We start from the raw sequence: 1,124,312 nt of genomic DNA on the forward strand, positions 1-1,124,312 counted from the left end.
TAATAACATTGTGTTTCTCCCAGAGTCCAGTCTTCAAAACTGGCTGTAAGCTCCTGTGCTATAAGGAAAATAGGTTATTAGTGCACGCCAGAAGAAACAATCATGAAACTTTGTGTGCACAATTAAGCGGCTGGCTGTACTGGTTTGTAGCCTAGGGTAAGGGTTCTGTTTGATGCCTGAGTTGGTCAGCATGCGTAACAGCCAGGAACAGTGAACTACGTATAATATCTTCCTTTTGAGACTTCCTGAGAAAGCAGTGCTATTCGAACAAGATCATTAAATCTGGTTTGTCTTCCGGAGGCTTTTCAATAAGCCACAGAACTTGCTAAACATGGCTACTTAAAGTAGTTTGCATTCCCATGGGTATGGGATGTCTCTTGTTTAGCCACCTATTTCATCTTGTAAATCACTTCAGCTGGGAAGATTTTCCACAAAAAAAAAAATCTATCTTGACATGCTGAAATGTGACCTCTTTGTGGAGCACCTTCAGCTACGTGGAAACTGTGTGAAAGGCCTAGAAATTTTTGTAAATACTGCAGAGCTGTGATAAGGACAGGCACTAGGAAGGAAGGGACTGGAATAAGGAAGAGGAGGATTTAAGTAGAGAAAAAAGTCAGTGTTTCGAAGTGCGGTGTTATGTTTACATCATAAGCGTATGGAAAAGCACTGTCTGATTGATGAGCCATGGAAGTCTGTATTGCTTGAAACGTGACAATATCACCAGTACATTTTCTGGAAGAAACTGAGAATGAAGGCAGTTAAGAACTTAGTATTCCTTAATGTTTAAAATAAACGTACAGAAAGTGAACAAGACATAAATGAATGGTGAAGTCTACCAGAAGACAACTGACAATAAATAATAAAGTATAAAATGAAGGGAAAGGACAAATGCAAACTTATACCTGTTACTGAGAAGCTTTTTAAAATACGATTTTTCTCAGATCGCATCTTACTAACCTATGTGAGTAGACTTGAACTCAGTGTAATGGTTTTTTTCTGTTCTTTATCTTATCAATACCTCTGTGCCACTTCTTGTTGGTGATCTCATAGGTATCAGAAAAGCCAAGGGTTCTTCTTTTGCTCTGCTGTGAGATCAAAAACTGTCCTGAGTGCCATTTTTTTAAGGAGAAGAGCTACAGGTGACGGATAGGAGATTTTTCACTGCATACTGGTGAAACTTCTGTCAGTCTCGAAAATATTTATGGCGGATATGAGTCCATTTTTGCATTTTCTTCTTTATTTACAGTGAAGAATGCGAGAGCTAAAGGCTCGGGTAACGAGCAGTCTGCTGCCATTTCCAGAGGTGACTGTTCAGGCACTTGGGGAAGATGAGAGGCCCCCAGATTCTGTGCTGTGCGGGAAGTTTTCTGGAGGTGAGCATTCTCCTATAAATCTGGTCTTGGTACAAAGTAATTTTTGTCTGGAGGTTACCTGAAGCATAGAGTCGTAGTATCAACTGTGTCAGGTTGGTGCTGTTAAGATGCATCAGGTTTTGAGAGAACAAAAAGGATGTTTTAACAATTAAAAGTATGAAAAGATTTCAACTTTGAAATTACAACAACTCACACCAATCTTGTGCTATTAAAATAATTTCCCTAAACATGGTGAGTCAGTGAGCCCTCCTCAACTTTTCATTAATAAAAGGCAGTTTTCAGAAAAGTAATAGTGTTGTTTTGGGCTGTATTGATTTGCACCAGCTCGAGATCTATGACTGTCGTAACAGCACACGCAGAAATAGTTCCTCTCCAATGTTACAGAGGCCAAACCCCCTACTTTTTCTTTTCTACTCTGGATAAAACCATAAGGAAGAGGATAAGCCTGCTAAGCGCTGCAGCCCTATTTCCAAAGTATTGAATAGGATTCAGATGAGTAGCCAGTGAGAGCTGCTGAAAGTGGCTAAGCAGATGAGGTAGTTGACTTCCTAGGTGATCCAAAAGCAGCACTGGGTGCCTGCCTGGATGTCTAGGCCTCGGTTAAGGCCAGGTAGAATCTTATGTCATTTCTCAGCCCTGCCCAAAGTAGGCATGTGTCAAGTAAAATTAATTAGAAATGAATTGGCTTAGATTTGTTATATTTGAAGTATGCTTTAAGACTTGTATTCCCTTATGTATTTAGATGATTTCTAGCAAAACCAAGCTGAATATGGTATAAAGACTGTAGATCAATATCTTGTAATCTTTATCCCAAACAATCAAAATTCTTCAGTGCAGGACTGCCAGGTACCAATGTAAAATAACAAGGTTGTTAATTTTAGGATGTATTGCTTGAGGATTTCACTGGGTGATTGTAAGGAATTGACCAGAATGAGGTAAGTTGGTCTACCTCTGTTAGGTCCTTTTATTGAAGGAATAGGACAGTGACTGTGGCTTTTCAGTTGTTTTCAGTCTTGCGTGGGAAATTTGCTGTAGTCAGCTTTCTTTTCTCTTACAGGGAGAAAGGGCCTAGCATGGTTGGCCTGTGGTCCTCAACTTGAGGTAGTGAACTCCATGACAGGAGAGCGGCTCTCTGCATACTGTTTCAGTGGAGTAAATGATCAGCGTCCCACTGTGCGTGTGGTAAAGGAGTTTTCCTGGCAGAAGAGAACTGGACTACTGGTTGCATTGGAAGAAGCAGAGGGAAGTGTTCTCTGTCTGTACGACCTTGGAATATCAAGAGTGGTTAAAGCGGTCGTTCTCCCAGGAAGGGTACGTACCTTGTAACCGGAGAAACGAAGCTTTTATGTTGCTAGGTGCTGCGTAATCGTGTTTCAGGAAAAGCTTTGGAGCGTGTCTTTGTAGGAGGTATTTTTTCTCTTTTACATTAACAACCTGTCACTTCAGAGTATCGGTCAAGAGAGCCTTGATGTAAAATCTTGGGCTTAACAGTACCATTGTCTTTTGAGTTTACTGAGAGTAAAACAAGTTTTCTGGTTTTATTGTAGTGCACATGGTTACCTAATTCTCCACTTCCACAAAAAGGCATTGAAAAGTAGCTTTTTTTTGGCCAGAGTGAAAAAGGAAAAAACCCACATTCTTTACAGTATCTGTAACAGACACTTAGGAAATGCTTAATTTCTGTCAGAACTACTGTCTTTAAAATATCTCAGACTTCCCTAGTTGTGCTGTAAATGACTTCCCCATGAATCTCAGACTAGCAAGCAGGTGACTTGAGAGCAGAACACATTTTTATGTTGACTGGGGATAGGAAAAAAGAGCCTCGAGTGAGTTGTCTGACAGGTTGTTGATAGATTGACTTGGAATCTGCAGTCCTTGAATCTCTGCTTATTGAATACTGTGTTTGTGTAGATGGGATACACTGGTGTAATGTTACTATTTTTTTCTGTCTTCCATAACCCATAAACTCAAATGATGTGATGTCCCCTAGTCTCATTGTGCTCGTGTAAACAAGAATCAGCGTAAGTTAATAGAACATCAAGATTCACTATATTTTCATCATCTGCAACAAATAAATACTTAGTTATGACTGAGCTTTCCATGAGGGGATTTGGTTTGACTTGCTAGAAGACAGGTGGAGTTCTGTTTGTTTGTAATGTTACCGCGTGATTACTAGTAGGAAGCATTTGTGTTGTGGTGATTTCTAAAGATGAGAGTTGGGTTGATGCTCCTCTGTGTTGGTTTGCCGGTCATCTTGATAAATCTTAGAGTTTTAGATGGAAAGGCAAGCTGTGTGCTGACATAAGCATATAGTGAATAAGTAAATTATATTTGTGAGAAATGACACAGCTTTGTTAAGGTTTTTTTCTTAAATCGAAGTAAGCTGGGGATAGGAAAAGGAAAGGTTAAGAAGGACCATGTCACATATGGAATCTGTGTCTACAGAAGTGGTTTGAAACAAAATGTAGTTATAACTACCAGTTGTATTAGGGAGCTTTTCTGTACCAAAATGAGGTTCCAGAGAGAATATGAAGAAGCCTTGGTGGCAAAATTTGGCTGTTGTGTGATGAAGGTCATGAATTTTGGAATCAAGCCAAAGCTTATCTGAATTTGTACTCTTATGCCCTGAATCCTGGTGAGTACAGGCATGTTTGGTCTGTTGCTTTCATTTTGCTTCCTATCTTTTTGCTCTTAGGTTAGTTAGATCAGCATAGACAGGACACAGGTATTGCTAGTTGGACTGTTAACTTCTAAGTTGTGAGTGGGAGTAAGGGTAAGAAAACAAGGAGATAAAACTTGAGCTTGGCCACTGCCCATATGGTTTCCATTTATTCTGTAACTCGTAGTTCCAAATTATACGTTACATAAAATGCGTTTTTAATCTGCGGGAAACTTTCTCTGATTTTCACACGGATTATTTTTAAAAGTAAAATGCAGATGTGTTCTTACCATCACTTTCTGCAGTTTTTGTCGTTACTGTTTTAAGGCTTTAATGAGCACCTTAATTTATGGACTGTTTTCCATGTGGGTATATCTTCTGTGGACAACTAAGTTGTTATAGGTTAACCCTGACTTAGTGTAACTCTGGTCCAAGGTGTCAAGCCATTAGTGTATTAATACAGGGCATTTAGAGTGACTGTATGACTGCCTCTTAGTGTAAGAGTAGGTGTGCAGTCATTCAGAGAGTAAAGGAAAGAATTAAAAAAAAACCAAACTCACAAGCTTAGAAGGAATTTTGGCATATTTTTTTTTCTAGAACATCTCTCATTGCCCTCTGGATATACCTGTGAAATGCAGTAGAAAACTGATAATGTTACTGGAGTATTATTTGAATTGGATTCTACTAAAACCAAATCTGACTTTAAAAGATTAATTATATTAAATTGGTTTGTAATGGTTGTATGTTTCAGAACTATTGAATGGTATTTTCACAAATTTTCCTGGTTTGTATGAGGCAGAAGGGTAGCACTCAGATTCAGTGAGCTGAGAAAAGTTTTCTTTATTCATTCCCAGAATGAGCTGGCTGTAGCTTAGCAGAACATGAACAGCCAGTGCATAGTGCAGTGGAAAAATATGCAGCTTCAGGAGCTTCTAAATGGAAAATCAAAGTGTTAAAACAGGGAAACATTTTTGGAAGACCATATTGAAAAATGGAAAAGATTCATTTGGAGACAGTTGTGCAACGAAAATATCTTAAAAGGAGAAGAAGTCGGAAGCAATATTTGAACTTTGGCTAATTCTGCAGCAAGATATGTACAGGATTTCTGCTTTCCTCATTAGAGTCATCAAGACGTGGAGCAGCAAGAATACGAATAATCAAAACACTTTTGGCAGTCCTTTGAGAAGATGGGAAATTTACTTTGATTTGTAGGAAACCTGAAACAAAATAAAGTTGTCTAATTCCTATAGGTACTTCTAAGATTAGAATTCTTGTGACCAAGATGAAAGATAAATCCTCCTGTAGTCGATTGGCAGGCAGTGTAGTCATGGCAAGTGCTTGATATGGGAGAGGAGAAACCTTTGGGGCTTAGAGGTTTGGCTATTTTTCCCCAACTGTGTGAGTGACAACAATAGATTAAAAAATGGACTACCTTGTGATGCTCACTTCTTTGCTTTACTTTCATGCAAAACTTTGTTGTTGATGTAAATCTTGCTGCTTTCATTGTGTTACATTTTGTAAGAAGGCCAAACGATAGCCTGTGTTCTTTTGTCGTATAGCTTTAGTGCAGGAGTCTTCACGCGCTTGTATCTCTGCTATAGCAGTCAGTGTTGTCCTGGGCTGTGTTGCGGGTGCTGAAAGGTCTGTCTTCACCTTGTGAGAAAGTTGCATGCAGACTGCTTGGCACGTTAGAGAGCAGTGGGCGCTTCGTCCTTAGCTGGAGTTAGCTTTTTCTCTAACAAGCTGCTGCTCTTTTTGCCCTTGTTCTAGACTGGCTTTTGAGATTTCTGTTAACATTGATAAAAGTGCTGGTGTGCATCGAAATCTTTTCTTACTTTATCTGGTCGTTCTTTTCATTCTAAATGAGAACTAGTGTAAGTTTTGCTAAGCTTGTATGTCCCTTCAACACTTCCTAAAAACATTTCATTCACATGGAAATGGTGTGTCTACCATGCAACTTGGCCGCTGCCTCGTCTGACTTGGAGCCGTGATGTATCCTGGCTCCTGTTTGGCAAAGGCGGCACAGACTGTATCCCAGTGCTGCTGGGCTGTGAGCAGTGGGAGAATTGAGAGAACTAGATTTGGTTTTGTCTTTCCTACTTAAGTCCCTTAAATATGATCAAGTTTCTTGCATATAATTATTTCGAAGTAGGAAATGGAAATTGGGAAGCTCTAACAAGACAAGGCACCATTTAAGTTGAAGTTAATTTGGGTAAATAACTGTAGGAAATCTAGTAAGTGGAAGGCAGGAATGGATTTTTGTACAGGGCTTTTGCTTTTTTTTTTTCCCTATGGAAAGACTGCTGTGTTTCTAAGTCTTATGATCTGGCATTTACTTTCTTGTTTCTGATGTGCTAATTCTGGCTTCACTTTTGAGTGGTTTCTATTTAGCTTGTCAAACAGCTTGAATATTAACTTGTCATTTTCCTGTAGGTAACTGCTATAGAACCCATAACTAATTGTGGAGGAGCCAGTGTGAGCACCCTGCACCTACATCAGAGTCTGCAATGGCTCTTTGGAGTGGTAGCAGTGGCTACAGATGTTGGTCACCTGCTTCTGGTCGACCTTGGTTTGGATGATTTGTCCTGCAATCAGAATGGAATAGAAGCATTAGGTAAGCTTGCAGTTTTGAAACTTGAATTTCAAAGTAAGAAAACTTGTGTCTTTTAAATAAACAATATGCATCCCACTTTGAAGACACTGGTGTGCAGACATTTATGACTACTGATTACAGATGGCGGTTTGACATTGTATAGTCTGGAACGGATTAGAAATGGGAGTGGCTTCATACTCTTTCTGATGTTATAAATGCCCCCCTCCCACCAAGACCCCTATGTCACCACGGTGCTTGCCAGTGAGGTGTAGGAATTTTCCGATCAGAGTCAGTGCAGCTGCCTGAGAGGCAGTTGTGTCAGAGGGGCCCTATGTCTTGGGCGTGTTCTTCGGCTTCTGTTAATTGACTTGGGCAAATTTTAGGCTTGTTTTTTAAAACAAATGCGACTTATCAAAAGTCATGGTTTTGGATGAATGAATTCTCTAATGTGTGCATTCAGATTGCATACACTGTTTTGGCAATTACAAGAGTGGCTTCAGGAGCTGACGTCACCTCTAATAGCTTCATCATGAGGCCCAAACTCCTGATTTGGAGAGTCCAAGAAGAATTTGTCTGTGTAGGTTACACTTCTACCTGATTTTGAACTACGAGTGAGAATACCTGTCTGATCAGAGAGTTCTTATGTTCTTTGAATGCATACAAGGTGGAAATAGCAAAAAAAGTGTTTCATAAATGGGCATTTTGCCTGGGACGGCAGAATTAGATTATACATGTTGTCACATCAGTGTTTCAAATGCAACCTAAATGGCATAACACACTCATTTATTGCGTGGTTTTGCGTGTGTAGATCTAGAAGCTGTCACTAGAACGTCTGCTGAAGTTGCACAAAGAAGAGAAACTGTGACCAGAGAAGGGAGACGTCTCTGTTTTCAATTACAAAATCCTTCAGGAACAGCGATACCAACCCTCTACTACATAAGCAGAAGCAATCAGCTTGTTGTGGGTTTTTCAGATGGCTACCTGTCACTCTGGAATATGAAAACTTTGAAGAGGGAGTAAGTAGGCCTTTACACTTGGCCATGCCTGGAGGTGCAGGGGTCTCAATTTTTTGCTTCGGGAAGTATGTTAATTTAAAGAGAACTTTTTCAGGGATGGAGATTTCGAGTGTAATCTTGGGATGTTTAGAAATCCTCTTCTGAAATAACTGTCAAGTCATACATGGGTTAAGTGGACCACCTTCTCCCCAATGGGCTAGGATGATTTCCTTATTGTACCCGTGTGGATTGAGGAATTGTGGAAAGCATGCTTCTTTGGGTTGTGTCAAGCAGTTAGGATGTGATAGAGCTGATTTCTCTAAGACAGTTTGTTCTCTCAGTAGTATTCAGTGAAACCAGGCAATGTGTGCATTTTGATGAAACAGATTCTAGAAATTATTTTTCAGAACCAGTTCCTGCAATTAGGGCATACACTGAAAGGCTTAAGTATGCTAACAGTGTGATTTTGGTGGTAATACTCTTTAAAGTGTCCAGGGTGAAACTGGTGAGGCATGAAAAACCCAATAGCTGATCTGTGCCTGAAAAGATATTCTTCCCTACATTTCAGCCTTGACCGAAATAGGGGATTGACCCATTCCAAGGCAACGATGCATGTGAATGAAAGTTTGCTTGGAACCCCTGGAGATGAGAATAAGGCACATGTACATATATAAGCAATAGAAAAATTAGGAGATGGTTTTGAATCTGCCATAGAGCAATCCCACTTGAAATATTTGAGCAAATTCAGAGAGGGTTTCACTTAAGCAAATCTGCAGTGACTCACCAGAAACTCTTGGATGCATAAACAGACAGTGGAGGAATAATTAGGTGGCAAGACTAGATTGTGCAGGTGGAAATAAGGTTTGGAGGACTGGAAGAATAGCACATTACACAGTCCTAGTAAAGAAACGAGAAACTACTTCTGTTTGGCTCTATTTTAAATCTGCTCAGAAGATATGCTGCATTTTAAGTTCAATATTGAAGGCGGGTACAACAGTAGGAACAATCGTTTGCCTGGCAGCTGAAGTCATCGTTTATGTTCCTCCTTCTCGGGCAGAGGAGGACATAAACCCAGGTGATTGCATTTGATGGACAGTAATTTCCTCACCTCTTGACTGTTGCATAGAAAGCAGTTGCTTCCTTGACTCACTTATTTAAGATGGAAGATGGAAGCATGACCTTCTGTACTTTGAGGTGCATTGTGTAAGGTGCTTTTTTCTCAGAAGATGCTTCTGTGAACAGTTAGGGCGAGTAAGCTCACCTTTTCTCTTTTTCCTGACTTTTTTTTTTTTTACTGAACCTGTAGGCACCACTCTCAGCTTGAAGGAGGAAGGATTCCTGTCTATGCTATTACTTTTCAAGAGCCTGAGAATGATCCTCACAATTGCTGCTACTTGTGGGCTGTCCAGTCTACACAAGAAAGGTGAATAAAAAACTTACCATAAGCCACTGATTTATTTTTTTTGTATTGTTTCACACAGAGTTGATGCATATATATTTGGTTTGTTTCTTTAGCTGTGCAGGAGATTCCCTCAGGTACGGAAGGTCTTAGGCTTACAAGGGAATTTTTACAGGAATTAACAGGTGTGAAGAGGGACCTACTAGTTCCTACCTCTGAAAGAAGGCAAAGCAACAGTGGCTCTATTTTTGTGCTTGCATTCTTAAAGGATTTCCTTTGTTTCTTGATGACTGCTTCAGGATTTGTTTGATATTTGCACCATGGTATTAAAATACTATCAAAAGCAGTTGAGGCTGCAAATCTGGAACACTAAATGTGCTGTTACAACAGCGTGCTGCCCCTAAAAGAGGGAGTGCCAGTATTGCTGGTGACCTCGTGCCAACTTCAGCCATCTTCGGAGCCTTTGTGAGGCAGTTCAGCTCACCTGGGAGAGAATGATCACTGTTCAGCACAAAAGTCAATGGTTTCCTGTTGGGCTAACGAATCAAATCAGAATGTGGAAGGGAAGGGAAGGGAAGGGAAGGGAAGGGAAGGGAAGGGAAGGGAAGGGAAGGGAAGGGAAGGGAAGGGAAGGGAAGGGAAGGGAAGGGAAGGGAAGGGAAGGGAAGGGAAGGGAAGGGAAGGGAAGGGAAGGGAAGGGAAGGGAAGGGAGATCTCTCTCTCTTTCAGCATCAGCAAGCTATTTGATCAGCTCAGCTGTTCATGGAGCAGGAACCTTTTAAAGTTTGACTGTAAAGCAGTTTTGATCGAGAACTCTTCACTGCTAAGAGCTATTTCCAACAATGCTGAGTCCATACAAGATAGTAAAGCTTTCAAATTGCCTGGTTAGCATTTGCCCCTGAAGCTGTTAGTGTCAAAACTTCCCCCTTTATGTTTTAGCGGCTGGATAAATGTGACCAATTAGCATGTGTTGGGAAGTGGTGTTTTTCTTTTCAGCAAGAACATGCTATTAAGAAGTGTTCAGTCTCGATCCAGTACAATGGTAGTGAGGAGTATAAAGCAGCTTTGTAACCAACTTTCATCATTTATACCTTTTGCAGTGAAGGTGATGCTCTGAATTTACACCTGTTGCAGTTAGCATTTGGTGACAGAAAACGCTTGGCATCAGGACAAGTCATGTATGAGGTAAGACGTGCATGTATGTGAAAAGATGAAAATAGTAATTTTCTCTGAGTGAGTATCTGTTAAGTTGGGAGGGCTAATATTTACCATCAAAATCCAGAACTTGATTTTAAAAAAAAACCTTTTGCTGTGTCTTCTTGGCCATGGCCTTTGTCATTATTTTTTGCAAAGCAGTCATACAGGTTTATACTGCAGTGTCGTGCGTTCCAGCTACATTCACCTGCAAGGAGCGCGTATAAATTGAGTTCCAGAAGAGGAAGCAGCTTTCATAATTAAAATGATTCTTAATTGAAACACCAAATTAATGACCTGTAGGAAGAGAAGCCTCCTGCAGCGCCTCTTAAGTGTTGATCCTGAAACTTGGTGGCTCTAAAGAGAATTCTCTCTAATTTTTGGATGTGTTACCTACTAAAGCTACTCTTAAAGCCAGTAAAGTGTGTAAAGAAAGGGTGATATGATTTGGTGAGAAGAGTACAGATAAATTTTTAGAACTGGCTCCAAAGATGCTGTGTTTAAAATAGAGATGAGTTGTCATTATACCTGAGATATATAACAGATATAAGATGCATCTGTAGAATATATAATTCTATTCAGTAGTATGCCTGGAACTCTTCCAATATCTTTTTGAGAGGAAAGTCATCTTAGTACATTGTGGTACTCTCTTTTTACAGGGACCGTGTGTTTTGATTTTTTGGAATGAGTTTAAATTTTGACATTTTCCCTTATATCTAGGAAAGCTCTTTCCTCATCTGTAGAGGTTGCTTTCTGAATAGATTAGGATTCAGTGTTTGAAAAAGGTGGTGTTTCTTTAAAATGCATTACCTATCATGGTGACAAGGTATAAATATCTTCAAGTGATTCAGCATGTTCTAAATATGGATGTCATCTCCTTACCTTTCTGTGCAATTTTTAAATGACATAAATATACAGTGCTCTAGAGGAACAGAGCACCCTGACTGGGTTTTTTAATTTGGAAAGAGCTTTCATTGCCATTCACTGCTGCATCCCTTGTAGTGCTCTGAGCACTTTGGCAGGTTGATAGAAGAAAGTTTCTTTAATCTTTCTGCAGTTGCACTTTCAAACTTCTGCTTTGTTTTATCCTCTTTTAAAAGTTATTTTTAGTTACAGTCTTAGCAGTGCAAAGGAGAATACCTTGTACTATGTGCTGCTTTGGAAGAAAAAGTAGTTGTCTATATCTATTTCTTTCATGGCTACTTTGTTCTGTCTCAAGCCTTTAATGTTAAAATGTGGGAGCTTTAACTCTTCAGCAGTTCTTTGTCTTGGTCATCTTATGTTCCTGAACAAGATGTGATGAGTGTCAGTTTTTACCTCAGAGAGTTGAAATGTTTATTCGGCCTTTAAAAATGGGTCTACTAGCAATTCCAGTTGACACTCTTCAAGAAAAACACACAAAGTGATTAAACAATGTTATTGTGTTTGTGACCTGAGAAAGCTGTGGTGTAGTTAATGTAAGACTTTTAGCCCTCTACAGACAATGCAACCAGTAATACGTTCTCAGGGTTAGAAGAAATGTCAGGCACTGGTCTCTGGATTTGAGATATTTTACTCCCCTGCTGTTTCTGCTTCCCTGTGATGAGTGTGGTGGAGGATTGAAAGAGGAACCAGTCTTACAAGGTAGTTGAAGAGAGAACTAAACAGCTGGAACCCTTTGGCGAGAAAAGACAGGTTCTTCAGCTCGCTTCCAGATGAGCCACTTACACATGTAGCTTCATACCAAGAACTGTAACACCTACTGCCAAAAAAACACCAAAACACAACAACTCCCAAACCAAAAGAAAAATTCCAAAAGATGCCCTAGGACAGGATCTGTGCTCTACAGTGGACACTTCTAGTTTCAGAATGCTTCCTTGGAGTCACAGGTTGCTCAGTACTACATGACTGTCTGCCTATGTGGCTGGCTGAGTCAAATTTCTTGTCCCTCTTCAGTGGCAGAAAATTCAAAGAGTTGTTCCCATTTACCAGGCTAAGTTTGAGCAAACAAGGAGGAATCTACTGTTGATCCTTGTCATTGAATAGAGCTTGAAAGACTTATCTACTACAGCAGTGCTTTATGTTCCAGGAATCAGACTTGAGGCTATGAAACAGTGCATCTTTGGCTTTGTATCATGGTCAAAAGTCACAAATAGGGCTCTTGGAACATGTGTCACTGTGTTTTTATAAATGTGTGTCGAAGTTATGTCTCCTTTGCCTTCAAGGCTGGTTTAAGTCTGCTCAAGTAATTAAACATAAAGGTATGTTAAAGTTATGCTTTTTTATACCAGCTTTTTTTATACCATTGATGCAGTTGCTGAATCTAGCGCATCAAATCATGGTCCTGGAGCACATCTTTACCTTTGTCCTGCACCATGCTTGTGGACGGACAGAGTGTACAGTCTCTACTTTCATATCAGAGTCTGCCCAGTGCATCTCATTTGAAAAGTGTTTTCATATTTTAATGGTCAATAAAGTCATTATTAATATCTTCTATACAACGGAGTTCCTTAACTTAGATTTGCTTGTCCCAGGTTGGAAAATTGAAAGCACACTGCTTTACAACGGAAACATTTTTCTTTTTGGTAATGAAAGTCTTAATGTTTTCTTTTAATTATTTTTTTTTTTTTTAGACACCCATGATATTTGTAGCATTTCCTAGAACCGTTAAGAGACAGCTTGTGTCTTCTCAGATTAGGTGAACAAGATGTATCCCATGAGGTCATATGAGAATGTGTTGTTTCAGGCCAGTTCCTTTTAGAGCTCTGAGAGTTTAGGAAACTTGGGTAGAATGGGGTATGATCAATTTTGGGGTTGTTTTCTGTTTGGTGGTGTTTTTTTGTTGTGGTTTTTTTTTTGTTTGGAGTTTTGATTTTTTTAATTGTGGAGCTGTAATTCATCCACAATAGCGACATTCCTGTGTTGTATGGTGGACAGTTTGAATGAATGCTGTATTTGGAAAGGGAGTATTTCAGTTAACGTTTACTTAGGAAATGGTGGTATCAGAGGTTCGACACAATCCTGCCGGGGTTTCTGTAGACCTCAAAGTAGTTTGCTTACTCTGTAGGAATTTGTGATCCTAGACACATTGTCCATGGGCATCCCCCGTCCTCTCTATTTTCCCCTTTTGCTGTTGGCTGTGCTTGGGGAAGGAACTGAGGGATATTTCACCCGTCAGTCTCTGGCAAGAACAGAGGAGGAGCTGGTAAGAGCTCACATGGTTTGAAAGGATATTGTTAGTCAGTAAGAAGTTCTCATAGTTACTAGAGAGGGGTGCGTGTTCACTGTAGTGGTGTGCCTACAGGTGATACCTCTCGACAGAGCTTCAGCTGCTGTAATGCCATGACTTCTCTAACTTCATTGGTTCTGTAATCAAGAGATGGAGCAAAGAGCTTTGCATGCATGTGTTGCATTATTTCAGATATCTCTATGTAGGTATATATGTAGGTTTGTAAAGAGGCCTTGATGTTGCAAGGAATTCTGCAAAACATGTTTAGATCTGCATAACGTTAGGGAAATGCTAAATTTTGAAAATGTGCAAATCCTCGACAGGCAAAGTTGCCCATTAGGATTTGACACTTAATTCTCTTGCGTGTCAGATGTAGTTTCTATTTACCATGAGAAATAAGCTCATGGGAAATATACAACATAATAGGGATATTGTATTAGCTATATACATTCTTTCCTATTTGGGTATAACATATGTTTTTATCTTGAAATGACCCTTTCTGTCTTCTTTTATTTTTTCCCCAGGGTCTGGAATACTGTGACGAAAGGTACAGTTTAGATCTCACGGGTGGAGTCTTTCCCCGGAGAGGGCAGACCAGCAATACTAAATTACTCAGCTGTCAGACTGTGGAAAAGTTTCGCAACCGTGTTGACAGAGAGGATAACGTTAATGAAGGTTTGTTCTGATGTCCCTGCTTGGTTATTCTCAAATAAATGGGTATGGACTCTAAGCAATGAATGCTGTTTTGTACCCCGAGTCTGAAAGTCTTGAATATCTGTATAGACTAGCTTGCTGGGCTTATTTAAAATAAAAAAAAATGGGTGCTTAAGTTATGTGGGACTTCTTTAAGGGAAAAACTAGGTTTTATTTTACGCTTGCATTCTATAGCGAAGTATGGTGGGGTCATCCATATAATTCTGGTCAGCTGTTTTATTCCTCCAGCTGTCTTCCATGAAAAATAAGATAATTCTCTCCATTACTTAGGAATGTCACCTGATTTTTTTGTCCTGTTCAAACCTATGTCTGCATCTGCATCCAGTTGGCAGCCGGTCACAAGTGATGTTCCCCAGGGCTCAGTATTGGGGCCAGTTCTTTTTCATATCTTTATCAGTGATCTGGATGAGGGGATAGAGTGCACCCTCAGTAAGTTTGCAGATGACACCAAGCTGGGCAGGAGCGTTGATCCACTTGAGCATAGAGAGCCTCTACAGAGGGATCTGGACAGGCTGGATCAATGAGCCGAGGCCAATTGTATGAGATTGAACAAGGCTAAGTGTCGGGTCCTGCACTTGGCCTACAATGATCCCAAGCAACGCTACAGGCTGGGGGAAGAGTGGCTGGATAGCTGCCTAGCGGAGAAGGACCAGGGGTGTTGGTCAACAGCTAGCTGAACAGGTGCCGGCAGTGTGCCCAGGTGGCCAAGAAGGCAAATAGCATCCTGGCTTGTATCAGAAATAGTGTGGCCAGCAGGACGAGGGAAGTGATGGTCTCCCTGTACTTGGCACTGATGAGGCCGTACCTTGAATACTGTGTTTGGCTTTGAGCCCCTCACTACAAGAAAGACATTGAGGTGCTGGAACATGCTCAAAGAAGAATAATGAAGCTGGTGAATGTCTAGAGCACAAGTCTTATGAGGAGCAGCTGAGGGAACTGAGGTTGTTTAATCTGGAGAAAAGGCAGCTCAGGGGAGACCTTATCGCTCACTACTACTACCTGAAATGAGGCTGTTGCAAGGTGTGTGTCAGTCTCTTCTCGCAAGTAACAAGTGATAGGACAAGAGGAAATGGCCTCAAGTTTCACCAGGGGAGGTTTAGTTTGGATATTAGGAAAAATTTCTTCACCAAAAGGGTTGTCAAGCACTGGAACAGGCTGCCCAGGGAAGTGGTGGAGTCACCATCCCTGGAGGTATTGAAAAGACGTGTAGACGTGGTGCTTAGGGACATGGTTTGGCGGTGGACTTGGCAGTGTTAGGTTTATGGTTGGACTTGATGGTCCTAAGGGTCTTCTCCAACCTAAATGATTCTATGATTCTATGATCTGCCTGTCCTAAATCTAATAGGTTGCTACACCTACAAGTTCTTAAAGGAATAGCTTTCCTTGTCCATATAAAGAGTTAAAACTCTTATGGTGTCTTTCGTTATCTCGCAAGAATTAAACATACATGTCTGGGTTTACAAATTCAGTTATGCTCTGACCATATCTTGGAGCCTGCTGCAGGGATAACTTCCATAGCCTTTTGTTTTGACTGTGTTATTCACCTTCCCTCTCTTCTTACTTACTTAACTTCTGTGTCTGATGTTACAAAGAAGACACTTGCACGATCTTTCTAGGCTATTTCTGTTTATTATAATCTTTGACTGGGTCCTGAAGGGGCAACTTCCATCTCTTGTGTGATGCCATCCTCTATCAACAGTGTGCCAAAATCTAATAAAAACACCATTGGATTGAGAGAGCTGGATTATAACAATGTGACTGTTTTCTGTTAAAATCTTCATTCCGATTTCCTGTTTATTGCGGGGGGATGTAATTTATTTATTTAGTGTAGTAATTGTGTTCTTTCACTCTGAATGGGCTGGAAAGCAGCTGTTCTGAAAACTTGTAATTGAGTCAAATCTGGAAATTAATAATGCCAGCTGGGTGACACAAGTGTATGCGACAACTGTTTGTGTGCTTTCTGAAAGTAGCAATGTCTGTGTTCCTCGTGTATTTTTTTTTGCTAAACTCTTCATCTAACTAAACATCTTGATCAGCTCTTGGTGTATGGAAAACTTAATTAGCTAATAACTGTGTGTTTGTTTTGGCTGAAACTGATACAATTTGAAGAAGAGAAAGGGGCAGTGTGGCTGAAACCTATCGCAGAGATGTTTGCTATTCCGTACATTTTTTTTTGTTATTCTTAGTAAGTGCTGTGTCTCGTGAGTGATATAAAAGAATTAAGCCAAAATAGAAAGTGGTGTTTTAAAAATACCAGATATATCATGTTTTCTACAAATAAGAAACAATGTCTTGTCTTTTACAGCAATATCTCCTGACACCAGTGTCTCAATCTTCAGTTGGCAAGTGAATACATATGGCCAGGGAAAACCATCTACATATTTGGTTGTATTTGACATTAATCGCTGGTATCATGCTCAAATGCCAGATTCCCTAAGGTAGGTTTTTATTAAGTTGTTTTCAGTATCCCTACAAATAACTCATTTGAATGTTGGTGTTTGACTTATGCGCTTGTTTTCTTTAAGGCCAGAACATTTCGTCCATGATTGCCCCTATTTTGCGTTGTGGTCACTGGACACTGTCATAAGCCTGACTTCTCCAAACCGCATTTTGGATATTCTGGTACATGAGCGGAGTCTAAGTCGGAGACTTCCTCCTTCTTATCCATCACCTGAGCAGTTTTTTAATCCAAGCACCTATAATTTTGGTAGGTATTTGACTGCTTTTAATGGTGATAAGTTTAAATTGAGGTCAAATGCGATTTATTGGTTCTCCTGTTCATTGGTTGTCATTCAAAAACAAAACCAAACCATAAAACCCCAAGCCCCCCCAAACCCAACTCTGATTACATTGTACTAACAAGGTATTTAATATTGTGAAACAAATCTGACAGTCTGCTGCGTTTTGGTGCTTTTGTAACGTAGCCTGTGAAGTGGTGATGGTCATCAAAGGAAATGGCTTTGAACTAAAGCTCAAAGCACATCATCTCGGTTGCACTAGATGTAAAATTCCTACACACAGAAATTAGTTTTAAAAAACGAGTTTGTAAGTGATCTGATGAAGAAAACGGGTACTCAGTTGTATCTTTCCAGATGCTGCTATTTAAAAAATGTAAACTGGTCATAACACGACTGTGAGAGTATGGAAGGCTGTCAAACGTTCATTGTCTCTGCAGATGGTACGTGCCTGCTGAACTCTGGAGTTGTTCATCTGACTTGCCCCGGCTTCCAGAAGGAGGTGATCTTTTACTGCTTCTTTATTGACAATGCCAAGAGATGTACCTTTTCTAAGCTTTCTATTGCAGTGCCTGCAGGGCCACAGACCATTTTATGCTCATCCTGCCCATCCGCACTCTTAATTGCAATTGTATCCTGCCAGTTTTATGCAAATACTGACGGTTTAGGTCTGCTCTTGAGACTGTAAAACTGCCATTGTCTCCTGTTGAAGCTCCATCAGGGATTGAATGTCTAGAAAGGAGTACAACGTTGCTCTAGGAGGAAGAAGAAAAATGTTGTCCAAGACAGGGAAAGCCATTACATCTTTGTTACCCATCAGTCAAACTGCCTGCAGAGTCTTGAGTTAGGGTTTTGATCCCTATTTAACTTGAAGAAGGAGGGGCAAAATGGAGAAAATGAAAAATTTTTTAACTGTTTGAGAGACATGAAAATTTTTTTCTCCCAGTCTTGGCCACTTTATACCTTCCGAGCCACTGCACAAACTGTGACAAATAATTTTGAATTAAGTTTCAGCTCACTAAATATTTGCAACATCAATCAGCCTCTGCACAAACAAGCATAGGAAGGATCTTCCAAAGTGTGATTTAAAGGTGTGTGTCAGGTTTAGCTTGTACAGAATGTATTTTGTGTCAGTATTCAAGGAAATAGAAAGGCCTGTGTATTGACAGAGAAGCTCGGAAATACTCAGTTCAGCGTTGCAAGGGCTGATATTTTGTTTTACAGGACTTTTTTAAAGAAACTGTAACTGTTAGTTTGGCTGTCGTCTTGAAGACTCTACATAGTAATGCTTACTCAGATTTCTACCCTAAAAGCTATTACTGATGCAAGCTTTCTGACAGTTTCAGTGAGCATTTATTTTTTTTTCTGTTAGTAGTCATCCAGAACCTCAGTGACTGAATAATAATGCTGTCCTAAACTGTAAGTTTTGGTTGATATTTCAGACCTTGAATTATTTGAAGAAATCTGGTCCTTCAATAAGGGAATCCATTCATGACAGCTACAATAGGTGTCTTGTAGCTGGCTTCCTGTCTCCAAGACGAGTTGATGTCCAGCCATCCAGTTTGAGCCAGGTGAGTGCATATCAGGGAAGCAAGGGGGATTCAATACATCTGTCTTGTCTGACAGGGCTGTAGAGGCCACAAGACATGACAGTCTGATTTTCATCTTCTTTGCAAGTTGCATTGAAATGCAGGTGTTAACGTTAGTTAGCAGAAGTAACAGTATTCTTAGAGCCAAACTACTGAGTTTGACTGGGAACAGCCCTAATAGATCTGTCCTTAGAGACCCAGCTCCTAATTCTGTGCCACAGACACACTCAAGGAAGCGTGCAGTCAGTGCTGGTCATGTGCAATATCAAGGATCTTTCCCTCAGAGCAACCTCACCCGCATCAGTTTCTCGAAGCATTAGGGTGAGTGCAGCAGCTGACGATGGGAGTGTCTCACTTGGATGCCAGCTATTGCAAACATCAGCTTGCTGCACTGTTCATGATGATTTGCTTCCAGGGATGTGGGCTGTGGTGAACAATTACTTCAGCTCTACCTGACAATTTCTTCACTGCTTGCCCTCATTTTCCCTTCATCAGTAAGCTTTTCTGCAGCCTCTCCAAGCAGCTCTTCACCCCTGTAGCCTTTGCCTTGTGCCACACCAGCCCAGTTGAGTCCTCTCAGACTGCCCTCTTGTTGCTGCAACACCTTAATCACCTTTCTCTCGTGACACCCGCTACCTTCTCTCTGCTTTATCCCACCATAGTGGCTTCACAGCCCTCTCTCATAGGTTGTTTATAGACATAGCCTGTTTATTTTGCAAGCCTGATGTAGAGTCTTCCATTGAAATGAGATGTTCTGATGTCAATTCTAGTTTTGAAATAACTTGGGAAATCAAGCAATTTTTTAATAACCTTTGGTGAACTGTGACTATATTGTTCAGAGCCTTGTAATGCATTTGAGCAGGGGTTTCTGTTGAATGTTAGTAAGACAAATTTCAGACTTATGGTCAAGAATATTCTTTAGGAGTTTTGTTTCCCACCGTAAGTAGTATTTGGTGTGCTTCCTTGTCTGAAACCAGTTTTCAGAAAAAGATGGAAATACCATATGTGTATTCTAGTGTGTAGAAATCACTTTGGAGGTAATGATTTGGCTACGAGGGAAAGATACTATTGAATGTGTTTAAAAAAGAAATAAACCAAAACCCAAAAAGTAAAATTTGATGAATGATCATTTCACCTGACAGATGTATCAGACAGCAGGTGGGATAAACTCCCAGTTAATATCGCGTGGCTGTGCATATCTATGCATTATCCTTCTAAAGGAATACCACAACATTATAATGAGTATTTGAACAGCCTAAAATTTAAACCTATCAGAATGTAAACGTTTCACTTCTTTCCTGTCATTTTAGCAAATTATAACTTAATGGTTTGGGTGTGAGAAATGCTTCATGTCTTCATAGCGTAGAAAGCTGCTTGACCTTAGCTTCACTGTTTCCATGCAAACGTTGCATAGTTGTATTTGTTCTGTCCCCTTTGTGCATGGCTGGTGGCAAACTTATATGCACAAAATGCGTCAGGGGTATCAGCAGAGGATGTTAGTGAAAAGAGGTAATTGGAACTCAGTAATTTAAGACTGTAATGCAGAGGCATACAAATAAAGGTTAGAATGAGGCTTCAGTAAGTTGAAATGTCTAATTGACTTTGTGAAGTCTGAAAGAGTACACAGTCAGAAACAAACACTTCCTGGTGATGGTTCAGAGATTGAAAGTATGTAAGATTCTCATGTTATTTTGTCTGTTGTGTTTAGGAGGAGCAGTTAGAAGAGGTGTTGTCAGCTGCTGTCCAGACAGGTTCTTTAGAACTTCTGACTGGATGTATTAAACGTTGGATGTCTGAAGGTAATACTTCTCACATTGTTTTAATGTTCCTTTTTTTTATAGTTTGAAACTGTTGATTCATTTCTTTTTTGTTTTCTTTTTTTAAAGAGCAACCAAGTTCTGCTACTAATTTACGGTTTGTTCTTGAGTGGACATGGAACAAAGTGATCTATACAAAAGATGAATTTGACCAGATATGTGAGTACTGGTGTTACTCATTCTGCGAACATAAAATCGTTCTTTCTAATTGAGCTTATTCAGTAATCTGCCAGTAGACGATACTGCAGGCAGTTATTTGAGTGTCCTTTGAAACTCTGAAATTGCTGTGCAGGCTAACAATTTAATATTTGTTCTTGAAAAGGTGTTCCGCTGTTTGATGGCTCTTGCAACTTCATTGACCCACAGACGTTACAGTCTCTTCAGCACTGCCAGTTGCTTTTGAGCAACCTTGGCACAGTCTTGAACTGTTTTCTGACAGAAGCACAAGAGCTTACTGAAAGAGGTTTGTAATAGTATTACTAGATCTTTGGTATGTTTGATTAAGATTTGGAATTATGCGTGGGTTGTGATTGTGGGAACATGAGCATTTGTTGCTTTTGATGATTGGAAGACAGTCAAATTTAGCTGGGAGAAGGGGCTTAAATGTGAGAAGTTGTGTCTATGGCTTAATATGCATTGAGTTCTGGATGTGTTTAAGAAAAGACTGGCCATGGCACTTAGTGCTGTGGTCTAGTTGACATGGTGGTGTCAGGGCAATGGTTGGACTCGATGATCCCAGAGGTCTCTTCCAACCTGATTGATTCTGTGATTCTGTGAGTTCAGGGAACTAGTTTGTTGTGGAGCTCATGCAAGTGGGTAGGAGAGGCTACGTTCAGCAAGAAGCTATGCACGCATCTGGGTTGAAGTTACAGCAACTGAATGTGTGGTACTGCTGAAAACAATTAATTCTTAGCTAGCAATTTGTAATTGCACACAAATATTGTATTGCAGATTGCTAAAAAATATAAATGACGCATAAATGAGTCACCTGTAAAGTAAGCTACTTGAGTTTCTATAGCTTTGTATATTCTAAAAAAGAAGAAAAAGAAGAATATCCCTTTGCTATAGTAAAAGTCTCTGCTATGTGAAAAGCAATTGTCTTCTTCCTGAGTGTATTTAATGGTTCAGGCTTCTTTATTTTATTTTAACCTTTAGTGAATCTGCTTCTCTGTAGGGGTTGCTTTTTGTTTTGGTGGTGATGTGGGTTTTTTCTTCAACTAAGAAAGTGATACAGAGTGAAAAATGCAAAGACAAAGATTTCTGCCATGTTATTTTTAGACTTTCTATGTAGTCTGATGAAGGGATTTTTGTAAAATGGAAGGAATTGCATAACAAAAATCATCTTATACCTTTTTTCAGGTTTTGCAGACTTGACAAAGAAGCAGGTGGTGACTAGCCTCATTTCTTTGTATGCACAAGTGGTCGTCTGGTTCTGTCACTCCAGTCTCCTTCCAGAGGGTTTAGGTAAGCCTAAACTGTAATACATTTGTAACAAGGAGACTCTCCAGCCGTGCTTTTGTAAATGTTTTGTTGACACCAAGTCGTGTCGGTTCAGTTTCACCAGCTGCAGTTCTGCTGGTGAAATTGAGATTTTACTGGTTTTTCAAATACATAGTGTAGAATATTGCAACCAGTTTCTTTCCTGGGTGTTTCTTTAGATATAGCAATGTGCCTCTGACTTGAAGGAATTGCTTGTGTCCACAGCTTGAAACACATGGGATGTGAAACAAATAACTATTAAACAACAAATACTGGAAGACTTGTTTTTACAGTAAAAGCATCACCTGCATGTCTTGAACTTTTTATTTTTGCTTGAGGAAAAAATACACCTTGGAAATGCTTCTTTATTTGGCTGGATTATAGAGTCAGCCTTAACTGTCTTACGAATATTCACATGACATTTTTTAAAAAAAACATTCCCTTTGAGAACTGGTTTTATTTATAGTGAACTTCAGCTTACACTCCGTGTTCTGAATGCTACCTCAACTGTGAACTTGAAACAGCACTTGAGACAAGAAGGAATTGAGTCTTGTGTCTTACATCTCTTTCAGCAAAGGCAGAAAGAGGATTGGCTTCTTTCAGAGCTGGAGGCTTGCCTGTGCTTCTTGATGCTTAGCTTGTATGATCTTCTGTCTTTTTAGTCAAAGATTTTACTGTAAAAGTGTGATATTACTTCTTTAACTTGCTTTTACTTCATTGCCTGTAGATAATGATATGCATTTGTCTAGACCTTTCTACAATTACCCTCTGATTCAGAGCTACTATACTGGTCATCGACAGAATCTGGAGCGTATATCGAGGTAAGCCTGACAGGCACGCCCTAGAACACTTTCCCTGCAAATTCAGAAGTGGAAGTGAATGGCTTTTCTATCAACCGTTGTATTTGCTCTGCTTAATGCATTTGCCAGCAGTACTCTTGACTCAGCGATGCATGTGTTCTGTTGAACACAGAGGTTACTTTCCTGTGTTAAAATGTTTATCTATACCTCTGTTTAGTACCATTTGTTGCTATCGTCATTTTTTTTGTAGTGTACTTAATTCGTTGGCTAACCTGTAGAATTTGTTACGCCTGGAAAAGATCATGTGATTAGGATAGGACCAGTCACCTCCAGTTCAGCAAAGCGTGACATGCACAGAACAATTGTTTTGGACACAGAAGAAAGCATGTTTTTTTAAAAAATCATCTCTTTTATTGACTAGTAATAGATGGTAATAGTTGTATTGGCCTAAATCTCCTACTCACGAGTATATTAGGGAGCAGTGTCACAGTGAGCGACTGCGATGGACTTTTGGGGAATGTGATGTTTAAAAGTTCAGCCATGCGTAATTGCAATGGCATGTGTACAAGAACATATCTGCTGTTTAAGATGATACTAACATTTACCTGTATGGTTAGTTTTGTGAAAATAATACTGAAAATACTGAAGTAATACTGAAAATTACTTTTTTTCCAGTAACAAAAGTGAGATGCTGAGAATAAAATCTGAAATTTCTGTTATGTTGTCTCTCAGCTGTGTATTGCAACCCTCCAATTTGAGGCATTAGATTTGTGTTCAGGAACAGTCCTGGTATTTTGATACTGCTACGTTTCTTCTGTGAGACAGTATGAGAGTGGTTATTTCTGGCACTTCAAAAACTTTGTTTACACTTCCTTTGTACGACAAGTAACACAACAAAAAAGAAAACCGGAAAACTAAAAGGTCATTGCAACTTTTCCCTTAATAAGAGAGCTTTTAGGATTTCTCTTTTGAACTCCGTTAGGAATTGAATACGATCTAACGAGCATCTTTCATCTGACTCAGAACTCTTTCATGTCTATTCCAAGTCATAGTCATGCCTTTGTATGTTTGGTACTTTCTTTGACTCATGGGAGCTTTTGTTTTGTTTTGTTTTGACTGGAGGCAATCTGTTACACTGAGAGGCTGGCATTAGTGTTTTACTCTGTCCAAATCCTTGCTACCTTTTGTTCCAGAGGAAAATGGGATTCTGACTGCTTGATGATTGATGGAATGGTTTCCCAGTTAGGAGAGCAAGTTGAGAAGTTGTGGCGGAGAGATGAAGGAGGAACTGGGAAATATCCACCTGCTAGTTTACACGTGAGTGTTATGTTCCCTGAAAGCAGCACCACCACCACCTCCAAAAACCCCCCAAAGCCCACCCAAAAGCCAATGATTTATGAAAGGCAGGAGTTTTTGGAAACCATTTCATTTTTCATTTCAGGCACTGCTGGATCTCTATTTGCTAGAAAGCATTGAAGAAAGCCACAAACATGCAGTTGTATCCTTTCTAGTTATTTTTATTACACCTTCAGTATAAGCACATAAATGTTGTTAAATGTTTGTCACCTATGTGTTCAATAACACTTCAAAATTTATGCTTCAAACACAACACAAGTGAAAACCTTTAATTTAGAATGAAGTCGTAGACAGAAGCATTGTTTTATTTCTTTGCACTATGGAAGTTTTATGATTTCTTCTTCATGTTTTGTTGCAAAGTCTTTTCTGAGGTGAGAAAGCAGGTTTACTAAGAAATGTTAAAGATAAAAAGCCCCTTTAATTTTTCTCAAACTTTAAACACAGTTTTAAATTTTTGAAAGCCCCCATATCTGTAGCAAATGGCTGCTTACTAGAATGATGCACTAACACGTGCTGCTTCAGAGCAAAAGGATTTCTAACAGTGGTTTACCAGTACCTGGTTATGGCTGAAATCATCCATTTTCCTGCACAGCTAAGAGTGCTTCCTTTTGTTCTGTTAAAAGTGCAGGAACACAGAATACTAGAGAGACGAGAGAAAAGAAAAATCATTGGGCAGAAACTTACTTTTTAGGCTGCTGAAATATACAGAATTGCTTTTGTTGTTTGTTGCCTAACCTGAGAAGGGAGCCTAGAGAGCAAGGGGTTTAAAAGCTGTTGTACCCCAGAACCGTCTTGTTAGAACATGTCCCTAAAAACGAATGTCGGAAAGAGGAAATGACACTACCAATGAGTGATCCACATACTGTTTTGAAGCCAGTTTTAATCATTCAGAGCTAAGTTGTATTGCGAGGACACCATAATTTACATTGTTTTCTGTACACTGGAAATGAGGGAAAAAGCAACTGTAGAATTTGTTTGTGTTAATAATTCAGCATGGGATGTTCAGATGGTTTGAATCTCCAACTGGTAGGTCCACTGACTAGAAGAGGGAGCCTGAGTTTGTAATGGAAGTGTTTAAATACCTACAGTTAACCTTTTTTCAAAGCCTTACAGAAATCAAAGAGTATTTCTTTCTAGTTATTTATTCAGAATGCATTTTTGTTGTTAGGACCTGACTATCTTTAGGTCATAATAGCTTGAAATGACAAGACTAATAGATTAGTCTTTTCTGCTTCCTACCACTTTTGTATTCTTCTTTCGTTATGTTTTTCTAAATGTAATGTGATAAATTTTTGCTCTTACAGATTTATGAGCCTTAATTAGATACCTGATATCAGACAATTTACTTGCTGCTAGATATCATGCATTCCTTTCCAAATAGAAGAGAAGCTTTAACCGACTCCTTCCCAACTGCCTTTGCTATCCCTTGGGGTCTTGTTAAGCTTATTCAAGGTTTTTGGTTTCTTGATCACAAGGATTATGAAGTAAGTTTAAAGAAATTCGTGCTTAGCTAATAACAGGTGCTAGAATATCAGAAGCTTTTTTGTAATACTGCTACGAGATCTTCGGCAATAAATTATGATTTGAAATTTTGTTTTGATTACTTTGAGAGGAAGTTGATTAAAACAAAAAAGAAATCAACTTTAATAATGCTTGGTATTTTCAAAGCCATCCATTTAGGTTGTGTTCAGCAGACCGGTTGAGCACTTTCTCAAAAACAGTGGTTTAGGTATTTTAAATATTAAAACTGTGATCATAGCAGCCATGTTTGAGACAGAAGACTGCAAAAGTGACTTTTCAACCTAATTCGTGTTCTTTCTGATGCTGAAGGTTGTTCTTTGCCTGTTACGATGTTAATATAATATAATCTGTTTGTCTGGGAGAATAACTTACTATTTAGTAATGTATTTATTTACATGTCCTGTATCAAGTATTTCCTTAGCTAGTCATAGAAGTGTATTTAACACACTCTCAGCCTTACTTAAGAAACTTCTGAGTCACTTTGTTCAGGCGTGTATGTATGTATTGTAATAAACCTGATCTCTAACTTCTACAGAGTTCACTGGCGCTGCTCTTTCATCCAGCTACAATGAAAACCGTGTCATGGCAACACATGAGAATTATTCAATCCCTCATGTGCCAAGGAGAGCACAGGCGAGCCCTCAGATACATACAGATGTCAAAGCCATCAATATCAAGCAGTAGTGAAGTGCAGCTTTTCCTCACTGTGTTCTTGTCCAATAGGTAAAGAAATATATCCGACCGTTTTGGCATTCAAATATTGTGAAAGGTGGAGAACAAATAATGGAGATCACGATCCCCTAAGTTCCCTTTAAACTTTGAACACAATAGTTTTTGGGCATCTTTTTGGTTATACTGTTCATATTCCTTTTGATCTCAAAAAAATTAATTGCAGGTGCATGGTGGAGGCGTGGGGTCTCTTGCAGCAACATACCACTAAGTCAAACGTAGAAGAGCTGTTAAAACACATGTATGAAATCTGTCAGGAGATGGGACTAATGGAAGACTTACTGAAGCTCCCTTTCACAGACACTGAACAAGTAAGCGTGGACAAGAAAAACTCTTCATCGTCTCTTTGACAAGAGAAGAGGCAGAATCCTAGCAGATTTTTGAAATGTGTCATTTCTCATAGGAGTGTTTGGAGAAGTTTTTACAGACCACAGCTGGTGTTCAGAATCATGAATTTCTTTTAGTCCACCGTCTGCAGCGTGCCAACTATATCCCAGCACTACAGTTGAATCAGTCCATGAAGGTTAATCTTATGGTAAGCATAAAAGTTCTGTTGAGTGTGCAAGTCTCTGTTAGGTGTTACTAATCGTTTTTGATAGTATTCAATAAAAATCCTGCTTTGTTTTTTATACCATTCTTTGAAATACTAGGAATAAGTTTCTACACCTTAAGTTAGAGCTGAACCTAGAAGCTGAACAAAATATTTCACTACTCCAAAGGTACTCTGTGAAGTTATAAATGAAATGTTACAGACCATTGTTGACTCCACTTAAAATAGCGTGTTTGTGTCTGAGAAATACATATAAATCTTTTCTGTCAGCCAACCTTATCATTCAGTTGTTCACCTGTATATGTTACGCGTGGTTTAGGTTATTGAAAGTTGTTTGTGTCACTGCTTTCTGTGGAATGAAGAGGATGCCGTATACCATCTCTTGTATCTTGCACAGAACTTTCTTTTTCTAGCTGAGAGCGGTGTGGGTGCCAATCCACAGGTAAAATTTGTGTGTTGATTTGGTTTTTTTTCTTTTTTAATTTCCTCAAGTTATAGTGTACTCTGCAATTCCACAACTTTCTTTTTACCACATTTATACCAGCAATTCTTACCTAACTTCTGTTTCTCAAAATAGCCAGATTAAGTTATGTGAAATTCTGTTATGGATCTGTGATGCATTTGTGGTTTTCTGGAACCATATTTTCCAGTGAATGAAACTTAGAAGGTGATTTTGGAAGTTTTAGGTCCTGCATAAGAAAGCTTTCATCCAGCCAGGAGGTGTGTGTGGGAAGCTTTTCCTTACTCTTTTTCATATTCACATCTTTTTGTCCAAGGTAATTTGTAGTTACCCTGTACATTCAGTCAACTTGGACATTAGTGTTTCAGGAAAAACAGGGGAAAGCCTGCTATTTTGTATGCCATTTGAAAATTGCAGCTGATAACAAGCATATCAGAAGGTTCTGCAGAGTGCCAGAGTGGTTTTAACTTCAAGTTGTCTGTTCTGTTATTATTCTAGTCTTCCTTCCACTTGGCTTAAAATACAGGGTGAAATTGGTGTGTGCTGATGAGTAGAACTTGCTGCTGTTCTGTGCAGTGGATGTATTTTGCTATATCTGTAGAGGGAATTAATTCACTAATTAGAAATAGCAGAGAGAGTTCTGTGCAATGAACTTCTTGTAATTAGTTAACTTTGTGCTTTACGCTCTTCATTCATCAGAATGATCGTGATCCTCGCTTGAGAGAGAGAGCAGTTGCCAGAAACTCTATATTAGACCACTATGGCAAGATCCTCCCTCGAGTTCAAAGGAAGCTGGCTGTAGAGAGAGACGACACTTACCATTTGACTTCATCGGTCTTAAGACAAGGTAATTTTTAGTGGGGGAAATATAAAGGACAACTAACCATCACTTTGATCACACAAAGCTGATTTTTTTTCCCTCCTGCTTTACAGTTGCAAGACCAAAGCCATTATCAACCGTAACAAACCAAGCTAATGCAGGAAACATGCATACTTTCGTCAGTAATGTATTGTCCAAAATTGCAGAAGTACGGGTAGGAAACGAGCAGACACCCAGTTTCTCACAACCTGATCGGTAAGCAGCCTTTTAACAAAGTTTTGTCTTGAGCCACATGTTTGGAGAGAGAGAGAAACATCCATGTGAATGATGTCAGTGTTTTGGAGGGAAGGTGCACCTGAATAAAGCTTTGTTTGTTTTTTTTGTGCATACAAGATATAACATTTAAGGATCAATAGATCCTAAATAATATTTGGAGAGAGAGTATTTCTGCTATGATACTCTTATTTATGCAAATACATATATTTACATGATGGTAAATGTGTTTACAGGATTTAAGATGGCTGAAAGTAAAACTATGATTACCATCAGGCTATTGGTGTATGGATTTTGATAGACTTGATTATGTGATCAAACAGTAATCTTTTACCCCTTCCTGCCCAGTTTCTGCCTCGTTTCTGCCTCTTTTACTTAAAAATAGGCAGAATTATAAAGAGCAGAAAAGAGGCTAGTAGTTGTCTGATGATTTCCCTGCAGGTGGTCTGGTCAAATAAACTTGAATTCTGCTATGTTTGGACTTCAGGGGAATGCAAATCAGTTCCACTTTCCTTTCAGTTCTAGGCCTAGAGCTACAGAACCACGAGCCATAACACATCCTCTCCTTGAAGCAGAGTTGCGCAATGCATTTGTTGGGCCACTATTTTCACGAAAATCTTCCAGGTATAGTAGAGCTACAGAACAAATATTTCAAAAAGCTGTTGCTTCTCATGTACGTGTGAGCATGCGCACGCGTGTGTGTTTGTGTACACTTTCTGTGTTTTCAGTGTTCTGTTTGCACTTATTTTTGCATCTGTTAAAGAAATGGTCAACTTAGGGACACAACTAAGTGGAGAATTTGAAGTGGTCCCAGCATTGAAATGTAGATGAATTTTCTTCCAGCATGAGAATTCCATCACTTTTGCAACTTACAATTGGATTGCTTTTGCCTCAGAGGCAGTGACTTGGGAAATTAGGTATGAAATGTAAAGAAGTAATTAACAGGAGAAAATGCCTGTAACTTGTTCGTGGACTTGATACATCTCTCGAACATTGAGGGTTCACCCATTTTTCTTGTTCATTGAATGTTTTTGTTATGGATCATCTCAGATTTCTTGAACGCAGCATGATTTTTTTCATTTATTTATTTATTTTCAATGTTGATTTGTGTATCTTAACAGATTGCTGGATTCGGTGGTTCATCCTGTTCCTTCATGTTCTGCAGCACAGTTACCATGAAGAGCTTCTACTTCATTCACGGCATCCAGCCCATTGACATCAAATATGCATGGTTCCATCTCACAAAGGAATTTTTCAGGACTGTCAGAGCTGCATTTACTAGAGATTCCTCCTGTGGTTAAGGGTCACATTTTAAAAAACCAGTAACAACCAACCAAACCAAAAGTCTGTAATTTTCGTTTAAAATGAAACCAGCAAAATATTTAACACAAATCCTGTTGGATTCAAATTGTGGCCTATTCTCAGGAGGCACGTGGGTGTTGTATATATAGTCCTTTTGGAAACAGTCCATTGGGTACAGACTTGAAGAGGGAACGTTTAGTTCTAATTTAATTGCAGTATGCACGTTGTCTCATAGCTTTGCGAAATACGCTTGTTTTTATTGCATGCAGCAAAGTAAGTTAAAGTTTGACTTTTCAAAATACCCAGATACTTAAAGATGCAACTTGTAGCTTAACCATCTCACTATTTAAGTGCTCAATCGCTCTGTAGAGTTTGACTTGCTTACCTACGAGCAAGATGCATGTGCTTCAGTTTCTTAATCCTGTGAAGTGAATGACAACTGAGTGATGTCAGCTGAGTGATGTCAGTCTCTGTCAAATTCAGTGATGGCTTTTTGGAGTAATTTTAGTTAATAACTGTTTGTGTTAAACTGTATTTCCACCACTGTCATTAAACTCTTCTCATGCAAGGAAATAACACTGGACCTATCTTCTTGGTGCTGATCTTTTTGCCTTTGCCTACCTGAACGAAATAGTTGTGATCTTTCTGCATTATAACCTTTTTCTTCTTCTTAAATACTGTCCATATTATTAAGTGTCTCGGAGGAGAGTGACTAAGTTTTACGTCACTTAAAGAATCACCATCAAAGATATCAGTAAAAGTGATTTTAATAGAAATTCGTAAAAAGCACGACAGTAGAGTTCGAATGGCAAGGTTCGCTCTGTTACTTACTAAAGGGCAATTGAATTAGAATTGTGCTAGAATGATTCACACAGAGATGGGGAATGGAGAGAGATAAAAGGGAAAAGGGTAAGGGAGAAAGGGTGAGAAAGACCCTCCCACTGAGTCACAAGGTTCAGAAGAGCCCCCCTTGCTTTCTAAACTCCTTCTCGGAGAGGAGTCTAGGTGGGGCTGGATCCAATCCTAGTCCCAGACTTGGTCTACGGCTTATGTCTAAGGGAATTGGATACAGGGGTTTCAGTGGTATTGATTCAACATGGTGGTGTGTGTTTTGCACAACTTTGGGATGGCAGCAATTTATATGGTAAATCACAAGTGTTACGGTTTTAAAGCTGGGCCAGCTATTAAACCTGTGGCAGATGCCCTCTGTTATCCCCCCCCTCCCCCCAAAGGGAAAGGGAAAGGGAAAAGGGAGAGAGACTTCCGGGTTGGAAAGTTAAAACAGTTTTAATAAACTATAATAATGAAAAAGAGTATAATAATAATAATAGAAATAATCAAATATATACAAATATATATATACCGAGCTCCCCCGATGTCGGCCACGTCACCACCGGCACTGCAGGGCAGGCTCCGGGAAGGCCCAGCCTGGGCCTAGCGACAGTCGAGAGCTGGATTCAGGGATGCATGGATCGGGATCGGGGGCAGCAGGAAAACAGACGGAGTCCTCCTTGGACACCGGCCATAGCAGAAAGAGAGCGAGACCCTCATGATCCCCCCCCTTTTTACCAAGAATGACGTGTGTGGGATGGAATACCTTCGTTGGTCAATTTTGGGTCACCTGCCCTGTCTGCTCCCCGCAACAAGATTAGATGATATGATTTTAAAGCAACACTTAACCAATCGATAATCAAGAATCAACACAGCGACTTGGTTAAAGATGCAACGAAGTTACTTAAATCAAATTGCATATACACAAACACACATACGCACACACACAGAGACATAGATATAGAGGTTAACCTAAACTGTTTCTTTTTCTGCAGATTGTAGTAAATTTTTGGGACCCAATTATCTTTGAAAATCTTGTGAAATCAAAGTATAGTGAATTACTCACTCTACGTCGATTTTGATGTCACAAAATCCAATTACAGTGAATTACTCACTCTTTCCCTTCATTTGCATCTATCGGCGCACAGTCTGAATCACCTCGCGAGTCTATCCCGAGCGTCGCATAATCTGCCTTGAATGTCACGAAAATTTGCCCTGAGAGGCGTCCCAGCTCAAGGGGAGATGCAGGGTCACAGCCTGCTGTGATCCCAGAGAGCTCAAAGGGCCTCACTTAGGATCGGTATTTATAGGATCACAAGATGATTGACTTTGGTCTGTACCTTTTTTTCAATATGGCCATAATTCTTGTCAGGCCGTCTTAGCGCCTTTCAGAGCAGGCAATGGTCCAGGCAGGAGGAGTTCCGGCTACATTTCCCAGGCAAGAGGGTTTTAGGTATGGTTGGGGAGCGCCCCATCATCCCAACTTATTGTTCTTCTCCGCTTTGTAGACAACAGTTGTTTTAGATGTGGTTAGGGGGTGCCTAATCGTACTAACTCGCTGTACTTGTGCCCAGGACAGGGAGGTACTGGATAGTCTCGACTCACTGCATCGGCAGGCAGGATCAGAGGGTGCCTGCTTGTCTCAGACCACTCACTGCACCTGTCATTAATGGTGGCTGGTCCTGACATTACAATGTGGCCCAATGTGGGGGAAGGGGGGGTCTGCACCACCACGTAAGCTAGTTTCATTTTCCTCCTCTTAAACCTTTTCAATACTGTAAAATCTTTTTTGAGAAGAGTTAAGAAGACCTGAACACTTGTAGATGAAGATCTGTAAGTATTTTTACAGCAGTGTCACTTAATCTAGTCTAGTGCGCGGATGGATTAATTAGTGAAAAAAAGAACCATTTTGCATGGCAGTGTTTTCTGTCACTGTATCCGGGGAAACATTGGAAGTTGTATGTCTTTTAGAAGAGCAGTGTAGAAATTGCCAAAACTACTGGGACGGGAGATAATGTGGCAGACAACGAGATGCCATATCCTTGTTTCTTCAGGAAATTAATTTGAAAAATAACATTTTCTGTTGGCATAAAAAAAAAAAAAAGCCAAAAGAAACGTAAACAGCATGGTTTTTATCATTGAGGTTTTCATACCTTTGGGAAAAGAGCAGTGTGGAGGGTAAACATTGTCCTCTCTGCTGGTGCAAGCTCACTTTGTAGTGTAAGCTAATTCTTTTGACAAGTGAAGTCTTGTGTTTTGAAGATTTAGCTGGTTTTAAATTAAAGGCTTTTATTTCTTTTGATAGAGAGCTAAAGTTTTGGATACATCCGCTTCTGGATTTCCTGGGTTTACTCCTCAGTCTATTCTCAGATACAGTCTTCTCATCACCACCACTAGGAACTCCCTCTGCATCTCCAGGACGATCAGTTACTCCCCCACTACGAGCAAAGGAACCCAGAATATCTTTCAGGGAAGAGGACTTGAACGTAAAATGGTCTGTTGGGGTAAGCTGGTCTGTAGTTAGTGATTTTTACAGTTAAAGGCTTTATAGACTGTGATTTGATTTAGATTTTTCTGAAGTTTGCCAAAACTCCTTATATTGAGAATAGGAATTACAAATCAGAATTGAATTTGGTCAAAAAAAGGTTACGTTAGACCTTCTGTAATGTCACGTGCCTGCAGGAACGGATGCATAAAAAAATGCCAGTGGTCTTGCCGGTTTTTACTCAAGTGGTGTTAGGCGCTGTGATTGTTCCAAATTGCTAGTTCAGCTTCCCACTATGCCTTTTCAAATGGTGGTATGACAGGAAGGTAAGGAATATCGACTGAGCCAGTCGTTTGGGTCTGTCAGGCTTTGAGAATTAAACATCTTTGAAAGCAACAAAAGTCACGAGCTGCATTTCCTCTCAGTCTCTTTTCGCAAGGCTGGGTTTACTTAAATGATGGTAAAAATAGACTCCTGATGATGAAAGCTGTACTGTTGTCTGTTCTCTAGCCCTAAAGTTCTCGGGTTTGTTTTGTGCCTTGTGCCAGGGATAGCGTTCGTATAGTTGTCAAACAAGTTGGTCCATCTCAAAGTTGCCCCCTTCTACTCCTCCTTTTGTTCTGTCAGTTGGATTGCCTGATTCAGCTCATCAAGTAACGTACCAAAATGAGGGGCAGAAGAGGGGCATGTGCTAGTACCGACACGTATGAGCTTTCCGTACACGTACTAACAAATTGTCATAATCTGTTTTTATTATACCTTTTATTGCCTGTTACAAAGAGCTACTCAATTCTAGCAAGAAGCTCGCTCTCCTAGGTGAAGTTCTTACTAATAATGCAGTGTGGCCAGATTATTTTACTTGTTCCATGCTACAGGCATAGGGAACCCTAAAATATTTTAGTAGTGCATACAAGTTGAAAAGGCATGCATAAGAAAAGAGAAATCTTGAGTTATGATTTTGTGTATGCAATGCTCCCTCTTCTGGAAAACACAGTAGTGAACCCAGTGAACAGCCTTGTGATGGCAGTAGAAGCCAGCACTTCCAAGACCCACTTCATCTTAATTCTCAAGGTTCTGGAAACTCAATAAGTGGTCAAAAGTGTAATTGATTTTTACGCTCAGCTTTAAAAGCTAAGATAGTGCTAGACTGAGAATTAATTTTGTAGCGCCTTGCTTAAGGTGACGCTTGTAAAACTTACAAATACCGGTATATGTTTGTTCTTTTTTTTGTCTTGTGTTGACAAAAAACGTATGGATGTTATTGATCGTGAAACTTTTTATTTTAATAAAAGGTAACAGAAGACGATAAAGCATTGTGTGGGGCTTCATCTGAACATCATCATGGAGTGGTGGAGGATGCTTGGTCTGAAAGTAGAGACAAAACAAGCCTGTTTACCCTGAGCAATCCTGAGGATCATCATGCTGAAATGGAAGAGTCTTCAGAGAGCATACCTGGAGGTGGTTTGGAGAAAATGGATGTCAGCAAAGAAAATAGTAACGTCTCTGCCAGGTCAGACCAAACTACTTTGGAGTATCATGATGCAAAATCACCTGGAGATTTTGAAGATGATGTCATCTTTATAGCTGCTAAGCCAGCTAATTCTTCCAGTGAAGAAACTGCTGCTTTTCAAGAATCGGAGAAGGAAGAAGACAGCGAAATGATTGCAGATAAACCTTGCCAGATGGAACCACCAGATTCATCAGAACTAAGACGAGAAGCTGGTGCGTTTCATCCTCTGATAGCCTAAGTTTCTGAATTTTCCAAATGTCTTCAAAAGATTAAATTAGTGATGAGTGCAACAGCTAACGATGAGCGTTCACAAGTGTCCTAGGCACTTCCTTGTCCTAGGCTTCTAAAATTGCCGCTGTCTTTTGAGTCCTTTTATAGGTATCCTGGACATTGTGAACGTATACTGCTTTTGGCCGGCATTTGTCGTGTGTAATTGCAGCTGAGAGGCAGCAGTGATTTGTGGGAGTTTTGAGTGACACAAGTTGAAAACTTAGGCTTCTGGTTATGTTTTAGGGGTCCTTCTGTAGGCTGCCGTTTTTTTCACAGCAAGTTTAGTGAATGGCGTGCTTTGACTAAGTAGATTTTTCTTTTCTTTTTTTACCACCTCATTAGTGCTCAGAGAAATAGTTTTCTTCTGGAAGTGAGTCTGCTTGTGTATCTGCTCCTCCTTACAGCTATGCTTGCTTGTTTTGTTGGCTCAACAGCTTATGCAGCCTTTTCCAAACCTATTTCAGTTGGTGTTTGGAAATTCAGCTCAATTCAACTCATTGCAGCCAGTCCAGCTGCTGAGGATGTGTTCATATGAGCAGGTCTGCTGGCACATGAGAAGACATGTAGCTCACTAGCTGGTGAGCAGTGGTGAAGAGCTGGGAACGAGAGTAGTGCAGGAACAGGGTGAAAATGTGCAAACACAGCTGCAGTCGGTAATTGACAAAGAGAGCTCAGTCCGTTCAACTCTATAAAAAAAAGGTTGCTCTTCCTGGGAGTGTGTACTCTGGTATCAGTGCATCGTATGCATCCTGATTCAGTCCTAAGTCTGAGATGATTCTGGGGGATCCTGGAGAGTGGTCATTGCTATTGAAGTTCCTCAGATCCGTTTCTTTTTAAGTAACAGGATTGCCCAGATACAAACTCCATGTACCTGGGTAAAAGGGGTTCTTCAGATCTGAGTGTTTCTATTAATACGGGTCAGAACATTTGCCTGTCCTGTTTTAGCTGTCTTGTGTTTGGCCAAGAAATCCAAGGTGCTTTTCACTGAAAATAATGATAAGGTACTAATCATTAAAGAATAACCTCATAAAGAAACTTTGTCATTGTCGGGCTATGGTACAAGCAGGTCTATATATTGTCAGTACTCTGGAAGCATTAGAGGGCAGTCAGTGTAGCGCTTGCTTGGCCTGAGCTAGCAAAATCATCCCAGTCCTGCATACTGTCTGCAAAGGTAATTGCTGGATCTGGAGGAAGCAGGCAGTAGAAACCAAGAAGAAAAGGAAATGTTGACGTTTCTAAAATTCAGCCTGTTGAGATAAAAACAGGTTGGCAAGTAGTTGGGTTTCAACACCACCAGTTAATCACTAGAGAAAAGAACAAGACAAGACTTTAGATGCATTCTTGTTGAAGAGGGGAAATGGAGCCAAGAAAGGAAAGAAGCATTGCTGGAATGAGACAAATAGCCAAAGAGAAATAAACTTCCTACCCAATTTTAAGAAGGAGGGATGTTTTCTGAAGTTATTATGCGTTAGGTTGGTAACATATCAAATTTAGTCTGTAAGCAGACTATCAGTGGTCATTTTGTTGACTGAAATTGTGCACCCGAGTTCTTGTTTTACTGGAAAGAAGAATTCAGACCTTCTGTGCATTTGAAGTCTTGGTAGCATTATTTTGTTAGACCCCTATGCTAGACGAAATGCAGAAAGGCTCACCTTAAAATCGTATGAGCGTTCTAAAAGAAATGATGTTAAGTGCAACAGGAAAGTCATCCATCTATTTTTGTAGGATTTGTGGAAGAATCAAATGCTCAATGTCGTACCCTTCCTGAGGATGGTAAATTGGTGTTTAACGCTGCTGAGGCTGCTCCTTTTGGGACTGCAAGTGAAGGGTAAGTTAAGAAAACAGATACATCTTTGGGTTTGCACAACATGTCACTGCTGGTTGTTCTGCATTCGAAAACTGTGATTTTGACCTGGTGTTGGTTCTTTCCTGTGTTCTTAAATATAACGGCTTTTCTATTCTTTTCTATCTGTGAACAGAACTAATTTGGCACGAATGTAAGTCAAATTGACTAGCTGTCAGTTTGAGCCTTTTTTCTCAAATCTTTGCAACCTCCAAAGTATGGTGATAAAGACTTCATTCGACTGCCTATAGAAACCTCTTTACAGTTTGAGGGATACGAAGCACGTACTGTGAACATAAGCCCTGCTTTTGTCTGACAATTGTGTAGCTAAAAATTACACCTGAGATTGCTGTAACTTTAGCAGGTTTATTTTGTGGTGTGAATACTTTCTGGCAGTATTTAATACACTTAATTTCTATTTTCTTCATGTGCTCAATTTGCATCTATTTGTTCTGGAAAGGGAAGCAATTTTCTCACCAGATACTTTAAAAGCTGCAACTGCTTAGTGATAAAGAGAGAATGTTGGCAATGAAATAACCCTGAATTTCAGGTGGTAACTTACACTGGTACAAACTTCTGTTCAGTTTGTTCTAAGCCTCCAATATAGCAGTTGTACTCTTTCTACAGAAGACAACTAATATATTATTAGTACAACTCTGTTATGATGTTATTATCCAGTGTTAAGTAGCTGGGAAGACTGTTAAGTACTTGATTCATTGCATAAAATGAGTCACAAATGAAATGTAGATATGTTGGTAAAGGAATTTCTAATTTTTCTTATTTTTTTCTGTTTTGAAATGTGAAGATTTTACAGTGAGAAAGTAATTTGTAAAGCTCCTCAAGGTTTGTTTTGAAGCTTTCTGACAAATTTCTCTCTTTCTGTTCATGAAGTGAAACAAACCACCAAGAGTCCCAAATGTCCTCTTTGTCAGAAGAAAAAGCCGTACAAGTTGCAAGAAATCCACAGCTTTCTGAATCCCCGGAGGCAGGCAGTCAATGTATGTACATCCTGTCGGAGATGCTATGTGAGTTAAGGTAGCTGAACTCCTGAAGGAAAATGTGTGGTTTGCCATACCACTACAGGTGTCTCAGATTGAAGTAGTACTAGCATGTTACTGCTAACTTTCATTAAACTGTAGAGAGAATACCCTCCTCAAAGAAAGTCCTTGTAGAAAATGCATAGTGAATGCTCCTGTTCTTGATGAAGATACTGAGAAAACTGGTAGAATTTAAAACATTAGAAGGAGAGATCAGTATTTATTTTAACATTGTACACCACTACTAATTTGTGTGCTATGAGATCTGCTGCCTAAGTTACTATTTTAAGAGATGGTGCATCCTCAGTATTCAGGCTGTGAAGTGTAACTAGCTATCAGTGTGCCTTTCCAGCCACCCTTTCCTCTGTTGTTCTTTTTCTCTATGGACTTGCCAGCTGATTTTCCCCTTCCTCTTTTTTTTTTTTTTTTTTATTTTTTTTTTTAAAAAAAATTGTTTTTTAATTGTGGTGCTGCTCCTTTACCAGAGAGATAGTTCTGGCTTCTAGTTTTTGGAGAACACCCAATACATGTGGCAGGATGAAGAGCTGTATTGTTGGCTCCTGCTCCCTCTGTTACTTCCTGTTGCTTAAATCTGTGTCATTTCTATAGCAGTTAAGTTAACATTATATAAATCTCTTCCAGCTGTGATAAGTATCCTTGACAGTGAGGACGTGGTCAGTACCCATTCAGAAAATCGCCTTGAGGGGAAGTGTGTGGATTTACCTAAAGAACGTAACCTAGAAGCAGCTGAAGTTGAAGAAAATGTTCCTTTTCCGCAGGAAGAAAGAACTGTTTCTAACAATCTTCCTCAAACTAAGAAAATTAATGTAAGTAAACTATTTTCCCATTTTCTACAAAACAGAAAACACTTTGCAAATTGAGGATAGTCCTGTCTTACTGACAGTTAGAAGGCACACAAAAGTGCCTCATTACGTAAGGGCAGATGGGTTTTTCTCCTATGCATTTTCCGTACCTATAACATAGAATAGAACCTGTCAAGGCTTGGGCCTTTGAGAGCTGTAGTAGGGCAAAAAAGAAAGCCTAAGCTGTTTTTTAAAATATCCATGCATTCATTTGGTTTATGAGGACTTAAACATTTCTTATTTAACTTAAAAAGAAATAGTTTTAATGTTAAAGACAGCAAGAAAAGTTGGGGAGTGCAGCTTTTTGATACTGGGGGCCATTTACCAGATAACAAAATGATGAGGGAGCCAAACTCATTTTCAGAGTGATTTAGGTACTTAGATCCTTTACTGTTTGTTCCTTATTAACATAAACTGAACTCCCAGTAACGAGTTATTGTCAGTGTCAAGATATTTCCAGCTACCTAAACCTTTTTTTGTAAAAACAGGATTTGTTTTAACATCTAAACATTGTAAAATACAAATTTTAAAAGGTTGTTCACATGGACTGAAAAATAGAACTAGAGATTCTCCAGTTGTCCCACGTTTTTCCCCGTTGTTCTTACTTCTGCTGGCACTGATGAGTTATTTGGATTCATTGTGAATGTCCTCTAAGTACCACATAGAGTATACTGTCAGTTTCCTGTAGGATTATACTCACAGGAATTAATAATAGTTGGAGTGAAATACAAGCTGACAGGTAGGCGTACCACAAACAGATCGGTCTTAAGGAACAGAACATGCTTTTCGGTGTCCCAGATTTCAGATGAAGTTAAATAGGCAGTCACTTCTGTAGCTCGTCTCGCCTTTGGGATTTAGGACAACGCTGTAGAAAAGATGGTTCTAGACTTGGGAATACATAAATCACTTCTGGGAGTAAATGGAAAATTTGTGATGGGGAGAAGGGAGCAGGTACACGAGATGGTGGCAAAGCTTCTGCAGTCATTCACGTAGCAATACAGTGCAGGTTTTTCTGCTTTCATTCTAACTGGTTCTTACTGATTTCTATGTAAACATCTCTTTCTGGCTTGTCTACCTTCACTGAATTTAGGACAAACTACTTCCTGCTTTCTTGTTCGTAGATTTGTCAGCATAAAAGCAAAGTTTATGCAGACTAGTATTTCTTGAATTTGGTTTTGAAGCATGGCACGTTGCTATAATATGGTGCTTTAGCAACTTTTGACAAGGCAGGAGGCGAGAAAATAAGCCAATTCTATGGAGACTGCTGTTGAGTGGCTTCTGCCTTCTGCCATCTAGTACTGTAACTAGAGGGTTGGGCAAAGGTCTTTACACATTGATTAAATTATCTTGACCATCTGACTCACTTGAAATACGTAGCAGATACTACTTCTGTTCTCAACATAAAAGCTTGAGTATCTCATGTGGATGTGGAAGGAAAGAATAATTGCTCAGTACAGGGAACTCCAAAACATGAGATGGAGGTATTGAGAATGTAAGTGTTGTCTCATGCAATCCCAGTGGTTCCTTAAAGCGGAGCATTGAGTTGTCCAATGTGAGAGCTGGCCAGTTTGACTAAGTGTTGCAGTCACAACTCTCATGACTGGAACTTTGAACTTTGGGGACATAATTGTGTTTTCATCTAGCTCAGTTTGAAGTTAGTCTGTTTGGTAATTAATAAGGCGTTAACAGACATTTTTTAACTGTAGGTTACCGAAGATAGTGCGGCTAAGGCACAGACGTCAGAAGAAGCACCTGAAACATCACCATATAGAGAATTACATCCATCAGGCAACCTTCAGTACAGCTATGATACTATAGAGCAACAGTTTGCATGTGATATGCCTGATAATAAAGATGGTGAATGTGATGCAGCTGAGGGAGATGGAGAGCTTTTTATAGCTCAGAGTAATTTTACTTTAGTGTTGGAAGGAGAAGAAGGTGAAGCGGAGATGGAAGACCCTACATTAGTAGATGATCCTAAACCGGCTGGTACAACAACAGAGGAAAAACGTGTGAGCAATTTAGGAAATAGTGAAAGCCAAGAACATGTTAGAAAATCAGTGTCCACTGTAACTAGTGATCAGGAATCTCAAAATATTGCAGAGTTGCTCCCGTATGTGCCTGAACCCATTAAGGTAGCTATTGCTGAGAACTTACTGGATATAATCTGTCACGGTTTAAAGCTGGGCTGGCTATTAAACCTGTGGCAGATGCTCTCTGTTAACCCTCTCCCCCACCCGAAGGGAAAGGGAAAGGGAAAAGGGAGAGAGACTTATGGGTTGGAAAGTTAAAACAGTTTTAATAAACTATAATAATGAAAAAGAGTATAATAATAATATTGGAATAATCAAATATATACAAATATATACAAAACCAAGACCGAGCTCCCCCGATGTCGGCCACGTCACCACCGGCACTGCAGGGCAGGCTCCGGGAACGCCCAGGCTGGGCCCAGCGACGGTCGAGAGCTGGATTCAGGGATGCACGGATCAGGATCGGGGGCAGCAGGAAAAAGGACAGAGTCCTCCTTGGACACTGGCCAAAGGCTCAAGCTGCAGAAGCAGCCTGAAGCAGCAGCAGCACCCAAACACAGCAGAGGAAGCAAGGGAAGGCGGAAGGGGCAAGAGAGCGAGACCCTCGTGATCCCCCCGTTTTATACTGAGAATGACGTGTATGGGATGGAATACCTTCGTTGGTCAATTTTGGGTCACCTGCCCTGTCCGCTCCTCCCTGCAGGTGCGATCCCCCTTCGGCTCTTCACTCGTAAGCGGTGAGCAATTTAGCAGTGACCTTGGTTTCTCTAAGATTAAGTACAGCAAGAGCCTTTCTGCATAACATCCCTACCGGTGCCTCAGTGATAACTACAAACTTTGAGCGTTATCAGTCCTAGAAGCAGACACTGTCTGCAAAACATGCAGTTACTTTCACAAAGTGCAGTTACTTAGAAGAGACTTAGCTGAAAGTAAAAATCACTGAAAGGAAAATTGGCCTGGTTTAGGCTAAACCAGGACATTCCACCCCTTATTCCATACCATTCATGTCATACTCAGATCATCACTACCTCTTCATTTTCAAATATATATACACATATCACTAGTTTATGATTCATCTCTATACAAAGTTCATTAAGTTCATTTGGTTCAGGATTGTGGGTTTCCAGCTGGCTAGCAGTCTCTCAGGGCAGGAGACATGGTATCAGTTTTGTCACAGTTCGTGCCCACGGGTTGCAGGTTAAAGATGTCAGTCTTGAGGAGGTTACTGGACGCCACTTGCAGCTAGCTCTGGTCTCATCACCACTGTCTTAACCTGAAAAACACTTATGAACACTGTTAGCATTATGCAGCAATTAACATTATACAGTTCAGAATTAAGTATTCTCACCCAGGATTAGATCACCTTCAGGGACACATCGGACTTCACCATCCTGCAGCATCACCCACCAAGTACATCCAGGTCCTTGAGCAAAAGCAATCCCACGAATGGGTTTACCTTTGCCCGTAGCAGGAAGAACCCAGACAGTTTTTCCCAATAGATTCCTTTCATGCACCACAGGGACTTTATCCCCTTCTACTGTACGTAGAAGGTCTGACTGAGCAGGGCCAGCTCGGTTGATAGATCCCCTGGTGTTAACTAACCAGGTAGCTTGTGCCAAGTGCTTATCCCAGTTTTTAAAGGTTCCACCCCCCATTGCTTTTAGGGTAGTTTTTAACAGCCCATTATACCTTTCAATTTTCCCAGAGACTGGTGCATGATATATGATATGATGATATGCATGATATGATGATATGCATGATATGATATACCCATTCGATGCCATGCTCTTTGGCCCAGTTGTCTATGAGACTATTTTTGAAATGAGTCCCATTGTCCGACTCAATTCTCTCTGGCGTGCCATGTCGCCACAAGATTTGCTTTTCGAGGCCCAGAATAGTGTTCCGGGCAGTGGCATGGGGCACAGAGTATGTTTCCAGCCATCCGGTGGTCGCCTCCACCATGGTAAGCACATAACGTTTACCCTGGCGGGTTTGAGGGAGTGTGATATAGTCAATTTGCCAGGCCTCCCCATATTTATATTTCAACCACCGCCCCCCATACCACAAAGGTTTTAACCGTTTGGCTTGCTTAATTGCGGCGCACGTTTCACAGTCGTGGATAACCTGTGCAATAGAGTCCATGGTTAAGTCCACCCCTCGGTCACGAGCCCATCTATATGTTGCATATCTCCCTTGATGACCTGAAGTGTCATGAGCCCACCGAGCTAAAAATAGTTCACCTTTATGTTCCCAGTCCAAATCTATTTGGAACACTTTAGCAGCCTGATCTGCTTGTTGGTTGTTTTGATGTTCCTCAGTTGCCCGACTTTTAGGTACGTGAGCATCTACATGACGTACCTTCACGACTAGTTTCTCTAGCCGAGCAGCAATATCTTGCCACAGTTCAGCAGCCCAAATAGGTTTCCCTTTGCGCTGCCAGTTGCTTCGCTTCCACTGCTTTAACCACCCCCACAAGGCATTTGCCACCATCCATGAGTCAGTATAAACATACAGCCTTGGCCACTTTTCTCGTTCAGCAATGTCTAAAGCCAGCTGGATGGCTTTTACCTCTGCGAATTGACTCGATTCACCTTGTCCTTCTGTAGCTTCTGTGACTCGTCGAATAGGACTCCATACTGCAGCTTTCCACTTCCGATGCTTTCCTACAAGACGGCAGGATCCATCGGTGAACAGGGCATACTGCTTCTCATCTTCTGGTAGTTCATTATATGGTGGGGCTTCTTCAGCACGTGTCACCTCCTTTTCTGGTGGCATTCCGAAGTCTTTGCCTTCTGGCCAGTCCATGATCACTTCTAAGATTCCTGGGCGATTAGGGTTTCCTATTCGAGCCCGCTGTGTAATTAATGCAATCCATTTACTCCATGTAGCATCAGTTGCATGATGAGTAGTAGGAACCTTACCCTTGAACATCCAACCTAGTACTGGTAATCGGGGTGCCAGGAGAAGCTGTGCTTCAGTACCGATTACCTCTGAAGCAGCTCTAACTCCTTCATATGCTGCCAGTATCTCTTTTTCAGTTGGGGTGTAATTGGCCTCGGAGCCCTTGTATCCTCGACTCCAAAATCCTAGGGGTCGACCTCGAGTCTCCCCTGGTACTTTCTGCCAGAGGCTCCAGGTAGGACCATTGTCCCCAGCTGCGGTGTAGAGCACATTTTTAACATCTTGTCCCGTACGGACTGGTCCAAGGGCTACTGCATGCACAATCTCTTGTTTAATCTGTTCAAAAGCCTGTCGTTGTTCAGGACCCCACTGAAAATCATTTTTCTTTCTGGTCACTTGATAAAGAGGGCATACAATCTGGCTGTAATCTGGAATATGCATTCTCCAGAAACCCACAACGCCTAAGAAGGCTTGTGTTTCCTTTTTGTTAGTTGGTGGGGACATAGCTGCTATTTTGTTGATCACCTCTATCGGGATCTGGCGACGCCCATCTTGCCATTTAATCCCTAAAAACTGGATCTCCCGGGCAGGCCCGTTGACCTTGCCTCTTTTTATGGCAAAACCAGCCTGCAGAAGAATTTGAATTATTTTCTCCCCTTTGTCAAAAACTTCTGCTGCTGTATCACCCCATACAATGATGTCATCAATATATTGCAAATGTTCTGGAGCTCCACCCTTTTCTAGTGCAGTCTGGATCAGTCCGTGGCAAATAGTAGGACTGTGTTTCCACCCCTGGGGCAGTCGATTCCAGGTGTACTGGATACCTCTCCAGGTAAAAGCAAACTGTGGCCTGCACTTTGGTGCCAAAGGAATAGAGAAAAATGCATTAGCAATGTCTATGGTGGCGTACCACTTGGCTGCCTTTGACTCCAGTTCGTATTGAAGTTCTAGGATGTCTGGCACTGCAGCACTAAGCGGTGGCGTAACTTCATTTAGGCCACGATAGTCCACAGTTAATCTCCATTCTCCATTAGACTTTCGCACTGGCCATATAGGACTATTAAAGGGTGAGCGAGTCTTGCTAATCACTCCTTGATTTTCTAATTGTCTAATCAGTTTATGAATGGGGATCAGGGAGTCTCGATTGGTGCGATATTGTCGTCGGTGCACCATGGTAGTAGCAATTGGCACCTGTTGTTCTTCAACCTTTAGCAACCCCACAACAGAAGGATCCTCTGAGAGGCCAGGCAAGGTAGACAGCTGTTTAATGTCCTCAGTCTCTACAGCTCCTATACCAAAGGCCCATCTATACCCTTTTTGGTCCTTAAAATACCCTCTCTTGAGGTAGTCTATGCCAAGGATGCACAGAGCATCTGGGCCAGTCACAATGGGGTGCTTTTTCCATTCATTTTTAGTTAGGCTCACTTTGGCCTCCAATACAGATAACACTTGAGATCCCCGTTACTCCCGAAATACTGATAGATTCTGTCCCTTTATGATCCGATGGCATTAGGGTGCACTGTGCACCAGTGTCTACCAGGGCTCGATACCTTTGAGGTTTTGATGTGCCAGGCCATCGAATCCACACAGTCCAATAAACTCGGTTGTCCCTCTCCTCCTCCTGGCTGGAGGCAGGACCCCTCTAATTACGGAATGGATTCGTGCTGCTCACAGGGATTGGACCTTCATTTCCCTTATTCACATTTGGGAAAAAGGGATTTGAGGCCCATCTACCCTGACTGGAGACCTGCTCACTGGTAACTGGAGCAGCCATCCTCCTAGGAAAATTCTCTCTGGTATTTCTGTTAGCTTGCAACTCACGTACTCGTGCCTGTAGGGTACTGGTAGGTTGTCCATGCCATCTGCTCATGTCCTCCCCATAACCACGCAGGGCAAACCACAGGATACCTCGTGATGTGTTCCGTTTCCTTTGAGCCGGTCCAGTAGGAGGGCGTTTTCTCCTAACGGCTGCAACGCGCGCCTGTGTAGGTAGAGAGTCAAGTTTATTCTCGATCCTGGACAGTTTGTCTGACAGTTGTTTAAATGAGTCCTTGTTTTCCTTTGTCAGTTTTTCCACAGCTGAGATGCGGGTCTGCAGTGGGGAAGAAATACTATCTTCATACTGTCGCATACAGTTAGCCATTTCGCCCACACTAGGTCGTGCCATATCATCTTCTCCCCAGACTAATATTGACAATGTATGGGTATATGTCGGTGGAGCATTCTTCACTACCTTCCAGAACATGGATCGGTTGCATTCCACTTCATCAGGATCTACAGGATCTACAATTTTCCGTGGGTGTCTATAAATGATCTCTTGCACAGCTAGTTGTCTAAGGTAGTTAATACCTTTTTCTATAGTGGTCCATTTGCTTAGGTGGCTCATAACATCATCTTCATAGGGATACCTGATCTTTACAGCTGACAAGAGTCGCCTCCAGAGACTGATAGTGTTTGACTTTTTTGCAAGTGCCTTATCAATACCACCATCTCTGGACAGGGATCCCAACTGTCTGGCTTCTCTACCATCCAATTCCATGCTATCCGCCCCATTATCCCAGTATCGGAGCAACCAGGTAATAATTGGCTCACCGTCATAACGGCTGAAGTCTTTCCTTATATTTCTGAGGTCCTTTAGGGATAAGGAGCGGTAGGTTATCTCTACGTCCGAGTCCTCCTCTTGTGATAGTTCTGCTTTAGAAGGACCTTTCTTCTGTGATGGGTCTGTTTTAAAAAGACGATCAAGGGAACCCCCATCTGTGTCGGGTCCTGACTCTGACTGAGAAGGGCCCTCACCTGGGTCTCGTGATGGCTCTGCCTTAGAAGGCTCTGAGTCATCATCCTTCTCTTCACGAGCTGATTTCTTTCGGTATTGCTTCCTGGTTACAGGAGCGATTGGTACAGATTCGGTAGATGCTGGGGTCTGAGTAGATGCAGTGGCTGTCGTGGGAGTGCTGAGACTCGTTAGAGTCTGAGTAGCTGCAGTGGCCATCTTGGGGAGTGTAGCAGCTGCGGTGCAGGCTGCCGAGGTTTCAGTGGATTTAGTGGCTGTAGTGGCAGCATAACACTTACACCCGTCTCTGCACCTATATTTAATCTTATCCCACATCAGAAACACATTCACGACAACTGAAAACAAAAACATGCCACCTAGACAGCACCATCCTAATTTCACAAAATCTAGTGGAATCAGCTTGGCAGAAAAGGAGAAGGTACTATTTCCCGAAGTAAAATTGGAAGTGTGATCATTAACACAATCAGCTAAAGGACGCCCGGAGTCCACAGATAAAATCGCTACTACCGCGGTCAGAATAGTAACAGCCCAGTTTATCATGACATAAATCAGTATGAAACGCCATAACAAAACAATGCATATTGACCAGTGCCCAGCAGTGATAAACTGCACGTAAACAGTAACAAACAGCGCATACGGCAAGTAAGGTATCATTACACTTAACTCTGTAAAAGGCTTTATAAAGAGATGAGATAACACAGCATTCAAAAATGACATTATCATCTTAGCTGTCTGTTTTAATTTCCAGCCCCTCGTAAATCTCAAAGGAAGAAATCTGATACTCTCTCGGCTGAGCTCTCCGGGTCTCCTCCTGCCGGAGCCAGGATTCGACTTATCAGAGCAACCTGTTGGAGCTTCTCTCGAGCCCCACGTTGGGCGCCAATAAATCTGTCACGGTTTAAAGCTGGGCTGGCTATTAAACCTGTGGCAGATGCTCTCTGTTAACCCTCCCCCCCACCCGAAGGGAAAGGGAAAGGGAAAGGGAAAAGGGAGAGAGACTTATGGGTTGGAAAGTTAAAACAGTTTTAATAAACTATAATAATGAAAAAGAGTATAATAATAATATTGGAATAATCAAATATATACAAATATATACAAAACCAAGACCGAGCTCCCCCGATGTCGGCCACGTCACCACCGGCACTGCAGGGCAGGCTCCGGGAAGGCCCAGGCTGGGCCCAGCGACGGTCGAGAGCTGGATTCAGGGATGCACGGATCAGGATTGGGGGCAGCAGGAAAAAGGACAGAGTCCTCCTTGGACACTGGCCAAAGGCTCAAGCTGCAGAAGCAGCCCGAAGCAGCAGCAGCACCCAAACACAGCAGAGGAAGCAAGGGAAGGCGGAAGGGGCAAGAGAGCGAGACCCTCGTGATCCCCCCGTTTTATACTGAGAATGACGTGTATGGGATGGAATACCTTCGTTGGTCAATTTTGGGTCACCTGCCCTGTCCGCTCCTCCCTGCAGGTGCGATCCCCCTTCGGCTCTTCACTCGTAAGCGGTGAGCAATTTAGCAGTGACCTTGGTTTCTCTAAGACTAAGTACAGCAAGAGCCTTTCTGCATAACATCCCTACCGGTGCCTCAGTGATAACTACAAACTTTGAGCGTTATCAGTCCTAGAAGCAGACACTGTCTGCAAAACATGCAGTTACTTTCACAAAGTGCAGTTACTTAGAAGAGACTTAGCTGAAAGTAAAAATCACTGAAAGGAAAATTGGCCTGGTTTAGGCTAAACCAGGACAAATCAAAGACACAAGAAGTAAAGAATTTACATCTGAAGTTGTAGAACAATCTATTCATGAAACCATAGGTAAAAAGGTAACTAGATTCCAGAAGGCAAAATCTCCCTTAACAACTGTGCCAGAAGGAGTGGAAGATGAAACCGGCAGAGATCAAGTAGAGTATGTCATTGCTCCTAGAACACGCGCCAGGGAACAACTGAGTAGAAATCTGAGTATTCCACTGGCAGGCGATCAGCAGCTACTGAAGACAGACAAGCCAGTTCTGTTTGGACTGTCTCCTAGGAGAAGTACCAGGCGAACAAAAGAAGCATCTGAGACTTCTAGTCTTCAAACACGAGAAAATGCTCAAGATGAGCCAATACCTGTGATGCCTGTTACTCCAAGGAGAGGTAGGAAGCCTAAACCGACTAATTTAGAACAAGCAGAAGGTGGCTGTTCTGATGGACAAACGTTGCCTGTCAGTACGCAGTCCATAGCCATTACTCCAAGAAGAGGATTAAGGAAAGCAAAGGAAGCTGCATCTGAACTCTCGGAAGAGGCTAATGAGGAAACGTCTCTCACTGAAGGTAGCATTATTGCTTCTGCTACTTCCAAAAGGACTAGAGGAGGAAAAAGTTCATCAGGAGATCAAGAAACTGGCCAGACTGACACTGATCATAAGCTAAAAACAGCAGTCAGTCCCAGCAGAAGTGCAAGAAAACTGAAAAGCATTAATTTCCAATTTACTGAAAATACTGTCAAGGATCCAGAGGTGCAGCCCTTTTACCTGTGCCAACTAAAAGAGGCAGAAGAAGAAGGATGAGTTCATCAGAAGTTTCAGAAAATTCTGACCTTGATCTGTCTAAATCATCGCTTCCTCCAACAGAATTTAAACTTCCTGTCACTCCTAGAAGAAGTGCTAGGAAGGGGGCACAAAATCTATTGGCAGGCACAGAATCTCTCTCTGCTCAGGAAGACATACATTCAGGTGGGAAAGTAGAAATCCTCAATACTCCCAGAAGACCAAGAAGAGTTACACGTGCTAAACCAGAAAAAATGGATACTCATGCGCAAACACCTGCCCAGCCAAATGAGGAATCAACCACACCTAGAACTACAGTAGGGACAGGGCGTCGAGGCAGAAAGAGATGCTCAGTAGTGGAGGAGAGCACAGGGGTGGAGGCCTTCCCCCAAGGGCCTGATGGCAGTCCTTTGCTACTTGAAGACATAAACCCATCAGGACGTGATGAAACATCAAGAACTTTGACAGATCGTATTACAAGAACCAGATCCCGCAAAACTGCCATGCATCAGAAACAGTCTGTTGAGGAAAATGAGTCCTTCCTTTTCTCGCCTCCTCTCACAAAGCTGACAAAGAAATTTAAAGGTAGGTGCACTATGTTTATATGCAAAATAGGGCATATTGTTGTTTTTTAAACCACAGAAAATGGACTGTGTGGATTGCTTTAAGTATTATAAAGAATGTAACCATGGAAAATAAAAAATTTGGAAAGAGAAGTAAAGGAGACATGCTTCCAAATTCTGTTCAGTTTTTAACTTGAAATAAGCTGCATCTTGCAACAAACTATACAGCTGTTTAATTATGTGATTGTTTTTCATGGACATGTACTTTGTTAGTGAAGTTACTGTGCATAGAGTTCTTCTTATTAGACTACACGGTAAAAACATTTTTTTGAGATGTGTAAGGAGTGTTGATGCCTCGAGCATAGTATCTTTGATTACGTAAGTGCAGGTAAAATCACTACTCTGGCTGATTTTTGTTTCAGAAGTTACTGTAAAAGAATGGATCCCAAGAGGCAGTTACTAGCGGAAAAATACCTCCACACTGAGTGTTTATAAACCTGATTGGACTGCTTATTTCAGGAAGCTATTGTGCTCTTGATTATCAGCTGTAATTTAACATTACTGTCCTTTATGTATAATATATGTGCATGTTAACAGTGCATTGTCATTTTAGCTGGAAAAGCAGATTATCCTGTACAGCTTAAGGATTTAGACCCGGACTTGTCTTCTCAATTTGTCTTTTCACCCCCTCTTTTGAGGTTAAGGAGAAAAAATGTATCTAGCATTTCCCGAATTGTGAAAGAACCAGTAAGTAAAAACTCTAGTTGTCTCATGGTCTTCATTTTTGCTCTGTACTGCTTTTTCAAATCATGCTTTGCAATGCCTTGCCTTTATCCTTGAAAGTATGCCTAAAAAGAGAGCTTTAAATTAATCAGCTGAACAATATTTTTTCCCCTTCATGAAAACTAGCTACAAAAATCGATTTTGAATGTATGTAAGTCAAGAATTAGTAAGTATTGCTTTGCCTTTATCAAAAGGCACAGTGTCTTTCTTTAAACCTACTTGGTGTGTTATCTGTTAATTTCAGAATTTGAACTTTTAGCATGGTACAATAGTTTGAGATGGAAGGTTTGGTTTTGTGGACAGAAACTGTAATGCTTTTGGAAATAACTTTGTCATGACTTCCTCATGAAAGAAACATTTATCTGTATTCTGTAGAAGCGTAAGAACTTGTGCACGAGTAACGTTTTTGTTGCCTTAACATAGGAGCTTCCAACTAAAGAGGAAGAGGATACCAAATCCAGAGAGTCTGTGGGAAAGCAAAAATTGAAGAGAGGTAGAACTGCAAAATCAGAAATGAAGAAAGCAAGCAAGTATGAAATTCTTTTTCCAGACTTATTTGCATTCCTTTGTTGTGGTAGTGATTCATCTTTTAGCTACCTAATTTCCTCTTCCTCACCTGGCTGTGCAGTTCTGCTCTGACTTTCTGAGCCTGTCCAGCTTGCTACTCTAATTGGCACCTTTTTCCCCTGCTTAATGGTTTAGTTTTCTAGTGGAAACAGAAGAGGGAGGGAATAGTAAAGGGCAAATGTATACTGCTCTTTGCAATGATGGCATGCTCTTACGTTGTCTTATTCCACCTTATGAAACCACACTGTTATGGTCTTTAGTTCCCCATACAAGGCGGGAGGGGGTCAGACAATGAGTAAAGAGACATTCTTGTTTCTGGACACGCTTTCTGGTTCCTTCTGGAAAACTCTTTATTTGAGGAGATTTGCCTCTTAAAAGCTTGAGTGGGAGGCTCTAAAAGCTTATATGAATAGTGACTGCGAGTGCTTGGGACAGTCTGGTGAGGACTGGAAGCAAAAGGGAGCTTATTTATGTACCTTTTCTGCCTTGATCTTATCTACAGAGAAGCCCAGCAGTAATTCTTTGGCATTGATTTTGTAATTCTACGGGGTTTTTTCCTCTGCTAAATAGTGTTGGTAATAAAAAATCAATTCGATACTTCTCTTTCTGTTCAGAACTGCAAGAAAAGAAGGCTCTTGGTCACCTCCACCAGTGGAAATAAAATTAATCTCTCCTTTTGGAAGTCCAGTGGATGGAACAAATAGCAAACAGAAAGAAACTGCAGACGTGGCAGAGAAGACTCTACGAAAGAACAAAAAAAGACTCTCTAATTTTCCAAAGCCAGTTGTGCGCCAGAAGATGCTGTAACTGTTTTTTAAGTTTATAATGTACACCACTGTTTGTAAAGTCATCAAAATTGTGTGGATTAGTAAAAAGAAAAAAAAAAAGCATCTAATTTGGAAGAGATAGTTTATATAAATTATTGTAAAATTTCATAAACAAATAGTCGTCAATAAGTAACTCCATATGGAGTGTGATTTCCTCAGTCAATGCAGTTTTCTATTTTATATTGAGACTTCATACATTTATATAATATGTAAATACAGCTTATTTTAGGAATGTTAAATAAAATGTATACTTCACAATATGCTTACTGTCTGATAGCTTTTTGAGGGAATAGTGGGTTGAATGGCCTGTATTACTAAGAAATTTTGATGTTGTTTTGCAAGAGCCCTCGAACGTGAGGCCAAAAGCTTTTTAAGCTTTTTAAAGTTTGCTTAGAACTCCTATAACAAGTAAACTAGTTTAAATTTCATAAATGATGTCTGACCTTGTGGCACAAATAATTGGGCTCGCAATACAAAGTGGTAATTCCTTGCATTCATGGTTAAGTTGTACTACATTGAAGACAGAATGTAAACAATTGTATTTTAAGCTGTGCAATATTTTTTTGTATTTGTCTTAAACTTTGGGAAAGCTGCTCTTTAGTTCATAAAACTAGATCACACCTCAGATGTTTCGCTATTTTTTACAATTTGTCGGTAGCAAACAACTGTGTAGAGGGTGTGATGCTTAAAACGGCATATCAAATTTAAAGGCATAGTACCAACATACTTTGAAATTTGAGTCAAAATTATTTTCATAAGGTTAATAGGAATGCTACTATAATTGAAATAATTATTATCTGTAAACATATTCGGCAATATTCGAAGCCTGCATATCACAGCACTGGGGGCGCGTGATTAACATATGCATAGTGTATATAACCGCTGCTTTCCTTGTTAATAAACGAGAAGCTTCCATACTCACATTGAGTATCTCAGCCGCTGCTGAGATGCGGCCGGCGCCGCCGGAGCCCACCCCCCCCCACCTCCCCCCGCTAAAACGGAAAAAATTCGGGTTCTGGCTCGTTTCTTCGGGTTACCGGTAGTTAAGGGCACATCAGCGAAGATAAAACCATCTATCACTGAGGTCCGTACGGCGGTAGAAGCGGCGAACTCCCGTGAGAAATGGCGCAGTAAGAATTTAGAGGAGGAGGTTGCGAACAAAGAAACCCGTGGCGCTCCTAGGACCGCGTGGCAAAGGGAGCGGAAACAGGAGGGGGAGGGGTGGTCAGCTCCCTCAGACCCTGTGCGGCTGGCCGGAGGCGAGGCGGGCGGGCTCATCCCCCCCGCGCCGCCGGAGTACCCGCCCCTTCCGCCCTCGCCCTGTCAATCAAGATCGACGGCATCTACACCACCTGACCGTGGGAACCTGGAGATGGACGCCGCGAGATTTTTGCAGCAGGTTTTGCGGGAACTACAGGATTTAAAGGTGCAGCGCCTAAGCGATTGACTAGCGCCGTTCTGAAAGTGGTCTGGCGGCTAGCTTTCCTGGTTTTCACCCCGGCTGCCCAGGTTCAATTCCCGGCGTGGAAAGCACGTGGTTGGAAAATTCTTTAACGAACAAAAGCTGCAGTTACACAGTATGGAGTAAAATCAGACGCTACATAAGTGTATTGGCAATACCAAATATACAGGTTTAGTCCTTCTTTTTGCCTGTTAGTGAATGTTTTACATGTGTAAGGTTTTGGTTGAGATGTTAAATGGTGGAAGAGTACTGTGGATGTGAATGTGGGAAGTAATTTTAATCATGTGTAATTGGTCACAGGGCCTAAGTTGCAGTAATTAACTTTTTGCTGATTTATTTAACAATGCCTTGTTGCTTTGTATGCATTAACGTTTGGGTGTAAAGATTGTGTGTATATCCAACAGGGAGACACAGTATTTAAATTGACCAACCTAATGTTACAACTGCTTTGAGGTGGCCTATGACTGAAGAGCGACTGCAGATTACTAAGGGACTGGTAGAGGAACAGTTAAAAGCGGGACATATCAAACCCTCAGTTAGTCCTTGGAATACACCCATTTTTGTCATCCCTAGAAAAAGTGGAAAGTGGAGATTATTACATGATTTACGGAAAATTAATGAGCAAATGCAAGCAATGGGAGCATTGCAACCAGGTATTCCGTCACCTAACGTGTTACCAGCAGGATGGCATATATTGATTGTAGACTTGAAGGACTGTTTTTTCACCATATCTTTACATCCTCAGAACACCATGAGGTTTGCCTTTTCTATTCCTGTTATCAACAAAGCGGAACCAGCTCAAAGGTATGAATGGGTAGTTCTACCGCAGGGCATGAAAAATTCACCTACGTTATGTCAGCTTTATGTGGCATGGGCACTGAAACCATTGCGCCCACTATGGCCACAGACTATCATCTATCATTATATGGACGATATTTTGTTATGTCAGGCCAATCCTTTTTCAGAAGAAAGTCTCCACAAACTAACCACAACGTTGGCGGAGAAAGGTCTCGTGACTGCACCAGAAAAGATTCAACGAACTGATCCCTGGAAATACTTAGGATGGACAATTTCGGATGCTCAAATCCGACCTCAAAAGGTGGAGCTACATACAGATTTGAAGAACCTGAAGGATGTACAAACACTTCTCGGAGATATTCAGTGGGTCCGTAACTGTGTCGGTATCTCGAATACCGAGATTGCCCCCCTCACTGAACTGCTGCGACGATCACACCCTGCTGACACCATACAGCTGTCTGAGACTCAACAAAGCACGTTGCGGTCAATCATTGCCAAATTACAAACTGCATGGTCATCGCAACGCATTCATGAACTACCTGTGTCTCTGCTTGTAATTAACAGTGAAAATATGGTTTGTGGTGTCATTTGTCAGTGGCAAAACAAAAAGGGGGAACTCCCCCAGGGCTACAACCAATGCCACTACAAATGCCACGATAAAGATGAAGCTTTTTGGGTGTTGGAATGAGTATTCCTTAGTGTACAACCAAAGACAAGCATACAGACTAGACCAGAAGCCATAGGGGAACTAGTGAGAAAGGGTAGATCTAGGATTATAGAATTAACGGGACTGGATCCAGCGGATATTAGTATTCCTGTTAATGCTGTAGACCTAGAATGGTGGTTCCGCAATTCTCGACCCATTCAGGAGGCGTTTTTGGGGTACGAAGGAAGAGTCCATTCACAGCAACCAAAAGGCAAATTATGGCAGATATTACAGAAAAATCAATGGATAGAAAAATCTAAAGTACAGAAAACACCAATAGTGGAAGGGTTAACAGTCTATACAGATGCAGGAAAGAAACAGCACAAAGCAGTGTGTGTGTGGCAGGAAAAAGGGGATTGGGTACACCACATGCTGTATGGTCAGACCGATGATACCTTACAGACTCTGGAACTATCTGCCGTAGGCTGGGCCTTGACAAATTGGCTGGATGGGGCTATAAATATAGTCACAGATTCTATGTACGTAGCAGGTGTCATCCCACGATTGGAGGAGGCATTGCTCCGAAACACACAAAATCCCCGCCTTGGGCAGTTATTCTTGCAATTACGGTCTATTATGCGACAACGCAGTGCGCCTTATTGCATAATACATGTGCGGAGTCATCAATGGGATCTTGGTTTGGGGAAGAGCAATCAGGTGGCAGACTCTCTGGTTAGTCCTGTTTGCCATATTCCTCCTTTAGACAAATTTCAACAAGCTAGACAAAGTCATGAGCATTTCCATCAAAATGCAAAAGGAATACAGAGACAATTTGGAATAACAGAAAATGAGGCAAAATCTATTGTTCAAGCATGTCCGAGGTGTGGGGCTCAGGGACCAGGCATTGGTATTGGTGTAAACCCGAAGGGTTTGGCAGCACTTGAGCTATGGCAGATGGATGTAACACATATTCCGGAGTTTGGGAGACAAAAATATGTACGTGTCACAGTAGATACCTTCTCGAGGTTAATCTGAGCATCTGCAATGTCCGGAGAAAAGGCACAACAGGTTTGTAAAAATTTGTTGGCGTGTTTTGCCATTATGGGGGTGCCAGAACAGATCAAAACAGATAATGGGCCAGCATACACCAGCCAAAAGTTTCGTGTATTTTTAACACGCTGGGGAGTGAAACATGTTACTGGAATACCACACTCCCCGACAGGTCAAGGAATCATCGAACGCACCCATAAAACCTTAAAGGAATATTTAAGGAGACAGAAGGAGGTAGATACTGATCTAACATCGCGGTTGCATAAAGTGTTGTTTACTTTGAATTTTCTGTGTTTGACAGGGGACCGAGAAGAACCACCGGTTGTTGTACATCACCAGCAGTTGAAATTTAATAATAACACCATTATACCTCAGTTACAGGTGATTTATCGGGAACCTGCTACAGGGGAGTGGAAAGGACCGGTGCCAGTGATCCTTAGTGGCCGGGGATATATGTGCGTGGCCACCGACCAGGGACCACTTTGGGTGCCGAGCCGATCAGTAAAACCACACCTCCCCGAGAAATCGGATGGGTGATGGAACCAGTAAAAATGGTTCTTACAGGAGTTTTTGTAATTGCAGTTATCTTGTTAATGTTACCATGTTTATTTTCTTGTTTGCAGAAAGTGTTAATGAAACTTGTAAATCAGGCCTGGCTTGCTCACAAACAAGAAGGGGGAATTGTAGAAGTTTGGTTAAGTGAGAAGGGGCACGATCCTGTGTCAGTCACTGAGCAGTCTGAGCAACCCAGGCTTTGAGCAAGGGTTAAGCCCAGAGCTAGCGACCTTGGACTCCCCTTGAATGGTGCAAAACCAAGAACCCCATGGTGCCTGCTTCGGCGGGAGGCAGAGCTGCCTCCGGGAGGGGGGGGGCGGTCACGGCTCTGAGTATGTAAACCTATGGACCAATCACAAGTGCGATCGGGGCGCGTGATTAACATATGCATAGTCTATATAACCGCTGCTTTCTTTGTTAATAAACGAGAAGCTTCCATACTCACATTGAGATTGTGTAGTTTACTCCGGACTGTCCCCCAGCACCTGCGAGCGCGCCCCCCCCCCCCGTTTTTCCCCGTACTTCATGTATGGATGCAACTTTGAAGACTACAGAATGGTGGAACCTGCCATTAAACTTTTCAGTTAGTAGAAACTACTACAGTTACTCTAAGATATAATTTATTGGTTAACTAATACCTTGTACATAATGGATGAATGTGTTAATAACAGACTAAGCTTGTAAGAGAGGTTTCTTCTGGGGCCATGATTTTTCTGTCTCAGAACAGGTCTTTCTAGAGAAGCAGTTGCATGCACTTGGATATTTTTCTCTTTGGGAGTATTCATGGCTGAATGAAAGCTTAAAAATGCCAAATGTTGACAGTGTGAAAGTGGCAGTTTGGGTGAGACCTTTCAGTCAGGTTAGTAATTATTTACTCTGAATATGTTGTGCTTGAACTACAGCATAAAGACGACGGTCAAAGAGGAAAGGGGGAGGAAGTTCCAGCAATATTTTTTTAAATTCACGCTGTACAGAAATGCAGTGAATAGCTCAGAAAATGGGTAAGAGATCAGACTTTCCAAAGCGGAAAAGAAAATGGATATCAAATCTGAATATATGTTTTGTGTAGTGCACAAGAGTATTTATAAAATGCCCTGATTCCTGATCAGATAGAATGACTGGTGAAGATTGCTTAAAGGGATTTTAACATGTTTGTCATTTATACTTACAGTATATTTTTTTGGTATGAAAATCGATTAGAACAAATGAAAACATGATACTAACTAATTTTATTTACAAGTTGTAGTAATTTTTAGCCTCTTTATATTATATCCAGCTCAGCTGGATTATCCTTATTTGGCAGTGCTTTGGAGGAAAAAAGAAAGCAATAGTAGTAACAAGAAAATTGGCATGAGATTTAATAATTTCCAAAAGGTTTGTAATAGTCTAGTAATTTTTTTACTTTAATTGGATTTTGATCCAATTAGATGTTAAAATGTTTTCCTCCATTTTTTTTTTGTCAGTTACTTAGATTCAGTGCATAGTTCTTGGGTGCTGACCAGTTGTCCCAGGGAGCAGTTTAAAGAGAATAGGAGTGTAAGCATAATGTGTAACAAGAATGGGATTTCAGAAAGTTGAAGGACAGAGAAGGAAATAAAAGCAAAACCAGGCGCTGGAAATCTTCCTGTTAGAGCCTGAGAAAAAGAAAAGGTAGTGAACAAGCATCAAGATGGCAACTCAAGGGTGAGTTTATAATGAAGTGGAGAAAATAGATTTTACTTGCGGGTTTTTTGTGTAGGCTTGCTACAAGTGTGTGAAGGATAGAGTGGAAAATATCATTTCAAGAAGGGTAAGAGAGGTCCAGTGCATGGAGAGTGCTTCTTAACAGTGAGGATGAATTGGGAAGGAGACTGCCTTTTAAATGAGTTAAATGGCTTGGGGGTGAGTGGCTGAGGAGGCTAGGAGTCTTAAGAGAGAATTGCAGGCGTTTGCACACGTATCAGAGAAGAAGATAATATTTGTGATGCCAGAGAAGGTCGCGAGGGGCCTGTGAAAGAAAGAGGGGTGATGCATCCTTGTGGTGGATGCATGCAGAAAGCTCTAGGGGCATAGAGCAGCAATTCTCTTGTGAGCAAGGTGAGAATTTCCCAGGAGCTACGCAGTACAGTTCATCACTAAACACAGCAATTCTGAAGTTCTTCTATAGGAAGTTTAATTGCTTGAGGGGTGTGTGTTTTTTCTCCCCCTAAAGAAAAGCTGGGATTTCTCAAGAGTGTTTTGATGCATCTGCTTTGATCTCATGTCAGACAGCTAAAAGCTGAAGCCAAATTTTTCATCTGTACCTTTGGGGCCATAACCGCAGAGAAAATTCCACTGGAAGGTTGACTGTCTTGGAGTAGTAGACTGTCACCTTTCGGAAAGAATAAGAATACATGCAATGGCAGATTTTATTTCCAGGAAACACATAGTAAGAGATATTAGTGAAGGGAGAATGAATATTAATAAGATTAAGGGCTGTTGTTAGAAGGGAATTTGTCAAGAAAAGAAATGTTTCAGTAGAAATGGTTCCCTAAGTTACCTCAGAGAGTTAACACAAATATTTGTAAGACTTTTTTCTTCAGATGTTTAGGAGCTAAGGCTGATGAAAGTATTTGTTCCAGGTTATAACATGAAGGAAAACTAAAGGAAATCCATTTTACTTTTGATAGCCACTTGGTGCTCAAAGTGTTAACTGATTCATATTGACTTAGTTTATTTGCCTTAATATTTGTATATGCCCAGAGTGCAAATAAGGCCGCAGAGAACTAAGCAATTTAATCCCCCGTCAGAACTTCCTCTCATGGAAGGCTACTCAGGGTTGTCAGCGCAATAAATTTACTTGCTGCAATTTCATCAGGTCCCATGTAAATAATCATAAATAGCTTAGTTGTTGATTTTTGGTGGGGAAAAAACAAGCTACAGGCAGAAGCCAATCCATAGTTTCTCATGAGCTGTTAGGCAATATTTGTAACCCATTAGTCTAAGCCAATCTGAAAAGACTATGAAATAATAGAATTTCAAGTAATAAGAGCATTTGTTACTTATTTTGTTTGTACATTTGTCTTCTGTGCAAAACTTCCAGGTTTCCATTCCAGGAATGCTTTTTTCACCAAAGTAGTCAAGATAATGAGTCTCTTTGATATGCTTGGAGATAAATGTACTGTGGTTCCTTTTGAATTAAAGCTGTTCCTAAAATAAAATGCATTTTCCAAAGCACTGTGCTATGTGGATGACCAATATGCGAGGCAGAGGGAAAAAATGCAAGTTACGGTTACGGATGTGTCTGTTCGTTCAGGACACTTACTCCTTAGCTGTGTTATCACCTGGCATGGTTCAAGAGCAGGCTTATCCCACAGCAGTCAGTGGTGTGGCGTGCGTTGCTGTTGAACTTGGTTTAAATCCAGACTAAAACACGAATTATTAGTGAATGACTGAATGCTTGTATTTTGATATTACAATTGTAATTTTAATTGAGAGAGAAGGATGCAGGAAGCAGGTGTGTGATTTCTATGAACACCAACAGCGCAAGCATATATGACCCTAGGAATCCAGGGCAAAGGAAAACCTTTACTTTTGATCTGGCCTTTTGGTCTCACGGTGACTTCCTAAAGGATGAGAACAGTATGCTCATCTCAGCAGGATCCAACGGTTACACGGGCCAGGTCAGATTTTATTCAAAGAACCAACTAAAAGCAGTTTTAGCTAATACACAGTTGTAGACTGGTCAGTTCGTTTATCTCCCAGTAAGTACATAATGTACTTACATGAATGTAATGTAAGTGTAATGCGAGTGACTGGCATTTATCAGTTTACTGGTTTGAAGCATTTTGTGGATTTTATCTGCATTCCTGTCATCCTGGAACTCGGTATTACTTTCAAGTGTGTTTGCAAATCTTGATTCCTACTTTAAACTATTAGTGGGGGCACTGCTATCAGACAGCAGTGCTGGTGTGTGCATTTGCTTGCTCATCTAGGAAGAGGATGAACTTGATTGTTTTTTTGAGAGAGGTCTTTCGTGATCTTGGTCAAGGGGCGTTGCAGAACGCCTGGCAAGGTTATAATGCTACTTTGCTGGCGTACGGTCAGATCAGCTCAGGGAAGAGCTATTTGATGACTGGATACGGTGCGAACAGAGGCGTGGTGCCCATTGTGTGCAAAGAGCTCTTCAAAGCCACCCGAAATCGGGAAAAGAACAAGCAGTACCAGGTGGGATTAGCACCAAATGTCATTTATTTCCAAGATTTTTCCAGGTTGTACTTTAAAAGACTTAGTTAAATTAGCAAAAATAGAAACTGTGAGAATATGGAGCAGCTTACAGTACAAGCCATAGTGATCCTATAAAATGGTGCTGAATAAAAAGTTGTAGTACAGCTAGATTTACAGATAAACCCTAAAATGATAATTTGTCACAGGTGTAATTAACTGATCCATAATACGAGAACCAAAAATGTGACTTTTTAGTAACCCTTTTTTGACAGCTGTTCAAACACTGATCTTCCTTTACCTACCATAAAGTGAGCTGATCTTTAATCTCCGTTGTGCTCGCTAACTTCACTCTTGCACATGGCATTGATGAGAAAGTCTTTCCAGCACCTTGGTAAAGAAAGCTAATGCTTTCTTCTGTACGCTTTTACAGGGTACAGAAGCCTTATAGTGCCATACCTCTTCTATGCAGTAGGAGCAATGTTTTTAGCCTTGCAGTACAGCTTTGGTAGCTGCTGGATGCTCCCACTCCATCAGCATCCTTCTGCGCTTGTAGTCCAGTGGATTCTAGCACTGCTGTAAGCAGAAAGCTTCGCTCCTGTGCAGTAGTGCCTTCTGTCTACAAAAATACCACCCCGACTGCTGAAGGCTGCTTGTGATTTGCTCCTGTGATACTTCCCTTAAGAAAGAGCACTTTGTTTTCCCTAACCAGCCTCCCCAGCTCTGTGCCAGCAGAAATGATGCAGGGATGCCGTTTCTGAATATATTTCTGTTCTCCTTTGACATCATCCACTGTGTGCCCCTGTGATAAACACAACAGTGAAAACTCATTTGTTCCCATGTTGCTTGCCATATCAATGTGGAAATGCAAAACCCTATCTGAAGTCAACTTACCACTATTTTAGACAGTTCTTGCACAGAGGAAAAATATCATGTACTGGGTCTTTATTTTTTACTTTTAATTCTTAACTATGGCCTTAGTGTTACAGAACAGGTTTCATTTTTCAAGTTACTGGATTTATTATTGCGAAGCTTATCCTTTGATGCCAGTGCCTGCCAAGTAGTGAAGGGATGTTACAAATCTGCTAACCCAAGGCTTCCTCCTTCATGGCCGCAGAAGCCCAGCCTGGTGTGCCCCAGACCTGGGGGTGTCTCTGTTCCAGACCAGTGGATGAGGCTGCTGCTTTCCCGTTTGCATGTTTGGCCAGTAGCGAGGCTGAGCGTGCACCATGCACACGCATGACAGCAACATGGCTGGCTCCAAGGGCTGCCAGGGACAGGACATTGCCTTTCGCCCCTCCCATCTAGCACTATGGCAACTCACAGAAAGCCTCTTCTCTGGCTTGTTGTGATTTAAGCTCACGGGTGACACCAGAGGCGTGCTGTCAGTCTGTAGGTTCCCACCCATGCCCATGTTTACAGAGCCCCGGAAGATCAGCACAGCCTCAAGCCCAGCTACCATCTGTGCTTGGACCCTGGGCTCCCTCACTCACCTCTGACTGAGACACCAAGTCTTTCCAGAGATGGGTTTTCCTCCTACCCACTGGCTAGCCCATCCCAAAGTCTGCTAGCAATTTACACGTGCACATATGGCTAGGAGAAAATACAACTACCCTGCTCCCTCCCCTTGCTGGCACCCTGGACGCATGCGCCCCATGACTGTGGTCCCCTGTCCAGCTGCTGGCACTGAGACCCTCACCGCCCCACTTGCTGACACCACAGACACACGGGCCTCTCTCACCCGTGACCTGACTTTGCTTGCTGACTCTTAACTTGCTCACGCCGTGACCTGTGGTCCCACCAGTTGCTGGCACTGGGACCCTCATATGATCTGATCAGCGTAATGTAGCAGATGCTCTCACCTTACACGTACCTTTATGCAGGTAACATATATGGCCACAGCTGCTCATTCAGAAATCGGAAATATCAGCTTTTTTGTTCTTAAAATAGCCTTGAAAATAAATACTAGTTGAACCACCCTGCCCAGCTATCAAAAATTACCATTTATACTTCTTGAATTTTCTACAATGCTGTCTAGATGCTTAATACCTTAATATTTAAGTAAAATGATTTATTGAAGCGTATCTTACAATGCAGTCTACCTAGACAGAAATAAGGATTATGCACATAAGGGTAGGTTGAAGAAATGCTGGAGAAGAAACAGAGTTGTGATGAAACAGTATGGATCTGACAAATAACTGCATCAATTGTTGCCGCTTGTCTGCGGCAAGCTCCGTTCGGTTGCTGGCTGGCCTGAGGCTATCTGCACCCCAGGGCCATTGAGCACTGACGCCAACGTGAGGATGCAACAAATGGCGTTTATTTAACTGCGCAACAGCCTTATATAGTCGTCTTGTCCCGTACGAACTCGCACGATACTCGCACATCCTGCTCCTTTCGCCACGCCTACCTTCCGTTACAGCCCGAGATTTTCCGGTCGCCGTACCCTAATCTACCTACATTTCCCCCTCCCCATGCTTCAAGTCATGCAAAGTAAAGCGTATCGCTGATTCTGGAGCCTTGCATCAAAGCGTAAGCGTAGCTGGCGGATACAACATCCCGAGCCCAGGTTCTCCAGTAAGATTCCCCTGCAACTCCTGAGATGCAAAGCAAAAGCAAGCTAATCATAAGCGCATTGTTTAAAGCTTTTGTTTCACTCAGCAACGGCCGCCGTTCCTCATCTTTCTTGGCACCCCGCCGCTTTACCAGACTCTCTGTACTGTCATGACTCCTCACGTCTGAAGGTCGAGGCTGGTGCTGTTTCGGCTTCCCCCACAGGTACTCCTGCAAAACATAAAGCTCGGACAGCGTACATATTACTTCGGGTTAGGATTTTGTTTTAAATCAGGGCGCAAACAGCGTGTAGGGACCCACTGTATAACATCATCCCGTTTGATGGCGGCATACCCCCTCCCGTGATGTAGCAGCTCCCAACCTGTTTCCCACTCCGCTGTCCCAGGGAACTGAACCTTGACTGGGGGGCCCACTTCTGGCACCCCTGGACCCCAATGTCGCTCAATTGGGGCACGCTCTTGGTATCCCCGGGCAAAATGATTTAAAGAATAAAGAGGGCGATGTAAAATGTGAGATTGGTAGTTGACAGGAATTACGTCTGGGAATCCTTCCCCCTCCCCAAGAATCTTAATTCTGTGTTTTTGTTTCTTACTTAAACCTGGTTCCCTGTGTCTCGCAGAGCCCAGTCAGAGAATCCCAGCCTTGGTTACCCATAAATCCTGCTCTCTGTTGTTGAGCCACAAAGGTTGTATTGACCATTCGTTGCACAGTTTTCTGCAAACATGCAAACAAACAGGGTAACACAAGTATGATAATGCCTATTATAAACATTCCCATAAGCAGACTCTATCTACAAAACATGCAGTTTACTTCAGAACATACTGTTATTCTCTGTTATTCTAGCTGAAAGGAAAACTACTGACAGGAAAGCTGATTCTGTTTAAAGGTAACACAGATCAGGCCTTTTAGAGCCTACTCTGAGGCCTACTCTTGCTAAACCGTTGCTAAACCATCCGGTATCAATTTCCCCCTTTGGAAGTAGTTAGATTTATTATCTCACTACTTCCATGTACTATTCTCAATGATTGCCTCAACACAACCCACGCAGATCCCTATGATAATTATAATCACAACTATATAAACTATTCCCTCTAATAATGTGGCTAATCATCCTTTTAGAAACAATCCACCGTACTCCTGCGCCTGTAGAGACAGAAACATAACCTCGACCCATTAGTAATAGTTCCCCTGGTCCCAACCACTCGTTAGTACCTGGTTCCCTATACCACACTTCGCCTTTGTTTTGCACATAGCTTGCTCCCTGTCGAACTGCCTCCCAATGTATTACAATTGGGGGTCGCTCCTTATCTCCTGCTAAAGTTAAATGGTTAAGTACATAAACAGCTTTTGCAAGTCTCTCAGAAGGTTCAGTTTCCTCTCCCCCTTTTTGTTTTTGCAGAAGCTGTTTCAATGTACTATGAGCACGTTCCACAATCGCCTGACCCGTAGGCGAATGAGGAATCCCGGTGACATGTGTAATACCCCATAGTTGACAAAATTGACGAAAAATTTATGAACAGTATGCTGGTCCATTATCAGTCTTAAGTTGTTGTGGAACCCCAAGACTTGTAAAGCAAGCAAGTAAATGTCATTTGACATGACGACCTGTTTCCCCAGTTTGTGCTGTTGCCCATATTATATGTGAAAACGTATCAACAGATACATGAACATATTTGAGCCTTCCAAATTCTGCAATGTGAGTAACGTCCATTTGCCACAGTTGCAACGCACTCAGTCCTCGAGGATTTACCCCTATTTCAATTCCCATGCCAATTTTCTGACAACTAGGACAAACACTAACTAATTCACGTGCTTGTGCCATGGTGAGGTGAAATTGTTTCGCTAACATTTTCGCTGATTGATGAAAGAATTGATGGGATAGGTGTACTTGTTCAAATAAATTTGGTGATACTTGCGTATAGGACACAAGTGTGTCTGCTTTATTATTGCCAATGCTCAAACCTTGATCAAATTGATGACTACGAATGTGAGTCACAAAATAAGGTACTTCTCTGAGGTTTATTGCCTGATGCAACTGTAGCAAAATGGTGTAAAGTCGCATATTTCTTATTGGTCGTATAAAAGCTTTTTCAATTCGATTTACAATGCCTGCTGCATAAAGAGAGTCTGTTACAATATTGACAGGTAAATCCTTCCATTTCACAAAAACCTGATATATCGCAAAAAATTCAAGTGTCTGCAATGAGTCCTCAGTTTGTCCTGAGAATTTACAATGTTTCCATTGTCCATCCTCTTGCCAGGTAATAACTGCTGAATGTGATCGCTTTCCTGCATCAGTAAAAACAGTTAGTCCAGTCACAGGTATCTCTGATCTGATAGGTTTTTCTTGCCAATCCTGTTTTCAAATAAACTGTAGCTTTTTATTTCTTGGCAAATGTGTTAACAATTGTCCAGTAAAGTCCTGTAAGGCCATTTGAAAAAGAGTTGACTGATTTGTTAACCACTGTAGATATTCCTTTCTGATAGGTAAATAGATAGCATCTGAGTCTAGTCCGGTAATGTCTGTAATCCTTTTATGCACTTTGATAAGCAATTGTGCTATTGCTTCCACTCTGGTACAAAGTGTTGTTTTAGGATGAAAAACCAAAGAGTCCACTCGAGCATTGTCTTCTGCAATAAACCCAGGCAAATTAGTATGATTTCTTACATGTAAAACATAAAACAATGCAGTTCGGATTTGAATTTCTTGCCACAGAGCTCGCAGCAATTCAAAAACACACTGATTACATATATGCTCTATAACAGATCTATCCAATTGCTTTATAATGCCAGCTACATATGCTGAATCAGTAACCAAATTAAAGGGAATGGGAAAATTCTGAAATATTTTTAATACAGCTCATAATTCTACCACCTGAGGTGAACCCTTTTGTTGTACTACCATAGATTCCCACTTGCCATCAGAATACCAGACAAGGCCCGCCTTGCCTGTGTTCCCAGATCCATCCGTAATAATGGTAGTTCCATCCACAGGAGTGTCTGCGCACCACACTCCTCTGGCAATTGGAAGTTCCGCACTCAATTTTATAACAGGATGGGAGGGCAAGTGGTAAACAACCTGTCCCGAGAAATTCTCCATAGCTGTTTGCAAAGCAAAGCTATTAGCCATACACCACTCAAAATACTGAGCTGCAAAATAGGAACGGTTAGTGATGCAGGGATCTCTGGCCACAAGCTCCCGACATCGCATCCGTCCTTTGATGAATAATCTGTGCCAATAGCTCTGTAACAAATCTGATCATTCTGAATTCCATTGACCAATTATTGCATACGGAATTTGCCTATCAAACAAAGTGATAATTTGTATTTCCTGATTCAAATCAATATGATGTACAAATTTGGAATGTAGCCTGCTTTCTATTTCTGTAATCAGTTGCTGTATCTCTGAAGTAGTGTGTCATGGCGCTGTTAAAGTTGTGTCCCCTGCTAACAATTGGAATAGAGACTGCAATTGTGACAACGTAAGCCCCAAGTACGGCCGCAGCCATAACTTGAGCCTTATGTTCCACAGTACCCACTTTTGCACATGCCTTTATCATAGCATTCAAATCTGTTTTTCCAGGTAAAGCTTCAATGATCTTTTGACAATCAGCATTAGCATTATCCCTGTTTGCCACAGGTCCAAGGCTTGGCAGCCGCACAGGTTAACCCTGCGTGGAAACACCAGTCCTGCGCTCCCTGCGGTTTGGGCTGCGAGTTAACTGCATAGGCCTGGAACTGGTTGGGAAGATTCATTTGTGTCAGCGCACGGTTCCCCCCCGACGTTCTTTCTCCAGTTTCCCTGTATTCTGCAGCTGGTTGTTATCAGCTGACCTTGAGCATTATACTGAGACCTGCACAGCTTCACAAAATGCCCTAGCTTCCCACAGCAATGACACATCAAAACAGAGTTATCTCTCCCACTCAGCTTCAACTTCTTAAGGCAGTTTTTTTTAAAGTGACCTTCCTGTTCGCATGTATAACAATGATGAACTACCTTAATTGCCGCCGCAAAAGTTTTTGCTAAATGCTCCATCTGAAATGTGGTGGTTCCTACTTTCTCACAAGCATCCATTAGCTCAGTTAAGGTGGCATTACTATTTGCCATCCCTGCAACAACTTTTCTGCAGTCCTCACCTATGTTGTCTTTCGCTAACTATAGTGGTAATGCTTCTTTTACAATTTTCCAATCTAACAGTTGCCAAATATTTCTTCCCTCAGGACCCGCACCCACAATCACCAGATATGCTTGTGGAATTATAACTCCTTCTAATAACGCATCTCGAATGACCCCTTTCCATTTCACTCCTCCCTCACCTCCCACATTACCAGATGGACGCAAACCTCCCCCCCCGCCCTGATCTAAAGGTGGAGTAGGGAGTTGTAAAGGAGGTTGAGGTGGCCCTAATACTTGTCCCGAACACAGAGGGGGGTTTTTGGGGGAGACATAGTCACGTGTCCCAAGGCGTTGGCTGAACGATGCTGCTGCAATTCCGTCTTTAATTCTTCCAGTCGTCTACCAAGCTCTGTCATGTCAAGTTCATGTCCATTTCGTGATGGTAACAGTCCTTTAAGTCCTTGTGACTCTGGTACTGCTGACTCTGTAAATGGCGAATCCGGTAAAGGTGGGTACAAAGCAGGTTTACCCTCCTTCTTGTCCTCCTGCTCAGCCTCATCCGTAGAGAGATCAATGAGAGGGAGGGGGTTTCGGAGGGGGTTTCTGCCAAGTCTCCTGTTCAGCGTCTGAATCAATTAGTTCAAATCGAGTTCGTGTTTTAGGGTGCACTACCGGTTCTAATGGATCTGTATCTATTTTTCTCGCTCCCTGCTCCTCAGCTTTTTTCGGAGCCGTCCGTACCCATGGTGATAAAGGAGCTGCCACCGGTACAGCCACCGGGGCCATGGGAGGTGTTGGTCCCGCAAACAGTGAGGGGGTAGTAGGCGCCTGTGGTCCTAAAGCCATAAAAGCTGTATGTGTGACTTCTCTCTCTGCTTTTATTCCTTTTAACGCTTCACTAACCAGCTTCCATGTAGCAGACAATTTAAAGGCTTCCTTATCACCACTTGACACCGCATTCCAGAGAGAGTCACCAATCTTCTCCCATAAAGGCACTTCAAAGACATCATTAAAGGTTGTAAAATGTCCTTTATCTTTTGCCCAAAACAGTAACTGCTTTAACGCAGCTTCGTCATATTTAATTCCTCTCTCAGAGTATATGTTGGAGGAGTTTCACCACTGTCACTTCTGTCTTGGTCAGGGTAGACCCCATGTAAACACGTCCGAGCCGCATCCCATGTCGCCCAGTCCTCCCGCGCAGTCCGTAGCAGCCACAAGATAACTCCCCATGTTTTTAATTCTTTGGCAGAACCCGCTGCCATAGCTCGCTGAGCGAGCTGCATCGAGCACCGCTCCCAGGTATTCGGCTGTAAACAATCAGCCGGTCCTGCCACCGCCCCCCCCTTTAACGAGACGGTCCACACACTGGGCTACGTCTTTCGATTTCACAGAAATCTTAAATTTCCCGCCCAGTAACGAAATCACCTTTATCAAGGTTTCCATGGTTCGCGAACCCACTCCGACCGCCTGCGGTCCGCCAGCCCAGCAATCACGTCGGGGTCACCACTTGTTGCCGCTTGTCTGCGGCAAGCTCCGTTCGGTTGCTGGCTGGCCTGAGGCTATCCGCACCCCAGGGCCATTGAGCACTGACACCAATGTGAGGATGCAACAAATGGCGTTTATTTAACTGCGCAACAGCCTTATATAGTCGTCTTGTCCCGTACGAACTCGCACGATAATGACACATCCTGCTCCTTTCGCCACGCCTACCTTCCGTTACAGCCCGAGATTTTCCGGTCGCCGTACCCTAATCTACCTACAATCAATTAAGCTTATGTAATGGTTTGGGATGAAGGGAAGTTTTGATCTGTGTAACCTGTGTTAATTTTGCAATCGGATGACACTCTATTAATGAAGTTTGTGGGGTTTTTTTCAAATGCATTTTACCTTCTAGTTGCTTCTTGTCTTCACAGATTACTTTCAGTATGCTGGAAATTTATAATGAACAGGTAATGAACTTCCTTTGTTTCAGCATTAACAGATCAGTTTTCTATGTACATTTATTTCTTTTTTGCGTATTGTAATTTGGAAATGATCCTTTATGCTCTCTTAACATGACCCTTCTGGGCATGTTGGCTGAAGTGTGTGGGTGCTATCTGGACCTAACAGCATCTTTTTGCTGCTTGAGCTACCTGACCCGAATGCTCTGCCATATCGCTGGCCAAGCTGTTTCATCCCTTGTAGTACTTTTCTTCTTTCTCCTTTCTGTATTTTGCTCTGTTTTGAAGAAAAAGAGGGTGAAGAATAAAGTTAGCATTTTTATTTACTTTTTATCCCCCTATGCTCCTCTTCTTGTTAGTCTCTTATGTTGTCAGATGCAGGACTCATTGCTAATTGAAAATGGGTAATCTGTTTCTCTTAAGCTGGGAAGGGATTTTGAAGATGGTGTGTGTCTCAGAGGACTGAATTTTTAGCTTTCCTTCTAAGGTTTATACAATTTGCCACTTGTTTGTGAACTACATGCCCCATACCTTCGTCCTCATTAGTTTTGAGCCATGTGGCCAACTTCAGACAAATTTGATGCAAGGGGCAGGAGAGATAAAAAGAAAAGAATACACAGGAAAACAAACTTCATTAGTTTTAGTAGCTCATGGAATAAGCTTTTTTAATCTCCTCATCTAATGATGGTAACAGAAGCAGAGGGAAATAACGCCTTTATCCTGAATTTTGGCAACATCTTAAGTCTACAGATGTGAGATCTCAATGTAGATTAAGTTTACCTGGAAAGTGGAACTCTCTGGGAATGAGTTTCTAAACATTGTAAAGCCAGAATAACTACCCTGTGCTCAGCCATAGTCTATCTTAATTTTTCTTCTACCCTTACTAAGTGTAACATTTTTTTCCTTATTTTAGTAAAAATTTTGACTATTAATCTCTCTGCCTAGGTCATAGGCTTACTATAAAAAAACAGGAAGCCTGGTGGGCTCAAGATGAGAGAAAACCATCAGCAAGGTTTTTGTGTGGATCGTTTGAAGCTGGGGCCTTGTGATAATTATGCACAGATCGAGACGTTAATGGAACAAGGCAATAAGATGAGAACAACAGCTACAGCTACCATGAATGCCAGCAGCAGTCAGTCTCACATGGTCATCACCATCCAGCTCAAAGAGGTGTGGTGTGCAGGCACTGTTGCCACTGTCGAGTATAGCTGTTTAGCACTCTTCATGAATTTAGCCCTGTTAGATGCACCATCAAATGAACTCGTGGAAGTTCATGCAGACACAAAATGCAGGGTGTCTCTGTTTTACCTCGACCCACCACTGTTTTTTGCCACCTCCATGATAGCAAGCAGGTGAGAGCATGTTGGGTTTCCTCACCCTGGGCTGCAGGGCCAGCCTTGCCAGCCCACCTTTTTGGCAGTCGCCCACTGTCCACCGCTGCTGCTCTTGCAGTGAGGATCGCCAAAGGCAGAGGTGTCCTAAACCACTGCCTGCTTGCAGGTTCACTGTGTATTTAAGATCCTCTCTGACCCAAATATTACAAGCGGTCTTTGAAAGTATCTGACTGGTGCCCAGAAATACCCTGCGGTCACCGTTTATCTGCGGCAGCTGCTGCTTGCCCATTAGCGCTGTGCGCAGCTCCTGGGCAGGGTATCACAAGCAGCCCTACAGCCAGCAAGCTCATACAGCGCGGCACAAGCGTGGGGCAGTCTGTGGCACCTCCCCGACCCCTCATAAGGGAATGCCGCAGTGGGGCAGCTGCAAAGACATGACCCCAGAGGGACACGTGGGCCCGAATCCTGCTGTCCTCGCTGTGTGTGCCCCCGGCCAGGCGGAGGGGTGCTGGGTGACCGTGGTGCTGCTGCTGACATGTGCCCGAACCACCTCAGAGCAGCCGTGCCGGGGAGACAACTGGCTTGCCGGCCCCTTTCCCAGTCTGTTGGCTCCTTCTGGGGGAGAAGGTTCTCTCTCTCCTCCCCTTTGCTCTCCTCCTGCCCTTGCTGGGGCTCAGGGCTGAAAACTGCTCTCTTTGAAGTGCTTTCACTCACGCTGTCGCTGGGACTCCAGCACTAATTCCTTCTTATTCCAGCTCCCATAAAACGAGGTCAGGCACTTACCCGTCTGTTATCGTAAAATGGATCATGGCTCAGTGATCTCATAGCCGCTGCAGCCTGGCCGTTAGCAGGTGTCAGGAGTAGAAAATTTGATGTTTCCAGCACCAGTTCAGTCCTGCAAAGACCTGAATTGCTTTCCTGTGCTGATGAATGCAGACCAAGAAACTCCCCCACGCCTGAGCCAGTAGTTGCTTCCACCATGGTGAGTATGTAGCGCTTGCCTTGGCATGTTCATGGCAGTGGTCCAATATAGTCAATTTGCCAGGCCTTGCCACATCAAAAACTCATCTACTGCCCTCTATTCCAGGAAGCCCTTACACTTGTGACTTGCTTGATTGCAGCACGTTTCACATTCATGAGTGACCTGTATGATGGCCTCCATGGTCAGGTCCACCCTTCGATCACAAGCCCATATGTATGTTGCATCTCTCCTTAGATGTCCCGATGTTTCGTGGAGCCATCAAGCTACAAATAGCTCACCCTTACACTCCCAGTCCAGGTCCACCTGAGGTACTTCAATTTTGAAAGCTTTGCCTACCTCTTCATTGTTTCAATGTTCTTTGGTGGCATGGCTTTTGGGCACATGAGCATCTACATGACATACCTTTAGAGATATTTTTTTCTACCCAGGCAGTAATGTCCTGCCACAATGCAGCAGCCCAGATGGGTTTACCTCTGCACTGCCAATTGGTCTTCTTCCACTGCTGTAGCCACCCCCATACGGCATTAGCCACCACCCAGGAATCAGTGTAGAGATAGAGTACTGGACACTTTTCTCATTCAGCAATCTCTAGTGCTAGTTGGATGGCTTTCACTTCTGCAAACTGACTTGACTCATCTTCTCCTTCTGTGTCTTCAACAACTTGTTGTGTGGGACTCCACACAGCAGCTTACCACTTCCGATCGTTTCCTACCACACAACAGGATCCATCAGTAAACAAAGCATAACGTCTTTCATCTTCTGATAACTTGTTACAGTTACAGAGCCACCTCCTCAGGCAATGCTCAAAAATCTCTGCCTTCTGGCGAGTCCATGATCTCTTCCAGGATTTCTGGGTGGTTAGGTTTCCCCAGTTGAGCTCATTGTGTGATCAACATTACCGACTTACTCCGTGTAGAACTGGTTGTGTAATGTGTAGAGGGGATGTTTCCTTTGAACGTTCAGTGTAGCACAGGCAATCGCAGTGCCAAGAGGTGATACACTTCTGTACCAACAACTTCTGAAGCAGCTTGAACCCCCTCATATGCTGCTAGGATCTCTTTTTCAGTTGGGGTATAGTGAGCTTCTGATTCTCGATACCCTGGCTCCAAAACCCGAATGGTCAACTTCAGATTTCTCCTGATGTTTTCTGCCAGAGGCTCCAGGTCAGACCATGCTCCCCAGCTGCAGTATAGAGTACATTTTGCACAGCTGGTCCTGTCCAGACAGGCCCAAGCTACTGCATGAGCTATTTCCTGTTTGATATGCTTAAAGGCTTGTTGTTGCTCGAGACCCCCTCAAAATAGTTCTTTCAGGTTACTCAATAAAGACGGCTCACAAGCTGACTATAATGTGGAATATGCATTCTTCAGAATCCCAGAAGGCCTAGGAAAGCTTGTGTTTCCTTCTTGTTAGCTGGTGGAGACATAGTTGCTATCTTACTGACCACATCCATAGGGATATGACGGCATCCATCCTGCCATTTTATTCTCATGAACTGAATCTCCTGCACAGGTCCCTTGACCTTACTTCTTTTTATGGCGAAACCAGCTTTCAGAAGAATCTGAATTACCCTTTTTACCTTCTCAAATACTTCTGCCTTGTTGCCCCACACAATGATGTCATCGATGTATTGTAGATGTTCAGGGGCATCACCCTTTTCCAGTGCAGTTTGGATTAGTCCATGACAAATGGTAGGGCTGTGCTTCCACCCCTGGGGCAGTTGATTCCAGGTATATTGGACACCCTTCCACATGAAAGCAAACTGTGGCCTGCACTCTGCTACCAAAGGAATTGGAAAAAAATGTACTGGCAATGTCAATTGTAGCATACCACTTGGCTGCCTTTGGCTCCAGTTCATATTAGAGCTTTAACATGTCTGCTACAGCCTCTGGGCCAGTCACAATGGGGTGCTTTCCCCACTTGTCCCGTTAAGCTCACCTCAGCCTACAATACAGACAATTCTTGGCATCCCCGTCACTCAGAGAGCCAGATGCATTCTGTGCCCCTATAACCTGATGGCACCAGCATACACTGTGCACCAGGGTCCACGAGAGCCTTGTAGTCCTGTGGTTCTGATGTGCCAGGCCATCGAATCCACACAGACCAGTATACCCAGTTGTCCCTTTCCTCCTCCTGGCTGAAGGCAGGGACACTCTATTCCTCTTCCTGGTCAGAGTATTCACTGTCTGACCCTTTCAGTGCCAGACCAGATGTCCCCTCACCAGGATCAAGGCAGGTAGTCTCAGTCCTTCTATGTCTGGGAGATCGCTGGTTGCCTTATTGTGTCTCTACAGCAACTAAACTGACAGCCTTCTTGGGTGGCCCCTCCTTAACTGCTGTCTTCCCTCTCAGTTTGCATACATGGGCTTCCAGCTTAAAGGTGGGTTCATGTCACAGTTTCAGGCTGGGGCGGCTATTAAACCGGTGGCCGAGGCTCTCTATTAACCCTCCTCCCCCCACCAGAAGGGAAAGGGAAAAGGAAGAGAGACTTATGGGTTGGAAAGTTAAAATGGTTTTAATGAACTATAATAAAGAGTATAATAATAGCAATAGAAATCATTAAATATATACAAATATACGCAAACCCAAGATCGAGATCCCCTGAAGTCAGTCGCGTCACCACCAGCACTGCAGGGCAGACTCCGGGAAGGCCCAGACTGGGCCCAGCGATGGACAGGAACTGGATTCAGGGATGCACAGATCGGGATCGGGGGCAGCAGGAAAACGGACAGAGTCCTCTTGGGACACCGACCATACCAGAAGGGCGAGAAGGTAAAAAGGTGGCGCCGAGACCCTCGTGATCCCCCCGCTTTATACTGAGATTCTATGTATGGGATGGAATACCTCGTTGGTCAGTTTTGGGTCACCTGTCCTGTCCACTTCTCCCTGGAGGTGCGACCCTTCTGCGGCTCCTCACTCGTAATCAGGGAGGAATTTAGCAGTGACCTTGGTTTCTCTAAGACTAAGTACAGCAAGAGCCTTTCTGCATAACATCCCTACCGGTGCCTCAGTGATAACTACAAACTTCGAGCGTTATCAGTCCCAGAAGCAGACACTGTCTGCAAAACATGGAGTTAGTTTCAGAAAGTGCAGTTACTTAGAGGAGACTTAGCTGAAAGTAAAAATCACTGAAGGGAAAATTGGCCTGGTTTAGGCCAAACTGGGACAGTTCACTATCCCACTTCCTCATGTCCTCCCCCTAGACATGCAGGAAGAACCAGAGTGCATCACACAGCATGCACCTGGGGCTTGCTTTCCCTCTGACTGGGCAAGAAGGGGACTGACTTCTTGGGGTGTCCCTGACAGCCAAGGTGCTGGCCCGTAGGGATGAGGACGGACAGAGATTTTTTTCAAAGTTTTGGAGCCAAGAAGACACTCTCTTCACAACTGGTGTATCCGTATCCTGGCAATACATCACTGCCAAGCTGTTAGAATATGACACTGGGGCACTTTGAATCACCTTCCTCCACATGGCCCATGTGCACAGGACATCCTCTGGATCTTTGGAGACCTCATCTTTGTCTAGATCACTGTAGATGGACTTCCAGCACGGCTAATTCTCTCAGGTACTGGATACCTTCATCTGCAGTAGTCCACTTTCCTGAAGGGTTCACAAGATCTTCCTTGAATGGATATCTTGCCCTCACACTTGCAAGGAGCTGTCTCAAGACACTACAAATTCCTGCCTCTTTTTCAATTCCTCTCTCATTTCCCTGATTTCTAGGAAGGGATCCCAGCTGTTGGGCTTCCCTACCTTCCAATTGCTGACTGTTGGCCCTGTTATCCCAGCATTAGAGCAGCCAGGCAGCAATCAGCTCACCTGGCTGGCAGCTGTAATCTTTCCACGTCTCAAAAGTTCTGATGAAGTCAAAGACTGGGTAGTTTCTGCTTCCTGTTTGAATTCTCTTACTCCTTCCTCCAATTTCTTTGTCAAAGGACCAGCTTCTTGATCAAACCTTTCCTCTTCTTCCTCTTCCCTTACTAATCGACGATATGGACCAAGCATACCCTTGGCATGTTTGCTAATGATACAAAGCCAGGAGGAGTGGCTGACACACCAGAAAGCTGCGCTGCCATTCAGCGAGACCTAGACAGGCTGGAGAGTTGGGCAGAGGTGTTCCCCAGGTCAGTATTGGGTTCAGTCTTGTTCAACTTACACATCAATGACCTGGATGAAGGGGACCTTGAAGGGGTCATCAATGCTTTGCAGGAACCTCCTAGACTGTGTGTGCCTAGCTGTGTTGTCTTTCCAGCAGGTATCACGGTGGCTGAAGTCCCCTATGAGAAACAGGGCCTGTGATCACGAGGCTACTTCCAGCTGTCTGTAGAAGGCCTTATATACTTCCTTTTCCTTATCAGGTGGCCTGTAGTAAACACCCAGAACAGTGTCACCCACATTAGCCTGCCCCTTAATTCTTACCCATAAGCTCTCGACTCATTCTTCAGCCACCCCTAGGCAGAGCTCCATACACTCCTCTCTCATATAAAGAGCAACTCCACCTCCTCGCCTTGTTGACTCGTCCTTCCTAAAAAGTACGTAGCCATCCACGACAGCATTACAGTCATGAGAGCTATCCCATCACATCTCTGTAATTGCAATGAGATCACGGCCCTGCAACTGCACACAGATCTCTAATTCTTCCTGTTTATTCCCCATGCTGCGTGCATTGCTGTACAGGCATATCAGAGAGGTAATTGAGCATGCAGGTTTCCCAAGAAGGGTGTAAGAAGATCCACCATAGCCATACATGCCCTGGAGGTGGTTGGCCTTCTGGTTCTCATCTCAGTAGGCAGCTAAGGAACATTTGTCGCTGCTCTGGCTGGCGTGGCTTAGTCCCCAGTTGGATGCAATGGCGTGAGCATTGTGACTCTGGACCCCATCCCCCGAGCCCTTCAGTTTAAAGCCCGCCTCACCAAGTTGGCCATCCTGCTGCCAAAAGTTCCCTTGCCTCTTCTAGACAGGTGGATTCTACCACCACAGGGAGAGGAACCGCCACACTGCCGGTCATGTTCATATTGACAAACCCTACTCGTTGTGCTTTCTCTTCTCTCCTTTTTTTAGCACCGCTCACTACAGGCAAGCTAGTAAGGATCAAAGTCAATATACTTTAAGACAACAGTACAGAGTCAGCTGATCTAATAACCCAGGAAAAAAAAGACAAAACTATTCCTTAAACTCTGAGAAACAACAACTACTCTTTTATTTCACTACAGCTTTGAAAGTAAGAACACCACAAAGTAATATCACTTATCCCAAACAGGCATGAGGAGTAACTAGCGGTTTCATCTGCTAAGGCACATGTTATACAGGGCCTGCCTGCTTTTAATAGTTGGGTAATGTGGCCAAGCGAGAAGGCTGTGGTTAATTGTGAAGCAGATGCTATAGTGGTTCCATTAAGTAGTAACTTAAAACTCAGATGAAAGAGATTAAACAAAATTCTAGAACTAGTACTCAATAAACAAAATTCTAGAACTAGTACCCAATAAGTCACTGATTTAATATGCTTGTGAACTAAAGCTCAATACCCTTCATGGGTTTGCTCACTAGAGCAAATAGTATTATGACTTTAACCTCATTTTTTCTTCCGTTTCTGCTGTAAACAATAGCACAGTGAAACTATTTTATGATTAGGCTTTTACAGCCAAATGAGTTTTATTGGAGTTAGACCCAGGAAAGGTGTTAGTTCACACAGTTATGTTTTGACTTCAGACTTCAGGCTTGCTAATAACAGAAAACTCAACACCACATTTGTTGAGGCGATCAATCAGTTTTGTTTTGGAGAAGGCAGCTCCCGGAGAATATACACCACCCCTGTTAATGAAAATCAAGAGAAAAAAAAATGAGTGGTACAGTGATTGAGTGACACCTGTATTTGAAGTCAAAGATGTATTTCCCTGCCTAGAAAGAAAAACCTACTTTGTCCCACAGGAAAGCATATAAGGGATTTGGCAAGCTGGTTATATTCATAGGTTCATTTCTGCATCCAGCAAACTCAATAGAAACCATTCTACTAACTGAAAATATAGACACTGATGCAGGAGAGCTTGTGGTGAAGTATCTCCCTTGCGCAGCCATTTGTGTGAGGTAACACAGAAACCCACATGGCTATAAGATCAGTATTTTCAAAGAGAAACATATGCACGCAGTAGCTTGAAGGGAGATCAAGCTGTTCTGCATGGGAAAGTACTTACTGTTCAGGCAGACAAGCTGCATCTTCCAGAAGAGATACAGCTGCTTGAACCATTGCAATTGGTGTAGTAACATAGCCAGGCTCTGACAAAAAAAAAAAACAAAAACAAAACACCGATGTACAGTGTGTTGAAATGTAGAATGTAATCTTGCTCTTACCTACAGCATGCTGAACAATCATCTCTTTGGCAATGCAACAGCCTTCCCTGTTTAACAACAGCTTTTTTACCTGGGAATCATCCCAAGTAGCTGGTGAAGTCCTTAAGATCTAACCTGGACAAATACTGCTTCAAATACAGGCCTGTAACCGCACAACAACCATGAGCGATCATGTCATGGTGACAGAGGGCTCTCCATTACAGCAAGAGCTTTCCCCACCCTGTGCTCAAATTCAGACTTTTGCTGTGAGACTGTTGTGTTCAGCTACATCTCTAGTTATTTAAAGAAGCTACGCTTCACTAACTCCTTTCTGACTATACATTCTTGCTGTCTCCAAACTTTACTTCAGGTGTCATCTCCCCTCAAAGAGATGATCTGAACACAAGTATGTTACAGCTAGAAATGATACCGTGCCAGATCTGTTTAAGTTCACTCACAGGTGACTGGAAATAAGTCGTAAGTCTAGGCTGTAACAACTGAAAACTATGCTTAAAGCACTCTCCCTTTAATTGCTCTACTCTGCTAAAATGAAAATTGGAACGGGGAAAGTTGGAAGGAAAGAGAATGACAAGAATGCAAATGAATTGGCTATTTCAAAAAAACAGGTCACAATGAATGCTAGTATCCAAGGTAATACTCTGTAAAGGCTGTTGTCTTTGTTCATGTTGCAAGTGCTCCTCGAAGGTGAAAGGAGTAGCAGTGGAACCACAAACCTATTTTAGACGTAGGGAACATGAGGCAAAAGCAGTTAAGTGCTACTAACAGACATACCTGGACCCTTCACTTCAGTGCATATCTTCACATTTGGTTTGCCATTCTGGGGATCTTGCCCCTCACTGTAACCCTCACCAAAAAATGTCATTGTGAAAGAGGTTCCATCCATCTGTAGTGGACAAGACAATTGTGGTCACTAAAACAGTAATTCACTTGTAACAGGCAAGCACAAGTACCAAATATAAGTATCTATTATGCAAATACTGTGATCCATCTAAATGTGAGAGAGTTATTTTGAGTTATTGCTTAAAAGGTACTATCTCATCTAAATTTTTAATCACTTCTCCTTTGTTGGAACTGTTATTGTTCTAAAGTCCATTTTTTCTCCCAGTGCTTTCAGTCCTGCGTTTTTGCTACTCAGTCTCCCTGTCATCAGTTTTGACAGATCAGAGTGCTGTGAGCCACCCATGTAAATACACCAGACCCAGCATCATGATCCATTTTTCTCATATGAGTTCCACATACTTTGATGTCTAATAACTGAAGGCATAAATATTCAAATACTTAAATATTCAAAGCTGTCTGGAGAGGCACATACAATGTGCATTTAGAAATTATTTCTTTGAGACTAAGCAGTTGACTCTAGAATACTATTCCACCATTACCAGAACAAATGTATTCAAATACTGGTGATGGAAAACAGTCAGTTACCTGTTTCTGGTTTGGTCCTTTCTTTGTGAAGCGTCCAGCAGAGAAAAATTCCGGGTACTATATAATAAGGGGGGGTGGGGGGGTAGGGGAAAGACAAAAAAAAAGACCAACAGTAAACTGAAAGGGAAAAAAAAAATATCCCAACACTTAATTCTCTAAGTTTTGAACACTTACTTTTGTCAGAAGTTTTCTTCCAAAGCTAAACTTCACAAGAAGAAGAAATAAAATGCCAGCAAACATCAGCTTGATAACAGAGCCAAGACCACCTATGTTCACATAAGCACCATACTGCACCTGAGGCACAGACATATTGTCAGTGATAGAATTTACATTAAAAAGTTTTCATCAATTCATTTGTAAAAATAAATCTACCCCCGAAGTGGGTGGCAACTGTTTGATACAATAGATAGCTGTTTAAATAGGGCCTTAAACAGTTGTCTTCGTGCTAAACAACTCTTTGAACAATGCTTCACTTTATAATTCATTCTGAAAAGACAATATAACAACAGAATGGTGAGGGAGCAAGCATGGTAAACAAGAGTGCAAAACTTTAAAAAGCTGTGTCTTGGTAACTGATTTCAGGCTTCTTTCCCAAGATCTTCCTTTCTTCCTCTTTGTGCTTTAGTTTAAGATAAACTGAAGCCTGCCTTTAGAATTCTGGAATAGCAATGGCAAGCCTTTCTCATTAGTAGTTTCCAAGTACATTTTTAGAGTGCTGTCTCACCTTCATCTCTTTGCTGACACCTGCAATACTGCACAGCTGTTATACTAATTGTCAGTGCTGGTCTCCCCTCAGGAAACCATGCAAAACAAAACCTAAACATCTTTTCCACCACCACCACTTCACATTGCCTTTATTCTGCACACCAGAGACCCAACCGTCAAAGAAGTCTCCAGATACAAATGAGCAGTGTGTGAATTCTTTATCAGAATGTTTACTACACTATACCGACCTCACTATACTTACACAGACTACAATTACGGTGCTTTTAGAAGCTTTACTGATATAACAAAAAAAGCCTCTGCATGGGAATAGAATGTAATGTACTTATCATTCCCGAAAATCACGAAGCCTACCTTTCAAATATTTCTGTGACTCAAGGCTTCCATTCCCTACAAAATGCATACCCAGAAATCTGACAGCATGAGAACCCTACAAGAGAGTCTCGTGACTATCACGCTAGCAGCAATAAGCAAGCTCATCAGGCAGAGTACCAAGTAGTATGAATCAGGCCAGTGCACCCAGAAGAACCTGGACCACATCAGGTCAAGCAGCTTCCAAAGGTGATCAAACAGAACAAGCCTCCTTTATAGAAGAAAAATCACATCGCAGTTCACTACTATCTACCTCACTAGAGAAACCCTGCTGCACAGATCTGCACTAAGAACGGTTGTTACACAAAGGAAAGATTTGCTGACAATGGTAATAAAGACATAGTATACTAATAACAGTAACTTACAGGTGTTTCCTGCAACTCTGTGTGCAAATAACGCTGAGACCGTTTCACAACGGAGACATCAGATCCCATGAATGGAATGGAGTACTCTTTGAATTCCCGATTGTAAAACACAAGTCCTCTGCAAATGGAAAAAAAGGAAGTCAGAAAACAGCTTCAAATGTTCACGCAAACTGAAAGAAACTGAGCATAACTGCCCTAAAGCAAATCATTCCAAATTTATCCCTGACTCAACTCAAAATTCCATGCACTATAGCAAGGATGAATTTGATAATCAAAATAATATTCTCCTCACTTTTTTTTTTTTTCCCTTTCATTGATCACTTCTGAAATCAAACTCAAAAGTTTGCCATGGGTCTTAGAACAAGTTTCCTTAGAAAAAGTTAACTTTGGGGCCCAGTAAATGCCAGGACATATTATTTTTGCAGTAAAATATGAACAAATTGGTAAAACTGAACTTACCTTCAATTCTACCAGACAAGCATCTATGTGTTCATATTACACAAAGTCCTAAATGCGTCTCTTTAGTATTTAACAATATGTTAACAATCTACAAAATAAATACTGGAACTGCTAGAAGACGGCGTGCTTCACATCTTACGCTTCTTATACCTTCTTTTAAGTTTTGCACCAACTACTGGAACAGGGGCATATCCTATCTTTTTTCGAAGCTTCTTCAGGTTGTCTTGATCCGCAAGGCCATAAACAGCTGACTTCCAGGTCCCATCATGTATACAAGAACCCTGGTGACATACCATGAAACAGTAATTAATTCAGTAGCTAAAGGTTTCATGTATTATTGTAATAATGACCTTAGAATTATTACATATATTACACATTAATACAATTATTATATAGATGGGTTATGATTACACGAATTAAAGTATACTGAAATGTGGTCGGTTGACCCTGGCTGGATGCCAGGTGCCCACCAAGCCACTCTATCACTCCCCTTCTCAGTAGAACAGGGAGGGGAGAAAAAAAGAAGATGGAAAAAAACCTTGTGGGTCAAGAATAAAGCCAGTTTAATAAAGCAAAAGCAAAGGCCATGCATGGAAGCAAAGGAAAACAAAAGATTTATTCTCTACTTCCCATCAGCAGGCGATGTCCAGCCACTTCCTGGGAAGCAGGGCTTCAGTACACATAGCGGCTGCTCCGGAAAACAAATGTTGCAATAACGACTGCCACCCACCCCTTCTCCTTTCTTTCTAGCTTTTATTGCTGAGCAGACGTTGTAAGGAACATCCCTTTGGTCAGTTTGGGTCAGCTGTCCTGGCTATGTCCCCTCCCAGGATCTTGCCCAGCCCCAGCCTACTGGGTGAGGGGAGGGGAATGCTGGAGAGACAGCCGGGATGCTGTGTGAGCACTGATCAGCAGTAGCCAAAACACTGGTGTGTTATCAACTCCCTTCTGGCTGCCAATACAAAGCACAGTACTACAAGGGCTGCTATGGGGAAAATCAACTCCATCTCAGCCAGGCCCAATACAATCTCCACTCCTTATTCCATACCACTTGTGTCATGCTCAGGTCTCACATAATTTAATATACATACATATATATATATATATACACGCACACACATACCCATATATATATATATATCTTCTAACCATCCCATTGTATTTAATTCTCATTACTGAAACCCCTTCTTACCAACACTTACAACTTATACTACATACTTAAACCATCTTTATACCCAACATACAGATTTATACATTCTCATTAACTACTATCCCCTGTCCTTATAACAGATTGATATTGCTCTCCCATTCCATGGGCTTCCTCCACTCCTCCATATGTTTGCAAGAACAGGCTATGACTTGGGCCCAATCTTTCAATACGGGTGCTCAGGACAGGAGAAGCAGTACGATCGATTGCTGGGCACCAACACTGGCTTGGTTTGGGTCATCATTGCATTATTTTAATAATGACCTTAGAATTCTTACATGTTATACATTATTATAATTATTACATGTATGTATTATGATTACATGCATTAAAGTATATTGAAACAACCCCCTCCTCAAACAAAAAAACCAAAGAGCCAAACACTAGGGTTACTGGCAACACACTATGTGTTAACTGGCTATGAATCCTTACCACATCTCTGCAAAAACTACGTACTTCTTGAAACAGCTTACACAACAAACTTCAGGTAGACAGCCTATGCAAATGAACCTCACAAAACGGTGTTTGCTTGGAATACTTTTATTAGCACCTAATGAATAAAGTTCTTAGACTCATCGTCAAAGAACTGCCTGCTTGTTCCTTGGTCTGAATTAATGAAACAACAGTTATTCTAACGGGGTACAGTGATGTTATCACAAATACCTCTGAGTTTCCAAGAAGGTATAAACCAACTAACCTCAGGCCCAGATTTCACCACCAGGAAACTTTCCACAGCAGTTAAGGTACCTTTAAGGGAAGAGAAAACACTACTTGGCATATACAGTCACCAGTTCACAAAGCCAGAGTACACTCTGGCAGACTCAAGTAGCAGGCCACTGACATTAGCAGTTGAAAAGGCAGAGTCACATCTTTATCACAACGTAAAATAAACTAAGTCCCATAGCTATTTTAGTTAGTAAGTATCAAGTTTCTTATGTAAAGTACTTCAATAAGGGTCACTAATATTATCTTTACGCATTAAATTTTTCATTTGTCTTACTAGTTAATGAGATAACGTAAATAATCAATGAAAAAAAGGAAAATAATATTAAGAGCCATATTTAGTTTTTCTCCAAGTTTCAAAATATAATATGATGTAGGCTGTGAAAACCGAGATGGACTTAACAGATTTTGGCAGACCTTAACTATAAAAAAAAAATGCAACCCACAAAAATAACAAAACACACAAGACATCCTAAACCATTTAATTTTAGCATAGCTTGTGTTTTGCAAAGAACACTTAATTGTTATGAACAGCAAAACAAAACAACTCCTCCAAATTCTGGTTTGTTTTGCTTTGCTCAGTTCCTTCTGAGATTGTAAAACTGTACTCGTATGGGCAAATTTCAATGTAGCAAGCAACTGGATAGACAGGTGATAATACCATAACATCAAAACAGGAAGAGATAAAAGACATATTTATTCAAAACAAATATCAGACATCAAATTATAACCCCACTAGCAACCAGATACTCATTTCCATGCCTCTCCTCTCCCTCCAGTCAGATCCAGAGGGAGTTTTCTTAAACTGGAAGTTGATGATACATTCCAATGTAAAGCAATCCCACTTAACAGCAGTTTTAATAGTACACAAAAGCAAAACATTTGGATGCTCTTATTGGCCCTTCCAACTGAAAGTCAGACCTAATGATCAAAGTATCCTAATTTGAGATTAGGATCATGTTCTATTTGCATAGAATTAAATAATTTCACATCTTTTCTCAAATATATTTATCCTCTTTCAGTTACTGTCTAGCTGCTCTTAACGAAAAAGGCATTGTATGGTACTGTCTATCTACTTACACTCATACAACAGCTTCTGAGTGCTTGCGGTAGATGAAGAAAACTTACAAAACCTGATTACCCACTAATTTGTGATCCCTTTCCCACAGTCTTCCTGTCCCCCCTGCCTCTTCCCTACAAGATTCTCACTGCACAAGAGGCAGTGTGCTGAGGCTTGCCCAGGGACGTCCACTCACTGCCTGAACAGCCAGCTGCCGACAACTGCAGGTTCTGTTCTCTCAGTTAGCAACACTCCCTTGAGTCCCTCCTCTACCTTATGACCAATTTTCTCCAATCTAATGAGAATATGATTTACTTTTGAATTTTTATCTACCAGATTTTGTTGAAACTGGTCAGCTGGTAAAGACAGGCCAAGAGAGAGACTGAAAGAGTTTCCACATAAGCACTGCTGCTTTAGGAAACCAGATAAAAGCATCATCTACATTTCTTTTTCAGCATAAGGTCACACTTAACTAAGTCACCTTTCAACTTGTCTCTGGTGTACAGTACTCCCATATCAGCTGGTATAGAGTCAAAGCCACAGCTCCCAATGATATATACTCCCTTTTCCGCAGCTTTTTCGTTGTATTTCAGGTACATTCCTTCCAGAAACTAAAACACAGTCAGAACAAATATTTTAAGCAGAACTCCATATTTGGCCATACCCAATATTAGCCATCAGTGCTTTACTGTCATATTATAGTGCCATACATACTTCAAACCACTTATATATCTGTCTTAAAGATGCTTGTATTATTATCATTTTATGATATGAAAGTGTCACAACAGTGCAAAGAAATGAGATCTACACAAAATTCCTACGTAGAATCACAACCGAGACTTAAAGCAGAATTCAAAAACTTTTGATTTCCAGAAAGAACCTGAGAAGCTCTTGTCTAAAAGTAAGAAAACTATACAACTAATACATATTAAAGTATCTTAAAACTGTGATCAGGAGGCAGAATTTGCCTTCATGTTCAAAAGTATTAGCAGAAACATGAAACATACTAAATACTCCTTTAACAGACCCTTGATATAAGGTATCATTTTTCTACTGTCACATACCTGGGGTTCTCCACTGATGTCAATGCAGCTTGCACCATTTGCAACACAAGCTTCTACCACAGGCTCTCCAAAGAATCTATACTATAGAAGGAAAGAACACCACGCATAACAAAATAAAACCCCCACACAACAACTCACCCAACATGCTTTATCTAACAGATATATCTACAAGAAAAGCAAACACTTGGTGGCTACTGATTTTGCCAAGTGGGGCAAAAATGTGATAGCACTTGTATTTTTTTGTGGGGTGGAGAGAAGAAACAGCATAACAAACTTCATCACTGGTACCAGAGTATGCTGCACAGACTCCCCCACCATATTTCTCTCATAAGGTAAGATCCCCAAGGCCAGTTTAATATATCTAATCTCAACTGATGCTTTTTGCACTCATCAGCGTATTCTCTACGTAAATACTCTTAATTTCAAATCTGTTGTCATGACCCCACGTTCAGCTCTCGTACTTTGACCCCTTCCGAACACGCTGGAAATATTGCTGCTGTAAGTTTTAAAGGGGCCAAGAACTTAAGCCCATACGCTTGTGCGTTTTCTTTACCAGCTCTATTTTCAACCCTAGCACCACTTAAAACATTTCGGCCCAACCTAAAACTCCTCCCCGCTTTACAATCAGTTTCTTATGCTGCCGCAAAAAGACTTAAAAAACCCCAAACCCCTGCTGTATTTCAGTCAGAACTGTCCGCGAATTACACCACCACAAATCGCGGTGGGAAATCTCTCAGCGATTCCAGCACACGGTTGTGCTTTTAGTTCCATTTCAAAAAGCTACAGCTCACCCGGACGGCTCCCGAAATTCCGGAGCCCGGCGGCAGCTCTCCCCGCCCCGGGGAGCAGGGAGCCCCGCCGCACGCAGTGGCGGAGCGCCGCCCGAGGGCCAGACATCGCCCCGGGCCTTGCCGGGAGTCGCGCCCGGCGGACGCCGTGGGAGCACCGCCCGCACCGCCGCACTCACCGGGCCCACGCAGTTGAGCACCAGCCGGGTCTGCCTCGCCATAGCGGCCAGCGAGGCCGCGTCGCCCACATCGCACAGCAGCACGCCGACCTCCTCCCTGAGCGCCGCCTTCCCTGCGCACCGGAGACCGCCGTCACCGACACCGCCCGCCGCGCCGAGGGGCGCGTCTCTTCCCTCCCCGGGCCGAGCTGCCACCTGCCCGGCGCAGCCCCGACACCGAGCGGCTTGCCCCCGTTCCCCCCTCAGCCCTTCCCCTCACACCCGCCCACGGGCGGCTCCCAACATTGGGGCCGCGCGGGCCCCGCCGTCCCCAGGCAACGGCGCTGCGCCACACACTCCCAGCCGCGGTCCGTACCCAGCCTCTCGCCCGCCCGCTCCAGCGCCGCCTGCAGCTTCTCCCGGCTCCGCCCGGCCACGGCCCAGCGCAGGGCGCCGCGCAGCTCCCCGCCGGCCGCCGCCCGCGCCACCTCCTCCACCACGAACTGGCCGGTGAAGCCCGAGGCCCCGAACACCACCAGCTCGTAGGGCCTCTGGTGCTCCCCGCCCTTCCCGCCGGCCGCCATGGCAAGAGGAGCCGCCGCACTGCCTCGCGGCGCCAAGCAGCGGCTGGTACCACGCGGCCCCGCCCAGGACCCGCCCGTCGCCGGCGAGGGCGGTGCGCGAGGCCCGCTCGCGGGGCGGCCGCTGCGGCGGTAGGGGGCTCGTGGCGCCCCGAGCCTTACAGGCAGCGGCGGTGGCGCAGCCGCGCCCGCTACCGGCGCAGCCCTCAGCCGCTGCCGCGTACCGCTCGTGACAGCGGCGGCGCCGCCCTCGGCCCCTGCCGGGGGAGAAACAATCTTCGTTCGCATTCTAGCAGCTCGGAAAGAGGGAGAGGTGCTCGCTTTCAGGGGATTTTGAACATACTGTGAACAAATAAGATAATACCAAGATAACGGCCAAGAGGGTTTGGGGCCCAGCAGTTTGAGAAACAACGTTGGCAGAGAGAGGCGACCACAGCAGACACTATCTCTCCTGATGAGCACGGCTCGTTACTATGCGTTAGTGCCATAAGCATTTCAGCACGGGTAATACAGATGAACTGAGGATTGTTACTAATCAAAAATAAAACCTTAATTACCTAGAATAAAGTGAAATACTCTCTCCCCCACAACTAAAGCAAATACTTAGTTTCGCTCAACAACAAAAGCAGAACAACGCAAAATTTGAAGTTCCCGTTGCGGTGGGGAGAAGCAGTGACCCTGCAAAGCCACAGTGGTGAGGAGCATTCGCAACTGCACGGCATGGTGCGGTATGGCCATGTTTTCTGTGCTTTTCACGGCCAGGCTGCTCACCTGGATTCCAGAGGCTCGCAGCAAGTCCCGAGGGAAGCAACCTCATGAATCCTGCTCGCTGGCCCTTTCTCCCAGGGAGCATATGCCATATCTAAACCGTTCCTGGCAGATGTCTGTCTAACCTGTTTTAAAACCTCTAGTGATAGACGCTTTCACACTGTTCCCCAGGCAATCTCCTCCTGCACTTTGTTATACATATGGCTGGAGAGAAAAAGCTAGATCTCCCTGGATCTCCACATCACGCAGTTTCAGCCCCATACTATTTCTCCTGTTTCTAGAGGACATTGGTAAAAGATCTATTCCCTGAGGAGTATATGAAAAAGATGCTGCAAAGCTGGAAACTTCCATGCATCTCCTCAAGTCTTCCCTAGATTAAAAAGCACTAATTCTTTTGATCTTTCCTCACAGGCCACTTCATACATACATTTTTCCTGTTCTCCTCTGAACTCTCTCCAGCTGTTTTACGTATTTCTTGAAATCTAGTGTCCACTACTAGGCCCCACATTCACATTGTCAGTGCTAAATCGGTTGAGAAGGTTATGTGATGTACCAGAATTTACCGCTGTTTCTACATGCCCCAAACATTTGCCTCTTTTTTTTTAGCAAGTGATGCATTGTTGATGAACCTCCGGCTCATGAAAAAGCCACCTCAGAGGCTTTTTCAAATCACTGCTGCCTAGACAGTTGTCCTGGTTTGGCCTAAAACAGGCCATTTGTCCTTTCAGTGATTTTTAAATTCAGCTAAGTCTCTTCTAAGTAATGCACTTTCTGAAACTCTCTTCTAAGTAATGCACTTTCTGAAACTAACTCCATGTTTTGCAGACAGTGTCTGCTTCTAGGACTGATAATGCTCAAAGTTTGTAGTTATCGCTGAGGCACTGGTAGGGATGTTATGCAGAAAGGCTCTTGCTGTACTTATTCTTAGAGAAAGCAGGCTCACTGCTAAATTCCTCCCTGATTACGAGTGAGGAGCTGCAGAAGGGTCGCACCTCCAGGGAGGAGCAGACAGGTCAGGTGACCCAAAACTGACCAACGAGGTATTCCATCCCATACACGTCATTCTCAGTATAAAGCGGGGGGATCACGAGGGTCTCGGCGCCTTCTTCTTCCCTTCTTGCCCTTCTGCTATGGTCGGTGTCCCAAGAGGACTCTGTCCGTTTTCCTGCTGCCCCCGATCCCGATCTGTGCATCCCTGAATCCAGTTCCCATCCGTCGCTGGGCTCAGCCTGGGCCTTCCCAGAGCCTGCCCTGCAGTGCTGGTGGTGACGTGATCGACATCGGGGGAGCTTGAACTTGGTTTTGTATATATTTGTATATATTTAATGATTTCCATTACTATTATTATACTCTTTTTCATTATTATAGTTTATTAAAACTGTTCTAACTTTTCAACCCATAAGTCTCTCTCCCTTTTCTCTTTCCCTTCCCCTTCTGGCGGGGGAGGAGGGTTAACAGAGAGCGTCTGCCACCGGTTTAATAGCCAGCCCAGCTTTAAACTGTGACACCAGTCTTTTCTCATCTCAGATTTGTACTGAAGATTAATGTCCTTCTTGAATACATTCTAAACGTCTTATCTCCAAGGCAGCAGGAGATCCTCACCTCTAAGCATCAGCATCAACTCCTTGAGTAGTGCTGATGCAATTGTTTATAGGCCTACACTGTCAGCTGCATCAGTGAAACAACTCAGTCTAACAAAAACAAAGAGTGGGAGAGGGAAGGACAAAGATGGTTGTTGTGTTCTTTTTTAATCAGGATCATTTTGTTGATCTGATTTACAAAGTAATCCTGCAAAACCAGTTTCTTATGTTTGAGGTCACTAAACATCTCATTAGTCAAGCTGGTCTCTTACTCCCTTCCTGTCCTTCCTACACACTGGAATCATTTCCAGCTGTGTTCATAATGCTGTTGAACTCCTCTGAGCTACTTTCCTCTTATGCTCAATTTTTCTCTTCTGCCACCAATTCTCAAAGTAAAGTCTGTTTTCTTTGAGGCCACTGTCTTTGGTCTTTGTCACGGTTTAAAGCTGGGCTGGCTGCGGCAGATGCCCTCTGTTATCCCCCCGCTCCCCCCAGAGGGAAAGGGAAAGGGAAAAGGGAGAGAGACTTCTGGGTTGGAAAATTAAAACAGTTTTAATAAACTATAATAATGAAAAAAAAAGTATAATAATAATAATAGAAATAATCAAATATATACAAATATATATACAAAACCAAGATTGAGCTCCCCTGAAGTCAGCCACGTCACCACCGGCACTGCAGGGCAGGCTCCGGGAAGGCCCAGCCTGGGCCTAGCGACGGTCGAGAGCTGGATTCAGGAACGCACGGATCGGGATCGGGGGCAGCAGGAAAACAGACGGAGTCCTCCCTGGACACTGGCCATAGCAGAAAGAGAGCGAGACCCTCGTGATCCCCCCGCTTTATACTGAGAATGACGTGTATGGGATGGAATACCCTCGTTGGTCAATTTTGGGTCACCTGCCCTGTCCACTCCCCCCTGCGGCTGCGACCCCCCTTCGGCTCTTCACTCGTAAGCAGTGAGGAATTCAGCAGTGACCTTGGTTTCTCTCAAGAATAAGTACAGCAAGAGCCTTTCTGCACAACATCCCTACCGGTGCCTCAGTGATAACTACAAACTTCGAGCGTTATCAGTCCTGGAAGCAGACACTGTCCGCAAAAACATGGAGTTAGTTTCAGAAAGTGCAGTTACTTAGAGGAGACTTAGCTGAAAGTAAAAATCACTGAAAGGAAAATCGGCCTGGTTTAGGCCAAACCAGGACAGTCTTCCACTCTCTGTTCCCTTTTGCAAAAGCTTTGGAAAATCATTACAACAATAATCAATAGATGTTTTTTCCCCCAATTTGAAGTTAACAAAAATCATTGTTGCTTCAGACTTTGCATGAACATTTAAAATTGTTCAGTGACAGGAGACTGTAAGGACCCTGCAAATCACAGAGGGATTCTGACAGCCTGCAGGGCTGGCTGGGATCCTCAGCCTGATTTCTTCATCCCTTTGCTCTGGAAGCTTGCCTCTCTCACCTTCTCTTCCCCTTCCATATCTAATCCCCTGTCACTCCCAGAAAACAAGGCAATTTGTAAACCTATGACTCTGACTCACACATTTGTAAAGAATTGGGACTGCACAAGCTTCCTCGGGCCATACGTATTTGGTAAGACGTGTTAGGCAGTGCCTTGGCAAGCACAAGCTCGTATGCACTGCTGAGAACCCTGTCTCCTCTCAGTGTCTGAAACTTTACACCAAATTGGGCAGACTTACGCTGTTTATCAATCCACAACTCTCAAGATTTCATCTACTCTTTCAAAGTCAGCTATATTTCTTTAAAACACACCTGCTGGAGCAAGGTAATTCATGTAAATTGCAGCTTAGACAAGCAAGAAATCAGGCTTTCAGAGATGCAGAGGGACACCTAAAAAACAACTAAAAGGGCATCAAAACACGAAGCAAACCTGGGGTTTTTTTTGCTTACATAAAATATCGTTATGGTAGCTCCAACTCATTTTTTCTTGAGCAAGGCCTGTGGTTGGTAAGTGGAAGAGTTCTGTTTGCAGACATCTCGAGTTTCACTCCAGCTCACTGGGTTAAAAAAGAGCAAGCAGCAAAGTCTCTAAGCCAGTTTACATTCCCTCCTGTGAAACTAACAAGTAGACAGGTAGGTTTCAAAATAGGAAACATCAAGGCAATGCCAAGGCTCTGATTTTAGACGGAAGGCTTACAGCATTCTTGACTAAAGGCAAAATTTAACCTGTCTCCCTAGTTAGCGTCGCCAACGCAGGATTGCAAAAATTATTCTGTGGGAAAGGAGTAGGATGATTTACAGTTTTTCCTTGTCCAATAGGAAGACCAGAAATGCCAGATCTGCTGCCAAGTGCAGTTCTGCAAAGGAGGTTCCCATCTGAATTGGCTTTAGAAGCTCACAAAAAAGATACTGCTGTTTCTTTTAAAATATTGTTTTTCGGATTTGAAGGTGTTTATTTTTTTCCATGTGTATCTGCACATAGATACTTAAAGATTTCAGTGCTTCATTTAAAGCCACGTTTAGCCAGACTGCCTCAGTCTAAAATAACTTCAATTACTAGACATCCCTCCAATTTCTTTGGGACAGAGAAGCACACAAGCGCATGCACACACACAAGCCATGTCTTTCAAATTCCGTAAATAAAAAGGGGCATGCCTCCCTTTGCTAGCTTCTCCTGTTCCACCTGGAGCTTCCGCCAGGGTCTGAGGAATCTGTGTAAGCATTTATAAGAGCACTTGTATGTCCCTTCATTTTGTACAGTAAGTATTCTGATAAAATCCTTCCTATCAATATTTATATATTTCTTGGACACCAGTCTTTGTGGTAAAGTTTTTTATTCTCATTTATAACTTTAGGGTACTTTTTGTTTATTAGAGTGGAAATGCAGATGTTGTTCCATGAGTACTTTTTAATTAAAAAATAAGGTAGCAGAAAGAGTGCAATATGATGTCAATTGCACAATGCTGTATGAAGGCAATTTTTTAAAACACAACATGGTAATTCTCTTGTACCCCAAAGGATGAAATAACATCACTGGCTTGTGTCATTGCAAAAGTTACCACAGAACACAAGAAAAATAGAGCATAAGAGTAGGCAGAGGTGTTGGGAGATAAGGTTGATTAACAATGCATGGATAATTCACTGCAGAGTATGAGGAATTATGTGGGTAAGTATACAAGGGATTAAAAAAAAAAAAAAGCCAGGCATCCATGTACCTGCTACAGTTACTCAGTACTGTAAGACGGTGAGAACAAATGTTTCTGGAACAAAGCCCACAGTTCTTAGTGCCATGCTGTATCTTATCCTTAATTTATTACTTTATAATCATAAGGCAATAGGCTCCAAAAAGCCAACCCATACAGAATTTAAGAATTTTTAATAAACCAAACCATTTAGACTGGGACAAAAAAGAGTAGCTTGAAATTAAAAAATGTATAGAATCCAACAGTGAGTTGCTTGCCACATGTGGCAGTTCAGTAATGTTTTATTTATTTTATTTTTATTTTATTTTAAAAATCAAATATCACCTAACCTTTTTGAAAAAAAAATTAGAATCATAGAATCAGAATCATTTAGGTTGGAAAAGACCCTTAAGATCACTGAGTCCAAATGTAAACTTAGCACTGCCAAGTCCACCACTAAACCATGCCCCTAAACACTACATCTTCACATCTTTTAAATACCTCCAGGGATGGTGACTTCACCACTTCCCTGGGCAGCCTGTTCCAATGCTTGACAACCCTTTCAGTGAAGAAATTTTTTCCTGATATCCGATCTAAACCTCCCCGGTGCAACTTGAGGCCGTTTCCTCTCCTCCTATCACTTGTTACTTGGGAGAAGAGACTGACACCTGCCTCGCTACAACCTCCTCTCAGGTAGTTGTAGATGGTGATAAGGTCTCCCTTGAGCCTCCTTTTCTCCAGGCTAAACAACTCCAGTTCTCTCAGCCACTACCCATAAGACTTGTGCTCTAGGTCCTTCACCAGCTTCGTTGCCCTTCTCTGGACTCTCTCCAGCACCTCAGTGTCTTTTTTGTAGTGAGTGGCCCAAAAAGAAACACAGTATTCGAGGTGCAGCTTCAACAGTGCTGAGTACAGGGATACCATCACTTCCCTAGTCCTGCTGGCCACATTATTTCTCATATAAGCCAGGATGCTCTTGGCTGCCTTGGCCACCTGGGCACACTGCTGGCTCATATTCAGCTGCCTCTTGACCAACACCCCCAGATCCTTTTCCAGCCGCTCTTCCCCAAGCCTGTAGCGTTGCACAGGGTGGTTGTGACCAAAGTGCAGGACCATCTTAATATATATGTATGCATACACATATGTAATATGTATACTGTATACATATATATATTAAACCAAATATATATTCAGCCAAATAAAAATAAGTGAACAAAGTTATTTCCACCCATTTTGCTTATTTCTAAATTGGGAGATTACAAAACAACAGATGGCAGCCTATGACACCTGCAGATCCCACCCCTTTATTTTTTAATAAGCTATATACACATTCTCATTCATACACAACTCTAATCAGTCTCTTAAAAGAAGAAATGAAGGTATCATTGACGCACAAAAGTATGGCAGAGGTCAAAGCTTTTGATTGCCACTGGAGTTCAGACTCTTTGTTCAGTATGTACTATAGTTATCACTTCTCAGACTAAACTTGAAACACTTCATACAGGTATGAAAAGACTGATAAATGTACAGGTTTTTTTCAGTAGATGGAGACCAAACGAGAAATTGTAGGGGAACAGCACATTTTTCCGATGAGACTAAATAATACAAATGTTGGAGTACAATGCTCTATAATAAAAGTGGCCGCACAGTAAATCAAGACATAAAGAGGTTAAACGCCAGAGTGCTCTTGCTGGATACTGCAGGACTCTGCCCTGCCTCACAGCTCAGTAGTCATTTTGATGACAAATGTTTGAAACTTTCTCCCATAGTTGCAGAGAAATATTATAAAGGCAGCTAAGAAATTAAAAGCGAAAGGATTCTGAAAATGCGAACTAGTCTATACTGGAGAAGTTAAAACCTGGAATATAGCTATGCTAAAAGAAACGAGGGTAAGTGTTTTGCCCAGTGGATGGCAAATGTGGGAGATATTAGGGATGCAGAAGCATCAGATAGCATAGAAGAAAATAAAAATCTGTCTCCATTTGAAAGTCTCATTTAAAACATCGCATTCCGGTTCAGCCACTTCACTACAATAAATAGACTGACAAATTGCAGACAGTTCCAAGAAAATCATCCAGGAAATAATTAATTATCCAGGAGTAGGAATGGAGACACCTTCCAGGAAAAATCCAAAGTTCAAAGTATATATTATTAAGCTAAAAATAGCTATAGCTACAGAGGCATGATAACACTTTGTAAATATCTGAGGATGTAACTTCTAGGGATGGAGAGTGAAGGACTTGGAATACAAAAAGAGGTGCGTACCTGAGCAAACGTGGCTGTCAGAGTGACCAGCACAACCCATTCCTCACAGGGGAAGTGTCGATAGGAGAATGAGACCAGTGATTTGATGAGTGCCGATGGACAGTACATGTGAAACTGAGCACGTTAAGTAGGTGGGACAAAGCACCAGAATGTTAATTCTGAGGAAGCCATACGTTGCAGCAACAGTAAGCAGATAGCTGGATAGATCGCCTGTTCTTTATTGTCTGCAGTCTTCAGTATTAGACTGAATTGTAAAATTCTCTAGACACCTTTCCCTCAATTACATTGTGAATATAACAACAGAGTCTAATAATTCTTAAAATATTCCTTGTATCTTATTTAAGCAAGGTCATTATAAAGGGAAAATATCTATATGCTCTAATTAGCTAAAACTGCTTGCAGGCAAAAACATACAGTTCCTTGATGTTATTCTGTGTACTCTACCAACTTTAGTTGCCTACAGAACTTCTTGGGGGCCAGCCAAGGCCCGGCCCCACACCCAGATGCCTCTGTTCAGTGCATTTGAATGCTCTGTCACTGTTCGTGCAAAGTATCCACAAGTACTTCTCTTCTTTCATGTTGTATACTGTTTGTTCACATGCAAAGAAGGACTCTCAGATTGTCCAGTTTTACACATTGGCAAAACCATGACCACTCATTTTTGTCACATTTACAAATCACAACTGAACTACACAGGTATTACTGTTCTCAAAACCCTTGTAGCTGTCTTTGAATTGATAATATATTCCATCTTTTGACCTCCAAAGACTTTTCTTTTTCCCAGTACTGTCTTGAACAGCTCCTGTGTGAGGCCATCTATCCTCTGCACCTGTTTCCTTTACAGTAAGGGTTAGGAAGGATGGGCCTTCACAAAACTCTGATCTTCATCCCAGGAACTATAGCAGCTCAGTGCAAAACACCCCCCCCACACACGCACATTACACAAGGAGAGCACATAGCTATTCCTTTTAACCCTACAGCAATTTTAAAACCTTCACGCCATCATAACTTCCCTTGAAGCCACTCTCTCTCACTAATGCTACATCCTCATGAACTGTCAGAGACTGAAGGGAAGGGAATTCCTGATAAGGGGAGAAGAAATGGTGCAGTGGTGGAGCTTTTCTCCCTCTTGCTCCTGTGAAAGAGAGTGGGAGAAGAGAGCACACCATTTAGTTTTGTGCAGCTACTCTTGCTCTGTGTGGGTGTTTTGTACAGGAGAATTGCTGCAGAGTTTTGGCGGTGACAGCAGAATGCCAAATGTCCTGTGCTGTCAGCCACCATACCCTGCAGAGGTCTTTCTATGCTCAAATATGGGTGAGAAGCAACACTTCAAAGGTTGCTTCTTCTGTGTCTCATATGTAGCTACTACTCAATAGCCCCTGACTGATCTTCTCACAGGATAGTTGCAATTGAATTTAGATCTGTCTGTAATGTGGACAAAGGCAAGATGTCTTCCATCTTCCTCACAGGAAAGATCCTTACAGATTTCTAGTGTCTGTAATGTTGGAATGGGGCAAAAAATTCTGCTGCTCAGAAATATATCTCATCGAGGAGGTTTTCTGAGAATTGCCACAAGAATGATCAACTATATCCTCTTGTTCATTCCGTAGAAAGCAGAAGTTTAGCTTTCAGACCACTGTCTTGCCTCAGGACTGAGTTTAGAGCTGAGCAGTCAGCACATGTAGCATTTACTGTGAGGACGGAAAGAACAAAAACACAATGCAATGCAGAGACAGCAAATTCCCCTCATTTTATAGAGCTGACCTGCTCAGCAGCGTGCAGGGCCAGTAACTGAACTTTGAGAAATACTGAAGAACCAAATGGTCCTACAACACGGGGAATATCTGCAGTGCAGCACGTTTTGCCATGGTCTTTGACTCTTTGCAAGACCTGTATAGAGAGCCCTGCATCGGTTTGTGTCAGGAGAGAGCCTCACTTACCAACCCAGAGACAATTCTCTCCCACTTTTCTGAATTTCTGGGGTAGCATCAAGGTGTCTAACCTGGACTGGGAATCAGTTATTTAAGGCTTTACTTCAGTAACATCATCTTATTTCTTACCTACCAAAGCTTACTCGACTCATAGAAAATAGTGAGTTGACAGTATTAATCATTTTCACTATGTTGCTGAACATGTGCAGAGTGATAAGGGTAAATGGCCCCAATTTGTTCTTCTCTGACCTCCTCCTGTAGCACCTCCTCTTTAGCAGCGTGCCTATGACTGTCCTAGGTCGTTTGGATGATTTTTCTAACTCATACTAGTATTTTAGTGTTTTCCAACAAAAAAGGCTCCCAAGGTGTGGCACACAAACTTTTCTAAGTGTTTTTTTGAATGAGAAATCAGCTTACATGGCAGCAGTAGTGGATTCCAAGTCTGCTGTGTGCTGACTCTTGTCTGAACAAGAACGAATACCTCCACGTGAACAGCGACTGCGTGATGTGAGGAGGACTGCCTGATGGCAGATAACTACCTGACCACAAGGGAAGCACATTTATAAAGGTCTTTGCTCATTGATCATTTCCTGAACATTAGATAAACACTTTCACAACAGCAATTACAGTCAGTCAACAGAACCTCACTGCTGTACATAGTGCATTCAACTGCTCCTCTCAAAATGCCTCCAGCAGCAACCCAGTTGGTACCTGAACCTGCACTTGCAGCTCAGGATGATGGAGCAAGGAGAGGTAAGGGGAAAGTATAAGATAAAGCACAGGATATTGGTGAAACCTAATGTGCTTTAGGTAGGCGAGTGGATTAGGTTGGGGGCACGCAGCAGATGGGCAGAGGTGAAAGGCTGGGATCTGAGTGAGGCGTGTTACTCAGACAGGAAAGCAGAGCATCTGAAGCAGATGCACTGGTTTTCAGGAGCAGGATGTGCAGCAGAAGGATGTCAGTACATGGATCTGAGGATCTAATGAAGGGGAAGGAATGCACTAGGAGGGAAGAGAAGTTGTGGATGCCCCCTCCCCGGCAGTGTCTAAGGCCAGATTGGATGAGGCTTTGAGCAACCTTGGTCTAGTGGAAAGGTGTCCTTGCCTGTGACAGGGGGGTTGGAACTAGATGATCTTTAAGGTCCCTTCCAACTCAAACCATTCTGTGATTCTATAATTTTAAGAGGCAGGCAGGAGGGGAAACAAACCTCTTCCGACCCATTTTTGTGGTCTGGAAGAAAGTATTCTGGCAATATCTACCAATGCTGACAAACAAAGTTTGAGACCTCCCTGCCCCAGTTAAGTATTGATTTGCAAATTATCTGCAATTGAAAGCTCAGTGTACTTTTTGTAATGCAGGCTATGTAGTTGCCCACACAGAAACCGTAAGTTAATCAACGGGAGCGACGTACCGACACAACACAGGGCAAGTAACAGGGTGAGGTATTGTAGCGCCTTGCTAGGCTCAGAAACTGTGTCTGAGCTCCCTCTAGTGAGTTCTGTTGGTTTTCTACGCTCGAAGATCTCTACCAGTTACCATATACCTGTTGATCGAATTGCTAAATTCAAACCCAAATACTTTTAAAACAAATAAACAGCAAAGGATCTTTGTACCTGTCCTGTAATAGTTCACATCAATTCTGCTTCAGGAAGCTAAGTTCTTCTTTTCAGAAGTTTCCAGAAAAGTAAAAAAGAACAAATGCAGTTTTAATGGTGTTAGAGACAAATTGAAACTAGACTGTTTCCAAAGCAACTGCAAAACAAAAGCAGCGGGCTTGTATAACTTCCTAAGGCAGGTAACATAAATATTTTCTAAAACACAGAAGGGAGTGTGGTAGAGGGCTTTTACCATCATGAATGCAAAACAACTTTCAGAAATAAGGCTGGCATATAGATCGGTTCACTTGATACCTTCTGGAATAAGCAAATGGGTGAATCACTAACTTTTTAAAAAATTTAGACTGCTCAGTTTCCTACATGACATATGAACTCTGAAACATGGCCACTGTAAGCCTAAAAAGGAGATTGTACAATTCATTTAAGTGTCAGGCTTTGGGGTCCTCCCCCAATAACATCCCCTTTGCAAACTTTAAAAAATGTTTAAAATTGTTCAATTTTTAAAGTCAAATTTTTAAAAAACTAAAATAGACATAAAAAAAATCTCATGGAATGTGCAGCTTGAGACATGGATGTTCCTCCTGATGGCATTTCTCTGCCTGCCAGTTTATTTCCTCCTGAAATGAGGAATGGAAGGGACATTTTTGTATGCAATGAACTTAAGCTACAGAGGCTATGAAGAGTTGCCCCAGCTCCTTCATATAGGCACACACATCTACCTATGTTTTTCCCCACAATGGGAAGAAAAAAGGAATACTTTTATTAAAACAGCACTCAGCTATCTTGTGGTCAGCATAAGTGTGTCCTCCAGCTCTACTGATGATTTGCTGGGAATTTACCTCACCTGTCTCTGTAGCATACAGGACCCCTTGTCTTCTTGTAACTTCTTGTCTAGGCACTACTGCTACAGCATTACTGTTTCCTGCTACTGCTGTTCTCTGGCTTGTTATCGTTTCTGCTGTGCTCATGGGACTTCATTTTATTGCATCGTTCAGCCACAATCACAAATTAACTTCTGTTCATATATTCATCCTTTTTCAAGAGTCCTGTGCCACCAAAAAAATCCCTGTCTCCTAGATATAACCACTAACAACCTTTTACAGTCCTACCCACTTCTGGGTACAGCAGAGAAGTAGTTCCCTCATAGTGCCTGTCCTCACCCTTCCCTGCCTCATTGAGAACTCATTGCCAGAGTTCTCAAATCCAGGTACACATTTAGGAGTGGCATGACAGCAGCCGTAAAATTAATCAGAGCAGGGTGAGAAGCTGTTATCCCATCAGCCAAGGATGAATGAAAACTGTAGAGAAAGTTAATTTACCCAAATGAGGAAGAGAAGAGCTGGACCTGTGCATTTAACATTACCGAGCAGCAATATTTCCCTGCCTACCTCATCAGGCTTGTCACAGGCTCACCAAGAGGTTTGTTCACTTGTTTTTACAAAAGATCTCAGAAGAAGAGGAAACACTCAAAGGCTGTGGTAGTAGAAACCACTGCACTGTCTCTCCACCTCCCAGGCTAGTTCACAATTTTATCACGCACTAAGCGTTTGAATGGAATTTTTCAAAGCAGTTGCTCTATCCTGTCTTACAAATCCAGTGGTAACTGAGGCTTCCAAGGAGAGTAACAGCCCCATTGACATCCGTGCTCAGTTACCATCTCTACATGCTGCTTACAACATGCAAATGTTTCCAGGTTTGCTTTTAGCTGAAATGACTAACGCTGAATGCGCTGTGATACATAAGAACAAATATAGCGTGTGAAATGGAAGATACTTTACATGTAATTTGGAGCACCGTGGTCAGATTCCATATCAGAGGAAGCATATAATGCTGCAACCATCTGTCCTGTGGCTATGAAAACAGAAGAGAGGCATAAAACCAAGTTAATGGCAGCATGCCAGGGCCCTGTTAAAAAACGACACGTCACTAAAACAAAGTAAGTGCTGATGTAGCACCACCAAAGTCTCTTTAATGAGCCTGGAGACAGAGGGCCCTTACATTGCATTATATACCTAACAGTAATACCTGCCCCTGCAGAAGAAAGGTTATTTCTAATGGTAACTCTCTTATATCTTATAATGGTTCCATACCCATGGTAAATATTAAGAGCTCTGGTTGTCATTCTTGCCCTTTAATTTTTTTAAACAACACACTGGAATTTGACTTTTTATGAAGAATGACCAGTCTTCTTTAAAGAAATAACTAACAAGATCCAGCAGGTGAAGCTGAAACCGAAACTAGGACATTTTAGCTTAAAAATAACTCATTAGGATTTAAGCATGTAAGTCACCTGAAAACAGGCCATAGATGCTCATCAGAATTACCAGTTAAAAACAGATGCTAAACCTGCATATCTGGTTCAGAGAACATTACAAACAACCTGAAGTTTACTCCCAAGCATTAATGAGATAAATTGAGGATCACATGGTTGTGCACTGAAATCAGCCGGAGCAGAGAAATCACTAAGCATTGCTTAGATCTGAGGAACAGACTTGTGCTGTTATCAGCCACTACAGCCATGCGATGTGGACTTATTTTCCTCTCATTAACACTTCAATCCTTTCTGTATTTCTGTGTGACTGATTTGTAACATATGCAGGCAGAAACAAAGAATATCATTACGTCGAGCAGTTTAGTTTCAGCTGCAGGTGTCAGTCTGCATCACTGAGTACCAGACGTCTCACCTGGCTTGCACGGCCCCCCCTGTGTCACCATCCTGGGGGACGCGGTCTCCGGCACTGGGGAGTGGACCTGGCCACCGCGAAGGCCTCAGGTGGCACCGCTCGCTTGTGCCGCCTCTGCTTTCTGACGATTTAGCCTTTATGTATTCTGCTGACGTTGATGGGTGGACCGCATGTATGTGCTCTGTCCTATTTAGGATTGCTTTCCATCTTTAGGGTCAGGACAGCAGAGCTGTTGTTATTTCTTTTGATGTAAGTAGGGAGAGAATAGGAAAAATCCAAAGAAGAGCAAAGTGTGTAAAAGGGTCTGGTTTTGAAGCAGCAGTCTGGAAAGTACTTGCTGCACAGAGGTCGACATTTGTTTTGAAATAAAAATCTGGATGCTTGTTTGGTTTTGAGGTGTCTGCTTATCAGCGTTCTCAGAGACTAGGGTTAACTTTCTTTTTGTAGGAGTTCTCAGTACTCTCTGCTCTCAAATCATCAGCCCACACACATGCCATGTTTTCTGTCTCTTGAAGGGACAGCAGAGAAGAGGGAAGGAATGAAAAGTGAAAATAATAATTTCTGCCAAAAATAAGACTGAAGATGCACACACAACTAGACTAAACACAACGAGAAGGCACTATTATATCTGGCTTCTTGCTTAAACAAGGTTGTCTCTAGCTTCTCCTTCTGTCTTCCTCCAGTTCCTGGAAGCCATTGAGTTGTGCCCAGAGCTCACTCCCTCTGTCTCCATCCTCCACTTGTGTCCTCTTCAAATTTGCTTCCTCTTTGCATTCTCTGTGGTGCACCTGAAAGTGCCACATTTACAGACAGAACATGGACCACATGACCTCACACAGTTACCAGCATTTTACTGATGGACAAGGAGGAAGAGGACATCTCTCAGTCTGACGTGGCAACATATTACTGAGCACTCATTTTGATTCTGCACAAGTGTATTTCAAAAAGTGGAAGCACAAATGTTTGCTTGCAAATAACTAAAAAGTCCTCCTGTGTACACGGCCTCAGATAACACTTGGAGGATGCATGAAGGTTACATTACATATCTACAATGAATAAGTAGTAAAAACAATCAAACAAATCTAGTGAAGATGAGGCTTTTTATATTTAATTTGTAGTTTCTGAGTCTTCAAGCTTCTTAAAATATTTGTTTCTCCATAGCCACAAGGGACAGAAATTTTTATATTAAAAAATTCAGACTCTAGTAAAAATATACACCCATTAGTTGAGACTACAAAAATACTGTTGGATCTGGGATAAAACACAAGGAGTTAGAAATACAACACACACGAGAGGCCTTCAGCTCTGATTATCAGTCTCATAGAAGCAACTGATTGCATAAAATGTCTGAAATCTCAACTAACGCATTGTGTAATCGCTTAGCAGCAGATAAGGATTCTGGACTGCAAAAAGGATATCCCTAAATGACCTTTACAAATAAGGCCCACAAGGAGTTTTTCTCTCATTCAAATCCAACAGCCATAGCAGCAATGTTTTCAGTTTTATTCCCTCCCATTCCCCTGGGTCCTTTGGCTTTCTCCCAGGCTGAGCTAGCTTCACTATTAAATACAGCTGCCTCTCTCCCACACTCACATAGTTCCCTACAGCAGCCAAACAGAATGGCAAAGGATCTCTGGTGGGTATGGATGGCACAAAGGTCTCCATTGACTGTTTCTAAATATATGCTTAGAAGGGAAAACAGCAGAAAGATTTAGAGCGAACATGTTATTACAGACTTCATCATTAATCACCGAGCAGCTCCAGGAATGCTGCTCCGCTGATCTTGCCACCCTAGAAACCTCCTGGAGGCACTTTGGGAATTTGTCCAAGATTCCACCAAACTTCTGGCCAAGAAGCAATACCTTGGACCTGCATCCAAATCTCAAGCATAGTCAACAAAAGCTGAACTTACCTTACATCCACTGGAATTTATAACTAATAACAATTTAATTTTCCTTACCTACACCAGAGGTTTATGCTGGCTTAGCTGTGCAGGAAATTAGTCACACATTGATGGAACGAGGGCAAATTCCCATTATAGGTGGAACCAAAAAAGTCATAGCCATCACCCTCACAGCTGCAACCTCTTGTCCGAGGTCAGTTGGATCCAGCTCCTCCCCAAAACCTGTTAGGAGTTGGACAAATTGCCAAGAAGCTTTGAGAGAACTGATTGCTTCTCCCAGGACTGCCAAAGCGAGAGCAAGCAAGCAAGAATCAGTCACCTAGAGGGGATGACAGGACAGTCAGGAAGCTAGCAAGAATCACTCAGATAGATAACCTGTTTTTCTGTCTTCTTCCACTTTTTAAAAGGGACACTCATTCTGCACAGTGTAGCAGAACCCATTACACAACATAGGTTTTAAATCTCTAATTACAGTGGATGCTTCTGCTCAATATTGCTGGAGGGAAACATTCATGCAATGAAGCCGTGGTATCTGTGACAACAATGTCATGTGCCATGCAAATCAAATACTAGTTCATGGCTAAATTTTAGTGACACCCTTCCTGGTGGTAATTATACCTTACAATTAAAGAATAATCATCATCGAGGCTGTGTACAAGCAAAATATTTTCCTATGAAAGAAGGAACTCAATAAGCAAAATATTGTAACATTTATTAATAATCTATAGCATATATTTTCAAAAAGTCGTATCATTTTAAGGGCCAAAGGATGAAACTTCTGTGATAATGAATAGTCTAATCTTTCATAAATGGAACTAGGTCAACAACAAATTCAATTACCCAGGCAGCATGAAAAAGAAGAATTGCAGGAAAAATAAAAACTGCTATTAAAATAGATTTCCAGCATCTCCTGCCAACCCACCTGGAAGGGAAAAAACAGTAGTATCAGGATGTCAGTGTCATGAAAAGGAATTAGGCAGTGTCATGCTGCTTTCCAGTTTCTGAACTGCAGTGTTATAAGAATCAAAGAGAGAAGATTTACACCAGGTTAGTAAGATATAGAAACAACAGGAAAGTTATAGCAGCCAGTTATGGAATTCTTTCAGTATGTCTTTTATTGAAAAAATGTGAGAGAGTGTGCTTGAAATTAATTCATGTTGGTGTCAAATCATAACAGTAAGATCTTTTTCTCTTTTTTAGCACTTTTTTTTTTAAGTCAGTCAAGAGCGTCTCAAAGTATTTTACTAGTTTTACGTAGGTGTCAAATCCACCAGAAATGAAATTTCTCTACAGGGCTGCACTGCAATGGTGGGAGGGAAATTAAGCACCCTTATGCCCCAGCCACGTCCAGTCAAAGTATGGGTCAGAAGTGCAGCGCCTGGGGAGCAGGGCTGCTCTTAACGCTGGTATTTCCTGTAGGTAAGTACAATCTCCCTGGGAGGTGCAAGAAGGGGGAGCAAGGTCTATCTGTGTACTCAGTGGCTCTGGTTTATGGAGATGTAGACATCTAGTAGAAGTGAAGCATATGCAGAAGCCTCATGGTATCAGGACCTGTGTACCACCAAGTAGTATGAAACCTCACGTGCTTCAAACGCTAATTCTAATAGTAATAAAATGCATACCTCTGAGATTAGAAGATTAATAACAAATCCGTACAAGAATGTCTGTGCAAGAACAGTTGTGAGAATAATAAAAATCTGGCTTTGCTCTAGCTAGAGATGATGTTGCAAGACTGTCAAAAGGCTTTTTCCCATTTTGCTGTGATTTTGTTTTGGAAGAAAATAGCCTAATACTCAAAGTGCTCTGATTTTGATGGAGCTGCATATTTTAAAGTAATGCAGTTCTGTTGCTGCTTCTCTGAAGAGCACTACTTATTAAGATTGTAAAGTCAATGCCTCAAGTCCCAGAAATAAGGGTGCTTGTACTTTGTGATTTGGGCTTTTGGTACCTATGTATTATGATGTTGCCTTTAATTACATTAACATATCCTGTTATCTCCAAGGATTCCTGTTTGTGCAGTCACTGGGAAGTTATTCAGTATTCTTTTTGCCTTCCTTACTCAATGAGTGGATTCAGGTCTTAGTTAAAATGCCTCCTCCACATCAGGTTCTGCTTAAGAAACTATTCACTTAAAGTGGCGGCTTAGCACTAATTTAACTACAGTGTTTGAAGGCTTTCTTGTAAATATTGAGGTATTGCCTTAAAAAGATAGAAGATGATCTCTGCCAACAAGTTTGCATGATTTGAGAGAAGGGTGCTCTACAATGCACATTAAACTAGTGCAAGTTGGGCCAAGTACAGATATCATGCACGGGCCATTTTTGGGTTGAAGATGATTTTTAAATTCAAATGTAGTTACACTGGAAATTTGCAGTACACTCAAATAAAATTCTTCTTCCTAAGGAGGAAAACTCAAAAGGAAGCAAATAACTTCTCTTAATGATAATATGCAGTCCTGGTGACATTTCAAGCCTAGTCTATCAGTAATTTACTTTAAAAAAGCAGTGCTTCTCACAGTAACAGAAGCAGCAGCAGGAGGAGTCTGTGACTTCTTTGTAGAATGAGATAATGGAGGTCAAGACACAACGAGAAATAAGAAATAGCCTGAAGAAAGGACAATAGTTACATCCCTTTCTCCTCTCTCCCTCCCCAATTTGAGTAAATTGGCAGCAACGAGCATTTCATCACAAGGAAAATCCCAGTCATACGACCTGTTTTCATTTAATTACATGACCTACCCTTCCCCTTGCCCTACTAAAGGGTTTTTTTACTGTTTACTCACATGTGCCTTGGAAATCATGACACGTGCTGAAAAGCAGTACCTCATTGAGATGAGATAAGTACCTCAGCTCATGAAGATCTTACAATGAATTTTAATAGGGGCTGATAGGATTATTCATTTAATGTCCATTTCTGGTTTTCCTACGTGACATAGGGGTAGGCAGCATTAAATGGTGGCTTCTCTGTATTTAGTACTCTCAGCATCAACTGAAAAGGACATGCATGGGTCCGAAAAATGGTGGCACAGAAATGTAACAATAGCACCATAAATGGTGTCTACCTGCTGTGACCACATTCTTTTTCATTTCAGTAAGAGATTATGATGGCATCACTCTTCTCTGCCACCACCCATGTACATATTTGGAGGGAAATGGGCAAAAGCTATAGCATCTACCTTCTGCACAAAAACTCACAAGGAAGTCACTTATAAGAAGGGAAAAAACACAGAACCAGCAGGCAAGATGCTTGAATCTTCCTGCAGTTAAGGGCAGTTTCCACAGCTAATATCTAAGACAGAAGGGTGCTTCTGGAGGTGTCCGCAGTAGGGAATTTCTAGGTTGTGTTTGGACCAGAAACTGGACCTTATTTGGCTCATTTTTTCCTTTGTGTCAGCCTCCCCACATTGTTTTCAAGCTTTCCAGTGAGGAGTTTATGATGGGCAATTTCTCAGTGAACCTGAGAATCTAAATCACTAAATCCCCCTAATCCTTTCACTACACTGAGTCACACAGTACCAAAAGCTTAATTGCTATAAATGCTAATAGTATCGGGGACAGACTTTCAGATTCTCTCTCAAAGCTTCTAGTATGACCACTTTAAGAAACAACCTGGTCTTATTTTCCACAGCCTGTTCCTGTCCATCCCCCTCCAGCCCCCGGTAATACTAAGACCATTAAAAGCTTTGCTCCATTGCAGATAGCATAAAGTGGGAAGGACTAACAACCCTGCATACTGCAGATACCAGATACTGAAATCCATCAAGCAACTGATTTTACTGCTCAGTCCCATAGGGAAATGCTAAGGTGCGAAAGCAGTTTATAGTTCTACAGGTAGCTTAAAATAGCTGTAAAATCTCACAGTATAGTAATTATGATGCTAAAAAACTCACAAAAAATAAAACCAGATGCAATTTCTTCACCTGATGGCACAGCACAAAAACTGGCAGGAGTACTCAAGTGTATCTTCCTATTTTTCAGTACTTCTTTCCTACAGCCCCTCTGAAACAGCTATCATATTCATAGAAAACTCAAAAAAGAAAGTGAAAAACAGGAAGGGTTTTCTTCCTTTCTTTGTTCAGACGTAGGGTTCGTTACAATTACTTGTGACAATGCAGGGTAACTATTTCAGACAAAGTGAGACTAGCAAGTTGCTGATATTGCTTAAAAGGTTTTACTTCTGAGATTACCATGACCCCACTCACTATAAGGAACATTAGAATGTATATTGCTACATCACCACAGGAGCATCAAAGAATTGTCCCCATTACATAGGCGGGGTACTGAAACACAATTAAGTGATGTGCTTAAGACCACATAGGAAACTCAAGGGAGAGCAGGCAATTAAATCAAACCCTCCCAAGTTCCAGTTTTGTGTTCTTATCACTTAATCAACTCTCTCTCCCAACTACTTCAAACCATGTCACAGCACAGCCTTTTTCAGCCACAGCCAATTTTATTTTTTTCTGGCCATATGAAATATATGAGCCAATTGGTTAAATTGAGCCAGTTTACTGAGCCAGTTGGTTAAAAGGGATGTCATTCAGAGGCAGGAATGAAGGTCTGAGGAAAATAAAATAGAAAATACAGAACTGAAAAGCAAGTGGTCTGCTATTTAACAGTGCAGTTCAGAAGAACAGCCAGAAAAAAAATAATTTTAAACTTGCCCTCTCTCTATCCTAGTGTAACCTGTCAAACCATATTTGAATTCATGAATGTGATGCTAAGTGCTCTGTGATGGTAAGTGCCACAGAGCTTAGCCTTTTTTCCTTAAGAAACTATTTGAAGTCTGCCCTTCTTGTTCATATTTGAATGATCTTGAAATCCCGAGGCAGTCTCAGCAGCACTGCATCCATTCAAAACTTTCTGCAAGTATTTTTATGGTTTCCGTGATGCCTTTGCTGTGGGATCCTAAAGCCCTCAGTCCCTCATACTACATATTTCTACTCAAGGAAGATCAGCAGGTTTAGATTCTTAAAATATTTTTGGGAGTGCTCAGGATAGCAATTACTTTGAAATACTTCTGAAAGGACCACAGGACATACTGTGCAGTCTCTTCTGTGCTGGACTATAGGCAATACAATCTCAAGCTCAGTCCTGAAGGACACTGCTTGATCTACTAGCAGAACATTCGGTTTGCAGTCATGGCTGCTGCTCTCCTACAGAGGGAATTGCGTGGTAAAGAGCATCTCCTCCAGGCTTGCGCGGATATACACTCATTACAGGCACCTACAGCCTACCTCATCTCTAGCTGCAGGGAGTGTATGAAAAGACAGGCTGTTTTGGATTTTCACAACTGAAACTCTAGAGGTCTTTATAGACAACTCATGGCTGTTCTGTTTGGTTTTGAGAGACCTGTATCTGCTGGTCATCTCAGTGGTCAAAGGAGCAAAGGGAAGAATACTTGCTTCCCTGGCTGCTCTGTACTGGGAAATTGTAGCTGTAAAAGGTCTCAGTACGAAGACGTACAATGTGCCAGGCTGAGCTGTCAGTGTGGGTGGGCTGTGCAAGGCTTGCTCCGCATTGCAAAATTCAGCCAGTTCACTGAAAATATTATTTCATCATCCTACTGCATGAGTCAATAGACATGGTTCTTTTTAATGGGGCTGTTTTATAATACGAGTCACTTATTGCTAATGGCCATCTATTTTGCCTTTGTAGGTAAACCATGGGCTATTACCCAGCAGTGAGTTGGCTCAGCAAAGCAATATCCTATTTACAGAAAAATATAAGTAAGAGTACATGCCAAATTAAAAAAAAAAAAAAAAAAAAGATTTGCCACTGCTTAATTTTCCTCTTTGCCTTCAACTCAGGGAAAGCTTTCAATAATACAAAAATTGAAAGGAAAAAGAACATTTGAAATTATTTCCATCTTTCACATTTGCAGACAGTGACGACAACATCTACTTTATGGTCAAAACATTTCTGTGCCTCACAAGAACTTCATTTCTGCTGGGAGGCAGGGTCTGGTGACTGCTACTTCTTTCCACATCACTTTGTTTCTTCACTCTTGGCACAGCGATAGTTATTGTGTGAAGCCCAGTAGAGCTGCGAGATTGTGGCTTGATTTTTTTAATGAAATTCTTAATAGGGCCTGCTCTGCTGAGCATTGTTACTTTCCTGGTAGTTAACAGCCCACAAGTAGTAAGGGTTAGATGGTGAAACACAAAGTGACTACAGACAGTTTGAGCCTCATTTTCTGATGATAGGAGTTGCCATTATACTATGTGTTCCCATGTGGTCTGTTGATACAATTTGCTTTAATACATGTAAATAGCAACCAGCTACCATAGGTATGATGATGATATCAAGTACTAAAAATATGCTAAAATGGCATTTGCACTTAGTGCTGCATCCTAGAAAGGAAATTCATCTCTTGAATCAATTTTATTCCTTAAGATCACCACAAGATTTATGAGAATATAAAAATATCTTTAAAGAAGGTCTTCAAAGCTGTGTAAAATCAAAGATAATGTGAAGAACAGGGTACTCGCATATCTTCCGTAATCTGTGTTGTTTTAGTGGGAACCGGGATCAGACAAAAGATCAGAGGATAGGATTTATAAGCTCTGGTCCTGCTTTGCTTCTTCCTGCCACATGACCTTGTACAAACCACTTAAATTCCTCCTAAGGAGTCCTACAAAGAATTCAGCAATATTTTAACCATTAGTCCCTCTCCTCCCTGATGTCATTAAACTATTGTGCGATTTTTTTTTTTTCTGTTTCTATAAAATCTGGTTGGGAAAAAAAATCCGTCACTAATAGGTATCATTATCAGAAATATTTTTCAACCTTTACCAATAAAAATTTATTATCTTTGATCAAAGGTCTTTATTACATTCTTTCTGCAGTCCTTATGCCCCTAATATACTCAGTCTTTACCTTTGTACAACCTTGAGCAACTGTTTCCCCTTATTTCATTTACTAACTTGTACATAAAGCCTCAGATCTTTGAATAGTCACTGAGAAACCTCAGTATATAGTTTTTTTCTTTGTAACTTTTCAAATATACTCTGGTCTATTAATTGTGGTGGGCCTTTTTGGAGCAACATTGCTAGTTTCTATGATGGTAGATACTGACACTTTGTCTTGCTGAAATTGACTGTATAGATCTTTAGCGATGCAAACGTTTTGCTCTCTTCTTTCCTGCAAGTCCTTTCTATAGTGCATGGAATTCAGCTAGCTCAGGAAAAGTAGCGTGAAAATATTCTTGCTACTCTCATAGCCTCAGAGACTATCTACCAATTTCATTAGAAATTCTGGCAGAAAAGCCAGAAGTATTAAGCTGTACAAGCATGAGGATTCTCAGCATCACATACGACAGCAAGATTCATGTTATTTCTGGCAAAAGAAAGCACCAATTCCAGTTCCTGGAGAAGAAGCAGAGAAATTGCCTTAATGCTATCTCTCTCTAATAAAAAGCTGTCAAGGAAAAAACATGTACATTTTTAGGTGTAAGGTTTATGTGGAAGTAACAATATCCTCATGTTGCTCAACTTCTAGTGCATAGATGCTTTCACTGCCACTTCTGATGCAACCATTACCTTCTCATGCAAGGCTGCCAGTTCAGAACAGAATGAATACCAACCAGCTGAGGGGATGCACTATGGGAAACACTGCATGGACTCTGCTTCCATGCATTACAAACAGCAGTTGTGGAATCTGGCCACATTTTGGCACAACACCGAAAACCAGTGAAGTTTTCTCATTGCAGTACTCAGCACATGGCACTTTCTGGAAAAAAAGACCCAAACCTATAACTCTGAAAGTTCTTTTTGGTAACAGCTTTCAAGTTGATCGGTCTATGAAAGCACAATAGTGGGGCTTAAACTAATTTTCAATGCCAGGCAATGAAATGGGACACAATCATTAACTGTCATTTGACAGAAGTGTTACTGGAATCTTCCTCAACAGCCTAACAAATGAGTCCTACATCAGGGGCCCATCTTGGCTAAAAAATGACACTTTGCCAGACAGTTTCTTGGCAAAAAGCAAAAGGAGCAAGCTGACTAATCTATTGTTGTATGAAGCTGGATTCAAACTTGTTTTCAAGAAAGGGCAGCTCAGCAATTTTAGATTAATGAAGGACTTTGGTCTGGTATTAGACATGCCTCTGAAATTTTGGGTGTGCTTCAGAGCTGTCTCTAATTTTTTTATTTTAGCCTGTTTGCCATTAAAAACAAGCTCAGGATGAACCCAAGTGCAGAATCAGACCTTTGGCTGAAATTCACTGATATCAGTTCTGTAACATCTCAGCTGTCACAGAGCAACTCTGCAAAACAGCACACATCTACTCCCATCATCATCTTCTTCAAGAGATGACCACAATTTTTTGACATTACTGAATGCAGTAATCCCTAGGCTCATGTTCTGCCAAAGAAGAACTACCATGACATTTAACACAAAGTAATACAAATCACAAATGATATAAAGGAGGCCTAAAGAAGCAATGTCTAAAAAATTCATTTTTTTAAAATAGGACTTTATAGCTAAACACTTTGGGTAGTTATTTTAAAGAAAAATATTTAGATTATTTCATTAAGGCACGTGGAAGTCAGCATGTGATCCTTCAAACACCAGCTGTTTAAGAGTAGTACAAGAATCAGCATAAGTTTTGAAATCACTGCTACACACTAACGAATCAGTGAGAGTCACCAATAGTTTTTAATGTAATAGTAGTTGTCATTGCTATTTCAGTTTTGCCTGTGGCCTCATTACTGATTTTAAAATCTTGATATTGAATTTGCGAGGGTAAGGTGGAAGAGGAAAGGGAGAAGCATACAGGATCCCTATTCTAATAGGAGAATGTTGGATCCCTGTCAGGAAGGAAGATGCTGAGGACAAGAAAGCAAGAACTATAAGAAGGACACTGCTAGAAAACACAGTGTTTCGCCTGGAGAAGAGATGGCTTTGGGGAACCAAGTAGCAGCCTTCCAGTAACTATGAGGAGGTTACTAAGAAGCTCTTCACAGCAGTGCCTGTCAGGAGGATGAGAGACAACAAACTCAAACAGGTTCAGCCTGAGTATAAAGAACTTTTTCACCCTGAGGACAGCCAAGCAGTGGAATATGCCCAGGGAGGTTGTGCAGTCTCAGTCCTTGGGGGGTTTCAAGACCTGACTGGATAAAGCCCTGAGCAATTGGGCCTGATCTCAGTTGACCCTGCCTTGAGCAGAAGGTTGGACTAGGGGACTAGAGACTTTCTGAGGTCCCTTCCTAACTCAATTACCTTATGATCCCATGAATGGTAGAACACATGCTATTTCATACAGGGAAAGAAATGGTAAAGGGGGAGAGAGACAGAAGGAATGAAAGGGCACTCATTGGGATGAAGACATGGATAGAGACTGCAGCAGTTCCTCATAAAGGCAGGGGTAGAAGACTGTTCACAAGAAGGTTGTTGAGGAGAACCAAGGAACGAAAGCAGTGACTGACAGATTCAGTGAACTCAGTCTGTAGTAGTACTGAACCAGCACAGCTCTGTCTACAAAGCAGAAGCCTAAGGCAAAGCCTGTCCTTTGGACAAGAGTTTACTGACCAGTTCTGGAAGCCCATCGAGGTTTCTCAAGACTACCAATGCTTCTGGTCAGGAGTCAGATCAAGACTCGGAAGTGGAAGATCAGCTGTTTGTCTTCCTGAAACCAGATGTCAGTCTCTACAGAAGAACTCTTTACAACAGCCAGTTACTTCTACACATAAAGACCACTCTTAGGTCACACCCCCAGGTTGCCAGATATTATGTTATGATTTGGTTTGGTGCTGTGAGATGTTATCTCACAAGTTTCAATGAAGTTATATGAAAATCTCTTATTTTTCTCCTTTTTCATTGTCATTCTCACTTTTTCTGACCGTGAAGAAAAACTCCAAAACAACACAAAGATAACAAAACCAAACCAAAATGTTTAAACCTGCTCATTTTCTTTTAGGATTTCACTACCTTTTTAGCAGTCTAAAATTCTGGTTGGCCTCATTCCATGGCTTTTGGGGAAGAGCCAACGTGGGGTGGGGGATGTTGCAAAATGTAGTGTTGGCATGCTCTTGTTCAAACCAGAGGCTGCTGGGTTGGGTTGGAATTGTTTATTTATTGATTGATGGAACTCAAAGAGCAGACTGGCCTGTGACCACTGTCCAGGTCACCCACCCAGTTACTAGGAATTCTGAAACTTACCGCCTGTCAATTTATTTTGAGAACGATGCTGTAAGGCAACATTTTAGTACTTTAAACCCACCTGTCTAGAGGAACCAGGCTCTGTGAGGAAGCTGGGTTTTCATTTAGCTGTTAAAGGAAAGACAAACCAACCCACCCAGAAAACAACATTACACCAAAAACCAAACCAAATCTTACGCATTTTATCCTTATTTTCCATTCTGGTTTGGGTTTGACCATGAAATTCTTATTGGAGGTACTGCTCATTTACTTGAATTTCACAGAAAATCTTTTCAGTCTTTTTACACGTTTAGAAATCACAGTACCCAAAAGGTTCATAGATTTTCTTTGGGACAGTTTTTATTTTTTTTTTTTGCTACAGTATTTAAATTACAAGCTTGGGTGACGGTTTCAAATACAATTATTTACTCCTTTTCCTAAAAGAAGCTTAAGTTAAATTTGTTACAAATAGTTATTAGTCCTTTCAGATGGTCTTGGTTTTACATTACAGTACAAAGTAGGCAAACATGTTTTCTTAGGAGGGTAACATCCCTTCAGGTTATTGAGTGGAATAGTACCCAGTCACACAAGAATCTGGACTTCCAATCTACTCTGCTTATTTGATAGTTCAAGCTTGCCTTTACTCCCAAAAAGCCTAAACAAGAGTTTCCCTTTTCGTTAGTCTACTTCCTACTGCTCATCACCAGGGCCATGAATTTTTCAAATACGAAAGCAAAGCTATTGGAAAAATTTTAAAACATGGGCTGTGTCTAGATTACAAACTTCTGCTGGCATATCTGGGCTGTGGAATATCTGCTTCCTTACTGACACTGTTTTGAAAACAAGCCTGTAGTATAGTGTGGCTACGCTACAGCACAGTGCTTTTCTTGGTGTAGTCTATGCTATTTGAGGTGAGGGTGTTAAGTTATGTCATTAGAAAGCTCTTTTTGGTAGCGTATGCTGAATCTACATCAAGCATCTTGTTGGTTTTGCTCTATCATGATAATCTCTTCAAAATAATTACGCTCAAAGAATGAACAGGAAGGTGGGGGTTTCTAGTAGAGTGCTGCAGGGGATTAAGTTGCCAGAGCTTCTTTGAAGGTACACTATCCACTTGAAATCCAGTCATATTTTAAGAAATTACTTTTTAACTACTGTCAAGTACTGAACCATTGCCTGAATTTTCCTACCAACTACAAACGGTTTTACACTGGCATAGTATGTTTCCCTTACTGCCAAGCAGAAGACAGTGGCAGGGAAGGAAACAGAATAAATAAAAACTTAAGCACAAAGGGCTTTAAAATGCACAAGGGGCAGGGGGGAAGCCTTTTTCCTCTGTTTTCTTCCTACTCATAACAATCTTAGCTGTTGCTCAGTATTATTTTACCTCAAAATAATAAGACAAGAGGAATAACTGTTCAAATCAACTATTTTTTAGCTTGAATTTACCTGACTGTAAGATTCTAACCCCTTGGGTCACCCAGGCAGAAGCAATGTCACCAGCAATCTAAAGAGAACAGAGCATACAGGAAGGCCAACATCAGGCCTACCCACAGGCTTGGAGTTCCATGCAAAGCAAATTTTGTTACATTGGTAGCTGCAAGTTTGATAACGTACTGCAGACCATGCAAACTATTTGCACTAACAGAATTGCCACACGAAGCAAGAATTAGTACCACCAGCTTTTTATAAAGGAATACCAACAGAAATTAGATCCAGATTCAACCACCTGGTTGCAACTGAGGAGCAAACAGCTCAGATCAGGAGCCAGGCAGCCTGTGAGTATGTACCCCTTCTGCTCCCTCAAATCCTGAGAGGCTTTGCAGGTGTAGTACCTTGGCATAGGCTGAGAAGGCTGGAGAGATGCTCCAAGTTACAACACAATTGTAAGGTAGCTGAGTCACGCAGAACGCCCGGCTGCTCATTTTTCCTCGGGTATGTGTTGGTAAAGTGGTGCCCAGCCTCTTCGTGATCTTCTTGTAGGCAGTTCTGCTGATATGAGTGAGTCTTTGCACTAGGAATATAGCACAAAGTGGACATAGCAGGATTTGGACCACTGATTTTAAACTGAACTGCTTATTAAAAATTCCTTTGACTTTAAATAGCTTTATGGTTTTAAATAAAATAGTTATTTTAAAATAATTTTAATTAAACAAACCTAGAAGTAGAGGATCTTTGATCTCCATATCTGATATACTTTTGAATAAATAGTTCTATATAGACCTCTTGATCTTTTTGGTGATGAAGTGCACAAAAACTTAGATTTTTTTTTTTTTAAGCTGAAATCAACAGTTGTCTCTTTAGGAATAAACTTAATATCCTGAAACACTCAATGCAAAGTTACAGAAATCCAAAATATATTCTAACTACACAGTCACTATAAATACATATATTTACTGAACGCATGCTTTGTAATTACTCTGTGAGTACATTACCAAAAAAGAAAATTAAGATTCTCTTTAAAAGAAAAACTAAATAAATAAACAAACCCAGACTTCAAATAATAAACTGAACCAGCCAGTAACACTTTAAAATACAAAAGTGTCTTTCCCTTTCTCCTTTAGATTAGCCCAGCATTATAATACTCTGAGGACAACAAACTAAAAATATACCAAACTACCGTTCTCAAGTTTCTTTCTGAAAGCAAAAGTTTTCATTAAATTGGGCATTTTAAATTTGCTAGTTTAACATAAAGCTACACATGAGGCTCCCTAAGGTATAAATAAACTAAGCCTCGGCAGTGAAATCAGAAAGAGAAATCATACATGCAATTTATTCTAGAAAAATGGTGATTTTAACTTTCACTTTAAAAACCCGTGAAATATAACAGTGTGTTAGGAACAATCAAGCTCACTAGAGGGACAATTTGCTTGCAAATGTCAGAAAGCATGATCATTTAACGTTATAATTCTGATCAATATCTTGAAGATTTCATTTCATAGTATTTTACAAAATAATATTCTAAACCTGAACACACTGCATCATACAACGTTAGTAAGCAGGAAATGATGGAGTGGAGTGAAGTGGACCCCTCAAAAATGCTGTTTCCTGAGATGTAAAGGAATCGTTTCATACTAACACCCGCGAGGCCATTATGCTTGGTGCAAGAACAGTTGCCACATTTTGACCAGAGTGTGGGCCAAAGGCCTGTGTATCTAATTCTCACCTTCAGACTCACGTCACTGTTTCTCTCGCACACCACACACAGAGGGCTGAGCACCAAGTAATAGAAATACCCATTTAAAATGACTCTTTGTACTGATTTAAATGTGTTTGTATAGCTGATAGAAAAAGAACGGATTTTACAATACAAGTCTCAGAACTGCAGGGCAAATAGATGTAAATATGCTTTATCTGCTGGAATGAGTGCCCTGGACTCCTAACATGCCACAGATCTGCAGCGAGCCTCTGAATCTCTTCTGTTGGATCAGTCCCACTTTACATAAGCATTCACTCATTGAGAGAGGCTGCAGCCACACAGTTCAGTGAACCTGTGCACTCATCTGGGATGAGTCAGACATGAGCCCTAATTGCAATAAATATTCACAGACAAAGGCAAGGATCATTATTCCCCATTTATGGAGGAGAAACTGAGGCACAAAGTGATTACTGCAAGTCAGTGACATAGCTGGACAGAAAACCCAGTTAGCCCCACACCTGCTACCAGGTGCTTTAAAATTGGCCAAAGCCACTTTACTATTTAAAGAGAATAATTTACTAAATATCTTACTTTTATTTCTGTGTTTAGTGAGACCAATGTTTTCTTTTTTAACCTTCCATTTCTAAAACAGCCCACACAATACTGGGAGTAAAGTTCCAGGAAATTTAGTGAAATCTGCCAGCAGATTTATCCCGCTTATGATATACACCGTAAGCTATAAAATACAGGGTTAGCCTGTTAATCACCAACTGAGGGCTCCATGAATGCTGCTGCACTCTTCTCACTCCACCCAAATAATTACATGGCTCACCAGAAGAATTAAAATGGAGAAAAATAGTAAGACTTAGAAGAAAAATAACATTTCCATAAAACACAGACTTATTGCATGATAGCTGGAGGCAACACCTTTGCACAAACAGCTGTAAATTAAAGCTGTCCTTTTACTAAGCTTCCAGAGATTGCTTACACAATGTGTGGTGATGGAAGAACATATAGAAAACAGTTAATTTTCTTCTTTCTTCCTCACTTGCTCAAGTTATTGAAAATCTACTTGCCTACTCTCAAAAGGGTGAAGAGAATAACTTTTTATTCTCCCATACCACACTGCTACAGCTTAAGACGTGAAAATTTTGCCACCTGATTGCTAAACTAGAATTTTCTTGATTTCTAAGTAAAAGTGTAAGTACATCATCAAATACACATCACCTGCAGGTGACAAGTGTTAGAGAACTTGAAATCACAATTTTTTTCTACCCTCTCCAGTAACCACTGGTGAGCTCTCAATGTGCTGTCTCCGCTCATTTCAACTATGAGAAGGCTATCCAGTGTTTAAGCTCTTCCATACGTTGCAATATCTGGGTATAATAGAAATCCATGTTGGCTGCAAAATCAGTACACACGGGGGATTCCATGTCACCAAAGGTGCAGTACAATGCAGTTCCTCCAATGCTAAGGAAAACAGTTGCTATGCACAGCAGGATCAGCAAAACACAGGAGCCACCAGCTACTTCATCTGTAAATATAAGAGCAGAAAAAATGGAAAAGGACAATATACAAGGCAATATGAATGTGTGTGAGAAAATCTGAGAGGTTTTTACCATGAATGGGAGAGGAGGTAAACACCCTTAATAATGCTCACTGTGTCAAAGTGACCATAATACATACCAGGAACTGTATATTTCTCTACCCTGTCTTTTCAGAAACCGAAATAATTGTATAGCTTAATTTCTTCAGCCTGTGTACCTGTCCTTGCTAGTATCACTTGCGGAGTTATTCCACACTGAAGCAAAATACACTTAACTGTGAGAATGTCACACAACCAAAGCCTTCCTTCATGGAAATAGTGAAATGAAATGAAAACTTTGAAACTGAAACAAATTGAAACATTCTTGCTTCATTTGTACTGACACTGACTGTGCTACCCTGAACTGTTTGTGTTTACTCTCACATTTTGACTGTAAGGACAGAGACAAAACCTTCAGGGTAGGCTAATGTGAAGGGTTATTTTACATGTCAGTTATTCTGTAGTAACTCTTTGCATAATTTTTTATTCCAGAGTAAGAGCAATAAAGAGGTTGCAGAGATGCTGCTACATCCTCACAACCTCCAACTTGTCCTTGGTAACTTGTATGCATGAACACCACCTGCATCTTCTGTCAGATTGAAGAGGCTCTAAGAAAATTTCTGAACTCCCTTCACTCTACATCAGGGAGAAGAAACAGGGGAAAAGAAGAAAAAAAGAAGAAAAAAAGAAGAAACATTCAAGCATTTTTTTTGTGCATTTGAAATCATATTTAAAATAATAATAATCATCTTTCCTTTTGAATCACTAAATCCCTGGGAAAAAAATCATAGAAGAAACTCTAACTGAAATTTTATTTAAAATATAAATTGTTTTAAAATAATTTCAAGAAAAAGATGGAATAAGCTTCCTTTTGGGCAGTGAATGGATTTTCTTTTCAGTGTATGAGACCCACTTAATGCACTTTTAAGCACTGAAGACCTCCATTAATACCATTTAGTGGCTTGGCACACACAGTAGATATAGAAAATACTATCATTAGTAACCAAAAGTATTTTTCTTAACATCTCTTTAGCTTGAACTAATAGAGATCTTAAACTCCAAGAAAAGCATAAGAAAATAATATATTGTATTTCTTGTGAGGCTACTTAGCCCATCAAAAAGGCACTAAGGTGCTTAGCTAAATTTAATGACAGCTAGCAAATATATATGGATGTATAATTATAAAGCAAGGTTAAAATTTGACACCCTCCAATCCCACGGTCTACTAGAACGGGTTGGAAAGTTACCTGTGGACAAAGCACAGCAGACTCGTTTCTTTTGCATCCCTTTTTACCTACATGGATTAGATTTAGGGAGAAAGCCTACATCTCCACTTCTAAGCTCTAAATGAAAGGATGTCCATTAGATGTCACTTGCAAATCATTCAGCCAGAGGAAAAAACCTGTGGCTTCAGTCTCAATCAAGCTTTGAAACAGAAGCGTACTTATTGTATCCTCTGTAGCCTTGTTACCCAAACCTGGTATAGAATAATCTTCAATCACTTTCACTTATCACTTGATTAAGTTTTAAAAAGCCAATGAACACCCTACTTTGCTCTTGTGAACAAAAAGATCAACATCATTCGCACCCCAAGAGTGCAACCCATGAATTAACAGCTTTAAATTACCTTGATCCAATGTGTCTTCCATTTCTTGGAATCGCACTCTTCTCTTTGTTTGCCTTTGCTGGACTTGAGCAATTGTTTTTCCTACCCTGTCATCTCTCTTCTTTAGTATAGACACCAATCCTTCTGCTGGGGCAATCTACCAGGAAAGACAGTGAGTAGCACAAGAGATGTGAGAAATCCAAGCATGAGATTTATTTAACAAAGACTTTAAGGAGGAAATAAGCTAAACAGCTAAAAAATGGTTTCCACTCTACTGTTCTTAAACATTGCAGTGCTTGTGAAACCTCCTTCTTGAATATATCAATTTCTTAACCTGCAGGACAGCTGCAGTATCATTCTGCTGTCTGCTGACATTACTTGCCCTTAATTGCTATCAAAGTTAAATACGCACACATTGACTGTTTGGATCATACTTCGTATTCACTGCAACAGCTCCTTTGTAAGCTCACGTTATTAAATCATGTGTGTTAGGGCAGTGGTGAGGAGGGTTCACGTCAAAAACACTGTCATCAGAGGGCAATAAGAAGTCAATGATACACTGCTGCTGCCTCTCCAAAGATATAATCCTGCAGAGACTATCAAATACTTACTGTGAGATTAATTTTCCAGCATTGCAATTGGTTCCCCAGGGTGGACACCAAGCTACAGTGGGGCCACAAAACCAAAAAGAGATAACACCAGGGAAAAAGAAAGCTTCAATGCTCTGGATAGATTCCAGCTCCACATTGTAATAAGCTCTCTGGATACCGCAGCAGTTCAAAAATCCTTCCCTACAGGGTGGTTACCCAAACAGCTTGCACAAACAGCAATACAGTCAACGAGTCAATAAACCATAGCTTCTCTTTCCTTCGCTACAGCATTTGGCTTAGCTGTAAGAGTATATGCTAAGCCATACTAGGATGTTACACCAGCTTGAGGAGTCTGTAATTTCCTAGTTATTAGAGAACTGAAAGCAGGGCAAGTATCAGGAGAAAAATGCCTTCCTAAGCAAGCAGTTCCTGGTGTGCTAGAAATAAACAGAAATTAAAATAGGAAGCATATTTAGACATGCCCTTTTTTATCTTGAGATCATCTTTATCTGAAAAAAAGTCTTAGTCATCTCTTCATAAATCTGAGTAGCACTTTTTAAAACTTATCCTGTAGATCAGCAATAACATTTGTTAAACTGAAAAGTAATCTGTGTACATTTGTGCTACAGATAAGAAAACATATCACATTTGCAGCTGAGTTTGCAACTCATCTATATAGGAGACGACCCCAAATGCCTATAATTTTCACAAAAACTCTAAGTGGGAAAAAAGCGACTTTCCAGATAACACTGTAGTTGCAGACAACTGACTGCTTAACTCCCCCCATAATCTAATCAAGTTAGAAGACCATGCATAAAAACATAATTGCATTACAATTATAAGAGCTGTAGAAAACCAGAAAACAAGTGTCTTCATAACTTATGCCCCTAAACTTGCTTCATTCTACAAGCTTATATAACACATTGATGCATGCTGTAATCGGAGAGACGGTGCGTTGAACACAGCAAAACGCAGGGCACAATCCAACAGGCACTGTGCCAACTATGGCATTTGGCGTTTGCAACATTTTAACTGGTAAATGTGGCAATGACATTTGCAGGTCTCTAGGCTGGCAGTATTTTATAGCCCTCAACTGGACAAATAATGTCGCCCTGACCAACTCACAGAGTTGGTCACTGTGGGTATATGCCTACAGTCAACAATTTTTCCCAAAATCTCAACTGAGAGGATAAAATTGATCTCTGCTATACTTCGCCTTTTGATACTCACTTTCCCTGTTGATTATCTGCTCAAGAGCTTGAATGGATTATTTAATGAAACAATGCAATGAAGTACTTACAAAGTAGCGGAAGTGTGGAGGTGGTGGAAAGAAATTGTTTATGTCGACATATGGAGGACCACTATTTGGCACAAATGAACCAGAAATAATAGCCTGCAAGTGTCTCATCTCAACAGATACGTGCACAGGGGTAAAGCTTCTCGTGGTAATGTTAAATTAGCCTTGCAGAAGTGCCATGACAATTTATCAGGCCAGCCAGAAAATCACCACTTATGCTTCCTTGTTGTGACAAAGAAAGGGGATTGTGTAGAAGTGTGTTAATTTGACTTATTTATTTGGGAGGGCGGAGATGAAATTATGTCCTTCAAAAGGGTAGATTATTTTAAGCTTCTGTGTACGGCATTGCTTTCATAAAGAGGATCACTGGCTCCTCCGGCACCACCCACGCAGCAGGCTCGCTGTCGCCTGGAACGCGCGTTCGCAAGTGGCTCGGACTGCACTTGGTGGGAATGTTACCCAGGGACAGCGGGGTGTTTGTACCCGTCTCCCCCAAGATTGGTACGTGGTGGTCCGTTCTGCAAGTAGTCATTTCAAACTGAGACACTTAATTTTGTCTGTTGGCTCGTGGTAATTTTTGAATGACTGTGTCATAAACTCTGTCTTCTCCAAGCTTAAAACCAGAGGGCTATCTTTGACAGGATTATGGGGAAATGGGTGTTTCAGTGATTACAGTTATATAATAGGCTTGCGAAGGAAAGTTGCTACAGTGAGGTTCGCTTACTTTCCCTGTCAGCCTACACGGCTATGTTACAGGATTTACTTCTAAATGTACAAAGAACTAATTGACATAGCACAGGTTTCTCTACTCTGAACATCTTCTTTTGCTTAGAAAGGGGGAGCAAGGGCTTTTGATTTTGCAATAAAATCAGTGTGGCTAGTGTTACTCCCCTGTCCCAACAAAAGCCATAGACCATATTTTTAAGAATGTCCCCTTTACATGATATGTAATTCATACCTGGAATATTTCATCTGCCTTTGAATTTTACGAGTCACGTAATTAAGGTTTTTGTTTTGTTTTGTTCTGCAAAGGACCTACAAAGCTATGCCTCCTAATCAGGATACAGTTTATTGTTAAAATGCAAATACAAACCTATGGAATTCTGCATAAAGCAATATTTACACCTTCTTTTCTACCATATTCTCAACTGCAGCTCGAAAATATTTAATGTAAACATCATCACATTTTATTTTTCTTATTTTCAGTCATAAAAATGTCATTACTCTAAGTTTGTCATGTAAGAATAGGGTCTGCCTTGCTACAAATAAAATCTCATTTGATTAAAACAACTGTAAATGTATTTTTGTACCATACCTTTCATTTAGAAAGATTTCAAAGCAATATTCAAACTGATTGTATTAGATACATCTCCCATTCATTAAACATCCAAGGAGAGGGACTTAGCTGCCATGCAAGACTTGACGTTTTCCATCCCAGTCTTTAGGAGGCAGGAAGAATTTAAAAAGGCAGAATACATTATTTAAATTGGAAGTTAACGAGGGAACTGTGGTTAACACAGTTGACCACAAGCCAAGCCTCTGCTTGACTTGAACCACAGGAGGAAAAATGTAGGCTTGCACCAGGCTGCACTGCAAACAGCTCGGTGTTACATAAAAGAGCTACATAAAGGACGCTATTGGAACATCGAACATTTTCTTAATTCCAAGTTAGATAATTAACAAAAGATACTCTTGGAGCATCTATGTAACTGAGCTTACTCAGCTCTGCTGGCCTTCACAAAATGTTTTGACTGGAGCTTTTATGATTACTGTACAGGAACTGAAAATGGTATACAGGTATGCTCTAGGTGAACCTGCTTTAGCAGGAGGTTGGACTAGGTGATCTCCAGAGGTCCCTTCCAATGCCAACCACGCCGTGATTCTGTGATTCTACGTATGTGGCGGCATTTTGACCAACAGTCAAAAAGGAAAGCAGCAATGACTGCTGGTTAATTGAAACTCCATTAAATATTTTAGCTTTTATCTTTTTACCACTGTTAAATCAAAGTGATTCTGCTTCACAGAACTTTTAAACTTTTTTGGATGAAGTTTATATCCTGGCTGCAAAATATCAAAAAATAAGCTCTAATTAGACTACTTGTCTCTCTTCTGTTTAAAACAGCATTTGCTAATAAAATCCTAAAAAAGCTTCTTACATTATGCATGTTTTCACCAAATATGATGTATACAGATTTATAAATGTATCAGACAAAACTATGACAATAAGGTCCTGTACTTCAGGCTCTTAGAGAAAACAGATTAAATTTGACTATTGGAATAATTTGTAGCATACAGAAGTAAATAAAAATCCCAAAACCGGTGGCACTGCAAACTGGGATCTAGGAAGAAAAGTTCATTTTATGAACTATTTTGGTCTGAATGCAGAGAACTACTCAAGGAGGAGTTTTGTTTGTATATTCTTCTGTGGCCTGTATTCCTTATTCAGTTGCTTGGCAAAGGCCTACAGTTTTATTTCTAGCAACACCAGATTTTTTTAAAGCAGTAATCCACAACTGTACGACAAACTGACAAAAAGCAAGACTGCCCTGGGTTAAGCTATAAGCAGCAGACAAACCCCTTTGCTAATAAAATACATTAGACTTTGAAAAGGAGCTAACGTAGCAGATTCAGTATTCATACCACAGCATCAGTCTCTAACCATTTTTATGCTAATACTTTTCCCATGCAAGTACTAGGGCTCCTTTATACAGCAATAAATAGCTCAGATACCATGTAAGCATTTCATACGGAAGCATCCTGCAAACTCAAAACTACAGGACCCAAGCCATACAAGAGAACAGGGGATCTCAATAAGTCATTGTCTCCAGACCTAGTACAGATAGGTGGAGACTTCATTTCTGCAATCAAATCAGCTGCTAGTCAGTACATACTCAGTACTTTAAAGTCTTGGTGTACAAACAGCGCCAACCAAAAGTTACCTTATGTTGTGGTAGAAAGTCTCACTATCTTTCCTTTCTGAAAGAAACTTCAAATGATAATTTTTGAAGAAGGAAAAATATTAAGATTTTACTAGTTTCCTTAATCGTCATTCAGATAAAAAGCTTAAGTTACAAACTTTTATTTCATATGGCAAAACGCAACTTGCGTTATTGAGGTTACAATTTGTTTGACAGCTGGTGTGTCATTTCATTCTCACAGAAATGATAGCAAAGAAATCTAAGAAGTTGGACACTTCTGATATCTGTTGCTGCTAACTGCTGACTGTGCTTCACAGCTCTTTGTTAGCTGTATGAATCTAGTTTCTATAAAATGATGGTGATTTTCCATCATTTGCACGTTGTCGTGCGTGGTTTGTACTAGTGAAGAAACACTCAGTATAAGGTACTGTACAATATGTAAAGTACTATTTTAGTTTTGCAATTATTTAAAGCCAGAGTCAGAATTTAGTGGATTTTCAGTCTTGTATTTAGTTATTGTAAATGATAGCCTAAAAGCAAGTGACAGAAAGGATCTAAATTAGAGAACTACATGAGATGATTCTTCGATCTCGATATAGGGTCAAACAAAACTTCCTAACTGTAAATACATACACAAGTACTTACCCTCCCTCATTTTCAATAAATTAATATTACATCTCCATTGAAGAATATTAATGAAATTTTGTCCTACCATATGATTTTTGTACCTAGGTTATTTCAAAATAATCTTTATTATCTGGAACACATTGCCCAGAGAAGTTGTGGATGCCCCCTCCCTTGCAGTGTTTAAGGCCAGATTGGATGAGGCTTTGAGCAACCTGGTCTAGTGGAAGGTGTCCCTGCAGGGGGGTTGGGACTAGATGATCTTTAAGGTCCATTCCAACTGAAACCATTCTATGATTCGATGATTTATTTCTGCCTTCCATTCTAACTTATTTGTGGCAATTTTGTATATACTCACTCCATGACAAGTTTTGTCACAATCAAGTTGATTTTTTTTTTTTTTTTTTTTTACTGTCACACTGGTACATTTCATGTAATTCATTTCATTTCATTCATTTGGCTACCAATGCATTTTCTAGGCATTTCTTTCACAACTACTGTATGAAAACATTGTCAGCTTATTAGATGGCCGCAGCCTGAACAATGCCACTTCAAAGGCTTCAGGAGGACAAGCAAGGAAGAAATGTTATGGCTGGGTGCAAAGATCAGTCTGCTTGTCAAAACATCAGTGGAATCTTATTTTAACACCAAAACAAAAATCAGTGAAAGCAAGTTAACAGTGCTGCTTTCTCAGGAGTGCCAAACTCTCTCAGTTCCCCAGGGAAGCTGTAGGTGCTCACCACTTCTGAAAAGCAATCCCTAGGGTAATGACAGGTCATAAGACTAACTGGAAAAAGAAAATGTAAGTGTATAATGAAACAATACAAGCTGCTGTGCTGTCCTTAACTCACCCTGCTGCACCTAGAAATGTCAGGTATTGCAAAACAGCCCAGATGCTGCATATTACAAATTTTAATCAGTATTGAGATTAATCCTTCTTCTTCTCTCCCTCATTTAAACCCCCTGCCTCACACACAGCTCAGGCCTCCTGCTAAGAACGATTCAAAAAGATTCCCACCAGTGCCAGCCAACATTATGCCTTATATGGCCAGAAAAAGTACTATGGAAAGACTCAAGGTACTTCTTCTCCAGAGACTCAACTCTGCCATCAGAGTACTGGCAGTCCTAGCATCAGGATAGCTAGAAATGAAACTAGATTCCCTGTAAAGCATCATCATTGGTCACTGGGCCAATCAATACAAGCATAATTTTTCTAACTGTATGAATATGCTGCTCCCTATCGCATACTCTAAAATGCAAATGGCACAAACAGCAATTTAAAAATAGTTGCTGTAGAATTTAGGATTTTTTTAGATGAAACAGAACAGTTCTCTCCTGTAGCTTAAAAAGCTGAACTTTCAATGGGCTCAAAAGAAATCTAATCCTGAGGGACGGTATTTAAATTTGTTATACATGTATATGCACTTAGCACAGACTATCAACAAAATGCTCTTTTTCAAAACCATCCTCTAAGTGAACACAAGCCAACTGATTTAGTGCAAAAATTTGATTACCACGTACGAACATGTATGTGGGTTCCCACATCTGCCTGTTGTCAAGAGCTTGTGTACAGCTTTGTGCACATGGCCCTCAGTCCTGATATGTGATATGCTTCCTGATATCCCACAGAAAGAGAAGGTGTTTTAGCGACTGGTCAGGACGAATGATCTTGGAAAGGAGATAAGAAGCTGTTTAGGTGAGGAGAAAAATCAAAATGCGCTGTTTCCAGCTCTGGAGATTTTGCCAAACATGTAATAACATCAGCATGGATCCCCAGTATTTAGTTCCCTGCTTGGCTGCTGTCCCTGAGTGATCGTAGGGTTTTGGTCTCTGTGCATTAGCTTCTGATCTATAGAGAAGTACTGTTACTTTATTGCCGAGGGATGTTGTATTGTTAAATGCACTAAAAATAGAGATGAACTAAGAAGATACCTTTTTACAAATCTTCCCCCTCCAGCATCTGGAATCACATCATTTCACAATAATCTCATTGTTTCATTTAAAGAAAAAGCTTTTAAGGTCCCATGGTTACAAATGCACCAAAACCAGAAGACAAATAAAGCGAAGATGTCATCACACACTCTCAAAAAAAGTCTCAAAGCAATAAATCTTCTATATTTTCAGAAGAGCAATTTAGCTTATAAAGCTCATTCTTGTTGTGGCCTATCAGCAGTGCTTCAGAAAGGTGTGTTCAGGCTTAGAAGTTCTTTCTTAGTTTTGGTTGAACAACAAAACTGTCTAAACTTGGCAAAATTAGAAGTCCATACAATCATGTACAGAGTTTATTACATATGTAGTTCTCACCTATACAGAATAGGCACAGAAAAGCAAATTTTATTCTATGAATAGAAAAGAACCACATGTTACATCAGAGGCATTATGTAGATCTCTGACACAAAACTGTGATTTAACAGGAACTGTCAGCCCATCTCCTAACAGTGTCAGAATTAAAAAAAAAAAAAAAAGGTGTTCATAGTCATATGTAAAAATCAATCTAATTTTTAGAAACACAGAGCACCGCTGGTCAAGAAGGAGGCAAACAGGCAAAAAGAAACTTTTTTTCTGAATTAACTCAAAACAATTAAATAAGTATATATTTCATTTCAGAATAAAAAAGTGATATATGAAGGAATATTTAATAAATTCTGAAGTTGTGAATATCTAAAATATTTTAATTGAGATAAACATGGAAGATTTCATAGGATTCACAGTATTTACCTCTGCAATCTCTATCCTTCTTGCAAGTTCATCAAGAGAAGAAAAGCTGTCATCTAGTGATAAAGCTTCCAGTGAGTTGTAAGATGCTCGTTCAGGTGAAATATCTGGAACAGTGTCAAAGTCCTCTTGGTTTGCTAAGTTTGCAAATGATTCTTCAGTGTCTATTATATTACCATTTAAAAATCTGAGAAATAAGTCTTCTTGTTCTTCATTATTTCCCTTCTCCTCCTCTCCTGCTGTTCTCTGTATTTCGTTGCATACTTGTGAATGGGCAGTACTCTCATGCTCAGGCACTTTATTATACCCAGAGCATACATTTGATGCAGTTCTGTCCCGTGCAGATTTTTCATCATCATCATCAGGCTGTTTCTGTTGCTGCTTTAAATCACTATTTCCAAGCTGGCCACTAGCAATTTCTGAAGAACCAGCAGCATGTTTTGATCTGAGCAGATTTCTATCAGCTTGCACATCTTTATCAGTAGGAACCAAATCAGTAGGCATACAATCAGCATCTGTTAAAACCAAAGCATCTACCATTGGCTCAAGAGGGAGTTTCACTCCAGGCTCCCCAGCTGCGCCTTCTATTTTTTCTGCATCCTTAGAGAGCTGTCTTTCTCTCAGATGCAAACTGTTATCTTTACCGGCATCCCCACATGATAAACAGCCCGAAGAAGGCCTGCCCACCGTCCCTGGGGACTGGGTGTGTGGCTCCAATGTTGTTGATTCAGCACTGCAGTGCTGCTCCTCCATGTGGTTCTTTCCTGCAGCTACCCAAGGGCTTGCTGCCTCTGTCTGTCTCTCAGTTTTGTTTTCACCCGGAGAACTAGTGCTCAGCTGTTTATCTTCTTTCTTTGGTCCAACGCCAGGACAAGTTTCAGTACCTAGGTGCAACAGGAAAAACAGTTCCAGTGTTTTTAAATGATTCAAAGCATCAGCCCAGGGGGGAAAGAGTATACTGTGATTTGATAACGCTGTAACCTAATGCTTTAAAATGCGCTCCCATAAAGGGCAGGTGTCTTATGCTTCAGTCAGAATAAAAGTTTCGTTAGTAGTCTGCAAAGCTGACTCCTGATTCAGCAAAGTATTTGCACACATTCTTTCAGGCAAAGCATACACTTCAGTGCCCTCCTGAAAAAAGTTACTCCCATACTTCAAGCACAAGATGTAAGTAACTTTCTGAATAGCCACATTTCTTCTAAAGCATATTTTATGTGAGTGCATCTCATGGAGGCCTGGAGTTCAGACAAATGCACTTAATTACAGAAAACCGTATTTTGATGCTAGTGTATCTATCACACAGGGCAATAGCTGCATTTCCTTGAAAGAAGCTGAAAACATACTAATTTAATAAATTTTAAATTCAATTCATGTAAGTGGGTAACTATCTCCTTTGGTTAATGCTAAATTAAATATCCAATTACAGTATTGTACACAACGGACTGCATAAAAAGATGGTTTTGGATACGTAGGTTAGTTTACATATTAAAAAATGTAATTGGATGCAGCTTATTTCTGTATTCACATTTACAATACAAATGAAAACTGATTTTTCTTATCTGAAATTTCAGAAAGAAAAAAGAGGAATTCTACAAACGTAGCTTGTGATTTCATCTACTATTGGTATTATCTGCTGATGAAGGAGTAGATGGTTAGCCCAAGTTGTCAATAAAATTATTAGACATTAGCAATTATGAGAAGCTCAAAGCCAAATCTCCCCTTTTAGGCTTATGAAGAGAAAAAGGGGGTGTTTAGAATTAGAATACCAAAGCAGGCTATGACAGAAACTGTCTTTTATTCCATACTTTAATAAAAACTAAGTTAAGACTATGTTATAGTTGGACTACTGTTACAGTAATAGTAATAACCTCAAACAACAAATTAATACCTCTAGAAAACACTCATTTGCATTTTTTGGTCATAGCGAAAAGCAGAAGTGTCTTATGAATAGATTAACGAAGAGCTCAAACAATGCCCTTAACTGTTTACGTTCTCACAAAAATGATTGAAGACCTCTATGCCAATCTTATCCTTCCTCACCTATTAAAACCTCACTTAAAATCTGAGCAATTTCCTGAACTTGTTACACAAAACAGGGTCACATTCGTTAGTCTTTAAAGAAACATTTGCATTAATTCATTGTATTGAACAATTTTATTAAATTCTAAACTATCCCCATTTTACAGGATAGTGAAATACAAGGTAGCATAGAAAAGACAGGCTTGGAAATTGAAAAAGAAAATATCCAACCATATCAAAATGCAGGAAAAAAAATCAGAACAACAGATAGAAAGGGTACAGGGAATCTAACTTCTGTAAAACACTGATACAAGAAATGGGTATGAGACAGGGACTTTTTGAAAATTAGACACAGATGAGTAGATAGCTCAAGGGATTTGTAACAGGATACTGAGCCCTTCACATATAGGTCATGAGTTCAAACACAGCCTGGATTATTGGTACAAGATTTTGTTACCATCTGTCAATTTTTCCTAGTGGATACATCCACATTACAACAGGCATCTTTGTTGGCAGCTCCAATTGCAACAAAGGTTAAATGGAATTGGAAATTAAATCAAATTCTTTACCATGAAAGGTGGCCCTTGAGCTCAGGGCTCTGTTCCTAAGAAAGTAATAAATGATCCTAGCATTGTTATCTAAGTACAGATGTACAGGAACTGAGATGTAATGATCATTCTTACATTCCACATGAAGTTTTCAGCAGCTCTCAATATTTTCTTTACACTTAGTCAAAACACCTGCTTTAGACAACCCATGCCCACTATAGACTCAAGGCAAGTTAATACAAATACTTGAACACTTGATTAGAAAAGATGCTTTTTTCTACTAAGTTAAATGAAGACATACCCACCAATGCGGCAGTAATTTTTATCTGTCTGTCAGAGATATAACCAAGTGTCTACTGAAAATTTTCTAGCAATGAAAGCACTTATGGTAATTCAAGGAATGTTTTTTTTACCCAGAGTTACTTTAAAACTGACACTTGCTTTGTTCATCACAGAAACCTGTAGCTACCACTTTTTTATCCTGTTAATCCAAGACAGCCTAGCAGAGAGAGTACTGACCTATGGCATTCTACCACTGGAGAATTCACACTTCTCCATCTTTGTCCCTCTTCCCATTTAAAAACAAAACCCATATGACCTAAAAGAAAACAGGGTATAAGCAGTTTCTCCCCACCTTGGAAACAGGTCTATATGTACACACTGCAAACTTATGCTAAGGGTTTTATTAAATTCACCATTTCATTAGGAAAGGTTTAATGAAACACATGAATTTGATTATCTTCAGTTAACACTAGGGCTATTAAGGCTTTCAGTCAGAAACTGAAGAAATTAATGGACACAGGATGTATCAAATCTCATCTTTTAGTATACACACAGCTTTAAGGGCCCGGTTCTCTCTGTTGGTAGACTCAAAGAGAAAGTCTTTCAGAAAAGAAAATGTAACAGAACAAACCATTCAGAACCCTTGCTCAGAAAGGCAGAAAACTAATTCAGTGACTCTCCCAGGCATCTTGACTAGCCAGCTTCTTATAAAGCTGTTTCTTGGTCACTATACCCACGAGAGAGGAATTGTGAATTCTTAGGATCAACTGCCTACAGAGGCTCAAACTATGTTCCCAAATGCCTGCAATAAGTCAATGGAGTAATTTTTGCTTTAGATTAGTAAGGAAGTGTGATTTTACTTCAGAGATACTACCATAGTACAGTGCAACAATCTCTACAATGTAATATATATATATATCTACATATAAACTAATACTACTTCTTATTGATAATTGCTAGATAAATTCTTATTTTGGCTATATGAGTTCACATGAAGGACAGTCTTCAAACCACTTGAGAATTTCCTTTTCCTGTCTTACTGTAAGTCAGACTTCTACCAGCAGCTAAGTGAGTTAAGTAACTCTCCCTGCAGACTGGCAGATAAATTTCTAAGAGAAGAAGAAAAAGTTCACACATTTACTTCTCATTTTTCATGATATAAAGAAAAAAACCCACCCAAAAAGCAGAAGACAAGAATTCTAAATTTTCAATGAGAAGACCCATGCATTTAGGCTACTGCTGAACAGGTTAGTTTAAATATTAGGAACTGTATGGTTATTATAGTACAGGATTCTGCTGGGGTTCAGGCAAAATCAAGAACCAGACCCCAATGGCCATATTGCTTCTAGTCCTGAGCTGGATCACTCAGCCACAGCTCGACTATTTTTTGTGCAGTGCTGAGCAGTGTATACACAGTCATGGATCATCTTTGTCCAATTCCTGTATTATTTCATACCAATGCCTTCCCTACCCAAAACCTTCTAACTTCAACAAAAACATTCAGCCCCATGCTGCTGACGCATTGACTGAGTGAGGTCCAGCAGTAGCTAATTGACCACACGCTGCCTTAACAGATGAAGAGGCCTGTCAGGGTGAGAATTCATTGCTTCCTCAAGACTGTGCTAATCTTGTGAAAAGCATCTTTTGCAAATCTTAAGCATTCATACTTGAGTTAGGCTTGAAATATTAATATCTTCATATTGAAAAAATATTTAGCACTGCTAGAAAATTCTCAGCAGAACCGCCTTCTATTGCAGGACACAGCTTTATTAATTTACAAACATTTCACAGGAACCCAAAGATTTTGACGACATTTTGACAAGAGTTATATTAAGAGAAAGGCAAGGAAAAAAAATCCATTCACATCATTAATTAATTCCACATTAAGTTTAATATGTTGAGATGCTGTACTACAGTATTTTAACATTGACACAAAAGGCTCCTTAATTCAGAAGTTTCAAATGTTCAGAAATTCTGCTCTCCAGAAAGCTTTTGTTCCCACTTGGAATAAAAACAATGGAAAAATTGTAAGCGCCTATTTTTTTTCCATGGGAATTTCCAACCATACAAAACTAAAAAGCATTGGGTTCTTTTGAACTGTTTTCTGAGACGTAGACATGATTGTTTTGTGTTTTCAATGTTTTGTGTTTAGTTTGGTTACAAGAACAAAGACAGAGAGAAGGCAATATAGAGGTCATGGTAAAAGAGGATGAAGATGAGGATTCCCACAGGTAGAGAACTGACTCTATCTTTCTTCATTCCTGATTCCCCTGAACATCCTTGCTGATACACACTTGTAGGGTAGTTTAGGTTGAAAAGGACCTCCTGAGGTCACTTCAGCCAACCCTCATCTTGTGAGATATTCTAGCTGGTTTTAAGGAAAGGTACTCAGTTTAGGCAAATTTTGGCAACTGGAACGTGGCAAAAGAAGAAACTTTTTGCTCAAAGAAAGCAGAGAAAGCACAGCCTGGTAGTCTACCAACGCTTTTTCCCTCGCTGTCTCCATTTTAACAATTCATTAATTTGCAAGTGCTTCATAAGAACCCAATGATTCTAACAAATTACTCAAACAAAACAGCCACCGCCCCAAGGCAGGAGGAAGAAAATGAAGCTGACATAGAAGTGTGTACTGAAAAAAATTAACTGAAGTATATTTTTCTCTTCAAGACCCCCCAAAAGCTTCCTAATTTTCTGTGCTGTTACAGAAAAATGTGTCTCAAAATCAATGTATCACATGTAATTTAAAAGTGACTAATACTGTTAACTATACTGAATTGCCACAACTCAGAATATTTGTCATCAGATTGTCTACCTTATATTTTATACATACAAATTATGTATCTTGTCTCTAGTTTTACACAATTTTGTAGCTTATGTAGGCTGCTATAAATGCATGCACATTTAAAAGACTTCTTTTGATGGAGGCTAGATTACTTTAATTACAATTCTGAATATCAATGACTAATTAAAATTGCATTGTACGTCCATTGTGCAGTTGTGAAAAAAATTAAGATTTGCCGAAATGGATGAATCTGGGGGAATCCAACAAATGCTGTAGCTTCAAATGAAATAGTTACATAGTATTTATAATAATATGTCATTACAGTATAATATTTAAAACAAACGTATGCGGATGTACATACACACACATACCTGATTTAAAAGCAGCAGCTTCTCTTTCCTTCAAATTTTCTGATTCCATTAACTGGAGCAAACCACCACGTTCCCATGTATTTTCTGCAGCTACTAGCTGTAAAATATGATAGTATTTCCTGTAATTTTTGGAATTAAACAGGAACACTGACTTTTTGAGACATCCAAACTTCAAACAGTTTCTCTACTAAACTGGAAAGATTATATCTAACAATATTAAAAATATATTTATTAGCAATCTTTGACAAAGCAGAATTCAATTAAACAGCTGCTTACCTTATTTTTGGATGCCTGTGGCCTGCAGCAATAAAGAAAAAAAGAATAAATTAAACAACTTAGTAGCAACATTCTTCATAACAAATGTCACTGAAATCTTATAAGCCTTTGCTCTGCTCTAATATTAGCACAGAACTTTTCTTACATTGAAACAGTGTCAGGATGCTAGCATACTTTCAAGCATAGATCTTTAGCATATGTGAATATCATCAGAAGACCAATTAGCCCAAACATTGCTCCACCTAATTGAGAAAGCAGTCAAAAGAAGCTTCACTGCAACATATCAAGTGATCTAAATCCCTGTAAAACTTTATGCTCAGAAGGAACTCGACAAACTTTAAAAATCATGTAAGTACTCAGTATCTACTAGTATTAAGAATACTGATCACTATAAAAGAGATTGAGGAATGGAAAAAAAAACCACAAAATGTATTTCCCTCTCCACAAACTGTTTACACTGGCACACGTTTTCTGGATACTGTAAGAGACAGCAGCTCCCACTGATTCCACTGGGATTCACAGGTGAGTCAGCACTGCTAACAGTCAGCGTGGACTTTGCAAACTGTGTAGAGATTCATGCACAATGTGTTTTATCATGCACAGTCTGTTTTGCAGCCCTTCATACAGGAATGAAGATAAAATGTTGAGCATTTTGTTTAAAGCTACTGAAAAAAAAAGTAGGAGACAAGAGGGAAAAGTACTGGTGTTCATATTCTCTAACAAATACTTTTAAAAGTTGCATTGACTTTTAAATTTTACCATTTAAACTTCAAATAAGGGACACTCAAAACTATCTTTAAAGAACAAACATGTCCAGCATGTAGCTACAGACCTTGAGTATCAGAAAAAGTTACATTATTTTCAATTACAAAAGCAAAACACTCACATTTTCCAAGATCTGCATGTTACTCATTAAAAATGAAAGTACAATTTTAATTACAAAATAAATTGAGATTAAGGCTTAGTAAAAAAATATATGAAACAATAAAAGCAAATAAGCTTTTGCCTAGAGTCTAGAATAGTAATAATATTAAATACAGCGAACTAATCATTGCAAATGAATGCAAGCCTTAATTTTTATCAAATTGCAGGGTTTCTCAGAACTGGGAATGATGTTACATAACTGAAACTTTGTATTTTAAAGTGAGGCTGCATGGAATAATTAGAAGGAGAAAGCAGAGTTATTCTCAACAAGGTGACAATCGAGGTGACAATAGGGAGGTGCTGCTAACTGCAGCATATAAATCGCAATAGACTTGAATCTTAATCTTTCTGTGGGCTTGCAAGGTCATGTGCAAGGAAATGTAGGCTGAGGAACCCTGCAGGCACTCAGAGTGCAAACCCTCAGTAGCAGCAGGCTGTGGGTGTAAACATGCCACTACAGTGCTAGAGCTGGCCCCTCCTCCTGTGGACATGCAGGAGTATGCTTTCCAGGGGCTCCCTCCCAAACGCATTCAGTGTACAAATAAACAATCCCTGCCTGGGTTCTGGCAGTCAGTCTGGGTGTTTTCAAACTTCTGTATGGACACCCAGAAGAAAAAAATGTGGAAGCCAAATCATACTCTCTATGGACAACAACAGCATTCTGGCTTTTGTTACATGCAGACTGACTAAGCCAATGCAAATGTACTTGAAAAAGTTCTCTCTCCCCATCTGATTAAGAGCACCTCCCCTGTCACAGGTTGGTCTTTTCACAGCCTTTGAATGTGGTTAGTTTCCTTATTACTGTTGGCTGATCATTTTTCAGTGGCAGCTGGTATAATTTTTTCCATCTGTCCCTCAAACTCAATGTCTAGTAGGCAGGACATTCACCCATGAAATAACAGATGTTCTCCTTCCTGATGGTTACAATCCCACACGTGTTACCATCCAGAAGAGCACCCTATGCCCTATCTAAAAACTCGTGATACTGTGATATACTGATTCAGGAGCCTACTGAATCAGACAAAGCAGGTACGAACAAAGATTTCACAACTTTTCAGAATACTACCACACTAGGGAACTACAGAATCACTGCTTCATAATGAGAATGACTTAAAGCATTAGGGAACTATGCTATAATGTGGAAAATTTGGGAATAAAATCCTATAGGGTAGATGCGAGTGCTGGTGTCTGAGATGCTGGGAAATTGCATTTAAAAACAATGTCTCTGTACCTGTTGGTTTTAATCAATCACCATCATCAGTTCTACAGCCCCTCTCTTCCTAAATTAACACTACTCGGTTTTTACTTTCGCTGAAAATACTTACAAATTAACTCAAAACTCCATTTCTGACAAGCTAATGATTTGCTGAAATCAGTTCAGATCTAGTCCCTATACATTCCTCAAACCACATTAAACACCATGAAAACTGATGGTAACAGAAACATTTTAGTTACATATCAAAAAGAACCACCACTTTATAACCAAAGTCACTGAAGTCAATGGGATGCAACTTTTATTTTGAGATTGACTATACTGGCAAGTAGATAACAGCTGTGCTAACATATTAGTACTGGAAAAGTAATAATATATTCTTATACTTACTGTTGATGTGAAGAGCAAACTCTAGTAAGCTTTTCCAACTCTTCACCACTCAGTTCTTTATCTGAATTCCTCAGTGTTGTAACTGGACTAGGAACTGCTGTTTTCCATTTTCTTTCTAAAGTAAATCAAAATAATTTCTACCCGAAGTATTACAAAAGCAGTATTTGCTTAACATAAAACATATACCTGAAACTAATTAATGGAGAAATATTGACAACTCTTCTGTGTATGCTCTACAATCTTGTTTCAGACTACGCAAAAAAGTATTGTATTTTTTCACAACACGCTTTATTTTCATCACATCAGATTCACCAACCCTAAACCAAAAATAAGCTCAAAACAACTGCAGATCAATCAAAATCTAAATTAATAGAATAAAAAATGACAAACTATTTGCACCTTTTTCATGAAATGTGAGAGAAGAAATCTAAAGTAGGAATACTTTTCTCATAACAAGCTCAGACAAATTCTGATATAAATGCTGCTTTTGCTATGTAACATTTTTAAGCTGGTAAAACATATACTCTATTATTTAGAAATACAAAACAAATTCACTCTTTCTTCTACCATATTAGTTTAGCCTATACTGACCCCATTGCTCCTGTATGGAAGAAAGATTTGCAAGCAGCTGCTCGTGATACAGTCGTTCAAGCTGAATGAACTTCATTGCCTTCTCATCTGAATGGAAGGTTAAAGAAAAATGCACACATATTTGGACATGTTATGATTTATTTATATTTGGCACCTTATTTGAAAAGGCAATCATTGTGTACCTGACATTTGACATAACAATCAAAATTAATAATGGCTGGGGTCCAGATTTCTGTGCAAGGAAGAAAATGATAGCAGACATGAAAACAGCAAGTAAGAAGTAAAAGAAGTTGAGATAAGTTGCAAAAATGAAAATCCTGTTCTCTTCAGCAGTTACCTATTCCCACATGCCTTAAGTCCAACAAAAGTTTTTCTAGAAAAGAAACGAGCAAAATGTTATTATGCTGGCAAGTCTTACCAGAAAATGAAACCTGTGAAATGAAAAGCAAAACAATTATACAAATACCAGCACGTCTCTCAAGAAATACAATTATATGGCAATAACCATAACTAACTGAAAATATAGCTCCTTTCACTGACCAGCTGGAGACAGTATTTAGAAAATTTCCCCAACTCAAACTTTCAAAAAATACCCTCCCCCTTTTCAGCTGTTGGACAGATGAGTTCATCTTTTAACTTCTTTCTGAAGATTCTGCTTGCTTTTCTTCTATATGAAGAACTCTTTCCCCTCCCTTAGGGTTATCAATATATTCACAAAGGTGTACTGATAGTTATATATTTTGTAGTACAATAATTCTAGTTCCATCAAGCCTGAATTGTTAGTTGTTCTGTTTAAAGCCATGTTTTGAAATTTAATTCTACAGTACAATCAAGATAGAAGTACAGTGAATGAGGTTCTTAGTAATATAGAAAAATTATTTTCCATTATTCATGCTAATCAAAATACTTGAAGTAATTATTACAAACATACAACCAGTACTTGTTATTCTTGTTAGCCTCATGCAACATATACATAGCATAGCTTATGAACAATAATATTAATGGACAGAATATTCCCTGCCTTCAAGAAATTTGTTATTAGAAACAGAATTACAGATCAGAGAGATAGCCTTAGAGGATTACAGCAACAAACCTTGAATTATTGTTAATATGAAGTTCTACACTGGATGAATTAAAATACCTGTCATGGATAATTAATACAGTGCAACATGATCACGTAAGTTCTTTATTAACCTCAGGAAACTGATGGTTGCAAGTACAGAGGAGACATCCTTCATAAATATGTATTATATAGTGGTGTTGAATTCCACACATCAGGTGTACATTGCATTAAAAATATTTCCTTTGATCAGCTTTAAATGCAGTGCCCTTCAATTAAAGCACCTTCTATGAAAGAGAAACTGTCTTTCAATCATACTGTTGAATGCATTTTATATTTACTGTATTTCCCCCTGTAAAGCCATAATTTACTACAGAATTTTTCCATGCCTTTAATTTGTGCTGTGTATTTTGGATTTTCTGATGGATGCTTTTGAATTAGGATGACCAAGACAGAAGTGCAGTCTTTTAAGACAGTGATGGATTTTTTTATTTTATATATTGCTTTTATAATATTGCAACAGTTATTATTTCTCCGGTTTTGTACTATAGGCTAATATAATTGGGCTAGGTTTCAAGGACACCTTTCCAGGATTGGTATGCTTTGTTACTTAACCATTACAATTGCCTATTTGCTATATTTTGTTTGTAACAAATTACATAACAAATAAATAATCTCTATGCACAGATTCTGTAATTTATGACACATCTTAGTGAATCACATATACCTTAAGGGCTTACTACTCTTGCCTCTTCTTTTTATAGTCTGATCATTTTCCCTTAAAAGCAAACAGAGGAAAACTCAGTCCTTTTCTAAAAATATAATATCACTTTAAAGTTTAATATGATTATTCTCTCCCACAATTACTGAAATATATCAGAGTAATTAGCAGCAGTTCAACTATTATAACTTTTTGACCAAACTTATTTGTATTATCTAGGAACAAATCAAAATAAACTGGACCACTGAACTAGCTGTTCCCAGAAGCAATTACTCATATTTTCCTACAACAGTTTCTCCAACTACCTGTATACAATTTTGACTAATTAGCATTTGCCAAACAACATGCTGCTGTTGTTTGCAAGTTGCTGATCTCCCTTAGCTCAGTGTGTTTGCTGTTTTTATTCTAATCAACCGTTGTGATAATTTTGTTCTTACTATAACAGTGCCCTATTTGACATAATAGAATAAATACCCTATCTAGATCGGACACATTCCCAGTTACTAATACTTAGAACAGAACTTATGCTATAAAAACAGAAGTTCTTTGAAAATATTTTCTGACTTCCTTGTTTGTGCACAACTAATGATTGTATCAGCGCAGCTTTTGGAAATGGATTTATTACTTAATTCATATTCCAGCTGTCTGATTAAGAAGGACTTGCTAACATATTGCATATCCATTCATGGCTAAATTACGGCTGTTCACTTCTTTCTAACCCTGACCCACAAGATGTGGTCAATGGTAAAGCATTTGTCTTTTATGTTTTACCATGCCAGATTATTTTAATATCGCGTAACAATTTCTACAAGTAAAAGGATACATTCCTCCTCTTGAAAATAGGTCTCAGCTATCTGCAAAAGTGAAAAAAAAGAAAAATTAGGATTCTATAATTTTGATGAGAGTGGTAAGGATATAATATGAATTTTTATCATAGTTTTAAACATCTGTTTTTCAGGTTCATGTTTAGTTTGGGTAAAATAGGAATGGTTCAGACTACATATATGTATTCTTATTCTAGGAAAGACATTTAAAAAGAACATCAAACAAAAAAGAAGTATTAAGTTCTCTCACACAAATGGATTTGCCCAAATGTTAGTTGTGTTTTATCTTGTTACAACAAGAAACAATTATTTCAAAAACTTTTTAGTGATCATATTAGAAATTTTAAAAATAACCTAGAAACACAAGTATTGTGTTTACTGATACGAGCTGAAGAGTTTGAATTCTGTTACTGACCATTATTTCCTGATGTTTGACCAAATTAAGAGCATTACTGAGCTCTCCGAAGCATTACAGTGCAATGTGACAAAATGGAGAAATGGAGGTTTCCTGACTGATGAGGAAAGAACAATCTTTGGATAAAAGACACTAAAAATATCACCTATCACAGCAGAGGCATGCCAACAACCTTCCTATTTATATCCTATCTTCAACAAATACTTAAAATAAATGATTACAACAAATATTTCAAATACATAGAATTTGAAATATTTAAATATAAATATTTGAAATTCATCAGATAAATATACAAGCACTTGAGTTCTTCATTTTTTTCTGTATTACTCCTAGTCCACCTGCATAAGCCAGACAATACCATTGCAGTAGCCTTCTGCCACTTCCTTTCCCAAAGCCACCCTGCTGTGTTAAAAAGATTTAAAGATCCTCTACCTCACGTGTCAGTTCACTAAGCCTAACATCTTGATATCTGAAGCTCTTCAACAACAGAGCAAGTCATGGAGTTAAGCCAGATGGCAGCTCTTTGATTTGCACTGTAGTTGTTATGACATGGAACAAATCTGCGGCTCTTCCTCCTTAGGTTGACATTTCTATAACAGAATAATTAAAACTGGATTTGTAACAAGACAGCTCTGCCAAAGATGACCATTGAAAAAATCCCCCTAAAAATCACAACAATTCTTCAAGACTTGTTCTCTTAGTGGGATGTTGAGTTAATACAGATATGTCAAAAACAAAGAAATACCAGGGAGTTGACACAAGAAATAAGCAAACTTTCCCTGTTGCATTTAGAGCTCAAAGTGCTAAGGAGGTTTCATATAGAGAACAAAAATCATTCCAAATCTGTTACTGAGGACCAGGAAAATCAAACGTAAGGCAGACTACGTATAAAATACTTGAACACCTAAGCTAGAAGTGCTGGAGATTGACTTAACAAAATGCGTAAGCTGACATTAAATGCTGCTGTAACCCCTACTATATTAGCCAATGGCTAGGAGCTGAACAAGGGATCGCTATGACTAAGCATTCAAGATATCTAGCTACAACATCTTAAAAAATTTCACCCTGGCTGGGTAATTTTATAACGCCGATCTTTAACAGATCACTGCAAAAAGGAACAGTAAATATATGCTCACCAAGGGTTTATATACTGAGAAGCTGTGTATAAACCAAGACCACGGGCATGCAAACGTAAGAGAAAATTATGTTCCAGTACACCAAGTTATTGCTATATCAAAGCTACATATTTTATTTGCAGACTACTGGAATGGATTTACTGTCCTCTTCTTAATGATGCTTTTGCTTTCAACTAGCTATTTCAAAGCCAAAATTACAAGCATGGAAGTGGCAGAACTTACAGAAGAAAAGTCAAGATGCCAGTTAGAAAAAATACATTTTCTGTTAATCAAGTAAAGGTATCCGTTTTTTGGTTTGTTTGGTTTTTGTTTTTTTTTTTTTGGTTGGTTGGTTGGTTTCCCCCCCGCCCCCGAACAGGCATAAAGGGTTATTTCTTGGACTACAGGGGCAAAGACACCATTGTACTAGAGTCCATGCAACCAGCTCAGAGAAAGCAAGTATCCAAAGACAGTCAGAAAATGAGCATGTTTCGAATCAGAATCAGAATTTCACTTTGACTTCGAGTTGGTGGTAGGGAGTATTATAGAAAAGATAGAGCTGATACCTGGAAAGGAAAAGCTGTAACACTGTATAGAAAAGATAACGTGGTAACCAAAACATTTTTCCTCCAGTTCCTCCCTGTAGACAAATAATCTTTGAGATTTGCAACCACAAAAACTTATTTGTGCTTCCTAGAAAACTGGGCAGACTTTCCTAGAAAGCTAAGGAATACCGATTGCTTTGTTTGTAAATGCAATAAAACACAAAAAATATAAGCCTCAGAAGAAAAAACATTTTGTTCCACAGAACTCTATAGTATCTGTGACCTTTACAAGCATTAACTAATCAGTCTTCAGGGATAGCAAATGTTGACAGTCTTCCTGTTTGCCATGCATGGTGTGGCAAGGGCCACACTTGCAAAATGTGTCCAGTAATTGCAGGCACCCTGATACCTGAACATTCAGGTTGAGACACCTCATAGCTGATACTCCCATGACTTCTGTGGGAGTACACAAACATTCAGTCTCAAAATCTTTGGGGTGTATCAATTTAGGCACTCATAATTTGAAGGGCTTAACAAGTGGGCACTTTTGTAAAAGTCTAAAGGTGATTGCTCAAAAAAGACAGCAACTTGATAGAGGAGTCTAGATTACAAGTTGCAGATTCCTGGCGCTCAGCCTTATTACTAACCACTGGGCTATTCTGAGCCCAGTACCTCCAAAAGAGAATTGGTAAGTGACTTCTAAGGTTCTTTATTTCCACATTTTGTCTGCTATCCACAGTAGTCTCCTAAGGATTTCTGGAGCTGCCCAAGCTCTGTATCTATGTTATATATATAAGTACTTCTTAGATTCTGTAACAAATGATAAACAAATCACATTAATCCCATTCAAGAGAGGAAAAAACTTACATCCTATTTTAATTAAAAGTTAACCCTTAGAACAGCCCCTAATATCCCACAGCCTTTAAATACTTAATACAGGCTTCCCACTAACAGTGTGGATTGTTAATACTCCAGAACATGACACAGCTCTTTATTTTACATTGAATTTTGTCATACAGAAAAAAAAGAGAATGTGATAGAAGAGTATTTGCTAGACTTGGCATAAAAGAAAGTTACTGGCAGGCTGTATTAGCAATCTGAAAAAAAAGACTGAAGATGACAGGTTAATTTGCTGGAAAAGCAAAAAAAAAGATCTTAATAGACTTATTTTACATGAAAACTTGAATGCTATCTTTAAAATTATTTATTTTTTCCCCAGATTAAAAAGTGTGTTATGATCCTCGTAAATTCTGCTAGCTTTCTTTCAAACACTCCATTCAAAATGCGTGGTATTTTGTAGGAAAAAAGAGATGGTGTTTGATTACATGTTTGAATCTGGAAATGCAGATTCTGTTCTCAGTTCTGTCACAGTTCCTGTATGACTGTCAAAAGGTTCTTACCCCTAGGGTTTGTCCTCCTCATCTAAAAAGCAGCAAACAGATTTCACCTCCATCATGTTTGATGACACTCCTTTATGTTTGTAAAGCATTTTGAAGTTTTTGCCCTAACTGTGTTGTTTTCCAAGACAAGACCTTTGTACTGACCCAGGAACAACCACCAAATTTGGTGTGGCTAAAAGTACAAACGGTTAACCCTAATGATAAGTTTCAAATAAAGGAACGATATCAAATATCTTCACTCAAACACAGATTAAAAAAAAAAAATTAAAATTCTATGTCAAATGTAAATTATCTATAAGTTGCAATACTAAAGAGAAACCTCTTTCTCAAAGATAATCGCTTATTTCTATCAAAGAGAATAAGACTGCAGGAACGTCATCACAGTGTAGAAGTTCAAAATATCCCAATCATCCAATTTTCACGATAAAGATAATGCAACTAAGTCAAATCAGACACTGTATAGCGTCTGTATATATAGCCCATATTAGACACTACAGCCAAACTAAATCTAGTCCACTGTTAGTCTGACACAACCAAACCATAAATTAATACCATGTCAAGTCCTATCAACATATTCGTCTTGCATCATAATGCAAAGAAAAACGTACTAGCCAATTAGTAAGAAAGAATGCTTTTCAAATCACACAGTATTTCCTTTGGTCTTGCAGGTGTGGCAACTGTGCTATAAAAAAGTAAACACTCAGAAACCTTGAATCTCACCATCCACGCATAAAATTCATGCTAAAGTCTGGAACATTAAAAATAATTCCAGATTTAAAAAGTTCTTTTAGACATCACCTGTCTTGTATCTATACCACTGTCTTACAAACCATCTTTAAGGTATGTTGAGTGATTTTCCTAAATCTTCCTGCCAAACTAGAATTTCATCATCTGGGGAATTAGAAAACCCATCCTTAAGAGTGTCCTCCAACTGCAGAATACACTTTCAAGGCAATTTATAATTTAACATGTATTAGAAGACTGTAGAGGAGATATTTGCCTTGACCTCCTGTTATACATCAAAATACCCTGTCCAGATATAAATATTGGCATATGTTGAATTAATGCATTTTTCCCTAATGAATAAAGGTCTCAAATAAAAACAAAACTGTGTGCAACACCCCGGAATCATAGGAAGTACCTGATGGAGACACAGGGGCAGTATCTTTGAATCCATCTGCTCAACCTCTTCACGAAGCAAAGAAAAAAGAGACTGCAACGTTTGTTTTTGTTCTTTTTGGTGAAAGTTTTCATTTGCTTCAATAGCACCTTCAGCATGCACAGAATCTGTATCTGTAATAAGAGCATTTTCCTCCTTGATTGCTGTGGTTCCCACTGTAGGAACTCCTTTAAAAAGAACAAGTACTTTGGTTAGGATTCAAAAAATACGTCAAGTTGCTTTTTTAGGAAATTTCAATACAAAAGCTATGAATAAAGCCCCAGTGTCTTAAATAACATCCCTGCAAGTAAATAAAATACTGGTCTTGTCAAAATTAGTTGTGATAGGTCTGTCTCAGTATCAGCTCACCTGCCTGAAAAAAACACAGTAACATACATCAGTTATTTTTGTACAGTTCTAACTGGGACCTGACTTTAACTTGGGGAAAAAAATTCCCACCTAGTCTAAACTGCTCTACAGACTTATGAATAAGAGACCAGGATGACCTAAAATTAAAAGTGTTGCGACTGGGGTTACAGTTTCAGCTAAAAAAATTAATACTTAGATCCAAGTGGACAAAATTGTATGTTACGACTGAATTGTAATACAGCAGAGACAGAAAGCAGGGTTGTTTGCAACACAGTTTTGCTCCAAAAGGGCAAAAAGAAGGTAGGCAAGGAGCGTAGGGAGGAAGGGAGGAAGGACAATTTGCCCTGTTCTTCAGATAACACAGTGGCTCCTTACAGTGATGACAGAATCTTACAGGATAGAAAGAAGATAATGACAGTGGGGGATTCTGTTGTGGAGGACAGATATCTAAGGGGACTGTCCAGATGAGTGAAAAGGAACCCCCCCACCTAGATAATTGGATAGTTTATTTGAGAGTCCAGGGAATGAGCCAGTAGTGGTGATGTATGTTGGTAACAATGACACAAGGAAGTGTAAACTGAATTTAGCCTCCAGAGCTTCCTGCTAGGCAGAAAACTAGGTTCTCCATGGTACATTCCCTGGCAGTCCACTGTTGCCTGTCTCCAATTTTATAGAAGTCAAAAAAGTCAGACATGGACGCGGAGGACTGGCAACATATATGAAGGATAACGTAAAGCATAACAGTATAAAAATATTACAGGAAAAACTTTATAGGTGCAAATCCCATATTTTATTGCTAGAAATGCAATATTTGCAGTATATTGCTGATCACAAATATGATTGTTATCACGAAACGTTAGATGAGGTTAGTCAAGAAGTGTAGAATAGGCAGTAGTAGTGGGAGAAAGCAACTACCCATATACAGACTGGACCAGTTTGTCACAAAGATCAGAGAATAAAAGCAATAAATGATGGCTTCCTATAACACATAGTCTTAGGAGTAACCAGAAAACTACAGCTTATTCCACCAATTAATGAAGAATTTTTTTTTTTAATAAAACATTGAATTTGATACATTTACATAGGACTGAACTTTCAAAAAAATTCCCATATTTTTTTTAAAAAATTTAAACAATTTTAAACAATTTAAACAATGAAACAGCCACAACAAAATTTTATAAACTCAAGTTATGATGAATATGTTATTCTTCTCTTCTCCAGCTACACCCATTTCTGAAAATCATGTTATCATTTCAAAGCAGGACAGGTGGTGGCATTGTTTCGAGCAACCATCACACTTTGACTGCTTCTACAGCTTGGGCACTCAGCACATTTCAGACCCCCTTGTGTTCATTGCAACTGAAACCCTATAGTGATGATTCAGGTTTAAGATTTAGGGCTTAAGAAAGGCATTAGCTTGTCCACTGAAGGCTCCACCATTCTATTTTTGGTTATTTTAAACTCTTTATTAAGTAAGCTATCCAGGTCAGGAGTACTAATAATCTCTGTGGGTGGCTATTTTCACAGGGTTTACTGCCAGACAAAATATGGGTGTAACAACATTGCTTTTTCAATATTAATGCATATCTTTGCCTTTCCAGTATTTATTTGGGCTTGCTGTGGGCCAAAAGCAACAAGAGACATAACTGGATGCAAGATACAAACCAGGAAGTACTTTTAGAGATGGAATTAAGGTTGTCTTTAAAAATACAGCTTTCTGTTCAGCACATGATCGTGAAAGCAGAAAAGAGGGTCCACATGTTCTCGCAAACACATTCACTCAGAGAAAAAAAAAAAAAAAATCACTTCAAACTGCATTTTATTAAGCAGTTAATAATCACCTGTCATATCAAAACATGAACGTTGACTGAAATATGCTCAATAGCACCTATCATGAAAAACTTTCATTTTAATGTTATTGTGGTAACACATAGTTTATAAACTGCATATTATTCCTCCATATAGGTGAGTTGTAACTCACTTGGAATCAAATTCTGCCCTCAAATTACTGCCCTGATTCTGAAGCAAGGCCTTACAGCCATTCAGGTTAATTTTACCTTGTTCTGTTTTAAACACAAGACAGCATTTGTGCGTTAGTAGTTCTATAACCAAGAACTTTTCTTGAGGCAGTAACAGTAACGCTATTTCATCATAAAGGTGTTATGGGCTAAGTTCCCTATTTTTTTTTTCCCTCCATGTTCTTGAAAAGGGCACACAACACTGTTTTTTCCTGCAATCAATCAATCTTACTGTCCAAAACAGACTTTTTTTTTTTTAACTGAAGACTGGTGTCTTACATATATTTCTGATATTTTAAGAAGCAAGGATTAAGATTTTTCACTTTGCAAAGCATTGATATTTACTCCATATATTGATATTTGGTTCCATACTAGAATGGAGCCTTTATGAAAATAAATGTGAAAAAACACAGAAGATATCAACTCTCCAATGGTCAGAGCACTCACTAGGAACGTGGCAAAGAGCTGTGTTCAAGTTTCTGCTCTGCCAGACGCCCAGAGGTTTCAACTGACATCTTCTATTCCCAGTTGGGTGTGCCAGTGTTTCCTAAGACATGGGGAGAAGCAAACTTTCTCAAAATTTCCCTAAGAGTTCACAGAAGCAGCCCCAGGTTTGCAAAAAGATCCAGTTTTGACAGACCTAGTGAATAAAAATGACAAACGCATTTTTCAGTTTGTCTCACCTTTTTTTGTTTGGTCAGTACTGCAAGTATATGAATTTAAGATGCTCTTGCCATCTGCCTGAGAATAAGTCAGAGGTGCAAGTATGAGGCATTTGCTACCAAATAAAATTATGGATATTGTCCCCTGTTTTTTAATTGTATTTTCACATTCAGTAGCATTAGCTTAAGTCACCAGCAACAGAAGTTTCTAGTACAGGAAACATATGGTAATGTCTTTTTTTAAACATACTTTGGTACTCAATACCAGAAAGCAGGTTCAGACTCATTCATTCAAGAACTATTAAGGGGAAAAAAAAAAAAAAAAAAGACCAGCAAGTATTTAAAAAATATTGCATTTTTAAGAGAAGAGATTTTAAGACAGGAGTGTTGGCAGTAAAGATATAACTTTAACTGAGCAAGCTCAAAATCTTGTTTAGTGCAGCACAGAACCCTAAATAAAATATCATTGCTTGAATTTTCATGTAATTTGACTAGTTTATATTCATATATTTCATTTGCTGCAACACCAAATCCATCCCAACCATTCCACTTTCTTCCCCCACCTGCAAGCTGCTTCAAGAAATAAGTTGAATAATTTACAGAAAAAGTGTAGGTTGCAGAATTTAACTTGGGGAAAAATGATTAGGTGCAAGTTACTGTGCTATACTAAGTTAAGGAATTACACACTGTGATTTTACAATATAAAGTTACTTGTTATTCCAGGACTGTTCTTTTGGAAAAAGACAGAATTATTTTCGGAGAACAGGGATAATTTCAAGTCCACATTTACAAAAATACATTGAAGCAGATGACACTTCATGAATCACTATCTCTACCACACTAAAGTTAGTAAGATTCATTACAAGGAATCCAAGTATGAATAATCACCCAGGTTTAAATTTGTCAATTTAAATTTCCATCACTTCTTTGATCACCAGTGTCCTCCTTAAACAGATACAATCATAGTCAATTCAAAACTATTATCAGTATACAAAAAGAATGAGAGAGAAATTTGGGATCTAGAAGCTATAGACTTGTCAATTCACTCTGTCTACTGCAGCATGAAGACAGCTAAAAGGAGGTGCTTCTTCAAACAATGCATGGGTGAAAACTTGGAACTACTTACTCCAGGACCCCAAAACGGACTCAAAAAACAATTGCAAGTCATGTGACAAATTCACTGTAAGCTATTACAGTATATCAATTCCCACTTTGGGAAGTCCTGCATGGATAACTGTTGATGGCAAGGAGAACACATGAACAAATCACTACCTCTTTGCCTTGTCCTTATACTCTCACCTACCCATACTCTATTGGCCACTGTCAGGGAAAGGTCATTGAACTAGGTGAATCTTCAACCAGAGTGATTCTTAGTCTTGCATTCCAGTCTACTGATTGTAGAAGCCAGGATAATTCCAGTTCCAACACGTTCCAGGCATATACAGAAACATAATAATCAAATACTTACAACTGTTTATGCTTTATAGGCAAATATTTAGAGGGTTTCAAAGTCATTGCAAGTGTGAGTAGTCTCTCTTTCTTCTAAAGCAAAAACATATGTCCAGAGCAGGAGATTGGCTTCTCTAATGATCACCAATCTTCTGCTGAGCAAGTCCCGAATAAATAAAAATAAGTAAAATGTCATTTTCCATATTCCAGGTTCCTTGTTTTAGTCTCTAGCAAGACAAGGAATGTGAACAATATGCATTTTAAGTCAAATGTCATCTTTTCCAGAATGGCAAAATTTAACAGTGACCCTAACAGGTTTGCTTATCGGGAAAGAGAAGAAGATTCATAAATCTCTTTTTTAGCTATGAGTCAAAGTAACTCATCCATGATTTCTCAATAGTTAAATAAAATTTAAAAAAAATCACCACAATACACACCATGCAAGTATTTAGTTTGCGATTTCAGCTTGTTTGTGTGGAGCTCTGCTGTCACCCACTCAGGGATATTCCACTCTGGTTTGATTATTCTTTCCTTTATCTCTGAGTTGGTATAAAGACAAGAAAGCTAGTTTGGTTCTTTTATGTGGAGGGACACTAGGAATTGTTTAAAATAGCTGGTGTTAAAAATTAAATGGAAGATTCTCACTAAAATAAGGACATTTTCAACATCAAGAAATTTTGACACAGTCACTGCATTGTGTGAAAACAGGAGAACCATCATGTCAGAATATTTAAAAAGCTAAATGTAAATTAGCCCATAATCAATGGAAGATATAATGTAATTTTATATTTTGATCTGCCTTCTATAACAGTCAAGGCTCTTTATTAATAAAATAGTAAGAGTTTGTTCACCGTAGTTCAAGAAAACCCTTCATAGTTTTGCAGGCAGGACGTTCTGTGTTGTGGTATTACACATCTCTATATTTTTCCGTGAAATTTTCTATATTTCAGATTTCTGCTTTTTGCCTTAAAACTGCCATCTACTGTGCACAGCTCATTTTGTGGTACTTCTGCGTCAGTTGATTGAATTTATCAAGAATACAAGCTAACGGAGAGAGAATACAGGTGAAGTTTAACTTTCAGTGTTTGGGTTTAACTTTCCTTTTCTTCCTCTCATTGTGCTCCAGATACCTCAGTACACACATCTGTATCACATTTCATCAACTTGTTTTTTGTTATTCCTGTCATAGAGATGACTGGTTCTCAATTACTTCTGCCACACTCTTGTTTTAATTAAGTAATTCCTTCTATTTTTAAACATTAAATCTACAGTTGAAATATATACTTAATGACTTTCTGCATCATTTAATGAGAACTCATTCTCCTCATAATGACAGATTTCAGGACCCTTTTATCTCTTCTAGAAAATATAATTTTTATCTTCTAGATTTTGCCTATACGTACAAGATATGGAACGCAAGGCTTCCTTCCCTTCCTTTCTTTACCTATTTTATAATCCTTTAAGATCATCATCAGTTTTCAGATTAGGCCATAAAAGACTTGCCATTTAGCAGAAAAACTGTATTTTAAAATTATCTATTTTAAGTAGCCAAATTCCCCATCTTCTCAGTCTTTAGATGAAAAAAAAAAATGCACAACAAAAAAAAAAAAGCAGGCATGATTCAATTGTTCCAAGTAACTTTCAAAAGATATCTATGTGATGAAACACACTGATTTTAATTAATGTATTTGCAGCACTATGACACATAAGCTTTATGATTTATGGCGAAAACCTAATATAATAACACATTGTGTTGATGCAGACAAATCCTACTCATTCAAAAAGGGAAGAAGCATCTCAAATAAGAACATGTAATAAACATTTACATTTTCCTTATCCAATTCATATCCAAAAGATCTAAAGGAGAAGTAATATCAAAAATTGGCAGAAGCATTTTTGAACAGCTCATTACCCAAAATGCACATCCTAGGACTATCTATTAAGCTTTGAAAAATGTAAGTAAATTTTGATAACAGCAGGCCAAGATCAAGCTATTTGGTACTCATACCAAGATTTCAAATCTTGACATTAAATCAAGACACTAAAATCTTGCACTTGAGCACAATGTTCAAATGAACAAAACCATATTGCCTGAATCTGATTTGGAACTTAGCTCAATTTCACAGAATCACAGAATCAATCATGTTGGAAGAGACCTCTGGGATCATCGAGTCCAACCATTGCCCTGACACCACTACGTCCATACTCAATCTCTGCACCTCCCTCTACTTGCGATTCCTTGATATGTTCCATTGGCTATATAGCCAACATTTAAATACAGAAGGTGAAAACATCTAGAGTTGAATCTGATTTAGGACTCTTAACAGTTCTGGAAGAAAAAAAAAAAACCACAACCCCAAAACTGTTCAGTGAAATTTTAAAAATAATTAGTATGACAACTAAAATATACCTTTCTTATTAGTTCACAGATTAGAACTACAGTGTTATCATTTTAAGTAAACAGAACAAAAACATTTTTTATAAAGTACCTTTAGATTTTTTACTGGAGCTTCTTTTGCTTCTCGGACTTCTTTTTCCACCTGGCTGTTTTTCTGTAATAGGCTTTTCCTCCAGCTGGGGGTCCATACGGACATTTACAGATCTCCTCTCAGTCTCACTTCCCTTACAGCTTGGGGTACAGTCTCCACTGTCCATATTCTCATTATTATTGATGCTGTCCTGCTCACCTTTATCCTGTCGTCCCATAGCAATACTACTACTGGTCAGAACCTCATTCCCGTCATTGTCAAGTTGATTTTCATTTTCATCAGCTGAAGAAACCAAATGAGATGCCAAACTTTCCACCCTATAGTCAGCAGGAAGACTGTCCTTTGAGTCTATTTGTAGATCATTTCGTGGAAATTCTCTGTCATCCATTAGAGCGTTACTTGTCGAACCACTTAATCTCCCTCCAAATATTTTTAGACCTAAAATATAAAACCAGAAGAAGCATTTATAATACATATATTATAAATAACCTTGTACTTAATGCCAGCCGATAAAGAATCGCATTAGCCAAATGATACATTTTAAAAGTATGGGGAAATTCTTTCATAGTAATCCATTGTCCCATTGTAAGCCTTAAAGCAAAGCATATATACATACAAAAAACTATCTATAAACTTGTATTTTTATCCAATTGTAATCAGTTCCAGTTACCTGACCAATAGCACAGCTGATCTTTACATCAGTGCTCACAGTGTTACAGCTGAGGTAATGAGAAAAACAAAGATAAACAGAAACCACCCCCACCACCCCCCTTTAAATCCATGGCTAAAACAAAAGCATTCTTGTCACATAAGATCATAGTTTGCCTGAAATAAAAATAAACCAGGGAGGAATAAAAGCAGAACAACTTTTAATTCTGTCAGTGATGATATCACATCTAATACACACATAGTCTAACTCTGTTACAAGAATTAGGTGCAAGTAGAACCTGTTTATTGACTCAAATTGTCACTTTATTTTCAAGAAAACATTCAACATGTCTTCAGTACACATAGAAGCAGATGGTTTGTTAATAAAAAAGCCTAATCCGCCACCTACTCTCAGCAGGGGTCAATTTTCCCTTTTTGTGAACATGCAGTGCTAATTAATGCTGCAATTAGATGCATATTCACAGGAAAAAAAGGGTAACTCTTAGCAGCAGAGTTACATGGTACTTATACAAGGACTGTTACTGTATCAGTTCCTATCTTTGGCTTTTAGAAGCATGGCAATCCTGCTGGTTTAACTTAGCAACTACATAGATGAAATAGAGCTCCACTATGTACATCTCATTAGATTTAGCTCACATATTTTAAATAGTGAAGCCAAAAATCCGCAAGCACTCTTGTATTACAGAAGAGCTTAGACAAGCCTTCTACAGCAGCTTCCTATCCTTTCCTTTAAATTAAGGGGCATTTCAGGAAACCTGTCTTTACTAGGCTTTCTTCAGTCTTATGTCCTGGTATATACAACTGAAATACACACTTGCTAAATATGCAAGATAATGTTTCATTTTACTTCCTAGAAGAATTCAAACTGCAGAAAAATTGAAAAAAAATGCCTTAGAGAGTAAGCAGGGTTTCCTTCATACACAGGAACACGTTTCTGTTAAAGAAATTGTTACTAAAACAATTTTCCCAAAATTATTCCTCCACAACCTTTGTAGTTGCTAAAAGGACCGGAAAAACGAAAACGTCACTCCTATCTCAGAGAAGGACAAGAAGGAGGATTCAGGGAGCTACAGGCTGCTCAGCCTCACCTCAATCCGTGGAAGGTGATAGAGCAAGTAATCCTAGAAACCATTTTCAAACATATGAAGGACAAGAAGGTCATCAAGAGTAGTAAGCATGGATTTATGATGGGTAAATAGTGCTTAACCAACTTGACAGGCTTCTACAAAGAGATGACTGGCTCAGCAGAGGAGGGGAGAACAATGGATGCTGTTTACCTTGACTTTGGTAAGACTTTTGACACTGTCTCCAATAACAACCTCACAGACAAGCACACACAGTACAGGCTAGATAAATAGACAGTGAGGAGTTCCAGGGAAGTATGCAGAGGGCAACAAGCCACCACCAGCTGGGCAACACAAAAGCAAGTATCAGCACCAACTAGGACAGCTCCATCTCTGCTTCCAACCTGAAGAATTTGTTAACCATTTCCAGCCATACCAGTCTAACAAAAAATACTGCCCATCCTATAACATACCAGCTGCACCAGGGGAAGTTTAGACTGGACATTAGGAGGCACTTCTTCACCAAGAGAGTGGTCAAACACTGGAATAGACTTCCCAGAGAGGTGGTCGATGGTCCAAGCCTGTCAGTGTTTAAGAGGCAATGCCCTTAATAACGTGCTTTAACTTTTGGTCAGCCCTGAACTGCTCAGGCAGTTGGACTGGATGATCATTGTAGATCCCTTCCGACTGAAATATTCTATTCTATTCTAGAAGAATAACTAATTGCACACTAGAGACGCAAGTCATATTTTCCTTTGGCAACCAAATAAGAGAACTGGCTTTCCTTGAGAACCAGAAAGACAAAGAAGGGAACTCTAGAGGACATACATATCTGAAGAATGCATCTGTTCATTAGAAGGGTGCTCCTTAATCAAGCCCCTTTCTCTCAAAGGGAGTTAAACAAGAAATGAAAGTGAAAAGGAGGACAGAACTTTAATCAGACCAGAAAGAATCAGAACTAGAAGATACTCTTTACAGATACCCACACTACAGTTATGTTGATTTATTGATAACTGTTCTAAATCATTTAAAAAAAAAAAATAATCCCAAACACCACGTTAAACTTGAAAGGTTCTAGCACATGAAATACTAACTACTGCTGCCCTCTCCAGCTCATAGATTAAATGATACATCAAACAAAAGAGGTTGAAGTAAATTGTCCAAAGCCAGTGAGGAATTAGTTTTAATAGCAATAATTAAAAATCAGGATGTCCTACCATTACTCTCTTGCTTCTATCAGCAGAAAAGTTTATCCTTTCAACAGCTATCACAGGGAAACAGAAACATGAATGCATACAAACAAGGTGCTTCCTACTAGATTGTGCAAAATTAGGAAAAGATGCTTTTGACAAGTGACATTTTGTATAGAGGAAGCTAACATTTTGATAGAAAATATTAACTCATTTCCTTTTAACATGTGGCTAAAATGATAGTCCCTCTCTAGCTGAGAGGCTGGACAGCTTCTGCAGCTAGCACAGATCAACATTTCTTCATTTATTGTTTTGAAACTCAGCCTCTTTCCAAATAAAAGTAGCCCTGAAAATCTATTCCTTTCTCCAATCCTTATGACTCCTTAGAAATCGAAAATTCAGAAACAGCTAGTTCAAAGGATTTAGAACAGTCTTGGACTTTATCTTTTAAAAAGATATCTCCCCCCCCGCAATGAAACTTTTTCTCCTTCCTGGTTTTCAATGTTGCTATCTGTTATTCCTTTTGACTTTACCAAGGCACCAGGCAGGTACCAAAGTGAAGCTAAATCTTGTGAGAATGAATTTTAGCTCTGTCTAAAAACACAAGTAGAAACACTTATTTAGAAACAAAAATGGGATTAAAATCACTAGTGATTTGAACTATATTTAACAGATCATTAACACGCAGTTACTGTATTTACTGTTTTGCCATTGAAATGAATTGTACCCACAAACAACATGCTAAGAAAGAAAAAAAAATGCTTGTTTCTTCCTAGGCACATCTTTCCTCCCTTCACTGGTTGCTCAAAATTGAAATAAAAGCTAACACTGAGTAGAACTGTGCTGACCTTTGTTATATGGTCTAGGCAATCCTGCCCCGGCAGGGGGATTGGACTAGATGATCTTTCGAGGTCCCTTCCAATCCCTAACATTCTGTGATTCTGTGATAAGGTGCCGATGAATGAAAGTGCTTCAGTTCCAGTTGCCACACAGATTCATGCAATTGGCATATATAATCATGGTGATTATAGCACAAACCAAACATAAGATGGAAAATACTTGCCAAGTGGCTAAAAGACAAAGTCGGTATTGAAGAAATTAGTTGTAATTTTGTTTGCTTTAGGACAAACAGTATGTACATTGCAGAAATATCATGGTACTCACTTCTATTTTAGGTCATTTCAATTTTAATAAGCCCAGGCTCTTCAGTGTTCTCTTTCATGGACTTCATGTAACTTCAGATAATTTCAACAACTTTTTTAGTTGCTCATTTTTGTGTGTGTACAGAGCCTTTCTTCCATCCACCCTTACTAAGGAAATATAACGTTAAATACAGTTGTTTGGACTGTATTCTGAAAAAAAAGGGAAGAACTGGGATCTTTCCTGACCTGGCACAGCCAAAATTTGAAGAAGGCATTAAAAAAAACCCCCAAAAAACAAGCCAAAACCACAAACAAACAGCCCCCCCTAACCCTCATACTAACACAGCTCCACTATCCTGGAAAGGTGGCGGTTTTTGTGAATGTCTCCTGAATATATAGCATAGCATTTCATTTGCTGATCTCAGAAGTATCTTACAGAATAGATCAAGATCATAACACCATATCTGCTGGCAAAAGGCTAAAAAGCTTCTAACGTTCAAAAAGGTTATGGCAAATAATTTTTTTTATTCCATTTGACTGCCTCCATATAGCTCTTCCGCCAGAGGCACTATTTTCCCCTCTCTTATTCTCATGCCACTTAATTATTCAATGTTAATTAGGGAGATATAAGTCTTTTAATTCTTTGAAAGTCAGTTTCCCCATTATATCACTCCGTTTGAATATTGCTCTATTCAAATGGAACAGGCATTTCAGATGATTGGTTAACGATGTTGCTTCTACTCAATCTTTTCATTAACTTTGATGATAAAACACAGGAGCTATATAGAATCTGCAGTTAGAACCAGTCCTAAGTATTTTTGAGGATTTAATTCAACATTATTTGTAGCAATAAGTGCTCCAAAAGGAATAACATGAAATTCACTAAGACAAACAGAACACACCATATCTTTTAGAATAAGTGAAGCACATTTATATGAAATAGGGATTAATCAGCCATTCTGTCCTGATGAAAAGCATCTCAGAGATACCAAACAGAAAACTGACCAAAAGTCCAAGTGTTTTTTTTCTCCTGAGATAGAATACAGCAAGTGTTACAGGCACAAGAGAATTCATTATGTCCTACCAGACACTAATCAATTACAGCTGTGTATCTTTGCTTTGTGCACAATACACACAAAACAAGATGTACACAAGTAAGAGAACCTAGATCATAGTGAGGTAAGAGTTTTAGAGAGGAAGGGAAAGCACTACACTTGGTAACAGTTATTCAGCCTAGAAAAGGTTGCCATATAAAGAACCAAACAGGCTGTCTAGAGATGTTGTGGAATCCCCATCCTTTTAAAGAAGAAATGAAGCAAGTCTCAGGTTTAAGGACAGTAAAAAATAGATAGTACCTAGGATTAAGGGAATTTATTTCTAATTTATTTTTCTTTACTGTTGCAGGGTCCTTGTCTTTTTTTTTTTTTTTTTTTTTTTTTTTTCAAATACAAGCAGCTTCACAAGTCCTAAAGAAAAAAAAAATCATGCTGATTCTGTGAAAAGGAAACAGGATTTTTTTTAAACCATTATCTTTACAGAGTTGGTGCTTCTACCACTAGAACAAAAACAAAAAACTGTAGAAACACTGAAATTTAAAGAATGACTAAACCTAACCCATACATTTCTTAAAAAGAATAATCTGTTCATCTTTCTGATAGCTGGTGTAAAGGCACATTACAAGACCACATTTAAATGTTAGTTTCTCATTTAATTTTGATAAATAATCTTCTACAAATTAATGCAAACCAATGTGAAAACTATCATGGCCATACAAAATCAAAACATATACTACAAATTCTTATTATTGCACATTAATTTCCACATACAAGGAAGAACGCTGACCTCATTTTATGAACAATTTATTACCAAAATGAAGATGCAGTGATGGAGAGGAAACTCTAGATGAGAAAGTAGCTACACGACTCTATTTAAAAACAACCTACAACATAACATTATGCGTTCATTAGCTTGCAAGAAAAAGGACAATGCCTACTACACTGTTACAGGAGCTAAAAACCAAAAAGCCCATATATTCTTTTGAGAAAGTGCAAGTGCAATTTCTCTACAACTGTTTGCTTCTTCTGCTGATGTGGAAGCCAAGATACACCTAAAGAAACCTGGAATATTATCACCAGATTGCTTCAGAGTGCCCTTGCCTCACCACAGCCAAGAAAAAACAACTGAGAAAATTGGTAGTTGTTGAAGACGTACTTGACCATCACACAATTTGCTGCAGAAGGAAAGAGACAGCAGATAAAGAAGGTATGCAATTCATTAGCTGTAATCATCTCACAAAGCCAGACCACTTCCAGCTAGCAGAATTCTACTCCACGTTGTGTTTTATGTGCAACGCTTAATTGTTGGAATGCTGCTGTTTCTAAAGAAAGAGAAATAAAAGTGTTTACGTGTATACTTCCATTATCCAATCTGACATCTCTGCAGAAGAAAAATTGCCATGCTGTTGTGCTGTCTTACAGCTTGGACTCATTAGCGGTTTATCATTTCACAAGATAGTCTTACGTACAATCCCATTACTGGACAGCCTCGCTATGAGAGAATCTCATTAACATCCTCCTGACTGTTCAGTTTGCCCTATGTTTGGCTTTGAAATAATGCATTGGGGTAAAAATATCTTTATATGTGTTTTCTGCTTCTATGTCAGACACATGGTTTAGGAGGTCTATCTCTTCAAACGTGTTAAGTCTGCTGTCCTCCAAGAAATACTCACATGCAGGAGCGGTTTATCTATTTTCGCTGAATTTACAAAAATGTCTGAGCATGAATGCTTTGGTGGTTTGGCACTTTCTGACATTGAAGTGACATTTCTCAAGTGGCAGTAGCATTTAAAGGCATGATGACCTTTATATCTACAAACAGCAGGAATAGTGAGGTTTTGAGAAGAAGTTCCACATGCTATTTTCAACTTCTAAGCTTCCTCCTCATGCTGCTTATTCACAGCTTTAATAAACAATGATAAACATATACTGCCAAGCATAATGTACTCTTCCACATTTAACATTACTATAAAAATACGTTTCAGTCAGCAGCCAAATACAAGAGGTTTGTCTGGGAACAAACAGTATTTTTTATTAGAACATACAACAGAGTTCAGACAAAAATTTCACACAAACAAGCTCTTTTTCAGCACTCAAAATACACAATGATCAGTGTCCCAAGTTTCTGAAAAGTTCTGGGTTTCAAGCTTCACTAAGACAAATTTCATTGAATTGGTATGAGAATAAAAGGGAACCTCGCCATTTGATGTGTTTGTTCTTGTTTGCAGCAAAACACCAGAACATATCTCAGGCAGGGGTAGAAAGGCAGTAAAATAGACTGGTTTCAGGGGATGGTGAACTCCCATCACTGCAGCACTACTTATAAACAGTCTAGACAAACATCAGTCAGGAATAACCTGTGAGTGACTGGTCCTGCCTTGGGATGCACGAATCTCCTTTTAAGTCTTATGAGGAGTAGTAATTTTCCTTTTTTGATTTTTATATTTTCCTTCTAACTGAACAACTCCCAGATTGTTGTTACACTTCAGAACATGTGCACAAGTTTAATTACAAAGTATGATAAAAATTAAAAACTTCCTACTAGACAAATTTATGCACCTTTTCTAGGACTCATCTTTTCTTATGTGAAAGGAAAAAAAACCAAAAAAGGTCCTGCAAATCAGTACAGACTATTTTTATGAGAATCAATCGGCTCACTCTTATCCAAATCTTTACTTTACCAGGACCTGAGAAAGCTGATACATCTTACCACCTCATAAGAGGTAGCTAAAAACTGCAGAATGATCTAAAATCCCTCGTGATCTCAGGTAACAACTTTAAACATATATGAAAAGGCAGAAATGACCCAATACAGTCCCTTGACATGGAGATGCCAGAATAACGAGGCAATTATCCAAAAATTGCCCATCTGAAGAAACAAGAGTGTTCAGGACTTTCTGACAGTTGAATTTCATAGTGAGATTGAATTCCATAATTTACACCTGTGGGATGAGTAAGTTTTATAGCCCTCATCAATATAAAGAAAATTAGCATGGTCAAAATATTCAGTTAGGTCCTACATCATATCAAGGCCAGAAGCAATCACAAATAGAATGGAAATCTGTCCATAAAATCTATGAAACAACTCTTGTCCGGAAGTATTACATACTTGCGCTCCCTTTGTTATCAAACCTGCAGGTCCAACCGGACGGTTAATTAAGAACAGAGCTAATTGTTAGAGCTTCAATAATTGTCATTATTAGAAAATTAGAATATTCATCAGCTTTACCAAAATGTTGTATCAGTTGCTTTTATATTTCGGAAGGGAAGGATGGTCTAGTTTCTACATTATTCAATGTCAGACACAAATGACTGGGATCAAATCCCTTCTTTGCTCTGAACCTCCTCCATGAAGTCAGTCGAGCTGTTACATCATCTTTAACGCATGACTTAACTACAAAATACTGCTTTATTTCACAGGGACGTACAAAGATAAATACATTAAAAACTGTGAAATAGATAACTTGGTAAAGGGGACCATACAAGGACTGTAAAGAGGTACAAAACAGACACTTAGATTTGGTCAAGGTTTTTGCCCTTAAATGCATGAGTGAGAACTCAATCATGTATAAACTAGAAGAGGCCCATGTTAAACAAATCACAATCCCCCAAAAATTAATCACTGGTGTAACTTCATTTAAGTTAATGAAGCTGCGACCACTTCAATCCAGCAGTGAACAGCCTTGAGTGCTGTTTCAACTATCCCCTTTCCAACAGGAAGTTATTAAGGTAATTAATTTCAGCTCTAATTGTGTAAATAGATGCTGGCTATATGAGCTGTCTCTAATAATTTACACATACTTTTGATTAATAGATCTTGGAGAGGTTTTGAAGCACACAGTTATCAGTTTTTCTATTAGAATTTGAATGTGTGTGTAATACTTGAGCCTGTAAACAGAGATCTAATTTGGTTTAGATCAGTTTTTCAGAAAACTCTTATTATCAAGAATACTTTAAGTAGTAGTTTCCATTAAAACAAAGCATCTTTCCATTAGAAAGTCCCAAATATCACAGACATTAATAAAGCCTAGCATCAAAGGGTAAAAACTAATTTCAATTAAAACCCAAACTGAGACAGTTTAAATGATACCAAGACAGGAGGAGATTTACAGCCTATAAAGACGTTGAATGATTACTATTTCTGCTTGTACTAATGATGTCATAGTTCAGTACTAAAATAGTAGACGTTAATAGTCTTCCATGAGAAAAAGAGAAATCCAGGTAAGAAACTAAGCAGCTACCAAAACAACATTGGATAAAGGATAATTTATATGCCAGCTGTCATAAAATCTTCCTGGGATCAAGTGTGTAAGCTCTGAACTGTGAATGTCCCTTTATTTTATAAAGACATGAATGAAGGAAGATGCCACAATACTACTGAACAACTTACAAACTTGTAAGTTTCAGGACAGATGTGCCCCAATTTGTTTATTTTGCTAATAAGTCAACTGTAACACTGTAACAACAGAATGAACAACACCTGAACTGTGATGCAGATCCAGCTGAAGTATTGGACTAAAGTGATAAGACCATCATGCCCTCACTTTGAGGCTAAAAGCACACAAAATTCCAAGTTTTAACTATTAGGAAAGAACCTCCAAAATCTACACTACAAATTTCCATATTATTTCAATGACATATTCATCAAGTGAACCTAAAAATCTTCCTCACATGGTTACATTACAAAGATAAAATAAATACCAGGATAAGTTTGGGTTTTTTTTTTTTTTTTTAAATCCCAAAGTTATTTTGAATTAATCTCAATTTGCCCTGCAGTGTATTATTATTTTTCCAAACAAAATAAAACAAGAAAACTAAATGAATCCCATGGACGGAGAAAAGCAGCGTTAAAGCTCACATTATAAGGCCACACGCTAGCAATTCAGTTTGGACAGATGGAGCAGTGTATTGAAACAACAGTAGAAAAAAAGTTCACGCTCCTAAGCAACTCTTCCTAAAAAGCAAGCGTGCAACACACCAAAATTTGTCTACAGAAATAATACAGAAATATTTGACACTAACATCATTTCTCCTCTACACTTTCCTTAGAAGTTAACAACACATTTGCAAAGACATCACAGTTACATAGTAAGTAGATAAATAAGTAAAAAAGAGTAAAAAAATCTTTAGCATGCCAAGCTCTTGAGCAAGACAACATTACCAAAATGTTCAGTATAAAGACTTATGACATGATATACACACAAACACGGGCTAAGTGAATTTGAGTCAGCACAATGTGCTCATCAGAATTCAATGAAGAGGAATTCTGAGAGAAGTAAACAGAAGATGAACATATTTGAATGTTTTAACTCCTGTCCACAAAGGTTTAATGGCACTTTTTTTTTTTTTGCATGCACACAGAAAATACCTGCAGTAAATTTAGTGCTGATGAAAGATGCCAGACTGATAGCCCTAGGGACTGAGTTTCTCTATGTACACAGAACAGATATAGCACAGAGTGAGAAAGTTTGTACCCCTGCCAAAATGCCTTACAATACACAGCTTATGCAACAGTCTTCACACTACCAGAACCCTTTGCCTCTCCACTGAAAATGTCAAAAATATTGCTGCTTAGTGTTCATTATAAGGGAAAATTAAGATGTGGACACTGTTATTAGCATCAGTAGGGACAGAATTCAAGGCATTGGCTCATTTTAAAATGTTTATTTTTGTGCTGAATGGCTCTTTTGTCAGCTGTGAACTTTGCTGCAGTGTTTGTAAGGCTGCGAAGTCAATCTGCACCTGGTGTGAAAATGCTTTCCTATTAAACAGCATGTTATTACAACAGAAAAAGAGCAAATGAGGAGTGGTTTAACATAATTTTTTTTCAAATAAGCTTATACATGACCATACACCTAGGGCTCAGAAACGATCTCAAAGGAGAACTAACTTGATAGTTTCACTTAATTGGTACCTGAGCACTCACTCTCCAGTGATCTGCACAACTGATCTAGCCCGCTTTTAATTCACAGTAATTCCCTATTAATCAGGTTTTCAGTGCTAGGCTGGAACCTACATTATGACAAGGCGCAGGCAGGCTTCCAAGGAACTTTGGATTCTTATTTCCCTTACTACTAATAGGTTGGCCAAACAGCAAAAAACCTCCCCCGCCCCCGCCAATCCAAATGTCCAGCCATTTTTCATTGTCAACAGGTTACACACAGAAAAGCAGTAAATTAAGGTTTATAGAGCACAGTGGCTCTAAACACAAAATTGATGACCTCGTTATAAAGACCAATTTTCACTTAGAAGCAAGGTGTCCAATACAACCCACAGGCTGCAAATTTACTGGATCTGAAACCAGATTGCAGCATAGGATTAAATGCTACTTCAAACCCTAGGACGTTTCCTTTGTGCATGTATGGGCTTGGAGTGGGGGACAGCAATAGCAAGGGAATAGGACAAAAGAATGAGGCTACTCTCTGACTGATTTTTAAAAAATAATTCTTCCTAGAGACTACTTTCCTGAGTGCACAGTGCTTAGACCACTTTCAAAGAAATCTCTTACCACTCCTTCTACTATTTTCCTTGGTCACCATCCAAAGCATTACAAGAAGATCATTGAAGTATGCGGAATAAAATAAGTGAAAACAATAATTCTGTGACATCCTGCACCTCAGCAAGGCACAGAGATGTTTCTGCCAATTCAAGCATGTAGCAGGTTATTTATTTTCACATTACTGAAGCTAATAGGCTTAAGTGATTCTTTCAGCACTTTTTCTGAACATCAGTTCTGTTGTAAGCTTTTGTTTTAAAATTCACATTAGAGGTGGTATTTGGTAACAGGTAAGCCTTTCAATATATGCATAAATTTAAAAAAAGATCAATATCCAGAGTAAATCTTAAATTTTACAGTAAGTTAATGATAAAATGGGATATGGTAAATAAAATAGAAAGATAAAAAGTTTCTGAAACAATTATATGCTAACTTAATCTATATTGTAAGCCAAAGAGGAGACTCTAATGGTAAGTATCACTAGCGGGAAAAGAAAAATTATGATCCTGCAAATTTCCATTCACATACCTCTTAGGATTTTTGTGGAAGATGGGAATTCTACTGAATTTGTACTTAAAATGAAGTATGGGCATGAGTTTGAAAACCGGAGATCAAGATGTATGTACCACTGCAATTTTCCCCCTTACTTAGAAATGCTTGTCTAGCTTAGAAATGGCTAAGTGGTTAATACATAGGAAAATAATACTAAAAGACTAATGCTTTAACATTAACTGAAAAAATAAAATTTAAATGGAGCCAAATAAAAGTAAATGTAAAAGACATTTACAACCATTGAGAAGAAAAATATCTCTTTACTTATCTTTTTGACCCATACAACTAATGAGCTCTTTTGGTTCAAGTGTTGGCTGGAATCCAATCAAACAGGTAACCCTTTTGATTTCTACTCTGATTTATTTCAAAAAACAAGAATTAGGAGGAAACAATAGTTTCAGAGCACCCAACAACGCACTTAAACTACAAAGACATAAGGCTCTACGAGCTAAAACTGTAAATTCAAATATTTGCACATGGCAATAGCTGGATTAAACTAGAAAATATATGCCACAATCAGCCATTAACTTAAAAATAGCTGTTCAAATGTCCTTGAGATACACTTTAATGTATTAAACTACTTTCTGCATTGTAATTTCTAAACAGAAAATGTACAAAACTTACCATTTTCCTAAGGTTTCAACAGTTTCTCAAGGATAATAACCAGGTCAGAAAGAGGTAGTCCTTTGTACATGCAAGATTCAGTATATATCTGGCAGTTCTAGGAGGGAAAAAAAACCCAACAACATAAGTTTATCCTGTAGAGATCTATGGTTCAGTGCATGGAAGTGCTAAGCTAACGTAAATAAAAATATGAAGAAAAGTGTATAATTTCTAGTGCATGAAGAATGTCAGGTCATTGTGGCTTTACTTAGCAAACACTCCTCTGAATAATCTCAGTTACTCTGAACAGCCAATTCAAAGATGACCCTAGAACTCCTGAGTCCTCTGACTGGCAACAAAAAAATCCAAAGTTCTTTAATTAACTTTAAAACATACAGAATACAACATGGTAATATAGTAACTATACCTAACCTTTCTGTGGCTACAGCTAGCAATAAACTTTTATAAGGAGTGCTGAATTAGGACATTACTAAACACTTGCTCTAAGAAAACCAAGTTCTGCTCAATGTTCTAAAAGTCCTATGAATTATCAGACTAATTAGTAAGAGAGAAAAAAAGCTATTAAAAACAAAGTCCGGTATAAAAATGGATTGAGGTCTATCCCATCATCCAGCAGAACAGTCTGTCCATTTCCCTTAAGGCACAGGGAAGACTATTACAGCACTCAGTGTAAAAGAGCAGAGTATTTAAAAATAAATTGCAGATCTGAAGAGCTGCTGCATTTGACAAGGCATTTGCAATCTTTCCTAAATTCAGCCCAGCCCTTCCTCATGGCACATGCAGATCCACCAAACAGAGAATAGCAAAGCCACAGTTTTCTGTCCCAGGTTCTATTTAATAGAGAGATGTCAAACAAAATGACTTTGGTAAGTAGGCACGTGTTAATTTCTCACTTTACAAACAGAGAAACGAGATACAAGAAATTAAGAAGTTTGCACAAAATCATACAGAAAGTCTACTTTTGAGCCACTAATTTGAAGACCAGTCTACTCTGTGATTGCCAGATCGCTCTTGCCTTCTGCACAAACTAGGCGGGGAGCAGGGAAACACGTTTGGGGGGATTCTCTCTCCCCTTCCCCAGAACTTCATCACACCGCAGCCACTCACCTGCCCCCGACAGGTTTTAGCACGGTATCCCTGAAGAATGAACCCCAGTTTCACAAAACTTGAAGACGTTTTGAAGATGGTCCTAAAGTTATTTCTCGTTAAGGCACTAGCGACATTGTTGAAAGGACAACGTCGCTGCTACTGAATTACTGGTTTTACCTAAAACGTAACTGCAAGACGGTATCGGGCAGGAAGAAGCCGACAAGGGCCGATGTCGCAGATCTGCCGGAGCAGGATCCTGCACCTGCTGAGGGCGGCAGGGCGATACAAAAGAACCGACTCCCGAAGTGACTATTTAGTGCAGACGCGGAGATCAAAGACTCCCGTGGAACACCCAGCCAAACCTCAAACTAAATACGTAGCTCCTGGGATTTCCACCAACAAACCGAGCAGACATCGCTCCACCGGAGCCCGGCAGAGCGTTTCTTGCCGGCCGAAGCCTCCCCCCTTCCCCAACGACACACCGCCGCCACACGTCTTATTCCTCCGGTTTGCTCCAGGGGCACCGCTCAGGGTTGAAGAGGCCGTAACGCCGGCACTTGCCATCCCGGCTGAGGCGGGTGGCGAGCTCAGCCCGTCCCGCCAGCCCAGTACTGGCCTCCCCTCGCCCGCCTGGCGGCCCTACCCACCCCCCCTCCCCGTAGACCCCGGTCGCGGCCGGTGCGAGCGGAAGGCGGCGGCGCGCGGCACCAGGGGAAACATCTCCCTTTTCCCTCACGCCTCCTGCGGATACGCCTCTGTCAGCTCACCTCAGCTCCGTTGCGGCTCGGGCGGCCGGGACCCGCCAGCCGGCATGGCGTGGAGGTGAGGGGGGGGATGATCCTGCCGCGCCACCGCTGCCGCAGGCTCCCGGCGGTGCAGGGCTGGCACCATAGAGAGGACGGCGGGACGAGACACCTCCGACGATAGAGCGGAAGAGCGCTAGAGAGGCTGGGGAGAGGCGGAAGTGACGCTCTCGTTGCCGCGGCGATCGCGCACACGGTGCTCGCTAGTGTGGGGCCGGTGGCGGCGGCGCGGTGATGCTTGTAGGCCGGGCCCCGCCGGGCGCTCCGAGCTGCCGCCGCCTCCTGGCGGCGGCTCTGGCGGCGGGGCTGCGGCCGCTGCTGTGCGGGCTGCCGCCGTGCTGGGCGACGGCGAGGCGGGCGGCGGGGCAGTGGCCGAGCCCGGGCCTGCGGGTGCCGGAGGCGGCGGAGGCGGAACGGCTGGTGCAGCAGGTGCAGCGGACCGGTGTGCCGCTCCGCCGCTTCATCGCCTGCCCGCACCTGGCGCGCACCGTGCAGCGCTGCCTGCAGGACGGAGCCAGCCCCGGTCCCCAGCCTGTCCTGCTCGAGTGCGCGCCCGGTAAGCTGTCCCGAGGCTCCTGTCATCCGCCACCCGCCTTCCCGCTGCCTTCCGGCGATGGGCCCCTCTGGGCTTCGCCGTCCCCGGGGCCGCCGGGACGCGGCGCTGCTCGGCGTGCCCCAGTGACCTTGCGGGGTCAATCTGAGCTGCCGCCCTCGCCACCGGCAGTAACGGGCCCCCGGCTCTGCTCTCCGGCGGCCGCGGAGAGGTGGTGGTGCTGAGGGAAGCGGACGAGGCCCTGCCTCTCCCGGGGTCTCGGGCGGGGATGTCGGCTCCGTTGCTTGACGGCGCTGCCAGGGCCCTCCGGAACGGCATCCGTGCTGGGGGCTGCCCGGCCCGCCGGCCCCCGCCCTGGTGCCCTCCTGGGGCGGGCTTTGGCGACCGGCAGGGCCGTCTGGGTGTCGCGGCACTGCAGTATGCCGGGGGCGGGCGGCGGGAGCATCCATTTATACAGAGCTTTGGGGGAAATGAGAGAGTGCTCAGTCTGGACGCTTGAGTCACTGGTGTTACAACTTTGCTATAGAGCAAGTAGAGATGTAAATTCCTGTCCAGGAAATATTTTTGGTTTTGTAGGTGAACTTTGTTAGTAAAAGCACGCCTAAGACTGTGGGCCATTACACAGCTACCCCTCTGCAGTTAATGTTTTTTTTACATTTTTGCAGAGGGCATTTTACCTGTAGAGATAATATGGATAAGGTTTCAAAGTATATTTCAGTTTGTAGAAGAAAAAGTAGTAGAAATATTTGAAACATTGTATCTAATGTTCCTCAGTATCTAATTGTAATGATGTGCTTAGTGTAATTGACTGAGCAACCTCAGGCAGGCTCCGTGCAAGTCTTTTTTTCTAACTCTTTTGAAGTGTGTTTAAACAAACACAAGTTATCTCCTGTTGAAGGTGGAATGTCCCAAGTGGTGTGTTGGGAAAATCACTAGAGGAAATCACTTAGACAAAATGCACTTTTTTTTTTTTTTATTTTTTTTTTTTTTTTTTATTTTCCCCCTTCAGGTCCTGGAATCTTGACCCGAACTCTGCTCAATGCAGGTGTGAGAGTGGTAGCTCTAGAAAGTAACTCAGCTTTTCTTCCAAACTTACAGGTACATTTTTGATTTGGTAGCACATTTCTAAGACTTAATTAAAGGGAAAATAAGAAATTAACTTACAATTGTGTATTAACTGTTGGATCGAAAAGGAATTAGCCAGTGTTCGTTACTTGTAACATCTGAAATAATGCTTAATAATAGTAAGTATTGTTTGGTTTTACATTGCATGTTCAGCAACGGACTATTTTATAATCTATTGATTTGACATTTTGTGTATGTAGGAATTCAAGTTCATAGTCTTCCTATGAATAGTTTCATGCATACATTTCAGGCTAATACTAATCAGAGTCATTGTAGTTGTGTATGTTTAAGCAAGATATCTGTATGTAGCTTTCAGAAATCTGTAAAAATAGTCTTAGTTATTCTGATTATCTCATGGTATTATTTAATCTATTGTCCTGCAATTGACTGGTAATATTAAGACACTTACATGTGTTGTCCTCTCCCATTCACCTTGGCTTTGTGTGGATTCAAAGGTGGTCAGACACAGAGCTGCAGAAGTTGCACTAGAAGGATTGTGTTACAATGCTGTGAGGTAGAGGTTTGGGACCAAAGACTCTCACCTGACCTGAAATGTGTATAAAAGGCATTCTCTCTGCATATATGAAGAATTCCAGTTGTAAATCATTAAGTGCAGTGGTTTGCCTAGTTGACTATAGCTTTTTTTGCAAAACATTGCAGAACATCTTACTAGTTTAAGAATGCGTTTTAAAGCTGCTGTTGAGCAGCACAAAAATGTCAAAATGCCCTGCACCATGAAGGAAGCTATTCTTTTTATCAGCTGTAAGAAGAAGCTCTGAGATTTGACTCTTGTTGACTGGGTAATACTTTTAGGTAGTGCTTGAACATTTTTTTTGTTTGAGTTGGGTGTTTTGCAAGACAGGTTACTGCATCCAGATTTCTTCAACTGAAACTAATTTTATTCAGTCCCTAGAGAATAGCCTGGATGGACAATTAAAGGTAATTTACGGTGATTTCTTCAGACTGGATCCTTTGGTGACTGGAACAGTGAAACCACCTGCTTTGTGTTCTGACAAACTTTTTGAAACCATGGGTGTAGCAGCAGTTCCTTGGAGGGCAGGTATATGTATATGGTCACACATGTTACAAATACATTTGAAAGGTGCATAGGCAGTTTGGTAGAGTCTTTGGGATTTGCTCGAGGCATATGTTCTATTTAATATATATGCTGGATTAATGGATATTATTTCCTATGTTTCAGCTTTGTTTAGGTTCTTGATAGCTTCAAAAAACCCTTGTGGCGATATGAAATCTCAGCTATTTGCTTGTCTTTATTAAAGGTTTAATCTAATGCAAGTCTCGGCTTAGCTTTGACTAAAGCTTGAATTGTATTCATTCTTGAACAACATGAGCTGACAGACTTTCTTTTCTTAATTGTTTGTAGTTTAGACATTAGTGTTAATGAGATTGCGTAGTACATATTGCAAAATTATAAAAGATACTTTTATACATTATTGAAACAGATGTACCTGTGAAAATTTTTGGATTCTTACCACAAAAAAAAGAAAGGAACATGCTTTGGAGACTTCTTTTTGCCCTGTATGAATGCAGTTCCATATACAGATATGGAAGAGTAGAACTCAACATCTTTATGAGTGAAAAAGAGTACAAGGTATGTGTAAGAGATTTTACAAGTAGTAAAGAGTAAGTAGTGCTTCACAGAACACAAAAACATATTGTATAATTAATGGTTTTGCTAGTGAATTTCTGCCAGAATTTTGAAGTCTTGCCTGTTTCCTACTTGTTCTCTTTATGCAGTAATAGCACTGTCAAGAAACATTCTGTTGTCGCACATCCACAAATCTTACAAATGTGAAAGCTGGTCCTTGAGAAGGATATGCAGCAGCGGACTATCTGCTTTCCATGTCACTCGTGAGATGCTTAAATTCTGTAATGTGCTTTTACGACAAAACTGTTTACTAATTGCAGGTAATAGTCAAGGAAGACTGAATTCAAAACGCCTCGTGAAGAGGCTTCAGTTACTAAATACCATACTCAGTGAAATGCACTTTTCTTCTTGAGCCACTTTTGTATGCAGTACTGAAAAAAACTGAAGGAAAATATGAGACATTTGCACACCTTTTTATTAAGGTTCTGTACGCTAAGGTGCAGAGCAGCTTTCTGGGTTATGTGTTCCTAATTTATGCTGTCCCAAACCTCTAGATCTGTACTTACAGTTCAAGGGGACCTTTTCTTTCTGTGAAACTGTGAGGTTCGTACAAAGCCACAAACCTTTAATTACTTGAAGTAAGCAAAGACTTCCAGGTGTGCTTACAAAACCCGTGTTGTGTCTAAAACTCTACTGAAAAAATTTAAGTGTCTTAAGTATATTCTTCTGTGAAATGACAGGTCAGACACCACTGAAATATCCACTTAAATATGTTTTTAATGGCCAGATTTTGGAGCAAATAGGGGGCGGCCTATTCATTTAATGTAATCTCTGTTTTTTATTAAGTTTTCTGGTTTTATTGTGATCCCTGTTAAATGAGAGTTGTGTACCTAAGTAAAAGCAATTGGAACATTCTTTTAGTGGGCAATGTTGGCTATCACATTATATGACGAGGCGCTCTAAATCTGTTATGAGAAGTTAATCTTCCTGCTACAATTTACTTCTTTATTTGCCCTGTTTTAGAATAACCACAAGTTTTTCTTTTTTTCTTGCCCTAAGAGTTGTCTGTTCTGTAATATTGATCAGAATGATGACTGCACAAGCTGCTTAATGTTCAGTGAGGTCACCTGATGTTTGGCTTACTCTGCCTGTGTGTCTTATTGGGAATACTATCTTATCAGTGCGAGCTGATATCTCTGCCCATGTTATGCTTTATACAAAATATGATCCCTGTTTCTCTTCTATGTGAAAATTATCTGCCTTAAAAGGGACCAGAAGGTATAAGCTGGAAATGCCTACACAGTTCAGTTATCCAGATAACTGCTGCAAAGCAGTACTTAGACTGCCATAATGTCTTCTAATAATGTGTTCTGACAAGATGTACTAAAATAGCACAAAATATGTATTTGAGGCCTAAAGTGACTTTACTTTTGAGTTTTAGACTTAACTACGCATTTCTTACCACTTGTTATATATATATAAGGATTTTGATTAGATAAAGAAGCAGTCTTAGTTTTTGCAACAATAATTCTCACTCTTTGCCATTTTGTTAGGTATTAACAGCAAAGCCTGGGGAAGCGAAGGCTTACCAAGCACTTACTGTACTTTGGCAAGTAGGATGTGAAATTCAGCTACTGCACATGGTAAGTTTTTTGTGGTCTAATGCTATGGACATGTTTTTAGAAAATTGTTTGTAGTGTTTTACTATCGTAGACTAATTGGAAGCTAATTTGATGTTTAAATTAGTTGGAGAACTATTGAAAACTTTTGGATGTAAAAACCTGAAACAGTCCTGTTTTGTGCAAAACTCACTCAATTAAGCAGCATCATTATTGACTGTGATGTCAGTATTTTCATTACAAGTCACTGTACTCAAAAACATTTATTCTCAGAGGCTGGTAGATAAGAAAGGAATGTTTGTGCAACAGATAAGTCTTTTTCATTTTGCTAGGGGTTGTGTAAGACTAGAAGACTGCTCTTCCAATCTGTCATAGTCTGCTTGTTGTTATGTCCTCTGCATTTTGCCATTATGTATGCTTTCAACTTCCTGAGCTGTGTTCAGTAGAAATATTTCTTTTGAGTCCTGGTGCCGTCATGTTCCAAGCAGGCCTGCTTCTCCTGCTAGTCAATAACTATCTTACCTTGTCAAACATGCTATGGTTTAGTTTTAAAAAGTTTTTTATGTTGTCTCCCCACCTCCACATGAGCACATGGCCATCAACTTTCACCTAATTCATGCTTATTAGATTTATCTTTGTGCTCTTTTTCTAAGAACCTACCATCATAGTTTAAATGTTTTGCTAATGTAAAATTAAAAGTTTCGCTATCTATTGTCTTCCGTACCTTATACCATGAGGTATATTTTAAGGTAAATATTAAGGAGTTGAAGAATAAGATGATACTTGTTGAAGATGGTCACTTGACTAATAGGGATGAAGAAAAAGTGGAGGCATTCAATGCATTTTTGCCTCAGTCTTTAACAATACTGATAGACCTTGGGCTGCGTTGTCCCCTGAGTCAGAGGACCATGAGTGTGGGAACAGTGACTTTCCCTTTGTGCACACTGAAATTGTAAGGGACCAGTGCTCTATCAGCTGAATGTTCGCAAGTCTATGGGGCCTGATGGGATTCATCCCAGTGTTCTGAAGGAGCTAGGCTTTTAGCAATCTGGTCTAGTGGAAGGTGTCCCTGCCCATGGCAGGGGGGTTGGGACTAGATGATCTTTAAGGTCCCTTCCAACCCAGACCATTCTATGATACTATGTATAGTGCAGCAAGCTGATGTTTGCAATGGCTTGCATCCAAGTGAGACACCCCCATCCTCACAGACAAGCACACACAGTACAGGCTAGATAAATAGACAGTGAGGAGTTCCAGGGAAGTATGCAGAGGGCGACAAGCCACCACCAGCTGGGCAACACAAAAGCAAGTATCAGCACCAACTAGGACAGCTCCATCTCTGCGTCCAACCTGAAGAATTTGTTAACCATTTCCAGCCATAACAAAAAACACTAACTTTTGCTAAGACTTCCAGTCTAACAAAAAGTACTACCCATCCTATAACATACCAGCTGTACCAGGGGTGGTTTAGACTGGACATTAGGAGGCATTTCTTCACCAAGAGGGTGGTCAGACACTGGAACAGGCTTCCTAGAGAGGTGGTCCATGCCCCAAGCCTGACAGTGTTTAAGAGGCATTTGTACAATGCCCTTAATAACATGCTTTAACTTTTGGTCAGCCCTGAATTGCTCAGGCAGTTGGAGTAGATGATCATTGTAGGTCCCTTCCGACTCAAATAGTCTACTCTATTCTAACAAAGCACTTTAATTCTGTAATATATTTGCTCTCTCCCATAGGAACCTTGGTCATCATTTGTAACTAATTTGAAAAATGGGGGACTGGCAATACCAAAAAGCATGGTAAGATTGTTGCATGCACTTTTCTCCTTTTGGAGATGCAGCTAAACCACTTTTAATTAAAGGCTAAAATAACTTTATAACAGCATTTACAGATGTATTTTTTAAGAAGTGTTCTTCTATTTAAAACTTGCAGGATGTAGATGCATCAGAAGTGGAGTGAAGAATTGCTGTTAGCTTAGAAACTGAAATAAACTAGTATCTTTATTGTCTATGATGGGAAAATATAGTGAACAAACAGCACAAAGGAATGTGAACAGGTAGTCTTTTTCAGAAGAAGTTAATGACAGGATCACATCTACCTGCTTGAACAAAACAAGTGTTACCACAATTAATAGCACAACCAGTATGCTGCTGGTTTTGATAAAAGTGATTATTCACACGTCCAGTATAGATTCCATGTGCCAGTTAATTGCTGGAAAGTGTGAGTCTCAAAGCTTAAATTTGAAAAGTGGAAAAATACCTTGTGTAAAGTTCTTTACTTCTCTTTTAAAGAAGTAATGATATTCCTTTGTATAATATAAGAACATTTCTATTTAATACCAATAATATAAAAACATATTTATTTAATGTTTGGTTTTACCCTCCCCAGAAAACTGCTACAGTAGTATATTGAGTGTTGTTTGAAATGTTACTGTACAGTATAAGTGACTATAAGTGAATGTAAGTGACTGGGTGTGCCTTATACACTTATGTCTGTTGCCGTAAAGCCAGGCAGAGAGGCATATCAGGTGGATTATGTAAGATGTATTGTGACAGTCTTAGAAGTACAAATGTGAGATCTATTGGACGATATGTGCATTGCTGCCAATACAGAAGTACATTTATTTCAGATAAAGACTCCACTCCCTCCAATTTTGTAAAATCCTCCAGTTGCAATATTGTCTTAGTGTTACACCCAAATAATTCTGTCTTTATATACAAAAGGCAGATAGTTGAAGTGATCTGTTCTGATACCTTCCATAGCATAGGAATACTATAGGCCATATAATCTCTTGAAAGCTCACATGAAGCATGTATTGTCTATTTCAACTAAGAAAGTTCAGTCTTAAAAAATAACAATAAAACTGAAGTGATAGTATGTCTGTTTTGTTTCCCATTTTCTTTCCTGTTTAGGGGGGCAGGGGACATAAAGCATTTTCATTCTAGAACAAAATTTTAAAGCCTCAGCTTCCAATGAAATCATCTTGTTAAGACTTCTAAAACTCTTTAAGAAATGTTACTGGTGGCACAGATTAAATGCTTACTTTTAGCTAAAGACAGATATTGTCTTAAAAATGACTTTTCAGTGACTTGTTTTATTTTTCTTGCAGTGGCTGCCAAATGACCATTTATGTTTGGTACGACTGACTCCTCAGCAAAATCTATTTACAGGAAGCTTGGAGCCCACAAATTCAGCTACCTTTATTTTCATGGTGAAACAGTGTCTTGCCAAACCCAAGTCTAAAATTGCTGATAGATTAAAGTAAGTGAGAAAGAATAAGTTTTTATACTTTTTCTTCAGAGAAATATAGGAAAATATTAAAATATGTTCTCAAAACAGTATTTATTTGCAGCTGAAATACAGCTTTTTTTTTTGAGTAATTATCTACAGGTAGAATAGAAGATTTAATTCTTGCAACCCACAATACAATATTTTGGGGACTGTTCCTGGTCTGTATTCACAGATGATAAAAACTTTTAGAAAGGTCTGACAGGAAGGTAGACAAGCATTTAGAATGTAGATGTGCAGTAATTGTCTGTACCTCCAATGGAGGTGAGGTAATGCATCTGCAAGAAGTTTTCACTCACTTTACAAACATAATAATAAAGCTGCCAAGAGTCTTGCAGGTATAGAAATTAAAAGCTGAAAAAGAGTTTCAGTCTATAACAGACATCAAAGTAACGCTAATGGAAACAGCTGAAGGTTATTGAAGGTGGAATGTGGATGTCCTCAAATGGCTTTCTGTTATCTAATTAAAAAGTTAGGCTTTAGACTTATTTACCAATTATGTAACTCTCTTTAATTATTCTTTTTGGTATTACAGTGGAGCTATTCACTTTGCTTTATGATCAGTAGATTTCCATTTCCCATAAACAGCAAGTGTTTGCAGTCTGGAAAGCATTGCCTTCAACTTGTTAATGAAAATAAGTAATACATTTCTCATTTGCTGGTAGTAGTTTATGGAAGTTAATTCCAGAAAGAAAAGAAAAAAAAAGCTAATAAATTCCAGTAACTCATTTAGCAAAGACAAGTGCAAAGAGCCTTAATGGATTTCTTTCTTAAAGCTCAGTGGTGTGCCTTATCTCCACTCGATCCTTTGGCCAGAAAGTGGAGCTAACCTTGAAGGCTTCTAATGTGCATCTTCTGTGTATTTATATACCCTTTTCTTGTCTGGGAAACAGTTAATGTGTATGCGCATTTAGTTTTCATAGCAATGATGTAGATGGGGAGACAGTGGGTACATCTGTTCATATATGGAAGAAGATACCTGGGAGGTTTAAGTCACGCTAACTCATGCTATACTGAATCATCTTCTTGAAGATGACCTTGGCTTTAATTTCCCAGGCATTGAAGAATAACCTCTTTTTATGCTGTAGTGCCTGTTACTGACATACACAGTTGGGGCAGAGGCAGGAGAGAGGGCACCCACCCTCTAATAAGGAAGCTTATGTGGTTTGGTATTGTCTATGTCTGCTGGGGGCTTTATTTGGTATTTACATGTCTTATTAGCAGAGGTTTCTTCCTTTTTGCAATATGGATTGAAAATAACTTGTGTTATAGGAACATGTTAACTTCTAGTAGCTGAGAAAGAGTGAAATGAACCGTCAGATACTGTTTCTTGCTCTTTAATTTTTCACAGAAAGAAATGCTCCAATACGATTTTTTTTGTTTGTTTTTTTCAGTTCATGGAGCTTGGACAATGGTGGCAAATTACTGAGCGAGCTAGAAATTCCAAAAAATGCTGCAACACGTAACTTATACCCAGAAGACTACAGGCGTCTTTTTGAGGCTTTGCAAAACTCTAGTATGTTTACTGAAACCTGGTTCCATGATGAAGTCTTGGGAAGTATAAGGAACATAAACTTATAAATCTAAAGCTGCTGTCTTTTGGAAGATCACCTTTGCTTCTGGAAGATTACTTTGATAAGAAATGATTTAAATAAAATCGGAGATATTGTTAGCTAGATGATTTCCTGTCCAAACAGGAAAATAAATTTAGTGAGTAAGAAGAGCACTTCTACGCAGGATGAAACTCACGGATTCGCAGTTAGTTGATCACAATCCTATCTAGAATGGACAAACTTTGCATCTTTTCCAGGAGCATATTAGTGACCTGCTGCTTTTGAATGTACCACTTAAACAGAACTTTTTGTTACACTGCTGTATATTTACAACATTTGAAAAAAATAACAGACCAAATATCGTTATTTGTGTGGTTTGTATTTTAGTGCTCAGGGATTTGAATGCCCTTTCACAGATTCCCAAAATACACAGGTCTTTACAGCCACTGAATCTGTTACATTGTCTCCTGATCTGAAAACCTTGCAGTCCAAAGTCAACATACTATTAATAAATCAATAGTGGTGGGTTAATAGAAGACAAGGTAATGACAGTATGATAAAACATAAGCTGAGAGTTTGGGGTTTTTTACCTAAAGATTGTTATATCTCTGATTGGAGTAAAAAGCCATGACAATTCTTTCTTTTGAAATTTTTGAAAAGAACACTGGGCAGCCTGTTCTAGTTTACAATATGTGAACGCCTATATGCGTATAGGCTTTATCGTATTTTAGGTCTAAAAACAAAGTCACCAGAGCATTCAGTGCTGTATAAAGAATTTGGAAAAAAAACCCATCATCTTACCTGCAACCTTTGTCAATATGTATTTGTTTAATGTGTATTTCATGTACATAAACCCTTACTTTAAAACTATATGCTATTAAAATTATCTTTTTAGCCATAGTCCTCCGTAATGCAACCCGTTCCTAGTTTCTTTTCCTGTCTTGCCATGTAACTGTTCTGTTGTCGGATAGTGCTGGCACGCTGTACTGGTTCTGTGTTCTATACTGTCTCCTCTGGGAAGAGCTGTGGCCAAAAAGATGCTTTTTTAGGAGAGTAAGAGTTAATAAAATGCCTTTTTGGTAAAGGCTGAACTATTTTCAGGCTTTGGAAAACAGCAGTGACCGAAACAATGCGAACACAGAACTGTATTTCTTAAGCATAGAGTGAGGTATAGATGTGACAAGCATCCATCTCTCTCTTCCTCCTGCAGTTGCTGCTGCAGAAGGAAAATTGACTTCAAGCAGCCTCAGTTCACTCTGCTAGCTAGGCTGCAGCTATCTGTTTAAGCTGCTGATAAGCCTTTCTAATGTTATGATGAAACTGCTGGGAAGGCTGAGGTTTAATCTGCAGACTGTCTCAGTGTTACTAGTGTTCTGGTGTAGGTCTTGAAGATTTGAGGCTTTCTTTCTGTTTACATCTCTTACTGTTTCACATAACTTGCATTGTAAATTGACCATGAATGGTAAACTTGCATTAATAGAAGCAAATGCACTTATTTTTAGCCTCAGTAGATGGTAACTGTCTTATTTACTGGTCTAGAAGAATACAGTGTCTCCTGGCCTGATTTTTTTTTCTTTATTTTTCCCCTTGAATCAAATACCTTGCTCTTGTTGCAGCAAGATATCTTACATCAACATAACAGGAGAAGTATTCAATGCATAAAATATAAGACCACCACTGTCTATATAAACTTTAACTGTGTTGCTGATAACATTTCAAACATGAACTGAAAAAAAAAAGAAAATTATTTGCTGTGATTTTTTTTATGCTATTGGAAAACAGCATTTACTGAGCCAATGCAGAGACTCCCAAGATAACAGCAGGAGTTTGTAAGTGGAAGGAATATTGTGTAAGTGGGGACTTGAAATGAGGAGATTTAGTGCTAACCAGAACTCTGCCATTAAGCGTAAGCAATATGTTTAGCCCTGATCACAAATATGAAACAAAGAAAGCAATGGCTGTCATTATAAAAGTATATATGACAATATATACTGACAATACCAATAAAGGTTTTGGTATTGATGGAAGAGATTGAAAAAAGTGAAAATTAGTGGTGTTATGTGAATGAATACAGAGGAGTGAAACTGAAGTAGGTCCATGGATTCATTGATGCTATCCACTCAGTACTTCCTACTGTTGCAGCTTTACAGCTTCTGTAGGATAATGTTGAATGCAAATTTTCACTGGAATTTTAAATTTTATATAAAGCCTTCTTATGCACTTTTGTTAGGATTTTTTAACCAACCCTGTACTTGCGTTCCTTTCCTTTGCATATTTGCCTTTGTCATATTCCTTGATATTTTAATGGAAAATTGAGCCAACATCTCTTCAGTTATTTTTGATTCACGTAAATGCAAAGACAGAACTTGCAACTAGGAAAACAGTATATAAATTTAGGTTAATATTTACATGTTAATAACCCTCCAAAATACTATTCAAAGATAATATGAAACTGCAAATTCACGCAAAATTTCAAATGTTATACCTTTTCAGAAGAAAAGATCTTCATGCTAACTTTGAGACCAAAAGGTTTACAAGATCTACTTTTCTATCGTGGTGGGATAGCAGTTTCCCATTTCTGAAAGTGCATTAATTTGCAAGTTACTGTGCTAGATACAGTAAATAATAAAAAGTCTTGAAATTAGCACCAACATTTTAAAATGTTGCACAATTCAGTTGTTTTTTACATAGTTTTGTGTTATGACACTTTGATATATAAGATATAAAGTAATAGAATTTTAGAATTACATTAATTAGCTTCAAGCTTTTGGGCAGATTAATTTCTTCCTATGTTTTCCTTTATTTGAATTTGTGATCTTGGATGAGATGAAGGTTACAACATACATACAGTATACTTAATAGAAGGTCCATGGTGTAGCATATTCCTTTCAATTATTTCCAGACTCTGGATTTTTTTTTTCTTTTTTTCCCCCCAAGACCAGTTTAATTCATGAACCTCTAAAACATGAACCACACATGATAGATCTATCAAGTAGAACTCTTAAGTATTGCTTCCACTCTTCAAATACTGTTAGAGGAGTTGCCAAGAAAATGGCTTTTGGCATGCCATTATTAAAGCACCAATATATCATAGTTTGTGTATTGATTCTAACTTCAGAGGTGCTAAGTCTTTTCTGATGGCCCTCATCATTTGTGCCATCCATCTTCCTCTAAAAGAAAATTACATGACGGTGATGGCAATTGACTAAATTTTTACTGCTTAACTATATTAAAATCATAGCAAGCACAAATACAAACAGAAAGAAACTTGGTCCTTACGACGCCAAGTTAATGAGAAATGTTGCCAGTTGGAATTAAGAGCTCAGCTGAGTTGGATTCTGTAGTTAGTAGTTTGCTTTTGATCCAGAAGAAGGGTTTGTGACCTTGTACTAATAAACAGAGTAGATGATGTGATAAGGGGTTGTTAAGTTGGAATGTGTATATACTGGCTACTAGGATTGTTCAGCATTGGACATTTTAATAATTACAGCTTAGCCTTACAGGTAATAATGATTATGTTGATAGAAATATCAACATAAAACTTGAGAAATAGATTGTGTGGTGTAGTTTAAGATGTGCAAGTGTGATAGGAAGAACCTGAGGCTTCCTGAGACACATGTTGAATTAATTGTCCTGACAGGCTAAACACAATCAATGGGGCTGTAGATTGACAACTCCAATCTAGGCTTTGCAAGCTTTTAATTAGCAAAGCTGGACCTTTCTTCTGTAAACAATGAAAAAATGGAAATAACAAGTACCTTTTCCAGAAAGGACGACAAGTCAGTTGGAGATGTTTATTCACTCACATTGTATCCTTGCTCAACAGCTATTGCGCCTTTCCTTGTGTGTGCTGTTCAACGTGTCACTGTTAAAAATAGACACACTGGCTGTCCCCAGCTGACAGAACACAACACACAGCAAGCATGGGAAGCCTGAGGGAAATTAGGGGTAGTTGAGATACACCAAATGGAACAGTCAATTACTCATAATGTAAACAAGACTTTAACACTTGATGTAGTTGATCCTATTGATAAGACAACAAATAGACCTACAACATTAGCTGTTTATGTAAAACTTTATTTGTGCAGAGTTTGGTATCTTAAGGAGTTGGTTTACCCCTCAAGGATGGCTGCTCTTAATGTTTTTCTACAGGGTTCTTTTTGTCTTGGTCTCTTTGCTTATGGGGTGTTATTTTTATAGTGATGGCAAACATTTGATGTCATCATCACCACTAGCTGTTCCCCTGGTTTCAGCTGCAAAGTGTAGTAGGCACATGCAAAGACTTTCTCTGCGACAGAATCACATTCTGAAGATATGAGAAGCCTTCAGCCAGTTTGACTTGGCAATGATTTTGCTTGATTTTATGCGGATCTGCACCCAATCTACAAATTGACATGAGAATAGTTGACAATGTGTAGCATTACTGCTTAAATTAGAAAAATCAGGTTTTAAAGAAAAGCAGGAAACAAAGGCGTGTCCTGTTGCGTGTGTAGGTTTTTTGGAAGTCTTTGCTAATAAAATTCAATGCTTCCTGCCAGAAGTTGTCTGGGGGAGAAAACAATTTTAAGAACCTTTTGACTCATGCCACTGTAAAAATGTGAGATTATAATTTTTCATGTAATTACGCCTTGGGACTTTTTTCCATCTAAAGTACACTTACAGCTCTTGTCTTTCAGCTAAGATATTATGCTGATGAACTTCAGAAGCCTGTTTCTGCTATCTGAAGGAAATTAATGTGTTTGAGGCAGAGAAGACTTGGAAAAAAGTAGAAAGTTTTTGTAAAGTTCATAGTAAAAAATCAACAGTAAAATTTATGTAACTGTGAGTGAAATTTATTACAAATTTGTGCTTCAAATGCTTCTGCACTGAGGTGTTTTTTAATTTTACATTCTAGAATAAATTTTTAACTAGCACACCAACATTAAAAGAGCCCGCATCAAGAGATTCCTATGTGTTCATAAAAGATGTGCTTACAAGCTTTCAATTATTTGATAGCTATTCTGTGCCGTTAGTGACACAGATTTTGCACTAATTCAAAATTTAACATTTTGTGTTTTGAGCCATATTTTGCTCCCAGAAAAATTCAGTTTTATTTTCAATTTCATGTTGTTTGAGTGGGTATTGCATGTTTATGACTCAAGAGCAGAATTTGTTTAGCTGTTTGGATTATTTCATTACTGCAATTATTTCTGTAAATTCATGTTGTAAAACATGCTGTCTTGAGATAGAAGAGCTAAACTTCCACTACACTGTCTCATCTACCAGCAGTAAGGAAGTATGACTAATTCAGCAGGATCAGCCACAATTAAGTGGTATTTCCCACAAAAGTGCCTCCATTACATGCCTTGACAGCTGCTTCTGTCCAGAATGTGTCATGCATTTCAAGTAGCTGTTGGGAAGTCTGACCTGTTTAGGTCAATGTATGACTTGGTCATATAAAAACCCCATACTAATAACAGGGATTAATTAAACTAAACATAGTCAAGGGCTAAATGACCACTTACTGGAATATATAGCCATAATATCATTGTGCTTTTCAGAAAATTCATGCTGATGTTTCCAAAAACATCTGAGTTGGGGCTTCAGTTGATCGCCATTGCTCAAAGACTGTGTTGAATGGCCCTCCTAGGCAGACCAGTCTATGAACTGTAGGTGTAGATATCCAGAATCAGCTTTCCAGGCTCTTACAGATGTCGAAATATCCAACACTGCATCAATGAACACATTTATCCTATGTTTAAAAGCTTACCTACACTAGAAAAGCCTCTATTACTACAATTATGTTATCATATTGATTGAAATGTGATGTCAGACAAAAGTTGTTCTTGGGCGTCTGTGGCTTATTTCATTGTACAACTTATGCCAAGCTGATGAAAACCCCTTTCTTCAGGCATTCATATCTGGGGTTTTACTAGAGTAGCTGGGCTCCGTAACGTTGTGATTGTGTGTGTGTGTTTGTGTGAAACACTGTCGTTCCCTCAGACACGTAGATTGTGAGATTTTGTTATGGGACACGTGAGTGAGAAAACCTGACTTGGAAAACTGAGAAAATAATGAAAGCTACATCTGGTATTGTATATTCACATTAGCTCTTCCCTGAGTGCACTTTCTGCAGTTCATGGGTAGGACTTTAAGTTCATGCTTTTTGTATGTTGTTCGACCATTCATCTCTTAAGTTTATCCGCCCAAGAGAGAGACAGTAACTTCTGTTATTACTGGCTTTGTTTATGTTATAGGTTTTGGGCAATGCCTGCTTAGAAACTCGATAGAACAGGATAGACAGGGAAATGCAGAAGACTAAACAGGTGAAGGAGTAAAGGATACAAACCAGATACAGAGGTAGCCGTTTAATATTTTAATAACTGTTAAGGATAATTCTTGAGTATCTCACAATATCACTGTAATTGAACACTGTTTAAAAATTTGCTAGGAGAACTAAAGCATAGTAACGTGCATAACTATTTAACTGACAGCCAGATTGCTGTCAATTCTTTTGGTAATGAATTACATCACAGCAGCACTGAAGTCAATGTCTAAATGTATTTTTCTGTGGAAATCCTGTGGCTTGATGTACCTTGATTCTTCCCAATAGTATTTTGGATATACATACTGTCATTTCTGATTACCCTGTTGCAGCTTCGATGAAAACAGTTCCCGACTGAAATAATCATTACTGAGAACAAGACTGAGTATGTTTTAGAAATGGAAAGCTGTTTTGCAGAACTATTAGGTCTGTCTCGCTGTTCGTTGAGAGGACTGCGCAGCCATTCAGAGAGACCTAGACAGGCTGGAGAGTTGGGCAGGGAGAAATTTAATGAAATATAACAAGGGCAAGTGTAGAGTCCTGCATCTGGGCAAGAACAACCCCATGTACCAGTACAAGTTGGGGACAGACCTGTTGGAGACCAGCGTAGGGGAAAGGGACCTGGGGATCCTAGTGGACAGCAGGATGACCATGAGCCAGCAGTGTGCCCTTGTGGCCAAGAAGGCCAATGGCATCCTGGGGTGTATTAGAAGGGGTGTGGTTAGTAGGTCAAGAGAGGTTCTCCTCCCCCTCTATTCTGCCCTGGTGAGGCCGCATCTGGAGTATTGTGTCCAGTTCTGGGCCCCTCAGTTCAAGAAGGACAGGGAACTGCGAGAGAGAGTCCAGCGCAGAGCCACAAAGATGATTAAGGGGGTGGAACATCTCCCTTATGAGGAGAGGCTGAGGGAGCTGGGTCTCTTTAGCTTAGAGAAGAGGAGACTGAGGGGTGACCTCATTAATGTTTATAAATATGTAAAGGGCAAGTGTCATGAGGATGGAGCCAGGCTCTTCTCAGTGACATCCCTTGACAGGACAAGGGGCAATGGGTACAAGCTGGAACACAGGAGGTTCCACATAAATATGAGGAAAAACTTCTTTACGGTGAGGGTGACCGAACACTGGAACAGGCTGCCCAGAGAGGTTGTGGAGTCTCCTTCTCTGGAGACATTCAAAACGCGCCTGGACGCATTCCTGTGTGATATGGTCTAGGTAATCCTGCTCCGGCAGGGGGATTGGACTAGATGATCTTTCGAGGTCCCTTCCAATCCCTAACATTCTGTGATTCTGTGATTCTGTGACTGCACAACACTCCTTTCCAAAACACAAGCCCTAACTCCCTCTATAGGCATAATAAGGAAAAACAGACTAAGTCTACTTGCAGTTTAACACATTTAGCCTGCATCGTATGTGTAATCTCATAAACGAATGAAAGCTATGTAAGACTCAGATGGAAAGCATTCATCATTTCGTGGACTTTGAGCATCACCATATCAGAGTGGTGCTCTTAGTTGATCGTGCAAGTGTTTTGCCTTTCCCATGTCACTTATTTGGTGCCTCTAAGTGATGGCTCTGACTAACAAAATGCTGCTGGTGTACAGGGTGCACTTCCAGAGATAGACACTGCTGGAGCTTGTGTGCTGAGCAGGTCCTGGCCCAGCAATGCTTCTTTGTATTCAGATCACTGTGAGATCCATAAGTACGTCCAGATGCTAGCTCATAAGTAAAATGTCCTGTTTTGGGACGTTTTTTTGACAGAATCGTTATAGTCTTTCGATCCTTTGTGAACCAAAATGTTTAATATTTTGACCAAGATAATGAACTGAAAGGTATATCATCTTCTGTAATAAATGGCTTTATATATGATGAAGCCCCTGCCTGAGATCTGACTTCTCTATGCTGGTTTCACTGTCACATCAAGGAAGAAAAGTCACTGATAAACCTTTGGGTAGCAGTACAAAATGAGTATGATTTTCCCTATGCAGTACATTGAAGGATGCAGCAGATTTGCTGCATTCAAGTGCATCAGCTGTCCACTCAGGGGGCTCTCTGCTTTCCTGCAGCCCCTAGGACAACACGGCCCTGGGCTGGGGCTGAGGAGGGCCACCCACCCAGCAGGAGAGGGTGCCTCCAACCTCCACACAGCCAAGGGCCCAGGGAAGTTCCCTTCATTGCTCTGCTACACACAAAGCTCTGGGTATGCCACCTCTGAGTGTTCTCATGCCACTTTTATTTTCGTGCATATTTTTTTTTCTACTTCCGTGTCAGTGTTGGGGCTGGGCAGGTATGGAAATGAAGCAGGAATGCTGCTGGACAAGGCTGCTGTGGCAGTGTAAACTTGGTATCGCTTCAGGTTTCCTCGGAGGCCGGGCTGCAGGAGGTGTGCGTACCAAAAGGGTAGCTGCAGGGTTCCACATCGCACCGTTAATGAGATTTACGACTGGACATTTTCTCATCGCCTCATTCCCTTAAAAAATAACAATTTCACGAAGTTATAAAGTAACTGAAAAAAACCCAACATAGCCCCTATTTGTCACTGGCCGCACGTGCTGCGATTAACAGAAACGTTGGTAACGACTTTAATTCTGTTCAGCATCGCAGGGTGATGTGTTGCTGGAAATGTTTTATTAAGCCCCCTTCAAGCAAAGGGCGACCCTCCGCCCCCGCGGCCTCTCGGTACAGGCGAGAGATCTGGTCTCTAAACACGCTCGCCCAGCCCCTGAAGTACGAGCCAGGCCGCCTCCAGGCCGCCTCCAGCCCGCCACGGGGGCAGCCCCGGCCCTCACTTAAGATGGCGGCGGCAGCGCCGCGTCACGTGGCGGCGGGGGGGGCGGCCCCGCGCTCTCTCTGTGGCGGCGCGCGTGGGGGGATGGAGCCGGCGGCGCTGGAGCGGTTCCCCAGCCCGGGCAAGGGCAGCGGCCTCCGCGCCCGCCGGCGGGTGCGGCCCGGCCAGCTGCTCTACCGCGCCGAGCCCTTCGCCTACGTCGTCACCAAGAAGCAGCTGGGCGGCGTGTGCGAGCGCTGCCTGCGCAGGTACCGCCGGGCGCGGGGACGCTACAGCCGTCTCTCCCGCCGGCTCCTCCTGGTAGCACCGCCCATTCCGCTGAGGCGGGGCAGCGGCGCGGCGTTGGCCTGGGGTCGTGGCGGGGCGTGGGTCTCTGTCTGCTGGGGGTTCGGCTGTGCGGGGTCTCGGCGGCCGTGTGCCGCGGGGCGGCGGGGCGCGCAGCTGCCACCCGGCCTGAAGTGCGCGGCTCGCTGTGTCCTGCCGCTCTTTTTAGTGAGGGCTTTTCCGAAGCTTTCCTAACGGGGTTCTCCTCCCGGGCGCGGGAGGTTTGGGCGGGGGTTTCCTGGGCTGGCTGCCCGCTGTGGGCGGGCGGGCAGGCGGCAGGAGTCGGCAGTGCCGGAGGTGGCTCGGTGCCGTGCCGCTGCTCGGTGCCGGGCTGGCGGGGGCCGGAGCTCCCCTCGGAGGCTTTCCGCGGGCTGGCGCGGACAGGAGCGGCAAAGCGCTGCCGGTGGCTTGTTGCTTCTGGGGGGTGAAGGCCTGACCTGGCCGGCGGCGGCGGTGTTTTGGGGGTCACGGGCCGTGGCGAGAAGCCCCCATCGCTGGGGCACCCTGTAACTGCCCTCGTCCAGCTCGAAACTACCTCTTGTGGTGGGGATAAAGTTCTCATCTGCTGCAGCCCCGCAAGGAAACCGTCCGTATGACTGTGGGTGTGATGCTGTGTCCTGCTACGTAATGCTCTGCCCTGGGCGTTCGCAGAGATGATGGCAGCTGTTAGGCACCAGCCTCCATGAAATGGGCAGTGTGAGGTGGTTGAGTTTCCCATCACCTGCACAAGGTGTCCTGTCCAAGGAGTGTGTGGTTTTGAGACGTGTTGAATAAATGCCTGCCTTTTTCCCCCAAAGCCTTACAAGTGAAAACTGACAAACCCACAGTAGCTTTCTGTGTTTGTTTAAAAACAAAAACTGTTTTCTACCCTTTAACAATTTTCCAGCAAGACATTGCGATAGACCTGTTTGTAGATCTCTAAAATACCTGAAACATATTGGTAGATAATCCAAAACCATGTGTAATTACCAAGATTTGAAGAAGAGAGACAATTCAATGCTGCTAGCCTTTGCGTTTGGTTTTTTTTTTTCTTTCTTTTTGAAAGTATTTGATGTTTTGTTTATTGAAACATTCCCAGTGTTTTGCTTTATGTCCTTACAGGACATTATCATGTTTAAAGAAATGATAATGTGATTCTCATTTTCCCAGAGAAAAGTTTGACAATGTGTTCCAGGTCACACTTGCATCTAACCTCAGCATAGAAAAAAAAAAAGAAAAAACAAAAAAGATTTTTAGCTAGTATATCTGTGAACTCTGACTCATGACATCAGAGTCCTTCAGTGTGGTGACTGCCTGTACCTCTTCACCTGAAGTCTGCAGCCTCTCACGGCTTGAAGACAACAGGCTGAGTGCAGCAACAGGTGGAATTAAAATGCATCTGAAGTGTTTGGATATAGAAGTGTAACCAGGACAAGGTTTGTTGGGAGAAGTAGTGGTGTTACCAACTGATGTATCATGAAAGGTTATGCCTTTCTGAAAGTTTGTCTCTTTTCTAAATAGTGATATCAGTTAAATTTAAAAAGTTAAATAAAAAATAAGGAAGTTAAAATAATTTTAAACTAATCTAGCTTCCATTGCAAAATGTACTGTGGCTAGACAGAGTTTATAGATCAAGACTCTGCAAGCTGACTTTCTTATCTAATTAAAGGCAGTGGCTTCTTATTAAAGGGACTTTGTTAAATTAATTAGTGATACATATATCCATACATAGGTGTCTTTTTTTTTAATGTATGGAAATTAAAAATAAAAAAAAAAAGGTAAAGTACTGCTGAAGTGGGATGTGGGATTGAACTGTTTTGTGGATCTGGTTTTCATTTACTACGCGGTGTGATCTTTGTTCAAAGCCAGGTATCAGAAAAACCATTACTGCTCATTTCCAGGGCTACAGATAAAAGTAGTTCCTGTTTTTCACTCTGGTCTTTAGGTGGCAGCACAGGAACACAAATTAAAAAAAAAAGGTCTTGTGCTTGACATTGATTTACCATTTTAGCAATCTTATTATATATGAAATTAAGATTTGAGGCTTTATACTGTGAAGTGTAATTCTATACTTACTTTTATCTCCCAGCTTGTAGTAGTAAGTGTTGTTGGATGTAGCTTTTGGCTGTGTGAGAAGTGCTGGGTGAACCAGAAGATGGGTAATGATGTACAGAATGTCTTATTTCTGGACTGCCTGCTGAGAGGCAGCATGATCTCACCAGAATTTGGGATCACACACTTGCTATAGTGCTGACTTACTCTGTGACCTTGCCTGACTCTTTACAGTGAGGGTCTGAGGTACCCAAGCAGAGTAAGGATGGCTGCTGGGGGCAGGGTTCACTGCTCTAATTCAGAGAGGGAAGTGCGGCTAGTGCAGTAGTTCTGCTTAGTCTTATCTCAATTGAAGTGAATATTATTGGGAATTTAAAATACTGAAGTGTGTTTTATATATATATGTATATATATATATATATGCTAACATCCCTTCCTTACCTTATTGGGCTGTTGGTACCACTTGTATAGTGAAGTAAAAATTTTTGGTCAGTGTTATTAGGTCTGTGTTATATGTAGACCAGATGGCAAATTTTAGTAACTGTCTTCCCTTTTGTGATCTCTTCTTACTTAAGAGATAATCCTGTATTTTCTAATTAATAGGTTCATGTTTCTTATAGAAAGCTGGCCTAAAATATTCTACTGTGGCTGATCTAATGTGATAGTGTAGCTGTTTTGAGTTATATACCATTAGCAGTTAAAAAAAATACTGTCCTGAAGTAGGGTGCATAGTAAAGATTTGCTTGGAAATATAAATTTTGATAAAGAAGAAAAGTGTCTGTTGACAGTGTGTATTTCTATGGAAGCAGTGTTTTGAGAGAACGCATGACATTGTGTTGCATGATGGTACCTTCTTTGCGAAAGTATCTGTAGTGTTAGGGTCAGTGCCTTGCTGGAAACATGCTGTTTGTGCTTTTATGGAAGTCTGAGAAGATTTGGATGGTCAGCATCTTCTTCCAACAACTTACTGGGGAAAGCAACAGAAAAGATTCTTCCTCTCTTATTAACTAAAGATTTTCTTTGTGGCTTCTTCCATGCTTTAATACCTGTTTAAGGTGGAGTCAGTGGCAGTGCAGCTCAGTACAGGTTTGTGTAGCAGGGTTGAGGGGTTAAAGAAAGCTGTTTCATTTACAAGCTTAGGGGATTTCACCCTATTTTCCATTCTGCTGGACATTGATAAAGATGGTGAATAAAGCTAATTGCCAGTGATCCCCAGAGGCTTCCATCACCTTTCTCTGTTCTGGAAAGCATTACACCTTATTTTTTCTTCTTCTATATCCTTTATCTGGCTGTCAGTCTATAAAATGACCTTTCTTCTAGTCCCTGGCAATTTAGCTTAATTTAGCCTTTCCACAATTACGTTCAGTGGGTCCTCTTTATTCATATGTGTGTTGACACTCTCACAGAACTTGGGCAAGTTAGAAAAGGAGGCTGTCCTTTCATGAGCTATATGTGCTCTTTTCTTGTAGACTTTATTTATCCAGGTGATTAATGATCTTACTCTTGATTATAATCTCTATTGTCTTGCCAGGGTCAGAAGCCGTGCTTGCACTTAGTATAGTCAAGTGAGTGTGATGACTGAATTTTTTTATTTCCTTAATAAAGCAAAGCACTGCAAACACTGGAATACTTGAGTTGCTTATATGTTTAGAGTTCTGCTGTTAATGTTACCTGAGATTATAGATGATATTGGAATAGATCAGAAAATACTGGTATTCTCGACCTTCTATGCAAAATTTTAAATTTAAAGGAAAAGACTTGTTTGACCTCTTTTTCTGCCATTAATTGGTGCTATTTTTAATGTTCATTTTTGTTTAATTTTATGGTTTACTAGAATTTGATTTTTATGTAGCTGATCAGATTAGAAGTTTCATTAAAATCTGGATATAGGCAGCTACTTCTCAATTTAACAAAATATATATAATCCTAAATCAGTTCTGACTTTTAATGTAGGACAATTTAACATTCCAAAGTTTGCTTGCACATGCTGATTTATCAGGCTGTCTGTTTTATCTGGTGGTGTTGCTCAGTTTGCTCAGCTTGTTAAATCTTTACATGGTTTTTAAAGATGTTCTTTTTCTGATAAGCGAATCCAGAAGTGGCATCTCTGTGCTTGGCAGTTCTCTTCCTCTGTGTATTCGATGTTCTATCAGCCATTAATCCCTGCTGACTGAGTTTCCTGCAAGGCACGTGATAGTGATGGCACTGCTTGGTCTGACTTTTAGATTTTGAATTGAAAATATACCCAGTCTGTTATAGAATGGGAGTCAAAATGAGGGTGAAAGTCAAATACGCCTTTGGTTTTTGTTTGCTTTTTACAGAACATTTCTGTGATAGGTTGTATTTACAAGAATCCACTGCAAGAAAACTTAAGTCCTGGTTGACGCTTGGGAACAAGCAAACAAACTTTTTAGAATCTGTGTCTCAGAGAAAGTAGGAAAAAGAGGTAACACTAGCCTATTTCTAGATGCTATACCACTTACGTCTTTAAAGGAAAGAGACACTTAAGTGAATATTTGAGAATAGGTAATGATGTACAACAGTATATATAGACTATGAAATAAAAGACATAAGTGTTTCTTATTTGGGTAAGATCAGAGGTTCAGAGTCTGGTAATGGAATAAGGGGAAGTATGAATGTGTTTTTGCATGACTGCAGCTTTTGTAAACAAATCTAGAGAGAGGAAAAGCATCTAAGCACTGTTGGTAAACTAGCCATGACAGCAGACACTACTGCAGTATGGGAAATATAACCAAGAATTTGGTAAATAGTTGGGCAGTTACAAAGTGCTAAACACAGGCCAGCAAGTGTATGCTCCTTGCTCTCCTTCACCTGGCTTAAAAATAGCCAAATGGACACACCTTTACATTCAGGACTGTGCATTCAGTGCTGTGTCTTCAGCATAGACACACTCTTAAAGTAGCTGCTACTTTATATTATTATTAATTATTATTATTATTACATGATATTATCATCATCATGATGAAAGTTGGCATACCATTGTTAAAGTATGGAGTGCCTAGGTTAACGGCATCCTGAAGGTACAGAAATCCCATTATGTTATAACCACTCTGTGCAATATTTTAAGTAGATAGAAGCAGGGTTTGATTCAGAAAGAGAATGATGGTTGTGATTGCCTTCAGTGATCCTTCTTACCACTGTAACCCTGGCTTGGACTAGCGCAGCTCTGCCTGAGGACAGCTAGCCCTTAACCCTCCAAGTGTGCCTCTTTGACCAGCAATTGGGAGGTCGAGACAGAGGAGAGGAGCTGGTTGTTTTGGCTCTGTAGCAATGGGGGTTTCCTCATGAAGGTGATGTCATTCACCAACAAACATGAGGCGCTTCCTTAAGCACCAAAGAGAGCATCTCTGTTAGCACAGCGCCTGAGTTTTGCTGCTTCCAGCTGTGCTGGGTGATTAGGAGGTGTGAGCGAAGGGATGCTCTTTCTTTACAGAGATAGAAGTTTAGCATATATGAGACTTCCAGTAATGCATGAGGCTATAAAATCTACACTGTCTCCTCATTTATCTCTGGAAAATACTTCTGTTGCTGGTTAATAAAGAGATAGCTTTAAAACTGCTAGCTTCTTGAAAACATACTGTTTTGTTGCTCTAGGCATTCCTGATATACTTGTATTTTGTCCTACAGGAGTACTGAAATGTGGAAAACTACTGTTTGATGATACGTTCTTTGATTGTTAACTTTCAATGAATTCTCCTTGCAAAAGAGGTCAAGGACAACAGAAAGGACTTCTTCAAATACATTGCAGATAAAACCAACACTAGAGGCAATGTAGTCCCACTGATGAATGAGGTGGGTGCCCTGGAGACAGAGGATAAAAAGAAGGCGGAGTTACTGAATGCCTTCTTTGCCTCTGTCTATACTGCTGGAGGCTGTCCTGAGGAGCCCTGGACCCCTGAGGAGCCCTGGACCCCTGAGGTCCCAGAGGAAGTCAGGATAGAGGAGGAGTCTGTCTTGGTTGATGAGGGCTGTGGCAGGGACCAATTAAGCAATCTGGACATCCATAAATCCATGGGCCCTGATGGGATGCACCCACGGGTGCTGAGGGAGCTGGCAGAAGTCATTGCTAGGCCACTCTCCATCATCTTTGGTAAGTCATGGGGAATGGGAGAGATGCTTGAGGACTGGAGGAAAGCGAATGTCACTCCAGTCTTCAAAAAGGGCAAGAAGGAGAACCCGGGTAACTATAGACCGGTCAGCCTCACCTCCATCCCCCGAAAGGTGATGGAACAACTTGTCCTTGGTGCTGTCTCTAGGCACATCAAGGATAGGGGGATCATTAGGGGCAGTCAGCATGACTTCACCAAGGGGAAGTCATGCTTAACCAACTTGATAGCCTTTTATGAGGACAAAACCCGGTGGATAGATGATGGTAAAGCTGTGGATGTGGTCTATCTCGATTTCAGTAAAGCGTTTGACACGGTCTCCCACAGCATCCTCGCAGCTAAACTGGGGAAGTGTGGTCTGGATGATCGGGTAGTGAGGTGGATTGTGAACTGGCTGAAGGAAAGAAGCCAGAGAGTGGTGGTCAATGGGACTGAGTCCAGTTGGAGGTCTGTGTCTAGTGGAGTCCCTCAAGGGTCGGCACTGGGACCAGTACTATTCAATATATTCATTAATGACTTGGATGAGGGAATAGAGTGCACTGTCAGCAAGTTCGCTGATGACACCAAACTGGGAGGAGTGGCTGACACCCCAGAAGGCTGTGCTGCCATTCAGAGGGACCTGGACAGGCTGGAGAGTTGGGCGGGGAGAAATTTAATGAAATATAACAAGGGCAAGTGTAGAGTCCTGCATCTGGTCAAGAACAACCCCATGTACCAGTACAAGTTGGGGGCAGACCTGTTGGAGACCAGCGTAGGGGAAAGGGACCTGGGGGTCCTAGTGGACAGCAGGATGACCATGAGCCAGCAGTGTGCCCTTGTGGCCAAGAAGGCCAATGGCATCCTGGGGTGTATTAGAAGGGGTGTGGTCAGCAGGTCGAGAGAGGTTCTCCTCCCCCTCTACTCTGCCCTGGTGAGGCTGCATCTGGAGTATTGTGTCCAGTTCTGGGCCCCTCAGTTCAAGAAGGACAGGGAACTGCTAGAGAGAGTCCAGCGCAGAGCCATGAAGATGATTAAGGGGGTGGAACATCTCCCTTATGAGGAGAGGCTGAGGGAGCTGGGTCTCTTTAGCTTAGAGAAGAGGAAACTGAGAGGTGACCTCATTAATGTTTATCAATATGTAAAGGGCAAGTGTCATGAGGATGGAGCCAGGCTCTTCTCAGTGACATCCCTTGACAGGACAAGGGGCAATGGGTGCAAGCTGGAACACAGGAGGTTCCACTTAAATATGAGGAAAAACTTCTTTGCGGTGAGGGTGACCAAACACTGGAACAGGCTGCCCAGAGAGGTTGTGGAGTCTCCTTCTCTGGAGACATTCAAAACGCGCCTGGACGCGTTCCTGTGTGATATGGTCTAGGCAATGCTGCTCCGGCAGGGGGATTGGACTAGATGATCTTTCGAGGTCCCTTCCAATCCCTAACATTTTGTGATTCTCATTAAGTGAAGGTTGTTAAGTATTATATTATATTTTTTAGATATAAAACAATACCCCTGTTTTATAGTTTGCTTATATAAAAAGCTTTTCTTTTTTTCTTCTGTAGACTGTTGTATTTCCATGATCAATAATAGACTGGAATAACAAGGTTTTTGAAATTCCTTAAACTTATATATAAAAAAAAAATTCTTAGACTTACAACATAAATGAATTTGGTCAGCATGACTTGGTGCCATGAGTTTTTTGGCAATAACATTTTTAAGATGTGAGAAGTGTGATGTGTTTCATGTCCCTTCAGTGACATTCAAAGTTCCAGACAGATTTCCAGTAGTTTTCAAGATGCATAACCTCGTATGAAGTAGAGGAATGCAAACAAATTATATCTAATTAGTGGTAATCACAGTGTTGAAACAGTGTGACTATTAGGAGAAGGTATGTTTTTGTGCTTCCAAGGTAGGATAATCCTGGGAATTATATGCTATAACTTGTTTTAGAATTTCTGACTAATTAGTTAGGAGTGCAATTGCAGTGCTCTCATCTCTTGATATATCTGGTTTTGTGTGAAGTAAGGGCAAAGGATGTGAAACAAAATTGCATGTGAGACATGAGCTATACAAGTATTAGAATTTCAGATTCCATGCAAATGTGAGAGAAGTGATTTCCCAGGTCCCGGGAAACAACACTGCCAATAACAAAAATATTTTTATCTATAGCTGAATGACTAAAACCCAAAAAAAGTAGCATTTTCCTAAGAAGATACTCTCCCTCCCCAGTGTCATCTTTCCATGATAGTGAAGGTTGAGGCAACCTTACAAAGAGCAGGATAGAAAACCTTTTTTCTGTCCTCGTGCCAGCTGGAGCCATAGGAGAAGTGGCTTCCAGACTGCTCTTCCATGCTTCCAGGAAAAGCTTCTGCAAGAGAGAGCAAAGAGAATGGACTATTGACTGTGCTTTCCTGCAATATCTCCTCCAGAGAAGGCCCTGAACTTTCTTGTCTAGAGGAATAAAGCCTGTAGCAGAAATTATACTTGCAGACTCCCATCTCCCTTTCCTTCTGCTGAGTCAGGTTGATGGTGGGGAGGGAGGAAGCTCTGGCAATCAGAATAGCATTCATACTAAGTTGTCCTGGCCTGCCCGTTGATTTAGTTTTGCTCCCTCACAGCACCCTTTAAGGTGCTGAGGATTTTCCTCTCTTTCTGTTAGGAATATCCCTTGGTAGGTGTTTTCTTCAACTGCCTGTTTCTTTCTCTTGGAGGTTTGTTTTGGGACTGTAAGTCAGGTTCTGTTTGCTGTAAACCATCTCCTTTCCATTGCTCAGTATTTCTGTCCTCGCTCCATGCCTCCTTACTGCTTTGGATACTCTGGGCTTGCTCTAGGCTAGGTGTGGGTCCTTGCCCATATCCTTCTTCCTTTCTTTGCATGCTTTGCAGTCTTGAGGCTGCTGTTAATGCCGTCTGCTGCCAACCTGGCTTTGCCCTTGTTAATAATAGAAGAAATAGAAAAGGGAGAGGCATTGTTAAAAATAAATTCTCCCAGGTCAAGTGTTTATTGCCATGTCTGTCATTTGTGGAAAATGAAAATTTAAGTTTAGCCATGCTTTAAAAGTCCCTAAAGGTCTTACTGTGTTGTGGTTTTGTGTTTACAAATTCCATGCGTATACTGTTCTGTAATTTGAAAGTTATTGTATCAAAATTGTTGTTTTGTCAAGCTGTGACTGACAATTTAAGTTGTAGTCATCTTGTAAACTCTTCTGAATTTAGGCTTTACTATGTATCTGCAGTCTACACCTGCTATTATATTTCTTTCTAAATAGTGCAGTCCATAATATTAATGTTTTAAAATATTAATGTTCTGCATGAATATTCTTTGCTTGTGGTAAATGAGAAAGCCATGAAAATAAGTTTGTGAATTGGATTATCTTTAGTATTAATTTTCTTAGGGTGAATTGTAATTGTGCAAGTACAAAATTAAAATTAGTGCTACGAGGGAAAATGTAAGGGATTAAAATATGGGTAACTTCTAGCTAATGTAATGTGTGATGACACAATTAGTTTCAGATATCTCTCAAGAAAGTTTTTAATTTTGTGTAAGTTGCTGGAAGTTTTGCATTGCATTAGGAAACTTATCATTAATAGTTCTTAAAGTATTTAAACAGTGTCTTGTCCATAGGCATTGGAATTCTTTAATTGTTAATGTTTGCATCCATTGTGGCTGTACTCAAAAGCCGCTATGTGCTTTTGGCTGTATGGTGTGTGAAATGATGCTGTTTTCCATGAAACATGTACAGTCTTCTTCAGAACCAGTCACAACAGCTGTTTTGAATTATTCAAAACAATGTAGTTGAGGCTTGTAGAACTTTTGGCATATCTTTCCACCCCACCTAGTCATGTTTTGAAGTGCGGTATGGATCCATGTCCATGTAGGACAGCCTACCTGATGTGCTGGCTAGAAGCTGATGAAAGGGCTGGTTATTCTTATGGCTCCCCTGAGTCCTCACTCTCCTTCCTGCACTCTCCTTCTGCTTCTCATTTGGCAGCTTTGCTGCATATCTGACTGATGATATACTGGTGCAGAGAGATAACCTGGCAGAAAACATACTTTACCAAAATATAAAAATTTTTTAGTGCCCTTGAATCAAGTTATTGCTGGGGGGAGAGAGGAGCTGAAGTGGCCGTTGAAGGGATGGGTCAAGGTCGGACAGTCAGGGCTGTGCCGTCTGGTAACAGCTAGCCTTTAGGCTGCTGTAGCTAAAAATGAAACCTTAAAAAGGGCAGTAAGGAGAATTTCCAAGATCTTACAGGTGTCTTCGGGAGAAGCAGGGCTTTCAGGAGTGCAGGACTGACTGGCTTGTTAGTGTGGAGGAGGATTTTTTCTGTCTTGTGGCCCAGATCAGTCCTGGGTAATCAAGCCCAACCTTCATTCCTTTACCCAGTCGTGTTTCTGCCATATTTGGCTTCCACAGAAGCATTTCCTACCATTAGCTTCAGTTTAGTAGAAGAAACAGTGCAGACATTTTCAGGTGTTTCTTACCACAAAGAAAATATCTTCTTTTTGGCCGATGTCTTGGTTACGTAGGAATGTCTTAACTTTTCTGACTTTTTGTCACTGATTTTACTTATTTCAGGATCTGTGCTTAATTCCTGCAATCATAATTCTCACAGCACGCCTCTGCAGCTGAATGGGAGATTTTATTTAGAGGCCAGGGTAAGGTTTTGAATCATTCCCAAGGGCGTCCCAGTGACCGTAGGGTCAGCGCCAAATGGCACAATTGGTTGAACACCAGTGAGTAATTCCGATGCTAACTCAAGCTGTAATCCCCTGTTCATGCAATGTTTAGCTTTCCTGTTTATCATTTTAGCTACTAGCTGCCTTCAGCTCAGGGATTGTTCTGCTATTAACTTGATTGCTCAAGTTTAAGTGAAATTAAAGACTGAATATTTTTTTTAAACTAAATTATCTTCTTGGCCTCTGAGTATTAGAGCACCTGATCCTGCAGTCAGTAGGCAGGAAATACAGCTTTTGGCTTCACTGGGGAGGGCTTGCCCAGGTGTTCATGTGGGGTTTGTGTGCTGCCTGTATAATCAGGTTTCAGCATTCAAAGGAAAAAAGCCAGCAAGTGTGTTGAGAAGGACTTCTTGGGAGGGTATGATTAGGAGTGGTTGTGATGTAGAAGTGCAGAAAATGAACAAAAGTTCATCCCTGAGAAAGAAGAGGGAGTAAAAACACTTTTATCAACTATAAGCGCTTTCTTACAGTTCAAATGAATATGACTTATTCATACAATTTAATTCAAAAGTCTCATTCAACTGCTAGGAGTGTGTGCTAGTGACCTGAAAAGACAATTTCTGTGGCGGTAGCATTCCTGGTACTGGGAAGGATCATGGCAGAATAGGGGGAGGAAAATTGAGGCAAGATGTTTGGTGAAGCATTGCCCTCCAAGACGAAAGATTTGACTCAGGAAATGTTGAGCATGAAATGAACTATGTATGTTTCCTGTGTAAAACCTTTGTTCAGTGTATTTCGTGCTTCTCAAAGGCCAGAAACTTGTTAGAAACTTGTTTTTATTTATTTGTCAAGAAAAGCTTGAAAGCAGCTTGTTTTAATATAAAGGTTCAAACTGGAGTGCCCTTTTTGTGGTTGGTTGGGTTTCTTTTTGGGGTTGGTTTTTTTTTTTTTGGTTTAAGTACTACTTCTCCCTGATAAGACAAAATATAGCACCTCTTCTTGTTACAGAAATAGAGCTTGCAACTCCTTCTGCAATAAGTGGTGTACTGAGGAACACTTGCTGTGTATAATATACTTTTATCTCCTCCATGTCTATGCAGTTTGTCCTTGTGTGAGGAGTAAATTCAAGTACCACTTTACAGGTCTTTGTGCTAGGAATCTTTGTTGAATATTGTCTGGGATGAGAAAGGTTTGTGCCAGGCTAGTGCACTGCAGTTTCATTTCCTCTGAAAAAAACATGAAATTTCTTTGATCAGACTCTGGATCCAGATATTCTAAGCATTGGGTGAGTATTGATGTGGGTCTGTACTTTGTGTAGCTTGCTTTGATTTCTGGGGTGCATTGACTCCAAGTCCTCTAGCTGTTGAAAATATCTTAGTCCAGATTTCTGAAGAAGCAAAACCAAACTGAAAGATTAAAAAGAAAAATTGAAGTGGCACAGAAAACCACTTCAGAGACTTAGGTTCGTAAGTGTCTATGTTGTTTTAGCAAATGAGACTGGCTACTCAGCTATTTACAAATTTTATCCACTTGTCATATTAAAACCGTTGACATTGCTGTACAACCGATGGAATAGCTGTGGAAACAATTTATTGAAATACTGTATGAAACTCAACATACACAGAATCACAGAATCAACCAGGTTGGAAGAGACCTCAGGGATCATCGAGTCCAACCGTTGCCCTTGCACCACCCTGTGAACTAGACCATGTCACTAAGTGCCATGTCCAGTCTTTTCTTAAACACATCCAGAGATGGTGACTCCACCACCTCCCTGGGCAGCCCATTCCAATGTCTAATAACGCTTTCTGTAAAGAAATTCTTCCTGATGTCCAACCTGAACCTCCCCTGGCAAAGCTTGAGGCTGTGCCCTCTTGTCCTATCGCTAGCTGCCCGGGAGAAGAGGCCGACTCCCACTCCACTCCAACCTCCCTTCAGGTAGTTGTAGACTGCAATAAGGTCACCTCTGAGCCTACTCTTCTCCAGGCTAAACAACCCCAGCTCCCTCAGCCGTTCCTCGTAGATCAGACCCTCCAGACCCTTCACCAGCTTGGTCGCCCTCCTCTGGACTCCCTCCAACACCTCAACATCTTTCTTGAAGTGCGGGGCCCAGAACTGAACACAGTACTCAAGGTGCGGCCTCACCAGTGCCAAGTACAGAGGGACGATCACTTCCCTAGACCGGCTGGCTACACTATTCCTAATAGAGGCCAGGATGCCGTTGGCCTTCTTGGCTACCTGGGCACACTGCTGGCTCATGTTTAGCCGGCTGTCGATCAGCACCCCCAGGTCTCTTTCCACCGGGCCGCTTTCTAACCACTCTTCCCCCAGCCTGTAGAGCTGCATGGGGTTATTGTGGCGGAAGTGTAAGACCCGGCACTTGTTCTTGTTGAACCTCATGCCGTTGGTCTCGGCCCGTCTATCTAACCTGTCGAAATCCCTCTGTAGGGCCTTCCTACCCTCCAGCAGATCGACACTCCCACCCAGCTTGGTGTCATCTGCAAATTTACTGAGGGTGCACTCAATCCCTACGTCTAGATCATCTATAAAGATATTGAACAGCACCGGCCCCAGAACTGAGCCCTGGGGAACACCGCTAGTGACCGGCTGCCAGTTGGACTTTGCCCCGTTCACCACCACTCTCTGGGCTCGGCCATCCAGCCAGTTTTTAACCCATTGAAGAGTCCACCCATCCAAGCCCCGGGCAGCCAGTTTGTCCAGGAGGATGCTGTGGGAGACAGTGTCGTATGCCTTACTGAAGTCTAGATAGACTACATCCACAGCCCTGCCCTTATCTACTAAGCGGGTCACTTGGTCATAGAAGGAGACCAGGTTGGTCGAGCAGGACCTGCCTTTCACGAATCCATGTTGGCTGGCCCCGATGCCCCGATTGTCCTGCATGTGCCGTGTAATGGCACTCAGGATGATCTGTTCCATCACCTTGCCTAGCACCGAGGTCAGGCTGACAGGCCTATAGTTCCCTGGATCATCCTCCCGACCCTTCTTGTAGATGGGCGTTACGTTTGCTAATTTCCAGTCAGCTGGAACTTCTCCAGTTAACCAGGACTGCTGGTAGTTAATAGAGAGTGGTTTGGCAAGTTCATTTGCCAGTTCCTTCATTCCTCTGGGGTGAATCCCATGCGGGCCCATAGCCTTGTGGGTGTCCAACTGGCACAGCAGGTCACTAACCGTCTCCTCCTGGATCCTGGGAGGTTCACACAGCCCCCCATCCCTAACTTCAGGCTCTGGGGGCTGAGTCTCCTGAGGACAACCGATCTTGACATTAAAGACCGAGGCAAAGAAGGCATTGAGCACCTCTGCCTTTTCCTCATCCCCTGACACTACACTACCCTCCTTATTCAGCAAGTGGTGGAGGCTCTCCTTGACCCTCCTTTTGCTGTTGATGTATTTGTAAAAGCTTTTTTTGTTATCTTTGACTGTAGCAGCCAAATCGAGCTCTAATTGAGCTTTGGCCCTTCTAATCTTCTCCCTACACGACCTGGCCATGTCCCTATAGACCTCCTGAGTTACCCGACCCTTCTTCCAGAGCAAGTAGGCTCTCTTTTTTTCCTTAAGTTCTAGCCTAAGTTCCCTGTTTAACCAGGCCACTCTTTTTCCCCAACGGCTTGCCTTCCTACAGACTGGGACAGTCTGCTCCTGAATATTTAACAATTCCCTTTTGAAGCATGTCCAGCCTTCCTGGACTCCTTTGCCCTCCAGGACCGATTCCCAAGGGACTCGGTCCACCAGCCTCTTAAACAGGCTAAAGTCAGCCCGCTGGAAATCTAAGGCAGAAGTTCTGCTCTTGCCCCTCCTTACTTCCCCCACTATCGAAAACTCTAACATTTCATGGTTGCTATTCCCAAGACAGCCACCGACCCTCACATCTCCCACTAGTCCTTCTCTGTTCACAAACAACAGGTCAAGCAGGGCCCCTCCTCTAGTGGGCTCATTTACCACTTGCATGAGGAAGTTGTCCTCCACACATTCTAGGAACCTCCTAGATTGCTTCCTCTCTGCCATGTTGTATTTCCAGCAGACATCTGGCAAGTTGAAGTCGCCCACGAGTACAAGGGCCGGCGACCGGGCGGCTTCTGACAGCCGCTTGTAAAACGCCTCGTCCGCCTGCTCATCCTGGTTGGGTGGTCTATAACAGACTCCCACCGTAATGTCCGCCCTGCCGACCTTCCCCCTGATCTTCACCCATAAACATTCAACCTTGTCATCCTCACCATCTTCCTCAATTTCAACACAGTCCAAGCACTCCCTAACATATAGCGCTACCCCACCGCCTCTCCTGCTTCGCCTGTCCCTCTTAAAGAGCTTATAGCCATCCATAGTTGCACTCCAGTCATGAGAGTCATCCCACCACGTTTCTGTGATGGCAACCACATCATAACCTTCCTGCTGTACAGTGGCCTCTAGCTCTTCCTGTTTGTTGCCCATACTGTGTGCATTGGTGTAAACGCACTTCAGCTGGGCTAGCGGCCTTGCCCCCGACGCAGGCCTGTCACCCCTAGGTTCATTTGTGGTTGCCCTGATCTTGTCCCCCTCCCCCATCGAACCTAGTTTAAAGACCTCTTGATCAGCCCTGCCAACTTCTGGGCCATAACCCTTTTCCCTTTCTGATTCAGCTGTTCCCCATCCGGCATAAGCAGGCCCGGTGTCATGAAAGCCGCCCTGTGGTCAACAAACCCAAAATCCCACCTACGGCACCAGTCTCTTAGCCACATATTAATCTGTTGTACTTTCATAGTCTTTTCCCTATTTCCACCAAATACCAAAGGAATTGAAGAGTATATCACCTGCGCACCTACCCCCTTTACCAAACGCCCCAGGGCGATAACATGTGATGATAACATGTGATGATAGATTTATCTGAAGTTTTTGCCCCAGGAAAAAAAGAGGCTGTGCAGTAATCCACACAAAGTATATATGACATAAGGTGTAAAATAGATATAACGATGGAATGTATTTTATCTTTATTAAAACTATTACAGAATTATGGTTTTTTTGTAAAGACTATAGTTTTGGTTTTATTCCCCAAAATAAGCACAGAATAGTATCTCTTACTATAAGAATGTCCCTTTCTGTGGCTGAGACAGTAGATGAATTGTGCTGATGAGCGCTAAAAAGAGACAGGTCAGGCATAATAATAGCAAGAGTTATAAAGGCTCTCAATTAGCAGCCCAGTTACTGAAACAAGTTAATCTTGCCACTTCTAACAGACACCTGGTATTTTATTAGACATGCAGTCAGTCTGTATATTGCTCATATGTGGGTTTTGCTGCCACTTAATAGCCTTTGCCACTTTGGCAGTCATTTCGATTAAATTACACTAACAGTTTTATGTGGTTAGTGCCTTATTGTGTGTTCTGATAAGCCAAAACTACTTAAATTAGATTTTTCACGAAACTCTATATGGAGTGCAGGCATACTGAGCATTGTATGCAAAACAATTAGACCCCTCTAAAGGCTTTGTGGAAATTTGACGTGGTGCTGTTTTACTGGACTCACCTTCCTACTGAAAAGTGTGCTGACTGGAGAATCCTGTTGCCTATATATAAAATGTAACACAGGCTGGATTCACTTGTGCTGAGTTAATGCCCCTTATAGGATTTAGGATTAAAAATAAATAAACGTGTGGGAGGTGGTGTGTGTGTTTGTGCTGAAATACGTATTCAACTAACTTCTCATTGATTAGGAAATTACTGGATTTATGAAGACTTAAGGAGATTTATTTTTATGATTTTTTTTTTTTATTCAGTGTTTCAGGAAAGGTTTACCCTTCTGTTCCTGTTCACTGCCTTTATAGAAATTCCCTTTACGTTAATACATGTCACTTTACTTATGGTTTTATTTGAAGAGGCTATTATAAGATTTGTCACTTGTAAGGGTTGGTTGTCATTTTCCTCCCTTTCTGCTACCAGACGAAGCCTTTGTAGACGATCTTCGAACACAACGTGGGATGAAGGGTCAATCAAAGCAAAGAATGGCATCAGTCGCCTCCGTTTTAATTTGTCTTGCTTGTGTATAAAACTGAAGATATTCTCAGCTGATGGGTATATTTTAATGGATGTATGAGGAACACAACAGATGAAGTATGACCTTGTAGTTCAGATACATAATTGGAGGATTAGAGCCCTTGTTTTGTTGCTGGCTTCATCTGTGAAATTGAATAAGATCTCTCACTGTTTACCTGTTTGAGAGAGATTTGAAGGTTATTGCATTCACCCATATACTTAGAAGCTGTTGATAGCAAGTAAAATAGAAAATATTTTAATTATATGTTTGTGTATCACCTTAAGGGCAATATTTGACCTTAGTCCACTTGAACATCTTAAAAAGTGATTATAGGCAGCAGAAGGCGTATCTGCTATAAATTTAGTAGTACCACTAGGAGAAAGTCCAACACCAACAGGTTTATACATATATTTAGAATTAACACAGCTTTTTAAAATTGCTAAAATATGTCCTAATTCTGCCAGAGCTGAAAGCTTTGCTGTGCAAAACTTTATGGCCTGTAGTTTTCCAGATCAGAGTATTATGGTGCTAGATCATATGATGGGTGCTTCCAGCTTCAGATGCTGTGAAACTTGCTTGTCGTTGGGCCAAGAAAAAAGTGTATGTGTGGAAAAAAAAGCAGCCTAACTGATGCCATAGAAGAACAGAAAAGGGGCCAGTGGAATCTGAATTACAACAGACTAAAGAAAATGCCAGCGTGAAAAATTGTTTACCTGGGATGGGCTCAGGAGACGTAACCTAGAGAGCTGCTCTAAGCAGAAGGGATATTAAGTATTTCTGGGAAAAACTGATGGTAAAGGAGGAACATGTCAGTTTTTTTAAAGCACTGGTCTGCTGTGGATGATATTGTGATTATAAATCACTTACCAAATCAAAGAGAGAATTTAGTAGATGAAAGCTAAAATAACTATGTATGGTAGGAAGGGTTATGAAACATGCTTTCTGATTTTTGCATGTATGTGTAAAAATCTCAGAGAGATTTTGAAAGGTGAGACCTACAGTTCTTATTTTCCCTGGAAAGTTACAAGGTTGTGTGGAAAGTTACAAGGTTGTGGCCCCTCTGTGTGACTCATGGGAACAATTAAGAGAATGAAGGGAAGTGGAAAATACAAGTCTGGGAAGAGATTAGTGATTTCTATACAAGATTTGAATTTCCTGAAGTTGAGAAGCATCTTAAGGAGAGGACAGAAGCATTTTAAATGAACAGGATTTCATAATGGAAAAGATTTTTAAGAACTTGTATGCAAACTGATGTGGAGGGAACGGGATTTTGGGCTGGGCAGTAGAAAGTTGTGTGTTTGTATTTGGCCAGGAGAGCTGTGGCCTGGAAGCACCAACATTAGACAAGTAGCTGGAGAGCCTGGGGCTGTTTGCATCGGGGTGGTGACGCTGCCTGGTGGTTGAAGAGAACGTGGGTATTACGTCCACGTTCATAGGTACGGACCGTTACCTGCAATTCTGAATATCCTGTTTCAAAGTTGTTTTTAGCCTCTTGTCTTGTTCCTGAGTCTCACGAGGAATTGCATTATTAAAGGACACGTTCTGCCTTTGAACAAGTAGCACTCAGCAATGTCAGTGTTTCATGTGCACAGAATACAGTCATGTTTGGCTTTCTGTTGGGGGGAGCTGGTGTTAGGCTCTGGTCACTTCTGCAGCATTCTTTCCCTTAATAATCTGCTTTGAGGCAGATGAAATAATTTACAGAACTCCCAAGTGCTTCAGAAATAATTATGGAGCCAAATTCCGTGTCCTTAGAGATTGCCTTGGGAGTTGTGACTTTGGGAATACGTCTGTTTGGAACAACTGTACTGTAGACTTATTAATTTTTAATTTTTATATCTTCTTTTTAACCTTCCCTCATGGAGTCTTATAAGCTGTAACTGTCTGTACACATGCTATTTTATGACCCTTGTAGTTAGGGCTGCTTGTGAAACACATATTTGGTACTCATTCTCATATGTTCATATAAGGCTTTAATTATAAAATTGATTTCTACTAAAAAGTACTTTACTAATAGCTGTTTGTTATTAACTGAAAGTTTATGCTTGCTTTTCTGCTCAATAGCACATAAGGATTCAGTATCAGTTTTAAAAACTGCAGTTTTTGGGACATCTCAATGTCGATCCATTTTACAGACAGAAGGTAACAGCATTTTTAAATATTCATTTTATTTTCCAGATACAAAGTCACCTGCACTGTGTGTTTACCTCTCTCCCTTTTGCTGTAAATTCTTTGAGGCATGAAATAGCTTGCCAGTTGTCTCTTATGCTCAGAAGTTAATGAATGGTTGTCAGTTTATTGCAGATAATAACTTAGCTAGAAACTGTAACGCACGCATAAGCTCATTGTGTAGAATTTTTGCCTTAAGACAATGTTTAATCGGTGGTTGTAGGTTTAGTAATGTCATCCCAGGTTGTGCTTTCCCCCAGGTCTCTGCAACAGAAACCTCCTCCTTCTCTGCCATCCTGCCCCATTCTGTGAGCGGACGAGGTTAGAAACTTCTATCAGCTTTGAAATGATTCCAATTTTGCCACAAACTTTTAGTAGCTTTTAGTAGAGCAGGTGTTTTTGCTTTATCTTGCCATGGGTCCTTAGTATTCGTTCTGACTGGTGGAAATAAATGACCTCTAGTTTCACCCAGGCTTGTACCTGTGAAGTAAAGTCTGTCCTTGATGTGAGTATGTCTTGTTTACTGCTGCTGGGGATGCGAGTTCGCAATCAGGAACAACAAAATCTCTGTGGACTCCTGCAATTATCTCCTATCAGAATTTCTAATAAAGAGAGAAAAAGGTTTCAATTTTTTTAACTTGTATGTCTCCTAGAATTAGTAATTTCCAAAAGTGCATTTTTTTGTTCATGTGTGTTTTTTGTTTTTACGAATATGTATGCTTCTTATGCAATAAAAAAGCTGGATTAATTTAAATTGGAAGAACAGTATGTTCTTTTAAACTTACCTTGTAGCTGAAATAAATAGAAAATTATGTTTTAACAGTCTCTAAATAATTTAGTTCTTATTTTTGAGAAGTTCCCAACCACCTTTAGATTAAATTAATTTAAAAAAAACCCATGAATTCCTTCTTGATTTTTATTTTAAAGTTACTGAGGATGTATTTAACAAATAAATATGGTATGCATTTGGGGAAACAAGTTTTATGGTAGCAGTAAGGTTACTGCTGGCACTGTGTACTACAAGGTAATACGGTGGTGGTAGGTCACCAAGTCAATTTGTTACTTAATGAGATTTACCGCAAAGCTTTGTATGGTAATGGCTTCAATATCGGGCTTTTGGAGGAATCTTACATATGAAAATTTTATTTTATTCTATTTTAAAAACGTCTCAGCAGTTACTGGAAAAAAATTTACAACATTTAGACTATTTTTTATTGTTTCTCATTAGGCTTTTCATCTGCTCTTCATGACTGTGTTGACAAAGCCTTATCGACAGAAAATTGGCTCTCATTTTATGTCTACAGTAAGCATAAACACTGCATGTTGATGTGATTGTAGTTCCTATAGCACTGTCCATGAGGAGCGATGTTTTCCAATTATGCAGTTTAATTCCCTAGCCTTTTCAAGTAGACTTACTTGAAAGCAAATGTCCCTCCTCCTCATGCTGGAGGAGATTGTAAGATTGTAAGCTTCTTAATTGTGCCGCAGGGTAGGGGGATGTCAGTGCAGCTGCTCTTCTTGTACTTTGCTTTAAACGCCCAAAGAATGGTATTTAGGTGGTGCTAAGGGAGGCGTTTCTGGGTGCTCTGTGTGGACATTGGGTGCTCCACGCTTTGTTTCTGGATTACATGCTATAAGCAGAGCCTGGACCTGTGGTTTCCTTTCAGCGCTTGTACCCTGCAACATCTGCTGGGGCTTCAGCTGTGGCCAAGATCCTCTGGGGCTTGTTTTTTTGAGGCTCTTCAGGGCTGAAGAGTTTCCTTGGGGAGGGCTGATGTGTCCTGGTTTGTCATGTAAGCAAAGCTGTTTCCCAATAAGGTGAAGAATTTTTCCAGGACATGTTGCTGTAGTGAAGAGAAGCTGTTCCTGGTGAACACAGGCAGTAGCAGCTCAAGGAACGAACATCTGAGAGAATCAATGAAGTTTGAAGAGGAAGTAAATGGACATGATTGTGATAGACACAATTAAAAACGTTCTTTTGTGTACTGCTTTACAATACACTCATCTGAAACGACGTTAGTGGAAGGAAAAAAACAAATTTCACCACATGAAATATGGTAGTGTCTGCTGATTCATACGCTGGTGTGAGCGTAGGAGTCATGCTTTTATTTCAAGACTGGCTTTTTTGAATGACTGTTTTCCAACACTTAAATGTTTTATATGTGAGGAGAGGTGGGTTTTTTGTGGTTTGTTTTTGTTTGTTTTTTTTTAACCTGGGAATATAGTCAAGAAAAACTTAATGTGACTAAAATAAGAAAAATGCATAGAATGGGAAAAATTTGTTTTTATAAGCAAGAAAATGCCTAGTTAGTGTAATTTTTTTTTTTTGTCAATATGTCTGGAGAAAGCCTGACTTAAAATAACTTTGGTTTGTTTCTAGAATTAGCCTAACACAAGAATTATCCAGGAAAAAAATTACTTTTCTATGTCAGACAATAACACTATTGTGTTTGCTTTTTTTTTTTTCTAAGCAACGATTTTTAGTTGCATTTTTCTTACTTTTCCCCTAAACTGGCTTTAAATATTCAACACTAAAAAAGTTAATGGGTCTAAAAAGGCTTAGCGGGGTGCTCAGGTTTCTTTAACTGCATGCTCAGTTTCACCAAAAAGATGCTCATTGAAAAGATCAATGCCAGACACAGAAACAGTATTTAGGTAGGATGTAACAACATGTTGTAAACATGCATAACAAATGAGAAACTAACTGAAGGATATGAATGGCAAATTGATCAAAACCACTCTGTTAGGTAGTTCTCATTTTTCTGCTGAACTCACATGGAAACACCAGGTTTAATTTTGCTTAACTTGGGGTTTAGAAGCATGCACGGGTCTGATCTGTAGGCATTAGTGGTATGGAAGTCACCCTTTTCCCTTCATGTGGGGAAGACTGAATATTTACAGATGATACTCACATTCGTGGTTTTCAACTATTTAAGTGTTTTTAATCACTTTTTAATCAGAAATGCAGACTGCAAATGGATTGTGGGAAGAGAAAAGCATTCCACAAGTGTCAGTATGTTGTTACTACATATTGGATATGCTTAGTATAATGTGTGTATAGTAAAGGGACCTGTCCCACTAGCAGACAGATCTTTAGGCACTATGAGGGTTTAAGGAAGAGCTGTTACAGTTATGGTAGTGCTGCTCTTGATGTAAAGCCTGATGTTTTCCTAATTGCAAATATAATAATCTCTAATCTCAATTACAATTTCTTTAGATAACAAGTAAGATTATTTATTTCAGTAATTCTGTGGGATTTTTTTTTTCCTCAGTTGTGCTGGTGACTGGTCTGTTACTTTGGGCTGTAGGACCCGAGACTTAGATAACTCCATCTTTCTTGACAGGAGTTGAATTTCTCTGTGTGTGTATGTAGATAGGTAAGTTAAAGAAAAGGCAAAATAACAAATGAAGTCTGTCTACCCACTTGCAAAATGGCAGGCAGCAAGAAAAGCAAGTGAAAACCACCAAAATTAGATTAAGTGCAGCTTGATAATACTTTAATTTTGTTTTTTATGCAGCCAGAGTGCAGCTGTGTATCTCTTTCCAAGAGAACAGGAGCTGGCGCTCTATAACAGTAATTTTGATTGATGCCTTCCACATGCCTCAGCTAATCTGAAATTTGAAGTTATACTCTATTTTGGAGATATTTTTGCCGTTGCAAACAGATTTTTGAGCGAGCATTAAGTTTGTAGCTCTCTTTTCCCTGTTGTCATGGTTTAAAGCTGGGCCAGCTATTAACCCAGTGGCAGACACTCTCTGTTAACCCTCTCCCCCCCCCACCCTAAGGGAAAGGGAAAAGGGAGAGAGACTTACGGGTTGGAAAGTTAAAACAGTTTTAATAAACTATAGTAATGAAAAAGAGTATAATAGTAATAATAGAAATAATCAAATATATACAAATATATACAAAAAACAAGATCGAGAGCTTGGAAATCCTCCTCAGGCCAAGCTGCTCCCCCAGCATGGGCAGAGGGGAAAATGCAGTAGCTCCCCCTGCCATTACACCTGCAGGCTTTTAACTGGAGAATTGGCAAAGCTGGTACCAATCAGTGGGAGACAGGAGGGCCCCTCCCTCCTGGGCCCCACCTCCAGGAGGCAGTGGGTTAGTGATAAATAGGAAAGTGAGAATGACATGTATGGGATGGAATACCTTGTTGGTCAATCTTGGGTCACCTGCCCTGTCTGCTCCTCCCTGCAGGTGCGAGCCCCCTTCGGCTCTTCACTCATAAGCAGTGAGGAATTTAACAGTGACCTTGGTTTCTCTAAGACTAATTGGCCTGGTTAGGGCCAAACCAGGACATTCCACCCCTTATTCCATACCATTCACGTCATACTCAGATCACCACTACCTTTTCATTTTCAAATATATATACACATATCACTAGTTTATGATTCATCTTTATGCAAAAAGTTCATTAAGTTCATTTGGTTCAGGATTGTGGGTTTCCATCTGGCTAGCAGTCTCTCAGCAGTCTCTCTGGCTAGCAGTCTCTCTTTTGTCATGGTTCATGCCCATGGGTTGCAGGTTAAAGATGTCAGACTCGAGGAGGTTACTGGACGCCACTTGATGAAGCTAGCTCCAGTCTCATCACCACTGTCTTAACCTGAAAGACACTTATGCAGCAACAACATACAGTTCAGAATTAAGTAGTCTCACCCAGAATCAGATCACCTTCAGGGACACATCGGACTTCACCATCTTGAAACATCACCCACCAAGTACATCCAGGTCCCTGAGCAAAAGCAATCCCACGAATGGGTTTACCTTTGCCCATTGCAGGAAGAATCCAGACAGTTTTTCCCAATAGATTCCTTTCATGCACCACCGGGACTTTATCTCCTTCTACTGTATGTAGAAGGTCTGACTGAGCAGGGCCAGCTCGATTGATAGATCCCCTGGTGTTAACTAACCAGGTAGCTTGTGCCAGATGCTTACCCCAGTTTTTAAAGGTTCACAGAATCACAGAATCACAGAATCACAGAACGTTAGGGATTGGAAGGGACCTCGAAAGATCATCTAGTCCAATCCCCCTGCCGGGGCAGGATTGCCTAGACCATATCACACAGGAACGCGTCCAGGCGCGTTTTGAATGTCTCCAGAGAAGGAGACTCCACAACCTCTCTGGGCAGCCTGTTCCAGTGTTCGGTCACCCTCACCGTAAAGAAATTTTTCCTCATATTTAAGTGGAACCTCCTGTGTTCCAGCTTGCACCCATTGCCCCTTGTCCTGTCAAGGGATGTCACTGAGAAGAGCCTGGCTCCATCCTCTTGACACTTGCCCTTTACATATTTATAAACATTAATGAGGTCACCCCTCAGTCTCCTCTTCTCCAAGCTAAAGAGACCCAGCTCCCTCAACCTCTCCTCATAAGGGAGATGTTCCACTCCCTTAATCATCTTCGTGGCTCTGCGCTGGACTCTCTCTAGCAGTTCCCTGTCCTTCTTGAACTTAGGGGCCCAGAACTGGACACAATATTCCAGATGCGGCCTCACCAGGGCAGAGTAGAGGGGGAGGAGAACCTCTCTCGACCTGCTGACCACACCCCTTCTAATACACCCCAGGATGCCATTGGCCTTCTTGGCCACAAGGGCACACTGCTGGCTCATGGTCATCCTGCTGTCCACTAGGACCCCCAGGTCCCTTTCCCCTACGCTGGTCTCCAACAGGTCTGCCCCCAACTTGTACTGGTACATGGCGTTGTTCTTGCCCAGATGCAGGACTCTACACTTGCCCTTGTTATATTTCATTAAATTTCTCCCCGCCCAACTCTCCAGCCTGTCCAGGTCTCTCTGAATGGCTGCGCAGCCTTCCGGCGCGTCAGCCACTCCTCCCAGTTTTGTGTCATCAGCGAACTTGCTGACAGTGCACTCTAATCCCTCATCCAAGTCATTAATGAATATATTGAATAGAACTTGTCCCAGTACCTACCCTTGAGGGACTCCTCTAGACACAGGCCTCCAACTGGACTCTGTCCCATTGACCACCACTCTCTGGCTTCTTTCCTTCAGCCAGTTCACAATCCACCTCACTACCCGATCATCCAGACCACACTTCCCCAGTTTAGCTGCGAGGATGCTGTGGGAGACCGTGTCAAACGCTTTACTGAAATCGAGATAGACCACATCCACAGCTTTACCATCATCTATCCACCGGGTAACATCCTCATAAAAGGCTATCAAGTTGGTTGAGCATGACTTCCCCTTGGTGAAGTCATGCTGACTGCCCCTAATGATCCCCCTATCCTTGATGTGCCTAGAGACAGCACCAAGGACAAGTTGTTCCATCACCTTTCGGGGGATGGAGGCGAGGCTGACCGGTCTATAGTTACCTGGGTCCTCCTTCTTGCCCTTTTTGAAGACTGGAGTGACATTCGCTTTCCTCCAGTCCTCAGGCACCTCTCCTGTTCCCCACGACTTAGCAAAGATGATGGAGAGTGGCCTAGCAATGACTTCCGCCAGCTCCCTCAGCACCCGTGGGTGCATCCCATCAGGGCCCATGGATTTACGGACGTCCATGTTGCATAATTGGTCCCTGACCCAGCCCTCATCAACCAAGACAGATTCCTCCTCTATCCTGACTTCTTCTGAGGCCTCAGGGGTCCGGAGGTCGTCAGGACAACCTCCAACAGTATAGACAGAGGCAAAGAAGGCATTCAGTAACTCCGCCTTCTTTTTATCCTCTGTCTCCAGGGCCCTCACCTCATTCATCAGTGGGCCTACATTGCCTCTAGTGTTGGCTTTACCTTCAATGTATTTGAAGAAGCCCTTTCTGTTGTCCTTGACCTCTCTTGCAAGGTTTAATTCCAAGGAGGCCTTAGCTTTCCTAGTTGCCTCCCTACATCCTCTGACAACAGACTTCTATTCCTCCCAAGTGGCCAGCCCCTCCTTCCATGATCTGTACACCCTCTTCTTCCACTTGAGTTTGCCCAGCAGTTCCCTGTTTAACCATGCAGGTCTCCTGGTACCCTTCCTTGACTTCCTACCTGTTGGGATGCTCTGATCTTGAGCTCAGCAGAAGCAGTCCTTGAATGCTAACCAACTATCTTGGGCCCCCTTACCTTCTAGTATCCTGTCCCATGGGATTTCCCCTAGCAATTGCAAATGCTCCTAAGCCTTTCTACTTCGACTTGAAGCCTTTCAACCTGGCTTTGCAGCTGTGCCGCTCGGCCGAGCAGATCATCTACTTGCTCACAGCACACACAGCCCCCTGACACCACAGAGACGCTGTAGCATTCCCTGCAGCCTGCGACCTGCACCATCGCCTCCTTCCGTGGGAGCTCTGTCTGGGTTCCCACATCCATTTTGGTCTTCTTCCACCGGGTAGATACCATTGTTCTTTCACTGAACTGGGAAATACCTGTTGGTGCCACCCCTGGTTCACAGCTCCTTGGCACCTTCCTCGCCTTGTGCACTGGGAGGGAGTCAGCGCCCTCCCCAACGAGCTGCAAACTGCTGCGGCCTCTCCCGCCCTGGGACACACCCAGTCACAGCTAAGTCTCCCTCTCCCGTCTGGCCAGGGACTAGTCCCTGCCCTCCAGGAGACTTTTTATCACCCGATCACAGGGGGTGGTGCGTTTAAATCGCTTAAATCGCCTGCGGTGCCTCCGGCTACGCCCCCTCCTCTCCCGATTCGTTGCCGGGAACCTCCGGGTCCGGGGTCGGGTGGAAGCAGCTCGGGGCTGATACTCGCGGGGCTGATGCTCGCAGCTCGGGGCTGATGCTCGCGGGGGGCTCAGGGGGGGCCCAGAATACGAAAAACCGCCCGGTTAAGCCCGATGTCGCTCTCGCCCCCGCACTAACCTCAAGTCGCTGCCGCCGCTTTCGCTGCTGCCGCCGCTCTCGCTGCTGCCGCCGCTGTCAGCTGTTTGTTCTGGTCTCACCGCGTTTAAATCGCCCGCGTTTAAATCGCCCGCGGTGCCACCCACCATTGCTTTCAGGGTAATTTTTAACAGCCCATTATGCCGTTCAATTTTCCCAGAGACTGGTGCATGATAGGGGATGTGGTATACCCATTCGATGCCGTGCTCTTTGGCCCAGTTGTCTATGAGACTGTTTTTGAAATGAGTCCCATTGTCCGACTCAATTCTCTCTGGCGTGCCGTGTCGCCACAAGATTTGCTTTTCGAGGCCCAGGATAGTGTTCCGGGCAGTGGCATGGGGCACAGAGTATGTTTCCAACCATCCGGTGGTCGCCTCCACCATGGTAAGCACATAGCGTTTACCCTGGCGGGTTGGAGGGAGTGTGATATAGTCAATTTGCCAGGCCTCCCCATATTTATATTTCAACCACCGCCCCCCATACCACAAAGGTTTTAACCGTTTGGCTTGCTTAATTGCGGCGCACGTTTCACAGTCGTGGATAACCTGTGCAATAGAGTCCATGGTTAAGTCCACCCCTCAGTCACGAGCCCATCTGTATGTTGCATCTCTCCCTTGATGACCTGAAGTGTCATGAGCCCACCGAGCTAAAAATAGTTCACCTTTATGTTCCCAGTCCAAATCTATTTGGAACACTTTAGCAGCTTGATCCGCTTGTTGGTTGTTTCGATGTTCCTCAGTTGCCCGACTTTTAGGTACGTGAGCATCTACATGACGTACCTTCACGACTAGTTTCTCTAGCCGAGCAGCAATATCTTGCCACAATTCAGCAGCCCAAATAGGTTTCCCTTTGCGCTGCCAGTTGCTTCGCTTCCACTGCTTTAACCACCCCCACAAGGCATTTGCCACCATCCATGAGTCAGTATAAACATACAGCCTTGGCCACTTTTCTCGTTCAGCAATGTCTAAAGCCAGCTGGATGGCTTTTACCTCTGCAAATTGACTTGATTCACCTTGTCCTTCTGTGGCTTCTGTGACTCGTCGTATGGGACTCCATACAGCAGCTTTCCACTTCCGATGCTTTCCAACAAGACGACAGGATCCATCGGTGAAGAGGGCATACTTCTTCTCATCCTCTGGTAGTTCATTATATGGTGGGGCTTCTTCAGCACGTGTCACCTCCTTTTCTGGTGGCATTCCGAAGTCTTTGCCTTCTGGCCAGTCCATGATCACTTGTAAGATTCCTGGGCGATTAGGGTTTCCTATTCGAGCCCTCTGTGTAATTAATGCAATCCATTTACTCCATGTAGCATCAGTTGCATGATGGGTAGTGGGAACCTTACCCTTGAACATCCAGCCTAGTACTGGTAATCGAGGTGCCAGGAGAAGTTGTGCTTCAGTACCAATTACCTCTGAAGCAGCTCTAACTCCTTCATATGCTGCCAGTATCTCTTTTTCAGTTGGAGTGTAATTGGCCTCAGAGCCCTTGTATCCTCGACTCCAAAATCCTAGGGGTCGACCTTGAGTCTCCCTTGGTACTTTCTGCCAGAGGCTCCAGGTAGGACCATTGTCCCCAGCTGCGGTGTAGAGCACATTTTTAACATCTTGTCCCGTACGGACTGGTCCAAGGGCTACTGCATGCACAATCTCTTGTTTAATCTGTTCAAAAGCCTGTCGTTGTTCAGGGCCCCACTGAAAATCATTCTTCTTTCTGGTCACTTGATAAAGAGGGCATACAATCTGGCTGTAATCCGGAATATGCATTCTCCAGAAACCCACAACGCCTAAGAAGGCTTGTGTTTCCTTTTTGTTAGTTGATGCGGACATAGCTGTTATTTTGTTGATCACCTCTATCGGGATCTGGCGACGCCCATCTTGCCATTTAATCCCTAAAAACTGGATCTCCCGGGCAGGCCCCTTGACCTTGCCTCTTTTTATGGCAAAACCAGCTTGCAGAAGAATTTGGATTATTTTCTCCCCTTTGTCAAAAACTTCTGCTGCTGTATCACCCCACACAATGATGTCATCAATGTATTGCAAATGTTCTGGAGCTCCACCCTTTTCTAGTGCAGTCTGGATCAGTCCATGGCAAATAGCAGGACTGTGTTTCCACCCCTGGGGCAGTCGATTCCAGGTATATTGGATACCTCTCCAGGTAAAAGCAAACTGTGGCCTGCACTTTGGTGCCAAAGGAATAGAGAAAAATGCATTAGCAATGTCTATGGTGGCGTACCACTTGGCTGCCTTTGACTCCAGTTCGTATTGAAGTTCTAGGATGTCTGGCACAGCAGCACTCAGCAGTGGCGTAACTTCATTTAGGCCACGATAGTCCACAGTTAATCTCCATTCTCCATCAGACTTTCGCACTGGCCATGTAGGACTATTAAAGGGTGAGCGAGTCTTGCTAATCACTCCTTGATTTTCTAGTTGTCTAATCAGTTTATGAATGGGGATCAGGGAGTCTCGATTGGTGTGATATTGTCGTCGGTGCACCATGGTAGTAGCAATTGGCACCTGTTGTTCTTCAACCTTCAGCAACCCCACAACAGAAGGATCCTCTGAGAGGCCAGGCAAGGTAGACAGCTGTTTAATGTCCTCAGTCTCTACAGCTGCTACACCAAAGGCCCATCTATATCCTTTTGGGTCCTTAAAATACCCTCTCTTGAGGTATTCTATGCCAAGGATGCATGGAGCATCTGGACCAGTCACAATGGGGTGCTTTTTCCATTCATTTTTAGTTAGGCTCACTTCAGCCTCCAATACAGATAACACTTGAGATCCTCCTGTTACTCCTGAAATACTGATAGATTCTGCCCCTTTATAATCTGATGGCATTAGGGTGCACTGTGCACCAGTGTCTACCAGGGCTCGATACCTTTGAGGTTTTGATGTGCCAGGCCATCGAATCCACACAGTCCAATAAACTCGGTTGTCCCTCTCCTCCACCTGGCTGGAAGCAGGGTCCCCCTAATTAAGAAATGGATTCATGCTGCTCACAGGGACTGGACCTTCATTTCTCCTATTCACACTTGGGAAAAAGTGATTTGAGGCCCATCTACCCTGACTGGAGTCCTGCTCACTGGTAACTGGAGCAGCCATCCTCCTAGGAAAATTCTCTCTGGTATTTCTGTTAGCTTGCAACTCATGTACTCGTGCCTGTAGGGTACTGGTAGGTTGTCCATGCCATCTGCTCATGTCCTCCCCATAACCACGCAGGGCAAACCACAGGATACCTCGTGATGTGTTCCGTTTCCTTTGAGCTGGTCCTGTAGGAGAACGTTTTCTCTTAACAGCTGCAACGCACGCCTGTGGAGGTAGAGAGTCAAGTTTATTCTCGATCCTGGACAGTTTGTCTGACAGTTGTTTAAATGAGTCCTTGTTTTCCTTAGTCAGTTTTTCCACAGCTGAGATGCGTGCCTGCAGTGGGGAAGAAATACTATCTTCATACTGTCGCATACAGTTAGCCATTTCGCCCACAGTAGAATGTGCCATATCATCTTCTCCCCAGACTAATATTGACAATGTATGGGTATATGTCGGTGGAGCATTCTTCACAACCTTCCGGAACATGGATCGGTTGCATTCCACTTCATCAGGATCTACAGGATCTACAATATCCCGTGGGTGTTTATAAATGATCTCTTGCACAGCTAGTTCTCTAAGGTAGTTAATACCTTTTTCTATAGTGGTCCATTTGCTTAGGTGGCTCATAACATCATCTTTATAGGGATACCTGATCTTTACAGCTGACAAGAGTCGCCTCCAGAGACTGACAGTGTTTGACTTTTTTGCAAGTGCCTTATCAATACCACCACCTCTGGACAGGGATCCCAACTGTCTGGCTTCTCTGCCATCTAATTGCATGCTATCTGCCCCATTATCCCAGCATCGGAGCAGCCAGGTAATAATAGGTTCACCGTCATAACGGCTGAAGTCTTTCCTTATATTTCTCAGGTCTTTTAGGGATAAGGAGCGGTAGGTTATCTCTACGTCCGAGTCCTCCTCTTGTGATAGTTCTGCTTTAGAAGGACCTTTCTTCTGTGATGGGTCTGCTTTAAAAGGACGATCGAGGAAACCCCCATCTGTGTCAGGCCCTAACTCTGCCTGAGAAGGGCCCTCACCTGGGTCATATGATGGCTCTGCCTTAGAAGGCTCTGAGTCATCATCCTTCTCTTCACAAGCTGATTTCTTTCGGTATTTCTTCCTGGTTACAGGAGCAATTGGTACAGATTCGGTAGATGCTGGGGTCTGAGTAGATGCAGTGGCTGTCTTGGGAGTGCTGAGAGTCTGAGTAGCTGCAGTGGCCATCTTGGGGGGTGTAGCAGCTGTGGTACAGGCTGCCGAGGTTTCAGTGGATTTAGTGGCTGTAGTGGCAGTACACACTGTAGGATGTGAGGTGGCTGCATAACATCTACAACTGTCCCTGCACCGATATTTAATCTTATCCCACATCAGAAACACATTCAGGACAACCGAAAATAAAAACATGCCACCTAGACGGCACCATCCTAATTTCGCAAAATCTAGTGGAATCAGCTTGGCAGAAAAGGAGAAGGTACTATTTCCCGAAGTAAAACTGGAAGTGTAATCATTAACAGAATCAGCTAAAGGACGCCTGGAGTGTGCAGATGAAGTCGCTGCTACTGATTCGCGATTAAAGCTGCCCATCATTGTGTTATAGAGATGAGAGATCGGAATATTAACTGCCCAGTTTATCACAGCATAAATCAGTATCAAACCCCATACCAAAACAACACATTTCGACCAGCGCCCACTGCTAAACTGCATGTAAACATTCATAAGAAGCAAGCAATAACACAGTGCCCACGGCAGGTAAGGCATCATTGCAATACTCAACTGTGAAAGAAACTCCATAAAAAGATGAGATAACACAGCATTCAAAAATGACATCACCATTTTCACTATCTGTTTTAACTTTCCAACCCCTCATAAATCTCAAAGGAAGAAATCTGTTACTCTCTCAGCTGAGCTCTCCAGGTCTCCTCCCACCAGAGCCAGGATTCAACTTATCAGAGCAATCTGTTGGAGCTTCTCTGGTGCCCCACATTGGGCACCAATAAATCTGTCACAGTTTAAAGCTGGGCTGGCTATTAACCCAGTGGCAGACACTCTCTGTTAACCCTCTCCCCCCCCCACCCTAAGGGAAAGGGAAAAGGGAGAGAGACTTATGGGTTGGAAAGTTAAAACAGTTTTAATAAACTATAGTAATGAAAAAGAGTATAATAGTAATAATAGAAATAATCAAATATATACAAATATATACAAAAACCAAGATCGAGAGCTTGGAAATCCTCCTCAGGCAAAGTTGCTCCCCCCAGCATGGGCAGAGGGGAAAATGCAGTAGCTCCCCCTGCCATTACACCTGCAGGCTTTTAACTGGAGAATTGGCAAAGCTGGTACCAATTAGTGGGAGACAGGAGGGCCCCTCCCTCCTGGGCCCCACCTCCAGGAGGCAGTGGGTTAGTGATAAATAGGAAAGTGAGAATGACGTGTATGGGATGGAATACCTTGTTGGTCAGTCTTGGGTCACCTGCCCTGTCTGCTCCTCCCTGCAGGTACGAGCCCCCTTCGGCTCTTCACTCATAAGCAGTGAGGAATTTAGCAGTGACCTTGGTTTCTCTAAGACTAATTGGCCTGGTTTGGGCCAAACCAGGACACCTGTGAACACAAGGTCTGACCTTAGGAGGTGAGTAGGTGTATCCACTCCTCTTGAAGTGAATAGACATTGGACATAAGGTGCAGGAGAAGCATCATCTTGTAGGACTGACCTGTTTCACTTTGTTTGTGACCTAATCAGGATTTGAACTCAAGTTTCAGGACATGAATGCTTACTCTTGCTATTTCATTTCCATAAGATGCTGCAGTGAATTAGACAATTACACTTCAAGAGTATGTGAGAACTCAGAACATCTGTTACAGCACCGGTGAAATGTGCATTTTGCATTCCTGGTACAAGCAGAGTAAATCCTTTAGATCTCCATATATTTTGGTATTGCATTTTTATTTTAACCCTTTAACTTCTTGCTTTTCCCTGTAAATTCTTCCTCTATTATTTGCAGAAGACCTGAAACAGTAAGCCTGCAGCATTTTTCAGGACTGTAGGATTATTAAACAATTCATTTGCTAAAGTTGCTTCTGGTTAAAACTTGGAATCTGGATTTGGATTTTGATGCTTAGAAAATCAAGTTTTAATTTTAAAGCCTGATTTATGTACAGTGTATGTACAAGGAAGGTCTGCTTGTTTGTTGTTTTTTTTTTTTCCTGCTCTTGTGAACTATTCTGTATAACACTTTGTGATACAGGATGTGGATCACTCTTGGTACCAAAAGACATTAGACTGTTTCTCTGAATACCTGTATATTAAATAGCTAAATGTTGAGTGGTTTTCAGTAATGGAAGAGATTATCTGTTTATATCTTCAGATGCTACCCCCCCCCCCCCCCCCCCCTTTTTTTTTTTCCCCACCCTAATAGCAAGTGAAGATTTTGGTAAGTTATGTTTTTTACTGTTGATGCAGTTGTATTTAAGTCTCTTTGTTCCTTTCTCATGACTGATCCCATCCTATGACACTGGATGGCTGATGTTTTTCTGGAGATTAGCTCTGGAGAGTCACTCAAAAAACCCAACCCAACTGGGGAAGGAGCAGAAATTTCAAAATGGAAAGATGAGGAGGGAGTTGAGTCACACTGGTTGTGTAAAGCAGGGTTTGTTCCTTGTGTTCAGACACTCACTGGCTTTAATCTGCAGGTTCTCTGTCAGATGTAAACATACTCTCAATGCTCATGGTTATCTTTCTGGCAGACAGGGAAGTATATTCAACATTGAAATGCAAAGTTATCTTCAAATGATACATCTATTTTATTGGGAATTGTCTAGCAGAATGTGAACAATGAATATGGGCCACTATGCGGCTAGAAGATACTCAATTTTAAAGGTCTTAGATTGGGAACCAGTCTCTTATTTATAGTGCTGAAGTGTTTAAAACTACTTCTGTAGACACTAGCTATAATCTAAAGCTCTGTACATGTCTAAGAAATAATTATCTGCTTGGTCTGGCTATTGATGCTTGATGCATTTGGTGATTACTCTGTCAGCCAAGAAATGAAATTGCTAATGGGAAACAAAACGACTATGAAGAACTGAAAACATGAAGGTTGAGTCAGGCTCTGAAAAAGCTGTGCAGATTCTGCTTTTGAAAAAAACCCTCCATTTTGAATATATGATATAGAATATAAAATTTACATATACTGTTATATGGAATAACAAGTGTACCTGTGACCTGAAAAAAATATCTAACTTGTGGATTTTATTAAGAAAATAGTAGACAGTATTGCAGTCTTCCACGTTCAGTTCTAACAGGCTGTGCACAAAATCGACATATACCAGCTGCAGTTGCTGTGAATAACTCAGTATGTTTTACATCATTTGTCTCTATGTGATCATTTCTGCGATCATAGAATTTTCTAGGGAATGGTTTTGGTGGCTCAGAATGAATTTAAAGCATACAGAATATAGTGGAACAGCTATTTGATCATGTGACACACTTGCAGGAGGAAAGATTTATTTCATAAAAAAAGACTTTGCCGGCTGTTTTTCTTTCTGCTGTCTTAACTTCTGCCAGAGTCAACTCAGTGTCTAGTTAAAAGATGTTCTTTCCTCATGGTTGTCATACATACCAGATGAAAAAAAAAATTGCTAGTATGCCACAGAGAAGGACAGAGCTTTTATTTAGTTTTAGTTTTGCAAGTCAGGACTATTTTTAATCCTGCAGTGACATTTTCCTCAGACTAGTTTGTGTTGTGAAACAAGGGATGACTTGACATCACATATTCTTCAGCTGTTCTGTGGTAACAAGAAACAAATCCTATTCTGCTGAAAAACCAAACAGCAGAAAACCAGTAACAATTCTGGTGAGGGATGTGTGTCACTAACTATAATAGTAAGTTATAAGGGGGAGAGTATTGCTCAGCTGTTATTAGCTGCATTCTGTAAGTGTAGGAAAAACTAGGTTAAAATAATGCAAAAGCAATCTTGTTTGTGAACAAAATGAAATATGTTTGCAAAAGGAGATGTGCCTGGCTTCTTAAGGTGAGGGTATTTTGTGGAGCAGGAGTCCGCAGAAGGGCGAGCTCAAGAACTGAAAGCTGAGGGCACCATAGGATGGGTACTGCTGTCACTGTTTGCCTTCGCAGAGGACAGGTGAGCTTGTTTTCTGATTAACAAGAGAATGGACCGATTTCAGTAAGCAACAGGATGCTACCCCATGTGGAGCTGTCAGAATGTCCCCTCTCCATGCTGCCTGGTGGCACTCCAGATCAAATTCCGTTTAAAGAAAAAACAAACCCCAAGCCAAAAAGGCAGAATACATTACTGACCTCCTGCTATACTATCAATCCTTCTGTTTCCTGTGTCCTTTAAAGGTGTGCCTTAAAGATGCACAAACCTCCTCTCCCACCCCACTGATATCTTAATTGGAAGTTGCAGGACTGCAGCGTACATGCCAGCCGTGTGCCATTCCACCATGCTGTGTTATTTCAGGATTGGGCGACTGACAGGGGAAGGCTAATTCTGTCCCTTGTCTTTCAGAAGAGCAGCATGAACATTGCATCTGTCTTGGCTCACTGCACTGATTTCCAGTTGCCTGTAATTGCATCCAGAAGTGTTTGGGAAGCAGGGCAGTCGATGAAGTGAAGGGACCGTGCATACCAACCTGTTCCCCTCAGCAGCCCGGCTGCAGTATCCTGAAATAACAGGAAGTTTCAGCTGGCCTTCAAGAATAACACTGGGAAAAAATGCATTGCAGTAGGTTAATGCAGAAATGACACAAAGGAAATGGTTGTGGGGAGGTCTAAGGAGACCTTGTTTGTTGATTGGGCTGTAACTAACTAGAGCTAAAGAACCAGGATATGCATCATGGCTGTGGCTTCACAGCCCAGCAGCAGCTGGTGGCCCAAAGGCAGCGTGAGACTGATGGATTTGTTCTGCTCGTTCTACTGCCTGTTCCCATCAGGCGCAGTGTGGTTAAAAGCCCAAAACTTTCCCCTTTTATACAGAAACTGTATGTATAGCTAACACTAAACAAGAAACAGAGCAAACCCTGCTTTGTTTCCTCTTAATTAGGGTGTAAACCTTGGAGTTTACTTCAGTTAGGTGTTGGATCTGGGCTTTAGGATACTCAAATTCTCTGTTTGTTAATTTGTGTTTAGTTTACAACTTCCTTAGCTGTATCTGCTGTTGCATGGATCCTTTTTTCCCAAGAGTCAGTTACGAATTTTTATGGTATTTTTTTAATATGAATTTTTGTGATAGTTCATACGTATCTTATTTTAAACCTAGTAGAATTATTATCCAAGATGGTGCTATGATTGTCCTGTCCTATAGAACAATCCAAATCAATGAGAAGATATACAAACTTATTCAAAGATTACGGGGAACCCTCCCAGACACGTTTATAGCTGCAAGTTTTCTGTATTCATAGTCACAGAATCAACCAACCAGGTTGGAAGAGACCTCAGGGATCATCGAGTCCAACCATTGCCCTGGCACCACCCTGTCAACTAGATCATGGCACTAAGTGCCATGTCCAGTCTTTTCTTAAACACATCCAGAGATGGTGACTCCACCACCTCGCCGGGCAGCCCATTTCAATGTCTAGTGACCCTTTCTGAGAAGAAATTCTTCCTAATGTCCAACCTGAACTTCCCCTGGCGAAGCTTGAGGCTGTGTCCTCTTGTCCTATCGCTAGCTGCCCGGGAGAAGAGGCCAACTCCCACTTCACTACAACCTCCCTTCAGGTAGTTGTAGACTGCAATAAGGTCACCTCTGAGCCTCCTCTTCTCCAGGCTAAACAACCCCAGCTCCCTCAGCCATTCCTCATAGGTCAGACCCTCCAGACCCTTCACCAGCTTGGCCGCCCTCCTCTGGACTCCCTCCAACACCTCAACATCTTTCTTGAAGTGCGGGGCCCAGAACTGGACACAGTACTCAAGGTGCAGCCTCACCAGTGCCGAGTACAGAGGGACGATCACTTCCCTAGACCGGCTGGCTACACTATTCCTAATAGAGGCCAGGATGCCATTGGCCTTCTTGGCCACCTGGGCACACTGCTGGCTCATGTTTAGCCGGCTGTCGATCAGCACCCCCAGGTCTCTTTCTGCTGGGCCGCTTTCTAACCACTCTTCCCCCAGCCTGTAGAGCTGCATGGGGTTGTTGTGGCGGAAGTGTAAGACCCGGCACTTGTTGAACCTCATGCCGTTGGTCTCGGCCCATCTATCTAACCTGTCGAAATCCCTCTGTAGGGCCTTCCTACCCTCCAGCAGATCGACACTGCCACCCAGCTTGGTGTCATCTGCAAATTTACTGAGGGTGCACTCAATCCCTACGTCTAGATCATCTATAAAGATATTGAACAGCACCGGCCCCAGAACTGAGCCCTGGGGAACACCGCTAGTGACCGGCCACCAGCTGGACTTTGCCCCATTCACCACCACTCTCTGGGCTCGGCCATCCAGCCAGTTTTTAACCCATCGAAGAGTCCATCCATCCAAGCCCCGGGTAGCTAGTTTGTCCAGGAGGATGCTGTGGGAGACAGTGTCGTATGCCTTACTGAAGTCTAGATAGACTACATCCACAGCCCTGCCCTCATCTACTAAGTGGGTCACTTTATCATAGAAGGAGACCAGGTTGGTCGAGCAGGACCTGCCTTTCATGAATCCATGTTGGCTGGCCCCGATGCCCCGATTGTCCTGCATGTGCCGTGTAATGGCACTCAGGATGATCTATTCCATCACCTTGCCTGGCACCGAGGTCAGGCGGACAGGCCTATAGTTCCCTGGATCATCCTCCCGACCCTTCTTGTAGATGGGCGTTACGTTTGCTAATTTCCAGTCAGCTGGAACTTCTCCAGTTAACCAGGACTGCCGGTAGATAATAGAGAGTGGTTTGGCAAGTTCATTTGCTAGTTCCTTCATTCCTCTGGGGTGAATCCCATGCGGGCCCATAGCCTTGTGGGTGTCCAACTGGCACAGCAGGTCACTAACCGTCTCCTCCTGGATCATGGGAGCTTCACACAGCCCCCCGCACCTGACTTCAGGCTCTGGGGGCTGAGTCTCCTGAGGACAACCGATCTTGACATTAAAGACCGAGGCAAAGAAGGCATTGAGCACCTCTGCCTTTTCCTCATCCCCTGACACTACACTACCCTCCTCATTCAGCAAGTGGTGGAGGCTCTCCTTGACCCTCCTTTTGCTGTTGATGTATTTGTAAAAGCTTTTTTTGTTATCTTTGACTGTAGCAGCCAAATCGAGCTCTAATTGAGCTTTGGCCCTTCTAATCTTCTCCCTACACGACCTGGCCACGTCCATCACACGCAGTGATTTTACTGAACTATGGGCACTGTCCCACTAGAGGAGACAATTTTGATTTCTTCAAAATCACATGAGGAATGAGCTCGCTCTTTCTTGTGTTCCTGTTACGAATAAGTGGGCTTCCTCACGAGAAACCAGCAGGGTATTGTTTTGGTAAGGGTTCAGTGATGGGGCTACACTGTTCACTGGGTGCCTGCAGTACAGCACTTAATGGAGCTCTTGGGTGTTTCTGCAGGGTGCAGAATAATGACAAATAGCTGAACTATAATTTCCAATTACTCTTTCATATTGTATTTACATAACAAATACAATAAAAGGTAAAGATTAGGTTTCAAAACTTGTTAGCTTATAAATTTGAGTTAAGTATTTATATTAGAAGTCTGCTTCTAAACATAAGCAATACCTTTTAAATGCATGCAAATATAAGTGTGCATTTTCAAGTTTGCTCGAAATTCAGGTTGTTTTAGAAACTGAAGATAAGAATAACTGGTAGAAATAAACTTAAGGCCTATTACTATTACATTACTGCCTAAGGTATCCATCTTGAACTCAAAAACTGGATTGGTTTGGTTCCAGGAGGGGCAAAAGACAAAGGGTGAAGTACTTTTGGTAGAATAAAGCTCAAATTTCAAATTATGATTGACTTTCTAATTGATGTGAAATGTCTAGAGTTCTTCCACTGAAGCAGGATTTTTTCCTTAAAAGGCAGGTTTAAACTTGTAATCCCTCTTTAGAGTGTTTAAAATACAGTAATGACTATAAGTGAGAAATTTTGACAGACTCTTCATAGGCATCCCATACCGCTGCCATCATTGTGTAAGCTCTTCCAAGTAAGTGGATATAATTCCAAGATACATAGGCAGTCTAAAATATTTCTATATTCTTTTAAAGATTGTAATGATGGTCATATGTAGACACTGGGTAGTTTTTCTGACATATATTCTTAGCTTATTTTTAGATGTATTTTATTTTTTATTTTGATTAAAGTAGTAAGCTTTGTATATATATTAAATATTTTATGTGCCACAGGCTTCGTAACAGTTTATTTTATAAGTGACATTATTAAGCCCACATAAATATTCTCTGTGAGGCAGATTTAAAATAAAAATCCAAGTTGATTTTTTGTTTGTTTTTTCCATGTACTGCAAACGTCTGTTGCAGCTATGTTTTACGAATGGTCTATCCATGATACTTAAAACAATTTGAAGATGTCCAAATATGCAAGTTTTTTCTTGTTTTCCTGTTCTAATCTTATTCCCAATTGGTCTCAGTAACTGTACCTTACATGGATTGAAATTCATGCCAGCATAGGGGTTTTCATAAGTCCTTCCTTACTTTACAGCCCTTATACCTTTATTTAGATTTTGAAAGAGATTTTTTTTTTCCAGGTGTTTTTCTTCTTAGAATATGGCTTGCGTTTTGGAACACAAAAGTCTGCTTTGTTAACTAAGTTTACAGACGGAAAGACAGTGATATCATGTGGAGGCATACTCTGCCAGGCTCAGGGTCTGCTAAGCCCCTCTGTGTCCCTCAGAGCTGTTAGGATGCACAATTTGAAATTGCTGAGATGAAGCATTAGGTGGAAAAATTTGCCTGGAGGCATACGTGTGCTTTAGTTTGAGTGGGGTGGCACGGCGTGCTGGCCAGCGGTCTAACTGACCATATGTTTTGCAGCTTTGCTGTGATGGATGGTGCATGTAGCTTGGGTGGGTGAGGTGCAAGTGCCTGTACAGATTGCTTATTGTGAGAGAGAGCAAGGGAAGAGAAGTTTGTTGTCCAAGAAAGTATTTCAAGAAAAGCACTTTCTGTGTAGGTAGCTGAAGAATGGTAACCAGCTGATCTGGTCAGATCTTCCAAGATCTTTTTTGCAGTTAAGCACCTGTGCACCCCTGAGGGAAGGCTAAATGTCGAATTCTTTGGATGGGTATGCTTACATTTGTATAGGTACTGCAAATCTTGACTACAAACCTGTAAGATTTCTTCTCAAAGAAAAACTCACTGTGAATATGTGGCTTTCTGACAACCAGTGTGTATTTATCTGAATCTGACTTTTGCTGTCTTTAATCCAAGTTTTAGATCTATTTGATTTAGAGAGATGAGATTTGGATTCATAAAGGTACAGTGAAGCAAGCCAGGTTGAGGGATGCATCTTGACTTTTAGTGATCGGGGTGATGGCAGTAAAGATAATTACATTGTTAATGAACTGTGTGTATTTTTCTGTAATCTCGGGGAGATTGGTTGCTTTCTGGTTTCAATTCTGATGCAGCTAATGCATTTACTGGAAGGATTTATCTGTTTAAAACAAACCAGCAGAGAGGTTCTGTTGTGGGGATAGTGAGGTCAGCCTATGCAAGGCTCTGCTTTCAATGTCAGTTCAGTTGTATTTGCAAGTTTTCTAACCCGTGCATTGCAGGTACATCGTTCCCGTGACTGGGACTTTTCAGTGTTCCCTTCAGGTTCTGCATTGGCTGCTTAACTCCTCCAGAGCTTCTATGTTGGTATCTAGCTCAAGTGTTTTAAGTATCTTACTCTTTGAAATCTGAATATCTTTACATGACTTCAAATAGTTTCCAAAGTGCATTTGAACTAGCAAAGGTTAAATGTTTTTATGTTTTTGATGTAGTCTGCTTATCTCTTGTGCTTTGTATTATATTGCCCTTCTGTTTTCCCTAAGTGTAAACGTTCATGAGAATGGGCCCATCCTGACTTCTACAATCTTGAACCTCATGAACTTTTAGTATGGTAATAGGTTATTTTCATGAGTCACTCTTACTTCCATGAAAAAATTGATAGCTGGTGTGTTTCTTGCTTTCATTGTCCCATGTATCACAAGTATGATATTTGGCTAAATAAATTTATCTGCTTCTTTTCTGTGAGTGTGTACTGCTTATCATTTGACAACTAGCTCCAGTTGATTTTACTCAAACTTTCATAATTACGAAAGTAGGTTCTATACATAAAGCTACTTGAATCCTTCTTTGTAGGAGGATCTAAACTGTAGAAATTCAGGAGTAAAATGATAATAATGGAAAAGAAATACCTAAAGCTCAATTAGTGCCTTTGTTGTACCCGTGTTCTGTGTTATGAGATGTCTTATGTTATGAAGATTTTAGGTTGTTGGTCAGTTTTAATGTCTTAAAATGATAAGCTTAGCTGAATAGTTGAACAGTGCTAAATATTTATAGCTGAGGAATGTCAGTAACTTTAATAAAATGAAGAATTATGGGCTCTTTGGGGTTTCCAAGTCTCTGAAAAAGGGTTAATGCAGATTTTCAAACTTGCTAGTAAATAGCATATGCTTTCTCAATAAATTAATCAGATTTGTTCCTATTAGGAACTTTTAAATTCTGTAAAAGTAATGGTTCTTTCTGTAGATAAACTGCAGAACATTTGGACAATTACATTTACACACTAGTTGTTTATGATTTTTTAAAAATTTTTTTTTGGGTTCTAGCACTTTTAGAAAGGTCAATATTTAGAAAAAACTCTTTTTCCTTTCCTCTCTCCCTTGTTCCTGAAGCATTTCCAGTTTTTTAAATTAGGAATTTAAAACTTCTTTTCTAATTTGTGATATAGAATGGGATGCAGTTGACTTTTTTTTTTTTTTTAAACAGCCATCTCATAACCTCATCTATTTTATATTCTATTGAGTTGGACTAAACCAAAATGCTTATACATAAATCAGACTCTCTGCTCTTGATTATTGTGCGCAGTGATGCAGGGACCAATTCTAACAGAATTTGCAGGGGAGAAGTCAATTGAGTCTTGACAGGGGTCATGTAGGATCCATAAACTCCCACGAGGCGGTTACCACAGATGTAACTGTATGCAATGGAGCATAACAGAGCTAATGCCTTTTACTTCCTGATTCTTGATTGAACAATCAATTTGATAGTGATCACCATGCACTCTGCCCTTATTAGATAGGTTTGATAGTACAAACAATCTTACAAGACATTTCTAAGCTTCAAGGTGATTTTAAGTTCACAAGTAATTCTTCCAAAAAGCTAGTTAGATATCGATTATCAGAAAGTTTACTTTTGCTTTCTAGAGTGTAGTTCATAGTCAATGTGTTTGCTCTTAGTATTATCACTGTTTTATAAAAAAACCCAAAAGTTATGTGTTTGACAGATGTCATTTTAAATCTTTGTTTTAATTGGTTGGTTGGGCTGCTGCCACATGGCCCCTAGAAAAAGGAGGAAAAAATCTCTGAGAAGAAATAGAACATGCATATTCATGTCTGGGTGGGTGTGTTTGTTTTTGAACAAAAATTACCCTATGACTGACCCATTTTTGGTAAACAGAGCAAAAAAAAAAGAAGAAAAATGAGGTTATACTCAACAGGCACAGCATTAAGTAATATCCCTTGAAAATTTTTAAAGGGTTAAAAAATAATTACCTGTTTATTTTGGGGCTATTAGCCTTAGCTATTTATGCCTGTAATTAATATTTACAAATGAAAATACTTTCATGACTAGAACATTACTGTAGTAACAATCCTTAATGCAAAAAGCAAATATAACACATAGCTTTTATTCCATACAGTATAACTCATATTGAACCCATTCACTCTAAATTTACAAGTATTATGATAATGTGTCTTATCTCATTCGGTGTTTGTGTTTTGAGCCAATGTTATCTTGTCTGTCTCATGTTTACGTGGATAAATAGGCAGGAAAACTAGAGATTGTGCACCATTTTCAATGGATACTTTAACAGATTGTCTTTTAAATTGTTTTTATAGCTTTTACATATATAAATTATTTCTGGCCAAGAATGTTTGGATGGTAAATATTTGAGAGATTCTGGTATGTGTACACGTTAAAATATTGAATATTAAAAAATATTCAGTGACAGAAAGTAACTTCAGTCACTTACACATCTGGATATATGTTCAAATAATAATTTTCTCTTCTTTTTGGAGTAGGAATGTAATTATTCTGAGACAGTTTTTATATAGCGGGTGTGTACTTAATTTGATTGTCGTCAAAGCTCAGTTTAGTTGCAAATCATTCCTATCCTCTACAAGATAGTCATGTTATAAACTTATTTTTCCTGACAGTAGTTTGGGCTTTATCACCTGCAGTTGTTGATTCATCATCAGCTTCTGTGAAATGCAAATCTATACATACATTTGAAGGAAACTGTACAGGAAAAAGAAATAATCAAAGATGATCAAAGTGAATCCAAACCTCTGCAGAATAAAAATAGACTGTCAGGGCAACCTATTTCATAGTTAAGGCAGCTGAACCATCCCTCTCCCACCTGGGAGCAGCACTTCTGAATCCTGCCCCGAGGAGGACCTTGCCTGCGAACACCGAGATGTGTGCGAGTGCGTAGACAGACAGACAGGAAAGCTGTCAGAATTTTAGGCACAATAAAACACCAGCCACCCTTTCAAAACCATACTGGTGGAGTTCAGTGCTTCTGCCTGAGACCAGTTTCTGCTTGTTCGTTGGGTGGATGCGGCAGGGCTCGCAGTATTGTGCTGCACCAGGTTGATGCTGCTCCCCTCCCTTTCTCTTTCCTTTCTGCATGCCTGTCCCCTCCGTTGCAGAGATGCCCGCAGGTCTGAGCTGCGACCTCTGTGCAAGCTGGCGCCCCTTCACATCGGTCTCCTTTGTGCAGACTTGCCATGGGCTGTGGGACATCTCTGAGCCTGCTCGTTTCATGGCACCTCCCTTAAAGCTTTTTGATACCCCATCCTACTTAAATGGTATTACTAGACATAGTAATGAACACAGCATTGAAATGAGCACCATAGGAAGCAGTAAAAGTCACATTTGTATCTATCAGGGTTGTCTGAAGAGACTCTTTATTTCATGGCCTCCCCCCCCCCAATTTTAAGGTAAGAATGGCAGAGCATCTGAAAAACTAAATAACAAGGTGTAGTGTAACAGTGTGTGAAATCCATGGCATAATCTTTCTTGTTTTTCTTTGAAACAAATTTGTCTAGCTTAAAGAGGCTTAAAAACCTGTTCCTGGCCTTGGGTTAAGGTTTGTGGCTCTTGAAGCACAAAGACAGGTGAGGTCCAGGCTTCCAGACCCGAGGGCATAGAACAGTTGCTATCAGTAATCCCCAAGAGTTGTCACCTTTCAAGTGTGGTGACAGTGGACACGGGGCAACAGAACGGACTGAACCCATGGAGCCCTGCCTCTCTGAGCCACTGCCCCTGCTGAGCAAAGCCATTGCCCCTGGGATTGCTAGTGCTGGGGCTCTCCTGGCGAGTCAACGTCCCTGTGGCAGCCAAGCTGCTGACAAAGCACATCAGCCTAGGCTGTGGTGCTGGTTGTCAGAGCGATGCTTCCCCTGTTACTCCGGCAAATCCTGTGAAAGCACGTGCCAGTATATCCGCTTCCCTGCAGTATTCAGCGTATGGGATTAAACACTTCTTTTGACTTTCAGAAGCCCTGCTCATGTCGTAAATTGCCCAGCTGCTGTAACGTGGGATCTGCATTCAGCACTCACAGTCAACATTACAGCTTAGAGGGGGTACAGCAGGGGCACTTTCAAAATGACCAGAAGCACCTGTAATGTCATTTTATCCTTCGTACCATTTCCTCCTTTTGCAGTGATTATGCTCATGAAAATTTTGACTTTTCCAAGCTGAGTGAACCAATAATTATTGAAGCATCAACAACTTTTTTTTTTTTCCTATTCATCATTAACTAAATGATGGAATATTCTGAAAAAGGTTCATTGTGGATGGATTTTTGTTTCTCAGTATGTGAAGCCGGGACAGTTATAATGAAGATATATATTAAAAAAAAAAAAAGCAAAGAAGCAAACCAAGAAAGATTATTCAATAATGTGAGTGCACTCATAGGACTGAATTCTGCGACCATAAATACTATTTCCCATCTTTAGAATACACCATAGAACACCTCTAGTGTTTTCCAGAAGTACTGTATTTTAATGTAGCTTTTTAAATTACCATTTTTCTTTTTCTTCCAATAAAACTATCAAGTTTTTCTCTGCTGCTTACAGCATCTGGTATATTTTTAACAGCGTTTATGATTTTGAGACTAAGCAAAAAGATGCTTTAAAAAACAAAGTATTGAATACTTGCCTGGACATGGTCAGTACTGTGGTTTGCTGTAACATTCTTCTGTATTGCTGTAGCTTCGAGTGTTATAGGGGACATTTTTGGCTCATGGGTTACGGTAAATCATTGTGCACAAATGGAATAATGTGGAAATGGCAGTGATATGTGCTACAATTCTCTGTCCCTGTGATCTTAAATTTTAAATTGTCTTTATATTGTTTATGATTATTAGTCATCTGGCTGCTAGATCGAGGTTATCTTTGACAACTCTTGCATTCTGCCCTGTATACATAAGCAGTAAATGCCCAGTTCTCTCTTCTGTCTGACTAGAGGGAGCAAAGAAATTTTACTGTGGATTAATTCTTGCTATCTTTGATAGCAAATGGTTGAACACAGACCCAGAATCTATGATAATAAGGTAATCTGTTTCCATTTGCACTAGGCTTTTATTATTCATTCTTTGTAAACCATTTAGCAAGGAGTATGGGCTAACATTGATTACTCCATTAGCGCTCACAGGCAGTGTGGTTGGAGCCATGTTGGAAGGGAGAATTTATCAGCTGTTAAAAGCCACAACTTGCACAGAAGCACTGAAGTGCAAGCTCTAAAGTGTATTAAATTGCTGTGTTTATCATCTACCTAAATGCTACTGTCAGTTCTCCAACTGCTTTATGTGCAACTGTTCCTCAAAGTGTGGCAGGAGTGTCATGCATTTTATTCATAACAGATTGAACATGAGGCAATTATCAGTAAGCCATTTGATGGTGAAGCTTATTCCCCAAGTCAGGAAACTAGAAACAGGTATTCTGTAACAGATTGGGAACGGGCCTTTCGAAATGACCACATCATCAGTGCAGATGCACAGTGGAGCATCTGTGCAACCTTCAGTCAGTCATTTATATACATTAGTGAGAGCATCGGTCTTTAAGCGACTCCTGCGGGGCATGCAAACACAACTCAACTGTTATTTTGCTGAAGATTTTCTTGCCAAATTTTATTAAAGTACATCATGGGATAACATACAAATGAGATGAGATAAAATGCCTAAAAAGACTATCTGCAAGTCTGCTTTACTACTGTGACTTGCGAGTTTATTCAGGGCTCGTCTTCCATTAAGTCTCACATCTTCATAGGTTAGCTACATTTGTCTTCCTTTAAAGCAATTCCCTGTGTAGCACTAAATTTATTCTAGCTGCCCCCTGTGTAATGCTAGTGCCCCTGGCAGGGCTTGGTGATACTGTTGGTGTTTGAGCTCACTGAAGCCTGAGGCACGTGAAAAGACTTTGCAGCAGCTGTGGTTGCAAGAGAAGTTTGGGGGGGGGTCCTGTGGAAATGGGAGAGGCAGCATGGCCTTGGCAAGCAGGGTGCGTGCATCCACATGTGCTGCCACGTGCACTTCACAGAATCACAGAATGTTAGGGATTGGAAGGGACCTCCAGAGATCATCTAGTCCAATCCCCCTGCCGGAGCAGGATTACCTAGACCATATCACACCGGAACGCGTCCAGGTGGGTTTTGAATGTCTCCAGAGAAGGAGACTCCACAACCTCTCTGGGCAGCCTGTTCCAGTGTTTGGTCACCCTCACCGTAAAGAAGTTTTTCCTCATATTTATGTGGAACCTCCTGTGTTCCAGCTTGCACCCATTGCCCTTTGTCCTGTCAAGGGATGTCACTGAGAAGAGCCTGGCTCCATCCTCTTGACACTTGCCCTTTACATATTTATAAACATTAATGAGGTCACCCCTCAGTCTCCTCTTCTCTAAGCTAAAGAGACCCAGCTCCCTCAGCCTCTCCTCATAAGGGAGATGTTCCACTCCCTTAATCATCTTTGTGGCTCTGCGCTGGACTCTCTCTAGCAGTTCCCTGTCCTTCTTGAACTGAGGTGCCCAGAACTGGACACAATGTTCCAGATGCAGCCTCACCAGGGCAGAGTAGAGGGGGAGGAGAACCTCTCTTGACCTGCTAACCACACCCCTTCTAATACAGCCCAGGATGCCATTGGCCTTCTTGGCCACAAGGGCACACTGCTGGCTCATGGTCATCCTGCTGTCCACTAGGACCTCCAGGTCCCTTTCCCCTACGCTGCTCCCCAACAGGTCTGTCCCCAACTTGTACTCATACCTGGGTTTGTTCTTGCCCAGATGCAGGACTCTACATTTGCCCTTGTTATATTTCATTAAATTTCTCCCTGCCCAACTCTCCAGCCTGTCTAGGTCTCTCTTCTTCTGGTATTTGCACCCTAAACAGTAGTGGAAAGGCAGAGGGCTGCAGGTGCCATTGCTCTGGGGCTGGCCAGGTCTCCTTTCTCTGTGAATGCTGCTGCTGCGAGGGCAGAGACCGACTGCTGTGGCTCTTCCCCTAAATTGCTGCCCCCATCTCTTTTGGGCTTGTATTTTCAAAGGTTTCATGGTTTTCCTGTCCACTTTGCCTCATTCCTTGCAGTCTACTTGGCATTTTTACCTTGTTTCTTATTTCATTCTCTGTTTTGTTACTGTCCAAACAAATAAAAGTTAAACTCCTACTGTTAATGTGAGTTCTGAATTGACACCGATGCCACAGTACTTTAAAATTTTCAAGAATTCATGAAACTAATCCAATACCTCTTCCAAGTTTGTGGAAAATAACCAGTTACACAGAACTCAAAACAATGAAATAAGTGAAATTTGTTTATACCTGTTTGGTTAGTGGTTCATTTGCTCAGTCTGTGGAAACCCGGACCTCTAGAAGAATCAAACCTGCAAGTGATCGGCTGCAGGGGAGAAAATAAATAATTTCTTCCCCACTCAAAATGAGGGAGGGAGGGAGGAGGACTTGGGCAGAAAGCTGTCTTGCAGAGTTGCAAATATTGTATTGGAAGATATAACTTTTAATGTGAGAACGTAGGTTTGAGGTTGCATATTGTATTTGAGCCATCACTGACATTTGGGCCTCTATAGTTAAGGATACGCTTGCCCTCTGCTTATTATTGTAAACAAATACTGTCTTAGCATTATGTACTGTAGTGAGGATTTGTATAATTATAATTTATCTTCATAGTTTTATATCTTGAACATGAAGAAAGCATTGATTCATACAAACTTTCCAATGGCTCAGTGATCATTGGAAGATATTGTGTGTGTAGTGAAATACAGAAGTCAGTCATGGATTCTCTGTATCTATTAACCTGTATAACCTTTCCTTTCCTTTTTGTTTGATGGATAGAGGAATCTCTGCCACGAACTCACAAGGTTATCGTATATGGATGTCCTATGCTCTTTCAGATAGATTTGCTATATTGTTTTAGCAGATGAAGAACTACTTTATTTTAACAGCATTTGTGTAGTTATTCAATGCTAGGTAATGGATCTGTTGTTAACATTTAGTAAGTTTTTTACCCAGTGGGTTATTGCAAGCGTTTTGGGTTTGTGTTCTAAATGTAGTAAGCTTCCTGGCTATATAACAAAAAATTACATAATCTCTGCTATATAGATCAGAATTATTTTTTGAGTAAATATGTTAGTTTTTTTTTTTTTTTTTAATAATGAGGGCTGTATGTGCTGTTAATTACCACTTTTTCTATCTGTTCCTCACTGACAATACAGTTCTTGAATGTGTGGGTAAATAAAAGACTTTTTTTCTTCTTCTGCTGCTTTGGGGTTTTGTTTGTTGTTGTTGTTGTTGTTTGGTTTTCTTTTTGGCTTTTAGCAAAAGATTTCTTTCTTTTGGTGTGTGGAAAGAGACCGTGAAAATGTGTGGTGTAGACTGGATACAGTGTTCCTTTATTGAGTCTTCAGACAGTTTGAAAGAACTGGATTTTCAGGTGATGTGTATGACCTATGCTTATTGATGCTAAATAATGACCTCTTCCAGTAGCTCTCACAAGTGTGGTCTGCTCTGTTCCTCTGTACTCACCTTGACTCGCTATACTGCTGCTGGATCCCAGTGATGGCAATTTGACTGTCACTGATTCCTGGATGTCACCGAAAGGAATCGGTGACCCAACTCATGTTGGTAGCTGCTCACAGTACAAATAAATGGTTTGGACTCATTACAGAGGGATGGATATATGGATGTGTAGCAAGACCAGTGGAGCTGATGACTGTGGGATTTTCGGTGGTGCTTACATTTAAGCAGAACATCTGATTGTGTTACACCTGATCAGCCTCTGAAGTCAGCCCTGCTTTGGGCGGGAGGTGGGATGAGGTGATTTCCACAGGTTTTGCACAACCCAACTGGTTTTATGGTTCTGTGATTTCCTATGCTGAGTTGTGATGTAATCATGTTTGCACAGCTGCATGCTGCTTTCTCCTTGGAGTTATGAGGGGTCTCGAGAATGGTCCCCACAAAACTTGTCTGTTAATTTGAATTGAAAACCTTGAGAAAGGCCCCCTTCTCAGGCTGGTCTAGTCTATACCTGCTTTTTCTCTTTTCCTTTGTTTTCCTAGTCCCTGAATCAAAGACATGCTTGTAGCATTAGTAGTTATTGACAAACATGTCAGTGAGTCTTAAATTTGGAGGACGGACCACTTCCTGACTATCACTATGTAGATGGTTTATTCATGAATAGTGATCATTAAAACAGCTTTCCATTAGTGCTGAAGTTCTTGTAGAAGACATTTTTTTCCAAATTAAGGTTTTGGGTTGTTTTTGTTACAAAATGTAGATCTGAATGTGTCTCTGTGCTGCAGAATGACTGACTGGACAGTACTACAGCTGCCTGAAGCTTTAGACTTGCTGAGTTGACTGCTGGTTTCAGTTGGGTCATAGCAGAAGGGGCTGCAGCTCATAAATGCCTCCCATTTATCCCAACTAACATCATCAGACAGTGTTTTTTGCAGTGCATTAGTGCACAGTTAATCTACTGTGGTCTGACCTGAAACCTAGAGATGATGATTTTGGTGTCAATGCTAATTTACTTTTTCACTGGTTAGAGGAGAGCAATCCTTGCTGAAAGAAACTGACTCAGTTGTGTAACTTGTTTTTCACAGAATCACAGAATCAACCAGGTTGGAAGAGACCTCAGGGATCATCGAGTCCAACCGTTGCCTTGACACCACCCTGTCAACTAGACCATGGCACTAAGTGCCATGTCCAGTCTTTTCTTAAACACATCCAGAGATGGTGACTCCACCACCTCCCTGGGCAGCCCATTCCAATGTCTAATAACCCTTTCTGAAAAGAAATTCTTCCTGATGTCCAACCTGAACCTCCCCTGGCGAAGCTTGAGGCTGTGCCCTCTCGTCCTATTGCTAGTTGCCCGGGAGAAGAGGCCAACTCCCACTTCACTACAACCTCCCTTCAGGTAGTTGTAGACTGCAATAAGGTCTCCTCGGAGCCTCCTCTTCTCCAGGCTAAACAACCCCAGCTCCTTCAGCCGTTCCTCATAGGTCAGACCCTCCAGACCCTTCACCAGCTTGGTCGCCCTCCTCTGGACTCGCTCCAACACCTCAACATCTTTCTTGAAGCGCGGGGCCCAGAACTGGACACAGTACTCAAGATGCGGCCTCACCAGTGCCAAGTACAGAGGGACGATCACTTCCCTAGACCGGCTGGCTACACTATTCCTAATAGAGGCCAGGATGCCATTGGCCTTCTTGGCCACCTGGGCACACTGCTGGCTCATGTTTAGCAGGCTGTCGATCAGCACCCCCAGGTCTCTTTCTGCCGGGCCGCTTTCTAACCACTCTTCCCCCAGCCTGTAGAGCTGCATGGGGTTATTGTGGCGGAAGTGTAAGACCCAGCACTTGTTCTTGTTGAACCTCATGCCGTTGGTCTCGGCCCGTCTATCTAACCTCTCCAGATCCCTCTGTAGGGCCTTCCTACCCTCCAGCAGATCGACACTGCCACCCAGCTTGGTGTCATCTGCAAATTTGCTGAGGGTGCACTCAATCCCTACGTCTAGATCATCTATAAAGATATTGAACAGCACCGGCCCCAGAACTGAGCCCTGGGGAACACCGCTAGTGACCGGCCGCCAGCTGGACTTTGCCCCATTCACCACCACTCTCTGGGCTCGGCCATCCAGCCAGTTTTTAACCCATTGAAGAGTCTACCCATCCAAGCCCCGGGCAGCCAGTTTGTCCAGGAGGATGCTGTGGGAGACAGTGTCGAATGCCTTACTGAAGTCTAGATAGACTACATCCACAGCCCTGCACTCATCTACTAAGTGGGTCACTTGGTCGTAGAAGGAGACCAGGTTGGTCGAGCAGGACCTGCCTTTCACGAATCCATGTTGGCTGGCCCCGATGCCCCGATTGTCCTGCATGTGCCGTGTAATGGCATTCAGGATGATCTGTTCCATCACCTTGCCTGGCACCGAGGTCAGGCGGACAGGCCTATAGTTCCCTGGATCATCCTCCCGACCCTTCTTGTAGATGGGCGTTACGTTTGCTAATTTCCAGTCAGCTGGAACTTCTCCAGTTAACCAGGACTGCCGGTAGATAATCGAGAGTGGTTTGGCAAGTTCATTTGCCAGTTCCTTCATTCCTCTGGGGTGAATCCCATCTGGGCCCATAGCCTTGTGGGTGTCCAACTGGCACAGCAGGTCACTAACCGTCTCCTCCTGGATTACGGGAGGTTCACACAGCTCCCCGTCCCTAACTTCAGGCTCTGGGGGCTGAGTCTCCTGAGGACAACCAGTCTTGACATGAAAGACCGAGGCAAAGAAGGCATTGAGCACCTCTGCCTTTTCCTCATCCCCTGACACTACACTACCCTTCTCATTCAGCAAGTGGTGGAGGCTCTCCTTGACCCTCCTTTTGCTGTTGATGTATTTGTAAAAGCTTTTTTTGTTATCTTTGACTGTAGCAGCCAAATCGAGCTCTAATTGAGCTTTGGCCCTTCTAATCTTCTCCCTACACGACCTGGCCATGTCCCTATAGACCTCCCAAGTGACCAGACCCTTCTTCCAGAGCAAGTAGGCTCTCTTTTTTTCCTTAAGTTCTAGCCTAAGTTCCCTGTTTAACCAGGCCACTCTTTTTCCCCGACGGCTTGCCTTCCTACAGACTGGGACAGCCTGCTCCTGAATATTTAACAATTCCCTTTTGAAGCATGTCCAGCCTTCCTGGACTCCTTTGCCCTCCAGGACTGATTCCCAAGGGATTCGGTCCACCAGCCTCTTAAACAGGCTAAAGTCAGCCCGCCGGAAATCTAACGCAGAAGTTCTGCTCTTGCCCCTCCTTACTTCCCCCACTATCGAAAACTCTAACATTTCATGGTCGCTACTCCCAAGACGGCCACCGACCCTCACATCTCCCACTAGTCCTTCTCTGTTCACAAACAACAGGTCAAGCAGGGCCCCTCCTCTAGTGGACTCATTTACCACTTGCATGAGGAAGTTGTCCTCCACACAGAATCACAGAATGTTAGGGATTGGAAGGGACCTCGAAAGATCTTCTAGTCCAATCCCCCCGCCGGAGCAGTATTACCTAGACCATATCACACAGGAACGCGTCCAGGTGGGTTTTGAATGTCTCCAGAGAAGGAGACTCCACAACCTCTCTGGGCAGCCTGTTCCAGTGTTCGGTCACCCTCACCGTAAAGAAGTTTTTCCTCATATTTATGTGGAACCTCCTGTGTTCCAGCTTGCACCCATTGCCCTTTGTCCTGTCAAGGGATGTCACTGAGAAGAGCCTGGCTCCATCCTCATGACACTTGCCCTTTACATATTTATAAACATTAATGAGGTCACCCCTCAGTCTCCTCTTCTCTAAGCTAAAGAGACCCAGCTCCCTCAGCCTCTCCTCATAAGGGAGATGTTCCACTCCCTTAATCATCTTTGTGGCTCTGCGCTGGACTCTCTCTAGCAGTTCCCTGTCCTTCTTGAACTGAGGTGCCCAGAACTGGACACAATATTCCAGATGCGGCCTCACCAGGGCAGAGTAGAGGGGGAGGAGAACCTCTCTTGACCTGCTAACCACACCCCTTCTAATACAGCCCAGGATGCCATTGGCCTTCTTGGCCACAAGGGCACACTGCTGGCTCATGGTCACCCTGCTGTCCACTAGGACCCCCAGGTCCCTTTCCCCTACGCTGGTCTCCAACAGGTCTGCCCCCAACTTGTACTGGTACATGGCGTTGTTCTTGACCAGATGCAGGACTCTACACTTGCCCCTGTTATATTTCATTAAATTTCTCCCCGCCCAACTCTCCAGCCTGTCCAGGTCCCTCTGAATGGCTGCGCAGCCTTCCGGTGTGTCAGCCACTCCTCCCAGTTTGGTGTCATCAGCGAACTTGCTGACAGTGCACTCTAATCCCTCATCCAAGTCATTAATGAATATATTGAATAGAACTGGTCCCAGTACCTACCCTTGAGGGACTCCACTAGACACAGACCTCCAACTGGACTCAGTCCCATTGACCACCACTCTCTGGCTTCTTTCCTTCAGCCAGTTCACAATCCACCTTACTACCCGATCATCCAGACCACACTTCCTCAGTTTAGCTGCGAGGATGCTGTGGGAGACCGTGTCAAACGCTTTACTGAAATCGAGATAGACCACATCCACAGCTTTACCATCATCTATCCACCGGGTAACATCCTCATAAAAGGCTATCAAGTTGGTTAAGCATGACTTCCCCTTGGTGAAGCCATGCTGAGTGCCCCTAATGATCCCCCTATCCTTGATGTGCCTAGAGACAGCACCAAGGACAAGTTGTTCCATCACCTTTCGGGGGATGGAGGTGAGGCTGACCGGTCTATAGTTACCCGGGTTCTCCTTCTTGCCCTTTTTGAAGACTGGAGTGACATTCGCTTTCCTCCAGTCCTCAGGCACCTCTCCTGTTCCCCACGACTTAGCAAAGATGATGGAGAGTGGCCTAGCAATGACTTCCGCCAGCTCCCTCAGCACCAGCGGGTGCATCCCATCAGGGCCCATGGATTTATGGATGTCCAGATTGCTTAATTGGTCCCTGACCCAGCCCTCATCAACCAAGACAGATTCCTCCTCTATCCTGACTTCTTCTGAGGCCTCAGGGGTCCAGGGCTCCTCAGGACAGCCTCCAGCAGTATAGACAGAGGCAAAGAAGGCATTCAGTAACTCCGCCTTCTTTTTATCCTCTGTCTCCAGGGCCCCCACCTCATTCATCAGTGGGCCTACATTGCCTCTAGTGTTGGCTTTACCTGCAATGTATTTGAAGAAGCCCTTTCTGTTGTCCTTGACCTCTCTTGCAAGGTTTAATTCCAAGGAGGCCTTAGCTTTCCTAGTTGCCTCCCTACATCCTCTGACAACAGACTTCTATTCCTCCCAAGTGGCCAGCCCCTCCTTCCACGATCTGTACACCCTCTTCTTCCACTTGAGTTTGCCCAGCAGTTCCCTGTTTAACCATGCAGGTCTCCTGGTACCCCTCCTTGACTTCCTACCTGCTGGGATGCTCTGATCTTGAGCTCGGCAGAAGCAGTCCTTGAATGCTAACCAACTATCTTGGGCCCCCTTACCTTCTAGTACCCTGTCCCATGGGATTTCCCCTAGCAATTGCTTGAAAAGGCCAAAGTTGGCCCTCCTGAAGTCCAGGGTTGTAATTCTGCTAGCTATTCTGTTCCTGCCACATGAGATCCTGAACTCTACCATCTCATGGTCACTACAACCAAGGCTGCCCTCAACCTTCACCTCTTCAACCAGACCCTCCTTGTTAGTAAGGATAAGATCCAGCAGTGCTCCTCGCCTAGTTGGTTCACCCACCATTTGCATCAGAAAGTTATCATCAATGCACTGGAGGAACCTCCTGGACTGAGGATGGCTGGCTGTGTAGGCCTCCCAGCAAATATCAGGGTAGTTGAAATCCCCCACGACAACCAGGCCCTGTAATTGCAAGACTGCTCTCAGCTGCCTGTAGAAGGCCTCATCACCCTCCTCATCCTGATCCGGTGGCCTGTAATAGACACCCACAACAGTATCACCCCTGCCAGCCTGCCCCTTAATTCGCACCCACAAACTCTCAACTCGCTCCTGATCCGCCCCTGGACAGAACTCAATACATTCTAGCTGCTCACTCACATAAAGAGCAACTCCACCACCTCTCCTTAGTGGCCTGTCTTTCCTGAACAGGACATAGCCATCCATGACCACATTCCAGTCATGCGAGGCGTCCCACCAAGTCTCTGTGATTGCCACTAGATCATAGCCCCCCGACCGAACATGGATTTCCAGCTCCTCCTGTTTATTCCCCATGCTGCGCGCATTGGTGTACAGGCATTTCAGGGAGCGAGCTGAGCACACCGATTTCACCCCAGGGGGCTGGGGGACCTCCTGGTCTACCTCAACACTAGAGCGTTGCCCCAGTGGTGCAAGCCCAGCTACTACCCCATCCCCCTTCGAATCTAGTTTAAAGCTCTCTGAATGAGCCCTGCTAATTCCTGTCCCAGAACCCTTTTGCCCCTACGACATAAACCTTTCCCATGTATCACTGTCACGCCTGTTGTCTTATAAAACCAGCCATTATCAAAGAACCCAAAGCCCTGCCTGTAGCACCAGTCTCGTAGCCAGGCATTTATAGAGAGAATCCTACTATTCCATCCCACGTCATCACCTGAAAATGGAAGGAGGGAGGAGAAAACAACTTGTGCCCCAGACTCTTTCACCAACCGTCCTAGGGCCTTGTAGTCTTTCTTCATCCCCCTCAGACTACGGGATGCAACTTCTTCCCCACCTGTCTGGAAGATCAGCAGGGGGTAGTAGTCTGTGGCCTTCACGAGGTTGGGGAGTTTCCTGGTGATATCCCTGATTCGGGCTCCAGGCAGGCTGCAGACCTCCCTGTGATGGGGGTCAGCTCTGCATATTGGGCCCTCAGATCCCTTTAGGAAGGAGTCTTCAACCACTAAAACTCTTCTCTTCTTCCTTGTGGAGGAGGTAGCTATACGCCTGTCAGGTTTTTCTGACTGTGGTGGGACCTCTGATATAGGTTGCCTCTCCACCACATCCCCATTGGACCGGCTGTATTCCACTAGGGCTTCATATCTATTGCTCAGAGGCACCTGTGGAGGCAAAGCAGGCAAGGAGGGCACTCGTCTTTTGCCACGGCCATAGTCTTGCCTCCATTCACACATTCTAGGAACCTCCTAGATTGCTTCCTCTCTGCCATGTTGTATTTCCAGCAGACATCTGGCAAGTTGAAGTCGCCCACGAGTACAAGGGCCGGCGACCGGGCGGCTTCTGACAGCCGCTTGTAAAACGCCTCGTCCGCCTGCTCATCCTGGTTGGGTGGTCTATAACAGACTCCCACCGTAATGTCCGCCCTGCCGACCTTCCCCCTGATCTTCACCCATAAACATTCAACCTTGTCATCCTCACCATCTTCCTCAATTTCAACACAGTCCAAGCACTCCCTAACATATAGCGCTACCCCACCGCCTCTCCTGCTTCGCCTGTCCCTCTTAAAGAGCTTATAGCCATCCATAGTTGCACTCCAGTCATGAGAGTCATCCCACCACGTTTCTGTGATGGCAACCACATCATAACCTTCCTGCTGTACAGGGGCCTGTAGCTCTTCCTGTTTGTTGCCCATACTGTGTGCATTGGTGTAAACGCACTTCAGCTGGGCTAGCGGCCTTGCCCCTGACGCAGGCCTGTCACCCCTAGGTTTATTTGTGGCTGCCCTGGTCTTATCCCCCTCCCCCATTGAACCTAATTTAAAGACCTCTTGATCAGCCCTGCCAACTTCTGGGCCATAACCCTTTCCCCCTTCTGATTTAGCTGTTCCCCATCCGGCATAAGCAGGCCCGGTGTCATGAAAGCCGCCCCGTGGTCAACAAACCCAAAATCCCTATTACTATTTTCTATTACTACTTTCATCCTGCACTAGTGTAGTCTGTGAAAACTGTCAAAGACTTCAGTGGTACAAGAGAAGTCCATTGCTGAGGAAGGTAATGGTACTCTACTATGTAAGCTTTGTCTTCTGGACTCAGAATTCAGCACTGGAGAAGACACCAGGTCTCATTCCAGAAATCTGTGGTTTTCCTCCTTTTATTTACATAGTTGCCTTTATCCAGTATTTTCACCTGAAGCTGTCCACTCATCCTACCAAATATGTTTTCCACTAGAAAATGCTAAAGTGTAAATGTTTTTGATGTATACATCCTCAGTATGCTTTCATAAACAGAATTTTTGTCATCTTAGAAAATGTACTTGAATAGTTTTAACTCTGAATCAAGTAAGTATTTGGGAACTTAATTGGTTTCTTCAAGTCATAGCTACAAGAGCTGTGGTATTTCTTAGTAATTACACAGAATGAGCAAATCCTAAGAGTAGGAGAGATCCAAGAATGAATAACTCCTCTTTAAAAGCACACAAATCCACCACAAAAATGGACTTAAGCTGCTTTTTGGTTTGTGTCCTTATAAGAATTCCAGTTAAATGTTATAAGCATTATAGGATGGTAGGACAATTTATCCTGCCAATTTCTCTGTTTGCAGTTAGTTTAGGGTACACTTAATGTGTTATTTTAATACTTCACGAATTAGATATAATGTACTGCATTTAGGATTTATTTTTTCTTGCCAGCATTCTAAAATACTTGTACTTCGTCTTATTTTATTTTTTTAAAATCTAATTTTCTTTTCAAAGTCAATGTCCCCGTGAAAATAAAAGCACCTTCTAAGGCCATGTAAAAGTGTTAATAAATTGGTAATCTGTTATCTGCTTTTATCCCTAGCTGAGGCTCTGATTTTGTGTCATTCATTCTTAAGTATTTCAGAGAGTCCAAGTCTCAGTGGTTCTTTCTTTCCCACATGTATTTTTTTAATATATAATGGTACTATTAAGTATATCATATTTTCACTCTAAAAGAGAGTTGTATCATGTTCTTGTAGCATCCTAAAACAACTGTCTTGGCACTGCCTAGATTATGTTAATCTGTTCAGTATTTTCATAGGATATATACACTTTGGTTTGGGGTTATGTGTTTATATATGTTTAGTTTTAGCAGATGACTGCATATTTATTTATTTTGGCAATATCATTAATTGTTCAGAAGACTTTTATCCCCAAAACTCTTAGTTTTTCAGACAGACCTAGAACATCTGTTTGTAATTCTGTCTTGAACATTGCCAACACAAATTAGTCTTGGAAGCTCAGTCCGTATTTTAGCTTAAAACATTACAGACATTTTCAGGTTCATGAGTTTTACAATAACGATTAATACCAAACACGCACTAATCCAAATTTCCACCCAAGGTTTTTAAAAGTCTCAACAAATACGACCCTTGCAGTTTCCTGGTCAGGTAGGTTAAGGAACTCCTGCTGTCTCTTATGGGATGAGACACTGCAGCTGTTCACCTAACCCATGGTTTAGGATGAGGAATGCAGAAAAATAATTTAAAAAGATTGTGATTGTGTGTGTGTGGGGGATTGATCCATCAGTCCTTGGTCTGTATCTTGTTTAGGTTTCTTTGGTGTTTTATTGGCCAAAAAACCCAGACAAAAAACTGAACTTGTAGATTTTTTATTTTTATTTTTTTTTTAAATGAATGCAGTGGTCAGAGCCTTGGCTTTCTCTCTCCTGCAGAAGGCCTCTTCTTCAGCAGCACAACGACCTAGTATCATGCGGGGAACTTTTTATCAAATTGGATGAAAAAGTAGCTTTATATGAAGTGCAAACACATGGTTCTGAATCAGCAAATTATTCTGTATCAGTGTCTTCTGTATACTCTCCAAATTTAAAGTGGCTTTGTTTGGAAACATCTGGCATATATGTATGTATCTCAATCATAAATGCAAGCTTTTCAGGCTTTGTGAAAGTCTCTTTCTGTTGTGAAGAATTTGTACAAAATCCTGGGGTTATTGATGTGAAGTTAACCAAATTTTGGTTAATTGTCATGTAACCAGCATGTACTTAGCCTGACTTCGGTAACACTAATGCACAGCAGAGGGGATGCCACTACTCAGCCCCTCGAATGAGGTTGTTTTAGAACAACTGAAATACCTATATAATAGCAGATTGTAAATTCAATCTGCTTTTAAGAAGAAATGGAGAATTATTTCTGTGTAAGAACACAGCTTAATTGAAATACGTAATTTTTCTAATTGACAGCCCTGAACAAACATACGTTCTTTAAACATAACTTGTTCAGTGTGGAAGCCATCACAGCAGTAGAAAATGCACTACATGTCAATTCCAAAATATAATTTACTTTTAATAATAAATAAATAATAAATATTTAATAAATAAATAACCCCAAACAATACAGATTTTCTAAAGATTAGATTTCTGATTTGAAACATGAGTGGTTCCTTGGCCGATGGGAATTTTGTTCCATGACCTGGAGCTGCCAGCTGTCAAGAAATCTCATCTCTTCCAAAGTTGAATTTTGCCATGGTAATAGGTAGCTGCATTAGGGTGGGTTAAAAGTATTCTTCACCTTTTTGTCATTTTTTTGGCCTTCCTGTGTTGGAATGTTTTTATCATTTTTATTTCGTGTTAGTAGAGGTGATTTCCATAAGCAGCACTTATAAATGCAAAAAAGTTTTTTTCTTCAGACAAATATTTTAGTATTAGAACTAGTTTTTGTAGATGACAGAGCTGTGTTCTCTTAGCTGTGTTCGCTGAGAAGTAGTAGATCTCTTTTTCAGACAATGTATTTGGGTTTTGAAGAGTCCGCCAAAAGGAGGTGTGGAGTGTTTTCATGTTGAGTTCTTACATTCGACTTAAATTGTAGGTGTGATTTGGGTTCTTTTAGCTCTCTTAATGATCTATGTGAAATTAATGAGAGGCTTCACTCCACTTACTATCTGAGAATAACCCCAATTTAAGCAAACAGAGGAGCCAGGCTCTTGACTAAAATGAAACAAAACAAAAATCCCCAAACCCCAAACTAAACCTGCATCTCCTACTGTGTATACTGACAATTCAACTTTGCTTTTTCTCTGCAGATCTTAAAAAATACCTACTTCAGTGAGTGTTTCCTGCACAGCCTAAGCAACCAGGATGACAGAGGTCAGGCGTTTGCCTCGCGGTCTGTAGGTGCTTGTTCTTGCAGCTGGCCTGCATAGGAATACTTTCTCTGCACCTCTCATTTACAGCTAACACATGTTGATGCTTTCATAAGAAATACTCAAGTCAGCTTTAACTTAAGTACCTATTGCAGTCATGTAACAACAGCGGGGACTTAACATGAGCTACTTGTTGGCATGCTGTAACGTTTTTGAGTGACGCGTGCACAGTAGAAGAACACTTGTCCCTCCCTCCATTTATAATGGTAAAGTCTCCAATTTGGATGTAAAGTTTGACTGGAAACCAGCATTCAAGCTGTGAAATAAGCTAAATGTACGTTTTGTGTCAATCATGCCGACACTGTACCAGCCTTTCTAATATGCACGAGCCACTCGTGTGTGTGCCAGCAGAGCTGTCGAAGGGAGCAGGTGCTGGAGCTGGTGAGGGACCTCTTCTGAGTTTCATTGTGTTACTGCAGGGTGGTGGCGGATATTCAGAAAACATGATGAATTAGAGTGTAATGTTTTCGTGAGAAATACGAGAAAGTAGCAAATATGAGATGAAAAATTCAGAATAGGAATAAGAAAGACAAGAGAGGTTGTATATATGGATAAAGATATATATATGTATATGCACATACTTGAAAAAATCTTTTTATTTTGCAATCTTAATGAAAGTGAAGTTTTTACAAAACAGTGTGATTGTGATGGATCATTCCTTCCCACACGCTTTTTCAGTTCATTGATTTGGATCATGATTGACTTGAGAAATTACCAGAGGCTCATGTTTTTCAAACACATACTGCTGGCATTTCTTTTATTCTGCAAAGCAGAGTGTTCATGTTGATTGTTTAACTTCTACTGATATCTATAAGCTGTATCAGCACTGATATACATTAACAAAAACTCTAGCTCTCTCCCAGTGTTTGCCCATCACAATAAACCTTCGCTTTCTTCCTTTGCAAATAAGGAATAATGTATTTCTCATTTTCTTGTACTGTGCTCTGCAAAGTCTTATTCCATGGTTATGGAACTGAAACAATCTGATTTCACTCATGGCCCATCACTGGAGCCACAGTATGATGATTAAAGGCCCACGTTTCTTGGCCATGGTGAAAATGAGATTTAACTGAAGACTTATAGTGATGTAAAAGTAGTATTTTCTGGAACATAAACAATTTTAACTGGATAATTGTGCGAAATCCACAGCCAATACATATCAGTTTGTTATTCTCCATATTAATTCAAACCTCCTTGCAGAGTCTATGCCTCTTTGAAGCTTCTTCAATACCAGTGGCAATTTTTGAAATGGAAATGTGCACTGATGCATTGTGATTGGCACAAGTCAGGAGGAAAGCAGATGACAATCTATCATCTTGTGACAGATATTATGGCTTGGCAGCTCCTCCTTCTTCCAACATTCGCTATGGAATGTTGTAAGAAAAAAATGATAACCAGTAGTTAAGTGTGGGGAAGCACGTTGTATATTGACATTCCTGTGACTTAATTAAGAAATTGATTCTATTAATGAAAATATCAGCTTCAGATTTTTAAAAAGCACTTGGTTATTTCTCATATTAATGCAATGTCATTATATTGCATGATAAACTGAGCTAGAAATGGAGAAGGCTTCATTTAAAAATACATGAGATCTTTTAAAAATTTAAGATTGAACACAATTAATTTGAGTTATTTGAATTCTGAAAGCTACCCACGTTTTATCTCCATTTTGACATTTCCAACAGAATTTGTAAAAATTTTTTTTGCAAGTATTATTTGTGTTCCTTCTCTTATTTTCTAAACTAAATTATTCGAACACTTCCTTAGTTGGAATAAGTATCTTTTATGAAGGTATTGACTACAGTTAGAAATGTAGCGTTACTAATAACAGAACTAGTTTGCGAGAGAGGGCTGCCATTTGCAGACATGCCTTCAGGCACGTCAGTTACTGCTACTGAAATTTTCAGAGTTACTCCCAGGCTTAGATGCCTTCCTGGTCAGACTGTTAATTCTTCAGCAGGAAAGTTTGTTCTGAAGCTGGTGATGACATAGGGTTCTAAAATACACTTCTGAATTGGGCCAATTTCTTTTAAAAGACCTTTCTGTTGGAAATGGAGAACTTTGGAAACCATGAAAGATGTATAGTTTTTGCTTTCTTACTATGTGATATGTGTAATGGGTGGGAAGTGGACTGAGGAAAATTAATGCTAGTGCTCTCAGCTGTTAAATTATAATTATCTTTTTCTGAAAATATATAGGTGTCACTATAGTTATAGAGGCATTTCTTTTGACTTTTTTTGCTTCTCTACTAAATGGAAAAGGGAAACTTGGATGACTAATCTTTTGAATTGAAGAAACATCTATTACACTTTTAGCCCTCAGATGTCACCAGAGTACAGAGAGTAAGTATTAGGTGATATGGAACTGATTTATGGCTTTCCTTTGCTTTTTATTTTGGAGTGGGAAGACTCCAGTCCTGCACAGACTTTCTCAGATCAGTAGTCACAGCATCTTAGCCAGATCCACAATGGTAGTGACTCTCTCAGAGTATTGAGCAAGAAATGGGTTTGGGACCTTGTCCTGCTTCTGTAGCAGGACACCAAATGAAGTGGGGGCGGAAGCAAGTAAGAGGTGAACAAATATCACTACACAGTTCAGCCTTGGTATTTCTGTGCTTGTTACAGTGGAATATTTAGTAGAGGCCTTGAAAGCAACTTGCGTCTTCGCTGCACACGTATCTACAGGAGTGCTTATTAGCTCGTGTACCCTCCTTTGCTTTCTGCCGTTTGGGTGGTGTTTGCTAGCCACGCAGCAGCGTGGACCTTTGCTCTGTTAGATGCTCGGGTGCTTGCTGCTTTCTTGCGTAGCACCATGCACTGCCCATGCTTTCCTGTAGGCACTCTGACTGCAGTAGTTGAGGCTGAGTTTGGGGACATTTGCAGGAGTTTCAGTACAAACAGGTTAACTGAAGTGCTGCAGAACCTTACAAAGATCTTTGAGAAGAAGATGAAGGCTTCAATGAATCTTTCAGCTCTAGGACTTTATGGTTTGAGATGTGAAAAGTTTAGTGACTACATTTTGTATAGTAAGATTCCTTTCAGTCAATCTGGCATTATAAATGGACTTTAGGGCAGTTTTAAGGTTTAACTTCAAGGTTTAACTTTTAGCTATTATATTCTTAGTCCTGCTTGAAGATCTTGCTTTCCGTCATCAATGGTACAAAGCAGCTGTAATGAAAATAACAATTTGGCTTTAACTGCCGTATAGAAGTCAATAGTGGATATTTAAAAAAAAATTCTGCATTTTCTGAATAATTTGATGTAGCATTACTGTCCCAGTGCTAATATGAAATGCCTTCATTCTTATTGGGGAACATCTCCAAAATTAAGCTTTAGAGTGGGACCCACGAAATCCGCCTTTCGGTGACGCATAAAGGAGGGAGGCAGAAGGGAAGACATCCCTTCTGTATTGACATCCAGAATCTGTTCAAGACAGAAGTGGTAGATGTGACATAATGGATTTTATTTAAGCACTTGATAGGAAGAAACTTTGTAAAATGTTCTCAGATCAAGTTGCTTGAATATGATCACCCTGATGTGAAATGAAAATTGCCGTAAGGAGTGTAAAATGAAAAATCATCATTCAGTAAGCGTATTTGGCACTGTGCTTTATAAATAAAAGTCCACTCTTTTCAGGTATTTCCAAGCCATATTTTGTTTCATTCTTGGACAGAAATTATTGGCAGATAAAAACCTTTTGAGGCTGATAGAGAACAAAATGAGACTTTAAGGAAAAAAACAAGGCCTTTTCCATTGAGAAAAGGGGAAAGATATTCCCTAACAGAAAGGTTGTTGAAACAAGGAGAAAATTGGGGAAAAAATATGAACAATGGCAAGAAAACCAAAATGCCTGCAAGGCTGGACATAATTAAATGACAGGAAAAGAACTGATGAAATACAGAAGATTTAAAGAAAAATATATGTTTTAAAAAAAAGTCAGAAGGTGTCTGTTAATGGTAATTTAAAAGACTGTCCATCCAGCTAGACTGAGAGAGAACTGGTTACGCAGCTATTTGTAAATTTATTACAGGTCTTTGTAGATCTTCTAAAAGTGATCTTTCTTCAGGTTTTTCCAATGCCTTGCAATTGTGTGGAATAGTTTAGGAGAGTAAACAGTGGTACTGTAAGGAATAGTCTGCATTTCTAAGAGGTGAAGATTAGACTTGGTATCAGAAATGCTTTTGTCTGAGGGAAACCTGTATGCATTTAAAGTGTATCCCAAGAGGAACAGGTACAGCAGAAAGCCATCCTGCTCTGGAGGGCTGGCTGGAGGCGGGAAGCAGAGTTACTGATGTCAAGATCATTTTCACATTCTTCTAATACAAAAGTCTTCAGCGGGATTTTATGAGTATCCAGTTCATGACAAGAATGCTTTGGATATCTTGCAAGACCTCACAATATCAGATTACACCTGAGCAAAGGGGAAACAAGCTGTTTCTCTGGGCTCTGTGCCAGTACATGCATGAATCTGTTTCTCTGTGTCATCAGCCCTCTCTGCGATCTGATAGAAACACATTTTTTCTGTGCATTTCACTCCTGTTTTCTAGCTTTGTGGGTTCTTCGGTTTATAAGCAGAACTGGCTATCCTGTTCCAGTCACCTGCATTTGTATCTTAACTTGGGGGTGATCTGAACATAAGAGCTAAGCAGGTGAAAATGAGGGGTTAACTTGATGTACATCCTTACCCAATTCTAAATTTATGAGACAAAATGTACTGCGATTTATTTTGAGCCTGGCTGTATTGCTATGTCTGTCCAAGTTTGTTGCCTGAAATACCTTATTTTTTGATCAGCACTTTCCAAACGCGTTCTATAGGGAATGAAAGGACTTTCGCGTGTAACTGTTCATGTTTGTGAGCAGAAAAGCAAGTAAATAAGCATTGTAGGACCTCTAAAAAATAGGTATCCTGAAAATATAAATATGGTCAAGAAGGGAAAGGAGCTAACAAAGAAAAAAAAAACTGATGAAGATATTCCTCTCTGAGAGGTTCAGAGAGGTTTATATTTCACTGAAAATCATAGATCCATATGATCCGGGAGGTAATACTAGCAGGATGTAAATATTTACAGCAGTATGATATTTTAGAGTAACAACTTTCTTTTTTGTGGAATGTTTACTTATGGGTCAAAGAAAAAAAATTCTTGGACATACAGCAGAATAGTGAACAATGCATTTGTCATTTTTATAGGGAAAAGTGAAAGACGGGATGTTTTGTTATACTCGCCTTCATTGGATTGTAACCATATCTTCCAGAAATGAGCGTTTAAAAATATGTAGCTTTTTTTTTTTACATGTTTCTAAGTTATAGATACGACCTTTTCATATTGTGAAAGATAATCTTAGTCTTCCTCAGTATTTGGCTTTCTTCTTTAATTAAAATCCCATGGTGGAATGAATGTACTGTGTGACTGAAATTAATCTGTTTATGCCTGAAATTGCTGGAGGCATGTTGATGTGCTGACTGGAGGCAAACACTGGAGGTGGCCTTGATTTGAGGGAAGTTGTGTCCAAGTAGCTTTGCAGTGCAGGTAGCTGTAGGAGACAATTTGTAGTAGTTGCCTTGTGCTCTCGGAGCCAAATTTTGCTGTGTTTCTGCTTCAGTGCTCTCAGTGGGGCATAGCTGTGAGTTTTGCTGGGAGGATAATTATGGTATTTTCACACAACTATTGATTTCTGTGTGATGGTATTTGTTTTATTCATCGTGCATGTTGATAAAATGTTCGCGCGTGTGTGTGTGTATATATATATACTATATGTATGTATATATATACACATATAAACATGTAAAAGGTATTTTATTCTAAAGCTAGTCTGTCTTCTAGAACAAAAAGGGACTGTTTCAGGAGAAGCTGAGCGCTTCTCCTGAACATCATTTTCAGTTAAAGGGCCTTGTACTACTGAAATTACTTCTGAAGTCTTTTCTGTGCTTTCAGAAGAGAGAGTTTCTTGTATTTCCTTGCATAGGTTATGATCAGAGGTAAATATTGAATGAAGAAGTAGAATTCAAAGGTAACATTAAATTTATTGCCTGTTTGAGGACCATATTGTTAGGTATTTCTTCACTAATTTGGTTGGAAAGCACTGCATATGAAGCTTTTTATCAGTTACCAGCTTAACGCAGAAGTGTAGAATTCTGTTCTTGGTTGTATCAGAATAAATATTGTACTTCTAGTGGCTCTATTTTCAGAAAATTAATTGGGGGGGGCATCAGTTTAACTGAAGGAGAATCATCTCTTTGTGACTTTAGAGAACTTTTCAGTTTCAGTGAAGAATCTTGCACCATTCTGTGAGTGTTGGATATTTTAAAATACCCAATCTTTTCCAAAATAGTGCAGAGAAGTTTTGAAAAATAAACATTTTTGTATCAGCTTTTAGCAATGGTGCTATCGCTGCATGTACACAAAGGCTAGCTTCTACATAGGAGTAAATGAAAATCTACCCTATGGATGTCTCTTATTGTTTTTCCAGCCTTGATTCTGCCTCCTGTGACCCCCAAAAGAAGAAAAAGCTAAAAATCCAACACAAATCGTCAGAAAAGATGATACTGGAATGAAGAAATTATTGTAGACCACAATAAGGTTTTATTTAGAAAATGTTTTTCGCAGTTTTCAGACCAGGTATTCTTCAGAAGAAAAACTGAGATGCAGGAAAAAAAAAAAAAAGGAAGATAATACCTAATACACAAAACCAGGCAAAAAATACCATCCAGAACATCCTGTCAGCTGAAGTCATGTGACCCAGCACATTCATCACCTATTCAGTGTATATTTTAAAACCAAATAAAGATAATACACACGTGAAAACAAAATTTTGTAAAATCTGAACAGAACTGACACCTGTTCTAGCCAGAAGGATCCTCTCTCTCCCCTCATCTATTTGAATTCTGTTTTTTCCTTATGGAGTGTATCCAGAAATGGTTCAGCGTGTTAAATATATGGCTGGGTGTAGCAAGAATTACAGAAAACAGCAGCAAATGTGGACATTCATGGTGGCATGTGAGACTTCAGAAGCCAAGACTTCAGTTATGGAAGTCATCCTGAAAAAACTGTATTTTTGTGGTGTTACTGGGTGGTGTGCTTGGGAGTGCAAATGCCTTAACTGAACTTCCGTCACAGGCCAAGTGCTTTTGTTATTCATGTTTTCTCAATTTTTTTTTTTAACCTGGACGGTGCGATACCACTTCTGTAGTATATTCAAGTATAAAGTAGATGATCATTATATTTGGAAATAAAATAAGTGTGTTTTTCATGTATAAAAGGTCTCAGTTCTCGCTTGAATAAGTGACTCTGATCATTGATGGTTAGCTGTAGCTACTATCTTTTAACTCTAAATATTTGTCATTCTTGCTACCTCTCAGAAAGCTACTTCTCCCCAGTGCTGCTGTTAGGTTAAAGAAGATTAATTCATATACTTACTCAACACAATGAAGTGTGCAGGTGAAGGATATGGGAGATTTTTGCATGACTTTTAGGGACATAGATTTCAGAGGCTTCTTACCTGTTGTACTCTTGTTTGCCCACACCCAGTGGATTTGACCCAATGGGTTCCATGGGACCTGAGAGCAGTGTACAGAATAACCTTAGGGCAGAAAAACCCAGCAGCCTTATTTCAGAGGCTGTGGGCCATGGGGCACATACAGGATGGCTTCTCCTCTGCCAGCTGATCTGCAATCACAGAGCAGGTCTAGGGCCCTGGCAGGGGAGAGGAGGGAAGCCCTGAGCCTGCTAAGGTGCCCCACATCAGCATCCGGGGCACCAGAGGGATGGGGAACCCCTGCTGTGAGCATGGCTTGCTGGCTGCGGAGGGTTGTTGTTTGTCAAAGGCTTGGATTTGGGATGTTGCAGAAGCATACACCCTGGGGTTGTTGCCAGCTGGTCCCCAAGACCCTTCGACCTTGTCCCCAGAGCCGTGCTGTGGCTTTTGGTATGCTGGAGATGCCCCCCCACCCGCAGTGCCTGGTGCTCACATGGGTCAGCAGTGGGGTAACAGCTGGGGACCAGCTGTGTCGCTACACTGAGTTATTCTTCTGCTGGGAGACAGATGAGGAAAGAAAGGTGTAATTTCATTTAGCATAACCCCTCTGCTCTCAGTTCTACCAAATTTAAAATGGCTCTTTGTTATTTACATCTTTATTTTTACTATTAGAAGACAGAAGCATATTAGTAAAAAGATGAATGACATGTTTGCTTATTGTGGGTATTGATTGCTTTCACTTTCTGACAGGTCTGAAATGCACACACTTGAGAAAAGCCAAGTAGACTTTATGCACTTGATGTGTTCGACTGAATCGCAAAGGTCTAAGAATTTGTTCCGGAAATTAGTTCAACACGCCATGCGTCTGAAAGAGCCGCTCTTTTGTTACATATATTATAGGGCTGGATTATTAGCTGAAAAACAATATCAACAACAAAAATGCAGTAGAGGATTTGTGAGAGATTGCCCTTTTGTCCTGCAAGCTGTGGCAGAAGCAGAAGTGTGAATAAACTGCACAGGAAGGAGTGTTGAGCTCAGTCTGGTAATGAAATGTTCTGTTATATCTGACACTTATCTTGTGAGTAGGGCTGAAAGTCAAGTGCCTGCAGTCAGCAGAGAAGTGTAGATGCATTTTCATTATAAATTAAGTAGTCTAATTGTATTTGGTTGGGTTTTGTTGTGGTTTTAAAAATTATATTAGACCCTTTCCTGGCAAACAGAAGTATTTTGTGATGTTTTAAAAGGGGACATGTTTTGTACGTTGTGAGTGCAGGTGTGGCTCTGATAGGGCCTGACAGTCCAGGCAAACCCTCATCAACCTCTTCACTCTGATTGAGACTTGACAGGTTCTTCTTAGGATTTTAGCTATGTGCTGCCACTCATACTTGGGAGCAGCTTCCCATAGACCCGGCTACCTCACCGCTCATTGTCAGCCCCTCCTTGCAGTGCTCTGGTCTTCTCGTACCTTTAACAAAAAGGAATTTTAAAAAAGCCAAAAGAAAAAAAGTTATTTTGCTGGGGAGTGTGTGTGTGCTACTTCCAGTTGAACTCTCTTATGAGTTTTTTCACAATCTCACAGGTTTTCTTTTGTCTCCTGTCCATATCAATCCCTTGGGACTTCCCCCACCCACCTGTATATTTAGGTTTATTTTTTTGCCTTCTCAGTACACATTGGGCGAGCTTATTCTGTGAATGGTGTTTGTAGAAAATAATGATGAAAAGAATTAGTAATATCCAAATTCCTCAGGGTGAAGATTCTTCACCTGACCATAAAACCACGCTAGAGAACAACTGACAACCCCTGCTTACTTTATTCTTGTGGATGTTTTTTTAGTACAGGCTAAGATCTTCGCTTGTGCTTGCCATTTCATAAGGGGTTGTGGCTATTTGGAAAATCTTGCTGAAGCTGTATTGGAAAATTAATAATTTATTTTCAATTGCTGCATCTTTCTTTCCTTTTCTGTTGCAGCAGAAACTTTTTCAGAGATTAAAGTATTGCTGAATGCATTAGATCAAATTCTGTGCATTTTCTCATCCATGAAATTAGTCACATTAGGTGAAATGCAGTAGATAACTTGTGAGCAACCTGATACTATCTCCAGATGATGTTTACAGATGATAAATGCATGGGAGTATTTGACAGTGACTTTAAAATTGTTTCAATAAAGCCTATAACATTAATAAAATATTGAGAAGGACAGGAATAAACTAGGCAAATTGTCTCACTTTTAAAAATGTTAAAAAATGTGTGAATCCTGTATATATGGATACATGAATCTTATTCTTGTATTCTTTATATTCAGATTAAGTGTTTTAGATCATGCTGGTTTACGTTTAAAATCTCATGTAGCAAGATGCATAGATGCTATAAATCTAAAGGAATTTTTTTTTTAGCCCAAGAGGGAGGAGAGGATTGGAAGAAAAAGCAACAATTTTATCAGTAGCTCTACTATTGAGCTCTGTAACAGACAGTCTACATCTGCTTGTCATTCAGAGAAACCCCAAAAGATGAATGAATAGTTCATTCGTTATATGGTGCCAGCAGGGATTTACCATATTAAAATAATCTGACTAGCAGTGTCAGTTTGGCAAAAATCCAGGTTTTGAATGATGGTCCTTAGATTTTTGTGTGTGTATGTGTTTGTTACTGCAGCATTGTTAACCCTTAGGGACAAAGGATACAAAGGAAATAATCCTGGAAAGTGTTGAAACTTCGGTGGGTGCTGAAGGAGTTTGGTGCTTTGTGTCGACAGGTCCACTAATTGTTTTACAAAAGAAAGAATGAATAAGTGTAGGTGATTTAACACCAATAATTCCAATAAATCCGGGCATCTCTTGGAAAAATACTAAGAGGTATACCAAGGCAAGATATGCTTGCAGTATATTAAGGTTGTCAGCTGTAGCCTTCTGATGGAAGAACGTGAAATCTGTAGGAGACCCTGCTCTGATAGTTATGGGCATTCATTCATTTAAATCCTGGCTCCAGAAAGTTATAATTACTCTGCTTTGGGAATTTGTTTTACTTGTTGCTGCTGAGACTTTTTGGTACTTTAATGTGTATGGGACTAAAGTTCCGAATGCTCTGTTATTGAAGTCCTAAGTCATTACTGTGTTCTGATGAATAGTATTGAGAACAGAAAAAAGTCTGCCTTCAAAACAGTTTTGCTCAGTCATTCTGCAGTAAGGTGAGTACTTAGTCATTCAGATGTAATGATGAAGAGAAGTTTGATAGAGACTGCTAGCATGGATGTAGGATATTGAATGCAAAGGTGGTGTCTAGAAAAAGAGAGGCCAAAAGCTCCTTCGTGACCTCTCTGTGATTCTGTACAGCCATGTAAAGCAGACCTGCAAAGAGCAACAGGGACACGCTGCAGAGTGATGGTCTTGAGGGCTGTGGCCGTGCATGTGGGGAGCTGAACAGCAAACAAAAGTTCTAGGTGCTTGGCTTTCTTTTTTTATTCTAGGGTCAGTAGGCAGATTTTTAGTGGTAATGTTGCCTGCGCTGTTGTGAATGGTTCGCTGGCAGACTCGAAAGGTAATAAAGCAGTAGCTAAACAAGTTAAAGTTCTTGGAGTATCTTCTTTCGGTAATCGGAAAGGTCTATCTTCAGAAAAGTTTTAATCTATCCTGTTAGTTGTGAAATGTCTAGAAAGAAAGTGTGGATTTCTTATAAATGATTCTTTTATGTCCTTGATACAACATGCTGCTTAGTATTAAAAGATGTGTCAAAACTTTTCTCGGTGAAGAAGAATTTGTGTGCGTAGTTTATGAGCATGTATGTATACCTGGACTGCTTCTGATATCCAAATCAATGAGCAGGTCCAAACAGCGTTTCTTTTTCTTTTTTCTTGTCTACAGTAATTATTCCACTGAGTTGTATTTCTTCCCCAAATTACTCTGACATGAGCTGCTCATCTAGAATGAGAACTATGTGCTCCTCTATCATAGGCTCATTAAAGTTGTGTCATTGCTCAACCTTGAAAATGAAGCAGCTCTCCCTGGCAGGCAAAATTAAGATTTCACACTTGTTTCTAACTCTGAATTGTCCTCAGGCATTGCACCTTAAAATCGAAAACCTATTATGCACGTACAAGATTTTAGATCCTGTTTATAGGAATCCAACAGTTGCTAGGTTTTTCAGTCTCCAGGGCTGGCTTTGCAGGTAGGAAGGTAAAGAAGGCACTAGCAAAACATATCCTTACATCTGAAATATTTCTAATTTATTTTTCTCTGGGTAGGTAATAGGAATGCCTGCAAAATACTGGGCAACAAAATAGTGATTTTTATGTAGTAGAAATGAAAAGATTGTTACTTGATTGTAGTGATCTGTCTGTTATGCTCCTCTTAATCTTTGACCAATGCAGCTATCTAAACTCCCTAAATGTTTGAGAGTCTTAAGATAGTGCATAAGCTGTTATTTTTAATAATTCAAACATAGCAATACTTTGATATATTAGCGAAATACCTTTTCCACTTGTAGGACTTGAGGGGAAAATAGAGGTTGGTTTGTGCTAGAGGATGCTCCATGGTATTTCTGGTGTTCTGCCTCTACTCCTGATAGTTTTGGTGTCACAGCTGAAATCAGTGGGCTAAATTCATCATCCGGAAGTTCTAGATTGAGGTTTGTGGGCATGTTGGTGCTGTCTTTTTTGGATGTGGCCTTTGGAGAATGTTCTACCATTTTGAAGTCACACATAGAAATTAAAATTTGGGGACAACTGAGTTGTGTAAGTAAAAGAAGAAAGGTCATGTCATCAAGCAGTTGAGCTGGGAGTCTGAGTATATGGTATGCAGCCTCTAGGTTACTGATGACAGCAGAGGAGTTTTCTTTTGGTGTCAGCAGAGACAGAGAATTACAGTTTGTTTTAGTCTCATTAGTTGGGCTGTGAGTGAAGAGAGAACACCTTGTACCGACGTGCAGACAGTGGGAATCTGGCAGAGAAAGGTCCTTCATCTGATCATTTGAACTTGCCCTTTGAGTTCGAAATGGCTGTGTTAGACACTTAGTTATCTCCCAATTAAATTGAAAGGCTGAATTAATCTGTATAATAAGATTCAAGGCAGCTAAATGTAAAAGATTATAGCAATGCGAAGATTGCACTACAAAAATTGCATTTTGAGGGGGAGAGCGGTGTGACTGACACAGACCTCCTTCTTTGCCTTGCAGAAGGGTGGAGAAGGGGGTACTGAGGGGTAGCTCAAGGTGACAGTTTCTTGGGTGTCACTGAGCTGCGTTCGGCCGTGCGCAGCTCACAAGGGAACAGTGGCGCCCAGTCAGGTGCTGTGCTTGGTGAAGGCCAGAGGGATGACCAGGAGTAAGTCTCAGGGGAAGTAATAAGGATTATGCAGTCCATACAGTCCAGTTAATTGCATATGTAATGTAACTCTCCTGCCTTCAGTTTTAACAACAAAAATAGTATATACTGTTTTCCCAGCCTAATGAATGCACATGAAACATGTAAGTAACTTTGTACGCTAAAAGATCAAAGTGAAAACCACGCAGTGTTACCAGAGTAACGCAACATGTTCAGTATTTTCTACAGGAAAATAAGAGGGGAGGGGAGCATCATAATCTGTGTCTTATTTCTCCTCATCTGAAGTTAACCTCTTTACTTGAGCATGCATATTTGAGGTGTTAAGATTTGCTGTGTGTGCTTGCACATTTAATATTTCCTTAGTATCTAAAAATTTACAGAACTTCAGTGATGTTTTCTTAACTCTTATAACTGTAAACTAAGCATCAGGAAATGGTATTAGAGTCAGGAGGTGCTTTTAACTTTAGATGTGACATATAACTCTGGTAGTCATCCTTCTAGATTTTACTAAATTTTGATTATTTTTTTTTTCCCTCCTAAATGAATTTTTATTTTGGTCCCACTGTCCACCAGTCAGAAGTATTTTCTCAAGACAGAAATTTCTACTGACATATCAGTCTCAGACTCTATAAAATTATAATTTGATCACAATTGCAGGTTCACAGCAAGGTCTTGCTTGGGACAGATAATGATGCCTGCTTAAGACAAGACTCAAAACAGATAATAGATAGGTGCAACTAACTATTGCACAGCTCTAATTATGATGTTATCTACAAAATCAAACTCCTTGAGGTTATAGCTATATGGCAAAAAAAAAAAGCACATTTGATATCCTTACTGTTGATCCAAAGTGGCCTCAGAGGTGCTGAGTCATATGAGTAAAGGATTGTGAATATAGCTTTGAATGTAACCATGCACCATTTCTTCTTGTGTAACAGTGCATTTTAGACTAGTCTTGTTTTTCAGGTATTTTTCTTGTCTTGGAATATTTGAAGATTGCTAGTTATGTAAGAAGGATAAATACAAAGCTCTATTTGTATTTGTAACTGATTTTCTTTTTTTTTCTAAACAGGAATGAACAGCTGCACAGATGCTCTCAGTGCAAGGCTGCTAAATACTGTGGTAAATCTTGTCAGGTAAGATGAAAAATAACAACTATAAAGGGTTGAAGAAAACGGGCATTTGAATACTTCATTTACAGGGTCTCCATGCATTTTGCACATTGTCATACCTTCACATTGCAATTTCTTATTTGTAGTTATGGACAGAGTGCGTAAACATGCGGTCTTGTTTTATTTGAGTATTTTATAGTTACAAATATAAGATTATAATCAGTGCAATAGACAAAACTAAGCTGACCGTGTGGTGTTTGACTGTGCTTGGCTAGAGGGGGAGGAATAATTCCTCAGCTTTGCTGGCTGTAGAATGAGGGCTCTAAGTCAATTTTGCAGTAAAACAATTTGTATTTCAAGAGTAATTTTTATCATGGCAAAGTATGTTTTCCAGTTTTTTAAGAGGAAATAAAGGTCAAGAATGTGCAGAGAAGAGAAGGCCTTGGGCAAAACTGCATCTCTGAGGAGGGTGTCAAGAAGATGGAGCCAGGCTTTTCACAGTGGTGCATGGCAGGAGGACTAGGGACAACAGGCTTAAGTTGAAAGAAGGCGGGTTCACATGGGGTATAAAGAAAAGCTGTTTCACCCTGAGGACAGCCAAGAGATGGAACAGGCTGGCCAGAGTGTTTGTGTCATCTGTGTGCTTGGAGGGTTTCAAGACCCTGCTGGATAAAGCTCTGAGCTGGATCTGGCCCCAGAGCTGACCCCTCTCTGCAACTAGAGATCTCCGCAGATCCCTTCCAACCTGAATTATCTTGTGATTCTGTCCTATGAAACAGTTCTTAAAGGTGTTCAAACCTAAAACTTTAGCTTTTATATTTGGCTTATATTGTCACTTAAGCATGTGTGCAGAAGTCGGCAGGATGTGGTACCGAGTGGACGTGCAAGGGTAAATGACTGTGTAAGGTCTAACAGCAGAGAACCAGGCACCTGAGATTTGAACCATGAGGGTCATCTTACAGAACCCTTGAATTTTTAAATGATTCCTCTTTTGCATTGTGATTTCTCTTTGTTTTTCTATATAGAGAAAAATGAAGAAAACCAACTAATGTTCAAAACAGACTAGTAATGATACTCTGTTAAATGTAATTTAACTCTTAAAGTTAAGTCCTTGATATTCAATCATGTGCTTCTATAAGCAATTCTGCATTAGTATAATCTGGAGTGTTCTTGACATGCCAGAAACCTCTCCTTTTGGGGATTAAAACATATGGAGGGGGAAAGGAGGAAGATACGTCATTTTGATTTGTTGTATGGCAAATGTGTGCAACGTACATTAGGTGCTTACTGTAGCATCAATAATAATGCCACAAGTAGATTTATTGTGGGAGATCATAAGGAAAATATGACTGTGAAGAGTATAAAAGACCAAAGTATTTGCAAGGTAAGTTTAAAACAAATATCTACCAGGAGAATCATTGGTAAAGCTTCTATTGGCAAGTTTCTAATGTGAAATGAGACGATGCTGGCAAATCTGCAAGGTGTAATGCAATACCCTGTTCCAGCTTAGGTGTAGTAGCAACAAAGGTAGGAAATGGGGCTTCCTCCCTGGGGAAAACAACTAAGTGAATGTGCTTCAAAGATTCACACTGGATAGCCTGAAGCCATCTTGGGTATCTGCTTTGTGCTTCCAGCTCTAGGGTTTCTGTGCTTGCAGCCGTCCACAATTGGAGGTATTGATTTCAGTGAAACATGCTAGTGCTGCTAAAAGTAATCTGCACTTAAAATGCTGTGTATTTACTGTTACATAATATCTTGAACTGTTAATATCAATAAATTAATACTGAATTAATATTATATACTATCCTGTGATATTAGGTAGCAATTAAGAATAACTGAAAAATGTTGCTTTCTAGTCAAAACAGTGAATTTATTGGGATTGAGGACTCAGGGCAGATGATGCAGATAAAACTGAGACCAGCCAGATCTGTTTGCTTTTGAGGACTGTCCTCTAATTCATATTACTTTTGATAAGCTAGCTAAACTACTGTGCAGCTCTGGTTTTATAGCAGATGTTAGCAAAGCTCTCCTTGGCCAAGCCAAAGGCTTTGTGCTCTACTTAGCCTCTGCAGCTTTAGTGCAATTCATTAATATGTGCACTTCTAATTGAACTAACTGCTGAAAAAATAAGCAGTAGGGTACTGAATGAAGTTGCAGTCTGCACATTTAAAAAGTGAATATTGGCAGAACAGGACTATTTTAGTTTTATAAATACAGTTAACTGAAACGCAAATTGTGTGGTTGGATTTACAATTTACACTTAGTTGCTGAATGATTTGATTATTTTTTGATGTGTGTTAAATGAATTCTGCAACTCAAAACAGCTTAGGCTTAAAAACTATCAGTTTTCTGGAGTTTTCTGGTTAATACATTAAATGAAATCAGAATTAATGTAAAAATCTGACTTAAAAAAAAAAAGAGATTAATCTGAGTAGCTGAACTAGGTTTAGTATAAAGGTGGACTTTGCGAAGGAAACTTCAAAATAAATGCAGCAGCGGATTTCTGTGTTAGAATGTACCAAAAGGAGCTATTTCTAAAGCTGAAAATATCTTGTAAAAATCTTCATTTGATTTAAAATGTCAGATGGTTAAGAAAAACTGTATTCAGGCTAACCTACAGGAGAAGAAATAGTCTTTTGAAAGATGATTCCCTTTTTGGAACTTACTGTGAGAATTATTATCCTTTAAGGAGATATGTGGGCAGAGCCAGGAGTCGTGAACAAAACTACATGGGAATTAGAATTTCCAGTTTGTAGGAATCTCCCAAATGTCAATACTGAAAATTTCCAGTGAGTTGTGCCAAATTTTAAAGTTTCCCATTATTTTTTTTCAGGCCAGTTGAATCAGTTTGCTTTCACTTTTAGCACTTTATTTACTTCAGAAATATTAGAAATGTGGGACTAGAAGTTATCACAAGAGATCCTTTGAGCTGACCCTTTTCAACTGAATTCTGATTTCAGGATCAAGTATATGCAGATCTTTTGCTTTTAAACATTTTTTTCAGTTGGACCTCGTTGACTTTTGCCCCTCCTCGACACTTCTCTGTTGTAGCCCCTTTCCCACTTGTTGATGCTTAATTTCCTGGAGCTGCCTTCTGGCAGTGTTATGTTGGCTGGGTGGCCCTCCAAATGTAGAGTTACCACATCTGCTGCTCCTCATAATCACTGCTGTGATCTCTCCTGGCATTGTTTATTAATTTGGTACATCCCATAGACTGGAGACCAGTGATACAGATGATAATCCCTGACAAATGGGAGAGGCATTTCAGGCAGAATTCAGAATGTGCCATTCTCAAACATTATTGAAATGGCTTAATTAAAAAAAAAATAGACATTTTGTAAAAATGTGAATGATCCTTTGAAGTTACAAATTATGTCTTTTTAAAAAATCAAAATATATCCCACTTTGATTTTTTTTTTAATGAACTCTAGTCTCTAACTGCTTTTCATTGGCGCTTTGATCTGCAGGAAGCATTCATTTGTTTGATTCTGCATAGGAGACAAGGGAAACCTTCATTTCATAAACATTGGTTTAGGTTCCTTCATAGGGCTAGAGGCAGAGATAGCATATGTCTGTGCAAGAAGGGATGCACATTGGCAAAACAGCTCAGCTAAAAATATGCAAGACCTTGCAGGCAGATGCAAGGGGTCTTTACCCATGCCCTGAGCCAACAGGAGGTGATCCTGGGCCTGGGTTGTCCAGTGAAACCCTGTGCTGGATTGGTGCTTGTGTGGTCCTGGATTGGGTGGGGCAGACTCTCAATCTGTCACCAGTAAACAGCTATATACTGCGCTATCTCCTAAGCTATGTGGGTTCTGACCCTCTTCATGTGGGTAAAGCCAGAGGAATTCCACTTGGGATACGTTGAGCTTGAATGAGAGACAATGATTTGGGAGGAGATAAAAGGAAGGATATTCTTTCTGAGTTACTAAGCGTAGCGAAGCTCGGAGGAGGAGGGATGGGTACTGCCCTGCGCTGTTTACTCATCTTTCTTTGCCTCCTTCTGATAGTATTCATTTCTAACAAGGGGAAAAAAAATCTGTGGCAAAATTGGAAAGCCTTCCCTGGCAGGGTGGGAGAATGGTCATACTAGGTGGCCATACCTCTGCACTGTAGTATTTGTACTGGATTTGTGCTGGATATGTGATATAAAAACCTTGACTGAAAGCCAGGATAGGCAAAGTTAAGAAAACCTCCCATGGAGAGCTGTGGAACGAATATAAGCCCACCAATAAGTATTGTTAGAGACCGACTTTAAAAGTAGGTCTCTCCAGGGTCACAAATCTTCAAGGTTTCATATTGTTCTGTAATTTGTGTCCCTGTTGTATTGGTAGTGAAGAGAAATATTGTTGAATTTCATTATACTTAATGCATTTGGAGCTATCCCCCCTCTCCCCGGCCAGTTGGGAGGGAGCGAATGGCAGTTCCCATTCCAGCACTCCTTCTGCAGAGGAGTCAGACTAATTCCTTTTTGGTATCGGTTTCGGCTGAAGTGCTGTTTTGCAGAACGCATGTGTTTGAACTGTTCTCATGTGGGAGCGCTTCTCAAAGAAATGTGCCATATGATGCTATGTGGTGCTGCGTATTTCATCTCATTAGGGCTTTATTGGTTGGGTAAGCTATTAATCATTTTGATGTCACCTCTAGCGTGTTTACAATTCTGTGCAACATTTGTGTAGGGAAAAAAATTGACAGATAAAGGCTTACTCCAAAGAACAATTTTATTTTAAGTGGGATAAAAATGCCAATATAATTATATTACACAGAACGATGTCTGGACATTTACAAGCATGACCTTGTTTCTTCTAGACAAGAATAATTCTATTCAGCACTAGGTACTTAACTTTTATTTGTCAGACAGCATGTGACACTAACTGTATTTAGATTAATGACTTCTTGGTGTCATTTTTTCCTCTTGTAGAGTTATGAGTAAAGGAAATGAAATCACAAATCTACCATGTATCTGAAAGAAATAAAAAGTCCGATTTATTTATTATGTCTAAGCCAAAGGGGTAAAAAAACCTGAATGAAATAGAATAAATGCTACTGGTGCTGAAACCTAGTTACCTGAAACAATTCTCCCACTTAAATGCAGCTTAAGAAAAAATTGTGTGATAGCCTTTGTAATCTTTATAACTAGCACGTCAGTGTCTACAGGTGTGATGTGCACTTGCACATATCACTGCCATTCCTTCTTTTTTTTATTGCTGAACATGTAATTTCTTTATGTTAGACATTTTATCATTTCCTGTGTGGCAGCTATCTAACAGAAGCTGGGTTTTTGAGTTCAGTTTTTTTTTTCCTTACTGCATATCTATGAGAAAATGTCACCTTCAGATGCCCTTGGTTATTCTGAGTTCTTGTCATTGTAGCAATTTTTTGTTGTGCCCTGTTTTTTCAATTTGCTTTTTAAAAGTATTTGAAACAGCTGGGTGGCTTCAAACATATACTGTAAATATGTAAATAAAATGTGTAAATATGTACTATGTTAATGAGATGGGCTTGGAGTTTTTGTAAATTATAAACAGCATTTTCAGCTTGTAAAGACAGAAAGCAAAAAAAAGATGATCAGAAATTGACTGTCTCTTCCAACGTGTTTCTTTAGCTGAAGACTCATTTCTGTTGCTTTTCCACACTGATTTGGGGGGGACAAGGAAGGGGGGAAAAAAAAAAAAAAGTGACATATTTCAATATATAGCAGCTTTCCCTCCGTTACCATCCCGTCTCTTCTCTGCTATGGAAGTGTTAATCTTTGTTTGCTACTCTAATAAAAGTGGCCTGTAAAACAAAAATTGCAGGTTCAGGTAGTACATGCAACTGAAATATTTTTGGTTCCATCTTCTCTTTTGGTAAATTTTGGTTACAGCGACCATTCCTGGTCTGAACTGTGCAAATATCATCACCAGTCCTCCCAGCTGAGGACATTAAGGCCTCATCAGCTCAGGGATCTTTGGGGACAGTTTTTGCAACATGGAAAACTTGACCATTGCTTTAGAGCAGCTGCATTTTGGTGAAGTGGATAGACTCTGAAGGCCTCTGTGGTCTTGATTGCTAAGTGAACGCTTGCCTAGAGTGTTGTGTATATTGGTGGAATTAAGGTAGCAGAGGAAATTTTAGCATCCCTTCTAGTTCTCTCTAATCTTGTGACATATGCAGCTCCGTCTCTTCTTGCCACAATGAAATGAGAATCAGAGCCCATTTATTTCTCTAATAAAAATTTCAGCTAGCTGGAATGGTGATATCAATTTGAACTAAGCTGATGATGCTATTTATAGCATGTTGCATAAAGGTAAAGAAAATTATTTGTATAGCAGGAACATGGGACAAAAAATGAAGGTATTTCTTCTAGGTTTCTGTGCAGTTTTCATTCTATCTTTATATGTTCCTTTTGTGCATTAAAGGTGTCAGATACAATGTTTGAAAAAGTATGGCACGAATTGTGTTGTCAGACAGTAGCATGAAGCAGACAGAGTAAGGTTTGTATTGGCAAGGAACTGTACTAGGAATTTGACCATACAGTTTTTTGTTTGTATTTCTCCTAGGTTTTCTTAAAGTTAAATTCTGGGGTAGCATAATGGTGATACTGTTGTGTCCTGAACCTGCACTTCTGTAGCTCCAGTGTCAATAGTATCAGTTAAACAATTGTTAGAGGAGGGAATGGTGTGATGAGGTTGGTTTGAGTGGATAACCCAGCCTGTCCTTTTCCACAACACTCATGTTATATCTGCAGTCCTAGACTATGCTGGTAAAGCATGTGTGCTGCAGTTTCTTTGGCAGTCAGCATCTGAGGTTGCCTGTGTCAAAGGCTGCCGGAGTCAGTGGACATAAGTACCCCTTCCTGGGCCTTTGGAGCTGACTTTTGGCTCTGCAGCTGTTCCTCCCAGCTGCTCAGTGGCTGTGATGCTGTTGTGGTTCTGGATCTCTAGGTCCAACCAATGGTGAGACTGAGCATGTTTGTGTGCAAATATAAATATAAATAACTATATATATAAAAAATATATGTGTGTATATATAAAAAAAATAGGATATATGTTATGTAAAATAACATGCAGTTTTTTCTTTCTCTTCCTTTTTAAAAAATCCCAATAGAAAGAAGCTTGGCTGGACCACAAGCAGGAATGCAGGTGTCTTAAGAGCGTCAAGCCTAATTTTCCTCCAGACTCTGTCAGACTTGCTGGCAGGATTGTTTTTAAACTAGTAAGTGACATTCTTTTAGATTTATTCAGTGTAGCAGGTTCAGATAAATACTTTTTCACTGTACATTTTTAATGTAATTAAGAGCTAGAAAGCTGAAGTGAGTGGGATTGCTGAACAAAATTGGACTGCATATTGCATTACAAGATTACTGATTAATATGCAGAAATGCTGAAAGGATCAAGAGGTACTAAAATGGACATAATTAAGCTCAAGAGACATGTTTATCAACTTTCTTTTCCTGTCATTATGTGTAGCATCCAAAGCTTATTTCTGCCTAGAAGGAAAGCACAGAGGGACACTGTTTTTTTTCTTCAGTACTACTCAAGTTAGTGGTGCTTTTCCATTAACTTCACTGGGAACCTCATTCAGCCTTATTTGGATGAGTGGTAAGGACAAAAACAGTTAGCTAGCCCTTTCTTTAGAGGGCACAATGCCATGCTTTCAATGTTGGGTTCTCTTAATCTCAATTCCATTTTTTTTTAATTTTTCTAAACCCTCTTGGAAGTCCTGGGTGTTTGACGTTCCCACGGTTTGATTAATTTGTGTGGACTAAATTTTCTGTTAGGTTAAGCAGCTTATGATTGTTTGGGGTTGTAAATCAAAAGGGATTTGCCCATTTTTTTGCTGACCCTGCCATGATGCTGTTTCTTTTGGATAAACACGTGTGCATTTGTTGTGGTCTGAGGTGATAAAATATGTTTTAATATCTTAATTTATGCATTATTGGGAAGAGTGTGTGCATGATTTTTTTTAAAGGGCAAATATGTACCTAGCTATGCTGTTCATTAATTATAGTCACATGAAATCTGAGACTGCTAACCTCATAAATTGCTTTCAATTATAGTGTGAAGGGTCAAAGTAAATTACTAAGGGTAAACTGCTGAAGTAAAAAAAAATATTAGAAAGTGTTATAACACCAAGAAAAATTTAATGTTTTTATGATAGTTTACAGAAAGTATGGAATGACCAGATTTATGCTGGTGCTGTTAGCCTTACCTAATTATCTTACAGGCATATCACATTGAATAATCAATCTTGTAGAGTGTTTTCAAGATACAGCATGCTATGGAAGTGTTAATTATCTTTTTCTCTACAGCTTAGACAATCAGTATGCCTTTCTGAGAGACTCTACTCTTTTTCTGATCTTCAGTCAAGTAAGTAATTGCCAACCATATTGCAAGAAATGCTTCCAAGTTCTGCTTTACAGAGTAGCCATCTGATTTTCTTGCAGTTTGCCTTCTGAAGGTCTGCTCTGTAGAATAACAGAATCAAAGACAAAACCTGCTAAAACTTCTGTGGGGAAGAACAGTTTTTTTCAAAGATCAAGGAGAAAACATGTGTGTCTTGTTCAAGCAAAACTTACCTGATTTTTTGGCTTTAATATTTTTTTCTCATTTTACAATGTACATCTTGCCTGTTCAGTTTTTAATTTACCTGATGTCTGCTTTATTACGTACAGTGCCAATATTTTTATATAAATATACAAAAATATGTATATTTTTACATTGAGGTTTTACTTTTAAAATATTTATGTGCTATTGCATAAAGCTTCAAAATAACTTCCAGAAAAAGGAAAGAAATCTAAATTTTCCAAGGGAGATGTGTCTTTCTTCTACATGATTTTTCGATTGAGAAAAAAAAAGATAAAATTGTGCAGATATTATTTTTGTGGTTTCACAAGTTTCAACTGCTTGAGTAGGAAAGGATGCTCATTATAATCTCTCAGCAGAGCTAATGTTGAAATAGAAAACGTTTTTTTCAGATTTTGCAGTAGCTTAAAGACGTATAAGGGGAGAAATACATACTTAGTTCATTCCTGCATCTTGCTTAAAGGGATTTCCTAGAGAGTAACGTGAATATTTTTATTACCTCAACATTTTTTTAGTGTTATTCAGAGCTTTGGCTGTAAACCAGCTTGATCTATTGATATGGTTAGGTAGAAATAAAAACCACATAAACATAAAAATATGCAATAACTAGTATCACATTTTATTTCTGTACCTCCTGACATTCTGCCGCCTTCTCCCAAACTGCAAGGGCAAAAGACCTTAATAAGGCAACAAATTAAAAGGGATAGAGGGAATGCATTTCAATAATTGAAAACATCAGGATTTTCTGCCATAGATATTCTCAAATAGTGTAACAAAAGTTTATGGGGAATTAGATGAATATCTGAATTAAAAGCAACATTTCCAGATGCTTCAAATCAAGTTAAAATGATAAAGACTACAGATTTCTGTGCCTCATGGCACTGCTGCGATACAGGGGAAAAAAATCTTTATGGTGCTCTATTGTACCAACGGCTGGTTGCACAGTGACACAGGAGGAACTGGAGGGACGGGAAGAGTTTCCCTTTAAAAATTAAATATTGATTGCTTGTACAGCAATTTCTCTAGCGTAGGCAAAGACTTTTGTGTAACTGATAATTTTGTACAAACTGAGGTTTCTCAGTACCCTTCAAGAGATGATCTCAGCTTGCCTTAACTTGACTGGAGACAAGGGGAATAGCGTGGTAAGTCGTCTGGAGAGAAGCTTGGTATTGAACAGGCCTGAGCTGCAATGGATAAATGGTACAAAAATCTGTAAAATGGCTGGAGGCTTCTACTAAAATTCTCATTCTGAAGGAAATGCTGATATGGCCTGTGATACGGGTGGGGAGACTGTCCTCTCACTGATACAGAAACAGCTGGTCCATAGCAAGTTAGTTTAGGAGGAGGCACATGAGAGATCCACATCTACTGTTTCATCTGTATTTACTCTAAGAGCTTTAATAACAATTCCTGTGTAATCTTCTTAACTCCAAAGCACAAGGTGTTCAGGACTCCTAGACATTAACCAAAGTTGATCCTTTACAGAATACAGTACAAATGGCTTATGACACTTGCATAATCTTGTGTAAAAGTTTTGGCTAACTCCTTCCTTTTGCTGTTTTCACAGCTTCCTTGCTAGAGGGAATAGACAGTCTCTATGGTTTTGCAGTTAGAATAGTCCAAAAGAGTGTTTTGGGATGGTGTGACAACTTGTAGTAGCTGTGATGCTTTTAACTGCCTCTGTATCCTCAAAAAGCTACTGTTATTTCATAACATTTTTCCCATTTACTGCACAATTTACAGATGGTGTTGATAAAGATTTACTTTCCTTTGGTACTTAGTAGAATCCATAGGAAGGTCAGACAAGCATTTTCATTAGAAGTATAAGTATATAGGGGAAAAGATTTCATTGGAGGGAATCACATGAACTAGAAATACAGGTTGTGATCTTCTGAAGCAAAAAAACTTCTGAGGAAGCATCTGTTTAATGGAAGATGGTGTTTCATCACTGATCAGAAATATGACAGATAGAATTGTAATTATACTCTTCCCCCCCCCTCCCCCTTTTTTCCTTTATTTTATTTTTTTTTTTTCCCCTCGAAGTCCAAAATATTTGAAAATTGTTATTATCACTATGCTGTCTCAGTCTCCTTTACACTATTACATTTTGATGTTACTTTATATGGTTGGGTGAGTTTCAGTGTGAGTGACATGTAAACTGAATAAAAGCATATAAAGTTTTATATACTTATTGAATAATTATCTAATAAAATATGTAATACATATGTTAAGAAAACCAAAAACATGTGGGGGCATCTAGCCCTTTATAAAGCCCTTTATAAAGTTGTATTCCCAACTCCATAGCTCCTTCAAATTGTCTACCCTGAAACTCAGATTAAGTGGGAGGGGTGTCTGTGTGCATTGTTACTTTTGCTAGTTCTCATTTATTATAAGACAGTTCCTTACTTATGTGGTTCTATAGGCTAGCTATCTGTTACAATCATTCATAAATCAGCTTTGCTTTCAATCACCAAGATTCAGTATGCAGAAAAGAGTTTGTGTGCTGTACTATGGGCAGACTTTTTGCCACTTCGCTTGTGTCAGTTTCAGAGCTGCATAATTAAATCTCCTTGCCTTATTTAGAGAACTTGCCACAGGTCTTTTATAGCATTTTCTCTCCCACACTGGTGTTCTTACACAATTGAAAAAAGTTTCGTAAAAACACAAAATGAAAAGATTCATAAATTTTGTTTCACTTTGCTTTTGGCCTTGGCTTCTTGCTATGCTGTGGAAACTAGGACTTGGTCATTTGCCATTAAAGATACTGTGGGACTTTTTGCTGGGATCATTAGCTCTGGTGTCCTGGACAGATTCCAATGTGGAGGATTGCATTCTGCTTCTGTCTATGTCAATTGTCCCCGAAGTTCCAGTTGGATTCAGTATTCTTGTTCACATCTGTCCTGGACTGCAGTGTCCATTTATACTGTGCTGCTTACACAATTCCTCTTCTCCATTCTAGAGGTGTTTTATTTGCTAATAGTGAAGCAAATAATGCCTTCCTCTCTTTGTCATAGTACATTTTGCAATGTACATCAGGTAGTTTAAGATGAACGACATGATGTCTTGAAAAACTACATTTGAAGTAAAAAGCATCTTTAGTTTCAAAGGAATATTATATAAGAAATGCATGTGTATGTTTAAGATTTTTTTAAAATTTTTCAAACTCGAGTTTTCCATTCATCTAAAAGTTTGCTGCTTTTCTTGAAGACACAGTCCTCATAGATATGATGCTTTTCTATACCAGAGTTTTCCATACATTGTGAAAAGCACACGTCTGGATTTCTAACATGTACATTCATTCAGGCTTGCAAGATCATCCTCAAATGTCCACACTGTTAAGATGGACATGGGTTTTGCTATGGGTTGCTATAAAAAGGCGAATACTCTGGTTAAGTATGCTTTGTGCCAGGTATGGAGGGGCATCTCAGCATTTTTAGTACTAACAGGTTTGAATTTTGTGAGGAGCTGGATCTGATTGCTTTGGGAGAGCATGTCTTTCCTTCCCTAACCCTAGTAGGGACACACCACCCTTAAGATTCCTCTGCAGTCATGCTTGCTCAGCATGTTGCAGAGTCACCACAGGCATGGCTTGTAGATGGCATTTCAGCAGCAATGACTGACCATTGGAATGGGAGCAGATCTTGGAAAGTGTTGCTCTATGCTGAAATGGAAACAATATACAATAGATAATATAGATGCTTCTCAAACTCTGTATGTATCTATAATGAAGAGGGGTATGTTTGCCATAATATGGTGTACTGGTAGGATTGCATCATTCCACTAAGCAAGGTGGCCCTCAGTGGCTCCAGAGAAAGTGTCAACAGAACCAAAGAGTTTGCAAATAAGGAAACCCATACCAGACTAGAAGCAAATTGTAGCTGGTTCCACTGGAAGACTTCTGGCTGACAGCTGTCCATGGGTACCGGCCATTTTACTAAGCCAGCATTTAGTGCTCTGCCAGGAGTACTTCATAGGAGATTATTAAAGCAGCTCACTTGTGTGGTGTGCGTGAAATGGAAACTCTGTGATAGCCAATTTACAACCTACAAAATAGCCAGTACCTTCAAGCAGAGGGATGCCAGCTGGGACAGAGCACAGAAGCCCAGGAATTGTACACACTAGATGGCTGTTTAACCAAACTCAGTGACATTTGCTTTATTTGCATCCTCTTTTTAAGTGGGTGACTAGGAGCTAGCTTTAAAGACAAGCATGCTTGAATTGTCCTTCCAGGAGGCCAACAAGCTTGGATCTAAAGTATGGGGAAGAACCTTTCCTGGTAAAATCTACCATTAAGGGTAGATGCTTAAAATAAAATCAGAATTCAACATTATGCAGAGATGGAATTGATTCATAATATATAATAATCTTTTTGCCTTTTGTTATAGACTGATGCTTGAATCTGTTCACCTTCACATACTCCATTTAGACATTATTCATTTTGTGCTAACTGGTAGGAAAAGAAAATGTAAAGCAGCTAATCAGGCACTGAACTTACTAGGGCAGCTGAGTTTCACTTTCCATGTTATCAGTGACCTGATGTATGCATGATCACTTCGTTAGAAAATAAGGCACTATGTTTCTTTCTGCTTCAGGATTCCTGAAGCATGAATAATGGTGCTTTAATGTTTAATAAAGTGATATTTGCTTAATATTCTTCCATATACATTCTGTTTACCACCTGCTGTGTATGACACTACCTTTGTCTATAAAATACTTTCCCTTTTGATCTGCCAGCATAAAGTATTTCTGACACATCTATGGAGAACACAGTATAACAGTATGCACTGCTGCAAGGAGGAAGGTACTGCTGCATAAACTTTCAAGCACATTTTTAATGTTACGAACCCAGATACCTTATTTTTGTACGTAATATCTTACATCTGCTTACACATCTGCTTTATCTATTGCCTTTTGATCTTTAACTTACCATTGTATTCATATGATTTGGCAGTAGCAGCCTGATAAACTCTTCTGTGTGTTGATAGGTAGCTGTCACAAAAAATGATAAATGTCTGTCCTCTGTCAAAATTGCCCTCTGTCAAGATTAATTCTGGGACTGGAAATGTCTAGACTGTATGGCTGCAATTGGACACTTTCAAATGTGGTGAAAGGCTCTGCTTACGACATGGTATACTTTTTTTTTTCCCTTCCCCTTAAGATATTGAACAGTTAAGTGAAGAAATGAAAGATGGCCTCAGGCACCTTGCACAGACATTGCAACTGTATTTGAAAACGGAGATCCAGGATGTGTCTCACTTGCCACCTGCAATTGACTTTTTTCAGATCTTCGCAAAAGTAAGTGTTAAAATGTGATTGCTTGACAACTCATAAATTATCCTTTCCTTGTGTTCTAGATTTATTTTTGAGTGGGAGTTCAGTAGATACATCCAGAATGTGATATATAACAAAGAGAAATCAAACTATTTATTTTTTCGATTCAGTCAGTATTTAAGCAGAAGTATAGCTTTTATATAATTGTAACACTTCAAAATTAAAGCAGCAGCCAGAGGATTTTTTTTCTTTCCCTTTTTTAAATTTTCATGTTAAAGTTCTTCAGGGGAAAAAAATGTTGCATTAAAAACCAAACAAGTTCAAAAACAATTGAATCAATCAACCTAAGTAATTTTTCCAGTGATAAAGAGTATATAGCATCATTCTTCAGCCTAGAATTTTTCTGCAAAGTGCAATATCTTGTATTTGCAGATATACTCCCATTCCATTTTGCCATTTAGTGGTAGGTGCTAATAGGTGTTCCTGACAGCACTGTATCCCACAAACTACTGTCTCAGGGGCCATGTGTATCATCTATTCTAAAAGTCTACATGTAAAGTACTTGAAATTAATTTCCACAATATGTAAAATGTTTGTTGTTACTAACTAAATATTATTGCCTTTTGCTGTATATATTTTATTGCTTTCAATTCAAAAAGCTTCATTTGAACAATGCTAGCAGAAGTAGTTCAGATGGAGAATACTCATAGTTTTAACTTGATGTCATTGTTTTGATTTCTAATTGATTGATAAATTCTACCATAAGATTTATCTTAACTTATGCATGTTTTAGTTGTTTTAATAAGCATTTTCTTATGAAGTAAGTCAAACTTTTAGATGTTTTTCTTCTGATATAAACAAAAGGAAGAGTGTCTTATATATTGCATTTTAATTTCTTTAAGATTTTTTTTTTACCTTTTTTTTTTTTAATCTGTTTGCACTATTGTGGAATATCTTTTACTAAGGACAGAAGGAGTAGAAGTAATATGTGGTGGTTTTCTGGATTTTTTTTATTTGTGATTAGAAGACTGCTGTGATGTAAAGTTGCAGTTTTCCCTGAAAAACCACACAGGTGGAAATACACCCAGTCAAAAGGGCTCATAGATAAAAACCTTATGCACTACTTAGTCTCCACTCAAACTTTTACTGTCTTCTGTTGGCATGCTGGTTTGGCCTGAACTTTGTCAGATGCATTTCACATGAAATACACATGCTGTGTTATCTGGTTTAGAGAACTTGTACAGCTGAAGATAAGGCTGAGTATCAGAAGATGATCACTACCTAAGTGGTTTGAACGGAGTTGCAGCTTGTAAGAAATTCTTTACAAATGTTGTTGCCTTCTATATAATAATAAGCTTAAGATGGAGGCTGGCCATGGTGGCTTTACAGGAGCAGCATGATGGTTGCTCAATATATTGGAGCACTGGTGAAGAAAACGAGGAAGCTTTTTACATTTTTTATGTACATGCATGCACAAGCATCTGCACATATGTACACGTCCTCTTCCCTGCCATGTATTTTACCAAGGTGATGCAAGCGGGCATTAAGGGCAGAGTGAAAGTCAATACTTCTCAGCTCTGTATCCTGTTAACTGGAGAACTAGGAATGCTCCTGTTAATGACAACATCTTTTCCGCTATAGCTTTGCTATCACAAAGATATTTTTAACTCAACGTATTCCTTCTGTTGACAGTGAATTTGTCCCTACCCTGTTGAATATACTGCAAAGTACCAAGTTTTTAAGTTGTTGCTTTTTTTTTTTTAAATCTGGAAATTCAGGGGTGCTCACACCATTAAAGTAGGTCTTACTTCCTTCTTTTGCTCATTTTGCTGAGTCTGTGTGATAGTCTGCCCTAGGAAAATGGAGAGCAAGTGATGTAGACCTATCATGGGTACAGGTACTTCATATCACTAATCATAAAAATAATTAACAGAAGGGACAGAAGAATGTGACTAAACAGGTGAGTAGGTTGGGAGAAAAGAGCTGTCAACTAAATATACCAATATGCTTTACATGTGAGTAAAATTAGTATCTCGTTTGGAGTTGTGTCAAGCACAATGCTTTCTGTAAAGCTCTATTGTCACTCTCTCATTTTCCATGTGGAAAATTTCCAAGCCTTCCCAACTTGGTTGTCAGATGGGTGTGTTATGAAGTATGGCATTATATTAAAACATGATTTTAATGTGCCCTCATCCCTAATGAGGTAGCAGCAGGCATTTTCTGCCACTCCCATAGAATGTTTTTGGAAGATAAGCTGAATGTCAATGCAAAAAATACTGGTGGTTTTTTTTCCTTAAGCTGAATAGGGATGCCTATTCCCAGCAGGTAAAATTTAAGGCTTTGGAACTGTAAAGTCTCTGATAAAAGACTTATGCAGTCTCTTCTCTGTAGTGTAACTCTAAAAAAGACCAGCTGTGATGACTGCTCTGTGTGGTCATAGAATAAAGAAATACTACAGATACATGACTTCAAGATGTAATCTTGTTTTCCCAACCTCTTCCAACATTCCTTTCAAGTTCAGTAGGTGCTTATTCTAACATTGAACTTTTTTGGATCAGTTCTTTCATTGCATGCCACAAAAAGATTGAGTCAAAGGTCATTTTTTATTCTGTTTGATGCTGTATCCTCAAGAACGAAAACAAGCAGACAGCCAGACAAAAGAGAAAAACGGTCCTGCAGCGAGATGACTAAATTCCAGATATTTCTTGGAAAATCTCCAACCTGATTAGGTCAAAAGAGCTTCTCAGAAGCTCTTTTAAACAGTTGTCCTTCTCTGCTGGCCACTGATCTTGTCTTTGTGAAAATTAATTATAGGTTTATTCAATTGCTTGGGACACTTACTGGGCAGAGAGCCCCCCTGAGTGCAAACTTGTTGAAACTTCCCATCGAAAATCAAAGAAAGCTCTGTCATTTCTTTCCATGGGAACAGAATTTCACCACAATATATTTTTAGTTTGCATAAGACCTGAGGAAAATATCAGCTGTACTGGATGGGGAGGTGTTTCAGAAGGGTAATGTACCTTCGTTTTTGACAGAGTTGCCCTGTCCTTCCTAGACAATTTGCTTTTGTATCAACTGTCCTTTGAGCTGGAGTTGGATTTTCACATTCTTGTTATCTGATCACTCTTTGGAAGCTCCAGTTTATTTAACGTGCTATTTATCAAGGTTGTGACTGTTTTTATATTCTGATCCTCAGTATTAAACAGAATTATCTGCAGTTAATTACATGATAAGGCTTTAACTCCACTGAGACATTTTCTAATGTCAAGATAAATTTTTGACACCATGGTTTTATGGTTTAATGATGTTTCCATAACCTTGAGATAAAATCAGTCCTTGCTTTTTATTCTTCAGCTTTTACTTACATGTGTGAGGAGGTGGCCTGGAATCCTGTGAGACATTTAATGGATGCAGGATAAAGAATTAAAATTTTTTGTATACATGTACGGTTCTTTCCATAATAGCAGACAGAACCGTGTAAACTACTTAAGACATTGAATGAAATCTGTTCCTACCATGTTGCTGTAAAACTGTGAGTGACTCCACTGACTGGAATCAGGCATAAGAAGACTTTTTTTAGACCAAATATAGACTTACATAGAATTGCAAGTACTATGTCAGAATTGACTTTTTGAGCATTTTGAATTTGTGTGAAAACTTTTTTTTGCAATTAATAAGAAAAAAAAAGAGATTCTGATGTTAGAATGGTAGCCATTTTAAAGATTTCCTAATTTCAGATTTTCACATTTATAAAAATAGTATGATATATGCGACCTCTGTCATTAAATAACACTAAGGTAAAATCCAGTGACAGTTGATGGACTGTAACACGACAGACTTCTAGAGCAGTTTAGTAATCTTAAAACAGAATTTTCTTGGAAAATAAAGGGTTTCTAAAGGATTTTTTGATGAAACAGTTGATAACAAACCTTTGGGAAAAGGATGCTGGATTGAAGATTCTTGGGAACCCCATAGAGCAGAGATTATACTTTACTCCTGAAATAGCAATCTCCCTAATTTTTTTGTTGTGCAAAATTTCACTTTCTGGAGAGTATCTTAACTGCACATGGGGTGATAGGGAATAGAGAGAGAATTTTTAGCTTTCTGAAAGTTTTAATCTTTCCTACAGTTCCAATCTTGCCACTTTTTTCTTATGAGCAGTTTCTACTTTGAAAGTAGATGTGACTCTTTCATTCAGTTCACTGGAGAGTTCACACATGTGTATGTGTGAGCAAAATATGCCCCTTTATGCCGGTGGTGTGCTGCCCACCATCCTCTTCTCAGGTGCTGTCCTACTCTTTCCTTTTCAGGTCAGTTTAGAATTGACACAGATCAATGACAGAGTAGAAACAGGTCTAAGTAAGCATAGAGCTATAAGTCTAGGATAGGGTGAAAAAGAAAGTCAGTATCCATATATATTGGAAATGTGTATCTTTTATACGTCAGACTAATTTTTTTCTACCTTTTTTGAGGTTTGTGAAGTTGAAATTTAAGTGAAGAAGAAATACAAGTTTGATGTATATTAGTCTCTGTGTACCCACAGACAGCTTTAACCAAAAGACTGGTTGTCCGTTTAGGCTGTTGGTGTAATTGATTTTATTTTTAACTTAAGAAGTAAGGAAGCTACTGTAAAGTGCAGAGGTACATCCCTCAAGAGACAAAGTTCCCTGGTCTCTTTAAAATCCTTTGTTTATTCCTCCTATCAAAGTTTAAATATATTTTACTTGTGCTTCTAAGTTTTCAGTACTTAATTTTTAGTCCACTCAATGCTTTTAAAGTTTCTTTTCAACATAAAGGGTATTAGTACCAATTAAAAAAAACCTTCTTGTTAAAAGGGGTTTTGGTATGTATCTGCACAGGCAGAAGAGAACTGGGAGTTGTGCGGTGTCACTTGGCCTTTGTAAAGTCTGAGTACTGAATTATGGTAATCTATTCCGTTATCTTTTTAAGTGCAAGTTGAAGGAAATAGTCTTGCTTAATGATATGACTGGAAAAAGTATGTTTGATCTTCACATTGCTCCCTCAGCTCTTACAGGCATCAGGTAGCATGTTTTCTGAGAAGACCTTTGAAGACAAGATACATCTACCTAGTCAAGAGATTCTTTAGCAGCACTTTCAGTAGGTTACTCAGGATTCACTAGTTAACTTAGTAATCCGTGTTAGCAGGGAAATGAAAGTGATTTCTATCAAGAAAGTAAAAAGAAATATTAGGATAAAGTTATGAGCAAGTTAAGAGGTGTTAAAGGCATACAGGTGAAGGTTGCTTTCTGATGCCAGGTTTGCTAATCTAATTAACTCGGGATGCACTTGTTTAGTTTCCCTATGATCAGGAGGCCATGAAGTTCTTTTTCTGGAGAGGACAAAAGCAAGTGTATGTTTATCCATCATTGCTCTTTGTGTAATTCAAACCTATTGTACATAGCTACCTTGTCTCATGCAAACTTGTATGTTTGTGGTAAATTGAAGACAAGGCCAGCACTGACAAATATTTTTCTAGTCATGGCCCAGGAAACTATTTTGCAAAAACCTTTTCATTTTGATAGTTCTTTTTTCTTATAATTTCTGAAGTCTTGTAATCTCCAGCAATCATTATACCTGAAACAACAGTGGTTAAGCCTAGGTGCTCAACATAAAATTGTGTTTATGTCAGTCTTCTTGACTCTTTTGAGTTGGAGGGGTATGATCTGGCTCATCAAACTATATCAGAACCTTTTTCTCAGGCTATTACCATCTTTAAGTCTATTATGTGAGATTTGTGATTATCTCTATCTAAAGGGCTATTGATTTAGTATTTCTGTTGATGAAATTTTGTTTGGTGGGAATGCTGACGTGGTGTATCCTCTCTCCTGTTCTCTCTGTGTGTAGTTTTAAGCCATTGAAAGCTTCACACTTACTGTGAAGCTGTTAAGAACTGACTTGTGATCATCAGAAATATCGTGCTCAGTTACTGCTTAAATAATTTCAGGAGAATTTTTCTGTACTCTTTCCAATGTATTCCATAGGAGCATAACAAAACTTGCTCTGGTAGACCTTCATATTTGTTTTCAGAGGACATGAATGATCACTTTCCTAACATTTACTGTTGGTTCTGAGGAGCTGTCTTATCTAGCAAGAGGGGAATATGCTAAGGTCAGCCTCTGCTTTTGAAGTACATAAAACCAAAGGAAATGGGAAAAGCTAAATGTATTGGGAGAAAACTAAGCACTGGTTCGTACAGCATAGCAAACAGACAAGATTTATTTGAATATTAGATTTTATGGTTTACATACTTTTGACTTCAGCATTTTAAACTCACTTTTTTGTAACTGAGACATTGGTAAGTTTCAGGTGCCTGCATGTGCTTCCTGCTAAAACGGCTCCTTTTGGTTTGTTAGACAGCCTTGCGGAAGCCTGGATGAGCCAGCGTCGGCTAACAGGCAGAGCTCTTTGACCCCTGGAGTACAGCACTAGAAAAAGTCCATCATGCAGACTAATTTCTGGCATAACTTCTGTTCTGCATCTTAGCTCTTTTGAGGAAGGGTGATATTTCATAAGTACAGGGAGATGAAAAAAGTCAGGAGGTTATTTTGTAGTGAGGAAAGGTAGGGAAGGTCTTGGGGATATTTAACAATTCGTTTACTCGGTTGGGGATCACAGGGTTGTCTGCCTGGTATCCCTTGTTCTCCTGTCTATTCTGCTACTCTTGAAACAGTAGGAGTATAGAAAATCTGAAGGTGACCTTGTTTTTCATTTGTCTCTGCATATGATTTCAGCATGTTTATTAAATGGCAATAATGCTTTTCACTTGCATAGTGCTTCTGATAAAGCTCAAGAAGAACTTGAAGAAGATTTAGCAACAATTCTTTATAGGTTTCTTGTGTAGCAGACTAATATTATTTCTAACGAAGAAAATTAAGGCTAATAGAGAACGGTCATATAGCTGTCTTTTCATAAGGGGTCTATAGGGCAATCAGAACTAAATCCCATCTCTCCTACCGCACAGTGTAGCAGTCATGCTTTGCTGCTTGTTTCCACAATGTATCAATGAGTGAGTGTAAAGACAATTGGAATAGGAATAGTTGTGAATAAGGGCCTACATCTTAGGTTGTATCTTTAATTTTGCAGAAATAGTTCTATTCTGCTCCTAAGATTCTCATTACGTTTGGTTAACTAGGTGTTCTTTCTCAAAGTCAGGACTGCAGAGGAAGTGACAACTGCTGTGCATCAGCTTTGGAAGCAATGGTGTAAATAGAAATTAAAGAAAAAAAAAAGTAAAAATTTTAATAAAATGGGAAGAAATGTTGCAACAGTACTCTAGAGTGAGGGTGATAAACAGTCTGAGAAGACTCCTCTCTCTCTACTTCACCAAATGAAATTAGTGTCTTTACAGGAAGTCATTTTTTTGTCTAATGGTTTTCTTCAGGTTTAGTTATTTCCAATTATTTCCCCATTGAACTATAATTTCGGGAGATAGTTTTCCATAGCAATTATCTTAATTTTTAGTCACAATAGTTACCTTCAAGAGCAATAGTACCAGACCATGAAACAAGTCTTTAAGCATCCTATCTGATTTTAAATTAGAGCAACATGGTTACAATTAAAATATAAGTTTTTGCTAACAAAGCTTGATGCATGAAAAGTAAGACCATAAGACTACAATGCTTCAACTGAGCTTAATGTATAATTAGGGTCCCCTCTTTTAGTTGTTGTGTGAACCATCTGTTTTTCCAACTGCCTATAGTATAACAAACACGAGGTGTAGAAAATGGGGTAGAAGAGTTCTAAAACAAGGAATGGTTGGGTAGAATTTGTAATAATTTGGTTGTGTGTGGTAGGAAAGAAAGCTTTGTTCTTGGAGGGCAAGGGGGTAGGGAAAAGACTGTTTTTTAAGGAGGTTAATTCAGCCCTGATTGAAAACCATAAGCTTCTAGAAAAGTTACTGCCTTGAGTGGGCCTGGGGTGGGGGGAGAGGAAAGTGTGTATACTTCTTGTTCAGTTGACCCTTTTTCTGCCATGCTGTGTTGGAGTAATAAGAAGACAGAAAAGAGTCTGGAGAAATAAATGTCAGGGTAGTGTAGGCTATTTTGCAATGCTCACTTTTTTTTTTTTTTTTTTTTTCCTTCCCTCTGGTTTAGGTCTAGAGCTGTGATAGTGCTGTACAGAACTGAAAAGGATCCAGGTGGCCAGGGGCTTAATTACTATTACTTTACCTAATGCTGCTCAGAGCATATCCACAAAACACAGTGCTTAAAAAGCTAATGGCCTTTGACATATGATATACATCAGTCTCTTTTCTGGCACCCTTATGGAAGTGAACTGGAAACAGTAATGATAAAAAGGTTTAGTGGTTGTAGCAATTGGAGTACATGCACAAAAATATGTGGGGTGAGGCATCTTCTATGTTTAGGAAAAGACAGCATGAAACAAGGTCATGGAGACATGTAGTAAAGATCTGAGTAGTAAATGAAAAACACTTACATCCTCTATCAGCAATTTTAAAAGCCTCTAATTGAGGAGGATAAGCCTGATAACTACTTGTAATGCTCTTGGCAGCAAACAGTTCTGTCTTTGTCTTTAGGATGACCTGCAGTGGGGTTGCTTGAAGCATTTTTGCTTGTTTGTTTTGGCTGTGAGCAGAGCTAGAATTCTGTGTGGCAGGATTATTAATCAGCTATGAGACTTAACATGTTTAATAGCTGAAAAGGCTAAAAATTGTTTTCCTTCCAGAAAGGCGTTAGAGTACATTGATAGTCTGTTGAAAAATACCATGGTCTTTGAATACAGGGTTTTTTTGGTGTGTCCTATTTCATTAAAACTTCTCCTAAGTTTGTTGTGAGAATAAGATGGAGAAAGAAAATAGTCATACTGGGTCAGGATCACAGTCTAATTGATCCACTATCCTGTATTTTAGTATGGGTGAGCAGCAATCACAAGGTGGTTGTAGTGCTGGTATGCTGTGAGCTGACTTGAAATTATTTAGCTTGTACCATTTAGACAGTTTCTTGGCACAGCAGTGGGTATAACTATTCTGTAATAGCAGCTGGCAGCAGATACTGCGGAGCAAGGTGCAAGAACTCTGCGATTGACAGGCATGACGATTTGTCATAGCTTTCTTGCTTTCATCTCCCTACACACCTGGCCTGGAAGTTCCCATGCTGTCCTCTGGCAGAGTCAGATCCAGGAATATTTCCTTTAGCAGCTCATCTAATTTGCCTTAGTGATTTAATTTATTTTTTCTCCATACACACCCCTTTCTTCTTGATTGTGTAAATATTGACTAGATTTTTCATACCTGTAACCATCAATTAATTGCATTTAAACCTTTGAAACTTCCTGTGTTGCTTTGTGGGCTTTTTGAAATTTTAAATGTGTGTGCTCAAATGTGTCCCTAATGTCACAGATACTGCAGGTGATGGATTTGAACATACCTCCCTTCTGAATTTAAAGTAATTGTGGGCTGTTATTAAGGCTTTTATAATTGCTTTTGGAAATTTGGGGGTAGTTTTCTAGTTTAAAATTGAAAAACTGCAGGATTAAAGCTCCCTTCCATCTCCCATTCCACAAGAACATTTTTCAATCTGTCACGAACCTTGTGCTTTGCCTGTGCTCACAACTATAAAATTCATCTTCTTTCTTCTTCCATTGCCATCAAGGCCAAGGTTTCACTCAACTTTCAGAGGAAACTGGATTGGACACCCACTTATTGGTGGATATTTCTGTGCATCACAAGATCACTGAAGTCAGCGTTGCCTACACTCATCACGTAAATAGACAGGATGTGGTTATGTGTTGCTGCTAGTATAGGTAGAAATGGTGAAATGCCAGCCTACTTGTTTGTCAGTGTTCATTCAGTGTTGTGGGTGAAAAATACATTGCCTGTCTGGGCCTTTATCCTGGGAAGATAGTAAAGAAGGGAGGGAGGAGCACAAATTGTTTGCTATTTGTAACATCAATTTCCTCTGCTATGCGGAAATTATATAGACTGCTAACGTGTTTCTCATTCTGTAGTCATTTAGCCTTACTGAATAAGCTTGTACTGAAATTAAAAAAAATCTGTATTTAAAACAGCAACTTGTGCTGTGTGCATTTGTGCTGTCTAATCTTTTGAAGAGTCATGTTTGCTTTTATACTTTAGAGAGCATGAGGTAAAATTCCATAAAGTGGCTGATAGAAACTCTTGTAACAGCATAGAATCACATATTTTGCTTTTAAACTTTCAACTTTTTAAAATGTTTTTGTGTTTGTTTTTTTTTAACTTGGGACAATATCCATCGTCCTGGTGATACTTTAAATGGCGTGAATCTGAAATTAGCATCTCTCTAACAGAGATATTTCACTTCCCTAGATTTTATAATTAGTGCTGCATGTGTTGAGTGTATTTTCTTGTGTCTTAAAAAGTGAGGTATGTCTATAGTTTTATAAAAACTTATATATTGGCTGAAGAAGTAGCTTGTCTTGAGAATATAATGATAGTGCTGGAATTTTTGTAGTGGATTTGGACCAATGACAGATAGAAGTCCAACAGCATTTGCTGTCTTAATTATACAAGATCATTATCTTTCTTGTTCCATAGCAATTTTTTTCATTAAAGTAACTTTTTAGACATATCAGATAATCAGGTAGTAATTTTTGATATAAGTTCTAGTTCATTTGACTGAAAAGCCACCATTCTGAAGACAAACTCCAGTGGTAAAGCTTAGTGCAGCACTTCACCTGTTTGCCGCCATTTTGTCAGTTTGCCAGCAATGACACTCAGGACCAAAATTTGTACCATTACGTGATTGATGTAACTAGGCTGACTCCACATCTGACTGACGGCAGGAATGACCAAGAGAAGAACTCAGCTTGTTGTCTTAATATCCTTGTACCTGTTAATTAAAACAGGAATAAGTGTGTTTGACCATCTCCTGTAAAATTAATATACTTGACATGAATTAACAGTGGCTGCTGAGAATTACAGCAAGATTTGTACCGTCATCTTCAGCATGCATGAACCACAAGATATAAAAAGTAGAAGCAATTTGGGGTAATTGTGTTAACTGTAATTTTGAAAAATGTGTTTTCCTGGTTAAATCTAACTTTACACAGTTCTCTAAAAGACTTACTGACTTAATGAAGATATTAATGGATATGCTTCCTATCTTTTATTTATTTAACTGTCCTTGTAATATGTTGTCATGGCACAAAATTAGAGAATATAAGAACCTGGAAACAAAAAGTATTCTGTAATCGCAGGATCTTATAGAACATTAATGGTTTTTATTTGCAACCCTTGCATCTTCTTGGAAGCAGCTGAATTTAGGTAGATTTGCTCATGTCTCGCAATGGTCCATGCTGCTGCAGATGGTTATCAGTAGATAATGAATCATGGTGCATGTTCTTGTGTCAGAAAGACAAAAGCAAATCTGTACGTGGGTATGAGATCAGAGAGATAACAGATCTCCATAACCACACAAATTGTGTAAATATAGAGAAACTCTGCCAAACAGAGATGTGTCTGGTAGTTTGTGTATTCTGGAAGAAGCTGTGATCCATTGGTACGGCTCTGCTGGGAGAGTGAATCAAAAGAGCTGTGAGTGTCCAGAGCTGTGAACAGTATGTTTTCAGTGAGGGATTTTTGGTCATGAGGCAGCCTACTGTTTGCAAGAAGAGTAAGCATATGCACATCTGCTTTCAAGCATGTTGCTGCCAGGTATTTTTCTTTGAAAGTCTTTATCTGCTATCAAGAAATTGCACTGCAAACAACAAATGAATATGAATCATGCTGGCAAACCTGCCCATGATAAAAACAAACCAACCCACCCCAGTTCAGTAGGTCCACATTTGTATGATGTCCCATAACTCTTTTTACTGCTTACTATCAAAATTTTGTAGATTCATGTGAAATTAAATTTGCAAATACAATTTTCTAGTCACTCCATTTCTAGATGAGAAGGATGAGGGAAATGTGGGGTCTCATGAGAAAGGCACAGAAAGGGGAAAAACAAGCCTGGTTATTAGGGCAGAACATGGTGTTTTCCAGTTAACATTTGAGCACCACTCTTTGCTGCCAGAGCATCTCTTGATTGTTTGGGCTGAGAATACAGATATTTGTAGAAAGTTAAGTGAATGTTCTTAAGTGTGCAAAATGGAGCTGAATGAGGGGAGAGTGGGCTGGTGGGTTTCCTACTCATTTGTGTGGTTCATCATATTTTGTGTTAGTTATTTTACTAGTGTTAATCTGTGTATATAAGGGGAAGTGGGAAGTTTTGAATATATGTCACAGTATGCTTTTATTCACTCTGTCTTTCTGATACACATTTGATTGGAGTTTTATCGACAGTGTGCAGTTGGAGGAGGATTTCCCTGGACTACATTTTTGCATTGCTGGGGTGGAGCGGAGAGATAGTGCATAGGCAGAAATAAGATGAAGCTTGTTGCACCAAGCTTGTTGGATCAAGCAAGCGTATAATAGCAGTAATTTTTATTTATCTAGTGCATTCTCCTGAACTGTTTAACTCCATAGCTCTCACAGTCAGCTTTCCAAGGTGTGAAGGTAGGAGAGTGTCACATTCTGTCTTTCTGTGGCAACTGGTATTTAGTTCACCTAGGATTAAGTGGGAAATTCTTGATTGTCTGATGATAATTCTGAAATTAGTATTCCTAGTGATTAGGAATCTCCTTGGATCTGATTTAATGATTTATTTTCATGTAGTAATATGAAATAAGGTATGTAGCTGCAGTTTGGCAAGTTTTCTCCATGTCTAATCTTTTCATTGGGTATTTGTACATCTCCCGCCGTTTCGGTAAGGACATGTTAATTGTCTTAGTTCTTTACAGCAGAAAAAGGAACAACTCTTTCAGACCACTAAAATTTTCTCCATCCACCTTAGCCTGTCTACAATGCCACTAAGAAAAGTACTCATCACTCAGTAAATGAGAAGCCCTGCGTATATGAATACTCTTGCCACTCTTTAGAAACAAAATCGCACAGAGCATTTGGAGGATGTTCAAGAGGAAGGGCAGGTGGCCATTCTAGCTCATGCAAGCAAATGATACTGATTAAGTTCATGTAATGATAAATAGTGGAACTTAGAATAATGAGGCACAATGGCTTTGATTTATTGTTTCAGGTAAAGCTGAGTTCTCAGAGAAAAAAAATACAGTAGAAGGTTTGACTATGGGATCCTACAAAGTTCATTTGTCTTTTTGAAAACTGTAACTAGCTTTATCTAAGTAGTCAACTTTGCTCTTCTCCCTGTAACACTGATTTTATAACTAAGTCTAAATGGAAAGAAAACCAATATATTTTTATATCTAAAATGCCTGAAAGATTTTTAAAGCTCAAAGATAATTTTGCATAGTGATTTTTATCTACCATTCTGGCCCAGATTGCAGATTAGATTGCAGTTCCTGTTGACTTACTTTCTCTGAATTTTGAGAGGTAGGGGTGATTTCTGCAACTTCTGCTTTTGCCCATGCATTCAAAAATTTTAGTCTAGGAAGAATAGCCTTGGCAGACTGCATTATACCTGTACAGGCTTTCTCTTCCTCAGGACTGAGTGTAGTCTTTTCTTGACAAAAAGTGAGCAACAGGGGCTGCCACCAAAGGTAACTCACTATGTGCATCTTCAGGAGGTCTCCAAACCCCAAAAAACAGGGTTCGGAATCCGACTCCCTGAGGCGGACCCTCGAGTCTCATGTGCCAGGGCATGCTGTTCTGCTCTCTGCTCCATGCTTCACCACTGAGGCTCATTCATTTCCTGCATTTACAGTGTAATATTCATCTTCTCATACCCCATGTGCTAGATACAGACATGGTTGGGGAGTCCACTGATGCCCGCTGTGTGGGGTCCGTGAGGAGGTAGTACTCTGCAGCTGGAGGGCTGTCCAGTTGGAAGGCACAACTTCCATCTGCATCTGGGCTCCAGGGGCCTTGCCTTGCTGTGTGCTCCCATGTGCCAAGGCACGAGCTTGTGCTGGGACTATGCTCAGTCACGTATATGCTGTTTGACTTGGGTGTCCATTCCCACCATGTGGCCTTATGTTGAACCTTGAGATTCCAGTAACTTGAGATTCAGTCATCAGGAGTCCCATTATTGATTTCAAGGGATCGGGGACAAGGTCTGAATGTACTCTTTGCTGCTTAGGAACAAATGGGGAACTAGAATTTTTCCAACCCTGATTTGTTGCCAGAAGCTGCCTACCTCCTCTCCCGTGTTATTCTGTCTTGGTAAGCCAGTCTAGCTCCCCATATCTACCTTAGCTCTTCTGTGTTCTGGGAGATGTTATATTTGAATACGTTCAGCACAATGTGAGTTATGTTCAGTGTGAGATGTACACCATGAAATAATTGTTAACACTAGCAGCGTTGTTCGTACTGTTTTGCTATAGGTTAGGATGAATTAATTAGCACTGCTATTATTGTAGTGTTACTAATTAATTATCACTGTAGTCTTATGCTATAAAAAGCTTTCAATAATCAACATTTCACATGTGTAACTAGAATGTGTTGCTATGCAAAAGAAAGGTAAGTGAAATCAGAATTACTTGGGGTTTTTACCTTTAGCCTTAAAATGGTGTAGGATGCATTTTCTAGGTAAAATGAAACTGTAATCTTACAGGTTAAACAAGACTTCTGTACTTGTGGGTTATACAGAAGAGTATATGTAAACCTGTGAACTTTGAATCCCTAAGAAAAGACCTTTATAACTGTCATGAAGCTTGATCTTATGCCAGAACACTGTGAAATCACTTTGAAAATATTATTGATGTGTTCGTTGTAAATTAAGGTATTCAGCAACTTATAGAAGTGCTAGTGTACTTTGGAAGTTAGGATGAAAACTACTTTTAAAAGTATCTCCCATGAAAACACTCTTGCTCTCTGATGCTTCCATATGGCTGTGACAAATGATTCTGCTTTTTTTTTTCCAAACTGAAAGGGAACCTGTAATTAAAATATAGAAAGGCGCACTGGAAAATGAATTATGACTTTACTTTCAGAATGCCACTGGATTTCCTAGCTGTGGGGATATTTTTATTTGTAGAAAAGTAAGACGTGCTTGGAAATGCAGAAGGCTGCTCTGATACTCTTGAGACACCTGTTCTTGATTAGCTGTTTGAATCAGTGGTGGTGTGTTTGTGTCTTGTTGCTGAGGAAGCTATCATTTATAGCTTCTTTTGAGAAAGAAAAAGCAGCAGAAGAAAATGTGCTCATTTAGTGCTTCATTCTGAGGCTCAAACGTTGCCCAAATTAACTCTTATGCATTTCATTTTTTGAGTGCTTTGTGATTCTGTGACTGAATGGGAAAAGCAAAAAAAAAGTTGAGCTAGGCTTCATCAGTGTATAACTATCATGTGGTATGAAAGACACTCTGTAACAGAATTTGGTAATGCAGTTATTTGTATTAATGGACTTTACCCATGAAAAACTATTTCAGATGTATTTTTAGTAGTTGTTAAGTTAAAAGAAGCAATTACCTTTTATGTCTTTTAACGTGAGACAAACTCCTTGCATACTCTTGTATTTTAAGCTTCAACAGTTGTTACTAACAGCTTACCTAAGTTAAGTAGTTTTAGATCACAACAAAATACTTTGAATTAAATTCTTTTAATAAATGAGTGCTTTTTGGGATTTCTGGAACTTGTTTGAATATAAGGATCTGACACTGCCTAAGCTGAAAAGATTGTTGGAATTAAATAGAAAAAGTATTTGTTTTTTACTTATTTCTGAGCGAATGTAGAGTTAAAATTTTAATAGGTCAATGGCAGTGAAATAATTAAGCTTTTAAAAGTAATTTTTATAATTTTCCAGCAGTTATGTCTTATACACATATAGAGTCAAGGCTAGGATGATGATACTGATATTCTTTGAGTGGTGGGTTTATTACATAATAATTCCAAAGGACTTTAAAAGGGTGTGTGTTTCAGCTGAAACACACAATTGTCTTCACAGAACAGAAAGAGGGCCATTGTGATACTTAAAACTTCATAAACATCTTTAGTATTGCTGCTTTTATTGAAAAGATCTGGCTTCCTCCTTGGACCTGAATTACTTTCTCTTGGGTCTGTCTGTGCAGCCTGGTAATACCACACTTACAGAAAAGCATCCTGTGGGAGCTGCTGGCTGCAGGAAAGCATGGTTGCAAGTAGAACAGATCTATAGGCAGGAGTATTTTCTAGGTGCTAGAAAGGATTGAAAAGAGCAGAAGAGGCAATCCAAAGGTTATTTGAGGGAGGTTAAGAAAGAGGACTTTTTGTATGATTCAAAATAAAATAAAGACAACATTTCACTACAGCATTTATTTTCTATCCTTGCAGTGTTAGTGAGTTAGCAGAAAATCCATCACATAAATAATATTAGCATTATTTGTGACTGCTTTCTACTCTTTGGCTAAATGCTACCCTGTGTGTGTCAAGAAACCGGTATATTGAGATAAAACAAGATGTAAAAAGTGATCATTTTTTCTTTACCCATGGTTTGGTATCAACTAACTGCTTTTATGAAGACAGTGTTAACAGCTAACTCCAGACAGAACATGATGTAGAAATTTTCAGCAAAATTCCTCATGAGTTTTATGGCTGCAGTGGAGTTATTTCTGCCCTTTAAAAAGTATGTTGTCACGGAAGTGACAAAAGACTTAATGAGTCTCTTCTTTTTTATCATTTAAAATGTATCATTGGCTTTCAGTGGAAGCTGAGCTAGAAGACAGGAAATATTGGTCATGTGGGACGCGATCTAAGATTGAATCATTCATGTTTTTATCCCTTTTGGCATTCAGTATTTCTCTGAAATTTGCTTGTTTTAGCATTAGAAAAACACAGTGAAGAATAATCTCAATACAAAATTATTGTAATTGATATTTCTGTGTAGGCTTGGCTTTGTCAGGAAAACTAGTTGTGACTACTGAGTAATTATAGGGTTGAGATTGCCCTTGGAAATCTGGGTGCAGTAGATTACTGTGCATGACTTAAAAGCTGGCGAACTTTTTGGCATTCTTTAAAGCAATGTTGATAGCAACTTTTCCTTTTTTAATTAAACACAATCCATTTTGATAGATTAGTTTTCAAGCTTATTTGTCTTTATTAAAAAGGGACTATGTCAGCTTCTTGCAGGCCAGTTTGGATTGTTTTGAATAACATGACTGCTGTTTAAATGCTAACTCCAGAAACTGCTTTGTTAAGGGAGGCTCTATTTGTTCTTGTGCTGTTACTAAACAATTTGAAAGGGGTAAGTCCTAGTTCACATTAAAGCTCTGGTGTCTCTAATGGCCTGTTAACATCATATAAATTAAGCTGAACTGGGTCAGTATATTGTGATCTAATCATGTTAATGCAATGATTTACTTTTTTTTATTAATTACTGTTGACATTTAAAAGATCGGTGTTTCATGAACCTTGAACTTGTAAAAATAAACTCTTGTATGTTTGACTTCAACCATTTTTTTTCTAATTAAATTAGGAAAATGCTAACTGTTCGTAAGGTGAGAATAGAAAACCAAGAAACCATTTGACATGCTTGGGGAAAAGGAGCAAGAAAGGCAGGCCTAAGGGGCAGATGGCCTTTTCCTATTCTCCACTTAGCTTCAGGGAGAGAGATACCAGATCAATGAGGAAAGGGCCAGAGTTCCAATCACAGTTGCATTTTATCTAGCATTTCACGGTAAATGAGCTTTGGATATTATCACAATAGTTTTAACAAAGTCTTTTACAAAAAGAGTAAAATTTTGCACTTAGGCCGTTTAGCGTTTTGAATGTGGAGATCTTCCCTGGCTTGGTTACTATACCAAACACACCAAGGGATTTATGAGATTCTGAAAAGCTATAGAATATTTTTAATTATTTTTACTTACAAATTTTTGGATTGGATGGTACAGAATAAATCTAATCAAAACTGAATCTCTTGTTTCTGTGTTCCTGTATCAGTGGAATTATTAGATCTTTGATAATTTACGTTGGTTAAAACTATGGAAGAAAAAAGTATTGATAATATAAAGGTACCACCTCTGGCTTGCAATGTCCTTGAGAAGCAAATCAGCAAAGCCTTGGAGAGCATATAAATGTTTTACCCAAAGTAGCGCTTATCTTGTTTGTGTATTCTTCCCTTGTCTCTGCTGCTGGTCACTTTTGGAGACAGGCTAAAGGGCTTGATGGACTTCGAGCCTGCATTGGTAGAGACATGGGTTGTTTTGAAGGTCTCTCCGGCTGCTGAGCAGCTCCTGTTGGGTGAAGGGTAGCTCTGCTGTCCAGCTGCAAGTTCAGGGTAAGGGCGCAGGCACCTGAGCAAGTTTCCAGGCGTGGGCCAGTTGATGGCCACACTCTGTGGCTGCTGCGAGCACCCCCTGAAGATCATTAAGCAGCTGTGTTTCACTTGACCATTGTTTTGGGGAGGAATTACACAGAGCTGCTGTGGTTGAGCTATGCTGAAGTACAGCAACTCATTTGTGTGTCTGAACCCTGATCCTCACTTTCCCTGCTGTGGAAAAAAGAGACAGAAAAAGGGAAAGAGAGGGAGTAAAAGAGGATGAGTAAAGGTTTTCATTTGGTGATTTTTCATTTATTTATTTTTGGCCCATATGCATGGGATCCAAGATGCTGGGTAGCTACAGGCAAGTTATGGGCCGGCAGGGCTGCCCTGACAGCTGTTACCTTGGGCTTTGGAGTATTTTCCCTCATCAGAGGTACCATCTGGCTGGTCTGATGTGATATCTCTACTTCATCAGTCTTCTGTAAGTTGGGTGGAGCTGTGGGAGCCATTTCATCCTGTGTTTCTAACGCTGTGTTGCAGTTGTACTGTTCGTTGTGTGTAAGAAGTTGGGAGATCGAAAGATAAGGCCTGAGGGAGGAAGATAACATCACGTTTGCCATGTCTTAGACTGGTGTGACTGCTGAACTGCTGATTTGAAAAAGCAGCCACTGTCATTTTTAAGATGAATGCAGCTTTTGGCTCAAGAAATTGCTAAAGCAGAGGATGGTGGGTGCTGGGATGGATATATCAGTGGAAAGATCCCTCTATATCTGTGCTGTTACTACACCTTTTCACAAAGAATCTTGTGTGGACCAGTCAGAAACGTGATACTGTGCTGCACATCGACCTTTGGTTTGTCCTGAAATAGCTGTCCTTAAATTATGATTTGTTAATCCTGTTTTATCAAAATAGAAACCTGATGATCTGTCTGCCTACCTCTGGAATTCCTCATGTCTTTTCAAACACCCTTTAAAAGAAGGGGAGAATGATTTTTCTCCATATTAATGAGCAAAGCAATGTGATCTGACTTGAAATGGTTACTTTATTCCACCAATTCTTGATCCAAACCCTGCTTTTCTTACAAGACACAACCTTAATGCCATCTTTTGACTATATTGGTACACCTACTTTGGGCTGCTTGCTTCTTTCTCCATTTTACACCTCTTCTGTCAGTGTCTTGTGATGCAGAAAGTTAAATATCATATAATATTTATTTTTTTATCTTGTTTTGAAATCAGAATTGATTGAAACCTACTGAGTCTCATTACAAAAATGCCTGCAAGTAAAGTAGCCAATAGCTCACCTTATTCTCAATGTCAGGGTTTTTCACGAATCTTTTTATTTTGAAAGATCATTTCTGTATAAGATTCCTGAAGCTGCATTTTATTATTGTGCTGGAAAAAGGTGAACAGCACTCTGATGGTTAACCTGTGGCACTAGATTTAGGGGGCAAATTAACTTAAGGTGAGAATTCTGATATATCTACTTGTGTTGGAACTCATGTTCATAGGAATAAGAATTAAAACTCCCTGACAGAGTGACATTAAATTTTATGCATTTCAAATGCTTTAAAAATCTTCTAAATAGGTCACATTATGATCCAGGATGGATATTTAATGGAGGTTTGAAATTATAGTGATCACTATAAATCTTTATCCTTATAATGTGCTTTGGTCATTTTTGTACTCTCCATACCATGTGAAAATTCTTTAACTGATATAGATTCAGATAGCTTTGCTGATTTCAGTGGATAGCTGTCATAATTTGCATTAGGAACTGCAGTTGTAGTTTTCCCAGAAACAAAGTATAATGGTCACTAGCAAGGGGACAGCTGATTAATAACATGTGGATTTTATGGTCAATGGGTGAAAATGATCTGCATTTGATTCTTATGTGGGAAAGTGAACAAATAAATTACTTTACTTTTGTTGTTTCACAGGAATCATGTACATGCGTGCTACAGTAAGCTGCTGTCTGGATGAGAATACAGAGCTGTTGGCTAAAATATTAGCAGTTATTGTTATATTTATAAACAAGGGAATGTTACATAAAAACAGTCTGACTTTTTTTTTTTTTTTAGTGTATGTGATTGTAAAAAACCCAACAAACCACATTTTCTATATTTGCTTTATTTTAATGCCCCACTATCTTTTTATCACCATAACCTGACAACTTGGATTTAACAGGACAAAACAGTGTCAGGAATATGAATACTGGTTGCCAGGTCTTTGAGTGGTGAATTTTTTTGAAAACTGGACAAAAGATGACATTCAATCAGTATTTAAAAAGAAAAAGTTCAGTATGCATCAGTTATTTTCCAGTTTCTCTTTATAATAATGTCACTGTCAAATACAAAATACTCTTAATAAGGACAAGATATGAATAAAAATGAAATCTCATCAAATCAGTCTTGACTGATCTTATGGAAAATAGATTCTTGTTAAACTAATGATATTTTTTTTGATGAGTTTACGTGTTTGGTGAGGAAGGATAATATTGATATTAAGCTGATTTTTATTTTTTATTGTCATCTAAATGAAAAAAATTGCATATCATCTCAAAGCTTTGTAGAATTTTACAGGTATCTCAGCATTCATTTAAAATGAGTGAATATTCACTGCACAGACATGCTTTTTTCATGTCTCACTCACAGGGATAGATTATTGACCCTGTGCTATTTGATACTTTTGTCAGTGCTTGGAAAAATGAATAAAGTGGTCATCATCTGCAAACTCTAACTGAAAACTAGGGAGTGGTCAGCTCTTTGCAATGACATGTATTGCTTAGTAAAGTGGGTAGAACGAAACTTTTTATTTCAGTACAGCAATATTTATTTCATCATGTTGTTACCCAGTAAATCACATCCTCAGTTTACCAAAACCACATATTCTTACTGCGACAGAAATTGCTTATGGGCTTAAAGTGAGAATCTTACAGGGGTTTTTATAGAGTAAGGACCAAAATCTTCATTATTCTATTTCTGTGGTAAAAGAGAGACAGAAGCTGATATATTTTCATTTATTTTGAAGTTTCCATTTCGTTAGCTTCTTGTAAATAAAAAGTTGAAGCAAGCAAAAGACTTCAGTAACAAAAGGATTTAAACAAGGCAGTACATAGAAAACCTTGTCGTCTTTTTTAAAAGCTAGTGTGGCAGAGAATATTTCCTCCCCACAGCTAACAGATTACCACAGCACTGTATCCTACTACAGTTGAGTGTTTTCATAACGCTTGGAAGACCTTTCATGCTACTGTCTTTATTTGAGTTTGACAATGTTATTTTTACTTTTCTTTATAACAAGGACATGGAGGTCAGAAGCTGTATGTTACTCACCCTGAAGCTAAAGTTTTAACTTAATAGCTTCTTGAGAAAGAATAGGAATGTTATTCTTTTTCAACAATTCTTTACTTATTTTTTAAATAAGTACATGAAAGTCCTGATCCTTCTAAAGCCTCCATTCAGCAGAAATTCAATTTGTGTTTACTGTACTTCTAGAGCAATGTAGACTAAGGAGGAAAAAGAAAATAATAATTTCACTTCTGTGTTTAAATTTGTGGTCTGTCTTTTGAGGTTATTTTCTTGTATTCTTCCTTTGAAATGGTAGTACTGATTTTTTTGGTTTAAATTTTTTACATATTTTTTTTTAGACAATTCAGAATTGACAGTAGATCACTGTGGGAGACAGGTTAGGCTCAGCATTAAAACTCGCTTTGAGAAACTGAGGTAATGATAGAGTGACAGCTAATTTCAAGGCTGCAGAGTTAAAGAAATTTTTATTCCCATAGCTGGTCTGAGGTACCCTAATATTCCTTGTACATTCCAAATTCCCCTGAAAATATTTTGGATTACTTTCTCTTTTCCCTCTAAAGCAGACAAATCACTAAACTTCCTGAGTTTCAGTAGACAGGACCAGCAAAACAGGTTATGATGTGATGGATTTATCATGAGCAATCCTAGCAAACTTGGGCAGATTTTTGATTTGTTGCTGTCAGAAGTGTTGTTATAGGCAAGATGAAAACATTCTTGTTGCTCTCCTGAAACTGCGGAAGTGTTTGAGAGCCAAAATGTCACGCGTGCCATAGCAGAAGTAGCTGGGACACTTTCCTTCCTAAGGTGTTCTCTAGGATTTAAAGGTTTTGCATACTGGTGAGAGGACCAATGGTGGGTATTGAAGGGCAGAGCTTGTGTGTGTGCGTCCTTGTGTCCAGCTTTTTTCACATCATGTTATGTACACTCGAGGGCAGAGCATGGAGATAGTGGTGTCTTACAGTGGAGAACTACAAACTAATATTTCTGTCAGGATTATAGTCCTAGAAATACTATGAATGGTCTTGATCTAGACACTGTTTTTAAAATTACATTAACATTTTAATAATAATATTTTTCCCTATAAATAATTTCTTTGTAACTCTTCAGATAAGACTAGCTCCTATTTACTTGCATAACTAGATGAAGATGTCTGCAATGTTTTATTTGGAATGAAGTCAAATGTTCACTTCCAGTAAATGAAAAGAGCTAAGACTCTCCAAAATATTTAAGTAACTTCTTTTGCAATTATTGTGATGCAAATCACGGAGTTGTGCAAATGTAAGCAATTTATATTAGGAAGTCACAAAACTGTTTAATAAAGGGATATTTAATAATTATATAAAGGTTATTCTAAACTTGCAAATTTTGGCATCATAGAAAGGATTAAATATGAAGAAGTTGCACAATTTCTTATTAGACTCGAGACTGTCAGAGGGAGACAGAGCAAATTCAAAAAATACAGTATCCTCATTTTTTGTGGTTGACTGACTATATTTATGCTGAGGTCATATTTGGAGATAAGCTATCTTTTGATGTTCTTCCTGATAATCAAATTGTCTGGGAAAATTCTCTGTGTTGTTATAAATACATGTCTGTACAGTCATTTTATGCTGGCAATTTTAAAAAGTAACTTTTTGTCCTGATAGAAATGAAAATATATTTTAGAAATGAGAAGAGAGCATCAGTGAGAAATATATGTTTGAGATTACTCCTTTTCAAAATCTAGCAGGCAAAGATTCCAGATACTTTTTGAAAAATACACTACATCTTCACATTGCATCCCTAGGAAAACCTTGACAGTCTGATGCAAGGATGCTTACCCAATTTCCATAATAAACCCTGTATCTACCACTCCCTCCCATGTAAGGAGAAAAATGCAGATTTGGTGCTGATAAAGTTGTCAGTCTTTGCCTTCTGCTGAGAAGTGAGCTCTAGAGTTGAGGATGTCTCATGGCAAACACCTGGTCATTAATGCTTTTTCTTTAAAGAGAGGTGATACTAGCTAGAGTGTTAGTTGGATATTTGCTGGTAAAGAAATGGTAACTTATGTAGAGCTTTAAACAGTAAATGCCGTCTGAAAAGCAATGTATAGCTAGAGGCCAATCTACAGAGAAGTTTTATTGTGTTGCCAGCATATAGCAAAATTAAACAAGCAGCTGTTTTCTGCACTGGCTTCAACTTTTATCTGGCCTCGTGTGGTCTGGCTGGATTATGTTACATTAATCTGTTCCTGATGTGACAGTCTCGGGTAAACATAGCAATGAACGTATCTGTAAGAAAAGACAGTTCCAGTATTCTTTGTAGGAATAGGAGAGGAAAAAAAATAGTGCTTACAACTTCTGGCTATCCATTTGAAGGAGTGTCTCAAAAATTAACGAAACCCTTAAGTGTGATCCTGTATGAAAAAAAGTGGAGTTTAGTTCTTCCCCAGAAGAGTCGTGCACATGTATCACTTGGTTGAAACTTAGGCTTTTTCAGGGATTTCTCTTTATTATCCATTTATGAGTTGTTGTAAAAGACCAATTATGTATGTAGTCCAGGTAGGGGATGTTTCCATCTGTCCTGTTGGGAATCAATTACACCAGCTCAATAACAGGAACAATATTCTCTGCATCATTTTCACCTGACCACTGCTCCTACTAAGTTTGCCTTGGTATAAGCGTCTCGATTACTCTACCTCAGAGCAAGGCTCTGTACTCATATTGCATTTTCTTAGTACTATACAAGAAATCATGGGCTGGCTGGCAAACAAAAGCACTGAAATAGTCTCCCACTGTTCCGATTTGATTTCCACAATTTTCTGGTGACATTTCAGTTTTGCCTCAGCAGCCCTAGCCAGCTGCATCTGGTCCAACTTCTGGCCGTATTCATGCACGAGGTCAGGCGCTCCAGTGAAAGACGTAGGTCCGATTCATGTGCTTCAAGCCTGAAGAGATGATTGCAACCCTCTGTTCTTCCAGAAGACAGTCTGACAGAAGAAAGGATTATATGATATCAGCGTAGTAAAACTGTGCCTTACCACAATTCCTTTCAAACACACCAGTTATGTCTTTTAATTGAACTGAAGAGTGGCAGAAAAACGTTGCACTGTTCTGTTGAGGAGGGAGGGCTGCAGTTTTCTGTAGCTGACTCATGGGAATTTCTAAGAGCAAATATGTTCACCCTCTGCTGGGAACTGTTTATATGCCAAAAATTTATTGTTTTATGGTTGTCAGTACTTAATTCTTCTTTTAAAGTGTTGCTATATTATACAGATGCAGATCAATTCAATTTGTCCTTCTGAACAAATGATTGCAAATGCTTCAATACTAATATTTTGTCTGAAGTTCATGAGATCCCTATAAGACATGACCAGTTTAGTGAGTATTATGAATGTGTGTTTCATGCATTTTGTGGTGACATATTACACAGTTTTGCTTCTTATTTCTTAAACTACACAGGGGAGCCCCTCCCCTCTCAGATTTGTTTTTCTTCTTTTTGACAAAAAATGCTCTAATAAATTATGTGTTAGGAAGTAGGATGTGAAGAATGGTGGATGCTTAAAATGTGGTCAGAAGTCACAGAAAATCTAAAAGAGCAGGGAGGACAAAAGGGCTTAATATGCCAGTTTTATACTTGCTGTGGGATTTGGCCAAGTATTTCAAGTTCTGAGTTATGACAGGGTTCTACTGTGCTGATCGCATGCTTACTGATGGTTTTTCATGTACTGCTTGGTTATGGATTATAGAGATGAAACTTGATGCATGAAAGTGGAAATTACTGAATTAGCCTTACTCCTCAGTGGTGCTATTTCTTTAGGCCAGTGCAGAATAGAGCACTGGCAGATATCAGGTGTAGTCCCAGGTATCTGAGACATTTTATGAAATAGCAATTCCAGCTATTTCCTACCTTGTATTTACCAGTTTCAACTGGTAGCAAGGGAGGAAGTAAGCAGTTTGCTATTTATAGTAACATAAAGTGAACTTGTGAACTTCTATAACGAAAAATGAAGACATTTCATTAAAAAAAATTCTAACCAAACTTTAATATTGTAGCTCTTGGAAGTATAGTCCTTAAAGTTATGGATTTACAACATGTCTAAACCATTGGATTTCTGCCTAGTTGATCTTGCCATAAAGGAATGCTATTGTTTAATATTTGTTTTTGGATTATGTTTCATTTAAACTTTGAGGACAATCCTATATAACAGCTTTATTATAAAGCATGTGAGATAATAGCTTCATAACCTTATCCTGATACCTTTACATCTGTAAAGGAGGCAGAGTTTTTGTCCGAATACTGTATCTATACATAGTACATGTACCTCCCTCCCCAAACACTTGCAAACAGGGGAAACAAAAGGCAAAATGAAATAATTGGTGTGAACACAATGATAAAATGACATTTCTTAACTTTTCTAGAAAAGATAATTTACCTTTGGGAACTTTTACTGTAGTATAAACAATTTCCACATCCCCTAGAAAATCTGAAAATGGTACAAATGTGACCATGAAAAAAGCACACCCAAAGATAAAAAACTCAAATACCAGGATACCTTTCCCCCGATAATGTTTGTATTTCTCATTAAACATTGCCTGATTAAATATTTTCAACTTCATTCCTTTAATCTTCTGTGTATATTTATGAAGGAAGGCAATATGTATTTAACCATAGATCACATATTGTATCAAATATTTTATCTGGTGTTTTTAGTCATAAATAAAAATGCAGGACTATCTTTTATTACTACTGTGTGCTACCAGTCAACATCACTTAGTAACATTTAAATGAATTTCTTAGATGTCTGATTCAATGTAAATGCATTTTATGAGAAGGCACATAGGAAAAATGTGATATAGTTGAGAAGCAGTATATGATTTCCATAAAGCAAACAGAACTGGAATGATAAAATAGCTTGGATTTTTCATTACCTAATGGTTTAAGTCCTCAGCAACATAAGTTTTTTCTGTAACTTTCTGAGTTCACTGGGTGGTATATTTAAATTAAACAATTGAAGAAGAAAAGGGAAATTTGAAAGTAGAGTAGATGCCATATTTTAATTCCTTACTGGTTTCTTATGGGAAACTATATTTGTGATCAGGATGGGTGAGCTTTTTTGGTTAAAAAAAGGAGAAACTGGAGGTTTTGTGCATTTTTCCAAACTATTCAAAAGTCGCTCAAAGAGCTGAAATAACTTCCTTATCTTTACCGCCTCATTCCTCTGGACACAGACCTCTTTCATCTGCATTTGACTCCTTGAAGAGAGGAAGAGGTAAAATAAGACTCTTTCTGCAACTCAGTTGTGGCTTCAATCTTCCTTTTTTATCATCTTACCTTCTAGCATTTTCATTCCGTTCTCCATAAGAAGCTCCAGAGTGGACCCATGCCAGCTTCTTCATAGATCTTATTATTTTATTTCCACTTATTTTTCTTCCCAAATTCTCATTCTTTTTTCTTGTTGGTGCTTCAGAAAATGTGATGTTGCCAAACTTGGATATTCTGAAGCGTGATTTGCAGCCTGTCATACAAAAACACCAGCAAAAGTGAGATTTATAGGAGAAAAATAGACTATTGAAATCAGTCCTTGGTAGACAATTGAAAGAGTGTGTTCCCCCTGCCATTAACATTGTTTCTATTAAGAAAAAAAAGTAATTCTTGAGCTACCTGAATTAGCTTTATTTCCTGTTATGGATAAAAAGTATACTTTGATATTTCTAGTCTATTACAGTCTCTACGTGTTGTATTGATTGGTGTGTTTCTAGCAAACACGATCAATGATTTTGATACAGCAGAGACAGCAAATTATTGTCTGCACTCACAATCTTATTTCTAAATCTCAAACAACGAAGTGAAACTCTGTTGAAAAGCACATTTTTCAATTAGATATCTAATGCATTCACTATAATGAAAGAGTCTCAAGAGGTTTCAGGTGAAGGCAGATATTATAACAAGTGTCAGTCAGCTACCAAATGAATATTATTTTTGGATACCGATCTAATGTTGTTTAATTATATCAGAGTGGAACTGACAGTTTTCAATTATCTTGTTATAGGACTAAAACAACTTTTTCTCATAAGAGATTACTTATCAGTGTATGTTTACAGATGAGCCTGTACCCAAATCACCATTGTAATGTCACTTCAAGACTTTGTTTTTAAGTCTGTTTTTTTCATAGGCGACTGTAAAATCGTGAAGTGCTGAAAGATGGATGAAGTCTGTCATGGAAAAGCTACTTAATCTTTATTCTGCTGGTAAACTTGACTCTTAAGGACCTCTACACATACTGGACTCTTGCCTTGTACTGGGTTTGTGCTGTGTAAACAAAGCCTCTGGCCTGGCTGTTGAGGTTGTGTGGCTGATCCTAAATTAGCTGTGCAATGTCTTTGTATCTGAATTCTTATTACTCTGAATTTTTGAGTCGTAGTTTTAGTAGGGCCAGGCTGATGAAAGAGAAGGTGTTATCTGGTGAATTTTATGTGACTGGACCCCAGGTACCTAAGCCAGAAATGAAAATGAGCAGAAATGTGGTGGTGCTATCATCCTTAATGCTAAACTGAGCTAGCTGTGAAGCATTGCTGACAGTGAAAACTAATTCTTCAAAGTGGGGAGGAGGGGTGTTGCTATTGTCAGCCAGTGGAGATGTCTCATCCTCTACTTATGGGACTGTGAGATCTTAGAGAGAGTAAAGGGGGAGCAGGAACACAGACAAGACTGGGCTGGAGGATTGAACTGAAGGCGTTCACCTCTCCTGGTGACAAACCTTACCTGTAGGGGCAAACTATACCTGAGAGCATGACTCCATAACTATGTAAGTCAAACTGTGGGGATACTTGTGGTTTCCCTATCTTGCCATCCTTAACCACGTAGTTGCATCTTCTTTGCCACTGCATTGGCACTCAACTGACCAAAAGAGAAGGACAGTTCAGGGTCTGAACTAGTTAAAACTAATCCAGAGGAAGAAAGCCTCATCTGTGTGAGGTGGAAAAACAGGTCACAGAATTAGCAGTCTCAAAGTCTGTGAAAGTAATAAGTAAAAAAGTAGGCATGAAGGTGGCATCATAATTATAAGTTCAGGCATGGCTGTATTTTGATGGTTCAGAATTACCGTTGCATTTGTTTTCAGTGCATTTGTTTTTCAGTGCTTTCTGCTATAATTAATTTGTGGGTGACCTTTCAGTAAATTAACTGGTCTCATATGTTAGCCTTTGGTTTGTACCATAGAGCATTCTTCCTGTTTTTAAAATTATTCATCAGCAATCTCACATTATGAAAAACAAAGTGATTTCAAGATCTGATTCTAAAGGTCTCTTGGTAAAAGTCTCATTAACAATACGGATGTTTGAGTGAAGTGTAGTGACCCAGGTGTTGAGAATTCATTCTTGTTAAATCTGATTCCTTTAAATAAAACATACTAATCAGCAACTGTGAAGTGGTGGGGGAAAAAACTGATGCTTGCTATAGAGGAAATAGGATTTGAGATGGTTTTTGGCTGAAGAAAGCCAAGTGAGTTTTTGAAAGCAAGGGAAAAATTGTTAAGCTTTAAGGTCCTTTATTGAGGGGAATATTCATGGAGCTGTTTAAGGTGGGACTGATGAAGTAGGAGATTGTTTGAGCAAGACTTCGGTCCTGTCCTGAACTTGCTTTAGAGAGAATTTGAATGGCAGATATTTCCACTTATAAAGAGAAATTAAATTTAGATTTAGTTGTACTAAAATTAGTAGTAAATATTCTTTAGATAAGATACTTTTGTGTTACCATTGGGCCATGGAGTGGCAACAATTGTAGGTAAATTCCTCTTTCTGTTCCCCATCCTCCCTCTTCGACAGTAACCAAAAATTGTAAGGAAAAAAAGTCTTGTAAGCAAAGGCACGTGTGGGAATGATTATAAACAATAATACATGTGGAGATCCTATAGTTTAATATGTGTGTTTGCCTAGGGCTTTTGTTGCTAGAGCACCGTCGTGTGCCAGCTATAGTAATCAGTGTTGGCAAAAATTTCGGTATTATATAGGCAAACAAAAATGAAAACACTAGCTTTGCCTTCCTTCTTGAGTAGAGCAGTTTGTCAGCTGAATACATCTGGCCTTGACAAGACGTACTTGTATTTGATTACCTACTGAAGATGTAGTGCAGGCGCATACAAGTATGGTAAATATGCTGAGTGGGCAGTTTCCTTACCTCCCATGAAGAATATGCTTCTTAACAACTTATTTTATGTAGAATTAAACTGATGCAGTTTCTGTCAGTGAGAAACTTTTACCAAGTCATTTATTATTTATATGAATTTACATGCTGTACTTTTGACGAAAAATGAGTTTATGTTTTAATATGTTGTATTTTTGAATATATACAATAAAGCAGTATTTTTTAAGATTAAGATCTTTAAAGAAATAGGAGGCTTGTTCTTTTTGTGTGTTTTACCTGCAGATGATGCAGTTACTGTGTAAGTCTACTTAAAGAGAGCACGAAAAGTGAAAGATAATTGACCTTGATCACCATACTGCTTACATGAGCCAACATCTACAATGTGACAGAAGAAAGCCTTTGCTTAACCAATACAGTTCAGCAAAATATATCTGTAATATTTTTCTTTACCATTCTTCATTATGACAGTCATGAGAGCTTTATATTGCTGCATCAGCTGTTTTTCTATTATTCTTTTAGTTGCTATGATTTTTTTTAAAGGGAAAGAAGATTCGTAGCTAAAACATGATTTACCTGACGAATATTTTTAATGTAACAAAGAAATTTAAATAAGACTTGACAATTTGAGTTATGATGTATGGTGGAGAGAAGGGAAAAATGCTTTAAGGGGACTGTACTTCTCAGAGACATCGAGAGCTCTGCAAATCAATGCTGAGAGTGATGGACTCATATATCAACCATGGCTCTGCACCAGCTTGAATATAATGAGAACTTCAGTAATTTGGCTCTGCTATGGTTGAATGCTGCTTCTGGGTGAAATTTCATGAGCATGTTAAAAGTGAGACCAGGCCTCCTCAGCCTCTTCTGTCTTAGCAGACAGAGGTAACTTTAAAAATAATAATACTTGCCCTAGAAGTAAAACTTGAGTGAACAGCAAACTGTAGCTGTACGAGTATATGAGAATAAGTGCATGTGTTACACTTCAGCCATTTGTTTCCCTCTTTTCCATAGTGTTTTTGAATGGCCATTTCCTTATCAGGTAGATTTGAGGGAAAATCTGTAAATGAAGAGGTTAAAAAAAGTATTCACTGGCAAATTATGAGAAACTGTTGAGGTTTATATTGCAGGTTATTGGGATAATTCACTCTGTGGGAGATGTTAAAAAAGAAGAAAGAAAAAGTCTTTATATGTTCACTTTTTCTGGTGTTGCTCTCTTTATGCCTCCCTTACGTTAAAAAGTGACGTGTTTATTTGCTCTTCTTGTAGCTAAAATGTGAAACTTTATTATAGCCTGAGATATTGCAGAATAAAACAGGGCTGTTCTTTTGATACCAGAGGAAAAAAATGTCAGATTTGGGCTGGAAAGTAATCTTTTGGACAATAGTTTTAAACCTTTCCTTTGCTTTAAGAAATTCTTCTAGTGTAGTAGTGTGAGACCACTGCATTCTGATAAGGTTAGAATGACTTCCAAGAGAGTATTTTTATTGTTGTACCAAAATAGATCAGAATCAAATGACATTTGCATGGCGATGACAGTCCAGCAGGGAGCCTCTGGAAGCCTTATGGAAGAAGAGGATTGACTACTGTTAATACACAAACAATGTTTAACTCTTCATTTCCTAGTTTTTGTATTGCTTCCCAAATTATGCCACTGTTTTCAGAAATCAGAGGTTTGTCCAAAGGCAAGCTATATTTTTGAAAATTGGCAGGAAGTGCTATGGGATATCCAGATGGCTGTAAGAAGTGACAGAGGTTTTGTACCCTTTTTGTCCTGGACTAAAAAGTAGTATGCTGCTTTCCATCCCTCCATATATGTATGTATTTAAATTTCTGCTGGAGTAATCCATGTCTGTTCCTTCCACAGTGTGCTACTGCAATGTGAGATTAACTCAGGCACAACGGGAAGCTGAACTTTGACCCTCAAGATTAGAAGTGGTCAAATTTCTGAATTTTCAGAAACTGAAACAAAAATAGTTTTCAATCCAATTTAAAAATAATTTACATTTTTCTATAAAACAGTTCTTTCAAATTATTTTTGAAAATTTATCTCAGCATTTTAACATATTTTCAACTTTTTTGTGTATTTGTTATTTTCCTCATAATGACATTAATTTTAAAATATGCAATCATTAAAAAAGTTTCATTACACCATGAGCAGATGGCACTTCAGTATTGAAATGACCTTTGAATTGAAAAAGAAATTTTTATACAAGAACTTTCTGACTTCCTCTTAGCTTTGAAAATGGAACTAAGAGATCCTGTTACACCAGAGTTTGTACTGAGTACTGGTCCGTGAAAAGATCTGATTTAAGTCAGTAATCCTGAACTAAAAATGTGTAGCAGGGTGAAATCACATTTCTTGAAGTCTTATCTTCCTTTCTGCCTATGTGATACTCATGGTAAATGTGGGCAGGATCTAGCCTAAACACCTCCCAGTGCCACAAGGATAAGTGGTGGAGTCCTTGGGCATTGAGCTCAAGAATGACTGAAGTCCCAGTGTTTCTGGGACACATCACAGTCTCATTTCTAACTGATAAGCTTTTCCAGTAAAAGAGTTGCAGGATAGTTAGTGAGTTAGTGTCATCCTCCTAGAAGACACCTGATTAGATGCTCTCTCCTGCAGAGTAGAACAAATCAATTAGGAGGAGGGAGGAGATGTTTGGCCTTTTGGTGCTCAGTCAAGTTGATTTTCAGTAATGCAGGTGGCATCTGCAAGCTGGAATGATAGACATAGAAAAAATGCAAATTGGATTTTGCCCCATTTCAGTCAAAATGCAGAAGTAATTAATGGCGTAAGGAGCAAATGCCACTCCATTAGACAACTGATCAGCACATTAGATTAAAACATGACTCACTTGGTAGGACAGGAATAGCCACTGCAGAGGAAGCTGTTGGGCTTTGACAGCTTGGATGAGGAAGGTTGTTAAAAGTCCTGAGTAAGAATTTGAAATGGGGAATATTGAATATATTGCCAAAAATCTTCTTTCAAGGAAGAGGTACTTTACCTCCCATCTTAAAATAAAGTTCAAATGAAGAAATCTAAGGTACAAGAAATAAAGTTTATTATTAATCAATCCTCTAAAACTTACTAGTTTTCCATACATTATAGCTTTGTCTGTAGATAACAGTCTGTTCTGTTTATACTGTCTGTTAGTTGTTCTTGAGGTATACACAAGCTTGTCAGGGCCTGAGGCAGGACTTGCTGTTATCTAAATGGTGGGGCTTGTCTGCTGAAGGTTGGGTTTCATGTGTCAGGGTTTTCTGTCTTCTCCCTCTACCCCTTCCTTTCTAATTAGAAATTGCTCTACAAATTTTTCAGCTGAGAAGTATGAGGCTTCATTAATAATAGCTTGCTTGACCTTACTGCCACTTTGACACTCCTGTTAAACAGAAATTGCCTGGATAAGTTAAAAACAGCAATTTCATCCATCCTTGTGTCTTGTACCAGCCTTACTTTTAACCAATATGTGCCCAATCTTGAAAATTAAATTTGAGGTTCATATCACATGCCTCTTCACTGCTATCCATGGAAGAAGCTGTACTGTCCAACTCGTTCACCCCACATGGAAGCCTGCATTGGTGCTGCTGGTGGTGCTGGACCCGCAGGTTTCCTGTAGGTTTGGGTGCCCTCCCAGGGAAAGGGAGGTGATGGCTGGCCCAGAGAACCACTCCTTGTCCTTGATACTGTTAGTAAACTTTACAGCAGATGAAGCTGTAAAAGAGCAGATAACTTCTCATGAGCAAGCACCTCGCTGACCTCTGCAGAGAGCTAATACAATGTGCTCTGTAGTTTTTAGTGAGAGATGGATGCCACTTCCCACCTTCCTGTTCAGTTGCCTATGATAACAGTAAGTGTACCAAGCCAAAACTAAATGTGAATCAAGCTGTGTTAAGAAAAGGTGGTGTGTGGGGGAGAGAGTTGACCTATTACCATTTGTTTTCTTTTAAGAAATACTGCAAGGGTCTGAAAGATTGCTGCTTGTCGGGAATCTATCTTCTGTTTCATCAGCGTGCAGTTGTTTGATTTCCAGTCCCTCATGTTTTGTGACAGGCTCGTAAGAAACTAATGCTGCTGCTGTGACTGCTCAGAAAGAAAAAGGGAAAGGGATGTTATCTAGAATTGTGTTGCAAGCATGCTTTCATGTAAGGACCCCATTATGTTGTTTACAGCTTTTATCTTCGACCATGTGCTTTGGTTTTAATCAGACCATGTCTAATTCAGTTTTGGGGATTTATTTCATTCAGCCTCTACTGGAGAAGATGATTAATGAACAATATTTGTGGGTTGGTTTGGGTTTTTTTTACCTGCTGTGTATGCAGTGCTGCATGCCACTGCAGTTTGTCTCTTCTTTCTGTAATGCTAGATAACTGCCTTTTTTTTATTTCTTTTCTTTTTCCCGCAGTATAAATCTTGCTGATACCTCCCAGGAATATTTAGCCTCTCAAAAAGTTTGTGTGTGTGCACATGTCTATACATACATAAAATACATATGCAGATGTTTGTGTGTATTTTAAATTAGATGTGTACAGTATTTAGTATTCAGATATAATAGTTGGTTTTGGACATGTAAAAATTAATTATAAGGCAGATAGTACTTTTCTTTAAAAACAGAGTACAAAACAAAAACCTAATGTGTTTCTTTTCTTTTCCTACAATAGCCATTGCAATAAAAATTCAAATTCATAGAATATTTGTCACACAACAACTGTTCCTGCAGTTATAATTCATAAATAAGGGCAGCAATTAAATTCCAAACAGCCTCTTGGCAGATGCAACAAAAGGAAAAATGGTCTAGCTCTGTAATGGGGAGTCTGTTGTCCTCTGAGACAAGCCTGAGAAGAGATAATGTGCATATGGGACTGATACGGAGGTCATGTAAGGAGGAATCTTTTAATTTAATTAAAAGCGTAATTAATCCTAGAGAGATTCTGTAACCCTCTACAGTTGGATTTTATGGACCCGCACTGTTTGCAAGCCAAAAAGTAAATGAAATTTTGACATTTAAAGATGAGAAAGTATCATTTTCTTGCCAAGAAACTTATCTGATGGAGAAAGAATTAGCAAAATATTAAATGTCAATTTGCTGGCAAATATAAAATAGGCAATGCAAACCTTTGCCTCTTACAGTGAAAAAATAATGATAAAAACAGCTTTTCTCCACACTGACTTGTTCTGACAAGTTCTGCTTCAAGGATTTTCTGTAGTAGAATGTTATAAGCTACAGTATTTGTAAATGGCGGTATGTTCCAGTGTTCATAAAAGCTAAGGCATTAAGCATACATATTCTAAAAGCTAAGACATTAAGCATGCATTTTAAAACAAAATGATACATTAAGAAGATAACAAAATAATGTTTGCATTGTGATACTGCCTTGCATTTTCTGAGAACCAGCTGAACAATATAATATAGTTAACTCTATTTTAACAGAAACAGTTGCCTATGATGAAGGGATAATTCTTTTGCTTCATTTTATCAACTGTTAATGAGCCTCAGCTGCACTTCTCCAGCTGAGAAAAGAGAAGGGCTTTGTTGTTTCACAAGGCCCAACACCTTAGCTACTGTCATGCTACCTGGTTCAGCATTTCTTGTAATTGATCTGATAGCAAGGGGTCATCCTTTGTGAAGCTGCTGTTGATCACCTCCGTCCTGCTAGAATGACAGCAATTTATGTATCTATCGTAAAGTTACTGGACCAGCAGTCCGAGACACTGATGGCTTATTTCAATATAGGCATCCTGAGATGTCATGAATTTTACTTCCTGAATTTCTCAGATGCAGGCATACTGAAATCATGATTAGCAAAATTGGGATGATGCTCACTTGTTTCATAGTCTGTAACTTTTTAGGGATGGCATTTACGTACTTTGCTGTAATGAATGGTAAAAGTTTTTTTTCAGATTGTAATGTGGCACCCTGATTGCTCAGAAAAGCATCAATTATCTTGAAACTAGCAATAGACATTGAAGGTTTGGTTTGAATAAGTTACCAGGACTATATGAAAGGCCAGATTCCTGAGTGGTTTCTGGCTCAGCATCTTTAACTTGTTTGGGTGATTCCACAGTAACATCAGCTCTTGTCAGGTCCTGAGGATTAACCCTGAGTTCCCAGCACTGAGAGGGTCAATGTCTGTACTGACTGGATAGTCCCTTCTCTTCCCCCATCTTGTGCTATATGCTTTTCCAGCTCAAAAGAATTATTCTAAGCTTCTTAGGTCAACAAAAATTGCATTTCTTTTCAGCAACACCCCTTTTCAGGATTTTCTGACTGGTTGTTCTGGTTTTGCATTTAAATCTCTTATTCTATGTCCAAGCATAATTTTATACTGAAAGTCATGGATGCTATCTGTGGATTGTGTTAGCTGAAACTATTGCAGACTCCTCACTTGCTATTTACAGCATCCAACCATTTACAAGAAATGAAGCTATAGAGTGGTTCAGTCAGTAGTTCATTGTTCTGGGTTTTGTGCAATGTTGAAAGTGTATGTAAGAGGCTGCAAAACCTGGATAGTTGAAGTAGAGCATCAGAGGATCTCATCAAAATTGATTTGTTGGTACATTTGCATAATCTTGTATATTAAACATGTTGTGAAGAAAAAAATAGATGGACAAGTATTTAGCCTAACAATTTCCTTCCAAGTACCAAAATACAGGTAGCTAAAGAAGGGCTGTGTATGTTTGTGCATGCCCTGGTGTGCAGGCTGTGTGTGAATCTACAAATGGGAATGCTTTTATGCTCCCAACTTTTGAGGAATAGGGCACACTTCCATGCGTATCCTTCGTTCCTGATGCATTTGTTTAGACACATTTGAAAGCCTCAGGGTTGGTGATGCCAGTGCTGCTTCTGTTTCACTGTAGGTTCAGTTAACATTTGCTCCTGTATGCCCTATTGTGGTATTCCACTTCTTCAAGTGTAGGAAAGAGAAAGCAATTAGGAGCTCTGCTTCTAAGGAAAGTAGGAGCATGGCCTCTTTTGCTAACTGTTGATTTCACAGCTATCATAATGCAAAAGGAATGCAGATTAGTTACATCAGCATAACTGTAATTTCTTTTCGTTCAAAGAGGTCCACAGTGGCACAGAACTAGATGCTCTCCTGTGTATTTTGCTAAACCCCCGTATAACATATTGTAGCATAGGCTTAGAAGTGAACTAATTTAAGTTTGAGAAAGAAATACAATAATAAGTTGGGTTTTTATTTAACTTGCCTTTTGCCTTTCAGGTTTTTTTTGGAATCTGCTCACAGTGAGCTTTATCTGATCTTCCTCAGTCCTTCTTCCCACCTCTGCCCTTTTTCCTTCCCACCCCATATCTTGGGGCTTGGAAATGAGTCTGTGTACTCAGCATGCCACAAGGCTTGTGTCCACACTTCTGTGTCAGGAGAGGGTTTGAAAGAGAATAAGGAATGGCTACTTTATGTTATAAATGGAAACTGGAATTTTGCACAGCAAAACAATTTCGGTACACAGGTGTCATATTTGCCGTGGTGCTGCAGCCTGGATTGGTGTTTGAACAGACTGTATGAGGTACAATATTTGCAGTACATTTTGTGTTTAGCTGCAAGGATTTTTTTTGAAGGTCAGGCAGCAAAGAAAGAGGAGATCACACTGAAGTGAAGGCCAGTAACAGAGTGCCAGCCAAAGAGAGGAATTTGAGCAAGTATTTGAAGAGGTTGCTTCCCAGGGAAAAGAGGCTATTTGAAATATAGGTGGCTGCTGCAGGGGAAATATAAGGTAGCAAGTGGGCTAAGGAAAGAAAAGGAAAAGCAGGGCATGGAGTGCAAGAAGTGGATAACAAGAAAAGCTAATATATAGGTTAAAGGTTATGATTGAGGACGATACAGAAAGTGGCAGAAAACAAGAAAAGATACTAGATAAAGTGATAACACTGGGAAGGTGGTAAGAGCTGAGGAGAAATATGATGTAGCTCTAACAATAGAGATGGTAAAAATAGGAGGGATGATCCTTGCTGATTTCACGTGGAAGTGGTAGGACTGCTTAGCAGATTTCTGTGTTTGGCCATCTTTTTCCAAATCACTTACTCAATTTACATGCTGTATAGTGTGTATTCTGTAAATGTGGTATGAGTTCTAAAAACTCAAATGCCTTGATGCATTTAAAAATGACATTACAAATCTTTAAAAAACTCTGTTTGAAAGCTGGGAAAAGCTTAAAGCTAAAAAGCACATCTTCGAGTGCAAAAATGCACTTTGCTTGTAAAATTTGTGAGGAAGAGCCATTTTTAGTCTCTGTGCTTCCTTGAGCCTTGTCTTTGTTCTGCCTTTATGAATTCAGATCCCTTGTGTCCTTTCATCCTCCCCTTCTTTGGCGTGCTTCTTGATTGTTTCACAATTTATCTTTGCTGTCCAGGGAATCCAACCGTCTGGGGCTGGTGGCTTCATTTTGCCTTGGTGGCAAGGTCAAAATCTTTTAATTTTGCAGGTAGAGAGAGTATCGTGACCCCAGGGTCTGCTGCTGTATATTTAAATCCTGTCAATGTTATCAGAATGACAGTCTTGGGTTTATGTCTGTCAGCTGCTTTATTGAGCTCTTTGGCGACATTTTGTCTAATTTATCTTGGCAGAAATATAACAGTATTTTCTTGGTAATACTAAAAGCCTGTGGCATTAAAAACATTCAGATAAGTAAAAGGAGCTTAACAACATTCTTATTACAGTTGTTTAACTGAAGAGTATATTTACAGAAGGTAAAAACAACGATTTTGGCAATGTAATAGAGATCAGTTTGCTTTTCTACAGTTTCTGCATCATATCTTTAATCAACATTGGAAATGTTAGTTATGCTAAGGATGTCTTGTATATGTTTCCATTCTTGGAAAAGTCATTGCAAAAGGGGAGAATTTGAAATACCTTTTGTGTCTACAGGGTTTAAGCTTTTAACAAGAGATTGAGCTTTCTTTTAGCCAGTTTTTACCAATACAGAGCCTAAGTACCTAAACTTTGTGATTGGATTTGCCCATCTTTGAGCAATGAAGTGTAGTAGGAATGTAAACTGAAACACATGATCTCTTGTGTGTTTTCAGTGTTGCTTGAATGTTAACAGTGATCATGATTAGTATTAATTCACTGAAACAAATGCAATAATTCTTTTGCACTAATTTGGTCAAGATAGTGATAAGCTCACAAAACTACAAGGTAAGTAAATTAAGGAAGGTCGTATGAAAAGCCATTTACTTCAAAAGTGACAAATACATCTTCAGTCGCACATAGGATTTGAGGCTAATGCATATTTGGAGGAAAACTAGAAGATAGTTTATCTCTAACAAGTTGGTACTGAATTTTTTTATGCTGGCGTTTTTTCCAAGTCTTTTAAATTTGGTTTCTGGTGAATTACTTTTAGACACAGATTTTATCATTACTTTAAGGTGTGGAAGTGTTTACAGTAACCCAAAAAATAATTATAGGATTTTTTTTTCTTTTATGGACAAAAGAAAGTATTTCTATCAACTTCAAAAATGTGTGAGATGGTATTGCCTAAATCTTTCACTTCACCCCCCGCCCAATCCCAGATCTCCTCATTCTTTCCCCGGAAAAGAAAGCCTGAATCAGACTGTCTGCCTGGAAAATTTCAACAGATGACTGGTGTGGAAGAATTATGAACTTATGAGAACAGCTCATAACTTCAGTGGCCTCAAATCTGTAGTTGCTGAGAACTTTTCCTTTATCCGTAACGAAATCCATTTTTTTTTATATTAAGCAAAAGAAAAGCAAACCTACAGATTTCTTAAAGTTGTTTAGGTAGTTGGTATGCTGCTTTGAACTGCAAGAAAGCAGTTATTTATCCCTTAATTGCAGTTTAAAAATCTACATTAGCCATTTATATGTGCCAGTTGACTGAATATTTTGAAAGATTGTCCTCAGATTTGCATATACTAATGTCTCTTTTGCATTCTTTCTGCTGATAGTCTTGTGAATAACAAACTGATGTACTTGTGGAAGCTAAGCAAACCTCCACAGGCAGCAATTGTGAATTCACAGATCAGCCTTTTCCATTAGAAAGAAAACAAAAGGAACTTCACTAAAACTTGATCCCCTTATTGGATTTGGTCTGTTGAAGACTTACTCTTGGGTATTGAAAGGAAATGTGGCAGTCATCATGCCAGATCAATGCTGGAAACTATAATTCTGAGAAAGCTGAAACAGACTTTTTAAAACAGAATCTGTAGGCATCCATAAAAAAAACCCAAATCCTGCTGCCTTATTCAGTTGAGTAGCTGTGTTGACTTTTTAAAAGAGTGTGGCTTATTTATGGGTGTAAGACAAATTATTTCTGGTCAAAAATGTTTTTGTGTCTGCTCAGTTTGGAACAAGATAGATTACTCATGCTGTATGTGCAAATTGTGGTTGTCCTTAGTGGTCTAGACATATGGGTATTTGTGTTGACTAAGCTATCTTATCAACTCTGTCAGCAAAAAGTTTACATATTTTTAATGCAGTAGCATTCCAAGTTTCTCAGCATTCATCTACCTTTCTTACCATCGGTAAAGAAGATTGCATTTTTTGAAGAATCATTATTTATTCATCTTAATTTAGCAAATTACCTTATCTGAAACTGAGCTGAAGTCCACATATAAATAAACAGCAAGACCTAGATCATAAAGAGAACCAGATGCAGTGGGCCTGTTACACTCCTAAGGGCCTCCAAACACGTGGTCTAGTGCCTCTGGCTAGACACCAGTCACAAATTAGGCTTTCTGCCATTATATACCACTGCTCTGAACATGTAAATACAATTTACAGAACAAAACATTGAATTTCAGTTACCAACTTGGTATGATAACTGTATTTGATATATATTCAAAAGTAGAGACAAAGAGACATAGGTTATTATGAAACTGTGTTTAAGCTATGCACTTTGCAAATAGTTCTATTCCAAATGTATAGTGAAGACTGCTCTACTTGCTTAGGGCACAAGGATGCTAGGAAGCATAGTTTTACTTTTAATTTTTTTTCTGAGAAGTATCTGACCCAGTCTTTAAATGTTTCCAATTTAACGTGTCTTATTCTTAAACGTTTCCAAATGATTTGGCCACGTAATTGTCAGATTTGATCTGTGTGCCTTTTTTTTTTAAATAGCCTAAATTGACTCAAGTTTGCTTGATACCCTGAGCAAAATTAGCCTTTCTGAAGAGATGACTTTGAGCATTTTGTTACAGTGTTTTGCAAGCAGGTTTGAATGTACTCCTGTAAAGTGCTCAGCTAGCCAGATAGGAGGCTCTGTGACCAGCACCATTAGCATGGAAGTGAACTCAAGCTGTTCCGTGAGTAGGGTTGGTTATCTGGGACCCAGTATCAAGGTGGTCCTAGCTTCTGAGTTGGAGTATGGGCAACCTAAGCTTGTGTTTGCTTTCCAGACCATGGTTTATCCTTTTGAGGAATAAGGCTTATCTATTCCAGCAAGGTGCTTAAGCTCTAATGCAACTGAGTGAATAGGTAAGAGGACTTGCTTTCTCAACTAATTAGCTGAAATAGTATTTCATGTCATAAGCAGAATTATTCTGTTTCTATAATTCAGCAGGTCAGTGCCCTATTATATGAGCCTATGGTCTTATGTATGTATTTAGTCTTTAACTTTTTATAATTAGTGTGTGCTTAACAGAAGATACAAGTTGACAAAGCAGGGACAAAAGATACTAAACTTCTGTTTTTACTGTGGAATGATTTGAAATGTTATTTATATCTTTAGAATGTTCCTGTTTAATTTATTGTTATTGAATTCTTCAGTATTTTACTCATATTGTTCAGATGAAGAAACTGAGGCAGAAATGTATTTGCTGAATATATTGAAAAATCAATAATGCAAGCTAGAATTCTTGCTGACCTGTTTCTTACCTGTTGGGCCACTCTGTCTTTAATTCTTTGCTTGTTCAAGATTTTAACATGGAATTAAGTTTGGGTTTGTTTTTTTTTTTTTCTTTTTTTTAATAGTTTATTTTGCACTGTGCATTCCCTCTGCTTTGGCTTTTTTCTTGAGCTACTTGAGAGTGTTCTTAACTCATTTCCTTGTAGCACACTACATATAGTTCCACTTGAATGCTTAGAAATATAAAATATTTTCCTTGTAGAAATGAGGTTGACACATGGCTGGAAGAAATTTACAGCTAGTAAGTGACAGCAGCAAGCTTGTGTTATACAATTTAAGGAGGTTCATAGGTTTTGTCAGTATCCTCCAATAGTTTGGATTGTGGCCTTGCAAAAAACCCGGAGTATGCACGAAAAGCATTTGCTTCTTCATATTATCCCTGGAAGAATTTTTTTAGGCAACCTGGTCTAGTAAAGGGCCAGTTCGCAGGTAGTGTCACTTCATCAAAACAGAATGTAAATCTGAACCTCTCTGATCTTTTCAGTACTTCTGCACACTTTGCAAGCAAACTACAAATGTTATGTGCTGAATTACTTCAGCATTTGCCCAGCAAAATCAGAATCCTTCAGGACGTTCTGATTTGCTGTAGTATGTTTGTTCTAATTGTATGTGAGACTGGATATATGTATGTCCAGTGGTACTAATTTCAAAATGCGGAGTAGAAAATGTGTCTCTTGAATGAAGAAGCATAATTTATCATTGATTGGCTGATAACCTCCATGAATAACACGGAGTTAAACTGTTAGTTATTGAACTGTGGATGTAAAACTGAATACTGTATCTTTAAAGTAAACAAATGCTTGAAATCATGCTTTCCCAATGAAGTATAGTATAATAAATTAAGACACTGTTCTCTGTATCTATTAAAGCATTTTTGATCAGCAGGAGTGACTTTCAGTCTTCAAGAACCATCAAAAATTTGTTATCAATTGGAGAAGCCAATATTAAGTAACTGTTTACGTTTGTATGCTGGGGAAGCTTGCAAAATGGTGAATGGGAATAGTTGTTTAGCCAGAAAACAGTGTGGTTTTTTTTTTTTTTCCTTTAAATAGTTACATTTGAAGCTTTGTTTTGTTTTCAGTACTGTAGGAAGAGGGGGAATGGATGTACATAACCAGTGCCAACTGTGGTGGTATAGATGTCCCTTGGGTATAGCGAGCACCTCTGTTCCATACTTGAAGGAATATTTTTGTCACTTTTTAAGATGTTTCTCTTCTGACTAAAACGCATAATTGTTTTTCCTGTGTATGCACTAATACACAGCCTTGATAGCATTTGTATCCATCTTAAAAAAAAAAAAATCGTACCTCACTTAAGGTAAGATTTTAGATTATCCTAATAATTTCATCATAACGTTTCCTTGTGTGAGTGTGTATTAATTCTCTGTTGTAAACCTTAATATTCTTAAATGCTAAATAAAAGCAGATAATATTTTGGAATGTCCAAACACACATGTGATAACCTAAAGATAACAACAGCAACGAATACAAGGCCTGGCTAAAGTCTTTTAAAAACTCATTTACATGGTTGTGCTCATATCTTGTAGCCTCTATCTGGGAGTGTTATAAATGCCTGAGCAATTGTTGGTTATCAGGACTTAGTACCTGCTTTGCATTATCTAAAATATGTGCATGTCCACAGATGACACTTCATCAATCCCAGCTATCCAAATGTTTCAGATATATTCTTGAAGCTTTTTATAATTACACTTTGCACACATGTGCATGTAACACTCAAACGTGTATACAACAGCTTCCCTATAGGTTACTGGGGAGATATGTGCACATATGTCTACAATAATCTACCCTGAGCCTGGTGGGATAAATCAGAACAGAGTAAAAATAAAACTTGACAAAGTTGCTTCTTCTTTTTCTAGTTCTCCCAAAAGCATCTTTGGAGACCGTTACTCCATATTGTCTATTAAATTAAACTTCATCCCGCATCTTGCTGTTCTCAATATTTTCTTTCCAAGCATATATAGCTTTGCATGCTACAATTGCAATTGTTTGAAAGGACTAAAATATTATATGAGTAAAATGACTAAAAGAATTCTTTTTGACAGGATGCAGAAAAAACAGGTGCTCTGAAAAGCGGGGTGGTTTTTGACCCTATTTTCCCAAAGCTGTTATTTCACTGCTTTCAGTTGCTTTCATGCCACTTTCTTTAATTATACTGTCATAAGGGAAAAAAAAAAACAAAACACAACATTACTTTCTAGCTCTTCTCTTCTGTAACTTTCTTCCTTCTTCTTTTGTGGCCTTTATTTTCGATTCACATCCATGTTTGGCTTGGTTTCCGAAGGAAGTATGTGACTTAGCTGATCATGCTCATGCTCTGTATTGTCTATCTGACAATCATTTCTTCTTAATAACTTTTACAACTGCCAACTCATCACCACCACATTTAATAGAGGGACAGCAGTTTCAAAGCTATTCCTACAAGTTTTGTGAAAATACACATGTAGGTGAGAAGGAAAGAGACCCCTTAGTGTTTTTACTAAGGAAATGGCCACCACACTATCGTAATAGACACAAGATAATTGAAGCAGATAGAGATGTGAATGAAAGCCACGGAGATTAGGCTTTGTGAGTTCTACTGTTTGTGGATTCAGTTTCTTTGTCTAACAGTCTTCAGTGTCAAAACAAATACGAATACACACATTTTCAAGTTTGTTTCATCACAGTGACCATGTTCATTATGGACTTATGGAAAGAAGTAGGTGCCATTTAGTTTTATTTGTTTTAAAAAGAGATGCATAGACAAACCTATTTACACGTGTACGTGTGTGCATGAGAAAAGACCTTGTGTGAGCTCAGATTCCCTTTTCTGTGCATCCCAGAGGCTACCAGTTAGCAGACAGGGAATAGCGACAAAGGAAATTTGGCAGAAAATGAAATGGGGGAGAAGTGTAATCAGACCTCTTAAGAAGCACTTTCAAGACCTGTAGGAAAATATGACAGCGCTTTCTCAACTTTCACGTGACCCTTTCCCCTGACAAATAGTTTTGCTTGCATGAGAGATGCTGAAGCTTGGGCCAGGCCCACAAAATCAGCTTTCCCTTTGAGTTGAGATTTCTGAGAAAATTTTGTGATGGAATCCATGTGGGGGAATCTTATTACTCTACAGCATCCTTATGTGAGCATTCTCTGGGAAAAACTATCCTAACTGAGGAAAAAATCTCCAAGAAAAGCCATCAGTTTCAACACTTGCTGTTAACATTATACGAAACTCAAAAAAAGTTGAATATCTTAACTCTCAAATAATGCAACTTCAAAAATGTGTGACTATATTAATATTTAATTTTTTTTTTAAAGTGACATCATTTTGTTATGAAGATTTTATCTGGTTTTAAGGTTGGGGAGAAAGTGTTACCTCATATGCGCAGACGTGCTGAATAGCCACATAATCTTATAAGTCTGCCTTCATTTTTCCTCCCTGTGCTCTGATTGCTCCTTTCTGGATTACACCAGAAACTAATTTTGTGAGTTCCTTTGGTTACAAAGATTTGTACAAGGAGGTGGATTAGCAGACTTTTGGGTGCCATTAAAAAAAATTGTTTCCATCCTTATAAACCTTTTGCAAACTCCAGATGTTTTCAACAAGTCATGCCAGCAGGGGTCAGTTTAGTACCAATGGAAATTGAAACTGCAGGACTGTACACTTGTGGAGCTAGAATGAATGTGAAGCTTGTATAATCAGTCTACAAAGAAACTGTCTATATAACTTGGTAGACAGCCACTAAAACCATCTCTGCTATTCCTACTGGATTTTGAGTTTGAGTTCTTTTCTTAAAAATAAATGAACAAACAACCTTTTTCTGGAGTTTTGCTAATTTCCCACAATATTTTCAGTATTTTGTCCTTGAAGAGTATGTGAATGGTGTATATGACACTTTGCAAAAAAAAAAAAGTGCATATTCATTACAAAAAGCCATAGGAACAACAGGATGGGAGAAAGACTAATTTCTGTGATGACTGACATTTAAACTGAAAAATTTGAACCTGATGTAGGTGCATGAAAGTCTTCAGGTCAAGTTCTTCAAAGGTAGAAGTACTGGTATATGTATAGAGCCTACCCACTACCTGAAGTTTCATATCCCTCCCACCTTCCTTCCTTCCATAAAGGAATCTGCACTGATTTGTTAGGACCACTGGTGTGCGTTTGAGTTTCTAGTGTTTACCTGAGATCACGAGTGGTCATAGTCATTCATTAAGGTAAGCATGTCTAACATACAAAATCAGAAGGCAGGAGGAGGATGAAATAGGGAAAAACAATAAATAGGTGTCTGATAAGATAAGGAGAGTCCCTGTTAGCTTTGTTTTTCATGCGGTTACTTTTTCTGCAGGTATCTAGCTTTGTCTTCTGTTTGTACTGCTTGCCACTTTGATGCATGCTGCAGGTATGGAATAGCTACCGAAGTGCATCCTTTTTTAGATTCTTGCATTCCAGGGAAAAGTAAATGACAGCATATATGTTTTAGAAAGGTTTAACTTTCCTGTTAGTTCAATAGTGACAGCTGTAGAGATTCTTAGTTTGCATTTGATCACTCTTTCACAAGAAGTACATAGATGGCTCTTTCCCCCATGAATTTTAAAAACCTTGAGTGGATCTTCAGTGTCATGTGAGACATTTGAGCTCAGCAGAGTTACTAAACTTAACTTGTTCTATATTGGTTTATACTGTTAACTAATATTAACAATATGAATGTTAAAATTATGATATTTACAGAAGTATTTTGAAAAGGAGTAATCACCTTTCATTTGTTTCCCTGCCTTTTCGTTCTGTTCTGATTTCTAGTCACCATAGTTCAAATTAGGTCCAATAGTAGTTTTAATAATATCATTGATGCAATGTAATGATGTAACTGAGGCTGGGGTTACAATGAGCTGTGTTTTAATGAAAGTATAGGAGGAATCATAATAATGAGAACATTTAAAAATTGTTTTTTGATTCCAACTTGTTTCTCAGTCAAGACTGAAATAACATAATATATTTCAAGATTGAAAGATTGGAATAACATCATGTTACTGGAAAGTTTTACAACTGTGTTTGCAGCAGCAGCAAATATAACAGCTTTGAATTTGCCTTGATTTTTTTTTTCTTTTTTTTAAAATCTCATTTTCTTTGGAAGCTGTATCCTCCTCCTGCTTTTCTTTGTACTTCTATTACTCTATCACACTCTGCAGATTATGTAACTGAAGTGGATATAACTTGATGCATTACTAAAATAAATCTAATTAGATTACACAGAAATTCAGGGTGAGGACCTAACTTCTGTTTCTGTTTGCCATAATTTCTCAGAGATTTGTCGTGATGATTTTGACCTTGTCCGGTATCTAAAGCTAGTGCAAGATTCCCCAAACTTTGGGACTCAGTTACAAATGTTAGATACCTCTGTCCATGCATACTTTTCTAAAAGATATAGCAGGACTTAGGGACTTGGCCATGTTTCTCTGGAAAATGAGAAGTCGTGAATTAGAATACAGCTTTATTCACTGCTACCTTTTAAATACTGTTAAGGGAAACATTTTCCCATGAGAATATAATATTCCTTAAAATGATCTTGCATGAATTTGTTTGATACAAAATGGAATAAATTAATTTTGACCATTTTGAGTCAAAATGTATTGCTTTTTAAAAACTACATTGTTGATTCTGTACCTCTTGACTGACTTTCCATTATAAAGTTAGCTTTAGCAGGCTTATGAAAAATTGCTGGTTGAAGGATTGCTGATGCTTGCAGTATGTTACAAGCATTGAGTCCCGTTTTCCTTCCCGAATTTAGAGAGTAGGTGTGTTGATGAATCTTGGTTCAAAAAGCAGCTGGGAGCTGCTGCCTCTCTCACTTGTCCCTTTTGAGCTGCCACAATTCAAAGCTCTCTGCCTCCTTCATGTCATTCCATGTGCTTATGTGTCTGAATTGGCACCTGTGTTTTTTTTCCTGACAGCAAAAGAATACTTTTCTTGCCAACCTAATTCCGCTGGGATGCATCTACAAGTCTTGGGCACAGGTCCTAAAATCGTTTTTTCTAGTCAGTAGTACTCTTGAATAAAAAATTAGAGCTGTCTTCCCCTCTCCCTCAATATTTCATCGGTTCCTTCCTCAGTTATGCTCTTGCACTGTATTAAGCGTACCAAGAGCCAACCTTTCAAGGTCTATCCTCTGCTGGGTCTTCATCTTTGCTCAAGTCTTAGCAACAGGGTTGCTTACTCAGAACCATTTGTGGCTCTTCATTTTATCTTCTGCAAAGGACAAAACCTTTCTTTTCTTTTCTTGACTGCTAGTCTCCCTGTGAACGGGTAAGGTTTATCCCATACGGAGTATTTAGATTTCAGCTCCTTACTTAGCAGACCGCATTGCGAGTGTCTTGAACTAGTGCGGCTTTGAGTTCAATAGTTTCAGCAACAAGACTTCTGGACAAATGTCTATTGTGTTTTTACTCATAGACCCAAAATGGGCCAGGGTCTGCCAGTGTTGTGTGCTAGGGGGTTAGAGGAGGACTGCTATATTTTCTGCAGAGGTGAAGTGGGAAGGAGCACTAAACCTGTTAAGACTCTTGAATTCCTGTTCCAACCCCTGCTATTACCTTCAGTGTCTCATCAAGCGCTACACAACCTAAGGTGCCCCAAGCAGTGCTCTGTTGCAGAGGTTTTTGCTTTGCAGAACATGTCAGGCATATAGTGTGGTGCCTGCAAGATGTGGGAAATGGTTCAAGAGGAAAATATGTTGCAAAAGTGGCAAAACTCTCAATGATATGGGAAGTAATTTGCTACAATCAGCAGGTTTTCTGATGCAATCAGTTGATAATTGCATACTTTGAGGCTAATAACATATAGTAACAAAGAGCAGGAAAACGCTATGCCTGTAAGTGGAAATGTTGCTTTAAAATAGATATAAGGCCCCAGTGCATAAAATGCCCCACAGGATGGGAGGTGGTATGTGGGAACTTCTTTTTCTATTTGTTTTCAAATCAGCTCTAATAAGGTAGGCGGTCTGAGAAGCAGTTGCAAAGGACTCTGAAGGTCAAAAGATTCTCAGGAGTTTGGTGTTTCAGTGCAAAGCTTGAAAAGGAAGGATTTCTATATGAAAGTATCTCGGATAGTGATAGTGTCCCCAAATTTATACTGCTGGGTAAAAGGAGTGTTGCACCAGGTAACAGAAGATAATACTACGCACATTAAAACCACAAAAGCTCCGTGTCCCCAATAACCAGTATGCACCCTTACACCTTTGCAAGTGAAAGGTGGCTTATTTCAAGTGACTGATTTCAGTGTCTTCCAATGACTGAGGCAGGAGCTGGTCTGTGCTTGTAAATCAGAGGACATGCAAGGCAACAGTAACAACGTGTGGCTTCTGTGGCTATTAAAACTTCATTTCTCAATCTTCATCAGTTATGTTTGGGCCAATAGCCAGGGAATTCATCTTAATAGGGAGCCAGAAAGCAAGTAAGCAATGATCTGAGGTGGGTATGTCTTGCTTTGCAGCTGAACTTTGCAGTGTGAACTTCCCTTGGAAACACAAGGAAGCTATATGCTGGTGAAAATATGAAATGAAATGGGCTAAAGGAAAACTAGCAGACCAGAATGCTGGAGGTATTTGCCATTTCATTGCTCAATATTGCCAAATGGTTCTTCAGATTGGAGTAGGGTAATATCACAGAATCACAGAATGTTAGGGATTGGAAGGGACCTCGAAAGATCATCTAGTCCAATCCCCCTGCCGGAACAGGATTACCTAGATCATATCACACAGGAACGTGTCCAGGTGGGTTTTGAATGTCTCCAGAGAAGGAGACTCCACAACCTCTCTGGGCAGCCTGTTCCAGTGTTCGGTCACCCTCACTGTAAAGAAGTTTTTCCTCATATTTATGTGGATATACCTGAGGAATGACCCCCTGTGTAGGGGGAGAGCAATGGTGCTGGATATTAGCATTCAATTATGTCTGTAGCCCCTCCCATCAAATAGATTTCAAAGACACCTACTCAAGGAGAGGATAACAGAAAGAGAATAAGGAGACACACTGGGTAGGAGAGTGTCTAGAAGCAATGAAGATGGGTGCTGGCAAACAGTGGGTTTCAGGTAGGATTTTCAGCATTTGTTCTGCAGTTCACTCTTCATTTCAAGCAGGTATGGTCTCTGGAGGAGCCAGGAATGAAGTGAGATCCTGGGATTTTCAGCTGTGATCTGAGTCATAGAAGCTCATACTTTCATTAAGGTCAAGCCAAAGATGGGCAAAAATAGTTACTCAGGAAGATTGTCTAATGGTTGGAGACCTTTAGCATGCATTTTTGACACTATATGTAAGACACTTTTGGACCTAATGGTTTAAGCAGGTATGTGTTTTGGCCTCTGCTGTGCAGAATCAAATCTATCTATCTGTATTACAGTCCTTTATTATGACTTCTGATGTTCTTTAAGCAATCTTAGTAAAGTATATGAAAGGCAAATGATTAGACTTGTTTTTCCTCTCTGCTTTAAGATGATGGCTACACTAATGATTTAATTTTAGTCTTTTTAAAATTAAACAAAAAGTTACTATCCAGACATCCTACATGCCAGCCCACATCCTTCAGAAGTGTAGCCTGAAGGGAGACAAAAGTGGTAGTATCCAAACCCTCTTGTGTAGCTGCTACAAAAGAGATACTGACAGATACTACAACCTTTGGGGTAAATTCCTTATTAAAAGCAAAAGCCTTTATAGACATCTGTACTTTGAATTGCTTTTTGCCCTCTGAAGAGCATGGTTTTTTTTTTTTCCCAAACTGATAAGAAGAAAGACTTCATTAATATGAAGCTGTACATGTGATGTGTTCTACTTGGCTTTAGTTTCTCATTTTGCCCTTAATGTCATTAAACAATTAGTTTTATAATAGTTTTGTTTCTAAGGCAAGAACAAAGTGTTATCATTTTTTTCTGTGTGTGTAACAGATGTGTTGTGTGATGGTGAAAAAGGTACAGGCTCTATGGAAAAATATGATATTTCTGTGTGATGGAGGAATATTCTAAATTGCATTAGAGGAGATCTTCAGAAGAAAATCAAGAGGACACTGCTTTGTTACTAGCAGTAATTTGGATGACCTTGTGTTTTTCAGCATTTGCCCATATTTCCTACCAAACTAAACAAAGCAAAGCCAAATCTGTCTTAGGGCACTGTCACTATGTTGATTATATAAATTAATTTCCAATATTGGATTAAATTCGTAGGAGAAATCCACTGGTTTGGTCCATAGTTTACCCAGCTATACAAACAGATATGCAAGGAGAGAAGAGATACAAACTAATAATGAACATAAACATAATCTAGCATTCTTTATGCAGCAGACTTTGTAGACCAGAGACAAATCGAAGGGATTGCTAGAAAGAATGACCTGTATGCTGGTTAATAAGAAAACACACTAAAGCATTATTGATCCAGTAAACTGGAGGCTTTTTAGTTCATTCTTATCTCTCTCTGCTTTATGCCTGTTCATGGGTTTTTACAAGTGTAAGCACTAGAAAATTTTGAGGGGTTTTTTGAGTTTTTTTTTTCCTTTTGAATTTTTTCAGAGCAGGAATGAACTATTACATTAAGATGGTTGTCATTCAGACAAATCTGAAGGTGCTAACTTCTCCCCATCTAGTCATTTTATAAGAGAAAGGACAGCACATAAGTTGTTCGATTTAGCTAAAAATTGATTTAGTTAAACTAGAGAATAATTGTACTTGAACACATCTGGATTTGTTTATGGTTGACATGAGCTAAATCAGTATGAACTACATTGTACTGCTTTTATTTGGACCAAATTACTTCTCTTCAGCTTAACAAATAATTTTAAAACTAATTTCAAACTGGTTCATTTGGATGCTGATGATGTGCAGTAGCCTGGATTCAGCTCTTCTATTGCAGTTTAATTCAGTAGAGAGGTATGTCAAGTAATGAAACTATCTTCATTTTCTCATAATGTTTTTGAAGTTGAAATATCAAATTGAGTTTCATCTTAAAAAGAAAGAACAACCAACAGCACATCTCAAACCTCATTGAGCCATTTCAATCTGTGAGAGTGTAAGGATTTAGACACATGAACAAAGTACATGTTAACTGCTCCACGGTAGCTGTCCATAAACATGCTCTCTGGCACTTCAAGGTAAAACATTGTTAATGAGCTCCTATTCCTAAACTGTACAGTGAGGGTGTGCAGACTGGTTTCTCTAGTACGAACTAATACCCTTTCAACTTCATCTATGGTCACTTATAGTTGTAATGCCATCTCTAATAAACATTTGAAAAGTTATTTGTGCTTTGAAAGCCTGAAACAGATAAAATACCTAGCTGTTCTGAAATTCACAAAGGCAGTTTGAAAATCATTTTCTGTTACTTCTGCTGAAGGTAAGAAGCTGCATTTTTGGCATCTCTTCCTTCCCTTTCTACCTCTGAACTGTTGGAGAACCTGCAGGGAGCATGGAAATGGATGTCTATTTGAATCATAGCAAGAACCAATTTATTTAGATCTGGTGGCCATCTACAGCAGTCACCAAATTCTGAAAGTAATCAACTCTAGCTACATTGTTAGAAGAAAGGATGAGGTTTTAATAGACAGATATTTGGACAATTATTTTCACAAGCAATTGATTTAAGGAAGAGAAACATCTCTCCTATAAATTGATTTGAAATCCTGTGGATATTACCGACAAATGCCTGAATATCCATTCCTGCCTTGAAATCTGTTAAGTTCTTCTTTTCACTTACTTTTTGGTGGAAGTGAGTTTTAATCACATGATTTGGGGAAAGTATTTGTTTTGTCCATTTTGAATTTGCTGTCTTTTGAGTGTTCCCTTCAATTGATAATTCTTTTGTTCTTACATTATGAGAAGCTCATGACTGGTTTCTAGACCATTCACAATGTCACGTGCTTTTAGGTTTTTCTTCCGAAGGTAACAGGTCATGATTTGTTTTTCATACACATGACTTAAAGTGATTTTCTTCACTCTCCTCTTTCATCCACTAATTCAGCAATATCCTTCAAATTTTAATCCACATGCTTTGCCATAGTATTCCTTACACATTGTTATTGGTTTTTACCCCCAACTGCTGACGAGCAGAGATTTTTTTTTTCTCTCCCATTGCTCTCTGTGGTGCCAGCTTTCTTGAGTTGATAATTTGGATGGTCATTTTCCTCCCTCATTTGGCATTCATCAACATGGAGTGTATTTTGCTGTTGCTTTGCTAGTTCATTTAGTGTGCTCTGAAGTGCCTCATTGTATTCTTTGGTCCTGCACACTGTAATAACCTTCTCATCTGAACTATTACTGCCATTTTTACTTTATCCGTTTCCACTTTCTTTCTTGTTCTGGATCATTGATAAGTATGGTAACAGTGGGCGATCTAAAGGTGTGTGTTGTCTGAGCCGAAAAGGTGCTGCTGTGCTTCTTCCTACAAACAGTGTTTCTTTCATGTTGGCATAGTATTACCTACGCCAAGACAAAATTTAAAACCCAACAGATCACCATGTACCAAATCTGTTGGCTTGTTTCAGTGGTGAAATGTGTGCGAGGCCTAAAAAATACGAAGGAGAAGAAATCTGCTAGCATTCTCCTTTCTGCTTCTAAAGCATGAAGTAAGTAAATAAAATTGAAAATTTTAGCCTAAAGATTATAATTCCCCATATGTAATTACTGTATTGCATAATAATTTTTTAAAGCTCAGGAAACAGGAGAGAGAGAATTGCTTTAAACAATGTTAGTTAATGAATTTGGACCTGAGGAATTGCTTTGTTTCCCATGCTTAATTTCCTGCATCAATTCAAAACCACCTACTTTTTGACATTTCGTGGTCTCTGAAGCAATTAACGGTGATATCCCAAACTACAGTTGTGAATTTAGACGAAGAATAAGCTGCAGGGACAGAACAACTGTGAAGCAGCAGTTAAGATCCTGCTTTGCTGTTGATATTTCTAGTAGTTAAAAAAAAAAAAAAAAAAAAAAAATCTCTCAGTACAACTGTCCAAAAGTGGGATGTTTTTTCCAGATTTTCTGGGTGGCATCAGTAGCCTTTTTACAATTTTGTTTGCCTATTTCACCTCCTTTTTCTACTATTTGATGTGCCCAGAAAATACTGTTTGCAAATCATAGATCAGTCTGCATCCAAGGACAAAGCAGATAAGCACAAATGCACAGGTGTGTTTGCAGTGATTCAAAGCACAACTCTATGCTATATGTGTGCGTTGCCCTGTTAACTTTCTAGATTGGAGGCAGGTATCCACATCCAATAAGTTTCCTTTTAAGTGACAGCTGTGAAAAATATTGCTGCTGTTTGTATCGTTAATTACATTATTTTATAGGTTTAATCTCTCCTGCAGTTTCCAGAGAAGAAAACTGGTATATAACCTGTGAGGAGAAAAAGGGATCACTTATTTATATTTCCTAAGGTCAATTCGTACATTACTAACTCATTTTTTTTACTATCTCTTCTCTTCAGCATTATTAATTTTTCCTGATATCTTTTTCCTAATTTTCGTTGCTTCCTAGGTTGTTTGATACACACTTCTTAAAACTTGCAGATTGATGACCTTCTTTAATTTAGTGAATGTCTGTCTTTGAAGATTATATAGCTTTGATGGGAGAAAATAGAAACTCTATTTCTGTAAGCAGCTTTATTGGCCATATCAAGATCAAATCATGGATTGCTAACAGAATGTGGTTTAAAACATTTATTATATTAGAGCTACTGCTTTAGCCCATGGATTTTAGAATCAGTTATAAATTAAAACATTGATGCTATGATACACAGAAGATGAAAATATTATCAATTTGCTCCAAAGATCACAATGATATTCAATATTAAAAAATTTATTTATTTAATACTGCCTCTGTCAAATTGATCTAGTATTTTGAAATTATATTGGTTATGAATTTAGCTTATTTTTAATGTGATATTGTTGACTGTATGTTAGATATTGCAGGGTACTTATCAAATAATTGCTTTTTCATGTGTCTACTTTAAGCTTCATTGGTAAATCACTTAAGACCCTTTTTCTAAAGATCTTCAAGTATAGACGTTCTCCAACTTCAGTTATATTCACTGATATAGTTTCTACTGGAGTTTTTACTGATGATGTTAAGGGAACTTTATCAACTTTCTGTTTGTCCTACTGCTTTTCGTGATGCCCTTGTCATGGTCCTGTTTTTCCTCTGCCATCCTAGCGACTACAGTGAATCACACGGTGGTATGGAATGACAGGTACCTCCTAGAGGATTATTCAAATGCATGGTTTCCCTTGATACCACCATGCCCTGTATAGTTTTTATAAGTTGTTATGTAAATCTTGGATGAATACTATGAAACAACAAAATGAGTTAATTTTTCATTTCTGTTCTTTATGTGAGACTTAAGTCTTCAAAATGTTATGCCAGTATAAATGACAATTTGGATATGTAATCTGAAGAATGTCTTAACAGGAGGTTATGGTCAGATTATAAATTTGAGTAATCAGAAGAATGACAGCATTGTCCAGAGTGACACAGAGGGAAACTTGGTTAGAAACAAAAGGCAAAGAGTTTGATCGTGCATGCTGGACAGAGCATGCCATAAGATACCAAAAAGAGCTTTTCCACTCTCTCATCTGCCTCTATCACTTTGCCCATTGCTTATACTTTGGTAGAAGTTACTGTGAAGTACCTACTTTCCTCATGCATCATAACAAGCTCTAGAAAATGCAGGCAAATATGAGCGGAGTTTCTCCTTGTTTGTATTTTGTAGCCTTTCTTTTACATTTTTCACTTTGTGATTGTGTACCAGTTCTTCAATGGAAATGCTATCTGTGTATGCCATTGATAACGGCCGGGCAGGCATAATTCTCAAATGTCCTGTCATTTTACGGCTACTTTACTTTTTTTCCAAAGAGGAGTTGGTATCCAATTATTTGACGATTTGAGATTATTTACACCACACTGAATCATGAAAATGAGACTAAAGGAGTGCTGCTTTCATTGGGAGATCAATCCTCCAACATTTTAAGTTGCCAACATGCATGTCTCTTTGTTGTGGCTCTTGATGTATGGAGAGAGATGAGCACAATTTTCTGAGCTTATTCATGGAGATTACCATTTGTGGTCATGAATTGTGGGGCCTGTCTACAAGTGTCAGCGAAGGTGGTAGTTAATGGCAGTAGTGATAGCAGTTGTATTACAAAGGAAACTGAAGGCAGCAGCTTACTGATATATGAAATATGTCAGAGGATAGTGCGGGGATTTACTCTTCTTCCTTAGGGTTCACCTCTGATTTACACAGGGATTTCCATGTGCCCCTTTGGAAATCGCTGGTGAGACGAAGGAGTAGAGGTCAGGACAAGTAAGCAGATGAGCTTTCTCTTCCTGTGCCCTGAAGAAGCATGTCAGCAGGGTGGGATTTGCTGGGGCGAGGATGAGGCAATCAGAACATAAGAACAGCTGTGCTAGGTCAAGCCAAAATACACCTAGCCCACTGTCTTGTCTGGTAGTGACTGGAAAGAAACACTTCAACACAAATACAAAATTATCTTCCCTCTGACGTAGCTTTCCAGAATGCAGTATGCTGTAGTCTGAGTCTTTCCAAGCAGAGTTGAATCTGGATTGTTTTGTTTAACAGGCCTAAAATGACTTCCCACTCCCCCCTTAATTAATTGCTTTTGGTTTCTTTGTTTTCTACAGCATCCTAAAGCAATGCAGTCTGTGATGTAGTTATACTTTATATGGAGTTGAATTTGTTGTGAAAGTTCTGTATGATATTCCTATTCTGCCTCATATTTCTCATATGTGAGGAAATGAGTGTTCATCAGCTCCCTTCCAGGAGAAATTTTGCCTCATATTTAAGATGTCTTTTTCTGAGGTGAGTCTCCTGAGCTTCTCTCAATGTAGACATCACTCCATAACTTCCATCTGCGGTGTTGCTCTCCTCTGTAACGTTTCTAGTCCTGTTACATTCCCTTTGAAGTAGGGTGACCACAGCCACATGCTGTTCTAGAGAACTGGACACTTTATGGCATTATTCATTGTCACATTGACCTTTTTCTCTTTTGTTCTCTGTTCCATTTTTAATAGCACCTACATTTAATTTGCCGCTTTCAACTGATATTTTCAGATAACTTTAAACAAAGGCACAAAAATCTCTTTTCTTGTTGGTGTCAGGATATGGACTCTAAAGCCCACTATAGTGTGTGCTTTGTCAAGGTTATTTTTTATAAATGTGTTACTCTGTGTTTATAAAAGTTGAATTTAATCTGCTGGTTTATTTTTCAGTCACTCATTATAGAAATTCCACAGGTCTTCATGGTCAGTTTGGGGCTTGATTATCCTGAATACTTTTGTATTGTCATCAGACTTTGCCAGCTCACCTCTTTTTGCACAGTGTAAGTTCTGGCACAGATGCCCGTGAGACTCCACAGACCCTTTCCTTGTTATGAAAAATTACCATTTCTACAGTAATTAATAATCTGTGGGAAAGTTTTTCCTCCTACTTGACGAAGTGTCAGCTTCTGGAAGGGAGAGATTTTAGTGAAGAATTTTGTAAAAACCTTTCTTGGATATTCAGGTAGGCTATCAGCTAAATCACAGTCATCCATTTCATAAGTTAGATGATTTCTTTGAAGATGTCTTGAGCTGAAGTGTCATTTCCTCCCAAGAGAGCTATATTGATTAATTATATTAGTCTCTATGATTATTAATTCTGTTCTCTTTTTTGGTTATTTCTACCATTTTGCATAGCATAGAAGTAGAACTTGGAGGTGTCAAATTCTTGGGTGCCCTCTGAAACTCTTTTTAAAAAATTGTTTCATGTTTTTCACCATTCATTTCATTTGTCAGTTTTCTGATGTTTAAAAAAAATTGGATGTGTTGCTTTGATGCACTTGCTGTTTCATGTGTGTACGTCATTTCAGTAAGCACAAGTGACTTGCTGTGTGTTTCCTGCGCAGCATTTGTTCTGATGAGAAACACCTTGGCCACAGATCAGTCTTCTCCCAGGATGCTGTCATGGTTGTAGCTCAGTGATACAATGGTTTTGCCAACACAAAGCTTTCTGCTCATTTGTCCCTGTCTGTCTGTACTTGCTGTATTGAGGCAGACTTCGCCATGCTGCTTACATCAATGGTGCTGTAAATTGTTCAAGAAAGTGTTCCAGTTCAAAATTCCTCCTCCTATAAATTATTTTTAACCCGAGTCTCTATCTTTTCTGGTTCATAATGATTAACATCCTTTGCCATATGACCGACAGTTACAGCTGGGAAAGAGGAGAACGGTAAAGAGTCCATAAAATGCTATTGCCATTGAAGTCCTTCTATTGTCAAATGACAGGCTGTATGAGTTGTGGTCACAAGGAGTGCTTGGTTGGAAAAGGAACTGGTTCATGATAGAACATAGTGGTAAACAATGCTTTTTACACCTAACCAAAATATACTATTAAAAGCTACAGTGACAAATAAATTATAGTTACCAAGAAATTATATAGTTTATCATTTCTTGCCTCTTTTGTTGTAACAATAACCTGAATATTCAGTGTCAGGGTTATAAAAAGTTATGAGTCTCTAAGAATGCCATAAAATACTCTACTGAGCTCTAGTATCTGGCAAACCACAGAAAATCATGGTGCTGTAAGATCTCTAGGTCAAATTCTAAGGTGGTTGTGGGTGTGGTGACTGTCTGCCTTGTCAATAAAACCTTCCTGATGGATGTTGCTCATTCAAGAGTTGACCACTAAGTTGGCTAAGGATCAATATTGCTTACTTTCACATTCCCTGGGTGGTGATAGATTTCCCATAGCTACAATGTGGTATTTGTGCAAAGCTAGATGCTGTAAAGCTAGTTGTTATTGTACTGTACAGGGCCTGAAGTTCAGGCTGCATACCAACCACCTGCGCAACACATAGCCTGCTATAAAACGCAGAGCAGTTTTTTAGGAGAGTTAACAAATGTGATTGACAACTAAAAGGTAAACACTCCCCAGATATGTCATCTCCCCCTCTGGTGGTAATTGATTACACTTACAAGAGAACAGTTGTTACAAGAAACCACATTAGCTAACTAAAATGCCTGCAGGTTTGGCAGTGAGCAGCACACTTGCAAAAGCACGTGGTCTGTGCTGCCTGCAGAGGTGAGCGTTGCTTTGGTACGTCTGCAGTGGTTGTAGTACTTCTTAATAAATCTTCATAGAACAGTTTCTAAGTGTACGTTGGGTTTTAAACTACATGTGTTTTTTCTTGTGTGTGGTACTCTTTCTGGCTTCCACTATTTATTCAGAGTAGAAAATGAGTTGAAGGAACGTGGGTTTGGGGTTTAGCTTCAGGTTGGGTTACAGTTTGGCTTTGAAATGAAGGGAAGGATTTGCTTTTAGGTATGAAAGGAGCACTCAGAGTGAGGCACAATGTGTCACATTACCCTCTCATTTCATTTATATATTATTAACGTCACTGTACTGCGTGGCTCACAGGGGAAGGAGGTCCAGCTGAGAATGGCTTTAGGAAACCATGGCTGCTGCAAGCTCTTCTGAGCACTGTGGGGCTGAGTGGCCTGGAGGGCCATGGCTGAGGGCTCACAGCCACCTTGGAGGTAGGAAATTATACCTGCTATCAGGAGGTAGGAGTCGAGAAGGGCTGTGATTTAGAGAGAAGCAAAGTCTCCATCCAAGTTTTGAATGCAGCTGCTTTCCCTGGCGGGATGCTGGCTTCCTGGTTTCTTTAGAACAAGCACCAGAACAGTATGTGAGAGAGAGGCAATAAAAAAAGAGTTTTCATGCTTTCTGCCAGAGTATACTCACTAATCTCTGTTACTAGTATGTTGTTAGAGTCCTATTTATTCTTTGCTGTGTTGTAACAAGATATTTGTCACTGACTATTTGTTCAAGGCTGGTGATAAAGTGGCATTGCTAATGTGTAAGGATGACACGAGATTTTTGTCATCTACTTCTGCTTGACAGCATTTGTGATTATTGAGATTTGATCGCTACTTCAGTATGCTACAGAACCTACTAAAAATGGCGGGGTCGAGTACAATATTTCTATAACACCCGAAAAGCTTTGTCTTTCACTGTGTAGTGTCATGGGCATGAGCACTATGATAGAGGAGTGTCATATTAAGTGGATTGTTGAGGACCCTCTTTGCTTGGAAAAGAAAATGTATCCATACCAGTGCACTCCAACCATTCTATATCAATAATTTTATTTCTTACTTTTATTGATTTGTTTTGGGGAAGATTTTTTCCTTCTGGGCTGCTGTGCAATTACTCAGGTTCAGGGACTGTTGTTCAGAAACAAATACAAGTGTTTATATAGAAGTATTTTGGTTTTGTAGTTGAAGAGTTGGCTTAAAGAAATATTCTGCTTGTATAACAGAAGAATCTCATTTATTCATTAACAACTAATGTCAAACAGAAAAGCTGAAAAGTCTTCTAAAGCTTTGTAAGTTTTTTGTGGTGCTGTGTTGTTGGTAGGATTTGGTTTTTTTCTCAGGGTTTTTTTGTTGGTTTTGTTTGGTGGGGTTTTTTTCAGACCATCACCAGTGGAAGACAAACATCCGAATCAGTTGAACCATTGTCCTAAATAAATTAGAAAAGATAAAATAACATAATAGGATAACTTATGCCCAGCTCAATACTGAAAGCAGGGTCTTCTCTGAGGTCAGACCAGGATGCTCAGGGCTTTACCCAGTCATCCCTCTAAGGACGATGAGACTGTGCAGCCTCGCTGAGCAGCCTGTTCTGTAATCTATGATCCTAAGTGAGGCTGCCATTGCAAATGGTTCAGTGACTCTTTTATTTTTTATTACAGGACTACTGTTTACATTTAGTTAGTCTTATGCTGCACCAGCTGCTGTGCATTTGTGAGCTCCTATAAGTTTTAATAAAGCTCTGTTAACATCATTCTTAATTATGACTGGGCAATACAAGTCAGAAGTGAAGAAAGCTTAACATCTTCAATGATGCCAAAAGACATTTATCAGCCTTTATGAGTTGTGGGTTGTATTTCTAGCCCTTACGATATTTATAGCAAAGAGATACTGTCTTGTGTAGTTCTGTTGTGAGCCTGAACTCTACTCTTTTACAAAGTTAAATTGAAATGAAGTTTAAGAATTGATCCTCTGTAGAGCAGAGAACAAGATTAATGTTACTTGATGGTTACAGACAAACACCAGTGCTAAATAATATAGCTACATTTAATTTTTAATGTGATTTAGACTTACAGATAGGGATGGATCAGAAAAGGAACCTGAGTACTTCCTTGCCTGTAAGAAGCTCCTAGTGTTTCTTCATTTATAAATTTAAGAGAAGATACTTTAAGTGGATTGCTTATTTAAAAAAAAAAACAGTCTTTAAAGTCCCCCAGAAAAATTTACTTTAGAATGTCATTGAAAATGAGAGTAAAAACCAAGAACAAAAAAATTGTATTACTGCAGTTGCTCTGTGAGTGAGAATTATAATTGGAAATTAGGAATTTTGCAGTTAGTTACAGAAATTAGACAATTAGAAAAACTAGGTAGATATAAAGCGTCTGAATACCTTCAGTTTAATTTCCAATGGATATTATGCAATAAACAAACGACTCTGATAAAGTGAATTTTAGTATTTGATCAACATAAGTTAGATTACAATGACTTTTTTTAACAATGATATACTTTTTGCTTGTTTTATTTGTCTCCTTGTAGTCTCACTTCCAGTCAGAGTTAGGTCTGTGTTTCTTAAATAGTACATATATATATATATATATATTTAAAGTATAATAACTGTAACCATAAGTCTGAATTTCCAGCAGTTATAATTCCCTGGGCTTTTAATAATTATAACTCCATGTATTTGTTATTATCACTAAGAGATGATTTATAAGTTTTGTTTTACATGTAGCGTAGTTTATAAGTGAAATGCACATGGTAACACTAAGCCAGAAACTTTAAAGCATGCTGCTCTGTGGTCTCTTTAATGAGTAGGAGGTATTCTAAAAGTATTTGTCTTGGAATGGCAGAAATCGTGCTTAGCACTGCAGTGTCCTAGTGCAGTACTAACCTCCTGGCCCCATCCACAGCAGAGTCAGAGGTAGGATGGATCTGCCTAGCGACTTTAAGAAAGTTCATGCTTTGCACATTGGTGTGCTGTCTGCTCAGTGTGAGATGCCTGAGCAAAATTGCAGCCCACCCTGGGTTCCCCCTCCCTAATTTGTACTTGACCAGTCCTACAGACACCTTTTTCCTGTTTCAAACATTGAGTGCCTTCATTCCTACCCAACTGCCAGAATCTTGGAATGAAAAGATTGATTTATATCTTCTGTATTAACCAAATACTGCCTTCTGTGAGAAAAAGAGTGGAGGAGAGGAAAATTAAAAAAAAATATTTAAAAAATTATTACAACAAAGATTTATTCCAAGGTAGTTACAGATAACTACTTTTCTACAAGTCTGAACATGAATAATCCCAGTATCAAGGTTTTAGGGTGAAATGCATATATTATCTTATTTAATAGTGGCAACTTTCTGCTCATCATAAGTGTATAGTGCCCAAGGTGCTGGAGCACAAACATCAGCTGCTGCTGCTTGCTGGTGCCGCAGCATGTTTGCCGCATTGCCATCCCTGTCAGTTCTGCTCGTAGAAGTCAGCTCCTGGGTGGTTTCTCTAGTTTTTCTAATTGACTTGTTGGCTGTGGAGGTGGTAGGTCCATGCTCAGAGAAACTTGTATTTCCCAGCTTCCAGGTGCGGGACCAGGGAGCTGCTGCAGGGTTTTAGAAACCTGGGACAGAAAGGTTCCTTCTGCTGGCTTCAGGAGGGAAGCTGCCGAATCTGCCTCTTTGTGCCTATTTAATGCTACCAGGCATGCCACAAACATTTGTGAGACTTAGCCAAGCCTGCTCCTATTAACACGTGTGTCTTTAAGAATCAAACTCAAGTGCAGAAAACTTCCCGTGTGATACCTCAGTGTATTTTGTGAGTTGGTAGATTTAAACCGTGTTGGTGCCAAACTACTGTCAGCATACAAAGCAAAGAGGTTTTGATGTCTGGGTATTTTCTTTAAATGAGGAAATTTCTAAACCTTGCTACCTGTGACCATTAGAAGCTGTCTTTTTCCTCACTGCTGCAGTGCTCTTCCCTCTCCTCCTTTGCCCATCTCTCTGCATCTTCATGTCTCTTATCTTTTGAGCTCTCCCTTTTGATGTGTAAATGCAACATTCAAATATTGAAGGCTATGTGTTCTTTCCCTTCTCATTCTCTGTTTTCAAGCTTCTGCTAATTTTTTAATCCACTAATTCTGTCTTTGGGATCTTATTATTTTTTTTTTTCTGCTTATACACTTACTGTTTCTCTCCTCTTTTGCATCATTCATGTCCTGTCAAAGCTCGTTCCATAACACTGACTGTCCTTGTTATCCCGACCGTTCCTTTCCCTCCCTCCCTGCTCCCATCCCACACAACTGCACCGGGCTTCCCGATTGTGTTCTCACCGTGCCACTCCTGCACTGAGCTGCGTTGGTGCTGTGCTTCTTCAGCCATGTGGCTGTGCTTTAGGGGTGGTGGAGGAGAGGCACAAAAGCCCCCAGCAGTGGCCGTGTCTAGTGAATTTGGACAAATTTAATATGTGGTAATTTAGTCATGGTATGTGACAAGTGTGCAAGAGAAAGGATAGCTGTTGGTCCCCTATCTTTAATGAGAGGATGTTACAGGAGTTTGGGTGTAACAACCCTGAGAGAAAGATGGACTTCATAGTTTACTTACTGGAGTACCAAAATCATATTGAGTTTTTTTTGGTTTTTTGTTTGTTTGTTTGTTTGGGGTTTTTTTGTTTGTTTGTTTGTTTTTTGTTTTGTTTCAAGCACTTTATAACTGGGAGTTGGTTAGACAAAACAAAAAAGTGAATTTAGGATTAATTTCCCTGACAATGCAAATGCCTGTCTCTTGATAATGGGAAGACTAAACCCTTAATTTATGCTTGCATACAAGCTCTGTATTTTTATATCATCTCTCAGTTTCCTTACAGCCATCACAATCAAATTGTACATGAGAGTGAAGAATAAGTAATTGTCATATGTTCAAGTGGCCAAATTCTTTTTCTGTGACAGAATCAAAATGAAATAGAAATGGCTGGGAACAATTTTTTTTTTCTAATAGAGAAAAATGTTGCAAATATGTTTTACAGTGCCTGATTTTATAGTGTCTCAGACAGTATATGCTTCCAGGCTGCTGTGTATTGTGAGATGGGTGAGGACTGAATGTTAAACTGCCTGAAGTCATATTAATAAACAAAGGCATAGATAATGCTATGAGGATTAATGATAATTTTGTACTTCTATATGTAACCAGGAATAAGTACTTACTAGTGTAGGTGTAAATCCTATCTAAGAATATTTATGAAGAAAAGGGGTGGAGGTGACAGAGGAGTACAGGTGGAATGTGAATGTTCAGCACCATGAACATGGGATAAAAGCACACCAGTTTAGTTTTGGGAGGATTTTGCTTTGATTTGCCTGGCAAGACGGAGGAGTGTGGTGAGTGTATGGGTAGGGACGTGCCTGGAGCTGTGCCTTCCTATTTGGCCTCTTCCCTTGAAGGGGATTTCACACTGAAATGGTCTGAAGCAAAGCAGACAGAAAAATGCAGTTAATAGCAGTCATAATAAAAGTGATATACAACAAATAATAGTTGGCTACCGGGGAAGAGTTAAAGAGATTAAGCTTATTTAGCCTTTGGTGACAGCTACAGGTTGCTCTTAGTCTGCTGCTCCGTGGGACGGAGGCAGGCTGCAGAAGGGAGCACAGCACCAGTGCCCTTGGACCTGGGTCTGTCCCAGGAAGGCACAGACTCTTGTGTGGCTGTGGGTAGCTCTTTGGAGGGCTCTTCTTGAAAGCCCCTTACAGCAGGCAGCCCGCGGTCAGCCTGCCCTTGTGTCCCCTTTCGCTGCCATGTGTCCCCCGAAGGCAGTCTGCCCTAGCTGCCGTGCTGTCTGTGAGCATCTCTGACGTGTGTGGTACAACGTGTAGGAATTTTAAAATTAAACTGCTCATTAGATCTTAAGTAGTTTTATTATTTTGCGAAGTAAGAGATCAAATCTGAATTATTTTCAAATGCTATCATGGAATCTAGAGAAAAAGCAAGTTTGTGAGGCATACAGGCTAAGCACCTAGTTTTTTTCCTCCCTCCCCTTCTATGTTGTAAGTGCACCTTGAAATGCCATTACCTGCTGTAGCTGACAACAAGGTAATTTGTAATGTGGAGCAGCTAATTTTTCATTGTGGTTCCACTGGGGCATAATGCAAAACAATCCAGTATAGCTACGATGGTAGTGCAATAACCCGCATTCAGAGGAGGTACCATGTCAGTTGCTGTATCCTGTCACCTTTGGCCGATAATGAAGCTATTTGCAAAATTACTGTAGGCTTTTAAATATATTTGATGTATTCTACTTTTTGCACAGTATAGAAGCCTATGCAGGAGGAAAAAAATGGAACTTGGGCCATTATAAAAAAATAAATAAAAATACAAATTATAGTTAGCTGACGTCTTCCCCAAATTTAGGAGCCTTAATTACTTTAAGGAGCTAATTCGTGATTAGAGAAAGTGAAATGTTTTCAGAGCCAGCTAGGCAATTTTCTCAGTTCTTTTTTTTTTTTCCTAAATTGTAGTGCATGTGAAGGAGCTGGGAAATGCTGGCTCTTTTGGGCTGGCAGCAGCCTGTGATGAAGGCTTTGAGAAGAATCCAGTTTAGAATAACTTTCAGTAGGACAGTGAGGTGCCGTATTTCAGAAGTGTCAGTGCACAGCTGCAGAATTAAGCTGCTCCATGTATTTTGCACAGCTTTCAGCTGCAAAAAAGCTTAAAAGCACAGTTATTTATTTATTTATTTATTTTTTTTAGAATTAGGTCCTAAACTGCTCTGTGTTTCGTCTATTTCATTTTGGGTCTCTTCCAGGTCACCTAAGTAAGAGGCAGCATGCCCTGTGTCCAGACAGAGCACTGATATGGTCATTCTTCTGAAGTTCCCTCAGAGGGACAATTTTTAAAATATTTATCTTGTTTTACCCAGCCTCTAATTTTGCTGTAACTCACTGAAATGTGATGTCTTCCAGACCGCTGTTCTGTTGTCAAATTAAGCGAAAATTGGCCAGAAAATTTGGGAGTAACTTGGAGGAGATGTGATAGGCCCTGTGATTGTACAAGGCTGGTTTCGTGTACCCTGTGACTAAAAAAAACACCCCAACCCCCAAGAAAAAGAACCCCTTAATTTTGCTACAGAGGCGGTATTCAAATGTCCCTGTATGTGTGATCTGTATGTTTGGATTCAGCAATTAAAGTATTACTGTACATAGCAGTATCTATATCATTAATACGCAGGTACTCTGCAGTGGATTTTTCTTCTCAGCAGAGCAGATTTTGCTGTATTATATTGAGTTCCTGGAAAATCCCTGAAAGGTGACTGAAATTTTAAATCTCAAATTGCATCGTAATTCCTTCCTTGTGAGACAGTCAGAAAACCCATTCTGCAAAGCTAGATTCTATCTCCTTTCCGTAGATAGCGGGAAAAATAATTTTTACTGTGTAATCGCAATCCTCTTACAAGGCTGCCTGAATTAGCAATTCTGATAATCTTTAGTAGTAAGCTTCCTCAACCCTTGTATTTACAAATGATTTACTTATTCAAGGCTTGCCTACCTGAGTCAAAACCAACTCATCTGTCCTCAAAGAGAAAAGGATTACAGACTCTGAAATCTCCTTTTAATATCAACTCTGTTGTATGGAACCAACTACCTTTTTCCTGTTTTTAATCGAAGTTGAGTTATTTCTGGTATCATTTGATACGAGAAAGAAACTGAAAGCTTTTAAAAATAGTAGTAATAATGGTAAATTCTCATTATAAGTTGCACTCAAAAAATTTAAATTAGTTATGTAAGTTAGCGTGCCTTGAGTGAGAATCTGTCTCAATATTAATCTCCAGCTCTAATGAGAACACTAAGATACTATGTAATGCTAAAAGGGCACAGGTGTGACAGTCTCATAGAAGGTGGAAGCCCTAAATCCCATAGGCTATTATACTATAGATTGCACTACCTAATTATTAGGCAATTTCTTGCCTAGTTATTGAAAGGGGTGAGGTTTTAGTGTTTATCTGTGAAAAAATAAATGCCAGAAGACAATTTGTCATACATGGAACAACATATCACTGAATTTCCCTGTAACAGAAAAATATGATGGAGAGGAGTCTATGACCCCACTGCTTTATCAATATACTAATTCATGCCCGAGGCAGAAGAATACCATGGAAAGTCATCTTTTCTTCTTTTTTCTTCCATGGATTCATGATCTCCTGGGCTGCTCTGTTTGTGTCACAGTGATGCTGGGTTGGCACTGTTGAAACTGCACTGGTCTGAGTTGCAAGCCATTAAAATGAAATGCATTAATTATAAACGCTTTGGTAGAGGGCACCCATGCCAAGGAAATTACAGGAGAAAGCAGATGCTTATATTTAGGAAAAAAAAAAGGATAGATTTGCAGTTTAGAAATAGTAAACTGGTTTTAGCTAAAATTTTCTTTTCCAAGCACCTTTTGGGGGGTTTTCTGTCTTTCCATCGCCATGTATCAAGGTGTTAAGAAAACAAAAGGTTTGAAGCTTAGGTGTGTTCTCCACAGCTCAAGCATTCATCAGTTGGTCTGTGATACAGCATGGTTTAGTCTCAGGAAGGAAAACTCAGTTCACAGTTTCCCTGCTGTGCTCAGGTTTGAAGGGATAAAAGAGAAAATAAAATCTACAGTTGCTTTCCTGGGCACTGTCAACGACAGCAGCCTGGGTGCATGCAGGGAGCGTATTTAATCTGTTTGTGCTCCTAGACTTTGCAGTGATGGATTTCATATAAATAAAGACTCAGGAGATTTAGTAAGGTGCCATAGGTAGGTGATCGCAATTTGTCTTTATAGAAGCCTTGTGGTGGAAACATCCATGAGCTGTACACTAATATGTTGTCCACTTCCCGCTGAAATTAAATAAAAATTAAAGGAGGGGAAAAAAAACTCTTTAGGTGTAAGTGGCTTTTCATTATTCTGCCTGCTAGTGTAGCTGTTGTGTTAATTGATAGTTCTTAATGAGTGTCCTCTGGTGGTGGAACAGAATTGAGGTAGGAATGTGCTGTGTATGTTAAACCCACAAGTGAAGTATGATTCTGTTTTCTTGAGCAGAGCATTATTTACATGGTGAACTGTACAGATGGCTTGTAAGGGAAAATTACTCTTCCTTCCTGAAAAACCACTTGATAAATCACAGGCTTCTCTTTATGTTTGCTTCTCTCTTAATGTCTAGAAAATCCAAAAGTTATGCAAATATCTAGTACTCCAATCACACTAAACACCTGGAAAAACATAAGTACTCTTAATGGATTACCTTCATATGCACTTTTTTTATTCCTAACATTTGTTGAAAAACTCGTGAAGTCCTAAGCAATGTTTTGTTTAATTGGAAATGAGAAGTTTCCTATGTATTATGCAGTTAATGAATGTTGCATCTTTTGTAACTGACAGAACCAACCGTTTTGAGTGGTTCACTAAATACAATATATTGATATATTGCTTATTACTTTTTTTCCATAATAGGCAATGGTAGCACACAAAGAAGTCAATCCATAGGTTTATTGCTGCTTAAGCCTGGGCTAGAGTTTGTTTTACAAGCGGTGAACTGATTGGACTTTCGGGTGGGACAAAGATCGAGATCCTAGCTCCTGATTGTTAGTGATCACCAGTAATGCTGTGGACTGCGTTGGAGTCTGGAGGTGTTGCTGTGTCGCTGTTGGGGACTTACCGCACAACTGGTACCCACATTACAAATCCCTGCTGTGATTCTCTATGGGAATGCAGCATGTTTGGCTGCCTGTCCTGAAAAAATCAGTGTAGCTCTGCCCTCCTGCTGTGCCTTGCTCCAAGGTAGCCAGACTTTTAAACATGCATTCGACACTGTTGTGTTTTTGCCCTGCAGTCCTCAGGTGTTTAAAGGAAAAAGTGATCCTCACTTGGCTCGCTGTGCTGGAGTTTAGTGGTATCGTGACACTGCCTTACTTCCACGAAGACAGTTGTAGGATAAGGTCTTAAAATTGTTCCTCTGAGGTGTGGAGAGCAACTGAAATAGAATATAGTGGATCGTTAGTTCATCAGGATTGCTTTTTCATGTGTGCGGGATCTCTGTAACCTCAAAGAGAATCTGTTATTCGCATGTCAGCAAAGGCTACCTCCTCTGTCCTTATTTTGCCATAGTTGTTTGGCTGATTTTAGCCAGATTTGTTAGGAAGACAAAGCTTTTTTAATCTCTCCATGTTGCTGCCTCCTTCTCCAGGAATGTTGTAAATCCATCAGTGAGTTCTGAATTACTTTGGCAGGAAGATGGAGATCTCTCAGTTATCATATTTGCATGAGCTTCCTCAATAGTGATAGCTTGGTTGGGGAGTGCCCAATGGAGGAATAGACTGTGGTGTGGACTGCCTGTAACACCAGAGATGCCCGTGAATCCATGTGAGCAAGGGCCTCAGAACCAAGCTTTGTACCGTCAGCAGACCAGGGAGTGCCTTGGGCTTTCCAGCCTCCGAGAGGTGGAACAAACCTCATGAACAAACCTCATCTCTTCCCCATTCAGTCCAGACAGTCTGCATATAAGCAATAGCTTCATTCGCATGAGTCTTCCTCATGAAATAAAGATCTGCTGCAGTTAAACCGCTAGGTTTACTGCAGCAGATCTTTATTTCATGATATGATGAATCTTTATTGATGATGTGATGATCTTTATTTCATGATGTGAAACCACCAGTGGTTTAACTGGTGGACTTGTCCTTTGCTATTCTGAAATGGGAATAAACTGTAGCAGGTCTAGACATGATAGATCGTATGGTGTCCATTCCCTGCCTCATCCATCGCTGCTTATCCCTTGCTTGGAGGGGCTGCATGACTTTGGTGATCCCTGTGAAAACAGCAAATGTGGGCATGTTTTACACCTTGCTTGTCCTTTCATTGCCACTGAAGTCCCACAAAGTTTTGGTAGCTAAAGGTACATGCTCTAAAACAGAAAACAGCACCAAATCTGATTATTACTTCTTGAAATTTATTTATTTTTCTTCAGTAAATATTTCATCTTAATGACTTTGTAAACAGCTTGTTCGCATTTCGGGAAGAAAAAGAAGAAAGAATCCTCAAGAGAACAATATCAGATCGTTTGTTAGGGGAAAAAAAGCTTTAATGCTTGTTAATTACATGCTTTAGAGTCTTCTGTCATTAGCATAGCTGGCTAAAGACAAGTCTTTACCTTTAAGCATTGCAGGAAAAATATCATGTTCTTACTTTTCTTAAAAATAAAAAACAAAACCAAACCAAACAAACAGAAAACTCCCTCGCTTTTACTGAGAACAAGGCGGTGCCACATCAAAAGAAGGTGGATAATGAGACAGTGTTGGAGGTAATGTTAAAATTTGAAAATAACAATCCAAAAAATGTTGTGCCTCTACTTACCCTAGAGTACAGCTGACTAGAGAGTGTATGAACAGTGAGGCAAAATGTTAATAACGTGTCAGTACTTTATATCTCTTGTTACAGATCAAGATGCTGTGTGTGCACGCCTGTGGCGTGGTGAGCTGTGCGGTTTCATGCAGGGGCATTAGCTTGGGGCCCAGGAGCTAGACAGCCAGGTGGTCCAGTGCTGTGTCTGAGCAGGGAGGCCATGCCCTGGAGCTAGGCTGATCACTGTGAGGGTGATCATATACTGGAAGAGATTGCCTGTAGATGTGATGAAGTCTCCATCTGTGGAGAAATTCAAAACTTGATGGGGTATGGTCCTGGGCAACCTGCTGTAGGGGGGAGATGGGCTAGAAGGTCTCTAGCGGTCCTTTCCAACCTCGATGTTTCTGTGAATTACACTGAAATTCATAGTAGGTGGAAGATGTCAAAATGTCCATGTAGCGTGGTATAGATAATTGTTTAGGAAGTAAGCAGTTGGTTTTCAGCACTTTTTTGGGCTTTGTGAGACCTACCGGCTTGAATCAAGTTAGGCTCTGAGAAAGAATACCTGCTACAAACTGTTCTGCATGTGACACATGTCACTGAATTCATACCAGAGTCCTCCCAGTGGCGTATTGCAGGCTCTATACAATTTTGTCTAGTCTGGTTGGGTTTCTTGAGAATGACAGGCTCAGGTTTTCCAGTGTTTGTGCAGGCTGGTCTGAGCTTGGTCTTCTAGATAATGTCAGACAGCTGAAAATAAAGGTCTGTTCACAGCAAATGGTCAGAGAGCACATCTCCTTTGTTTTTTTTTGACCCATACGTATGGATTCCCCAAATGAGTCTTTGGGAGGTCCAGGCTGAGACCTGGATCAACTCAAATCTTCCTTCAAATGCAGATGATATGCTTCATTCTTAAAGAGCTATGTAAGTAGTGGTTTCAGAGAAATTAGTAGTTCTGTACATGTATGCTTGTTTGTCTCTTTTCTAAGATGATCAGTGGTGTTAATGATACTGTACTGGTTTGGACTGAGCTGGGATTAAACCACAACAGATACATATTTGCCAAAATCAGTTTATTTTAGGTTGTTTTTTTCTTCTGATGAGTAACTAACTACCAGCAGAACAACATTTTGTATTAGAAGCTTATATACACCTGAATTTTTGTCCTGTTTTAGCTTTTAGTCATTTTCTTAATGTTATCTTCTGCAGTTGTTGTAATGAAAACACAGTACCTCCTGTCAGATTTAAAAAAAAAATCCTCCCAGTGAAAGATTTGGTGCAAAATGCTCTTTCTACTGATTTATATCTCTGTGCATACTTCTAAACAAATATTTACCTTACAATGAGGTTCATTTTGAGAGCTGCTAAACACATATTGTTTTGCAGGCTATATGCAGCATTCGGTAATGGAGAGAAATACAATTTCTAAGTGCTAAAATGCATACCAGCATATACAAACCAATAACCAGCACAGTATGATCTGAAGAAATGACTTCCCCCTATACAGTGCATGTTCTTTAAAAGAGAGCAACCACTGCTTTCTAGCTCATTGTAATTCACACTGCATCCAGCACTACTGGAAAACTAATGAAAATGCTGGGAGTACAAGGCTTTATTTTACTGTTGAGAATTCTCAGTGGTTACAATATTATGTTGTGCCTAATTCTCCTGGTATCACATTTTTTTAGAAGTGATTTTTATTTTCAGCCCAGTGATCCATTTCATGCATTAACCCCCTAACTACTGAATGTACCGTGTAGCACAAAGGAGCTTTCAAAGCAAAATGCTTTTACTAGATTAATTGTAAATAGGAAAAATCTTCTCAATCAGGTAGAAATCTTATATGCATAGGCTCACTGGCATGGAAATCTGGGAAGCAGAGGCTTTTAAGTCCACTTCCAAGAAGATCAAAGTGCAGGGATAGGAGGAGGAGGTGCTGGTTTTATTTTTTCATCCAAGACAGCGTGATATGAAGTGATGCAACTGTTGCCATAGTAAAGTTATGCTGAATTGACTAAAAGCCAGTCAACACCACTGTGCACACCCGCCCACCCCACAATACAAACAAACCAGAAGGATAAACACTTCTCAGTCAGTTTTGTTTTCCCTTCTATAACAAGGAACTAAAGGAACTGATTTTAGAACTGTCTTTTAAAAAATATAATTGCCAGCAGTGAAAAGCTAGTGAATATTTTTGGCATTTGGGGTATACTCTGTTTCAGATATAATTCATGTTTTTTCTAAAAATTGTCATTCATGAAGCACCTTCAGTTGTCAACTGTGTGATAAAAGAGCCATCTCCTCAGTTAACTGAAGGAGTATTGAAATGCGGAAGATATTATCACTAGAATATTGTAAATGGTATCTTTACACATCTATTTAAGTTTTGAAGAGATTTACTTTCATCCTTGCCTTGTTACTCCAGAGTAATTTATAATGCATCTGAAGAATTACCTTGTCTCCCTTTCTGCTGCACCCAACGTACGCATACTTGCAAGGACTGAGAGTCCAGGAAACATCACGTGTCCTGATCTCTGCTTCTCAGCATCTAATTTTAGGAGACATCTAGGAGCGTGTGACAATGAAATAAAAGGAAAAATAACTTTTGGTTGTCTTAGTGTTCCTATTTGCATGGTCAGGAGTTCTGTTAAAGGTATACAGTGGACTCAGTATCTGAAGTGTTGCTACACTGTTAAAAAAAGCCATTAAAAAAATCCAACAAACGTGAATTCTTGTGACCAGAGCAGCGAGACACAAGATGCAGAGGCTACCCATGTTAAGATCTCTTTCAAACATTGCCCTGCTGCTGCTGCATAGGAGGTGAAGGATGACAGCCTTATTACAGAGCCCTTCTTTTACTTCAGAGGCTTTTAATTTCCTCTTGTTGCAGCACTTGAAAACTTTGAGTAACATGTTAGGGGCTGGATGCTGCAGTGTGAGCCTCAGCATCTGCTGCCACTTGAGATGGTCTTGTGTCCCACCTGGCCTCCAGTTGCTGGTTTCTGTCAGAGCCTGTGTCTGTGTCATGTCTGCCAGCCCCCAAGGTTGTTTTAGATGCACAGAGCATCTTATGTGGCTCTCAATTCAGTTAACTAATCTTGCTTCAGGCAACTTAATACCCTTACTAATGCGATTTGCTCTTTCAACTTTTCCAGAGAGGCAGGTGTACTTTGAGGGGCTTTATTTTATTTGAAGGGGCTTCATGTGTTTACTTTGTGCTATGGCTTTAGGAGGGAAGGCATATCAGTTAAGTGTTTCTTGCCCGATGAAGGCAGGGATGCTGATGTTGCTCATAAATTTTTCAAGGAACCATCTCCCTCATAGCTGTATTGCACAGACAAGCTTCTCTGTTAGTGCTGAAGGCTTGGCCATGTCAGGAGGGTTGAATGTGGCCTTCATTTTGGAGAGTAGGTGATATCTTCCATGCCTAGAACCTGTGCACTTGATTGTCCCAAATGTCCAGGTCGAAAATAGGTGACTAGTTAACTTTTTTAAAATGAGCATTCCAGCAAACCCCTTCATAACTTATTAGGTGTCTGAGAAATCACAGATATTCTTTGTTTTGGCAGTGAAGTCATGCAGATATTGAAACCTGCTGGTTTTGTGACAGAACTAAGTATCTTAAGTCAGCAGCAACAAGCCGAAATCCCTGCCTGCAATTGGCCCCAAGACCTTGAACTTGATTTGGTGCTTTAAAGGGAGAAGGATTTAAAAAAAGATTTATTGTGTTAGAAGCTTAGAATTCACCTAAAAGATGAGAAACAAGAAATAAAAGTTATAAAAGTATTAATCGAGGTGGGCCTGGGAGAAGGGGAACACCTGACGATACTTGTGGCCCATTCTGTCCCTTGGGGAGTGCAGTGAGACACAGCACCGGTCAGCGTGTTACATGGTGATAGCAAAACCCTAGAAAGCAAACTGCTGTTCCTTGAGGTGCATAAGAAAGTACAGATTTGAAAATTTAACAAATAGGCAAAGGAACTCACTGTCATTGGCACACTGTGAAACAAAACATCAGGGATTTAGAGAGAAACCAGAATAGGCCAGAGAGAGGCTTGGCAGTCAAGGAGCCTGTGTCTGAGTGGAGAGGAAAAGGGCAACCAAGGTGAGCCCCAAGAGACGGGTGACCTGGCCACAGGGATGGGGCTAGGAACCTCTACAGCACTGTGTGGGGATGGATAGGAGTAAGGAACAACTGCATTTGTCAAAGGTAAAGAAGGCAGCTTGTTCTTGCAGCCTGAGTTTATACCTAACAAAGAAGTTTCTTGTTGCTGAAGTCTGCACATGCAGATAAGGCTTCTGCCGTGACAGTATTTGAATATGCTTAAAAAACCGATCAACCTGAGTGTGTTTCCACTTCAGTTCAATTTATTTGAAGCAAATGTCTGGTAAATAACTTCTCCTTTCTTATTTTTTTCCTCTTCGTCTTTGTTAGAGAAATCCAAGCTGTGGTTACTCAGGTGTCCCCTTTCTCTAGGAGCTGATGTTCTTCTGCATTCTCTGAAAGCATGTCAGCATGCTGCAGTGTTCAGCTGCTTTTGACAAGGAGTGTTGGTTCTCCATGTGTCCTCCCCCCTCATATAAAAATAAGGCTTTGGTAGCCAGGACTGTCCCTAGGGAGGTTCTTGTCCAGGTAAAGTGCTCATTATCTGCAGTGCATGTTGAATAAAGCTTGAAGACTTCATGTAATGGTTAAATGTGAGCAATAAAATACATATAGGATATACTGTTAGTTTTCCAGGTACTCCAGATGATTGCTTGTAATTAATCTTTTTTTGTACAGCATAGCAATCTCATGAGTGTATACATTTCAAGTTTCATCTTTACTAACTAATTTTCAATTCTATGCATTTTTTTTTCCCTACTACTTGTTTTCCAGTTAGGGAAGGCTTGGTTTTAGTGAGCAGGTACAATTCTTCTTAAATAAGTGGGTTTTTCAAAATATTGTGGTTTTGTACATTTTAAAAATAATTGCATGCTCCAGCATTACAGCAGATCTTTCTTCTGCAAAACACAGAACAGATCTCAACATGAGTGGTAAGGGGTGGTATAAAGCTCTCCCATTCCTTTGTCCTGCTGCATTGTAATGCACTAAGCAGCTTTCTTATTTACAACATTGGCCTGATATGTTTGTACTAGTGAGTTAGGTATTACAAAAACAATTGTTGAAGAAACGTCTGTTAGCTAAATTGTGCTGACTTATCGCTATTGATTAGCAAGTGCTTATCGTGATGTCTATTGACTACTTTTGTGGACTGGCATTTTTAAGGGATTATTTTATTTTATGGTATCCTCTTGCTATAACCAGTAAGACACAGCCTCCCGTATTTAAAATAAGCTCATCCATTATTTTTCATTGTCTTTTGTATTACAGCCATTACCTTAGATCATGTAGAGGTAGTAGAAACAATATTTATAGGAGGCAGTTTGATCTTTCCTGTTAAAAGGAAGCCTTTCCAGCTCCTACCCCATGAGAAGGAAAGATTGTTGTTCTTTTAAGGAGATAAAAAGGGGAAAAAAGACATGACCCCAAACACAAACCATGTGTTACAGAAATGACACCATATCTGGTACTGCTTTAAGGCATAATTTTCACCCTTCATTTCCATAGTAGAAGTGTAGCTGGAGGAGCACCATTAACATCAATGTTATGCTGGGCCGATACTGGATCAGAACAGTGCACAAAAGTTTAGCCTTCATGTGAGTAAGTAGAGATGGTGATGATGAGGAATATGTATATTATTGTAGGTCTCTGCTTATCTTCATGGGTCAGATTATATCTTAAAGATCACGGAGTGTCTCTGTATAAAGAGCACATTCCTCCCCCCCAATAATTTTCTTGGCTCTTTTTTCCTAATACCTCGCTAACCTTTTTCCACAAGGGGTTACGTGGTGCTGTGTTCTTCACAATTAAACCTTACTGGATTCAATCCTCGTATTCTGGCCTTGCGTTTGGAGAGAAAACCCAATCATTAAAAAAAGTTAGATATATCTTTCCTGTGGTTATTGATAAGAGTTTTATTTTGGGTGATAAAAACCCGAGGGGATGCAAAGGGTTCCTTCATCAGAAGAGAACAGCAGGAACAAGTCTCTTGAGGATTGCCCCCATCTGTAGCTGTTGCAGAGAAAGCAGACCTTGCTAAACCCTGTGCGTAGGTCAGAGGTTTCTCCTGGCCTGAGAATTGTTAATGAGAATCCATTTTCCTCTCTAGAGATAGCCAAAGCAGGAGTGAGCTGACTGGCCATTAGTCAAACACAGCTTTACATGTAGACAGGCATTTAAAGCCTTCTGCTGTATAAGTTAGAGTTGCTGCTTACAGGATCACATTTTCACAGAATATTTTTCTTATAAAAAATGCAAGGAGCCTACAAGCCCCACTTTTAGACAGTATTTAGAAATACGTGTTATGCTCTTAGAAAGGAAAAGAAATGCTGTTTCTTTCACACGTGCAGTTTAGCTTTGCAGTGTCTTTCTGTATTCCTGTTTCATTCACTGCAGATTTGTAGAAACTTTCTGTTCTTATGAGACAAAAAAAAAAAAGAAAGAAAAAATCAGGGATTTTGTTGTGTGGTTTGTTTTGTTTTTTTTTTTTTTTTTAACTGGTCTGGAGAAATAAGTATGCATTGGTGAGAACTTCAGGCAGTAATGGTAAAAGATGAGATATTTTTGCCAGGAAAGACGGAAGATGAAATGAATTTTGTCTCCTTTATAAAACATTGTTGTATCATTAATTCAAAACTCTTATGTGATAGATGGGCCCGCTTATGTTACACAGGAAAAACTTGCCAAAGCTTACCAGAAACTCACATAAACTCTCCATACGGAGAAATGCTACAATAGTAACTTTCTCAGACCAAAGAGCTTAGAAGTATATGCTATCTGTGTCTAAGACTGTTGACAATCAGTACAGATTTAGATCCCTGTTCTGCAATTTAGTCTTTGTTTTTTCAGACACTGGGATTTGGCAGCAAATGTTTTTTTCATTCAAATCTTGGCACAGTAGCTAAAGACTTCTTGCCATCCAGGGAGGTGAAATAGGGGACAGCAAAATATTGGTAGGGCAGCAGCTTTTCCCCTTGTCATTCAGGTTTCATTGTCCTGCGATTCTTTCAGAAATTTCAGGCTACTTGGCAATGTAATACTGACATTTGTCTGAATTAAATGAGGTTTTTTTTCTTATTATTTTGCTTTTTTATGAATCTTTGTTTTCTTCTCTCTCTTTTTTTTTTTTCCTCCTTCCTTTTTTTTCTTTTTTCTTCAATGCTAGTAAGTGTAACAGCTCCTGGAATATACTTTAGGGATTACGAAATGAAGTCTTGGAAGATTTCTGAGGTTTGAAAAACACTGAAACGTCCAGTAGACCAGAGAGGCTTATAAACAGTTACCTATAAAACAGGATAATAGCTGTTTACCCAAACCTTATTCCTACCTCTCCAGCATTCTCCAAGAGGACTTTCATGGTTGAGTGGCGTTAGTCATTTAGAGTATGTGGTAAAATATTTTTGCTGTTGTATTGAAGAAGCCTGAGAAGTGAGGACTGAAGTTACTTTCACACTTGCCTTGTGTATCTGTACATAGATGCAGAGGATAATTCTCTTGTGTAGGCCCTTTTCTTGAGCAAGAGAGAACAGTTGCTGTAGAGCTAGTGCTTTGGTTTTTCTATAGGGGTGGAAAGGTGTCTGTGAGATGGGATAAGCTGCTGGTGGAGCCGTGGAGGATTCCACTCCAGTGAATGAGAGAAGCTGAAGCAGCATAACGAGAGGAGAGGGAGAAGGCACTTTGCATTGATTTCATGTTTACAAAACTGAACTATTTCCAAAACCCACTGGAAATTGGAGATAAAATAATATGTAAGATTTAACTTGAGAAAATCTAACTTTTGCTTCAAAACCACATTAATTTTGACATTTATTTAATTTTTATATTATTTAGTGTCATGAAAGTAGTAGCGGTTCATGGTGCTGTTGTACAGTCTAAATACTCAACTGAAATTCTCAGTCAAGTGATTGTGGTATCTTGTTGTTCTGGTCTATCTGGGGTTCTACTATCGATGATGGTATGAATGAATATTGGGAACGTTCGTGAGTGAGCAAAGTAAAATACGTTTTACAACAGACGTGTGAAATAAAATATTTTTATTTAAGGAAAAACACTTTAAGTTACTTTAAATTAGTCAATAATATTTAGCAAAAGCACAGTGTCTTCAAAGACATACTGTAGTAGAAAGTTGTTTTAATGGAAATTTTTCGGTCAGCTGTAGTAGCAGTTTTCATTTGTAGGAAAGCTGTCATGGCAATTTATATACATATATGTTTATATATAGTGAGTATATCTGACAGAGTTGTGGAAGTCAAGAAGGTAGGATAGGTTAATACAAGAAAAGCAATGCTAATGAATAATTACATGCATTATGCCGTTAATGATAATTTCTCCCTTATAGCATAGGAAAATAAGGGGGAGGTCACCAGAGAGAAAAGAGAACAAATAAATGAACAAAAAAAAAAAAAAAGTGAGCCCTCCTCTCTCCCTCCCTCTCAGACATCCTATGTCTGAAATCCTTTCTCTAGTTGGGAAACTAATTATACAGAGGTTGCTAATCCAGTTCTCTTTCAAGTACTAAAATCATGGAGAATCTTTCTCAGTCCAGGTAGCAATTAGCAGTCATCTAGATGTGAGGCTGGTGTTATCCTGTTAGCAATCTGCTCAGGGAGCCCTTCTGCATTGATTTGAATGGGAGCAGGCTGCCAGTAGAAGAGTTCCCATTAATTCCTGATGAATTTTTTGTAGTTCTTCATCACATGCCTGATTTCCCCCACAGTACACTGCTTTTTCTCATGCCACCTATCTCTACACTGGCTGCTGTTCACTTTCCTATCTGTTGAGTGAATTCATCACAGAGCTCATGGTTCTGCGAGATGTATAGTCTTCCTCCCTTTGCAGGCTGACTGATACCACCATTAATACGTCCACTCAAGTCTGGGGACTACGTTTGGGTGAAGTAGGTGTGAGCAAAAGGAACAGGGTGTCTTTCCTCTGTGAAGTGTCAAGTGTGCTTTTGGTACTTTATGTGATGGTAAACAGATAAGCTGCTTTAATAAACCAGTTTTAGCATGTAGCCAAATCACCACAGTCTAGAAGGCTGTTCCTCTTTCTTAATGTTTTTGGAAAGCTAGAGGTTAATTAACTCCACTCCTATCGGAAATAAGAAATGTCCACAGCAGCTAGCAAACGTATCTTTAATTATCGCATGCTCTGAAATCAGAACTGTGTGTGGTTTATGAAGTCAGCTATTCTGCAGCAGCATCTATTTTAATTAGTTTATTGAAATGAAATTTCTTCCTTTCTTCTTTACTTATGGACCATAATTGGTTAGTAGGACGCTCATGCCAAGAAGGATCTTTACAGATCTTCAAGGCTGATTGTATGTCCATGTATGAACACACAATTTCATGTGCCTGAAATCAGTGTCAGGATTTTCTCAAAATTCTGTAGTAGACATTCTGCAAACATGACCTCCTTGATGATGAAGTAGAACAGTAGATGACTGCTTATGGTCTTTTTTTTTTCTTACCCAAATGACAGAAGGAGCTTTTAAATGAATGAAAATTTAGTTTTTCATAGAATTTTTCTCTTCGTTCTGAGCAGCCCATATGTATTACTGAGAAGTCTGTGACTGAATTTGGGTTTTGTAGGGAAAGGTGTAACAGAGAGAGAGACTGTAGGTAAGGCCACGCATTCTCTAAATTTGTAGAAAAGTGGAGAAAAGGAAAGCGAATTGTATGTGGAAAACATAAAATAAAATTATTTTAAAATCAGGAAAATTATTTATTTAATGTGATTCAAATAATAGGAGGGTTTGTTCTGTTCAGAAATACTTAGTTTGCCTGAACTCTCTTTCCCTTTTATTCTACTGGTATGTATTTTATGGAGATGACACTTGGTGATATTGACTACTGGAGTATGCATGAAAGTCCTGGTAACATAAACAGTCCCCCAGAAATTTGCGGCTCAGCACCCAGCCTTTTCTGGGTCTGCTGTGGAGCACTGCATGCTCCATTTTTCACTGCTTAGCATTGCTCTATTTGGAGAAGGAATACAAAAAGAGGAAGGAAGTCTGTACTATGCTTAAGAAAGTCAATGTCATTGAAGAAGTGCTTGCAACAGTTTCTAAATTTTCTTTTCAGACAAGACCGGCTCATATATTTAATTATTAACTTCTTTAATTATTTATGGATTTGGAACCAAATGTTCGTGTGTCTCTGTAAATGATTCTTCAGGAAATCAAAGACTTCTCCCTGAGGACCTTGAAGCATGGACCACTTTATGGCAAGGCTTTCTGTTGAAAGCCTGATTTAGATTGCTGCCTTGTTTTATCCTTATTATCACCATTTTGTTTCATCCTGTGCAAACCAATAAGTCATAATTCTCGATGTACATTTTTCAGGGCCTCTGGTGGTTTGTTTGAGAATTTTGGAAAATTGATAAAAACTTTGTGGGGCTTTTAGGGAGAGAGAGAGGAAGGCAGCAGATGATTCTACCAGTGCCATGCTTGGCTAGGTGCTTGTCCTGGTTTTGCAGGGATGAAATTTATAGAATCACTTTTCTGTTACATTTTGTTTCAGTTTGTGGCCAGCTGTGGTGTGGTGATCAAGGCCGTTAGCAGTGAAAGCCAGGGCAGCTGACCCAGGCTGGCCCACAGGTGTGTGCTATAACATTAATGTCAGGTTCACTATAAATGGGAAAGTTTGCTGGGGAGGAGGGCTGTTTTTTGCTCTGCTCTGCTTTTCTTCTTTCTCCTTTCCTCTGTTCTCAATGATTGTGATCCCTGGAGGGACTTGCCACCACTCTGTGGGCTGAGTATAACTTTGTGATTTTTGTACTAGTATTGATATTGGTTTTCTTAATTTATTATATCTGTTTAAATTTCAACCCACGAGTCTCCCTCCTTTTCCCAATTCTCTTTCTCAGCTGGGGAGGGGTCTTGGGTGATAGAACAACTGGTTATTGTTTAGCCCTGGGTGTGGGCTAAATGGAGACAGTGCTGTACGACTTCATATACTTAGGTAAGCTCTTGTATGTGTGTTGTTATATTTGTCCATGGTGGATGTAGATGTAAACTTGGTGACTACTTTTGATCTCTGTTCTGCCTCGGGCTGTTCTGTAGGTGGGGCCACGTTGCGCCCTTACAGCAGCAGTAACAGTGGCAGGACACAGAATCAATGTGTGCCAGCAGCAGGAGGTGGCCACAGTGCATGGACAGTTCTCTGGCAGCTTATGTGAAATGCGCCATATTTCTTGTCCCAGTTTTAGTGTATGGGTAACAGTTAACAGAGGAATTATTGGTCACTGGCCATTCTGCTGTCAACCTAGAGGACACGAAAAGTGAGCCACTTCCCACTTCTCTAGGTGACATTTCTTTTTCAAGAGTAGTGCTTATATTTTATTCATTTTTATAGATAAATACATGTAGGACTTTGAAGGACGGTTACCCTACTCCTCCCATGAGTAGTATGTTTATCTTAAAATACATAAATAAAACCCCTTTATTCTTTAAGTTGGTTTGGTTCTCTCTAATTATTCTTGCGGGATTTAAAAAGTGCAATTTGCATGTTCATATATACAGAAGTATATACTTGTAGTGATTGAAGGCTTTTTTAATAGTGTGAAAAATTTTCATTTTAACTCTGCCATCCATAAAAACTGGTATAATTTACATTCAGTGTTGTCTTCTGTTTTTGGTCTTCTCTGTGGTTGTGTGGACTTTGGGGATCAGGTTTATGCCACTACAATTGTTGGCAGGTATTCAAGCCTTAAAATAATTGCCCATCTGTGTAACTTTCAGTGAAAAATTAACCATTCAGAAAGAGTAGCTGTGACGTAATGTGAAGTCTGATTTGACAACATGAAAGATAACAGAGAAAAGTGAGAGGTAACATAATACACAGTCTATGAAGTAAGGTTGTTCATGCATCTCTGAATTCATGATTCACGGAAATGGCGAATTCAAGAATCAAGAGCCAAAAAAAATCCAGGCAGAATTTACAGAAAACTCTGAACATCAAAGGAAGATGTCATCAAATGTTTCCTAGCAGAAAGAACTGTATAGGGAGCAATGCAAAATCTGGGGCGGTGGCAGGAATGCTGGAAGGGAAAGAAAATGTAGGTATTTGAGAGAAAAAACGTGCTTGCTGGCTGTGGGCAGCCGAAGTTGTGTGAGAGTCAATTTTTGGATAAACAACTATTGTTTCTGATCAGTGATTAAGGGAAGATAATACCAGAAAATGCTTTTTCTCTAAACTCTTAACTCATTACTTTGATGAATGTCAATATGCTGATACAGGTTTCTTCTGCAGCTGCATGTCTGAATGTTACCTGTTTGCTCTACTCCGTTCAGGGTGAACTGAAAAAAAATAACTTGTCTCTGGTGAGGTGGTCAGTGCTGTGTGTGGCATCCACCTGTGTGTGAAGTGGATAGACAAGACAGGAATTTCTATCTTACAGAAACCAAAACTCCTTTACCGTTAATTGTATTTTCCCCCCACATTATAACCTAATGTTTTTTCAGGGGCTGTGGTAAGACCAGCATTGGAGAAATTGGCATAGTTAAAGACAGCAGCAGGGAAAGGTGTGACCGGCTGTGTGTCCCTGCCTGTCTGCCTGCCACTCTCACCCACCACCGCTGGCTGGGTCTAGGGTGCGGATTCTCCGCGTTTGCTTCACGGTGCCTGGGTGGCTTAGCCTAAACAACTCACAGCAGTCGTGTGAGCAATCCTGGTTGACTTTACACAGAAGTGGATGACAAAGTGCTTGTATGAGCTGTGTTTTTGGAAGGACCCTTATGTTAGCCCTTCTGACTGCTCTGCCTGCGGCTTTGTTGGTACTAAATGTGCGGCCATGCAGTTTTCTCAACCCATAAAGCTTGGATGGCTTTTGGAGGGAGAAGCCAGATACAGTGAGAAAGAGATGAGGAGAAAGACCTCTCCCTATTACAGAATAGCTAATAACCCACTTGTTACAGCAGAAACATCATTATTTGGAAGATATGGCCTGAAGTCCCACAACTGAATCAAGCAGAGCAGGCCTTTATGTTATGGTCTTTGAAGCCCAGATATATTTCCCAGCTCCAGGTCATGGAGTATTTTCAGGTGGCTGAAAGACCTTTGGCTGCACCTGAAATTCCAGCTATGTCAAAATTGCTTATTCTTGTTTCCACTGTGTTTGAAAAATATGTTTTCCCCATCAGCTCTGTGATACATCTCTAAAATGAAAGGGTGGGACTTGAACTGCTGGGATAAAGTCATATCTCTGTCTGAGATGACTGTATAACCACAGCCTGAATGTTTACCCTTCTCACCTCTGGGTCTTAATGGGAAATTCAGTGGGAGCACAAGCGATATTGTTTTGTCCATTTAGAAAATAATGCAAGATAATTTGGGAAAGTATCATCAGTGGGAGTCAGCCTCTTCTCCTGGGCAACTAGCGATAGGACAAGAGGACGCAGCCTCAAGCTTCGCCAGGGGAGGTTCAGGTTGGACATTAGGAAGAATTTCTTTACAGAAAGGGTCACTAGACATTGGAATGGGCTGCCCAGGGAGGTGGTGGAGTCACCATCTCTGGATGTGTTTAAGAAAAGACTGGACATGGCACTTAGTGCCATGGTCTAGTTGACATGGTGGTGTCAAGGCAACGGTTGGACTCGATGATCCCAGAGGTCTCTTCCAACCTGGTTGATTCTGTGATTCTTAGGAACAATATCTTCTAGTCTGTTAAATTGCCTCTCCAATGAACTTGCCTGTTGTATTAATGTTTTGGATTCAGTCCTGTTCCAGAAATGCTTAGATATGAAACGTCTGTAATTTGTGAACGAACACACTTTGTGTATGTTTGTGATATAGTCCCACATATGACTTGCGTCCAAGGAGAGCATAAGTTCGCAAACAGCCAAAGAAAAAGAAGTTACTTGCCAGGTCAGTGACTGATCTTCAGATCTACGCATCTGTATATATCCTGTCTCCTCTTGTGCTTTGATTAAATTCTCTAGTACATTTGGGTCTCTGAAGGGGTGTGCATATATATGTATATGTAAGTATACAGATATTTGTGTATATATACAAAATGTGTGCATATATGTGTGTGCATGTATGGGCATATATATGTATCTCATGTATATATATAGGTGGATAAATGTATATATGTACTAGTTCCAATATGCAGCCATCATGGGTTGAACCGTTGCTAGTAAAATCTGTCATCTAGGACACATGAAATGAAGAACAAAAATCCCAAAGAACTCCACTTATTAACTACAAACTAGCTTTATCTCTTTACTGATTTGTAAATTTACATATTTTTACTAAACATCAAATCTCTGAATTTCAACCAGCTCTTTATGTTTTTCTTCATTAGACTTTTTATGAAGGTTAACCTGTTGCATTAAGTAAATAGAGAAAATGTTGAAAAGAGTAAATGACAGAGAAACGCATAAATATGTCTTACAGATGAGTCACCAGAGTTCTGGTAAGGCAGAAAGAAAGAGAAAGCACAGTTCCTCCTCAAAACATCATTGCATTCCAGGTGCTTTGATCAGTGTGTCAATTCCAATGACAACTTAAATAGCTTGGCTGTGTGCAGGATTTTGCAAGGGCAGCAAAGAGTGAATATGTATATAGTGTATTAATTTAAATATTGATACCTTATTTTCTCATTTCCATGCACAGGAAGGTATGGTGTGGACAATAGAGGCTACAGTGGAACAGTAATTATTTGTTACTGGCTCACTTTTGATGAGATTGTAGATTCTTAATTTTTTTTTTTCTTATCCTCTAATATGTAGTGCATACTAAACCACCCACGCGCAGCGTTGCACAAGTTTGACAGTAAAGCCAAGCAAACTTGTAAGTATGACTTGTTCTGTCATTAACTGGTAATGATGTTTGACTGAGCAACTTAGGCATTCCCTATGTGGCCAGAAGCAGTAGGCATCCTCACAGTGATTATAACCACATGAGAGGCTTAGCTTGATATCAAATTTGCTTGCATTCACTTAGCAGAATTATTTTGAGAGTATATGGCTGTGTTTGCTTCATTACTTATCTCTTGGGAACAAGAGTGATGCTTCTCAGAAATTGTGGTTTGTTTCACCATCTATGTAAATTACAAAAATGGGTTATTTTAAGAGGTCTACAGTAGCAAAGGTGTCCCCGCAACACTGTAACTGCTGTGTTAATGGTGTTAACTGGATCAGCTGTAATTTGAGATATGTTGAACATATGTAAGAAGTAAAAAATGCCATTTTTAAACTTCTTAAATGTGCAAAAAGTATCAGGTTTTAACAAAACAAGCCACAATCCAATTTACCGGGAGATGATGACTTAATTAGAGCTGTAATGTCCCACCACCAAAGAGTACCCACGAGCTTCCTTCCACTTGTACAAACAAAATCAATAAATGAGCGAGAAGCCTTTGTTTTAAAACAAAGGATAATGTAAGTCCTTGGATGTTGGATTATATAATGCCACTGACAAGCCCTAAAGCCAATAAAGCCCTCTTGTAACATTGTGTTATGCTCTGAACAATGTAACCTGCTAATTCAGTTATAAAACTGTTTTTTTTTTCTGATATATTTATCTTGCGTCCATGTAAGGTGAGGAAAGTAATGTTCCGTTTCATCTCTAAAATAGTACATGTCAGCATATTTCTCTCTGCCTTGTAAGCTTCAGATGGGGACTCCTGTGGGTGATCCCTCTGAGGAGAAATCTCTGTTCAGAAAGGTTAATGGGGTGCCCCTCTCCCTCATATTTAATGAATCCGGTTGGTGCCAGGTTTCTCGTGTGATTGGGGGTAAACATGAACCAACTCTGGCCTCTCACTGTCACTGCGTTCCAGAAGCATTGCCGGTGCTGCGGTGCTCTGGCACCGCATGGTTCGGCCGCAGGGTGCTGCTCCGTCGTGGCCGTGTGCCCAGCCCTCCGCTGGCGGGGCTCCCCTGTGCCCCGGGAGGCTGCAACACCGTTTCTCCCCTGGCTTCCTCTGGAATATTGCCTGAACCAGGCCTCTCCTCCAGCTTCAGAAATGGTGCTTCACTGTCCAATTTCTGCACGTTCCTCAGGGTGGGGTGCTTCGGTCGCCTGTGTTTGCTTCTCCTGTGCCTCTGCCAGGCAGCACCGCTGGCGATGCACAAGCTTTGCACAGGTTTCCAGAACACCTTTCTGGTGCAGTTAAAAGGTAAACACAAGATACTATGGAATGGCTAGGGAAAAAGCCCCCTTTCTAAGCACAGTGCTGTTCCTCAAACTCAACAGTGTCCTGGGACACCGTCCGTGCCCAGGAGGGCAGGTTATCTTCCTCCTAAGATGCTGAGGAGCACCTTGGATAGGAGGGTGCATGCCCTGCTGCCACGTTCCAGTCATCGCTGTTGCTCTGCCTAACCTAGAGGTGTTGGCCTCAGGTGCCAGGCCAGTGAGCGGGCCACCGAGTGACAAACTACTTTAACGCCCCATTTCTATCTAGATGAGTCAGTCTCAGGTGAGAGCATCTGCTCCAGGGACAGATGCTTGGCCAACCCTCCTCCTCAGCCCCCGGCCACCGGCACACCGAATGGCTGTGGGCAGCATGTACTGCAGTGAAAGCAAAGTGTGTCTGCTACCATCTCCCATCTCTGCAGCAGGAGAAGCTGCAGCTCAGGGCTGGCACTCAGCACCAGAATCCAACCAGTCGAGGGCTGGCACCTGACCTTGTACTGCAGGTCACGGAGTTGCAGAAATGCAGTTGTCTTTCTAGGCTTTGTGCAGCCCTCCTGGAGGGGAAGGCTTTTGTCTCGTTCACAGCTGGTGTATTTATAGGTGTTGATTAACCTGAGATAAAATATTTTGCTCATATTGACTAAATCTTGGATCACCTAGATGTAAATATAGAAAAATTTTTACTTTTTATTGTCCTTCAGAAAGGACCATGAAAAAACATGACAGGTCATAGTTTGATTATTAAAGAGATCAGGTACAGGGAAAATGAACTATGTGAAAGGTATTGGATTAAAAAAAAACATGGTAAAGAGCTTAATATAAATATTGTAATGAAATAATAAAAAATAAAAATCCTGTAGAAGTAGCTCAGTAGCATAATTCCTACATATAATTATTACATGATAGCAAAATAAAATGATGCCGTATAGGAAAGATATGGGAGACTCCACAGGGAGTAGGAACAGAGACTGTGGAAGTATTCAGATGACTTTTCAGAGGAAATTGCAAGAGAAACTGTTGAGAGAGTAAACTCATTTTGTGAAATTATAATCCAATACACCATCTGGGAATGTGCATGGTTCCAGCTGAGCAAGAAGTCTTAGTGGTTTAGTGTGATAAATAGTAACTCATTGTAAAATCCCATTTTCCTGATGCTGTTAATTTCTTCTGTTGAGGGGAAAAAAATAGACATAAATGTAGTTTTATTTCTGAAAAAGAGAGTAGTAAGAGTAGAGAATAAATGAAAATATTTTCAGTACTTTAAATTGCTGAAAATTCACCATTTGTCAGGAACACTAATTAGTATCTTAACTACATGACGCTACATGAACTACATTAGTTTAAATGTTGGACACAAAATGCATATTTTCATTTATATATTTTAACTGAAGTTGATGAAATTTACTCTGCTATGGGATGCCTATAACATTGCCTTTGCAAAATTTGTTATTTTCAAGATATTTATAGCCCAGCGTGTATCAGAGGGCCTGGATCAAGCCCCTAAAACCAAAGAGATTAGGTTTAAATTAACATTAAGTGAGAAATAAGGTGTTTTGCAGATCCTGGCTTTCAGATGCATTTCAACCCCATGGGGTATTAAAGAACAGTTGCTGGCGTGTCCCCCCGTGCGTACCTGAAGCCATCGCAAAGCTTTGTGTGTGGCTTGGTCTGTCCCTGCCGAGACGTACCCGGGACTGGGTGCTCCTGCTGCCCTCCCGTGCTGCCCCCACTGCCCCAGAGCCACAAGCACCCACGCAACACAGGGTGATCACAGGGGGGACATCACAGTCTTCTTCTCTGTAAAAAGGTAAAAGGAAATCCCAGTCGCTCCCAAATCCCTTTTAGCAGATCCTTTTACTCGTCAATGTTATTTAAGCAAAACACTAAACGAAGTGGTTCCCCTCTCAGTTGTGTCTGCTTTCCCTGTTCCTGTGCCTGTTGGGGTCTGCTCCTTACCCATTCCCTCCGCATTTGTCACACCCCGCTGAGCGTTCCCCTGGGGCTCTGAGCTCTGGTGCCCTTCCTGACTGAGAAATGCTAGAGGGGTCGTCTGATCCTTGGCCTCCGAGCTGGAGAAGGGACAGGCAGCCCCCCTTGCCCCCATTGCTGTTTGTGACAGCAGAGGAGGGAGATGGGGGTGCTAACTGTGGCCCAGCTCATGCAGGAGATCATGTGAGATACAGCAAGGTACGAAATGAAGAGCTGACTGTCATAAAGCTGTCAAGCAGAAGAGTGTGGCAAGTTAGGATTGCAGTTAAGGGGTTTTTACAGAGCAACTCTGAAGCACACTGAGTTGTGTCTGTGAGTGAATACTTCTTTTTAGCTCCTTGGCCAAATTCTCAGTTGGTACCAACACACCATGATTTCCAGGGGCCGTGCTGAATTATATTGTGCTAGAATCAGGGTACATGATATATAGAGAAGAGGAGTAAGAAAAAAACCTTGAGGTTTTGAAAGAATTGTACAATTAAGATTTGAATGTCTGAAGTATGGAGTTCCTGTTTTGTTTGATCTTGGCTTTCCTTCTAGTGCAACAGGTCCTACTTACCTTTGAAGTTGGTTTGGGTAGAAAACTGTACTTATTTTGAATTTTTTTTTTTAAGAGCAAAACATTAATAAAAATGTAAAATAAGAAAACTATACCTATTATTTTGCTAATACTTTGCTTCAGTCTTTGGTAGTTTCATAGTGGTCAAATGAGATTAGTGATAAATTTGACTCATCATTCCTTTTTTTCATATTTCCTCCTGGACTGCTTAAGAGCCTTGATTGTGGACAGACTGCAAGGTGCTAGATAATGTACAAATTAAAAAAAAAAAAAATCTGTTCCTGACAGTCAGGCAGTTCAGTCCCATGTCTCTCTCACATCAAACAAGCTCTTATGATATTAATATTGTTAATAACAGTTTATTAATTGCGTGCTAATATTTGGAGATGTATAAATGTCGGGAGAGCTGCAGGTGAGGAAGAATAAATAATATGCCATCAGAAAATATTTAATTACAGTACAAAATTGAGATAGCAAGCCTTTTTTTCTGTGTGCAGGGAGGAGTGGAATTGGTAGCAGCAGCTATAATTCATGATAGGTCAAGTCATATATGAAGAAAAAACTTTCATTTGTAAACATTGTCAAGCCCAGAGGGAAGCAATTACAGATGAGAAACAGCTTACTTTCATGTCAATCTCATCATTAATTGTTTTTTTCTTTTTAAATAGGGCTGCTTTTTTTTTCCTGTTTTCCCCAGAAACCAGCAAAAGTGACATGCAATATAATGTAGATTGAAGAGGAAATTCACCTGTCAGCTTCTTGAACAAATTAGTACTGATTAAACAGACTTAGGTCTCCGAACATATTTCTTGCAAAGGGAAGGGCTAGATTTCATTTCTGAGCACAGCTCTGAGTCCATACAGCTACAAAGTGTCACTAGACCAGTAAAAGCCTTCAGAAAGCTGTGTTGCCACCAAGGCACACATCGAGGTACGACTTTGTCACATTTTCTCTTGCTGTGCCCGTGTGTAGTAGTTTGCCCTTGACCTATACCAGTCTCACATTATGATCCCTCTCTGACCATCCCAGCTGTGATGGCTGACTATTTTGGAGGAGTAAAAGCCAGCATCTATCTGTCCTTACCAGTCTGCTCACAGGGTGAAGCCTCAGAACCTGCTCTCTCCTTCCTTGTGCCCCCAAGGGACTTACTCCAAGTCACGGTCCTGCTTCAGGGGAGAAAACAAAGTCTGGTAGGGCTGACTACAGAAACAAGTAAATATTTGCTAACTTTTTTGGGGGGATGAATAACTTGTAGAATTCTGTTTCATCTGGTTTGTGTGTTGTGGAAGTGTTTCTACTAGTCTTCTATGGTAGATCAAAGAACAAAAAGCATCTTTACAAGATATTAGTACTACCTTATGTCTTTGCCATAATTATTTTGTCATTAGTTTTTATTTCAGTAGAAGACTATCCACCCATTCTGAGCTATTATGACTCTCATGTTTATGCATATGTCTTTGTAGAAGAACTACATAAATATGATAAATTTAGCTGCACTGGTGCTGTTCTGTGCAAAATTTTCTTTAGCATTTTGAAAAACATGCTAGAAGGCATAAGCTCCAACTCATTCTCATTTACAGGAAAGACCTGCTTCAATTTGAACAGCTGGTAGACAGTGGTGTGGATCCAACAGGCAAAATTAGCAGGACTTCATTACTAGGAACAAGAAGAAATAGCCAAACCGTTTAGTGTGCAGCCACTTGTTTAAAAACACTTCGTTACTTTGTGACTTCAAGAGGTTAATGGCATGCTAGTTAAAAAAATAACAAAATTAAAAAAATAGTTCCAAGGTAAATCACAAACCACTATTTCAGAGGAAGTGGATAGGAACTGTAGTAAAGAGTGAAATTTATGGGCATGTGACCCATAATTTACGGGAATTTATAAGCCATATGGAAGAAGAGCCAACACAGCATTTGTAAAGAGAAGTTGTGCTTCAGAAATCAGTGGAATTCCCTAATGGTCTCAGCAAGTGTTTGGACAAGAGGAGTCTCTCATTAAAGGCTTTCAAAGAAATTAGATTCTCATGAAGTAAGAGAATAATCCATTGGTTGAGAGATGAAAAGCAAAGGTGGATTAGTCAGTTCAGTCGAAGGAGAGAGGGCATCAGTGAAGTCCACTATGGGTGCATGCAGCACAACATATTCATAAATGATACAGGAAAGAGCTTGCATACTGTGGTGATTAATTGTGGACCAAATTCAGTGTATAGAATCTTAAATGATGCACAAGGGGGGGAAAAATATCAAAACCTCAAAAAGAGAAGTAGAAATTATTGGAAAAGAAATGGAAAACAGCATGGAATATCAGTGCCAGTTTATCGGTCAGTGGTGCTCTCACATTTGGACCATTCTTCCCTCTCCATTCATAAAGGTGTGGTAGATCTGAATTAGGTACCTAGAAGAAGGGTTGAAATTATGGAGCAGTTTCTATTCTAGAGAATTACCATCTTGGGACTCTCCAGACTGGAAAAGGCAACTGTGAAGCAATGTATTCTCAAGCTGAGTTTTGTCAGCAATTACCACAGATACTTTTCCTGGATTGAAAATACAGTAATTTAATGTGCCTCTTTAAACAAACAAGCCAGCCCCCAGCTCTAAATAATTCAGGTATTATTTCAAAATAAATTTTCAAGAGAGTTGTGCAATTACTAAACAATTGTACGTCAGACTTCTGTGATCTGTAGTTCTTAATTATGGCCATGTCTATTAGCTGTTATTCTCATAGAATATACCCCAGTTCTTCTGCTGAGAGAGCTACATAAATATAGTGCATATTTTAAGAGGATGAAAACTGGTGTAAGCACAGACAGTGCTAAACTGAAGTCACTGCATGGCTCAAGCCTACAGTAGTTTCTAGAAGAATCAAAAGTCCCTCTTGCATCCTACAGTGTTGTTGGTTTTGTGTGAAATCCTGACCTGGGATAAAATCCTGTTTACATTGAAGTTCACCCTTTAAGCAGAGACAAGCACAGCAGAAAAATCCAGGAGCTGCTTTTGCTAGAGTTGCATTTGATCTTGGACTGCATGGAGCACAGGGCACTGACATGTGGAGAGGAGGGGAGGTCTGGAGGGTTCTGCTAAGCAAAGCACTTCAACTTCCTCACCTTTTTATTGCTATGGACAAAACAAACATCAGTCTCCCATACTGGTCCAGGCAGAGCCAGGAAATAACAAAATGTGTAAGCTTTTGTTTAAGTCCAAGTATATTCTTCTATCTGTTACTTCTTCATGGTAGGTTTTGTTATTCCATCACCATGTGTTTAACATCTTGATCCACTAGCTGCTATCCAGTGAAACACCTGAGTCTAGCAGATAGCAAAGCCTTTTTTCCTTTAAGAATTAATACATGGAAGGTTGTGGGGGAGGTGGTAAATGGAGGAAGTTAAAAAATTGCGTACCATGTAAATACACACAGATAGTATGTGTGGTGTGAAAGATGGAGAGCCAAGGGCAGCTGCATCAAATGGAGGAAATGCTGTTTTGGGGGCTGGCTGTAGACCAGGGCATTTTCAGGCTCAGGTGCAGACCTGGTAAAAGTATGTCTGGACATTGAGGAAGAAAGAAAGTATATAGGCACATCTGGGTTTTACCAACCTGTTTGATCCTTCCTGCTACCAAATGTGGTTGTTTTTGTGATGAGGAAAGTATGGGACTTTTAATGTTCACCAATAAGTTCCAGCCTTTTTGGTTCAGGATCTTCAGTAAAAGTCTTTTAAATCAAAATTCTGCTCCTGTTTCAATATGGTTGGAAATGAAACTTGCTAAAACTTAATGAACAGGCTCTACCAGCTTTCTTTACTCCACGTTTGATTGATTTGTTGCCTCGCTTGCGTAGACTGTTTAATATCTCAGATACTAATTTCATTTTTGTGTGTTGACATGCACTCTGCAGTGCGTCTTCTGTTATTCAGCTATTACACGTTTGATAAATGAACACTGTAAAGTCAGGCATACTGAGAATCGTTGCTGTTAATACGCAAACAAATAACAGACCTGTAACCCCTCTAAAGGAAAAGCATCTCAGTAACTACAGGAATCAAACCTTCACAATTTGATATTACCTTGTGAAATTTGCATTCAGAATGATAATTCAGGCTAATGGCTTCAGGCTCCCATGGGGCAGCTGAAATAGATTCTAAAATGGCAGAAGAAAAGGGTATAGTAAATAAACGCAATGAGCTGTCAAAGAATATTTCTACATCAAACAAGTCTCTGAACCTTTTTGTGCTTCATAATCTGACCTTTTCTGGCTGCTCCATTTTTTGACTGAAGCAGATCACGAAATGAAACACATTAGCTACGAAATAATAATAAAAATAATAATAATCAAGCATTTATATAGCTACTAAAACATAAGGTGTTAGAATATTGTAGAGGGATTTATATTAATTTACAGTAGATTGGTTGAGGGTAAAACACCCTTTGATTGCAGTTGCTAGGCAACCCTTCTCCGAGCAGATGTAGGTACCATTCCTGTTTGTTTAACACCAGCCGTACTGGAGTCTGTCAACAAAATATGCTACAGCAGCAGCAGGGAATAGCAAAGAACAACAATTTTAGCACTGCGATGCTAAAGTATCTTTCGCTTTCATCCTTCAGGCATGAGTAATACAAATGAGGTTGTGCGGAGAAAGCTTGACACGTTGGAGAAAATAAGCTTGTATTAGCTGTGTGCGTGTTTTCACCTGTTGATCATAAAGTGCTTTGTATAGAAAAATGCTATTATTCCTATTCTGCAGATGTGGAAATGGGGCACAAAAAGGTTGGACTTTCGTATGAAAAGCTGCTGTAGCTGCTCATTAGGCAGGGACAGGGCTGAAAGCAGAGCCCAGGTCTTCTTGGTCTCATACTCAGTGGGCTGTGTAGCATTTGCAAGACATATTGGTCCTCAGAGTGCTACAGTCCAACCAGCTATGTAGGATGATTTGGTGTCATTTCATTCACAGGAAACATCATTCCCATTCACAGGACTGTATCAGTGTTTAGAAAGAAAATAACCAGAGTGTTTAGAGAAATGTGATCTATGCTTTTGTATAAACACTAGTGTAACATATGTTTTTGTCATTTATACTTAACTCTCAGAATGTTCTTACTTATGTTATTTACTTTTACAATTAAAAATTAAGTATATTTTATTCCAGACAAAGAGAGAGAGAGAGCATTCTGTTTGGGTAAGTCCACTGAAAATTCATGTTCAGTGTGTTAAAGTGCAGTGGTTTCCTTCCAGAAGACCTCAGACTTTGAAGGCCAAATGTATGCAAACGCTCCTGTTTCAGAAAATCTTTGCCATTGCGAGTGGTGAAAATAACACATTTTTGCTACTTTGTGGTATAGCATATGTTGTGATGGCTTCTGGCATAAGGATGTGAATGAGGCAAAGAAATAAAAGATGAAGGGGGCTCATCTTCCTGCCCAATTTTTAAACTACAGATAATTAAATATGTAATTTAGAGAATATGAGGTCAAATAACTGTAGTTGATGCTGATTTACAAGGTAATAAGATCTGTGATAGTCTTCCATTTGTCTTTGTTTTGTTTCACAGGTGTGAGCAGGCTTTTTTTTTTTTTAAACCTCTGGATAAAGGAGGGAGGATCTGCCTTTTCCTTTGGGGAAAGAGAGAGTTTGGAGACAGGAGGTTCCCCTTTGCTGTTCTCCCTGCAGCTTAGCAAGACTAATGATCTCTTCAGAAGAAATTAATCTGGATCTGCTCGTTTGGGTTTATAGTCTGCACTACATCATGCATGCAGCTGTGGCTGCTTGTAGGAAAGCTGGGGTGTCTGAGGAGTGACATTGCCAGGGCATTCTTAGTTACTCTGAGAAGTGCCTATTTCTGCAGCCAGGGAGGGAATGGGAGCACTGAGTTCTAGGGGAGAGCTGGGGGCATGAGAAGTCCCCAAATAGTTTTAGCCACAGATATTCTGGTTTCGTTTTCCTAATTAATCAGTGTATGGCAAACTTCCCAACTTTGCTATCATTTGAGAAATTCTATGTAATACAGCTGAAGATCCACTGGGTGATTGATGTTCCCAGTGGCACGTAGACCATATTTACGGTGAGAGCTCTAGGGCTGCTGTGGACAGCCCCATAAACAGGTCTGAGCTGCTGCATTGGTGAAAGTAGTGGGGAGTTTTCAGGACAGAAGTCCAGTAGGCAGAGAAAATGCACATGCCCAGATTTATTATATGAAATGGCAGGCTGAGAGTTTCATGATGTTTATTCTGATGCTAGCATTTGCAGGTTTTTTTTAAAGTTAATAATAATGCAAGCTATTGCAAAATGGCTTTGCCTGGGAATTCAGATATTTCAAAGTAGAAATTTTGTCTAGTATTTTTAAAGCTTATACAGCTCCAGAGGAATGGATTTGACCTCTTAAATAAGTTTACACAATAATACTGTCTATATACTCAGAAGAGAAATGCATGTGCTAAGGAGGAATGAGGTTTCAGTACAGCTGCAGCTTTGCAAATAGAAAACGTAGTTTTCTAAGGACCCACATAAGGGCCAATGAATGCTGATTATTAACTTGCCCATCAAGTCATTATTGTGCTTTCATCAGAACCATGAAGATGTTTTATAAACATAAATTTACAAAGATTTGTTAAGCTAGCCTTGCAATGTATTTCAGTTAATTACAATCTTGACCTCATTGTTTATCCCTTACAAGAGTTTTTAGTTTCTGTTGTGTAGCATAGTATCTGTCTTGTCTTTGTTTCCAGTTACGCACTTCATCAGGTGGGGTTTAAGTGTTTTACTAATCTGCAGTAAGACTTAGTTAATATTCTCTATAGTGAAGATGACTTACACTACTTTTATATGTTCCACATTTATTTCTTTTTCTTTCCCAGAAGAACTGCCTCTGAGGTAGGACAGAGGAATTACTGTGTATTTAAAAAAATAAAATTGAAAATACCCATTTATATTTATGAATTATCTTTTCTTAAATTGGCATTGAATATATTTCAGTCATGAAGCTTAATAGAATAACTCCATTATGTCTAAGAGGACCTTTCAGAGCTCAGTTTTCGTCATGCCAACTATTAAAACCTCATGAACTGAACAGGCGTAGTGCTCGCATGAAAACCAGCAGCTCTGAAGCATGTTTTAATTTAGTGTTGGTATGATGGAAAAGAAATGCTCATACTTCAGTTGCTTGGTATGAATGGCAATAGCTTCCTTTTCACTTTCATGAAGCAGTGCAATACTTGGTCTCGAGATGTATAGTCTCCCTTCCTTCATACAGGTACTTTACATTAATAATAATAATAAGAATTACACATGTGGTTTATGGTCAGGATATTTTGAAAAGACATTCAATAAGTTCTAAGGTGAATTCTTATTTAGTGTTTCAAGTGTATTGAAAAGTACAGATGATTTCAACCATGAGAAAAAGAAAGAAATTGTGGAGAAATTGGCTGTTTTCAGTACCTTATTTCAGCTGAGAATCTGATAATATATTAAAAAGACAAAAGCTAATCTTCTCCAGTCTGTAAAAGTCGCTACCATTTGACAGCTGTTGGAGGGCTTGCATGAAATATGTTAGAGGTCTCAGTTTAGTTTCTAGTGCATAGATGTCTTTAAAACACCACAAGCATCACAAAAATAATGGTGTTTCTTGTGTTTGGAGCAGAAGATCTACTTGGTTATGGGTATGGAGAGGGAATTTGAATAATTTTTACTAAAGCAGGCGTGTCTTTTGTCTAGTCAACAACATACATGATAATCTGGGATTTGAAGGAGAAGTGAAAAAGTGCTGAGGCAGCAATTGTAATAATCCAGTTCAAAACAGAACACAGGGAGAGGGACTATGATTTAAGAATAATAATAGAAGTAAGTGGTAATAAGTTTTGGACATTAGCTGCTGTGGTAATGTGCTATTTCAAGTGACAGGAGTGGGTGCATGTATTTCTGTCCCTGAAATTGCTCATTTTTTGCTTGACTGAATGAACATTGTTCAAATCATAACTTTTGTCACTGTTAGCTTTGTTTCATTAGCCTTATTCTTAATGCAAAATATTCTCATTGGTCTGTGATATTTTATGTTAAAATAATCTGTAGTCATCTCCAGATTGCTTTTAGTCAGTTCCCCATCCACAAATTGCTGTAGTTCTCATATGTTTTGTTTAAGCTCCAGAAATACTGGCCAGATCCTTGCCTGTAGCTTCATTCCCATTGCACTATTGGGGAACAAGGCAGACCTAAAGTTGCCTCCAACTACAAGTAAATCAAGTATCGCAAAGCTGATAAGGGATGGGAGTAATGCATCCCGCTGGAGCCTGGGTGTCAGTCCTCAGCAGTGTGAACCATCCTTGTGTTGCTTCAGATCCTGAACTCCAAATGCTGTTTTCTGCATTCAGAGTGCCTTAAGACAACGGGCATGACAACATTGTTTTAGAGGTATCTGTGTGTCTCCTAAATGCTGTACTAGAGGTACCTGTGTGTCTCCTAAATGCTGTAATAAAAGCCTTGTCATTTTTGTTTTCCTGGTTCCTACATTTGTGGCCTACGAAGCACCTCCTGTATAACTTCCTTCTGGTTTTACGTTTCACTGATTCCAATGCATGGTCCTCCCTTTTGTTGTTTCTTCTCATCTGAGGCTCTGTGTGTGAAAACATACTAGGCAGATGCCGCAGTACACATGCTTTTTTTTTTTTTTTCTTCCTATTCAAGGCAAAAATGATCCCCCTGACTTTCTAGTCATCTGTTTCAACTTGCTACTTGTTTTCAGTACCAGCCAATTTGTGTGCTTGCCCTTGCTGTTCAATGGGGAATCCTTCTCCTGGAGCTGTGACTCGTTTTCTTTACATTGTGCTGTAAATTCAATGGTTCTGAAAACCAGACATTAATACATGAATTTTATACACAACCTACTGACTACTGGAAAAAGAGGAGGATGGGAACACATTCATGCAGGACAAGGATGAAAAAGCAAGGAGTCTGAGATACAGGCAAAAGGCGACTGCGTGGTTATTTGAATATAACATGCACAATTGCTGTGGCTGACACCGTTCAAAAGATAGAAGGGAAACTTAATTTAAAGGGAACACAAATAAAAAACCTATTTCAGGAAAAAATTCTCTCTTAATTGGCCTAAGGCCTGGTCAGATAATCTTCCTTGCAGTGACAGATCTGCGTGAGAGAGGCTGCCATTCCCGCGCTAAGCAGGTGGTCTTACTGGAGAAGAAAATGAAAATTATAGGAAAAAGCAACTAGAGACTGTTGCATCCTAACCTGGATCTGATGCCGGCAGAGTGTATTTGCTGGCCACAGCCAAAGAGGGAAAGCTGAACATTTCACATCTGGGCTTGATATTACAATGATCTTCCAGCTGATTGCTCTGCACTTAGGTCTTACTGCTAACTGCTTTAAGACTCCACCTGAAAGTGCAGAAGTCCAGAGAGCTGGAAACTAAGGCTTGCTTTTATGATTTTGGGAGTTAGAAAGTGTTATGTCGTGTTTAAGCATGAAAGTAGAAATAAGGGTGAAATGACATAGTAGATGTAGATACCCTTAGTGCTAGCACTGTAAGTCTATATATTAGCTGCTGAAAGTATAATTTTGATTTTTTTTTTTTTAAATGTACATGGTATACTTGACTGCAGCCAAAATTCAGTACCAAACTGTCTTGCCCTGTGAGGTGACAAGAATCTTTTGATGAACTTTGTGGTTAAAGCTAATTTGAATTTCTCCTCTGTAGACCAGAATAAAACTCAGTATCTTGTTTCTATAGCTTTAGTCTACAAACTAGTCAACATCACTGGCAGAGGAGCAATGACGTTCTCCATAAAGAGTGATCTAGAACATGCAGTGGTTATTCAAGGTTGTGAAACAGGTACCTAATTGTGTCATCAACCTTTCTTTTTCATTTCCTAGCAACAAGGTTTTGGAAAGCCTGTGGACTCATGGAGTACAGATGGTTTGGTCATAATGGCTGATGCTCTTTCTGGCTCTTGCTCTTTTTAGCATCAGAGACTAAATGTATTTTTTTTTTACAGAAAAGCTACTGTTAACTTTGCTTACATTTTTAAAATGTATAAACATAAAACAATCTTGATTTGCCACCTGTTATCTATTGTTTGTCAGAGGGACAAACAAATATACAATGATAAATATACTCATCTAAGAAATGCTGAAGTAAGGATTCAGAGCAGCCAGGACCTAAATTGCTTTAGTGTACTACAGTGGATAAAAATCTAGAAAAAGAATTGAGTATTGATTTTCCTAATCTGTTTTGTGTTTGTATCAACAGACAGTGCATACACATGCAATACCCATACCAAAAAAAAGCTTCTTTTCCTTATAAACTTTCTTAAATATTTATACATATAAGTACAAAATATATGAAGATCTCACTTCTTTCACTTCCAAATATTTTGCATTAAATCCTCATTTAATTTGACATAGAAAACCATGAAGCATTCTCTTAAAGTCATTATAAATTTTGTTACCATCACTAAACTCTAAAATCATCTCCTATGTTTTGCTGAGTCTGTTACTTAAGTAATATTCTTTTGGTTTAAAGACTGAATGTTTGATTTGCTTTCTTCATGCTGAGACCGGCGTGGTATATGCGTTTGCAAATGATCTGGGTTTGCTAATGCAGAGATTTGTAGACATCTTATTTTCCCTCAACAAAATAGCAGAAGTTAATATAAAATAGCTGTTTTACCTGAATTTAGAAGTATTGCCTAAATACCTGTGAAGCAACTAAACAGAAGGCATCTGTTTTGGCCAGCAGTTAATATATTTCTATATTCCCATAATATATAGACTTGCTGTAACCCAAACTCTGGTCATGAGTAAGCCTGCCTTTTGGGGAAATTTATTTCGAAAACCCTTATTTTGATTTTTTATGATGATGAGACCTATCAGCTGCAGTCAGGTTAAGTGCTCTGCTGTACTTAACTGCACTCAGTGGCTGATGGGGGCAACTTAGTCTTTAAACAATTTTAAAGTCACTTGTGTTTGATCTGGAGCTTAATGAAAGCTGGTGGAAGATCTGCAAGATTAAACTAGTGTGTTGAGAACAGTAAGTCAGCAGGTCTTTGCAGAGGTAGACTGGTAGTGGGTCAGTGTGGGGAAAGCTAAAGAGAAAGAAACTCCAGGGACTGCCCTGCCTGAAACCCTCCAAATAAAGATCCCAAGCTGAGAACAAGCTTCAAGTTTGAAGAAGTTTGGATTTGCCTTTAAATTTTGCAACACAAGTTTATCTTTAATATGTTACAACACCACTTCATTGTACTAAACACATGAGAAGAAACAAGATACTTGCAGCTGGGTATGATTAACATACATTTATGCCAGTAATTTAGCACTATGCAAATCATATTCTTTCCCAGTTAGCTCATTGAGCACTGGATGTGAGATGTCTCTCAGCAGAGTGTGAGTCCTCTTTCTGTAATTGTTTCATGCTTTTCACTTGCAGAAATTAAATTTGCTCTGTCTCGTCACACTTTTTACCATGTTGCTTTTAATCTTGTAGTTACTTGGAAGGAAAGCTTCTAAATGATATATGCAAACCCAACTGGTAATTATTTGAAGAAAAATATTCTGTGAAGGGTTCAGATTTATTGCCTCCCCCCAAAGGCTTGGGGACTTTGATTTTGGGCCAGGCTTTCGAGAGTTTTTTTGTTTACAATGAGCTGAAGATGGTGGGGGTTATTTTGATCTCATATGGGCGTAAATCAAGAAAAACTTTGAAGTTTGGCTGGGGTTAAAACCAGTGCAACTCTGATGAGACTCACACTCCTGTTGTTTCTATAAGTCATGTGGCTATGCTATATGCTCGTGCTGGTGGACCTGTGGCATGAGTGGCCATGGCCAGAACCACCTCCCGTGGATCACTGCATTTCCCTTGCCACTGAAGTGCCGTTTCCTTTTCAGCCTGTAATTATGTACACATTCACTTACCAAATGTCTAAAATGAGCTGAAGCAGACGCTGAAGCACTGCTGACATTTTTCTCTTCCTTCTATTCGAAGTGGACAAAACAATGCAGTGACTTCAGTGGAGCAGCTCGTTATGAATTGCCACCATCAAGGCTCCCATTATAGCCCTACTCACAACCCAACCAGCACAATGGACAAAATCACAGGTTTCCCTGATGTATCGTACCGCTCCGCACTCACAGAATGGCTTGAGGGCTAAGGGATGGCAGTGCTTTGCGAGGCGGCGGGAAGAAAAGCACTTTGCAGTTGTTAGCACAAAACGAAATAACAGTCCCTTCTGTTTAATAGCAAAAAACCTGGGAGAAAATGGCCCCATGCTGAGCCCAGCTGTGATTTATGTGCTGTTGGGATACTGGGGAAGCACGGGGAGGGGGCAGGCACTCTTTTTCTGCTGAGACCTCGACTGTGGGAGTTGCTCCGTCTTCCTGGCTTTTGTCGGTCAGAAATGAAGAACCCACAGGGGATTGTGTGAGGTCTGTGTAGTTATGCTGTGGGGGCCTTCTCAGCTAGAGATGTTTTTGTTGGGAGTGTTTTTACTTCAGCTGATGTAGTTTAGCTTACTTGTTACTGCTGTTGTCAACATGTGGTACCCAGATGTAGGCTATCCATGGTTTTCCTGGTTGGGAGACTGGGGTTTTACTCTTGAAAGACATCATGGTGATAGCAGTGCACTTTGTGTGATCAGCTTGTAGAGAGAGGAGACCTTACAACCATCAGGAGAACTGGCATGTGGTCTTTGGTTTTGAGTAACACCTTCATAGTCAAATGTAGCCATAATAATCTATGCAATGTGAGTGTCTTCACCTGTGGCAGGATTTTTAGTGCCAAAACTGTAAGCACAGGGAACATCACTGCTAAAAAAGCAGTTTTGCTTTTGGAGCTTTTTTATTCATACATCAGCTTAAGTAACTTTTGTACAGTTTTGAAAATGCTATTTAGGAGCTACCCCTGCAATTTAAACATTAGCATGGCCCTGCATTTATTCTCACCCTTTCCTGCTTTCAAGAGGATATTAGATGTACGTCAGCTGCTAGTATTGCTTTTAAGGTTCCATATGTTTGCTTGGTGGAAACATTTTCCTGTTTTCAACCAGTTTTCATTGGATTAGACCATTTTCCTTGACCTGAATTTATTACTCCTGTGCTTTCTATGTTAATGAAATTAATTCAGTATACTGTCAATGGTGACATTTTCACTTGTGTGTGTGAGGCAAACACCCGTGAAGTCAGTTGTACTTCGCACGTCCTGCGAGCAAGCGTGACGTGGCTGGGAGGCAGCAGTTGTGGACATAGCTCTCTGTTTAGTGAAGCACTCTGGGACCTAGGGAGATGAAAGGCAGTGTAAAAATGTAAAATATTTTAATTACTTGAACAGGATCATTGTGAAAAGACTCTTATTATTCTTGTATGCAGGAACGTGTGCTGGTCTCTTAATTTAAAAAGTAAGTCAGATAGCTTAATGAAGGCTTATTGGCTCAGTGAGGGAGAGAGCCTGAGCTAAAGGGGATGTTAGAAACTCTTTTTGTTGGTCCTTGTTAAAAAAAACCCAAACCCAGGAATCGGAGATTTCTTGAAGCGTGGGGGAAACATTGTCTGGTAACAGCCATGTGGCCTTGCAAGATTTTTTTACTGTATTTACTGAGAACGCTTTGCTAAATCCAGCTTTGTGGCACAGTGTGTGCTCATTGCAAAGAGCTTCCAACTAACTTGAAATTCTCAAATATTTTCTAAGATCGTTGTTTTTTGTGAGAGTTTGCAAACCATAAAACTAGAGTCTGTGCACCTAGCTGGCAGTCTAAAATGCAAGTAGTTCAACTTCAACCCATGCAGAGAAACAGGAGTGAGCCGTGCATGCTAAAGTCAGCCTGAAGTATGAAAAAGTCGTGAGGCTCACTTAAGAAATGTAGACTGAAATAACTTTCCCCCAACTTTGAGGTTAATTTAATTTTTAGCTTTAGCTTATTTTGTAATTTTGTACTGTTCTTATCAGCTGTTAATACTTATGAGCTTTTTGTTGTTTCTAACTTTTAATTTGTTTTACTTTCTAGGAGTTAAGATATTAGGAAAAATGCACGTCTTTAAACCATGACAGGGACAAAGACAAAATCAAGAGCCAAGAGACAAAATCATTGGTGCAGGAGGTAGAGTATTTCTACCTCCGCCTTTATTTGTACATTGTCATCTGCCATGTGCTTTTGGTCAGAAAACCTGGTCCAAGGGCTCTGTCTGCTCCTGGCCTCTCCTCTTTGTCCAGCAAGGGATGTTTACAGGTGGCAAAGCATGTATCTTATCAGTCCTTAGTCAGGGGCTACAGTTCTTTGCTTGGCTTTAAAAGTGGCACGTAAGGAAGGCAAGGTGGGCATCGCTATTCTCCTACCAGTCCATCACCCATAGTTCAACTGAGGAAGAGCACTTGTGATAATTTATTGGCAGTTTCAGCTTATATAATTATCTGTAGACAAATTCTGTTCAGAATTAAGGTGCTATACAGAGATTTGGCCATAGACCTGGGAAAAGTAATAAAGCTGTGGAGGCAGCACTTCTACAGGTTGCATTATTTTGCTGTCTTTAAGTATTAAATTCATACGTGGGTGAGGTAATATGTGTGGAATGCTTCTTGCATTTACAGCATATTAGTCTAATTTCCTAGTTTTAGCTTCTGTTTTGTAGAAGTGAGACCAAAGGAGGACTCGAGAGGGGGGGAAAAAGAGAGCAAAATGACATGCATCTTTCTTTCAATGTTATCTAAACTCCACCAAGGCCAGCAGGCCAGAACAGCTGGTATTACTGCACCTTGCCTGGCATGACTAAATGTTTTGCATACTGTTCCTGTGCCATCTGTTTAGTTGTTCAGTGATACAATGACCAAAATGAAAAGCAAAGACATTTGCACTGGCATTGTGTAAAATAGATTGCTAGAAATCCAGAGCATTTCCTAGCTGCCTACTTTGAGTTAGATCCCTTGTTTATTCTGATAAATTACTGTCCTGGACAGTTACTGCCAGCCCTTTGGAAGATTGCATGCCCAGGTTTTTAGGTGCTGAGTGTTCAGCAGACACATGTACACAAACATGTTTTATATCTGGCACTGGTGTGCACTAGGGACAGATTTTCAGAAGTCCTTGGCTTTCACACAAGTGTTACACTGAGGCTGCATTTCCAAAATACTGAATATCAGAAAGAGCTCATTTTTTTAAAAATCTGTCTGCTTGGAATGAATTATTTTGCTGCCTAAAATGAAACGAAGCAAGAATTTGCTTCTTGACAGTGTCTGCAGAGCATGGGAAAATTCTGGCCAGAGTGGGTAGTGACAGCTGCATTTCTCTTGGTTGCCCATTTAAAGTGTGAGCACTCAGAGAGAGCTCAAGTCTTTTCAGGATCAATGACCTCCTAAAGTGAACTCTTACACATAGAGTGAAGGGAATCTGGCGTGTATTAAAAAAAAAAAAAAAAGCAAACCCCATATTTTTAAGGATGTGGCAAATAATAAATATTCTTTGTATTGTTCAGACAAATGCAGAGATTGTCTTTCTTGAAGTATACTCAGGAAAAACCACTACCCCTCTAAAAAACAGGAGAGATTATGCAAAACACTTTAAGAGAAAGCTGTCATTCAGATGTCCACTGTAGTGTCAGCAAATGCCCAAGTTTATATGTTGGATCTTCATTCTGCCCTCCCGAGCAGTGCTTTTAAGAAGACCTGCACCCAGCAATGAAGGATTCAGCAGTCACAACCATGACATTATCTCAACTTTGTATGAGTTAAGTCAAAACCAGGCAAACTTTGACACTAGATTATTGTTCTGCTCTTCTGGTTCAAACAGATGTTACAGAGAGGTGTCAGAGGTCATCAGCACTAAGGAAGACATCCCCCATCTTTTCACAAATCTTCCCAAAAGCTTTCTGTATATGCTGAGCTAAGGGATGGCAGCAGAAAGTCCTGGGAGCATGCATAAGACATTGTTTTAGGAGGAGGAAGAACTGCTCAGGAGTTAGGAGGAAATACCCTCTGCACTTCCAAATTCTTACCCTTGCCCAGGTGCCTGCCTATGACTCCCCTTGGACACCGGGTCCATAGGTTTTCCGTTTGACCTAGGACAGCTGTCCTGCACTTTTCAGTAGGATCGTGCTAATAAAGTGGTATTGCAAGAGGGAGACTTTTAGCAGAGGTGGGGACTCCATGTTCATTTGTGGCACTTCCATCTGTCCCACTGTATGCAGGCACTGGAGTAGGGCAGTGTCACAACCTGAAGGGTCTGTGGGTGTATAGTGTATAGAGATGGCAACCATGGGTAGGATTTCATAATACATGGAGCCTCTGAATTTCTCTACTTTATTACAGATTACCACAAATACTACAAAAAGTCACCACTAGCAAGTACAGCTAAGTTTAATAAAGCAAATATATATATCTCAAAATATTACAAATTACTATCAGCAATCGGTCATATAGTATCAATCAATAGTATGACAACAATCAATATTATAGCACCAACCAAGTACGTAGATACTATTACAGGTTACTACAAACTACTCCACATTAGTGAAGCAAAGTTAACAATATAACAGCAGATATCTTTATGATCAATTACTTATATGTATATATAATACAGGTGTCAAGGAAATTAGACAGATTTTGGAAGGAGCCAAACAATCCCAGAGGGGAGAACAAACCAAACCAATTCCAAAAGTGGGCCCAGAGGGGGACAGGTAAAGTAGCAGACAAAGTCTCCCTTTGATTGAGTGCACCCTCAGCAAGTTTGCAGATGACACCAAGCTGAATGGTGCAGTTGACAAGCCTGAGGGGTGGGATGCCATCCAGGGGGACCTGGACAAGCTTGAGAAGTGGGCCCATGTGAACCTCATGAGGTTCAACGAGGCCAAGTGCAAGGTCCTGCACCTCAGTCGGGGCAACCCCCAGTGACATACAGCCAGAGGGATGAAGGAATTGAGAGCATCCCTGAGGAGAAGGACTTGGGGGTACTTGTGGATGAAAAGATGGACATGAGCCGGCAATGTGTGCTTGCAGCCCAGAAGGCCAACCGTATCCTGGGCTGCATCAAAAGAAGTGTGACCAGCAGGTTGAGGGAGGTGATTCTGCTCCTCTGCTTCACTCTCATGGGACCCCAAGTGGAGTACTGCGTTCAGCTCTGGGGACCCCAACATAAGAAGGACATGGAGCTGTTGGAGCAGGTCCAGAGAAGGGTCACAAAGATGATCAGAGGGCTGGAACACCTCTCCTATGAAGACAGGCTGAGAGAGTTGGAGTTGTTCAGCCTGGAGAAGAGAAGGCTCTGGGGAGACCTTATTCTGGCCTTTCAGTACTTAAAGGGGGATTATAAGAAAGATGGGGACAGATTTTTCAGTAGGGCCTGTTGCGATAGGACAAGGGGTAATGGTTTTAAACTAAAAGAGGGTAGATTTAGAGTAAAAATAAGGAAGCAATTTTTTACAGTGTGGGTGGTGAAACACTGGAACAGTTTGCCCAGAGAGGTGGTAGATGCCCCATCCCTGGAAACAGTCAAGGTCAGCTTGGATGGGGCTCTGAGCAACCTGATCTAGTTGAAGATGTCACTGCGAGGGGGGTTGGACTAGATGGCTTTTAAATGTCCCTTCCAACCCAAACTATTCCATGATCTATGAAAGATCATCTGTGTCACAGGGTCTGCAGTCAGCCAGGGGTCCCAGGTGAGAGTCCAAGAGCTTGTAGAAAGCTTGAGCAAAATTCAACCTGTTTAGGAAAAGGGAAGGTACGCGAAGTTCTTGGAGATAACTTCTTTGCCCTTTTGCCAGACTATATTTTGCCTTTTCAGATGATAAGTTGCTGTTGCTTTTCCTTGGTTTTGCACCTATTGATGTTATCTGAGGATGTCTGTGGTTTCTGGGTACCCAGCTGTGCTCCAAGGAGGCCAGCTGCACTTTTCAAGGATGTTTTCAAGGCTCACAGCTGCCAGGCTGGCAGGCATTTTCTCTGTCAATATTTTTCAGCAGACATTTTCTTTTGTTCAGTAGTTTTCCCCTTTTTAACCAGGTCATCTTTATGGCTGCTCACATCAGGCAGGCAAAACAGCATCTCTCCCTCCCCGTGTCACTCTCCACAGCCACCCTGACACCCCAAACATAGTGGGTGTGGAGCGGCAGCAGCTTTTCGTCCCACATGACCTTAAGGTGTGCTACCCTGCAGTGTAAGGACTCACCGGGGGGGACTGCTCTGGACCAAGAGACCTTTAATTAGCCATTGATTCTCACTTTTCCCACACACAAACTGGTGTTTGCTTGGCCTCTGCACTGGGGGATTTCCACAGAAGGGAAGGCAACTGAGCCTGTATCTCACAGAAGATTTTCTGCAGTGCCTCACCTGATATAAGATAATAAAGGGTAATATTTCTGGAATTAGTAAGAATATCTGCTTGCTGATAATCATTAAATCTAGAAACAGAAATGATAATGTATTGAAAGAGGTTTTCTGTTTGTTTGGACTGGTCAAGAGTAGCTTACTAGTGGCTTCTAATAAAGCTAAGTGCATGCTGGAGGTACTATAAAAATCCCAATTTACTCATGAAAATTATAAACTTTGATAATTGACGCCAGTAATTTATTTTTCCATTTTACGCTGAGATTAGCACTTGCAGACAGAGTTAAAGTTCATAATTTACAAGTGCCAGAGGCACTGGTGGGCTATGATGACAAGCCTTTTAATGACTCCGATAGGTTTCATATTAAGCAAAGCCACTGGAAGTGCCACATGAATATTCATTTTAATGACATATATTGGTAGGCAAAGAATTGCAACTTGCAGGATATAGCTGTCTCTTAAAAACTAAATGAACATATGGTAAATGATAGGCATTTTAAAGAAGCTTCAAATAGTTTCATTACAGTTAGCTGGCAGTTATGGAATTAAATAATAATAAGGAGAAAAAGGAAAGCTTTCCTTCTGTGTGTGGACTGAAACCATGATTACATTGGTATCAAGTGTATAGGGTAAGTGGGAAGGGACTGCCCATACCATCTGAAATTGCTGACAGCTGTTAAAATCAGTCTTGTATCATGCGCGAAGGCATTAATCATGTTGCTGACTACATCTGTTCTTTGGAAAGGGGACACGTCTTGCCTTTGAGGACAGTTACCTGGCTAGGAAAGGCTTGTTTTGAATTGTTATGCAGACCCAGTGTCATACCATTACCACAGACTGCGAGCTCATGATAAGAACTAATTGACTAGCAATTCCTTATTTGCATCGCATTTTTGATTCCCAGAAATCAATGAATAACTTGAAAGTCATGACATTGTAGAGGTCAGTGTGCGCACGTACACCCCAGCAAGCCACAGAATTTGATTAGCTGAAATGGTAATAAGGTTTTTGTACATTTTTTTACGTTTGATGTGCAACGCAGTCAGCCGAGGTAGGTCTGGCTGAGAAGTGTTCGCGTACAATCTTTTTTTCTGTCATAAAACCGGAGGCGGTGTACTTGGGTATCATTAAAGCTTGTACTGCTGACATCAGATGGTAATCTTGGAGTTTCTGGTGAAGTGTCATGATGCTGAAGAAGCAAATGTAATTATTTCTGACATTGTTCCTACATCAGCTAAAGAACACAGGATTTTCAAGGCAAGCCTAGGAAAAGAAGGTACACCACTGAGAGAGACGCTCTAATACTGAAAACACGTATGCCAAAGGCCTGAGGAATAGCTTTTCATTCCTCCAGAACAGCAACCCTTGTGTCATACTAAGCAGGATTTCTAATATGGCAATTAATCTAGATTTTCAGGTTCTGTAGTGCAGTGTGCGGTATTCTGTATGAATAATTAATGCTTTGAAAAAAGAGCCATTCTGCAGCAAACTTAAAATCTAAGAATGTCAATTAAATATAATGCTCTGTACTTATATCATCATAAATGGCCTTGATACCCCAGAAAAGGTTTCTCCACAAAGCTCATTTTCATTAACAAGTTGCATGAGAAAAGGAAGGTCAGTAATCATTGTTCACACAGTGTCTCTAAATTGTCCGTTAGGGCACATGTTAACAGTGCTATGGTTTTTAAGAGGGAAAGGCTATTTGTTTGTCTCCATTGAGTGAAATGAGGTGGTGGCAGGAAACAATGATGACAAAGAAAGAGAATTGACAGAAGAGAAACAATACAGAGAAAATGGAAGTAAGGTTTTTGTAAATGTTCTTGTATCCTATCATGCTGCGTGTTTTTCGAAATGGCGCAGGATTTTAAGAGAAGAAAGGAAAAGAAGCTTCCAGAAGAGTGTGATTTCAAAGAAACAACAAAACAACACCCCAAAACTACCAGCCACTTGATATGGAGCAATACTTACATTGAGCAATATGTATTAAAAGGGGAGGGAAGCATGAAATGCTTTACAGCCTTCAAACAAATGGCTAATTTGCACACTAGGACAAGTCTCCTTGTATCTTAGGCATTTTCACTTGCTACATTAATGTGACTAGAAGTTATACATTTATTTACTATTTAAAATTTTCCTCTTTAGGGAATGAAAGATTTCCATATTATTACAGCAGAAATTTCCTCAAAAGTGTTATAATTCTACTTACTAATTAGGAAAATCTTTTTAATCGTGTGGACTGAAGAGACCAGAATGTTTTTCATCTAAGTAGCTAGCTGTTATGCAACTTGTATGTTGACACAATGTAAGTAGCCTTTGTTTCTCCCTGGTCATTTATGGATTTCATACACAAGTATGAGTGTTGTCACCTACCCATATGTTACCATATGTGCATGTAGCAAAGAATGTCATATGTTTTTTGAACTCTACATGTCCATGAAGTATAGACATCTTTTTAGTAGAGCTACTGATTTTCATCATCTCTTCATAAAAAAAATAGGTAATATTATGTCAATTCTGTTTTTCTTTTTTTAATATGGAATACTGATTTTTCATTTTATTTAGTGTTTTGTAATTCATTTTGAACAGGGAGGATTTTCCCCATTTTGAACTGTAAAAATCTAAAATCTGAAAATTCATTTGATAGGAGGCATTCTCACACTGCTAGGAATACGTTATGAAATGGTGTTTTAAGAGAATTGGTAAGAAGATGTAAAATGATATTTGTAAATACAATATCATGGCAGCCAAAAGTAACTATTTTATAGTTTCTACTGTGTTGAGACAGTGGCGTAAGTTATTTTTATTCATTGCAGAACAAAAAGCCTGTTCCCTAAGACAGAAATTCTTTGGAATATGTGTTAGAGAAAGCGTCATGGTACATGAAGCTCTGCAGAGGTGAGGCTGTTAGTGCCACGTGGCTCGGCCTGAGCTCTCCCGGGGGCCTGCCGAGCTCCAGCATCGGAATGGGGCTCCTGTCCTGGATGCATTTAGCTGAAGAGCTTCATCATTAAAAAAAGCTCTTCAGAGTCTGCTGGTTGCTTTCAAGGCACATGGAAAATCCTTCAGTCTGTGTTGTTACCTGTGGCCCTGGGGAGGAAGAGAGGGGGGCCACTGTCTTGGTGCTGCTTCCTTGCACTGTGTTGTTTCCAGGACTCTGCTGCCCAGTACTGTCCCATGGTACCTCACAGGTTCTACTTACTGGTGAAGATGGTCAGCAGTGTGTTATTTGGTGTAAGCTTTGTGGTACTTGGGTTTTTTTAATGAGTAAATAACATACAGTATCACTAGCAGCATTGTTGATCTTTGTAACCTGATCTTCACGAGGCTGGGACATTGCATGAAGAGGCAGAAAAAGACAACTATTTTGTAGTAGTAGTTGATGAGGGTGTGAGCAAGCCCTGTAGCATGAAGGCATCTGTAGCTTCTCTCTTGTGAAGGCCTGTTATGGTTGTGTTAAGCAGGCTTTTGGAGGATTAGGAAGCTGGAATAGATTTTTATTTTACTTTTTTTCTTTAAACAGAGGTACCTGTTATTTGATGGTTTATGCAATAATGAACCAAATTTTAGCATATCAGAGGTTGTTGTCTGACACTTCCCTGGGATAGATTGCATGATGGCTCTTTTATTCCATAAGCATTTAGGAACAGCAACGTTTGAAAATAGAGACTTGTCTATTCCACTACCTTTAGAAAAGTATTCCTTGCTTGAAACAAGCATATCAAAGGATGATAATTAGTGCAACAGAAAAGAGAGTAAGTGTTTCAGTGTTAGCTATTCAAATACTATTGATTTTTGTTGGTCTCCTTTTGAAAAATCTTCATTTGGTGAAATTTGGAGGAGGAAGTACAACTGCTCGTATGGGCAGTGGGCTGAGTGCTTTAAAGGAAGCATCCATCAGCAGCGGGAAGAGGGCACCTGGGCTGCCTCACAAAGCCAGGGCTGGGGGGGAGAGGCATTAACCTGACCTTTGGTACTTCATTCTGAGTGTTCTTGGTTTGTTTCTCTGTTTTTCCTGGTGTGCTGCTAGGAGGAGTTGAGAAAGCACTTTGCATTGTCTTCATAATAGAAACCAGGTTTCCCTCTCCCCCTTCAGTAATAGTACGTTACCTCATTTTTAGCAGCTTAATAAAGGAAAGGTTTTGCTTCATCCTCTGAGGTGCTGAGGATCCTTTCTGCTCTGTGACTTTTGTAAGAGGCAGCTGGTCAAACGTTTTGAGGGACCGAAGCAACGCTCTTGTGCTGCAACAACATGGTAAATCAGACTCTCTGAGTGGAAACTGTGATTGTCTCCTGCCCACTGGAAATTTCATGTGGGTTTGAGAGTGCCTGCTCAGAAACCAATGTGATGGGTCCAAATGTTCTTTCTCCTTTTGTGTTAATTTTTCTTACATATTTTGATAATAAAATTTTAGAAACAAAAGGATTTGATTCTGCAAGCCTTTACTCTTTTATTCAATCCTGTTAATTTAAGTGGATTTTTTCCCTATTCCAAATATATTAAAGATAAAATTGAAGAGATGTTTTTGACTCCTGTTCATAAATGTACCACAGTCTACAGTGTTTCTTACTGAATAGAATTTGAATTCAAAACGTCATAAAAGATTAGTATTGGAGTCATGTAATATCTTATCTCAAATATCCCTTTCTTTAATACGGGAGCTGGTTTCAACTTTTGTAATGCTTAAACCTTCTGCCTTGTAAATAATGCATATGTGCTATGCCCCTATTCAGTATTCAGTCTATTGTTTTTTATTATCTTTCTTATTTATACAGTCTTCCTGCTGTAAAATGAAGAAGATTTTGGACTTATTCCCCCAGGACATGAAAACTGTTGGTAGAATTCAATCCTCTCTCCTACAAAAATTTGCATATAATTTGAATGCATTACAATTAATCTTAAAAGGCAGCATTTTTTGCAGAAAGGTATCAACAGCCATTTTGCAACAAGAGAGTATTTTGTATGTCCTAGTAGTTTGCTGTTATCTTTCAACAGTCATAAAGAAAACTCAAAAAATTACTTTCAGAAGTCATTTTACAAAATATTAGAATATTAGTATAACTAAAGTTTTACTTGTTGCAAATATGATTCTTGATACAATTTTTCAAGTAAATGCACTGTCTCCAGTGCTACAGCATACATTGAGAAATGACTTAATGGGGACTGCAAGGAGGCAGCTTCAGTTTGGGCTCATTTCCAATGTACTGCTGGGTCTGAAAACTCAACACTACCTCTGCCAGCTTCTCTGTTTTCCAAAGGCATGAACTGAGGGGTACTGTGCATCCCACGGCTGTGTATGGTGTTCTATAGGCAGTTTTCTCTAAACTGTAAAATTTTTGAAATAAGGAGATCCTCCCCTGAGGCTCAGGCTGGCATACCATGTATGCCCAAGTAGATCTTGTGCAGCCTTTTCAAATACAGGCAACACAAAATGGTGAGTAAAAATTACCTATCTGAGTGAGGATTGATAGAGTAGGCATCTAAATTTGCACTATTAAAATAGCAATAAGAATGGAAGTTGAGTCAAGCTGGTTTATACATAAAAAAAAAAAAAAGCAGTGAAATACAACAGAGTGAATCCCTTTTCACTGGACTGTATATTGCCGCAGATGTAGTAAAGCCACAGAAGTGGAGCAACACGACTGAGACAAGGCTGTGTGTAACAGTAGTTTCCTAAATAAAATAGCAATAATGACAGATTCTTATAGTCCCTTATTCACAGTTCAGAAGATAGCTTTCTAAATACTTTTAGTTTACAGCATACAAATAAATTAAATAAAACAAATAAATAATTTAAATAAATAATAATAAATAATAAATAAAATAATTATAAGTCAGGCCATATGCTATCAAAGTATTATACTGTGTAAGGGGCCTTAAGGATCCTGTATCACCGAATCACTTTGTAAATATGGGTTTTCATTGAATATGAAATGTATGCACAGTAAATGCAAGTAATGTGGACAGTACGAAAGTGATATAGCCTACAGCAGTAAATAATCCAGATAGTTGAATTTATCTGCTCAGGGATACTTAACTGTCACACTTTGAGTTGTATTGAACAGTTACAGTTATGGCAGTAGAATATATCTCTTATGAGAGGCGGACTTTGACTTAGTTTCTACCAGTTACAATTTATTATGTCAGAGTGACTACTTTTAAACTCAGTTAATTAATTATTGGCTTAATACTTGTCAGTCTTGTTATGTTGCAGCAGGGTCTAAATCCAAGTTTTTTATCATGTTCAGCCGCTGGAAGTTATCAGTTTTCATGAGCTCTGAGTTATTCAGGTTTATGGATCAGCACACAGTCATATACGTAAGAAGAAGAAAGGAAAGCAGAGCAGTGACAAAGAAATAGCTGCATGAAGAAGCACAGCTCCCATCATGATGCAGCAGCAGCAGCAATTGTATCAGACACAACCAAATACCAACATCTTGATTTTTAGAGGGAAAGTCCTGTTTTGCAACCACAATTACTTTCAGTAGGAGTGTGCATGTGCATGCATCTGTATGTAGGGCCAGGGATCCCACAGGCCATGCGTTCTCAGGTCTCAAAATTAGCTTAGGTTCTTTAATTGGGACTTCCACAGAGAAACCAGAACGTCTGCGTTAGATACCTGCCTCTTTTTATTGACTTTATGGTATCAGGTAACACAGTGTCCTGGTTTTGTGTGGATAAAATTTATAGAACCACTTTCCTGTTACATTTTGTTTCAGTTTGTGGCCAGCTGTGGTATGGTGATCAAGACCATTAGCAGTGAAAGCCAGGGCAGCTGACCCAGGCTGGCCCACAGGTGTGTTCTGTATCATTAATGTCAGGTTCACTATAAAAGGGAAAGTTTGGTGGGGAGGAGGGGGGTGTTTTGCTCTGCTCTGCTTTCCCTCCTTCTCCTTTCCTCTATTCTCAACAATTGTGATCCCTGGAGGGACTTGCCACCACTCTATGGGCTGAGTATAACTTTGCGTCTTTTGTATTAGCATCGATATTGGTTTCCTTATTTTATTAAATCTGTTTAAATTTCAACTGATGAGTGTCCCTCCTTTTCCCAATTCCCTTTCTCAGCTGGGGAGGGGTCTTGGGTGATAGAACAACTGGTTATTGTTTAGCCCTGGCTGCGGGCTAAACAGAGACACTCAAACATCTAATTTAGTGCCTTAACATTAGATACGAAAACCCTCCTTCCTATATATAGGAAGCTAGATAATCTACACAAACAGCTAGATAATCTACGCATACGGTACCATGACTTGATTCTGCCTTAATTTAATTAAACGGGTGTAATCAGAATTAAGTGATGGCAGAGTTTGACTCTTCATTTCTACAGTATTGTTATGAGTAATGTAAGGTGGGAATTAACGAAAGCCTGTTCTTCAGGGGAGTGTTGGGTTTCATGTGAAAGATGCTGGGAATGTGGCAAGAGGCAGCTGGAGGGCTCTGAGCAGGTACGCAGGCTGCTTCCAGCTCGCATGAGGGAGTGATCCAGTGTGCATTGCCCCTCAGTTTTGTCACAAGTAGTGTCTTGTTCAAATAGATTTTTAAAGACCAGAAAATGGGTCTATGTTAAGCTCCAGTGTTTCTAATCTCTGAACCTCTCCTTTATTTTTCATCACCTTCCTTCAGAGGTGAGCCTTAATTAAGGTTTTATCTTCTGCGGTGTCTTGTTGTGTCTAAGATGTTAAATCATCGCTTTTATGAAAGAAGCTCAAATACGGAAAACTTGGGTTTTCTTTTGACGTTATGTTTACCAGAGACCCTGAATGAACATATTTTGTGAGTACTGTAAATTGCAGTCTATGTCCAATCATACATAATTGGGAAATTTTCCTGAGTTGCATAAATATTTAATTAATTTTTATTAGGTTTAATGGAAAAATTGAGGGAAATTTTATGTATAGATTGAGTTCCAGAATTTTATAAAAAAAAGGAAATGCATTATTAAGTAGTAAAAGCCAATAGTGTCTACAGAAAAATCTATTACAATATTATGTTTTAGTGTTAATAAGTGTCAAATTCATACAATTGGTAATTCTGGCTTTGTGTTTTCTTATTGAAGCTGATTTTGGGTGGCTGAATTACTCTTGGGACATGAGTACCTGTCAAGGGAGACCTCTGAGTGACATTTCAATATTAAGTGCGTCAGTTGCATTCCTAAGTCCAGGTGGGGATGAACCTGTGCTCTGTCTCATCTTTCCTTGTATGCTTATGGCAAGTCTTGATGCATGTAAGTGTGATAAAATACAGTGAGAGAGGAGGAATGAAACTGATTTTTATCCACAGGCTGTAGTCACATGTCGTAGATCATGGTTATAAAAGATTGTAGCCTGCAACATGGCAGTGAGCAGATGCTGCTGACTCCCGTGGCTCCTGTAGGTGCTGCTCCTATGAGGGAAACTATCAAACTTGGTCCTTCAGTCTGTCTAAAAGATGTCTTCTCTGTGTCACTGCGCTCACACACTATACAATGCCTCTTCCTTAGATCAAGCACACAATTCTTACTTAGATCTTTAGATTTCTTAAATCAAACACAAGATCAGGAGTGGTGTGATCTGTATTTACATAATCTAGGTTTTATTTTTAAAATGGCAAAATATAAGATGAATTTGGCTGAAGAGGCAGCTTTGGCCAGTCTTGCCAGCCGAGCACCCTTCAGCCCCACCTCTGTTCTGCTGCCAAGCAAATGGCACAGAGCGTTGTCATTTCCAGTGAGCCCACGCTGTGTACGCCTGCTTCCCCTGGGCTTCCCCCAGTGCTGGAGAATGGAAATAAAACAGATTCCCATTTGGGCCAGGCCCAGTCCGGATTTTGCACCCAAGTGAGTTTGTACCAGACACAGACCATTCCTGGCACGCACCCTGTTCCTTCTACCCGCCTCCAGGTATCCTTTCCTAAGACCAAAGTGCAGAATAGAAAATATACTGATTTCTTATCTTACCCCATAAAAGAGGTAAGGCCCAGCATGCCAGTCTTTGGTGGTGCTGAACAGGACACAACTGTCTGAAGATACTGCACACATTTTTATTGTCAGCACATTTTACTGTTGCAAAAAAAAACAGTGTCTAAAAATAAAATCCCATGTTATTTTGAAGCATTAACAAAGCTTTTTTCTTTCCCCTTTAAAATAAAAAGAGACTTCAAACCAAAATGCCCTATTGCTATTAGAGAATTCATAGCAAGATCTCTGTGAGCTTGACGAGTTAGTAGAGCATGGAGTTTTCATTATAGACATTATCTGATTTGAAAGTTTCAACTTGGGATCTAGATACACATGCCTTAAATCACAGAAGCTAAAGACAGAGCAGATTTTACAATATTTAAACTTCTGCATGTAAAATTATGCCATTGTTGCTTGTAAATATGCTAAAAACCTCCTGTAGTGTCTTGTAAATATGCTAAACACCCGCTGTAGTTAGCTCCCCCACTACCGTTATAAATGAGAGCAAAGAAAATGTATTTCTTACATTATAGCTTCTTTTCCCCGGCATAAATCTGCTGTTTTATTTGGCATTAGCAGCTCCATTCTTTGACTGACAGGTTTTGGAGTATGCTGTAATAGTGAGCCGTGCTTGCAGTCACTGTGCTTTAGAGTCAGCAGGGAATGGTACTGTGTGCTATTTTTTCAAAGAAAGGGCATTACAGTGCTAACATCTAATAAAGCCTGAAAGCTTTTTTTCCCCCCCCCTCTTCTTCTTTCCTCTCTTGGTATCTTTCAAATTACAATAATGGCACAGTTACCTTTACATTACAGCATCATAGTCTGAGCTGCTGTAGTTGTAATTGTCTCAGCACTCCCATTACAAACCTGAGTTTCTATGTGTTATTGAGAGAAGTGGTGTAGGTCGGCCTGACAGGCTGTCTATCAAATACTGTTCTGTACTTGCTTCCTAATATTCATTCCAGGAGCAAAACAGTATAGGTGTAGAAAAAGAGAAGATTATTTCCATAAAATTCTAGTTAAAAACAGTGAAAGAGGGGCTGACCTATAAGTGCTGTGTTGGTGAAAAGATGCCGGAGCAATCCATGGCCAGCCAAAGGGCTGGTCGTAGGCAAAGGTCACGTAAAGCGTTTGCATGGTACGAAGTCCCAGCAGTGCTGCGAGGGGCTGCCTTCAGCACAGGGCACCTTTCTGCAGGGGCTGCCGTGGGCTGTGTTGAATCTGCCGCTGTGCTGTGCCCAGATCTGCTCTTCGCCGCGGCCTGGCCAAGGGAATCCTCTCCTGGGTGCAGCTGTGGGGACCTGGGCAGGCCCTGCTCAGGACACTCCGATTTTACATGGACTCTTTTGGGGGAGGGTCGGGACAAATATCACGAGTCCTGGTCCAGCTCCTCAGTTTGTGGAGAGAGGCTGTGATCCAGCAGCACAGACCACACGCCTCAGTCTGGTCTCTTTCCCAGCAGGAACCGTTTCACAGAGGTGTGGGCCCACAGCGATGAAATTGGTTTTGCTCTTCGTATTTCACCCACATTTGGGAGGGAGGCAGCCCAAGAGTGTTGAGGGGCAGTTTGGGGATCAGGAAGAAGAAGAAAATATTATATATTCATTGTGCAAGTCTGATTTTCCCATTGATTGTAGAGGCCAGCTGTAAGTTACGTGGTTAAAATACTAATTCAGAAATCATTTATGATGTACTAAAACTGGAATATCCCTATTGAGTCATGTACTGTGGTCAGTAGAGTTTATCTAAAACAATGCCAGCTTAATGAAGAAGGATATTGTTTGGTCATAGCTCTGAGTTTAGTCTTTAAGCATCTTCCTTTTCTTCTTTAAAGAACTGCTGGGGCTGTTGAGATGCAGTTTCTGATATTATCTTGATTCCTGTCTCGTTGTTTCACTGTATTGCTGAAAATTTATTATTTTGGCCAAAATTTATTATTTTGTTTTGTTGTTTGGCAAAGGTAAGGTTCTAGGTCTCTGGGCAGACCACACTACTGCTGTCCTACTGTCCTGTAGGTTCTACTAAAATGAAATCATATTTCTCTCATTATGTTCTTTAATGTGTATAGCATACTTTGCATGCCTATTTAAATATCCTCTTTCTGCTATTTATTATTTTATGTGCTGTTTTTCTGCTTTCAGCACAAGCCAATATAATTGCCTTTATGTACTTTCAGGTGAAGAATGATTTAATTGCCAGACAAAAAAAAAAAGGTGTTGGGCATAAATAACTTCTGAGTGTCCCCTAACAGTCTCATATTTATTACGTGCTTAAGAGAGAGTGCTGCCTAGTTTGAGAGCAACTCTTCGCAGAAAATAGATTGCAAAAGTACATCATGTGTGTAGAGAGTTTTCAAAAACACAGTTCTGTTTGTGGTGCACGGAACAAAGAACTGTGAAATACGTGGTAAAACATAATGCAGAGTGATTTTTACATACCAAAGGTGCTGACACATACTAAAAAACATACACGCTAACAAAGACCTGAATGTTAAAGGTCTGTTTAAAAGCTGAATAACATTCTGAATAGACTGAAAATATTTAGAAATATATTTTAAGGGCTTAAGACACTTGAGTTATTATGTCTTTCTGCATCCTTTTTTGGGATGCAGTTGGGACTTTGTTTACATTTTTTGTACACTGCATTGTGTACCATCAGTTTTCTAGAAAGTAATTCTATAGTGGGGCGTCAGTAGAAGTGAGCTAGATTTATTACTGTTCTGTAACTGATTACCAATAACATGTTGCAGTACATTATTTCACCATGGGTTAAGCTGGTTATTGTCTAACACTTTCTACCCATATTTCTTCCTGCTTCTATTTAACATTTCTATTAAATATTCTATTTAATATTTAGTGCAGTAAGTTGGGTGGCTTTTATAAGGTCAGATACTGTTTTCTCCCTAGAGCCTTAAACTTAGCATTAGAGAGGTGTCAGCGTTGCAAAACTGAAATTTTGAGTGGTTCATCTCATTTGGTCTGGATTTTTGTTACAGTTTTAATTCAGTTTGCCTTCTGAACTCAATCTGGTGTGCGTGGGAAGTCCCAACTCATTTTCTTGATATTGTTTCCTTTATTAGTAGAGAAAGCAACAAGAAGTTAAAATTTGGAGAAATTATGAATTTTTTATTGAAGAATGGCTGCTTTTTGGGTTCTTTTTTCAGGACTAGAACTCCACAAACTTTATTCACATATCACTTTACTAATTTCTGAAGATACTTCCACAGCTCTTCCTATTGTTTTCTTGTTCTGCTGGAAGTAATTTTAATAACAAAAACATGTATAACCCTTTTTCAACTGAATTGTGCTTCCCAAAAGAGGTGAAGTGTTGCAATTGAACACTACTTGTTTGTTAAAATACTGTTAGGTTTAGAATCCAAGCTCTTTGAAATTTGAGATATTTCAGTTTAGGTGCTTTTCAATATATAAATACTGATTCTTAGTACATGCTTAAGCGATATGTCAGCCAAAAGTAAAGATGAAGTTAAGAAAATGATGGAAGAATGTTCCTTTCTTTTTACCGTATCATTTATGTTCATCCTATTGTGGCTTTCACTATTATCACTGATGCTTCCTGAAAACTTTGCAGTTGCATGACAGTCTAAAATACATGAATTGTAAGACAGACATTGGAAAGACTTCAAAAGTCTCTTGGCCCCTCCAGTGTCTAAAGATACTTTTTGTTATCCTCAAAGAGTAACTTTGCTACTAGTTATTTACAATATGTGTTATGTTTCAATGAATCTGTGTTTTTCTGTTTGGATATTTTCATTGGTCGTTAGTCTCAATGCTGGATATTTTGTTTGGATATGATCTAACTTGCTAATCTGTGCAGTTGTTAAAACTCCTTCTTCCTGAACTCTACATTTCCACTCTGTCTTCTGAATCCAACCACATGCCTCATGGCTTTTCCTTCCCTTCTTTTGAGTTTCTTTATATTAATATCAATCCCTGTTGCGATACCTTCCATTACTGCTCTGATGTGCATAAACATGCTATTACACTAATAGCTTTTCCTGGTGTCTTGGCACAGGTCTGTTCAACTGATAGTGCTGGTGAAAAGCGATTTAAAACAACTTGTCAGCCCTACCCAGTGAGTGCTGGCAGTCACTCTGCCATTTCTTTCCTCCAGTTATTAAATGGAAGTGTTCAACAACATTCATTTTCTAGCTTCAGACAGCTTATAACTTCCCTGACCTTGCAGTACTGCTATGTATACCTGTGGGGGGGGGTAAGGTGCCACGAGAGATGTCTTGGCAATGATTTTGTCTTTTCTACTTCCATTCTTCTCTCTTCCCTTCCTCCCAAGGATCATACTAGTGTTTGTAACCTTCTTGTGTCCTAAGAGGACAAAATGTCTTGTTCAGCCTACCCTTAATTATCCAGAGCTGCTTTTGAAAGTTCCCTGTCACCCCTGGAGGGAAAATGCCTTTTTCTGTTGCCTTTGCCTCTTCAGGGTCAGTCCTGCCCAAATAATCAGGGACCAGCAGTGGGGACTTCTTGTTGCTTTGGCCTTGGGAGGCTTGTCTGTGCTTGGTGAGCCTGATCTGGCTGATCTTGCCGCCTTTGGGAGACATCCTCTTCAGGGTAGTCTGGCTTTTTAGGAACTACCTTTTCTTTTCCCAGACCTTGGGGACATCTCTGTACCCAGGGAAGTGTGCAGCAGGCTTTGAGGTCTATGGGGGGATGATGAGTATAGAGTTCAAAGTCTCTTGGCCCCTCCAGTATCTGAAGACACTTTCTCATATCCTCAAATGAAATATTACTGCCAATTATTTACACTAAATAGTTCCCAAAATGCGTTACATGTAGTATCTGCTTAGAAGAGCAGCTCACTGAAATATTTTCATATAATTATATTATATGGTTTATATTTCCAAAACCAAGGCATGTTAAAGTTGAATGGCTCCATTTCCTTCCCTTCTCCTCCTCCAATTTTCTGTTTAAAGTCTTTTAATAAATCTTTTATAAACAGTACCTCTCAGTTAATTCAGAATAATTAAAAACATTTTTTTAATCTTAACTGTTGGATATAAATTCTGGCCTGCTGATATGATGATAGAAAATGTGATATAAAGATTTTAATTGACAGCCTGTGCTGAATCACTATGCTTGCTAGTTGGCAGGGACAAGCTGTCCTAGCGATATTACTGCTGGTTTGCCAAATCTCTCAGTGGTCCTGAGGAAACCACAGTAGCTCCATCTGCCAAGTTTTTCCTATGTATTTCAACGTATAAGATGGCAGGGTACTGAAATCTGAATCTTCCCCCCCCTGCCCCCCGCCCCAAGATTTGGCCTTATTTTTAATGTAGTTTTCTTTGCTTCCTGTGTCTCTGTATCCACAGAGGGGAAAAAAAAACCCAGTAAATAATTTCTCCTTCACTGCTTTTATTTGATTTTCTAATTTGTGGTACTATGCCCAGGCCCTGAATCTTTTAAAAGTTGTTGCATGCACCACTTCAGATCTTACTTATGCTGACACTTTAGGCTCTGAAACATATCTCCACGGTTTCCCAGTGGCTTCTCCCTACTCTGGGTGTTCCACCAAAAGAGTATTTGGATGTGAAACGGATCATTTCCTTACCCTCCATTCATTCACTTTTGCTACTTTCTTGTGCAGTTTTTCTATTGATGAAACAGATGCTTCTTACTTTTAACTGAAATATTCATAGGTCTGTGTGTGGTGGCAGGATTCCCATGAGCCAGCCTTCCCATTACCATTTGGGCAGGGCTGCTGTCATCCCATGGTCCCTGAACTGGCCAGGTGTAGGCAGAGCCCGGAGCCGAGGGGCCACGGGTGCGCACTGTGGGCTACAGGCGGCGCCTGCACGATGGGCAGATATGTCAAAGTTTTCTTGAGATGTGGGTTCACGTATAATCTTAATTCCTCAGTCTTCTCATTTGTAAAATGGGAATAAGAAGCTTCCTCATGTGGTTAGTGTTTGAGCAACTTTGGTGAAAACTTCTATAGGAATTGTTCATATAATACAAGAAAAAAAATCAATGGAGACTAATTAAAAAGTAGGTGTTGTGCTCCATACTTTTCATTTTGTATGCAAAGCTAGTACAGGCAGACCATTAGAATGAAAAGTTGTGTCTTTCTTGAAGCCTTATTTCTTTAATTTTGTAAGTATCTTGTCAGCTGTTCTAGGCAAAGCCATCTTTAAATTTCTATCCCATGTGACAATTACAACATCGCTGCCAGTCCCCGGACCTCTGAAGTCGTATGATGTCTCAGTAGTCCAATTCTGCTTTACAAAGCAATATGCAGAGACTGTAGCATTTGGCTGTTAGGGTAGAATTTTGGAATCTGTTCCTGCTTGTAGATTTACAGGAGCAGGTTACGCTGCTGTGTTATAATCAGGCATAGAGACTGGGATTGTAAGAGTTTTGCTGAGTTAATGTCCTACAAAATTCAGACCAAATTTTCAGCTGGTGGATTCAAGCATAGCTTTATTAAAATCAAGTAGTTTTCCCCTATTACGTCAGCAGCAATAAATTCTTCAATATCACTGTGAGATAATTAATAATGTGGGATTATGATCTCTCTGTGGCAAAGTAGGTAAAGAAAGGATTCAGAGGTAGAAAATGAAAATTTTATGATAACATTAAAGACAAAACAACAAATGGGTGAAGGAACTATTAGACTTAAGGAGGTATCATGTAAATAGAAATGTGGTAGAAGTGTGTAAAGAACTGGTAATGCAGAATAAGGAAATGTGATATATATGATGCAAATATGTCTCATATTTCAAGGAAATATTTCAAAGAAATATTCCTTGAAATCAAAAGAAAATTTTAACAAGGCAGTTTTTAAAAATCACGAGCACTGTTTTGCGGAACACACAATTTTCTCATGGTATACACTGCTTCTGGAGGAGTGGAGTTTATTTAAGTTCAAATAAACTCAGTGTATATATATTTATAAATCTGTATTATAGAACATATGCCCCTGTGCTCCTTGCACATCAAGCTTCATATAAACACACTGTGAGATCAGTGAGATCCAGTGGGAGGACTGAGAAGAAATATTGTCAATGCATAGCAAAAAGGAGATGCCTTTGTAGCATATAATAAAGAAAATTTTGAGTTAAGGAATAGATTCTGTCCTTTTGACTTCAGAGGTGTTGGACCTTTGTACCATGGATGTTATTCTGGCCTGCAAGTCAGGAGAGTTCAGTGTCAGGAGAGTTCAGATTTGATGGGTTTGGGTGGGCTGGACTCATGCCAGGCCTCCACGCGTTGCTTGATCATTTCTTGCGAAATGCGTTGAAGTCTTCTCTTTTTTAACTTAGGAGAAATATTTTGTTTGCAAAACACGTAGCCACATATTCGCTTACATTTCCCAAGCATGTGAATGCATGGGGCGAGATGGATGACAGTAATTTTTGCAGCTTAAGTTGCCACTTTATCATGAGAAAGCAAATAGGATCCATACAATGTACACGTTATTGCAGAGTATGTTCCTCATGCAGCATTCGGCTGCAGTTAAAGCCCATCAAATATCCTTTATGACTCCTTATATCTCAAGACACTATTTGCGTCAGATTTAGGGTGTGTAATTCACTAGTGACTGCATTCAAAGCAACATACTCCAGACAGGAGACGAGCTGCTGGCTGCTTCCATGCTAGGATGGAAATTCAGGCAAAGAATATCTGCATAAGCAGGGAAAACTTGAATTCCTAGTGCTAAAAGAGATGTCTGATTCTCTTAATAATTCTTACTTAGTAAGGATGACTGGAATTTGCTGTTCATTAATCTTAATGAGATGGTCAGACAAAATGCTTTGTTTTAGTGTGATTCATACTAGGAAAAGACCAATGTTTAAACATAAAAGGCTAAGCAAAATGCATACACTGATTAAAGAACATTCTTATTTATCGGTCGAAGGACCTATTGCATCCTGACACACTTTATAACACTATTTATCGTAACAAAACAGATAGGGACACTAATGCGATGTTTTAAATACGCCAAAAACGATTAAAGATTGCCTGAAATACTGACTTGAAATTTGAGTACTGAAAACATTTGGAGGCGTCTGCCATTTCCGTGCATTAAGAAAGCAGGGATATTAATTCTTGGGAAAATACTTTATCATATCTGTAGATTCTCTGAGTTTTGGGAGTCTGTTGTTCATTTCATAGCCTGTATCGTTTGATTGAAGGTTCTGCTGCAAAGATCTACCTTTTAAAGAAATTATCATTTTGATAATGAGCTTTCTTGGGTCTCTACAGTTCTGCTTTGGTTCTCATACTCCACACATCTGTGCCATAGTTTGAATGATGAAGCTGTTGAATGCACAGGTGGGTGTACCCTGTTTGGTGTGTCCTGCATCACCTCTGGGCACAAGGATTCAAGTTTGATGCAGTTGCCCTCTCAGAACCTGTGCCCGGGACTCTATGAGTAATTAGGTGGAATTATTGTATGTTACAATATGCTGATACACTTGAAAAGAGGTTACTATAACAATGGGATTTTTGGAAAAGAAAACTGTCTAATGTGTTTCAAGTCTGCCATGGCCAAAAACTAGCCTAGTATGATACACAGCAGTGATAGGCTTTTTTTGGAGGATTTAGTAGACTGAGTTTCTCCTACAAAAAGATTTTACAGCTGTCATATATCTTGATGTGGGTAATCTATAGACAATTTATCTCTGTAATCTAATTTGGCAGATTACTAGCTGAGCTATTTTTTATGTGTTTTATCCTTACATGTACAGTATGTCCAGTAATCCCAATTTACAATTAATGTTTTTTTTACCAATACAAAAATTGAACACGTGCTTTTGAATGCCATGCTAACCCCTGGCTTGGGTGACAAAACAGCATGGTCCCTTCAGATGAAACATTGCCCACAGCTTTCCTTCTGTAGTGCCTGAGAACAGCAGCCCCAGTTTTGCAGTCATGGCACCAGCATGGTCCCAAAAATGCACTTTGGGAGACATTGCTTGCATGGCACTGCAACATGCTCTACTCACTACTTTGGACTGTCGTGTCTTAGCCTTTATGTAGGAATATGTAACAATATCATTTGTTGGAGGTAGAATTGCAGCTTACATTATTTTCTCCCTAGCAGAGGTCTTCTCTTCTGCTACCACTGGAGAACATTTCAAGTGGTTAATAGAAAATCCAGCCTCTTTTCTGTGAGCTAGTTATATATGACTGTGGTTTGCTCACGTTATCACATCAGCTTTTAGAATGTCATTCATTTTCAAAATATCTGAAAAAGGCAATAAACTACCTTAATTCCTCTCCCTCCCCCTCCACACACACCCCCCCTGTGTAGCCTTGCAGCTGCACGGCATCAGCATCGTGTGGTTTTGGGCTGCGTGTACAGTGCAGACAGGTCAGGAATGTGAGACAGACCGCTGGCACTGATTTCTAAGAAATTGTGAAAGAGTTAGTGAGCTTTAGCTGAAAAGAGAGTAGAGGTGAGGTGTTGTGATAGTCTCCGTTTGAAAGATGAATGCTCAGGAAATGCAGGGGGAGGAAAGTGAAAGGGGTAGGAGAAGGGTGAGGGGAACCTTTGGGTATACTTAGACTATCGTACTACAGACAACTTTGTGAAAAGTCCGTTATGAACTACTCTAGGAAGCAGTAATACAATAGAGAGAAAAGATATAATAAAACATTTCTTCATTGGAAGAAAACATCTTTGCTGCTCATCTGAACTTAACTTGAATTTTGTTTTGGGTATTGAAGGAATTTATGTGTCATGTGACAACAGGGCTTTTCAGATGCCTCTGGCAGTTCGCATGATAAATCACACCTTAATTAGTGATAATTCATTCAGAAAATCTTGTGGGCATGGGACTCCTGTGATGAGATCACATACTTTTTGACATAGTCCTAGTCTAGAAAAAGATGGCATTAAGCTAATTTGAATCATTCTGATTTGGCATTCCAGTGGAAGTTGGCGTGGTAGCTCTGAATGGCAGGTATGTAAGGGTGTCTGCCAAAACACCTGGGTCAGAGTGTGGAAACAGCTTTCAAGCTGTTCTGCACTCAAGAAACTATAGCTTTTAGTGTTGAAATTTTAATTCTCATAGAAAACAAGCAAATCTGTAACTGGGAACTTGCTCCCACATCCAAATGAAGAAAATGTGGATTTAGAGTTCAGGTTGGACTCCTCTCTAATTACCTTTCTTACAGCATGGAAACGACCAAGGTGGATGCTCTTGGAGATTGCCACTATCTGAGAGGAGAGATGAATCATTAAATTCATGGGAGCATTCAGCACTCCCCTTTGTGCATGCATATTCTTGTCAGCTGAAAAAGTGCTGCCCTCTTCACAGAATCACAGAATCACAGAATCAATCAGGTTGGAAGAGACCTCTGGGATCATCGAGTCCAACCATTGCCCTGACACCACCCTGTCAACTAGACCATGGCACTAAGTGCCATGTCCAGTCTTTTCTTAAACACATCCAGAGATGGTGACTCCACCACCTCCCTGGGCAGCCCATTCCAATGTCTAATAACCCTTTCTGAAAAGAAATTCTTCCTGATGTCCAACCTGAACCTCCCCTGGCGAAGCTTGGGGCTGTGCCCTCTCGTCCTATTGCTAGTTGCCCGGGAGAAGAGGCCAACTCCCACTTCACTACAACCTCCCTTCAGGTAGTTGTAGACTGCAATAAGGTCACCTCTGAGCCTCCTCTTCTCCAGGCTAAACAACCCCAGCTCCCTCAGCCGTTCCTCGTAGGTCAGACCCTCCAGACCCTTCACCAGCTTGGTCGCCCTCCTCTGGACTCGCTCCAACACCTCAACATCTTTCTTGAAGTGCGGGGCCCAGAACTGGACACGGTATTCAAGGTGCAGCCTCACCAGTGCTGAGTACGGAGGGACGATCACTTCCCTAGACCGGCTGGCTACACTATTCCTAATAGAGGCCAGGATGCCATTGGCCTCCTTGGCCACCTGGGCACACTGCTGGCTCATGTTTAGCTGGCTGTCGATCAGCACCCCCAGGTCTCTTTCTGCCGGGCCGCTTTCTAACCACTCTTCCCCCAGCCTGTAGCGCTGCATGGGGTTGTTGTGGCCGAAGTGTAAGACCCGGCACTTGTTCTTGTTGAACCTCATGCCGTTGGTCTCGGCCCATCTATCTAACCTCTCCAGATCCCTCTGTAGGGCCTTCCCTACCCTCCAGCAGATGGACACTGCCACCCAGCTTGGTGTCATCTGCAAATTTGCTGAGGGTGCACTCAATCCCTACGTCTAGATCATCTATAAAGATATTGAACAGCACCGGCCCCAGAACTGAGCCCTAGGGAACACCGTTAGTGACCAGCCGCCAGTTGGACTTTGCCCCATTCACCACCACTCTCTGGGCTCGGCCATCCAGCCAGTTTTTAACCCATTTAAGAGTCCACCCATCCAAGACCTGGGCAGCCAGTTTGTCCAGGAGTATGCTGTGGGAGACAGTGTCGAATGCCTTACTGAAGTCTAGATAGACTACATCCACAGCCCTGCCCTCATCTACTAAGCAGGTCACTTGGTCATAGAAGGAGACCAGGTTGGTCGAGCAGGACCTGCCTTTCATGAATCCATGTTGGCGGGCCCCGATGCTCTGATTGTCCTGCAAGTGCCGTGTAATGGCATTCAGGATGATCTGTTCCATCACCTTGCCTGGCACCGAGGTCAGGCTGACAGGCCTACGGTTCCCTGGATCATCCTTCCGGCCCTTCTTGTAGATGGGCGTTACATTTGCTAATTTCCAGTCAGCTGGAACTTCTCCAGTTAACCAGGACTGCCGGTAGATAATCGAGAGTGGTTTGGCAAGTTCCTTTGCCAGTTCCTTCATTCCTCTGGGGTGAATCCCATGCGGGCCCATAGCCTTGTGGGTGTCCAGCTGGCACAGCAGGTCACTAACCATCTCCTCCTGGATCCTGGGAGGTTCACACAGCTCCCCGTCCCTAACTTCAGGCTCTGGGGGCTGAGTCTCCTGAGGACAACCAGTCTTAACATTAAAGACCGAGGCAAAGAAGGCATTGAGCACCTCTGCCTTTTCCTCGTCCCCTGACACTACACTACCCTCCTCATTCAGCAAGTGGTGGAGGCTCTCCTTGACCCTCCTTTTGCTGTTAATGTATTTGTAAAAGCTTTTTTTGTTGTCTTTGACTGTAGCAGCCAAATCGAGCTCTAATTGAGCTTTGGCCCTTCTAATCTTCTCCCTACATGACCTGGCCACGTCCCTATAGACCTCCTGAGTTACCCGACCCTTCTTCCAGAGGAAATAGGCTCTCTTTTTTTCCTTAAGTTCTAGCCTAAGTTCTCTGTTTAACCAGGCTGGTCTTTTTCCCCGACGGTTTGTCTTCCTACACACCGGGACAGCCTGTTCCTGAATATCTAGCAATTCCTTTTTAAAGCACGTCCAGCCTTCCTGGACTCCTTTGTCCTTCAGGACTGACTCCCAAGGGACTCAGTCCACTTGCCTCTTAAACAGGCTAAAGTCAGCCCGCTGGAAATCTAAGGCAGAAGTTCTGCTCTTGCCCCTCCTTACTTCCCCCACTATCGAAAACTCTTAACATTTCGTGGTCGCTATTCCCAAGACAGCCACCGACCCTCACATCTCCCACTAGTCCTTCTCTGTTCACAAACAACAGGTCAAGCAGGGCCCCTCCTCTAGTGGGCTCATTTACCACTTGCATGAGGAAGTTGTCCTCCACACATTCTAGGAACCTCCTAGATTGCTTCCTCTCTGCCATGTTGTATTTCCAGCAGACATCCGGCAAGTTGAAGTCGCCCGTGAGTACAAGGGCCAGCGACCGGGCGGCTTCTGACAGCCGCTTGTAAAACGCCTCGTCCGCCTGCTCATCCTGGTTGGGTGGTCTATAACAGACTCCCACCGTAATGTCCGCCCTGCCGACCTTCCCCCTGATCTTCACCCATAAACATTCAACCTTGTCATCCTCACCATCTTCCTCAATTTCAACACAGTCTAAGCACTCCCTAACATATAGCGCTACCCCACCGCCTCTCCTGCTTTGCCTGTCCCTCTTAAAGAGCTTATAGCCATCCATAGTTGCACTCCAGTCATGAGAGTCATCCCACCACGTTTCTGTGATGGCAACCACATCATAACCTTCCTGCTGTACAGTGGCTTCTAGCTCTTCCTGTTTGTTGCCCATACTGTGTGCATTGGTGTAAACGCACTTCAGCTGGGCTAGCGGCCTTGCCCCCGACGCAGGCCTGTCACCCCTAGGTTTATTTGTGGCTGCCCTGGTCTTATCCCCCTCCCCCATCGAACCTAGTTTAAAGACCTTTTAACCAGCCCTGCCAACTTCTGGGCCATAACCCTTTTCCCCTTCTGCTTCAGCTGTTCCCCATCCGGCATAAGCAGGCCCGGTGTCATGAAAGCCGCCCTGTGGTCAACGAACCCAAAATCCCACCTACGGCACCAGTCTCTTAGCCACATATTAATCTGTTGTCCTTTTATAGTCTTTTCCCTATTTTCACCAAACACCGAAGGAATTGCAGAGAATATAACCTGCGCACCTACCCCCTTCACCAAACGCCCCAGGGCCCTGAAGTCCCTTTTGATAGCCCTGGGACTTCTCTCTTCAATCTCATCCCTACCCACCTGGAATACTAATAGTGGGTAGTAGTCAGAGGGCCTCACCAGTTCAGGAAGCCTCCTGGCAACATCCCTTACCCGAGCCCCAGGGAGGCAGCAGACTTCCCTGTGAGTCGGGTCTGGCCTGCATGTGGGGCCCTCCGTTTCCCTTAGCAGGGAGTCGCCTATAACAATTACTTTTCTTTTCTCCTTTTTGGAGCTGGTTGCAACCCTCTTACTTGGTCGCTTCTGTTTACGTAGCCCCGTAGAGGGTCTTTCACCTAGATTTGTATCTTCCTGACACTCAGGAAGACGCTCAGGCTCCAGCACCTCATACCTATTTTTCAGGGGGACGCTGGGAGGGGTGGAAGGTCGGGATGGGATTCGCCTGCCACCCCGAGCAGGGATCTGCCTCTGTTCCCCCCCATCCCCTAGGTCTCCTCCTGCTCCTTGTGGAGGAGGAAGAGGATTCTCCACTACCCAGGGAGCATTAGACCCGTCCGTTTTCCCCAGGACAGGCAGGGAACAGCACTGCCTGCCATCCTCTTCCTGGGATGCTCTTGTACTCCTTAACCTTTCCACCTCCTCCTTGAGTTGGGCCACCAAGGAGATCAGGTCATCGACCTGTTTGCACCTCACACAGGTGAAGTCTCCGTTACCCTCGAGTGTCAGGGCCAGGCTCTGGCACTCCCTGCAGCCTGCCACCTGCACCTCTGCATGCTTCCGCAGCAGGTCCGTTTGGGTTGCCATGTCTTTTCTGGCACCCGCAAGGGACTTAGGGCCCCGCCGAGTGGAAACCGTACCTTCCTGCCCACCTACTCTGCTCGCCCTGCCTGCGCGAACTGCCACGCAAACTGCCACGTTCCTGTTTGTGTGCTCCTGTTCTCCACGCTCCGGGTCGCTCGCACTCCCCAGGGGGCCCTTCAAATCTCCCACGGTGCCTCCGGCTACGCCCCCTCCTCTCCTGGGACGGGACTTGGGGCTGCTGCTCAGGTGGCCCTGAGTATGGAACCCGCCCGGTACAGCCCGGGAGAGAGTCAGCCCCCTGCCCAAAGAGCTGCAAACGGCTGTGGCCTCCCCCGCCCTGGGACACACAGAGTCACTGCTTACTCACCCTCTCCCCTCTGGGCAGTATGAGTATATTATATATGAGTATGAGTAAATGAGTATATTCATAACAGGCAATATCTGATCATAAGATGAACAGTTGTATTATATTTTGTTGTCAATCTCTTTACTTAATTGCTTTTTTTTTTCCTTTTCTAAACAAAGGCTGTAATAGCAAGTTTAGTTTGAACTCAGTTTTTTTTTTTTAACATATACTGTTGAATGTACCGAAAATCTGTGGATAATTAAGGAATTTTTAAATTTAGACTATAAGTACTACTACAGATTTATTAATTTTGTGACAGACACACCTAATATAGTCTGGTAATTTTTAGGAATTATTTAAGCCAGCAGATAGCTTTCTGCTTTTTTCGATTCTCTATTAAGCTAATATTTGAAGTACCTCAGAAAAAAAGGTTTCTGTAACAAACTCTTGAAATGTAGAAGTGCTTTAAAATACATATCAAGTCACAAATAGGAACTCGTGGCTTTCTAACATGCTTATTGCTTTGAGGACCAGCCAAAATTTCAATACAAAGTCTTGATATCTGTGCTTGCCAGAGAGTTGATTTGTGATTCATCCAGAACAAAATTGGGCGTGTAAATGGGGTGGCTTGTTACTGCTGAAATCCTGCCTAGCTTAAAGCACAACACTCCTGCAACACACGCAGCAAGCTCAGCTAGGTGTGTGTCCAACAGGAGAGGGGAGATGGTGGCTGTTTTATGTGGGCATCCCTGTGCCATGTCCCTTCCATGCTGCCAGGACACAGCAAGTAGAATGTCTCTTCTGGCATGACCGCAGCAAGTGGCCTCAGCCAACACTTAGTTAAAAAGTTGTTACAAAAGGAGGCTGAAAAACTGCAGTCATGGGTTAAGAGAGATGGTTCAGCTTTGCTGATGGAAGTAAAAGCTTTGGTTTGCTCCTCAATCAGCAGATCTAACTGTACAGGCAGGGAGCAGATTTGCTGCAAGATTTTGTTTCATTATTTTATTCCATTTTATTTTAATTTTTCACAATTGGTTTTTACTCTGGTACTTGTATTGGGTTTGTGCAGCAAGGTTTTGGTAGTGGGGGAGCTACAGGGGTGGCTTCTCTGAGAAGGTGCTAGAAACTTCTTCTGTGTCCACTAGAGCCAATGCCAGCCGGCTCCAAGACGGACCTGCTGCTGGCCAAGGCTGAGCTAATCAGCAACGGTGGCAGCGCCTCTATGGTAACATATTTAAGAAGGGGAAAAAATTACTGTGCAACAGCAATTGCAGCCGGAGACAGGAGTGAGAATATGTGAGAGCAACAACTCTGCAGACACCAAGGTCAGTGAAGAAGAAGGGGGAAGAGGTGCTCCAGGTGCCGGAGCAGAGATCCACCTGCAGCCCGTGGAGGACCCCACGCTGGAGTAGGTGAATGCCCGAAGGAGTGGGAAGCCCACACTGGAGCAGCCTGTTCCCGAAGGGTGGACCCCACGGAAGGGACCCACGCCGGGGCAGTTCGTGAAGAACTGCAGCCCGTGGGAAGGACTCACGTCGGAGAAGTTCGTGGAGGGCTGTCTCCTGTGGGAGGGACCCCACGCTAGAGCAGGGGAGAGTGTGAGGAGTCCTCCCTCTGGGGAGGAAGGAGCGGCAGAGACAACGTGTGACAAGCCGACTGCAACCCCATTCCCTGTCCCCCTGCGCCGCTGCGGGGGGCGGGGAGGAAGTAGAGAATTGGGAAGCAAAGTTGAGCCCAGGAAGAAGGGAGGGGTGGGGGGAAGGTGTTTTAAGATTTGTTTTTATTTCTCATCACCCTGCTGTGATTTGGTTGGTAATAAATCAAATTAATTTTCCTCAAGTCGAGTCTGTTTTGCCCATGACAGTATTGGTGATTGATCCCTCCCTGTCCTAATCTCGACATAATGTTTTTCTCTCCCCTATCCAGTTGAGGAGAGAAGTGATAGAGCAGCTTTGGAGGGCACCTGGCATCCAGCCAGGGTCAACCCACCACAGTACTGTATTTAAATAGGGTTTAGGGCATTGTTTTTAGTCCACATGAAGTGAACATAACCCAGGGAAAGCCATGCTTTTACCGTGGGAAGTGTTGTACTATCATGGTGAAGGTTTTGTTACAGCAGCTGAAATCTTGTGTTTTGATGAGGGGAGAGGGCACCATGACTTCAGTTCTGTGAAATCTCTCTGGGGGTCATTACCATGTTTGCCTGTTCAGTTTTTAAAACAGGTTAATGAGTATTGGGAAGAAAACATGATCTGATACCATTTCAAGCACTGTACCTAAACAGTAAGCAAAAATTTGTCAATCCATCTGATATGTGTTTTATGTGGTTAGGCAATAAAAGCTAGACTAGCTTGTGGATGGGTTCAGGGCCAGGAGGTAACTTGTCATCAAGTAGAGATCTTCCTATTTATTGGTTTGGTTTTGCCCTTCCACAGAGACTGGCCAAATAAAATGTTTTCATCGTGCCCTGCTGACCACTCTGGTGTTTTCAGCGATTTGTGCTCCGTCTCTGGGGTTACAAGTGTCAGTCAACTGCAATAAAGTGTCATTTTTGCCAATTCTGTGTTTGTTGAGAGATGTCAGATACTTAGTGCCTAGTTTCTTGGACCTGTGTCTTGGGTGAGCCATATGGGACAAGCGCAGAAGAGCTGTGAGAGAAATGTGTGTAGCTGATCCATGCACAGTAGTAATAAAATATAGAGCTAAGGATAGTCTTCTGCCCACTGACAGGCAAGTTGAGCTAACTTTATTTATGTTTCTTGCTTGATACAAATTTTTGGCCTTCATGATTCAGAGGACAGCTTGAAAATGTTGTCCAACTGAACAGCTATGAATCAATAGCCAAATAACAGGAATCTCAGCTTTGTTACTCATAGAAAAATCCTTGCAGTTTTTAATAGCTTTCTTCACTTGTTTCCTTTTCAAGGAAAATGGCAAAAATCTGTGATTTTTTTATTGCTTAAGTATGATGTTACTGCAACTGCTGTTTCTCCACAACCTTTTGGGAAGTGGGCGATCCTGGTCTGGTGTCAAAAGCACAGACACAGACATACAACAGCTGAGAAGTCCTGCACTGAGGCAGTCCTACTATATGCTGTCTGCTCTTTGAAATGAATCCAGGATGTTTCCTGGAGCCTTTCTGGGAATTTGTCAAACAATTCCTATGGCAAGATTGATCCCAGTGCAGCTTCCAGCCAGGCCAGGTTAAGATGAAGCTGTGTAATGCCCCAGTCCCCTTTTGGGTTTTGAAGCAAGCAGTGTGTTGAAGGCTGGGCAGTTAGGCAGCTAATAAACATTAAGCAGTTTAAATAGAAATGGGGTGCAGAGGATTTTGGGACTGTGTTCTGCACCTTGACTATTTTGCCATGCTAGGAATTAATGAGTGTATTACCATTCTTTAGTGAGCCCCAGGCTAATAATTCTGTGAGCTCGATTACCTTCAAGGTCATTTTTTTCCCCCTTTTAAGTCAGGCCAATTTTGTAAATGTCAAGCAGTCTGGGACTAAGGAATGACTCATTTTGTGTCATTTTATATCTTTTGGTAACTATGATTATATCTTTCCTGACTGTGATCAGTTAGAAAACTTGAAAAACATTGCTCTTTGCAATTTAGGCAAGGTATTACCACAGCAGCATTTAGTAATCCTTTAAGATTTCTGGAGTCAGAATGGTGTTAGGATCCCATAAAATTTAAAGATGTACAGTGTAGTGAAAGTGATGTAAAAGCTCAAAATTAAACAGGATACTTCGGTTGCATATTGGAAGTTAAAGATGCACCTGGCCTTTTTCACTTGCTATGTGGGAGTGTTGTGATGCAGTTTTGTTTTGGGCAAAACTGCACCCTGTGCAGTGCCTGCGATTGCCTTTGAAGGTTTCACGAGCAAAATTCAGTGAAACTGCAGAGCCTCTTGTGAAGTACCACAGGAGTATTATGGTCTGAAAAAGCATGACGAGGAAACAACTAGAGCAGCTAAAACATTGCCTATGGTAAAGACAACATGATGTGCAATTTAAACCACTAGTAATTCATGTAAAAAAAGAAAATACCTACAATCTGTCTTAGACTCCTGCCTATAGCTTGGTTGTGGGAGTGGAAGAATTGTTTTACAAAAAGTTTTGTGGGGCACACTGGATAGTCTGGCTTTAGTGCTACAAGTATCCCAAAAGTTCAGTTAGCAAAATCAGTTCTCATAGTGAAGTCTGGACTTTTTGTTAGGTAAAAATGGAGGAGATGGGGAAGAAAGGAAAGGCCAGGTGTGTGTGTAGCACACTTTGAGACTGGTGGGCGAAGGGAGATTTAAGGAATGGATCCCCCTGGTTAGAAGAAATGCTCCCTGTCCCATGGTCTCCAAAAATGGACACCAACATAGAGAGGATTTCAAGAGTTATGTTGGAAATATGTTGGCTGAAAAGGCGGTTGATGAGAGTTTAAGTTTACTGTTACTATCTATAGTAAAGGAGCTAACATCTGCAGACTAAAGCTGATAGTGTGGTAGTGAAATACCTACAAAAGCAAACTGAGGTGGAATTCCACACTAATTCTGCTGCTCTGAGTTACAGCTGATGCTTTCAGAATCCAGATATACTCATTCTGCAGCATTCCCAAAGCGGGACAGAGCAGTGTCCCATACAATTTATGTCCCTATCTCACCCTAATCTTATAGCAAAAGAGAAAAGGGCAGTAAAAAGACATAAGTGGAGCTCAACAATGGAGCTCAACAAACAACAGCTGACAAACCATGTCAACTAACATCCTAACATTAGAGCCATTATTAGGTACCAAAGTCATGATCCAGCTTTGAAATTCTGCCTCCAGTTCAAAGTATTTTCCCAAATGAGTGATAATGTCTTTATCATGTCTCTGCCGTGTACTCTCATTGTTAGACTAAGTCCGAGTTCGGAGATTTTAGACTGACTAAATAACTAGTGAACCATGCTCATTTTCAGAGTCTGACATTGCTGATGAGCTTTGTAGCAAAGAAGTGATTCTTCACCACCTTCAGAGCATGTGACACCTGCTGCCATCCCTTAAGCAGTAAACAAAAGGAGTTTATAACAGATGCTTTATAAGGCATTTTCGTAATGTGCTGTTTTGTGTTTCCTTTTACTCTCTCTATTAAAATGAAGTTTATAAGCTGTTTTATTTTCAGACAGGTAACAAGTGAATTAGTAAGTAAAGGTACAGATGCAGACAGTTTGACAGCCCAGGAGAACAACAATCCAGGGTACCAATGGCAAATCTGATTTGTAATTCTGATTTATATGTTGCAAAATAGTGAAAGTTCCTAGGAACAGATGCATAGTCTAGGAAGTTTCTTGTTTAAAAATAACCTTTCCCTGTGTTGCAAGTGAGTGTCAGCAGCTGCTGCTCAAAACATGGACAGATATGCGGACTGGAATTTGAATTTTGTTTTCACTTTGAGTTCTCTCTTCATTATCCATCAGCACTGCAGTTCTCACGGCTCTCTGCCCTCTGTTTCCTGTGATTTCTGAATGGCTCCTCTCCCTTCAGTGGCTGCGTAATTCCGACCTCTGCTTTGATAATATCATTTTGGTGAAGGCCTGCTCAAATTGTTTGTGTCTTTGCCACTAATGCATAAAGTGGTTATTAAATCCATGATGCTCTAGTATAGGGTTTCATTCCTACTGAATGTTTCTGTGCACACACATTGGTGCAGCCGGTGCTGAAGACCCACTATAAATTTCTCTGTGGTCCCTGTGAAGAGTCTCTGTGGTTTGGCTTGGTGGTGGTGAGGCAGGTGCTGCCTGGTGTGCCCAAGTCCCTCCCTTGGTGGCACGGCGGTGCCAGGGCCACCTTTGAGCTCGCTGCTGGGCGTGCTCTCTGGGGTGCAGAACTTACACTTCATCAACTTACATTTTCATCACCTCAACTGTTGCCAAATAGGTTGATTAATCAATATGCCTGTTGTAATTTCTGCATCTCCTTACTGTGTGTTAGCACAGTAAAAGCTAATTAAGAGTTCAGCAGAGTATAAGATTAGTTTAAAATGTTCCCTCGAAACTGCATTACTTCAAAATTACTTTTTCTTGTTCTGTGCAGTTTTGAGTGTCCTAAAGAAGTTATTATTTAAAAGTCATCTGTCTCAAATCAGGTAACAGCTCGAGGACCTGCTATAAATTCGCTTAATGTAATCAGGAGGATGGAATTAGACAGCTTTCCTAGCTGCAGGCTGGTAATGCTTGCACTGAAAGGACAGGTGATCCCAAACCAGATGATATTCTGAAATCCAGAGGCAGAGAAAGAACTTCTTGAAGAGATTTTCATCCTGAGCACATTAAACTTTTTTTTTTTTTTACACTTCATAGTCCGGTTTCTTCTCCTTATTTTTTCTTTTTCTTTCTTTCTGTGCAAATCTGTTGCTTCTTCAGTCTTTTACAGTTTGCCATGATGGCTGTGGCTTGATGCCAGCTGGGTACACAACCTGACTTACTGTGAGACAAGATTGGGGACTGTTCCAAATAGCTGCCAACTACAAATATCTGCAAAACAGAGACAGGCAACCTTGCTGCCAGCTGTCTCTGTCTGACAGAATGCCATCTTGGGTTATATGTACAGAAGAGGATGAATAAAAAAAGTGGTGTGGTGGTTTTTTTGGTCTTGCTTTTTTTTAAGCCAACTGAGCTAAAGAATCAGAATTTTGACAGCTTATATAGGATTTAAGAGGGATACACACTATGGCTTACGCTTCACTCTTCAACAGATTCAAGACCTTTGTAGTGATCTTTACAAAAACAAGTCTATTATTTTTATTTATGTTTTGAGAACAAAATAATTTGTGTGTAGATGCTCCATAATATAGAAGATATTCACATAATTATAAAGCAAATTTAGTCATTGGGAGGGAGGAGTTTAAAATAAATATGCATTAAATATGAATGAACACTAATAAATGGGAAATTGCACTTATCACTGTATGATGGTGTGTATTAAGACAAATAAATGTTTTCTGAGTGCTGGAATAAATGGGGAATTCAGTTGCACTTAGAAGTTAAGTAGATTGTTTTAAAAACTGGAAAACAAGTTTCTTTATCATTAAACTATGTTTAAAAAACAGTTAAAACATTTCAAACAGTCTGCCCAGAGTGGGAGATGCTGTCTCATCATCTAATTTTCTAATTCCTACTACACTGAAATCTAATCAGAGGGGCATCTCCCGTCATCTGGGAGAAATGAGTCTAGGCCATTACCTAAGCTGTTTATATTGATTGAAAATATTTTTACTGCTACTTTTGTCTCTTTTTTTTTTTTTTTTTTTGCTTTGTTTTGTTTTATCTACAAGGATTATTTGCAGGAAAATACAGGAAAGTTCCTACATTTACAATAGGAGCCAAGAGATACATAAAGGCAAGTATATAGCCATATAGGGTAATATGGGAATTGTCAGGAGATTCAGGGTAATAATAAGCAAACTCTATGGGCAGAAGTCTTTAGTGCTGGTTAGTGTACAAGACAGATGCAGTTCCGAAACAGTAGCCCCACTTTATGTGTAGGTATAAAGATTTCAAAGAAATATTGACTGAAATCCCAATGAGAAAATCTTCAGGTGCTGTAGGAATGCATCTAATGAAGAGAGCACAATTTCTGAGGATTATGTACCTGTCAGTGCCAGTACCACAACTTGAATGTTTTAGAATGTTTTGAACACTAAACTCCAAGGACCCCAAAGTTTTTTTACTGCCTTTACTCTGGGCTTGGACTTGGTCCAGACTTTGGATTAAGGTCTCTCTTGAACTGGCCAGCCCAAACCTTTCTGAAGTCTGAAATGCAGAATCAAAGTGGAATTTGGAGTGTTTAACTTCAGCCATTCTCCAGTGCTTGCTGCAGGTCTCTCTCAAAGGTCTGTAAGAGGTGTTTTTCTTGTAGATATCAGTATAGGAATTGACAGCATAATGCTATACAATCCGTCTCAAAGCAGTCAGGTGAGGCCACTTTCTGTTTAAAAATCTCCTCTTTCACCCTGCAGTATTACAGTTCTGCTTATCCCCAAACTTGCCATTATTGCTTGAACTAGCAGAAGTATAATCCTCTGAGGTGCTGGTGTCCGAGGGGCCAGGAAGGCAATAAAAACTCCAATTGGTATGATGTGAAAGCTTCCAGGTAGAGCTGCCCGGTGACTTAGCAGCAGTGTGAGCAGCACTGATTTTTATTGCACCACAGACGAAGGACTTGGGCTGGACTGCTGCTGCCATAGGATGGGGATGAGGATGAAACCTGGTGCTGGGGAGGAGAGCCCTGCTGAGCGGAGTGAGGGGTGTGAGTGTCCAGGGGGAGGGTGGTCTTTGCTGGAGTGGCTCACATGTGCTGTCCCCTCTGGGGAAAAGTGGGAGATCTCAGTCAGCAGCAGCAGTGAAATGCCACAAGCTAGAAGAGAGAGAAGTGAACAGGCAGAATAAAAATGTTAACAAGTAGTGTCTCTTACCTCCGTCTTCCTTTCTCCTGGGAGGAAAAAAAATAACGTCCTCAAGCCCTTTGTTGTTCTGCCTTCGTGACTTCTATTCCTCTGCTGAGATCAGAGGAGCCGTGGTGGTGCAGCTGGGAGAGAACTGGGAGTTGCTGGTAATCCTATTTACACTCACTCTCCAGAGGACTTAACTTTCCAGATTAGATTGAGGTCAGTACTGTAACTGTGTCCTGTAAGACAATACTGAAAGGAAGGGTGCAGTGGCTGGAGGGGTGCTGAGCTGCGGGGAGCTGCCCTGTGCAGTGGCACTAACACGCACAAAGACCCAGGAGGCAGCTGTCCTCCCTGACACTCAGACATACAGCCCGCTGTGCGATGTGCCTCCCGCCTCAGAGACGTCAGCATCAAAGCTGTGTCCTGGTGGCTGTTTCCATGCCCTCGGCGCATTGCCTTGCTTCCCTTCTGTTGACAATTCTTCAAATGATGCGATAAGAGCAAGTACCACTTCTCCCAGATTTCTTTGCTGTTGTCAAAGCAGGTGATGTATGGTAGAGTGACATGTCTGCTCTGATGAAATGCAGCCTGTTGTTAATGAAAGGCCAGCTCCGGCTCTTCCTCCTCAGCCAAAGCCTTCCCGTCAGTCCTGGGAAGCACACCAGAAGCAGGCTCCAGAAATATGGAGGTCACCGTATTATGTCTGAATTTGTATTTGGTTATTGACTTCAGGATTCACTCTGAATCTAGAGAAGACCATTTTGTGACACTTTAAGGAGCAAAAAATCAGCTGAGCAAAGCTGAAGGTCCCTGTTAATTATCTTGCAGGAAGGTAGCATGAAAACTGTGTATTTCCCCTTGGTGCTAAAAGTTGTGAATGTTTCCTTCTCAGGAGCATAGCAGCTCTCCTCCCAGCACAGTCTGCTCAGCTCAGTCATGGACCCATAAGCTACATGTTTTGGTTTATTTTTTTTAAAAGCCCACTTTATTTTACACCAGGCATGAAGAAGATGTAGAGGGTTAATATCTCTCTACTCCCCTTTCATCTCTGAAAAGTAGCATCATTCAGGATGAGATTCTGCACTTGGGAATCCTTCTTACAGAGTTGCTTATGGATTCTGGCTTTTCTAATTCATCCAAGGATTATACACACTTTGTCAGTTTTCACTGAGCTCTTTTTGCTCTTGGTGTAAACATACAATTCCCATTCAGGAGAAAAAAAAAAACAGCTTCAGATGTGTGTATCCAGGGCAAACCCTAATTTTATTATATGGCATAATTTAGCATTTTAAAGGTATAACCCATCCTTTTATCAGAGGGAACTGCTTTAGTTAAGCTAAACCAGAAAAGTGCATTGTCTTCCATTCTGTTTAAGAGGCACAAGATTTTGAAAGTGCTTTACATTGCGTGCAGAATAAGAGATAGGTAACAGCCTGCGCTAACAGATCTTGCTGAAAGAGGCATTTGTAGAAGCAAGTGAGGCCTGGATACCTCCAGCCGCACCTCAGCCTTAAATATGCCAGCAGTGCTGGCATGGAAGGGCCTTTCCTTGTTGCTCTTGTGAGGGAGAAGATGATGCTTTTTAACCATTCTACACTTAGCGCTTAGTGTGGAGATGAGGATTTGTTTATAAGCCTCCTCTAGCTCTCAGAGCATAGGGAGTTGTCTGGCAACATGTTGTAGCAATTTCTTTGCAGCTGCATCAGAAAATCTACATGCAAAAGTCTTATTCTTAGGGGTTATCCGGCAGATCGCTGACATTTCCTGCAGGGGGAAAGGAGGTTTCTATAAACCTTCATAGATTTCTTCATTTAACATTACTATTGGAGACGGCTCCACAGATAAAATCTTTTATGTGTATTTTTCACAACTCTGTACATGAGAGAGAAATCAAGATAGAAATTTATTATATGGAATATTTCAGTAACATTAGTTATACATATTTCATTGCTAAGCTTTGTGTACAGAATGTGACTAAAAGACTTACAGTTAAAGTAAAAGAATAAAACAAGTATTGTTTTGTATTAATGGTTACATCAAATAAATGATCTGATAGTTAAGGCTGAAGTGATGCTTGAATTTAAGTCCTAAATTCTGGCATATATAACCTCTTTTTAAAATCTGTATTTCACAGTTTCACTTGTATAGTCTCAACCTTGAATTTCATTTAAAGTAGCAGATGAAGAATAACTATTCATCCATCATTTCTTCTTCTAAATTTGGAAGAAGCTGTTTAGAAATTATTCATAGACTTCTGAAAATCTTGGCCACTTTAAAAACACAATTTCCAATAGAGTTTTCTCAGCATGTGAAAAATGAGTCAGAATTTGTACCTTTGATCCATCTGAATGCTTTGCTGTTTTTGGATAGGCAACATACGAATTGCAAAATAGATGGCAGAGCCAGCTTGCTGGTTCTGATACACGTATACCTCTTCCCAACTTTTCTCAGTCACAAATGAATAGTCTTACAAGCTCCCTGCCTGTAAATGTCAAGATGGCATTAGCATAGATTTCAAAATTTTGATCAGTCCAAATCTAAACTTGCACAAGACCTAATGGGTTTTCAACCTGAACCTCCAAATCCAGTCATTAAATTTATCAGCCCATTTTTATTTTACAAGGAAGTTAACCATGATATGTATGTTAATATCACAACCCCATGCAAAATCCTGAGGCCCAAATGCTCACTTACTGTACACTGAAGGATTTTACTACTGGCATTAGGTGAGGAACACTAACTTACCCCAGCTAAAGATATCACCCCATACATTCACTGTTGAAAGTATTTTCCTGAACCAGTCCTGTGTTCTGGTGGACATAATCTCTGGACGTATCTGTATGACTTTATGAATATTCTGTGGCTTAATTGGGTTATAGAAATGCCTGCTATGTGACTGTTGGATTAAATTCACTGTATACATAAATTGGTTAATCAATAGTAGAAGCGTTATGAAACGAGTTTTGCAGTAGTGTAGTGGACCAACCTTCTGCTTTAGGTGTGATTACACAAATCTGATCTGTGTAGGAGGGCAGCAAAGCTGTGCATCATGCCACCATAGGGTGATGTGGAGGAGAGGGTCTTTTAAGTCCCCAAGTCCCCTGGGCAGAAGGGGGAAATAGTTTTTTACGAAGTCGCAAAAGGGGATTTAGCTGCTTCTTTTCCTGAATTTCTACCCACTGATGTGCACACAGCTGTATTGTTCTTCTGTTTAGGCCCTGGGCTGTCAGATCGTGCAATGGCCTCCTGCTGCTGGGCAGAGTGATGGGAAGGACTGGGGCAGACAGTTCTGAATGTCTCATGTCTTTGGGTCCTGGATGCTCATTCCTGCTCTGTCAACAGCAGAAGCCATCTCTGTATCAGCTGCTGCCCAGGCGATCAGCCGGTCCTGCTGACGACTGCTGTGGTTGATGAATTCAGATGGGAACCACATATAGAGGCTTTGCTGGCTAGAAGTGTCTTGTTGATGACACTAGGTAACTCTGCTGGAAAGGGCTTGAGTTTTTACTTATAGTAAGTGCTGTGCTACATGTTTTTTACATGTTTCTGCTAGAAATTATAGTATGAATAAAAGGCTTGTAGCCAACTTTTCACAGTCTGACAGAAGCTAGGGAGTCACTAACTTTGTATACATCCTATAACCATCCTTCAGTCTCATGGGAGGCTACTACTGACAGAAAAACCCAAACGGTTTTAAAGCTCAGAGGAATAATGTAGTGCCTTTTGATATAGAAGTCATTGGCTTGGTTTGGTTTGGTGGAATTAATTTTTTATGAAGAAGGGTAATCCTGTATTTGATGTTCAAATCACACAGTCACCTGCTTGCATCCATTTATGCATGGTCCACATGAGGCTTCGTAGTTTGAACATGTTTTCTGATTGGATTGCGCATACCTGTGCACAGTCAAGCTGACATCCTGTTTCTTAGCTTCTGATTGGGAAGAAGCTCATTGCTCGTTGAAGGTGTTGCATTGATGACTGGGGAGCCTTTCTAGAGTAAAAGGTAGGAACAGCCAATTTCAAAAAAACTTGTGGATCTTGAACTTGACACAGAAAGATTGCTACAGGTGTGTGCAAGGTACTCTTTTGACTAATGGCAGTTCTGTTTCACTCATCAAACCAGAGCATGTGTTTACATGATTTTTATCCAAGACAAAGACCAATGTCCAAATATTTCAAATCTTTCTGGATCCATGTGATGTAGGCTGTCATGAGCCAAATATCCAGGTATGAATATCCCTGAATTGGGGGTCCTGTCTCCAAGTGGGTTTTTTTGGTCTTGGGTTCGTTTTTAAGCTTTGTGAATACATCTTTTCTGGTATATTTTTCTGAAATATCATGCTATATTTTAGAAGAAGGAAGGTAGTTATAACGAAGGAAGAGGAGGAGGATGGGATATAATGCAAATACTGAAATCAATGTATGTACATGGCTACATATGTCAGTAGGCATTCCTCAGGTGACCAATGCACCTTGAGTAACAAAGTAATCCTGAATAAAAAACTTTCTTCCTACAAAGATATTTTATGGTTGTATTCAAAACAAACCAGCTTAAAAATCCTAGTATTTTTACACAGGAAGATGCTTTCCTACACACTTGCACTTGAGCCTTTTCTTTCTCTTGACTCTGCTAGTGGAACCAACCGTCTGACTGGGGCGTGTGAAGTGTAGAGGGACAGAGCACAAAATCATTTTCCTTTTTGGTGGTGAGTGGTAAGTAGTCCAAAACAGTGACTGGAAGTGATTAAGAAATAAAAGTGTGAATCTTGGAAAATGATACACATTTATGATGATGCAAAATGGTACGACTATTGACTTACAAGCGATGATGTGAAAGTCTAACCTGTAGGTCCCTTGATAAATAATTTTGCAGAATTATGTATTGCATTATAGCACAATCCTGACCCAATGGATGCAACAGGAAAATTCCTAAAGAATTCTATGAAGCCTCATTTTTGTACACTGTTTTTTGAGAGGTATCTGAGAAACAGTCTAAGACACTGTAGCTGTTGCAAAATTAGAGAATTAGCCTTGCTTTTGTTTTCCTGGTTAAGTTTTCACAATTTAACTGACATTTTTAGTTTTCTAAATTGTCAAGAGTATTTTGGTAAGTCTTTTTGATAAGACACGAGAAGAGGCAAAAGTCTGGGTTCACTTTGCCAAATATCTGCTCATTTGTGGTTCTGGACTTGAATAGTATAAGGCAAATTCTTGGTATTTTCCCCTTTGTCGTCTTCTGTACAGCAAATGCAAAAGAGCTGAGATTAGGAAACTTATTATAAGAACTCCAACAATTATCATTAGGTTTTCAGTTCTTAATGCTCCCGTCTATTTCCTATGAAAATTAACATGTTCAACAATTTGCTCTCTATTGAAAGTCTATTATTTGATAGTTTAGACAGTGACTTTCTTCCTCTGCAATATGCAGTTTCTCTTCCTATACTAGAATCTTTAAAATACTCAGTTGGCAATTCCTATTATAGTTGCTTTTTTGGACCAGGCAAATTGCCGAATAAAAGGTTTGTAAATTATCTGCCTTATATTTGTGCTGTCCTCAAAGGACTGAAATTTGCTTTGGGGAAAAGCAAAGGACAAAGTAATAACATTTTCTTTTTTAAAGCACTGCCAGAAACTTAATTTCAGAGAGCTTTTTATTATTAAATTTCCCAGCCTTCCTTTCAAGCACTTTATTAGGAACACGGCTCATTTATTTGGGAGGAGGAGGAAAGCGTTGAAGAAGGGGAAGATGAAGGTGAAAAGCAAGCTCATTAATTCATATTGTGATCTAAGCGTAGTGTTCACATTTGCAACAATTTCAGTTGTCTAATGTGCAGTAATTGGGAAAGACTGATTTTAACACAGAAACATTAAACCAGTGGGGAAATTGTTTCTCTTGAAGTTTTTTTGGAGCTCATTTATATTGAAATTTTTAAGGCCTTTAGAATTTTTAAGTGGTTCTCCTAGAGCAGGTGAAAAGACCTTTGCTGCTTTATCAGAGGGAACAAGAGAAATCAAACCTTTGCTTGTTTTAATTACAAACTAGATGCAGCTTTGAGCACTGAGCTTAAGTCTGATGCTGTTAGAAAAGTGAAGAGAAGTCTAGGTAATAGTTATAGTGTCAGGAGGAACTAATCCTGCCTGTGGGTTGTGTTCTGGAAATATCTTTTAGTTCATTTACATTCAAGGCTTAGCAGATGGTGCCTAACATTTAAGAAGGGACCATTTGTCTCCAGCCTGCAAAATAAAGCTGTCTTGGTAAGGTGCAACAGAAGAGGTCAGTGGCTGCTATTAGTTACATAATAAATGCATAAATTTTCTTGGTGAAAGACAGAAATGCAGTGAGCCCACTTAAGGAAACTGTGGTGTGGGGACAATCCAAAGTCTAATTTTGTCAGTGACACCTGAGAGAGCTGACTGGAAATGGGAATTTGCATTCCCTAGGAGAGCTGGACATTTTGAAATTTTCTGTCATTCTAATTTGAGGCAGTCTGGCAAAATTAGCATTCTATGATATTCTGGTTTAGGAGCATAGAAACATTTCAGGTTTAGTATTGTCCAAAGAAATGAGAACACTCTTGTTTTTTCTATTTAAATGTTTACCAAACCTAAACTGATTAAATTAACATTTTCAACAGTAAACAGCTCTCTTGAGAAATGCCTTTGCTATTTGATTATCAGGGGACTGAGGACACGTCCCTCTGAGGGAAGGCCTTCATTTTCTGCCCATTTAATTTAACTATATTTCTTCTCTTTCTACTAACTGTCCGAGCTGGAGCTCCAGGCTGTTGGCTATCGTTTTCCAGTAGCTGTTTCTGTAGTGCATGGGTCTTGTCAAGGAAAACATGGAATAAATTTCCACTTTCCTTACCACCATTGATGAGATGTTTCTAGCTTCCTGAAATCACTTTCAGGTACAGGCAGAGCTCTGAGGAGCCATGTGTGTCTGTGGTGCTTTTAGAACTTGAGATCAGGAATGTTCTTCTCTTCTCTACTTTTTCTTTACTTGCTTTAACTTTTTCCTCAAAAAACTTGCTGCTGCCTTATTTATACAATTTGTCAAGCTTCCTTTTCTTGTCACCAATTTTCTCTTTTATAAGGTTGGGTGTTTTCAACAGCCTGATTTGTATTTTGCATGCTTTTTCTCTCTGACTGTGAGGCATAATCCTTCAGCAATTATTGTGGTGCAAGGCTAAGGAGAGGCTTGCTCTACAGCAAGCAGTTTTGTTTAATGGAAAGGGATGTGTCTGAACAGCATCTAGGTGGAGGGAGCAGTGCAAATGATGTATTTCTTCCAGGTGGCACATTGCATTATTTGTAGGCTGGGGAAGTATGACGGATTTGAAGGAATACACTATACTGTTCTAGAAATTACAAAAATAATAACAGTCAGCTGAGAGGAGGCAACTGGAGCAAGGCAGAATGGACACATCCTACTTTTCTGTGTTGCAGAGAGCTTGTGTGGGGCACAGCAGGAGACAAGCTGTCAGGCATACCTTCAGGTGTTTGAGAGATGCACCATTATGGTGTTAGTGTGAAAAGCAAAAACGGTATTGGCACTTTTGCAAAAAATGGAGGGGAAAAATTCTTCCCAGTGCTATTCAGAAATGCTAAAAAAAGTAAACAAATGTTGTGGATGTTTGCTGCAGAGAAACACAGAGATTGGTCCCAACATCAGTCTTCGAGGGTTTTCGTTATTAACCTGCCTGAGGTTTAATGGTTTCCCTCCTGCTGCAAGCCATATGCTCCTTTAAAAGGCTGTAGCTGAGAAGCAGAGGGGACACCTGCCCTGTCCCCTGTGACCCCCTTTCAGTGGATGCCTTTGGGGCACAGGGCAGGCTGCCCTTTCCCTGAGCACCACTCTTTCATCCAGCAGAGCTGAGGGTATGTATTTCTTCTGTTTATAGCTTTTACTGCTCTAGCTGGCGTTCCAACAAAACTGACTTCCTGAGATATTGGGGTACTCGCTTTAGGCAATAGATATTGGCACTTCCTCCTAAAACCTTGTGTTGATTTGAGGTCTGCTACAGTTATGAAAGATTTAAAAAATTAAAAGAAAAAGTAGGAAGCTGAGAAATAACCTCCCTTTCACCAGGCAGTGCAATGTAAGGCATTGTACCAAATCTGACTGAAGGTATTTTAACACAGAACCTACATAGACTTGCAGTGCCAAATGTGCTAGTTTAGTGGGTTGAATTTGTTAATTTATTGATGATCGCACACATTTTGTCTTTTGGAAGAAATAAATTGCTCAGGATAACAATATCCACTGATGATATCAATTTCTGACTTAGTTTCAATGGTCAGAAGTTATGTAGAGGACAATATGCTAAACACCACCTTTCATGGAAAATAATTGTTATGATTAAAGTATATTTTCTTTTGTTACAACACTCATGAACATGTCAAAGTTGAGAGACCATGCTGATGCCTGTGTTGATACTTACTACTGTGCATGTTCATGTTCACAGCCTTGTACAAACATTAATGAACCAATGTAAACAGTGGTTTTCATAATGTGGCTTAATATAATAAGTCATTGTGAACCTTGCTTCACCTCTGTATGCTCAAGGGATTGTAATTTGTACCCTTTTGCATGTGCAATGAAGCCTATACCCGTCACCTACCCTCTCCCGTTCATCCTTTTCCTGTGCAGTTCCCTCCAAAGGGGGGAGCAGCTTTGATTTCAGACAGGGCTCCAAAGAGCTCGGGCCGTAATTTGTCTGGCTTTCTTACAACTTTCTAGATGGTTCCAGTTTGCTCCAGGCTTCCTCTGTGCTGTATCATTGCAAATCCCTTTATTTTTTTTATTTGGAGGTGTCGATTTCGCCACATCTGGAACTACCACTGGCATTGCACTTGCAGGGATAAAAGCCCACCTGCATTTCAAAGGTGCATGTCTGCTACATTGTCCTATGTACCTTTCAGCAGGAAAACACTGCCTGTTTTATTCTTGGTTTACTTTTAAAATGCTAGTTATCCTTTTGCTTCAAGTTAGATGTATGTACATCTGTTTTGGCAGCATGATTTCAAATAGCTGTATTTTAGATATTAAGTGGTGTGCACTCTCAGCGCTTGCAAGAGCTGGGAGCAAGTGAAATTAGCAGACTAGAATGAAGTCGAGTAAAGTACTGAAGGGCTCGAGTCAGTTTAGGATTAGAGCAGAAAGCATAATATGGCAGCCAGCTCTCCCAGTTTTTAAAAGCGTACTTGGAGAGAGTGAGAGAAGATACCAGCAGATACTTTGCCTCCTACCAGCTGGTGCTAGTCGGGACTCCCACAGCACCTGTTACAAGCTGAAGTAATCCTTATTGGGGGTATCTCTGTATGATACCCACCTGCACTCAGGGCATTGCCTTTGTAGCCAAACTAGCTGCATCCTGTGAAACCAGAGGGTTTATTGACTCCATAGCAAGACCAGGCTCCTTTGCCTTCAGGGATGGTTAGCTTCTTGGCCTGAAAGGTTAAGGTGAAAGGTGTGGAGAGCTGTTAATTTTATTATGCTGTTGGTGGACTACAGACCTCCATGCTGGCTAAAATGTGATGTATTGAGCAGAAATAAAGTCTCTATCCTCCAGTTTGTTGAGGGGAGACATGCACCTGACAGCTGATAGAGTTAAGCATTTGCAGCTTAAAGGTGTAGATCCTCAGCACTTCTGAAGAGCAAACGGGAGTTGAATTATTTACATTATTCATTGCAGATGTCTGGCTTTTAGTCTCATCATTCATCATTGCTCAGCGAGCACCTGTGTTCATACATTGCATCATAAATACTGCAACATGAATATGTAATTTTATATTCCCTGAATACGACTCTGATTCACAGCCACAGAATGACGCGCACAGAAGCCATGCCCTATTACTTGTTAGATATATATTGGAGAATGATGGTTGAACCCAATTATTCCTGTATACAAAAGATTTCTTTACTTAATAGTCCCTGTGGCAGCAAGGGATTGTGCTCTCTTAGACTGGACTTAGGCATGCCAGAATGTCTGAGAAGAGCCTCACTGTAATGCTACTTAAGTTAAATGATCAGAGGAACAAAAGCAGGTCTGTAATTTGTTTTATCTTCTAACTTTAAAAGCATAAAATTTAAGGAGTCTCATTCATGCTGATAGCTACAGTGATGCACTCAAGAGCTGAATATGGAGCAGGACTAGAATTCCACAGGTCAGAGGTGCAAAATCTGTAGAAAATCCTGAATTCTTTTTGTCTTGCTTGGGAAGAAAGGTGAAAGACTCCAGATCTACAGGGATGAATAACCATCTCCAAAACAGACATTAAGAAGTTGACAAAAAGACTACAGCAAATGGAAAACATAGCTTTATTGTCACAGTCAGGGAATACAAGGATTAAATGAAATTGCCAAACTAATTTATATCTTGCAAAAGAAATGTAAAGAGTACCTTATGGATAACATAACAACAGTGAATGAATAACTAAAGAAGACACTGAGCTAATATGACGAGCAGTGGGTTAGGATTAGTTTTGGCTAATAATCAAGATAATGAAGACTAATGTTTAACTCTAGGTAAGGACTATGATGCCGAACATGGGAATAAAGATAGGACACCTCTTGGAGTGGGAATGACCACAGTAACATCAGAGGTTGAAGCATGTAGCAAAATTGAATTCATTCTAATAGAAAAGTGGATGATATCCATCCCTTCATTCTGAACAAATTAGCACATGATTATTTGTAGCAAATATGTTCTATAAAATACTGATTTTTTTGTATGTTCTTAATTTGTTAGCAGTGACTTCAGCAAAAGGTAGAATAATGCTGATGTGTTGGTGGCAAAATTGGAAGTAATTGTGGTAAAGAAAAGATAAGTCCTTATATCTAATTGGAATTTCCCACTTTCCAACATGTCTCCATTGCCTCTTGTCCTACTGCTGTGCACCGCTGAGAAGACTCTGGCTCCAGCTTCTCTGTATCCTCCAGTCAGGTAGCTCAGGAAAGGAAACCAGATCAGCTTGAGTTGCAGTGGTTGGAGACAGATAACAAGAACTGTTTATGGAGTGGGAGTCACCAGCTTTAGTGATATCCACCAGTGTGGAAATGACTGACCAATAGGTACTGGTGTATACTGCTCTGCCATACCATGAACAACCAACACCAACCGCTAGTGAGATGCTGCCACAAAAAGGCAAATGCGCTCTTGAAATTTATCGTCTCAGGAATTTACAGGGATGGTTTTTAAATGTAGCTCAAGTCCTTGTAGAGATATATGAAATCAAAATGGAGCAGGTACAAAGAAGGACTATGAAAAGGGTTGGTTGTGGGGAATAGGGAGGAGTAAGAGAGTTTGGTTTGTTCAGACAGGTCGAATGAAGACTTTGAAAGGCATCTTACTGCTCTCTGTGAGTGCATTAGCACTAATAGGTATAAATGGGAAAGGACAGATGAAGACTGTTAATTAGAAAAAGGTTTCAAACATGAAAGCAGTGAGGCTTTAGAGCAGTCTTTGGAAAGACTGTAAAAATACATGAAATGGAAACAAACCCAAAGTGGCTTTGACATGGGGGTCTGCAGGGGTAGCCTTTCTCTGAACATGCCATTTGTTTTTTCAGGGTAGACATTGCGTGCAGTAGGAATTTGCCTGGCATTTCAGTACACGTGGTAGCGCAGGCAAGCTTACATTTTCATTGCTACTGTCATGCCCCGGTATTTCCTGAGCACATGGACAGGAGAAGCAGTATGTGCACAGTTGGCGTGGCAAATTCCCAGTGCTCCCTGGTGCCTGCACGTGTGCTCTGACCTTGGCCTGTGTACGTGTGGTGAGACGACGCATCATGGAAAGGTCTGGTTTACTCTGTGTGTGTGTGTGAACGCTCAGCGCAGTGAGCCTACATTAGGTGAGGCGCTTTGCCAATGTGTGAGCAGACTGGGCATGAGCTTTGCATGTGCATTTCTGCTGAGGAAATCCAAGATAAAAATACAGCAGCCCATAGGAAGAAACATTTGTGAAAGAGAATGTATAACATGTACTCAGTGTGTACCCTGAGTCCCTGTGCTTTCAAACCCAGGTCTGTCTTATCCTTGAGCAGTCACAGTATTTTTCCATGACTAAACAAAAATAACCATTTTCTTAGATTGTTGACTGATTTTTTTCCAATTATATGTTTAATCTGGCAGCATTATATGCCGTTACAGCAATTTAAACCAAATCATGAAACTGAAAGTTGAGTTAGTTCTTGTTAATCCTGGTAAGAGTTTTGTTTTGGACAGCCTGGTTCTAAAGCAAACTAAATTAAAGTGAATTCCAGCTGAGAGCTGGTTCTAGTATTTGTGTTTCTGAAGCCATGATTTGAAGTTCTCAGTTGTTACAGCATTTCTGTATTTCATAATGAACTTTAAAACTGTTAGGTATTTTGTGTCCATAAATGGGGTAGAGCAATGTGAGGACGTTGATGAAACAGAAAGATATTTTAGTGTAAAATAACAGGTCAATGTTAAGTGTATCTGGAGTAACAAAGAGAGGGCTTAGAAAGAATACAGAAATACCAATAAACAAGCAGATGAGAGGCAATGAGTGACATGGGAGTTCAAAATAAGGAAAAGCATCGAAATATTAAAGGATATTTAAGAGATTTTTTTTTGGAACAGAAGAGTATTAAGAAGGTTATCAGTAGAATAGTTTCTTTTGCAGAATTTAAAAATCAAAAGCAGACAGCAGAAAATAAGAATTCTGATGAGAGATGGAATGAACAATAGTTTGAAAAAGCATATGCTGCTAAAAAAGAAACAGAAACAGCCTGCTCAGAAAGGGGATGTCTGACAGATAATCAACTGATGTTTGCATCAGGGTCAGTCACCAGCAATGACTGCAGTCTCTCTAAGTTTTTAGATTAAAAAAATCTTTGAACTAGATTGATTCATAGGAGTATTTACACTGAATTAATGGAACTGCACACTGGGTTGTGTGAGCCCTCTTTGTTTTGGTTTAGATCATTTTTTGCCTAGCAAAGCTCAGCATTATTGTATTTTGTGTCATTGGGAGTTTTTTATTAATGTGCAAAGCTAAAAATAATGGCATATCTGCTGCATTTCAAATGTCACCTTTTAGCACAAGCACAGACTTTCAACCCACCGACCACTGAGCTTCTGAAATTATTTGTTGGTATGAATGACTTTATCCAAAGCATAGATTGGATAAATCCATACGAATTTGCCAGCTTCCGGAACAAAACTTCCATCAATTTCTTGTAATATAATTGTGCATATGATCACAGCTATTATTGTAACTGCTTCTAAGTAGTTTTTGTGTTGGTAACATGAACAAGTGTTTGATGTTTGGAGAAAGGAATGTTTTCGAAAATGAAATCTGGAGCTGTTGCAATTGCCATACTGGGAAAAGCTGAAAGCAAGGAGATCTGCCGTGCTGCAGCTTTCATGTACCTGCTTTCACCTCGACACTGATGACTTTCAACATAAAGGAGGGGAACTTGTTTATAGGGAAGAGATGCAGATTGTCTAAAGCTAATCAGCTGAGTTTGTATCATCAGAAATAATTGTTGTAATACGCATGAGAACTTACCCAGATTAAGTCAGACCTATAACAGAAATCATGGTATTACTTAAAGATCTATTGGCAGGAGGAATTTCCCTGCCCCGGGTCCCTTCTGAATTTGAGGCCAAAATCTACAGTCCTTGGTCCACCAAAACTTAGTTCATGATCTGTTTAAGAATTATAGAATTTTGCCCCATAACTTAAAGAGATGTAAGGAGTTTTAGAAAATAACTGAAATGCATTGTTATGGTAAATGTTCAGGTGGAATGAGAATACACAGAGATCTACAATTAATTTGCAAACAATTTTTGATTTTTAATACTATTGATCACAAAAGTCATTAAGTTTGATATAAACCTTTTTACCTATTACCAGTATCTGGATAACAGGTGTCGTTTGCAGTTTATGGATGGAGAGAACAATGTTTTTGTAATAAATAAATTTCTGACTCATGCTGAAACACTAACTCAGTTGATTGATATTTATTTTTTGGGGGGCCACTTCAATCCTGAATTTTTAATTATTATTTTTGGAAAATTACATTTAAGAGAGAGTACCAGAACTGGATTAAATGATTTTAAGTGCAATGAAATATGCTGGAAAAAAAAAAGCTTTCTTTGAGCACCAAAAACTTGATCCAAATGCCATTTAAAAATCAATGAAAGTTTGATTTCAATATACTTTTGGTTAGGCCACAGTGTGTAACATGTTTGAAGTTAGGTGCATCTTAAATACCTTTGAAAGCTGGAACACTATGTTCAGGAAGTGAATAAAAGCAAACTTTTTAGGCAGTAACTCTTACTATGGTGTATGAAACTTAGGTGTGGCCAAGTAGATCAGTTATAGTGTATGTGGGGGATGTTTGTGAATCAGAAATAGAATATCCTATCAGAGAAATCACATACACGCATTACATAAATATATAGCAAAACAGAATTTAATCTTAAAGTATTTATGTTTGTTGTCCAAAGGAGTACATCTTTCTGGGCATAGGAGGGAGAAACCAGCTGATAGGATCTCTTCTGGGCTCAAAGGAGGGTGTCAGTTTTAATAAGAGATTTTTGGTAAAGCCCAAATATTGCAGATTTGTATTAGGATTACAGTAGAAGGCAGTGGGAATTTTGAGGGAAAACTACAGGGATGCTTCTTCGCCTTTATAGGGAAAGCTTTTCTGCAGATATATGTTACTGTGCAAACAGAAGCGTCTCTTTTCCTTTTTACCTCAGTGAATGTTGACATTTTTAATGTGATTAACATGTATATATAAAAACCTGGAAGTTCGAGACCTTCCTTTGTGAGTGTAGAAATCTGTAGCGCTGTAAGTTTGCCGTGCTTGCTCAAAACATAGGGAAACACTCTCATTTCTTGCAGGTTCAAATGAATTACAGCTTGTTGACTGAAAGCACATCCTTGCATCTTGTAGCCTCATTCAGCTATGTCAGATGTTTATATGACAAGCTAGCCATCCAGTGAATCAATGGCTTCAAAGACCAAACCAAGAGAACACCTACAGTCTCTGTGTTGTTTTCTCCTCTTTCTAAACCCAATAAAAATATAACTTTTGCTGATTTCCTGAGGTTGGCAAAGGCTTTTCAACAACTCTCTATAAATCATTGAGAGTATTATATTTCTGCTTCCTGGAGGGAAATGTGTGTGGTAGGATTCAAGCCAGTCATATAAGTGATTCTCAGGGGCATGGCATCAAATTGCACTGTTGGTGCCTTTTTATTGTCATTGCATGAAAGCAACAGTTTCATAAATGAAATTTTTGTATGAATAAACTCTTGAGGACAAATTCTGGCCATGGTTCTGTAGCCAGCTTGAAGCAGAACTTGTCCAGTGTACACAGGGGAAGAACAGGACATGAGATGCTATGAAAAGGCAGGTCCAGGAAGGTTGTGAAGCCAAGTCTACTTGGTTGCTTGTGTTGAGTAGGAGCAGATGTAGAACTGCCAGTGAGCTTTCTTTTGGAGAAGACGTGTAAGATTTGTAGAGTCTCGGTTCTTCCTTAAAGCGGTGTGCCTTGGGGCAGGATTATTTACAAACAGCATGTAAGTAATGGCCCTGTGCAAACACCAGAGCTGGATCTCCTGGGAAATCACAGTTGTTTCCAGAGTTCACTTCAGTTGGAGAGGCTAAGGCAGAAGAAGTGTGCTCCCAGCTTTTCCTAGCAGCTTTTCCTTCCCTCCAACGGGTTTGCAAGTTCAATGAAGAATTCCAGTTTTTCCAGTTCTCCAAAGACTCGGCAGTGCTCATCAGTCCGTGTGACAAGAGCTGCAGACCTGTGCGTCTGTGCCACTTGGAGCCTTCACCATCACTTACTGGCACATTTCTCAGTCTTCCTGGGCTTCCCCAGGAGTGCACTCATGCAGGAGCGGGCACCAGCGTCACGTGTACCCCTGGAGCCAGGGCAGTGCGAGACCTCGGGAAGCTGTTTGCCCAAGGTTGGTGTTGGGAGCAGAGTTTGCCCCAGAGCAGCAAGGCTGAGATCCTCAGGGCACGTTTCTGTTTCTCATGGTAAAATGTGTTTCTGAATACTAATTACCATTTACAAGTATTTTAATGTCTGCCGAGGGACTTAGTTCAAGAGAAGCAAAAAAAAATGATGGTGGTAGTTTCAGAAGAGTACAAAGGCCATATTTTTAGCATGTAATAGTTTCAAAAGAGTACAAAGGCCTCATTTTTTTAGCAAAGCATTTGGCTTGCTTTACATTAAACATGCCCTTAAGTTCCATATTTATTTTTAATATATTACTTCTAGAGCTTCTCTTCTTCCACAGTGATTTTGCCTTGCTGAAAAACATCTGCTTAGCTTTCCTTGTCCCAAACAGAGCTGTCGGTCTTAAAGATAAAATTGGCATCATCCTTTCCCCAGCCCTGGCTGTCCTTGGCTTCCTTCGAGTTCTTGTCAGTGCGATCAAAGTATAGTGCACTTGTACCCATATATTTAAAAATCTATACTGGTTTAGTTTCTTTTGGATAGTACCCAGTCTATCACAGTGGTCAAAATTGTTTCTGGCATCCATGGAGATAATTATAGTGTGTCATAATGTTGTGAATAGTGTATTGCATTAATCTCCCTACGTCACCAGGGGAATTCTGGATATGAAAAATAACTGATGAGCTTAGAGTCAGAAAACTAAAGATTGCCATGCTTTTCTATTTTTTAGCATGATTGATTAACAAACTTGGCTTAAAATAAAAATATACCTGTGAGCCTTTTCTGGATTTATTTAGACTGCACATGAGATCTGTTTCAAATTTTGAGCTGAGATGAAATGCATTTAACAAGAATTCTGGCATAATCAATGGCAAAGCTATCAGGGGGAATGTCTTCCCATTTTTAAGGCTGCACTGCTGCTTCTGTCATTATCACAGTGATTTTTATTTGTTTATTTTTCTACTCAAAATATACCTTTTGGTTTTGACAAGTTTTATTGTTCAAATTTTTTTTCTTTTTTCAATCTTGAAAGCAAAAGACATCATTGCCATGGTGGATTCTAATAGATGATATTTCTAAATGAGCTTCTGGTCCGCTTCTCAGTCTTCTCTGTTATGGAAGCTGCCAGGACTCCAATATGAATGCAGGGTGGGTTTATGGATTTAGGATTTGGACATTGTGTATGTATTGTAAAAATGTGAGTTTGATACATGTGTGGACTATAGATATATTAAAAAATTGTGGCATCTTCATACACATTTTGTGATTTAAGGGATAAATAACACAGTATTTGGTATAACAGTGCCAAAGATGCTGCATGCCAAAGAGTATTCAGACATTTTTCTGCAAACTTTGAGTTTAAATGAACAAGCCGTTAACTCCATTGACCTCAATCCTTTGTATCTCTAAGTACCACAATAACAGTGTCTGCTGTAAAAAGATGTGGTGTCGGACTGTAGTACGTATTTAGAACTGTTTAATTATAGTATTTCACCAATGAAACATGGGTTGTTCCTTTATTTAACTACTTGTTTGATATTTATATTTCAAAAAACACTAAACTCAAGAATTTATCTAATTTTATGAAAATGCACTCCAGATAGAGGAAGTTGGACTAGATGATGTCCAGAGGCTCCTTCCAACCAACATTTCTATCATTGTTTGATTAAAGACACTGCGTTAATGACTTACAACCTTGCAAATTTCTCAACTTGAATAGAAACAAATATAGTAACAGATGCTATAGTTGTAGTTTTCAAAAGGAAAAAAGTTTTGAAAGAAAAATGAGGCCAAGACATGGCCATGTGAGATCCAGTAATGGGAGTACTCTTACCCAACTCTCAGTGAGCATGTACAGCACCTTAGTGGAGTTTACTAATGCATTAATTTAAGTTGTGACATTCTGTGTAATATAAACAATATTGGTTCATGGTTCCTGTGAAGTTAGTCCAGAAAAGAGACGTGCTGGAGACAGTATCTCATAAGGAGCTCGTATCCCATGTTACAGAGGCTCATCTAAGGTGGGACAGAAGCAATTCTGAGAGTCAGAGCACACAGGTCTTTGTGCGAGACCTTTGTCTCAGCAGTCTCACCATCACCTTGGGGACAGTGAAGTTCAAGTCATAAGGCATTTTTGCTGAGACTGAGTGTCCTGGTTTCGTGGGGATAACATTTATAGAATCAAGTTTCTGTTACATTTTGTTTTAGTTTGTGGCCAGCCATCGTGATCAAGGCCATTAGCAGCTAAATCCAGGGCAGCTGCCCCAGGCTGGCCCACAGGTGTATTCTATATCATTAACATCAGGTTCACTATAAATGGGAAAGCTTGTTAGGAGTGGGCTGGGGTTCTTTGCTCTGCTCTATTCTTTTCTCTCTTTTTCTCCTTCTCCTCTCAATGATTGGTATCCCTGGAATGACTTGCCACCAGTCTGTGGGCTAAGTATAATTTTGTTTCTTTTGTATTAGCATTGATATTGTTTTCCTTATTTTATTAAATCTGTTTAACTTTAACCCACAAGTCTCCCTCCTTTTCCCAGTTCCCTTTCTTGGTCAGGGAAGGGACACCAGGTGATAGAACAACTGCTTATTGTTTAGCTCTGGGTGTAGGCTAAACGGAGACACTGAGCTTTGCCCAGCCCATCCAGTATTCAACCTGGAGTTTGTAATTTATATTTCTTTTTCTACTAAATCCTTGGTTCACCCTATTCTTCCATCTAACTCTGGTATTAAAAATGGGAACGATTAACCACCAAGCCACCTAAATTATATCGACTCTCCTATGCAATTCATTGTGCTGTTAAGTAACTCTCTGTTTTGGTTTGTTTTGCAGGTAAGTAGCACTTAGCACCCATTAGTCAGCAATTTATGGTAAGTATATTTTGTACTTAGCAAAACCAAAGTTAAACTCATGTTTTGTTCTTTAAAGGGACTATATGAACTAGGAAGTTAGTCATACAATAAAATTTGTTTCAGATGCTAGTCTGTGCCTGGAATCTTTGCAGATGTTATGGGTTTACATTTTTCTTCTCGAAGTATCATTCATCTGTTGCAGGAAGAAATAAATATAAATACTCAAGGCAATATTTCAAGGAAGTTGAGCAAACAATGTTTACTTTAAACAAATAAACAAATGAGGGTTTCTTTTTTACTCTCAACTCCTTTCAGCTATAGTAATCTTGGAAGTTGTTTGTAACTAAATGAAAATCTCGCACACAAATGCAGTATGTAAACCTTGGTGTCCATTTAACTTTTTTTTTGCCACAGGATATTTCTTAGACTTTTCTGCTTATCCTGTCTTTGGCTTGATAAAAATACTATTAATGCTTAGTTCTTATCTATCTAGTTTAATTAATAGGTCTCAAGTTTAATTAATAGATCTCAGTGTGCTTCCTAAAAGATGCCAGTGTCATCATCCTCATTGTTCAGCTGGGGAAAAAGTATGGTGAAGAGACCATACCTGCAGCGTATGGTGAAAAACTGTGTCCTGGGTCACTATCAGGGCTCTGACAGGGCTCAGCATCCTCTGCAGGTGCACAGGTGTTCTAAAATAAATCCAATTTTACCAGTATACATCACTTGTCTCATTACTTTAAAGTCTTAATATGGTACTTAGTTGCTGTTCAAGCAAACTTTAAAATTTGATTGTTCATTTTTAGCTTTTCTTACTTCCTAGCCTCTCCAGAGGCAATTATACTATTAATATACTGTGAAAGGCGTTACAGCTTTGCACTGCAGTGTTTGGAATTTAATAAGTCTGCGTGGTACGTTTTTTCTTGTGATAAGACAGATAGGCTGTCAGCACTTGGTACAGATGCTGTTTGAGCATTTGATCTTCTTAGAAAGTCACAGTGTTTTTCCTCTTCGTAGTTTTAACTTTGTAGATTTTTTTTTGTTATTGCTAGACTATGTACAAATCTTACCTTGGATTTTTGTGTGGTGTTTTTTGGTTTTTGTTTTTTTTTTTAATATTTTCTTCTTTTTTCTCTTCATAGGTCCCATTTTTTGTCCTGGAGCACTTTTATTTTGAATTCATATTGTTCTCTTCAACTGATCACACAACTCGGTCATCCTCAGTCACAGAGACCTTTTCTTTCATCCTTACCTTACCTTGACAACATCTGTAAGTTTATGATCTAGTCTATGTTTATTTTAAACTCTAGTCATTCAAATGTGTTTGTTATACTAGTGCCTTAATTAACTGATTTCCTTTGACTGTATTTTCTCATTTTCCCATGGCATCTTCTCCAGAGGTTTACTTGTGCTCCCTGCTTTCTGTCATCTTTTGTAAAATGTTTTGCCAGAGGATTATTGCTCTACATCAACTATCATTTTCTTCCCAAAGATTTTTCTAATACATATTTGTGCATGCACATGCAAAAGTGAAGTAGATGTGAAGTTGCATTTAAACACAGGCTGACAGAGAAATAAGATGTGTCTGTTAAATCTGTCTAGACCCAAATCTGGACATGGAGTAACATATTCTCTGCAGAGGTCAACTCTGAATTCCTTCTGCCCTTTGAGACACCATTATCACCTTACATCCCCATTTTATCTGTTGTGTGCTAGGTTGGTTACATCGCTGTGTTCCCATCATTTAATCTTTTGAGGGCAGGTTACAGGGCTGGTATGGTCAAATGAGAAGGATGAATAGATCGCTTTTCATTCATTTTTTTTTATTTCTTCTGTCTGGTCAGGGGTGGGGAGGTGGGTTATGCACTTAGAGCTTTTCCTGGCAGAGACTCAGCTTATGGTCCAGCTGCAGGGAAGGGTTTCAAGAGGTGATTTCCTAGCTCTAGTGCCTCATGTTTGGCCTGGAATTAAGAAAATCTAGATGGACCTGCTGACCACACTTTGGCTATCCCAGTTCAAAGCACTAGCAGTCTTTTTGGCTGAAAAGGTTACCTCTGAACAGTAGAGGTAAAAAACCCTAACCCTGGCAATAATTGACTTGGACATATTTTATTTGGGGGGGTTTTAAAGTACTTTTTACATAACTTACTTTCAGTATGTTTTCCTAAGATTGAACATATTTCCTAGCATATTTTTCCACCTTCTAGCAGAAACAGAGTATATCATATATGCAGGTCATCCTGCAAAAACAAATCTTAGAATATTATGGTCTAAGAAATTTGTAGCATGCAGTTCTGCATATTGTTTCTGAGGCAATGTTTTCACAAGGGTTGTATGAATATGTTGGAAATAGTAGCATGGGAGAATTTTTTGAGTGGAATAAATAGAAAAAACATAAAGGGTGAAAAAAATCATCCTTATTAAAAAGATACCCATTGTGCCTCTATAATTACAATGGGGTTTATAGTTAAAGTAAGGACTGAAATGTATCACAAGATGATGTATAAAAAATATGATGCATCTCTTCAAAACAATATCCCTTATTCCTGAAGTGCTGAATACATCTTGTGCAATTTTTCCAACAGACTGGTCATTTAGACTGAGATAAAATTAATGTTTTAACGTTTTCTTGTGTATAAGAAATGTCTTGTATCTTGAACTATGTTTATTGTTATCGTTGCAAATGATCTCAGCCAAGGCAATGCCTTACATGCGTGAAAGTTCCTAGAAAAGTGACTAGTGAGTACACTGATGTAGTTTATGAAAATATTTCTAGAGGTAATTTTTTTTTTGCTTTTACCTGGGAGTTTCTATGCTGAAGCAGTTGAAAATAACTTCATTCTTCAATGAAGAGGACTAATGAAGATTTGTCCTCTCTAGAAGTGTTTTTTACCTCCTATTCCGGATGAGCCTATTAGTTAAAAAGAGCCTTAACAGAAAGATCACCCTCTATTAATCTGTTGACTGAGGTTTGGGATGACCACTGCTATGCACCTTCCCCAGACAGGCTTCCTGACTCTGTGACAGTGTGGGAAAGCAAAGTCTGTCCTTGTTTCCACGGGCAGCAAGAAGCAGCCATGATCACTTGTCGTTTCACCATAAAATTTCATGCACTGTTTATCTTTGCTGTTTTTTCTTTGGTACCTGTTTTACTGTTGTACTCTTTATTCTGAAGCAATGTAATTTCTGGTCAAAAATTAGGCTTTACATTTTCCCAAGAGTATCATCAGCATTATAACACGATATGTAAAATAATGAACATCAATGGAAATAATGGTCCTGTTTTGTTTGTCTCAGTAGTTGTACAGTACCTCCCTTTTATAGGCAGTCAAGGTTAGATCTCCTATTGGCTTTAGATGGCAGGGATTTACTCTCATATAGCACCAAAAACCAAAGTAGCTTGTGCCAATAAAAATAATTACACTGGATCCAGTGCCTCCCATTTCATGTCTTATCTAAGCAAAGCAGGTAGATTATGTATTTATTAAAATAATAATAAAATACCAGTTCATCTCTGTGTGACTCCATTTTAACATACAACTGTCACATTCACTGTTTTATAACTCTTTCTTTACTGTAGTTTCATCAGTGAAGGAAAGAATAAAAACAGTGTCTGAGAGATTATCTGCAACTTTCTGTCCTCAGTGAGTTACACTGACATATTTATGTCTTGTGATTCTTCTCAAAAATTTTTGCTAACTGCCTTGTTGGAATATGTAAGGTGAAAATTCAGGTGTTATCTTGGAAGTGTGAAAGGCGTGCTCTCACTGTCACTAGGCCTTCCAAAAAGCTTGGGAAAAGGGACGAGAGCAAAAGGGATATTTTATATAGCAAGAGGACAAGGCACTAATTTCTTCCACCCAAAAATTTAAAACCCCACTTTGTCACGGTTTAAAGCGGAAGCGTGCTGGGCCAGTTATTAAACCTGTGGCAGATGCCCTCTGTTATCCCCCCCCCGGTGCCTCAGCGATAACTACAAACTTCAGGCATTATCAGTCTTGGAGGCAGACACTGCAGTTAGTTTCAGAAAGTGCAGTTACGTAGAGGAGACTTAGCTGAAAGCAAAAATCACTGAAAGGAAAATCGGCCTGGTTTAGGCCAAACCAGGACATTCCACCCCTTATTCCATACCATTCACGTCATACTCAGATCACCACTAACTTTTCATTTTAAAATATATACAGATAACATTAGTTTATGATTCATCTCTATACAAAAAAAAAGTTCATCAAGTTCATTTAGTTCAGGATTGTGGGTTTCCATCTGGCTAGGAGTCTCCCAGGGTAGGAAAGATGGTATGAGCTTTGTCACAGTTCGTGCCCACGGGTTGCAGGTTAAAGATGTCAGTCTCGAGGAGGTTACTGGATGCCACTTGCAGCTAGCTCCGGTCTCATCACCACTGCTTCAACCTGAAAGACACTTATGAACACTGTTAGTATTATGCAGCAATTAACATCATGCAGTTCAGAATTAAGTATTCTCACCCAAGATCAGATCATCTTCAGGGACACATCGGACTCCACCATCCTGCAGCATCACCCACCAAGTACATCCAGGTCCTTGAGCAAAAGCAATCCCATGAATGGGTTTACCTTTGCCCGTAGCAGGAAGAACCCAGACAGTTTTTCCCAACAGATTCCTTTCATGCACCACAGGGACTTTATCCCCTTCTACTGTATGTAAAAGGTCTGACTGAGCAGGGCCAGCTCGGTTGATAGATCCTCTGGTGTTGACTAGCCAGGTAGCTTGTGCCAAATGCTTATCCCAGTTTTTAAAGGTTCCACCTCCCATTGCTTTTAGGGTAGTTTTTAACAGCCCATTATACCGTTCAACTTTCCCAGAGGCTGGTGCATGATAGGGGATGTGATATACCCATTCGATGCCATGCTCTTTGGCCCAGTTATCTATGAGACTGTTTTTGAAATGAGTCCCGTTGTCCGACTCAATTCTCTCTGGTGTGCCATGTCGCCACAAGATTTGCTTTTCAAGGCCCAGAATAGTGTTCCGGGCAGTGGCATGGGGCACAGAGTATGTTTCCAACCATCCGGTGGTCGCCTCCACCATGGTAAGCACATAGCGTTTACCCTGGCGGGTTGGAGGGAGTGTGATATAGTCAATTTGCCAGGCCTCCCCATATTTATATTTCAACCACCGTCCCCCATACCACAAAGGTTTTAACCGTTTGGCTTGCTTAATTGCGGCGCATGTTTCACAATCATGGATAACCTGTGCAATAGAGTCCATAGTTAAGTCCACCCCTCGGTCACGAGCCCATCTGTATGTTGCATCTCTCCCTTGATGACCTGAAGTGTCATGAGCCCACCGAGCTAAAAATAGTTCACCTTTATGTTCCCAGTCCAAATCTATTTGGAACACTTTAGCAGCCTGATCTGCTTGTTGGTTGTTTTGATGTTCCTCAGTTGCCTGACTTTTAGGTACGTGAGCATCTACATGACGTACCTTCACGACTAGTTTCTCTAGCCGAGCAGCAATATCTTGCCACAGTTCAACAGCCCAAATAGGTTTACCTTTACGCTGCCAGTTGCTTCGCTTCCACTGCTTTAACCACCCCCACAAGGCATTTGCCACCATCCATGAGTCAGTATAAAGATACAGCCTTGGCCACTTTTCTCGTTCAGCAATGTCTAAAGCCAGCTGGATGGCTTTTACCTCTGCGAATTGACTTGATTCACCTTGTCCTTCTGTGGCTTCTGTGACTCGTCGTATAGGACTCCATACAGCAGCTTTCCACTTCCGATGCTTTCCTACAAGACGGCAGGATCCATCGGTGAACGGGACATACTGCTTTTCATCCTCTGGTAGTTCATTATACCGTGGGGCTTCTTCAGCACGTGTCACCTCCTTTTCTGGTGGCATTCCGAAGTCTTTGCCTTCTGGCCAGTCCATAATCACTTCTAAGATTCCTGGGCGATTAGGGTTTCCTATTCGAGCCCTCTGTGTAATTAATGCAATCCATTTACTCCATGTAGCATCAGTTGCATGATGAGTAGTAGGAACCTTACCCTTGAACATCCAGCCTAGTACTGGTAATCGGGGTGCCAGGAGAAGCTGTGCTTCAGTACCAATTACCTCTGAGGCAGCTCTAACTCCTTCATATGCTACCAGTATCTCTTTTTCAGTTGGGGTGTAATTGGCCTCAGAGCCCTTGTATCCTCGACTCCAAAATCCTAGGGGTCGACCTCGAGTCTCCCCTGGCACTTTCTGCCAGAGGCTCCAGGTAGGACCATTGTCCCCAGCTGCGGTGTAGAGCACATTTTTAACATCTTGTCCCATACGGACTGGTCCAAGGGCTACTGCATGCACAATCTCTTGTTTAATTTGTTCAAAAGCCTGTTGTTGTTCAGGGCCCCACTGAAAATCATTTTTCTTTCTGGTCACCTGATAAAGAGGGCGTACAATCTGGCTGTAATCTGGAATATGCATTCTCCAGAAACCCACAACGCCTAAGAAGGCTTGTGTTTCCTTTTTATTAGTTGGTGGGGACATAGCTGTTATCTTGTTGATCACCTCTATCGGGATCTGGCGACGCCCATCTTGCCATTTAATCCCTAAAAACTGTATCTCCCGGGCAGGTCCCTTGACCTTGCCTCTTTTTATGGCAAAACCAGCCTGCAGAAGAATTTGAATTATTTTCTCCCCTTTGTCAGAAACGTCTGCTGCTGTATCACCCCATACAATGATGTCATCAATGTATTGCAAATGTTCTGGAGCTCCACCCTCTTCTAGTGCAGTCTGGATCAGTCCGTGGCAAATAGTAGGACTGTGTTTCCACCCCTGGGGCAGTCGATTCCAGGTGTACTGGATACCTCTCCAGGTAAAAGCAAACTGTGGCCTGCACTTTGGTGCCAAGGGAATAGAGAAAAATGCATTAGCAATGTCTATAGTGGCGTACCACTTGGCTGCCTTTGACTCCAGTTCGTATTGAAGTTCTAGGATGTCTGGCACAGCAGCACTCAGAGGTGGTGTAACTTCATTTAGGCCACGATAGTCCACAGTTAATCTCCATTCTCCATTAGACTTTTGCACTGGCCATATAGGACTATTAAAGGGTGAGCGAGTCTTGCTAATCACTCCTTGATTTTCTAATTGTCTAATCAGTTTATGAATGGGGATCAGGGAGTCTCGATTGGTGCGATATTGTCGTCGGTGCACCGTGGCAGTAGCAATTGGCACCTGTTGTTCTTCAACTTTCAGCAACCCCACAACAGAAGGATCCTCTGAGAGGCCAGGCAAGGTAGACAGCTGTTTAATGTCCTCAGTCTCTACAGCTGCTACACCAAAGGCCCATCTATATCCTTTTGGGTCCTTAAAATACCCTTTCTTAAGGTATTCTATGCCAAGGATGCATGGAGCATCTGGACCAGTCACAATGGGGTGCTTTTTCCATTCGTTTTCAGTTAGGCTCACTTCGGCCTCCAATACAGATAACTCTTGAGATCCCCCTGTTATTCCCGAGATACTGACAGATTCTGTCCCTTTATGATTCAATGGCATGAGGGTGCACTGTGCACCAGTGTCTACCAGGGCTCGATACCTTTGAGGTTTTGATGTGCCAGGCCATCGAATCCACACAGTCCAATAAACTCGGTTGTCCCTCTCCTCCTCCTGGCTGGAGGCAGGGCCCCTCTAATTAAATACTGGATTCGTGCAGCTCACGGGGACTGGACCTTCATTTCCCCTATTCACTCTTGGAAAAAAGGGATTTGAGGCCCATCTACCCTGACTGGGGTCCTGCTCATTGGTAACTGGAGCAGCCATCCTCCTAGGAAAATTCTCTCTGGTATTTCTGTTAGCTTGCAACTCACGTACTCGTGCCTGTAGGGTACTGGTAGGTTGTCCATGCCATCTGCTCATGTCCTCCCCATAATAACGCAGGATAAACCACAGGATACCTCGTGACGTGTCCCGTTTCCTTTGAGCTGGTCCAGTAGGAGGGCGTTTCCTCCTAAAGGCTGCAACACGGGCCTGTGTAGGTAGAGAGTCAAGTTTATTCTCGATCCTGGACAGTTTGTCTGACAGTTGTTTAAATGAGTCCTTGTTTTCCTTAGTCAGTTTTTCCACAGCCGAGACACGGGCCTGCAGTGGGGAAGAAATACTATCTTCATACTGTCGCATACAGTTAGCCATTTCGCCCACACTAGGTCGTGCCATAGCATCTTCTCCCCATACTAATATTGACAATGTATGGGCATGTGTTGGTGGAGCACTCTTCACAACCTTCCGGAACATGGATCGGTTGCATTCCACTTCATCAGGATTTACAGGATCTACAATGTCCTGAGGGTGTTTATAAATGATCTCTTGCACAGCTAGTTCTCTAAGGTAGTTAATACCTTTTTCTATAGTGGTGCATTTGCTTAGGTGGCTCATAACATCATCTTTATAGGGATACCTGCTCTTTACAGCTGACAAGAGTCGCCTCCAGAGACTGATACTGTTCGACCTTCTTGGAAGCATCTTATCAATACCACCATCTCTGGACAGGGATCCCAACTGTCTGGCTTCTCTACCATCCAATTCTATGCTATCTGCCCCATTATCCCAGCATCGGAGCAACCAGGTAATAATTGGCTCACCGTCATAACGACTAAAATCTTTTCTTATATTTCGCAGTTCTTTCAGGGATAAGGAGTGGTAGGTTATTTCTACTTCCGAGTCCGAGTCCTCCTGTGATTGTTCTGCTTTAGAAGGACCTTTCTTGTCCTTCTTGTGTAATGGGCCTTCTTTAAAAAGACGATCAAGGAAACCCCCCTCTGTGTCAGGCCCTGACTCTGACTGAGAAGGGCCCTCACCTGGGTCCTGTGCTGGCTCTGCCTTAGAAGGCTCTGAGTCATCATCCTTCACTTTACTAGCTGATTTCTTTCGGTGTTTTCTCCTGGTTACAGGGGCAGCATGATACCTCCCGCTGTTGCTGCACCGACATCTAATCACATACCACACCAGAAACACGTTTAGGACAAACGAAAATAAAACCATGCCACCTAGACAGCACCATCCTAATTTCGCAAAATCTAGTGGAATCACCTTGGCAGAAAAGGAGAAGGTACTATTTCCCAAAGTAAAATTGGAAGTATAATCATTAACAGAATCAGCTAAAGGACTCCCAGAGTGCGCAGATAAAATCTCCGCTACCGAGGTCAGAGCAGTAACAACCCAGTTTATCACGACATAAATCCGTACGAAACGCCATAACAAAACAATGCATGTTGACCAGTACCCAGCAATGATAAACTGCACATAAACACTAACAAACAACGGCAAGTAAGGTATTATTACACTTAACTCTGTAAAAGGCTTAATAAAGAGACGAGATAGCACAGCGATCAAAAATGACATTACCATCTTCACTATCTGTTTTAATTTCCAACCCCTCGTAAATCTCAAAGGAAGAACTCCGATACTCTCTCAGCTGAGCTCTCCGGGTCTCCTCCCACTGGAGCTGGGATTCGACTTATCAGAGCAACCTGTCGGAGCTTCTTTCGAGCCCCACGTTGGGCGCCAATAAATCTGTCACGGTTTAAAGCTGGGCCAGTTATTAAACCTGTGGCAGATGCCCTCTGTTATCCTCCCCCCTTCCCTCAAAGGGAAAGGGAAAGGGAAAAGGGAGAGAGACTTCCGGGTTGGAAAGTTAAAACAGTTTTAATAAACTATAATAATGAAAAAGAGTATAATAATAATAATAGAAATAATCAAATATATACAAATATATATACAAAACCAAGATTGAGCTCCCCTGAAGTCAGCCACGTCACCACCGGCACTGCAGGGCAGGCTCCGGGAAGGCCCAGGCTGGGCCTAGCAACGGTCGAGAGCTGGATTCAGGGATGCACGGATCGGGATCGGGGGCAGCAGGAAAACAGACGGAGTCCTCCTTGGACACCGGCCATAGCCGAAAAGAGCGAGACCCTCGTGATCCCCCCCCTTTATACCGAGAATGACGTGTGTGGGATGGAATACCCAATTGGTCAATTTTGGGTCACCTGCCCTGTCTGCTCCCCACTGCAGCTGCAACCCCCCTTCGGCTCTTCACTTGTAAGCAGTGAGGAATTCAGCAGTGACCTTGGTTTCTCTAAGAATAAGTACAGCAAGAGCCTTTCTGCGTAACATCCCTACCGGTGCCTCGGCGATAACTACAGACTTCGGGCGTTATCAGTCTTGGAGGCAGACACTGTCTGCAAACATGCAGTTAGTTTCAGAAAGTGCAGTTACGTAGAGGAGACTTAGCTGAAAGCAAAAATCACTGAAAGGAAAATCGGCCTGGTTTAGGCCAAACCAGGACACACTTTCATATCAGAAGATAACTATTTGGGAGTTTGTTCTTGTAAAAAATTGAAGGGATTGACTAAAGATTTTGTAGTTCAGTAGTTGTTGAAATGTAACAGGTAACTAGCATTGTTTGGCTGTTTCCTAGTATTTCCTTTAGCATTGTTTGGCTGTTTCCTAGTCTTTCCTTTAGCATCCTTTAAAACAAATGCCGTTTTAACTTGTTTAAATGTTAAAACTTAGTTTGAGCAGAGAGATGTCAATTGGTTTCCCGAGAGTGGAACGGTCTCGATCTGATATTGTTTAAAGTTCCCACTTGCCAGGTTGGAGGAGCGTACACCGTTTATAGAACAGCATAAGTGGCAATTCCTCTGCACTGTTTTGTCAGTGTGCTTCAGGAGGAAGATCTGAGGGATCACATCTGAGGATGTCCCTCTTTTAGTGACTTTCATCCTCGTTCCTGTCTGCGAGTCCCTTCCATAAAGTTGCAAATTCAGTGGTGACTTTGATGACGTTGGGCACTTGTCTACAGACTGGGTTGATACTGTCCAGATAATGTCACTGAGCAGTCAGGTGCTGCTAAATTGTAGCAGTGATCAAAATGGTTTGTTGGGCTGAATTCATTCTAATAGCTTATAGAGGAATAGAAATTCTGTTCTCTGTTATAATTTTATTTTCTCTGTGTGCTTTGTAATGCTTTCAAAAGTACAGCCATTTTGTAAACTTGACTATGAAGCTGAAAATGTCAAGTTACAAACTAGAACCAACTTATGTCTATGCCCCAATTATAGCAAGGGGGCTGCTCGGGCCCTGGCGCTGCTGCTGCTGGGTCCTCTGCTCTGCATCCAGAGCGTCCTGAAATGTGGGCGAGAGCAGGACCTCGTTCTTCAGCCAAGCAGCACAGGCTGGTTGTGAGTAGGGATGCTGGTGTCCCTGGCATGCTGGATGTGCCCAAGATCCCACGCCCTGTACTGCAGGCCTGTGAGTAACTAACGTGCAATTTGGCATACTTTTTGACAATAAAAATCACGGGATCTTAGAAAGAGGGGATAAGCCAGTTGCAGTGGAGATGCACCCGCTGAGATGGTAAGCTGTGATTAAACTAAGGCTGAAAATCATTTAGCTTTTTCTGGAAGGAAACAATTTAGCGTATATACACCTGAAGTCCTGGGGGGTTTTAGTCACCGTCTTTTGTAGCTACAACAAAAATACAAATCCTGTTCCTGTGATGAGCTTCCATGTGGTTATTACTGAGATATGCTCATTTGTCAAAACTTATATGGACAACAAAAACCTGGAGTGTCTCAACAAATGCATCTATATTCATGTTTTCATTCAGACCAGGAGTGCTCTTCTGAAGTGAATTTCCCGGTCAGTCTCCTTTGGTTGGTTTTGGTTGAGCAGCAGTCCTGGAGTGCATGAACTTGATGCCTTTTTGATGATAATAAACTGGAGGATGTGCTCTGGGAGTCCTGAATGCACTCCAGGTGCAAGTGAGCTTCAGGCCAAGGCACCCAAGCAGAGCTAGTCTGAAGTTTAAACAAAGAAACAGAAAAATCTGAAATATGTACAGTAGGGATGACAGTTCCTGAGCGCTAAATTTTGCTCTATGGACCTGTTCCTATTTGTCTATAATACCTGCTAGCATACACCTAGCCAGTGCAACCATATGCCTTTTGGGTGCTTGCTGCCTCATGGTGTTAAAACATCTCCGTTTTGGACAAAGACACTGTGTCCATTTTTACAATTTATATTAACACAGTTCCTGCATAAAATCTTATGCTTTTTATAGTGCTTAGCACTGATAAAATACCACAGAAATGTGCATCATTCTGCAGGTTGAGAAGACGAGTGTTAGTGAGAGGTGGCAAAGCTGAGAATTATGAAATGGGTGCTTTTGCCCAGTTATTAAGTGCATTGGTACATATTTAGCATTTCCCCCTTTGAAAAATCCAGTTCTTGATTGTATCTAAAAAGATGAGTCAGGATTCTTGCTCTAACTTTAGAGATGCATGAACCTCATCCTTCAGTCGCAGAGTGAGTCCCTTGTGTTGAACACACTGGAGAGCTGTGTACTGACATGCTGCACCTTTTCCATGTACCCTGAAGAATGAGTCCAAAGCAAAAATGACTCTTTGGGGTCAATGGCTGACAAGTAAACCTTTGCCTCTCTTTCCTCACAGATGGCCATTGATCTCCAGAAGAATCAGAGTGGCTAGTTGTGCTGGGTCATTGTTGCTGTGTCTTAGTCTTCTGAATACTTTGGACAATGACATAAGGTTGTTGTGGGTTTTGACGTTATCCTGTTCCAGGCACTGTGCAAAGCTTCAGCACCTTTCTGTATACCAGCTGATCATGTCTGAGTAACAACATAATAATTCATCTCATGAAATTCCTGAATGAAGTTCAGTGTTACTGAAGGCTGAGGGAAGATGTCATGAAGTCGCTAGTGCGACAAATATAAGCCAGTGTGGCAGTGTTAGGGAGGCTGCTGGTGAACAAGAGAGAAAAACTGACTGGAAAAGGCAAGGGTAAAGAAGCAGAGGAGATGAGTGCCCTGTAAAAAACGTTCATAGTCCATAACAAAGTCCAACAGAGTTTTTTTCGATTAGTAATGCTGAAGATGGGTTAAAAAATTGCTCCTGGGCTGTTATTTTTCACATAGATGAAGTTCTTAAGGATTTAATTGCAGCAGTAATAATTTTCTCATAAATAACAATCTCAAACTGCTACACAAAGGAGGTTGCTGTTATTACCCCATTTCTGTGTGTGGGGAAATGAGGGGGTGGAGGGGTGAAAATACTTTTTTGAAGTCACTAGCAGATCCAAACAGATTGAGCAGCAGTTTCTAGATCTCCCTAAAGTCTCAGATCAGTGCTCAGTGTGCACGGTATCTGTACCCAAAAAACACCAGTGTTTGGCTCTGTGGCATAGGTTGGGCTCTGCGTGAGGGTGCTCACCCAGCCGTTGGGAGCTGCCACCACTCTTGTGGCCTCCACAGCCTGCACGGTACCTGATCTGGGATGGGGAGGAGGAAGACTGGAGGTGAACTCATCCTCCTCCTCCTTCTCCCAGAGGAGGCCAGTGTCATCCAGTTGCTACTGAAAATTATGTGCAGTCATGCAAAGTTCATATGTAAACTAACTCTCTAGTTTGAGTGATTTATTTGAGCTACCATGATGTCCAAATTTTGTTGAGTGACAATATTGTCAGTAAGTTGTCCCTCATCATTTTGTAGGTAGGTATTAGTAAGTTCATTTTGTGTTCTTTGATAGTGCTTATTATCTAATTTATTTTAGATGGTTTGTGTCAGTTCAGTAAATACTGGTTCTGATTTTAAAAGCATTTTCACAGGTTCTTTACTACATTTGTATTCAAGAGGTATATGCTCCTTCTTAATCCATTGGATCTAATCACATGCATACATCATATGGATATGCAGTTACTTTCAGAAGCAGATGTTTCCACCCATGTATGGACAGATTTCTGTAAGATAAAGTAGAGAACTTCTCTATCAGAAAACCATTGTCACTGTCAAATTCTGTGTCTTGTTGCTCTTCTCTGTCTTCCCTAAGCTTTAAATTTTGTTTCAAAGTGTGCAAATGACTTCCAGGCAGGGGCAGAGGTAATAAAACATCTCTAGAAAGACTTTGTGAATTTGCATCAGAAACATGATCCAAGAGTTTCCTTCTGTCAAAGCTGCGGGAAACTAGATAGTGTGTGTGAGTCGCTTGCCAGAGAAGCCTCAGGCTGTAGTTCACCGTACTCCTGGTAGACTTCAGACTCAGACTGTATTCATGACTTGGTGGTGGGGTGTACATTAGTTACCAGATCCACTTTCACACCTTCAGACTGGTTATTTTCTAAACTTCAAAGGGAGGTCAGGCTGTGTTAGGATGGGTGTGTGGAGGGTGAAGGCGCAGCAAGGATGTAGGGAAGACAGCTTTATAAGGTTGCCTGATAGACCTGGCAGCCCCTTTTGCTGTCTGAGTGTCCATTTTCTCAGTCTTGTTTCTGAGATGCATTCTCCTTGGTGTCCAGTAGATGGTAATAATGTGTTAATAACGCTGCTTCATCCCTATTTTGATCGGAGGAAATACTGGTGTCACAATCAAATGGATGTGCTAGATTCTCAAGGATTATGGGCCACTGATTCATTTTTACTTCTTTTTTTTAAAAAAAAAATTCTTTTCATTTCTTGTAAGTTAATTAAGCTGCTGTGATAGCAAGTTCTTGGTCTGTTTTGCTCGCTCGTAATACTTTGGCTTAGATTTTGTTAATCAGTTTCACAGATGTCACTGATTCTGTATTATCTGTAGACTCTTATGAAATACTGTGATAAAGGCGGATGAGCTACATGATTTAATGGCCCCTTCCAGGCCTGAAATTTTATGAATCTCCCTTCTATGGTATATTGAAAAGATAACTGGGACTTCCTGCACTACAAAGGAAGAAAGGGAGGTTTTTTGAACTGAAACTTCCAAATGCATTTCTCCTGCTTCCACAACCTCAGAGTCAACTGCTTTTGGTAACTGGAAGAAGCATTTTAATTTCGTTTTAATAACTTACTAGGGACAAACACTATCTATTTATGTGACATCTACTGCCTTAGTGAGACTACAAACAAGCTGCTATTGGGAATGGCTTATAATATCTGGTTTATATGTAAGTACCAAAAAATACCTGAATTTTGGAAATGCCGGGGTTTTCTAGATACTACTTAATTATGTGAAAATTGAGCTACGTTTGGCAAAGCTTCCATTCTTTAGACAAACTAACCAGTAAAAAAAACCACAATAAAAATAGACCTAATAAATAGATAAATAGTTAGCATTACAGTGAAAGCAATTTTTAAAGATGAAAGTATTGCTCTCTGGCATTTCTGTCCATCTGTTTATTTAGGCTTTTCTATACGTTCTATCAGCATAATGCCTAAGCAATTAAATTAATATAAAATCAGCATTATAGGTTCACTGGATTCTGATACCTGATTTAATGGTTATGTGCTTACCTTGTAAAAGATATTTATGAAGACACCTATATGTATGCACTCTTATAAAGATAAGTATTTTTTACTCCGTTGATTGTTAGGATTTTTTTCAAAGCTGTTGATGTTGTTTTTGCAATTCAGGTCTTTTAAAGCTATTCTGAAAGGAGGTCCAGTCACCATTAATTCCTGTGTAAATTAAGCATAATCACTCAGAGAAGAGACCCTTTATTTAGTGAGTTTAAAGCTCATTATACAATTTTGTAGGGGGAAAATTACCGTGCCTGTAAATTAGCTGCATTTCCTAATGAAATAACTTGGCTTTTTTTTTTTTTTTTTCAGCCTCCTTTGATAGGAATAAGAATTATAGTGGCACTGGAAAGTAAAATCATGCTATTCCTACTGGCAGTTTTCCCAGTACTGGAAGAAATTATAACTGTGAACACATTTTGATTCAGATTCATCTCAACATTTAACAAAAGCATCTTTCGTCACGGTGTTTTTTCAGCTCCTCTTTTCCACCTCTCTTATTAGAGCCTAAAGCCGGCTCCACCAGCCTTACTCGTGGCTTATGATGACACAAATTCTCTGGGGGCATGTGGCTTTCTCAAGCATTAAAGCATCATTACACTCCTCAATCTTGAGGACACACTATTTCGCGTGCGAATTGTGTTTGGAGGGATGAAACAGCAGAACTCACCATGTTCATTTTCCACAAAAATGAAGCTTGCATCCTCCCATCAGGCTTGCAAAGGGAGGTGTATTTACCATAGGTGTCTGTGCTTATCTAGTTTTATCCTGACATACGGTTGTAGATGGCAGCAAATAGATGGCATTTTAAGTGCTTTGGCTTCATCTACCAGCAACAGGAGTGGTAAAAGACAAAGTAATTGGTCTTGAGCAGACTGCCCTCTTCCCACAAACAGCACCCTCAGGTGCAACTTAACAAGACAAGCTGGTGCCTATAGCTCTGCGATGCCTACACAGCTGTCTGCTAAGCCAGGTGTCATGACTGAGCTTTGTCAGCTAAAAGAAGAGATCCATGGACCTGCTGTAAAATTGAAAATAATTTTAAGAACGCCTGAAATAATTGCCATTTCCTGAAATTGGTTACATTTTATAATACGGATATTAATCATATATACTCATAGAGTGTGGCTGTTTTTTTCTCATTTGGGAAAGGTATAAATGCATTTAGTGGCATATGGGTTAGTATCCTCAAAGTTTCTTTTTTCCATTCCTGCTTTGGCCAGTTTTCATCTGTATAAAATAAAGGTTTGAGAATAGTTTGGCTTTGGAAAATAGCCTTAAGTAAGATCAGCCATAAAGGAGTATTCAAGGTCAGCTCAGTGTGTGGGTGCCTTCTTCATTTCTTCACACAATAAGTCCATTTGTTGTACGGTAACAGCAAGATGCAATGTTCCTTGAAGTCTTTTGCAGCGTATTAAAATCAGTAAAAGTGAAATGGGCTTCTGTTACATTTAATCAATATGAAACTTTACGTCAGCACTAGCAATATTCCTTCAGCAGTTAGGAGCTGCTACTGAAATTCTGCTGCTGGCAAGTGTTTTTTGGGTTAGGGTACCACAGAAGGTCAGTAACTCTGGTTTCAGACTTGCTCACAGTCCAGCACAGAAAAGCAAAGCCATCTTTCAAATACTGATTTCGTTGATTTCTGTGTAGAATCCCATTTAAAACATAGGGCTGCCTGTAATTGTCAAACAGGTCGGCAGGGTGAAAAATTGTGTTTCTATGTGGGGTGGTATCAGAAAGTAGTTTCCTGAAGTTGGTCTACACAGGTCTGAGTTTTCAGTACTTTTGTGTATGTGCACTATCACTGATCTTTAGCACCCAATGATAGATGCTCAGCACTTCTCAATGGTGATGTATTTCTGCTTAGCATTTTCAGCATCTGAAAATGGACCCCTCAGATAGTCACAATACTAAAATTCATTCTGTTTAGAAATGTGGTGAAAATAAAATAATTTGAATTTCCTAAAGCAACCATTTCTGGGGAAAAAAAAAAAAAAAAACAAGGTAGAAATATTTATTTTTGCCAAAACTGAAGTTTTTTGTTTGACTTCAGCCTTGACGTATTTTATCTTTTATAAATTAAAAATGGAAATAAGGTTGGTTGTACAGAACCAACAAGTAACATTAATAAAGCGATAGGACAGAGGGAAGGAAAAAGAAAAATAAGCAAATTTGAGGTGAAGGGCACATTACTCTGTCACTACTCTGATAATTAGAGAGAAAAAATTAATAGTTGCCATAAAGTATTTTAAATATGAGAGTCTCTTATTAGATTCTTCGAGAGTGTAATTAATCACTTGCAGCCACATATGTTAGTTGTGTAGTGGTGTACAGTACCACTGTTTCATTAAAAACCATTTCAGTAATAATGGGTCACTCAAACTGTCATTTTCTCCGGAGAAGGCTGGGAAGCTGAACATGTGCTGCTTTATCTCTTGTCTGCTGTGCCAGCACCCCGAGGCAGGTAGGAGAGGAGTGGCCCAAGTCGAGCGCCCGGGGGACATGTTTCAGAACCCCCCCACGGTCTAGGTGCAAACGCTGCTGTGAGCCCTGGGAGCAGAGGGCTGGATGAAGGGCGGCAGGCTGGCAAACACACAACGCAGTGGCCGACAGGCGGGTGCCAGTGAGCCCTTTGGCCAGGCTGGCCCTGGCTCCCTCACCCTCCTGCTGGGACCTCGACCTTCTGCCTGGGCAGTGCAGTGGACAGTGTCCCCAGCAGGTGCCACTGGAGCATCCGCCCGTGGCTGCTGTGGGACTGTCCACACGCACACCAACACTGGTCTAATCCTCATGAGTCAGTGCATGATCTGTTTGTGTTTTTCATCTGGTACTGGATGCGCCAGTGACACTGCGGTCATGTAGAGGTGGAAGTGATACCGCTGGAGCTGTTTGGGGATGTTTATTTGATCTTATTGTGTAACTAGATGCCAAATTAGATGAAGTCTTTAGACCAGAACGCTGTTAGGCCACTGAATCTACATACTGCTAGTGCTGGCTGTGCCACAAAATTATCATAGTCTTGCCTTCCATAGGCTTCTGATAAACAGGCATCAGGTCACAGTCAAATTCCCACCAAAAGGAGGTAGGGAGGCCCAGGTATTGCTGGTTTCCTGAGTGAGCCCTAACAGAAGATTGGGAACTGCTTCACAAGTCAATCATTGCATCCTCCTGGGGTGTAAGGTGGCCTCTCACGAAGTATGCAGTAAATGAAATACGTTCTCCCACACAGCTGAAGAAACCTGAAGCCCTGTCCTGCACCATCTTATACTTGTGATTTACCTTCCTTTTGAAATAAATCTCACTGGCGTTACAAGAAAACTCATTAGTCTCCTGGAGTTGTGCTTGGAGTAAATGAAGAACAACATATGTTGTGTAGTCACACCCTATTATTTTATATTTTACTTTGAGAAGAGTCTTTTGCGATTAGCTTGTTGTTGAAGTCTACAAAGTACAAACACAGGAAGCAGAGTGGTTTTGATAGGGAGGCGACCTGTCAGTAGCTGATCAAGGATTTTTTTTTTATCTTAAATATGATTTAATGCTCTGTGAAAAGAATTAAGAATCCCATTTTACACTGAAGCATGCTGTTAATGTGAATATAAAAACCTCAGCATTTTTATTGAGAGTTATAAATTCACAGCTGCTGTTGGCGAATTTTTTTAAAAGACTGCTTCCCTTTCCTTAGTTCTTTGCAGACCATTGTCATAGTTTGTTCTTAGCTAAGGCAGAACCTTATTTAGCAGAAATGCGTAGGACTTCAATTTCACTGCATACATCAGGAAAAAAGAAAATCAATGTGAAGCCCAGACTCAGTCTGCTGATGCCAGAGATTACTATCTGTAGAATACAGAAAGAAAACCAGGCTCAGGTTAGTATTTTCTTACATTTTGGATGCTAAAAATGACAAAAAGAGGCTATTGCTGGTGCGCGTTGTTATGACTATTCTCTTCCGTTCAAATTTGGGGTTAATCCTAGAGACTGTCAGTGTGTGTATCAAATATTTTAAGTCCTTGGTATTCATTTCTATTTAAGTGAACTGATGGAAGGATGAGTATTAAGAAACAATATGTCCATTTGCAGTTTTACATTTGCATTGCATATCCATTGTGTACATGTGCAGATGATTGGTAGGTGCCCAGGGTTATATGTGGATGTATATATAAATACACATATGTATGTATACCTATATGTGACCTTCTAGTCTATTTATGTATAAGCATGTGGGTCTAAATGACTCTTTAAACCGTGAATGAATATTCACAATTCTTCTTGTGATATTTATACAATATCTAATCATCAGGAATATAAAGGGGTGAAGGTAATTTTTCGTTTCAAACAAAATGTTTGGGGGAAAAAAAACTAACATCCACCTTGCAGAGCTGGGGCCTGTTAAAGCTTCACAGGCAAGGTTTCTGTGTGGTTCACTGCAAACACAACTACAGCTACGGCAGCAGTGACCTGAAGCTGGTAAGAGCACTCTCTGCCCAGAGAAACCCAGTGAAAGACAATGGAGATATGAAGTGAAGGTTTGTGTGATGCTGTTAATTTTTGGTCTAGGTGCAGCTTCTGTTGAATTGGCTGTCACTGATAGGTGTCCTTATAAATGATGTTCTTTAGGCTGGTTAAAAAACAAGGAACAGATTTTGTGAAATTTTTAAAAACTTGTTGTTGTTTCATTGGATTCAAAATAGACTTGTTTTCTTTTTCTGTAACACTTCTCAGTATTTTTTTTATGGAAATTTATTTGAAGTAATGTCTCAGCTGTGCACGTTGGCCAAAAATATATTACTTAGTAAGAAATCATGGTTGATGGTGAATGAGAATCTTCAGTAAAACATTAAGGAAAAATATTGAACTTTTGAGAAAATGGAAAGGTACGATTGGAGCAATTCTGCTTTTGAAAATGGAAAGGCTTCTTTTATTAATTTTTTTTCTAACCCCACTGAAGTTGTTATTCTGGCCTGAGGAAAATGGCATTGACTGGTCTTTCCGTGATAGTATGGAGATATTCTTTATGAGTGTACATCAAGAAGAAGCTGGAGCTTCCCAGTTATTTCTACCAGGTATTTTATTTAACAAAATAAATAATTTCATAGACTTTTAAAATGTTATTTCCAATGGTTATATTTGACACTGTGTTTGTGGGATTGGGGTCTGCAAGTCCTATATACTAATTGTTATGAATAGTTTTATTTGTAATCCCTACTTTTTAATTCTGAAGCATTACCTACAGCTGCCAGTCGACTATGTAAAGTAACTAAATTCAATAATTAATTCCAGGGGAGTTTTGAGCTATTTCTTGGAGCTTGGGTGATGCTGGTTCTATACTCTGTCCTTATGATCTTGCCAGCTGACCCTGATTCATTCATGTGATCTCTTTGAAGTACCCCAGGATTCCTGTAAAATGTATGTATATTGTTGTTTGCTTCCTATGTAAAATTATCCCCTCAAGATGCTGTAGTTTGCCATAGTGCTTCAGATTTTAAGATAAGTCTGAGATGCTACGTACTTTAGATAACTCCAGTGTGAGATTTCTCTAAAACTAGTCCCCATTTTAACTTCCTCCATTACTCATGTTTCTTTTGAAAAAGGAAAGATTTGATTTTTGAAGGCAATCGATTTTAAAATTTCTTTTAGAAAGATTTTTTCTTTTCTTTTCTTTTTGAATTTTTTCATAAAGTTCTTTTATCTAAGGACTCTCTTAGAGGTGCTAAGACGTTTTCTCATTCTTTCAAAAATATAGTGCCTGTATGAAATGAATCCCATGAGAAGCGAGACTATTACTTCATTATTAAATATACAGGATATGTGTGATGGAGAAAAGAAATGCAAAGACCTGTGTCACAAGCTATGGAGGGTATTTTTCTGTACCTAATGATCTATCGTCCTTTCCCAAAGATGATTGTTAAGTTCTAAGTGAGCTACACTTAATTTAAATATAGTTATTTAAATTTAAGTAGCAAACATTTTTTCTAATTTTAATGATGATTCAGCCTTAGAATTGGAGGAGTTTCTTCTTTTTTGGGTGAACTAATTAGATCTAATCTCACTTTCTATCTTCATCGTCTTTAATCAGGTTTCTCTGACCAGATAGCACTCTTAATTCAGTTCTCTAACTTCCAAACTGTAATTGTGTTTATGTATTGTAGGCATTTATGGTAATGCTTGGGATTGCTTGTTTGCATGAGCCTCAACATTTCCCTGTAACCCTCCAAATGGATTTTGATTCCCATGGTGATCGTAAGATAGTGGGGGAAACCGCTGCAGTAACGTGTACAGCAGTTTTATAGTACTGCACATGAGAAAAAAATGCATCACGTTCTTCACAAGCCGCTGTTAGGGATTTGATCTTTAAGAAAGATTGTTTCATGCATCTGTTTTCATTCGCTATTTTGGAGCTGACAATTTAGGGTGGATTTATAAGATTTCAGTCTTCCCTTTCTACCTATTCAGTAGAAACGACTCCATCCCTCCAGGATGAGTTATGAGCACATCTGCATCAGCTAGGAAATGAATCAAGCCTCAGTCTAATCTGCTCCCTCTGTACTCTGAAAAAGTCTCCCAACTGTAGTTTGATGAGCAAAGAAATTGGTATTTTGAGAAACTAATGCTTTAATGTATTTCTGCCCCCTGCCCAGGCTGCGGGGGCTCTCTGGGGCCCTGGAGAGAGGAGCCCCCATTTTCCTCTGCTCTGCCCTGGCAACATTTTTCTTCAGGGTATTTAAGTTTCTCTTCCTGAGGGGCTCCCCATTGGCACAAATACCAAGGAGCCAGCACTTTCTCCGCGATGCATCTGGACACAAGCCTTGGAGCCTTTAAAAATACTGAGCAACTTTCTGGGTGTTTTAAAGGAGTGTGATTCATGCTGAGCACCTGATGCCCCTGAAGCTTTGTCTTTTGACGTGCTCAATTACTTATATAGAGCCATTTTTATTAATACTGTAAATGAACCATTTTTAAAAGACAGCGATCAAATGGGTTCATTGCTGTGAGGCTCAATGATTTCAAAGGAAAGTCTTTCAAGGGGCTAAAGAGAAAAAAACTTCTTTCCCTCTGTTTTGTTTTTCCTTCATTCACATTGTTATCTGCCTTTAATGTTCCCAAAGCTTTTAAACACAGTGAATCAGCAGTTCATATTTTTAATTCTTTTTTCAGAAACTCTGATTGTTGCCACAGGGAGTGGATTTGGGCTGAACTTTTAAAATTAGGTTTAGAACTCAATCAACTTCTATAGTAACATATTTAAAAACGATACACCTTCAAACTTCTCTGCCATCAAAAGAACACTTCCTTTCATTGCTCCATATTGGCCCAAAAAAAACAAAGCTAACTCTGAGCATTATTTCAAGTATTTAGACACTCAAATCTTAGACCATTTTTGAATAGTTTTCCATTAATAATTTTAGCTAGACAGTAGCAATTTAATTTAAATTAACCATTAGGCTTAAATTCTACCAAAAAAGATTTCATGATGTGCTTTGTGTGTGAAGTCAGATGTTTATTTTCATCTCAAGGCAGGAGTGGTTTTGTGCCTATTAATGTTTGTTCGTGTTAGATCAAGTACTAAGAGTTCAAAATGGCAAAGTAGTATTGAATGTGGATAAAGGATAAACATTTGTGTGTTGCATAAGACACCTGTGATCTGTTGCAGAAAGATTTTCTTTGCTGCTGTAAGACACTTTTTCCTTTCACAGAATCGCAGAACGGTTGGGGTTGGAAGGGACCTCTGGAGATCATCTAGTCCAACCCCCTGCCAAAACAGGTTCCCCTAGAGCATGTTGCACAGGGTCACGTCCAGGCGGGTTTTTAATATCTCCAGAGAAGGAGATTCCACAACCTCCCTGGGCAGCCTGTTCCAATGCTCTGTGTCCCTCAAAGTAAAGAAGTTTTTTCTCATATTTAGATGGAACTTCCTATGTTTCAGTTTGTGCCCGTTGCCCCTTGTCCTGTCGCTGGGCACCACTGAGAAGAGTCTGGCCTCATCCTCTTGACACCTGCCCCTAAGGTATTTGTACGTATTGATAAGATCCCCTTCAATCTTTTTTTCTCCAGGCTAAACAGACCCAGCTCCCTCAGCCTCTCCTCATAAGAGAGATGCTCCAGTCCTTTGATCATCTCTGTAGCCCCCCGCTGGACTCTCTCCAGTAGTTCCTTATCTTTCTTGAGCTGGGGAGCCCAGAACTGGACACAGTACTCCAGGTGTGGCCTCACTAGGGCAGTGTAGAAGTGGTGAATCTTGCTATTCAAACTTTGATTTATTGATCGTGACACACTTGCTGAATTTGCAAGCAAGCACCTTTACCCAGTTACAGCAGTATGAAGTGTGCCTGCCTGTTGGAAAGGACTTCCTCAGCCTTTCAGCTTTCCTCTGCGGGGTGGGTTTTTTTTTGTTGTTGCTGTTGTTGGTTTTCTTCATTCCTGTGCTACAACGATTTCTAAATCAGTGCTGGTTGACTTCTTCATTTGTTATTTCCCACTTCAAAGTTAGGGTGTTTATCTGATCCACTGAACAGATATAAATGTTTTTTCCTGGACAACTTCAGTTAGGATCTCCTCCCTTTGCCTAACTGTTGTACCCGACAGCAGGCTTGATGGCCACGTTGGGTGGCCCTCAGCAAGAACCTTGATAGACTGTGTGGTGCACGACGTCTGAGGTACTGAAGGTTGCATCTTTAAACAATACCTTACGCTTATTTGCAAACCATACCAGGTTGGTAACCAGAAGCAGGCTAATGAGGCAGTGGTGACTCCTGGCTCCAGAGAAATGCATGAGGAGTTGTGCAGGGAGGAAAGGACAGAACTCTTTCTAAGGACAGAAACTCTCAACCTGTTAGACAACCTATTCCAGAGCTGCTAGGGAAAATATTTTTCCAACTGTCCAACCTGAACCTCTGAAGCTGCAACATGTGATTGTTGTCCTTGTTGTGATGTCTGGTGCTACCACGAGGAGTTTAGTGCTGGTGTCCTAATAATTGCCCTTCAAATAGTTGTGAACAGGTATTAAATCACCCTGTGGTCTCCTCTTCATCAAATTTATCACGCCCATCTCCCTCAGCCTCTCTGCATAGGGTATGTGCATTAGGTACCTGACCTTGGTGGCCCTTTGTTGGACCTTTCTCACTTTCTCTGTATCCTTCTAGAACTGAGGGTCTCCTGGGGCTGCTTCACCACTTGCTTCCCTTGGTCTGCTGCCATGGTCCTCCTAACACAATTCAGTGTGCGATTTGTTTTGTTCGTAGTGAGGGCTCACTGTTGCAGCCTGGTGTCATCACAGACATTTTCTTAAGGGCTGCTGCTTGGGTAAGGTATTTCCCAGCCTGTATCAATGTGTGGGGTTATTCCACTCCAGTTGCAGAATTCTGCGTTTTTCTCTGTGGAAGGTCACAACAGTTCTCTTGGTCAGTCCTCAAATTTATTGAAGTCCTTCTGGACTGAGGCTCTGGCATTCACTATGTCAGCTGCTCTCCCTAGCTCAGTGCCATCTGAAAGTTTGCTGAGTCTGTTAACCTCCTATCTGAGTGGAGGTCCTTCTATAAAAGCCTACTGATAAAATCCATACTGTTATTTTTATTTTGATAGATTCCTAAGATTATCAGCAATGCTTTTAGGAGGAAAAACCTCCATTACATGTAACATTATACTCCTACTTTCCTGAAGAGAAGGAAGGACTCAGTTAGTAGTAAAGCAGAATTTGGTATTTTATTTCTCATGCAGAGATATGTAGATATATTTAGGTTAATGTATGAAATTTTATAATCATTTCCTTTTTTTTTTTTCCCAAGCACATTTTCTGTTGCCTTTATTTCACTGGCTAATATGAACACTCTACTGTCTCTAGATTTAGATATAATTTATTGTGGTTTTGAACAAGAAATGTTTGGTTTGTGACAAAGCAATGTGATGTATGTTAAGAAAGTATTTTCAGGTTAGACCTAAGTCCCTTCTAGGGGAGAAATGCCAGCATTACATTTGGCCTTCTAAAATCTTTATCAGACACATTAACTAGTTTCCACATATTTGTGTGAGTTTGTATTATTTGAGGAACTATTTGACAATTCTAGTACAAATAAGGGACACTGGCTGAATTTCTGTACCATATTAAAAATGTGGTATAGTAAGATTTTGTACTGGGGCAAAGGAATGCATCTTTGATTTTTTTTTTTTTTTTGGAGATATTGTTTATCTTGCCTGCTAGCTCCAAGCCGGACATACACTTATTAAACTCTTTATATTTGCAAATTTTAATTTAAGTCACAGAAGAAAACCCTGGCAAAACATGAAAAGCTGCTTTAAGCTAATGTATTTGTTGGTATGCTGTGTTTTTTGTTGTTTAACCCTCATTATTTGAACCCATTAACTAAATGACCAGGTGGTTCCAGTTCTGTTTATGAGCTAGATGATGGATGCTGCAGCATTTTAGCCATTATACTGAAATAAAGTGTTATTTTTTACAAGTTAAGAACTGGTGCTTTGTAACTGAAAATAGTTGTTGTACATCATGAGCGTGTTAATGGAGCTGGAGGGAAGAGGAAGGTCTACAGAAATTGAGAGGAGGCCCTTCGAGACCTTCTGTAGGAGCTCATGGAACTGAGCACAGTGACAGCCCCATGTTCACTCTTTCTGGTGATCTCTCGGTCCACCTGTACAGCTAAGGAAGCTTTTGGTCTCACGTGGAATACACGTATTTGACTCAAGTTATCACCAGATTCCAGTAAAGTTGGCTGAAGAAAAGCTTCTGTGCAGGGGGGGATTTTGTGATGTGAGCCTACTTTTATTTCAGTTAAAGATCCCTGTCTTCCCCTAACCTTGTCATAACAAACAAATCTGGTTCACCATTAAATTCATGTAGATTTCCTCATGTGTTCAACACCAAATTACCGCGAATACAAGTCTAAGCAAGGAATGCATTTATCAGACTCTCCAAGAAATATAGCATACTGTGTAAGCAATTGTTTGCTGCCAATATATCAAGCCACAATAATGGAGACTGTGTATAAGGCTCTACAATAATGTTAAAGCAAATGAAGAAAATTACAACCCAGTTTACCTCCTAGAACTAAAAATTCATGACTGGTCCTACAGGAAAATGGATTATAATTTATACCGACATGATTTATACAGTGTGCTTGCTGTCCAGTACTTTATGCATTTTGTTTGAGTTTTGTTAAAGAAAAACCTAATGTGAGAATTTTGTTACGGTGGAAGACTGCAAGTTCACCAGATGGCACTAATTATCCTTGAGAGAGTCTGGTTTCATCATACACGACAAAGCTGTAAAAACCCAAACTAGCCAAAGAATATACTATGTCTTGTCTGGCTACTGAAATCAACAGAAACAACCATTATTGTGTTAGATGATTATAACAGACGACACATTTTTAAGTAAAAAGAAGATCTGTGGTCTCTGTAACAGACTCTCCACAAAAGATCAGTGACTAGTTTAGCTTTATACCAGTATAAGTGGCGCAAGACATTAGCCTTAAAAAAGACCAGCTTGATACTTCATGGAAAATACTGAGATACCTTAGAGTGAACCATTTCTTTTGGATAAATACATACCTGTCCATCATAAGGTCAAATCCTATCCTCAGATTTTTCAATCCCATTGAAGCCAAAACAATATTGACAATATTGTTTCTAAACATAGCAGAATGAAGCTTCCCTTTAAAGTGCCCTTTCATAACAACCCATAGCATAAGTGAGTTTAATTTTATTCTCAGTTTCACCTGTATAGTTTCACAGGCAACACTAGAAAAACGTATGCCATTGTGTTGAAGGGAGGGGGGGGAAAGGCTTTTTTTCATTGGGCAGTTCTGGACATTGTCCCCAAAATGAAAAAGTCTTCCTTTCCTCTCAAAAAATCTTATTTGGTGATGGGCTGCCAATGTTGTTCTTAAGTATATTTGGAGAAGAACGTAAGTTTAAATAGCATACTATATAAATTGCATATTTTTGATCTCTTCAAGTAACACCTTTAATTTTGGAGGTTGTAGATTACTCCTTTCCATTGTCTGTGGTTATGGAAAAAGGCTGCAGACATAGGGCTGATCAGGAGCTGATATTCAGCTGATATACCGCACAGCTGTACATGTGTTGTAGAAACATGTACAGTTTTACCTGACATTTGTACAGAGGAACTAGCCAAACCTTTGCAGTGAACTTTTGTGCCCAGGGGCTATTTCACTCTCCATGGGTCAGTGGGGTGATTGGCAGCAGATGACTCCATCCTTCATAATGCTGGTCAGGACCAAGTCATCCATTTCCCTTGGAGAGTGATTCCTTCTCTCAGGGTGACATCTGTCTTACCAGCCTCTATCTCTGTATATCATACCCTTCTCACCATGACTGAGAAGCACCTGCCTCTGCATTGACTGCTTTTTTAGGGTATTGAAATTGTTTAAATTTGAAATGCTAGAACCACTACTGGAAAATTTATCTGCTGGTAAGCTTGGTCAGTGACAATAATCCTAGAGCCATCTTGAGCTGATGGAAACAAGTTTTCCTGAAATTAAAAAATAAAACCCACTGCTCTTCTTGTCTTCCATCAGTATAACTTATACCTCATTAATATTTTTGTCGATGTGTTGCTGTGCATTTACCTGGGCAGTCAAGCATGATGGGGCGGTAACCCAACTTGGAGGTATTAGCCTCAAGACTTCAAGGGGACATACCTGATCCTCTGAGATTTCTAGATTTGCTAGAAAAACTCCTGGGTAGACGTGTCTTGTCTTAGGGATTACAGAGCAACTGTCGCTGAGCTCCAGTGTCGATTCTGCCAGCAGCCCTGCAGCAGGACGCCGCAGGAATCCTTGTCACAGCTGCAGTAGCAATCCTTGTCACAGCCAGCGCTGCTGTCACAGTGCTGCAAAATAACCGCAGCAGCCGCAGCCTCTGCCAGCTCCGTCTTAGCCAAGCCTGCACATGGACATGGAGAACAAGATCTGCATCCTGCTGGCGACCCAGCAGTAGCGTGTGGTCTAAAGTCATCAATGCAGCCCCAAAGAGGTTGTGCTCACCAGAAAGCGTTAGAGCTGACCAGTTGTCACCTACTATGTCAATGCATTGGTTTGAACATAACATGGGGCACCAAGACCCAGATCAATCCCTTGGCAGGAGAGAAAAGGCTTTCCTCAGAGCAGCTCTGCTTCCACGGGCACTGGTTGATCTGACCTGTGAGGAAAGATTTAAAGACCTAAAGATGTAGAGCTTGTTTCAGTGATTACTTAGGGGGCGCTTCTTTTGCTTCATGCCTTCCCAACCTCCTTGTGGCTCTGGCAAGGGGAAGGGAAGTTAAGAGACAGCTATTAAACTTCCTAATATTATGCAGGTTCACTGTTTTCAATTCTGAATCCAGCTCTTGAGTTTTTTGAATCTTGAGAAACTGAAGAAGACAAAATATGGTAAAATACATTTATGAATGCACATGCCTGACGCTGCATGCCCTTTACAATTTGCATCTTTCCTGCTGACACAGGACTGATTATAAAGACTATTAAAAGGCACTTCAAGGTATATTAAAATCTTATGACTTTATGTCATGCATCACTGTTCCTAGACAAAGCTGTAGGAAGTTTTACTAAGTACAAAAGGCAGTCCGTTTCTAATGTCATTGGTAGTCATTTGCTTTACTGACTGTAGAGTCCTATAAGACAAGTTTTATTAACCTCAAAAGTAAATGTCATTAACGTGTGCCTGCACTGGATAGTTTATAGGGGTTTTGCAGCTAAGTGTGTTTGCCTGGTGGTGTCCTGCTTTCATCCGTGCTTCCCTCAGTATTGCGATGCCGCGCTGCAGATCAGAATAGCAAAAAGTGTCTCTCGAGTATTAGCAGCTGTTGCGTAGCAGCCGCATTAGCCGCAGATTTCACTGCTTGGAAGCAAACAATAAAAAGCCACCTTCATGATAACAGTTGCTCAAGTTGTTTCTTTATACAACTGGAAAAGATCTTTCTGTTTGATTCCGAGGTAGTATTTCTATACCTCTTTATCAAGAGAGATTCAAAGTACTGCCATTTCCCCCTTGGAAATGGAAGTGATTTTTTTTTTAATTATATAGAATGCTAGCAAGGGGTATATGTATATTACTGTAATTATTATAGGGAAGTGAATCCAGGGTTTTTTCCCTGTGTATGTTGAAGTCTTATTTATAGGGGAATTTTTCTGTTTCCTCTTCCAGAGGATATTTTCAGTTTGAACCTCCTCTTTTTCATTAGTGAGGACTAATGCAGCCAGTACTGCTCTGTAAGTGTATGTTTGAACTGCTCTGAAATAATCCTGTGTTCCCTGGCAACAACTTCCCTTTTCTTTCCTTATCTTTCTGAGGTGCTACGAGAGTTTGATCTGAGGCACCATTAGTAGAATAGATATAACAATTGCATCAGTTGATTAGAGGCATCTAATGTATTTGCTGGACATCAGTTACTGCTCAGTAATGGAAATGGTTCAAGGGAATACTTCATGAATCTGCAAAAGAGAAGTATTCTAGTTGACCGAGAAGCTAGAAACCTCGTGTTTTTCTTAGAGGCATGTAGGCAAGTTTCTTGTGTCCTCACAGTGTGAAGGGTCCCTGGTGGAAAGGCAACTTGTCTTCTGGTTTAGGTTTACCCGTGTGTTTGGTATAATTTACACAACTTCCAAGGTGTAGTTGCCCTTTGGACTCTCTGTGGGCAGTTACATTGTCCTAGGCTCAAACTGGGAATCTCTTTGCTCAGGGCAGGCTACATTTGTCTTACTTTGCCAGAGATGTGAGCTGGGGCTGCTGCTATGTATAATACTTAAGAATAATACAGTACTTACGTATAGTAATTGGATCTCTGTGTCAGTGAGAGAAGTTCAGTATATTGTGGTTTCAAACTTCTTCATGGCTATACTAGGATTTTTTTCAACTATTATTTGCTTTTTTCTTTCTGTGGAGCTCTATTAATTACCAAATTAAATTTCTTTTTTTATTATTTTGAAATTTGATGATGTTACTTTATTTTCTTGTATCTATTTGGCTCTTGCCAGAACCATTTCGAAATAACAACAACACAATTTAGTGGAGGAAATCAGCTCAGCTGGACTATGAAAGCTTTATTAAAAGGGCTGCTGTCTGCATGCAGTGAATATTTAATCATTGCCTTTATTTTCTGCTCTCATTTTCAATTCAGTGTATTTTATAGGCTTTAATTCTATTTTAAAAAGGCAAAGATATGCTCTTTTCTTCTTTCTCTTTAGTTTTTCTAAGATAGTCTCCTTTGAATTTGTCACTGAAAACTGTCTTTTACTGTTTTCAAGTTGGTTTCAGAGTCCTCCAGAGCCTCAGAATTTACATTATGTTCAGTATTTCCAGATCTAGAAAACTACTGGCTCAAACCTTGACACTGTTAAATTCAATAGACATTTTGCCATTGCCTTTAATAATGCTAGGATTTACACATTTATTTTGGGGTAGGTTAATAAGTTCATGATAATGTAGGATTTTTATTGAAAATTATGTAATATTTAGGGATTTTCATTAGTACCTATCTGTGATTACTCAAAGCAGACTTTATTTGGTCCTAGTTAATTTGTGGATTACTAGCAAATAAAATGACTTAATTTAACAACTTAGGAGTTTCAAATGTATGTAAAAATGTATTTTTAATACCTGTCATCTCCTAAAAGTAGTTGGTATAATGTATATACAACATTAGTAGAAAAAGGATACTTCAGGATTTTTCTGTTAACTATTTTAAGAGCTGTCTTTTCTCTCTTTTGTTTCATCTGAGGATCAAATTTGAGTTCCAATTATGGTTTTACTGAGAACTCTGTAAGTTATTAGACAAATAATATAGATGGTTTTTTTCTGTTTCAGAAGTTAGAAGATTAAACTAAGTTGCTCTAGAAAACAGTAAGATGTCTAAATTTAAACAACCTTTTGTTCTGCAGTATGCTAGATCTTAACAGCATCAGCATTCACAGTGGCCTTTCGTTCATCCATGACCTATCAAACTGTACAAATAACAAATCAATACACTGAGCTACAAATGGCAATGAAATTATCAAATCCCCAAAACATTTACTATTTAATTCCTACTATTGAGGTTATTCTGAGTGACTCCAAACAATTAGCAAACATTACATTCATCAGAAAGAGTTTGCAGGGACTTAAGTGATGTTCTTAAATTGCTGAACTGATTCTCACTTGCAGGCACAGTTGGCTATTTATATCTGGGGATAACATCACACATGTTGGTGAGAACAGGAGCAGAGGAATTTCACAGTTTCTGCTTCATCCTGCTTGACATAAAAGCCGTGTTTTGTTGCTGCTTTTTGTGAATCATTTTCAAGAAGAAAATTTTAGGACAGAGATGAAGAAGGGAGAGATATGTTATCAGCAAATGTCAATGTGTATGGATCTTAAATTGTTTTGTCTGCCTCCATCTAAATCCCATTCATCACAGAAACACTCATTATATAGAGTTAGCCAAGTTGAAGACCCACTAGAAATACTGGTTTTGTATTTCCAGGTATCTCTTTGAGATGAAAGCTGACAAGTTTTAAGATTTGACCCTATATATTTTAAGATAAATGATTGGAAATTGCCAGTAGCTGAAACAAACTTACAACCCTTTCTTCTTTGAGTAATCTGCACCCATAGAAGTGTCCTCATCAGCTTGAGTCAGGGTGACAGGGTTATTCCATATTTGTGAGAAAACTTTGAGTATGAGCTCAGGCTTTTGCTGTTCCTGAAGACTGTGCAGTGTGGCTGAGAGGCTGGGAGTGTGAAGATGACTGTAATCCTCCAGCCTTACCCTGTTCAAGATTATGTTTTATATTGGCTCAGTGAGGGCCAAGAGGTTAATAGAGATTCCAGATTTAATGTGTTTTTCCTATTCACGTGCTCATTCTGCAGGTTCTGAGTGTTGCCGTTGGAGCTCTTGAGGTAGCAAATCTTTACACATACAGCAGTGGTTGCATCTGTGTACTGAGACATCCTTTACATCAGAGCAGTAGCAAAAGATTACCTGCCTTCACTGGTTTGTTAGGTCCAGGACTTGTACAGTGAATACTTGATGGCTGCTAAAAATAATAATGAAAAAAAAGGGTATATGGGGGGTAGAATGGGTTTTAAAGATACTGAGCTAAATTGCACATAACGTTGTGCAAATGCATAGCTACCTTCACAGCATGAAATTTGCAACAGCAAAATAAAAGCCAAGTTTTACTAGGAAACCAGGAGGCTGATTATTGATTTGCTTCTATTATGAGCATTTATGCTTATATCTCTGGGTCACTGGTAGCTCTGGCAAGTTCTTAGTATTATGGAACTGAATCAATAATCACTTATTTGCCTCATAATTAATTCAAATTCAGATAGCAGAGTATTATTTTTTTTCCATTTCCATGCATCAGTTTGTTTTTTAATTTGACACATAACAGAATTAGAGTAGATCCTGCTGTGAAAAGATGCTGGTATTAGCAGCCACTGGTGGTGCTGAAAAACAAAAGTTGTCAATATTGCTTGTAACTCTTAACCAGGTCTAATTGGAGAATGGAACATCCTCTTCTTGCAAAATTCAACTTTGGTATTCTTTATCCATGTTGAAGTTAAAGTGTTATGGAAAAGACATTCTAAAATTTATAAACTCAAGAAACTTTATGAAAATGTCATTCACATAAGGTCTATACCACATTAAACCTCATAACAAAAATGATTCCATTGAACATTTTTCTATTTAGTTCCTCTGTTATCGTAATGCACACTGTATTGTATGTTCATTTTGTGTAGAGAAATAATATATATGCCAGAGTGCGTTGTGCTGCTATTGCTGCAAAAAGTGTTGCATTTATACATCCATTTAACAAAATCAATCAGAGAATCACGGAGTACTTCAGGATTGAAGGAGACCTATAGATCAGAGAAGTAGGCCTCTGGACCAGAGGTCATCTGGTCCTTTCGTCTCTCAAAGCAGGGCCAGGGAGATCAGGTTTCCCAGAGACCTGCCTGGGTGACATATCTTCAACGATGGAGATTCCACATTTGTGTTAATTATGTTTTGGGAATATCATTTAGCTTTGTTTATTTGAACCCATTAATGTGCTGAGGCAAAGTCAGATTTCCTTCAATAACATAGTTGCAGAATGATATGATGATTCCAACACCTTTGTCTAAAAAAAATGCATGAAACTAGTGTAATTATACAGCCTGTAACACACTCCTCTCCCTGTCACACCCTGAGTGAATAGTCTGTGAGCAACCAAGTGACACATGGGCTGAATGGAAGAAACGCTTTCCTTTCGGCTTTTACCCTGGTTGAGAGGAGGAAGAAAATAGTTCAGTCACTTCTGGTATGGTTTCTTGGTTCTTGTTAACTTCTGCTGTGGTATGATGGAAGCAGATTAGTTTCTATTACACAGCTGCTATTAAACCCTTACTCTTAAGAAAGTTTTCTCCCAGATTTTTTGTTATACAGGAACCCAGGAGAGGAACTGGGGCACCCTTTCTAAGACTCTGAAGTGAACACGTGTGTGCAGCCTTGAGTGCATAAAGTCCCAAAGAATTGGGACGATACCTCTACAGTCCAATTCATTTAATTTTATCTGCTCAAGATAGGTTTAACACTGAATATTCCAGTTCATGATTGGGCTATGTGGAAAGTAACATTCCCATTTGTTCGGCTGCAGCCAGAATTTTGGAGCTGGACAGTGGTCATGTCACATGTGGGCTTTTCTTTTTTCTTTTTTTAATGGACCTTAGTGTGATGTTTTGTCTGGCCCTTTGACTTAATGCATAATATTCTACTCTCCCTGTTGCTGGTATGTGGGTGTGGAGCCATGACTTTATGCTGCCTTCACATTCAAGGGACTAATGAAATGGAGCACTGCTTACTATTTTTCTGGCATAAAGGGAGGGCTCAAAATGAGTAGAAATCATAACTGAACTTGTATTTGGTTTCTACATGCATTTTTCATCACCTGAAAAAAATTGTCTTCACAAACTAACTTTTTAATGAGAAAGCTTCTAGTGTTGCTAGTAGCAATGAGTAAGTGTCTAACTACCTATAGCACGTCTTGTTAGTTCATTAAAAGGCTAGCCTTCCTAATTACATTTGCATGTCTTTCCATAATTTGTACAGACCTCAATAATTAAATGGGTGATAATCTGCCAGCAGAATTGCAAGACCTTGATCCTTAAATATGCAATCCCTCTGGCAGTATTTACAGTTATGTAATAGTATGTTGCCTTTCTTACTGGATTTTTAACTGAATATTAGATGCTGTTGCTTATATTATCTTCACAGGTGGTGTATCTTGAATGAATGAAGGCACTTCGAGTCAGATATAGGCAATCTGTCCTCTTGCGCCCTGGTCATTCCAAAGACATCTCATTTCTGTTTTAGTTATTTGAAACTGTCAGTGTTTTAATTTCACTAAGTCATTTTAAAATCTGACATTAATGTTATTTTTTGCTGCTTGAAGGCCAGTTCTCTTTGTGATGCTTGGGTTGCCAAAAGATGGTGAATAAAACACATATTAGGTACCTGCAGTGGAATTTCTAAAAGTGCAGAGGTGAAGGTGGGGAACTGGTGCTCACCCTCTGAAGGTCAGAGCACAGACTGAGTTGCATGACTGGAAGTGCTCAGGGCTTACAGTGCTGCTCTGAGTACATTTACCTGTTTTCTCTTTTATTTGTTCTTTCCTTCAGAAGCATAGAAAATAGCTCATCCTGATACATTTTCTTTCATCTTTTTTTACATGGTCTTCAGCTTTAGTGTAATTTTACCTCTTTAATACTCATGTGAGTTAGATGCTTTATGTCTGTATTTCATGTGGGAAATGCCTCCAAAGGCATTCATTTAAATATAACAATTGCAGTGCATTGCTCTCTGAATAATTTAGAGCAAAAGTATCCATCATTAGATGAAATTTGTGCATGCTTATCAGTGCAGTGGCTCACTTTCTGATCATCTCGAAAGCCTTCAGACTCTCACCCATGACTTATGCCGTCATCCGTGCTCAGTTTCTAGCAGCATCCCCAGGTCTACTGGTGCCACCTGCTCTTGGCTCACCAGCTCCCATCTTAGTCTTCCCTCGGAGCACTGCAGGGTGACTGTCTTTCTAACTCATTTGGCTTAGCACGTTTACAAATGTACTTGGAAAGCAAGGTCACAACTTTACATCTGCATCATTATCTTCTGAAATATTTTTTAAATATGCCATTTTAGCACTATATTGTGCATTCTGTCCTCAGAACAAGGAAGCTAAACTGGAACAGGGAGAAAGGAAAACGACTGCTGTTTCAAGTTAACATTTGTACCTGCTGGGACACGTCTTTGACACAGGGTCATGTGAAGGTAGTGCAAATGGTGCAGGGAAGCACTTTGATGAGGTTGGAAAGAGAGATCACAAGCTGTAAGAGTGGTTTCTGACCACCTGCCTGGACAAAGTGATTTAATCTGGGCTTTCTGCTGTTGGAATTGTCCCTGTGTGGTTTGGCAACTGTTTGCAGCATCGTCTTTAAATTATTTCAGTTTGTGCACATGTTGTGAATAAAAATAAACTAGGAGAAAATAAGGAGTATCTTCTTTTCCAGAAAAGCTTGTAACCTGCGGCTGATTCATCCAAATCACTACTCTTTTGCAAAAGGGCAACCATGTGTTGTAAATAACAAAAAGTAATGATAAAGAAGCTGAGAAAACTTAGATAAGACCCATATATTGAAAAAATACAATTATATAGGTCTGAGAGTTTTCGCAGTGTGCAAAACCATGTACTTTATAATTTCTACTATTCAACTTTTTAAATCACATTTCATTAAAAGTTGATTTATTCTGATGAAGGGATGTATCCACTGCTTATTACATGTATGTGTCTATTTTGTGAGCTTAAGTGTTGCACTGAGTTTCGTGTTAGATTGTTTTGCAGTGCTACCATTAGATTTTAAAAAACAGTCTCGATTTTAAAAAACAGTCTCAATTTTAAAAAAAGGCATAAATATTATTGACTGTCAACTGTACTTAGCAGAGGTCTTCTGCATCTCAGACAGACTTTATGTATTTTTAGGCTTAGACTCTTTTTAGCTCTCATGTGTATTGAAGCAACTGCATAATTGATATATGTATGCTTCTATCTGGTCTGGAGCTCCTTTCTTCCAGCATCTTCAGAGCTTACCAGCATCACTAGTAGAACAGCAGAAAGAAATTGTCTTTACTTCCTATACCGTATTGATAAATGAACAGCAGAACCTGCCAACCAGCTAATATAACATGGTATACAGACTGTGATGTTAGGTGTAAAGAGCTGGTTTTGCAGGATTTTTGAGTATAAATCAAGTGACTTGTAAGGAGATGATACACAAAATTTATAGCCTGCCTCAGTACTTTCCCCAGTACTCACATGGAAGTGACAACAGCGTTCCTGTTTTTCAGTTCAGGTGTTTTATAAACTTGCCTGCCATCTTGGTATCAAGATATTGGCACAAGGAATTAAGATTGGGTGTCTGTGTGATGAGAGAGTGAAAAGGATTGCTCTTTGAACGATGCTGAGAATGTATGCAGTGGAGCAGGATCCTTGTTAAAGGGTTGGATCAAAGCTAAAAACAAGCTCAAAACCATTAGCTTTTAAAAACATGTTTTGCTGCTTGCATGAAGGGGTTTTTTTTTAACCTTATGACTCCTCATTGTGCTTCAGATATAATTCATATCAAGGTTTTAGGAACTATCGTTACCAAGGCTACCCTGGCCTCCATCAGTGCCATGCCTACAATACAGGTGGTATGAGAATCCTAGAGCCAAAGTTATGCTTCTAGAAATGGCAATAATATTAAATAGATAATATTAAAAATAAAAATTTCTGGCATTTCCTAACACTTTTCCCCTATTACTATCAACAGGAAGAAACTTGTATTTCAGTTTCCTTAGTGCAGTAAGTGTTGGCTAAGGTGGATTTAGCTACTTGACTGTGTCATGATAGATAAAGATTAGAACTGTATAAATTAAATACTAGGCACATGATTAATGTTTTTCCAGGAATCAGTAAGGCAGTTTATACTAACTAGAAGGAACAGCTAAAAAGTAGAGGATGCATATCAAATTTACTTAATTAAATAATACTGGATTTTGAAATTTGCCCTGCATTCAGTTATCTTTTTGTTGTTCTGTTCTCCTTGTTTGGTGAGGCTTGCTTTATTTTACCAGGGATCAGCTGAATAATGTTGATGCAGTATTCCCCACGGAAGCTCCGGCACTGGTCCATTGTTCAGTGACATTGTGTGTCCCATGTGGTCAGTCCTACCAAGGGTGTTATTGTACCAGTTGCTCTAAGTTTATATAGAATGCTTTTTTCTTCCTAAAATTAATCTAAGGCATTTCAAATAATTGGTCTCAAGGGCACAGCTGATTCATGTGGGAGCTTTTGAAAGTAAAAATGGTAGTAATGTGCCCAAATTCTGTTTTCCTTCTGTGCGAATAGGGCACTGAAAAGACTCTGTGACTTTGAAAATGCTTTTCCTTTAGGTCCCCAGTTTATTTTGGTTTTGATTATTTAAATATTGCCCATGAAATATTTGACAGTTATAGTCCTTGAATGAATTATGAATAGGATGAGCTATAAAACCATTTTTTTTAATGTTTCTTTGTGTCATTCAATAGCTCTGATCTGATTTTTGAAATATATTTACAAATTCTTCTTGGAGTTTCATGACATCATCACATCTGTAGATTTAGAGGTCTGATGCAAATGATGATCTGATTCTGTTAGAATGATTAGTCTGCCAAAACCTTAACAACGTTTTGTGTTCCCTCCATCTGCTATGTGCCTGAATACATTCCAGTATTCTATTTATCTCATGGACTTTGTTTTGAATTATGTTCTTTTGCTGCTTGCATGAAGTTTTTATGAAACTTTCTTCTGGTATATCACTATTGGGAACAGCTGGTCCTCCCTTTGTTAAGCACCTGATACTTTTGGAAAACTTTTTATTCGTTTAAGAGAGTAGTATTTCTGTTGTTTGACATCATTTTAGCGTCATGTGGTTTATGGTTAATTGCCCACACAAATAGAAATGTAAGGAAGCTTAGGGTGAGATAAAGTTATTGGGATGAATTCATCCCTGTTGAAACTTCATTGAACTATATACATGTATATTGTAGGTCAATATAGCCCTCCCTTTTTCTTCATGCCTACATGTAACGAATCATTTCTTTACACCCTGGATATTTACTTCCACATGTTTTTCCTGTGAGCTCTAATAAGAACTACTCAGAGGTGTTGCTTGGATTTCATTTTAAGAGTAGTCCCTAAAGACTACTGTAGGAATAGTTCCTAAAGATTATTGCTTAACAGTTGTTTTCAAAACATTAAGTAGATAAAAGGTATAAGAAAACTCCTTTACCATGCAATCAAATATTTCATGAAATATATATAGTCTGTACTCCCTCTTCAGCACAGAATGTAAGAAATTATCATTAGATTGCTACCAGCGTGATGTGTCTCAGAGAAGTAGTGCATCCTGGTCTAATCAGAAATATTAGCAGAAATGGTGAGGATCAGGGGCTTCATGGATTAGTATATGGGTGGAAGGATTTTTTGCTCTTTAGTATAGAAGTAGTCATCCAGAGATTCTGTTGAAAAGATTTAGTTTGAACACTGACAGGAAGATATTGCACTGAAACATAAACAGATGACTTCAGAATGACTGCAGTAAATGCAATAATGCTTCAGCTTACAATAATCTTAAATGAAATATTTTATTAAATGTTAATACTTTGGGGACTACATTGGTTTCTACTTAGGTCTTTCAAGTAAGCGTTACTCTGTGCAACAAGATGCCTGCAATATAAAGAAGGTGGAATGCGTACCAAGGGATGTTTCTGAGGGCTTAAAACCATTTGAGATTTATTAATTTTCTGGATTTGGGTTAACATGGTTCCATGAATAGGCACAAGGCCTGGAGAGTGGGATTAGGAAGGTTTCCAGAGGCTCTGAACTCATGTCAAGCAAAACTGTCATGCCAAGCAGCTAAGTCAACTGAATAGGGAAAAGCCTTGAAAGTGCTTTATCAGTGCATAATGTTTGTAAATTTTATTCAACTAATTTACAGTTGCAGGGCTCATGAGGCTGAAATTAAAGTTTTGTAAAGTTTTGATAAGGAAGCAGCCAAAAACAAACAAAAAAGTTTGATTAGCTCTGGATGTTTTTAAACAAGTTGGCAGGGGGACAAAATTACAATCAAGTTGTTGCAGAAGGAGATGCATCTAATCTTAGGAGTTATTGTAGTTGACTGGACCAGCAGGAGAATGCCTGCTAGCACCCTGCATGAAGTGCCTGCAGATGTGCTTGCGATTTGCTTTGCCTTCTGCCAACAGGTGCCTCAAAGAAAAGTCATGTCCCAAAGAAAAGCCTCTGGAAGCTAGTGATATCAAAAATGCTTAACAAATTAACGTTTTGCTTAAAATTACTGTTATTTCTGTGACAAGATTAAATGGGATTTACTTCAGACGGTAAACAATAGTGAAAAAGAGGATATGCCAAAGGACATCCAGGGTAGTAAAATACAAGCTTTACACAAAATATCACTGCCTCTATGTCAGGCTTGAAGATAACTAACTCTTGAATAGATGCTAGCCATGCCACTGCTTATTTGTTTTATATTTTTTTTTCTTGGGAGGATCAGAGATACCCTCAACTTCCTCAAGAGCCTTTTGGATATATCTTGGGAAGATCAGAGTCAGGGCTGCCACCCCACTTCTGTGCTTCTTGTGAGTTAGTTTAGGAGAAGTGATGTTGCTCATTGATATCTTACTTTTGTTCCTCATGTGGGGCCAGGATAGACCAGACTTTTGGAACCAAGCTTAAGCTGAGCCCTCCCTCCCATATGCAACTTGTGTCACTGAGGTAGCAGTTTCTATTCCTTTTAGTTGTGTGTATTCATTATTTCATGTTTGCATTGGTGAAAAGAGCAGTATTTTTGTTGTTACATGCATTGTTAATTTTTAGACTCGAGTTCCCATTTCTCAGTATTGTTTCTTAAAATAAGATTAGCAAAGTGGATTACCCAGACAGCTTTTTCACTTCCAGTCATTGTGAAGTTTATATTTGATTGGGAACATTCTGCCAGTATATCTACAATGAAAAGGGAAATTCCATTAAAATCAAATTTTCACATGGGAACCCATCCACTTTTGCTGAAATATTTTTATTTACTTTGGGAAAATCTAAACAAAATACTTCCATTTCAGTCAGGTCGCTTTAAAAGCAACTATCTCAGTTTGTTAACAGCATCTTTTAAGGGGATTAATGGCATAGGTTTGATGCATCCCAGCCATGTCAAAGTTGTGGCAGATGCACTTAGACAATGCTGAGCTGTCTGGAAATGGGAGCTTTAACTCAGTTAGAAGCTCAGCCCACATCTGGGCAGAATGTAAACTGCCTTTTCTGGGAACTGAGCAGAATCTCAAGGGGAGAAATGCAGCATCATCCTTGCTTGAGTCTCTGCTGCGCCTGTCATTGAAGTCTTGCAATTTTGAGAGGGACCTGAGGACAACAGGAGGTTACTGAAGGTGGTGGTGGTGTTTGCTAGTACTTTTTCTGCAGAGGGCATAGCTACCCGTGTGCCCTGGGGAAACTGCTGTCCAACCATCAGTCCTTTCACCAGTGGTTCACTGGGCTGGTAGACGTCTACACCAAAGTAACACAGATTGTATCCAAAAGCCAGCGAATTGCTTTCAGAACTTGGATTAGTTTCTGAAATTACAGTAAGTGTGTCAGATTAGAATCTTTCATGCAATACTGTTGGTCTGGAAGAACTTGAAGGCTTTGTAAGTATAAATCGTGCCATGTGCTATTGTTATTTGACTTTGAACTCATTGTTCCTGGTGGGATGCTAAATATGTTTTGCAATCTCATTTCCGTAAGTATTTGAAAAGAAGCAACTCTTCCTTTATTAAGTAATGTTTCCTTCAGAAACTCTGCTGACATTTCTAGGATTGGAGAAAAAAAATGGAGAAAACCAGCCTTCAGTGAGACTTCCTTTTGGTCTTAGAAGGATACGGGTACTGAGCGCATGGTCTTTCTGGTGAGGATTTCATGCCTTCCAGTGAGTCTTTTACACTGGGACAGCTGGTGACAGGCATCTGGGTCTGTACTGGGAGGATTTATACAAAGTCTTGAAGGACATTTTTTACGGTTCTCCTGAAACCTCCTCAATTTTTCCCATGTCCTGTACCCAAGTTCGTGACTGTGAAATATAGCGTATGGGTGAACATACATTTGTGCTTAGCTGTATAATTTATTTAGATTTCAGGATTTGTGAGTAGTTCCTAAAATTTAGAAAGTACAGAAAGAAACTTTGTTACCACGGAACTGCTTCTGATGTTTCCTTTTTGTATAATAGCAATAATTCCCCCAGAAGGAAATACATATGTAATTTATGATCTTCACCATAGACTGGGTTTTGGCTACATTTTTAGAAACATACTCGCAACTTCATAGAAGTTGGCAACGTTTTTTGGTTCCAGTCTATCTCTGCAGTAGAGGAGAGATACCAGAAGTTCATTTTCTTGATGGTTTGGCATGACCATTTTTGGTTTTATGTGCTATTTGCCCTGTTTAATTCTGTTTTTCCTTATTTCCTTCTTCAAATCGCTCTGTGAATTCTTCCAAAATAATTTAGAAGTTGGCAGAGCACTATCTTAACACTGAAACCTGAAAGTTTTGTTACAGTGTGACAGTTTATCCATTGCTCTCCACTGTCACCACTAAGAGCCAAATAATCTTGCAGTGCTATAAAGTTACACACTTAAAATCAAGTGCTGTATTTATGTGGAGCTGTACCTGACTTGAAATCAAACATATACGGTATCAAACTTTGGACAAGTTTTAGATTTTTCTATCCTAACTTTGCATGAAAAAATAAAGTAAAAGCTTTTTCTGAAGTCTCTGAAAATATTTGGTTTGGTATTGGTGAATGTACGTGTGAATATATAGATAACTTCTGCACTTTAAAAGCAGGCTCCAAAAGCCATATTTCTTTTGGGTGTGTAGAATGATCATGGTTTGTATCTCTACTCAAGTGACAGTAAGTTTCTTAAAAAGTAGTCATGATATATCAACTCCTTAATCACAGCACTAATTGCAGATAATTTTTCAATGTATTGTGGTCAGCCTGTTTATTTCTGTGTTGGAAAAATAAATTGTGTTTCTGTATAGGATTCTTTAATCATACTGGAAGAAATAAAGCAAAACTGCTGTAACTTGCATCTATTATTAAGAATCTCAGAGTATTAAAAGCATTAGAATAATAACCTGTTACAATAAACCTATGATTGACCTAAGCCCTCTCATCTTAAGGGGGAAGAAGCCTTGATTCATCACCCAGGGGTAAATATATGCCACAGAACTTGGTTACTTGATATTATATGATATAAAGTGATTCTAAGAAAAGAATAAAATTTTAAAAACAAGGATATTTAAAGAAGCAAATCATGAACTGTTTGAAATACTAGGAGTCATGGGAAAGAGGGACTTCTCATAAATAGTGATTTGGTCAGGACTTTAACAAGACCGGTTTATAGCGAAACACTGTAATATTCTACACGTTATACTGAAAGTATCATGAGATGAAAAATTTTCTGTACCTACACAGCATACCTGCATTCTGATAGCAGCTGTAATTTGTTTGTGTGTGATCTAAGCAGTTAGTCCATTTTTAAGTCTGTCACACTATTCCCTATATTACAAAATGCCCATATACTGTTAGTTTCTATTTTGAGGGAAGAAAAGTAAAAACTGCTTCTGTAAAGTCTAACCTAGAGACTTGAAAGGCATTTCTGGACTTTTCATTTGATTGTATTTGTCTATAGCATTCAGTGTGACTTAAAAAATAAATATTGGGAGGAGAGGGTGTACTGTTTTCCGTAATTTCTCTCGAACTATGTGTCCTGGTGAACTTTAATTCAGTTGGAAGAGACTGATCATATGGCTCAGGGCTCCCAGGCTCTCTGGTATACGGTTCCTCTCAGTCTTAGGGGCAGCAATGCTTTTAGACATACTTTTCCTTTAAACTTTAAAGTCTAAGAGATGCAGAAATGTTCAAACAGGTACTGTCTTTGTACAGTTGCATTTGCTTTGCCTTTATCCTTTTGTTGTACAGGTACTGCAGTTCCCTGTAGCCTCTGTGCTGCTCTTAGGACTGCTTTTTGCCCAGCTCTGACCTTCAAACCACCCAGATACCTGGGGGATGTCAAAAAGCCACCACTCATTCCAGCCTGCCCTTTGTGTCCTTGGTTGTCAGTTCTGGCCAGTGCCACTTTCACTGACAGCTGTGTTTGGAAACATTAGTGACTGTCAGAGGTGTGGTCTGAAAATGGCATATTTATAAGATAATATAATATAGGTGGAAATTGGACACAGACACTGCTGACATCTTCATTTAGGCGTAAGAGGTGCAAGAACATTATTTGATGTAGGCTGACTTTCAAAACACACTTGCTCAATGAGGAGGTGCTCAGTCAGGCTTCCCATTTAAGAAATGTCCATCTGAGGGGAAAACAAGAACGTAACAAAATAAGCAGCCAGGCTGATGTTGTTTCAGGAAACTGGTTTATTGATTAATAATGGCAATCAATACTCTAAATGCAGTAAAATTGTGCTAGGCCAAAAGCAATATTTGAGAAACTGTTCTTCCCAGGGACGTCTGACACATGGAGTTGAGGTGTGGTGCTTGTACTTGGTTGACTTATAGCTGAGATTTAACACTATTTTGTAGCTTCTGTTTAAAGCCTATTGAGTTTTTCACAAGATTTCAGGAAGTCACTGTGTTTTGCAGCCATCCTTTTCACTTTCTTTGTTTTTGTACTCTACTAATATGCTCTTACAAAAAATAGCTGTCCACAGATGGTAGATAATGTGAGGGAGATATAGTTGCCTGCAAACTCTCTTCTAGAGAAATTTAACTCTGATTTCAAGGAAGTCTGAATGAAAACAAGATAAGTCATGATCAAGGGTGTATTTATGAGTACAGAGATCTTCCTGCTACAGGGGCACTTGACAAGAACCAGAGAAGGCATGTGAAGAACCAAACACACGGCAAGATTGTTTATATCTCTGTGACTACTTCTCTGCCTGTGCAGAAATCTTATTCTTCTCCTTGATTTTATGTAGCTTAATCCAGGATTGCTTATGGCAATTTACTGTCTCTTTATAGTGCAAATGTTTTAGTCGCTGTTTGCTATGACACATTTCCCCTACCAAATTGTTTTCCTACCTCTGTGCAATCTTTGTCCTCCCTCAAATGGGAACTAAGGGAACAGATATACTATATATACTTTTCATGTCTGCCTGCAATATTTTTCTGTTACCTTGCAGAGAAACTTGGTGTCCTGGAGTAGTAGTTTTGTCTTGTAGTAGTTTATCTTGGAAAGAGGAAAGAAAAGATTAACAGAAGCTTTATTCTAAACATTATTCTGTAAGTGATCTAGTTTTGCTGGCATCTATCTCAGTCTTACTAGTTGCATCCTAACTAGAATAAAATCTTTGGCTTGTTTTCAAAATAGATCTTGTCTCCCTCCTGTGGAATCACTTATGCTAATTCCTCAGAAATATTAGCCAAAAGCCTGTCCCTGAAAGGCAGTTTGGAATAAGGGTCATCTTTGTAGTGCAATAGTGGCAAGATGCTGCAGAATTTATCTGCATTCAGTCAGTGAGAGAGGACTTTCAGTTCATTGCGGGAAAGAGAAAAGTGCACAATCTTTAGTGGATTTTCCTGTCACTATCTGATCTGTGAAATATATTAATTAAAATGATGAATTGGACTCCTGTCCATTTAAGAATTTGATTAAAAAAACCCAGTCTGCTAAGACTGGAGAATAAAACATATAGTTCTTTACAAAGCAGTGTGTGTGTGTGATAGCTCACCAGACACCAGGCTGTACCATGAAGGTGCCTCTGACATGCCGTTGGCAATACGTCCCTTGGAGGTATCATGCATGGTGTGGAGGATGTGTGCTGTACGTCCTGCTATTACTCTGGGTAACTGGATCATACTAAAAAGGCACAGTAATGGGCATGCCAGAAAGAAAGCTAGATTGGCTTTCAAGAGGTTAATTAGAATAGGAAAGAGCAATTAAAGCGACGAGAGGAAGTCTTCGTAAAACTGTAATTGAGCACTCTTCATTCTGAGGATCTCATTAAATGAGTCAGAGGATTTTTTTGTTGTTGTTGAAATTCTGAACCTCCCATTAAGATTGTCTAATCAGCTTTCTGAAAGAAGAGTTATTACAATACCATAATTTTTGAAACCTTTTGTTGCTCTCAAGATACTGCTAGGTATATTTTATGTGTATGTGTTTTCCTTGGCCTCAAAATGGGGAAACAGAAGTGATAATATTGCTCAGGTATGAATGTCACGAGTCTATTATTTTTATTTTTCCAACCTATGAGGCAAATGAAGATTTAGCTCTTAGTTTCAGTAATTGCATCATTGTATTATGTATATTGTGTGATAACGTGGCTACACGTGCAGAATACAAATCAATACCTCAATAGCAAGTAACAGATGGATGGCTTCTGTGAGAGAAATTTGTTGTCCGTTTATTGATGCAGTTAGTAGTTTATGTTAGCAGAGACATACCATAACTACTGGTGCCAAAATAAACATCAGTTTGAATAGTGGTCCAGTGAGAACATGTTCTTGCTGGTTTACTTGGTAAGCGCAGTCATGTCGACTGTTAGACTGACTCTTTGGTCAAACTTAAACAGAGTGCAGGGACTGAGAGAGAAAAAGGAAACTAAAATGATTAACATTATGTTTGTGTTGGTATAAAATACCTTAAGTATTGTGAAGAAGTAAATTATTTGAATCACAGCAAATAAAGCCTGTCAGGGAAAAAGTTAATTTAAAAACAGACACAGTGAAATGCTACTGATTTAAAGCCAACCAAAGAAGAAGTAATAGCTTTGCCTAATGTGATGCCATTCATAGTTCCACTGTATACCGTTGTGTCAATGATTTCTGTTGTTTTTCTTTTCTACCTCTGGATGAAAGACCTGCAGAACTGCAGGAGCACATGTGGAGAGAGGACAGCAAAACTTAGTGTGCACAAAATATTGTTGGCATAGAAAGTAAGCAAAATGAAAGCAGAAGGAAAAACTTCATATCTCTCTGCTTCCTTTTCCGTGACCCTGGGTACTGTGTGCTGTAACAGTAAATGCCTACACAGTGATTAGATTACGAATGATTTTTGAAGTTATTGGTGTCCTTCCAAAGGCTTTTAAAGTTATTTACATGTGTGAGTGTGTGACACACATCTCACATATATGTTTACGCTGTCATTTTGGCTCACTCTCTGTTTTGTGCCATGGCCCTGGCTCTCTGATTGCTTGGTGTCAGTTGTCTTCTGGCCTCCTTTTGGCAAAAAAACAACTTGTTCCCCTCTTAGAGGAAACCCTGGCTGCTGAAAACAGATATGTTGACATATTTTCCACGTATCCACTGGGGTCTGCTTTCTACAGAGTAGTGTAAACATAACCGACCTGAACAGCATGGATGCAAGCCAATATATGCCATTTGCTGCCAATTTTTCTTCTACATTGTAAAAGCAGTCTAGAGGCATCCACAGTATACCCTTACCATAAACAGCATTGCTCTGATCAGTCATAGTAATAAAAGTCCATTTTTCTTAAATGGTCCTTCAGTGAAGTTCTAATTAACTCTAAGGATTTGGGAATCCACATTGTGTAGCTTCTGTTTTCTATTACCGACATATGTAATTTATTGAAAAAATACACGGATGGGAGAAGAAAGAGATACAGTACATTTTAAAAGTGACAGGGAAGGTAGTAGTTTTTAGTCTCAGACAAACGCCTAGACATAAACAAGGAAGGAACCTGTAGGAAATATGGCTTTTCCCCTCCTGTCAATAGGAGATTTTGAGAATGCTTGATTGTGTTTGCACTTGCTTTTTGCTCTTGAAGTCCAGCAGATACCATTACCCCTGAGCTGTGTCCCGGCAGCTGCACTGGCTGCATTTGTATCCAGAGTTTTGGGAATATGAGAAATTATAGGAGGAGGCCCAGAAGTATAGCAAATTTTTCTTTCCTCTTTTAGCATTTATACCCATTATCTATTTTATTTAAGTAAATTACTGAAGAAACTAGGTACATACAGACTTACCCAGACCAGCCACATGTACTGGGAAGCAGCTGTGGCAAATTCAAACAAAAGGCATAGCACATCAATTCTTACCCCTTCCCACAGGCTTGGCTGCTTATTTAGGGTCGAATCCTGTAGTTCCTGTAAGGATTAGGAAGGTCCCAAAGACCATCCAACCAGTGCCTTGCTTTTGTTCCCTTCCTAGTAGAGGGAGCACAGGACATCCACCTGCCATGTTGGGTGCTGTGCTGTAGATCATGTGTAGAAATAATGAGAACCACTGCTCCTGACAGCCTGGCTTTCGAGGCGGGGGCAGCATTTTCTTTTATAGAGGTGTGTCAGGAAGCTCAAACAAAATGCACTTGTTTGTATAATTTAGCATGTGGAGAAGATACTCAGAATTCATCCTGATATATACATCACATCTGTGGGAGGAAAAGAACAAAGCCCAGACTCTATGGTTTGCATCATCACTACTGTATATTGTGAACTATGCCCATAGCTGGCTGAATTTGACTTAGAGACGTGATTGACATTGCATGTACTGTTTGATCCTTCTTCATCTCCTGCTGAGGAGGAAAGAAACAGACACTCCACCCTTAAACAGAGATCTTGAATAGGGGAGCCAGAGGCATGCAGCACATAAAAATTGGATGATTGTAATAAATAAAACTTGGTACTTTTCATTTTTTTCTGAATGCCCTTGATGCACACTCTTTCCTGATACTTTGCCAGCTAATTAGCATCTTGTGATAGTCATTTCATTTCAGGGTGATAGCAATGCTTAATTTGTGCTGTTAATTACTTTCCATCAATTTTCCCATCTTTGAACAGACAGTATATGTATCTATACTATTACTGAACAGAAAAAAACAAAGTAGTTTGTGTTCTCTTAATAATTTTAATGTTTTTTAAGAGAATGAGGCTGGATTATGACACATTTCATTTTAAGTGTAAATAATAATTCAAATTGTTTGTAAATTCTAGCAAAATCATAAAAGGCAGTATGCAACTCAGAGAATAGTTTCCAAATAAATTTCTGGAATCTTTCTAGATGCAACTAAAATGTTTTAAAACATTAAAATGTTGGCTCAGATAAAGAATTTTTATTTATTCACTAGCCAGAAAAACAATTCTAAAACAATGAGATCTTTATAATATGACCTATTAATGATATCTAATGGAAATAATTGAGGAGGCAGCATAGTGTAGCTATGCCATAAATTCACTGAAATATATGAAGGTCTGAAAGCTGATGAGATGACAAGCTGGATAAAATTGCTGTATAAACAACACAACTTGACTATGGATTGCAGACAACAGTTTATTTAATTGTAGGTTTTGATTTAGCGGGACTCATACCTTATCTGTGCTTTTGCTTTCTGATGCATGCAAATGTAGCACTTTGTGAATATCTCTATTTTGCAAAGGTCTGTCTCACCTCTTTGCTGATGGGAAGTGAAGAGTTGCTTATAGCTGGGGAATGGAGGAAGGCTGCCAAAGTGATTTTTGTTAGTGGGATGTTTACAAACCTAACAGAGGGTCCCACTGAAGTGTTACCAGAATAGATATTGAAGTCAGTCTGTTTTGGGCTGTGTAGATGTGGAATTTTGTCAGCAGCGCTCAGAGGTGGGGAGCTAGCTCCTGTGCTTTCTTCTCACTGTATTTGTAAACTTGTCATCCAGCTCCAAACCTGAGATGATGATGATTTCTGTGAAGGGTGAAGCGTCCTGTCTCTAGTTTGCACTTGCTCAACTCATCAGTAAGCTCCCTCCTGGGGCATGAAACCACCTCAGAAGTCAGAGAGGTGCAGGTATGGATGTATCCCCTCTCTCCCTGCTTCCCATTAGTGCAGGTACACAGGGTGCATCACCCAGGAGCATGCCTTCTGTGTGTGTTAAGGGGAGGACCAGGCCATTCATCCATGGCCTGCTGCTTTGAACACTATCACCAAGAGCTCACAGCATCGTGCAGTACTTGTTCAGACTGGTGAAAGCTCCTCTCTTGATTTCAGATATCTCTGAACCAGACCCTTACATCAGAGGGCCCTTGTTTTTTACAGGTACACTTAGTATTGCTACCATCTGCTTCTAATGCTCTCTAACCCAGTAAAAGATATATGTAACCAGAATTGTCTATCTGTGTGCATTGCAAGTAACAAAGTTAAATAAGTAACAGCACTGCATTCAAACTTGGCAAATGTGATCAGGGCTTCAAAATAGCTCTTTCAAAAAAAAATGAGCAGATTTTGCCTTCCTGATCAATGTGAGAATGGAGTAAAGGTGGCCACCACCCTTTATGTACTTATGGTACAGCTATTGTATCAGAGCAAGGCAAGCTATTCCTAACACTTATCTCTGAATTTGGCTCTGAGAAAGAGATTGTGATTGCGACCGGAAGGGTGCCACTGCCTTGACAGGTGCCAGAAGTGTCCTCTAAAGAGCTGTCTGAGCCCTGCTGACTCCCTGTGGCTGATGGAGCTCATGATACCTGTTCTGGGGGAAGGTCAGAAACCCTGGGCAAGGGGATGGTGCCTCAGGGATCCTGCAGGAAGCACACTTGGAATGAGTTGTTGGTTTGGATTGTTTTGCTACTAGTTGTCTCATTCAGCCAAAACTAGTTGAAGAAAGAGGAGCAAGTTAGACTTCAGCAGTATTTATCCTTCTTAAGAATGTTATAGCTGTTGAATGTTGGTAAAGGATACATGATGAAATTTGCAGATGGTAAATTCAAAGCAAAACAAAGAAGCCAGTTCTCTGCATGATATGTTGTTAATCAGTGGAAATACTTGCCACAGGACATTGTGGATATTAAAAGGTTGCACAAATTCTTGAGAGTATTCTCTTGAGAATTAATAAATGCATGAAAGCATGCTTGGCTTAAGAAAAGCTCTGGTGGTAAATGGTTTGAGAATAGGAGAGTCCTTGGAAGAAGTGTAGTTTGTCCTCTTCATATGCTCGTTCCCGAGGCTTTCGCTTAGCCACATTCTTCATGGCTCTATTCTTGTGGTTTTGTTGAATACCTTGCCTGCTGGATTGCTCACAAGCTTTCTTCCCTGGTTATTTGCTTATAGTGTTGAGTATCTGTGTATCCAATGATTTCTAGCCCTGAGCAGATGGCTGGTTTTTATTTGTTTAAGTAGGATAATTTCAGAAAGTCATTTCCAGATAAACTGTTGCAGAAACTAAAGAGTTTGGAAGACCTGCTATCAGCAAATGTTCTAGAGGAGAAAAGTAATATTAGGAGAACATGAAAGCACCAATTTTTTTTTCAGGTGCTGATTGGAAGAGGAAAGCTAGGAGGCCTCAAGGGCTCGTGACACTCCTTTCCTTCCACAAATGCTCTTTTGCAATTCTTGCTTTCGTACTTGCCGCAGTCTTGCCCTCAATATAAAACTAAAGAGAATTTGCAAATGATAATCAAATTAGAAAGTATTTTTGAAGTATTCTAAGGGTTTTCAAAGATATTTTGGCCATGCCCTATCACTTAAAAATAGGCCTTAATTTCAGTCTATTTTATCATAGAATTATGTCAGAAATAGTTGCAGAAAAAAAACCAGAAATTATTACTCCCTGTGGCCAGCTAACTATTAATTTCACATTCCTCAATTCTGTGGGGAGTTTGTTATAATGATATTTTATCTAATTTATCTGTCATTTTCACCAATTTCACTTAGGTTTATTAGTTCCTATTAAATGTTTTTGAGGAGAAAATTCTCTTTGCTTTCTGTTCACATCTTGTGGACTGAGCTATCCAAAAGGACACACCCTCTATGACTTAGCTGGAATAATTTTAAAAGCACTTTGATGGTTACTTCCCACCCTTCCTTTCCAAACAAGTCAAGTTTTCCCCAGCTTATGGTAAACAGGCAAGACAACCGCTCTCTAGTAATGATTGTCACTCCAGTCACTTGTTTTATTTGAATAATTTGCTTATTAATAATTCAATTGGATTATAACAAGTGAGTCATTCTCGTAAAAAAAAACCCCACTCATAGTATAAAAACAGAGGTAAAGCTATCCTAGCAAAAATCTCCTAAAATGAAGAGAGTTTGTATCTTTTTAGTCCTTGTTATATGTTTAGGCTGGTGACTTAACTTGACATCCAGACTCATTCATTTTACTTTTTCTTGTGACACAGTGAAGGTAAAATGAATAGCACCATAGATTAAAATGTTCTATGGCCGGAGGTAGAGGCAAGATCTTCAGTGATCTGCTTTATAATATTGGACAACAAACCAAAACAATAATTACTATGTCAGGCCCATAGATGTGTGTCTGAGTTATAAAGCATCTTTGAAAAGCTAACTAGCTTTGATTTAAAGGCATCAGGCAATGGTAATGCCTCTGCATTTCAGTGTGGTGTTGCAGCAGTTGAACTTCTAGCCTGAATTTGGTTAGCTTCAGCTTCCACTGAAGGGAATTGCTATGAGTTTGTCAGAGGAAAAAGCAAAGAATCTCTTCCACACTGAGACTATGCACTAATTGCCTCCTTATCACATCTTAAGTAAATAGACTGCTTGAAGTAGATGCTTCCAACATGACTAGTCACATTACGATCAATGAAGCTTGCTGTGGGGAAAAGATACACACCTTGCTGGTGTGTAAGTCAGTGCTTACCTGATGGTGACTGGAAAATATGTATAACTTGAGCCCCATTTTGTTAGACATTTCCATGGATAAAGAATGCCCTCAAAGTTGCAAGTATGAAGTAATGGTGCCCAAGACCTGTAGACAGGGAAGCAGCTTCCCAAAACAACAATTTTCCCATAGATTTTCTGATGCTGGAGCTATCAGCAGCTGTTCTCAGCAAAGTAGGGGATGGTCATACTGCAGGACTCAGTCTTTTGCCACTATGAAATTGTGAGACTGAAAGACGTGTGAAAATTTTCTCCCTGGATGTTGACCAAAGTCAATATTGTTCTCCGTGGACCTCTTGTGTGATCTGCTTATTTTTCAGTTTCCTACCTGATCTAATTCCTTTTGCAGTGCTTATCCAGACCTAATCAACTGTGCTCATATTCTGTGTGGTGCCAGTGCAGCTGAGCAGAAAAGGTAAAAACATGGCTTTTGCCATCCATATGCTTAATCCTTATATCTTATCTTGTCCTAGGAACAAATTGAAGGAGCTGCCTCATAGGCTTTCTCGAAGTCAGGGCTGACAACAGCTGTGCTGTTTCTGCAGCACCTGTGATTTTCCCTTATGCAAAGTGAATCCTATTTCTTTGATGGTGTATATTTCTAGGGCAAGGTGGATGATGCACCCTCTTCAGTCCCAGCTCACATCCTAGAGATTTACACCTGCTCCCATAAACAGATCTACTAAGCTCAGTGAGAACATGCTGCAAAAAGGAAATGGCTATTTAGTGATTGTTATCTAGTTGTTTGTAGTCATTATCTAATGTATCTAACTTTGAGGGATGGCTCTTGACATCACCTTTAGGGACACAAGGTTTGATCGGTGACTGAGAAGTGGTCCAGGCAGTTTTGGTTCAGCGTTGGTCTTGATATAAGGAAAGAGATTTTTAGATTTCCATTTGTTCTTTGAAAAAATAGTGCCAATTTGCCAGTAAAACCTACTGTTCATATTGAAAGGGCAATAGGTCACAATCAGATTTTTGGATCTGTGAAAGATCTGCTTTTGAACTTTTGGGGTGCGACTGATTTGGGGGTCACAGTGATTCGATTTGAATCATCTTTCATGTGTATCATGGAATCGCTGATAGGTTTGTTTAGTCTACTGGCATGAGGAAGAAGAGAAAGCAATCTGCTGAAGCTGACATGAAGGGTACAAATGCTGGAGATGAATGATGTTCCCTCTCACTTAACCAGTTAGCTTGAGAGAGGACAAGTAGCTGTCCCTTTTTCTTGCAGGTCCTTTTCGTGGCCCGAGTGCCCTCCCTTTGGATGGGTCAGTGTACCTGTGCTTTTGGGCTATATCACTTCCCTGCTGCCAGTCGCGTGAAAGGGAAGAAGTGGCTCTTCAGTGTTAGTTCATCCAGGTAGACTGTCACTGCAAACCACTTCAGCAAAACTCAGGATCGACCTGTGCCTTCATCTATATTTTCATCCAGTTAAGTTCGCTGAGTGGTATCCTGATTTTCCTGTACAACGTGTAGAATAATGTATGTGGCACGGAAGCTGGGGCACATCTGGTGAAATCAGGTGTCTGGTGATAATGCTGCAGTGTCAATAAATTCTGTAACTTCAGTAGATAGTACTCTGCTTGATCAGCGCTTGCTCAGGTCGGCTGTGTGTTTGTGAAACATCTTTCTTTGTTGTATTTCCAAATGATATATTTAATTTATATGTCCTCAATGGAGTCTTGATTTGTATGAATGTTTATCCCACAGGCAGTGTTAAGTTTCTTGCAAGCAGATCTATCTGTGGTTTTCATGATACTCATTTCTCTGTGTAGACCACTCAAGGCTGTGTCTCAGCAAAGTAAACGCTGGAAATGCGCAGTGCTTCAACAGTGTATGTGCTGTTTGTCTTCATATTTGCATTTCTGTGTCTGCTTTGTGTGCACACCGAACAAAACAGATCAAAGTGACAGATTCTGTAATTTCATTACCTCTTTGTTCCACAAATTCTGTTTGTGCCTGTTCTCAATAGAATAGCACCAGGACCAGAACAGAGATGTGAAAAATCTTTGAAGTTTGGAACATATGGGAGAAAGAACAGTCTTGTGACAGTAAACTTTGCTTGAAAGCTAAACTGGTAATTTAATATACAGACTGCATTATGGAAACCAGTCATGTTTAAAAGCATTGACAAAGCATCAGTTCTTAAACAAAAAATTAACTCTGTCTTAGATTTGCACAAACTCTCTGTTCTTGTGTTGGCAGTGAATGAGCATGGAGTCTCTATTCAAGACCATGGTGTTTCCCAAGCCTAATTGAATTGTTTTGTTTATTTTGGGGGGAAGAGAGGGGTAAAGGATCTTTGCAGAATCAATTCTTCATTGAAAAAAAAAGCAGCTCTTCTACCCAGATTAATGAAAATGAACACATATTGCTGATGGGCCTGTTTTTCTCAGAGGAATAAAACAAGCAGTAGCGTTGAAAGCTGTGAGCAACCCACTCCGATCCAAATGTCCAACAAGATTTTAATATAACCATTTTTATCCTAGAACCGTCTGTTGATGTTCCTTAGTACTTTGCATTCTGTCTAGTTGTTAGCAGCAAACTTCATATAAAGCAGCTGAGAAATGCTGCCAGGCCAGAATCTAAACTCTGGCTTACATCGTTTTGAATGTGTTTAAATGATATACAAAGAAGATGGCTTCCAGTTCAGGTACATAATGTCATGTCTTTCTAAGTTGAAAATTGTTCAGTTTACTGAGTTCTCACAAAGCACAGAAGAGTACACAATGTGATGAGGAATCCTGTAAGAAGTCTGATGTGCTTTTAATTCTCCTTGAAATCAGGAATGGGCATTAAAGATCATGATTTCAGCTGAGCCTGGATTTTCTTGGAAGGTCAGATCCTTAAATTTGGGGTGGGATTGTTATTCCCAAATTTTTGAATTTTTTACTTTGGTTTCTCAGAAAAACAAGTTAAATATACTTCATAAAATAGTATATTGTTTTATCTGTAAGTATGGAAGAGTGTATTTGTAGTTTAAAATTGCAGATTTATATTTTAAAATTCCTAAAGGCATAGTAATTTTTGTCTGCTTCTTCTGAATCATCTTCCAGATTAAGTATAGACCAAACTGTAAAAATCATAAATGTAACTTCAGTTTGTATAGGAATAGGTGACTGAGCTAAAAAAGAGAACACATGACAGTTTGCCATTTCTAATAACCTTCAAAAATAACTCTTCATGGGTCAATATTTGGTCTGATGCAAAATGTGTGATGCAGTTGATTGATCCAGCCAGTTTCACTGAAACTGAATAGCCTACATTCATTCTTAAAGCTTAGAGAAAACATGACTGAAAATGAGGAATGAGTTAAAATAAGAATTTGAAAGTAATCCTTCACTAGTTAGTATTAATTCCTCTGTTTGATTCAGGGTAAAAATTTTTATTCAGATCTGTCTGAGTCATTGCAGTAAGAGCTCTGTCCAGGAAAACCATGAAATGTTTGATTCGTGAGCAGTGTTGGCCAGAATGTAATTTTCAATGCATGCTGCTTTTAAATTTAGGAAAAAGTAAACATTTTAGTTTTGAAAATTTTAAAGCTGAAAATAGACGCAACATGGTAAATGTGATCCTTATTCTGATCCTATTTCAGATTACGTTAATGTTAACTTTAATACCAGTGCTTTTGCTGGTGATTTGTTTTGAAAAGAACAGTTTATGGCCATTATGTTTTCCTATTTTGGTGTTTCTGAACATAGTTGTATGATATATTGCAGTATGAAAATTAGATGTTATATACTTTCAAATAAGGAAACTAAATTTTATGTATTCTTCCTAATTGTGGAGAATTCCCTCTCCATGTGCCATAGGAAAATCTAGTTCAGTTGATTATTTTCTCTGTGAAAATAAATATTTGTAAAAACAGGTTGTGATTCACTTAGGATTTAGAGTGATCTGCAATCCTTTCCCTCTGTGCTCCCAGGTCTCAACCTCTTTCCACCTAAAGGATATTATCATGTCTAGAGCAGACAGGTCACCTCTCTTCACTATCTCCATGGCACTGTATCACATCAGTGGATATAGAAGCAATGCAGGGACTGCCATAAAGTATCCAAAACACTCATGAGAGTATCTTTTAACCAGACTCTTCATCTAGTAACAGATGGGACCTCTTTTGTACCTTTGTCTCTGGAAAAGAAGAGTCCATCCCCAATGCCTGTGGGATAATGAGGTCATTGCCTGTTTGTGGAGGGTCAGCCAGGTGCAGGCAGTGCTTTCATCCTATTTTGAAGACTTAAGTGGGATTAAAATCATTCGGGATTTCCTGTACCTTGTGTTCTGCCTTCACAAGGCAAATGAAGGTTTGGGCCTTGCTCCTTGTCTTACTTGAGTGAGTCCCTGGTTCTCTCTTCAGGGGCTGAATGAAGAGACATGCTTTGGTTCCTCAGTTCTTGTCTCAGGCCAATCAGCTGGCCAAGGTTCTTAGTGACGTCTCCCAGACTGCATCAGACCCCCTCCTCCTTTATTCTTTTCCACTCATACCTCATATTCCACCTACGGAAGAAGTGGAGTGCTTCTTGCCCACATGGGGTTGCTCTGAAGGTGAATGCTTTGCAAGACTGTGGTGCCCTCAGATACTGGAGTAACACAGACTAAGGAAGTAACAAAGAGTATTCAGTAATCTTTTATTATACTGTCCTGATTTCATGGGGATAAAATTTATAGAATCACATTTATGTCACATTTTGTTTCAGCTTGTGGCCAGCTGTGGTATGGTGATCAGGGCCATTAGCAGTGAAAGCCAGGGCAGCTGACCCAGGCTGGCCCACAGGTATATGCTATAACATTAACATCACATTTGCTACAAATGAGAAAGCTTGCTTAGGGGGGAACTTTTTTCTCTCCTCTCCTCTCACTTTTTCTCTTGGCCTCTCTTTTCTCCTCAATGGTTGTGATCTGTGGAAGAACTTGCCACCACTCTATGAGCTAAGTATAGTTTTGTGTCTTTTGTATTAGTATTGATAGTGGATATCTGATTTTATTAAATCTGTTTAAATTTCAGCCCACGAGTCCCTATCCTTTTCCCAATTCCCTTTCTCAGCTGGGGAGGGATCTTGGGTGATAGAACAACTGGTTATTGTTTAGCCCTGGATGCGGGCTAAATGGAGACTTATAGAATGTTGGTGTCCATTCCTCATGATTCCCTACATGTATTTTAGTTTTTGTCTCTATATGCATCTTGCCTGTCTTCTTAATGCATTCCTTATGCCTGCTCATAAAGACTGTGTGCTTGTAACAGGCAGCTGGTAACATCACAGCTTGTTACCGGGGCCCTGCCTCTTCCCATGCAGTGCGGACGCCCCTGATGGCACTATAATCAACATCACAGCATCAGCTTCTTTTCTTGGCTCTTTGGTCACTCTGGAAATTTATAAAATGCAGGAATCCACTTTATACTTGTAAATAAATGTACACTGACACTGTTGTTGTATCATCAAACCCATTTCTGAGCTCACTTGCATGTGTAAATGTGTCAATACACACACGCATGTCTTAATTTTTACTGGCATACGTACACGTAAATGTCCAACAGTGCTGACCTCTGTTTATGTCTCATCAAGTTCTGTGCTTGTCACCTGCACAGCAAAAAATGTGCATATGAAGATTTTTTTTCCGGATGCTCAGATTTTAGTTTACTTTGTAAATTCTGTGTTTATATCTGAGATTTTTGTTATAGTTTTATTTTGATCTCCTAGGCTGCTCCACTGCAGTAAGATTTTGATGTCTGGAATATGATATTTCTATGCATTATTGTCCATTTCAGATAGAACTGGCTAAATGTATACATTTTGGAGGTTTGGAAACTATTTGAACGTTTCTTAAGACCTCTGGAGTCTCAGTTTTGGCAGCTGTTTTGTCCTCTGACAGACTAGCCTGAAAGAAGGAAAATAGAGATGAGCAGATAAACTTGAAGGAGCTCTTTGTGAATGCTGACGTAGGATGGTTCTCCATCAGCTCCATCTATACTCCATGACGGAAAGGGCATTTCTCCTCCAGAGAGGGACTCAGAACAGTTAAGTCAGGCTTCAGTCATGAATGTTTTTCTCTCTGTTGACTGGAGGCTGTTTAGACACATTAGCCACACATGATTAAATTAGCCTTGATGAGTATTCTTTCTGATGGGCTAATCTAAGAACTGAGTTTCAGTCATTAGGAAGCTCATACACGAATGGTATCTCTCTGTCTTGGGCAACTTACCCTAAAGATGGGCAAATTAAGCAGCATTATGAAGTTCTTTGTAGATCATTTTGCATTAGGGTTGTGTATTTCACAGTGGACTTTGATTCATATTACCGTAGACACAACAGTTTAATGAACACTGGGAAAAAAAGAAATAAGTACTAAAACTGTAGGAAGATGGAAGGAAAACAGTCTTTATTGAACTGCTGGGTTTCTGACACGAGATCTTAAATTTGTATTTTTTTCTCATTAAAATAGATGTGCATATAATTTTCATTTACTGAGTGAATATGGAAAGGTGGCAAAAGCAATCTGATAAGTGAAGGAGATGTTTGTGGTAGGAAAACTATCTAACCCTCACAGCTGGAAAATCTTCAGGTGGCAGCTTCCCAATATCTGAATATACTGACCTTGCTTGGCCTTGGGGATTACAAGAGAGTTTGCAGGAAACCAGAGCTAGAATACTGGGTGCTAAGGGAATGTTAAATACAAAAAGTTAAACTAATTCAATGTTGTGATTGCGAACAAATTGGAAAATATAATACAAACTCATTGATAATATACATATTATACATTAATTACATCAAGTACTGCTGGCGATTTTTATGTTTATGTGTTATATCACTAAAGAAAGGCATGTTTTCTCTTATCATTTGTGTGGGTGGTTCCATGAAGAATCACAGAATCACAGAATGTTAGGGATTGGAAGGGACCTCGAAAGATCATCTAGTCCAATCCCCCTGCCGGAGCAGGATTGCCTAGACCATATCACACAGGAACGTGTCCAGGCGGGTTTTGAATGTCTCCAGAGAAGGAGACTCCACAACCTCTCTGGGCAGCCTGTTCCAGTGTTCGGTCACCCTCACCGTAAAGAAGTTTTTCCTCATATTTAAGTGGAACCTCCTGTGTTCCAGCTTGCACCCATTGCCCCTTGTCCTGTCAAGGGATGTCACTGAGAAGAGCCTGGCTCCATCCTCATGACACTTGCCCTTTACATATTTATAAACATTAATGAGGTCACCCCTCAGTCTCCTCTTCTCTAAGCTAAAGAGACCCAGCTCCCTCAGCCTCTCCTCATAAGGGAGATGTTCCATTCCCTTAATCATCTTCGTGGCTCTGTGCTGGACTCTCTCTAGCAGTTCCCTGTCCTTCTTGAACTGAGGTGCCCAGAACTGGACACAATACTCCAGATGCGGCCTCACCAGGGCAGAGTAGAGGGGGAGGAGAACCTCTCTTGACCTGCTAACCACACCCCTTCTAATACAGCCCAGCATGCCATTGGCCTTCTTGGCCACAAGGGCACACTGCTGGCTCATGGTCATCCTGCTGTCCACTAGGACCCCCAGGTCCCTTTCCCCTACGCTGCTCTCCAACAGCTCTGCCCCCAACTTGTACTGGTACATGGGGTTGTTCTTGCCTAGATGCAGGACTCTACACTTGCCCTTGTTATATTTCATTAAATTTCTCCCCGCCCAACTCTCCAGCCTGTCTTGGTCTCTCTGCCTTCCGTTGCGTCAGCCACTCCTCCCAGTTTTGTGTCATCAGCGAACTTGCTGACAGTGCACTCTATTCCCTCATCCAAGTCATTAATGAATATATTGAATAGAACTGGTCCCAGTACCGACCCTTGCGGGACTCCGCTAGACACAGGCCTCCAACTGGACTCTGTCCCATTGACCACCACTCTCTGGCTTCTTTCCTTCAGCCAGTTCACAATCCACCTCACTACCCGATCATCCAGACCACACTTCCTCAGTTTAGCTGCGAGGATGCTGTGGGAGACCGTGTCAAACGCTTTACTGAAATCGAGATAGACCACATCCACAGCTTTACCATCATCTATCCACCGGGTTACGTCCTCATAAAAGGCTATCAAGTTGGTTAAGCGTGATTTCCCCTTGGTGAAGCCATGCTGAGTGCCCCTAATGATCCCCCTATCCTTGATGTGCCTAGAGACAGCACCAAGGACAAGTTGTTCCATCACCTTTCCGGGGATGGAGGTGAGGCTGACCGGTCTATAGTTACCCGGGTTCTCCTTCTTGCCCTTTTTGAAGACTGGAGTGACATTCGCTTTCCTCCAGTCCTCAGGCACCTCTCCCGTTGCCCACGACTTAGCAAAGATGATGGAGAGTGGCCTAGCAACTAGCAAAGAAATATTTATACTTGTATTCTCTTTATGTGAAGATCTATCTGTTACATGAAACATTGTAGGAAAATTAGAATGCGTCTGACTCAAAATAATCTGTTTCGTATCAGTTTAAAAAAACTGAAGTTGTGTTCTGTTGTTTGATACGGTGTTATGACATTCTGTCTGGTAGAGAATAACTTTTATAATGCAATGTGGCATACCTTTCCAAGGGTGTTATGGCAAGCACATGCCTAGGGGGTTCCCTGGAGGCCCTCTGATGTAGGAAATGGGAAACATGGCTCTTTTGGAAAAAAATGAGAATGCCATGTTCTCAGACCGTCACTGTTGTAAAGCTGGTCCAATCACAATGGGAAAGAGCAGGTTGATACTTGTGCAGTATTCTCAGGTAGTAGTTAATGGGAAGATTGTGTCAGCTTTTGCAACTTTAATATGATATGTAAACTAGCAAACATGAGAACTTGTGAAAGGCAGACAGGTTGAAAGAGCACTGCTAGTCTTCCCTGGGAGTGCTGCTGTGCCAGGTTGTCTCCTACAACAGGTAAAAGTGTGTCTGCCTCATGAGCATCACATTTCTTTCCTGTCCTCAAAGAGGCAGGATAACAGGGAACATTAAAACTGACTTGAGATAAAATATTTCAAATTGATTAAAGAAATAAATACTAACTATTATCACTTTGGGAGTTGCAATTACTTGGTTTTAATTAGGAGTGCTCACATTAAGCACTTGTTATTTGTCATTTAAAAGTGCTTTGAAGATTGTATGATACAAAAATATCAGAAATATTTTTAGTCAAAAGAGGGAAAGATCTCTCCTGCTTTTTCTCTCTGTGTGTGTATGTATGTACAGGAGGATGTTTGCAATTCAGTGGCCTTAAGACTTGATCAGGCAGGTGCAGAGCACTCTAATGCTGTTTCAGCTGAGCCCTGAACTATGTGCTTCAGTTTTCGCTGAGATTATAGCAAGAGCATTCAACACTTTGCAGAATAAAGATTTTTTTTTTTCAGATGTCTAGGAGTATTATATAAAGCTAAATTTTTATATAATAGGATAGCCAGTACATACTGTTGGGAATGGTATAGGGGACTACATGTTGTTCATGGTCTTTATGTGAGATCCCATGAGGATCATGTGAATCTGATCCATTCCATTGGCTCTGATAAGCAATGAGATGAGTGGGATTTAACCTCTGACATGCTTCTCTTCCTCTGCTAAACATCTATATTCTCCCAGTTCTACAATATTCACATGACTGAATACCCTTTTTAAGCAATGACTTCATATATTTTGATTAAAAACCAGAAAGACAGGAAATGAGATGGGAGAAACAGATCTCAGCTCTCACTTTGAGGAGAATGTTTCTTGTTTAAGAAAGTGTCACGGTTTAAAGCTGGGCCGGCTATTAAACCTGTGGCAGATGCTCTCTGTTATCCCCCCCCCTCCCCCCAAAGGGAAAGGGAAAGGGAAAAGGGAGAGAGACTTCCGGGTTGGAAAGTTAAAACAGTTTTAATAAACTATAATAATGAAAAAGAGTATAATAATAATAACAGAAATAATCAAATATATAGAAATATATATACAAAACTGAGATTGAGCTCCCCTGAAGTCAGCCACGTCACCACCGGCACTGCAGGGCAGGCTCCGGGAAGGCCCAGGCTGGGCCTAGCGACGGTCGAGAGCTGGATTCAGGGGTGCACGGATCGGGATCGGGGGCAGCAGGAAAACAGACGGAGTCCTCCTTGGACACCGGCCATAGCAGAAAGAGAGCGAGACCCTCGTGATCCCCCCACTTTATACTGAGAATGACGTGTATGGGATGGAATACCCTCGTTGGTCAATTTTGGGTCACCTGTCCTGTCCGCTCCCCCCTGCAGCTGCGACCCCCCTTCGGCTCTTCACTCGTAAGCAGTGAGGAATTTAGCAGTGACCTTGGTTTCTCTAAGAATAAGTACAGCAAGAGCCTTTCTGCGTAACATCCCTACCGGTGCCTCGGCGATAACTACAAACTTCGAGCGTTATCAGTCCTGGAAGCAGACACTGTCTGCAAAACATGCAGTTAGTTTCAGAAAGTGCAGTTACTTAGAGGAGACTTAGCTGAAAGTAAAAATCACTGAAAGGAAAATTGGCCTGGTTTGGGCCAAACCAGGACAGAAAGGACTGCTTTCTTATTTAAAATGTTGTGCCAAGACAAGTGATTCAGAAGGGATAACTATATGAGCAGATTTACCTAAGCAAATGCAATTTTCTCCCCCCTTCCCTCAAAAAAGTCACTGATGCTGATGACATTTTAAAAAAAAAAAAATTAAAGAAAGCAGAAATATCTTGAAAACTTTTTTAATATCGGTTCAACCCACACCATGCATTTCTCATAATAGTTCATGAGATCATAGTAAGTAATCAAGCAAATATTTGGAGATATTTAAAGATACTAAAATAGCTTTCCATGTAAATTTCATGTTAATAAATTGGAAAAAAATAATTTGATTAAGGGATTAACATTGTCTTTGTGACCGTGATATATTGGATAGTAGTAGTCAAAGTACAGGACCCTTCAGGATGGAAACAGTGACACTCAAAAAAGTCTTAAGTTTTTATTTTTACATTTTAATTAATTCTACAGTAGCAGCTAAAGGCCTTGATTTTGGAGTAGTGCCACCCTGTGCTAGAACTGCCCAAATGCATTATATGAGATGGTCTCTGTCTGGAAGATACAATGGAAACAGCCAAGGCAAATAATGATGATGGGAAGGGGTGGAGAGGTGTAGGAAGGTGAATAAACTTGCTGAAGGTAATCCAAGAACAGAGGTAATGCTGGGAAGTGAATCCAGGTTTTATAACTGTGATTCAGCACTCAGTCCATTACCATACTGTATCCGCTCTCATTCCTGCTTTCTTCTGGGAGTTCAGTGTTTATTATAAGAATTTTGATGTCAGCTCAAACTAAAATGGAGAATTTAAGGTCTAAGTGTAGAAAAACTTTAAAAATTTGATGGCTTCATTGTGGGCAATTCAAAACTTAAGACAGCAGTTCAGATGAGGTGCTAACACTTCAGTTTAGCCCATGATAATTTGCTCAAATGTGTATTACCTCAATATATATTAGGATCTGACAGAGACAGCTGCATATAAAAAGCATCATTACAGTTAGTGGGACAAATTTTGGTTAAATTTCCTCAAATTCTACAACTATGTAAGTGTTTGAAGCCAATAGATACTGTTTGTGTCTTTTTGGTAAGTATATGTAAGTTCTTACCAATCAGACCACCAACTTTTTTTCAACCACATCCAGCGCATCATAAAAGGAATAAGTGCATTTATTCCTTTTTTCCGTGTGGATATTATCTGCAAAGTGTCTAGTTTTTCTTATCTCACTTTGGTTTGATACAATTGGATGAATGATTTGAAAGAATTTATATTGCCCATGTCCTACTTCCAATAGTTCTAGTTCAGAAGCAGGCCTGCTTTTCTTTCCAGTCAGCACACAGTACGTTGAGATATGCAGGTTCTTCAGAATCAGAATGTTAATAGGAATGTATTTATTTCATTTTTTCAACTATTGAAAATGTTTTTGACTTTTGTATTGTAATTTATGTAATGTAAAAATAAAATTATTCTGGTTTTATAGCACAATAGATAGGCAAAATAACAAGTTGAAATGAAAACATTGACATTACTAAAAATGAATCTGTGAAAAATAATGTTTAGATCTCCAATCTGTCTCAATTGCTTAAGAAAGAACAAAAAGAGTGGAAAAGAAATATTTCAGAATATTTTATAATTGTTTAGAATAGCTCAGTTTTTGCATGCCAATGCTTGCAGTGATGAATTCAGAATTTCTCTACAGTGACTAACTGCTTAAAAATTCAAATGCATGTTGCATTTCCTAGAATATTTGCAGAGATATATACATGATATTTGCACTTAGGATATACGAATAAAGCTTAAAAATTTAACTGCTTATTTAGCACCAATTTTCTTCTTTCTTTACTCTTCTCAATTTTAGGATAGATAGATTTCTGGTCTTTAACAGATTTTTTTCATTAAGGTTCATATAAAGGAGGCCAGAATGTGCATCATTAGGCTATTTTACTTAGAGTTTGGTACTTCTGGTATTTGGCTTCATTAATACTGGCCAAAATAACTCCTTAAATTGATATTTCTTAGACATTTAGATAGTTGTGCTTATTATTAGAGGTCACTGGAGCTGTGAACCAGGGGTGTCACCAACAGGTATTTCCCAGCTCAGTGAAAGAACAATGGTATCTACCTGGCAGAAGAAGACCAAAATGGATGTGGGAACCCAGACAGAGCTCCCACGGAAGGAGGCAATGGTGCAGGTCGCAGACTGCAGGGAATGCTACAGCGTCTCTGTGGTGACAGGGGGCTGTGTGTGCTGTGAGCAGGTAGATGATCTGCTCGGCCGAGCGGCACAGCTGCAAAGCCAGGTTGAAAGGCTTCAAGCCGAAGTAGAAAGGCTTAGGAGCATTCGGGAGGCTGAAATGGAGATAGACTGGTGGAGCCAGGCTTTGCCTTCCCTGCAACAAAAATGGGAGCACCTGCCGGAGAGCTCCCAGGATCGAGGGACCCCTGTACTCTGCCCCTCTCAGGTGGAAAACAATAACCTAGAGGAGACGAGTGAGTGGAGGCAAGTCTATGGCCGTGGCAAAAGGCGACTGCCCTCCTTGCCTACCTTGCCTCCACAGGTGCCTCTGAGCAATAGATATGAAGCCCTAGTGGAATACAGCCGGTCCAATGGGGATGTGGTGGAGAGGCAACCTATATCAGAGGTCCCACCACAGTCAGAAAAACCTGACAGGTGTATAGCTACCTCCTCCACAAGGAAGAAGAGAAGAGTTTTAGTGGTTGAAGACTCCTTCCTAAAGGGATCTGAGGGCCCAATATGCAGAGCTGACCCCCATCACAGGGAGGTCTGCAGCCTGCCTGGAGCCTGAATCAGGGATATCACCAGGAAACTCCCCAACCTGGTGAAGGCCACAGACTACTACCCCCTGCTGATCTTCCAGACAGGTGGGGAAGAAGCTGCATCCCGTAGTCTGAGGGGGATGAAGAAAGACTACAAGGCCCTAGGACGGTTGGTGAAAGAGTCTGGGGCACAAGTTGTTTTCTCCTCCCTCCTTCCATTTTCAGGTGATGACGTGGGATGGAATGGTAGGATTCTCTCTATTAATGCCTGGCTACGAGACTGGTGCTACAGGCAGGGCTTTGGGTTCTTTGATAATGGCTGGTTTTATAAGACACCAGGCGTGACCATAATACATGGGAAAGGTTTATGTCGTAGGGGCAAAAGGGTTCTGGGACAGGAATTAGCAGGGCTCATTCGGAGAGCTTTAAACTAGATTCGAAGGGGGATGGGGTAGTAGCTGGGCTTGCACCACTGGGGCAACGCTCTAGTGTTGAGGTAGACCAGGAGGACCCCCAACTCCCTGGGGTGAAATCAGTGTGCTCAGCTCGCTCCCTGAAATGCCTGTACACCAATGCGCGCAGCATGGGGAATAAACAGGAGGAGTTAGAAATCCGTGTTCGGTCGGGGGGCTATGATCTAGTGGCAATTACAGAGACTTGGTGGGATGCCTCGCATGACTGGAATGTGGTCATGGATGGCTATGTCCTGTTCAGGAAAGACAGGCCGCTAAGGAGAGGTGGTGGAGTTGCTCTTTATGTGAGTGAGCAGCTAGAATATATTGAGTCCTGTCCAGGGGCGGATCAGGAGCGAGTTGAGAGTTTGTGGGTGCGAATTAAGGGGCAGGCTGGCAGGGGTGATACTGTTGTGGGTGTCTATTACAGGCCACCGGATCAGGATGAGGAGGGTGATGAGGCCTTCTACAGGCAGCTGAGAGCAGTCTCGCAATTACAGGGCCTGGTTGTTGTGGGGGATTTCAACTACCCTGATATTTGCTGGGAGGCCTACTCAGCCAGCCATCCTCAGTCCAGGAGGTTCCTCCAGTGCATTGATGATAACTTTCTGATGCAAATGGTGGATGAGCCAACTAGGAGAGGAGCACTGCTGGATCTTATCCTTACTAACAAGGAGGGTCTGGTTGAAGAGGTGAAGGTTGAGGGCAGCCTTGGTTGTAGTGACCATGAGATAGTAGAGTTCAGGATCTGATGTGGCAGGAACAGAATAGCTAGCAGAATTACAACCCTGGACTTCAGGAGGGCCAACTTTGGCCTTTTCAAGCAATTGCTAGGGGAAATCCCATGGGACAGGGTACTAGAAGGTAAGGGGGCCCAAGATAGTTGGTTAGCATTCAAGGACTGCTTCTTCCGAGCTCAAGATCAGAGCATCCCAGCAGGTAGGAAGTCAAGGAAGGGTAGCAGGAGACCTGCATGGTTAAACAGGGAACTGCTGGGCAAACTCAAATGGAAGAAGAGGGTGTACAGATTGTGGAAGGAGGGGCTGGCCACTTGGGAGGAATATAAGTCTGTTGTCAGAGGATGTAGGGAGGCAACTAGGAAAGCTAAGGCCTCCTTGGAATTAAACCTTGCAAGAGAGGTCAAGGACAACAGAAAGGGCTTCTTCAAATACATTGAAGGTAAAGCCAACACTAGAGGCAATGTAGGCCCACTGAAGAATGAGGTGGGGGCCCTGGAGACAGAGGATAAAAAGAAGGCGGAGTTACTGAATGCCTTCTTTGCCTCTGTCTATACTGCTGGAGGCTGTCCTGAGGAGCCCTGGACCCCTGAGGCCTCAGAAGAAGTCAGGATAGAGGAGGAATCTGTCTTGGTAGATGAGGGCTGGGTCAGGGACCAATTAAGCAATCTGGACGTCCATAAATCCATGGGCCCTGATGGGATGCACCCGCGGGTGCTGAGGGAGCTGGCGGAAGTCATTGCTAGGCCACTCTCCATCATCTTTGCTAAGTCGTGGGCAACGGGAGAGGTGCCTGAGGACTGGAGGAAAGCGAATGTCACTCCAGTCTTCAAAAAGGGCAAGAAGGAGAACCCGGGTAACTATAGACCGGTCAGCCTCACCTCCATCCCCGGAAAGGTGATGGAACAACTTGTCCTTGGTGCTGTCTCTAGGCACATCAAGGATAGGGGGATCATTAGGGGCACTCAGCATGGCTTCACCAAGGGGAAATCACGCTTAACCAACTTGATAGCCTTTTATGAGGACGTAACCCGGTGGATAGATGATGGTAAAGCTGTGGATGTGGTCTATCTCGATTTCAGTAAAGCGTTTGACACGGTCTCCCACAGCATCCTCGCAGCTAAACTGAGGAAGTGTGGTCTGGATGATCGGGTAGTGAGGTGGATTGTGAACTGGCTGAAGGAAAGAAGCCAGAGAGTGGTGGTCAATGGGACAGAGTCCAGTTGGAGGCCTGTGTCTAGCGGAGTCCCGCAAGGGTCGGTACTGGGACCAGTTCTATTCAATATATTCATTAATGACTTGGATGAGGGAATAGAGTGCACTGTCAGCAAGTTCGCTGATGACACAAAACTGGGAGGAGTGGCTGACGCAACGGAAGGCAGAGAGACCAAGACAGGCTGGAGAGTTGGGCGGGGAGTAATTTAATGAAATATAACAAGGGCAAGTGTAGAGTCCTGCATCTAGGCAAGAACAACCCCATGTACCAGTACAAGTTGGGGGCAGACCTGTTGGAGAGCAGCGTAGGGGAAAGGGACCTGGGGGTCCTAGTGGACAGCAGGGTGACCATGAGCCAGCAGTGTGCCCTTGTGGCCAAGAAGGCCAATGGCATGCTGGGGTGTATTAGAAGGGGTGTGGTCAGCAGGTCAAGAGAGGTTCTCCTCCCCCTCTACTCTGCCCTGGTGAGGCTGCATCTGGAGTATTGTGTCCAGTTCTGGGCCCCTCAGTTCAAGAAGGACAGGGAACTGCTAGAGAGAGTCCAGCGCAGAGCCACGAAGATGATTAAGGGAGTGGAACATCTCCCTTATGAGGAGAGGCTGAGGGAGCTGGGTCTCTTTAGCTTAGAGAAGAGGAGACTGAGGGGTGACCTCATTAATGTTTATAAATATGTAAAGGGCAAGTGTCATGAGGATGGAGCCAGGCTCTTCTCAGTGACATCCCTTGACAGGACAAGGGGCAATGGGTGCAAGCTGGAACACAGGAGGTTCCACTTAAATATGAGGAAAAACTTCTTTACGGTGAGGGTGACCGAACACTGGAACAGGCTGCCCAGAGAGGTTGTGGAGTCTCCTTCTCTGGAGACATTCAAAACCCGCCTGGACACGTTCCTGTGTGATATGGTCTAGGCAATCCTGCTCCGGCAGGGGGATTGGACTAGATGATCTTTCGAGGTCCCTTCCAATCCCTAACATTCTGTGATTCTGTGATTCTGTGTGCTGGTATTGTGCATGCATGTATTTCAGAATGACTTATAGAATGACTTCTGTCTCTGTACTATTATAGTTGCTAGCATGATGCTCTTGAAAATGCAGCATAAAATTACATGTTAAGTACTGATTTAAAATTTTTTTTTGTTATTCCTACATATGTGAGCCTCTTGTTGAAAGATGTTATGGTTAATCTCTGAACTTAATCCTTTGAAGGAATGAAAAGTAGAAGGGATTCAGCATTATTTTGCTTGCTGATGCTAGATGACAAGTACTTGAGTGTTCCTGCGCAGAAACAAACAGCCAGATATGCTTTTAGATCTTCCTTTTCTGAAAAATTGAGTGGACATTGAATAAATTCTTTGAAGTAGCTCCTCGTTTTGCTTATCAAAACATTCAGCAGATTAAAAGCAGAGTACTGGAAAATCTTTAGCCTCTTTAAATTCTAGATCAGATGCAACATTAGTGAAGCTTTTTATTTAAACAAATAAATCCTGCTGCTATGTTATCTGGCAAGCAAAGTTGTATAGAGCCTTCTCTTACAGTATTTTTTTCACAATAAAGTACAGGTGTGGAATTCCCCTACTGGTCCCTCCCTTGTTCCTTGTCTTTCCTTCCACCTCCCACAATAATGCGATAGCATGCACTACTAAAGTTAGATAAAGGCTGCCAAATCCTGACCTTTAGTACTGCAAAAGAGAGGTTTATAATGGATCAAGTGCCAAACTGTCTTCAGGTACCTGGCACTGTATTTACCCAAGCTCACTTGAGATGTTATTCATATTTATTTGAAATACTTGTCTAATCGCTCTGAATTTGGAATCCTGTGCTTTTCTCTGGCAGTTTAGGATTTGGAAGAAATCCCATTTGTTCACCCGAAGAGCTCTAAATTATAGGATTAGAGAGAGATTTTGAGGATGCTGGGAGTACCACATATGTAGCAAGTACGCAGTCCCCTGCACTAAATGTGACTTTTGTGGGAAGGACAGAGGAAGAATTTGGTGTAAAACTTGGATAGGACGTACTTTCACATTTTGAAGTTCAGCTTCCTTATTATTGGCATTGCAAATTATATGTGTAGGCATACTAGAGACATACTACTTCAAAACTCTTCACTTTAGAACCATTAATAAGCCTTAGAGTCCAAATATGTTGTTTAGATGTGTAGTCAAATGTTTCTTTAAAGGAGGAAACAATTCAGATGTTTCAGTCAGGTATTTCTGACCATTATCCATGATGAGAAATGTACAACTGCAGTTTTTAAAAAGATAAACTTCCAAAATGAGGACATACTAGGATACTCATCTCTGATAAAAGAGGATAAGTAACCAGAAATTAGAGGGCAAAATGTTTACCCACAATGCATATCGTAAGTTCTACCACATCAAATCGTTGGGTGTACACGATGGATTTGTCATAAGGTGTGGTGGATCTGCCTGTATAAGCCTAAACTGCCAGAGTGCCCAAACCCTATTAGAGAAAAAAAGACTAAGAGAAGAGCATCATGTGTTTATGACTGTCACATGCCTTATTTTTCAAGGGGTAAATTCAGGCACTGTTGCATAACTGTTACAGAGCTTGTTTCCAGAACTGAGCTGCTGTAGATTAAAAGAAACTTCATAAAAGTCTACCAAAGACTTGGATGAGCTATGAGCTTTCATGAGGTACCACTGCTGTTAGGAGACAATTGTAGGCAAATAGGAAAAGCTGTCAAATGTGTTGATGGCACTGCTCGACATTTAAAATAAACTTCTCTTGCTCACCATAACGTGCATTGCCTTAGGGGTGGAATCTATCCTGTGTCATCTTTGCTGTTTAAAAGATAGATACATATTTCAAAGCAGATTGTTTGGACTTTCTTTGCAGCCAGAAGTTCAAAAGTAAGCTGGGATGTAATTCATCAAATCTAAATCAGACAGCAACTTTAAAATGACTCATGATCTAGAAAAGGCTATTCATCTCTAGTGATTCTGAAGGGGGGTTGGACAGATCTTGGGGATGTATGTCTAGAATTGGATTGACTAATCCTAGCATGGATTATTAGTTACTTATGCTAATTCTGTGTGAGAGTGTGACTTTCTGATTTGAAAAGCCCTTGTTAGAGGTTTTCTTGTGTCTTTAATCTGTGATTCTAGCTTTGATCTCCTAGTGTCTTACAGCCAGACTGTAAATACTATAAAACCATCTCGTCATCTACAAAACTTCTGATGTTACATTTTTTTTGGCATTTCCATGGTCTGTAGCTTGCAAACAGGCAATGAGAAGTAAGAAACAAGACATTATCATTAGCAAGTGCTCAGAAGTCCTGGTTTTCCTTCCAGTGATTGAATCACTGATCCAGCTGGTACAGATATGTGCTTGTGTTTGCCTTGGACATATAAATTCAAGCGTTGCTTTTCAGATCATTTTTTTTTACCTCTGTAGTACCTGTAGCACATAATCTGGACTCTCCACCCTATGTGGTTCACGTGATAGTAAGAGCATTGGAGCTCATTCCTACTTCAGTTTCCTCCTGTTTATTGTCTGTGTTACACTTTCTGTTTTTTTCACACTGTTTAAATGCATTGCAACCCTTTAAAATTTTAATTTTCATTTGCTTTAAGTTCTCTTTTAATGTTTTTGAGGACTTGTGCTGCTTTATAACTTTGGTCCTGCATTTGCCCGTCTTGTTCTTTAATCTCATAACGTAGCTTCCTGCTTTGGCCCAGAAATTATGTGGTTATGGTCTCCCCATGCATCAAGGGCTGTGGTAGCGAATTTTTGGTCTCCAGTGGGCCTACCCAGTTTGCTTTCCTGTCTGGAAGTAGAAAACATCACAATTAAATATCCTGTATGGCACTTAAACCCAGAGCTAAAAAGAAATGAAGAGGGGTATCCCCAGCTGCCTGATAGGTTTGCCTACAAAAGATTACACCACATTTCCCCTCTTCAGCACTCCTAGAATCAGTTATAAAGAAAAATAAACCCGATTAAAAACATCCTTGGTTCCAGGGCTGCTCTCTGGCACGGGTTCCTTGGGATGCAGGAAGTTGTGTTCTTGTCAGGTGGGCTCCAAAATCAGACAAAATGGGTCTTCAAGAGAAACTTGTCACCACCAGCACTGCTGGTGTGTGTTTCTGTATTGATAGAGCACAACCCTCCAGAGAACCACTCACCTTTGTGTGTCTACAACGGAAATGTCAAGCAGGCCCCTGTCCTCCTGAAAAAAACCCACCACAGTGAATTTCTTACTGTGAAAAGGAACATTTTCAGATCACAGATTGGGATTCCCCAGTTTCCTGAAGGTCAGCAAGCAAGGCTCATCGTTTCTTCATTGCACAATGTCCAAGTAGTTGGCAGGGCAGCTACCTGGAGTGCCAGTCACAGTTTTGCTCTGTGTGTCACTGTCAGTGTGTTAGGAGCAATGCTGCACGTGGCAGGGGCCCTGGCTGTAGTCACAGGGTCCTGGCTGGAGCCATTCACAGAGCGACTGTATGTACCGGCAATCAAAGGAGAAGGGTGGGATACTTGCTTGTATCTCTTCTACTTTGAAATGCGCCATTAGTGTGCACATTTGCAACCTTTTCTCCTGTTACAATTCCCCTGTTGAAGAGTTGATCTCGTCTCTGAATCTCTGGCTGAGAGGAAGGACCCCTCTCTGCCCCTTGTCTCACCCCGTGAAGGGAGGGCAGCTCGCAGTGTGCCCTCTGCATCTACTGCTAGGATAGAAATTCTCCACGTACCAGCACTACCCATACCTCGCATGCAAGTTACATACGGCATCACATCTCAAAGGAACAGATAAAGGTCAGCAGCATGTCTTTTTACCTTGGCACTTACCTTTACTTGTTCAGTCCCGTTCTGGTCCCTTCTGGAGCCTTTGTGAGGTTATTAACTCCGCAGCCCGAGTTGTCAGTTCCCCTGTAAAATCCCTTAACTACAGTAAGACTCAGGAGGGAGGGTGTTTTGAGAAGAAATTGGCCATATATGGATGATATTAGTAATCCAAACAGCTGCTTGGGATTCATTCTACTTAATGTCAGAAAATGAAATCTCCATCTTGTGTGTCACTAAATATTCCACAGAAACAGGTAAAGAATAAGTTAACTAGCAAGCACTGTCAGCCCAGCTGAAATTTGAAACACTGAACCTGTAAGATGCAGTGTTTTGTAACTTTGTGGTCTTGCTCTCACAATCGTGCCCGTGCCTGTGCACACACACACACACAGACCTGTGCACACGTACTTTAAATTGTCTGGCATAGTACATATATGCAGCAAATATCTGCCTGCAGAACTACTATAGTAGTATCCACTCCCCAAACTTGAGAGTGGGCTGTTTGCAACCTTTGCTAAACACAGCAGTGTTTTAAGGAAGAAATGTGCAGGATACTTGGCTTTCCATCACATGATATACTTTGACCCTTTTTTGGAACATTTTTCATATATAGCACAATTCCTAAAATCCCAGTTGTTTCCTATTTACTCCGTTGTAGAAGTTTGCTATGTTCGTATGTTTTTTGGTTCATATGGAATAATAAGGACTGGTTTAAATCATGTATTTTTTTTGTAATTTTCTTGTTAATGGAAATTATATCTGTTAAGGGGTTTCATGGCCAGCAGCAATGTCACCTTCATTTAGTATATTTGGAGGCTTGTTCCTTGTTCAGATGCCTAGAAGGCCTCAGCACAGAAAAAATGTTGCCTAATCTTTAACAGAACTCAGAAGTCTTGCTGAGAAGTTGAAACAGGATTAGAAATCTCAGTATGTGATCCTTGGAGGACAGCTGCTTCAAAGCAACTATGCAAAGCTGGGAAAAGAGAGTGAATGAGCAAGCTTGAACCCTTTGAAATATTTACTGTTCAGTGACATTGGAAAGGAAGGGGGAACATGATGAGGCCTTCACTCTCCTGAAAGTTGATAGCATCCTCTTGTTTTATTAATAGGAAAAAAATGATATTACTGCTTTGACATTTCTTTTGTTTGACAAAAGCTGGAGACACTGATCTAAGTATTTTGCCTTATATATATACACTCACACATACGTGAAAGTGGTAGAAAAAGGCTGTAAAAGTTCCATTTGTTTCTAAATATTGTCAGGTTTTTTTCAGGGATACTTAAATTCCCTGTAAAACCCATTCAATAACAGGATCAATAGCCATCATATATTGAACATGAAGCATTAAGAACCATTCTTTTACAAGGTTTGCCCTATCACTCGATGTCCTGGCAGCAGTTCATCTCAATTTTAAACTGGATGTGGAGCTTGAGCTTTTGTTTTGGTTGCCTGCATCAGATGTAGATCTGCATGCCCTGATGAAAATTCAGACTTGGCAGGAAAATAGTCCCCTTGTCACAAAGTGTCTACCTACTCCTGTGCCTAAATTTATTTACACAACCAGTATTTGCAAAGAACTGTGCAGTTAGTCTCCAGTTTCTTGTCTCCTTGCAGTAATTTTTGGGGGGTTCTTGTTTTGTTTTGTTTTGGTTTTTTTAACCCAAGCTTCAGGTTTGTGTTGGTAAACTTGAATGTTTTCATGATATATTTCCTTATGCTTCTCTTCTGAAAACGTGATGTTGCTATTAGAGTAAGCTATAGTTACATAAAAATGGATGGGCTTCAATTCCTCCAGGTGACCATTTTCTCATCAAGATACCTTTCCAAAGGACTCAGCATAGCACACCTTAAATGTCTAGGGACTCAGTCAGTGTTAACCATGCAGTGCTGTGTTTATATGAACTCCTAAATGCAAGGGAAACTTTTCAAACATAAAGTGAAGGAACTTTTTTAAGGGAAACTTTTGCAAGCATAAACCAAGCATAATTTTGGATTTTTATTTGGGGACTTCATTGAATTGCTGTATGGAGCCAGTAAAACTCAATATGGAGGAACATCTCTTGCCAGCTCAGCCTGAGAATGAGGACCCAGTAACCAGGCACGTCCTTCCTGTGTGCATGGTATTGGGTTTTTAATCGCATTTAGTGTAAAGGTAATCAGAGCTTGCTAATAGATTTAGGAAAAATAATTATGGAAAAGAGAACCCAGTCTTGAGTCAAAAGTTCATTGGTTTTGAAAGGATTGTAAAAATATTTCAGGGGAGGCCTTAAATTCTTGAGTGGATTGCTATTTATCTATGGTCATGCACACGCTAAATAATGGTATTAAATAAATTACTCTCCTGTTGTGTTTTATAATAAAGCAAAGCCTTCCAGCTATATAAACAACACTTTATTTTTCCAGCATTATGGAATAAAACAGGAAGAGGTGGCCTTATGGGTTGACTATTTGAGGTTCATGACTGAACAGTAATTTCCAAAGCTGAGCCTAACTGAGATGCTAAGTTATGCCTTTTGCTGTGCTCACTCATACAAATTAAGGCAAATTTTGAACAACCTGTGCACATTAAATTTCATATTTGGTAAACTTTATGTATTTTGCATCATGTTGGATGGAGCTGCCAATGTTTTAAAAAAGCAATTTATTTTGCTGTCTTTGAAGTAGCTGATGCATTAGTAACCCTGCCACCTTTGAAATTAAACAGGATTTTGTCTGCAGTTTAAGCACTCTGAAGTGTCTTCTATTTTAAAATCTCATATGAGTATTGGAAATGCCTTCAGCTCTGCTCCAAATGTGGTTTGTTTAATGATTGCTGTTGTCTCTAAATGGGTTTGGCATTTTTAGTCAGTTTGTGGTGAAGCAATTATTTTTGCTAATTGAATTTACAGGGGAATGACTTGAGACAGGGAACAAACAACATCACATAGTCATGGGCACTTTAGAGTTGAGAAGGTCATCCAAAATATGGGATAGTGGCCTTTGTATTTCAGCTTATAAATATCTCAATATATGAGTAGTTTTAATGTCTGTGATCCAAAGGCTTCATTACTTCCTCAAAGTAGAAGTGAAATATTCACTTTACATGTGTAAAGCTTGCAACAGAAGTGTCCTAAGTGATGTTTCCTAAAGCACTTTGGTTTTGGTACACTGCTCGTTATTAACTTCTCAAGTACTACATTGGTGAGTGCAAACACTAGAAAGATAGATATGCTGTCAGATCCTTCTGATTACCTCAGCTTTTTCACCACAAAATCAGAGCAATGGAAGGAAAGATGGCTTTGAGCCAGACCTGGGGGTCTCAGGTGCTTGTAACAACAGTAGATGCTCACACACGCTAGGAATATAGAATGTCCCGGTCTTTTCCCTCCCAGTGCCTCACTGACTATAGCTTAGAGCAGTGTAAAAAGTGCCTTACTGTAATTCCTTCGATGGAGTTCATCAGACATGGCATTAAATAAGTTTCAGGCTAAATCAACCATTTAATTCCTTCAAAGAGTGTGCAAAACATACTAATTTCTGCTGAATTGTATTGATAGAAAAAACTAAAGAAAGAAGGGAGCTTACTAATTGCATAGCAATTGAGCAGTGAGATAGCAAAGCTTTGCAAGAAGATGAAGTGAAGAAAACTCAGCTACATTTTAGAGAGCGCTCGCTCACTAAGTTGAGATACAAATTCAACGCACATCTGTTCCATGCACATCTGTTGCCAAGAAAGGAAACCAAACTAGGTTGTATTGAAACTGGCAAAATAAGTAATATTTGAAAATACCATCTGGATAACATTAGTCACTTGGTATTGGACAAGGTGAACTATGAGGTTAATCTAGTATGGAAAATCCCATTGATAATGTTGGCATGTGCCCCACAAAATCATCTGCCTAGGGAACAAGGGAAGCACAGCTCTGTTTACTTTAGCGTGTGACATGAGAGACCTGGAGCAGTCAAAAACTCCAATTACTGAAAGACAGTACACAACCAGATAGCAGGTATTCGTTAAATAGCATGTGCTTGACAAAGGACTTCCCTAATTTCCCTGTATAATGGCAGTATTTGTACTGTGGTGTCTGCATCACTAAATTTCCTAAAACTGCAAAGCAATTTGATCAGCTCTGTTGGGGAGTTTCTAAGTGTCGCAGATTGTAAAGTACTCATTCTTCGAAACTGCCAGAAAAGAACATGAAAGAGAAGGCCTCAGAACCCCTTTAAAATATGCCAAACAAATCAAGCAAGGACAAAATTCAGGTGGCAGAAATTACATTTGTTTTTGTGAACAAGAAAAAATGAAATTTTACTGTAAGCAAAATGATGTTTTGCCATCACTTAGCACCATTATTGCTGCACTAACATTCCCTGAACAAACTCTCTTTGTCAATGTATTGCTGTTAATTTGACGGCCTCTAGTAACATTCAGATCTCTCTTGGGATGTTAGTATATCCTGGGCTTAAATGAGTAGAGAGTGTAAGCATGGTTTATAGCTCATTTTAAAATAATTTCCTGCTTCAGAATATTAAAAAAAACCCTATGCATGGTTTGAACTCTCCACTACCCAGGTGATGGGGAATGGAATAAACACAAATAAAAATGGGAGCATGCTTGCAGCGTGCTGTTGCACAATGTTTGCTCCTGGGAGGGCGTATTAATGTGACTGAAGTGCCCTGGGAGAGGAACATCATCGCTGCCTCCACGTACAATCAGGTGAAGTGTGCCTAGAGCTGTGGCACAGTGTATCTGCCGCCTACCTGTGGATGTGTTGGTGAACCCCCAGATTCTTGGGGGGTGAGAGTGTGTGTTTAACAGCCACTTTGAAAATATCAGTCCTTTGAAAATATCAGGGCTAAAGAAGTGGACAAGTCATGGTGCTCTTAAGTAAGACATTACAATCAGTGTGTTTTTGTCTTCCATCTGATAATCATGGTCTTGCTCTTTCGTTAGATCTCCACGTTCCCATGAAAATAAAGTTAGGATGTGCACAGAAATACTGCCATGCGTTTTGTATTCTTTCCAGTGTACTTTTCATCTACACATCACGGAGCAGAAAATGTGAGGCTTGCACTACCCCAATTCTCACAGGGGATCATTAGGATTTCCCACTGTTGTCTAATCATGTGCTGTCCTATTGATGTGTAGTCAATTGATAGGGTAATTGTGTTTTGTGCTGTAGATCTCACTTGAGTACAGCAGTGTGTTAGTTTTAGTTGAGAGAAACTGGTATGGATTTTAAGCTCTTAAACAAACAACAGATCTTTCTGTGCTTCACAAAGTGTAAGCACAAATTATGGAGGGATTAAGTAATGGAAAAAGGAACATTTTAAATATATATATTTGCAGATGGGCTTTTGTATGGAAGAAGTATATCAGATGCATGCCAAATCAGCTGAGTTTTTAATTTTTCTAATGCTGGAGGGAGTTTACGAATGACACTGCTGGTCCATTAGAGGGGCTGCCTTAGCAGCTGGAGTGTGTCTGTCATAACTCACTGGACTCTTGAGAGCTGAAGTTCCTGCTGTGAGCGGCGGAGCTGCAAGGCCTGAGCACTGTCAGGGAGAGCTGATGAGCGGCGTGGAAGGAAGAAGTTGTCTTCGAGCTCTTTCTTTATTGTGTAGACTTCATGCTCTTTCCCCACAAAGCTATAGACAGGCTGGGTTGAGGGAAGGCTCCCTTATTTCATGGAAGTAGCAAATTCGCTGACTCCATCAACTTCATTTCCTATGGTCTAGCTTGTCAGCCTTTAAAGTGCTTCTGCCTTTGCGGGTTTCTGCAGGAGGGGGCCATGCTCTCTGGCCCAGGCAGCTGGTGGGGTCACCTGCTGTGGGACACGCTGTGGCGTCTGGCCAGGTTTGGCTTTTGCTTTCTTGCCACCTGCATGGAGTACACTGATCTATTTTGAAGCTAGTGATATTATTATTATTAAATTAAACCAGGAACCTTCATGAGAATGTGGGAATGTCTCTCTGGAGCTGCAGGCAATATTGATTAGCCCTAGTGTGAATCTAAGAGTGGCAGCACTGGATTGGTTACTTAATATTATTTTGTGGCAGCACGTAAGTTTCGCAAACTGCTGTTTTGAAGGCCAGCCATTTGTGCCTACCGCTTTTGCCAGTTCTTCTGTCTGCCTTCAGCTCACAGCCAGGCTGGCCACGGTTATGTCCTTATAGTAATTTTTGAGGCTGTGTTTGAGATGGAGGCAAGAAGTAGAGCTGATTACCAGTGATAGCTGGTGAGGTTGTTATGATGAGACATTAGCTAGGGATAGGAGAAAAGTGAGAAGATAATGCACTCGCGTGCCTGCCTGTTAATGATGTGTCAGTTTCAGTTTGCGCACGTAAATTGCCAGTAAGTCAGTGTGCTGAGAACTGCTAAAAGGAAGGTTATAAAGCCTGCAAAGTTGTTTCAGCTTCTGTTTTATACAGATGCACCACAGTATGAAATGACAAAATTTGCTTTTAGCAAGTTTCCCTTCCTCTTATTTTAATGTACTTTGTATACTAATGTGTTCTGTTATAAAACTCCATTTTCAGTGACCTATGCATTTTGTTTTAATGTGCAGCAGCTTTCTCAGACAAGGCAGGCACAATTTTTTTTTTCAATTGTTTCAGCAAAAGCAGGGAAAAGGAGTGTATGATGATGGAGTTTGTATATAAAGGTGCATCAGAAAATTATCAGAAATAAGACTTAAATAAGAGCTGTGTGACATACGTAAATCCTTTGTTTTACCATTTTTCCTACTTTTCTTTCTTGTATGAATTTTATTTTCCTTTTCCCTAGTCCTTTTTTAAAGATTGTGATATTCATATTAAAAGATGTATGTGAGCACAGTCTGATGTTTACTGCCCAGGCAAAACCATCCAAATGCAGAATTCCTTCAGTCTACTGACTCTGCTGATCAAAAAAGTATTTCACTAAAGATTGGGAGGAATTATAAAGGTCCGGTAAGATTAAGAGGGTTTGGGGTTTTTTTTGGTAAATGTAATGACTGAATAAACAGGTCCCAAGAAAAGTTTGTTTGACACTGAAACCAAATCCTCAATTTGGCCATTAAAGTTGACTTCATAATTCCTCACTGAAGTTTTTACTGCTATAAGGTAAAAATGTAGTGACTATTACTGTAACATCACTGATTGTAAAATATGGAGGTAAGAGTATTCATGCTAAGGTAAAGGAGCAACATAAGATATTTGTAACTATTATTTCGTATTTTTATTCCTTGATAGAGCTGCTGAGGGGATATGGCATTCCCATGTCACTTTGTATTAGAAAATATAGGCATATATGCCAAATAGAAATGGCTCCACATTGTTCATTGTGGCATTTTCAAGACATCCCCCAAGTCTATGTTCCATTCACCACTCTCATTGCCTGCAGATAGCTTTGCTAATACTTGGTGAGTCATCATCTGATTTCTGAATTTAAGAAAAATAAATGTCCATTTGACGTGAACAGGGCTCTTCCCACCAAGAAAACTTTGAGGTTTGCAGATTTGTCACAAGTTGCACGTTTTATCTTCACAATATGGCTTTACATGGTATAAGGATGAAGAATGAAGTCTATTATAGCTCTTAACAGATAGCAAGACAAACCTGTTAACAGGGATGGATGTGCATTTGAGGTAGCCAACATGCTAATTACCACTTCCTCAATTTGTGAATTCCAGCTTCTTCATCAAACATGAAATACCAAAATCAACAACAGTCTGGCATTTAACACTTTCATATTACTATCTTCACTGTTACTGATACTTTTTTTTTAAGTCATATTTTATGTGACTAGTTGCAAACAAGCGTTGGTTTTCAGAGTAAGAACAGCTGGTAACAGCAGATTGGGAATGCAGGAAAGCACAGATGAATTGCCCAGGCCTATCAGTTGCACAGATGAGGGATATAGGAATTAAAATATCACTGTTTTGGAGGGGGAGGTGATCAATGTGATTTTGAAGCCTGTCTCCGCCTCACTTTCAGGTGACAAAATATTCCTGACATCAGCATTAGGAAAGACACTTGTATTATGTCACCTGTGAATTGGTTGGAGACTTCCTTGTGTGGAGAACCTTTTGATATATCGTCAGCTGAAATTATCATCAGACTCATAGGAGAATTGCAGTATTGTTGATATAAATTCACCAAGACTCTGCATTTCATAGCGTGGACAAGAAAATGGAAATCTCAGTGGTAGACTCATATTGCAGGAAAGTAACTAAAGGGTGCTAAGCCCATCTCACTCCAAAGCTAAAGGGTTTAAGGTCAGCTCTTATACACCCCAGTGCAGAAGCTTGAGTTTGCATCCAGTAAGTGGCCATCTGCTGACTGGAAAAATACAAATGAGAGTGTGAATTGTTGGGCTTGGTATAATGTTATATCAGATACCCATATCTGTAATTTAAGATCTTACTACAATGGAAAGGAAAAGAAAACAAAAAGACCTCAGAAAAATCTCCAGCCTTTTCAAACTAACTGTTGCCTAGGCTAAATCAGTTGTATATTATATATGTAGAATTGAGTATTTAAAAAATAATTAAAAAGCAGCTATTCTTTTATTTCCCTGCTAAATGTCATAGTCAAGATTTCTTCCTTCTGTAAATAAAATTAAAAATATGTAAACTTGTGCCAGGATGTCTGTCCTGTTGGATCTATATATTCACTAGAAGCACAGGGATCAGCTAGGGTAGGGATCACCAATCTATTCCATGCATATCTCTGAATATTCCTTGTAGATGATAGCTGTTTGACTGACATTATTGTCTTGAGTGTAATTCCATTGAAAACCTTATGCTTTGCATCAGTTTATCTACAGATCATTGACATGATGTAAAAGATTCTCATGAATTTCACCAATTGATGGAGCCATTCAGCTGCTAAAAGAAAAAAAAAACCTCCTAGCAGTTAATAATACACAGCTAGCTATAATATTAAAATTAAGGGCAGTGTCTCGGTGCCTGTTCCCTTTCATACTCTATAATACCAAGACTAATTATAAAATAAAGTAAGGTATCTGCTGGCCAAAATAAACTGTCCTTGTGGTTATCCATTTTAATGAAACTTAGTAGAGTATGTTTTTGAAATTATTGAAAAAGCTGATGTGGTTGAAAGACCGTTTCAAAGAAATAGCTGATTCCTTTCAGCAGACAGAAGGCAGGAAAAACTTCCAGACATCTCCAGTTACCTCCTTGGTGAGGACAGTGCTTTTGGTTCCTGCACAGCAGAAGGAGATAAAAACATGTCTAGCCTTTATAAAAGGAATCCCTGAGTACATATGTCAGTAGATTGGATTGGATTCAGTATCCCAGAAAAGTATTGGTCAAAGGTCTGCTGCTCTCAAAAGACCAGAACGATTTAATTAGAGGTGAATCTGCCCTTTGCCCAGATTGAGGTGGACGCTGGGGTCACGGGTGCTTGTACATAAACAGCCCAGGAGGAGCGAGGAAGAGGGGCAAGTCACGGATGACTTGCTTCAGGTCAGAGCATGATGAAATTTTATCTGATTGAGTCTGCTTCTTCTCAAAATGTCAGTCAAAAGGCCTGCCGCTTCCAGAGGACTCTTTTGTGAGTTGTAACAGCCATAAGCACAACCGGCTCCTCTAGGGGTGGTGCTCAGGCTGGAGAGGTGTCCTGGAACACCTTATGCGCAACTGTGGATAAACAACCTAAGGTACTACATTTGCACGTATAATGCAAATCTGAAAATCAGAGCAGGACAAAAACACAAACACGTATAAAGACTTGGTTGTGTCAGTATCCTAGTAAGCAGATTGAAAAAAAAAAAGAAAGTAGCCTTTGTTCAGCATAATGCCAGCTTCACTGTTACATCCTAAAATATTTGTACCAGTAAAATTTCTCCAGATGTCTGTAGGGATTTCTGTATGGGCAAGGACTGCAAATATGGTTCTACTAATGTCTATACCTTTTGAGGTATATCACTGCTTCATTCTGTGTGGATTTGTACCAATGGTAGCTCTCCATAAGCCAGCTGAAGTATGTACCCTTAAGAATTTATGTTGGTTGTAAAATTTCTAGACTGAAATGCAGTATTTCCTGTGAATTATTAGTGTAAGCCTTCCTAAGTTTCTTGTCTTACATTATGTTTCCTAAATTTATGGCAGAAATGCTGTACTTTTTAGGCACCTATATCAAAGGTCAGCATGGAGTTCTGTCTCAATTCATATACAAGAAAGAAAAATAATAATTGCAAGAAAGTGTTGCTTTCCATTGGCTTTTCCATATATCTACTTCTTATTTTTACTTCATTTACAGCATAAGATTTCAGGGCATGAAGCCAAAGTGGACTTTGCATCAGCTAGCCTCACTTGTATGTAGCAATTCCTTAATTATCATTTAGCTTCTCCTTTATTGTACTCCTTAGTTTATAAGGATTGCTTTCAGTAAGACAGCTAAACTCAGTATGAATGTGCTTGGAGATGAAAAACCTACCTGTTAATTTGTTCCCAGCTCCTCATCTTCAGTGTTAAGAATGTGCACCACGTAGGAATCTGAATGCACCTGATCTGGGCTTCTGGCTGTCAGTTCTTGCTGCCTACCAAGAGTGTGAAGCCATACAAGAACTTTGGCTGTAGAAAGGAAAAAACTGTAAATATTATTTGAATACTAATTGTGCTTTAGTATTTTTAAGACATCTCGCTAGAGACCTCGTTAGTCTTTTATGTTGTTGCATTTCTGTGCTGGTGTGACCTGAAGAGAGAGAATGAAATCATAATTTCCCTCTGCTGGGGGCGAATATAATTTATTTTTCTTATTATTATTGGAGTCTCTTAACAGGAATTAAAACTCATTGCTTTAAAGACACATGCATTTAATAACAGGGATTTGATGTGTTCTGATCTCAGTGCCCATATGTCATCTCCTACAGATCAGAAGCAGTGCACAGCTGCAGATATTTGTGCACATGAAGTGCCTTACAGGACCACTGCCTGACTGCGTACATTTTACGTGCTTTCCTTCTGATATTGATCTAAAGCTGCCAACAACAGCGTGGGAGCGGCAAAAATTAAAAGGAAGGGAAGGAATGTTTCCAATAAACGTCTGCCTCTCTTGCATAGTCTAAGTGACAGTAAGCATTCCAGCTTTGAGGGCTTTCAGTTGGCATTGTATGCAAAAATATTTCAAAGTGGGGAGAAAAAGACAAATATAAAGAGGGGGAGGAAAGGACTGCAGCACCACTGGACTTCATTCAAATTTGTAGCCAAGACTATGAAAAGGGAAGAGATGGCAACTGTGGAGTTATACGTGCGTAAGAGCAAAGTTTCCCACACACGTTCTCATCCGTATCACAGTTTGGGGTGCTTGGTAATGGAGGCTTGGGCTCCAGCCAGTAGGGAGGCAAGGCCAACTACAAAGTTCAGATCTGGATCCAAACTTCTGCATGTTTGGGAATGAGTTAGCCCTCTGGTTTGAGATTTTACTCATCTTAACTATGCACACAAATAAGTAAGAAACTTGAACAAAGATGATTTTCAAGTTGCAGCTGTAATACTACAAGCCCCTTAGCCATTTTGATTAACCAGGGGATTACACAAGGTTTTGCTGTGGGATTTATTTTATTTTACTTTAATAAATTTACTTTATATGTGACAAATGCTTTGCATTTGTATTGCATTTCAGTCTCAAATGAGCCTGAAATCAGGTTTGGAGTAAATACCGCTTGTGCCTTCGCATTAGATCTTGTGGTTTAGGGAGCTCCTGATTTTCTGCAGGAGAGAGTGAGCTCCTGTCCTACTCTAAAACCAGCTCTTCAACCCTACTAAGGAAGAAGAGACTGGGTGGGAGCCACTGGCCAATGTCACCAAACCATGGGTCCTGCTGTGGGCTGAAATGGCTGCATTGAGATGCAGCACATTGTAGGACACCACTGCCTTTTGCTAACCAGCCCTTCTTTCTGCCTGGGCGAACAGATTTCTCATTTCTGGGGACTCTGCTGCTATAACCATAAACATAGACATGCTGTGCTCATCTTTCTGACCTAATTGCATGAGGTAGAGTATGCAGAAGATGCTGGGGACTGCTTCATTTATTTGAACTTGAGGGAATGGCTTTGGTTGCTGGATATAACCTTCTCCCTTTTCCCTTACACTTCTGTTGTGGCAGGAGCTGCTTAGTTCTTGGACATGCTAGAGAAACCCTGTTTCTTGTAAGAGACCCACTTTTGCTAGAGCTTCACTACCTGAAATCCTAAAAGGCAGTTCCTCTGCACACTGGAGTTCTGCCTGCTTTGGGGTCCAAAGCATGTCCAGCAGCTCCTTCAGAATTAACAAGACTGGAACTGTGTCAATCACTTTTCATTTAATTTAATTTGAACCACAGATAAAACCACCAGCAATCTATTTAAAACAACCTTGCATGTGTTGTTCAGACTCTGAAATTTGCATTTAATACTATAGCTACAGTGATGCATGAAATATTGTATCGAATGGACGGATTTTGAAGATATGATTTGCTTTTTTGTTGTTTTTGTAACAAAAGAAGCTAGTGGCCCTTCTTTGTAAAAACTCAGTAACTCACTCAGGGAGATTCCTAAATGGCAAATGTCTGTCTTGAAAACAAGAATGTCCCATGTTCCCATATGTCCCGGTGGCTCAGTCACATTGAGCAGACAACGAAGCAAACACACTGCAGAAGTCTGACAATAGACAGGTTCGTGGTTTAACACTTTTTTAGAGAGTATAATCTTTTTTAAGGTAAACATTTTTTTTTCTGGTCATTCAAAAACAACACATCTAAGTAGTCCTCCTAATTACACTAACTACTGATTTTGGATTAATGTGGTTCATTCCAATACAGACTGTGCACGTTAAGATGCAGCTGGCACCAAAATGATCCTATCTTTTGACTACTACTCTGTATGATATAATTTAATTAAGGAGTAATCCCTTTAAAAATTGGTCATTAGCATTTGCTAGCGATTTGCTAGGTTTGCTTCAAAAGGTTAATGCTATAGGTATGGTAAGCAATAACTAATTTCATGGGGATTTATTGCTATTAAAAAGTATAATCAATTTCTAACAGCAATACTTAATTTTTTAAAAAGGCTGTAGGTTGGTTGAACGCACTCAGATTACTTTACAATGGATATTTTTCTGGCAGATGATTAATTCTCTGCTAGTCAATTCAGTTTTGAGTTCTCAGATTTAGCACTTCAATTATGCATTCTTCATTTATTTTATTAATTGTTTGGTTATATTTGACTATGCTGAACTATACATGCATGCATAATATATGACATATTATTCACGAAATTTTCCAATGTGACAGGCTCTGGTTACTCATGAGTAATACAGTATCAGTCACATAATAAATAGAGTAAAGCTACTTTATATAAGCTTGTTCTAAGTTCATAAACATAATTATCTGAATTATTGAAAGGAAATAAGTGTTGAAATTACTGTGGTGCACGCTGTAGTAATTTGAGGAAAGAAATTCTTATGCATCAGGTAGAACTCTCCTAAATACATTTATGACAGGAACAAATGAGATAAATGGAGATATTCTGTACTTAATACCAAGGTTGAAGCTGGCTGAGATCACCATGCCAGCCCTTGCTCTTACTAATTAGCGGTTCATTCTTTCTGGGCCAAATTATGTGCTGCTGTAAATTTCTGCAGCTTTATTAACTTCAGTAGAACTGGATCGAATTACATGGGCATAGAATTTAGTTGTGAAGAAGAATTTATTGCTGCTGTGGGGAGCTGAATTTCTTGCAGGATTGACCCTGCGTGATAGGAAACACAGGAGTGAAGAATTCCATGAGAGGCAGTACGCTGGAAAGCCTGGTTCCATGTATCCTCTGGTCATCAAGTGCAATAGCCTCAGCTCCCTCTCAGTGCCTTCAGATGCAAATATTCTGCCATGGAAATCAAAAGGAAACCTTCTGTCTTGGTTTGAATCAAACACAACAAAAACATTCCAGTTTGCTGAATTGCAAAGTCTCATTTCAGGTGGGTTTGAGGTCTGTGTGGCTGGTGTGTGCTGCTCTGGTGCCTCACGGGAGCTGTGTGCGGGTGTTTTGTTCCCTCCTCCTTCACTCCTCCTGTGCTGCGTGCTCCGCCGTTCTCCTGGTGCACAGAGATATTTCTGAATTTGTCAACACAGTGAGAGTCTGACCGCAGACTTTGTAGGTGACAGAAGGTGAAGTGACAGTCACTGGAACTACAGTTCCCATCAGGCTATAGTGCTTGTGGATGGCAGGTTTTCCACTGAATTTGAGGTATTCTTCTTGAATAGTAGCATTACACAGAGACCCAGGGAAATATATTCCAGCACTGACATTAAATGTTTTGAGGCTTTAATGTCAAAACAATTTTGTTTGAATCAAAAGTATCAGAAAAAAACACTGACATTTTCAAATTAAATGCAAAAAAAAAACCCCAACACATTTCATTCTGTAAAGCATTTTGATTCTAAAAAAAACCACCATTTTTCCTTAGGGTGCATGATGTTACATTGGTCTTGTTTTGACATAGTAAAATATTTTTCAGTGATTTCCCACATGATATAGGGTTTCTGTATGCAAAGAAGGAGAAATAAGGTTAGCAAATATTTTGTTAAATCCTCCTTCTTGTTGCTTTTTTCCCCTCTAAAGCCTATATTAGCATTATTACTTTAGGACTTTTACCAATCGTTTAAATTCCAATACAATTTTGAGATAGTTCAGCCTTTAAATAGCAGAAATTAATAGAAAAGGATGACTTAAAGTGAAATCACAGAAATCATTGGTACAGTAATCAGTTACACTTTGTTATCTGATTTGGTTGTTATTTACCTGCAGTGCAGTCAGTAACTTCACAGGAGATAACCAGACCTCAATAGAAAGAACATCAACCAACCTGTCAAGGACAACATTTTTCCAAATTCACAATTTTTATAAGACTCATATGCTCTGGAGAGCTACTGCAGCTTTATTAAGACAGGGCAAACACAATATAACCATTCTTTCCTGGGTTTCTAGAAGAGAACTTGAAAATTGTATCTGTTCCTTTCCTTGCATATCTTAAAATTTTATCGAGAGAGGAATGCACTACTGAAAATAGTTCATTTGTGGAGTAGGTTCTACAGCAGAGAGAGATTTAAACAGGTATTCATTATGTGATGTTAATTTTAGTTCCCCTTTTGGATTGTTGTGTTTAAAGACAATCCGACAACCCTGAAAACTAAATATAAACTGTTACAGCTGAAATTCATGTGCAGTCATTAATATTGGAAGTTAGTTTTGAAAAACTTCAGTCATATTATGATGTCTTGAAATGCTACTAATGTATACTATTCCTTTTGTTATGTTCTCTTCTGCTAGTAAGAATTGGATGCTGCTTTCATTTATTACAAATGCAAACTACTGACCGTGTAGTTCATTTCCTAGCATGTAAAACTGCAGTTAAGTTGCGGCATCTAGTTTTGCCTTCCTGGTGCAATACAAAAAGAAATCTGACTTGCGAAAAAATTTCTTATATGCAAAGGGAATTTCGGGATACTCTAAGAGAGTTAATTCAGTGGCTTTTTATAATCTTCTTTATTACACACTCCATTACAGAATTAGACAGAATAATAATACTTTTTTTTAGGCAGAGGTAGGTTAAGCGTGTAGAGCAGTGAACCACAATTCAGTGGAAAAAGTTCCACATGAAAATTCATTGCAAACATAAACAGGAATATCTCCATTGACTCCACTGGCATTGTGCATTTCAGGAGACAGAGCAGCCTAAGGAGTTGGTACCTCACACAGCACAAATGAATGTATACTTCCCTTTTAGTCTCATTATATTAGATATATGATTCAGCTTGCATCTGTGGTTTGTTTTTTATGCTACAGATGCTATTGTATCAGTTTCAGTGACACATAAGTACCAGTTCATCCACTATCCTGACTTTTCTGACGCAAGTATATATGTGGTCATGGAAGGTTTTATTTTAAAGAGCACAGTGTTACATTAGTCATGAAGTCACACAACAGTGCTGCATTTATTGTTTTATGGAGAAGTATGTATGAATGAAATGCACTGTTAGTAATGAATAAGTAAGCTTCACAATTATTATGTATGGAGAATATGAGAGGAGATCTGTCTTTCTGTAACACCTGAATAATAATCCTGAAATGTACCAAATGCCTAGTAGAAATGTGGTTCCTGGAGCTGTTCTCTTATACCGAGTGCTAAATATAGTCTGCTGAGATGGAAGAATAAAATCAGCATTCAAAACATATTTGTGTTAGGGCTGTTAAAAGATTTACTTTCCATTCACTACCAGCATTTTGCTCTCACATTTCTCATCTGTTTACCTACAGACTCACCAAAGGGCTTCATTGTGTGCCCTCTTCTGTCACGCAAATGTGCTGGCTAGCAGAAAACCAACAAGAACATTACTGCATTGATTTTCTTTCATGCCTGCAAGCCATGAAGTTTCCATGATTAATATAAATCAATATTTGGTAGAGCAGAAGGTGATCTGCATAACTACTGATGAAAGAGAGAACACTGAAACTTTCATTCAACACACAGTTATTTGTAAATACTTATCTTAAGAGGATTCCCACTGCACCAGGCTTCATACTGTGAAGCCTGAAGTTTTTAGTGTGATATCGGCAGAATTTTTTCAGCTGTGACCCCCTCAAAAGATTTTAGCACAAGTAAATTAAAAGAAGAGCTAGAACCTGAGCTAGATCCCCTGCTTTCTTACTGCTTGTTAGAGGAGAGATACGATAGAATGGAACGGAACGGAACGGAACGGAACGGAACGGAATAGAATAGAATAGAATAGAATAGAATAGAATAGAATAGAATAGAATAGAATAGAATACTTCAGTTGGAAGGGACCTACAATGATCATCTAGTCCAACTGCCTGAGCAATTCAGGGCTGACCAAAAGTTAAAGCACATTATTCAGGGCATTGTCCAAATCCTTCTTAAACACTGACAGGCTTGGGGCATCGACCACCTCTCTACGGAGCGTGTTCCAGTGTTTGACCACCCTCTCAGTAAAGAAATGCCTCCTCCTAATGTCCAGTCTAAACTTCTCGATGAAGGCCATTAAATCGTTCCCTGAGGACTGAAAGAGTTGTGCACATAGTGATGATGCTGGGCTTTTTGCAGGCCAGAAAATTGCAATCCTAGCTATCCTCCAGCTTATCTGGTCTCCTCTGCAATAACAGGAGGCCCTGCTCACTGGTATTTCCTTTTTTGCTTTCCTCATGTAGGACTCCTTTCAGTCTCTTTTTTACCAGCCTTCTATAAAGAGATCGAAAAACAACAACTGTGAACTTTGAAATTGTAACTAATAAATTAATCTGTTAAAGGTATGTGTTCATATATTACATGTATACGAGTAAGCACGGTATAAGTGTGTTATGCAAGTGACAGGAGGAATGAATTTCAGGTAAACTCTATATAGGTATAGATGTGATTCATAGTTCAAGTTTCAGCTGAGAGTCCACTAGAAGTTTTATGCTTCCTGTGCTCTTTTTTTTGGGAAAAAAGAAGCTATTGCTGTGAACTTGGTATATAATCATTTTAAGGCCTAAAAGGATGTGTACGGATTTTGAAAACTTAGTTATTGGTTTTCGAAATGGAAGAACTCCCAAGTGGCTTCTCTCACACATTTTTTTGTCTGCTTGTACAAGTTCTGCACAGAAAATGGGCCTGCCACACGTGTGGCATAATGTACATTATAAAACAGCTTTGCAAACTTCACTTTGCTCGCTGTTACTGACTGGCTTTCTATCAACAAATCCAGCTTTTAAAAGCTTCACATTTTAAGCATAGAAGTAGCTCAGTGAAAACAGGTCTCTGTGGGCTAGTAACTGAGTGTACTGGAAGTAAGCAGTGGTTCTGTATCTCTTTAAAGTTTTACATTCCTTGAAGGAATACTATATTATAGCTAAGCCAGCTACGCTTTTAGGGATACATATGGGTTTTATATGTCTAAAGAACATGGCATAGCAAATGATCTAATCTGACTATCACAGCCTGTCTTTGGATCTGGATAAGTATGTGAAACGTCAGTGATCACAATGATAATCTTTGGCAGTTGTTTATGAAAAGTGTCCAGTCTTAAACAAACATCAGTATTGTAACACTTTGTATAGAATCTGTGTTTCAGTGTTTAGATATGTAGTTTTAAAAGTAAAGAAATTAAAAAGGGAAAAATGGTCACTTCCAGCCTGTCTATGGCATGAACTGAGACAAGAAAGAAAGAAGTGATTATATCTTCATCAACTTTATGCAGATACCTGTGTAAAAGAACAATTTTGGTTCTTTGTTTCTTGGTGTTAGAATTGGATGTTTAGTGCAAGTAGGATGCATTATTAGTAAAGTCAGACTGCTTGTATTTTTTGATAGAAGACTAAGAAATGTTGAAGGTGACTCCTTGCAAACTAATACTACATCCAATGGTGTGAATTGTGAAATATGTAAATTATATGTTACTCTAGGTAGTGATCTTCTTTTAATGCTAAAGATTTTTCTCTGGTAACTCTTGTACTTATGTAATTTGTGTGAGGGTTGTAACAACTGGTGCAGCAACAATTTTGCTTGTGCAAGATTGCTGCACAACTCAGTGTCCCAGAAACAATTGATTTGCCTGAGACAGATACAAGTCACTGCTGATCTGATGCAGAAATGAGGTTTGCGTAAGTCCCAGCAGTTAACATCAGTAGTTCGACCACAAAACCATCTGCAGTTTCATTGCTCTTGCTCTCTACTTGTCTTTTGATACACTGGTACTCATCCCTGCCAAATGCTTGTCAGTCCAGTACTTTTGAATGACTACCTTGTCTTCTTTTTTTTTGAATAACAGCAAGGACAGGTGGCTGCATAGTTACCAATCAAGAAAGAATGCTAATGAATTATATAGAACTTCTGACCTGCATTTTGTAGCACTGTGACATGTTATAACAGCCTGTCAAACCCAGCATTTCAAGGGGCAAAACTATCCACCTGTCATATCTGAGGACCCTGCAAGAGTCAGTGTTGAAAGATAACATGATTTCTCCACCTTGTAAAGTACCTTTTTATGATAGATGTTTCATTTTTTAATGGACTAAATAAGATAATTTAATATTTTCTTCCTACTGCCCAACCAAAACAGCACTGTGCACTTTGCTTCATTTCTGGAAACACTCTCTTGTTCTTTTGCAAGAAGAAAATCCATTTCAGGGATGATGTTTGAATAATCATTGGCAACATGCCCGAAGTATTGATGTTGTCTCATCAGGACTCTGTACACCTGCATGTCCATGCAATATCTAATCTTATTTATCAAGAAATTGATTTTATACAAGTTTGTTAAATACTCACTGTTTTTACGTACTTATCTTTGTGGTCATACAGGTGACCTGGAGCCTAGACATACCATCAGCAGAGACACTATAAAGACTGATGATTTATAATGTAACAAATGGTGGTACAATTTGTAGATGTAACATAAGGCCTTTGGGTAAGGCCTGAATAATCATTTCAACCATAATAATTCATCATTTCCAGTTTTCAGTGGATCATAACAATAAATTTGCTTCTGCAATTTGACCTGATTAGCAAATCTCAGTACAGAAAAGTTTTTCTTTTTGAAGAGGTCAGGTCATTGGAGAATTATTTTTGTCTTACAAGTGAAAAGAGCAGGAAGGAAGTGTCAGCACTCTGAGGAAATGTTCAGGCATCTCAGAGCTTTCTACATTTTCTGTTACATACGTGTATAAGCGATCTGTACAGCTCTACAAGATACTGTTTGACTTCATGAAAACAAGAAAGGCTAAATCCGCAGCTGGTATAAATCAGCCTTGTTTTACTGAATCAGTAGAGCTATGCACTTGCTTTACACCAACAGACAAGCTGGGTGAAAGTGCACATTAGAAAAAGGAAGCTTATGTGCATGTAGGTCTGTCTTACTATGTGTATTAGTGGTAATTATCAGTAATATAACTCCAGCGGCTCCAGGGGATACATTAGTAAATTTTAAAATAGAATTAATTTAAAAAGTAAAATAAATGTGAAAACAAAAAGAGGATTAGAATAAAAAGTAAGGCCGTTTTGCACAGCTGCCACTGGAAGTGCAAAACTGGTATTTTATTTTATATATGACTCATTCTGTAATTTAATTAAAACTTTGGTGTATGTTAGTTTTGGGCTTAATTTATTTAAGGGTAAATTGTACATTTTTTTTGATTGAATCATATTGCTGCTTTATGTGATCAAAAATCTTCTCTGGTCATATTACCTAGTATTATTTCTGCAGTGCATAAATTCAGTACTTGGATGTGCCTGCATTTTCATGAAAAGACTTAGAGAAAACATTAAAACCAAAAGAAGGGGAAAAGAAACTGTTGTCACTTTCACTTGTTTTTCAATGTGCTTTTTAGGATTAGTCTCAGTTCACTCTTCTTGAGTCTTCTCAAGAACAGGTGGGGAGTTCTGAGGGAATATTGTGTGCAGGCAAAACAAGGTCATGCCTGCCTCCTTTCCAAGGGCTCATTCCTTAGACCACTCCCAAGAAACATCTCTTGGCAGCGGACTCAATGAATTGTCTCAACAAAGGATGTTATCTATCAGAGAAAGATATCATTAATTGTATGAAAGCCAGTTACACCTAGCAAACACTGTTTCCTGCAGTCCTTATCATTGCCCTACCTTTTGGACTGATGAACATGTTGATTAACTAGAGAGTTGATGTGAGGTGGAGTTCACTAGAAAAAAGAGGAGGTTGGCACAGATGCAATAATAAGGAACAGGACACAAAAATAAAAAATATGTGAGTGCATACATCATGAATTAATAGTAATAAATCTATGCAATGAACTCCATATGTTCAAAAATTATGAAAAAATACTTTAAATATTTTTCAGTTTCCCTGTAGAGTTAGCTTTTCTTATGTCAAGCCTTGATCTACAGTTCTATGGAGGGAAGAAGCATTTGCAATGTTAAAACAACCCCTTTCACTTTAGATTTAAAACAGGATGACAGAAATATAAACATTGTATTAAATAATATTGATTTCACTTTTCTTTTGGAGGGAGAGGAACGAAAGTAATGAGAAATCCTGAATTTAGTTTCAAAGCCAGTCCCTTCACCCTTATTCTGAAAGTTTAGTCTTTTGTGTGAAAGAAGTGTCTGCTTACATTTTTGAGGACATAAGCAATGACAAATCTCTCACTGAATTAAATGGACCCTCAATTTCATCTCAAGATATCAAAACAGACCTTTATGTATGTGCTCATTTGCTTTCTGTTTTAGCTTAAAATGAAAGCTTGAGGACTGCATGGTATGCTGTAAATTTTCTAGATTATGCTGAGGAGCAGATTAGCGATTACAATTTGGCATGTACTGTAACAAAAAGAAAATAAACTGTTTAGCCCTTTCCTGGAATATTTTGAATCTCTTGCTTGATCTTCTCTGAAATTCATTTCTCTATTAGAGTTCAGTTACTTCTACTTCAGATTTTGACCTATGTCTATTCTGCGTCATTTCTCAGTAAGCTTATGGATAATGTTTGTATTTGTAAAAACACATGTAAGATACAAGTGGGACTGAATCCAGCGTGATGGCTGTTGTTTGTAGCGTTCTTAGCAGAGGGCCACATTGGTGGAGAGTCAAAGCAATTTAATTAATTCACACCCAGTCTGGCAAAGAGCAAGCATGTGTCATTTGGAAACTAGTATGTTCCCAAGAGTGTTTTTATGTGACGGACAGGTCTGCGCAGGTGTTTAGATCCAGCTGACAGCTACAAGATATGCTAGGCAGGTACTTCTTTTCAGGAAAGAGAAACTTAAGTGTTTTACCAGATCACATTTGTATTCTGTCTGGGAGTCCTCCTGCCTTGCATGAATCCTACATGCCCGCTCCTGTCATCTGAGGTTGTTGAGCAAGCATCCTTGACCCACTCTGCGCATGTATAACATAAAATTGTCTTTATAATATATTTACACTTAGCTGAGACTTGTGCATTGCACCTGTAAACTTGCCCAAGTGGTCTCAAACAGCGTAACCGTCATAGCATGAACCCCAGTATAGGCTGTACAAGCTCACCTGCACACAGCCAGCTGGCCAGTCCATATCACAGTTCAGCTGCTTTGGCTGCTAGTGGGATTGAATATTAATTGTTGAAATTAATCTGACTTGCTGAGATGCGCCTGTGTGAGTTGCAATCCAATTGCTTTGTAGATACACCGTGAAAGAACCTGAAGAGGGCTATGTTAGGCAACTGTTGCAAAGAGTCTGCTTCCTTACTTGCTTAGAATATTATTGGGAAACATTTAAATCAAAGTCTTGGTCCAGAAACACCGTGGTAGTCACAGATCTAGATGAAATACTGAAGGTCACTAAGAATGTCCTTAGTGTTGCCACAGCGATGCATTCTGTTGTTGAAATTGGGATTCTGGTCAAGTTTTCTATTTTAGCCACAAACTTTAGAACTCACTGTGAGATGGTAATAATACAGTCATTATAATTGCTAAGATGGCTGTGTATTTAGAGGATGATAACTGTTAGTGAAGGTACTACGATAAAATAATGGGCAAATTCTACAAATTCAGGATTATGGGGATTGCATTATTGCTCTAAATGCCGAAATAACTATTGTCAAAGATAAGGATGATTCTCTGAAAGTATATTCTATCTAATCAAAACATTTCCCACATGAAAAAGTAACAAAAGCAATAAAGTGATAAAAGCAACATTAAGCTGTACAAAGATGTGATATACAGACAAAGAACCACTTTAGAAGGAAGGTTTCCAGTTACGAAAGACAATTATGGCTGTTTGGTCCCCTCAGAGTTCATTTACGAACACTTGGGAACACTGATTAGGGCCTGTATCTTTGTTTTTCTACTGGCATAACAGAAATAATTAATGGCAAAAATGTGAAAAGATTGACTAAGAACTTGGTATTAGTTTATGGGACATATTCTTAGCTTTAAGCTTATTAAAATGAAACTGAAAAACTCTTCTGATCCTCAACAGTTGAAAATTTTCTCTTTTATGTCGTTTGGAGACCATTTAACAATACAGATATCATAAGGGAATAGCAGAATGGTTATTTAATTTGTTTACTCCCTTTGCTGAAGAACTGGCTTTTAAGACATTCAATAATTTAGATCTTTACAGAGCTATAAGAAGCCAAAAGCATTATTTATTTATATTTTTCCTGTCTGTCATTCTGTTTAGGCTTCAGAGTTTGGACAAAATAAGAAAAAACTCTGATTTAGGTCTTTTAAAATAAAGCAAAACCAAAAAACTCCTTAAGATTCTGCAGGTTTAAAACACTCTTGCTTTTGTCTGTTCCTTCCATTATCAATGTGTTTTTTCCCATGGTTCATAAATTTCCAGTAAACCTCAGAGAAATATTCCAAGACCACAGATAATGTTTAAGACCATGTTAAATTAAACCCAGCCCATAACGATTATTAATTATTTTAAGTGCTTCCTCTTTAGGCTTCATTTCCACTATTGGCAGATGGGGTTTGAGAAAAGCCAGTGATCTGAATACCAAGGAACACTTGGAACTTAAAACCTGGGAAATTAGCAGAGTTCTTTCAGATCTAAATTGCAAGCAATGCCAGTCTGTTTTGCTTCATGCATTTTTCTGTGGCTTCCCACATGGGATCTGATTTAAGGACCTGACTGAAAGTCCCCTAAATCAGCAGGTTCACCACGGACTTTGGTGGACTTTGGACTATGCCACCGAACTCTAGACCTGTCCTCACATCTATGGATATTGCTATGGGTAGAGGCCATCTTTCCAGAACCTGTTGCTTGTGGAAGGCACGTGAATTTTTGCCGAAGCCTTCTTCCATACCCACACGTGTCCCTGCCATTCCCTGTGGTGCCATTTACAGCTTGAGGGAAGGACACACTTCACATCCTCACAACCACAAAATAGGTGTTGGAAATAAGAGTATACTTGCAATTAGGGTAAGCAGGATGGTTGTTTCCTCAGGAACAGAGTTCCTTATCTGTAAGGTTATTTGGAAGTCACTCATATTGCTAGGAAAAGTCAAAGAAAATAATGAGTCAAGTTTAGGTTAAGTATTGAATTACAGAATGAGAAAAAATGTTACACAAAGGAGAAAAAAAGCATGTGTTCAGGTATTCCTGTGATTTAATTTTGTGTCTTTTTTGCAACATCTCACTCAGGTGCCAGAGCTGAGGGCACTCTCCTTCCTCACACATTCCCCCAAAGCATTACACCTCAGCACCTCACCTGAAGAAAGGCTTGTATAGCCAAAAACTTGTCTTTTTTTTCCCCCTCTACATTGTATCAGTTGTTCTGATGAAAAGCATTAGCTTTACTTACAAACTTTGCCTTGCTTAAATACTTAACCCATCGGGAACACAGTGATGCCACTGCTCAGCCTCTGGACTTACCCTCTGCCTTAGTCACCATGTCTTGGTTTTTGCTGGAATGCCTTTGGCTGTCCTTGGACTGTATCTGCGGAGTGAGCTGCTGAGAAACCGCCCTTGCCTTGGAGCAGCTTCTGTTCTGAGCTTCGCTCCCTCACTTTCTTTTTTGTTCCTTTTGCCGTCCTTCTTTTCAACTTCCTTCCTAGATCTTTTTTGAATAGGAAGGCTGCCTTGGGGACCTGCACTAAATAGAGATGCGAAGGATCAGTGTTTCCCTCCCCTGCTAGCTGTGGCTGGGCCCTGGGATATGATATGCAAATCTTGTAAGGGGTACGCGCCTTCCTTCCTGTTTGGGGCCAGGATTTTCCCTTTTCCTTATCTGGCTGCTTTTAACTTGCATTTCACTTGTATTCTTTAATTAGAACATTCCTTCTAGCTTGGCTGCCTTTTTCCTGTTTACAGCATCTCCACAATTGCTACTCAACTCTATAAATCACACACTTCATGAGAAGTTCTCATTGTAAATATGCGTGTTACTAGACTCATCAATTCTAGTTCCCTGGGAGCTTTGAGTATAAATTCTGTATTACATATTAATAATGCAAATAGTAACTTAGTACTGAAAGTGACTTCCTAAATGGCCTTCCCTTTTACTGTGTTTGGGGATGTTGTCATACCTGAGCGGGTACTTCCTGAGAGAGTAATGCCCAAATATATCAGGTGAAAAGATGTACAAATTAACTATACTGAAAATGAAACTAATAGTTTTGTAAAGAGGAGTAGGTGGCAGAGTGTGAGGACACTGCTTCTTAAAGGCAGAATTTGGCTCATGTTACTTCTCACAAGGGAGAGGAGAGGGGTTATGATGTAACCCATTAAAAGTCTGCAAATAATAGTGTAACAGAGAGATGGAAGGAAGGAACAGGAACAGGGTCGTGCTTTCCCCTCGAGGGCAGTGTGTCCACTTGGCCAGGCCAAGCATGCAGTGTGACAGTACTTTGCGATAAAGGAGCCTGTGCAACATTAGTTGACGTTCTGCTCCAATAAGTTCTCATTTAACAAATTTCAGCATCAAGCATTGGACATGTGAAATACCTAGTGTAGAGAATTTTTAAATACTTTTGGATGGAAGATTATGTACAAATGGTAGATGGTTTTATACTTCTTAAATGATATATCAAGATTATGGAGGGGTCTTAATAAAGTCTCTAAAGTCTTTATATACAAGCTAGCAAATCAGAAAAATAAATTATGTCTCAGAATGGTGGAATCCTTTTGAAAATAAATTTGATCTATGATTATGTAACTTAATACATTACTTACACAAAATGTGCAGAAATACATTCAAAATACGAGACACCTTTCCACTCTATAATAGTATCACACAAATCATAGCAAAGTGATTAAAAGCTGGGTGTGTGTCCTAAGCAAGAGCAGAATTTGGCTCATGTTACTTCTGCAACTCAATATGGGTTGTATATATATATCAATATCAGTGGGAGAATATGAGAACATCACTGCAGTGTTGAGCTGTGATTACCATACAGTGCTATGAGAGATACTGGGTTTAGGAACTGTGTTGTAGCCATGAATGTCAAAAGAAAGAATTGAGGCTTGTAGGCTGAGGCAGTCTTTTGTTAGACCATCTGATATAATTGGAAAAATGATCAAAAGCGTATCTCTTTTTTCCTCTAATACCAATCGCTCTTATGAAAGATACTACTTTTTTCCTACAAACCTTTGCTGTCATATTTATCTTTCTAAGTGTAGAGGACATTATTCTTATGTCAAATGTGCACTTTTTAATATTGATTACTTGAGATATCATATGTGACAAAGGTAAAGGAAATAACGAAAGGAGCTTTGATGAATGTATAGCAGAGTTTAACCCAGGCAGACTTTCCAGCCTGTGTTTATTATAAAGCACAGGTCTCTGATGTGCAGAGATTGCAGTGAAGTGGCTAGAACTGTACTATGGAGTGGCATGAAGCTGCATACTAAAAGTTTTAAACTGAAGTTTACAGATTCAATTTTGAGGCAATTCCCAAAGCTGGAAAAGAGGTTATGATTTTCTTTTTCTCATTCTGAAGATCAGAGTACTCAGTGTGATACTCCAGTCTTCCGTTTTGTGAAACAGACCGCAACATTTCAATCCCAATTCTTTCATTAAGACCGGTGATTTAAGGCTGAATGAAAACATTATCTTTTGGAAAGATATATTCTCTGGATCTAGGAGTCCAAATGCAGGAGAATTTATCCATGTCCCTCAAAACTTTTCCAAAAGTGACTCTGCTAACTTGATCATCCAATCAGTAGATCTTTCTGCATCTTTTCACTGAAGGTTAAGAGGTGCCCAAAACCAAAGGATTTGCCTTAAACTTTCTGTTCTTCACGGGGCTAGAATTTTTAGCACAAAGATTTTTAATAGCTTCAACCTGCCCTTGCAATTCCAGCTCTAAACTCTAACTGATATACTTGCATACTCCAGATGTTAGTCTTGCTGTGCTACACATGCCTTGAGCAGCCCAGATCTTCGTGCAGTGCCAACTAAATGTGTAACAGAAATATCTGAAGATGTTGGATTTCAAGCATGCTGTGCATACTGTAGCTTGACACGGATCACTGGCTGGACTCCTGTTAATTTTGGTGCTTTCTAAATGCATGAAATGTTAACTGAAAAATGTTATCATATGAGTTTTTGGCCTTTTATGGACAGAATGAAAGATCTGAAATCTGAAGCTTTCACAGCTCAGCTGAATGTCATATTTGCTTGCTGAGTGAATGAGAGTCAGACAGATTCACCTCCTATTTCCTAAAAAAAAATAATTTGAGACCTTAAACTTAACCATAGCAAACAGATTGAAAGTTCTAAGCAATAAGAATAAGCAGACCATCATTGAAAGCTTTGAGGAAGAAATGAGTCAATGAGGCAATTGAAGTAGGAAATGATCATGTGGTCCCTGACAGCTGGGAAGAATGACAGAAAAGTATAGTAAAACCAGAAAAATCTACGAAGAAGATTTGCTCTGGATTTTGAAAGTTGAAGACATGTTTTCAGTCCTGCCAGAAGAAAAGACAGGAAACAGCAAAGGTTTTGTGTGGGGTAGGAGGCAGACACAGTGAGGGGAAAAGAGAAAGTTTTTCATATTCTAGAAGAGAGACAGGCAATAACAGAAGAAAATAGTTAATGCTATGCAGAGAATACAGAAGAAAGTAGTAATCATCCTTTGTCTTGATTTAACCTTTAATATAATATACTGGGCCAAACATGCCTCCTATAACTCTTCTGATTTCAGTGTAATTATATCCAGGATTGATTTTGTCAATATATTCCTCTGCTAAAACTCACTTTATATAAGCAAAAATGAAATAAAATTGTTTTGGTTTTAAGTATCTGTATGTGCAAAAATAGATATTTAATAAATGTGTGTGGTTGGGTACAACCAGTTAGAAACAAATTTTTGACTCCAGTATGCGTCTGTTGAAGTTGTTATATTTAAATAAGCCATCAGGCTCCAAGGAATAAGCTGTTTATGCATGATGTGGTTGTTACTTTAGCAGTGGTGCAAGAATGAAAAAGCTTCATTTGCTTCAGTCATGCACCCTTAGTGTATCTTGGCTCCCACAGATGTGGAGGATCATTTGTAGCCCTGTAGGTGAGAGCTGCAGTTCATATGGGAAGGGAAAGTAATTGTGGCAATGGTATGTCCTTGCTTTACTGAGCAGTCAGGGATGGCATGGGAGGACAACAGAGATGTCAGGTTTGTAGAGTTTAGCTGTGATGTGTTTTAGCTTGAGTAAAAGTAACTGTGGAAGAGAAGAGCAGTGAGCACTAGGCAGCACAGAGGACAGCAGTTTTTCTTAGTTTGTCAGCACATGGAATAGTTACAGATTTACTGGACCATACTGGGTTTGGCTGAGGTGGAGTTAATTTTCTTCATAGCAGCCCATATGGTGCTGTATTTTGGATTTGTGACTAAAACACTGTTGATAACACACCAGTATTTTGGCTGTTGCTGAACAGCACTTGCACAGCCCCAAGGCTTTCTCTTTTTTACACTCTGCCCTCTCCTAGTGAGTAGACTGGGGAGGGAACACAGCTGGGACAGCTGACACAAATCAGCCAAAGGGATATTCCATGCCATATAACATCTTTCTCAATAAAAAAAGAGTCCTGGGGTGGGGGTAAGGGTGGGTGTTTGATGTGCCTTCCAAGGTAGCAGTTGCTTGGAGCCTGCCTGGGCATTGATTTGCTTGTGTGAGGTGATGAGTGATTGCCTTTGCATCACTTGAGGTTTTTTCCTCTTCCCTTCATTAAACCCGCTTTGTCTCAACTCACAAGTTTTCTTGCTTTTGCTCTTCCTATTCTCTTCCTCATCCTCTGAGGTGGTGGTGGGGACTGAGTGCTGGGTGGGTGCTTCATTGCCAGCCGGGGTCAACCCACAACATGGCCTCTACTGCACAGGTTAACGGACTATATGGTTCTGTGCTCTCTGATGCCTGTGATCTGATTTCCTTAATAGGTGTATAGCCATTTGGCAGCTACATATCCTTAAAATCTGAGTCACTGAGGGCCGTTTTCAGTCAATCAGAACACCAAGAAAAATACCATGCAGTTAAATGTCAGTGCCTAATGCTTCAGGATATACATTTGCATGGGTGAGTCATCCAATTAACATTCTGTATTCTCCCTATGGAGTGGAATGAAACAGAGACAGAAGTTTTTCCAGAACAGGTGCTTTTATCAGATAGACTGATTTCATAATGATTCAGTAAATGAGTACATCCTTCCATTTTAACTTCCTGCAGCACTTAGAATTTCACACCAAGGTGATGCCACAACTGAACGCCTGTCCCTCACATTCTTTCTCTCAATGTACCCATGCCACCATAAAGTACAATTTAGTCTTTGAGGAACTACTCTTGACAGGAGGAAATGGTCATAAATGTGTGCCCTGAGGTAGAGCAGGAAGAGCAAGGGCACTTTGTGCCACAGCCAGTTAGCTGAGGTGGCTGGCGAAGGACAGTCTGCAAACTGGAAGGGTTATTCCTAGTGTAGGCATGAGGCTGGAGAGTCCTAGCGCAATGGCCGATCCATTACAAATCAGATGGAAGGCAAATAGAGCAAGACTGAGAAAATGTTGCCGCATCATTCAGAAGGTCAGTGTGATTTCATCTCCAGTTTGCAATTTGTAAACTTTCCTTTGTTGACTGAGTGTTCTTGTCTTTCCTTCGTGACTATCTTGCAGTGCACAGTCAATTAAAAAGAGTCTAAAACTTGAAATCAACACTGTAATAAAGAAAGGTAGGTTTGAACTTAATCAGTCATGAACATTTCTAAAACTAGCATTTTCCTGTGACGTATGGTTGTGCTAGTCTTAGTAGTTGATACTATAGTGAGTAGAAAGTGATGGCAGAGATAGGCCTGTTATGTCTCCTATCAAAACATAGGCAGTTGTCTTGGAAACACTGATGATCATCCTAGTGCTGCTTTTCTGTAGTAATAAATGCCTTTAAATCATGTTCTGGACTAGAATAAATGGTCTACAATAAGGGTGGTAATTATGAATGTGCAGGTAACTAAATGTTTTTTTTGCTTAATTCAGTAGACAATTTTAATACTGCCCTGGAGTACTGCTGAAGATTATTTTAACCCAGAAAATTTTATTTTTTCCATGATTTTTGGTGTATATATGATTGTTTGTTAAGAAAATAGTCTTTTACCAACAGTAGTGGAAATGCTGTTTAATAAACCAGCAAATATGTCATGCATTATAATCCTTTTTTCACAAAGGTGATTACTATTAAAATATAATAATTATAAAAAAAAAAATAGAGGAAAAGTCCTTAGGAATGGGAGGGAGGAAATTCCTTTTTTAGAGAGCAGATGTTATTCTGCCAAAGAACTGACTAAATAATATTACAAAAATGTATTCTCTTTCTTCATTTTCTGCAAATCATCAGCTCTCAGGCATATATATGACAACACTGGATGCTGGACATGGGGAATGTGTTTCTCCACTGTTCCAGTGCTGAAAATGGTGAAGTAGTGTTGTTTTCCTGCATCACAGGTTGCAGGACAGCCGATAGATTTTACCTAGTTCTGTGCTAATGAGCAAACTAACAAGTTTTTTTGTGACTCCTTTCAGCCTGTGCAGAGACCAAGCATAATGTTTGTCCTTCTAATGCCAGCACATGATGGTTTTGAATCTTGCACATGATAGTTTTGAATATTACAGCCAAGATGCTAAAGACAGAATGACCTTAGTCATAGCAGTACTGGACATCTGCCTGTGAGAGCAGATATTACTATACTCTTCCCTACTACTTCTGGTGGCATTAAAGACCAAGGACAAAATGATGCTTAAAGGCAGCATTTAATTCTGAATACCGGAACTAGTTTTGTTGGGGCACATTTGACACACATTAGTAAGCAATTTCTTGTAGGAATGCAAATCTGGCACTTCTTACGCACACATTTTGTGATTACATTTGTGTGATCATTTAAGGGCAAGGGAACCCCTCATTTTAATTGGTTTCAAGCAAGTAAAATTGCAGCAAGTATTCAGGACCTCTTTCAACAGAACGTTCTCTCATACCATTCTTCCCATAAACCACTGAGATTTTCTTTAAGCACTTAATGTTTGATGTTTATACTGTTTTTTTTCCTCTTGGATGGAAGACTAATTGAGTTAAAACGGTCTTTCACTGATGAATACTTAATTTACAATAAGCATAACTGTAGTAATTTTATCTGTCACTCAAGATGCTGCTACCTTATAAAGCTACATTTAAGAAAACCTGCTGTTTTCTTCCCTAGATTAATTGGAAATCACAGTTGGTTAAGCAGCATTACAGAAGGTCATTGTTCTTACAAATAAACAATAGAAGATAAAATTATCCAAAATAGTTGAAGAAAGACCTCTGGATATCTTTTTAATGTAGAATTACATTTTTACAAAACTGTTTGAGAAATTGGCATCTGTCTGTCAACCATATGAGACAGTCTAATCCAAGTCAGTGAGTACTGGTTAACAGTTCAGATATGTTTGAAACACTGATATTTAGCTTGTTTGGGTTTATGTCAGATGAACAGATTTTACATTCCAAGAGGTTTGGCTGTAGCTTGACTCTGGGCTTATTTACTGCAGAAAACAGAGTGTGACATTAGGTCAAGTAGGAAACAAGAACAAAGGGTCTGAGCTTTTTGTTGTTGTTGCATCACATTCTTATGAAATGGTATTGTAATCCTCACAGGACAGGGAGAAAACAAAGAAAACTGGGATACAGAGCTGTAGAGTTGGATCAGGCTATTTCTATTAAATGCAGAGCTCTGGGTCACAGAGAGGGTAAGTGATTTGCCCAAAGCCACAGAGGAAGTATGTTCCAAGTCAAAGGTTTGAAAATTGGTGCTCAGATTCTACATTACTCTTCCTTTACCGCAAGAATTAGGGAGCATTGCAGCCAGACAACACCATGTCTTTTCTCTCACTCACTGTCTTTATCACTCTCTTTCTATATTTGCTGCCCTTTTGTTTTATTTTCTTTAGTGACACTGCAAAAAAAAAAAATTTCAGGAAGGCAGTAGCTGATATATTTTTACTGATGTGCCACAGTTTCTAGAAGCACTATTTGTATGTCACGTATTCTACATTCTGCACCACTAGAATAATGATTTGTGACTGAGTGTATAGCCAAGGGCCTGTCCTAATTTACGTTGTTAAAATTTTAAATAATACAATAATATCCCTGCAGGTCATTTGCAACCTGCGTAATCTGTTTACTGAAGCAATGTCATGTAAATTAGAACTGTGAGTAGATGATTGTAAATTATTAACTTAGCATGTCTTAAGTTACCACCCTTGAGCTGAGATGCAGTAACTGGTTATTGCATGCTTCTATTTCATGACAGGTAAACTCTGGCTAATTTAAAGCTAATTTAAGTCACTATGCAGTGCATGATTGTCTGACCATACCTTACAAACTGTTCTTTTAAATACCTAGGTAATTTCATATTTTCACAATGAAGTCTGAAGTTGCTTACAAGCTATCTAAGACTCAGATTCATCTGACAGTGTCAACACAAGGTCACACACTTGACTCAGACGTTTCAGAAAAAGAATTTTGTTCAGGGATGATGTTTATAGCACTGGAGGCTGCTGCTGGTTTTAGATTCTGTTTCCAGTGCAGGTGCACGGCAGCACACCAGCCAGCATGGTTGCTCTGGCACAGGCATTGAACACTGTCCTTGAGGACAGTGTGGCCTCTGTATCCTCTCTACTGCCTTTGAGTTTTCTCTGTTTGCTGAAGTAAACAGTGTTAGATGTTGACATCTTTATATTCAGTAACTAACATGATGAAATAAATGGGGAAGCAACCAAAGGACAGGGGAATTTTCCTGGGAAGTCTCCAAAGTGTTGCTATTCTCTACTAAATGGCTCTCTATACATAGAATTTTGGCACATTTTAGAAGGAAGGGCAAGGCATGAGCCAGAATGCTCACTTAAGATTCCTTTATCTATGAGACACATAGATCAACACAGGCACCTTGTTTTCTTGGAGATCTGTGACGCACTGCATAGCCACAGAGTTCCCCTCGGAAGAAACAGAGTTTCATAATAGGACCATAAACACACATGTGCTGGTTGGGGGAGCTCTTGGGACAAGATGGGTTTCCAGAATGCAGAGTGCAGGCTGATAGTCAGGAAGTGCTCAGATCCTACAGTGAGTGCTGCCAAAGTAGGGTTACAGCTAGAGAGTTTAAAAGCCTAGACAGATATTGTATCTGGCTTATTTTTAGAAAATAATTAGGCACATTCTCTTGAATATTTAAAATGATGGTGTAAACTGTATCATTCATCAGTCATGTTGGTTTGAAAAACCAAGGGATGCTGTTAGAGGCTAAGAACAGAGACATTGTATCTTTGCGAGAGATTCACAGACACTTGATTTCATTCATCCACCCACACAGTCTGAGATAAACATAAGAAAAGTGTTCTTCTACTTCAAGACAGAAAGTTAAGACAGTGAAGTTCAAGACAGTTTAAAAAGCTGTCTTGGAGGTCAAGGGCTTCTGTGATAAAGCTTCTACATTTTTATTTGATCAGTTTGATGATGTTTCTTAAAGTCCATATAAGAGTTTGTTGGGTTTATGTTTTAATGTTCTCTGAGCAGAGGATTCACATTTTGACGAAGGTACTGCTGTACATTAAAAAAGGATGCTATCATGAATCTGCTGTCATTACCAATTAATGTTCTTATTGCCATTTTCTTTCTTATGATAATCTTTAATTCATTCTAACTTTAACAGAGATTCCTGTCAAAAAGAAATGAAAGTGAATCTCAGACAAAAAGAATTCAGCAAATGAGTTCTAGGTAGAATATTTAACATTACAAAGAAAGCAACCAACTTCCTCCCTAATTATGTTGCATTTTCGTCACTATATGATGGATCCTTCACTGTTATAAATCGTAACAATACTGTGTGAAATCTGCTTGAACTGTGCTGATGAGCATAGTTGAGGAACTGGAACTCAGAAGTTGGACAGGCCTAATCATTACAAGTTTGGCTACAATAGTGCAGGGGTCTTGCACTTACTAGTGCAGTTGAGAAATCAAATTGCTCCAACAGTACAATATGCAGTCCATTTACAATGCTTCTAGAAACATTTATTGTAGTTTTATGGTAGTGGCTTAATTCACAATGTTGGATGTGCTTTGTAGTGATATAGCTGGTTGAGCTCCAAGTGCCTGACTCATGTCAATTTAGAATGAGACTTCATTCTAAAAAATTTCTTATAAATAGAAAATTCTTGGAAAAAAAATCAGAAAACTCCCCAAATTTCATACAGCTCAAGTTAAATGTGCTCTCCAGTATAGCAACAACAGTTATATGAGACTGGCATTTCTGTAAGATACTTGGATTCTGCAACATGGCATTTTCTGACAAACCATCAGTTAAATCTCGTTTACAGATTATCCTTAAACTGTTCAATGTCAAACCCATTTTCTCCTTCCCGTGGAGGATATTCTCCTCTGATTTGTCTAAACCACAGTTGCTTTCAGTTATAATCTCCAGAAGAGATATTGGCTGGGCAAAACATATGGTCAGGTACCCTGTGCCATCTACCTCAAACGACTATACTTTTGTTAAAATCTTACCTGCTTGAGAATGATGTTTCTGGTCTGCTAGTGTAAATGCCTTTGCACTCTTTTAAATTCATGGCATCTACAGAGTTGTTTTCAACTATGTCTTGCATGAAGACTGAGGGAGAGCTCCTGAAAGCAGCATGAATCATGCAAGAATTTGTGGTTTTCTTTTACTTGGTGTTGTTATTGAGGTTTATGGACCTAGAAAGGAAAACTTGTATTTCCAGTGAGACTAGGATTTGTGTGAAGCACAATGTAACGTGACTATACCAGACTTGCCTTATTTTCCTGAAAAAGCCTTGTACTTCTGGCATTATTTGCAGAAGGCTATGTAGCACTCTTTGACAGCAGTCAAAGAAAGCACCAGAGCACCAGAAATTTGTTGAAATTATTTTTGAGATATGATGTAAAATAGAGCAAATGGGTGTATCATCTGAAACCAAAATAGACCGTGTATTTTTCTCATGGTTTTTAAAAAATTGCATATGGATTTGAATTAAGAATATCTAGTTGGGGCCTACTGTGAAAACAAGCAATAGAAATAAGTTACCTTTCATCCCAACCTGCTCCTCCTGAAGTGGCGAATAACATAGATTTCATTGTGCACTTTCAATGACTCCAAGAAAAACAGCTTATATTATTTGTCCACTGAAAATTAAGAGCAGTGACTGTTTTCCTACATTATTTTCCCACATGCATTGTTTTCCTGTATACATTTATATATACCCTACATGTATTAGTTTTCTCACTTTCAAGGCTAAAAAATACTTTCTTTTTTCTAAAATTCATTATAGACAACTTGCATAGGAGCCGGAAACTGCACATGCTTTCAGTATAGAGAGAAGAGCATAATTTTGGAAAATACAGAGTTGATGACTAATTGTTTTTCTTCTGTCACAGCAAAACTTTGACTATTGAGGGCTATTTCTTCATGGAAGAAGGGGAAGGGGGAAGACAGCCTTTTAGTTCTTGTCATGTTTTCTTCTTTCAGTGAAAAAAAAAATAATTAAATTCTTCCTGAATCATTGTGGTTTTCTTGTGATACCTGTTTTGAAGATATCAGTTTACGCACTAGTTTTCTACTAAACCTTCTTTCTGTAGTATTTTGTTGAGAGTGTTCCTCTGTCATGGAGGGTGGGGAAGAGGATCTGAAAGTATTTGCTGTCAGGCTGGCATAATTATGTTTCTGTTGTGGGTATATCTTAAGCACTGTAATCTTTTCACAGCAGCATTTTGCCATGATCTGATTCACTGAAGAAACCAAGTAATGTAAACTGGCACTGGGGGGTCCGGTGCTCCCTGGGGCCAGGTGCTGGGGGCACTGGAGGCTCCCCTGGGACCTCAGGGCAGGATCCAGCAGCCAGGGCCCGTCCAACCACTCCATCCAGGAGCAGGGCAGCTGGGGGACACTGGGGCAGCCCCAGCTCTGGGCACCTGCATCTAGCAGCCCCCTGAGGCTGGGGAAAGACTAGGGCTGTGCTGGGATGTGGGCCTGTGGGTGGGCCCAGCTCAGTGGGCTTGTGGCTGGGCAGGGCTGTGGGTGGGTTGGGGAGGCCCTGGGGGAGGCCCGCTGGTGCCCTCAGGGCCCTGCCAGGAAGCTCTACCAGGCTTACACTCTGACTGCTCCAGGGAGACTGTGACAGCCTCAGGGCTTCCTGGTGGCTGTCATGGCGAGGGCCCTTCCCACAAAGCTTCCACTCCTGGGGCAGGTGCCTTTCTCAGCTCGCTGGGAGGCAGGAGCTGACTCGGAGCTTTTCAGCTGCCAGTATGAGTGTTTTGAGAACGTGAACTCTAACAGGGCACACAAAAAGCACACCAGCTGTGTTGGATTTAGTGTTAAATTTGTGTCCTGACAAGTTTAGTGCTGGGTACCTTCCTAGGTGCCTTCCTGGCCTGACACAGTCACCTGTGTTTGAGGTTGTAGACATGGCAGTCCCCCACTGCTGCTGCTTTCCCCACTCACCCGGTGGGGCCCAGGCGAGCCATTCTCCACACCGGGCACCCCTTCACCATCAGCACTGCAGGTGCTGAGAGACACAACCACCCCTGCCAAGGCAGGCTGCAGCATCGGGATGGCGGATGGCCTACAGCAAGTGGATGAGGTGGGCTGCACAGCCTCTCTGTGCTAGTTTGGTTGCTCTTGTCCCTGGCTCTTCAGGGGTTTCCCTTCCTGATTCATGATTGAGTTTTAAAAAGTGCTCTGGTGCTTTATAGGTTTTGGCTGCTGAGGAGATTTCTTTCCCTCCTCTTTGTGTTGCTCACTTTCTTGTTTTCTATGTGATGAGTTCGCTCTGTAATGGCAGTTAACTGGCATGCAGTAATCTGCATAAATGGAGAAAGGCAAATGCAGACTGAAAATGTGCCAGAGAAGTGCGTTGGAGCTACCAGCCAATTTCACAGTATCAGACAGCCAAAACAGAAGACATGAAATAATACGCGGCCCCTTAACTGGCATAACATGACCAACGCTGTGCCTGCAGCTGTACTGCAGCACAGCACCATCGACGTGTGCCACAGGGAAGTGTAAAGCCAGGAATCCCATTTCAATTGTGGATTTTATGCTTCTGTTATTTTCCAAAGAACATTGAGTTTGTTCTTCTTTTTAACTGTAAACCTTTTGGATACAGTCAAAGACTCTAAACAAATTTCCTTTGTATACCAAAGTGCTGCTCATGTGCTCTGTGGCCTTGGTGTTACATTCAACCTATTTATGATTCAGTTCTGCATTTCCATTCTTCACAGGGCTGTTATAACGCTTAACTGATTAATGTCTGTACATTGTTTGATGTCCTTGAGCAAACAGAAATATAAAGCTACGGATATACAGGCAAATAATAGTATTTCAGGCCTGCTGAGCTCCGGTTTCAACTTGTAGTCACAAAACTGAATTGCCAAAGTGAGAAGCTGCTGAGAAGATGAAAGGATCTCCAAAAGCATTACCTTTTTTTCCTCCCTAGAGATGAAATGCTCTATTATTTTACTTCCGGAGTTTGAAGCATTATTATTTTTTGATCCCAGTTCTTTTCAGAAAGCATTTAAGGAGATGTTATTCCAATAGTGGGATGATAATGGAAGAAGAAAAGAAAAATTTCTGCCCAAAATCATAATTCTCAGGACGGTCTGGGTGACAATTACTGTGTGGGCTAAAAAATAAAGAATTAATATTTTCCAAGATTCATTGTTCCATTAGTTGCTACTATTCTAGGGCAGGTGTTTTCCCAGCTTGTCTTTGGGATTGCGTTTTACATTTAGCATCTATGCGGCAATGCAATCACAAATAGCTGCAGTATTTTCAGTTTTTAAGTCAGGCAATGTGTCTGCAGACTCAGCAGCTGTCACAATTTTAATATTTGAGTGTGAATTTATACTACCTAGTACATGGTTGGTTCATTGACAAGAAGCAACAAGAAAGAAAGATTTGAGCTGATTTTGAATGAATTTTGACAGATTTGTAATCTACTGTCAGGGATTCCAAAAGTAAAGACATAAACTGCTTTTGGAGGGTAAATGATACGTTGAACATTATTTGCTCAGCTCTAATTAGGATAAACTTTTTTACTTATGGAAATGAAGGGAATGTACAGGCTCAGATGTTTATTAATTCAAATATGTAGCATTTTTGTTTGTGAATAATTTTGAAACTGAAATACCCAAATTCAATTACTGTGAAGTTAGTTACTATGGATACTTGGTTTGCAAAATGTGTGGCTTTATGGCTTAATTTCTGCTAAAGACCATATTGTTAAATAACACGGGTTTTTTTAGACAAACACATGAAGGGGCAAGAGAGTATGTTCATAGTCATGCACACAGATCTGGCAGAGAGAATTCTGAGTAAATATCAGTGAGCTTTATTTTGCAATTATCTCTTTGTACGTTTTGGAGCAGATTTGTCAGATTTGTATAAACAGGGCTTTTGTAATAATGACTTTTATGTAGAAGCTCAATCATTATTTTTGTTTTGACAAAAATCCCTGCTTCTGTCTCCCCACATGCCAACACTATCGCAGCTCTCCCAAAGCCTGATCAGCTTTCCTGCCTGTTGCTGTTGTTGCCCAGTCTCATGAAAGCATTGTGTACAAACAGATCAACCTTTAAGTATCAAGACTGAGTGTGCTACACTTGGTTTCTCACTTTAACATGTTTCCTCTGGTAAAAGACTTATGCATTCAGTTCATTAAATATTGTCAAGTACTACTCAGTGACACATTTACCAATAAGCAATGTGTAAAAATGCCATTCCACACAGTTGTCACTGTCATGTTCCCATTTCATGCACAGGTCCTGGGGCTGTTGCTGACTCTTCTGCTTTGGGAATCCTCCCAATGGCCAGATTCTGCATGAAAATCACATGTCTATTCAATAAAAAATAAGTTTAAAGTTAAAATTACCTTTTTTTACAGTAGTCTCATTGCAAGGTCTTTAGACACAGTAAGATACAACTAGTTGTAACTAGAATAGCAATACTCAAGTGAACGGATGAACTATATGTGGGTTGCAGGGTGGCTTACTGCAGCAGGTAAGAAATGGCAGCAGTAGCCTCTGAGCCACCCTTTTGAGGGTAGTGAGAAAGCGCAGCTGAACACAAAACTTCTCTGTAAGTGCTTGCATAAGCAGGGCCTCTTTCTCAAACAAGAGCAAACAGAGAGTTATTTCTCCAGCTTCAAATGTCTGACTAGTTTGTACATAGTTAGGTGACAATCTTAGACAAACTTTATACTCATAAAGCAGCAGTTGAGAATCATTATTCATTCAAGGTATCAGTACTCATTCATTCAGTTACTCCTACAATATGAGAGTTGAAAGCGCAATCTCCACGTGTAGGTTCTGACAGGGTGAGAACGTGTCAGTGTATGGACCCCAGTCCTTATGCAGCCCCTTTTGCAAATCAAGGTGTATGATTTATGTAGACTCAGTTGTCCTGCAGATAAAGGCGTCCTTAATAAGAGGCAGTTTTTGTGATTTGATGAGCGTGGCTTGGAGTCAGAGACCTTGAGATCCACAGGCAGGTGAAGCTTCAGCTTCATGGGGCTGAATTCAGCCCTGCATTTGCATGCAGAGGCAAAAACTGCTGCTGGCTGTCTGCTGCACTGGCACTTTTGAGAGCACGCCAGCAGACGCTTTCAGGCAAGTACTGTGTCAGGGCTGGACTGCTGCTTACAGCTGCTGAGTGAATTAAGATGTGTAATAATTTTTAAAACAAAACTCTCTCTTTTCCTGTATTCCATTGGGGGCTGTGTATTGTAACACCTTTGAGCAACAGGTGGTGGAAATTAAACACCATTGGTCTTGACTGGTATTTTCAGGTCCTCTCCTCCATAGTCTTCCCACAACCAAATTGTTAATAAATGCTCATTAAGAAGCAAGTTATCTGTTTGAACTTGGTTTTTGAATACATTATCTCCTGTAGTTTTGGCTTCTATTTTATTTCTCTTTACTTAATTCAGTCATTTTGTATTTTCTGTGACTTTTTCTTCTTCTGGTTCTTATCTTCTTTGCTAAAAATCATGGACGTGTAACTGGAGGGTTGGCAATGTTGTTTGAAGAAACACACTTAGAAGTCTAAATTTTGTCCTAAGGGATAATTTTCATATATTTGTTTTTAATATCTTACACAAAATGAATGATTGATTTAAATGACCCATCGAGTGGTAATAGCTCAATAGACTGTTCAATGTGGTGCTATCACAGTGAGTATAAAATGTCAAAAGAGTAATAACAGTGAAGTTTAAGAAAGGTAGGCACTTCATTCGTGGCTAGGAAGAGCCTCGCCAATGAAAAGAGGCATCTGGTTCAGCTTCACTGAAGAGGTGATGTGACTGACTGTCTATGGGAAAATACTTGGACTCAGTCTGGAAAGACTGGTCGCAAAAGCTGGATCATGATTCAAACTTTCAAAATGTTTTGCATTTCCATTGGGATGACCTCAATATTGAAAAAAAAAAGTGGAAGTATTTGGTATTTGAAATTCTTGGTAGATGACCTAAAAGCTACAATTTTGTAATTTCTCACAGCTGATTTACATTTGAGATGAATGGCCAAGAGTAGCACAGCATGTAAAATACTTTAAAAATACATTTAAATTGTAACTTAAACAGGAATTAATGGAACAAATTACTCTTTTCTGTCATAACATATAAAAAAGAGAATTATTTCCATATTTGTTGATGAAAGAAGTATGAGTTTACTTTGTTCTCATATGGCTCTCATCACAAGAGCTATCAATGAAACCTTACCTAGTGTGATTTTGTAGTGGTTGTTTTAAATTCTTACTGTATCATGAATGGATCCTTAGGGTGAAACGTCTTGGGTTTAGGAGTTACTTTGTACTTTTACCTCTTTCTATTCATGAAAATGTAACAATTTAAAGCTAAAATTTTCATAGGCAGTCAAATCAGATAGAGACAAGTCCTAGATGAAAGGAAAATGTGCTCCTAAATAATAAGTGCTTAAATAATCGTAGCCATAATATTGAATTTTAAAGGACTTCATTCATCAAGGAAAAATGTATTTTGGCATGTAGTTGTTTGGCATTATGCTGGAGTAAAAACAGTGTGAACATGAGGAGTGTCAGTGTCAAAATGCAAACTCTAAGGAGAAACGCAACAGTACATTTGAATAACCTCGTGCCTTGTGGGTCTGATTCAGTTTTGCACTTTCTTTAGTTCTGCCATGTTTTTAAGAGAGCTTCAAGGTATAAACTTAGAGTTTTCATTGGAGGTGGAGAACTTGCTAGGATCCACTAGTATTTTTGTAACCAAAAATTAGTGTGTTCTTTCCTGTCACCCTGGGTTTTGTCAGGTGTGATCGAAATGCCAGCTGCTCCTTGTTGCTTGCTGGAATCACTGTTTATCTAGCTGGTTTGCTTGTCTTCGGTGTATGTAAAAATCCGGTTTGCACAAAATGAAAAAAGCTCGAAGTAAGGGGTATGAAAACTGTGGATAAAAATTTGCTGAGAGTGAATCTGCATATGAGAAAAAAAATAGCATGAAGCACTAGGAGGGTGTTGTGAATCAAAGGAGCATTTTGTAAATCTGTAGTTAGTTTTGTAAAGCCAGCACAGCCGTCTCAGCCATCTTTCTTGCTTGAAATATGTAACACACCACCATTGTCATTTTCTCAGACTGTAGTGGATGATGGGTCTTCAAAACGTAGAGATTGTATCTACTCTTAAAGTTTCTGAAATCATGAATCTGGGTTATGAAAACAGTTGAATTGACTTAGAAATTGTAAGATAAAGAAAATTAAATTAAAGCATATTGGTATTCATCAGCTTTCCAGGGCATACTACTGGTATTTATTTTTCTGGTCTGCATATATGAGGGAAGATGATACAACTTTTCGTTTAAAGAAATTTTGATACTTGTTGGTAGGCAAAAGTGTCATTTTCACATGAAAGAATACATGGTTATGGCAGTCACTTTGTAAATGGCAGTATATCATTTGAATGCTGGGAAAACACAGACATTTTTGCTAAACGCAGTTTCAGTGCCTTTCAAACTATCTCAAGCTAGGAAAAAAAAAGAGTGAATGAAAATTGCATGTTATTTTTTAATGTTTTCTCAGCTTTCAAGTTTGACTGGACAAGTTATTTAATGATACCACATCTACTGTCTCTTTTTTTAAAAAAATTCTGCCTTCTTATTTTAGTATTTGATGTGAACTTGAGGCATTTGTGGTACAGAGCTTGGGTTAAGAATTAAGCAACCCAAAGTTTGCAGATGTTTAATGGCAAGGATTTGTTTTGTCTGAAATGTACAGAATTTTAACCACATGATGTTAGATCACCCAATTTCAATGCTCAGAGAAATTTTAATTCTAGTTCTAGTTCAACTTGTGAACTTCCTTCCTAATTGTTGTTTTGTGTAACTCATCTGATGCCACTGATATCACTGCCAATTGACATTAATATAAGTGCAAATTTTGTGCTCTTATTTGTGTTAAAAGCTTCAAAAAAACAAGTGGAGTCTAAACAAGGACAAATGAACAGGGAGTGGGTCATTTTGTTTCAAGCTTATTTGTATAAAAGTATATCCTTTATCAATTAATACTTGCTAAAATAACCACATAGAGGTGGGGAAAGTCCTGTTCATCACAGAAATGCCCTTAGGAGGTTTCTTTGCTGGTGAGTTTGTGGAAGGGCAAAGGCGAAGGAATGAGGAGAAAATTCTTTCGCTAACTCAAGTATTTCCTGTAGACAGCAATTACATATAGGTCTGTGAACTTTAGTTAGCTGCCCACAAGCATTTGTACTGTGAGCTCAACATAGTGTTTGTCTAACCTTCCTTTATTTCTGTATTTCTGGTAGAGACTTTTCAAAATGAAATACTTTTTTTCTTTTTCTTTATGAGCGAGAGATCAAATAATACAATTATTTGATCATTTTCTCGCCAATTTACAGTCTCTATATCATAAAAGAGTTCATTAAGTAGGAAGCATACAAAGGAGTTTGGCTTTTTCCTGACTTTTTCTGCAAGCTATGATTCTATTCGTGCTATTAAAAGCTACTCTGTGTGTAGCTATTTTACAGTACTTTTGTCAACTCATTGTCTGATGTCACATGGACTAGGAGTTCTCTGTTTGAACTTAATTTATGAGCATATTTTGGAGTAAATCATTATATTTTCTTTAATCTGTGGCTCTGACTCAAACGAAAGTCTAGCTTAATGCTGCCTTCAAGTACTGTGTTTTTTTTTCCTAACTAGTAATAGCATATAGTAACAATACAGAAAATCTGTGTAATGGCTACTGCTAATCTGGTACAATAAAGAAAAATGCTATTTCAAAGGAAAATCTGTTCTGTTCAGTTGTAGGTAGAACAGTATACTGGGAGTTATTACCTGTTCTGTTGAAGTAATGACACTTCTGCTATCGAATCCTGATGGATGGGATAGTGACCTTCCCTCTACTAGTTTCTGGGGTACAGGCATTGTGGGTGCCGTAAGCCTTGTTCCTATATAACCACCCAAAATATGTCCATGGTTCCCTCTCTTGGGGAAACAAAACAGTTAATTTCTACTAGTATTTTCAAAAGTCACAAAGGAATTGAAACAAAATGTGAAAGGGAGGTTTCTCTTACTTTCTCTTCAAGCAAAATCTCCCATCCTGGCCTGCTGATGGGAAATACAGCTCTGAGATGCTCTGGTTTAGATCCTGGGTGTCAAATGCACCCTGTGGATCCAAAGGAGTAGAGCAGGGTTATTTTTTTTTTTCCTGACTTAACTCCCTGTCACTTCCCAATATGGTCAAATACAGCACACAATGCTAGCAAACTGTCTTTGGTATTGTCAGATGTCATTGACTGACTGTGGTTTATCATCAAATAGGATTGTCCAAGAATGTCAGACTAGCATTATGGGAATGAGAAAACGAGTGGCATCAGCATGAAAGCTGTGCCTCACAGTAACTAAAAGCGTATGTACTGTGTTGAGACTAAACAGGTCCAATGTTATGGAATTCCAAAAATTAAATTATTTCAACTGTTTCCTTATCAGAGCAGTGTTTGAAACAACCCAAAAACTAGAGAAGTAGAAAAAAAATGTTCACTGGAAACCCTTGGGGAGCTGATTTTTCAGAGGTACTAAGAATACACACATCCTATGGAAATCCAAAAACTCCTTAAATACTGAGTATTTGAGTTATACAGGCCTAAAAATTACTGCTTTGGCTTTAATTTGTTCTGTGCATCACATCATATGTTTACCTTAACTGTAATACTGTTCTGTTTTGTCCTGAGAAAGAAATGGAGTTTGACTTATATTTTTTGCTGTATTGTATCCTGATGTTTCCTGATATGGTCACATTCACCCTTCTGTGCCAGCGCACACACTCACAGTGCAGTCAGTTTTCCCTTTCAGTCAGAAAGGGGTCTAGAGCTGTGGTCTGGATTTAACCATCTCTTCAGTGCCTTTAATAGGCAGTTACCCTTTTTTCCCCCAAAGACCTCTCATTAAGGCAATCAACTGGGTATTTCAGTGTTTCAGGATTAAACACATAGTGGGCTTTTTGTTTCACAGTTTTACTTTGTCCTGTTAAACTTCTAATTGCTACCTGGACTTAGTATATTTGATGAATATCAGCTGGTACTCCACTCCTTTTCACTGGCCGCGGGAAGCTCTAGCCTGTCGCGTGCAGAACACCTCCTATGGTACAGTAGCATCAGTCATTGCATCTGACAACACTCTTCATATGCTGTCTGTGGAGGGAAGGAGTGAGTTCAAAAGCATTTTGCAGGCATATGTTAATCAAGTGCTAAAAAACTTTAAAAGGACAGTATTTTATTTATTAAAATCTACATTGGCATTTTGTGAACAGCTCATATAATTTTCAAATTATACTTTCGCATGTAATTTAGATGACCTGCTCTCAGCAGATGTTTGATCTGCCATCTACCTGGAAGAACATCATAGTGCATGTTTCCTGTTACCTTACTTACTGATTTCTAAAGGCCTTTAATGGGGAGAAAGGGGGTTAGACCAGTGACAGATTTACAAAAGGGTATGTCTGGCCCACTGATTTTTGGAAGTAGTAGTGTCACCAAGTTTGAATGATAGGAATAAGTCAAAAAATAAATGATATCTAAATAACTTAAATCCTTTTTTAATTTTTTTTTGCTTTAATGTTTTGATAAAAAGAACAATACATATTCCTTTTTCTAAAACTATCTCAAAAGAAAAGTAGTAGTAGTTTATCTATAGGGAACGGGCATTAGAAAAATTGAAGGCACTGGCAGTGATACCAGTACTCTTTTGGGCCTCAACATGCAAACAATACAAGAGCCTGAGATTTTGTCTGGTTAATACAAAACAAAGCAGGTTGTAGTTAGCCTTGCTTTGCAGTGATCATGGACACATACAGGTTTACAGTGTCGTATGCTGGCATGAGTGGTTTCTGTGTATTTTTTTCATCATACTAAGAAAAGAAAGGTCTTAGGTTCAGTTCTAAAACTCCCCAGATATCTCTATTTCAGTTGTAGCTCAAGTAGGAAAGTGAGACTAGAGCTGGTTCAAAACCTACCTTATGAAAAAATTATGAGAAAAAAATTGGGTTTTTTCTCAAAAAAAAAACTTTCCATGTTTCTAAATTAATCGCGATGAATGTTTTTGTTGCCCTTTTCCAAAGAATTTTCAAAATCAAACCTTTATTTATGTGTATTGGACCTGGCTGAGATGGAGTTGATTTTCCCCATAGCAGCCCTTGTAGTACTGTGCTTTGTATTGGCAGCCAGAAGGGAGTTGATAACACACCAGTGTTTTGGCTACTGCTGATCAGTGCTCACACAGCATCCCGCCTGTCTCTCCAGCATTCCCCTCCCCTCACCCAGTAGGCTGGGGCTGGGCAAGATCCTGGGAGGCGACATAGCCAGGACAGCTGACCCAAACTGACCAAAGGGATGTTCCATACCATACAACGTCTGCTCAGCAATAAAAGCTAGAAAGAAAGGAGGAGGGGTGGGTGGCAGTCGTTATTGTGACATTTGTCTTCCGGAGCAGCCGCTATGTGTACTGAAGCCCTGCTTCCCAGGAAGTGGCTGGACATCACCTGCTGATGGGAAGGAGAGAATAAATCTTTTGTTTTCCTTTGCTTCCATGCATGGCCTTTGCTTTTGCTTTATTAAACTGCCTTTATCTTGGCCTACAAGTTTTTTCACATCTTGTTTTCTCCCCTCCCTGTCCTACTGATGAGAGGAGTGATAGAGTGGCTTGGTGGGCATCTGGCATCCAGCCAAGTTCAACCCACCACATTATGTTTGTTTAAGTTTTTAAGATTTAAACATACTCATTTTATGCCATCACGTTTTGGAAGAGGTGTTTCATTTTTTTTCTGCTGTTTTTGAAACTTCCTCCTCTTCAAACATTCTCAGCTTTTGTGCTTTCAGAAATTTTCTGGTGGAAACAATTTTAAAGAAATTGTATGAAAAAAGTTTTCCCCAGATTTTTATCTTCCTCCCACTTTCCCTGCTCCCCTGCCCCCCCCCCCCCCGCCCCAGTAGAAAAGATATTGTTGGGCAATAGTTAAAAGAGTGAAAAAGAGAAAAGAGAGGAAAAAATCCACTAAACCCAAAAGACCAAATCCAAAGACTTATGGTGGATGAACTTCAAGAGGTAAATATACTTGAAGGTCTACCTCAACAAGCACCTCCAGAAGGAATAACAATTATATTCCAACTGTGAGAATAAAGTCGGCAAACCCTGAAACATAGGTCGGCAAAACCTAACATTAGGTTAGATTTTATCTCACCTAACAGGCTACCTAGCAGTTATGAGTCTGGCAAGAGGAAATCATCTAGGTAATGGAAGGAGATGACAGATAGTAATTTATTCCACCTGTATTATTAGCTGAAGTTATACAAGATTAATTCATTGATGTTTTGGTTTTGCCTATGTAATTTTCATACTAGAAACCGTAGCTGAATCTCAACCTAATTTTTCATATTAAAAGTCCAACATTTATTTTTTGAACATACTATTACAAAGCAGCTAAACAGCTATCTGCAACAAAATAGGCAAGACAAATACAAAGTCAGTTCACCACTCGTGGGTGCCCATGAAGTTTGATCTTATTCAATAAACAAGCAGTTTACTTTCAATAGGCAGGCATGCAGTGGCTGTTGAAATCAAGTTAATAACTCTGCCCCATTTCACAGGAGTGGAGTTACCAGTAGGAAAATGAGGATGAAGAGAAGGATGTCATGCCTCTACTCCACTCCGATTAATAATACCAAATGCTGCAAGCGTACTGTAATGTGATCCATTAGTGGCTTTGCAGTTCCCTCTCTCCAGTTCTACTCCAGAAATAGATGCATTTCAGTTCTGTTCCAAAAAGCAGGAATAATAATAATATTTGTAGAGCTGGGTAAAAGCTAGAACTTCACCAAAGGGAACGTGAGACTTGCTGACTATTGTCAGAGCAGAAATTTGTGAAAAGTTTAGGGCAGGTTGCACAAAATTTTTAATGGGATTCTACAAACTTCAAGATATTTCATTTTACCCAAAGAGTGCGATATTTTTGCATGTTTCAGGCTTTAGCTTTTCAAGTCTCAGGTTTCTTATTACGTCTTGCACACAATTTAAAAAAAAGTGCCAATAGCAAACATAACATTTGTCCTAGTAATGATGACTCTCAAATTCTTAGCAATCATATATTTAGCTGCATAGCTAAATATTTTTGTTTGAAAAATTGGAGAAGTATGTGGGGGGTTAAGAAGAGAGGAGGTAATTTGCCATGACCTGTTTTCATTCCACTCTGATCAAAATTGCACCACTTAGCTGAGTACTAAAAAGAGATGCCTGAAGCACACTTGCATTAAGTCATCTGTTAATGTCAGGCCAAATTTTTCTGGTCTATTGGCTTGTAGGTGGTGACAGCCCTCTGCAAGGGATACCTGTGTTCTGCGTTCTCGTCAGAAACTTTCATGTGCTATGATATCAAGGAAGGCCTGAAATATTGACAGTTGATATGAAGATCTCCAAAGACATAAGATGAACAACTAAGAAAACAGTTGGAAATACACATCTTTGCTGTAACTATCTCTGGAGTAATGGTAGTCTCTAATTTAGCCAAAACATTGATGTTTTGGCACAAGAGATTAATAGGATGAATTGTTCTTGAAGTAAAATGAAATAATGGTGAATTCAGTCATGGTGTGAAAGAAATGTAACTTCTCCAAATTTCATGGTAATGCTGCAAAATTTGGCTTCTGAGCAAGTATCACAAACAGTTAACTACTTATTCCCTTTCCTTAGTCTGCAACTCTAAATAAGATAAATAAGATGACTTTCCCAAAGTCATTCTAATATGTTTTGATTTCCGTCTGGAACAAACCACCAAAGAGTCTTTTTTTTTCTCTGTTTATTTTCATCCTTCTGATATCTCCTTCATCTAGTTTTGGTTCTGTGGCTCCTGTGGAAGCTAATAGGTAGGTCCCGAGTACAATGCAACGTGGAATTGGATTCAAAAGTTCCTGATATAGTAAAGTGTGCAAGCGTGTATACATAACCTATAGACAAAGGTCTAGTTTGCAAATGTGCTTTGTAACAGGGCTCTTTTCAGCACAGCATTCTGGTAGCAGACACCTTCCCACCTTGTCCCATCTCATCTCTCCTTCTCCAATACCCTGTCCAGCGGACAGAGCTGAGGTTTCAGAGCGAGAAGCTCTGCCTGCATGGGAAGCTTGAGTGTCATGGGCTGTGGCCATGAGCAGCTGAGTGAAATACTGTCAATACAGGGGCTTGACAGCCCTGTCACTGCCGTGGCATACTGTGCATTTACAGTTTAGCACTGTTGCCATGTTTAGCACTGTTGCTCTAGCGCTCCATGTGCCAAAAGAAGTTATTAGCAGATCTAAGATCTATCGACCATCTGTGCCTGGTATCTGTTCATCCTTGAATGGGAAAGAGCTATCAGTGCAGAGGTGTAGTGGATGTAGTGGTGCTAGAAGGTCTCTGGGGTATGTCTCGGTCATTTGAATTAGTGTGCCCCTTGCATAGTGTTTACTATCCACTCCTTCATGCCCGGCTAGTGTTTGAGACTCTTGAGAAGCCTGTTAACATAGAATCATAGCATCATGAGAACTGTTTACAGCATCTTTTGTTAAATATTTGCCAATGACCAGGAATGCCCAGCCAACTTTGGTGTTAATGAGAAACTTAATAATCCATGAAGGGCTTTTTTATATCTTTAATTTACATTACACTGGGTTCATAAATTAGGCAAAAAAGTGTTAGCTATGGCTTTCTTCCTGGTGGTGGGTTAGAATATGCCAACTGTGACACACCATTTACAGAGATGGCTGGAGACATTGTATATCAAAGCTGAAAATTATATTGACCCTATCAGTGCGATATACCCTTTGGTAGTCCTTCTTGTGAGGATTTCTTACACGTGTTATAAGAGCTGCCTCCCTGTGTTGCAGGAACGTACAGGAACACGTGGAGACAAAATGATTGATTGTTAGTCCTGATATTTGTAATTTGATCTGTGCAGCAAGTGTTAGCCAATAATGGTTTGGTTTCTTTCCCTTACTCCCTTATTGACATTTTTCATTGTCTTAGTGTCCAAAACACCAAATCTGGAATGTCCTGCTATCAAGTCTGAGTCTGCTTTATTTAACCCAAATGCAAATCCATAATATAAAACAATATGAATGAGGTCTGAACTGAAAGCAAATTCAACTCAGCACGTTGCCAAACTGAAGCCTTTATACCCTGTCAAACGCAAACACCGAAATAAATCTTCATGGCTGTCGACTAGACTCTGGGTCTGGCACAGACAGAGATTGCTCAGACAGTAGCTCCAGAGTCTTGAGAACAGAGACCTCCTTACGAGGTAAATTTACAGAGTTTTCATGTGTCACTCAGAAAGGAAATAGAATTTAACAGATTGCAGTAATTTTTGTTTGCTGATAAAGAACGCATGAGAATAGTGGTCAGTCAGTAAAGGTGGATTACTCTCTCTGTGTTTACCAGTCTGGGAAAGATTATGTCTTCTACTTGGGTTACCTTACTGAGTATAGGATACTTCTCTAAAACGTGCAGTCTCTCAAAAGAACAAATCTTTTTATTTAATTCAATCACTTTATATAATATTGCTTGTTGTTTGAAATAGCAGTTCCTTTTAAATAAACTTGCAGGATTTATTGCCATAGAGCCAACTCAAACACTGAGAACTGATTCTTTAAGTTGTCAGTGAACTGTATGGCCAATCAGTCTATGATGATAAACCTTGAGAGCTCTAGGATACTCCTGAGTAAGTTTTGCATTGTGGAGGTTTGAAAAGCCTGTGACTCTCCCCTGAGAATTATCCTTCGGTTCTCACGCTGGGAGACGTGTTATTTCAGAAATTTTAGAATTGGCAAGGAATTTGACTTTGCAGCTTTGAAGTTCTGAAATATGTGGGCATTTTTCCTTATTTGTGGGTATAACGAACTCTGTGAGTACTCTGTTCTGTCTCCTTACGTGGATATGCAGTTTTAGTGCTGCATAGCTGGATAGAGAGGGATTTTTAGAAGAATCAGAAGGGACAAGCTGAACAACAGAACAAATTAAATAACTGAGGTAAATGATTCTGCAGGAGCTAAGGTGACAAGGGCTGTGCCTTTGTAAGGAAGAATCTGTTTCTTGAAGCATCAGGTTGCTGAGAATTGTTTATTCTTTCTTATTTTAAAATCTGGGATTACACAGAATCAGAACCTGATTGTAGTATAAGGAATAAGGTGAGTCAGTTAAGGCAGAAAAAAGACAACGCAAGGTGACCCTGAAACCTGAAAGAAATACTGTGGTTCATGACAAAGACGTCATTTGTTGTGCCTTGTTTTTTTTCCCAAGAAATGGAGTTAGTTAACTTCCAGTCCCAGTAGGTTTTGATCTGTAAAGGATTGCCTCAGGAACAAGCAGATTACCCGTGCTTTCCTGCAGCCGTGTTAGATACTCCAGATTTAGCTGTTATTTGAGCTACACATAAACGTCTGTGAATCCTGGGAAGCTAGGAGAATGGATTTTTTTCAGGTGTTCTGTAAAAGAAATGCCGCCTTACTATTGTTTCTTGGGCGTTGTGGTCTACAACATCAACTCTTGTGGTGGACTTTTGGATTGAAATCTCGGAACTCCTCTTGGTAGGACTGATCTTTAACTTTGAGTTTTAAAACCTCTTGAAAGTTTACGTAAATAGAAATATAGAGGCGATTCAGTAGATTTCTAAAGACTTCATAACAAATCTAAAAGAAAACTAAGAACCCAATCCCCAGTTGACAGACTATGGAGATTTCATATTTGATACCTGTTACCAGCTGCTACCTGTCCATGAAGGATTGTCATTATATCAGAATTTTTCACATTGTAAATGATGAGATCTTCCTGCCACCACCACTGTCTCAATTCCTCTCTCCACTTGCTGAGGACAGAAAGCAGCCACAATAAAGGTTACTATCTGTAGTACACTTTATATGTGTATCACTGTTTTCTTCATACCTGAGTTTAAAAGGGGGGAAAGATTGTCTCCTAGGAGGTTAATCAAATCTCAGAGCACCTGGAAATTCTTACGCCTCTGGTAGGATTGTGAGCAAAATCACGTAGCTCAAAATTCACAGGACCAGTTAGACTTCTGCCTGTGTTTACGTACTTAAATACCTTTTTAGATCTGGCCCTGTATACCTTGCATTCCCAGTCTCATATTTGAAACTGCAAATAATTAGAAATTAGATGGTATTTCACTACCTCACTGGGATGTTGAGATGCAACTGCATACTGTGAAAATATCTAAAACAGAGAGGTTAAAAAGTGCCTCAGCGAGCTACTCTTGAAAGAAGCTCTTGATGTCTGAATCTCAGAGCATCCATTCATCTCATGTTTTTCTTCACATATATCCTGGTATAAAAAGCTAATGCATGTTTATGAAAAGGAAAAAGTAAAACTATTGCGACTTCTGTGTGTAAAACTTTTCACATAATAGAATTCATACCTTTAATAGAAAATGATGAAACAGTCTCTCTAACTCTACAGTGATGAAAATTCAATATTGTTAATATAAACAGTTTTATGGTAATAATAGGAGATTTGTAAGGAAGAGTGATTCATTTAGTTCTAAGACATGTTTGACCTCTGCTACTTTGCAGTCCATTAGAGAGAGCTAAGGTCCACATAAGTTGGCTTGCTTTCTCTTTTACCTGGAAGGCATTATTTTTTCAATAAATACCAAAATCAAGTCAATATTTTTAGAACCAGGATAATTGCCACTTTAAATGGACTTCGCTCAGAAGCTGTCTGACACTTTATATCCAATGCCAGCAGGAAAGAAATAATTAAGATGTATGCTTTTGGTAATTGATCAGGAACATTTGAGTGGGTTACATAAATAATAGACTAATCAAGTATTGTCTAACCATTTAAAAAAACACATGCCCTACTGCATGTACATTTATTTAAATTAACGCTGCTGTCAGAGTTTATGAGAAATTTTGAAAGAGGATTTCATTTTCACCTTATGGTTAATGCTCTCATAAATAATAATTTGTCAATTTATAGGATAAGATATACTATTAAATTGTTCTGTGTACCTCTTTAAAATAGAGCTGTGCATTTACTGTTCTGGGCAAATACTCTATGGATAAAACTACAACTTTCAAATCTCATTTTCATGTCTGCCAAATCCTACTCTAAGTCATTTCTGTTCTAACGAGAATTAATGATATTAGTAATCTAATGTTATGCAGAAGAGACCTGGAACTTTTCTTGTCTATGCAGTATCATGCAGTATTTTTCTACATAAAATATTTTCGTAGTATGTCATTGATAACTGACCAACAGATTATCTAAAAAATAACAAAAAAAAAAAAACAAAACCAGCTGTTCCAAAAAAACCCAGATATTTAAAAAATACATTTGGAATTGGGTTCTGGTTCTTGTTTAACCCGTGAAAATGGTACTTGCTAGCCATTTACAAAGTGTCGACCTATCTTGGAGTTGAACACCAAGAAATTTCAGTTTAATAGTTTGGGGTAGGGCTGTATCTACTTGCAAGCAACTTCCATTTTTCTCCACTCTTTTCTAAAACCACTTTAGCTTTGTGTGATTGTATGAGGGAAGAATACACTATCAAGCTGAATATTTGAGATTAAATGAAAGGTTATATTTCTCTTGAATGGCTGTTTGAACATGTTTTTTTGTGGGATCTTTTACATGCAAACCAAATTACCCATAACATGAAAGATACGCTATTGCCCAGTCTTTGTATTTATTTATTCCCATATCAGATTGCCACAGTCAAGGCTTCTACTTACTTCAAAACTGTCCCATATATATTCTTTGGGCTCCACTGGTACTCATTAAAAGGTGCTGTGACAGCCTGGCATCAGCAGGGTCCCTGCATGAAAAGTCACTCTTTTCATCAACAGTCACTGTCATCTGCTATGTTGTCTGTGGGCTGAGCTTCTCAGGCTCTGTGTAGGGTGGCTTTTTTCTTTCCCCCTTGGACAGGAAAGTAGGGCCTCTGCATGTGTTTAACCCCACATTTTTAAAGGATACTAATATTTCTGCTTTTAATTGACTGCAGTTTTACAGGAGAGTGTGTCCCAGATGTGATTGCTCTAAAATGAAAGAGCACCAGTGTTGCGCTTGAATGTTTCCCATCCAATTACCAATTGCCCCTTCATTTTATTTTGAAAGTTTTTTTCACTTGAGTATGGGGTTTCCAAATGATTCTGGTAATCCTGAATTTTTTCCCTTGTTTTTACAGGTGACCTGTAACTGTTTCACCATCAGTAATGGAGAGATGCAGGATGTTGGTGTTGGCCTGTATCCCAGGTACTGTGGATTCACATTCACAGGCAAAATCTATGTTAGTTTTTTTTCCTTTTTTCCTAGGTAGCTGTAAGGGCCATCAAAGCAGCAGGTAACATGTCCAAACGAGAAACTAGGAAATGCAAATAAATTAAAGGAGAAAAAAAATTATGATCAAGTTGAAAACATTCTTAATAGTCCTGATTACAGAGTTAAAACAGTTTAAATAAGATACATCTTTATATTTTATTTTTATGGAGGTGGTAGTCTTTTCTAAGTAAGAATAAATGCTGGCATCAAAAATGTGTGACTGGGACTAGTAAAAGGAAACCTGTTCAGCATTGCTTTAGAATACAGATATTTTGCAGCTGAGAGCCTTCTGAACTGGCAATTAAAAGAAAAAAATGAACACATTTATTAGGAAATTACCATAACTAAGAAACCAGTAGGGTGAAAAGATAAGCCCCTTGAAAGATGGATGTTAATATTTGTATTATTTATTATTTGTGTTAGATAAGAAGTACGTACCAGGGAAGGTTTTACCTTCATAGAATTAGTTACCTTCAATTATTAATGTGGAAAATCAGTATGTATAGTTTAAAATTATATTTTACCATCTCATTTTTTTTTGTTAATGCACGGTTGAACTATGTTCTCAATACCTCAGCAGGCCTGTCACTGTTGTTTCTTTTTCTACTAATGTCACACATGTAAGATTTGACTAAGGACACTAAATATCTTGACGCCTGCATTTTGGTAAATATAAGGGAAAGGCAGTTAGGAGGACATGGGAATTAGTGTCATGAAAAGTACAGAACAGTCATTTGATTTCGTGGTGGAATAGTAACAAATCCTTTCACATACTTGGGAAAAATTAAACACTATTTTGGAGCATTATTATTAGTCAAATGTTTTCTTTTGGTTGAAAAAAGCCCCGACTGCAAAGAAGGTGGCTATATTCTGTGATAATGCACTGCTAAGGGATGCAAGAGACTCTTTCCCTAGTCAGTTCAGAGCAATTTGAGCTTTGCTGTAGCAAATCACTCTGAGCTGGGAAAACTGTGAACTTAAATCTGTGGTTCCCAAATCTTAGGCAAATGCCCTTCCAGATGATTTCATATGCTTCCAGATGAAACTGTCATCAAACCCACTAGTATTTCCATGAGATGAAATATGATTAAAAGTGCTTTGCTTAGTCTCATTAAGAGCTTGTATATTGTTGCATGGATTGATAGCATCAGCATCCCAATATATTTTAAAATAGGTAAAATCCTGTGGTCCTTCTCTGCTTCACCTTACCAGCAGCTTTGGGAGAAAACCCAGTGATCTCACAGGAAGTGAAATGGATGCCCTCTCCTAGTGTACATTACTGAGTTCAGATATTTTATTAGGCCAGAAGGGATATCAAAAGAGTCAGGCTCCTGTTGATAGCTCCTTTAAGAGTCAAGATCTGAATAAACATGTTTTGGTGCAGGGCTTTGACCCTTGGCAACATCCTCTATTTTGCCAACAATAGTTGGGGTTTTGAGTTGCTCGGTCAGGCAGACAGGAGAGCAAATAAAGGCAGCCAGGAGCTGGATAAGCCAAAAAGTCGTCTTCCAGATGCATGATGCCAGAATTGTTCTTTCAATGGAACATTCCCTTAGGGGAAGAACCATCAGCTCCACATCTGTTGATGGGACTGATGTTGGCCTGGCAAAATCAGTTGTTTCTCAGCTAATGAAACATGGGACTCAAAAGTATATAGCAGATGTTGTTGATGTTGCTCTCAACAGTCTGCTTCAAAAAAGAGGGCAGGTCATGTCTGTGTCAGGAAATCCACCAGTGTATGTGTCTCTTGGGGGTGGCAGCAGCTCCCCAATGCTGCTGTGCTGCTTCAGCTGTCACACATCACAAGAACAAAGGCTGAACCAAAATACGCGTAAAACAGAGGCAATGGCCGTATCTCTTCTTTCAACTCTATACACCAAGTACTTTGGTTTTGGGACATAGTATACTCCATTTTCTACCTGATATGAAATACAGGTTGGTTGCTGGCCCCTTTGAGCTGCAGTTCCACTGATGGTCAAGGTAGCCAATAAGGTTACTGCCCTGAAACTGAGAAGAAGCAGCAGAAATAAAACACAGTCCCAAAGTACTTTTGCTCTGAACTGTCCAGGTTGTCTTGTTCCCCACTTGCCTGCTTTGCCTTCTCCCCTGAGTCAGGCCTCTCGGAGAGTCACGAGGAGGCCATCGCCTCCCTCGCACCCTGACTACATAGAAGGCAGAAACATGTGAAGACATCCAGGCATGGCTCCTATTAGCAATGAACATAAATCTTCTAAGCATTCATTTTCCTCCCCTAAGCAAGAGCAGCTGATTTACCAAGGATTTTATTTGTTTCATAAGTTAATTGCTTGATATGTCAGATGTAATCATGTTAGCTACTTTTAAATGATTAAAGGGGAATGGCAGTGGAGGCTCCTCTGTAAAGTTCTTTCTCTCTCCTTCTCCCCCTCTACCACCCCTCACAGCATGTCTTTACTGAACCACAGCTGTGACCCAAACTGTGTGATCGTTTTTGAAGGATACCAGCTTTTGCTTCGCTCCGTCCGAGAGATCCAGATTGGTGAAGAGGTAATTAACTTGTCCTCCCTTCCATCACAGACACCTGCAACAATGACATCTCTCTAAATAAATTCCAGACTGCAGGGCCACCAGCTTAATATTTTGATGATATATTGATGCCACTTTCTAGCACATAGCTATCAGGGGGGAAATGATAAATAGAATCATCTCTTCACACTGCCTGGGCCCTATAATCAGTACTTCTCATAAATCACTAGCAGTCTTGATAAATTCTTGTTCCTCCTTTCCTCCTCTAGGCACTTCATTTTATTTGTATTTGAACATCTTTACCCTGATGGAAACACTTAACAATATTTCTGGGTGGAATGCAGTGTTCACTAAGTCATTGCAACAATAAGCATTTGTCAGGCTGCAACCATACTGTTGTAGTAAACCTTTCATTGACAGTGAAAGTAGCAAGACAAGGTTTGTTTTCTTGTCCATTTCACTAGAAAAGACTTCAAAATATGCCTTTCAAGAGATTTCTGATTTGATCTAAGGTATTCTCAGCTTTGTTTTTATGACAGCATTTGTATTTCTTTGAAAATAATCATTTGTGGCTAGGTAAGCATTTCAAAGTATATGTCTTTTGCAGCAAAGCAATATTGAATTTGTTTAGTAAGGGCTGCAAAGATGTATGTATAGGTAACTGTACATGCACCAATGACCTGTGCAGTCCTAGCTGTTGGGCATTTCAAAATCACAACCTAATGTAAATACAATTCATGCCTGTGCTTCAAACTCTGGGAAGATCAAGGGCATATGTATTCTAATTTAGAAGTAGTTTCTGTTTTCCTCCCTATGAAGTGTTTTCTTTTTTAATGCATCGTTTCTCTAAGATAGTAGTCTATCAAAATAAGTAAATGGTAAAATATTTTTTTAGGCAAAATATTGTGGAGAACCAACAGCAATGCTTTCGCATACTTACCTTTTTGCCAAGAGAAATCTTTTAGGAAGCCGTATACTTTTGTGGAGCTGTTTAGTGTAGACATCTTTCAGTCCAGCATTCTTGTTCAAGCCAAATTATAGACACTTTTCTTCCATTTTATCCACATACCATAACTTTCCTCTTGTCTTTCCAATTCACCAAGATGGGTTGTTTATTTAAAAATAGAGTAGATTTTAATATCTTCCCAGGATGTATTTGGGTTAATTATTAGAGTTCTAAATTCTGAAGCTATCTTATTTTTATGTACGTGGATATATTTTTCTAGGTAAATTTCATAAAGCAATTCTTTGTAAAAAGCAGCTTTTACAGAGTGGGAGAGGCCCTCAGGTGGACCTGGGTGGTTCTGGAGTGAGAAGTGAAGTAGAATTCCCTTGCAGGCATGACCACCATGCAGACTGTGCTACGGCTGTGAAGCTATGACCCAATTTTTAGACTTAGTGTTAGTGGTCTGTAACCCACAGAAGTCTCTAGGTTAAAATCAGTGATGAAACAGATATGGTGTAAGTTACAAGTCATTTGTAAGGCAATCAGGAAAGTGACTTTGGCAGTTGTGTGGCTACGGGCTTTAAAATGACTGCACCTTATGTGGGCATATTCTGTTTTCTGAAAAACTTTGCCTGCAATGAGGCAGTAAAATAAAGTCAGAATTTTTGAAAGAGCTCAGGTTCTGGTGTCTTTTTTGCAACTATTGCTTCTGGGTTTTGGTGCTGAAAGGAAAACTTGCCTTAAGGAACATGTAAGATTTTATATATATACACATATATATATATATACACTGTGTTAAAGAGGGTGCCCTCTTGACTTATCTGGAAATAAAAGTCTCAGTCTGAGGTATATGCTTCTTTGAATAAGGATGTCTAAGGAAGAAAATGGGCATATGTGAGAAAGTAAAGATAGTGAATATTAGTTTAGATCTGTTATGGGAAGAGGAAGGAAAAGAAAATTATTATGAGGGTACTTACAAGTCAGCAGTTTAATATTATTTTCAACACCTGATTACTTTTCCTCTTACACAACTGCTACCGCTTTTCATTTTGTGTTCTGCATGGTAGCTTTGTTACAACTTCTTTCCACATTGCCTTACTGCTTGCCTGCAGCAGGGTGAGCTCAGTTTTCTTAATAGCCATGTATTGAATTTACACATCTATGTACATGAAACTACATTACCTGTTATGAGCTGAGTTTTTACTTACATTACTGATGTCATGATCTGAGCTAATGGGAGAGAAAATATGTGTTAGGGAGGAGTTTGATTGGGTTTTCTGAATAAATGGAGTGGTCTGAGCTGGTAAGATGAACATTGTTTCAAGTCATGAGGCAACAAGAAAACTTAAATAATTATAAGCAGTAGAAAACTTGCCTTATCCTGTTCAAACTTACACTAGATTTAGACAGAATGAGATCCCTTATGTAATAATTATTAGACAGTAAATAAGCACTAGGATTTATTAGAAATGAGAAGCTAAGTAGCAAGTCCTTCTTAGTAGAAGAGGACTATGGCTTTTCTATCTATACAGGAACAAACTTGATGCGGCTTCTGGACCCTTGCCAGGAAAGTATCAACCACTGCAATATGTGTTCGCTACGCCCGTGAGAAGTAAAAATATCTTTGCACATTTGTAGTGCTTTCTATCAGAGGACAGTACAACAATTTACTCATGTTAAGGAGTTTTTGACCACCTATAGTCACAGGGAAAACAGAGACACAGGGAGTTGAGGTGACTGGCCGTTTTGGTCATCTCACAATTATATAAAGAGGGAGGCACCAGTAGACCTGATTTTGGTTGTAAGCTAGCAGAAGAGATATTATTGCATTGGATGTAGCTGCTGCAATGTGATGCAGATTTATTCAGGAATAACATTTATGCCCCAACCACACTTCAGAGTGCTCATGCTATACACAGTAATTATCATGTCAGTGATAAAAAGCATGCAAGATTATGAGAACCTCAGAAAATTTTTATGTCCGGATGGAAGTTGGTTCAGTTCAGTTTTAGCTTTATGTCTAGGCAGATTTTGTTGTCTTTGCATGTTTTTGACAGGAAGGCGTATGCCATTTAGTGGGTTTTAATTGAGTTTTGGTTTGGGCTTTGATATTTGTTCAAATCCTAAGGCCAAATTGTATCTCAGGCAATAGAAGATTAGGACTCCTGAGACAGAAAATGTTTGCCTGAATCCTTATAGAATGAAAGTGCTAAATTTGATGGTGCTGTATATTTGGAAAACTAATTGCTCCTAAATCATACGCAAAAATTCTAGCCATCTAGGCCTTTTTTGTGGCAAAGACAGTGTTGCCAGTCCTGAAGCACTAAGAAAACATGAGTCACGAATGTTACTTTTTTGTAGGTATTGAAAGAAGGGATTCATCTATAATTGCACGGTTTCCCAAGTTGAAGCTTTAAGAAAACTAAGTGTATTGCAGGAATCATAAAAAAATACTGGGAGTTGGCAAGATGGAGAAGTGTCTGATCCTTAAATTTTGCTTTGGAAACCAAAAGTTCAGATTTATCATTAGGCATATTATTTGGGTTTTATACTAATGTGGTTCTATGGAATTGCATGCTCTTTGAGGGCAGAAAGTTACCATTTTAAACAAAAACACACTACATTCCCATTGGCTTTTGCCAATGAATGCCTTACTTGATATTCAGAATAACAGCTTTCATTTCTATCATTATATAACTTATTTGTCTGTTTAAATGACATTTATAATCCTAATTAAATGCAGAATTTTTAAAGTGAAAATTTGGCTTTGACAGGAAACTTCCTTCAAGCTTGGTAGCCTTTCTTTTTTTTTCTTCCCCATCCTTGCTCTGACTCTGTTATGATTTATATAAGGTGGTATGAGTCTATGATAATACCGCAAATTCTAGTGCTTGACAGCTGGTAATGATCACCACTAAATTTAAGTGTTTTCTGTCTTTCAATTGACATAAAGGGCATGAGACAAGGAGCAGAGGAGAGGACAAAGAAAGTGAAAGGAAGACAAGGCTTGGGAGCAACTATTGATGTCCGTGCATATATTGGGGGCTGAGATGGCTAGAAGGGCTCCCCTAACACTCTGTAGACTCTACTCTGTACCTGGGTTTTGAGCATAATTGAGTCTAATATCAGGAAGAAAGAAATAATAGATTTTTTGTGGGGATTTTATTCTGTATGTCCCTACTTGAAAGACTACAGGACTTTCTGGAACTTGCTGCCAGCAGCTCAAAACTAATTATACCTTTTTGCTCCTCAAGATAATGTTAGTTGTAGTGCTGACTATCACAGCTTTTGTAAGTTTAGGTGATGTTACTTTGACCTTATACGAAGATTTCCTTTTCTTGCACTTTCTTCTTTGCAAAAATGAAATTTAAGTATTGCAAAGAAAGGTAAGATATGGGAAAGGATTACAAGAAAGCAAAAATTACTCACTTAGAGATCACCAGGGCTCCTTCAGTGATAAGGTAGCTTATCAGCTAATTTACTTTCTCAAAAAGACAAGCAGCCTGCTCTGAAGAGGTCTTCCTAATTTCCCTACCCTGAAGTAAACCCTTTAAACAGCATCAAGATGTGTGCTATAGTTTCAATTTACTTTTCGTAAATTACTGTGTCTGTCTGGTGTTTTGCGGGCAGACTTGAGCTCATTTTGCCTATTCTCCAATCAGAAGTTGTATAGCTATGGTTAGTTCAGTGCATAGCTCAAATCAATTAGCTGAGTCCAAATCTCAGTCCTGCTGAGAGACGGGATGTATTAGCTGAGGTCCAGTTCTGCTACAAAATGGGTGCATGACTTCTCACCAGCTTCAGAGTTCAGTTAGACCAAATTTGTATCTTTCTGCAGAAAGTCACGTAACAGACCATACTCTTACAGAGCAACTGATCTTTAAAATTAATACTAAAAACAAATTATAATTTCAGATTGTCACAGTTTAAAGATGTGCTGGCTATTAAACCGGTGGCAGATGCTCTCTATTAACCCTCCTCCCCCCCCAGAAGGGGAAGGAAAAGAGAAAAGGGAGAGAGATTTATGGGCTGGAAAGTTAAAACAGTTTTAATAAACTATAATAATGCAAAAGAGTATAATAATAATAATAGAAATAATCAAATATATACAAATATATACAAACCCAAGATCAAGCTAGCCCAATGTCGGTCAAGTCACCACCAGCACTGCAGGGCAGGCTCCGGGAAGGCCCAGGCTGGGCCCAGCGACGGACAGGAACTGGATTCAGGGATGCACAGATCAGGATTGGGGGCAGCAGGAAAATGGACAGAGTCCTCTTTGGGCACTGGCCATAGCAGAAGGGGCAAGACTCCTGTGATCCCCCCACTTTATACTGAGAATGACGTGTATGGGATGAAATACCTCGTTGGTCAATTTTGGGTCACCTGCCCTGTCCGCTCCTCCCTGGAGGTGCAACCCCCCTTCGGCTCTTCACTCGTAAGCAGTAAGGAATTTAGCAGTGACCTTGGTTTCTCTAAGACTAAGTACAGCAAGAGCCTTTCTGCATAACATCCCTACCGGTGCCTCAGTGATAACTACAAACTTCGAGCGTTATCAGTCCTAGAAGCAGACACTGTCTGCAAAACACACAGTTAGTTTCAGAAAGTGAGGTTACTTAGAAGAGACTTAGCTGAAAGTAAAAATCACTGAAAGGAAAATTGGCCTGGTTTAGGCCAAATCAGGACACAGATGACCAGCAATGAAATCTGTCTTCATGATAGATTTCAACCAAGATACATAATATTTGTTATTATAATTCTATGAGAAGTTTTATGTCTGTGTATGTTTGACACATTACATTTTGTCACATTACATTTTTTAAAATCAAGTTTTTCTTTGAGTTAGAAGGCATTTTGCTCATATATGCCAAAACAGAAAGAGCACAGACTATGCACCATTTGTATAACTGTCTCAGGAACAGATTTTTGTCCACAAACCTCCCTGCAAAAACAAGAGGGCTCACTTTTTTTCCCTGCTGTTTGCATTAAAATAATTGATTTTCAATTTCTACAGAATCCTCTGTCTAGAAATTTTGTAGCTTATAGCCTGTTACAAAAATATAAATTAAGTCCACTGCAGCATGGCAGTACTGGAAAATGGTGTCCACCTCATTTGGCAGATGAACATGAAAAACTAACCACCATACCCATGGTTAAAGAATGTCTGTGTCAGAGTGAGACAGAGGGCTCAGGCAGTGCTGCATTTCTAAGGAGAAAATCTTGAGAGTCAATAAGTCTCATGGCTGTTAAATAATTCCCTGCCTTCATAAATGTTATTTAATATATATTCTCCAGTTTGGGGAAAAAGATTTACTGCATTCTTTATAAGCGATGCAATAAAGAGGCAAGCTTTGGTCAGCTGAAATAATGTTTTAATTAATGCCATACATCCCACATGCAAATACCATTAAGTCAACCTTTGACAAATGGGCATATTTCCTAAATATGTACAAGTTAAATGAGCCTTGCATTTAATGAAGGGATCCAAAATTAAAACAAGTGTAGGAGAGAGACTTGAATACAGAATTTTTATGTTTAAACGATTAAATGATTAGTATAGACTCAGTCACCATTAGGTTGGTCATGTTTCTAAATATTCTAATTACATTTTCCCACTCAGTCTGCCAGCTACAAACATTTTTTCACTTATGGATTTCTGCTGGCAGGACTGGGAATTTGGACTAGGGCCTCTGACAGCAAGAGAAACCCTAAGTTGTTAAAATACTAAAAGGAGTTATCAATGTGACGAAGACTCTTGTCCTTCTTCTTCTGCCTAGTCATATGCTCTAATACAGAGCAGGTTGTTATGTGACTGCTCATATTCACAACTGTTTGGTAACTTCTGAAAAATAAATCACTGGTTTCAAACTTGTTCCTACTTCCAAGGTTTCTGCAACATGAATGCAAAAAAATAAAATCAAACAAAACAAAAAAGCCAAAAATGAAAAGAGAGAAAGAGATGAAGCCTGTAGGCTGAAGATAGATAAAGCATGTTCGGTGTTGGCTATGGGTTTGTTTTGCACTATTAGAACTGAACCCTGCCTAATGATGGGTTCAACAGCAATGATAACGTTTAAACCATTGCCTTAAGTCCCTAAGCATTTTCACACATAATAGACTAATGTCACGTGAATGATTTTTCCCTGAAGATTCCTGTTGTCTTGCACTGTGCCTGAACTTGATTAAATCCATTTTACTGCTGGATGCCACCTGAACCTAAAGGTAGGACATGGGTCAGAACCAGTGATGTTTATGCAGAGGATAAGAGACAGGGAACACACCAGTGTGCGGAGTGATTTTGACAGAAAACACTTGGGAGTTGCAAAGAGACCTGAAGATCAGAGGTTTGTGATGGGAGAGGGAAACTGGGTTTGGAATGGCTGAAGGATGAGGTTAGGACTACAGCTTGACTAGAAACCGTTTTGTGGGAAGGAAGGGAGACAGATCTTTCTTGCCACAGTAGGGAAGATGCAGAGTAGGACCAGCTGGGGAACGAAACGAGGACAAAGTTGGTGGGATCACTGAAGGTGATTGAGAAAACAGAATCAGGCACAAGGCCTGTTACCTTGGGAGAGTAAGAGTGTTGGTGATGAAATATGGGGAAAAGGTGTAAGATGAGGCAGATGGACAGATCTGGGACTGGCAGGATGACAAAGTTGGCCCATTGTACCAAGAATGGCTATGTAAGGAGCTAGAACTGAGGGCTGGAAACCAGGTTTTGCTAACTAGGTGTGGAGAGTAAGACTGAAAAATGATACTCATGTCCAGGGGCAGAGAAGAGACAGAATGAGAAGAGGGACAGATTGGAGAGAGTGGGGCAGAAGAGACCAAGCTTGGGAGAAAAGAGTGGAAAAGAAATAGGCAAAACAATTTCCATTCACCACAGAAAGCTCAGAGGGAAGCCTACAGCTTCTGTGTAAATGATTAGTACAGACTGTTCTGCTGTAAAGCAACAGTGGTAAAACGAATCCCCTCTCAGCTCAGACACACACAAGCTGGGACAAAACAACATTGTATAGAATGCAAAACCTAGCAAAGTTCTCACACTTTCTAACTTTTGATTATCTGTGGAACTTTAATTTGTCTCTTTCTTTAATTATACTATTAATCTTCAATTATGAGACCATATTTATTTTTTTCCTCAGGCTTTCTGCTTATGATAATTTTAAATACTTGACTTTAGCATCTCAGTAATCTTCTTTTAATACAGTCCTCCTTCAATATGTAATCAAATTACATTGTAATAATAAATGAAAAAAAATACAGGCATTGTTTTAGTTGCTTGTTAATTGCTCATTTAATCAGAATGCCTACTAATTTGCAAAATGCAGGTTCTGACAGTGGATTTCATAGTCATTACTACAAATTGGTCAGGTTTTCCTGTAATTTCTTTGAGTGGACTCTCATGATTTAACTGAGAACCATGTGAAAATTCTCCCAATTAGTTGAAGTGTCTAGGCTCAGGATGAAATAATGTGATCTGATTTTTTTAGCTCTGACCTCTCTGGAGTGTTTCAAAGTGTGTTGGGCGTATAGTGCAATCACTCAATAGCATGTATGACTGAATGCTGGTCTGACCTGGGCTGTTATTTTGTTATATTCTTTCCCTTATCATTAGTTTGTGCTTTTGCAGCTCTTTAAACATTTGAAGAACTCCACAAATGGTTAGCCCTGTAAAATTCTTTCTGGCAGGCATCAAAGTGAATAAACTACAGACTTCTCTGTAGTTTATTGGAATTCACTCTGTACAGCATGAGGAGTTGAAAATGGCACAAATGTAAGCATTTTCTTTTATCATTTTAATAAATTTTCTTGTCAATAGTTTCGACAACTTCGACTGCAATGCTCTTGTGCTTCCTTGGTCACAAAGGAAGCATCACAGACATACTGAAGATGGCTATGACATAAGAGTAGCTTTCCTCAGGCTCAAACATATATTTGCAAGAAAGTAGGATCTTCCCTGAGGCAAAATTTTTGGAGATGGTTGTTGTATAACACCAGTGCTAAATACACACTTAAGCTTTGGAGATAGACAGAAAAATGACATTTCATGCACAGGGACTTCAGATACTGAGCTGCTTTTTTCTTTTCTCTACTTTCTCTCTCTTTTTTCTCTCCCCCTCCCCCCCACTCTATTATCTCACTCGTATCTCTCTCTTGTGTGTCTCTATTCTCGCTCTTTCTCTTTTCTCGCTCTTTTTTTCTTCCAAATTAGGACGAAAAATTGAAATAGTGATAATTTTGGGGGGATTAATAATTTCAAACAATATTGTTCTGGAAATGTGAAAAAGTGTTCCTCCATGGGAATTATTTTTGGCCTTTTTTTCCTCCCTTTGGAAAAGTTGTCAATTTCTTCTAGGAAATCATCTGTTAAGATAAAATTTTATTTTATGCAGGAAAAATGTTGTATCCAAAAATGTTACCTTAGCTACACATACGCCAAACATGGAATTTTTGTAAAATATACTAACAGGTTCTGTATGTACTGCACACAGCTCACCATCAGCTATATTGAATCACTGATGCCCACCAGCGAACGCCAAAAACAACTGATGCGCCAGTATTGCTTTGAATGTGACTGTCTTCTCTGCCAAAAACAAGAAAAGGTACGTTGAGTGAAGAAATTCCTTGCCAGTGAAATAGAATTTTCCAAGGCCTGTCAGCAGCTTCCCTTCCTTTAGCAGCTTCCCTTCCTTTACGTAATACTTATCTTTTGCTACTAATTGAATGGCCAGAATAGAGAAGAAAACGACCTCTGCCCTCAGTGCTGTTTATGTTGCTACAAAAGACAACCATGAAGGAAAGAAAAGCAGGAAATTTTGACAACATGATAAGAAGAATTTCTTACTAAAACATGCATTTTTCATAAAGGTAGGAACCACTTTCAGTTCCAAGATGTGGCTCAGATCATTTTGAGATTCAAGGTCCTCTGAACATGAGACTTAACATGACTTTAAGCTGAAAGGAAAGGATTTTTTTTTCTATTAAAAAGAATAATCTTGGAACTTTAACCGAAGCCTGATGCTACAGGAAGGCTGTGCTTATCCTTATAATAATGTTAAATTAATTCTGACAAACACCTGCATCAATAAATTTCAAGAACTACCAGACATATTCAGCAGTTGTTAGAGAGAGTGATGAACCTCCTTGAATGACTGTTTGTAGCTTTTATGCTCTGTTTCACAAGTTCTTGGAGTAGCAGGTCAGTAGTTGTAGTAGATAAAATTTTGTTCAGTGTGACCTTTTACTAGTGTTCAGCCTAGCCTGGTTTAATTGTATTCTGGGTTGCTTCATATTTATATGGCCTGGCCAGAATACTTTTGGCTCCAAGCCTGATGAGAGATTAAATGGAATATGCAAAATAAGGCTCGTTTTGTAGCAGTTTATGCACTTTGTCTCTCTAGTTATAGGTACACTTGTTCTTATTTTCACAAATGCCTGTTTTGGGTGAGTCACATGCCATAGCTAAATGTGTTCCCAGTAGATTAGCAATTATAAGAAAGGTATTGATGAAAATGTGATTCCAAGGAGCATTATATGATTCATTAAATAATTGCTGTACAACAAAAAGGAAAAAAGAACAACCAGCGTTTAAACGGTGTTGCGTAGGACAGTTGTGTGTGTGTAGTTTTGTTCAAGCCAAAGTACACCCCTTGAATACATAATGTGTCCTTTGACTCATCAGTAAGCAGTTTGAAAAAGAGAACACACAAAAGTTTCAGGCTTATGACATAATGCTAAATTACTTCCTGTCCATGTGCAAAAGTTGTTGGTATTCTGTGCCTGAGAAAGATTGCTGCAATACTACTCGGAGGCAGTGAAGGGAAGTGAAGATTTTTGTCTTTCTTTTAAAGATGCTCACTCAAGTGCCATGAAATCTTAGATTAGTTTTGGGGTGATGCAGTGACGATGAAGAAAAATAAGCAGGCTAAAGTGTCTTTAAGGATCGCTTCACAGTTTGTGAAAGGGTAGACAAGTGGTGTAAAGACCATTCAGCATGTGGAATGTTTTAAGAAACAAGATCCACAGGCTGGATTACACTTCACTGTAAGAGTCAACATACAACATCAAAAAATATTGTAGTGAAATTATATGTGCATATATTGATGAAAACAAGTCTCATACGTAGGTTACAATCATAGAATCATAGAATGGTTTGGGTTGGAAGGGACATTAAAGATCATCTAGTTCCAACCCCCCTGCCATGGGCAGGGACACCTTTCCACTAGACCAGGTTGCTCAAAGCCTCATCCAGTCTGGTCTTGAACACTGCCAGGGAGGTGGCATCCACAACTTCTCTGGGAGAAGGTTAAAACTAATTAATGATTTTTTTCTCTTTGAAATTTTTGTTGTTTGAGTTCATCTTCTATAGCTCTTTTTTGCCCATTGGCAAAATTCCCTATGGGGATGATATTGCAAAATGTTTGGAAAGTTCTCTGTGACTGCATTCTGAAATTCTGTGGTTTCCTCATTGTTACCATGTAAAGAGGTCTGTGAAGGGCTAGGAATCTCATGTCAACTTTGTTGATGTCTATGAAGAAGACATCTTTATCCTCATCTTCTGTCTAGGATGATTAGACATAATCTGCAGCAGTCCTCATAGTACTGCATTTTGTTTTTCTGTGATGGAGATTTTATAAATACAACTATTTACATGACTAACTTGGAAACATAGATTTTTTTTTTCCATTGATCTCAGTCACTGTTGGTAAGCTGAGAGGTATGTACACTGCAGCTACAGTGGGAGAAAATATTTTATTCAAAAGCAACCTCTGTGTTTTCTAAGACCCTGCCCTTATTTTTCATAATTAATGAGAAGCTACCATTTCAATTGGAGCTGAACAGATTTTTTACTAGAAACCAGATCAGTCTGTCTAAATCAGGGATTGTTTTTGTGAATGTTCTGTGAAGCTCTGTTTTACTCAGTTTCCCCAAATGCAGCATGAAGATGGCAATTCATGCTTCTGCTGAGTATTCTGATGTCCAAAGGATAATAAAGATGCTGAATTTTTTTAAGGTCTTTTAGCTTTAAGTGCTGGATTTGTTTTAATAAGAATAATTCCTTGAAGTGGAATGGTTTGAAGTTTAGTTGTGTGATTTATGCAGTTCCCATTGCCATGTGGTGTCTTAGTGCTGTTAAAAAAAAAAAAAAAAGGTAATATTTAATCTCAGAGATACCTACATGAGCAAATAACAGATTTAGCCTACAAAATGCTACTAATTTCTCCTAACTTTATTTAGGCATCTAATCTAAGCCAGTTTTTAGCCTCCCTCCATACTCAAAGAAAGGACAAGCAGCTCATTCATACTGTCTTGCGTTAGAAATCTATGAAAACTGGAATGAATATAAGAGGTTAAAGGAATGCCTTCAAGTAAATACCCACACTTTAGGCAGATAAAGTTGGGTGAGATAAATTATGCTGCTTCATGAAGTATATATCAACACAAAATAAAGAATCACATGATTAAGTGTCTGCACTAGCTGACATGGATAGCCAAGTGCAGTTGCAACTATGTAGGTTTCAGCACACTAACATCCAGATTGTGGGTGAAATTTGTTTGCGCAGATCACTTCAAGCATTTGTCTCTGCCTCCTGCTGTAGACAAATATATCTTACAGCCAGTGTCACTGCTTCTTCACTGTTATTTCTGCTAAAATTAAACTAGAGCTTTAAACTAGATTTGAAGGGGGATGGGCTAGTAGCTGGGCTTGCACCACTGGGGCAACACTCTAGTGTTGAGGTAGACCAGGAGGCCTCCCATCCCCCTGGGGTGAAATCGGTGTGCTCAGCTCGCTCCCTGAAATGCCTGTACACCAATGCACGCAGCATGGGGAATAAACAGGAGGAGTTGGAAATCCGTGTTCGGTCGGGGGGCTATGATTTAGTGGCAATCACAGAGACTTGGTGGGACGCCTCGCATGACTGGAATGTGGTCATGGATGGCTATGTCCTGTTCAGGAAAGACAGGCCACTAAGGAGAGGTGGTGGAGTTGCTCTTTATGTGAGTGAGGAGCTAGAATGTATTGAGTTCTGTCCAGGGGCGGATCAGGAGCGAGTTGAGAGTTTGTGGGTGCGAATTAAGGGGCAGGCTGGCAGGGGTGATACTGTTGTGGGTGTCTATTACAGGCCACCAGATCAGGATGAGGAGGGTGATGAGGCCTTCTACAGGCAGCTGAGAGCAGTCTCTCAATTACAGGGCCTGGTTGTCATGGGGGATTTCAACTACCCTGATATTTGCTGGGAGGCCTACTCAGCCAGCCATCCTCAGTCCAGGAGGTTCCTCCAGTGCATTGATGATAACTTTCTGATGCAAATGGTGGATGAGCCAACTAGGAGAGGAGCACTGCTGGATCTTATCCTTACTAACAAGGAGGGTCTGGTTGAAGAGGTGAAGGTTGAGGGCAGCCTTGGTTGTAGCGACCATGAGATGGTAGAGTTCAGGATCTGATGTGGCAGGAACAGAATAGCTAGCAGAATTACAACCCTGGACTTCAGGAGGGCCAACTTTGGCCTTTTCAAGCAATTGCTAGGGGAAATCCCATGGGACAGGGTACTAGAAGGTAAGGGGGCCCAAGATAGTTGGTTAGCATTCAAGGACTGCTTCTTCCGAGCTCAAGATCAGAGCATCCCAGCAGGTAGGAAGTCAAGGAAGGGTAGCAGGAGACCTGCATGGTTAAACAGGGAACTGCTGGGCAAACTCAAGTGGAAGAAGAGGGTGTAGAGATCATGGAAGGAGGGGCTGGCCACTTGGGAGGAATATAAGTCTGTTGTCAGAGGATGTAGGGAGGCAACTAGGAAAGCTAAGGCCTCCTTGGAATTAAACCTTGCAAGAGAGGTCAAGGACAACAGAAAGGGCTTCTTCAAATACATTGCAGGTAAAACCAACACTAGAGGCAATGTAGGCCCACTGATGAATGAGGTGGGGGCCCTGGAGACAGAGGATAAAAAGAAGGCGGAGTTACTGAATGCCTTCTTTGCCTCTGTCTATACTGCTGGAGGCTGTCCTGAGGAGCCCCGGACCCCTGAGGCCCCAGAAGAAGTCAGGATAGAGGAGGAATCTGTCTTGGTAGATGAGGGCTGGGTCAGGGACCAATTAAGCAATCTGGATGTCCATAAATCCATGGGCCCTGATGGGATGCACCCGCGGGTGCTGAGGGAGCTGGTGGAAGTCATTGCTAGGCCACTCTCCATCATCTTTGCTAAGTCGTGGGCAATGGGAGAGGTGCCTGAGGACTGGAGGAAAGCGAATGTCACTCCAGTCTTCAAAAAGGGCAAGAAGGAGGACCCGAGTAACTATAGACCGGTCAGCCTCACCTCCATCCCCGGAAAGGTGATGGAACAACTTGTTCTTGGTGCTGTCTCTAGGCACATCAAGGATAGGGGGATCATTAGGGGCACTCAGCATGGCTTCACCAAGGGGAAGTCATGCTTAACCAACTTGATAGCCTTTTATGAGGACGTAACCCGGTGGATAGATGATGGTAAAGCTGTGGATGTGGTCCATCTCGATTTCAGTAAAGCGTTTGACACAGTCTCCCACAGCATCCTCGCAGCTAAACTGAGGAAGTGTGGTCTGGATGATCGGGTAGTGAGGTGGATTGTGAACTGGCTGAAGGAAAGAAGCCAGAGAGTGGTGGTCAATGGGACAGAGTCCAGTTGGAGGCCTGCGTCTAGCGGAGTCCCTCAAGGGTAGGTACTGGGACCAGTTCTATTCAATATATTCATTAATGACTTGGATGAGGGATTAGAGTGCACTGTCAGCAAGTTCGCTGATGACACAAAACTGGGAGGAGTGGCTGACACAACGGAAGGCTGTGCAGTCATTCAGAGAGACCTGGACAGGCTGGAGAGTTGGGTGGGGAGAAATTTAATGAAATATAACAAGGGCAAGTGTAGAGTCCTGCATCTGGGCAAGAACAACCCCATGTACCAGTACAAGTTGGGGACAGAGCTGTTGGAGAGCAGCGTAGGGGAAAGGGACCTGGGGGTCCTAGTGGACAACAGGATGACCATGAGCCAGCAGTGTGCCCTTGTGGCCAAGAAGGCCAATGGCATCCTGGGGTGTATTAGAAGGGGTGTGGTTAGCAGGTCAAGAGAGAGGTTCTCCTCCCCCTCTACTCTGCCCTGGTGAGGCCGCATCTGGAATATTGTGTCCAGTTCTGGGCCCCTCAGTTCAAGAAGGACAGGGAACTGCTAGAGAGAGTCCAGCGCAGAGCCACGAAGATGATTAAGGGAGTGGAACATCTCCCTTATGAGGAGAGGCTGAGGGAGCTGGGTCTCTTTAGCTTAGAGAAGAGGAGACTGAGGGGTGACCTCATTAATGTTTATAAATATGTAAAGGGCAAGTGTCATGAGGATAGAGCCAGGCTCTTCTCAGTGACATCCCTTGACAGGACAAGGGGCAATGGGTGCAAGCTGGAACACAGGAGGTTCCACATAAATATGAGGAAAAACTTCTTTACGGTGAGGGTGACCGAACACTGGAATAGGCTGCCCAGAGAGGTTGCGGAGTCTCCTTCTCTGGAGACATTCAAAACCCGCCTGGACGCGTTCCTGTGTGATATGGTCTAGGCAATCCTGCTCCGGCAGGGGGATTGGACTAGATGATCTTTCGAGGTCCCTTCCAATCCCTAACATTCTGTGATTCTGTGAAAATTGATTAAACTCAGATAGTGGTTACATCATACTACAATCACACAGTTCAGCTATGCATACAAGAGTACTGTGTCAAAGTGCTCTTTTGCCGTTCTAGGTTACATGATTCTGCAAGGGCTTTTTCTAATATTTCAGGTCTCTCATGGACTATGATGTAAGAAGCAACTTATCTATGAAGGAATATTCTTTATTTCTCATTTACTGTAATATTTCATATCACAGCCATATAAAACAGCAAAATTCACTCCGACACCAGCAATTACTTTAAAATTCACAGTCACTTGGTCTTTTTAGCTAGATATGGCAACTTCATACAGCATAAGAATCTTCTTTAACCACTGCCTAAGTATACACAGTTCACTTGCACGATTGTCTATATCTCAGACTGTAATATGACAAAGGCTGGATTTTCAAGTATATTGAAACAGGCTGCAGCCAACCACAGGGACCCTGTTGAAGTTGAGCATCAGCTTCAACTGATGCACCCTGGCAAATTCAGTGTGAGCAGACACAGCCCTAGACCAAATGAAGAAGTCCATGACTGTGCAATCACAATTGCATTGTATATCATGGGAGCAAATGTTCCTCACTGGTCCCTGCTGATGAAGGAACTTCAAAGTGAATCTCTACTTGCTATACAGTGGTAGTGTTTTATGTGCCTCTCCAACTGTGAGCACAGCCGTGGAATAATTCATCTGTCTTCAAGGATGAGAAAATATGGAGGCAAATAGTGGCAACTAGCTGGAGCTGTGATGCCTGGGCCTCAATGTCAGCTGCATTTTGATTCTAAGGGGTCATAACATAATGCTTGCCAGTCTCTTGTAGCAATTCGTCAAGCAGCCTGGCTGCTGATTTGACAAAGGAAGAGTAGCAAGTGCTAACACATCAGTGTAAACTGGTTAAGCTAAGATTAAGGTGAACCTTTTTGTAGTACAGTTACTGCCAAATTCAATGGCACTAGCTACAGATCTAAACAATATTTTTAACTGATTTTGACTGAAGTTGAAAAAAAAATCAGAAACTAAAAGAGGGAAAAAAAGATATCTTTCTAAAAGTCACTCAGAATATTTCCTCACTGTCAGTACTTTAAGTTATTGCTACTGTAATGTCTTCAGTTCATTGTGTCTCTGACAGCTTTATACATTATTATTTGCTCCATTTTAAGATCAGTCTCCACTGTAGTTCGGAAATGTGTGCCTTCCTAAAAGCTGAACTCTTGGCAACATATTACCATTGCAGCACATAAAAGCCCCTTACATTAATTATAATTAAAGATGGGATTACATTGATGACAAACATTTTAAATGGAGAACAGTTTTTTCCACAGGCATGAGCCAGAGTATTGTTCATGTTCTACATTTTCAGCCAAGGATTTCGGGGAGATTTGTGCTTGTAGAATCACTTTGTTATGAGTCATCTTTCTCCTTTGGAGCCAGGATTTAGCATTTTAGTCTAGCTTGTTTTTTGGAAGGCTTTTATTTATTACAAGGTCAAAAGCAATGGGTTTGAATCTCAATCATTTTTATATTTGGCCAGTATTTTATAGTTGCCAAAGCTAATAATAACATAATACCAGTAAGTACATTATTCTTTTAATCAGTTTATTGCATTGCTTAGTACTTACTTATATTGCATCCTGAGTTTTGGTAGAGAACATCACAAGTCCAGTTTCCAACTCAAGGACTCTCAAAATTAGGTCACTGGAACAGCAGCCAAGCCATATACATCCACATAAAAATGTCACCTGCGATTCTTTAGCTGGTATTACACTTCCATACATCCACCAGCTCTTTTATAAAAAAATACTGAATAAGTTCCTGAACCTACTAGAGGTTTTGACATTCTTTTCCTATGCTAGGAAACAACGCAACTGTAGTTTAGGAATTTCATCAAATGTGAATAGTCCTCTATGTAAGTTGATCAAATTTCTTGCCAGAGCATAAGTCTGTGGTTGATTTGCCTCACCGAGATTTCTGAGAGGTGCTTGAATATGGCCAAGGATAGAATTTACACATTCTCACCTTTGATCTTCATGTTTGGTGTCAGCAATCCCATGGAAAAACATGTGCTTAAATCACAGAGGCATTGTTACATGAAAAATATTATTATTGACTGTTGTTTTGAAATAGTACGTAAAGGCTTCGTGTAAGATCACTGTACTGGTGTTACTACAAAAACATCACCCCTCCCTCAGGGAGCATATAGTTAGGACACAGGAAATACAAAATTATATGTTAAGAAGTGCCTTTTTAAGTTGCTGAATTGTCAAGTTCCAGAAGTTTGTGTCCCAGTTTCCCTGATATTTATTTTCAGGCATTTACATTCTCACTAGTTTTTCCAAGTACAATATGAAAGATGAGATTTCCAAATTAATTCAAAAGGTGAAGCCTAGGAAGCAAGGATTAAATAGGATTGCTGAAAACAAGTCTGTTCATACAGCTAACTGAACACAAACACCCATGATCAAAGCAAAGAGTAAAGTATGAGCATCTGTATCTCTAGTCATGATTCTAAGGTACTTGCTAAGTCCTAAGGTACTAAGGGTGTGTTAAAAAAAAAAAAAGATCAGGACTTTGTTCCAATAAAATGCTGGTTTAATCCATTTCCTATCAAAAGATAGAGTTTGCAGTAATTTATTTTAGAAATTGTCTGTTCATTCCTCATCTTCTTTTTTACTGTTTTGCCACTAGAACAGCCTTTCAAGCAAACTGCAGAAGGAAGTCAAGCCAGAGTTCAGTCATATTTCACCCACCTACCCTTTCAGCCCAACATTAGTACAACTAGTGCCTACAAAAGCCCATGGCAGTAATTAGCAGCCCTCTGGGACACAATGCTGATTCTTTCCATAGGTGGTTGGCTGATTAACAGTTCCTTCCTTCTGGCAAGACATTTGGTAATGACATAAACCCTGGATCAGTTCCTGAAATCCAACAGTCAGTCTAACACTCTTCTGTTCCCTTTCAGAGGATCTTACCCTCTTGGGATCTATTTCCAAACAGCCAAGGACAGAAGGCTTTTTTTTTTCTAGTGCCAAAAATTACCCTAAAAATCAAGGCAACCCCTTCTAATTTCTGGGCTCTCTTGTTCATTAACAAAGGCGTCATCTCTTCAGCTTCTTAGCATTTCTTACATGACTTCTGAGGCTTCTTCCATCTTTCAACATTGTAATCTTTTTCCATCAAAGGGCAGTCCCACAGACAGTGTCAGACAGTGACAAATGGACTGTGATCAATTTTCCATGACAACTTACCTCTCCCAGTTGCTTCAGGACTGCCTGAGTGCGCTCTGGTCACGACTTGGCAGCAGTCAGCTGGAGCTCACTTGGGTTGTCAAAGGTCACGGAAATGATACTGCTGTTCTTATAAATAGCCATGAGTTCAGAGCTGTATACAGACTCCTTTCTTGTTCAGGGGATCCTTAATAGGGAAACTTGTATCAATTTGGTCCAACAATTTAATATTTGGAGTTGGACTGTGACACTCTCCCGGGAGTCCGGCTTTCTGCTCATCTGAGGGGAGCAGAATCTCATTCCTTTCAGACTCAGCCATCTAAGAGGAAATGTAAATCTTCTGGCAGATGTTTTAAGCAGAAACACTTTTTTGCCAAGGGAAGGGAGTCTGCTCTCATCGCTGTTTTAGGCTGTGGTGGCTACATTTAAGTGCCCAGCTAGCAGTGTTCCCCCTTACCGAATGTCCAGCTTCCTTGGGACTGTCATTAGAACTAGTTATTACTGTTATGATTTCTTTTTTCAGTTGGTGTCATTCCTATAGCAGTCACTGTTTGGTCTCTGCTGAATGATAAACAGGAATAAGAAAAGTTCTGTGTTAGAACTCCAAAATAAATATACAGATGATAGAATATCCTGAGAGAAACAGCAGTAATTTAAAACATAAGACTAGATCAGACAAATAATTTTCCAAACACCTTTTCCTGCAGTGATTTTAGAGAGATTAGTTCATAATTTTTTTCTAAATGTATATTGAAGCCAGTTGTTGCTTTATCTCATCTTGAATCTGAATTCTCTTTCACTGAGGTTGCTAAAAGGTCTTGTGTGTTTCAACCTGTCAAGGTGGTTTCTAATATCAGGAATAATCTTGATTTTGGATGCCTTTTCTTGACCTGTTTATCAGTCACTTTCTTCTACTCTGCAGGATGTTCAGTCTTTTTAAATCCCATTAATTAGGTAATTTACTTGAAATATGATAGATTTTAATTCAGATCCCATTTCAGTCAGAAAAAAAAATGTTGCAACTTCAAACTGTGGAGTTTTCTGGACTGACTGGGATTCAATTTTCTGGGTTCAAAAATCTCTCCTGTTGAAGGTCTTCCACTTTGGACAAAATAATATCTGCATCAGAGCAAGAATGACATTTTATCCTCGGTGGCAGAGCACTCCCTCTGGGGTAGGAGGACCCCACAATTCTGTCAGTGCTTCAGGCAATGGGTGAGGTTCAGGTGAGTCCAGGATACAGACAGTTCACCGTAACTTTTTTTCTAGGTTCCTGCTCCAAATCAAGTAGAAATAGGAGCTTGGATCTTTGTCTTCCCAAGTGTATATTGTAACTAATGGGCTATGAATCTTAAAGAAAAAGGAGAAGAAAGTGAGTGGGAATACCTTTTTCTCATCAGTTCTGTGGATGTAAGCTAAATCCCTTTCTGACAGAGAATGAGTTTTACCATTTACTTTTAAAGGCCCAAACCAGGACATCAACAATTTATGGGCTGATTCTAACCTCAACCTTTGCCAGCATGCTATATATTTTGCTCCCTCCATTTCACTGTTTTCTCTTCTGCTAGACTCTCAGCTCTTTGGGGTGAGTACTCTTTTTACTCTGTACAGTCTAAAAACCTGCAAAACAGTATAGCTATGATTCTATTACTGACAGATTTATAAATAATAGTAAAGGCAAAGTGTACAAACATTCTGAGTCATACCAACATGGAGGAAGAAAACAAGATGGAAAAGGATTCTTTACTCTTTATCAGCAAATTTGTGAGTAACTTGAAATAGCACACAATTTTTATTGGCTCACTGAAATTTTTTGCTATAGGCCACCTTCAAGTAATTTCGGCAAAGGCTTTTCATAAAATCATAGAATGGTTTGGGTTGGAAGGGACATTAAAGATCATCTAGTTCCAACCCCCCTGCCATGGGCAGGGACACCTTCCGCTAGACCAGGTTGCTCAAAGCCCCATCCCACCTGGCCTTGAACACTGCCAGGGAGAGGGCATACAGAACTCTTCTGGACAACCTGTTCCAGTGTCTCACCACCCTCACAGTACAGAATTTCTTCTTAATATCTAATGTAAATCTACCTTCTTTCAGTTTAAAACCTTTACCCCTTGTCCTATCACTACATGCTCATGTAAAAAGTCCCTCTCCAGCTTTCCTGTAGACTCCCTTCAGGTACTGGAAGGCTGCTAGAAGGTCTCCCCAGAGCCTTCTCTTCTCCAGGCTGAACAGCCCCAACTCTCTCAGCCTCTCTTCATAGGAGAGGTGCTCCAGCCCTCTGATCATCATCATGGCCCTCCTCTGGACTCACTTCAACAGCTCCATGTCCTTCTTATGTTGGGGGCCCCAGAGCTGGACACAGTACTCCAGGTGGGGTCTCACGAGAGCAGAGTAGAGGGGGAGAATCACCTCCCTCGACCTGCTGGCCACGCTGCTTTTGATGCAGCCCGGGATACGGTTGGCCTTCTGGCTGCAGGCGCACATTGCCGGCTCATGTTGAGCTTCTCATCAACCAGCACCCCCAAGTCCTTCTCCTCAGGGCTGCTCTCAATCCATTCTTTTGTCATCTCCGAACTCATTCCCTGTTGAAGACATCACACAAAACTAGTCCAGAGGAACCTTTTTCATTCCGGAATGTGGTTCTTATAATGCTCCTTCATATCAGTGCATCCTGTGTCTTTCTCTTCAGATTCTGAATATATTTTCATCATACTCCAAATTTTTGGTTCCTAATGTCATCCTGATTGTATACTATACACTTTCTTTATGATGTCGGGCAGTTTGTCATCTTTCTGTTTTATTTTCCTTAGCTGAAAAAATTGTGCTAATAAATCTTACCTTTCTTACGGTATATTTTTTCTGAGATCAATTACTGTCCATTCAATGCCTGGAAATCACTAGAATGAAGTACTACATATACAGTAGTTTTAAATGCTTGGCAAAACAAAAGATTAGCTTCATTGCCATGTCTATTGCCCTAGTTTTCTGATACTTCCAATCAGAGGAGAGGAATGAGTGGTTTTGTAAAGCAGACTTGTGCATAGTGGGCCCTGAAGTAAGATCATAGTTTTACTTTATATGGGTCAAGAATGGGTTAAAAAAAGTCTGGAAAAAATTTAATTTAGTAGTCCAGATTTTAGCCTGGTAATCTGCCCCATCATTAAATCTATGAACTAAACAATCCCCTTAGCCGGTCTACTTGCTAAGAGGAACAGTGTATTCTGTGATCTGTTTTACTGCAATTACTTTTTGTAGTGAAGTGGGCATGTATCTACACTGGACAAAAACAGGTCTTAATGGGAAAAGCAATACTGTATGCATATATGTGTGTACATAGGTATATGTATGAAAGAGGGACAGTTTTAAAGATATACTTTTTTAGTGAGCAACGTATTACACATACAGTACATTTTGGTGGTTGTCTTTTGCTGGTATTTGTTTTGTGATCTTTGGTAAGTAATGTACAGCCCTGTTTCATATCTCCCTCTGTAAAACAGATATAGAAATGCCCATTATACAAGTAACATTAAAAAGCTGAATTATTCTTTAGAATATCTCAGTATGAAATTTACTACAGACTCACATTGTTGTCATTTCCCATGCCACATTGTGGAAGTGCATCTTTCACTCTAATCTTCTTATTTAAATGAAGAAAGATGGCTTTCCTGTCAGCTGCTCTAAAATTTTAGACACTCTTTGCAAGCCAAATGTTAGTTTTATTTTTCAAAGATAGATTGATTGATTGATTGATTTAGGACCTTGTGGCATGGTCATCAGATATCATGACTTCATTCTAATTTCTTTTTGACAGTGTAATTCTTCAAAGTTTGGGGCTTTGGCTGAATTTGTAGGAAGCACCATAGATTGAGAAAGACAAAACCAGGCTCTTCAGTGCCTAAATCAGTTCCAGTCCTTAACTAATACCCTCTGAGGTCTATTAAAGAAAGAATGAGCTCATCTGAATAGCAAGGAAGTCTATAACTTTTGAGACTGCAAAACTGCAGACTGAATGCTTTGGATTAAAAAATTGCTATGGTAAGCAATGTGCCATATCAATTTCTTGCCAGTAATTTAATTAATATCACAACAATGCAGTAACTAAAGCTGTAGTTATAAATTTTGCATTTGTGAGCTTTATTTTTAGACATGAATAGGAACTTCTTGTTGTGTAAAAAGCAGCAGGCTTGAAAAGGCTGAATTTACTCCAGCCATGTGAGTTACAGCAGAGGACTGTGTAATTTGTTGACCCCTTGCAGGATGTCCTGTTATTTTCCACAAGATTGCTCAGTGAATTGTATGAAAGCCATTGATTACACTGCAAACAGTGATTTGAATTGGGGAGCATGGTAAAAAAGTGTATCGCAACTCTGCCAAAGATTTATCTGACCACAGTCATTAAGAAAAATACGTTGCTGCATCATATTGCTTTAGAAAAATAAGGCATGAATCTTTGTCTTAGTCAGTGCTGACAAGTGTTGGATATAAACTAAAGTTTCTGCACTTCCTTTGATGATATCTGGACAACTAAATTTTTACTCTCAAAATATTTGTAGTGTACAACTTTACGTTAAGTTTGCATGATTCTCATGCACAAAAGAAGTCCTTATGAGCTTTGAAAGCTTTTGATGTGATTCCAGCTCCTGCCTTATAATAAAGTAGTCTGAACCTATAGTCGTTTGGTATAGGGGAGAAAGATACTGTGAAGTTCAGTTACTAGTACATTGTATTTGGTTAATGAAGGTGGGGATCCATGCAAAGTGAGCTACTTCTCCCCTACCCCACACCCTCACCTGCGAAAGAAATTTTAGAAAGGAGTAGTTGAGAGAGCGTGCTTTTCAGAGGGCGACACTCATCCATCTGACTGAGAAAAACATTCTAGGAAAACAATATGTCTGTTTTTAAGCAATGAGCAAAGCACATAGTAGAGAGTACTTATCAGGAAACAGAGGGATAGATGACTAGTACCATGGAACACTGGAAATCCAGTATAGATTATGTATCACCAGATTATGTTGTTCCAGCTGATCCCATAAACAGTTGCTTACATGTGAGTCAACATGTCTAACTTTCAGTACATGTTTTGTGATCTAGGCTACCTCTCCTTGCTTTGAATCACCTTGGCTGATGACCATTGATTGCTGAAGGCATGTAAAAACAGGCAGTCAACAGGAATATGCTGGATGATAGCTATTCAAACAGTAAATAAAGGCACTGAGAAATATGCAAAGCCATCATAATAGTTTCCATGACATTATAACATTTTAGACAATGTCCTTTTCACTAAGATGTGGACATTTTCCTTTTTTTTTGTGACTGACTAAAATGTGCATATTACTGAATCAGAATAGTAGAATACTAGAAAGGTACTGGAAACTATTTGTTTCAAGCAGTCATTTGCCTTATGGAGTGTTTCTATCTGCTTCACTTAAAGACTGGAAGAACCTCTACTGGTTTAAGTTGGTGTTAGTTAGAGGATAATCAATAATAATTTCCAAAGCAGAAGCTCCTGAAATGACTAAAACACTGTACATCTTTTAACAGTATTTGCATACCTCTCCTGTGATTATATGAAACTAATATTCAGCTAGGGGACGATCAAATTTGTTGGCAATATTCTAGAGGAAGAAACAACATGCTAGTGAGTTAGGCAGTCAATTTTTATCAGCACTCTAGGAATCGCCACTTTCACTTTTGAGATCTGTCAAATATTTCCTGGTATAGAGTAGACTGATCAACTGTGTATGATCTTAACCATGTTACATGTGTCTTTCTGAACCCTAAACTCCCTGTATTTCATACCCGTTCTTTCAGAAAACAGATGCTGCAGTAAATATTGTTATTTTATATTGCAGTATACATTAAAAAACATAATTACTATAGATCTCTTTTAATCATGTGATATATCATGCATTAATGTATTAAATTGTTTTGATATTAGTGTTCAAAATAAACACCTAACTTCATGTCAGTATATCGTCAGTTAGAACCAATAATTCAATGGGCACAAATTCTTCAAATCACTGAAGCATAACTTGAACTTTGATACACAAATAACTACACCTCTACTTAGTGAAGTGTTTAGTCATTTGCATAAATATCAACTTCAGGGGGATTTATGCATGCATTTAAACTCAAGTACATATTTCAGTGCATTGATGAATGTGGATTGGATTATGCATTGTGAATACCTAAATATTCTGAGTATTTCGGACCTACATATCTTTTTTTGAGCCACTAAATGTCCTCAGTGGCTCTCTGTGTCTCCACAGGTTGCAGAATTAAGGAATAAAGCAGATTTGCCTTATAGCTGTCAGTTTGATTGGTAAGATAGACCTAGAGATTGCCTTAAAAAATGTGTAATGTCTAAGACAGTCTGAAATACTAGCCTCACAGTTGCTAGGGATTAGGCTGAACAGTATCCTTCCTCAGGTAACCAAATTACCCACAGGGTTTTTTTGGACTGATGCTGGAAATTACAATGGAATTACAAACGTGCCAAGAATTTTTGGGTGGTCTGGCACAAGGCCCTGTTTCTCTGATGCTAAGCTGTAAATACTTTCCTTTGATTTTCCTCCCTTCCTCCCATCCTCTGACTTTTATGAGTTGATAAGTAGGAAACCTCTATTTATTGCACTTCCCATAGTCCAATCAATTTTTATTTCAGCTTGTAACCTATGCAGCTTGGATGGAAATTTTTGCAGTCAGCTCTAAGCTCCTGAAATTAAGAGTTTTATAAAGGCAGTGCTGTCACAGACACAAAACTTGGTCCTGTTGCTCATGGAATAAACCACAACCTCCATCGTCTTGACTGGGAGTAGGCATTGGGGTTTGGGACCTGCAAAGTGCCTATCATCCCCAGGGACCCAAGCTGTGTGCAGCACAAGGATTTTGTAAAACAGTATGAAGAAAGTGCCATGAAAAGAACTGGGATAGCCCTTGTGTAATTATGACTCCTTTTTCACCAAAAGGAGTAGTAGTATTTAAGGGACCTAGCTTAAAAAAAAAAAATGTGTTAAATGTTTTGGTCAGCAACCAGAATGACCAACACAACTGAAATGACTTCAGAATGTGTTCAATACATGTGCCTTTCATTTGAAGAGTCTCCAGGTCCAGGCAAGATGCTACGGTGAAGTTTAGCTGCTTAGCCTTGTGTATTGTTTATATTTTGATATATCTCTTTAGATACTATCTTGCTTTCTTGCTAAGCAGCCTGGCATCCTTGTGTGCTGCTTTCTGAGAGAGGAAATACTATCTGTAATGTTATTTGCTTAGGTTTTCAGCACAAAGAGTGCCTGTAGAACAGAAAAACTTTAATAATAATGCTTGATCTGTGAGCATTATTGGTCTGTAAAAAGTTCAGTTGGGCTGTGGTGTTCAAGACTAATGAAAGCTTTGAGCTTTTTTGGTGTCTTTTCTCTTACTACAGGCATTTATACATATACACTCTAAATATATATGCACTCTAAATAATGCTCTGACAACACACTTAAACATTAAATTACCATAATCATCAGTTATATATAATGCTTACCAAATAGTTTCAGAGTATGTCCATAATAACCCTGTTTCTACAGTACATAGCATTTTCATGAATGAACTGGAAGTAATTGCAAGATCATTGCCAGTAAAATTCATGAATGACAAAGACTGAGAGAATAATAAACATTTATGAGGACAGGTAAATAATACAGAGTAACTGGAATTGCTTGGTAAATTAGACGTATTGAAATAAAATGCACCACCACTAGAAAGGCAGAACACATGTTCCACATCTGAAATGGGGATCTACAGCTATGATTTATTTCACCAGACTTCAGACAGCTACACTGTAAATGTTGGCATCTGAGCTAATTACTCGAGACTTCCTTTATGGATAAAATGGAGAAGAATGGACACACTTTGACTGTTATTCATCTGATGTATTTTAGAAGCCTGCTTTAGAATAATATAAATTGCACCCTGGCAGTGCCTCTTTTCTCTGTCAAATAGAAGAGTAGCCCAAATGTCTACATTTGGTCAGCTGAACCTCGGCTTCGGTATCTGAACTGAAATGGAAGACATTGTATTCTCCTCTGGCAAAAAAGGCTAATGTGACCCTTGAATCTATAAGCAGAGCATTCAGTAGGAAGAGAGATGTCAAATTGCTTCACTATAAAACATTTATGAGATTGCCTCTGTAACATACAATATACAGATGCAGTGATCTTTGAAAAGGCTGTTTAAAAATGTGTATGTCTAAAAAAAATCACAGAAATTAATAGCTGAGGTGGGATTGCAGTGAATAAGAGTGGAATATGAGTCTGACAGAAATACAATTACTACTTTTGGTGTGCAGAATTGTGAGCCTGACAGATATTGGACTTGTGACTGGAGAGGTTGAGGACTGTTGGTCTGTTTGCTCCTCTCTTACCTTAAACTTTAAGACTTAATTAACTCTAAGATGTTATTGGGATAAAATTATGTTAGTGCCATTTCATTTTATTAAATTAAACTGACTTCTTAAAATGGACTTGCTGATCTTAATTTTCTCTTTATTAAAAGCATCTAATTTTAATACATTTCCCACAGTTGTTTTTGATGCCTCTTTTTAAGTTTCCAAGTAAATATTGTAATGTTGTAACTCAGTAGGATAACGTTAAGGGAAGGTTCTTCATACTACCATGTGAAGGTGCTTGGTTTTTTACACTAATTGTGTGCAGAGTCTGGGGAAACTTTCATCTTGATTTGAATGCCTAAGTAGACCACTTACTTAAACATGAACGGTGTGAACAACACTTAGATTTTCCAATACCTATGCAATTTAGAGTATTACTAGCCTGTGCAGTTCTTACGCACTCCCAGACACTAGAGTCAGTAATCCATGAAGAGCTGATATCGATTATGTGAGGTAATACAGAGCAATGTACTGCACAGCTGCAATATGGCATCCAAATGCAATGTGTCTTATTTTACTTTCAGAATTAAAAAATGAAGAGTACAAATTCAATTTGTTCAGAAGTTGTGTTCACCCCCTCCCAACAGCCTCACAGGGAATACAACATTGTTTTTGTCTGTAGACAGAGTAGCTTTGGAATTGCTGTATGTCCCATCCATGCTCTTCAGAGCTGTATGACAGAAAACACATGGTCTTCTGACAGCTCAGCTTCTGGTGAGGACAACCTTGTGCGGGTTGGAAGGGGTAGTTGAACTGACATTTATGGAGCTGGCATGATTTTTCATGGGGCAGGGCAGGGGAGCTTTCGAAACTTCAGAAGTCACATGTAAACCTTGAATCATGACAAGGCTCTGTGTCCTGAAAATTGTCCTTTTACAGTCCAGAAAACTTCCTTTTTAATTATGTTTTTAAGCTTCCACAAAAAGAGAACAAGAACAGAATTATATGCTGCTGTCTCACAGAATTGTTATTATATAGTCATAGATTTTGTGTCAGAAGGAACTATTATGATTATTTAGTGTGATTTTTCTGTCTTGCAAAAATATCATAATAATATTTCATAGTAAACCCCTAATTTCTGTTTGAACTATGGTTTATAGGCTTTTATTGTAAAACTGACATTTGCTGGTGCTTACATTACACTCTTGTATTCCATTTGTGTATTTAGAAGAGAAGATGCTGGCCATGGAAAACTTTAGACCTTGTTTTTTACTCCTCTCAGGGCAGCCTGGCACTCCAATACCCCCTGCAAAACTTTGCTTGTTTCTGTCTGTGTGGGACTGGATACTTGAACACTGGAAATAGGCACATAAATAAAGATGCCCTTGGGCCTGCATCTTGTAGGAAGAAGGCTGGGAAGGAGAAAAAGAGGTGTAGGATTTACTCATTTCTTGGAGTTTCCTGTCCCCACTTCTCCCTTCTGTGGAGGGAGGTGGGGAGTGCTTCACGGTTCCTCTCCGTGGCAGATCTCTGGCTTTTTTCTCTACCTCCATCTGTGAGAAGAAGAAAGATGAACTTTGGAGAGAGGACAGAAAATCCATGTCCTATTTTCTATCCTGTAGGCTAAGTATGAAAGGAGGGCTAGCCCTTATTCAACCTTTTCAATGTTCAGGAGATTTTTGGAGGTGCAGTGCGTTACAGATGAGCGATGTTGGGGCAGTGGGAGTGCGTTTGGGCAGGGGGGACAGTGATGCTGACTGGTTGGCATATGCTTGTTTTGGTAAGAGAGAGATCTTCTCTCAGAGGACATGCTGTCCCTGTGGGAATCTTTTAACATTCAAAAGAGATAGGGAGAGAACCAGTTCTTACAAACAATGTGGGAGCAAAGGAATAGGAGGGAATGGAACAGGTGAACATTTTCAAATGCTTATTTCTGTGGTGGCTGATGTCTGTAATTGTTTCAGGAGATGGTGCTTTTATAATAAATCTTCCCTGTAACTTAAAGCCAGAACCGTAGAACATTTTACATTTCATCGCTATGCATACAGATTGTCATCCTCATCAGATACCTTCTGGTTTTCTTATTTCTCTCTCTTTTGTTATAGGTTTGTTATAAGTGGTGATAGCTTCATTTTTACAAGTGTCACTAATGGAACCTAAACTGTGGAGAACTGTGTAATATTTAAAGCAAATATTGACATTTAGTGGTGTATTGTGTACCACAGACTATTTTTATATAGCATTTCCAGGATGTGCTGGGCAGAGCTGATCATGTCCGTTCTCAGGCTCCCGAAACATAGATTGCAATGAGTATCTACAAATTTTGAAGTCTAGAGAATCATTGGGTATAAAAGCTGAAAGTATTCTGAAAGAAAAACAACAACTAATGTTCTGAACTACAAACTGTAGAAATCATGATGTTCAAGTAAATATTAGAAAAATAATCTTGTTCTTGAATCCTTTATACAGCAATATTGTGAAATTTAGAGGAGGAAAAATGGTTCTTTATGACAGGAAAATTTTGCTTTAGAGAATATTTTGCATTTGCCCATTTTGAAGAGCCAAATAGATTTCAAGGGAAGAATTTTGTCTGGTTGAATTACATAGGTGAGCCTTCATGTTTTATGTACCCTAACTAAATTCAAGAAGATGTGAAGGTACACAGTGTCCTTCTTTTGGAAGGTGTCAGGTGTGAAGAGTTTAGCTTATAGCTTGTTTTACTAGAAGAACTGAATATAAATGGGAATTGTTCCATCTAAAGGAACAGAAGCACAGGTCTAAGCAGTCAGGGATAGGTAGTCCAAGGGATAAGTAGTCCATGGAGATTTCCAGAAAGCTTCAGTATTAAGATGATGAATCCCCAGGTGTGTTTTATCAAGAAAGCTGTAGCAGCACCTACCATGGTATTGGAAGAATGGAGAAATTGAATTGAAATGTTGCTGTTGCATCTTAACTCACCTTTTAATGAACAAGTTTCCCCTGCACATGCTTGGAGTAAGTGGAAAGCAGGTGCTGGAACCATCTTCCATCTGGAATAATTGCTCAAAATAAGTCACAGGATTAATTTTGTGTTTCCTTGTGCCATAGATTGTGGGTTTAGCTAGCACATCCAGTGACGCTTCTGCCTCCAATGGATTGTACCTGTGTTATTAAGAGTGTCACGAGGTTGTGTTATTGCCATGGAAAAGTGTGTGTTGCAGCTGTCTTTTCTGGTCTCCCCATGAGCCTTCAACACTTCTACTCTCAGTTTTTCCAGCACGCCTCCATGTGCGAAAGCTGAGTCGTAAAGCATGCCAGTTTCAGCCATCATAAGGTTGTCATGCATTTTTGTGACTAGATCATCTAGTCTAATTATTTTTTAGACCAAGACACAAATGTTTTGTTGTTCTGAAGCACAAACTCTTATGTTTAGTGTCAATGTTAGAAATGGAAAATAATTAGGCTCAAGTCGCTAATTCTTCCTTCTTTTTCAAAAGCCTCTTCCTTTTCTTCAGCTAAGGTTCTCTTTTTCTACAGATGAAAAAAGCCTGTCTTCCTTTATTGTTGGCAGCTCTGCACACCTGGAGGTTTGACTGGGAACGTGTTCTGAAAAGAGATGCTTTGAATGGGCGTTACTCTGTGGAAAGCTAAATCTCCCATAGCTGTTACTGCCATGCTCTCAGATTAAACTAAACAGTTCTGTGTAACTATTAATCACTTCATTTCCATAATTCCAACTCCAAGGCAGCTTTGTATTTTTAGCTGGCTTAGTCGTATCACATGGCCATGACTTTCAAGGCATTGTCCAAGGGAGGACAATGCTTTTTTGCTTGGAAAAAGCTTATTGGGCTGGAAGGCAGAAGTGTTCTCAGTGACAAGCCCTCCTGGTTGTTTTGCAGCCCCTGCTTGGCTGCCTGTTTAGATGCAGCCTCCATGCCTTGAACTAGAGTATGTGGAAATCTGATGAAGAACAGTAGAGGTGTGAAAGGCCCAGCTAGCCAGGTCTTTGCTTGCTCTTATGTAAGCCAATCCCCAAAATGCCTCATCCTGGGAACACAAAAAACATCTCATTGAAACCTGTGACTTAAATCCTTCCCAGAGCTGGGCATCCTGCCCAGCTCCCTCCATCCTAAAGTCTCTTACAAAAGGGATAAAGACCATGAATCCAGAGAGGGCTGGGAGATTATTGGTCCAATAGACACTCCCTATTCTCTACCTGGATGTGAAGCCAGTGATGACTTAACCCTATGCATTAGTGTAAAGGTTAGAGGAAACCCCAACCTTGCACTGCTTTGTGTTGTTAATGAAATGCTAGAAGACAATGGAAAGCAACTCAAAAAACTGCACAAGAAAGAGAGAGATTAATCCCATATCAATGAACACTTTAACCTGATTCATCCATCAGTCCCACTGTGTGCAAAGTGAGCCCTGATGATGCATCAGTCATTGGCCTGTAACTTGGTGTATAGTTGGTTTTTTTCTTTCACTTATAAATCTGTCCCAGTTCCCACGTTTCTGAGGTTTTAGCTGTAAGGCTTACAGCATGATACAGAAATACTGATAATTATACATGGGCCAGTGGGAAAAGATACCTTAAAAGAATTTTTCAGGTAGGTCCTTAAACCTAAAATTTCACAGACATCATTATTAGTTTCTTACAGGCCAGATTTATCTTTTAGATCAATCAGTGAGCAGCGCTTGATCTACAAACATGTTTTAAAGACAGATTATAAAGACAAGTTAACAGGCTGAGTTCAGAAATTGAAGTAGTCCCATAAAAACTGGTAGAGGTTATGTTGAAGCTAACAGATTCAGTGTAAGTCTATCACAAAACTGTAAGAGGGCTGGGTATATGCATTAACTGTGCTGATAAAATTTCTACAGTATGAGATTGTTTGTCCTAACATTCACCTAATGTCTTCTGGTGGCAAATTCATCTATGCACAAAATTATTTCCAGGTGATCTTTTTGTTCAGGGAACTGATTGTAGGGGAAGGACATGTGCAAAATGCAGTGGGGTCAGGCTGCCCTCCTTGTAAGGCCCTACAGAACGGTGAGACAGCTGAGGCCAATCTTGATTTAATCATCCCAGGAATACATAAAGGTCTCCTCTTTCATGCAGCAGATGGAAAGACAAAACTGCAAATTAAATGTGAAAGTGAGTGCTGATTGTCAGTGTAAATATTTTCTGTTCTGAATTTATGGTAAATAAAGAGCAGTGACATAAGAAAATTCTGCAGTTCTAGACAGATACAGATTACAGACTTTTTAATAGAGGTACTTCTGTGATACCCAGTGAGCATCTGTTGGTTACAAAGTGCTTGGTTAGATTTTCACATGCCTTCTCTGTTCATCTCCAGGCCTCCACCCCTGCTGAAGGCTGATGTTTTTAGAACTGCATTTAAAATATTCCTGAAAGAATTTGCACTTACAAAACTCTTTTGTGAGTAGCAGGGCCTTACATGAGAGGGAGATAATGAACTGCAGTGTCTTAAAAGCCAGATTTTCAAAGATATTTAAGTGCTTATAGCACAGTTGAATATCCAGATGCTTTTGGAAATCCCTCAAGATGCATAACTGTGCCTGTAGATGCTTTAATAAATTTGTTCCAAGTGATTTGCCTAAGGTGCAGTTAGTCACTGCGAGAGAGTTGAAAAGGGAAACTTTCTCTTACTGCTGTAGCCATTAATCATTTTTGCTTTCTTTATGACAAAGCAATGGGAAAATATAACTGTTTATAGAATCTGATAGACAGGGAAGAAATAGCAATGAGTTACAAAAGAAAAATGAAGTTCGGCCTTTTCTGACTAGTAGACTTCTCTTGTAAGCTCATGCTTCTAACTGTAATGGATGAAGGTAGCCTCCCACTGTTTGTAAAGTCTCTATAATCACCACATGGTTAATCAAAATTATGGCTAAATCCTTTCTACAGTGTGGGTGAGGATCTGTGAAGTATTAGGTAACAGATCTTTGAGAGAATTTGATGTGCTCAATGCATTTTGGTAGTAAAAATCACATGCTATTATTTCTCTTTTCTGGTTGATCATAGTTCTTGTTGCAAACCTAACATCTGGTTTGAGTATTTAATGTTTCCAAGTTTGCATTCATTTTTCTTGATATCGTCTCATTTACTTACAAACACAGGGTGAATATGAATGCCAGGTGAAATTATTTTTTGTGTATTTACAAAAAATAGTGATGCAATCCCCACAAGTAGCTTTTGTCAGTGTAATCTTTTTACCCTGTTTTTCATCATTACTGCATATTCTCATTTTACTGTTTTTCTCATCAAACATTTTTGTTTCCATTAACCAGGATGCTGAGAAATTGGCTGGTGATGAGCATGCCTGGAAAGAAGTCAAAGATGCTGTAAATGAAGTGAGATATCCAAAATCAAAAGCAGGTATCCTTTCAGTGACAGGCTACAGTCTGTCATTCAGTTGTGAAAACAGTCCGGAGAGCCACTTAGTATGCAGTTCATCTTTTGAGATTTATTTCCTAAATGTTTACATTTTTATTTTGTTTTAAAATGTATTTTTAATTCATTTGGTGTTTAAATCTTGTAATATTCTTAATTGTATTAATAATAATAAAGTCTCTGGTTACTTGGATTGATACTGCTTCATGGCAGGGACAATAAGTAGCTAGGATGTGAAGGGATATTTTGGCTCAGGTTTAGACTTCTGCCATCACAGCTCACCGCTTCGTATAAATCCACTTCTAAATTAAATAAATCTTAATCTGAAACCTTGTTAAATTCTTTGTCCCATTACACCCATAGCGAATATTTCGAGGCACCATTCTTTGCACAGCAATGACAATAACAAGGACATAATGTAGAATCATTACAATAAGTTATAATAATAATATATAGTCATAATTTATAATTAAGAAAATTGAATGAGATGATCTTGCACTAATAAACAAAAGTGGATCCTAATGGCCATCATGTAGATATTCAATCCAATTAAAAAAACTAGTGAACAGCAACAACCAAGAAGAGTGGAAGAGAGGTGGAGATTTTTACTAGGAGACTATGAGTATATTGATCTCTCTCTCATCTTAGCCTGTTCAGTGGAATTTCACTGACTGTGAATTTGGCCTATTGTAGCAAGGTGCCTGACTGTTTTCAGAAACATTGACTTTCTCTGGAGCTAGAGAGAATTAAATCTCCCAGTACTCCTTTTCAGCAGCATAAAAACCAAGTTTGTATAGTGATATTCCAGGCTGGAAACAAGTGGTCACGATTTTTATTGTAGGGAAAAAAACAACTGAGTTTGTTTCTTTCTTATATGGAGGGATTTGTTTGTTAGCAGAAGGGAAACACTCATGTCATCTAACTTTAATTTTCATATAGTTTCTAGTCTGTCTTAAGTTCCTCTGTAGTCACTGGATTGAGAAAGGCAATACTGAAATAGATCTTCAGGCATTCAGTTATACTTCAGGGCCCATGTTTTAACCTGAAAGTTAAATTATAGATATACAACATGCAGTTGCAATCATTTTTATACCGAAACTATGGAGCCAGAATACTTGTTCTATTTAATGTTTCTATATTTAATTGCAGGAGAAATTGCACCTACTGAATATTGCTAAGGTCTTTAATTAAGATTACTCATTTAACTGATACTTAAAAATTAATCAAACACATTGTAGTAAAAGCTGTCAGGACTGGTTGAAAAAATATGTCCTTGTCTGTTCAGCTTCTGTTCTGAGACATCAGCTATTTGAAATATGTCATCTTTCCTTGCACTGGACCACAATACCCATGCTAATTGGCATGCAGTGACAAGTGCAGTACCTGAAGAGGGGGCTTGACATTTGTCCACTTGCCAAGAATGAACAGAAAACCTTCCTTGCTGACTGAGGCACAGTCATTAGTTTCTGCAAATGTAATTTTTTTAGTAAATTAAACCAACAGTTCCTACAGTTGAGAAAGTTAGTGACTTCCAAAACCTGAGCTACTGATCATAACTGATACAGTGTTGTAACGCTAAATCTGCAGTTAGAGAACTTGAAACAGTATGTGTGAGTGAACTGTCTCAGACCCAAATTCCAGTGTAAGCATACAAATTGAGATGCTAAAGCCCTGTACAAGGGGATTATTGTGGAGAAAAGGATTCCTCTGCATCTCAGGCCACACAACAGTGGCAGAGCTGCTTGAGGGCTGCTCCTCTAGTCTTGCGCAGATACAGGACAGCCAGCTTCTCTTTTTTCCTGTTGCAGCTCATAGTGGGTTTTCTAGTTTGCAATTTAAGTACCTGAAAATTTGGTCCCAGCAGGTTTTGCAATATAGCGCATCTGCTTTTAGATGCTGGGGAGTGAACAAAGCAGTATAATGAGAAGTAAAAGCAGACAGACTAATACTATGCATCAGCTAAAATGGTAATCTTTCAAGAATGTCAGTGCTTTGTACTTTCTACAAAAGTCGTGTCAAGTGGAAATAATATCCCTCATGCTTCTGTTTGTCTGTCCTTAATCAGTTGTAAAGAATACATGGATGTTTGCCAGAGATATAAAGGTTAAGGTGCAATTTTTTAATAACACATTCCTTCCCTTATATGGTTCTTTCAATCCAAGGGCATGAGAGCAATTCACAAATAATTAGTTTAGCCTTGTAACAACCATGCTATAAATCCTTGCCCAGCCACATAGTGGTCACATTCTTAAATTTAAGTATGTGAATATTCCCATGTTCAGGAAGGACTAATTACTTCATCACAGGGTTATCACTGTACACTTAAATCCATTGCTGGATTGGGGTGAGTAATATTTTCAGTAATAGCATGAAGATAACTGCCGGACTTGCCTGAGTTGATTGTATGGAAAGGACTGTGATACAAACTGTTATTACTTCTCTTACTATAAGTCTAATTTTTTTTCAATTGTTTTGTTCTTACTGGTGTGTATGGTATCTTTTTGGCGTTTAGACTGCTTGCATTCTGGGACTCCCATAAAGTCCCAGATGACAATACTCATTTAAAATCTGGGAATATTGGTATTCATCTTAGGTGTGGTCAGAGAGAGAAGAATCTGGTCCACAGAGAAGTGAAACCACTGTAGAATGTAATGAAAGTAAGTGATTTGTGGTAAGGAATATCCAACTAAAGTGAATGCAAGCCCCAGCTTGCTTTTCCTCTCTTCCAAGCACAAAAAAAATCTTCTTGTAGCACTGGATGTAAAAATCTTCTTTACTGCCAAGATCCTTAATCCTGAACTACAGTCAGACATCAGAACTGTGATGTTTTTCTTTCTCATGCACGAAACATGCAGCTGTACATGAAAAAAACCAATGCTCTTTACAACTGTTTCAAGGAGAAAGAAAATTAATTAATTGCAAGAAAAGGTTCACATTTCATAAGAATTCTAAACCAAGTCTTGGGCAGCTTAAAAGTATGTCGTTATTTTAATATACTAAAAAAAATTCTTTTTTAGCTGCTGAGACATTTTGTTAAGACACATTTCCATGGGTTCTTGCCCTTGGGTGTAAGATTTGGAGGAGCATCTTAAGTAAATAATAATGTTTCAGCAGCTAAATAAAAAGCATCTGACTTTTAGTTTGTTATGTATTAAAATAACCTTTCATTTTGTCATCTTTCTTTTACCATTTATTGCTGAAATTTCTTTAGAAATTTTTGCTAAATGTAAACAAAGCATAGTTACCTAAGCTACCACTTCTGAGTTCAAGTATGTTTTCAAGAATTAAAGCAGAGTCTGGAATGATGGCAGCTTTTTTATCTTAGTGCCCTGTAGCTCTTACTCCTTGCTAACAACATTTAGAACTTGTATTTTTGTTTGGTTAAAGATATTTCTTTAACTAAAGCTAATAACAGGGTGGGAGCAGATCCTGGCAAGATGCCAGAATCTCTTGAGCAGAAACAAGGGTCGTCTTCCAGACACAAACATCTATCAGCTGAAAATGCTTGACTGTGCCATGGATGCCTGTGTTAACCTTGAATCCTGGGAAGAAGCTTTGTATTATGGCAGCAGGACTCTGGGACCATACAGGTAAGAGATGTAATTGGTTCAACTGTTTCCAAAGATGGGGAGGGGGCTGTCTCATTAAAAGCAAAGATGGTGTTCTGTCTAGATGCTTCTTACTGGTTTTATTTCTTGCTGTAACATCTTGCCTTGCTTTCCAGGTTAATGGATGAGGCAAAACTCCCATTCTGTTTCCACAGTCAGGCTGAGAGCAAATAAAATGATAATAAGAACTACAATAATAACTGATTATTAGGTCCTCATCTGTTCAGATGCTGCTGATCCCTGATCAGAAGCTGACTTTCTGGTTCAGGCTCCATTGCAATGAGGGTACCGGTGTTTTATGCTGAGCTAGGTCAAGCTTGAGGGACAGGTAGCTTGCTGAAATAAGGTAAGTTCTCTATATACTCTATACATAGAGTTTACAGAAAGAATACAAAAAAATCTTGCAAAATGGAATTTCAACTGGAAATGAAAAAGCCCCTGGTCCTTATTTTGGGGAGTGGCCAAGGTTGTGAAGCACTTGCTGTTCTCTCCTGATCAGTACTTGCTCCTATGCTGTGTACTGGGACTTTCTGAGTCTGATGACCTTTTATTGATAAGGAAGGATGCTCTAGGAGATCCTACTTCATGTGGCAGATCTTGAAACTGATTGGAGCTGTGATGAAACTTTGGTCATCTAGTGGGGAAAGGGCAGGTGCTGTCTGCTTTGGTCTGTGTTCTAAAAGCTCTAAGACATAAATCTTTGGGTTCTGGATATTTGTGTTGTTTGTAACTAAACATAAACCTGTGCTGAATATCCAGATGTAATGTCACTCACACATGAATGTTCATTCCTGGTAAGGTATTTTTTAGAGCATCCATTTCTTCTCTGTTAGTTCTTCTACACCATGTGATATTCCAGTACATAGTGTGATGTTGAAAAGTGTGAGGGGCATGCTAGTGCTGAGCAGTATGTGCTGCTGTGAATATGAACATCTACAATTTTACGTGTCTTCCCTAATCAAACCAGGATGCCTTCAGCGTTCAGCATTTTGTCTGAGGAAATTTCATCTGGCAGCCTATTTCTGAATAAAACTCTGGGCTTTACTTGAGAAACAGCACAGCATTTCAGAGCTTTCACTGTAATTAGCAAGAAATCTGCATAGGCTGTGGTACACCAGAGCTGTGGAGAAGCTCAGTGTTCATAATGACTATTACTTCTCATAGAGGAGGGCATGAGTGCCTACAAATTCTCACATTTCTTCAGGGTGAAATTCACGTCATGCGTGTCCCACTTAACCTTTCAAACAGGGCTTATGTAGTACTGCAGCAGTATATGCTTCCTGCCAGCCTTCTACTGTGTGGTGTGCTCCAAATGAACAGAGTAGTCTGCCCGTTTAAATGTTCCCTTATTAAATAAAAAAAAAAACCCTCACTTGTTTTTTTATTTTATAACTTGTTAACTCAGTTCTTCACAACTGAAAACTGAGAATTTTTCTACAGATATTTCCGAGAGCAGAGATTACACTGAGACCAAGTGCAGTTTTACCAGATAATTTAATAAAGCTTTCTCTGTTTTGCTTACTGAAGTGTACTGTAGTTTTCAAGCTGTTTAATGCAGGAGTTTGTAGATGAAGGAAAGGGTTCGACTGTGCATTCAATTAGTATCTCTTAAAGAATGCTATTTACATGAGATATTTGACCTTCAAGAGCTTGTCCTTGTTCTTTCCTCATGCAAAAGCATTATTTAAGCAAGATTTTCAGCTGTTGTTTTTTCTTTATACTTTCAAGTCATCACTACAAGCTTTGACACACCTGAAACAAAATCCTCAGTTTCTCATTGCAACGAACTGTGCCCTAAGCAACAGGAGAGCAAATCCTAGGAGATCTTTTGGGATGCATTGAATTTCTCCTGTTGAATCAATCTACTGCTTGGCTGCTCCTGCAGTTCCATTATAGCTATCTATTTTCCTTTCCTCAGCTCTGGAAAAAGTATTCATACAGCTCTCCACAGGGAATCACCTGAGAATTCGAGCAGTCCATATAAATAAGAAATCATTGTTACAACTTTAAAAGCTCTGGAGATTTGGTCAAAAACAATTTTAATTTCAGGTAATGTGTTTATTGTGTATTTTCCATTTCTTTAGCAGCAGGATTAATTTTCAGTGCTGTGTGATGCATTGTATCGTAATGTATGTTTTCATTATGATGGTTGCTGACTTTTTCAGAATCATCCACTTCATGTAACTAGTGGAGACAGCTGGTTAAACTACATAAAACTGGTTTGTCATACTGAACCCTGACATCTATGTTTTAGGTTGTGACAATAACCTATGAGGAACATTGTTTAGGACCTCTCAAATATTTTTAGAACTTCCTAAAGAAGGGGAGCTGGCGGCTGTCAAGATGAAAAGCTGCCTTCTCTTTTTGTGCTGAAGCAAACCGTCCATTATTTGTTAAACCTACAACATGTACTTTCACTGAATAGCCTAAGCCAAATGTATCTACACAGCTTTGCTTGTAAATGTCACAGTAATAGTCTGTCTGTCCAAGAGCCTTAACAAAAGTTAAGACATTTGCCTAAGTGAAAGCTGCCCCACATCATAGTCAGCACTCAGCAGCTTGCAAAAATAAACTTCCTTTCAAAAATCCTCATGAGCCTTAACCACAGAATAACAGAATATCAGCAAGAGGTGTTACATGGGTTTGTCATGTCTCAGTTAGCACATTCACACTCTGGGCTGACTGCTGCTCCTGAAGGATCAGGTTCAGAGATACTGAGTAAGGCAGACTTCCCTTAGGTTAGCTCTGAGGAAGGACCCCAGCGTTTAGCCCTTAAATTACAGCGAAGGCACATATGTTCTGGGGACTGGCTTGGGGTTTGGGTTTTTTTTTTTCCTTGTCTCAAGTATTCAGTGCTTACATTGCAGACGAACAGTGGAAGTATGTATCTGTTTTAAAACTCTGCTAGACGTCCTCAGCTATTGCAACAAGAGTACTAGGGGGAAAAGAAGTAGCTGAGTGACACCATGGGCCTACTGGATTTAGGAAGTATAAGGGACTGGATAAAGCCATGTCACCTCTCTGGGTTGCTGTGGCATCAGGTCTGGTGAGATTCTGATATAGAGAGGACAAACATGTTCATCTGTTTCTTTTCTGCACTGCTCATAAACTCCTGCTGAAGTTAAAGTTAATGTATGAGTCTCACTAATTTTCAGATGGGCTGTTTTAATTAACAACCCTTCATCTCCAGTGCTGCAGCATTAGAAGTTACTGGAGGGCTCCACTGTTAACAAGAGGAAATTCCTTCTTTTCATCCCATATAGAAGTGTTGTGCAGAAGTGCCGTTCTGTCTCTTCCCTGTCAACCTTGCACATCCTTCCCCTTCATCCTCCCTCCGCTGAGTCAGCACTGACACAGGGCTTGTGCTGATGTGGCTGTTCTGCTCTGGAGTGGGAGGGAGCTGGGTAGGTGCAAGCATCATGCATTTGTGTTAGATGTGCATTTGTCCGTTCTTCTCACTCCTATTCTCTGTCCCTTCCAATGACATTTTGCAGTATCCCATTGCTTCACCTTTCCTCAGTGACTGAGGCCTTTTAGGGAACAGGGAAAACAATCCCAGTCAACACAATTTCAGATTGTTTTGCAAAGGACTGTGTTTAAGAACAGTGGCTGGGATGTGCTTCTTGTTGAGTATTTTGCACACCTAAAAATACTCCTACTCGTAAAGTAGGTCACAACAAGGTTCAGCGTATTTTCTGAGAACATAGTTGAATTTTGTGTGAATGAAATATCAGCCAGGAATTTTTGATTTAGAATTCTAATTCAATAGATATGATGGACTGTAGTTTCTAAGTATGTGAACTTCAGTCAAAAGGCAGATTAAAAATTGATGGTTGCTGTAGTATCTTTTCCATGAGCGATGATCTTGTAAAAAAGCCAAAAATAGCTGTAGAACCTAGTCTTCTTGGAAGAGACTCTGAACCTATTTTCTCTTTTTCAAAAAGGCTCTCCAATAAAGAGTCTGATTTTCTTTGGTCTGATTCCTCCCGCCCCCGCCTCCCTTTCGAATGTGTTTTACCAAAAAAATCCCTGCTCTTACAGGTATGTGTTTTATAATACGCGCATGATATCTGCAATGACTGGACATAAATTAAATTTTTTCGTCTTTACATATGATCAAATATATATGGTTCTTTACTATGTTCAGCAGACTCCTGAGTACTGGCTAATTCTGAGGCACCTTACTTGAATTTACATTTACAATGAAAGATAAAAGAACGTAGAAAACTCAGGAAAAAAAAATGAACTGCAGTGATAAATAGGACCACTGGGGGATGCTAGTGCTTAAGGGTTAAAGTCTGGATTCAGCGCCAGTCGGCACCCTGGTTGGGGGAGGTCCCCTGGGGACTTGTGCGTAGCTGGCAGATTTCTGAACCTACAGATAGTAGTAATTCAGTGGCCAAAGTTCAGTGTCTTAATCATAAAACATCAGCAGTAATCATAAATCATACCTTTGGGATCACCGGAGAGGGAGACAAAAATGTGAAGGCGGAGAAAGCAATTCAAAGAAAATCTACCTTGCTCTCTTTTCTGGGGTTTTAGAAAATGGCCAAGGGCCTTTGTCTGTAGGTTTTAGAGCAAAATGTGTGGAAGGAAGAGTAACAAAAATCTTACCAAAGAACTGTAATACATTAAAAAAAACCACAGCTCATGAGAAAATCTGAATAACTGGGATATCCTTTCTTGCCGTTGTCTAAAAAAAGGTGTGAATCAAGATTTGGGAGTTTGGTTTTGGTTCATGAATGGTTCTGTTGGTTTGCCATCTAGAGATGGTAACATGGTAGTCCAAGTAAAAGTCAGAGGTTTGTGAAAGGAAGAACGAGGTACATTTGCTAAAAGAGTAGGTTGTGTATGTGCAGATGTGCAAGGCTAGGGGCATCACAGCTCATTGGAACCTCAGGGAGCTGTAGCTATAAACTGAGTGAAAAGCACCAGCCAGCCTTGGGGCACCTTCAATATAAGGAAATCAACAGAGGGACCAGAGCTTGATAGCAACAAACTGCTAAAGCAGGTAGAAACAGTGCATAGCACCAAGATCACCTCTCCACTTTCCCTTCCTCCCAGGTTGTTGACAGCAAATCACTGTTCACTGCTTGTGTTTAGTGAGTTATGTGAAATTAGCTGAAGCAGTTAGATATCCTCATGAGAAACCTTTGATATTATAAGTTATATTTCTAGCCTAACAATAATATTCTTCACTTGAACCTCAGTCTCTCCTAGACAGACTTTCTCATGCACTGTACTCTGTATATTGTCATGTTATACAGCTTTTAAAAAAATTAGGGTGTATATGAACATTTGTATCATTGCATGATCATTGTCTGTGTTCCTACTTTATCCCCACTTTATCTTACGTGTTCTTTATGTGAAATAACACAGGCCTCACAGTAAAATTTTTTGTTGCTTATTTGTTATTTTATTCAGAATGTTAAAGGTGGTTTGTGTTCTGGAGAAGTCTGGATATCTCTTGTGCTGATCTGAAAGGACAAAAATATACATCACAAAACCATGAAAACTGTAAGCTCTAGTTGATTCTTTTTGTTGGCCCTCTGGGTAAGAAAACCCAGTATGAATTGGAGAGTGTATTGTCTCTGGTTAATTGTAGGTAATTCTTCCAAAAGACAGATGTTTGTAGCAATATTTGCACAATTTCTGGCTTCAGTATACCTATTTTATGGATAAACAGGGAGCATGCTGGTCCCTGGCCTGGTATCTTTAGGAGTCCCTTAAAGCACTTTAGCAGCCCGCTCCTGTCCTCCATTCCCCCCTACTTCCTCCCCTCCAGACACCTCCAGTCCCAACAACCTTTTCCAAAAAAGAAAAAGAAATGTTTTATGTCTGAAGTCTGGTGCCTAAGTTATCTGTGTCCTGATCAATCCATTTCCCACATAGGAAATGGGTTTTCTGGTTTGCTGCTTGCTTGTTACATACGTCTGTGTAGCACCAGTGCCTTCGATTCTTTGGTTCTTTTCTAGTTGTTTTTCTTGTATCCTTCCATTACAACCACATGTTGTCCCCAAAAGTGATACTGAAGTGCGTAATCCTCAATGACTTCTGTAAGCGCACGCTCCCATAAGTGCTCCACCATCTACCTTTCCTCATTTTCACATATTGTGCCTATGGGTATAATTTCTTACTATTCTCTCCAGTCACGCCAGCTGTTTTCAGGCATAGTTTTGATGTCTCTACATTGTCCAATATACTCTCTCACATGTGAGTAGAAGTTTCAACAACATCGATGTTAATTTGCAGTACCTCATTCAGTACATATGACATTTCTAATCAGGTAGCCTAAGACTTTCTTAAACAGCTTCAGGGCTGCAAGATTTTTCTGACAGAGTTCATCCAGTATACTGGTGCTTACTAGATTCAGTTTTAGCTTCTAGTTTCAGTTTTCATTTCTAGTTTCACCTTTCTCTTATGCCAAGAGCTATTTGAATCTGAATTTTACAGATAGTGATCTCCTAGTGAACTTAGTGAACTAAATCACCAGGTTTCCCAGAGTTTCACTTTTCTCTGGCACAACTACAAGTGTTGATTTCTCTCTCTCTCACACAGCATTTCCAAGGTGTTTTAAGGCTTTTTTTGAAAGAGCTGTATTCTTTGTCAATGATAACTTCATCTGTAGAGAAACTTTTTTTTTTGCACTGTAGGATCCTTTCAGATTAAGATGTTAGACCATTCAGGGCGTCAAGCTTTGCCTAGAATAAGGATTGTCTTGTAATGAGGGGATTTTTTTTGTACTTGCATTTTACAAAGCAAGGACTTATGCGGTCCTTACTTGAGCTCTTTTCATTAGTCTGCTTGCTGTTACACACCATTTAAAGGACACAAGTGAATAAAAAATAGAAGTGAGTATTAAACATGTACTAAGCAAATACAAAGTTCTCATATACTAACCTACAAATGCTTGAGTAGATATTACAAAGACCTGTGTGCTGTGAGAAAAATGCAGCATAGTTATTCAGCTGGAACGATTTGGAGAAAGATTTTTGGGAATTCACAGTGTCTGTGTGAATTTTGCTAAAGAAGAAAAGGGGGGAGTTGATGGCATACAGATTCTAAACAAAGGTTTAGAACCTGAGCTAAAATGGGATTATGAAGGAATATCAAGGGAACAATTAACAGTTAAAAATAGATACATATGAAGTATATGTGGAGTTTTGGATTCCTTTGACCATATCTGTGCATTGCTTTGAAAAAGCTATTTTAGAGGCAGAAGTGGTGAAAAGGGAGACAAAGGGGAGGAGAATCGTTAAAAAAGAAAAATAAACTTACAATACTACCTCTGATGAAAGAGACAAAAAAGAGAGAGGGCATGCAGAAAATAGCAGACAAGTTGTAAGGAACAATGTGTTCTCTGTGGGGAGAATTAGGAAGAGTCTGATTTTAGTCAGAAAATATCTATTTCTTTGTTTGAACAAATTGTCAATTTGAGTTGAGGAGACAGAGAGTGGAGACTTGGCAGTACTTCCAAGGATGAAATCAATTAAGAGTACCTACTGGTGGAGATGTGAACAGTGGTGAAAAGGAAAACTGTGGTATTTAAGCAAGAAAACAGTCTAAGCAACCTTAGAGATAAAGGCTGAAAAAGATGAAAAAGCAATGATTTTTTTTCTATTGAAAGAGTGGAAAAGTTACTGAAAAGGAAAAACACAATTGTAAAGGAGGGAAGAGGAAAGGAGCAGCAAATAATGGAGCAAAGCAATTGAAGAATGTAGAGTCTGTTTAAGGGGTGAATCAATGAGACTGGCCAGGGAGAGTGAGTGATGGAAAGATGGTGCTTTGATGAGGGGTGTGCAGAACCAGAAAACTGAAGTAAGTATTGTCAAACAAGAACTGTGCCCATGAGTGACCAAATTCCTAGTGAGATGATCCATCTGCAGGGAAACCAGAGAATGAAGGTCAGAGCGGTTCTGCAGCAAAATAGGTGATGCTGAGTAAAGCTGAAATTTCTGAGACTGATGTTGTCAGGAAAGGAAGAGAAAAAACTGAACATGCCAGTGAGAGGAAACGGTAAATTACTGCAGCGAGCAAATCCTAGAGACCACACAGTTACTGATGTGATGGTAGACTGCAAGCTCACTGGCTCTTGAATTTACCAGTTATTGAGTAAAAGGACTAAAATGTAATGGAAGATCTTATTAGGAATGCATTGCTCAGATGTCCCTGAAAACCAGAAATATCCTTATTTTCAGCTCCTGTATTTACTAAGCTTGTGCATAATGCTACCTTGGTTAACAGATTCATGCACACTCCTGTCCACCATATCAAATCTCTGTGAGCTGTATTTCTCTTGACCTGGTCAATGTCTGTTAGTCAGTTTTCCTTAACCCCATAAAAACAGAAAATCCAGTCCTTCTATACAGGGAACATTTGGAGGTATCAGAACTAATTCTGAGGGGAGCACTCAAGAAAATGCTGAAAATACTGACTGCTACACAAACACTAGTTGCACTTGCGCTACCTCATAAAAACAACAGTTTCTGACCTTCAGAAATTTAGTCAATGCCTAATCTTCCCCTTACTTCTCTGTACAACATCCAAATGTTGGAACATGCAATTTAGAGTGAAAGAGTTGATGATGTGATGTGACCTTATGCTCACCTGCAAAACCCTTATGCACATATTCCCTTGGCTGCTACTAAAGCTGCTTCTTCCTTCCTTTCCGCTCTGGTTTTCTACTAGAAGATCTGTCTGCTTTAGGCCATAACCTCAAACACCGCCTGCTGGTATCTAACCCTGAGATGTCTACCGAGCCCCAGATTATCCGATCTGATGCTTAAGCAGGTGATTCAGTGCTTCTCCTCTCCCTCTCTCTTACCTCTCCCAGATGCCCTTCTCTTCCCTTGAGTATACTAGAACCTCTTTTCTCAGATTGAGTTTGTCATTTCATCATCAGGCAAGACAACAGAAGCCTGAACTACCTTTAGTGATGTGACTTTGAAGATGAAAGTAAGAAGGAAGAAACAAAAAGCAAATGACTCTGCTTAGAGAGCTGAACAAAGACAGTAATTGATTACAAATGTTGGAAGGCCAACAAAAGACAGGCTATAGCACTGCTAAGGAAAAAGACTCTGAGAAATAGGAAGTAGGTTGCCCAAAGGGCCATGAAAGCTGACAAAAGGGAGAGCAAGGTAAATATATCAGAGAAAAAAGAAAATCACCTTCAGAAAATTATGCAAGTCTACTAACGAATAATAAAAAATATGTATTTTACAAACAAAATAAAGTCATCTTGGAGGAAAACTGAGGAACACAATACACACATGACCAGGAAAGGGAGAGAGGGAAGAGTACAGACAACCAAAGAATAATTACAAGAAGCCCAGAAATATCAAAATTAGGGAGGAAAAGCCTTCCTTTTAACTTCTCCCCATCATTACAAAAGATAAAAAAGAGATAGGGCAAAGAACACGGATACTGCCACAGTTGCAAACACTTTCCTAAGAGGAAAATCAGCTTTCTCTAGCTGTGCAGTGCACTCTTGGAAGATATGGTTGATAGGCTGCCAGAAGTGAAGATAAAGTTCTGGAATCAAAGTGTGTTCATTACCGCCACATCATGAATACATTTCCATATTGATTCAGGTATGTTGAATGATGCATACCAAGGATTTAATGTACTTCTAAGGCTGGCCAGCATTTCAGAAGTCTTCTGAAAACTGGCAAAAGTGACAGCCAACAAGTAGAAGCATTCTAAACCAGGTCTTTCTACTTGATTCATTGTTGATGAAATAGAAAAGAGAAACGAAAATCTTTTCATGCGATAGTGTGCTTGGCAGACTTTGAAAAATGGAATTAGATCCTACATTGCTACAAAACAAAAGCCTCCGTATATACACTCATAGAAAGGAAAAACATTTAGGAAATTAATTTTCTTGTCATAGAGGGAATTTGCAATATTTGCCACAGCATTTTGTGGAGAACTTCACTTTAGACAGTGGCACAGAATACATCTATTAAAAATGTTCATGTAAATATGACTGGAGATCTTGCTTGGGAAGAATGGGAAATTGCTGCATGTTGTACTGTTTGAGGTGTTCTGAAACACAGACATTGTGTCCTATGAAACATAGTGTCACTTCTCAAATCTTACAAAAAATCACATAACATATGACCAGGGGAATATGTTATCAAGGGAATATCAAGGACTGCTTCTTCCGAGCTCAAGATCAGAGCATCCCAGCAGGTAGGAAGTCAAGGAAGGGTACCAGGAGACCTGCATGGTTAAACAGGGAACTGCTGGGCAAACTCAAGTGGAAGAAGAGAGTGTACAGATCATGGAAGGAGGGGCTGGCCACTTGGGAGGAATATAAGTCTGTTGTCAGAGGATGTAGGGAGGCAACTAGGAAAGCTAAGGCCTCCTTGGAATTAAACCTTGCAAGAGAGGTCAAGGACAACAGAAAGGGCTTCTTCAAATACATTGAAGGTAAAACCAACACTAGAGGCAATGTAGGCCCACTGATGAATGAGGTGGGGGCCCTGGAGACAGAGGATAAAAAGAAGGCAGAGTTACTGAATGCCTTCTTTGCCTCTGTCTATACTGCTGGAGGCTGTTCTGAGGAGCCCTGGACCCCTGAGGCCCCAGAAGAAGTCAGGATAGAGGAGGAATCTGCCTTGGTTGATGAGGGCTGGATCAGGGACCAATTGAGCAATCTGGATGTCCATAAATCCATGGGCCCTGATGGGATGCACCCGCGGGTGCTGAGGGAGCTGGTGGAAGTCATTGCTAGGCCACTCTCCATCATCTTTGCTAAGTCGTGGGCAACGGGAGAGGTGCCTGAGGACTGGAGGAAAGCAAATGTCACAGTTGGAGGCCAGTGTCTAGTGGAGTCCCTCAAGGGTCGGTACTGGGACCAGTACTATTCAATATATTCATTAATGACTTGGATGAGGGAATAGAGTGCACTGTCAGCAAGTTCGCTGATGACACAAAACTGGGAGGAGTGGCTGACACACCGGAAGGCTGCGCAGCCATTCAGAGAGACCTAGACAGGCTGGAGAGTTGGGCGGGGAGAAATTTAATGAAATAGAACAAGGGCAAGTGTAGAGTCCTGCATCTGGGCAAGAACAACCCCATGTATGAGTACAAGTTGGGGACAGACCTGTTGGAGACCAGCGTAGGGGAAAGGGACCTGGGGGTCCTAGTGGACAGCAGGATGACCATGAGCCAGCAGTGTGCCCTTGTGGCCAAGAAGGCCAATGGCATGCTGGGGTGTATTAGAAGGGGTGTGGTTAGCAGGTCAAGAGAGGTTCTCCTCCCCCTCTACTCTGCCCTGGTGAGGCCGCATCTGGAATATTGTGTCCAGTTCTGGGCCCCTCAGTTCAAGAAGGACAGGGAACTGCTAGAGAGAGTCCAGCGCAGAGCCACGAAGATGATTAAGGGAGTGGAACATCTCCCTTATGAGGAGAGGCTGAGGGAGCTGGATCTCTTTAGCTTAGAGAAGAGGAGACTGAGGGGTGACCTCATTAATGTTTATAAATATGTAAAGGGCAAGTGTCATGAGGATGGAGCCAGGCTCTTCTCAGTGACATCCCTTGACAGGACAAGGGGCAATGGGTACAAGCTGGAACACAGGAGGTTCCACTTAAATATGAGGAAAAACTTCTTTACGGTGAGGGTGACCGAACACTGGAACAGGCTGCCCAGAGAGGTTGTGGAGTCTCCTTCTCTGGAGACATTCAAAACCCACCTGGACACGTTCCTGTGTGATATGGTCTAGGCAATCCTGCTCCGGCAGGGGGATTGGACTAGATGATCTTTCAAGGTCCCTTCCAATCCCTAACATTCTGTGATTCTGTGATTCTGTGAATGTCCTACTATTTAGTTGCTTGCTCTCGTGACAATAGCTAGAGATAAGTTATCTTAGAAATTTGTCTCAGTACTGCGCCAGCATAAGGCCTTTTATTTTTCAAGGGATTTCAAAATGTGTAGCCAAGTTGGGTAATATTACCTCTACCAATTCAACATCTCAGAATTTTGAGATGAAATGCAGGTTTACGTGCTTGCAGTGAGATAACATCCTGAATGCATACTCAAGCTTTATCTGTTGCTATCCGTCTGGATTCAGATCATCTGTGTATTGTCTTGCTGGCATGTTTGCAGTGCAGGTGAGCTCTACCAATGCTGGATATTTATCAAAAGATACCATCAAATTGTGCAAGGTTGCTTGTGCCAGTAGAGAGAAAGTAAGAGGGTGAGGGGGGAAAAAAGGTTTTTTCATATAACAGAGCATCAACATTAAGCTGTGACACACATAAAAGTATATTGAATTTTACTGAAGTTGTTAATTTTATTAAGTACTCCATGCTTTCAATCCCCTTCCTTGCTCTGAGAGCAGCATTGTCTCAGGGAAGTACTCCTGTCTTCTGATACTTCAAGAACAAGAGTGTACAGTGGTTATACACCTCTGATGTGTGTCCATCGATGAACAACCAGCTCCAGATATCAGAGTGGGACGTGACTTTTCCCCTCCCGTTTGCAGCGGTGAGGACTGCCACTGTGACTGATCTTTGCCTTTGAAAAACGCAAAGGGATAGAGCATTTACTGCATCCATTTTCTCTTGCTGTTGCTACTTCCTAGCTACATAAATTCACAATTAACTGGATTGCTGATGACTTTAGCAAATAGGGTTGTATTTTACTTCAGTTTTGTTGCTGTTGTTTTTTTATATCTGCCTCTTATTCCCTGTCTTTGCAGTCATTTTATCAAGGTCTATTTGTAATGGCTTACTTCAAACAAATGTATGCGTGCTTAAGCCGTACAAGTTGCAATCCAGTAAACAGCACAAGCCTTTGGCCATTTCTGCACACTCCTCAGGTGGCTCATCCCTAGCCCCCAGGGCTACCCTTTGGCAAATTTCTGCTTGCGTTTGTTTAACTGAAGTTGACAAAAGTTATTTGATTTCCAGGGCCTTTGGCAGTGCTAGTGACAGCAATGGCTTATATAGAGATACCTTAGCTAGTTCCTGAAACGAAGTTAGCATGTTGTATTCAATACAATAACACTACCCCAACTTGTGATTAAGTGCTTAGTGAGTTCCATTTCCTTATAAGAACATGTGTAAGAACCCAAGAATGTATGCCACAAGTGAACTAAGCATTAATCTGTCAGCAGCTTAAGTGTGTTTGGGATAGTGCAATGGAAATATGCGGTATAGTGACAGAGTGTTTGTTCTCTGGGAAGCACTTAAGAGCAGATGGAACCTGTAAAACAGACCGATTCATGGAAGTGTGCAGCTTCTATCAGGTTTGTTGGATGCTTCCTTGTTTTAACCTAAATAAACACAGGCCACATACGTTTAAATTTTCAGTCAGGTGCTAGTAACTGCAGGTGGGGAAACCAACATTAATAGGTGCACAAAAATTCATCACGAAGGTACTTTTAAGTAAAAGGCTTGCTTCTCTCCTAAAATAATGAGATGAGTAAAAAGTACAGTATCCTTGTGGATATATCCTAAGGAACTGAAAAAAAAAAGATTAAGGATTCTACAACAGCATAAAGAATAAGATGCTGAAGTCTCATTACAATTCAATGGAAAATTAAGTCCATAACAGGTATCTCTTAAACTTCTGGTATAAATCAATAGCATCTATAAAAGTGAGGTAGGGTTGTATGGAAATTATATACAAACCTGTAACATTTAATAGAAAAATGTTAAGCGTCCTACAGATCTGTTGAAGCATAGTGTAAAACTCTGCTGACAATGGATATAGTTGCAAGCTGAATTCCACTAGGGTATGTATGTAAGGGAGACATTACATTTGTATCCTTAATGGTGACTTTCTGAGCTCCACCACTTGCTAATCTGAAGAAATAATAAACCCCATATCAAGATCTGGAAGATTTTGTGCGAAGCTTCACCACAGTCACTACTTTATGGATTTTGAGTTGTGTGCCATTGTGGCGGTGACAATTTAGTTTTTGTGTTCCAAAATTTGCACCAAGTTGAACCTTGGGATGGAATTTGCAGACAGCTTACATTGACATTTGTACTGAACTAAATCAGCTTAATAATTGAATCAAAAGAAAGGTTAGATTTGCAGAAGCTTGTATTTCTTTCGTTTTTTGAAAGCAATCAAATCAATGTGTCTCCCAAAATAAAAAAGGGGATGTGAATTTCTAACATCTTGCTTTCTGTGTAGTGCAGAATTTCTGTACCTATAGCAGAGATCTTGTTTCAGCTGATTTTGAGAAATTTGCCTGGGGTGAGCGCAGTAAGAAATAATATTAAAAAAGTGTCTGTGGAAATATAATTCTACTCTTGTGAATTATGTGTGCTGCAGCCTCCAGTTAACTTTAAAAGTACATTTTATATGTTCTTCAGAGTATAGTATATAATATTCTATTGAGCTAGTTTGCATGTACTGTTGGTAGGAGGACACATCCTTAGCATGCTTTTGAAAGGCTCGATAAAGGTCACACCTCTTCAAACCTAAGTGAATCTCAACTATGCAAAGAAGTATGCCAAAACCTGTATAGCTGCAAAAAGACCCCAGATCAAACCCCTCCGCTTTCCCAGCAATAGTGTATCATGCATATTCCTTCCACCCAGAGCACAGGAGAGCAGAACAGTCAAGGTCAGGGACATGCTGAAAGAATGCCATACGTTGTCCCAGTAAGTGCGTGGCCTTGCAGCAACCGCCAAGAAATTAAAGACATTTTCTTCTATGATAGTGTTGTCTGTGCCTTTGCTTGTTAGTGCTACTTAGCAACTTGCATAAAGAGATGTCAAGCGTATGAAGTTCCTACAAGTTTGTAGATAATAAGAGGCCAGATAATGAATGCCTATAAAGAGAGAAGTTTACAGTCATGTTCAAATGTATTACTAGACACCACATAGCAAAAAGCAGTTTTTAATGTCCCAGTTGTGGGGAAAAAGCTTCACACCTATCTTACTATGGTAGCATAAAACAACCACAAGTCACAAGGAGTTCGGTAAATTTTGGTGCTCCCACAACTAGTTAAACTTTGTCATTCTGCTGCTCACCTCAGTGGCACAGCTATAGGCAGAAGCTAAGCCCTTTCTCACCCCTCTTGGGGCAGGTGAAAGAGAGCCATAAATAGCAGGTAATATATTTGTTTATTCTGAGGCACATATTTTTCTTAGAAATGATGTCATCTGAGCTAAACATCTGCATTTTACAGGCATAGTACTCCATGATTTTACATCTCAGTGAATGCTTTAGATTAGCAGAATTTGCACAGTATCAGTGGAAATGTTTGCTTTCCTCTCTGCTTTTTGGGCTACAGAATTGTTGATTTAGTTTGGTTTATTCTGTTTTATTTTTAATATATGGAGGAAAAAAAATTACCATGATAAAAATGAAGTGAAAATTTTAAAAACAAGAAAAATCTTGAATCCTGCCTGCAATTTCAATGTTACTTGAACATTACATGGGGAAAAAAGTCATTGCATACACAGCAGTTCTTACTACACTGCCTGGATGGAGTTGAGAGAGTTTGTCAAGTCTGCATTCTTTTATACATCAAAGTAAACACAGTCTTTGGTTAATGCGTTTGGAAAAAATTCAAAGCCATCAGGTGGAATACTTGGCACTGTTGTAGTTATTGGCAAAATTCTCTTGGCTTCATTAGGGCTGGAGTTTCATCTGTTGTGCTGGTTGTAGGTCAGTAAGCCTTAGATAGCTTCTGGATGAGTCATATGGAAGTGTCCCCCGTATCTTCCACACTGTCAAGTCTCATATGCTGGGTAGGAAACTTTTCTTCTGACCTCTCCCTCGTACTCCCCACCCCTGGTGCAGTGGCTGTTGCTTGTCTCCATCTCTGTGTCTGTCACATCTGACAATGAGGATCCCTGGGAGAAGTCAGCTGGAATAATTTATTGCTACGTGATTCGTTATCCAGGAGCAATGCAGTGACAGGTGCTCCTCTCTCACATGCCTGGAAGTGCAGACAGTCACACGCTCATACACTTATCATCCAATGAATGAATCTTGTGTGTTTGGATCCTGTAGCGTGTTTCTCTTCCTCAGTTCTTTATGGGTAAGGACGCTTTCATAAATTCAAGACCTGATTCTCTTTCATGTACGTAATTTTTGAATTAGCAAACTTCTCTGGAAGTAAAAGAGCTTCACTTAACGACTTTTGTTCACCCTAGGAGTTTTTGTTATGATACATTGACAGATGTTTCTAATTCTCCCTGAGTTCAGTGAAGCATCGTCTGCTCTTTAATTTTAGTGTAGCCACATTTTGCAATTTTACTTTATCCTCAGTAGTTGAAGATACCTGCTTTTCACAGTCTAGTGGAGATCACAAATTATTTTATCATGTAACCCAGACAAAGCAGTGATTTAGAAAGCAAAGAAGATTTTGTGAAGCATCAGTCAAACGCTCTTCACTGTATAACACACCCTCTTCTGCTAAAGGATTTTGGATAATGCAAAGAAAAACCATTATCAAGTCTTTTTTTAAATTATCACTCTCTAACTTAACATCAGTGAAGAAACTTAGTGAGTGAGAGTTCAGTGAAATGAAAAGGGAACTTATAATTAATAATTTTGAAACTGTCTGACTACATTACTTTCCTCTTGAAGAGCACACTGTGAAGTGTAGGAGTTTGTCATAAATTATGGTCTTTTTTTCAATGGCAGTCCTGAATAAGCTGATACTTAACATTTCTCAGAAGCTTTTTTTACATGGAAATTATGTCAGGCCAAAAACATCATAAGATTGTGTATCCAGTTTTATGAAGATTGATACTTCCATGACTGTTGCCATCTTTCTTTACTCTTTCACAGCTTTTAGTTTTCAGTGACTTCAGTACGGTGACTTTTGATTTCAAAATATTTTAAACAAGAAGCCAAAGAGAGGCTGGTGGATCAGAGTGACCAGAGGTAATGATACTATCTAACTTGAATGATAGAAAAATGAAGTCAATGTGTAGTGTAAGTCTAAATAGTTAGTGAGAATAAATCCAGCCTCTGGCTGATGCTGGCAATATATTTGATAGTGGAAGTGTTGGGGATGGCTCATCATAGTGTGAAGGAGCAAGCCCTGATTTATGTACTGCCTTTGTTTTAATAGCTGCCACCATTGTTCCTTCTCTAGTGTGAAAATATCCCCAATTTTGTACATGATCTGCCTTCTGTGTTACTGCATATTGCCCTGTTTCATCCCTGACACCAACCTATGCATGCCCTTTGACCAAGCTACTTTTAGCTTACTGCTGATACAAATCATACCAGTAACCAGAGTCAAGTGATATTTATGTAAGATATATCCATCCCTCTGTATCTAATAAGAAGACTACATTCTTTCAGAAAAAATATTATTAAATAGACATACTTTATAGAATGTTGTCTAGTTTATTCTTCTCCTGAAGACATCTTGCTAACAACAGTCACTCAGGAGATTTGTTTTTCTTCTTTCCATTTAAACGTTTGCCTTTTGTAAGTCACAGATTTCCCTGAAGTGCTATCCATAAATGTACAAGCATATGGAAAAGTTGGCTGCAGACATGTGCAATGAGCATTTTGGAAACTTTCAGTCTGTGGACTCCTCAAAGCACAGGATTTCAGAGCCTAGCTCAGTGTGTTCCTTGTAGCCTTTCACTGCTTGTTAACGCACAAGTCCTTCAGGATAGCTGTGAGCAACACCAGGACAACTTCTGGCTGTGAGAAGCTCTGGGCAGTGGCATGTCAGCTCTAAAGGAAAAATACCATCATGCCAATGCTCAACAAGTCCATGAAAACTCCCTTAGTTCTGGAGACCAATGAACTTTTTTTCCATTAGATTTTTGCCTCTGACAGACTGACTTTTTATGCTGATTGACTGAATGATAGCTATGCTGCAGTGTTCATGGACTACTTATTACACATCAGAGAATTCACTAGAGAGGCAGCATAATGGATTTTATAGTGCACAAACCAGTTTCCCGTGAGTGGAGAATTTATAACATTTTTCCTACATGCATTCCATCATATCTATCTCAAGGCAAGCTCACACTGTGTTCTTTACCTTGGGGAACGTACTATTGGTATCTTTATCTTCTGTTATCTTGTTTTTTTAGAGTACTAAAACATCTTTGAGATTTCTACTTCACTACCAAATTTAGCTAAAATTGGCCAATGGATTCAGAAGTTACTAGAGAAGAACTAGCAGACAGATGATGGCTCCATAAATCTTCTTATCAGGCTAAAAAAGGGATTCTTTTCCCAAGCTGTCACAGAAGATAAAGCCAGCAGGTCAGGGGAGGACAGGCTAACAATAAGATAGAATATGACCAGGACATCAGTCCTTTCCAGCCTTAGACGGTCTGACTACTGGTAGGCATGAGTGAGTTGTTACCAGTTCACACATAATCTAGACAATATCCAGGAACTGTGACAAGGAGGAGTTTTAATGCGGGATTTGCTGAAAGCTAATGAAGTAGTTTCGTGGATGCTTATAGGAAGCTGCTTCTAGGTGTGACGGGCAACTTGAGAGAAAGTATAGCAAGGAAAAATGGAAAGTTTAAACTTTGGCAGGGATGTTTCTCCTATTAATGTAACATTGAACATCTCAGTTTGTTAGGTACCCTAGCACTGATTAGATAGCTTTAGCTAATCAGTTTACTGATTGCAGCGAAGCATCAACTTCTTTTTGCAAAGACAGTTTTGGCAGCTGCCAAATCTCCAGGAGTTACTCTCTTTCCCACCTGGAATTGGACTCTCAGTTCCCCATCTCAGTAATACCAAACACTATCTTCCTATTTCCCCACATTCCTACACATCTCAGGATACCTTCCCACCACTGCCCACTCAGCTAGAGGCATGTATTTTCTTTTTCAAATGACAACCTTTTTCTCTTGGAAGACAAGCTACAAGTGACAAGCAGCAGCACAGGATTTTCCTTCCTGCCTCTGTGTTTATGTACGAATACTATCTTCGCTTCCACTGCCTGGATGGTGCCCCTGCTGCGGACAATATTTACCTTTGGATGCTTTCCCAACATTTAAAATTAAGATATTTGATTCAAGGGGAGACCCTTGCATAACCCAGAGCAATGCTCAAGGGACCAAATCCTGGGAATTGCTACATTAGGATAGATCACCATCTTGCATTTTGTAGTTCCTGGTAATGATTTTTCAGCAGCTGAATGTGTGCCAGTACCACACAACATGACTCAACTTAGCCAGAGGTTATGTGCCTCCATCACTGATACTAGAATTGGGCCTGAACGGTGCAAATTATGACTAGAGCTGAGAAAGCAATGAAGAGCAACTAATTTGTTTCCCAAAATTAATTTCTCCTTTGCCTTCAGAACAGCCTTGAGCATATTTGCAGTTCCTCAGATTTATTTTTTAGTGGAGTTCTTTAAATTAATGTATTTTAGAATATTTTAGAATATTTTACTTTGTGACTGTATTGTCAAGCCCAAAGCTCAGCTTTTATCCCTCGGGTAAAAATACTTGCTTCCATACTAGCTGAGCATTAAGGCACTTACAGCCAAGTGCTGGCATTAAAAAATTGAGATAATTCTTCTGCAAGTTTCTGCACAAGCACAAAGCCATCTTGGAATCCTTACTAATGGCTTTAATTATGGGAATCAAGCTTTAACTTTACAAATTCACACATATGACTGGAATATGCATGCTACGAATATTTATTTCAGTAGAATTCAAGTTGTCATTTGACTGTGAAGCAAAATCAGGGACCTGATAAATTCAGTTAAAATGCAGGCAAGTATGTTCCACTTCATAGCAAAGAACAGAATATTTTGTGCTGCTTCTAGCACACTTCCGAAATGAGGAGGAAAAAGAAGCAATGTGTATGTTCCAGATGCTGTTTAGATGGTCAAATACTTTAAATGTTTGCAAAATGATTTTTTGTATGACAACAAATGAATGCTATCTGTAGAAGATTTTTCTCTCTTTTTTTTTTTTTACCCATATGGTCTACCTCTCTTCTGTGTTCCCAGCCCTGGTACTTCACACTTTCTGAGTGGTTCCTGACTTCCCTGAGCTTCCTGAAATACCCCATCTAAGCAATTCATTCTGAAGCAAAACCAAGAAGATAGTAATGTGATGTGTTTGTGCTGGATCCAGCAGTACCACTAGTAACTGTGACTAAAATCAAAATCCAGCTGTTCAAAATTTCTTAAGTTAGCTTGTGGGTGAGGTGGGGGCAGTAAACGAGCCTCCTCTTGAGGCTGCAAAACCTGGTATTAGACCTGAGAGTTGTGTTGATTCACCAGTTGCACCCACTACCTTGCAAGATTGCTGACTCAGGTATATTTTGTTAGCCTATCTGCCTAAGAAGAGGGAACTGGCAACATGCAAGGGTATTCATGACCCTGTGGAGGACAGTTGATGATGGCCACTCCCTGCTCAGTAAAGAAGGCAGCGGGATGTAGAAAATGTTCCAGGAAGGACCATGATGCATTTTCATTCTGGGATTTAAAGATCTGTGATCGTTTGGTGTTAGAGGCAGTACGGATCTTCTAGGATCCCTTGGTTCAGTTTTGTCTTTTTCTCTTTGTCTCAGTAGCTAACCTCAGGGAGATGTTGTGGGCCAAGTTCCTTCCTCTCCCAAATTATTCTTACAGTCCTTATTGCTTCTTTGACTCTGACCTATTTATCTTAATTTCTTTGACTCCACTCTCTGTTCCTTGGTGAAGAATGAGTTGGGGGGGGGTGTGGGTGGGTGGGTTTTTCTGTAATTTCTTCTCCCTTATCCCCCGTTACCTCAGCAACTTGAGAGTACAAATGTGTATCATCACTGGTGGCCTCTCCTTTTACTACAGGAGACAGAAAACCAGTTCTCCTTCCAGTAGCTCCTGTGGAAAAAAAGGATGAAGACTGTGTAACTTGACTTTTCTCCAAGCAAGAGGTTGTTCCTGTCACGCAAAGTCCTCCTTTCATAAACTGTCATTTCTCCAACCAAGGTCGCAGAGGATCTTTTCCATCTTCCATGAAGAGCGAGGGGAGCCACCTCCCCTGCTCAGGCAGTGCGGGAATGAGGAAAATAATCAGCTCACTAGAGCTTGGCTGCTCCATTCCAAATGGACAAGTACCTTGGCACCTGTTTAGAGGGAAGTGAAACTGCGAGTATATCATCCAAACCTCATTAACTTCTGTGGGCTTTGAATGTGTTTGTCAGTAGTTAGACCTTCACCTACAGGCCCAAGCATTCCCCACCCAAAGCATCTGCAGACTGTCATAAGCTAGAAGAGCAGTTTCAAGAAAGACATTTTTTTGGAGATTAGCTTTACCTTTGTTACCCTTCTCCATCATTGCCTTCCCCAGGTTCATCTGCTGTCTTTTGACAAAAAAAAAAAATAATTGAAAAAAGAGAAGCTGTGTAGAAAGGGATTTAATGTACTATAGCTGCTTAGTCTGTTAAATCAAATTTTGACCTATTCTGAGATCCCTGTAGATTATATATATTTTTTCCCCTTTGTTTATATTTAAATGGACCATCAGCTCCCATGGAACTACACTCCCTGGTTACCGTTTACATTACTGTGCAAACTTACCACATGGATGATGCCACAAATGCTCCCACGGTGTTGCTGTTGGGTCGCAGAAGTTGTGTGTGCGTGTGCTTCAGTGGACAATGGAGGGTTAAACGCGTTCCCTTGCAGTACGTGCTTTCTTATGAGTTTTCAGAGTTTCTTATAAAGCTATTTTCTTTTCACCCCTTTCATCTATTTGTTGTGTATGCCCACATGACCTCCTGAAAATACAAACACACTCTTTTATTTGCAGAGCCCGTTATCAGCCTTGTCTTTAGCCTCATGATAAAGGTCAAGTAGATTAGTTAGGGAGGCTCTTGCCTTTCTAAATCCACGTTGGTTATCTCCTTTTAGATAATTACTATCCATGTACTTCTCTAATGTGCCCCAGGGTATAGTTTCCATTCCTTGAATACTGCAAGGTTAAATTCATCTTCTTTTGACACATTTTGCTGGGTTTCAGCTCTGCTAACTGATTTAATACTAGTGCTTTTGTGATTAGTCATCCCGGACAGGGGAAATAGAGCAAGCGCTCAGGAAGAATATTGTTCTCCAATGCAAATCCTCTAAGAAACACTTGTGCTACACCAGCTAATGTTTCTGACTTTTCATGTAACAGTTCTTCAGCTATCCATGCTCTAATCTCTTCCTTCAATGCTGTATTGCCTATGCAAATTCATTCTGTTTATGGAAAACCTGTGGGAATAAAAGAGCACAACAGTAAGAAAGCGATGACTAATATTAACCTCCCTGTAACCTCTAGTCAGACTTTAAAATGCCACTGAAACATCAAGGCTTTCCAGGTTCTTATTTTAAAAAATAATATTCTGATATTAAGAAGCCCACATTTCACAGCTGTCAGGAAAAAAAAAAGGTTTCATGGCAGATTTCTTTTATTTTGTACTCTGTCTTCACTATAGTAATTGCAGGAGAAACTTGAGGGCTTTAAACACATTTAAACATGCAAGATGCAGCTCAAAATTACTTGCTTCCAGTGAATATTCCTTCTCTACTAAATTGTCAAGTTGGATAGCTATGCTTTAATAAGTGCTTTATCCGTAGTTAACCATGTGCTTTTTTCCTGGTTTTCATTATGACTTTTCATCACAATGTGACATTTAAAATGCTGCATAGGATAATATGGCATAAGGGATATGGAGAAAATACAGAGTTTCTTTCAAGATCTTTACTCTCCTCTGTAATTTGCTAATGAAAATACCTGGTTCTGCCTCATTTGCACTTTCAGTATAATATTGATTTCTGATTTGATAACAAAGTGGGAGCATTTTGATATTTCAGTTTTGACAGTGCTGTATCTTCAGAGGCCAAATGTTTTCTGGTGTGATGTATCTTTTCAGCAAAGCAGCATTGAGGATTTATCACAGTGAGCAGCACTGGTTCTCCAAATAATTCATATCAAGCACTGTGTGACTATTTCACTATTTAACTCCTCCTTTAAAAAAAAGAAAACATAATAGTAGTAGTAGTAATAAAACAGTCCACGTTACTGTGCCTGATGCAGATTTAGCAAAGGATAAAATTTCCTCATCCCCAGAGGGATATTTACATTTGTAACTAATGTTCATTTGTAGCTAATGCATGTGTCCTGTAGTCAAACAAATCTATTATAGTATGGAGCACAAAGCTTCACACATACATTTTCCTTCCATCCTCTTTCTATGAGCATGGATAGACAAATAATTTCTCCCTATCACATGCTTCCTGTTCTTGCTAATTCCACAATGGTAGGTATTAAATACAATAGTATGTATTGAACTAAAGAATTCAGCCATACTTTTATACTTACGAAGCTCTCCTGTGCTTGAGATCAGCATGAGAAAAAGACATTGAGGCCAAAATGAAGACATGCTGGTTTGCCTGTTTCCCTGTAACTCTAAACAGAAACCCTTTTTTAATGTAAGTTTGTTTTCAGTTATGAGAAGATTTAAGCACTACAGAGATTTTGTCAACATATTGTCATTTTTTTATGCTCTTCAGATGCCACTGAATGTGGGGTGTGACCTAAAAGCCAGGCTAGACTGTGCTGTATCCAGCCTAACATTTTTCATTGGCTCTATACCCGTTTAATAAAATCCTTCAAAATGCTGGTATGTTTTTATTCATGAAGGTTTCTCTATATATGCAATATTCTGTGCTATTCCTGAATGATTACAACATCTCTGTAGAAAGAAATGAGGTAAATATTGTAATATACAAAATATTTTTCAAATGCTAAAGCTCTGACCTTATAAAACAAAGAAGCAACCTTGAGTCAGCCAGCCAAGAGCTTTTTATCAGTTTAATGTAGCAGAGCTAGACCAAAGGGGCAAATTTTTGCATTACCTTGCCGCTGATGGGAATGCTGCAGCTGCATTTGTGTATCCATATTCATTATTGCTAGTGTTCCTCCTGGATTATGACTGATCCAGAAGAATTTGAATCTTCATTTTGAATTTCTCCTCTTTTTTTTTTAATTTTGGTAGAAGCAGACAGAAAGAATACTCAAGGCATCCATTATTTCTTTCCACAATTTGTTGGAAGTGGCAGAAGCTATTAAAAAATGAAGGCATACATATCTCATGCTATTCAGCTGACTGGTAATTAAAGTGCAATTAAATTTTTCATGGTGTAGATTGTGTCTGTTTTCCAAAGAAATTAGAAACTGTGGCCCTTTGAGAATTGTGCTTTTAGTCTATAGACATTTACTGCTACAGCATTTATTAAATGCAATCATTGATGAAGTTTGCACATCCAACATACTTACAGGAGGAGGTTTGCAGTTAGGTGGCTTCTCTTTTTGGAAGTGTGTTGTTCCTATAGAAATGCGCTGTCCTGAAGTTTCCCATATGTGTCAAAGATTAGTAAATTGCAAGCAAAGTCAACCATTCTGTATCCCCATTTCAATTTGGGCACAAATTGCCCCACAGTTAGGAGTCTGAGTCAACGTGACAGAAAATTGAGCTCATAAGGTGATCTTGAATCATTAATGCTGGGGGATATTCCGCAGAGTGAGTTAGGTATTCTGAATTTCCTTCTGAAGGAGCCCTTGACTCTGCACTCCTATACAGGGAACCTGGGAAGATTAAGCTTCCCCTCCAGGCATCTAAAGTTAGATGCATGTGAGCTGACAGTGTGAATGTACTGTTGGGATAAATCCTACTTTTACTGTCATGTAAGAGTTTTCTAAAGTCACATTCAAGTATAATAGCAGAACTAATTATTTGTTAACTTTTTAGAACTAACTGTAAGTAGCTCTGGAAAGGACTTAGACATGTGCACAAGGCCCACAGAAGTCAACTAGGCAGAAGCTTAAGCACGCACTTTAAATGCTTTCCTGAACAGAGATGGAATTAGTGCTCAAATGCTTAGAAGGTGCAGTGCAGTGTACAGTACAAAGACATGAAATTACCTCAAAGAATAGACTGAAAGATAGATGGACAGAATACAATGTTTCCCAAAAAAAAACAGTGGCAAGGGTGACTAGAGGATTCCTAGGGTGGGAAAAGGTTCAAATTCTGCTTTCTTCAGGCACTGCAGAATATTTCATTTCCTAAGAAGGATTTAAATGAGGCAATGGTGATATATTGGCAATTTGTCATGAGAGGAAACATAAGGAGATACAGAGAAAAATGCCCATAAATGAATTTTTTTAAAAAAAAGTTTTCTCAGATCTGGTATCATTAATAGATCAGATAGGATCTGGTAGGAGAAAGTCCAATAGAATGCAAAACCTGAATTCTGGAGTGATTACAGTGCACATTCCCCCGCTGAAGTATATGTGGCTTTTCTCCAGGAATTACGAGGAAAATTATTCCAGTAGATTTTCCTTTGTTTCATAATTTAGCACGGATACAAGTAAATGAATACTTGTCAAAATGTTTCATGTCTCAAAATAAAAAAAAAAAATGTTTTCTGTTTAATTCTGGGGATAAGTAGAGGTTCAATATTTCAGGATTCTACCTTCCTTAGAAATTATGACTAATGCAGAAAAGTAAAGGGATGGAGAAACCTGTAATTACTAAGAATCCATGAATCCTAAATAATTGCTCATCAGGGATCAAATTCCAACACCTCATATAATGCAATTTAATCATGAATTTAAAGTCTTATATTTATGTGGACAAAACAGGTAATCGAAGGCTTTTGTATCTTGGGAGCTTAGTACAGTATTTGTCCTGCCCTGTGTTTCCTGACATAGAAATGAATTTTATTGAGTACCACTAAAACCTCTTCCTTTAAAGACAGCAAGAGAGAGAAACAATCTTTTTCTTCACAGAGTACCATCCATCTTCCTCTTTAGGGCAGCTTAAATGAGAAAATTTAGTAGTGGCTGCAGTTGCTTGCACTTGCTCTATGCATGTAACTGCTTTGTTTTGCTACAAGAAAGGGAGGAGTGACAAATAGAATTGAGGTGACAATGTTGGAGAATTTCGATTTTGATTTGCTAGCAACCTCCTTAATGTTCAGATTTCAGCTATCTTGACAGTTATATTCATAGAGGATGAAATTCACATACAGACAGACAGCCCCAGGCTTATGCACCACATAAATCCTGTCTAAGCCTTTAAAATGTGCTTTAAGTGGGCCTAATTGATGCACAGGACCTGTATTGGCCCTTATACACATGGGAGAATTTCTCCCAGTTTTTAGGCTTGCAATAATTAACTATTGTCCTTTGCTTTAAAAATCTTTTATTCTTTTTGATCTGCTTCCATTTTTCCTAGTGAACTGCTGTCATGCTGCCTTCTGTTTAAACACCAGCACAGTGGAATATTTGAGATCACAATGTATATGTTGGATATAAACACAAATTAAATGGATATAAACACAAATTAAATGTATATTGAAAAGGTCAGCAATCGATAAAAATTCAAATCAGATATTTGGATTTGATTAGACATTGTGTGATCTATGTGATATGCACATGGGGATTGTGCAGAAAATCCACTAAACATGATTATGTGAAAGCTCACATTTTCTAAAGGACAAAATTCATCATAGCCCTTAACAATTCTTAAGACATAGATGGAAACTAGAATTACTGTAGCTAATGATTATGTGTTTGTTGGTAGTTTAGTATTTGCTAGTACATCAAGTACAATATGCCATTTCTGATTAATACTTCATAATTTATATTTATTGTGCCATCAATTTTGGATCAAAATGTAGCACAACCAGCTTATTAGCCTAATAATGCAAAATTTATTATTGTATCTAGTTTGCACCTTGCCTTATTTTGTCTAGTATCTGAAAGGACAAATCTTCTTTTTTCTCCACGTTAGCCAATTTTCTAGCTACCTCCTGTCCTTTTAAAGCAAGTCATACAGAAAAAACAACAAATATTATTCTGAAGAGAGGATAGTTACACGATCTTCATCATGGGATTTTATCCTTACATACATTTTGGACCAATGTTCTAAAGAAACATGGACTTTTGTTTTTTTAAACATACCATTTTTGTTTGACCAATGCTTCTGCCTCAAGGGTAAATAATCCAAATTGTTTAATTAATGAATCTTTTCAAATACCTGTGTTTTTCTCAATTTAATGCAGTATGGCCCAATTTACTTTGGAAATGAATCAAGCTAAACATGAAATAACTGCGTTAGTTTTCAATGACAGCAGCTACAACATGGCTGAAGTGATTACTTTAAATTCACACCATTAACAAATTCAAATTAACCTTGAAAGTCTATCAGTAGACAAGCTCTCTAACTCTGGTATTTATGCAGAAGAATTATGTGTCTGCCCAAGAACTGCAGTTATTTCCAAATTCCTCCTGAAAACCAGTGTGCTTGCCCACATATTATAAATGCTGAAAATTTGAAATTGTAATCTGAAAGGTGTTTCATATTGCAGTCATAATTTCAAATCAAGCCAACTCAGGGTTCATTGGGATAGTCCCACGTACTCCGTCAAGTGTAGAACTGAGGTTTGACCAAACACCCTTTCTTTAAAGTATGTGTAAATTGTCTTTAATCTATTTTGAGTTGTTAACCTTGTCTGTGAGGTAGAGAGATTTGTTGGAGTTCATGGAGTTTTAAATAAACTGTTAAAATTAAATGTGATAGTGATACACATACAGTGAGGCAATCAATAAGAATGTTGTGGGACAGTTACTGGGTGACAACGACACACTGGTTAAGCTGCTCTACAGGTATTAAATGCCTAAATTACCATCAGTTTGTTCACTACTCTGATTTATGGAATCTATTCTTCATGTAAATGGTCATTCACTGCTTTTAAAAATAAAGATTTTGCTTGTAGAGTCATGCTACAAAAGTGCTGACAATGAGAGTATGTGATGGAAGTAGTTCAGTACAGTGTACCAAGCTTATGTCTCAGGTTTAATACCCTACTGTATACTTGAGGCTTGTGATGCAGTTAACAAGCCTGATGACTGTGGAGGTTAGTGATCTTGTCAGGAGCCCTTTGGAGGTAAAGGAAAGATGTTCAGTGAAGGAGCCTTGGGCAAGGGCAAGCCATGGTAAAAGCTAAAGGATGCTTGGTGATGGAAGGTTCAGAATAGGCTTGGCTGTTCCCAGAACAAAAGAAAAGAGACAAAAAATTGGAAGAAGGGATGAGTGTACATGTTCTGGAGTGGAGACAAAACAGGGCATTCCTGTACTCTGTAAACCAGTAATCTTTCCATCTATTACTTCTCTGTTGAGAGGACAATAGCTTTTTTGAATGGTTGATTTCTGATATAAATATTTCTCTGCGTGAAACTGGTTTAAAATGTTGTGTCTTGTGTGTTGTATAATATTGAAAGACATACTGTATGAAATTACTTGATCTATGTTCTCTCATGTAGGAATCCAAAAAATTGTGGTATGTTTATATTTAATCTGTCTGGGCTCATATTTTTAAATGCTAAGGCAATCTGCATGCATTCATTTTAAATCTACTTATGTCATGGTGGAAATACTTTTACTACACAGTAGTGTTCATGCTGTCAGTGTACTTCCATGCACAGCAAAATTTCTCTCTTGACTCATCTCTTATTCATAAACAAATGTCATGGAGATGTTAATACTCTACAGTTTTAAAGAATCTACTGTATCATACCTCAAACCAGCAATGAAAAAAGATATGTGTTTTGCAAAACTTACTTGCATGGTGTCAGGGTTTAAAGCTGGGCCAGCTATTAAACCTGTGGCAGACGCTCTCTGTTAACCCTCCCCCCCCACCCTAAGGGAAAGGGAAAAGGGAGAGAGACTTATGGGTTGGAAAGTTAAAACAGTTTTAATAAACTATAGTAATGAAAAAGAATATAATAAGAATAATAGAAATAATCAAATATATACAAAACCAAGACCGAGAGCTTGGAAATCCTCCTCAGGCAAAGTTGCTCCCCCAGCATGGGCAGAGGGGAAAATGCAGTAGCTCCCCCTGCCATTACACCTGCAGGCTTTTAACTGGAGAATTGGCAAAGCTGGTACCAATCAGTGGGAGACAGGAGGGCCCCTCCCTCCTGGGCCCCACCTCCAGGAGGCAGTGGGTTAGTGATAAATAGGAAAGTGAGAATGACATGTATGGGATGGAATACCTCGTTGGTCAATCTTGGGTCACCTGCCCTGTCTGCTCCTCCCTGCAGGTGCGACCCCCCCCCGCTTTGGCTCTTCACTCATAAGCAGTGAGGAATTTAGCAGTGACCTTGGTTTCTTTAAGACTAATTGGCCTGGTTTGGGCCAAACCAGGACACATGGTTAGCATTATTTGTACTTTATAGCAACATACAAAAATCATCATTTACATGGGTAAACTATCCAGGCCTTCTGCTGTATTGTAGCTAAATAGCTGTGCTTGGAAGTGGACTTCATTCTTACCTCTGTTCTGGAAGTGCACTGTTAAAGAGACGGATAACATCTAGAAATGCATAGCTTTGGGTTTCCTTTTTATGTAATTATTATCTTTTAACTTAAAATCAAATTTCTACAAAAAAATTCCAACAGTAATCCAGGTGCTTTCTGAGGGGGAAGGATGTTAGATCTGAGAACCATGACCTAAACACCAAAGCAGTGGTCATTCAGCTTTAGGATGGGATCTAGAACATGCCTGGGAGAGATAAAATGGACATGTGGCAAAGCTGCTCAGAAAAGTCAAAGCAGGAGCTCAGCCATCAACATAGCCACCCTGTTGCCTATCCATAGCGGATCTGGTGATTCAAGGCTAAGGACAGCAGTTGATGGTAGCACCAACCAAGTAAGGGTTAGAACTGAGCCATATACCTTCTTAAATGAAGGTACAACTCCCATCAGCTGTTCATGTGATCAAGGAGAATGTAAAGAACTGCTGTAACTGTGATAAGGCATGTCATAATTTCTGCCAAAAGAAATCTGGAGAAAGCCAGTAAGCAATTAGCAGAGCCCTTTCTAAGATCTAGTCTTTCATATGAGTCAAAGTTGCTGGTCCTTTGACAGATTCTTGTGAAAAAGGAGAGGAAGTGGACCAAGAACATTACTTGATGTACCACCATGAGCAGAGAAAGAAAGATACAGCTCCAAGGAAGAGCATGAAGTCCTTTTTATTACAAAAGCTTGCAGTGCCATGATATGCATCTGCAAGGTAACGACAGAAAATATCTCCATGTTTCTGAGAGAGTAACTGTTACCAAAAAGCAAAGGCCTTTTTCTGCACTCTTTTGAGATATGTCTGGTGCAGCATGAAATACAAGCTGGAAGTGATACAAAAATCCTCAGAATGGATGCCATGAAAGCCAAGAGATAACTAAGCCATATTTCAGAGAAATCACAAACTGACAAACAAATGGTGGTGTCCCATTGTACTACTTTGCAAAATAAGACGGAGCCATGACATTTTGGTTTTGCTTGAGGCAAGTAAATGCCATTTTAGATTTTGATGCCTGCCTCATGCCATGGATTCATATTTAATAGCAAAGACTCAGTATGTGGTTTTCTTATGCGTCACAAGAGTATTGACAGATTTTTTTTTCATGGCTGCCTCCTGTACCAATTTAGAAAGATTCCCTTTAGGCTACAGAGATTAATGGACATATCATAGATCAATGGTTAGTTTACTGATGCTTTATGCACAGTACACCATTGCATGTCTTAACATATAATTTTCAGTCTATACAGGGAGTTTATTGTGAAACAGCTGTTAGTGGTCTTGCAGTTGCTTCAAAGATATGTGTCTTGCATATAGCCCAGCCAAACGAGCAGTCAGCCTCCACAGAACACCCCACTTTGGTTATGTGTAGGTAGACATGACCAAGGAATGGAAAAAATATAAAATTATGAATAAAAAGATGGCAGAGGAGATTAGAGGGGAAAAAAGCAACTTGGTGGGATAGAGAATAGTGAAAGAAGAAAATGTAAGGGTAAGGGTAGGGAAACTAGGAAAGAAATAGAAAAATTAGAAGAGGAAAATGGAGAAGAAAATAGGACACAAGTATCTAGGAAGAGGGAGAAAAGGGAATTTCTTCTTACTATTAGAAATAATGACTTGTAAGATAGACCAGAGGTTCTGCCTCAGACACAGCTGGTACGTGTAATGGGAAACCAGTAGTAAATATTATACCAAAGGGTTTTAGCAGGCAAAGGGCTATAACCTGGGACACAGGATGATATAGTAGTCCAGGACCCGTAGATCGGTTAACCTGGCAGCTCTGTTGCACTTGCACAACAGCTTGCTGGAGCTCTTCCCAATGTCCTGGCTATTACTTCTGAGCTAGAACTGTGAACCTTGTCTCACTGCACAGAAATCGTCTACTGGGAACTGTGGGCCAAGTATTACAGAGTCTTTCTTTAGCTCAGTGGGACACAACTAACAGTTGATAGAAAAAATAGTACTTGATAGACTCCACATGTGTTTCTTTTGCTTGTTTCCCCTCCTCCACTCATCCATAAATCAATGTGCTGATTGCCTCCACACAACTGGCCAAGAGAGAGAGATGTGGTTGCTCACTGTTTCATAATTTTAGACTGTGACAAGCCATTTCTTCATGTGCTTTAGGCATGATAGTGCAGTTGTAGCTCTTCCTTTGTGCCTGCTGCCCCCAGTGAACAGGGTGCAAGGTAAACATTTATCAGATCGTTTCGGAGGATTCCTGTCAGAAGTGTGCTGCACAAATGGGATGTCTACCCACAGCCTGAAAGCAAAGGAGGTTGGACATGAAATGTCTGTGCCTCCAGTGGTGCCTGCGCAAGTACCATTCTAAGGCCCAGACTGATCAGGTCCCTGTCAAGTAGCTCCACAGGATTTCCTGTGCAGCTTCCAAGGTTTTGTTTGTTTGTTTGTTTTCTTTTTTCTTTTTTTTTTTTTTCTGGTGGGCTCATGGCCATATTCTTCAGTGTCATGTTCAGTCACTGCACTTGTGGTCTGGCCCAGTCATGCTATTCCATGGCTCTCCTCATAAGGGCTGGAGTTCCCATGATTGGAGAAAATGTTATCCTTCCAACAGACCCTTCATGTATCTTTATGTAGTGGCTACTAAGCGGTAGAAAAACCAGCTAATTCTTTGGGAACTGTGTTCGTGTTTACCATGCCCTGTATTTTCAGTCTGGAAACTCTTTGTTTCTGTTTTTATTCAAGAGTTTATTCAGTAGGTCCCTGAATGCATTGCACTTTAGCTCAAATGAATTGTTCATCCCTTATCTTACCTATAGAAATATATCCTTGTCATGTCAAGACACGAACCTCTATTGACCTGATCTAGAAACGCAGTCCAAAGCCTCATACTGAGGAAATTTGATGCAAAACGCCTATTGGAGAGTCTTTTATCCTCCTGTCTCACACATCTCTAAACAAGCTCCCAATGGCTGAACCACATAACTATAGCTAGGTGTAATTTTGCAAAACCTCAGAATCTTCTAGAACAACAACGTATGATTACAAAATGGTGGACTGAGATCACAAATAATATTGAGCCAAAATCTAGGCATAGAAATTTGCTCTCTGTCTCAGAGACCACTGTAGGAAGAAAGCAACATTTGGAAAAAAAGTGAGACAAAAATATTTTAATCCAAAGTACTAGGCATTCTGAGTGATGTTCTGGAAATTTAGTTTTGATTCAGTGATGTAACAATAACATTGTTTTATAGGTCTTAGAAGCATGGTGTTCCATGTGCTTGCAAAAGGTGATATAACCATGGCAGTCTATGCATCAAACATAAAAACCAATGCCATTGTACTCATTTACATCAGTGGAAAGTGCCTTGAGATGTTCTGCTATCTGTAACATACAAGTTGGATTTAGCCATTGGAGACAGTAGCTCACAGACTGAAGTAGTGACTGATAGGAGATACCATGTAAAGCATGAAATCTTAAGAATTGCTTTACTTTATATGAGATGAAATATTCATTTCATGGATCTATTTTTAGCTCAAGCAGTCTTCTTTTAAAAATTTTTTAGCCCTTACCTTTTCTGCCAAGGTACAAATGTACTCATTAATCAAGGTGTACAGCAAACACGGCATTGCTTGAAAAATGCTTGCTCAGTGAACATGCTACTTTCCATTGCAGAGAGTTCAAGTATGCCTTGGTCTTTTGAAGTATTGCACATGGTTTTCCATACCACCACTATAGAGGTGTTACCTGAAAAAAATCTCTCCTTTATATTCAGCCAGCGTTTCAGGCAGCACTTTAGAGCCTGGGAGAGATTATTGCTCATGATTGCTGCTTATAAAGTTCATAGCAGGTCTCCTTTTTTCTGTAAAGAATGCTATTTCTCCTCTCCCCTCTCTTCCAGATTGTTTTATTTCCTGGGAAACTCTGGAGCAATTTACATGCCTTTTTGGTCATGCAAGAAATTTTCTAGCCAGCTGAGCATCTGGATGGAAGTTAAGTGTTCTCCAGTTCAGACAGATGGTCTTGTTTAGCTGTCACATTTTAACTGTGTAGCTTACCAAGGATTTGTAATTCTCTTCAGAACTAGTGCTAATATTTTGAACTTCTACAAAATCTTCCTATTGAACTCGCAAAGCTCTTCACAAACGCAACTGAATTTAGCCTCAAATCAGCTCCACTAAGTAGATATATTCTCATCTTAAAGGTGGAAAAGCTGAGACATGAGGAGTGAGGCCAGATACCTAAATGAGATATCTGACATCAGGCAATGGAGTTTCTGTTCAGACACACTGGTAGCAATTTATGCATAAGAATCTTACTAAATTTTATAAATGCTACTTCAGCTGTTATTGTTGCTGTTATTATTGATGGTAAGTATCCAAGAAGCAAGGAACTGAAATGGCAGCTGGTAAAGCACAGGCCTGACAAATTTTGAAAGGTGACAACACTGTGGGTGAAAGCAAAAAGTTGTAAGAGAGGTGAGTCTGGAAGGCAGGTGAGTGGTCAAAAATGAGGGGATGAGCCATCCAGATGTTGGCAGGACATTGAGATTAATATCACTACATTCAACAGCTACCCAACCAACTCTGAAGCCTGTACACATTGAATGGCATCAGATATCTCCTTTTGGGATGACACTGAACCAGCATCTTTCTGGTTTGAAGATGGTGGCGGGAAAGGAGAGATCCTTGGTCTTACTTTTTTCCATAACTCCCATATTGCTATTAATATGAAATACTGTTGGTAAACATAATGCCACAGTGGTAGTTACTGCAATCAAGAAGGTGTTTACTCAGGGAACAACAATGGCACAAGATCTCACAAAGCGAAAAGGATCACCTTCCTAAATGGATGCAGAGTAAATCCCTTTCTGTATTTGCTAAGTTTCACTATTAGCTATGGACATGGTACACTGCACTTCCAAAGTAAAAGTGGTGCTCAAAGAGAATCCTCACATCAGAGGTGACACTAAACAATTGAAGAATAAGAACCATAGTACTTTAGAAAGGGGAACTAGAGGTCCATCACCTCAAAGATATAGGTCAAATTCTGAAGAGAGAAAAAAATGAAAGGAATGGAAATTGCTGTAAGAAAACCTGTGTAGTTTTGATAAAAATGTATCATGGAAGACTGTATTTTTATAAGAGCATGTAATCTAAATGGAGGAAAATACCACAGAGCTAAGCTTCAGTGAAGAATGTAATGGAGTATTACAGAGCTACTGTCATTCTGGTCAGTCATTTGCACAAAAATGATAAGATGGATGAGTCTTCCACCTGTTCTAAGCTGGAAGCTTGTTGTTTGGAAATAGCAGACACAGAAGAAGATTTGGTGATCACAGGATGACTGTAACATGCCAAATGATGTAGTCATGGAAAAAGAAAATATGAACCTGGACTTGGTTATCCAATTGCTTTTTGATAAAAAATCAACTGCACCTAGAGGTACTGGGTTAATGGCTCAACTAGTGTCTGTGAGTCAGAACATCATCTTATTTGTTCTGAACCCGCCAGTTGTTGGTTTTATCTGATATTTTCTGGATGTTATGACAGTGATCATTCCTTGTTTGCCTTTTCCATGCAGCCTATGATTTCATAGATCCATTGTCATGTCCTGCTACAATCATTTCTTTTGCAGGCTTGTACTGGTGTATTTATTTATTCCTTCATTGCACTGCCTCTAACTGTCCTTGTCACCCCTGTCTATACCTTTCTACTGAACTCTTCTGAGAAGACAGAATGAGAATTGCATGCAATACCCCAGATGTAGGGGCGTGATGTATTTTTACAGCACTGCTCTGTTTTCTTTTCCTAAAAATATCCTAATATTTGTTTTGCTTTTTTGACCATAATGTTCACAGAGCTAATGTTTTCACAGAAATATCCGTTATAACTCCAAGATCTATTTCCCAAATTATACAGGTTACTTCAGAACCCATCACTGTATTTATAAATGCCTACTAAAACACTGATTTACGTGTACAAAAAAAAATAAATAAAAATAACGATAACTCTCTAGTGGAAAGTGACAGAAATCCAGCCAAAGAACATGCTGCTTTGATTCTTTCCTGACCCACAGCTGTCATGAGAAAAATGACTATGGCTCTCCAGATTTCAGCCATTCTGTCTGAAATTGGTATTTGTAATCATCTCTCTAAAGAGAAAGTCGTTGCACTGCACCTGACAGTTTCTCTGGAGAATTATCTGGGGACGTGACAGAAAAGGAAACAAGGAAGTTTGACACGATTGCTTAAACCAGTGATCTAACTCACATGTTATCAGTCTTTTGTATTACAACAGACTTCTGAGGTGATCTGAGATACTGGTGAGTGAAGACATTTGGCACAGAAGTTGTCAGTGCTACCCCTTGCATCCTTCCTTTTGCAGTTTGTGCTTGAACGCACACACTCGCACAACCTCTCTGAAGTTTACTGACACTAGTAGCAATTAGATGTGTGTGGCTTTGATACGGGGGGGACCCATATCATAGCAGAGGTGATGGGGAATCAATTAGAGGAAGGTTATCTGCAACTCACATAAGGGATCCAGCAGAGCTTTTCATTCTCCTGTCACTCTCTGGTTCTGTGCCTGAAGAAGAGAGGTCATGCAAACATGCAGATCCATGAACTGCGCTAAGAAAACTGGGGTTTAAACTCGCATTGCTTGTATCTGCAGCCAGTCTTGTAGTTGTATTCTCAGCTGTACAAGATACTGAGGGTGGGCCATTTTTCTTAACATCAACACCTAGTCACAGATTCACTGCTGGAGGAGAAGGTGACGCCAAGGTCTTTGTCACAAATTACAGTGTCTCTAGTGTACATTTTCCTTCCATATTTTACTTCTTTTCCCATGCGTGTTCTCTTTAGCTAGCTTTCCAGTTCTTCCTTTGCTGTCTTTCCTACACTACTTCTGTTTTCTGCAATTCTTCCAATGTACTCTCTATGGCTTTTAAAATCTTTTTATAAATCCTTTGAACTAAACTGTTGACCTTAATATCTTACTCTTCTGGTTATGCAAGGACTGAGACAGCATGTTCCTATCTGCAGCGACAGTCCATCCTACCATCTTTAGCTTTAAAGATGGTGAACTCATGACAAAAAAAACCAAGAGCCACAAGATGTTTTGAAGATCAACCAGGACACGGACAATCTATATAAAAATCTTTTCCTACTTCCATCCCAGATTGAGCACTCTTTTTTTTCTTAAGATCACTTAGCACCAGAAGAAGACAGAACATTTGGACAGTTCAAACAGACAGTGTCAGCATTTTACGTAGATGAGTTAGATCGAGAACCAAGATGAAAATTGCAGTTTAATAACACTTTTTCATTTTATTAAAGTTATCATTCAAATCTTGGCAGAGCCAACATCTGGAACAATATCTGTTTTAAGGTAACATAAATTATCACCATAAGGAATATGACAGAATGATCAGCAGCCAGAGAGAGAAGATTTCTGAGACGGATAACTAACATTTCTTGAGAATTCAGTCGATTAAGAAGTGTGATTGATTATTTGATCACATCAGTTAAATTACTGAAACAAATAGTAATGGAACAGTATGAGATGCAGATGCGATGAAATATCTTTTGAGCCATAATTTCAGAGGGGTAAATCCTGAACTGTTTTCAGAGGCAGTTATTTCACTGAAATAACAGGACACTTCTTGAGTGAGGACAGAATAAAAAAAAAACAGAAAAATAAATTGACAGTCTGGCACAAAAGTTTCTAAACTAAGGTTACTGTCTCTACATTTCATTTGCAACATACAGCAAGCCTTTTAAGCCTATCAAACTACATTTACTTTCATTTGGATTGTCACAGCCAGACAGATAGACAAGACAGCATAGGCACAAGAACTAGGCTCTGCATGAACCGAAAAACAGCCTAAAGTCACAATGAGATCTAAGTTCAACACTTGGCTTTCCCAGAGATTTTCTCGTGTAACATTGGACAAACCACTTCATTTGGCTGGGCCTCCAATTCTTATCTCTGCAAAGCAAAGGCTGTCATGCCGTGTTCTTTAGTGCTTAGTATGATGAGGCTTGTATATGAGTTGTGGTCGTTGGTGAAAATTTTGATATTGGGGATACCGAAAGTTTTGCCAATACAACAATAATACAGATAGAGAGCACATGTAAATTAGACTGCAAAAATGTACAGCCAGGATATATTATAAGAGCATGGAGACTTCCAAGTGAACTCTGATCAGAGGTGTTAGGTCTCCACATCTCTACTGATATCAGACCCCAGGTGGCTCAGACGATTATGCCGACTTTCTGCTATTATTTAGTTAAACCAGAAGAAGAGTAAGTCTCTTATGGGTAATTAATAGTTTTGTGTAATAGTAACAGAAAGTAACTTTTCCTGTTTTAGTTTATAAGAGATTTTACAGCATAAAGCTTCTACTAATAATAATGTCTTCTCATCACTGCCAAAGCTTTTTTGTAATGCATTAAGGATGTGCACTAGCCGTTACCTCCAGGAAAACCTCCCTGCTCATGCTGAGGATCCAAATCCAAAATCCAAGTGAGATAGGTCAAATCTGGGAAGAAACAGAAAAGAGTGATGCTAGCGTTAAACTGTTCACTGATGCTTTGATCTTCTCAGTGAGACACTGTGATGAGGAGATAAAGTGGACAATAAACATTTCAGGGCAGCTGGAGTGTATCAGGTCTGCCACAGGTAAAGGATATAGTCTGCTACTCCAAAAATGACATGGCTGCTGCAGAAAGTGTAAAGGGAATTGTAAGGTACTGAGCTTTAAAATTATGATAGATAGGGAGTTAAGAGAAAAAAAAAAGGGGGGAGAAAAAGAGAGAAAGAGAAGCTAGAAAGAATAACAGGTTAACGCCATTATTATTCCAAGAGAAAACACGTTATTAACATGAAAGCTGGGGCAGTATTCTTTTGGAAGGCTTTCACAGGGAAAGATTATATGCAGTTTAATATAGACATATTGCCCTTAGAAATTATACAGTTCCAACTAGACTTCTAATACTTAACATGCAAAACAGAGTCATTTAGTATCGATAACACATTCCCATTTCCTCCAAGAATAAGCCTGTAACCTTGTTCCATCCCAGGCAAAACTCTTGCATAGGCCTCGTGCTTATTAAAAAATACTAATATTGAGCAAATTATGTATAAAGCTGCTTAAGTTTATTTTCTATAAATAGAGCATTACTAAGCACTATTTCAGCTTCGCATTGCTGGTTTTGGAGCAAGGATTGCTAGGTGAAATTCTGTGTGCAGACTGAACAGTTGAAGCACAGTCCCTTTGACATGAAGATCTGCGAGCTCCTAAATGAGCACAGTTAGTTTACCTGCCTTATGCTCCTGAGGCATATGATTTCTTTGACGATTCATAAAATAACTGGTTCCTCCCTGGAAATGTTGATAGATATCAAATGTTTCATACTTTTTAGCACAAATAATAATTTGTCCTTAAATTTGTCCTAAAAATGTTTCTCATAATTCCCACATTTAAAACCCATTGATCATTCTCTATTAGGAATAGTGTAGCCAGCCGGTCTAGGGAAGTGATCGTCCCTCTGTACTTGGCACTGGTGAGGCTGCATCTTGAGTACTGTGTCCAGTTCTGGGCCCCGCACTTCAAGAAAGATGTTGAGGTGTTGGAGCGAGTCCAGAGGAGGGCGACCAAGCTGGTGATGGGTCTGGAGGGTATGACCTACGAGGAATGGCTGAGGGAGCTGGGGTTGTTTAGCCTGGAGAAGAGGAGGCTCAGAGGTGACCTTATTGCAGTCTACAACTACCTGAAGGGAGGTTGTAGTGAAGTGGGAGTTGGCCTCTTCTCCCAGGCAACTAGCAACAGGACAAGAGGACATAGCCTAAAGCTTCGCCAGGGGAGGTTCAGGTTAGACATTAGGAAGCATTTCTTCTCAGAAGGGGTCATTAGACATTGGAACGGGCTGCCCATGGAGGTGGTGGAGTCACCATCTCTGGATGTGTTTAAGAAAAGACTGGACATGGCACTTAGTGCCATGGTCTAGTTGACATGGTGGTGTCAGGGCAATGGTTGGACTCGATGATCCCTGAGGTCTCTTCCAACCAGATTGATTCTGTGATCCTAGCCAAGGAGTGGAAATAATATCATGCAAATTAGATGACCAGTCTCACATCACTGAGTAATGAAAAAACAAATACCTTGGTCAACATAAAAATAATTCCTGGGCTGCAGTTTAGTGAACAGCTGTAATGAATGTACTCAAATACTGAGCAGTTCGGAAATCAAGAATAAGTCAGAGAAAGAAAAGAAGGTTGAACTTATTGGGTGCTATATTTGTGGTGAACATTTCCACCGGCTGTAGCGACTACATTTCTATCATGAGGCTGGCGCTGTCCCCTTTGCATTCTGCTCACCACCATTCCTGAATGCCCAGGAGCCTCTTAATTCCTTCTCTGTTGCTGCAGCTCCTAAAACTGCTTTATGTATGTCTTTTATGCTGTCATATTTACTTGCAGTGAAAGGTACTGCAAACCAATTTACAGTTATGTATAGCATCACTTTTTACGTGTCACCATGTTAAAAAGCCTTGTAGCATTTCCATTTTAAACCCTGATTTCAGATTTTATAAATCCTGCCTGCTTCTAATTACATCAAGCTGAAGACAACAGTGTTAATGTTAACCCCACAGACTGATTTACAGGGAATGGTAGGCTTCTATTTATTTTAAAATATGAGGCATCAGAAAAGGCAGTGATTTGCATAGTCTCTTTTTTTTATACTAGGCTTTAATTCACAAGAGAACACAAAAGCTCTGATTATTTACCCTGTGATGGGAGATAAGTTGAGTGGAATTAATGGAACTACAGTATTAAGAAATAGAAGGAACTGGCTAAAATTTGTCAAGGGTTGTCTTTTTTACATTGTCCTTTACATGAGAACACAAGGGATTGCTTGAAGAGATTCAGAGCTGATATATACAACAAAAAATATATTTTTTTCTTTATAAAGTGACTGCTCTGGGGCTTAATCAAGGCAAACCTTGTGGCTGAATTACAAATAGGAGCTGTTGATCTCATGGTGTATTAGAAGACCTATTGCTTTACAGAGTATGGGTCATGGCTGTTGGGTCTTACCCTGTTTGGATGACAGTAACAGCGGGGTACCGCAGGGGTCTGTCCTGGGACTTGTCCTGTTTAACGTCTTAATCAATGACCCAGAGGAGGCAACAGAAGGCACTTCTGTGAGGTTTGCAGATGACACCAAACTAGAGGAACTAGTTGATAGGCAGAAGGGCAGACTGGAGGGACAGGCCGGCATGGATGCTGTTGGTCATAGATGGGAACAAAGCTGTGCTATCTTATATAAGCAGAGGACGTGATACAAAATGTACAGGTCTTTCTCAGCCTTCTCCAGTTCTCTTACAGCACAGCTTTACTTGTTAGTTGTTGTATTCTGTTTAATCTCTCTGCAAGTGGACTACTAGGCATTGACCAGTGGCCCACTCCACAGAACTATCTTTATTTCAGCTTTATGTATGTTATTGTTCCCCTTTCTGTCCCTCAGGCCTTGGTAAATCTCATAAAATCCTTTTCAGATCGATATCCTACTCTTCCCAAGCTGTAATATGTTTTACAGCTTGTATTTCTCTATAGTTGTCTTAGTCTCTTGTTGACAGTCTTTAGGTATCAGTTCCTTGGCTGGTAAATGTCTTCCTTATTCTTAAATTTATCCACTTTGTTTTGTTCAGAGCAATGTGTGGGGATAATAAATTGGCTCACAAGTACCTGACGCTGCTTTTTAGTTCTTTCTGCCATTCCAGTTTTTCATAATACTGAATCCTAGGGATGCCTGGAAGAAGTCAGCAGCATTGTTCCCACTTACACATCTCCCAGAAGAGCTGAAAGCTGTCTGGATTTCTCTAGTGAACTCACTCAATGGATGTGCTTCCACAAAAGGTTTTCCAATAGTTTAATAGATTTATTCAGAGTATGATAATAAACAGTTGTTTCAAATGTCAATTTTAAGGCTTGCAAAATGTAACTATGTACATGCATAAGATCAGAGCATAAATCAGCTCAGTAAAACAGCTTTGTAAATATTTATGAGCACAGGCTCTTTGTTGCACACTTACTCCTCATCTTAAATTTTCACTTGTTTTAGTTTATGGCTGGTAGTCTGGGCTGAGTACCTGATGTTGCTAAATTGCTGCCTGTTTTCTCTAGTATTGGTTATACCACCATCCTAAATCTTCATTGATTTCAGGTGAATGTATGATCTATAGAAAGAAACCTGTTTGCATGGAGAGGCAGATTCTGAATTCTGATGGACCCGTGTGAAGTTTAGCAGGCACCATGTTGCTGAACTAAAGCATAGCCTGGATTTGTCCGCATGAGCTGCCATCCCTGCTGTGGCTGCAGGTGAGGCAGGACCCATTCCCTGTTTGTGTTGGTATTTTGGATGGGGTTGCTTATTCAGGAAGGAGAGGAAAAGGAGAGACATTAAAAAGATGGTTGAAAGGATAAAAGGTAAAGGTGTGTAATGAAGGAGATGTGAAGAGGCTGTGAAGGAGCAGTGGAAAAAGAATCAGAGCTGTCAGGATACAGCAGAGACAGTCTAGTGGGGACTGTAAAGATGAGTTATCATCTCATGCAAAAGTCTTTGCCTCCCTGGCTCCTTCTCCTGTGGCCGTGATCCTTGCCCCAGGCATCCTGGCATTTCAGTGGCCCAGAGAAGAGGGAATGACCTTTTTACTCCTTCCTTTGCAGCAGTCACAGGTGAGGGCAGAAGTATGCAATCATATAGGCATAATTTTTTTGCACTTTTTACAAAGTTGTGCATGTGCTCACTACTCCCATTTGTGCCATGTTAGCGCTGCAATTTCTATTACTCTTCACGCATTCACACCAAAATCTCTAACTTAGCTGCATTTTCTCCCTTTTTGACTAGTAGCAGATAGCACCATGTTAATTGATATAATAGCCAGAAACAACATCTAAAAATAAACCTACTGATAATTTTCCGGTGTTTGTTTAACTGGATCCTTGAGGTTCCGGAGTGGTCAGTTTGGACTGAGATAAGTGCTATCATTTTTCTTCTCTCTTGTCTGCTGGCTCTCCAGCCTTTTTGAACTGCAACCCACAAGGGGTCTGAACAGGTGGTGCTTGAGGCAGTTCAGGATGGATTCTTCTCATTGAGGAGTTGGTGTCTGCTGCTTCCTGAGAGGCTTTGGCAGATCAAGAGCTGTTGCTCCTGAGATCCTGCCAGGCATGCTTCCCATGTGTTTCTGTATGTCTTCACTGAAACTGCATGACATCAGCAGAGAAGGGGGTTTGGGGTGTGAAAACATTTTCCATGATATTTACACATCTTCATTTGAGATTTGTAAGGACAGCCAGATACACTGCCGTTTAAACAATTACTTGTATTTAATCATGTTTGCATTATTTTCATTAGTGAAAAATAATGGCAAAAGATAACTCATTCATTTGCATGCAGACTTATCAGAAGAGTCCTATACGTTGTACAAATTTACATCGTTTAATGTCTTAGCATGCATTTAATCATTCCCATGTAGATTTAAGTATCTTTCTGACTGCAGTGGTATCATTCATTAGTAATTCACCTGAAGTCCGACGATCATAGATTTGGCATAAACACACACACAAAAAAATTCTTCGAAGAATAGATTTTGGGAAGCTTATCAGCTCTTCTTCCTGCAGTTGTGACAAATTTTGTATTTTTGTAGACACTCCTCAAGCACACCACTGGTGTACTTGAGGAAATAAAATGCTGTTTAATCAAATAGGACATTTGTCTTTGGTGAGTCGTTCTTAAGGCTTTTATTCTTTCATTGTTGTAGTTAGTTAAAAAAGATCTAAGATCTTTTGCAGGTGACTTAACTTCCAGGTGTGTCCCTTTACCTCATGTTTCCTTCTGGACAGTTCCAGGCAAGTCACGTCTACGGCTTTCTGCAGCTTCCAGGTTGCTCTTCCGAGATGCCATGCTGTCCACATCCAGGACACAGGGCTGGGGTGAGATCCAGGTGTTGTGAGCCAAGGGTCAGTGGGCTTTGGAAATGCGGAGTGGTCACTGTGGAAGCATGGACATTTCAAGAACATCTTGAGAGGAGTTAATGATGACATTGCTGTCCATCTACTTCCTAGGAAAAAAGAGAGCATAGTTCTGTTTTCATTAACTCCAGTGAGATTGATGGAAAACCTCTGTTTCTGTTACATTAATTGAGTAAGAACAGGAGTGTATCCTCACACTAGCAGATACCTTGTCTAGATGCACGAGCCAAGTCTGAGATGTTTCCTTGAACGTGCAGCACCAGTTCTTTCTGCAACAGGGAGCAGCAAGCAAACCGCCAGAAATGGTGGCCTCAGTGTTACATACCTGCTTTCCCTGCAGTCCCTCTCCTTCATTCTGGAGAATCCAGCACTGGGTTCCCTGCTGAAGCTTTCTCTTAAAATTATACCTCTCCAGAGACCCGAGGTTGTGAATGACCTCTGTTTGCAACACTAAGTACAGTAAATGCTATTGTATTAGCCAACAATAGCGAATTAAATAATCCCACTCCTGTCACTTTCTAACAGGATAATGTTAAAGGCATTCCTCTGAGATGGAGAGTAATAATTTCCTAATTCCCCTCCGTATTTCGTGCTTCTCAGTAGTGCAGCTAATTTTCTCTGAGTACCTTATTAACATTCACAATGACTTTGCAGTCCCACCCTAATAGCTCTCCACAGAGGCAGTGACTGTGAAGGTGAGAGCTGACAGTGACACATTTTCCTCCTTTTTCTCTGCAGACTGTATTATCCCGGTTTCCATCCGCTGAGGGCTGTCCAGCTGATGCGAGTGGGCAAACTGCAGTACAGTCAAGACATGTTTCCTCAAGCGCTGGAGACCTTGAAACAGGTCAGTATTGTGAACTGTTTCTTCTCTGTCCCCCTCCCTCACTTCCCCCGAACCTGCCGTGTGCCCTCCCCTTCTGCTCTGACTGTGCCTCATGCCTTTGGATACTCCTCACCGCTTTTTCCATCAGTGGTGTTTCCCCAGGCAGCAGCTGAGTGTGGTGATGGGTCACTGTTGCTCAGCGTTTCAGGCACTGACTTCCTCCAGTATCAGTCAATGCTAATTACAGTTTGATAGCTCAGAGGTGCCTGGATGAAAAATTACTATTAGATCCAAAGAGAGAAAAATATCTCAGTGCCTCATACTCTCCTTCTTACCGTAGTAAAGTGAATCTGGGAGCACTGAAAGTATAAGAACAGGAGCAGAGCTGCAGTTTCTACCCCCTTTATTCCCTGTCAGAGATCTGTGATTTCAGATTGGAGAACTTTCCCTTTAATGCTTGTATTTTATTGTGAGCCACACTCGAATCAACAGGCATGCTTCTTGATCCCTCCTATTTCTGTATCATTCATCATCTTTCTCTTCTTTGATCTGGTTTTGCAGCTGGTGCTTTGCTAGTTACATTTCAGCTTTAAGCCATCCCTCTCGTACCTGAGCTGACTTTTATATTAATTTCCTTGTACCCCAGGCTCTTATTTGTCCTGCCATTATATTGTTGTTAGTATCATCTTAAATATATTGAAGAATCCCCTTCCATGTGCAAAATGTCCTCAGGACGTAGGCTCTCACTCGCTTCCCATCTCAAGCCCTCAATCACTGCTAGGGTGTTTTTCTCCCCCTGGAAGATGTGCTGCCTCCAGTTCCCCCCATAGAGGTCTTACGCTCATTCCCTTGTATTATTGATTGTCCTGGTGTCAACTTGGCCTGAAGACAGCACATGCTCTGTGTGGTTCCCCTTCTTGTCTCTCGGCCCACCGCCAGTGCCTGACGCAGCCTCCCCATTGCCTTGGCTGCACAAAGCCACCTGGCCCAGCTACTTGCTTGTTGCTGCTGGGCAGGAGCAGGCCCCAGTGCTAGCCCCAATGTTGGAAAGAAGTGCAGAAGTTGGCTGTACATCCCCTTTGTTTAGTGTCCATGCTATATGAAGAGCTAGTCTTTTGGCAAAGAGTTAGGGCAGCTGCTTGGCATAGAAGGGGAGGGGTGTCTTCACTGGATGTGGGGGGAGAAGTGATTTTAGTCCTGCTTGGATCCCCTATAAAGTTAGTATCAGTCATGGCTCTCTAAATAATGTAATATTTTGTACTTAGTTTTTTCAACCCCCATATCTATTTGGTTTTAATATCTGCTTAATTATGCAAGCTGAATAACTGATAACATCCACATGTTGAAATAATAAATTAGCATTTAATACGATGCCAGTCTTACTAAGTCTTAGTAACTTAAATCTTCACTTGATATATTTAACTTAAATTGTGGCCAATTCTGATCATTAAAAAGCAGATGGAAGAGTAATCAATTCTATTTCCCATGCAGTATTCAGAAGTAAGCCATATATCTGTCATGTGCCAGGTAATCTGCTCTGCTATTTCGCCTGTAATAATTATAATTTCCAAACATTCAGACTTCCCTTTTTAGCAGGTGGAGTGAGGCCCCAGTCAGAGGAGCTTCTCTTTTCGTTGATACTGCCACAATATATTGACAGGCATACTTCTAATTGCATTTCTAATATGATACTGCATGAAATGAAACTGGAGTGAATTCCCCTGGAGCCACCTAAATGCTGCTCATCAGTGACGGTGGAAGTTGTGATGGGGTTTTGTATGTTTTTAGTGAAGCTGCCCATTGCAAACCAGATTGCTACTGTATTATCCTTTGAATGCAGAGCAATGCCTAACACAGAAACATTTTTTCAAGTTATTTCCCTGAACAGGGAGAATAAGGTGCTGCTTACTGTTCTATGCCATACCTCGGTGCATCTCTAACTGTGGTCTCCAAGCCATTAGTGGTCCACAAGGACACAATAAGTGCTTTACAGCTGGAATGCAGAACCATTTACAAATTAATCCTGTTGTGGCTTTGCCTATTCCCTGTTCAGCCTCCCCCTTTTCACCCACATGTGTGAGGCAGGGAGAGACTGAACTCTCTGGGAGCACAGCTGAAAGGAGGAAAAGCTTCTTGTCATCCTATTTCTCCATGCAACTTGTAAGCATAGGACACAACGCTTCTTTGGATGAGATCTGAAGCTGATTCCCTTCATTGCTGTCTACACTGGAACAATTTAGAGAAAGATGTAATTCCCAGTTTGTTGCAAGTAAAGGATGTGATTCCTAATGTAACTCAGATAATGTCCTAGAGTTATATGAGAACACAGTTGGGCCCTTTGTGATTAGATGTGTCAACAGAGCATGCCACATGCTCAGAGCAGAAACTCGATTACCTTCTCTGCTTCATTACTCTTCTTAATACACTCTGACACTGAATAGCACCCTGTTGGAGCCCTCGTCAGACTCATTTCAGTGTGGCATTAAGGAGAAGGATGTGGAAGGTGCAGAGGAATTGAGATCTGAGTGAAATTCACCTCACTCATATAAATCCTGTTTAATCAGGCACAGCCTCAGAGCTGCTGGGGATTGACAGCCTCTCTGCATCAGATGCGCAGCCTGTTAAGACCAGTAGATCTTCATACACAGCTCTGCAGCCCTTACTGCTGCTCTCTGTGCCGCCCGAAAATGAATCACTATCATAGCCACCTTACTCTTAGTGCCTTTTGTGTCTAGCTCTCTGACCTGCACCCCCAAAGAAGGCTTAAATAATGTGGAGGGCTTTATGTTACCCACTAAAATGAAATCACCTTCTAAAAGTACATTAGTCCCTGCAGAATCTAATTTACTAGGTTTTGGAAATAGACGTGTTACAAAGAGGCAATACTCCACTTCTGGAATAAAACCTGAAGGTAGCCCTTGGTCTATTGTGCAACCAACATATTATTTTTAAATTTTTATATATATATATATATGAAAGGTTCAATGGTGGGAGGACAAATGGAATTACAGATCGGGAAAACGTTTGTCAGCAAAAGACCGGAGCTGGAGCCCAGTCTGACAACTTAATGTAAAGACCCTGGAATGACTGTAAAAAGCAGCAATAACAAGAGTTGCAACAAGCTGTCTTTTGAAGACAAAAACTTCTCGACTGGGAAGCAGCAGTCCTGCAGGAGCCCAGTATGGTTCTGCATCTCTGGAGCTCATGGGAGCCGCTAGCAAGTGTATAGATTTTTTCCTGAGGTGTGCTCATTAGCATGAATATTTCTTAGGTGTCATTTGTTACCTTCACAGCACTGTAAGCTCCCCTATTTAGTTGCCCATAACCTGAGTGGAGCTGGACTCAGTTTGGGAGGACAGGCAGGGTGCAGAGGGCGAGTCTTGGGCTTAATTTCTGACTGTCATCTCCTCGAAGCGAGATGATGAGCTGCAATGCATTGTCTTGGCTGCTGCTCCATCCTCTGGGCTGTGGTGGTGGTAGCTGCCTGGACCCATCCTGTACCCACGCACTTTCCTGAGCAGGGCAGCAGTGTCCAGCGGCGGAGCTGGCAGGAGGATGCACACACGTACGGGCCAGTGTCCCCTTAGATCCTGCACTTGGCTGGCACGGTCGCAGGAACACCTTTGTCCTCCCATGAGCTGATGGGCATGGCTGTCTTGTCTCATGAAGGCCTGCAATAGGTACAACATAATTTTACTTTTTACTGTAATCCGTGGTGTGGAGGCAAAAAGCACAGGAACTGGGGCAAAATCCCTCCCAGGTTTCACAGCAACACTGAAGAAATCCCGTTTCTCTAGGTGTTTGCTTCAAAGGCTGAATCGTTTACCAGCTGTGGTTGATAGTAACTGTGATAGTTTTTGGTTTTCCTATGCCTGCTTTAACAAGTATCCCCTTCCATCAAGAGAGATGGAAGACCACAGGTACTCCCTCTGAAATGCTAGCCTTCGCTTCATGCCACTTTGACACGTGGCCATTTGCTTTCTGCTCTCCCTGTCATGGAGCGGTGCTGTCCTGCATGTGCTCACAGTTCCCCGCAGCTGCGGTGATGGGCATCCCATCTCATCCCCATGCAAATCAGGCACAAACAACTGTGCTGCATTTCATTTGCATTCATGGAGCAACAGCCATACCACTAATCTAATGGGTTTTATATTCTTCAGGGAGACAGTGTGTGGTTGATAACACTGTGGCCTCACGATTACTCTAGTTTTTCATAATTAGATTTGTTCTTCTAGCTGCGAGGAAGACCACACAGACCATGAGACTCTGCTCAGCCTCGACTCTGCTGGTTATCTGTGCGATTTAGGAGAGCAGGGGAGTGTTCAGAGAGCCTGCGTATTCCTGTTTCCACCCGCTAAAACAATTCCTTGCTTTGGAAGTGTAATTATCCCCATTTCTGCACTGACCTTTGCAAAATCAGCTACATAGCTTAACACCAGTTTAATTTGGGGATTACAGAAGTCACTGCTATTCTAACTCTGGTACAGCTGGCTGTGACTCGTACTGCAGTGTGTGAGACAGTACATTGCATGAGAATTTTTTTCTCCCTGAAGGAGACACAAGGGTAAAGACTGGGTTCATTTATCTGCCATACTGAGGAAATGGAAAGAAAATGTTGAAGATGAGAGACAAGTCAGCAATGGTAGCATTATCTCAAGACTGGGTTTGATATTAAGGATTTTTGCCTTTTAACAGAGGCATTTCCATATGGACATCTCTGGCTGTGCATTGGGGTGTCCAGGCCCATCACTACTAGCCTGACCTCTGTCCTGTAGGTGGGCTGAAGATCAAGGTCAGCTGCCCCAGCACTGCAACTCAGATGTATCCAGATACACAGCTCTTGGCCCAGGTCATTCACAATAAATCCATCAGCTTTCTTGGCCAGGGCATGCAAACGCTGTGTGCCAAGTGTGTCTGGATCCATGGCCAGTTCAGCTGTCCACTTCGCTCTAGGGTGATCCTGTCCCTACCTAGTTAGCCTGGGCACAGCTATGTGTTGCTGCACTGCAACAGACATGGGATCCCACCTGCAGCTATTCTGCTCTGCACCATCCAGGGATTCCTATACCATGCAAGTGTTTGTCTGTCTCTGCCAGGTAAGGACTGGCTCTTATTCTTGCTTTTTACACTACTTTTTCAATTATTTATTTTTTTAAAAAAAAGCTCTTGTACAGCTTAATACCTCACACTTCACGCTGAAATACTTTTATGATCTATTCTTTATAACATTTTCCCAGTATGTTAAATTAGGAAAAGAGAACACTAAGAACAATTTAGGTAGTCTTTTCAGGGAATATAATGATGACTGACTTGCAAACGTGACCAGCTTTGTATTTCTGCTAAAATAAAAATATTCAAAAATTCAGGATTTCTGATTTTATTCCACATTTCTGAGGCATTTCTAATGGTGATGAAAGCATTTCCATTGTTCTGTTTAACTGAGTATTTTATCATTTAGTAGTAGGGCATCGTGGTAGCTCAGAACATATTTGACTCTTTTTAGAGCTTCTTGCACACTCTTGATTTGTTTTGACTGCTATTTCAACTTGTTCTTTCAATCTTTTGCTGCCTCCCTCTTCTTTTAAAAATTAGCTAATTTGAAGCAAAAATAAACTATGCTAGAATTTCCGTATGCTTGCCAGTCTCTAAAATTTGGAAGTAAGCTTTCATTCATTCCACCAAAGAATATATTTACTTTTATTTTTATCTTTTCCAACTGAGTCCCCTTCCTCGACACTTCTTTCCAAAAAAAGATCCTTTTTCTGCAATCCAAAGCTGATTTAGCTGAATTTTATCAGCTGACTGGACCAGGAACCCATTGAAGCACAGGCTGCATTTAGTTTTTGACCATTCCTTAGTTTGGGATGAGGAAAAATCTCTGATGTCTTTTCTCCTACCAGTGCACTTCTAGCTCCCTTGTTCTTTCTTCAGAAGTGCAGAATCCATTTCCAGCTGGTACTTCTTTCCTTACAGGAGGAATTTAATAGAAGGAAGAAGCAGAAGTGTCATATGAAAAGTCATGATCTAAACATTAGCTGGGCAAAGAGCATTTCAGACATATCTGTGGCAGGGAATCAGCAACACTACAGGCAATATCAGCAAGCATAAATTGGCCTAGCAATAGAAGATGACCAACACATAGAGAAAATAATCCCTGGGAAAACCAGCAAAGAACCATTCCTGTGCGTGCCTTTTTAGAGTGAGACCATTAATGTACTTATTTGTTGGATGCTATGATGCTATGTTTCTCGTAATACAGTTACGACACTTTGTTCCATTGGTTAAGCATTAATCCATTTCTATTTACAGGACTTTGAGGCTACTAACATCATGAACTTCACGGTTGACTTTTAAATAATGTATCAAAACCTTGGGTGCCATATTTGACCAATATTAAAATGGCCTTCATGCCTCAAGTGCAAAAGTATCTTCCTCTACTATTCCAAACACCCATCTGTGCAACATATTAGTGGGCTTTAACACCTAAGAATAATGTGTCAGTGCCTCCTCCTTTACCAGGAACAAATCATTATACACTTTGGGATACTTCACTTCTCTTTGTCATGCCACACATTCAAGTCCCCAGCTGCCAACCACTTCAGGACGAGTCCTTATATCCCTGCCCCACTGCAGTGACCGACCCCTTCATATGGTCTGTGCAATGGGTAACGTGTCCCTTTCTGTTCTCTCCTCAAGGCATATGATATTATGAAGGTGACCCATGGGACAGATCACAGCCTGATGCAAGCCTTGGTGGAGATAAAGGAACAGTGTGAGGCCATCATGAGAACACAGTGAAGAAAACCTCTAGTCTGGAAAACAAAATATTCAAGGAGAAAGGATATTAAATGCTTTTTACTGCATTGGGAAGCTTCTTGATGATTTTGGTGTCTTTTTATTAGGTCCTACTTGCTTTACAAAAATGCTTAGTATTTATTAGTTTTGCTGTGTGATCTGAGTTGAGTTGATGTTTGGAGGAATAACTGCAATTTTCAGAGGGTTTTTTTTTTCCTACCAAACAATCTAACTGACAATACCTAATTATCAATTTACAACACTAATTTAATTGATAATAAGTATTGGGAAAAGCATACAGAGTCTTCATCAGTTACAAAGTGATATAATTCCATTGATGTCAGCATTCAATTTTTCATACCAGTTTATGCCAGCAATTAAGGATCTCGTGTCAGACACATTATAAGTAGAGAGAATATATTTTTCCCTTTGCCTTGCCCTTAGGTGTGGTTTCCAAAAGCCTGATCCAGTGCTTTTTGACATCAAATAAGTTTCCCAATGTTCTAAATGAGATTTTCCTCCCTCCGAATATATCTGCAGGGCTCTGTGCCTCTTCTTCTTGCATTTCATATGTTATAATACTGAATATTAAAATGGATTGAATAAAAAATTTAATCAAAAGTGTATCTATTGGAAATTGCTTACTCTGTTTTCTCCCCATTTTGACTGCTTCAAGAGTTTCTCACTTCATACCAGTTTTAAAGAGAGATTTGGACCTACGAGCTCAGCGGTATGGTTTCTAGACCTTTCTGAGCCTCTGGGGTTTGGATTTCACTTCCCCAAATAGTGAAGCCCTGAGACCTACAGATGACCGCTGAGTTAGGCGGTCATGCCTGGGGGAGAGAAGGATGTCTTGGAAAGCATGGGCGCCCCACTTCCCCACGCTCATTAGTGAGAGCGTTGTTCTTGCCAGAGCTGCTGACTTCCATTTTTAACACAGAACCAAATGTCAACAAAAGCCAAATATTTATGAGGAACATTGAAACCTAAATAATTTAAGGCCTTTGAAACTATCACTTCAGGTGTGTCGCTCTTCTCTAATGATTTATTGCTGCTACTCCAGCCATGACTGTTATTTCGTTAATCCATCGTTGTTGTAAAGTCAGGCTTTTTTCACACCAGTAACTTGACACCATTAATTATTATGAGATGAGAACACGTTTAAAAAGAAAATGAACACTCTGGGCGTAATTTACAGCCACAGCACAGGAATGCCAACACTGAGGAAGATATCTCCTTTCAAGGTGCTTGAATTTGTTCCAGCGTATGGAGCATTCACTTGCCCGGCAGTAATAGGCAAGCAATAAGCTATGAAATGCGGTGCATTTCTGGAGTACGTAGCATGGCTTGATGCCAGAGGCCAAGTCATATCAGCCACCCAAGAAGTGCAATAATCCTCACAGAAATTCACTGCTTGGTTGGGTCTTCTTGCTATTATGAAAAGGAAATTATCTGGGGGAAAAGGTCAGACCTTTGCATCTATTGGGTTTTCTGACAAAGTAATGGCTTCACTGATGGACAATTAGGAAATGTGAGAGGTACCCAGTCTTCAGGAGCTATTTTCTGGTTTTGAAGGGCCACAGGCATATTAGAAATGATGTGTTTTTGCATAAAGATGATGCTTATGTTATTTCATGATTACATATCTAATACTAAGATTTGCAAAAGGAAGGGACTTCAGAATTTAAGGTAAGATGATGCATTAGTTTATGCAGCATATACTGGGAGACGGCCTATCAGCTCCTGTGTATGCAGACATATCTGTGTATATGAACTGCAGCACTGGCTTCTGGTACAAGGATACCACAACTTTTCAAGCGCAATAGTAGGGAAGGATGGGCACTAGAGGAGAGTCAGAGTTACCTGATGTCAGACGAGAAAGGCCACATTACATCAAGTTGAAGGGTATTTTCTCTCCAGCAGCGGTCTATACAAATGCTTAGGGAAAATGTACAAGCGAAACAGTTCAACGACTGTCTGTTAAGAAATGGAGAAAGAACGTTCTACATTGGCTGCAGAGCATCACAATGGCAAGTGTGCTGCCACATGCTGTAGGAAATTGCTCACTGAGCAATGGAAGAAACTAAATTGGCCCCAGGTTGGTCTGTGGCTCAGGTTTTCAGATCAGTGTCTTGAGGGCACCGCCACTTTGCTTGCCCTGCCTGGTCTTCTTCTCTGGGCTGGTCTGTGGAGATTCCTTAGTACAGGGGAGTAATTCATGCTTTGTATTCATTACAGTTGATGCAAAATTTGCATTTCTTTCACCTTGTTCGAGGAAAGAGTCAAGTTTGCTGGTTGGTTTCAGTCATTTACTGAGCGGTTTCCCTTGGAGGTTCACATGTATGAACACTCCCAGCAGGGCTGCTGGTGCTGCCGGGGAGGTTGTTGTGGGCAGATTTTTCACTCCCAATGTTCCTGCTCCAGCCTATTTTCTGCAAAGAAGGCTGGCTGCTGACTGTGGAGAGATTTAGCTAAATGCATCATTTGAAAGTGCAGTAGCAAGCAAGCGTGCCAGCGAGGAAGGAACATTAGATAAGCACTCATTTCAAATCAAGGAATCTTATTTTTTCAGCTCAGACTCAAAGTAGCTGGAGTTATCTTTGCACAGACAGCATGTTTCAGCCTTCAAGAATAAAATCTGACAAGTTTTTCAGGTGGTATCAACTTGCTAAGGTAAAGATGCTAAAGTCAGAGAGAGAGGCAAACAGCAACATTATCTGTAATGCTGGCAGGCTTGCTGCTTGCTTCCAGTAGGTCAGAGACTTTTCCAGTAGCTTTTGGGAAGTAATGGTAGTTTGGGTTCACCACAAGGTTTAGAAATATATTTTGAGTTACTTTTCATTTGTCACTATCCCTTAAATTAGTCCAGGAGCAACAACGTTAGATTGCACTTTGAGCAAGCATTGCATCGTAGCCTGTGTTTGGAAGAAAAGCAATACCAACACACAGGAAAAAACATGGGGGATTATACAGTTTTGCTGAAAAAAACTGATACCATTTGAATAAAACATCTGCCTTAGAAAAAAAAAAAATAGTCCCCTAAACTGCACTGTTTCTTTAAGTGTGGTGTAATTCTTTGTGTCCATACCTCAAGGTGTGCTGACCTGATGTTGGAGGTAAAATCTCTCTGGGCCCTTAGCAAACAGAACTTGCAGTGCACAGCAGAGGTAGTAGAAAGTAAAGACACTCATGAGAAATGCAGTGAACCCATTTTTTTGGAGCTGTGACCTCCTTGAGTCTATCAGCCTGTATGTGGAGTCATGCACGGGTTTATGCCAGCAAAACCCTCCCCCTACTCAGCTTCTCACTGTAACCCTGTTCTCTGATGGCTAGGTTTTTTAAGCTAGCTTTTCTTAGACTTTTTATTTTTTAACACAGCATATTTATGAAATACAGAGGGTATTTCCCTGCACAACATATTCCAAATAGTCCCTGGCCACTGCAAGACTCTTAATGAACAGAGTTCTGTTTTTCACAGAGGTTGTGCCAATTATGAGGATTTTTTTTTTCCCTGATTCACAATTAAATCTCCCATAAGACAAGGAGAAGAAGGAAGGTCTTACAGTTACAGATGTAGAGTTCTGGCTTGGCTTCTCCGCTGCACAAGAAACTGTCTGACCTTGGGCAAATGAGCCAGGCTCAGACTGATGTCCATAGTTGGGCTTTGTCATTGTGGGATGCACAGGATGGAATGGCAGCATCATATTTTTCTTGTAATTATAGGCATTACCTGAGAGTTCCTCCAAAACTGAGTTGCCACACACGGACAGAGTGCTGTGAGCTGCCCCTGCCTAAGCCATGCCTCCTCCATGCAGAGAAAGCATTGGTGTCCACCCACAGCACTTCAGCAAACTCTAAAGCACAGTCAAAAAATCCCAAGCAAATGCTGTTGGCAATTTCAGACCAAGCCACATTAGAGTTCCTCTTTTTTCCCCCCCCTTCTTTTTAAATGGCTATTTTCTCTTTCGTATCGATGTATGTTTTCCTAACAAAAGTCCTTTTCTTTTCCATTTCTGATTTTACAAAGTTAATCAGCCCAAAAATACATTTGAGATGGCTGTTTTGTAAAATGCTCCCTACAAGATCATCTAAGTGTGTGTTTTTCCTGCCCTAAGCACAAAGAGTGCATCTTACCTGGAAGTCTGCAGGCTGCTATTCTTGCCATTCAGCACAGTGCTTTCTGTGTATCCTCCCAATAGTGATGTGGAAGGCATGCCTATATGACCCCCATTAGTATGTCACGGGGAAAGTTCAACATTTTTATTTGCTCTGCACTTGTGATCAACATGGACAAATCAATTCTCATTCCATCATTCTTTAGACTTTTTTGTAGGTTTTAATAAGGACCTTAGAGATTCCCTCCCCCCACAGAAAAAAAAAATAACTCAGGCTGAGTAATTAGGCTTCATACAGTCACTGCTCACACAGAGGAATGTAACAAGTGCTTTATAGTTCCCAGGAGACCAATTAACCTTCTTTTAAATATATCTCTATACAGCTACAGAGGCAGGCACGCACAGAAAGGCGCACACACGCAAGCTTTTCAGTAGTCTCAGATGCTCCGGCTCCTTGTTAACCAAATTCTGATGGGGCTCACAGCAAGCAGACAGGGCTGAAGCATCCTGCCTGAGTCCTTTTTAACTCCAAAGATGCCTTAATGAGGCTAGAGCACAATCTCTTCTTCCAACTGACCCCAGGACAGGAGGAAGGGGATAATCACGCAGCCTCTTATTTGCTTAAAGTTCCCCTCCACCTCCTGGGCTTGGGCAGGCAGCACTTGCTGGTCTTACCTGGGGCTAAGCAGCCTGCTCCCCTGTCTCTGTTTTGGCTAAGGGCTGAGCTAGTGGGGCTGATGAGACTGGAGGAAAGAGCAGTGTTCTCTTCCTCCACCCCTCCAATTCAGCAGCTCTGATTCCCAGTCCCCAGAGGCTCTGAATAGGGAGGTGGCAATTTTACATACCTCTCAGAGGAAAACTGCACTTTAAATCACAGGTGATTCCTCTTGACAATTCCACTTGACTTTCAGAGCAGGAGCCAGGAGACGGTAATAGAGAAGGGTGTCTGATGAGCAAATTAGCAGAGCTGCACTCCTTCCCTCCCCCGGGCTCTGTGCTCTGCTCTGTGCTGTACTTGCCTGTTTACTTTTAATGAAGCCTTTTTAGTGTTGCCTTCCTGGTGTAGTAGGTGCCAGGTGTGGTGCTGAGCATGCCGTAATGGAACAGGTAGAGGAGAGGTCTGGCCTGATCCTCCTTGTGCTGTCCCTTGCAGAGATGGGGACACCCAAGTGATGTGTTGCGAAGTCATGGAGCTGCCATCCCTCCCACTGGCAGCAACACACCAGAGGGGCCCCCACTGAAGGATGGAAAAGCTGTTCTGGTCTTTGGAGAGAGTCACAGACATCACACTGCTGCAGAGAGGAATTGGCCTCCATACCTATAGTGATAATCATATAGCTGAGGGGCAGCCAGTGGCGTGGGAACTGGAGTAGCAGAGATGATGGGGACTGTGTAAAAGGGAGCAGTCACTGGCTGCTGGGGGTTTGCTTCTGCTTCTCCTGGGCAAACCCATTCCACCTATTTGGATGCAAGGGCCCTTGATGTACTTCAGTCTCCTTTTCAAAGTCACATCAAGCTCTGGGGAGAAATTCCTCAGTGAGGTACTGGCAGTGTCTGTTTTTCTATTCTCTTTAATGTCATTAATGTCTGGTACCCAGCTTATACCCTAATAGGACCGTGATCAGAATAGCATTACTGGGGAGTGATGTTCCCCATCACGCTAACAGGAATGAGGGCAAGTCTCTGTTACAACTTGGGAATATTAATTTCTGAACATCTGTGGCTGAAGGCAGCAGTAAATAACGGTATTTTAAAAGGTCAGTGTGATGAGGATACCAAATATTTTCTGTGGGGATTGTTACATAATTATGAAAAATAGACAAAAAATCTTATTTTTGTATTTTCTGCAAATCTGTGCTGATTGCTGGGCGCTTTTTTTGTTTGTAGCTTATTTTACTCAAGTCAAACTGCAACTCAACATGAAAAATGGCAAAGATGCATTAAAATGCCATCAGAAAGCCTCTAAAAACCAGAAAGACCTGAGGAATACTGATCCCAGGTCTGGGATGGGGCAGCCTGCCAGCGACCAGGCAAGAATGCCATATAGGCTGGTAGGTGGGAAGGTGGACTAAAAATCCTTCAGATGGGTATTGTCCACGTTCATTCCACCAGAGCCCCAAAGGTCTTCGTGCAATGTATGTAATGTCACTATAATACACCCAGGCCACAAAGCTGCTCCTTTTGCCATTCAAATCTTAAGTCTTGGCAAAATGTGTCCTTCCAAGGTGGTGGAAAGCTCATCAAGAGACTATCTTCTCTGCTGTGGAACACCCTTTTTAAATCTGCTGCGAAGTCACAAGAAATGATGGTTATTCAGTGCTGGGGCCGAGGAGCTTGTCTCACTCATGGGCTGGAAAAAGGCCAGTTTGCTGACAAGCCCCTAGTTGGCGTTTGCAGAGATGACGTAGGTTTAGAGCTCTGCAGAGGTACGGACTCGCTCAAATCTAGCCCATGACCCAGATGGGCTTTAACCTGGGCCTCTTTCCCCTTGACCGAGCCCTGTCAGACAGTCATGTAGCTGGCAGGTATCTCAGTTCAGACCAGAGCCAAACAAGGAGCTGAGGGAGGGAAAGGCAGGGATTTTGTTCCTCCTGCCTGATGTGACACCTTCAGCGACCACCTTTCCTTTAGGTGTGGGGAATGCAGCCATGTGCCAAAGCCAACTCCAGAGCATATTGTGTTTTTCACAGATAGGACAAAGGTGTCTTGGGGCACTTTTTGAGGCTCTCCACCTCGTGCAGCAGTGAGCGTTTTGTGAGCTGCGGGGCGCTTCTCACTTCCCTGCTCCGCACCGCAGGGACACCGGTGCCTTCCTCACCGCCCACTTCATGTCCTGCTCTGCCAGTGACGCAGCATCTCCTCAGGGGCCATCGCCCTCAAAGCTGTTGAGGTTTTGCCCTTGTAAAAAGATGTCAAGTGTCCAGCTTCTGCTGGGGGGGAGGAGGGAGAGAACAGAGAGGAAAAAGCTCTATTAAAAACATCCCCAAAATAATCATTTCTGAGGTGGCATGGAAATGTTTAGCTTGCTGCTCCACTCTTGGCGAGCGTCACAGAACAATTAAGCAGGGCAAGTCTTACAAGCCACTGCGTTGGCTTTGCACCATGGCAGCTTTTTTGTGCCCATCTCTCCCTGGTGCCGGCTGAGCCAGGCCAGATCTGGCGCCGTCTGCCTTCCCTGAAGCCCTGCAACGGGGTTGCTGTGAGTCAGGCTCAGCTGTCACTGCCGCCTGCGGAGCCGGGCTGTGCAGCCTGGGGCCTGTGCATGCCCACGGAGGGGGGATTTGCAAAAGGCACCTGAGGAAAGTGAACCTTGCTGTCATTAGGCTTGAATTCCCTCTATCATCTGCAATGCCCATGAAAAAGCTTATGCAGTCTGGCAGATAAAAACAATGGAAACCCTGAATTGCCTCAGGCCAGCAGATGGTCCCAGGCAGAGAAGCCCAGGCTTGGCACAAGTGCCCCTGTGCCAGCCTTCACCCAGCCCTGCCACACCCCTCAGGCACCATATGAATTTTCTCACAGCAAAAACTCACTGCATGATGGCAAGTGGGTCAGCTCCCGGCCAGCCGGCGAGGCCTTGCTTCTGGGATGGGGTCAGGTGTATGATTTCTCAGAGAAATGGGTTTACAGCTTCCCCATCTGAAGCACTTTGATTATTCTGGGTTTAATTATAAGTTACCTCAGTGTGTGCTTTGAAAAAAAGACAGACCTACTCTGTCTTGCCAGGGAAGAATTTCTAGGGTCACCGGGGGAATTTAAAGCTCAAAGGTTTACAATCCCAGCAAGATAAGGCAGTATAACAGCCTCCAAGCTTTATGGTGCTAGCTTATGAAGAGGTCAAAATGGCTTAGCATGAGGGTCAATTTTATTCAAAGTTCCTGTTTGAGGAAGGGAAAAAAAACATCCCAAATCTTCATAGCCAGCTTTGACATAATGATTAGATTACAGGGCTTTGGATTGTTTGGGTTTTTTCCCCCCTAGCTCCAGTGGGTTTTCTGCTTCCAGTGTGACAAGATGAATCCCAAAATGAGCCAGCGTCTCTGCCACAGGCCCTGGCCAGGTGCTACCACTGTGTGTCCTGTGCCTTCGTAGGGGCGAGCGAGGCACCATCACGTTCATCCTCTCTGCAGCTCACCTGGTATCGCTCTGTTCTTAAATTGCTGACAAGTCTATGAATGTCCACCCACCTCCATGGACCCAGACTGATTCTGCCACCCGCTTTGTCTCCCCTCGGCCCTACCTCTCTGCAGCTGTGGGGACTGTGTGCCAGCAGCATCACCACCCTGGTGCCACACTGAGTGTGGTGTAGAGCAGTGAAAATGGCCGGCTCAGAATGGCCCTAAAAGCACCTTAATAAGAAACAAAGTGTAGGTTTGCAGTGACCTTCAAGGGAGGCTCACAAGCTTTGACTTTGGTGTCTACACTAACCTGCCACAGAGAGCTGGGAAAGCTGCCTCTTGGACCAGCATGTATTGCAAACATACAGATAAATTTGGAAAGTGAACTGTTAACAGGACATAAATGCAAGCCAGGAATTATTCAGAGGGGTAAAAAATAAATATTACACTGAACGAGTCAGGAGTGCCTAGGTGATGTTCCTGGGTGGGGAAATCAGTCCCAGAACAATTTTTTCACTGTGGAAGTATTTCAATGGCCTGATAATGCATCCATTCAATGCCCACTAACAGATTTCAGGTGCAAAGCCCTCTTGCTGGGCTCGGGTTTTATTTAGTATGCACGTAGTGTTTGTTCCTGTGACTGACCCACTCTGCAGACCACTTCAGGCTGCTAATTTTCAAGCAGACTAGGATTGGTGCGCCCTTCATTTCGGCCTTGCCAGCAGAAAGAATAGAGTCTGATGGGTGTAAAGTCTGCAATGCCGAGGCTTAGAGGCTCTCCAGAAGCTTTTCTGTGGATTTCACAGCATCTTCATGGCTTTACATATAACCTTCAGAAATGTTCTTTGAGCCACTGGAAACTCAGGGCAGGTGTGAGTCCCAGGTACGCCAGCCCCTGGGGCAGCACCAGGCACCAGCCGCAGGGCCAGGAACCGAACTGTTATCTGTCTCTTTATTCATGTAATTGGGATGCCTTCCATTGTCCTTGGAAATTAGGAGAAAATGATGTTCACATGTCTTGCTCCTGTGCTGCTGCTTGCTCGGTATTGTGAGGTTTCCATCACATACGGTTCAGGAGCAGGCAGCTTGCTCTTTAAAAAATACAGGGCTGTGAATCTTCCCGCAGCTGCCATGACTATCTTCATAGTTGTGTCCCTGAGCATCCAGCTAAAGCACAAAGACGGGAGCAAGCTGGGCCACTGTGCACGGACAGGCACTGAAAGACAAGGCGGGTAGAAGCCCTGCTGCTCCTCCAGCACCACTGGGCACTCTTGTTTCAAGCAAGCTCCAAGGGGCAGTTTGCAAGAGGCCGTGCTGAGCGGCACAGAGCGTCCAACGGCACCAGTGGGGGAGACTTTGCAGAGCACAACCCAGCAAGCGGGGTGGCTTGTGTGGTCCCCCCGCTCTGCTTTATTGTAACTACAATGAGCGATTCATCTTTTGACAAACTAAATATAGGAAAATGTTCGGTTTTCTCCCATCTCCCTGGTTTCCCATCATTCAGAGAATGAAGCTGAACAGGGATGAGACAGGGACAAGGACAGTCACTGCTCCTTTTAAAGTGAGTGACAAAGGTCCTCCATCGCTGGAGGTACGAGACTTCCTCTTTGCAGCAAGCCCTGAGTCCTGCATACTGCACCCACGTGTCTGGCTGCACTCGGGTCTCCAGGAGATGGAAATGGAAATACGGATGTGCCACAGACAGACACAGCTGCATACATTTGGATGCCAGTTGGTTGGCATGAAACCCGCAATCTGATGCAAAGCATGGGTGCCAAAGCTGTGCAATAAAGGTCCACAGAAGAGACACATGTAAACGTGTATGAAAATGAATGCAGGTCTTTTCCCTAGACAAGCATCCATTGGGGATGGACCTTTTTTGGCCATCTTAGAGCTTTTCCCAGGTCAGCACTTGCCAGAGTTGCTCTTGAAGGGAGAGTGGATAGGCTCTCCAAGCTACCTGCTTGGTTTTGGAGGCTATGAAAGTGGTATTTGAGCAATGCAGAGCATTCGTGTGGTCACAGCCAGTATAGTGTTGCTCAGTGGTTAAATAGCAGCTGTCAGCCTCCAAAACTGCCAGACTGGCAACTGTCAAGAATACTAACAGATATCATAAAACATAAAATCCACTCACAGATGGCCTTTTTCTAGAGGAACGAAACATTAATTTTGTGTTCATCTGAGGGACTGGGAGCTGAATCTTCTTGCTCCCCTCCCTCCTCAGCAGCTTCCAGGCAGCTAGTGCTGCCAGCCAAAACGAAGGTGAGGTCCTGGGAGCCCCAATGGTTTGCAGGCAGATGTGGGAGAGGAACCAGCTTTAGCAATTACTTTCCCTTCTCTTGGTTTTCCAGTAGCTGAGGGGCTTGTTCAGGACCCCATAAGGAGATAGGGCCTGTCAGGTTTCCACACTAAATCCTCTCCTGATTTTTAGTCTGGCAAGTTACTGGTTTTAAAGACAAGTTAAGACTTGTTTGTGGCTAGGGCATTAGTTTACAAGAGGTGCCAATAATTTCAAGCAGGCCTCATAAGAGCACCAGCCTTTTGCCAGGTGTGAGCCCCTGCACTTCCTCTATGCCCAAAACCTTTCCTGGCAGTCTTGCCCCAAACCAGAGGTATATAGCATTGAGGTCTGTAAGGCTTCAGAACTGTCCAAGAGTGAATTGATTTTGTTTTCAGCTCATATAGAGCTCCTCACCATCAGTTCTGCCTTAGACAAAGTCTAGGACTTGTGCTAACCCATTTTTCTCTGTTTTTGTCACTGTAAGGCACTTCAGGCTCTTTAATACTGATCTAGCTGCATGATAACAGCAATGAAGATAAATTACCCCAAAAATAGGCAATAAGCCTCTTAGCTCTTTAGAGAAAATCAGAGCTATTCTGAACAGCCCACAGACGAAAGAAATGGCTGTTTATCTTCATTTACAGCTACTGTGGAGAGGTCCCAGCATGCAAATTCACTGGCTCAGGGGCAACAGCTAAGGAGTCATAGTGTTTGCTACTGGGAGAGGAGAAAGGAGGAGAAACTCCCTCCTCCCCTCTGCCACACCATCTCATTAAGTGCCAGCTTTGGCCTCTGTAGCCACCTTGATATTTTTCATTCGTAAGAGCTGGTCACCGTGGATGACTGCATGCCCTGCCACTGTGACTGCTAGCTCTGTCACCGAGCTGGTATAATAACAAGATAGAAGAAAGGACTATTTTAAATGCCCACCAAACTGTCAACCAAATATTTAGATGCCTAGCATGCTAACAAGTCCCTCCTAAAGCAGGGAATATGAGGGAATCATCTGCCAGCATATGATGTGTCTTAAAGGAGGTTTTAAATCCTTTTCTTTTTTCTCTTCCCCACAAGAAATGAGACTTGTTGTTTTCTTCCAATGGGAAGAGCACAGTGTCCTTATCCGGGCTTACCCAAGTGCCAAAAGGCATTCCAGATTTGTCCAGAGAGCTAATTCACATCTTGCCCTGCAAGTGAGGCGCTCTCTTAATTATCAACAGGGAACACCACAAATGTGAGCAAAAGGCAAGCAGATATTGCGCACACCTTAGCAGGAGTTCGGGGGTCAGCTGAACATGCCACCATTACCTCTCTGAGAGAGAAGCATGCCTTGAGTAATGGACAAAAACTCTTTTCATTACTCTGACATTGTGTTATATACCTGCATGATGGCCAAGGGAAATCTGACACTGTTGCTGGAGATGATAAAAAATTATAAACACATTTTTATCATTTGTTTGATCTCAGATTTTTCCCTGGGTCACAGATGCAGGTGGAGCAATCCCTGCTAATACGGGGCCACGTATGCATAGCCAGCTTATGTACAAGCCTGACCAATTCAGGCCCCGTGGCTGTGTTTTCCTTCTGTTTCTGGACACCAGCAGAGGAGACGTTAATGGTGCTATGCTTGGTTGTAACGTTCCTGTCATTGCTATCAAACCCTGCAATTCCTTGTTGTTGTTTTCTCATGAATTTGCTCCTCAGCAGTACTTGCTTGGTAGAACCCATTCGATTGTTTTAATTTCAGGTTTGATCTTGCTCATTCCCACCATTATAACAGCACATCCTCTTGGGGGTCAAAACCACGTTCTTCTCTGCCAATGCTCTCATCCAAAGTGAGATAGTCAGGAGAGGGAGGCAGATATATTGGTAAGATAAAAGTAAACATTTAATGCCACTATAGTTTGATTTTTTTTTCCAGACATCATATTTTTGACAATGTTTCACACCTCAGATACCACAAAAGGGATATTTTTTTAGCCAGCAAACAATAAAATTTACAATTTTAATGGCAAAGGGCTCAATGAATTTGTTGACCAACTTTGAAGTGGCTGTGACTTTCTACATTTTGAACTTGTCCTCATGCTATTCTTTCTTTTTATTTTTATTTTCCATAAAATTTAGTTGATAAAATATATATATCTACTGCTGATACATCCTCTTCTGGAATTACGCACTGTTGGGACCAGCGTAACTTCTGTATCCATCAGTTTGTCTCCTCCTTAGCCCTATTTTATGCCACTGTTATAATGAGAAAGAACACAGCCACGGACAGAGTCAAATGGATTTAGCAAACATACACTTCAATGCATAGCACTTAGATAAGCATTTCCAACCATGATGTGTAAATAAATTATAAAATACAAGAAACTCTATAAAACAAGAACATCCTGAGTTTACAAATAAATTATATCCTTCATACATAGAATATGATGTGGATGTTAGTAACCAGCAGTTTCAGCTATGAGAGGGAAAGAAGTAAAACTTAGAAAAGTTAGCATGTATGCATACATAAAACATATATGTATGTGTGCTATGTGTAAATACACACATACATATACAATATAGAGGGTGAATACATCCATATCTATAGTATATAGAGAATATGTAATATAGCTGAAACTGCCTCAAGCACCATTTTATTACCATTTTTATAAAGTTTGCTCAATACTTAAGTAGGACCACTCAAAGTAAGATGGTTTGGGTTGCGTTTTATTTCCTGTCCAGGAGGATTTTGAAGGTGGTTTGAAATACTACATATCAATGTTACCATTTCACTTTCAGCACCTCCATTCTTTGCAGAATCATCACGCACTTTGTGAGCTTCAAAATGTTGCATAAGTGAGCATGAGTCTGCTGTTCGTGAAGCTGGTGGCGAAATCTGTATTGACTTCAATGGGGTTAGGATAAGGGTGCTACATTTTCAAGGGAAACTGATTTTTCCTTTTTTTTTTGAAAGCTTGCTTGAGAAGAAGAAAAGATAAAGACAATAATAAAATGGTTTATTATTTCCAAGAGCAGGTATGGAAGCTCAGATAACCCTAGGATGAGCATACAATAAATGCAAGAGAGAGAGATTATTAACTTTGCATTGACAAATCATTCACAGTTTTGTTTGCCATAGTAATTTGGAAACCTGTTTCAAATCTTGCAATAGCTAGCAATGGCCAGCCTTGTGTCTCCAAAAACTGCTGGATGTCACCAATGCAAAAGCCTACGGAGCAACAAAACAAAGACCGTGAGGACATCAGGATTAAGCAAGGTAAGACACTCATCAGTGGCTTTTGAGAAATAGCATCTGTGTGTATGGTCATCATCTCCCCCTATCAGTATTTAGTGATACAAACACTTTGATCTCTGCGGTGAGCTGGTGCCTCCCTGACGCTGTGCAACAGTCCCTCCCATATGAAGGGGCATGAGAAGGTCGCTCAACCTCTGGTTTATGAGAATCATATTCGCTTCTGCAATGCAGAAGCTTCAAGTTACAATTTTAAAGCTATTAGGACTAGACAGAAAGCTTTATCTCATAAGAGCCCAGGCTTTCATTTGATATAACTATGCTGCATGCATCGTGTATATGCAGAAATTGTTGTATTTAACAGCCGTGATTGTAAAATATCTTGCCTCAGATTCATGACACCCTGCAATATAGAGTAGTTCATTTGGATTACTTTCACAGGCTTTAACTTTTCAATGACAGCCTCTGTGGGAACTGCAGCAACTTGGCTTTGTAGGCTGAAGAACACGGGGAAGAAAGGACCTTTAAAAGAAGCCTTCAAAACTGTTTCAAGCATAAGTTTCCCCTATAGTGTGGCATAAGTCAGCTTCGTCCTGGTGAGTACAAGGAGAAAGGTTTTATAGGTATTCCTTGGAGGAGGAAGGCGGAGTGATGTTGTTGCCATTCGTGAACAGTTATGCCACACTCCCACAATAATGTGGTGTGAGGGGACTGTCTCTCAGGCTGTGTACATATACATTTACCTGCATGTATATATGCTGTATTTCTACCATTATTTTTAGCTCAGAAAAAAAGGTGCAACAAAATCATCACAAACATTTGTAAAAGGTGATGTTTGTAAAAGAGTCTATATCCTTCATCTGTCATAAAATTTGAATTCCATGCCACAGGTAATAGTTGCTATTTTAAGACAAACCATATTATAGAGATAAATTAAAAAAAAAAAAGGCAACACAGACTGAGTCTATCCTGTGAGCCAGTTTGGGACTTGATGTGCATTACTCCCAGCATCACTCCCAGCTTTCTGCCTCTATAATTGCCATGTTCAGAGATGAAAGAAAAAAATATCAGTATGTACCTTTCATCCTTTTCTGTACATTATCTGCAGCTCTCACTTAGCTTGCTTTGTGTCAGAGGACCACGCCATTGCTCTTTAATAGGTACTATTTCACGTAGCTGCAAGTTTCACAAGTTACGTTGTTATGGCAGTGGGAGTCTTCCAAGACTGGATCGAAGCCAGCAGATGTTCAGTGATAGCCTGTGCATAGCCCTTAGGCAAAATGAGGGGACATCAAATAGATAAGAGGAGCATATTCTTCGACAACAGAACTAGCAGCACAGTAAATACCCAAAGAAAGGGCAGGTGGATGAATTTTCCTTTTCTGCACAACTGGCTTTACTCTGCTATAACTCTCCTGACTCTTAACAACGCCATTGTCCCTCAGTTACATTAGCACAAGTGAGATGAGAACAGGCCCAGTAAAGAGCTAAGAAAGGGGAGCCCAGGTATCAGTTCACTTCCTTGCTTTTCTGTGAAATAATACTTCGGATTCCTTAGATCTGAATGAACTGACAAGAAATCTTCTGAGACAAACACAAGGCATGCATGGTGCGTCACTAAGACAAACGCACAAGCAACTAGGGCTCTCCTACACTCTCTAGGATGAGCAGTGACCCAGTGCCTGGAGCTGTCAGGTGTGCGACCCATGGCTTTCTGCTGCTGCAAGAGCTCACGCAGACCAGTGGGATGTCTGAATCCAGATTGCAGCCACACTCTCCAGTCTAAGGTTTCACTTGAATTTGTGGCTATAAAGCAAGTTCTGTGCCTTGTATAAATAAGTTTCATGTATGCCAAGATGAGCGGCTCTCAGAGTGAGGCCCAAAGTGCCCAAGCTGCCCATGCCTGAGCACAGCGGTGGGGATGCAGACCGGTGGCTGGTAGTCTGACAGTGAAGAACTGTGATCTGATACACATGGAAACAAAGAATTAACCTTCAAACCTAATTGCATTAACATTGCTCTTTCCTACTAAAGCTGTCCCAGGGAAATAAGATTGATTTCTGAACATGCAAACAATTAAGCAGTCCATTTGTGTTGCTCTTGTGTATTTCAGGCAACGTGATGCCTTTTAAAAAATCAGGATAAAACCAGCATTACACTGGCAGTTACTTAACGAATGAGACTTCCTGGATGACTTGCAGAAATGTATGGGTCTTCTGGAAAGTGCCGGCTATTGTAGACGAAGGTTAATTTCATAATAAGGTCCCAATGCTTTTAATTATCTGTTTCACAGATATTTGAAGGGTAATAATATAAATTCTGAAGTAAAAAGCTATTTTCAATGAGAAAACTTATCACAGATATGAAATCTCCACAAATTTTCATTCCCTTTTATGGTTTAAGCCACCACAATTCCCAAAAATACAGTGGCAAATTCTGAAATGCACCAACTGAAAGTAAAAAAAAAAAAAAAGAGTACAGGTTTTAGGATATGAATACTAGTGTATGATGGGAGTGTTAATGGCCACTCCAATTAAGTCCTGAAAAATAAAATATTTGTAAGGATTGTTATTCTGTTCAGTTAGTATTTTCAGTATGCCCAGTTCATCCTTGGCCTAATCAATTTCATTTCAGGAATCAATTTTGGTCCATTGTGATAAACAGGGCAAACATATGCTCTTACTTTTTAAAATAATAGCTAGATAGATGCACTTTTTGCTATGCTTCCTAATCTACAGAGGTACCAAATCTAGAGACAATGAATAATTGAGTTAATGATGATGCTGAGGAATATTACACATCATAGATATTTTACAATAGCTCTGAAACACGTCCACTTGATTTATAGAAACATCACCACTTCTGTATAAGTCCCAGACTATGTGAGAAGGCATCTCTGGATAATAATGCATTCTGAGCATACACCACTTGCTAGGATTTAACTTTCTTTCTATCAAGTGTATGTTTACCTTTACTGTACTGCTTGCCATTTACCATCTCACCTCAGGTCCCCAGGGAGCCCAGCATGCCCATTCTGGGCTGCTTGTTTTCAGCAGAGGAAGGACAATGCGTCCCAATTAGCCCAATGACCACCTTCCAGCAAACACAGAGATTTTCAGAAATGCTTATGCTTGAAGAAGGCAACACTTAATTTCATGTGCACAACTAGGGAGGGTCTTCCTCGAATATGGAGGCATGGCCTGGGAGACAGGCACAGCACAGCATCACAGATGACAGCGGTACAGGTCTACCTGGGGAGGCAGGAGAGAGAGATGGGAGACAGCTGTGACAGTCTCTCTCCTGTATGTATGTGACCTGGCAGCATGTATCTATGGCTCTGCGGGAATAAGCCCATAAAGAAAGATGCAATCCATATGTCAAGGGCGCTAGGTCTTCATCCAGCACAAAACTGCAGGGGCAATTCCCATGGCTCTGTAGAGCTGAGCTGAATTCACCGGGCTTTCCGGAGAAGAGATGGTCTCAACAGAACCAATATGTAACAAGCGCTACTGAAATCATTACAAAGAGAAACAAAGCTAGAGAAATTGCACTGTTTGGGGTTTTTTTTCAGAGGGTTTTTTTTGCATTGAGAGAGAAAGGGAGAGAGATTAGACCTATGTCTTTAACACTTACTTGGAATATGAGTTTCATAATAGGAAAAATGCTGTGGAATAGACTAGAAAGCAACTTTCATATAGGACCTTTTTTTTCCCCTCCAAATAATCCTATAGAATGTAAGAACGATATCCTACAAAATCCAGTGACAAGGCTAACAGAATGAATAAGAATTTGTTATTACAAGTTGTAAGTATTAAAAGAAAATAAAACTATATAAATGTTATTTCTATCTTTAAAAAAAAAAAACACCAACTTTTTTTTCAGGTAACCACTAGAAAAATCTATCAGTATTTTTGTAGGGTTATTTTTTCATTGGGACTTGCTGCTTGGGATATGGTAAGATGGCATTAATATGATGGTGCAGGTAAAACAAGAGTTGCATTTAAGTACAACAGTAAATTGATGCATATTTAGTATATGTTAAATCATGATCTTATTTTCTCATAAGCAACAGGAGGGTAGCACAAGTGTTTGTGAGAGAGAAATTTTTGTGAATGGGCTTATTTCAAGATAAAAAAAGAAAAAACCTAATTCAACAAAATAATTCTTTATGGTCATAGGTAATTAAAATGCAGATTCTGAAAATTTCTTTAAGAAACACATAGGATGTTCCTTCCCACATACTGTTTTGTAGATAAAGATGCAAACAAGTAGAACATTTGGGTGTGCATTGTGGCACAGACCCTCATCCTTTTGATGTCAATGTGACTTTTGCCATGGCTTCAATATTGGAGTGTTGGTAAGGAAAATGCCGTAGCCAACACGCCTGAAGCGCTATATCCACTCACTCATGACTCCCGTTTATTTCCAGAATAGCTGAGCTGAACAGAGCTTGCACTTCTCAGGTACGTCTGTGACTTTGGACAGACTGGGCCAGGGACCAAAAGCTGCGAGAACATGTTTTGAAGTGGTATATGTCAAAAAGAGCTGAAGCTAAATTTTATCAATCATAGCCTCAAGAAAGAAAGACAGAATGAGTCACTGATTTTTGGACTGATAAGCATGGGAGACCTCAGCCTAAAGAGTAATTTTCCAGCAAGTTATTAGCACCAGAAAAAGGGATTAGGATAAAAGTGCCTCCTCATCCATAACTCTAACCAGTACAAAGCTAAAAATACATGAAAAAGAAAACAAGTTATGGGGGTTGGATCAAACGGAAAAGATATTTACTTCACGGTAATGTCACCTCTCCTCTCTCACACATTGCAGGACCTACAGGATGGGAAAATTACTATGTCCTCTAGCATATAAGATAGTACAGAAGAACATATAAGCAAACCTCACTCACTGCTAGAAATATTTTTTATGTCATCTGGGAAAGTTGAATTTCTCTTTGAGTGGCCTTACTGTGGTAACAAGAAAAGACAGTTAACATTTATTCATATGTTGTACAGATTAGGAAATATCTCTACAAACACAAGTTACTTAGAAACAGCAAGTCTGAAATAGGAGAAAACACCAAGAGAAAAACAAGCTGTAAATACATTTCAAAAGTGTGTTTGTTTTTTCCTTTTTCTTTTCTTGACTAGCACCATCTGTACACAATAAAGTATGAACATAAATGTTTGGATAATAAAGATTTGCAAGGCACTTAAACAGTTTTTCTGGATAGGTTTTCTTTTAATGAACCTCTCAATGGAAGTCCTACAACCACCTTTCCTCCTCCCTCAGCTAACGCAGGGAAAGAAGTGTCTTCTGCCAGCAGTTCTTATTTACAGACATGTCCTTAAAGGTTCCTCAAAGTGCTCTTTTAGGCTAAGAGAATCAACAACCTTATATCTCCATTTTTCATGCTCGTCCTGTTTTTTTTAATACTACTCTTCTTGATAGTAAAGCAAATCTCTCATACACACAGTTGAGACTTGACTCCAACCTTCATCCTCATTCTGTTGTCTTTGGGATGCTATTCAGAAGGGAAAAGGAGGATGGCAGAGATGCACATTGAAATTCTCTTGAGGTTCGTTCTTTATCGGCGTCTAGAGGTGATGTCAAAACAGGTGATCATCATGAGATGGGCCTTGCAGAAGTTGACACGGTTTTCCAAACGCTCAGTCACACATTCCAGGGCCTCCAGGTATTCCAGAGAATCCAGCTCAAATACCTGCTCCAGATCAACTGTGGGAAAGAAAACACACAGCTAGGAAAAGCAGACAAAACCCAGCGCTGGTTGGTGGGAGAGACAGAGCTAATTCAAGTCTTCAAAGCCATCAATACTGTATACAACGTTATCTCTGGCTTGCCATTGTCATTAAAAGTTGCCTTTTCTGTTTAATGGCTATTAAAATGGCACAGCAGCTTGCTGATAATGAACAATACTGTTAAGATTGCATTGGATGCTTTCTTGAGCGATATGCTCTGCCATCCTCTCCAGAACTGCAGATGCCTTTTGCGACACTCCAACATATTTCCCCAAGAAGACCCACCAGCAACCTCTTCCAGCAACCATGTGGCTCACTGCAAAGAAAACTGCTGGCACAAAACACCTGTAGGCTTCAGGTTAACCTTCATGCCCATAAGGAACTCACACGTTCAACATGATGGGGAAATTCATCACTAAAGTGTAAAACAGGCCAAGTTAAATCTGTTTACATTGATTTTATTGTTTGCATTCAGGGCCTGCTTCAGCACCATGCTTAAGCAAATGTTGAATGCTAAGCACATACTTAAAGTCAGCCCTATTCAGGGCACACATATGAGATGTACTGACTCTCTCACATATTCTGCTGACCAGAAAGAGATTTAAATAGGTGCTGTGCCCTGGGAGGAAAAGTCCTTTGCTGAATTCAGAACTCAGAATCAGAAACCAACCTCCAACCCCTTGCTCCTCACACCTCTCCCTATTCCATGTGACTCTCACTAGACCACTCAAGAGTGGCAAAGGAAGGTACACATCAATCACTCCACTGTAGGTACGCGTATGCTGCCAGAGACCATCTGGCAGGAACTTCTGTGGAAGCTGAGTGTGAGCTACACTGTCTGAGCCAGCACTTCCCATCTTATCTAGTCCCTGACATCTGTGCTGCCCTTGAGGCTTCCTGCAGTTGTCACACCAGAATCAAAAGCAAAGAGACCAAACAGTAAGTGGACAGCAATGTATGGCAAATTCTCTGCTCCCTTTAAATCTGCCCCTTTTACCTCTCTTCCTTAATAGTGTTTCTGAAACGTATACTGTGGTGGTTTTGCAGGATGTACCAATCTCATGTTAACTTATGGCAGCTGTCAAAGGAAGAGTTGGGATATTTTAAGAGAACAAACCAGCCGACCTCCTTTTGCCATCTGCAATTATCCTAAATAAATTGAAGCTTGTTTTTTTTTTCTAGAACTCTTTGATACGGACTTGTCTGCTTGCTAATACTAAAAAATGTTGGACAATTACTGCAGTACTCTTTATCTTTTTTCCTTTGAGGTCTTGAGGTCCTTCTTCATTTGAATGTGAATGCCCTTTAATCTGTCTGAACTTTACACATCTATAGTTATAAAAAATGGGCCAAATTCATTTTTCATGTAAGCCCACTGGTGCCAAGGGACAAGTTTGCTACACAGTGTTATTTTGTGGTAGAAGAGCACATTTATAATATTGCTCATATATCTGAGTGATCTGAGGCCAAAAAAAAAAAAATCTCATTTTCAGGAGCTGTGGACTGAAACACGTGAACGTTAATCTACCAATGGCAATATTCACCACTACAATGCTGTACCATTTCAACATTCAGCTCTCAGGCAAAAAGGATTGTTCAGTTCTACTGTCAACATTTAATAAGAATTATAGGGACTAGTTCGAGAAATACAGTCAATCTAAAAGTTGCCCTTAGGTCATATGTCAGTTTATTTTAGTTTACAAACACAGTAGGTCACATCTCATTCTTAGAAAACATTTCTGCTCCCCTCTGTACCCCCAGTGAAATAAACCAAAGGACACCTATAAGTCCAGGCAATAAGATGACACCCTTACATTCACTGAGCCATTTGTTAGGATCCAGCATCAGGTACTGTTTGGTCACCTCCAGTTCTCTCATTAACCACTCGTACTTGGCCTTGACCTCGGCAATTCTCTGCTGGCGATGCTCCAGGATTTTCAGCTTGGCATTGAAACATATCACCTCCTGCCAACGAGGAAAAAGGAGCAGGGAAGGAATAGGTGAAGAGGAGAAGAAATACTCAGATGCATTCAGTCAAATGATCTTCCAATCAGTAATACTGGTAATGAGACATTTACTCTGGAAGCATATGAATCACCTATCATCTGTTTTATTTTTATTGCTTTTGTTTGGTTTTGATGTTTTCCATCAGTGAGCTTTGGAGACTTTGCAATTGTAGTTAATAATAAACCATAATAATTAATAACAGGCAACATCTTGAAATCAGATTTACTGTAGCAAATTATTTCTGCTTTTTGTCACCAGAAGTTTGACTAGGGAAAAACAAAGCTCTTGGGAGAAGGAAGCCCATTGCTTGCTGTATTAAAATCATAAATACATCTCTGTGCTTGGCACATAAGAAATGCAGTAGTCGTATTATAAAATAAGAGAACTGGTAGCAATAACAAATTTAAAACATCCTTAAACAAAAGGAACATGCTATGAAAACCTCTAGCAATTCACAATCAATACAGAAGATGTATTTTCTGTAAAGACATGGGGCACAGTAACAGCACAGGGTGTCTGTCTGGAGACACCCAGCCTGGCCTCGCATGACTCCTGAGCGGTGGCAGCCATCAAAATGTGCAGTAAGTGAGCGTATGCTGAGGGCTGTGCTACCCTTGCTGGAGTGGGAGTGTTCCCAATACCGTAACTCGCCTCCTCCAAGCCTGTGTGAAGGTCTCAAAATTACCTTGTCTTCTGCTCTGTAGACAAATCTGCTGTGTGGGCCAAGTGTGGTGGAAACCCCACCCAACAAGTAATATGTTTCTCCATACAAAACCATATCAGAGAACATCACAAACAGCATAACCAAGTGACAGGGGCTAGGAAGAAAAGGTGCCCTGTAAGTTACTGTAAAATTGGTGCTATTTACCAGCTTCAGATACTCTTCCCAATCATATGTCTCAAGAGCTGACCTTTACAATTCCCTGATCTTTTTGCAAATTTGGAGGCCTGAGGTTGGCAGGAGCAACTTTGTTAGAGACAAGACATTAGCCATCCTGAAAACAGTATCATCACAGCACTTGAGACACCTCTGCTGCCTTGAAAGACAGACGTGACAAGATGCTGGAGCACAGGAACCACCAAGACTATAAGCAAGGGACAAAAATAGAAGCCACCAATATCTGTTAGCTGCTATGGAAGAAGGCATAACTTGAGTCATAACTGCTCTTAAATGAGATAACAGGTTTTGCTGTCTGTTGAATTAAGCATATGCGATACTACACACTTCTGACTGCATGATCTGAATTCCTCCTCTTACACCCTGCAGGAGGAGGGAGACATTACATGGATTGCACTCACCTTGCTGTCCCCACCTCGTCGCCGCTGGAGCCTCTCCACATCATCTATCTCATAGACTTTGATCTCAAAGGGCTCCCCCAGCCCCCTCTGCCCACTTCGCAGGGGCCCATCCACCCAGCGGACCCCAGGGCTGTTGGCAGGCTTCCTTGCTGGGGAAGCAGTATCAAGTGATAAAGCTGGAATAAGCCTCCGTCTCTGGGAACCTGCAAATGCAGAAATTGCCATTTTGTGTTAGCAGAGTTACTGCCTCTCCTTTCTGTTCCCTCTGCAGAGATGTTTACAAACTATATATATTCAGCCTTCTTACACACAGATGAAAATGGAGCGAAAACTCAAGGAGGCCATGGAAATTAGGGTTAACTGTAGCTGCGCTGTGCTGTACCCACTCACCACGAGTCAAATCCTCACATGTTCTTTGGTGCCTGACTCCAGAATTTGATCCTCGGAGGGCATACGTACCCAGAAGTTTCCAGATCTTGTGCCTGCTTCCCTTTGCTCAGGTGTCGGTGTGTACAGGTATGCCAGTGAAGGACCAGAGTAGCAGGTTGGACCTGGTCTAGCTTTGCTGGTACTGGCTCTTACAGCCTAAGGACAAGAATTAGTCAGCCTCTGCATAGACCATCTCTAGGGGAGGTGTGGTTTTGTTTTTTTTTTTTTAATCACAGCACAAAAACCACTTTGATACCATGTTCCCCTACTATGCTGGAGTTGAGTGCTAGTATACTACCACCTAGTCCTCTGCATAAGACCACTGTAGGCTAGCTAGAGCAGTAAAAACACTAGAGAGGACCAAACAGCTGCAGTAAGTACACCCAAGCTTGGCGGTTGCCACCAGAGTTGCATTAGCCTTGACTCTGTTCAGCAGAATATTCTTCTAAAACATTTCCCACTTATATGCTTTACTGCAGCACTGGTGATGGGCACCACAGAAGCAAGAATGACGGGCTGGCAGAAGGGTTAGTCACTGTGCCTGCTTCAATACCAGTGCTCATGCACACCCGCCCTGCTTTATAATACCAGCACAGTGGATGGGAGCACTGCAAGAGCTGAAAATTTACTGTGGCTGATAAAGCCTATGCCATATGGAAAGCATCTGCCATATGAGTTGCCAAGTCAGAGCCTAAGGTAAAGCAAGGGAGGAAAAGAACATCACTGGCCTGATGTCAATAGTAAGGAAGTTGAGCATGTGGTTTGTTGGGAGAAAGAACAGACACACAAAAAAAAAGAAAAAAAACTGGTTACATTTCCTTGCTTGGTTTAGTACAATCAGAGCAATGTCTGGGTTCTTAAAAAAAAAAAAAGGCTTTGTAGCTGACAACTCCTGCAGGGTCTCCCCTCGAGACACCAGGAATAGAAGGGATGGGAGAAATCAAAAACAAAATCTGGAGCCAGCAAGTTTGAATGAAACTATTAACTGACTCTCTTGGCTGCAAGAGCAAAACTGATGCCAGCAGGGAAGGGATGCAGAATGATCATGCAGATTTTATTTTAAAAACAAGATAGAATCATTTAGAGGAATCTCCAGCACTACATTTATTGAAACTTGAATGTAAATAGCCTCAACATGTTTGCCAACTTGGTGCTTCAATGAAAGCTAAAAAAAAAAAAAAAAGCCAAACCCCAAAATATCTATTGATTCCCTAGTTTTTGGATGTGCAAGTAACAAAGCATTATCTAGTTTCATTCATGGGAGTCTGTTTCTCTGCTGACTTTGCAAACGATCACATCTTATCCCATTGATTTCTGAGTGCAGCAGTCTGTGCTAGAAACCAGCAGTTAGTAACCAGTAATTAACCTGCAAATGCTAGCTCTAAAATGGATGAGAATGGTCTATCTATTCTGGAAAGCCTAATCTACAGGGTTTTTATTTGAATGTATCTGAGATAACTCTCAGCAAGAAAAGGAGAGCACAGCCAAGGCAGATAGACAGGGAGCTCTACAAGGCCCCTTTATACCAAACAGCCTGAGATCTGGACTGCCCATGCTATGACACCTATCATAGCTGTATTTACTACTCAAACTGCAGCCCCGCAAAAAAGCCCATGCTAGAATAAATGAAGCCTAACAAATACCAGCAAGTAGGAGTTATTTTAGACCTGTGGTACCAGTCACTGGAAGTCAATGTCAGCGTTCACTTACCTTGAATGCATTTCAGTTAATCTCTAGATTAAACTGCCTAATCAAGAGAAGAATCAGATCTTGATAAAAGGAAAAGCAAGACCTGGCCCATTACCATAGCTAAAAAGTGACAACAACAAGAGAGAGACAGTTTGGGAAGACCCCAACAAACTACAATGCTAAGGGTGACTCTTGTCAGCAATGCTAGAGAAAGGCAACCAAATGGTGAGAGCAGCTGTATACTTAAAGGGAGGTGAGACAGGGTAGTGGGCTATTAAATTCTGTTACATGCAGGGAGAGATCCTGCAACAGGCTCAGCCACTCCTGGGAAACGAGTCCTCCACTTGCTTAGATGTGAAGGGCACTGAGTACATCCCTAGTGTCACAGAAGACCAAAGGATTTAGGCATTAAATACTTTTAAAAATACTTTTAAAAATACTTTTAAAAATACGTTTTTGGCTTTTGGCCATGGTGTCTCACAGGAGTAGTCTTTCAAATTTTGCCTGAGTGTAAAAGCAATGTCTTTCCTATCTTTGCTGCTTGTCAACTTTTAGAGCCAGCAACACTTAAAAGCATCAGATCTGATCTCTTGTGTAATGCAGCCGAGTGCTGCTAATTCTTTTTACTTTGTGCCCCGTATTGATGGTCACATCTCCTTTCATGCCACGCCTACAGACTAGCTCTAGCGTTTCAAGGAAGCAGCTGAGCAGACTGGAAATTCCTTCTGTTCAGCTCTGCCATGCACGGCTGAACTATGACTAAGGCAGTGCCTTTTTCTGTGATGTTTGATTTTCTTCCTTTTTTTTCCCCTCTTTCTTTTTTTCCCCACTGTGGCTGTTAATACCACCTTCTTGTGTAACAGGGCACTTTTAAACCACCCCCACTGTAAAAACTGCGTCTCCAATCAGAGCCAAAGCCCAGTTTGAGACACTCAGGAAATGCAGGTGGATGGCTCCGATTCACCTTGCCACGAGAACAGTATCAGACTCTTATTTGGAGCAAAGCAAAACAGATGTCACCAGGGTATGATGTATAGGGATGATGGTAAATGTTTTTGCATTTAGTTCCCATTCATATCCATTTGGCTCAATGAGAAATAGAAGCCTGTGTTCTAGAAGGAGGACTCCAACCTGAGGCTCTGGCTAACAGCACTTATCCCTTGGTGGAGAGGCAGTGGAGACTACAGTAGCGGCAGAAGACATGCTAACATGAGCTCACTATGTTTTTCTAGCCAGAGTTCATGTCTGGGTAGCCCGTGGGTTATCACAACAAAGCGAGGCTGCCGGCTCTCGATGCACTGGGGCAATGCGGCAGGGCAGAGCTGCCTGAGGCAGGCCACCATCTGCCCAGGGGCTCCTCCGGGACGCAGGGGCCGTCCGCGCAGGTCTCCCAGTGGGTACGTCAGCGCGCGAGGCAGAGAAGAAAGAGAACGAAGGACGTCTTTTTATCTGAGCCTTGAATGCTGACTCAGGACGATTTATATGAGGTTTAGAGTGCTTCGGGGAGAAATGAAATGAAAGATCTCCTGCATCTTTGCAGTGAGGCAAAACCGAATCTAGTTTATTCTAAACATGCACAGATTAATAGGCTGTTTATTAGCCCAGGTACAGAAAATAATGGTGTCTTTTGACAGGAGACTCCTGCCACTGACCTCTCCATTTAGCCTCTGTGTTTGCTGATTTCACCTTAATTGGGATCAGTAAGGAGTTCCAGCCAAAGCAGAGCTTCAGGGGTGAGTCACAAAGCAGCTGACAACTTGCTCATCCATATCAACACACAGACACAACAATTAAATTGTTAAAATTAATACAGTTTTCCATTTACATAGAAAATACCCATTTGAAGTCCCAAATTTATTGGGAGCGCTTGATGGGGTTAGGATCTCATAAATTTTCACTGTATAATAAATAAAATGCTTTGTAGGAATTACAGTGCACCACTCCTCTACTTCCCCACCCACATCTTACAAAGACAGCAGGCAGCCGGGGAGCTCAGCAGGAGCAGCTCTCGGCAGGTCCCTCCCACCTCTGCCCCACAGGCTGGGACTGGGAGAGCTCCCTGCCCACCAAGCACCTCGGCAAACTGGCTGACCCTCCTGCCACATAAATGGGGTTCATTCCTCCATTAAAAAAATAAATATATACCAAAAATCAATCTGAAAGAAATCCTGTAAGCTGGAGACAGGACAGAATAATGACCCTTTCATTTATGACCACACAGCATGTAAAGCAACATGCCATTTGCTAAACGTCTTGGAGGATATGTTTTTCACTTAGTTTGAATTTACCCACACTCAGAATAACGCCTCTTGAGCCCAGCTAGCTTGACTATGAATAACCAGACTATGAAATAGCCCTGAAAATGCACAGAACACAAGATTTGCTTTTGCAACAGATTTGTTGCTCTACCTTGAGCTATAGGTTAAGGCTTGGCCAGGTTAAAATTAAGATAAAGGGAGTAACACAGCTGTGAAGGTGTGCAGTGTGAAAGCAGATCTGACTGAAGAGTGGCACTGAAGCTACAACATACTTCAGCAAAGATAAGCCCAGAGAAGCCTTAAGGTATTAGAAACACAGACCAAAGCAGCTAGGTATGTAAGGGTGACTTTAAGGATAAGAAGATTCATTGACTTCAGCAAAATTGCCCAACTGCATAAGGATGTGTGCTCATAAAAGTGTGTGTTGACCAGGGCAGAAACTCTAAGAGGTCTGGTTTTGCTTAACTACTGTATAGTTTGGAGTGTTCTCCTTAGATTGCTTTCCAAGCACACATTCCAGATGGAGCATCTTTTCTGAGAAAAAGCTAAAGGCAAAAAGTATAAATGCAAAATCTTCACGAAAAGAAGCATGATGCATACATCTGAATGCGATGCAAAAAAACTGCTGTCCTAGAAATTTCAAGGTGTTTCAAACAGAAAATGAAACTGTAACTTGATATATCATAATTTCAGAACTTTATAGTGTGTGCTCAAAGGCAGCATGTGGAGCCAAAGCTATTCCCCACTGCACTGTTATGGGAGGTAAAATGGCCTTTCTGTGCAGAACCTGTTGTTCAGCATTTTGTTTTGTCTCACTAGACAGTCCGTCCAAACTCAGGTGATTACAAAAACCAATCCTGGCTAAGTACAGCAGTACCCCTAAGCTCCCACCGTTTCTTCTGTGGCTTCATTTCCAGGAAATATTGTGCTTCCAGTAGCAATAGCATCAACCTCAAAGGTAGCATCAAACTGTTTGCTTACTAGCAAAGACTATCTATCTGTCTTGTTTCCCCTGCTGCTCCTCACTGTCTGACAACAGGGCTCTTGCTTTGTTTGAGTTGAAAACAGAATGCTGACTTCTCCTCTCACTCCCATTTCCTAATGGGATCTGCCCTCATGGGCAATTGTCCATGACTGAACCAACTCCTCCCCATTCCTTTCACCTCCTTTCTCCTAGTTTATTTTATAGTGCACTTTCCCCAGTGCAGAGCACATAGCTATTCACTCCTCAGATTTTCATACAGTTTGCACAGCTCCCCTCCCGATTACTGAAGACATTGCCAATGCTTTCAAGTGGAAGGCCTCTCTGATGCTGTGGAGACTTCACCAGAAGTAATTAGGGTGCCCATCTTGAGGTTGGTACTCCAAACACCAAAGAATCCAGGCACTTATTGCCAGAAAATCTAAACAACATTTGCTCATCCTGGCAAGTCAGATTACATAGGATGTTGCACCTGAACACCTAGAATAGGAACACTGACAGAATCCATCATTCAGAAGAAAATCTTCTATGCCCACCTCACTGTAAAATAGTTCAGGCCACGTTCTGTGTTGACTTATATGCAATCCCGCTGTTGTGAATCAATAAGAAGTACAAGGACACTTGAGGCTAGAAATCACTGCTTGCTGTACATAGGAATAAAGCAACCCTTGTTTATAATCTTCCATCCATACCTATACTAGATATGTTGTTTCTGAACTGGTATAAGGAACAGGCTGAGGTACTGCCACTTCCTAATTTTTTTCTACCCACCCAGTTCATTTCTTAACCTTGCTTCCTGAATTTCTGTCTCACTTTAAAAGGGGCTTTTCAGGGCAGTTTAGGGCTGGTGAATGAGCACTGCTGAAACTAGATCAGGAAGCAGCCCTCCTGCAGCGTGGCAAGTTGACAAGTAAGCTGGGAGACGCTCCAGGGAAGATGCACATCACAGGGGATGAGTTTTCAGCACCCACAATCCCTAGCAAAAAATAACCAGAGTCTCTTCTAAATATTTATCTCACTTTGGGCTGGATTTTGGTTTAAAAGGTATTTGTCAGCATTGTGGCATTTTTTCAGGAGCTGGTTATTGTTACTACAGTACTGCACTAAATAGCTGCGCCAGTCGCTTGGGCAGCAAAGGCAGAGGCTGGTGGGGAAGGGGCTCTGCAGCCGGAGCATTAGCTCCCAACAGGACAGCGGTGGAGCCATTCCAGTGAGCTAATTCTGTGGCAGTGTCAGGAGCAGGTTTTATTTACACCCAGCCTAATGGTGTGCGACTCAGTCATGCATGTTACATGGAGCCTTCACCGTGCACAATAGCCTGCTGCCATTTCCTCTATTAAATCATTCCTATGTTCATGTGGCTGAAAGCTCAGTGCTGGCATGCAGTAGTCAAGCGTGTAAAAAATGACTACTCTGATCCCTTTCAGCACATATTTGCTGCATGAAATGGCCTGGCTTTGACCTGGGAAAATCAATGCTGTTGTTTTAATGAACAAAAAAAATTGGAGCTGAAGCCTGCACTTCCCCTCTCTCTGCCCCCCCCAGGGCTGTCCAGCCAGCAGTCACATGCATAAAGTGGTCACCTGCACATAAACAGCTTTTTCTGTATAATTCTAAATATCCTTTGTCATGGTGAAGGTATAATGTAAGATATCAATTAGCCACCATCACTTGTAAGCAAGTTAAAGTAGAAACGCTGGAGATGCCCTAAGGCTTTGTGATTCAAAGGGCAATTTTCAGCTCCCCACACTGTGCCTTAGGCTGTCTAAACATGAACCAAATTCCTTTTCACTTGGATTCAAGAAGAAAAGCTCAGACTCTTTTTGTTGGTGTTTTGTTTCATCATTATCATTTTGGCCACGTTTCAAAACGTGATGCTTTGCAATATTGGTTGGAGATGGACTTTCATAATTTACAGCCTGTGGATTCAGCCTCTGACTTTTTCTGCTGCTTTGGTAGGCCGGGCTAAGTGCTTCCAGAGAGTGAATATGTCCAAATATAGAGTTTTCAGGGCTTTCCAGGAACCTCTAAATCTCCATCTTTAAAACCATCCCACCAGTGAAACCCAGAGCACACAAGTAAGAGAGAAAAATGGACACTAATTGTAGATCATTATTGTCATGTCTTAACAGTCTGTCTTTTTATTAGTGTTTAAAATCATATAGCAATTTGCTCTGCTTTGGTGCTGAAACTTAATACTGAGAAAGAGCTGTGAGGAGTCATGAAACTTTACTGCAAAAACCATAAAATGCTGCAGCAGGAATCTTTAATTGTCTATAGACAGACAGCTTCCCTGTACAAAGAAGATTAAAGCATGTGCACAAACGCACACATACATGTATGCCAATCCTATCCTGGGACAAGAGCAGGGTCCTGCAAGTGCTGAGATACACAACTGCAACTCAGGGCACAGGTTTAAACTTCAGGAAGTCAGCATTTAGAAACCTTGATTTTCCTCCAGTCTTGTCCAGACTTGGCCATACTATCAATAGCATCCCTTAGACTTTTGTTTTCTGATGCTCACTGATACTCAACGTTCAGGAACGCTGAACTGGCCCAGACTGACCCAACTTGAAAGCACTTTACGTGTAAGGACGTTCTCCCCTAAGCCTCACGTCTTCAACAGTCTCCTTCCTTCGCACAGGGGTCACATCTTCCCCCCATGCCCAAGTCCTTGGTCTTTGCCCTTGTGAGCGGGTTCATGCATGCCAGCCGGCAGGCAGCAGTCCTCACCGGTGCATTATGACTGCTGCACACTTGCTGCTCCCCCAAGCCTGCTTGGGCCACAGAGTGCTGCCCTGAGTGCTTCGCCCTGCTGTCACGAGCCCCAGCACCGGTAAAGCTCCAGGCTCAGACTCAGCTCCAAAAAACCTCAGCTAGAGAAATCAAAGGAGACACACTCCTTGGCAGAGGTCCATCCCATCTCGGCAGAGCACTGCAAGCAGCGACAGAATACAGCCCTTAGGTTTCACCCGATGCCGCATGGCACAGTGACTCTCTTAGGTACCCAATCCTATTCCCACCAGGAACAGGAAAGAAAACAGCCGCAGGAAGATCTCTGTGGTCTCCATGGAAAGCCGCGCCTGTGACAAATCGTCTCAGAGCCCCTCCCATTCTGCTGTCCCCAGCGAATATCTCCTTAGAGGCAGCTTTGAAAGGACCAAGGGGCAGGAACCTGTAAATAACATCTGCAGGAGAGGGGGGTAAAAGGCAGAAACAAGGCATTCATGCAGATTACATGGGAATGTAAACAGTGCCTGGCTTTACTGGGTAAACCTCATTAGAGCCTGGGCTCTTGCTTTGCTGTTAGCTCACAGCAGGCAGGACCTGGAGCTAGCACCAAGGCTGCATCTCTGAAATCATCCAGTCACGTTTTGCCTTGAGAATTATTTTAGAGTAATGCCCATGTACATCCAAACTAAACTGAGGAAAAGATGCTAACAACCAAAGCAGAAGAGCAGAAAGCAGGCAGGTAACACTTCTGATCTAAGGACCCTGCTGTTATTTTTTCCTACCACCATTATCTAGTTTTATGAGCTGCTAACTGGGGAAAACAGAAATTACATAAGTTGCCCAAGGTGATACAGTGAACCAGCAGCACAACAGAGAATACAGCATAGATCTTGCAAGTCCTAATCTGCCAGCCCGCCTGCCTCCTTCTCATACCTGCTGTGTTCCCAGGATACAAATATGGCTTTAGTGAAACGGAGTTCAGCCTGAATGCATTTCCTGATCACACACAGGAGCATGTATTATAAAAGCACCCTTGTCATTGCCTTTCCATGAAGGAGCACTGCCCTTGCACTTGAAATTTCTGAGGAATTAAAAACTAATATATAATTGGTGCTAGTAATGACCATACAAACTATGCCCTAACACTTCAGTGCCCTGCTCAAGACAGCACTGCCTACCCAAGAGAGAGGAGACTAGAGCCAGAGCCAGAAATATGGCTGAGATGCCCATTGTTTCTTACAGGGAAAAGGCTAACGGAGTGAGCGAAAAAAACAGAGAAAACATAGTTGTACAGACGCTTGTGGACAGAGAGGGAGGGAGGGTCTGCCACTAAAAGAAAATAACAAATGAAACCCTCCTCTCTACTGCTCAGCAAGGGCAGGGGAGGATGGGCAGCCAAGACAGTTGAGGTTCAGGTTAGGAGTCGAGGATGCCTGTAATTTAACCTTGGTTCTGACTCTCACTTAGTTGTAGGCATTGGGCAAGGCAGTAAAGCTCTCTGCCTTCTTTTCTCCACCTGTAAATTGGGGTCTGGAATAATACTTACAACACAGGGTGGATTAAAGAGCAGCTGTACAAAGCTTTGAAATGTACAGCCGTAGATCAGGGCTAAATAGCTCTGTTTCTGCCATAAGCAGTCACTTTGGGGCAATATATGCTGACATGATGTTATAGGACCAATGTTAAATGCTAGAAAGATGGGAATGTTTATTAAATGGATAGGTTAGCTTCAGGGGAAAGGCTTATCTGTCTCATGATGTAAACACATGATTTTTCAATAGTTATCAGAATGCAAGAGGCAATTTTTTTTTTATTTTATTTTAATTTTGTACACACAATACTGGGGTGTCTGTGAACTGTACAGGTACCCAAGCAGAGCCCAAAATTTAACCTAAGGCTAACACTGAAGGATATGAACTAGCTTTATCTTTCAAAAGCTGTCAATGCAGGTCTGATGCTTCGTGTATGACATCCAGGGCAGAAGCACCTACACATACAAATAATGCACTTAAGAGCATTGAAAGACAAGATCTTAATCTCCAGAAAAAATTATGTCTCTCCAATGTGTCAGAACTTCAAAAGTAATTGTGAGATCTGACAGGGCTGCTGGTGATTCTCTTAAAGACTCTTTATAGCTCCTCTTACTGGGGCCTTGGGCTGATTCATGTTGATCGTGTCTGACAGCGAACGTTTCTGTTAATAATAATCATAAATAAAGTGGACAAGGTTGCCTGACCTGAAATGAGCATATCTATAGTGCCATATCCATTACAGCACAGTGGATCTGTGATCGCAAATCAGGAACGGTCCAATGCTCTTGACACTATGTATTAAAATAATATCTGTCTTTTAAGAGCTCAGAACCTTTGTCTGATTTTTTTTCATTAAAAAGTGTTCCTTAAGAGACGACATTCACACTAGAACAGACCTATAGAAAGGAGATATTACAGGGGATGAAAGACTGCAAACCTTTGCTTTTTTCCGTGTATCATGCAGCAAAAATATATTTGCTCTATTCTCCCTTATATCTCAGCTCCTCCTTCATGTTCTCCTGCATTGAAGTCACAATCCTGGTTTTATGCCATCATAAATCTGCTGACATGTGAAAAATTATACTATTATCAAACACATCAAAACAGAATTATGACTTCAGTGCTGCTAGACCAAATGTAAACAGGAGCTGGGTTATAAGAAAGTGAAGCCTTATTAATTTCTGGGCAGTGGTTTGCTGCTAGAGATATGGAAGGTTGTAAAGATTTTTTTTTTAATTTGCATAAAACCCCTGGTTGTACTCATACACAAATACAACTACAAGTCATCATACAAAACAATACAGGAATTGCTGATATAGGGGCTCACTCTCAAAAGTAAAGTGCCAGAGATGATACACTCAGAATCTCTCCACATCAGGTGACAGGCTGAGTTAAAGGAGAAGCTTTGCGAATTACTTTGAGGGAGGTCAATGTGCCAGGCTATGCCGAGCCCACCGGGGCAGGCAACTTCCAGGGACACAGGCCCTCCACTGAAAACCCTCCGCCCCAGAGATTCAGGTCCAACAACGGGTAGATATCTGCAATGTTGCTAACCAGGAAGAGAAGAACTAAACCACGCAAAAGAAATTAGAATAAAGAGATTAATCTGTTGGCCAGCAAAAAAAAAAAGCTGTATTTGGTGAAACGGACAGGTCAGATGTTACACAGCAGTAAAAAAGCAGCAAAGCTTAGAATCTCCATGCTCCCTGCTAAGGAAAGGTTCCTACTTGCCCCATCACTCACTGCCTTTGCATATCTGCACAGCACAACAAACCAGCGTCACTGCTCTGCAAGGCAGGCTCAAGGCTGGCTAGACTATGGGAAAGCCTCTTCTCTCCAGGTGTCTTCCAGACTGCTACAAGAGCAACCTGAAACCTGAGTCTCAAACAGCCCTCTCCTCATAACTCCCTTTTCATGGCCACTGACACAATGTTCAGTCCTACACAAGGGTTATTGAAAGCCAAAGTTGTGAGCAAAAATATAACCCTGGTATAAAGTACAGCACACAGATCTGAAGCTCTTCTGTAATTACAGCACAAAGGCAATGTTTTTCCTTGGTCATATCCCTAGCTTTGTACAGCCTCCAATGTGCTATCAAAGCAGCAGTGAAATGAAACAACTAGTTTAATGAACATCAGAGTAAACAAATCCTGGTCTCCTACTCATTTAGGTTTGGGGTGAACTCTGGAGTCTAAAGAATCTGCAGGTTCTGCCTGAACCTTTTCTCAAAGTATTTTTTTAAAGCATTTGCCCTAGGGAAGGGGGGATGTTCTCTAATGTCTAATAAGGAAAATCTACATTGCAGTTTTCTCTTTGTTCCCTCGTCTGCACAGGCGCCTGTTTTCACAGAACTTGATAAATTTTTGCATCTAAATGTCCTGTGGAAAAAGTCCATATTATATGGGTAGTTTTTCCACAAGACACAATCCAGTTGTCAGTACACACCTCTGTGAACAGCTTTGTTTTCCTTTTCCACAACATACAAATCATCCTTCTTTTTTCTTGCACGTTGCCATTAAAAAGTTTATATTTGAAAGGAGCTATTAGAGAAACAGCTGCTCAGCAAGAGGAAAATCGATTTATTGCCACATAAACTGAAGAGATAGGGAAGAGGTTTTCTCATAGGATGCAAAGTTAACTTCAGAAAGATTATTTCATCACTTGGCCTGTGCTTGCACCGTGTAGAGTGATCACTTTCAGATGCATCCTCTGAACAGGTACAATCAGCCATGCACTTATGGATATGGTTTTAATAGCGGTATCTATTGTATTTACATCTGTGCTGCACATGTTCTTCCTTCTACGACTGTCAAGAGCATAAAGAAAAGGAGAGTTACGCATTACTCTATTCGTTCACTGCAAGTGAATTCCAGAGGTGAGTATCTCAGCAAGTAGAATGGCTGGTGAATTAGGATATCTATGAGAATAACACATTTTGGACAGCCAGCGCTACTGTAGGATAAGTAGCCACTGATATTTCACACACCTGTGCATGCCAGTTCCAATGCCAATGCGCATTTTTTTCAAAAGCAGGTTAGGCAGGACTGGCACTTCGGGTTGGGAAAACAGCACCCAGGAAAAAGGTAAGGTGACCAGCTGATGGATGCTCCTCATAACTGCCCTGCAAACTTCTGAAACTTGTTCTGGTGGGAAGATGTACCAGTTGCAACTGCATAGACTCTTGGTGTGACCCAGGAGGCTCTTGTCATCTAATTAGAAAGTCCTGATATAGGATGAAAGCTACTGGGGATCATATCTGAACAAAGATGAAGTCTTTCTGATCCTTTCTATGATCACCAAAAAGGTTTCAGATTTGCAAGTGCTTCAGTGCAGTGGTTCCCATATATTATTATTAATATAATTTATTATTTGTTTTCAATTAATTACTGGGAAAAGGACTCATAACTCAAAAGTTAAAAACCAAGGGTCTTAGAGGCAGGATAACATCTTTCAAGGGGCATGGGCACAACTTTGTTCCATCTTCTAGGTGGGAAGAAGGAACTCAGTGGTGGTTTCAGCTGCAGGGCATCTTGCACCTTTGGGCACGCAGACCACACAAGGAGCAAAAGTGGGCTCACAACAGATACTGCTATTCAGCAAGACTCTGGTCTTGTGCTGGTGAAACACATGCATGTCAAGAGGCGAGTCTGTGCCCAAAGTGCCTAACAGTTACATTTCACCACGTCACAAAGGCATCTTTCTGGAATCAGATCAGAAAAATATTTGTATAAATAAATACCAGAATGTGACTGTCATTGGCATTACTAATCAGTTTTAGGGATAAATGTTCTTCTGTTCAAGCAAAGTAAACCTAAGTGACGTGGGTGAGGGGGGCACTCCACTGCAAAGGCAATGTAACCATGCAGGATTTGTGCATATTGCAAAATGAAGAAACTTGGAGCTGAGGACACTTACCCTGGCCTTGCTTCTCTGCTAAGACATAGAGCTGGTAATGAACTAGCTCACCTTTAGGGCTAGCCTCCCCATCATGAACTAGTTAACTGCTTTGGTCTGCGTCCCTCTTTCACACAACCACAAGCTTACCTGCATTTGATCGTTTCTTTGGATTTTTGAGACTTCGGCACCTGCCGCTCACGGAGCTGCTGTTCTCGCTCATGGAGTCTTGTGCTGAAGAGGCGCTCCCCGTCGCCTCGCTGTCCCTCATCATGCTCTCGTAGCCACTGCTCCCCCCACTGTGGTAGAAGAGGGCTGTTTTCCCCATGGCGGGGGGCAGCTCCCCGCTCAGGACACTGCTGTTGTCGCTCCCGTGACCACTGCTGCAGCGGTGAGGTTTCCGAGGAGGGGTGATCTTGCTGTAAGGGGAGGGTAGTATGTGAACAGCTGGCTTCTCATCTCCGGGAAGGGCCCCACGCTCATCTGCCTCTGAGCTTCCCCGTGGCTGTAAGCCTCTGGCACTGGCGCTGCCTTGGAGCAGCTCCGAAATCCTCCCGTTGACGGCCCGAAGGGGCAATTTGGAAGCAAGGCTGGAGCCCCGGTTTCTGCTGAGGGACTGTGTTGACCAGGACATGTTCTTCCCACTTGGAGGCAAACTGGAGCTCTGCCCTATGGACTGAGGCAGAGACTTGGTCGAGAAGCTGAGTGTTTTGGTGGCAGAGGCAGACAGGCTGCGGGCCTTGGGACTTGCCAGCAGGAGCTTGCTGACTGCAGAGATCTTTGACTGGCTGGCTTTTGGGGAGGCACCTGCAGACTGGGAGAGGCCCGAGTTGGTGGGTGAGGACATGACACTGCGGCTGAGGCTCCTTCCGGCCCTAGGCATGGTGGTGTCCTTGACAGGGCTCATTTTGGAGCTCACAGAGGACAGGCTTTCTGCTCTTTCCAGTGACAAACACTCATAGTGGCTTCCTGTGGACCTCCCGAGGGAGTTGGTCCTGCTGGCGAGCTGCTCCAGTTTGGCACTGAAGAGCTTGCTGCTGCTGTTGTTGCTGCTGCTGTCAATGGCAGGGCCCTTCTGTTTGGCATTCAGCTCCTCGGGGAAGCTGGTCAGGAAGGACCCAGGCTGGCTGGAGGGACTGCTCGTGGTGCTGCTGGCTGCACTGTGCTGGGGGCTGGCTCTGTTCTTCTGATCCAAGCTTGACTTCCTCACCGGTGGCAGAGGAGGGGTCCCTTTGGGACGAGTGAGGACACAGTGTTTGGGAGAGGCCATTTTCTTGTCAAGGCTAGCCTTAGAAAACTGGGGGAGGGCAGGATTGCTGACTCCGCTGCTGTCAGTGGCAGTAGGATGGAGGTGACTGTCAGGTTCCTCCAGCTTGTTTGCCTTTGGGAGCCCTTGAGGGAGGCTGCCATTCTTCAAGCCATCACTGGAATGAACAGGGCTTTGGGTTGCAGAGCCCAACACTGCCACTTCACATCCATCCACAATCCTCTTTAGACTGTCAGATCCTGGGGAGATAGAGGTGTCCCCACTGCTGCTGCTGCTGCTGCTGAACCTGTCTGTTGAGGACTGCTTTGTGCTGTGCTCAGGCTTGGCTGAAACTGTGGCCATGTCAGGCCTTGGCCCATCACTGCTCCCAGAGCTGTCCTTTTTTACATCTTCTTCTCTCTTCAGCCAAGGGTCTTCAAATTTGATATCCTTCTTAGCACTGGATTCTTTCCCGTCATTGGGATGAGCAACCATTGGGTCTGCAGTTACTGCCGGTACAGAGTCATCAGTGACTTGTGCTTTGAAGGGATTAACGGCAATACATGGATACACAGTAATGTTTGTCTTCATTGGGATGTAGCCTTCACAGCTGCTGAGGCTTGCGGTGTTTTTAATTGTGACAGTAGTTTTCCCTAGAGCTGATATTTTACAGCCTTTGATGGGTGGCACTTTGCCGAAAGCTTCCTCCCCCATTTCTGACAGTATGAGCATGTTGTCAGTCACTGGCTTCTCTTTGTCACTTACACAAATCATGCTGGCACTTTGTATGGTGCTTGCAAACTCGGAGACAGGGGGTTCTGCCATTGCTTCCCCATGCCCATAGCACGCCTGGGCTATGAAGCTGTGGCACGACTGTTCACCATCACTCCCTGTACTCATTTCACTCAACCATGAGCTGATGGATGAGCGCCTGCTGCCATCATCCTGCGATTTGTCATCCAGGCCCAGCTTTGGAAGTGGAAGGAACTGTGTGATGCTGACTTCAGACACAGGAGCTGCACTGGAGTAACATTCAAGGTCTTCAGATATGCTGCTGATAATACTGACTGGCCTAGAGCCAGAGGCCAAAGCCTGTACAGAGCAGTCACTGTTAAAACTGATGATACTGGTTGGGCGCCCATTGTCAAGGACCCCACTAATGGTTAGCTCTTCTACAAGGGTGAACACCAGCTCGTCCTCTCCATTCAGCTCTAATGGCTGCTGCACAGTCACCATGGTGGTGCTCAGAATCTCCTTCTTGGATTCTGGAGAAATGCTTTGTTGCCGATCTTCATCGAGAACGGTCTCTTCAAAATCCCCATTGATAGAGGACACAGACTTCTTCATGATCTGAGGGCTCATGCCTACAGGTGGGGTCCGGATTTCTGGCTGCAATAAAGATTCACTAGACATCATCCCAGTATCCTTACTCAGGGGAGCTGGTGGGGGAGTGGAGCTGGGCAGGACTCCTTTCTGTGTATAGACCTTGCACCTCTGGGAAGGAGAAGTTGGTGGCTTGTACTCAGATGTCTTTGAGAGGCTTGCAATGCCAAGTCGGGGAGAACCCATTGGCCGAGGTTTGCCTTCCACAAATCCACATGTGTTGAGACCTTCTCTGCTGCTCTGCAAGCTGGTGCTGTGTGCTAACTGACAAGAGCCAAGCTCTTTACTAGAGCTGCCTGTTACACTCCTGGGAGAAGATGGAGTTGAAACATTAGTAAGAGCTCCAGAAGGAACAGGGGAGTGATTTCTTTTAGTTTTGCTGGGTGTTGCAATTATGTTTTCCTTGGCTTCTCTATCAGGATGCTGACATTCTGGCATCGTATCTTCCTTATCTGACTCTGGTAAGTGGCTAAGCTCTGCCATCTGGCTTGAGATAGAGCACTTAGACATCTGGTTTGAGCTAAATTGAGCAGGCATCTCTTCAAAGGGAAATTTGTCGGTCTCTTCACTGCCATCTATGCAATCCAGCCTCTCCTGGAGCTCTGCAAAGGTGTTGCACTTCAGGCAGTCTCTTTCAGATGTGCTGGGCCCGGATTCACTCACTTCCTCCAGCCTGCCCTCATTTCTGGTCTTTTGCAGAGCAGGAACTATGGGAACAAAGTCAGGGGGACCCTCATTATCTGTCAGTTCCTTATCAGAAAGGGCAGTGCCATTGGGGCCAACGTAAATCACTGTGTCACATGACTGCTCACTGCTGGACGAATAATCAGGATCACTTGATAAATGCAAAATAGGGAAGTCTGGGTCAACAGTGTTTCTAGAATGGAAAGGCCTCAGCTGGGTTGGCCTCCGCATCCTGCCCTCCTCACAAGAGCTCTCTCCTCCAGAAGAACTCGATGTGTACTGCAATATGAGAAAGAGAGACCATGACATTTCAGCATTGCAAACAGCTCCTTGCACAAAGCGCATACACCAAAAGGTCACAGTCACATCTAAACTAGGAAATCTCTGAACTAAGGCACAGAGCTCTGAAGCTTCTTATCCACAGCGCTACAGCAAACACACAACAGTGTTCAATGGAGAATCCAATGCCCCAACTCTGTCCCCCACTCAAAATCATGAGACTTCAAAAGAAAGGTACTGAACAAATGGATTAGGATCCCTCCCTTAATTGAGCCTGGCCAAAAAAAACAGACATTTTGCAAAGGCTTTTCTGATCGCATGTGTGTGCGTGCATGTGTGTGTGAGAAGAGGAACAAGAAAACTCGTTACACAAATAAGGCACAGAAAATAAAGACAATCCCCATTTGGTCATACTACCACTGTGTGGAATTGTGTAACGTGCAGTCAGAGGTCTCTGGAGACACACTGCTGTGGTGGTGTGTGGACTGAATCCCTTTACTTGTCTCTCTTCAATCCCATTGACAAAAAAGGTTTTGTCCATCCATAGGCTTACTCATGCCCAATTCACACCGTAAGCTGTACAGAAGGAACCAGGACTCTAACACATGAAAGTGGATACAGTCTATTCTCACTCTACTTCTTGGAAAATCTATCACCTGTATTTAGACGCAGAGGGAATAAAAGGGGCATCAATGCTGGCAATGGACATACTGCTTTGCATTTCTTTTGCTCCTTCTCTCTCTGAGAAGCATAGAGAATCTAATTCTTCATTAATCCCAATTTCCTTTAACTCTGCGTCAGTTTCATTCCTTATTATTTCATTAGCACTAAGAGCATAACTGAAAATAAATGCTCTCTGACAGCTATATCATTAAATGAGGCCAGCTTACAAACCTGCTATAGCAGATATGTCTGAACTCACTTCTCTGTATCTGAATCTGAAGCACTTACCCCGCCTAGTCTCTGCTACGTGCTCTAAGCCACTTGCCTAGGACAGGGTACGTACAACCCACGCACTCTGGCATTGATTACTGATTTTGTTACATGCTGCTCTACCCTATTAAGGATCCTTCAGGGTCCTTCTTCCTCCCTCCTCCACCACTACAAGAAGGGAGTTATATGTTGTCTTACCTTAGTTTTCTTTTTCTTCATCCTGAGGACCCTTGATGCAATCTGGATGGTGGACAGCGTCTCAGCGTAGTTCCCTGCAGCGGCTGAAATGTGAGCTATCATTGTGGTGCGGCAGTTCATATTCCCCAAGGACTCCCGAAGCAACATGGTGAGCTTGCTGTCTCTGCAAAATAAAATGAATTAAGGCTACATTAGTGAGCAAGGTTTCACTTTGACCATCATGATGTGACTTAGGTCTCAGTGAGATTTTTTTTCTCCTCTTTTTAATGGAATCCTAATTAGTTTCCTTCCTTAGGTTTGCACTATGTTGTGTCTGCAGCTGAGCATGCTGAAAGACCCTGGACTACAATTTAAACTTCTTTGCTCTTCAGTTCCCCCTTTCTGTCTTCTTCTGGCCTCCGTCCTTCTGCATTCTTACCACTGCCGATACAGAGATGCAGAACAGCTCTGGAGACGAACTGTTAAGGAGCCGCTGCCTCAAACATCAAACTGCTGTTTGTTGTTTTCCAGTGCGCAGTGGGCAAGCAAACTCTGGCCCAGCTCTGGAGAACAAGAGGGCAGTAGATTACATTAGAGGACCCAAATTTTTTCTTGCCTTCTAGGGCACTGGGTACCTCAATAATAATAATATTTAAACCAGTGAAATTAATTTTGGATGATGCTGGTGAAATACAAAACAATCAAGCCTTAAGACTTCGCACAATTGTTCTTTCATATTAGATCTTTTCTTCCACTGAGGCGGAAATCAAATTTTCTGTTCTTGCCATTTACTCTATTGTTCAGCATAGGACAGCTTTTGAAATGCTGATGCCTTATTGTGGGGCTGTCTGTGACTGGACTAAGAATATGAATTTTAACAGCATAATGACGCATATATAATGCTTCTGTGGTGGTCATCTAATCCTGTAGTCAGAAATGCACGATATAATTTTTAAAGAGAGTTTTAGCTACAAGGTGTACAGGTCTACTGGATGATTAGTTGGGATATGGCATCCTCTTGAAGAGAGCCTCTCCTACACTAAAGGTTGTGGATGATAGTTAAATACAGCTGAAAGCAAAGACAGCAGCAGCCTCATATCTACCTATTGCTAAAGGAATTGCTTTCACCTTTGTAATGATAGCAATACCTTCAGTGGCTGGGGATCAGATTTTTGGGGCCCACCGTTCATTATCTGCTAATGAACTATGGTGCATGTGTGCCCTTGGTCGTCCACTTAACATTTCCAGCTTATGGGAATTCTGCATAAAGCTACAATTGCTGGGAACTGAAGCTATGTCTACTGCATGGGACTGACAAACACCAAAATTCTTGAATGTCTCTTTTTGATGGAGTAAACAACAGCATTTGGTATGCATATTTTGATGCATCTAGCAATAAGTCTGGGGAGCTCATAAATTGTGCTTATCCTGAGATTTCCAGTACTTGTGATTTCAGCTACGCTAGCAATACTGGAAGTAAAACATTTTTTTGTTTCAGGATTTCTGCTTCCATCTGCTCCAGACACATTGAAGGCAGTCTGGTGTCTTTGAGAAGCAAACATCCATAAAGACTGTACTGAGACAGCCTCACTCATTTCACTTGTGAGTGACCTAAGCCTGCTTTGAATTCACAGATCCATAGTTAATAGGCTGCCATACCTCAGGTAAGTGGCCTTCCTTTCCATCAAGGAATAATTAAGATGTCAAATTTTGTACATCAGTTACTGCCACTCCAATGCAGAGTTACACGGAAATTATTAACATCTGCACAGAAATCAATAACAAGCCTTTCATTTGCTAGTGCTTCTATCATAGCAAAACATGAGACGACAGGGGAGAGGGCAAAAGAATACATTCTGAACATGTTGGTCTCCTGAGAATAAATACATAACCCATGCAGCCAGCATCAGCACACTGCAGCTTGGCTTTCCTAGAGGTATATGCATTACGAATATATAAAATAATCTGTGCCATCTGCCTTGTACTGAAATACACACTTGGAAGAAGAATGATGATACAGAGGAAATTCCTATTCTATAATTCAAATGATCCTCTGGCATATATCAGATAGGAACTAAAGGGCAGATTTGTTTAGGATTAAAGCCTGAAACCTAGCAGCACAAAAGCCCAGCCAACACCAATTTCTAATTTCAGAATTCGCTCATTCAGCACTGTCTGCATCTTGACTATCAACTTCACTTTGCACCCAGACAAAACAACTAGCCTCATGTCACTATTGTACACTGAAAAATAAAATAAAGAGGAAGAAATTTGCTAAAAACAGATTTTTGTTAATTCTGGACATTGTCATAAGACAAGTTCACCTGTTCACGGTTCACTGATCTCTCACAATAGCACCTACTAACTTCTAAAGGAAAGAAAGAAAATCAAAGAGAACACAATAACACAAAAAATGTGCAGCTTAATTTTTAACTCACCCTATTCTCATCAAGTAAAATATTGGTAAAATATTTTGGATGTCTCACTGAAATTTGCTTGACAGACAGTACGAGACAAAGTAGATGCTTTGTTCTTCCAAATGCTGACATGGCATTTCTGCCTGAAAAAAAAGAAAGGCTCTGCATTGTTTCATTAGGTGATTCATGAGCTGGTATTTGGAAAAGCAAAATTTCATGTGGAAGCAGAAGTTTTACAAAGAGAAGGTCTGCACTTCTGCACTGGAAGAGCTTTGAGAAGGAACCTTTGTCGACCTTTGTCGATCGTCTGTCTGTGAAAACTAAACTAAGACACAGGAAATTTTGAAGACCTCACAGAAGGGTTGCTGCTCCTGGGTGCATGTTGCTCCCTGTTATTAAGCAGAGGCTGGTTTGTAGAAAGTCCCAGACTTCTTGCAGCAGAACAGTGAATTGCATCAATGTCTTTATAGCAAAGGGGAGATCCTCAGGAATGCTAATGGTCCATTTTTATTCTCGAGTAGTAAAATGATATGCCAGAGCAACACAATGACCCCATTTTATATACCTGTCTTGATTTTAAAGGTACTTCTATCCCATCCACTAATGTTTTTACAGTTTAGGAAATTTACCATAACCTATCATGAATATGGGGATATAATACACAGAGAACAATGAAGATGGGGTCAGAAGGATACCACAGTTCAGACTCCAAAGCCTTTATATCAGTAAGACCATTCTGTAGCCTTTTCAGTACTTAAAAGTTATCTCATTCTTCTAACTGCATCACTTGGTCTAATAAAATACCTTAGCATTACTTGCAAATCTTTTCTTGCCTAGCTCCTTAGATCATCATGGCTACAGCAAAATACTACTAAATACTATTCATATATCCCACACAGGTAAAACCCCAAAATAAAGAAGGCAAAGCTCTATCTCTGGAAAAGTCCAGAGGCAGGAACCCTGGGGGCAGGAAACTACACTCAGATGTCTCTAGGAAGTATGTCATACAGAGGATCCAGAAAGGAAGGACTGTGAGGACTTCCAGGCAGAAATCTCCAGTTCGTTCCATGGAGTAGCAGCCCTTCACATGGGGAGGAGCTCTTTCTTCTCCATGCTGCTCCCTTAACTCCTCCTAGACAAACTGGCTGCCTGGGACTTGGATGGGTGGACTCTTAAATGGGTTAAAAACTGGCTGGATGGCCGAGCCCAGAGAGTGGTGGTGAATGGGGCAAAGTCCAACTGGCTGCCGGTCACTAGCAGTGTTCCCCAGGGCTCAGTTCTGGGGCCGGTGCTGTTCAATATCTTTATAGATGATCTAGACGTAGGGATTGAGTGCACCCTCAGTAAATTTGCAGATGACACCAAGCTGGGTGGGAGTGTCGATCTGCTGGAGGGTAGGAAGGCCCTTCAGAGGGATTTGGACAGGTTAGATAGATGGGCCGAGACCAACAGCATGAGGTTCAACAAGAACAAGTGCCGGGTCTTACACTTTGGCCACAACAACCCCATGCAGCTCTACAGGCTGGGGGAAGAGTGGTTAGAAAGCGGCCCGGCGGAAAGAGACCTGGGGGTGCTGATCGACAGCCGGCTAAACACGAGCCAGCAGTGTGCCCAGGTGGCCAAGAAGGCCAATGGCATCCTGGCCTCTATTAGGAATAGTGTAGCCAGCCGGTCTAGGGAAGTGATCGTCCCTCTGTACTCGGCACTGGTGAGGCCGCATCTTGAGTACTGTGTCCAGTTCTGGGCCCCACACTTCAAGAAAGATGTTGAGGTGTTGGAGTGAGTCCAGAGGAGGGCGACCAAGCTGGTGAAGGGTCTGGAGGGTTTGACCTATGAGGAATGGCTGAGGGAGCTGGGGTTGTTTAGCCTGGAGAAGAGGAGGCTCAGAGGTGACCTTATTGCAGTCTACAACTACCTGAAGGGAGGTTGTAGTGGAGTGGGAGTCGGCCTCTTCTCCCAGGCAACTAGCGATAGGACAAGAGGACATAGCCTCAAGCTTTGCCAGGGGAGGCTCAGGTTGGACATTAGGAAGCATGTCTTCTCAGAAAGGGTCATTAGACATTGGAACAGGCTGCCCAGGGAGGTGGTGGAGTCACCATCTCTGGAGGTGTTTAAGAAAAGACTGGACATGGCACTTAGTGCCATGGTCTAGCTGACATGGTGGTGTCAGGGCAATGGTTGGACTCGATGATCCCAGAGGTCTCTTCCAACCTGATTGATTCTGTGATTCTGTATTTCCACCCTCTCACATTACAGCAGCTACTGGAGGACTCATAGTGCCATTTTCTGAGTCTCTCATGGCTGCCACTAAGGAACCCTAGTAGGTATTAAAACTCCCCAAACGAGAGATGTGACAGTGCTGCAGTGAGCACAGCGTTCTCTATTCCTTCTCTTCTGAGACTTCACTATGCAAACTAGGATCAGTGTAAATTAGTCCTTTAATTGCTCAGTAAGAAGGAAAAATGTACATCTTTTTGCTCCTCTGATACATGTCTGTATTTTCCTTCCTCGTGAATGATTAGTTATACTCAGATTCAAACAATACATAATCTTTCATTAGAAGAATGAAGATCATGATACGTTTCCTTGGACACTGCCTAAATCCCACGTGCCTCTGTGCATTAAGTCCAAGTCTATAACTTCATGACTGGATACAATTTTTCCACTAGACCCCTGCCTCAATCACTGCACAGGATAAACAATGCTCACTGAACAAGAAGTTATTCAGTCTTTCATTTAATCCTTGCCTTTTAATGTGAGGACTTATGCCTTATCTACTGTTAGGACTATACAAACTCAGCTCTGAATCCAGAATGATTGATTTCTTCAAAGGCCTTTTTTTTTTTCCTGTGGAGCTCATCAATGCAGTATCTGATGAATGCCTCTGAGGTGAGGTATATAATCCCCTGATAACACCTGCAGCACTGAAGACTTCACTAAGTATAGGTGTTCGGCATGAAGCACTGATCTTTCAGAGTACTGAGCATTATATAGTCTTTTATATTCAAAGTACAGCTAACTTTGATTACTGCTGCAGACAAATTGGGGCAGCTGATTCTCAACCTGGGTACCCAGAAAACCAGGAACATGCAATTAATAGATCACCTAAAATTTTTAGGAATGCACTGGCAGAGCCAGTTCTGAAGGTGGTACCAGCTCCCTTCAGAATACTTCCCTTCTCTTCCACAGCCCTCAGTCCCGTTTTCCATATGCCTCCCAACTTCTGCTACAAATTAGGGAAGGAATTTATCGACAATGACCACATTGCTCTACAGTCCTGATTCATCTCCAAAGCCGGTTCTGTATCTGCCTTGAAAAAGATGGTAGTTTTAAGGGCAGGGGAAAAATCCTGCAAAGACAACACAATATATAGCCCATGGGGCCAGAGTAAATTTGCCAGGACAACCTTAATTCTGGCATTTCCTGCCCCTGTAGCGATTGATTTCACAATCTGAATGCTCTTATGATACATTTCTATGTAATTTCACATGGATTTGTGTTTACACTTCAATGAGACATCAGCAAGCCTGGAACCTTCCTATGTATTAGAAAGCCTCAGTTGCTGAACTAGCCAATCAGCTGGCAGCAGCAGCTGGCTGCCACCTTTCTTATGGACAAGTGACAGAGAAGAAGGACATGACTTGCATTTTACCATAAGGTTTTGCTAGTATTAGCTGCCTGTAATAAAACAGTGAGACTCAGGAGCATTGCTGCGCTGTAGAAGAGCTGTGCTCTCATGTGTTCACATCTGTTTTTTGCCATGCTCTTCTCTCATCAGACAATCCTGTTCTCTTCTATCAGTGTCTATCCTGGGCTTTCCTCATCTGACCTCTTACTCATTCTCATTCCCATACCATGATCCTTACCTGCAGCTCCTCACCTAAATAGCCCAGCACAGCTCCATTTCATCCTGCTGTAGTCTAACCAGCTACACCTGACTTTGCCAGTCTCCAGAGTCATTGCAAGACCCTCTCCCAATACTAATCTCCTCTTTCCTCACCTTTTGCTCTCATTAACATCCTCCACTGCCACTGCCTGACCTCCAAGGCCCCTGTCTCCACTCAAGTCTCCCCAGCTGCTCACTGATACCCAGCAGACGAACCCCATAACCCTGCCATAATTTGGCATGGCCGACTGCATCACACTGCACAGGTGAGACGCAGGCCAGAGTGAGGGGGCATGGCATGGGCAGTGCCTTCCTGGGTCTTCCTCTGTCACATCCTTCAGCTTTATGAGAATCTGTGTGAGCAATGTGTTTGAAGTGAGCTACACAGAAAAGAGGCAAATGGTAATTGCTTTTGTTTAGGGCTGCAAAATAGAATTCATGAATAGAAAATGAAGCAATAAGAACAAATAATACGCTCAGGAAATTTGTAGGAGTCCTCGTTGCCCAGCATCTCATTCTCTGTATGGGAGAGGCAAGCACAAGACTGTTCCACAGAAGGAAGGAATACAGGAGAGGAAGATCCAGCTAAAGTCTTGGAATAATGATTTTTCTGTGGAATTATTTAACCAATCTTATTATATGCTTTGTTTTGGGTTTTTTTCCCCCACCTTAATAACAAATTTTTTTTGTCTTCCCCTTCCTCTCACCCCACTGCTGTGAGGATTTTGGCTATTCAGTGACAACAGCAGCACCATCAGGAATAGAAATAATAACATTCCACAAAGGATACAATACAATATTATAACTAAGCTTTAGGAAGTGCAAGGGTGTGTGTTTGTGCTCTCTATTAATCATATACCTTAGTGCCTTCCTAGGCACTTGGCCAAAAGGAGAAAGTTGTCAACTCCCTCAAGGTGTTATTGTGACAGGATCAGATGTTGTATGCCCTCAGGTGTCTTGTAATCTAGTTATTTATAGAGGTATGTCAAAGGAAAGTCTCAGTAACTATGGCAGTTATTTTTGATCATGAAGTCTTAACTCTGCTCCCTTGTGCTGATGCACTGCTTTACTCATAGTAATAAATGCTTGCATAACAAGGGAACCACATAAATACTCCATTTGGTTTTGGCTCTTATTATGTGGAGGTAATCTCTACAGAGGACAGTTTATAGCTTAAAATGCACAAACCCAATAGCGGATGTTACAGGTGTGTAACAGCTGAGTTCATGATGAACCAGTATAGTTTGCCTAGCTATGTCTTGCCTTTCCGTTAATAATTTTGATAGAGAGAAGAGGAAATGGAAGCAATGTGTGTAGACATAGGCAAAATGAGGCCAGGTGGAGTGATAAAGCCCTCGGTGGTTCAGCCATGTAAGCCTGGCTTTGTTAGCAGAACGAAGCGAGGCAGTTGAAGAAAGATGGGTAATGTGTTGGACCTTTAACCTGGGGAATCCTTCACCTGGTGAAATGAGGCATTGGGGAAATAATGAACTTGTTCCAGGTGGAAGCTGACTAGCCTTAAAGGGAAAATTAAGCAAAGTGGAAATCTCTGCTGCCACTGCAGTTAGTTATCTTGTATGAGGTATGCTAGCACAACCCAGAAAGCTGTGCTCACTGCTCAGGGGAAGAGGGAGCCAGCTGAAAGGACTACACTGAGGGGATACTGTGCTCAGATTCATGTACTGGGAAAATCACAGCCACATCTGGAAGGCATGTGACACTGCAGCAGTCAAGAGCAGGAGAATGGTGCTGTTGCAGCCAAGTATGGGATAACAGGGACTTATACTTAAATTCTAGTATTACAAAATGCATATAAAATGTAGGGGGGTTTCCCCTACAATTCTTGTCTTTTAAGAGCCTAACTGTGCAAATTTCATATTGCAGAATGATCCTTGTGCCTGTGACACCACAGAAGCATGTGGCAGATGCACAAAATAGCATCTTTTATTTCTTTTCACCAAAGACAAAAAAGAAAATTAAAGACAAAACGACAGAGTCTCAATAGCTGCAGCTACTCTTGACTCCTTGAAACAGACTCTCCCTCTCACCATAAAAGGAGCTCATTCAAGAGCTGTAACTTTTGCATAAAAGTTGCTTCCAACGCTGAGGAAACTTAAACAGTCTACAAAACAGCCAAGGAATACTCTGTTACCCAAAAATGACATAAAAGTGCTGTGCTCTTTGGAGGTCCCACTGACTGATCTCAGCAATTCAAGCTTATCCATAGTAGAACTATCTCACAATAAAGCAGTTGCTATCACACAACAGCTTCACTTTTACCTACGTATTAAAGAGTGCATGGTCTCTGACATTGCCAACCCAAGTCTGAGCTGCACACTGCTATGCTAGCCCTGGCGAAGTACAGAGAAAGATGGCTCCTCCATCTTCTCATTTCTGCCTTGTGCCACCACTGGAGCTAAAGCAGCACAAGCTTCATTTAGATAATTCAACCAACAAAAGAAAAAAGTTCCTCACAGTCTTTGCCCCAGCTACGTGAATTTATGTGGTTTGGTTCAGGTGCACTTTGGCAATATCAAACTGAAGACATAAACCCTTATTTACATGTCAACGTGTTACTCAAACGAGAGCTCAGAGATACAGATGTACTTTAAAGTCATAGCAAGAGCAAGTGTCGGGGTGGGAGGGAAGAGATGGTTGGGAGGGCAACTCTGCTGGAGACCAGTGATGGTATCAGAGAGAGAACTGCACTGAAAATGGACAAAATGATCCCTCTCCCCTCTGTACTCCAACTCCCAGCACAGAGCCAAACATCATTCACAAGCAACCATTAAAAACACACAAAGCTCAAAGATAATCAAAAAGGAAAAGGATCTGCCTCATTATAGTGCCAGCTCCTAATAAATTCTAGCTGAAAAACAGAAGCTCAATTAATCCAGGGAGCTAATTAGGCTCAGAAACTCTATGTTGGAGTTAAAGCCAGATTCCTCAAAACCAGCAATGCCACCGGTTAAGAAAACGTGCACAATAAATAGACTGTGATTTACAGGAGAAAAAAATTCCCACAGTTAAAACCAATAATGATCCAGATTTTAAATAATTTAAAGACTCTGCATGTGGCCAAGCTCTGTGCTAACTTCTACCCAGGTACACTCACAAAGGGAAGGAAAAAGCCTTCCCTCCCCCCACGCCCCTCCTTGTTTGGCTCCCTTACTTGGAAGCATTATGGCAACCACAAGTTTGGCTCAGCTTATCTCTATGAAGCCATTTGGTTTCTTTATATGAGAAGGCAACAGTCATATCTGCTATGGAACAGCAACTGGAGCAGCTTAGGAGCCTGCCTGCCTCTCCTCCAGGCTGCCTGCGCCCGGGAAGCACAGCGGGAGCGCTGGGAAGGGAAGGCGTGGGGAGCGGCTGGCCAGCGCCTGTGCCTCCCATAGGGCAGCGACAGGGGAAAACACAGAGCAAGAAAGAAGCGTGAGGAAACATCCGCTGACAATCTGCTGAGGACATGTTCTGGAAACCACCTTCACACCAGCCCCTCTGACGGCTAACATTGGCACGAGCACAGCAAAGAGACACCCAGCAAGGGCATTTCCAACAGCCCTCCATCAGCATGAAGAGCAGGATCCACTCCTGTTGCTCAGCGCCTTTGCTTGCAGCACTGCTGCCCCAGCTCTCGCCGCCTTCGCAGGGTCAGCAGTAGGCTGATTAAAGCAAGGCTCTCCACTCTGCGTTCAAGAGGCTAAGCAAAGGGGTTGTTTTCCAGAAGGCCTCGGCTCCCTGCAGCTCAGCTGCTGCCAACATCATCGTCTGGGGTCACACGTGCTGAAGAGCCACCATCGGTGACAGCCCCTGTAGAGAGGGCAGGGCAGCAGCCACAACTCCCCTTTCAGCGCAAAGAAGCACCTGCCTACGAGAGTGGCACAACTCTTGCGTTACCCACACCCCGGGCAGCTAGGTGACCATTTCGGCTGCTGCTCCGGTGAACACACCATGGCGATTTGGAGGGGGGACAGAAAGGCTGCTCGCTGCCACACCGAGCACTCCCACGCTGCCTGGCCAGAGGCAGCCCACTGCTGCCCGCACAGCGGCACCCGCGAGCCTGAGCAGCAAGCAAGAGCGCTTTGCCCTTTGCTTGCAAGGAGTGGTATGATTCGTATGTACCGAGAGTGGAACACCAGGGTTATTTCCTCAAACTAAAATTAACTTCAAATGTTGGTAATTGATCCATGAATATTCATGATCTTTTGGGAGGATTTCATAATTACTTCATTCTGGTTAGGCTCATTTGATCTGCAGTAGCAACAGCAGTAGTTTACACTCCTTTATCAAGATGCCAACAATTTGGCAGCATGACCTTCCCAGTTACCTGTGCTGGAGAGCAGCCCTAGTTATCCTAATTACAATCCCAAATGGAGTGGTACCTGAAAATAAATTGACTGCTGTTCATTTTTAGAAACCACTCCACTTGGCACTGCTACTAGCGTAAATAGATGACATCTCCAGGAAACTGGGAAGGTCACTCAGCAAAGTACTTCTCATTTTGATAAGTAAGATTTTATATGCCGACCTCCTAGAGCCTTCAGCCCACAGCATTATAGGAGAGGGCAGTGAAAGTGCACACGCTCCTGTGCAGAACAGAAAAAAAAGAAAAAAAAAGGCAGATTTTGGCTGTCATTAATATTATGAAAATTATACAGTTCATCTATGCCACTCACTAGACATGTTCCCAAAGAAAGTTACACTTAAGAGTTCATACTGCCTATGTACCTGTGCACAAACTTGCCAGCCTCATCACCTCCAGCAATAAACTTCTGGCCTGTTGGCCAATTTGAAGAAACTTTGAGCAAATAATATAAGAACCTCAAAGATAGTAAGTCTCTGTAAATGCTGTGAGAATTGATGGCTGGGTGGATGGAGAGAAATCTTATTTGTGCTCTCACAGAAACAAGACTGAAACTCCTTAAACTCCACTTTTGAACACACCAGAGAGAGCACACACAAATGAGAGGAATTTCCAGCCACAGGGGAACTTTATTTATACCCTTTTGGATGTCAAAATTAAGAGAAAAATTGTTAGAAACATTATTTTCTCAATGCTGATGCTCTCAGAACTGTTCATTTAGATAAATAGACCAAAAAATATGCACTCATACGAAAGTGGGTCCTGACTATAAGCTGTCAAAACAGAAAGTAAAGCCGTGAATATATTAAACTAACAGCATTACAGCAAAATAAACAGTCAGAAGCCTCAAGTCATGCTTCCATCTCTGGTAATCAATTTATGACCTTTTAAAGTTCCTCTTCACACACAGCTCCAAACTCTGCTTCACAGAGAAGCGTGAAACTGCTAAAAGAATCAATCCCTATCCATTGGCAAGGAAGATGGACTTTGCAGCACCCAAGTGATCTGCTAACCTAGGATGGGAATCAAGCAGGTGAAGCAAGTCCCAAAATGGGGGAATTTTTCATGTGCCATCTCCCGTTTATCAGCTGGGGACACACTGGCCTCAGTTGCTCAGCTCCAAACCATCTAGGAATTAAAACACCATAACTGTTATTTAGGAATACTGTATTGGCATGTCCAGGTAATATGTACAGATCCTAGACAATGTGCATGCCCATCTCCTTCCAAAAATCTGGGTAAGTAATAAGGTGGCTAAGTATGGACTTAGCTGTCTAACTTTACACATTCTTTCCCTTTTGAGAAGAGTAAGAAAGCTGAGCTGCTCCTTTACACTTATCTTCTTTAAAAAGCTCCTTTACACCTATCTTCTTTAAAAAACAGAAAACTGGTTTCACTTCACAGACTCCATTTGCTTTACTATTCACTATATAGTTTCAGGATCAAAATAAGTTTCTTAGACACCTGCAACGTTTGCAGAATCTGATGAGCACAGCGTTCTCTGGCCTGCAAGTCCTTGGCCTCTATATTTGAACTGCCAACAATCAATAGGGGCAGAGCGAGCTCATTAGGAACTAGAGACTAGAAACTCCTTTCACATAAAAATGAACAGCCATCAGACAGCAACAACTTTCTTCCACAGGTGGACTGAGCTACTCGCACAAAGGGCTGATTTAGAGATGCAATGAGACAGACTGAGTGACAACAGTGACGCTGTCATCCTGCATGGCAATTAAAGATCACAGATGAAAAAAATCTCTACCTGTGTCTGGTTTTGGTAATATCCGTAAACAAGCCTCAAAATTGAGATTTTATGAACTGAAACCCATGGCACTATGGTGTGAACCCAGCTGTCACTGAAGACTCCCATAAGCTTCAGCAGGGTCTGAATTGGGCTTTTACAGATTTAGTGACTGGGTACATGAGATAATGAATAAAATAATCGCTTCTGAAGTCAAATACATGGCAATGAAGTTAAACTGTGGAACCACAGGCAGTTTTATGATATTTTTGGCAGCACAGGGCCAAATCTAGCAGCTGCTGCAGGGCAGTGGGAATTTTGTCATCTCTTAACACAGACACAAGAATACTAAATGTTTGGATCTTTTACCCCTCTCACACTCCATCATACTTTATTCACAGAGGACTTCAAATAGAACCTGAGGGATCCCTGCAAGTACATGGAGACACCCAAGTCTCCATGTAAGTAAAAGTGGCCAAATCAATATATAATGATTTTTAATGTATATATATTTGCTATTTAAACCATTTGGAGATAGGCTGTATCAAATATATTTCTCTCCATCTATGCAGCAATTTAAAATATTAATGATGCACATGCATTTTTTATATTATCTGAAGTTTCACTCCCCCTTTAAATGGATTCTTCTATTTATTTTGCCCACTATAATACCATTAATTAGACAAGCTCCTCAGTAGGTTCTTGTATCTCCAACACTTCAGAGATCTTTTAATAGCCTGTGACAGCAAAGAAAAGAAACTTTTTTAAACTTACCGTTTAGTAATTGTTACGCAGCTTGCAGTTTTACCTGAGGTAACCAGAGCATGCTTTAGAGTTCTATAGGCATCCATTATGCCCAGAAAATCAACTGTAAATTCAAGTATTTCCATGTTAATTACTGCCTCTCCACAAGGTTGGTAGTCAGACCAGACTTGTGAGTGCCAGAAAGCAATACACAACTACTGATGTTTGTATGTATTTAGTTTGAAACGATAAAAAGGTATCTGTTAAAGAGTTAGCTGTTCAAAATCCCAGAAGCACTGAAACAAAATTTCAAAGAGAAGCTGAGCCAGTCTTTCATAGAAGGCTTCTTTCAACCTTCAGCCTTCATCAGAAAGCCTCAAACTGGATCAATTTACAATGTACCTGGCAGGTCCCCCTTCTGTTTACAAAGCTGCTGCTGAAGCTCAGGAATTCCTGCAGCTGAAAATAGTTGAGGCTGCAAGCATATTTTGGTGAAGTACTCATTCTAGTCTTACAGTCTCCTTGGCATCTGCTGTTGAATTTAGACAGAGACAGGATACTAGAAGGACATTTGGCCTGAATCAATATGGCCATTCTTACGTTCTTAGTGTTAGGTTATAGTGGTGTACAGCAATGCTCTGCAGCCTCCTTCCTGAATCCCCTCCGCATGCCTGCTGTGCTCTCCTAAGGATGGGGAACCTCAGCAACAAACCAACCCAGGCCCTGGTCACTATGTCTGAAGATACAAGAGAGGCCAAGAGAAAAGATGGTCATTCTCTTAAGGAGAACGCATTGACAACAACCACAGAAGGAGAAAGACGAAAGAGAAATGCATTGTTTGGTCCTGTGAGTCTGATCCCTGTGGGACTGTCATCAAAGTGAAGGTGATACTTGGGGTGAGAAGAAACTGAATCATTAGCTCCTGCCCCTGCCCAGTACAGAGGATCGTATAATCCTCCTTAAGCATTTAGAAAACCCATCCTTAAAAACATTAGGGCTTCCTAACACTGCCCACACACTTCCATTTCAGAGTGGCATGCTGGAAGCCATCTACTCCTCTATTTGCCCATGTTCCAACATGGCCCTGTGGTTTCCATTGCTCTCACTCCCCAGGGATGGGAAGGCTCCTGCCGCATGTACAGACACCACTTACGCTCCTTCTCATGCTCTCTCTATTCCCTAACTCTATTTGGGTACGCAAGCCAAATTAATTTCATCTTCTCTCACATGAAAAGCTATCCTGCTGCCCTTCCCAGTCTTTCTTGTAGTTGTTCCAGTTTGAATTCATCTTTCATCTATATGGGTGACCAAAGCTGCATCTAGGAGAGGAATCACCAGTCCCTTGCATAAGGGCATTACTATTTTTCTGCTGCCGTTCCTAATGCCCCCTCAGACTTCATTACCTTCTCACTGGTACATCAGCTGTGGACACCTGTGATCATTAACCAATATGCCTAAATCAGCACACACACCCCACCCTCCCTTCTAGCTGATGAGCTCCCAGATTTCAGTAGAAATTATTAGCAGTCTGTCAGGGCAAGCCCTTGCATTAGTGCCATTTCTATTACCCTAGCCCTCGAGGTCCCACAGCTGCTCCCATCTGATGTTCTGATCTTCCTCTGTACAGATGACGGCTCTCAGCTTTGTGTAACCAATCACTATGATTAGCATGCTCCTCCTCTGCATGTCAAGGCTGCTGATAGTAACACTAAGTAAGATCTCTCCCAAAACTGGTCCTTGAAGAACTTCCTTGGTGGCCTTCCCTCTATTCTGACAGCTCCCACTTCAATGCTAGCTACTGTTGTCTCATCAGTCTTCACTACCTGATATATCGTACAGCTCCTTGTCTTCTTCAGCTTAACCAATGATTTCTCAGGGGACACCAGTTATTTACTCAGGTCTAGACAGATTACATTTACCACTCTTCTTTCACCTAGACATTCAAACATTAGCTATCATGTCTGCATAAAACAGAGGGCGAGGGTTGTATCCAAATGTATCCCCATTTGGGGAGGGGTGTTGAATTTAAATTCACAGACAGCTGTTCCAGATTTCCCTGCCTTGGGAACAGTCAAGATATTTCAAGGCTCACCCTCCGAGAAGGCAATACCTGTTGTTTGGATTTACTTTAAAGTGAGTTTTAACTCAGGCCTTCCGGATTTGTTCCTCTAACATCTTAATGCTAATACTGAATTTTTGTTGTAGCGGGACTTTCTTAACATAGTGTTAACTTTTGCAGCTATTTTGCAGCTACAAAAATTGATCACTTAATTCAGACGATCTAGCAATGAGCTCATTTAAGCTCCTCTCTTCTCTCTGTCCCTCCTCCTCCTCCATACACACTGATGAGCAAATCGTTTAGCGAGAGGTTTGTCTGCTGACTGTATGAATTTTACTCAGCAGGAAAATACATTCATCTAATTGCATTTCAAATGGTGAGGATCTGAATAAATGAACAAGTTGTTCTATGAATAGAGGAATTAATGAAGACTAGTTTCCTGTGGGTTTGAGTCCTGTGTTCCTCCATTTCCTACACTTCTGCTGTCTGCTCTTCTGCATAGTCCCTATGACCTCACCTTGCCACATCCCACCTAACTCATCCCCTCCCACTGCAGCTCCTTCTTCTCTCCTTGTTGGCCTGGGCATGCTGGCCAGCCAGCATTACGCTCAGCTGGCTGGAAAGCCAGCATGCAATGGAGTAGGTAACTAACTGCTGGCTTCACACCTTCATGGCCCAGCCTGCTTCTGCCCTGTCCCTCTCCCAGTCCCAGGAGTCTTGCACAGACCTCAGATATTTGGAGGCCTGTCCCTGTGTTATGATTGGAAATGGTCAATTAAATGGCCAATTAAAAAATGTATTTGGATGACTAGCAATGAGATGGTGTGATCATGTATGCTTCAGCCTCTCAGAAGGTGGCTAAATATCTCTTGGAGCACACATGTCAGAGCCAGTCCTGCTCACCAAGCTTGTCAGGCTTCACAGTTTTGAAGCACAACTTTGTGCATAGCAGTCATTCCCACCACTGGCTACCGAGGACAGACAGGACATTTCCCGTATTAGCATTATGAGAGTGATTAGAGCCACCTAATTATAGCTGTGCAATGACAAAAATCTCAGCTCACAGATGTCAAGTTAGCCAGGCTTTTAAGTCTTTCATGTCCTCTGGCTTAGATTATTCCTGCTTTATAATTTTTCAGATCCATGTTATGATTTTATGTCCAATTAATTCTGTGGGAAGACAGCTGTTCTCAAATGAACATGGAGTAAATACAATCAATAACAAACAGGCCGTTACGAGAGTTCAAGTCATTATTGCATTGTTAAATATTTTCCAGTAGTTCAGGTTTAGGTTTTTTTTTTTTCTGTGATGCATGACATATGAAATACATAGCAAATGGTTTAAAGGTCCTGTTCTGTTTTCAAAGCTGCTACTGTACCAGTTTCAAAAAAAGTAATAAAGACCCAAAAGGGACCAAAGAAGTTTTGACAACCCATGAATCTTCCCTCAGTGCAGCAGATTCACATATAGTGTAGCTAAAAGACATTTTTGACCCAAGCATTTATAATTAACTCTTAACTTGTCATATATAAAGAAAAGCTTTATTTTCATTTCAGTGTTTTTGTTGTAGTGTAATTCCAAGAAACACCAATTAGCTATCAAATGCTGACAACTTGCACTTATCACTGATTAGGGCTAGATATGAACTATAAACCTAGCACATTACCATAGTGCAACAGCTCATTACCAGTCTAGCTTTCCTAGCTAATCTTTTCTGATAATTTTTATTTAGGGACCTTCTGGCTAGCTCATCTAAAAATTATACGCTAATGATCTGAGCAGAATTGAGAACTTTAAACGGTAACATGGGAGAAAAAATAATTTTGTTTGATCTCTTTATGTTATGATAGATGCCATTTAATCATTTAGCACAGCAGAACATACCATTCCATTTCAGACTTGGCAAATATAAAGGAAAAGGGAAAAGGGTGAGAACTTCACACATCTCTAGACGTTCTCCACCACATAAAAGAGCACCATATATAGTATCAGAGAACGTTTAAGAGCACAGACACTGAGACAGCAGTCGAGACGTTACGTCCTGTGGGTCTCCTACAAGTCTACCATAGAGCATTGCCAAAGATGTGACTGCTGCTAGTAGAGGAGGCATGTCAGAGACGGGGTCACAGCACTGTGCACTGTGTCCTATGGAGATGTCAGGCAGCAGGGTGGCCCAACAGGCATCCTGGGGTGCCTGTTGCGAGTTAAGCCTCCAGAAGGTTTAACATGGGGCACTGGGCCCCTAGAATGCCCCAGAATCAGAAATGTGGCTTCCAGTTATGTCTGCCTCCTTCTCCCCCACCTGCCTGAGATTATGAAAGTATTTGAGAAACTGCAGCCAGAATTCAAATTCTGAATAACCATGGACTCAAGATACTGCAGCAGTGACACTGAGTGCTTCACAGTTATTTGCCAGAACTAGATGATAAATAAAAATTACTTCTGAAATATATTGGAGATAAAGAAGGAAAAGAACATGATGTTTTACCATAATTTTACCACTTGTTAATGAGTGCAAAGGATTAAAGATGGTAAGATGTAGGTAGGAAAATGTATCTGATCCACATTCTGTAAAGCTTGTGTAAATTAAGGGTATCGTGATATAAAAGTTTTATATTTAATAATTAATATAAACAGATTGACAGCAGTGACAGAAATATTTGAGAAGCAGCACAAGATCCCATTTAGAGGCTATCTCATTTCCTGCAATCTAACTGTGCTAGAGTTTCTTTTCTGAAGACTACGAGATTCACCCAACAATACCAATATTTTGCCCTGTGTTTACTGGTTCCTGCTCTGAATGGGTCAAAAATAGAGATGGTCAAAATGCACCTTAATGCCTCAAAAACCAAATTATGTCTCTAACTCAACCACTCAAACACATCTGTTGCTGGTCTATACCTGTGCAATTCAAAACTCGGATAATGGCAGAGCACAGTATGCTGAGCGAGTTCTCAACACTCATCTAGCCCCGCCCTTAAGACAATAAGTGCATAGCCTTTGATCTGCAAGAAGCTGGACCTTTTTTCTAAACATGGTGGTAGAGAATTTTTCTTCCTATTATGGGTGAAAGGAGCAAGAATCCCTCGGGACTCCCCTTCTTGGAACCTGCACAGCAAGAGGAGTGAAGATTTGCCATGCACTCTGCCCATCTTTCTAGATCTCCCAAAAGAATGTTCTCTACTTAAATTTGCGAAAATTGCAGATTTAACTGCCAGAAATGTTTCAATATGAACATAACCAGACCACAGGGCTGGGAGATGTTAGTTTACTATGAGAAAGGAGGCAGAAGGAAAAAGCACCGTACATATTCCTATTACATATTATGAGATTAACCAAGGAGAACTTACTCTTGCATTCAGGTATTGCAAAATGCCGTGAAAGGTCATATGGGCGGCATATAATTTATAATGTCAGCATAGAATACTTAACTCTGTCCCTTTGTATTTAAGACAATAATCATTGGTAGATTTTATTAGTTGGCTTCTGGCACAATAGAATTGTACTTCCAAATTGTGCAGTCTTAAAAAGGAACTTATATGAAGCTCCAGTTACTGGCACAATTAATGGATAATACACCGACAAGAATATAGAATTCATTAGATTTAATATGGATTACAGATTAGATAGTAGGAAACATTTGGATTTTTATATTTCTGGGAGATTAATTAAGGTGAAATAACACATTGGTAATATTTGCATGAAGCATACAGTTATTGGTTTTATATCTATATGAATATGAACATAAAATTATTAAGAAAGTTATTTGTGTTCTGAACTTAAGGTTAGTTTCAACAGAGAGATAACACAGCTGTTTAATGCATAAAATAGATGTGTAATTGCTAGTCAAAACGACTCTCACATACCCACACTATTACTGCTAGAGTTGAATTTTACCTTACTCTAATTTCATACACAGCCTGCAACATTCTTTATGCATAGCCCACAACTAAATGTTCCCTGTTGAAAAGATGCAGTGTTTTGTTTTTACACTACTCAGTTATCTATTGTTGTCTGGTCTTCAGTGAGAAGGATACCTTTTGCAACAGTAGAGTTTACTCTCTGACCAGGCATCCGAACAGTTATTAGTGTAAAGCTGAGATTCCTTAAAAGAGTCAGGTATCGCTCCACAGAGAAGCACCATTGATGGATGGAACCTGGCCAGTGGAATTAAAAATGTATTTTTAAGGGTTATACTATCTTTTGCATGGGTGTGATATAATAGCATTATCAGAGAAAATTCAAAATCTTACATATTAATGTAAAATCTTCTCTAATCGAATGAGCCAATTTGTAAAGAAAACCTTATTGTGGTGTGTCTTTCAAATAGCCAGTTTATTGTCAAATATACATACTGTCTTGCTTGTAATTCTTTGCTATCATTGTCTTATCTCTCTGTGAAAAAAGATGTTCAGTAGAAAAGTTTAAGCAAAACTATGCATTTTCTGGGGAGGATGAAAAAATCCATTTCAATTTTCAAACTACACCTAACAGATGTGATTGTGATACCAGTACAGACCAGGAGAGTCGTGCTATAGCACCACAGAAGCATCACGTCCCTGACTGGACAAGCCCTGACCCTGCTGGGAAGACAGGTGAGAGCCCCTGGGAGCACGTACAGTAGAGAGACCCAAAGCATCACTTGCAGATTCGCAGCAGCCAGAGCCTTCCCCCAAACAACACCCTCATCGCCACGGGGTGCTCTGCGCTGAGATGAGCGTGAGGGGAACGGACATGGCACCTGCAAAGGGACACAAAGGACTTCACCAGTTGTGTAACCTACTTGATGTTTATGTCTGACATACACATAAACGATTCCAGGAAAAGGAGCCCACAGAGGACTGCAATCAAGAGTAGCTCAAAACCAACAAAAGCCACTGATTATAATGCCATTATACAGCACATAGCCATCCAAAATGGCAGTAGTCACCTGATGAGATGTCATGGTTTAACCCCAGATGGCAAGTAAGCACCAGAAAATTAACTCTATCCCAGCCAAAACCAGCACATAAGAGAAAAGAAAATCTGTTACCAGCTTAACGGGCTTATTTTATATTCTGTATGATGCAAAGATCCTAAAGATTACCAAAGCGCACCCTCACTTTTTCTGTAAAACACACTCTGCAGAAAGCAGCCTCAACCTTTGGCTGATAAAAACATAGGAGCATTTCACAAATCTCACTGGAGCACAATGTGGTAGGGTGCCAACTGGTTCTCTTTCACAGATATGTATTTTCAGAGTCAAATCTTATTCCGCTTTGGTCCTCCATCAGCCCCCCTTTCACATCAGTGTAAACTATTGCAACTACAGCAGTTACCCTCAGTTCCCTTTGACATGAGAACTATCCTCCATCACTCCAGCAATCTCCACGCATGAGAGAGATGAGCAGGATTCAGGAGGTGCATGTCAGCATGGTCTGACCAAGTACACAGAGCTCCTAGAATACTCTCTCTCCCTATCTGAAAAAAGTGCAGCTATTTCTCTAACACCATACCTTTGGAAACACTTTTTTTTGTTATGCAGTACATGCCAACTAGGTAGCAGATCTGGATACTGCATCTAATTCCTGTCCTCTTGCACAGATGTGTAACTTCAAAGCACGTCATGTGGAGCCTGTGAAAACTGTTGTTTGCAAGAGAGAGGAAATACAGCCTAGGAGCACAAAAGATTCTGCTGCTCTGTTTATAGCTGGAGGCAGACATGAAAACTGTGTTCAATCCTTAAAAGACTGCTCCATACAGATTCATGTCCCACTTGCAGAGATGATGAGGTGCTTTTAACAGCTCACCTTGTAAGTGGCTCCCCTTGTTTGTTCTCCGTCTGTCTCTGAGTCGAGCAGCGCAGGTGCCTAGTGCAGTCTGAGCTGCCCGAAGGAACGGGCACACGCGACATGGGAGCTATGCGAGACCCTTGCCCTCTGGAGCTCCTGCTGAAGGCAGGCAGGACACCTGGGAAAGCTGCAGGCTGTACAAGCTGCCTGCGGCGAAGGCAGCAGGATAGAGACTTCAGTCAGTGGGAACACCCCCTCCTGCAAAGAGTGTAATATGTTGTGCATCCTTTTCCGAGCCCCAAAATCCCTTCAAGTCTATGACAGCTCCCAACTTTCTCCTTCTGTTCTATTTATAGAGACTGAAGACTGTATCTCCACAGCTTCCAGGTTTGCAACAGCACCCAAAACAACTGCTGCCATCATTCTGCTACCCAGCTCTCTGCTCTGCAGAACCAGCTGTGCCAAAGGGAGCCAGAAGGGCCGATATTTCTGACAGTATGGATGTATGTTTTTTCATTGATTTTCAAAATGAGTGAAGCTTTATTTCTGCCCAAGAGCACAAACTAAGGAATAAGGAGAGAAACAATTTAGTAGCTCCCCTCACCCCTCAAAAATAACCCACTGGAAAATAATTTTAAATACAACAAGTAGAATGGTTTTGCTGATGGGGTGATGAGACAAAATACAGCTATAACAGTTAAACCTGCTGTCTGAAATTACTTTTACCGAGGCTTGTCACCTATTGCTAGAAAGTATGTCACTTGATGGCATTCATAAACAAACAAAATTTTAAAAATTAAAATAATCTAATGTTCATTCTGCAGCAGGAGAGAGAGCTAATTTTAATATTTCTGAAGATAGTTCTAACCAGCCTGCTTAACTCTAAAAAGTCGATGCGTTTTTTAAAAAATTCACTTCACATCTGTTCATTGTGTACAGGCCTGGAGGCAACCACCAGCCAGAAAACTTTGATCATCCAGCAGAAGCTAGCTGGTATCTGAAGAGCACAAGAGGATTGTCTTCATTGTTTTCCTCTCAAACATATTATGAAAATAAGAACTTCAATAAAAGTTTGTATGGAAAAAAAACATTTTGCAGTTGCAATGCCATTCAAATGCTCTTGAAGCAGTAAGATAAACTGGCTGAAATAGACTCCATTTACAACCATGCAATTCTCTTCAAAGCTTCTAGGGCCTGTCACTCCATTGAGGGGGTGGTGTTAAATAGAGTCCAAGAAAAGAAAGAGTATGAAGAAAAATAGTTTAACTATTTGCCCAAAAACTGTGAAACAATTTAAGTTAAGGTCACAAACACTATTTATATACATTGAAGAGGAAAATCAAATAGTCCTGCTTGTGCCACTTCAGTAGTCACAAATCCCTATTTATGCAGCAAGTTCCTGTATAAACTTCTTGAGCTCCAAATTCATGGTCACAGGCCCATTTTCAACCAGTCAATAGATAATTGCACTTTTCCAGTTTTCACATTCAACAGTTCCATCAATCACATCCCTTGCAACAAACTCAACACTAGGTGACACTTAACCACCTACTGCCTCTTTCAACAAATAAGCTGTTAATCATCAAATACTGAACATGAAGTACGGTATACAATACCCCTTCAGAAGGGATTTGAGGATTATCTCATCTAATTAGATATAAGCATGTTTTCTAATCTATGGGCTTAAGCTAAAGCCCAATAAAAAGATTTCCATTGACTTACACTGAGTTTTGGATCAAGCACTGGGAAAACTTGATTTTGCAATTCAAAGAGAAAGAGATCTTAAAAAAAAAAAAAGTGTAACTAAATGATGAAGGAAGAAAAGTGGTTAACTGAGTTAAATCATCTGGCACAGAAATGGACTGGACATGCCATATCCCTGCTAGAGTATAGTCTTGAGAAAGACACTGCTGAGACTTTCTGGATTTCTTTGATGCCATACAAGTGTAGCAATCCAGCCGACTGCTAGTTTTCAGACTCCTAAAAGCAGAGGAGATTCTACTAGACACACTAGAACATGTTTTATTGTTTATTTGTATAACTACCTGCCATGTTCAAACACTTTCCAAACAAGGATGAAGATAGATTATCAAAATGGAAGTACAGCTATTGAAAATTGTTAAAGATTTGGCCCCAGAACTCTGCACTGAAATTGCATAAGCCTAGCCCCTAATCAATCTGGAACTGTTTATTACATAACTGTTAATTAATATGTATTAGTTACATGTTTATTTTGCTTTTAAATCATGCTACCAATGAAGTGTTCACTTAGCTCTTGGGAAGTTTTTCCATTGACTAACAGGAATCACTGTTAGCATGCTTTCAAGTTTATATTCCTCTGTCTCGTTACTTAAGGATAAGAAACCATTCTGCCACTTTGTCTCACCAGAAACAATTCTCTCCTCCTGTGTATATTCACACCCTTGAAATACTACAGAGTAGTTGTCATCTCCCCTCTCAGAGATCTCCTTTTTCCTGCAAGCTATGAAGCTTTATTTCTGTCATGGTGTTCTTCCAGGTGAGTAGCCCTTTCATCTCAGACCATTCATAATTCTTTTTGCTTCTCTTTCAAATTCTCTGCAGCCTGTAACCTCTTCTTAGCGATGAGATGCCCAGCTCCAAACAAGAAAAGAAAACCTATTTTCTTTGGTCGTCTGCAGTGGGATGTCTCTCTGCTCTCTTGCCCTGAGTCACACTGGTTTTGTGCAGGGAAAGAAGGATCAGTAGGGAAGTGAAAGTTAATTTCACAGATCATATCCATATGCAACTATTCAAGATAACCAAAAACGTGAAGTGAGGCTAATAGATATTACTACATGCTTTTTTGATAATTTGCTACATTGCACAAGAGCTAGTTATTCCAAGAATACGACTATTTAAAAAATGTTCAATTATACATGAAATGAATCGCCACATTTCCATGAGAGAAAATGTATTAATGTTCAATTGAGCCTGAACCAGTGGTGGAACAGGTGAGAATAAACTGCTGGATACCCTGACTGAGGGTTCAAAATGGCATTTTAATGAATTAAGTACAGATTCATTTGTATATGAAATCACCACAATGGCCTATTTGGGTCCCACTCAAGTTGTATTTCAGCAATAGCTGCACACTACTGGATTGCTTGTTCATTACCAGTCATGTCTGTGCTGGCCCGGGACCAAAGTAGTGTCCTTCATGATGCAGCTATCTGCTGCTGATAGGAATGGCTATTTAAATGCAATTAGTAATTGCTATTAAATCTGACTATAAACCACAAGCACTTCCCTTCTCATTTCATTTTGCAGTCCATCATTATTTGCTTGTTGTAGTATCTGTAAAGCAGTAATTCATTGGGTCATTCAAAGAGCATTAAAAGAGCTAGTTCATGAGGCCTGTTTCTTCCCACTTGAACACTTGTGCAGAATGGAGCCATGTCAGCTGAGGTCTGTTGTAAAACTGGTGTAACAGGGGATCAGGCTCAGTGAATGCAACACACTCGCTTACATCCACTACACATGCAAGCAGACACCTCTGCTCCAATAATTATCACATTGCCAGTCTGGCAGCGCTGAGTTGAAAACCTGAAGCTGGGGAATGGCAGCTCCACTGAAGCTTTCCTTGAGGATTTTGTCTACTATCTCTCATTAACTTGATGATGAAACACAGCACTGTAAGACGTGGGCAGATAAAGCTCAAATCTGCACTATCAGCTGTACAACCTGTCCTACAATAAAGTGCATTGTTGATGAACACTACAACAGCAATCGCTGGAGCATGCAAAATCCGTTATCCTCATGCTCCTGCGTTGCAGATTAAATTACTCTAATAAAATGCAAGAAGTTTTCCTACATTCACAGACTGTTCATCTCTGATTCCATCTATTTTATGTAGTTCCCTGGAATAAAGAAGAAAATTGTCAGAAATTCAACCTAGTAAAATTGTCAGCTACAGAAAAACCCCAAAGGTGAAAGTAATTGCCCGATGCTCCAAGTCCTTATTATATCCATGCTGACAGTGTATCAGTGCTCACCTCTTGCTGGCAACTGCATTGCTCTTCCATGTTGCCAAAGCACTCTGGCTAGTGTCAAAGAGCATACACCTAAGGCCAGGTCCTCAGCTGGTATAATATGGCAGTGCTCCAGTGGCTTCAGTGTACCTGTTAGCCAAGGCTCTGGTCCATACAACCTGGCTGCCAACATCATGGAAAAATTCTTTTGTTCCTGAGCAGCTCATGTTTTTGATAGCTAATTAGGACCTATTTCACATTCAACAAAATCTCTATTGACCGCTCTCCTACAATTGGATCGTTCAGGGGGATTTCTTAGGCTTATTCCTCTTTTTGAATAGGCTCATTTCTTTTTCTCTTTTGCTTTCCAGTTCTTCTCTGTGGATTGGTGTCTCCTCTACACTTTATCTCAGTGTCTCTCAGAGCTCTCCCATTCATTTTGGGCCATTTCCCAGTCCAGGGGTTCTGTTTCAGTTGTCACTCATGTCCTCATTTTCTATTCTTTATTCCCCCTTCATCTGCTCTCACATTTCCACAAGTAAAATAGCAAAACAGTTCTTCACCCACTTCTGATACATTAAATATTAACACAGAAACATTGGCACACAAAGGCAGCACCAGGATTTTTCTGAGGCTTTCTGTGGTTTTTGTACTATCTTCTCACTGAGGAGAAGCAAAAGCAAGGAACAGAAGACTAGTTGATGCGGCAGTGGAAAGCAAAAGTGATTGAAAACTCTCAATTAAAAAAAAAAATATTTTCGGTTTAGGTGCTTATGAAGCAACCAATAAACAGATTGCTCATTGAGCATATAGTTCAATCTGGGCATTAACTTCTTAGGCCCAGTAAGCAGACATGATTGTGTGAATACCACAAAACTAAGACTTAGTAAGAGCTCATAAATAAGAATAAAATCTCCAATACTAATACTTGTTACTGTACAAGAGTCTTCCTTGCAATAAGAACTCCAACAAGCAGTAGTGCTGGCCATCAAATATAATTTCACTTGTACAAAATATTTTTTCATTTATTGGTTGTTACTGCCAATTCCTTCATCAATAGCTGATCAATTTGCTTTGCAGAAAAGCCCTCCCAAGATGGCACTAGGGGAGCCATTCCTTGTGACGTTTCATCTTCTGAGCATTAGTAGGAGCAACTACTGGTGAGGATAATCCCAGAGACATTGGCGTGACGCAGAGCAGCAGGTGCACTGGAAGCCCTATCAGTGTCTTCCTCTGCTGTAAAAAACCATGCTGGGTCTGATTCTGTGGTAGCACCTTTTTTATAGCGCTGCAATTCCACCGATGAAAATGGAGTTATTCTTGATTTATGCAGGGATGAAAGAGAGTATAGTAAAATTATCACTATTATATGAGTTTCCTTCCTATAATGGGCTTTTTCTTTCAATCACATTGTCTTCACATCAGTTTAACTCTTGGTTTATTCTTACACCTTCACTTTCTCCCAGTTGACATCTGTATAAAAATCCCCAGTACATATTCATCACTTTTTTAGTATACCTTTTTTTTTAAGTGAAGCAATGGCAGAGATACAAATATGGTTTGAAAGTACAGCATCTATGCTATTGACCAATTAATTCTAGGTGCTGTTTTCAGTTTTGTTTAAACTTATTGTGAACTAGTTTTTAGCTTTCCTTATCTCTTCCTGAAAAGTTTTCACTGACATTTCTTCTGAGAAAAATAATCTCACTCATGCTACAAATGCAAAGGCAAGGCATATAAACAAAAGATACCTGGGATCCCAGTTCTCTTCACACACAGTTTTTTACACACATGAAACAACTGCAGATAGATACATCCATTTAACCAAGAAAAGAATCTGAGTTACTGGAACCATCCAAACCTCATTTTCGTTTTAACTCCAATAATTAACTAACAATTTAAAGAAAATATCTGATATACAGCATATTCTTCAGGCTCATCTTTTATACCACGATATTATAATCCAACACTTTCCCTTTTCTCCTCTTCACTTAAAAACGATAATATTCTACCCTTGACCAAAAAAACCCAGATTTTGCATCCCATTAGGACCATCTATGTGAGTCCTTAACTTTAAAAAAAAGTGAAAAAATAAGGTAACAGTCCTAGCAACAGTTAAAATGTAAGTAGTGTTTTTTGCCAAAGAAGTCTGAATGCCCTTTACAAGGTCTTACTTGCATTTTTTTCTAGCTCAGTTTTATAAATGGAAATAAATAAATAAATAAATAAATTTCCAAAGGTCATGCAGAAAGAAAGAATGGATTAGCCCATGGTTTAAGCAACAGATTAGATCTTAAAATGTGGTGGCTCTGCTACTAAGCCTCTTGTGCAACCTTGCACTAGTCACTTAATATCATTTTATTTTCTGCACATAGGATGAAAAAAACAATACCAGCATGTAAGATCTGGGAGGAACTTCAACCATATGACAGAGAAGCAGAAGTGTCAAGAATAAAATTCATGCTTTTGACTCACACCCATCTATTTTATGGACAAGACTCTCTCCTTGGACAACCATAAGCATATAGTTCAAAATATAGGATGCCTCCAGTGACACTAACACATTGGGATAGCACATTAAGGGAGAAGCCTATTAAATAAAACAAACAACAATTTCTGAAAGAGAAATTCATACAGCCTTGAATTTTTCTAAACAGTTTTCTTATGTTCTCATAGTCATTAAAATGTATAAAAATGATTATTTCCAAAACAGCATTACCATGAATTATCACCACTCCTGTTGCCTAGCAACTGGAGTAATTTTTGAATAGTGTGCTGGAGTTTGTGCAAATGGGTATTCATTTGAGTGTTTAAAACACATTCATCTTGGAAATCAGAGGTAGATAATGCAGCACTAATGTAAAGCTGAAACGCTTTTAAAAAAATAAAACGGCACTAAGAATTACTGCAACTTAGCAAAACCCTCCTCCTGTAGCAGATTTGAGCCCTGTTAAACTTGATCAAGGCTGGAGTTGACTTCCTTGCTCTTCCTTGGGGTTGCCAGTGCCCCTTTTCCAATTTTTATGAAGATATTTGACATTCCTGTGGAGAAAATAATTCTTGTCCAGTGTTCTGAGGGATTTGCTCATAACTCAAGAGCAATGAAAACTGGGGACATTAAATGGCAATGTACTTAAATCAAATTAAAAATTCTATTTTAATATAACATACCGAGCTGGAAGAGCTCATTGGTTCATAACATGACGGAATGATGTACTTATTAAGGTTCAAAATAGGTCTGGACATTAACAGTGACAAAGACATAACCCACTGATATATTAGAGAAAGATTATAAGTACATATATGAAAGATACAAATGCCCAGAAATCATGGCCTAGTCACTCATTAGCTGCATGTGGTTGCCCATTATAGGGATTCTTGCCCATTCATCAGACCCATGTGGAATTTAACTTGATGGCAGGCCAAGATCCCAAACCATATCAACCTGTATTGTTTGACGTCTGAGAATTTCTACATTACTTTCGTATATCTTTAATAGACAAACTCCTGCTAAGGCTAATGTCAATCTGTGTTACTATTCTCAAAATGGGGGGTGTCCCCAAGGGAGAAAGATTCCAACTTACTGGCTTCCAAGTTTTAGCCTTATGGGTATGAAAAAAAAATGCAAAACGTGCTGAACACCAGCATGTGTTTTTCACAGAGACTGCAGGCAGAGGGGCAAATTCATCCCTGGCATAAACACACAGCCCACAGAAGGCAATGCAGTAGCATCTGCTCACACCAGCTATGAATCTGAACAAGCTTTTCCCTACAACTATTACCTGTGGAGACAAGGCTGGATACAGCACTGAAGGGAATTTAAGAGCCTGCAGCTTCTCAGAGCTTAGAGAACTAAATTTCTGTAGTAAGAGAAAACCTGATCTCTATGATATTGCAAGTTTCTGGGCTCCCAGGAAGCCATGCAGTGCCTACTGACAGGCTGCCATAAAATACTTAATGGCTGTTTAATACCTCAGATAAAGAAAAGATGCTCCATTTTGTCTTCTGCTCTGTGAAAATTTGCTGAGACCACACACACAATGCACAGCACTGTCACATAAGAAAACACTTCTGTTGTTTTCGTTTGGTCCCACTCAAAAAAGGCAGTTATCAAAGTTTTAATTTTATCCTTATCATTGAAAGAGAACACCCCTAAAGAAAGGGAAATTATCTCAGCTAGGTAGGCTAGCTGTTGCTCTAAACAAGAGGTGCTACTGAACACATATCACATCAGTCTGTGGGATGCACAGCTGCTTCTACAATGCAGCACACAACCCCACTCCTTCCTCTCTTCTCCACCGAGGAGCAGCACAAACCTGTACTGCCCGACCATTGAGTGAATAGTGTTTGCGCCTACCCAGCCACCAAGACTCTTATTTCCCTTGCTCGTGAATAGATCACATTTGAGAAAAAAAAATGCTTTCTGCACTCTTAGTAGGAAGTAGACAAAATTTGCTCCAAAATATGCCAGGATGTTTTCCAAATTACATTTTAAAAGTCCTCCTTAGAAACAGAGACATTGCCTCTGATTTACAGATGACAAAGCACTTCTCTATACTTTATACTCTCTGCTCTTATAGGAGCGAATGTCAGAGGAGATGCTGGCCTGAAGAGAGTTTTTAATCTTCTTTCAGCGGTACAGAACACTGATGAGCAAGTTTGCTGACACCTCTGGCTATGTAAGCTCAGAAATGCATTGGCTGGGAATCACAGCAGAAAGAGATTGCTAGTACAGCAAGTAGAAGATATGTTTGGTAATGCTTTTCTCCAAGTCAGCCATTGCCAGGAAAGACAGCTGTTGTGTTTGGTAACTATTCCTTGTATGTTAAGTTCTAGCCTGGGGAGCATCATTAACATCATTTTTCTATTCCTACAATTGGCCTTCCCTTCAATCCATAAAATCCAACAGGAAGGAAGACAGGTTTTTGATAAGCATTGTTTGAGCTACACTTTGTGAAGTGCAGAGTTCAAGCTATTTTCACACTATGACTAGGTAAATGATCTGCAAAACGTTTCATGAATGTTTATATGTACAAATGTAGTTGGCCTTTAACTGAATTCCAGTCTGACTGAGCTCTAGGAACAGCAATATTTCCAGAGAGCATGTTTTAAGATGAGACTGCCAAATAATTTTGGAAAATAAATGTTAGAAGAACAATAAAATTGTAACCAAACTCATTTCAACTTTATTTTCTAAACCAAAGACAAAACCCAAAGTAATTTGTCAATACCTTGCAATCTTGAATGAACATGAGAAAATAATCATGTTTTCAGCCATTAAAATGATTAAAAGGGTAAAATGTATGGACTGAAATATGCTCTGTGAATGACTTGGTTCATTTTTCATGTCATCCTGTTGTTCCTCGCTCCAGACCTCATACACATGTCCTTCATGAATGGTGATATGCAGTTCGATTACAAGATGCTACTGCAAGCCATTCCTGTGATGCTAGTTGCTGTTCTCTAGGTTTAGGCTAGAGAAAAGCAACACCATCCACAAAATCAGAAACTTCTCAATAGGAAGGCTGCATGACTGCCTGGGTTGGGTAATGAATCCAAACTTTCTTTCAGACCTGCACGCATGACAAATGGGGTGAGACAACAATGACGAGAAATGAGTACAAAACATACCCACTAGGTGAGCAATTCCTCTAATTTCCCAGAAGCTACCTGCAGCAGCAAAGGCCACTTGTCTAGGGTGACAAATAGGGCCTACTTCTTTTTTGCAAGTGAAAGGCTGACACTGAGATTCAAACCATACAAAAATAAAATGTAAAGTAACCTTGGATCACAGAAAGAATCTCATGACAAACATGCATGCTCATTGTGACATATTTTCATTGCTCCCTACAACCACCTGAGAGGAGGTTGTAGCGAGGTGGGTGTCAGTCCCTTCTCCCAAGTAACAAGTGATAGGAGGAGAGGAAACGGCCTCAAGTTTTGCCAGGGGAGGTTTAGATTGGATATCAGGAAAAATTTCTTCACTGAAAGGGTTGTCAAGCATTGGAACAGGCTGTCCAGGGAAGTGGTGGAGTCACCATCCCTGGAGGTATTTAAAGGACGTGTAGATGTGGTGCTTAGGGATATGGTTTAGTGGTGGGATTGGCAGTGCCAGGTCAACGGTTGGACTTGATGATCTTAAAGTTCCTTTCCAACCAAAACAATTCTATGATTCTATGATAGCAAAATAGTTTCCTCTATAGTGCTGCATTATGGCAGCAGTGTTTGTCTCTGTGTAGCAAATATGAAACTGGCTCTGAGATGCTTTGAAAAATTAAAAAAATCTGAACAGTCCTAGAAAACAAAATCCTAATGTGCTGAACCTCAAGCCTTAAGATCTTTAAGACACCTGGGTCCTATTTCAGCAGGCTTCTTCCTTTGAAACCTGAATGTCAAATACAGTGTAGCTACCAGATGTAAGGTTAGATCAGGTGTCACTGGACCCTAGGCAGGTTTTACTGCACCCTCAAGAGGGCTGCACTGACCCCAGCAGCCTGTTTCCCTGATTACCCCAAGTCTGCCTCAGGCCCAGATAAGCAAACTGCTTGCAAGCATCCTCTCATTAGGTGCAACGTAGACTGCCACTTACTTGTACGGGATGTGTTTGCTTCCATTGACAAGGGCGAGGATGACATTGCCCAGTGCTGACAATGAGAGACAGAGGCCAGAACTTCCCTCCCGGTTTTTGCTGAGCACTTTTACACAGCTACCCAGGTCAATAAGGTGCAAGCGGCTGCGACCTCCAGACACTGCCATAAACAAAGAAAGCAAACAGTTAACACGTGCCTCCAAAAGCAGCTTCCCAGGAAAGCAAAAGACTTGCCATGACTTGCAAAGAGGAAACAATCCAGAAACCTTTCCTAATTCATGTTAGCAGCAACAAACTGTAGGGGTCCTGGTAACTCACTGTCAGCTTTTATTGCTGTGCATTGCTGTCCACTCCCGACTTGCTTAAAAATTACCGAGGCTTTCAGTACTCACCCGCTCCTGCAGGTTTAACTCTGCAGGAGTCACCACTGTGCTTTTTTTTTTTTAAAAAAAATACATCCCTATTAGCCTGTACCTGAGTTGGCTCTGTTTCTGTCTCTGTCATTACTGTTCCCCTGTCTGGAAAACTATAGGCTGGGAATTGCTGTTTGGTGAGCAGCGGTCCTGTGGTAGCTTCTCTTATCTTTCCCATCTTGAATACTGGATCTTCAGAAGAACCTGTGGTGTCTGTGGGACATTTGATTTTGCTTCAAGTCTACATATTTCTACATTATCATTTGGGCTAAGAAAAGGTTTGTCATGGCATGGGTAATGGATTGTGGGCAAGCTGCTCTGTTCTGAAAATAGTTTCTGCAAAACTGGCAGTGGATCCCCATGGTTTTTTTCTTGTGTATCAACACACTGCATTTAAAGTGAAAAGATGCTACCATTGAAACACCAAGATTAACAGACATTTGCTCCTTTTAAAAACCTATGGTTCCTTATGAACCCAGGATGGGGACTGTATAGACTTTTCAGAAATGCTTCTAATTCTCTATTATTCCAAGACAACTTCCTAGCTGGGTTTTTTTTGCATCTGATCTTTGACCACTTCTTCCTATTCTCAAAAGTTAGTCTAGAAGCAACATGTAGGAAAAGGCAGTTTTATTTCTAGGATCTTAACTCAAAAGTTAAGAGCACTATTTGACGACACAAATATAACTTAAGCAGGAGTGGAAATACTTTCACTTCTGAGTTTACCTTTAGGCAAACAAATTCACGGCCATTTTCACACAGCACCTCAACTTATGCATCTGGTAAAAAAAAGTATTAGCGGTGGGGGGAGAGCAGTTCACAAGCAAAGATGGTGATGGGAGCAACTACATGATGGGGATCTTAGAAAAGAAGTTTCCAGATATATTACGTCACTTTGGAAATGACTTATCAACCACAAGCATGTTTTTTCAATGACCTTGCATTCAGTAGCTGTGGTACCATGCTATGGTATACAGGCATGTAGGTGCCATAGAAGGTAGAAGGAAATAAGTTTACATAGATAGGTGAAGAAGACACTTGTAAAACTTATACATATTGACAAAAAGGTGATACACGATCACATCATTTTGCAGATTTGCTCACAGAAAGAAAGTCTAACTTGGAAAATGTATATAAATATAGAAAACATACAGCTATTAAAGGTATATATAACTATTAGCTGTAACTTAAGTCATGTTAACCTACACTGGAAAAATAGGGAGAGAGATATTTCATTTTGCAAGCACTGCAAAACACAGGGGTCACTGCTCATTGGTACTACCTGATGTCTTGCATGACACAAAACTTTCTATAAAAATATAAAGCCTTTACGTAGAATGTGTTATATGTAATTCTATAATTGTGTTTCAGTGGTAGGTGATAGCTAATTAAAATGAACAATAAAACTATGAGTAGATTTTTACGATAAAAGAAAAAAGAAACATTAATAAAGAGAAAGAAGAAGAGAAGAAAATAAAAGCAAAGCAGAGAGAAAAAAGAAAGAAGGAAGAAAGAAGAAAGAGAGAAGAAGAAAGAAGAGAGCTTTTCCTGTGAAAGTGGCTTAGGCTATGGGATTTGAGAATAATATTCCAAAAACATAGCCAGCATCTCTGTCAACAGTTGTTAAAATACAGGAACTTCTGCTTCTTTTAAGTCCTGCTAGTGCTTCAGCTACATCAGGTATTAGGCAATGCCAGACTTCCAGATATTAAATTATACTGTGATATTGGTTAAGTCATGTGGAGTATCACAAAATAGAAGTGAAGAATAAATGTCTGATTAAAACTAATGTTGGCGGCTAGACATTCAAAACACTGTAACAGTCCCCAGATTATACAACAACCCGTTAAACGTGTCCGTGGAAGTTTCACCACTGTGCTCTCAGCAGCGGGAAGTGGTGGGATACTTCTTATGGGGAAGTATCCACTCACACTACGGGCTCCTGCACTCACTGCAGAAAGGCAGACTGTCCTGGGGAACCGTCCAGGCATCTGCACCTTCACCTCCTCTGAACTGCTCATGGAGGACCTTTGCCTCGCCTCTAAGAGTCCTTAAAACTCTTAGACTTAAGAATCCCCAAGTCCTCTAAGACTGCTACCTTCAGAAGGCTGAAATTACCTTTTGTGAGTATACCTCAATGATTTTGCTTAGAAAAACAAACATGTTTAGCTGCTACTGAAAATGACTGCAGGTGACTTTACTGAATTATATATAATAAATATTTCTGTTGCTAAGATTACCGGACATTGGGGAAACAAAAGAAAATGAAAGAAATCCCTGCCCTTCAAAACCTCCGTCATATTGTTTTCACACATATTCCTATTATACAGGCTGAGCCAGAACAAGATAAAGAATCAGATCTTTCCGTCTTATTTAATTTACAAGTCAAAGACAGACATCTTTAGGATGGCAGATCCACTTGCTTGATCTGAAAATGAAGTTATTTGTTAGGGAAGTTCTCCACTAATGTGCCTGGCAACTACAGAGAGAAGAGGAGAAGTGGAACATCCTAAACATTTTTTTTCTATGGCCACAGAGACTTTACAGAGCTGACAGCTGAAAAATGACTGTGCCAGTTCTGCCACAACGCCATTAATTTCGATGGTGCTAAGCCTGCTTCATGACGTTCCTGGTAATGAATCTAACAAGGAGGTAAGTACAGTACCAATGCGTTATTCTAACAGTCGTATTTTACCAAAATCATATGTTAGTCAGCCCTTTAATCACTCATCCTTTAGAAGGTGGTTTGGTTTGGTTTAGTTTGGGGTTTTTTCCCATCCTTTTTTAATCCTATCACTGGAATCTATATATCTCTACTATCTTCACATTTTTTTCTGAAAAGTCCTTCATTACAGCAGGAGACAGTGATAATCACTAGGTGCCCTTCCTGAGCAGCTGGAATTCCCCCCTCATTCAATTATCAACGAGATCTGACCCTGCCTGGCTTGTGAGGCCACTCAGATATGGAAACTTGAAGACAGGAGGTGTTACAGCCACAAGAAAAAGATATAACTAAAGGCAGTGGGCAAAGCATGCCCTGTTATAATCCAATAGGATCATGCCTTTTTTTAAAAAAAACAGTCATTATAGCCACAGCAAAATATTTTTTTCCCTTTTACTAATTGCATTTGAAAATAGTAGAAAAGGACTGTGTGTACATGTACTTGCATGCAGTAAAAAGCATGCAGCATTAAATACTTGTAATAATAATTCCCTCAAAATGAGCCATCTTTATTCCTATGAACTGGTCCATTTGATCATTCACAGTCTTCCTTTCCACCGCAGGGTGGTTAATTAATAAACCTTTAGTTAATTGAGATTTCTGCCTGCCAATTCCACAGGGGTTATTACTTAAACACGTGCAAACTGCATTTCCACTTACAGCAACTTTCTGTTTTTCTCTATTAATTACAAGTACAGTCAATGGAAATGTTCTGCATTCAATCATCAGACTTTTAATACTGCAGTGGTGTTCACCCACTAGATATCATGGCTTGGAGTCTATTCCTTATTACAAATAACCTATGCAGAGCCAGGAGCTGAAACATATGCTATTTCTGCAGATTGCTTAAGCCTACAATTTTAAAGAAGCAGAGGTCTCTGGTGTCTTTCAAACACATTTTTCCCTGTAAAAAATGATTATTTAAAAAAAAAAAGAATTTTAATGTGAAAGTTTTCTTTTTGGGTGAGGGTGCTCCTTATATTATACAAATCTTTTTATCACTGGAACTTACTAAAAAAAAATGGCTGTATATCTTCAGTTATAAACAATTTGGGAGACCTGAAACAGAAGATAAATATAATAAAAAAATATAAATGGTGTGAGTCAAATGAAACCTTTGAAAATTATACAAACATATAAGTAGACATGGTAGCATCTTTTCCTCATTTACAAGTGGGAGATGGAAGTAAAGACACAAGCCAGTGAAAGCATCTATGGTAAAGAGAGGGAGCAAGCCAATCTGAAAAGCCCAGAGCCTTTACAAACCACAAGAGTCCTTTGTGCACATGTAGTTGGGCCAGCAACTAAAATATCATATATCTCCAAGAAAAGGTACAGTTTATGCACTACTGCCAACATCAGCTTCCATACACACTGCCCTATTTAGCTGCCAAATAGGAACAGCTAACGTAAGGGTGGTAAGGAATTCCCGTCGACACAATATTTTAATCCATGACCTCAACACTATCAGTAAAGATAATACTAGAAGCCAGTTTGAAAAGCACATTTTTTTTCTTTTAGATACAGAGGCCCACACGGTGCTGAGGACTTACTGTTAGTATCTCCACAACAGAAACTAAATTGGCAAGTGATGGTAATAATCCCCAGTGGCCTTTAATGGCCTTTGGTGGGTCTGTACCAGGCATGCGAACTGTCTGCTGGTATGAATGGCCCCATCCCACGCTGAATGGAGCACTCTGGTAATTTTCACCACTAAAGAAAATTATTTAAAGGCCTGTTTAAAGCCAGTTTCCATGCAGGCTTGGAGGACACAGAAGGGAGCGAAGGGACAGCTTACTTCCGCCTTTGCCACTCTTCTCCATGCGGTACTGGTAGATGTGCAGAGTGAAGAGCATGTGGGAGTTGCGGTGATCCTCCTCATCACAGTCCCGCTGGCTGCTGCGACGTGAGGCAATGGCAGCATCGAGGAAGAAGGCAGCCTTCTCCGCTGTAGGGGCGCGGAGCTCGCTCTGATTCTGAAGCTGCATTTAACACAAGGGAGAAATGACCTAGAAACTTCCACACAAGTCAACACTACCAGACAACTTCCTACGGTCAATGCACACTGTGGATACACTGGCTTCTAATGGCACCGAAGAGGAGGAGGTGCCTGATGCAATGAGACCCTCCTGACACTGGCAGTGGCAATAGCATGCCCTCCAGGAGCTCCACAATTGAATCCAGGCTTTTGAGTGTTCTCACTTAGGGTACCTCTGGTGGCAGTTACACATGAACCCCAGCAACTGCAAACTGTCCTATGGGCTGGACAGATGCATAAATTTGTTCCTTCACTTTCACAGAATTTTAAGCTATTTATGCTTATTAATTATTCAATTTTTTCATTATTTTTACTGCCTTTTTTCCCCTGCATTGCTGGCTCTGGCAATCACTGTGTCCTTCCGACAGCTAGAAGCGAAAAAAAAATTGTGGAAGACACGTCAATCCCAAACTCAACAGTTAGTGGAGACTGGCAGGGGCAGGACTACGTGCTGTCCTTCAGAAAGTGTTAGAAGGGAGCAGTCCACAGATAAATCTGGTAAATAACAGACTGAAGCTTGTGTTCAGCCCCATAGCATGTGGGAAGCAGCACAGAAGAGAAGGCTTTTTCTTGCCCCTTCATACCACAAGCTTATGCACCTGCTCAGGAGCCAGGACAATCCATCAAATGGAACAAGGCAGGTAACGTACATACAGTGACATTTGCTGGACCTCAATCCCAGTCACCAGCCTGCTCTTATCTCTCCAAAGTGACAGACAGCATAGGAGGGCAGATATTATTAACCCCCCAAAACATTAGGAACGCATGCATGTTTCATGTCACCTAAGATTAGTTTGTCTATGGAAGGGACATGTGACTGTGCAATCTGATGGCATTAGTTAAGGCAGTATGCAGAGCCGGCCCACAGCCCATAGGATAGACTTGTTTTGTCTGGCGTAAAAACAGTGAGGACTCCATTCTCAGGGTTTGTTCCCCTGCTATGTAATACAGCTAGAAGTTAAGTTCTCCTAAAGAAGACAGTGCTCCCGTCTTCTCTTCGTGACCATTAATCAGCCTGAGGAGGGATAAAGCCAAGGCTCTGCATGGGATGGGGTGACACAGCTGAAGGGTAAGCTGTCTCTAGAAAGAGGGAGGGGGGCAGGAAGAAGTTAACAAGGCAAGCAGAAGGCAGGCCAGTCTGCGGGCTGATCTCACTAATGTAAGCAACAATAAAATGTGCATACTTGGAAAGACCCAATGACAGACAGTATGACATATGGTGATTATTCATTTGCTATACACACTGCTGATTTTGCATATCTGTATGGCTATAATATAATATTCTCCCTTCATCTGAGGATTTTGAGAATTCGGGTGTAGGGGACATGACTCTAAAATGTCGCTATGTCTTGTAAACACACACAAAAAAAGGCTTTTTTTCTTGCAATTTAATTCAGTATTTTATACTGCAGAGATTTATAGACATCTCATGGAGCTACTTTTTCTCCACCAATCTAAAATAATTCATTTTGTATATGGCTGTTCTGTCTGTATCTATATGAAAATAAGCAACAATAATGAGATATTTATTATTATCGCTATTGTACTTAAATACCTCAGTAAAGAATTGAGCTCTAAGGAGAGGCTAGTTGTTACACAGTTACGTAACCTATGTAACATACGTATACTAATTCAGATCCTAACTGGCCCATCTATCACCCCAATGGGAACTGTGAAGACTCAAGTCTCTCACCTTATATTCACTAGACTGCACCCATTACTGGATACCAAAGGGTGAAATCTCTTGTGATACTGTAAGTATTTTACAAAGCACTAAAGGCAGGAGCCAAGTGAGAATGAGAACCCTGTTAATTAAAATCAAGATGCAACTTTTTAGTCCTCCGGTAGAATGGAAAAGAACAGAAAATATAATCTAAGTATGTCCAAAAGGCTTAAACCACAAAGGGCTAAACCACAAAATTTATTACTTGCTGTTTAAAATCTCACAATTCATTGCTTTTGTGGATGTGGATCATGATTTCTAGATGCTTGGAGCTGGAAATAGGGTACATGACCCTGTAGGTCTGTTCCCTCCTCCCTCCATTCCCTATCCTTGGACAGACAGTGCTCTGCAGGTTCTGGATGGAAGCAGCCTTTGCCTTTAAGGTTGAAAGAATATATTCAAGCTCCATCGTGCTGGTTTGCTCCCTCTTCATCTACTCATACAAAAATCTGATTTACTCCCTCACAGATAGCTAAATGAAAGAACAGGCCTTTTTTCCCCTCAAACCAAGATGAGAAAAAAAAATAAGGCTGCTGAGACTTTCTAGAGGTTACCCAGGAAATACATGAGCCGGTTACTCATTCCTGCTAAACCTCCAAACCTGAGAAGAGTTCTAGTTATTCTTGGCTTGCCCAGCCTAGGAATTTATTTCTTGGCAGCAATTAATAAGTAGCGATTAATGCTTCCTACAACATTGCTAATGCAAGTGCTATAAATAATGTAGTTTATAAAGAGATAAACAGCCATATTAATGGCCTCCAGCTATTTGTGCAGTACTGTAAATATTTTAGCTTGCTGTTTTACAAAAGAGAGATCACACTTTTTTTTTTTTAAGAATGAGGTGAATTTTTGTTTGCACTGAATGTTTTCACATTTTATTGCAAACACAAGCCACTGCTCAACATCTGTTATACCAGAGGTACAAATATTTAGGCCAGGAGAGCAGATGGCCCTGCAGCTGCAGGTCATAAAGTTCTTGCATGTTTTAAAGTAAACACTTTCAAGTCTATAAACTTTATGCTCTGGGTAGTTCTTGAATTGAACAATCTCAATAGCTAAAAAAAAAAAAAAAAGGTCACGTTGCTTGTTTCAGTATAAAATGAACCTTGGATTCACCTGCATGCCACAAATGGGGTCTTCACAAAGGTAGACTCCTGGGGACTGGCCATCTTGCAGGCTGCCTGTAGCCACTTCTGACAACAGGTCTCTCAGATTTTCTTCTTTCCCCCACACTTCCACTGCAGAAATTCGGACCGAGAAGCGGGCTCCTGTCTTCTCTTTGCGTTCATTAATCAACTTGAAGAGCCAGGAGATGGCACAAGGGATTATGCCGAGGTTTTGCATGGAATCATCCTTCCCAATCATGGTGTATGACTTCCCTGTCAGGAATGGGGGTATGGAGAAAAGATAACATCACTCCCAGGACCTTCACAGCCTTCTGCCAAGAGAGATTATCCTGCACAGCCTTATGAAAACAACTTCGCTACAATAAGGACAGTCAGCAAGGGAGGAAGATAGGCAGGCAGACAAATAGTGCATGGAAAATGGAGAGCATTTAAAGCCAACAGATGAAATTTTGAGCTGCTGTCAAAAATCATTACCTCATGCATTCCCCTGACATTGCCCATTCCCCAGGCAGGGTGCTGCAGGTCCCTACCATGCCACACTGCAGCCTCTAATGTGGGTGAATAGTGGGGGCAATTGAGCAGATCAGGGGTGCTATGGTCTCTAAAAATCCGTGCTTTAGATACTGTGAGTGTGGTATTCTTTGAATACCATTTTACTTTAAAGGACTACATTATGTTTCATACGCTGGGGTTGGGATTGACATAAACCTGGTCCCAGGATCATAAAGATGTAACTTCATACAGAAAAAAAAAACGTGGTACATGTGGTCATTTGGTGCATAAGTGGGTCCACAACAAGAAATATTTTGTCTGGGTCAAAATCTTCCCCTGGTTTGCCATTATTTGACTCTGCAATTATAGCTCTGGCTTGTCTCTGCTGTAAAAGTTTGCTGATTAAGAAGAGGCACAAAGTATTATCTTATACTGCTTTAGGTGTCACTACATGCAATGCTCTTAGACAAGTTTCCTAAAGCTCCTAAATTTATAAGCCAAATGATAAAGGTATACATGCTTTCAGGCAAGTATTTGTGGCTTCTTTACCTTATTTCATTTCTTATATTGAATCTATGAGGAAAAAGATCAGCTAAGAAAGTATTTCTATGCACATGTCTCTGGCAAGGTCCGGGTGTGTTCACGGTTGTAGAATGGTGGTGGTGCCATTAACGAAGCAACTGCAGAGACTCAACTCATGCTCCAGCAAAGCCCTAGCTAGGCTGCCTCTCTAAAGGACATGTAGCACTTGTGAGACGCTGTTACCTGGTGGCTTTCTTTTCCATCTCATTTGCCGTCTCGTGTTTGGCAGGTCACAGGGGGTTAAATATCCAAGTGCTCATCCTAGTGTTAGTACTGCCTGGCCCAGAGGGGCCTTGTGGCCCTGCTCCATCTATTGTACCAGGGCTGGTGGCATTGCAGCATTCAGTACTCTCCAGTTTTTGTTGCCTATAGTTTGGGATAATCATGGCCTGATACAGCTTGATCTTCTTTATCACTTGAAAAACTGAATTATCCTTTTAAAGTTGTACATGTAAGTCTGTGTTTCTTTGAGACTATAAAGAATGGTGATCATTGCACACATAACGATACAACCCTCTTCTTTCAAAATACTATTAGATAAGCATGAACAAAATATACGATTACTCTTGAAATCCAGTATTTCAAAAGAATAGTGTGTTAATTATAATGATTATTTTTTATTGTCTTTCCATGAATACCTGAAATGCTGTTGATGTGTTTGCGAAGAGTGGGTTTTGATCCATTGGTAACATTCAGTTAACCATTAAAATAGGATTTGTTGGAGACAGAATAGGAAGAGGTTAGTAACGCGTGAATTGTCTAATCAGGGAATAGAATATCAATCAAACTATTTGAGTGCCCAGTCACAGCACTTGAATAGTGCCATCACAAACACCAAGTACTTGAGTGGATACTCACGGCCTTTACACAGCTTGGTAAAAGTGGTATTTTGTCAAACAGTCTCCAATACCAAGCACATTTGTAAAACTGTAGATCACTGTTTGATCATTCATTAACAATTCACTGTTGGATCATTCATTAACAATTGAAAACTGCTAAAAATTGCTATAGTACTCAGGGGACAGAATGAAGCAACAACTCAAAGATAACTTCTGTTCCAAAGAGCATGCTGTCCAATATTTAGACAATATGCAAAGTGAACAGATAGTGTAAGCGAGAGGTGAAGGTGTAGTACAAGGTCATGCACAGTGTACCACTTTCAAATACAATTACTATGCACAGACAAATGAAAGTTTGTTTTCCCTAATCTAATGTACTAGCAATCTTGGGTTAAAAATATTCTCTTTTCTGCTGGAGTAGGGAAATTTAACGATACCTACCAAGCTTGGCATGGCCAAAGCAGAACACGCAGCCATCTGCCCCATTGACCACAGACTGGATCACCTCAGCCACAGTTCCAGCACATACTTCAGCCTGTCACAGGTATTTAAAAACAAAAAAGGAAAAAAGAAGAAAAAAAGAAAAGAAAATAAAACAATTAACAATAATAAGGAAAATCAATAGAGTATTTTCACTGGAAAACGGTCATAATGTTATCAGTGCTCCAGATAGCATGTTGAAGGATCAAAACGTCTAATCCTGCTTGTCTCATTCATGTGGCCTATGCTGTTGATGGGAATGACATTACTGGCGTAAGCACGTGAAGCAGGACTTTTGCTCTATGTCAAGTAAGTTTCATTTGCCGAAGCATCAACATCCTTTGTGGGGTTAAACAAAATACACATATTGTATGGGGATGTTGTTGGTTTGTTAGAACTGCCTGTTTAGGGGACTTTAAAAATACTTTTTGATTAAAAAACAATCAAATACAGAGGAATTTTTACAGGCTCTATTGTTTGCCCAATTATGGACTGAGCTCAATTCCACTAGCAGGTGGGTAAGGAATGTAAGGGGAACAAACAGCCTCTTTGGTATTAGGCAGGTGACATTTCTTAATTTTTCTCTACTTTATTGTGAGTCTTCTTAGCTTTTAGCAGCAGTAGGCTCCATCCTGAAGACTGTAGTAGTATTTTAAGAAGTACAACATACAAATTTACCCTGGGTATTCTTAGATTTAAGGTTCAAGCAGGCTGAATGGTCTACCATGCTTCTGCAGCAACTGCCTATCAATAGTGGGTGAAACTAAATCAGAATTTGCAGTTTAGGCTTTTATATGAAGTACTTTGCATTTGATAATAAATCATGTAAATTCACCTAGTTCGTGCATATTTCTAGACTATCTCTTTAATAGTAAATAAAATGGGCCAAGAAAGGGACTGTTCACAGGCCAGCCCTTGAACTGCATCCAGGCACTATTCTGGGAGGTGCTAGCTGCCTGGACCAGAACTATGTCAGGGACTGACCTAATGATATGATCATACGACAATGCTTTAGCTGTGTCGTAGCTCTGTTTAGTTTATAAGTATAGAAACAGACTTACAGTACTGTTTTCTAATTATACTTTGCAATGTTACTTTACTCTTCTACTGTCCTCCTCATGACATTTGGGTAACATAGTTCATCAAACCAAAGTAGTCTAATAAAAATAAGAAATCTGAATATATACATATGAATAAAGATTTGTGGACTAAAATCCCCATCCTCCTATTGTAAACTGTACAATGGAACACTGTATAAATAATTCTTGACTTCTTAATGAATAGAGGACTGCATCAGAAAACTGCAGTTCTGATCAGATTGCTGTATACACCAAATAAGATTTTATAATATACAATAACTTGTTGATATTGAGGATTTGCCTAATAGGCACCATTTAGCACATTTATTGCATGTTTAATTTTAGGAGCAATTATTTACAGTAAAGAATAAATAAAGCACACAATTATTGAGATACAATTTAATAAACTGATTTCATTATTGATGATGTTGGTGGACCAAATTCAGCCCTGGTCTAACTCCACTGAAAGTACTACTGTTGCAGCAGAAACTAATTTGGCTCTGGTGCATGCTATTGTTTAGGTAACTATTGTGATCATACGTTGCCTACCTGTGATGCATCTTGAGGGAAAACTGCATCAAAAGCAAACATCTTGGGTGGAACCTGGTTGCCCCTTTTCTGGAAAGCATTCTGACCTCCACAGGCCAATGGGTCATACAGCGTGATTTGCTTCTTACGGGGGTCAACTTTTAAGAAAGAGCTGGACTCAGACGTGTCTCTGGCAAGCGTGGAAGAAATGCGCACCATGACTTTGACCTGTCAGCAAACACACAAAAAGATGACCGCATTTAATTAGTCTGTTGGATGCTCTAGACTGGTGTTTTGAATGAATTTTCCAATTACGCTCAACCAAATCATAGTTGCTTGCTGTAGCTAGTGTCTCAGTGGAAGTCAGTGAAGCCACAGGAATTATTATAGGCAGAATTTGGCCTAAAATACACAGTGAATAAAGCCAGAACTCATCTCCATCTACTTCCACAAGCAACTTGTGTATTTAGAATTATGAGGTACACCATGGAGTTTTAGTGTCGATGCTACTCAGGTACAATGATGAGGTATTACATCACCTTGTCTTACTCTCAATATAAATTGAAAATAAACTGTACCCCAGTGACACAATTAGGAAAGCTGAAAGGTAATCTAGACTGCTAAGCTATCAGAACTGCTGCGGTTTCTACGAAGCAGTCCGATCAATAAAAGCACATAAAAGCCAGATCTGTAATTTACACCTTTCCGATTCTAATCCAAATGCAAAAAGATGAAGTGCTCAGTTCTAAGTGTCATCATCAAAGAGTTGTGAAAAGAGCCCTGTTTTCATGGTCAGATTTTGAAATTATCATCAAGAGAGTGGAATGTAATAAGCGATAAAAGATTTGTTAAAACATGTTAGCTCACAACTCATTAAATGGCTACATAATAAGACATTATTCCTAAGACAAAAATACATCTTCATGGATTTAATGAGGTTATACTGTATTCTTAGCCCAGCTGATAAGCAATTTAGATATAAGTAAAACTGATGTCAATACGTCTGGCTTTGGTGCTCCGCATAAATTCACCACCTGCAGACACGTGAGTGCCTGAACTTTACAGGGCAAACATCACCTCTCTGCCAGCTCTTACCTCTAGCCACACCTGTATGCACTTTGTCCTAGAGCAGACTGACTTTCTCACCAACCAGACAGAACTTTTAATGCTCCTTAACTGCATGTCACTTGTATCAAACCTATCCACGGTTGTCAACCAAGTGACCACAAAGGGTCACCTCAGCATACAGTGGGAGCACATCTGCTGTTGGAATGGCAGATGCAGCCTGGGAGGAGGTTGTAGCCCTAAAAGTCAGACAAGGATGCAGTTTCTGTCAGCCTCACTGAGACTGGTGCTCTTTGTATGTAGATCTCATTTCATGCTGGCCTAAGCTCATCCCACATGGAAATAGATCAGCTGCTTTGAGAAGTAAAATCTGAGCAAATTCATTTTTGACACATCTCCTTTGAAGAGAACAGAATAAGATCAGAGACTAACTGGGATTATTCAGTACTTTTGTGATGTCTTCTCTATATGTCTGTGAGTCAAAGTGGTAATTTGACTCCTTATATTTTAACCTGGGAAAACAAGTTGTCATTATATGGTGAAATAGTCACAAATCTGTGCACGTGATTTTAGTTTTACGCAATGAGTTGAGGGAAAGAGGAAGAATATTGCTTGCATGTGAATGGGTTCTCTTCTCAACTGCTCAGCCAAGCTGCTTATGAAACCTAACCTCTAACTGAAAAAAGCCACTTCCAATATTTTGCCAAAGGCATTTTTCTAAATCCAACCCTAAGCAGAGCTGATTTCTACCAAGGACAAAGGCAGCCAACACCCTTGGTCAGTCCACGTGAACTGGGCAAGGTTTGAATGTTTATTCCAGCCCTAGGTCTCCTGGCAGCTCAGAAGGGAGGGAGTACAACACTGTGAATCCTAGAGCAGCAAGAAAACAAAGAGCAATATCAGTCTTGATCTGTTTTCCTGTTTTCGACTTTGTGTGCCTTTGGCTTTTTCTACTGTGTCCCACATTTTTAAACAGATGCCAATATCAAAAGCATTAGACTGATCTGCTGGAAATGCTATTCTTCGACTATTTCAAATAAAATACTTGCTTTGCTTTAGAAAACTATTTCCCTATAAGTTTATGTGTATTTTTGGCTGCTACGAATCCATGTCCTCCAGATCCTTGGTCCTTGTGTGCAAAGGGGAGTTAACTGAATACTCTGGGGCTAAGTTTCTTCCAGTTTTGGAGAATGGATAGTGCGTGAAATTTAACAACCTTTCACGTACAGACAGTCTAAGAGTTCTTTCTGGCCTCAAACTGTATGGGCATTCAGTTTTAACTTCAGACACACCAGTTTTGTTACAGTATAATATCACTGGCTTGGGTCCTGATTTAAACCTGTTCACACAAAATCAGATTAATACCTGTCACTTCTTACCGAAGTAATACTGCAAATCCTCCTAACTTCCAACAGCTATAATGACAGAAGCTGAAGCATCAGGTTTCTCTTTCCCTGGAGTAAAAGACCAATTTAACTGAAATCCTAAAAATTTACTAGTATCAGATAAACTGAATGAACTATAAAAAAAGAGCTCAACTCAGAAATCTCAGGAGCTAACAGCATACATTTTCTGACCATTTGGCTGGCTCCTCAACTCTGGCAAATATAGACATTTCTCAAGAAAAATACAGCTATTGCCATGAAACTCTGTATTTCCTGTGCATTGGGGATTTTCGTTTTGAGACCTAACAGTTCATAGAATCATAGAGTCATAGAATCACTTAGGCTGGAAAAGACCCATAAGATCATAGAGTCCAACCATTAACGTAACACTACCAAGTCCACCGCTAAACTATGTCCCTAAGCGCCACATCTACATAGAATCATAGAATCATTTAGGTTGGAAAAGACCATGTTCATGTGTGTTAGGACAGAGGAATATCATGTTGATTACATGTGGGTATCCTGATAGCTGGACCACTTCTTACACTGAAGCTAGTTTGTTTGTAGCTGGCATGAAGATGTCTGCACACCTCGGCACAGCTTATCATGGGTAATTCCTCTCACCTCCATTTAGACCCGCCTACAAGAGCTGTCTCCATCCAAGCCAGTTGTCTGACCCCTTTGTAGACAATAGAGAGAAACAGGCACTTCTAGCACCTAATTCACATGGTCTGTTTTATAGACCTGCCTTCAAGATAAGATGAGTTGCACTCCACAAATGCTTCTTGCTTTCTCTATACCACCACAGGCATCTTAAATGATTACCTGAGATGTAGGTGCCTACACTGTAGGCTAAGTTATTATTTTTGCTGTAAGCATAATAAAAATGCTTTTCCTGGGCAGCACAGTCCCTGGCCCAAACTCAGTAGCACACACAAATCTATGTGACACTCCTCCACAAAAATCATATGCTAGCAAAAATAAAGATGGGTGCATGAGTGTGATGAGCACTGAACACAAGTAGTAGCAATAGATAATTTGAACTCAGCTGGTAATTTGTAGACCCTAGAGTATTCTTCCAGGCCAGTTTCACACCAGTGTAACTCTTACAAATTACTTCTGATTTACATTATATTAATTAAGAAGACAATTAGATCCTGGCTGTGAAAAATACATGTCCACTATATGCCATGGGAGCTGTGACTATAGCAAAAACCCAACAAGCAGGCAAGATACAAGCAAACTTCAGCCCTAAGAAACATGTATTGGGATTCAGAACTGCATACATAACTGTGGCACAAGAAGCTAGGCAGACCAAAAGAGATTTTAAAATATCTGAGCTAGATGTATCTTCTGAAGAGACAGGCAGGCTTTTGGTCTGGGAATCAGGCTGAGATTGGGGAGCTAGGACCCCTCCTAAAGGCTGTGCCTGAGATGCAGTATGATTGTGAACTAGAGTGATACAATCTGTTTTATAGTCCACACCTGTACAATGGGCTGAGTCGCAGCTTACTTCACTGCAAGCATATGGATACACTCAGTCATTACCGGGCTCAAAGGACTGGCAGTTGCCATTAGGTAGGCACTCCATTATTAAACATTATTATGCATGTAACCTAAACCCAAGGAGTCGTGCAAAGCATTTCCCAACAGTAGCTGTGACAAGAGTAAATCAACTAAGCTACAGCAGTAGAAATGATGGGAGACCACGGCCTCCTGCTCTGCCGTTTCACAGTCCTTCATGCAATTTATAGCTGGGGGTAGCGGGGGGAAGCTCAGAGCCCGTGCTGGCCTCTGCAATCCACGCCACAGGGGAGGCAGTGCAAGGACAGGCAAACGTAACTCAGCCAGCCATGGGGATAGCACAGGAACTTAATAGACTTAAAAGACTTCAGTTCAATTTAAGGAACAGACAGGCTGAAGATCACAGTACTGCTCTGGGGAAGGCAGAAATACAGCATGGTTAATTTGAAACTAACTGAACAGTGAAGTTTAAGAACTGTAATACTTTATGCTTGCAATTTATATTTAAATAAACTGTAAATTGAACTTCTCCTTAAAAAGAAGAAAGCAGGTTTTCTGCTTCACTTCCTATGTGTCATTACTGCTTTAGTTCAACGCTACAGTTTCCCACTAATCTCTTGTAATTGAAGGGTTTATGAGATACCACTCGTGATTAATGGGACCACTCAGTCTGCCAGAAATTCTTGTTTGAATCCCAGTGATGAGGTCTTGGCAGCGCCCAGCCTTAGACGCACCTCTCACTGTTTCTACAGGGAAACATGAAAGCAGTCTCTTGAGACGTGCACTGTTGGTAAAACAAACAACCTGGGCCTAATTTTGATCTAATTTTACACTCACGCAAATCTGGCTGAACTCAACAAGAACTACCCTAGCTTAAGAGTGGAGAGAGATAATAAAAGAAAAGGTCACTCGCTCTACATCATTATTGTGCCTTTTCTACGATATAGCTTCACTTCTTAATTCTAATCATGCTGGAAGCATTTTTTAATGTGTTTTCTCCTGTAGTTCACAGGATTACAGTTGACAACTATCCAATCCAACAGGACCCCCATTTACTTATCTGGATTTCAGTTCCTGCCTACAAAGATTTGTTCTGTTCTTGCATGCATTCTACAGTCAGTGAATTCCACAATTTCACTCCCAGTGTGCAATGCCACAAATGAAAGCAGAATCAGAGCTGCACTGTTTAGGTTTCCTCAACAGGGTTTCTTTGTATTTTTGTCTATGTATTTATTTTATGCATATATATGTGTGTGTATTTAATTTACACACACTCTTTTAAAAAAAACATATACATTTTCTGAATATATATAAAAATCTAACATATATACATTTTTCATAAATTTATCTTTAAATTGTAATTACTGGCACTGAAGAGTTCCTTCACAAGTACCATTCAGTAGCACGAAGGGAAGATATAGGGGAATTGATGTAATGTCACTATGTTTCTGTACTGTAAAAATAAGCATAGACCATTTAATCAGCTCTATCACAATTTCAGCTGCCTGAACCACATTCCTTTCCCTTCTCCTTTTTTATCTAGTGCATCCCTATAGACCCATCAACTATTTCTTGAAGAGGGAAGTTGCTAATTGTAGGATTTTCCCCAGCTAAACTCAATTTGTGACCTACCATGGACCTTTTGTTATGTTCTTGCTCTGTGGAGAAGGACAAAGGTTCAGCAGGCTCTGCAAAGTATAACAATTAGTGCCATAGAGAAAAAAAAAAGAAAACAAGAGTCCAGCCCCAGCCACTGACACTCCCATGTCTCCTGTGCCCGCAGGGGTCTGTCTGGAGGACCAGCAGTGAAAAGAGCACGGAAGGTGGGAAAGGTAAGCTATGTCAAATCTGTATCAAACACAAATAACTACAAACAGAGGCTGGAACAAGGCAACACAAGCAATCAGAGATTGACACTGGGGATATTATCACTTCCTTCTACTCTCGCCTGTAAGATTTCGTTTGGGGTTCATTCATCTGATTACTGCAGGGACAGAGCTAGACAGCTGTTGCTGTGGGCACTGTGTGTGCCTTTACGAGCTGCTTTTCTCATCAATCATTTGAGCAGCTTCTGCTGGATGTATGCTGGGTAGTGGTGGGAGGCAGGAGCTGCAGTGCAGTCACAGGTGAGACGGGGCAGCCGGGGCTATTGAGCTGTATTAGCACTTCATCAATGTAATGGCAATCACTGGCTGCAGGAACAGCCTTATTGGAGGTTAATGACGAGTGGGGTTTGTAATTTCTCACTGTTACAGTTGTAAATAATGGTGGCAGGCATGCATTTTTTTGCTGTAGCCAGCCAAAAAATACTACAGCACAAGAAAAGCTATGACATCCCAAATGCTTATGCACATACATGCGTTTGCATGATGGGTGTAAAGCCAGAAGCCTTTCAATAGTGCCCAGAGAATATGGAAACAGCTGTTAAGCATTTGAAAGGCTCTTTCTTACAGATCATGAGATAATTAACTGATCATGCTAAAATGAAATCTATGAGGTCAAGATAAACAGACTGAGCCAGAATGAGACAAATACAGAACTGTATGAGTGGATGTTGTTTTAATGGAAGTCTTCTGCTCACATTTGAAAAAAAATGCCACAAACTCTGGTAAATTATGCCAGTGTAAGCTGGTCAGGAAGCAGGTGTAAACAGACCTCTTTCTCCTCTGTTTTCACAAAGGTAACTCTTGTAGGCTTCAGTGCTTCACTTTAGCACAAATTAGAAAACACTCAGGCCTGATCACTAATATTCTTTGTGGAAATGGCTGTTACCTCTACTGCTGCTTTGGAAAAGCAGTGAAAACAATTGAAAAAGCAACACCATTAGGGCTTGCAGGTCTCCTCTTTTTTACAACTGTCCCTCTGTTTCTTTCTTGTAAGATTGCTAAAGCTTTACCAGCTCATCAACCCTATCCTGTACAGCAGTTAAATTTCCACTTGTAGCAATAATACAAAGTAGTGTAAGTATACTGTACCCAAACACCAATCTTATTGCCCTTATCAGGATTGTACCCTTTTGTAAGAGGATGATGTAACTTTACTAATAAATTCAGTAAAATCAGGTGTGAAATACACTCAGGTCACAGGGCATGGCTCAGTGACCTCTTGTCTTGTTTCTGTCAGCAGTAGCTTTGAGTTTTGTCATTGTAATTTGGTATGGTCAAAAGACAGTGCTGAGCATCAACACTGAGACCAGCACGTACATCAGCCCAGTCCCACAGCTGTTACATTGCTACCTCAGCATTTACTAGATTAACATAGAGCACTGCAACTTTCTTCTGCTCTTTAAAAAAAACCCAGCCAAACAAACAAACAAAAAAGACACGAGGATCATCCTCTCATGGAAACAATCTTTCCCTAAGCTTCCCCACAGGCAACAAACAGACTGTGTATTCCTTGTTTTTCTTTTTGTTCCTTCTGATCTCTGAAGGAAGTCTGCATTTCAGACCTGCAGAGCTGGGGCAGTCTGCCTGTTGCCTCAAGCAGGAGGAGGATTTTTCCCAGCTTGACGCTCTCCACATACCTGCATATGCACCCACAGAAACATACCTGCATCTATGATGGGGCCAACAATGGCCTAACTCAGCTCATGTGTGGGGATGAAATTTCAGCTTTTTTTTTTTGAGAACATCTATAAACACCAGTGTTAGTGGAATTTTCATAAGAACTGAACAAACCAAAACAGCGTTCAACAACCCCAGCATGAACAACATAGGATCAGCTGGCAAATCTTGTCTTCCCTGCAGTGGATCTGCAGATATCACAGAATCACACAGAATCACAGAATGTTAGGGATTGGAAGGGACCTCGAAAGATCATCTAGTCCAATCCCCCGGCCGAAGCAGGATTACCTAGATCATGTCACACAGGAACGCGTCCAGGCGGGTTTTGAATGTCTCCAGAGAAGGAGACTCCACAACCTCTCTGGGCAGCCTGTTCCAGTGTTCAGTTGCCCTCACTGTAAAGAAGTTTTTTCTCATATTTATGTGGAACCTCCTGTGTTCCAGCTTGTACCCATTGCCCCTTGTCCTGTCAAGGGATGTCACTGAGAAGAGCCTGGTTCCATCCTCATGACACTTGCCCTTTACATATTTATAAACATTAATGAGGTCAACCCTCAGTCTCCTCTTCTCCAAGCTAAAGAGACCCAGCTCCCTCAGCCTCTCCTCATAAGGGAGATGTTCCACTCCCTTAATCATCTTCGTGGCTCTGCGCTGGACTCTCTCTAGCAGTTCCCTGTCTTTCTTGAACTGAGGGGCCCAGAACTGGACACAATATTCCAGATGCGGCCTCACCAGGGCAGAGTAGAGGGGGAGGAGAACCTCTCTTGACCTACTAACCACACCCCTTCTTATACACCCCAGGATTCCATTGGGCTTCTTGGCCACAAGGGCACATTGCTGGCTCATGGTCATCCTGCTGTCCACTAGGACCCCCAGGTCCCTTTCCCCTACACTGCTCTCCAACAGGTCTGTCCCCAACTTGTACTGGTACATGGGGTTGTTCTTGCCCAGATGCAGGACTCTACACTTGCCCTTGTTGTATTTCATTAAATTTCTCCCCGCCCAACTCTCCAGCCTGTCTAGGTCCCTCTGAATGGCAGCACAGCCTTCTGGGGTGTCAGCCACTCCTCCCAGTTTTGTGTCATCAGCGAACTTGCTGACAGTGCACTCTATTCCCTCATCCAAGTCATTAAGGAATATATTGAATAGTACTAGATATGAAAGCATGCACCCACTGGTAAAGTCAGCAGATGCCTTACTTAGGCATCTAACACACTACTGCAAAAATTTGCTCTGCTTCTCTCACTCCCATAAGAATTTATTTTTCTGCCCTGAGTAGCAAGTACAGTTGGCTGCCATGAATTTCAAGAGTTCCTCATTTCCTTGGCGTCAGATCTCTTTACCTTTCAAAATCAAACAGGTATTTTGCTTCACTTAGTGACTTTTTAGAGTAGAGGGTTTCCCCCTTTCTCTTTCCTACTTAATACAACTTTCTCAGAAGAGTCTTCAGATAGAAAGTAACTGTCTAGAAAATTAAACAAGTCAAAAAACTGTTCCCTGGCACAAAACGGCAGGTATCCTTCTCTGTAATTCTTATCCTTTGCTACGGTGTGGCAGTATCCAATGGTCTGCCAAGATGGTCCTTTGCCCATGCTAATTTAAAAAACATGCCTGGAATTGTTTGGGAGAGCAGTCTAGTGGCCCAAAACAATGCCAGGGACCTTTTTAACAATGCAGTAGTATGGATGATTGAGCGCCAGTGCCCACGAACATTCCCTGTTCCTGTTTAATTTATTTTATAGTCTGTACTGGGTTTAGCTGGGATGGATAGCTAATTTTCTTCATAGTAGCTTCTATGGTGCCATGTTTTGGGTTTGTGATGAAAACAGTGCTGATGACATGAGGATGTTTCAGTCATTGCTGAGCAGCGCTCACACAGAGTCAAGGCCTTTTCTGCTTCTCACACCACCCCGACAGCGAGTAGCCTGGGGGTGCACAAGGAGCTGGGAGAGGACACAGCTGGAATAGCTGACCCCAACTGACCAAAGGGGTATTCCATGATGTCGTGCTCAGCAATAAAAGCTGGGGGAAGAAGGATGAAGGGGGGAACATTCAGAGTTATGGTGCTTGTCTTCCAAAATAAGTTACATGTGATGGAGCTCTGCTTTCCTGGAGATGGATGAACACCTGCCTGCCGATGGTAAGCAGTGAATGAATTCCTTGCTTTGCTTGTGCATGCAGCGTTTGCTTTTTCTAGTAAACTGTCTTTATCTCAACCCACAAGTTTTCACTTTTACCCTTCCAATTCTCTCCCCTATCCCACTGTGGGGAGCGTGAGTGAGCAGCTGTGTGGGGCTGAGCCGCCTACTGGGGTTAAACCGCTACATAGTCCCAGCCACAGAACATTGCACAGCTTTCCATTCTTTAAGTTAAATATAAGAAACTCAGGTGCTACAGTAGTTGCCTCCCAAGGACATGATGTGCTGTATCTTGCTCTGTTCATACTTCAGCCTGGCTTGGTCTCTACAGATCCTACAGGCAGACCCACAAAACCCAGCAAACACATTAGCGGCACCACCAAGGAAAGCCTCCCTAAAGGAACTTCTCTGCTCTCATGATTTATGACAAGGCTGCTATCATTCTTGCTGCCCACACAGGGTTGCCATCAGCCCCAGTGGTGAGGGAGCCAGCAGTGGCGAGTCACTTGGCTCTTTCTTGTAGGCCATGCTCGTATCCTGCTGCAGTGCAGAAAGGCTGGAAAGAACTTATGCCTCGTTCATTCAAAGCTTCCTCTTAGAAACCTGCCCTGCCAGCGCAACATGACTGTGCTGCCTCGGCTGCCACAAGGATTGGTGTTGATAGAAAGCAGTAGCAATATTAACAGTAGCAATATCTCAAGCATGCTCATTGATAATCATGTCTGCTATATTACTTCTAAGAGCCCCAGTTTCCTTTTTTGTGAAGCTGTGAAAAAGGTGCACAGGATGCAGCTTGGTAAGTTTAAGCAGGCAGGTCATCTCATCCCTAATTAGAGAAAGGGTGGCACCGAGGGCTTTGCATTATACATTCAAGAAGAACAGGAACTCCCAGATGAACAAGGCTCTCTGTTTTTTTTTGTCTAAGGAAACAAGAATTTCTATGGAAAGAATGCAGATAAATGACAAAGTTTCTTTTACGCATGTCTTTGAGATGTCTTCTCAGTGCTAGAGAAACAAAGGATATACAGGTATTGCACAGAAGATGTATAATCACAATTGTAAGCTTTTCCATTATTTATAAAGATGATCTCCATGACTGCATACAAAAGAAGATTCCCCAGTCTGCACATAACAGTGTATGGCATAGCACCATAAATAATGAGTAGCGATGCAATGACATAAGAAGGATTTACATTATTTAAGCCAAGCCAGAAGAAGTGACAAATTGCAGTTTAATGCAGATAAGTGTGGCAAAAGATGTGTAAAGCTTTGGAGTGGCAGTTGGTAATGACAGCCAGTAAATAAAATGTTCATGGTACTGACTAGGAAAAAGATTTCAGAATTCATGGGGAGGAAAAGAATTCCAAAGCAAGCAAGGGACAACATTATTAAAGAGAGTCTATATAAATGGAAGGAAGTACCATTATATTAGGCAATATAGGTGAGATATCTAATACGCGCTTGGGTTTTCAGATGAGAAATCCAGTCACCAGAAGGAGAGTAAAACCAGCCTCCAGTGCCATAAATTGCATGAAACAATCAGCAGAGACTTCAAGGATTAGAGCTAGATGCTTTAGTGAGAAATTTAATACATTATAATGTCATTGAATTCAGCAGTAATTCCTTATTTACCTGCAAGTATATGAGATGAGAATTTGACTTTACAAACAACCACCAACAAAAGGAAACTTGAAAAAGGAGGAAATGACAAAACCTGCATCCAAGCAATGACATGATTTATATTCTTAGTGAACCTTTCACCTGAAGATCCTATAGGGCTTTGCAAAGGCTTCTGATAGGATTAAGACATATATTTACAATTATGCTCATTTTTTGACTGCAGAAATAAGACATAAGAATACATGACTCTTCTAAGATCCCAGGAAAGGCTTGCTTTACCTAACAAACTGGTACCTGAACTTTACTTCTTCCCTTTATTATCCCATAACTGTAGCCCATACTGTTTAAAAGGGCATAAACCTGATATTAAATTTACTTTTTCTTTCAGATTCTATTCTATTTAATACTACCTGCATGCTTCTATTTTTGGCAGTGGTACAGGGAGGCACAATAACTACAGAGCCCAAGCAGCCAGTCACTTAGAATTAATGAGATCCATTTATAATGCTATGTATTATTTCTAACTAAAAATGCATTTGTTGAGCCTTAACAGAAATCCGTGGAACAGACTTTTATGGTAGGCTTGATTCTGCATGCCTCTGAAACAAACAGGATTATTTATTGTGCCAAGGACAACAGAATAGAAGACAAGACCATGCAAGATGCATCTAAAGGTTCGCATAACTCCATAATATCCCATCTCCAACAGTGACCCAACAGTCTGTCCTGGGAGCCTCCCACTGCAGCGGGCTGTACTGGCGTCACACTGGTCCCCTCCGAGCTGTGCTTTGCCAATACCCACATAGCTCACATGCCACTTGCATCCTACCAAGACACAAACTGGGGAGAACTTATCCTATCAGGAGAGAGCCACAGGCTCTGATGAGCCAACCTGTAGTCTGAATCAAATCTCCAGCCTGGTGGGGATATTATTGGGCTTGGGTGTTTTCATAGTGCCATTTGTGGGATGTTGTCACTCTTTTTAGGGGTGGGGAGAGGAGTGCCCCAGAAAGGTCTCCTCTGGGTACATACAGTACATGAAGCTGCCTCTCCCAGCTCCTCCAGAACCTGCTGCTGAGGCTCTGGTTGCTTGTCCTGCCTCAGCTTTTTTTTTTTTCTTTTAATGCCTTCTCAGTCCTAACATTCAATTGCTTTCTGACCAGTAGTGAACATGGTGTTGGCATTTTTGGTACCCTGTAGAAGGCACTACAACCTGACTCTTAGCCCTGAAGGAAAGTAAATCCAAGGAAATCATATGTCTGAGCAAATTTGTTCCTAAAAGCTGAGGATCAGCAAACACAGCCTCTGGTGGTACAAGAATGCTCTTACTGACTTGAAAAAATCCAAAGACATATTAACTAAGCCTATGCTACTTGTGCAAATGATCTCTGTGTTGTACTCTGCGACACCAGCATCCTGGGCATGCATCTGACTCCAGTGCAGCTCATCTCCACTGCATCCTGCTTCCCATGGGAAGAACTCCAGGTATGCAGGCAAGGAGGATGGTATGGTGTGCTTAGCACTGATCCTGGTCTGTCTGATCACAGAACCAACATATCAGGACTGTAATGCTTTCCTGTGTTTTTTGTACTGAACATAACTAGCTAAATAACAAAAGCAAAATTATACCAAACTAGAGAGGCAGACAAACAAAAAGACATAAAGAAAACTAAACACGAGCCACGAGGGCAGAACTAAATGGAAACAGTACTTTGACAAATGAAACTTGCCTTGCGTCACAGGGAGCCACTAACTTTTTTACCCTCAGCTGTAGTATACACCATAACATTGCCACTGACGCTCTTCCTTGATGAACGCAACTCTATAGCAATGAGAAACAGCCAACAAAGTTCCCGTCTGCTTAGTGACCCCTACCACTAATGATTTCATCCGCTGATTGCTGCCTTGTTAGACACTGCAATAAATAATGGCAGTATTTGTGAATAGACCAGGTAACTAACCACTTGCCCTAGAACAAATATCCAGTGCTTGTTAGTAGTCTTTGTACATGCCCTCAGCTGTAATTCTGCAATCTTAATTCAGGCAAAATTCCCATCATCTTCAACTGCCATTTCCTGACTTCTGAGTGCTTAACCATGCAACCTTAACATTACTTTAACATTGCTGTTCGTCAACGGAATGATTCATAATGTTGTGTGTAGCTTAGGGACTGTGGAATTCTCTCTAGCAAGTAGCAGCTTTTAATGAATGGCACCTGATCAATAATTCAGAATTCAACATTTGAGGATAACTAAAAAGCCTTTTTCATGAGGGGTGTCTGTAGGAAATGTCAAAACCATTTATCAATGGTCCAGGCTGATAGCCTGCAGCTGCTGTCCACAAGAACTATAAAAGCGAACTTTGTTAAGTCCTGCAAATATGTTTTGTCTGTTGAGTATAATCAGCTTTTTCCATGACCAAAACACAAAATAAGGACTTATTGAGTATGAAAGCAATGGTCATTACCAGAGCTTTTTTAAAGTATAACTTTGCTATAATAGTGCTTTTTCTCCCTAAGCTGCTAGTTATACAGGATTATTTTATCTTGGTTTCCAGGTGCACCTTTAAAACAATCCTCATTGTAACTCTAGACAGGCTTAAAATTAATGCAAACATGCATTTGTATTTGGGTTTCAAAACCTGAGATTAACAAGGCAATTGGACAAACGTTACAATCCTGGACAATGGTAATCACTTTACCTCTTCCTGATATCTAGGTGAAGCATGTATCAAAGGAGCAACTGGTTTTGACTGTTTTGGAAAGCTTTTACATTTCTTAATAAATGTTCTAACAGAGAAGAACAGAGCAACTCCAGCACCTTTGCTGATAATTCACATCTGGTGCTAAACAGAGCAGCAATAGTTAAGGGCTGTAATCAGCATTGACAAATATGGACAAGATGATGAAAACAGAAGTTTAATGCAGTTTGCATTAGTCCCTCATGGCTTAAAAAACTTCATTGTAAGTGCCAAAGTGATCCCTCCTTGTCAAATCATAAGTCTAGTGTGATCAGTTTTCTAGCCATGTTATTTAAATAGCTAAGAATAATCTCATTCTGGACTCCACATATCCAAGCAAGGCTCCTTACATTGCACCTATCACCAGGATGGGGACTCCATCAGCCATATAAGCTTACTTTCTAAAGATCAAGTTCTTGATCTCTCAGGAGCTGCTCAAGAACGCTTTACCTTTAGCTAGCCTAAGCTACACTGACAGTTTGATTTCTCTCATTTGTGATGCAGGCAGAAAGAGTGATCTCGTAGCAGATAAGAACAAGTGGAGGACCTTGATGAGGTTGGGCAGGCAACAATTCTGCTGCTCCGTCCTCCCTCTCTCAGAGGTGGGTGGCAGAGCTAGCTGCTTCATCTCCTCTAAAATCTTATGATTTCCACTTTGGTCACAATGATGTCACTGTGAGTCAACAATGAGATCCAGCATCCTCAAAACTGAGATCACTCAGCAAAGGCCTTGGTGCCTTTGGTGGATAACAATTCCTGCAGAGACACTGAATCTCTGTTGACACTACTGGAAATATCCTAGCTATTACACCAATGAATTTGTTTCTAAATCCATCTCTTTAAACAGTCCTTTTCCACCTACTATGAAAATTTCTATGGTAACACTTCTATTTGTCATGGGTGGCACTGCACACCACACAACAGCTGTGAAAGTACCACTCAGTGCACAGGTTTCACAAATGATTGAAGCAACAAGCCTTCTCTTGAGCAATAAAGAGATCTTTCATTTTAAGATAATTCATCCTCCATGCTTGTCACTACTGTAGCTTAGTATCAGGGAAGAAATGATCTTTGATGCTTTGTAACATTTTGTCACTCATCACAAAATAGAGAGATTAATGAAAAAAAAAAAAGGGGGAGGTGAGGTTTTTTTTTTAAGAAGCATCTTCCAAAAGTAGATTAGAGCATAGGCAGAACAAATAAGCAAGGTAATATATATCAGAAAGATAAAAGGGAGAAGATACTACAATGAATAACACTTTGTCCTGGCTTGGACTAAGACAGAAACAATTTTCTTTTCAGTGATTTTTCCTTTCTGTTAAATTTCTTTTAAGTAACTGCACTTTCTGAAGCTGACTGCGTTTTTCAGACAGTGTCCGCTTCTAGGATTGATAACACTTGAAGTTTATAGTTATTACTAAGGTAACGGCATGAATGGTATGCAGAAAGGCTCTTGCTTATACTTACTCCTATAGAAATCAAGATCACTTCTAAATCTCTTATGGTCCACAAGTTACAGGCCGTAAAAGTCACACTTGTGAGGAGGAGCAGACAGGACAGGTGACCCAAAATTGACCAACAAGGTATTCCATCCCATACATGTCATTCTCAGTTTAAATCTGAGTGATCACGAGGGTCATGCTCTCTTCTTCTATGGCCGGTGTCCAAAGAGGACTCTCTCTGTTTTTCTCCTGCCCTTGATCCCAATCTGTGCATTCCTGAATCCAGTTCCCATCTGCCACTGAGTCCAGTTTGGGACTTCCTGGAGCCTGCCCTGCAGTACCAGAGGTGACGTGATCATCATCAAGGAAGCTCAATATTGGTTTTGTATAGATTTGTATATATTCAATTATTTCTATTATTATTATTATACTCTTTTTTCATTGGTATTATTAAAACTGTTTTAACTTTCCAACCCATAAGTGTCTCTCCCTTTTCTCTTTATCCCCTCTTTTGGGGGAAGGAAAGGGTTAATAGAGAGCATCTGCCATCCATTTAATAGCCAGCCCAGCTTTAAACCTTGACACACTTACAGAGTGATTTTTAATGTGCAGCAAAGAATGAAGCTTGATGAAATATTCAAACTTCAAATCTAAACATGATCCTAAACGAGCACTGTGTGGTAGGGAAGGAGACAGCTCTACTGCCTGCCTGTCTGGTGAAGGATGGTTTTGTACCACAAAACCTGAAAAAGGTATGTCTTGAAGTGGGACTGCTTGAGTACAGACTGATCATATGCATCAGTATGAAATGTGAGAAGCACAGAAAGCGAGTGTGGCCAGGATCCAAATGAGAATCATGCCAACCACAATAATATTCAGATTTTCACTAGTGGAGCCAAAGCCCTAACTTGGATCAACTTAGTTTTTCCTCACTTCTTTCAGTACATAAAACCCTTCCAAATAGTTCCTGGAATTGACAGTACCACATTTAGACAGAATGGACCACAAATCTGTCCGGCTGGGAAGCCTCAGGGACAGTCACAGGCATTATGACAACTATTACAGTGAAAAATTAACAATACAGGTTTTTAATTGCACTTCTAAAGCTGCCTTTATCACTTGTTGTCCAGTATTGTAGCTGTACATTAGTCCTTAATTTTTTTAAGGACTGTCCTCACAGCAACACTCATCTGAGTGCTGCAAACTATGCAGCTCTGTGCTTACTTCTTTAATAGCCAAGTATCTTTCATACTTACATAGTATTTTTGCTTAACAAAGAAAAAATTGGGATATAGATCTTCAGACAGTGTGCATCTCAACTTTGGGTGTATTTACATCTGGCTTTTGATTCTGATTATTCAATAGCATAAAGCCTAATAAATGGTAGTATGTCATGGTTCACACACAACTTTGTACTGCTGCTCTTACTGTATTTCTGTTAAATGCTGCACATCTTACCTGACTGCATGTGAATGTGCATTAGCTAATATTCAATACAAGTTTTCTTAAGGTGAATATTGCATATGAAGTCGCCAAAGTAAAGGAAATTCATTCTGTCATTAATTTCTACCAATTTGCATAGATGTTGAAAGAAATATGGTCTCTGTCAAAATGCTTCAGGACATATCCCATTCACCATGCAAGAAGAAGACAGAATAGCGTACATTTTCAATGGAGTGACTATCTCTGGATGTCCTTGGATAGTGTGGGATTCAGTAAACCTCTTAATATTATTTTAATTAAGCTGTTACAGTCCATCATGTCAAAACATGAAAATACAGATTATATAAAACTGCATTAGGGGACCTTACAAAGCCCTGATTAATGGCCTGATAGGTCGTAAAATGAATCCAAACTGTAAATTTATACCGAGGGCTTTTCTAAAATGTGAATTATTGACTTGACAGATCATAATAACTCTTTCCAGACTATTCTAGTCTATGGTTCAAATCTTTTCTGTATAGCTCATTGACATGCACAGTAAGTCTAATTTACTATGTCTCTTACTGACTGCAACATCCTATAAAACACACTGTGAAATATTGCAAGTGACCAGATGGACAAAGGCATAAGGAAGAAAATGTCATTAATCTATAATGAGTTCCAGATAGGAGTAACTCAAATCCCTCCTACTAGCTCACCTGGCAGAAGGGTTTCTACCATGAACGAGGTACACCAACGCCTGAATATGATACGTTATCTGCTTTATGCATCAGCTACCTTGGCTCTCCAGTGATTTCAATTAGAAAAATGTGGTTTATTTGCTGTTTCAGGGTGCCATGATTTTCTACAGCCCTAAGACAGGAGAGATATTTCTAATACCTAGCAGATTACATCTAGACTGCTATATTAACAAGACCCTCAAAAAAACACTTGAACCCCAAACTTCTTATCTGGATATATTTTAATCACCTTTATTTACCTCTGAAGACCGGAGCAAACCTCAGCTCAACAGATAGGAAATCTTAAGACACTTGCAGGCAAAGAAGGCATTCTGGATCCTATGGAGCTCAGCCCCTTTAGACCATACAGATGCAACTAGATCAAGCCACTCTTTTCTGGCAACTGACACTCACTGTTGCAAATATCTACAAAAGCCATTAAAAACATAGTCCTCTCTCCCCCAATGGGCAGGGATGAACTCAAAACCTGTCTTGCTGAACCTCTGCAATGCGGCATTTATTTCTCTGAAGTTAAAATTCCAAACTCAGATCAGCCAACGTATTTTGCAAAATTACTTCTTTTTCCCTTGGTAAGGAAAGGACTCTCACTTACACATATCTAAATTGAAAATTTGTATCTTGTTGCAACATATAAAGTTGAAACGCTTTTGGTTACAAGAAATCATAAATATATTTTAACTTGACAACTTTAAAGATCCAGCACCCAGAATTTCTATTTTGTCAGGACAGAAACTTTGATATTTTGAAATATGATTTTGTTTTGAATAGAAATAAAAATCCACAAGACTGACATTTTCTGAGAAATGCTGAAATTATTTTGGATTAATTTAAAAAGTCTATGTTGGTAAACCAAACTGTTTTCCTCTCACTGACTTTAAAAATACTTTGAAAATGTAGTTTATATGATTAATTTTGAGATTAAAGTAATTTTGAGATTAAAATACTCCATACCTATGGAGTACTGTCCACTCAAATTTGGGTTTTGGGGAAAAAAAAACACAAACAAAAACCAAAACAAACAAAAAAACAACCAAACAAAAACAGATTGAAAAATTCTCAGCTCTTTTTAGCTTAATTGCTAGTTCAACTTTCAATGAATTCCATCAGTTTTCAAATAATCTGATTAGATTAATATTGGGAATTATCATGACCTGACAGTGAGTGGCTATCCTGAAACATAGGTACTAATACAAAATATGATATTAGACAATTAAGTTGTTGCTTTAGTAGAACTAGACCTACTGACTGGGCATGTATTAAACACTCAAGTACTGAAAGAGTTAAGAAAATCCCAGTAGAAAAAAATAATTATTTTTTAAAACCTTTACATTAGACTACATAAAATTGAGGAAAATAAGACTGAGAAAATTGGTACCTATAAAAAGTTCTAATCACACAATTATATTATCTTTTTGAAGTAGTATAAAATGTATTTTGTAGAGCTAATCTACACTTCGTTACTCTCTCTAGAGATGCACACCCAGAGCAAAGACTACATACATTCACCACATTTCCCCATTAATAAAAACAATTAATTATCTTACTATTAAACAAGATGAGTTAAAAAAAAGACACCCCCAAAATCCTGCCTAAAAGCGAACACATTTCTGTGTAGAAAGCTTTGAAGTTTCTTTAGGCATACATGGCATACTATCCTGAATCTGTTTTCCAGAGAGTCTGCAAAGAAAAGCAGGAATGCTTTTCATGTATAAACCTAGAAAAGCATATAGAAACCTGTATCATAAACCCTTTGCAGCAAATAGTTCCTGCATAAGAATAAAAATGTAGGGGAGGAGTATACATAACTGCTCTAAAGAAAAATTATGAGTGGATATTTAAAATGGTTTTTAAATATTTGTCAATATTTGTGCACAGACAAGCCAAAATATACAAGGTGAAATCCTGGCCCACTGATTTTATCTTTCAGACAGATTTAGGCAATCATAGGACCTCGACCCGCTTAAGTCAATTCAGCTCTTGAAGATTAACAGGACCCTTTCAGGCTGGAAGGAAAAGGTTTCACTAGAAGGAAATCTCTGATCATGGTCAGAGTAACCCCAAAAATGGAGTTCCTTGCAACAGAGGAAACTATTAAGAACAATAGTCAAACTCTTTGGAAAGAGGAGCATATCTGGGGCTGGGGATCAGGGGCTGGACTTAGCCTTTGAGGCTCCTCTGCCTCATCCACCACATTTTTCCTCTGAAGAAAAGCGAAGGGCTGGTTGGAGACCGCCATTGCCCCAAGGGCTTAATATCTCCCACAGGGTTTGAACACAGTCAATTACTTTAACTCTGCTGATGCCCTTGATGAAGAAAGGAAGAAAGCCTATGCATGGCCAAACACTTGAAACACTTTCTGCATCATTACGGGCAGTAATATAATTCCCCCAAATGTGACATTATCCCTATGTTGAAGTTCAGCTACTCTCTGTACATCGGGAACTTTGCTGTTGAAATACTGAGGACTATAGAAAGGAAAGGTTTGTAAATGACAGGAAGATGAAGCTGGCTTTTCTACTTCTAACATCCCATAACAAATGCTTAAATAAAAAATTCACTTTGAATTCTCAAGCGGATGAATTCACTCTAAGAATGATAATACCAAGCATTTCCTTTCAATATGCAGTACTCACTACTACATAAGGCCATTAAGGTAAACACTGTAACTGGATTTTTTTTTTTTAGTGTCTGGATGAAGGTGTGACCTTAACAGGATTTGTTCTGCAGTTATGGACCCAAAGGGATGCTACGAATAATCAAACTTCCTACCACACCGTATCACCTAATTGTCCACAGGTGTTAGGAAAGAATCCTTCTCTCCTTTTCCCCAGCTAATGCTGCTGCACAGTTTGCAACTCAGTTTAAGATGTCCTTTAAATCACCAGGCAATGGCTTTTGATAGAGTAGCAGGAGACTGGACTATATAGACCACTGACCTAAGCTTTGCCAAATACATGTAGGCATGTTCATGAGTTTGTATGGATCTATTTGATGTCCTTGCATCTCCACCTGTGCTCAATGCCTTCAAGAGTAGGATTTCTCTTCCTTCCCTCCATTCCATTATACATTCATGTACAACTCAATTCTCTGGGCCTTACTATTGTGACTCATTAGGTGTACGCAACTAATTACTTTGCAAGATACTCTAGTATCTTAAGGACAAAAGATCATCAGTAAAGAAAAGTATCATTCAGGCAGAAAGGGAAGGCCTAAAGGTGTAGAATTGTAACTGCCAGGAATGAATGGCACTGTGGAAGTGTCCAAACAAGCACCAAAAAAACTGCATGGGATTGGTGGTATTTCTATTTATCCACCATAGACAGAGTCTGAACAATGTTCTTGCAGTTCTCTATCAGCACTCCTCATTTCTCACCTGGAAAAGCTCTACTGCTGTTCCAGTCCTTCTGGCCAGAGAGGGAAACCTGCCAAAACTTGCAGGAGTACTGTAAATGAAGTGTGCTAAAGAGTCCTCTGGGACTACAAACTCATTTTTACACAAGGTCTGACCAAGGGTGTGAACCCGGATGTCTAGAGATCGACTATTGCATTAACCTACTGTGCCATTTGTCTGCGTTCATAACAAACTCATGCTGTATTTCACAGACAAGGCTGCACTTCTTTTCAGCCACACGGTGACAAAAGAAATGCTATAATATTAATTTGTAGCAAAAAAAAAAAAAGTTCCATGTAGAGCCATCTTTTGCACTGACAGAAGATGCATCCTTTTCCACTGACACCACAGGGAACAGTCATCAGATGTCAAGAGAGATTTTTCAAAAGCCTTCAGAGACCTAATTAGGCTGCCATTGAAGCCAGTGATAAAATTCCTGTTGCCTTTACAGGAATAGGAGCAGAGGTGGGCCCTTGCTGTGCTCTGCCAAAGCTTCTGCTCTCTCAGCCATGTCTGATGCCACAGCTCAGACTCTGTTTTCCTCTGGTCATTTGGACCTGGTCCATAACCTGGTCCTATATGTCATCTGTTTTTCCAGTCTGGTTTAGAAGAGGAGATCACTGAACAAACTGATGGCAAAGATAAAACCAACAACAATAACTGCCACTAAAGATCAATTTTTCAGTGCATGATTGAAGGGAAATCTGTCTCATCTGAGACCTGTAAAGATTTTAAAAATACTGCTCTAAAAAATATGGAGACTGTTGATTGAGCATTCCTAGTTTAACACCCTTATTGTGACCAACCAATAAATATGTTTATCCAGTGAATTCATTGCCATGAAATTAAAAAAGGGGGTTTGGTTGGGGTAGGGTTGGGGTTTTTTTCCAATTTAAGCCCATGATAAATTCCTCTTTATTTTACTAGCTCTCTCACATTGTATTAATGGAACTTTATGAAGTGTTTGCCAGGCCAAAGGCTAATCTAATTACATAGATTTTTCTGGATCAGAATTTGTTACAGACTATTTCAGTGACTTGGCTTCTGTCTGTGCATGTATGTGTCTACAAAAAATGATAAAATCAACATTCTGTCCTCCAAGCTGTGAATTTCAATACTTTTATACATCCTTTTTAAAAGGTTCTGAATGTATTTGAAAAAGGAAGAAAAAAGAAATAAGGAAGAAACAGAGAGGTCATTTTTTAGCCTGAGTTCATCTGAGATGATCGTTTACACTGTAAAATTACTGTGTATGAAATACATATTTTTCTCCCCAGTAAAGTCTTTAAAAACGTCTGTGTTCATTAAGACAGAGATGTAACTTCCTTTTCTCTCCTCACTCTTCCTCCTTTCTCTGATTCCCAGCTGCTCAAATCATTACTGTTCTGTAACAGAGCCAAATTCACAACTGATGTGGAAGACTGGTTTATGCGGTGAAGGGCTGTAAGTGCGTGCTTAGGTAGTCAAGAGAAAACCCACATGGGTATAATGTACCCCTTGAGGGTGTAAAATGTCTGTTGAGGGAGTCAAAAACAGATGTCTGGTTAGATTCATCATTCTTCTGTTCCAGGGCATGAAACTGCACGTGCCGAGTCACATACCAGTATGTTGTGCTCATGGGACAGCTGCATGTCCACTCGCATGGTGCAAGAGACCCAGAGCTTGTCCATGAAACATGTACTGCTCCAGCCGCACCTCTCCTCCTCCTTGGCCCGACACACCAGGCACAGCTAATTAGCACATCAGTCAGCAGGTCAGAAAGCAGGAAGGAGGCTTCACCAGGCTTCAAAACTAGGAGATACAGTCCTGGCCATAGGGGAGCTTGGGATGAGGTTCAGCTGCAGTCAGTCTCATATGCATCACATGAGACTTGACAACCTTGCTTAAATCTTAAACCCCATTAAAATTGTTTGGCACATCTCTGGCACTGAAATGTTAAGGTGCTCCCTGACCAGCTGTTGATTCCCCCAAAGTGGGGGAAAGTCTACAGAATTGCTAAATAGGAGCAAGCCTGGTTTTCTGGGAAGAACACCAACCTTTGAAGGGTTCAGCTAATCACACACACTGAAAATGCTAACAAACTCAAACACAAACTACGTAAGAGTCGTCTTCTGAGGTTCTTGAGAATATATTAGCAGTTAGACACTAAACATTTCCCCATCCTCAGCAAGAACTCAGAGGTATTTCAGGCATCCATGTTGATGGGCAGTTTTCTGCTCTGTTAAAAGAAAATTTCAGTAAAGCTATTCAGCCACCAGCCTGCCTGTATTCTAGTAAACTAACTTATTACTGCTTCTCCTGTTTAGCCTCTCCTTCTCTTTCTCCCCATCGCTTTCCCTCCAACCCCTAATCATTTTGCTATAAATTTGACGACCAAAAGGAGCAGAAGAGAGCAAAGGTGACATTACCAGAAAGTAAAGTGGTTACTGGTTGAAGAACATAATGAAATCTAGGGAAGGCTGAAAGTGCAGATACTGCCAAAGAACCTGTCTTCTACTACTGTCACCTTTAATAACTTTAATCTTTTTTTTTTGTTAAAACATGAAAATGAAACCATTCAACTCAGATGGCTGCTGCCAGTCTGTCTGCCTGTCAGCCTCAGAGAGCAATCTGGTTTCTGTATTCCTCTGCAGCAGCACAACAAAGTCATTGAGCTGCTGAGTCCAATATTCATGTAATACCCACAATGTAAGGGGCTCCCAAGGTAGAGCAGCATATCTGGGAAATCTGTATTCCCGTCGGACAGCCCTAGATGGGATCACTGTGTCAAAGGCATGCCATGAGCAAAGGAAAAGCTGCAGGAGCATGCACTGCTCCAAAAACTCTCAGGCAAAAGCAATGGCTACCGGCAGGGCCACAGAAAGCACACAAGAGCAGCCCTGCAGCTGTTCAGCTCTTGCAACTGAGAACACACAAGGAAGTGCAAACACACAAGGAAGGTCAGGAGCCACCTTGAGCCCCTGTTATCCCTCACATCATCACTGTATGAAGTGAAGCACATGGGGGACTGAGAATGTGGCACAGCACCACCCATCTGCAGACTTTCCACTCTAAGGAATGGGAAGGAGCAATTTATCCATCTTGTTTCTTGTACCATTCAAACTACTACTCATCCAAGCCACAATGCACATGCACCCAGCCCCAGTGTCCCAGTGAAAGCCCTGCACAGATGTCCCCAGGCATCATTCAGGTAATAGATTTTTAAAGCTTACTTGACTTTGAACTCCATAAAGCTAAAGAGTGTTTTCTGAGAAGCCACAGCACACACAGAAGAGAAACCAAAATGTTCTAATTAAAGGCCTTCTCCTGTTATCAGAGGATATTGGATTAGTGCAAACCACATCAGAGGAAACTAGTTAATCCATGTTTGGTTGATTTGTACACTGGGGAGGCTAAAAGATTTTAGCAGTCACTATTATTTACAGCAGTTATAACATGCTGTCAGTTTAATGACAGAAAATCCAGCGTTACTTTTTTGGCTGAATGATGAGGGTTTTCTTTTTTTAATATGTACACATTTCCAACTATCTGACTTCTAAACCAATATTATAAATATACTTTGATTTGTGATGTTAACTTCAACAATATCCATAACACATGAATTAAGTGTGCTGATAACCTCCAGTGAGTTGTAAATAGGAACATGGTGTAATAGCCATGGTAAGTCATTTCAAGAGTACTTTAATTCCACATGATAACAGTTCTCTTGATGGAGGGGTGGGCTGGGAGAGGCCAGGATTTGCCTGGATTATTCTCTAGGATTACTAGCGTGCTTCCTGACACAACATCTACAGCTATGTTCAACAGAAAAGCATGAGAACTCTGCCATCTTCCACTGTGTACATAAGCCAGAACAGCCTATTCAGCTTTTGTGTTGCTTTCTGCATGAACATACTAATAAATAATGAGCACACCTCTAAACACACTCTTTGTTAAAGTGAAAATGGGTTCTTCATTTATGGTCCCAAAGTTTCCACATTCCAGGTGGGTCGTTTCTGGCCTTTTTCTCCTTGGCATACTGTTTAGACAAAGAAGCGTCTGTATGCTTCACTAACCCTCATGTTGTACTAACTGTAGGCTTGAACTTTCAGGCTAGATGATATTTTTCCCCTTTTCTAAATGGATGTCTTGTTCAACACGTTGTTGATACAGGGCTGCAGAAAGGTATATTATACCATAAGGGACCAGTTTACATACAGCTATACACTTTTTTTTATTAATGCAATCCATCATTTACCTTATCCTCTCTGTGAACAATACAAAAGGATCAGATTTATATGTAACTGCCCAACGCAGATATTTTTGTACGGCTCGTTTATGAAAAGAGAAACCAGTGTGGGAGTAAAATATAATTCATAACATATAAATACTTCCTAAAGGTACAATAAAGATCATGGCATCAGCAGAAATAAAAAGCATTATGGGAGAAATAGTACCAGATCCTCACATTAGAAGGCAGGAGAGAGAGGTCAGGAAGGGAGGGTAAGGGGGAGCTGGTAGCCCACACAGAGTGAGCAGCAACATTAGCTGAGCAGGAGGGAAGAGAATGTGAAGCTTCTGTCTCTGGTAAGTGTGTTAAAATGCTGTTTCTAGCAAGCAATATCTCAAATATCAGCTAATACAGACATTTGATACTGCAGTAATGGCATCTGAACCAATTACAGTTCTTTTGTATACCTCTTTTCACATAACCAGAGTGAAATCAAGTACTTGTCTACTTCTGCTATCTATAAAGAAAATAAGACATGACGAATTAGGTGCAAGTTCCTAGGATATTAGGTACCAGATCTTTAGCAGATGTAAATAAGCACCGATCAGCAGAGCTGCTTTCACACAGCTCTGCCCTGATCTACTCGATCACTGTCTTCTGCTGTGGCTCAGGCATCTTCCTCCCCTTTTATAACACAGTAAGGTCAGCAGGACAGCGGGGGGAAGCTAGATGGGAGTGAAGACACAGACCGGTGTAAGAGGAAAAGACAGATTCCAAAAAAGGGAGACAACATGGAAGGCAGTCCTGAGAACGTGGGAAGGTGAAAAAGTGGCACTAAGGAAGATGATATGGATGGGCCGTATTCCTGGAAGCAAAGACATAAGGCAATGAGGGGCAAGCTGTAGTCAGGGACTGTATTCTGCAGAGTGAGAATGGTATTGCAGTCCAGAAAACTAGACACAGTTAGTAAAAGGGCAGGCTGGAAGAGTTAAATATCACAGCCATTAATGAACTGAAATTAGATAATAAATCCTTTTGGATCTGACACCCATTGTGGTAATGATGCCCTGCCTCTTCATTTCACTGCAGAGACCATTTCTGCTTATGAGACTGTAAGCAATTAGAACAAGAGCCCTTGCGACCATTAAATATCTCAGAAGATACACAGATCAGAAGATCAGCACATCACAAACTATATACCTGTTTTGCAGCTACTATAAAGTACATAAGAAATGCAATGGGATATAATGTTTTTGGCAGCTGCTGTAGGTTAACAACAGAAATAGGAGAGAGAAAACATAAGAAAACTAGAGGGCAAGAGGCTTCAGTTGCCACAGACAAAATTTCTGTATCAGAAATGGAACGGAAAGAAGATAGGGCCCTATTTCACTTCATCAGGAGGTGATCTCTTCTCTTGTTATTGGTATAACAACAAGCAATCCTCACTGTGAACATTTGGTTCTGTTCTGTTTTCATGGGCTCTGGGCCTCCCAAACCTGTTGGTCCTGTGAAAAGAAGCCTTCTGAGAAAATAAGCAAAAAGTTTAGGAAAAAAGCAACACTTTTTACAGCAGCAGAAACAGCTAGTGAATTCCAGCTTTGTAGCACTGCTGTACTGTGGGCTGGCAGCTTTCAGAAAGAGAAGCCTCTAGGTCTGGGGTTTGTAAGCAATTTGCCACACTTGTCATCCTTGCTGTATAAAAGCCTTTCCCGGAGGACATTGTTCTAACAGAATTATCCACTGCAAAGGCCAGCAGCTTGCTCACCGTGTCTCAATCAAGGCTGCATAAAGAGGAAAGTCAACCATGCATGTCTATCATTTGGACGATTAGCCTTTCTGACTGCAGACAGGCTATTCTAAAAGGCTAGTCCTCAGAAGCACCTAATTTCTCAGTTGGAAATTATTTCTCTTTGTCTGTCAGAAGCACATAGCAATGAATGTCCTCTGAGAACAATATTCAGTGGCTTAAAGCAGAATTAATGCAAATACATCAGAAGCATCCTTGTAACTTCTCTACGACCAAACAAAAAAATATTGGGTATTTGTGATATGGAGTAGCTGAAAACAATAACAAAAGAAAGAAGATGAGCACAGCACACTAGTCCTGGTGCATCTCCATTTAGACTTTTGATACTGCTCCTGTCAGTCTCCTTCACTCAGCCTGTATTCCCTCTGCACCTCATCAGCTGTATTAACTATGATTATTTTTAAAGAGGGAAAAAACCCACACAGTCAAAAGAGAAGGAAGAATTATTTCCAAGGAACTCTTCATAATCACAATATACTGCTTTAATCTCTGAGCTGTATTCTGTATCTGATTTATACTAAATTATACCACCTTCTATTATCAGTTAAGTTTTTTTAGTATTGTCTCATCTGCTTGTGCTCCCTGGTAATTCAAAGCAAAGAAAACCTATGAATTGCAAGTAACATCCTTCCAGTTCCACAAATATGAGAGTCTGATGAACATAACTGAAAAAATAAAGCAATTTAAACAACAACAGAAGAATTATTGCTTATTCTGCGATGATTTATCTACCACCTTGTGTACTTTCTGTGAAATCAAAGTTCTGAGCCAGGGAAGGTCTAAGAATTTTCAGTTCATTCTTACTTTCCTTCCTTCATTCTTTTGTGACATTTTTAACATCTACTCAAAAGAAATTCTTCAAAGGGACCAGATCTGAACCATGATGACAAAGGCATGTCTAGATGGAGCTAGGAGTAACACTGGGGTTTTTTTCAGTCTGAATTGAAAGGAAGATTCACTTCTTTCCCAATCTGTCTTATCTCTAAGATCAGTAAAACACAGAAAAATTGGCTTCTTAATGGGGGAAAAAAGCACAAGCAAAAGCATTTTTATACTATGGGGTTGCAACAGCCTTTACTTTCAAGCACAACTAAATATCAGCAAATGCAAATTAACATATCAGTTAATATGAAGCTCTTCTTGCCAGTCTATAACCCTCCTCATCCTTCTTCCTCCTCCCCTGTACTCTTGAACTTGATGTGGTCTCTGGCAGCTATTTGTAAATTAAAAGGCACCACTGCGTGACAGAGGTGTTTTTGTTTGATCTCTGCATGCACAGGCTGGGATGTGAACTGAAGGCATGATTGCTGGGACAGCCTGCCCAATGTGCATAAATCAAGATTTATTTTTGTACCTTGTTTTTTTTGATGAAGAGAATTAAAAACTATGGAATATGCCATGATGACAATTTTGGAAGCCAAAATCTTTCTCTAAACTTACCAGGTACTGTATAAACTGTATCCAGATCAGTTTACCTATTAACATACCTGAGCTCTATTTGACTAGGGCCATTTCAAGGGGCAAGAGGATTGTTTAGTGTCTGTGCCTGTTTAATCTTGGGCTCTCAGTCAAGACTGCTAATTCACATAGTGGTTTTCCGGAGCTATTTGTCTATTCACTGAGAGACCACCAACAGCCTTCCCTCCACTGCTCTGAATTACTAGCTGTATGGATTTTGAAAATAGCAGGCCCTAAAACTCTCCTTTTAAGAAAGTATCTTTCCATTCTGCTTCCATTTTGGGGTATAGTACAAATGAAACAGGCTCACATGGTCTCTTTGAAAAATTGATTTCTCCAGCATAACATCTCTCTGGGGATCTGAAGAACAGAATTCCTGCACATCCCCACACAGGAAGAGGCAGTTGCTGGAGGGCCTCCTGCCCACTGTGGGGTCACTGCTGTCCTAAATAATCCTTGAACTCCAGTTACCGCATGTGTTGCTGTTATGTGTGGTGTTACTTGGTGGGTACAAGGGCAGCAGATCTGTGAACATCCCCCTAGGCTTGCACAGCCAGGCGAAAGCAAGGTGCAATTTATCTTTCTGTTCTTAAAATCCCAGGAGCAGGAACACACAGTGTTCATGAAACAACCATTTTAATTCAGCATTTGCCTTCTGCTTATGAGAATCGTAGCTGAATTTGGTTCATATTGTTTCAGAAAGAAGTCATTCTTACAGAGCCTTACATCCTTTTTACCTTCCATTCAGAAGCCTGTTTTGATATGTAGTCCTAAAGAAATTAACTTCAGATGGTAATATTTACATGACAAATCCTCAGTTCAGCTTCTGATTAAGGTTTTAGTTATTTGTTGCATTTCTACAGTTTGCTAAAACATAGCTTGTTAGGAGGTATGAAAGGTCAGTCTCCAGAAAGTATCAAAATCAATTACCAGTCTTTAACTATTCACAGTTTGAGTTTCTTATCAGTTGGACTTTGAACAATCATTACAAATTTGGACTTGAATCATTTACTTCAAAACAAGTTAGCATGTTGCAATGTAAGGCTGTATGCATTTTGTCTCCGCCAGTTAGGAGGAAGATGCTAACACTCCTCCAAGGAGATACCAAGGGGCATGGGTGGGCGGCAGTGCTGTAGCATTAAGGTGTTGGGAAGAAGGGAGGGAGAGAGCATGTTACCACAGCTTTGCTTTATCTGTCTTGTAAGGTCATTTGATCCTGGACTAAGTAACGGACATGTTTACTTAGTAGTGTATTTTTAAAAGATTTCCAAGGGGGCAGAGAATTTGGTGAATACTCTTCTATCTCACAGTAGTAAAAGAACCTACAAATAAAGGAAGAAAAAGAATTGGACTCCTATGAGGGAGCAAGTTAAACAGAAGTGGAAGGATGGTTGAGAGAGGTAAAGATAAGTGTAACTTGCAAAGAAAGGAAATATGAGCTTTGTCCAGAGTCTGGTATTTTAGACTCACTTGCTAGCTAGAACATATCCTCTCTATCCGTGTTTCCATATGCTCTAGGATTACCCTGTAGGAGAGACGGATTGATATAAATCGTTGTGTAACACACAAAAAAACCCAGAAAATCACAAAAAAAAACACTGAGATGCAAAAGGCTTCCTGTGAAAACTCTTAGAGCCTAGAAGGTGTTTTCAGCTCTTACAAAACTTCCTTGAAAAAGTGAAGGGAAAAAAATAAATGCAGGGCAGGCACCCACCTTGTATATTTTCTGTCTGTAAGAAAATATTAATAGCCTGCCTCTGTGGTACTCTTCGCAGATCTGTTTTGTCCCCTGACCAAATCTCCAGTCTAGCCCTTAGAGACAGTGGATGCCAATAATGCCTTAAAACAAGGACTGTCTCATTAATCGTTGTTTTGTGATTATTGCCTGAGAATTTAGTGAAGGGAGACCTAGACATATGAGAAGAGCAGTTCCAATTTTTATACTTTAACTCGAGTTTTCGGTAACTGATTGCATGTCTTTCCTTTTTCCCCCTTTGTCTCTCATTAAATGCAACAAAAAAGCAAACCATTTACTGATGCATATGTAAATCACATCAGGAAAAAAAAAAAAGCCTTCCTGAATGAGAAGAAACGTTGACATTTAAGATGCAGTGCTCAGACTGGAACAGGCACAGGTAGAAGGATTGCAGGTTCAGGAGACAGGCCACCTGAGGGTGCAGTGATGGTGAGAAGAGCATCCCAGCTAATGGAGGTGCAACAGCAAAACTGAGATAAACAAGAGACATCAGTGGCAGTTAGGGACAATAAGATGCACATCAGAGACATGGATAGGTAGGCGGAAAACATTTGTGAATCATTCCTGGGGAAGAAACAAGAGGAAGAGAATCTGAATTTGGATTCTATCAATCCAATAGCATGACAGCAGCTATTATCATGGGTAAAGAGTATCATGGATAAGAGTATCACGGATACGAGTATCACGGATACTCAGTTTGTTGGCAGGTTCTGTAAAAATGCCTATGAACCCCCGAAAGTTTCACCATCCACATGAATTCATGTGCTCAGTGTTTCAGTCATCTAGTTCACGAGATGAAAATGTTCCACACACTGCTTTTGTCAAGAGTAAGCACAGGTAGATAAGAGTCTGCTCACTTCTCATTTGGCCAGTGTAGTTTACCTACTTTCATCACTTCATCTTGAGCATGAAGCTGGTGAATTCACCTACTGGTATGTTCATCCCAGATGCTCTAATCTACACCATTTACATTAGTGGAGGTACAACCTGAATGATGAAGAGTTACCAGCTAACAGTGTACCACTCTATTTCAGAAGTTAACCATCAAACTGTGCTGAATACCCGCATTACTAATGGCACGCACAGGAACTTCAGGATCAGTGTGCAGACAATACATCCTTTTGTCCTTGCCCCCCACACACACTAAGTTCTCTCACATCCCCTCCCCTCCAAAGGGATTACTTTCTTCCATCTCCTGTTGCTAAAAAAACCAATATTTAAGCAACAGCTTTCTCCACCCTTTTAATCTGACAAATCATGGAGGATATTCCTGTGGCAACCAACTGTGATGAACTATTCTGTACAATAGATTGAATTCTTCAGTAATAACAATATTACATGGAGAAGCTTTTTGGACTACTAAAACCATGTTAAAAGCAGGATGTCATAGGATTTACAGTCTTTGACGCTGAGCTCCCATATTGCTAGTTTCACAAATGATGTTGCTTTCCAGAAAAATGGTGGAGTAACAGTTGTGCTGCAGTTTTTTGCTAAGCTTCTGCTCCATCAGTGTATTGGGCATTCAATCAAATGGGCTTCCCTTGATATCCTTATCTCTCAGTGGGCCAGTGTTGCCTGGATGGAGCTGTGTGAAACGGCTGCACTAGCTCCAATACCTATTTAATTGAGAGCAGAATTTGAGTGTCCTGAAAATTGCTTAGCAAATAGGACTTGAAATCAAAGTGACAGCAGTCTCATGCCCTAAGTAAGGCACACTTTGGTACCCAGCAGGGCACCAAAGAGTAATTCTGAATCATTATTTTAATTCTACTGAGAGGAACCATGCAGAGACCCAAGATCAGGTAAAGCCCTGCCAGGTCAGTGACTGACATAGGCTGTGCAAGAAAGGACTGGGGGGAACACAATCATCCAGTGCCAAAGAACCAGATACTCGTGTTTCTCTTTGCCCAACCCAGCTATTACACCTCAAGAGACTCGGGGACTCTGGGGATTTCATGTCACTGCAATCCGGAAGGAGCTTACAAACTTCCAGGGAACAGTCTACATCAATTCATCCTGAAGCCTGAATATTTGACACTTGTAATGTCTTGTCTGCCTTTATATTGTGGACTGGGAGTGGGAGGAGAAAATGATAAGAGGAACATGTAGAGGAAGGCTAATAATCAGAATACTCTTCTTATTCAGCATTATTAGTCCCTACTGAATTAGATGGATCAGCAAAAGATACTTCATTTCTTTGGAGATAAAAAAGAACAGACTGAAATCTTGAGGAAATATTGTGCCTATTAGTGTCTATGTAAAAGCCCTAGAAATAATGCTCACAGAGATAAGATGAAGAATAAGGAAATAATAAAGGCAAAACAGCAAAGGCAAATTTCCCACTATGTGCTGCTCTGCAATTAACTGTTTGAAGCAATTCCCGATCCCGTTAATCTCAAGAACTCTGCTTATCTGCCCATCCAGTTATTTTTAATTTGTACTTCTATTATTATTGCTGCATTATTAATACACCCTGATAAGATAGGAAATAGCTTGGTGGTGTTCTGTTTCAGCAGTGCCTCACGTGGCATAATAGTCTTCATGATGAATAACTCCCTCTCATCTGAGGAGAATCATGATTCCCATCACTCACAGAGTACGGGGCCCTTGGGGAATCCCGCTTCCTCCTCTGCATTGCTATTCCATTTCCCAAAAGCCGTCTGGGCCTCCTTGTGTTTATCACGTCTGCACACGCTGTTATCAATCAGGGTGCATGCCTTCTCCTTCTGTGTGGCCAGGCCATACGCATGCCCGGTGCCTCTATCAGATCTCGTGCCAGCACATACCTTAGCACTGCTCCTCATAGCTGACAAAAATGCAATGTTTAAGGTATTTTCTTTGTGGAGCGGGGGCAAAGGGAGGGCAGCTTTTCTAGCCATTCTGCTTCCAGAATCTGCCCTCAGGTGCTGCAGCCAGGCTAGTCAAGAACAGATTTCTATTACAAATCAATATCTGTATTTGGATAAACTTCCAGCAATACTGAAGGGTGGAAAGAAAGGGGCAAGACATTAAAGCAAAGATAATTACTCTCACACTATACAGTTTGAAATACATATGTCATATTTTCTGCGGGAAAAGGGGGCAGGGAAGAAAGGATCGACAGTTTTTAAGTTTTCCCACACCTATATTTCTGTAATGGAGTATGTGCTGCTGTAAAGGTTATTGTACAGCTTTCTTCCTGGCATTTTAATACACACCACATTTTGACACCACATCTTTTTCTAACTGTCTCCCCTTCAGTACAAACATTGTAAATTGAGCAGATCTGTGGAAAAATCCAGCAGCAATTAATATGGATGAGACCAATTGGGATCTACAGAAATGCAACAAAGCCTCACAGATACCTAGAGAATTTAATGTAAAATGCTGCTATTTGTATGAGCATTTTCAATCACTTCATAGGAGAAAAAAGATCATGCAATGTATAGGAGGACTGACCTAAGCAAGAAGGAGGATATTATTCTTAATTAAAATCCATGAAAGGTTACTGAGAATGTCTTAAGGGAATGTTAAGTTCTCCATCTTAAAAAAAAAACAACCAACTGCTAGTTTATAAACAAAGCAAGTCTATAACTAGTTAACATCTCAGTTTTTTCAGATAACTTGCTCAGAAACTCCATATATAGCTTTTTGCCATATATTCCCACTATACTCGTGGGGAGGGGGAGATGAATGTTTATACACATATATATATGCACCTATATATGTTTGCAGATACAAAGGTACACACTGTATGTACAGTGTGTATTAGACATATACCTACCCATCCACCCATTGCAGGTGCACCCACTCCGTTTCGATGTCTGAGTGCTACAGTAGAAGGATTGAGGGTCAAGGCCTTAAAAATTTATTAACCTACCTCCTGATATTTTAAGATCAAACAGGTCAACGATTTCAAACTCTGTTTTTACCTTTGCTATATAGAAAGATTCTTTCATAAAGAAAAATGGGAACATTAAAGTATTGCTTTTCATACCTGGCATGTCATATCTCACTATCCAATGAAAGACCTTTTAACCGCTAATCACTTTAGCAACAATACAGAAGAAAAGTCTATTTACATTTGGAAAATAAAATGGCATTTGGGTATCAGAAATACAGATCCACTAAAGAAATGTTTCCAAACACCAAGCCACACTGCCTACCTTTCTGGGAAGGAGTCCTCACTGGAAGTGATTCACAGGTCACATTACAGAGCAAGGAGAATCCGGGCATCTGAGGGCCAGAGGCTCTAATTTAATGGTTGTGCACATTGTGACCACCTTTACAGATCCATCCTGGCATAAGTACAGCTGAACATCTCTGGTCTTTAAGTCAAGAAAGAGCAGTTCAACTTTCCTTTGGTTTGCATAAGGCCAAATGTACAAAAGCCTGCTTGGTCCTTTTCCTTGAAGGTCTGGTTACTTTAAGCAACCTGCTCCGTTGCATGCAGCTCTGCTCAAGCAGACCTGGGTGCGATATAGTGAGCCTCCAATGTTTCTTAGACTGGAAAGCAGAGGATGCAGACTTCCATCTGAAGGAGAGATGCAAGTATCTAGAATGTTCTGCAAGTATCTTGTTACTATATCTCCCAGTAGCTGGTTTTATATTAAAGTTAAAGGTTCAGAGCAGAACACAAGGAGAGACTGTGTTCCTTCTCAGGGAGAGATTCATTTCACCTTACATGAGCCAGCCAAAACACAGATATCTTATCCTGAGGCAGCTGTCTAGGCTGCCTCTGTAATCAAATGAAAAAGAAAGGAACATCTGGTGGGCAAGTCAGCCCATTCTAACATACGTAGCACTTCTCTCCATTCCTCCATGGGAGGAATTCATATGACCAGCCTAGATCAGAAGGGTAGCGATCAGTTCACTTCAGCTAGCAACATGAATCACAGCCTAAGGAAGTGAAATAACGGTGGCATGAAAAAATAAGGAAAAAGATAGGGAGAGAATTACTTGGAGCATGGCGAGGTAGGCCTCTCATAAAAGAAGCATAAAAAAAAATTGATGGATGTCTCCAGAGAGATATTCCCAGAAATGGGTTTGATTCCTAAAGGAAAAGGCAAAAAAGGGAGAGATGGTGAATGAGAAGAGAGATATCCAATGTATTCTCAGTATTAAAATACAGTTCAAACTAGGCTCTTCCTCAGCTGAGCTGGTTATCTATTTAAGTCAATGTTGTACCAGAGAAATGAGGTAAAGCCCAGACCTTTAGCGTAATGGAAAGCAGAATAACCTTGCAACTGAATCAAGAGGCTCAGCCGAATCATTAGCCCACGATGTTAACGCAGTGCTATAGTGGAACCTCCTGCAGTATCACCATCCCGCCTGCACCCCTGAGCACTGCTCTCAGACACATGCTGAGAAGAGTCAAACACAAAAGGAAAAGGCTGGGAGGAGAAAAGCTTTAGGAAGTTTTAAAGAAAAAAAAAAACGTTGTAATAAGGCCTACAGCTGAGCGCTTAAAGTACAGTGCCTGAAATTTGCATAAGATCTCAGAAAACTTACCATGAACCCAGGTTTAGCAAACTATTCAGCATTTAAATTCCTTCCTCAGCATTGTTTGAGAAAAACCCTTGTAATTTTCAGTTTCTTTCATCTTGACTTTCCTGATTTATATTAACCTCTTCTTCACGGATTTAAAAATTAATTTAATGGGGTGAGAGATGTAGGGGGAGAAGGAGGGGAAGAAGGGGACATTTCAAAAAGTACTACTGAAAGTCTTAGAAATGAAATGGAAGTTATTAACTAGAACTATCATAATGCCCCAAAATATCAACCAGCAGTACAACTTAAATTGAAAAGCAAAGGAAATGAAAATACAATAGCTCAGAAAAACTTTGAGGAAATCAAAGTGTTAAAAACAATGAGTTTTTATGTTCTAGACAAATCCAGTAATTTTCATTCAAATTGCATAACCTCCAATGTTTAAGAGATTTTAAAATGTGGCCACTGCACTGTCATACTATCTCAATAACATAAGAATATGTTTAAAGCATACTTAGCAGGTGACCAATATTAAAGATTTCCATACCTTCATTGGTTGACAACATTGAAACAGCAAAATTAATTGACCCATATGATTGTGTATAAGGCTCCTAGCCAACTAGATGTCTACAAATTATGGTCATTCACACCGCTAAGCAACTTCAATCAAGAAAAGAGTCAACTAACTTAAAAGTCATAGATTGCTGGGCATAAAATCATGCAGAGGGTACTGTATGAAGTCACAAAGTACAAAACCTAGCAGCACCAGCCTGAAGTGATTTGAGCAAGCTAATTTTCTTTTGATCCTCAATGTTTACAGGAAAATTCATCAAAACAGACCAAGGTAAACCATACAAAACTAGGCTTTACAGCTCTTTCCCTGGGTGAAATGTACTATAAAAATTCACAGAAGGGATTGATTCTTCTAACACAGAAACAAGAAATGTTATCAAAGTGAGATACAGCCTTTTTTCATATTTTGTCTGTCTGGTTCAATTCCACCTGGAATCTTCCTCCATCCACCTGTTGTGTTCACAAGATCACCCATCAGCACAACTTCTGAATACACATAGGGAGACGTCACTGAAGGGAGGAACACCATTTTTGGTATTCTTTGAGGCAAAATGAATTTACTGAACAACAGTCAGTTATCCACATCTGCTGTCACCAATAGTTGGTGCTCAGATTAGGGTACTAGTCTTCCTCTATAAAACATGAAAAGAGATGCTTTTTTTTCCAAAGCCCGGAGTTTCATTTAAGGACTGTAAGTGACTCTCTAGAAAAACCTCACCTTCTAATGTTGCTGTTTTCATACACACACACACACACACACACACAAAAAAACACACCCCACACCCCACCCCCCTGTGAAAAGGAAGATGTCTACTAGTTTGAATGAAGGTGTTATTTTATGGAAAATCGGCAGAGGCGAAGGAATTAACAGATGAGAAAAAATACTTTAGTATCATGCTTGACCACATGGTACCCAGATTGGTGGAGCACTCCTAACACCATACAGCAGAACAGCTTCATTTTATGGAGTTGGATGTAAGGACAGCAAGAGTACTCTGCCTTCAGTTTTCCCATTTCATATGTAAGCCTATTCCTTGGTGTCCACCTCCATTTACCTGCCTGCATCTGCAATGCTCCAGGAAACCATTACGCTAGCATCACCTTGCCACGAGCTCCTCCCTCTGGGCACTGCTCCTTGCCAACTGACCTGAGGAATCTCATTATCAGGAATGACAGCTTGTCAGGCCAGGAACTATGGAGCAACTTCGTAAGCTTTCAACAGCTCGCAGGTGGACCAAAATGGACCCACTGCCCTTTAACTGGCTTATTAATAGGTAGGGTAAGACCTAGTCTTCCCCTTCTAAAGAGTCTGGCTAGATTATATGGCAGAAATGCAGCCCTGCTTCTCCACACAGGAATTCTCTCTTGCATGGTGTGAAGTTTAGGCAATGGGTCAGGTTTTCCCTTAGCAGGCTTGGCTGATATGTGCTCCTAGCTGCCATGAAGTAGCAGCTTCTGCACCTCACAAAGAAAAGGAACAGCAATTATGGGTGTTCTCTAAATTGTGGAAACATGACTGCATAGAAATTTCTTTAAAATATGTCTTTCTTTAAATCGCACAGCCAATCAAAATGCAATCTGACAGACTCCTGGCATGACTGGGTTGGTACTTCCCCATCCAGGATAAGCTTTACTTTAGAGAAGGACAAACTAAGGGTGCATAGAAAATATGATTGATGGAGGTAAGATATTATTGTTTATAGCTATTCTTCCAACTTCTACTAATTTCACCTTTTTCTTAAAGCAGCTTGAGGTATTAAAACTCCTTCCAGAAAAGCACGTGCAGCAGGAATCTAGCCAAAGAGCATGAAAGCCTCCACCAGGTCCAAACAGTACATTTGGTGAGGAAAAACCCCAGTTCTGAACAACTCTGTCTGGAGGGCAAAAGGCCGTCTGGATTTCATTCCAAGTGGAACTAACTATTTAATTTGTACAACAATCATGTTGACAACAAAGATGAACACATATGTCTCCTTTAAATGCCTCAAGGGATCGTCCTTTTTTCTTTTCCCCCATTTCAGTAACCATGGTAACACGGGCAAAAACAGCTTTCACCTTAGAAATTTTTTTCTGTGATAAACAGTTTAAAATCACATTTGTCATCTAACCATTAACTTTTTCCCCCTATACACCTGAGTTATGAAGGAGAGACAACCTCTGCTTTACAGAGGAAAGAGAACCTTTTCTGAGTCCCTCTGAAAAACCTTCAAGATGGATGGCAGTGAAGTAAAATACAGAACATATTTTCCAAGTTGTGCTTGGTTTTTTGCTGACCTTAATACCAGTTTTCATAAACACCTGCTTAATGTATACCACAATGTTGTCAAAAAAATCCTCACATCCACTGATCAGCTAGTCAAAATGCAAACTTTGATAGCAAAAAAGGAGGTTTCCTATATCTTTTGGACTTAATCAAGATGTGCATCAATTTTGTTCCATTCAAATCAACTTTGCAAATCACATATAGTCTAAGAATGTCTCTGCTTTCCACTGCACTGATACAAAGAGCTGGCACAGCTATTGAAAACATCTTTTGACAAAGACTATTCAAATCATGACTCTATGATTCTATAGCCAAGAGAATAGTTATTATTAACACACGTATTGCGCTGTTATAGCTTGGATTAAAGCATGTCAAGGCCAGCGCAATAATTGTTGCCCTACTTAGTGAAAAGTCCAATAAACTATTTTGAGGCAGTGGATAGCTGAAATACTAGTAGTTTGTGAATGCAAAGCATTGGCATACACTTCTGTCCCTGCCAAAAGACAGGTCTGAATCTAATCAGAAACCTGAACTGCTTGGGTAGTAGGGCTTTCTTCACTGTTACTTTTGGCAGGGGTACATATAAACAAGAAGCAGCACAAGCAGAGAAGCAAGGACAGAAAGAACAACAGGGAGAAGAAAAACTTTAACAAACATTGGTACTGTAGCACAAAGAAATGCCCTTAAAATGAGGAAGGAATGAGACACTGAAGTCCTAGCTGCAATCACCTGGTGGAGTAAGAAGCAAAATTGCCTTTGGTTGCTTCTCTCTGTCGGCATTCAAGGAACTGTAGCACTAACAATACCGGATCCATTCCCTTCATAATCTCTTTCCCTCTCTGGAGAAAATCTGCAAAGCACTGCATCTTGACTAGCCACTTGGATCAAAAGGATAGTAGCATGTTATATGATCAATATACAAAGTGGGATGGTACAACATAAGACTATCTTTTGATTTTTAACAATGATACTACCACTGCCCTTTTTAGGTCAAAGACTTAAGACTCTGCCTGTTAATCATCAGTGATATTCTGCCTTTGTGGACCTCCTGCCTCCAAAGAGGCAAGGAACATCACACTTCTCCCCACACAAATGTGTCCTCCTTCACCGAATGATATACTCACCAGCTAGCCTTTATGGTGGGAACCTTCAGTGGGGCTTGGGGAAGTGGGCACCAGCTCCCAGAGACATTTGCAAAAAGTCAAAGGAATGACACAGCTGAATGCCTCTGAAAATCCTCCGCTGTTTTGGCACAGGCACTTTCAGGTCAGACAAAAATTTTTTGATGCTTCCAGATAGAGCTTTATGCAAATCAATGTGAGGAAAAGGTAAGCTGCAGACTAATGTAAAGTCAATAGCAGATTTTAGGATTATTTCAGTCAAATATTGTGCTTTAGTAGAAGACTAAATTCTTACAGCCAGGCACTGAAGAATTATTTTTAATTGAACCTTCTTTAGTAAGTGACACAGATCCTTAGGAGAAAGGTGGATGACTCAGGAGTGTCTATCCTTAGGAGAAAGGTGGATGACTCAGGAGTGTCTATCCTTAGGAGAAAGGTGGATGACTCAGGAGTGTCTATCACACCACCAGTCTCCTACCAGCATTGTGCAGGCATTTCTGGCATGTGGCCATGGCTGGGCTTCCATTCACAGCCCTTCTCAGCCAGGCTCCATGCTCAGCCCCTGCCAGGAGACCACCTCCCACATCTCTCACTCACTTACTAGACTCTCAAAAACCCCTCTCCTTGCTACTTCCTACCCTGCCCTACACACTTGGAAAGGGCTCCTTAGAAGCATCTGCAGTGTAACCTATTACTCCCCCTTCAAAGATTTTAATAATCTCCTCTTCTACAACACCTACCAAAGCTTGACAAGGGGTATCTAATATTAGACTGCTGAGGGGTTGAGAACACCACTATCAAGATGACCGATAATACCTCGTTGTTTCTTCTTGGTTCCCGTCTCTGTCTGTCTGGTCTTCCTCTCTACACTGAGATTGGAAGTGCTCTGGGACAGAAAAGGGTTTTTTTAATCTGAATTTATACGTAACTTAGCAAAATGGGGCTAGGCTCTGCAAACAGAAGTCCTGGTGTTATAGAAAAATAAAAAGTAAACACAGTATCATGAATTACAGTCCATCTTGCTAATAGGTTGAAATGATCACCGGAAGACTGTTCAATGGTGACTTGTTTCTCCCTCGTAGAAAACTTTTGCATAGGGATGATTTTAATGCACAAACATTGCTATTTTATTTTGAGATTAACAAACGCTAACAAACAACAATTCACACCAAAAAATAAACCAATCTCTGCCCAAACATAACAAATACCTCTCAGGGATAGAGTTTTATAAGACTACGCACAGAAAAATAATAAATGAAAGGAAGCACAGAGACCACATCCATTCATCCAAAACCCTGTGGCACCTAAAAACAACCTATTTATTAAGGCTGGCAGAAAATTTTTCATTCAAGCTGCTTTTCATGCATAATGCGGGATTCGGCAAAACAATGTGTTTAACAGAAAACATTTCAGATTTTCATCAAAACTGTTGGTTTAGTTTTGGTTTTGTTTGACAGAAAATGGAAGAGGAGGGGCAGGGGGAAGAAGGAGGGAAGCAGATTGGGGAGCAAATCTGAGCAAACCTTACTAGAATGCTCTTACAGTAGTTAATCTGAGTGCAGGCATGGAATAATTCATTATTTCTGCATGGAAAGCCTTTTTGCTCTGTTTCTTGGCTCATTGTCAGAAAGGACAAAACAGACTTAAGGAGTATGTTCCAGAAAATGATGGGACTTGGGGAAACTGCACATACAGTCATCCAGGACAGTGGCACTCTCCATGTGTAAATCTGGTGAAAGCAATGTGCCACTCTCAGAATATGATGATTCAAAGAGAGAGAAGGAAAAGTGATGCTCAAGCTGTGGCAGTTTATGGAGCAGGATAGTCACTCGGCCTAAAAGAAAACTCTCTACTCTCAAGAAACAACTGTGGGGATACCACACTTCCACCCGGGATCAGCTCCCTCTGCCAGCAAATGCAAACACAAAGCACGTGTGTATGTTACGACCCATACAAGCACCACTGCTAATATATTTGCAACATGGTCACAAACCTCTTTTGACACTTTAGGGAGAGCTTTTTGGAAATGAATGCAACAAAGAATCTGATCCTTTACTACTTTATGTCACTTTACTTTCACTCTGATGTATTTCTGCTAGGGTCAATGGTGTATCTCGCATCAAAGTAAAATGGTGATTATGCAGTCCCAACATTTTATTATTACTATCATCTTCCTCCCTCTGTGATGCTGAACTTTAGCTTTCAAATAATACTTCTGCCAAATTCCAGACTGGTACAATTTGATTTGCAGGCCTTTTGTAAAAAAGGGTGTGAAGGATGCAACCTGAATATATACTCTCTAATTCTCTTCTCTTTGTCAGTTTAGACTCTTCAGTTGTACCCACATCCACAGTAACTGAGCTGCTAATTAACTTTTAAGTATGTTGCTGATAGGCAAAGCCTCCTAGTTTAACTCACAAAAATTCTATGCCTGCACACGACAGCTGAGAAACTCTACAATTTTAAATAAATCATTGTCATCCATTTTGCAATGAGAAGTAGAAACTTTGAAATTTCTAGAAGTGAAAATATAAAATGGCAACTGTTTGGTGGCAAGTTCATTTTAGAAAACTGTGAAATGAAATTTAACCTGCAAGTCTAAGCTTTGAAGTACCTGACTTCCTATCCTGCAGCATCTTGGATACCCACCTACCCTGACAGCTCTCAAGCTGACACCAAGCCAGCAACACCCAGTGTCTACGCCGGGTCTCCCAGCCCTCTAGCAGAGAGCCTGCCTTCCAGGAAGCCCATCCTGGGGCAGTCTGTGCGCAGCTGTCCCCAGCGGTCTCAGAAATCCATAGTCCTTGGCAACCACCAGCCTTCCAGTTCTGGTGAACCAGACTTTCGAGTAACAAACTGTCATGTTAGAAATTGCCCAGCCCATGCAGACCCAAAGTGAAAGACTTTTATCACACTGGGATTACTGGTAAAATGCTATTTAAACACAAACCAGAAAAAACTCTATGACTGAAAATAACATTTAGCTTCCCTGAACCCACTTCTTCCACACAGGTCCACATTTTATAAATTTATACCCTTAGAGAAAACACTATATAAGAGAAAATGCTGAGAAAAGTAGCATAGTTTTTGGCATGCTCCTATCAAAACATACGTCAACCAAACTGAACAGAACATGTATAAATAACAACAACAAAAATTAAAAGCAAACAAGACGGAAATTCCATTACCTCATCTGAAATTTTCTCAGTCTGACAGATAAATGACATTGTTATCCAGCAGTTATTTACTTATTATGCCTTGCACCTATTTCTGACATTAAAATGAAAATTGTGCTACAGAGGTAAACTGGTGGGAAACTGATAAAAGTATACAAGCTTCAGGTCATAAATATAGGGTGACTCCTAGAAGAAACCAAAGAGGTGAAAAATGAAACTGAATTCCAGAAACTGCAGGTTAGATATATTTTTGCTAATGGAAATGTGGAACAAAAAGAATTTTCTCTATTTTGACTATACGAATTAACTTGATTTGGTTTACTACTTTGGAGAAGCACATGTCAAACTATTTTTTAAAACCTCTCAGCTATTTCTTATATACTCTGATAGCTATGGGATGGTAAGTCCAAACAGAAAAGAAATATCCTCCTCCATCAGCTGGACTGCAAAATTTCAGTCTTACACAGCTGGAAAGCCTGGAGCCTGTTCTGGTACATGGTATTGATGAAGCAGCAAATCATAGGTCTGTTTGGGCATACTGCAAAACCGTTTTCCAAGACTTATCCACTGGAAACCAATGATTAGAGGAGCAAGAAAGGTTCAGATCAAGCTTGCAGTGTTTTGACAGAGTTATGTTTGTGTCTCTGTGTGTGTAAACTCTTTTCTTGGGAAGGGTAAAAATCGAGAGTAAGAGTGTTCACACAGTTCAACAAGGGAAGTTAGTCCCTTGTTTCCATGAACACACCCTTCATTATTCCTTAATGGAATTTTTATTTTTATTCAGATAAACCTGTCCCAAGCACAGAAAAGTAAATCCTGAAAGGGTGGCTTCTATTGTAAACATTTTCCATAACAGCTTCTTACAACAATGAACAGGTTCAAGTTTACTTCTCCTTCCACTAAAGTCAGAGTGTTCATCACTACTAACTTTTATAAGATTATGACAGATTTGTACATTTCTTCCCACCTACCAGGCCAGAGGAAAGGAAGGGACTCCTGTGTGGAGGGAGTCCCTTTTCAAAGAGGCATTAAACCATCCATGAAAGTAATACTATTGTTCTTTGGAAAAAAAAACCAAAACCTGCAACTGCACAATATAAGAATGAGAGTAACCAAAATCAGCAATGAAAATTCTGAAGCCCATCCTAATGCTCAGCACTCCTAGATCATACATTACAATTTCTCTTCTAAACACAAGGGTTTTCACCAAATTCATTGTCACTGCTTAGTATTCCATGAATATGGAAAAGCCCCACACACAGATGCTTGCATAAGAAACTACCTTGATTAAAGCAAACTGCTGTCCTCAGCAACTGCACACGTGTATTCCCAGATGTAACATGGCAGGCTCTCCATTTGTGACAGGGAAAAAGAAAGGGTCACTCAGACAAACAACAAAGAAACAGCAAACTATATAGCCACCTCCTCCATTGCCTCAACCATTTTCCATTATAAGTGTGCATCTAAACGGCATTTTAAGAGGGTATGATTATGGAGAATGGAAGGAAATAACATGACACAAGGAAAATTGAGCAATTCATCATTATCAGCATAGGCTTTGTTCAGGTACATGGCCCAGCCTTGTCCTGACTGTACTGGAAGAAGGCCAGGAAACATGAGCCAGAAGCAAACTACAGTGTGTCAAACCAAGACACTAGTCTGGACAGCAAGAGCATCAGGAATCCAGAATATGCCACAGCAAGCAACTGCTATGCAGTTTAATCACAGCCACAGAACCCAACTGCTACAGAAACCCTAGCAGAATGGATATTATCACCACCTAGTAGCACTGTGGTCCCAGTACAGGCGCGTTTAGTGCAGCTGGGCCTTGAAATTTATTATTGCTGCACAATTAGATCTGATTGAGTTCAAGTCAACTTCAACTTTATTAGAAGTTCACTTGCACTAAGTAACTTACATTGTTAAGCCTTTGTACACGTGTTGAGGGACTAATTGCAGTAAACGAGAAAGGACATGGTCTTCCAATTCCCTTAATGTTTTGTGTGAGGATAAAATCTTCTCCCCAAGAAAACAAGTGTTTCAGTGATACTCGCAAGGCCTACCTTGCCCAGACCAGGGGTGTCTTTCACTTTGCTGACTGCCCTCAACAAACATGGTGGTGCAGGGGGTGGGGAAGTCTGAAGGATACTGCTGAAGCTGGTAGAGAAGAGAGGAGATTCAGGAACAGATGATGCAGAAGGCCTGTGCTTCTTCTTTTTGGAAGACAGGTTCAATTTCTGAGCGGCTCTGTGGGAAAAATGACAAGAGTAAGCTATAAAACAACCCCAAACGCAAGCAGTCAAAAATAAACAAAGGTATTTATCAGGTTACTATTTATGTAGGATCTCAGTTTTGACCTCATTGATCCCAGCAGTTTTATATTTCTTGCTCTTCACTCATTATTAGAAGTTTAACGCCACTGACTTCACAAAGTTGCTCCAAATTTACACGGTCTGCATTAAGTAGGGTCACATTCAGGCCTCTGTCACTACCTCATCTGTTGAAACAATTCACCCTGCAAGAAAGCTTCAGAATATCCAATTAAATCAATGAGCTATATGGCAATTTCTGTTCTAAAATTAAGTTCAGTCACCAAGTGGTTCACACAGAATTGTGTCTCATTCATAAGCCTTTGATTAGAAAATGAATACTTCTGCAATGTTTGGATGTAAGCAGCCACTGTTAAGTTAATTAGTATGAAATGCTCAGGTTAATTTGCTGAGGTGTAAGAAGCCTTGCACCAGCTGTTCTAAATTTTTAGCACCTCTTAAACATGAGCCAGTCTAAAAACTGAACAAATTATGACCAATTAAAATATTGCTGTTTGCAATGACATGGAGACAATCATACAACTACAGCTGCATTAACCACTAAGCAGGGAAAACAATGAAGACTGTTTTAAATACTACAGTATTCTTAGATAAGAATGCTGAAGTTTGTATAGACTTTGATTAATAAGCTAAGCTTTTCCGGAACAGAAACATTCAGTACTTTTGTTTTGCAAAATGTTTTATTTTGAGAGACAATTCAACAGTCAGCCTTTCTTGCAGCTGTTTTTTTCCAACACTTGTGCGTTCTGCACTGCCCAGAGATAATGTTAATATTAATCATGCTGTCCCACCATTTCCCTTTTGTAAAACGAGCACTTTAAACAGAGCAGGTCTGCTGAAATGCCACCTCAAAGGAGAGATGGATATAACAATTCATGAGGCTACTTTCATGTTGTTTGGTTGGGCAGACAAATTGTGACTTAAGATAGGTATAAAAGCAGTCTGTGCTGACAGTAGCTCTCGTTACTTTCCTGAAGTGTGACAGTCAAGACCAATAATTCGAAATCCTCCTAAGTTTTAAGAAACTTTAGCTCCATTACACTGGTATCAGTAAATATTATCCAACACTGAACTTACAAAAGTAATTACATTATTTTATCCCGAGGAGTCAGGGAAAAAAAATTGAACCTATATATATACAGACACACTCATTTCAGTATGTAAGTACCTTGTGTTTGTATCAGCTGTCTCAGACACATGACCAAATTACTGCTGGGCATGAAGTTGCTATGTCAGATGGTCGTGTGCACACTGTGTGCACCACCACTGTGTATTCTTTTAGCCTATGGCAAGTGCAAAGCAGTTCCAGATAGATTAGTTTTTAATAAAAGAAAAACACCAGGAGATTTTAATTGACCTGACACAGAATTACAGCTCAGAAGTTTCTGTACCACCTCCTCGTCCTTCCCCTTCCCTCTGGCCTAGAGACTACAGTTCATAAACTGGCCCTCTCTTTTAAGAGTCTGCTTTCTTTTTCATAGAAAACATAATCAAAATGTGTTGGTTAAAACCAAAGCAAAAAGCACAAATTTTTCCTTTTCCTAGCAACATTTCAATGGCTTGAGAGGATTCAATGATTTCAGCTTCCACACTGTCCACCATAATGATTTTATGAAGTTGTCCATGCTGAATCAAGATTTTCTGTATGTCTTAGCTTCACTATAAAATGATTTTAAGCAAAATCTTGTACCATGTGCAACAACTGAAAACACAAATGTTGGCCAAACACACTGAAAAATTTGCTCATGTGGTCAAGCTCAGTAGTCCAGTTTTAAATATAGGCAGTGGCTCCACCCACTCTAGTCATACATCTGATCTCATTGACTCACCTCAGGTGCAAATACATTTCCTAGAAGCCATTTTCTAAGTTGACTGACAGAGCCATTATCCCTCTTGCCACTAAAAGCTTCTCCAGCATTTGCTGTTCCTTTCACAAAGCTGATAGTGTAATACAAACCACTTTGTGACCCAACCAAACCCATAGCTGGCATTTCCTTAAAGAAAAAACATTGTTGGAGGTACCTGGCCTTTTCAAAACCTTGGAACTATATTCTAGTTTGACAGTTATAACCTTTGAAATTGCATTCAAATGGAAGAACCTGCATTTTCCTTTATATTTTTGGCCTGTGACTGGAGAAATGTATGAAAAAGCAACGAACTATTTCTCACAACTTCATGGGGTTTTCTCTTTTTCCCCAAGGAGAGAAAAATCAATGCATGGCAGGCTAGAAAATAATTTACAAGCCCTATCAGACTTGACTGAATTTTGAAGAGGATCAAAAAGGCAATAAGCCTTAGGTAATTCCCAGAGCATTTAACTGGGAAGAGAAGGATATTTTAACCAGATGTAGGCTGCAATATGACACAAACACTTTCTTGTGAGCACATTTGCATGAGTAAAACCATTCAGCTTGGGTGGCTAGCATTGCTCTGAACACAGCTGGTCATGCCAGCTGATGCTGATTTGGCCCTGTGGTCTAGCACTGGAGGTTAGAAAGTCTCACATTTTACTTTTCAAGGCAAGTCAGAGGCCTGGCTCTCCCATATAGACTCTGGACCACCAGACTTCTCAGGCAAAGCACCAGGCTGGACCTTGGGAGAACTGATGCTACTGCAGCTCATGGCCTGCCCAGCCCAGTCAGCAGCTGTTTAGACTCTGCTCTTTGCACAGGAGCCAGTTAATTTGTTTTCATTTAATATCTAGTATAATAGGGCTCTGATTTCCACTTGAGACTATGCATGCTAGTGCAGTAATGGTAATGGTGACGATAGCAGCATGGCTTTATGTATTGACAATAAGCTGATCATACCCCAAGTCACATTACATCCCACTTGAGCCAAGTGATACCAGGTATGAGCTATGCAGGGGTGCGCAGTGGGCTCTAGTGCAATGCAAACCACTTCCCCACTGTGAGCGGTATGGCTGTGGTAGGGCTTGTGTCCATGGAGACACACAAGGAATTTGATCCAAATTAAATTTTTGAAGTGCGTAATTTAAACTGTATAAGACGACTGTGTGGACACTCATTCACAACAGAAGTGTCTTTAATGTCATTTTACTGAATTATCTTCCGACGTAATGCAGATTTAATCCAGTTTAGCTAATATACTTCGGATTCACACCTTCAGTTAATTTCGATTATTTTTTCCTGAGAGTCCCTATGTAAACAAGCAGCTGGAGACTTTTTGAAAGCTTACAAGATTTGTGGCAGAGGAAATAATCACAAGATCAAGATCCGAGATTGCAGGAGTGGCATTAGAAAGCTGATTAAAGTTCAATCCAAATAAAACTGATGGATTGCTGGCAGGAAAGGGGAACTGCTTTGAATGTCCACCTGATCCATAGCAAAGGCTGAGGTCATTTCTTGAAAGGACATCTCTGCTCTTTTGTTTTTTTTTAAATACAAGTTTAATTAGGTTTATCTTTGGGCAGTCAGAACACTTTTCACCTCCCACCTATGCAGGAATGCTGATGTATTTTTTCCCTTAAAATTCCATGGGCAGGCTGGGATTTTCAAACACATTCATTCTAGAGCCAACTCCCCTACACTGGAAGCCAATTCATAACTGATATGAACTTCTTGAAAGCTGAAGATCCTCTGTGGGATTCACTGAAGAAATGGAAGTAAACCAGCTCAGAGGTAATTCTGAGACATGAGGGGGCAAAGTATGCTCTTTGGAAACTTGTCTAGAGACATGAATGAACAGAAATTGATTAAATAGTCCATTTTTGGCACAGAAAGGCACTGCTAGGGGTGATGCAAAGATCTCTGCAAAGGAAATTATTCGTACTACTTATAAGCAGCACAAGAATGAAGTACATGAAACTTTAGACAAAATAAAAGACATTATTGGAAAGCTTTGTAAATGCCTTGCTCAGTGAAGTTACTAAGTAACGGTGACAGTACATCATTTCCATACATAAGGAAACACTGTGGAAGGAACAGTTTGAAAATTCATGGTTTCTAAATTATCTTTGGCTGCTCACAAAAAGCAGCTTCAAAAACTGAGGACAAATCCATACATCCACTTGTTACTAAGCAATACTCAGGGGACGGGGGAAAACAAAACCCACAATGATGTGATACAAAGCACTTAAATGAAGAGAACAACACATAAAGCCTCCCTTCAATACATAATGCTCATGTGCCTCCAGCTCGAACAGAGTGGACTGGGACCTCATTTCACATAAATTCTTATAAGATCATGAACTTCAGTGAGCCTGGCTATGCCAACTAATGGCATATTTGCTTCCTCTCACTTAAGTAAGAAAACAGACACTGCTAACAATATTCGAGGGACACCTATTTAGCTTGATAAAAGATATTGTTTTTTTCACCACCACATCATCCAAGGCAAAATGAAAACTTTAGGACTCACTATCAAAGTAGAGGTCAGTAAGGTCAGCAGGTTCATTAGATTCGGAAGGAGATTAGACATTTAAGTGAATAATTAAAACAGTATTCACACTTGTGTCAGCAAAGATCATCACTGATAAGTAACACTCTCATGCTTCAGTACCTGACATGCCCCTTCACCACTGGCATCTGCAGAAATATTCTTAGGTGCATCTCTCTGTATAATTATTCATTACTGGAGTTTTATATTACACTATGATGCATCCAGTACTTATCACCCTTGGAAACAGAATTCCAGATCCTAGGGGCCGGTGAGCTGGCATATCAGTTTCTGTGTCAAAATAAAAATTGAAAATATGCTCACTTTCATATTGTATTTTCCACAGAGAAAATGGCTTTCAAGCTGTGGAGGCTAAACAGTCATGTACTTGCTAACTTTAATGTAAATATTTCCAATATTCATTAAAAATAAAAACCTATTTTTCTTCTTTATTTGGAGGCATAAATTTAATTTTATAAGACAAATACTCTTTGCTGAGTGCGCCATTCAAGGCGTAAGGTATGAACTTCATATATGCAAGGGACGGTTTACCAGAGGATGTGCTGGTTTGACGAGACCAAAGGAGATTAATGGTCTTCCCTACTAATTAAAACACTATCTTTAATTATCCAAAACTGCCTTACCTGCTGTATCTTAGTGCTGGGTTGGAAAATAGATGGAAGTTTAGTTTGGAAATCAGTCTCCTAAACTAACTCCCTAAGCATATTTGTGCAGATGTATCACTAGTTATAAAATACATTTGTGACCAACAGCGTCAGTTACCCAGTGTGAAACACTCATATCCTATGGTCTCAGGTTGAGAACCTAAAAGTGAAAGACACCATTCCCCAGCCCTACTCTCAACACAAAAGCCTTACTGATGATTTTTTTTTTTTAAACCCCAGCCAGAATTCTTCCTGTAGACAGAGTAGAAATTTTTGGCTTTCACCTACTAAGTAAAATGTAATCTGCACAGTATTCTAGTTAACTGATGCAATGTCAAACAAAAATATGCTGGAAGCCTGTCATTAGTTTTTATTATTTCCAACTGAAATGTTTGCAAATATGTGTTCATGGTGTATTTTCTGTTTTGGGTAAATGTGTTTCTATAAAATGAGTCATCATATCACATAGGTCCTCATGTAGCTGTAAGGTAAGAACCAATGGGATACAGCAAAAGTACAAGCATGCAGGCTTCTTTTCCATGAGAAAAGCTAGTCTTGATTTTCAGTTACACAGGGTCACTCAACAGTTGCTTCTTCTCCAGGATCTTTAGTTACTGAATTATACCAGTTGTATGCTGCCTATACAAACTAGACACAGGGCACTAAATGGGCTGTTCACATTTTCTAATTATAGAGATCTAACCTAGTTTCCCTGAATCTTCACCAAAAGTGATTCTGGTTCCCCCAATCACCTGTATAGGTCATGCAGGCTCACTAAGGTGGCATTACAGCCAAGTTGACCTGGGTGCTGCCACCAAAAGGGGAGTCCCCATACCTTGACATTGTCTTGTCTGCATACTTCCTTTCCCTCCCTCACTTCTTTCCTCACATTTATTTTGGCTTGACTGCTACTGCTTTAACTTCCTGAACTGGCTCGTGCCAAAGGGTGCTCTAAATCATACTTACCTGACATGGCTGACATGCCTGAATTGCTACAGCAAGCACTTCCCCCGACCATACAATCTGAGGTATCTGGTACTAAATGTAGTTTCATGCAAAATCTCATCTCTCTGTTTGGAGGGCAACGATCTGGCTGGGAGCCACGGCTTCCATTGTGTTGTGCCTTTCTTTGAGCCATGCCTTTCTTTGCATCTTCTAAAGCAAAGAGAACAGAGATGCTTTATAGGATGTTTATCCAACAAGTGAACAGCTGTGTTCTGCTGCAAGGAGCCACATCGCCTTTTCACCATCTGCTGCAAATGGGGGGTACCACCTGAGAAGCATCCTCCACGAACAGAGCAAGAACGACCTCCAAGGGCTTTTTCTTGCACCTCTGCATGGAAGAGTCTTTCTCATTCAAAACAAAGCAAAAAAAAAAAAAAAGACAAGAGCAACAAATCTTGCAGTTGGTTTGCTATGTCCCTTCCCATCCCACATTCCCTGCCTTCCAACAGGACTTACGAGCTACAAACGAGAATCAGGGCAACTCTACTCCACTTTAATTCTCTGCGTGGCCAAACCCAGGGCTATGGCATTGCAGTCTAGTAAGAGATGTAAAGAATGAAGTAAGAATCCTCAGAGGAACATTTCCTGGATTTGTAGTTCCAGTAAGATTTTTAGTATTTGTGTTTAATTATTTTACAATGCCTTTAAAATCTGGAGATCATTTGAGCTTTCTGCTTATGCTGTAGAAGGTACAATAAACATCTCTCTAATGCCCAGTAAACACTTGCCCCTTATTGTTCTCTTTATTTTTATGTATGCATTCAATTTCATAGCAACAATAAAGCTGTTCCAGGCTGCAATCTTTCACTTCTTGGGTGGTTAATTCAGATGTTTTGGCTGCAGTGCCTTAGCAACTGTGCTCTCCCCTGGAACTGTATTGTAACTGTCCAGAAATTCATTATTTTTAAGTTACTTAATTCTAACATAGAGTCAAAATAGGGCTTCAAACTTTATTCAGGACAAGTCTTATAAAACCTGAGGCTAGTTGCACACAGGCAATCTTAGTGAAAGTAAGAGCTCAGATCTGCTCTTGTGCAAATTCACTGGCAACAGAGCTGCTCCTAAGTTGCATCAAAATGGAGACGACGAATATGCTTGAAGATCAGTAGCTTAATGAGAAGCTCAAAGTCCTACAGAGGTACATATTGCAGGACAGAGGACTCTCATTCTACACAGCCGTTATTTGGGTGAAACTCCCAATTTTAGGCAAGGATCTGACAAGATATGAAACAAACCACTTCTCATGTCATTACTGTTTGATCCACAAGATCCTCTTCAACATGTATCACTGTACTCCAGTAAAGATCTTTTTACCTAACCTAAAAGTTTCTGAAAAACTCTGATTCAGTGACAGATGTCCTCCTGTCTTTGGCAACAGGAGCATTAATTAGCTCTCACTCATAGACGTAACATTGGCCAAAAAACTAACAAATCAAATGAACTGGCACATTTGTAATTTCTGTGAGAAATCATACCCTTGTCCTTTAATAGTACTCATCAAGAAAACTACATCTTGAGACAATATCTTGATACATTTAGCTAGAGAAAGATCATTTCTGCTTTCTTTCCTCTCTTTCCATTTCTTTTTCTCCTCATTCTTATCTCCTCTTAGTACTGTTCCTAAATTTCAGGCATCGCCAGTCCAGGTCACCTTTCCTGCTGTGTTATTGACTGCAGGCACACATAATCAACCTGCATTTTTAGAAAAAAAAGTGACTTTGGTGACCAGTAGAAGGACCCAACTCTAAGAAAATGTTCAGCGCTCAGACACAGAAGACAAATCACTACTCCATTTTTTTAAAGAGTTGGTAGAAGTTTTTTTTATTATTAGTCTAGCTTATTTTTCTCTCTGAAAAATGCTTTTATAAAAAATGGTACTCAGACAGATGACAGTGCTCACAACATCATCCCATTCTTGGAAAGCTCTGAAGATGAGTTGGATATGTGTCACTGCATGCTCAATGCATGAAGCAAGCTGAACCATTATGCTTGGATAAAATAAAATCGGATGTTTAGCACTAGTGTCATATGGAAAGAAAACCATCTATGTTTACTATAACTCAAATGAATTCAAATGTAAGCGCTTGCCAATTACCGCCACGGTTACTCGACAATGCATCTTCAAGTCCCACGGGAAAACTGCATAGGCAGGAGACTGACAACCACAGACCAGAGCAGCCTTAATTTCAGTCACACAGAGCTGAGGGCAAGAGTACTAGTGTCTTTCAAGGAAAGGGCAGAAACAAGCTCCGTCCACCTCAAGCTTTGGGTGTTAAGAAGTGTTGCCTGTATACGCTTAAGATTTAGATCATAAGATGCTGGCATTGCCACTAAGTAATAAGAAAGGAGAAGAGCACTGTTTTATATTTGTACTGTTATTGTGTAAAACAAGAAACACATGTAGATCTGTCAGTCTTCAAGTGTTAGCTGGAGAGTATTGGGGGCACAGATGTACAGTTACACTGTGTTCTCCTGAAAACACCATGAGGGATAGCTGGCAAACAGATTTTCCCCATGTCTGAGACAACCTAGCAAACTTTAGACCATGGGACAGGACTCCTGGTTAGCCAGCCCCTAGCTGACTCTCCTCATGACCAAAGAGTAATGACAGTTATGACAACTCAAAAACGTGACTAACAGAAGCTTTGTAATAAGAGGCCCACAAACTGCCGGCCATTTCATAACAGTCCTTAAAATCATATAAAGCAATTTCTTTAACTGTAAGTTTTATGGAGCTTATACAATTACAGTTATTCTATTACCTTGGATGCTAAAGCCTGACCACACACTGTGTGGAAAGCTATTTCGCTTCATCTCTGTCCCGTTCAGCAAAAACCTCTCACAACACCAGGAGGAAAAACAGACAGCACACAATTCACAGACCGTTTTGTCATTGTTTAACTTTCCAGTTGGCAGAAAAATTAAACAGATACATGAAAAGGCCAAAAGGCAGGCAAGCTTTACAGGGTCTTTTGCCTCATCAATATTTTGGAGGTCAGCACATTCAAAATGACACCAGCATACAAATGGTAAACTATTCTGACAATGCAGATGCACAGAAATTCAACGCACTTAAGCCTAGCTCTGACAAGCAATTTCCTATCATAGTCAAGATTTTTTTCCTCTAAGAGTTCCTGTAAGTCTTGCCTTGTACTTAATAAGTCATCACCATGAGATAATGATAATTCTTTGAGACAAGTTGTTTTCAACTACTGGACACTATCATCATTACTATGTATAATATGTTAAGGTCCAAGACTGAGGTCCTCCTCTTAACAGACTGCACACGTGCTAAGATCAGTCCAGTCCCAAGAGCTTATAAGCAAAACAGACAAAACAAAAGCAAAATTTTATGATCCCACCTTCACAGAGATATGCTGAAGCGCAAAGAAATTAATACACAGTGGCAAATAGTAATTTAATCTAGATCTCCTCAGCAGATTCACACAAATAGTTGCGGTGGTTTTGGAGGTGCCTAACAGCATCCCCCCCACTACCTACAAGGAGGGTACCAAGACGACAGAATCAGGCTCTTCAAACCAGGGCATGGAAGGAGAACAAGAGTTAGTGAGCATATGTTGAAACAAGAGAGGTTTGGGCAGGGTATAAGGAAAAGTTTTCTCACCCTGAGGGCAGCCAAGCAAGGTTGTGCAGTTTCTGTCCTTCAGGAGGTTTACGTCCCAAATGGATGAAGTCCTAGGCAACCTGTCTGACCTGAGAGCTGAGCCTGCTTTGAGCAGGGAGTTGAACTAGAAACATCCTGAGGTCCCTTCCAGCTTCTGTGATCCAATGATATTATGAAAGAAATGTTACTGCAATTCTGAGAGCAATAAAAATATTATACTCTATTTTTTCTTTCAAAATATCTTTTCTCTGACAAGTTTCAAGAAAATCACTTAGCCCCAATCTTAGCAATTTATTCAATCCAAAATGAAAGTTTTCATTTTCAGAACATTAACATAAATATAATTGAAGCAAATGTAAAACTACAATTTCAAACAGAAAAACTTCATAACTACTTCTTTTTGAAGGGTATAAACAAAACACATAAAAAAAAATTCTTGATTCTTGTTTACTTTCTGGGAGGACATAAACTAAATCAGCAGAAGCTGATGAAGTAATTTAATTTGAACGAAATCCACATTTCTTGCTGGAGAAAAAAATTGACAAAAATTTCACCCAAGTCACCTTCAATGTTTAGTTATCAGACCTTCTACCTCTATCTACTGAAGATTCAGAAAGCAATTCTACACAATGCTAAATGCCCTCGTATCCTACCATTTGCAGGGGAAGTCCTAAGCGCCCAGCCTCTTGCAGGAATGCTCAGCATTCTGCTAGCTCAGCCCCCACCTCCTTTGGGACCTGACCTTAATATTTAACCTACTTTAATCATGCTGCAGAATGAATTGTTATGAAAAGTTATGAAACTGGAAAACACTATTACTGTTGGCAATTACTGTTATTTTTTAAATAAACCTTTTGTTCTTGTTTTTCTATTTCCAGTAAAGTGAAATAAAAAACAACATGAAATTAAATATACCACACAAATAGTAAGACATTGCCAGAAAGAACTGAACTGTACAGATGTGTGGCACAGGCACCAAAAAGCAGAATTTATGAGATGTAAAGCCTTTAATCTGCAGCTTTTTGCTTATTACCTGTACAAATTTCAGTGAAAGCCAATTAATTTTCAGTTCTGCAGGCAATTCTCAGACAGTTGGGCATACTGCTAGACTGAACAAGTATTTGACATGTATTTTTATTTCTTAGCAAAAGTAAATTTTTGAAAATACCTCTAAAATGAAAAAAATAAGTTATTTACAACGGCTCAAAATTTTATGCCAAAAGTGTTCCTCTAAATGCATCCTGTCACATATAAACAAGACAGAGAAATGTATGTGATGTTTGATTTCACTTGGACTTCAGCCTCTTTTGTGATTTGTTGATAATACCCATATTTGCACCTCTGTTCCCTCTGAATAAAGTGCCAGTAACTCATTGATAAAACACACCTGAGAGTGATGGGTGGCAGCGGGGAGGGAAATCAGAGGAATTAGCAAGGGTCTTGTCTGCTCTTCCAGATCACCAAAGGGACTGCAGTCTCTGAGTCCCATGGGTCCGTAGTAGGTATGACAAATATAAGCAGCAATATTAGCCAGAAAAATCTTTTCCCTCTTAAAATGCATAGAAAACTAATCCTCCTCTTTCTTTTTGGACACAGACCTTACTGTTGGGATATATTTTTATCATTTGCAGGCCAGAATATTGCTGTTTGCTCTCATGACAGCTAGGCATGAATGTTTTCACTTGGTGCAGCCAGAATGAAAGCATATGTCCCAAGTGAGGAGATTCAGCTGTAACTCTGAGCTCTCCTCTTGCCATCCTATTGTCTTTCTCCATCATTCTCTAGTCAAGAGTTAGGAGCATAATAAACTTCTCTGTTCCTTGTCTTTCATAAGACAAATCACGCTCAATAAATACCTGAACCTTTCTCAGAGATGTCTGCACCTGAAGCTTTTCTTCCTTGACAGCTGGCCTACTAAAAGCTGGGTCAGTGCTCTCAGCGCTGGGGTCTTCTGGTTCCTCCCTCTCCAATAACTCATAGGTTCCTAACCCACAGCATCTACTGCTTGGTACAATCATACCAAAAGGCACATGCCCTGTGTCACAGCATCTTGGTACAAAGCATACTCTTCTAAAAATCCTGGTCCTCATCATAAAGCGAACAGTAGGCTAAAAATTACCTCTACCAATAACTCAGGGAATACTTGAAAACACAGGAACAAAATTACTCTTCCAAGAGGTCTCTCACTTAGTAATGCAGCTCCCTGATACAAAGGCCATTGCATTGCCTTCATCAGAGCAGAGTCACTTCTCTGTGAAGTTCGTTCTTTGATGAGAAGGTCTGGAAAATTGGTTCATCCACCTCCTTCATAATAAATATCCCATAGGCAGGAAACCAGAACGTTAAGCTAGGAATCTTATGGACAGCGTTTTCTGTTGGACTTGGAAAACATTTCCAGTAATTCTTTCTCTGGACACCTACCTCAGAAATTCCTATAGTTGCCAAAGTACACCTATATGCTTCTACAATACATTTTATCCTGCTCTCCCATTTGCTGTATAGGAAAAGCTTACAAACACTGGAAGTAAGATGCAGGGCAGCCTGTAGTCACATCCTACCATCTCTCTTCTCTGTAACAAACAGCTCCAATTTGGCTATTGTCATATAGCACCCTAAGAATAAGACAAAAATTGTATTTCTTACTATATTTCTTTTATACAAGACAAAGGACAGGAGAAGAACTGGAGAAAAATAGCACCTGGGACAAACTCAGCACTGTGACACTCTAGTTTTGAATGGTAAATCTCTCCTGCTTTGAAAGGAATACATCAACAGAAGCCCGGAATTCAATGGTGGTGAATCAAACCCTCTGCAATGAAGAGAGTACAATGATGCATTTTGTAAAAGTCAGCCCCTGAAACTGAAGATAAAAATGCACAGGCAGGAAAAGCACTGAGAGAGAGAGAAAGAGAGAGAGAGAGAAAGATCACCTATAAAGGTGCAGAAAACTCTCTCTGTAATGTCAAAGATAAAAATATTTAGCTGAACTTCTGAAAATCAGTCATGTGCTGTGGCTTCTTCTGTTAGTGAGCACACAGCTGGACATTGGCTAGGCACCCCATTAAAGGCCCTTGATCAAATACTGTAGCTTAACTTGACACTGTTGTCAAGTGCTCTGTAACAGAACAAGACACAACTTCAAATTTCACAGATGTCTGTGTGCACTACTGCAACACATTCAAAGCAAAACCTTGGTCATACCAGGAACGGTATGGACTACCTCAGATTAGAGAAATATGGGAGGAGGTCAGAAAATAGCTTATGCATCACAGCAGTTCGTATGGACAGCGGATGGTATCCAAGAGAAAGTCACTTCATCGTTCACTGTTCTTCCATACCACACAGAGGCTTATAGTTTTGTCACGTCCAACATTTTATGGAGTTGAATGAAGAAGCTGTTTACTAATCAAAGACTTCTTATGCATCCCATTATAGGGTTGATGAGGTCACAACATATTCTTGAGAAACCCACCACCAAAGAGGTTATGATTCAAATATCTTAAATGGTTTTATACTGCTACCTCAAAAAATAAATCCAATTTTGCACAATTTATGTTACTGTTGACCTTTAAAACTGAAGCATTCTCTTTCTTCCTACTTACAAAAGGCAGATGGATGCAATCTTCTTCCATAATTGTCTTCTAGGCTCAGGTTGCCTCATCTTTCCATGGATAGAGCTTTCTAGTCAAACTTCTTTCATTGTGGTTCCTCTCAAGAATGCTGGTTCATCTTTTTGGGACATTTTTTCACAAGGGCTTTATGGAAGAAAGCCAAGACTATATACTGCCTAGAGTACTACAAGAAATCAGGGAAGGACCTCAAAACCCATCAGCTGATATTAGAATTATAGCAGTATAGCTTTTCACATACTTTTGAGAAAAACGACTGTGTATGTTGATGTCCTGCAGTCTGGATTTTGGTTATCTGGAAAAGCACATCCTGCATACAGAGAAATTTGAGTATACCTTGCTTTCCAGACCAGAAGATAACAGAAAGATATGAATTTGTTCCTTTTGTCCTACTACAGCTACCTGCAGCAAGGCATAAGCAGTCCAAATGCTCCCTCACTCCGTGTTTGCAGCAAGAGAAGCCCTTGTTTTCCATTTCGAAAATTTGATCAGCTCGACACATCCAGTATATTGGTCATTTTAAAGAACCATAAGCCCCTTAACCAACGGCTAGCCAGAAAATAAAACTTGGAATTTAGTTTCCAATGTCACAAGACTCTGCGCTCATTTGAAATGCTTTTACCTGATTTAAACAAGAGAGGATGGGACCCTTATTAAGTGGGTAGTGTAGTTAAAATGAAGTTGCCCAACTGATCTGGCACATCTGGGGCCACCTCCTTGTATTAAAGAACTCTCCAGCTCCTCCGGAGTAAAACGTTCTGTTGAAGCTTCAGATCAAAATGAAAACTTCATTCTATATGTAAGGTATTGATCCATTTGGGACTTACTTAAGCTGCCTAGCTTTATCAGTTTAGGCCTCCTGGGCTCAAAACAAAACTGTGCGGTACCTTCTGAGGAGCCTCAGGCAGACTCTCCCTCCATCCTCCCACCCTGATTCTTCTGTGTCCTAATACCCAATAAACGTACATTGCAAAAAACCTTTTCTGAAAGGCTGCTTGCAGATACCAGCATATCGTAAGACTTTCCTTTCACATAACCAAAAAAACCCACCCTGCACCCTCTCAGACCTGCAGAGTTTAAAACCAGTCCTTTGGCTTTAACAGGACCCATCAGACTCACAGCGAAGAGTGAGGCTGTTAGAGCAGCCAGGGGACTCCTCTGCCCAGCTCTGCACACAGCCGCATGGCCTCCCATGCTCTCAAAAACGAGGCTACTTTCAGTCAATCTTCCATTTTGTCTGCTTCCAACATCACCATAAACTGTGGGCATCACTAAACTAGCCTCAAGCAAGCAGTCATTTAAGAACGAATATTACAACTCAGAACGCTACAAATATTGGGGGGGGAGGGGGAGAAGAACTTTAGTTTAAAGTAGCTGATAACACAACCTTTTTATTCCACAAGACATATTTCACTAAATTTATAAATATAAATTTTATTCTCCTCCCTGATATGGCGCTTCAGTGGGAAAGCAATAGGTACACACCGTGTGCCTACAGTGCAAAAGCACTGCAAAGCTGATACAGACAGACAAGCCTGAACTTATGACATAGAAAGACATACTTTTTGTCCCTGTTTAAACATAAGTTATCCCACTGTAATTTCAGCAGTATGGTTATAGCAAATAACCTTCTTAGTGTGAAGGTATTTATTCTGGTACAGTTTATTCCCAAACAGCAAGGGGAATAGGGGAATATAATGTAAAGTACCTCTAATGATAAAATTGCAATTACACAAGAGCAGTTGTACTGATAAAATTATTTTGGCACGAAGAAGTATGCCCCACAACAAAAATGACTGCATTATATATATGTGAACACACACATGCAATACAGCCAGTTCACTCTTCCCTGTACAGATCAACACCCACACCAGTCCTGCACGCCCAAACCAAAGAACAGAAGCGCTGTGGAGCACAGGACAGGGGGTCAATGCAGGGCCTTGTTAGCTTGGACAAACATCATCATGCTCCTTCACACCTGAGCTGGGAAAGCACAACACTGCGGCAGACAAAGCTACCAGCCCACAGATCTCTCTCCTTCAGTCATCAATATCACCGACTTCTTTCTTTCATTTCATTATGTGCTCTTGTAGCTGTTTTACATATATGTTGTGTTACCTATATTTTGCTTTGGTTACTGCCCCATCGATTCATTTAATCAAATAATATTGGAAACACAGCAGGTGGATGAAACGCACTCAGCTCATCACTGACACGCTGATGGTCATTCAGGGGTGATGTTACAGCCCTTACCCTATTATTAGCTCCTGCCCACCACACTGTTAGGCTTTCATTTGCCATTCTGTTCCCCAGGCTAGAGCTCATTTATACTCCCCTTTGGATTTATTTTCTGTTCTAGATACCTACCTCTGAAAATTAAGATATGGAAAGAAGACACATGGACTATGTGACACATAATTAGACAGCATTTCATACCAGGAGAAACAGTGTATCTGTGGGGCCTTTTTACGTGGTTATATTTCACATCACAGAATCACAGAATCACAGAATGTTAGGGATTGGAAGGGACCTCGAAAGATCATCTAGTCCAATCCCCCTGCCGGAGCAGGATTACCTAGACCATATCACACAGGAACGCGTCCAGGCGCGTTTTGAATGTCTCCAGAGAAGGAGACTCCACAACCTCTCTGGGCAGCCTGTTCCAGTGTTCGGTCACCCTCACCGTAAAGAAGTTTTTCCTCATATTTATGCGGAACCTCCTGTGTTCCAGCTTGCACTCATTGCCCCTTGTCCTGTCAAGCGATGTCACTGAGAAGAGCCTGGCTCCATCCTCGTGACACTTGCCCTTCACATATTTATAAACATTAATGAGGTCAACCCTCAGTCTCCTCTTCTCTAAGCTAAAGAGACCCAGCTCCCTCAGCCTCTCCTCATAAGGGAGATGTTCCACTCCCTTAATCATCTTCGTGGCTCTGCGCTGGACTCTCTCTAGCAGTTCCCTGTCCTTCTTGAACTGAGGGACCCAGAACTGGACACAATATTCCAGATGCGGCCTCACCAGGGCAGAGTAGAGGGGGAGGAGAACCTCTCTTGACCTGCTGACCACACCCCTTCTAATACACCCCAGGATGCCATTGGCCTTCTTGGCCACAAGGGCACATTGCTAGCTCATGGTCATCCTGCTGTCCACTAGGACCCCCAGGTCCCTTTCCCCTACGCTGCTCTCCAACAGGTCTGTCCCCAACTTGTACTGGTACATGGGGTTGTTCTTGCCCAGATGCAGGACTCTACACTTGCCCTTGTTATATTTCATTAAGTTTCTCTGCACCCAACTCTCCAGCCTGTCTAGGTCCCTCTGAATGGCTGCGCAGCCTTCCGGCACGTCAGCCACTCCTCCCAGTTTTGTGTCATCAGCAAACTTGCTGACAGTGCACTCTATTCCCTCATCCAAGTCATTAATGAATATATTGAATAGAACTGGTCCCAGTACCGACCCTTGAGGGACTCCGCTAGACGCAGGCCTCCAACTGGACTCTGTCCCATTGACCACCACTCTCTGGCTTCTTTCCTTCAGCCAGTTCACAATCCACCTCACTACCCGATCATCCAGACCACACTTCCTCAGTTTAACTGCAAGGATGCTGTGGGAGACCGTGTCAAATGCTTTACTGAAATCGAGATAGACCACATCCACAGCTTCACCATCATCTATCCACCGGGTTATGTCCTCATAAAAGGCTATCAAGTTGGTTAAGCATGATTTCCCCTTGGTGAAGCCATGTTGAGTGCCCCTAATGATCCCCCTATCCTTGATGTGCCTAGAGACAGCACCAAGAACAAGTTGCTCCATCACCTTTCCGGGGATGGAGGCGAGGCTGACCGGTCTATAGTTACTCGGGTCCTCCTTCTTGCCCTTTTTGAAGACTGGAGTGACATTCGCTTTTCTCCAGTCCTCAGGCACCTCTCCCGTTGCCCACGACTTAGCAAAGATGATGGAGAGTGGCCTAGCAATGACTTCCGCCAGCTCCCTCAGCACCCGCGGGTGCATCCCATCAGGGCCCATGGATTTATGGACGTCCAGGTTGCTTAATTGGTCCCTGACCCAGCCCTCATCAACCAAGACAGATTCCTCCTCTATCCTGACTTCTTCTGGGGCCTCAGGGGTCCGGGGCTCCTCAGGACAGCCTCCAGCAGTATAGACAGAGGCAAAGAAGGCATTCAGTAACTCTGCCTTCTTTTTATCCTCTGTCTCCAGGGCCCCCACCTCATTCATCAGTGGGCCTACATTGCCTCTAGTGTTGGCTTTACCTGCAATGTATTTGAAGAAGCCCTTTCTGTTGTCCTTGACCTCTCTTGCAAGGTTTAATTCCAAGGAGGCCTTAGCTTTCCTAGTTGCCTCCCTACATCCTCTGACAACAGACTTATATTCCTCCCAAGTGGCCAGCCCCTCCTTCCATGATCTCTACACCCTCTTCTTCCACTTGAGTTTGCCCAGCAGTTCCCTGTTTAACCATGCAGGTCTCCTGCTACCCTTCCTTGACTTCCTACTTGCTGGGATGCTCTGATCTTGAGCTCGGAAGAAGCAGTCCTTGAATGCTAACCAACTATCTTGGGCCCCCTTACCTTCTAGTACCCTGTCCCATGGGATTTCCCCTAGCAATTGCTTGAAAAGGCCAAAGTTGGCCCTACTGAAGTCCAGGGTTGTGATTCTGCTAGCTATTCTGTTCCTGCCACATCAGATCCTGAACTCTACCATCTCATGGTCACTACAACCAAGGCTGCCCTCAACCTTCACCGCTTCAACCAGACCCTCCTTGTTAGTGAGGATAAGATCCAGCAGCGCTCCTCTCCTAGTTGGCTCATCCACCATTTGCATCAGAAAGTTATCATCAATCCACTGGAGGAACCTCCTGGACTGAGGATGGCTGGCTGAGTAGGCCTCCCAGCAAATATCAGGGTACTTGAAATCCCCTATGACAACCAGGCCCTGTAATTGAGAGACTGCTCTCAGCTGCCTGTAGAAGGCCTCATCACCCTCCTCATCCTGATCCGGTGGCCTGTAATAGACACCCACAACAGTATCACCCCTGCCAGCCTGCCCCTTAATTCGCACCCACAAACTCTCAACTCGCTCCTGATCCGCCCCTGGACAGAACTCAATACATTCTAGCTCCTCACTCACATAAAGAGCAACTCCACCACCTCTCCTTAGTGGCCTGTCTTTCCTGAACAGGACATAGCCATCCATGACCACATTCCAGTCATGTGAGGTGTCCCACCAAGTCTCTGTGATTGCCACTAGATCATAGCCCCCCCGACCGAACACGGATTTCCAACTCCTCCTGTTTATTCCCCATGCTGCGCGCATTGGTGTACAGGCATTTCAGGGAGCGAGCTGAGCACACCGATTTCACCCCAGCGGGATGGGAGGCCTCCTGGTCTGCCTCAACACTAGAGCGTTGCCCCAGTGGTGCAAGCCCAGATACTTCCACATCCTACTTCAAATCTAGTTTAAAGCTCTCCGAATGAGCCCTGCTAATTCCTGTCCCAGAACCCTTTTGCCCTTACGACATAAACCTTTCCCATGTATTACCGTCACGCCTGGTGTCTTATAAAACCAGCCATTATCAAAGAACCCAAAGCCCTGCCTGTAGCACCAGTCTCGTAGCCAGGCATTTATAGAGAGAATCCTACTATTCCATCCCATGTCATCACCCAAAAATGGAAGTAGGGAGGAGAAAACAACTTCTCTAATACTGCATGGAGACACACTCTGACCACATTAAATGTGAATCAATAATGTTAGGGGCAGTTTCAATGAATCTCAGGAGATACGATCATGCTCTGAAGCTCACTGAGGCCAATCTTAGATCACTTGTTTCTGAATGTATGATAAATTTGCTGTGCGAGTTCACAGTTTTGCAAGGACGTAAGCACCTCCTGTGATGTGTGCTGCATGCCTTGAGCTCCTGCTGAGACTAATGGGACCTTAAGGGGCTGGACAAATTTCAGGAACAGGCATTTTCTGAGTTATTAAAGGGATTCCTGTCTGTGGACCTGATCCCACACCATGATGTATGCTCTGTATTACTGCTGTAAGAAGCAGAAGCGGAAAATACTCATTCTCTTGAAGGAGGAGATTACAGAAAGCCCTAATGTTAGAACAGAAGACAACCAGCTCGTGAACAGAGCTTGTCAATACAACTGTTAGGAGGCTCTCAGGAAAGCTGGCTGGTGGGGCAGCCAGCCAAACTGAGCTTACCACACTGTGTGTTAGGAGGGCAAGACATGATTACACTATCGTTATTTACCAAGCAAGATGCAGAATTTTTTCACACATGACTGAATTTCATCAGCATTGAACACCTGGCTGGGAGTAAAAATGGCTCGCAAGCACAGAGAGGCTGGCTGTCATCGCTGCAGATAAGCTCACTAACACGAGAACTTCAAGAACAACACATTTGGTAATTAAAGGAGTATGAATATAGGGCATGTAACTATGCCATCTCCCCTTCACTATCTGATGCCACATGAAAAGGTGGAATGACAAAAACAAAGCTTATGTTCATGTTCTCTTCCACCAAGATTACATAAGATTACAGCAGAAGGGCAGTCACACTGGCTTATATGAGGACAGTGCTGTGATATTGTGAAGCTGGTTGGAGGGAAGAAAAAAAAAGCATCAACACAAAAAAATCTCTCAGTAGTCTATTTTAAGGAGTCATCTTATATAACAAGAAGCAAGCACAGTTACTCTGGATGCTTGAACACCGTCTGTCACGTCGCCACAAGCAAAGGAAGTATAAAGAAGTATGTGCGACCATTTGAAGACTGTTAGTTTTAATTAGTCTGTAATAATGTTGGTTACATAAATCCTTGCAGGTTGAATTAGAGGAAGAAAGTGCCATAGAGATTAAGCCTACATAATATCTAAATCATCCCAAAGCTAAGGGGAAAATAGGTCTTTCCTTGCAAATGGCAAGCTCAGAGATGAGGGCAGCAGTCAATGTGTGGTATTCACAGACACTAGCCACTGACAGTGGTCTGAATTCTTCAGGGCAGGAATATACACTTTCAGGGAGGCAGGGGACATGTGGCTGCTCCTTGGAAAGGAGCAATTTTCTGTCCAAAAGCTAACAAGTGAAGCATCAGCTATCTATGTACAGTTTAGCTGGAACCCTAGAAGGGTCCCTCAAAGTTGTGGTGTAACAGCTGGCTCATTAGCCCCTACCCCAGCTTAGCCTGCGAGTGCTACAGCGCTGCCCAGAGCTGCTGGTGCAGAGAGCTAACACGCTCCCTCTACCATTTCTCGCTACTAGTACAGACATGTAACCCAGGGCAGGATGTGGTCCTCAGCTTCTCAGGTTTCTAGGCTAGGGGTTAGAATTTGGATAATAGCTTTGATCACAAACAGTGTTTAAGGCTGAAGGGATGCACTAGAATTTCCAAAAGGCCAGTGAAACGTTTCAGTGCCTTAACACCACATATACATAATTTTGTTAAGCTTTAGCGTACATGGAAAGAGAAATAAAATTGTCTATATCAGATTGAAAAGAAAGTTGTGTCTAACTCAAACCAGAATTTTGTTGCTTTCATTTTCAATGCCAAACCAAAAAAAACAATTGTTCGTGCAGCTTCAGTTACCAATCTGACGAGAATTAAAGGAGGAACTGTGTGGACACTACCCAGGTTTGTGGAGCTTTACCCCAACCAACCACTGCCTGCTTCTCCCAAGGCTGCTCAGGTATATAGATCAGAAGTAGTACATACCCAGAAAAGCAATGCTACTGAGAAACTTTGCAAACTTCAAGGAAAAAAAAACATAATTTATGCACTAATATAACTGTGCACAACACAACTAGGGCAAATTTTCAGGAAATCTAAGTTAGTGTCACTCCACATACTTCCGTATGATTTCGTAGCAGTCGTTCATGGAGAGCTTGAAATTTGTCCCGCTCTTCATCCTGATTAGATACAAAACTAAAAGCCTCCTAATCCACAAATGACTGTCAAAATAGGAGAAAAAAGATGAAAGGATGAAAGTCAGGTAAGTTAATAAAAATATAAATAAATATAGCAAATTACAATAACTGAATATTACTAAAGGTTAATGTAATGCTTTACTGGTTTTTATCCATTTAGTTCTTGATATGCTGATTCAAAAGGAGAAAGACCCATTTAGGCACGTCTTTCACATGTAATATTAAGCCTCCCTTTCATGAAAAAACATCTGCATATCACAATGCTAGGAACTTTTCATAGCGACTAATGTACAAACCAAGGAAACATATTGTTTTGATTATACTTTTAAAATAGGCATATTGAAAGTTATAAAAGAAGCAAAGAGGGTAATAAAACTCCTCTGATTCGCCATCCAAATAACTATAATCACATTACTTACATTGCCTCCCAATCCATCATTATCATTACTACATTATGGCTAGATAATCAAATGCAAGAAACTTTTCTTCATGTCTGGTAATAAAACATTTCGCTCAGATGTTCCTGGTTAGAGCTGCAGCTTCCCTCACAGAAGTGCTACAGTATGGAGGTGAAGAAAGACAGCCATAAAGATCCTCAGATCCAAAGGAATGGTGAAAAGCCAGAAGGAATGGAAGAGTCACAACTCCCCGGGCACACGCTACCACTGCCGAACGGACTTCATCTGAGAAGGCGTCTCGAATGAATTTCACAGTAACTTCCCAGCCCACACAGTACCTGCCCTAACAATACCTTACTCATTTATAGGAGGTTTTGAATAGCACTTTGCAAACTTCTCCCTGCAGCTTTTCTGACAGAAACTGCATCGTTTCTCTCTTCCCTGCTTCTCAACGTGTGAGTGTGGCTGTGAAAGAGCGAGACGCAGCACATGTGTGTAACCAGGACAGGCAGAGAGAGATGCAAACACGTGCTGGGCCTCCATTTAACCTGTAACTCAAGAATTCCCTTGCAGGGAGCTGAAGAGGTTAAGCCTTTAAAACGTACACGGTTTTTCGATATGCACATGCACAGAATGTATTTTTTACCTCTGTAATGAAATGAAGTAAATATAATTTATGTAGCAAAGTACATATAAATAGCTGTAGCACATATTTCTCTTGTACGCATGCAAAGCTGGGCTGTTAGACTGGCTGATGGAAAGGGCAGGTCCAATTACTTCAGCGCAAAAGCCAAGGCTCACACGTAAGTGCCAAGATGAACAGCATTTACCTCTCCTGCCCTGCCAGTCACGGTTTGTCATGCCGGGAGAGCAAGCGCACCCCTGAAGAGCCACCTTTTTAGCCTACCAGTGATCCAATTTACTACACAGACCCACAAAGAGTTATGTTGACACAAGGGGAAGGAAGGGGGAGAGAGGTCAGTAAACTGTGGCATGAAATCAAGGTATAGCCAGAAGTGAGGTGAGGGGTAACTCCCTGTGTCCCCTCTCTTTTCCTGTGCCACCATGGTCCTTCCTTTATCTCCCAGCCATTCGTATTCTCCCAGCTGTTGCCATAACATGACTTTCAGTTTCATTTCTCTAACTACAGTTTGATTTAAGAGTGTTTGCAAAAACTGTCTTGAGATTTTAGAATCACTGTTGCATGTCTCTTCATTCAAATAATGATGGAGCCTGCTCAGGGTTGATGATATGCCATGCAGGCCTGAGGATTCGATGCTTGATTTTTCACTGCCTTAGCAAACTCATTGTTTACACCTGCATAAAATTCAGATGTTAAAGCATTTTACACTCAGTTGACCTAGGTATAAATGGTTACATGAGAGGCAGAATTTCAGAGCCAGCAAAGCAAAGACACATTCTGAGCAACACCGCACCACCTGCCTACAGCTGCAGGAACCTCAAGTGCTGCCATTTGTGTAAGCTCCCAGTAGCATCACATCACATACAGCGTGCACGGCAAGCACACCACAGTCCACTCAGAAGAAAGGCATTGCCAGTGGCATCACCAGCACAAAGGGGATGCGACTGAAAGCAGCATCGGGAATATGTCACTAAGGGAGCATCGGCACAGTGGGGAAGCCACATGCTCCTCAGACACAACTGTGGCTTAGACAGGCAGAACTGTCTCAAGGATTCGATGCTGTTTGCAATTTCTCTGAGGCTGCCTTGTTTCCCAGGATAAAAAGTATCAGCATAGCCCAGTGGCACAGGTTCTGTTCAAAGTAAAAATGTAAAGACCTAATCAACAGGAAAAAAAGACATTATTACTGTACGTATTATTAGATGTGCAAGGTGCTGGTGACACTTACTGTTTTTTAAAAAAGTACAATAATATTCTTCATCTTTTTCCTAAGCTTGTACATCATCTCATACTTTTCTGTAAAACAAACCAGAATAAACTGTTCTTTACAAAAACTTCTAAAGCTTGTCTGATGTGCATCACTGTCTCTAGCAAAACCTGACTGACACTGCATAGGATCATAGGATAATTCAGGTTGGAAGGGTGGTCTCTAGTCCATTCCCCTGCTCCAACCAGGGCTTGGGTGGTCCCCACTGGACTCCCTCCAGCTTGTTCATCTCTCCTGCGCTAGGAGGCCCCAAGCTGGACACGGTGTCTAGATACAATCTAACAAGTGCTGAGACAAAGGGGATAATGACTTCCCTCGACCTGCAGCTCTGCTCTTGTCGGTACAGCCCAGGATGCTGGTGCCCTCCCTTCCTGCCAGGGCACACTGCGGGCCGTGCCCCCTCACTGCCCAGCAGGACACCAGGTCCTCTTCTGCAGAGCTGCTCCCCAGGCAGCCAGGGCCTGGCCTGCCATGACACAAGGGCTTCATCCTGCCCAGGGCAGCTACATCTATACAGGTATATCTGCCAACATATTGTGAAATTTGAATTGATTTCTCGGGGTGGGGGGGGAGGGGGGATGTGGAAACAAAAAAAAAAACACCAAACCCAACACATCAGGGAAGAAAAACAGGTCCAGGAATGTGTTATTCCTTCAGAGAGCTTAGGGGTGATAAAGCAGCAATGATGACACCTCCTCCCTCCTTTCTTGCTGAGACTAAGATTGTTCCAGTTGTGTGTGTGGTATTTTTCCAGCCAAGTGTTTAATACACGGAAAAGTCAGGCTCCCACACTACTTCAGGATGATTATTCCAGGGGGTAATAACTGAACTCTCATTCAGGAAATTGTTCCCAATATTCTGATTAAGTTTTTCTTTGTTTTATTTCCTTCATTTACTTATAGCTACAGTTCCATCCTTTATGCTAAATAATTATTCTTTTTCTCTTTGGGGGAGTTACATCCCTCAAATATCTGTAGGCTGTTCTATCCCTCAGGCCACATTAGTCACCACTTAGCCAAATTATACATATTTATTCCTTTTTATTAGGACTCGTTAATTATTCTTAATCCCCTCCTCTGAACTTTTCGACTTCTCAGTCTCTCTCACAACACTGCAGCCAGTATTCCCCACATTCCTCCATCATAACACTGGAGAGAGGAACTCTCCTCTCTGCATCCCAGTGTTTCTGGAAATATAGAATATAGTCTAGCTGATGCACACTGCATCTCTCCATCCCTGTGTCTTCCTCAGTGTTATTGCTTACCAGTGCCAAATCCTGCTTCCCCTACCCACATGGCTAGCCTGACTGGAGCAAAGCCCACAAACAGGATTAAGAGCTGGCTTTCTTCTCAGTCTGAAAAAGTTTGCTTCGCTTAGTCTTTTATTAAAAAAAATCACTGCTCTTTCTTTCAGGTTTAGTACAATGTTCACTTTAGCAGTCATAAAAAGGCCCAGTTTTGAATGGTTTCTACATGGTTTCTGTAGTACGTAAAGCTATTGAGTGTTAAGCATCTAAATACCTAAAATCTGGCTTAAATACTATTCACAATGAATTGTGCTCAAGCCAATACATTGGAGACAATTCATAGGCTGATATTCAGGAATCAATTTTCTTTCCAAGTATGGTATTTTCAGTGCTATATACTTTAGTTCCATTAACAAGGTAGGCATAATTATGTCTCACTACTGCCCTACTTTATTTTTAGAAATGCAACAGTTCTGTCATCATGGGCACTTTCTTTAAATGTTGGCTGTAAAAATAAACCTACTTTTACAAAAAAAAAACCAGCAGTGCCCTGCTGCAACTAATGCACTTAATAATCAGCTACTATTTAATAAAGATACTGATTTTGAGAATTCAGTGAGGCACTGAATTGTGAAACAATAGGGATTCACTGCTGGTATCAGTGGCTTTGGCTCATACCATTAAAACCTTTGAAATACTAAGGAGATGGCCCTGAATCACACTGACCCAGGAAATGGATATAGAGGCAAGGACTGGGGAGCAGGTACAGCACATATTTATGGAGAACATATTACCTCCCACACAATCAACCCTTCTCAGTGGCTATAGCATGTGTCAAGAGAGTGAGTGAAGAACATATCCCTATCTATCTCTTTCGCCACCCGTTGGGATGCTTTGTACCCTTGGAGAGTAAAGAGGGAGCACGGAATGTGAACTGACTTCTATCTTCCAATGTGCAACAGCAAAAGAGCACCCTGTCCCATTCCTCCCACAGCCTCAGCACACACCTACATAAATAAAGCTCAGGCAGAAACCTCTGCAATGGAAGTAGCAAGAGAAGGTAAATCAGAAGCCTGGCAAGACAAGAGATGGTGACATAAATACTGATCTGCTAAGCAGTCCTGGTGGTTAATGGAAAACATTTATCAGAAAAACAACCCCCAGTCCTACAGAGCAGCTCTAACTAAGAGTATGGGAGCTGTATATTGTCCACAGATGTCCACAGCTACTAAAATAAGTCTTTGACAAGGGTGAAATGATGAAGTGGTACCTAAGGATAAACTTACTAGATGCAAATTTAACTGACAGATCAACAGATCCTTTCCCAGGCGCTACGACATCAGAGTATGGAAGAAAGATGATAAAGTTCAGACAAGCCTTGACTACTCCATCAGTGAAGGACCTTGTTTTCCACTGACACTCTTAACACTTTAATCACTATTTAATAGTGGGTCAAAAGATCAACCAAATATTCTCTTCTGCTGGCATAACGTTTCCTTCTCTAGCAGAAACCTGACTGTTCTGGCCATTCATATTATGAAGCCCAAATGTTAGCCACATATCCTGTGCCTCTGCTCACTGTCACTAACCTCTGACTTACCTTCAGATACATGCCACATTTTATCTTTCACATTCTAGTCTCTGTAAAAAAAATCTCCTAAGGTTTTTTATATCCTACTTTCCAGGTCTATAAAATTTTTCTCCAATTTGATTGGAGTTGTCTACAAGTATGAGGTGGCAAACTGTAATATATGACACTGATATATTCCAGCAAGTGTTCTATTGCAGTTGGCTAAGATGCAGAAATCCTTTTGACAAAAGGATCCCGGCTTTGTTGTTTTGTTTTGTTTTGTTTTTTTAAAAAAAAGACTTTTTCCAAAATGAAAATTTTTGTTCCATCATCTAATGTTTACAGCTTTTTTTCAACATTCTATTGAAATTTTGGGCAATCAGTTTGCTGAAAATCTATTGTGAACTAGAATATTAAATAATGAAGGTTAAACCTTAAGAAACGGGAAGAAGAAAGGCAGTTAAGTGCTGTTCACAGTTTAACACGTTCTCTACAGTTGAGTTACTAAAATGGCAAACCTTGGTACTAAATCCAGACTGTCAAAGAAATGCCATTCCAACCTAGCTGAGGACTTGCATGCACAATATTTCCTTCATTTCTGCAGAGTGTTTCTTCCCTTATCCTGGTCTCTTAGGGAACAGTCACAGTTGCAACCACTGGTCTCAGCCAGGAAGACACCGTGCACCACTTGACTGGCCAAGCTGATGATGCACAAATTGCTACTTACTCAGGAGTCCTAGATCAAATGAAGCACGCAGCACTGTACTAGCAGTCAGAAGATGTGTTTATGCCTGGCTCCCACAGAATTTCTTGCATTTCCTCAGAAGCTGCAAGCTGCTTGTTATAAGAAGGACAGTGAACTAAACAAGCATGAACTTGATCCAGAAGTTATTTCTGTTCTGCAACAACTGCTGCTTAACACACCAACTCACCACCACTTGGTGACATGCCAGCATACATCCTGTTCTGCAGGAACTCTTAGCATTTGATACTACTTTGGCTCTGCCTGCTGCAATGATGCATCCTTTGCTTCATTAGCTGATGCAGTTTTTTTGCTTCATAAGAGCATAGCTACAATTTGGCAGGCATGATGGCAGCAATACCTAGAAAGTCATGACAGCGCTGTAACAGTGACCACCATCTGGCTACTCAGACATGCTGTTCTAAACCACAGTCCACAGCAGACCTATGACATTTTGTATTGCATGGGGGTACGGGCAGCATTTCATGTTCACCAGGCAAGCCACATAAAAGCTAACATGTACGGATCTTGAAGGTCTTTTAGTGAAAGAGGTTGTTTTACACTTTCTCCTCAATAACATGACCAGGATGTGGATAGGAAAACTCCAGGGCTAGGAAGATGTCAGCCAGAAATACCACGGGGAGCCTATCAAAAGGCTTTGTGGCAAGAAAGGCATTCCATGGCAAGAACATGATCCACAAATAATTAGATTAGAATTTTCTGCTGACAATCCCCCTGAAAGATAAAAGAGGTGAAAAGAAAGAGAAACGTGAAACTGTATTCAAAGGAAATTAGGAAAACAAACAGAAATGCAACCTAAGGCAGTGCAAGATATCTAATTGTCACTTGCAAAACAATACTTCTATTCCATCTTTCTTCTTTTTTTAATTGGCAGGATCTGAGGCAAATGATTAAAATAAACTAATTCACATTCTGAAAAGAATGTAGGAAAAGAAAGCAGTCTTACAATGAGTAATGTAGCAGCAATCAGTGGGGACATTGTTTAGAGGCAACTATTTTAACTACAATCTGTGGAGAACATTATTTAAAAGATTTCATTAAAATTGATACCATTTTCATTTGAGAATGCCTTGGGTTTAAAACAGCAGCTACACTGTATGACTAGACTGGCTCCAGCTTGTATGTTGGTTGGTCTATTAGTGAATTCACCAGACCCACACAATTCACTCTACTGTCTGAGTCTAAGAGGGTAAAAGCACTGTTTGGGCAAGGGCTTTATATATAACTAGAGGAGAGCCCCGGGGCATCCCTCAGGCAGCACAGACATGCTCTAACCCAGAAAGACGTCCAAGAGCAAAAGTCAGACTCCTAGAAGGTACTTCTGACAGCAGCAACAAATAATTACAGTGCCAAATGCTGAATCAGTAACTTCCTTTTCTTTTCCCAGATCTGCACATAAATTCACATTTATGTCACCTCTAGTGAGGGGAAGTGCATAGAAAACAATTGGTTGTATACATAATGCTGAACCATGCGGATCTGATTTAGCTGTCCAAACAAATATGATCTCTAGCTTCTACACAGCCTGTGGAGAGAGATTAACTCCTCTAAAAGACATTGAGAGCATCTATATTAGGTTCCTACTATAAGCTGATGCCTGTAGGAGTTCAGCTTCTCCATAAATTGAGAATTTCAGCAGCTGGTTTAGTAAGAACATCCTTCATTACATACAAATTAGTCTAACACTACAGCGTACAACTGACATGGCCTCCTCCAGAGACTTGCAGAAAATCACAAGGCTGTCACTTCTGTTCTTAGTTGCACACACTGGTTTTCTCCACATTGTCAACTTCAGAAGCACCTCTAAGGATCTGCTGCCCTTTATAATAATTTTTCGAAAATATCTGTCTTCCAAGAAATGTTTCCTTTTCTGACTGAAAATGAATCTTTTCTTTCATATTGGCTTCTTAATCAAATGTATGCCCATGTCTCAAGAAGTAAAATATTTAGTTTTCCTTATTAGACAACCAAATATTTATTCATAAGTGCACCCACCAGGAATAGGAACATACATAATCACTGACTTTTATCCTACTTCCATTCCTGAGCCATTGGCAACTAACCAATGAACTTTCAAGGGAGCCCTCTATAACTTCAAAACATCAGAACTAACTATAGAGGTCTTCTTCACCTAGTACATGTTCTTCCACAGCCTAGCCCAGTTCTGTTGAGGTTTGGACTGCAGGTGCTAGCGCTGGAATCAAGCAGTATTCAGAGGAAATGTAGGGAGAGGGGGGCATATGGCATCCGGTATGCCAGTGACACAAAGCCTACTACACTGGGGACATGGAAAAGGAACAAAGGCAAGGAGACAACAACGAGTGAAGAGAATAAGGGTAAGAAGTGTAGTGCTGTGAATTATAAATCACAGTAGAGGCAAACAGAGGCAACTGACTGAAAAAGAAATCATGAAGGAGCACTGAAAGTGTGTCAAAATGCAATTCGTCATTGAGCACACTGCTGTCCACTGGAGTTGACATTACCTGTCTGATCCAGAATGATTTATCTGGTGAAATTCTAACACACATTGTATCCACAGTCAATTCACTGTGAGAAGATACTTTCTGTGCAGAGCTTTCCCAGAACAGAAAAACAGAACAGCCCCTCTGCAGAAACTCCTTCACACAGAAATCTTTCATCACAAACTCCCTTTGCACATGGAAAAACCTTTCAGCAGCAAAATCCACTCATGGTGAATGAACAGATTTGCCAAAAGTTTGCAGAAAATTCCATTTGCAATTATCTGCATCATCTAAATCATTCTTTGTAGACAGCCACAGTGTAAAACCACTCAAAGCCAAACAAAAACTGCAATAATGTTATTCTTAAGCACAAGTTTCCCTCAGTTATATCTTCATATTCCAGTCACTTCTGTACATGAGTAACAGTTTCAGCAGACAGAACCTATCTATTTATTTTGTATTGTGAAAACCTGGCTCAAAAAGTTTTAATCTTCTCTGTACTGACAGATCCAAGTTTCCAACCACAGCTGGCTGTACCTATGCCATTTTTGACAGATGCTTGTCCGCTCTACTCTTAAAGATGTCCTATGATGGCAACTCCACAACTTTCCTAGGCCATCTACCCCAGTGCTCCATTATCCTTAATATATAGGAAGTTTTCCAAATGTCCGGTCTGAAACATCCTTACTATAATTTGTCCCATTCATCACAAACATGGTGGAAATATTCTCTTCTACTTTTTTAGACCATTATTGAATCCCTCCTCAGTCTCCTCTTTAAACAGCCCTGTTTCTTTCAGTGTATCCTTGGAGATTTTGTTTTCTAGATATGATCCTTCTCACCACTCTCCTCTGTCCTCTTCCCAGTTTGTCCGCCTCTTGCTGGAAGCAAAGAGCCCAGACACATGACTGCTCTCACCATAGCCAAAGGTTTGGTTGTAACTACCGATTTTTTTCGCTTGCCTTATTGTGCACCCCACTGCATTGTAAACACACAGAAAGAAAACACAACCCTTATCTTCAGATTCACAAGCAGTAAAAAGTGGCTGGCACTAAATATGGGAATGATGAGTTTTTTTCAAAAATGCTTAAGACACACTTGTATGCTCTTGTAAATCTGCTGCTTTAAGTACTTAAAACCAAACCTTTAGAAATCCAGTCCTTATCTTTTAAGTGAAGCATTCTTTCAGCCAAAAGACAGTTTCAGGCGTTTTGCTGAGCATCAGCAGTCACCACCACTTGGTATGATTACCCCACGCTTGAAGAACACCCTGACAATTCTTTGGAATTTAAAAAAAAAGTCTTTAGTAACAAACATGGCAGACGAGGGTGCTCTTTTGTTTTAAGCTTTGGTTTTGGTACAACTTTGCTTCCACAACAAAGATAAAGGGAATTTCATCAGAGACTTCAACCAGAGCCAAATCAGGCCAGGACAAGACTAAAAGTCCTCTCCTGCAGCACATGCAGAAGGTGCATCAGGACAAGTCTTACAGTGTCACCTGCCACTTCAATAACTGAAACCCATGGCTGTGCCTACACTTGTACATAAAATGGGTAAGGAATCATATTTTGGCTTCAAGACCAGCTTGTACAGCATTCAGCTAAACACTCTCAACCCTTAAAACAGGGCACCTGTATCCAAACACAGCCACTGGGGATGATCCCTGGTCTATGCTAACCTGTGAACTACACCTAGGTCTTCTCTGAGAGAGTGCCAAAGGCACACGCTAACACTTGAACGGCACAGGCAATTGCCTGCCACTGCTCAGGTCTGTGCCTACCCACGCTACAGTCAGAAGGTCCATAAGGAGACAGCAGGCTGTGGGAGATGGAGGTGACAGGAGGTTTTAAGGATTTAGTAATGTATACCTGGAAATAGAAAGAAGGACAGAGTTTGTAAGCATGTGAAAATACTACTTTTTTCCATTCAAATCAATTCAGCATGACCCCAGCTGGTCACCCAGAGAGAGAATTCAGCCTGGCGGATAGGGAACGCCTGCCTCAGCACTGAACACTGCCTCTTTTTGCCCCAAAAGTAGGAATAAAGCAGCTCCCGCTAGGAGTAGGAAAGGATAGGGAGGAAGGGGGCAGGGGCAGCTACCCTGCAAAGTCACTCACCACCAGCACTCACCAGTCCCCTGTCCCCGCAGTAGGACACAGGGCTCAGCAGTAGGCACTGACTGCCAGGGAAGCTTCAATGAAGGGAGGAGAGAGTCTTAAAACCTATAATCAGACCTTATACTTCATGTGAAACTAAGCAAACTGATGCCTTATTTTTTCATTACTAATTTTTTTCTTTTTCTTCTTACTCCCACTTCTTGAGTATTACATTATTCTTTCAAGCCAGCTGTTTTAATTCTGGAAATACTACCTGCACTCTTCAGGGCTTCAAGACAGTAAATCTTAGAAGCAGAAAACAGTTGCTGCTCTTAAGATTAAAAACAACTCTGCACCTTTTTCCTTGATAATGTGCCTATGAAGCAAGCACAGAGAGTTTAGACTGCAGCATAACCTACTGTGGTAAAATGTCAGTGTTGCCTCCATGGATTACACATCATTTAATGTTTCAAATAAGTCATGGGCAGTCTCAGCCAAGCCAAATGCACTGTTTGTAAACAGAAAGCTCATTCCTACTTATGGCCTGCAAGTAGGCACTCAGCAGCCCTGGAGTAAGCTGTGAGCCAAGTCAGAAAGCCTTTACATTCAATTAGTAGCTTTACTTTTCCTCTTGGATTTGTAACTGCAGAAACCAATTTAGGATGAGAATGAGCAGAATCCTGGGAGCTGTCAGGAGTGTGGCAGCGTGCTGAGTAGAACTCCGCTTGACAGAAACCACACAAAGAAAACACTGAACTCACTTCCCCGCCCTTGGCTTTCCCAGTCACCTTCACATGCAGTGCTCCCAGGTCCCCTCTTCTCTCATTTCCAATTATTCCTTCTCTCATATCGTGCTTGATGGACAGCGCAATCAAATGTGATGTAGAAAGGGAACTAGGGAAACTAACCAGAGGAATGCACATCATTATCTACTTGTTCACTTCTCTCATCGGGGAGAAATTTAATGAAATATAACAAGGGCAAGTGTAGAGTCCTGCATCTGGGCAAGAACAACCCCATGTACCAGTACAAGTTGGGGACAGAGCTGTTGGAGAGCAGCGTAGGGGAAAGGGACCTGGGGGTCCTAGTGGACAACAGGATGACCATGAGCCAGCAGTGTGCCCTTGTGGCCAAGAAGGCCAATGGCATCCTGGGGTGTATTAGAAGGGGTGTGGTTAGCAGGTCAAGAGAGCTTCTCCTCCCCCTCTACTCTGCCCTGGTGAGGCCGCATCTGGAGTATTGTGTCCAGTTCTGGGCCCCTCAGTTCAAGAAGGACAGGGAACTGCTAGAGAGAGTCCAGCGCAGAGCCACGAAGATGATTAAGGGAGTGGAACATCTCCCTTATGAGGAGAGGCTGAGGGAGCTGGGTCTCTTTAGCTTAGAGAAGAGGAGACTGAGGGGTGACCTCATTAATGTTTATAAATATGTAAAGGGCAAGTGTCAAGAGGATGGAGCCAGGCTCTTCTCAGTGACATCCCTTGACAGGACAAGGGGCAATGGGTGCAAGCTGGAGCACAGGAGGTTCCACTTAAATTTGAGGAAAAACTTCTTTACTGTAAGGGTGACTGAACACTGGAACAGGCTGCCCAGAGAGGTTGTGGAGTCTCCTTCTCTGGAGACATTCAAAACCCGCCTGGACGCGTTCCTGTGTGATATGGTCTAGGCAATCCTGCCCCGGCAGGGGGATTGGACTAGATGATCTTTCGAGGTCCCTTCCAATCCCTAACATTCTGTGATTCTGTGATTCTGTGATTACCTGTTTCGTTAACTTGAGTTAGAATCTGAAGCAGGATTGACAACTTCTGTCTCTCTCTTATGTTCACTACATGGGGCTCTGTTCCAGTGGACACTGAGAGCTCACAGACTACATGCCATGATAAGAAAAGAAAGAGTGGAAAAAAACAGAACTTTTATTTAAGCTGTTTGTATTACTCTTTTAATTTTTCAAATTTTAAAATACTGTTTGATTTGTGTTTAAATGATTGGTGAAGTAGTAATACTGGTATTTTTGGGAATCTTCAGACATAAGTCTGAGAGGACCTTTCCTGCCTCAGACCAAAATAATAATAAGAAAGGTCTGCCTGAATATCAATTTTTATCAAGCACCCAAGCCACTTACAGAATCTATCATATTAGGCCTCAATGCTATAATGCTACAAGTATCTGAAATTACATTACATCTAAATGGAATAAACAATAAAACATGTCACTTTGCTCTGGTTCTTTTTGAGGATGACACTAATTTATATTTCCAGAATTCCAATTACATCGCTAGACCACAATTAACCAATACAGTGGAATGATCCATAACATGCATATGGAGAAATAATCTGAAATGAAATTTCAGATCAAATTTTAGCCTTGTTCTGCTGAACAATACTGCTAGGATCCTCAGCAGTTATCAGTGAGTGGATGCTCTCCAGAACAGCCTGTGTGTGCCAGGAATATCTAAAGCATCAAGGACTGTCAAGGACATAACATCTACAAGCTTCTGAAGCGCTCAAGAGATCCTAAAAACAGGGCTCTTTACCCCTTTCCTGCAATTGTGCATTATTTGGTACAATACCTTCCACTTTCCTTACAGTCAGGGAATGCTAGAGAAATTCTTCTTGGGAGGACCTAATTTTTTTTCCATGTCTTTTATAAGCACAGCTGGTCAAAAACAATTCTTATGGAAGACATCTAAAACAAAATTTTATTTTAAGGAAATGTACATGGTTGAGGCCTTTTACTGGACATCTTTCCTTCATAGAAGGCACACACAGCATTGTACCATCAGTAATACTTGGTCCAGGTAGAGAACTTAGCACACATAAAAGATTAAGGAAGAAGTCGCAATTCTGATGAGGCAACCAAAGTTCCAATTAGTTTCCAGCAACAATTTTTTGACCCAAATCTTTATTTTTATATTTTTTTTAAAGGAAGGAGAGGAAGGGTTACTACTTTATGGTTTTAAACTGAAAGAGGATAGATTTAGATTAGATATTAGGAAGAAATTCTTTACTGTGAGGGTGGTGAGACACTGGAACAGGTTGCCCAGAGAAGTTGTGGATGCCCCCTCTCTGGCAGTGTTTAAGGCCAGACTGGATGAGGCTTTGAGCAACCTGGTCTAGTGGAAGGTGTCCCTGCTCATGGCAGGGTGGTTGGAACTACATGATCTTTAAGGTCCCTTCCAACCCAAACCATTCTATGATTCAACTTCTTAAAAAAAAAAAACAACTTAATATAAAATATAAAATCAAATATAAAATTTAGACAGCAATAAAATGTTTTACATTTTCATCAAAAACATCTATACACATTGTTTTTCAGATCAGCCGTGTTCACAGCTGCTCTGGAAATAAAGGCATACAAAAAGTCCAAAGTGCAATCTTTCATGTACTATACTTACTTTAATGCACAAGATCACATCTCTCCTTCCAGTGGCTGAATTTAAAAAGTATTAAAACCTATTGCTTATACACAGTTAATGGACTAATTCCTTTAGCTCAAGGAATAAAATGGGCTTTCTGAGTCCAAAGCTGTTAGTGCTTAGTCACCACCCTGTAAGTTCAGTCAATCTTTCAGTATTTCAGGACAATTTAACCATCTCAGATCAACAGTAGCACAGATGCAGAGACTCGCACAGTGACTTCTCTGCCTGCCACCCCAGGCCCACCTGAGTGACAAGCCCTGGTGCTCTGCTAAATAAATGACACCAAACATGAGTGCCCTTGAAGCACAGTACAAGACGTTCACTCCTGCTGGACCCAGTCACAGAAAGACACCTGGAGCTAACAAGTCAAGTCAGACCCAAGTTGACATGCTTCCACTGGAGCTGCTCAGGCAATGCTTCCTAGATCTGTAGGTTCTTGGAAATCATTGTAGCTGCAATGAAGAGCAGCACAGATGGATGCTCTGGCTGAGCAAATAACCCTGGCCTCCTATCTGCTCTGCAGAAGCCAGCATTGGATTAGTAGCTCTAGCACAAAGCTATCCAAATTGTGGATGAGTTGGCTGTGCATAATGGTCACTCATCTGTCTCCCTTTAGTACAGCATTATCTGGGTTCTTCAGGGTGTTTCAGCTCCCCTCTTATCTTGTGTAATGGAGAATCAACTATAACACAGAATTATGTTAAATGCTGGTAGAAGCATTAATGAGCCACATAATACCTCTTGCTCTAGATAGGGACAGTTTCCAAACACAGCAAGCAATGTTAGTCCTTTCAAAACACGTATGCATAAAGTAACAGGCTGGTTCAGTGAACTTATCACTAAAACTAGATTTTTGGGACAGGAGGATCTACAGGTGTAAATGGCTATGTGCCAGCATATGCTGGCATGCATGCATGTGCACAAACTCGTATGCACCTACTCATGCTCTGCAGCAAATGAATTTTCTCAAAAATAGCTCATTATACTGTAAACTGAGTTATACTGACAATAACTAACCATGGCAACTGCCAAATGTATAAAAAATATACAAACTCTCCTTTCAAAGCACATTCAGTGCTTGAATCTGCCTTTTTAAAGGTTGTATGAAAACAGTGGGATGCAATAATACAAGCCTAATTTGTGAAATTCTGCAAAAGAGAAGGGAAGAGTTGAGTAAGTTCTAAGCAGCTATATTACAGAAGAGATTTTTGGTATTAAAGTCAAAAGCATCATCCTGCAATCCTGTCTGACCTCCTGCATAACACAGGCCACAGAAATTCACTCAGCAAATGCTGCTATGAGCCCACACCTTCTGTTGAGATACCATGTATTGTTTAAATACATGAGAGAAAAAAAATTCATTAACTGCAGAAGTCTCTTCCAGTCGTCTAAGGCTGACAGCTCTAAGCCTCACTTTTAAACCCTGTGCAGCTACTCAAAACATTGATGGGATACATATGTTACCAGGTAGCTAAATAATATGCATGAAAACCAAATTATCCACAATATGACAGTACCAACAAGCACAAGTAGTATCTACTGCAATACAGAAAATGACTGTAAAGCCCAGTTTTACTGGGCATGAACCATAAAATGCACTATACATGTATTTAAACATGCTCAAATATTTGCCTAAGATATTTTATATGATTTAAAAAAATCATAATTTTAATAACAAAGTATCTATGTCCAAAAAAACTTTGAGCCATCTATATATGGCCCATAACAAAACATACTGAACACATTTGCATGGATAATGTTTTCCTCTCCACATATGGGATCTTTTCTTCATTAAATGGAAAAACTGAAAAACTTGCCAATGGAAAGGGAAGAATTTAATTTAAAGTTGTATTAAGGAGCTTGCTTTCACAGCTAAGACTAAGGAAAATGGCTAGTAGTCCCAGCTGTGTACACATTATGCAGAATGCAGCAACAAAAAAAAATTAATAAATAAATAAAGGAAGGGAGGGGCATGCCAGCAAAGCTGACATCCTTGGCATCCACTCGACAGGCTTATAAAGCATGAAGCAATTACCTACTCTATCACTTGGGGCTAGTGCATCTTTATGCACCTTCATGAGCTCACAGATGCTTGAGAAAGTAACAACTTAGCTTTTCTAATTCAGCAGTATCCCAGAGCTGGGCAGGAGCCTGTCTCTACTGTGATTGAGTTTGAGGACGACATAGAATCACAGAATCACAGAATCAACCAGGTTGGAAGAGACCTCTGGGATCATCGAGTCCAACCGGCTGCCCTTACACCACCCTGTCAACTAGACCATGGCACTAAGTGCCATGTCCAGTCTTTTCTTAAACACATCCAGAGATGGTGACTCCACCACCTCCCTGGGCAGCCCATTCCAATGTCTAATAACCCTTTCTGTAAAGAAATTCTTCCTGATGTCCAACCTGAACCTCCCCTGGCGAAGCTTGAGGCTGTGCCCTCTTGTCCACAAGGCACTCTTGGAGATTTTTCAGAGGGTTCTAAAAGAAAATCAAGTCAGTTTTGACAAGCTGCTGGCAATAATACCAGAAGCACTGCCAACATGCTCAAGGCATTCAATATGTCAACAGGTAGTAAACCAACTGCTATTCACATTACTTCTGTTGAACTTACCTTTGATACTATTAGGAGTTCAGAAAAAAAATACTCTTCCCCTCACCATCATCATCAGCACTATCATCATTGCACCACTGCCACCAATCCAGAAAGTTCAAAAAGCCTAAGAAAGGAATGATCCCCAGGGTATCAGCATGCACCCCACCTACAGACTGCAGGCATGGGCCAAGCTGTCAAGACAATTCATCCACCTACAGATGACTTCCTGCCACCCCTGTTTTCCTGCAGGGCCTTCAGCCAGGGGCAGGGAGTGGGCTGTAGGAAGATGAATTGTTCTGGCATCATCAGCCAACTCCTGGCCACTCTCCTCCTCAAGGGCTCTGCTGCCTCTCCCTGTCACATGGCCTGATGCACATCATTACATGAACAAGACACAGGTCGGCATTGTGAAATGATGGGTGCAACCTGCAGGCTGATCTTGGGATGGAAACATGTTTAATCACATGAGGAGAGACACTACATCAGGCCACAGGTACCTGCAAAAAAGAATGGGCATTGCTGCTATCCAGGCACCAGCAACATGATACAGCTTTTGGATACAGGCTTTTGCCTGCTTGGTGTGTCGTCGTCTGTTATTCTCAGACTTCCTCATGCTGGTAGAAGCAAAGGGAACAAGTAAATCTCTCTGTAAGTCAACAGGCTTCAGATAATATTCTTCATACATTTGCAGGCAAAGCCTTCTCTGGGAACAGAAGCATACAGAGGACTTCATGAATCTAGTAAGTTTGCTTGCTTAAATCAATTAGCGGGAAAAAAATAGTAAGTTTAGATCTCCACAGCTCCAAGGGTAATTCACTTTACTTCGGGGATAAATAAAGGCAAATCCCCAAACAGGGCCAGATAACACGTACTTGCTTATTTGGGGCAACATTTCTTAATAGTAACCTGAGTTGTACTCAGGTGAAAGGCTGATTTTTGAGAATAAGCAGCAATGAGAACGACTAAGGCCATTACTTCTCATACTACCTAACGCAATTACACATCATCTGCTCACAGAACACTGCCACAAGACTTTCGTCCACCTGCACTGCTCCATTCAGAGGAAGAAACATCTTCTCTCCTCTATTTTGGTCTATATTAAAATGTTCCCGTTAAAGCTAGTAGCAGTGTTAGCATTAGGAGCAGAATTGATACCCAAATCACATACCTAACTCTTGCCACTCACTGTTTTGAAAAGGCATTTCCTGTAGTTCAGAATTACTTCGCTATATAACAGTCTGTGCTCAGGGAAAATGGGAATCCCCTGCTGTTGCTAACATACACCAGAGATCTACCACAGATAGAAGAGACACGAAAAAACACAATGAAAATTGTCTGGCATTATACCTGTTTTGCATCCAGTGGTTAATGTTTCTAACTAAAATCTGCTTTCCTTATATATCTTTACCCACAAATCTCCCTCTGCCCACCTAAGCCATTACAGCTTTCTTAGTGACTGCTCCTCATCTGTCTGTTAGCATTATTTAAATAAGTTATCTGATATAAAAGCACTGGAGTAAATCAGCAGTTGAGGGTGAAAATGCAAATGCTGTGGTTATCAGAGCTAACAGAGCCGGCCTGTCTGCAAGCCTTTGCATGCACATTGGGATGACTTGCTCTCCGAGGCTTCGAAAGCTCTGTCACATCAGACCCCAACACACTGTGCTCCTTCATTCGCAAAATTAAAGCTCAGGATGGAGTTTTTCTAAGGCGATATGAACATATCTGAACAGGTAGGGTGGAGCTCACTAGCTGCCAGCTACAAATATGGTTCTGGGGGCTCTGGGGAGCTGAGTTTTAAAACAAGGGCTCCAAGGTGACATAGCATCCCTGTAGTGAGGGAAATCATCCAATCCCATCCACGGTCCACAGATACAGACCGTTATTCACCTTGATCCCACTGTTTGTATCTTGGCACTGGCTCTCCATTGGACTCCTGTTGTTTCTGTCCAGTCTTTAAACTCTTTGTTTTAAGGAAAAAGGAAATGGCAGCAACTGAAAAGCATAATGTCTTGAAAACCATTCCTTCCCCCTACCCCCTAAAAATCTGGTTTCAACAGCTCTGCAGAAGTACCAACTTAAATTCATTATTTCATTCATCCAGCATAATGCCAGCCCCAGCATTTCTTTCCTCCCATTCTCTTCAATGGTTGCCCCAGATAAATAAGCCTTAGTTATGGTTGACAGACTGTTTGCCACACGCTCCTCTTCATCACAGTTTCATTTCTAATGAGGGTTTTGACACTGGTAAAGTAAATAACAACCTGCTACTCAACTTCTAATTAAGCGTACAGAGCTGATGATAGTGATAACCTTAGCATCTCTGTCTGATATTTCACATTAGAGGCCCTTAAGGTTTCTAATTCAATTTCTAGCTTCTTCAATCACACAAGAATGATTAGGTTGAAAATGCAAGTAGTGCAATATGGCACACATCCTCAGCGGTACTGCAGTACTGAGGGTAAGCCATAGGTGGCAGAAACAAAATCCTGTCAAAGGAGAAAGCCAGAAACAAAGGAACTTCAACCAGCAGAGACACAGGCACATTTTCATTTTAGTCTCCCATTTGACCCATGCTAAAGTATCGGTAGGCTTGCAGTCACTGCATTTCTCTTTGTTCAAAAGCCTTGTTTTCCATTACAGAAGGTGGGTAGATTGAACTGCTGATCTTTCTGTGCTTGGTTCTTCCATATCGGATCTATACAAAACTGTCTCCTACATTTTTGCTGAATTAGTATCTTATATGTTCAGAAATCTTAATTCTCCTACACTTGCAGACTTTGTAAAGTTTTATCATGTTAAATGTTCCGTAAATTTCTTCATTTCCCTCCCAGATTAATCGGCCACGAAGCACAACCTTATTACTTGAAGGGACTGTAAATTACATGAAACACCACCTATGTGTTGTACAAAAAGTGTGTTGAGAAGCACAGGGTTTAGAGTCTCGACATAAACAGAAAACACAGTGAAGAAGTATAAAGTTTGTGTGCTTTCCTCTAATAGATATGTTTCTATATAAGGTATCAAAAACTGTTGAATGCCCTGACAGCTCTAAGGAATCTTGAGTCATTGGACCTTGGTGATCAGGCTTGCCTTGGAAATTCTAAACCTGATATGGAAAAGCCATTCAGTTCAAACTAATCAGTATGTGCATACTGACCTCTACTTCAGCCCACATGAATGGTCAAAGGGCTGGCTTTACACAATGTCCAAGATGCAAAGAAATTTACAGCAACTGTAGATTAGTTCTCTTTAAAAGAAAGCAAAGCCAAAAAAAAAAAAGATGCTTTTATATTAATGGTATCTAAAATATTATTACCATATGCCAGATCAACAAAAAGCACTAACTGTTGTGTCACAGGTATCACTGGTTGGAACCCATGAATATATGTGAACTATTTTAACAGAAAACCCTGCACTTCCAGCTCCAGAGGTGTAGCTTGGTCATATATTACTTAAATGTACAACAAAGGTGCAATATAAGCTAGCAGTACAGGAGACAGAGTGTATTTGTATCAAGGGATGGAGGGGCTGTATGATAAAGCTTTCCTTTGTGCTCCCATCCACAATCCACAGCTCTCACTAACTTCAAAAAGTCAGTAAGAGCTTCAAACTGGATAGGAGACTGCACGCTGTGCTTTCAGAATTTCAGAGGAAAGTGCAACAGACAACAAAATTCACCACTTATAGAAAAGGTACTCTCTATATTTATGTTTATATTGACATGTATAGGAAACAATAAGTGATACTAAGGACACACTGCTATAGTCTGTATTGTTACCCTGCCTTGCGCTTACTCTGATATAATGCTTTATCTTACAAAGTACATATTGTTTAGACTGTGGAATATTTAATATCATGACGTAAACTTGAAGTTCAGGAAGTACAGGAAAATAGTGCAGGCACCTCAGTGTTACATTATGGATATAATTTTTTATTAAGAAAAGTTTTTACTCAGTCTTTTAATAAGCTTTTTATAATTTGAAAAACATTTGCAATTTTGCATTTTTTCCCCAAATACAGTATAAACCTAAGAGAATGCAGATACATCAATTTATTATGTTACCAATTAAGCACACAGTTCTATGTTTCTTCTACAAAGAATGTATACAACTAGAGGGTACATTTTTCAAGTCATACTTCATTGGGTTTTTTATCCTCTTCTCATGGGAAATTCCCATCAAATATAATAAGGATGAAACCAATAAAAGATTAAAAGAAATTAAACAAACGCTATAGAAATCACTCTAAACAACATATGGGTCATAAGAGAGTTCAAAAAATATTTGTGTAACTAACGGAATTCTATAGCAGAGGGGCATTACACTTTTAAATCCCATGAGCTGCTTTAAGAAGTCTATGAATAGGAGATAGCCCTCCACCAAATTCTACAGGACTTTTTAACCAATGAAACAAATACCACAGCTCTCCCCAGCAGCAATCTAAGAGGAGAATGTGCACAAGAGCAGTGGAAAGTTTTCAGAAAAATAACACATTTTAGTAGGTTTTTATACAGAGCAGTGCAAGTGAAGGCAGGAGGGAAGCAGGGGAAAAGACAATCATGAAAGCTCACTTTTTACACCTTCGTAGTTGATAGGAAATGATGAAGTACAAAGCAAATGAATGAATAATTTTAAATATTCTTATTATAATGGACCTTAGGATGGAAAACTACCAGTGAAAAGGAGGACATAATGAGATATGAGGTATGTTAGCATAAGAAAATGCTGAGCTGGCAAAAAAAAAAAAAAAAACAGAGGCATTCAGGCTGACCCTTATTTTATGGGTCTCAATCAGACAAAACTCTTAAGGAAGAATCAACAGTTTTGGTCAGCAGTTTTTATTTGCTGGAGGGTGGAAGGGAACGGGGAAGGGAATTTTTAGTTTCCTTTTTTAGCTGGAAAAATATGATCGACCAGCAATGAGTCAATGCAACCAAAAGGGTATTTTAAAAGCCAAGAATTCAAACATACTATGAAAATAACAAATGCAGAAGTGGAGGTGTTTGAAAGAACATTTCTGAAGTCTTCTTGCTTCATTTAAAATGCAAGGCACTTGTCTTGAAAATGATAAATTGAGACAATACTTCCAGGCTCCCTTGGTGCCATTACACCCAGTCATACAGGGTGACATTTCTTTGATTTCCATTCCAAGACTTCATTACATCTTGTATAATTTCCCACCAAAAAGAACTCAGAAGGGAATAATTCAGTTAGTGTATAAGTATATTTTCCTATGTCTACATCTCCGTTCCATGTATATTAATAATTGACGTATGCATGTAAAGTGACAAAGTGATCAAGCATTCTCCTTTTAGTCTCTGACTTTGGAAATGAAAATGCAGCCTTTAAGTTATGTTTTAACTAAACGGTGAATAAAATTACTAAAGTCTTGTAATAGAAAAAAATGTATCTGACAGTTTTGGTTCTGGTGTTTGAAACTGCTAACCCAACTTTCAGCAACCTCTCTGTGAGGTTCTGACCTAGCCCACACAAGCTGTCTATGCTGTACTTGAAAGGCTGAGTACCAGAAAATCTATCTGGCAGTACAGGCACTTTCTCATAGTCTTATTCAGAATTAATTTGGCCTATTATGAGGCTGCTGAGTCAAACAGCCACTGTGAACAACCAGAAGTAGAGGACCCTGTGGACAGGGCCTGATGGCAATAAAAGTCTCAGTACTATGGCATTATCATCCTCCTTCTTCTGGACAACTCTTAGAAATACATTTGAACAGATCTCTTGCCCATTTATCCACTAAACCTCTTTCCTGCTTGAATACTTCATTGCGTCTTGCATCCACAATGCAGGCTTGTGGTGTTGTGAAAAAGGAATTGTGCTATCCATCTTCAAAGCTTTTGCTGCATTTTTCAAAATCCAGTGAAGCATATAGTACAAAGGAAAAAATGTAAAGCAAGAGCACTGTGCTAACCACTAACACAGTAGGGCTGCAATTCAGAGAGGATTACCAATTCCTTAGCACTGCCTTTGCAGCCACTGTTTCTTACAGTGTATTAGAGAGATTGTTCTGAAACCATCATGGTCAAAAGTAGACATTACCCTGGAAGTAAAATGCAAGTCATTTAACAGCTGAGCTCCCCAGTACAAAGATTCACTCTGCATCAAAGAGAAAAAATATATTTATCTTCACTTCAGTTTCGCCTAACAGTATGTCTCAGCGTATTGATTGTTCTGCCTCTCCATCCTAATATCCTATCAAATCTGCACAACAGCTTCCACAAACATAGTTCTCTTTTACTAGGACTTGTTAGACACCCCTACTGTGATAGCAGCAGACCATGACCCACACCAAAGAAAAAACAAAATGGTGTGTGAAAGTTCATAATGTCAGCAATATCCAGGACGGTATTGGTTTTCTCACCTTTTTTTTCAGAAAAGCTTCACAGATGTTTCCTCATCCCACAAGAGTCATGTTGCTGATTCATCAGCATCCTTTTACCCCTTCATCCCTCCTGCTGCCTCCTGTGGTGCCACTGAAGAGCGCATGCTAATAAGCCCAGCAGATTTATTAGCCTGGGCTTTGCTACATATCCAGCTTCTTGTGTGGGTGTGTACCATCAGGACGGCATGCAGTCCCAACTGGGAAGGGGTGAACAACACAAAAGTTTGAATCAGCTCATCAAGTTATTTTTTTCTACAATGTACATCACAATTAAGCCTCCATATTTTCTTACTCTAATGCTCAAAGTACCATTTGCTCTAACTGGGAGAAAACCATACAATTGTATTTCTCTTGACGTAGCTAAATCACTAGATAGAGTGTTCAGATTATACTCAATCTAGCTGAAAAAGCCTACAAGGGCAAATTAGCCCTTCATGTACCTTAAACAAACATGAACTGGCAGAATGGCTTGACATCATTTCACTGATCTGCACCACTTACCTTGTGTTTTTCATCTGTCTCTGGATGGCCTTAAAACAAATTTACCTATTTGTGAAACCATTGCCTGATGCTCTTTTTCACTTGGTGTTCCCCCTTGCAAGAAACTCCTTTGGTATTGAAAGATCCCAGTTCAGAAATAACTGAGGTACATGCTCAACATTTTAAAGTCCAGCTACAAACTCCAACAAGTGCTTAATGTAAGTCCATGCCTTAGTAGCCTGAGGTATAAAAAATAAGTAGTGCCTGAGTCATGCACAGTCTGCTTCACTAAGAAAATACCATAAAAGCAACTGGATTTTATTCCTCTACCTCTCATACATGCTTATGCTAAGCAGAGAATGAGAGCACCAGGAACAGAGATACTCCAGCGTGAAATTGTTACAGAGCCACAAGATAAAACAACTGCAGAGGCAGTGCATACGTAGCCGTCGTTTCATCTGTTCAATGGAAACTAAAAAGTGAGCTCACACAGACAGAAGTTCAAGTACTTTAGCTCACGTACAATTCCAGCAACACACACAGATCCGAAGACAGCACCTTGCAGCAGGCTGATAGAATGATTTGTTGTCTCTGTTGAATTGTCTTGGGAACCTGACAGCTGTCATTGAGAGAGGTACCAAATATATAGTACAGCATATTTCATTTTTTTTTAAAAACTACATTAAAATTAGTTGGGTTCTCTGGTTAAAGCACCCAAAAGTAGGGCAACACAAGAGTTCAAACTTCAGCTATCAAGACTCCTCTGTTCATTACACTTGGAGCAGTCTTTAAAACCACATTGTGTGTTGTACAGAGTACATTATTATAGGAAACTTTTCACTCCACAGCTGTCCTGCAAAGAACAAGGATGGTCAGATCACTATTGGTTTTGTGCATAACGGTTTTACACTGAAGGTAGATCAAGACAGCAACTTATCTGACCCTACAGAATTAAATCAGGGGAATCTGTAAGACACAAAAAACAGGAAACAAAACAGAGGTAAGGTGTTATCGAAAGAACATCAGGTTCTTTAGTAAAACAAGAGAAAAGAGGAGCTACCTACTGAAGAAATGCCAGTCTCCGCAGATGCAGGTTCTTTTCCTCGGCAAACCCAGAATGTAGGATGCAGGGGAGGCCAATGCATGAAAGCCCTCGAGCTAGAGACAAATGGCAGCAGCTGCCTGAGCAAGATCCTAATATCATCACATGAACAGTGTAGCAACTTGGACTGTGTCTTACGAGTAGGAGGATAAGCCATTAACTTTAAAAGATTTGCAAGGAAAGGAGAAGGTCTCCGTAAGAACACAGTTAGAGACTTTTTGCTGTTTTATCTCCTTTCTCGCTATTTATCTTTGAGTGAATTAGCAATATACTTGGTTCTTAATGGATACTTTTCGATCACAGCCAACCTGTGCTCTCAGAGTGAAGATGCTTCTCTGGTGCTTAATACAACTAAGGTATCCCTCTATCACAGGCAGCAGCAGCCAAGCCTCAATCCAATGAGCACCCCTAGGCGGGGTTGAACCATAGGATCTCATCTGGACGCAGGTTAATGATGCCATGTTTGTCACCATGTTTATGAGTCACCTGACACTGGGCATTTCATGACAGACAACTGCCCTCAGCACCTCTCTCTGCAGATTTTACGTATTATTTTCTTCCTTCCCCTGACTCCCGCTCTGCAGTTCCTCCTCTTCTCTAGCACTGACTTTGGTGCTTGTTCAGCTCACGCTCTCCAGTAGACCTAACTAAACCCATTCAATAGTTTTCTGCTAACACAGCTCAATGCTAAGACAGCAGCCATTACAAAGAGAAATGAATACAGTACTTTGTACTTCCAACCAACTATTCTGTGATTTCTTTCTGTCTTTAAAAGATTCATTATGCTGAAACAAATGGAGTTTTTATTATTTATGGCTTGGTCCTTCATAAATTTGTGGGTTTTCTGTAGGCAGCTAAAACCCTTTGGACACCCTCTGGACATAGAGAAGATTCTTTCCAAACCATTGCTTGACACTGAATCAAATGCTTATTTTGATTATTTTGATGGTGGTTGAAATGGGGTGATATACGCTGCTGTGCCAACACTGGCACATTGTGGAAGTACTCCATCACCATCTATGGATGGAAAACAGCACAAAGTAGCAGCATGCTGGAATTTTTTTCCATTTTATGACTATTCTTTAAAAACTCAGACATTCCATTCCAGACACATCCTTACAAATGTGACATGTTTTTCACAGTCTTTTTTTTTGAGCAGACGTTATATATACACTGAAACATGTCCTTTTCTTTGTCAAGAGCATTAGCCACTTTTCTGCAAAGTGACTTCACAAGCTAATCAGGTTTCACTGTTCTGTACTTAATCTTTTTAGTTGTAAAGATGAAAGGTCACTGACTAAAAACTATGATGACTGCAGATGGCATACATGCCACCACAGGACATGCAAAGAAGCATGAATCATTTTCTGCTGTTAATTAAAGTGAAAATTTTGACTTTTTAAGGTATAATTGCAGCTTTCTCTTTAAATGCAATAAAACCAGGTCTAAACATGACCCTTCCTCTGCCTTTCTCTTCTTTGCTCCAGAAACCACGCTTCTGTTTCTCACAAAGTGGTGACAAGCCAGCCTGATTACTTCATGTTATGGCAGGTTTGTCATGATGTTTAGGGATACGAAATATTTACGCTGTAATCAGCTTTTCAGTGCTGCTTTCTCCAGCTGAGATGTCATTTGGAACACGATTATTAGTTTCATGACCCAGCCAGAACTAGAGGATTCAGTAAGTTTCACTCAACCATTTGCAACACTGCTAAGGAATTTCATTTCCAAAAGTGATTTCTTATTCCCTTCAAGAAAAGGTTACATAAGTAATTTTTGAGTTGAGATTGAAATGGCTGGAGAAGGAAGCCCAGTAAATAACTTCCAAACAAATATCCTGTATAGAGAAAGGACAAGCTATCCAGGGTGTTTTGAACACCATTTAATTTTCCTTGCATATTATTCAAACCGGTAAGCCCTGAACCCTCCAGCTGTTTCCGCTCTGAAATCTTGCTAAAAGAGGCAGCATGAGGTTCCTTTTTCATTGTCTTTCAATTATCCTGAGCAAATTAACTCTGCTTCCAAATTCACAAGATTTTTTTTTCCTCCTATTGCCAGCCCAAAATGCTCAAGCTGAAAGAAAACTGCGTCCTTTCTGGCTTGCTTGTTCAGCGCCAAGGGGAGCTCTGGTGTAGGTGAACTGCCTTGTGCCTCCTGCTTTCATGCTAAGGATGCACACGCAGCTCTATGCTTCCTGGAGGAAAATAGGAACGCATGGACCAAAGAAACTCTCTCTCCCATGGTTTTATGAGTTCTGTAATGCTAATGGGACTTGAAAGTTGTAAAACGTATTTCTTTCTTTACATCTAATGGCTCTAATAGGGAATACACACAAAGAGCAAACACTGATAAAGATGAAGTCCAGCAAGAATAAAGTTTGTTAATGTAAAGCACAGTCTATCTTATTTATGTGGGACAAAGAATCAGCCTCTTGTTACTTAACACGACAAATATGTTGATCATGACTTCAAATACAAGTGACTATCACATATGGCAAACAATAGTACTCGCTGTCACAATCACTCTGCAAATCTGAGATTTTTCATTTGGTGTAAGCTACAATCTTTTAAGACCATCAAAAACTGCAGGCTCCACAATTACAAGAAATTATTGTATATTTGTAAACCAGTAGAAAAGGGCCAAACAGCCCTTTTCTCCTGTGATCTCCCATTTGGTGACTTGCAAATCTGTTGATTTGGGCAGGAAAAATGACCCTTAAAATAACAACGTGTTTCCCCAAATTCCTGTGCTTTGCATTAATTTCCATTTCAGCTGACTAAACAGCAAGAGCCTCGCCCACAAAACTGGAATTATGTTCCCAATGCAGCAGAAGACTGCTAATAGTTTTAGTCTTAATTCAAAATTTAGTCTTAATTCAAAAATACTGCATTTTTAAAAAGCAAACAATGTCCAACTATTCAGCAATTCTGGTCATGGCTTCTTGCTGCTCAGTAAGTCACCTCTGAGCTGCAAAGGAGGCTCTGCTGAAAGCCATGCTGATGCAGATAGCGCTGCCTAGATCAGCCTGCGGAGAGAGTTGTACAAGTCAGACAGGGGTCTGTCAGTTAGTAGAGCAATGATACACAATTAATGTATTAACAACAAGGGTAGAACTATATAATCATATGCAAATAGCACTCCATTTACCATACACTAGCCCACAGGCAGACAGATGGCAATAAATCCATAGCATTTTTCAGATCTTATCTGCAGAATTACAATGTATACAGGGAGGCCCCAGACATATAGTGTAGAGCCATGAATTGGTAAAATTTCATATTTCAACAATGAAAAGATGAATAAATAAATAGCAAACTGACAAGATGACACATCAGCAAAATGCTAAACAAAGCACATACACACATATTCCTTTTTTTCCCAAGACAAAAAAAACACCCTAGAGATGTTAGGGCTGAGATTCTTCAATGCTGAGCTGATACTAAAACCAGAAGGAAATTAAGAATGACCTCGTACAAGCGAACCAGCAAATGATGCTCATTTAACAACCAGCCCTAGTAAGGAGGTGTTGGAGGTAACCTGACATACAGTGAGTGAGGGTTACCATGGCCACTGGTTCAGGGACATTTAGGAGGAGCAAAAGAACAGTAAAGAGAATTGTGTCAACAGCATTAAACATACGTGATAAAAATCATGCATTAAGAAAGCACTGAGCTAACATTTATCTAACAAAGAAAGGTGCTCCACTAATGCTATTCAGAACCACTTTGTGCATAAAAGTATTGATTTGATACTACTGATTAGGTAACTCCTTCCCCTCCAGTTGTCAATAAACATCATAACACAAAGTTTTGAGTAGTAACGGTGCCAGAAAACTCTGTGGCAGATTGATTTTCTCTGTTTCTTACTGACAGATTACGTCAACTGAAATACCTCTTAATAATTTTAGTTTCTTTCCTTTTTTTAGGTCAATTGAAATTTAATTAAACTTATCTCTGTAAAGGAATGAGGCTTGCCTAATGCTGTTCAGCATCATTTGTTCAGAGCAAGCTGCACTGAGATGACTGTCCAGTGGCCCATGACATTGTGTACAATTTATAATCCAAATGCCAAAAAGAAAAAGAGAGAGAGAAAATAAGTTTGATTTTAATATGAATATGGAGTTAATGAGTATGAATTCTTCTTATGTTGTTATCTAAACTACCTTGTCTGGCATCCAGTTAATTATCAGCTATAGCCTCAACAGAGAGTGTTCTTTCACAAAGTTTCTGTAAAGTTAAAGCCTTCTTTCTCTGCAAGTAACGACTTAATCCATGTAGGTTAAAACAGAAAGAAGATCAAGCCCTGAGCTAAGAGGTTACCTTATTCAAAGCAGTGCAATATCTGTTGATATTACTTTAAAAGTGATAAAGATCACCTAACAGCTATCAGACACCTTACAAAGAACTTGACTCAGCTTCCACCATATTCAAGACTTTTATGGGTTTCAGTGGGAGCTGGATCACTCTCTAATACCTGTCCATGTACTGCCAAAAATAATCATATGTGATATTTGTTCCAATAAAAATTCTGAATTTACTCTAATAAGTAAACCAACATTTACTCAACTTCCACAAAAGCAAAATGCATTTGTTCACACCCACACCCCCAGCATAAGCACATATACCAATATGTAAACCCAAGCATACTTTATTGCTGAAAGTTTCATGTAAAAGGTGCTTCTGAAGTTATGCTCATCCAGGTCAAAGAGCAGAAGTAATGCCTGAACACACTGGGTGAGCTGCCACACTCAAGGATGCTCTGCCATTTACAAACCATAAGATTCAAAGATGATTGAATCAGCCTCTTCATCCTGATGATCAAAACTCCGGGATGATAATTCATATCTAATAATGTCTGTGCTTGCACCGGTATACTACGCAGACAGAAACAAAGTTTGGTTTAAATTTTGTCCTAGTTTTTTAATTATCCTGTTATCAGATGTCTAGAGCCACATTCTTGAAATGATTCAAAAACCTTCAAATAAAAACAAAAATAATCAGAAATACTGAACCCAGTAATACCTTTTTTCTATAAAGAAAACGCATTCCCACATTAAACAATTATTTATGAAAACAAACTACAATGTGCATTTTTTTTGAAACATCAGCATTTTCATTTATTTTGAAAGAGTGCAGCTGATGATACAGCTGTCAGAAATATCTCTATATGCATATGCTACCAATAGATTAAAAGAAATAGCTTTCAAAGGGCTACATGGCATATTTACTTTTTCAGGTTGAGGTTAGAGTAATATAAATTTTTATTGCCACTCTTGAAGTAGAGAGCCCAGATGGAACATTTCTACTTCTTTCTTTTCAAGACAAGTACAGAATACCATTGGACAAACTGCACATTTATTCCAGAGGTACAATTTTGTCTACAGCTATATTTGAAAGAAAAGAGCCTTTTACCGCAAGCATTAATTTTCTTAATTTTACTTGGGAAACACCAAGAATGGAGATTTATGATGATTAAAGAAGATTAAAATTGAACCCATGTACAATTTTGAGCTGATTACTGACTATTTTAATTCATTCAGTTGAAAAAGAAGGGACAGATATTGTATGGGCAACTGGGGAACTCGCAAAATAATCAAAAACATCTCAGAACTGATTTGACTAACTTGCATGTTTCACAACCTTTTAAGTTCAGAAAACCTGTCTTTACAGGAGGTCTTCTGAATCATGAACTACTAACAGCAGGGCAATGATAGCAATAATGCAAGACCAGTATAAAGTTCGGCAGCAAGAGACACACATGGAATTTGACATGTGAACTAATACCAAGGAAGGACTTAATCATTCCATCAACTCATTGATTCCTGTGGCAGAGCCCACAGCGTGGTGAATGAGCCATAATGACAAACTGCATTTTACATCACCTTTCCATTGTTAGAAGCCAGTGCCATTAGTCTCTTTGTTAGGCCACGGTACCCTTTTGGAACAATCAGTATTGCTGTTCATGGATTAAGAAACAACAGGCAAACAGGTTTGCCCTCTTATTAGGTTAAAACTTGACCAGTGAAGCTGATGGCAAAACTCCCATCAATATCAAAACGGGTTAAGATTTTATCTGCTAATTATTATTACTAACAATTTATAGTTGACATCTCCGTTGGCCTCTACTCCACATACTACACACAGTAAGAAACAAGGATAGTTCTGATGTTCTGTCACGGGCCTGGTAGCACCTTCTTGCACTTCGGCTGAGGTCCTTGTGGAAGGCACTCTGCCAACTGGGTAATGCAGGCAGTGACCAGAGGGAGGTGAAGTGAGGGACCAGAGGGAGGTGAAGTAAGGGACAACATTTGGAAACATGAGAGGATCACAAGAGCCTTGCTAAAGATAGGCTTGATACTTCTGAGGTACCTCAGTCCGTTAGATTTAATAAAAATGGAAATGAAGAAAGGCTTTGCACCATTTCTAGGTTCAAAACAGACTTAAGCTGTCCGATGGGCAAATATATTTTTTCTCTCTGAACCTTTGAATGAAGTTGCTCATATTACAGATCAGTAGAAGCCATATTTATTATCACAGCGGGGGAAAAAAGAACAACAAAACATCTCCCCACCATCCTGAGTGGTGTGGCACTGAGGTGCTGAGCTTGCTAAATGACGGACTACATAGCAGAGAGCGCACCCGGCTGATGCCCCTCCCTCAGAGCCTTTTAGTAAAGGGCAATCATGCCGAGCAAAACAACACAGCAAGCCTATCAGTTTGCATTTTTAAACATTACAGTTTGTGTTTCATATTCCTCTTGCCACACTAAGACAGTCTGCAATTTGTGTAGTTCCCAGTCAGTGCAGACCAATTATGCTGCGTTTGTTCTTGGCAGGTCATCTAACCAGCTTCACACTGATGGACAGTCAGGATTCAGTACAGGAGACTACTTCTATTGGGAAAGCTTTTTTTTTTTAAAAAAAAAAAAAATTCTTTTCATCAAAACTGACCCTTTTGCACCAGACCAGGAGGCAAGGAATAGATAGGAAGGTGGAAGAAAGGGATTCCCCTCCATGACTTCTATCCCTTTTGTGTTAGTTGATGCAACTGAAACATTTAAGGGATATTAAAACATGATGTTGGAAGTCAGAAGTAAATTACAAGCTTCTAAATCTGACCTAGAATAAGGGCGTAGAAAGAAAAGAATTGTGCCCTAAAGGAATCTCCATAGCTCTCCCAAGCTCAGTTTCACTGAGGTTTATCCTAAGGCAAAACACTTGTAGCGGGTCTCAAAGTGCCGAAGCTTGAATACCCTGTCTTGCTCAGACCAACATCTTTCCACAGCCTTACACAGTGCATTAGCAGTGGAAGGTACTATTGAATGCAAAAAAAAAAAAAAAAAAAAAGGAGGCAGTAACCAAATATTTAGGTTTATGATTTTTTTTCTATTGGTATGTCCCTTGTTCATGTTCAGCAGAAACTTTCTATACAAATAGCATCACTCAAAAAGAAAAAAAAAAGTAGTCAAATGGTCAAATATCAGGCACTGTGCAACATGACAATAGGTGGAAGAGTGAGATCCATAATTTTACAACTGAGAATTTGTGCAATTAAGAGACGTTTAGAAAAACATTTTTGCAAACTGAATATTTCGTAAATTTTAACATAAATGCCTATTATCTGAAAAGCATATACACTGCTCCACTGTTTCTCAGAGCGCATGGCTTCTCAGCTCAGCTCTTTCTCCTGGCTCCATCCCTGACTCACAGTTACAACTTCCTTGCTGCTTCTGTAAGATGCGCCCACCCTCCCCCAGCCAACATTCGGTGCCTTCCCATTTCGAGATCTGCTGGTTGATACACCCTGAAAAGAGCATCATGATCACCACGGTTGCTCTCTTATATAACAGGCCACAGATCTGCATTGCACATTTATAGAAATCAACATTAATAAGCTTTTACCAGTCCTCAGACTGCAATGGTTAACTGTCCTCATAGTGAAGACCTTATTTCAACTCTTGAGTCTTTCTTTATTTCCTAGTCATTGCCTCTCTTTACACATCCGGTAGACTTAAGAGTCCTCAACTACCACATTTCACATCAATGCAATTATATTTAATCAACTCTACTTGATATTTCTTTTTGATGAGATTACAAGTCATTTTGACAAGAGGTATTTTCCATAAGTTCATGTTGATTGGCATTAATTATATTGCCTTCTTTTAATTATTTATTAATTAATCTTTATTAATTTCAATATGCTGCTCTGTTTTACAGGGTGCATAACTCATTCTCCATGAGCAGTGTGCTTTCAAACTGGTAGAGAAGTTCGAAAAAACAGCAAAGAACCGCATTGTAGAAGCTGCAGGTCAAAACCAAACATCATCTACCTTTAAGCTCACTGTTCAGTCCTGACAAAGCAACTCAAAGCCAGATGGCACAGCAGAGACCTTGCAGAAATGGCTGCTGGGTGGACAGAACCTGGGGGAAGATGCAAAAAAGGAGTGGGAAGCCTCACAGCATCTGAGGAACAAGCAAGTGTCCCTCACCAAGGTGAGGGGGCTGAATCCCCGCCAGCCTGCAGAATGCCTGAAGTGTACTGATGTCCCTCCCTGAGGACTCATAAAGATATAAAAGCAAGTGCCAGAAGACAGCAGTCTCCCCAAAGTAGGGAAGAAGAAAACTGAGGGTGAACAGGGACACTTTGTGAGTGCTTTACCACTCTGCATTTATTTTCCTGTGCTTGCCAGGCCAGAAGGTGTTAAATAAAGCTAGGCAGATCCAACTAGTCAAGAGAGACTCACTGAACAAGTTAAACAATCTCCTATTCTGACCAACATAAATGCCTATTATCTGAAAAGCATATACACTGCTCCACTGTATCAACCAGCAGATCTCGAAATGGGAAGGCACCGAATGTCGGCTGGGGGAGGGTGGGCGCATCTTACAGAAGCAGCAAGGAAGTTGTAACTGTGAGTCAGGGATGGAGCCAGGAGAAAGAGCTGAGCTGAGAAGCCATGCGCTCTGAGAAACAGTGGAGGCAAAGCAGCAATTCCTCCCCTCCCCTGTATTAATCAGATCCTCAGCCAAATTTCTCTGCAAATCACTGAGGGAGAAATTCTGGGAAGAAATCTTTTTGCAGCCTAATCTGTGATTTTACAGCCCCTTTTCAGGTCCATGCCAGATGCAGCTTTGGGCTCTCGCCTTCTAACCCTAGGCCTTGGCTAAGCCTCAGCGCCCAGGGCCACAGCGCCATGGCCCATGTAAACAAACTCATAGGGGAGAAACCTTTTTGCAGCCTGCAACATTGTTTTGCACCCCCTTTGCAGCCTCATACCCACCAGAGGCCCGCACTTTGCCCTTTTCCTAACCCCAGCCCCAACTCTAGTCTGCCAGAGCCATGAAGGCACCCACCAGCCTTACAGATCCTGCCCAGCCCCTTGGGAGCTCCTCCCAACTGCCCACAGCCCAGGACGCCATGTCAGCTCCTGGGGACACCAGTCCCTGCCCAGTGATGCTGCAGCAGGGCCAGTCTCCTGCTCTCCACAGCCCTGTCGGGCTCACCCATGGGCCCACATCCCAGCCTGGCCTCAGCCTGTCCCCGGGGAAGAGCCCAATGCATAGGGCTGCCTTGGTGACCCTGGCTGCTCCTGGTTGGGTGGTGGAACAGGCCCTGGCTGCCCGGCCTGGCCCTGCCACCCTCTTAAGGAGCCCCCCGGCCCTGCAGCACCTGACGAGACCCTGGCACTGGCTGAGCCTTCATCCCCCTGAGCCCACAGCAGCAGCCCGCATGAAAAAGCTCTCCAGGGAGAAATCCTTTTGCAGCCTACACGATCATCTGGTGCCCAAACCAGCACAGGCCACGACAATGGCTTTTTCCATGAAACGTCAATATTTAATAGTTCCTGAGAATGTGAAACAGAGGCTGAAGCTGTCAATGCTGTTTGACTCCCAGCCAAAGACTTTGCAAAGCTAATACGAATGAACAGCTGTGGGTATTCCACAGTATTACCCATATTCACTACAAGAGGAGCAGAGAAAACATTAGCTGTAGAAATTACTACACCTAAAATCTGAAATCACGTATTTTCTTACCAAATATATAATCAGTTCAGTCTCTCCTATGTATTGCTCAGGTAAAAGCAAGGGAAAATATATTCAGCTTCAGAGATTAAAACCTGACTCAAAGTTCAGATGTTGCCCACCAAGATAAACACCCAGGATGGTCAGGGGCTGGAGCATGTAACCTCTGAGGAGATGCTGAGACAACCGGATTTATTTAGCCTTGAGTAGGTGAGGGGGAGCTCTTAGTGCTGTCCACAACTGATGAGAGTGTTTAGAGAGACAGGACCAGATTCATTCTTGGAGATGCACAGAGACAGAAGAAAAGGCAAAAGACGCGAATTGCAACAGGGGAAATTCAAGATTTTTTTTCATTGTGAGCGCAGCCAACCACTGGAACAGGGACTCATAACTTGTAGAAACTCCATCCAGAGATATTCAAAGCTCCATGAGACACAGTCCTGAGCAACCTGATGTAACTGAGCCTGCTCTGAGCAGGCAGTCGGACTAGATGACCTCCAGGTGTTCCTCCCAATCTGAATTATTCTGCCATTTTACAAACATTAGCTTTTAGGAGGAATGCAAAATACTCCTGTAGCATATTTGAGTATAAGGCTTTAAACATTTGTGTGTTTGACAAATACAAAGCCAGCAAGGGATAAAACCATATTCTGCTGTAAATTAAAGAGGAATTTTGTTTCAGTGAACATCTGGGATATGTGTGTGCAATTGCCATACTGCTAAACAAAGAGCTGGCATGAAGAAAAAGAAAAGGATCTGTTTTCATTTAGGATATTGTCCCTTGGAGCTAACATATTGTATAATGTGTTTGGGGTTTAGATGTAGTTATTTGTTAGGGATTAAAAATAAACATAATTTTCAAAATACAAGAATAGTGCTTTATGGCAGAACCAGAGATAAATCTGAATCAGAACACTTGTAAAATCTGCCTCCTGGAAGTACTGAAAAAGTTGTAATCATTTCACAGGTACAATTTTTAGACGTTACCTAGATGTGCAGAAATATATACTCCAGTGGTAGTCACTGTTACTTAAGCTCATAAGCGCTTCAATAATTTTTGAAAATGGGACCAGGGCTCCTGAATCATTCCTGTTTCAGTGCTCTTGGAAATCTGATCTCTCCAGCAATTTGGAAATTTTTTTCTAGGAATATATGGTTCTTGTATTCACAATGCATTTGGGGTTTTTTTTATGCAAATAAAACCTGAAACTTTTAGTCTGAACATACTCTTCAGATTCAGGTGTCAACTTCAGCTTAGATCCATGCCATCCTTAGGCCTGGCAATTTCTTAGCAACTCTGTTAATAGGAAAGTCAAAACTCAGGTTAGGTACTTAATTTCTGTACACAGAATATAGGAAGATTCAAGCACTTTGCTCAACATCACCCCAGAACGTCATGCCGCAGACATATAAGCTGACCCACAGGAAATACTGAAGACAGACATTTCTGAAATAATATCTCTTCCCTAGACCACAGCACTTTTGTAGCACAGAACTAGGCACCTGTGTGAAAAAGGGAGTCACGGCCCCAAATTTCTTTCTAGGTGTAGTCACAACATTACACATAATGGCTGGCACCTCTCCTTTTAGATGTGGCTGCTGGAGGAAGAGAACAGTGGCTACAGCACCTGCCTAGCCCTGCTCTCCAGGTCTAGCGAAGGGCTTGCTCTCTCTCACGCACTCCCAGCAGCCCTGTGGATCCCACACTCCTCCCTACACAGTGGAGCATCCTCAGCTGACATTATTGAAGCAAGGACCTATTCCACCCTTGCATATTATTTGAAGACATTCCTTTGGGTTGCATGAGCTGTCATTTTTGACTCTTTTCAGGTTCAGGGATGCCCAGAACCTAGTTCTCCAGTTTCCTGGAGAAATGCACTAACCTCTAGGTTACTGTACAAACAGCACCATGGTCGTTCCCTGAGGCACAAAGGATATCTGCGATCACCTCTTGTGTCTATATACGTGCATAAGCAGATGTCCTGCGATGAAGGCAAGCTTCATTCAAGCACAGAGTTGTACTTAAATGCATTTTGTATTTGACTCTTAATTGAGGATGATTCCACCTCCAGGCATAAGAGAAGCAAAATTTTTACATGTCTTCTCTATTTGCTCTATCATACTACTTGTTAAGCAATAACAATGTGCTGAGCACTATGTAAGCCAGAAAGTCAGCGCTGTGTCTGTGCCCATGTTCAAGGCATCCTGAAGATTTTGCTTTCTGTGATACCAGATGTCAATAACGTGTAACAAACTTACCATGATGAACCAGAAATAACTGAAATAAATTCTGCTTTTCTTTGCCATTCAACAGTTACTAAATCCAATGTGATTATTCATAAAAGGCCCTTTATATTTCCTGCTCAAATTTGTTGACAATTAGTTTACCAATCCCATTGTCTGAACCCTCTGTGAAGGATATAGCCTCTGTGAAAACCCACCAATGCCTCTTGGCTTAGGTATGCCTTGCTTACCTTCCCTGACCGTTTAATCCTATTGACTCAGGTATTGCTAGCTTATCAGTCCACTCTTCACAGGTGGACAAAGAAAATGTTATGCAAGGGCTGCTCCTATTGCTTATGTTAATCAAACTTTACTGATTCAGATTTCACCTCCTCCCAGCAAACCCCAACATCTTTCCTGCTTGCAGACAATTACATTACTTGCTGAGCACTTGTCTGAAGCGTTTATCTCTGTTGTAGAGCTTCTCTGCAGCAGACAGCATGTCGGTGCCTGTGGATTCTCTGAATTCACAGAGATGAGAACCAGATGCTACCATAACTACGCATAAAAAAAATAGTCTCTCCCCATAAAAAAAAGCCCTTGAAGGACTTTATTCAGATTTTATGAGCCATCAAGTGGAACAGCTGGGATTTTTTTTTCTTTTTTTTTCATTGGTTTCATCCCACTAATTTTAAAGCGCAGACATTTGCCCCAAAGCCTTTGCCTTCAGATACAATACGTTTTTTATTTCAGCTTTGGCTGCTAACTTCTCCACTTAATTTATATGTCAAAATATTAGGATGCTCTTTTCCCACTCATGATTTTTACTGATGTACTTGTGTCAGCAATGAACACCCATCACCTTTGCTGACTGACATCATCAACCCAAGAGGCAAAGGAAGAAGTAAAGCATGTGTGGCTTTAGGAAGGCTTTTTTTTTTTTTAAATGATACATAATGATGTACTTTCTGATAGAGACAAGAAATGGATGGAATCTCAAAAGAACAGGAAAACAATGCACCACTAAAGCAGATGTGTGCCCAGAGAAGCTATGAAAAAAACAAAGATTCCCACATAAAAAGGCAATAAAAAAGAAAATTCCAGATACTGGCAGTTTAAAAAAAAAAAAGAAAAGAAAAAAGAAAGAAAGGAAAAAACCCTCTGAAGTTCATCTACAAAAAAACACATCAATTAAAAGACTTACTTATTAATCGCTCCTAGGTAAATTAAGAAAATGAATAGTTTACTCCTTTCTTCATGGCAGTTTTTTCTTGTGCTTTGTTACAGCATTGCTGTCTGAAAGAGGAGCAGAAATACTATTCCTTGTTGCTGCACCTTCACACACAAATGAGTATGTCTTCCCAGATTGTTAAGTGAGACTATTATGACTCTCTAACGTAACTTCCCGCATAGCAAAAGCAATGGATCTTCCTCACATTAAATCTCTTAAAGCCCCCCAAACTGTGGTTAACTACAGCCTTTTTTGTTCAAATATCAATTTTAATTCAAAAAACATACACTAAAAGAGAACTCTCTGCTACTCTTGTTCATTTCAGCAGGTCATTGCCCTTTCCTAAACATGCACATTTCATTACAGTTCTGAGGTTGTCTAGCTTCAACTTCCTGCCATTACATCTTGACATGTTTTTGTCTGCTAGACCGAAGAGTCCTCTAGTATCACGTTTCTGTTCCCTGCAGAGGTTCCCTGCACACTGTCAACACATCTCTCTCTAAATCTTGTTGATAAACTAAAGTCAAGCTGTTGGAAGGCATGCTTTCCAAACTTTTAATCATCTTATTGTCTCCTCTCTGAGGCTTCTCCATTTTTTCAGCATCTCTCTTAACTGTGGACATCAGAACTAGACAGAGTGTTTTAGCAGTGGTCATATCTATCCCAAATGCAGAGTTAAAGTAAATTCCCAGTCTCTCTTCATATGTTCTTATTCTTACAGATATTCAAGAGTTCCGTTAGCTGTCCTGGCCACAGTGTCCCACTGTGTGCTCATATGCAATTAATTAGCCACGACACACCGATCCTTTCCAGTAAGCGCTTCTCAGCACATAGGCCTCTATTCTATAAGCACGGTCTACATTCTTTACTATTGCATTTATGACATTACATTTGACACTGATGTAACACCTATTGTTGGCCCAGATGACTAAGCAATCTGTTACTGACAACCTTACCAACACCACCTGAAAGATTTAACAATATTTTTGTAGTTAGTGCCCTATGGCATTCCGTACCTCTACAGAATCCCAAGAGGAGCAGAGTCATTTAACATAATACATAATTTCATCTGGTTTAGTCTATTTAATGCATTCCCAATTCGTTTCGCATTGCTGTAATGTATTAACCAAGAATTCACAGAGTGTTAACCCAAACAGTTCAGTGAAATCCACATAGATCATATTCTATCAGTTGTACTTTATTAACTAAACATGTAATCACCTCAGGAAAAACATTTCAAGCCAGTATGAGCAACACCCATTTTCCATAATCCTAAACTTATTGGCAGTGTTGATTTTTTTTAATTGTATACCATCGCAGGTATTTTCCTGTTTGCCCTGGATCAATGTCATGTCCAGTATTGCTCCTGGAGACCTGTATTGTTCCACTAAACCCTCCTTAAATAGTGGCATATTAGTCACTGGTGCTCCCAGAATTCCATGACTTAATGAAATACTTTTGTTTCCTTTTCAGAATTTTGGTTTGTTTTCCTTCCTTCTAGTTCCATTCCCATGCATAGCTTGAGCCAGAAGATATATGTATTCCTTATTTCTGTTGGTTCTCAACATTATTTCATGAGTTCTGTAGTACAGAATGTTTCTTTTCAACTTGTGAAATCATACGATTATTTTTCTCAGCTTTCATTGTGCAAGCCCACTTCTGACCTTCATGCATGCAGAAAGAAGGAAAAAAAAACCCACATCAAGAATCTGAGTGTATGAAACCTAAAGACTCTTACAACTCAGAAGATCCAAGAAATTATCTTTTATCTCATTATGAGTTTTGTCTCACTCATGACAGGTAACAGCTGAGGTTTACAGAAATACCAAATCTGGAGTACACACCCTACTGTGGTGTCCTATGGAGACACCCAAAATAAATCAGAATAAGCAAGGTTCAAACAGGAGGTCCAAGGCTAATTAACTGACCTGAACTAAAGGCCCTGAGGCCCTCAAGAATCTCTGAACACTGCTATCTTGCACATTTTAGAAATACATCATTGGATGTAACTCAAGACATCTTTCACCTTGCATAACTAGTCAGATATTTCCACAAAATCACATAGCTGGATTAAAGTAGTTCTGTTTCAATGAAAGGTTGATGCTGCTGTGTGAAGGGACAAACATGGTAGAAGAGGAGAGCTGGAAAAGGAATAGCTATTGCAATGAGAAAGCTTAGATTCACATTCATTCATTTCTCTTTCAGTAATAAAAAGCAAAAGCAGAAATAAGCATCTTTGAAATTTTATATGATATGCTCCATCCTGGACAGGTTAGTAACTCAGCTTGCTTACAGATGTCTTGAACAAAGACACAATGCAGTCCAATTTCTCTTTATGTACTTTTTCCTGTCTAATTAAAGGCTGACTGATTTCCCCCTGAATTTGCATACAAAGAGGTATTCAGGAAATAAACAGAAATAATTTCTGCTAATATTGTCTTTTCTGTCTTTGGCTAGATTTCCACAGTTCTCACTTATTCAGCATTCTTTCTAAGATTCAGAGAGTAGTGCTGTAATTCTCACAACAAAGTAACTAGCTTGGTTCATTTCTCTCATGACTGTTGGGATAATAAAACCAAAGATTGCCTCACTAGTTATGACCAATAGTTTTTAGCCTGTTTATTCAAAGAAATTAGGGTGACTAATAAACAACCTAAGTGAATCTCTCTGTCTATACCCTACAAGGACATTTGAACCCATTGACCAATTTTAACCAGAAGAATAGAGATCTTACAGAAATTAAGTCTCTACTGATTTCCTGAAAATAGACAGCTGAACAGATGAGGCAGACCCCGTCAACACTTCAACTGAAGAAAGTGTTGCCAACTCTTTATTAAACAACAGAAAATACACTTGAGAAAAAAAAGCCTCTAGAATTCCCCAATCGTAAGAAAACCTCTAAAGTTACACTCCAAAGTCATGAAATCTCAAGAAATGGATTCACAGGGGAAATTGTCTGTTACCTGCAATGCTCCTGTAATTACTTGTTTCCTAAATGTATACATTCATTTTTTGTTTTCTCCTTTAATAGGTGTGTCTCCTGAAAGGCATCTTGTAGTGTCAAATCAAGATGCATGGTAGAAAGCTCTGGAGCCCCTGTCCTGCATGTAATACATGCATATAATCCTGAACTTGAGTTACTCAGAATAGACCAAACCAATATTTTGACTGAAATATGACAATGGGCGGCAGCTGTAAGATGGGCATCGTGTTCAATCTCCAGCCGACCAAAGAGGTGAGGTTCTAAATATCTATTTGCTACAATCCACCTAATCATGCATACAGGTATACTGTGGTCTTGTCATATTTTAAATCACATCACAGGGATATATATACAAGCCCAATTGGCAGTTGTCTACCCAATGTTAAATTATTTGTCAATAAAGAAATGCTTCAACACTCCAACCCATTTACTTGTTGGAGCTTTTATTCTATGAGCAAGGAAAACTAAAGTGGTCTGTATTCATTGGTAATTGTAAGGAAAAGCCATTCAGTCATTGAATAGATTGCTCTCAAGGTTAAGAAAACACTGACTCTTTGAGCAGTCAGTGGAGAACTCTACAGACAAGGTAAATCACAGCTGGAATTTCAAGGCCGCTGGGGCAGCACTGTAACAGTACTTCTTGTAACAGGAAAGCAGTAATCAGAATAAAAAGGTTGCCACTATGAACTTCCAGGTGTTTAGGAAAAAGTCTTGTTACTATGGATTTATGATCTCTTTGAGTGAAGGTTAGTTTGATGGTGTTAAAAACAGAAGGAAAAAACAACTGGTGGTGCATATAATTTTCTGCTATAGACAGTGCAACTACATCAATTCATCTTTCTCTCTCCACAAGCCAAGATAGAGACACTATAAATCAGAACTCTTACGTCAAGGTTTAAGGGAAGCAAGAAATATGCAAAACAGTAAATCAACATAAGGTTGCCTATACTATAGTTGGCAGTCACAACTATACTAGAAGTCAGAAGATTAATGCTGTCCATGTTTATTTCCACTGCCCTAAGAGTAAAAGGCAAGATGAAACACCAGGAGTCTTTGGTAGCAGGTGCTGAGGAACTACTGCATATGCTGCTAGCAATTTTTCTCAATGTACATGTCAGGTGGAGGGAAAGGCAGTGCTGAGGGAAGGAAATAGACTCAATTCCTTTTAAGTTTTCCTAAATCAGTGCGGAACAGGTGTTCACATAGCAAGTACTCTGGCACCCCAAAAGCCTCTTAGAAATTAAAACCTACCCTTAGTCAGACTCCTCCTTTGCGAGCTATTGAAATCACAAGATGTGGCAAGAAGTAGAAAAGAAAAGAAGTTGCCTCTGTTTTAGCATAGTGTATGGAAAGCAGCATGAGTTTAGCTTCCATACACCTAGGTACTTTTGTACTGAATGCTGGAAATCACCTATCAGAATTAAGAATACAAATACATGAAAAATTGCCTCCTTCCTTAGCAAACCACTAAAATAATCAGTGCCTCAGTGCCATATCATCAGCATCCAGTACTGTTCCTGGCAATGCAAAGCATTTATCGGTATGCAACATCTAAGACTTGAGTTGCAGCAAGAATGAGGCCAGCACAGTTATTTACAGGTCTAAAGCTTCTTATCTGTAATAGCAGCAATCAGTGAGGTACAAACAGAGAAAGCAAACTTTAAGCTAAGGTAACATCTCAGAAACATCGGACAAAGGCCATTGCTAACTCCTGAAGACAGGAAGTGTGTTGGTTACCTCCTTTTGCCTCAACAGAGGCTACATAACACTTAGAGCTTCTACAAAGCATATACATTGCATGAAGGAGATCAAGTAGGTGTTTGCATTACTGGACCTTTTCATTGTAGTATAATCAGCTATTGACTCTAGGATCTGAGAGAGATGGACAGTGTTTGCTTACTAGCTAGTGGAGTCCCTGGTTACCATAAATTTTCGTGGAGTTCCACTTGAGAAAATAGCAGGTAGAAAAAGTGAAGAAAAAGGACATATAAATGTATTGTATTCCCAAATAATTTTTTTTAATTTAAAAATTGAACATAACTGATCATATAAAATTAATAGGGCAAATGAATTCTAGACATAACTTCACAAACTTGTGTACATAAAAAAGTAAAAACAAAAATTATGCAAAGCATTCACACATTTACAGAAACAAAAAGTTGTAAATAAACACCACAGATCCTTACAGGAATCGGAAACACTTTAAGATTCTGGTTTTCAGGCAATATATATTAGAAACAATTAATATAATAAATTATACTTAGGAGACGAGACATCCATTTTAGAATAAACTCTCAAGCAGAAAAACTTTCATGGTACGTGTCCTTTGCTTTACAGGATCAGATATTCATAAAATGGAATTGAGGATTGCATCACAGAGAAAGAACATAATATCTCAAAACTTTCCAAAGAAAAAGGGAGGAAAGGGGAGTTTTACTTAGAAAACTATCAAGATTTCTCAAGACTGTGAAAGGCTAGTTACACAAGAAAACTCCAAATCTTGATGACCATTTCAATAACATTATTCAGTGATTGCCATTATCATCAATACAAAATATACCATATGTGGGGCAAGTGCAGATCAGAAAACACTCACCTTGTGTAGTGCAGAGAAGCAGGTGTAGCATATTTCAGTACAGACATAACATCAATGTAACATACCTTTCATGGACTGGAATTTTAATTTCTCTGCTCAATGGTCAATAAATTGTTCCTGGATAGTAATCTTTTACTTTAAATTGCTCTAAATGATTATTTTTAAAACATGCTTAGTGCAGAAAACTATATTTGTTAACTCAAGGTAAATGCCTCTGTACATCTGAAGCAGATTACTTTGATACTAGGAACATGAGGAGGACTTACATCATTTTTATCAGTTAGTGCTTTGAGGCTAAGCAGATGGCACGTCCCTGGAAGTATAGTATTCTACGATAATCTAAAGGTAATTTTAGCTTATTTCTTTTTATAGCTTCATGGATCACTCCCAAAATCCTGTTTAAAAATCAAGGTCCATTATCTGTATTTTAAGCTGTGAATGAAATCTATTAATCTGCAACTAACATATAGTGGATCTAATTGGCATGAAGGTTCAAATTTTTTCTGTTTACAGCCCAATGCCAAATTAAACATATCAACTAGATTTCCAACCAGGTCTAGAAGTGCATACATCTTAAGTTTTTGTTTAAATAACAGCAGCATGCAAGAATCCAAAGATGCAGACACCATGGTTTTGGACACGTACCCTTACAGACTCCCTGTTAGAAATGGACCTAGTCTGGAATCTTGTTGCTAAAGTTCTTTGTAACCAAAAGATATGAACTGATTCACACAAGAGTTCCATGGGGAATGTGTCAGCTGAGGGGGGGAACAAAAAACCACCACCACAAACAAACCATCACTGAAAATCGTTTGAGACCCAAGATAGAACTACCATGCAAAATTAGAGATCATTCAAATACCTTTGCTTTCGCTCATCCAGATGTGGCACTTACGTCCTATTTTTTTTTCTGCATATCAGATCATTGCCTCCACTACTAGGCATTGCTTATTCTTGCATGTAGCTCACATAGTCTTTCCTGCAGGAACATTTTTATTTTGTTTACATTGAACCATAGAAAAAGAGTATTCTTTATGCCCCAACTGCTAGCTTGCTTTGGCTTCAGGAGAGTCAAGATTCCCTTTGGATTGGCATTTACTTTATACACATGAACTAACAGGAGGTAGAAACAGCCCGTTAGTTAGGACTCACAGCAACGGGGAGCACAGAAAAGCAGTGACTATGAACACAGATCTCTTATATTTCTGGTGAATCATGAGCACGTATGAAAAATCAGTTCCTGAAGTTGTGCACTTAAACTTAGGTGCCAATTTTAAATATTTGTTTCGTGGTCTTTCAGGTTGACTGAGATCATTGTAATTGAAATCTCCCCTACTAGTCAGCCCTAAGACAGGCTTTGAAGGTAGAAATATTTGTGAAAATGATTTACAGATGTTTTAAAAGTTGCTGCCAGCATTCCTACTGAAAGACAACCTATAGATCTTTAATCTTAACATTCTTCTTTTTACATATTTCTTATGCAGTATATGATGAGGATAAGGGGGAAAGAGTAGAAATTCTGATCAGAGTTTTCAGAAATTCTTCAAAATGTCTGAGAGACTGACCACAATTTAACCACTAAATTTAGTTTGTTCAGCTAATGAAAGAAAATCCTGTTAGGTTCTGCATAGTTTAGACAGCAAGAAACCAAAATATGTTTTCACCAAAGTCTCAGAAAATAATTTTCTCTTAGGGATATTAAGGTTAGCACTATTTGACATCTAGGACTTCTCAAGCAGTGCCTAAACCAGGGAACCACTGCATGGCTTAAAAGAGCAGTTGGGTCCACCATTCTTCAGCATGAAGAAACACTGTCATCTGAGTCATCTGCAGTTCAGACCACTTAAAACATTCAAAACTTCAGCAGAACTTTCTTCTGAAAGGCACAGAGCATGGGACAAGCAGCTTTCACTCTGTGACAATGTTCACAGGCTCTTTCCCAAAAGGTCTCTCAGGCCTCAGCAGCACCAACACCCTGGGTGAGCCTACACAGCCTGCTGTGCACCAGCACAAGTTACAGCAGTACCGAGAAGAGATTCCTGACCTGGCTCCACATCTGCTAGTGTAATGCTTCAGCCACACATCAAATGCTTCTCCCATGAAGCTTCCCAAGCCGAAGCTGGGCTCTGTGGTACAGGAATAGCCACTCCAACCCATTTCCTTCTCTACTAGCTGCTGTCTCTGTTTCTTACATGGTTTTGCTGCACATGTTCTAAGAAACGCTCTGTTGCAATGCCAGTAAAAGTTCATTTTTCTGAACTTCCCCCAGACCTCTGAAAAATTCAAGCCAGGACCTTAAAATGGTATGATTAATTTAAAACAATACACAGTCTTTAAAGAAAAGCCCTGGTGTTTCTGGATTCTAAGCCTTTGGGCTTTAAAAATTTTCCCCATAAGCACAAAGATTGCGCAGACTAGCTCCTTAATTTAAATTTCAACTAAAGCCACATAATATTGTACCTATAAGGAAAACCAGCAAACATCAAAAGTTCTGTAATAAGCTGATAGTTTAGCACGTGCATGTGAAAAACAACAAGGCATGAGATTCAAGGTTCTGGGGTCTTTGGAGTGCTAAGTCATCAAAACAGCACAGCAGCGTTAACAAGAGTGTCCCAGAGATAGTGTCCTCATATAAGCCTTGTAGTTCACGCAATATGTACCAGAATTTTTAAAAATACTCAAAAAGGATTCTCAGGAGTGGAAGGGAAATCTGTGGAGCACTCAACAGCATGTTGTACACAACATTCACAAGATCCCTTTGCTGTAAGACACTGCCTCATCTCATCTTCCTCCAGCTGCCAAACCACACAAGGATGAGGAATGAGTGCAGAAAGGGTCACTAGCAGTTTTTCCAAGAATGGAGGTAACTGTAATTAGAGCTTATCCCATGCTGAGTAGCTACATGTCAGTTATACATGAAGCTAAGGTTTTCTATTCCTTTTTTGTCTCAATAAATTTTTTTAAAATCTAGACATTTCTGTATTTCATTTGAAAAACATGCCTTGCTACATCTACAACAGTAGCATTGTGTGGCCCTGCCTAGTGTTTAAACTGTACAAAGACATGGAAAATGATCCCTAGAACAGACTTTTCAGGCTACTTTCAAGATTATCTATATTCCCATTAGGCTCAAATACGACTATATCTGATTTCAGACTGAGGCGGGCTTTTGTTCAAGATACACTGTTAGACTTCCTGACCAGCAACAGGAAACAATTTTCAAGACTACCATTTAAAAATACCTCCTCCTCAAAAATTTTTACCTTTTTTTGAAAGTCGAAAGAGAAATGGGCTTTTATGTTTCTCCTTTGTCCTGAAGCAATAAAAGTTTTTTCCTCTCTGAGAAAGCAAGCTTGCTAAGACAGGGAAAACAAGGAACAGTACCAAGATCCCACAAACCTGTAAGCATTGTAAGGACAACTGAAAGGCTCTGGTCCAGTTTTGACTTCTAGTTCCTGCACTGTGCTATCATCCTTTGAGAGACTATTGAAACTCTACAGCCCGGTCACAACAGAGAAGTTTTTTCAGAAGGGCAGGTTTATTTATGGTATAGTCAGGCCAAAGCTGAAGTTAGAGTCCCAGGAATTTTCTCGATGTAGAAACCAGCATAGATAGGAACAACGTTCAGTACCATGCCACTTGACTTGCTAGAGCTTCACAGAGACACCAGGGAGACAAATGTCAGAAGGTCCTTCCCTCAGTTCTTTGGCAGCATCAGCACTGGCATATACTTCTCCCTTAACTGGTGGTGGCATGCTCCTACATTGTGCTTGGAGGACACAAGGCAAGAGACTAGTACGCCTTAGACTGTGATGGCCCAAAAATGCAGTGCTTCTTATGACAAAGATCCAAACTGGAGGCAAAAGTTAACTCATGTAAAAATCCTAAGATGCTCTGCAAATTATTCTTTTTGTGTACAGAATCCTACCATTCTTTCACATTCACTAAATGAATTATTTTCATCACAAATGTGTATTAGTAAGAAGCAAGATGATGCTAAATTAGCATGGATTGGAGGATATCTGAGACAAAATAGCCCTTAGCAGAAAGGCAAATTTGGTGCTTGTCATTAAAAGTGCAATCAATTGAATTCAGTTTCCATATCAGAACCACCATTAGAAAATCATTTTTCATACCTGTATCATCTAATACTCATAAGCCTACCAGCAGAGCACTTTGGACAGTTTTCAATGTTTGTTCCTTTAAAACATTCATACACTGTCCCATGGAAATCCTGACATATCATAAATTCTCTTGCAGCAATATCCCAACAAATGACAATTCATAGAAGTCGCAGCCCTTTTAGCTGGCTTGGAGGTCTGTCAGCTATAGCTCATGAAACATGACGGTTAAGTACTGAGATAACTGATAAGTTCCCTGGCTTTTCAAAAGATTGAGAGTCACTGTGACCTTCAGACACTTCTCCATGGCTCGATGCCAGCTGTAGGCCAGTCAGTGAGTATCACTGTTGGACTGGTAGTGACTGAGAACAGAAAAATTACAAGTTCCCAGTATTCCACTCCTGATGTCTCTCGAGTAATTACAATCAAAAGTTCCCATGGATGCCTTGACATTTCTTCCATACTATAGCATTTTAGTTAATTGAGTTTTTTCCTGATGATGGATGACTTTTATATCTGAGCCTCATCTGAGGTTTGCTTTGCTTGTTAGGGAACTTAGAGTGAAATACTGTGGGACATCATTCAAATTTCAGAAGAATATTTTCTACTCTTCTACTTCTGACTACAGCTACACATTAGCAAATTTCCCTGGCTGTATAATAATGTCTTACCTACTGCCCATGAAAACATCGTATGTGACACACGTTCAAAAAAACCAGGCATAGCTGGTAGTCACTACTCCACGTGCCACTTACAATCAGAAAAAGTGAAAATTTAGAATTCATAATGCTGATACAAATGCCTTTCATATTGTAAACAGAGCACCACATTAATGAGTTTGACAACCACTGACTTCTACTTCGTATTTTATACTACACAGGCTTCTTACCCTAACTTTACAAAAATGCAAATAGACGCGTAAGATGCCAAACAAAAATTAATGAGATCCACATTTTGAAAACAAGTCGTGGATTTTCTTGTTAAAAGGTAAAGCAGCGAACAACTGATTTGCACTTGCTGCTTGAACTGTCAGTAGATGAAGTCCAGAACAACACTGACTTATGTAAATTATATTAATCTAATTATCCAATACCCCAAACTAAACCAGGCATTTTGGTCTTACTAAGTACAGTTTAAAAATAAACAGCCTAAACATGAGACCTCTGCTGGGCCAAGCATACCCAAGAACTCACACCATCAGCTAGAAACTGAGTTCTACTTAAAATGCTGTGATTTACACTAGGGATTTTGAGTATATTTAATTAGTTTCCTGCATTTCAGCAGAGTATATTAAGAGCAAATGAATTCTCTCAGCATAAAACAGTGAAACAATGAAGAACAAATGAGTTAAACCATCTTCATAAATCAATTCATGCTAAAATATGTGCTAATCCCAATCTGCACTCCGGTTAGATATTACCATATGAGTACATTCAGCAATTTTAATTTAAACTGTCTGCAGTTAAACACAAAAGGGCGGCAAATCAAGACCACTGACATCATTCACATTTGTTATTGCAGCATCACATTTGTAAAGAAAAAATGGCAGAGCTGCCCCAAACAATATTCACTCCGTCTTCTAAAATGCTACTCTTAATCCTTTTACATGATTCACTTATTGTGTCACACTGATTGAACATATGCAGTCCTCATGTTTGTGAGGAAAATCTTCTTTCCGGATTTAGAGAGTCCAACAACTTCGCAAGTTTTCAATTTACCTTTAAAATAAAATAGAATCATGTGGAATTACTGTTAGCTCTCTAAGGGGTAGGAAGTTAATCTGAATATGCCTGAGGTGTTCACTCAAAAGTTCACTGCATGTTTTGAAATTCAGATCTCTTACTGGATTGGAAATGCTGTAAAATTAGCTTATTCTCTTGTTATTTCATTACTTCCACAAGTCTTCCCAAGTCAATCTTCTAATTATCAAAAAGCATTAAAATACAAAGATTATTTCAACTTCTTCAGTTACATAAAGATTCAAGCGGGCTAAAAAGATTATGTTCTGCAAAGAGCATATTTCTGCATGGAAAAATATTTCTGTTGTTGATTGATAATGTATATTTCACTTATTAACTCTTATGCCCATTTAACAAACCATTTCTACTAACAAATTAATAAAGATAGCCATAAGATTTTTTAATGAAACTTTATGTCATCAAGATTTTCTGAAACATTGGCTGAATATTCAACAGAAAAGGTGTTCCGAGGCTCAGGTCAATTCAACAGCATGACAGGGACAGAAACTGAAATCAGAAACTTTAACTTTTCAGTCCAAAAGTGGAAATCTTTATAATTTCCCTAGATGGAAGTAAAATCCAATAAAGAAGCCTGAAGGTTGCCTGCCAAACAAAACTATCCACCTCCAGTTAGCTCTACAAATAATTGCCTATCTCAGAAAATTACTTGGATGGGCCCTTCTCATTCAGGTATACACCCCTCTAAAAAAATCACTAAATCAGGTATTATTCCAAGAGCACAATCACATTTTAACCCAAATCAAGAGTTAAAGAGATATTTTACAGAAGAGGGCAGAAGTATCATCCCCATCTTACAGACAAATGCATACAGGTGGATTAAACAACATTTTCATGGTAATTCAGCAAATTTGTGATAGATCTGTATCTATAGCCACGTTTCAACATGTGTGCTGTAGTCTGTCAACCCCACTTCTTCACTACAGAATCATCTCACAGAATCACAGAATCAATCAGGTTGGAAGAGACCTCTGGGATCATCGAGTCGATCATCTCCTTTGAAAGAAATTATGTTTCCAGAGAAGGAAAATCTGAGAAATCTCTCTTACCTGGCAAAAAATGATGCTGCCACCGAGGTGCCTGTGGATACTTCACTGGCAACATACGTGCTCTGGGAAGGAGGAAAGCTGTACAAGGAGGGTTTATCTGCATTGTAGCGGTTCAATGCTGCTTCAGTCAGGCCCTCTCGACTAGTCTCTGTCATAAGCTGAGATATCTGAAGACAGAAAAAAACAAAAGTGTCATCAGCTAAAGCTCATTAGCTGACCCCTCCTCATCCAGAAGTACCTCTGGGTTGCAGATGGATTAAGAGAGGCATTTAATTCACTACATCTTTGCTGCTCTGTGAACAAGTTTATTGCTTCTGTCACTCTAATCCACAGTACTTTGGCTCAGCTCTAACCTTGTCTGCATTAAAACTAATGGGATAAATTCATCCCGTCACTAGCAATGTCAATAATGTGTATGATTTTCCATCCATATGGAAAAGAAAGAGTAAACCATAATCCTTGCTCAGTTTTACCTCAGGGTACAAGAGAGACAGCTTAGATGTGTGCAAGATATTTATATTTTACTTCAGGTAAAAAATACATTTGCTTGCCTTTGTAAAATAACACAGCACTAGTGTATCAAGTATTTTTGTTGACCTTTCTCCAGAAAAGCCAGCATGCAGCATAGGAAGGAGTCCCTTGGGATCCTAGACTATTTATCATCTCTCTGGAAAATTGGGATCATTACCACTCACTTTCATTGACTTTCTTAAAAGCTTTTAAACACCTCATGTTTTCATTCTTCTGATGGCCCATTTAACATTTTTTCTTCCCCCTGTTAGGAAGCCTCATCTCAGCCCTTCATTATCTGGGAAAAGAAATGGAGTTCAACCAGACTTGACCCAGCTCTTCTCAAATTAACTGAATGATCTTTATTGACTTCAGAGAAAGCTGGGTCAGCCCTGTTGAAGCACCTCTTCAAAACTTTTATTTCAGTTTCTTGACTATTACTTCTGCATGAATTTGCAATGGTGTGATGTCATCTATTGTACTTCATGCAATTCCTAACAACTTCCCTTTCCTCCTTTTGTTCACCAATGCGTGTCACAAAATTGCAACATATGTCTAAAAAGAGCCCTCCCAAATCATTGTTAGCAATCATCCAATGCGTTGCTTCCTTCCCCCTGCAAAAAGTTTGCAAGAACCAGTCTCTCACCTGTTCAGTTTCAGTTCTCATGCCTACCCTTATCACCACAGTAACCACAGAGCATCTTTGTGAGGCACATCAAGAAAAGGACTTGAGATCATCCTGTGGTTCTTTTTCCGCTTAGGCTTGCTTTAGTTCAGCTGTTAAGCATTTCAGTTAAAGACAAAGTTGAAGAACTGTGATTTGTATTTGGGAGGGGAAAAGACATGTCATATGGCAACATTTTTTAGACCAATTATCAAGCCACCTGTTTGTTTTATAGAGAATTATTACCCATTCTACTGTGGCTAAGAAGATAATCTAAGAGTTCATCTTTATTTTACATACTCTTAGGTCGAGCAACTTTAATACCTCAAGAACAGGAATGCTCATCTAGCCACTCTATTTTATTAGGAACAAGTAAAATTGCTGAAAGTGCCCCTATCATGTTAGTCACACACTGAGCCTTTCTAATTTACTGATTCACTATATCGAATGAGCAGTGCTCTCAGAAGGCTATAGCTGAAATCCTGGACTTAAATCATCTCATACTACTGTTAAAACACAAGAACTTAGGCTGGCTGCCAGGACATCTCCCTACATTTCCAGTGTGCAGGCAAACAGACATTTGTTCTTCAGTGTTCTGCTAACCCACGTATGTCCACTTGGGGAATCCAATACACTTGAATTCACTAAACAATAATTTCCTCAAATTTCACGTAATTTTTGCTAAACCAGTTATTTATATTTGCGGTGAACTAGCACAAGATTCTGCCCTAACCCCTCAAATTATCCTGAAACCAACTTCATCATCTACCATGCTGGGAACTGCTAAGCAGACAGATGTTAAAAGCTCTCCTTTCAGAGCAGAATACACTTATAAACCTAACCTCATCTTAGTCCATCCAGTTCATATACCTGAAATCAGGGATGGACCATCATTAATCAATTGCCATTGCTGACAGCGTCACTAGGAAGTGCCACTCACTTCCATGGCAACCTGACAGCAGTTAAGAAGTTGATGAGTTGACTTATCTCAACTGCAATCATAACCTCCCGATCTTCTGCGAAATAAAGATTTGCAGCTCCAAATATGAATTTCCACAGCCAGTGCTGCACATTTCTATTGCTGTCAGATCCCCTGAAGCTGTGAGAGGGTGGGGCTTGAAAGAGGCATTTCAGCCAACTGCAAAACAGGAAAGGATTTGTGTGTTTCTGTGTTTGGGACATCCAAAAAACATCCATCATGACGTGGGCACAAAAGCAGTAACTAAATGGTTTCTGCGATTACAGAGACTTTCAGGTGATCCATGCCCATACCCACAAGTCCTATTAATGTGAACAGCACAGAGCAAACAGAGCAATAAAAAGCCTCCTACTGACTGCGGACATTTCCTGAAAGCTACTGCTCTCAAGCTTCCTCAAAAGTTGATTAGACACTTTGTTCATGAGCTTTTGAATAACTAGTTCTTAAATACAAGCATTCCAAAATAATCAAATACTCACTTACCAAAGAGACATGAGATTCTTTTAGAAAGATATAAATACAAACCATACCCCCTCACCTATGCACTCAGAGAGAAATAGATAATAGTCAGTAAATGGAATGATAATGCTTTTTAATAAATGGGGATGAAGATCTTACAAAGCCTGTATTTAGGTCATGTTTTCTTATAGTAAAATGCAAAGGAACTGAATAACAAGCTGGAAGTAATCAAACATTTACAAATTCTGTATTTGTGGAGTACCACACTAACCATAGGACAGAGAGAGAAGAGAGATTAATATTCATTTTAGGAATTGCATATACTATGGACAAATGCAGAATGAGGTTGTTTCTATATAAATGTAGGCTTTTCAGTAGTACTGCTATTTTATCGTGTGTCCTACACAACAGTCCAAGTACTACAGGGATGGTCAGCTGCTCAAACTGCAACCTGCAAAACTTCTGTCTGGTACGGACCACCAGAGCCTGCTGGGGAGGCAGCAGCTCTCCTTCCTGTTCATTCACACAGCTTGCTTTGTTGCAGAAAACAGGAAGCTACTGTTGACATTTATATTGATGTATTACCTGTGAAAAGCAGAATCCCAGTGTAAACAGCCATGTCAGAGACCTCTCCCAGAGCTGCCCTGGGTGGACACTCATAACGGTACCAGTTGGGCTTGTTAAGCACCCTCTTGATCCTGAGGGTCCAGCACCACCGCCTGGTTTCCTTACCCATGCTGGCACATTTCCTGGGCAAAAATCCATTTCTCAGCATGAACTCTCTCAGAACTAAACTCCCAAATGTACATATTGTCTGTTCTTGAGCTCCATTGATTTACTGTTTGCCTCAGCAGGGACACTTCTTAGTTGTCAGTGTATTACACGGGTACAAAATAGGAACATACTTTATTTTACCTAACACAAGACATAGACAAATTAAGGCAAAATAAGAACTGGCTTAAGCAACAGTCTAGGATCTCCTAATGTAGAAAAGATTTCCAGTTTCAGCACTTGCTTACTTTGTCTGCCAAAGTAGGATTTTTCAACAGTGAAATGTCTCCAGAAGCAATGAAAGTGGAAATATTTCCCTGAATTTCAAACATTTTACTGTTCCTTATTTGGGAAGCCTGCAACACTACTTGATGCTATACAGGTAAAAGCCCACAGAAGTACGTAGTGATACTGCAACACTGATAACCTCAAGCAGAACATCACGTTGTGCTTGGACAAGTTCCTCAAGTCACTCTGCTGCTCTCTTTTCCTTAAATCAAAGCAAGAACAGGATAACAAACTAGAACTTGATATTTAATTATGGAATTGTCCCTTTGGTCACTCAGCCAGTGGAGATGAAGGGCAAAGACAGTGCTATGCCAAATTCTGGGCCAGGCTGGGAACCTTTTTTGTGTCCAGGACTTATCAGAGTATTGTTTATACTGCACAAATTTGTACATCTGGGTCAATCCACAGGCTCAGTACCTCACTAGACACATGCCCACAATATTTGACTAATAAATCCTCATTTATTTGCAGAGTTCAATACATATACATAAAGTAGTGGGCAGAAAGAAGTCCAGATAATTCATATATCCAGAGACTACTGACTTTGAGTCAGTTCTATAGCATTTCTTTCTTTTGCCTCATAGATTGGAGAGTGTAGAAATCATTTAAACTATTATACCAAACTGAAAAGTGGGCTTTGGAGGTAATCTTACCATCTCATTTACTTTGACCTCCGGTCACAGTACCAAATTATGTCTTTCTCCTCTGAAGTTCACACATACACAAACTTGAGTAAATGCATCCAGGATATATCAAGCATTTAAGGAAAAATACTCATAAAACAGAGGTTTCCAAAGCTCTTAGAGAATTTCTTTTTTTCCCCATCCCAGTTCAAAATACATAGTTGAAAATCACACTTTGAATATTAACAAACTCGGGCTCTTTTTTTTTTCTCCCCCGTCCCCGCCCCATAATGTATACCTGGCAAGTACAGTTCATATAAATCTGCTTCTTCAGTGTCACTGTCTCTCTCACTAGATACTATTTCTGGATTTAAGGGGGAAAAGAAGAACAGACTCCTCAATTCTCTTTCCCTTCCCTTCTGTGAGTACCCACATACCACATACATGAGTTTTAAAATCGGTTAATAGGATATATTTTGAGAAATTCCTTTATTGAATTGTTGGCAGCACATCACTGCCTGGATAAGCAACAAAAAGACAAAGTATGGAACAACGCAAGCTTTCATGCCTCAATCAAAACCCTTTAAGTGCACATGGAACAAGACAGATGTCCCTCCCAAGGCCCCATTTTTTTCTCCTGTCTCATAAAAGCAAGGCATCCATTAACCTCCTCTTTCACTGCCTTCTGCCAGTATACAGCAAGAGCTGGAGATAAGTCATGATATAAATTCTCTACATCATAGCAAAAAGATGGCTCTGCAGTTAAACCACAGGTGTCAGCCAGGCTAGATTCTCTTCCTATTCCAATTAGAGAGTTGCTCTGTGCATAAGACTTGCCATCATGCAGTATAAGGTTAATTATATTTACGTAAGGGCATTTTACAGCCAAGCTCATTAATGTTTCTAAAGCTCCTAACTGAGGACTCCCAAGTGACATTACTGTACAAATGCAAGTTAGCATTAATGAAAGATGTGAAACATCCTTTGCTCTGGAGGTAGTGAAGCATTCAGGAATATCCCCAAAATCTAGTTAACGTCAATAACTGACGAAAGAACTGGAGGTATAGAAACGTACAAAATGTATCCATGTCTGAATTCAAATTCAAGATATAAATCTGTGTTCAAATTCACTATAAAGCCATCCTCAGTGTCCAGAGATCCTAATCTCAGGAGAGAAGCTCTCTATTCATAAACACACACACACACTCATGAATGAATTCTTTGGCAGTCCACTCTTGATTCAGAGCAGCACTGAATTTTCGGCACAATAAATACTGAATAAATTACTTCCTGGCTTATTTTAGACAGCAAATATCTACATTAACCAAGAAGAAGGTTCTTCTTAAAGACTCCCCTTTAAAAGATGAGTTGAGGGAGGCTCTAAAGGATACCTCTCTCTCAAAGCTTCAGCACACCAAAAACATCATAAATTCGTATAAACCCGCTTAGAACACAAGCTTAGCAGCTTAGTTTCAAGTTTTCCATTACGCACAATTCAGGTGTTCTGGCTCTTCTAAAATATTAATCTTTTACCTTCTGTTCAATTCCTTTTGGCTCATCACAGTTTACTCTCAGCCATAACAAGATAAAATTATTCTTCCTGTTTGGCTCAAGGAGCCTAGTTTCTGGTCTATGGGAGTGCTGCAACAAGCACTGGGAGAGGCATCTCATAGTACATCATTCACATGTGTCTTTCTTCTCACACTTGTATAGAATACCAAATCTTTCCCAAGAACTAAGTGACCCTATTTTTCCTGGACTTGACCTACTCCTACCAATTCTTACAGGTTGAGGCAAGAACTCTAATTTACAAATTAATTTTGAAAACTCAAAGAATTCTTTCACTTTCTTTAGTGTATGAGTTCACCGTCTGACGTGACAGTGTGGTGGACTGTAGAACAAGATAAAAATTTTAAGACTTCAGTAAGTCACCAGCTTCCCAGCCACTACAAATTTCAGCAGAATTACAGTAACTTGCCTATAGGAAGCAGCATCAGAAAACAAACAGAGCAGGAGCTGACACTTCTTGAGTCTCTTCAGCAGAAGGGATGTTAATGAAGGGAATATTGGAGTACCTGCTTCACCTAGAGAAGGCATCTCTTACCAAGGGAATGTATCAATAATAGTAGGTCCTCTTCCTACAATTTGGCTGTTTTATCTGAGCCCCTTTGGAAATACTGAATTAATCCCTTTTGCCTATCATGGAAGTTCTGCATTATTTTCTGTGCAGCAACAAAAAAGTGCAGCATAAATTTATGTATGGTAGCATTCAAAGGACAAGGTGACAGCTGGGATCCACTGTGCTCAGTGCCAAAAAGAAAAAGAGAAATGTGGATAATTTGACATTTACTATATTTCATTTTCATAATTTTAGTGTTGTTGGGAGAGGTTAGCACGTGAAAATAGGAAAGGGAAATACTTAAGAGTCCGTTTCAAATATTGTTAAATACAGCTTCAAATGCTTTGAGGTAAATCTGGAGAGCGTTTACTGAACTACCAGTAAACTCAAGTGGGGTTTTGGGGGTGGAGGGGTAGAGGGAAAGAGGAATCTTGTGCTGCCCACACAACTTTCAAATTAATTTTAACGCATACTTCACAGGGCAAAAAGGAACAATTACAGCATTCAATAAGAGCAACTTGAAAGTCGTGGAGATTTGCTAGGTCAGTTATATTTACTATACCACAGAGTACCAAAGACATACTCTGCATCTGTCACAAATCACTCACTACAACAGAGGTGACATTTAAGGAATTATTCAGGACAAAATTCACCTTTAGAAAAATAATTTTGAAACAGTAGCAAGTTCCTGTTAGCTGAGGGCACTGGCATAGTCTTATAGCATCTTGCCATTTGATTATGACCTTTTTCTCTCATAGCAGAATAGTAAAATGCTATAGCTTGAGATCCCTTCAACTGCTGATACAGACACTGTGTGAGCAAGACAGCAATTCCTGACAGTCCTTTCCTGTCAAAAGAGTGCATTCTACGAGGAACAGGCTGAAAAAGGACATGCGTAATGTCTGCTGCATTCAGTCTCTTTCTTGGATGTAGATATACCAAATACTGCTCAGCAAAGGCAACTCACTATTCATTGTGAATCCTGAAACTCTAGGCAGGGTCCTTGGGCATGCTTTGCTCCTGCTTTATTCAAAGTTGCGCACAAAACCTGAAATATTGATGTAGCAGAAGAAGCTACAGTAACAGCACAGATTTTGTGTCTAAACACGAAACAGTGCACCTTAGAAAGAGTGAGGTTTTTCAAAGGGGGAATCACTGGGATGGCAAGAATGCTGACTATGGTTTGCATTTAACAAGGAATACTCAGATTGTATTTAGCATAATCTACTTTTACTTAAACATTACTTAGTTACCATGACAGCACCTAGAGCTTAATTGCAACCTCCAGCTTCCTGCAGTCCAAAAGAAAGATGACCTTTGACTGCCGCAGCCACCTTCCATGTCCCTCTATAAACAAGACAGCTATTTAACACAGATCCCGTGCACTCCTCAGCACAGATGAAATCCCAATTGGTGCAGGCGTGTACATATTCCCATCAATACTATTATGATACAGTTAGTTCCACCTCACACTCAAGAGCCCGGACCGTTAAATGAAATATTTTACAGCAAATCACTGAATATCTTTGAATGATCAGCTACTCAGAGGCTGATCCAACAGCTGATCAGACATCCAAATAACGATGGGTTTCTCTGCTGTAAGACATTTTCCTCTGATTCTTCCTCCTAGGAGTTCTGCCTTACAAAACAGTATTTTTGAAATTTTTTATTTATGCTGTATTTTCCATTGTAAATAATGTCACTATTTTCTGAGCCACCCAGTATTCTCCCTCTTACTTTCACTCATTCACTCAGTGCACATCCTTGCTCTAGCTTTTGAACTGAAAAGCAAAGCAAAACAAACAAAACCAAAACCATACAGAGCAACAGTACTGCCTGAAAATCTGTGAGTTACTTCTTGAGCTCACTCTCCTCAAAAACAATACCAAATAAGAATTGCATTAGCAACAATGAAAGCTTTATTATAAAACAGGAAATCTGCTCTATTAAGCCTGTGACAATGGTTCATTCGCTTGATCAGCAGATTCCCATATCTACCATAACTTGGTAAACGTAAGTTGATGCACATTCCCAAGCAACCTCCACCTCTGAGACGTGACTGATATAGACTCATTTTGATCTGGCTTAGCAATGAATTCACTTTTCTCAGTTTGGCAATGCCCTCCTGAACTAAGCAATCCAGAGAAGGAACAGTTAGCAATCTACATCAAAAGGAATCAGTATATTGAGTCTGAAACAGTATTGACCAAGCCTGCTTCTCGCTCGCTCACTTTGTACCTATTAAGCAGAAAAGCAAACAGGAAAAAAGTATTAGAGGAGGTAAAATTACATGACCTTAAGCATTCAGGACAGTAAAAATCCACCTTGGTGACCACCTGAGTGACCTTAATGCTTGTACCAAAGTTGCAGATTCTAGTCTGCAGTGCTCCTGTAGTCTGAGTGACATAGCCTGCAAATTTTATTCATTGGCTACTATTTCATTATCAAACTATTTTTTGGAAGGTGATGCCTCTACACTGTTACAAAAACACAACAGCTATCATAACTCCCCTTCCTCAATACCCTCAGTGTTTTCTGATGTCCATTCAGGATCATGCCAGCCTCACTCCTTCCCAAGTAAGCTACAGGCAGGACAGCCATCCTGGGATGCAAGTCTGCTCACCCTCCATACCCCAGGGCTCCCCCAGTGAAGCAGACTCCTGCAATGCTATGAGCTGTTCCTTGCGAGTAAAGCAGTAAAGCACCACCAACTAGAGCCACATACACCTCTCATTCTTGAAGCTCCACCAGTCAAGTCTCTGTGGACAGAAGAGCAATGTAAGGTTTCCCAGCTGACATATTCCCATACTTATTCTGCAAATCAAAAATAGGAACAGCAGCTAGCAAAGAGAGGTTCTGGTCTCAATTTTGTCTCTCTAAGCATTTCAGCAATGCAAAAAGATACTGTGCAGCAATACAATAAAACTGCTTCCTTTCTCGTCAAGATGACAACAATAACATGGCAATCTGTGGGAGAGCTGAGGCTGCCTCTAGCTTTCAGAAGTTTTTTTAAATCTACTTTATTAAAGCAGTTAATTCTCTTAATTACCTGTATATCCTACTGCTTCATTATAAAGCCGTACAGCTGGAAATTAAATGTGTCTTTTTCTACTATGAGTTTTATTTGCTATCAGATTAGTAACATTTTACTAGAGAAAAAGCCTGTCTTTTGTGTGCCTCACTTAAAGTTGATTTCATACATCCAGATTCAGTGACCACGCTGTAATCACTTGTTGCATCAGCTACCTTTTAAGACCTCAGTGGCCAGGCTAATTGTGCTAAAATAACTTATGCAGCAATGAAGATTGCATGCAGGCTATGAAAGATGATCACGTCTGACTTCTGTCTGTCTGTACACATGAGGTAGCAGCTAAATTAAGTGACTGCACTTTTGAAGCTGAGGCACAAGTCTCTCTAGTTCACTGTGTGCAGGAATGATACATTTGTTACGAAAACAAACTTTCATTTCTCTGATCAGTTACTAACCTGCCAGCAACGTCAAGACATCATAAGGAGTTCAAATCTTACTGTAGCTGTTTCCCTATCACAAACAGCAATCTGTAAGCCATTGACCTTTCACTTGTCACTTGACAAGAACTGCTCTAGAAGCTATCAGAGTGTGTCAGCATGTAGGCTTGACTTAAATGGCAGTATTGACCCAGAAAGCAACCTCCTTCTGTAGCTAGCAAGAGTAAGCAATAAAAAACACCATTAGTTTTTCCATACATAGGTGTATGAACTGGATCATTAGTCTTTATTTAAAAGACATATGATCAAGTGAAAACATGAGGAGAGAGAACTACTTCATTTCCAGTATGAAAAAACCTGGCAGGCTTAGAGATTCCTGCAACTATTGCATAAGAATGTGGCATAATGCAAATTCAGCCCACACACATAATCATCTAAAGATCTGACCTTTTTGGGGGGTAAGATCAGCACACGTCTGATGGGTCTCTCACCCAGCTGCTTATAGAAAAGTGCATGGGTTTGACCCCCAGGGATCTAGCAAATGCCTTGAATCTATTTAGAAACTGGTACCATTCCAATGGCTTCCCCATCAGAAAGAAATTATGAATATCAGCTTTTCTATAAACTGCTACCAAAGGTTTAATTATACTAGTGCTGGCAGATACCACAATAATACAAATTGTTTTCTCTGTGTGTTAGGTCATAAGACTATCAGTAACGTACCTTATAAAGGGAGGAACTTGAATCTTGCATGAGGCATGAACTTGTGAAAAGAGCTGCTTGCAAAGAAGAGTCAACTCATTTAGAAGCCAGGCATATTTTGGACCAAGCAATATAGAAGCCTAGGAAATTTAAGTTGAGAGAGACTGAGAAACCTTTCTCAACTCATCAAATATTCTAAGGTTGAAGATTTATCCTGTAGTATCCTTTTCCATACACTTTTCTAAATCATCTTCACACAGAAGTACATTTTTAAAAACTGATTAAATAGAAGTTAACCTCTGACACCAATGATTGTTAATACTTCTTACGCAGCTTTCTCTTTTGCTGCCTCAATGAAATATTAACAACTCACCATCTGAAAGGACTCTGAGGAGAGTCTTCTATATCCTGATCCAACTTTTAGTAGAATAAAACTTAAGGTGCACATTTGAATGCTTTGTTAAAATTTGCATCTCTCAGACAGGTCCAAAAGGCTCCAAGTACTCTCAGCTCTTTGAAAATCCACTGAAACCTGCAGGCAGCAAAGCTTTATAAAGAAATACTGTGTTCAGATCTTAGTGTCTAGTCATTAAGTTGATGCGTCCCTTCTCTCCATTTCAGTTTAGCTTAACCAATGCTACAACGCATCTTCCAGCGTATTACCTGCATTCCAGTAAGATCTCTGATCTTAAAAAGAGCAATTTGTCTCACTCCTGAAGAAGAAAGCATCTTTTCTGCCTCCTCTGTTTGGGCTCGATTCCACAGGAAGCATTTAGAACTACAGTGTACCGAGTCTTCTGCATGAAATTTAGTTCTTAAAATGTTGATATCACCTTAAATATACACAATTAAATTAATATCACTGAAGTTGCACATATTCAGGTGAACCATTCAACTCATCATTTGTAATGCTGTCTAGGAGCCAGTTTGCTTTCCGAATGCTAACTGATATTGTATGAGGTTATGAGGGCTCAGACACAGAAATAAGTTGCTGTGCCGAATCATAACAGCTGTCCACATGCATGCACTTAGCCTGTGGCAAATGCAAGGTACTAATGATTTATCTTGCACTCACTTTTCTAGAGCTAAATAAAGAAACCAAGTAAAATTATCTTTTGCTGTGAACTATGAACACGCATTCAGTTGTCATGGATTAGTAAGCTTGCTAAAAAGTTGTCAAGCTGATCATGTGTCTGAGTCCTAAAACAGATTAGGCTAGGATAGACAAAATAGGAGCCATTAGGCAAGGCTGAATGCAGATCTGTTCAAAAGGTACACCGTATGTTCAGAAGGGTTCAGTGGGGCTAAACGTGAACACAGTGTATTGGCTATTACTTGTTCCAAAAACACACTGAACGTGCAGAAGTGAAAACAAAAGAAGTACCGACAGAGTGGTGTTGCAAGAAAGTCACTTTTAGGGGGCTGAATTCCATCTGGAAAAGGCTCAGAACTGTGAGCCTTGCACTTGCCTAGGAAACATTTTTATTTCATTCCCACAACCAGAGATGCTGATGCATTCTTCAGAAGTCAACAGCATATCCTTTCAGTGCAAATACCTTGCAAGACCTCGACACCAGGCAACCTCTCAAGTCAAAAAGTATAACAATATCGTGTTCCTCTTTTCCCACAAGGAAACAACATTTAGCCTCAACTTCCACACTGAAAACTTCCACCTTTGCAGTGAATTGCACAAACCATGGCCTAATCCACCATCTCACAATGTAAGAGTCATGCTGAATTGCACTGCCCTTTGGCTTTGTGTAGCTGCCTTCCCCTTTTCTGTCCCTACTATTAATAGTCCTTTGCAGGTGTTCCTTCTTTCATGGTACCAACATGGAGACGTAGCAATAGCTAATTTCAGGGTTATCAGTGCTAATGGGAGCTGCCATGAAATTGTCTCATTTCCAGAGGGGGAAAAAAAAACCAAACAACTAAAAAAAACCCCAGGCAGTTCTGCAGAAGCTATGCATTAGCTGGAGTGACCTCTCTATAAATTTAACAAGGTTGGTCTTTCTAATCTCTGTCACAATACACGAACACCTGTCTTACTTTCATGTTAATAATAAAAATGTCCTGCTGAGGTTTTAAAATTATTTTATGACAGCAACAACCATCATTTTTAACAGGAATACACGAAAAGAATTCAAAAGGTGCCAGAAGAGCCTTTAAATGAGACCACTAGCCAGACAGAAACAGTTCCTTCCTGGCCCTGAAGGTGAATGCCTTAAGGCATAGGTTTGATTGCCTTATGACCTTAGTTTGCATAGCTACAGCTGTTATTAGCAGTCATAAAAACCACTCAACTATAAGCATTTGACTTGAAGGCTACTTCCTGCAGTGAATTCTATAGGCTGACGAGTTGCCAAGTTATGCTATGTTGTCTTCTGTTTGCTCTAGAGTTACTGCCCTCTCAGCTAATGAAAGCGAAAAGAGGAGGAGCACATCCTCAACTGAACATCAAATTAAGCTCGTTGGTGCATACTGTAAACTGTTAGGAACTGGGCCTCTTTGCGTTCTGGTCACCTTTCAATGGCACAGCAAAGAGGTCAGTTTGTGAGCATCACGCTACGTACTTGCTGTGGTACTCTGCGGAACGGGATGGATATTTCTTGCACAACATTAAACATTCTCAGCATTTTACATATATTCCTAGTCTACTTCTATTTTCCAAGCTAAATGTGGTTTTTGCATCATCTCACTTGCTGCAACCTCTATCATGTTTTACAATCCATAATGTTTTAGTTGGCCATTTTCAATCTGCAAGTCTCAAAAGGATCTAAGCTAAGCATGGATTTCCAGGAGCCAGGTGAACATCACATCAGCTGAAGCTGACCTAGCATTTAATTCAAGTGCACACAATGATCTTTCCCCAGTATATGTAATCTGCATTTTGGTCTGCAGGAACCATCATAATCCATCTTCACTATGACAGCTTTACAGTATGATCATACTCCCAATTTTCACCTCAGGAGAACTTTAAGCATACTGACTGTCCATTCTCAGCTGGAATTTACTGCACATTCACTTGCAGACTGAGTAATTCATACCAATCCCCATGTCTCCTGACCAGCTAAATAGGGTCAGATGAACAATATTTTCTTTTCACCAGTGACTGTACTTTTCTTTTTAGACAACACAGACACATAACTCCTTTATTTTTTTCAGGTGGCATTCAAAAAAAAATCAGTGATCAGTTTGGAAGATACGAACTACCGACATGCGTATTTTCAAAACTGCACAGTTCTGAAAAGTGAATAACAGAGTGGAAGAGGCACTGGCTGTAGTCTGGCTGTGTAGCCAGCCCTTTCTGAAAAGGCAGGAGAGGGAACAATTGAACATCCATAACCTGCAGCACTAACAAATGGCAACCATTCCTCAAAAGAGGATATTCTTTCAAATTCCATCAGTATAACCTATCGTGAGAATTTTGGGTGGACAAATAAATAACCACTTGATTCATCAAGGATTGTTTTCCAGTAGAACAGAACTTAGATCAAACCAAGGGTAGACTCGATACAGCTTTAATGATCTTGTATCAGCCATTGCCTGTCTAGGAGAATGGCTGTAAAAGACAAATAAATGACAGTCATATGCAGCATCTTATGCATCTTACTACCTAATGTGTTTAACTTTGGAATGCAGTACACACAATAAATACTGCCAATTATTTACTCTTTACTCATAGGTACACTTTGTGTGTATCTTCAAAGCAAGATTTGTATTGTATGTATCACAGTACATATACAGCATGTTCTTCCAGTTTTTATTATAAATTATTGCCTGTGTCTGTAGTACATTAATCTCAGGTAGGCCTGTACTTTGTGAATCATCTAAGGCCCTTGTCATTTTCTTAATTTCTGCCTCCTTGTAGGCTTATTATTTCCTAATTTTTACCACTAACATTTGCTAATTTTTATTCTTGTTCCTTTACATACCCTGATCAGTTTTCCCGTTGGCAGCCTAAGAGACGGGAGACAACAAGAAAACAAACTGCTTGGAAAACTTAAAAGAACTTAACAGTCAAAAGCCAGAAGGTTAAGAGAGAATATCAGCTTAAGAAAATTGTCTGTAAGTATACAGTCAAGTCTTATAGATACATTTATTTCTTCCTCATAAAAGTAAGCGTAAATAACGTTCAAACAGCACTTCTCTACTTATTTTTTCTTCCTTTTCTTTTTTAAAAACACAACAACAATGAATGTACACTCTCTTCTACATAGGATATAAGACAAAAAGTCATTGCCCCGAGGAGTTTGCACAATAAACTAAACTGACAAAACGCACTTCACTAGGGTCTAAAAATAAACAGTGATTAAAATTAGTGCAGGAACTGCTGGTTGATATTTTTTATAAGCAAACAGCAAGATTACATTAACTGGTCCCTTGGGAATAAAACAGATTTACAATAGATTTAATTAAATGCATTTAATGAAGTCCAAATATAAGAACAACAAACAGGCTCATCTTCTGAAATGGTGCCTAAACTCTAGTAAAAACCATTCTGAACTGTAATAAATGCCTCATTGTTATCTTCAGTTTTCATTTTTGCTCTCAGCACTCTACAAAGAATTTTTATTTGCACATCAAATGTTTTGAATATTTTCCCTTTAATTTGTTACTGGGTTTGTAATGTAAAAGTTTCAGAAGTTACTTTTATATCAATTTTTGAAAGGAAGTCTTTATTCTATGGTAATTAATTTTTAATAAGAGCATCATGGACTGATTTTCTGCTCCACAGTGACATGCCAAAAGAAGGATCACTGACTACAGGTCAGTAGAAGTGCAGTGTTGTAATCTGTATAACTGAAGAAAAAGGTCTCATGTGTCTCTCCACAAGGTATACTGTAGGTATTTACTAAGTCATCTTGCACAGTCCCTAGGACAAAAGGAATACAAGACAGGCATTAACTAGCTCCAAAATGTAGAGCGCTGTTCCATACATAGGATAATAAAGAACCAAGCCTGAAACACTTCTAGAACTGCTGCTTAGTGTGTATTCATAAGAGGGGCTGAAACGCTCCCCCTTCTACAACATTAGCTTTCAGAACTCTGTGTACTCCAATTCTTTGATTTTCTTAATATCAGCAGACTGGCATACAGTTACTAAAATCAAAAAGCATAATGATGCTCTGTCACCAGTGGATTGAACTTGATTTCAGATCAGAATCTAGCCTGAAGTTTATCAGCAATTTCCTTTGAAAAAGCAGCACAGAAGTCTTTCCTAGAGGAAATGAAGTGGAAGAAAAAAATATATATTTTTGTGTGTATATATATAAATACATGCACATACAAATAAAGAAACCAGACCAAGAATGCTGAAAAAAAACAGGGATAATTCCTCAAATAATTCTCACCACTAAGTTGCTCTGCTCACAATGGCCACAGCAACAGAAGCCATGAAAATAGCTGCACTTTACTCTGTGACCAACCCAGAGGACTAGAACTCTGAAATACCCATTCCTGCATAGTGTCCCCTACAGACCATGGGTTTCATGCACACAGGGTTCAGTCCTATCCAACAGAAAGAGATGATTATGAAAGTTCAAGAAAAAAAAGTTGTCAAAGCTCAATTTTCCAGCAGTATAGTATTAAGGTAGGTTCCCTAGGAGGCAAGAGAGCATTATAAAAGGATGACAGGATTTTAGTATTTGCTGGAACTACGTTTATTAGGAATTAAGGCAGAGTAAACAACAAGGGAGATATATCCTGGACGCAGAAGTTTTTTTGAAAGAATAAGTTTCAATGACGCTAAAACGTAAAAAACTTCAGAGGTCAATTTAAAACTTCTATAGTCTTGCTCTTTCCCAAAGGCTTCTATAGTCTTGTTCTTTCCCAAAGGCATGCTTTCAAGTGAATCCCTCTACAGCACAGCCCTGGTTTTTAAGTTTTTTTCTTTTTTCTGCACAGTAGCAGCTTGTTGTAAATGGTAAACTATGAACTCTGTGCAGTTGATAAAAATTCCAGCTTGAGACATATTTGAAGATAAAAAAAAGCAATCAACCAGCAAGATATTTTTAGTCAGTCTCTTCTGTTTCCAAAGTTTTTCCAAATTGTTGTGAACCGTTGTAATTTCTGTTTCATAATCCACTCTGATATTGATTCTTCCAGGTGGGAACACAAAAATCTAACTTCCACATATGAAATGACAAGACGGTCCTTTTTGTCTTGCGTATAACAGGAAGAAAGATTACTTCCTCAACTCTTTGCAAACTGCATAGCACCCATCTCGGGCATATCCTTCCACTTTCCTGTACATCTGCTTCTCAACACACAAAGCATGGGTCAATAAAGTTTGTTTTCTTCAAATGTATTGCCAAGGTTTATTTTTTGGTGCTCAAAGTATTTTGACTCCTTTTACAGGAATGGACTTTAAAGTCTGCAAAAAATTATACAGTTACTGTTCCAGCTCTTATTCAGTTGAGTTTACATTATATGTCTCCTGGTAGAATTTAATTTTTCCTTACTCCATGTCTGTTCAACATTTAAAAAGACTTGGGAGCAAATTCTCTAATCACCTAAGCACAAACAATTCTCATGCTCTAGTAGAGTTGTGGCTACTGACAGGTCCTTTGGCTTTCTTCAGTACCATCTATGGATTCTCCAAGAAATTACGAAGAGGCATTTCTACTCAATGTATTCAAATTGGGCACAAGAATATTAGCAGCAATAGCATTAGCAAAAATCTTTTTTTCTCACAAATGATATAAAATTGTCCAACAGATAAAATGGGATACTGAGGAGCAATCAGTTGTTTACCAGTATTTCTGTTAAGCATTTGTAACTAATAGGTGCCCTCCCCCTTTCTCATACTCAAAAGGAAACCAAGCCATAATAAGCCTCCAGTGCCACATTTGAAACCACCTTTGCTGGAGAATATACAAGGAATAAGGTGCTATATTATTCATATTCGTTATATCATAAAATGCCTAGAGGCCCCAGAACTAATAGCCCCTTGCATCAGTGCCAACTGTCCCGGCTTCAGAGACAAAGCATTGAGGGGGCAAGGAGAAAAGGCAAATACTCACAATATATTATTAAAGTCATTGAGCAGTGAATGGAAAAGGAAGCAGAGAAACTCACATCACTGAGCTTGGAAAAATCTCATAACCTACACAACCTGCACATACATAACCCCTGTCTCAAGCCCCTTTCCAGAAATCTTGATCTAGCCCTAGCCATCATCCTGCCAGGTGTCTGCATTTCACCTACTTATTTAAAAGTGGGAATAAATCCTGATAAGCTGGTCTCTCGTAATGTTTAAAAGGATCTTTACAAAGGTTCTGAAGTGCAAGACAACACTCAGGAGATAATCAGCATCACTTCTAAATCCTGGCTGCAAAAGGCACTTCCAGGCATTTAGGATTACAGAGGCAAAGACCCTTGTGATGACTGACTAGGGCAGAGAACAACGAAAAGCTGGTAACATGGCAACTAGATTTTTCCTTCCAACGCACTTATTTACATGAAAACAACTTGATGATTTATTTATACAATCATGGAATCATTTAGGTTGGAAAGGACCTTTAAGATCATCGAGTCCAAACTGTTTAGCATTTACACCTAAAAATAAAATAAAATAGATAAGCTTTAGGACACCCTCTGATTCTCTTGTAATTTGTCAGGGAGGCCTGGTGGCCAGGAACCCTTAGCTGTGTTGTTCTCCTAAGTCACCTGAATAGTAGCTGGTTATATTATTTGCTGGACAGGACAAAGAATTACAGCTTTGGTTTACATTACTTCAAAGTAAAAAAATCAGAAATCTTCCACAAGCTTGCAAACTAAGCCTCAGTTAAACCTGCCTAACACTGCGACACTCTTCACAATGACTTTCACAGAAAGTGGTCCAAATGTAGACAAAGCTTTCTCAGCACATTTTCCCTGTCAGTCCTGTCTGTGATCACTGCCATGATATACCTGTATGGTACAATTGAGAATCATGTCACATCATTTTTACACCTGCCCATTGGCAATGAACTTCACACAGAGTCTTCAGGGATCAGAGACACCAATCAATTAAGAACTGATGATATCTCATTACTATACATTTTCTTCTGGTGCGTTCTGTATCATTTCTTTAACAACGCTTGAATTAATTTTCCATCTTCTATGTTGCACTGCAGTAACTGAGAAAATATACAAGAATAAAGCACAGAGATGATCGTGCTTGTGGTTTGTGTTTACATGCAGCAAAACTGCCTAGCTCCAGCAGCCCATAACCTGTCAGGAAGAAAAGCAATAATAAACCCTATCTATGAGCTATCTGTCTCTTACAGGAAAGAAAATATCACTTTATATGCTTTAAAATAGAAAGCTTTTTCAAAAGCAGGCCTAAACTCTGCTTTTAGTAATAGCCTTGACTTTCTTGCAAAGTCATAGATAGTGCAGTAAAAGGCATAAAGAAATTGCAGCATTCACATCACAGATGTGTTTTATAATTATCCAGTGACACCGAGCGGCACTCATTGTAGATCAATGCAGTCACAATGAAGTTAGGGAAGGAGAAGTGATTACATCAAGCATGGTTCCAACCTTTAATTCTTTTTATCTTTCCCATTAGCCAAAAGTTTATGCATAAATTTAGCCAGCTATTTAATAAACACATATATATGCCACTTTCACAAATTCAAAAAAGAATCAAACAATTTGAAGTAGAGCATGACAGACATGTGTATTTGGTTCAAAGAGCTGTCACAACAGAAACGCTTCACTTGCACTCCCACCCATACAACTATTACCTTGCACTGGTTGTAGCTTAGTCACTCGACGTTCATATCTACCAGTCAGACCTGAGACTTTTTTGGCTTATAAAACCAAAGACCCCAGATACCTTAATGGCATAAGTGATGGTGATTCTTGTGCTCCCATATAAGGAAGAGCTACAGATGCTCCTCCTGAGATTTGCTAGTGACGTTAAGCACAATGAGCACCAACCCCTTGGAAGGTGAGAGCTCATTACCTTCCCTTCCCCTTCAACCTTTGGAGCAATTCTGAAATCAGCTAAAGAGGTTAGGTGGGAGTGAAAGGTGACGTGCAATTTCATTTCTCCTCAGAGCAGTCTGTAGATTTAAAAGATGGTTTCATTAGCTGGGAGGGGCTTTTCCTCACCCCTGTACAGATATAATCCTTCCTTACTCTTCATAAAATGCAGCTAGGCATATTCAAAGTTCAAAAGCTGCTGGACGATCAGCCTTCTGCTTTCATTAGTCAAGAGGAGCAGTTCCAACAGACTCTTCAGTGTGGGGTCAGAACCAGAGGTGTACGGAAAAAGAAAGCCATGTCAGCTGCAAAGCAATTATCCTGTAGCGTGACAGAAGAGAGTCTGGCCTCAAGTGTATTTTATCTGACAACACCCACCCCTCAAGTTCACAATGCTCTGGAATGAGGGAACCACCAAACACTTTTACTCAAATCCTCTGAATTAAAGAGAGCTGTCCTAACAGAGAACTTGATGCTCCATTTCTGATGCCATTTCAGAAACACTTTAGAGAAAAGAAAACAATGGTTTTACATGATAGCTGTGTGGAATCACATTTCAGTTACATCAGCCTCTAGCTATTTATTCCTTACTTCCCAGAAGCACAGCATAGCATCAAAGAAAAAGGCTTTGTCAATTTATTTTTTTGTACAGTAATACAATTCTTCATACTTAAAAGCCCAAATCTTTTTCTAAGCAAAATCAAAGGTTAGAACAAGATTTTACAAAAAGGAAACAAAAAAAATATTTATGATTATGTTCATATATCTAATCTTATTTCTATGTCCCATTTACGTAAAACAATATGAGAAACAAATGTCTCAGTCCAGGAGACAAATTGATTTGTCTTCTTTCAGTGGTACCCCTTGGGAATCTAAAGGGAAACTCCTAAAATTTGCCTTCTAATTCTTTTGTCATCCCCTCCTTCCCTTCCACATCTCAGAATGAGTTACCCTTGATTTTGTACATGTCTATTTTCTCTTGCAACGGATGTTGAACAATAGCAAGATACAGGAGGAATATCAGCCACAGGACTGAATCTTTATGCAGCTTTAAAGACCAATATGTTGCTCATATGAATGATTCAACCCAAGAGTTTTTAGAACCCATGAATCTTCACACACTTGAGTAAGAAATAAATAAAAAAAAAAAAAAAAAGGAATTGAAACGTACAACACATTGAACTCTGGCAATGTTGTTGAAACTGTTGGAAAAGCACTCTTCACTAATCTGTTTATCACAGGCCTCCAACCGAAACACAGCACCAGTCATCTGGTGTTTATCCTTCACCAGATTCAAGCTCTAATCTAGGCTCTCTCTCCAGCTGCTGCTCAAGGGCCACTTTCAGAATAGAGGGACAAAGAGTCTAAGAGCTGACTAAGTATATCAGTACCCTTTTCCCAGTCAGCCCAGTTACACCTGTGCTGGAAAACTTCAGTGGTAGTTTCAGAAATTCTAGTCCTTACCCGTATATTGGATATATTTAAAGGAAGCCTTCTCCATAGAATATAAGATACCAATTGCCTTATGCTATATGGAAATTTATCTCTTACTATTTTTTATCCTAATATCAGAAAGAAGGGATTTTTTAATTGCCCACATAAATACATAATCCTTTTATGAATTTTCCTAAGCTCTTGGCCTCAATACGATTTCCACAGCAATAAGTTCCACAGAACCATACATGGCATGAAAAGCATATTTCCTCTTCTCACTTCCAAATTGTCTGTCTTTTGACTTAACTCTCTATGTTCTTGAAGTATTAAATAACGCAGAAGCTGACCATTTTTCTCTCCGATTCTGTGCCACCTTATTTACAGCATGGGAAACAAAGGAATAATTTTGTGTCAATGTATCAGCTTGTCTTCTCCCTCTCTCCATCCCATCTCTACATCATGTTTCACACTGTTAAAACATCTCCCCTCCTCTCAGTTTATACTTTTGTTCAATGATGCAAGCAATCAGCACAGCTATTATTTTAGAAGAGAAACTAGTCTCACATGCGGACAAAATCCTTAAGCTACAGAGCAGGGGAGGAAACCAAGACTCCAAATTCTCACTAATTGTCATCTTCTGGCTTTCACTAATCTACAGGATTAACTCACTCCTCTAATAGTGCACAGATTTCTTCCTCGCATCACAGCTGAGTCATGGGGTTTGCATAATCATAGGATAAGTTTACTTAGCTCTTTTCATTCCATGGGATACCATTTACCTCTTTCTTCCCTTAGTCACCTCAGTATCATGAAGGGGAAAAGTAAATGATTCCAGGGTCATTAAGCCATGCATAAAAATGCCGTAAGAGATCAAATCACACCAGAGTGATGCAAAAAAGAAACTTCTCCTACAGTTCACATAGACTTCAGTTTCCCCTCTTGATGATATTACAGAATCAATATACAACTGGGCTGTTAGTTGAGGGCGTGGACAGGAGGAATGAAATACAAATAGCCAACTCCTGTAATATACAAATTGAATGATCAAACAATCATGGCAAAATGTCAGTTGATGACACACACTGACTTTAGTAAGGTCATATCTAATTATTAGTAATGTGGTTTAAAAAGGCTTTCAGTCAGAGGAAAGCTACTTCAGAGATAACTAATGTATGGGGGACGAGGGCAACAGAGATAATTAAGCACGAATATCATTTCAGTGACAATGAATTTGTTTGACAATCTGTTTCTTGGCCCAGTCAAACAAACTTTGGAAATAAAATTCCTGCACTTTCAGTCTACAGTCTCACTATAGAGTTACTTCATTGTTAGAGTCGAGGTCAAAGAATGAAAAAAAAATATCAGTGCAAGAGTTTGCACACAATTATTCAGCATCAGCATTCATGAGCTCGTAGTAATAGGAACAGTTTTCGACTATGTTCAGGGAGCCACCACACAAATGTGGATCTCATATGTCCAGTGACTGAACTGCTATTGAAACATAAGCCATCCAAAAAATTCTGGACCAAAACCTAAATGCACAAAGGCAAAATACTTCCTGTGTTAGGTATCTCACACTGAATCGTGTGTGGTTGCATAAGAACATAGTACTAGAAGAGACAGTATACAAATCTCCTTTTCTTTTGTTGCTAAGATGCTTTGGCAAAATAGGTCTGGCTCTAGGAAGCATGGAATAATTATAGGTGACACCTGTTAGTCTACAGATGGAGCAAGTAACTTGATTTCTGTACCTTGCATTATATGCTTTAGAAGCTACTTAAATTACCCTGGCACTGTTGTAGCAATCATTAACATTTTAGCTTTATCCTGCTGAACACTTTAAGAAGTGACAGAAGCAGCAGCAAGTGGAAGAGAAATAAATTAGACAGCAGAGACTTGTGAAAAAAAGCTTAGAACCAAAATCCTGGATGGGAATACCCCCCACACAGGCACTGGCTCTGTATCCGAACTCTTCATCTTGTGCCCAACTCTAATAATTACCAGTTTCTTTTTAAAAGCCTGTGCCTGAAAGAACTGATGTGTTATGAGACAGCCGTGACCTAAATAAACTCCAAACAAATCATTCATCACTGCAAAACTCCAGAACAAGCTGGTACTTTCTCAGAGAACAGTGTTCTTCTAAACACACATTATACATAAAGACGAAACAGAAAGCACATACTGTAGGCTTTCATCAATTGTACACAAACAAAGCCTTTGATAACTCTCTGAATGGGCTTGAGATCATTACGCCTGGGGCCAAGAGGCTCTCAGTAGTTTAAGATCTCATTTTCCAAACTTTTGGTCAAAAGGGTCTTTTTAAGCACAGGGGAGAAAGGAACACTTTTTCCTTTAATATCATTATGTTCACAATACCCCTACTCAAATCCTTACATGCACAATCTTTTTCCTTACCAAATTCAAAGGTAAGGAAATTTACAATCTCAAGGTCCGGAGCAGGAGGCACTCACCCTACCTGCATCAACAGCCACCTTTTCTGTTACCTGTCCTTCCCTTTCATGGCCCACATTGTTCCTGGAATAGTTGGCCTTTTCTAGTTCTCTGGTTCTTTCTTACCTTCCTGTCACTCAAATCTACCAAACAAGCTGTGGTAAATTTTTTTTTGTTTGCTTTTTTAAATAATCTGCTTAAAGATGTGAAAAGATTCTTACGCAGACCCAGGAGGGTAACTTGAGGACTGAGGAAATGCCCACCGTTTTATGTTCTGCAGCTGACACCACAATGCAGTTAATGCCATGCTTTTTGTTTAGAGGCACACCAACATGCAAGAACCATGCAGTTAATTTAGGTTAAAAGAGGGTGCCCATTCTGAAGAGGAACAACTACTTCTAAACAATAGAGCGCTCTTACTCCAGAAAGAGTGTTTTAGTGTAACCAGCTTTTCGAGTCACTATTTTCAACTCCTTTCCCTTTGAAAGCAAATCCTAAACCAGCCTGAACTACTAAGGACTCAAATCTATCTCATTCTTTAACGTGGTTTCTGTTTCAGCTACTTGAGCAGCTCTGGATAATAAAGTAATAAAAACATTATGCATTCAATGTAATAGCACATTCTGTATAAAAATTATGAGAAGAAATCATTTCATCGAGGTATTTAGACTTTTGGCTCCTACATTAGTACGCTAGGCCCAAAGGTTTCTTTTTCTTTAGAAGTGTAACTTAATAACCGGTAAGCAACAGAAACGTACTTAACACTGCGGTGTCCTGTAATTCGCATTAGCAGCTGCACAAATAATTACAGCCCTTCTCAGGTAAAACCTCACCAATTTAAATGAGTTTTCTCTGAGCAGGGAAGGATTGAAACGCCTCTGAGTGATAGGGAGATCAACAGAAGCCTTTACAAGTGTTAAAACACAGTCTGATCCCCAGGGCATACAAATGCTACCTGCTGATGAGTGAAAGAGCACGATTTTCAGACTCTCGATCAAGTTCTATTGAATTTTGGCTGGTATTTTCCTACATATATTCAATAGAAAGGGATCCCTTTTACCCTAACTGGGTAACCATTTCAGCATTCCAGTGGTTATAGGAGGCCATGCTTTTTGTTTGAGATCAATAAATTCCCTTTCCCTGCCTCTGATTCTCTGTTTTGTAAGAGACAACTTTCTAGCAAAATTTGATTCAGCCCCTTACAGAAAACAGCATCAGCTCTTCATTTGTGAGCCAGGCCCAGGGGACATCACACGTTTTTGGAACTAGATCTTTGTTTCTGTCTAGTCAAGGGGTGGTTAAACATGGAATCACATAAAACAGGGCTGGTGGGGACTGATGGGGTGATATACACCACCTCCTAATCTCCAAGTGGAAACAGTTTGCCTAAACAATTCTTAGCAGCTATTTCTCTGACTTATTCTTAGGTAAATCCATTGATGAGTTCCCATAATACCTCCATGAAATTATTAGAAAGGTTCTTTTACATCTGACATGCATCTCCAGTTAAAGACATTATTACTACTTCTAGTTTTCAGGCTGTAAACACATAAATTACTAAATCTGGTAGTATACAAATTCACATTTGTTTTACTTACTCCTGATAGCAATTCCTCTTTCTGCAACAGTAGTTGAACAGAGACATGGAATGTAAGACTTGCCCTATACTACTGTAGCAGCTGAGCCCTACAATATCCCAACACTTATTTTTTTATGGGTTTTTTTTTCCACCAGAATTGAAACAAAAGTTGTTGTTCATTCCCCATAACAAGGTTCTAGTTTTAGGCAATCTGGAGGGGAAGATCCTAGGAAGGGAGCAACATCCTTGGACTTACAAGAGCAGGAATACTTTTTGGTGCCTACTATTGCCATGAGTCAATTCTGAGCCACAGAATGTCACTCCCCAATTAATGTTTTCTCTTTTTGGCGATACTTCAAGGAAGAAAATACGGTCAGTTTTTAAGGTACTCAACCATTTCTGTCAAGTTATCTAGACTGTCTAGCAAAAGCTAATTTACAATGGGAGGTGTCTACAACAGGCGCCATTAAGTCTAGAGCCATGAGTGACTTCTCCCTGGACATCAATTTAACAAGATTATGATGTAGAAGGGTACTGTACTTCTGTGTGAATTGCAAGGCTTTTTATCCCAAGAAATTATTTTCTATTCCTCTTAGCTAACGCACAGTGAGGTTTTTCTCATCACTGTTCTTAAGGGAAGGCAAGAAAATTTAATATATAGAAATTTAGAAGTAGCTACTGCCACTTTTTTTAATTCACCTTCAAATCAAGAAGGGTTCTAATTAAGATGAGATAACAGATTCATCTTCCTAGTGCTCTTCCGTAGCAGAGTTTTATAACTGCAACAGTAAGCACACAACAAAAAATATATTTATATGAGAGAGAGATCTAAGATGTTCTGAAAATGTGTAGCAAATAAGACTGGTTTCTGTACACAAAAGCAGAAAAAGCAAAGCTTGCTTCTCCCTACTACTTCAAATTACAAATAAATCACTTTTCAAAGTTTTTCTTCTTACTTGACTAATTCCCAGTCTGATACAGATACTACATAACTAAACAATAAAATCCTTTCAAGAAGACAAAAAGCTATCATTATTATTCTTTGACTGGACAATTAAATGTGACACTTGAGTAAAGTGAGAATTTCAACCTTTGAAGGTTGCAATCTTAAAGAGAATAAAATTTACTATCAACACAGTCCACCACAGACCAACATTGCTAGGCTTGTTTGGGATTTTTTGGTTTGTTTCCTTTTTTGGGGTTGTTTTTTTTGTTGGTTGTTTTGGGTTGTTTAGGGTTTTTTCTTGGGATTTTTGTTTTGTTTTGATTTTTTGGTTGGTTTTCTTGGGGGGGGGGGGGGGGGCACGGCGGGGAGGACACCGTGTGTGGAGTGCAGAATCTGCTACCAGACTCCAGGTGCTATCTTTTCTATTCCAGGGTAATTGAAAGGAGAGGTAAATGGTAGGGAACAGTCCTTAATCTAACTGGAGCCAAACTACAGGATCAGCCTGGAAAATTTTGAATATTAGATTTTCCTTAGTGAATATTTTTGAGACAAAGTGAACCATCTAGGAATGAAGAACATTATTAAAAAGTAAACAAAACATATTTTCATAGAAGACGAACCTAAAAGATTGTGAATGCAATAAAACTGAATTGATTTTCCTAATACAAGAAATAATTATTCAGTTTTCTTAATGCACATTCTTTGGTTAGGTTTTTTTCTTAGATCAAACTGTGATCACATACTGACCTGCTCAAATGTGATTCAGGTTCACTAGAGGATAGATCCACAAAACTATAAAGTCACATATTTTCCAGATAAAATAACTGTCGTTCACTTCTGGTTTTACCAAGTCTTCTTTGGTGCATGACAATATCTTAACGCTTATAAATAACATTGCTTTTTTTCTGGCTGCAATGTCAGTTACCCTCATACTGATAAATGTTAAATATTAATTTAGGGATCTCTCTTGCAATCTGTTCATAACTTAGTAGAAAGACCAATTTCAAAAGATATTTATGTGCTTAAGGAAGCCAACAGGCATGGCTGGAAGAACTCAAAAGAATAGCCTTGTGTTGCGATCTGCCAGTGCTTGGGCACTCTGAACATCCCACCACCTGCAGCTAAGTGCCTCAGAAAGCCTACCTCTTGTCATAAAAGCCCCTTCTAGGCAAGCTGGTGTGGATGGGTTCTACAGGTTCTTACAGGTGTGGTGTACCAGAAAACAGCAGGCCAAAGAGGAGGAAAACAACATGCTGAGAAGTACATTAAAATGTCCCCAGAACTGCTAAGCTCTGAGACTAGTAGACCTGCTGAATCCATGAGAAGTTATAAAAATCAAACCACCAAGAATCAGTCGAATCTGCAGAAGACCACCAGCACACACTAGTATCAATAAGAATGTATTTAACTTTAGAACACATCAAAAAAGGTAGTGCCTGCTATCTGTAGACAAAGACTACGGGATCACATGCACACATGATGAACCAAAGGACCTTCTGGGTACTTCCTGAACACCCACCCAGAAGTCACTGGTGCACCAGTGATGCCTTCCACTTATGAGTAAACAAGCGTGGTTGGCCTCCCAGCTGTTGCTCCAACTAAGTATTATGAGCAAGAGCAAGTGTGAACTGTGTGAGGGAATAATTGCATATACCGTGTGAACAGTTATCTGCTATTAATAACAGTTTCATTCTCTTATTAATAAAACAGCTGAATTTATAAAAGGTGTTTTAATTAATACTGATTGTGATCTGTGTTTCTCCCAACTCAATCCCCTGTCAGGGAAAAGTAAATTCATAGCACTCTTTGGTCTGGTGCTCATTATGTGAATGGCTCTACTTCTCCCCAAGAGGAGCAAGCAGTGTTAGCATGCCCCTGCAAGCTTTGATAGGAAGAAAACAAATATGTTTTGTTATTTTAAAATACTTACTTGGTAGGGATATAGAGTGACACCATTCGTTCTTGACAAAGACCAGGTGCCATCAAGGTACTGATGAGCCTGGATAGCCACAGAGTTAAGAACATTACCATTGCTGGGGCTGGTGGCCATTTGAAAGCTGACCTTGGCTTGGTGTCCAGGAGAGCCATTTTTCTTCTCCACACCATTGACAATTCCTAGACTGTTGGGTTTTCCACTGTGTTTGTTGGAAACAAAGCCTGTATAGTTAGACGTAGCATAAGGAGCAGGCATGTATGCCCAGTCTCTGGGCTGGAGGCTGCCCATGTGCCGGGGACTCACTAAGGTGGGGATATTGGAGAGAGGTGGGGGAGAGCCTGGCGAGGCATCGTAATGTTCTGAGTTGGCAGCTTGCTCTAAGGTCAGCACCATCTGTATGGCCTCTTGCTTCAGCTGGTTCAGGTGTGTGGCACAAACATCACATCTGTTGTCCTTCTCGTTCCATGCCTTACGAATGGTATTGGGAACTTGGAGCTTGTCGTGAATCACCGAAGAGAAACCTGGGTCCTAAAAATCAAACAGAGAAGGGAGGGGGGGACAGGAGAGAAATGTTTAACCATGGTCACCACAGTGAAACATTATTACTGCTGATTGTGCATTGCAAAAGCCAATTTATGAGATAAGCTTAGAAGGCAAACAAAGGCCATTAGAGACAGTCAATGTACGCCAGCAACAGAGCTGAACAAAAATGAGAAACTCGATTGTGTTGGAAAAAAAATTCTTTTACTTTTACTGATAAGTGACAAATATTATAATTCCACTGAAAGCTTCAATGCATGGCAGAGAGAAGGAATTAACCTGCTTCACACCACTGCACCTAATTTCTGGCTTGAATGAAATCTACTCTTAGTTACACAGGTGAAATCAAGAGCAACTCCTCTAAAACCAGTGGGCTTGTAGCAAGATTCACAAATCCATCTACTCATCAATGCCAGCTTTTGGTACTCAAAATCCAGGAAATACCCTGCAACAAAAATGTAAAACTTCAAAGCCTTCCTATAAAGAAAAAAATGAAAACACAGAAGTAACATCACTCTCCCCAAATCCCTTTCAGAATTCAAAACAGAGAGATATTTGATAAAGTTTTCAAGAGCTTTTCAGCATTTCTTTTACCAAGAATACACTTTTCAGACAGAGAAAAAAAAACCTTTTCTGTTAATGAAATGTTCTACCACTATTTTGGGTATCTCCTGTTAATGTAAAATAAAACAATAATGGCCTAAATAGAACAGTGCTTCAGTAAGTTGTGAAGCCAAACAGCAGTCTTAGCAGCAGCTTATCACCAAACTCACCTACTTCTTACAGTATTGTGCAGTTTCAGAAATGCACAGCAATGGTGCGTGTGTTACACAGAGCAAGCAATGAGTTATGTGATGGAAATTTTTCCTGTGCAGTGATAGAAAGATTTCTTGGAAAGTTTGCACCACATTTTTCTGGTTTTACAGACCAGGCAGGGCAGACTTCACCTTCCCCTCCATAAGTTTTAGAGACTTATTGGTGGATTTTCTTATGACTACTCAAAGAGATTTACAATCAGTAGTATCAAAATCTGTAAATTTTTTTTCTCTTTGCCTTTGTGGTTTTATCAGCTTTAGCAGCAAACTGAAATCAGACTGGAAGGCAAGGGGGGAGGAAATCACACAAATAGACACCACTCTTATCAAGTAATTTGATGAACCCCATGCCATGTCAGATGGACAAATTTCATGTCTTGATAGTTTAACTCTCTGTACTGGGAAAGAATGGGTACGGGGTATAATATAGGGAGGGAGAGAATTCCTTGGTAGAGGGTCGTATTCATTACGATCCATCTTTATTACGTACTCAAGCATTTTATTTTCACTGTTTAACTACCGTGAACAGCTCCTCAGCATGGAGTGATTAATTGATTCATAAATCATGGTGCCTCTTTATGTACAGCAGCAAAAGAGCAGTTCTAGCCCCAGAAGCCCAAGAGAGTCATATAAGCTGATATGAAACAACAGGAGTCCGAGATTTGATCAAGCCTCAAGCTGGTCATTTCTATTCTATGCACAAAGCAGGTCAGAGCATCAAAGTGTATCAGGAAGGCAGGAACTGGATTCTGCACCAGCCCTCCCCCCTTAACCTTCAGGAAGAGGACTGGTGGAAATCAGGGGGAAAAAAACAGGACACAAAAGATGTCAAAACTTATTTTCCGTCCCAGACCATAACTAGGTCAACAGATCACATCAGATATAGGCACCCCATCCATGATGCCAGGTATGCAAGGAAAGAAATCCCTACTTTTACCACAATGAGGTAGACAAAGCTACCTATATAGCTGAAGTGAGGTGTGAGTCTTCTTTCCAGGCTACTCCACATCAGTCCATGAAAAATCCTTGCTAGCTCTTCCTTCAGCTAGCTAATGCCACAGAGCTAGCTGTTGTTCTTTGAAAGTTAACTCCCCTTAGGCAACTGGACTTGAACCCAGGTAACTATATACAACATTCAGATCCAGCATCAGTTCAACATGGAAATTCCTGGATACTCTGACAAATATTCCAAGGAAATAAAGCCTTCTCTAAAGTAAGCAAATGTCAGCATGATATAAATATTCAAGTAGCACACCAACTTTAAAGAGTGCTGGACAGCAGTGAATTCAGCTTCATCTCAGTGTTAAAACAAACATCAGATCATTCGCTGATACAACAATAAACAGAGAGAGAGAGGGAGGGAGGGAGGGAAGAAGGCAGACTGTTCCTCCTCAGAAGCAGAAAGCAGGAAAACAGGCACAACCTGAACTGATTACTCCCAAGACTGGCCCTACTAATCTGTCAGACTCTGCTAGATGGATAGCTCAACACTGGATCCAAGTCTGGAATATGAAACAGAAAAGCCTACAGAACAGCAAATAAATTTGGAGAAACTCAGGTTACAGAAACACATTAGTCACTTTTTGTTCTCAAAACAAAACTGATAGAGCTGTACTGGGCAGCTCCACTACAATTTCACAGAAGAATCAGCTGAGGCTGACAGGCTTGCAACAAATTTAGCAGGAAGGGGGCCAAAGCTGGACAGTCACTACACCCTTGCTTGAATAGCAGGGAAATGCAGCTACGCAGCACTTTGTTTCAGTATTTCATCTGCAAGCAATCATCTGCACACATTCCCCTGTGAATGCTTATTAGTTCAATAAACAGTATCTTGTCCCATAGGCATATGATAGTATCTTCTCCCATATGAAATAGTGACGGGCAGACTTCACTGGATAAGCGCTTTGAGCTAGCTGCACTAAGCAGCAGGAGTTGGAAAGGTTATACTCACTACTGAAACTTGTGAGGTCTAAGAAACTCCACACTCCCTGGCATGAGAGCAGATCTGCTTGTGAAATCCGAAGTTGACATGGGAAATACCATTTATATTTTGGCACTTGTTTCCAGTCCTGACAGAACAAAGTACAGTGACACTGAAAACTGAAACAGAACTTTTTAAAAAAAAAAAAAAAAAAAAAAATCACAGAAGAGTTTGGTTTGAGTTCAGGGCAAAGGTTCATGATGGTTTCTCTTACTGCTATAATGGTTCACCCATCTTTAGTATAAACAGCATTACTATAAACTCCTATTCCTACAATAAACAAATGAAGGCATGTAAGAGGTCTGAAAGCTTCAGGAGATCAGTCACAATACAGACCATCGCATAGATGCTCAAGGCAAGCAGTGAACTAAACAGAGTGCATACTGAGCTTTGTTGCAAGGAGCCTTTTCACGTTATGTTTGAGTTTTCAAGCTCAAGTAAACACCAATTCCAGCTATGGTTGGTTGTTCATCTTCTCCACTATAACCAGCTAGTAATTAATCCCTCATCTTTGGTCCTGAACTAAAAACCCACATGGGAAAAACAGAAGAGGGAAGGAAGTTTTGCTTTTTAGAGACCCATCATAGAGAGGTATGCTGAGGAATTCTTGCTTTACCCAGTGAAAAAGTACCCAGCAAACAGGCACTAGTCAAGAAACACTGAAGTACATGGACAGCTGTACCAGGGTAAATGCAGTCCTGACCTCATGAAGGAGGAGGAACGACACTACTATATGATCATGTAAGGTAATGCAGACGCATCCTCCTCTCTTTCATCTCCCTTCATGAATGTGTACCTTGCTGTATAGTTTTCATGACATTTTAACTCTATCACTAAGAAAGCAGGCTAAAAACAGAATAATCCTTTCCTTCCTGCTACCCAGCTTGGTGCCCATCTTCCTCAACAAAGAAAGCAAACAACCACTTCAAGCATGAAGCACAGTGTTTCACACACACATTTACACAAAGCTCACAAGGAGAGATAATGCAAGCAGGCAGAGCTCAACTGGTGGACAGAGAGGCATGCAAGAAATAGAATGAGCAACTTGCACTTTTACATGTTACACGGAACCTAGCTGATCATAGATTCATATGCAAGTACCTCATACACATACTATTTTGCAAACAAACAGCAGGCAGACACTAATACAGGACATTCTCCAAGATTTTGTGCACAACTGTATTTGATTTGGTCAACTATACCCTACGCAAGTTAGACATTGTAACCCTGTGTCATTACTCTACCTCAGAGAAAACTCAACTACACAATGGATCTCAAGACTTTCTTATCAAATTTTGTTCTTTAAGACCAATATTATTCATTGCTCTTCAGGGAAAAAGTAGTCAATACTAACTAAATCACAGAGGTCAGTTTCTGCTTGGAGATGCTCACAGAAGATTCATGGGGTTCTTTTGTCTCTGAAAGAGTTCAGGCAGCAATGACTGCTGGCATGTAATCCATCACACAAGGTGAGGGGAGAAGTAGGAGAAAGCAATGATCAAAGTTCTGCCCAGGAAGAAGTGTGTTTTCCAGACTCTCGCTCTCCACAGGCGGGGAGTAAAAGAACTAATTAAGAAACATTAGTAGGAGGGAAACCTTAACCCTGATAAAAAACACATGTTTTCCATGACTGTGCAAACATCTCTGCTCTAAACACAATCCTATTAGTCCGTGGTTGGTCTCTATTTAGGGAAAAAAAAAATTTTCCTCTGTTCTCCTTTCTCTCTTGAGGGTGTACTTTCCTGCCCAATAAAGACACTATACATGTAAATTTACTTTCCAGAGGCACTTGCGCTATTTTCCAAGTGACTCTGCACCCTAACTTAAACATATCCTATAATCTTCTAGACTACATTTCAGAGATGTGCTGTTTTCGGCATTCCAGAGCTCCAACAGTTGAAAAACAGCTCCTCACTGTTACAATGGCATCACTTCTGTTAAAGCAAAGTATGTTCAAATAAACTGAAGTCAATGGGAGTTTTTCCTCAAATAAGCATGACAGGATACACACTGTGACTATAAATTAGTAGCACTGTACCATCAAACTGAGCTGAGAATTCTTGGATAAAAATCACTCAGCTTTGCTAAGTGAAGACTGAATCATCTGAATTATCTAAGGTGGCAGGATCTCCGCTAGCACAAGCGGTGTTCTGATAAGTAAAAGCCAAAGGTGCACATGAGCACGACCAAGGGCGCAGTGAGGTGGCCTCCCTTTTGCTATTGCTCTGTATACAGCGACTGACACCTTCTCTGGGCAAGACCACACTGCCTTACCCTCTGTCACGGATGACTTCCCTCACGCCTAACATGTCTTCTTCATATAAGCCATCCCTTACCACGCCCAGCTAAGCAAATGAAACTCTCTCATCTCCTTTGCTAGAAAAGAAGTACATATTTCCCTCTTGTCCTTCTGAAACTCTCTGCTGTTCTCAGCAGGAACTCTCCCCCAGAAGGACTGCTAACTACACATTGGGGAGAGAAGAGAGAAGGCAATCCTGAACTGGAGAGCTGTATGTAGGGAACTTGGGCAAAAGAATAGACAGAGGTCATGAGGAAAGCATAGTGGAATAAGAAAGAGGCATCTTACATTAGCCTGTTGCCAGCACACCCTCGTAAAGAGACTGTCTTACCAACTGCAGTAAAAACTTCTGCAGTGTTGTTATATCCTACCTCCTTAACTATTACCATTTTTGTGCCTCAAACTTGAAGAACTGCTTTCTACAGTCAGTATCTCCAGAACATGTCTAGGGGTCCAGATCTATTCAGGGAGGGGTGGGAAGGAAAAATCAAAGCTTAATCCTGTCTGGTGTAGCCCTCATAATATTAGTATTTTCAAGGTATTTTTCTTGAGCTGGCACATACTACTGACATTTGGACTTCCATAATTTAACATTTGTCAGTATAAACCAGCCACTCTGCAGCCAGAAAAAATGTGCTCCTTTGGTTTAAGCTCTCTGTTTTCTTATCTGAAAGCGACAGAAAGTCTGAGCAAGGCTAACCTTACAAACTTGCAGCAGCAGGAAGCAGAAGAGAGAAAACACAGGAAAAATAGGAGGATTAAAAATGGGAAGGAGGGACAGAAGAAGGGGAAAACCAAAAAAAGTGCTTTTTAATTGCTCCATGGATTGGCTTGTGATTCTGATAATAGATCAGCACTGACGGACTTACAGCTGCACACATCTGGCACACAGGTGTTTGTGTTAGCATTTGATAGCTAGACAGCAGCCAGATTTTTAATTGGGTTGGGAAGAAGAGATGGAATAGCAGCAGGAAAATCTAAATATACATTTGGTGGTGCAAATCCAAGCCTTGCCCAATGAGCTCTGCTACACAATTGTCTAGAGCTCTGCAGCTCAGACTGAATCTGGGCCACAGCGTGCACAGGGTGTCCTGGAGGGAAGATGCTTCTTCAGCTGTGTTGTAGACAAACTCAGCTGGTGTCAAAGGGGCAGAATTTGTTAGCACCCTTTTTATGGCACAAATAGAAACAAACACAGAATTGCAGAAGCCTCATCACTTGTAATGGAAAAAGCAGCAGCTCCATTCTCTCCTCTTTGCTTTGTATTTTCCTTCCTGAATGTTGAAGGATTGCATTTGCTTTCTTAACCACCAGAGCACATTATGAGCTTGTGTTCAACTGACTATTCACCTTGACCTCCTAGTACTTTCTGCATCGTTGCTATAAGCAGTCTCATGTCATGCATGCAACCCAGATGTATCACAGATGCATTTCTGCTCAAGTTTCCAGTCACCACATAGAACTCAGTTGCTATTGCTGCCTCTTCACTCAACTGGGGCCCAGCTACAAATTTGACCTCAGTATTGTTAGAATGAGATGTTTTCAAGAGCTTACAAACAGTTAGCTTTATCAACCAAATGTTTAGTCACACTCCTCACCCATGTGGCAAATGTGATACCTTTTTTTTTCATAAAATCCTTCTGATTGCCATTCACAAAAGAAGATGTTCTGTGTTGTTGATATCCTGTTACCCACCCTTCCAAACCCATCTGCAATAAGCATAAAGCATGACTGACCTATGATTACATGCACCAGAGCTGTTAAAATACTGTAATAACATTAGTTTTTCTTTGATCCTTTCAAACTTACCCATTATTCCAAGCTTTGATGAGCATCAAATCAACAGATGACTTGAACCTCTGAGTAAACATGCTACAGTAGCAATTACTGTTCTGATACACTTCCACATTTCCAAAGCTTAGCTTGCTTTTCCTGGGAGAAGACCATTACAATTCTTTGATGAATGCCAGCACTGAGCTACTATAGACACTGTAACCAGTGATTTCTCAAAACAGGTGTCATACCTGAAGAATGGTAACTAAACTTCACAGTGTGAAGGTCAGGACAGTACTTGTGATACCTGTATACTTACTGTTCTCCTGATTTATATAGGGGTTTGTAGCAAGTTGAAACCTCTTGTAACTGCTTTTCGAACATGAGAATCATATCCCTTTTATTTTAGGCAAACAATCATTAGAAAAATTATTGTGTTTATTTCATAACTTAGCATTCTCAAAACAGCTATACAGTAATGTAGCGTTTTTTATCAAATCTTTTCATCTTCAGCACATCCATCATTGACACACGTCAGAGAATCAAAAATTTTCTATCCTACTCAGCTTACTTTTGTATCCTGTTGTTTTTTAAAACCATTTCTGCATGCTCACTCATGCTTTTCTCTCCACTCTAAGAAACACCATTATCTTTAAATTGCATGCAAGATCAATGTTTTAGAGGAAAAAAAAAAAAAAAAAAAAAAAATCAATAGATTGATACAGGTTATTGTTGGCTTTTACAATGGGTAAAGAGCTTTGCCTTTGCATGTCTGTCCTGGTTTGGCCTAAACCAGGCCAATTTTCCTTTTGGTGATTTTTACTTTCAGCTAAGTCTCTTCTAAATAACTGCATGTTTTTCAGACAGTGTCTGCTTCTAGGACTGATAACGCTCAAAGTTTGTAGTTATCACTGAGGCACCAGTAGAGATGTTATGCAGAAAGGCTCTTGCTGTACTTATTCTTAGAGAAACCAGGGTCACTGCTAAATTCCTCACTGCTTACGAGTGAAGAGACGAAGGGGGATCGCACCTACAGGGATTAGCGGACAGGGCAGGTGACCCAAAATTGACCAACGAAGGTATTCCATCCCATATACGTCATTCTCGGCATAAAGTGGGGGGATCACAAGGGTCTTGCTGCTTCCCTTCCTCTGCTGTGTTTGGCTGTTTCTGCTGCTTTGGGCTGCTTCTGCGGCTTGAGCCTTTAGCCAGTGTCCAAGGAGGACTCTGTCCATTTTCCTGCTGCCCCCAATCCTGATCTGTGCATCCCTGAATCCAGCTCTCGACCGTCACTGGGCCCAGCCTGGGCCTTCCCGGAGCCTGCCCTGCAGTGCCGGTGGTGACGTGGCCGACATCGGGGGAGCTTGATCTTGGTTTTGTATATATCTGTATATATTTGATTATTCCAATATTATTATTATTATACTCTTTTCCATTATTATAGTTTATTAAAACTGTTTTAACTTTCCAACCCGTCAGTCTCTCTCCCTTCTCCCTTTCCCTTTGGGTGGGGCGGGGGGAGGGTTAACAGACAGCATCTGCCACAGGTTTAATAGCCGGCCCAGCTTTAAACCATGACAATGTCCAATCTTCCTTTTGGGTTGTTGGTGGGGTTTTTGTGGTTTTTTTTTTAATTCACTCTGCTTTTGGAAACAATTTTACCAATTTATCCATTTCACACTGAGGTTCCAACCTGGTTCAGCAGAGCTGCCTTTTGTTCATCTTGGATATGCTCTCCTCAAGCAATACTCATTCAGGGTCTCTTGCAAGCCTTGTACAGCACTAATTATAGTCAGTTAAAACCTGAAGAGTTCTACTGTGGTTAACAAAGACATTTGAAATTACACTTTAAATTGACATTCTTTCGTGTCCTTGAATATGAAAACACCAGGCAACACAAGTAATCTTAATCTTAGCAAAACTACAAATAAAAGTAAAGTCCTGCCCACTTTATTCAAATCAGATGGAGCTTATCCATGTGCCATCTAGGAAACAGAGAATGAATTTTGTTCCTAACCCCTGGGAAAATATATTACAAAGACAACAATCACTTCACAGTAACAACAAAGTTTCTCCTACATACATTCAGTCAGAGACACATGAAAAACTGAAATTTGCCTCTTCTCTGTTTCCATTTTGCATTAGATAGATAACATTGTTAAAATCATGTAATTTGGAAATAGGAGCAAGTCTCCCCTTTGTGCTTATCCTCAAATCTTTGTACATGTAGAGCATTCCAAGCTGCATATAAACCTGCTCTTACCATTCAGCAGCAGTCACATCTCACACTAGTATTGACTGGGCTTTTACACCAGCTTTTTATCCCAACTGAACTAAAGAACATGCACCTCAGCATGTGCAGAGCTGTTACATCGCTTCTTTAGGAGATATTTCCTTCGTGTGGTTGCACCCAGGATCAAGCAAGTTGGTGGTGTGAAAGCTGGAGGGTCAGTTAAGACCATGGAGAACAGTCCCAGATCACTGTTCAAACCTTGAGGTTGCAGGGGGAGAAGATGAGATACCTACTTGAAGATGATGATGTGAATTCGGTGATGAAGGAGGGGGAGAGTAGAAATCACGGCAACGATCTATAGAAGGATTTTTTTTTCCCCAACTAATTTCTGATACAAAAAATTTGAAGGTCTACTGATGATGTCAGCAAAGATATGGAATTGCTGACCTAGAAGGAAGATCATAACGTCTCTATTAATGTGTTGTATGCCACCGTGCTTTCCCAAAAGACATCATGCTGCGTTTTGGGTGGACAGAAGTTGCATAAGAGCACCCTGTAAGCAGCTCTGAGGTTTGACAGCACCTGTCTGAAACATCCTCCTTGACACATACCAGGCCTGCAGTGGGCTGCTGCTTTAAATAGTAGCCACATACCAGGTGCTGACAGCCACTTGCTCCACAGGCAGCTAGTGTCCCCTGCTGTCTAGCCATGCAGGCTCTCACAGTCTCACTTCAATCTGCTAAATCTTTCCCCCTCAGTAACATTTGGCCTGTTATCACTTACCACCTCCTCCTCAGCCCAAGCCATTCACCCACAGAACGGCTGCCCTGCTTGCTCCTGCCTCAGGATTCTTCAAACTCCCATTGCATCCAAGATCAACATACATTTCAGTGACTCAGTCTCTTGGAAATCCTTTTTCCCCTCAGAGAGGGAAAAACACCACCATCCTGCTCCTTTCCTGCCAGCGATACAATGGCCACGCTCCCTCCTCTGGTTTGTGTAGCCTTTTACAGTCCAGCCTCAGGCTCAGCGGGCTGATCAGGTGCACAGCTCCCAAACCCAGCAGATACTCTTTGACCTTTCTCCAGCCCCTCAGCCATGATGTTCTACCTCACTCTGTGCATTAATCCCAGCTTCAGGTTAATTGACACCATACTCACCACTTTGGATGTGTGTGACTTTATTCATTATTTTTATTAGCACTTGGTTTAGTTTTTATTAATAATGTGAACTGAGAAAAGAAAAATCCCAGTGCAACCCACTGAAATTTTATTCTAACAGTTTTACATTATTTCAGGATGGGTTATGTTTGCTTGTGAAAGCTCCTCAGCTTTGATGTAATACCAGGAGGTAACCAGATATAGTTTGGTATTTATAGCTGTTTCCATTAACACAGTTATATTAAGAGCTTGTTAATGATCTAATTATCAAATTGTTTAATTATGGTTTTGCTTAATTTCTTTTGTGTGCATGGAATCACTTGTAATTATTGCCTGTGATCCCTGGAACACTTAAAATGAGATGTAGCATATCAAAGACTTTTCTTTAGAAGTGAAATTTGTGTATGTAAATACACTTCTCTCTCTAGAAATGTATCACTTCTGATGCCCCCATATGCTACACATTTCTCATGTACAATAGTTTAGATGCATTTATACTATTTGTATACTTGTACAAAAATATTACAGACACATAAAAACAAACAAAAAAATGCACCACAAAAGTTAAAATCTTTATCTTAGAGGATGCTGAGTGCCCTCAACCTCCATACAGTCAAAGAAGTCTAAGAGCATTAGAGCAGCCATGAAAGAACATTTATTCCAGGGCAGGAAGCAGGAGCACACCTCAGTTTTTCAGCTGGGAATAATTTCAGGAGCAAAGTTGTTTGTAGGTTTCCACTCCAGTTGCAAGATCAGCTTATGTTTGGTTAGCACAGTGTAAATATTTGGGGTGTGTAAAGGGGAGGAGGAAGAAAAATAAGATCACAAAAACAAATTAATGAAAGCAACAAGAATCTACCAACTCTCAGTGGGAACAGAATTACACTGTCATGACTGTCTCACATACAGTATGAGGATAAATGGCAGTGCATGGGACACCTTTTCGCTAGGCAAACCTCTCTTCTCCAGCCTTGGGGCAGTTGCACTGTTTAACTATGCCAACACAGCTCAAGTGGAAGAATGTGTGTTATGACAAGCCTGTAATACACAGCCTTTTTCTCTTAAGTCTGCTGCAAACGTACCTGCTAAATTTCATTAAACTCTGCATTTGTGTGTCTGTCTTTCTACACAAACTATAAATGAATCTGTATACTTCAGCATACGCTACACCTCCAGTTCAACAGACTCTGTCTGCATTGGCTGAGGCAGGGATTGCCCAGGATTTGGTATTTTGCACCAAGGGTAGGTGACAAGAGACTGGGTTTGAGGGGGTGGTGAGTGCAGGAAGATGCATGGGGAAGATAGGAAGCTGTGGTCAGGATGGAAGCTGTTGGACTGCTGAGTGTAGCTTTACGTGAGAAGAAAAGAGCTCCAACTCCACTCACTGTGGCTTTCGCAGATGCCAAAGGACCTGCTTTTGGCTGCTCCCTCACAAGGTGATCCAAAAGGCACCTACCACACCAGCACTAGCTCAAGCTGATACAGCTGCACATTGCAAAGTTGTTCTGAGGGAAGGTACTGGCTTGGGTCCAGAGGCTGATGGGTCACTTGACTGCCAGGCAACTGGTGATGTGGGTATAGCAGAAACCCTCATGGATCTGAAGCCAACTGAAGTTGGTATGGAGTACAATACAATTCTGTGGGCCTTGATCAGCCTCAGCCCCCTGGGAACACTGCTGCTTCTGAACATTTACAGCCAGGAGCAAGCAACATGGTCTAACATTTACCATGGCACTTCTCCAGGCTGGTAAATGCTCTGTTTCAATACATATCTTTACAGTCAGATTTGTGACATTAGGGGAGCTTTGAAGTATAGCTAATAACCTCTTTTGTTGTTGTCACCTATTAAAAATAGAACATCCCAAACTCAAAAAGCAGGCATTGTTTCTGTTCAGGACTATTGGATTTGTTCAAAAGTACTCACACTGTGCAACCCTAGGCTGTCACAGCCTGTATCCCACCCTCCACACCCTCACAAAATCCCAAGAAATTCAAATGGAGGATGCGACAGGGCTCAGTTGGAAAGCATTCTCACTAAGGTTTCAATGAAAGCATTCAGAGCTGAATGATGCCAAGCGCTGCGCTCCCCTCCCTGAATGCATTCACTGTGAACAGAAGCCTCAAGCCGTTGCTGCGGGACCACAGGGGACAGGCACATAATGAGCCCTCACTGCCAAACAGCATGGTGTTGCTGGCCCCCCATGACACCGATCTACAAGTGTGGGCTAAAAACGTGCCTCCCCCACTCTTGTCACAGCTCACATTCTGTCCTGAATAAGCTGACTGCTGACAAGCCCAAGAGGGAATCAGCCTCTTGACTTGTGTGGTCTGATGAGGGCTAAGATTGGGACTATTTGGAAAAAGATTTGTAAAGTGAGACATACAAAAAAAAAAAGCAGAGAGGGGGAAGAGGGGAGAAAAAGCTTCTAGTAGAGCCTGGTAACATTAGCCAGCCTCAAAACAAAATACAATGTTCCTCAGGTTACAGCATCAGCTGAAAAGCTCTCTAACCAGCAGGGAGGAGAATGGACTTCCAACCTTTGCAAAGATTAAAGACACTGATCATGACTTCAGACTAATACACGGCTCCTTGTGTACCCAGTCACAGCATCATCAATAGGGAAATGGGAATGGCATCTGAAAGGATGAAGCTGTTGGTTCCAGAGGTAGCCACTGCCACTATGGCACTGCTCTTGAAATACACTTAAGGCTACCCACCCTCTCCCCCTAACCAAGGACACCTCCCGCAATTAATCTACAGAGCAACTCTCTGTAAACTCAGGCTCCAGGTTCTCCACTACTGATTCAGCTCTATAGATTCAGAAATCAAACCCAATTTAAGAAAACCTAGACATACCTCCTTAAAAAAGAATTATTTATGATCAGTAGAGTAAGCCAGTGGCCTCCTAAAACACCTTGTAAGAATTTCAGCAACCGAGGATTAAGTAAACATGTTATAAACTCTACATACCTGCATAATTCATGCAACTTGGAAAAAAAAAATCTACTTTTTGTTATTTATTGATAGACAAGCTGACATCTGGATTTCAATTCAGAAAAAAAAACATTACCCTGGAAAGACGCTTCAAGGAAAAACAGCGCAGGGAAGGAAGAAACAAGGACTTGTTATTGTACTGCTTAAATTTATTTTTGTTTGAATAGCTGAAAGCTGCATATCCATAAAGAGTAAAGAAATCCAACTTCAGTTGTGAGATAGAAAGCTCTCCTACCACTGCATTACTTTATTTTCCTTAGTTTCATTTCCACAGTCTGGGTCTCATTAATTTAAATTCAGTATTAGTCTCTATTTACCTCTCATGCATATCTCTACTCCTGACTCACACAGATCTGGACAGTTCCTTCAGAGGTTGCTTGGTTCTTCTCTGAAGCAGGTGGGGCACAGACAATAATCCACTCATTACTTTGTATTTACTTTCTTATGAGCAGAGTAACACAGGCACAAGAGCCCTAGGACATTGCACTGCTCAGGCTAGCAATACCACTAGATATGTCCCATAGGGAAAACAAACTGTGCTTGCGAACTGGGAGCTGTATGTAAGGGCCCAATTCCTATATGCCAACAGACCGTTTTGGAAGCATACAGTGGTCCCACTTAGCATGTTTAAAGTGGAACATTATTTTTGTTACCCATACTTCAAGTTTACAGGTGAAAATATAGTTGTAAGTCACAATCAAATCACTTGCTATATTTTTAATTACAAGCATTTCAGCAACCATTTGTACAGTTTGATATTAATAACCAAAACTGTGGCTCCAGCTCTTAGTATCTGTCTGAAATTATTTCATGTATTTTATCAACACTACACAACCTACATGTAAGGTCTTCAAGGCTTTTCCAGAAGTAATATTAGAACACTGGAATCTTTTTGTTTTATTAATGTTTACAGAGTCTGCATTGAGGACTCCACTGATTACCACAGGGAATGGTAGTCTGGCATTACTGGGAAGCCCAACTACCCCTCCCTCCTCTTCTCCCACAACTTGAAATGCTTTTGGTGTTCTCAACTAAACCCTGCATTTAGTATTGTAATTTAATTCACTCTCCCATGTTACTATCCATAGAATGTTTTCTGGCATGCTTACAAAATTCCACCAGAGATCTTTTTTGGCATCCACTTCTATAGCATTTTGTGAATTTATTATGCAAAACTTAAGGGACACAGAAAGAGAAGGATTAGAGACACCACTTGGTATCCAGTGCAATTGTAACTATAACGAAGTTTGATGTATGTATATACATTCAGAGGTTTTATGGCTTTTTTTTTAAATTAAACATTGAACACACTACTACATATTAAGGTCATTTTGTTTCTAGGGAGAGTTATACCTGCACAGCTAGAACTTCACACCATCTTCCAGAATAAATGTGAACCTCTGATTCCCCACGCTAACCCCTGCCAGCCAGGCTTTATATGCAATTGTTTTCACATTTATTCTTGGCAGCAATGTCAGATGTGTAAGGTGTTCCCAGTGCTCTTACACACAAATAAGCACTGAAATGTCTCTGTTCTGAATTTTGTTATGGCTATTTTCCTCATGTTCATATTAAAAAATTTGACACAGAACATCTCCTTTGCTACTTAATAACATATAAAGTCAACTTTCAGAGGACAATGCAAAAATAAATCTCAGAGGTTTGAAGACGGTACAAGTCATTCCTCTTAATCACAATTAGAAACGTGTTTAACTTCAAGAAGGGGATTTGCAGTTCAATGGATAAATAACTCTGACTCCTTCCTGGCAACTTCAGACACAAACAGAAAACAAACACATGCACTCCCTATGCTCTCCTTGTCTGAGTGTCCAGTTCTGGCAGAGCCAAGAGTGCTTGGTAGAATCTGGGTGAGGGAAACGAAGCAACAGAATCACAGAATGGTTGAGGTTGGAAAGGAGCTCTGGAGGTCATCTGGTCCTGCTCAAGCTGGGCCACCTAGGGCAGGCTGCCCAGAACCACATCTAGCTAGCTTTTGAGTATCTCCAAGGTGGGAAACTCCACAACCTCTCTGGGCAACCTGTGCCAGTGCTCAGTCACCCTCACAGTGAAAACGTTTCCTGATGTTCAGACAGAACCTCCTAAACACTTTTTCCTCATTTCTTTTGGAGCAATCCAGATCTCTGTGCAAGCTCTTGTACCTGGCAGAACAGATGCAGCAGACTGAGCAGGGTGTAAAACCCAGGCAGAGTTCAAACCACCACTTGGGGCTTGATTCCTAAGTCTTCCCCGTGTTTAGGCCCACTTGCTATCTTGGCACCGGAGAGGCCAATGTGAAGACCCATCACAGCAACTACTGTTGCAACACTATTAAAAGTCATTCTCCCTTCCTTCCTCAGAAGAGGAAATCCTCAGGCTCCCTTTACAGTGACAGAGCAGAAGATCACCTACTGTACCTGTACAAACTGGGCTCAGAACACACATGATCCTGTCTACTGTCAAATACATTGTGGCACACTCCAAAACAGGACCAAATGTGCAAACTGGTGCAGTGCAGCCCTTTGGTAAATACTCTGCCTGGGTGGGAAGCAGCCATCATTCTGCTGACAGATTCCACTGGATTTAAGGCTTAAGCCTGTTCTTGATTCAACACATTAAAATGCCTTTCAGGTCTCATCCCAGAAAGTAATTTCTATGTCATATTTCATTTGCAGCTTTTAGCACATCACTCATGAGATGAATCCAAGAAACAGGTTGCCTAGGCCACTAGGTACAATGTCTAAAACAGAAAGGATTTTTTACGGTTAAGCAAGTAGTCTGCAATCTGGTGATTCCTCACATAGCCATACAAGGCTGCAGAACGCTTCCACAGGGATGTATTTTAGCTGTAAAAGCAGTAACCTACAGAAATTTCGCCCCTTTGTCTTCTGCAAAGGCCTATTCCATTTCATGTTAAACAAGTCCATAAACAGAAGTAAATAGCATAAGAAACTGCCAAGATGATAATTTTAAGTTGCATCATAGCAGTCCTGTGTGTGGAAAATCCCACTGGAGAGAAATGGAAGTCATATCTACCACTGAGCTGTGGAAAGGCTTGGCCAACAAACATCGTGCCCACATACCCGCGCAGCAGACCCACGGCACCCCGTTCACAGCTGTGGAGCTCCCTGACTTGAATACCCGAGCCTTGACACCAGTACAAAATGCAGTTTTCAAAAGATATCTGTTATACCATTCTCTCAAATTCTGCTCTCACAGAGCACAGAGGCATCATGCAGACCAACAGCAGTGGGTGCCGAGCACTCTCCTTTCCCTTCACTCCCCCTCCGCCCCCAACACTTCCTTGCCCCTCTGAGCTCACCAGGGTTTCCAGCTACCAGGAACTTTTCAGAAGTCAAGATACCACTCCAATATGTAAGTGGCTAAAAAAACTAAAATAAAATAGAAACCCTATAAAGCTAAAAATAACTCGACTATTCTAATATTGGTTGGGTGGGGGAGACAAGGAAGAAAAGCACAGTAACAAATCCATATATTATGCGACTTACTCCATGAAACATCTTTTCTTGATTATGTTTATTAGAGAGCTCCTATCCAAAACCTCAATTTACCCTAATTTGAAACACATTAGGCTTTTTTAACGTAAAATACTAACCGAAAGTAACTAAATCTTGCAAGAGTTAGAAAAAAGCTAATTTTCTGCCTTTAACTATGAACAACTTGTATTGCAGTCAGACAACAAGAGCAGGTCTTTAAAGTGCTCTATATCTTTTGAAATACTCAGGTCCTGGTCTTGCTCACACTAATTCCATTAGGACCAAATTCCAGGACTGCATCTCTTTCCATTTTTCTTCTCACAAAGTCCTCAAGTTTTTCTTTACTTCTCCACTCTTCTGTAAAGTACTGCACAAATATGCAACAACTTTACTTTTTTCCAGTCTTTTGTGAATTTAAAAAAACCAAACCTCCCATAAAACACGATTGCTTTGTATATGGCACTTCAAACTATTATCAGTCAATGTAGCACACAACAGTTACCACTGAGGAAATGCTAGAAGATTGCTGCATGCTGAGAATTAACTCCCTTTCCACTTCCGCTGCAAAATGGAGAAAATCATGTTCTCATTTAAAATTAGAGAAGTTTAAATAAGGAAAAATTAGGTTCGTGGAGCATTTCACTTTCCCTTTCCAAAAGAACAAACAGAAAAGCAAATTCCTGGGGTCCTCTCTTTTACCATGTTCTCCTTACATAAGGAACCTTTGATCAGATATCTGAGAAAATTAACACCATCCACTTTGTTTCCTCAGTGTCCACTTCTTTAAAACAGCTCATGAATAGCAACCTCTCAATTGGGGCATGTTGAATATCAACCTTGGACTTACCATTGGCAAAAGTTTAGAAAATAAAGCACAGTCAGGCATCCCTGCTCCTCTGGTCCAAGTAAGTAGTGACAGGTACCAGAGAAGGAACACAGTCTCTGTCATGAGAGGATGAACTCCCTACTGCTGTGGCAGCATTATTTATATCCAAGAAATATCTAGAGATCACAGTCAGATTAAACTGAGAGCATGTACAGAGTCAGGAACAAAACCCATATATTCCCAATCCTATACAAGGTCATCAATTGTTATCAGCTGAACTAGGAGAATGCCTTCAGGATTATTCTGTTAATACTGAACAACCAGGAAATTGAGTGTTTCTGTTCTTTGTCCTCTCTTAATTTGCTGTTCATTAACATTAAAGCCATTTAATTTACTAAAAGGACATAATTACTATGAAAACAGTAAATACTTTAAAATTAAATATAGATTTCTGAATTCTGAAATGAACAATAGTCTTGCAGCAAATCTGATGTATGAAACGTTGATGGTTCCCCGAGATATGGAAGCATGATACCAAATAATATAGGTGTTACATAGGAGCATAGAAGAAAAAAAAACAACACCCCAACACACACACCTCACACACACTCCCATAGGACAAAACCCCTCACAATAATCAAACAATAAAGTAAACGGCACTAGTGTATAAAGAGCACCACTATAAACCTGAAAATTTATGGCAATTTACAGACCAGTGTGGCTAAAATTCCTGGGATAAATGCAGTTCCAACCAACATGGAAGTGGCCTTTTCTGCTGGCTGTGGATTGATTTTCTTAGGGCTTATCCTCAAAAGTAATATGTCTTCCTGAATGGGTCTCTCTCATTCCTGTCCTCAAGAGCAGTGGATTAACACCTTATCATGGTTCTTCAGCACAATGAAACTGCTTCAGCTTTAGCATCATTCACAGGATGGGCCCTTACAAAGGTTGGGACTTCAGTATCTACTTACAGAAAAGAGAAAGACTAGCATTTTGATCTGAAATTCAGGTATCACCTTCTTGTCCTCACCAAACTTGCACACACATATTTCGCAGCCACCTCCGACTTCCTGTCCCAGTTGTAAAAAGTGAGGCCGTTCATAAAACATTTGATAAAAATGTAGGCAGCTCTATTTCATAACATACGTACCCCACTTACTATTCACAGTGGCTCAAAGCAACAAAGATGAGGTATTTATGTTGTCCTGATGCTAACAGCACAGGCCTTCACTGTGACATAGATGCAGCAGCACAAATTTCAGTTAAAGCTCATCTTGTCAAATTTGGATGTGAGCACTGAAGTACATCATTCCAGGCTCCCCAAACTGCCCATCGAGATGTGAGGTCTTCTGAATCATTTTCAGGAGGCGCCTTAAACTCAGTTATCCAACAGACATGCTATTCCCTCCTAACTGTAGAAAGCCAGTGAGAAGACTGTACTAATGCAGGCACAGAATTCAGTTATGTACCTCAAATTAGTATGATTAATGGACCTGCAGTGTTTAATCAGGGTTACAAGGCCAAGCATGTACCAGGATCCCCCACATCTTTGGGCAGTTATCTCTGAAGTCCACACTATTACTTCTCCTTGGTTATTTTCCAGACTAGTTATCTCAAAGTCAATGCAGGTACACCATTTCTGGTACAGCCAGCCCTTTATTTGACCGTACAGTCACAGTCCTAGCTTGGCCTAATACATTTGGTCCCTTGTTGCAGTTTAAGTAGTACCCAGGCAGAGAAAAAAGCCAAAGGTGCAGCCAGCCTGCCCCTCTCTGTGTTACTGCACATCACTGCCTGCTCTCAGTGTGGTTACTGAACCTGCAAGTGTGACTGGGAGCCACATGGCCCATGAATCTCACAAGCGGATGCCAGCACTCCTGTGCCCGTGCTGCAGGGATAGCACCAAGTGCTGATGTCCTTCGGATGAGAGGCTTGGATCCTAATCTCAAAAGCTTTCTAAAAGATGGGCAACCACACATTTCTGACACCTACAGTGCTGATACAGTTTAGAGGAAAGTTTAGGTCATGGGAAGATTAGATCACCATCAAAAGGCAGGATGCCAAAGCAGGAATCCACATGACAGGAGAGATCAGAGTAAGACCAAGCCTCAATTTAACATCAAGGGAATGAAGGGAGAGGCATAAATAACTAGGTCTAAAAATTCATCCATGCTCCTGTCTGACATCACATTTCTGACTGATACTGGCATTTCCCATTTCTGCTCAGTAGCTGCCAATTCATGGCAACTTCTTTATCAGCTTCTGAATACACAAAACACTTTTTGGGCAACATTAGGCTTTTTAGTGTCTCTAGGCACCTTTGTATTGACTGACAAGGCAGATTCTTCATATTCCCGCTCTGATTTAGAAACACTGTCACCCTTTGGTGCAAATCTAATATAGATATCGGTAACTGCATGTGATGTAAAACAGTCAAGCTTCATTTTTATTAAGTATGTGGCAGGAGGGGGAGCTCCTGCCTGGGTAAGCTGGTATAGCTTCAATTAAAACTCAGTTTTAAATGACCTGCCCCACAGAGATGTAAAGCAAACAAGCCCTCCCATATCCCAAAGCAATTCTGAGGACCCACTCAGCCCTTCATTACAAAAACATGCACATGCATTCTGCAAGACTAAGTCAGATTCTTTCAACAAGTATGTATAGCTCCCAGCTAATACATTTCTCACTAGACACCTTCTGAAGAACAAGACAGCATTATACTGGTAACAATTCCCTAATATGAAGCTGATATTAACTGAAAGGAATAGCCACTCAGTCTTTTTACAGTGACACAATATCCTCATGTTAAAAATGCTGTACTGATGAAATTTGGCCTACATCTCTTCCATGTTTTGTTTCTACAGTTTGGGTGTTATTTCTCAGACTATATGTAGCTCTTCAATAATTCAACTTCACAGTGGAATACATTTGGAAATGGGAAAAAATGGCATTTAATAAGCATCTTTATATAAAGTCTACAACCCAGTGCTGCCTACAGCTGGGAAAATTACACCAACTTATCTGATTTTAGAAATAGAGGAGGCCTAGCTAGTGCTTGGATGAGAAGTAATCTGGGAATCCAAGGTACTGAAGAAAAAAAACAAAAAAAAAACCAAAAAAACCCAACAAACCACCAACCACACTACTGAATATTGGGCCACCACTGAAGATCTGATGAACAGGAACTAAACTGAAATTGTCTGTGTGTAATGGCATATTTAGCTATAGGGAGCTGAGCATTGCACTCTCAGACATGTTACAACCTGAGCTCATCATCTTTGCCACACTAGAGCAGGAAAAGCAGCATTAAGGAGCAGCAGTATGACCCACAGCAACATTAAGAATCAAGATTCTACTGATCTTCAGGTCTTTATGGACAGATAGCATGGTCAGAAAAGGCAGGAAGTTAAAAATGCTATCCATCCCCCACATTTCTTCAAATGTGTCACCAGGGCAACCTGCATGGTGCTGAGAAGGGTAAGGAAGAGGTACTACAAGTCAGAAAGAAGCAACCTGCACCACTTTCCTAAGGGACAGTTTTACCGCCAGCTCAGCAGCCCAAGGTCTCATGTCCCCCATGTTTAACTTGCAGAGCTCCCCTCTACATCTGAGCAGCATAATACCTGTAACCCTGGGCCCTTCCCCAGCAAAGCTCAGCTACCCCAAAAAACAGAGGATGGAGGTCAGGAGGCACACTACTTCTACAGCTGAATACAATGAACGTTCCAACTCTTATCTTGAAAAGTCAGTTGAGTTTGGCCATAATAGTAGCTCTGCTAGTTGAGTACTTGATACACAGCCCTACACACTTGAAAACAAGAAGTTAAAATTAAACAACAAAAATATACTCTTTCAACCAGCCTATGTGTCCACCCTGTCTGTGACCTTATCCGCACACTCTCATCAAGTTTCTCCACTGCCCTGCTTTCTTAGCAGTACTACACAGTTACCACTAGCGAAAATGCAGCATCTAGTAGTACACGAGGTTAATAAGACATGCCTGTTTCATGGGATTTGCAGGGTTAGGCTGCAGTCTAAATAAAACATGGCAAAGTTAAATGAAGATAAGAGTGGCTCTGGTGTGTAAGAGGATGAAGGAAAATTGTTGCCAAGTAGGCCACTACCTCTATACCCAGCTGCAGCTCAGTTGAAATTCTGAAATGGAAAATTAATTGAGGCATTTATCTACAGAATTGTAAAAAGCATATGAAAAGGGCCATGATGAATTGCTACTGGAGTAGAGTGGCTGTCCATGTTTGTGCGTGGCTTTAAAGACATAGGTCTCTAGGTAACAAAAATAAGAGAAGTATGGAAGAGGGTACAAGAAAGAAGCAGAGGAGAAATAGATTCCACTGGAAAAATACCTCTATACACATTAGCCTCTCCTCTTGTTGCACCTCTTCTCAAGTCTTTCCTCTTGGCTTCAGCAGTACCTACCACAGTGAGCTGAGAGCCAGCCAAATCGTTCACAAATCCCAGCTGGATGTGGTGATGATGACAGCAAAAATTTGGGGAAAGGGAGGGAGAAATGTGGGGATAAAAATGGAAACCCACCAGCCTGGTCTCTATCATTCATCACTAAAAACTCATTTGTTTTTAAGTTGTCTACTCCCACAGTAGTGGAGACTTAGCACCTGACTTCGGAAGCATGAAACAATTTCTGCAGAGCAATCAGGCTCCCCCTCAGCAGGATGCCCCTCCACAGGAGGTCATGAGAGAGGTCTCAAGAATTAGATCTGGGAAGGGTGCATGGAGCCTTGTAGGTGTTCTTTAATTTGTCCTCTCCATGTGGGCAGAGAAGCAGGCTAAAAAGAGTATTTTCAGGCACAAGAAGGAAGCATTCTTGCTCCTTATAATCCTGTTAAAAGGAGTCACTGTGTCAATTTCCCTTTTTTGTTTTGTTTCTTTTTTAACAAAGTTAGCATAGTAATTATCTTACAGAGTACAAAAGACCTTATAGTAAATCATCAAAATGCATGGGTTGAGGGGAGAGAAAAAACCCTCAGTCCTTGGTGCCAAGCAGCTTTCATGCCTGGTTGTTATGCCTGGCACGTGGCCAAAAAGGGAAGTTTCTTGGTGGTGGTGGTTTTTTGGTTTGTTTGGGGGTTTTGCTATGAAAGCTGAGCAAGTGGCACAGCCAAGCGACACATTGTCTCCCACAGTTACATTGAACATCATATACCCAGGCAGACAAATACACAGCTATAAATTTCACCTAAAGTCTAGATGCATTATTTGTGGCAGGTCACATCTCTCTCGAGTTGCCCTATCCTGTATCCTAACTGGAAGGTTGCAATGCTCACAATTCCCCTGCTGGCCGTGAGGTGGGATTTATCCTCCCCCTCCTCTCTTCCAGCTACACTACACCGGCTGTGCTAGAGTGAAATGGCTCCCTGCCTCTGATAGATGGCATTTATGGCTGCCCCTGGAATGCACTAGTTGTACCAAAGGGATGCCATTTCAGCATCTCCATCCCTTACAATTTTTTTAGCATCTGGCAGCTACAGCTACTGACTGTCTCTCAAGTGGGAGAAAGAATGGGCACAGAAACATGCCTCTGAAACAGAAAGATCAACTCCAAAATGGTGGGGTTTTGTAAGGGATTTAACTGACAGCCAGTCTCCAAGTTTTTTTTTTCTTGTAAACTTAACTGGCAAGACTTCTACTTCAAACAGCAATGAATTACCAACAACTTTGAGTTAAAGTAGGTACTTTGCAAGCAGCACTGAGAATTCACACAATCTGTTTTCTGCCACACAGACAGAATACCTGTGGACCGGTCTTGTCCGAGCTCCGGGACAGCAGACAGTTGTCAAATCATTGTGAAAAATCCAACAAGATTCCCACAGTTCGTTCAGCTGCAATTTCATCCCCACCACCACCACTCTACATACATCTCAGTATTCAGCCATAGCTCCTTTAAAATTGTGCCTACATTTCTACTTCACATGTTCTGATCTGGCCCTTTGGCTTCTCTCAAAACAGAACAACTGTAACAATCAGCTTATGATGTGCAGGCACGATGCAACGGGGTATCAGACTAGTTGTTCTTAGAACACATTCACCAGATTAAAATTTAAAGATAAACTCTCAGTAATGAGGAGCAAAATTCTAATCCACAAAACACAAGGACAGATCAGAGACAGGGGGAAAAGGGGGGAGCTTTAAAGAAACAGGTACAGCGCTACTTTGTCATGTGCCTTCCAAGTATTCACTAAATATTTCTCAAACGCTCTCTCTGAACAAGCCGTAGAAGAAAAGGAACAACTTTGACTATATTTTAGGCATCCTTGCTAGCACATCACCCACTCAACAACACAGCTGTAAACTCAATTTTACTAGCCAATTAAACTTGGCTCACAGCTACGTGTCACAAGAACAGTACACAAGTGACCAGAGCCAGAGACAAGGCTGCTGTGCTTCTCTCGAGAATGGAACTTTCAAGAGGACACAGCAAATTGAGACAGTGATAAAATTCACATTGATGTCAATGACCGAAGAGTTCATTCGGTCAACACTGAAATTCTCACCTTACTTTTCTTCAGATGCAACACACACCCTTCCCAAAATCTCTTCTTCCATGGCTTCCTCCTGATAGTGAGCTTCTGCAATCAATATCTGTAACACACCCAGCAAAAAAGCCTACCCAACACTTTTCCATACAAGACATGCACTTGGAGGACAAATGCAGAAGAGCTGAGCTTGCAACCCCAGTTACAGAGCTGCAGGTTCCACAGTGAGTGCCGTTCCGAAAACTACAGTTTCAGACACGAAAATCTGGCCTGCTAGTCTAGAGAATATCTTTATGCCACTGCTAATTGGATGAAACGAGAATATCTCTGCAGAATTTGATAAGAATGTCAGATTTTTTTTTTTTTAAATTACATGCATATGAAAGTATTTTGCTTCTGTCTTCTGTGCCACCCCCAATAATCTGGGCGTTTGTATAAGGCATAGGTAACAGATGCTGTTTTCTACCATCATACTCTTATGCAGAATACCACTGTCCGAACCACCAAGCAATACACTCTGTTGCTCACTTGCTCCAGGAGAATGCCTCTAAAAGGGCAAGCTTTCTCCTAAGTCTGGTGGTGGGCACTCTGCCTCACTCAGGCTAGGTGACTTGAACCTATGTTTGTTATGAACATACTTACCCAAATACCCTGACAACATGTTTCATTCTTTAGGATCTCTTCTCATTTTTCCCAGATGTTGCACCTCAGACTCCAGGAAAACATTTTCCCCATGGAGGGGAAACTTTCCACAGCAAGTTTGCTCTGATGATGCACTATCCCCAAAAAAGTCTGCTCAAAAAAAAAAGTCACTTGACACTTATGACTGTACAGGGAAGGGGTGAAGGAAATCAGCAGTCCCAGGTAGTCAGGGGCCAGACGGGTTGTGCATGAGCAATTTGTCCTCTCTTGTCTACCGAAACAATAGAGTTTCTTCTATAATGGACAATTTAAGGACTAGAGTGAGAACCTATGCACTATTGCACAGGCAAGGTTCTTTCTTTGAGCCAACTGATGGCAATGTTCACATGGAGCACATTTACATGCACATAATATTTGTGGGATGTCTTTCATATCTAATCTTCTCTAAGATTTCTGTTCTTATTTCATGTTAGCAAGATGCAGTTTTCTTTGGACTATTTAAGATGAAAACAATTGTTGATTGGATATTATTTTTTTGGCCCATCCCCCACAAAAAGTTTATTCTAAAATGAGAGAACTCAGCTAACCTGGTGGAAAAGAACACCATAACAGGATTTGATATCACTTCCTTTGATATGTGAAACAAAACAGTTACTCCAGGAGACTTTGAGAAACACTTATGGAAAATTACAGGTGATGAATAACCCACAGGAAGACCCATTTTGTTCCCTGAATGCAATACTGAGAATTAAAATAATAACAGAAAAGAAAGGCTACAAGTTCATTTGGTTCCTACCAAAAGCTATATTCATTCCAGTTCCCATAATACTTTTGGGAAAACTCCCATGTGTTTGCTCCAAGCTTTGCTTCATCAAGTAAGATGAACAAACACTGTCCTGCTGTTTTCCCTTGGACTAGCCACATGAACAAAGAAAACAACACTTTTTTAAGAGGAATACGAAAATTGGTATTTCTTTATTGTTTTGGTGTAATTTTTAAATGTAACAAAGAAACAAAGCAGTGCCCACTCCAACACCCCAGCTCCCTTCAATGAGAAAGAGAAGACAGTCACCACTGCAAAACAGAGCAAGGAGCCCTGGCCCATTCCATTTCCTATTCTTTGGAAGAAATGGATCAATCAGCCCAATGGGACAGCAGGGCTTTACTAAAAGCAGTATCAAATGCATTGCAAGTCTGTTTCCATCTCCCAGTCAAGAACTCCTTTGTTAATATATTTAAATGAAAATCTAGATTTAAATTAGAAAAATTCAAGCCTTTAATGTTTGTTGCACACTAGTGGATGTGTTGCACATACTTCCAGTGTATCTGTCCTTATTAAATAATCAGGTGAAGGACTGTGCAACAAAATTTCCACTACAAGAGAACAAAAATCCAAGACAAACCCGATCTGTTCAAGTCATATATCATTTGCTTGTAACAGATCCAATATGCCATCCTGACAAAGTCATCTGTTACCAGGCTTGTGCTGAAGACTTCAGGGATCACCTTCATCACAGCAGTTAACGGCTCAAATAAATCTTGTGGTGAAACTCACAGGAATAATTTTTTTTAAAACTCCATATCATAAGAAAAAAATGCGGTAATTCAAAGCTTCCAAAAGGCTTTCACTGACAGTCCATGGCTTACTGGAAGGATCTTGAAGACACAGTCCCTATCAGTTCCTATTGCACAAAATCTACAACTCCAAGCCATAGTTTTGTAAACAGCCCAAAGAGGATGGGAACCACAGATTGACATTAGGCAAGCACATCATGTGTGTGGCTTTCTTTTAATGTGAACGGCAGCTGGAGACAGTCAGTGCCACAAAACTATACCGCTCCCCTCTAACCACTAATAAGTACGCTGTGAGCCACAACTCAGGAACTAATGTCAAATTTAAACCTAACAAAAGCAAAATAAAAGAATTTAACACTATTCTGTCATTCTAAGCATGCTCCATATGTTTAAGATCTCCTGTGATCTTAAGACAATGAACTAACACATTACATAGACCTGCATAAAAACAATAAACTCAACTCCGCAGAATCACTTTGTGTGTGTATATATTTGACAGAAGTCTAACCACGGATATCTAACATAAAAATCAGGCAACCAACCAGCTCAACTTAACATTTCTTTGGCTACCTTAGATTGTGTTGCACCCACATCTCCTGACACTACTGATGCCTCCATTCCCATTATCCCAAGTACAGATCTTGACTATCATCGTGCAAAACTATCGCAGCAAAACCCAAAGCTAAAAGAAACCGTAAGGTGTGGAGACAAGGTTAAACTATGGAACTAAATCAGTTTTGCTCAAGCCATTGCAGTTCCATTAAGAGTTCAAAGTACAAGCCATCCTCTTTGAGTAAATGTACTTTTAAGATTTATGATTTGTGTCATTTTAGTTTTATCACAAATCCAAACAGACTGTGTTTGTGAGCACCAGACAGGTGGATGTTTTACTAGTCCTCCATCTCTCTTTGCTTGAGGTTCGGGCCACAGTAAACAGACCACAGAATTATTTTCTTAAAGCAAAACAAAAGCAGAATGTTATTATTATTATTCTCCCTTCGTAGAAAAAATTTATTTCCCAGTTTCACAGGCTCTCCTGCCTGACACCCTGCTGCCAAGATATAGAAGTAGAGCATACACTTCTACATCCAGTTTCCATTTCAGAGGAAACCACAAAAACTCACAGACACCAGGGCTACCTAGTTTTACATGAGTCTTCGTTTTGTTTTGCAGGTTTATACACAATAAGTAAAATCCCACAAAAATTAAAAACTTAAGAAAAGGCACACTATCCACTGCTATGCAGTTTTAAAATGACAGGCAGCAGCCTGAAGAAAACAAGAGACATATTCCTTTAAAGAAAGTTATTTACAAGGTTTGCCTTAAAAATAATTTTTGCAACAAGCTATTTTAATTTTAAAAACTAAAACCACAGCAGACTAATTTTCAAACTAGAGTGGGCAAATTCTCCAACAACACACAAAATGGCAAACCTCCAGACCAGCATTCTTGAACAAAGCACAGTTAATCTCATTCTTGTTATTAATGATTTAAGATCTAAACTGGTTACATCCATCTTCTTTCCTAGCCCTAATTAAAGTCAGAGCTAAAATGGGTGTCAGTAGAGCAACGATCTCCAGTCACCACTACAATTCAAGGGTATTCCTACAGTGTATCTCACTTTAGAACTTCATTCTCTCGAAAGAGGAGTACTGAAGTGAGAGATGTTACTCCTAAATTGCAGCGCTAATAATCATTTGCTGTCTGTGATTATGTTCAGTCTCCTCAAAGGACTCATGGCTTATAGAATACTTCCACAGGAAGATGCTATGAGCCAGAAATCAAGATGCAGAAAGTTGCATGCTTGGCTGCATGATTTACTCAAACTTTTTCACACCACCTCCCACCAACTTGTAGCTTCACTGAAGGTTTTTTGCTTCCCATTCAAGCTGTCTGTTGGGAACCTGAGTACCAGACACCCATCTAAACACTGGGATCTCCAAACAGTTCAGCAGAGACTTATTGTGAGAAAGATGAGTTATCTCAGCTGGTTGACAACTTAACATGAAAGATAAGAAATTTTAAAGATGGGGCATGGACACAGCAGTTAAATCAATGCTAGTCCAAACAGCTGCAGGATACACTAGATGGCATCTTCTTTTATGACTCATCCACAGGCAAAGCCCAGGACAAACTGAAATGATTTGTGACTAAGGCTATGGTGTCCTGGTTTCATGACAAGTAAGAAAGTGGATATAAACAAGCAGTTAAGACAAATTTCAGAACATCTTTAAAGGAAATATAGACTTAGTCAAAGCCCTGTTCAACTTGCTGCAAAATAGAGCTATCTCGATTTGTCCATCCACACACGCACATGCTTCCCTCCCCAGTACTGGATCAGGATCCATCACAGTGAGACATCTTTCCAAACACTAGTGCCCTTACTCAGACGCAGCTTCCAGTTAAGCAAAATCTGATAGCCAACCACAAGAGTATATATAGACAGCAGATTTACTCTCTCATTTATGCAACATTTACTTCATTACAGTGAGAAGCAAAGTTTGGCCCTTGAAGTTTCAGAGAAAATTGAGGCTAGAAAAATAAGAAATATCTAACTAGTGCTGATGAGCAATAGATGCAGTTTTAGGAAAAAGATATTTAATAGATCAAATATGACATTGCATCAACAAGTTTCATCCAGGTAATACTCTCTAGATAATTTTCTCTTATTAATTCAAGCCAAGATGTTAATTCACAACAGATAATTTGACAAATCTACTTCACATTTTTCTAGGGTATATCAACTATAATTTCTTTTAGAATTTATTCTATAGTGCTTTGTCAAGGTTCTTACTCCACAGCATAATTACAGTGTGTTGACTATATTTGATGCGCAGAGATTAATTCTGACCCATGCTAGGTAGCAAAGATTGGCTAGAAAAGTCACTTGAAATAGCTTCTGGTGTCTGACGGGACTGATTTTTAAAGCATTTCCAGCATGAGCAATCATGCTTAGTAATTTCAAATAGGATTTCTGAGAACTGCTATGGATGTGATTTTCAAATTAAAGTTGCACTTAAGCAGAGAGCACATTTACTGGATTATTTCAGTGTCCAGGGACAATGCAACATCGATATCATGAGAACAGTTAAGAGCAAGTTCATTTCAAGTTTTGGCTGCACATGTGGGAAGAAATACAACTTAGGAAGAAGGGAGATTTCTGTATATTCATCTGCCTCTATTTTTAACTGATACCTATTTTTTCCAGGGCTTTGAGGGACAGACACATTTCCCATAGAGAGAATCCAAATTCTTTCAGTTTTCTCTCAAACTATTTACATAAAGAAACATCCAGTGAAACTACAAGCTCATACCACTGTACTGAAGTGAGACTGTTAAAGAAGCAGAATTCCTAATATTACCTGCTGAAACATCAAATGTCAGGGTCAAATATTAAGTGAGCTGAAGTGGCAAAACACTGTTAAAAGCTTTACCACCAGTCCACTCCTTCCCTGTGGGACCTACCTCAGGCCCCTTGGTACCACATAACCTGACCAAAGCCTTTGTGTAGGAACAGGTCAGAAGCCTGTTTAGCTGTCATACTTTCTGTTGTCCTCCTCTAGAATAAAATCCTCAACCAAGTTTTCCCAGTAGTACTCCAGTTCGTGTTTAGATTTCCCTCTCAAACTTTGATCATTACCTCTGCTAATAATACAGAGGACCAGTACTGCAAACTCCATTAACTGCTTAGTTATAATTTTAGCTCTAAAGAAACTTGAGTTCAGTTGACTGATTTTATTACTTCACATGGCTCCTCACTTATAAGTATGCACCTAAAAGGAATGAAGGAGTAAGTCCAAAGATCATCATTACCTAACAAGGCTGCTTTGCTCTCCAAGATGTCTACAATTGGAGACAACAGCAGGAGGAAACACACTCCAACAGAAAAGAGTACAATCCCCATTAAAAGCTTAACATCAAAATAATCACAGCAAAGACACACATGCTAACTGGAGACTACAGTCTTTAATTATAGACAGAACAGTTCCTGGAAGCCCTAGTCCTATTGAAAGCTTCCCCCCAGAAAACTGAATTTAGCAAATTAGCAGAAACTGCTGTTGCTCAGATTTGGATTACAGTAAGTAGAATGCCATATAGCCTAGTGGGGAGGTACCCAAAAGAGGGAGAAACAGTGAAATAAAATTAAAATCAACAGTTTACCAACGTTTTGAAAATGTAAACATTTGTCAATAAAGCAAACAGAGGGAGAATTCTGACAGCTGAGTCAAAATATTACTCCAAGGTGCTGAGGAAAAAAAAAAAAAGGAATAATCCCCTCATTTAAGGACACCTACCAGCCATATCTGTAGGAGCGGAAAAACACTGTTAAAGTCTAAAACCACAGAGCTAGAAACTGCCATTGCCACTGCTGCTTTAAAAAAAAAAAACAAACAACTTTTTTTTTTTTTAACCACTGCATTAAACTATTCCTGCAAAATCCAGTCAGAGCTGGGAATCTCTCATAAAAGACGGGCTGAAATGACTAGGCTACACTGTCTTTCCCAATATAAAGAGGCTTATGACAAGTCTCCTTTGCTACTTATCTCCTCATTACTCTTCCACCTTCTAAAGCTGACACTATCTTGCTCCCTTCTGGTGGGATAGCCAGGCACACTAGTGTGCCAGTGCTGGAGAAGAAAGCCAAAGGAAAAGGTACAAAAGCAGTAACAGCAGCTCCACACCCTGACCCTCCCCTCCCACTGAAGTCACTCCAAAAAAAAAAAAAAAACCACAGCCATTTGCTTCCTGGGGGACATGTTTGAACAGAAAAAGCTTTATTTTTCCAAGTTTCCAGTATCTCCACTTGGGCATCATTCACTCCCACATCAAAAGTACAGTGTAGTCTTATTTCCTGTAATTCATTAAATCATAAGATTTTTAGCAGGACCATTACAATCACAATCCAACACAACAGTTGCTCTCTGCACTGCAGCAGCCCTTAGCACAGCAGCTATACTATAACAGAAAGTATTGGGTGTTCCTATAGAAAGCCAGCATGGCTTCACTAAGGGCGAACCATGCCTGACAAGTCTTGGGCCTTCTATGATGGGGTTATGGCATTGATGGATAGAGGAAGAGCAACTGATGTCATCTACCTGGACTTGTGCAAAGCATTTGACACTGTCCCACGTGACATCCTTGTGTCTAAACTGGAGAGACATGGACTTGATGGATGGACCACTCAGTGGATAAGGAATTGGCTGGATTGGTACACTCAAAGAGTTATGGTCAACAGCTCAATGCTCAAGTGGAGACCAGTGACGAGTGGCGCTCCTCAGGGATCAGTATTGGGACCGGTGCTGTTTTAACATCTTCGTTGGCAACATGGACAGTGGGATGGAGTGCACCCTGAGCAAGTTTGCTGACAACACCAAGCTGTGTGGTGCGGTTGACACACTGGAGGGAAGGGATGCCATCCAGAGGGACCTTGATAGACTTAGGAAATGGGCCTGTGCGAACTGCATGAAGTTCAACAAGGACAAGTGTAAGGTCCTGCATGTGGGTCAGGGCAACCCCAAGCACAAATACAGGCTGGACAGAGAATGGATTGAGAGCAGCCCTGAGGAGAAGGACTTGGGGTGATGGTTGACGAGAAGCTCCACATAAGCCGACAATGTGCACTTGCAGCCCAGAAAGCCAACTGTATCCTCGGCTGCATCGAAAGAAGCATGGCCAGCAGGTCAAAGGAGGCGATTCTGCCCCTCTACTCCGCTCTCGTGAGACCCCACCTGGAGTACTGCATCCAGCTCTAGGGCTCCCAACATAAGAAGGATATGGACTTGTTGGAACAAGTCCAGAGGAGGGCCATGAAGATGATCAGAGGGCTGGAGTACCTCTCCTATGAGGAGAGGCTGAGAGAGTTGGGCTTGTTCAGCCTGGAGAAGAGAAGGGTCCAGGAGACCAGTACCTGAAGGGGGCCTACAGGAAAGCTGGAGAGGGACTTTTTACAAGGGCATGTAGTGATAGGATGAGGGGTAACGGTTTTAAACTGAAAGAGGGTAGATTTAGATTAGATCTTAGGAAGAAATTCTTTACTGTGAGGGTGGTGAGACACTGGAAAAGGCTACCCAGAGAAGTTGTGGGTGTCCCCCTCCCTGGGAATGTTAAAGGCCAGTTTGGATGGGGCTTTGAGCAACCTGGTCTAGAGGAAGGTATCCCTACCCATGGCAGGGGGGTTGGAACTAGATGGTCTTTAAGGTCCCTTCCAACCCAAACCATTCTATGAAACAGCTGAATGCAGCAGACCCACACTGAGAACCATCCCAGGCAGATGATGCATTACACTGCAAGAAGCCCCAAAAGGCACAAACAAAGTAGAAGAAATAAAATAAACAAGATTTTCTGTGACCCTAAGGATGGGATTATAACATATTTTTTTCAAGCTTGAGCAGGAAGCCTTTTTAAATTACATTTCTTGGATTTTATTGTATTATCTTCATGGCACAGTTATTACACATTAAAGGTAATGACTCTCTTCTGCAAGTAACCTAATATTGAGCATGATTGATAACCCTTATCTGGGCTTTAGAGAACACTGAATTTCCTAAATGGAAGAAGGGAACAAAGTTGGATGAGGTGAACAGGGAATAGCTTGAGTGGATTATGTGTATGCATATGAAAAACTCACTGCTAGGTTTTCATTAGAACACAGTATTTTCTTGAAAACACCCACTAATGGCAAACAAATAGGGAAAAAAAACACAGATCTTCCATTTGTGGCTAATTCTGCTCAGAGTACAAATATATATATTCTTGTTGTTATCCATCTGATAATTTTAAAAACACACACATAAACCAAGACACAAGCAGTACGTACACATATGCACACCAATGCTTAGGAGTTGATGGAAAATTCAGGTTCAGAATTTATATCCCAAGGGAAACATGGCTATTTTGATTTCTCTTGTTCCTTTAAATTATCTGTATGGGCTGGACTCACTGAACAGGCTAAAGGTGCCCAGTTGTCTTGGGACAGTCTAATGCACCAGGTTTATTCAGGCACTTAAGAAACCATGGGGCAATATAGAAGATGGCCCAAGCAGAGTGTGCAATGGAGACTTCCACTAGTTCCCAGAAGGTGAGACAGATTCTGACATACCTGCCTAGAACAAAGTGCTCACACTTATATTATTTAGGATGATTAGGTATTCGACAGGAATATGTCCAATAGGGAAAAATATTCCAGCAACGTTTTCCACTGAAAAAACACCATTTTTCAGAACATCTACTACAAAATTCCCCTGGCTAGCTCCAGCACATGCCGGCTCATAACTTTAAAACATTCTGGCCCTAGAAATTGGAGTTGCAGGGAAATCCAGAAGCATCCTGCAAACAATCATTTCTTAATGCTTCATGAGATCTTGTGTTTCCTGTATGTGGACTGACATGGACAAAGAGAAACCCATTTCTCTGATAGATCTGATGACTTCTGTCCTTAGACTGGGTTAATTACCCTCTCCAGGGAGTAAGAGGCAAAAATAAACCTAGGGCCTAAGAAGGAACTGCTTCTTCAGAAACTGATTTCCCTTTCTCTCATCTGACGTTAATAAGCAAAGATTTGTTTTGGTATTCTTCAGGTCCTTGCCCATTCCCCTAGTAGCTTTCCGACTCTCTAGCCCATCTACTTATGAATGAATCATCTCACTGCTCAAGCAAGCCTGGTTAAACTGTCTTGGCTACAATCATTACATTGCTTTTAACCTACAAAATCAAAGATAGATAAATTAAAAAGCAGAAAAATTACTTTTGAAAGTAACAAATTAAAAATGGTTCATTATAGAACAGACTCATTTCTTTGTGAACAGAAAGTGTTGTTTGTGGGTTTGTTGGGGTTTTTTTTTGTTTGGAGGGTTTGCTTTGTTCTGGTTTTTTAATGTCAATTTGACCAGAGACCAGATAATCCTTAAAAGGCACTATACAATCATTTAATAGCCTCCTAATCATGAAACCAGAGCAAGCCACCAAGGAACAACCTCTGATGTAACCATAAAGGAAAGTACATCAGTGCTCTAGCTGCTGTCAGACTTCTTTGGCAAAATTGTCCTCCGATTTTTTAAAGCTATTTTATTCTTTCAAGCACTCACATTGTTAACTTTCCCCTCAAAAAAAAAAAAAAGAGAAAGAAAGATCCCCTAAACACACTTGATCCAGCAGAACTTGACTGTTCATCAAGGTTTTGAGAAGTGCATTTTCCCCTTCTTGCTGGAGGAGAGAACATGCTCTCCTCTTCTCCGCCCAGCAGAGCAGGCCAGAAGAAGCAGGACAAGGAAGATGGCCTGGAGACTATTCCCTTCAGCCTTGTCATTTGCCAGAGGAGGAACCACCAGTGTCTGCTCATCCCTCCTGAGATCTCAACAAGCTCTGGGAAGGCTGCAGGGGAGAACAACATTTGTTAGAGCTTGTGAGGGGCTAACATGGTGACACTACCAGGAGGTGGTAAGAGCTATTTCAGAGTCACCGTACCCAACTTCCAGAAGAGCTAAACACTATAGTCACATCTCCTCCTCACACACACAGGCACCAATAAACTGCAAAATTTAAAAGAGATTTTTAAAAACTGAAGTGTCATATTATAGATTTAGGTATTCATGGTGTCAGCTGTTTGATTGTTGAAGACTTGGCTACTTTTGTACTTGTCATCATGACATCATGCTGTGGAAAGATTTTGTCTACTTTAAAACTTCTTCCAGTAACAATTTCCTGAGATAAGCCTCCGTCAATAATAGCCCAGAATATTTCTCTTTTTGCAAAACTGAAGGAATTATTTCTCCTTTAGTCTTAAATTTCTGTCAGCTACAAGTTAGGGCCTCTGAACTATGATATAGGATATTTTCCAAATCCAAGAGTTTATAAACAGAACAAGCTCGTGTATTCAAATACTAAAAAAGAGAAACAATGAAAAATAAAAACAAACCCAAAAGCAATTGCATGGAACTATGGAGAAGCAATCAAGTCATTGGTGCAGCAGCTCTTGACATTATTTGTTCTCTCATTCATGTTACATGTTTGGACACTGTGCAAAAGTGATTAAACAACTTATGACCTTCAATAACAGAGTCAGGGAAGAAGTTTTGTCCCATGCAAGCTCTCTCAATTGTCCATTTGCACAGACATTGTCTCCTGTCTGTCTTCTAACAGAGGAGTTTGAGCTTTGCATCTTTACTGTGCCAATAGTCTCTGAGAACACACCATGCCCTCTAAAATAGAGGAGTTCAGGGTTTTTTCTAAAATGTTCTCAAACTTAGGAGCAGGAGTTCTCACTTTTTCTTTTTTTTTTTTTAAACCACATCCAGAATGCTTATTGACTTCAAAACTTCATATTCACATCCAAATAAGTACATCAGAGGAAGTCTGAGGTCTGAAGCCTGAAATGCCAAATGCTCTGGGCTTACCTACAGCAAGTACTGTAGTACTGACAAGTACTTATCTGTGCAAGCAGATTCAATGAAATCAGTATAGCATGAAGCATGCAAGAGATATCGTGAAACATAGTTTGCTGTTTACCTGTAAGGCTAAGTGGAACTTTAAAAAGGAATATTTGGGAGTGGAACAAACCAAGAGTGTTATCCCACGATAATGAAATCAATTTGGGTGACTGAAAAGCTGTCTGCATAAATGATATGAAGAGTGCTCTACTAAAATTTATGCACAAAGACTGAAATGCTGTCTGTGGCAGTAGGTTAAAAAAATTACAGCACTATAATTCAGTAATATTTCATTCTTTGGTATTTTTTTTCCTTGAACTGCTCTTAGAATCATTTTTCCTGACACCACCTTCCTTTTCAAACTTGAAAAATCTCACTTTTCTTCTAAACTGTCTTTCTGAGCTTCTGTTCTGATGCATCAAAAGAGCAATGCATGAGCATAGAAATTAATTTGCCCGAACCACACTCTCACTACTCAAGTTAGAAACAAATATACTCACATGCTAAGTTTGAGACTTTCTTCACACGCAGGTTTTAATGTGGTAAAATTCTCCACACACTTAAACTTTGTTGCTTCCAGCTTCCTTGTCTATTAGCTCAGAAACAGACAAAGACTACAGCAAAGAACAAAGCAACTCTCAGGCTGCCTCCTTACCGGAGGAGCAAGAAAATAGAACTATACCTTCATATACACTATTAAAATGTAAAAAGACTAAGCAGCAGCCTGTAGTAACAGGGAGATCTAAACTAACATCTAATACTCTGCTAGAAATTAATCTGAAAGTGTAAATTTATCCAGTACTAAAAGATGTCTCATAGTTAAAAAACAAACAAAACACCCACCTCTACCAGCTTCTGCTCCATGCGAAACCTAAGCAGTACGCAGCCCCTAAATAAGAACTGTTCTTGAATGCAGCTAATTCCCAATAAGGGAGAAACAGGAAGTGGGAAAGTTACATACAATGGAATTATTTTTCCCCACTTCAGACAAAAGAACTAATCAACAAAAGCCTGTAGTGACCAATGCTGGACACTCAACCAGCTACGGGACTTCACAAGTTATTTCTACTCCGAGGTCTATTACTAGACTTAGGTTCTGAAGAAATAGGTATGGGCTTACAATCTCCAAAGATTAAATTTAATTTAGTTTGACATATATTTCATTCAGGTTAAGAACTAATGCAACTTAACTAAACCAGTGCATTGTAAGTGACTTGTAATTTGGGGGGGGGGGGGGGGGGGGGGGGGGGGAGGCGGGGGCGCGGGGCGGGGAGAGATGCTCGATTGTAAAACTAACCAAAAAGCTACCAAAATTAACTTATCTCTCTAGTTTTCATTTCCCAAAATGATTTAGCAAATGCCTCCTTATCATACACAGGCAGTGTGTTTGTAGGCAACTGAAAGTGAGTCATTGAGCTCTCAGACTAAACCAGAAGTGATGAATGATAAGAAAGATTTTGGAAAGGGGTAAATTTGTCTTTCTGACAGCTGAGTTAAGATAGGAGTCATTGAAGTCTCTCTCAGTCCTACAAATTAGCCTTACATTCTCAGACACAAAATTTCAAGGTTAAATCTACCAAAGCCATTATAATAACAACTCAGTAGAATTCTTTGCTAAGGTTTTCGTATTTTTTCTACCATGCATGCAGAGTGCATCTACAGGCACCTTCTGCCAAAAATGATCCTGACTGGATTCTCATGGTAGGGTCCCCTCCCTCAGGCTTGCTATCCCAACCAGGGGACTTCAGACATATCCCAAAAATCAGTTTGGAAGCCCATCAAGTGAAACGCTAAGATTCAAACAAAAGTTCAGAATGGAACTTGCCTGGTACACCCAAAACAGGGATTCAGAGCTTGGAAGCAGAAGTCACAGCAACCTGGGAAAGCACAAGCCAGGAGACACCGTAGGTCCCTGCAATAAACAGTCACTTGTGGACCATCCTGTTTAGGACAAGAAACCACCAATAAATAGTTCAAAGACTTTGAACCACTAAAGCAGGAATGTTAGAAATCCAATCTTGCCAAACATTTCCAGATATGATCAGAAAACTCCAGAAGAGACATTGGAACCATCAGTTAAGTAATTTTTTTTCAGGTTTAATATTTTGTTCTGTCCAGATTTTTACCCACATACAAGACCATATTATCACAAATTACTGGAGAAGGGGGAAAGCTGCTAAAGCACAGGCCTAAAGTGACCACAAATCAGCTCTCCTGTGACCTCTCTTCATGGGAGTACTGCACACTGCCAGGTTTCACTCATCCCCTATCTGCATGTCTCACAAGACAGATGCATGGATAAGAACATGTGCAAAATCACTGCAGAGCAGATGACATGTAGTAACTTATTAATGTGCTGAAGACTTTGGTATCAACTGGGATCACTAATATTGAGATGTGGAACTGAAGGCTTTCTACAAGAAAAAGCAAGGCATCTTAACTCGTACATTTGAGGTTTCACCTAGGAAACAGTTTTCTTCTGCACAAAGTGTTCAAATGATCTATTGTGTGGAGCAGGAGCTAAATCAATTGAATCATAACACAGAAGAAATCTTATTTCTAAGCAGAAAAAGTCTTGCTAGTTTGGAGGTTTCTCTTTGTTCTCCTCAAAGATTTTACTATACTAAGAGACTGTACCCAGAGCTTAAAGCAAAAATCTAGAACAGCTTTCTGAGTGATAAGAGACTACTACAAGATGCAGTTTCTTGTACATGATCTTTAGAGGACCTACACCTCCCCCTCTCACCACGCTGGTGCAGGCAGCTCCTTGCTTGTTACCTCCAATGAAAAGAGGACAAGCCACAAGGGTGGGTTTCAAACCCAAAGTCTGCTCAGTCCTCTAATACAGATCCCCCATTAACACTGCCAGCATACAAACACCCAAGATCCATTGGTTTTCAGAGAATTAGATGCCTATATACCTTTCTGAATCCATTATAAAAAGCTTGAGCAGACTTAGCATTGCAACTAGATGAGACCTTTCCTTGCACATGCTCAATTCATTACATGCGAGTTTCTCCCTTGTAAGACAACATGCTCCATCAGAATTCCTCTCGTTCTATGAAGAATACAATGCCAGTTCTTCTGATGAGGTAAAAGTTAAGTGCTATAAATTAACACTATCTTCAAACGAACATCCAGTAAAAATACTTCCTTCTACACTTTGCGACCAGAACTTCTCATAAATTTTCTTTGAATATTTAAATGACGTTTTCCAAGCTACTTCCTATCTCTTCTGCTCCAGCTTGTTACTTACAATATTTGGTAGAGCATTTTAACAGCACATTTATGTACAACGTATCTTGCTTGTATTACACTTATCTCAAGAATGCTCTGAACTCTTGAACCTTATGGAAAGAAACAGAACATATTTTCAAATAACTTACTTCAGAACAACTTACATTATCCTCTTTCTCACATCCCAGCAGTTACGTTGAGAAGAGTCAGTACTGAAAGGCACAAAACTAACTAATTATCAAAGAGATCTAACAGAAAGCTCCATGCAAGTGGGCATTCATATTGTCTGTAAACAACATAACACCTTCAGTGTGCTCTCTGTTTTTAAAAAACATACATAAAACTCACAGGTACAACTTAGATGAAACATCAGACCTCCAACACATTTTCTTTTACTTCCTTCTCCTGATGTCTTCTGTGAAAGCTTACAAACAGTAACTCTTCTAAACAAATATGAATATCTTATGGATTACTATGAGTCACATTTTTAATTGGCTAGTTCTTATCAATGTAAGACATTGCCACCACCTGGCAGATATCTCTGAACAACTGTGAGTACACTTAAAACCCCAGAAGCTCAAGTATTTTATGGCTGCCCTTTAAATTGGCCCTCAGATCTTTACACTTCCCTTCAGGAAGCCAAATTTATCTTCAGGATTCGTTCCAAGCAAAGAGTATGAGTGTAAGGAAATAGATCCGTCAGCAGCATTTCCCACCAAATTACAACCTGGTAGCTATAGTTGACTTATAGTATTCCTCTTCTCTCCTTTCTAAAAACATATATATAGAACTGTATCAGTGAAAGAAAATCCATTAAAAACCACCCCTTTATCACTTCCATTATGACCTTTCCCTATATCTGCTGATGAAAGCCAAACTATCTTATTTACTTTAGAAGTATGATAACTGTTGCAGAGTGGTTTGCTTTTTCAAATGCCAGCAGGCAAGTCTTTGGGATACTAACTAGTTCCTGATGCTCCCCAGTGATATATCTAGTAACAGAGGATGGGTTAAGGACAGAGACTGGTTTGGGTTCTGTTTTTTTGGGGGGTTTGTTTGGTTTGTTTTGTTTTGTTTTTGGTTGGGCTTTGTGGTGGTTGTTTTTTGTTTGTTTGTTTTTAAATCATCACATCAAAAAAATATTTCTGCCTAGCAGTCAATACCTATGTTCCTAACACAGGAGGGACTAAATCTTGTTCTGTATAATCAACAACTAACTGATCATTAGTATCTATATTTAGCACCAACAGGTTACAATACCACAGTAAATCTTGCTGATAAAAAAAAATAAAATCTGTAACCTAGACTTCACAGAATCACAGAATGTTAGGGACTGGAAGGGACCTCGAAAGATCATCTAGTCCAATCCCCCTGCCGGAGCAGGATTGCCTAGACCATATCACACAGGAACGCGTCCAGGCGGGTTTTGAATGTCTCCAGAGAAGGAGACTCCACAACCTCTCTGGGCAGCCTGTTCCAGTGTTCGGTCACCCTCACCGTAAAGAAGTTTTTCCTCATATTTAAGTGGAACCTCCTGTGTTCCAGCTTGCACCCATTGTCCCTTGTCCTGTCAAGGGATGTCACTGAGAAGAGCCTGGCTCCATCCTCATGACACTTGCCCTTTACATATTTATAAACATTAATGAGGTCACCCCTCAGTCTCCTCTTCTCCAAGCTAAAGAGACCCAGCTCCCTCAGCCTCTCCTCATAAGGGAGATGTTCCACTCCCTTAATCATCTTCGTGGCTCTGCGCTGGACTCTCTCTAGCAGTTCCCTGTCCTTCTTGAACTGAGGTGCCCAGAACTGGACACAATATTCCAGATGCGGCCTCACCAGGGCAGAGTAGAGGGGGAGGAGAACCTCTCTTGACCTGCTAACCACACCCCTTCTAACCACTTCTGCAGGACATGTAGATTTCTCAAAGGCAGAAGGCATGCCAAGTTTGCTTCAGAAAAAGGGCCAACAAACCCAGCTGTGGTTTGTGTTTATTTTTTTCTCTTGTTGTTTGGCATAGTTTGTTTTCCTTTTTTTGTAACTTTAAGAAAGGAAAAGCTGAGGGGAAAAAAAAAAATGTAAAAACAGATCTATGATCAGTGCTATGGTAGTTCTGGGGCTTGACTGAAGGAGAGCAATCTCTCTCTGAAGGGGGACCCAATGCCAGAATGATTTAGGAAGTAGAAAGTGCGGGTAAAGCCAATGTTTAGTCTAGAAGGAACTCTACAGTGGAGTTACTGTGTGCAGTTTAACCTATCACATGTCCTACTTCCATTCCTTATGAACATGGAAACAAAAATCAATGCACAAAGCTTTACCTCAGGGACCACTGCAGGTTTCACACATTATCCCAAGTTCTAGTCCCAGTTTTGATGCTGACTCTGTGTGGCATTATCCATAGGTGTGCCATAGGTGCTACGTGACTTTCATAGCTTCCATTCTACTGACAGGCTCACCCTGAGCCTCAGCAATGGGAAGCTGCACCACACACCTCCCCAGCCCAAATACCTCAGATCAAGGCAGATAAACATGGAAATACCTTCTGCTAGCAGCCTCCACCAGTGTGGAGGTCTCCACTCACATATGAAAACATTTCTCACTGGTTTGCTGAATCCAAGTGTATGCCATTACCATGTATTCTGTAGCAGGAGGAAGACTACAGGAAAAGCCACACAGTATAACATGCTTGTCAATATAGACCATGCAAGGCCTACTATCACCATCTATTCAAGTTCCTCAACATGTAAATAGTGAATGAATTGCAAGCAATTTCTCATTTATTTCTATTTCTAAAAACAGTCAGGCAAGTTCCCTAGCAAATGTTGTTAAAAAAACCTAAATCATTGAGTAAGTCGTAAAATATCTTGGATCAGCAGTGAGCCAAGAGACAAAAAGAAGGCAAAAAATAAGGAGCCAGTTCTTCAGCACAGCAAAAGATCAGCTGTAAGTTTTGAAGAAGTACTTTGGCTTATTTTAAAGTATATTTTCCTGCAAGTTAATCCACAGAATCATATTTGCTGAATGCTGTCTTTTGCTACCCTGAAAACTCCACTGCAGAACCTACAGGCCCTGCAGTTTGGTAACCCTACATGAAACAGGTGAAGGCTGGAAAGAGGCCCACTGCTGATAAGGCAGACCCAAAATGAGTAAAATGAGTGTTAATCTCTAGTCACTAACCTGTTCATTCTTTAGCCATTTAAAACAGAAGAAAAGAGAGCTTTGATCCAGCTCCAACACAAATACTGTTGTTTACATACAGTGTTCAATATGTTCAGCCTTGATCTGGAATTATTTCAGAGATGGGCTGCATGTTTCACAACTCTTGCTATTAACACCCAAGACTCTTGTGGCTCAGAAATGCTGGACTGACTTTCTCACAGGTAAACATTCATTTACCTGTAAGAAAAGCACACTATAACAGCTGCTGCCATGTCTACTGAAAAGACTTTTAATAATAACCTCTCCAGAGGCTAAAGAGTGCAAAGACATGACTGGCACCAATGACTTGTAGAAGGTAATTCAGTATTACAGATAAAAGAAGGAGTGGGCTTGTTTGGAAAAGCTGTATTGAAACAGCTTTTTCTTTTTTTTTTTAATTCTATGAAACATTCAATTCACTATGATGGAAAGACAGATTCTGAAGGCAAAAGTAGATACTTCTTAAAAAAACACAGCTGGAAGGAGTAAATATTTTACAGTATGGTTGGTGCTTTGGTGTGGCAGCCTTGAACATACCTGTGAAAGGCTTGATACCTGTCTATTATCAACAGCTGTTAGCATTTAGTAGGAACATACACATTTGCTGCATGGGGAACAAAATGAAGGGCTGCAAGAAAAAGCCATTTCCCTCATACATCTCATCTAAACCAAAACAGATTTCACAAAGTATTCACTGAAGTGGGAGTAGAGCTTTCCAAAGATTTGTGTCAAATGCAATTCTTACCTGCACCAGGTGACAGAGACTCTGCTGCAGCCATGGTCCCAGAAATGAAGGTGACCCTCTGGGCAGGGACTTGCACTTTTTCAGGACCTGTCAGCAAGTTCCCACAGCAAAACAGAAACTGGCCATCTTGCGTCAGGAGATGTCAGCCTCTCTTTCCTCATTCACAACACACACAAATCCTGGCAGCTGCACAGCTGGAAGACCAGCTTGTGCTGGAGCAACTCCTCTGCAGAGGTCCCTCCTCTTCCCAGAAGCTCAGCCCCTTCCCCCTCCCCAGTCCTTAAACACCAGTCTTGCAGCTAAAGAATTGCTTTGTGCCCACAGCCAACCACATGAAAGTCTAGGAAAATAGTTTGAAACTCCCCATCTGAGCACCAGAGATGTACGGTGGGCTGACCGCTATTCTTTCTTCTGTAGAACTTGCTTATAGCAGGAAAAAGCCCACAGTATGTAGCAGGACAAGACAAACAAACCAGCAAAAATCCAGTTACTATTTTCCAACTCTTTGGTCGCATCTAGCGCTATACCTTTTAAGTTCGTAGTTAGAGAACTCTTCCTGTTACCCCGTGTCTCCGAGCTTATATATCAACCACCTTTGGGAACGTATGATTCTATAGCACCTCACCTACTCACTTCACCACTAAAATACTTCATAAAGCCCACTACATCTCAAGTGCACCTCTTGCCACCACCTAACCTGACAGCCATAGACATCTGTCAAGATGTCTACTTTAGAAGACATTGTGTATTATTTACATTCATTTAATATGACTGTACAACTAAAGTTTTAGAGAAGGCACCTTTGGCTAAGATTTAATACCTTCAGTTAATGTGTCCTGTTGCCACTCCAGATCATACATCCCCAAGCTTGGCTTTGATAAGACAGCTCATAAACTTGATATTCCTGATACAACCCCAGAGTATGGGCACAGAAGAAAATATGGCAAGTGTAGAAGTTTGTACTTGAAAACAGAAATAAATAAGTAATAATGAAAAGACACAAGTTCCAGTTATTTAAAGGTCACTTTTAAAATCTATTACAGAATCACAGAATGTTAGGGATTGGAAGGGACCTTGAAAGATCATCTAGTTCAATCCCCCTGCCGGGGCAGGATTGCCTAGACCATATCACACAGGAACGCGTCCAGGCGGGTTTTGAATGTCTCCAGAGAAGGAGACTCCACAACCTCTCTGGGCAGCCTGTTCCAGTGTTCGGTCACCCTCACCGTAAAGAAGTTTTTCCTCATATTTATGTGGAACCTCCTGTGTTCCAGCTTGCACCCATTGCCCCTTGTCCTGTCAAGGGATGTCACTGAGAAGAGCCTGGCTCCATCCTCATGACACTTGCCCTTTACATATTTATAAACATTAATGAGGTCACCCCTCAGTCTCCTCTTCTCCAAGCTAAAGAGACCCAGCTCCCTCAGCCTCTCCTCATAAGGGAGGTGTTCCACTCCCTTAATCATCTTCGTGGCTCTGCACTGGACTCTCTCTAGCAGTTCCCTGTCCTTCTTGAACTGAGGTGCCCAGAACTGGACACAATATTCCAGATGCGGCCTCACCAGGGCAGAGTAGAGGGGGAGGAGAACCTCTCTCGACCTGCTGACCACACCCCTTCTAATACACCCCAGCATGCCATTTGCCTTCTTGGCCACAAGGGCACACTGCTGGCTCATGGTCATCCTGCTGTCCACTAGGACCCCCAGGTCCCTTTCCCCTACGCTGCTCTCCAACAGGTCTGTCCCCAACTTGTACTGGTACATGGGGTTGTTCTTGCCCAGATGCAGGACTCTACACTTGCCCTTGTTATATTTCATTAACTTTCTCCCCGCCCAGCTCTCCAGCCTGTCCAGGTCCTTCTGAATGGCTGCGCAGCCTTCCGGCACATCAGCCACTCCTCCCAGTTTTGTGTCATCAGCGAACTTGCTGACAGCGCACTCTAATCCCTCATCCAAGTCATTAATGAATATATTGAATAGTACTGGTCCCAGTACCGACCCTTGCGGGACTCCGCTAGACACAGACCTCCAGCTGGACTCTGTCCCATTGACCACCACTCTCTGGCTTCTTTCCTTCAGCCAGTTCACAATCCACCTCACTACCCGATCATCCAGACCACACTTCCTCAGTTTAGCTGCGAGGATGCTGTGGGAGACCGTGTCAAACGCTTTACTGAAATCGAGATAGACCACATCCACAGCTTCACCATCATCTATCCACCGGGTTATGTCCTCATAAAAGGCTATCAAGTTGGTTAAGCATGATTTCCCCTTGGTGAAGCCATGTTGAGTGCCCCTAATGATCCCCCTATCCTTGATGTGCCTAGAGACAGCACCAAGAACAAGTTGTTCCATCACCTTTCCGGGGATGGAGGCGAGGCTGACCGGTCTGTAGTTACCCAGGTCCTCCTTCTTGCCCTTTTTGAAGACTGGAGTGACATTCGCTTTCCTCCAGTCCTCAGGCACCTCTCCCGTTGCCCACGACTTAGCAAAGATGATGGAGAGTGGCCTAGCAATGACTTCCGCCAGCTCCCTCAGCACCTGCGGGTGCATCCCATCAGGGCCCATGGATTTACGGACGTCCAGGTTGCTTAATTGGTCCCTGACCCAGCCCTCATCAACCAAGACAGATTCCTCCTCTATCCCGACTTCTTCTGGGGCCTCAGGGGTCCGGGGCTCCTCAGGACAGCCTCCAACAGTATAGACAGAGGCAAAGAAGGCATTCAGTAACTCCGCCTTCTTTTTATCCTCTGTCTCCAGGGCCCCCACCTCATTCATCAGTGGGCCTACATTGCCTCTAGTGTTGGCTTTACCTTCAATGTATTTGAAGAAGCCCTTTCTGTTGTCCTTGACCTCTCTTGCAAGGTTTAATTCCAAGGAGGCCTTAGCTTTCCTAGTTGCCTCCCCACATCCTCTGACAACAGACTTATATTCCTCCCAAGTGGCCAGCCCCTCCTTCCATGACCTGTACACCCTCCTCTTCCACTTGAGTTTGCCCAGCAGTTCCCTGTTTAACCATGCAGGTCTCCTGGTACCCTTCATTGACTTCCTACCTGTTGGGATGCTCTGATCTTGAGCTCGGCAGAAGCAGTCCTTGAATGCTAACTAACTATCTTGGGCCCCCTTACCTTCTAGTACCCTGTCCCATGGGATTTCCCCTAGCAATTGCTTGAAAAGGCCAAAGTTGGCCCTCCTGAAGTCCAGGGTTGTGATTCTGCTAGCTATTCTGTTCCTGCCACATGAGATCCTGAACTCTACCATCTCATGGTCACTACAACCAAGGCTGCCCTCAACCTTCACCTCTTCAACCAGACCCTCCTTGTTAGTGAGGATCAGATCCAGCAGCGCTCCTCTCCTAGTTGGCTCATCCACCATTTGCATCAGAAAGTTATCATCAATGCACTGGAGGAACCTCCTGGACTGAGGATGGCTGGCTGAGTAGGCCTCCCAGCAAATATCAGGGTAGTTGAAATCCCCCACGACAGCCAGGCCCTGTAATTGAGAGACTGCTCTCAGCTGCCTGTAGAAGGCCTCATCACCCTCCTCATCCTGATCCGGTGGCCTGTAATAGACACCCACAACAGTATCACCCCTGCCAGCCTGCCCCTTAATTCACACCCACAAACTCTCAACTCTATTCTATGTTTAGAAGCTTGTTCAAATAAAAAGCTATGCATACTGGCTGGCATTCTGGCATGATAAGTAGACACTGATGCCCTCTTTCTCAACGTCTCTGTCAGTGAACCACTTAAGGTTTTAAGAAAAGCTGCTGAATTGGTGGGTTTAACTTTTCACTTATTTCGTAAGAAGATGGAGGTCAACAAGAATTTAAACAACATTATTAAAAAAACACCACACAAAGGCCATGCTGACCTCTTATACTTCTCCAACCAAATACAGGATGTCTGTTAGATTAGCTAAGAGGTATGCTGCTTGTTAAGTACACAGTGTTTTAACACAACATGCTTTCATTCTGTTATAAACACTTAATAGCAAGCACGCATCACAGGACACAGTGGAAGAGCTCCCCTACTGGGCTGATTGCTCACCATTCAACAGCTTACAAGCCACTTGAATTAACTGCTAAATAAAAAATAAATCTGTATACCTACCCCTTTTCTCCTCCCACAGCATTGTCACCTCCGGTGGCTGGCAGTAATCCAAGCCAAAGTTTCAATTACTGCAAAGCCCAAGAACCTCTTCAGTTCACACCCACTCACTCTCTCCCCTCTCTTCCCTTATCCCAACTTGTATCTGGTCTTTTTACTGGGAGTGTGAACTGTTAATAAAAGGGTAACTTTCTGCTTCTCCAGTCAAGAAGGGGGAAGAAGGGGAGTATCTAGAACTAGAAAGCAATAAGCACAAAGTGTATTTGTAAAGCCATAGTTGGGGAGAAACACTCCCCCTCTTTGTATTTCCTCAACTTCCAGGTCCTCTTTGAATTTCAATTAAAACACAAAGGGAACAGCATGGTGCAATGCAAGAAGGTGGAGAACCTTTTTGCAAAGTAGATGCCATTTAACACATCAAAATCATACTACAGATGGAAGCTATGCAATGTCTCTCCCTTGCACTGCATAAGGGTCTCTGTAGCTCCAACTGCTTTTCTTACAATTAGTCATGGTGCATAAAAATAAAGCATGTGCTTAAGTACTTCCAGGATTGGAGGCTAAAATTTCTAATGATTGTGTCGTTATCTGATGCCTACTCAGATCTTTCTCTAGCCTTCCTTATGCTTTTACACTAATCTTTGGTAGTTTTACCTAAGGCATGCCTGGTAGAAATTGCAGCCAAGCCACAGTAAAACTTCCAGGGGAATCCAGAGGAAAGAAAATCTGCCAGGCCATCATTGAGTTTCCAGGTGTCTCTGCTGGAAAACTGCAGTGTGTAAGAGACAGAAAAAGCATCGAGGAGCATGTCTTAGCCTTAACTCTCCAAAGACGGGAGTTACCTGCAGTTATCAGCAATGCTTTAAAGAATAACATAGCAGCAAGACAAGATATGGGAATTCAAGACTAAAAGATATCACTTTCTAAGCAGATCCCATGGATAGATTCCTCAATAAGCATACTCCTTGGGTATAGTTTGTTATTAAAACATCACCATACTCCCCATTACTTTGAAATCCTTCTCACACCCTACTTGTGAGTGTATATGTTTTAAATATTCCAGTGGACATTCCTTTGTTTCCTGTATGCTCTATACAGATTCAGACACTGAAAAAGAGTTAAAATACAGCATTAGAAATACCATGTAAGAAATGCTACACCAGAAACACAGCCCAGCTAGAACTTCTGCTCTAACCAAGTCTTCTTGAGGAAGATGCGAAACCCTTGAAACGTAGCCTGATGTGCAATATACCAGAAGTTACTTCTTCCTCTAGACTGGTGACCAGTCTGTCCTAAAAAATGGGGACTGACATAATGTAGCAGATTTGAGACCATTTCCATCCTGACTACTGCAGCCACAGTAACAGTTTCTTTTACAAGAAAAATGAATACAAAAACTAAAAAAAATGAAGGAGGTGTAGCTTCAGAGATTGTTTCAGTATTGTATCTTTATAGCAGGTGCTGCAAGTCATCTACTGCAGGCTTATCGTAGGCTTCCTCTCATTTTTGTCCCCTTCATGGTTCAATGGCTCGGGAGAGACTGGCCTGTGAGGTAGGCTTTGGTGCTGGGACACATTTGGAAAAGCACTGGGGACCCAGGGCAAGGCAAGAACTAGGAATGCAGATACAAATCAACAGCTGGATACAGTTCCACTCTGTTCTTTACTTTTCCCACAAAAAAAAACAAATACTGAAAGATCCCCTGTTTCTGGAAAGCTCCCTCACCAAATCATCAACACACAAAACTACATTGCTGAAATTTTAGCTGTATACAAACTGCACTAGAAGCAAATTTAGTATGTCCTAAGACCAATACGGGCAAGGTTTAATTCCCTTACAAATTAATCCCCTCTTACTGCCTATATTCCCCAGCAACTGAGGATATTCAGATTCAAAACACTGGCCAGTTTCCATTTTTTGCAGTCAGCAGTAATGAACATATTTACATCACATAGTTAATAAAGCTGCAACAGGAACACATACAATTCTTGCCTGTGAATCCTGATTCAGAACATGAAGAATAATATTAGTAATGCAAAAATCATTGTTTTATCAAAAGCCAGGCCATGTTTTGTCTCTCTTTACCTATAGCACAGGCTGAATCCTACTAATGTCCTCAACTGATTTGGATTTAGCCACATATCACAAGCAATGTGGCAAGCAGCCAGAAGGGATCATCAGCAGATGGCAGAATTGACTACAATCTATTTTGTAGTTAGACCACACAGCTGTATCTGCATCTACTGGGGAAATAATACTTTTGAAGGGGAAAAAAAAAAAAAAAAATGGTTTAAAAGGCTCTGTAGATTATTGCTGCTCCCCTCAAAGGCACAAATGAGAAAGCTAAATTACATGTGGGCTACAGAGAAATGTCTAGGATAGGAAGATAAGCTGTAACCTACTAGTATTCACTGACAAGTGTGTTCCTGATTTCTACACAATTGCTGTCGACATTCCTGGTCAGCCAGATGATTTGGGCTGAAATCAGATGATTTCATCTCTGGACAGGTGTCTGTCGGGATTATAGAGCAAAATACCCAGCACATATAGGTCAGAATTAACAGGCTCCAACATATAGCATGCAGCTGAGCTAGGGTGTCAACTTTAGTCCAAGTTTTAGAAAGATCTTACAACAATACTTGAGGTGGCTGTATCAACTGTCTGCAAACAGGGACTTCTAAACCTCATCCCTTCCTAGATAACCCTTGTTGCTAGATTAGAACCAAGGGATACAAACCATCATCATCAGTTTTATTACTGTTTAGAGAAATTAGCTGAAGTCAGAGGCACATGTGCTACGTACTGTTCAAGTGCTCAACTGAAGACTACCCCTTCCTTAGGCAGCTTGCAATCCCTGTAAAACAAGACAGGTAATACTTCATTCCACCATTTTTTCAGCTTTTCACAGATGGAGGAAATGAGGCTGAGCATCACTGTGGCTTTCTCAGCTTCACAGCCTGTCAGAGAAGGTTTTACTGCTGAATCTCTGTGGCATAGCACAAACCAAACTCAAAGTCCAGAGGACAGAGCCCAAGTCCACAGATGGAATGAAAACCCATGAGCAGTTCCAGCATGCCAAGAGCTACAGTACATGTGAGTGTAACAGAGGAGAATTAAGGGAAAGAAAGGGGAAGACTGGAGGGGTCTGCGGGTGCGGAGGAGAAATCATCAGCAATGTTACCACTGGCTCTCCTTAAACCCTTTCTCGAAAGCTTTAGACATGATTGTCTGAGTTGATGTTTTTCAGATGAGGTAACAAAATCTTGCAAAGCTAGGGATCATAAACAGTCTACCACTAGCCAGCTAATTTACATCATTATTTGCAGTTTTAAGCCTAATCAGCACCATGTGGCCCCACGAGATGACTGAGTAGCACTGCACAAGGTTAGACCATCTGGTGCTGGGTTTTTGCTTTCTTTTGATTTTAACTGTTGCTACTAATTCTTGTGTACCCACTGCCTCCCTGAGCTTCAGTTCCTTCTTCTGCCAGATTGAGATCCCATGTGTAGACATAAATGCAGACACTGAGAACATTTTTGCTTCCCACCTCCACAATCACTCACAAGCACATAATTTCTCAAACACTTCCATGCCTTATGCAGAATTCCTTTCTTTGCCTTCTTCAGTTCACCCTGTCTGCCCCTCATCTCTTCTGTCCTCTCAGACAACTAATATCAGTTCAAGAAAAGTAATGTCATTTCTTCTAATGATCAGATGACCCCTACTGAGAGTACATAAGCATGACCACGCCTGTCTTCATTCCCCAAAAGATCCAGTGCCTGTGTAAAAACACCAAGTTTTTTTCTTACTCAGTGTAAGTGCTCTAATGGAGACAGATGCTGCTCATGTGTCTTGCTCACTCCTGCAAGTATCCATTGTTAGAATCTCCCATCAGTCACCACCACAACTTCTTAAGTGAAAGATTTAAAACAACGCATTGCGTATTCTAGAGCAGGATTTGATACTTCACCCAGTCACTCCTATCAAAATATGCTCCTTAATCGAAAACTAAAGATAATTCCACTAAATATAAAACATTCAATACCAAAGAGCTGTGATAAATCAATTTTCCTTACCTGCCGCACAATCTGGATTTAGCTACTTAGTACATCTTAATAAACAAGTTACTCATTCAAAGGAAAATAAATGAAATGCTTTGCCTTGGGGGACAGTTTTACTTAGTAGGTTGGTGTTACAATGACAGAACATATGATCTGTCAGTATGAATGTCTTTTGTTCTCTGGAACATTTTGAAAATGGGTGGTCTGTCTGTCTCACAGTAGACCATGCTTAAAAAGCATAACACCCCTTCATCCACAGCAATGCCCTTAAAAACATAGGTAATTGGTAAGGAAATCAAACAGAAATCCCAAAACAAAAAAGTTCTCCATGGAAAGTGACTTCCTGGTTTCCTAAGTTTGTGATGTACTATATACCAAGTGACAGATTTAAAAAAGGAAAAAAAAAAGAAAAAAAAAGATTTTAGGTATTATGGGAACATGACTTAAACAGTTAAAAAAACAAACAAGCAAGCAGCTGAAGGACTGTTGTTACTTTTTTTAAGCGGAAAAGAGTTTGACAAAATAATGAACTTCAGAGCAATATTATGGCTGAAGCTGCCACCTATTTGCCATACTCCTGATAAACATACAAATAGCATCAATTGAGAAGGCTCAGCTTCTCCATGCTCCAAGTAGACATGCACCTGCAGGTATCTGTGACATGAATATCATAGAATAGACAACAGGCATGAAGCCAATCCTGCTGGCAAACACAGGAATGTGCCACAGACTGACTGCAACATGAAAATTACTGCATCTTTAACTATCTGTCCCCACACATACGTATTTTCTAGATACAGCTTCATATATCTCATTTATAAGCCAAATGAACTGTTACAAGGGTACATTTAAATTAATGCTACCAGCCTTGAAAGAAATTCCTCTCTACAGACACCATCATTAGAGATACTGGCATCTGATCCCCCACACAGCTCACACATACCCAAATGAAATAATTCCCTATCACAGCCAGTAGCAATACTGATTTGTATTATGATTATTTAATCCTAAACCCAAAAAAAACACACATATTGACAGACAGTAGAAGAAGCAATTTTTTTCTCCCCTCTTTCTGGCAGACCATACACCAATCTGCCATCCCTCAGGTTATCAGCAAAGCACAGAAATAGCTGATCACAGTAATCATCCATCCATCTCTTCTATACCAATTCATTTAGGGGTTCGTTTGTGCCCTGATGCATGAGAGTTTCTCCCCTTCTAGATATTTAATCTGATTTTCAGTAACATCAGCCCTTCCAGGCTCAAGTTTCCCTCAGCCTCTAGTGACCCTAGTTTGTCAATTATATCAAATTAGTGATCACATCTGTAATCCCCTTTGCAACAAACACCTCTAGTTGCCAGACTCTAAGCATTAAAGGCATTTTAGATTGAAGTGATCCCGCAACAGTGAGTATAACAAGGAGGGGGGGGGGAGGGGGGCGGGGAGAAGATGCGAGGGAGTTTGTGATCCCATAGGAAGCAACTCAGAAGGGAAAAATGAAAAGCTGCTCTTTTCTATAGGAGGGTAGCATTAAAAGGCCCAACAGCAAAATGTTCTTCTGAGGATGAAAGTCAAGATATTTAACAGGAGCTCAATGAGGCTTCATCAAGAGCTCTTTCACGATCTTAAAAGTCAAAAAAGGAGTGGTACAAAAATGTAAACAAAGATACATTGATAAGGGTGAGTATAAAGAGACTAGTACAAGCAGCGAGAGACAAAAGTCAGAAATGCTAAGGCACAGGCACACTATGAGTCACAACTACCAAGGGAAATAAATGACAATAAGGAAGCTAGATTAATAACTAGAAGTGAAAGGATGTAGAATAGACAGATTCATTACTGTTAACCAACAGAGAACGTGGAGAAATACCCGATGGCACAGCACAGACTGAATTACTTTTACTTAGGCTTCACACTATTTTTGATCAGAATTAACAACTAGGAATTGTAAAATAGGAAAAAATAGAAAAAAAGATAAAATAATACAGGTAGGTACACAAAATATATTTAGGCTGGCATGGTTTCATGAGATGTACCAAGAACACTTAAAGAATAAAGTAGTTTTTAAGAATTCATACAGGATAGGTAGAATCCTAAAAGGACAAACCAAATTACTAGCTGTAGAAAGGAAGCTATAAGAAGGCATGGTCAGTATAGCTTTGATACCCATAAAGATACTGAAATGAAAAAAGAATCATGTAAGGAATAACAACAGTCAGAGAGCAAATAATGTCAAGTCAATATATGACTTAAAAGATGGTGAAAAAGTAGTAGATATGCAACTTAACTGTCTTAATATAATTGAGCTATACCACATGATATTTCATTAGTAGACTAAGGAAATATGGTTTATATCAAATTACAGCTAAAGCAGCACACAGCTGGCTGAAAAGACATTCTTGATCAATCGTTCTTGGTAATTCACTGTCAAGCTAGGAAAGTGTGAAGCATGGCACTACAAGGGTTTACTCTCAGCGTCCAGTACTACACAATCTTTTTAACAGTGACTTGATGAAAGACTGAGCGCACTTGCACCTTTTGTGGAACTTGCCAGTCTGGGAGAAGCATTATAGGCACTTAAAGGACAGGACTAACATGCAACACCATTTTTCCATTTCCAAATAAAGACATTTCATTATTTCTCCAACCAAGAGTGATTGATCCAGTAAATGGAAAAAGAAAGCCCTCAGATTCAAGAAGGGATACAAGTGCTTGAGCAGTAGCCTTCCAGTATTTAGAAAAGAAAGCATCTAACACTTTATAGCACTCTCATCCTGCTGGTTTGATGCTGTTCTTCAAGCTGCTGTCTCCAAGAAGCACAATGTTTGATAGGCTCAAGTTTGGAAATCATTCTGTCAGGCAACAGTAACAGCAACCTAACTTTACTGAGTCATGGTTTATTATGAAAGTTTGAGTATATAAGTTTCAGAAAGTTAACAATAGCTGATCCTTGTATTGGCAAATAGATTAACTGCCTAGGCCCAAACACGTTAAGAGAGCTGCCATCAGGCTGAACAGAAATACTCAGACATAAATAGTTCCATCATGCTTTTGATATCATGAGGGTTTCAAGTCTCCACAGACATCTAGACCTTAAGTGTCATGAAGTGGTTGAAACTGGCATCAAAACAGCTCTGAAGGGCACATAAAAGGGCTTGCAAAACTAACTTTTATGTGCTCATTTTCACATAAACAATGGTGACCTGGGGCAAAGAGGATTACCTCACAGAGATTAATGACCACTTGGAGTTGACGTCACAAAGCTCCATTTCAAGCATCAACTGTGTCTAGATAACAGCTAGCACCCTGCAAACATCTCACCCATTAGCAGCAACCATAAGCACTCCTGTACCTCAAGAAACACATCATCAGCCAGAGGAGATGAGGCAGAATAAAAGGATGTGTTTTGGAAAGAAGGTGGTTGCTGCAATACACATAGCTCAAGATTGCAAGCTGAGAAACCAGCTGCTACCAGATAAAAAAAAGCCCAGTATGAAATGTCAGCATCTGGAAAGATTTTGTAAGGATTTCTTCCCTATTACTCTGTCCACCATCAGTTACTGTTCCTGAAATGAAACAGCAGGGACAAAACCATCAAGCTTCTTTCAGGTAAAATGGTAACCGAGCACAAGAGTTTTGCCTTCCTAAGATTTGCACATCTCTCTTCCATCAACTACATGCTTAAACCATTATACCCCACCAGTTACAGAGGGTACAACATCCGAAGGTCAGGTTCTCCTTTGCTCATGTAATCAAATCCTCTTTTTCAAGGTCCGTTGTCTCCCTTGGGGCAGCAAATAAAGCAGAGGAAGAAGGGAAGAAAAGGCACTCTGTATGCAACCTCACAGCTATAAGACAAATACATAACACTATTTCAATAAGTAAAAGGAGAACTGATTTACAAATTGTCAATTCCACTACAGAATTAGGCTCTTTAAGATCTGTGATTCAAGATTTTATGGAAGGGACATACTACTTCATGATAGTAATCCCAAGCCTTCACAGAACCTGCAGTTTGAGGAAAAAGCTATTGAGGTTTGGTGTGTGGTTATCTATAAAATAAGGAAAAAAACCCACAGACTATATAGCAAAAAAAGTGAGAATAAAGCTTTTGAAATTAAACTCTTATTTTATACTGCTCAGATATCTTACTGCTCATCCTACAACTTCTTCGTTTCTTGGGACCAGCCCTTTTTTGGAATAGGAGATTTCGATGGGGCTTCTATCCAGGGCTGTTCCTTTGTTTTCAGATGCTGTACCCTCCTACTCAGTGCCAACCTTTTTAAACTTTATAGAGCATGTAACTATTGCAAACTTAAGAAATATCAGCACACTAATACTTGTTTACAAGCCACCAATTGTTCTCCCAAGCAAAAGAGAACAACAGGATTATCTGAGAGAAAATCTTGCTTTTCAGAAGTGTCTGTGTGAGACAGTACAAAGACTAAGGAGAATATATCCCCGTGAATCCCAGTTCCCCTGTTCACCTTCCTACTTCACTCCCAATTCATACCTACATTGGAAATGGCTCAACTTACAAATCTGAGCACCCAAAGAACTGTTTTAAACACTCAACACGCAGGCACAAAAAAGGTAAGGTGTATACCACAGAATGAATAGTGCATATGTGCCCAAAAGGAATTAAATTCCTCCTTATTTCTAATTTATCTCACATTCACATCCAACCACAAGTACAGCTGAAATAATCTTGCAAATATTATAAATATTTGAAATTAAATGAAATTTAATTTAAAATCATAAGAATATAAGTTTAATAGAATAGATATAACAATAGAAGTGCTGTGTTCTGCTTTAGAATCTATAGAGTTAGGTATAGGATTGTTAAATTTCAAACGGGTAACCATAGACACCCCACTAGGTAAGTTACTGGACTTTTTGTTTTGTTAGGAGACCAACACGGATGCTAGTTAAACACAATGAACACCAGTAATGCTACTTGGAAATCCCCTTACCCTTCCTATCTTGATTTAAATATTAAGGATATCGGCCAGTAGAGCTAACCAATGATTATAATAAAATTAAAATATTGATGTGATCATGTGATGGAGAGCTAACCAATGATTATAGTAAGACTGGAATATTGATGTGATCATATGATTGGTGAAGCCAATCAATGTAGAGGTTATGTAACAATGACTTGACTGAAAAAGTGTATAAAAATCCTTAAATTTTGATGCTAAGGTGGACATGTAAGGTGGAGCTATCCCATGTCCCCAGCACTGCAATAAAGGTGTGCCTGCTTCTTAACACTACATTGGTGTTAAGAGGTTTTATTCCCGATTTCGGTGACACAAATAAAAAGATGTTTCTATCTTTAATAATGAAACACTTTCCAACTTTGACAAGGAGACATTACACCGGATGAGCTCAAGAATGTTATTTTTGGAAAGAGAAAAACTAAGATTTTCTATGAAAAGGCATAGACCCATGTTTTACACATTAGTTAACTCCTGTTTGACACAAGAAATTTTGGCATCTGCAGACCTCCTGAGAATACTCATAATAAAGACTGGGGAGGCGGAAGAAAAAAAAAAGGGATAAGCATACACATGTCTATTTAGAAGTCAAAACTAGTCCACAGATTGAAAGGCTCCAACCCATACTTCACAGTAAGGTAAGTGCATCAAAGAGGTCCCTTGTGCACAAGAATACCATTTTCCCCTGCAAGTACCAATAACTGTGTGCTTACTATGTATAGCCCTTAATGTCTATTAATAAAAATAATTTAAGGCCTGCTTGATAGACAGGTATTTAAGCTGTGGATGTTAGCATTTGGGTCTGATCCTCCCCTGAAAAACAAACACAGACCTTTACAGAAAGACTTTTGCAAAAGAAAAATGAGAATTCTACAATGAACTTGGAGAAAAATAAATACTATGGTTTGTATTTTATTGGGGGGGGGGGGGGGGGGGGGGGAGTTTGTTTGTTTGGTTTTTGAGTTTTGTTGTGTTTGGGGTTTTTTGTTTGTGTGGTGGGTTTTTTTTTTGTTTGGTTGTTTTTTTGTGGGTTTTTTTTTTTTTTTTTTAGAGGATTAACCCCCCTGTTCTTCTGCCCCTTTACACCTAAGGTGTCATCTTCCAGACATCACAGCAGGCGTGTTCTAGCCCACCCATAGCTTCAGGGATTAATTAGATATTCCCTGTGCCTGCAAGAGACCATAATTTCTTACCTAGTGATTACTATTTGCAGGTCTGTTTGATTACAGGCCTGTTTAACAGCATTGTTTCTTCAAAGCTGACCCAATGAACTAAAGTGTTTCCAGTGTTGCTACCCACAAAATTGAAAGAAATCCTTTTTTTATGATTACTGCAGCCTTCTGGAAAAGCTAAAGGAAACCATGATTAAATTAGTAAGTCCAAAGTTTGATCAACTGATCCCTATTGTCAGACTTGCAAGCTTTTTGTGCATTCTTTCCACCAGTTCAGCCCCCCACAAGAGCTGCATTTTTGCTCTTTCAAGATTTACTTGCTCTTGAAGTCCTGTTTAAAGGAGAGGGGAAGGGCCAAGAGCTGTTAAACCCACTGTTAGGAGACATCACAAGCAAAAAATTCATTAGCAAATATATTCATACATTCATGAGCAAAAAAAAAAAGTCACAGCAAATCTTTTATCATCAGCTTCAAAGATGTAACAGCTACACAGAACACTTTCATTTTGAGCAATGCGTTTCTGAACCCTGTATTTCTGCTTCTCCTGAGCAAGTCAGCACAAAGGCAAAGCTAGCAGCAGCAAAGGGAGAGTGGAAAGAAAGGGGAGAGAGATATACCTTCCATATTTAATTGCATTGAGTAGCATCTGTAGAAACATTCTGTAGTTCATCAGATAAGCAAGAAATTCAACTCTCTGCACAGCAGTTCACCAGAACCACAGTGTGACACATCCTATTTGCACCTCATTGAAGAAAGTGAGAAAGATGCTATTTCTTTTTCCTCAGCCTATACTACCTAGCTTAGGAATTCTACAGCAATTAAGTATCAACTCCTCCTGCAGAGGTTGGGGAATTAGAAGACTACAGCATTTCCTCTGAAAAAAATCTTTGAACATAATCACTTATTTTATTAAGCAAATAGTTGGACTAGTCCATAAACCACTCCTTATGGTACTATTTAGACACATATGATTTGTAGAAGTATACACAACTTTAGTTACCAAGAGACTCAGAAATCTGAAGAAAGCTCAGTAATTGAGACCCATCTGTGTCAGAAGTTTACTGCATGCTCTTTCCCTGTAGAGGGTAATATCAAGACTGTGGATGCAGTTCCTCTAGTTCTGGATAGGTATCTGTTAGCATTAGGATTTCACAACAGAAAAATTAATTACTTAATTGAAATTCCTCTTCATTCTCCCCTGCAGTCAGATAAATCATCATTACACAACACTTACCACCACCTGCAGGAAACTGGCAGAAATACCTCCCCAAGTAGATAAGCTATTTGATAGAAAGAGGGACAAAACCAAACTAGAAATCTCTCAATCATATGCATTTCTATTCAATCTGTAACAACGGGGTGGGGGAGGTGAGCCCAAAACAGTAAGTTTACCTCAGTGTTTCCTCTATCCTGAAACAAAGAGTATTGATGATCAAAGCCAAAAAAAAGGTAAAAATGTTCATCTTCCCTCCATTTTTCTGCAATAGACTATTTCCTCACACCCATAATATTTTGAAATATTTATGGGAAGAAGTGATGCACATAAAAGCCTTCTCTATTGATCGCTGGAGAACTGCTTTTCCTAGCATTTTGATCCCAGATGACTACCAGGACTTCAACCTAAAATAAACTTCCTAAAGCAATGCTACAAAAAAAAGGGAAACAATACATATAACCTGGTAGATAAATCCTATTCCTCGGATTGGATTCAGCATCACTAGAACATGAGGGTAACACACACACAGTAATCACAGAGTAGGATCGCAGGACCCCTCAGACTGAAAGAAGCCTCAGATCCAACCTCCTTTGCAAAGCAGAGCCAGATGATCTGAATACACTCAGCTGAGCTGATTTCATTATCACTGAGGAGCATTTCTCACACCAATTTGGACCAAGCACCCCTGAGGATAGTACATCCATACCTTCCCTGCAAGGAAGATAGAAGGGAAGAAAAAAAAAAAAAAAAGAGGGGTTGGGGGTGCTGATGAGCCCTTCTACCTGAAATTAGGCCACATGTGAAGAATCAGCAGCAGTTATCCTTCTGCCCCACCCTGAAAGTAAACAGTAAAGCCATTACGAGTTTGGGGAGAAATTGTTCCTTACATGCAGGACATGCAACTAAATTTTTTAATCCTTGACAGATTTTTGATAGTTAGATGTTCTTGACTTTACCTTATATGCAAGCAGCCAGATTAAGAACTCCAACAACCTCATTGTAACTGTCACACACTTGCTTGTCCCTCCTATGAGTAGAGCCAAACCACACCCTAAATCAACATGATAATTTAGAATTTCCCTTTTTGCTAAGATTTGTTCCCTTCATTGTCTTTATTGCACATTTACTCATTTTTCTTTACTCTAATTAGTCCCAATGATAGCACAACATATAAAGTTAAATATGTAAATCTTTGATGGATCAGGACCAGAGATATCCCTACCACCGTTTCATGCTATTTAAAAAACACTTCCTGTGATCAGCCTTAGCACGTTTTAAATCTTTATTAGATTATCCTCAGTGCCTGCAGCTACCCTTCCCAAAATGTAGGGAAAAAGATGCATAGTAAAAACTATGCTTATACCCTGGATTAGACTAATCAATACAACTCTGAATTGTGTTTATTTCCACTTCTTTTAAAGGAGACAACAAATAAAAAGCAACAACTTGTATGTGGAGGATGGATAATTATGGACAGCAAGTGTCATTTCAATATAAATAGGGGAAATAAATGCAAATTATACAACACTTAAATCTTACAAATTGGCTGTTAACTGAGACAATAGTCTACAAGATGTTGTTTGGAATATCTCATTAATAAAATTCAAAATTGTTTTCAGCAATTATGTGCAATCATTGTCATTTTATCACTGGCCAAAAATAGTCCCTCACTGCATGCTTCAACATATAATTGTATCACAGATCGCCAAGAAAATCATCCTGTCTGTAGGAGAGAACTGGAACCGTACCACACTAACACAGAAATGTGTTAGCAAAAGGAAATGTTAGTCTGGAGATGAACTTGCTGCTAGAGAAGACTAGAAAATGTTCTTGAAAGACCAAGCACAGTAGAGTGATGGGCCACCTTCATAAACTGATTTTAGCAGGTCTAGAAATGCATCTTCCAGGCCTTGTTTTCACTTTAGAGGTTTATTTTAACTGGGTTTTACTCTCAAGAACACCTGTACCTAAACTTTAATCTTCTGGTTTGGTTTATAATATTGAGCACAGCACACCCATTTGTGAATTACCTTGGCACACTGCTCTACAACAGGAAAGTAAAACACTAGTTCCATGGCAGCACAAGACAATAACTAGCCCCAACTGCTCAGTCCCTGTAATGGCATGTTTGGAGGGACAGCACTTCATCTTATAAGCAACAACTGGCTCTCTTGCAACCTAGCACACTTCAGTTACCCAACAAGATCAAGCACTGTTTCCTTGATTACTGTGGAGGCTGCGCCACAGACAGTGCTTGTCCAAGGCAGGGACACCTTCCACTAGACCAGGTTGCTCAAAGCCTCATCCAAGTTGGCCTTAAACACTGCCAGGGAGGGGGCATCCACAACTTCTCTGGGCAACCTCTTCCAGTGTCTCACCACCCTCACAGTAAAGAATTTCTTCCTAATATCTAATCTAAACCTACCCTCTTTCAGTTTAAAACCATTACTCCTTGCATAAGCATGAGCTCAAATGAGAGCAGCTGGCTACTTCTTCATCTTCAGCACATACATGGGCACACACACACACACACAGGCTTGCCCACATCACTGGCAAGAACTATTCTCGAATGCCTGTGACATTGCAGGCCATATGAAAACTGTCAGAGTGGAAAGATGGAGGTAACTACACCTGGCAAATATTTATTTGGGACTTAATTTTGCCTACATTTTTGTGTGTGTGTCTTGCTGTATCTTTTAGTCTTTACAATACAATCTGCCCATCTGTGCAGTTCAGAACTGCAACTTCAGGCCACCCTGAATTAAACAGCTGCATTTTACTTTCAGGAGAAAGTAAAAATATTTTGCTATTTAGATATAGTTGTAATTTATAGGAGAATAGATGAATGAAATATATTTGCAACCAAACGCCCTCAAGTTTTTAAGTGAGGTCCTAGAACACTCAGTAAACATTACCTGAAAACTCACCTTCTGTCTCTAACTTTGTCACCAGTAAAACCTCCCAGCCTTTGCCATCCATTCCCTCCACAGAGATACAACCTGACACATGAAAGAATGTGGGGAGTTTTCCTCAACCGTCACTTGCTAATTTTGCAAGATAAAAATCTGGTCTTATAAATTTTAAGAGTGATGAGAATTTGTCTTTGCAAGCATAAGTCTAAATACTTTTAAAAAAAACAAACACATTCAACAGGATTTCCTAATAAGGAGACCAAAAGCATAAAATGTACGGTACTTTTTGAGAACTGAAAAAATTAAAGATATAAAAATAAACAACAAAATTTAAAAGGACATATGAAATCAAGGGACAGATTCATCTCTCCTGTCAGCACTCAATTAACTCAATGAAATTAATACTCATTCAAGTGAAGGAGAAAACATGACCCACGTTCTCTCACTGGTCCAAAAGCACCTAAGTCTTGGCTTATCAATAGATCTACCTCCAGCTCTACAAATGATGCTCCCACCAAAGGTCAATCAATGCTTCTCAGAAGGGACAATTTTAAGCAGCAGTTGAAACTGAAACCCAAGTCAGCTGTGCTGCATCTCCCTAGGGGAGGAGAGCAGACCAAAGCAAGAGCAGACAGAATAACTGCTTTACAAGGGGGATAATGACAGGTAGTTTGACAAGCACCATACTGACTTTATAAAAAGTTTCACACACACAAATTATGCAATGCAGCTAATAACGCGACGGGGGCGGAAGGAGGCTGGAAAAGCAGAACACTGTTCATTCATTCTGCTGCTGTGTTGTTCATACATTACAGAAGTGTCTGTCTCTGTTTTGACAACCTGCCAGTCCATCACTACCTAAAGCACAAGACTTGCTGTAGGCAATTTGACCCTTTTCTTCCTTTCCTACGCCCTCTTGCTTATTCTAAAGAATATAGGCTCTCCAGTAATAGTATTTGATGTTTTTAAAGGCAGGCTATAGTTTCAGATTATTTTGCATGTTGAGAAAGCCCACAGGCACACTCAATATTTTCTATGCAATTGCAGCTAGTTCTCTGTTATCAGGAAGAATGGCAATTAGTTCTGTTATTCATACATTTTTCAAGCTTAGGACTAAAGTGAGAGTGGGTCTAGAACTTCGCCCAAAATAGATGCTTTAAGCCACTTGGGATAAGTAAGTTAACAGAGTGTGGACTTCAGCCTTGTTTTTTTACTTTTACTTGTTCACATAGGTTTGGCAATAAAAGTAAAATTGTGCCTCCAAATATAGGTGTTCATACGCTTTATTTTTTCCACAAATAGTGGTACCTGAGCAGACGGACAGATCAAGATAGCTATCTGTACCAAGTTCTTCAGTTGCCATTCAACAATGAGGGTTAGAAATGTGATGGGAGCTACTTGAGTTACAAGACTTAAAATAAGGAAGAAGTAAAGGGTAAGTCACAAACTAATATTTGAAAGGGGAGATGAGAAAGAGATGGAGATGTGCTTTCTGCCTTTACTTTCTGTACAAACCAGGTATCTATAATCTGTATCCACAAGCAACCTCAAATAAAACATACTACAAAAAAAAACAAAACAAAACAAAAACAAACCTCACAACATAGAGCTTTGCGTCCTTTTCTTCCCATCTCCTACATCTGTTTAGGGATTTGGTACATTATTTCCTCTGTTTTGCTAACTTAAATGAAAACAAACTAACAAAAAACCACCAGACATACAAAAAGAAAAGGGAGAATTGGGTTCTTAACAGTGCATTGCTTTGGACAGGCTGGCAATCTTGACCGTTGAAGATTTTTTCCTTCTTCCCAAGATGGGTTTCAGCTAAACCATCAGGTTACTGCACTCTGAAATCTAGTGTTTCACTTGTTAACTGGGAGGGTGTACTGGATTTAGCTGAGGTCGAGATAATTTTCTTCACAGAAGCCTATATGTGTTTTAGATGGCTGACCAAAACAGTGCTGGTAACACAACAATGTTTTAGCTATTGCTGGGCAGCCCCAAGGCTTTCTCTGTTTCTCACTCTGCTGTCCCAGTGAGCAGGCTGGGGGTTGAGAAGAGGTTGGGAAGGGACACAGCCCCAGGACAGCTGACCCCAACTGACCAAAGGGATGTTCCAGACCACATAACATCACACTCAGCAGTAAAACTGGGGGAGGGAGGTTTTCTAAAGTAGATGTTGCTTAGAGACTGGCTGGGCATTGGTCTGCTGGTGGTGAGTAATTGCTTTTGCATCGCTTGTTTTTTGGGGTGGAGATCAGGGGGGGCCTTTTTTTCTTTACTTCACAACTGTCCTTCTCAGCCCGTGAGGGTTTTCCTCTTGCTTTTGCCCTTCGATTCTCATCCTTACACCACTGGAGGGGGGCGAACAAGGGATTGGGGACTTACCATCCAGCAGGGGTCAGCCCACTGCTGAGGGGCTTGCTAGGTGTCAGTTCTAATGGCCAGGGAAGACTGGAAGTGGGGTGCATGTACAATTTGATCACCTACTCCTTTCAAACATGCAGAAAACAGCATTTGCACATATTACTGACATACAGTTGCACTTGAACTGGAAATTTAGCTCACCATTTGGCCTGATTAGGAATTGCCTCTCGAATCAACGAACCCTTTTCAAATGCATGCCTACTCTGATAACAAATTGCTTCTGCTTCTCCATGCCAAGTACCTTTACAGGAATTCAAGGCAGAGTTTAAGTGCTTAGTGTCCTGAAAGGTGTTCATATTTAGTCCCACACTCAACACCTGATTAGTGATTCACAGCAAGCCAAGCCAAAGCTCACTTCTACCAGTCTGTGTAATTCCCTTTCTACTACTGCCCACACCGTAACAGCAATAAAGCTCTTAATGCTGTTTTCAACACAGATAATATACTGTATCTGAAATAGTCTTTTAAACAGCACAGGCAAAGGCAACTCATCCCCTGCTCACATGACTTTTCCTCCAATGTATTTCTTTTATAGCTATATCCACCACACTAAATGCTGATATCCTCATCCAAGCAAAACTTATTTTGAAGCCCTAAGAATTTCTCCAGACATTATTTGAACAGCAGGCTAGATGTTACGCTCAGCACAGTGCCGATTCCAGGCAAAAAAAGGCTCTATTCTGTAGGTATTTCAAAGAAAATAACACAGAAAATCCAGCAGGTCTGAATATTAAAATCAGATGTAATTATATGACACCATTGATGACAGAATCAGCTCAAATTGAGAGCATCCCATGCTCCCTGCTGCCTTGCACATTACACATTTTCAGTAGGACCAGACTGCGTCAAACAAAACACGGAATCATGCTTTCAACTCTTTTGCACTCATTTTGCTCTAGCCTAAGTGACCACAGAGAATTAAGAATCAAGCTGTGCCTGAGTCTAGAAAAGCTGTTCTGATTCACAAATCAAGGGTTCCCTCACATAGTCATCATACCACAGATTTTAAGACTGAAGAGAGGCATGCTCCTATGACCACAGTACAGAATTTACCTGAAATGCCATGCACTGGTTCACACAAAAGAAAGAAGCAGGAGAGGGGGCTTGTGCATTAGCGTCATACATACACCACGTACCTTACTGACATACCAAACAACAAAACAGATGCCACAACGCTACGCTGCCTCTGAACACAGGGTACCAAGTTGGCATACGTATGTGGATACAGACCAGCCGCACAGTGCTTCATGGGGAAGCCCTTATATTACAGTTAGCCCAGAGCCAGCAAGAATGGTGGAACTGCTACAAGAGAAGTACACTGCACTAATTGTGTAAGCCTCAGGCACCGCAGCAAGGAAGGGGGAAGGCCAGATAAAGTGCTTGCTGGCACGTCAAGCTGGCAGTCACACTTACAGCATGAGAACCACTTATCTACACTCAGGAACCATTACAGACCTTTGCAGACACATTGGCACAGAATCAGTCTGCCAGTTCAATCACTTGCAGGATCAGAGCTATAGCCATATACACTGACTATTTACTGAAGAATAATCCTCAGAAAAACGCTGTCACAATATAAACACAAGGGTTTGATTGTGGTGCCACTTTTAGCTAATCTGAAAGCAAGGTAACAACCTGCGAGAGCATTTCATCACTTTTGATTCCTCAGTCCAATGGCTTCTCCCCACTCACATCTACAGAGGAGAACATTAAGCACAGGGCAGGGTGAAAGATGCAAGACCTAGAATTATAGGCCATTTACCAAAGTTACCTCCTTTTGCCTCCGGGTAGAAACATCCTAAAAGTTAGTGTTATAGTGATCCAGGTGGTGAATAACCCTTGCAGGGTAAAATTTCCCCATGGTCATAAAAACAGCTGCCTACAGGAAGAGAAAAAGGAGTGGAGATGTTTGAGGAAACATTTTCTTTCCCTCCAATACCTTACCCATTGGAAGCTGAGGGACTTTGGGGAAAGTTTATATAAATATAACATTTTATCCCTCATTTGCTTCTACAATAAAAGCAGAATAAGCAGCTGTGTTTGCAGTTTGCAACTTAGAATTTATTTTTTTATTACTATGTCAAATTATTCACAGTGATTTAATCATCAAATCCATTTACGCTCTTACAATTGCAGTGATAAGTTAGAGGGATAATACTGTTTAACCACAGCACATGGAAGTTCTACCTTTCATCTGAAGATTTCTGTAGAAAACATAACTGCTAAAGTTTCCTGTGGCCCTTGTATAATGGGTCCTTTGGTTGTAGTGCTTCAGACAGTGAAGCTCAGGCATTTGAATTTGCAGAGAGTTACATGGCAAGTCTGTGAAACTTGCATCTCCATCTCATGGCCTCAGTCCTAAAATCCTTCTACGGGTCTTCTTGCATGCTCTGGAACCATAGGGAGAAACCATATCCTGGGTTGGGTAACCCCTTCTCTAGGGCTACACAGCATGTAGAAATGTTAGAAATATAATCCTAATCTTTCAGAACAGAAGGCTGTCTAGGTGGATGACTACTGATGTAACATGATGAATCAGTATTCCCATGTCACAAGCAAGAGAATATATACACAGAGCGACACCCTCAGGTTTTCTGCTTACTTTAAATGTTGTTGCTATTGTTTAAGAGCAGAGAGACCAGTCCTTTCTTTTGTGTACACAGTGCACAACATAATAGGACCCTGCTTTCCACTGATACTTAGCATCTAGCATGAGATGCAAATAATGAAATACAACCAACATGAAGTCTGTCTGAAAGGCGTGAAAAGGTAAAACAAAGCAGGAGACGACTCAAACAGTACTAATGAAGCAAGAAAGAACATGACATTGTGTACAAACTTCTGTAAACAATTTCCATGAGCTGTATTTTTTCTGCTCCTAACCTGCCCTATTATGAATATGTCATAATCTCATGTAACACACTAGCTAACATTAAGCTTAGCCTTGAAAATACAACAACATTGTTAAGGAGTCTGTCATTTCCCTTTAATTAACACCCTACTGTGTCTGACAGACAGCAAGTATTCATAGCTCACACCAGTGAACTTCAGTTTTGAATGTTGGGTAGGTGTCAGCATATACTGATTTTTAACAGCAAACACAAATGAAAGGAGAAACATTATTGGAATCAGATGAGCTTGAAAGCTCAGCAATGGCTACGGGTTTGAAGGCACGTAGTGGAAATCTGAATACACATGAGAAAGAAGATATTAATTTTGTCAGTTATGCCAGTTCAAAAAGAAGATTTCAGAAGAAGGTAGATGTAAGTTAATAGCCCTGCGTGAATGTCATTCCAATCTGTAAGTCCATCATGAGGTCAAGCCCTGGCATGCACAGGTCCTGTGCTGCATTTCACCTGACACATTCTGCCACTGAAAACTGCTTACTTGTCCACTTTCACTCAGGGCCAGAAAGGAGGTAAGCAGCCACTAGCACACAGAAAATTCACTTACAACACAAACTTTTCACATAAATAGTGAAAGTGCAAATTGAAATGCAACTGGTGACTCTTTGCAACAGCAGAAAGCAATATGGTCTCTGCAACAGCAGGTCTTCCTAATGCCACCAAACAATAGCAGCTATCAAACAAATATTGTGCATGACTCTCAGATGCAGACTGTTGATGACAAATCATCACTCCATCAGAAGGCTTTCTGATTTAATTCACATGTAAAGATTATAAGTAATAACAAGCACTTAATCATAATATGGATGCCTTTGAACCACTATATCGGAGAAACTCAGTTGCAATTGAAGTACTCTATCCACTCAAAAGCCAGAGAAAAGTCTCCATTTGCCATTGACAAACCCTCTAAAGTCTATCAAAAAAACTGCTCATCCTGTTTTCCTCCAGTCAGCATTATTCTCCGCACCAAGTTTAGGAGAACTTAAACACTTGTTTAAGTATTTGTGCTGCAGTCTATATGGTACATCAGCCAACCTCATGATTCAAATCCATCTGCTACACACTGCACTAAAGAAAATCAGAATGAGGCTGGGAAAACTTATCTTGCCAGATAGAAGCAGACTTGTATTATTGACCTGCCAGCTAGAAAGAGTCCTGAACTTAGCTGGTCCTTCTGCTCAAAGAAACTTTCTACTCAGCTAGATCTGTAGCTAAATATCTTGCTGGCAGCACAAATATGCTATTAAGTCCCAGTACATGGCAACCTGTTAGAGCACACAAAAGGATACTAAAACTCATCAGTCTAAGAGGATAAACAATGATGCACCAGCCTTTGACAGCAGCCTGGGATACAACATTATGATTTCATTACATTTTGGGGTTGGTTTCCCCCCTATAATCCTTTACTGTTCTTTAGTAAAAGGATCTGAAGAAGAACTTAGTGCACCAGAATACCCTGTAGATCCAAAAAAACTGCATCCCATATCTTAAGAACTGGCTGGTTGGGTAGATCTGCTTATTCAGATTTTTTACTTGCGAAAAATGATAAGACTCCTATACCACTAGACTGAGTTAAACAGAGGTTCAACAGGAAACAGTTGCTGTTCTTTTTTCAAAGTACTTACCACACTGAAATGTGGGTCCATCTCTCCCCCTCTGCATACCTCTGATCCTTCTTGTTAACGGTGTAGGCAATATCAGAGTGCTGAAAGATTATAAACAGATTTGGACTGTGCCACAGGCCAGTCCACTGGAATTAATAATGCTTCTCTGCAAGGTACATAATTTGCAGGAGGCTGGGCAGCTCAGGAGACAGGCAAGTCTGTGGAGAGTTTTCCACCCCTCTTACAGCAGAGAACTGAGACATTTCCAAGTTTTTAAAGCAACATACAAAGAAACACTGTTTCTAATATATACAGAAAGCCCACTCTTAGCTGTGTTTATTAGTTATTCTTCAAACAGTTTGAAGTTCAAACTCATTAACTTTCATTATTGTGATTAGGTACTAGAGAACAACTCCGCTCATATTTGTTGGTATATGTAACAATTGCTCTGTTGCTTTCAGATTCGCAAAACTTAGAAGTGTTTAGAAGTGTCATCAACACCAGTTGTTACCAGGAGAAAAAAAAAAAAAAGTTATTCGGTATTTCCTTCAATACCGTTTCATCTACAGAGCTCATTGTGCAGTCAGGTGTGGTGGACATGGCAAAAAGACTAGAAACCTGGCTTCATTTGTATCCAGAGACTACCTAGTTCCTCAGATCGGTTTCACCTACATACAAAATTAAATTATTCTTGAAACATTTATAAGGCTCTGGGATGAAAAATTAGCATATCTTGCATTTCTCTGTGTTTTAGATACTGTTTTATAATGGTCTTTCCACTTCACAGTGGAGAATCCCTTTACTCAGTGACATCCAACTCTCAATTAAAAAATACTTGAGAATAAGAGTCATAGGGGTAGCTCACTTAACTATGCCAGTGAGTAACTAGATAGATGCGGTTATATTCCTGCAATTTCTCTGAAAAGAAAAAAAAATATCTCAATTCATTATGTTTACAGGGAAACACTTCTGTCTTCACTATACATGGCATTCACATTACTAAGTAAACTGAATGGGCACATGTTTCACCGATTCTGATGGGCAGCTGGCACACAGGGAAGCTTCTGTCTCACCACCCTGCTACCCAGCACACACTAATGCCACAGCCTAACCTACGGCCCAGCCCTTCAAACATATGTTGGTATATGTTACACAGGCAACATTCCATTGAAGTCCATGAAATTACTTATGGTTGACTAGCTTGTACTACGACATTTTATTATATAGCTGAGGAGGGAATGACAAGAGTGATACAGCTGCAAAAATTCAGAATCAAATCCTGCATGGTGCTATCAACTATATGTCAACTCTTTGTCATGCTGCAATTTACCACCCACAATCTTCTCTTCTCCCTGTCCCCAGATGTAGATCTTCATTTCAAAAAAAAAAAAAAAAAAGAGCTAGATCTTGCTATTCTTTTTCCAGACACTCATTCCACTTCATTTCCAAGCAGTTTTTTCCTCAACGTGAAGAATTAACTGTTTCTCACTATTGTACAGAAACCTCCAATAGACAGGAAAATATCAAGTGTGGGCAGGGAAATTTCCACAGAAGTACAACAAATTAGTCTGATGCTCAAAACACATTTCTCTCCAAAGCTACTGAAGACTCCACCAGGATTTGTTTTCTGCACTTAAGATGCTCTGCAGGATCCTTTCCTTCAGAAGTGACAGAACTTTAGTTAAATGTTATTTAACTAGAAAATACTGCACAGCTCAAGCTAGCAGATATTTATTGTACTTACACTTACAGAGAACTCCTGACTGGTTTGTAGGATTTTTTTCAGATTCCTGCAGTAACTGCTATACTTCATCATACAGTTACAGGATGTAGAAAGCAATTTTCTTTCTTGGTCACAAATACTTGCTGTTTAAGCTCCTCTTCCAGCCTGAAGTTCTTCAGAGGGAGGTCCTTTTTCATCTCATGAAGAAGTAGAAACCACAAGACTTCAAACGAAATCGTTAATGAACCAAAGTCATCCCCTCCATCCAAAAGTACTATTTTCCTTATTTGCTCTCTCATTTGAGGAACATGAGAACAGCAGCAGCCTCAGCATGTTCCTCTCTCAGCCATACTCTCTCTTTTTATGAGAGTATCAACTATGATAGAGCATCAACTTGCTCATAACCATCATTCAGTAACTGAACTTCTACAAAAAAAAAAGTGAAGTGAAAGAATATAAAGCTACAGCAATCACTGCTAATGGATCCCTCTATCCATCTCTGCTTTGAACTTGAGAGCAAAGCAAAACACTGAACACAGAGTGAGATACTGCTATCATAGCTGGGGCAACGTGGAGTGGGGCACAGGGCAGTTATAAAGAACACTAGTCCAATTAGGGAAGTTTGAGTGTCAGGCTGTTGAATTCCCTATCATTTCCTGGCACCACTGCCTTTAATTAGGCCTTGGATTGATTACTGCCTTTGTTCTCCATTGACCCACCACTGACTCCGACAGGGGTTGTATTTTCCCCTGCTACAATTAGACAACAAAGTTCTGAGTGTCAGCAAGCATTACATAGGCAGCCAGGCTGCTTAAAACTACAGAGCCTTTAGAGATGTGTTTGTGACATTAACACACACTTCTTTAAAAAGATACAGTAGGATGGAGGCAGTCCTGGTCTGACAGTAAATTACAGTGGAGGTTAATTTCAATTTGCCAATGTATTTATATGCAGTGTGTAAAAAAAAAAAAACCAAACAGAGCAGGACTAGCAAAACAGAATTTACCTGGTTCTTCTATCCAAAATAAGAGGAAGGTAAGCAAGAGAGGGTGGAAGAGACTGCTGTTTGAGCATTTAATTTGTAAAATACCTGCATACAAAATTACTTTCTCCACTCTAGTTGCTGCTATGTAGAATATAAAGGTTTATGGCAATCTAGAGCACTATGGACATCCACAGAGCTAAAGCATCAATGCAAAAATACACTAAAGAAACTAAAACATGAAAGAATGTAACACAAAAAATATGTTTCTACATTTATTGTTTTATATTTCGTATTTTGGTAGCACTTACAGGCAACAGCTAAAAAAAACTAAAAAAATTATCAAGATCCTTTATGCTGTACAAAGACAGACAGCTTTTTCCCAATGAGAATTTGTAGTCTTAGTAGAGAGAGAAAGGAGTCAGGGCAAAGAAACAAAGATAGAAATAACTTGTAGGTAGCACAGTTTGTTCAAGGCCATATGATTTGTCTATGCTACTGCAAGAAAGAATTCCAGCTTCCACATAGAAGGTTAGCAACTATTCACTGTGTCACATTGCTTTCTGTCATTAAAACACGGGTCCTGGGAATCAAACTATCAAGCTTCCTGTGACTGCGACAAGTCATTTCACTCCTCCATACCTTTGATCTCTAGTTGTACATCCCCCAGGGCACACAAAAGGCTGGAGAATAATTCATTAATACTTGTGAATTACTTGAGTGCATTTTCAAAACTGAACTAATGTATTTATCATTAAAACTAAGTCCAGATATTAAAAAAGGCTTAATGTGTTCTGAATAATTAAATTGTCTGAACATGGGAAGGTTCCTATTAAGTATGATTCTCATTGGTACAAACAGGCAGCTCAGAGGACATTAGAAACTCACAGCAATGAAAAAAAAATGTTTTGTTTTGTTTTTTTTCCCTTCCTCTTCCCTGGCCTTTTCTCTTCCCATCACTCATGCTTGGCAAGCTCCCACAGTGCAGGGCAGCAACCACCTGTGAAACCAGAACAACACTAGTAAATTCTGCCAGCCAGCAAACCCAGGTGACCAGCCTCTAGAGGATTTGCCCAGGTGGGAACATGGGTATCTAGCACCCATATTCCTCTACCACATCAGTGCTCCCACCACTGCAGGCACATCCATCTCCCCTCAGAGGGAAAGCCATTGTCAGGGCTCATTTCTACCTTGCCAGTCCATAGTCACTATCTTGGTCCAAGAGACAGTTGCAATAAGCGAGCTTTCGGATTTGCTCCTTGGAATGGATTGGGGTCGAGCAAGCTCAGAATCACATGAATTCAAAAGCACGCTTGCTTGGTGTCTGGCACCCAGGTCTGAGATTAGTCCCACTATTTCTTTAAGATTTGACTGTTAGAGGTATGGGTTTATTTTTCCAAGAATCTTCTGCAAATGAACTTGGGTTTTGTTTGTAAGCTGTCAAAACAGCTACAATTCCAAAAAGGACTGAGACAGAGTTACTGAGTATATGGGGCAGAAGCGTTAACAAAAGGGTAGTGGATGACGCAAGAGAAATAGAGCAATGTTTACTCTACTCCTAGGGTTCCTTGAACTTGTTGAAATACCTCTAATAGGTAGAAGCAGCCCTGTATTTGTATTAAACCCCAAAGTATGATCAGCAGTCACCGCCAGGGAACATGCAATTAGTTCTTTTTTTCCAACCACAGCTGAATGAAGAGAAAGTGAATTAACAGCACAACAGCCACAAAAAGACAGAAATCCAATTTCTCTTCCCATCTACTCCCCGCATCAGTGGAATACCATGAGCTTCAGTAGAGAAATCTTAGACTACAGGACCACAAGATCAGCTTAAGGTCTGTGGCCACTGGACAGCTATAACAAAATTAAGTTTTGAAGCACAGTAAAGTGCCCAGGATATAATTTTGAGAAGTGCAGTGGTAACCCACATAAATTCACAACCAGGGAGAAGCTGGTATTACCAGGATGTGTTATTCTGTGGCTAATAGGTTGTTTTTTCAGTAACCCCTCCTGTAATTAAAATGCAGATGAGTTAAATAAATCTCATGGTGCTTTAGCAAAAGTCCTCAACTTTCACAATACATGTCCATCTGTGTTTTGAACATAAATTGCTGAGCCATTGATACTTTCCAGTTATCAATTCAGACCTCACAGGTTTTAGCCTTGCTGAACTCCAGAGGGATAAGGCAGAAATTTTCAGTGACTGACGATTAAGTTATGCTGAATTTCTGTTATAATTGCAAGCACTCAGTCAAATATGAATTCATTCTGTTGCAATGCAGATGCAGTGTTTGATTCATTAGACAGATACTGCTCTTTGCTCACAGGCACAGCATAGCAGGGGCAAAGGAGAATACTGAAGCTTAAGGCATGTGTCTGAGAGGAGCTTAACAGCTCACTGCCTGTGCTGACTAGAAGTACAGAACCAAGAAGAGCCCCATGTATTTGGTGTCAGACTCCCTCCCAAAGGCAGAACCCTGCAATAGACTGTTTTGCCACTTAGGACAAACAGCTCAAGGTGGAAGATGTCCATGTTGCACAGCTCCAGAAAATAAGCTTTCTGCATTGGACTGACCATTAAGGAGACAGACACCAGGACAGCCCAGCACAAACACCTCAGTCTCAGTAGGGTTAAATCACATCTTTTCATATCCTCCACAAGTGGAACACAGACGTGTCTAAGATGCATTTATGGTTTTCAAGCACCTTTCCCCTTCTTATAGGCCTTCTTCGATTAGATGGTATTTAATCCACTATTTGTCACTGCAAGTGGTCACTCATGGCCACACAAATAGTGCATGAAACACTATATTTAGACTGTTACTACTGTCAATACTGTACTTGTCTGTCTTCTTGCACTGCCATACTAAATTCACTGCCCTCAGGCCAATTCTAAGGGTAGGCATTCTGTCAATAAAATTGGCATCTCTGCCCATTTTTCTACCACCTACCAAAAAAAAAAAAAATATGGGGAATGCTAACAAAAGTGTAATAACTAAGTCATATCTGAAAAGGCTGGCTTATTTTTTCTTCTAGTTATGACTACGTTTTTTCATCATGCAGTCAAACTGTGGGTAAAAAAAAAAAATCATTTGCCTGTGGCTGTATGTAGTCATAGTATTTACAAATATTCTGATGTCAGATGAGCAGTTCATATCTTAATCACTCAGCTGGGTGTAGATATTTGGCTCTAGAAAACACAAATACCTCCAGACAGAAGGAGAACATAGGTGAAACAAGGTCTGATTTACTGAGTAACATTTCATGCATTGAGTCCCCTTTTTGGTAGTACCAGGGGTTTGGGGAGGGGGTCGGTTTTGCCAGGTTAGCTCCCTAACAAGCTCACCATGAGGTCAGAAAAGTAAGTTCTGGCACAAGAGCCAGGGCAAGAATCTGCACTTGAGAGGACAGGAATGCAGACGCAAGGCAACAGGGGCCCAGAGAGGCTGTACAATCTCTGGCCTTGGAGATGCTCATAATTTCACTGCACAAGCCCCTGAACAAACTGATCTAACACTGAAGTCCACCCTGCTTTGAAGAGGAGGCTGGACTATGTAACTTCCAAGAGTCCTTTCTCACCTAAAATGTCTACCATCAAGCCTGGCAGCACTCCAGCCCAGAGGAGCTGCACTGGTGTACTATGCACCTTGCCAATTCCACAGAATTGGATCTGTAAGCTTGGTTTGAATTTTCCATCTGTGCTGACATTTGGTAAAATAATTATTAAAGGGGTGATGGGGGTACAAAAACAAATTGTAGCTTTATTAGACCTGTGTTTGTTTGTGGGCAGATCTACCTTTCCTCTCACAGCCAATTCAGCAGGCTGCAGTTAGCCGTATAAAGATTTAATTGTGCCATGTCACCCTAATTTAGACAGCTTGTTCACATTATCACCTCTGATGTTAGTTGAGAGGTGCTCTTTGATAACACCTGGTATCCAGAGTGAGACCTGCTTTGAGATACCTACATACACACTGCTTGCCCCCATTTTGTTCAATGTCTAAGACTCTTGCTTACACATCTGCTTTTAGTTATTAATGTGTGAGCAAGCTTGCTAAAGACAGTAATGTATTCCCTAGGCTCTAACTTAACTTGAAACTGTATTTTCATTATTCTCTACCACCAAATAAAAGACAACACTAAGGCTTGGCTAAATACCACTATAAAATCAAGCCTAACATGCAAAAGAAAAAATTGTTATGACAGTGATTCCAGTTGTAGTTCTCAATTCCTTTAAGCCAGGCTTAAGAAGCCTTGTTCACAGAACCACCAAAGCCTTTGCTGTTTGCTAGAAGCTATAAGGAATTCACAGCAACTCTGAAACACAAGGCAACAGATTTTGGAATATCTTAGCCAACCTGAAAATTTACAAGACCTTTCACAGTAAGTTGCTTTCCTTGCAAATCAGTAACAATATTAAAATGAAGGAAAAGTAAAGCCTGATCCATTCTGTCTTATGAACTCCTGTAGATCCTGGCTGCCAGGCAACACAGTAAGCCATTTCCTTAGGGTTAGAGTTAATTGCTATAATCACAGAGCAGGCAGCAATCCTATCCAGGTGAGTCATTAGTTAGGAAAAAGAAAATTATCAAGAGAGCAGAAAATGGGGTAGAGAGGTTAAAACAGCACAGAAATTTTTTCTTTTAAAGGAAAGAGGTATACAGTGTGTTTGTTGGTTCCAGGAAGAGAAACAGCAGTATGTAAAGAAAGCACAGAGTTGTAGCCAATTAGCAACTCCATGTTTTGGGTGCTCTAACAAGCCTCAGACTTCCTGACAGGATCCTTCAGCAGACAGTGATGAAGGGAAGCACAAACTCTAATACTGCTTCACCCAACACAGGGGATGCCTCTAAAAAACAAGGGAACAGCTACAGATAATTTCACCCTCCTTTTACACCCTGTAATTTCACTAGAGTCACTGCAGCTGTCAGAATAAAAAAAAGTCTGGGCTGTATGTACAGTTTACAATGAACATAATTATTTTCCAGTTAGTTTTACATGCACTGCAATATGTTTCCAGTGGGTTTTCTACCCTAATTCCTATGCTGGTCTCCAGCTCACTCACAGCATGCCGCTGGAGGTCTGTCATAAAAATAGTGTTATAACAGAGCATGCAGGTTGCCACAGATGGTTCAAATTAAATGCAGCCTAACAAGCCATTCCACAGACAAAGAGGCAGCACATCCAGCGCTGCCCACAGCGAGAACAGTGTCTCCAAACATGCGTGCCTCCAGAGACATTTCAGCGCTGATGCCCAGTCTCAGAACCTACCACAGCCACTTGGCTGACATCCAGGAATAAGAGCTACAGGACTGAACTCTTAAGGCATTGTCCAAGTGAAGGAAGCATGTACCTGCAATCCAGCTGTCCAGCAACAGTGGGGTCAGCTTTATAGAAAGTTACTTTCCTCTGCATTAGGTGCACCCAGCATCAGAAGCACTTCAAAAGACCCTCAGCTGCCTACAGGGCTATGCAGCAGTTTTATGAAACCTAGAAACATGTAGCAGGCTCTGGTAGGTACCACAAGAAACACAAGAAGATAAAGAGCAGCTGAGAGACTTTGAGGAACTTGGTCAAAATATCTGCAAAAGTGGAGGCTGTTAGAGAAGCAGCATACACTCAAATACTCTTTAATTGTGAATGATCAAAAATTTCAATGTTACCTTAAAAAGTTACTATTAATGTAATAGCCAGCAGGAAAGCAGGCATTAAGTGATTAACCCATGATAGTAAATGTTATTATTTCTTGTTCTCAGCATGTTTTTTCTGAAGGATGAAGCTTTCCTCAAAGGGACATTCACCCCAAGATCACTCTATAGAACTGCAGTAGAGCATTAGCCTGATTTTCCATTCACCTGGCAAATCTGCAGACCACAGAGTACCTTGGGGTGTGCTTTCTGCTCGCTGTTCTCAGGTTCTCAACCTGAGGGTCATGAAGATTACAGACAGGATCTAAGTAAATGTTTGGAATACTAATAACAATGCTTATGTTTGGATCAGAAAGGATGTAATAAGAAAAAAGTTACTGATGCTTTTCTTTGCTTGAAAAGTATCATGACAAGAGCAGTTGAAGCAATATAACCCTCAATGAAAAGGAAGAGAATTAAAATCTGAAAACTGGTATTTCTGCAGTTTAAATCTTGTGAATAATGACCGCAACAAAGAATGTCTAGGGATAGGAAACACATAGAGGGAACATATTTGAGATACCATGTAAGCCAGTACAAATTGTTACTTATAAATTCTAGATATATTCTCAAGGCAAGCTTTTCAAAAAGTAGAACAACGCTTTCATAAACATTTACTTTTCCACTGGTGAGAAAAACACTGAACAATATTCCAATTAATGTTCTAACTAATGAAATGACAAAGGCCCCGTTTCTGTTCTTTCAAATACAGTTTAACAGCATTTATATGTTGTCAAGCCTTGGATCATCTGTTTGATCTCTGGAAAGCAGATAGGCAGACAGAATACAAAACAAACATTAACAAATACCATGTGAATACAGAACACCTAACAGCATGCCATTCACAATAGCAGACAGCCAAGGACAATTAAATTATTCATAGATATGAACTGTCCAAGGTAGAAGAAAAAAGAAAGAATTAGTAAACACTCTCTTGAAAAATCACCAAAAAACCCCACCCAACCCCATTAGCAATTTCTTTTTTTTTTTTTTTGTTAAACTAGCAGCCATCTTCTGGTACCAATCAGAGAATCAGAAGTCAAGGTCTTTCTAAAAGACTTTTTGTCATAACTGGGTAATTAGTTACCTTATATTCAACTGACATATTCCAATCCCTTAAGGCCAACTGCTTTGAAATGCAAACCACAACTCCTTTCTTCCTCTCTGTACAGAGTCAGAAGAGCCAATGCTGAGCCAGCATACAAGGGCTGCTGCAGAATGAGATAGGCAACATTAGCAAGAAAGGAAAAAGCTCATTAGTCAAGAGCATAAGCATGCAATAAACCTGGACTCCATTTTACACAACTAATTAGTTCACCAAGTTGCTCTGTATCTCCTCTCCTCATCTGTAAAAACAGAAGGAGAAGATACTTTACTGAGATGAGATCTACACACGTACTTCAGTAATGGGCACATTGATGTGAATATTTGCAACTGTGTGAAGCCCTGTGACTTCCAAGTGTTGCAAACCACTTGACTCTACCTCTAGGAGCACCCATCGTCTTCCATTGAGTGATTAAAAAAGGTCTTTTTCTATGGAAGATTCTGCGGGGAAAGTCCCACTCCACATCATGAGCAAATACTAACTTTTTACAAAAAGCCAGCAAGACAGACAGAAATAGCCTGAGGGCAAAGGCTAAGATAGCAAGAAGTTGAGGGCTCCAATAGTCAAGCAACAATTTGAGAGCTGCAGCAGCAGGGTGGAGCAGACAGCTGGGGACAGCCATCAACACCACAGCAGGGTGGTGGGACAGGACCTATCCTCACCTGAGCTGCACCCAAATTCCTCCTCAGATTTATTTACATTGCCAGTGAAGGCAAACTTCAGCTAAGATGCTTGTTAGTGTAATCTGGAAACTAAATTACATGTGCGTGCTAAGTCCTTCCACCCTGACACAGTTTTACCTTTCTGTTGCTCTCCCAGAGGTTACCATTTTATATGCTTGCAGCTAAACCCACAGAAGTTCATTTCTCAGAGCCCTGAGGTTTCGCATACTGGCTGGAATTAAGAAGAGCAAGGAACTTATCTGGATCTTTATGTACTTGGAGTATATGCTAACTATCAAACATTGGGTTTTTTTCTAGGTTGGCCATAAAGTCTAGCCTGATCTCAAGAGACCTTTCCATCAAAGCTTAAATTACTAGAGTTTCAGTATCAATTACAAGTTATTCTAGAAAATCACCTCAAAGAAGTAAAAAAAAAAAATATGTATTGAAGAAAGGCAAAGAGCAAGTCCAATTCTTTTCATGTATCAGTGATGTCCAGTGGTAACAAGGAAAAGATAAGAGGCTTTACTCAGTGCAAAATAGATTTGCAGGCTGTTTCACTGCCTTTTGAAGACAGTAATAATGATTCTTCAAAAAGGAAAAGGAAGAATCCAAGACCTTTCCCTTTTCTTTCCCAGCCATCACAACCTCTACTAAAACAATCACAACAAAATAAAGCAACAAAAAACAAACCAGGCTTATTGCTTACCTTAATTATACATGTGTCTAGCCAGAGAACAGAATACCTGGAACACATTTCATTTTTGGTTTCCAGAAGTAAAAGACCTGTCCTTTACCCTGAAAGCCATTTTGTCCCATTTCAGAAAGCTGTATGGCTGATCAGTGAGAGGACACTGGGAGTTCTGCAGCCATTGCTGCAGAAAGCAGTGCAGAACAAGAAATAAATACACACATACACATACATATGTACATAAAGAGAGCAAACACAAAAACTGCACTGAAGCAATGAATCCTGTCCTCTCATTTCATATGGAGGTGGGTAAATAATGGCACAACAGAGATTTCATTCATGCAGAGGTCTAGGGTACCCTGGGAAGTCTCAGTCTGACAATTTGCTGCAGATGCTTGCTTAGAGGAGCTATTTATCAGTGTCACCCATGCGCATTACTACACACTGCTTCCTCAGCAGCATGATTCCACACCAGCTTCCCACACAGCACACTCTGGTCCTTGATACTTCAGGCACAGAAATAGCTCTTATCTGGGCCTTAGCAGTGTGTGCTTATTGAAACGATTCCTATTATCCAAAGTGCATGCGTTTGGAGTAGGAAAGCGACAGAATTTATTTCCTTTGCTGATAAAAAGAACAGCAAATTAAGAGAAGTCACAAGAGTTTTCCTTCCCCTTCTTTCCCTCCTCGTTATACCCCTGTTCACTCATTGCTTATAAACAGCTAACACAAGTATTCACATCAGTAGAGCCGACTCCTGGAAGATACAGGCATCTTGAATGTTTCATCTCTTGTTATACTTAAGTGGAATATTAAACAGACAAGACAGTGGCAGACCAAGCTAGAAAGAACTAAGTAACTAAGACTGACAAAGAAGGTTGGCAATTTAAAGCACTTCAGTCTGTAAAGTGCTTCATTTAGAGCCATCAGTGCCAGTGCATTCAGCCCTCATGTATACTCCCCCATCTTTAGCTCTCCTCTCACACCTTAAGTCTTTTCCATTCTGCTTTTAAAGTATTTTGAACAAGTACTGCTACTTAATAGCATGCCCTTAGAGTGTCTAGTATAATAATACTACAGAATTAGTAAGTTTAACACTGTAAGAATTCAAATTAATCTGGAAATCAAACGTTTTTTTTTCCTTCAGAGACAGGCACAGGGAAAGAAGAAGCCAGGCTGAATTCATAACTATTGCTGATGCACTAAAATATACATCATTTATTTGCTATGTTGTGTGCAACGGGTTGAGTTCCTATTTTATATCAAGTCTCAATTTGACAGTATGGAATGAATAGGTCTTTGTGACTGGTAAACAAAAGAGAAACAAATTAATGAGATGTAAGGAAAAAAATCTAGTTACATCCCTAGATCACAGGATGCACCAGTACCTTAGTCTTTGGAAAACCTAATTTCAGAATAAAAAATACTGAAGTGCATTAAACCAAACACAACTTTGGTTTAATTGCCTTCTACTCTTCTGGCTTCTCGCTGGTTTCAGGGGGGGTGGGGAAGATGAAAAATTATAGGGATGTTTTTTTAAAAAAAAACAAAAAAAACCAAAACCAAACCCACCCAAACCAAAACACAACTTTCATATGAATTATTTCTGTAGAGCTTAAAAGGCTGAGCACACTACCAGTGTCTTTAAAAGAACTTGGGTTTATTACCCATTTCTCCCTGCTTCCCCAGTGTGCCACCTTTCCCATGGAAGCACTGTTCCTTTACTGCCTGGACCAACCAAGGCACACTTCATTCCCCACTGCATTTCTGTCTCCATAGCCTGTCTTCTTCCTCTCAAAGCCCTGTACTTCTCCTTGAAGTGGACCTTTCCTATTCTCACAGCAGCTTATGTCTTTTAGGACACCAAAATGTATTGGCCAATTTGCTGTGCCTGCCCCCATCCCTTGCAACTTTAAAAATGGTTGACAGTGATGGTGAAGCCAAACACTCAACAGTTCACCAGTCAAGAAAAAGATAAAGGAGAGATGTGATCAAATACCTCTAACAATTAAAGATGACTGCAGTGGGGAAAGCAATTCTGAAAAGGGTTTTTTTTTTTTTAATATCAGAGCTCTCATCAAGAACTTGTAAGAACAAGATCCCAATTATTCATTTAAAATGGGAAGGCATTTCAATGAGCTGCCTGTCCCATCTCATGTTCCTCAAACAGTCTCTTTGCAGTAACACTGAATCAGTGACTTTACAAAAACCAACTTTGCAAAATCTTGCGGAGCCTTGTTTTCATGGTGATGGGGGAGTGGACCCAAAAGCTCCCTTAGGCCAGTTTCTTCTCTTACCCACCCCACCCACCATAACTTCTTTCTCCCACCTCTACACCTAAACCATAATCCACAGAATTTTTGTCAAATCCATTATTCAAAAATGGATTTGACACACATGAAAAAAAGGAACTCTTATCAGGCATGCTAAAAGAACAGCTCTGGATTTAGGCTTACCACCCATGCTGCAGAACTGCTTACAAAGCCATCACTAATGGCCTTCCAGCTACCCATCATTTCCCCATGTTCAGTCTGCCCAGACAGCTAGCTATTCCTTTGTAACAAATACCATTTTAATTGCATCTCCCACTTTGTTAGCCTTCTTGGCCTCCAGTAAAAGCCATCTACAGTCTAACAATCTCTTAAATCTGACACTTGCACCAACTAGCACACTAGCACATCTTCCTGCTAGGTTCACGTATGCAGGCTTATTGTCAAGAATTTCCATTAGAAATCTAACGAGTATGAGCTGAAATGACAGCTTTAGGACTAGCAGGGAGAGAAAAGGGGGGAGGGAGTGAAAAGGGAGAGGTGAATAGGAAAGAATATGTATGTGTATTGCAAATGCCCCCTGTCACCAGACTTCATTGTGCCTTTCTGGTGCCAAGGCTTGTCCAGTCCCAACACCTCCCTCTGAGCAACAAATGCCAGCCACACAGCCTCAGCCACTGTTAACTCTTCCTGTGGGAATACTGCCAGCAATTTCAGCAATATTAACCCTGGGAATACTAACAAGATTTAGAGGACTTGTTAAATTTTAATGATACCATTAGAAAAGAGGAAAACACACGAGTCAACTCCCAGTTTGGTGCATTTGGCTGTTGAATAGGATATTAATGGGGTTTTTTTGCCCAGCACTATTAAATGAGCAGTGAAACTAATAGAGAAATGAAGAGTAATGACTTCTATTCTTGCTGTTCAGCACCTGCTTAAAGCCAAGACTGCCTTATTGCTCACTAGGCTTTCTGCTGGACTCCATCAGGTGGATGGAGTAAACGGGTAATTCTTTCAGCATTTGGCACTTAGCAAGTCATGGGTTCATTTAGCTAAGAGGCACAGAAAAATAAACTGTCCAATTGAAATAGTAGCACACAATCATTCAGGCTATCGGTTAAGGTGGCAAAGCCCACTCTCCTGAATAACTTTAGCATAATCAAGTCCAAGTTTGGCTTTGGTAAAACAGAAGTTTGCCCAAGTGACTCTTACAGGAGCCAGGCCAGAAACATGCAAAGGCCAAGTTCTGCCCCACTTTCAGCAAAGAACTCCAGAGCTACCATCTTCTTCAGCACTGCAGGAATCTCTCTCATATCTTCAAGTACACCTGTCATAAAAGGCATGAGCAACTCTTAACAGAGCCACACTGCAGCCCACAAAAATTGAGGGGTTGTATTCCTGAATCCTCATTTATCTTCAGTGAATGAGAGTAGAAGAGAAAGACGGAATGAAACATGCTAACTTTGGGAAAACTAATTCCACTGCTGATGCAGGTCTGCTCAGACAGTTCTGAATAAAGTTGAAACACCTAAACCACTGTGAATTTTCACTTTTTCTTCAGAAAAAAGAAAATATTTACTGTTGTAGATGTCAAAGTCTCCGTTCATTTGCTTTTCCCCAAACATTCATGTGAGTAGAATTTTGTTCCTGTGGAAGTCCATGGAACAGAGAAGCTGTTGTGAATATTCAGGTGTAAATAAATGATTGTGTCAAAGTATTTATGATTTAGGGGGCATGGTGAAACATAAGTTAGTAGAGGTTTGTTATTAATAGATCACAGAAAATCTGCAGTTAGAAACACATTTGTAAAAAACAAATACATATAAAGCAAGTTCTACTTGAAGGTGATTTGGAAGCCAAAACACTTAGACTGTATTCCCAATTTAAGACTTCCCTAGAGACACTAGATCTGGATGGGTGCTTTACATCAGTCATATTACACTGGATGCAGATATCCTGTCTCCAGCATACACAGTTCCTCTGACATACACCACCAGCAAGAAATTTAAGTTGTTTTCCAGAGCCACAATGACATTGGCTTACAGTATTTTTTTACTAGAATAACTTTTAAGAGGCATTTGACGCTCTTTACCTGAGCCACCAAATACACTGAATAAGATCATTGACCAGCCACTAACAAAGCAGATACCATAGGGCCTGTAATTTAAGTTCTCCTACTTGTAGGGCAACAAAGTGAGCAGACTCAGCCATACTTTGTTTAACAGGAAAGCACAAGAAGTTTAAATATGCAGTACAAAAATCTTATACCAACACAGGATTTACTTATGTGAATCTAGAAGTGTCCAATTCCTTCTAAAGAGAGAGAAGTCTCTTGTTTTCATCACAAACTGTAAACCAAGTCCAATTTAATACTCCATCAGTTCCCTCAGGTCTCTCAAACAGAACTTCCTTAGTGATGGTTTGGTTGGGTTTTTTTGGTTTGGTTTTGGGGGGTTTTTTTTGTTTGTTTGGGTTTTTTGTTTGTTTTTTTTGTTTTTTTTTGTTTTTTTGCACAGACTACTACTGAATACAGTTTCAGAGGAAAGCCAAGCAGCAGAAACCAGTCTGAATGTTTCTTTAGACTGAAATTTTTTTTTTCGCCTCACAGAAAACATAGAATATTTATAATATATAAGAAATGCAAGACCAGCCAGAGACTATATGATGTAATAGTACTGATTGAAAAGAATAGCAGGTCTTAATGACAACTAAAAGTAAACACAGCAGAATAAAATAAAGTTTTAAGCAGCACACCAATGCTGGAATGGTAAGTAGCTTTTAATAGCCTTACTACACTATATTATTTCAAATAAAATAAATTGAATTCTCATACCACAACAATAAATCCAAGCTGCAATTGAACACGCCAATTTCTTAAAACTGATTGTGTAGCTGCTATCATGTTTTCCTTTACTTTCTCTTTCGTGAAGTAATTAAGAAGTAATCCCTATATTCTGTACTAGTTACAGCTGAGGTTACGGTTGGATGCATTGTGCTGCTCTCATCAGTACCTTTCTCAGAGATCACTGCCTCCTCACATCTGCTGTTATAATAGCACATCTAGTTACTCCCTGACCTTTCAATCCGAAAGATCTGAGTTTGGAAAGCAGCGCTATGGAAAGCATTTGAACTGTCATTTTGATAAGAACTAAGGCAGGAAGCAACCACCATGTATTCACACAGGAGACCTGTGGGGATGCTAACTTATGACCTTCGTAAGGAGAGGAGAAAGAAAAGACACATTGGGAAGCCCGTGGCAGGCCAGGATGTCTTAGCCCTGCTCAGCCCGAGCAGCATGTCTGACTGCTGCTTTAAATGCATGCAAGTACTCCCTGGTTAGAGGTGTATGACAGGGAGAGCTGTGGCCTAAACGGAATTCTGCTCGTCTCGCTGATGTCAGAATCTTGTCACTAGTACAAAGGTAATGTAAGTCAATAGACTGACAAGGTTCAGACCCGGACATCATCTCTCTCTCTCTCTCTCTCTCTCTCTCTCTCTCTCCCCCCCCCCCCTCCCTCCCCACTTCTTTGCTGTTTTTATAAGTAACCAGCAACAGTTCATGTTACACAAAGAAAAGAGTTTTCAACATTTGACATTTCTTGCAGGATCTTTTGAACAGCATCCATCCAAAGCTCAGAACGGTCCAGTCAACGTTCCCCTGCCCTGTTAAGTGTCTTGTGTTGGTCTGTGCTTTTACTTTGAGAACCTCAAAAACGCTTTCATCAAAACAATACTAAGCTACACTGTAATATCATCTAAAGAGGAGAGTGGAGGGAAAAGAAGCATAAGCAAATGCACATTCTGGTTGTAGATGCTACAAGATATTACAACTGTGCCAAGAAGGTGTTTCATTATATATTTCAGGTTTCAAAACCAGAGATCTAAACATAGTACTTACCAGCTTAATTATGCTCATAGTTATTTTTTAAAAAAATAAAAAAAACAAACCCTCTAGTGTAACATAGGAAGGTTGCATAGAAGGCAATTGAAAATGAAACCAGGCAACATAAGTCACCAGGGATTTCAGTTCCATAAGCCTATGAATAAGGATGCAACCATTGTATGATCATCTAAAACAACCTTGCTCCAGTGACCACCCCACGTTAACAGAAACTGATGAAATGTTGCCATGTCTTTCAAACGCACAAGCTGAAGCTTCCAAAGAAAAGCAGTGTTGCAGTGCGTGACTGCAGCAGACTGCAGTTGTTGCTTTACCACTGCTTTCTAGAAGAGCAATACTTAAATAATTGTTGTGACTTCTATCAGTGTCACAGTGCAGCCAAAATCTGGTCCAATAATTGAAAAGACTGTGGAAGACACTTTTAGAACATTCCACTCTTGGGATACTACTTTGTTTATCAAGGTGTTGTTACACGCTACAGCTTGCCTTAATTCAAAGTAAGTGTGCAATCTCCTTATCTGCAGTCAGGGATGGTTCTTGAACTGCAGCTTCAGCAACAAGTAACGTGGACTAGGAATTATTTATCCAATGACAGGGGGAAGCCTGCATACTTGTATTCCTAACATTTTATTAACATACATGCCTCTCAAGCTGCAGCATGACACATTGCTAAGATCTAAGCTAGCAATTTAACTCAGTACATCTCTCACGCTTTTGACATGCAGAGCACATGTCACAAAATACTGCAGTTCCTACTACATCATTAGAGCATGACAGTCAAGTTTATTGCGGTGGCAGGCTGCAAGTTCAGTGCTTGGAAGCACCCCAATTATATGATGTCAAAGGCTATGTGCTGCTGATGTGGCAAAACTGCAAATGTCTTTCAACCCTACATACACAGCACTGCAACGTTCTAATAATCTGCTGACGCAGGCGTGAATCCCATTACATGCCGGCAGCCCATACTGGTAATGCGTGACATTTTTTCTAACACTGTCTGGGGAATTCAGCAGAGACCACCTTTCTTCCTCTTCCTAATCCAAAATTATAAGCCAAAATCCTATGCTTGATATACAACATCACTACAGATGTTGCAACATTTACTTCTAGGAAAATAATAAGACTATGTAAAGATACAAGATGATTTTAGAGAAGGGTGCAGTGTTCATGGCATGTATAAAGCACTTGTCACTTGATAACAGACCAGCATGAAGAGGCCAGCTACAGACTAAGCATTGACTGTGTATTTCTGAACGCAATGTTTTCAGATGCACAGCCAAGTCTCTATAAAAAAAACAATTTGATCAAAATTTTGCTCCTCCCTAGAGATTTGCTTCAGATTAAATGTCAGTACTTTCCCCACCCCACCAACAGCTCTGTCTATGGTCTCCTAAAAGTATTTTCTTTTCTGATAGGAAACACAGCATAGTCTCAATTCACTAAATATAATCATAAGCCTGTTCCTAATTTCCAGGCCACTTAATAACGGTGAGCCTTTTTGATCCCATGGAGAAAGCTGCAGAGCTAACAGTTTTGACAGCTTCCCAAAAAGCTGTCTTTCATACACAGTATCTTCACCCTTACCTCAAAGACATTTGCAAGCTTGAAAGAAACATTTATATCATTTCACGTGTTGACACTGTGGATTGTGGCAGCAAGACAGCAAGACTTCCAGCTGCTCCAAGAAAAGGGTTTACAATAATTCATCAGAGGTGAAGGCATATCCGTTTGTCTCCTCTGGACCTCTGTAAGCAGCTGTAGTTTCAGGGCAAGTGAAGTAACTCGTGGTTTCCCAACTTGCCAGGAAACATACAATTGTAAGAAGATTTGCAGATGAGTTATGCTAAATGTTTGGTATTGTGACCTGTGATGCAACACAAAAGAATGGTTGTTGTTGCCTACACTTTAATGGAGTTAATCCTTCCAAATGCTGACAAATTACTGCCTCAGGACGTTTAAAATCACATTTCTAATGCAATAATCCTATCTGCATTACAATGAGTTGGGATGAAATGATTAGGTGCCTCAGATTTTTGCACAGTGAATTAAGTCACCATACAGACTGGCCACGCTTGTTCACAAATTAAAGGTCTGGACGGAAATGAAATTCCATTATTGTGCCACTTGCTAAGCTTTGAGGAAAGGTTCATTACTGTCCTGTCTCTACTGGGAATGTTTCCAAAGTAGCTACAAGCTAACAGGAACCTATTTTTCATTAGATCAGCTTCAGGGCTTTCTTCATTATTAATAATTATTAGTCAAGTCTTTGACTACTCAACACCTCTGGAATAGAAAAGGCTAATTCAACAATATGCAAGCAAAAAAAAATGAGATAAGAGTGTCAGTAAATATGTGAAAAAGGAAAGCAAAAAACTGTACCCTGAATGCAAGTTCTTTCCTTCCCCCTTCACAGACACACTGTACTAAACCAGAATTTACCCAATTCCTATGCTCAGAAGCACAGACTTCTTAGCTAGGGGACAGTCCAGAATATAAGCCACCCAACAACATCAGTGCTATCCATCTCTAGCCTTTAAAATAGTATGCTTACTTCCTGACCCAATCACAACATGCCCAAGTAGATATTCATGTCTACACATTCAAATTACCTCTTGTTTTAAAGGCTGTACTCAGGATTTTTGGAATCCCATGCTAACAAAGCTATAATCACCAGCTTGAGACTATTCTTATTACCATTCAATTGACTATTTACACACAATATAATTTGATAGACATAAGTTTAATTGAAGAGTTGCTAGATTTAATGATTTTTTTTGTCAGATGCCTGAGAGGTTAGTGTTCCATCAAAGCCAGAGGATATCACAGGTTTGAACTCAAGGAACTAGATTGCACACAAATTCTAATAAATAGGGAGAGTGACGTCATAAACCTCCATGTTACAACTTTGCCTGATGCCCTTCTGAAATATGTAGCCTAAGAAAAATGTAAAGTTAAAAAAAATATTAGTAATTTTTGAGACAACCCTTATCATCATGCAAACGTTTGACACTAACAAAAACCCCACAAACAATGGCACATCAAATGCTTCACGATCCTTTCAGTTACAAACTGCAATGTGCAACTATAACAACCACTTGCGCTAGTCATTTCCCATGGGCATGCTTCACACGGGGGTTACAATAAGATTTCATTCTCATAAAACATAACCCCTTGTATGTAGATAATTGCTGTACATCATTAAGTCACATCTGTATCACAGGAGAGGAAAAGAAACAAGCTTCTAGCATTTTTCTTCTTGTAATTGGCAGGGAACCTGGCATTTTAAATGGGTAAATTAAAGTAGCACAACTACATGTACATATTCCTCACCTTTGAGCCTCACCAAAAAAACCCCAAGTTTTCATCCTGTTGACATATTAGGAGAGAATGCTGCTATTTAAAACTGAAAGCTCAACGCTAACAATGAGCTAGTCAGAAGCAGTTTGCTCTAGGTTAAGTGTGGCTTTTTCTGTATCAAATGAAATGCTTCAGTACATAGCTTCATGCATAAAGCCTGGTCTGTTTATGCAGCAATTAAGTATACTATTACACTTTGCAGATATACACAAACCTTTACATGATTACACACTGTAGAAAACATCAGTGCAGGTTCACATTCGGATAAGTTATTGCAGATTCCAGTATCTGCTACTAGATACATGTCAAAACAGATAGCCTCATATTCTGCTTGTTCTGCAATACACAATACCCAGGGTTACATGCATTTCTAAATACCGTACAAATGTGAAACAGGTGCCACAGACTATATTTATAATGCTAATGAAATTTCTAAGCTGTCTTCAACAGCACCAACAAAAATTATAGTACGTCAGCTATATCTAGCTGACTAGAAGATCACTGATACATTTTAAGTGCTCCATTTAATCGTTCTAATAAAGGCATATTGCTAATTAGCTGTGTCCTACTGGGCACCACAGTCTTGAATTGTAAGATACTTTGCAAGTTCTGAGGGAATACCTGGAACCAGGAACATGATCTGCTCTTTTCACTGAACTCAGTGGTGGGATCAATTCTAGCCCCCCAGAAACCTATTCCCATAGCAGCAATCAAGCGCAGACTTCACAGGGCCCTGAAAAATGCCAGCTACATTAACACAGTAGGGTAGACTCCAGCCTCGATCCCAGTTTTCCCCAGACACATGCAAGAATGTGGAAACCTGTCAAGAGACCCTGTACATCTCACCTTCAGAGGGCAACCCCAAAGCATTACTGTGGGACACACCTACAAAGGCAGCTCTCAGGCCCTGGCTGAGATGGCAGAACCCACGCCAACACCCTGCTTTCCTCTAAGCAGGCACTCATCAGACTACCCAGTGGATGTCAGCAACAATGAACTTGTGAGACCAGCACAGCACACCCAGTCCACAGAAGTCAATGGCACTAGCCATGATATTTGTATCCTATATAACCTAGACCAAAGCTCCACTGTGCTGGGCAGAATCTGCTGAAGCCAGAAATCACAAGCCCAGAAAGTTCTTAACAGTTGTAAATAAGCCAGAAAGGATGAAAGAAAGGGATGCTTCTGCAAATAGCCACAGCCAGATAGTGCCCATCCATGGAAGGGAACTATGTGCAAAAGGCTGGAGTGCCTCAACAGGACTGAGCCTGCAAGTACTATTAAGCATAGCGAGTAGGGCAGAGGGTCACCATAGCCTGCAAAGACCACCTTGTGCCTCCTTCCTTCCCCCTAAATGCACACATTTGATAGTAATGGTTCTGTAAGTGGCACTCCTACAGACTGGAAGGTTTGGAAAGGAGGTGTAAGAAGAAAAAGAAAATACTATAGGTAAGGGGGCTAAAAACATAGAAGTAAAGCTTACTACTGACATGAATAAAGATTGACCTGTACAACACCATCAGCTAAACTATGTTAACAACAGAACAAATAGCAACACGAGGGTAAAATCTCAGGAAGGCTAGGATAGGCAACAACTACCACAACAAGAGAAGCCTGTCCAAATCTTTACAGGACTGCAAAATCCGTCAGTTTCTATTTAATACTGTGCAAGGGATACAAAGCCTTGATGATTACATTTGATCCTCCCTCCATCCCCCATCTCAGTTATTCTGATGGCTCCCGTATCTGTATCAGGAATTTCCCACCTATACCCACAGCTGGTAATCACTGCCAAATCACACAGCCTGAAATTTGCTAGGATTTTGGTACAGGGCCACTTCCCAGGGAATCAACCATGTATTAATATGGTTAAATTGACTGTTAATTTTGGTGGTTCCCACCTTTCCCTTTTCATGAATAATTTGGTTAAGCCAGCTCTTGAGACAAGGTAACAACCAGCGCTTGAGACTTTTGTTCAGGAGAGCACCAACTCCCTCTCAAACAGCACAAATATATAATGGAGAGTACAACACAACAACAATACTAGGGACCCTTTCTCAGTAGTCGGCTTTTTTCCATGATACCTCTTTATCTTAACCATTAATGAAAACTCTTTGAAGTGGAAGAGTAAATATTATCATTTGATAGTACCTGGGACCCAACACTGCAAACAAAATTGCATTGTATTACGTTCTGGGAGCTGCAGACCCATTCACAATACAACGCTTACAGGGTTGCTATGGAGGAACCCAGTGCTTACTATTTTAGTAGCATGGGGTCAGCCAAGGGCTGCCAGTCACTGTTTTGGAGCTGTTAGCCTTAATCTTTACATGCACAACAAACAGGGAAAACAAAAAACAATGCCAAACAAAACAAAACCAAGAAATTTCAGAATATGCCTTTGGAGCCACCAGATTCCCCAACAGAAGCAGAAAGCAGACTTCCAACTCTATCCATGATCAGTCAGCTCGTAAAACCTGAGGCCAGATTTCAGAAATGCTTGCATGCTCTTTAGGCCCAGGATTATTCAACCCAATACTCAGGGTCCAGCAGCTTCAATGATTTTTAAATCTTATTTAAAAAAAAAAAAAAAAAAAAATCTAGTGCTTCACTGTAAGAGAAAAGCAACACCAAGTTGTCCTTGTGTTAATGACACCGTAGAGAGATGGGCTCAACGCCACGGTCTGCCACAGCCTCCCTGGGTGACCTTTGGGCTCACACAGCATTTCAGTGCCTCACCTGGACCTGGAGCTATAGGAGGGTCTCTGCTGCACCTGGCCCCGCAATGGAAGTGCAAACCATGTGCATCAGACCGTACACACCTTGCCACTAAGTTGGCTGCCAAGTCTCAGGATATTTTGTAAATCTATCATGTAGGGATCAAAGACAGCAAAAGGGGAAGGGACCAATGACTCCCCTGTGGCATTCCCACCCTTGCTTGCCCCTCACTGGGAACAAGAACAAGTACACGGGAAATAGCAACACAAAACCACCATCAACACAATGAAATAGGGATGCAAGGAGCAAGCTTGAGGGACTGTCACAGAGACACATTTCCCCCCCCCCCCCGCCCCTGAAACCTGGCAGCCCTCCGGAGATGGAGGTGCCCCGCTCCCCGGGAAGCAGGACGAGGGGATAGGAAAAGGGAACATGACCAAGAAGGGGCAAACCCAAATAAACCCTAAAACCCTCAAGGGTGACAGCGGCAGAGGAGAGCCCAGGTGGCCGGCAGCCTCACGGTGAGCCGGCCCGCAGCCCCACCGGCTGTGGGGGGCTGTCCCCGGCGGCTGCGGCCCCGCCGGGCGGCACACGGATCCCCCCGCTCCGCTCCGCCCCGGCCCCCCGCTCACCTTGCTGCTGACGGGCCCGGGGATGAGGAGCTTCAGCGCCTGCCTCTTCAGCTCCGCCAGGCGGGCGCTGCAGTGCTCGCACCAGACGCCGCGGTCGGAGCCCGGCGAGGAGCCGCCGCCGCTGCCGGAGCCCGGCGAGCCGGTGCCGAAGCCCGGCGAGCCACCCAGCGAGCCGGGGGAGCTGGTACCGATGCCGGGCGAGGCGGGTCCCGGCGAGCCGCTGAAGGAGCCCGGCGAGGAGGTGCCAGAGCCGGGGGACGGGGTGCCGGAGGAGCCCAGGGCAGAACCGGCTCCCTCCGGGGCCGGGCGACTCCCCGCCCGGGACTCCTCGTACGCCTTCCGGTACCAGCTCTCGGGGGAGAAGGGGGCGGCGGGCTTGGTGGGCGAGCAGGGGTCGGTCACCTGGAGCGGGAGAAGGAGCAGCGGGTCAGGCAGGGAGGCCCGGCGACGCCGGCAAGTTTCGCTCGGACGCTCCGCGCCCGCGGCGGCCCCCGCGGGTCGCCCAGAGCCGCCGCCCCGCACTGCCCCGCGCCGGGCAAGTTGCGCGGGGCCGGGAGGGCGATAGCCGGCGGCGCCGGTAACCGCCGGGCGAGGGGAGAGGGAACCCCGGCGCGGCGGCGGCCACCGCTCCGAGCCGCCCCTCCGCCGACAACTTACCCCGTATTTTCTGCTCCGCGCCGTGACCGCGATCCTCTCCTTATTTCCAGCCACTGAATTCATGGTGGCTTCTCAGCGCGGCGGGAGAATTGCCTACAGGTTTCCCACTCCGCATCCGAAGGGAAGAGCCGGTCCCGGGAAGTCCCCCGTGGAGCGGGCAAGCTGCTTGCTCCCTTCGCCCGGGATCGCTCAGCCCCAAAACACCGTCAGTTCTCGGGAAAACGCTTGGGGCTGGGGTTTTCTCCCGGTCGGTTTTTCCTCATTGTCTTCCCTCTCCTTCCCTTACAACCCTGGTTTTCACAGAAACAGCAACACCCAGAGCAGGAGCGTTCCCCCCGGCAGGCAGCACAGCTCTCCTCCGCCAGCGAGGCGAAGCATCCAAGGGAGCTTTAGGAAGGTGAAGGAGAGAGCGGGAGCCGCGCTCACCCCGGCACCGGCGCCTTCTGCCTCCGCTATAGCGGCAACTTGTTTCCTTCGCCAAGGTTTGTAACTGAGTTAAAAGAAATCCTCCAAAAATATCGGGATCCAGGCTCTGGGAGGAGCCTCCGCGTCCCTTGCAGCCAATATCCTCCTGCCCATTTGTGCCTGACAGTTTTGCAAGGGAAGGGAAGGAAGAGCCGGGCTGCGGAGCCCCGTGCGCTGCCCGGTCAGCGGCGGAGCTGCAGGGCTGGCGGCCGTAAGCAGACTGCCGGAGCCTCCCCCCAGGTCTGCGCCGTGCCTCGGTTGCCGGGAGGGTCCATTTTATTTTGCAGTATTTCTTGACTGACGTCCGTGATTCCCCCCCCTCTCCTTGAAAAGGGCGGGCGGGGGGGAACCTTGTTGCTTCCACCGCACTTATTGGTTAGTTGCCTCTGTTCCGGGCTTTAATGAACATGATTTCACAAGTGTTCACGATCCTCCCTAAATAACTAGTAAAGAAAAGCAAGCTGTATTTATGACAGTCACTGGCATCTCTTTTCCATGTTGTAATTTTACGTGTATTAATTTAACTTCCAGTCAAGGGCATAATAAATTGATCTCTTAACAATGAAATTCTACTTGTGTCCCTATTAATCTTTCCCTCCTAGTTATGATTTCTTTTTGCGGGTTATGTGTATCTGGTTACGGATCCCTTTTTATTGCAAATCCTGCAGATAGCACAATCATCTCTAATAAATCTTCCTCCTCAGAACAAGTTGCTGATTTTCTCAGAAATGGATGCAATAGAGAGCTAAATGCCAGATCCCCTGATAGGGTCATAACACGGATGAGTTGATGCAATTGAGAAGGCAGAACACACAGGGGACTTGCATCCACCTTTCCACCCTCCTATTGTTACTTCCATATAAATGCATCCTTCCAGCATCCCTAATGTACCTGGGCTGTAACAGCCATGAGGAAACAAAACCAGCCCACTGCATCACTGAGCAAGGAATGTCCCAGCGCCTTTCTGTTTTCAGACACTCTGCCATTAGCAAAGGTGTATAAGATGCTCTGCTGTGTTTTAACTTGACTAGGTTATCACCCTTAGAGCAGAGCAGCCATTCCTGATCTGATTAAGAAGCTTTAATCTAAAGCTGACAAAAGCGATACTGCTCAAGGTAGCCAGGCTACATCAGTAGTGCCTTGTGCATTTACACAGGTGCCTCCAAAAAGCTGACCAAACGGGCAAACAAAGGAGATGCACCCTACTGTATGTGAATGGGTTTCACATAAATCCGCATGCAGAGATCCCGTGGTTTGCTCTGTAGACAGACGTGATAGGGATGACAAGGCAAACCAGGAGAATGCCATGCAAGTGTACAGCAGTGCAGAGCAGGTATACTCTGTAGGCCCCAAGACACTGACTGTAGGCAGCCACGTGCCACTTACACCACGGTGTGTAACTGCTCATTTTCTGGGCTCAGCGATTCTGGTGGCGAACTGGCAGATTTGCTTTGTTTTTCAGCAAACCTTTAATTACCAAGCTGCTAGCTGTGCCTGCCTAACCCCATGTGCCCTGTCAGTGATCGCCATGCTGTGCACCACACCATGCCTGTCTCGGGAGACGATGGCTATCCTGGGGGCAAGGGGCAGCAGCTTGATGAGCATGCTGACAACTTCCAAACCGCAGACCAGGGCCCGGTCGGGACCGGGAGGCCGAGCTCTGCCAGCACCCCGGCCTCCGCTTCCTCCACAGACCCTCGGGGCCGGGGTAGTGCACGGACCCCCCGACGGTTCAGGCAGGGTCAGTGAGGCAGCACCTTGCAGCAGGCTGGTGGGGCACGGGGAACAAAGCGGCGTTTAAGGGGTGCGTGGTTCCCATCAGCCTGGCAGGGGGAGAGCGGAGGGAAGGGACCGGCCCGCGGGAGGCTAGGCGGGCTGTGAGTGACCGCGCTCCTCGGCAGGCTCGGGGCTGCTGCCGCCCGCCGAGTCCCCAGAGCCGCCGCCGCGCCACAGACGGTGCCCGCCGTGGGGCAAGCAGCGGGGCTGACCGTTAAACCGCCGATGTATGGGCCCACCCGGCCGGGAGGGGGGGGGGCAATGCCGTGTGACCCGCAGGCGAGCGGCGCCGCCGGCGCTGGGGGGCTGCGGGGGCGCGGCCGGGAGGGGCGGGGCGCGCGGTCCCGCGGCGTTGGCGGGCGGCGGGCGCCCTCTGCCGGCGGCGGGCGGCGGCTGCCGCGGGGGCGGTCGGGCAGCGGCGGCCGTTGGTGCCCGGCGGTTGGGCGGGCGCGGCGGTGGCCGTGACTGTGGCCGAGCCGTGTGAGGAGGTGCGGGGAAGCAGGCGGCCACCGCTCCCCCGGCCCCGCTCGGGTGCCAGCGGGCGAGCAGCCAGCTCCGCCGGGGCACGGGATCCGTACCGGGGTGCCCGCGGCGAGCAGAGCTGTCCCTCCTTCAGGGCAATGCCTGCCGTCCCTGGGGCGGAGAGATCGGGCTCCTGCGGGCGCGGAGCAAAGGGCTGTCAGAGCGGGCCTTTGTCCAGGGTTGGACTCCTCCGAGGGTTTTTAGGATAGGAGATGTTGCCTCCCTGGCAGGGCACGGTTACACGGTTCCTCTGCCCACTGCTCCCGGAGAGGGGGTCAGATCCTGCCGGTGTGCCGGCCTGTGCCGTGCTCCCCCAGAGCTGGGCCTGCGGTGGGCTGCCTGATCTCAGCCAGCTCCTGCCTGCCCGGCATCACTTTCCCTTTGTTCCCGCCTGCTGCCCGGCTGGGTGAGGGCTCCAGCAGTGGCCTAAATGAGCTGGGTTCATACCCAGGGCTTTGGGAGGCACTGGCAGCCTGGGTGCCTGCCAGCAGGGTGGCTGAAGGGGACGTGATCTTTGGCAAAGGGGCAGTGGAGCAGATGGAGTAGCCCACGGGAAGAAATGGATCCCATCAGCATGGCAGGACCTTGAGGAGGATGTCCACAGCTTTCTCAGTCCTTAGCTGATGGCTAAGGTTGGTTGGAGATGAAGTAGTAGAGTTGTGACCAGTGAAGAGAAAGAACACCTCAATTCAGAGAATTAGGACCTCAAGAAGCGGTGAAATTATCATTTTAGTCTGAAGAGTCTCAGTAACGAATTTCCATTTTCTCGCTTCTCGGGTTTGGGGGAACTGTAAAGAAGGTGGCACTGAAAGAGCTCCTCTTGCAACTTGCAAACTCGCACGATTTTATTGGCCAAGCCTGGGTGATGGCTCACTGCTTTGTTGGGTCATCTCTCCATCCTGACAGGTGTCAGTATTTACTGACATTTTCAGTCAGTCAAGAAAAGCTTTATTGAATTATGAGAATTTTTAGAAGCTGAGATATTCCAAATTCTCCACTTGGAGGTATTCCGCTGCTAAAATATTTCCAGTTCGTGTTATTTTGTGCTGGCCAAAGTATAGGACACTATGCTATCACTCCAGCAAGAAGCTCTGCTAGGAACCCTTTCTCTGGGCTAACACCTTCCTCTCTGAGGAGCACTGAGGTATAGCTTTCTCCCTCTCTTTAGGCTCCCTTGTGTGAAAGTTGATAAGGTTTCCTCTTACAACCCTTCCTGCTCCCTGTGTCACTAATGAAAGACAATGAGTTAGCAGAATCACCAACATGCCAATGACAGGCAGCTCCACAGCTACCTCCCAATTTCAAGTTTACACATTTCTTCTATTATTGTACCCGTCATGGGAATCTGCCTTAACCTTAGTCCTGGCAAATCATTTATGCTAACAGTTCAGAAGTTAGACTAATTGTTGTTCTTAATTCCAGACAGAACTGAAAAAATGGGGCTGTTCAGATATTTATAAGCAAGAGGACAGGAGGCAAAGCCTTGGATGCAGGCATAAGTATCAGACAGAGGTTCGGGCAACAGCTGGTCTCAAAGCACCGAGGATGGACTTTGATCTCAATCTACATATTGCACCTCCATGGACTGTTGTGATCTTTTATCTAGTATACAAACTTCCACTTTCTCCATCACACCGCAGTGCATTTGAGGTGGTGTACTATCCCTCTGCTGCTTTCAGTGGATTTCTTCTGAGTATATCTCAGTGTGTGTGCAATTAAATCTGACCTAGAAGTTCAACTTCATCACTCAAATCTGAGATACTGGCACAAGCACAGTTCTATCAATAAACAGCAGTTTATGAGAGCCGGAAATGTTGGTTGCATCAAAGAAATCCTTTGAGGTATTCACATTTATAATAAATCTCAGGATAAAGAAAGTGACAGCAACTGTAACTTGAAGAGTCATCACTGCCTGCACAGAAGCTTTGTTTCAAGTTTGGTGCTAATAAGTCTCAGTATTGGGTCTTACTTACAATTTAAAAAGCTTCCTTGGGGAGATTTGAAATGCATGACAGCTCTGATACTTGCTTAGAACTGCATATTAATGAGCTGGAGTCCATTGGGGCACAGGGAGGAAATTGAAGGCATTTGTAGTAATAGTGACAAAGAATTAATTGTAAAGATAGAAACAGCTGATTATTAAGAGCCACACATAAAATCACCAGAACTTTTCCAGGTTGATGTATTTCTTCTCTAAAACCTTTCCAGTCCTTGTTCTCATCCTCTCGCCAAAGGATCGTTTCAGCAAAAAGCTCTGTTAAGAGCACATTAAGTCCCTTATTCTTTTGTATAGCACACACATCAGCAGAAATACACATATCCACAGCCCGAGTAATCTGCAGGGCTTAGGAGTTTGCAGTACAAGAAGATATCAGCTGTATAGACTGCATTTGTACTTCTGATGTTGTAGGTAATGCTCCTTCTATAGTACCTGGGATATACTATGCTCTGAAGCATGTTTTTCTACTTGCTCTTGACAATTGTTGAGTATGATACCATGGAGAATTAAGATTGGGCATTTCCTCTGTATGAGCTGGCTTCTGAGGTATTTGCTGTAGCACAATTTCTAACTCAGTCCCAAGATTTACCTTGTGTGTCAGCATAAAACAAAGACTGACACTGGAAAAGGTGTGCTTATGCACCACTGCAGTCCCTGGTTCTGGGTGGTGTAACATGGACAGGGAACTCTCTAAGTGGTCCTCATTACAGCTTCTACTTCTTGCTGTTACCAGCAGATCTGCATCAGTACACTTTAAATACACTTTTCCCTACTCCAAGCAACAACAGAATTTTACTGTCAGCCTGACAGGGGTATGTCTCTCTGTCTGCTTAGCTTAGCCCTTTTGCCTCAGGGCCATTGCACAGGTGTTTAGCCTGTACTTTCCTTGCTTCACTGAGAGCCTCCCTGAATCTCTCTCTAATATAAAAGGAAGCCATTTGTGTTCAAAATTGGACAGAGCCTCATTCTGTTGCAAAACAGTTGCCTTTAATTTTTGCCCTTGCCCAATACCAAAAGCAATCTATTTTCCATGAAGGGCTGTCTATTAGGATTTATTTTGAATGGAAAATTTTTCTGTATCTCAAATGTAAAATATTTCATAGATTTTCTAGAAATTGCTTTCATAGTTCTGCCACACAACACTGCCTACTTTCATAAATCTTTATGTTCTCAGTAAAAATCAATGCCTACTTATTAATACAATATTGATGTGTGTTTCATAAGTAATAAAGGATGTGGTGTCATGCACATACATATACTCACAGAGCAGGGTTGCATGGAGCAGTTTAACAGTCGTTTTCTGCAGTGGGATGCATTGCAATGACAAGTCTGCAGCCAGTTTCGGTTAAGTTCACAAATTCAAATACTGAAATTTGACAGAATCCAATTTTCTGTTACTCAGGCACAATAAGCATTCATTGCAACTCCAGAACTAAAGACAAGCCTGAAAAACTGAACAAAGAAGGAGTACCTGTGAATCCCAAAGCGCCAAGCCCAGGCAATGCATATTTTACACAGAACAGCAACAGAGCAAGAAAATATTGGAGTCACAGGCTCTGAAGGAGAAAGATGCGAGCTGCGGCCTGTCAGAAAGAGACCTGGGGGTGCTGATCAACAGCCAGATAAACATGAGCCAGCAGTGTGCCCAGGTGGCCAAGAAGGCCAATGGCATCCTGGCCTCTATTAGGAATAGTGTAGCCAGCCGGTCTAGGGAAGTGATCATCCCTCTCTACTCGGCACTGGTGAGGCCGCACCTTGAATACTGTGTCCAGTTCTGGGCCCCGCACTTCAAGAAAGATATTGAGGTGTTGGAGCGAGTCCAGAGGAGGGTGACCAAGCTGGTGAAGGGTCTGGAGGGTCTGACCTATGAGGAACGGCTGAGGGAGCTGGGGTTGTTTAGCCTGGAGAAGAGGAGGCTCAGAGGTGACCTTATTGCAGTCTACAACTACCTGAAGGGAGGCTGTAGCAGAGTGGGAGTTGGCCTCTTCTCCCAGGCAACTAGTGATAGGACAAGAGGACATAGCCTCAAGCTTCACCAGGGGAGGTTCAGGTTAGACATTAAGAAGCATTTCGACTCAGAAAGGGTCATTAGACATTGGAACGGGCTGCCCAGGGAGGTGGTGGAGTCACCGTCTCTGGATGTGTTTAAGAAAAGACTGGACATGGCACTTAGTGCCATGGTCTAGTTGACATGGTGGTGTCAGGGCAATGGTTGGACTCGATGATCCCAGAGGTCTCTTCCAACCTGATTGATTCTGTGATTCTGTGTGATTCTGTGCTTCTTGTCTAGAAACCCTGGTTGCCTCTGTGGGCACATGGAAAAGCCCATCGACTGCTTGCTGTGCCGGGCTTGGTGGAGCCACATCCAGGGTAATGCTGCAGCAGCACCCGGCATCTGTGGGGTTGTGACGGAAGCCCCCAGTGAAAGCATCTGCTGGCTGCCTCGGCCAGCGGAGCCATGCTGAGGGGGCCCATGGCAGCCTGAACTGCTAGGACCTGGCTCTGGCACACTGCTAGTGATTCTCCCTGAGCGCAGGGACACCAGCTAGAGGTATTAGAGGGCAAAGGATTCCTTTTAAACATTCTTCTAAGACTCTCCTAACTACCTCAGGGGCCAAGGAAAAACATGTCTTCCAAAAGAATTATTCTCAGTAATCTTCTTTGGATAGGAGACGGGAGAAGATGGTATTAATGGTATTAACAAATAACGGCATTAACAGGAGGAATATAAGCCAGCATGTGCCAAAGTTAGAAAACAGGCAAAGTGGCTGCTGGAGGGTAGCAAGCGCAAAGCCAGTGGGCATGCTCGCTTCGCCCTAGGAGCCAGGGACACAGGCAAGCAGTGCAGACGGCGTGGAAGGGAATAAGCAGAGACAACACAGCGAAGTGAACAGGCAGCTCGGAGAAACAAACAGTGAAGCATTTATATCATCACATTTTTATGCTGCATCCTTTCTTGTTGCAGGAGTAATTTATAGCAGTACAGATCAACAACAGAGCTGGCATCACAGGCACTAGTCTATCATAGTCTTGAATGTGTAAATGCCTTAAATGAAACACTATATAAAAGGCAGCAGGCTCTTCTTTTCTGCCCCTCAGCTCACCTGAGGTGAACAAATTCAACTCAGTGCTCAAACAGAGAATTACTTTCATGATAAGCTACATCAGAGGTCTCACCCCATACGTTCCCGAGATTTTCGTAACAGTAGGCACTCCACATCTGTGAGCATCTGTTTCATCTGAAACTCTTTTTCAACTCATTTTCAAACATTTGATACATTTCTTTTATCACCAAGTTTAGGGTTAAAAGTGAACCTTTCAGCATGCAGATTTCCAAAAATTTTAATGCTCCCTTTTTCTCTTCGCTGTACATCATTCCATGCTGATCGTATTCTTTATAAAGCAACTGCAGAGGGCTGATGGCTGGCTTATCTGCCTGCCATTTCCCTCATACCTCTTTGTTACCTGCCTCTGGTTTGTCATTGCCTTGAAAGTCACAGTTTGGTCCCTGTATCCCTCTCTTCATCAGCTCGCTGGCAGCTGGGGAGGCAGAGCCATGGCTAGACTGGCACGTCCTGTGGATGCAGGTCAGTGCCCAAGAAAGGTACAGAGAGCTGCTGTCTTTGCCCTTCCCTGTCTACCACAGTGAGTTTCCCTCCAGCTTATTCATGCTCTGCTCTGACTACATGCATAACCCACCAGGGGAGGCTGGGAGGATTTGTGACTGGACCCAGATGACTGCAGTTTTTGTGTCTGTCCGCCAAGGGATGTTCAGACTTAGCAGCACAGCTCTGGAGTGCTCAGAGCAGGGGATGAGTAAGGCATACCTGTTCCTCAAGGGACACTGTGAGGCCGGTGCTCTGGATGAGATGATTTGCTGTGCACAGGAACTTCTTTCAGGTTTAAACAAATGAGCAGTCTAGCCACTGAGCACAGAAGTCAGCACCGGGGAGATGGCTCCAACAGCCTGTCTGTGTGCCCAGGCAGGCTTGGGCAAAGTATTGCTGCACAGTTTCAGGGCAGGCGTACTCACAGTTTAGGAGAGTCTCTGTCTGTCCCCACAAACTGTGCGCTGCCCCTGGAAGCAACACAAGCAAGGGGCAGCTGTGCTCAGCAGCATGTCCCCACCCACTGCCTTAATGATGTGGCTCTTTTCTGAACCATAACTTTTCTGTCAAACACTGTGACAGAGGGAAAACAATCCCATACCTTAGCAGCTAGCAACACAAACACAGTTTCAGAGGTGGGCTGGCAGCAATTGATGGGCATTTCTTCGTACTGCTGGAAAGCTTTGGCAGAGTGGAACGCATTACCCCATGTTACCAAGTTCAGCAGAACTGGGTTCTTCTGTTCTTTAGGGTGGGCTTGTCTGCTTGTCAAAGTTTTAACAATTTAACATAAATGGAAGTTTAAATTGCCTTAATCGCCGTGACCATCTTGGATGATTATTTGTTCAGATTTAAAGCTCCTTTTACTGGTTACACCCATTTAGCTTGTACCCGTGTGAGCAGGTGCAAGTTGAACTGGAGAGAGACAGCTTTAAGCTGGTAGCAACGTTCAGACATAAAGCTGCAACAGTTTGACAAAGCTAATTTAATGTAACAGCCATAACTGCACTGTAGAAAGATAAGTACTTTGCAAACAACTGTGCTGGTGGAGGAGGAGGTTAGCACTCTTAGTCTGCCCCCAATGCTCCTTACTGCCTCTCTTCAGACTCATAAGGATGTCTCTTTATGCATAGACAAGGCTTCAGAGTATTTATAATTGCCTACATTTTAATTTGGTTATTTAGCCTTGTCCATATGAAAGAAACATGCACCCATGCAATTAGCCTTATTGAGCATTTTAACCAGTGCTAGCCTCACCACTGTATTCACTGCATCATATCTGATCTGCAGTGATGCAACAACATCAATTTGCAGTAATTAACTTGGTCCAAATCTCCTGGCACAGGCAGGGTGAGAGTCTGGAAAGTGGTTGATGCTGTAGGAGAGTCACACTGTCATTCTGTGACCAAGGAGTTTTGGACAGCAGTCAGGTATTTGGTATGAAAATGCGGTGTGAGGCTGGTCCTGTCTGAAAGTACAGACCAATAATCTGGGATGAACATTGCTGGGTGAGGGTGGTTCTTAATTATTGTAATGTTTACTGAGAAGCCTTGGGTGCCAGTATGTTCACACAGTTACTTCTCTAATGAGACTGCAAACTGAAACAGGCCTTTGGTCCAAAAGGTTTGGAATCTGTGCCCCAGAGCTGGCAAATCTCTGTGAATGTGGACAGGATGCGGTCCTGCACTGCCGGGAGCAGCCGAGGCCTCATTATTCACTAAGAGGCGCAGAGCGGTGCTGGGGAGGCAGCCTGAGGAGAGGATGCCTTTTGGATCCCAAACGCTGGGGTGATTTTGTATTGATCTGTGTTCTTCTTGGCAGTGGGAGGCTGGTGTTCGCTCCAATGTTACTTATACGTTAGTCTGTATGATGATGGTGTCTTTGCTAGGTAGAGGAGATACTGCAAGCCTGGGAGGCGTGTTCTTTTAAGGTTGTTTACACACAAACAAATAAACACATGAGTAGGAGTGAGTAGAAGATCTCAAGAGAAATGAAGTGTTTCTGTAGCATTAGGCCTGCTTGAAACAGAAAAGGAAGAGTGGAGTGATTCTGACATTTTTTTCTAGGAAAAGCTGCACTCTGCCTCAGGGTGGTGACTAGAGTTGATGTAATAAGGATCACCCTCTGGAGAGGAATGTATGTAAGGTGGTATCATTCAGAGAATCTTCATCTTATTTGGGCTTCAAGCTGATGTATTTATCACAGAAAAAACATTTTCATTGCTAAAATGTATAGAGAAAGCTCCAGAGGGATCGGAAAGAGTATTGCCAAAATTTCTAAAGTTGAAACTGTCCTATTGCATGGCACACAGCTGTGAAGTCGCATTCAGAAAACCTGTATGGAGATACAGCCTAACCTGCCAGTCAGCCACCCTGTTCCCACTTGCAAAGGCTGATGTCTCAGGAAGGTGGTTCTCAGAATTAACTGGAAAGCAAACATCTTTGGCTGACAAATATAGATGACTGACTGACCGTTTTTTCCTGTGTGTGTCAGGTTTGTCCAGTTGTTCACATTCTTTTGCATGCTTGACTGGAACAAATTTTCTTAGACTTCAAAAGGAAGGTTGTAACCTTTTTAGGAAGTGTTTTAGGAAGCTGCTCAGATGCTAACTAAGCAGTGGGGGGTCCACGAGCATTGAAGAGGCTTTGTTGAATGAGTTTCTGGCAAACCAGGAAGAAAAAATTGCTACATATAATTCAAGTCAATCTGGAAAAGAATTGGCAGCTACAGCCATATGGCAACTTCAGAATTACTAATTACCATGCAAATAACAATAAAATGAAGGCTACCAGCTTGTAGGCTCCTTCAGGGGAAGGTCCTGACGACATTCAGGAGTCTGGCAAAGGGTAAGTGTGCGTGTTTCTTTGTGTGACTCTGTGTTTACCATTTTCTGTGTTGAAAGAAAAACACATATGTCTCCACCTAAAATGAACTGTATACTATAAAGGCTACCTACCTGCCTAGACACCTGTTGCTCTTTTTGTTTAAAGCATACTAACGAAACAAAACTGGGGTTAATTAGGCATTAGAGTTGTATTCAGACTTACTAAGGAGATATCAAAACTTTAAGAAGTGAAACAAGAAATCATTTTAGTTCCTTACAGTAGTTACATGTATCTTAATTATAAGCATTACCAGTAATGGTTCTGTAAACCAGTCTTGAATAATGGTCAATTCACATTCCTTTGAGCAAACAGGCCAAGGAGGTGTTTTTTAATGGATTACACAAATGAAGTCAGTTTGCTAACTAAACCCAACATCCTGTATATTCAAGATTGCTCTCCAAGCTTTAGCCACATGAAATACTGACAACAGCAACCCTTAAAACTCAAGAACCTTACAGCTCTTGTCTTCATAAATGAGGATAACTTGCGTACATCACAACCACTTTTTTTTTTCACGGAGCATGAGACTAATCCTGAAATTCTTCTGTATGCCATCTTCAAGCAGGTAAGAAGTTCCTTACTTTTAAACAGGGTCTGCATTTTCTTATTCACGATACCTACCAAGTGGTTGGTGCCAGGATGTGGCATCTTAATGAGACTTGTTTGCTGGTGCACCTTGACATCACATCTATTGCAAGAAAAGGCCCAGGCTACCTCTCTTCCTTCTCAGGCCCAACCTCTTTTTAGGGCCTTGAAGATGTCAGTAAGGGAAATAAATACGAAGAATCTGTCTTAATGAACTCTGCTTACAAGGAAATAACTTCCTTTGACCCATGGACTAGATTAGCAAGCACAGGCCATGCAGGAAAGTGGAACAAGGAGCCCCAATTAATGAGTAATTGAAGGGCTGCTCTACAAAAATGGAAACCATTTCTAATCTGTGAATGTAGCAGTGCGTGGCGGATCTACAGATTTCTGTAACTAGCAGGCATCCAAAATATGCTGTTCACGACACCAGAACCCCTGCAGAATGAGGCATTCTCTCCAGGAGGAGGAAGATGGCAGTCAAAGTATGCTCTTGCATATGAACTTTTGACCCATCCCAGTATCGCTGAAGAAGGCACAGCTTACACCCTGAACTTTCAGTGTAGGAAATAATGATGTCCTTTGGATGCACCAGTGTGAGGACAGGTAGGAGAAGATGACAGAGCAGTTTGGCACTGTTGGTTCCCTGACAGCATGTGTCTGGCACATTCCAGGAATCAATATAGGCAAAGACAACTCAAAGGAAGTACTAAGGGTTGCAGTATTTAGAAGGGTCAGAGAGAATGAGTGATATCTACACAACACCATGAAACTGGGTAGGTTAACCATATTCCCCTAGTTTGCCTCTGGTACAGTTTTTGTCTCCAGTAAACAGCTCTAGCAAAGCACAGACTTTACAACAACCCATTAGATTAGACTCCAAGATAAACACCTTGTGGTCCTTAATTTGCACTTGTGCACATTGATGTTGGTTAGAGACATGAGTACAACAACTAAAGTGGTGTAGGTACCATAACATACAGGTTCCTTCAGCAACAGCTTACTTCTGCATACAGCAGTACAGGTATTAATGGGCCAGAAAGTATTTACTTGTACAAATAATACTCTGTAACTGTAGCTTAGTTATACACAGTTTTCAAAGAGACCAATTGCTTCTCAACATGACTGCTATGAAAACATAGACTCTATGAAAATAGTCTATGATGGGAACACAGAAGATATAGAGTTTGCTGAATATGATTGTGTTAATTGTGAGCCCCTCTGACAAAGACCTGGGAGATGGGAACATTGTGACCCCTTCCTGGCATCTCCAGAGGTACCTCTACATCTGTTTGAAGTACATAACCTCAGTATCAGGGTCAAGGATGATGAAAAACACTGTACCATCTCTGTGAGATGGACGCTTAATGGACAGTAAAGCTGGCCCCTTATGAAGTGTGCAGCAGATGAATGACATTATTGGTAACACAAAGTTAGCAATGAATGTGGAGAGTTTATCTTATTTTTACAATCCTGAGTGAGAGGAGTGTGACTTTCCACAACCTGGCCTGTCATTAATGTCATTTCTTTGATATAGTTCATGTTTCTATTGTCAGTGAAGTCACAGTGGCAGTGTGAAAGTTGGGGACTGCTTTCAGCAATGGGAGTCTGCTGGGGCAGCTGTAATGGAGCTGTAAGGGGGACAGAGCAAGGCTTTCTCCCCAGGTGGGGAACAGTGACGGTCTGTAAATGCCACTGTTCAGAGGAACACTCATTGATCAGCAGGGACTGAGGATGGCCATTTCTGAACAAATTATTTAATTCACCTACTATCTAAAAATGCCCTGCAAACAGAATCTTACCTGTTGTTCTTAAACAACTATTGTAAGGCTTAAAGATTTCATCGGCAGAGCAGAAGTTTAGTGCAAGAGTTTTACCTTATGGTTTTTATCTGGTTCAGAGCATAACAAAAGGAAAGTGAACTTGCTGGTCTCGTCTGGGTGCACATGAGTGCTGGACAAACAACAGGCAATTCCGATAGAGAAAGGGGAAGAATGTTCCTCTGTTGCCCTTTTTATTATCCTTGTTATGAATTTTCATTGCCGAAAGGTAAGTTACAAAGTTAAATTTTAGCAGTGATGAATGCATTGTTTCTTCTCTTGCTTCTTGAGATATGTTCATTAGCTGATGCATAGATCTGGTTCTCAGCCAGCTGTTTGAAAGGCCAGGCAAGCCTTCTGTGTGTGTGAGAGAGAACACTCTTGTCTTTTTCCCACCACTATTTACCTGTAGTTTCTGATGGTGTACCTCATAGACCTCACTGATCATAGAAATAATAATATTTGAACAGCATTAATCAGAATTTGACTTCCAACAAAGGACAGCACAATACACACTAAGTACAAGTTAGAAAGGCATGTTGTAATCTTCCAGAGCTATTTACTTACCAATTATTTTTATTACTTTTGAAGTTATTGCCAGAAGTGAGGAAGGCAGATTATTTCCTATTTCTTGTTTAAATGAAAACTGAGAGTGAGTTTGACCATAAGCTTATAAAGCCAGGGCCTTCACAAATGCAGAAATGTGACAACTCTATAAAAACCTTTGTGCCAAATAGTTTCTCATAGATGTCAGTGAGAACATATTTTGTTTAAAAATAAAAAACGTTTGTACCACAAGCATCTCTGGAGAGGGCAATACATGTATTTTTGCCTCTGAACGGGTTCTCGAGTTATCATTTCTTCCTCTCCCTTCTGAATTTCCTGGGGCTCATCCTCTCAGTGTGTTTTGCTAAATCAGATGCTTTCAGGATATGTACTTTGGTGTGACATCAAAAAGAAACCTGTCTCAGCAAAGGAGCAACAGAGAAAACTCATAGCTCGTTTATATAAACCGTAAAACATTATCATTAAATAAAAAACTATAAAAAGAGTATGTAACTGGTTTTATTGTGTGTGTCCCCTGCTTTTCATCATAGATATTCTTAGATTAGATAGTTGGGTTTTTTTAGAGTGTGCACTATTCCCAATTTGAGCTTCGTAGAGCTACTGTAATAAAAAGGTGAATGACAGCAGCACTGCATTGTGCCTCCAGATGAGGCACCAGAGGAAACTACCAATGAAAACAAACTACATTCAAACAGCTAGACCTCAGAGTCACGCCAGCCTCTGTAAACTGAATAATAGCTATCTTGAGCAAATAGACATGTCTTATAATGTATCCTGAAGGTCAATGAACGCTGGCTCTGGTGGCACAACGGAGCTCTTCTTTCTTTTTCTCTTTCTTTCTTTCTAGGAATGGGTTGAGTCAAGGGCCCTGTATTTAGAGTCGTCTTCTTCCCACTCCTAGTCATACAACTTCTTCAGGAAGTTCTCCCTTACTGATCTCAACAGCTGATGGTAAAATACCATATTTAGCTTAACAAACTATCTCTGCAACTTTGATGAAGCCCAAAGAACTAGAGACAGGTTCTCAGTTTTCCATTAACTTTGAGTTGAATTTGAATGCACCTCTGTGTTTATGGGAGCTCTGAAGAATGGCATCGCTTCTCAAGGCAACAGCTTAGCACCATATGAAAACTGGCTACTGGTGGGTTTTTTAGTTTTGTCTCTGCAATATTGAGTGCATCTTCACCATATAAACAGATATTTCAAAGATGTCCTTAAAGTTGAACTACTGAGGTTTTCTTGGCTGTGTTACTATAAATTAAAATCAAGCTAAATTTCAGCCTTTGCAACTAGTTTCCATCTGGACTGTACCATAGCCTTAGTATTCCATCACTGCAAAACCTAAACTATTGTAATGCATAAAACTTGGACAACTTGTACATGTGGAAGGCCTCAGATAGCTTCAAATTTTTGCATTATCAGCTCAAAAATCACACCTCTAGAAATCCTGAGAATTCCACTCTGGTTATTTTAATCACTAGGCTGGTGTCTAGGGGAAGACATGGCGGCATACCACAACACAAAGCACAGGACCCATTCTGCACTGAAGGAGGCTATTATCTTGGCAGGAAAGAGACTACTTTTGGCAGGAAATATTCAAACGCTTATCCTCTGCATCTTATTCTTTCCTTTTATGCCATCATTTAGGCAGGTATTTGGAACAGGAAAGTCTGTTCTAAAAGGGCTTCTAAAAGGAATAGTTAGCATCCAGGATAAAAGGAATTGTTTTAGTACAGGAAATCACAGAAGCAACACGTGTGTGTTTTTAAGGCTGCAGTGTTTCCAGGATAATGGCAGGAAGAGGTAATTTTAAGCCTCCATGCAGTAGCATCCCTAGATTTTACTTTCTGTACTCTGAACAATATGGAAAAGTTCTGTCTGCTGACTCTTGTTGAATCTTGCTTGCTTGCATTACTGTAGACAAGAATTAACTACCTACTCCCATGGTTTTATGGTCATTTCAATGACAGAACTTGCACGCTGGTTGTACATCTCTCTTAGATCTCCCACAGATGAGGCTTCGTTTAAAGAGACTGAAAGGTTTTTACAGTGCCTTGTGAGCCAGTACACCACTATTTCTGAAGCTCTTCTGCAGCCAGAACTCTCTTTGAAGTCAATGGGAGTTCTGTCTGAATAAGGGCTTCAAGATTTGGGCCTCAGGATATAAATGCTGTGATCAATCTTTTGAGCACAATGAATAACATTTTCTTGGCTTTCAGAACTATACTAAGCCAAATAGTAGCCCCAGGGATTCAAAATGGGTTAAATAGGAGAATCTGCTTTGTTTCAACCTACATCTTTATTTAGCTTTTAAATCAGCATAGTCCCCATGCCTAGTACTGATGCGCCTTAAAAAACCCTCCAATAATAAGACCAGATGTTTCAATAGTTAGTTTTACAATCAAACCTATCACGGCATGAGACTCTATGAAACAGAGTTGTGTTCAATGAAAAACAAACATACTTGCTGTAGACTGACCTGTTGAGAAGTTGCGACCTGGATGTACAGTCTGAAACAAAAGACTTGAAGGCTCAGAACTTTATTAATTATGTGACGGGGAGGTCTGTAGGCACTGATTTTGATCAGAACATCATAGCACCAGACACTGTGCAAATATCAGAGTTAGTGATACAAAAAGTCGATAGTCTGGGTAGGCAAGACAGATACTCCCTGTCTCCTATTCCTTATAATTACTCTGACTTTATAGATGGAAAGTTCAACTAGGGAGAGGTTATGTGACTTACCCAACACCTCTCAAAGTCTAGAATGAAATCTAACTGCCAGCCTGGTGCCTTGCTGTCGAGACTACGTTCCCCCTTTTACACAACGATAACAGTATTTTACAGGACTTACTTAAAAAATCATAGCTTCCCTTTCCAGTTCCAGCCTTGGCTGGACTCCAGCATCTCCGGACGCCTTCCCCACTGAAACTGAAGGCCTAGGTCCTTCCCGTTACCTGTGATGAGAGTTTTGCCAGTGCTGATTTCAGTGGCAGCAAGTCTAGATCTGGTGATAAATGACACCCTGATACAATCAGCTGATACTGCCTTAGTAACCGCTGTCAGAGCAAGCAGCAGGACATCAGCAGTGTGGGGCAGAGCACAACAGTCTCATGTTTTCAACCCTCACAGGTTATCACACAACTGAATTAATGAAACAAGGTATAAGAGAACAAGAGAAAGAAGGAAAAATATTTCACTTTCTTGTTGCCTGAGAAAGGTCTTGACCAGCATTAGGCTCCTTTGCTCTCCTGTGAGACACAGGTCGGTTGAATGGGCCAAAGATGGGTTTTCAGTCCAGCCATGCAGGCAGAAGAAATTCCCCATTCATAAGATGGTGAAATGGGTGAAAGATGGGGAGGATCTCTGGTCCTGGGATGCTGTGATTAATGGAAACTGTCCTGGTGGTGGCATCAATATTTTGTGGTGTAGGAAGAGAAATTTTAGGAGGTGTTAGTTAGGCATTTTTGTGAGGGAAAAGTTATAGGAATCATTCTGTCAGGGAAAAGTCATGATTTTTCCTTAGCAACGGGCTGGGAAAGAGAGATAAAAGCAGAATAAATGGAGTTCTTCAAAATGCATTGTCTATTCACTCAACTGTACTGATAGTACCCTCCTCATAGCAACTAGGGGGCTGCTGCTAGGCACCCCAAAGCCTCCCCTTTTCCAGGCTAAAGGAGCCCAGCTCCCCTGGCCTTTCCTTGCAGGGCGAGTGCTTCAGCCCCGACCATCTTGGTGGTCTCCACTGAGCTCCATCCAGCTTGTCCATGTTTCTTGCACTGGGAGGCCCCAAGCTGGACATAGCATCCAGACATAGTCTTAACAAGTGCTGAGCTGAGGGGGATAATGACTTCCCTCAACCTGCAGCTCTGCTCCTGTCAGTACAGCCCGGGACACTGGTGCCCTCCCTCCCTGCCAGGGCACACTTCAGGTTGTGCCTGCTCACTGCCCAGCAGGACCCCAGGTTCTTTATAGAAGCCTTCCAGTATCTGAAGGGGGCCTACAAGAAAGCGTGAGAGGTACTTTTTACAAGGGCATGTAGTGTTAGGACGAGGGGTAATGGTTTTAAACTGAAACAGGGTAGATTTAGATTAGTTATTAGGAAGAAATTCTTTACTGTGAGGGTGGTGAGAAACTGGAACAGGTTGCCCAGAGAAGCTGTGGATGCCCCCTCCCTGGCAGTGTTCAAGGCCAGGTTGGATGGGGCTTTGAGCAACCTGGTCTAGTGTAAAGGCATCCCTGCCTGTGGCAGCGGGGTTGGAACTAGATGATCTTTAAGGTCCCTTCCAACCCAAACCATTCTATGATTCTATGATTCTTTTCTGCAGAACTGGTCCCCAGGCAGCCAGGGCCCAGCCTGCTGTGACACAAGGGCTTCATCCTGCCCAGGGGCAGGGCTCTGCATCTGCCCTTTCTGAATTTTGTAAGGTTCCCATTCGGCCGTTCCTCCAGCCTGTGTGAGTCTCTCCTGATGGCAGCCCTGCCCTTGAGTGAATCGCTGAAACTGCTGAGGAATAGGACTTCTCCATAAGTTGTCCACATTTATAATGCCAACCTTTGCCAGGCTTTCTGCCTTTCAGAGGCAGCTGTCGCAACAAGCAGGCTGGGGGAGAAAGCAGGGACACAGTGCTCGACACTGGGATGATGGGTAACGTCAGCCTCTCCGGCAGTGGGGAGAAAAGACGTTTTGTGATGAGTTTGTGAGAAGTTTTGAAGAGGAGGCAGGACCACTGGCTCCGGGAGCTGACTGTGCAGGCTAACGGAGCTTTTCACCCAAGACTCAGTGGAGGTCTCCAAAATAACTGCTGTTATATCTTGTCTTTTCTACAGTCTCCGCTAATTTAACAGCAGATAATCATCTTTGTCTCCTGAGACCTCTATCTCCTGCTGTTCCTCTCCAGAAACACCCTTAATCTCATTTTCTCTCCCTTGCTGGAGCCAGGATGCCAGGAGACATGCCTCCCCTTCCACAAAAGCTACCTGCTGTGCCTCGCGGCCCTAACTGGTCCTGTCTGGACCCTATAGTAGATGGACCTTCAGCCTTTAGTTAATGTGGTACCTGCAGATGTGACTGCCACGGTCAATCCTTGACCATCCTCTGCAGCACCAAAGGCACCTGGGAAGGGCACAGTTATATTGAGCATGCCTCTCTTGAACTAAAATCTGCAAGGCCATAAGAAGACCTGGACTAGTTAAGTTCAAGTTTCTTGACACAGCAGTAACTTGGGGAACATTTTGCAGGATCTTACCTCTGTGAAAACATGGGTGGAGGTGCATAGGTAAACAGCCCAGTTCCTTTCCTCAAGTCCCAGGTCTGATGCTGGCCCTTTAGTGTTTTGGTGGAGGAAGTCCTGCAACTTCTGCTTCTGCCCACACTCACTGGAGAGTCTAAAAGAACTGTAAATACCAGGTTAGTAAGCACTGCAATGGGAAAATGTTGAAGCCTTCAGGTGCAAATATATATGGGACTATCACTATCAGACAGAAAAGTGTTTTCAAGAAGCAGCTCCAAAGGTCATGAGGGAAACATAAAAAGCAATGTATTACCTGGAATACAAGCAACAGGACTCACAAACACAAGTTCATCAGCTGGAAGAATTTCTCCACAGTATCAACAAGACTGAGGAGAAGGTCTCCACTATATACCAGCTCTGCCCTGACACAGCTGAACCTACTTAAAGTTTTAAACAAGTAAAGTCTTGCCCAGCCTACAACTTGCAGCAGTGATGTAAACAGCCTACTGATTCAGTTGTAGATGGTTTCCAGTGTTTGCTTCTTTGATTTCTTCATTTTCTTTCTGGTTTTTATGCCTGGGTAATGAGTTCCCTTCCCTCTCCCTCCTTCAACTAGGTCAAAAACCCTCTGACTTCTTCAAAGCCTTGGCTCTGCCTCCCTGTCCGGATTCAGTCCAGGTGCTAGGCTGGTTCCTCCCTAGAGGCTTCCCAGTGCAATCCGCTCCTTTATCTTGGTTCCTGATCTTGAGGGAAGAGGCAAAACAGCCACAGCAAGGAGAGGCATGTAGCAAGAGACAGCTCAAGACCACTCAGCAGCATAGACAAAGATCAATTCGTCCACCTCAAAGATGAGGACAAAGTAATGTATTTTTCCCTTCAAATTTAGAAACAGAGAGGGCTTTTTAGTTATAGCAAAATGGTTCCCTAAGTCTCCTCTCCTCCCCCTAGGGTATAGGACCATGCTCCCCAGGGAGCACAGAGATGCAAAGTGCTCAGAGAGCCCATCCTGGGGAGCTTCGAAAAGTCCCCTTACACAGCCCACCACCAGGGCATGGGCTGGCAAATCATGAAAGACAAGGGCAATGGAACAGTTGCATGCACTTCTCAGCTGCTTCCTGGAGGACCCACGGGGCAGCTCCTTCAGAAGCTGGTCAGATCACTGATACGTGATCCTAGCTGGCTGGGAGCACTCAGCTTTTAGAATCCTACAGACTCTGAGATTGGTTCTTGACACTTCCTTCACCCCCAATTTGGAAACTCTCTAGACAATGGAATTTGGTTGCTTATGCCCAAAGTGATGACTGCAACTTCCTTTTATCTGTCCTATTTGCATGTATCTTTCTTGGGGACAGAAGATGGGGCTGGAAGAGTAACTGTGTGATAAATTCAGACACAATCCCACTTTTTACTTGCCAGAATACCCTCTTCCCTTGCATTCGAGGACTGTAGGGTAAAAAATTATATATACCATCAAAGGATGTATGTTAAGATCCTATCTGCACTATGAATTGTAACTGTGTTATACATGGGTGTCCTGATTTGATACAACAGTAGCTGAGGCTGCCTCTGGGGTAGCACCAGTAGAAACAAATTGTGCTCTCTCTGGAGCACTGTGAGCTATGAAATGATTTCCTGAAATAAGCATCTTCCTGCTGACATCCAAGATGAGGCTGACAGTGGCTCCCAGACTGCAGAATATGAATGAAACTTGTATTCACAGCAGCTGTGTTAGAGATCCAGTACAACACACTGTATATCAAATGGAAGAAGGATTAATCTAGGGAAAATAATTTCAGCTTCCAAAGAGAGTCTAAAGAAGACTAATAAAAATATATTTTCTTAATGGGCCTTTGTTGCTCTTGCTTTAATCTTCAAAAATCTCTATCTTCACACATTATAACACTAATGATTACCTTTGTTTTTCATTCTTACTAACAAAGAAATGAAATACACAGTAAATGTGTTAACAAGAGTACATTGCAGCCTTAGGACCAGTGCAACAGTGGTTTCCAGATGGAAACCCAGTTTAGAACTAGGCAAATGTTGTTTACCTGCATTAACTCTTTGTTGCCTTACTGTTTAAGAAAATATGAGTGAAAGACGACTTGGGTTAGAGAAGTAAAAAGCTAATTAAAAAATAGTCTCCTTCAGATTGCTTCCATCACCACATTTAGATCATGCTAATCTCTTCTTTGTGAGGCACAGCAGCTCCCTTGCAGCTGGGTATGAAAACAGCTCCTCTGAGCTTCCAGTTCAAGTGAAACAAATGGGTAGAGCAAAAGACCTGACCTGAGGAGTCCCGTGCTCTGTTTTCAGCTCTGCCACTAGAAGGGCATGACAGGGGGTAAGGCATTCAATGCCTCTGTGTGTCAGTCTTCCCTGGATTTCATCAGGTGATGAAGTCTGTTGCTGACACAGAGCTAGGATATGCAGTTAAGACAGAGGAATGGTAGGACACTGTACAGGAGGAAACCAAACTTGATAGAGAGTAGAAAAACAAAAATAGGGTCAAAGGCATGGAGCACAAAGTGCAAGATGGTGCCCTTGGGGACCAGACCACAGAATATATTCCTATAAGCTGAGACCTCCTCAGCTGAGGGCAACCACTGGTCACTTGTTAGAAGATGATGTACAAGGCAAGAACTCAAGGGGAAAGAGCTCAAACTCAAGTTAAAGGACAACTGTACAATAACAGTCAAGAAAGTGATTAAGCTTGAAATGAGAAGAGCAGTGAGGTCTGCAGTGGTCTTCTAGCAACGGTAGCTAAGACATACTCTTACATTAACATCTTTCAAAAAACGGTGCTTCTTCAGTTTATGAAAATCATATTCCAGTCCTATGAGCCTAAGTTTTGAACAGTTTTAGCTCCTGACTTTCAAACTAGTTATGAAAGGGGAACTGTTTATTGCCTATAGTAACAGAAATGTTCCCAAGGATTACTTGTAAATTTGACTATGGCAATGGTTTGAGTGTTACCTGCATGTTTAAAATGGAACCAAATACCATATGTCAATGGATAAGTAACATAAAATGGAACTTACTGGTCCAGTTTAATTGCCTATGGTAAACAAAGCACAAATATTTGACAAAAACTAGAAATTGTAGAAAGTTTATTTGATCTATTATATTATTACAAAAGTAGTAACCTACCTGGTGCCTTATTAGTTAAACACAAACAGGGATTACATTTAAATATAAAAGCTTTATCTTAGTAGCATGCCTTCACAATTTTAGTCACCTTAAGGTATTCACTCACCTACTTATTAGCCGCTTTCACAGGTCTCATTTTCCATTAGTTTTTCAGAGGCAATCGTAAAGTCATTTCTCGACTCCATTAACATTATTTTTCCTGTTATTTTTCAAACCAAATTCCATGATTTCTTTTCCAGACCTTACACAGTATTTCTGTCAAGAGCTCTTCTTCCAGGTGTGAATATATTTCAATATGTATACACAACTCAAGAAAATACAGCTACACAGATTTTATTTTAATTACAAGCACAAGGTCACAAGCTGAGCTTTGTTATACTTTAAAATACATGTTTCAACTAACTGCCAAGCTACACTGCTGTTACCAAAATGCATCTCAAACACTAAAGAGGAAGATCTTAACTTTCATCTACTATCAACATTGAAATGTAGTCTCTGTAGCGAACACTATTTGTTTCTGGATCTAGAGCAGTGGAGAGCATGTCTTCCATTTCTTCCTGAGTAAAGGGCTCACCTGAAAGACAGCAGAGAACAACACTTTGTCTTGGTAAGTGTTCTTTTCAGGGCTGGCAAATGACACCGCTTTTCTCTTGCTAGGATCTCCTTTTGGTCCTCACACAGAGGAGAAAAGGAGAAATACTAAGGATCCGATTCCTTCACTTTTACCAATTAAGTCCTGCACACCAAGTGAGCTGGTCTAAGGGACAGGAGACAGAGGACCTGGATCTTCTGATCTCCTAGCTCACAGACTCCAAAACAGCCTGTTCCTCTCTGCCACAGGGATTTCAAAACAACCATTTTTGTAAGAACGAATTCTTCTAACATGTACATTAGAATTATTCTCTCTCATTTGGCTATGCTTTCACTTGTATTTACATCAGGAAAGGCTTCTCGTTTTTCTCTTTTAGGAGCTTCAAAGCTTCTGATGGCCTACTGCAGCCCTCTTTGAGAACAAAGTCCCCAACTGAGGATAGGTCTTGCGCAAAGCCTGCATGTGGTTTTGTACTGGAGGCGGGCACGCATGAGTCAGCCATGCAAGAAAAGCAGGCTCTTCAAGGAATATTGAGGATTACATGATATACAACTTAAATCTGGTCTTTGAATCTCTTTGTTTGCGTACGGCAGTAGAATTAAGATCAAGATAATGTAGGAATGAATGAGCACTGAAACTACCTGAAACATCTGGAAATCTAAATTAGAATTTTACAGGAAGACACAAAAAGAGTCACATCCTTAGGAAGCACAGAGATGTGCACAGAATCATAAAATATCCACATAAGATTGAATTATGACTCTTAACAATAATAATCTTATCTTATAATGTCTGCAACAAGGCAGATAAATGTTCTTTCCCTGCATTATTCACTAGTGAAATGTTCTAGTCTGCAGCCACTCATCATGGCAACAGTATTGTTTGAAGGCAAGGTATCTACCACTGCAAGTTTTGGCATGCAGAATGAAGACCTCAAGGTGCCATATACACATATAATGTTTATTTACTTAAATACTGATATTACAAGAAGTCATGTTACCTTCTTCAGTCAAATATCTGACCAGCTCCTCTTTAGTAATATATCCACACTTATTCTCATCCAAAGCCTTTAAAGAAAAAGAATAAAGCTTATGGTTTTAACCATATTGAATTAAGAATCAGCAATTTCTTTCCAGTAATTAGGTACCTGAATATTTAGTTACAGACCTCAAATGCATGTAGAAGAACATCTTCTGGAATAGGCGGGTAGCTGAAACCATTGAATCAGAAAAGTTAAGTCACTGTTTGCCAGGCTGCTGTACTATTCTGAAAGAATAAAATATGAGTACCAAAGGAAAGGGAAAACTTATTTCCTGTGAGAATTCACTAAGTTTGTCTACCAAACATCTCATTTCAGCTTGACTTTTTGGAACTGTCCATATCTTTACCTCTTATGGTTTTTATTGTACTCCTGTTTAATTTTCCATGTGCTAAGGAGCCAGATGAATGGCTTCAGCATGTCTGGGCTGGCTGGGTGGGTTAGTAGGAATCAATAATAGCTGAATCATTCCACTCAGCCAACGCACTGAACAGAAGATGACCAAACCAAGAAAGTAAAGGTTTGTCCAGGTACAGTGGTAGCTAGGCAACAGATCACCTAGTGGGACTTTGACAGCCTAATGAGCTGATGATGAGCAAAGGAGGCTGGTAGCTATAAAAGAAAAGGTCTGTCTCTAAAAAGTTCAGAGAGACATGAGAACTGGGCACATGCATGTGTGCATACATGTGCCTGATTTCAGAGCTGGGAAGGAAACCCTGTGCAGAAATGGAGACCTTCCATATCCCAGCAGACTCTCACCAACACCCCAAGAATACTAAAGAGAAGACGTTGAAGCCAGGATGGTTCTTACTGCTTGTTTGTTTTGTCCAGACCCACCTCGCTCTTTTACTATCTAAAAATCAAATGTGCTAAGAAGAGGCCTTGGTTTTTTTTGTGATCCAAATCTCATGTGCCCTTGGATAAGTGAACTATGGACACAGTGCCCCAAAAGATAAAGTCAGTCTGGACAAGTCTGCACTAGCCTGGGGAAAGTGTGTGGGGTGGTTTTTTTTCCTCTGTGTGTGTGTGTGCAGGGAGTGTGTGGGGGGAGTGTGGAGGAAGAAAAGAGAGCCCAGAGCAGCAAGATATAATTTCAGCTCAGCAGTCTTTTAGACTGTTAGTCATGTACATTCAACTGTACCTGGCAGTCATTCTGAGACATGAATATGAAGTTGATTTATACAACTTATTAAAAATACACTGTAACAGACTGTGCTTCTCAGTAACTGTAACTCATATGTTCAGAGAAAGTAATGTTTATGACCTTAATTTGCATATAAAATATTTCAGAGATGCACAAAACATGTTGAATAGCAAGTTAATTCTGATTCACATTAAAAATACAAAAGCTACACATTATCACAATTCATGGTTATAAGCTGTTATTATTTATATCATCCGTACAACATAATTTTATACAAAGTAATTTTGAAACAAAATCTATCAAGCTAATGTAAACTGAGTTTAAATAACAAAAAAAAAAAATCTGTACTCCTTCCAGTTACATAAAAGTACTGTAGATATATTTATTCAGAATCAACCCTGTCAATATGGAATAAACTCCAGACACAGAAAATCCACTTTCCATTACCTTCTGTCGAGTAGTACTTTTGTCATCACTGGAAGAAACTTTTCCAGATGAACGTATCCGGTCAGTTCTTCTTCTTCTACCTAAAAATAAAACTTGAGTATGGCAGGTTATATGACTCATTTGCAAACTAATACAAAAACCAGAAAATTGGGGTGGTTCCTGAATTAAAACTACAGAGTTAGACTTTGAATATTTATATCAGGTTTCTAATATCACATGGCACCATAACATCTGAGTGAAATGCTTGTGATCAAATAGAAAGAAATTAGAGGAAGAAATAATATCCCAGGCAAAATACAGGCTTGCTATTATAGACACTTTCAACAACTCAATATTGCCCTCTTGTGCTTAGAGACCATTCACACAAAGGAACTGAATGCCTAGTAACTGATCTTATCTTCCACAATAACCTACCAGAGGTTTAAACATTCAGACTGCATTCAAACTAGTAAAGTCATGCAGGACCTGGAACATCCCCCAGCAGTGTAATGTGACCACCCATAACAGCAAACCATTAGCACGTTCCCTGGCATGATTTTGGCCTGTGTCACCTAACGCTCCCCGCAGCATTCACCAGGCCTGGCTCGGGCCTTAGGGACTGTTCTCCAGCAGGCTGCTTCATGCAGCCACTCCACATAAAACATTTACCAGGGTAGACATGAGCTGCTCTGTGCCAGCTGGCTTCAACACCCAAGGATGTTTCTGGGTACATTTAATGTGCTAGTTTGGACATAGCCCCAGTCTAGTACACCTTAAGGATGGAATTTGTTGCGTCCACATGTTTCATAGCCAGAGAGAGTTGTCAGGGGAAGGACCAGAGAGGCAGGCAGACTGAGTGAGGGCAGTCTGAAACAGTCATAAAGCAGCCCATAAAATGCTACACAAAGAAAATCCTCCCTTTGCCTCTCAAATTAACAGATTAGTCCCAAAACATTGGAGACTTCTAGCAGCATTCTCACTGCATTCCTGTACTTCCACAGGAGATGAGCAATGTGGTAAAAACTGCTCCCTGTCATCAGGGTGCATCCCTTCTCTGAAAATTTCAAGTTTTACTCCCAAAAGAAGCCCTCTTAATGGAGCCAGCCTGTTCCTGTCTGTGTTGAAACTGGATGCATGCCTTGTGGTCTCACATGGCACCAGCGACACCCTGCTAGGCTCTCCAAGACACAGCTCAGACTGAAAGAAGACTCAAATAGGCACTGATTTGAAATCTCCTAACTAAGCCAGGAAAAGACAAAGTAAGAAAACTTCCTCTTGGGAGCTGGGGTGATGCCTCATACATCCAGTTGCTTAAATGGAGAGCTGCAGCTGCTGCTGTTGCATGCTCTTTTCGAGTGTTCTTGAAGTGTTTTGGTTGCTAAAAGCAGGCAGCCACCACCTCTTGCTGTTTTAGAGTGGAAATTGGCTTGAAAAAGCACTTTTTCCCTTCTGATTGATAAGCCTAGCGGAAGGGATCTTTAGCAAGGAAATGAAGCTGTTGCATGCTTCATGCTAAATCAAATGGTACCTTTTACCATTATAGAATCATTTGCTTTCTTGCTTGCTTGACTGAAAAGATGTAACAAAATACCTGGCAAAACTTAACTTCTTTCCAATGACATAACAGTTAGCAAATACACTGAACTATTCCATGCATCACAAATGTTGAGATGTATAAGTACATAGGCTGTTTTAGGGAACATCTGTGCTTCAACTAGTACTAGGTCAGAAGTCCACAGAGACAGAAAAAGAAATATGGTAGCTATGTATCAGAAATAGATAGATGTGTCTTATATTAAGCAGAACAATCAAAAGCAAGGATCCAAAACATCCATAAAGATGGTAAGTTATATAAACCATGTTTAAGAGCCAAAAAACATTAGATCTGCTCATCCAAGCAGTTGAGGTCATCCTTTCATACCAGAAGAATTCACCAGCAATGACCACTTCAGAGCTCAATGTAACACACACCTGTGAAAACATCAGCCCTCACTGACAAATATCATCCAGGTTTGCCTCTTGTTGTTGGTGTGCTATTTGTATTTTGCCTTTAGAAAACAGTCTGTGGAAGAAACGTGTCCTTCCTAACAATGGACCTAGTCCTGGGAGGTGATGAGCAACCTCAGCTTCCTCTGACCTGGAAAGAACAGCTTCCATTTTAGTGGCTCTACAGGTCCAGCAGTATCTGGAACCGTCAAAATTAATGCTATTTCTATTATTGGATAGGTATGTGAGTAAGTTGAATATATTAACCTCGCCTAAGTCAGTAAGTATTCAGCTTTGCAGGGATATGTATCCTTTTACTCTTCCTCATGCTCACTCCTATTCTATACCTCATTTCCCACTGATGTTTTCCTTTTTCTGTAATTCCTCCCCTTTTCACAGTGGCTGTGACACTAACAGTATTTGCTTATTCAAACTCTGTGAATTTTGCTCTCTTTCCTTTGGGTACATCCACAGCTCCCATAACAACTGTACTGTAGCACTCATGTTTCATATCTCTACTCTCACAGCCATACTATTATTGTCCACATCACATTTGGGGACTTGAGTCACAACGAAACAAAATCATCTTTCAGAGTTATCCAGGTGATCTGTAGCAGAGCAGTGCACTGAACCTGGGATTTCAAACTCAGGCATTGTAGTAACCCTCAGATTAGCAAACAAAAATCTCTGTGGGCCACTAAAAATATCATCTATATTAAGCACCATAATTTCTCTTTCCATTTTGTCTTGTTTGTCAGCAGGAGCTGGGACAATCTGGTAATGAGAGTACAGAATCAGTGCAGACAGATTGCAGTATCATGTTAAAAGATTTTTCTCCTCTGATGGTTCTTTGAGCTTCCTCATCTGAAGCAGCTGCATCATTTTCACAAGACTTAGCACAAGATTTCTCACACTAAATTCTGATCTACAAGAGACCAGACAAGGCTACTGAGGAAAGACTACTACTGCAACCATCCAAATTTTTCTTGGGGACAGGAAAAAAAGAGAGAGATCAATTCTCAGTATCCCAGCATCTTCCATTCCTTAAGGCAGCATATCCATTTGCAAAAAGAATGTGAAGCCTTTTTCCCTCTTCTTTGTCCCATTTATTAACCATACCCTGCCAAGGCACCAGCACACCGTCCTTGCTATTACAAGCATGAGGTAAGGAGACAAAACTTAGTGTAGGAAAAAACTGTGGAGTGTAGGAAAAAACTGGAAAAATGTGATTGAAGTTCCTTACCCCTGTGTATCACTGGGAGAATGGAAGGACTGCTAGGTCTTGTGAGGTTTTACATCCAAATTCTGATTTACAGGCTTAAGTAATCAAGCAGGAAAAGGTTACTTGTCTATAACTGAGAAATCCCAAGACTGGGAGAGACCTCAGGAAGGACAGAAAGTTGAGAGGTCTAGTTATAAAATAGCAATAACAGGACCCAGTGAAAAAAACATAGCAGGTCTTCCCTCTGTGTATTTTGGGAATTTGATGTATAATATTAACACCTGCTCAAGAACTAATTTTTACTACTTAATCATCAGTGTGTGCCCATGACACATCCAGAAGAGTGAGACAGTTGGGGTTTGGATATCCTAACCCGACTGAGATTTAGGATATTCTTTTTCATCAGCCAAAACCAATTTTTCCTCCATTTTCTATAAATGCCCCTCCACCTTGGCACAGTGTCACAGTGACCTCCTGGGGTAAAAGACAGTCAAAGACTCCTCATTTTAATCCATCAATGTTGTTACCTCATCAGCCTAAATGCTTGCTTCAGGGCAACCTGAGAGACTGCCTGCCTACCCGAATCACTTCCATGACACTTTGAACCTCTGGGAAAAGAGCTTAGATTTCCCACACAGCAAGGCAGAAGGGCCACACTTGTACAAGTTTCAGATTGAAAAAAATACAAAAGATCTAAACATTTACCTTTGCAAGCAGTTCATGAAGTTCTGCCTCAGTCGGGAAGCAACCCAGTGACCTGACAATTGAAGCAATCTCTCTGAAAGAAAGAACGCCTTTGTCAGTAAATCTGCAACGCAAGAGTGTCTGTGGAGAATCCAGATACCAATTCAGAGATTGCATACAGGAGTGCGCATGTACAAGCACATGTATGCGGACTTTTAAGATGATGTCTCAGTAAGAAATGTCTATTTTTACAGACATTAAATATTCTGGAGCTTTTTGGAAGAGTATAATTGTTCTTGGGACTTCCCCCAAAAATTCTTCTTTACCATTGTGTTGCAGCATACCATGTGCCGGTTACTTTCCAACGGCTGTCCTCTAATTGTTAAGCTTAATTTCAGTAAAGGCTACATTTATATAGTCAATAAAACACTTTGAAACCTGTATGTTTACATTAAATGCTATAGAGATACAAATTCTAACTGCAGTAAAGAACAATTACAAAAGGTCAGGAAGGAGGCAGCCCTGCTATGCCCCTGCTGTGCTCTGAAAGAGTCGAACAGACCAACACACTGGCTTATCACCACCCTGTTTACGCTGCAAAATGTATTCATAGCTTGCATTTACTGCTGAACCTGGTGCAGTTGTTCTGAGGCGCTAAATAAAGTTCTGACCAAAGTGGCAATGCCTCAAAAAAGTTAAAGATGAACAACATCACTGACTAGATGCAAAAGTACTGAAAAGCTCTAAAAGAGAGTACTAATGAGATTTATGGTATGATTGAAAACAAAATAACAGAAGCATCAATATTGCTTGTGATTTTCAGTGCTATTCTACAACACAAAAATTCAAGCATATTTGAATAAGTATCCACAGTGCTGGTGGTTTCCATGATTCAAACCTCTGTGGTTTCCTCATCTTCACCAGTACATCTAGTGGAAAAAAATAGATTGCCTAATAAAAATGGTAGATACAAGAAGCAATGACCTTTGTATAATCATCTTACAACAGTAAGGCCTCAAATGTGGCACATCAAGCACATGTAAAATTATATTGGTCGGTCTTTGGCCTCAGACAGGTCCTGAGGAGCTCCTGTTCTGATTGAAAACATTTGAGAAGCACTACAATAGAGAGGAAAAGGCTGGCTGCACAAAAATAGTTACAAAACAAAACCCAGTCCCACACACACAGTTGTTACAAAACGAAGCCATCTGCTCAAATGACTCTGTGAAACCTTGCCCCCTGTGGACGTGAATGGAAGTTTGGCCACTGGCCTCAATGAGGTCATACATTTAGTCTTATTTTTATAATCCTTGTCCATGCATTCTATTTCTAGGATGGATTTACTGTATTTGATGCGCTCACTCCTGCACTCCCTCGTCTTTTCCAGCTAAAAGATACTTGTAAATGTTCTCTGCCTCCCCCAGTAAAACACCCAACCCAAATCATGCCTCCCTGCTGTCCCACACTACTTCTACTCTCACAGACTGCCAGAGAGGTGAAGGCTGCCATCAACCTCCTGCCTCACCTCTCACATCAGCAAAGCTACAATGTGACTAAGGTAAGCCAAGCCCTGAAAGAGTTTGCAAAATCTGGCATTTCTGGCTGCTGTTTCTGGCAGTCTGTGCGTGTGCCAGCATGAGGATATTGTTTGAAGTGTCTGTGGTCAAGAAAGTCATGTCACATTTGGTAGTGACATGGAGTTTAAAGGATCCAGATTGAAAAGCATATTTTCCTCCCAGCCACTTCCTCTCACAGAGTTCAGCACATGCAGTTTCTGCTGTGTAGTTTCTAGCATACAAAAATGATGGTTAAAAACAAGTTTATGTCCATACAGGTTTTGTAACATAAATGCAACAAAATTTTCGGTCATGGTTTTCACCCTAGATATAACACTTTCAATGACAAGATTTGCAAAACCATGAAAGCCCTTGACTGGGGGTGTGTTGCAAGCAGCACGAAACAATACCACCTTCCTCATGCTTAATTTCTTAGTAACTTGCATTTGCATTAGGTATCATGCAATACTGGTGTTGGCGTGTCAGGCCAGGGTAATTTTCCATATTCTTCACAGGTATCTGACATTTCATGCAATAATATTCATACATCTGCAATTGTGGTTAAGAATTGTGCTGTACTGCCACCTTCTGATACAAGAGATACAAGACAATCAGCCATTAATAATACCATTATTGTAATACAGCCCTGCAATATGAACCTAGGAATAATTAGACAATAATTATTGTTCATTGTCAGTAACTGTACTATGATAAAAAATTAATGTGAAATTGTGCATTTACTATGTTAAATAGACTTCTGAATGTCCCCTCTCACAGGTTATGACTTACTGTCTGAATGAACAAATTTTTGAAAAAGTCTATCTATCATTTCATTGTTGTAACATTTTATCAAGCTCTATATCCATTGTATAATAGAGTGAGGAGTGTAGCAAATTTTATAGATATTTAGCCAGGACTGCAGATGTAAATGACAAATAAGCAACTAGTATGTTATGGTGCAGTGAGGGCTAGGGGCTTCCCAAGGCTGGGGGAGTGCTAGTGGCAAGGGCTCCCCAGGGGGGTGGCAGGGCAGGGCCAGGCAGCCACAGCCCATCCCACCACCCAGGAGCAGAGCAGCCAGGGGCACCGGCACAGCCCCAGCCCCGGGCATCATGCACCTCCCTGGGGATGAGCCAAGAGATTTAAGTGAGCACTCTTCCCAAAGAGTCCTATGGGCGAGGGAACAGCAATTGTACCAAGTGTGGAGACGTACCCTGAAATTCTCCCTATCTAGTATAACTGAAAAATCATTTCACTTCTATGAAGTACCCATAATTTCTTAAATTTACAGGCACTAGTAAGCATGCATTGCTAAAACCATCACATAAATACCTTGCATCTCTCTAGCCTCTGTTTTTTAATGTAGAAAAGATATTAGGAACTTTTAAAGATCTTTTCCAATTTGGCTTTGTGAGGAATGTCTAATGACAACAATTTCTCCAGTTCTCACATTCCTTTGTAGTGTTTATACTCAATAATTGATTTATAATTAAAAGCTCTGGTGATATTCTTGTAAAAATAGTAATTGGAAATATGAAAAATTACTTCAGTCAACTGTAATGACAACAGTTGTAACAACTTCAGAATCTGCTCAGTGAGACACAAACATGTGTTTTCTGTATAACAAAAGCCACATTGTTCTATGTATGGATGTTAATGTTAAAATGAAGTTAAAATAGCACTGACAAATAGTCAAACTTAAAAAATACCAGAATTGAAAAACACCAGAATTAAGATTATTTGGGAATTTTTAAATTTGACTTCCTTTAGCTCTGTATCTTGTAGCCAGTTATGCCCTGCTCAGTCTAACAGTCCATGTTTTTTTCTTCAACTTAACTTTTTCTTACTCCCTCAGACATATTTTGTTTATATTTCCACAACATCACACGCTAAAGGTATAGAACATGCAGCTCTCCGTCCTGTCTCCCATCTGTGTATCCCATTAGCCCAGTTCTGGTCATCCCATTCCAAAAAGGAGATGGCTGAACAAGAAGAGGTACAACAAAGAATGGCCAGAGCTAAGGAATGGCATCTCCTAAGAGATTAAACACATCAGACTCTTCAGCCCTAAACTACTGTGATGGAAGAGGGATGTGGCAGACAGCTACGAAATCATTAATGGTGTCAAGAATATTAGTAGAGAACAATTGTTCACTATTTATCATAAGAGAAAAAAAAAACAGTCGCCACTCAAATCATAATGTGGCAGATGTGCAAAAAACAAGAAGAAATATTGCGTATTTGCTCAATTCCTTATGTTTCTCCCTGAAGTATCTACTAGTAGCTCAGATGAGGGTACTGGGCTAAATGGACTTTTGGTGCAGTATGTATGAATATCTTTATGTTGTTGTTGTTATTATTATGTTCTGTAACCAAATTATATGCAATTTTCTTCTAAGTCTCCTAAAAAACCCTCCCTGTCAGAGCAACATCCACCTCCCCCATTACCCAAGAGGAAGAGATATGTGCAGGATGTATTGCAGCTGGGGACACCCACTGAGAGCAGGTCACTGTAACACACACTGGCAGGGACACTCCTTCATGTGCTGGGACTAACCCGAAAGCAAGGGGATCCATACGGGATCCAGGATCTACAGTGCCAAATGAGCTATCAGAGATTTGCTATTAATAATTGTAGCCTTAGGCTTCTTGTCTAGCTGAAGTTGCCTCTTGACTCCATCAGTCCCAGCATCCCTCTCTCAAGCCAGTCTCAGTCTTCAACCACTGAACAATGCAATATGTCTATTAAACAAGCAAAGACATAATGGTCCGATCAGGGCCAAAAGGACTGTTTCAGTTACACTTTCTGATAAAGCAGATACAGGTTTAGGGAGTTATTTATCTCTGTACTAGATCCTGTAATATTTCTGTGTGAAGATATTTACAAACCTGACATCCACAGTTTTATTGCATTCATGGTCAAACACCTCGAAAGCTTCTATAATCTTTTTCTCAATTTCAGCTACTGTGTGATCTGCAAAAAGAAACACAAGAAAAGAAAAAGAAAGAATCACTGAGCTGTTGCAACTGATTTATCTCCAGTTTGAGAACTGTGACAGAAGAAGCACCAAAACTGATAAAGGGGCAGCCAGGAAAGGTACTTTGAAAAAGCAGAAGTTATTCTGAAAAAAACCCACTCTGAATGGAGAATCTGTCATTTACATTAGTAATATGGCCTTGCTATGGCTCTGCCACTGCATCAAGTCTGGTGGTAATGGTGTGTCTCAGCTGCATGATCACCTAGCTGTCCAGGTGTGGACCCTGCCCAGAGTGTGTCACAGCTCCTTTCTGGACCATGAGCCTGAGCCATTCCTGGACACCATGGTGCCAGTGGTACGAGCAAGGCGAACATGGGCCCAAGCTTCCCCTGAGATGGGGCTGAGTCTCTTCATCCTGCATCCAAGGAAACATAAGTGCTCTCCTGGCCACTAAGTTAGCTATAATGTATGAAAAGCTGAGAACCAGGAATAAAGAAACAGCTAAGATATGTGCACAGTGAATATGACTCATGGTAAATAATTTATTGTAACAGTTTGGAAAGGAAGACGATCTCAGCAAAGGGGAAGGAGTAATTTGCTGCATTTCCTTTTCATATCTCAGTCTCAAAGAATGGGGAAAGAAGAACCACAAATTATCACAGTTATATCTCATCTAAAGCCAGGAATTGCATTCTGAAGATAAGGGAAGTACCAGGAAATAATTTCTGAAAAGAAAAATGTAAAGAGAGGAAGGGGTTCATCTCAAAAAAAGCTCCCTGGCAAGGAAACCAGGGTAAATAGAGAGTTAACGGGTTAGCCCATTTATTAATGCCACAGTTCAAATCCAAAAGACAGAATATAGGAAGAAAAGTGATAGGGACTTGACCTTTTGGTTCCTGTGGCTGAATACAGCCCCAGACTTCAGCTGGCAAACCAGCTCTCAGGAGGCAGCATTTTGTGAGCTAGCCTCACGGCCTCCACAGAGACACCAAGGAAAATTAGTGTGACAGAACATGAGATTGGTATCAGGTACACTTGTTTTCTCATTTGCACACTTCTCTTCTGTATTTTCAACATAATAATTAAAATGTAGCTCTCCTCTATTAGAACTGATTTATTTTCTTCTTTAGGCTCATCTGGTGTTAAGTGTTGTTGAGCAGCTCTGACCAGCACTAAACCACTGGACCTTGTTTCCACAGGCATAACAATCTCATACCTAGTTTTCTATAATCCCAATAGTTCGGGAATCTTTGGGGCTGCAGTCTACAACCCCTTTTTTCATTTGCTCTCTTACAAAGAGAGTTGATGGGAGTTTTCCCAGTGACTTGAGAGTCCTGGATCCCATGTAGACTGTTGGAGTTTAGTTCTTCAGATCAGGCACTTCAATTGTACAGTATGTCTTGCAGTAGAGAAATGCTGAAGGAATATTTATAGCTGTATGTTCTTGGCTTGATGAGTGAGCCTTCTGTAGAAATAAAAATTAACCAGGGGGAGGCAGGGAGAGATTTCCAGTACTGGAACCATCCAGCCTTTTCAAGCTTTGCCTTCCATGAAAACAGTATACATTAATCTTACCTGTTTCAAGAGGCCTGACAAAGAAAGGTCCTGAAATGAAATGAACTTGATGATTTAATCTAGGTACCGATAATCTATATTTCTTCCAAGAACTGAGAGGAAGTTGTGATTAAGAGCCATATCCATGGAAAAAACATAATATACTGTAGTCCTCTCAAAGACTCTGAGATGACTGAACACCTAATAAGCTATTGCCTAAATCTCATCATCCCTCCAGGAATGAGACCCAAAGATGTTCAACATAGTTGAGGATGGCAAAGCTAGTTATCTGAACACTTCTATGATTCACTCAACATCTCTTTGGGAGGGAGAAAAAGATGGATTTCAGCTCTAGGATAAGTAATGGATAAAGGTTTAAAATTATACCTTCAAGAAGGGCATCAAGAGATCAGACATGCAGTTAACTCAGCAGATGTGATGCTCTAATGTACTGAAATCTTTCTGTACAAGGAGACTTTGCTCCACAGGTAGATCAATGAAAGCTTCATGTTACCCTGTGGAGCAATTTTTTAGCAGTTTTCAGGACAGAAATACCTACGCTCTGATTGAATAAAAGATTTCACTCACTTATTCCACTAACTAGAAAAACAATATATAATATCAAAGATAAGATTATCTGACTACTTCTAATGGCTTAAATAAATACTGAAACATACCATGCCAAAAAAATATTCCAATACCTACAACTACTTACTCCCTCAAATGTGTCCTGTAGGGATGATACACTATTTCCATTTTCATGCTGCTAAAATGCTTCAGGTACTTGTCTGTTTTCTCTCAATTTCTTATTCTCATTTATTTTCCTACCACATATGAAATAAGACAAAATGTGTTAAAATCCATCCCTCAGATACACTAACTGAAAAGTGTATTCACTATCAGTTTCCTTTTCTGTACTACCCTTTGCTATTGTCCCAGTTTGTTTAGCATGAACTAGATAAAGCTCTAGATGCTGCCAGTTAAGTAAGACTGGCAGGGAGATGGGACTCCCACACTAATTCTGCTGGTTCTTTCAGATTGAATTGTTCCTCTTCAGCTTGTCCAGACTGTTCCCCTGCACTCCGGGGCCCATTTGAAGCCAGCCCTTAAAGCAGCACAACTGCCTCAGTTCTGACATTTCTTCTTCAAAGACCACAGCTTCAGTCTTTGTGGGGAACAGAAGCAATTAAACAGATGTGGCTCTGCCAGACTCCTGAGTAATGAGCATTTTAAAAAGTGATTTCTAGTTGATACAATTTGATAGATTCTACCATTCGTTTAACTCTATGAGCTTGCTTTCTTTTCTTCCTCAGGGCCAGTTGCTCTGATGGTTCAAAAAGCCAGCCCTTCCTTTCACTGAAGAGGAATTATGTGCAGAAAAAAAGCAGTATCAAAAGAACAGGTAGGCCAACATGAAACAACCACCTAAAATGCTGGAGAGCAGCATCTGTCTGCTGCTCACAGGAAAAGATTTAGTCCCAATGCAGCCTGATGAACCTACTTACACAATGCAATACTCTGAAACTCTTGTCGTGCTATGTAAAGCGTAAAATTAAGGGCTGATTTGTAGAAGCACCACTGGACTTGATTTTGTTACTTAGTGCTCAACACACCTGAAACATTAATCTTTATAAACATTAATCTAGGTATATTTTAACAAATATAGCCAATTTTATGCTTAAACTCCTATATACATGTGGACACCTCATTAATTACTCCACCCTCTCTTCATGGTACTATGTTATGGTTACCAGCAGGTGTGAGGAAACCCCTGAGGTCTCTGGTGACAGGAACACTTTCTCACATGGGGCTGCCTCGCTGAACTAGTCAGTCTGAAAGGACAAGGGACACAACTGGGTAACCCCAACTCGGTAACAGTTAGTTTTAGAGTCATTTACATGTTGTCCTGGTTTTATTGAAAAGTGTTGTTATCAACAGCTGTTTTGTAGATCTCCCCATCCACTAATCGGGGCTTATCAGCAGGAAGTACAGAATTGTACCAGTGGCTACATACCCCAGCACCATTTCTTCTCTTTCCCACTAGCCATTATTTCAACCAAAAAAAATAGGCAGCAACCTTGGTCCTGTTAGTTGAAAAATTGGGAAAGGCTTTCAAGCAAGTGTTACCTGGACCTTCACCTAGGTCAAGATATTAAAAAGCAGTCACAGTACTCAGCATCACCAGCACAGATGAAATCTCAAACACCCTCAAATAAGCTCAGTTTTATCAAGACACTGTTTCCAGAACAAAAAGGGAAAGCCAGTGTGGTGTCATAAGATGAATTCTTGGTGATGACATCAGCGTAAGGTGTTCCCATGCTACTGCTTCTCTTTCCCAAATCCAAAGCAAAGTATAAAACTCCTTAAATTATTCTGCCACAAACATTTGTGTTGCCTTCATGTTAAGTGTGGGGAGCTTGACTGACTTAAAATTAATTCAGAAACCTTGCCCCACCCGAAAAAAAGAAAACCGTACATCATTTAACTAATTCTATTTTAAGGAAATTACTGAGGAAAAGGAACACTGAGAAAACAATCTTGAGGCGATCTGAATCTGACTTATTGGTTAGAACTTTCTGCTCTGTAGAAGGAAAGGCATGCATTAGATTTTTCTAGTGACCTTCTTAATTCCAGAGGAAGCTTAATGTACAGTCAGCCTACTATGCTGAAACAGTAATTGTATGCCATGCTTTAAGAATATCAAGGCAAAAGAAATATTTTCTCCTCTACTCTGTACCTCCTATAGCAGGTATGTTATTAATATATTAGATACCAGAAAAGAAAGGGAACAACACGATTAAGCTGTAAGCTTGCAGAATATGCAATATTATCTCTTTGCATCTTGTGATACATAATGAAATAATTCAAGATATGTGCTCACTGAAGAGTCTTCATTCTGGAAAGCAAATCAAGCAGATTCTGAAGAAAAACAACATGTTTATAAAGCAGCTTGATTCCTCCAAAGAAGGGATAAACCCATTCCTGAACTCCTGAAGAAAACAAGTTGACACAGAGTATTGATGGCACCAATGAGAAATGTGTCACCTGAGTTTAGCCATTCAGATTGAATGAAAAGATAAAAGATGCATGAAATTTAGTATACGCCAGTTCCCAAGAAATGACCAGGCTGAGTTCTTCACTGACAGTGGTACCTACTCCAATTTGGGGATCCAAGCTATGGCCTGCAGACTCAGGAAAGGGATAATGCTTTCTTTCTCGGATGAGAAGCATCCCATGTTATCACAGATTATACTTAGGCATCTGAATTTTAGTCTGTTTCCTGCAGAAGAATAAGAGTTTAACTGGTTTCTGCAGAGGTCACTTTCAGGCATTCTCAAAGAAGCAAAAATGAAGTCTCAAGAACAGCAAAAGCTTTTTCTTGTTTCATGTTTTTCAGAATTGTCAAGAACTAGCCATATCATTGCTCCCTATTGTTTATGTTTGTCACAGCATATACCACGTGGTATCTAGATAATCAAGCAAACCCCATTATCAGTGTGAATCAACAAAATCAAAACCCTACACACATCATCGTGTGTGCAATCAACCTTGGGTTAAGAGCACGACTTCACCCTATTGTCATACCTCTTTTCCTAATGGTAGTACATGTGAGAGCTGAGAAATTACCTGGTTGTTTCCATCACAGTAACTGCCTTATGGAAAACTAAGAGAGAATAAAAATAAAGGGCCTATATTTAAAAATAGATACACAAAACAGAGCTCTCAGAGTGGAGCAATAAGAACAATTTTTGCACAGCCCCATGGCACGTGGTGCAGACAACCATGAGAACAAAACCAGCAGCAGCAAATAGGGTTTTAGAAAAATCAGGTAGTTAATTTGATGTCTGATAATAAAATACAGGCTGTCAGTTTGACAAAGGCTGTGGCAAAGTTAACTGCAAAGGCTACTTCAAATTCTGACACAAAAATATTAAACACAATTCTTCCTTTTTGTCTTCTTTACATAAGACAATTGTAACATGGGCAAAATATATAATAAGGTGATGTAAAAAATTAAGCACTACCTTGACTCCAGCTTTGGCTATTGAAATGAGATTATTTTACAGAACGATGCTAGAAATAAAAAAAAAAAATAAAAAGAGTTCAGATCAACCACAATGGAAATATTTTGGTTATTTCAGTTAGAAGTTGACGAATCCATTAAAGACTTAAGCTTATAATAACTGTGCATTGCAACCTCAAAGTTGAAAAACACACCAATAGACCAATATGCAAAATATATCCAGCTTGTGATAATCAGTTGGTGGCAACTAATGGAGCTACAAGTTGCCAGTAACTTTACCTGATGAAACAAGATATCCTGAACATTATCCTAGGTTTTGATTGTTCAGTAGATGGTATTTTAAATGCCATGGCATTCTAAGCTACCGTAGATTCAAATGTTTTAATACATGGGGGAACCAAAACTAACAAAACTAATGGGGCAATTAAAACTAATTCAACTGTTGAGAAACAAAGAAAGTATAGAAACTATTGCTGCCTTGATAAGCAGTCGAGCTTCTAGCTGCTCATAAAGTTCTTTAACTGATGCTATAACAAACAGGGCCATGGAGGATGCCATGTCAATCTGGAAAAGAAGCCATAGTCAATGCCTTTCATCACCTAGTATATCCAAAGGTGTTTAAATCCATAGTTCACACTGCCTCCAACACACAGTTCATATTCAAGTGTCATTTATTTGAAATAGAATATCCACCTTTCACAAAGTTCTTGTCCCAGTTAACTCTCTCCAGAGGTGTTGGAGTCATGGTCAATCTTGTCTACTGCCCTCCCTTCTGGATTAAATATGGTTCTTCATAAACAGGAAAAATATTTCTTTCCCTCACGGTACACATTTGTCTTCATTTAGCCCACACCCAGGACTAAACAATAGCAGTTTTTCTCTCACCCAATGTCCCTTTCCCAACCGAGGAAGGAAAATGGGAAGAAGAGGGAGACTCATGGGTTAAAATTAAACAGTATTAATAAAATAAAGAAACCAATATAAATGCTAAGACAAAACACACAAAAGCATACTTAGCTACAGAGTTGCAGCAGGTTGTCCAGAAATACCCATTGTCAGCAATAAGGAAAAAGGAGGCCAGAATAGAAGAGAGCAAAAACAGCCCCCCCTCTCCCCAGCAATCCCTCCCTTTTATAGTGAACTTGATGTCAATGATATAGAATACACCTGTGGGCCAGCCTGGGTCAGCTGCCCTGGATTTAACTGCTAATGGCCCTGATCACCATGGCTGGCCACAAACTGAAACCAAATCCCAATGAAACCAGGACAACATTCTTGTAGGTCATCAAACCCATTTTAATGCTGTCATTTCTGGTTGATCTTGCAAGATGCCATTATTTTGCCTGGTCTGTACTGGGAAAACAGCTCCCACACCAGTCCACAGAGATCAGTCTGTATCCTCAGTACTTGGTAACTCATACCTATCTGCCCTGATTCATAATGATACAACAGCCTGAAAAGCTGCTGCATTAAATCTCACTCCCACATCCTTACCAGGATCCTGTTTGCTTGCTCTGACCAGAGCTTGCACTGTATTTCTTAAAGCCAGAGGATGCAGATGGCAAAGTATGCGAGCATGAAGCCCCACTAGTACTACCACCACTGCCTGGGCTTGCTGCAGATAATGCATTTGCCTATGGGAATAGAGAAGGGCAAATTACAAGGGATACTCTTGCTACCTCTGCAAAATCCTTGACAGATGCTTGCTGTAACACAAAATTGTCCATATGTTGGAGGGGACCAATAAACCACTATTTTCTGCACCACTTCCTATACTACAACCCTAACAGCCTCCCTGTGCCCAGGCTTACAGAACAGAGACATTAATTTCCCTGGTTCCACCCAATTCTTTCTGGAGAGCCCCATAAAGGAGGATTGCAATTTGTCAAAGAAATAAAAGGCATAAGGACTTCCTACTTATAAAAAGCAAAGCAAACTTACTCTAAACTTACTGAAACTATTTATAACCAAGCAGAACTTGCAAGTGAAGGGAAGAAGGGCAGGGAAAGTTGAATGCTATGAGTGACTGAGTGGGACTGCGTCGCAGCAGGAATTCTGCTAATGTCGTACGGTGCTTCCTACGCTCTGTAAAACTCCACCAAGTGCTCTCCAGGGCTGGACATGTGGCAGATTTGCTGGTGGGGAAGGCATATGGAAGTTTGGTGGCATTGAAAAAAAAAAAAGGAGCAGAACATGCTGAGGATGTGGTAAGGGATAGGAGCCTGCCTTTCCTATTACCTGGCTGAGCTCTTTACACAAAAATGCACACAGGCAGAGGTGGCTGACACTGCCGGCCGACTCTGCTCGCTTTGCCCTGGAGCACTGTTCCCTCCAGGACAGCACCCCTTTGCTCTCCTGAAACTCCTCTCCCAGCTTTGCACTTTTGCCATCATAATCTTCGTATCTCTTCAGGTGCCGTGTGTGCCTGTGTCCTTGGCAGTCCAGATCCAGCTCCAGGTGATGAGACTGTTTTCAGGAAAAGGAAATAGACGATTAGTCTCTCCCCTGCCCTACAGGCAAGAAAATCTTTCCTCCTTGCTCTTCAAAGACTTCCTGAGCTGCTTGTTGGTGAGAGCAAGCAAAGTATCCTGTGATATATGAGGGAAGGATGCCACAATCACACAGTTTGCTAGTGAAAACTCCATTCCCTGTACGCAGTTAGTCTGAGTGATGCAACACAGGCACATATCAATCCATGTCAGTGAGAGCACTTCATGCATCTCAGGAAAGGCTCAACAAAATATGCCCTGATGTTTTTACTGTACACAATCTGTGGAGATATGCTATAGCTACATATATATCTATATATACTGAAGCACCAGTCTTCATATGCATCAGCAGAGAAGCCTACAATCCTGGGAGATGATCAAGGAATACTGACTAGCTATACTCAGCTAGAGTTCAATTTTCTCAAACCTCTGCACTAGCTGAGGTTTGATAAGTGATCAATATTTTTTTTTTTTTTTTTTGGTGGGATGGTATGGAAGGATTCCTTCCTACTTTCACTGCACAAAACAAATTTGTGATTTGGTCTGTATCTACCAAAGAGGAGAAATGGAAGTGCAGTGACTGGCTGGTTGGTATGACCATGCATCTGGGATGTAGCATGCACCATGTTCCAGTTCAAAGCAATTAACAAGACAGACCCTGGCAGGTGTTCCTGATCTGCTGCAAGCCCAGGCAGCAGCCCATAGCAGCACCTAGCCGAGATGGGCTAGTCCAGGCCTTGGAAATACAGGTGACAGGCTGGGGCCAGGACTTGGCTACAGCACTATATTCTCCTCCTGAGGAAGTGTTCCAGACTTAGCAGCACACCCAGAAAAAAAAACAAAAAAAAAAACAGAAAAGAAAACCACAAGTTGCCATAATTCAGGTTAAAATTGCAAGACATTCTGACATTTTCTAGTGAGTAATTTGTAAGCCATGCTACAGCATTCCTTTTAGATCTGCAAGGAAAACAGCCCAGTGGAGGCCATCATCCCCTGCCTCACTGGTGCTGGTAGGCAGAAGCCCTTCCATCAGGAGATGGCCATGCAAGTTGGATTCCTACATGTATAGCATCACAGGCAAGTTTTCTGCTCTCTGTTTTGACCAGCCAGGATGATACTGTGCAGGAGGATTACTACCTGTAAGTAGCAGGGAAGCGCACTAGCAAACACCTGGCACCCAGCTCTCCTCCAGCCCCAACTGACTGTTCTGCTGCTGCTCCAAGGACTGTGTGTAGCTCCACCCTGAGCTCCTCCTGCCATCTCCCACTGTCCCCCCGGCTGTGGGGGTACTGCAGTTAGCACCCAGTGATAAGCACCTTGCTGTGCAAGGTCACAGCTCTGTCTTGCACCTTTCCCTATAGCTACAGCTTACAGACTTTCATCACCCTGAGTACAAAGTCTCTCTGAGCTCTAAATGGTCAATAGTGAGAGCTAATGCCCTGACCTGACCTTCTTAAGCGCCTTACTCCCTGCATCCTAACCCACTGTCACCCCTGTATTAAATAGTGCAGGGTCATGCTGTGAACAGTAACATACAGCTTATTGCCTATATCCTCTGGAGAATACATAGCACTGGGAAACAGAAGGAATGCATGTGGGGTACACCCTGTGTACGCCCAAACCTCAGATAAAAAGTAGGGGGAATCTCTTAGGGCTTGAAAGAATCTGGAGTCACTGTTACTTACAGCAGAAATGCTTGGTGGTCCTCCTGAGCATATTTCAAAATACAACAGCATCTACCCTGACCATAGCAATTTCTCTCTTCCCAGCTTTCACACAAGTCTGTTTGCCCAGACTTTGTGCATTTGTTGTTGCAGAGTCCTTGCAGAAATATTTGGTCATGTGTTGAAACATATTTTTTTTCCTCAAACCTGTTTTGCCTTTTTGCACTTCCTGGAGGGAAGGGCTGGATGAGATGGGCCTCAAGACTCTGGGATGGGACAGTTACAGGGGCCTTACAGGACAGAAAAAGCTATTGAGTCCTGGATCATAACAACACGCATTTTCATTTGATAAGCTGTCAAACATTTTACGTATGTCAGCAGTAGCTGCAATGTTTTTAGAGCAACAATCAGGACACAGCATGAAATGTTCAACTATGGCTCTCAGGATTTGGCCCTGACTGTCTTCCCAAGCAGTCGGCCATAGCCATGCTGCTTTAGTTCCACAGGCTTCACAACTGTTGCAGATTACTTTGGAAGCAGCATGCACTAAGGACTCTCAGGAAGAAACACATATCCAAATTGGACCTAACAGGTCTCAATTACAATCTAGATTTCAGCCAGCCAAGCACATCATTTTGCAGCTACTCAAGTGGTGGCTGAGTCTGACTTCATGAAGCCTGGAGCTTCATGAGCCAAAGCAGCAAGCTCTGAGTAACATCACTCACCCTAATCATTTGCACAGGTCCAGCTCTTAACAGCAAAGCTCTCCTTCTGCTAGCTGGTGACCACATACAAGCTGCCAAATACTTGCCATTGCATGCAACCAACACTGAGGGCAGTGAAACAACATGCTTTGTCACACTAACTTGCAGAATGCTGGGGGAAAATCCTTTCCTTTTGATATAAGGATCTTTTGAGCAGAGGATACGCAGGTATGCCTCCAGTCATCCAAAGAAAGTAAGGAAGTCCCATCTATGCATAGATCTGAATTGCCTCCTGTATGCCTGTAATTCACAGATAATATACAATTAATATCTTATACTTCTCTTGAGTAAAGTCATGATGTTATCCTTCCTACAGTGAAGTAAAAGAAATGCCAGCGCTTGATGTTTGTTAGCCTGCAAAACATAATTGTGACACTTTTTTTAAAGTCAATACCTGCTGCACACAGTCTCCCTCTTCATAAGAGAGGGATAAGCTTAGCATAAATCTCCATTAGGGATGTCTTGCACATCCCTGAAATCCCAACTCTGGCAGTTGTACCAGTCAGCACTCCTGTTGCAGCTCAGAGCTGACAAAAACAGTAGTCTCCACTGATGCAATTTGTTCCGTATCTTTCATCTCAGACACACCTGGGATATAATGAAAGAGTTATGTCTAGCCCATACTTATATTCTCTTTCATCACCAGCAGTAAACTGCCCTGTGAGGATATATAGCTCTCCTGGTGGTGCTGAGAGTAGTTATACCTCCAGCTGCTGCTGAAAAGGAAGAGCTTACATAGGCTGCAACACCAGCAGGACACAAGCCATGCTGCTAAGCTATGTGGTCGCAGAAGGCATTTGTCTCCATTTTTCTTGGACTCTCCACAGTGCTGGCCCCAGAAGCAGATGGCAGAGCCATGAAGGACAACTCTTACACCCATAGCCTACAACAGTAATGCACCACACCAAGCTCCACCAAAATGCAGCAACAGCAGCTCACTCTGACAGTGACATGGGATGGCCCCAACAGGGCACTGTGTAACTTGTTGTGACAGACAAAGTTTGTACGCCTTAAACAACTTGTTTGACAACTCTGGCTGGAGAAGGGTATGTGTACTACAGAGGCCTGCAAGTCTGGCAAGAGATAAGGGCCTTGGGAACAGAACAATACCCCTGCTGTGCCTTAATTGTTGTGATTTACAACTCTGGCTGAAGGAAGAGATAAATCCTGCGGAAGCAGGATGGTATCTTTTCCTTGGGGTCAGCCTACATGTGCAACAACTTTGCAAGGCCTCAACCACGCTTGTGCAGAAGCGGGGTCATACAGCGGACACCACAACTAGCGGGGATCATGACCACCAGACACCCCTTGGGGGACCACAGACTCATTTCGAGAACAATCTAAGACTACAAAGCGCAGGCGTCCCAATTAGCATGGGAAGCGAGCGGAGGGGGGGAGACAAGAGGGATGTTACCACCCTCTCCTATCTCACATGCAAATGACCTGAAGTATTTAGACCTTCTCGCTTGGGATGCTGGTGCGCGCTCCCGCCTGCCACCTGAGGACTAATCCTGCAAGCGATTTACCAGAGGAGCAACTCTACAAGCAACTTACCAACTCTACAGACAACGTACATCGCTGGATCCAAGGGTGGTGATCTCTCTCTTTCTCGCTCTCTCATAGTCTCTATTCTCTTTCTCTTTTCCCTTTTTCAATGCCTTTAGAAACCCAAGACACTTACAACCATGCAACTTTCCCTGTATTAATAAACTGTTCTTAATTTCATACCAGTTATTTGGTGTCGTTTCACCTTAATTTACTCCAAGGGATTTATGAACTAGTTGCGACCAGGTCGTAACACTTGTCTGGTGTGCACGTACATCTGATTGCACATGTGGCAGCACTAAACACTTCATAAATTGAATATGCAGTCTCCATCTAGCACACACCCAGGGCTAAACAATTAGAACAGTTGTTCTAACACACAATCTCCCCTCCCCAGCTGAGAAAGGGAATTGGGAAAAGGAGGGAGACTCGTGGGTTGAAATTAAAACAGATTTAATAAAATAAGGAAACCCATATCAATACTAATACAAAAGGCACAAAGTTATACTCAGCCCATAAAGCAGTGGCAAGTCCCTCCAGGGATCACAATCATCAAGAAGATGAAAAAGAAGAAGAGTAGAGCAAAAAGAGGCCCCCCATCCCCCCAAGCTTTCCCATTTATAGTGAACCTGATATTAATGCTATAGAATGCACCTGTGGGCCAGCCTGGGTCAGCTGCCCTGGCTTTCACTGCTAATGGCCTTGGTCACCACACCACAGCTGGCCACAAACTGAAACAAAATGTAACAGAAAAGTGATTCTATAAATTTTATTCCTACAAGACCAGGACATATGCCTACTGAACAGCCTCTGCACACTGACTGCTGAAGTGGTCAGGAAGCAGGGACCAGAATCAAGTGGATATTAGTGCTCTGAGAATTAATTCATTTTAAACATAAGCCATTATAAAGTTTAACTACAGCACCACAGTAGCGCTGCTAGAATATAGCAGTTTGTAAACTTTGTTCTTTTGAAAGAAGCATAATTGTCTATGGTATAATAGGAGAATGAGGGGTTTTAAATACGACTTTTAATACGTGCTGTTATTATGTAATGTATCACAAGGCCTTCAATTTGCCTGACAGGGCCTCAAATGGGTTTAAAAAAACATACAGTTTCTAGACTGGTTGCAATTCTATCTGCACTACTCTGGCATGAGGGCTTTGACCAAGCAAAGGAAGACAGGTACAGTGAAATAAAACGGCAAGGGATTACAGGGGTTTGCCACGGCTCCTTGTTTTTAAGGAGCTGTCTGGAAAGTATCACTTACAGTGCTAAATCACTTTCTTTACATATCGTGAATGAACACTAGCCTCCAATTTTCTTTTTGTTTGCCTAAGAGCAATAATCTGGATTTGAACAGCATTTCAGCTGACAAATTTAAGACATTTACATTTATCGTCAATGGGGAATAAGACTTATTTCTATAAGCATTTGAGGCAGGCTAAGCTAAAGGAGAAAGGTGGCAAACAGGGAAAAAAAAGATACAAGCTGTTCACGGATAAATTTCAGAATTCATGTCTGTTTTTCAACCTGAGCATCAGCAGTAATGGTCCAGAACCTTCTGTGACCTTACACCAGCAGCACAATAATCCTTACCATTTTTAAGATGGAGCTTGGTAAGCTTTTGAAAGTTATGGTTGTACACAGCCCCAGGCTGGACTCAAGGAAATCCCTTCCAATCTTAGGTTCATGGGGCTTTCACATCCTACCCACACCTATGTGACATTGAACAGTAAGGATGTCACATTTCCAAAAAGTTGTGAGTCTGTATTTTCTTAAAGATGGACATTTACAATTAAAGACAATTTATAAAAATATCTCCCAAGACCTGTCCAGTAGCACATAATCCAACCTCAAAAACTGTGGGGGCCAGAAGTAGGTTTTGGGACCTCCTGCCCCTTACCATGCCAATGGTTTTTACCCCCACCCCGGGTACCTGCGAGCTCTGTGCAGTGAGCTCCGCACTCTTCTGGCCACCTTCTGCGGCACCTCAGCCCCAAATCCAACTGTCCCATGCCCTTCCCGATGTCGCTGCCATGTGGGCATGAGGCCCACCTCCACACAGGCTGGGCTGGGACATCGCTGCCATAGCTACTTCTCCCCTCAGGATACCTTGCAGGATGTGTAGGAGCTATTTTCATCTTCACCCCCACCACCTCAACCACACCCCCATGGCAGAAACAGCAGCAGCAGCCGGACCCCATGGCAGGATGTGGCCGGGGCAGAGCAGTGGTGTGACCAGCACCCCCATCTGCATGGCCACCCTCCACCTGGGGACTAAATGTTGAGCACGTTCGACAACAGGTTCATATCAGACCTCTGTTACCCAAAGGACCCTTTGTCCTTGTTTAGCCTGCACCCAGGGCTAAACAATAAACAGTTTTTCTCTCACCCAATGTTCCTTCCCCAAATGAGGAAGGGAATTGGGAAAAGGAGGGAGACCTGTAGGTTGAAGTTAAACAGACTTAATGAAATAAAGAAATTAATATAAATGACAACACAAAAGAGACAAAACTATACTTATCTACAGAGCATCAGCAAGTTGCTCCAGGAATCACAATCACTGGAAAAGAGGGAGAAGGGAGGAGAGGCAAGGAGAGTAGGAAGAGCCCCACCTCTTCCCAACAAGCCCTCCCTTTTATAGAGAACTTGATGTCAAGGCCTTGATTACCATGGCTGGCCACAAACTGAAACCAAATCCCAATGAAACCAGGACACCCTTCCACAACCTTTAGCCTGCCATATTTTATTGCCAACAGCAACGAAGTGGTATCTGTTCACACAAAATAAAGGCACTCCTAAACTGAAAAAAAAACCCCCAACCCCTCAGATCTCAGAATAATTAGTATGTAGACATGGAAATTCTTAATAACATGTTAACTATTGTTGGAAAGATAATTTGTGGGAGTTCTCAAGCTCCCTGTCTGCACTGCGTATCTGCAGGTTGGCATTGTTTAAAAGACAAAAAAGTTTAAAGCCTTTCTGCACACCAGCCAATTTTTTACTCAATAAGCCAGCTAGAAGTAGAGCCGAACTGAAAAACTTCTGCCATTTTATGCACCATGGAAACAAGAAACCTGTCAATCTGCAATTACCTATTCCACATCCATTTGAGATCAACTTTTACTGCAGGAGTGTAGCCAAGAGGATCAGATCTACAGCCTGTGTTTGTCCATGGGAGATGGACATAATTTATTTTTTGTTTCACTCTCAAATAAGTACAAATATTAAAACATAACCCAGGTTGATGTCAAGGTGCATGTTAAATTGCATTACAGTCTAATAAAGCTATAAACTTTTCTCCTCATGTAATTTCTCACAGCAATGTCAACAAGAGGATATAAAAATATTCATAGTGTTCATATGTAAACTCCACTGTAATAAAACTGCACACTGATTTCCTAAGTGATCTCATAAATTCAGATTTTCTTCTAGAGCTCAAATATTGCTTGCTTGAGCCCTACGAAAGCTACTTACTTTTAACAGCTCATACTAATTTTCTGTTTTTTTTCCATAAATGTAACACTGCCACTTTTAAAATCAGAGATAATTTGTCTGATGGACTATTTTAGCCTGAAGGTTTACTGCGAGTGTTTAATCCATAGCTTTTGTACCTTTCAAATACCGACACTTATTTCTGAAACCCTCAAAAAAACATTTTAAAATCCTCAATATAGCAAGACCCTTAAACGTACTCATGTGCTTAAGCATCATGTGCATCATATTATCCCACTCAGGGGGATTCCCCAAAGCCATACACAGCTTATGCGCTTTTCTGTGTCAGGTTTGAAACTCTCGTGTTAATTAAGCGTGTTCCGAGCAGAATTAATGGCTACAACTGCCTATGGTGCTTGTGGCAGCTACTAGGCTCTCTGAGCTTGGACTTGCAACTTTATTAAAACAGAAGGAGCAGTGATAGCACATTTTCAATATCTCTAGGGATACAGAATCCAGGCGGAGCCAGGTTACACGGCAAGGGAAGGTTTAGATCCTACCTCCAGACGCGGGAGGATTCGTCAGGGCAAATGAAGCAGGGGCAACTCTGCTTCTTTGCAAGAAGGTAGTAGTTGAATGGGATATGTAGCTAGTTCTTACCAAATGTAAACTCCAGTAAATCTCTGATTTCACCAGCGTGCCATGCAGCAAACCGGGGCAGCTGAAGAGCAGATATATATGTATGATTGAACACGCTGTTAGTGTATTTACATAAGGCACTAAAATTGGGGCGAAAACTCTTTTCCCATCTCCACTAACAACCTCCACGTGACTGTTTCATAAGGGGGGAAGAGGATCTGTGAGGCCTGATTACATATTGCAGCTGTAACACAAACTACCCAGAACAACTACTAACCATTTACCAGAGAAAACCATCATTGCAGAATGGTTATTCTCCACCTCCGTAGGTCTTCACATCAGAATAAGGCATCTTTCTGGAGGACGTCTGTTATCCAGAACTAGTTATTTGGTTTCATATGGGCATAAGTGGGTGAAACAGGAGCTCAGACTATTTAATATACTTCCTTTTGGATTAAAATTCAGGACTTATTAATTGCATTTTAAATATGCGCTAACTGGCACAAAGAATATGGTCTTAGAAAAACTCTAATACTGATCAATTACATAATATTACCATAATGATACGGGAACACTAAGTGTTCTCTCCTTTATGTACTTTCATGTGATTTCTTAAATCCCAGCTGGAGAAAAATATGTCTTGTCTTCTGTCTAGTTCTACTTCAGGCACCACCGGTCTGACATTTTGCTTTCAGGTTCCAGTAACATCAGTATTGAGATCAGAGGTATTAAAACTTAGGAAATCTGACATGTTATGTCAAATTACAGAGAACATATCTGAGAGCAAATGGAAGAACAGACAGACCGAATTAAGTAGCAGAAAAAGGGAAAGAAACGATTATAGGAGGGAAGATATGGACAAATATACAGAAGAGAAAGATTAAGCAAGCAGTCTAGCGTAATCAGATGGGTATGGAGAAAAAAACATTAAACAATATTGAAAGTACAAATGTAGGGATATAAATTCATACATAAAACATGTAGCTACAGATAGGATGGGCATGATCCCACTAACACTTATGCACATACAAGATTTTTTTCACAAGAATTGCATAAGTTAAGAGGGTAATACTCATGTGAGTAACACGATGTACAAGAGGTTGTAAGATTTGGCCTTTCACCATTTTCCCTTGTGTACATCTGTAAAACATTTAAGCAGGCATTTTAACTTTGAAGAAGACAAAACTTGAAAATAATAGGACCTAAGGGAAACCTTTACCATGAAAGCTGGTGGAACTGTAGTTCTACAAAGAACCGAGAGGAATACCCTAAAGACTAATTATTTGACAATACAACTAATGTTATTGTTCTGTTTGAAGTATAATAAAGTAAAAGTTGCATTTTGCATAGATGTGGAATGCTTGCTGGAAGAAAGCACGATCAATGCATGAATCTGGAATCAGGGAATCCTTATTAACTCCCTAATTGCTACCTGCAAGAAGCCTAATAGCAACTCTGAAATGGGTGTAAGTGACTTTTCTTATGGGATTGCTTCTGCAGTTTAATGAGACACTGACTGTTAGCTTGCCTCAACTGTGTTTATAATAATAAGACACCTTTACAGGGCAATAAGCAACTGGTTTGCCTAATAACAGACTGATTCTCATGAGTGACGGAAGGTAAGTCAGATGCCTTGTCCATATGATACAGGTTATCATCCTCACTCTACAGATAGGAAACCAAGCCCAGTATGTCACTTTCCATGATCCATCAGGAAGTCTGTAGGGCCAGGAATGGAGTTTATGGGTCAAGGTCGTTTAGGATGACAGCACAATTTTCCTCTAGAAGAGGACACCTCATACTCTATTGGGAATAGTGTTTTACAGGATGTTAAAAACCATGAAGTGCAAAAAAAAACCTCAAGAGTCTGTCTTCAGTAACACATCAATTAAACTTCTTACAAAGGATTCTCACTTTGAAACTACAAAAATGGCATTAAAAGCCATTAATCAAGCAATCAAAAACCCATGACCTTCCTTCTCCAAGAGTTTCTGCCTTTGGATTAACGAAATGCTACAAAATCTAAACATCATACATACAAGTGCCCAAAATACATGGAGACAGAACTTCCCAATATTAGTTTGCTTGCCAGAACACCAGATTCCCTCAGATGGTTCGGCAGACTTCTAGGCTGTTATCCTATCATCTCTATCCACCTCTGCCAGCACTGTGCCTCAGCTTCATTTGCAAAACTGGAAAGATGCAAAAAGTACGCTTTCACAAGACTAAACAAAAATTAAAAACAATATAAAAGAAATAATACTTTTAGAACAGTCCTCATTGAAGCTACATCAGTCTTTATTTCTTAATTTCTGCAAGATACCTATACTGTAAAGTGCATGCTAGAAATATGTCTACCAAGACCAAATTACTCATTCAGCATCATCCACAGCAACTATTTCTACAGGACTTCTCTATGGAATATATTAGTTTTTTCCTAAATAATATGAAATAATCCATTATTTAGATTATTTCAAATATAATGTTCAGAATTTGCAAACTATTATAACACACACAAGTTTACTTATGAAAAGGATGGATTTTAGAAGTCACAATATTGTGAGTTTTACAGAAAGTAATTTTCCTTGAAATGATACTTGAACATCCTTGCAGGGGGAATTACCTTTAGCCTGTAAAATACAATTTCTGGCAACACTCCCTAAAGTAGAACACGCTTGCCTCTAAAAATAAACCATGGTGCTATCAGCAGCACAGATTACTTTTTCCTGGCAGAGAAATCACGATGCAGCCAGAAATGACTGCAAGGGGCAATGACCAACTGGCTCCAGCAGCGGGTTCAGCCGCCCCGGCTGCCCTGGAAGGGACCCCACGCTGTGACCAAGAGGTCGGCCCTGCTGCCATCAACTCCGGGTCCACCCTGTGTGGTGGTAGTACAACCATAAGGCTGCCAGCACCCGTGGCCATGGCCCGCGGGTGGCATTGGCCACGGGTGGCATCGCAGCGGGCGGCTGGAGGCAACCCCCGTGACAGGGAGTGCTGGGGAGAAGCCCCTCGCTCTGAGGCAGGGGTAGGCCTGAGGCGGGGGCAGTGGTGCAGCCACCTGGGGCGGCGGGAGGGCGGGGGGGGGGGGGGCGCAGAGGGTGTATTTATACGTGTGTGTAAATATGTACGTGTGTATGCATTCATATATATATGCACATACATGCACACACACACATAAATATATATATATATATGCTCCTGTGTCTCTCAGCGCGTGTCCGCCTGCCAGCTTGGCACCAGCCCCGGGCAGGGTAGACCTCGCCGGCCGCCGCCTCTCCCGCCGCCGAAGGCCACCACGGGGCGGGCCCCACCCGGCCAGTCCCCGACGGTGGCCCGTCCCCCGGTGGCGGCCGATCCCCCCGCCAGCCCTCCCGCACGCCCCAGCAGGGCTGGAGGCCCCGACTCGGCCCGGCCCGGCCTTACCCTCGCCGCTCCCCTTCTCCGCCATGGCAGCAGCCGTCGCCATGGCGACGCGGGCCTGGCCGGGCTCGGCTGAGCCCTCTCCTCCCGCCGCCGCCGCGGCTCCCCAGCTGCCGGCGGCCTGCCAGGCGGGCCGGGCTGGCAAAAGCAGCCACCTTCCCTCCGCCCTGGAAAGCTCTTCGCTTGCGGCCTTCGCGGCCTGCTAACGTACAAAGCACATGGAAGATGACAGAAGTGGTCTGCTGGAGGCTCTGCGTGCCGGGCCTCGAGTACTGCACCGGGCAGGGAGCCACGGCCGCAGCCGCACCAAAACCTCGATCAAGCCCAAAATGTGGATCCCAGTGCGGAGGCCCAGCCCCGGCCTGCTCCCAGGGCCCCGCAGCACCCCATGCTGGGGGTTAGGGTGTCACTCCCCGTTGTGCTAAAGAGAGGGAAAACGTGGCCAAAACCCCCATCTGGCCGGTGAGGCGGGGTCGGTGCTGCACAGCGCTGCACGCCGCTGTCCTTGCAGCCAGGCCCCGAGTGAGCCCCTTAAACCTGCCACTTCACAGTACTCCATTTCTCTTAAAAATAGTTTTCCCAGCAATTGCAGAGATTTCCACGTATCTGAGCTTTAGAAAGGGAAAGAACATTTTATTCTAAATACCATTGCTCCGAAACAGCTAAAATATTCTGTCTTAGCAATATTACATACAACTGTGCAGTTTAAATTTAGCTGTGTGTTTTAGCAGACACGCTTGCAATGCCTGGTTCTTCTGACTCTAAAACAACAGTGAAAGTAGAGAAAATATTAATATTCCAGCAAGATGCAACTGTATATTCATAGAAAATAAATATTTATTAAATTCCTAGAGCTAAAACCTGGTCCTCGCCACAGCAGGTGCTTGTTTGTCAGATGTTAAATTTTTGCAAAGCCTGTGTGGATGACACCTCACACACTCATCTCCACCTCTCAAACAAACAGGTATGATGTGCTCAGTATTCATGGAAGCCTGAAATTTCAAAAAAGGCATTGAAGGTAAATAGGGCTTCTTCGCTTTAAAAGAATCACTTACTTTTTTTATAACATAACATTTGCTATTTGCCTTTCAGCCACTTATTTCTGCATTTTTATTGAACGTGGCTCAGAGTAAAGAGGGTATAATAGATACCCAAGAGAACACACCATTACTCTGCTGGGAAAACAGCTGATTATGCTAACAAAGCTAATCCCTCTGAACAGTTATCTACAGACTTGAACAGTTTATTAAAATAACTAAATATTTCAAATTACATGTTTGACTACAGGAATAGCACGGATTTGTCTCCTCTCAAATTGATAACAGAAGTTTTGGTGAGAACAGCACAGCAGCAGAAGAGGATGGAAACAGCAGCTGCAGGAGAGGCCCTTACCTTTCAGTCTTACAGGGGTTCCATTTCTTATTCCCTCAACCCCTCCACGCAGAAAACCTTTGTCTCTCCTGGTTGTAGATCTATGGTGGTGGATCAGTCACATGTTTGAAACTGAAGAAAAGTGCGAAATACATTGTTTTGGCAAGGACGGAGCTTTCTTATCTCTTCCCTTTCCTACCCCAAATGTGGGATTTCATGTTCTTGGATGTTGTGCCCAGCATTAGATTTCTTACGTCTTTTCCAGATCACCTGGTTCATCACAGGACATTTACAGCTCTTCTACAAATGCTATGCTAATTCAAAGTGTTTACCACTTTTCCCTAATAAAAGCTTTAAAAAATCCTGTTCTAGTAATTCAGGTTTTCATGCCAAATCCATACCCAAAATATGAACAACATTCAGCTTTAAAATAGATACAAATATTGCCTATCGTGCAAATTTATTGAGATTCCTGCAGTTTTACAGTAGCCTTTGAATTGAAGTGAGTCACTGCAAATGTGACGTGGTAAGACAGTAACTCCACTCAGGCCACTAATTTTAACATCTTCCCAGCAATTTCACCAGGGCTTGCGCTTGGCTTTCCTCACCACCCTTTCCTATTTGACACACGCTTGTCTTTGTTTCCTCCAAGAGGGATGGTAGCAAAAGCAGTGTGTAGAAGCCAGTCGAGAAAGGGGAAATTGTGAAGTGCACAACAGCTATGACACATTGTGTGTGCCACAATGTCTACGTCCCATTGTAGCAGCTGACTCCAGCTCTCATGAGCTGCTACAATAGCTCCTTGGGGAGAGCATTGTTCCAAGGACATAAAAGCATTGGTCAAAACCTGTATGTTTGTACTTGTTAAGTCTGATATCTTTAGCCCAGCTGCAAAATCTTTCGTGACTTATAGCTAATACTAATTTCAGCAAACAGTATTTTGCGCTGTCCTGCCTATGTTGTTGAGATTCCACTCAAGACAATTACTGTAAATCAAAGTGCTTCGTTTGCATCACCTGCTCCAGCCTGGAGTTTCCTTTTGCTTTGAATAGCTTTCAGCCAAGTGTCAGCACCTGTTTCCCCTTCTTCCCCCAATTCCTGACACACACGGGTTTGGTGTCTTGCCTGTCTCCAGGAGCAGAACAAAATATGGAATGAGAAAGCACTTCAAAAGGAGAACTCGCTGCTTTAAAATTTCCTGGCAACACATATTGAAATATCTATGTAGGAAAAAAATGTTAACAATTATAATGCAGATCAAATATTGGACCTGAACCATGTGACTGTTTTCCTTCTAATTTAATGCGCAGACATCTCAAACCAAGGGTATGAGTGGGCTGAAACAACTAATCGCATTTTGGCACAGGCAAGTACAAAAGGAAACCCAGAACTACTAATTCAACAGCTTGAAATATCAGCTGCTGCATGCAAGATCTTTAAAGAGCTCCTCTGAAGAGAACATACCCTTTTAATTTCATTTTTAAAATGTCAGAAAATATCTCAGGGAAAAATATGAAAGAAACCAGCATTGTTGATATAAAGCCTGAATCCACTGAAGTCTAACAGACGTAAGGTACCCTTGCCTCTGCACCTAATTTCATCGCATACATTCCTCTCAGCTATCAGGGTCCTATCACACATTTTGTACATTTTCCATGCATATGTTCAGAAATTTTGTTCAGCAATAAAAAACAGCTCTAAAGTGGGAGAAATGATGTAAAAGATAAAGTATTTCAGGGAGGTATAATGACGTCCTACAAAGCAGTCTCCTGTGGTTTCAAGATTTCAGCGTTAGGACACATCTTTGCTCTGAACACTTGCTGAAGACCTTCAGTACAGAACTCCTCTCGTGGGTCCTTGGGGACCATATCACTGAAGGCACGAAGAAGCATATGCATTTGCCCTTCACAGAGAAAGTAAATGAATAGCTACAATCTGTGACAGGAGTCTACCTATAAGTCCTCTGTAGCTAAATGGGTACAGCCCCATCACTCAGGAGGTGTTTCCATGTCGCAGTACCCTTTTTCACCAATATAACATGAATGACCCAAGTGCATCTGGCATCTCCATTCCACTCTACCTCTGGGATCAGCCGCTGATTTCAGTGACTCAGAAACAGCTTCTTCAAATCAGAGTATTATCTAAACATTATCTGCTCACCCAAATGATACACAGCAACCAGATAAAAATGAGAAAAGACTCCATCATTCCTTGCCTATGCTGTATCTTTCCCTTCAGATTTTGGGTAAATTACACTGAGAGCAGCTACCTTGTTCCTTGATGTGTGGGAGGGAAGGCAGCTTCTCTTCTGCCTTGTTTTCTTTGTTACTGCGGACTTTGATCCTATGCTTGGACCAGATGAAGAGAAGCCTAACAGAGTGGGCAGAAACAGGCAAATAGGCATGCCCACCATTATTGGCTCTGCCATTGACCTCTTCTAGACTGCTGGTATTTTCATATTAATTTTATCTGTTATCATTTTGTTTTCTTTTTGAAATAAAAACTAAAATAAATTTATTTATTTAAATAAAATGCCAGAAAAATGTCTTTCTTCAAGTCTTGTCCTTCCTTCTCTAGTGCGGGCTGCACATCATCCTTCTACCTTGTGCTGACTCCACCATTCACTGAGAGCAGATGAGTCACTAAACTAGTAGAAAAACAATCCATCAAAAACTGAATAGTTTTCTGCCATGTTAAGAAATTTGGTAAAGGGTCTGACAAGCATTTGAATCAGCACAGCCAGGAAGCTGGACCATGCAATTAGAACTGAGGGAGAAATAGCGAGGAAGGCAGGAAGGGTGAGATGTTCTTTTAGAGGGAAAAAGCTCAGTGGCTGGCTGTAAGTAAAACTCAGAAAGAGGGAAAAAAGGGAAAAAAATAGATTTGAAAGCCGGTTATAATAGCAGCATCTCGAATCCTTCTCGGTCCACAGGATGGCATTGGAGCTGTCCTGGCAAATATCTCATGCTGCTTATATACAGCTCTGATCATAGAATCATAGAATCATAGAATGGTTTGGGTTGGAAAGGACCTTAAAGATTAACTAGTCCCAACCCCCCTGCCATGGGCAGGGACACCTTCCACTAGACCAGGTTGCTCAAAGCCTCATCCAACTGGCCTTGAACACTGCCAGGGAGGGGGCATCCACAGCTTCTCTGGGCAACCTGTTCCAGTGTCTCACCACCTTCACAGTAAAGAATTTCTTCCTAATATCTAATATGTCTACCCTCTTTCAGTTTAAAACTGTTCCCCCTCATCCTGTCACTACTTGCCCTTGTAAAAAGTCCCTCTCCTGCTTTCCCATAGGCCCCCTTCAGGTACTGGAAGGCTGCTATAGGGTCTCCACGGATCTTTAGCTGCTCCTGTCTGGCTTCAGCAAAGTTGGATTTGAGGAAAAGTGGCTGAACATATATTAAAAATTAATTACTAAGAAAAAGGAAGCATTTCTTTCCCTCAGCAATATTCCTCAATGTCAAGTAGCTACTGGCAGTGCGTAGCCTCTGGGACTAAGCCTAAAGAGCTGCAGCAGAAAAAAGCACTCACTTTTATATGTAAGTGCCAGTATGCTGTTTCCCCTTCCACCCAGGCACAGAAACGACCCTAGAGATCCACATATTTTAACCTTCAGACTTTATTACCATTAATTATATCTAGAAGTGAAGCCAGGATCCCTGAGAACACGGTGGCAGGATCAAAACACAATCATCCATCTGCCTAGCAACACAGGTTGCCATGAGTACTTCTCCCCGTGCTCCACAGGCAGTGGGGACTCACCAATGAACACCAAGCCAAGTTCAGGGGCCCCATACCAGTAAAGAAAACCTGCTTCCTCGAATGAAGACCTTGGTTTCCATATCCAAGGCACCTGTGTTCCTCTGGAGCCTAGAAGGTGTCAGCCAGCAGTCCCTCAGTAATGAGGGACTTCTGGAGCAGCAAGACATCATCAGTGGAACTGCTCTGGCAAGAGACAATGGCAATGACATTGGCAACATGAATGCAAACTCCATTCTTCCCTTCTCTGTTTCTTTTGAAAAAGTTCTTTGCACATGCAAAAAATCCCCAAATAACACACTATCAAATCACCGAATTTACCTACTTAGGAAGAAAAGAAGAAAAACCCATGAGTGGTACTGAATACATGGAAATACTCTAATGCCCCTAGCTCAGGAAGTCCTTGAATCACAAACTATTTGTAGGAGGCTGAGAGTATTCAAGATATCTGTTTGCCTGGTTCTCCACTGAGCTCCTGCTTTAGGCCTCACTAGGAGAAAGGATGCTCAAAGAGATGGACCTTTGATATGAGCCAGAAGGCTCCTTTTGGTGTTCTTAAAAAAGTGAAAGACTCTTTGGTTGTTGTTTAATGATTAAGGCAGGCCCTCTAATATTGTAGTTATCCAGAAGGTGTGTAAGAATAGAGATATATGAGAAAAACACAAAATCATAGGTTTCAGACTGACATTTGGACAATCACAATTGAATGTGAATATTGAACACTGGAATTATGTTTATGGTACCAATATTGTGAATCGAGCCTTTAAAAAAAGCTCTTATTTCATTGTTTGTTATATGATAACATGCAATTTAAGGGCATAAAGGCCATAGCATGGGTAAATTGGCCCAAAGTACATTTTACAAAGCCATCAGTTGTGACACAGGAGTAGTTAGCTTTGGGATGAGAGGAGGAACTAAGGCTACACATTTGAATGATCATATATGGCACTTAATCAGTTTACATGGGACATGATAATAGTACTTTTTAATACTCAGGAAAATCCTCCTAGTGTATGAGTAGCAGAACTACATTCTTTTAGATCACGTGCGAAGATTATTTGGGCATGGAGATATTGCTGCACTCACTAGGTTAGTAATAATCAAAATCAAAATGGACCTGCTTGTAAGAAAACCCATCAATTTAAGCACTTAAGATTTTTCTGTTTTCTTCAGAATGCAAGTTTTCATTTATTAAAAAAAAATTCTAGACCATCTGCTTGTGAAGATAATGTCTGGAGAATTTATGTAGCATTATCCTTTTAAATCTACAGTAGGACAGTAAGGGAGAAAATCATATTCTATAACAAGTCCCATTAACTTAATGTGTTCAGCATTTCACTTTAGAAGTCTGACCCCACTACCTGCTCATGTTAGCTTCAGAATTTCAGTGGGAATAAGGTTACAGTCTGTGGGACTGACCTTAATTTGATTTACAATTTATTCATCTCCACTGACACAAATGGCACAGGATTAAGACTGGTGTTATAGCATAAGCATCACCTCAATGCTCATTCATCTCAGTGTTTTTTTATTCAAAGGGCTAATTGCATGGCTAGCTTGTTTTTCCAGGTTCATGACATTTTCTTATTACTTCAAAATAAGCTTTAACTTTGCAGAGATTAAATTCATTTGCATATTTAAATAATGTTAACTCTGACCTAACTAGAGATACTGTACAGAATATGTTTTGTAAACTTTCCTGTAGAGACTTACTATTGTAAAATGAAAGTTGCTTTGAAATAAAAATATGCTTTGTTGCAGTAAGAGGGGAAAAAAAGGAACAGAACTAAGACACTTCCCAGGAATATTTTCTCTAGCTTTGGAATAAGAAAGAAATTGAACTCCTGTTTGGTTCCCTCATGAGGGATAGGGGACTTTGATGCACTGTGGCCAGAAGATAGATAACTGTATTAATGAAAATCTAATCTGTGCTCAGAGACTTTGCGCGTTGGCTATGAATGTCAAATATTCATACCACAATAGACTGTTGCACTGTCAAAAGCTGAAGTTTAGCCAATTTTACCAGGAAGACCTGACATTTTGCTGTATTCTTCATTCTAGGAAACAGGAAAAATAAGCCACCAAAATGCTCCTCCACTTGTAAATTTTGCCAGTCTATTTAGATATGTCATAAATCTAGAAATAGGAAGCATTTGTCTACTGAGCCTTTTAGACACAGCAACTCAAGCTGAGAGGGGTAACAAATACTTTGGATTGGTAGAGTTTTCAGTGGCACTGTGTCAGGGCAAGCAGAGGCACCACCTGCTTTTATATCACCACCTCTGCCGTGCCACAGGGCACAGCCATAAAGGGATTTGAGCAGGAAACTGATTCAACTAAAAAATACTCCCCTTTGTTGTTGTGGTTGCCAGGTTGTGAGCTGGGCTAGCACAGCAGAAGGGACAGCATAAGAACAACTGACCAGGGCTGAGGAAACACAGACCTGCCACCAAGCACTAGCCTGAGACTTTTGGCACAGTCCTCCATCAGTGGGTAGAAGGGGCTTTTGGTCCATCGCTGGCTTGCTTCCTCCCAACTCAGATGTCTGCTGTCCTGAACTAGCTTCAGTCATGCTCTGTTCACATGGAGGCCCACCGAGGAAGCAAAAGCAGGGCTTGAAAAGAGAAACATCATCATTTATTAGAGTATCTGACAGAGGTGGCAAAAAAAAAAAAAAAGACTGGTTTTGGACATATGATCCCTTTTTCAGCTGTGAAATAGAAGCATCCCTTCAACAGAATACAGTAGCCATCATTTTCAAATAAATTTACCTTTATTATGTTAAATCATTTGGACTATTGGAGTGAAATGGCTGGTTGGTACCTGCAAGGTAGAGGTGAGTGTTTGCAAAGGAAGACATGATGAGGACATTAGCCTTGTGGGACAGAAGGACAAGCAGTTATCACATGCAGAGCCCTAAGGAGTGGGGAAAACTGCAACATGCTAAACTGATTCTAATAGATACTGTAGGTAGATGAAGATAAAGGAGACTTAACAGGAAAAGGCCCTTAAATATCCTGATAAAACCATTTAAATTGTCTTAAGGTTGGACATTCAGAGCTGTATCACTTAAGCATTTATGAAGCTGTGCAATGAACCACACCAGGGAAATGAAAAACAACCCAGGAAAAACAAATAGGCAACAAAGTACTAATGGATTTTTTCTCCGCGAGATGAGTTCTCATTTGCTGAATAGCCACATAAATACTTGCACAGCATAATGTAAGAAGCAACAACTGCTCAAGCCATGGTTGCTGATCAGGCAGTTGCTGATTAGACACCCTGGTCATACACAGATCAGTGTGTAAGATTACCCTAACATGTAAAGATTTGCAGCATTAGGAAAGCTGTGATCAATTACCTGCTCACTTAAGGAAGTTATGGCTAAGATTATACAGGACACTGAAAATGGGCTACCTAATGTATGCACGAGTTTTAAGTTGCTAGATGAATTTTACAAAGTGGAAATACAAGTTTAATAATCCATCTGAAACTGAGGATCACTAAACCCTCGACAGGTAACCCCTTCCCCAGTTCTATGTCATTAGCACCATGATTTACCATCAGGAATTGGATAGCTATGTAAATAAACCTAAAAGTGGTATCATTTACAGTGTGAGATAGTTATTTTCTTATAATTGCTTAGTGAAGGATATAATTAAAACAGAACACACTTTTATCTGTTTTATATATACTTTCATGATACAGAACTGGCATTGCTGTACACATCACAGCCACCTTGAGAGCTATAGTTACTGTGAGTTTACATTAACTCAATCAAACACAGAGTTTAAGAGGGAGGGTAGTTTTTAACTAAACCACAAGATCTGGAAGCCTGATGACCAAACCTTGCTGCAGTGATTTGAGGCAATGCTGTTGTCTTGTGGTGACCTTACCTTCCAATGCCAGCTGGCATCTCCCCCTCTGTAACAGACAAATCAGATAGCAATGGGTGTGGACGCCCCGATACAACTCCTTCCACCTCCTTTCACCTCACCCTGGCTGTTCAGCACAGTGTATTTAATACTTTAAATTGATAAACAAAGCTGTGACCCATGGAGTGATCACACATCCCATTTCATCACTTCTCAAGCAGTGCAGCTGCTAAGACAGTAAGATCTTAAACCACTGTAGCTAAACTAGACAGAATCTGCCAGTTATTAACTGTTGTTTCTCTGTTACCAGACCTCAGCTGTGACCCTGGATAAGTCTTGTAACCCCCATTTTTCAAACACTAACACATGTAAGTGATTTTCCATCTGTAGTTATTTACAGGATTAAGAACAAACCTCCAAAAGCTCAGAATGCCTTAGCTGACAAGTGATATTGTATCATATATCTGGGCTAAGTGTTAGTCTTGTCTATTTTAGGATATCTTTCAGATAGTATAGAATATCTTTAAGACAGTATTTGCACCTTTCTCCCCATCCCCTTGGCAAGTAGTTTGTCTCTTAGGCGTAGTGTGGAGCATCCAAGACATGTTGAAGATACATGATTGAAGAGAGAACTAAAATTTAGTATTAAAGAGGTGAAGCTGAGGTTAATTTGCAGAAATAAGAAAACGTAAAATAAGAAAATGCAGAGCACATAGCAAGAAGGGAAGCACGTGGGAAGAATGGGGGACCTAGGGCAGATGGCATACCCAAGTGCTGAGCCTTTTGAAAAGGTTCTCCTTTTGTGTCCTTTGTGCCTCTGTAAACATCCAAAGATGCTCCTGGAAGCAGATACATCCTTGAAGCCTTCCCTTCAGTGGCATCACCACTTCTCCTCTTCCCATAGTGAAATATTTGCATGCTAGAAGTCCAGACTTCATGGAGATGTAGACAGGCCCACGATCGCCAGATCACAAGACACTGAACAGGCCACTTTGTTTATCTCTAGCCCTGACACCAGCATGTTTAACAAGGTCAAATAGCAAGGTGGTGCAGTAACATGTCCTCCCTTCTGACTGATGGTCAAATATATACAGCCTTGGTCTCACCAGCAAGCCTGCATGGCTACAGTAGTCTTTTCACTAAGGAGTTTATCTATGAAACCTTCCAAAATGGCTACCAGAAATCTTCCAGGATGCTCACAAACTGATCTGGTAGCCATGGAGATACACATGATTCTTCTGATCTAAAATTTCATAAGTCTGAGAATCTCTTGTTCTCCTAAACAACTCTTGCAGACAAAATTTTCAGCCTATTTTCACAAGTCCAGTTTCCAGAGTGACTGAAGACCTCCTCAGTAAATATGACACAGTCCCAGAAAGGACTAAAAGAGGTTTTCTGTCTTTGTGAGATTACTTTGATTCAATAGTAGAAGGATGAAGCTGATTTTTAGGGCTCTGTTTTTATCACTTTCCAACTACATTCATTGCCATAAAATATGAATGCATAAAGTTATCAGCCTAGAGCTACTGGCTTCCCTATAGATTTGAGAAATGAGAAACACAGAGGAGAATCTCTTATTTTAGACTTTGAAAGAAGTAAACACCCATCTCTTTTTCTCAGAAGGGACAATCTTCAGTAATATCACAGTTACAAAGGCGGGGCAGGGGGAAAGCGCTCCATAAATTCACAGATCACTCAAAGCTCCAGGCCTGCCATTCGGATCTACACAAGGTGTGGTTGGTTATGAAGGAGCCAGTGCCATTAGCAGCAACCTAATGGTTGGTGGTAGGGAAATGTCTTCTGCTTTTAAGAGAGCCATCACCAAATTCTTTTGTCCGTCTTTCCGACATCCTTCAATAGCCTGGTGGATTGCAGCAGATAAGAGTTGATTTTGTATTAAGCATGAGGTTTCACAGACAAACCTAGCTTATAAGAGCTCTTTTGCATCAACTTTGTGATCACAAATAATTGCATGGAATTAATCACATTGTCACTTGGAAATCAAGAATAAAAGTGCTAATATGTGGAAGCTGGAGAGAGAGAGCATAAGTGTTATCTACTGAGAAAGACAGATAATATGCACTAGGAAGAGAAAAGATCTGTGATGTGTTAGTGTTAGAATAATTAGAATGAAACGTAAATGAGAGGATTTCAAAGTAGAACAAAAACTAAAAACAGAAGTGAGAAAACAGTCAAATGCTTGAAACAGAAGCATCAGAAAACAAAAGGATGAAAGAAAAACTGGATATAGATAATCAGATAGAAAAGTTGTATTTGTCAGAATGATATATAAAGGATCTTTTAACTTTTGAAAAAAAAAGAAGAGAGAGGAGGATCTAGTGATCCAAAATATCAGATCTAAATGGCTAATGGAAAAATCACAGTCTTGAGGCATATACTCATACTCAATCCCAGTCATAAGCCATATACATGTGCTTAGCTTTACCTCACACAAGTAATACCAGGGAGTTCAGCAGTAAACTCCACCAGTGTAAATCACACTTCTCCCCCAGTTTCAGCAGATGCAGCCACAGTAAAGACTGGAAAAAAAGAAGACAGAAATCAAATGCAATTTCCAATTCAGATAAAACATCAGACTGTTAAAAGTACTGAAAGAAAATACTTCTCCTTCATCGTTACCAATGTGGCTCCAAATATACCTAAAGCGCAGAAAGGGGAAAATTAACATACTATCACTCAGTTTTAAATGCTTTTATTTTAAAATATAGGCTGTTAGGATTTTAAGAGACCTTGGTGCCCTGCAACAAGCAACTTTATTGCTGATTAAAATACTGCTGAAGAAAATAAATTTCCTTTTCTTAATTCTAAGGAGTTTTCTCATTTTTGTTGTTCTCTAGAATTAACAGAATCTCTGAAGCAATTCCAGGAGAAGCAGTAATAAATTAGTTTAATGAACTTGACCAAAGCAGCAAAGCAAACTTCAGATTTCAACAAAACTGCTTAAAATCCAGAGCACACACTGGAAGAGCACAGTGTTTACCACTGGTATTTATTCAATGTTTTTTTAAACTTTGCTTTATTCAAACCTGTTCTGGATATCACCCAAAAAAGCACCCTGTAGCATCCCAGCATGAGGCTGCTGACAGCCCACCCTTGTTAGGCAGGCAGGCTCCCTGCTGCTCCACCAGCCCTTCTGCTTCAGCCCGTACAGGGTGGGCTGCTCCATCTCTTGCGCTTCACGCTCTTTCTTCCTGCCCTCTGCCTGCAAGCCACAGCCTCCCTGTAAGGCCGTACAGCTCGTCCTAACCAAATTCTTCCCTTTCTTGCATCAGGCTGCAGACTTTTTCCAGCCTTGGCTCAGAGGTATCCTTGGCCTCCAGGTGGTTGCTCCCGAGCTGACTGGGCCCAAGGCACTGCTTGCTGTGGGTGATCAGTGCATACCAGCCCTTGGCTCCTGAAGGGTACCAGCTGTCTGGCGAAGGGAAGTGCTCTGTCCCTGGCTCTGCAAGTGCAAGTTTCCTATGTGGTCCCCATCACACCAGTAACATGGCATGGAGGAGGTGGAAGGCATGAGAGAAGGAGGAGTATTTTCACCCTTATACAAGTTTTGCTGCTGAGTATCCAAATTGGCTTCTGTGGATTTGTTACCTGTTCAGAGCAATGCAAGTGAAAAGTGGCTCAGCACCCACGCCCATTCACTTCCCTCACAGGCTGTCAGTTTGGGGGTTATCTGGGGTAGCGTTCTCCAAATCAGCCCTTGTTCACTTGGAAGCAGACGGAGATCTTCAACTCATTTCACATGGGCTGCTGCATGCTGAGATCCACTGCCAGTGCAGGTCATGTTCAAGCCAGACATTTCAATGTTCCAGCAAAGCGAAGTGATGAAATATTTCAAGTATATGAAAGCATTTGAAATACAGACAAATGGGGGAGATAATATAGGGAAAGCTATAAACCAGTAAGGCAGAAGTACAAAGGAACAAAAGGAAATATTTCCAGAAATATTTCCTCATAATAAGAGTGCTTCAAATAAACAGTGGACCTAAAGCTTGCTTCTGATTTATTGCTGGTTGCTAAACCATGGCATTAGGTACAGACTCTCATATTGTCAAGCCTAAGAACTTGGACAGGGATTGCTAGAGTTATTTACTATGGAGGTAAAAAAACCTGTTGGTTTTTGTGATGAGACCAGCTTCAGAGAAGAAATGGAGGATAAAGGAAAACAACTGGGTTTAAGCATTCATTTAAAGATTTGCCATCTGAATGCTCTGCTTTCACTTCCTTTAAGGCTGATCAGTTATAACATTATTTTCTGTGTATTCATTTCATTTAAAGCTGATCAGTTATAACATTATTTGCTCACATAATTGCTTCTTTTTCAAATGTTTTGTTTTGGTTTTTTACTTTTGCTCTTAATTGCCTTTTGTGTGTCAGTATATTAGAATTTCACAGTGCTATCCATATCTAGAGTATCTGAGCCTTTCCCATGTGGACCATAGTGGCGATAAAAAAATCTTTCTAGCTATTGTGGACAATCTTGATTCTTCTCTGTTTTGAAGGTGTGAGATTTGTGCTTGGAGTGCATATCTTTTTTTCATTCCTTTTTAACAATACTTTTGGTTTTAAGTTCTTGAGTTTGTAAATGATAGACAAGCATACTATTGTCACTTAGCAACCAGCTTTTATTTTATTTCAGAAACACTGTCCCGTATATGATAATAGGATTGTTAAAACAGTTCCTTGTTATGACTGGCATGCTGTGCTCACCTTGCTTCTTACTTGTTTTAATTTTTGCTTTTGGGGATCTCTCTCTTTGCTGGTAAGTGGAGCAGGAGGGAGTGGGAGAAACAAGTGCAGATGCCTCATCTCATAGAGGAACTGCCAGGCAGTTCTGTTTTCTTTTGTATGAAAAAGAACTCATAAAATCCAGAATCTCATTTAGGCCATGACCCTGTAATGAACTCAGCAGAGTCACAGGGGTCCCGGGACATAGGAAAAGCTTCAGGATAGAGAGCCTTGGATTGCAAATACTGATAATTCAGGGCACTGCACAAAACATGTTGGTCTGATGTTATTTAAAAGGAGGGCTTGTTTTCTGTTCACTATCAGAAAATTTTAGCTGGATAGTTTAAGAGCTTGTTAACTCTTGGATTAGCTACCTTACAGCAGAAAGCCCCTAGAAAACTTCTGACCCTCCTCCCCCCGGGTTTTGCTGGCACTGTTCCTTTAAAGCAGCGTGACCTGATGGGATACCTAGTTGTGGTTTATAATACCTGCTGGAAGGGCTGCCTGCCTTCTGGCAAGAGTGCGCTCCTGGGAGTATCCTTAGCCCATGGATGTGGAACAGCAAGGTTAAGTGACAGTGCTTTTCTTCTGATGCTTATTGTCAAGTAATTGTTCTCAGAGAGTTGGCAGGGGGCTTGCTGAGTTTTTGGATGCTTTCCTAGGAAATTACCTGTAGCCATTTGCTAGTAGTTACTTTATTGTGTTGCCAGAAGAGTTTCTGTTGCTGCTAAGTCTGTCAAATGAAATGATACTGGTTTTCCTCATCGTGAAAATAAAGGCAGCCTGAGCAGATTTGTTCCAGCAGAGTGGGTTAAAGAGCAGTCTGTGACAAAATGGCTTTCTTTCCAGGGAGCATTCTACAGGGAGGTAAACTTAATTGGATAAAATGCAGTTTCCTAAAAAAAAAGAAAACCAACCAAAGTTCTGATCTAATTTCTTTATCCTGCTTTTCTATGTTTCTTGATTTAAAGATGGTATAGTGTACAGTCTTAAAGTTAAGTTTGTTGCTAATGCTTGTGCTGTGTTTTGCTCGTGCATAGTTAGGTTTTGTATAGCTTTGTGAGCCCAGGCATGTGTGATGGGAGGCAAGAGGGCAGAAGGGAAAAGGCTATTACCTTCTCTCACCAACTGTGTGGAGGGGTTTTCCTTTTCTTTTCTGTGCTGACTTGTTCTGGGGCCTAACAGAAAAGTAGTTAGACTTTGGGATGCTGCTTCCAAAGGTAAGAGTGAAGAGATCTGAGACCAAGACTGTGGGGAAAGGCAGTTTTGCACTTTCCAAGTTGCTTTCTGATGCTTTGGTGTCTTCTGGACCTACCTTAGCAGACCTCAGGATTTTGTAGTAACAGCCTTGTAGGACTGCCAGAGCAGAGAAGTTTGAGGTACTGCCTCTGTCTGCATATAGTTCTCCTGAGGCTGTAGAACTTAAAAACAAATAAGCCAACAGCTTCAGGAAGTCAAAAATAAGCATCCTATTACTCAGATGTGTACATCTGTGAATGCTCAGGGCTTCAGCAGTGTGGCATGCCCTCATTACAAAAATGGCCATCTTGAAAGCATGCTAACATGAATTAATGAATATTTAAAAATAGTTTGCTTACTCAGCTTTGCCCATCACAGATTTAAGGTATGCGGTTGGACCATGGCAGTACCTTTTGTTAGCATATAGTATTCTTTTAAGTTTTAGGTGGTTTATGTGGGTTTGCTTGGCAAGGCCTTCCCAATCTGTAGAAGCCATTCTTTGTGAACTGAGGAGAGGGGACAGAGGAGATGGCCTAAGAGCTGGCAGCACACTGGTACCCAAAAGGTGTGTGGCTGCTTCCCCGTTTTTGACCAAGCATCTCAAGAGGGGAAGGAGAAAGGAGTATTGAAGAGGCTTAAAGAGTAAAATGATGACAGGAGGGTACTGTGTGAACTATAGAGGGTGCAGACCATCAGAACAGGAGGAAAAGACAATCCGATAAGGTGGTAATCCGGACATTAAGTGTGTGTGTCTGGGGGGAGTGTTGCTTGTGTTTCTTTGCATTTTTTGTTTGGGTTTTGTTTGGGTTTTTTTTTAAAGTCAGGTTGAACAGAAAAGTTGCATTAGGCAAGAGCTGGTCTGTTGGCTGCCAGTTGTTAATTGTCCTGCCATGCACACTTCTTGCATCTATCTTCTGAGATCAGTTGGGTTTAGTTACATATATTGACCATATGTTTCTTCTGGTATATGAGCAGGAAGGTACACTGGAGCTGATACTCAACTTTATAAGCTACTTATGATTATCTTAATAGTCCCTTGGAGAGATTAATTGATACTCTCTTGAAATGGTTGTTTCACACTGTCTTCTTGCAGGAAAACAGTATTTTTTTGAAGCTGATTCACAATGCTACCTCCTCTTTCACAGACTGACTGCTATTCAGAGGGGTTTAGACTATCTAATTTTCCTGAGTTCACAGCCCCACTATAGTAAATGCGTATATGTGGCAGGTTACAAGAAAAATTTAAGGAAGCTGCAGATGTCTGATTTCCAGAACTGAGTATCTTCTTATGAACTAGTTCATATGTAACACTTAGTAAGTGTGTGGTCAGTAAACTTCTGAACGACTCTGAATAAAGACGAAATGAATCCTGGTTTTAATGTTGGAGGATGCAGTGTTTTTTCCAAGGCCAGGCTTGGAAGCTGTGTGAGTCTTCGAATGCTCTGAATTGAGAAACTGTTTCTCAGAAACTCATGGGTTTGGTTTTTTGCTTTTTGAAGCAAGAAAAGCTACTTCTTGAAAATGGGGAAAGGGGCATTCTTGTTGCTATGGTGTCAGTGGGTGCTTGCTCTTTAAAGGGTGACAAACATAGGTTGTGGCTGATTTGTGATGTTCCAGTGTAGCTTTGTAGCCCTTCTTTCTGCTTGGTGGGATTGCTCAAGCACTTTATTTTCATCCAGCACAGGAAAAGCAAAATAGCATTAGGATCTTGAAAGGGCCTTGTGTACTGACCCTTGACTGACAACCTGCCTGGAGGCCCAAAAGGTACTATGGCAGAAAGGGAAATGCTGTGAAGAAGTGTAGTAAGAGAAGGATGCTACTGAAGAGGAACTGGCTAACCAAACTGGTGCCAGAAACCTGAATTTCACTCCCTTGAATGCTGTTAGCTCTACTTGTAATCAGGCACCAATCATCCTTAGGTCTGAAACCATCCTTGGACCTAACTGATTTAGTTCCTGTGCAATAATAGGCCTTATGGAAAATGACTGCCTCGTTTCTGAGATGAATTGGACCTCATTTGATATTAAAATATCATGGAGAGATTATGGATAGGATAAGGCAAGGTCAATCTAGTTCAGCATCCTGACTCTGACAGTGAGCAGTAGTTAATGTTAGGGAAAGAGAGGAGCACAGGGCCAGTGTAGTGGTATTTCTCCAAAACAAAGTCCCAGCCCCCTGGCAGAGTCTCTACAGATAGAGCCTATCTATAGAGATATACAGATAGGGGGTTCTTTGGGCTAAGAAATCATCAGAACTGACCCTTAGTCAGGCAGCCTCACTTGTGACAAATTAGCACCTTAAAAATGTCTGAAAATTTCTGACTGGCTCTAATAATGATTAATGAGGATTTCATGAGGAGACATGAAAGGCAGAAAGAAAGAGACTCACTCCACATGCTCCCTGATGTCATAAAAGGCAGCAGAGTATTTCAAGAATTATATTCTCTTTTAAAGTAATGGTGTGTTGAATGTGGAACTCTGAAGGCAATATTAATTGAGGGTAGATGGATTAAGGACATACACAAGAGACCAGGAGCATATTGTGATGGTCAGACGTAGAGTAAAGCATGAGAAGAACAGCCAGAACAGGAGAGACAAGGCTGTAAGAGCAGAACTAGGAAAAGATAAATGCCTAGGTCCTCCTGCAACACTGAAGGTGTACAGAAAGGTTCAAAAAAGGCTCAAAGCCCAGGTGGGATGTGACCTCTGAGACTATCCAGTCCCCTCCTGAAAGCCTGCTGCTCTTTTTGTCACCCTTTTGTCACTGCTCTTTGCAAACAGGAGAAGGAGAGGGATTTGGAAAGACTGAGGGTGAATAACGGAAAGAACATTAGGGGTGAGGAGAGAAACTAATCAAAGTCTAAAGGAGCACAAACAAAAGTGGGGAAACCACAGTAACTGATCTGTTGAAGGGCCAAATCCCAGAGGGAGAATCACAAATTACTTTTCAGCGGGGAGACTGGTTTGGAGAGAAAAACATTCTCGTAAGTTAGAAAGTAACACAGTTAGGAGGAAAATATTATATGATGGATAAATAAAGTGCACAGAATTGTATCTGTTATGTAAGGGTAGATGTCACTTTCCACTTAAATGGAAAGGAAGATTTTTTTTTTTTTTTTAATAAATTTTGAGACCAAAGAAAGAGCAATATTAATGGAAGAGTAGTTGTGGTTATCAGCAATGATGTTTTGTTTTTCATGTGGCCATCATTATCATACAAGTAGCAGCTTTGAAAATTAAAGCTAAAGTGCTTTCATATGTTACTTTCTTGTTTCAGGCTTTCACATTACAAAACACTCATTTTTAGGATATGAGACACTGGAACAGGTTGCCCAGAGAAGTTGTGGATGCCCCTCCCTGGCAGTGTTTAAGGCTAGGCTGGATGGGGCTTTGAGCAACCTGGTCTAGTGTAAAGGTGTCCCTGCCCATGGCAGGGGGGTTGGAACTGGATGATCTTTAAGGTCGCTTCCAAACCAAAACATTCTGTGATCCATCTGCATGATCTAGGAAAAACTGAGTTGAAGGATCTACTATCTGAATTAAGAGAGGGTACAGCAGTGAAGAGAACATATCCCCTTAACTTATTTTTCCACTTCAAAGTATGAATAGGGAAGAGGCAAATTCCTGAAACACAGGACTCTGAGGACAGGGGAGCTCTCTTAGAGAGTTCATCCCAGAGGCCAATGTGTTTTTTGTTTGGGTTTTTTTTTTTACACTGAGAGACTGTCATTAAGGTTTCATGTACTTAACTTTATAAGAAATGTTCTTACCACAATTAAATCACCTGACATCTGAAAACAACTACGATTTCTCACTTTTATAACAATGGGTAACAGCATGCTGTAGTTTGAAAGCACAGTCCTACTACACTTGTGAGTGTTGGTTTGGTAGTGTAATTGAGTGGTTAGATAGTACCCTTACTACTATGGTATGAAGTAACCTTTTAAAAATAAAAAAAGTTCAGCCTTCTAAGTGGTTTAATGAAGAAGTAGACTTAGCAACTTTAAAAAAAAAAAATCTCAGGTTGGTGGTGGTAAATTTCCAGGGGGAAAAATGATTCATACTTTATGTACTTGCACCTTTATATACAGGCTTGAATGCTTTAGGGTAAGTAATCTCTTGATGTGCCTCAAAGCTGTTAGCTGTTTTGTTTCTCCATGGTAACAGGAGTATAAAGCAGTATGAGCATGTTACTGAAGTAGGCAGACATGACATTCTTTAGGGATGGGATTACATGTGAGGACTGCAGCTCTAGGGTGATTCTAAATGAGGGCATTTTCTAACACAGAGATGCTGTGAATGTGTGCAGACGTGCTGATTTAAGGTAAGGCTTAGGGTTCCAAAACTGGCCTAAAAAAATGTATCAGGCTATAAAGTTTGCAGTGGTGAGAGGGATCATCAGATGATTAGGTCGATGAAGCTCTTCCAGAAACATGGCTCAATATGTGATGAGGCCTGTGCCAGATCAAGATCTGAACTTAGGGCTCTGTCTGAGGTCCAGATACGAAGACTTAATGATGTATCTTCTCTTTAAAATTTCTACATTCAGAATTCAAACAAAGAAAATGGAGGTTGGACAGGCAGACAACATCTAAATTAATGCAGAGCTGTCTGTAAGCTTCAGTAAGTCATCTTGCAATATGAATTAGGTGAACCCTGTTTACTTTTGTTCCCACCTTGGCAGCAGAGTATACATCAAGAGCACCTCAGCAGGCTAGCTAAGATAGCTCTTTCATGAAGAAATGGACAAAGGTAATGATTTATATTGGTGCAGCTTGATCATGCACTGACCTCTCCCTAGCACTGATGCACTCTTGTCTTCTTCCTCCCCTGTTGAGATGACTCTGACCTACTAGGCTGAGATAAAATCTACTAACTTTCATTCATAGTAAGGGAAAGGTTCTGGCAACCTTTTTGTCCTCTGTATGTATTGCACAAGGGAGCTTTCCCTGTCTCTGTTCCAGCAAGCTGTTGTGTAGTGATGGGTTGAGCTAACCTTGCCGACTGAGTCATGTTTCCTCCAAATGGATCCAGCCTGACTGAGGACAGAGCAGTGTGTGTGTATGTGCTTAAGAGCCCTTTCCTCATGCAGTTAGAACAGGGTGACTTCCTCGTCTCTCCTCCCTTCCCCTCAGTGGAGATAAATGTCACTTGTTCTGGTTCAGAAGGCCATGTGACCTGTACCAACACAAGGCAACTTCATGCCAAACACACCTTTCCTTCAGCAGGACTTTATACTGATCTTCTAGTTTGTTTGACTTGCCTTTTTTTTTTCTGCAAGTGGAAATTAGCTTTTTATCCAGGCTCCCTAAGGAAGCAAACTTAGAGATAAGTGCTGCCTTTCTGTTCATGTGAAACCCTCTCTCCTGTTTGTTTTCAAGTAACTTTTGACCAAATTGGAAAAATTCAACCACCATACAACTTCGTGGCTGAGGAGAGACTTGTATTAATACTATGCAGAGGTGAAGATGGGGAAAACTGAGCAGCTTTGGTTAGCTGATTGGCTCTGTGCTGAGCTCCAGACTAGTCCTTCTTGTCCAGTGGAAAGTTAATGCACTTGAAAAACCTTTTGTTAGCCCTGTGGCTTTGTTAGCCCCAGCCTGGTCTAAAGATCAGGTCTATGCATGCCTCTTACTGCTGTAGCCTGTGAAGAAATGGGTATATAGCTCTAGTTTTGTCCTTACGTAACTGTGTTAACAAGGTTGTATCAGGTTAACTATTTTGAGCAGCAGTGTTCGTTTCCAAACCCTTTATGCAATGAACTGTGCCGACTAGGCCCGAGATGGGCGCCCGGGAGCGACGGGAGGGAAGGCCCTGCCCTGCCTGCGAGGCTGCGGACTGGAAACAGGGCTGGGGGGGGGTGTGCGTGTGTGTGTGTGTAAGGGCTGGGACCTTATTCGGATCTAATCCACGCCAGAAGGGCGGACGGAGTGACACGGGTGACTGACTTCCAGTCCCGAGTGGATTATTTTGCCGAAGGGGTGTATCGGAGAGGGGACAACAGCGGTGCCGGTGCGTGCGGCCGCGCTTCCTGCTGCCGCCTGCCCAACATGGCGCAGGTACCCCTGCGGGCGCGGAGCGGGGCGTTCCGGCGGGGAGAGCTGCGCTTCCCCTCACACCCCGCGGGGAAGCCCGGAGGAGCGGCCGCGACGGCGCCCGGAGCCCCACGCGTGAGGGCGGCAGGGTCCACGCGGAACCGCTGCGCTCGGGCGGGTATTTACGGTACGGGCGCGCGCGGCCAGCCGTTACGGTAGCGGGGGGGCTGGGGGAGGAGGGACTACGTGCGCGGGGGCGGGGCGGGCAGTGCTGCGTGCTCGGCCCCGCGAGGCGCGTCTCCCTCGCGAGCTCGGTGAAAGGATTTGGCGCCAGGCGGGTCCGCTCTGCAGCTGCCGCAGCCGCACGCACCAGCCGCGCCACCCACCCACTGCCTCCCGCCGGGGCCTCGACCCACAGCCGCCGCCGTCCGCCCCAGACCAGAGCCGCCCAGGGATCGAGCCGCCGCCATGAGCTGCTCGCCCGTGAACGTGAAGAAGCTGAAGGTGTCGGAGCTGAAGGAGGAGCTGAAAAAGCGGCGCCTGTCCGACAAGGGCCTCAAGGCCGAGCTCATGGAGCGGCTCCAGGCCGCGCTAGACCAGGAGGAGGCCGGCGGGGGAGGCCCTGCCAGCAGCGCAGTTGAGCCTGGCAACGGCAGCATGGAGGGGGAGGCAGCCGAGAGCGGCGGGGGCGCCTCGCAGCTCCACCAAGGAGGAGGCCCCGACCAGGCCGCGGCCTCCACCGTGGAGGACGACGACGAGGAAGGGCTGGAGGCCGCCGATGGCGACGCCATGGAGCTGGGCGAGGAGAACGGCGAGCGGGCGGGGGCCGGGGGCGGCCCCATGGAAGAGGAGGCGGGCGGCGAGGAGGAGGAAGAGGAGGAGGAGGAGGATGAGAACGGAGACGACCAGGGTTTCCAAGAGGGGGAGGACGAGCTCGCCGACGAGGAGGAGGCCGCGGCCGGGGACGCCAACGGGCACGGGGAGCAGCAGCCGCCGCAGCCCCAGCCCCAACAGCAGCAGCAGCCCCCGCCGCTCCTCCAGCCACGCGGCGCCGCCAAGGAAGCCCCCGGCAAAAGCGCTGGCGGCACCTCGGGGTCCCCGGCGGCGGCGGCGGCCCCCTCTGGCCCGGCGGGCCCCGCCAAGCAGCAGCAGCAGCAGAAGAAAGCGGAAGGTGGCGGTGGCGGCGGCCGCCCCGGGGCTCAGGCCACCGGGGGTGAGTGTACGCGGCGGGAAGACCGTTAATCCCCCCCCCCGGGAACCCGCGCGGCGGGGGGGGGAGGGGGCGGCGGCGGCAACGGCCAGGAGGGCGGTTTCCGGGGCGCGCGCAGGAGCGGGCGCGACGGCGGCGCCTCCCCCGCGAGGAGGGGGTGGGTGGGTTCCACCGCGCGGCGCCGCGGGCGGGGGTCCCGTGGGAGCCGTTGCGCGGGGCCGGAGGAGGAGGGGCCGTGGCGGGGGGAGGCGCGGGGAAGGGGCCGCGGTGGCGGGCCGCGGGGGGAGGGGCGGTGGCGGAGGGGCCGCTGGGGCGCGCTGTATTGTGCTGAGGAGCGCTCGGCGGCGTGACGTCATTTCCGGCCTGGGTGCCGCACGGGATGGCGCTGGGAAGGCCTGGTACAATGGAGGCGGGAGGAGGCGGAATCCCTTCCCTGCAGGCAGCCGGGCGGCCCCGCGCGGGGCTCCCGCCGCGCCCCGCTGCCGAGAGGAGGCGCAGTCGTGCGGGGCGCTCGGTGTCCTTGCGAGCGGCCGGGAATGTCCTGCTGGCGGGGGATGGGGGGTGCGGGCCTGGCGGCGCGGGAGGGTTTTTTTTGTCCGATTGGGGTTTTTTTTTCCCACCGCTTGGGAGCGGCCTGGCTTTTCTGTGGGGATCGTCATATCGAGGGCGGTACCAGCTGCTGCGTGGCCGCTGCTGTCGTGGATCTGAGATGATTTAGCAGACAAGTTCTGAGTTTTCTGAAAAAATTTGAGATACGGGTTTTGATCTTAGTACACAGAAAAATTCTTCTTCAGGGTACTATTGCTTTTCTCTTGCTGTAGGTTCTTACAGCTTCCGAAGTTGGAACCATCGCATAGGATTTTATTCCCAATTAAAGAGTTACTTTGTGTAATTAAATCGTTAATTGTGTTACAGGAGATGCTAAAACAGAACAAAAACCTGGTGAGAAAAAGAGGGGAGTGAAGAGACCACGTGAAGACCATGGCCGTGGATATTTTGAATACATTGAAGAAAATAAGTACAGCAGGTAAATAAGCTTTTGGTGCTGGGCGGCATTTTGTGAATCAGAAGGTACAGAAATGCTTGTTCTAACACTGTTTAAATACACATAGCTTTAATCTTTTTTTTGTTTGTTTTATTCAGGGCCAAGTCCCCTCAACCACCTGTTGAAGAAGAAGATGAACATTTTGATGACACAGTGGTTTGTCTTGATACTTGTGAGTAAACTTGCTTTTCTTTACTCTGGAAAGATGTGGTGTTATGCTTTTAATCTTAAAACCACACTTTCTGAAATGTGGGGTGAATACATTTGCTGACTTTCATTGTCAAGTAACTTTAAAAAGTTATAAATGGAGTTTTCACCCATTTTCAGTATACAAAAGAACAGAAGGATGTATGGGTCTTTAGCAGTAGTAAGCTTAGTTTTCCCATGAAATCTGTGGTATCGTACAAGTATCTGAAGAAATATTACTCAAAACACTAATCAAGTATGGAGACTAAGCTGGGCAAGTGTAGAGTGAGCATGGAACACCCTAGAAACAGCTTGAGAAACTAATTATATAGCAAATGAGCTTTTCACTTCAGAAAGAGAAAGAGTCAACAGTGTAAATCAATTTGCAAATTGAGCTTCCTGCATAACTTGCCGAGACCCTATTTGTGTACCAACCAGTGGAGTATTTTTTCATGTTTTCTGATAAATCTAACCAAAAAATCTGGTAAGGGCACCTGAAAAAGGAGCCATTCGTGCAAACAGGGAGTTTGTGGGGCAGAGGGGGGTGTGATCTGTGCGGATGGGATGGCAGACAGAAGTGATCAGAAAAGCATAGAAATTGGCAAGTACCCACAAACAGTGGGGTTTTTGAGGCAGGTTGTAGATGTTACTGTGATTGTGATGTACCATGACTGGGGCAAACTTGACATTTGTATTCCTGAGGGTAAGTATAAGGACTTTGTGCAGTATTAAAAAACTTGAATAAGTCATGCTTGAACTTTTGGGGTTCTTAAAGTGCCATGGAAGGAAAGCTTAAATTTTGGTATTATCTGGCATATTTGCTAGTAGTTCCAGGTGTTTTTTTTCCTGAGAAATGTTTTGAAATGGAAGGAGGTATTAGTTTACAGCCATGTAAATTGCTGAATATGCCATCGTTGACATTTTTGTAACTGAATCTCAAGTTTCTAGCAGCTAACCTGGTGAGTAGCCACCTTTGTAGGAGCTTCTGATTTTCCCAATAACTGAATAATAGCTACTTTTCATTATTATTATTTTTAGTATAAAGTTTTTTACTGGACAAACTTTGTGATTTAGTTTGAAGTGTCAACATGCTGCTTGAAGATCAGAATCAAACATAGCTTTAAGACTGAATTGTATAACAACTTGGCGCTCTTTTCTGGACCATAATGATCCAGACACATAAGAGGTTTAGCACTCTTAAGTGCTTTTTATTACCTGTCTTACAAGGAAGCTGTAACTTTCAAATTCTGTTCTCATTTGTTGTTCTAAAAGTAGCCTACACATGTGGGTTTCTTCTGTATGATTTTTATCTGGTTTTCATGCAACAAATAAAAGTTAGGTGTACTGACAAGACACTTGGATCACAGATATTGGAGTTGCAACTGGGGATGGTTTTATGCAAACAAAATAAGATCTCATGTGTGAAAGTTACCAGTAATACAGGGAAGACTGCATTTTAGTGTCCTTAGGCACCATGCAGATTTTATACCAGGGCAGAAGAGCTCACTGCTTGCTAATTCTGCTCCTTTCTTGTAACTGTCAAATAGGTTTGGAGTTTCTTCTGTGGATTCCTTGCTTTGGGGAATTCAAGTGCTATATGCTGCACCTCGTGTTACCATTTTGCATTGTCTTTTTGAAACCTACTAGAAGATGAATTTGAAATTTCATGGTGCTGCAGCTCTGAAGATGTCTGTAAAACAAAGGTTCCACTGAAGTTCTTAGAGTTATAGGTTAATTCATAGTGCAGATCGTGTTACTTAGCTGAAGTAGGTTTTCTTATGACATTCTGCGTGCTTAACCTATCTGCATTTGACTTAACTGACTTTATTTTAATTGGCTTAATGTAATTGGACTTGCTAAATAACTACATTAACCAAAGACAGTACTACTATCAGTACTTAAACAAAAATACTAGTGTTACTGTTCTCAGCTGCCCTTAGGTTTGGGCATGAGGGGTAAGAAGACTTAAAAAAAAAAAAAGGTATCTAGAGAATCATGCATAGAGCAGAGTGCAGATTCCTTTACTCTATATTGATGAAAATATCTCCGGTAACTAACCAAGAAATAGATGAGACAAAATTCAAGTTCTTAAGCAGATGGAAAAAAATAAGAGGGAATTTCGTGACAGGAGTGAGGATGGCATCTTGAAAATTACTCTTGTTAGCTAGGTTTTTGTTAGATTTTTGGTTGAGCTTCAGCCTGCAGCCCTATCTAGGCGTACGTTCAGTTGCTTTCCTGAAAGATGCTGAGCACTTGCTGGCAGTTTGTCTTGAAAATCACCTTTGAAAGCTCAAATCACCTTTAATGCCTAAAATTAGACAGCTGTACTTTATTTGTAATAAGAGTAAACAGAATGATTTTTATGTTAACAGATAACTGTGACCTGCATTTTAAAATCTCAAGAGACCGGTTTAGTGCTTCCTCTCTGACCATGGAAAGCTTTGCTTTCCTTTGGGCTGGAGGGAGAGCCTCCTATGGAGTTTCTAAAGGCAAAGTCTGCTTTGAGATGAAGGTGAGTTAAACTGATGTTTTATGGGAGACTGTTTTGCATGCTTAAATATAGTATTGTTCATACTTGCCAGGTTTTTTTTGTACTTAGCTGAAACTAATTCAGCTGAATAGACCTTCTAGAAGGCCTTCTCTTACAAGCCTGTGGAAGAATGATTCTTGATAAAGTGTGGCTCAAGTTGCAAAACTGCTTCCTCTTTTATAAGAACTTCCACGTGACAAAAAAAAAAAAAGCGGCTTGCATTTACCTTGAGAGTGTAACTTCTAGTCTCAGTTTTGAACCAAGAATTTTATTTGGCACCTCATGCATCAACGCTTGTAGAATTTTGATACTTGCTAGTCAGAAGTTTGCCTGTACTTTCTGAAGATTACAGAAAGCGTGGCTTTTTTTTTTTTTTTGAAAAGATATAAATTATCCCAGCAGCCCTTTTTTCTGTTCCTACTTAGTATTTGAGTTTGACCTGCTCTAAGCAAGGATTTGGGCTAGTTGACCTCCAGAGGTCTCTTCCAACCTGAATAATTCTGACTTGAGTATGCATTGAATGTATTTAGCAGCTATTTGAATTTTGAGAGCAAGAGTTCTCCTAAAGGGTAAGAAAGGGGAAGAGCAGTCAGCCTTGTAATAAACTGATTTCTCCAGCTTGTTGATGGAAGAATAACTGGAGGCACAAAGCTTAATTTTTTGACTTAGCGATGTTAAATGATTCTTTGCATATGATGTGCCTATGTCTATAAATGCTTACTCTGTTCTCTTCCTCTAGTACTTTCAAATCTAACCACTACCATGAGGAGTGGGTAGTGATACCATTTTCCATGGTCTTGCATTGAGTGATTTCTGTGTCTGTTGGTACCTCTAACTTTGGAAGGCCAATGAAGTGCAACTGATGTCAGTATTTATTGCCATGTTCACTTTCAAATCAGTTTCACCTTGGTCACCTGACTCAAATAGTTGTGGAAACTGGTAGGATACTGATCAGTTTTTCCGCTTAGTTTGGTGAAGTTGGTAAAGGCAGTTAGAAAATAGCTGGTTGCCTACAGATTCCAGTGCTTTGAGGTGGGTTTTTTTGAATCTGGTTATGTTATTGGGAAGCTGGCAACTTGCCCAGGAAGTCTGCTTACTGTGGAAAGGGATGAGTGTAACATTTTCCCCAGTCTGTGTAAAGCAATTTTTTTATCCATTACCACATTTTATTGGCAAAGTAATTTACTGTTAATTCCAAGTTTATAGCTATTATTTTTTTAGAAATATATATACATCTTCTTTGTGATTTTAATAAATTATCAAAAGGATTAAGGCTTTTGGTCTCTGAGAGGGACTGCTTTGACTAAGTGCTTTGAAGGTATGTGGTATCTTGCATCTTCATTGCTCTGTCAGGAGATGTAACTATGTAGTGATTGGCTCGTGATTTCACATACTTAAGCATGTTTTATTTTTGCAGAAGGAGATTACTCAGACTTAGCAAAGATTGAACCAAAGTGTAAAGGTTCCAGATGTTACCTTTGTGTTTTCATCTTGTTAGCATTTAACAAATACTACATACCTTTTAATAAATAATTTAAAAATAGGTTACCGAAAAGATTCCTGTTAAACACCTGTATACAAAAGACATTGACATACATGAAGTGCGAGTTGGCTGGTCACTGAACACAAGTGGAATGTTGCTTGGTAAGACTTAAACATTTGTTTATTTCTGTATTACTTATTGTGTACATGGTTGAAGTTTTAAGTCATTTTTTCTTAATCAGATGGGAAAAGCTTAGTGAGTATAGTTTACGTGTTCTGAGAAGTGGTCTTAACTTGAATCATTCACTGAGCATGATGCAAGAAAGCTTATTACTGGGATCAAATAAAATTGTTAAATATTCAGACCTGTAAGGATTATGTTATTTGAGAGTTAATTCTTTCAGTGGTCAAGTATGGGTTGTGGAGAAAGTTCTTGAAGACCTGACAAGATGAAGGATTTCTCCTTTTCACGTAGTGTCATAATTAGGAAAAGGGGGGTTTTGTTCCTTTTTTTTTTTTTTTTTTTTTTTAAAGGGTGGGGCATGGTATAAGATTTAACCAGTGAATAAAAATTTCTGGATAACTACATTATTGTTCTTTTGGCTTGGGGGTAGAAGCCTGATTTCTGAAAGTAGCTAGGAAGGAAGAAATACAACTTCATTAGCTATATGGGAACTGATCATAATGGTATTTATAACTAATACCTGCTGCTGAGACACATCTTTCTGAGAAATGTATATGAATTGGTATGTTCTGACAGCAGCAGCAGCTTTCTAGTTAAGTACTGAAGTTCCACCTGAGTCCTTGTGTTTGACGCTTCCTGTTAGCTTGTTCCTTGCAGCTTCATCCTCAGCTGTCGCATAGGCTGAATGTCTGCCAAACTCCCTTTAAAATGGGGAGGGGTAAGTGCTACTGGGGACTAAATTCAGAAAGCATTTCTGACTAACTGCATTACAAGTACACTAGTGCATAATCAGGTCTTCAGAGTTTAAAAGTACTTGGTCATGTCTTTATCTGGTGGTTCAGCTTTATGTCAACGTGAATCTGGAACCAGCAGCATAAGGCTTTTAAAACTGGGATGGGGGAAACTGCTGTTCCATCTCAATTGAGAGCATTCTTGAATACACGAACGAGGTGTAGCTGTTTGGGGGTCATAGCTTTTTTTGGCATTAATAAAAACATCCTGAAGAGCAGCTTACTTAAGTAGCTGTAAAGTGATTGCATTTCTAGAAGGTTAGGTGAAAATGCCTATTTTTAATAAGTTTAAATTATTTCTTCAGGTGAAGAAGAATTCTCTTATGGGTATTCTCTAAAAGGAATAAAGACATGCAATTGTGAGACTGAAGACTTTGGTGAGAAGTTTGATGAAAATGATGTGATTGGATGTTTTGCTGTAAGTTTTCACTTATATTTCTTTTGAGGAAAAACATCCTTGAATTTTTAAGACTGCTTTGATATGAGAAACAATAAACCAAATACAGGAAAAACTTGGAGCAGGACAGATTGTTTAACCTAGGGAGGAGGGAGAAATAGCGGGTATTATCAACAGTGACTGTTGCCAACATGTTAAGATTTAATATTCAGACAAATGTCTTTAAAGCCTTTAAAAACAAATCATGAGATCTTAAATGAGGTGATCATTGATAGTAACTCACTTTAAGAGAAAACTTTTAAGTAGTTCCTGTATGATACATTACAGAAGTTGACTGAATATAGTCAATATAGTGAAATGACTTATATAACTTTATAGAGTGCGGTAAGTAACTTTACTCAAACTAATGCTTTGTCTGAAAACCAGAATTTTGATGGTGATGAAGTGGAACTCTCATATTCCAAGAATGGACAAGAGCTTGGTGTTGCATTCAAAATAAGTAAGGAAGTTCTTGATGGGCGGCCACTCTTCCCACATGTTCTCTGCCATAACTGTGCAGTTGAGTTCAACTTTGGTCAGAAGGAGGAACCTTACTTTCCTGTACCTGAAGAGTATACCTTCATCCAGAAGGTCCCCCTGGAGGATAGGGTCCGAGGACCAAAGGGACCTGACCAAAAGAAAGATTGTGAGGTAAGTTTCATGTTGATAACCTCACAGATGTCAAGATAGATGAACAGAAGTGGTGGAGTTTTAAGCAGACTTTTTATACAATGCTGTGACCATTTTGTTTGGGGGCTTTAATACTTGGTATCCAGTGACTTTTCAACCCCCCTGGCACCCCCACACCTCCCACTCAGTTTCCATTAGGCTTGCTGGTCTAAGTTGCATATTAAAGAAAAACTCTGAACTAGTATCTCAAGTATAGAACTTGTCATCACAGGTGGTGATGATGATTGGCTTGCCTGGAGCTGGCAAGACTACATGGGTTACCAAACATGCAGCAGCAAATCCTGGGAAATACAACATTCTTGGGACAAATACTATTATGGACAAAATGATGGTAAGTGATAATATGACATTTTATTTGTTGATATGTTAAAGACTTGCTGTAAATCCAAGGTCTTTGGCTGCCATGGGGTTCTTTTGTATCGAAGAAATCTAAAAAACCAGCTACTGGTTAGCTAGTGACCATGAAAGATTTTTATCTTGCTGAGCTGCTACTTGTACATGGCACAGCAGGATTCTGAAGGTTTTTGTGGTACTATAGAAGAAATAGCCAACTGTTGTTGACTGTTGAAGTATTCCTATTTCTCTTTATATCACTGTCCTCAGAATAGAACATTCAGCTTTGAGTTAGTAATGTGATGAGTATACTATAGACTCAGCTGTATTGATTCACCTAGATTCTTTGTTTATAAAGCTCTGTGTCTTATGGAGGCTTTGGGAATTTCAGTTAGGAGTTCGTAGCCATGGCCTTGAATTGAACAGTCCTTGAAGCGAGGTGAAAGCATTTAGCAAAGAGAAATGTCAGCCATGTGTATGAGGCCTACTTAAACTCTGGGAAATCTCTCCGTAGGTTGCAGGTTTTAAGCGGCAGATGGCGGACACCGGAAAGCTTAACACACTGTTGCAGAGAGCTCCACAGTGTCTTGGAAAGTTCATTGAGATTGCAGCTCGTAAGAAGCGGAATTTCATTTTGGATCAGGTAGAACCTTCAGTGAAAAATGATTAAGGAAATTCATTGTAGGCTGTAGTGGAGTAATTAAATGGGATTAAAGTTACATTGTAATAGCAGCTGTTTCACTTACTGACGTACTACTTGTTCAGGGGACACAAAGTTGAAATATTACTACAAATGCTTGTCTGAACTTTTCTGGATTTATGGGATGTGGGAGGAATAGTGTTTTAACACGTGGAGCTCGTAACTTTGCACTATGCAGCATCTTTATGTCCAGTTGTTTGTAAACTTCATTGCAAGCTCTTGTAGAGGTGAAGTCTATACACCATAAGTTGACTTCCTTAACTCTTACAATGACAGCTACGTGTAGTAAGTTACTGCATTTTTTTCAGACAAATGTGTCTGCAGCTGCGCAGAGGAGAAAAATGTGCCTGTTTGCAGGCTTCCAGCGCAAAGCAGTTGTTGTTTGCCCAAAAGATGAAGACTACAAGCAAAGAACACAAAAGAAGGCAGAGGTGGAGGGAAAAGATCTTCCAGAGCATGCAGTTCTCAAAATGAAAGGCATGGAACATAATCCTATACTGTGTTTTAGGATGCTGAGTATCTGTTTAAAGGATTAAGTAAACGTGAAGTCTAAAACATCACTTTATCTTAAACAGTTGTACTTATACAAAACTGGAAGACTATTGTAACTCGTAGGACAACACTATATTGTGTTCCCTCTGCTGCAGTCCTTAACACTACTCAGTTATGCTGATATGCTTCATGCAGATGCACAAAGCTGTCTTGGCATAAAGTGCCCTATATAAGTGACATATTTGGCAGAAACTGGTGTTCTGAGTGGAGGTTTATAAAAGAAAAAAAAAAAAAAAGATCTAGGCAGAATGTTTTCAAGGTTTGGAACAGTACTGGCAACTCCATGAAGACCTGTTTATTTCTTTTGTCACTGTTATATTTCTTAAATGCTCAAATTATGTAATTTTGTCCCTACACTGAGGGAGTGCAGGGGGTGGGAGGAAGAATGGGAGAAAGGTGGTTAAATTATGGCTTTGATTGCGGCTGAATGTTGGTACTGAATACTCAGTGTTTTTGCAATTATAGGGAACTTCACACTGCCAGAGGTAGCAGAATGTTTTGATGAAATAATCTATGTAGAGTTGCAAAAAGAAGAAGCTCAGAAGCTTTTGGAACAATATAAAGAGGAAAGTAAGAAATCTCTTCCGCCCGAAAAGAAACAGAACACTGGCTCAAAGAAGAACAAGAAGAGCAATAAAAATCAATTTAATAGGGGTCAGAGAGGTCGTGGAGGCTTCAACATGCGGGGCAACTTCAGAGGAGGAGGTGAGCCTAGAAATAAGCCTGTAAATTTTGGAGGTTGTTGCTGCCAGAGGGCACAAAACCTTGTAGTACTTGCGTGGCAGCTATAATGTAGTGGGAACCTTGATTTCAACTTCAGCAAATTTAATGTATTAGTGCAAAGGTAATTGTCCATCTCTAAACGTGAGGATTGCCAGAATTCTGGATTACACTGCTTATGTGGCTTGAGGCACTGCTTTGAGTTTTTATGTTAGGTTTGGTGTTTGCTTGTGTACGAAACTATTGGAGGGGTAGTGCATGGTTAAATTGCCATTTGTCATTATGACCAGATGACTTAATCTTTGCATTGAAATTTTTGCACTGAATTTGGACATTTTGTTTCTATACCATCGTTATTTTGAACAATAATCTTCACATAAGGAATCTGTCAGCCTGAACAATTACTTTATTGAAGTAACTCTCTCCCTGCAGTCCCTGGCAATCGTGGTGGATACAACAGGAGGGGAGGCAACATGCCTCAGCGAGGTGGTGGAGGTGGCGGTGGTGGCGGTGGCAGCAGCGGTGCAATTGGCTACCCATATCCTCGTGGCCCTGTCTTTCCAAGCAGAGGTGGCTACTCAAACAGAGGGAATTATAACAGAGGTGGAATGCCCAACAGGGGAAACTACAACCAGGTGATGCTTTTGGGGGAATTTATCAGTTGAACTGCAGTACTATGGATGATGTTTGAAAGGTTTGGTGGCTGTCAATAGCCAAAAACTTGGTTGTGGTACTACACTAATCCTACACTTAAAAGGCCTGGTTTTCTAGTGTAGTGTATGTGCCCAGGGCTCCAGATGTTACGTAAGAAGTTCTGTTGCTGATGTGGGGGCTCCATGTTAAGACTGTACCTCTGTTCTGTTAAAGATGAAGATTTTTAGGGCATGTGTGTGAAGGCTAGTGTTTGATTTTTCTTTTTCCACTTTTTTTCTTTTCTCCAAGTAGTAGTAACCGTTGTTTGGCCTTACGGTCAAGGTGTATCTTTATCAAGCATTTAGGGAACTTTCTGGAAACAGCTCAGGAGAGAGTCTTTGTTTTGGTGTCTGGTGTCAAACAACTAGTAAAGACATACTAGCCTAGGTCTTCACTGATGGTAGTATCAGTGGAAGTATTTGAAAACATAATTTGGATTACTGAAGAGCCAGCAGATGGAGCCCAAGCTAGTAAACATGGCTCAGGCTTGTCTAATACTCACAAACAGGGGAAAAGCAGTATTTTATCTACTGGTAACAGTGTCCCTTTTTTGTACCATAACTTTATTTGAAGTTTTGTGGACTAGTTCTTCTATTTTCAGTTGCATGACCCGTATCCTTTTGTCTGATCAGATAACACATCCTTGTAGCAACTACAGCCTTTCCTAACTAAAAATAGGCAAGCTCTTGTATTTTTAGTTGTCCTGGTGCAGTTTAGCAGCTGGAAACAGGGTGAGTCAAAACTGGATTAGCCAGCTTTCCAGACCACTGGCAACAACAGTTTGAGCTGGGTTATTAATTCTGAGGTTCTTGCCCCATATTTAAGAAGCAGTTGCTTAGAGGGGAAGGCTATTGGTATTCTGGTGTTTTTCAGGGAGAGTTTTTGTTCTTTTTTTTTTTAACCTAGGCCTGATACCTTGTATTTGAAAGATTCTATATGGTATGTGATGTTTTGGTGGTAATAGAAAGATGGGTATTAGTACACTTCTGAAAAATCCATATAGATGAAGTAGTTAAAAACTGCTGTCCTCTTGCAGAACTTCAGAGGAAGGGGAAATAATCGTGGCTACAAAAACCAATCTCAGGGCTACAACCAGTGGCAGCAGGGTGTAAGTAGTAATAACTTAAACCTTTTTACTGATCGTTAATGTGAATGTTTCAAAATGCTGTCTGAAATAATCAGATGTGTCATCAAAAGTGGATAGCAAAATCTTTTCATGCTAGGTAATATCACTATAAATAGTTTTCTGTGCAAAAATTAATCTGGCTTGATGCTCTTGATATATCAAATATCAGCTGTGGCTTATCCGTCTTAATGGTATGTAGTATTTGGCTTCACATTACCGCTGTGAAGTGAATTTAACTGCCTTCAGTTGTTTAGGAACTTGCTGTTCTTTGAGAGGACTTTAATCTTTTCAAGTTCCAGAACTAGATGTTAAACTTTTCGTAAGAAGTGTAACCATTATGTGATTACAGGTTAAAATTAACTGTTTATCCATTTATTGCAGCAATTCTGGGGTCAGAAGCCATGGAGTCAGCATTATCACCAAGGATATTATTGAATACCCAAATAAATGAACTGATACATATTTCTTCAAAACCTTCACAAGAAGTCGACTGTTTTCTTTAGTAGGCTAACTTTTTAAACATTCCACAAGAGGAAGTGCCTGCGGGTTCCTTTTTTAGAAGCTTTGTGGGTTGATTTTTTTCTTTTCTTTTTTTTGTACATTTTTAATTGCAGTTTTAAAGTGATTCGTAAGAGAACCTCAGTCAGCATTGTGCACGATCAGAGAATGTGTCAGTATTTCAGGGTTCTACATTTTATCTGTAAAATGTGACTTTTTTTTTTACCACAACAAAAGTAAAACGTTGCTTTGTACCTGGTGTCTTTTTATTAAAGAATTTTCTCCTTTTTCCCCATCCCCCAATTTCTAAGAAACAGTCGTGAGTCATGTCACAATATGATAGCGATGTTAGCAACCAGACTTGTACGGCGGCTTCTTAGCCCTCGTGAATACCGTGAGATCATGTAAAGCTCCATATTACGCTCCATCCTCTCTATGAAGCTTCTGGGTGGGGAGGGGAGGAGGGGGAGGTAAAAGTTTCTGGCAATAACTAGGACTTTTTTTGTAACATTTGGAACTCACTAAGATGTTGGGGGCAAAGAGGAAACCTGGGGCTAAATAGTGAAGGTGGAGCATATGTAGAAGCTCTTAAAGTTGTAAAACTTGGTTGCATTATTTGTGGAGGCTCAAACTTGTGAAGGTACAACACCATAATTTCTTTTCCATTTCTTCTGCATTTTGATTCTGAAAAGAAGCTGGCTTTGCCCATTTCTTATTAAACAAAACTTGTTGTAAATCCAGTTGTCTAATGGGATCTATATAAAGTTAGCTGTGTGTCTGTATAACTCTTTCCCCACGAAATACTGTATACCTAGTGTGCTTGTAGTAGTTGCTCCACCATTTTGTAAGCTAATGAAACTGTGAGTCACCCATTTTATATCTAAATTTTAATCATGTCAATTCTCAAATGGGTGTATCTCCTTAGCCTGCTGATTCCTTTTCTCTTGAAAGAAAGTGGGTGGAGAAATTTAACTCTAGACATTTGTTTGCAATAAAATAAATTTCATTTTACTCTTGTTTTGGGATTGTCGCCATCAAGGTCTAAAATCCCTTTAAGGCTATAAAGAGGAAGAGAATGTATGAAAGCGATGATGTTGGACAGTTTTAAACTCATTACTGTGTACATGCTGAAATACTTGTGTTTCTTCAAAAATCTAAACTGCTGGTTGCTCTGTTAGAGATATATCACGTGTATAATCTCACAGTTTAACATGGTTATTATGTATAGGGCAAAAGTCTCTTGAGTTGCGCTTGCATCATGTAAACCCACTTAACCTATTTATTGTAAAATAGACATTAGGGAAGGAGCTGGGGAAGAAACTGGACAGGGAGTAGGACAGAAAAGGAAGGTTGTCATGGAGAGTGAATCCTAGAGTTGAACAGAGAGCTTCAATTTGTTTTAACAGCTATTTTGTTCAGATTTATGCTTTTGTAAAATTGTAGTGGCAATGTTAGCTAATAATTTCCTTGCATTTTAATGCTGTAAGACAGGGAAGAGACCTCGCTGTCGTAAGCGGGACTCGTGGTATACGTGTGAAAACACATGTCACTGCCAGCATCCAGGTGTTGGGATTTGCCTGCCAAGTTCCTCATGGCAGTGTACAGGCTGGCAGAGGCTTGCCAGCAGCAGCCTCGACCTAGAATCGGGAGTAGAGTGCTTGAAATTTTTCTCTAATGTTAGTCGATTTCTAATAGTCTTCAGAAGTAAAGGTAAAGTTGTGTTGCTCTTCTAGCCTTTATAGCAGGTGACGTTGCGTATTGACATTAAACATTAACAGCACCACCTCCTTGTTAATAGTGCTTTAAATCATCCCTTTACTTTAAGAAAAATGTGAATTGTCTTTAAAGAAACACTATTTAATGAACTAGAAATATGGGGAATCTAAACCCAAATCTGTTTTGCTGAAATGGAATTTTCTTTAGACTTGCAAAAGAAGTTTAGTGTAATTAAAGTCCCATCTCCCTTTTACCCTCCCTCCTCACAGGAACTAACAGTTTGTATGGAGTGCTGATCCTTTGCTTATTTTGGTAGTCTATAAAAATGATACAGTCTTAAACTGAAATATAAGAGCCTACACTTACTATGTGGTTGTAAAGCTTGTATTTTAATTCAAAAGTCTGGGATGTTTTGTTTTCAGTTCTTCAATATATCATGTTTAAAAAAAAGCTACACATGGGAGGAAGTGCTTCAACTGTCTTACACTTGAAAGAGGAGTATCTGTTTTTATCAAAAATACTCCTATATGAAAAAAGCTGTTTTGGTAAGTTCAGCACTGTCTGTGCTTGCCTGTGTTCTGAGGTACAGAATTCAGAAAAGCTTCAACATCCACACCTCTGAGGTGCCTGTAATTCGGAAAGGGGATACGGAAGTCTTAAGTACTCCCCCGCTCTATCACAGTAGAGCAGAGGCTGTATGTTCGTTCAGTCTGGGCCCACGGGCAGAGGAGAGACTCCCTCTGTCCATCGTAGCTCTGATTTACTCTTAGAGCAGGGGGTTATTTTGCTGTGTGAAAAGGGCTTGTATAGAAAAGCCATTACCTAGAAAGTCACTGATACTAAAACACATTTGCAGTTTGTGCTTAAAAAAGGCAATAGAAAACTCAGCTGATGGCTACAGAAAGGTGAGGAAAGCACAGCTGTATGTTCCCCCAGTGAGAGGGCGGAGCCAGCTGTCACATTGAGTAACTCTTGCAGCTTATAAGGACTTGTTTACATGAGGAAAAGTACCTGCGTTAGAGCAGCCACGCTGCTCATGGTGGCAGTGCAGCTGCTAGTGACATACAGTGTGGGGTTTGGGTGTTTTTTTCCCCTGGAGTACAAACTGGGTTTGCTTTTTTCTAATTGAGGGGTTATTTTTTTAAGGGGCGCACACACTTGGAGAGCCTGGGACCTGGTTCGGTAGCAGCAGGAACGCAGCACATGTCTGTGCAGCTATTAGCAGCAGTAGCAGTAACATTGCTGCTGGCGGTACTCTCCTTGCAGCCCTGTCTGCTGAAGGTGCTTATGTCTCTCGTCTTACAACAGGTTATAGCCATTCTGCATTGTATGATGGGGCCACGTGCTTAGCTGCACACTGAAGGCAGGTCTGTGCTGGATAGCTTAGGAATAAACTGCTTACAACTGGAATATTTTTTTGTTTTTATTTCTGCCTTTGCTAGTAGCAGTCACTAGGATACACACGGTGTAAATGGAGGTGCTTCCCTCACACACCGCAGTTTTGGCAGGGGCCTGTGTCCTGAGAGTAAATGGACTGTGACCTGTGGGACATCAGGGCCTGGCTTTGACTCTGGGGTGCTTTACGAGATCCCTGTCCCCAAACCCTGGCTCTGCAGTTGTGAGCTGGCCCTGCTCCTGCGCTGCACGGGGAGTACTGTGAACAATGAGTACGTGAGCAATGCTGTCGTGTGTGTATAGGAGCTCCTGTATAGTGGCACCTGTACACACACTCCTTTTGGTGCCTATTGCAGAGTAATTCTTTATCAGCAAAGACATTTTTAGAAATTCTGCCCAATTTTTCTCATAGTGGAATGAATTAAACCAGTGTTCTGGCAATGCCATGTGCAGTCCATGCCACTTGCATTAAAAAAATTGTCTTCTTCATGGTGTAAGCCACTAGGGTTTTTAAAATCTCTTACAACACTCTTGAGCAATGAATGTTTTTAATAGAAATAGGTGATGAAGTCATCTTTTAAGATTCATTGGTTTCCTTGTTCATAACCTTTTGGAAAACTAGGCCAGTGCTTTCTAAAAGTGTAACCTCAGATGAAGCCACAAGAAATCAAATGGAGTCACAGAGAGATGTGAGGTACTTTAATACTTCTGCAGATGTTTTAACTGTCAGAGGCTGGACTCTCCCAAGCAAAGAAGTCTGCATATACTGTAGTTGTGAACTAGTAAGGTAGGAGTAAGTATGGCTGGAGCTGTCTCAGCCTGAAGCGCTGCAGAGGATGGGGAGAGCTCCAGGATGTCACCAAAAGCTGCTGAGAGGAAAGCGGAAATTCAGAAGAGCAGCTTTGTAACACCGGTCTTAACAAACCGGCTGTGGGGAACCTAGAGCAGCACACCCCATCCTAGACAAAGGCACCCAGTGTAGGTGGAGGGAGGAGGCCTCTCCTTATTTTAATAGCAGATCAGTGAGGAGTTTTGTGTAGCTTTTCTCCTTTGCTCCATGACCAAGGCAGGAGCTGCCTCCTGCAGTGCAGCAGGCCTTTATCTCGCTAGCCGTTGCAGGGAATCGGCTGGAGTCGGGACTGGGCCAGTAATTAATCTGGATGTGACTCCTGCCTTAGTTTGTCTTTCTGCCAGCCCTGGGAGCGGCAGGGAGATTCAGCAATGAATCAGTTGCTGCGTAAACTCAGCTGTAGCTTAAAAAAGATGCTAAATGCTTAACACATTGTCAACATCCAAAGAGAAAAAACAAAGGCAAATGTAAAAACACCAGTAATATTACTCATGTGGGTGACTTGATACACAAGTGTTACCTCAGAGCAAGTTTTTTCTCTTTTCTGGTTTAGTAGACGATCTTTGCAGTTGCAGAGTAATTTTGGTCCTAGAATTTACTGAAATCAAACCGATGGGTAAGACAGCTCATTTTTCCCTCGAACTTTTTCATGCTCAGAAAATGTTGATGACTTGGTAGTCAAGGGCAGATGCCATTTACACTAATGAGTCGGGGATCTGCTGCCTGGTTAGCACACAACGATTGAAAGGGAACTTGTTTTTCTCAGTGTTAATTCTCCCTTAGCTAGGCTCAGATAGCTGCTTACTGGGACACCTCTGATAACTAATGTGGCACAAAAATGCAAGTACGTGTTTTCTGGTCGGAGCGTGGCCTTCGTTTATGTCACATTAGCCTACGTTAACTCTTCTGCTGCTCTGTGCTCTGGAGGTTTTCCCCCAAGTTCTAACAAAAACTTGTTTGCTTTAGACATGGAGAGGTCTGTGCTGGCGAGGAGCACTGATGGAGCACGAGTTCTGAAACGGTGCTGATGCCCAAGAGAGTTGCAAAACAAAAAGGTCCAGAATAGTACTGAAGATCTCCCTGGACGTCAATGCATGCTTAAAATACCAGTGATTGTTTACAAGGTGAGAGATGTAAGAAAGGCTTGATTCTTTTTTAGTCTCTACGCAACCTATTCAGGCACAGCCTAGAGCCATGTTCGGGCTCTGCTGAACTTTCAGCTTTGTGGTGCTGTTGAGCAAGTAGATAAGATAAGCCCTAGTGTTATAAAAGGACTTTTGTCTTTGTGGTAAGAAGGTAGTAAGAGATGGGTGAGAGGAAATGAGTAAGCCTTGTTGGAGGGATTTACTGTCATTTTTTTTTCTGAAAGAAATGACATGGGGTTTGCTCACATCATGCTGAGAAACAAGATTCCAAAATAGTTGAGCTAGCAGAGGTGAGTCCACATACAGCATCGCGTGCAGGTTACTAGCAGCAGAGCTACATACCCAAAGCCTGGCACCTCCACACTGTGCACACTTTGTCTTCTCTGCTTCATGCTCCCTGCTGCGGTCAGAGCACCTGGGGTGCTGTGGGGCCTCCAGCCCAGCCTGGGAGCGCTTCATCGGAGGGAGTGAATTCAATTCCTGAAAGCAAATTTACTGAGTGGGTGGTCCTCTGCACCGCACTGGGCTTTCTCTGCCTTGGGTTTTGCAGATTCTTCGTCTCTCAGTAGGTCGCAGAATGGCAGAAATGCTGTTTGCAAGGCCCTCTGGAGATGTAGTCCATCCTCCTGCTTGCAGCAGGACTGGCACTAGTACTCAGGTCAGCTGGGGCTTTGTCTAGCTGAAGCTTGAAAAGCTGCAAGGGTGGAAATTACATGACCTTTCTGGGCAACCTATTCCAGTGCTGCACAGCCCTTGTAGTAAAAGTTTGTCCTGCTGCCTGGCCTGAAGCTCCCGAGCTAGAGTTTGCTGCCATTGCCCCTGCTGCATCATCTGCAACTAGCAAGAGGCGTTTGGCTCCATCTTTGTAACTGTCCTGCAGATAATATTAGGTGGTCATTATGTCACCCCACAGCCTGCTCCTCCTCAGACTGACTAGTCCAGCTCCTTCCACCATTTTTCCAGAGGGCATGTGGTGAGCTCCCCAAACACCTCAGGAGCTCTTCACTGGAGCTTCTAAAGTTTTTTGACATCCTTGTTGACTGAGAGGCCCAAAGCTGGACAGCAATATTGGACGCCCTGCCTCAGCAGTGTCACGTACTGGGGGATAAGTGCGTTCCTTCATTTGTTGGCCACATACTTCCTGATGGAGCCCAGACTGTGGTTTGCCTTATTCGCAGTGAGAATGCTCTTGGCCCACGTTCAACTTGGCGTCCACTGTAAGTCCTACTCTTTTCAGCAGGGCGGCTGTTCGGCTAGCTGCTTCCCAGCCTCTAGGGTACACTCTGTTATGTAAGCAGCTACCTTGTAATAATTAATAATAATAACAATAATAATAACAATAATAACAATTATTATTTTTAAAATATAATTTATTAAATTGTTAAATACTAAGCCAAGCACCTCAAAAAGAAACAATAGATGTAAATCACTTGTGCAAATTAAATGTCTTGTGTATTCTCCCTGTTTGCTCTGAGAGACCTCAGAGAAAGTGGCTGTGATAGTGCAGTAAGAACTATTTCAGTACTTACATATCAGCAAACGTAACACTTAAATGTCACAAAATGCATTTGGTTTCCAGGCCTAGGACACCCCTTCAGTCACACCTTTCATAAGAACTTGCCTGCCCCTTTTTTACAAGGGTATCACCCCCTGCACGGAGCAGGGGCCACCGAGCGCCACGCCGGCTGGCTCCCATACGTGGCTGCCGTAGGAGCTGCTTTCTCTGAAAGAAAGGAGGAGGTGGAAGGAATCGCTGTGACCCAGTGCTCCAGTCCGCAGGGCAGCATGCTGAGCCCAGCCCTGCTCGGCACTGAGGAAACTCTGCAGCCTGCTCAGCGGTGGAGAAGGTGGAGGCCGGGAGACACTTCCAAAAAAACAGTATGTCCCCAGCAGCTCCTGGACATTCTCGGGAGGGGGCTGCTGCTACTGCTTTGGCAGCCGCCTTGGCACAGCCCCGGGATATTTATGCGCCTCCATGGCTTGGCAGCTGGCCAGTCCTTTTTTATTTTTTTCCTTTAAGGAAACACCCGCAGAAGGAAAACGAGAGACTCCAACGGTTTCTTTCAGCAGATACTAGTGCAGAAAACAAAGAGGAGAGAAGTTTTCAGGAATGATCTTGCTTTTATAGATATTTACTGCCTTGAAAGGTGTATTATCCAGCAAGTACCAAGTATAAGTATCCTCCTCCAGCTCCAGAACAAACCAGTGAAAATTACACTGCTGAAAGCAACGGAAAGGCTGCTGGGGGAAGCAAGGGAGTGCACAGGCTCCTCCTTGAATGGTGGCTCTATCTTGAGCGTTCCAATTAGCATGGATCCCACTGGAGATCACCAGTAGATGGAAGGTGTTGCTGATGTATCAGTAACTGAACTCCTCTGAATTTTGTGAGGTTTGCTGCCATACCAGGAGTATGAGATTTCATACAGGGCTGTGGTTTGTGGCGTCTCACAGTTCTCCAAGCGTTCCTGAAGTATGGGGAGCGTGGCTGCGTGTGTGTGTCCATGTACATGTGTGCACGCGGGGGCATCCTTCGCTCTGCTTGAACTGAATGTTATTCTGCGGGAGCAGCTTGCTGGCCCTGTGGTAGGTGGTCGCTCTGTGACCCTCTTACATGCTCTTGGTGTGCATCTCTTAGATGATCTTGAGGGTGCACATGTGGGTGACGGAGGCATACAAACTGTGGTATGGTGTGCCCAGTAGAAGGATGGATTGTGACACAGAAAATGGTGAGTATAAATGAATGGCAACAGGCTTTTGGGATGGAGAGGACCATCGTGCTTGTTAGCGGGAGTAAGAAGTCCACTGCAGTAGTGGTTCAAGGGGACTTTGTGAGGTTTAGGAAGAAAGGGCTGAGGTCTTTTTATCCATCTGGAAGTCTGAGTAGGTGGTTACCGAAGAACGTGGCACTTGGATACTATCAGAGCTAAGAAATCGAGTCAAACAAGTTCTGTCACAGCCTCCCAATGCTGCCTCAGGGTGACCCTCGAGGGCTTTAAATGTTGGCTGAAAGCGTTACAAGCACAGCATGTGATAATCAGTGGTAGTTCCAGATTCCTTTGGGGGGCCTGAAAAGAGTATCATCCCCTCTATTTTGAGGAAGAGGTCACTGGAAAAAATTTTGCTCTGTATTTTCTCTCTGAAGGACTCCTGCAACAGCCGTTTGTGATAATATATCTGCCCAATAATAAACCACTTATTGGCTTTTCATCATCAGCGATGTTGCTACTATCATCTCAGCCAGAGCCTGAATGTTTCCCGACAGTGAAGGGGATGTTAGTTTCCCTTTAATCACTTAAGTAACATATCCTAAATGTTCTGTTGGTGGGGATCGTGGGCACCCTGACTGTGAATTTGCTCAGAAGAAGGAGCCATGGGCAAATGGGCTGGCTGGATCTCTCATCCTGTTTCCGCAGCATCTGTGCAGTGTCACAGTGATGAGGTGGTGGAAAAAGATCTTTCTCATTGGGTTTGGCCACCTCGCAAAGGTAAAGGTGGTAAGAACTCTTGACCTGGATGATGAAAAGCATGAATATCAGAGACTTGTAAAGCTTGTATGTGAACTCCAAAATCCTGCCACGCACATACATGCAGGCCTGAAGGCCAAGATGCCTCATGGATCAATGCATACCGTGATCACTGGAGCTGTTTGCCATCAATAGGAGAGATGAGGATCTATTGTCTGGGGAGAGAAGCCACACTGGCTGAGAGCTGTTCTTTGTAACACATTTGACAAAAGAAACAAGGAGGTTAAAAAATAAGCAAAGCATGTGTTTCCTTTTCTCCAGAGTGTGAAGACAGACGGGGGAATCTTTGGTTCTGTTAAATAGATCACCGCAATATGCAGGCTGGGTATTTTTGGAGCTGTGGCCAGTCTAAAGAAAAAAAGCCCTGCAGTGGGAACTATCTGCTCCCATGGCGCACTTTAGGTGCTGCCAGTGGACTCCTGGCATGTTCAGGAAAGTTGAGGGCTCTGATGCAGTCCTGCTCATGGTAGGTGACATAAGCTGGAAGGATTAAAATATCCTCCTCAGAACGAACTGCTCTTAATCTTTAAAACAAGCAGATACAGGGATGCTGTGACGTGTTCCCACAGGAGCAGGCAGACCCGCTGCTGGATGGCTCTTGGGCAAACTATGAGCCCATGCAGAAAAAAACAGAGCACATGTGAAAACATGGGGGCCTACGGACAGTCTCAGTCAGGGTGCTGCTAGCCATGAGTAAAAGCCTGCATTTTCCTCAAAATGTCTCATCCAAGGCTCTACCTTCTCTGCACCAGCCCACTCCCCCACCTCCATTTGAAGGTTTAGCAGCTATACTTGCTTAGTGTAGTATTTTCATTTTAAGCCTAAGAAGGATATATGTTCCAAGGCCTTGAGTCACATTAACTAAAATTCAGATCCACTTCTTGTGTTTAATTAATTCTTGGTTCTTCAATTTTAAAAAACCCCAAAACATCAAAGGATCATCTTCTTGATCACCTGAACATACTGTAAAACCTTCGTTTTGATCAGTTTCCCAAGGCAATAACGACATATTTGTCTCAAACTTTAAATGGAGCAAACCAAACAACGTTCACTGGTAACCACTGAGCTCTTGAGCTAAATGCCTGAGTATGGTAATGAGAGAAGTATGGGAATTAGTCTGCTAAGCTGAGAAAATCTTTCACTTGGAAGCTCATTGCAACTGAGTTCACACAGTACTTCATTGTTACCTGGGTTGCTTACACCAGAAATAACAAACGTACTTCCCTTCCCCCGCCCCCGCCCCCCCCCCCCCCCCCCCCCCCCCCCGCCTAAAAAATCACCCTACCAAAAGCCAGACTCGTTTGTTAATGACAGGAGATGACCCTTCCTTTGCAGCACTCGAGGACTCGGGGTGGGTGGTGACACACACACGATAGCCTGGAAGCCTGCAAAATGCAGCGAGAGCCAACATCTCCCCAAAATCTCTGCTTAGATAAAGACATAAATGACGAGTTTGGGACGACAGCTGTAATTGCCTCTGCTGCCAACTCCAGAAAAGTCCTTGGGTGTTGAGCCTGTTGCAGGTGTCAATGGCTGAGGCATTACATTTGCTTCAGTGAAAGGCACTGAAGAGCAGAGGCAATCTGATCGCACGCACCTCTAATAACAGAGTTGGCAATTAACCTCAGATTGCCGCGTTCCTGCCTGTTGCCTTGACAGTGACTTTCCTTCCTGAAAGGCTGGGAGGCCATGCGCCTGTGTGTGGTGGGCTCCATCAGGAGCTCCGAGCAGGGGCTCCTGCCCAGGGGGCTGGCAAACACCTTTTCCCAAGAGTACCCCTGCTGCGGGCAGCAGGCAGAGCACGGTGTGGAGGAGCGAATGGGGCCATAAACCCATCCATTTTTTTGGTGATGTTTTAGATTGCTTTAAGGAAGGATTTTACTAACTTCAGGGATAAAAACTCAGTGTGCGCGTCGGTCACCGTTCAGTGACCAAGTAATGTAACTGTCAGTAAAATCAACAGGCTTTTAGCAACTTTATAGCTTAAAGCTGCTATACTTCATTCTCTCCTTTTTAGGGCTTATTCAGAGTGCTGAAAACCAAACATCTTCAAAATTACTATTTCTCGTCCTTTCTCTGTCTGCAAAGTTTTAATTTGAGAAATATTTTGAACCTGGATAAAGAAAGAACTACCACATCTCTCATTAGCAGCAATACTCAAAGATATCAAGTCCAATGATAAAACACAGATGGATGCTATGTGTTTCCACCAATGACTTAAATTTTAAAAATTAGCATTAATTGGGATACGGATCACTAATTTTAAAAAGTTAGGAAATTATTTTCAAATGTTAAAATTACTTCTATTAAGTTACTACAGTTTTTATTTTCTTGAGAATGTATCCTAATTCATGGATCTCAACAAATAATGTTGAGATTTTTGGTTTTTGTCCTGTCCCTCACCATTTCAACAGCGGTTTGTAACCCATCAGTCACTTTCAATCCACTTTCCATAGCTGGCACAGAGGCAGCTGCAGCCAGCACTTCAAGGAATTATGTCAGACTTTTTTTTTCCCCCTGCATGTTTAACCATGAGCATTCTTCCCTCTGCTGTTGCAGACCCTCCCCTTTCACACTGAGTATTGCTCACAGCTTCCTTATCTTTCCCCCCCTACCCCATTCAGCAAAGGCTTTGACTTTTCGTTAGCTCAATTCCTCCTCAACTTTTACTAGATAATGAAGCTCAAACATGTTGCCCAGACTACCTCCGTACTGCCTCTTTCCCCATTCTTCTGTTAACATCTGGCATTCTCATTTTACATTTTGCACAGCAAGGCAGAAGTATTAGATCGGTTATCTATGCCATGCAGGTACATCTAGAATTTCACAGTTATTGGCCAGAATTGCTAATACTGTAGTTAAGATGCTATTGAGCTAATACCCTTAAATGCAGTAGCTTAACCCAACACCAATTAACACCGGAGAGGATTTAAGGCTGCAGTTTTCCCCAATTTTTTCATTTCCACAGTATCATGATGCTTCTGCTTTTTTCTCGACCTAGTCACAGTACTTGTGCATTTTGAAGGATGCCATTATGCACATGCTAACTTCTCTCCTACCAGAACAAAACAGCTTTCTCTTCTTTCTCTGCAACTGCTCTTTGCCAAAGAGTAAATTTTCATCTGCATGCTTTTGTTTCCTAACTCCCCAGCTGAACTATGACCTCGCAGCCAAAAGACCCCCTGCTTAGGCTGCAGTTCCTTTTCTTAGGTCACATAGGAAAGAACTCAACCATGTATTAAAATAGGAGCTTGCTAAGTCCTTGCGCACGGCTCACTCCGTTTCCCACTGCCGCTCCAAGGGCTTTGAGAGGCGACGCCTCCCTCCCCCTCAGCACAGAACCAGGGGAAACATTTTTCTTTTCTGAATTAGAGTTAGCTACCACTTAACTTCTGAGATTAGATTCTGCAGTGAGGACAGAAAGTGCTTCATTGCACTAACTCAAGTTTTCTGGATACTTTTAGTATTAAACTATTGAGTGTCCTCCATAAAATTTCTCTTTATTGTTTCCTCCGAGAAGAAACAGGAGGAACAGAGGGAAAAAAAGGAAACAGTATACAGGTTTGTTTTCTTCTTGTAAGAGACTAATCCACAGGGGGTAAAAGGTTAATTATCTTAGTGTAAATAGCATGTTTGTTTAATGCTCTCATGCATATTTCCAAATTAAATAAGTAAGCAGAGCAATGCTGCTGTTTACATCTGGATTCCCAAACCTCCCCACACCTACTTGAGTTAACAACAGATCGCAAACTCTCTCAGACTAAGTACAGGGTGGACGGAAAGGACTATTTTTGCTCAGGGAATGCCTTTAGACCAAAAAGTGCTTACAGCATAATACACTATAAATTATTTTGTGAAAAAAACACATTGTGTCACTGGCGCAGACAGAATCAAGCAAGAATATTATGCCATCACTCATCTTTTTACCAATATGCTATTAGACCTAACACTGTATTCCATTATAGGATGGTTTCCTTCAAATTATATAGTGATATTTCTTCTACAGTGAAATATACAAGTAGAACATGCCTTTTTAAAAAAAACTACTGACCACTGCTGCTTACAAATAATGTAAAGTATTATTCCACCAATTGTAAGGAAATGTCTTAAACAGAAGAGCAAGAGTTTTAATCAAGTAAAACGATTAGTTACTTACATAGCTTAGACTGCTTCTGAAGTGTGATTTTATTCTCAGTTTCACAAAGACAGAACAAAAATGGAAATCCTTCAACTTTACAGTGTATATAAATCATCTGACGTTATTCTGCAGCTGAAATCTTACAAAGGCTACTGATATCACCAACCTTGCACAAGCAAAGTCTTCACCTACTGTTTAAATATTCCTGTTTTACAAACAGCACAATTAACAGTAACACTGAAGGATACATTTACTCAGAGAACAGCTGATGAAAATATTTCCCTGTATTTAAACGAGATGTAATTACAACTTTGCTAAAACAAATAATTCTGTTTATAACGGAAATTAAAGCAGTCCCAAACCACTGTCATTAATCCTCTGAGGCCCTGTAATAGAACACATTAGTTCCCTGATGTTTAATAGGAGGTCATTCCTAACTGTGTACATAATCATATACATACATACATATATGAAACAAAGAAAGGCTTGTATACTGACTTAACAGATTCGCTATGGATTTCTTGCTCAGATGTGCTAGGAAAACCAGCATGATTTATCACTTTTAGGCACCTCACACATCTACAGGGAAGACTGCCATTTTTGGACCACCTTCTCCCAAAGCTGTATTAGACCACAGACTCCTCTACAGCAGACTATGAATCGCTTCTTTCATTGCCAGTTTGTTTTCTTTCTGGATCAAGAGAACTGCCTTCAAATAAAAGTTTGTTTCTCATTCCTTCTTTAAGCATTCTTTGCCGGATCCTGTGTTGGGCTAAATTGTACCTGCAGTAAAACCTAGAGGGGATGAGAAGAAAACACAATTCCCTGCTTTATATGAGTGACAGTATCAAACTGGACTTATTCAGCCAGTTGAAAAGTTGAAAGCACATATAATAAGGCTAGTAAAATTCATTATGAAATTATGAATAATGAAAATAATAGGGTAACTGCTATTTCTTTAAGGCAAACATTATGCAGCCACTGAGGAGGGGAATATATAAGTCCAATGGAAAATGCTGATTTCTATAATTTGGATCTTAATTTCATTACCATTTAGATGCTCCTTTTATAATTAGGACAGAAGGATGGCATATGTGAAGGAAAAAAGAAAGAATTAAGACAGACAGGAATAACTGGGTTGTTTGATCCTTAGGATTTAAGAAACAATAGCAAGTTTTAAAAAAATACATTAACATAACAATTCAAAGGCATTGAACTCTTTTCCCTTAAAAAAAGAAATATTTCAGGGAGAAGGAAGAGGACACTTTGCTAGGCAAGTTTTTTATGGAGTTTCAAAAACACTGTGAAAGGTCACACAGGGATCATGTTGTACAAAGCAGCCAACATAGGTCTCTCAAAATTCAAGAAGCGTTTTACATACCAGTATCCTAACATTGTGCAAATAAAGCCACCAACTGCAAAGTCACAGGATCTTCTAACTCTACCTGAAAGAAAAACAAAAATCCTCAAAAAAATTAAGAGAAAAAATCTTGGATGACTTCCCATTATTAATAAAACCTAACAGCAAACAGGAATTCATTTTCCCTTGCAAATAAATAAATAAAAACCAGAAGGAATAAGTACTTACTAGTTGCTACAAAATGTCCAAGACCCACAACGAAAGATCCCAGGGAGCCATAGAGCACTGATTCTCGTGCACATGGGACACTTTTAACATCAAGAAATCCTAGGAGTTTAAAAGACTGTACGAAAAAGAACACATATTTAAAAAATTACTTTTGTAGCAGTCTATGATGCCAACTCCACTGTAAAACTGACTTGTTATCCTAGTAGTCAAAAATAATCACTTGAGGATTTCCTACTTCCAGGGTTATATCTGAGCAAAAGTGAACATGCACAGCTGTGTCAGGAATGGTTTCGGAAGAATTAACTATTGATTTAGGCAACATCATTTTGTACAAACCTGTTGACCCATCCTTTCTATGGAATATTATAAAAAGAACTGTTTCATTTTTTCCTTTACATTCTCCAAAAAAGGAAGGGAGAAACCCCTTAAGAATCAACAATCTTTGTTCAAAGACAACACTCAACACAACAAACAGGTAAAGTTACATTCAATTAGTTATGCCATGTAATTTTAATATCTGAAAAGGCGAATGTGCTTTAAAAAAAGTGAAATTACTTGAGAATGCACATGTAGTAGAGAACCTGAAACTGAACATTGAATAAAAACATTTATAAACCAGTAATTTTTAACCTAATCCTATGTATAGGCAGGGGTTGTGCACGGAAGTTCTTCTATATACAACGCATAAGTTTTTAAATGAACCTACTGGTAAAAATTATTCAAACTACTGCATACTCTGTCTCATATCTGTAACCTACCCTAGCTTATATCTATCAGTTTTCTATGGAATTTTCATATGGCAATTACATGTGGCATTCATAAACCCAACTGCAAACTGACAAATATGTTTTTCATTTCAGAGATCCCCACACTGGCTTCTGCATAATCCAAGTCTTCTACCTTGAAGACAACTCATATTTCCCACCTGACAAACATCCTTGCAAACGCACACTGGTGCCACAAGCAGGAGTGAGAACCTACACACAAAAAGGCCTTGGGATGACATGGGTCAGGGTTGGGGTGGCTGCACTGTAGTTAACATCTGCACATCTTTCTCGTATTAATTCTTTTGTTAGGGATGGTGTGAGAATTTGTCTCCATTCTATTGTGTTTAAATCCTTAGACCATTAAATACCACGCGTGCAAGCGTACCAACCAAAATCTTGAAATACGACTTTTAAATGGTTTTATTTTTTTTGTAAAGCTATTCTACTTGGCCAAAGTAGATTTTGGAGTACTACAGTCAGCTATTTGTGGAGGGCTGACAACTCTGCGAGACAAGCCATTTTGAAGCACGCCTGATTGTGGTAATAGGGATGGCAAGCATCTGACAACAGCTGGATTTGTATGCAAGTATGGAAATCCCCATCAATTATGTTATCTATGTTCCCCATGGACAACCATCAGCTGTTTCCACATAATCCCTGTGTACAAGTGAGACAAAAAGGATTTGGTCTAATCTCCTAATGAGTAATTTCAAGTCCTCTCATATGGAAGAAGTCACTTGATATGCGGCTGTTGTTGGCTAAGAAGGTATCCCTGCCACATCCATGCAGCATGATGCATCCTTCTAAAATAGCACTTCACCTGTTGTTATACTTGAAATCGCTTGTTATGACTCTAACCATTGCTAACTGCTGGCGGGACGAAGGCTCAAGTGTCACGCCAGTGTTTCACCCGCAAAGAAAAAGCCCCGTCGAGGGGTCCGTGGAAACACAAACGCAACCGCCTCCCTCCCTACACCCGGCCCTACAGAGCCGCAGTTCGGCCGTCGCTGCCCGTGTGCTCCCGGAGCAAAGCCAGCGGGGTTCGCAGCCGCTCCGCGATGACCCCTCGTGTCCCCAGCGCAGGGCTCCCCCTCTGCTGGCGCGGGCAGCCGGGTGGCCGCACTCCTCCTCCTCCTTCTCCTTCTCCTCCCCGCGCCCGGCTGCGCCTCAGCGGGGCGGGCGGCGAGACCTTAACACGCGCGACAGATCACAGACCCGGCCCGGCCCCGCCACCCACCGAGGACGCCTCTTGGCCGCTGCTCCGGCGGCTTCCCCGAGGCGAGGCGGCTCCGTAGGGGCACGGCTCCCTCAGCCGCCCGCCTCAAGCCGGGCCGGGGTGAGGTGGGGGGCGGGGGACAGCGCCCCGCGCGCTCCGATGAGAGGAGAGGGCTGCGGACGCGTGCGGGACGGGAAGGGCGCCTCACCGCCCCCCCCATCCTCCATTACCTTCCCCGCCTCAGAGTCGCCCTCGTCCGCCATGATGTGACAGCGCCCTCCCCGGCCCGCGCCGCCACCCCCGCCGCGCACCAGCGAGGCCGGACTGCGGCCGCCTAGAGAAGGCACCAGGCGGGGCCGCTCTACCCGCCGCGGCCCGCCCCATCTCTATGGTGCCCGTGGGGGGCGGGGGCGGGCGAGCGCGCCGGCGCCATTTTAGGTCCTCGCGCGGAGATTTCCAGCAAAATCCTTTGTTCGGTGAAATGGGTCACGGCGCGGGGCGCGCGCACGCACGCACGCGGGGGGCGGGGCGGAGCGCGGCGCTGGCGCTCAGCGTGCCCCGCCTTTCGCTGCTTCGGGCGCGCGCCGCCGCGGTGGTGGCGCGCGGCGGCCGGTCCCTCGCGGTGCGCAGGGACGGCGGCGGCGTCGGGCACTCGCTGCCCGCCCGCCTCCGCGCACCGTGCGCGGCCCCGCCGGGGCGGCCACCCGCGGCAGTGTTTGGCGGCGGCGTCCTGGGGGCCCAGCGCCACGCGGGCTGTGGGTCAGGGCAGGGCGGCCCCCCCCGCCTGTGCCGCCTGCCTCCCGCCGACGGTGGGTTTCTGTTTGCTGCTTTGGGGGAGGCAGCCCTGCACCCTCACAGGCCGGTGCGGTGTCACTCGTGTTGTCGGGCCTTTATTACACGTGGGGAGGGTGACACAAGCCCTCCATATGGCTCCCTGTTGCATTCTGGGTCGTGGTGCTCCTTGCCATAGAGCGTTGTGTTGAGCACGGGTTTAAAAACAGCTCAGTGGCCTACCATAAATCCTCGAAGAGAGGCGCTGCCTCAGTCTAGCGGTCTCATGGCCTAGGCCCAGCCTGTCTGAGCTGAGTTATTAAAAGCTAAAAGAGTAATAACAAGACTTAGGAGACATAAACACACTCGTGGGGAGGGAGGTTGTGGGAGCCTGCATGGGTGCAGGTAGCCTGACAGGTTCCGACATGGCGAGTGAGAGGAGAGGTTACTTTCAGTGTCCACAGAATACAACCCGGCGTGCTGGAATGGGATGAGGAAAAGATGACCTGCAACTGGGAGAAAAGTACCCTGCTGGCAGGGGGAAGGAGGTGGAGGAAGAATTGTTTCAGAAGAATAATTGCTCTTGAAAATGGTCTCATGTGGGACAATTACAACTAAATTGGACAAAACAGTAGTGGGTTCAGTAGTGGTAAATCCTGTGCTAAATCAGGTAGACGTACTGGAAATCATGCCTTAGATATATAGTTGTACCTGTAGTAATATCTGAAGAGGTGAATAGTGCTCAGTAAGAGGGGACAGAGTTTTAGACTTCTGCAAGATGCTATAAAAGTACATTTTGCTGCAAGAAAACAAGTCTCTACCTGCCACCTAGTGAATTACAGGGTAGGTTCAATTTAGGACCTTTCCATCTCAGCAATAAAGTATAACAAGGATGAAAGACGTGTAGTATTGCTCTTTGATTTAAAAAATAGTGTGTGGTGGAATGCGTTACTTTCCTAGGGAGAATGAGATCTCTTAGACCTTGTTAAATATTTTTGTATGTGTTTTTTTTAATCCTATGGTAAATAAAATGGTCTTTTTCACAAACTGAAGTTTAAGCCAATTTGAGTTTTCTGGTACTACTTATGTATGCTCAGGATTTTGGAAACAATGTATTTTTACACATAATCAATTTTCATGTATCGCTAGTTGAAAAGTGCTACTGTACATTTGCATAAACTATTTTAAATCTCTGATGGATTAGAAACTAGTCTCAATCCTTCCCACCAGTCCTAATCTATCACTGTTTTATCATCTTTGTAAACTTTGCAGGCAATGCTCTGAATTCATGGAAGACGCTGATTCAATACATTTACTCTCTGTTTTCAAAAGATCAGTAAACATCGCTTGAATTGTGCATAGCGTAGCCTGTTTAAAGCTAATGTGTATTATGTATGTAGTGCTGCAGACACAGGACATTTGCTATGATATGTTAAAACCAATATTATTGGCATAATCTCTCCTCGGAAAAGTTTGTAATGTCTGTTTTTATCTTAGTTGGTTTAAAAAATGTAATTGCATTTATTAAGCCATGACAAACATTGAGGAATATAGTAAGAAATCCCAAGAGCGTGCTAGAATGTTTGAGATTAACAAGCCCACGGTGGTGAAAAACAGACACTGCTTTTCCTGTCGATGAGGTGGCCTGGCCTACAGAAGTTCGTATTTTGAAGGAGAAGAATGGAAAGATCTTTTTTGCTTTGAAACAGGAAATTGGTTGTCAAATTAAGGTGCTGGAGAGCAGAATACACAAACAGAGCATCTTCTGTCTGATAGTCAAGAACAGGCTAAGGAGAAGCGCATGGTTTTCCCTACATATCATTTATCCCTTTTCCAAATAGCCACATCACACAAATTACACAATTATCCATTGGCAATAAACGTAATATTCTAATCTTTTATCCCTCTCTTTGGTACTGAGTTATTAATCTGCTTTACTGTTGCACCTCACGGTTCTGCTTCATCTGTTGTAGAAGTTGCTCTAAAATTAATAACTGTTACCCTTTGTGGAATGAGAAGTACCCAGAGGGCTGCTGGACAGTGCTTGGGATCAGTGAAGACACTTGAGCTGGAGCCTCCGTAGCTGAGAAGCAGCGGGGCTGCTGGCATGATGCTTTGGGGTAGCCCGAAGCGTGCAGCTGGCTTTCCCTCGTGGCCTGTAGGGACCCGAGACATCAGGGGGTGCGGGGCGACGTCCTCCAGCTCTGGAGGAGGGCAGGGCTCTGGAAGCACAGGCCTCATGCTTCTGCTGCTTTTCTCCTGATGTGCTTTGAAGGCCCTGGAAGTAGGATGTTCTTTTTCACATCCTGAGTTCAAATAAAAACGCGGGTAACTAGTTGTAGCTAGCTAAAATGCAGGTGTTAGCCTGTTAGTTGATCAAGCGGGATGAGACTGTGCGGGCACGCGGTACTGTTATGTTTATGAGGGTGATAGTACAGGGAGTGTGAGAGCTGCTGAAATAAGCCGCTGCCTTGCCAACGTGATTTGCTACAAGGGCTGGACTGACCTTGAATTAAACCCTTGGTCCAGCTGGCCGAGTAGAGACACATCGCAGAGTATCTTCCATTGTCTCCTGCCAGTGTGTCCTGCAGGGAAGGTGGCTGAGCAAGAGCCCTGGCCAACACGCCTTCCTCCAGTGATGGGGATGCTGCGCTGTTTCTGGAAGCTGGGCACTTTGTGTCTACATTTGGGATTGGTACCTTGGTTTTCTGTCCCTAAAGGACACGACTGATACAGAAAGATACTTCCTTCCTTAATGACGCTATCTGGAGCTAGAGACCCTTGGCAGAAGCTGCCTATGCACGCTCAATTTTATCCGTCATAGCGTGCTGACTGACAGTTGCTCTCAGCAGTTTGAACTTTTCCTTTATTTATGCAGTCCTTATTTTTATTAGTGCTGATCACTAAGGTGTAGCATCCTTTGCTGTGAAGCCGCATGCCTGTCCACTCCATCCTGAAACTGCCATCTTGGGAATGGTTTGGACTGGTCTTTGGCAGCAATTCTTGTTCTGGCCCATCACCCTTCACCTCCATGTTTAAAGGTCAGGCCAGGCAAAACTCTTTTCAGTCCAGCGGGAAAGAGGCCGCTGTGTACGGTATGTGGGGCAGTGGACGAAAGGCGCTCATGTCACAACGGTGCAGACAGGAACCTGGGTCACTGACTTCTCTAGTGCTTATTTCTTTCATTACACAGAGCACTTTCTTGGCGGGTCTGAACCTACATACAAGGATCTCCTCAGTTCTGAAACAATTTGGGCTGTACTCCCTAGAAGGAGGAAGCCATCCAAACGTGGAATTTCCTACCTTTAGCACCTCTTGGTCATGTAAGTTAGTTTATGTAGCCTTGTGGAGAAGCAAGCACCTGCAAAAGATGTGACAGCCTGTCCTAAGAAATACATTTAATAGGCAGTATGGATGATAACCACTTTAGACTGATGGCTACCGTAGACCTTTCAGATAACTAACCTTCAGTGAGATGAGTTCAGCATCTCCCCAAGGGTCGCATGCTCTGCCCAGGTAGTTTGCGAAGGCTCTCCTCCTGGTCTGTCCGTAGCAGGTGTTATTGGCAAGTGGAGGCTGCTCTGTCTGTTGGTATCAAACCACTCTCGGCTTTGTCTTTCAGCTCCACACGTAGCTGAAACTGTTCCAAAGTGGGCTGCTGACACCAGAGGTGGTCCAGTTTTTCCTCTTTGCTGTGCAATCCTGCCTTCTCTTTTGTACCACCAGCTCTGGCACCTGATGCAGCTGAAAATTAACACTATACAAAAGCTGTTTCCTGGCCGTTGTGAGGGGAAAAACTCACTGAGCTTTTGAGAGCAGTGCAGGTTTAGATCAAGTGCCTCAAGAAGTTGCTCTGTTGCAGATGTTGTTTGGTAGGTAGCAGGCCATCAGGTTCCTGGGCTAGTAGCTGAGGCATGCCTCCAGAGAAATTGTGGAGATGTCCGGTGGGACTTTTTATCTGTCTTTATGGTCACCCTGAAGCTACTTAAATAGCAGTCATGCAATTGCTTGTGGTCACCATATGCCATTTCGTGAGCCATGAAAGCAGGGGGTGCTTAGAATTGCCAGAAGTCAGGAAGAGGTTTGTTATTCCACTCATGTCCTCAGTTGTCGTGAGGGTGTTTGTCCTTCAGGAGGAGGACATCATGTTACTGGATGGAAGTGTGTAGGAGCTACATATTTTACTAGTTTTGTGGTGGTAAATGGTTATTCTGATGGCTGTAGAGATACTGTGCCGTAGGTTGTGTCAGAGTAACCACCTTTGTGGGGACGGGGCAGGCACAAAGAGTGTGTGCAGGCTGCGGTTGCTAAGGCAGTCAGCAACCACACTTGTGCAATTGAATTAAAAAATTACTTTTTTCCCCTCAAGCATTAATGCTAATGCAAATTAAATTTCAACTGCAAGACAGTTTTATTCTGGGTTGGCTTCGCTGATTGTTTCTGTAGGTTGACTTTGCCTAACTTGTTCCTGACTGCCTGTACAAATGATCTTTCCAGCTGCAACACATAAAGGATGTTCATTCAACATGCCCCTCTAAAAGCCAAGGAAACAAAGGCAGGCTTTTAAGGGCTTTATTTCTTCTGCCAGATCTTTTAATCTGTTTATCTTATTCGGGCACTTGATTCAAAAAGAAAGAGGGTTTTATATTAAAAAAGAAGGCTTATATAAAACATAACGGTTCTAATTGCAGCTATGCTGTTAGAGGTGGAGCTACATTTAGAATTTCCTGCCTTATTAGTAGCAATTGGACTTAAGGATACTTCTGACTAAAAATAGAACAGAGTTTTTCTCAATTAACCAAAATTTTTCATATAATGTAAATTACTTCTATTTTGTCTATAAAGCACGTCTTAAATGTATTAGTGGCAAATACTGACAGACACTAAGCTTTCCTGTACGTCACTGTAATCCACTTCAAGCAGACGATGATAGCATTTATTTCTGCTATTTTTTGGTCCATTTTTTTAAGTTGCATCTTTGTAAGAGGTAGAGCTTGTTTTCTGAAACTGGAGACATTAGGAGATATATGCTATTTCTGAAACAAATCTGAATAATAATGACCTAGTAACCATAGGGTTATAGAGACAGGAGTGCAGAAGGGAGCTCTTCTCTTGCCTCAGAGCTACTTTACTTAGGCCTGTTTCATTCCTAACATGTTTATCTAACTTTCTTTTAAAACTTCGCTTCCATTTCAGATCTTAATTTTTCAAAATACAGTAGCTGTCCTGAGGTTTCTATCATGAACGGTGTGGAGGGGGATTATTATGAACTCTGAGCCTCGCGTTCCACGTCTGTCATACGAACATGTCAGGCTTAATCTTTATTAATTCCTGAGGGAAAACTGGAGACTAGAACTAATAAGATATTTGTATGGTAATTGTTTCTTTTGGGATGTGGTTTCTGAGAATTCATAACAAACTGAAGAGGGTTGCGCCAGTAAGAAATTTATTTAGAAATAAGCTGTTTAAGCAGCACAGCAAAACCAGAAAATTCATAAGGGAAAAAAACCCAAAATCTATTGAAGGCTATTAAATGCTCAGGCACCCTCTCAGGCGTAAGAATTCCCTCAGCACAAGTCGCTGGAGGCTGCAGGGGTATTCTGAGGAAATATCATGGTGTGCTTCTCCTGTCCTTACACTTTCCCCCATATACCCAACACTAGCTAAATTAACTTTTCACATGACTCACTGTGTCTCTTGCATTTTTGCCAAGATTAGGCTAAAGCCCAGAGAAGGGAAAGAACCTTCTTACTGCTTTAATGTCCTATGGTCTGGACAGCTGGTTCATTTTTAACACAGAGAGTGATATCATATAATGATATCACTGAACTGAAGGGTAAGAGAGGAGAGAAGCGGTGTGCCAGGAGCCACTTTGACGATGTGTTTTGCATGCAATGTGCTGTTAAAGTAGATGTATAATTGGCAGCATACAGGGAAAGAGGAGTCACATTCAAGGACTGGAGCATATCAAAGTAGACACTCAAATCAGACAGCTGGAGAGGATGTTCAACTGGAAAAAATATGGTGCATCAGGTAGATCTCATTATATCTTGGGGTTTTTTTAAATTTTCTTTTTCTTCTTTTTTCCTTTTTTTGAGGGGAAGGTAAGGGGTTTAGGGTTTTGATTTTAATTTTGTAATCAAGTACTGAACATTTTAGAGTAGGTTTCACTGACTTATCCCCAGCCCACCTTGTCTGGTGACATGACTGTCCGCTAGTACCCTGCCAGATGCAAGGTGTTTTGTTCCACTGGAAGTAACAGTATGCTCCTAAGACAGCCATCATCCAAAGTACATGGCAAGACTCAGAGAAGTCAGGGTATGTTTTGTCATCAAGCTACAAAGGCTATTTTCAGTATGCTAGGGCAGGATCTCCTATACAAAATAGCACACCTATGGCAAGGGGCAAAGGAAAGAAAGCTCGTGGCTTCAGAAGGATCTCATAAGAAACAGCCAGTCTGCAAGGCTGAGATTTGAGAGATCGAAGTCAAACACAACATATTATTTCCAAACAGTTGTTCCAGATTTGCAGGCACCTCAGGTCTCCCACTATGGTGTCCAGATTCCCTGGCAAGAATTCAAGGTTTTTCTCATTCATGACAGGAATGACTTCATGTCTTGCACACAGAGAGTGTTAATTTAGCATATAAATATTCCTGTACCTGGTGTGGTTTCTGCTGCTTTCTGAGAAGGATCAGAGGTTAAAAATACTTTGTTATCTTGTTGCTAGTATTTTCAGATCCAGTATTTTTTGCTCTTTTCCTGATGCCACGCTGTGACCTGGCCTGAAGGCTGAGTCAGTCTGTTGGTGACTGGCTACCGAGGACTACGACCTTCTGTCGGATTTTGATTTTGGAGGATCCTAGTTTCCTGCCTAAAGCATCGGGAACTGGGCTAAAGTCACATCTACGAATTAACTCTATAGAACACCTGATGCAAGACAGCCAGCAGAATTTGGGGGGGGGGCAGAAGCTGTGCTCTGAGGTTTTGGAAGATAGTAGGGCAACTGGAGCTCTCTGGGTTGCTGGGGTGGACCAGGGGGGTTTGTGTGCACCCTCTGGCACTGAACTGTTAGTTGTCATCCCCCTCCGTATGCACAGTGGTGGGTGCTGCTGGGGAAGCCTTCAGGAGCTTCCCTTGGTGCAGGGCCCAGTGCTGTTAACCTCAACAGTGAGATAGTTAGCTGCTCCCTAAATTCAGTTTCAGACCTCCTGAGCGTGGGCATCTATTCAGTGGCTACTGATCTATGCAGAAAGGTTTCTTTATTTATGCTGGTAGTTTTATTTTCCCATACATTTTCCCATGCTGATAGTTTTATTTTCCCAGCATGTCAGACTTGTGCCCTCTCAGTACCTCTGCAGGGGCAAGAGCAGAAGCTAAACATGCGCTTAATTACGTCACTTATAAACTGTTTAAAATTCTTAGAGAGGTGGATAAAATTGATGTCTAATAGATTAGTTTTTCTTGTTCGCTAAAGCTAAAATAGCCTAACACCAGCCAGAGGTAGCTGGTGAGTTATTCTTCCAGTCCCAGGGAAGTCTGTGTTGGCAGGAAGCTTCAACAAGGTTCGCCAAACCCGGTGCTTCAGAGAGGGGCCATTTCTAAGGTGAGGAAGGGAAAGGAGTGCTTATTTTGATGAATGGTCCTTCAGAGTGCTAACTTGGGCTTATGGTAGTATAATTCTGAATAATAGTGTCGGTTCCATCCGATTCCCACCTCGTCCTTGCGCTTGGGAGCGATACGTAAGTTCCCATGTTTTATGGTTTCCTTTTTATGTTTGTTTACCTCCTGTGAGGGTACTTTAAACTTGTCGATCAAGATGATCATTGCAAAACAGCAGTTTGTCTTAAATCCCCCATCTTTTTCAAATGTTTATAATGGATATTAAAAAGGGAATGCTGTTCAAAGCTCTGGGTTTTGGCTTTTTTTTCCCCCAACCTAACTACAGGCAAGCCTCAGATTTATTTGGAATATATTAGAGGTCTCTTTAAAATCTTATCTATAACTGGCATAATCATCTGCCCAGATGAGTTCTGGCGAAAGGCACACCTAAGAAGAACTTAAGGCATTACGCTGTTATTTTTAAGTCAAATCACGGAACAGTCCCCAAACTCTCACCATTTCATTTATTAGGTCTTTCTCAAAAAAAATGCAGAGCTTCTATGCACTCAACGGAGTAGAATTTAAGCATTTTGATTTTATTTAAACCTCAGGAACCATCAGCTCCTTAGTTACGAGGGGTGTGTCTGCTAAAAACAATCTGTCACCTGTCACTGGGCTTTTAAGTGACTGTGATTTCAGATCCAGATCTAAGACAGGTAATCAATGAAATCGTGCAGACTTCAGTTGAGAAAAGTGCTAATTTTTGATGTTATCATTATCCACAAGAGTGCTGCTTTTTCAGTTCATTTCACATTCTTATACAATTTCAATCTATAGTTACGAAGAATGACATATGGACTGATTTTAGCTCATTTGTAAAGGTGTATCAGCTACAAATTGTCCAGAACCTGTGAATTTATATAAATGCTGGTTAAACCTAATTTTTTCATAATTAATGCAGCTCAGTTTCTGAAAAGTTTCTAGAATCCATACACACATACGCTGATATTTCACCAAAACACTAAGCTCCTGAAATCCTTAAAGCTTACTTATAGCTTCAAATTTATTGAGGTTATTAGTAAGATTTTTTTGGGGAAAAAGAGATCGGAGTACAGACACGGAATTTTGACCAGTGCTAAAACATCATGTAATCAATGAAGAACAGCATCATTAAATAAAACAATAAAACCTGTTTTCCAGAAAGATAAGAAATTGTTATTGGGCCTCTATCCCAGTAACAACGAAGTTACCATATTTAATGGCACTATAAACTCAGGTGAAATAAGGTGGGAAGGGATCCCAAGATGTCATTTTGTCCAAAATTGTGTAGGAATTATGGACTACATGAAAACTGCACACAAATCCTTTCTGCCTCTAGCATCCTTCTTGCGTATGTACACCTTCATGTCATCATTACAAATGAATGCCTCCACGAAATGCTGATGTGAAGGGAACACTAAATTTCATGTATTTAATTTTTAGTACCAATATATTATCCTGTTGGTGCAGCCTGCTTTCACATCCAGCTAACATGTCTGATCAGAGTAAATCAAACATCTGGGAAAGCCGTGATTTGGAGAGCCAGGTACCACACCTTGTATGTCTCCTGGCATGAGTCAGGCTGCTCGGGGCTGCCTGCATGGAGCGGGAACCTGCGCGGTCTGAGCAGGATAGCTGGAGGAGCCCCAAGAAGCGAGGTCTTGTTTGGCTTCTAGATCCACAGAAGAGCAGCTGTAACTGTATTCTCTTCTCTCATGGCGAGTTGCTGGTGGCTGCTTTGTTGTTCTCCCCTCCATCTTCCAGGCCCCGCATTTGCTATATTCCTGGGGGATCTTTGTGCTAGCGTAGCTACATCTGCCTACACTGCGTTCACCTCTGGCCTTACCACGTGCAGTGTGGAAGCTGAACATGTATTTAGCCGTCTTCCTGGGAAAGGGCGGACCATGGACAACAAGCAGAGTGCCAGTCTTTCCGACAGTCTCTGAATTGCCGATGATTGCTGTACCCTGCACGACCTTGGCAAGGAAGCAAGACACTGCCCCGGTTGGCTTGCAACCCACCATCCCGTCCTCACTGACTGTCTGTGTCCTTTTTGACTTTCCTTGTGTCACCACCTGGCTGGGGGCTTTGACAACCATCTTGAGAGCTGTGAGGAACCTTCCCACGTTTCTCCAGAGCTCTGGGTAACCTGCCCTCACTAGCCTTGAGCTTACTAGGCTGTTAGAAAGCAGTGGTGGAAGACTGCTTTTATGGTGCTTTATGAAGAGCTGACAGGAAAGGGGAAGGAGCTGGTACATGATTTGCTTAAATGCTCTTTTAAAAGGAGTTGGTGGAAATGCAGTCGTTGAGGGAAACTTGATGAAGGCTCTGCAAGCAACAGCCACAGATGGGAAATTTGGTAAAGGTTAGAGAGGTCGGAGGTGGAGCTGGCAGCTCCTGCCCTGGAGGGTTTGAAGGAACCTTCTCAGCAAAGAAACTTCCTCCTCCCCCTCCATGATCAAAGCTTTCTCTCTCTTTGCCCCGTTTCAACTCTCAGAAGAGATCAGCTATCCTTCTACTGACAGCTTCATGACCATACATGCCCCATCCTACCTCCCCAGTAGGGTTTGATAGGCAGACCTTTTTTGTCACAGAAACTTTACCTCCTGCAGGAAAAAACACTGGGACATGCAGGTATATTCACCTCTGTCTTCCACGGGAAGATTCTGGACAGCTGTTCATTGGGGGTCAGGAGAGGCCATCAGCAACCCTTGGGCCATGTTCTCTGCCCTCCTCCAGGTCCCCCAAAGAATACAAATACTAGGAAAGTGTGCAGCTCTAGGCAAAGATCAGACATGTAGTTACAGAAGTGGGTCAGCAAAAATGTCCAACCACCACGAAGACTTCTTGGTACCACCATACCGTTCTCACTTCATCCCAGCAGTGCTGACCCCCTCCTACAGATCTTGTTGATCTTCCATGGTTAGAAGATAACACCCTTAGTCCAGGATTAGTTGATCACTTCACAAATATTCAATTTCACTGCCTTTTTGAAGGTCCCTTCCTGCTTCAGAAACTATTTTAAAACCGTAGTCGAAATTCCCCAGGCTGCTTGCCAGCAATTACTGACCAAGTAAGTTCCATCTGGGGGAAAATTCTTCCAGTTATTGGAAGCAAAGTTTTTTACACCTACGTGTTGCCCTCAGACAGAGGAAATGAATGCACGAGTCAGATTAAAAAAAATAAAATGCCTCTATTGTTTTATCACTCAGCAGGATACAAGGATTTCATATATGTCATTTGCTCGACTCGCCTGCAGCAGTTCTGGGTGTGTATCTGCCAGCCCCAGTTTCTTCTCACATTGCTGAGGATACTCAAGTCTCACTGCTATAGGACAGGAGCTGCACGGCAGCATCACTGAACTGAAAGTACACCTTGGTGTTGCAAGAGAAAGCTACAGAGAAAATGTTCAGTCCCACCATCAAAAGTCCCTGCTATTGTGACACAGCTTAGAGTTCAGTTATCACTGTGTGATCAAATTAGATTTGTCGATGTCTCAGACAATTTTCAGTTAACAAATTGCACAAGATGCTCTTTACAAGGCTGATGGGTGCTTTTCCTGTACTTTCTGTGCTGCTGTTGAAAAGGAACACTGGGAACCAATTTTGGAACTCACTGTCTCCACCCCCATAGGGACTGTGGGTCAAGCAAATTCTAGACTGAAAATTGGTTTGAAAGTTGATGTGTTTGGCTGAACAGAACTAAGAAAGACCAGCTGAACAATCTGGGAGTCAGACATGAGCATTCATATTGTCTCCCAATCTGAGGTTTGACTGTCTCAGGGGCAACTAGAGGCTTTGACAGCAAAGAATGTAAGGACTCACATCCCAGAGCAGCCGGTACTGCTGCCTGTGCTGGGATGAGTCAGCCAGCACGCTGAGCTGACCTTACCCTGCTGCTCTCCGCTTTTCCTCACATGGCTGTCCAAGGCTGTTTTATTAGACTAGAAAAGCAATTAAGTCTGACAACACAACTCTCTAAGCTACATTGTAAGACAGAATAAAGAAGATTTTCAAAACAAATCTATCCTCTACTCAGTGGGTCCTTACAAGGCAGATATCCTTTCCTCTAGGGTTTCCTTGAGTCCCTCTCATCTTCTGTCCAGGCTCCTACCTTGTCTTCTCAACATCAGCTTAACTTCTGACCAAGCTTTCTCCCTAAATCCTTGATTTGATGCAAAACTTTGCTTCTCTGATTGCTGTCAAAGACCTTTGTTTACTCTGGCCCTAACCATTTAGACAGCACCCTGATGCTGTGTTTTTCCTAGCAGCTCCTAAGTGCTAAGATATGGCTAGACCAGCTGGAGCATGAAGCCATGCACTTTGCACGCTCATCAGGAGAGTGACTGAGCTGTCCTCTCAGGGAACGCCACCCATGCGGGTGAGAGGGTTTCAGAGGAGGTGGAGTACTTTGAGACAAATTGCTCATCCGGGAAGAAAGGTAGTAGGCTGGAAAGCTAATTCCATCACATCAGCCTCTACCTTCCCTGGCAAGGCTCCAAAGAGCATCTGAGCCTCTTCTGACATGAGCTGGGAGAGTTCAGAAGGAAATCTGGGAAAGGCTACATGATGGAGAGCTTACTCAATCCTGCAGATCCTGTCCGTGCCAAACAAGTTCCTTTCAAGTATGTGTGAATTTCATTACTCCCATGACAGTACTAAATCAGCTGGAAAAGTACCTTATGTTTGGGTGGCTAAACCAAGAGGGACTCAGTGCCAGTGTGTAGGCAACTGAATCATGCCGTGACTGTATGGCAGCTTGAGTCTGAAGAACCCAAGCCACAGCTACCCTCTCTGTACATTTAATCACTGCCTTCTACGTCGTATAATGCATTCTTATTTTGCTGTCCTCATCTATGGAGTGACCATCATGTTCTTTTGAGCTAATTAGTCACTTATTGATAGGCTAAGCATACACATAAAATCAAGTCATTGGCAGCACCATGTGTCTGTTCACACCGTGTATCTTCAAGTGCCGCAGTTAGACTTCTGATCTACACGTTTCTTCCATAAAATACCATATCTGTCTTCTGAGGGGTTTTGTTCCTCCTTTGATGGACTATACACCATCACGTTCTGCTTCTTAATTTAGCATCTGATTGCTTATTAGTCATACTGTAAACTTCTTTATGACTTCAGTTACATGGCTACAGTAATTAGTGTTTATATTCCCGAGGCCTGCGTAGCAGCGCCTTAACACTGCATAAGGAGATGAAACACTCCACAACAGAGCACGAATTGAGCTCCCAGGATTTCTAATTTTACATCCTCAAGTTTTGTAGAGCCTTGCTGTGGGAGTCTCTCCAAAAATGGGGTCATGGGTAATCCGGTATAGTCATTTTGAGTGCATTTTGCGGCAGAGATGCAGAAAAATATTCATGGGAAGCTTCCAAGATCATGTAGCTTTTACTGCACTGAGGAACACAGGGACTTTTCAGTAATGAACATAATGAACACTTGTTTGTTAGTGCTGTGATCAGCTGTCATTTGCAGGACTTGAACAAAAATATTTGATGTTTGGTTTGGCTGCCTTCAGCATTTCTGTATTCTTGCCTATGTTTTTGTAAAATGTTGGAGCAACTTCTAGAAGCATATCAGAACTCATACTAAAAATGAATTCCACCCTGCTAACATCTGTTTCCAGATGTTTTCTCTGATTTGCCTGATTATTATCCACTGGGAAGGCTGTTCTTCCACTGAAGTGATTACCTGCAGGCACGAGCACTGCATTAAATTGCACACACACAGGGTGCAGATCACGTGGCCGCTCTGCTGCCTTTCAGAGGAGGTGCAAGGCACTGCTGCCGTGGTGGGCACAGCTTGTCTTCACACCACCAGTTCTGAGCATTAACCACAGGCCTCCGCTGCGCTACCTACCCTGGGCTGTGGCATTTCTCTTGTTATTCTAAATGCCTCTTTATATTTTCATGGGCTCTTTGCAAATGAAACTTGATTGAGTAATTAATAATACATAGGAAGAGTTAAGCTTTTTAAGTTTTGCATGTTTTCTTGTCAATTATTGCATCAAAGACTGGCTGGCTTTGTTGCTACGGAGCTTGTCTGTGAGGCATGACCTTGGTTTATCCAATAATACATCTATTTCTGAGAGCAACTCACATATGAGTTGGCCTACCCAAGCTTCGTCTTCGTACAAGACAGATTTTTGACCACTTGATGGCCTTGCCATATATCAAAGCAGACACTGAATAAAGTTGTCCCCAGTTCAGTATTTGTGTAAGAGGGACAGGTAGCCTCATGATAACTGCACTTGTCTCTAACCTGCCATTGCTACCTTTTCCCCTTCCACTCCAGGTGCTGCAGCATAGTCTCCTTGTAGCCGCTTGGAGATCTTGCCACGCGATCATACAGAATCACGGAATCACGGCATGGTTGGCGTTGGGAGGACCCCTGGAGATCATCTAGTCAGTCCAACCCCTGCCAAAGCAGGTTCCCCTAGAGCACATTGCTGCTGCTTCTGCCAGCCAGGCTTTTCCAGGGCCCTCAGAGATGGCAACAGCACTGCCTCTTGTACTGGTGTGAGCTGTGCCCACCTGTAAGGACCAAACAGGACCTGGAAGTCCCTGCTCCTTCCTCCTCCCCCTCCTCTTCCCTTGGATGGGGTTTGTGGCTGCCCAGCTCTCAGCGACGCGGGGTAGGCGATGCAGCACTCACTGCCGGCAGGTCGTCTCAGGGGATACCGGCAACTTCTCTGAAACTGTTTTTATGTCACGCGCAGGGCAAAAAAGTGACGAGTCCCTCTACTCTTGTTAGAGCAAAGCAAATCTGTCAGCTTTCATCTTGGAAGTCTTTTTCATAACACCATTTCTGCAGCAGCTGGTTTCCGTGGAAACCAAGGAACGACCCGCAACGCATACAGGGAAGAAGACGGATGACGTGCTTGTCCTTCCCCGGCCCATGCCGCTGGGCTTCCCTCCGTTTGCACGTGCACACCTGTTGCTCGTTCCTGTGAGGTGGACAAGCCCAGGCCCAAAGGCTTCATCTTGTTCCTTGTCCTGCCTCATCCTGCCTTTCTGGGCAGCTTGTCCTGCAGCCAGGGAGGAGGGCAGAGGGAGGAAGGGTCTCCAGGTGTCTTTGCCCCCCGTCCCACTGCTGTAGCATTCCCAGGCCCCAGCAGAGATGGGAGGATTTGTGGTTAAGGTTATGTTACCTACTTCTCTTTAAATGGCTGAAGGGCACTAGGAGCAAACACACCGTGGTGCCTTTTGAGGCCAGGTTTGAAGAGCGAAGCTGTACGAGCAGCGTTAGCATCAGTCTGTGCCTGTGCTGTATCCTCATTGAATTGTCCTGCCTGGAAAGTGCTCTCCTCCAGCCACAGACCGTGAAGGGATCGGCAATAAGAGGGAGCAGAGAGCTGCTGTCTCATGGGGGTGATGACTGAGGTGTCCCAGCACTGTTACTCCACCATGAAACGTAGCGGTGCCAGGTGGATGCTTAGTTGGGACCGGCTGTGGGATGGCCTGTAGCATTTTCATAATCAAGACTATGACTTGTATCAGGATAATTAGTGCCTGGCACCAGGTGATAACTTTTTTAATTTGATTGTGGGATTCCTTGAGCTTTCAGCAACTGGATGTTGATGAGATGCTCTTTCTCTGAGTGTTTTTTTGGACTTAACTAGCCTTGAAGGTAAGCTCGTCCAGCCAGCAAAGAGCAGCGACCGCTTTGGATGGCCTCGGTGGCTGGGCCCTCTCTGCACCTCAGGGCAGAGCAGCCACCTCCGCTGTCTCAGCCTGTCTGCCCATGACTCCTCCTTTGCTTGGCTACCAGAGCTAAATATGCCTTAGCGTGCCTGCATTCTCCTGAGCCCCATCCCTGTGCCCACAGGAGGGAGGAGTGACTCGAGTCTGTCCTTTAGCCCCATGGTGGCTGAGCTCTCCCATCCCCACAGCCAGGAGTTTACCACAGAAAAAGCAGTCTCCAGCTTTACTTTTGTTCCAAACCTCATGTGATCATGGTGAGACAAGCAGAACCCTGGCTTTGTGTTTAAATGGGAATATCGCGTTATGCAAACAGTAGAAAAACCTGTGCTTTCCTCACAAAGTATAAAAGCCAGGCTACTTATTTCTTCTTTGATTGTCCAAGAGAACAAGGTTATTGACTGAGTGCCTTAAGCATGTCCCTGTACTAAAATCTGCAGTAGAGCCTTACCCAACCCGTCCCATCCCACCCCATCCCATCCCATCCCCTGAATGGGACTGTTACAGGAGCCAGGCTTGCTGCACAGTTTGGTGGGACAGCATTTCATTCCCTGTTCAGTTTTAGAGCCCAGCTTTGTTATTTTTCAGGCTTGCTTATCATCAGAGTCTTGCAGCACAGGAATGGAGGGGACCCTCCTGAAGGCAGGCAGTTCGGACGCCAGCTACCAGGGAGGTGGGAGAGAGCAGGGTGTTTGCCCCACCCCCGCCTGCTGCCTGGGCAATAAGGACAGTGCCAGGATGGACCCTTCCCTCCCATGGCCTTACCCCTGCAGGGAAGGACAGAGATGTTGGAGAAGACTCCAGCAGTGCTTGTGCCTGGTGTTTCTGTCGCAACATGGGCCTGTCAGTGGGATGCTGGCACCAGGGATTGCAGAGGGGAGTGATGGCTGGGCTTTCTCAAGCCTCCCCACATCCATCTCCCTCCCAAGGCAGGTGATGTTTCTTAAGAAGCCACAAACCCACATCACGCTCTCTTCCATAACTGGAAGTTTTGTCTGTGCGTTTAGCTAGAGAGAAGAGACGTGTCTGACCCAGCCTCAGCTGCAGCTTTTGGTTGCATTTCTTCAAACACTGCAGGCACCAGCGTGGAGTGTGTCACTTAAAAACATGGTTTTAAATTTAAAAGCAGCATTAGCCCTTGGTGTGAGCAGCAGCCCTCCCCCCCACGCTGAATGGTCACTTAACGCTAGAACAATTGTGTCGGGGGCTTCTTCTGAAGTGAGAGTAAGGTGATGCTCTGGGGAGAGGGGAACTGAGATGGAGCCCTTGAAATCCCTTGCTGGGTCCCCGAGAGTTCATCCTGCTCATCTGGCCCAGTCCTGTGTCACTGGCTCATGTCGCCTTGCCGGGCACGCTCTGCATCTGCTGCAGCACCCCGATGGCAGGGATTCAACCTTGCAGACAGTCTGTCCCCATGGCTCTTGTCCCAAAAGCAAGTTACTGTTGGGAAAGGAGCACCAAGAGAGCTTTTGTGGGCTGCTCAGATGGGAGGGCAAAGGTTTCCTTATTCTGGGGTCATCATGGAAGGATGATGTCATCAGCACAGGCTTCCACAGTTGAAAAACTAGAAGAGCTGTTAATTGAGTACTTTGGCCTCTCCAGCTGCCTATGGACCTGGAGTTTCTAATGTTTCTCAAAGACTAGCTTCTCAAAATCAAGCTGACAGTCACTGGAAGTGCGCTTTTAGGGTGTTTTGTTTTCCTGTAAAACTGAAACATGAAAATTTATGAAGGTGATCAGCTGAAAAGTAACCTAGTGCAGCACTTTTCTCCAGCTTGCAGGCACGGCTTAAAGGCAACAGCTGGCTTGGAAAAATGGCAGAAAGTCACCTTGGAGTCTGCAAGGAGGGACAGAATTGAGCTTTTTCCAGGCTACCAGGTATAAGCTGCAAAGGCCACCACTGGTGGACATTAAACAAGATCCCGTTTCTGGGGATGTTGCTGCTACTTCAAGACATTCTCAGTAAACCTTCCCAGAAGATAAGGAAGAAGAAATATAGATTAGCTCATGACACAGTCAGGGAAGAGTGACATGACCTATAGGTTTACCTGGTCTGCAGGTAAAAGGCAGGTCCTCAGAGACCATTTAGGAAGTTGAACATCTGTAGAGGACAGAGTGAGGGAGAAAAAGATGACTCTGAGGTGTGGATTGCTCTGGATGTGCTACATATGGGTTATGCCACAGGCTAGGACCGGGAAGGTGCGTCGTCTAGCTCTGAACAGATTCCTGTTTGTAACTGGTTTAATTCTGCAGTATTAGTATATTATCAATAATTAATTACATGTCAGTATATTTAGTAGAAAAGCTAGAAAAGCCTCTTTTTTTTCTTCATTTGAAGACAATCTCAGCAATATTAGCATCAACTGTGACACCTTTGAAGCGCAGTGCAACCTGGAGAGGTGCTGGAGGCTGCCTGTGTCTCTGAAGGATGCATTGCAGGTTCCCACACCGTGCTCATCCGTACTCTGTGAAAGCACAGGGTGAGTGTGGCATCCCTGTGTGCGTGCTGCGGTGTGGCTGTTTCACCGGAGGAGTGTTTGTGTGGGGAGCCATGGGGCAGCAGCAGCAGTCTGGGCCACGAAGACTGTCCTTCCTTTAAACCTCTTAACACTCAGAGAAGCCATAAGGCTCCTGGAAGGGCAAAGCAGCTTAAAGCAAGCAATTGCAGAGGTGAGAACATCCTCAAAAGCTGGGGAACTCTCTGAGGCATTTCTCTGCCCTCGACTCCAGAGTGCTGGAGGTAAGAGCCATCCCGAGCAGCCGCCACTCATCTGGTCACCCCAGCTATTGTTGGTTCTCATTCAGTGCTTTTACTAAACTTTCCAGACCTTTACAGTTGCCTTTGAGCCAGCTACATTGCCATCAGCTCTTGCTAGTCCTCACTACTCAGATCATATTTGCTTGACGGCATGTGAATTAATTTGTTGGAAGCTGACACTTCACTGCAGGATTAGTGACTCTAACATGGGGCTGGTGCACAAATTTGAGATGCAGAGCATTTTTGGAAAAAAAAAAAAGGGGGAGGGAAATTCCAGCGCTCTTGGAAACCTTCACTTTTTAGGACGCTATGGCTGGGGTAATGAATGAGCTGAAGTACAGAAGAAAAAGAAACTCAGTTCCAGCTATTTAAAGGCTCAGCAATTCCTTCCAGGCAAAAAACAAGCGGCTGTTGTGTGCCTGCGCTGGGAGGGCTAGAGGGAGGCAGCATTTCCCACAGGCAAATTAGGAATGGGAAAACCAGAACAAAACTCACAAGCCTCAGCAGCCCGAGTAGGGAACACAAGCCATTTTCTGTTCCACATGATTTGTGTTGTCATTAGGTGGGTTTAATGGGGCTTTATTGTTATTCTGGGAGGAAAGCCCAGCTTTGCTTGAGCTAACCCTAATGACTGTTCAGACCTGGGAAAGGTGAGGGAGTCAGCCGAAACCTCACTCGCCGCGTCACTCAGGTGCTCACTGGGAACAGAGGATTTCCTCCTCCTCCCCGCCGTCCCTTGCTGGCAGTGGAGGTTTGCCATGTTTCACTAGAGCCTGATAAAAACTTGCCTGTGCCCTGTTTGGCGGGGGGGTCTGATTCACGTCATTTATGTTACTATAAAGGACGACCCATACTGGCCACCATCAGCCATGCTGGGACCAGACCTGAATCCCACAAAAGGTGTGGTTGAACCCCGCACGCTGCTGCCCCGCAGTCACCTGGGGCAGAAGAAGAGGCCAGCATCATGGCTGCAGGAAAGACTTTTCTCGTCTGAGTTGTCTTGAACCCCTTCCTAACCCTCCTCCCAAGCTCTGGTGAGCCCTTGCAGGAACGGTTCAGCAACAGTCGTGCCTTCTTGAAGTCCAGTATTCGGGCACCTTTTTTCAGGCTGTGTAAAGGCGAAAGGGGTTAAAGAGGTAAAAAAGGCTCCCTGAAAGGAAATCTTAAGAGTTGAAACCCACGAGCGTAGGTTGAACAGCCCTCGTGGGGTGCACGTGAAGCCCCTCTCTTTCAGGTTCGTTGGCTGCATTCAGAAGACACTCACAGTGGTTCCTCTCCTTACACACACCCGCACAGGCTGGAAGCAGCCCAGCAGGTAATCAGCAAGCACAGCGGGCTTTCTGCTTCCAGGGCTACAGGATTGACACACCGCTTTGAAAAGAGTATGAGAACTACTGGCCACCCATCTTCCACCTCTGAAAGGAGTGGTGTTACCTTAGCTCTGCTTGTCCTGGGCTGCTGTTCAGAGATGGACAGGGATGGGGAGCCAGGCTGGTGTGAGTAAAGTCTCTCTCTAAGGAGACCCAGAGACAGATGTAGCCCTCTGCCACCCCCAAAGCAAGCTAAAACTGCGCCAGTGCAGGAACCTTGCATTTATTTACGGTTAGATCCTAGTTTAGTTTGAGATAGGCTAATTTTATTGGACCAGATCATGTGAAAAATATGGGCTTCCTACTCTAGACCAGTAGGAATTAAGAGTTACTGGTGGAGTACAGCTGCTTTCTCAAAGCAATGCCATGGGCTTCCCTGACAAGTTGTTACATTGAAAAGTTTATTTAACTTAAATGCAATGTTAATTCATTGCATTATATGAAGCACTGTGAAAGAAAGTATTTATTTAGGTGGAGTAATATGACTAAGGCGCCTTTAGCCATAAAAAATCTTTGCCTATTGAGAAGCTGTTCCGATGACAGATTTGCAACATAAACCCTGCATGCCTGAAGAAACTGTTTTAGAAATTTCACTTGAGACTTTTCTGTTTTCTTCGAGAAGAGTTCAGTTAAACTCAGCTACTCACCTATTAACAAACAATGCAATATATATATTTTGTATTGATTGCCTTCCTAGGAGCAGATAGGCACTCTTGGCCATTGGATACCACAAGTGAATTTATCTGGAATTCACAGAGTTTTAATCAATGAACTCTGTCAAAGTTGGTAAGTTTCCTTTCAAGAGGATATGAGTTCCTCAAACTCTCTCTTGCAGCTTTGCTAGTGATTAGGGGCCCATAGCAGTCGAAAAAGGGAAGACACCTCTGTCTTGGCAGCTTCTCCAGCAAGTGATGTCCTAGCCCATCTTCATGAGCAGTGCACACGGAGATGACAGGCTCAGCATGCAAAGCATAGCAAAACACATCCCCTTCCCAGCTGGGGGGCAAGAGGCGCAGGGCAGCACCAGCTGGGATAGCCACAGGAGAGTGCTCCGATTTATCAGTGCCCCGACTGTGCAGAGACGTTATCTATGCTAAAACATGTGCACTATCCTTTTACTATCCTTTGAAAGCATCTTTCAAAACCAAAGATCCGCTTGGGTTGCACTGACAAAACAAGCTGTACGTACCAGAGGAATAACACACACAGCCAACTGTCTTTTTTTATAAAAGTATTTTTAATAAACTGATGGATTTAAGTTTCAAATGCTAGACAACTTGTTGCCATGTACAGGTAACAAAAGTCAAAATTCTTTGAATTTTATACAAATACTATGTAGCACAGTAAACTTGAATACAAGTTTACAAAAAATGCATCAGTGATGATTCAGCTTGTAACCAACTTCCAACAGTGAAAATTATCATGTATCAATAGTGATCAGAATTGCATTGCAAATTTTAGAAGTAATGCAACTATGTTTTTTACCAAGCCACTCTGAAGTTACTGGTGCACACTGACAGTACATTGGATTTTTTTGGCTTGCTGAACAGAAAATGGCATTTAAATAAAATGACTTTGAGTTAAAGAATATAATATGTATCAAAAGTACTATCTTACAGAAAATGAAACAAGAATGAGAAAGTAAACAGAGCAGAACCCTGAAGTAGTGATATTTTTCAACCCGTTTTGATGGAAAAGACTCCACAGGTGTCCAGCTTTCTCACAGCATTTTGGAGTGTTCTAGTCCTAGCACAGTGTGGTCATTAGTAGACTAAAGTAATCCCTGCTTGGCAGTAATGCTGGTGAAAGGTAACTTGCTCTATTGCTAACAAATCTGAGTAACCACTGGCAGGGTGACTTCTGGGAGGCATCCAGCAGAGGCTGAGTGGGCAGCACGTGACTGAAGTTACCGTACTGCTTGCTTTGATACAATACCCAACAGCCTTCAGGGTTCAGGTGTCAGTTTCCTCACAGGATTTACAATGGATGGTTTTGAGACAAAAAAGAAAAAAAAAAAAAGGGAGCATAAGACAGTATTTTCACCTGTACAGCTACCAATAAAATGGATGTTTTTGTTACAAACTTTCCAGTCTGCTTTATAAAAAATAGTCTTAGTTTTACTTCTAAATAAAAACTGTGCTGTGATCTGTCACGTTCTTGCATTGTACATGCTGTAGTTGTGTGTGTTAATGAAGGTGTAGAGATGTGTGACCTAGCGCTCTGGATATATCAGAAGCCTAAAAAGCTGATTTTTGTACATAAAAGTTAGGTAGCGATGAAAATTCATTCTATTTATTTTTCCTAAAACCTAGGAAAAGCTACAGTACATTGCTAGATCAGTGGCCTCAACCCTGAGCTGAAATAAAGGACCTGCCTTGGCCACGAGACTTAGTCACATTACTACCACAGCTGCACAGCAGAGACAAAATAACCTGTCTGTGGCCTGTTGCCTTAGCTGTAAGTAGTGTGAGATTCAGTTCTGTAACGCTTGGGAGTTGACTGGAGACCACCACATTCATTTTCACTACAGGAAAAAAAAGAAAGGAGAACTCAAATTCAGAGATTCAAGTGAAAAAGCACTCAACAGGGAGAGTCAGTATGCCCAGCTTCTGGAGACCAGAGAACGTAGTTACTGGTAGACTTGTCAGTCTTAATCATTTCCCACTTGGTAGAAGAGGTTATTAAAACACGTACCAAACTACAGATGAAGAGACTTCTACTATCATCCCACTCTTTCTAGAGTCTCACTTTATTTTTCCCCCAGAACTGAGCATCTCTCTGTACCTACACTGCATCACACAAGATGAGTGAAAACTTAAAAGACTGTCTGACAAAGGATTCGACCCGACTGCTAGCAGAAAAACTTCTGCTTGTTTCCAACGTGAACTGGAGCTGGCAATCATAAGAATTCTTACTATGATACAGCCTGCTGCACCTTGCTGTAGGGTTCAACGGCACTGACTACCCATGGCTAGGAGTGTTCACAACATGAAGCATTCTTGCCTCCTAAGAGGACTTTTTTCCTTTTAAACAGCAGAAACTGTAGAGTAAGTATTTCACTTAATGGAAAAACTAAACCCAGCAACAGACTGAAAATAAAGCTTGTAAGAATCTTTTATACTTCTAGTAAATGCACACTTCTTTGTGAGCTGATCAGTTTACGGATGGTATGGTTTTTGTTAGTTTAAGGCAGCAAGTCTTACAAAATACACAAGCTCACCTCCCTCATGTTTGTGCTACTGTATCCTTCTGTGCACAATAGAACCTCACTAATTTACACTAATGACTGGAAGAACCATTAATTCTCTTGGTATGTGAACAAGAATAAGGCATTCCATTATATATTCTGATCACTAATTATAATTTAGCTCTAATTATAATCTACCAGCAAACATACTTCTGTGTTTTAGAAAATAATATCTCTTAGCTTCAGATATAATTACATGTGCAGATTAGTGGGTTCTGCCGTGTAAACACGCAGGTGCATAAGCAATTTTCAGGTTTTTCTTCATTACATCTGACAAGAAAGTTAATGCCACAGATAGAGACTGTGGGGAAATAAATTAGGATTTCGCTATAATTTGTGCGGATATGCACAACTGGGCAGTAATTTATAGCTCAAAAAAAAGGACACGAGTGTTTACAAACTGAAATGAAGCAAAAGCTGCAGCAGAAAGCAAGGCCATTCCCCAACCATAAATGGCTTGTATTACACTATTCCAAACTATATGAAACAAAAGAAGAATACAAGTACTAACTTCTATACACAAGTTTGAAATCAAGTAAAGCAAACTGTGAAAAATTTGTTGATGCTTCTAACAGATGATACTCACGTGTCTAAATCCTGGCTGAAGCAGACTTTAAATACACACAGAAGATGGGATGCAAACTACATTGCTGAGTTTGAAAAAAAAAAAAAAAAAAGGAGGACATCAATGTGCATTGTAATGAGATAGAAATTTCCCTTCACATGTGCAAAAATCCACAGTTTCATTAATGTAGAGGTCATACTTCTAGTAACAGATCTTAGACAAAACCAGTCTCCCTACATCCTGGAATCTACCTGTTTACATCAGCCACTTTAAGTACACAGTACCCTGTTCACATATATAGTATTCAGCCATTTCTGGCATTTCTTAGAAATTTAACGTTCACCTGCCTTAAATCTTGAAAACAAAGGGGACAGTTCATCCAGGGCATCATACCGCTGCTTTTGAGTTATACCAAGAGTTAAAGCAAACTCAAATTCTCTCTTCTTCCATGGTGGCAGGAGTCCTTACAGGACTTGTAAACAGCAGTACACAATACTGTAAACAAATAATTTAAGTTCTGCTTTATACAAGATGTTAAGTTAATCTAAGTCTACCAAAGAGGTGAAAATGAAAAGGGTGGCTTCACACAAAATCCTTCCCTTTTCTCCCAGCAATTCTTTTCACTACATAAATAATCCTGAGCTGAAACAGGGATTGCTGAGAGCCTTTTTTGCATATAAAAACAACGTTCTAGAGTCAGCTCTCATGTTCTGTCAGGAAGTCGATTGCTGGAAAGATTAAACTGAAGTATTTCAAACCGTTTTGATACTTTGGAGGAGGACTTAAAATTTGGTGTGGCGACCAGTTCTAGACCCAGATGCTGAGCTTGCCAAGGAAGCTGATGCTGCTGCATCCTCAGCTTCCTCCAGCTCCTCGTGTAGCTCCTGGCTCACGCTAGACTGGAGGGCTGCAGGAGTTAGCCACTCCTTTGGCAGACAGCTCTGGAGAAAGGGTATACAAGAGCTGAAGTAGGCAAGGCGATTCACCCATCGTGGAATCTCTTTCCCACACAGAATCTAGATGGGAAGGGAAAAGAAAGGATTAATTTGTCTTCTAAGATTCAGCAGTGACAAAATTACAGCACTGTACATAAAAACCAAATGCTGCAGCAGCCTTACGATTTACGTATCACAAACGCCAATCAAGAAGCACTCAAATTAGGTGCACTAAGAAACTTTCTCCATCAGGAAAAGCAGCATCCCAAGTCACACAAGGAGACTTGTTTTCCACTGTGAGAGTTTGACACACGGTTCTACGCTTTTCCTAGAAGTCCTGAAAAGCCTAACCCCCTCACGCTTTTTGAATACCTTCTATAAAAGGCACAGAAAAGAGTTAAGGTATGCTTTCTATTCACCACTAATTCCTCAGAAAGTGCAGGAGAAATCTCACTATTACAAAAGAGCACCCTGAAATCAAGCAGTCAAGAAGACAGTGCCAATATTACAGTTACGTGGAGTTATGCGTACAGCTGAGGCTGTTTACTGGAATGGCCTCTGATGACTTTGCACAAGACGTCACTATCTTACAGCACAAAGGCCAAGCACACACAGACTTTGGTTCACTGGAACAAGAGAAGCTATACAATGCAGAGCTGGTTTCAACTCCTCAAAAATATATAAAGCTGCATCAAATACTTGTTTTTACTGTACATCAGTCATTAAATGGTTTTGTTGTCACTATTCAAGGAGTGAGCTATTTTACTTAACTACTTCCATATTCACTTCTGGTATTACTTAACTCCAGTGCAAATCTGGAGAAAATCATAGCTAATGGAAGCATTACTCTGCTGTAACTAAGCAGCATTTAACTTGTAATTATATCCCTGTTTTTACAGTCAATTTGAACTAAATAGGATAAGACATAAAATAGAAACAACATGACCATGCGGTCGAAGAGTATGGCAAAAACCTGGCCATATAGGCCAGATTTCATGCCAACTGCGGCTTTGTCAGTGTCTCACCCTACTTACTTGTACCAGTGTTGCACATGAATCATCACCACAATAAAATTTTCCAGTACCACTGGAAGATCAAACAGTCTACACAAAACACAGGCTATATAATCCATGTGCCATTAACTGTTTTGAAAAAAAGAACAATTACATTTTATGGAAGTTCACCATGGCAAAAAATAGCCATCTGTTTTTTGGAGTGCTTCAATGAAATGTTAGAATAAATTCTGACAAGCACAGATTGCCAACTACTGATAAAAATCACAACTGCCATTGCCCTCTTTGTCCCGGGTTACTTGTTCCTGACCCTTTCCCTTGTGTTGATACACACATGAGTGATCAGGCGTTCAACCATATTGGCAAACCGATCACGGTAAAATAAAGCTGAGGGGAAAAAGCAAAGCCCATTCAACTCCATAGTCAGATACTTTGCACGACCACTCAGCTTTCTACTTGAGCAGGACACAGGTGCTGGCAGAGCAGTAACTTGACAAAAGCCTCTCAAGCAGAAGATTAACATTGTCTGTGAAACTTCAATGCCTTTGTTATCCTTTAACAATACGTCATAATTCTAAAAGTTATTTTCAGTGTGATGGCTCTGTGGGGAAATATTGATAAAAGCAACACGTGGTTCGATCTTCAGTAGTGATCTCCAAAGCACCTGAAATGATTTTGAAATCCTGTTAATGCTTTATTTACTAGGTCCCTCTATTAGGAATGCACCCCTGCTCAAACACAAACTGTATGACAAGAATATTTAGCACTGTTGGCAGCAAAATCTTGTGCTTTGCACATAAGCACAAATAAAATCTGAAAAGCGGTGACATTTGCCCAAGGCAACAGAGATAGGAAGTTGGAAATTAGGCCAAACATTCCAAAAGACAGAAAGAAGGTGATGCTCTATAGCCACCTGGGAAGCACCTTTCTATAGACCTCCATGTTTGTTTACCTCAGATAAAGCTGAAGAAAAGTGATTGCAGTTTTTGTGCATTAGGTGATAAGCATTTCCTTTGAATTCTTTTCCAAGCTCTTCTACTATTTTTTCTACGTCATCTTCCATAAAGTCAGTACTGCCTAGAACCACAGCCTCTCTAGAAGAGAAAAAGAGAGAGTAGGTGATCAGGCTTCCATGATATAGGTGGATTACTGTTCATACATTGCTCAAAAATCACCCCAGTGTCGCTGGGGAGATCTTTCTGCCCTCCTAGAATAACACAGATTCGTTCTATTCCATTTTACAGCACCACTTTCATCTTTATCATGAGAGATTACTTCCTTGCTGATTGTCTACCTGCAGCTTACTTAAGTTCTTTGCAACTTAACTCTGACAAACACTGGATGCAATTTCCCCCTCCTTTCCAAAGGCTATTGTTTCCAAGAGACAGCTGAGAACAGATAAGAGCTTGTAATGCAGGGAAGGGTCAAGGCAATCACACTGAGAAAGTGGAAAAGAGACATGGGGAAACCCTGAAGAGCAACATTTTTCAGCTTTTTCTTTGAATAAAAATCTCACTACCTTCAATAAGTTACCCTGTTGTATATACTGTATGAGTAACAAGAGCTAGCCATTAAGTACACACAATTTGTACACATTTAAGGAATTTAATGGTATGCTAAAAATAATGTTCTTTGCTGTAGACGTTTCACTGTCTCATCACCTCTGTCCCATCTTTCATTTCCACGTAAACACAATAATTTCTCAGAAAGTCAGAAATCCTGTGGTGTCATTCAACACATCTATCCTCAAAAAGAAATGCAACAAGTTGTCTTTTTAATATGCCTTCTCAAAAGCAAGAAAATAGGTATCATTCTTACTTAAATTTAAATGTTTCTCCTAGCTCAGGAGCATTTCCTGGTGAAATTTCAAATATTCCAGAAAAAGGGTATGGATGACCACCATAGGCAAATTCTGAAAGAGAATGCTCAGATTTAACAAAAACAGCATACAACGACAGGAAAGAACAGCAGACCTCACTGACTGGAAGAACACTTCACAAGGATCTAAAGCTAGAAACCAGACATCTTATTTTCGTGGGTAACAAATGCAAGGAGCTGGAAATGAATAGTTTTGTTAGTTACTAGTCAACCTGAGTAAAAACTGACAGAAAATTTCCTACATCAGTGTACAGGTTTAACTTGAATAACTTCACAGTAAGTATATATTGTTTTCATCGTATAAGTGAGGATTTACAAGTTAAATTGTAAATGCTACCAACGTTCTTTATACATGCTTGTCTTTAAAAGTCCACTTACATGTTTATAGATTAGGGATTCAAAGTACTGCATCCTCAAAGGTCTGATGGCTCTTCTATTCAGTGTGCACTACCAGCTGTAAGTGTGGCAGCAAGCAGTGGCCTAATAGGTTTTTAATTTCTTGATTTACAAGATTCAACTGTCCTGAGTTCTTTACTATAACAAGAAAGTAAATCAGTGCATGCATCTGAAGTCTGCATGTAGCATCTGCTGGCATAAACTCTTACGGTACATGAAAACATCACGGTGTGCTTTAGCTTCCTTCTGCGTCTGTAAGATAACACAGCATGCCACACCCAGAGTGCAATAAAAAGCTTTAGGCATGACTTCATGCTTCCTTTCCTCAAAACTCGTAACACATCATCCAAGTCTAGCATTCAGTTTTGTGGATAATCTTTTTTACAACAGGTTAATAAATAAAGTTTGATGTACTTTGAAAAATGCAAGTCATTGTTCTAGCAGGGGAATGACCTGCTATATGAGAAAGCTGTTATAATATGAACAGGAAGGGAGGCACATGTATTTGGCACAGCTCAGGAACTGGGTTTCAGGCACAGCACTATTACGAGCCAGGTCTTTCTGGTTTGGATTAAAAGAAACGCAAGAAAGTTTTAACAATGAGCATTGTATTTTGCCAATTTGTTGCTTTGATAACACGTTCAAACCCAGTTACAATGTGACCATTATAGTAGCCGAAACATCTCTAGCTTAACATAACTTTGCGCAACATGGGCTTGGATCGCATGCCACACCTTTTGCTGCTTCCCCTCAGCTCCAAACACATTCCAAAAAAGGAACTGAAGTAGATTTTTCTTCTTTAAATGGACTACTTTTACCAACACCATCACGTCAGAGCATCACTGTACTGCTAGGCAGGAACACCTCAGACCTGAGCCTGTGCTACTGCACGCTCAGAAACACCTTCTGGCAGCAACAGGGATTCAAAGTGGCCTGAACAGATCAGGAGGCTGCATCCCCAAAGTACAGCCTATTTAGCAAAATCGGAATATATTGCTGTATTTATCACAAGTGTATCTTTTGTGAAACTGTCTCTTTAAAATAAACCAACCTACCAATAAGGAACAGACAGTTTTTCCTGAGCATCATGCACTTTTAGGTGCTTACCTGCAACAGACTTGTTTCTGTAGTCAAAAATTAACTCCTCGCACTAAGTGCTGGCAGAATACTGAGGAAACATGATTCAACCATGCTTACATGAAGTATACATTTGTTTTAACAACAGGTATTTCAAAACCTAAAATAAAGATTTCTATGCCTAGCTGAATAAATGGCACACTTTTTCATAGCTGCACAGCTTTATGCAAGAATGCAAGATGACTACCGGATTATTCATATCCAAGGTTTTTTCCAGAGGCAGTGAGAACTTTAAGAGAAAACTGATGAACAGGTTTCAGAAGCCAGACTTCTCTCACTACCTGAAAAAAAATTTTTAACAGCATTACAAGAACAAAGAGCAAGTTATGTTTTTCTTGTACATACCTCGGCCATACACCTCTATACCCGAATGGAACACTCCAATTCCAAGGGAAGAAGTATATTCATTCATCCAATACTAAAAGGAAAGGAGAGAACAAAAAAGATCTAGTTAGTTTCCAATACAGATTTGTCTTCCGATAGCAGACTGACATGTATTTGTCCCCCACATCCAAAGCATAAAACCTTACCACAAAGTGAAACTGCACATTTTATGGGAACAGAACATGTCGTTAAAATTCCCTAACTGTACACAGTCAATTAATTCCATTAGGTTATGCTCCAGTGTTTTAGTGCTGTCAATGTCTGTCAACCAAGGAGACTGTACCTGGGAGAAATCCAGATCAACTTTTGATTTGTCAGCAAGTTACAGGTTGTAAAGTTTTCCATTAGGTGGAACACATTCTAGAACCAACTGCAGCAACTTTGCAGAAGCATTTTTTGAAAAACATCAGAATGTAGGACTGTAATATACACACACCAGGTGTCACTTATAGCAATGACCACACTTTTGCTTATGACCAGATGAGCACGAGACACACTCAGAGATATGTAAGATGCACTGAAATTACCTTAGTATATTTTGTCTTTGAATACTCAATTGGTGGTCACCATACAACAGACTAAGCTCTCTCCAAGCTCTTCACCTGTGTGTCTCCATACATTAGGTGTAAGTCTTTTGCATAGGTCTAATGCCTGTTTCCAATATACCACTTCTATTGTAGGCAACAAATAATAGCTGAGTTTCAAAAGGAAACCAGGAAGTGATAATTTAAGAAAAAAGGAAAAAAAACAAAAAGGAAAAACCCTTCCTTTAGTGCTTTCTCTTTTCTTTTTCAAAAGCAGCAGCAGCAGTGAGTGCCTATCAGGAGCTATTACCCTCAAGACATTAAAGATGCAGAGTTCTAGAAAGGGAAAAACCTCAAAATTACTGTCTTTCCTTGGCTACGTCACCACCCTCAAAATATCAGTCTCTAAGCAGTAAAAATTTTCAAGTGACACATAATTTAAAAAGGAACCTCAAACAGAGGCTTAAAAAAAAAAAAGCCTCAGTGGGTAACTATAGACCAGTCAGCCTCACCTCCATCCCTGGAAAGGTGATGGAGCAGTTTGTTCTTGGTGCTGTCTCTAGGCACATCAAGGATAGGGGGATCATTAGGGGCACTCAGCATGGCTTCACCAAGGGGAAGTCTTGCTCAACCAACTTTATAGCCTTTTATGAGGATGTTACCCGGTGGATAGATGATGGTAAAGCTGTGGATGTGGTCTATCTCGATTTCAGTAAAGCGTTTGACACGGTCTCCCACAGCATCCTCGCAGCTAAACTGGGGAAGTGTGGTCTGGATGATCGGGTAGTGAGGTGGATTGTGAACTGGCTGAAGGAAAGAAGCCAGAGAGTAGTGGTCAGCGGGACAGAGTCCAGTTGGAGGTCTGTGTCTAGCGGAGTCCCGCAAGGGTCGGTTCTGGGACCAGTTCTATTCAATATATTCATTAATGACTTGGATGAGGGATTAGAGTGCACTGTCAGCAAGTTCGCTGATGACACAAAACTGGGAGGAGTGGCTGATGTGCCGGAAGGCTGCGCAGCCATTCAGAGAGACCTGGACAGGCTGGAGAGTTGGGCGGGGAGAAATTTAATGAAATATAACAAGGGCAAGTGTAGAGTCCTGCATCTGGGCAAGAACAACCCCATGTACCAGTACAAGTTGGGGACAGACCTGTTGGAGACCAGCGTAGGGGAAAGGGACCTGGGGGTCCTAGTGGACAACAGGATGACCATGAGCCAGCAGTGTGCCCTTGTGGCCAAGAAGGCCAATGGCATCCTGGCGTGTATTAGAAGGGGTGTGGTCAGCAGGTCGAGAGAGGTTCTCCTCCCCCTCTACTCTGCCCTGGTGAGGCCGCATCTGGAGTATTGTGTCCAGTTCTGGGCCCCTCAGTTCAAGGACAGGGAACTGCTAGAGAGAGTCCAGCGCAGAGCCACGAAGATGATTAAGGGAGTGGAACATCTCCCTTATGAGGAGAGGCTGAGGGAGCTGGGTCTCTTTAGCTTAGAGAAGAGGAGACTGAGGGGTGACCTCATTAATGTTTATAAATATGTAAAGGGCAAGTGTCAAGAGGATGGAGCCAGGCTCTTCTCAGTGACATCCCTTGACAGGACAAGGGGCAATGGGTGCAAGCTGGAGCACAGGAGGTTCCACTTAAATTTGAGGAAAAACTTCTTTACTGTAAGGGTGACTGAACACTGGAACAGGCTGCCCAGAGAGGTTGTGGAGTCTCCTCTGGAGACATTCAAAACCCGCCTGGACGCGTTCCTGTGTGATATGGTCTAGGCAATCCTGCCCCGGCAGGGGGATTGGACTAGATGATCTTTCGAGGTCCCTTCCAATCCCTAACATTCTGTGATTCTGTGATTCTGTGTCCTTAAAACTAAAATTGGCCAGGAAGAAAAACCTCTGAAAAATACAAGGAAAACATTATTTTGTCAATTACTGCAGTAGTGGGATATTTCCTCCCAGGTTGTCTGGCCCCAAAGGGCACCGCCCCGAACTTCTACAAAGCAGACTTCAAAAAGTCAGCTGGCAGGCAGGATAGAGACTGAGGTAGCACCCCCAGCAAATTAACGTTTGTTTAGCAAACAGGAAGAAAAAGAAGCTATTTTCTTTACACAACTTGTTGACATAAGTGCTTTCTGATGTGAAGTCACTATTAAAACAGCACAACAGATGACAAAAACATAGAGGTTACAGGTGTCACACATGTTAAGATGCGCTAGCTGGAGTTAGTGCATAATTTACAGGGCCATTACAAACATTATGGCGTACAACGTGCATTTCTGGAAGCTAGTTTTCTCCCAATAAAAATGATACACTAAACTTTGGACTGAGAAGCTACAAGTTAAATGGCAAAAAGAGCAAGTCAGGCGAAAAGTTACAAATTTTCAGGAGTAAGATATGGACATATCTGGCTTTCACAGTCATCCTTATTCTAAGTATTGTCAAACCTAAAATAAATGGCCCCCCAAAGTCAGTAACCAGCCGTTGCCAAACATCAGCACATGATTTTTCCAACCTAAAATTCACAATTGTGCTAGCAGGCACAGGACACAAATGACTATCTCACTAACAAGATGCTGAGGATTTCATGTTCTCTTCTATAGACAAGCCAGTTGTGGGAAATCTTGTCAACATGAATTAACAGAAGACAAATTTTACTACTTACATTTATTTAAAGTTAAGGTTTATTGAGATCTGTGGATAAATTCTGCTTAAGACTAAACTTCACCCTTTGCTTTAATTTCTGGCTTTGCCAATGCATTGCTGTTAGCTAGTGGGGTATGGGTGACTATACTAAATCATCACCTTAGTCTATTTAAAGGGCTTAGCAGTTCTCTCCTTCCTCCCCCCGAAAAGAGCAGAGAGCTAGTCCGTATGATCAAGCTACATCCAGAAATATACTGGGTTAGATTTACTCTGTATAGAAAGACACAGAACAGGGAGAACACAAGAAGAGGAGAAGGAAGGAGAATGATGTTAAGACTACTCAACTAACTTACCATGTTTGTGAGCATAAAAAAGTGGTTTGTGTTCATTGAAGTGAAATTAAAGCCCCCAGGAAAATGGAAGAGCTACTTCAACATAAACCTGTTTCAGTTCTGAAGCCAGTCCTATCCCACACGTTACCAGATGACCACTTCAAAATAGTTTTAGGCTTATATTTATAGCCAAAACCGTGGGCACATTCAACATGACAGTTTGTCAGCACAGGAAGAAAGTATGTTTGCCTAATGAGAAGGTGTATCCAAACGAACCTCATCAAGAACTGAGCTAGACAGGGTCCCTGGTGCTCTAGTCGTTCCTCTCCTGGACACCCATTTGGCCAGAAAGCTCTGGGTCTGGCCTCTAAATTCCAAATAACCTACATATCACATACGCATCAGATCTGTTAGTGCCAAGCAAAGTTATCACTGCTTTCTGAAAATGGAACAAAAATTACACAAGATATCCCATAAGCAGGAGAAGTAATAAAGCCCAGTTCACTACTAGGCAGGAGAAAAAAATTATTCACGCTCCTCTCCTCCCACAACCCCGTGAAACCTAACGCAAGGTATAGGGAGAGGACAGAAAAGTGGGTCACCAGCCCTCCTCATCAATCCGTACAGAAGCAGACAAACAGGATGGAAAGCTGCCCTAACAAGGCGCCCAGCAAGTCCAGTGCTATTCAAGTATGCACTGCTCCTTACTGGTGCCACCTAAACACACGGGGCTCACTAGGCTACAAAAACTGAGCACGGGTGGCAAATGAAACAAATGCTGGCAGCTTTGGAAGACGTGCCTAAAGCAAGCTGGCACTTCGCTTAATATTTCCAGTAAGAACAGAGTAGGTTAATTGAAGACAAAAGAATTTCAATAAGGCAGAATTACTTTCCCCCTAGGAACAGTAATTATATCTAATTATTACTTAATCTGGATCAGCTATTGGAAGGTTAGTCACATTCTCTCATTGAACAAAATGCCTTATCTCACTGAAGAAGGAAATACAGGACAAATGCAACTTAAAGTATGCTGAATTTGGCTACAGCTGAAAAGATTATATACAACTCACAAAACAAAGCTTGTAAATTAAATGACATCTATATAGCTCGTTGGTTCAGCAACACGCCATAAGTTCTGGAATCCCAAACTGATCCCAAAAAGCTTCATCGTTGCTTCCATTACACAAACTGGATTCCCTCCCTTTAGTCTTGATATGAATTTAGCCATAGTAGAATGCATAGAAGCAGCACAATCCCATATCCTCAATATCGTGCAATAAGTCAGTCTTGTAAAACTGGAATTCATGTTTGATGCAACTATCGGAACGAAAATATCAAAGCAGCGTTTTTCTATGTGCCCCAATAAAGTCATGTCACTGAAATGAAAGAAAAAGACTAATCCCAGTGCTTAAAAAGTATCTTCATTACTTTCTTCAGAGCTTTCATTTATGTTAATACTTTAGACTGTTAAAGCCTTATTTAACAAGGGAAAAAATAGGATGCTACTTTGGGCACAAAAAAGCTAGACTCCTAAAAATAGCAGTTAGTTAAAATGCAACTGTAAAGTACTCTGGTTCTCAAAACACAATATATCAAAGTCTTCACCCTACCCTTTTAATAATCATAAAAGATTTTCAAAGGCATGAACTGCAGCACGTAAATATGCCCTTAAGCTTCTCTCCCTCTGTAAAGTTACCAGTACCTGAAAGGCCGCTTTCTTGTACAACACACGCACCCCTCCTCGCCCTTTGGTTTTATCAAAGATTTTTGCTTTTTCAAGCGCTAAGGACAATGGAAGGGTATATGCTGCAAAACCAAGTGACTCAGTCCTGTAAGCAGTTTCAACAGTAGCAAGGTCACCTAGTATTCCCCTGCATACCTAAGCAGCTGTCTGGGAAATGAAGCTACAGTTAGAACTCGGGTTAAAATAAAGCTGTTCATACGACCGTTGCAATTACAGTAGTGTTGATTTTGTCAACCAGGTGACTAACGGTGGTCTCTTTTTCCAAAAGAGAAACAAAAACCCCAATCCCATTCTAAACTACAACAAACCCCAAACCTCCCTCCAAGTGACACAAAATGTCAGAAGCAAACAGTAAACCTGCTAATGCCTCCACACACAGTTGGCACAATTTGATGCATAAACAGAACTTCAAAATAGCTACTATGAAAGTCTGTTCCCTTCTCCCCCCGACTCTTAGTGTCCCCGAACAACGCAATATCATTGATTTCAGCAGGCTGTCTACATGCAGTAATGTAACTGCTACGCAACATGAAAGCAAGGCTTTAGTTTAAGCTCCTGCTTCAAACAAGTTTAAAATGGACTGAGACATCGCTTAGTGGAAGAGTTCGATGCTGGAGGTAGGTAGATTGACAGTGTCTTTCAGACACCGTGGGAACCTCAGTTTTTCTTTCCAGTTTAAAGGAAAACTGTTTCTCTAATGCTCAAATAATGCAGACATCGTTACAGAACAACAAACACAGCTGAAGCAGGATATAGAAATATTCTGCTTAGCGGTCTCAGTTTACACTATGTATAATTTGTGGTGATGTACAGCTTCAACAAATACCACAACTGCAGACCAGTGCACAAAAAGCCACCCCTACATGTGACCAAACATCTGCAAATAAATGTGCTTGCTCCCTTCTTTTGGTGCGTAAGTTCCTTCAGCAGATGGTGGCTTTAGAGGCTATGCTACTTCTTGATGTAGGCAGAGCCCCATTAATCACAACAGGACAACTATCATGCTCCAACATGTCTTCAGGAAAAGTATGACACTAGTTTTTATGAGCACAACCTTCCTGTTGCTTTTTTTCCCCTCTCTCCTGTCAACTATCAGCCTTCCTAGAATGGCTGGAGTAAAACTGGTCACAGTAATTCAACTCTGAGGAAAAAGACAGGAGGATATGGGTTGCAGGAAGGAAATCTAAGGAGTAAGTAATGAAGAAGAACCACGTGAATGAAAGAGTAGACTATCACAAGAGAAAAAGAAAAGGTGTGCTGAAGTCACATCACACCAATGCCATCATCATAGCGAGAACAGTTTCGCACAGAGGCCATGGCATCTTTACTTTGAGGGTGACAGAGCACTGGAACAGGCTGCCCAGGGAGGTTGTGGAGTCTCCTTCTCTGGAGATATTCAAAACCTGCCTGGACATGACCCTGTGCAGTGTGCTCTAGGGGAACCTGCTTTGGCAGGGGGTTGGACTAAAGGATCTCCAGAGGTCCCTTCCAAACCCAACCATTCTGTGATTCTGTGTGATTCTGTGATTCTTTCCAGGCAGGCACTTACACAGGGGACAGTCCATTCTGTTAGTTTTCACAGCCTGCCTGTGAACTGGGCCCAGGTGACACTTCGCACAGCTAAACAAGTCTTTGTGAGAACGCTGGGTCTTCCATCTTAGTGAGTCAGAAGTGCGTCAAGCCTTGACTTCAAAGATACCTTCTTATGTAAGAGTCCCGAAACTGAAGTCCTACTTCTTTCTCTGTACAAATATTTATAGTTAATATATGTAAAACCATCTCTTCATGCTGAAAGAGCTTCTCCAACGTATATTTTTTAACTGTAGTCCAGAGAAGGCATACATATGCATGTGACAGAGCATCTTTCCCTCCTTATGTTTAGTATAAATAAGGTGCACACTGACATTTTGTCATATCAGCATCATGTATGAGCTCAACCAGGTGAGCAAAGACCACATTTTTTCCTCCCCTCTCTCAGAAAAAATTACAGTGAGTAGACTCCTCCTGTCTCCAGTCTCCCCTTATTCTCTATAATGAGGGAAAAACACAGTAGAAGTAACCGGTTATATTCACTGAGACAGAACTCGGACACCTGGGGGACAGGGGAAGGAATCCTTTGACGGGGACATTGATTTCTACGATAAGTATTAGCGTGAAAGAAAATAAATCAGGCTAGTTCATATAATCGCATATATAATTTTAATTTCAAGCCAGAGAGCTCCCTATTGATTGCCATTAAACATTCTGGCATTAGAGCCTGAGTATTCCCAAGCAAACAAGCTGCATTTTCTCTCTGCCAGCAGTACTCTACGCTATACACCTTTTTCCTTTGAAAACACCAAGAGTTTGCTTTGAAACGGTGGTGGTGGTAGGAAAGCCTGTCCAAAATAAGCTAAGTAACACAAACAATGTTACCTGAACCTAGTTGTCAATCTTACTGTCCCTCCCTCTATCAGCAGACTCAAAACGTGGTCAGAGAACTACTGCTACTTGTTCTAATTTCCAGCGATTGAAACGCATTAACGGATAATATTTTCTTAATATTACTTATCCGCACCTCCTGTTCTATGCAGGTACTTAGACCTCATTTGTTACCATGGCATTTGAGCAGCTTCCAGCTGAACAGAAGACAATACAACAGTTGCTGTAGGTGTCACAGAAAGATTACTCAGAGAGAAGGAAGGTGAGCTCATAGGACTGCAAATCGAGCTGGAGCAATTCCCTTATTTCCACCGAGTTGCATTCATACCGAACCTGTTCAAAAATTCTGGTCTAGAAAAAACACATTACTGACACAGCGCTAAAAAACCTCTCATCTCTATAGAGACAGCAGTCATCCCTCACTACCGTCCTGCTGAAAAAACAGCCACTTTTATGGTTTTCAGGAGCAGGAAAGGCTGGGCCTCCCCCCTGCTGAGCCCTGGGGGCTGTAAGGGGGATGACGAGCAGCTCGGGGACATTCACGTCTCGCTGCTCATCCACAGCTGGGGCAGGGGAAAAGTTTCCCCTGCGACGGGGACGGAACCAACCTGTCACTGACAGACCCGGCCCGCAGCGCTGCAAACTTTGGCTGGGGATCACAAGAGCTCTCTAACAACCGGCACACCTCCGCACACCATCGCCCCCCGCCCCCGGGGCCTTATCTCCCCAGCTCCACTGCCCCACGGAGCCAGCTCAGGCGGGGACAGGCAGGGCAAGGGCAGGAAAAGTTTCCCCGCCGTCCTCGCCCCCCTCCCGCCGGACGCTCCGCGCCGCAGGCCCCTGCGGCCCTCCCGGGAGGGGGCTGGGACCCCCGACCGCGCCCGCCGCCACAGGCGCGGGGCCGCGCTGCCGCCAACGGCCCCGGGCCGGGCCTGCCCGCCGCGGCGGGCCCCTGGCCGGGCGCTCACCATGTCGTAGACGTTGAGGATCACCAGCTGGTTCGCCATCGCCGGCGGCCCGCGGGCGCCCCCCGCCCGCTCGGTCGCTCCCGCTGCGGCGGCGGCGCTGCTCAGGCAGGCGGCGGGGCGGTGGGGACCCCCGGGGGCCGCTTCCTCCTCGTCCTGCCTGTTGCTGCGGGGCGGGGGGGGGCGGCGGGCACCATGGAGCCGCCGCCGCGGAGGGACGGGGCCTCGCCCCCGGGAGACGCGCTCAGCCCGCGGCCGGCGGCGGCGGGGGCCGGGCGGCGCGGGGGGGAGCGGGCGCGGGCCCCACCCCGGTAGCGATGGCAGTGCCGGTGGCGGCGGGAGGGGAGAGGAGAGAAGAGAAGGAAAGGGCGGGAGGAGGCGAGGCGCGGCGGTCAGGGCGCGGGCGGGGGAGCGGCGCGGGCAGCGGCTGGCGCCCTGCCTGGCGCTGGTGCCGCCGCCGGGGCCGCGGGACGGCCTCGCAGCCCCTCCAATGGGCGCAAAATGGAGCCGCTGGAGCCCGCCCCCACGTTCCGCCGGGAGCGGGCCGGCGGAGACTACAACTCCCGGCGCCCAACGCGGCGGGGCGGACTACGGCTCCCGGCGTGCCAAGCGCCGCCCCCGAGCCGTGGGGCGTTCCCCGCCCCCGGCCCACCCGGCAGGTGCACAGGCGGCAGCTCCGCGGACGGGGGCGAGGGGGAGGTGCGGTGGGCGCTGCGCCGTGCCTTGCCCGTTTCCGTGCCGGGAGGTGTCAGGGGTGGGTGAGCTGGCCGGAGGGTCCCGGTGCGGGCTGCCGAGCGGCGGCTGAGGTCCGTCGGGCGGGCATTGCGCACGCCTCGCGGGGACCCGGCCCGGGCTCAGGCCTGCAGCCGCGCCGGAGCGAACACCGCCGCGGTTTCACACCGGCTGGGCTGTGCTAGGCTGCCCCGTGTTACGTCGAACGTGACACACACGTTGTGTTCAAGATCCAAACGTTAAGGCTCTTAGTTTCCAGTGGCAGGAGGGTCTGTGTTGGGGCCATGTGGAGCGTCCCCTAGCGCCGCCATTTTATGTTCCCGGTGTGCGGAGAAGGGGAATTGGCGCTAGCTTTAGCGAGGTACCGTCTGAGCCTTTCGGATCTGCAGATAGCCCACCTGTGGCTACTGGTGAACGCATGGCCGCTTCTAAGGCTGCAAACACCTTCGACAGTAACCTTGTATAACCTGGTGGTAAGGTAACCTTATCGATAACCTTGTTGAGCAGTAGCAAAACAAAATTCCAGTTGGTAAAAGCATCAACAGGATGCTCTCTTCCAGCAGATTCAATTTTATAAAGACAACTACTGCCCCTTTGTAGCACTTTAAAAAGATGCAGTTCACAACGCCTGAGAGACTGGTGTATGAACCTGTGGTTCATCTCAGCCATACAACTGTTAGCAGTAAGGCCTTACTTTGCCAGTGAAACACTAAACCGGTGGACAGGATGTCTGTGTCTCCTTTGGGTCATGTTCTTCATCTGCTCCTTTGGCTGGCAGCTAGGAAACAAGCTGGTAGCTATTAAACCAAAAAGTTTTCTGGGGAAAAGCTCCTTCTATTTTAAGGAATACTGAGGAAAATACCATCGTATCTTAAAAACTGCAGGAGTCAAAAACCTTATCTGAAAAAGCAGGGAATCCGTTTCCAACCAATAGTATGCATTAACTGGAAGAAAGGAATACAAATGCTGCAATGACTTCTAGTGAATCACTTTGCCACAATACTAGTTTCCTCTAACCAAAGATCACCTCTTCATTCTCTCCTGTTTGTTGCCTGTTGACAAGATGCACAGTGAAGAAAAAGGAGAGGAAGACACAACTTCTAGCCTGTAGTGACAGGAGAGATAAAATTCATATTATATGAATAAAGCTGAAGAGTATAGCCCCAAAGTGTCATTTATTTGACTTAAAAATTGAATTTTGGTATTAAATATTAGACTTACTACATAGAGTAGTGACACAAAAGTACAGCTCTGACTTCCTCAGTGATGCAGTTTATCTTTTCGTGCAGTTATCTGCAAAAGACAGGAAAATTCTTCTTTTGAGCAAAAAGACTGTGATTAGCTAGGTGTCAGAAGCAATGTTAAGCATGCGTGAATACTGCAGAAAGTTATGCCTTACATGGTATGTTTTATAGCAGTTTGCGTTTATCTGAGTAGTTTGGAGAGTGAGAAAGTATGGTTTGGAGATACTCAATAAGATCAGTCTGGCAATTTGGTAAAGGGGCGGTGATCAGTAGTGGGCACTGTTACCACAAAAGAGGTATGATGTGTGAACTCAGGGACTTCTGCCGTGTAAACCCAAAAGCCAAGCTGCTTGAGCCCTTAATAGGAACACAGAAAATCTCCTCAGAGAAGAACACGAACCAAAATCATTGTCTACCAATCTATACTACATTTACTTTATGCCATGACATCGTCCTATCCTTGTATGGGAGAAATAGGCTTAAAGAGCAGTATGGTGTCTTGTCTTTATGGAAAATGCCATTGTCTGTTTAGTTTTCAAAGGTGTAGAAATAGTCAAGATTAGAGAAGCACCAATTTTCAGCCATGAAAGAGAACTGAGAGAAGACTAAGGCATCTTAGATTTGCAGAGAGATGCAGCACACTCTGCACAGATGTTGCTACAAACCTTCATTGTGTCTCGTGCATTTGGCACACATGCAGCGAAGGTGGAACACAGATGTGCAAATGCTCCAGAAGGAGCTGGAGGGCTCTCACCTATGCTTCAGCCTATGGGAACATCCTCTCTTAAGGGAAGACCAGCTTAATGTTCAGTTGGAACAGACTGTTCTTGCTGAAGCGAAATTTTCCAAATTGATTTCTGATTTTTTCTGATTTCTGTCTTGGTACAAACTGTACTGAAATAGATGGGATATGAATCATGCAAAATGAATCAGTAAGAAATGATTAAAAATGCTCATGTGCTCTTCATGCCAGGTTTCTACAGCTTTTATAATCTTTATCAAAATTTTCATAAACTCTGAGTATCGAATAAAGTGATTATGAGAAGTTCGCCATTTATTTACCTATAGAGCTTTATTAAACTTATTTTAGGACAAACAGAACAATTGCCATTAACAGTATAAGCTTTATAACGTATCTTAACTTGCCAATAAGAAAGTTCTGGCTAGAAGTGCAAAAATGTCTTCAGCTGAAATTAAAAAATAGATTCAAATAAGACATTTAACTATTATAACAAGTAATGCTTACATTTATATATTGAAGGAGAGAATAAGCCTGAGAGCATGTATAATCCAAATACGTACTTTAAAGATAGAATTAACATTTGTTAAACAAGAAGTAAAATATATAGTATCAAAAAAATGTCTTCAGGAACATATAATATTCCTGCTATGGACTGTGCTGCTCATTACAGGAACTGAATTGGCTGCAGCCCCTTGGAGAGAGTGGAAATTTTGCATGCATTTTTCTGTCAGACTTCACACTGAAAGGATACAGTAATAGCTTAGGTCAGTCAGCGAAAGCAGGAAGAAGGTGAGGCTAACCCAAGCATGAGGCTCACAACTGTAGCTTAACTTAGTTCAGCTTGAAAGGTGTCTGTTAAAAGCTATTAGCCACCACTGGCCTATACTCACAACTCGGTTAAAGTTGTATTCAATAGCCTGTCCTTTATATTTGAAACTAAATACATTAAATATTACAGAGATACAGAGACACCATATTTTGAAAATTTGTTTTGTGGGTTGTCATTAGTATGACAGATAAATAGGAAGACACTGATCTTGCCCTAGTTCTCTTGAAAGCTGAGTAATGTTTCTATGTTAGTAGTAGTATATTTGTAGCTGATGATGAGGACAAGCAAAAAGATGAAGAGCATGATGACTGAATAGAGCGTAATTCTAGGTGTATCTGACCTGCAATGCAAATGAAATAGAATTAAAATAGAATTACTTATTAGATTCCTGCCTTAATTAGTCAAGAATTGGATTTCATACTAGCAGTACTTTCACTCAGTACAGTAACTCATGACAGTATTTATTTTGTTAATTAGGGATTTCTTTTAATCTGTATGGTGATAACGATTCAGAATCCAATAGGAATACCTAAATTATTTGCTTTTTCAGTCAATGGCAATTCCTTTGATTAGGGAACGAGAATAAAGCCTTTTCCTAATAAGAGGTGACTGTACTGGGGTCCTTAGAAGTTAGTTTGGTTTAAAAAGCTTTCCAACGCCAGGTATCTTTTGTACAGAACACAGAAAAGAGAATACCACAGAAGCTGGAATGAGAAGCAGGTAGTATCCGCTGGTTTACCAGGCTGAAGCCTGTAGCCTGTGATCTGAAGAATATCTCTGAACACTCTTCTAGTCAAATAAGTTGTAAGCCTGGCTAAAGCAGTTCGCTGAAGTTTCTGGGTATGTTGAAGAGGTGCTAATGAGATAATGCTCAAAATTTTTTTATTCCCATCCATGCAAATCCTGTATTTTTACCAAGAAGCCGTGGAAACATGATTTCTGCAAGACTAATATTAATGGCTAGAAACAAATTAAGGAGTTGCAAGGGATGTGTCTAGCTTTGTGGATCTTGTAAGAACATGCATTACAGCAAGCGAGGTTTGACAGGCTGGCAAACTTCCTGTTGGCTTTCAAATAGAGATTCTGGAGAAACTGCATCATTAAAAATGTGTGGATAAGTTCTTCTGCCTTTATCTGTGAATCCTCTGCACAGAACAAGAACATGGTATCTTGTCTTTATGCTTTTGTAATACCAATTTTATTTCACACAAATATTAAATAATAGAATACGGCTATAAGAATAATTTCATCTATTAAGTAACAATAATATTTAGAAACATCTCCTAGCTGTTACCTTTCAATTACACTGTATGTACGGACTGCAAAGAATGCTTTTAAATCGCAAAAACTAAAACACGTAAAAAAGCTGTGTTAGGTTATTTTCACAGCTGAGAACAAAACCAGAGAATCTTATGAAACTGTCCAGTGCCCAGAATCACCCATCCTTACATATTTAATGAAAAATTTAAGTTCTTGATAAGCAGATTAGAATTATTAAATAATTAACATTATTCAAAACCTTCTAAAGCTATAAGTAACTCTCAAAATGAAGTACCTATACCATTTTTAATATATATGCAGATACAATTATTTTTTCTGGAGTAAAGTCAACTTTTGTGAGCATTCAGGCATGGAAATACACATTTTTGTGTCCTCTGCCTTGGAAAAAGCACTTTCTGCAAGAGTCATCCCAGCAGTATCAGCAGGGCTTGTGGAGGGTTGAACAGGAGGTAACATGTCTCTGCAAAGATCAGGATACAAGGGAACATTTATGGCTTTGGGAGAGGTTAGAAAAAGTTTGAAAACTGTCCTCTCTACTGTAGGCTTAGTAGAAGCAGGGAACATTGCAGAAACTGCAGTGCATTAACCAGTCCTCGCTGTTTTCCATCTGACCTCTGTGCTGGTGGTTCAAGCAAGCAGATTTGAAAGAAGGGGAGAGGAACAGACAGAACTCTCTCCTGTGTCAGAACCTTTTTTCAGGTTGTGAAACCTATACTTGTTGTATGTAAACTCTCTTAGTCAGAAAATCGTCCTGTTAATACGGATAGAGAAGGTACACTAACATATAAGATGGGAAGGGTTGCTTCTGCAGAAGAATGAATCTTAGGATTCTACTAATGGGAGTAATGGCTGTTGCACCAATTCTGCATGCTGGTTCAGTACTATGGCTCCCTTCTTGTCCGCAAACTGCTTCACATCTTACTCATCTTGGACACTTTTTCATCAATACTGTACTGTGAACTTCCTCTCTTCTGCATTTCTACTTAGACAGTGTTTATATTATTTTACATTATATTAGTTAATTGGAAGGATATGAATTGGAGTGAAATCCTCCTGGCAGCGGGTCAGGATTTGCTCATAAGAATCTGAGAAGCATTTTTCCTGTATTTTTTTTTTTATATTGCCTTATCAAGCTACAGCGCCTACCTGATGCTGTAATTTACATGCATTTTCAAAGATGCTAGACTGCAGTTCAACTGACATAACACCACTGGTTAATTCTCTACAAAAGAATCCCCCACCCAAGCCAAGAATTTGTGTTAGAATTTATTTTGAAATAAATAAGTAGCACCAAAGAAATGAAATGCAGCAATATCAAGGTCAGTTCATTTGGAGGCAAGAGGCACCTATTATTATTACTTATTATTTCTTATTTTATTATCACATCACCTACAATGTCAGTCTCCCATTTATATTGTTGTGGTAGTACAGGTGGATGTTTGAGGGACTATGAGAGTCAGTCCTGGCAGTCAGTGATTTTTAAATGCTTATTGATTCCAGAGAAACAAGTTTGACTTTATGAGACCTCCTGGTTACTTTTTTAATAATACAGCAGCTATCCAAGGACAGACTACATTTTTCAATGTTAGTTTCAGGACTAGTTCTCTTGGAATGCTAGAATAAATTTTGCTTTGGGAGGATGGATTCATGATTGCTGTGAAATGGGTCTTTGTAGATAAACACAAGTCCAATTAAAGTGAGATAGTGAAGACAGCTTAGAAAATGCGAACAGATTAAAGATTTTTTTCCGTTTGCAGACAAACCACATTGTGAAATGCAGAAAAGTCAAGTTTCGGTGGGAGGTTGATCACTGTTGTGGGAGATTTGGCCTTATTATTGAACCCATTAACAGGTGCAGTAGAATCTGGAATTAGGAAGATAGAAATAAGCACAATTACAGACATCCTATCTGAATTCACTTTTTGTAGAACTCTGTCTTGTGTTGAGATAAGATGAAAGGCATAAGACAACCTACTGTAGCTCTGAAGCTGAAATCTATCAGTCAGAGACTGTTGACTCAGGCAGCCCTAAAACAGACTACTTAGCTGGTTGCTCCTATTGTAGTTTTCCATAAAGAAATCAGTTCCAGAAAGTCATTGGTCCTTGCAAACAGTCCTGAAGACAGCTGATTGTATTTCCCATCTGTGATCTGAGATTCTGAAATGGCAAGGTTTATTCACTGGCATTTTTAGCACTCCTTGAATGAGAATATTAGAGTTGAATTGGAAGCTTGATTCAAAACTTTTAAGGATGAACCATTTCTGACAAAAGGATAATCAGGCTACTTTGTCCTTTGATGCAGATATCATCAGATGCACATAGGGGTCTTTATGGCTCTATACTTCAGTATATTAACGTAAAGACCTTTGTCCTTGAATCCTGGGCAAAAATCAGCTGCATGAGTTCTGTAACTTGCCAAGAAGCAATCCATTTTGACCAAGTTGGATGGAGGAAAAAAAGGGTGGAATGGCATATCCACACGGACATTTTGAGGGTCCTGTACAATTACAGGTATGAGCTGATATTGAAAGAGAAACTGAACAGCATGCTGAGGGGAGGGAGCAGAGAGGAGGAAGTCTGAAATAATAAAACATGCTTAAATGAAGGCTCAAAGATGGATTCACATCACAAAAGTGACTAGGGAAGTTACCTGCCTGAAAACAACCAGATTTGACTGCATGGGGTGCTTGAGCAAAACACAAGCAGAATTAATCTCAGAAACCACAAGTAATTTCTGCTCATAAAATAGGCTTGATAAATTTGTTAATCTGAGTTAGAAGGAGGCAGAAGAATATGTGTGCTAATTCTGGGTATCCAGTCCCTTACAGTCCTTCTCCCCAAGTGCACAGAGCAAACTGAAAATACGTGTTTGCTTTTTTATGCATCACTGTTACTACCAATCGAATAGGTGATTACCATTGTAGCTAGAGAGAAACATGGTGTTCTCTGCCAAGACTTGGTATCTTTGGAGATGGGGATGCAAGATGTAAGGCCCTGCCAATGATAGTTTTACTGATAGATTTAAGATTGTTTCATTCATTGGCAGTGAGATCCTTATGGTTGATAGTTGGTAGAAGAATCTAGAAGACTACAGGGCAGCTCACCAAAGTATAAAGTCTGTGCTAATAGTTGAAGAAGGTTTTAAAATGATCTGGTATCCTAAAGCAATGGTGGGCTTCCTCAGCAAAATAAAGGAGGCATTGCCAATGTCTGATGATTCCTGGTAAATAAATGAGTATCTGGATGAAAAAAGAGGAATGAATCTTGGTGAAAGATCTCCAATGCCAGTGATTTTAAAGTGGGTTGCATGACTGCTGATTCAAAGATGAAGTCAAAGAAGAATGACCATTTGGGATATTTAGCCTTTTTCATGCCAAGATCTTTGGGTGGATACTTCAGCTAACTGAAAGTTTAAAAATTTTGTCTTGGATGGAAAGCAAAACAAGCTATTCAAAACAAAACACAATACAGAATCTGAGCTCATTACCAATTGTCAGATCAATGTAAGGGGACACGTGAGACTGGCAAAATAACCTCTAAAAATATAATGAGTGTAATTATGGGAACAAATGAAGGAAGGCTGTTAGTAAAGCATAGAAATCACAGTAGTTAGGACTATTAGGCATCTACTCTTGCTTTCTGAGTATTTCAGGACATTTTAATTACATCCAGATTCTTCTAAATAAAGAACAGTAAATTTAGTTAACCAAAGCATTTCAGTTCTTGGATGATTACTTTGTGACATATGAAGGTTTGAAGCCTCTGAAAGAACAGGGAATTGTAATTAATTTTAAACATAAGAATGAGGTCCAACAACCCCTGCATCTGTGGAATACTGGCTACTGCCATAAAAGACAATAGAAAATGTTTCTATGAATACATTAGCCACCAAAGGAGGACTAAGGAGAATCTCCATCCTTTATTGGATGCAAGGGGAAACACAGTGACAAACGCTGAGGAAAAGGCTGAGGAACTTAACGCCTTCTTTGCCTCAGTCTTTAGTAGTAAGACCAGTTGTTCTCCGGGTACCCAGCCCCCTGAGCTGGAAGACAGGGATGGGGAGCAGAATGAAGCCCCCATAATCCAAGGGAAAATGGTTAGTGACCTGCTACACCACTTAGATACACACAAGTCTATAGGGCCAGATAGGATCCACCCAAGGATCACAAAAATTATCTGGTAAATGAGGGAAAAGTTTTACAATGTGACACCTAAGAAATCAATTTGTTTCATGTTTGATAAAAGAAAGTGGCCATTGTCCTCAACATTTTTGTACTGCTTGCAACTCTGCATAAGAAAATGAATATAATTTAATGTCAGGCTTAAGTGTTCCATCAGGTATGCTGTAGGAATTAGAAAGGTATGGTTTTCCCAGTACACGGTGACCTTTTTGGAATCACACATTCCACTTTCCTTCGAAGATCCCCATGCCACAGAAGAGACAGCTAGCTTCTGGTGCAGACACTGCTGTAGTGAAACAACTCGGTGTCTTTCAGGGGCCCTGACCGTAAGCCAATCCCATTCCCCAGTCAGCTCCAGAAGAAAAAAGAAATCCTTTTTTTTCTAAACAGCAACTACTTCAAACACTGCAGCACTCAGTCACTGTGGTCAGTTCCCCATTCTCAGCCTCTCGTGGGGAAGAAGCACAGAGGAGGATTAGAATTCCCTGAGAAAGGGTGGGAGCTGGAAAGGGAGAAAAGTGAAGGAAAGAAAAGGAAGACCAAGAAGGCAGGGTCACTGGACAGCAGAATTATATAGCTACCTAAATCCTCAACTCTCTCTTCTTCATAGCCACAACACAGGGAAGGAGATAGCACCTAAGACCACCACAAGAAATTTCCTTCAACAACATTCCCACACACAGTAAGAGCACACTCTGCACTCCATGACCAGGCATTCTCACATATATTAGAGGAAAACAGTGATGTCTGTGACATGACTGGAAATGAATCTGTCTCAAGGAAGGTTGAAAAGATACATCATGGCATTGAGATAGAGCTGGAAACACTCTATCCACTCCATCTCATCAGTGGGAACCACAATGCATCTAGGAGGAGGATGAGGCGTGTGCCATGTGACCTGTCCTCTACACCATCTACTTTTGGTATTTCCCAGCTCTTTAGTCCAGGACCTGTCCTAAGCCTTGCCAAAACAATCACGCTTAGGTCAGTGTATTTATACTAGTGGTATAATAATAGAATTGTTAATGAATTCTACTAATACACTCATTGATGAGTTCCTTACAGAGATCAACAGTCTGTGTGGTCCTCCCAGTTATAGGTACATAGCATACTGTCACTTTATTAGGATATACATTAGGAACACAGCTCTAGTAGCTCCAATACATGAAGTCTGGAGTGAGATTGAAATTTAAGAGGTTTCCTTGACGAACATTCCCAGGAAACAGAGAGTATGAATAATGCAAGATAATCAAGACAGAGAAATTATGTTTGTTACTTTTCAATTAATAGTAGCTGCACATCTTTCCAGTATTACTTCCTTAACTTCAGTTGGCATAATACGACTCATTCGTTAAGTACATAGGATAATAATGGATCAGACGGGGTGCAAAAGGCCAGCATCTCTGAAGAAGATGACTTGTTCAGATATCAAGGCCCAAACAGTCCTGTTTCACTACATCAGGTTACAGCAGGGCTGACAGAAACTTAAAAATTGAAAAATTCAGCTCAGTATAAAGCAGATCTGGGAGGAATATAAGCTTTCTAGTTTTGGCTTCTGGAGAAAATGTGATGCAGGACAGAACCTATTCCTATTCTTGCAAAATGTTTTGAGTTTCCTGAGAAGCTGCTGCTGAGTTTCAGAGGAGACTTAAGAAACCTAAGAGCCTGTCACTGACTGTTTACCAAATACTGAGCAAAACTGTTGAGTCTGTCCAAGGTTCCAATAGCAAAAGAAGCTGGTAGCACAGTTAAGATTGGTCATGTTTCTTTTTCTCTCATTTCACTGGAAAATATGTCTCTTGAGAAACTGAGTTTGAAATTTCAGTTTTCATACCTTGTCTAGTGATAATCATCCTGTCCAGTCTGACTAGAATTTGAATTATTAGCCTATGGGCTCAGCGCTCTCAAGAGGGATGCTAAAGAGACTCTTACATATGATTATTGGATACAACTTGTTTCACCTCAGACTTACTTCATTGTTTTTCTATCAACAGATGTATTAACTTCCAGACTTATGTGAGTAAATGAAATATTTGGAAAGGCAAAAATGGTGCAAATCCTGTCCTTGTAGATGTCAACATAAGTGCCACTGGCTTCAATAGAAGGTGTTTCTGCAAAATAACCAAGCATATGTGAGATGATTCAGATGATTCAAGAGACTCTTTTCCTTATTTGGAAAAAAAAGACTTTATTTATAAAGCATTTTTATTTTCTCTTACTTGATTATTCTGCACTTCAGTTGTCTAAAAAGGCAGCAATTAATAAGATAGACAGAAAAAAGTAATACCAGAACTCACACCATTATGAAACAGTTTACTGAAATTGCCAGAATGCATATGTTCCCATTTCGGGGGGTGGGGTGGATTAGTTAAGCTCTGCTGTGAAAAATGAGATAGAAAAAGCCCATCTCCGGTTATAGCAACTTTTGAAGTGGCGTGTTGCTATGTTGCCATCTAGTGATAAAATGGGAAAGGTACAATGGATAACGACTGAGGGAGTGCAAACCAAACCTACATAAACAGTACTACCTACCCCATTAAAAGTCATACTCCTTTCCTGCAGTATCATACATAGCATTAATTACGTGCTGAGAGTAAACTCTCTAAAAAGAAGGTAAAGTCACAAAATAGTAGTGAACTTCTTATAATTGGCATTAAGAGAGTGTGTAAAATGGGTAAGGGTCAGATGGCGAATATGCTGCAGGAAACGTCTGCAATAGAGAACTCCTTGTAAAATGTAAACCCAGAGTCATTCTCACTACTCCATGACAAAATTTAGCTCTGATGTATTTGGAT

At 40.7% G+C, this 1,124,312-nt stretch overlaps 10 protein-coding genes and 1 long non-coding RNA gene across 16 annotated transcripts; 5 read left to right on the top strand and 6 right to left on the bottom strand.

The window, feature by feature from the left end:
- The first annotated feature begins 1,252 nt into the window (after positions 1 to 1,252).
- On the top strand, positions 1,253 to 52,231 carry LOC137672461 (protein ELYS-like). The gene is given in 39 exon segments (XM_068416699.1): positions 1,253 to 1,373; positions 2,431 to 2,684; positions 6,466 to 6,646; positions 7,434 to 7,641; positions 8,927 to 9,043; positions 10,120 to 10,204; positions 13,946 to 14,096; positions 16,441 to 16,573; positions 16,661 to 16,842; positions 17,311 to 17,372; positions 18,313 to 18,441; positions 20,168 to 20,258; positions 20,346 to 20,435; positions 20,599 to 20,739; positions 21,636 to 21,740; positions 22,483 to 22,576; positions 23,749 to 23,872; positions 23,997 to 24,053; positions 25,249 to 25,395; positions 25,968 to 26,155; positions 26,328 to 26,472; positions 26,565 to 26,696; positions 27,871 to 28,018; positions 28,105 to 28,246; positions 28,790 to 28,888; positions 29,386 to 29,567; positions 31,836 to 31,850; positions 32,713 to 32,786; positions 32,788 to 32,901; positions 34,175 to 34,604; positions 36,355 to 36,464; positions 37,416 to 37,503; positions 38,185 to 38,369; positions 40,112 to 40,574; positions 47,869 to 48,630; positions 48,633 to 49,238; positions 49,830 to 49,967; positions 50,439 to 50,529; positions 51,181 to 52,231. Coding segments are annotated over 39 exon segments (6,777 nt in total). The 3' UTR covers positions 51,374 to 52,231.
- A 23,969-nt stretch (positions 52,232 to 76,200) lies between these two features.
- On the bottom strand, positions 76,201 to 86,378 carry SCCPDH (saccharopine dehydrogenase (putative)). The gene is made up of 12 exons (XM_068399486.1): positions 86,103 to 86,378; positions 85,748 to 85,860; positions 84,781 to 84,861; positions 84,198 to 84,327; positions 82,631 to 82,680; positions 80,877 to 81,007; positions 80,268 to 80,385; positions 78,982 to 79,101; positions 78,808 to 78,864; positions 78,154 to 78,265; positions 77,226 to 77,307; positions 76,201 to 76,845 (listed from the first exon to the last, which is right to left on the bottom strand). The coding sequence occupies exons 1-12, from the start codon at positions 86,308 to 86,310 to the stop codon at positions 76,740 to 76,742; spliced, it is 1,308 nt and encodes a 435-aa protein (XP_068255587.1). The 5' UTR covers positions 86,311 to 86,378; the 3' UTR covers positions 76,201 to 76,739.
- A 26,296-nt stretch (positions 86,379 to 112,674) lies between these two features.
- On the bottom strand, positions 112,675 to 165,395 carry CNST (consortin, connexin sorting protein). 2 transcript variants are annotated; one of them, XR_011049585.1, is made up of 13 exons: positions 165,081 to 165,395; positions 163,225 to 163,321; positions 150,433 to 150,870; positions 143,428 to 143,633; positions 138,811 to 138,841; positions 136,207 to 136,293; positions 135,616 to 135,730; positions 133,089 to 133,110; positions 132,813 to 132,909; positions 126,814 to 127,694; positions 118,688 to 118,823; positions 116,703 to 117,009; positions 112,675 to 114,350 (listed from the first exon to the last, which is right to left on the bottom strand). XR_011049585.1 is itself a non-coding variant. In XM_068416727.1 (12 exons), exons 3-12 carry the CDS (start codon positions 150,818 to 150,820, stop codon positions 116,804 to 116,806), a joined length of 2,169 nt encoding a protein of 722 aa, XP_068272828.1. In that variant the 5' UTR covers positions 150,821 to 150,870; positions 163,225 to 163,321; positions 165,081 to 165,395; the 3' UTR covers positions 112,675 to 116,803. The 2 variants fall into 2 exon arrangements, 1 of the variants encoding a protein (XP_068272828.1); XM_068416727.1 differs by having other exon boundaries at positions 112,675 to 117,009.
- On the top strand, positions 165,312 to 175,774 carry TFB2M (transcription factor B2, mitochondrial). The gene is made up of 8 exons (XM_068416738.1): positions 165,312 to 165,672; positions 166,679 to 166,767; positions 167,701 to 167,854; positions 168,258 to 168,406; positions 169,957 to 170,046; positions 171,759 to 171,821; positions 173,132 to 173,283; positions 174,705 to 175,774. Exons 1-8 carry the CDS (start codon positions 165,351 to 165,353, stop codon positions 174,889 to 174,891), a joined length of 1,206 nt encoding a protein of 401 aa, XP_068272839.1. The 5' UTR covers positions 165,312 to 165,350; the 3' UTR covers positions 174,892 to 175,774.
- Positions 175,775 to 184,024: 8,250 nt separating this feature from the next.
- SMYD3 (SET and MYND domain containing 3) lies at positions 184,025 to 647,717 on the top strand. Of its 3 annotated transcripts, XM_068403784.1 has the most exons (12): positions 184,025 to 184,197; positions 258,355 to 258,418; positions 265,484 to 265,591; positions 266,688 to 266,745; positions 272,120 to 272,256; positions 556,306 to 556,373; positions 558,863 to 558,965; positions 568,386 to 568,496; positions 592,448 to 592,535; positions 595,966 to 596,140; positions 640,209 to 640,317; positions 646,993 to 647,717. In XM_068403784.1, the coding sequence occupies exons 1-12, from the start codon at positions 184,034 to 184,036 to the stop codon at positions 647,092 to 647,094; spliced, it is 1,287 nt and encodes a 428-aa protein (XP_068259885.1). In that variant the 5' UTR covers positions 184,025 to 184,033; the 3' UTR covers positions 647,095 to 647,717. The 3 variants fall into 3 exon arrangements, with proteins under 3 accessions (XP_068259885.1, XP_068259867.1, XP_068259875.1); XM_068403766.1 differs by lacking the exons at positions 184,025 to 184,197; positions 258,355 to 258,418; positions 265,484 to 265,591; positions 266,688 to 266,745; positions 272,120 to 272,256 and adding an exon at positions 427,046 to 427,239; XM_068403774.1 differs by lacking the exons at positions 184,025 to 184,197; positions 258,355 to 258,418; positions 265,484 to 265,591; positions 266,688 to 266,745; positions 272,120 to 272,256 and adding an exon at positions 428,366 to 428,384.
- An 18,556-nt stretch (positions 647,718 to 666,273) lies between these two features.
- On the bottom strand, positions 666,274 to 970,218 carry KIF26B (kinesin family member 26B). The gene is made up of 15 exons (XM_068400416.1): positions 969,752 to 970,218; positions 969,095 to 969,496; positions 876,509 to 877,042; positions 848,610 to 848,776; positions 776,654 to 776,837; positions 731,729 to 731,935; positions 730,062 to 730,155; positions 727,697 to 727,959; positions 724,618 to 724,801; positions 719,685 to 719,844; positions 688,143 to 688,305; positions 683,570 to 687,011; positions 669,903 to 670,105; positions 668,411 to 668,561; positions 666,274 to 666,573 (listed from the first exon to the last, which is right to left on the bottom strand). Exons 1-15 carry the CDS (start codon positions 969,812 to 969,814, stop codon positions 666,425 to 666,427), a joined length of 6,366 nt encoding a protein of 2,121 aa, XP_068256517.1. The 5' UTR covers positions 969,815 to 970,218; the 3' UTR covers positions 666,274 to 666,424.
- LOC137663323 (uncharacterized) lies at positions 969,181 to 970,783 on the top strand. The gene is made up of 3 exons (XR_011048173.1): positions 969,181 to 969,436; positions 969,802 to 969,956; positions 970,055 to 970,783. It is a non-coding gene; the product is annotated as an uncharacterized lncRNA (long non-coding RNA).
- Positions 970,784 to 992,446: 21,663 nt separating this feature from the next.
- On the bottom strand, positions 992,447 to 1,023,633 carry EFCAB2 (EF-hand calcium binding domain 2). Its single transcript, XM_068411017.1, has 8 exons — positions 1,023,533 to 1,023,633; positions 1,014,587 to 1,014,724; positions 1,003,901 to 1,003,985; positions 999,477 to 999,549; positions 995,585 to 995,664; positions 994,122 to 994,164; positions 993,955 to 994,021; positions 992,447 to 992,936 (listed from the first exon to the last, which is right to left on the bottom strand). The coding sequence occupies exons 2-8, from the start codon at positions 1,014,690 to 1,014,692 to the stop codon at positions 992,821 to 992,823; spliced, it is 570 nt and encodes a 189-aa protein (XP_068267118.1). The 5' UTR covers positions 1,014,693 to 1,014,724; positions 1,023,533 to 1,023,633; the 3' UTR covers positions 992,447 to 992,820.
- Positions 1,023,634 to 1,044,831: 21,198 nt separating this feature from the next.
- Positions 1,044,832 to 1,058,752, top strand: HNRNPU (heterogeneous nuclear ribonucleoprotein U). The gene is made up of 14 exons (XM_068418160.1): positions 1,044,832 to 1,045,778; positions 1,046,691 to 1,046,802; positions 1,046,919 to 1,046,992; positions 1,049,379 to 1,049,518; positions 1,051,081 to 1,051,180; positions 1,052,299 to 1,052,411; positions 1,052,817 to 1,053,080; positions 1,053,331 to 1,053,450; positions 1,053,967 to 1,054,095; positions 1,054,461 to 1,054,629; positions 1,055,170 to 1,055,409; positions 1,055,857 to 1,056,059; positions 1,057,154 to 1,057,225; positions 1,057,625 to 1,058,752. Exons 1-14 carry the CDS (start codon positions 1,045,034 to 1,045,036, stop codon positions 1,057,676 to 1,057,678), a joined length of 2,535 nt encoding a protein of 844 aa, XP_068274261.1. The 5' UTR covers positions 1,044,832 to 1,045,033; the 3' UTR covers positions 1,057,679 to 1,058,752.
- Positions 1,058,753 to 1,070,431: 11,679 nt separating this feature from the next.
- On the bottom strand, positions 1,070,432 to 1,074,580 carry COX20 (cytochrome c oxidase assembly factor COX20). The gene is made up of 4 exons (XM_068400921.1): positions 1,074,311 to 1,074,580; positions 1,072,098 to 1,072,212; positions 1,071,891 to 1,071,954; positions 1,070,432 to 1,071,304 (listed from the first exon to the last, which is right to left on the bottom strand). Exons 1-4 carry the CDS (start codon positions 1,074,341 to 1,074,343, stop codon positions 1,071,163 to 1,071,165), a joined length of 354 nt encoding a protein of 117 aa, XP_068257022.1. The 5' UTR covers positions 1,074,344 to 1,074,580; the 3' UTR covers positions 1,070,432 to 1,071,162.
- Positions 1,074,581 to 1,095,552: 20,972 nt separating this feature from the next.
- DESI2 (desumoylating isopeptidase 2) lies at positions 1,095,553 to 1,112,766 on the bottom strand. Of its 3 annotated transcripts, none has more exons than XR_011048779.1 (6): positions 1,112,512 to 1,112,764; positions 1,103,853 to 1,103,925; positions 1,101,915 to 1,102,008; positions 1,101,049 to 1,101,190; positions 1,098,170 to 1,099,164; positions 1,095,553 to 1,096,860 (listed from the first exon to the last, which is right to left on the bottom strand). XR_011048779.1 is itself a non-coding variant. In XM_068408004.1 (6 exons), exons 1-5 carry the CDS (start codon positions 1,112,548 to 1,112,550, stop codon positions 1,098,931 to 1,098,933), a joined length of 582 nt encoding a protein of 193 aa, XP_068264105.1. In that variant the 5' UTR covers positions 1,112,551 to 1,112,766; the 3' UTR covers positions 1,095,553 to 1,098,233; positions 1,098,907 to 1,098,930. The 3 variants fall into 3 exon arrangements, 2 of the variants coding, with proteins under 2 accessions (XP_068264105.1, XP_068264096.1); XM_068408004.1 differs by having other exon boundaries at positions 1,095,553 to 1,098,233; positions 1,098,907 to 1,099,164; positions 1,112,512 to 1,112,766; XM_068407995.1 differs by having other exon boundaries at positions 1,095,553 to 1,099,164.
- Positions 1,112,767 to 1,124,312: the final 11,546 nt, after the last annotated feature.

The sequence above is a fragment of the Nyctibius grandis genome, chromosome 1, assembly GCF_013368605.1.
Source record: "Nyctibius grandis isolate bNycGra1 chromosome 1, bNycGra1.pri, whole genome shotgun sequence".
In the NCBI taxonomy this organism is placed as follows: Eukaryota; Metazoa; Chordata; class Aves; order Nyctibiiformes; family Nyctibiidae; genus Nyctibius; species Nyctibius grandis.

What these genes read in the sequence shown, in the direction of transcription:
- SCCPDH (XM_068399486.1), bottom strand. Translation starts at nt 86,310, where the DNA reads ATGGCGGCCGGCGGGAAGGGCGGGGAGCACCAGAGGCCCTACGAGCTG. An exon ending in ACATCAGTGGAGAACCCCAG is followed by an intron (nt 84,328 to 84,780) that starts GTATGTGACAGT and finishes ACTGTGTTTTAG; the next exon opens with TTTCTGGAAGGAATGTACCT. An exon ending in GAAGAAAACTTCTGACAAAA is followed by an intron (nt 78,865 to 78,981) that starts GTAAGTGTTCAA and finishes CTTATTATATAG; the next exon opens with TACCCGGAATTTTTCTCTGC.
- CNST (XM_068416727.1), bottom strand. Translation starts at nt 150,820, where the DNA reads ATGGATGACAGAGAATTTCCACGAAATGATCTACAAATAGACTCAAAG. An exon ending in CTCCAGTAAAAAATCTAAAG is followed by an intron (nt 143,634 to 150,432) that starts GTACTTTATAAA and finishes TTCTTTTTAAAG; the next exon opens with GAGTTCCTACAGTGGGAACC. An exon ending in TGCCCCTGTGTCTCCATCAG is followed by an intron (nt 138,842 to 143,427) that starts GTACTTCCTATG and finishes TCACTTTTGCAG; the next exon opens with ATAGCTGAGACCTATTTTCA.
- TFB2M (XM_068416738.1), top strand. Translation starts at nt 165,351, where the DNA reads ATGCTTGTAGGCCGGGCCCCGCCGGGCGCTCCGAGCTGCCGCCGCCTC. An exon ending in AAATTCAGCTACTGCACATG is followed by an intron (nt 170,047 to 171,758) that starts GTAAGTTTTTTG and finishes TCTCTCCCATAG; the next exon opens with GAACCTTGGTCATCATTTGT. An exon ending in TGGCAATACCAAAAAGCATG is followed by an intron (nt 171,822 to 173,131) that starts GTAAGATTGTTG and finishes TTTTTCTTGCAG; the next exon opens with TGGCTGCCAAATGACCATTT.
- SMYD3 (XM_068403784.1), top strand. Translation starts at nt 184,034, where the DNA reads ATGGAGCCGGCGGCGCTGGAGCGGTTCCCCAGCCCGGGCAAGGGCAGC. An exon ending in GGTGTTGGCCTGTATCCCAG is followed by an intron (nt 556,374 to 558,862) that starts GTACTGTGGATT and finishes CACCCCTCACAG; the next exon opens with CATGTCTTTACTGAACCACA. An exon ending in AGATCCAGATTGGTGAAGAG is followed by an intron (nt 558,966 to 568,385) that starts GTAATTAACTTG and finishes TACTGCACACAG; the next exon opens with CTCACCATCAGCTATATTGA.
- KIF26B (XM_068400416.1), bottom strand. Translation starts at nt 969,814, where the DNA reads ATGAATTCAGTGGCTGGAAATAAGGAGAGGATCGCGGTCACGGCGCGG. An exon ending in CTTTGGCCATGCCAAGCTTG is followed by an intron (nt 727,960 to 730,061) that starts GTAGGTATCGTT and finishes CATTCCTGACAG; the next exon opens with GGAAGTCATACACCATGATT. An exon ending in GAAGAGTGGCAAAGGCGGAA is followed by an intron (nt 719,845 to 724,617) that starts GTAAGCTGTCCC and finishes TGTTTATGGCAG; the next exon opens with TGTCTGGAGGTCGCAGCCGC.
- EFCAB2 (XM_068411017.1), bottom strand. Translation starts at nt 1,014,692, where the DNA reads ATGGGACTTCCTTACTTTCTTTGGATGACTGGAGGCATACCTGCGTAT. An exon ending in AAAGTACTACTCGACAGAAG is followed by an intron (nt 994,165 to 995,584) that starts GTAATGGAAAGT and finishes CAATGGTTTCAG; the next exon opens with CTACCCGCCTATTCCAGAAG. An exon ending in CAGATATTTGACTGAAGAAG is followed by an intron (nt 992,937 to 993,954) that starts GTAACATGACTT and finishes GCTGTCTTTCAG; the next exon opens with GTGAGCCCTTTACTCAGGAA.
- HNRNPU (XM_068418160.1), top strand. Translation starts at nt 1,045,034, where the DNA reads ATGAGCTGCTCGCCCGTGAACGTGAAGAAGCTGAAGGTGTCGGAGCTG. An exon ending in AAGTCTGCTTTGAGATGAAG is followed by an intron (nt 1,049,519 to 1,051,080) that starts GTGAGTTAAACT and finishes ATTTAAAAATAG; the next exon opens with GTTACCGAAAAGATTCCTGT. An exon ending in ACAGGGGAAACTACAACCAG is followed by an intron (nt 1,056,060 to 1,057,153) that starts GTGATGCTTTTG and finishes GTCCTCTTGCAG; the next exon opens with AACTTCAGAGGAAGGGGAAA.
- COX20 (XM_068400921.1), bottom strand. Translation starts at nt 1,074,343, where the DNA reads ATGGCGGACGAGGGCGACTCTGAGGCGGGGAAG. An exon ending in GCGACTCTGAGGCGGGGAAG is followed by an intron (nt 1,072,213 to 1,074,310) that starts GTAATGGAGGAT and finishes TTTTTCGTACAG; the next exon opens with TCTTTTAAACTCCTAGGATT. An exon ending in TGGACATTTTGTAGCAACTA is followed by an intron (nt 1,071,955 to 1,072,097) that starts GTAAGTACTTAT and finishes TTTTTCTTTCAG; the next exon opens with GTAGAGTTAGAAGATCCTGT.
- DESI2 (XM_068408004.1), bottom strand. Translation starts at nt 1,112,550, where the DNA reads ATGGCGAACCAGCTGGTGATCCTCAACGTCTACGACATG. An exon ending in TCCTCAACGTCTACGACATG is followed by an intron (nt 1,103,926 to 1,112,511) that starts GTGAGCGCCCGG and finishes CTTTCCTTTTAG; the next exon opens with TATTGGATGAATGAATATAC. An exon ending in TATAGAGGTGTATGGCCGAG is followed by an intron (nt 1,102,009 to 1,103,852) that starts GTATGTACAAGA and finishes ATTCTCTTTCAG; the next exon opens with AATTTGCCTATGGTGGTCAT.